This window comes from Capra hircus, chromosome 4 (assembly GCF_001704415.2).
Source record: "Capra hircus breed San Clemente chromosome 4, ASM170441v1, whole genome shotgun sequence".
NCBI lineage: Eukaryota > Metazoa > Chordata > Mammalia > Artiodactyla > Bovidae > Capra > Capra hircus.
Window position 1 is genome coordinate 22,281,659 of NC_030811.1, and position 1,128,834 is coordinate 23,410,492.

The 1,128,834-nt window shown below is 40.6% G+C and overlaps 3 protein-coding genes and 2 pseudogenes across 3 annotated transcripts; 1 reads left to right on the top strand and 4 right to left on the bottom strand.

The window, feature by feature from the left end:
* LRGUK (leucine rich repeats and guanylate kinase domain containing) lies at positions 5,216-108,324 on the bottom strand. Its single transcript, XM_005679484.1, has 20 exons — positions 108,004-108,324; positions 100,253-100,360; positions 97,576-97,657; positions 93,626-93,726; positions 90,469-90,550; positions 78,495-78,619; positions 74,023-74,166; positions 68,995-69,075; positions 67,350-67,436; positions 65,913-66,019; positions 59,606-59,725; positions 49,213-49,309; positions 45,208-45,321; positions 41,896-42,097; positions 41,075-41,170; positions 22,899-23,038; positions 19,485-19,573; positions 16,316-16,435; positions 11,457-11,605; positions 5,216-5,343 (listed from the first exon to the last, which is right to left on the bottom strand). Exons 1-20 carry the CDS (start codon positions 108,322-108,324, stop codon positions 5,216-5,218), a joined length of 2,493 nt encoding a protein of 830 aa, XP_005679541.1.
* Positions 149,636-966,511, bottom strand: EXOC4 (exocyst complex component 4). Its single transcript, XM_018046915.1, has 18 exons — positions 966,377-966,511; positions 944,742-944,931; positions 932,897-933,091; positions 911,718-911,902; positions 901,161-901,270; positions 881,269-881,512; positions 857,363-857,537; positions 751,934-752,079; positions 742,484-742,572; positions 609,752-609,848; positions 402,660-402,879; positions 327,553-327,689; positions 307,491-307,646; positions 274,870-275,048; positions 224,292-224,433; positions 211,133-211,311; positions 207,797-207,956; positions 149,636-151,232 (listed from the first exon to the last, which is right to left on the bottom strand). Exons 1-18 carry the CDS (start codon positions 966,460-966,462, stop codon positions 150,995-150,997), a joined length of 2,928 nt encoding a protein of 975 aa, XP_017902404.1. The 5' UTR covers positions 966,463-966,511; the 3' UTR covers positions 149,636-150,994.
* Positions 297,576-298,032, bottom strand: LOC102185978 (annotated as a pseudogene).
* On the bottom strand, positions 974,888-977,780 carry LOC102174091 (annotated as a pseudogene).
* Positions 1,042,548-1,043,388, top strand: LOC108635911 (GTP-binding nuclear protein Ran-like). The gene has a single exon (XM_018047515.1). The coding sequence runs from the start codon at positions 1,042,571-1,042,573 to the stop codon at positions 1,043,219-1,043,221; it is 651 nt and encodes a 216-aa protein (XP_017903004.1). The 5' UTR covers positions 1,042,548-1,042,570; the 3' UTR covers positions 1,043,222-1,043,388.

The following is a 1,128,834-nucleotide window of genomic DNA, read 5'->3' on the forward strand; positions in this document are numbered from 1 at the left end:
CAATCAACAGGTAATCTGGGGAGGGAGGGAAGAAGGAGGAAGGAAAAAAAAAGAAAGAAGGAAGAAGGGAGGGGAGGGGAGGGGAATCGAGTCACAGTGAGAGGGCATTTTTTTTTTAATGTTTCAGTATAAGTAGGAAAAACTAAGAAAATAACTGTTTGAATAATATAAGTGATATGATTGAATTCATATAATACATACCTCAGATTTCTGTGCCCTACAAAAAAGAAAACACATTTTTTTTTTCAACACTCATTCATGGTAAAATGTATGGTAATCCAGGAATTAAATGAAAATTCTATTTTCCAAAGGTGATTATCTGCCAAAAATTTACAGCAAATTCCACACTTAATATAATGAAGCATTAGAAAAATTCCTTTTAAAATCAGAAGTGAGACAAGGATGTCCACTATCATTGTTTCCATTCAACATTGAATTTAGAGGTTCTCTTCAGGGAAGTTTGTAAAAGAAGAAAATGATGAAATGAAATTTTCAAAAGAGAATAATAGTAGGAATGTAAAGAAGGGAAAAATTTTTCATTTTTGATGATATCTGGATGGAATCCTGAAATAATCTCCAAATATGCTGTTAGAATAAATAATACATGACTATAGGAGTGAATTGCATCCCATATATCAATCATAGAAAATATAAAGAATATTCCACTTAAAATGACCAAAATAAAAGATACCTAGGAATAAAACCTAAAGATACATATATCCTTTATGGAGAAAAGTATATAACTTTATTAAAGGAATTAAAGTTTATACAAAGGGAGCATGTGTATAGGAAGGGAGATTCAATATCATAAATGAAATAAGCCTTCCCAAATTTATGAACTAAATGTGATTCTAATTAACTTCAAATAAGGTATTTGTAAACTTAAAAAATTCTAAAATTACTTGAAATAGAGGATTTATGTGGCAAAACCAGAACTATGTTCACCAACATAGAACTGTATGTTATTTTTCATACAAAGTTAAAAACACATTGTATTTCATTCCTGACCACTTGCCAGTCCCCGTTTGTTTGAGAGACAAGCTTCATCTTGTCTTCAAGCTTCATCTAAATTATTTCATCTGACTGACTGTCATTTTTGCTACATTTATTGCTACTTCTGTCTTGGGTATTCCTTTGGAAAAGATGTATGGATTCATCACACATTCTAATGTATTGTCTATAGATTATAAGATAAAGTCAAGCATGTATCTACTGATACTTTTAAAATTGACCTGTCTTTATAGTTAGAAATGTCTCTTATTAGTAGGCTTCCCTGGTGGCTCAGATAGTAAAGAAACTGCCTGCAATGCAGGAGACCCAGGTTCAATCCCTGGGTCGGGAAGATCCCTTGGAGAAGGGAATGGCAGCCCATTGCAGTATTCTTGCATGGAGAATTCAATGGACAGAGGAGCCTGGCAAGCTATAGTTCAATGGGGTTGCAAAGAGCTAGACATGACTGAGCAACTATCACTCACTCAAACTTACTTGGTACAGCAAAATGTGAAGAATAGTCAAGATAATTTTGAGGAAAATAAAAGTACACAACTTGTCCTACCATGTTGTAAGTCTTGTTATAAATGTATAGCAAATAAAACAGTAAATAGAGCAGAAAGCACAGAAACAGACCCAAGCATTTATGGAAATAATATGTGAGACATGGTCTTACAGATTAGAGAGAAAAAGAGGTGGAACAACTGGAAAAAAATTAATCCCTACCTCACACTGTACACAAAAATCCATTGCAGGTATAGACCTAAATTGGAAAGGCAAAATTGTTTAGAAAAAAGAGTTTAGAATAGTATCTAAGGGACTACAGTTGCAGTCAACACAGGAAATATATGAGACATAAAAAAAGTGCAGTATCAAGAAAATGGTTGAAACATTTGGCCATATTAAAAACTTTTATTCATTAAAATATAACATTTTTAAAAGGTGAAAAGACACAGCCTTTGAAAAGATATGTGATTCATATAACTAAAGACTTAATAACTAGAATATATAAATAAATCCTGCAAGCTGATAAGAAAAAGATAATTCAATTTAAAATTGAACAGGACATATAAGTAGGCAACTCACTGAAAAGCCATAAATGGCCAAAAAGCTCATAAAAAATGTTCAGCTTTGGAGAAATCCAAAGCACCACAATGAATTTACATTATCACCTGTTGGGTTAGCAATAAAAAGTTTGTCAACCCCACTTGTTGCTAAAGATGTGGGAAAATAAAAACTCTCTTACATATTTATGAGGATATATTACAATAACCAGTGTAACCATATCTGAAAAGAAAGTGAAAGTGTTAGTTGCTCAGTCATGTCCGACTCTGTGAATCCATGGATTGTAGCCCACCAGCCTCCTCTGTCCATGGGGATTCTCCAGGCAAGAATACTGGAGTGGGTTGCCACTCCCTTCTCCAAGGGATCTTCCCAACCCAAGGATAAAACCCGGGTCTCCTGTACTGCAGGCAGAGTCTTTACCATTTGAGCCACCAGGGAAGCCCAAAGCCATAAGTTAAAGATCTATATACTAATAACACAGCAATTTCACACATAGATAAGAATTTTTTAGCTGTACCTTTTATAGTAGAAAAAAATTAGCATTCATTAGCAAGAAAGTGGATAAACTGTGGTATATTCTAATAGTGAAATATTATACAGCAGTGAAAAACCTAAAAACTAAACCAATACAATGTTCATGGAATAAACCCACAAACATAAAGTTGAGAAAAAGTTAATTGATGAATATATACAGTATACTGTTAAAGTCATGGTGAATAAAACTGTATGTTGTTTAAGGACAGAGACATGTACCAAAAAGTCTTTATCAAATAGAAGAAGGTCTCCTCTGTGCCAAGATTTTATCCTAAATGGGTATTAATCTTTGTTAAATGCTTATGCTGCATTAATTGATCTGATCATGTAATTTTTATTGTTTAGTCTGTTATTATGGTAGATTACACTGGTTCATTTCAACTAGTGAGTGAATCAGCCTTACATTCTTGGATTAAACTCTCCTTGGTCATGCTGTATAACTCTTTATATATTGCTCAATTTGATCTGCTGAAATTTTGTTAAAGCATTTTTGTAGCTTTTCATGATCTGTCTCATTTTGGTATCAGGGGATATTTGCCTCAGAAAATAAATTGGGAATTGTTCTTTTCTTTTTCACTTTCTGAAAGGGATAATGTAGAATTGGTATGAATTCTTTTGTAACACTTGGTAAAATTCTCCAGTGAAAGCATCTGGATCTGGAGATTTCTTTTTCATAGTTCAATTAAGAATTCTTTAATTCTTCAACTCCTGTAATATGTTTATAGGATTATTCAAATGATCTGAGAGAGGGTTCTCAACACTAGGTGGTGGTAAATGTCCTGGCTTTCCACACAAAAAAAAAAAGTTCTGATACTATCATAGCAGGGAGGAGAAGGCGAGCATCATTACAGCTAGGAAAGGATGAAAGCATTTGCTCAGATGCTGGGAAGGATTGAGGAAGGAGAGGAAGGGGCGACAGATGATGGTTGGATGGCATCGCCGACTCAATGGGCATGAGTTTGAACAAACTCCGGGAGATAGTGAAGGACAGGGAAGCCTGACATGCTGCAGTTCGTGGGGTTGCAAGGAGTCGACACGACTCAGAGACCGAACAACAATTTGCCAGCAAGAGTGAGAGTAAGAATGGGGCCATGACTTTATTCACAGTGTTTAGCTGGAGTAAAGCAGTCCTTGTCTAAAAGGTTTCTGTGCTGCTAGTCTGCTCCTTCCCTAGTCTTTCAGCTAGAGAGAGCAGGCTCTTTTTTGGAACTTTTGTTGTCTGTATCATTAGTGTTGTGGGACTGTAGCTTCTCCAGCGCCCAGTAAAGGAAACGTCGATGGCAAAAGGAAACCCAGAGAAATCACCACTATGTCATTACTCAAGTCTCAGTGTCCTCAATGCTCTGCCCTCTCCCTTCTGTCTCTCAATCTTACATTTTTTTTAGCTGTGCATAGTAGGAGAAAATTTTAAAAGGCATCTCTTCCATATTGTCTGAAATTGAAACTATTATTTTTATACCTTCCAGTATGTCTGAAATATTTCATAATAACATTTAAGAAGATTAGATGATGCTGGTGAATCTTATTTTCTAAGGTTCTTGGGGCATGAGACCCACTCTCTGCACCCCTACTTCTCCAGAGGCCACTGCCTCCCTTCTCTGGCTCAGCCTATTACTCTCCTCTGCGTTCCCCCTCCCATCCTCTCCCACCCACCCCCAAGAGAAGAATTTAACCAGCTCCAGTTGAGAATAGGGCTAGGTGGAAGATAGGAGCCAGTAGCATATCATGTTACATCCAAATCTGAGTTATAGCAAAGAGGGTTATTGAAGGAGGTTTTGATATTTTTTAAAAAGGAAAACATTAGCAGATTTTGATATTTAAAATATTTAACAATCAGTGCAATACTGTGTGAAGGCTCTGGTTCCCATGAACCATCATGCATAGAGGATTCAGAGGAGAGGCCATTTGCCAGTCCAAAGGGATGTGTTTCAACATTTTAACAGCCTGGTTAGTCTTGCTCACAAGTATCAGCTGAATACCAGCTTTATCTATAACTATTAAAAAAAATTTTTGCAGATAGTAGGAAGTGAAACTACAAAGATGATGAAAATTGTTTATAAGCTTTTCATAATCAGAGTCTAAAAAGGGTAAAATAAAAGAAATACCTGATACTGTTTATTTCTTCATGTTGCTAAAGCAAGTTGAGATATCATGCTGGTCAGAAGTTAAATGGAATGCTATAATTTTTTCATAATGAGAAGAACAAACTATTTCAATTCTGTAAAGTATACACTAATGTTATAAATGGACATGTTGAAATTTTAAGACCACAATCTCCATTGGCTTTATCCCCAAACCACTATGCATGTAGCAAGGCAGAGATCTTAGGAGATTTTTGCCATCTGATATTTCAGAGCAGGAAGCAGCTGGAAGAGTCATTCATAGCTATGGGAAAAACTGAAATTACATTAATAAAAGCTAAGAATAACTTACATTTGAAAAAAAGATAGATACTATTCAGAGAATCACAAAAGAAGCTGATTGAGAGAACTAGGGCACATAGAACATTCTTTTGTGGGTAGTTGGTTGAGTGAGGAATAGCCAGGATGCATGGCCAGGTAAGACAGAGGGACTAGACATGATCAGAGAGAATTTTCCACATTAAGGTCAAACATCAAGTATTGGTCTACTTGCGGCCCTGAGGTATCGGAGGGAGGGTGGGTTTGATGTTGGAACCTGGGCGACTGATGGCTGAGACAGTGTGTCTTCTATGTTGGAAAGAACCTTTTCCATGTGGAAATGCTTTATATAGTGCTGTAAAACATTAAGGGAAAAAATACAGTATGTATGGTTAACGCCTTGCTGCACTAAACAAAGAAAATAAGCATTTTTTTATTGCATGACATAAAAAACAGAGTAATTTTTAGAATGCATTCATAACAAACTATAAAGAATTAATGACATCCAAATAAGAAAAGCAGGGATAAGGTTGAGAATATATCATGTGTGTGGTTAGACAAACATTGGGTTGCATAGACTTGTGCAATGACCCAAAGGTGGCCACAGCAAGCAATTCCTCTGCTACTCTTCTACCCTGCTCATACCCTCTGCAACAATGCCCTGCACATATTCCTTTTCAATCATATATGAGCAAGCTTAACACAGACACTCACAGAATCCACACACCCCCCCACACACACACACACACTCTGAAGTCCTTCCTAGAGAAACCTTATCTAATGCTCTTAGGGTTGGCTTGTTCACCAAGGATGAGGACACAGGGTGAACTATTGAGCTAGGTCCCTTCAGGGACTCTGGAAGCAAGAGGAGTTTGGAAGATAGAGACTGAAGCTGGAAGCATGCTGGCAACAGAGGAAGCTGCATTCTCAGTGGGCAGAGAAAGCAGAGTGAGAAGAACTAAGAGAGTGAGGCTAGAGGATTCTATAGGAAGTGAGTAAAACAGAACGACCTGTGAGATTGGGAAGACTCAGTTTATCAGGCAAAGCAATGCAATCCCAAAGTTAAAGGCAATATGGGCCTTTTTAAAGGTATATTCCCTTATGGCTCAGCTGGTACAGAATCCACCTGCAATGCTGGAGACCTGGGTTCAATCCCTGAGTTGGGAAGATCCCCTGGAGAAGGGAAAGGCTACCCACTCCAGTATCCTGACCTAGAGAATTGAGGGACTGTATAGTCCATGGGGGTGCAAAGAGTCGGACATAGACTGAGCGACTTTCACTTTCAAGGTATATTCAGAGCAAGAAGAGCACACTCCTTGAGAAGATGATATTGTGTTAACAGAGGACAAAAAAAAAAGAAAAAGAAAACAAAAAGGCTCCTCCTCATGTTCTTCTCTTTTGTTCACCATGGAGATATTTTTTTAAGCTGGAAAGGGTAATAAAAACACCTTAAACAAAGGCCTGTGGGAAGAATGCAGAGAGCAGCAGGGTTGGCCTCCCTTCTCAGTCAGTTCCTTTTTCAGACTCAGGTAACCTGCCTCTCAGGGCGCTGAAAAAACAGACAGGAGTAATTTTCAGACTGTCCTGTCTTTGAGAATTCATCACCATAAGAAAAGCATTGGAGGTAAATGATGCTGCCACTTAGAAGACGAACATAAAGATTGACAAACCGGCACACCTGAGTTTGCTGCTGCTGCTGCTGCTAAGTCGCGTCAGTGTGTCCGACTCTGTGTGACCCCATAGACAGCAGCCCACCAGGCTCCCCTGTCCCTGAGATTCTCCAGGCAAGAACACTGGAGTGGGTTGCCATTTCCTTCTCCAGTGCATGAAAGTGAAAAGTGAAAGTGAAGTCGCTCAGTTATGTCCAACTCTTCGCGACCCATGGACTGCAGCCCACCAGGCTCCTCTGTCCATGGGATTTCCCAGGCAAGAGTACTAGAGTGGGGCGCCATTGCCTTCTGCACATCTGAGTTTAATCCTTAGGAAATTTAGGTTTATTAAAGAAATGGTTAAAAAACCTAAGATCATGGTATCTGGTCCCATCACTCCATAGCAAATAGATGGAGAAACAATGGAAACAGTGACTGACTTTATTTTCTTGGGCTCCAAAATCACTGCAGACGGTGACTGCAGCCATGAAATTAAAAGATGCTTGCTCCTTGGAAGAAAAGCTATGATCAACCTAGAGAGCATATTAAAAAGCTGAGACATTACTTTGCCAACAAAGGTCTGTCTAGTCAAAGCTATGGTTTTTTCAGTAGTCATGTATGGATGTGAGAATTGGACTATAAAGAAAGCTGAGCACTGAAAAATTGATGTCTTTGAATTGTGGTGTTGGAGAAGACTCTTGAGAGTCCCTTGGACTGCAAGGAGATCAAACCAGCCCATCCTAAAGGAAATTAGTCCTGAATATTCATTGGAAGGACTGATGCTGAACCTAAAACGCCAATACTTTGGCCACCTGATGTGAAGACTGACTCACTGGAGAAGACCCTGATGCTGGGAAAGAATGAGGGCAGGAGGAGAAGGGGACAACAGACGATGAGATGGTTGGATGGCATCACCAGGTTGGTGGACATGAGTTTTAGTGAGCTCCAGGAGTTGGGGATGGACAGGGAAGCTGAGTGTGGTGCAGTCTATGGGGTCACAAAGAGTTGGACACAACTGAGCGATTAAACTGAACTGAACTGAAAGAAATGGTTTGTGCATTCAGAAAGCAATGTAGTGAGTGATAAGTGTTGGAAGAGATTTGCAAAGAAAAATGATTCCGAATTAATTTAATTTCCCTTTTACTTTGGTAGGGGTCAACAACCTATAGCCCATAGACAAAATCTGGTCTGCAGACATTTTAGTAAAAAAGTTTAATGGAACCCAGCCCACACCCATTCATTTACATACTGTCTATAGCAGTTCTCACAATGCTAGTAGGGATGAGTAGCTGCTAAGTCTATATGTCCACAAAACCAAAAGTATTTACTATCTGGCCCCTTACAGAGATCTTGATGACCTCTGAGTTAGAAAATATGACTAATAAGATGCAAGGCACACATCAAAGTTTCTCTTGTGAATACACTAGAGAGATGTGACTAAGAGTCACAAAGCAGGTAGACTTTCCCTAGACACAAGAGTCCAGAGACTTGTCACAGCACGGTACTCTTGGCCAAGTCCTAGGTGCCAGTGTTGACAGAGAGCATGACAAAGGCACAGTGGCATGCTTGCTGGCTTAACAGAAACCTATGTGCCCAGTGGTTCAGTCACGTCTGACTCTTTGCAGCTCCATGGACTGTAGTCTGCCAGGCTCCTCTGTCCACAGAATTTTTCAGCCAAGAATACTGGAGTGGGTTGCCATTCTCTACTCCAGGAGATCTTTCCAACCCAAGGATTGAACCTGCATCTTTTACATCTTCTGCATTGGTAGGTGGATTCTTTACCATCAGCACCACCTGGGAAGGCCCCAGCTATAGAAGTAAATATGGAAGATGAATAAAGACCCCACATGATCTAATCAAGTTGGAATGTGGGACTGAAACCAAAATAACAAAAAGCTAAAGATAAAAGTTGCATATATATATAATCAATGGTACATATACTGTATAATAAAAACTTTGGCAGTTTGTAGGGGAAAAATATTTACGTGTATATATATATGGGTTTAACTGACCCAGAACCAGTAGTGTGTTGTGATTTCTAAGAAGATAACCATGGAAAGATGTTGGCAAGATGGCAGGTTAGGAAGCTCCAGGCCCTTATTCTCCCAGGGAAACATTAAACGAATAACTAGAGACTAGCTAAAATAACTGTATAGCAGTTCTGAAATCAGTCAGCAATCCATAGTGACCAAGTGAATACCCAGTCATGAAAAAACCAGATGCACAAGGGTAGGAAATCTAATGAAGTTTTTATTCATCTTTGTCTCTCCCCCTTCCAGGAGGTTAAAGTACATTTTGGGGGAAGAGAGGTCTGGCTTCCAGCTCTCTCATGAGAATCAGAGAGAGTAATATTCTAACCCATCTAGGGGCAGCCTTATGAGAGCACCCCCAGAGATCCAGGGAAAGGGCATGCCCAGGAAGGGACTGAAAAGCCCTTGGTCCCTCAGGCTGGGCTGATCCTGGGCTCAGGACACACCCTTCTCGTTAGTGAAGGGCTTCCCCTGCACTGAGCCAGTCTACACCTTGAGAGAGGTAGCTGCTTTTTCAAATGCCCAGTTTTCAACACAAGATCACAATGCAGATCAAGAAACAGGAAAACTTCGCCCATTTCAATTTTATTCATTCCATTCATTCATTCTAATTTATTCCAGTGAAATAAATCTCCTTAAAACATTCCATTAGAAAACAACCACAATCTTCTATGTGTGTAAAAATTTACAATCATAATACCTGGCAGGTATTTAGCACCTAACTTCTTACTTACACCACACCCCATCTTGCTGGTCCTGTATTATCACATTATGTCTCATATTATAATATATATATATTATAGTAATACAGGATACTACTATATCATTGTGAGACATCTTATTAAATCTAAGGCTCAGACATTAATTGCTTTGCCCAACACTGTGCAGCCAGCCCAATGTAGAAATGGAACAGGAACCCAGGTCTTCTGATCCCTAATGCAATATTCTTTCCACAGCCCTGACCCACAGGTAGCATCCCCCCTTTGCTCTAGCTAGACTAGGTTTGGAATATAGTTTTCAACCCTAAGGATTCCATTTATAAGGAAGGAGACAGGCAGAGGAGGAGAAATGAGATGGGAAAGGTCTGGGAAGATGTCCTATGGGAAGCCAGAACCATGAGGGACGTTGGGGGCATGCTTCGCCCAGGGCTGCTGTGTTTCCTCAGGCTTTGAAGTGGCCACTCACAGCCTTTAAAGGGTTCCCAGAGCAGTTCCCACATCCTGTGAGATGACACAGTATATCTACCTGAGAAGTTGGGATTATTTCCTGGAATGTGAGACTTGGGACTTGTAAAAAATATATATATTAATAAACAGAAATCTCAATTAAGTGAAGTTGGAGCTGTTGTGTCCTGTGACCACAGCAGAGCCCACCAGGAAGAAGAAAGTCTCTTCTTTCTTGGGACGGACTCAGGCAATGAAAAGCCATGGACTCTTTGTTTAGTAAAGCTCTCCCAACTTCCGTTCCCTCCCTGTAAAAGCTTTCTCCTTCCTTTGCCTTGTGAGGCCTTGCATGTGGGTGGTTGTGGTTGTAGACCCCTAATTTTGCAGTTCTTAGCTTGAGCCCCAGTAAGCCCATCTTTGCTGGAGAAATACCTGGCAGTCTATTTGTTTCAGGCCGTGTGCTAGGCTCAGTTGGGTCTGACTCTTGTGATCCTATGGACTAGCCTGCCAGGTTCCTCTGTCCATGGAATTTTCCAGGCAAGAATACTGGAGTGGGTTGCCATTCCCTCCTCTAGAGGGTCTTGCTGACCCAGGGATTGAATGTGCGTCTCTTGCACCTCCTGCATTGGCAGGGGGGTTCTTCACTACTAACCAGTCCAGCAGATTCTAATTCTTATGGTTGATGTCCACCCTTATGAGTAAAATCCCTGAAGATACTTAGTCAGCTGTCCTGAAGACACCACCTGAAGAGAAATGGTTAGAAGGTGCCTGATTCAGGACCTTCCTTCCGGAGAATGCCACCTACTGTGTCCTCTTGTCGCTGGCAACCTAACACGTCTGTACCCTCCTTCTGGTTCCCATGGTCACCTGAGCAAGAAGGCAATCCTCCAGTCTTCTGGGCTCAAGCAGGTCACCCCACCCCACTTCAGGTTGCTCATGGTGGCTCCTTGCCTCCAGGTCCTAGAGAATTCCCCCCAATTAATTCATCCCTCCATCATTTGCTCACAGAGCCCCATATGGGCTACTCTCTCCCTTTTCCATTTTCACCTCCAGCCCTTCAGTCTCCCCACATTGTTTCAGGTCTTTACTCAATGTCCTTTATGAACAGTGCCGGAGACAAAAATGCAATGATCATCCTGTCTGAGCTAGGTGATACACATTCACAAGTCTGCTGGGCAGCTGGGTGTAAAGAGGTACAGGGGAGTGGGGGCTGAGTCTGATCCTTCAAGCCCTGAACCATCAGGATTCTGCCAGACCCCCAGAGCAGGAGATTGGTCAGTAACATGAAACCTTCTCTGCTTTTCTTCACCTTCACTGAATGAAGCCCAAGCTGCTATTAATAAAATAGCACCTCTCGCTCCACAACACCCCTGCAGGTAGTGTGGTCAGATGAGCCAAGCAGCAGCGAACACCCTGAATCGCTCAGTAACCCTGGGCACATTCTGGATCTTTTCAAACTTTGTTTCTCATCTGCTACAGTGTGGGATAAATAACCCATCCTGCCTCAACGGATAGATTCTCATGTAAAACGCTTACTTAATTTTTAAAAATCAGAAAACAGAAAGACAGCAGAAAATAGATATAATATGAATATCCATAAGAGAACCATACGTAAATGACTCATACCTTTTAGGGCATGATCCTCAGTATCACCTATTATTGAGCCTGGCTGTGAACAAATACTGTCTTCTGGAGGCCGAAAAGGCAAATCTTTTGGCCATGGACAAGATTGAAGTAATTCAGGATATTGCATGGAATCACTGGAATCCATGACACTGAAAAATGAAAAATGGATATCTTTGAGCTGTAAAACCATGAATGGCCATATGACCATTGGGTTATCATTGTCAAATTATTCAGTAGTTTGCAAAAGTATCTCTGTTGAGCTTAAGTGTTCCACAATACTTAGGCAGTCAAGACCTATTAGCAGCTGACATATTAAGTAGCATATATGTATTAGCATAAAGTTTTCATCCACTATCCAAAACATCACTGAATATCTTCAAAGAGCATGGTGAGAGGTGCTGGCATCTATACAACAAGATGAGTCAGGCATGGATCCTGATTCCTAGGACTTTAAAGTGTGTGTTTATATGTGTGTGTGTATGTTCAGTCACTTAGTCATGTCCAACTCTTTGCAGCCCCATGGACTGTAGCCTGCCAGGCCCCTCTGTCCATGGAATTTTCCAGGTTAGGATACTGAAGTAAGGTGTCATTTCCTTCTCCAGGGGATCTTCCCAACCCAGGGATCAAATCCACGTCTCTTGCATCTCCTGCATTGGCAGGTGTAGTCTTTACCAACAAGACACCTGGGAAGCCCTTAGAATCAAGTGCAATTTATACAGGCAGTCTCTGCTATTTCAAGGTCAGAAAAGATGAAAGCATGCTAAGCAGCCTGATCTGGACCATACATTGGGCATAACTGTTGCTAGATGTTGCTGCTGCTGCTGCTAAGTCGCTTCAGTCTTGTCCGACTCTGTGTGACCCCATAGACGGCAGCCCACCAGGCTCCCCCATCCCTGGGATTCTCCAGGCAAGAACACTGGAGTGGGTTGCCATCTCCTTCTCCAGTGTATGAAAGTGAAAAGTGAAAGTGAAGTTGCTCAGTCGTATCAGACTCTTTGCGACCCCATGGACTGCAGCCTACCAGGCTCCTCCCATCCTCTTTTAAGGACAAAGCTGGGGTGTGATCTGGATGCCTGGAGTCTCTGCCTCTGGGCCAGTGCACTTCCTATCAGCAAGCTGCTCTCATTTGGGTTATACCTGTTCCTGCTTCCTCCAGGGTGCAGGGGTTTGGGAGGGGGCAAATCCACCGAGGGGGAGTTCATTCCTCAGAGAGAGCACTGTGAACAGCTGAGCTTTGTTCACAGCAAGGTTAATCATTATTTCTTGCATCTATTAATTAGCTTTTATGAACTATTTACTTCTTTTCTTTATTTATGTTTTGAGGCTCTGAATGTTTTCCATATCAATTTATGTGAATACATACACATTTCTGGGGGAACGCAATTCAACTCAGAAGACAGACAGTTTGGTCTCTTATTTTTAGAAAAGAATACCTCTTCATTTAAAATACATACCAAGAAAGGGATCACAGCAAGTTCTGCCTTTCAAACAATTACTGTTCCTTTGTATCAAAGGACGTAGTAAATGAAAATGCTTTGAAAGTCAGCAAGTCAAAAAGTGGTGGGGTTGAAAGACACAGGCGTTACCATGTGGTGGGACCAGACTTGAGTGAAGGTCTGACCCACCATTTTCACCATGGGAACAGTTGATAGAGAAGCCCATTGCAGTCTAGTAAGCAATTTTTAATTCTTTTTTTTTTTTTTAATTCTTCTATGGACTGAATGTTTGTGTCCCTCCCCAACTCTGCCCAAATTTGTATGTCGAAATCCTAACCCCCAATATGATGGGGTAAAGAGATAAGACTTTTGGGAGGTGACTAGGTCCAGAGGTGCAGCCTTCCTGAAAGGGATTAACGCTCTTATAAGAAATAGCTCAGCTGGTAAAGAATCCGCCTGCAATGTGGGAGACCTGGGTTCGATCCTTGGGTTGGGAAGATCCCCTGGAGAAGGGAAAGGCTACCTACTCCAGTATTCTGGCCTGGAGAATTCCAGGGACTGTGTAGTTCATGGGGTCCCCACAAAGAGTTGGACATGACTGAGCGACTTTCACGAAAGGACAAAAGGCAGCTCGCTTCTGCCATATGGGGACACAGCAAGAAGCCAGCCATCTGTACACTAGGAAGAGGATCTTCATAAGAACCCAACCACACTGACCTCCTGATCTCAAACTTCTCAGCTCCAGAACTTTAAGAAATAACTCTCTTTTGGGTAAGCCAGTCAGCCTATGGTAATTTGTTATAACAGCCCAAACTGAGACATTCTTTCTCTTAGTGTTTCTATCAAGCTACCTAACTGTACTAAAAACTGAGAGCATGAATAAATGCTCAGAGATCTACAGTCTCAACACTGCCACTATAATGAGTTAACTAATTGTAATCTAGAGTATCTAGTATCCAGTGAGATAGGCATAGTTGGGGAAACCATTTAGTGGGGACTCTAGTTTTTTGTTATCAAATTTCTCAAAGGAAACCCAAAATGTTATGACAATAAAACTTAGAAATAAAGGAAGCTATTACTCATTTTCTAGGTTGGCATTCTCATGATGAAGCATCACCCTCATAAAACATCCCTTTGCCATGGCAGACTTCTAAAATGGCATTTTAAAGTTACATTAATGCCTCAAAAATTATAAAATGCTCACTTGAAAAATATGCGGAAGAACAAAGAAAATAAAAATTGGCCATAATCCCATCACTAGGAGATAATAACTGATAATATTTTGGCATATATCTTTTTAGTGCTTTTTCATGTTACATATACATGAATATTTTTTAAAGCTACATTATATGCTGGATATACATTTGCATCTGACTTTTAACACACCACTGATATTATAAGCACTGATTTGTATTTCAGTTCAGTTGCTCAGTTTTTGCAACCCTACAGACTGCAGCACTCCAGTCTTCCCTGTCCATCACTAACTCCCGGAGCTTGCTCAAACTCATGTCCATCGAGTTGGTGATGCCATCCAACCATCTCATCCTCTGTCAGCCTCTTCTCCTCCTGCCTTAATATTTCCCAGCATCAGGGTCTTTTCAAATGAGTCAGTTCTTCACATCAAGTGGCCAAAGTATTGGAGTTTCAGCTTCAGCATCAGTCCTTCCAATGAATATTCAGGACTGATTTCCTTTAGAATGGACTGGTTGGATCTCCTTGCAGTTCAAGGGACTCTCAAGAGCCTTCTCCAACACCACAGTTCAAAGACATCAATTCTTCAGCAATCAGCTTTCTTTATAGTCCAACTCTCACATCCATATATGACTACTGGAAAAACCATAGCTTTGACTAGAGGGACCTTTGGTGACAAAGTAATGTCTCTGCTTTTTAATATGCTGTCTAGTTTGGTCATAACTTTTCTTCCAAGGAGCAAGCATCTTTTAATTTGTATTTAACTCTTTGTAATTTACTTCTCTGGTGGCTCAGATGGTAAAGCGTCTGCCTGCAATGTGGGAGACCTGGGTTCGATTCCTGGGTTGGGAAGATCCCCTGGAGAAGGAAATGGCAACCTACTTCAGTACTCTTGCCTGGAAAATCCCATGGATGGAGGAGCCTGGTAGGCTACTGTACATGGGGTCACAAAGAGTTGGACATGACTGAGTGACTTCACTTTCACTTTATAATTTACCCAAAATTTATATTACTATATGGAAGCAATGAGCAACTTAAGTGTATTATAGGACCAATTTACTGAATATTTCATCAAATTCTCATGAGTTTTTTTTTAAAAAACATTTTAGGATATTAAAAATAAAACACATATATGCTGTGTGGATGATTTAGAATTTACAGAAAAAAAGATGAAGACAATAAAAACAACTGATAATTCTAGAGGAATACCCACTGCTAACGTTTTAGCGTGCTCGCTTCCGGTCACTTCTTGTCTATTTTGTTATCATGCATTCAGAGAGACCAAACCCACAAGCTCCTGCTGAAGAGTTCTTTACTTAGTTCTCTGTCACTGCTCTGGCCACAGATGATTAGAAAAAAAGATGGTTATATGACATAGGGGCCACCAATTATAGACCAGCTTGTTACCTATGTTACCTGTGAGGATTCCAGCTAGAGATTTCTACCCAATCTGACTCAACCAGCCACATCTTTGCTTGAGAAGCATGGATTTAAGACCTATAGACGGACAGTCAACGGTAGTAGCAGGGACAGCTGAAGTAGAAATGGAATGTAATAGAATGCGTACAAAAGTCAAGCACTAAAACCAGTGGGAGGGCCTATATGGAGTTCTCAGCCTACACATACTAGGTTTTGAGTCACAGTTTGACATATTAAAATCGGGACCCGGGGAAAAAAAAGACTTTTATAATAAAAATCGAGAGCATCAGCTAGCAAACATTCTCAGTTGTACTAATCAGAGATGTGGATTACAAATTACAGACACCAACTCTGGCTAATTTAAATCTCAAAAAGGGAGTCACTGAAAAGCTATTGGGTAGTTTGCAGATTTAATGGAAAACTAGAGAACCAGGCTTTTAAACCTGGCAAGAGCTAGGTGCCAAGAACACAGCCAAGCTGCAGTACCGGAACAGATTGGTAGACATCAATGCTTGTGCTTTACACCGGACTCTTGATTATTCCACCACTGGTGACTTGAATGATCTCAAACTGCCCCTGCATCTGTGTGTCATTCCCTCAAGTTTCAAAGTCCCAAAGAGAAGCTTCTTAGGTTCCAGTGAACCTTGATTATAAGGCGGTGCCCTCCCTAGAGGGCTCAGATCTACTCCATTCATATTCCACGGTGGGGCCTGCTTCCCAGCGTCAGGAATTCTCTGAAGTCTAGGGATAAGCAACATGGCCGTAACTAACCAGCAGAAAATAATTTATTCTCTCCAACAAAACTCAACTCACCTCTTTTCAGAAGGTCCAAAGGGGGCTTTAAAATAATCCCCATAAAGCTCAAAACTTTTCTTGAGTTCTAATGCTGTAAAATAACGTAGATTATTGATGATGGGTGCTGGTACTAGACCCCTGAAATTGGAAAAAAGATCAACAGAATTCTGTAATGATATCAAACATATACACACACGTTATACCTAAATACTGACTCTTACATCGCAAGTAAATGCATTTGACAGCAAAATCTATTTGGAACAATGTAATGTATACACTTACAAACACATCAGAGCTTGTTTTAGACACTGGTATTACATTTTAATTTGTAGATTAAGCAAATTTGTATTTTTCTGAATATTCCTTATCCATTAAGACATTAATATAGGCAGATTATCTTTCTGTTGATTAGTACACATTCTATTGTAAATCCTCACCTATTTGTTACATGAAGTCCAGCAATATATCAACTGCTATAAAAACTGAAATAGGTATTATTTTCCAGTTTTGTTTGTAATCTAATACTTTGAAATAATATCAGAATAAAATATTTATAAAAATTCTACTGTTTTACTTTCTACTGAATTCTAGTATAAAATAGCCTTTTTTCATCTATACCAGCCTGTTTTTCCAGACAGAGTGACTTGAAAGAATCATTAACTACTTTTAGTGAATAAATCCTATCGCTATTCACTCTAGACTTGCTAAATAGAGTTGCTATGTGCAAAGTAGACTGATTGCATATAAAGGCATGCAAATTTCACAGCACCCTTCTGCCCCTGGATGACCCATCAGATGCTCAGATTTAAAATGTCCACAGTGTGTCAGTAGGCATGGCCACTCAGCTGGTCAGAGGTCAGACAAGCCACTACTTTAGCTGCTCTGGGGTATACTGCCCATCTCCTGACTATCACCCGTGCCCCCTCCTCCAGTAGAAATTGTATATTCCATACAGCCTGCCTTTAGGATCAGACTATCCAAAGATAGCTTACCAATATGGAGAAAAGAAATCACACTTTTTTTTTTTGCTATATAGAAGACAAAGATGAAACTTAATTTATATTGGGTTAGAGATTTTCAACAAATAGCTTAAAATTACAGACAATAAAAATAAGTGAAATTGAAAAACATTTTAAAATAGCTTTAGCATTCTGCTTTCTTGAATCACTGCACTTTAAAAAGCTCTTTAAAACACTATAATTAAGGTCTTGTCAGTGCTCTTAGTAACTTTCTGAAAATGGGGGCGTCACTTTACTACTCGAACTTTCCAAACAGTCAAACAGAAAAGAGAATTCAGAATACTGAAGCCTATAACATTCATGAGAAAATAAAACACAAACATTTCATAAACATCCTGGTTATTCATTTTGAGTATCTCTTAAAGTTGAAATGTGCTTCATCACATGTGATAATTAATAGTACAGTAATTATTATAGCCACCAATATCTATGAAGCCTCTACTATGCATCAGTGACTAAGTGAACCATTGCATATTAAGGATGGAGAATTCATGGACTAATAAAGATACAACGGTCCCCATCCTCATGGAATTTACAGTTTAATGTGGAAAGGAGACATTAAACAAATGACCCCACAAATCATTAACTACTATTGTTTTGAGATTCAGGAAGGACAAGGACAGGATATTCAATAGGATAAAATTTACCTTCCATCATTAAAGACTTGGTGAAGGCAGATACTTATATTCAAACACGACCAGAAATATCATCCTTTGCAGTCCTCAAAGACTGCAAAAAATCATCGGTTTCTAGCAACAGTGAGTATGCTGCTGCTAAGTCACTTCAGTCGTGTCCTACTCTGTGTGACCCCATAGACGGCAGGCCACCAGGCTCCCTTGTCCCTGGGATTCTCCAGGCAAGAACATACTGTGCCTTTAAAAACATGTATACTGCACAACAAAGGAAACTATAAGCAAGGTGAAAAGACAGCCTTCTGAATGGGAGAAAATAACAGCAAATGAAGCAATTAATCTCAACTAATTTTTGAGATTAGCAAACAACTAATCTCAAAAATATACAAGCAACTTATGCAGCTCAATTCCAGAAAAATAAACGACCCAATCAAAAAATGGGCCAAAGAACTAAATAGACATTTCTCCAAAGAAGACATATGGATGGCTAAGAAACACATGAAAAGATGCTCAACATCACTCATTATCAGAGAAATGCAAATCAAGACCACAATGAGGTACCACTTCACACCAGTCAGAATGGCTACGATCCAAAAGTCTACAAGCAATAAATGCTGGAGAGGGTGTGGAGAAAAGGGAACCCTCCTACACTGTTAGTGGGAATGCAAACTAGTACAGCCACTATGGAGAACAGTGTGGAGATTCCTTAAAAAACTGGAAATAGAAGTGCCTTATGACCCAGCAATCCCACTGCTGGGCATACACACTGAGGAAACCAGAATTGAAACAGACACGTGTACCCCAATGTTCATCGCAGCACTGTTTATAATAGCCAGGACGTGGAAAGAACCTAGATGTCCATCAGCAGATGAATGGATAAGAAAGCTGTGGTACATATACACAATGGAGTATTACTCAGCCATTAAAAAGAATACATTTGAATCAGTTCTAATGAAGTGGATGAAACTGGAGCCTATTATACAGAGTGAAGTAAGCCAGAAAGAAAAACACCAATACAGTATACTAACACATATATATGGAATTTAGAAAGATGGTAATGGTAACCCTGTATATGAGACAGCAAAAGAGACATAGATGTATAGAACGGACTTTTGGACTCTGTAGGAGAGGGAGAGGGTGGGGTGATTTGGGAGAATGGCATTGAAACATGTATACTATCATGTAAGAAACTAATCACCAGTCTATGTTTGATACAGGATACAGGATGCTTGGGGCTGGTGCATGGGGATGATCCAGAGAGATGATATGGGATAGGAGGTGGGAGGGGGGTTCAGGATTGGGAACTCATGTACACCAGCGGCAAAAGTAATAAAATTAAAAATAAATAAATAAAAATAAAAACATGTATAAATGAAAGGGAAATACAACTTCTAGAACTAGGTTTATTACCACCAGGTCCATTTTAGTACAAAGGTCCTTGGTTATGCTGACGATTTAGGATTCATTTGGTATACCTGGATACTAAAAAATCAATCTAAAGATGCCCAACTATAAACACATGTGACAAATATCTACCTTTGAAATAGGAACGTGTGCTGAGGAGGCGTATTTCCCATTAGGGTCTGCCGGGCTGTCTCATACTGTCTCTCCAAAGACTCTCTTTCCTAGGCAAGAAATATGATCTATAATTATATTGAACTAAAAATATGTCAGATATTAAAATAGCTATAATCATCCTCTTCTTGAGAGAGACTGCCAAATGTGTGGAAAGAAAAAAAAAAGGTCTACAAAACAATATTTGTCCAGTGGAAAGAAAAAAAAAAAACTTTATAAAACAAAAATATTTTTATGAAGACTGCAATTTAAATGTATTAACATGTCATATTATTTCCTATATCTTTCTAATGAGATTATCTCTTGATGATACAGACTATTACTGTCTTTTCAGTTTTATCAGATTTTTGCACACACAGTAACTGACTGAATATATCTGATGATAAGTATGAATCTGAAATACAACAGATTGTGAGTTTTTTTTCCAGTATTTCACCAACACCCCATCACCATCACTAAATACCAAAAAGTGAAAACATTTCTATTTTGGGGGATGAATGACTTATGATATAGATCTCTGACTGAGAAAGTTATAATTACTTTCTCCAATCCAATAAAAAGTTTCAAAAATACATAGGGATTTATGCTGGGAAAGTAAAATGAATTAAAATAGCTTCTCCTAAGGGTTGCAATGAGGGGTACATGAGATAATTTACATGAAAGCCCCTTCCAAATTATAAGTGATGCATAAAGTCTGTTTTCAATCCTAAAGGAAATGATCCCTGAATATTCATTGGAAGGACTGATGCTTTAGCTCCAATACTTGGGCCAACTGATGCGAAGAGCCGACTGATTGGAAAAGACACTGATGCTGTGAAAGGTTGAAGGCAGGAGGAGAAGGGGAGGACAGAGGATGAGATGGTTGGATGGCATCACCGACTCAATGGACATCAGTTTGAGCAAGCTCTGGGAGATGGTGAAGGGCAGGGAAGCCTGGTGTGCTGCAGTCCATGAGGTTGCAAAGAGTCAGACACGACTGAGCTGAGCTACTGAACAACAACGACAACAAAGGCTATTTATGATCTCCACCATAACATCATAACACCTCATTAAACTTCTGTTGTGATGATCGTAAGGTTGTTGTTCATTTTGCAGCATTATAACAGCTGTGCAAGAAGTTGATAACCTATGAACTATCCTAAAAGTTGATACACTTAAAATGTCAAAATAGCATCAAATTTTCATAATCTTTACAAGAACATGAGGCACTGAAAATAATCTCAGGCAAATTCACCTCATGTGTATGACAGCAGCAATTTAGCACTACTTCTGCTATCATTTCTGAGGAGTGAATCTGTTGGCTCTTGGTGGGATTTGATTTGCTTTTCTATGAAACTCCCCTGTTACATTTTATCTCCACCAGGGTTGGCAGGTGAGGTTACCAGAACCTCGGGCTGCAAGAGGCTTCAGCACTGTTGCCATCATGGATGAGAAACCACCAACCGTCTAACAAAGAGCACAGCAGAGTTCCACACTAGGCTGTAGAAGCCCTGGATTATGGGGGCTGAACAGTTTCTCAGGGAGGTGGCAACAGGTAAGGCATGACCCTGGGCATGTCAAAGTTCATGAGAACTTTTGACAACATGTGGTCTGCTTACCTGCTCCCCTCCCCCCACCAACGTGGCCCCTTCTACTTTCATATTGCCTTTTGATCATAGCCTCTGCTCTCCAGTTCCTCCATAATGTTCATGAATTTTATGTTGAGATGCTGAGAACCCAGCGTGTGTGTATTTCATGTCTGTTCCTCTGTTCTCACTCCTGAGTACCTGAGTGCCCTTGACCAGAGAAAAGCTGCCTTTAATTGGACCTGAAAACTTTCTAGCAGGTAGCATTCAGGTTGGTCACGTTTAAATAAAGCATGGACACGCACTAACAGGCAGCAGCTGCTAGGTAGTGATGTGTGTTTCCCATCAGTGTGTATGAGGTTTAGTGGCAGGACAACCTAACTGCAACATGAGCTGGTTCTGGTTGTTAAGACACAGACTTATCATTAAAGAATAAAGGTGGCCAAGGGACTTCCCTGGTTGTCCAGTGGTTAAGACTCTGGGCTTCCAATGCAGGGGCTGTGGGTTTGATCCCTGGTTTGGGAACTGAGATCCTACATGCTATGGGTAGCACTGCCCCCAAAATGGATAAACACATAAAGGTGGAAATATTTTTAAAAATATATTAGAGGAGAAAAAAAAAAAAAAAGAATAAAGGTGGCCAAGAATGTGTGTTCTGGAGTTCATAGTCTGGATACACCATGCCCTGGGAAGTTAAACAAAGAACTTATATTCGAAAGTCTAAGCTCAAAGGAACATAAAAATGTACCATCCAAGGAGGGTGGGAGAGCAGATACGGAGAGAAAGTGATGGGAAAAAAAAAAAGAAAAAAAGAGCTGGCCTTCCCAGGACTACAAGGAGAGGGGCTGATGGGCCCCTCATGTCGAGGGAGCTCTTAGGGTGTGGTGGGATCTTAGGAGTTGGCACTGGGTGAAGGTACTCGCAGGAGGAGATCTGGAGAATACCAGAACCACGGGCTCGGAATGGAACTCAGGGTTTCAGACAAGGTGCATCACCATGGTAACCATGATAACCATGGTAACTAGGGGCCCTTCCCTTCCCTAAATTTCCAGGATTGTGTAAACCTCAGGATTCTTGAACTTAATCCAAAGACTGGGAGTGAGGACTCCCACTCCTAATGATTGATATTTGATTTCCCACAGATTCTAGTACGTGGGAACAATTCTAGATTCAATTTATTTTGCATAAACAAACGGGACATTTCCTGCACTCCAGGACGTCTGCAGAAGTGGCAATGATTTAGGCTCTGTATTCCCAACATTCACAGAAAACCCATCACAAACAGGAAAAGAACATGACCTAATGTGAATGCAGGTCAACTCCTGTCCGTCCTGACTTCTCAAAGTTCTCGAAGGGATTAGAGTACGTTATAGGACAAGTCCACGTACTGCAAGCTTATAAAACATGGGCTCTTTGAGTGGACTTGCTTTGAAGGCTCAGCACAAGAATATTCAAAATTGTATCTCAACATCAAAGCAAGTTTTCCCTTGAAATATACATATTTTACAGTATTCTGTGTAGCGCTTTTCTGTGCCTCTCAACTAGAAGAACTGAGTGTCAGAGCTTTGACTAGGAGCCTGGGGGAAAGCCACTCCCAAAATCTACACTGAATATTCTACTTTTAGAACCCATGCCTATTCTTAGAGGTGTAGAAAGTGTGTGTGGGGTGTGGGGGGGTGGGGCTTGTCTTCAGCTGACACTGTCAGAGAACAGTTCTGGTGAAACTTAGTGTTAAAATATCCAACATCCTTTTTGTCTGACCGCGCAATGTTCAGTTGCGGCTTCCCCCTCCCCTTCTATCCCTTCTTACCACTGGTGTTTTTTTGCCTGAAAGTCTGGCCCATAATTTCACAAAGTAGTTTCTGTCTGCAAAATCCAGGGACTCAAACTCATTTGAAACTCTTAACTTCCTAGAAGTCTTTTCAGGTTTCAGCTGAGGTTTCTTAATATCTCCTAGGGAAAAAAATAAAGTTTAAAATAAAAGGCATAAAAGAGGATACAACAACTTTCTGAAGTGAGGGGAATGTTTTATATCTGGATTTGCTCAAACACACAAAGTGTATACTGGAAGTCTGTGCATGTCAACTTGAAAGTAAGGTAACTAAAAATATGTCTTCAGAGTACAATAATAATTATTATTGTAAATATAGTCCACGTCACCCAGTAGAAACATTCTGGCAGTACACTTTGTGTTCGATCAGTAAAGACTTATGAATGGAATTAAAGGCTTCCAGACACTTAACTGAAAAGTCCCCTTTATAATTACTTTCCTTTTGACAAGATTGTCTTAAAGGCTAAAATAATAATAAACATGCAGTGCTAATAATAGTCATAATAAACACACAATGCTAAGAAAAAACTTTTAAAAAGAATGGAATGGGTGATGAGGTCACTATTTAGCAGAATTTATACATAAATGTCTAAAGTTTCCTTTAAAACATTAGAATGTCCATAGACCTAGAATATAATCTAAATTTCTATCACTGCTCATGTATCATGGGGCCAAGTGTAAATACTTTTGGATGTATTAGGAATATCACCATTTTCAGTATTGCTACAAAAATGCCAAAATAAATCATCTCCACAGTAACAATACGGCTGACTGAACAGATGTAGGAAGTGAGTGCCAACTCAAGACAAAATTGAATAGTGGATAATATATAACAGAAGTGTGTTTTTAACACAGAGCAAAAGTGAAACCAAGAAAGAAACATTTTCAGGTGCTGAAAGTGAAGATTCCAAGTCAGAGGAGAAGACATTGACACCAAGAGGTCAGGATGTTTGGGCCTGAGGTTTCTGGACTGAGAGGCGAGGCCAGTCCCCGTGTGCTTCATGGACAAGACCTGGGCTCTTTATTAGGTGGGAAGTTGGAAAAGGCGTGTCTGGAAATCTCAGGACTTAGTCTGGGCACAGGCTCACCTACACCAAGGATGGAACCATGGGAAATCAGACCTTTAATTCTGGGCTGTGGGCTGGTACAGAATCTGAACTCAAACTCCTACCAAATTGCGTAGCAATCCCCACCGCAGCCAACAAAAACAAGCAAGGTAAAAGCTGTTGCAGACAAATAAGTTTTTAACCATGGTAGGGGAGTCTAAAGCTCCACCATTCAGCACCTGTCTTGAAGGGGAGAGACTCAGAAGATGTAACAAATGCATGAATCCACACCCAAGGAATTCCAGGTGACAGAGCATTTGAGACACTGAAGTAATTAAGTTTATAACAATCACAGAGATAATAGGAGACAATTGTTACGTGGAGACATCCTCTATTCAGTCTTCCTGATGGAAAAGCCATCCAACCCATATTGGTTGAGCACCTACTATGTGCCAGACAGCACACTGAGTGTTGGGGATAGAGCAGTAAATAAAATGTCTTGACATGTGGGATTTACATTTTCATGTTGGAGACTAGACAGACAAATAACACACCAGATAATGGCAGGTGGTGATAAGGGTAACCAGGAAGGTAGATAAGCAGGCAGAGTGAGGGACAGCATGACGGTCAAAGGGAGCCCTCCTAAGGAGGTGGCATCTGCACAGTGGTCTAAAGTGATAAAGGAAGGCATTCAAATACCTTGATACCTTGGATATGGGACAAAAGCTTATCAGGCAGAGAGAATGGCTTTGTATAAACATCCAGAAGCATGCTTAGCCCAACTGAATTACAGTAAAGAATTCAGCATGGCTGAGGCAAGGCAAACAAAACAAGAAGAGACGGAAGGGCTGACTGAATCTTATACTCATTAAAACAAAGAAACAAAACCCAAAACATTTGTTCTCTTGATGAGACTCTTAGAGCATTGAAAAAAAAAAAAAAAAGACTACAGCATTGTGAAACAGATCAGATGAATCTGAAAAAAAAAGATGAAATTTAAAGAAACAGAAGCTATAATTTCCATAGAAATGATCCTCTCTATATAAAAGCTTACTTAATGTATAGTATTTGTGTCGGGGTCCCTTCTTCTAGCTTTCTCATCCATAAGTCAATTGTACCATAATGTAAACAAACCAAGTTCTATCCAATGATACAATGGAGCTATAATTCAACAGATGAATGTCTTAATGGTTTCTCAGCAACAAAACATTCTGGGTAAATATAATGCGTTTAGACTACTATTAGACTACATTGAAATGCCACTACTTTCGAGACTTGGACTCCCATAGTAAAGAATTTCATACAGTTCTTAATATAGTTTCAAATGTCTTGATACATTAATGAAGAAGAGATATTACTTTTCAGTTATTAAAAAATCATAATTACTGGATATAATATCCTGCAACAAAGGTTCTTAAAGTGATGTTATTCAAAGTATCTAAATTAAAGTCAAACTTGAGGCAACATTAAATTATATATGTCATTGTACAGTCCACAAAAATTACCAAGTTCTTCAGTATATAAGCTAGTTATATTTACTTAAACACCTACAATGAAGCATAAATGAATTTACTGATGCATAACAGATTTTCAAGTTATTTTATGGATTGGTATCATTACCAAATACAGGAAAATATAAATGAAATATCTGGAACAATCAGAACTATATCTCAAATGAATTCAAAGTAACTTAGACTTTATTTAGAATTATACCCTTTTGCAGTGAATTAAAATAATATTTATATAAGACGTTTAAAAAATGAGCACAGAATCCAACCAAATAACAGACGCAGTAGAAGCCATGTACCTAAGATAAAACGTCTGTGTGTATTTCATAACACATTATTACACAAATGAAATAAGACCTTGTACTGCAAAAAAAGGAGGAAAGAAAAAATGTTGATGATCTGATATCATAGGCACGTAGTCATTTTAATAACTAGTAATAAAGTTAGAATTTGGGAGTCAGATTGTAAATATTTTTAAAAATAAAAATCCCTATTTCTATAACCACTTTTTCTATAGCTGTAAGATTACTTGTTTAGCAAGGCAACTAAGTCGCTCTATTGTCTAAAGACATGAGACTGAACACTTTTTTTTCTCTTTATTTTTGGCGGTGCTGGGTCTTCACTGCCACACAGGCGTTTCTCTAGTTGTGGAGAGTAGGGCCAAGCTCGAGCTGTGTTACATCTCGTTGCAGCGGCTTTTCTTGCTGCAGAGCATGGGCTCTAAGAGGGCTCGGTAGCTGCAGCTCCCGGGCTCCAAGGCACAGGCTTAGTTGCTCTGCAGGATGTGGGATCTTCTCGGATCAGGGATTGAACTCATGTCTCCTGCATTGGAGGCGGATTCTTTACCACTGAGCTGGGAGGGAAGCTCCTGAACACTTTTAAGTATACATTTTTTTTTTAAACAGTTAAATAAAACTTTGCAACAACAACAAAATAAATGAATCAGCACTAGAGTTTGTCTCTCTTTGAAAACACACGGGAACGTATGACGTGGAAGTAGGCTTTAATTTTCACACAAAAGTTCTCAGACAGCCAGAATCATTCCTCTTTCCCCACTCAAATGGGGCTTAAAATACATGTTTATTTTGGTAGTAGTGAGGTTTTTTTTTTAGTTAGCAAGAGTAATATATGCCTACCATGATTAAATACATATACATATATAAAATGCAAATAGCTACAAAAATCTCTGTGAAAGTTTCAATGCTGAAATATGTAACCATAAAAAGGACCAGAAACAAATTAAAGCGCAATAATCTGCTACACAATTTTAAATATTTATTTATTTTTAATAGGCTAGTTACACAATTTGTAGTGGAAAATTGCTCAGTACATTAGAAAGTATTAATACAAAACCAATGGGGCTGAAAGAAGCCATTTTTTTCCAGGACAGATTTAAATCTTAAACATCTTGTCTATCTGTTCTTCTGAGAAAGGAAGAATGGCAACAAGAAAAACAATCATTTCACATAATAGCTATAATAATTTTCCATAGCAAAATAAGCTTTTGTAGTAGAAAGCTATCATATGAGTAAAAATATAGTAATAATGTTCATGTTATACAGGATGAAATGAATACTGTACTAAACTATTCTAACAGTAAAGTGCTATATTCTTTAGTGTCCAATCAAAGGAATAACCAGTTATTTAAACAGAGAACAGATTCTACACCATAAAGGAAAGCGTGTGAATGTATCTTCTAAGACAGAATTTATGAGGTACAAAAAGAATGCTTCTATCCATTGAACTCCATGCTTTGAAATGTCTTCAGCAGAGTTGAAATAATGGGTTCAGTATTTGGACACTGTATCCAGAATGTCCTAAATAAAACATATAATAACATTACCCTGAATTTCAGGGTTTTTAAAAATGGATGAGTTTATCAGGAAGTAGTTAACTGATACTTTGAAGGAGATAAAATGTAGGGCAGATAAATTCAAGAGTGGAAACGATGAATAAAATCTGGATGTGTATAGTATTTGGAGAAAGGAGAGGATAAGGAAAGAGTAGCTATGGCTGGCAGGAAATAGGATAAAAACCTTCAGGAAGCTTGAACACAGATTAAAGGTTTCCTCTCCTTGGAGCAAAACGTTTGAGAACTAAATTTCTGATGTGATTTCTGCCCAATCCTACATCCCACCTTGGCTAAGGGTGGTCTCTGCTTGCAACGGCTCATCCCTTAAGAACAACATTTTCAAAGATGCTATTTCACTGGTCACGTCTCAAGCAAATACATCTTTCTTCTATTTCTTACCTTTGCTATCTTTGTCCCTGTCAACTAAGGGACTTTAGATCTGGTAGCCTATAGAAGCCAGTCTTTGCTTCAATTTACCAGAAAGAGAAACCAAAATGCCCACTATCTGGTGGTTTCTTCCTCAATCATATACCTTGATGGCATTTATGATGTAACCAGCCTAAAACGTGGAACATAAATGCCTTTGATATTATCAATGACATAATAATGGTTAAAAAAAATAGATAACATTTACTGAGCACACTATGTTTCAGGTGCTATTACAAATCTTTTCTGTGTGTGCATACGTGCTAAGTCACTTAGCCGTATCCAACTCTTTGCGACCCTATGGACTGTAGCCCACCAGGCTCCTCTGCCAATGGGATTCTCCAGGCAAGAACCCTGGAGTGGGTTGCCGCATCTCCTCCAGAGGATCTTCCCCACCCAGAGACTGAACCCGAGTCCCCTGAGTCTCTTGCATTGGCAGGAGGATTCTTTACCACTGAGCTACCTGGAAAGCCCCATGAGAAAACCACATCAGTTGCCAAGTGTTTCCACCTACTTTAACAACGTTGTCCTTTCCAATTAAGGATAAGATGATAGAAAAATTTTTTGCTGCTTACATGTTAATGTACAAACACACATATAGGTACTTACTATGTGCCAGACATCATTCTGGGTATTTTTCAATATATTAGCTCATTTAATCCTCACAATAATTTTGCGAACAGGTACTACTAGTATCTCCATTTTATGCATGAGAGCTTTGTTAATTCGCCTAAGGTCGCACAACTAGACTGCACTGGAACTGGACCTTCCAATGATAATTTTGACTCAATGTTTCCTGAAATCATGAATTTCTAAGGTTATAAACTTAAAAAAAAAAGATCTCCAGGTTTTGCTAATCAGGACTGGTTTCTCATAATCACCATTGAGATGAACGATTTGGCCTAACATTATTTATCATCAACACAAAGAAACAGTCTCTTTTTATTCTTTCCTGAATGCGTGGTCAATAAAGAAATAAGATTTCTAGAATGATTATCTTTAAGTTGAACCAAGCAATTAAGTTTTGACATAAGTTTTTGTCCATTTTTATTTCCTCTTTTATAAATTACCAAATTATCCTTTGCCCAATTATCTTTTGAGATTTGGAAATAACTGATTAAAATATTTGAAGAAGGTTCTTGGCGCCCAGTGGAACTATTACCTCTGTTGATTTGAATACCAGGTACCAGACTTCTAAAAAGCTGAGGATTGTATTAGCTAAGAGAGAGACCAAAGTCCACAGCGCTGTTTTTTTTTCCCCCATAAAAATCACTTTGCTAAGGCACAAAACAAATGAAAGTGATATGAACTTTGTTTGTAAATGTAGATGGAAAATGACAATTTTTAAATATTTATATTCTATGATTAAAAAGCAGAAGTGTCCCTGATGCCAAGAAAATCAATAACAGCTGTTAAAAATCTCGCACTGAGAGAGGAGACAGCAATCTTTTCTACTCATTTCCTTGAACCACAGACAAAATATCCAGCTGCACTTACTCAGAGATGTTGGACACCATCATGGACCCCAGGGAAGGATGCTAGAGCTTCTTACAATTCAGAAGATGGGAAACTTGGCATCTTATTTTGCATTAGAGCCCTAATGAAGATGCAGTCCCTAATTCCTTAATGAGCCTCCAAAACAGCTGCTCAAGGAGGAAACCAAATCAATTTCTAAAGTTTTTCACCTAAGTGAGGTATTTGTGCCTCTAAAATGCCCCACCTGCAGGTCAGAAAAAAATGGGTGCTTATCCTGATTTTCCTCCTCTCTTTCACAGTCTGCACTCGCCCTACATCCAGTCCAAATGTCTCGAATCTGCCCATTCCCACAACAATGTGCCTTGTTTCAGCCCCTTAGCATTGTGTCAGGACTAACGCCAACAGCCGTCCAGCCACTGTTCCGGCTATCTGTATTGCCCTCCTTAAAGTGATCCTCTATGCTGACTAGATGACAGACGCCCCTAAGATAAAACATTTAGCCATTCAATGGTTCCCCACCGTTTTCTAACAGATCAAGTTTCCAGGCTCACCAGCATAACACAAAGTGCCCTTTGGATCTACAAATACCTCCATATACCTACAGCTCTCCTGACATTTGGGTCCTTAGAAGATGCCATGCCTGCTCTTACCTCCCTGCTCAGGCATATGCTGTTCCCTTCTGAAAGAACCTCCCTCCTCTCCTGTCAGCCTGCTGACTACTCTGCAACCTTGAGGACTTAGCTGAAGGGTAACTTCCTTTTGGAAGTGTTTTCTCATCCAATTCTCACATCCCAGGCTGAATCAGTGTCCTTCCTTAGTATTCTTCTCGTGACATTCTGGAAAAGTTAATAAATGAGTTTTCTTCTCTATTTGGTGCTAAACCTACCCTCGTATGCTGTGGGGCCTCCAGCTGCCCCAATCACATGGTGTTGTAATGAACACTCTTATCTGTCTCCCTTGATAAGAGACAGAGCTCCTTGAAGTGTCCTCATCATTTCACTCCATGTAGAAGCTATCAAAGTGTCTGGCATATATGAAGTACTCAATCCATGCTTGTCGGAGGACTTGAACTAACTTCATAAAAATAAGTTATGATATGTTAAAAAAAATTCACCTTATTAATTTCATCTTGGACAAACCAGATAAATCAGAGGGTAATTATCAGTATATCACAGGCTCTTCATTATACAAGAGGAGTTCTGCACCGTGGATTGTAAAAAAATATCAATTTCCTTACGGCACTTGAAATAACACTTGACCTACATACAATTTGGGGGGATATGTGTTAAGGTAAGATATGCCTTTTGTGTAAGATAAAGACATATTTATACAGGCTACAGGTAATGTAGTCATCAATGACATTTTTAAAACACGGGATACCAAGCACAGTTTAGTGTGATACTGAACGAACACACAGTAAGAGTGCTCAATAACTGTCTTGTAAATTCTTCAGAGTCAAATCTTAGACTGGCTGCTTTCTTTAGTTATTCTCTTTCATGTGAATGATAGGATTCACAGGATGGAACTTATTGAGTATATCTAAATGTGCCCCTGTCCCCAGCCAGAGTAGACTGGCTGAAGAATGAGCATCTGACTCACACTGGGCCAATCAGAGAATATCCCTGAAAAAAAAAGAGAAAAAATATATATGTATCTTTTAATCTTGGGACCAAGGGGCACCTGAGTCAATCCCTCTCTGATAGTGGGAGCTGCCAGATGTAAAACCAAATGTAAACTTTAGGAGTGACTGATGGTCATATTCCCTGCCAACTGCAGAAACTGATTTAGAGTCATTTATGTCATAGAGAATGAAGCCAGCATGGAGGCAAAAACAGAGATGAGAAATGGTAAGAGTCTTAGAGATGACCGAAGTCTAAGAGATGACAAGAGTCCAGTAGAAGATGAAAATCCTGGAGATGATGACTTTTGGATGTGCTGAAATGGTCCCCAGTCTGTCTGAGGTTCTTCTGCCGCTCTGCCCTCCCCAGTTTGGCTTCGTGAGATATTCCCCTCCCTTCCAATAGATTTGTGTAAGCTGGCTCAGGTTGGATTCCTGACACTTGCCAGCAAAAGAATCCTGATGGTATGAACAGATAAACAAAAAACCGATTTGCCTCAGTTTTCTCCCTCCTAATTCTTTTAGCCAGCTGGTTAGGCATAATGAAGGCATGGGCTAATTTACATGCGGTTCTGGTTCAAAGAGAGAAAGAAGGTGTTCATTTCAAACAAAGTCAGTTTCAGGCAGTACATACTAATAGAAATCTGAAGCATTCGATCACTTGTCATGGATATAAAAAACCTGTCCTCTTCACACAAATTAACTGTGGGATTGGAATGTTTGTGGGAGAGACCAAGAAACTACAAAGGATTCCTTTCTCAGGGTTCTTTTGGCTTTTGAACCCTTGATAATGCAAGAAGTGTAAGAGAATTCGCTAATCTAGAAATGAATTTTCCTAATAAAGAAGTCTGAGCATCGAAGAATTGATGCTTTCAAACTGTGGTGCTGGAGAGGACTCTTGAGAGTCATTTGGGCTGCAAAGAGATCAAACCAGTCAATGCTAAAGGAAATCAAGCCTGAATATTCATTGAAGGACTGACACTGAAGCTCCAATACATTGGCCACCTGATGCAAAGAGCCAACTCATTTGAAAAGACCCTGAAGCTGGTAAAGATTGAGGGCAAGAGGATAAGGGAGCGACAGAAGATGAGATGGTTGGATGGCAGCATTGACTCAATGGACATGAATCTGAGCAAACTCCGGGAGATGGTGAAGGACAGGGGAGCCTGGAATGCTACGGTCCATGGGGTCGAAAAGAGTTGGATACGACTGCGCGACTAAAGAACAGCAAAAGAAAACTTAGTGGCTATAAGGCGTTGCTTCAGACGGAGCCTACAATTACGCTGGAATTCGCGTTAAGTCTGGACACAAAGCATCTTTGCTGATACCAGCCTTTCAGACCTGCTCTCTCTGCTGCAGCAGGGGAACCACTTGCTAGCATACACCACCACCATAGAGCTGCTCTTCCACCCTGACCGTAGCTTTCCCCGCCTTTGGGGGCACGGATGTCGATGACCCGGTGGCCCCGGGATGGCTCACATCTTGGTGCTCTGACTGCCCTGAGCTCGAAGCCTCCCCTTCCGGTTGCCCTGCTCCCCAGGAGATGCCTGATTCTGGGGCACAGCCGGGCTGGTGTTCCCCGGGGCTCCCCTGTGTTTCCAGGTGCCTCTCTCTTTGGCGTGCTGCCTGGAAGCACAGTCCCTCTGGACAGAGCTTGGCCCAGTCTGGCTGGCTCCCTGCTCGGCTTGCGTGTCTTTGACAGGCTGCTGGACAGGGGACGTGCCGTCCTGCTCTGGGGGATCTGAAGAAGCCTCTCCCGTCTGGGACCTACCCCTTCTACGATCCTCTTTTTTTCTCCTCGGATGCTCATGGGCAGCAGAGCCCTCCGATGCTGACTCCACCGAGACCTCCTCACTAGGGGGGTGTCTCCTATGAGGGGGTTGACCTTCTGGAGTTGCTTGATCACCGCTGAGGGTAGCTGCATTTTCTTGAGATAATCCTCCAGAATCCTTTCTTTTCAAAGCCGGTCCTTTCTTCGACCTGGCTCCCTTCTGAACCAGGTCATCTGCAGGGAGGTTGGCATGGACCTTTTTCCTGGAATGATGTACGTTTCCCCTTTTCTCTTCCTGGACCTGGGCATCTTTAGGCACTGGTTCAGTGTTGGGTGGTTCAGGAATGTCTGGTGTCTGGACTTTTTCTCTCCGATTCCCTTGAAGGCTCCGGGGAGGGCTGGGGTTGGGGTGGCTGGGGGCCTTGAGGGGGGTTGGCTTCCTCTGGGATTCTGGCTGCAATGCTGTGTGGTGACCTTCAGGTGGCATCCTTTTCAGGTGTGTGGGCCCTTTAGCTGTCTCTCTGTGGCCAGGAAGTTTTTTTTCCTAGCTCCTGTGGGCTGTCCTGGCTTATGGTTTTGGGGTGAGGCATGCATATCTGAAATCTTCTTGCTGGAGGAGTGGGCTGCCTTGGGAGTCTGCCTTTCCTTGGCAGACCTCGAATCAGAAGGATCCATGTTCTGAGGCAGCTGTTCTGAGAAAGGAGTGGAAATTCGGGGGAGCTTGATTAAGTGGGTCTCCCCTTCCTGGGGTGGGTGGGGGGCAGCTAATGGCTCTTGCACCGGAGGACTGATAAGAGGGAGTTTCACCTCCTGGACTTTCTCTTCCTGGACTTGCTGGTGGCTGGGGCCCTGATGGGGGCTGGGGTTGGGTGGCTGTTTGGAATGGGGGGAGCTGATGAGAGGAAGTTTACTGGGGTCTTCGTCCTGAGCTACCTGGGGCCTGGGAGAGGGAGTCACAGTTTGATCTGAGGCTGTTCCGAGGGCCTCCTCCCTGCTGGGTGACAGGAGTTTGGGCGTGGGTCTCCGACTCTGGAACGGAGCGAGGACCCGGGGCTGGGGCAGCCTGGTGGGAGCCAGCCGGCTTCTGGGAGGCAGAGTCACGGGTTCCCCCCTGTCCTGGGTCTGTGGGGTATCTGTTGAGTCCTGGGGATGTGGCATTTCTGGGTAAGGAGTGTCGACCCGGGCAACTTCCGCTTTGGGGACGCCCTCCTCGGGAGTTTGTTGAGAGCCTCCCGGAGGTGGTCCAGGCCTAACCTCGTCAGGGCTGGAGGGATCTCTGGGAGGATCATGATGGGAACTGCTGGCTTGCAGGCTGGCTGACCTGGTTTCCCCCTCCTGGATTCCCTGGAGGCTGAAGGATGCGGGGTCAGATCCTTGTGGAAGTTCAGAGCAGGGAGGGCTGCTGGGGGTTACCCTGGCCTCGCCTGATTCTTCATCCTGATCCAGCTGAGGGCCCTGGGCTGGTGGTGGGTCAGGATGCTGAAGAGGCCCTTGGGAAGGGGTGGTGGCAGGCTGCCCCTCTTCACGGGCTTTCACCTCGGATGTCTGGGCCTCATTCTCAGGTGGATTTGTGGTTGCTGTTTTTGAAGAAAGAGCTGATTGTTGAGCATCGCCTTCCATCTGGGCTAGGGATAAGTCTTGGACCTTCTGGAGAAGACCAGGCACTGATGGGCTTGGCTCTGCAGGAGGCTCAGCGCTGACCTGGCTCTTGGGAGAAAGCCCCTTTTGAGGGGCTGCTCCCTCCTGAGTCAGCTCCTGGTTCTGGGAGGGAGCCAGGCTCTGATTTTCAGGGACCTTTGTGGGGATCTGCATTCCAGAGAGATGCTCTGTTACCTGGCCATCCGCTTGCAGTTTCGCCAAGCGCCTTGGGGATGGAACCAGGTGTGCGGGCACCCCAGAGGCAGTCTTCTTGCTAGAGCGAGCTCCTGCTTTAACATAAAGAGAAGTTAGCTAAAAAACATCTTAACAAATGCAACAATGTAACTTTAGAAATTAATAACCAAAAATATCTTTCCTTTTTTTGTTGATGCACATAGGACCTTGAAAAAGAATAAAATTACACATATAGAAGTATTTAACAATCCTTTCTCCTTGGTATACTAAGTGCGTAGAATTATCTTATTTGATGGAATCAGGGCAATTTGGGGGCTTCTCATGTGGTGCTAGTGGTAAAGAACCTGTCTGCTAATGCAGGAGACATAAGAGACGTGAGTTCGATTCATGGGTTGGGAAGATCCCCTGGAGGAGGAAATGGCAGCTCATTCCAGCACTCTTGCCTGGAGAATCCCATGGATAGAGGAGCCTGGAGAGCGACAGTCCATGGGGTCGCAAAGAGTCGGACACGACCGAAACGACTGAGCATGCAGAGTAATTTTTAGTCAAATGAAAGCATAAACTTTTATGAATAAACATGAAGAGGCTTCTTCACAGAACCGATTTATATTCAGGTCTGAGAAGGGGCCAGAATATTTTCTAAATGAATGACCTTTTCATTTCACCAGCTTAGAGGTCAATGCTGCTTTCACGGTAGAAACTAGAGGATGGGCAGCTAAGCCAGACCAAGTCCGATCGGTTTCCTTGTTCAGTGGCCTGTTTCCTTGTCCCACATAGAAACTGTGAGCTCTGTAAGGAGTACCTAGCAAGGTGCAGAAGCTCAGCAGGCACTCAGTAAGTGAGTGATGAATGGAAGGAGGAAAGAAAGGATTCAGTGGGATCTCACAAGACGCCATGGCTCAGGGACGTTGCACCTGAGGCTCCACCATCCAAGCTGCTACCCATCCCCACTCCACCCCTCACCTGCCCAGGGCAACCTCTTCCCTCCAGATCCACCCTGGCTTCAAAAGTGACTCTCAGAGGCCAACATCTGTGCCAATGTTGCAGAGGGGGGTTGCCTTCTTCAGTCACCTGCATGAGAGCACACGTGAGTCCGGTCTCCTGGACACAATCACCTCAGCAGGCACTCGTTCAGGATAGAACCCATAGATCACTGTAACCCAGCCCTTAGGACACGGCTCTGAAAGGTTAGTGGTCAGAGGCGGCACATCAGTCTGGAACAGCCTTCAAGAAACCAGCCTCAGCTGACCTTGAGGGAGACTGGCTACTCAGAGGCCAAACCAAATCAGACCTCTGAGGGGGGCCCAGAGTGGCCCACCTCCAGGAGCCAGCTGGGCTCCTGGCCACCAGCCCCTCTCCTCCCACAGTGCAGGAGGCATTCGACCACTCCTGGTTCTCTCTGAACCTCCTAATCTGGTGTGCACCCCGTGCGTCCAGTCAAGTGAGAGGTAACCGGGGACAGGAAGGAGAGGGGGAACAAGGAAAATTTTGCCACGTGATGGGTTTTCTGAGGGGCTGCCCTGTTCATCGTTCTTAACATCCTAGTTTATAATGGTTATAAATTAAAATATGAACTTAGTCAAGAAACAAGGTTAAAATAAAAGAACAGTAAAAAAAACCATCTAGAACAGGCAGGTTCGTAGAGACAGTAAGGAGATTAGAGGTTGCCAGGGCCTAGGGGTGGGGTGTTGGTTATTGCTGAACAGGTATAGAGTTTCTGTTTGGGGTGATGAAAAATACTTAAAATAGGTAGTAGTTATGGTTTGCAACATTGTGAATATAAATAATACCTTTAAGGCGTACACTTAAAATGGTTAAAATGACAAATTTCATGTTGTTTGTTAAACCACAATAAAAAGTATTTTAAAACATAGAAAATTCTAAGAATGGTGAAATCCAATGCTGAAAGTTCTTTGAGCCCCCCTGGTTTCCAATAATCAGATACACAAGGATTTTTCTGCCCCACTTTCACAATTTAACCATTCATATAACTTGGCAAATGATACCAGGCCCCTCATTAGAGATAAAGGCACCACTTTATGGACTAGTAAATTGCTCAGTTTTCCCCTTGCTAGACTCATCATTGCCATCATTTTTCTCTATCATTAGTCAGAATTCTGAATGATTTTCAAATAAAATGTTGTTTTATGACCTCTGTAGTGAGAACTCAGGGTGGTGGTTGGATCAGCTTTTTAAAAGCTTTACTGGAAGTACTGACAATTCCAGAAATCACTTGTAAAGAGACAAATGGAGAGAAAAGACATCACATATACTGGGTTGTGAATATAGTGAGTTTTCCTTTATTTTATAGACATTGTATTGTTTACTCAGGGTTTTTTTTTAACCATCTTGGTTTAGAAATGAATATTACCTGCACTGTTGTTGGGGGGAGGAAGGCAATTCTGTACCTTAATTGATATAGGATGGCATCATCGACTCAATGGACATGTGTTTGAGCAAACTCTAGGAATAGCAAAGGACAGGGAAGGCTGGTGTGCTGCAGTCTATGAGGTCGGGAAGAGTTGGACACGATGGAGAGACGAAACAACTAAAAAACTTGAGGGTTTACAATTACTCTGTGCCCAAAGTTATTATTTTATATTTACATGTATTAAATGAAAATTTAATTAGTCTCTCCTCCAGTGAAGGTTTGCACTTGTGGGTCCAGGCTAATGGGCTGCTACACTCAGAACTGATAAACAGTGGACTTACTTTCTTCACTTCATCCCACTCTCATCATTAAGTGTAGAATTTAAAATCGCATTCTCAAGTACAAATTAGCAACATGAAATTCCTAAAGATACAGCTATGTATTAGCAATCCAAATGTGTGGCAATCGTTTTCTGTCTGCATTGACACAGGATCACTGCTTCTATGAAAACACCATTGGCAATCAGATTTTTGTCTGCAGTGAAGCTGACCGTATAGATGGACAGTTTAGGCCCATTGTGGAAAACCTCAGCTCTGGAAGAACACATTTTAACATGTTCCAGAATATTATATATCGGTTTTTTTTTTTTTCGCTTCTTAGAAATGGGAGTTCTAATCAAATGAATGATTATTGGTGAAAGTTTGAATGCAAAACTGAGATTTCCTCTTTCCAGTCCAATTTTTTAATTGCTAAGGCAAAACTGGCATCATAGAATCTTAAATATTTTTAATTTCAATTTCTTACCTTTGACAGCTCAATTATACATGAACGTGATCCCACCACACTAAAATTATGGAGTTTTGCTTTTCAGGATCCCATTTACATGCATGAAAGTAATGAAAGTCTTTATATAGACATAGCTAAACCACAGAACTTTAACTCAGACTGACCCAGCTCAGAAGGGAGGCCGAGAATTGTGAGCCAGCTGAGCCTGTGGCAGTGACCCTTCTGGGGCTCTGGACCTTTCTCAGGGAGTCACAAGGGTCACCTTAAGGTGATTATGGCTAGGCCTTGCTCTCCCGCCGGGAACCTGTTACCATCTGCTCCACGCTCCCTGGCGCGTACCTCACCACCCGGAGACTCAGAGGGGCCGCTGGCTCTACTCTCTGGCCACTAGAGACAATGTATAAGCTTCTTAATGAGGACTATGTTAATTAGAATTTTTAAATACTTGAATAATATCTGGCCTCCACAAAATCACTTTATGTGCAAATTTACCCTTAAACCATCAGCTGAAAAAAGTACCTTCTTCCACAGATGAACTGCATAAATCAAATAGAGTGTTTGGCTTTTAAAGAAAATATATCAGTTTCCAAATAGTAAGCCTGTCAGAAAAACTGGGTTCTATCAAGGCCAATGATTTGATATAGTGAGTACAAACCCTCCCATCTAATATTAAAAGCTGGGACTCTATTAGTCAATAACTGGATGGCCCAGTTTCAGGTATTAAATGTATCTGAGAGTAAGAACACTTTTACAAATTCCATAAGTCATACTTTTCATTAAATCAGACAGGTCTAACCTAATTAGTCCAAATAAATGAAGTTTCATAAAACCGTTTAAAACAGAAGTCTATTTCCTTACGCACACATTATCTGGTCTATTAATTTGCCAAATGGCACACTGCAATCAACAGTCAGTGTTCCTGACGGCTGCAGAGAAGATGAGCTGTGTTGGCGGGGGTGGGGGTGGGGGTTGGCGGGGGTGGCCACATCCCATCGCCTGGGGTGCTAAGTCCTGCTCGGCAGTCACAGTTCAGAGGTGCCCTTGGTGCTGCTATGTCTCAGTTGCTCGGAACTGCTCAGGCTCAGGGGACTGACTCATGGTTCTCCCAACCCATGAGGGGCTGATTTAAAAGCCAGAAACACCAACTTATTAATTTACAATGGGAGATGGGCCTGGTGCAGGGATGGGGCAGGGTGCTCTCACCTAGGGGACAGCCCCATAGGGACACGTCCACGCAGGGGACCAAATTAAACATCAGAGGTTGCTGGGATGGCTAGCAAAGATTTAAAGCAAAGGGAGCCATATTTCCTCAAGAGAAACGTACGTGGAGCTTCCATGGAGGCCTCATGAGATAACACTGTACAATTGGACAGGCAAAGCTTTCTAAAGAACAGAGCCTGACGCAGAGGCGGCGGCCAGGCAGGGTGGACACTGCCCACCCCTCATTGGATGTGCCCCTCCACAGACTGAGTGAAACCTTTCCTCCTCCAGGGGTGCCCATTTTCTCAGCGTGCACTTTCTTCTGGTATTTTCTACCACTCATCTCCTGTGAGACACACCTGGGAGGAAAACGCTGGTCATTATATGTTGGGTGCCACCATTTTCAAACCAATCTCATTCCAGGATTCCAAGGGCACCTCCCCTCGAGAAAGCGTGTAGAGTTGCAAAACAACACAGTTAGTTTGAACTTTGGCAAAAACCGTGACCTGACCTGCTGCTGGCTGGCCAGCATGCAACCCAGCCAGCAAGATCCTACTGGGCAGGGTCACAAAGGCCAAACCACACGACAGACCGCCTGAGCATTCATAAGCGCGAATGCAGGTCAGTCCATCGAAGAACTTCTTTCATGAGGGCATTCTTTGATGATGATGATGCTGATAGTAAAATACATGTAACCTAAAATTTGCCATCTTCACCATTTTTAAACGGGTGGTCCAATAGCATTAAGCACACTCACACCATTCTCCAGCCGATCCCCAGAACTCTTTCCATCTTGCGAAACTGAAACTCTGACACCGTTAAACAACACTCCATTCCTCTCTCTCTTCCAGCCCCTGGCAACCACTCTCCTTCTTTCTGTCTCTATGGTTTGTCTAGCCTGGGTACCTCATATAATTGGAATCATGCAGTATATGTGTTTTTGTGGCTGGCTTATTTAACTTAACAGAAGGTCCTCAAGGTTTATCCATGCTGAAGCAAGTGTCAGAATTTCCTTCCTTTTTAGGCTGAATCATATTCTGTTGCATGTACAAACTGTATATTGTTTATGCATTCATCCACCAATGAATGCTTGGGTCACCTCCACTTTTTGGCTATTGTGAATAATGTGGCTGTGAACATGCACAGACATCTGTGCAAGACCCTGCTTTCAGTTATTTCGGGTATATACCCAGCAGTGGAATCACTGGATCAGATGGTGTTTCTAATTTTAATTTTTCTGAGGAACCACCATACTGTTTTCTGTAGCAGCTCCACCATTTTACATTTCTAATTTCTCCACATCCTTGCCAGCAAACTTTCTATTTTGTGTGTTTTTTTTTTTTTTCATGGTAGCCATCCTAATAGGTGTGAGGTGGACTTGGGGGAAAACTGTTAAAGACATCTCAAAATACTCATGTACTGAAATTCTAAGTTAGGGCTTTAGAATTTCTAGATTCCAAGGAGAGGCACCCACATATCCCATTTTATTTGCTGCGCATGATTCATGAGGCAGGTGGGGAGGATTAACTCCATCTAACAAGAGGGCAAACTGAAGTTCAGAACAGCTAAGCAGCCTGTCCCGGGGGGCAGTTGGACCAGGACCACTCTCACATCCTCTTCCATTATACTCCGAAGGGCCGCATTTTGAGGACTAGAGCAGCGCAAACAAAGAGGGAAAGAATCTCTTGGATTGAACAATGCTGTCAGGCAGAACACCACCCCAGCCCCTAAGGAGCCAAGCTTCCAGAAGGCTGAGTTCTGAGCCATGGGACTGACCCACATCTAACTAGTACCAGCCTGCAAGGAACTGCCCAGCACATCCGTGAAGGACAGTCCTCTGAGATCCATTATGGTCACCTTGACAAACAGAGGGACACATCCAGAGGGGCTGTTTCACACAATTTGTTTGTGGGGACAGTAACACCAGAAGAAGGACAGGGATTAAAGAGTAAGAACCAGCTTTAGAGGACTTCCCTGGTGGTCCAGTGTCTAAGACTCTGTGCTCCCAAGGCAGGGGGCCCAGGCTTGATCACTGGTCGGCGAACCGGATCCCACGTGTGACAACCAAGAGTTTGCATGCCACAACTAAAGATCCCACGTGCCACACATAAGATCTGGCACAGCCAAATATACAGATAAATTTGTTTCTTTAAAAAAAAAAAAAAGAACTAGCATTAGCCTGGTTGATGAGTCCTCAAATAACAGCCCATAGATTTGTTTTCCTTTCAATGCAAACTAAGTTCTGGCACAAAAGGGACAGGACCGTACCTGTGGTTGGAGCCAAACTCATGGCAGTCACCTCAGAAAATCCAAGGTATTCTCTAATGAGCTTACTGAGCTTTTGGTAGGCAACATCCAGATCATCTGAAGCAGAGGAGAGAATTCACTTTAGCAACAGACATATATCAAAACAGAGCCAATCTGTGGCAATAATCATTTAGCTAGATCTAATTGCATGAATATCGTGGTAGGCAGAATTCTAAGACCCAGTGACACTTCACCCTTGCTTAATCACACACACATACCTTGAGTGTGGGCCAGAACCTGTGAGTCTGATGAGCTATGACTCCTGTGGTTATATTAGGTTTTATGGCATAAGGGACTTTTGCAAACATAATTAGGGTTATTTATCAAGATCCTAATAAATCATTTACTATCCTAATAATAAATATCCTAGTAAAATATCCTAATAAATAATTTATTATTCTAATAAATAATTAGGGTTATTTATGAGTTTGGGCTAATCAAAAGGGAGATTACCCAGGTGGGCCTAATCTAATCATATGATTCCCCATAAAAGGAGGTTTTCTGTTTGGAGACAGACAGGACACTCGAAGCATGAGGAGGAACTTAATAGGCTGTTGCTGCCCTGAATGTGGAGGGGCCCACATGCACAGGGCCTGAGATCAGTCTCTAAAAACTGAGGGTCACCCTTGGCAGCCAGCCAGCCAGCAGTCAGGAGCCTCAGACAGGAGCCTCTCACAACCATGAGAAACTGCCTTCAGTCAACAGTAAGAACATACTTTGGAGCAGGTTTTTCCCCAGTGATCTTATACTTCAAAAATAAAACTTTGCTGAAAGTTACTGACCTGCGTTGATTACTGCATCAAAGTACCCTGGATATTTCTGATTAATTTTAATATAAAGGTCCACTCTGGAGACAGCAAATTCAATCTCTACACGACTGAATAATCCTTTTCTCCTCAAGTAGCCTTCATATTTTTGCTTGTCCATGGGTACCACCAGGATATATCGAGGCTCAAAATAGGAATGTTTTAAACTTCTTACACCCTATGTATTTAAAGAAAAGATAATAAATTAGAAAGAGACAATTTAGAAATCATTTAGGAAATATGTGACAACATAGGTTTAATCAGTAGTGTTGTACTGAAGAATTTGTTTACTCTGTATAATTAGCTATTATTTTCCTACAAATACCTCAGGATTGGATTACTTCTCTTTGTGTATCAAATATTATGTTATCATTAGAAAAATAAGAATTCATCCTACTTGGTTATCCTTCAACTGTTCTAAGGAACATGATTGTTAAAAAAGAAAATTGCTAGAGACAAATAGGTATGCTCCCAGAATACTGCATATTTATAGCTGAAAAGCAATTTCAATTCTACTTTTCAAAAGGCATCCTTGCAGTGGCAGGAGACAGAGATCTTACCAGAGAGAACGGGTCCTCTGTTTCCCCTCTGTCATCAGCTTGGTCCCTTCCTGTTCCTAAACCAGCAGCCTGGTGGTTGGCTGGTTCCTATTACATCTCACAGCCTGTACCCAGAGCATGGGAAGGCCAGGCTCCTGATGCCCTGATAACCAGGAGCCCACGCAAAGCAGGTTAGCAGTGGCCGGCAGCAGTGCTCTGAGGAACCAGGGGCCTGGGTCAGGATTGCAGCTTGCTGGCTTCTGTGACTCTGTGCCAACTCCTCTGTGAAACGGAAGTTCTTTCAAATGGACTCTGAAGTTCCTTCCATGTCAATCCAACCATCAGCAGTTTAACTCGGTGTTCAAAATCTTTGTTTTTAAAAATTCAAGGGGAAGAAATAGAGACTCTTAAAAAAAAAAAAAATGCCTAAAAGAGCCAACGACAAGGAGAGTTTGGAAAAAGGATTTAGCTGGGTGGGAAGAACCAGGAATAAAGCCTGGTTTATAGACTCAACCTCCTGGAAATGAGTAGGAGGAAGCTCTCAGGAAGGAAAAAAGTAAAGCAGGAGCCAGAACTCAGAACCACTGAACTGGAAAAAAGTGGACACTGGAGCTGGGGAGTGTCTGCACTCAAAGATGCATGCTTTTTGTGTCTGCCTTGTTCAAGGAAGACATTTTCTGGGAAAGGTCTTAGTTGTTGTTGCTCTGGCTAATTAGCATAGAAACAAAGTAAACCTTAAGGATGACCAACCAATCAATTGCAGGAAGATAAGAACTGCAGGGCTTTAAAGTTCAGAAAATTAATTAGCTGGAAGAAACTTGAGCACTTTCACTGAAGCGAGGCAACACTTATCTCCTGGATGGTAGCCCACCAGGCTCCTCTGTCCAGGGGCTTCTCCAGGAACATGGGACCAGGTTGTCATTTCCTTCTCCAGGGGATCTTCCAGACCCAGGGATTAAACCCAGGCCTCCTGCATTGCAGGTGGATTCCTTTATTGTCTGAGCCACCAGGGAAGCCCTTGTGGGGACTAGACCAACACAAAAGACCAAAAAGGGATCACAGTCTCCTGCTCTTCCAAGTCAGAGAGGAAAAGGTTTAAGGGAGAGGTAATCAACAGTAACAGAAAATCTGACACTAGATTTTGTTTTCTGTGTGTTTGGTGTAATGGGATCCTTTAATCACTTTTTTTCTTTCTGACAAAAAAAAAATGTTACACTGTTCAGAGAAGGTAACTGAAAAAAAAAATCAACTGTATTTGAAGATCTCAAATATTTAATATAACTACATAAGTTTTTAAAACAAATGCATACACCTGCTGGATCATTGAAGAAGCAAGAGAGTTCCAGAAAAACATCTATTTCTGCTTTATTGACTATGCCAAAGCCTTTGACTGTGTGGATTACAATAAACTGTGGAAAATTCTGAAAGAGATGGGAATACCAGACCACCTGACCTGCCTCTTGAGAAACCTGTATGCAGGTCAGGAAGCAACAGTTAGAACTGGACATGGAACAACAGACTGGTTCCAAAGAGGAAAAGGAGTACGTCAAGGCTGTATATTGTCACCCTGCTTATTTAACTTATATGCAGAGTACATCATGAGAAATGCTGGGCTGGAAGAAGCACAAGCTGGAATCAAGATTGCCAGGAGAAATATCAATAACCTCAGATATGCAGATGACACCACCCTTATGGCAGAAAGTGAAGAAGAACTAAAGAGCCTCTTGATGAAAGTGAAAGAGGAGAGTGAAAAAGTTGGTTTAAAACTCAACATTCAGAAAACGAAGATCATGGCATCTGGTCCCATCACTTCATGGCAAACAGATGGGGAAACAGTGGACACAGTAGCTGACTTTATTTTTCTGGGCTCCAAAATCACTGCAGATGGTGACTGCAGCCATGAAATTAAAAGATGCTGACTCCTTGGAAGGAAAGTTATGACCAACCTAGACAGCATATTGAAAAGCAAGAGACATTAGTTTGTCCATCAAAGTCCATCTAGTCAAGGCTATGGTTTTTCCAGTAGTCATGTATGGATGTGAGAGTTGGACTGTAAATAAAGCTGAGCACCGAAGAATTGATGCTTTTGAACTGTGGTGTTGGAGAAGACTCTTGAGAGTCCCTTGGACTGCGAGGAGATCCAACCAGTCCATCCTAAAGGAGATCAGTTCTGGGTGTTCATTGGTAGGAATGATTTTGAAGCTGCAGCTCCAATACTTTGGCCACCTGATGTGGAGAGCTGACTCATTTGAAAAGAGCCTGATGCTGGGAAAGATTGAGGGCAGGAGAAGGGGATGACAGAGGATGAGATGGCTGGATGGCATCACGGACTCGATGGACGTGAGTTTGGGTAAACTCCGGGAGTTGGTGATGGACAGGGATGCCTGGCATGCTGAGATTCATGGGGTTGCAAAGAGTCGGACACGACTGAGCGACTGAAGTGAAGTGAAGTTAAGCTAATTAGGATTTTAAAATTTTATATTATTATTACTTTTTAACTTTTTGGCCTCGCTATGTGGCAGGCAGAATTTTAGCTCCCTGAGCAGGGATCGGATCCGAGCCTCCTGCAGTGGGAGCATGGAGTCTCAAACACTGGACCACCAGGGATGTCCCCCAAATCTCACCTTTTGTATGCACTCCTTTCAGGCCTAGAAGTGTGCTTCCTGCACACCATAGCCTCCTCCCCAGTCCCAAATACATACACAGTTTTACACACTGAAAAGAAATTGATTGAATGGCAAGTACTTACTTCTATTTCCATATGAACACAGCTTGCTAAACCATCTCTTGCGATACCTTCTATGGTGTCCCTACTTAATCCGTACTTGTGATTACCGTAATTATAGGTTAGAATGAATTTCCCCTGTGAGGGAAGAAGTAAAAAGACTTTCCAATAACAGCTGCCATCATGGAATTTAATATAAATTAAATGACTTGATGTCTTCTTTCTATATGACTCCATAAAACTTAAAAATATTAGCGATTATATAAGGATGACAATGGGTTTAAGAAACTTAATATCAAACTGTGATGGAGAAATTCATTCAGAATTCCTGGCTGGCGAAAAAAAGAAAAGGCTTTTGGAGATAATCTGCTGACCAAATGTTAGAGCAGAGTGAAGGCAATGAAGCTTATGGTAGACAGATCATTTTGCCTACTGACCCACTTCCTGCCAAATGTGTGCTATAAACCTTCATTAAGGAGAAAGCAAAACTAATAGTTCACTTTGTGCCTCAGCCATTTTGGCTCTCCTAGCGCACCAGCTCTCCCCCAAAACCTTTCATTCCCAAAGGCCTTGCACTCCCAGATAAGCCTGAAGGCTGTGAATTACAGCCACATCCTCAAACCTTTGCATTCTGAGATAAGCTATAAAAAACAGACCCCTCTTGCTTTTCCTCATAAACACAGCTTTTTACTGGAACTGCCCCAAATGTATTCAGCAGCATTGTTGTGTGCCCTCTAGACATTTGAGGTGTAAATACTGCCTTCTTGTTATATTCTGGAAGCTCCTCCTGAAACTGTAGTCATGTGTAAAAAAGAAAGAAAGAAAAAAGAACTAGAAACATTTCTCAAAATTGTCTTGACTTTTCTTTGATGATATGATATTTACTAAACCACAAGGTGGAGGCTGATGACAACAGAAGGAAGGAAAATGCGAACATCCTTGGCCGCTAGGACTCTTTTGATACATGATTTTGAAATAAATAATGAAGTGAAAACACCTAAGGCTGAGCCCCACCCACCGAAGCCCAGCAACAGCCAGCACCATCGTTACAAACAGTAGCAGTCTGGGGGTCTCTGATGCTACCCTGTGCCTCCTGGCCTGGAGGTTCTGGAGATCCGTGGGGTTTGGGGGAGAGCTACCTGTCGGGGGGTGGTGTTGGAAGGCCATGAAACATAGGGTGTCCCTCATGTAGGATGGGTCTCTGGGGCATGTGTCTGGTGTGGGCAATGAGAAAAATCCATACCCCCCCCATAGTCAAATGGAATTTATGTTATATATTCTACAAGTTAAAGACTCAACAATAAATATCCTTAATACTTTGCCCGCTCAGTGTCATTCTGTGTTCTTTGCAACAAACACAATGACTCCTTTCCTTTTAATATCTATCTATCTATCTATCTATATACACAGATAAACAGATACCTGAATCTCTTGTCAGGCATGACTTATTTTATCTTGTTTACTGTGACTCATCCTGTTTTTTTATAGCATGTATTTGAATCACTTTCCAGATGTATCCTATGAGTTTGCTTACTTGTGTGTACAAGGGCACACAAGTGGATGCAAAAAACATGTTTTGGAAGAAGGTAGGGTTGGGAGAAATCTTGCATTGTACTTGTGTACATAAAACAAGCCTTGTTCAACTGATCTGTTAACAGCTGAGATGAGTGGTCCCCTAGCTTCTGGAGAGGTATACTCCTGGCATGGCTTCCGGCCTGTGGATTTCTTCATGCATAGCAATAATCTTATCTCAGACACCTCCAGATCTGTGGTCTTATTTCCACCAGGGAAAAAGAGGCTCTGCAGGTGAGTGACTGTGTGTATGGCCTTAAGAAGGGTTCACGTGTCTGTGGGCACACGGAGAGATGATCTGTGTTTTGGGGGGTGTGGAATGTATATTGAAGTGTGTGCTCGTCTACATGTACCCATCAGAGTGGGGAAGCGTGACTGTCCACAGCAGGTGTGCAGGGGTGGGGTGTGCCAGGGCTGTCTGTTAAGGGGGACTGTGACTTGGAAGGGGACAGGCTGGCTGGGGAGTGTTCCGTAGAGGGGTTCTGTGTGCAGAGGCTGAGTGTGTGGGTGTGACTGGTGCAGCTGACAAGGTGTCGTGAGTTTCTCCTCTCTAGGTTTGTCTCTCTTCACGAAACAGCCTCAAGCTCCCTTTAAAGAGAAGATCTTAACTACAAAATTCAAGTTAAAGATGATGATATCACAGTGAAGTCATGCATGTTAGCCCAGGCAGTAAAAGTGAGCGCTTTTCCCGTACACAAGAACTTTCATAGTGAGAGTAAAACTGGAAGACTAAATACAGCACAGACGTATGGTGATCCCTTAGACTAGGGACTGCTGGACTTACTTGATTACAGACAAGGTAAGGTCTGAAACATCAGGGGAGCCCGCGGGGCACTGAGATCAGTGGAACTAAATCAAGAGAAAAATGCCCCAGACTCCACCATGAGAAATTAACAGCAGTGCGGGGAACTCGTTGTCTTTCAACCCAAAGAGTCCTAAGAGAATGCTTCTTACTAATCAAGATAACTCCTCAGATTTCTATTATGGCTTTTAGAAATAGAAAGTCTCAGCGTACCCTTGGTACATTAAACCGAACTTCTAAAATATAGCCCTAGGAGAGAAAATCATAAAGAATTTCCACGATGTTCTTCTGAAAAGATTAGAGAGAAAATGGCCGAGGGACCACAGGGCTTTCTCACTTGGCTTCTCTGTGAATGCAAGAGAAAATATGTACCATGTATAAAGCTGGTCGTTCACAATTAAACTCAGAGTAACTGCAGAGTCTATGCTTCCATGCTCCACAATTGCCTGCACTGAGGTGTAAGCTCAGGTCTGTTATCTGAGGATGGGGCAGAGAAAGGACAGATGAAGGAGCAGGGGGCAGAAAGGAGGGAGCCTCTGCCAGTAAGAGCATCACTGGTTGGATGGTAATCTTTCAAAAGCAGAAACAGAGGTTAGTCCTTAATCCTGCCCTTCACTAGGCTTCAGGGGTGGAAAAAAAAAAAATCGGTGTAGGATTAATTTAGTGATAGAAAGAAGTGATGATAAGATAAACAAAATTAAGGCCCATGCCTGAAAAGAGAATAAAAAGGCTTACAGATTTATCAGTAGTGATGAAGATATGAGATACTCTTTAACTGAAATCATGGATGGATAATGTATTGACATTAGCAATATACCTTTGACAGATAAAACACACTACGGTTGTGAGGATTCCCTTTGATGCAAAGGGCCAAGAAAGAACAAATAAATTATTTTTAAGGAAATGAACTCAGAGACAAGGTTGTTGTGAATTACTACCGATGACTAGATGATCAGGGTTTCAGGGGGTAAAGCCTTAAATTGAATAAAACTGCCCAGAGCTTCTATGAAAGGGACCAGAGCAGGGTAGTGACCCTCACCCAGGAAAGCCACAGATCTCAAAGGAATGAAGAATCTTCTCTGATCTAATGTCGAGGGCTTCCAACTGTGTTAGTGACCTGCCTGCCGGCTCTCTGGGACTGAGGACTTCTCACACAGTGATGTTTCAGGGGAAGGTTAAGGCTGTGTATGCGTCCAGGGCAGACCAACTGGCTGTAGTGGTGTGTAGGGTCACAACAATTAGAAAGCACCAAAGACAGCAAACAGAGGGAGTGGTCTGTGGACAGAACATGCCAACTCCCTGGAAGTGCTCAATTCATAAGTTAGCTGCGTAACATCAGTTCTGTGGGAGTCAATTATCTTGAGTAAAATCTGATCATAAATAGCAGCACCTGACAAACACAGATCTCAAGAATTTTTCACGGTGCTCTTTCTTCCATTTTCTTAAAACATCTCTTTATTCGGTTTCACTGGAAATTTACAGCATTTTCTCCAAGATCATAAAGCAATGTGTGAATGATGATATATCAAAGGTATTAAAAACACAACTCAATGAGAACACATCCATGTAATTGTTCTCTTTTTTATCATGCTTTTCTAATACTTCTACCAGAGACCATGTATTTCTTGTGCATTACACATAAAGAGCATTCTTACCATGTTTTGCATTTCATCAAAAACTTCTTGAGAGATAAAATGATAATCAACCCGATCTCCTTCTCCAAAGTAAGGCGGTCTGGTTGTGTGACAGGCCCTGAAAACAGAAAGTAGATAACTCCTGTCTCTTTCTATTACTTTGAAATTCAAAATGGAAAAGGTTTGGCATAAAGTATGTTTTAAAAAATTAAAATGGATCCACAAATCATAAAGTAACATAGCCTTGAAAACCCTGATGTTTGGCAGTGTTAGACACATCCACTTGCTATACTGTATAGTGAAGTGAGTGGAGTCACTCAGTCGTGTCCGACTCTGCAACCCCATGGACTGTAGCCTATCAGGCTCCTCCGTCCATGGGATTTTCCAGGCAAGAGTGCTGGAGTGGATTGCCATTGCCTTCTCTAGGAGACCTTCCCCACCCAGGGATCTGAACCCGGGCCTCCCGCATTGCAGGCGGACGCCTTACCATCTGAGCCACCAGGGAAGCCATGCTGGATAGAGATTATACAAATTCTGGACTCAGTTCAGATGGGTCACTCAGTTGTATCTGACTCTTTGCGACCCCATGGACTGCAGCACGCCAGGCCTCCCTGTCCATCACCAGCTCCCGGAGCTCACTCAAACTCATGTCCATTGAGTTGGTAATAACATCCAACCATCTCATCCTCTGTTTTCCCCTTCTCCTCCTAGCCTCAATCTTTCCCAGCATCAGGGTCTTTTCAGATGAGTCAGTTCTTCGCATCAGATGGCCAAAGTGTTGGAGTTTCAGCTTCAACATCAGTCCTTCCAATGAACACCCAGGACTGATCTCCTTTAGGATGGACTGGTTGGATCTCCTTGCAGTCCAAGGGACTCTCAAGAGTCTTCTCCAACACCACAGTTTAAAAGCATCAATTCTTCAGCACTTAGCTTTCTTTATAGTCCAACTCTCACATCCACACATGACTCCTGGAAAAACCATAGCCTTGACTAGACAGATCTTTGTTGGCAAAGTAATGTCTCTGCTTTTTAATATGCTGTCTAGGTTGGTCATAACTTTCCTTCCAAGGAGTAAGCGTCTTTCAATTTCATGGCTGCAGTCACCATGTGCAGTGATTTTAGAGCCCCCCCAAAATTTAGTGTTGGATTATCAACACTAAGTTTTCACTTACTGTTCTTTATCACCTTCTGAGTCATGACCTCTGATATCACATCATCAAACTTTAAGAAATAAAACAATATTTATCACCCATACACTCTTCACCCAAATGTTTTCATACTCTCCCTGGTCTATGGCTATTTTCTGGAACGCTCCCTACCCCATTCCTCTATCTGGTTAGCCCACTTGTCTTCAGGACTCAGTTTAAGTGTCAGTCTCAAAAGGCCTTTCTGGACCCTCTGTGGCTGGGTTATGCACCTCTTCTTTATCCTCCTGTAGTCTCAATGCCTGCCGCCAACTCCTCCCCCGCCCCCTTGTTCAAGACCCCATCTCCTCCATTGCTGGAGGGTGGAGACCAGCTTGTTCCTCATTCCTGCCACACTCATCAATCTATATGAATTTCTGGAGAGAATCCATGATTCCAACACTGTATGGAATTCTCAGCTCAACCAGAGAGGGCTTTTCTGCCCGCTGTCTGAAATAGCATCCCCACAGCTTCCCTGATGGCTCAGATGGTAAAGAATCCACCTACAATGCAGGAGACCCAGGTTTGATCTCGGGGTTGGGAGGATCCCCTGAAGAAAATGGAAAATGGCAACCCGCTCTAGTATTCTTGCCTGGAGAATTTCATGAACAGAGAGGAGACTGGCGGGCTAGAGTCCATGAGTCTCAAAGAGTCAGACACGACTGAGCACACACATGCATGCAACCCAGCTCACCACACCCCAATTACTCTGTTACTCCTTCTCTTTTCTCTTTTTTCCCCAGGAGGATGTATGAATCATACAGAGAGCACGTTATGTTCCTAAAAACTTTTAAAATTAATTTTAAAAATTTTCTGCCATACCACAATGTGAATCACCCATAAGTATACATATGCCCCTCCTTCTTGAGCCTCCCTCCTACCTCTCCCCATCCCACCCCTCTAGGTAGTCAGAGGGCACTGGGTTTGAGCTCTCTGTGTCATACAGCAAATTCCCACTAGCTAGCTGCTTTACATATGGTAATGTATGTGTTCAACGCTGTTCTCTCAGTTCATCCCAGCCTCTCCGCCCCCCCACTGTATCCACAGGTCTGTTTTCCATGTCTGCATCTCTATTCCTGCCCTGCAAAGAGGTTCATCCTTACCATTTTTCTAGATTCCACATACATGCATCAATATACGATATTTGTTTTTCTCTTTCTGACGTACCTCATTTTGTCTAACAGGCTCTAGGTTCATCCACCTCACTAGAACTACTCAAATGCATTCCTTTCTATGGCTGAGTAATATTCTATTGTGTATATGTACCACAACTTCTTTATCCATCTGCTGAAGGACACCTAGGCTGTTTCCATGTCCTAGCTATTGTAAACAGGGAGCACTTTATCTCGTTCATCTTATCTGCCACTGCGTTCACAGTGCCTGGCCCATAGTAGGCATTTACCAAATATCTGTAACATGAATGAATTAATCAAACATGTGAAGTGGACAGTAGCTGTGATAAGCTCCATTTTAAGATGACTATAAAAATGACTTGCCCAGGGACTTCCCTGGTGGTTCATTGGTTAAGACTTGGGAATTTTCACTGCACAGGGCTCAGGCTTGATCCCTGGTTGGGTAACTAAGATCCCACATGACAGGTGGCATGTCCCCACCACCAGAAAAAATAAATAAATAAAGACCAGTCCAAGGCCACAAAGCAGGCCAATACTGGTCCCGGAACTAAACTGTGACTCCCAACTAGCTCAGGACTGTTTTGATTTCAGACATGCTGACTTCCCAATGCTAAGTTCTGGGAATGCAAACTGATTTTTAGATTATCCTATGGCTTTAAAACAGGAGATGCAAATAGCTAGACAAATGACATGCTATTTCATTGACTCCTCACAAAAAGATATGAGGTAGGTATTATTGCCATTACCATTACCACTGTTATTACCTCATTACTACTGTTCTCATTTTACAGATGATGAAATTGAGACACAGCAGTGAAGTAACATGACTCAGTAACAACCACAGGATGACACCGAAGTCAAGTCCTTTTAGGATCACACTAAGAGGCAAGAATACACAGAAGAACTGTACAGAAAAGATCTTCATGACCCAGATAATCATGATGGAATGTGAAGTCAAGTGGGCCTTAAGGAGCATCACTGCAAACAAAGCTAGTGGCGGTGATGGAATTCCAGTTGAGCTATTTCAAATCCTAAAAGATGGTGCTGTGAAAGCGCTGCACTCAATATGTCAGAAAATTTGGAAAACTCAGCAGTGGCCACAGGACTAGAAAAGGTCAGTTTTCATTTCAATCCCAAAGTAAGGAAATGCCAAAGAATGCTCAAACTACTGCACTATTGCACTCATCTCACATGCTAGTAAAGTAATGCTCAAAATTCTGCAAGCCAGACTTCAGCAATACGTGAACCGTGAACTCCCTGATGTTCAAGCTGGTTTTAGAAAAGGCAGAGGAACCAGAGATCAAATTGCCAACATCCGATGGATCATGGAAAAAGCAAGAGAGTTCCAGAAAAACATCTATTTCTGCTTTCTTGAATATGCCAAAGCCTTTGACTGTGTGGATCACAATAAACTGTGGAAAAATCTGAAAGAGATGGGAATACCAGACCCCCTGACCTGCCTCTTGAGAAACCTATATGCAGGTCAGGAAGCAACAGTTAGAACTGGACAATGGAACAACACACTGGTTCCAAATAGGAAAAGGAGTACATCAAGGCTGTATATTGTCACCCTGCTTATTTAACTTCTATGCAGAGTACATCATGAGAAACGCTGGGCTGGAAGAAGCACAAGCTGGAATCAAGATTGCCAGGAGAAACATCAATAACCTCAGATATGCAGATGACACCACCCTTATGGCAGAAAGTGAAGAACTAAAGAGCCTCTTGATGAAAGTGAAAGAGGAGAGTGAAAAAGTTGCTTTAAAACTCAACATTCAGAAAACGAAGATCATGGCATCTGGTCCCATCACTTCATGGCAAACAGATGGGGAAACAGTGGACACAGTAGCTGACTTTATTTTTCTGGGCTCCAAAATCACTGCACATGGTGACTGCAGCCATGAAATTAAAAGACACTTACTTCTTGGAAGGAAAGTTATGACCAACCTAGATAGCATATTCAAAAGCAGAGATATTACTTTGCCAACAAAAGTCTGTCTAGTCAAGGCTATGGTTTTTCCTGTGGTCATGTATGGATGTGAGAGTTGGACTATAAAGAAAGCTGAGTGCTGAAAAATTGATGCTTTTGAACTGTGGTGTTGGAGAAGACTCTTGAGAGTCCCTTGGACTGCGAGGAGATCCAACCAGTCCATCCTAAAGGAGATCAGTCCTGGGTGTTCATTGGAAGGACTGATGCTGAAGCTGAAACTCTAATACTTTAGCCATATCATGCGAAGAGCTGACTCATTTGAAAAGACCCTGATGCTGGGAAAGATTGAGGGCAGGAGGAGAAGGAGACGACAGAGGATGAGATGGTTGGATGCTGTCACCGATTCAATGGACATGAATTTGGGTAAACTCCGGGAGTTGGTGATGGACAGGGAGGCCTGGTGTGCTGCAGTTCATGGGGTCACAAAGAGTCGGACATGACTGAGCTACTGAACTGAACTAAGAGCGTAAAGTCACAACCTCAAAATTTTCTCCATTTCAAAGTAAAAAACAAACCAGCTGTTATAATTCATACTATTGTTCCCCTGCCTTATAGCCAAGAACTAACAATAGTATAAATGTAAAGGTTTTAAGATCACACTTAAATTGCACACTCAAGAATGTGCACACATTCTAAGAGAAGACAGGCCAAACACCATGACCTTTGTTGCGCTGTTTGCTTGCACCGACATCTCTTCCCAGCATTTGGCAGGGACCTGAGACCCTCCGTTGGTTGGTGTCCTTGACAGTCAGGACAGATAACTCAGTGTCTTCGCTTTGGGTCCTGCGCACCCTTAGTGCAGCCTTTACACACTGTACTGAATTTGCATTTTCCAACAAAGGAATTGAGTGGCAGGGATTTTCTCAGAATTGCTAAAAGAAAGACAAAGCAAAGAAGCAATCTGAAGCTTCTGGGCAGGTAAATAAAGGGATGGCTTCACTGACATGGAGAATGCAGATGACAGAACCGGCATCCACTGTGGAACTTTCTATTAAGAAGGACCTGAGATGACCGACGGGTTTTTGAATCTGTCATCCAGTTTTCACACAGAGAAATGTTTGTTCTGTAGCATGCTGTCCAAACATGAATATCTTAAAAAGGAAATACTTCATAGTGAAAGCAATGTTCATTAAACTTAGATAAACACGATACCAGATAACGAAATTTGCTTGGGCCATCACCTTTATTATCTTTCCTCTCCCCAGTCTAAACATAATTTCAATTGTAATTTACATTTCTATGAGTTTATTTTTACTAACTAACTTACTAGTTAAATCATGGTAAATTAGTTAAAACCTGGTTTGTGATGGGAGCCATACTCCCTGTTAGTTTCATTTAACAGACAAAAGAGCTGAGTTAGCAATTAACCTCAGACTACAACACTGGTGCTCAAAGTCTAAGGGTGAGTTACACATTCTTAAAGGCCAATTCACTGGCCAGCTGTCATCTAGGATCCTAACAAACCAAGTCCATGGGCTGGGGGAGATGATCAGGACAGAAAGGAATCTGGAAAGCCAGGCCAAATAATGAAATGTCACTACATCCGGGAAGATGTAAGATAAGAAGCAAAGGTGTCTAAGAAGAGCTAGGAGATGGCTGAGGGAGTAGAATTTTTTTCAGTGTGACTCAGAAGTGTGCAGATTTAGAATCTCAATTCTGGACCAGACTGCCTTAAGAAATAATGAACTTGCTACTGCAAATATTTAGGCAGAGCGCATTTTGGCTGTGAGTGCATCCAAATTCAAGCGCATTTATAGAATGCCATATTGTGAGCAAGGGGACTGGGTGTTCACAAATGTCCAGGTATTCCGAGGGTGCTTGGTAGGCATGCCGAATTGGTCCCAATGCCCAACGCAAATGTGTATCAGTAAGTCGCTGGATACAATTTAAGAGATCAGGAACACAGAAGATTCCAGCATATGTGTCTGATGATCAAATTCCAGGAATCCACTACTCAGTCCACTTTCCAGTAACTACATACCACTTTCTAGTTTGTGCCACCAGCACCTGTCACTATATCCTCCCCAGTCTCCTAGTTTCCAGCCTTCCCTCCCCAAACCCTTTCCCAAACTGCCCACAGGGGCCACTTCCTAAAATGCAGCTGTGACCCTGACACTCCTCTGCTTAGAGATCCTTTATGGCCAGACCCCTGACTTCTCCTCTGGTCCCATCTTCTGCCATCTCCCTCCATGCTTCACACTTAGGCAGGCTACAGTGTATAACACTCTCAGTTAATCCAATGTGCCTGTTGTTCTTTCTGCCTGGACTGCATTCCCTGCTCAAATCTCACATCCCATTTACCCCCGATTTCTTCTGTCACAGAGGTTCTTCACTTCCCTCATCATAGCACCCATCAAACTATCTTGTTAGACGGCTTTACTTAACTGAATCTCATATAGGTTGTAAGCTGCCAGGAGGACAAGACCCAGGTCTGCTTGTTTCACAGTTTTATCGCTGGAACAAGGCACATAGATAGTGCTTAAGAAACACTGACTGAAAGCATAAACAAACCATTGTACTGGTCTGCCACATCAGTATAAAGGGGCATTAGATTAGACGGCACTGGGGAGCTATAGCTCATATCATCTCATATAGCTCAAGAGCTATGAGTCTCTGACTTACTGTATTATTATGGAAAAGGTTATAAAAATAAAGATTTCTCTAAGAAGAATAAAGTTTTGCTTTCATGCCTGTTCAGATCACTTTCAAGGCCTTAAATCTGGAAGATGAACAGGCGTGCTGGTATTGTTTTATGTTTCTTTCATTATCCAGCATTCTTCCAGGAAGCTGTTGATCTGTGCAGTAATAGTAAGACTGGAAATAAATGGAGAGACTCAGAAGGCATGGCCTACCTCTAGGCCATGGATGCATACTCAGTTGCTCAGCCATATCTGACTCTTTGTGACTCTGTGGACTGTAGCTTGCCAGGCTTCTCTGTCTATGGGATTTTCCAGGCAAGAATACCAGAGTGGGTTGCCATGCCCTTCTCCAAGGGATCGTTCTGACTCAGGGACTGAACCCGCATCTCCTGCATCGGCAGGCAGATTCTTTATCAGTGAGCCGCCTGGGAAGCCCCATCTCTAGGTCACTTATAACTAATACTGGTAAAGAAAGAACATCCAGCCTATTCCTAAAACCAAGAACAAATAGTAAAATCAGATTCTGAGGCAAGAGAACAATCTCTCAGCCATGCCAATATTTGTTATACCACTGAGATACATTTTTAATATTTATACATCTGGATATGCAACTCAGTATGTGAATATTTCATTGAATGTCATGGTCTTGGGTAAATGCAATTTAAAAAGGAAGACAAAATGCCAGGAGAAAATGAGCTAACTAGGAGGGAAAGAAAAGATCCAAGCAAGCGCTAAAGAAAACGCTCTTGTAAATGTTTACATGTTTCACAGTGAGACTATATTCAAGCCTTTTTTTCCCATTTAATTAAAAATCAATAAAATTTATGTTGGCTGAAGACTAAAATAAAAGAAAATCTAAACAAGAGCAATGGCTTGCCCCTGAGGATGTGCTTTGGTTTTATCATTTGTTTTAATTAGAAAGTTGCCGCATATCATCATAGTACTATCTGACTTTCTTATTGCATGAAATTAGTGGTTTCCTAATATTCTTTATGGTCCAGTGATATCTCTTTGGGCTCCCCAGGTGGCGCTCATAGTAAAACAACTCGCCTGCCAGTGCAGGAGACGTAAGAGATGCGGATCCCTGGATCCCTGGATCCCTGGATCTCTATCCCTGGATCGAGAAGATCCCCTGGAGGTGGGCATGGCAACCCACTCTGGTACTCTTGCCTGGAGAATCCCATGGACAGAGGAGCCTGGAGGGCTACAGGCCAAAGGGTTGCAAAGAGTCGGACACAACTGAAGCGACTTAGCAAGCACGCATGACATGTTCTTTGATCCATGACTTGGTGAAATTCTTAGAATGACCCTCCTATTTACAAGCCCTGACCTCTGCCTCCATGAAGATGCCAATGTATGGTCAGACAAGGCTTTTGAGCCCATGAGGGAGGAGGGAGGGTGGCTGCAGGTCTTTCCACTCAGGTATCTTTCTACTCGCCACTAATCCTATCCAGAGGAGAAAAAGAGCAGTGGCAACAGTACCGTTAGAGGAGCAGGAAGCTAATTTTAGGATTTTTGCTTTGTCATCTTGTGCCTCCAGACAAATTGCATATGATGCTAACTATTTGAGGTCTGAGTTCCCCACCTTCAGAGTCTCTCCATTTATTTCCAAATACATTACAGACATTAAAGCAAGGGCCTCATCAATATTGTTCCCACTGCATCCTCAGGGCCCAAAACATGGGAAGAACTCAATAAATCTTTATAGAAAGAATGGATGGACAAATGAATGAATCTCTTCATCTCTCCATGTACCCATCAGTGGAGGTTGGAAAAAAGCAAACACCTATGCTTCTTAGCACAGTAATTTCCCACTGAATTTTGCATGTAATACCATTAATTAACTCATCCATCCATTCAGACAATCACTTAGTAATTCATTTAATAAATATTTCTCATGCAGTTAGAAGTGCCTGGCCATCTGCTGAACACTGGGAACTTAGTCATGAACAAAGCTGGCATTGGTCCCCACCCTCACTGGGCTTACAGTCGAGCAGGGGAACCAGGCATTAAGTACATCATCAAAAGCATGATGGACAGACATTTGTAACAGTGGAAAAGCAGGATTTAATGAAAATGAACATTGGTGGGGTTGAGGTGGGGGCTATCTAGTGAGAATGTCAAGGCCAACTGGATAAGAACCTTGATGATGACTCAACAGACATCTCCAAGAACACATCTGGCCCTACATGCCTCAGAGAGTAAACCACAAACAAACACGAAGGATGGGCTCTGAATCATTGACAACAGAACTGGTGTCAGACATGTGACAGGACTTTTAAGCAGGAAAGCCTTGGTTCATGCAAGTTACTTCGCTAAAAGGTTCCAGGTTTACACATTAGCACCATAGTCAGGAGATATCTTTTCTGCCCTAATTTGATCATCCATTCACTATGCTCCACTTATCTTTCGAAGCAGGTTCCATACCTCTGTATAAGCATAAAGACACTCTGTACTTTTCAATTCTGATATTAAGTTTTAATTTACTTTTTGTTGCTTCAGGGTGTTTAGAATAGATTAATGAGTAAATTCTTCTATAGTATTTGTTTCCTGGAGTTGTTCAAATGATGGATATAATTTTAGATCTCTAAATAAATGAACCTGTTTAACATAGTGTTTACATTGTTTGAACACGTGTAGCTTAAGGGAAGGAACTTGTCTGTAACAGCATTAGAACATAATTTACATGTCTTTTTCTTGCCATCTTAAGCATCTTTGCAGTCACATTCTCAGCTCACTGAGAAACATCACTAATCTAAAAGTAAGGTCTTTGCTATATGTGAAAAAGGAAAGAGGAAACCAGTTGAAAAGGCCACAGCGATAACTCTAAAACTGAGACATGGAAGCCTTTAAAAAGTCTCTAAGTCCAGCTGATGATTTCCCCGGAAGGTTCTTGTGTTTTGGCTATATCTGGCTATCTTAACTGAGTCATCTGGGAATCACATAGCGAGATATTTGCCCCAGAAAACTGAAAGGGTACTGAATGCTAACCTGAGGGTGAGGAAAAGGAACTCTTTGGCTCTCATTTCTCGTTTCTTCCTTCTGAAATATGCTTCCAAAGAGGAAGACCTGAGCGGAAATAAAGCATGCTGGCAGCGTGCACTCCGACAGCGATGAGGAGAGGCTGTGACTGGAGTGCAGACCCACCCCTAAGCCCCCAAACACAACGTTGTGATCCGCGTGTCACACCACATGGCAACATGAGGCCATACCCCAATACCACGAGGCTTAATTAAAACCACGTGTAGTTCCAAATCTTGGAGCAGGATTTTGGCTGTGGCTGACTGCATCAAAACATTTGGAGGGTTAAAGTAAAAAAAAAAAATTAATAAATACAGTGTATATCACAATGTAATAATCAGCAAAGCAGCTCATAGCCTTCTATGCATGTTTTTTAACTTGCTTAAAATTAATAGCCATTGTGAGTAACAGCCGACATTTTACAGCCTTAGCAGCCAATAAACTCACCCGTATCTGAAGTAAGTGCTGAACTGTCTGCAGAGGCGGTGAGCGAGTTCTCGTTTACCACATGCTTGAGGACCGGCCAATACCAGCATGGGGTACGGGGCATCCAGACTAGGCAGGGTGCTGCAATAAAGGGCAGAGCAGGCACGGGCGTTAATGCATCCGGCGTGGAAAGCTGCCCACGTCGCAGTCATGGTGAATCCGGCTATCTGGCACTTGATATACGCAGACACGGTATGGAAGGATGGTCCTACTTTCCAGAAGCAAGTTGATTACAAAATAGCAAAGAATTTACTTTAACACCATTTTTAGAAGGAAAAACATGGTAGGAGAGATATTCATTTCTGGTTGATGGAGTTTTCCCCCAAGAAATTCAAAATGAAAGAAATAAGACTTGCCCTCTCAGAGGTAAACTTTTTCATATCTTTTTTTTAATAATTACTTTATTTTAATTGGAGGATACTAACTATACAATATTGTGATGGTTTTTGCCATACAGCAACATGAATCAGCCATGGGGTATGCATGTGTTCCCCCATTCTGAACTTCTCCTCCCACCTCCCTTTACACCCTATCCATCTGGGTTGTCCCAGGGCTTTGGGTGCCCTGCTTCATGCATCGAACTTGCACTGGTCATCTTTTCTACATATGGTAATATACATGTTTCAATGCTATTCTCTCAAATCATCCCACCCTCGCCTTCTCCCACTAAGTCCAAAAGTCTCTTCTGTGTCTCCTTTGCTCCCCTCAATGTAGGATCATCGTTACCATCTTTCTAAATTCCATATGTATGCATCAATTTACAGTATTCGTCTTCCTCTTCCTGACTTACTTCACTCTGTATCATAGGCTCCAGTTCTTATCTATTGATTTAGAACACTGATGTGGGGACTTCCCTAGTGGTCCAATGGTTCAGAATCCTCCTTCCAACACAGAGGATGTGGGTTCAGTCCCTATCAGGGAACTAAGATCCCATGTACGATGGGGCAGGTAAGGCTGCACACAACTCGAGAGGCCTACATGCCACAAATACTGAGCCCTCAGGCTCTAGAGCTCAACTGCTTAAACTAGAGAGTGCCTGCGTGCCACAACGGAGACCCAGGGCAGCCAAAATAATAATAATAATAAAGATAAAATGGCAAATTTACTATAAAAAAGAACACATGTGTGCAAAGAAAATAATAATCACTTACATTTACATAAGCAATTACTATGTGCCAAGCACTATTGTAGGCATCTTACCCGCATTACCTCATTTAGATATTGCAGGAAGCTAATGAATTCATTCTCCCCACTTCACACACGAAGAAACTGAAGTACATAGAGGTTAATTAACATGTTCAAAGTAACAGCTAGTAAGTAAGAGCTGGTATATGAATCTAGGCATGGCTTCCCGGTCTAAAAGACCAATTTGGGCTAATTTACATAAAATCTCTTTCAACAGGCAGAGCTGAAGTGTGTGGGTTTCACTCATGACACAAATTCTAGAAATACAGACTAAAATACAATATTTTGAAAACAATATGGCTGAGGTGTAGATTCTATGAAGCACAGGGGCAGCACAGCATAAGTTTTCAATCTCTCTGAACACTCACAGAAAAACAGAAAAACTCGAGAACAGAAGTCCATGGAAAATGTGGATAACAAAACCAGATGAAAAGCCACAAAGCCACAAGACTTTTATGGCACTGGAATCTGTGCAGGAGGAAGGAGGAGGGAGTGATGGGCAGCATTTGAGAACAACAGAACCCCAGAACAACAGGTATCCAGCAAAAAGCAGGCAGGCTGGAACTGTACATGTCCAAAAGCCTACACATGAATGCTCATAAAAGCTGTATTTGCAGTAACCAAACACTGAGATCAGCCCAGATGTCCTTTGAGAGATGGTTGGTTAAACTAATTGTGGTGTATTCAACAAAGAATACTACTCAGCAACACAAAGGAGTGAACCATTGATACATTTAACAGCTTGAATGAATCTCCAGTGAATGAGGCTAAGCAAAAAAAAAAAAGTCAACCCTCAAAGGTTATACATATACTATATGATTCCATTTATATAGGGTCAGGGAAGATGAGAAGGATGGAGGCAGCTGTTGCTATTAAAGGGAAGCAAAGGGATTCACATGACAAAACTCCTGTATCTTGACTGGAAGTATGTTGTGCTCAGTCATCTCCGACTCTTTGCAACCCCATGGACTGTACCCCCTCAGGCTCCTGTGTCCATGGGATTTCCCAGGCAAGAATACTGGAGTGGTTGCCGTTTTCTACTCCAGGGGATCTTCCCAACTCAGGGACTGAACCCACGTGTCTTGCATCTCCTGCCCTGGTAGGCAGATTCTTGACCACTGTGCCACCTGGGAAGTTACCCATTTCTATCTTGACTGGAGTGATGCTCACGTGAATCTACACATGATAAAATTGCACAGAACTAAACGTACACATGAGTCCACGCAAAACTGGTGAAATCCGATAAGGCTGATGGACTGTATCAATGTCAGGTTCCTGGTTTTGATATTCCACTACAGCTAAGCAAGACATTACCACTGAGGGAAACTGGGTGAAAGATATCTAGGCTTTCTCTGTATTATCTCTTACAACTGCATGTGAATCTAAAATTGCCTTGATAATTTTTACGTGATTAAAGAGAAAAAATTTTGAAAGAAGGTGATGAAAATTGAGGATAGGCAAAGAAGATCTACTTCCTAAAGGAGAAAACCAAAACCTACAGAACAGAGCAAATATTACAGACTGTCATTCAGGAAAAAAGCTTCCTGAAAAAATAAACAAAAAACAGTATACAACATACCTGAGAATATCAGCCCAGAACAACTGGGCTAGAAATGCTGTAACAATAATACTAAGGCATAGTCTAGTGAAATAGCTGGACTTTAAAAAGGCAGTGTGTGCTGAACTGTGTCCAGTTATTTGCAACCCCATATACTGTAGCCCCAGAGAAGGCAATGGCACCCCACTCCAGTGTTCCTGCCTGGAGAATCCCAGGGACAGGGGAGCCTGGTGGGCTGCCGTCTATGGGGTCGCACAGAGTCGGACACGACTGAAGCGCCTTAGCAGCAGCAGCAGCATACTGTAGCCCACCAGGCTCCTCTGTCCATGGGATTTTCCCAGGGAAGAATACTGGAGTAGGTTGCCATTTCCTTCTCCTTAAAAAAGGAAGAAGTGGGGGTAATTATTTAGCTAAAAAGAGAACACACGATTTATACAGGAGAGAAAATTAAATTGTCATCACATTTTTGACAGCAATTTTTGCACAAAAAGAAAATGGAGAAGCACTTTTAATATATTCAAGAAAAAAAAAAGTGTGAGTCATGGCTTAAATGATTTTCAAGTGTAAAGAGCAGATAACTGTCCATATTATCAACATGGACAATTTCAAGAGATACTGATTGCACAGCCCTTCCTCAAGAATGTGCTAAAGAACAAGCTTCATACAACTAAAATGACTCACGAGGCATCACTATAAGGGCTGGCGGTGGGCAATAAATATGCAGTTACCCAGAGAACTAAGGCTAAATGACAGCAAAGGAGAAAGTACAGTGTGTGATGGATATATGCTCTGACAATATAAATATAGTGCCACTATTTTTTAAATGGAGTGATTGACACTTATATGAAATATATACAGTAGGCAAATCCATAGAGACAGAAAGTGTATTAGAAGTTACCAGGGGGTGGGGGTAGCAGGAAATGAGGAGTTATTACCTAAGGGCTACAGAGCTTTTGTTCCAGGTGATGAGAAACTTGGAAACAGATGGTGGTGATGGTCGGCACAATACTGTGAATATAATTAAGGCCACTAAACTGTACACTTCCAAGTGGTTAAAATGGCACATTTTATGTTATATATATATATATATATATATATATATATATATATATATTTAACCAAAATAAAAAGCAATGGGGGATGGTTAACAGGAAGAACATCAGCAAAATGGTTTTAATGCTTCAGTAATTATTACTACTGGTATTCTGATACTGTTGTGGTATAGTATGGGACGTTAAAAAAAGAGTAATCGTGGGATGTTCTAATTTCATCTTCTTTAATGTCTTTGGTGAGGGAGAAAAGGAGATACAGATGTAACACAGGTGAAGTTCCGTAAAAGCTCAACTATAGTCTTGAAGCTGAATTGTATCAACTAAGGAGGTATTTTACTATCTATTTATAGATAGAGCTACCTAGATGCAGATTAGATAAACATGAAAGATTAAGTAGACGTAATAGGTAGGTACAAATAGGCAAGATGGATGGATAGATGAATGGATGGATAGATGGATGGACAGAAAAAAGAATCAGTAGATGGATCAATGAATGGAAGGAGGGAAGGAGAGAGGGAGAGAAGGAAATCCATTCCTAGCTTCTGTCCACTAAAACACCTACAAAACAATGACCAACCCAGTGGTCAAGACTGTCTCTAGTGCCCACATTGTGATTGGGAAATACCATTTCTCACTAAAACGAACTAGGGCTTCTTGGAGAAATGGCTGATTTCAGAATTCGGACAAGGCTTGGACAACATCAGTCTGGAGAACCCTGTCATATAAGACAGCAAGAAAGCCATCATTGACTACCAGGCCAGGGTCAAGACAATATGCAAAATCCATTTTCATATTGGGATCCTTACTTCAGTCTCGCCAGGAGAGAGGACAGTGATTCCCTGGTATCACAGCTTACAAGTTCCAAGAGAAAGAGTCAGGGTTTCTTTCCTGGAGGTTGACTGCTGGGGCTGCCAGGGAGCTGTGTCCTGACCCAGGGTGGGAAGGACATGGCATGCCTCCTCCTGCCTCCACGAGCTTTACATCATGAACACTGCTCCATCCCGGGGCATCCAGGGTGGCTTGGCCATTTGCTATTCTCTGACCGCCAGAAATGATCAAGAAATGTGTGTTTATCAGACACTGCTGTAAATTTGCTTGATACATATTGTTATATAAATGTACCCTAAAGCATGAAACAACTAGCAATCTCATAAACTAGGAACAGAAATACAATGAGGACAATAAATGCCCTTCTTTTAAATCAAATGTGCTTTTCCAGATGTATGCAAATAAATGATAAATCATTTCACCTAGAGGGCTACCATAAATACACAAAACCGTCAACGTCTACATGATTAAATTACATGTAAAAAATCATGTCCTGGATGCAAAATAAAACATTTTCTCTCTGTGGGAAACCAACCGGGTGAAGTACAGGAGCAGACCACATGAAGAAGAGAAGCCATTTATAACCCAGAGATTTTACAAGTATTTTTAAAATGCCTTTGGGTACTGATAGAAATTCTGTATTATACTTATAGTGTCAATGGCCATCTGCTTCAACAGAGTGTTTAAAAAGAAATGGAGAAATTGTGGTAAATCTGTCTTCAAACTTAGAGGTGAGGGTCTCTATTCCTGTGTTCAGCCAAGCTGGGTGACTCCTCCCTGTGGGGTTGATTGCAGCTCAGTGCAACCCCTGGAAAGGCTGTTTTGGTTTCCCTTTAGCGAGCAGGGACTCTAGGGACTCTCTAATATAGAAACTGTGGTCACGGTTGCTCTTTGGCAGGGGTTCTAGCATCCACTCACAGCTAAGGAAACACTGTCAGTGGATAGAGACCATCACAGTTCTCTGCTGATGAGACGAGGGTCTGAGGTTCTCTCCTATAGCAGGTATATCGGCAAACTTTTTTTCTTTTTTTATTTCACCATCCTATGTCACAGGCTTCCCTGGTAGTAGCTCAATTGGTAAAGAATCCGCCTGCAGTGCGGGAGACCACAGTTCGATCCCTGGGTCAGGAAGCTCCTCTGGAGAAGGGATAGGCTACCCACTCCAGTATTCTTGGGCTTCCCTGGTGGCTCAGCTGGTAAAGCATCCACCTACAATGTGGGAGACCTGGGTTCAATCCCTGGGTTGGGAAGATCCCCTGGAGAAGGGAACAGCTACCCACTCCAGTATTCTGGCCTGGAGAATTCCATGGACTGTATAGTCCATGGGGGTCACGAAGAGTTGGACATGACTGAGTGACTTTCACTACCATGTCACAGGCTAGCCACCATTCAAGAGTCCAGGTGAAAGAGAGAAGTTGAATCCACTGATCACCACACTTGGGAAAATGCCAACAAGGGAGTCCCATGTTTGAACATGTGATGATGAGATGCTATATCTGAGGCAACACAGCCTGTCAAATGAAGACCCGATCCCTTCCTCAGAGAGGTGAGAAAGCAATGGGTCACAAGAGAGATGGCTAGGGCAATGAGGAGGTTGTCCTGTGCTGACCACCCCAAGTTCCACCCAGGGCGTCTCTCAGAGTACCTGTCAAAGATCCTCTGTGGCTGCATCACGCTGTTGACCACATGGGTCATGTGGTCTTGGGCCGCGACCACTTCCGGGGGAGGGTTGTATTTATTCACGGCCGAGATCTTTTCCAGAATTAGAAATGCAAAGGGGAAAAAAAATTCATTGTGCAAGAAAGACAAGACTTTCTTTACTGAAATGTTCTAGACATGCAACCAGGAATCTGCGTTCACATCTACTCTAGCTTTCCTAAAACCTAAAGAGTGATAATTATTTTAAAATATTGAACTGGAACCCCTTGGTCACCTATTTCTTTATATTTTCTGGTTTGGGAGGGAAAAAGCAAAAAAAAAAAAAAACCCTCAAAAGTCTAAGATTACCTTTAATACAGTAAATGTGTCAACTTTTAGTAAGAGAAGAAGTTATAAAATTCTTAGTTCTAGATTCCAGGTAGCTGTTTTTGTAGAAGTTTTCCTCCTGCCATCATACCGAGAACTATTCCTATTATCTCAAATTCTACTAAACCTCCTCCTCTTTTAATATAACTTTCTCTTTTCCAAAGATACAGGCCTTTTCCTCATGACAGACAGTTGTCTGTTCCCCAGCTTTGCTATCACTCTAAATACAGTATACTTGTCTACCACATCTTTATCTAATGTGTGGTTTTGAATGTTATCCCCTTTGCAAAACATTAAAGGGAAAGAGAAATCTAATAAGTGCCTCTGAGTGTGAGAATAATAGCAGACCAGCATCTATAACTATTTTTAACCAAGATTTCAGAAAGGCACTTATGAACTGGAATATATCTGCCTCTCTGCATATTTATACCTGCTTTTTCACTCCCATCTCAAATTTGCATTGGGTGTAAGAAACCCCTCATTAGCGGAGATTTCAGCTGACACCTGTCACGACAGCATGACAAATTGGCTACCATAGGTATGGTGTGGGGGAGCAGGTGCTAGCGTTCAAGGTCTGGTTACTCTCAAGTTGTGTGTCCAGAAAAGAATCATTATCTTAAAGAGGAGAATAAAGGATTTAAAACACCAGAGTAGCGATCTGAGTCCTTTACAGTGATGTGGTAGAATGACATTGTAATGCATTTCATTATTAAGTGAAGATCTAGAGGAACACAGAATCACACAACCCCCACATATGATAATTTTCCAAACTTGTAGTCAGCCTTACAGCTGCCAGCCTAGGTACATGCAGGCTGCTTCAGTCTCCCACGGCCAGTCTCCTTACTGTACTAAAAGCAGGCCTTTCACTGCCTTTGTGTTGACGCTCAGTTCTGCAGAGGGTCAAACAACTAGACTCTAGGACAAATAAATGCTCCTTAAATAAATAATGAATGAGCATACTGTTATATGCTCATTTCTGGATTGCAATGGTCCTGCAGCAGACGGCATGAGCTTTTGAACCTATCAACTCATAAACACATGAAATATGACTACATACCTTTTCGTCCACTTTAATCTTCTTCTGATCCAATTCTGTTAATCGAAGTAGCATAAAAATGACGAAGGACCAATAGTCAGGCTTTTCCTGTTTAAAATATCAAGAGGGTTATTTTGTTGCCTTCCTTTCCCCAAATTAATAAGCAGTAGCAGTCTGCTTTCATGAGCAAGGCCTTCTACCCACGAATGCGGTCATTCACACTCACACACTAGGTCTTTACATTTTCACAACTGCGGTCCCCTTATATTAGCAACTCAAATGCAGGCTCTGCCTTGTAACTTATAAAGCTTTTCAAATGTGTGATCTTGTCACTCTCCCTGTGAGATAAGCAGGACAAACCTGATTATCTTCATCTCTAAAGAGAAAAACACCTGAGGCTCAGGGAGGTGAAGTATTTCATCTCATGTTCCATGGCCAGTGACTGAAACCCTATCTTCTAACTTAGAGGAGGTTCATTATTATAATAGTAGCAGTCCTTATTATTAATTCCTCATTATTTCTTTGTGTTGTTTTATATTAATTTTGTATCATTAATTACGAATTTGTTTTACAATAATAAAATGATATTCATTTATAGAACAACTCCCTTAATACTCTATCATCTGCTGTGTTAGGATTATCTGCTTTTTAGAAACATAATTAGTTATGTTGTATCAAGAAGCTAGGTCTCTTTGAAGGCAAAGATATTAAATGGGTGATGCATTTTGTAGATGAGAATACACACGAAAGGAATATACAATGGCATCTTTTGTGTACTTCAAAGTGCATATGTGGGAGGGGTTTATAAATAAATGAGGTAACATGTGTGAAAGGGTCTGTGCTCTTTATGAGTCTGGAACTGGGAGGGATGGCCACTTTAAACCCCTTCCTCTCCAGGGATGCTTTTACATTGTCTGCCACTATTCCCGTACCAAGCACTGTTTTTACTCTCAGACTGTACTTTTCATTTTTCATTTTGATTTTTTGCCTGCCTAGTTATGTTTCTCAAGTCATACACGCACAAAGAAAGGTACTCGGAGATACATACAAATTCAAGAATCTACGGCAGAGTGAGCGGAGGATATAGATTCAAAGGCGAATGAATGACATTTGCACAAAAAGGGAGGGAAACAGAGTGGAGCAGAGAGGGTCTATCACTGGCGACAAAAAAGAGAGGATCCAGAAAAAAGAAAAAGTCTGCATATTTGATATCCAAAGGTGAAGAATCACTAGGAAATAATTGATTTTTTCCTATAATCATTTTACAATGCCAGTTTTACAGCAATCCCCAGGATAATTTCTTTAGGTGCCTAATCTTAGACTTCTCCCTGATATAAAATAGGGGCCACATTCCATCTACGCCTCAGGCATTCTTGCACTAAAAAGACATTGCTCTATAATCTCAATAGCTCCCTCTTGATAATCTTTATTACCACGTGGATGAGTCACAAATGGTCATACAGAGTAGACAACTAATATTCAATTTCAGGCTTCACCTGCACTGATGGCGGAGCACGGGTGTGACTTTGCTTACCCTTCTAATAGAGAATGGTGATAAACACACTGTATTCACATTCTTCATGTTCTATCAAAATTATTTCATAAAGAAGAATTCCAAGAATGTTCTTATCCCTACCTCCCACCCCCAAAACAAAGGACGTCTTACCCGAATTGGATTTCTCAGAAGATTGAGAACTCGAAGGAGAGGTAGGTTTTCAATGTATTCTATTTCACCCAGCTCAGCAATCTGTTTAACCGAAAAACAAACACACACACATAGAAAATATTATAAACAGGCTAAATATACCAAGACAACAGAGAACATAATATAAGAGGAGCTACTTCGGATCCTATAAACTCAACTTATTTTAAAAATTCAGTTCAGTTTAGTCGCTCAGTCATGTCCGACTCTTTGCGACCCCATGAATTGCAGCACGCCAGGCCTCCTTGTCCATCACCATCTCCCAGAGCTCACTCAGACTCATGTCCATCGAGTCCATGATGCCATCCAGCCATCTCATCCTCTGTCGTCCCCTTCTCCTCCTGCCCCCAATCTCTCCCAGCACCAGAGTCTTTTCCAATGATCAACTCTTCACATGAGGTGGCCAAACTACTGGAGCTTCAGCTTTAGCATCATTCCTTCCAAAGAAATCCCAGGGTTGATCTCCTTCAGAATGGACTGGTTTGATCTCCTTGCAGTCCAAGGGACTCTCAAGAGTCTTCTCCAACACCACAGTTCAAAAGCATCAATTCTTCGGCACTCAGCCTTCTTCACAGTCCAACTTTCACATCCATACATGACTACTGGAAAAACCATAGCCTTGACTAGACAGACCTTAGAAGAGGTGGCAAGAATACACAGAAGAACTGTACAAAAAAGATCTTCACGACTCAGATAATCATGATGATGTGATCACTCATCCAGACATTCCAGACATCCTGGAATGTGAAGTCAAGTGGGCCTTAGAAAGCATCACTATGAACAAAGCTAGTGGAGGTGATGGAATTCCAGTTGAGCTGTTTCAAATCCTGAAAGATGATGCTGTGAAAGTGCTGCACTCAATATGCCAGCAAATTTGGAAAACTCAGCAGTGGCCACAGGACTGGAAAAGGCCCATTTTCATTCCAATTCCAAAGAAAGGCAATGCAAAAGAATGCTCAAACTACCACACAATTGCACTCATCTCACATGCTAGTAAAGTAATGCTCAAAATTCTCCAAGCCAGGCTTCAGCAATACCTGAACCATGAACTCCCTGATTTTCAAGCTGGTTTTAGAAAAGGCAGAGGAACCAGAGATCAAATTGCCAACATCTGCTGGATCATCAAAAAAGCAAGAGAGTTCCAGAAAAACATCTATTTCTGCTTTCTTGAATATGCCAAAGCCTTTGACTATGTGGATCACAATAAACTGTGAAAAATTCTGAAAGAGAAAGGAATACCAGACCACCTGACCTGCCTCTTGAGAAATCTGTATGCAGGTCAGGAAGCAATAGTTAGAACTGGACATGGAACAACAGACTGGTTCCAAAAAGGAAAAGGAGTACGTCAAGGCTGTATATTGTCACCCTGCTTATTTAAATTCTATGCAGAGTACATCATCAGAAACGCTGGACTGGAAGAAGCACAAGCTGGAATCAAGATTGCCAGGAGAAATATCAATAACCTCAGATATGCAGATGACACCACCCTTATGGCAGAAAGTGAAGAGGAGCTAAAAAGCCTCTTGATGAAAGTGAAAGAGGAGAGTGAAAAAGTTGGCTTAAATCTCAACATCCAGAAAACGAAGACTATGGCATCTGGTCCCATCACTTCATGGGAAATAGATGGGGAAACAGTAGAAACAGTATCAGACTTTATTTTGGGGGGCTCCAAAATCACTGCAGATGGTGACTGCAGCCATGAAATTAAAAGACGCTTACTCCTTGGAAGAAAAGTTATGACCAACCTAGATAGCATATTCAAAAGCAGAGACATTTAAAAAATTGCTCTTGTGAATATCTAGCCTTTCAATAAGAATTCCATAAAGTCACAAAGAACAAGAGAATTACTGCGTGTTCCTTCAATAAATGTAAACTCACAGCCACATTTGCTTTTCTCCCCTCTGGATAGAGAACAGTGAGGTAGAGAGATGTTCCTCATCTCATCCATATTTAAGGCAGGAATAAGATAGTATGTAGAAACAGAGAAAATGCAAAAAATGCATGTATGGGCTACGTGGCTCTCCCCATCACTCATCCTGTCTAGCATTCAGTTCCCCAGTCCCCGTCCCCATCACTGCTTCTGCTGGTTATTGTGGTTATTTGTGACTGGGGAAGCCTTCTTACTGCACATAGCTCTATCATTTTATCAATGAGGTCACTGTTTTAAGAAAAGATAAAAATGGCAAGTTGTATGACATATTTCTTGATGTCAATGTTACATGACTTCACCTGAAAACTCTTTGCTAAACTATACATTTATGAGTTATACATAACTCTTGAGAAGACTTTCAAGAATCTTCTCCAACAACATGGATTGAAAGCAACAATTCTTCGGCTGTGTAGATCACAACAAACTGTGGAAAATTCTTAAAGAGATGGGAATACCAGACCACCTTACCTGCCTCCTGAGAAACCAGTATGTAGATCAAGAAGCAATAGTTAGGACCAGACATGGAACCATGTAATGGTTCAAAATTGGGAAAGGAGTACATCAAGGCTATATATTGTCACCCTGATTATTTAACTTATATGGAGAGTATGGCATGTGAAATGCCAGGGTGGATGAAGCACAAGCTAGAATCAAGACTGCCAGGAGAAATATTAATAACCTCAGATAGGCAGATGACATCACCCTTATGGCAGAAAGCGAAGAGGAACTAAAGAGCCTCTAGGTGAAGATGAAAGAGGAGAGTGAAAAAGCTGGCTTAAAGCTCAACATTCAAACAACTAAGATCATGGCATCTGGTCCCATCACTTCATGGCAAATAGATGGGGAAACAATGGAAATATTGACAGACTTTATTTTGGAGAGCTCAAAAATCACTGCAGATGGTGACTGCAGCCATGAAATTAAAAGACACTTGCTCCTTGCAAGAAAAGCTATGACTAAACTAGACAGCATATTAAAAAAGCAGAGACATTACTTTGCCAACAAAGGTCTATCTAGTCAAGGCTATGATTTTTCCAGTAGTCAAGTATGTATGTGAGAGTTGGGAGTATAAAGAAAGCTGAGCACTGAAGAGATACATTTGAATTGCGGTGTTGGAGAAGACTCTCGGGAGTCCCTTGGACTGCAAGGAGATCCAACCAGTCCATCCTAAAGCAGATCAGTCCTGAGTGTTCATTGGAAGGATTGATTCTGAAGCTGAAGCTCCAATACTTCGGCCACCTGATGCGAAGAACTCACTCACTGGAAAAGACCCTGATACTGGGTAAGATTGAAGGCAGGAGGAGAAGAGGATGACAGGATGAGATGGTTGGGGTGCGTCACTGACTCGATGGACATGAGTTTGAGCAAGCTGCAGGAGATGGTTAAGGACAGGGAAGTCTGGCGTTCTGCAGTCCATGGGGCCGCAAAGTCAGACACAACTGAGTGACTAAACAACAACAACCACAAAACCATATGAAGAGATTTGGAACCTGGTCTTATGACTTCTTAGGTCTTATGACATCTTAAGTCTAATGACTTTATGAAGTCTTTGACTTCTTACGACATATGGGACAGTGAACAAACGAATTAACTCTAGAAGTTGACAATTTAATATGCAAGTCACATAAAAATGAGGAGGAACAGTTTTTCCTTTTATTGAAAATCCACTCTTGCCAGTCCTTAAGACTGTCTTTTTAAAATTTCTTTGGGAGGAATGATGCTAAAGCTGAAACTCCAGTACTTTGGCCACCTCATGCAAAGAGTTGACTCACTGGAAAAGACTTTGATGCTGGGAGGGATTGGGGGCAGGAGGAGAAGGGGACGACAGAGGATGAGATGGCTGGATGGCATCACTGACTCGATGGACGTGAGTCTGAGTGAACTCCGGGAGTTGGTGATGGACAGGGAGGCCTGGCGTGCTGCGATTCATGGGGTCGCAAGGAGTCGGACATGACTGAGCAACTGAACTGAACTGAACTGAACTGAACGGAAGCTCACTGGAGAAAGAGTCATTAGATCTAGCTAATTAGCACCGTCACAGCTGAACAGAGAAATGTCTCCTCAGAAATGCATCTTACCCCAGATAGTCTCTATGTCTCTTTTAGGGTCAGGCAGACTTTTCATTTTCAAGAAGTAAATAATCAACTTACTTGTGAGATCTTTCCCAAAAATACAACAAAGTACTCAAGATGAATTAAATCACAATGTAGATCTTCTTGCACAAGAAGTGAGCTACAGGTACCAACTGAATATAACATTATTAGGAGCACACACGCTTTATTAAAAATAAAATATAATTCAGAGTGAAAGCCAATTGATATACTTTGTGAAGTAATGTGTGCATTAAGCCAGAATGGAAACTAAATAAGTCCAGTCTCCAAATTTATCCAAGTTGCAAAAACAGGCTATTGTTACAAATAAAAAAAAGTGAAGTCACTCAGTCATATCCAGCCCTTTGCAACCCCATGGACTGTAGCCTACCAGGCTCCTCCATCCATGGGATTTTCCAGGCAAGGGTACTGGAGTGGGTTGCCACTTCCTTCTCCAGGGGATCTTCCTGACCCAGGGATTGAACCCAGGTCTCCCGCATTGCAGGCAGACACTTTACAACCCAGGTCTGCCACATTGCAGGCAGACGCTTTACAGTCTGAGCCACCAGGGAAGTTCTGACAATTCACTTCCTGTGCCTCTTCTCATTAAATGGAGGCAACACCAGCCTGAGGCTATTCTCTTGGCTCCAGTTTCCCTGCTCTGACATGTCAGACATTCCTAATGCAATCTTTCTACCCTAAATTTCACATGAACATAGCTATTTCACAAAGTCATGTGCACTTAGTTCCAGTTTAAACCTTCAAAATAATGAAACCAGGAATGTTTAAATGCTAAGAATCACTATTTATATTAAAAAAAAAAAAAAAGTCCTTCATCTATTGCTCCAGGAGGCTTTCTAGAATATTTCTGAGCTGGCATTGAATGTGATAGCACTTGAGACATTAATAATGGGTCCTAATATGTCCTGTTATGTAGACACTAAAACCAAGACATGTAAAGTATGACATTACCTTATTATCCTCGAGGTTGATCACTTCCAAGAAATCATGACCCTCTAAGCCTTGGAGGCTACTGATCTGATTCTGGCTCAGATCGAGGATCTGCAGGACTCTTAGGTCATCCAAACCTGTGATCTTCTCAATCTGGTTATTGCTCTAAAATTGATAAAAATGCACTTAATGTCCTAAAGAGAAAACTGCAGTGACAAGTTTTCATTCTGGGTACACTGCCTCAAACCACTTAAAATCAGTAAGACATTCTTGTCTCCCTCCATTCCCATCATTCACCTCCCTAAACACATATACATACATCATAGAAAGAAATCATGGTATTTCAGCTGGAAGACTCAGAACATAATATTTTTTGCTACAGATAAGCAGATGAATGTTCATAAGAACATTGTTCAATAGGAACGATTAAAGCTAGGCAGTATAAAATTTGGACACTGCTAACCTCAAGCCTAATGGCAGCATGACTCCATGCTCTTCTTTAGAAATATAAATTTAACAACAATTGTTTCATGGCCATTTTAACAAACCACTTGAATACTACAACTCCCACATCTACTCTGTCTTCAGAAATATTCTGAATATAATCACTTCATATCACAAGGTTTGTTGTAGTCTGATATATGCTTCTGCTTATTCATGCTCTTGGTACCTTTCTCTCCTCTTGAATCCAGGCTGCACCTATGATCTGCCTTAACCCAAAGAATATGGCACAAGTGTCCTAGTTACAAATTCTAAGACTTAAGAAGGTGTGGCGTTGGCTCCTTTTGTGTCTTGGAGCCCTGAGCTGCCATGTAAGAACTCTAGCTCCTCTAGAAAGAATCTGCGGAGATGTTAAACAGAGAGGAGCCCTGAGACTAGAGAGAGAGAAGAAACAGCTATTGCAGCATCTCAGCTGAGCCCAGCCCCCACTCAATCTGCTAGCTGTACACGGCAAGACCAGCAGAACCACCCAGCTGAGCCCAGCTCAGATTACAGAACTGCAAAATAACAAAACGGTTAACTAATAGAATTTCTCAACACCACTACATTTTGGGGTGGCATGTTCTAGAACAATACACACACAAACCAAGTTCTTAAATAATTCACACATAAACATCTTCTTAGACAACACCATGAAACAGAGAAAGATATAAGACTTAAATGGTGTTCTCTTTTCCAACCCCCATGAACCCATAACACAAATTATGGTGGTAACAACAATTTGCATTTTCTTGTACATTTCCCAACACACGCAAAATTCCTTAGGCTCATTAGTCTTTGAAGTATGAGAAAATGTCCCAGTAAAGCTAAACTCTGAGTTGAGAATCACAATAAAGACTAATTTTGAGGTTTCTACTAATACCATGTTATACCCATCCTTAAACTTTTAAAACTTTTACTGAGGACCTTATAACTAAAAAATTTTAGTATTCTCTACCACCTATAATATTTTTCCTGGTACATGCTTCCTGATACATTTAATAGTAAGAGCTCATTTTCACCCAATTTTTCATAAGATTTCACTTTAATAATGAGCAAGATTTATATTCATTAATATAATTTTATGGTTCTTTAAAATAAATTAATAAAATGTTGATAATCTATAAAGCTAGATGATAGTACGTGGGGATTCATTAAACTATTCCCTTTATTTTTCTATATGTCTGAAAAATTCCATAATGAGAAGGAAGAATACTAATGACCCCATTTGCCTAAGTCAAATTTCCTACTGTTCAAAAAAGTTCTAGAAACAGTAATAGAAAAAGGAAAGGAAAAAACTATACTGAACATAATATCCATATTAATTTAACTTATTGAAATAGGGCCTCAATATCCTATTTAAAATACACCCACATATCAAATTTACATACATAATACACTTCTTCCTAAAGACTTTTGATGTGCCATCGATGTGGAAGATAAACTGTAATTCTTTTTTAGTGTGTCTCTGATGGCTTTCAAAGTGGTAGATGCCCAAGAGCAGAGTAAGGCACAGAAATGTTTAATTGGATAGTCTATGGTCATAGGAGAAAGCAGAACTTGGAGAAATATGTCAAATCAGAATTTGAGTTGAAAGTCATCTAGTCAAATCTTTTATCCAGTGATGAAAAACTGATACGTCTCTCCTCAAAGCACATGGCCAGTTTCTGCAAGAACAGTTCCTTTTGCACTTTTCATCATGTTGAGCAGGGAAAAGGGAGCAGTTAGAAACTAGTTTATTAAATAAATGAAATGAGAAATAGTTTCAATCTCCCAAGTTGGGAGGGGGAAAAATAAACAAATGACGTTTACTAAGACACAATGATTTTTTGAAGTTTGGAATGGATTGTCCTTACTTGCTAAAGGAGGTGGCTGGCAGAACAGACCATGAGTGAACCATATTTTCCTTTAATATTTATTGTAAAAGTAGGGAATTAACAATTGGTTTGTATAGTGAATGGCTCTTTTTTTCCCTCTGAATTTATCTCAATAAAGTGAATTACTTTCAGGAGTACAATTGTTTTACTGATACCACAATTCTTTTAAAAAGCATGAAAACTATTGAAACAAATGAGTCTCATTTTATGTATTTTATTAATATATAGAAAAGAAAGCTTTACCATTCTCAAACATTTTAAGGAAAATGAATGATGGAAAATTCTGTATTTTCTAGTTAATCTTGGATGATGGGAAAGGGAATGGGGAACAATCTATCTAATCTACTTGTAGGAAAAGTAAGTTTTTTTATGCTTTTTCTAAAAGCTGCTTGAGATGAAACTGTCAACACAGTTTACTTATTCAGTTACTGAAACAAGGTCTTACGATAAAAGTGCTATGTGTTGTTATTCTTAATAACGAGCTGAATTCTCATTCCCTATGCGCAGCTGTATATCTCTTTCCACATGCCATGCTCTACTTAAAGTGAACAGGAATGCAATGTAAAAAGATACATAAAGAAAAGCATAAAGTTGCAACAAGCTGCAAATTGAATAGAACATACTGCCAAGAATCCTTCAAGTTATCATAATTTTAAAATGTGACTTTCTTTTATAATTTTTAAGTTTGCAATTTGACTTGCTGAAGTCATTTTCATTTACAGCTTTGCCACTGTGCCTTAGTGGACAGAAAATATGAAACTTCAGGGGAATAATTAAACTTTACCACGTCTCTACTGGCAGTCAGTAGTTTGCCCTCATCTAATTCACCGTAAGGAGTGAAGAGTCTTGAAAAAACACTTCAGGCTTCAAGCTTGGGGAAAGAAAAATTAACACATAACCAACCACCAGCTGTCTGTGGTTAAACAAGACAGAAATAATGCATCATATCTGTAAAAAAATCTGCAGATAACCCAAGATGCCATCTTAAACAACAGTTCAACAATCTTCTGTGGGATAGTTAACATAAGAGATTAATAAATTACTAGTCTCATGGCTTAAAATCCTTGCCTATCCTGTGACAGATAAAATGAAGAACAGAAAAGCCATCTAAGGGTAGGAAGGAAGAAGAAAGACTCCTAGGTCATCCACAAACTACTTTATCAGCCCCCAAACTAGTGAGCTAGACTATTACTTCAAAAATACTGTATATATGGTTGGAACTAATATGATCCTGCTGATTTTTAAGTAAGTTGTCTATGTTTTCATTCAGTCACAGTCACAGAGCATGTCATATAGCTTAAGGATAGTGCTCTTCATGGGGAAAAAATTTAAAATATTAACTTTCTGAAGGAAATTGTTCATTTATTCTCAGCCAGAGAGAATAAATGAACTTTATTTACTTATTCATTCATAATAAATTATGAATAAATTTATTCATAATTCTGGTTTTCTAGAATGGGAGACTAGCATATAGTGATATAAAAGGATTGCCAAAATTCAGTGCCCAGTGGTTCATTTGAAAGTAATGAAGGTTTTTTTTTTTTGCAATGACACTTTAACTGCAATAAATATTACTTTTCTTCATGTTGTTTAGTCACTAAATCGTTTCCGACTCTGCAACCCCATGGACAATAGCCTGCCAAGTTCCTCTGTTCATGGCATTTCCCAGGCAAGAATACTGGAGTGAGTGCCATTTCCTTCTCCAGGGGATCTTCCCGACCCAGGGATCAAACCTGTGTCTCTTGCATTGGCAGGTGGATTCTTTACTGCTGAGCCACCAGGGAAGTCCAAATATTATGCTTAAATATGTTTAACTATTATTGCATTAATAAGACATTATAAATACATTCTTAACAGGTGCTAAAAGTATGCCTTTCTTTCTCAGTGGTAAAGTCAGTCTTTTAAAAAATGGAATTTGTATACCAAGTTAGAAAATCATTTTATCTTAAGCATGAAATATTCATCAAACACACATAAACAAACCAGATATGAAAAGGAGCAAACAAAATGGAAGATCATGATATTTCATAAAGAAACTAGCTCTTTATAAAACTGAAAAATCCTGGCTATCATTCATATTATCACTAAGACATTAATTAGTACTTATATAAAGAATAACACTTTTGGTAGACTCACCAGACAAAGTATTTTGATTGGTAATATGCCTAAGCCGTTAATGGTTGTGATCTTGTTGTTGGCCAAACTAAGGTAGTTAAGACTGCTACACAGCTCTAGTCCACTGATTTCAGTTATCTCATTGCCTGTACACCACAACTATGTTTAAGGAAAATGTTACTGGAAACATTTTGAAGAAACAATGAATCAGTGTCAACTCATCATTAGAAATACCAGACAACAGCATAAATAAAAAGTATTACATGCCCAATACAAAGCATGTCAAATCTTAAAATATTTTCTATATGTAAGTTAATACTTACATGGGGAAAACATCTGAAAAAGAATGGATGTATATATGTGTGTGTGTGTGTATGTATATGTATACTTTACATATATTGACTTAGCAACATACCTGATTCACTTTGCTGTACACCTGAAACTAACACATTGTAAATCAACTATACGCCAATAAAAATTTTTAAAAAAAGAAAAAGAAAAGAAAGAAGTTAGTACTAGCACTACTTTTTTTTTTTTAAAGGAACAGCTTTTGAGTGCCCTCAGTTGCATCTGTATTCATATGTGACTCATTTAATTGGTAAGGAAAAAACAATTACTCGCCAGAGTGAAACCATCAGGGTGGTTCAAAGCTGCCTCTTTGGCAGCATTTTTCCTTTGCTCCCTTAATGGTCTTCATGGGAAACTCTTGTACTTTCCTACAGGCAGAAGTTCTGAATCCAGGGTTGTCCTGGGGAAGCACACGTGCTTTATCATCCCCATAACCGGGAAAACAGCCCGGGTGATGTCATCTGCAGAAAATGGGTCATCTGAGAGGTCAACTGAGAAAATTTGGAGATGAACAGCTTTTGGGCAAATTTCCAGGACTTAATGTCATTATCCACCAAAGCTCAGTTTTCCTTCCCAAGTAGCCTAAGGCATCATCATTTTCTCAGCCAATTGTCATTTTCAGGGCGTTCAGTCATCACCAAGACCTGGCATTTTTTGCTTTAAAACATCTCTTCAAATATGCCATTGTTTTTCACCCCCACCTTAATGCAGCTTTGGTACCAGTGCATACCTCTAACTTACATTTCTTCTTGTCTTCAAGTCATCTTACACCCTATAGTCAGGTTAAATTTTTTTCAAAATATTGACTGGATATCATGCTTCAATTAACAAACTCTTACAGGACAAATTCCAAAATCTTCACTCTGGCATTTAAGGCCATTTACTTGAAGCAAAACCTATTTATTGAATTTCATCCCCATTATAATCCAGTGAGAATTCTCCAATTCTGCCAGGTCCATGTTCTTAATAGTTCAGGAATTTACATTTGACTTTTTTTTTTTTTTAATACTGCTTTCCTAATTATTTCTAAAATCTGCCCATTCTTCAGGATTTAAAATTCCACTTTTTAAGTTTTCTCTTTCTTTTTTTTAAAATTTGCTTTAGACTGGCATATTAAGCATTTCTTTTTGATGAATAGCCTCATTTCTCTACTTCTATTACTTTTTTTTTGTTATCTATTTATTTTATTTTTTTTTACTTTTATTTATTTATTTTTTTATTTTTTTAATTACATAAATTAGTACGAGTGACAGATTTGGAGACCATATATTCACAACATACAGAGTAGACAAAGAATTAAGCATCTAGAAAATATAAAGATGACAATAGCCCAGTAGAAAATGGGGAAAGAAGATAATCAAGAAATTCTCAGAAGAGCAAATCCAAGTGGCTAACATAACAGGGAAAAGGAAATGGTAAGCCACTCCAGTATTTTCGCCTGGGAAATCCTATGGATAGAGGGCTACAGTCCATGTGGTCACAAGAGTCAGACACAACTTAGCAACTACACCACCACCACCACCATAAAAACATGAAAGGACACTCTGGTTCACCTGTAGTCAGGAGAAAGTAAATTAAGATGTTACTCTTTGCCTATCAGTTTGGTAAACATTTTTAAAGTTTTGAAGAATAGATTCTTTCATACCACTGAGTGAGAGGGTTCATTATGGTACAGCCTCTCTGGAGGCAGTCTGGCAGTGTTTATTATAACTGTAAATATCGGGGCAATTCCTATTCTTGGTATTCACTCTAGACAAACTGTTTTTTCCTCAAAGCCTTTTCTGGTCAACTTTGGGTACCCCACCTATGGAGATCAATCTCAGAACCAACGAATGCTTTGAAGAGAAAGGAATAGACCGTATCACAAAAACACACATTTTGCTTCATAATTATCTGTAGTTATCCTAACTCTATTACTTACTAGTTGTGTGACATAATTTCTCTCTGCTCAGACTTTCCATCTGTACAATGAAGATAACACCAGGTTGCCATGAAGCCCAAAAGTTAGATCATGAGGAAAAGGTGTGAATGAGTTGTACCAACTACCAAGTACCTCACACTTACAAGGCATGATGTTATTGTTACTAAATTACAAGCAGATGAAGCTAAGGAATCATATCCTCTGCCTCCTGGCCAATAGCACACAAACGAGGATTTGGGCCAGGATGGCTTCTGAAAGAACTAGGTCAGAGACACCTGTTAATTCAGAAACTAAAAGCAATGATGAGAAAATACTGCCAAACGAACTGGAAATTCCTCGATTTTCCTCACAGATTCCAGATTCAGTCCTTAAGTGGAAGCATAATTCTGCTTATTGTCAGCATGCATTTCAAAACCACTTTCACAAAGCTTCCCGCCAGACTAGCTCTACAGACAGACATTTATGCTCATAAACAGGATCCCTCTTTCTGCTTCCATTTTCTTTGAGCTGTTTAAATAATCACTCCATAGATGAATTAAAATATCCTTAGAGTAGCACTCTTGGGCAAGAAAAATTAAGCATGGAAAACTTCAAATGGACAACTGTTTCACTCTAGCCCAGGAAGCAATAGTCTCTTAAGAACTATTTCAGGAGCACTAGGGTCTTGGTAGCTCAGCCTCAGCAGAAATGAAGATACTCAGTTACGATGGAGAGTAAAACAAATGCTTGTCAGTGGCTGAGTCAGGAAGGATTCCCATGGGAAGCAGGCAGGAATTAGAAAACTAGAATATGGAGATCCAGAAACCGTCAAGAGACAATGGGAATTGAAAAGGAAAGCTTGTTGACTGTGTGTATAATGATTTTCCAAGACATGAGAGACTACATTCAGTTTATTCTCTAGCTTTGAATAGGAGGGAAAGTCATATATTATGAAATTAGTACTGCAAGGGCCAGAAGAAGGAGGAAAACAGATGCCCCCTGCAGTCACGGCCAGTGCTTCTACACTGGGGCAAAGGATGAGGAATTGACTGAACATCTCTGCTGATAAATACTCCCACTTCACCAAAACTGTCTGTTTCCCAACTCTTCACTCCTCTTTAAATTTCAAGGAATTTCAAGCATTATAAATTACACCTGACCTTTGAAAAATAGGTTTGAAATTTATGGGACCACTTATACTTGAGTTGTTTTTTCTTTTTCACTAAATGCATACTACAGTGATACATCATCTATGGAGGCTGGTTGAATCCACTGATGCAGAACTGTGGCTAACAAAGAAGTTACTATAAAGTTCTGTGAAGATATTCAATTGCTCTGGGTTGGTCCCTAACTCTTACCATTATTCAAAGATCAACTGCAATCATGTTCTTAAGTAAAGAGTACTTTTAACCGTGGTGTAAGTCTCCACTTCCATAGTTACATCATATGTGACTGTCAGCAATGACAACAGTCAGTATGCAGGACTGGTCCATCCAATGCTCTGAGTTCAGGAATAACTTTATCTCTCCCATCTCATTTTCTTAACAACCTTCATGAAACGTTAGTTGCCCTTCCTCCTAACATTATTCTTTCACATTCTTTAATAGGTCTTGGGACTATTCAGTAAGAAGAAATATAATCAGTTAAGTCATTAAAATGTTACAGTGAATTAGTTTACTAGCTTAATTCTCATAGATATATTTCAATTTTAAAAGGCCACTATTAGGAGAAAGAGACTCAAAGAACTAAGAATCAACACACTGCATCCTAACTCTAAAGTTTTATGATCCTATGAATAAATCTTTTACTGTGGAATGTTAGATCCTCATGGAGACTGAGTGAAGGAACCCAAAGGCACATAAGCATAACTTTCCAGCGAGGGAAAAGTCCAGCAATATATTTTTACATTTTGGTGATGCTGTCAGCAGTTCACAGTGCTTGACATGAATTATTCGCTACTCTGGTATTTGCTCTTATTCATTTGTCTACAATCATAAAATATGGGCCTGGTGTATAGAAAACAGTTACTAAGAAATAAGTAGGAAATCCATCACAATTCTCTTAGTGGAAAGAACCACAGTGATGGCTTTAACCAAAATCAATCCTGAAGGATGTATATCACCTTACCAGTGAAAAATGTTCTTCACTCTGAGAGTGAATCTCTTTAAGAAATGAAACGTGCAGACACTTTAAATGGCTATGTGATAAAAGTAGTAATTATTCAATGAATTGCAACATGGGAAGAACAACGGAATTCAGAAGACTAGTCTTGGTTCAACCATTTACCAAATAATCTTGGACATGTCCTTGGGTCTTGGGCTTCACTCATAAAATAAGAGCACTGAAGACAAAAAAGAAAAAAGAAAAGAAAAAAATAAAATAAATAACAGCACTAGATGATCCCTAGAGTCCTGTCTAGATCTAAAAATTCTATGGATCAATTTTTCAAAATTTCCTGATTCTATAATCATAGAATAAATTCCAATGAACAATCAATTAGTATATATAGGTAAAGAATAAACTGCATCCTTTCTTAAACCTAAACAAATGTACTTATCCTTGGTAAAGTTTTTCTTCTTCCATTTTGGGGTGCTTATCAATTAATTATCAGTTGCCCACCTACAAAGGACAAAATAGTATAATAAACTAAACAGTTAATATCATATAGCTAACATTAGAAGACTCTACACATGGACATCACCAGATGGGCAACACCAAAATCAGATGGATTATATTCTTTGCAGCCAAAGATGGAGAAGCTCTATACAGTCAGCAAAAACAAGACCAGGAACTGACTGTGGCTCAGATCATGAACTCCTTATTACCAAATTCAGACTTAAATTGAAGAAAGCAGGGAAAACCGCTAGACCATTCAGGTATGACCTAAATCAAATCCCTTATGATTATACAGTGGAAGTGAGAAATAGATTTAAGGGACTAGATCTGATAGAGTGCCTGATGAACTATGGAATGAGGTTCGTGACATTGTACAGGAGACAGGGATCAAGACCATCCCCATGGAAAAGAAATGCAAAAAAGTAAAATGGCTGTCTGAGGAGGCCTTACAAATAGTTGTGAAAAGAAGAGAAGCCAAAAGCAAAGGAGAAAAAGAAAGATATAAGCATCTGAATGCAGAGTTCCAAAGAATAGCAAGAAGAGATAAAGTCTTCTTCAGCGATCAGTGCAAAGAAATAGAGGAAAACAACAGAATGGGAAAGACTAGAGATCTCTTCAAGAAAATTAGAGATAACAAGGGAATATTTCATGCAAAGATGGGCTCGATAAAGGACAGAAATGCTCTGGACCTAACAGAAGCAGAAGATATTAAGAAGAGGTGGCAAGAATACACGGAAGAACTGTACAAAAAAGATCTTCATGACCCAGATAATCACGATGGTGTGATCACTCACCTAGAGCCAGACATCCTGGAATGTGAAGTCAAGTGGGCCTTAGAAAGCATCACTATGAACAAAGCTAGTGGAGGTGATGGAATTCCAGTAGAGCTATTTCAAATCCTGAAAGATGATGCTGTGAAAGTGCTGCACTCAATATGCCAGCAAATTTGGAAAACTCAGCAGTGGCCACAGGACTGGAAAAGATCCGTTTTCATTCCAATTCCAAAGAAAGGCAATGCAAAAGAATGCTCAAACTACCACACAATTGCACTCATCTCACATGCTAGTAAAGTAATGCTCAAAATTCTCCAAGCCAGGCTTCAGCAATACCTGAACCATGAACTCCCTGATGTTCAAGCTGGTTTTAGAAAAGGCAGAGGAACCAGAGATCAAATTGCCAACATCCGATGGATCATCAAAAAAGCAAGAGAGTTCCAGAAAAACATCTATTTCTGCTTGATTGACTGTGCCAAAGCCTTTGACTGTGTGGATCACAATAAACTGTGGAAAATTCTGAAAGAGATGGGAATCCCAGACCACCTGACCTGCCTCTTGAGAAATCCGTATGCAGGTCAGGAAGCAACAGTTAGAACTGGACATGGAACAACAGACTGGTTCCAAAGAGGAAAAGGAGTACGTCAGGGCTGTATATTGCCACCCTGCTTATTTAACTTCTATGCAGAGTACATCATCAGAAACGCTGGACTGGAAGAAACACAGGCTGGAATCAAGATGGCCGGGAGAAATATCAATCACCTCAGATATGCAGATGACACCACCCTTATGGCAGAAAGTGAAGAGGAACTAAAAGCCTCTTGATGAAAGTGAAAGAGGAGAGTGAAAAAGTTGGCTTAAAGCTCAACATTCAGAAAATGAAGATCATGGCATCTGGTCCCATCACTTCATGGGAAATAGATGGAGAAACAGTGGAAACAGTGTCAGACTTTATTTTCTTGGGCTCCAAAATTACTGCAGATGGTGACTGCAGCCATGAAATTAAAAGACGCTTACTCCTTGGAAGAAAAGTTATGACCAACCTAGATAGCATATTCAAAAGCAGAGACATTACTTTGCCGACTAAGGTCAGTCTAGTCAAGGCTATGGTTTTTCCTGTGGTTATGTATGGATGTGAGAGTTGGACTGTGAAGAAGGCTGAGCGCTGAAGAATTGATGCTTTTGAACTGTGGTGTTGGAGAAGACTCTTGAGAGTTCCTTGGACTGCAAGGAGATCCAACCAGTCCATTCTGAAGGAGATCAGCCCTGGGATTTCCTTGGAAGGAATGATGCTAAAGCTGAAGCTCCAGTACTTTGGCCACCTCATGTGAAGAGTTGACTCATTGGAAATGACTCTGGTGCTGGGAGGGATTGGGGGCAGGAGGAAAAGGGGACGACAGAGGATGAGATGGCTGGATGGCATCACCGACTCGATGGACGTGAGTCTGAGTGAACTCCGGGAGCTGGTGAGGGACAGGGAGGCCTGGCGTGCTGCGATTCATGGGGTCGCAAAGAGTTGGACACGACTGAGCGACTGAACTGAACATTGAGTTATTAACATAATCTACTATAATCATATTGTCAGCACTACTGGTTTGATTAACTGATTTGTTTTTATTTTAAATAACTGCTTCTAATATTGATAATTATACTTCTATGTTAATTTTATTTTAAACAAAGGTGCATTTCTTTCCCCTCAAATAGATAATACAGATGCTCACTAAGGAAAGCTTGAACAAATTTAAAAAGTTTAAAATACATAGCAGCTAAATTTCTAAAGCACTTAAAAAAGGACAAGGAGCAGCAGCAGCAGCAGAATGGTATCAGATTGAAACAACATGATATTCAACATATAATAGAGAAGGATTGATTAGGTTAGAGCTGTGGATCTCAAAAGTGTGGTCCTCAGACCAGCAACATCAGCATCACCTAGGAATTGGCAGAGGATGAGAAGGTTAGATAGCATTGCTGACTCAACAGGTATGAATCTGAGCAAACTCTGGGAGCTATGAAGGACAGGAGTCTGGCGGGCTGCCGTCCATGGGGTCACTAAGAGTTGGACACAACTTAGCAGCTGAACAACGGGAACTTGTTCGTGATGCAGATTCTCAGGTGCCACTCCAGACTTACTTAAGCAAAAGCTCTGGAGGATGGGGACCAGCAACAGGTGTTTTAACAAGCCCTCCGGGGAATTCTGATAGAGCTAAAGTTTGAAGTTTGGTAAATAATTATTTTCAAGGAAATTAATTTCTAATTTTTAAATTAGAAAAAATTTTTAATGGAAAATGGGTACATTGTTGGTCATATTTGGCCTGCTTCTATTTACTTTTACAACTTTGATGAATATTCTTAGAAACACAGGTCTGTGGTCGTCTGATACATGCCTCTGCTTATTCATGCTCTTGTACAGGTGTCTCCTCTTGAATCCAGGCTGCACCCATGACCTGCCTTAACCCAGAGAATACGGCAGAAAAGTCCTGGTTCCAAATTTAAGACTTAAGAAGGCCTGGCAGTGGCCTCTTTTGTGTCTTACACCCTGAGCTGCCATGTCTCCTGTAACTTCCTGATGCCCCTCTCTCAGAGATAACCCCTAGACTGAACTGCCTATTCTTTCCTTTCCCCTTTGATTTTATACCTAAACTATATTTGGTTTTATTAACAGCCAGCTGAACTGGCACATGGAAATAGAGTTCACTCATTTTCACTACTGTATGATAATGCTGTTGTATCAGTATACCATAATTTATTTATGCTCTCTCTTATCAAGGAGTATTTGGGCTATTTCAATTTTTGCTGTTATAAGCAATGTTGCTACGAGCATTCTTACACAAGCCTCCAGGTACACGTATGCTAAACTTCCTAGACATAAGAATGAAAGGGCTAGGTCACAAAATGTGGACGTTCAACCGTACAAGACTGCACAAAATTGCTTTCCAAAGTGGCTGAACTAATTTCACAACCATAGGAAGAAAAACAGAGATCCTCTTGACCTATGTGTTCTCCAACATGGGGTATTTTTAGATTTCTTACATTCTGCCAATTGAATGGCTGCGACACAGTATCTCATGGTCTTGAACTGCATTTCCCTGAGTACAAGTGAGGTTGACATGTCTTCATATGTTTATTAGTCTTTCTGATTCATTTTCTATAAAATTATTTTTACATACCTTCTCCCATCTTCATATCCAGGAACATAATATATTTCCCTTCAGCTATGTCTTTAATACTCTTCAGTAAAGTTTTATTATGTTCCCTCTACAGGTCTTGCTCATCTTTAATAAGAAATATATTTTTGTAAATAGTGTTTCTTTTAAAGGTTGTGTTTTCTACTTGCTTGTTTGTGGTGTAGAGTAATGCAGCTGATTTCTGTTTATTGAAATCATATCCAACTATCTTGTTCAACTCTCAAAACTCTATTATTTCTAGTAATTTATTTCAAGTTCTTTTACCTATTCTCTGTAGACAATCACATCATCTATAAAAATGACTTTTCCTCTGTATCCATCTTTATATCTTCCTTTAATTTCTTTCTCTTATCTTTTGGTACTGAGCAACACCTCTAAAACAATGATGGTTAGAAGTGGCAAAGGTAGTTATCTTGCCTTGCATCCTTGAGTTTAAAGAGTGCTTTTAACATGCCTCCAGTTGAGATAAAGTTTGTTTCAAATATTTTTGTTGACATTCTTACCAAGTCGAGGAAATTTCCTATTACTAGTTTACTAAGTTTTTATTGTGAAGCAAAAATAGATTCTATTAAATTTTCTGTATCTATTGCTCACATGATTTATTTCCCTTAATCTGTTCAAGTTATTAATGACATTTTAAAATCTGCTACTGTTAAACTCGCCTTACATTCATGAGATAAACGTAACTTGGTCATGGTATATTATCTTTTTCATATATTGTCAGATGCAGTGCACTAATATTTTATTTAGGATTTTTACGTCTATATCACAAGTGAAATAAGCCTGCCATTTTCCTTTCTCTTATCTTTCCTTGTCTGGTTTGGGTATCAAAGTAATCTTATTAGAATGAACTGTGCATACGCCTTGTTTTAAATCTTTGAAAGAATTTGTTCATTTTTGAAAAGTCTGTTCTTCAAAGTTTTGGTCTGGTGGGGTTTTTGTGTGAAGATATTTAATTCATTTTAATTTGTAACGAGTTACTTTAATAGTTATAGGACTACTCAGTGTTTCTATCTCCACGTCAGTGCTTTGGTACAGAACATGTTTCTAGGGATTTATTAACTTCATCTAAGTTTTCAAATGTACTGGCATTAAAAAATTGTCTAGAAATTCTTTATCTTAAAGCTTTTTAGTCTTCAAAACTCTAATTACATAATTACACACAACATGATATGCCTGCACGGAACAAAAGAAAGAGGCATCGTTAGTACTGTTTAAAAACTAGCCTACCCTCATTCAAAGCTGTAAGCTATCTAAGAAGTTGTTTATGAAGGGCAGCTTGTTCTGGGTATTTGTCTTTGCATTTTTAAAAACCCAGGTGAGCAACAGTGCTATGGTACATTCTAATTTTGTGTCCATGTTCTGAATTTCAATCCATTCTGATATAGTAATTAAAGCTTTTTATATTTTGGAGAGAAGACTCCATTGTTACATCTAAAGTGAAGTTTTAAAAAAAACCCTGATTTCTTCCTCCACTGACATGTACAAAGTCATAATAGTTTAGCTTTTTACATGGAAAGATAAATTTAGTAGAAATTGAGACTTTCATGATATGCTTTAAAGAGCATCTTCAGTCCAAAATACCATTGAAATGTTTTCTCTGACAATTCCATGCTGCACATGGAAGACTATTTTTCTGGGAGACAGAATTCCAGACTGCTGCGTCACAGTGTCACTCAGGGTACCCTGGGGGATACAAGTGGCTCTTGATGCTCAATTTCTTCTGGCTGCTTGGGGCTTAGGGGGCAGCTGACTTCTAGACTAGTGCTTTTCAAGCTTTAGGATTGACTCACATCACCCGGGGGTTTTGTTAAAAATGCAGATTCTGATTTCTGAGGTCTGGGGTAGCCTCCAAGAGCCTGCATTTCTAAGAAGTTCCAAGGCAATGCTGCTGCTGCTGCTGCTGCTGCTGCTGCTACTCCTTGAGGAGCATTCTTCTAGATGGCCCGAGATGATGAGATCTCCAAGCCAGACTGCTTCAGGGCTGTCAGACTGTATCTCTTTGCAAATGCAATACATGTACGACAGTCAAGCATAAAGTGAAGGTTCTGTGAATGGGTGCTGTTAATGTGTACTACTTTTAGCTTGTCATCAAAACAAATCCGTCTTTCATTTTGTTTCATTTTGATCATTTTCTTATTAGGCAATGTTCAGGAACGCTTGCTTGTTTCAAGAGCACCATCTAAATTTCCACTAATTGCTCATTTTCACATATAAGTTCTAAAGAGAGTGATGCTATGTTTTAAGCTTTCCATCATATACCAATAAAGGGTTTTTCCTACAAAATATGTCTTCAAGAAAATGTATCTTCTGTTCTCCCCACATCCCCGCCTCATTACAAGTGTAGTGTGTAGTAGCTGCTGCCACATCCCTGGAATGAGGCACCCGAGGGCAATCAATTCATTCTCCACTCTGCCCCGAAAAATCCTCAGGTGGGTAGAAAGATACTTACCGAGAAAGAGAAGGCACTGCTCCCTTATCACCCAGAGAACATCAGTCTCTGGTGTAAAGAAGTTCAAGCTCATTAAACTCACAGATCCCCTGTCAACCCCTTAGGGTCTAGAAGCTGGAGTGTGTCAACTTGAAAGTAGGTGCTCTGTTTGCACAGGAGCCTGGCTCAAGAATCAGGTGTGTTGCTAAAGTTGGCTATGAATCAAACGTTGTTGGTTTAATAACTGTTAAAACATTTTTTATGGAAGCACCGTTTGAAATACACTGGAGAAGATTGCTAGTTAAAGGGAGCTTTGTATGAATTTTTCTGTAAAATAAATACTCATTTTGGTCATATCTGGATTTTCAGATACTGGATTTACATAAAATAGGGTACCAGTTTAAGTCAATTTGAAGAAGGGAGTTGGGTAAACAGAACTTCTTATCTGGTTCTAGAATTAAAAGTAAGCCTATGTTTATCAGAAGAATGACTGACTTCTTAGCTTTTCAGGTGTAAGAAGTTCTTGGCAAGCTTTGCTTACAATCTTACTCCATGGTCAGTAAGAAACCTTCCTTCATTTTGTGAGTATCAATTCTGAGCCATTTCAGTGAGTCACACATCTCTAGTAAATTTGCCTATCTGGCACTACTTCACATCATCGAGTACACACGTATTAATTACACATGTATCAACTACATGGGCCTATTAACCAAACGTTCCCCATTACTCATTCAAAGGATACTGTCCAAAATTAGTTTCGTGAGAGACTCGTATGCCGATAAACTGCACATTTCTGAAATTTGGTTGTAGGAAAAATCCACCTTCTGATGAGAGAAAGAGAGCAGGACGTCATTCGTCTTAACCGCACAATTACTGCCACAAGAGGAATGTCTTTTCTGAAGCCGAGTTACCAGTTCAAAATACACTCAGGCTGACTTACTTGCCCTGTGTGTAATCATTTCCTATCTGGGACTCTGTCCACTCTGGGGGAAATAATTAAGGGGGAGACCCTTTCCTGTGGCCAGTGCACAACCCCCCACAACAGAAACGCTTTCCGTTTCTGCAGTCCCTCTCCCCATTTTCAGCATTCACTTTAAACCTTCTTGATCTTCCTTCAGAGCTTAACCTCAACCTCACCCTTACTAACCACCATGTCTCATCTTCTCTAACTCCCAGTAGCCTCTGTACACCTGATGTATATGTATATCCTGTTTCCAGTTTCTTCACTTTCTCTGTTTCTATCTCAATTTACTCTCCCACGTCACTCCCCTAAATGCCAGAAAAGTTTTTCTTATTTATCCCTCAAGCCAGGGGATACCTCTTCCACTCAGCACCCTTTCTCAAAATTGACTATTTTATTATAGGAAAGCATTTTCAAATGTATCAGTTGTCCTTACTCAAAGATATGAGAAAGACAAACAATATTAAATAGATTTAATTATTCACCTACTGGCAAAAGATGGAAAAATATTTTTAAACACTGCACTGATAATTTTGTTGGGCACATTGTAATCATTTTCTGGAAAACTATATGCAATTATATAATAAGTACTATTCTTATCTTCTTTTGCCCTTTAAAACAGTAATTTTAAACCCCCCAAAGTGCTAAGATTATTTTTATCAATATATTAAATACTAAATACTTTAAATACTAAAACCTTTAAATACTGAACACTAAAAATTTGTTTTTGAAAACAGCTCAAGTGGAAAGAGTAGAAAACTGGTTAAATTGATTACCATACAGCAACAAGACTGCAGAGTCAGTAAAATAAGTGAATCATGTGAAGAAATAGAAATATGCAAATAAAATGCCATTAGTTCAAAAAGTCAGAAATAAAATTTTATGCATATACAAGTTGCAACTATGTAAAATGTATCCCATGACTGAATTACAAAGTCAGTTTGGCATAACAAAATGAAGCTTCAAGCTTACTTTTTTCTTCTATATAATAATGAAGGGCTAGAAATAAACTTCTAATTATCTAGGCTTATTTACAACTGACATTTTTTCTCATGACACCTATCTAACTACACCCCTGTCGGGACTCCATCCATCCATTTATTTACACTGGGCTTGTTGGGAGACCTTAAAAGGGTTAAGACACTGCCCTGATTCCCAATGGGAGTTCCATTGGAGCCCAGAGCTTGTAAGAAGGCCCATCAATCAAATGAAACTTCTTCACCTACTAAGAGCAAAATCATTTCAGCAAATATAAAAAGGGTATGAGTAAAGGCTCCTGTTCTTTGGGACACGTATGCTTTCTCTGGTTGGTGGCACAAGGCACTAAAATAATAAATGAAACGGAAGCAAAGCTTCCCTAAAGGGTGGGATATTATACACAAGCCTGATTTACTGGAAAAAAAATGGGCTTTGGGTCTCAGTCATGGGGTTCAGTGCCAGCCCTGTGACCTCCCAGCAAAGGTTAAGTAAGTTATTTAACCTTTTGTGTTCTGCAAACCCATGTGTAAAATGAGACCATCCCAGCTGCCTCACAGTTCTTGCTGGGGGGATCTGGTAAGATCCTGCATTGGAAACTCTGGAAGATCTTGATCGTTCCCCTCCCAGGTCTACAAAGGGGATCACTTAGGGTTCACATAGGGTTGAAGTCGGAGAAGGCAATGGCACCCCACTCCAGTACTCTTGGCTGGAAAATCCCATGGATGGAGAAGCCTGGAAGGCTGCAGTCCATGGGGTCGCTGAGGGTCAGACACGACTGAGCAACTTTACTTTCACTTTTCGCTTTCCTGCAATGGAAAAGGAAATGGCAACCCACTTCAGTGTTCTTGCCTAGAGAATCTCAGGGATGGGGGAGCCTGGTGGACTGCCATCTACGGGGTCGCACAGAGTCAGACATGACTGAAGCAACTTAGCAGCAGCAGCAGCTCCCTGGCAGTGAAGAGGGTGTCAGATTCTTGACTTCAAATGGATCCAGAGGATACTTTGGATCTAAATTAATTTGGTTCCTAAATAAAGTAAAACTAGTAGATAATAAAAAGCAATTGGTCTCCATTCTGCAAAATAAATTTTAATGAAACACTTGAGTCCAACCCCAGCTTGTTGCAACGGTTCCCAAATTCATCAGCATGTTACAGCCACGTGGGCGGGGTCCTTGAAAAATCCCTATACTCAGGCCTTACTTTGGACCACTTGAATCAGAATCTCTGAGAGTGGGGTCCAGGCATCAGCAGTTTTTAAAACTTCCCAGGTGATTCCACTGTGCAGAAAATTGGGGTACCATCAGTCTGTGATCTCTCTGCTTAATTAAGTATGGTCCATGGACCAGCAGCAATGGCTTGCCAGGATAGTTGTTAGAAAGGAGAGTCTCAGGCCCACCCCAGACCTACTAGGTTAGAATCTCATTTTCACAAGAATGCCACATGAGCTATATTCACATTAAAGCACGAGACACTGGGTTCCACAGCAGAGTAAGCTGCTCCATCAATCAACATTCCTTGAGCTTCGTTCTGCCTCAGAAATGCAGAAGCATGTGCAGAGAAGCAAGAACGAAGATCTGAAATCACTGCTTCCTAAACAGAAGCTAAGGCTGGATCAATAAGAAGGCAAAACGTAAGCCCCCAGGACATTTTTACAGATTTTTCAGGTACAAAATTGTTCCGCTATAACAAAAATAAACAAACAATAACTAGTATTTAAATGAAGCATAGAAAAAGGAAGGAAGTTAATTCTTTGGTTTGAACACTAGGTTTCAGCAAAGCTTCTGAAAAACATCTCCTGACTCTATCTTTTTTTCTAAAATAAATGATACACAAGTCCTCCTCCTTTTTTAAAATTTGTTTTCCCTCTACCTATTCTCTCTGAATTCTCTTTGGATGCCGTTTGGCTTGTTAATGTATTACACTCAGTTAACACATGTAATTAGTGTATTAATAAAACCTACCTTGAGTTTTTTGGGTGGCTTGAAATTGAAGAATGTTTTCAGGTGATTCTGAGAAGCATTAAGTTCTAGAAGATAAGGCATACAGCTCACACAAGACAAATCTGGGAGGAGGGACAGTGGACATGAATACAGAATAAGGTAAGCCAATAAAGTAAAAACTAGACAAAGTCATTAAACACAGCAAACATTATATCAGGACATTTTAAAATTATGCTAGTTGCCAGCACATCTTAATTATTCCAGATGAATTAAATGAACAAAAATAGGAATATGCAAAACAACACGCACGCGCGCGCGCGCACACACACACACACACACACACACACAGCGTGGAAAGCACATCATGAGTCTACAATGTAACCATCTTCTCTAGGGCCCCCACCCCCAAAATGGAACTATTCTCCAGGGCCCCCTCAGCTCTCCTGTTCCCATCTTCCAGCACCTTCAAGAAAGAAATGGCCAAGGTTTCCTGAGTTCCAGCTCACTCTCCCCGGACTGCTAACAGTCAATGCTTCAAAAAATGCCAGGCTTGGAGGAACTAAAGCTTTCCATAATCCTCTCGATAATTAGCCCCTGAATAACTGCATTAGGTCTTTTCGGAAAGACGGCAAATGCCACAATTAGTTCTTGGTTATAAATTACATTTTGTTTCAGATGGGCTCAATCTTAAATCTCATTAATTATTTGAAGTGATTTAAATTATGGCTATTATTTTACTTTGATTCTGGGCTGGTTCAAAACCATGTCTGAGTTTTGCATTTTATCCCCAGCCAGTATTCTGTACCTAGAATACTAAGTAAAAGACGGCGGTGCTGATGACATGGCATATACAACATAAGAAATAGTGAAGCGTGGTGCTGCTTCTCTCTGCCGCTTGACAGGACACGGGCTTTGGGGCAGCAGGAGAATCAGGGAGAGACTCGGGAAGAGTCTCATCTTAAGGATTTACAGCACCATCTCTACCACTAATGGGCATCTCCACCCATCTTTTCACTCTAGATCACACAATCAGCCATCACAACTCTTCAGAGGATGGCCTCTGGAGGAGAACACAGCCTGCACACCCCTGAAGCCCAGCAAAGTGCTTCTCCTTTCACCAGGTAACAGAGTCACCCCCAGGCCAGGAGAAGGGAGCATAGCCGAACCCTGGGGTTGTACCATGAAGAATGTGGAGCTGGTAAGGTGAGGGTCCTCCCCACCCATCCTCTCGACATCTTAGCTTCTCAGGGTGGCAGAAGCCATGAGATTCCTACCAATTTCTACTTCATTTCTCTGGTCTAAACCTCAGCCTTCTTTAGCCTGTCTTTCTCATGAAATTACAAAACATTAAGACATCAACACTCTGGTGGGAATTCATGAGCAAATCCAAGAAGGCTGCCTGTAAGAGGAAAGCTAAGGAGAAACATAATGGCTTCACAGTTTCGCCTGTTTGCTACAGTTTTGCCTATTTGCGCCAGACAAGATCAGCTCCATGTCTGTCAGCAATTATCTCCACTGACCCTTTTCATTTCCACAGGCCCCGATGTCCCCTTGAAGTTGATTTTCTGTGGGCAGGTAAGTGCTGTACTATGGAGCACTGTCTTAAAGTAGAAGCAGCAGCTACCACTTGGATCATGAGTACATTTCACATCTGGTGTATGCCCAGGGCTTTCGAATTACTCTGATAGAAAAAATTCACCGTCTGGGTTGCTGGACTCCTCTCTCTACTCGGTGTAGTGACCTCGGTGTCCACCAGATGGCAGGAGCTCCTCATGTCTGCATCCGTGGTTCTCAAAGTGTGGTCCTGTCTCCGCTTTCAGGGCAAGTAATTAGAAACGCAAATTTTCAAGTCCTACCTCAGATCTACAGAATCAGAAAACCTGAGGGTGGGGCACAGGTATCTCTGTTTTAACAGACCCCCTCCAGGTAATACTGATGCAAGTTGAAATCTGGTCCTTATCAGGCCATCAAAAAAGCTGTTCTCTTGAAAAGAAAAATATATACTATGCCTTACACATTGCTTTTGAATTGATGCTTTCAAACTGTGGTGTTGGAGAAGACTCTTGAGAGTCCCTTGGACAGCAAGGAGATCAAACCAGTCCATCCTAAAGGAAATCAACCCTAAATATTCATTGGAAGGATTGATGCTAAAGCTGAAGCTCCAATACTTTGGCTACCTGATGAGAAGAGCCAACTCATTGGAAAAGACCCTGATGCTGGGAAAGACTGAAGACAGGAGGAGAAGGGGACGACAGAGGATGAGATGGTGGACGGCATCACCGACTTAATGGAGATGAGTTTGAGTAAGCTCCGGGAGATGGTGAAGGACAGGGAAGCCTGATGTGCGGCAGTGCGTGGGGTCACAGAATTGGACACGACTGAGCGACTGAACAGAACTGAGCGACTGTTGAGAACAACAACACAGGCTTCCCTGGTGGCTCAGATGGTTAAGAAACTGCCTGCAGTGCAGGAGACCTGGGTTTGATCACTGGGTTGGGAAGACCCCCTGGAGAAGGGAATGGCTACTCACTCCAGAAGTCTTGTCTGAAGAATTCCATGGACAGAGGAGCCTGCCAGGCTACAGTCCATGGGGTCGCAAAGAGTTGGACACGACTAACACTTTCCACTTTCACTTATTTCACTCACAGTAGGTTCTTGGACACTTGATGAGTTAACAGAAGATGACATATAAGATTGAAAGAGACTGATCTGAAGAGGAGGGCTTCATTTGCTCCCAAGGACTACTGGCTCAAGGGGTAAAGGTCTGAAGCCACATTTCTTTCCCTTTCATCAAGCACTAAAAGCTCCTGGAGTCCCTGCAACCCTTTATCTAGTAAGTGAAAACAATCTTGGAGGTGGGAAGAGCCTGCTAGTAACACTAAAAAGTCTTTCTGATGATATGATATCTGGGAATTGCCTTAAATAGCCCTGGGGAGGGGAGCAGGGGAGGACGGGTGAGGCAAGAGGGGCCATGGGTTGATAATCGTTGAACCTGAATATTCATTACAAACCTCTCTACTTGTGCACGTTTGTAATTTACAAAAAAAAAAAAATTTATGAAACTAGAAAAAAAATCATGGAAAGTGTTTCAAAACAGTAGCACTTTAGAATTAAAATATGCTGGAATGTGTCTTAGCCATTGAAAAGAGTGAATTTTAATTACTGCAGTCAAATGAAAGGAAGAAATCAGAAAACGAATCAGAGAAGACCATATCAGCGACCCTTAATGGTCTTAAAAAAAGAGCTAAAGAAGTGAATGGAAAGGTTATCAGTGAAGAAAAAAGCAGGTCAGAAATTTCAAATAAGATCAGAAAAGTATTACAGAAGCAAGGATCAAGCTTTGAGGAAAATGTGACTAATTTCGTTAAATGTGAGCTAGGTATCAGAACAGATACCTTATAAGGAACCATAAATGGCAGGGTTAGACCTGTAAGAACCCACTAACTACATAGAGAGAGCAAAGAGAGGGGAAAAAAAAAATATTTCTGAATCCCTGGTGCTCAAATAAGAACAGAAGCAGCATGCCAGGATTAAGATGTAGATACAAATGCAAATTAAAGAAAAGCATCCATTAAAGGGAAAAGAAAAAGGACTAATTCCTCTCCACTGAATAAACTAATAGAGGGAAAGAAATGGGAGCCATCAAATATTCAGGAAGACTAAAGAAGTAACGATCCATCTCTGGAAAGGAAAGAGCAAGCGTTCCATCTGACACTCTTCAATATCATTGAATGTGTCTCAGCCATCACATAATACAGCATATTTGCTGACCTCTGCATTTTTCTTTTCTCGTGAGTCAGAGGTGCTTTTTTGTTTTTTCTTCTCATGGAAAATAGAGGATTAATATATAAACTGATCCATAATAGCATTTATATCAAGTTTGGCAGTATTAAAGTATATTGCCCTCTGCAAAGCTTAAATTTTGTAATAATTCAGTGATCCATCAATTTACTAGAATGACAATGACATACCTTCAATTTTATTTACTGAAAGATCCAACTTCTGTAGGTGAACATATCCACAGAGGATGCTAACGTCAGTTAAATCAAGATCCTGAGAAAATAAAAGGCAAATGACTTTAATGTGGCTTTAGCAGAAGAGTATCAGGCTTCTCAAGATATCTGGAAATAAAAGTTGATGGAGAAATCCAGAATTTCCTTTGAAAGTATTGTAGGAATGAGAGGATAAAACCTGAAGCCTATTACTAATAGGATCTCAAAAGAGACTACAAACTCCATCAAAAATGCATTCCTCTGAAGGAAATAATAGCTTGGAAAATTAGGGTTGTTAGCAAGAACAGATACAACATGAAAAGGCAAATTAAAGCAGTGTTCATGAAGACCTTTAGAGCAGAGTTTTCTATTTTATAAAAACATGCACACACATAAAAGCAATAAAGCCAAAGCCTTTATCTTGTAGAAGAAAAGAAAAAGCAAATGCCTAGAATTCAAACAAAGTGTAGACAAGTTCACACCTCATCAAGTGATCATTAATAACAATACTTCCTACACTTTTTCTCAGGCTTGGTTTTCAAAGCTCTCTCACAATAATCTCATCTGATCAAACAAACCTGTGAGATCTGTAGGGCACATTATCCCCAATGGAGTGAGGAGGCATGTGGGGTACAGAGAAGTACACAAATAGCTTAAAATCACTTAGCAAGTCAGTGATAGAGAAGCAACTCCAAATTTCCAGAATCCAAGTCTCAGATGCTCTCCAGAAAATCTTGCATCTACTGAACTGCCTGAGGGGTTGGAGGGGAATTTGGTCACTTGAAACAAAGGTTCACGTCACTGGTCTACGCTGTGATGCCAGAGGCAGACAAAGCCAATCGATAAAGTGTCATTATAAGCAAGTTCTCAAATATGAGAATGATAAGAATGTTTAAGGAAGGCCACTAGAACAGTAATTATCACTAAGAAACCTACTATGTACAAGACATTAAGCTTGGCATGATGAGAAACACATATAATGATGGACTAGAGCTATATTTAGCCCTTATAAACTTACAACTTTGGGGAGGAGAGAAACTGTGCACACAAATAATAAAAATAAAAAAATAATAAAAATAATATTTATTTATTAATTTACTTACAACTTTGGGGAGGAAACTGTGCACACAAATAAAAAATAAAAAATAAAAATAATATTAATTTATTTATTAATTTATTTACAACTTTGGGGAGGAAACTGCACACAAATAATAAAAATAAAAAATAATAAAAAATATTAATTAATTTATTAATTTATTAATTTATTTACAACTTTGGGGAGGAAACTGTGCACACAAATAATAAAAATAAAAAATAAAAATAATATTAATTTATTTATTAATTTTTATTATTTTTAATAAAAATAATAAAAATTACATGTAACATAAGTAAGATATAAGGGGGGGAAATCACTAACCTGGCCAACCCTAAGAAAGTGTATTCAGTAAGACAGGTTATTAGGGCAAAGTAAATCAACATATAATATCTCAAAGGTAAGGAGGTCAGTGACAAAGTAAGTTAAGCTTCAGTCCATCCAGCTGAAATGATTTAAAGAACTGTGCTTTTTTGCAGATCAGTTTAAGGCAGATACTGGGTATGTAAGTAGAATTTTGATTCGAAGGAACTTATGTGGAAAGGTACTGGCTGCAGGAACTATCTTCCATTCCAAAGCCTAACACAGTGCAACACGCCCAAGGCGCTCCCTGTATGTTACTGCCTGACTCGCGGAGTCATCCCTAAAATGCCGTGAAGCGAAAAGAGTAAAAGATGAGAGCCTTTGTCTGCTGTTGTCAAGGGACATGCCGTGAAACCAGCATGGGCGAAAGGGGCTTTAACATTTCTTAGGTAGCTTGCTTGTTCAAATCTAAGACAAATTCTAAGCCTCGCTATGAATTATATATGCTTGAGCCAAAGTAGGGTGCCATAGCAGAATTTCAGAGTGCTTTCTTCACCAGCATCTCTGCACTTACTCTGTGGACCTCCAAGGAGGAGTTAATGCTTTACAATATGAGGAAGCAGAAAGAGATAAATGGCATTTTTGTGTCTATAAAGAAACGAAATGAGGACAAAAGCTGAAATCCTAAGTAATCTGCTCTTACAGCTTCTCTTATGATAAATTTAGAGCCAAGATTCTGTGCTAGTATCGAAATCTTATAAATTGATGAATAACAATACATGTTTTCTTTCATAATAGATATCTTTTGGAAAGTGAGCTATATAGCTCACAGCTACATATTTATGGGAGGGGGGCCAAGTCAATACCAAAATACTTTGTTCCCCTGGATTCAGATATGAATTATAGTCCTGCCACTGATCAGAGGGAAAAAACAATTCTTAAAAGAGTTTTTGATTGGTTTTACAGAATCAAATTCAACCTCCTAGAAGGAAAGCATTGATTACTAAAAAATAGACTGCTTAAGATGAAAGAAACAGACTGTGAGGAAATGAAAACAAAGGAATTGGGGGGAAGGCAGCTGATTGCTGGACTGGCCAGGGCTCTTTGATGTCAAACATAAATAACTCATTGCCATTCTCTGTCAAATGCAAGACTCAGAGATTTGGGACCACCAAAATAACTGTGAGTTAGCAGAGAACGTGGATATGGTCCAACCAGGGTCGAGATGGAGCCACGCAATGGTGACCTTGTCATACTCACTGATAAAGTCAGGCTGAGGTAGACCTGCTCCGTCCCAGAGCCTGAGCGCCCCAGTTGGTAGAGCTTCTCAGCCACGACCTCCTCCCTCAGGACCCCATCAAATCCTCCCTGCAAAAACAAAACAAAACAGACAGGTGGACAAAGAAAGGACTTCCATTAGAAAAGAAAAAATCCGCTTCGTCATATCTAGCACTTATTTAGTATATTTACACATCTGGGAGCTGAGACTTCCAAAATTTACTGGCCCCCAAGAAAACTATGTTGAAGACCTATGCATATTACATACAATTAAAAAATGTATCTATCCAATCAATGTCTCACTGCTGATAGCATTGAGTGCCGTTCGGTGCTAAGAGCTCTCAGTGGGTCCACTCACTGATCCTCCTAACAATTCTGAGGGAGGTACTCTTAGCTCCATTATACAACTAAGGCTCACATACCAAGACTAGCCTGAAACCACAGAGCCCAGAATACAAACCAGAATCTGCCTGACCTCAAGGCAGTTCTAACCACTAACTGCACTTGACTGCTTGTCCACACCCTAAAGGAGGGTTGCACCACATTAAGGTAATGACTTCTCTACATCTGGCATTCTTGTTGGAGAAAATGGGCCCTCGGGTTCACTTTGCCTTGGCTAATCTTGTTGGATTCATACCATTTACAAAATTAAAAGGGTAATAATTTCAAGAAGGAGGCTGGTCCTTAGTCTACAGACATCATGAACCAGTGGTGGCCCAACACCCCCTCTCCCCATTCTCCCCAAGAGAAGAGATAATATTGCTGTGTTTGAGCTGCTGGCCACTCTATAATGACAAACACATTAACACTAACATCAGCATTAGGACACAAAAGAGAGTAATTTTTTAAGTCACAGCAATACAACTATCAGTGTAACTGGTACGTGGACTATGAAGGCAAAACACTCTTTCAGGTGTTTTGGATCACTTTACATTAACTTGGGAATCAGAAGTGCTGTTCAGACTGCTCGTACTGAGGACATAAGTATGTAGGGTGGTGCTATTGTGAAAAGTTTTTATTTCCTCTCAAATTTCCACTATCTTGTTGCTATTTTTCAGTAGCTCAGTCGTGTCTCACTCTTTGCAATCCCACAGACTGCAGGCTTCCCTGTCCTGCAGGGAAGGACTCATGTCCATCGAGTCGTTGATGCCATCCAACCACTATCTTAGAGAATCAAATATAGCTCACAGTTGGGCAGGCTTGGTTTGAAGCCCAGATCCGCCATTTTGAATATATGACTTTGAGAGACAAAGTTTTCTCTGAGCCTCATAGTTTTCATCTGTAAATAGGATATCTTATTACTTTCTCTTAATGTTTTAAAGATAATTAAAAGTAACTGTGAACATAAAGCTCTTAGCACAGTGCCTAGAACACAGCAAGTGTTCCCAATGAATGGGAGCTGTTAGTACGAATTGATGAACTGAGAAATTCCACATCTTAAGGTCTCATTCATTGATACCAATCAATCTGTTCACAAAATGGGGGAAAGAGATCTACTTTTCACAAGCTACTATTTTTTATAGATGGCCTGGGAAGGAATTGAGGTAAGACAGTGCCACCTGACCTCTCAAACTTTCCACATGGCCCACTCCCTCCGGCTCCTGTAAACTAGATGCCACAGCATCCCTTCCTCACAGTAGATCTGTTTTTCAACACAGTCATTGATACAGAGACTGGCCACATGGTCAGCATTGTCCCAGACCCGCAGGGCAAGACTTTCCATGGCCCCCCCTCACACCTCTTTAAGTCCCTGCCATTTCTCAGTGCCGTCTCTCCCTTCTGGTCTCTGGTCATTTTCAGACCTTGACCAGCCCAGTCTGCATGCTGGGTGGCTTCAGAATCCCTGAGGAAGGCACTCACCATCCCAACCGCTCCGAGCACATGCACACACACACACACACACACACACACACACACTCCTTTACTTTCTCAACTCAAACATTTAAAAATGGATCCAGATAACTTCAGCCACTCACTCCCCTAGCTGTGGCCTGGACCCAGTCATCACGCTAAACTGCTCCACCTTAGAAACCTTAGACCTCAAATCTTCCGTGGCTCTCGGATCCCACAGTTGCTCATCCTTCAGCCTTTCCAGCATCCCCTGAATTTGGTCACTGACCACAGCAAAATTTCCAGTCTGATTCATCTACCCCTTTCTCCGAGTCTATCTGTCCCCTCCCAACTATATACTTCCTTCCTGACTGGGTCTCCCATGGGCAATTTCAATGTCTCTCTACCCTCAAGTCTCTGCCTCCTTGTCCTGACTGCAACTGTACCATGCAAAGCCAAACCTGAATCAACCTCACAGTCAACCCCTGCATTGAGGCAGGGATTATGCATGTTCATTATCCATTTGGGATATAAAAAAAAAATCTTCCTAGCATGCCAAGCACATGCTAGACAAGTATGCAAATGATTTCAGGACTTGCATAAACTACTATAGAGGTGGGCAGGATGCTTTGACTAGCAGAGGTCCCATTTCAAGGCAGTTCTAGTGAGGAGTAGGGGTTAGCAAAAGCTTCCTTGGAGAGACAGCTATTGAGACCCGAAGCTGTGAGTTATTCTGACAAAGGAGAAGAAAGGGCAGAAGAGGGCCAAGAAGGGTACTGTGGGCCCAAGTTCAGTTCACTTCAGTCTCTCAGTCGTGTCCGACTCTTTGCGACCCCATGAATTGCAGCACGCCAGGCCTCCTTGTCCATCACCAACTCCCGGAGTTCACTCAGACTCATCCATCGAGTCAGTGAGGCCATCCAGCCATCTCATCCTCTGTCGTCCCCTTCTCCTCCTGCCCCCAATCCCTCCCAGCATCAGAGTCTTTTTCAATGAGTCAACTCTTCGTATGAGGTGGCCAAAGTACTGGAGTTTCAGCTTTAGCATCATTCCCTCCAAAGAAATCCCAGGGCTGATCTCCTTCAGAATGGACTGGTTGGATCTCCTTGCAGTCCAAGGGACTCTCAAGAGTCTTCTCCAACACCACAGTTCAAAAGCATCAATTCTTCGGCGCTCAGCTTTCTTCACAGTCCAACTCTCACATCCATACATGACCACTGGAAAAACCATACTCTTGACTGGACGGACCTTTGCTGGCAAAGTTATGTCTCTGGCACAAGGGACATGTACAAAACTGCAAAGGCAAGCACAGCCCACTGGGGAAACTACCGAGAGTTCAAATAGCTAAAGTGTAAGGTTGGGTGGGGAAGACAGTACCTAATACATGGAGGGCACGCAAACATGGGCTGAACGAATTAATGAGCCTACTCCGTGCCCACTTCTGAGTGAGCCAGCAAAGACCCACAAGCATGCATTGTGGTGCCACACTCAAGTCAGCTTCTTGCTGGGATGTCAGAGGAGGACAGTTCCTTCTTACACAGGGTCCTGCTCCCTTTCCCCAGAGACCATGTTCAGGGACCATCAGCAGTACTCTCTTGTGCTTGTGGTTCAACCAGTCACTCTCCACTGCCCTTCTCCAAGCTGTCACTTCTCCAGCTCTATAAGCACGTGAGTCCTTTCTGTCCTCCAAGGGGCCTTTGGGTCCTGCATGTTCCTTCAGCGATAGCTGGAGTTTCCCTTAATAGCCAAGCTCCTCCAGAGTTGCTGTTTTACTCTTCAGTTTCCCCTTGTTCACTTCCCACTCATGTCTCAACTCACTTCAGTTAGGCTGCAGGCTTCACCACATCACAAAATGCATATGGGTTGAGATCCCCCATGGCCCACAAATGGCCCTTTTCATGGTCCACTTACCCTCTTGGCAACGTAACCCTCTCCCCTGTTCTTGAGATTCTTTCTTGCTCTGACTTCTCACCCATACAGCTGTTCTTTCTTCTTTTTCTCTTACCAGTCCTTTCCAGTTCCCTCCCCTAACCCCAGATCCTCTTCATCTTCTGAGATACCTGTATCCCAGGGTTTTTTCCTTGGCCCGCCCCTTCTCTTCTTTCTTCTCTTCCTGGATGATGATTCCAGTGCTAATGATTCCCAGGTCTCTGACCCTCTCCTGATTTCCATGATTCACATGCCCACCTCCTGACTGCACAGCTCCACCTGTCATTGTTTCCCATGGTAGTTAGTGGTCCGATACCCCCCTGGAACATTCCATAGACTTGACAGTTAACCTAGACTTCCCATGTTCCATTAGTGTCTCATTCTAAATATGTATTCATCACTAGCTTCCTTTCTATTCCAATTGCCTTAATCCAGACTCTTGTCTCTCCTGCACAGATGCTGCTCAGCTTCTCACTAATCTCCTTGCCTCCAGACTTACCACCCTCTAATCTAACCCTCTCGGGCACAACAGAGGCTCCCTACTGCTTACGAGTCAAGTCCACGGTCCCTACAGCAGCCCAGTGTGTGTGTGCCTCAGTTGTGTCTGACTCTGTGCAACACTATGGACTGTAGCCTGCCAGACTCCTCTGTTTATGGGACTCTCCAGGCAAGAATACTGGAGTGGATTGCCTTGCCCTCCTCCAGGGGATCTTCCCAACCCAGGGCTCGAACCTGTGTCTCTTTTATTTCCTGCATTGGCAGGCAGGTTCTTTACTACTAGCACCACCTAGGAAGTACAACAACCCAGAGCTCTCCACAATCTGGCCTCCGACCCATCTACCTTTTCTGTTCTTATCTATAATTCATCACTTGGAAAGGTGCCATCTGCCTGCCCATACCCCACCTCTGCACTCAAACAAGGGTTTACTTCCTTTCATGTCTTCCACCAACCCTATAACCCGGCTATCACTGTAGGCATCTGTTCACAGGCTGAATAGCTATGGTTTCCTCACAGTCTTATCTCACCCTGAGAGCTGGGACCTTGCATGTCCTCCATCACACTCTCATCTTCCTGTCATCACTGTTGCTATTATGTATTACACATAAAATCTTTTGAGAGCCCATGCTGTATCAGACACTATGTTAAGAACTTTAACACAGACTTTCCCATTAGATTTGATGCTTATAACTATTCAATGAATAGGCATTATTAGCCACATAAAGTTATCGGCAAAGAGTAGCTTTCACACAGCAGAAATGTATTGCAGGCCCAGACACTTCTTCTGACCTATATCATCAAAAGAGTACTTCCCATAGAATAATCGTTCATGAATGTTTGTTTCATGCATGTTTGTTCCATGAAGGCTGAATTAATGAAGTCAATTGATAGGGTGCAGTAGGAGAAGGCGATGGCAACCACTCCAGTACTCTTGCCTGGAAAATCCCATGGACGGAGGAGCCTGGTGGGCTGCAGTCCATGGGGTCGCTAAGAGTCAGACATGACTGAGCGACTTCACTTTCACTTTTCACTTTCATGCATTGGAGAAGGAAATGGCAACCCACTCCAGTGTTCTTGCCTGGAGAATCCCAGGGACGAGGGATCCTGGTGGGCTGCCGTCTATGGGGTTGCACAGAGTTGGACACGACTGAAGTAACTTAGCAGCAGCAGCAGTTAGTAGATAAGAACAGATTGTGTTAGTATAAATGATATATTGTGCTCAGTAGCTTACACATAGGATCTCATTTAATTTTCACAACTCTCCTGTGAGGTAGGTATCGTTATAATTCCCATACTGCAGATGAGATGCAGAGAGTATAACTTGCTCAAGATCTCACAACGAACAAAAGATTTTATACAAATATCTAATTCCAAAGGCAACATTCTGAACAATATTCTGCCCGACCTCCTTCAAGTTCATTGAGCCTAATTACATTATAGGCACTTTGTCATTTTGACCATCAGAGCCTTATAAATCTTAATCAGGCTAGGATATGGAAAATAAATCACTGAACAAAAAAGTTCAGACATTTCCTCTTAAAACTTTTCAGTTTATTCAACATAACAAAACATATGAGACCCTATAAAAACTAAAATAGAATGTGAGGACATAAAATAAATATTAATATTTGGAACATAAACAAAAGAAATAATACACTTTTCCCACACAGAGCCTACAAGTAACAAAGGATTAACTAGTTCAAGTCAACCTCCTCCCCCTCTATGGTTTTTAATGGCATACTGAAGACCGATTAACAATGGCATTAATGAACCCCATAGCTGAAGAACACACGTTAATTAGAATAATAAAGTAAACTGGTGATTCATGTGTTAATTCCTCTGGGGGGAAAGATGGTAGAAACCATATAAACATCTCAAAGTTGTAAAAACATTGCTACAGTTTTGCAACAGTCACTATTATGCATGGCAAGTAAATCAACAAAAGGTGAACAAAATAAGTAATAATTTTCCATGGCTCACTTTTAAGAAAAATTGAGGTTTAGCCCATGTAAAAGGAGGGAGGAGAAGAAGAAAGGCAGAAGACTGGGGAGGGGGGGAATGTGAGGGTAGGAAAAAATGGGCCAAATGTGGAAACTGAACAAAAGGACACTGCAAAAGAAGGGAACCCAAGCAGGGACACGGTGTAGACAGTCAGTGGCAGAACCAGAGAGACAGAACACAGTGCAAGTTAGAGGGGAAAACAAGAAAAAATAAGACAAGTGAGGAATGGAGATGAGGACAGGCATAAAAAAAGAGAGACCTGTTTGAGTTCAAGGGGGAAAGAAAGGTGACTAGGAAATGAAAGGTACAATGAGACAGAGAGGGTGTCAGAAAAACATCACAGAACCAGATGTTGGAAAGTATTTCTCTATTATATCTACTTCTGAAAAGAGTCTGAAGCAATTTATACTATCAAAGAGGAAGAAAGGGAAGGGAAAAATGTAATCTAGAGAAAAACTATCGAAATTAAGAAAATTTTTGAATTAAGGGGGAAAAAATGTTATATTTCCTGGCAGCCAAGACAAAGAGGAAAACCTAACAGTTTACTAAAAGAAAGCAAATCAATTTACATTTTTAAAGAAAGCAAACAGTTCATTAGGAAGTCAAGAGAAGGAATTGGTACAATATGAAGTAGAAAGGGACAAGAAGGTAGGTAAGGAACTAAGGAAGGAATAGGATGATGATAAGCGTAAGACGTAGAATTGGGTGCTGTTTAGATGAGACACTGTAGAAAAGAGGGAATTTGTATTATCAGTGTAAAAGACCAAGCTGCCAACAGGTATCACTGATGGGAATGTTGGGACATTCCCCAAATCCTAAAATATTTTCACAGTGAGTGGTGCGTGCATGTGTGTTGTCTGTTTAATGCATTATAAACCCCTGGCATAAGTAATATATAAAACTTTCAAGGCACTTGGTCTTTGAGGAATAAAATGGGCTTTCCTTGTGGTTCAGCTGGTAAAGAATCTGACTGCAATGTGGGAGACCTCGGATCGATTCCTGGGTTGGGAAGATATCCCGTTGAAGGGAACAGCAGCACTTAAGATTACTTCAAGAGGGGTTTTGGGGTTTGTTTGTTTTTCCTAGAGGAAGGAGGATGAAGGGACTAGAAACTGAGGAGAGTGTTGGAGTATTTCACAGCCATGACGAGAAGGTACAGGGGGTGCAGATGGAACTCTTGTCAATTCACAACGCTGTAGAGGTATAATTTTGAAAAAGTTAAAGTCACAACTCTCATACAAATACTTTTTTAAAGGACGCTGCGTAACGACTCTTAAGGAATCACATGTGCTAATGAAAAATGAAGGGTGAGAAAATGGGCTAACAGAAATGGGGAGGAGAGGAGGGGAGTCTCGGAGCAGTAAGGAAGAGGCACTCCTGGAGCCCTAGGAATGGGGCTCAGCCGCAGGCTGGTGAAGGGGTTCTGACCGCTGGAGAAGGAACTGAGCGGGTGAGGGGTGGAGGGAAGGCACACCTCAAAATTCAGCATTTCGGAATCTGAGGACTCCTCGGATTCCACTTCGCCCTCGCCGTCGCCCTCGCCCTCTTCCAGGTCGTAGTAATCTCTGTCCACGTCTGACTCCTGATAGCGGTGAATGAGGTGCTGGAGCAGGTAGGAGGAGGCTTTGCATAAAGTATTTTTCGGTCTCTGACCCATGGGAAAAGGAGACCAGCAAGAGTGACGATCCTTTTCTGAGTGCAGCACTTTCGACTGCGCTCCAGTTCGTGAAATGCTCATGCCTCCCTGGAGAGAGGAAGGCTTCGGAAACTTGGGCTCTCTCCCGGAGGTCGCCATCTTGTTTACAGGGGTTGCCTAGGAGATGGACGCCCAGGGAGGAGGTGCCGCAAGGGGTTTCGGGGGCTGTAGTCTCTGCCCCTCGTGGGTTCTCCCTTTCAGCTTGCTTTGCCACTGTATTTCAACTTAGCTTTCTGTCCGCTTGCTGTGATCTTTCTTTTTTAGTCTGTTAAGTCGTTGGCTCTGCTTCTTTTGGCTTGTCTGTCTCGTTTTTCATCTTTTTTCTCTGCGCCCCCCCTTTTTTTTTTAGTGTTCAACTGTTTTCTCTCGACCTCGAGACCCCTCTTGGAGATTTTTCATCCCACCCTGAGATCACTGGTGAGCGCACCATCCTGCTTCCTTTATGGAGGGTCTTTATGTACTTAGTGTTAGATGTCTGTAAAGCTGTCTGTCGGAAAGTTTATAACACTGAAATTTTACTCTATGCAGAGTGCAGTGCACATACATGATATAGAAGGCATGGCTCCTGTTCTTATGATTTAATTGCAGATAATAAAGAGAAACTACCAGACGACGACTGAGAGCTGGTTGGCAGTTAATTTACATTTTTACCCCCAAAATAATAAGCCATGTCCTTGGGGAGAAAAACTGGCAGTGGTTTAACAATACAAATACAGGGGGGAAAAAAAGACTGTCAAACTCACACTTTATCTGAAAGCCTCTGTAAAACTATTAGCATTGCATAAATAACTGTATTAGTCAATGATCTGCACTGATAATAAATTTTACCTTGTTGCATAGGTTCTCTTTGCAGTTTTATAAAATACTCTTGCAAGATTACAAAGCATGATTTTATGCTAGTGTGACTTCATGTGACCTAAATCCTATAGCCTTGAGCTCCACAAAGTAGGCACTGTATAGAAAAGCAGAATGAAAATTATGGAAACTATTATCGCCATAGTGATGACCATAGAGATCCTTGCGGGAAGGTTGCTCTCATCCTCCTGGCCTTACAGGCCTTTTCTCCATGCTTCGGTGATAGCAGTTGCAAATACAAAATGATCCTGTCAATGGCTGTCAGGGGAGAAGTACAAAAAAAATCTTTATGGACACCAGCCATTGACTCTTATTTTTCTCAGGGCTTGAGGGCCCATTAAAACTGACAGAAAGCTTTCAGAATTACCTTCCTTCATTATCTTGCTGGCCATAAATGTAAAGGCCATAATTAAAGTATCTCTTTCTGCTAGGCTCATCCTACTGCTTGCCTGCTTCTTTTTCCACTGGGTAGAATATTCTTCCAAGGGGTTTTTCTTTCTATCCTCAGCCCCATAAGACCTGGCAGGCTAACTGACAGAAGGATGAAGAGGGAAGAAAGTATAAAAATGGAAAAATTCAGTGTGATTTTTGTAGTTTCCAATAGCTTAGAATTACTACAAACAAAGCTAGTGGAGGTAATAGAATTTCAGCTGAGCTATTTCAAACCCTAAGAGATGATGCTGTTAAAGTGCTGCACTCAAAATGCCAGTAAATTTGGAAAACTCAGCAGTGGCTACCATGCTGGAAAAAGTCAGTTTTCATTCCAGTCCCAAATAAAGACAATGCCAAAGAATGTTCAAACTACTGCACAACTGCACTCATCTCAGACACTAGCAAAGTAATCCTCAAAATTCTCCAAGCTAGGCTTCAACAGTATGTGAACTGGGAAATTCCAGATGTTCAAGCTGGATTTAGAAAAGGCAGAGGAAAAAGAGATCAAATTGCCAACATCTGTTGGATCATAATAAAGCAAGAGAATTCCAGAAAAACATCTACTTCTGCTTTATTGACTATGCTAAAGCCTTTGACTGTGTGGATCACAACAAACTGTGGAAAACTCTTTAAGAAATGGGAAATACCAGGCCACTTGACCTGTCTCCTGAGAAATCTTATGCAGGTCAAGAAGCAACAGTTAGAACTGGGCATAGAACAATGGACTGGTTCCAAATTGGGAAAGGAGTACGTCAAGGCTGTATATTGTCACCCTGCTTATTTAACTTATATGCAGAGTACATGGGAAATGCTGGGCTGGATGAAGCACAAGCTGGAATCAAGATTGCTGGGAGAAATATCAATAACCTCAGATATGCAGATAACACCACTCTTATGGCAGAAAGCAAAGAGGAACTAAAGAGCCTATTGATGAAGGTGAAAGAGAGTGAAAAAGCTGGCTTAAAACTCAACATTCAAAAAACTAAGATCACGACATCCAGTCCCATTACTCCATGGCAAATAGATGGGGAAACAATGGAAACAATGACAGACTTTATTCTCTTGGGCTCCAAAATCACTGCAGATGGTGATTGCAGCCATGAAATTAAAAGATGCTTGCTCCTTGGAAGAAAAGCTATGACCAACCTAGACAGCATATTAAAAAGCATAGACATTACTTTGCCGACAAAGGTCTGTCTAGTCAAAGTTATGGTTTTTCTAGTAGTCACGTATGGATGTGAGATTTGGACTATAAAGAAAGCTAAGTGCCAAAGAATTGATGCTTTTGAACTGTGGTGTTGGAGAAGACTTGGGCAGTCCCTTGGGCTGCAAGGAGATCAAACCAGTCCATCCTAAAGGAAATGAGTCCTGAATAGTCTTTGGAAGGACTGATGCTGAAGCTGAACCTCCGAAGTGTGGCCACCTGATTCGAAGAGCCGACTCATTAGAAAAGCCCCTGATGCTGGGAAAGATTGAAGGCAGGAGGAGAAGGGGATGACAGAGGATGAGATGATTGGATGGCATCACTGACACGATGGACATGAGTCTGAGCAAGCTCCGGGTGTTGGTGATGGACAGGGAAGCCTGATGTGCTGCAGTCCATCGGGTTGCAAAAAGTCAGACAGGACTGAGTGACTGAAGTGAATTGAATCAGCATTTCCAGGAAAGTTAGTTTTGCCAATGTCAGTCTATTGAGAAAAGTGTCAAGGCAGAGTTAGGTAGGACTTGTCAAAGAGTAATTTTCAGAAGGTTAAAACAGTGATTGTTATACAAAAATAAAAACACCTGTGAAGGATTTTATTAAACTCATTAATTAATGAAGGAACCAGCAAGATGGTAATGGAGTATTCATTGTCCACACAAAAAGACATTCTAAAAAAAGGCCACTAGGTTAGAGATAAAACTGGTTTATGCCCTACAGGACATTAAACTATAGCCTTTGGTGTTAAATATTTCTATGCTTTCTCTCTTTTCACCTTCACATCTACTCTATCACCATTCAACAGATAAGGTAACTGACGCACAGAGAATTTAAATAAATGGCCCAAGGACAAGCACTGGTGTTGCAATCCAAATCTAGAATGACCAAATCCACTGTCTACCTTCAACTACTATTTTTGCAGGTGGAAAATGTGAGGCAAGGTAAAGGTCCGCAAACTGTCTCAGAAGAAAAAAGAAAACATGTAATCAGCTAATGTTCTTAAGTGTAAATAGATGAACTCACTCAGAGAATAACTCTTTCGTACAGAACCATAGCATGTCAGAACTATTAACAGAAAGAACTTAAAAGCCCATTTTATCCCAACTCTCCCTTTTACAGACGAAAAACTGATGGCCCTCCAGGAATAATAACTTGCCCCAAATCACCTGACTTGTTCGCAGTCAAGGATACCTCTCCTTGCTCATCTTTGCTTTCGCTGGTTCACCAAAATGACCCGAAGGCTGGAACTGTATGAATAGAATTCCTAGTTTGGGATTCTGGGCATCAAAACAGAAGGCATCATCTTTATGAAAGCTATTTTACCAGGTAGAGAAGACAGAATTAGGCAGAGGGACAGGGGTGAGGGGAGGGACTACTTTGTCAAAAGCATAAGACAACATAATTACTTCTGGTTTTTTATTGCTTACTGTAAACCAGGCCTGTGCTCAATGCTATAGATATGTCTCAGCTAATTATTCCAACTGCTCTCCAAAATAGGAATTGATACCCCCATTTTTCAAAGGAGAAGAATGATGCTCAAAAATGATAAGCAAGTTGCCCAGTCACACAATCTGCATCTAGCCCCAAATTCCAGCTCAGGTCTTCCTGGATCTAAAGCCCCTGATCTTAACCAATAATACTTTTTCTCTGGAATTATGAATTAGTTTCTTAGGAAGCATTTGTGAGGCACAGAGAGCCTGGCCCTGAGTACTGAAAGTGTGTTTGTGTGTGTGTGTGTGTGTGGTGGGGGGCAGGAATACCCAGGGTTTCTGAATCTAGAGAAGTACAGTGGGCAGGCAAAGGCAGTGGGATATGATAATACAGGGATTATTAGGGGACCTAGGGTAGCAGGGTCCTCTGGGATGGCACTGGATCCTTAGCACTGGGGTGAGAGGAAGGAGAAAGTGGAAGAGTGTCACCATGACACTCAAGAGCTCTTCTCGAGAGGATATCCAGGACAGGAAACTGAAAGGGGACTATCAAAGGGGTTAAGAGGTTAAGTTTAAAAGAAGGTGCCACCTACCAGCTTCAGCCACTTGCTAGCTTTGCGCTGGCAGTATTATTCACCCTTACCCCTAGCTTTTCTATGTAGAATAAGGCTCTCTTCCAATCTGGAGCCAGCACCCTGATGTAAGACCTCACTTCACTGAGAATGGAAAGAAGAGGCAGGGATCAACCTCTTGTTTCCTTCATTTGGGAGGAGGATCTCCCCAGGTGTGTTGACCTTGGGCAAAGCAAAAAATGTATACCCCTCCCCAATTTTATGAGAGGAAAAACAAGCTTAACCGTGTTTCTCAGATATGTTTGAGATGGCAGCACCTTGAACTTATGGTGTTTTTGACAGAACACTTAAATTTTCACAGAATATTCTGAAATGGGGAGAACAGATAGACTGTGGAAGGCACCACTAATATAATAACAACAAAAATAGAACCACAACTAATGTTTATAAATAATAACTATGTGCTGGGCACCCTTATAAATACTTTATATATACTGACTCATTTTATCCCCCAGAGGATCCTCCAAGGTAGAGATTAATATTATCCCCACATTATAGATGAGGAAAGATAGGCATAGAAAGGTTCTGTAAAGTATTCAACCCACTTTGTCACCCAGTGGCAAAGCTCTATAGAACTCAGATGGAAGGAGTCTGGTGTCCCAGTCCACATCCTTAATCAAAACATTGTACTTCACTCAATTGCTTTAGTAAAACTTTATGGGCAACATTATGGACATTTTTGGGTCCCCTTCCCCCAAAAGTCATATGTTGAACTCCAATCCCCAATGTGATGGTATGAGGAGGTGAGGCCTCTTGGAGATGATGGGGTCAAGAGAACAGAGTCCTCATCAATGGGATAAGATGAGGCCAGAGAGCTTTCCACCAGGTGAGGCTACTAGGAGAAGGTGGATTCTGCAACCTGGAAGGAGGTTTTCACCAGAACCGGCACCTGGCACCTTGACCTTGGACTTCCAAACTCTAGAACTGTGTGGCAAGTAAAGCTCTGTTGTCTATAAACTAGTCCATATATTCTTGTTATAGTAGTGCAAACTAAGACAGGGGAGAATCTTAAACTCCCCTAAGACAAGGGAGAATGCATTAACATCATATCTTTTTATGTCTTGTTATTCATTCTATGAATAAGGGATGATTATTCACAGGGAAGGGAGTTTATTATCTGATAACAGCTTAGTGGGTCTAGAGCCATCAGGCAGATAATTACATGAATAATCATTTGTTTCAACTGCCGTAAGGGCTAAGAAGGGAAAAGATAGGAGTCATGAGAGCATCACCTGGGGCCACCTTGATCCAATATTGGGTGGAAGGATCCTTAAAATTGTCAGACATTTTGAGCCTCACGAGGATTATCAAAAATGTTGGGGAAAGACAGTACAAGTGAGAAACTCTGTCATCTTTGCAGAAATCAGCTGTCTTAAAGTTATGAAGGTAGTAATGAATTGGGCTCATAGAGCCTGATAAAATCCAGGCAGGACTTGATTGAGCCAAATAACACCTATTCTGAAGGATATCAACCCTGGGATTTCTTTGGAAGGAATGATGCTGAAGCTGAAACTCCAGTACTTTGGATACCTCATGCGAAGAGTTGACTCATTGGAAAAGACTCTGATGCTGGGAGGGATTGGGGGCAGGAGGAGAAGGGGACGACAGAGGATGAGATGGCTGGATGGCATCACGGACTCGATGGACGTGAGTCTGAGTGAACTCCGGGAGATGGTGATGAGCAAGGAGGCCTGGCGTGCTGGGGTCTCAAAGAGTTGGACACGACTGAGCGACTGAACTGAACTGAACTGAAGCAAATATCAAAAGCATTTTGGGGGCTGTCCCACTAATAATAGATACCCTGAATCAGATACTCGTGTTGAGATCAAAGACAAAAACTGCAGTCTAGGAAGAGGTAATCGTTAAAGTTCATAGACAAAGGCAGAAAAATCAAGCCAAGGAAGAATTGTTTGCAAAGGATTTGCAAGCATCAGATCTTGAATAAAATCTGAACAGAGGACTAGATAAGGACTATTCAATTTCTGAGATTCTCTTTACAGAGCAAAAGATGGATTTCATCAGGGAGGTCACAACCACTTAAGATCAAAATTATTAAAATGTTACAAATGATGACCAGAGAGAGACTATATGAAATCTTTTGGAAAAAGATACAAAGACGGGAGGATGTTATGCAAGGACATTCAGAAGATCAAAGAAGACCAGAAGGAATTCAGGAAGAAATCATCACTTAAGGGATAGAAAAGAAAGTGCATTTTAGAGACATGAGGTTTAATAACCAAAGCATCCCAGTGGCACTAAATAATAAAAACAGATGGAAGAGCAAACAGAAGTCAGGCGAATGAACTGTGCAAGAATTCCCACCATAGCCATACACTTCCAAAAGCACAACATACTTCATCTAGTTAAGAGCAAGTCTGCAATGGTGGAGATTGGGGGAAATCAGCAAATCATGTAGGCTTTGATGCAAAGGACAGGAAACACCCAGATCATTATTATCAGCAACCAATCACACAGCCTATGTAAGAGGGGTCTGTTTCAAGTGCTGGAGATATAAAAGTTAAAGTTCGGGTCTCTTTAATTAAGAGATTTGTGTTAGGATATAGAAATTTTCTAAATGAATCAGAAGTACACAAGGAACATGTCTATGCACGGCAGAGTCCCTGTAGTGCTCTCCACCAGAAACTACACGATGCTCTGAATCAGCTACACTCCAGAACAAAATAAAAAGTTAAAAAAAGCTCACAGGAGAAGGTAAGCCCTACCTGAATGATTTCTAGCTCATGTTTCAGGCCCTCAGGTGGGCGCTGAGTCGGAGGTGACATGACCACCACTTTCCCTTTACCAGGCTTGGCACATGGGACTCACTCCTTTAGGTAGATAAAGCTGGGCTCCCCCAGCAGGTGCGTGGGAGTTGTCCATTGGGATAAAATCTGTGCCCCAAGACAGGGATGCTCAGAAGCTTCACAGATAAGGTAAGAGTTGAGTTAGGGCTTCAAGAAGGGAAGAGACACGTAGGAAGAGGTGTTGGACAGTCCCCAGATGGGAAGTGGCATAAGTAGAGGCAGAAAAGGTCGCCTGGATATTTTAGGAAGCCTCTGAGAAGTCACTGATTTTGAAATAAAACCTGCTCACAAGAAGTTGGCAAGAATGAAGAGTATGCTGCCTTTCTGGGAGAAACAGGGCATGAGTGAAGAAGTGGATGAAATTTCCTCACATGTCAAAACGTCTTAGCAGAACCAAGGAGATGAGACTTTAAAAGAGGGGGAGAAAAGATGGGCCTGGTGAGAGATTCTGACAGCCATGAGGGGAAGGCAGAAACCTTATAATTAAGGACAGAGGCTTTTTCACTTAGATAATACTTTCCCATGAGATTAATAGGAGATTCTGTTGGTCTCTAATGTACTGTATATTTTGGGCACTTTACATAATTTACATCTACACGTTATGGCCAAACTTCCCTAGTTACCTCTCTCCACTGAGGGCCCTTCCTTTCTTTGTAAAAAAGCACCTTGCCCAGAGTAAATGCTTTATAAACACTTACTCCACAAAAGCTTGTTCTTTCAGTGAGAATACTGAATGCAGTTGCCACTTTATTCCTTTCAAGTGAAATCACATCTGTGCAGATGAGTGACTTAAATTAAAACAGCAGGATGCCAGGACTTCCTTAGTAGTCCAGTGGTTAATAACCCCCTTTCCAATGCAGGGGACACAGGTTCAATCCCTGGTTGGGGAACTAAGATCCCACATGTCCTGGGCCAACTAAGCCTGCCTGCCGCAACTACAGAGCCCACGAACGGTCCCTCATGCTGTGTTAGTTGTGTGTCCCAACTAACACTGGGTACAGCCCAAAATAAATAATTATAAAAAAGTTAGCAGGATGCCTGTCTCAGAACTGCCAAAAAATAAAAAGACACAAACCCGCATTCAAAGGGTCTAACAAGACTGCTTCAGAGTTAGACCAAGCCAGTCCTCATGCCTGCCTCCCGGGATTACAGAGAAAATTAAATAAATGTGAAATTGACTGACTCAGTGTGGTAGACTGTAAATACGGCCCCCAGTTCTTATCCCTGTCCACACCCTTTGCTGTGTGACTTTAGCCCCTCCCGTCAAGAGGTGGAGCCTCCTTCTCCACGCCTAGAGTCTGGGCGTGGCCAATGGCGCTCTCTGGCCAACAGAACAGGAGCAAATGGGGCACCAGTAGAGACTGGAAAGTGGTAGCGCTTTGGGATAATGTGATCACCCTATGAAGAAGCCAGGGCCAGCCTGCTAGATAAAGAGAATCAGCTCCTCCCATTGCCAGCCATGCAAATGAAGCCAGCCTTGCTCATCCAGTACCAGCAGCAAACCTACCAACTGATCCAAGATTCCTGAGGGAACTCAGCAGAAACCAGACCATGGTTGTGTCAAGCCACTAATGTTGCGGATGGTTTGAAAGGCAGCAAAAGTTAACATATACTGCATGAATTGCCTACAGTCTCACCCAACTGGCTAGTAATAGATTGAATATAGAATCTTTATCTTCTGACCCTCATTCAGGTGATTATTTTTATATTGGCCTTTGCTACTATCAGTACTATCTTCCATCAAAAACAAATCTTTGGACTTCCCTGGTGGTCCAATGGTAAAGAATCCGCCTGCTTATTCAGGGTACACATGTTCAATCCCTGGTCTGGGAAGATTTTACACGCAGCAGGGCAACTAAACCCACAGGCCACAAATACTGAAGCTCTTGCACCTGAAGCCCACGCTCCAAAATAAGAGAAGCCACAGTAAGGAGAAGCCTGCACGCTGCAATGAAGGGGAGCACCCATTCGCCCCAACTAGAGAATACCTGCATGCAGCAATGAAGACCTAGTGCAGCCAGTAAGTAAATAAATAATTTTTTAAACCCATATCTTTGCTTTATAAAAGCCAAAAGAGAAGCTACAGGTCTTTCCAACAGGGTAGGTATATTAGCCAGGATTCTCCAGAGAAACAAAACCAAGAGGATGTATATTAATTGCGTCACATGATTGTAGAGGATGTGAAGTCCCAAGATCTGAAACTGGCATGCTGGATACTCAGGAGAGCTGAAGGTATCAATTTCAGCCCAAAAGCAGAAGAAGACAGATATCCCAGCTCAACAGTCAGACAAGCACTGTGTGCTCAGTTGGTCAGCTTGTCCAGCTCTTCACGACCACAAGCTTAAGTTCCCTCTTATTCAGTCTCTGTTCTGTTCATGTCTTTGATTGATTAACTCATCCACATTAGGGAAGGCCATGTGCTTTATCCAGTCTACTGATTCAGATGTTCGTCTCAACCAGAAACACTCTCCCAAATGCACCCAGAATAATGTTTGACTAAATGTCTGGGCAGCCCATGGCCCAGTCAAGTTGACATATAAAATTAACCATCACAGAAGGTGATACTTATGGGTGGTTTCTAAGTAAGGCATGGAAAGAAAGTCCTTTGGAGTCTGTGAAAAAGAACAAGTCACATCCTTTACTATCATAGTGCCAACCATTCTGTCCAGCCATGTGGGCTTGAATATCAGCCTCCATTTCATGTCCCCCTCGTCTGGGGAGCAGTTTGGGTTTCCTTAAGGTCTGTGATGATGCAAACCACTAAGAGTATTAAAAAGTCTAGGATGTACATAAAAATGATAACAACAACAATAATAAAGCCACACTTGCATAAAAAAGTATTGGTAGGTAAGAGGTAGCTTTCAAATACTTTCCCCTTCAAATGAAACAGTCTATATTCAAAAGTAGAAAGAAGATGGTAAAGAGAAACCATACCTTGATTCATGCCACAGGGCCTTTAAGTGAGTCACAGGATGCTGGCAACATACTTTCTGGAAAAAAATAGAAATCAGTAAGCATCAGAAGAATAGGTCAGGATTCTGACCTTTGGCATCTCACCACCATTAGGTATCCAGGTGAGCAAATTTATGTTTGAATTATTTATCTGCTTTGTAAAGAGCCTTGCAGATACAAACAGCTCTGAATATGCATAGGATTTCCATGACAAATAAATGGAGGCTTCAGGCATTTTTCAAAGTTCATCAATTATTGAGGTTCCCTCAAGCAGCTCTCACTCTGTCCTGTTTTGATTTTTGTTCCTGACCAAGTCCAGGTACCGAAGAGTCCAGCTTGATTGTGAATTCATTCAGAAAGAGATTTGAGGCTTTTATGAAATTATTTTGAATAAAAATAATCTTGGAGGAATTTGATTTTAACTATTTAGGTACTGAGCTGCTCCTTATACTATGCCTTTTAAAAAACTGTGGTAAAATACAGAAAGCATAAAATTCACCATCATAATCATTTTTAAGTGTACCATTCTGTAGCATGAAGTATATTAACACTGTCATGTAACCATTCACCCTCATAATTCTTTTCATTGTGCAAAACTGAAACCATACCCATCAAACAATAACCCCCTTACCAATTTGCCCCTTACCTCTGCCCCTGGAAATTGCCATTCTACCTTCTATCTCTATGAATTTGACTGGTCTAGGAATATCCTATTAAGTACAATCATACAGTGTATGTCTTTTAGTGACCTCTTATTTCACATAGCATAATATCCTGAAGGATTATCCACATTGTAGCATATATCAAAATTTTCTTCCTCTTTAAGGCTGAAGCGTATTTCACAGTGTGCATACACCACATTTTGCATCTGTTAATCTGTCAGGGGACACTTGGGTTGCTTCCACATTTTGTCTATTGCAAATAATGCTGCTATGAACATGGGTGTACAGAGACCCTGCACAAATTCTTGGGGTGTACACCGAGAGTGAAAGTGCTGGATCGTAAGATAATTCTGTCTTGAACTTTTTAATTAACTGCCGTACTGTTTTCCATGCAGCTGCACGCTTTACATTCCCACCAACAGAGCACGTGTTTTCCAATTTCTTCACATCCTCACCAACACTTGCTATTTTCTAGGTTTTTGTTTATTTTTGTTTGATAATAGTCACCCTAATTGGTGTGAAGTTGTATCTCCTTAGCTTTTGGTTCGCATTTCTCTAATGATTAGTGATGTTGAGCATCTTTTCATGTGATTATTGCTCATTTGTATGTCTTTTGCTGAGAAATATCTATTCAAGTCCTCTGCCTATTTTAAAATCAGATTGCTTGTTTTTCTGTTGTTGCCTTGTAGGAGTTCATCATATATTCTGGATACTAATCTTTCATCAGATATATGGTTTGCAAATATCTTCTCTCATCGTAAGGGGTGCATTTTCACTCTGTTGATTACATCCTTTGATGTACAGTTTATTATTTTGATTTAGTCCAATTTACCTATTTTTACTTTTGTTATCTGTGCTTTTGGTGTCTTATCTGAGAAATTACTACCAAATTCAATGTCATAAAGCTTTTGTCCTATGTTTTCTTTTAATAGTATTATAGTTTAAGCTCTTATGATTTGGTCTTTGATTCATTTTGAGTCAATTTTTTATACGGTGTTAGGCAAGGATCTGACTTCATTTTTTTGCATATGGACATCCAATTTTCCCAACATCATTTGTTGAAAAGACACTATTACTTTTTAAAATCTTTTCAATCCTTAAAAACAAGACTGTCTCTTCAAGCAGAGAGCATTAATGCTATACAAGATGGGACTGACTATAGGGTACGCATTACTGAGCACCTGCAGTGTTCACTTAATAATCTGTAAGACATAGACACTGGCTATTCTCCATTTTTCCCTGCCCCTTTGGTTTCCTTCCCATCTCTGTATCCCTGGAGTGGCTGATTCCTGAAGACACTATCACCTGGATCCCTTGTCCTTTGTCTTTTCACAGATTTTGGCCAGTGGAACATAGATGATGAGGGGATAAGCAACAAACTGGTCAGAATTTCCCTCACAGCTGCATCTCTCTGTAACTGTGGTTCCTGTCTGAAGGTCCCCTTCCATAGCTTCAACTAAGGCACTGTTTATACACTATTGAGCATAAAGCTACATTTACAGTTTGGGCAAAAGAAGTAAACCCAGGGATGGATTACCTTCAGTTCAGTTCAGTTGCTCAGTCATGTCCAACTCTTTGTGACCCCATGGACTGCAGCACGCCTGGCCTCCCTGTCCATCACCAACTCCCGAAGCTTGCTCAAACTCATGTCCATCGAGTTGGTTGTGCCATCCAACCATCTCATCCTCTGTCATCCCCTTCTCCTCCTGCCTTCAATCTTTCCCAGCATCAGGGTCTTTTCCAATGAGTCAGTTCTTCGCATCAGGTGGCCAAAGTATTGGAGCTTCAGCTTCAGTCTGGACTACCTTAATCAATAATACACATCAGAGGCTAATGAGAGAGGGCACAAATATAAGACTACCCAAGTATTCTATTCCTTTTGATCTTGCTCCTTCAGTTGCCTCTCAAAGGAACTGTATCATCCCTTGTCTCCTTTCTCTTCTATGCATTTGAATCTAATGGGCAAATTCAATCCACACCCAAGCCTGCTTCAGCTATTGAACTATTCTGAATGTGTCCAGAAGGGGCTTCCATTATCTAGCTATCTACTTGAATCAAATTATTCCGTAAACTACACCTAGAATTTTGTATCTTAGGGATGAATCCTGGGTGCACACACAGAATGACAGCACTTCCCACACCTACCATCTACTGTCACTGCTGATTCAATTCATAAGATGATCCTTCTGCACTTAGAAATATCCCCAACTACCTCCAGGCAGCAGCTATCAGGGTTGCAGGTTTACACCTCAGAGGAGAATAATCAGTGCACCATCGGTAGGATAGTTTGTAAACCCAATCCCTTCCAAGGATGGCAATCTTCACAACTTATCAGGTTTCATGGCTAATTCTCAGTACTTTTGCCACCTCAAAAATTCCTCTTTATGTTAATATTTTAAAGAAATAAATGGATATGGATCGCAGTTATAACTATAGGTGGAGAGAACTTCTCCATGCCCGATCAGTTCATATTGATTCAAATAATGACTAGGAAGCTGGGAGAGAGAACTTTCAAATTTGATTCATATCTCCCCATCCAACCATTTCTCAAAGAAGCGGCCAAGCCTTCTTAGATAAATCCTAAACAATATTTTATATTTTCATTAGGCTTGTTTTAAAAAATGAGAGTAAAAAGACAAAGTATTTTTCACCCTGGCAATAAACCTGCACAGGCTGAGAATTGGATGTCAGAATCTTTAGTAGCAGCTTCATTATTTAGCTGATGAATTAATAGGAATTTGTAGAAGAGGAGGTAGGATTTAAAGTTAGAGCTGAATAATAATTAGGTTTTAGTGTCATTAAAATTCTACTTTCAGCTGCTACTAATTTTCTTTTTGACCACAAAAGACATTAGTTTTTCTGAGTAAAGAAGGGGGGAAAAAATCTATATTGTTTTACAACACTACCCACTGAAGAGGCTGCCACTGTAATAAGAGGCAGTCATTTGAATTATGTAGACAGGAATAGATGAACAGAAGAGAGGATGATTGGGAAAGAAAAGAATGTACTGGGATGCTTGAGAATCTAAAAAGCATGAACAAAATAGTATTACTGTTTCCAGCAATAGGAAAACAGGTGAAGGAGAGTAAGAAGAAACAGCATCCGGATCCCTACCTTGACACAGAGGGCAGAGAACCCTGGACACCACGGTGTCCGTCTATGAAAAAGATCAGGTGCTTTGAAAGGGTAGGTTAGGAGCATCATTTAAGGCCAAAGACAAGTTCAGTTGATGCCAAACTACAGTGTGGCTATTGGTTTTAAGTCTTTAGGAAAGTTCCATCATTGAAATACTGGTGGTATTTAGAACTTACTTGGGGAGAAGGACTTGGATTTATAGCATAGTTATCTTTACCATCCTTCCTTCCCCTCCACCAAAAAAACACTGGTCTACTACTCATGTTGCCAGGACTAGCCACCCGTCTAATTCCTGGTTAGCAATATTAAATACGAAAAGAAATACATTTCATTGTTCAGCAAGTCCATTAATGTATTAATTGAGAGCAAAAGAGCATAAGCATTTTAATTAGGTGACTGCAGAATCTGAGCTGTAGGCTGTCAAAGTTATAATTCTGAGCTCAACCATTCAAAAACCAAACCATCTAAGAAGAGGAAATATCACAGCATGAGAAATGTGTGGAAATCCCCAAATAGGGACTACGCGCTGCTAAGTCGCTTCAGTCGTGTCCGACTCTGTGCGACTCCATAGACGGCAGCCCACCAGCCTCCCTCGTCCCTGGGATTCTCCAGGCAAGAATACTGGAGTGGGTTGCCATTTCCTTCTCCACTTGCCAAACCTCCATCAAGATTGTTTAAAAAACTGGACATGCTTCTTGAACAAGTCTGAAAAACAGGAGCTCTTGGAGAAAGGGAGCAAATTGAAGAGAGTTGATCTCATAAATGTTGAGCTGCTCTGCTAGAATAGAGGAACAAGAACTTGCTTTCAAGGAGCAACTGTTAAAAAGACAGCTTCCGAGAGAGGCTGAGATAAGAAAAAAATGACTCAGCAAGAAGACAGCAGCCCATTCAAAATGAAACGTGGGCGAGAGCAGCAGCCGTCCCCAGCCTTCCTAATGGCTCCTCCGAGGGCCGATCTGCTGGCTTTGCAATTGCCCCTTAAAGACAAAAATGAACATCCCGTGACCTCATCAGAGCACTAAAAGGGGTCACAATTTAGTTCACAAATGGCAGTCTCTCTTAGAATTTACATACTAAACAGAAGCTTCTATTCCTGGAATTTCTCTTAGGGAGACAAGATAAGTAAGAAAAGGTGCCTATGCTAACCCTTGATCTAGTAGGAGAAACTGAACTAAGTACAGATGATTCATCAAGACGGGTGGGTTCTGTAATACAACGTGAGAGATACAAACGCTGGAGCCATGGACCAGGAGCTAAGGGAAAGCAGAGGGGGCTATTAGCCACCCGAACCTTTTTAGAACCCAGTCGTTCTCACTATTGTAGGCTAGTCAACAAGCACAATGGCAAAGTCACCTGAGTGAGGAGACTGAGGGCATGCCAATGTTTTCCCTTTTGTTTGGGTTCCCTAATTCTCTAGACTGACCTGAGATGCCTCCCTTCCCCAGTATTTATTAAAGAACAACAAAACAAAACAAAACCTCACTGTCACTGTTTCTCAGAAGACTCTGTGGAACTGTAAATTATTTCATGTGTTTCCCTTGAAAAGAAACAGTGGATGTCAACCCCTAGCTAATTAAGGAGCAGCTGCTGCCCTAATTTGCCACCATTTCTAACAAAGATAAAGGGATTTCACAATAAGGGCTCTTGGTATATGGTAGGCATTATGCTAGGTTCTTTACATACTCTGTTTCTTCATATTCACAACAATGGGAATTATTATTTCCACTTTACAAGCCAGACGACAGAGTTTAAGAGGTTAGGTGACTTGCCTAAGAGTGCATACTGCCAGTAGGTGGTACAGCAAAAAAAATAAGGTCTCTGACCTCTGACCTAGGTCTCTGACCCCAAAGTCCACACTCTTTCCACCACATTCTGTGCATTCTACGGAAAACTGAAATATAATCAAGTACCACTGAAATCTCTTGGAGGAAAAAAGCCGATTCGTTTAATAAGTAAAAAGAGAAACTGATACACAGGCTAAAGCATTCCTTGCTACTTGCAGACCTAACATCTGTTCCCTCAACCTCCACTGCATCCTCTCCTTCCTAAAAGAAATTCAACCTCCTCCAGGAATGCTGCCTGTCTAGGAGGCTGACCCTGTTCAGCTGCAGCCTTTGCTGATGGAGGGCCTTGACTCATTTCACTCAATCAGAGTGTCCTGTTGCTTGCTAGTGATTGGTTTAGGATGATCACATGACACTTGTCTGGCCAATGGCATGTCTCCAGGGGAGGGGCATCTGGGTTTCCTTTAAAAAAAAAAAAAGGTTCAAAAGCAGATATGGCCTCTTCTTCCATGGATTGGTGACACTCTCACATAGTGCTCTTAGAACTGTGTTAGCATGAAATCACCAATCTTTATAGTGGCAGGATGGGGTCAGAGGAAGCCTGGATTTCCTAACATGGCCACCTTCTGCCCAGATCAAGGACAACCTGTGTCTTTCATTATTTTCCTGGATGATGGTACTCACTCTTGAATGTTCCCAATGGTTAACCCATTCCTGGAGCTATTTACTGCTATTTTTTTTTTTTTTTTTCCTTTTGATGGAGTCTGGGGTAGTTAATCACTTCACATTCATTTCTATTTTGTAATTTAGAGAGCTTTCTCTGTAAAATGCAGAGCAATTTTGCAGAATCCATAGGAAACATCTCTCCCACATTCTTTTATAAGATCAAACAGATCTCTGTCAACAAAGGGCAGTCAACCCAAGCTTGCACTCTTTAATGTGATAATGAAATAAGGCCTGGTGTCTGATTTCTCTGGGGCTTTTCAAGCTCTGCAGGCTGCACCCTACCTGCAATTCTTCCCCCAGTTCAATCCTCTCTCAGCATCCTCCTCCCATTTCTCTCTCAAATCCAGATGAATCTATCAGTATTCTCTGTGTTCTTTATACTCTTAACCTTTTCACAGTACAACTTTATGCTCACAGGATACCCCAGATTTTTATCCTAAAATTCAACAAGTGCTTATGAAGGACCTACTATGTGCAAGGCACTAGGATAAGCACAGTACAAGATACAAGCCTGAGGGAAGCCCCCGACCCTGGGTAATAAATACTCTAGTGAGTGTCACAAAACACCTCAAAATTTTAAAATATTAATGAAATGTTTAAATTAATATTAATATTTTGGACATATTGGGTTAAATAAGATTTTTCATTAAAATATTAATTTTATTAACATTGATTTGACCTCTTTCACCTTTCTAAATGTGGCTACTAGGATTACTTGTGGTTTCACTGTTGTGTATTGATTTAGTAGGATTTCAGATCTACTTGTTTATGACAAATATAAAAGTAAGTAGTTTTAGAAATAGTTTTAGAAAGATTTCTACTTTTTTGGTGTTGTTGTTGTTTGGTTGCTAACTCATGTCTGACTCTTTTGCAACCCCATGGATTGTAACCTGCCAGGCTCCCCGGTCCATGGGATTTCCCAGGCAAGAAAACTGGAGTAGGTTGCCCTTTCCTTCTCCAGGAGGTGATCTTCCCTACCCAGTGAGTGAATCCACGTCTCCTGCATTGCCAGGTGGATTCTTTCCCACTGAGCCACCAGGGAAGTCAGTTACTTATGGTTTCCTGTTGTGTGTTAGTTTAATAGGATATCAAATCCACTTGTTTATGACAAAGATCAAAAAAAGTTGTTTTAGAAGTAGCTTTGATGTAAGATTGACTAGTTTCCTGTGATTATGGTTTCGGTGTGTCTGCCCTCTGATGCCCTCTTGCAACACCTACCATCTTACTTGGGTTTCCACCCAAGACGGGCGGGTCATGGTGGAGAGGTCTAACAGAATGTGGTCCACTGGAGAAGGGAATGGCAAACCGCTTCAGTATTCTTGCCTTGAGAACCCCATGAACAGTATGAAAAGGCAAAATGATAGGATATTGAAAGAGGAACTCCCCAGGTCAGTAGGTGCCCAATATGCTACTGGAGATCAGCACAGAAATAACTCCAGAAAGAATGAAGGGATGGAGCCAAAGCAAAAACAATACCCAGCTGTGGATGTGACTGGTGATAGAAGCAAGGTCTGATGCTGTAAGAGCAATATTGCATAGGAACCTGGAATGTCAGGTCCATGAATCAAGGCAAATTGGAAGTGGTTAAACAAAGATGGCAAGAGTGAATGTCCACATTCTAGGAATCAGCGAACTAAAATGGACTGGAATGCGTGAATTTAACTCAGATGACCATTATATCTACTACTGAAGGCAGGAATCCCTCAGAAGAAATGGAGTAGCCATCATGGTCAACAAAAGAGTCTGAAATGCAGTACTTGGATGCAATCTCAAAAACAACAGAATGATCTCTGTTCATTTCCAAGGCAAACCATTCAAAATCACAGTTATCCAAGTCTATGCCCCAACCAGTAATGCTGAAGAAACTGAAGTTGAACGGTTTTATGAAGACCTACAAGATCTTTTAGAACTAACACCCAAAAAAGATGTCCTTTTCATTATAGGGGACTGGAATGCAAAAGTAGGAAGTCAAGAAACACCTGGAGTAACAGGCAAATTTGGCCTTGGAATACAGAATGAGGCAGGGCAAAGGCTAATAGAGTTTTGCCAAGAAAATGCACTGGTCATAGCAAACACCCTCTTCCAACAACACAAGAGAAGACTCTACACATGGACATCACCAGATGGGCAACACCGAAATCAGATTGATTATATTCTATGCAGCCAAAGATGGAGAAGCTCTATACAGTCAACAAAAACAAGACCAGGAGCTGTCTGTGGCTCAAATCATGAACTCCTTATTGCCAAATTCAGACTTAAATTGAAGAAAGTAGGGAAAACCGCTAGACCATTCAGATATGACCTAAATCAAATCCCTTATGATTATACAGTGGAAGTGAGAAATAGATTTAAGGGCCTAGATCTGATAGATAGAGTGCCTGATAAACTATGGAATGAGGTTCGTGACATTGTACAGGAGACAGGGATCAAGACCATCCCCATGGAAAAGAAATGCAAAAAAGCAAAATGGCTGTCTGAGGAGGCCTTACAAATAGCTGTGAAAAGAAGAGAAGTGAAAAGCAAAGGAGAAAAGGAAAGATACAAGCATCTGAATGCAGAGTTCCAAAGAATAGCAAGAAGGGATAAGAAAGCCTTCCTCAGCGATCAATGCAAAGAAATAGAGAAAAACAACAGAATGGGAAACACTAGAGATCTCTTCAAGAAAATTAGAGATACCAAGGGAACATTTCATGCAAAGATAGGCTCGATAAAGGATAGAAATTGTATGGACCTAACAGAAGCAAAAGATATTAAGAAGAGGTAGCAAGAATACATGGAAGAACTGTACAAAAAAGATCTTCAAGACCAAGATAATCATGATGGTGTGATCACTCATCTAGAGCCAGACATCCTGGAATGTGAAGTCAAGTGGGCCTTAGAAAGCATCACTATGAACAAAGCTAGTGGAAGTGATGGAATTTCAGTTGAGCTGTTTCAAATCCTGAAAGATGATGCTGTGAAAGTGCTGCACTCAATATGCCAGCAAATTTGGAAAACTCAGCAGTGGCCACAGGACTGGAAAAGGTCCGTTTTCATTCCAATTCCAAAGAAAGGCAATGCAAAAGAATGCTCAAACTACCACACAATTGCACTCATCTCACATGCTAGTAAAGTAATACTCAAAATTCTCCAAGCCAGGCCTCAGCAATACATGAACCATGAACTCCCTGATGTTCAAGCTGGTTTTAGAAAAGGCAGAGGAACCAGAGATCAAATTGCCAACATCTGCTGGATCATGGAAAAAGCAAGAGAGTTCCAGAAAAACATCTATTTCTGCTTGATTGACTATGCCAAAGCCTTTGACTGTGTGGATCACAATAAACTGTGAAAAATTCTGAAAGAGATGGGAATCCCAGACCACCTGACCTACCTCTCGAGAAACCTATATGCAGGTCAGGAAGCAACAGTTAGAACTGGACATGGAACAACACACTGGTTCCATATAGGAAAAGGAGTACATCAAGGCTGTATATTGTCACCCTGCTTATTTAACTTCTATGCAGAGTACATCATGAGAAATGCTGGGCTGGAAGAGGCACAAGCTGGAATCAAGATTGCCGGGAGAAATATCAATCACCTCAGATATGCAGATGACACCACCCTTATGGCAGAAAGTGAAGAGGAACTAAAAAGCCTCTTGATGAAAGTGAAAGTGGAGAGTGAAAAAGTTGGCTTAAAGTTCAACATTCAGAAAACGAAGATCATGGCATCTGGTCCCATCACTTCATGGCAAATAGATGGGGAAACAGTGGAAACAGTGTCAGACTTTATTTTGGGGGGCTCCAAAATCACTGCAGATGGTGACCGCAGCCATGAAATTAAAAGATGCTTACTCCTTGGAAGAAAGGTTATGACCAGCCTAGATAGCATATTGAAAAGCAGAGACATCACTTTGTCAACAAAGGTCCATCTAGTCAAGGCTGTGGCTTTTCCAATGGTCATGTATGGATGTGAGAGTTGGACTGTGAAGAAAGCTGAGCACCGAAGAATTGATGATTTTGAACCATGGTGCTGGAGAAGACTCTTGAGAGTCCCTTGGACTGCAAGGAGATCCAACCAGTCCATTCTGAAGGAGATCAGTCCTGGGTTTTCTTTGGAAGGACTGATGCTAAAGCTGAAACTCCAGTACTTTGGCCATCTCATCTGAAGAGCTGACTCATTGGAAAAGACTCTGATGCTGGGAGGGATTGAGGGCAGGAGGAGAAGGGGACGACAGAGGATGAGATGGCTGGATGGCATCACGGACTCGATGGACGTGAGTCTGAGTGAACTCCGGGAGTTGGTGATGGGCAGGGAGGCCTGGCATGCTGCGATTCATGGGGTTGCAAAGAGTCGGACATGACTGAGCAACTGAACTGAACTGAACTTGATGTAAGAATGAAGTAAGCTGGGTCAAGATGTCATTGTCTCATCTGGTGTTGTTGATAAGCACTAGGCGCTCAGCTGCCCAAGGGTCCTGTTGGGGGCTTATCAGTTAAAACATATGAAAAAGCAAACATGGTGAGGGGACATTTAGACTGTAATACCCGGAGATGTGAGGACTATCTCAGAATTTTGATCTGGGCAGGAGACTCTTTGTTGACCTAAATAGCTTTCCAAATCTCCTCGAGACCATGGTAAAGGTGATTGTTAGTGACAGTGGGAAAAGTCATGCAACCACTCCTGGAGATCGCCTTGCCTGCCATCACGCGGGACCATCTTCCATAGCAATATGCTTGAGCCACAAGGGACTTTGGCTTTTGTGCTAGCAGCTGTAGATCAGTTTTTGGCTGGTCAGCCATCTCTCCCAAGTACCAATTCATATAAAGGTACTCACTGAATGAAATTTGGATCTTATTCCTTTCGTCTCATACTTTGGCCACCTGATGAGAAAAGCCAACTCATTGGAAAAGACCCTGATGCTGGGAAAGATTGAAGGCAAGAGGAGAAGGGGACTACAAGGATGGGGGTATCACCGACTCAGTGGACATGGGTACGAGAAAACTCCGGGAGACAGCGAAGGACAGGGAAGCCTGGCTTGCTGCAGTCCACGGGGTCACAAAGAGTCAGACATGACTGAGTGACTGAACAATAAAACTCTTGCCTGAATTAACAGTGCACCTAATCTAACCGTGGATTGGGGTATGTTATTTCTTTATTGGCTCACTAAGAGACATTATCCTATATGCTACTGGCTTGTGAAATTATTATAATTCCTGTGGTGAACTTGTGTTAAATAAAATATTGGCAAAGACAATCTCAGCCTCTGAGAATAATTTGTCCCCAAAACAAAACACTCACATTCAATTTGTATTGGTGAGGCAATGAGGTAGTGGGTAGTTTGGGTAGACATGCCACCATGGGAATTCTTATCCACTTTTACTCGGCTTAATAAGTTTTGGTGGTGAGATCGTATAAGCTTTGCTCATGGTTACCAGGCTTCCTGAATACTTAAGTAAGCAAGGAGTTAAGTATGATTAGGTATGAGTTAAGCATATTCTTCTGCTACGCTTCACTGTTGAACTTAACCAAGGCTTTTCTTACCCTGCTTTAAAGAAAAGTGCTTTCTCATTCTGGCGCTAAAAGCATCCAAGGTCTTCTTCCCCGATGCTGCTTCTTTTGTCTCTTTCTCCCGATGCATCAATTAAGAATACTTTGATGACCGGAGCTTCCTCTGTCAGAGAGCTCAGTACTCATCAACTAATTAACTCTCCAAAGAAAGCTGAGCTGCTATGTCTGTCTGTGCTTTCTTACTCTCTCGGCTCTTCTGCTTCCTGCTTCCTGCTGTGGCCTGAAGAGCAAAGTGGGGAGATCACCGTTGGGGGCTGCGGGGCCTCAGGCTTCCGTTCATGCTTTTGTTTTTCCAGTTAGGAGAGACCTTCCTTGAAAAAAAGCTATTCATTTCATTACTTCAGCCTTCCACAGAAGCAAGGTTCGAGCAGTTTTTTTCACCAATTTTTTTTCTTTTTTAACAGTACTTTAAAGAAAAACAACCCATATTTGAATAGATTAGAACCTTCAAATGGAATAACAATGTTTTTTTTTCCCCCATTTCATTTCTTGTATAGTAGAATTGTCATTTTTCAGTTGGATTCAAAATGTCAAATCTCTTGTCTAGGTGAATAATACCATGTTTCTTCCAAGTTCAGCTGTCTGCTGGACTCCTCTGCTTGGGGCCCTCATAGACACCCCATAGTCAAGTGTGTGTAGAAGAACTGAAACCAAGCAGGAAGCCTTTCTGTCCCCCCTTTCTTGCCTTCAACCTCTATCACCTTCCCTGAGTCTCAGAGGGTAGATATGGAACAGCTGCTAATCTAGGAAGGAAAGGGATGCAAAGAAGGGAGGGGCAGCCAGGGAACAATAGTGCAGCCTTAGGGCAGGGCCTCTGAGACGGCACCGGTGACCCACTCCAGTAGTCTTGCCTGGAAACTCCCGTGGACAGAGGAGCCTGGTAGGCTGCAGTCTCTGGGATCGCTAAGAGTCAGACATGACTGAGCGACTTCACTTTCACTTTTCACTTTCATGCCTTGGAGAAGGAAATGGCAACCCACTCCAGCGTTCTTGCCTGGAGAATCCCAGGGACTGGGGAGCCTGGTGGGCTGCCATCTATGGGGTTGCACAGAGCTGGACACGACTGACATGACTTGGCAGCAGCAGGGCAGGGCCTCAAGGGATAGATATAACAGTGTGTTTATGCCCGTTACAGAATGAAAACCCAGCACTTGGAAGATGTCAGCATTCTCCATACCAGAGAAGACCACCTGAGGCCCGACTAAAGGAACCAGAGAAGCTCATCAAGATTACCTGGGACCACATTTAGGGAATGCAGGTCCTGCACACACTCTAATCATATAAGCAACCCCATCTTTGAACTGTTGCCATAAGACTCCTCATCAAACTCCCCTGGGTGGGGAGACACAGTTTTTGAGGACAGAAGCCCATTGTGTCCTCCTCCTTGCCTGGCAAACCATAAAACAATTCTTTTCTACTGCACCAAGACTCTGTCTGAGATTTGATTTGGTACCAGTTTACAGAGGCTGAAACTTGGCATTAGAACCTCTCAACTCCCCCGACCCCGGAGGGAAGTCCTCACTGAATGTGGTAATGGCACTATCGTTCTCCCAGTCACTAGGCTCAGAATGGTGTCAATTCCTCCCTTTCTCTTCCTCTCCACTCATGAGCATTTACCAGGTCAACAAAAGCTTTTACCCTTTGTCTTCATCCCCTATTCTCTGTTCTGCTGCCATTTGCTTCTTTCAGTGCTTCTTTGCTTCTGTTTTCAGATTATCCTTGTGGCTTCTTACCTAGGCGCTGCTTGCCTCTCATTTCCCTAAGGATGTGTGGCCAAGTTTATTGTCCTGTAGAGGTTCCAATCAAGTCACTCCCAGCATCCAATCTGCTTTCCCATGACCTACAGACTAAAGGCAGACACCTTAAATCACTTCCTATCCTAGTGGATGTAAACAAATACAAACACAACACCAATCAGCGGAGAAGCAAACTCCCCCAGATAAATCCATGCCTGGCCCCAGTGCAACTTCCCCCAGCTCCTGTTCAGACGCTTGTTTCCAATAGAACTGAACTGCAGGGTGCTCCTGCGATGAGAGCACATTCTTAACTCCATAAGCTTGTGCTATTCTCTTCACCTGGGGTCCTCTTTTCCGTTGTCTAAACATATAGTCCCACAAATCTGTATTAGTTTGCTAGAGCTGCTGTAACAAAGTGCTGCAAACTGGCTGACTTCTTGAACAACAGACATTTATTGTGTCCCAGTTCTGGAAGCAAGTCCGAAATCAAGGTGTCAGTAGGGCCATGTTACCTCTGAAGGCACTAGGGAAAGATTTGTTCCAGGCCTCTCTCTTAGCTTCTGGTTAAGTTCCTTGGCTCGTGGCAGCATAATTCCAATCTTCATATGGCATCTGTATGTGTGTGTGTGTGTGTGTGTGTGTGTGTGTGCGTGAGCACACGTGCATGTGTGTGTCCAAATTTCCGCTTGAAGGACACCACTTGCACTGGACTTAAGGGCTCACCCTACTACAGTATGACCTTAACTACTTACCTCTACAATGACCCTTTTCCAAATAATGTCATATTCTGCAGTACTGGGGGGTTAGGACTTCATCTTGAGAACTTTGATTTGATAAAATTCAATCTATCACATCATCCTAACAGCCAAGCTCAGATGTCACCTCCTTCTGGAAACCTCACAGGTGTAGTCTCCATCTCCTGACTCTGAGTTTGACATAATCTCTATTCCTCTTTGATGACCTTTGGCCTAAGTAGCCCCCATAACTCTTCTGTGCTTTATGACAGAAGCACTAGCTTTGCATCTGATTCAGGTACTTGAATGGGCTCCAAGATCCTTTTTGCAGGGAATGTTGACCCTGCTTGCAGGGCCTCTAGTCCCCACATTCATCTCTCATCTCCCTCAGAAGATGCAAGAGGCGCACATGTGGTTCAGAGACGGGTCTCTGTGGCCTTGTCAACCTGCTGTATGTGATGAGGGGGTGTCCCAGTGACAATATCCTGCTATGGCAGTTGTGTCCAGAACCAGTGCTCGAGTTCTGAAGATAGTTTCGGAGGCCTCCTTTACTTCCAACTACTCAAAACTGTACTTCAGCTGCTCCCATGAAAAACTGAGCTTGCTTTGAGCTAAACCTGCCTGCTTGCCTGTAGCTTTCCCGACTGGAGCAGTTAATCTGCTATTTAAGATGCAGATCTTGATTTCTCTCCACAGCCTGCCCAGGCACATTTTGCCGTTTTGATTAGAAGACAGTGCCCTGTGTGTGAGAATTGGGTTGGGTCACACCATTTAATAAAGCTATCATGACGGATGTGAGCACACCAAAGCGAACAGGAGGCACATGGCTATACTCTTTGTGGCATGAAATCATGCAGCTTCCACTTGGGTATGGACCTTTTTGATGTCACAGGGTGAGGGATTAAGTCATAATTATGTAGATCTAAATTACCTTCCAGCAAACCCACTGGTGCTTCTTCATTAACCTCCCAGCAGGCTTTAATTCCAGCATAAGACTGATCACCCTTCAACTGCCCGACATCCAGCCTGCAGAATATGTTTGGAATTAAGCAGAGACTTTGGTTGAAAAGAACATCAAGTGCCATTTCTCTACTTTGGTCTCAGACTTGATTTCGATTAGTAAGTATTTGTCCTCCTTTCATGATAGTGCTGGGGATGCATGATCGTCAGGTTCCATATATCTGATTTCACTGCCCAAAGCTCACAGCACTGTAATCTGAGAACGCAGGAGTTATTAGGACCTTGCATATCACTGATCATCTTGAGTTTTCATTGGAAGGCAGTACAATTCCAAGTTAGAGTTCTTCCAGAAACTTTTATGGCTGAGGTGGCCAAATTATATGTTCATGAACATTTTCAAGGCCCGAGTCAGACTCAGAATTAGAGCTGTAACATCTTAGTGTCTTTTTCAGAAGCACCGAAAGAACCGGGAGAAAAGGTTTAGGGATTAGAGGCATCTGTTAGGAACATGGATGTTTCCATCCTACATCAGGTTGTGGTGGTTGATCCCTGGTCAGCATGCAGGATATACCTTGGGGCTGGTCCATTGACCCTTGTCTGGGGTTATTCAGGAGCTTGTTTCAGCAAGGATAGTCTATGAGCCCAAACCACCTCCTTCATATTCCATTGGAGTGAACCAAGGAGACTGCCTCCCAATGTTAGCAAGTTTAAATAGTTTGTTTTAGGAGACTTCAAGGCAGTCCCTGAAAGATACGGTCAGTGAGATCTGCTTTTTTCCATTAAGGCGGGAGCTAGGCTTTCTCTTACCTTAAGGGATCAGTTCCAGTGCAACAGCTTTAAGACATTACAGAGATATTTTTTCCCCTACTCTATAACAGGGAATAGTCTTCAGTTTACCTTTAACTGGGTAATGCTTAGTCCCTGAGAAAAGCATACAGGAGATAACAGAATTTGGAGGAACATTCTGGGCCAATAGATCCTCCAACCAGAATGTTAGTGGGCTTAAAAAAGGAACAAATGGCCGGGTCCCACTCTATGCCTACGAGTCAACATCTCCAGGGGTTGGGAGTTGGATTTCTTCCTCTTTGAGCTTCTATCAGGCTTATTTTTGGTTGCAATAGTTTTCCTAACTCTTCTAGGTAATTTCCGATCTGTTTCTTATTTTTATTTTAGCTTTTTTATGCATGTGAGCCATAACTCCAGAGACCTTCAAATTGTTTCTGGAAAACAGATGGCAGTGCTAGCAGTAGGCGTCAAATTATAAACAAAATCGAAAAGAGGTCATTCACAAAAATCATCTACCACAGGAGAAGGAAATCATATTCATCATCTATGATAAGTGCCCTTCTATCTTTGGTTGAAACCTTTAAGTGACAAGCAACTCACTACTTTAAAATGTGACCTGTTCCACTGTGGGCTGCTCTCATGACAGAAAGTTCTTCCCTCTTTTAAAACAAAATTAGCTCCCGGGTAACATTTCTCTAATGCTCTTAATTCTTTTCTTGGATTATTTTAAAGGCCTTTTCCCTCTTCACATGTATTATTAGTTACCATTAATATTTGGTGCATAACAAATGATCCCCAAACTTAGCTATTTAAACAACAATCTGTGTGAGATACAGAGTTTCTGAGGGTCAGGAATCCAAAAGCAAATTACCAGGATGGTTCCAGCTCAGGTTTCTCATGGTTATGAAGACATCAGTTGGTATGTTTACAGTCATCTCAAACCTTGACAGGAGCTGGAAGATTTACACAAGGTAACCCGTTCACACGGTTGTTGGCAGGAGGTCTTGGGTCCTTGCCATGTGGCTCTTCCCATAGGGCTGTTTTGAATGTCCTCATAATGTGGCAGCTGGCTTCCCCAAGAGCAAGTGATCCAAGTGAGCAAGGCAAAATCTCAGTACCTACTGGACCTAATATGGTAACATACCATCACTTCTGCTTTATTCTACTCAGTAGAATTGAGTTGTTTAGTGTAGTCCAACTCAAGGGGAATGGAATTAAACTCTGCCTCTTAAAAAAAAAAAATCTATTGTTGCCATTGTTGTTCAGTCATTCAGTCATGTTCAGCTTTTTGTGAGCCCATGGACTATAGCACGCCAGGCTTCCCTGTCCTTCAGCATCTCCTGAAGTTTGCTCAAACTCATGTGCATTGAGTTGGTGATGACATCAAACCATCTCATTCTCTGTCATCCCCTTCTCCTCCTGCCTTCAATCTTTCCCAGCATCAGGATCTTTTCTAATGAGTCGGCTCTTCACATCAGATGGCCAAACATTGAAGCTTCAGCTTCAGCATCAGTCCTTCCAATGAATATTCAGGACTGATTTCCTTTAGGATGGACTGGGTGGATCTCCTTGCAGTTTGAGGAACTCTTAAGAGTCTTCTCCAACACGACAGTTCAAAAGCATCAATTCTTTGGTGCTCAGCTTTCTTTATAGTTCAACTCTCACATCCATACATGACTACCGGAAAAAAGCATAGCTTTGACTAGACGGACCTTTGTTGGCAAAGTAATGATGTCTCTGCTTTCTAACATGCTAAGCTTGTCATAGCTTTTCTTCCAAGGAGCAAGCGTCTTTTAATTTCATGGCTGCAGTCACCGTCCACAGTGATTTTGGAGTCTAAGAAAATAAAATCTGTCACTGTTTCCGTTGTTTCCTCATCTATCTGCCATGAAGTGATGGGACCGGATGCCATGATCTAAGATTTTTGAATCTTGAGCTTTAAGCCAGCTTTTTCACTCTCCTCTTTCACCTTTATCAAGAGCCCTTTAGTTCTCCTCTTTCTGATAAGAAAGAGAAGGGTGATGTCATCTGCATATCTGAAGTTATTGATATTTCTCCCGGCAATTCTGATTCCACCTTGTGCTTCATCCAGTCCGGCATTTCACATGATGTACTCTGCGTATAGGTTAAATAAACAGGTAATATCGGAGAAGGCAATGGCACCCCACTCCAGTACTCTTGCCTGGAAAATCCCGTGGACGGAGGAGCCTGGTAGGCTGCAGTCCATGGGGTCGCTGAGTCAGACATGACTGAGTGACTTCCCTTTCACTTTTCACTTTCATGCATTGGAGAAGGAAATGGCAACCCACTCCAGTGTTCTTGCCTGGAGAATCCCAGGGACGGGGGAGCCTGGTGGGCTGCTGTCTATGGGGTCGCACAGAGTCGGACACGACTGAAGCGACTTAGCAGCAGCGGCAGCAGCAAACAGGTAATATACAGTGTTGATGTACTCCTTTCTCAATTTGGAACCAGTCTATTGTTCCATATCCGGTTCTCTTTATTGATGTTTTCTATCTGGTGAGACATCATTCTTTTTCTTCCTTTTAATTATTTACACGATTTTCTTAATTCTTCGAACGTATTCATAATAGCTAACTGAAAGTCTTAGTATAGTAAGCCCAACATCCAGGCTTTCTCAGGGATAATTTCTATTGACTGCTTCTTTCCTTGAGTATGAGCCATTCTTTCCTGCTTCTCTGTATGTCTTATAATTTCTTTGTTGGAAAGTAGACACTTTTATCTTAAAAACTTTTTTATTGAGATATATACCAGAATATTCACAGTTTTTTAAAAAAAATTTTATTTTTACTTTATTTTACTTTACAATACTGTATTGGTTTTGCCATACATTGACATGAATCCACCACGGATGTACATGCGATCCCAAACATGAACCCCCCTCCCACCTCCCTCCCCACAACATCCCTCTGGGTCATCCCCATGCACCAGCCCCAAGCATGCTATATCCTGCATCGGACATAGTCTGGCGATTCGATTCTTACATGATAGTATACATGTTTCAATGCCATTCTCCCAAATCATCCCACCCTCTCCCTCTCCCTCTGAGTCCAAAAGTCCGCTATACACATCTGTGTCTTTTTTGCTGTCTTGCATACAGGGTCATCATTGTCATTTTTCTAAATTCCATATATATGTGTTTGTATACTGTATTGATGTTTTTCTTTCTGGCTTACTTCACTCTGTATAATAGGCTCCAGTTTCATCCATCTCAACAGAACTGATTCAAATGTATTCTTTTTGACGGCTGAGTAATACTCCATTGTGTATATGTACCACAGCTTTCTTATCCATTCATCTGCTGATGGACATCTAGGTTGTTTCCATGTCCTGGCTATTATAAACAGTGCTGCGATGAACATTGGGGTACATGTGTCTGTTTCAATTCTGGTTTCCTCAGTGTGTATGCCCAGCAGTGGGATTGCTGGGTCATATGGCAGTTCTATTTGCAATTTTTTAAGGAATCTCCATACTGTTTTCCATAGTGGTTGTACTAGTTTGCATTCCCACCAACAATGTGGGAGGGTTCCCTTTTCTCCACACCCTCTCCAGCATTTATTGTTTGCAGATTTTTGGATCGAAGACATTCTGACTGGTGTGAAGTGGTACCTCATTGTGGTTTTGATTTGCATTTCTCTAATAATGAGTGATGTTGAGCATCTTTTCATGTGTTTGTTAGCCATCCGTGTGTATTCTTTGGAGAAATGTCTATTTAGTTCTTTGGCCCATTTTTTGATTGGGTCGTTTATTTTTCTGGAATTGAGTTGCATAAGTTGCTTGTATATTTTTGAGATTAGTTGTTTGTCAGTTGTTTCATTTGCTATTATTTTCTCCCATTCAGAAGGCTGTCTTTTCACCTTGCTTATATTTTCCTTTGTTGTGCAGAAGCTTTTAATTTTAATTATATCCCATTTGTTTATTTTTGCTTTTATTTCCAGAATTCTGGGAGGTGGATCATAGAGGATCCTGCTGTGATTTATGTCAGAGAGTGTTTTGCCTATGTTCTCCTCTAGGAGTTTTATAGTTTCTGGTCTTACATTTAGATCTTTAATCCATTTTGAGTTTATTTTCGTGTGCGGTGTTAGAAAGTGATCTAGTTTCATTCTTTTACAAGTGGTTGACCAGTTTTCCCAGCACCACTTGTTAAAGAGATTGTCTTTACTCCATTGTATATTCTTGCCTCCTTTGTCAAAGATAAGGTGTCCATATGTGTGCGGATTTATCTCTGGGCTTTCTATTTTGTTCCATTGATCTATATTTCTGTCTTTGGGTCACACTTTTAAAGTATATAATTTCATGGATTTGAGCACATAGACATTCCTGGGAGATATTGCAGGTTCAGTTCCAGACCACTGCAATAAAGTGAATATAGCAAGAAAGCGAGTCACAGTCTGTTTTTTTTTTTTTCTGTGCATATGAAAGTTATGTCTACACTGTTCTATAGTCTATTAAATATGCAATATTATGTCTAAAAATGTACATATCTTAATTTAAAAATGCTTTACTGATAAAAAATGCTAACCATCATCTGAGTCATAGCAGTAACATCAAAGATAATTGATCACAGATCACTACAATAATTTAAAAATTTTAAATATTTGAGAATTACCAAAATGTGACATAGAGACATGAAGTGAGCAAATGCTGTTGAAAAAAATGGTACTGATAGACTTGCTTGATGCAGGGTTGCCAGAAACCTTCCATTTGTGTTTAAAAAAAAAAAAAAAGGCAATATCTGACAAGAGCAATAAAGTGAAGCATCATCTTCCTCCTGGATTATATTAGTCTCCCTGTCATCCATCTTCCAGTTCATTATTCATCATCTTCCCAGAGTAACAGCTGTCAGGTCAAAACCTGATTCCACTCTATTGCTTAAAATCCTTAGTGGTTACCCTGCACTCCTCAAGGTAAACACTAGCAGTTCACTAATATCTCCTGTGAACCCCAAGTCCTTCTCAGATTGTATGCCCCTCTAGTCCCTGCTGACAACCATAGCTACTTCTCTGTCCTGCAATAAGCACGGTGCTGAACTTTTAAAAACCTTCTTAAGCTCCTCTCTTCTCCTTCCACAAAGAGAATAACGGGGTTTTTAATTTCGTTGTTGGTTGGTTTCTCTTTATTTGGATTTAAGATGTATTTTAGAGAAACTGGCTCCCTTTAAAAAACAGCCATTTATTCAGAAAGGGTAGGTCTGGGGATAGGATGAAACTTTCTAATCAGTAAGGTAAGAGCTAATCATGCAAATGAGGGACGTCTGCAGCTTCACTAAGTCAGACACTGCAGTGATACATTATTAATAAGCTAGCGGCTGGTGGCGTGGCCTTGGATATTAACAGGGTAAGTTAAATGGACTATAAATCTTGGTGTGAGAAGGGCATAAAGCTCTGCCCCCTTGGACAGGGAGCAGTTTGCAACAGCAGTAGGAGAGAGGTTTGGGGGGCTCTCTGAGTCAGGCTTCCTGACTGTGTGTGGCTGGGGTGGAACAGTTTAGTCAAGCACATATCACTGGGGCTGGGTCCAGCCTTGTTATCAGTGGACCAAGGAGTTAGTGTCCTTGTGCTCTGAGGCAGGTTGGGACTAAAGCCTGGGTTCTGTCCTGCAAATCAGAGTTTTAGGTCCCAAGGTTACATGGACCACTCAGTGCAGAGCTGTGTCCACAACTTGGAAAATGACAACCAGCAGATATCCTATTGTGGGGGATTAGAGACTGCCACTAACAGGGCATCTGAAGGGTGGGACATTCATGAAGGGTAGAATGCCTCCCTGAGAAATTCTGTCCCCAAAGAACAGACTCTGGGGCGTCTGTCCAGGAGCTATTCTCCAGAGGTGGCTGTGGCAAACTGCTGCAGTCTTGCTGTCTCAATCTGACCAGTAGCAGAGGGTTGGTTAACTGCTAGGAGAGGGGTTAGAAATGAGTGGTGAGATGTGTTCAAGACATGTGTTTGGCTGATACAGACTTTACAGGCTTTACCACTTTCTCATGAATGAATTTAAAAATAAGTAAATCCAGTACTTGACAGCTATGGACTTTGGACCTAGTACATGACAGCTATGGACTTTGGACCCAGTACTTGACAGCTATGGACTTTGGACCCAGTACTTGACAGCTTTGGACTTTGGACCCAGTACTTGGGGTCTTTGACTCCCCTTCATCATGGTGAACTCTGACTCCACATCTGACTAGAAGGTGAGTCTGGTGCTGCTGTTAAAATATTTTTGTGTTTGCCCTTGAAGTGAACATTTCGATAATGGTGGTGGTCAGAGCGAAGGGACAGAGAGTGGGGACTCTGATGAACTTACAGAGCATTTTGGAAGGCAAGTTTTGTCCTTGCTTGCTAAATGCTGTCTGTGGCCTGCTTTCTTTGTAGCATATTACCTGCTAGCAAAGTCATGGAAAAGAGGTATGTTGTTCCTACCTTATGCTTGAAGGCTAATGTTTACCAAAAGAACCTGACAAACAGAATTATCAAGTTGGCTTAGATACATGCTATGACCTAAATGTCTGTGTTTTCCCCAAATTAAAATCCCTCCTTGGGAAGTGCTTAGGTTGTGAGGGTGGAGCCCTCATAAATAGGATCAGTGCCCTTAAAAAAGAGACCCTACAGAGCGTCCTAGCCCTCTTCACCATGTGAGGACGGAGCAAGAAGGCACCATCCATGAGCCAGAAAGTGGGCCCTCACTAGACATCAAATCTGCTGGTGCCTTGATCTTAGACTTTCCAGCCTCCAGAACTGTGATGAATAAGTTTCTGTTGCTTATAACCTATCCAGTCTACTGTATTTTGTTACACCACAGACCTCAATCAAGGGGTGAAATATAAAGTGAATTAGATACGCTTTCTTGCCTTCTGAGTAGGGTTTGGGACAGTGGAAACATCTCAGGGGTTTACTGGGGCATGACCTGCACCACAACTAACTATATCTAGGAAAAACGGAAATGAAAATTAAACAAAAAATTTATACACGTTAATACAACTGCAAAACTTAAGGATCTCTATAACCTCTGTGAAAATACTTTAAACATTTGCTGTATCATAGATGAGTAAATTGCAGCTCTGAAAGTGTCAAAAGCCTAGTACCTTATGCTTTATTAGTCTCTTAAACTGGCTGAGTTAACAGCTTCTCAGGGTTATGTTTCTTCATTTTTAAATTGCAACTTCATTATTTCCTTCAAAGCCATTAACATTTACTTCCATTGGGACATCATAGAAATATAAGGAAGTCTGAGCTACTGGAGAAGAGTGTAGAAAAACAGAAAGTAGACTTTTTTTTCCCCTCTCAGTCTTCTTCTTGCTTTGGTGAATGGACCTGAATTGTCAGAGGATTAAAAACTCAATTCCAGGGACTGGCATTGAATGGCCCTGTGTTAGAAAGCTTTCAAAAGAAAAAGGGGCTGGTCCAGTGAGATGATTGCTGCTGCTGCTAAGTCGCTTCAGTTGTGTCCAACTCTGTGCGACCCCATAGATGGCAGCCCACCAGTGAGATGATTAGACCTCAGTGAAAATGAGGGGTTTTAAGCTTTAATAACTTTAATTATCATAGGCATTAATTTTTTATGTATTGAATATAGAGGCTTTCCTATGAATATTTAGAAACACTGAGACCTTACTATTATTACATTATTGATTACATAATTATTACATAATTACATAATCATTATGTAATTATTATAACCATTATTACATAAGTTTAAGGATGGAGGCAGAAAAAGCAAAAGACATAAATAAACTGGGGGCTCCAGGGTCCTTTCGTAAGTGAACACATCCCTGTTGCCTCTGTCTCTAGGGCAAATGTGCTGACTAAAAGCAGCAAAGGACCACTTCTTCTCTCTTGAGCCTCCAAATTTACCTCTTGCTCCCATCACTACACTCAGATAATTCTCTTTGATGTAATACTTCAATCTTCATTAAAATTCCCTTGGTCTTCCCATTCTCATCTTTGTTCTGTGCATTAGTTAGGACACGCAAGGTTATGCTACAGTAACAAACACCGCCCCCACCCCCTCAATTTCAATGGCTTAAAATAACAAATTCATGCTTATTCATTCATTTCATGCTTACATCACGTGGCCCCTGCAGGTCAGCTGGAGCTCTGCATCTTCCTCCCTGTGGGATCCAAGCACACTGAGTGATCACTGTCTGGAACATTGCTAGATGGGGCAGTGGGCAGTACTGTGGAGGGTTGTACAAAGGCAATTAAATGCTTTGGCTGGGAAGTGACATACCTCTACTCACAATTCACTGGTCACCTAATCACATGGTTTCAGCCAAACACAAAGGAGCCAGGAAATGCTATCCTACTACATTTCTGCAAGGTGAAAAATAGGACATATGGGGACCCTGATTTAACCATCTGACTTTTATTTCTTATAATGCACTAACAAACCAGCCCTCCAAATGTTGCATCCATGTAATCCTAGGAGATTCAAAGATCCCATGTATCCACTGACTTCCAGCAAGGTTTAGTACAAATGAAAAACATTCAATGTGCCGGGCCTCCTCCCTGACTGGTGTTTCCTCTTGACTAGTTTTCATGCTGATCCTTCTTATATTTCTGAAGGTTTTCTTTTTTGCTTAATTTCCTTTGCTTCCTTCTAAACAGCAACATTTGTCAAAATGCAGCCTTTCATCTCAAGTCCCCCTGTTATGATCTTGGCTCTACACTTTCTTCAAGATCATAGTCCAGTTCATACCCCTTCATGAAGCTGTATCCAGCTAACAGTAGCCTATAATTCTTTTTTTCCGAATTCTTGAAGTATTTAGTCTAAACCACACCATGAACTCTTAGCACCACATGGGCTTGCAGTTTTCCATAGCTGATTCATGTCTGTTGCCTGGTTCTTTCCATGTGAGTCATGTCTTTGAAGTCAGGTGCTTGCCTTCTACTTCTACCCTTGGCAGCCTAATAGAGTGGGGCACATTTGGGCTCTCAATGCAGCCTCCCCGGAATTTAAGTCAAGAGACCTAGGTGCTAGTCTTGCCTCAGGCACTATGTGTCCCCATTCTGTTCTCTTGGAACTCCTCCCCTGACCGCCTTAGAAGGCATAGATGGTTGGAACAAAAGCTCTCCAGGGCTTATGAATCCATAACAGGGTGAATTACTGAGGAACTGCATGCATGCTTAGTTGTTCAGTGGTGTCAACTCTTTGTGACCCCATGGACTGTAGCCTGTCAAGCTTCTCTGTCCATGGGATTTCCCAGGCAAGAATACTGTTGTGGGTTGCCATTTCCTCCTCTAGGGAATCTTCCCCCCACCAAGGGATCGAACCCATGTCTCTTGTGTCTCCTGCATTGGGAGCTGGATTCTTTACCACTGTGTCACCTGGGAAGCCCCTACTGAGAAACTGACTGATGTCATCTCCTCACCACCAATTAGACTAAACACCCCCTCCCTCTGCTACCCAATAGGGAGGTTACCTGGGGACTGCTCCTGGAGCCCAGAGAGGCAGAAGAGAAGAGGGGAAGAAGAGGACTCCCTTTCAAGTTTTTTGAAAGGTCTAGACCTTGGGAAAGGACCTTGGATCACCCAGTGGCAGAAAGGAGTAGAGATTATGGCATTTGGAAGGAAAAGGGGAGAATTGTCCAACCTAGAGTGCTGAGACCCTCAAAGTTCAGAATAGAGACAGGGGCCATAGATTCCATGGTAGTTCCCACCCACATTCCACTCAGTGCCTCCCAGCAGGCAGGACCTTGGGTGGGGATGACTGGGAAAGGGGTCACCTCTGGAGGCTGGTCACTGAGGCCTGGCAACACTGGAGAGGACCTCTGCACCCAGAGCTGCAGCACCTGAGGGCAGCTGGCGTCCACAGCAGAGGTGACGAAGAGATCAGGACACACGGATGAGCATATTGTCCTCAGGGACGTCTCCCCTCCCCACCCCATCCTCCAGGAAGAAACCACAGAAAATGAATGAACTCGGACTTCTGCTCAGAATGGTAAGTGAGAGCTCAGAGTTAGATTCGATTCACAAAATTTTTTTTTTAAAAAGTGATAATTTCCTCACCTCAGTTTCACAGAGCAATCTGAATTTGGAGATCCAGGATCAGACATTCCTCAGCACGGGTGGGAAGACTGATAGCAAAGTCAAAGCCCAGGCAGAGGCCACTTTGTCTGTTAAGGTCTGTTCCCTAAAGGGTACTGGAGCCTTCAGAGTTTAATGAGATGTGCATAATACATTGGCAGACAATGAGATGCAAACTCACCAACAGCTAAAAAGGAAGCAAGTGTGAGAACCAGACACCAAGGGCAGTTGTCCTCTGTGGGAGAGGGGGCTGAAACAGTGGAGTAATAAAATCAGGAGTTGGGGCGGGGGCTCGGGGGAGGCTTCAGGATTCCAAGTCCTGGGTTCCACCTGGCAAAACCTAGGCTTTTCTAACAACAGGGCTGGTCAGGATGGCTGTACTCACATGTCATATCAAAAGGGCAGGTTTTCTAGATATTGGGTCAACAGCACCCCACAGAAACTGACAAGATAATATTATTAGCCTATTATTAATCATGTCTATATATATATAATACTTACTATGTGCCAGGCACTGAACACCCTCTTTTACTTTATGGAGCAACAGTGTTGGATAGAAGCTATTATTATCATCCCATTTCACAGATGAGGAAACTGAGGCTTAGGGCATTTAACAACTTGTACAACAGCAAACCACTTGTAAAAGGCTGAGATGATCTTCTGCGCCAGGGCAGAGCAGATTTTAAAACCTGAGCATTTCGCGCTCACCCTCCTGGTCACTCCATCACTTGGCTGAGGTGTGGGTCCTCTTAAGTCTCCAGCTGGCTGGGCTCAGCCTCTGAGCCCAAGGTTTTGGTTTCCAAGAGTTTTATGCTGATGTACTGGCCACAAGGGTGGCCTCAGGCAGTTGGGGGCTGAGGAGAAGCAGAGGAGAGAGCCAGGTAACTCCAAATTGAAGAGTGGTTCCCTCTGGGGGCCACAGGAGAGGGCAGAGCAAATGAAGGGGTCAAACTACCAGAAAATGTCACTTGGAACTCAAATATAGCAGGTGAGGTACCCTCCCTCTGCCTCACGGGATGAGGGGTTTTGGCTCATGAGAACAGAGGGGATTTCAAACACAGACTCTGGCATCAGCATCTGTATGGAGCATCAAGTCCTTTATCTGAGCCTCTGTTTCCTTACCTCTGTAAGGGGTGGGAGTGGGCGTGGGTGGGAATGATCCTAACACCTGTCTCACAGGATTACTGCAAGGATTAAGTGGGAAAATGTTAATACATTGAGTGTAGCACCTGACACACATTCAACTTTCAGTAAGTATTATTCAGTAATTGTCATTCAATAGGTGTTATTATTATCTAAAATAACAATAACAATCATAAAATAAATACAGTAACAAAAAACAGGTACTGAGAGCTTTCTGCTCTCTCACAGTAAATAAATCCTTCTGAAGGAAAATTCAGCCTGGTAGGAAATTAAATAAGTTTGGGATGAGGAGATTGCCAATTTTTCTCCTCCTAGAGTATCTATTTTCGAAGTCAGCAGGAAACCGAGGTCACGTTTCTAAATGAGTTTGAACATAATGGGAACTACACTCACCCAACAGCACCTGACTTTTATTTCTTTTCAGTTCTATGTACATAAATAAACTGTACATACATGAAAAAAAGTACACGTGCAACTTTTGCAGGTCACCGCGTTCTCGGGTTCCCAGAGACTCGCACTCCAGGTGTGTGAATGCCCTGGTGATATTTTTAATTACAGACATAAGTCTGCCGCCCAGGTACGGGAAAGCGAGTCCTCAAATCGAGCACATTTCACTATGAAAGAAATTTCCAGCTCGATTCCAGGGGCTTCTGCATCTCATTACGCTCTTGGTAATTAGCTCTCTCATTACACCCCAGCCCAGTTGGAAGAGGATGTGTTGTTTCCAGGTGTAGAGCTGCGGTGGGCCTCCCTCTACACCTCCTCAAAACTCCAGGCAGGCCTTGAGCCTCCGCCAAATCAGGACAAACACCTCCAGCTGGGTTCACTTCATTACAACTTCCACCTCAGGAAGAATCTCCGTATTTCACATCTGGTCATCCGCTTATTAATTATGTACTTCTTAGGATAACTGTGCCTAATTAGGACAGAGTCAAGACCTTTGCTGAGCCCAGTCATTCTTTGTTTTCTTGTTCTTGGTACCTCATTACCCTCCCTCCAAATTATGCTCGATTTGTTTTCCATCCCTGCCACGTTAAGACAATTGTTCTCAGATGTGTGTATTATAGCACACACTTGGCTTTTGCAAAGCTCCTTTTCACATCCTGCTAGAAGGATAGCTACTTGGCTGGCAGTCTTTATCATTTTGACTCCACTGGAGTGAGCCTAGCTTGGGCTGGTGGGACCCTGTTATCCTCCGTTGTTTACTATGAAATTCCTATGCCCTGGTCCTGGGGAAGCAGCCATGCTATGTCTCAGAGCAAGAATCTTGAACACAATGGCCTTGGTACATTCATAGAGGCTGTGGAGCAGGAATTCATTTGTTCCATCAACTTCCAGGCTCTTTGCTAGTTAAGGAGGAAAGAGAGACTAGTGAGACATAGTACTGGCTTCCAGAAGAGCACAGCTCAGAGTAGCAGAGGGTTAGGCTGAAGATTTCAGTCCTCAATCCTATTGGAAGTCTTCCTAGATGAAAGGGTAGCCCTCGGAAATATGGAGTCTGGGGAGGGCAAGATGAGAGTGCAGTTACCCGCGCCATGTCACAGGGACTGTCTCTTTTGCTTGCCATTACATTATTCCATATCAGGGTTTGTTATTGCTGTAACAGGCAATCATATCTTTTTTGACTGATAGTGAACACCTTAGCACTAAGACTTTCATGGATATGACTTGACAGTAAGAATGATCAGGCTTTGGTTGCCAATCAACTTGGCTGTTTTTGAGGTTTTCTTCCCAAGCTATTTGAAACACAAATTAATGACTATCAGGCTAAGAAAATATTTAGGCAAGAATGATGTTCTGGAGAGAGGCTAGAGCTTCTACAGGTGAGGTCACTGTGCCCAGGGTAGTGATATATGACTGCCCGTCTCAAGGGTATGAGCTATGGGAGCTTAGGTCTGGTCCTACCATTGAATTTGAGCTGATTCACCTACTCAAAAATGAACTTGTCCTTCAGAGCCTGGATGCAGGGGTCCTCTTCAGCCAAGGGCTTCACGAGGAACCTATATCATTGTTCCTTATCTAACCAGCAGAGATGTAACCACCTGTGAGAGGGAAAAGTTCTACTTGGGCAGTAAGATTAAAAAGCCATTTGTGAAGCAGGAATGAAAACACTGTACAAGGATAAAAAGCCCTGAGATAAATTGTAACCATAGTGCAGGTATAAATGAGTGCTAATGGGGTGAATGGCACAGCATTATCCAGAGTATTGCTTATAAATTAAGAGGTGCAATCACAAGTGATAATAAGATAATCAAAAGTAACAAAACACCCCAGAAGAAACCACTGTCAGCAGTTCTGAGAATACAACTGACCAAAATCTATCAAGGTTCAAAGGAACCTATGCTCTGAATGAGTACTTCTTTTTCAAAAAATTTATTTTAAGGGAGGCTGAGTTGGGAGAGATTCCACTTAGCATCTTCCAAGACCTGAAAGACCACAGTATTGACGGCATGGTTGTGGGACAGCATGTTAAGTGCCAGAGGGCAGATGCCAGTGACGATAATAGAAGGAAGCTCTCCCTAGAGCTGCTCTGGCTTACGGAGTTGGTTCTCTGATGACTGGGCTGGATCTTAGCTCCCAGCCAGCCCTCCTTCTTTGGGCTCTTGTCTGTTGTCCACCTCCAGACCCTTCCTCATGGGACACAGACAGTATCCCACATGTGTCCACTCCATCTGTCACTTTGTAGAAGATGAGAGTTTGCTTTGTTTTAATGCCCTTTCTGGGAGGTCTATCTTATTGGCCTTTATAATGGCAAAGCACATTTAGGGAGTGGTTTTCAAGGCTGGAAACGAACTCTTGTGGCGGCATATCAGTGTGAGTGGATGCTGGACCTTGCCCTTGGGAGACCCTGACTCTCTCCAGTGATTTCTGATCATAGCTGTGAACAGCACAAAAGCAGGCTCACAAAATATCCCCAAAGTAGGCCCATAACAAGTAGAAACCCTCACTGTGTTCCAGATGGAGGCAGGTCTTGAGGTGGCTGTACCAGCTCCATCTGCATCCACGGGATCACCACTGAGTAGCTATTCTTGATCTCTGAAAGAATAATGACTGATGCACCATCCTGCATAGTGATTTGGGACAAAGAATCACAGACTGCTTTTTCTGTGCAGAACTGACATTTTTCAAGCCTAGCATTATTGCAAGCAAAGCAGGGATTTCACTTTTCTAAATGCTCCCCCGAAACAGTTCATTTGCTATTTGTCTGTTGGTTCTCAAAGTTCTTGGCAGTCTACTCTGTCCAAACCCGTGTCCCTTTCCGCATCCAATTAAACGATTCTAAGCACTCCCCCATCCCACTCTGGCTCTTCTGGTCTCTTTGTCACCACTCCAGGGCTCTTTGTCCAGAGTGGACAGGAAGGGGAAGAAAGGGAGGACACAGAAGTGCTGAGGGCAGGCCACAGCCACCAGCGCTTCCAAACCACAGTAATTAGCTCTGACTCCCCTCTCTCCCTCACCTCTCCCCCACTTCTCAGGGAGACTACTCCAATGATGTTGTTTAGGGACAGTACCTTCTTGCATGATCATCTCCCATGTAGATTCAACTTCTTCCTCATTGGGCCTCTGAAGCTACAGAGATTTACAGTATTCCTTCCAGAATCTCCTGGAAGACCATGTTCCAGTTGCCTGCTGAGTTCCCTTCACAGCCACCCCACTGGCCTGATTTTGAACTCAGCCCCGGGTGTACATCTCTTAGGATTTTGGTTAGAGTCCAGCTTCTGTTCTTCTGTCTTCCAGGTAGGTAATACGGGAGCCCTCAATACTGCGGATCTGTGCCCCGCAGTGTTTGGTGCATATTAGGGTCTCAGGGCACGTTTGCGGAATAAATATAAGAAAAACGAGACACAACATTTAAGCTTCTTGAAGCATTTTTTTTTTTTTAAATTTTCTGCTTTTCCCACCAAGACCTAAGTTGTACAAACAGGTGTAAAATTCTGACCTCATGCAGTCCAAGTCCTTTCTGCTCTCTTTGCCACGTGTTTTCCAGCTGTGTCCCAGTCAGTGCATCGCTTTCTTCTGTGACACATCAGCCATAGGTGGCAAGAGCACTTGGAGACGTGGGGACAGTGGGGAGGCAAGCGTGCGGGGAGCAGCAGGCTCCCACCCCGGCTGAAAGAGAGCACTGCAGAAACAGCCTTGGCTGGGGGGTGCAGAGGAGGAAGGTCATGGCTGTACCAGCTTCCTTGCACTTGGCTGGCAGCTGGAGCTACCTTCTAAGATGAGGAAGGCCTAGGGGCTCCCATGGAGACTGAGCATTTAAGAATAACTAATGGGTTCAGGACGGGGAACACATGTACACCCATGGCAGATTCATGTCAATGTATGGCAAAACCAATACAATATTGTAAAGTAATTAGCCTCCAATTAAAATAAATAAATTTATATTAAAAAAAAAGAATAACACCCAGGGCAAGGTGTCAAGTGAGATTAAAAGTTCTCTAACCATCATTTTCTCTTGGCGAGTGGAGGAGGAAAAAAAAAAAATCAAGAAGAGTTGAATCACTTTTCATTCTTCTGTTTTTGTCTTTAATTTGTGGTGCTTGGTTTTGATACAGCAGAAATAAAAACAAAAAGGCATCAAACCAACAGATCACCTGGGTCCAGGCTACTGCATACAAAACTCTGCCAAGGATTGAGATATAAAAGGACTTTATCCCCCAAGACCTGAAGGGGCAAAGAGGTCCTGCTTGGTTAGGAAAACTGGTTGAAAACTACAACTAGCTGAGAAGCCGCTGGTAATAGAGACAGAAAGCAGAGCACATACACTTAATTTTGTAGAACTGTAAACTGACAAGGTCAAGAGAATAAAAATCCTACTGCTTATGTAATAGAACCCCACTGAGCAGTTTTAGGAAGGGACTAGAACTCAGGTAACGATCTACTTACCAAAGATTGCTGGGTGTTAGCCATTCATGCATTCATTTTTATTGCTTACAACCTTCCTCCCCATCGCACCCTAGACCCTCTGGAACTGACCACATCAAAGTAAACGTCCAATCCCAACAGTCTGTACTGTGAAGTCCCTTTAGCATTTATAGAAAAGCCAAAAAGCAAGAGAAAAGAAGCCTTACGCCTTCTTTCCACCCAAGCATCAGTGTGGAGAAAACTAAGTCAGCTCAGAATATACCAACTAACATAGCAAAGAAGGGGCTGTGACCGAGGAAACAGAAGCGGCCCACCCCCTGGCCGCTTCCCGCCGTGCACCCTGTTCACACTGTGGTTATTTTCTTATCCTTGGTGGCTTGCTTGATGGCTGCCTGCTCGCAGATGATCTCCTTGAGCCGCTGCAGCCGCATGTTCTGGGTGGTCTGGTCTCCCACCCCCGTCTGGCTGCGGTGCAGCAAGGCCAGGGCGTGAATGTACTCCAGCTCCGTGTACTTCACACCCTGGTCCACCACCAGATTCAGGAGCTCGTCGGCCGTGTTGTATAGCATCTCGTAGTATTGCCTGCGAAAGCAAGACACAGCGGGGTTCACTGGATGCACGGTCAGCAGTCTACCCGGGTTCAGTGGTAATGAATGTGCTGTTCAGAAGCTACTGCGCTCACCTAGTCAATAAACATTTACTTATCACTGGATGTTGTTCCAGGCTTCCCCAGTGGCTCACCAGTCAAGAAGCTGCCTGCGGTGCAGGAGATTCAGGAGACATGGGTTCGATCCCTGGGTCAGGAAGATCCCCTGGAGGAGGGCATGGCAACCCACTCCAGTATTATTATTTGGAGAATCCCATGGACAGAGGAGCCCAGTGGGCTATTGTCCAAGGGGTCGCAAAGAGTCAGACATAACTGAAGTGACTTAGCAGGCACGCTGACGTTGTTCCAGGTCCCGTGACTATGACGGAGAATAAGACAGATATGACATCTGTCATCCTGGAACTCACTTCATGAGAAGTCTAAATGCAGACCCAGAGAGACCTCTTATCAGGGTCACGGATCACTGAAGACTTTCTCCTAGTTTTGCATTTGCCTCAGGATATAAAAAAAGAAAGAGAAGTTGGGATGCAGAAGTAAGAGAGAGAGAACCATCCAGCAGACATTGCTAGTAGTTTCTGTCCCATTCAGTCCCTCATTCATCAACATTTTCATCGGAGGCTCTGTGAAATATATGGCTTTCTCCATAAAGTGGGATAATAAGAGTACCTCTTGAGGCGATAGCACCTCTTAGGGTCACTGGAAGAATCAGTTAATCCATATAAAGTACTTAGAATGGTGCCTGACACAATTCTACCTGCTCCATAAACATTAACTATTATTACTGGAAACAGATCTGTACTAATACATTAATAGTAATGTAGTAATAAAAACAGTAGTATATAATGATGAGCAAAATACAGTCCCTTTCCTCAAATAGCTCAGAGACAGGTAGGAGAAGGTAATGAAAAGCAGAGAAAACTTCTGGCAAAGTTAATTTCCATGTACTGGGTCATGTAACACTCGTAATACCTAGGGAGCTATTACTCCCTTTTCTCAGATAAGAAAACTGAAGCCCAGGGAGGCGACAGGACTTGCCCAATGTCACAGAGACATCTGTGACTGTGCCAGGATGAACTCAGGTTTCGGACTCTAAGTCCAGTACTCTTCTTCAAGGACATAGACATGACGCTCCAAGTGCCCTGGGTGAGGTCTCAATGCTATGAACTGACAGCAGAGGAAGGAGGAACCAGGCCATGTTGCTGGGACATGAAGGACCGAGGAAGACTTCCTATGGGGTAGGACACTGTCAGGTGGGGCCTCCAGGAAGGAAATTCTAGACTAAAGGAAAAGAAAAGAGATGAGCAAAGACAGGGAAGAGCAACCTGCTTGGCCTGGGAGTGCAGCTGACCAGAGGAGAGCCATGGGAAAAGGCACTAAAGGCTAAGGGTACAGAGTCTGGCATCAGGTTAGTTGAGTCAACAGAGAACTTGAGACTGAGGTACGTCAATAAAGCACTCCCCACGTGGGGTCCCAGGTTCTGCTGAGAACAGAGGCAGCACTCCAAGCTTCTGGAAGATTAATGTGATGGCACTATGAAAGCAGGATGATCTGGGAAGGGACCAGGTATAATTCTACCAAAAAGGAAGGGACTTGAGAGCCATTTGGCTCAAGGCCCTAAGGCACAGTTGAGGGAGACAGCTATCCATTTAGGGAACTACTTAAGAAAACACTGCAACAACTGTTTAAGGACACATGTTTGAAGCTAAATTTGTCACATGGAGTAAAAGAGAATTGGGAGCTCAGGGTTCTTTCAAAGCTAGAAGACAGGACTTTCCTGGCAGTCCAGGGGTTAAGACTTCACCTTCCAATGTGGGTTTGATCCCTGGTCAGGGAGCTAAGACTTCATATGCTTTGGGTCCAAAACACCAAAACATAAAACAGAAGCAATGTAGCAAATTCAATAAAGACTCTAAAAATGGTCCACATCAAAAAAAATCTAAAAAAAAAAAAGCTAGAAGGGACTTGAGAGCTGAAGTTCTAGAATGGTGCTTCGCCAACTGTAGAGTTACTAGGGAACTTAAGAAAAGAATAGGTCCCCAAGATCTCCATCCCAGAGACTGTGATCCCCAAAAGTTTAGGGCTAGGCAAGACTCTGAGCCAGCATCTATTTGGTAAGTGAATAGTTACAGACCCATTCCCACCTCCTTGAGCCAAGGATCTCAAAGCATTAGGGAAGGAGACAGAAGCAGTAGGTGAGTTGTGATGCTTTTCACTGAGATTAAACCAAAAGAATTGAGTTTCTTTGTACAATGATGTTGATATTTTCATTATTTATCTTAAGAAGTAACACTGAACCCACCAGACCAAGTGATATTGGATTTCTTTTGAAAAATCCAATGAATTGTTTCCAGGGATACTGGCTGGTTTTCTACAGAGACCACGGTTTCATGCTGGGAGCAGACAACAAAACAAAGATGCCTGGATTTCTAGTCCTGGAGCCTCCAGTGTGATAAGTGATAAAGGGCATGCTACTTAAGCCCTTAATGTTTCAATATCCTCTGTGTGATGAAGACCTTTATAAATCCCAGAATGACACTGTGAAGTAGACTGAGAGACTAAAACAGTCCTCAGGAGCTGCGGATGAACAGTGCCTCAGAACTGCAAAGCTGAGTTATTAAACAAAATTGATAGGTAACTGATGGTGTATTTTCCATAGTTAAGGGGAAGAAATTCCCCATAACTACGATGATATATTAGATCATAAAGAAACATAAATATTTAAAGAGAGAATGAAATTCATTCATCTTTCAGAATAGTACCCAGGAGCAAAGGGTATACTAAATCAGCATAGCAACAGTTCTACTTGGAGGTGGAGAAAGGGTGCTACAAGGTGCCCTAAGGAGAAAAATAGAAAAATGCCTTGAACTATACAATTAGGATGAGCTTCCATGCTAAACACTGACACACTGAAATGAACATGTAATCCAAGTGGGATAAATAATTTATCAGTGCTTATTGAGGCCCCAGGAAAATGAGAGCTTGATCTTTATCATCACAAATTAAAATAGCAGGCATGGCTTCCAGGGCCCCACGTTTTATACAAGATGGCACTCTACTTGACTGCCGAGACAGGACCAGTGGAATACACATTTGATTTAGACTTTTTCTGGCTCATGACTTGTAGAGCAAGTTTCTTCACAGCTGGTGATATATTCAGAGTCCAATTGCTAGACATGGACCAAATATCCCATTCCAGTAACCAGAGATCCGTGTCCCCCTTCGGGGTGGAACGTTCTGTGTGGAGGTGGTTCCTCCCTGCTGTTTTTCTCTCGCTTTGCTGAGTGCCTTTGGGCAGAGTTTCCAAGTTTAATGAGCTGAGAGGGAGACAGTGCAAAGATAGAAAAGCGACGTCGTATAGACGGGTCTCACAGTCTATAACATGACAACGTTTGCATTTTGCTTGGGTCCAAGCACATTATTTTTTCATATCTTCCTCATTTCTCCTTTATCCACAGACCTTTCTTCTTTACTTTTTCCCTTATTTTATTTTAATGGTATTGCACTGCAACTTTTTCTCCCCAGTGATTCTCTCTGAAAACATTCATAACAGTAAGCATATGAAGGACATTTTGGTAAGTTGGGCAAATTTTCTTTTTCAAGTGTAAAAATAAAGTTTGTTTTTCTGTGACTGGTTATTAATACATGTGTCATAGCTATCCCTGTGGTTCAGCTAGTAAAAAAATCCACCTGCAATGCGGGAGACCTGGGTTCGATCCCTGAGCTGGGAAGATCCCATGGAGAAGGGAAAGGCTACCCACTCTAGTATTCTGGCCTGGAGAATTCCAGGACTATACAGTCCATGGGGTTGCAAAGAGTCAGATACGACTGAGTGAGTTTCACATAGGATATACAGATTATATAGAAAGATTAAGCTGAAAAAAATTACTCATATAATTCCATCACCACATTTAGCATTTCCTTCTAGATTTTTTCCCCCCACATGTAGAAGTCTACCATTTCTTTCCTACAGCTGAAAACTTTAGGGTGACACATTATTGGACACTTGGGTTGTTTCCATTTTAAAACACTTTCTTTCCTGAGTTCGGATTTCCAAAACAGAATTAGTCAAAAGATAAGTATATATTTTTTTAGGAATTTGGCAATGCTGCCAAATTGCTTTCTAAAAAAGTTGTATCAATATCTTCCTACCAATAGCATATGACAGCCCCTAGCTCCTAATTTTCTTTTCATTTACATGAGGTTGGACAATTTTTTACCTACATATATATTTTTAATGTGTGTGCATGCATGCTAAGCTGCTCCAGTCGTATCCGACTCTAGGTGACCCTATGGACTGTAGCTTGCTAGGCTCCTCTGCCCACGAGATTCTCAAGGCAAGAATACTGGGGTGGGATGCCATGCACTCCGGCACCGGGAAAGCCCTTTTAAAGTATGTGGGTATGCATATGTGTATAAGCAAACTGTTGATATCCTTGTATCTTTTGAGTATTAGTGCTTTTCTTACTTTTCTTTAAGACTGCTTCCTGTTTTCACAGACACGAAGCAAGGAGAGTTCTAGTCTCTCATCCCTGGCTCTCCTTCCCACTTCACCAAACTCAAAGTTATCACTGTATCTCTGAGAGCTTCTGGAAAGAGTTTCCATTCTCTTCTTTGTAAAGGGAGGGAAGAAAGCCCTAATAAGACCAGTTACTCTCAACCCAGTGACCCCTCATCCCTGTTCTTATGGGCAGTCCATTAACACTTGGGTGTGGGGATGAAAGGAAGGCACCACCTGGGGGCCTGCCCACAGTCTCTGGAGAAAGCTCTGCCCTCTGCCACCCTCCACTGCTGGGGTTCAGATTCCTGGATCTCCAAATGGAGACTATATTTTCCACAGATACACAGCTATGTCTCAGACTGGGTTTTATAATCCATCATGATCATTGTAGTAGTTAACAGTGATGTCAAAATTTTAGTTACATTAACACATTCAACCCTTTGAACTAGCCCCTGCAATCACCCGCATTTTATAAATGAACAAACTGAACTATAGAGAGTGTGGGTGATTTGTCCAGGGCCTCAAAATGAAGGACCCTGAACCCTACACCTGCTCCAAAGTCACCCCTAATACAGAAACTATAAAAAGCGAAAGTACTAACTGCACAAGATACTTGTTGAGCTTATTCATTTTTAGTCATGATCTAGGAAAAATGAATTAAATAAAATTTGCATACTAACTCAACCCTCTGCCTTCCATTGTAATGTAACAAAGTAATACTGTGACAATTCAAAATTCGTTTATACATTTCCCAGTAATATTTGAATAACACTGGATTTGATCTGGGAATTCAGCACTCTAAACCAGATAATGAAGTCATGTTGTATATTCAGCATTCAAGAGTCACAGGAAAGACTTCTGGCTTTTCACTGTGAAGACTTTCCCATGTAGTCCTTTCTCCCATAATGAGAGTATCAATGTCAATAAAAGAATTAGGCTCTGGAGCTGACTTCTTAAATGTAAGTTTCTAAGGAAATTTACCTGAATCTAATTTAGTAATGACTGTAGTGCCCCAAATTCTTTTTAGCCAAGATTTGCAGCATTATGAGTAATTTAATAAAAAACAAGTAGTTGATAGGTCACTAAATTGTGTGGTAAAATATTCAACTACTGTTTTCTCTGCTCACTCAATGGTATATAAGGTAATAAGCAGAGAAATAGGAAGAAAAAAGAAAAGAAGTGAATAATCCATAAACTAGATAATCATCTCATAAATAATTGAGAGGTAGTTATAGCAGAAAGACCTGGAGAAGTAAATACTCAAGAAATCAACTAAGCTTAGATTCTGGTTAAGTTTTTAATTTCTTCCTAACTAGTTATGAGAACTTGTATAACTGCTATCAGCTTTTGAACCTCTGCCTCCGACATGGAAAACAAAGAGGTTACAGAAGATGCTATTCAAGCACTGGTATTTTTGGATTTTAAAACCTTCACAACTAAAGCCTTTGACTATGTGGATCACAACAAACTGTGGAAAACTCTTCAACAGATGGGAATACCAGATCACCTTACCTGCCTCCTGCAAAACCTGAATGCAGGTCAAGGAGCAACAGTTAGAACTGGACATGGAACAATGGATTGGTTCCAGATTGGGAAAGGAGTACATCAAGGCTGTATATTGTCACCCTGCATATTTAACTTATATGCAGAGTACATGGGAAATGCCGGGCTGGATGAAGCACAAGCTGGAATCAAGATTGCTGGGAGAAATATCAATAACCTCAGATATGCAGATGACACCACTCTTATGGCAGAAAGCAAAGAGGAACTAAAGAGCCTATTGATGAAGGTGAAAGAGAGTGAAAAAGCTGGCTTAAAACTCAACATTCAAAAAACTAAGATCATGGCATCCAGTAACATCACTTCATGGCAAATAGATGGGGAAACAAAGGAAATGGTGACAGACTTTACTTTCTTGGGCTCCAAAATCACTGCAGATGGTGACTACAGCCATGAAATTAAAGGACGCTCGCTCCTTGGAGGAAAACCTAGACAGCATATTCAAAAGCAGAGACATTACTTTGCCGACAAAGGTCTGTCTAGTCAGAGCTATAGTTTTTCCAGTAGTCATGTATGGATGTGAGAGTTGAAGCATAAAGAAGGCTGAGAGCCAAAGAATTGATGCTTTTGAACTGTGGTGTTGGAGAAGACTCTTGAGAGCCCTTGGATTGCAAGGAGATCTAACTAGTCAATCCTAAAGGAAATGAACCCTGAACATTCTTTGGATGATCTGATGCTGAAGTTGAAATTCCAATACTTTGGCCACCTGATACAAAGAGCCAACTCATTAGAAAAGACCCTGATGCGGGGAAAGATTGAAGGCAGGAGAAGGGGACAACAGAGGATGAAATCTTGGATGGCATCACTGACTCAATGGACATGAGTTTGAGCAAGCTCTGGGAGATGGTGAAGGACAGGGAAGCCTGGTGTGCTGCAGCCCACGGGGTCACAGAGTTGGACAGGACTGAGCGACTGAACAGCAACAGCATCTGCTGCTTAGTCCTTTAAAATCATGGGCTTCCGGGACTTCTCTGTTGGAATGCAGGGGTACTGGGTTCAATCCCTGGTCAGGGAATTATTTATAGACTCCCACATGTGACAACTAAGAGTTTTTGTGCCTCAACTAAAAGATCCTGCATGCTGCAACAAAGATCAAAGATCTCATGTGCAGCAACCAAGACCTGGCACAGTCAGATAAATAAATAATAAACACTGAAAAAAATCACACTGGGCCTCCACTAGAATTAGCTGATGCTGATTTTCCCTAAGCGTTGGGAAGAAAGATGCAGTACTGATTGATTTGAAAACATTCTGAACACGTGTAAACTTAGCTCAGATGTACTTTCCAGACCAATAATAAAATGGATGGTAATTCTGTGTGTCAGAAAAAGAAATTACTTTATTAAAAATATAAATATAATTGCTCTCATTTGTCTTCCCCTTCAAAGAGCTCAGAGTTTATTACAGACAGGATTGAAAATTCTAATTTTAAAGAGCTGAAGTTATTTCCATTTTAAGTATGAGAAAACTAAGGTAAAGAAAAGCTAAATAATTTTCTGAGAGTTTGTGGCAGAATTACATTTGTATTCTACATGAGGATAGTTATTAACACTCCTTACAACAAGTTGTGCAGTTTTTGTTCTGACCAGGATAATCCAGAAGAGAAGTGAAGAATGGTCTTTAGGAAAAAACAGTGCAGAACTTCCTTCAGCTGATGGCAGCTGAAAACCTTTCAAGAGGTGGAGAGCCTGGAGGCCACTGCTACAAGCCTTGCAGAAACTGGATGGGACATCTACCTACATTTTCTTTATATAATGTGGTACATATACCACAGATTCCATCAACGGCACTTATGCTTGCTGCTAAGTCACTTCAGTCGTGTCCAACTCTGTGCGACCCCATAGATGGCAGCCCACCAGGCTCCCCCATCCCTGGGATTCTCCAGGCAAGAACACTGGAGTGGGTTGCCATTTCCTTCTCCAATGCTTGAAAGTGAAAAGTGAAAGTGAAGTCGTTCAGTTGTGTCCGACCCTTAGCATGGACTACAGCCTACCAGGCTCCTCCATCCATGGGATTTTCCAGGCAAGAGTACAGGAGTGGGGTGCCATTGTCTTCTCTGGGCACTTATGCTTAAATGATGGTTATCCATTGGTCCGTTTCTGATAACCAGTAATGGGGGGCGGGGCTGTCTCCCCAGGGTAGATGTTAAACCTTAAAGTCATCTGTGTTCATTCCTCTCAGTAACAGACCCTGATATTTTTGATAGCAGTGGCCAGCATCTTGCTTTACTTCTCTTCAAAAAATACAACTACTCAGAGGAACTTCTCTGGGATCCAGCCCTTTTGAGACAAGGACCTCTCCCAAGCTCAGTTACAGTTGCCGAAATGGGAAGAAAATGTCTTTTTGTTCCTTTAGTTGGAAGTTTTGCTCCCCATCTTTGGAACATATTCTAAATTATAAATATCTATGGTTAAAATTTCTTCCTCAGCGACTTAAGGATTCACGTGTCACCCTCTGCTGCATCAGATAATTTTTTAAATTAAGTTTTCTGCAACAGGGCTGGAGGAAGATCTGCATTTTTTAATTCAGTACAATTAAAACTGTGTCTCTTTGGTCTGGCACTGCCTTTGGTCAAACCCCACTGGTATGAATAATTATTCAGTCCATTTAGAAGTCTACTCGACTCCTTCTCCCATTTTGAAGGTTTTAATAAATATTGATCAGGCACATTTCTGTTTGCACTTGCCAAAGCAATTCTGATGGATTCATCTTCTGATGTTATCAAATAATGAAATATGAAAGAGTGAATAGAATTACCCTCTTGTTCTGTGATTTTTTATTTAGGTCCTTCATTTTACTTTCATAATTGTGTTTGTCTCATATGCCTGTAAATGCTCTTTTGATTATCAAAAGGTGACTTCAGGTTAAGGCGAGTATGCTGTGCTGACTATCATTTAAGAGAGTCTTTTCCATTAAAAAAGTATAATTCATTGAATATCACTTTAGAAAGTCTTTTCAATTAAAAAAATGATCTAATATCATGGGTTGATAAGAGGACATAGTATTATGCCCTTTGGTGGCCTCAACACTATAAATTGTTTACCAATTAGCACAAGGCCCCTGTATTGGATATTGTCTATATTTCTCAGATTAGCAATCTGGGAGACAACTGCTGAGATATACTGAATAAAAATAATTCAAAAGTCCTATGGCTTCTTCAGTTTTAAGTAATGGAATGATCAACTTTTCAATAAATAATGCAAAGGATTTCTTCAAAGGAAAACCTAATATTATTATTACTAATGCTTAGGAAGCTCTAATAACATTTTAAATGCTAATATACAAAGGTATAGTCCTTGGCTACAAGAAGCTTTTTTAAAAATCTACACTTAAAAAAAAATCCAATCTAGGCCTAGATCAAAGATCTCTAAGATACCAGGGAAATGTTTTAAAAATCGACTACTCTCTTTCAGATCATGAGAAAAAGAGTTGAGGGGCCCTAGACAAGGTACAGAAACCAAGGTTTCTACTTCAGGTGATGAAACGGAGAAGTGAAGGGGTAACAGGTGTTGGGTTTTTGTTTTTATAACATGGAGATTCTTCTCTACCTGTAGTGCTTGGGGAGAAAGGTCCGTGAGGATAGGCATAGAATGCATGGTTTGATGGGAGAACATGTTCGTTAGAATAGTAAGCCAATGAGACCAGGATGATGGATTGACTCTGGTAGGTGCCAGTTAGTTGCATCCAACCGACTCTGCCCCAGCCAGCTACCTCATCAGTGTGTTAAGACAAAACTTTGACAAGGTTGAATGGACAGTTCAAGCAAGCCATTATTCCTGCTGGGGGCTTAAGATGCAAGAACTGGTATTCAGCCAACAGTTGGCAGAGTTACTGAAACACTGACTCCTTCCTTACTTTTCAGTCCTAGTCAAGGACCCTCCCATGCTTTTCAATAGTGTTTAAGAAATTTCTCTACTTTGCCAAGACAAAAGACTGTATCTTTTAGGAATGAAGGGCCAGAAAGGAAAATAGTCTGGGCAGAGAGACCAAAAAATCGAGGGATTATTTGTAAAGTATGAGCATACGGAAATCAGCGGGTCCCGAGAGCAAAAATTCAAGGGTGTGTTTACTAAACCCTTAGATTATTTATGAAAGACAGAGGAAAAAAAAAAACCAAACAACTAAATAAGCCAAAGCTACAAACTGGGCTACCTGAGATTCCAGGATACATGACTCAGAATGGATGTCAATTAGAAAAATAATTAATGAAATCAGAAGCTAGTGGAAATGTGTACAATATCCAGCAGGGTTTAATTAAAGAGCCAAATATTCTGACAAACGTGATGGATAGCTTTGGATAGCAGTATGAATCTGGTGGATGTAAAGACCACTGTGGCTGATATATATTTGGATGTCGGTGAGCCATTTTATATAGTGCCTCTCAAAAAATACAACTAGCAAAATGAATTTATTCTAAATGACTACCCTGATAGGTCACAGACTGAAAAATAAACAAAGGGTAATGACGAAGGCAAATCAAATTCAGAAGTGAAAGCATCTGCTGAATGCTAAGGACACTTCCTTCTAACCGATCTCAACTAACACTTTAATTAATGTGCCAGAACATACAAAAACAGTGTGGAAAAGGTCAAACGCTACCAAATGGGGAAAGGCTGGGAACAGCAACAAAGTAATAGAAATAGTGTAAAGGAAGCCAGAGAATTTAGACTCATGGGTGGCAAATAATGGAATGAGATTTCTTTTTTAGAACAACCCAGGCGAATCTGTCTAGAAGAAATTCTGATCTCCTGTAGTGGGGATTCCCAGGTGGCACACTGGTTAAAAAAAAAAAAAAATCCACCTGCCAATGCAGGAGACATAGGAGATGCTGGGTTTGATCTCTGGATCAGGAAGATTCCCTGGAGGAGGAAAATGGCAATCTACTGCACTATTCTTGCCTGGAGAATCCCATGGACAGAGGAGCCTGGCGGGCTAAAGTCCATGGGGTCTCGAGGAGTTGGACACAACTTAGCTACTAAACTGGCTCTTCCCCGGTGGCTAAGAGGTTAAAGTGTCTGCCTCTAATGCAGGAGACCTGGGTTCGATCCCTGGGTCGGGAAGATCCCCTGGAGAAGGAAATGGCAACCCACTCCAGTATTCTTGCCTGGAGAATCCCATGGACGGAGGAGCCTGGTGGGCTACAGTCCATGGAGTCGCAAAGAGTTGGACACGATTGAGCGAATTAACTAACTTAGCTACTAAACAACAACATATTCAATAGTTGGGAGAAACTTTAGAACAGCACTAGTTAAAAAAAAAAAAAAAAGGTCCATGAGGGTGTGTTGAGTTAAGGGCATTAAATCAGGGCATTTTTTTTCTCTAACTAACTATTAAAAAAGTGCCAGTTATAGGACAAGAAGGTGATGATAACCCGATAAAACTATGATGAACTTCATAGTTTATACTGCTTTATGCTACAAGCCAATTGAAATAAAATAAGAAAAGAGCATCAAATGGGATTAAAGGGGCAGAAGGCCAGAGGAAAATAGAAGATTTGAAGAAATTCAGTACAATTTTTGCTCAAATGTCAGCTTATCAATAAGTGAGGTTTCCCCTGACCACCTTAACCTATATGATACCTGCCCCATCCTCATTAAGCTTTATCCTTTTACTGAGCTTGTTTTCCTTTTAGCTTTCATCCTCATCAAAAATATGTATCTTTTCCAAGATATATTTTAATATGTGTTATATATTTTAAAAATGTGTGTGCACATACACACAATTAGACACAGCATAACACAGTGGTTAAGATCATGGACTCAGGAGTCAGGAACCTGGGTTCAAATCTCAATTCTGCCTCTTGTTCTTGGGCAATTTATGACTCTCTCTGGGCCTTAATTTCTTCATCTGAGAAAGGCAAAAGTAAATGAGGTTGTTAGAAGGATCAAATGATGAAGAACAGTGGCTGGAACAGAGCTGTGTAAGTATTGATTACATAAATGTCTGTCTCCCCTCCTCAAATGCAGGCTGTACGAAAGCAGAGTTGAATTCTGTACCATTTGTTGGTACCCATCTGGGCTGAGTACAGGGCATCTAATGAGTGGTGAATAAAGGAAAGGGAAAGAATGAATGAGAGAGCCGACAGTCGGTAAACTTCATTAAGTGACAGAACACAAGAGAAAAGAACAGTCCTTTGACCCCCACCGGTGGGTGGGGGAAGCATGAATAAGACAGGTGGCTCTGTGTAACAGGGTAAATTCTAGGGTGGTGATGTGGATGTCTGGGATAAATGGTTGCAAATGAAAAAGGGGAGGGCACGGAGGGAAGATGTGTTTGGGGATAGTGATGTGCAATCCTCTCAACTTTTCTTTCATTCTTTGGCAGAATCAGACATCAATCTCATATATTTACTTAATCTGTTTGACCTCAGCAACTTCTTAGCCTATTCGAACTTCAGATTCTTCATTTATGCAATGAGGTAGGATAATATAACGTCTCATGGGAGATTTGAGGATTAAATCAAATGACATGGTAGGACACCCACTATGTAAAAATGGTAATGAAACACACACACAAATAAAAAAACACAGCTAACTATTACTGTACTGGCCACACATATATTATCTCTCTGGATCCTACTTTATCATAACTGTGTAAGGCATCATACTGAAATGATTTCTTACTAATCTTTCTCCTTGCAACTCTAGGCTCAAAAGATGGGTTTCTTTTCTAGCCTTCCCTGCTCCTTTCTTTCTAAGATTGGTTTTATGCCTTTAATCCCCATCCCTCCCAATGCCTTTAGGATCCTGCTGGGGTTTTGTTTTGCTGTTTTGTTTTGAACTCTTGTATCTACTATCTATCTCTTTCATGGGTTCTTTCACGTCTGCTTCAAGCATCCTTGTTTCTCCTATTTTGAAAAAACAAACCAAACAACAAACTCCAAGCCCTTCACGCAATCCTGTGTCCACTCTGTGTCTCCTCGCGTCTCTTTTCTCCCTTTTACTGTCAAATTTCTCAAAAAAAAAAAAAAAAAAATCATTTGTATTCACTATCCTTCAAAGGCCTCCATTTTGTTTGAAACTGAAAGGTCACTGATGACATCCTAGTGGACAAACACAGTGGTCTTTCCCCTCGACAGCTTCCATCTTTGAGCCACATCATCAAGCTCTTTCTTCTCCCAGCAACCCGAGTCCCTTCTTTCCTTTATCGGCTCCTATTCCGTCTGCCCACTGCAGGCCTTCCTCCCAGTCAGGCACTTGCCCTTTGCTTTTTCTCTGCTTGCCAAAGTCTTATCTGTACATGAGACGGTCTCTTCTCACGATCTGGTCTTTGAAATAGATCAGAACTGCATTTTGAGACATGATGACAACTGGGTTTTAGAAAGACCTCTCAAGGTGGAGGTCAGATGGTCTGAGAAGCCAGAGAATCTTCAGGCTGTGGGACCACCCAGCTTCTCCTTGCTTTGCTCAGATCTCCTCTATTAGGCCATATCCATCTTCTAGGTTTCCTCATAACTCTTGTTCCCAAGCTTGTAATGGAATAAAATCAACCTCAAAGAGAGAGAAGGGCACCAATACCTTGATAGAAAAGCCAGGAAAATTTAGGCCCTCACCTCTAGTAGCTTTTTGTTTAGGTCACCACTGGAATCAACTATTATAGTACCCACTATGGACTGGGATGAGGTGGAGAGGAAAGGGAAGGCTGGCAGTAAGGATAGGAGAAAGCTGGAGGGATTCCTTTCACCAGAAGCTACTGTGAAATGAAATATTTCCCGCCATGTTGGTAAATAAGGATGTCACAGCCATGGGGTGGTGGGGTGAGGGGCGGGATTCGAGGAAGCACGAAAGGCAGGCATCCCACATCTGCCACTCCCTGTGTGGATGAGGGATTAAGGATGTGAATAATCAAGAAGCAGGATTTGGCCCCACAGCTGAGATGCATACGAAAGGAATGAACTCAGTGAGCCCGCATGCTTACACTTCCCATACACAGACCAGCACTGCTGCTGCTGCTGCTAAGTCGCTTCAGTTATGTCTGACTCTGTGCGACCTCATAGACGGCAGCCCATGAGGCTCCCCCGTCCCTGGGATAAATCCCTTAAGTTGAGATATCTGGTTCTCCTTAATGAACAATAATCTTTGGATATTCAGATTACCTGCTCTTTCCGGAAAAATGATGTAGACTGACTCCTCCCTCAGCCTCCTTAGAAACAGATCTCTCAGGGGCCCCTGAGATGCTATCTCCTGGACTCGAAGTCCCAGTAATCCCAGAGAATAAACATAACTCTCAACTTTTAGGCTGTGCACATATATATATATATTTAGTTGACACTACTTTCTACTTTCTATATATATTTAGTTGACATCACTGGTCTGGTTGAGGGAGCTCAATGTGAGGGAGGGAAGATTTAAGATGCTCGTAATTATATATAAAATTATAAATCAGGAGGAGAGTAACCATCTTGTTTAATATCTTGACAACCACATACAACAGGCTTCATAACCTTAGTTTGGCAGGTAAATAGAGGCCCTGAGAGGAAGGCCAAGCGCTTCTCGTGACTGACACTGGATTCAGACCCTGGCCCTTTGGGTGCTCTGCACCGGCGCTGGGAGTGGCCTGTACATGGCGAGGGCTGGCGCCAGGTTCTTAGAACTGGGGTTTGAGTTCCCAGAGGATGTCTGAGGGAAATGAGACATAACAGGATAAAATTAACCACAGGAAAATTAATTTTTAGAGTTAGCAGAGAAAATCAGGCATTGAGGGATGGAATAGCAATTTTTTTAAACTGACCCTTTCCATATAAAAAGACTAACAGTGAGACTGCTCAACGATGCCTTTCTCCTAAGTCTGTATAAAGAGAAAAGGGCCTTTGATGGGGAATATATATATAGCATTTGCATTCTTTTTTTAGGAAGAAAAAGCATCAGATTTGAGAAACCTCCCAGAAAGGGCAACGTTATGAGAGAAAGGTCTTTGAGTACGCTTAATACCTCTATTTAAATGCTAATGCTAACCTATAGCTCTGGACCACACAGAAACTAAAGTTTTCAAAGAGTAGAAAGTGAATTTAAAATGAAAACTTAATTTCTGGAATAAAAGGTCTGATTTTTCTTATTTCTGCAGAGAGGCTAACACACAGAATTTCATGAGAGGAATACATTTTTGCTCAGAGTAAAAACCAGAGGGTGACACAGCAGGGGAGTTTGAGGGCAGCGTAGGGGCTGCCTTCATGGCAAGTAGGAGTCACCCCTCAAAAGACCTGCCTTTGGAGGTCAACACTGGTCACAAACTGTACCTGCCTGGAAGGGAACGCTTTTTTCCCCTCCGCCGTAATGGTCCACACTGAGGGACTGCTAGTGTTTGGAAGGAAAGCTGCCTGGGGTCAGGAGCACACAGCGTGCAGTCAGGGGCTCTGGGAAGACTGGGTGTTGCTTTACTTCCCTTGGAACCAGCGGTAATGAACGCAGTGACTGAGGCCCCTGAGTGCTAGGGAAACGTCCATCCTGAAATCAGAGTTCATGGAGGCTGGGATACCCACTTGTGCAGGGAATCAAATTCAGAAAAATCAAACCAAACGAAATTAGGAAATAACCTGTGCTGGGGGTAATGACTAAGAAGGGGCACAAGGAAGTTTCTGGGTGGATTCTGATAGTCTCTGTTTTTATCTGGGTGATGGTTATCTTTAGCTGAGTGTATTCACTTTGAAAAAAGTAATCAAGCTGTGAGGACTTCCCTGGTCGTCCAATGGCTAAGACTCCAAGCACCCACCCAATGCAGGGAGGCTGGGTACCATCTCTGGTCAGGGAACTAGATCCCACACACCCCAACTAAAAGATTCCATGTGCTACAACTAAGACCCAGCGCAGCCAAACAAGCAAATAAATAAAAGTAAATATGAAAAAAGTAATCAAGCTGTATAGTTAAGATTCGTACAGTTTACGGTATGTATATTATACTTCAATAAAAACACATTACCTTCCTTTACCCGCGTCCCTTCCTACTCTGAATAGAAAAGAAAGAGAGAGCAGGCAACACGCTAGGTGTTGGGGTGGGTACCTGGATTTTTTAATTCAGTCTCATATCCTAACATTAAGACAACTACTAACTTAATGAACCTTGAAAACATACTAACTAAAAGAAGCTCATCACAAAAGATCACATGCTATTATTTACATGCTATACCCAGAACAGGCAAATCCATAGACACAAAGTAGACAAGTGGTTGTCAGGGGTGGGGTGGAGGGATGAGGAGTGACTGCCAGCGGCTACTGGGTTTCTTTTGGGGGGTAATAAGAAACGCTGTAAAAATAGCTAGTGATGATGGCTATGCAACTCTACGACTACACAAAGAAAAGTGAATTGCACACTTTCAAAGGGTTAATGTTCATGGTATGTAAATTCTATCTCAATAAAGCTGTTATAAAAATGCTAATTTTATGAACTAGAACTCCATCTTAACCATACAGAAGACATATACCCACAGCCAATAGTGTTGTGAAGACTGATCCATTAATCAAGACATTTGCTGCATTCCATGTTCTTCTGTGACATTTGCAGAAAAGATTCTGTAAGCTGACAGATACAGAAATATTTTCACCAGCTCACATTTCACTGAGTGCCCTGAATGAACTAAAGCCATCTCTCAGGGTTCTACATTTTTGTAGGTTCTGTGACTTTCCAGCATCTTTGCACCAAAAGCCTTTGAACTCCCTCCATCCTTATACTCTATTCTCAGGAAAAATTTATGACAACTCATGAAGAATAACCTCCACTAGGAAAACAGGATAAGACTGGGAATAATTCTAGGTATATGATTACAGAGTAACAGAAATATAATTGAGTCGATGATCCACTAATGATTATACTGATTTTTTATTAAGGGGAACAACGACCATTTATTACTATTTAACCCTTGGTGTGCATGCTCAGTCATGTCTGTCTGTGACCCCATAGATGTTAGCCTGCCAGGCTCCTCTATCCATGGAATTTTCCAGGCAAGAATACTGGAGTGGGCTGCCATTTCCTACTTCAGGGGATCTTCTTGACCAAGGGATCAAACCTGCATCTCTCATGTCTCTAACACTGGCAGGTGGATTCTTGACCACTGGCACCGCTAAATGCTTTAAAGTTCACCTGATTTCATCCTCACAATTGAGCATCACAAAGGCTAAATACCTAAGGCTGGCAGGCTGGTTAACAAAAGCCAGATCCCTAGCCTACCTCCCCCAGATCATTCCAGAAAAACTCTGATTTGGGCCATGAGAAAACAATTCCCACCCCGAGTCAAGTGTGGGGAGACAAAAGTGTTTACTCATAATCAAGAGACTTATCAGGATCACATATATGACAGCACTGTAAAGGGCTAATGCAAATACACGTATGTGGCAAGACTACATGAATGTTATTTCAAACTGGGTATCAGATGGGGGAAAAACGAGAAGCTGAGGTGTACTCACAGAAGCTGACTGCTCTATGAAATAGAATTCACGTTTTATGGAGAGACAGGACAAATTTTAACATAAAAATCCTCTACCTTTTGGTTTCCTTTCTCTCCCCCACTGTGCATTATAGATCCGTACTATGCATCGACCAGACTGTGGCCATCAGGCAGGAATACCTGCTCAACCACAAACAGCAACATTCTTGTAGCATCAACAAGACAATCCATTAAAAGATAACATTCCTTCTCGAGCTTGTACAGGGTCACATGACCCACTATGACGACACTTAAATTTGCCTTATGTCAACTTCCGATAGTACATTACTTGATGTATAGCCCTCTGTTTCAAGAAAACTTACATGACTGTACCTTGACTTCTAATGGGTGGAACAGTTCTTAAAGCTTTCTGAGATGCTCTTCGCCAATTATAATCCTTAAATTTGGCTTAAATAAAAACTTCTGTCTCTTTCTTAGATCTACAGATTCATTTTTCATCTACAGCTCAAAGTGTGACTGTTGTACTACATTATGCTAAATTAAAACGAAAGTTGAGACTTCTCATAATCATCTGCTCTTTCACAGAGCTGACCATCAGATCTTTATTCCTGGCAGCTAGTGATTCTTTGGGGTTGAACTGAGACTGTAACTACAGGAAGGTTTAGTGTGGGATGGGTATAGATTTTACAGAAAAATATGCTGATCCTTGGTGAGAAACATTATTTTAAAAAACAGTAAAAATAACCTGGGCTCCTGAACCCAATTTTCCACAAATACTGCAGAAGAAGGTAGTAGGAAAGAGTGAGAGAGCTTATTCCATTTCCTCACACCTGCTACCTTCAGAATTAGCATCTCATAATTTCCAGGGCTTTCAAAAGTCTAATGAACTTCCATAGTGCTGCATATATACTCTAGTGGAGCTCTGCTGGCAAGCAGGATGGGGCTTATGATAGTTCTCCTGTGGCCCCAGAGAAATGCTGCTCTTGAGACCTGGGATCAGGAAATGGGAAGAAATTGGTGGAGGGGAATTAAATCAAATCCCCCTAAAATGGAAACAGTGACAGACTTTATTTCCTTGGGTTCCGAAATCACTGTGGATGGTGACTGCAGCCATGAAATTAAAAGATGCTTGCTCCTTGGAAGAAAAGCTATGGCAAAGTTAGCATATTAAAAAGCAGAGATATCATCATTTTGCCAACAAAGGTCCATCTAGTCAAAGATAGGGTTTTTCCTGTAGTCATGTATGGATGTGAGAGTTGGACCATAAATAAGGCTGAACACCAAAGAATTGATGCTTTTCAACTGTGGTGCTAGAGGTCTCTTAAGAGCCCCTTGGACAGCAAGGAGATCAAATCAATCAATCCTAAAGGAAATCAGTCCTGAATATTCACTGGAAGGACTGACGCTGAAGCTGAAGTTCCGATACTGTGGTCACCTGATACGATAAGCCAACTCACTGGAAAAGACCCTGATGCTGGGAAAGATTGAGGGCAGAAGGAGAAGGGAGCGACAAAGGACGGACGAGATGGTTGGATGGCATCATCGACTCAATGGACACGAGTTTGAGCAAACTCTGGGAGATAGTGAAGGGCAGGGAAGCCTGGTGCACTGCAGTCCATGGGGTGGCAAAGAGTCAGATGTGACTTAGTGGCTGAACAACAACAACAAATCTGTAGCTTCTTCATGTACCTTAGTTCATGTACATATTATAGTTCAAAATCAAAGAATGTCACGTCTAAGGTCATGCTGGGAGACGCTGCACATTCCTTCTGGGCAAGGAAGGAACTGCTGTGCCTGGAGCTGCCTGGAAGTCCCCAAGCAGGTAGCTGGAGGTGTCCCTCCCACTCAAGGCTTATACTTCTGTTGAGAATCTGCTTTACTGGCAAACATTTCTAATGTTTTGTAATGGAAACATTTCAAGTGTGGTGGTGAAACAAACACTGGTTTGTGACCCAAATGTTCCTGCAAATGTTTTCTCAGACTAGGGGGTGCAAATGTTTACAAACCATTTGGGCAGGAAAACTGAAGCGACGTATTCCAGAAATAGTCGCTTGGGGAAAAAAAAAAAAAAATCCCAGTGCTACCAAGTGCTGCTAGGATGTCACTAAGAAGATGCCCACGTGTTCTTTTATACTCCACGTGATGGTGCAGGCTGAGCTCAGAAGCACCTGCTCCAATTCTGGCCCTGACTCTGGTTCAATCAGTGACAATGATTGTACCACTCCATCCCACTGTACCTCAGTTTCTGTATCTGGAAAAGTAAATGGGATTAAAACTAGAATAAATGACACTTAAAAACCATTTGGACCCATGAGGCAGACTGAAGTAGGCAGGAGGAGCATCATTATTATTTCCATTTTCCAGGAAAAGAAACTTAGAGAGATTAGGCTTAGGTCACACAGCTAATCAACAGCAGAGCTTTCAATCTGTTGTCCCAAGCCCAAGGCCTGGAACTTTTCAGTTACACCACATAGACTCTCAACAGTTTTTCTGGCTGGCTGGCTTCCTTGGTGCCTATGTACTGAACAACAATGTGCCCAGTCATAGATGGCCTACATTTGTTATTTGGCCTTTCACTTTCTGTGTGTTTTTTTTTTTTTAACCACGCATTGCGTCACTCAATCTGCACTGGAAAAAAAAACACAACTCTGCTTTTTGACAAGAGCACTAAGCACCCTGGGAATATAGTAGATGCAGCTTTATTTCAGTGCATAATCAATGGAAAGTAATAGTGGCTTCATTGTAATAAAAGGCTTTATTGTGCTTTGTAATGAAGACACAAAGCACTTAGTTGAAATCAGTCTTTTAAATAATCTGCTTTATATTCTATAGTGGAGTCGTAGATACAAGGGAATTCAAAGTGATTTCTACAAAATGACTGACTCAAAGAAGCCACACACAGAACCTCAGGCTTGCCCAGGTACTCTCTCTTGGGTCAGGGTTTCTTATCTTCTCCCTTTTCCTACTGTGTTCATGGCCGGCATGCTCTGATGTTTCTGTGTTTATCCTGCTTGTGAGGACTGGGAGATATCCCCATAAAAATCATTACATACTGTATGATCTCAATCAGGATGTAAAAATCCTGGACCACCTACCTCTATACACACATACACACGCACACCAGAATACAAGACATTTAGTTCAGTGGGAGGAGAGCATTTGAAAGTCTTTAAATACAGATTATAACTGTTGTTGGACTGCACAAAGATATAGAGTAATTAAAAAGCTCTTCAAAGAATGGAATAAGTCCATTAAATCCAGTTAAATAATTTTTCAGACACACTGCAAGAAACACTTCTTGCTGTTTCATTCTTTCACAATGAACTGAACGAAGAATATCTCATTTTCCAAATGGAACTTTATGGAGTTTTCAATAAGACCCCTCAGCACTTATCTAAATCTTTAATTAGTTCTATAATATACTGATGATATCAAGCCTAATTAAATTTATATAGATAAGGAGCAATGAAATTCTAACCAAGTGAGCTGGAAAGGATATATTATATAGTAAATTTAATGGTTCAAGCTGATAACTACAATTTTATATCAAAAAATTAAATTCAATTTACTTGTTGTATTCAAATTGATTTTGAGTGTGCAAATTATTGGAAAAATCTCATGACGATATCAGTAAAATTGCTAATCCAGCCTGTTTAAATATCAGTTATTAAGGTCTGCATTTGCAAATAAGCCACACACATTTGCATTTTTACTGCATATAGTAAAAAATTATCTAAACCTTATGTCATTTTATTAAGAATACTAAGTGATTCTTCTTTTGGCTTCATGCATAAATTAAGGAGGCAAAGAAATGACTACTGGGTCTAAAGAAGAGAGAGTCAGCAATTTAATATATAGCAAGGCAAAGATGACATATATATATTTTGCTGACTAAAGCAGTTTATGCTACCCTTCAGGAACAGCAATTACAATGGTTAAATTCTTCCTTATTTGGGATCAACTGGAATAGAACTGTACACAACATCTGATACCATAATCACAGGGAGAGAAGGGTGCATACAAATTTAGTGGTGTTTTCTATCAGTTGGGAGATGGGAAATGCCTTCTTACGTTTGTCAGAGGGTAATGGTATACACCAGCTGACTTCATTTCACAGTTCAGTCAAGGAATATACTTGGGAAGCTGTGTTAAATATTCACTTGCCTAGTCAAAGACAAGGCCCAATTACCTACACCATATAAGCTGATTGATGACAGTACCATTCCTGGTTTCCATGGGTGACTGGTTACCCCTTAGAATCATCAGCACTAAACATGCGCAAGACATACAGGAATACTGAAGACATGACAAATATTGTAATTGAGTCTCAGTGACCTCAGAATTTGCTGTGTATTTGTAAAAACTTGTGCAGTGACTACTCTGGTCCAGCCATTATCTGCTTTAACCCCAAACATACCTTGATTATTCTTAAGATTCCACTGGTTAGAAAGCTATCTTTGAAATAATCAAATATTTACTAAATAGCTCTTACATGTCCTGTACTTGCATTATGGGAGATACAAATAAGATGCCAATATCTGTAGACAATGGAAAAATGAGTGCTAACTGGCGTAGTCAATCATTTCAGAAAAGGGGTGGGAGTGTGATGCATTTTGAAGAGGAGGAAGTTTAAGAATAAGTAACATGAGGGACTTCCCTGGTGGAAGAAGCTGCCTTTCAAGGCAGGGGACATGACTTCAGTCCCTGGTTGGGGAATTAAGATCCCACATGCCTCGGGGCAACTAAAACTGTGTGCTATAGAGAAAGCCCGACGGCTGCAACAAAGACCAAGCGCAGTAAAATAAATAAGTAAATAAAAAGAACAACAAGAAAAGGAACAACAGCCAGAACAAAGTGGAGATTGGACTATACCCCACATGTAAGGAGGACTGTGAGATCACTGGGAACGGAAGCTTCTGGAACAAGTAATGGGAGAAGCTGGCTAGTTACGAAAGGACAGTGATTAGCAGAATTTTTATTCAGGCTTAAAAAGTTTGTCTGGATAGAGTATGTGCAAAAAGTCACTCCAAGTATTGAGCATAAAATTAAGGGAAGCAGTATCACAAAGGCTGACCAAAGGGAAGAGACTAAAGGACAAACATCAGCTTCAGGACCGTTGCTTTATTCCAGATGTCGTGATGGTGGGAATAGCAAAACAGAAATCAAACTGAGTGCCATTTAGAGGAAGAGTCAACAAGGACTTAAGAGGTTGATATGATAGATGGAAGAGCCATGGAGAGGCGTTAGAACTTTCTGTAATGTAAACTCTACGGTTAAGGGGTGGGGAACAGAATTCAGGTTCAAATCTGGCACATCGTTGAGCCTGCTCTTACACAGAACCAAAACCAAAGTGAATGGACCAACGATTAATATCCGAAAACTTGAAGGAAGAACTGCGAGAACCAGAAAAGTGTGATGAAAGAGAATTAGGAGCCAATGTCTACCCAAGTCTCTCCTGAGTGCAGAACGCTGTCAGGTTTAGGAGTGGGAACTTGCTTTACGAAAGAAGATGAGCTCTTTCCAAATGTAAATGATTCAATAAAGTGAAAGCCTGTGTATTCTGAGACTCTGTGCCCATGATCATCCATTCTACTGAAACAGCTAAGCAAAGCAGGATGAGTATATGGGGAGGAGTAGTCAGTTCTAAATGGAGGACCAGGATGGTGGGCAGTGAAGAGGGCACCAACATTGTCAGGCCCGGCAAGATTATATAATTTCATCATTGGTATGATATTCTGTTCTGACCCCTAACTTTCTGTTCCAAGGATCATAGAGGGCTGAAGAGAAAGGATTTAGAATTTCATAGCACCTTTTGAAAACTTGGTGAAATTAGGGATTATCTTGCCAGAGAAAATTAACATCCCATAAACTAGATTTTGCATATACTTTGAGGGTGTTTATGGAGCTCCTGAAGCTCCATCATGCACTTTAAGTTAGGATTATATCGTTTATATTCTGAATACCATACTCCCAGACACACACAAACACTTACACACAAATTGTTGTTGTTGTTCATTTGCTAAGTCATGTCCAAATCTTTGCAACCTCATGAACCGTAGCCTACCAGGCTCCTCTGTCCATTGGATTTCCCAGGCAAGAATACTAGAGTAGGTTGCCATTTCCTACTACAGGGGAGCTTCCTGGAACAGGAATCGAACCCTTGTCTCCTGCCTTGGCAGGTGGATATTGTGACTCCCACAAATATCTATATTGAGAGACGCATCTTTTCTACACAAACACATGTATCTATCTACTAATGCATCCGCATGTGGCTGTCTTTTACGCACTTCCATTTCTGATTAATCAGGATCTCTATTCAGACCATAGAGAAGCAAGAGAGTGGGACAGCGGAAAGGTAGGTGGATCCTTTCACATTGCGGCAAAGAAAATAAAAGAAACCTCAGTATCATGAGAAGTGGCAACATGAGCTATGGGATTTATTGTAAGGACACACAGAGAGGTGGGCTCCCCAGGTGGCACCAGTGGTAAGGAACGGGACTGCCAATGCAGGAGATGCAAGAGACGCGGGTTTGATCTCTGGGTCAAGAAGATCCGCTAGAGTAGGAAATGGCACTCAACTCTAGTATTCTAGACTGGAAAATTCTGTGGGCAGATGAGCCTGGTGGGCTATAGTCCACAGGGCTGCAAAGAGTCAGACACGACTGAGCATACACACATACACGGATTATCTTTCCACGTGCACTTGGAGTGCTTTGAGGTTGCTGGGTACGCAAATGTTCATTTATCTTGATTCTCAGGGTCCTGACCTAGAGCCAGTCAAGTTCGAGAAAGATTCTGGTTCAAACATCTTGCTTAAGGGGTCTTACAAAAGCCCCTCGTTATTTCTGCTGGCAATATATACAGGTTGGTAGCATCCTGTGCTATGCGTACTCTGCTTGGTATGGGCCTCACCTTGTGCTATTGGGGAAGATGAGGTCTGGGGGCTCTGGAGGACAGCAAAGGAAGATAAGGAAAGGACCAGTGAAAGAAGCAAAACAGAGATGAAAAGGTAGAGATAGGGAGAGATGCAGAACCAGAATGTTTTGCAACTGGTTTCTCACAAAAAGGATTAATTTACCCACACAATTTAGCTCAGCACTCTAAGACAACTGAAAAGAAATGGAAGACAAATTAGAGAGGCCAACCACATCTGAAGAGCTGACCACAGGCAGCGGGTCCAAAAGAGCAGAAATGCAAATACAAATGCCTACAGTATCAACAGAGCCCTTGGGGAAAATACTTTGATGCCTCAGTGCTAGAATCAATGAAGGTGAAATCTTCTAATGTGTTCACCGGATCTCCATGGGAGAAATCTCAGGCTGCTACATCTGGGGAAGCACGTTAAAATCCTAAAATCAGATGCATGAAAGCTGAGCAGTGCCAGTCCACCTGGTCCAGACGCCTCACAGCTGAGTGAGTCCAGGCAGTCCCCATCTGCCAGATATGCTAATTCTTACTCAATCAATACTGCAACTCCTTAGCCTCATGCTTCTCAGACAGGCCTCAGAGAATGCGATGTCTGTTCCACTGTGGGTGAAGGAGGCTGATACTGGCACTGGATTTTGTTTTCATCTTGACCTTTTAAAAGCAGGCAGTGGAAAGACAAGTTAACCTATTTCAGTTCCTTGCCATTCATGGTGCTAGGCGTTTGAAAAGAACTCCCTAGGTTCAGAATCAGCGGGTTGGTCGTGAAATGCTGTGGATTACTCTTTTATAATTGGAATACTGGAAACAAAAATATGTGCCTTTTCAAGAACTCCTGGGCTACAGATGCAGGCTAACAACTTGTAGAAAGTCATGGGAGATCCATTTTGTCAAGGTATTTTGTTCAACCAGAGCAACAGGGCATCCAGAGATGAGACAGGAAAGATAGTATCTCCATTCAGCACCAACAAAGCCCTCGAAGAGGAATGGGGATAACCTACTTCTTCGTTGTGCCTAATATATTCACGGCGAAGTGTCTAAAGCCAGGATGCTAAAACTACAGATATGACCATTGTTCTGCCTCAGTGTCCTGATCTAGGATGTGAACAGCAAAAAGTCTAACTCCAGGCCCTCTTCGCCATCAACTGATCACAGACACATGCTGTAATTCATTGAGATGATGTTTGAACTTCTTTGAGCTTCTCCACCAGGGAAAAAAACACTCCAGAAATTCAATTATTATTGAATTTATAATCCTATAACATATTTTATCCATCATCTCCTGCTTTTTGATTATCTGAACCCGATTTCTTTTTATAATTCAAAGTGTTTCAGCGAAGAAATCAAGTTACCCTGGTCTCCTTCTGTGAGGAACCATTCTACTGAAACCCCTTTCAATGGCTCTCCCTAGGATCCAGCTCAGGGCAATGTGGGAGCAGCTTGTGGTCTTTGATTGAGAAAACTTGGTCAGAACCACTGATATCGCCTTCTTTTGGTCTTTATCCTTGCTGCCTTTCATTTCTCCCCTTGTTACTATATTCATGTTTCAAATGAGAATTAAATTCCGCTGCCGTGCCCCCTAATTTGGCTCACTTTTCAATACTGTCAACCAATGATCAAACAAAAAAACCAGGGAAACCAGGCACTGGGTGTTCTTTTGCGTGTTACACTAAGAAGAAATAGAATTAATAATTGCCCACATCCTCTTTATGTTTATACTAGGTACTTCTATTGGCAGTTCAACATCCTAAAATGTAAGCAGATCAGTTCTATTTAGAGATAGGACAACTAAGGTATCCAAAGATCAAGAAATGACTGGAGGTTATACAGCTGCTAGTGAGTGGTGGGATTGGGATTCAAGCCTGGGTTTGCACTTTGGTTGCACTTTACCAAGGTACTAAACATGGAGGTTTTGAGAGGAGACATAGGAGACTTCTCTTTATAGAATCTACACAATATGGAAAAGCTAAGGACTATCTAAATAGAGGAAGGATCTTACAGGGTCTATGAATTATATAAAGCTGTTTAATAAAGAAAAAAACACTCAACAGTTCTGAGGATTCAGATTTGATGCATCAACCAGGAAAAAGGAACCTATATTTCTATATCTCAAAGAAGGATTACCAAAGAAGGAAACCAGATTGTCACTCTGGTCTTTTTTTCTGAATTATGTCTGTAATTAAACTGAGTGCAGGGATGACAAAGACCACTTTTCTTTAACAAGTCCATTGGTAGGAATGAACACTTAACAAGGGAAGGATGAGATTAACAGTTGCCGTGTTCAAGTCTTAGGTTCATGCTGAGATACAAATTGCCATTTCCAGGGACATTCTGCCAAGTCAAGTCGCCTGAGGAGTGGCTGCAGGAAGGCAGCTTTCCATTTTTTGTTGCCACTGACTGGTTTAGGGAAGGGTGTGTGATACAGCTGGGGCCAATGAGACATGAGAGGAAGTCTGCTGAGGGACTCCTGGAAATGCTTCCTTCTTGACAAATCTAAAGCACAGGAAGGAAAATACTCTTTTGCCACTGGATACTTCTATGATGCTTAGAAATGCAGGAACCAGCCTAGGGCCACCGAGGGGGCTGTGGACAATGAAGCCAACACACCTTGAGGAAGGAAAAACAAAGAGATGGCAAGAACATGGGTTCTCTACTTCAGTGGGCTGCTGAATTAGCCGACCCTCAAGCCCCCCTATCTTGGTACTTCTTGTGATGGGAGATCAAATGTTTTTTAAAATAAACATCGTAAGCGATTTAAGTCAGGGTTTTCTGCTACATGTAGTCAAAAGTATCCTAATAAGCCTCCTGATGTGAAAGATACAGATATAGCTCACCTATAATCCTCCTCTCCTCTTCCTATATTTTTAGAGTGAAAATGCTATTCTTAGTAATTTAAACATAAACTACCTAAACCATTATTTTTACCTCTACTAGTGACCTGCCTGTCCCCACTTTCTGAGATGCAGCTATGACCTTTTTTTAAGGTTTAACTGTCTAATAGTTTTTAAATGGTTCTATCAGTTTCTTTATTATTAGTTTTTTAATTTTTGGCTACACCACGAGAAATATGGGATTTCACTCATTCTCGGATCAGGGATCGAACCTGTGCCCCCAGGCACTGAAGTGCAGAGTCTTTAGTAACTGGACTGCCAGGGAAGTCCCTAATGACCCTTTTTAAAACCTTCCTCCCTCTACTATCGCTGGACCACCTTTCGCTCTGCCCCCATCTTCCAGTTTCTCGCAGCTGCATTTTACCTTTGGCCTGTACTATGCTGCAAACACAGTCAAGTCTTTCATGCTCGGTGTTATTCATGGAAAACTATAAAAAGCATTTACACTACTGTGTGTTCTCAGGACTCTTCTATGTGCGGCCTGGTGCAGTCAGGTAAAATATTTTCTGCTCCATCAGTCAGTCACAGCCCTCGGGCCTCTCAGAGAAGATGCTCTAGAAGTTTACTTAGTATCTGGACCACAAATGTCTTGCATGGTTTTTTCCCCACTGAAGATTTCCAGTTGACTTTCCTTTTTCTTGCATTACTTATATTTATCATACTTCAATTTTTTCCCCCTAATTTCTCAATCCTACCATCTATTTCCTGAGTCTTTCTTCTCCCTGGAGACCTTCCTGAGTAGTTGTATCTTATTACTCCAACTTGGACTGCTTCTCTGGGCCTGCTTTGTGGATGCTCTTGCACTGTTTTTCTAAGTGGGAGCAAGTGTTTTTTAAACACTACATTTTTCTACTTTTTTGGTTTATTTATTCTCTTTGCTCAGACACACACTTAATTAGTTCCCTAGGAAGAAGAACATGAGAAGCAAACTTTCTGAATCCTTATAAATCTAAAAATGTCTTTATTTTGCCCTCAGAACTGACTGAACACTCTTTGGGTATGTACGTCAAGGTTGAGATCATTCTTTCTCAGAGCTGAGAAGCTGGCTACCAGTTCATTATTTTCTAGCACTTAGTGCTATTGATTGCAAGTCTGATGCCGGCTGACTTTCGTCCCCCTCCCTCTCTCCCTGTCGCTTTTAGGGACTTTACTTTAGGCATTCTGATCATTCAGGAGGCGGGGTATAGGTGAGGCTGTTTTTTCCACTCACTGCACTGGGATCCAAATACGCTTCTTTACTCTGAGTATTTGTGCCCTTCCTTAGTTTTAAGAAGGGCTTCCCTCACAGCTCAGTCGGTAAAGAATCTGCCTGCAGTGTACGAGACCTCAGTTCAATTCCTGGGTTGGGCAGATCTCCTGGAGAAAGGCTAGGCTACCCACTCCAGTATTCTTGGGCTTCCCTTGTGGCTCAGCTGGTAAAAGAACCCGCCTGCAATGCGGGAGACCAGGGTTTTATTCCTGGGTTGGGAAGATCCCCTGGAGAAGGGAAAGGCTACCCACTCCAGTACTCTGGCCTGGAGAATTCCATGGACTGTATAGTCCATGGGGTTGCAAAGAGTCAGACACAACTGAGCTACTTCCACTTTTTAGTTTTAAAAAAGCATTTCTCCTAATTATGAGGTACTTTCCCTTCCCCTTCATTTTCTGATCTTTCCCTGGGACTCCAATTAGGTGGATGCTAGGCCTGAAACAGTGGAAACGGTGGCTGACTTTATTTTGGGGGGCTCCAAAATCACTGCAGATGGTGATTGCAGCCACGAAATTAAAAGACACTTACTGCTTGGAAGGAAAGTTATGACTAACCTAGATAGCATATTTAAAAGCAGAGACATTACTTTGTCAACAAAGGTCCATCTAGTTAAGGCTATGGTTTTTCCAGTGGTCATGTATGGATGTGAGAGCTGGACTATGAAGAAAGCTGAGCACCGAAGAATTGATGCTTTTGAACTGTGGTGTTGGAGAAGACTCTTGAGAGTCCCTTGGACTGCAAGGAGATCCAACCAGTCCATTCTAAAGGAGATCAGTCCTGGGTGTTCATTGGAAGGACTGATGTTGAAGCTGAAACTCCACTACTTTGGCCACCTGATGCAAAGGTGGCCAAATGACTTTTCAAAGTCATTTGAAAAGACTCTGATGCTGGGAAACATTGAAGGCAGGAGGAGAAGGGGACGACAGAGGATGAGATGGTTGGATGGTATCACCAACTCAATGGACATGGGTTTGGGTGGACTCTGGGAGTTGGTGATGGACAGGGAGGCCTGGCGTGCTGCGATTCATGGGATCACAAAGAGTCGGACACGACTGAGCAACTGAACTGAACTGAGGCCTGTATGTATGAGGCTTCTCTGATAGCTCAGTAGGAAAGAATCCACCTGCCAATGAAGGAGACACAGGTTTGATTCCCTGGTCTGGGAAGGTCCCCTTGAGAAGGAAATGGCAACCCACTCCAGCATTCTTGCCTGGGAAATCCCATGGACAGAGGAGCCTGGTGGGCTACAGTCCATGAGGTTGCAGAGAGTTGGACACGATTTAGTGACTAAACAACAAGGGCTCTAAGTATAGGTTCTTAAAAAGCCTCTACTCTGAGTGGGAGGGAGTTCTGCCTGGAAGGATCATGTGGGTGGTGCAGAAAGTCATGCTAACAAGTAGGCTTCTCCTTTAGGGTAAGAAGGTAGGGTGTCAGCTGTCAGGTTGAGAACCTCTTTTTCTGGTGCCACTATGAGGAGGGTTTATGCTGGGGCTCCAGCATCCACGCCAAGAAGCCTTGACTTTCCTCAACTACTGGGGTGGCCAAAAAGTTTGTTCAGGTTTTTGGTAAGATTTTACGGAAATACCCAAATGAACTTTTTGACCAACACAGTATTTCCTAAGATTCCTTTCAGGAATAAATTTCATATGTCACCACGTTGAAGGGGTGAACAAAATAGTGCTATATATATTCCCATTTATAAAGCTTTCACGAATCCCTCTGTTTTCAGTTTCTCTTGACACTCTCACTTTTTTTGGGGGGGGTGGGGGTGGGGTGGGTAGTGTTGATTATGAGTTTAGAACTTCTCCAGAGCACTCACTTGCATTTCTCAATCTGAGGTTTCCCCCCCACCTCCCCAACCGGCTAGTTTATCCATTAACTGTGTCCGATTTTCTTCTCATCTTCCAGAAATCTGGTGACTTCATTTGTTCCTTGGTAAATCCTTTCCTATTCTTTCTCAATTGTGGATTTATTCCTTTTTGTTTCTCCATGAAAGGACAGAAGTTGGTCTGCCACCTTGAATCCTACATATTATTTTCAACCTCACCAGCTTTGTTTAAAATATTTGTGGGACGTCCCTGGCAGTCCAGCGGGTAAGACTCTGTGCTTCCGATGCACAGGGCAAGGGTTCAATCTCTGGATGGAGAACTAAAATCCTGTATGCCACGAAGCCAAAAAGAAAAGAAAGAAAATTTCTTGAACTGAATGGAAATAAAAATACAACGAATCAACTTAAAATACTGGCGATGATGGAGAACCTTTTAAAGTAACTTCTAACATAGGCACTGAAATTTACACTGTACTATGGAGGAGCATAGTACTGCTTAGTTTTCATGCTGCTTACATCTCCAGAAACAAATAAGGAAGAGAGATGCTGGGCTGTGATGCACTGACTTTAAAGCGCAAAGACACTTTGAGTGCCCGGGGCTGGCCTCCCTGAGAAGCTGCTTCCACAGGTTGGAAGGGGACTGTCACACCCTCTGTGCCAGGGAAGCGACGGTTGCAGCTGGCATCATGGCTGGGAGGGTGGTGACGAGCAGTGGCAGTGAGGGGTGTCAGGTGGCTCTGTGCCTGCGGTTGGGGAACAGCTTCTGCCCCTTGATGTGGCATGATGAGGTGCCAATCACTTCCATCAGGAGCAGGATGACAGTCACAAGGGCATCAGCTTGTATGTGATGGTGACGGCAGCAGCCGTGGTGAGAACAGGCTGGCAGCTGCCATGACAGCCCGGGACCGCCAGTGGACAGTGATGGCAGCCGCCACTGCAGGAGGAAGCGGCGACAGACTGGGGTGACGCATGCCTCACACTTGCATGCAACAGACTGACAATCACTTTTAGGACACAGAAAATCGCTTCCTCGGTGATGTGGCTGTGAGAAAAGACTTCAACCGGCTGCAAGATGCCTCGGACAAAAGATGCCTCTGTTCGAAAGATCTCTAACACCACGGCCAGAAGACCTTATAGAGGACCTTTGTCACCATCAAAGATTCTGATTTTCAGCTTGCAAGGGCTTGATTTTGTCTCTAAAAAGGCTTGTTTTTTCTAGAAGGGCTGGAATCTCTGTTGTCATCAGGTGGCAACCGTTGGTGCTGTTCAGTCAATCAGTCTTGTCTGACTCTTTAAGACCCCACAGACTTCAGCGCGCCAGGCTCCCCTGTCCTTCACCATCTCCCAGCGCTTGCGCAAACTCACATCCACTAAGTTGTTGATGCCATCCAACCATCTCATCCTCTGTTGCCCTCTTCTCCTGCCCTCCGTCTTTTGCATCATCGGGGTCTTTTCCAAGGTGGTAAAAAAAAAAAAAAGAGTTGCAATTTATAATCTCAGATGGCTTGGGTTACCAGGGAGATTAGACATTTGTTATTCTAATCATGACTTTGTAACTAAACTCACTGTCTGCTTGTTAAAACAACCTTAATTGAGAGATGGAGTGAGAAACAAAAATTTAGAAAAGACAAAACTTCATTGCAAACACAAAAACAAAAGAATTCCCTGGCATTTCTTTAGTTGTGCTTAACTTAGTGGATCTATAATGGAGTCTTGTCTTCATCTGCACAGAAGTTTCTTTCTCTTCATTAGATGCATCTGTTTTAACTTCCGAGTTATTTCTTCTACAGCTTCTTGCAGCCCAGCTCTTTTGCTATAAAAAGTAAGTCTTCTCCCAGCTGGGATGGAAGCACGTGTCAGATGTGAAATGGGTAATACCTGTCTCTTCCGTCCAAGTGCAAACTATCTCTTTCTCTGCCTGAAAGGGTTTTAGTCATAATTACCTTCATAACCAACTCAATAATAATTACAAAAAATCACCAGGATTAATAAAAGCATCCCCTTGCTACCAGAGGCAGCGTTACAAACGTTGTATTTCTTTTCTTAGAGAGAGGGAGGGAGGGAGGAAGGGAGGGAGGGAGGGAGGGAGGAAGGGAGGGAGGGAGGGAGGGAGGAAGGGAGGGAGGGAGGGAGGGAAGTGGGAAAAAGAGAGAGGGAAAGAAACATAAATGGGGTTGGGGAGGGTTCCCTGTCATTCTATTACCACTGCTCTCAATTTTTGTTCTTAATAGAGTTTTTAGGAAAAAGATTTATTGAAATATAATTCATGTACCACATAATTAACTCACTTAAAGAGTACACTGGTCAGAGATATATAGATCCTCCCTGTGTACTTGTCTACCTGCCTTTTATGGCTATTTCTCAACATAAGCATCATGAACTCTGGGGCTCAGGAGGGAAACCTCTGGAGAATCTTCACTGGAGGTGGAAGACTAGTACAAGACAGCAATGACATTAAACTCAAGAGGCTGGATATCTTCCACACTGGGATGACCCCAGATGACCAGGACTTGATGTTCTACTCCTTGTACAAACAAGCGAAGTCTCCCTCCTACACTCTCTTTCTCTCTCTCACATAATCACAGAAACCTGTATGCAGGTCAGGAAGCAACAGTTAGAACTGGACATGGAACAACAGACTGGTTCCAAAGAGGAAAAGGAGTATGTCTAGGCTGTATATTGTCACCCTGCTTATTTAACTTCTATGCAGAGTACATCATGAGAAACACTGGGCTGGAAGAAGCACAAGCTGGAATCAAGATTGCCGGGAGAAATATCAATCACCTCAGATATGCAGATGACACCACCCTTATGGCAGAAAGTGAAGAGGAACTAAAAAAGCCTCTTGATGAAAGTGAAAGTGGAGAGTGAAAAAGTTGGCTTAAAGCTCAACATTCAGAAAACGAAGATCATGGCATCTGGTCCCATCACTTCATGGCAAATAGATGGGGAAACAGTGGAAACAGTGTCAGACTATTTTTCTGGGCTCCAAAATCACTGCAGATGGTGACTGCAGCCATGAAATTAAAAGATGCTTACTCCTTGGAAGAAAAGTTATGAGCAACCTAGATAGCATATTCAAAAGCAGAGATATTACTTTGCCAACAAAGGTCCGTCTAGTCAAGGCTATGGTTTTTCTAGTGGTCATGTATGGATGTGAGAGTTGGACTGTGAAGAAAGCTGAGTGCCAAAGAATTGATGCTTTTGAACTGTGGTGTTGGAGAAGACTCTTGAGAGTCCCTTGGACTGCAAGGAGATCCAACCAGTCCATTCTGAAGGAGATCAGTCCTGGGTGTTCTTTGGAAGGAATGATGCTAAAGCTGAAACTCCAGTACTTTGGCCACCTCATGTGAAGAGTTGACTCATTGGAAAAGACCCTGATGCTGGGAGGGATTAGGGGCAGGAGGAGAAGGGGACGACAGAGGATGAGATGGCTGGATGGCATCACTGACTCGTTGGACTTGAGTCTGAGTGAACTCCGGGAGTTGGTGATGGACAGGGAGGCCTGACGTGCTGCAATTCATGGGGTTGCAGAGAGTCGGACACGACTGAGCTACTGAACTGAACTGAAGAGTTTATCAGAGGATTCCCTGGTGGTAGTGGTTAAAAGTCCCTGTCTTGCAATTCAAGGGACAGACACTGGTTTCATGCCTGTTCTGGGAAGATCCCACATGCCGTGCAGCAACTAAGCCCGGGAGCCACAACTACTGAGCCCGTGCACCCTAGAGCCCGTGCTCTTCAACAAGAGAAGCCAGTGCAATGAGAAGCCTGTGCACCACAATGAAGAGTAGCCCCCACTCTCTGCAACTAGAGACAGCCCGCAAGCAGCAGAGAGCCACCAGAGCCAAACAAAAAATATGACTCTTAAAAAACAAAGTTTCCTGAAATTCAGATAGTAACTAATCATGTTATCATTTCTACTTTAATTTACTTGAGAAAGAAAAGATTCAAATTGACGTGGGCAGAACAGATATTTATAGGTTAGGAAGAACATGGCGATATCAATACTAAAAGCTAATAAAGCTAATAATCGTTCTCTGCTTCCTTAATAACAAGGACGTGCACTTGGGTAGATAGTGAACAGAAGTCGTAATTGTTATCACACAGTAATTTCTGTTTATAAAGATGGGGCCAGCAGCCATATTACTCTGTTAGCCTCAGAGAAGGCAAATACAAGGGGAATGAGGTTAACATAACACCCTTAGAGTTTTATCACAAACCAGGAGGGGGTTTCAAACCCAGGATGATGTCTCTTCTCCCCAGGCTGCCTGTCAACTGCCCTGGGGAGTCATGGCTTCTGATGTGAACGTGAATTTGTAAGCCCCTTTGACATCAGCCTGCAGGAGGCATCGAGGTCTCTGGGAGGGAGACCTGAATGAGGGGTCAAGAAGTCTGGGCTCTCCTCCTATCAGGATCCTTCACTGTCCTATTACTCCATGTCCGTGAGTGTCAAAGAAAGGGGCCGGGTGATACCATTTCGAAGTCTTATCCAACAAAGGTTTCTGGCAAGACAATATGATCCAAGACATCTGAGAGTCACCAGAACTTTTCTCACCAAATTCCATTTCTATTTTCTTTTTCACTTGAAATATAGTTAATTTACAATGTTGTGTTTGCTTCAAGTATACAGCAAAGTGATTTAGTTATACTACATAAAAATATATGTATGGAAAAGAATCTGAAAAGGAGATACATATATATGGATATACATATACTATATATATGTATGTATGTATTCTTTTTCAGATTCTTTTCCACTCTAGGTTACCACAAGATATTGGGTATAGTGCTCTATGCTATACAGTAGGTCCTTGTTGTTCATCCATTTTATATATAGGGCATTTATGTTAAACCCAACTCCTAATTTATCTTTCCCTCCCAACTCACCAAATTCTAAACTCCTCTTTGCCCTCTACTGTTTTCTCTTTTGGAGAAGGCAATGGCACCCCACTCCAGTACTCTCGCCTGGAAAATTCCACGGATGGCGGAGCCTGGAAGGCTGCAGTCCATGGGGTTGCTGAGGGTCAGACATGACTGAGCGACTTCACTCTCACTTTTCACTCTCATGCACTGGAGAAAGAAATGGCAACCCACTCCAGCATTCTTGCCTGGAGAATCCCAGGGACAGGGGAGCCTGGTGGGCCGCCATCTATGGGGTCGCACAGAGTTGGACACGACTGAAGCGACTTAGCAGCAGCAGCAGCAGTTTTCTCTTTTCACCAATCTCATTAAAACTGTAGCCAGTTTAGACAGTTCATTTTTGTTATTCTCTCCTCATACTCTGTTATGTTTGACTTTGAGACCGAGAGAGGAAGAGAGGGAGCTGGGCTCACTTTCTTTGCTTCTTTTGCACATGAGACAGGAGCTAAATTAATTCACATTCATGGAAACTTTCAACCTCACAAGAGGACTATATATGCAGAAATGCAGATTACTATTATTTCTGGTAATTTTGGCATCTGTTGTTAATCAAAGTTACAGAAGACACAAATTGAATATATATTTTGAAAGATTTTCTTTTCTTTTGATTGCAATCACCTTGGAAGCTTTATTTATGTATGAGTCCCTTAAACACTTAAAATACCCACTTGTCATATTCAGGGTTAAAAAGACAATCTTCCTTAGAACCAACTAAATCTGAAACTATACAGTGCAACACACTATAGTAACCAGCCTCTGAATTTTCTTGAGGGTATAGTTTAAGGAGAGCAGTAGCACCCCAGAATTAAACTTTATAACCTTCTTTTTAATAACTTTTTGATTCTTCAGAAAGTAATCCTTTGGCTAAAATATCATCCCATTCCTTCCACCGCTTCAAAGGACAGCTCAAAAATTGCTTCTTTTGTATTTTTCTCTAATTATTCCAGTCCACTCTGAATAATGTCCCAGCAGCACCTCTCTCTCTCTCTCCATGAAATAATTTTTAAATTGTCTATGATCTTTGGCACATGATAAACTCCAAACGTTATTGGCTGTGCCACAATTAAATTTCATCCAGCAAATGGTTATTAGATGTAATATTAATATTACAGCATTTTATCCAGCATTCATCCCACTTCTTTTGATAACAGAAACTTTTATTTTCTCTGGAACCTGTTCTAAGAGGTCCAGGTTGGATGGATCAACCCTTCACAATAGATGTGGGCATGTAATGTGGACTGTCCAATCAGAATGCTCCATTCTCCCAGGCCACAGCAACTGGTTCAGAGATGGATGGGGTCCACCAGAATCTCTTCAAGACATCTGTTATATGGATTTTAGAAGAGAGAACTATCTCTTTCACTAAGATTTCTAGCTATGAGTATGATGTAACTTCAGGGATAATGTTTGGCCACACGGGGAATTAGGCTATACAATCATAAAGTCTAGTAGATATGAACAGAAGCAAGAGTTTGACAGGAAAAAACAAAAAGATTGAGTCCTGCTGATATGGCTTGAACCCTTGGTTAAAAATCAAGTCTAAAACCAATCACCCCTTGAATATACAAATTTCATGATTCAATACATTCTCTTTTTTTGGCTTAAGCTAGTTTGGATTTGGTTTCTGCTCCTTACAACTGAAAGAATCCTGACCAACATGAGCTATTTACTGTACCAAGCACTAAACATCTCATCTAGGGCCTCAAGTTTAGACACAGTGGCAGTTACATTCCAAAGATAACCCCTAATAAGTGAGACCTTCCCTTATTTATGTCTTTGTGTTGTCTTCTCCTACACTAAGTCTAGGCTAGCCTAGAGACTTGCTTTAACTAACAGAATGTGGTAAAAGAGATCATGGCACCAGTCCTGGGGGTGGGCCTTAAAAAGGCCTGGAAGCTTCTACTTGCATGCTCTTGGGAGCCCTAGGTTATTGTGTGAGAAGTAGGACCACCCTGATGGAGAAAGCACATGGAAAAGCTATATGAAAAGGAGGAATCTTTGAGACTATGGGGAGAAGAGGGAAGGAGGGATTCAATCATCTGAGTGTCCCAGCTGAGTCCAGCCTTCCAGCAACTCCCACCAGACACATGAGGCAAAACATCTTGGATGTTCCAGCCCCATTTGCCATCAGATTACAGTCATGCAAGAAATCCCAAGATGCTTCAGGAGAAGAACTGCACAGCTGGGAACCAATCTTCTAAATCAAGAGAATCAATATAATGGCTGTTGCTCTTGGTTCTAAGTTTTGGGATGGTTTATTATATAGCAAAAGATAATGGAAACAAACGTACACATCCAATAATTCAGTTTTCTCAGCTCCAGAAGGAGCCAAATTCAGGGCATGCAATCCAGCCAATTTTGCTTTCCTTTTTTTTTTTTTTTAAAGTAAAATTCTTGATGTGGATTGAAGTATTCTCTATAATTGATCAAGATAAAGAGATATGATGTAACTTTATATCCAAATTTCAACAGTGGTGAGTAATAATTTAAGATGCCAAGCTTTACTGAGGATTGACAGGATTAAAAGCTAAATTTTACCAGATTCACTAGATTCTACTCTGTCTGTAAGGAATAGTCTTGGTTTTAGTTTGCAGAGAAGAAATTATTGAAAGGATTCTGGGTAAGTCATAGATGATTCAGAAAGACTGAAGAATCAGACCTGGAAAGTGAGCAGGAATGAACAATGTCACTCCAGAATCACTCTTCAAGGACAGTTTTCTGAAGAGACCACTACTGCTGCTGCTACACACAGAACCCCACGTGTTGCTCTGCTGCCGGCAGAAATGGATGTTGACCGCGTCACGGCCACGGCCACTGACTCAGGTGACTGACAGCTACCACTACTGCTGACGCCACACCACAAGACTCCCCACCACCCCTGGGCTCATCCTGGGCTCCCTGATTAGTTTTGAGTGGGTGCATCCGAATGGCCCAGCTGAGGGTGGGTCACCACAGAGTGAGCAGGCCTGGCCTTTGTGTTTCTATAATGGGAAATGGGCCCTGCCTCTCTCCAAGGCCACATTGTGGGGAATTCCCTAAACACAGGAAGAGACGTAGAAGCTAGGTGGACAAAAAAATGACACGTGTCACTCATATCACTACTGTATTTTCCTTTAAAAGTGACTGGGTTTTCTACTGATACAACAAAAAGACATAGCTTCTTGCTTCCCTTCCTTTTTGAATATATTAAATTCATTTGAAAAAAATCAAAGTAGCTTCTTAAAAGCTATTTTAGACAACTTCATCAGTCACTGTATTACCACCGCACGTAGGTGTTTTCCTGATATTTGGAGAATTGAGGTGTACACTTGGCAGTGAGCCCTCTCTCTCTGGGCTCTCTGGTCTAGCCTTCCTCCCTGACCTGGACACCGTCTAATGCTGCTGTTGCTGGGCCAGGTCTCTTGGACGTCCCACCCCCATCCTGGCCTTGTTGAGCTCAACAATGACTATTGAACATTCCTAGACAGGACCTTGGTGCTATGCTAAAATCCACTCTCGTCACCTTTTTGATTTTCTGTTGTTTATCCCTACAGGCCTACAAAACAATCTCTCCTTTCATTTTCCCTGAAGGAAGATTAAAAAAATATTACCCCTCGTTTAAAAGCCCTTTCAACTAGGTGGAACACCTTATCATCATTGTTTTAATAGAGTTTATAAAATCATTGAGGCCCTGGTCTATCTTCTTGAAATACTAACACATTACATTGTCATGAGCTGTATAGCACAACAGCTAAAATGCAGCCAGACCTGGCTTTGAATCACGGTTCTGTCATTTATCAGTTGTGTAGACCTTGGGTTACTTAATCTTTCAGAGACTCAATTTTCCCATTTGTAGAACGAAAATGCTAATAGATAGGCACACTAAGTTATCATAAGGATTAAATAAGATAATGTGTGTAAATCACGCAAGCAGAATGCCTTACACAAAGTAAGTACTCAATACGACAGTTATTAGCAATACAAATAAAAATAATAAAAAATATTTATTTTAAGCAATTTGCTGTTACTGTATGTGGAAAAAGGAAATGTTGTGACAGAATTACAGAGCTATAAAAACTTCATGATATGGCATCAAAAGAAAATCAAGGGTTACAGTTAATCAGATATTCTGGCCTATACTGAGATATCATACTGAGTCATCAATTTTTAAAAGACAGAATACAGGAAAATACATGTAATGCTAAAACTATCCTGAATGTAGTAGTCTTCTTTGATGGCGGACAGGATCTTCCATTCTCAGGGGCAAACATCATGAACCCCAATTATCATTGCAATGAAAAAACACAGAAGTACCAGTCTGTATGATTTTTTTGTGCAGAAGAATTATTAGTAACCAATTCTTGCTGCTCTTCTATTTGGTTCTAAATATAAACACTATTTCAAAGGAAGAGATTCATATGGGAAAAAGAAAAACAAACTTATTGTTCTAAGAAAAGGACAGTCTGATGGAGATTTAAGAAAACCTTTGAAGTTAGGATTTATAATGCCTCACTCATCAGGAAAGGACAAGACAGATTAGACGGAATAGAAAAACTTAATATTAATATTAATTGAGTTAAAAGGAACTGTGAACAAGTATAATGTGTTGTTCATGTCTTTAGGAGTGAGCTAGCCTTCATGCCAACAGCGGGATACCCGTGCGTGGTGGTTGCCACGCCGGCCAGTGTCTAGTCCTGCCTACTGGATCTGTCTGGGTGAGGATCCCTTTTAAGACAGTTGCCAAAAGGGAATTTCTCTCTCATTTTCCAGGTTAGCTAACAAAGAGGGGTGGATATTATCCGAGCAGATCTGCACAGGTGCTGTCAGAAGAAAAGGACCTCAGGAAAGCAACTGAAGGTTTTACTGAAAAAACTGCATTTTTCTCCTGTAATTTAAAAAAGCGAAAAAGAGTTATTAGAATCTCTCTGGCTTCGGGGCCCATAATTTAAACATATGCCATTGGTGAGGAGCCTCAAAATGCCTGAGAGCAGGTTCCTTCCCTCCGCACAACAAAAAGTAAATATTTAAGGCTCATTAGAGGAACTGGCAAATAGCTGATAGCCAATAGCTACAAACTTTAACGAAGGCAATCAGTTCCCTGGCAGACATATGCTTCCCCTGTTCAAATGTTAGTTATGCGTCATTATCACTTCAGTACTTTCATCCCTGGAGAACCAGGAAACCAAAAAGGGGAGAAAGAAAGCAAAATTTCTGAAAACCGAAAAGTAAAAATTCTTTAGTGCTATATAATTAAAGTTAACAACAGAAACACACCTACTACCACATACATGGGGCTGAGAGAAGTCGAAACTTCAAATGACTGATTTATCACAGCAAGTAATTACTTTATGTTTTTCACAAACATTTGAAACGTATTATTACTTTCACAGCGGCACACATCAACAGAAGACTGTCACCTAAGGGAGAAATGGGGAAACTGGGCTGTAATTAATTTCCGGTCGAATATATTATGTAGCCTTTAATGTTGTCAATAAAATGCTTGAGCTGCTAAAAATCACCAACCTCTCCCTCCTTCCTCTGTCCCTGGTACCCCAAAATGTTTAATCAGCATCTTTGTGAAACAGATTGCCAAAAGGATCAAGAGACACGGTGTTAACGCCGGCTGCAGAGTAAAGACCATTGATCCACTCCTTTCCTTGACCCAGGTATCAAGAGAGAGATGTCAATCAAGAACCAGCCTCTCCGACCCCCACTTGCTTTTTTCCTCATTTGACTCCATCTCTAATCGACAAAAAACGGAAGGTGTACAATTCTTTGGAGAAATTTAAACATGTAGATGCCAGGCAATGGAAATCATTATAGCAGCAACATATCCTTAAAGGTTAGAACACAAAGATTAAGAGACCCTCCAGGAAAAAGTGAAATGGCTGATCTGAATAAAACCTTTCCATCAACTGGAAAACCACAGCGCAGCAAAGGAGATGGAGAGCTATAGCTGGTGTGACATTTCTATTTTTGAGTACCTACATGTTTATTTTTTGAATTACTGTTCAGAGCCTTATGAGACCTTTATAGGTCATGCAAGAAACAGTAGCCAGCTTCTCTATCTGTCTAACTCCCCAGTACACGGGGTGAGCAATGCTACAACCATGATCTCGACTGTGGAAGAAACAGGCCTTCACCACTTCTTTCTCCATTCATTCATCCGTTCATCCAGCCATGCACACATGCATTAATCTGTTCATCCTATCAACAAACACTAAAATGCCTGTTACATGCTGTGTATCTCAGAAATCTTTACCATGTCTTTGTGGAATCAGACTGAAGTTCACTTCCCTCCTTTTAAAAGCCTTTCCTGGGATGGTCTCTTTTGAGAGCTAGGGGTTGGGGTGGAGCTCTAGACCCCTGAATCCCATCTCTGGCTGCACAAGTCTAATCTACAAGATACCCTTGAGTTGATTTTCTAGTCAAACACTCGTTTTATAGATGAGGAAACTTCAGCCAAGAGAGCTGAAGTGATGGGCACAAGTTTATGCAAAAATCATGGGTTGAATTTGTTTACCAGCCTCCCACTAGATAACAAAACACTACTTTGTTCACCCCCAAACTTCCAAGAACACAACTTGACTCTTCCTCAAAACAATAACGGTGACTCCATAAGGGGTTTTAAATGATGAAAAGTGCTTTCAGATAATTTTTACTTTCATTGCCTGCAACAGGAGAAAAAAAGGGTAAAGGAGAAGAAAGGAGAATAAGAGGGTAAAAGAAAAATGGCCTGGATATTGTAGAGTCTCAAAGAACATGAGGTTAGACCAGTACTCCACCAAAAGAGTCCTAAAACTGCCTGCATCAGGATCCCTGGGCACCTGTTAAACAAACTGCAGAAGCCTGGGCCCCACCCTCAACTGTCTAAATCAGAATTTTTATGGATGGCGTCAGAGAATTCCACCAAAAGCAAGTTCCCCGGGAAATTCTTACACCCTCTGGCTTTTGAGGACCACTTGGCACAGTGTTTTTAAAGCAAAGGCGTACGTACTTGGGATTAATCATAGTGTTAACTGGAAATATGAATCGTGTAGTGGTTCTAATTTGCGCTATGATTCCAAGAGCATGGTCTTGGGCATCCAGTGCTGTTGCTCCTGGACAGCTGATTGGAAAGTGGGCAGGTGACCAGCAAGCAGCACGGAGTACCTACTGGCTGAGCAAAACCAGTGCCAACACGTTCGTGAACGAGGAATCTGCAGTCCTCCAGTGATACTGCTAATTAAAGCTAACTACAGCTGCCAAGACCAGAGCTCGATGGAGACACACAACCAGAAAAAATGAAGGAACGGAAAAGAGAAGAGCCTAATCGAAAAATAAAATCATATTTTAATTAAACAAAGCAAAGCAGAAACCTAGGATTTACCAAATGACAGCCCTGGTTCCACATGGTTAAGGACATTCAGAGACTTTGGGGTTGGACTAACCTAAGTTTGAATCCTGAAGCTCATTATTGTGTAAACTGGGAATTTACTTAGCCTCCTCAAGCTTTAGCTTTTGTTTTATTTGCAACTAGAAAATGGGGTGATAATAGCTACATATGGAGTTTCAGGAAGGATTCAGTGAACCAGGGTAGGTAACACATTTCCTAAGGTTCATGTCATTCATTGAGTTCAATTATATAATACTAACAGTGACTACTCTTTCATTAAAATGGGAATATATCATCATCGTCACTGGGAGAAAGTAAATAATTAAGCCTCTAGGTGATCTGCACTAAAGTTACTTGATGGCTAGATGCTGTCTTTGCTTTAGTAAAAGCAGTCTGCAGCCACAGGTCTATCAGGCACATGTTTATTTCTTGGTAACCTATCTATAATTAGCTATGGATGCTCTCTGAAACATGCAAGGAAATTCATATTCATCAAGCATGCTTGGAAACTCACATTACATTCATGAACACTTTAGGCTGCTGACTATTACAGAGAGGGAAAGGAAAACAAAAGACAAATTTCAGAAACCGAAAGAGAGCAAAACGCAATCATGGTAACTAGTCACAAGAACTTTATAATGAAGTGGGGAGGAAGAACATGTTAGTAAGAATTAGAGCAATAAAGTATTACACAATAGGTACAGATGAAGATGGTGGGATGGCATCACTGATTTAACGGATATGAGTCTGAGCAAACTCCGGGAGATTGACGTTTGGGTGAAGTTCAGGTGAAGGACAGGGAAGCCTGGTGTGCTGCAGTCTATGGGGTCACAAAGAGTAGGACACTTTGAGTAGTCATACTTTGTGACTGAACAACAGGAGATGAAGAACCATATGGATGTAATAAGGTATTATTTAATAATTAGAGGGTAGAAAATTGAGGTGGAGAGGAAAAGAGATGATAAGACGAGAAATGGATACGGACCTGACTGTTACGGGGGGCGAGCAAAATGGTCTGGCTGGGTGCTGACCACTGAGCTCATTTCAGCCACTTGGCCTCCCTTCAGCACTATTCTCTTAGACCTGGCAAAGCAGGGGGTGAGAATGGAGAGAAGGGCTTTCTGTGTAACATGGAACAAGAGAGGCAATGCAGAAGGAAGTCTGGCCTCCATATGATTTGTAAGGGGCTGTAGCTCTGTTGATACCACTATAGCCAACTGTGCCCGTTTCTTCCTTTTAAGCGTCAAAATTAAACCCTCTGCCTTTATTTATAAGACAAGAAACGTGTCAGCTTCCAGTCTCAAGTTTTTCAGTAAGGATTTTAATAGAGTGATCATTAGAATGATCTTTCCCCTGCATTAGTCATGGAATAAGCGTAATGTCTTTCTAGAACAATACAATCCTTTCCTGGCAGAAAAAATGGCCTCACTGGGTGAATTAAATTTAATTTCTGCACTATGGTGACTATAGAGGCCGTGCAGGGGATATAAATAGCACAACTTGATGAGAGATTTTGGACAAGTCACTTGTGATTTCTGTTCCATAGGATCTTTATTGGATATAATAGCACCTGCCATCTATGCTAATCTCTGAATCATCCGAACCTAGCACATGGGCAACAAAGGGAAGATGATGACTATGGCTGCCAATAATCTCGGGTAACCCTAAATCATACATTGACATTATATATGAACAAGGTATGGTGACATTAATTGAGCATAATCAAAAGAAATCTTACTTAAAGCTCACACACTAGATAGGTTTATAAGGAATCAAACACCAATACTGACAGGTATTATTTTTTGAGAGCCTTCTGAGTACTCATTGTTCTGCTGTGCTCTCGGGGGATATGAAGACCAGTAGGCATACCCACCTAATTAATAAAGCAATTAATTACCAATTAGTTGGTAGAATGTATGGAACCTACTATGAGTGCAGTAAACACAGAAAAAGGAGATCAGTAGAAAGTGGTATTGTTAGAAACAGGTATGGTCAGGAACAAAGTCAAATACAAGTTTAATTAGGGGGGATGTAATGATATTTAAATCTACTTGTGATAATATTTACAAAAATTGCCTCAGAGATCGTGCCACACAAAGTTTTGTTTTGTCACTAAATTTTAATAACTGGAATATTTCCTTCTTCCACGGAGCAAAAGCCATGTAGCTGCTTGTATTTCCCCAATGACTTGGGCACCTAGGAAAGTCAGGGTTAGCTTTGCATCACTGTGAAACTCTGGAGATGTAACAGAATTTTTAGTGGCATCATCACTGAAAGAATTTTGATAGCAGACTAATTTCTCCTGCAAAATTAATCACAAATTCACATGGTTAATAATCCTGAGCCACTGTTCTGGAATATATGACAGGTAAAGGTTGGAAAAAGGATGCATTACCCCAGAATCAGAAAGGCAGATAAGACTAATAGCACAATAAAGTTGGGGGAAAATGTGAAGATAATGGGAAAATACATATATATATTTTAGGAATAGAGTTGCTCTTCAAGCAAGGCAGTCTAAGGAAATTTCACGTGATAGGCGAGGAGATTTCATTATTTTCACCTCTGAAGCCTACCACTGAGGCAGCCCCCCGCTCCTGACTCATCAGAGTGACAGGGAGTTAAGAGACCACAGATCTGTCCGGATGTCCGTGGGTGTTTCCAGTAGATGGCAGCATGTCATTGCTAATCCCTACCTATCAAACAGCTCCCTGGTCACTTCAGAAAGGAAAACCCATAATAACCTTTTCTGCAGAAATCCAAAGTAATGTCCCTGGGACAATAGGTCTGTAGAAATCACGTCTCCCAAAGCAGCTCCCTTGGAAGGAATTCAATATTCTCAGCTACGCCAGAGGTCATCGCTGGCCTTAGAGAAAGTACAAGGTCAAGGATAAAGCAGCAGGCCAAGCTGCTATGCTTAGGCTGGCTTTGTCACTCGCTCTGCTGCCTTGAGGAAAGCACTTAAACAGTCTACCTCAAAGAGGAGTTGGGAGAAATTAAAATGAGAAGATGTGTTCATTGATTGGGAAGAAAGATGCTGATCATTTTGCGGGGAGACTCCCATGTCAGCACAGGTAGCAATTTCATGTGGTGCTCTTTGCTGGTTCTTGTACTGTGGGGTCATCCCTTCCCTGTCCTCTTCTGGGGCCCCTCTTCCTTCTCATGCCCTTTACAGGCTGGTATTCTCCGTCTCCTCTCAATTTTTTTTTTTTTTTTTTTTTTTTTTTAGGTGTGCCATGCAGCTTGTGGGATATTAGTTCCCTGACCAGGGACCAAACCCATGACCCCTGTGGTGGAAGCGCGGAGGGGTTCCACTAGTCTAACCACTGGACTGCCACAGAAGTCCTGTCCTCCAATGGTCTTAAATAACAACCTCAAGCTGATGATTCCCCAAACTGTTCAAACCAGGCCCCTCCCCTCCTCCACTCTTCTCCAAGCTTCTAGCTTACACACCCAGTTGCACATGAGCCATCTCCACCGGAAATCTCAAACACATCTTAACACGTGTTACATCCACTGATGATCTTCCTTCTGCCAAGCCTACTCCTCCCTCTTCCTATAGGCTTATCTGATTTAACAGTGTGGGGACCCACATAGACATCCACGTCAGAGAGTGGAGGGTCAAACCTGACCCATTTTTCTTTATCCTCAACATTCAATCACTCTTTACATCCTGCACATTTCAGCTCATTTATATATCTCAAATCTGTCCCCTCCATCTCCACCAGGACTGACCTAGTTCAGGCTCTACACATCTCTCTCTTTCTCTACAATTACCTTCCAATTGGTCTGCAAGGCCTCTAGGGTTATTGCCCTCAAGGCCATTTTCTATATAGTTGCTGAAATAATCTTCTTAGAAAACAAATCTGACCATCTCACTTTTCTGCTTAAAGCTCTTTAGGCCACAACAAGGTTAAAGTTATCACGCCACAAATATTTACTGAATTCCTACTGAAGACTCTTGAGAGTCCCTTGGACTGCAAGAAGATCAAACCAGTTGATCCTAAAGGAAATCAACCCTGAATACTCATGGGAAGGAATGACGCTAAAGCTCTGATACTTCGGGCACCTGATGTGAAGAGCATACTTATTGGAAAATATCCTGATGCTGGGAGATACTGAAGGCAAAAGAAGGCAGAGGCAGCAGCAGAGGATGAGATGGTTAGACAGCATCACAGGCTCAATGGACATGAGTCTGATCAAGCTTCTGGAGATAGTGGAGGACAGAGGAGCCTGCGTGCTGCTGTCCATGGGGTTGCAAAGAGTTAAGACACAATTTAGTGGCTGAACAACAATACTGCATGCCAGGTATTGTTCTTAGCCCTGGAGATACAGAAATGAACAAGAGTTCTTGCCTTCTAGAGTTCATAGACATGGAACAAAGAAACAAGTATATATTAAATACGTCAGATGGTGGTATGTGCTAAAAAATAAATCAGGGTAAGGAGTACAGGGAGTGCAGAGAGGAGAAGCAGGCGTGTCTTGGAACTGTAGAGAGAAGGCCTCTGATAAGGCGGGGCTTATCTTGAGCCAGCTCTGGTCTCCCCTCAGGTCTTACATTTCACCACTGCCTGCCTTGAGCATCTGCTCCAGTCACCCTGAACTCCCCTTTCTGTTCCAAATGGCTCTCTCCCTATCCTGGATAATTTCAGTTAAGATTGGTATTGAGATTTTCCCTGGTGGTCCAGTGGCTGACTTCATGCTCCCAATGCAGGGGACCCAGGTTCGATCCCTGGTCACGGAATTAGATCCCGCATGCTGTAACTCAGTTAGCACGCCGCAGCTATGGCCCAGCATAGCCAAACAAACAAATACTTGGAAAAAAGATTAGTATAAGTATTATCTCCTCCAAAATTCTGTCTTGATCTCTCTCATACAGGTTAGGGAAACTGAAAAAGAGTGAGATATTTCCTTTACAAAGCTCCCCATTAATGTGAATACAAAACTTGGGCTACTTATTTCCTATAACATTTAGGACTTTAAAAATCTTTAAAGTTCAACCTTTTAAAAAATTGAAGTATAACTGCCATATAACACTGTGTCAGCTTTTCTTTTCTAAAAAACAAAAACAAAACAGTTTTATTGAGAGGTAATTCCCATGCCATACAATTCATTCATTAAAAGTGTACAATTAAATGTCTTTTAATATATTTGTAAGGCTATACAACTGTCAACACAATCTATCTTAGAACCACCCCAAAAGGAGACCTTGTACCCATGTCCCATTTCCTTCCAACCCACTAGCTCTAAGTAACCCCTATGCATTCTACTTCTATAACACTGGTTATTTTGAGCATTTCATATCAATGGAGTTAACAATATGATCTTTTGTGACTAGCTCCTTTCACTTAAAGTTTGCAAGGTTTATCCATGTTGTATCATATATTAGTACTTTTGTATTTATAGCTGAATAAATCTGTTGTACATATGGACTGATCATATTTTATTTATTAGTTGATGGTTACCTCGGCAGTCTCCACTTTTCAGCTTTTATGAATAATGTTGCTCTGAACATTTATGTACAAATTTCTGTGGAGATATAAATTTTCATTTCTCTTGGGTACCTACCCAAGAGTGGAATTTCTGGATCATATGGATGCCAAGTGACGTGGGTTCGATCCCTGGGTCAGGAAGATCCCCTGGGGGAGGAAATGGTAACCCACTCCAGGATTCTTTTTAAAGTTGTATTTATTTGGCTGCACCAGGTCTCAGTTGCAGCATGTAGGATCCAGTTCTCTGACCAGGAATGGAACCCCAGCCATCTGCATTAAGAGTACAGGGTCTTAGCCACTGGACTACCAGGAAGTCCCCCACTCCAGTATTCCTGCCTGGAAAATTCCATGAACAGAGGAGCCTGGTGAGCTACAGTCCATCAGGTCCCAAAGAGATGGACACGACTGAACACACCCACGTGCATGCGTGCACACACAAACAGTAACTCTATGGCTAACTTTTTGAGGAACTTACGAATTGTTTTCCAAAGCGGTTGCACCATTTCATATTCCTATCAGCAATGTATTGATATGAGTGTTCTAGTTTCTCCACATTCTCTCCAACACTTGCTATTGTCTGCCTTTGTGATTACAGTAATCCAACACTTGCTATTGTCTTTTTGATTATAGTAATCCTGGTAGCTGTGATGTAGTATTTCATTGTGATTTTGGTTTGCATTTCCCTAGTAACAAATAGTGTTGAGCATCTTTTCATATGTACACTGGCCATCTATATGTCTTGTTAGACAAATGTTTATTAAATTTTTTGCCCATTTTTTAATTAATAGATTTTATTTTTTCCCAACAGTTTTAGACTAATAGAAAAATTGGGAAGATAGAACAGAGATTTCCTGTTTAACTTATACCCAAATTCCCTATTAACATCTTACATTAGTATGATACCTTTAGCGCAACTGATGAACCTATATTGATAAATTATTAACTGAAGTCCATAGTTTATTCACATTTCCTTAGTTTTTACCTAATGTCCTTTCTCTGTTTCAGAATCCTACCCAGGATATCACATTACATGTACTTATCATGTCTTCTTAGGTTCCTCTCGGCTATTACAGCTTCTTAGATTTTCCTTGGTTTTAACAAACTTGGCAGTTTTGAGGAGAATTGGATGGGTATTTTGCAGGATCTTCATGCACTGGAATTTATTTGATACTTTTTATTAAACGGGTCACGATTTATGCATATTAATGTTGACCTTGATTATCTGGCTGAAATACTATTTGTCAGACTTTTCCACTATAAAGCTACTCCCCCACATTCCACACGTACTCTTTGGAGGGAAGTCATTCTGTGTAACCAGCCTTAACAAGTGGGCCTCTACCTTTTAGATTAGCTCCATAATCTATCTGGAATGCTTCTGCACAGATTTTTCTCTTCCTCCTTGTTTATCACTGTATTCAACCATTTACATCAGTATGGACTTACGGATATTTACTTGATAGTTTGGGTTAATATTCAGCAGTACTTTGTTTATTCTGTTGCCCAAATGGTCCCCTCTTTGTCACTGGGAGCTCTTCCAGTTGGTTCCTGTGCCTCTTGGACACACTGTGTTATGTGTGTGCGTGTGTTTAGTACTTCCTTACTTTCTGGTACTATAGTGAAGTCGCTCAGTCATGTCCAACTCTTTGCAACCCCACAGACTGTAGTCTGCCAGACTCCTCCGTCTGTGGGATTTTTCGGCAAGAATACTGGAGTGGGTTGCCATTTCCTTATCCAGGGGATCTTCAGAAAGTATTAATACTAGAGGCTCATCTTGTCTATTTCTTGTTCCAGTCCTACAATCAGTCATTTTTGCAGGAGCCCTGCTTCCTTTTATTGAAGAACAGTACTTAGAACCAGACTGGGGCACTAGGTATGCAGCATTGCTACTGGGATATCTTTACCTAGTCTTTAATTAGATTATTTGCTTTTGTATTATTGAGTTGCAAGAGTTCTATATATATTCTGGATATAAATCCCTATGAGATATGTGATATCCAAATATTTTCTCCCATTCTGTTGGTGATCTTTTCACTTTCTTGATTCAATCTCTTATTGAGTCAAACAAATATGATGTATTGTACTTCTCCATATAGACCTATGTCCAGAGGAGGCAGTTCAGGCAAGATATTTTTCTTCTTTTGTTCCCAGGTACCAAATGGTTTACTCTCTATCAGTGAAGGTTTTTCTGTTGTCTTCTGTGGAGCAGACGTTCCCACTCCATAGAGTACTATATATAGGAGATACAGGACTTGGTTAAGTCAACATGTGCAGAACAGCTTCAGAGCTAACTTGGAGCTTCTGGAAGAGGAACTGGGGCTAAAGAGGGGTGGGGCACCTAGGAGCAGAGACTGCCATCATTAAAAGCAAATTCACTTAACTGCGTGCTCTGCTTAGTCGCTCAGTTGTGTCTGACTCTTTGTGACCCCATGGGCTGTAGCCCTCCAGACTCCTCTGTCCATGGGGATCCTTCAGGCAAGAATACTGGAGTGGATTGCCATGCCCTCCTCCAGAGGATCTTTCCAATTCAAGGATTGAACTCAGGTCTCCCATATGGCAGGCAGATTCTTTATTATCTGAGCCACCAGGGAAGTCCCCATTGGTTAGTATCTCTCTAAGAGTGATCACAACTCCGCTTCATCATGGGAAATGGATGAGTACCTATGCTGGGAAGAGCAGGGCTTTCTTTCTAACTATTCAATGAGAAAAAAAGAGCTGCCAATTTGGTCTTTTATATATCACACTAGAATCACACTAACTGCATTTCTCTTTGCACTGAATGCTTCAGACCTTACCATGGAATTGAGGAGTGAGCAGCCTTCCCTAAATATGTTTCAAGTTTGTTGCTATACTAGGTAAGTTGTAGGGCAGATAAAGGAATGAAAACCAAAGCATTTCAGATAACCAATCAAGTCTACTAGTGGCTGATTCTCTATCCTGAGCTCATTTAACCTACTGGCAACATTTAACACAGATGAAGACACTCTTCTCTTCAAACATTTTCTTCATTTCTAGGACACAAACCTCTCCTGGTTATTTTCCGACTTTATTGGCTGCTCCTTTATCAGGTTCCTTTGCTGGTTCTTTCCCAGTATTCCAACATCTAAGCAGTGGAGGACCCAAGGACCAATTCTTGGTCACCTTTCTTTCTGCTCTCCTCATTCTCATTGCAGTCTCACTTCTCACTCTGTCTCATGGCTTTAACATCACATTTATAAGCCTAATGAACCCCCAAATCCCATTTCTAGTCTACATCTCTTCCCTGAAAAAGCAGAGACATCACTTTGCCAACAAAGGTCCGCAGAGTCAAAGCGGTGGTTTTTCCAGTAGTCATGTACAGATGTGAGGCTGGACCGTAAAGAAGCCTGAGCGCCAAAGAATTGATGCTTTCAAACTGTGGTGCTAGAGAAGACTCTTGAGAGTCCCTTGGACAGCAAAGAGAGCACATGAGTTAATCCTAAAGGAAATCAGTCCTGAATATTCGGTGGAAGGACTGATGCTGAAGCTGAAGCTCTGATACTTGGGTCACCTGATGAGAAGAGCTAATTCACTGGAAAAGACTATGATGCTGGGAAAGACTGAGGGCAGGAGGAGAAGGGGGAGACAGAGGATGAGATGGTTGGATGGCATCATCAACTCAATGGACATGAGTCTGAGTAAACTCCAGGAGGTAGTAAGGGATGGGGAAGCCTGGCGTGCTGCAGTCCATGGGGTCACAAAGAGTCAGACATGACTGAAAGACTGAACAACAACCACCTCTTTCCTGAACTCTAGATTTGTTTATCCAGGTCTCTCTTCTTTACCTTTATTTAGACATCTAATCAGCATCTCAAACTTCATATTTCTAAATCCAAACTCTTGACAGCCTCTTGATAGCCTCTGCCCCCTCAACTCAACCTGCCTTTCCCATCATCTGGCTCATTTTCATTTCAATAAATGAAAATACCATCCTTCGAATTGCTCAGAACAAAAATCTTGGGGTCACTTGTTCACTTCCAATCCCTTAACAAATCCTGTTATCTCTACTTTTAAAATATATCCTAATCTGTCCATTTCTCAGCCTCTCCACTGCTACAATTGTGGTTTGAATCACCACTATTTTTCACCAGATTATTGCAATAGTTTTCTAACAGATCGTTCTGTTTCTGCCCTTGTCTGTAATTTCCCCTCCTCAGGAAAAACAGAAAATCATCTATTTTCCACATAGCAGCCAGAGTGACTCTTTTATAAGTCAGATCATGGCATTCTTCTGTTCCAATTCTTCTAATAGCTTCCAACCTCAAAGTAAAGGCCAATGTTATTACTGGTCTTCAAGATCTCAGCTTCTTTGATTAAATCTGTGACTCATCTCTTATTCTTTCCTTGTTTATTTACTTCAGCTTTACTGGCCTTTCTCCTGTCTTTAAATGCTAAATACATGCCTCTTTCTAGTTCTCTGCTCCTAGTGCTCCCTTCCTCAGAAGCTTCTCTATATATTTACATGACCTACTCTTCCTTTAGGTCTTTCCTCAGATGTTACCATCTCATTAAGAACTTCCCTGAACACTCAAAATCACAAATTACCTTCATTATATCTGAATACACTCTATTCTTCTTAACATCTAATTTTTCACCATAGCACGTATCATCATCTGGCATACTTTGGATTTTACTTGTTTATTAGCTTGTCTCTCTTGCCCATAATAATATAAATTCCACAAGGGTAGGACCTAGAGAGGATGCACACTCAATAAACATTTGTTGAATGAATGAGTAAAAGGATGAGGACACTTCCTTATGTGTTAGGACCTCACCACATCCTGAACCTTAGCTTTCATTTTCTTATCTGTGCCAGATTAAATAATGAGAGAGATATCAGTGTAAAGAAAACCAAAAAGACCACAGCATCAAGGAGAGATAATAGAGGTAACAGGAGAGATAAAGGAGAAAAGAGGCAACTGTAATGAGAGAGACCAATACAAAAGGGAAATGTGTGAAGAGATGGAAGTACTAGGAGGAAAATTCTGGGATTTTCTTCCCCCCAACAATGGCTTCACTTGAACTATAAAGGCTGCCAGATTCATTACCCTGGGGATGGAAGTACTCATTCAGACTTCTCCAGTTACTCCTGACTAGTGGGTTGCTTTGAAACACGTGACAGTTCAGGGTAAGATGTTCTTTGATTAAGGCAATTAAAGAGCACACTCATAGTGGCCTTCCACTTTCTAGCTACTCTGTAGTGATTTTCCAGGACAATGCCTCTTTTTGAGCCTGAAAATCAACTGTTGGGTCAAAAGAGTCAAAACCATAGCAGAGATCATTACCATAGGGGACAGGGTCTCTCAGCAGTTCTGGTCATATTATGGGTTATTTTGAGCCTTTGCTCACCCAAGATTTATTCCTATTAGAGATTAGTTGGACCAAAGGTGTGTACGAAGAAAGAGACAACAGTACCATGAGTAGAAGAATTAACATAAACGGAATGAGTCCAGATGTCTCACTTCTTTATTTTGGAAGAGTGTTCTATTTTCCACTGGTCAGGAAGGCTGTGAAAGTGAAAAGCTACAAAAGCCTTGCAACTTCTTGTTAAGTAAATTTTCTGACACATGGCAACTAGTGATTAATTACTACATTAGAAGATAACACTCCTATAGAGGTTTGCTGGAAATACAGATGTTGTCTATGCTTGATTAGACATTGCTTAAGGAATGCTGAGACACACTGTTGCAGTCTATTATTTCTGGCTATTTTGGTATCAACTCTTACGTTTATTTTACATCACTTCACATTCAATAGAATTGATGGAGCCTATTTCACAAAACCTGTCCCTACCAAAATCAAGAACAGGAAAAAAAAAAACAAAAAAACAAGGCTGTAAAGTGTATTTAGTACATGTGTATGTAGGAGAGCAAGAGAAAATGAAGGAGAAAGAGCCTGTGAACAGTTAGTGTTCTTTCTTGCAACACTTTCTAGAAAGAAAGAATTGCAAAGGAGATGCTCTGTTTCTCAACAGCCTATAAGAAAATGATCTCACATCAGCTGGTTAAAATGTTCAGGATGTTAAACTAGACTTTGCCATTATCCAAGCTCCTTACCACAAAAAGAAGCCTTGATCTGATACCTAGTCATTCATCCAGTATACAAAGTGAGCACTGATTCTGGTTCACACACCGAGGAAACAGAAAATTTCCTGGAGCTTACAAGTCTAGCAAAGATGCGTCTTTCTGAACTGTGACCAGGACGGAATCATCTAGAGCTATATACTTAGGCTAGCCTATCTCCTCTCAAAATCCATGAACAGTAATGAGAGCAGTATCTCTCCCAAGTGGTCATCTTTTAGCTTATAGCCGCTTCCTTGGATATCGCTCCCAAATCCAACCGTGACAGGCATGGCTTCGTTGAAGAAATGCTTTGCTGGTCCATGGCCCATCAACGTCAGCCTCAACACTGCCCAGTCATCATTTCACTATTCAGATGCTAGGGTTTTTAGTATGTGTGCAGGCCCCATAGTGTCTGTCAAAGGCTGTGTTAATTTACTTACTTCAGCAAAATAAAAAAAAAATCATTTAAAAAAGGATGATTGAATTTAGGAATTATATTCCTCAGAGAATTAGTAATGCTTCTCTGTATCCCTCAGGCCTCTGTGTTCTTAACTTCCCATTTTCAATGTTATTATGAATAGACTAATTCAATAATGAGATCATTCCCCATAAGGGAGGCCAAATAAATGCAGCATTCAGTCACACCTGGTTTCCCTAATCTGAGCAGGGAACGCTTTCCACCGAATTGAGCCTAAGAGAGGGAATTTAATGAACACACACACCCAAACAGGAAGAAAACGACAGAGAAGAAGGACAGAAAGGCAGAACAACAGGGCAGCAATGGAACAAACGAGTGACAACTTGGAGAAGAAAGGTGAGAGTGAAGATGTATGGCTATATACTTCAAGACAAAGATCCTAGCATGCATGTCTTAATGACTGTCAAAGTAACACAGCATTTCATCATCCCCAGAAATTTCTCAAGAATTATTTCAAATTTTATTAAACTTCTTCAGGAATCAAAAAGTCAAGTGGAAAGACACAGAAATCCTAAATTAAGAGGCAGGAGCATGCTGGACTATTAAAAACAAAAAACTTCCCAGCAATAAAGGGGTTCATGGAAAAAGTCATCCAGGTATAATCAGCAATAAAACACCAACACCACGATCGTCATCCATCCTCTTCAAAACTTCTAAAGTTTTCATTAGAGCCCCAAAGATCCACTGACTAGGACTGGGAACACGTGTACACCCGTGGCGGATTCATGTTGATGTATGGCAAAACCAATACAATATTGTAAAGTAATTAGCCTCCAATCAAAATAAATAAATTTAAATTAAAAAAAAGAAAAAAAAGAGAAAGGTATGAGTAGCGTTGAGACCACATAAAGAGAGAAGATTAACTCTTACATTTGAAAAAAAGTATTACAAGGAAACCCTAAAAACTGAGATCAGCAAACCCTGAAAAGAGAAAGTCCAAACACTATTTAAAAAAAATAACCCTCAGTTACATGAAGGAATAGCATGATGAGTGATGAGTAACCATTTTCTCCCCAACGAAAGGAAGAAGAGGGGATGGATTTCAACTGGGAAAGACAGATGAGATGAAGAAATAGATTCGTGTAAAAATACATTCAATACATGTTATTTATAATGAGAGAAAATGTAAAAAATCCCAATGTCTACAAATCTGCACATATTAATAATCAGATAAATAAATTATGATTTACTTACCCCATGAAACATTTGTTCAGGCATTAAAAAGAATATTTTCAAGGGACATTAATGGATATGGGAAAAACCATGTTTTCAAAGGTTACTAATGATATAGGAAAACACAAATTAAATGAATAGAAAACCCATTAATAATTTTGTAAAGAGAAATGATACACATGCCCACGAATGAGACTCACCTGTACACACAGCACGTGCATAAAAACCAGGAGAAACTATATCAAATATCGCATTTTTAGATTAAAAGTTTGAGTGATGTTTATATTTTTCTTTGTATTTTATGTTACATATTTTATGCAATGAGCACACATTACTTTTACAATTAGAAAATAAAGTTACTGAAGTTCTGTAGTAAAAGACCTTAGGTTAGACAATAGGAAAAATTACCGGTTTCACAGTCATTAAACATCCAATAGAATTTTATAGACTTACTTCCCTATTACCAAAGGACATCTGTTAGTTCCATTTTTTATCCTTTTTCTAAAATTGAGGTATAATTGACTTATTAGTTTCAGAGGTACAGTGTAATAATTCAATATATGGATATATTGTGAAAAGATCACTGCAACAAGTTTAATTAACATCCATCACTTCTGTTTCATTTTTTAAACTAGCTTTTTAATGATTAAGAATTCATTTTAATTAATGATTTGGTAGAATGCTTTGGAATACAAACTGAGTCCGATCTACCCTCTCTTACCTTGCAACATCCAGGTCTGCCTCCCGTGACATGGTGATGTTGGTCAAATTCTGCTGCAGGACAAAAATGTTCCTACACATTTTCTTGATGCCAGACTCATTGATGCGCCGGAAGTACTGGGCCCCATTAATAAGGATGCAGGAGATCAGGTGTCCCAGGCCTGAGGGGTGAGCACAGGGTGATGGGGAGGGAGGAGGCAGATTAACGCCATCGTGAAGAAACGGACACACAGGGTTCCTCTCTCTACTCCTCAGAAAATGTAAGTGACCAAAGAAAACCTAGCTCTGATGGTTGGACCACCTGATCTTACAATGATTCTGGAGTAGTTAGATACTGCCCAAGGCGTTACCAGTGGGGACACTTCATGCTGGTACACCCACGGTTTCTGCACTGCCATATGCAGCTAAAGCCACATGCCAAGGCTTAAGAGTAGATGCTGGATTGTTTTAAATTACTGTGTAAAACTTCTGTTTTTCCTGTTGAGCTATTTTAAAGCAGAGTACCCCATATGTAAATACTATTATCTGTTTAGCCTCCTTTTCCTCCTACAAAACAGGTAGGGGTTGTACTTTTGGCTCAGAAGTTGACTGGGAACCTATGTAAATAAGAGTAAATCAATAAGAAATTGGACTCTTGGCATTAATGGTAACATACCCCAACACTGACAATGGAGTACATTTCTAAAGGAGTAATGGGAGAGAATGTCATTAGGAACAAAGTGGAAGGGAAAGCAGATCACACATGAACTGCTGAGTTCACACAAGACTCCCGGGCAGTTTGCAGGGGTCTCGTTAAGTGAGTTGTTCTCACTGTCTTAAGGTCTGTGAAATTCGACAAACTGCTGGTTAGGATGTCAACAAACTAAGAGATCCCATTTCAGGTTATCTTAGGTAATGAAGTTGAGGAATGTTGGTTCAGAACAACCCGAGGAACATGTGGGTTACCATTTTTAGAAGTTAGATTTTAATTCTAAATGCTTGGAACTAAGTAAACCTCTCTTCCTCTTTCTTCTCTTATTCTTACAAAGTTGGACTCTGGCAAGATATTTTCTCAGAAATCTGAAGTGAGTCTGACTAGTTGAGAATAGTCTACTATTTTTGTCTCAGGGTGTAACTTCAGGTTCAAAGGCTCCTTCTGTCTTCAAAACAAGTTTTCCCTTGATTAGGATACATGTAGGAAAAGGACAGGAGAAGGCAACATCTCTTGCTTCAGCTGCTGCTGCTGCTGCTAAGTCGCTTCAGTCGTGTCCGACTCTGTGCGACCCCATGGACTGCAGCCCACCAGGCTCCCCCATCCCTAGGATTCTTCAGGCAAGAATACTGGAGTGAGTTGCCATTTCCTTCTCCAATGCATGAAAGTGAAAAGTGAAAGTGAAGTCGCTCAGTCATGTCCGACTCTTAGCGACCCCATGGACTGCAACCCACCAGGCTCCCCCGTCCCTGGGATTTTCCAGGCAAGAGTACTGGAGTGGGGTGCCATTGCCTTCTCCATTGCTTCAGCTACACTCACCCAATGTTGCTTTAAGATGACAAATTAGCTACTCTTCTAAGGTGAAGTAAAAAGATTTTCACTCAAAGGGACAGAAACACACACATGGATTTTACATTTAAAGCTAGACAATTTATGTGAAAAATCTCTGTAGGTTCTTTTGTTATGATGCCCTTGAGCCCATAACTTCAGGCAGAATTTTGTTCTGCAGTGGTTTAATGTGGTCTGCTCTAAGCGCAGGCTATGAGGTGATGCACTGGTTATCGAGAATAAAAAATAGATTACAGAAATAAACGTATATAATAACTAAGCATGATAAATTATAATAATAAACCAGTTAAAAGCTGGTCTGCTTTGTATTATCACTATACACCAGGAATTTTAAACAATATCTGTGATTAAACATACCCCTTAAAAAATAATAAAATATTTCTCTTTGCCACACCAAGAAGACAGACCACTGTCACCTCCCCCACTGGGGCAATTCAATAATACGCCCTTGAATTTAGAAAGAGATATGACAGGGGACAGCTAGCTTTTTAAGTAGGAAATTTCCAATTTATGATTTTTTTTTTTTTTAGTTAAAATCTCTTCTGTGTCAGAGGATTATACCTCTATTGTTTCCCAGAAGGATTAGATGTCAAGAAATGTCTGGTCCAAATGAGAGGAAAACTCTGGGATGTGAATGGTGACATGTGGGACTTGGAAGAGCCAGTGTCAAAAGCCAGATGGGAATTCTGTGTGGTTAGGAGAGTGATTCTTAGATGGGTGCTATACTGTTAAAATAGACAGTACGACTGCAGTCCCCAGGACACAAAGCCTTGGGGCTGACGAACCTTTTTTTTTTTAATCACTTACACGTTCTGGCTAAAGTCTTTCAGGAACATTCCCTTTCAGAACACATCTTCCTCACTATGACATAATTTAATGGGAAAACAGGATTTTTTTTTTGCGGGGGGGGGGCGGTGGGGGGGGTGGGGGGGGAATGGGTCCTGCATTTGCTAGAACAGAATCACTTCATAAAGCAAGACCTGGTCATGCATTGACACTTTCTTTCCATCTTCAGGATGCCACAGTCCTTTGCATTAAGTACCTTCTTAACTTGTTTTGAGTTACACTGGCTCAATTCTGTGAGACACCAGAGATACTTTTGGCCCCAGGGTCTATGTACAAACTAACTGAAACAAGAAAAAAGGGGGTATGATTGGAAGTCTTAAAAGAGGGTCCTTTGGAGGAATTCATCATGCAAATGATTTGGCTGGCTGCTCATTTTTCTGAATGTTGATGGCAAACACCTTTGGACAGCACTGCTGTTCACACCCTTCCTTGCTTCCTTCACTCTGAAGGCTTTTATGGATGCAGACTTCTCAGAACTGCAGCTCATCAGTGGTTTCTGTTTTCTCTTCAGACAAGAATTCATCCTCTGAAAGAAAACTTCCCCTTCCAGTGATAATTTTAGCCAATGAAGGGATCTCTCAGGGTTCTCTTCTTATTGCGTGTGTTTCTTTTTCCTTTATGAGCTCCTCTTGAGTTAATTTGTGGTCCACGCCACACACTTACCCAGCTCTCATGAGTGGTGTGTCAAGGAGGCAGCCGGGCTGCCATCTGCCTCATCTTGGATTAAATCTCCTCGTCAAGAAAGAGCAGATGGCAGCCATATTGTTGCCTACCTAGCCATACACAGAGAGGCTAGGTATTGCTGCTTTAATCCAAAAAGCAAAAGACAAACACACACAAAAAAATAAAAAAGCTTTTTCTACAAGTTTTGAGCTTTAGCAATAGAGAAAATCAGGAAAACGTTCACCCTTCTTTCCTCCCAAACTCTCAGGGACAGGGGCGGGGTCTGACCTTCAAATATGTACTGGAGCTTGTGCTGCTGGAGGCTGGCACTCATGGCTTCTTCAATGGCGCTGATGTCTTTATTGAGCTTCACCACCAGCGAGTCATAGTCCATACTTTCCACATTCGCGACAATGGCGTAGTTCCCCTCCTTCGCAAGAGGGATGAGATAGTGGAAACAGTGAACCCTGGAAGAGAGAGATGGGGGAAAGAAGTTAGCAATGATTCTTCCTGATGAAAACAACCCTCTTCTTGTGACAGAGCACCCGAATATTTAAGACAGCAGTGGCCCTTTAAATTTTTATGCATCCTTCCCCTTCTTCACCAGAAAGCTATCATACATACATACATACATACATACATACATACATACATACATACATTAAGTCGCTCAGTCATGTCCGACTCTTTGCGACCCCATGTACTGCAGCCCACCAGGCTCCTCTGTCCATGGGATTCTCCAGGCAAGAATACTGGAGTGGGTTGCCATTTCCTTCTTCAGGGGATCTTCCTGACCCAGGAATCAAACCCAGGTCTCCCGCATTGCAGGCAGACACAGGCAGATGCTTTAACCTCTGAGCCACCAGGAAGCCCAGAAAGCTATCTTAGTTATTTTATAGAAAAATTGAGTGATCTTGAGCAAGTCAGCTTCTGTGATCCTCCCTTGTTTAATCCACACATTGAGGGTGATGAATAGGTAAGTGAAAAAATCTTTCCTGTGACAAGATTGCTTGCACATAGTGAAAAGTATTCTCTTTCAAGGATGCTGTTGCAGCGAAAATGAGAGGCAGAGGTCACAGATCTCTGAAACTTTGGTTTCCATTGTCATTTGCTCGCTGCTTGACTTTAGGCAAGTTACTTTTTAATCTCTCCACACCTCAGTTATCTTATCTGCGAGATGGGGATGATAACAACACATACCTCACGGGGTGCTCTGAGGAACTACTACACAGACGGGCACAGGGGGCAGCACTATTATATTGATTATTGTTACTCTATTACTTAAGCAAAACGTTACCTGAATGTGTGTGAATTTGTTAGAAGGTGTGAAAATATAAGACACAGTTTGTGCCGTTTAAAATGCCATGGCTTAATGGGGACGACCAAGAAACAACAAGCAAAAGAGGATGGTTTTTTACTCAGAAGCATGTGTACCCAGGGTATCATGGGAGTGTGCAGAGGGTATTAGGAAAGGTTCGGGACAGGAGCTGATACTTGTCTTAGAAGACACATCTGAGTGAGCTTGAGGGAACAGTGCATTCCTATGTTGAAATCAGTCAGTCTGAACATGCGCAACTCTTAGGTTCTTTTTGGTAGGTATCATTAACTGTCAAGAAGTCTGAGATGGGAAAGGATTGGCTACTCCATAACCTTTCTATTAAGCTGCAGTGAAAGCACATTTCAGGCCAGATTGTTCTACCACAGTTCATTTCAGCTGCTCAGTCATGTCCAACTCTTTGCGACCCCAGGAACTGCAGCACGCCAGGCCTCCCTGTCCATCACCAACTCCCGGAGTTCACTCAGACTCACGTCCATCGAGTCGGTGATGCCATCCAGCCATCTCATCCTCTGTTGTCCCCTTCTCCTCCTGCCCCCAGTCCCTCTCAGCATCAGGGTCTTTTCCAATGAGTCAACTCTTCGCATGAGGTGGCCAGAGTATTGGAGTTTCAGTCCTTCCAATGAACACCCAGGACTGGCCACCCACACATACAGGTATTTACTAAAAACAAATATACAACCACCCCACTCCTCCCCCATCCACTGGCAGGTATAGATCAAACAGGTTTGTTCTGTAAGTTTAGTGATTGTTTTCCATGCTCTGTCTGATCTTGACAGGAAAGGTTTACTGGAAGTAGACAGGATGATAATCCAGAGTCGGGATTCTATCATGCTTAGAGCTGGCATCAGGTAATGAGAATATGCCTAAACAAATGGCCACAGCCTTGAACATCATCCCTAATATTGCAACCACAGGTTTAATCACCATCTTGGTGACAGACAATTTACAAGCAGTAAATTCACCTTTCTAGTGTACAGTTTTATGAGTTTTGATAAATGCAACCAGTTTTATAAGCATCACCACAATCAAATTATAGAACAATTCCGTCACTTCCAGAACTCCATTGTGCCACCCTGCAGTCAACCTCTACTTATACCCCAAGGCTCTTGCAACTACAAATCTATTTTCTGTCCCCACAGTTTTGTCTCTTCTGGAAAGCCATACATATGCAGTTACATAGCATGCAGCCTTTGGGGTTTAGTGTCTTTCAGTCTGCCTCAAACATCTGAGATTTATCCATGCTGCTGTCCATTCCTTGTTATTGGTGCGTGGCCTCCTGCCTATGAATGTGCCACGCTTTAACCATCACCAGCTGACATCAGGGTTGTTTCTTGTTTGCAGTGATTATGAATTAATCAGCTTCACGTATAGGTTTTTGCATAAATATAATTTTCTCTTTTTCTTGGGAAAATATCTAGAAGTGGGATTGCTGCATTGTACGGCAAGTGTACATTTAGTTTTGTTAGAAACCACCAAGTTGTTTTCCAAAGGAGCTGCGCCACTTTGCTTTCCTACTAGCAATGTACCAGAGTTCCAGTCGCTCTGCGTTCTCACCAGCACTTTTTGTTGTTAGCTTTTTTTTTTTTTTATAAAAAGCTTTGTGGAGGTATAACTGGCATTAAACGATTATAAGATATTTAATAGTGTACATCATGGCAACTTGATATATGTATACACTGTGAAAGGATTCCCTTCATCTAGATAATTACTACATCCATCACGTCACATATTTATCCTTTCTTTAAAAAAAAAAAAAAGAGAACATTTAAGTACTACCTTGTCAACAAATTTCAATTATACAGTACAGTGTTATCAAGTACAGTCATCCTGGTTTACATTAGATCCTCAGACCTTATTTATCTTACAGCTGAGATTTGTAGCCTTTTACCAACCACTTCCTATTTCTCTCATCCTCTAGCCCCCACTTTTCTTCTCTGTTTCCGCGATTTCCTAAAAAGAGATTCGACATATAAGTGATGCCATGCAGTAGTTGTCTTTCTTTGTCTAGCTTATTTCTTCTAGGATACTGCCCTCAAGTGTTGTCAGTTTAAAAAAAAAATTTTTTTTTTAGTCATTTTAATAGATGTACAGTGGTGTCTCACTGGGGCTTTAGTTTGCATTTTACTAGTGACTAATGATGCTGGACACATTTTCATAGGTTTATTTGCCATCCATACATCTTTGTATTCATATCACTTGCCTAAATTTTTGTTGAGCTGTTTATTTTCTTAATATTAACTATTGAGGGTTTTTTATATGAGCTGAAAAGAAAGTGTTAGTCACTCAGTTGTGTCTGACTCTTTGTGACCCCATGAAGTGTAGCCCACCAGGCTCCTCTGTCTATAGAGTTCTCCAGCCAAGAATACTGGAGTGGGTTGCCACTCCCTTCTCCAGACCCAGGGATTGAACCTGGGTCTCCTGCATTACAGGCAGATTTTTTACCATCTGAGCCACCAGGGTAGCAAGTTATCAGACATGCATTTTGTAAATATTTCTCCCCAATCTTTGGCTTGTCTTTTCATCTTAACGATGTCTTTCAAAGAATGGTTTTAAATTTTGGTGAAGTTCAATTTAATCATTTTTTTTCTTTTATGGATGGTACTCTAGGGGTTAGCTTTAAGAAACTTTGCCCAATCAAAGTTACAAAGATTTCTTCCTGTATTTTTTTCTAGGATTTTTACAGTTTGAAGTTTTACACTTAGATGTATGATCCATTTTAAAGTAAGTTTTGCATAGGATGTGCTATATTTTTATAATCTGTTCATTTAAGGAAATCCAAATATCTTGACTATCAGTGTGTTTTTATGATAGGTGATCACTTTAACAGTTACTAAAAACTAAAGATTCATTTTTCCAGTAAAAACTCATTCTGACATTGATATGCTTGAAGTGTATGGTTTTGATCAGGATACCAGTAACTGCATGTTACAGTCCTTCCAGAATGAGACATTTTTGATAAAATGAAAACTGAACAACCCTGGAGTGGGATTCATGCCTGGGGAAATCGACTGCTATTTCACAGTTGAAATTTAAACTAAGTTTAACTCTTAGTTGAAAATAAAATCAAGTCATCAACGCTAAAATACTTTCACAGTCAGCTATAGACATCACCACCTCAGACAGTGAGGCTTCTCAGGTCTCTCAGTGGTAAAGAGTCCGCCTGTCAGTGCAGGGGACCTGGAGTCCATCCCTGGGGTGACAAGATCTCCCAGAGAAGGAAATGGCAACCCACTCCAGTATTCCTGCTGGGAAAATCCCATGGACAGAGGAGACTGGTGAGCTATGGTCCATGAGGTTGGAAACAGTCGGACACGACTGAGTGACTGAGCACGCACTCACACCTCAGACAACGGGAAGACCATGTGCCATGGCATAAGCGTGTGAATGGAGGACGGTTTTAAGGACTGACCAGAAGTTCCTTCCAGTACAGAGAGATGACATGACAGAGGCATGAGGTGAGCTTGGGGAGGCGGTCAGGGACCATGCCGTCATAAGATTGAGGTCATCTACACAGGATTTTAAGAGGTGAAACAATATAATCAGATATGAGTTTTGGCAAGATGATTTGGCACAGCATAAAGAGTAAATTAATGGTATAGAATGATAGAAACTAGAAGTAGAGACTGCTTAGGAAATTACTATGAATTGGAGGTGTTTATGAGATACTGGACTTCCCTGGTGGATCAGACAGTAAAGAACCTGCCTACAATGCAGGAGACTCGGGTTCAATTCCTTGGTCGGGAAGATCCCTTGGGGAACGGCATGGCAACCCACTCCAGTATTCTGGCCTGGAAAAGCCCATGGACAGAAGAGCCTGGCGGGCTACAGTCCGTGGGGTTGCAAAGAGTCGGACACGACTGAGCGACTAACACTTTCATGAGATACTGAAGTGAATGGCAGAGAGGAGAGGGAAAAACTATTTTGAGGCACAACCTTCCTCTCCCCAAATGATCAGAGATGAAAAAGAACTTAAAAGTCATTGGCAAATATCAAGTTCAGAAAAAGTGGGTTTTTTTCCTTTGGAATTCTGGCATGTTGTTGCTGACCTTAACATGACTTTGGCATTAATATTATTTCTGCAAATATTGCTGATTACACAGCAGGATGGTTGATTTTCAGAAAGTGCACACTTAGGATCCCAACAGCGACAGGCAGTTACTGCTGAACCTACTTAGAACCCTCCTGATGGTGAGAGAAGTCAGCTGATAAAGGTGACATTCTTAGCATCTCAGACTGAAATGGCAACTTAATTATCCTCTTCTAAAGTTCAAATAGGGGAAAAAAACCAAAAACCAAAAAACCTCAACCATTTTTAATGGTCTCATCATGTCTTTCATCTCTTGGGGTTGTCACATGCCTTATGCTTCAAACTGTATAAAAAAAGCACTGCTCAGTGGTTAAATGTGACCTACACGGACACAGGTAAAATGCCACATGTCCTTCAAAACAGAATCTACTGGCTTTGAGAGTATTTTTGGTTTGAACTTTAACAACGTTCAAGAAAAAATTGGGCTATGGATGTAAAAATATTTGGGGGAATAAGACAAATTTTTGGTATTTGAAGTTGTTCTAGACTTCTTTCTAGCCTTTGCCATTAATTGAGGACCCCCTGTCCTTTTTCTGTCTGTACTGGCTTCTTGGGTAAAAGTGCCAGCGAGTGCCAAACCAGCTACTTCTTCATTGCACCAGCTCCAGGACCACAGGTCCTAAGCTGATTCTCCTTTACAACCAGATGGGAACAAAACTAACTTTAGCTGATTATGATGACAAGGATGATGTCGGGCCATGCAGTCTTTGTACCTCTTAAGTACAGGGTTAGCCAAAAAGTTCGTTTGGGTCTTTCTGTAACAGCTTATAGAAAAACCCAAACGACTTTTTTGGCCAATCCAATCCATATGGTGGACTGTGAGTTCCAAACCAATTCACTGTCTTTGATGAGTAGCATGTTTTGTTTGGGGAACCTGCACTTATTTTATCTGGGTTTGATTTCAAACCAGCTAAATCTCCAGAGTCACTGAAGCTTTTACTGAACACTTATTATACAACAGGACTGTTACAGGTTCTGGAGCCAGAGTAATGAATGAGGCACACCTGATTCCTGCCTCCCAGGTGCTAAAAGTTGCTCCCACAGTCATGCACTGTGGGTACCCATAGCCCTGAGCCATCTCCTCTATTGTAGCACAGGACTACTACAGTAACCATTTACTTGAGGTTCTCCTTATTCATTTTCTACCATTAACTGTACAAACAAACAAAATCTTGTTACTGTGACAAGGAATGAATAAATGCCAACATTCACTATCTGAGCCATACATGGAATGCTCTGTCTCGTTTTTTGTACCATACTTAAGAAAAAGCAAAGACAATCAGGAGCACATTCATAGGAAAGCAACCTGAATGCTGAAACCATGTTAAAAGAAGATATAAGAAAATTTAATTTGGAAAAAACAAACATACTTAATGTTTTCACTTACAGTCAAGTAAAGATAATTCTGCATCCAGGACTCTAAAACTCAGTCTTTTTTCCTTTGTAATTTAGTCTTAAAATGATCCTTTTTCTATTTTTAAATTAATGAGGAAGGAGATATGGCAATAGATGTTACAGCACTGAATGGTTTCTTGTAAAGTTAATTATTAAATAACTAAAATATGCTTAACATTATTAAAAATACTATTGCCAAGATGTACAAAAATTTTAAAAAGCAGGTTAGAGGTTAAGGGTTAAAATGATCTTACTCAAATGCCTTGAAAATATCACACTTTAAATTAGCTACACTACCAGCTGGTAATTCCAAATGAAGAACACATCGTGTACACACGCAACCAATAGCATAAATTCTAGGAGCTGTGATAGTAATTAATTTGATGGTTTGCTGCACAACCCAGGTAACAGAGGCATCAGAGTATTACTGTTTTTCTTTTCTCATCAACTGCATTTATCTATTCACAGAAAATATCTGATTTATTTCACTGTCAGCTGGTAAATAAATAGAAAATAAATCTAAAAATTATCATAAAATCAGAAAGCATAGAGGAGTAGTCTTTAATTCTAAACAACTGAATGTAAGAAATAAGAATAGAAATAATGCTGAGTAAATAGACTCCAAATCAACAATGCTACTTCTCTTACCCTACTCAAAGGTCTTCACAAGCAATAAGCAAGTAATTCACTGGACATGATAATGAAGAATGAAAAAAGTAAGTAGCATACAAAAGAAGTGACATTAACAATACATTATCAGTGAGCTTTGCCTAAGCACACCTACAAGATAGCCAAGTTCTACCTGGAGCCCAAACATACAAACCAAAATCCTATGTACATTTTGAAAACCCAAGTCTACTAAAGACTCCAAACAAAAAGACAATACTCTATCAACTTTAATAAAGTCTCATGGTGATAGAGAAGAAAATATATTACTGTACACTTTATGATTCTGGTATTTCAAAAGCATATATCTAGCTGTCTATCTGACATTGGTACCAAGATGTCTAATTAACATCTCAAACCAGATGTCACCAAAATGGAATTCGTGATTTCCACCTCTCCCCGAGTGTTACTCATCCCTCAGCCTTTGTCACCTCACTCCATAGCTTGGCATCCACAGTTGCTCTGGCCCCAAAGCTGGTGGTTTACTGGGAGTCCTTTCTTTCTCTCAGCTGCCACCAGTTCTACACCCAGTCCCATCTATCAATAACTGGTATCAGCTCTACCTTGAGAATATGTCCCAATTTCAACACTTTCTACACCTTCACCTCTGTCACTCTGGTGCTCATACCTGGTCTCAATGAATCCCTCTGCTTCCATTCATATTTCTCCCTGCAATCTTTTTTCCCCATATAATAGCCAGAATGACCTAAAACTGTGAATGAGTGAATGAATGAATGAATATCTCTCCCTTGCTTAAAACTTTCCTAAAATTTTTGATGCACTGAGAACAAAATCTGAGTCTCATAGGAAAAGGAGTATGTCAAGGCTGTCTATTGTCACCCTGCTTATTTAACTTATATGCGGAGTACATCATGAGAAATGCTGGGCTGCAGGAAGCACAAGCTAGAATCAAGACTGCCGGGAGAAAATATCAATAACCTCAGATATGCAGATGACACCACCCTTATGGCAGAAAGTGAAGAGGAACTAAAGAGCCTCTTGATGAAAGTGAAAGAGGAGAGTGAAAAAGTTGGCTTAAAGCTCAACATTCAGAAAACGAAGATCATGGCATCCAGTCCTATCACTTCATGGCAAATAGATGGGGAAACAGTGGAAACAGTGTCTGACTTTATTTTTCTGGGCTCCAAAATCACTGCAGATGGTGACTGCAGCCATGAAATTAAAAGACGCTTACTCCTTGGAGGGAAAGTTATGACCAACCTAGATAGCATATTAAAAAGAAAGACATTACTTTGCTAACAAAGGTCTGTCTAGTCAAGGCTATGGTTTTTCCAGTGGTCATGTATGGATGTGAGGGTTGGACTGTGAAGAAAGCTGAGTGCCAAAGAATTGATGCTTTTGAACTGTGGTGTTGGAGAAGACTTTTGAGAGTCCCCTGGACTGCAAGGAGATCCAATCAGTCCATCCTAAAGGAGATCAGTCCTGGGTGTTCACTGGAAGGACTGAAACTTCAAACTGATATTGAAGCTGAAACTCCAATACTTTGGCCACCTGATGCAAAGAGCTGACTCATTTGAAAAGGCCCTGATGCTGGTAAAGATTGAGGGCAGGAGGAGAAGGGGATGACAGAGGATGAGATGGTTGGATGGCTTCACTGACTCAATGGACATGGGTTTGGATGGACTCTGGGAGTTGGTGATGGACAGGGAGGCCTGGCATGCTGCTGTTCATGGGGTCGCAAAGAGCTGGACACAGCTGAGTGACTGAACTGAACTGAAGATCCTATAATGGGTTGGATTCCATGACCCACATGATCAGGCTCTAGCCTGCTTCTTTCCTTTCAGTCCTCTCATCCTCTTGTTCACTAAGTTATAGTCATACATATAGTCTTCTCTGTTCTGCAAATCTGCCTGATTTTGTGAGTAGCCCTCCCTCTGCCTGAAACTCTTTTCCATAAGGTCTTTGTACAAATGACTCCTCCTTAGTACCTTGTCACAATTTCCCTGACCACTTTATATAAAACATAAAATTACCTAACCCCACTCTCTAGTAAACCTCAGCCATTCTCTGCACTGTCCAGTATGATAATGCTATCTACACATGGCTACTATGCAGCTGAAATGAGACTAGTCCAAATTTTGATGTGCCACAAGATAGCATACATTTCAAAGGTGAAGGATGAAAAATGTAAACTATTTGATTAATAATTTGTGTGTGAATTCCAAATTAAAATGATAATATTTTGGATATACTGGGTTGGATAAAATATGATACATTAAGATCACGTGTTTCTATTTTTTTAAAGGTAACTAATCAGTTCTGTGGGGGACTGCCTGTGAAGGGTTAAGTCTTGGGAGCTGCTCGGCGTTATGCAGAGCCTTAGGCATGTTCCTAAGCTCCCTGTCCCGCCCCCCTGAAGAATTTATTACCCTTAAGGCTCCAGGACATTTGGTTCTTGCAACATTTCATAGAAGATAGATTATCTTATTGATAGAAGATAGATTATCTTATTGTGATCTGTACACAATGGTAAGGGTCTTGTGATTGTATTTGGAGATTAAGAACAATCTTGTGAATGTCAGAAGTCACGTACTTTATCCTATATATACTGCAGCACAATAAAGGAAGGCATCAGCCATTTTGGTCTGATCCTCTCAACCCCATCTTTTGTCTCTCTCTTATTTTTCTTAGCGGGGACGCTCCGTTCTCTCCCTGTGCAGGTGCGACTCTTGCTTGTGCTGGCCGCGGCAAGTTCAGTTCAGTTTAGTCACTCAGTCGTGTCCAACTCTTTGCAACCCCATGAATCGCAGCACGCCAGGCCTCCCTGTCCATCACCAACTCCCGGAGGTCACTCAGACTCCACAGAGTCAGTGACGCCATCCAGCCATCTCATCCTCTGTCATCTCCTTCTCCTCCTGCCCCCAATCCCTCCCAGCATCAAAGTCTTTTCCAATGAGTCAACTCTTTGCATGAGGTGGCCAAAGTACTGGAGTTTCAGCTTTAGCATCATTCCTTCCAATGAACACCCAGGACTGATCTCCTTTAGAATGGACTGGTTGGATCTCCTTGCAGTCCAAGGGACTCTCAACAGTCTTCTCCAACACCACAGTTCAAAAGCATCAATTCTTTGGCGCTCAGCCTTCTTCACAGTCCAACTCTCACATCCATACATGACTACTGGAAAAACAATAGCCTTGACTAGACAGACCTTTATTGGCAAAGTAATGTCTCTGCTTTTGAATATGCTATCTAGGTTGCTCATAACTTTTCTTCCAAGGAGTAAGTGTCTTTTAATTTCATGGCTGCAATCACCATCTGCAGTGATTCTGGAGCCCCCAAAAATAAAGTCAGACACTGTTTCCACTGTTTCTCCATCTGTTTCCCATGGAGTGATGGGACTGGATGCCATGATCTTCATTTTCTGAATGTTGAGCTTTAAGCCAACTTTTTCACTCTCCTCTTTCACTTTCATCAAGAGGCTTTTTAGCTCCTCTTCACTTTCTGCCATAAGGGAGGTGTCATCTGCATATCTGAGGTTATTGATATTTCTCCCGGCAATCTTGATTCCAGCTTGTGCTTCCTGCAGCCCAGCGTTTCTCATGATATACTCCGCATATAAGTTAAATAAGCAGGGTGACAATATAGCCTTGATGTACTCTTTTTCCTATTTAAATTATTTATGTGGTCCATCTAGTCAAAGCTATGGTTTTTCCAGTAGTCATGTATGGATGTGAGAGTTGTATTATAAAGAAAGCTGAGTGCCAAAGAATTGATGCTTTTCAACTGTGGTGTTGGAGAAGACTATTGAGAGTCCCTTGGACTGCAAGGAGATCCAACCAGTTCATCCTAAAGGAGATCAGTCCTGGGTGTTCATTGGAAGGACTGATGCTGAAGCTGAAACTCTAATACTTGCGCCACCTGATGCCAACAGTTGACTCATTTGAAAAGACCCTGATGCTGGGAAAGATTGAAGGGGACGACAGAGGATGAGATGGTTGGATGGCATCACTGACTCAATGGACATGAGTTTGGGTAAACTCCAGGAGTTGGTGATGGACAGGGAGGCCTGGTGTGCTGCAGTCCATGGGGTTGCAAAGAGTCGAACACGACTTAGTGACTGAACTGAACTGAACTGATGTGGTTTACATGTATAGCTTACTTTATATTTCTATTTGATAGCACCAGTTAATTCCATTCTGCTATTGTTTTTGCTTTTTTTTAGTTACACTAATCTGAAATTTTCCTTTGTATTTATTCTTTGGCTGTTTACCCAATAAGAATGTAGCTCTATGCGAGCAGAGACCTTGAGTGTTGTTTTCATTGCTGTTTCCCAATTCTTAGAACACTTAATATATATTTAATTGAATGAATAAGTAAATGATTGGAGACTTCCTAGTCTTTTCTTCCTACCATTTCCATAGGTATGATAATAGAGTCTAGACAGATAATAGATAATAAACTAATCATAGTATTTTACACTTCAGGGGAAGAAACAAGAGCCCAGCAATATCACATCTTAGAAATTATTTTCTTGAATTATGATTGAACTTAATTCCTTCAATTGGGTTTTAAGTTCTTAAAGGAAGGAGTCACAGTTCTTTCATCTGTACACTCCTTTCTTGATTAACAGAGTACCATAATAAAAATATCAATGGCAATAAAGTCATCGTAGTCGAAAAGCTACCATATAGTGAGCACTTTCTCTGTGGCAGGCATTGCACTTATTATTTTATTTAAAAGTCTCTGCATGTATGTGAGACAGCAAAAGAGACACAGATGTATAGAACACTCTTTTGGACTCTGTGGGAGAGGGAGAGGGTGGGATGATTCGGCAGAATGGCATTGAAACATGTATATCATATATGAAACAAATCGCCAGTCCAGGTTCGATGCAGGATACGATGCTTGGGGCTGGTGCACTGGGATGACCCAGAGGGATGGTATGGGGAAGGAGGTGGGAGGGGGCTTCAGGATGGGGAACACGTGTACACCTGTGGTGGATTCATGTTGATGTATGGCAAAACCAATACAATATTGTAAGTAATTAGCATCCAATTAAAATAAATAAATTTATATTAAAAAAAAACGCCCTGCAGATGGTGACTGCAGCCATGAAATTAAAAGACGCTTACTCCTTGGAAGGAAAGTTATGATCAACCTAGATAGCACATTCAAAAGCAGAGATATTACTTTGCCAACAAAGGTCTGTCTAGTCAAGGCTATGGTTTTTCCAGTGGTCATGTATGGATGCGAGAGTTGGACTGCGAAGAAAGCTGAGCGCCAAAGAATTGATGCTTTTGAACTGTGGTGTTGGAGAAGACTCTTGAGAGTCCTTTAGACTGCAAGGAGATCCAACCAGTCCGTCCTAAAGGAGACTAGTCTTGGGTGTTCATTGGAAGGACTGATGCTGAGGCCAAAACTCCAATACTTTGGCCACCTGATGTGAAGAGTTGACTCACTGGAAAAGACCCTGATGCTGGGAGGGATTGGGGCCAGGAGGAGAAGGGGACAACAGAAGATGAGATGGTTGGACGGCATCACCTAATTGATACACGTGAGTTTAGGTGAACTCTGGGAGTTGGTGATGGACAGGGAGGCCTGGTGTGGTGCTATTCATGGGGTTGCAAAGAGTCGGATACGACTGAGCCACTTAACTGAACTGAAGTTAGAAATTATTGTCTTTATTTTTAAGAGGAGGAAACTGAATTAGTCAAGTTAATTAAGTTACTTAAGATGGCCTATGCAACCCATATAGATATTCTGATCCAGACCATTTCTGATGTCATGGGCCATGCAAACTCCAAACCACCATATTCACAATCCATCATGTACTTAAAAACTAACAGTGACTGAATAACACTAAAAATCACTTTCAGTATCAACAAAGAACAACATCCATAATATGAACAAAAATAGATGGTGACACTCCATGGAAAGAAGTGAGTGATTTATGACCCACAGTGCATTTAAATCACAAAGTCTTGTACTTGAAGTCATACCTGACTTCCAGGTGTAGGACCAGCAAGCAGCGGTCAGCCATATCCTGGAAAGACTTGGCAAGTTCACTCAGCGTCTGCATAATCTGCTCTGACACTGGAGGGAGATCAACGTTCACATGGTTATCTGGAGCAGGAGACAGATCTGCAGAAAGAGGTGAGGACGAAACACCCATCATTTCATTAGACACCTGCAGAGATATTTCAAAATGACATATGATTTTGTTGTTCATCATGTTGTTTTTATCAATTTGGCTAATGCTAGTGTTGGCAGCATCAGACATTCAAGACAAGATAGACTATTTCTGTATTTGATTAAACATAGAAGCCCAGAGGATTGTCTTGCATCAATTCACAGAATGACAGAAACAGAAACTCAGATTTGGAAGTGAATTCAGTCATCTGGCCCAACCATGTGGTCTATGCTTGTGTTATTTGTACATCTTCACGTGGCTGTTCAGCTCCTGGTTGCACACCCAGGAGCATTTGGTTGCATACAAATGTTTGTGACAGGAAGGCTAGCTAGGCTAGGTTGTGTATACTCAGTTGTGCTTGACTCTCTTGGACTGTAGCCCGCCAGGCTCCTCTGTCCATGGAATTTTCCAAGAGAGAATACTGCAGTGGGTTTCCATTTCCATTTCCCAATCCAGGGATCAAACTTAGGGATCAAGATGCTTCTCCTGAATCTTCTGCATTGGCAGACAGACTCTTTACCCCTGTGCCACCTGGGAAGCCCTGGTGAAGGGAAACTCAATACCTTTTGTGACAGCCTATTCCGTCTAAGAAAGATATGGCCATCTTAGGTCTGTATCTGCTGTCATGGACTTCTAATCATTGGCTCTGGTTCTACCAACTTAACAATCATTCTTACAAGTGTCAGTATTTCAAATACTAAAAATCCCTCTTCTGTCTTCCTTGAGCTCTTCTCTTTTTTGGGGCTAAATATCCCCAGATTTTCAACTATTCTTCAAATAATACAACTGAGCCATTTTATAATTCTCATAGTTCACCAACAAAAACATTCCAATTGTCTATTTCCTTTGAAACGGGGGACTCAGAACCAAACATAATAAATACTACAGAGTGGTCTGACCTGTCTAGAGAGAATGATCAACTCTCAAGTTCTAGAAGCCATGCTCCTTGTGTGAAGCCTAAAATCTCCTAGGGTGGGGGGCAGGAAGTAGTGTGCCGCAATTTCCTTTAACTCATATCAAGCTTACTTACAAGCAGCTAAAATTTATAAAAAGGTCTTTTGGAAAATTTGATAAACCTAACTTCTCTCACTCTCCCAAGTAACTGATAAAACATTTAATAGCATTTGGTATTTTTCATCAGCAAAATACTAAACAAAAATGTGAGCTGTGTTTCCTTATGTCTAGACTTCTGTTGCGTAAACAGTTCCCCACAGTTTCTCAAACATCACCAAGAATAATTTGGCAATTTCATTCAAAAGTTCTCTGAGTTCTCTAGAGCCTCAAAAGCTGGCCTTGAGTTCAGTTTCTGTTACTTACTTACTTACTGTGACCAAGAGCTAATGACTTAAATTCTGTCCACCTCATTTTCTTGTGTAAGAGGGGGATCTGTATCTACAGAATGTTGCTAGGAACTTTGAATAGTTTACAGTTATTGGGAGTACTGAATGGGTTAACGTAGTTAAAATATTGATACTTAGGACAATAGCACAGAAAACTCACTCAATATTAATATAAATAATAAACACAAGCAATATTAATTTTAATATTAAGAATTATCCTGTAGCATGTGGTTTCCCCAGACTAAGAGTTCTAAGCTTAATTATAGCAACAAGGTACTTAACAGATAAAGCCATCCACCTTGAGGTTCAATTTCCATTGATCAGTACCTTCTGCTTTTCCATGTGAAAATTCTCTTCCTCAGAGGATGAAATGTTTGGAAGAAGAGCTCCCTGGCCTTAGGGGCCATGGGACTTGGCGAGGCACGCTGTCTAACTTGGAAGGTGTCTGCGGTGCGGAGCAGGGCGTCAGCACCTGTAGTGGAAAGTGTAACTGCAGCTGTGCGCTTCCGTGCTGCATCTGTTCCTAGACTCAGCCAAGCATGGGGACGAGCCCAGAGAGACAGTCAAGGCTTAAAAGGCTAAGTCCTCCTTTGCGGAAGCAGATTTCAATAAATTAAAATATGGTAAACACACTAAAAAAGAATTTTGTTTAAGGGAATGGATGTGTAAGGAGGAAGGAAACACAGTGATGGAGATTTAAAATTATTACCAGCCTTGGCATTATCTGAGATGTTCACTGACTTGGTCTGCAGGACTGGAAGTAGACACTGCTTTTCCTCTCCAATGCTATCGTTTTTCAAGTTGTTTGATACAAGGTGAGATCACTGCCCTCATAACGTTTTCTTTTGGTAGACTGGGTGAAAGCAACTATAAGCAACAGTGTTCTAATATGTCAAGGCAATTAGGGCCTTTGAACCCTTAAATTCCTCTGTTGTGTGACATTGTGCCAGGAAGAGCAAAGCATATATCAATTAACAAAAAAAAGGAGGAAATCAGATCTTAAGGAAATTGGGCTCATAGTCTAAACACACACACGTGTGTGTGCTCAGCTGTGTCCAACGCTACAACTCCATGGATTATAGCCCACCAGGCTCTGCTGTCCATGGGATTTTTCAGGCAAAAATACTGGAGTGCATTGCTATTTCCTACTCCAGGGGATCTTCCCGACCCAGGGATCGAACCAGCATTTCTTGTGTCTCCTGAATTGGCAGGTGGATTCTTTACCAACTGCACCACCTAGGAATCCCTGTTCAAGGTCTAAGGTCCAAGGCTATACTAATCATTTTGGACAAATTTCACCAAGTTAAAAAATCTCTCTTTCTTCTTACAGAAATATGTAATTTCATCATGTGTAGCAGTTGACTACTTTCAAACTCTACAAATGTTAAAAAAAAAAAAAAAATCCAAGTAGACTAAGTTAACAGCCAGAGACACAGTCTTGGTAAAACTTGCAATGAATGAGGTAGAAGTAGTTTATAACAGCAGCACAACACTTCATATTTTGTGAAACTGTAATCGACAGCAAAAATAACATTTCAGTAAAGCAACATGAAAAACGATGCCCAGGGCGCCACTGAAAAGCTGGTTTGAGAATTGAGCTCACTCAAACATATGAAGTTTTCTTAACAAGAAGGAATATACTGAGCAAAGAGATGCTGAGGATGGAAAAGAAAACATGAACAATTAACTACCTCTTAAATGTCAAGTGGAAATCTACCAAGAAAAGCAAAGCTGACAGAATCTCCTTGGGAGATTACAGTCAAGATAGAGATTAGTTGACGCACGCACACACACACGCATGCATGTACACCTTTAGAGGCTCATGTCTGTATATTTATGTCAGGGATTACTCTTCTCATTGGTAGAGTCCACATATATTGGCCTTCAACAATATCCATACTAGATTATTTTATTAAGTATCCTAAAAGATGATGCTGTTAAAGTGCTGCACTAAATATGCCAGGAAATTTGGAAAACTCAGCAGTGGCCACAGGACAGAAAAAGGTCAGTTTTCATTCTAATCCCAAAGAATGGCAATGCCAAAGAATGTTCAAACTACCACACAATTCCACTCATTTCACATGTCAGCAAAGAAATGCTCAAAATCCTCCAAGCTAGGCTAAAACAGCACATGAACCGAGAACTTCCAGATGTACAAGCTGGATTTAGAAAAGGCAGAGGAATCAGAGATCAGATTTCCAACATCGACTGGATCACTGAAAAAGCAAGATAATTTCCAAAAAAACATCTTCTGCTTCATTGCGCTCAAGTCTTTCACTGTGTGGTTCACAACAAACTGTGCAAAATTCTAAAAGAGACGGGAATACCAGACTACCTAACCTGCCTCTTGAGAAACCTGTATGCAGATCAAGAAGCAACAGTTAGAACCACACACAGAACAACGGACTGGTTCCAAACTGGGAGAGGATTACATCAAGGCTGTATATTGTCACCCTGCTTATTTAATTTATATGCAAAGTACATCATGAGAAACATCAGGCTGGATGAAGCACACGCTGGAATTAAGATTGCCAGGAGAAATATCAATAACCTCAGACATGCAGATGACACCACGCTTATACTATAAAGTAAAGAGGAACTAAAGAGCCTGTTGATGAAGGTGAAAGAGGAGAGTGAAAAAGCTAGCTGAAAACTCAACTTGAGAAAACTAAGATCATGGCATCCAGTCCCATCACTTCATGGCAAATAGATGGAGAAAACAATGGAAACAGTGATAGATTTTATTTTCTTGGGCTACAAAATCACTGTAGATGGTGACTGCAGTCATGAAATTAAAAGATGCTTGCTCTTGGAAGAAAAGCTATGACCAACCTAGACAGCATAATAAAAAGCAGAGATATTACTTTACTGACAAAGGCCCATCTAGTCAAAGCTATGGTTTTTCCAGTAGTCATGTATGGATGTGAGAGGTGGACCATAAAGAAGGCTGAGTGTCAAAGAATAGATGTTTTTGAACTGTGGAGTTGGAGAACACTGTTGAGAATCCCTTGGACTGCAAGGAGATCAAACCAGTCAATCCTAAAGGAAATCAATCCTGAATATTCATTGGAAGGACTGATGTGCTGAGGCCTAAGCTGCAGTACTTTGGCCACTTGATGTGAAGAGCTGACTCACTGGAAAAGACTCTGATGCTGGGAAAGTTTGAAGGCAGAGGAGAAGGGGATGACAGAGGACCAAATAGTTGGCTGGCATCACTGACTCAATGGATATGAGTTTGAGCAAGCTCCAGGAGATGGTGAAGGACAGGGAAGCCTGGCGTGCTGCAGTCCATGGGGTCACAAAGTGTAGGACAGGACTGAGTGACTGAACAACAACAACAATTTTATTAAGATAGGCACTTTGAGCTGTTTTTCTAATATATCACATCATTCAAAACATCCTTGTTCCTCTTACAACCACTGCATAAAAGCAGGCATCTTTGAGATTCCTAAGCATTTGTGGCTACATGACTGTGGCTTTCTGTACTAAATTGATTTGTTTACATGAGGAAGCTAAACCATGGTCTTTGGGAGAGCTACTGCTTGCTAGGTGAATGAACAGACGTTGCCAGTTCTCTCTTGCTTATTCCTCAGTAGACTCTGAGAAGCTGAATGTCTTCATTCACAGTTTTGCTTGTGGCTGGTAGTGGCCATATGCCACTGTCTGGCCAATGACCCTCTAGGCTGATTTTTAACTAACTCGAGGCTAATTCTATGACACATTTTTTTGACAGGAAAACCAAACAAAGAACAGATGGCTGTCCCTAGAATTTTCTGGATTTTACCCCCCCGAAAGTCTTCATTATCACCTGTCAATCTTTCACTAGTGCTTGGCCATATCCTTTCCCTTTCTAAACAACTTTCCCAAATTCATGCTGCTCTCCCCAGGCCTTTTGTCCTTCTTGCTGTTAACTCCTCTCTTGAGGACCTCAGATTCTTACTGAGATCTCAAAAGAACTATCAACATTTGCTTTCTCCATAGTTGTGCCTTCTATTAACTCTTCCATGCGCCTTAATCTGACTTCTGTCTTCACATCTTTATTAGGTAATTATTCTGATAATAGTTGCCTATGGTATCCTAATTGCCAAATCCACTAGGTGCTACCCACAGAAAGGCTCTCTGCTATATTCCATAGGACTGGCCACTTCTTTCTTGAATTCTGATTTCTTTTGGCTTGGATGGCACCAAAATTCTCTGGCTGTCCTTTCACCTCTCTGCCATTACCTAAATAATTTCCTTCACTGGATTCTCTTTAGCACACCCATAAATGCTGGAGTTCCCAGGGACTTTTTCTCTACTGGTCTCCCTTGCTTGTCATGCTATATGGTTCTCTTTGAGTGAGCACATCAATTTTCATGGCTTTTGCTATTATCTAGGGCTTCCAAGATGGTGCTAGTGGTAAAGAATCCATCTGCCAATGTAGGAGATGTTAAGAGACACGGATTTGATCCCTGGATCTGGAAGATCTAGGAACTGCTGATTCCTAAACTTTATTTGATCAACTGTTACCAAGCTATCTTTACCTGTAGATCCCACAAGCCTCTCAAATGCAGTATGTTCAAACTAAACTCTTCAGCATCTGCTCTTTATCCTGAATTCCTTTTCTATCAGTGGTATATAAATCTAGGAATCTCAGTTGCAAACATGAGAGTAATCTTTGAATGTCTCCTTTCCTTTCCCTCACTCTCCTCGGCAAAGATTAATTTCTGTCAACTTTATTCCCTAAATGTTTCCTTAATATATTGTCTTTTTTATATATCTGCTCACTTCCTTGGTGAAGCCTTCATCTCTTCCATGGATTACTGTAACAGTCTCCTGACTGATGTCTTTGCCTCATGCCTGGCTCTACTTTACATCATTACTCCATATTTAACTAATTAAATATGAGTTAGATCAATGGAGTTATTTATCTAAGATACAAAATTTGACTATGTCATTAAGAATTACTTGTAAAAACATCAGTGTTTCCCATTGCTTATATGATGAAGCTTCTTAGAAAGGCTTTCCATGGTTTTTGTTTTCTGCCCAACACTTCAGTTTTCTCCATCTTTCACCACTTTCTCCTTTTTCTCAAACTTCTCCCTACCCCAGCTCTGGCCCTTTGACTTGCTACCCTTTTAAAGCAAATTCCCTAAACATATCATGGCGGTTAATGATTCTGTATCTTTGATGGTTCTTATTCCTCTTTCTGAAATAGTCATGATTCCTGGCAGGGTCACTGGTTCCTCTGGTTATGTTTTTCGCACAGTTCTATTAGCTATCATATGCTGTTTATCATCTGTTTATCAGTATGTATGCCTACCAGATCATTAACTCCTTCCAGTAAGGGATTTTATACACACACACCCCTATTTTCAAGGCTAGCAGAATAATAGCAGGCATTACAGGAGCTCAGTTCCTGATTTTTCAAAAAGAACAAATGATTTAACTGACCAATATAACATGACAAATAATTCACATAATAACATATTGATAAAGATCAGGCAGGAGATGAAATGGCTTGGCATTTACAACTAACTTTCGCTTTAGTTTCTTGAGTATATCCAAGGAACAAAGTAAAGACAGGGAAGTCATTTATTATAGCTAATTTCCTGGGCTGTCAAGGAATCTTGCATATGTATAGTATAAAGCAATTCTGGTCAGTCCCTACAGTCAAAGCACTTAAAAAAACAACAACAAAAAACTGCACTGCCTTCAGAAGTCACCTTGATTTCACAAGTCTGCCTTCCTACAGCCGAGACTTGAGGGTCTATATTTCCTACGGACATACAATCCCTAGCATATCAAATACTCAGCATCTCTCAAGGAAAGGCATATACTAACTGTCATGGAGAAGCAATCAGTCTAGGACATTAGGATGTCTCAAGTGGTTCCACATCCTAATATTAACCAGACTGAAATCTGTTTAGGTCTTAAAATTAGTCAAAATTGAACTCATTCAGACCCAGAAGAGCATCTGTTTTCAAGGATGCAGCTGCTACACTTTCAATGGCAACTTACTGTGACTTCTTTAATTGACTCATAGGAGCATGTCCTTGGGCATCTGCAATATTATCTCAAATTGTTGCCATATTAGCTTAGACTAGTATCAGCTGTCATGAAAGTGATAAATTGAACAGGGGAAGATGGTTACAGCAGGAAAAGGAAGGTTAACTGTGAATTCAAACTTTTTAGAAGAGAGAAAAAGATGATGAAAAATGATCTCATGAGATGTCTCACTGGAAAACAGTGTAGAAGATCAAATTTTGGCGTAAGTGTTATTTCTGACTCCTCCTTCTACTTGTACAGATACCACAAAATGATCTCTGCTTGAACATGGAATGAAATTATTTAATTCTCAATCTTCAGTTTTCCTATTTAGAAAATTGTAACAGGACCTTCCTAACTCCTGGTGCAATGTATTATCAGATTTTGCAAATAATTTTGAGATGCTGTCATCTGGCATACATTGTAAAAAAAATAAAATTAAGGATGCTGATCAGCCTGTGACATTAAGAACTCCTGGGGTTTACAGAGTTAACAGGGGCTGCAACAGGAGATCCCCATCTAACCTATTTTTTTCTCCTTAAATATCTGTGGGACATACTAATACTACTGTCAAGCCCAATGCTACAGTAGGATTTAAAAATGTCTTACACTATAATACCCCAGGTCCAAGTTGAACTTCTAATGCCAGCGAGCTCTATCCTCAGCTTTCTTAATGTCTCTATACCACTATCCCTACTTTTCATTCCCTTAAATTATTTGCAACACATGCAGGCTAAGCTTCCTCCACCCCAGTGCTCTGTACACAGTAGGAACTTTTAAAGTATTCTTAAATATATTACTTCCCTATTTATGAAACCTACAGGCTTCTGGGATGGACAGGTGATCTTCACATGCTAAAGGGTCTACTGTCTTATTAGCATCTATGTTGAATCTTCTTAGCATAGGGATGTCCTTCCTCCTTAACTAAGTCACTTACTCCAAGCTAACATTTCATGGTGACTCTTCTGAACATTCTTTCTCTTTCTTGAAACCTATTTTAATACCTAGCTTCTCTTTGTCAATAGTCCTGGCTTTAACTCCTATTATTAAGTCATATAGTCACTTCCTCCCATCCTCTAACGACTCAAGTTCTAAGTTCTTTTCGATGTAAGAATGGGCCTTATCTAAGAAACATGTTTGCTAGGCTCTCTCCATTTTACTTCTTAAAGCACTGGTTCTCCTGTCCCCAAACAGCAACTACCTCTTTTCAGCCCTGATACCTTTAGAGATTTGGGGTTTAAACTAGCAAAGTCAATTGACACTGAAAAGCAAAATACGCTGATGCAAACTGCTCCTTGACCTCAAAAAATTGTGATCGTGAAGTACGGGGACGCACTGTGCATCAGTCAGACCAGACTCTGTATGCACATGGACACTTATGTGTATAACCTGCTTTGGAAATACAGCCTGCTCCATGAGACATCACACTCAACCCAGGAATCCTTCTGTATCTCAAAGCCATGCAAGAAGAATGCTAAGCCTTTTCACTGCTGCTTCTGGAAGGGAGCTCTCTCTCGTCTACCCTTTTGGGGGAAGAAGGGCAAATAAAAGAGACTTTTTAAAACTGGAACAGGGAAAAGTGAAAAAAATCATTATCAAGAAGGAAAAAGAACTTAAGAATGGGGGGAAGTGAAGGATGAGGGGAAGGTGTTTTACTTATATTTGTTTTTTGGGGTGTAATTGATAGTAAGTTCATGATCAAAAGAATGCTTCCAGTGAGTACAGGAAGCAGGGACCTACTTTCTTTTCTGTGGTACTGTTTTTTTTCTTTTAAAAAGTTTATTTAATTGATGGATAATTGCTTGCTTTACAGAATTGTGTTTGGATAATTGCTTTACAGAATTGTGTTGGTTTCTGCCAAACATCAACATGAGTCAGCCATGGTGGTGGTGGTTGGTGGTTTAGTCTCTAAGTCGTGTCCGACTCTTGTGACACCATGGACTGTAGCCCACCAGGCTCCCCTGTCCATGGGGTTTTCTAGGCAAGAATACTGGAGTGGGCTGCCATTTCCTTCTCCAGGGCATCTTCCTGACCCAGGGATGGAACCGGGTCTCCTGCACTGCAGGCAGTTTCTTTACTGACTGAGCCAGCAAGGAAGCCCAAGTATGCATATGTCCCCGCCTCGTGAACCCCCCTCCCCATCCGACCTCTCTAGGTTGTTGCAGAGCCCTGATGTGAGTTTCCTGAGTCATACAGCAAGTTTCCACTGGCTATCTATTTTACATATTGCAGCGTAAGCTTCCCCGTTACTTGCTCCATACATCCCCCCTCTCATTCCTCCCCCTGCCGCTGAGTCCCTAAGTCTGTTCTCTCTGTCCGTGTCTCCACTGCTGCCCTGCAAATAATTTCAGTTGTGGTACTGTTTTTTATTTAATGATCATGTGTTACATCTTTTCTCACTATTAATCATAAGACAATGGGCAATATAAATTCTTAGTGTTTTTTGGAACTTCTCCCTCTCACTTCCCTCTTTCTCCTCTGAAATGTCGGACAGTCCCCTAACTACAGAACTCTTTGGGGCTGAAAAAATATGCCTGTCCCACTCACTGCCAACCCAATGTCCCAGATGTTCAATAACAGAATGTATTATGATAAGGCAAAAACCAAACCAAACCAAAACCCAAACCAAAAGAACCCAAAGACCAAATTTATAAAGAACTTGTACTTTTGCCATTTGCAACAACTTGGATGGACCTAGAGATTTTCTTACTAGGTGAAGTGAGTCAAAGACAAATATGATATCACCTATATGTGGGATCTGAAAATATTATTAAATGAACTCATTTATAAAACAGAAATAGACTCACAGGCATGGAAAACAAACTTATGGTTACCAAAGGGGAAATGGGGGGGAGGGATAAATTAGGAATTTGGGATTAATAGATACACACTATTATATATAAAATAGGTAAATAGGTCCTGTTGTATAGCACAGGGAACTACAGTCAGTATCTTATAATAAACTATAATGGAAATGAATGTGAAAAAGAATATACTCACACATATACACACACGTGTATGTATGTATGACTGAAATAATCTGCTGTACACCAGAAACGAACACAGCATTGTAAACTGACCATATTTTAATTAAAAAAAAAACCACGCATTTAATTTTAAGGATGATGCTCAAGAGTAATCTTCATCTCAATGAAAACAAACTCTTTTTCTACTGCTTCCAAAAGGAGTAACATTTATTCTTTCAGTTTTTATTACCTCTAGAAGACATTTCTCAACAATCCTAAACCTTGTTTTCCTCATCTCTTCATAGAGTTGCTGTGAGGATCAAATGGGGAATGTGGTCCCTAACACAGGGCCTGCTACAGAGCTAGGGATCACCCTCTGAACTCCAGTAACTCTCGGCTTCCTCCTTCTAGCCTCAACACTTCCATCTTGAGCTGTATTTGCCTACAGTATGGCTAGTGGATTGTGAGATGTATGACAACAGAGGCAATAACTTATTTCTCCTGGCATCTCTCATAGCCTATAGCTCTTCTTTACACTCAGCAATAATGCCTATTCAATTTAATCTTCAAGTGAAGGACCAAAGAATTTCATAAACTTTTTTTCCCATTATATTAACATCTTCACAATGACATTAACCTAATGTCTTCCAAACAGTTCATTGGCCTGTGATGTTATTCTTTTTCAGGGTAAGAAATTGAAGCTCTGGAAAGCCTATGAGGGTTTGAAATTGCAAAATTATGCCAAATACTGACCTATATAGGGAAAAGAAAGGAGACTGGTATAAGACCCAATGTGAACAGCAAATCAAAAATAAGAACCAAGGTACCAAAAAAAAAAAAAAAAAAAAAAAAAGCTGTTTCCTTGGGCTACCACGGGAGAAGAGGCCAATTCTGAGCCAACGGTTTACAGTACACACCGCCTGGTTCCATAGAAGGAAAATCACATCTGGTTTCTCATGATGCAATGCTTGATGGTCACAAGCCTGAACAAGCCTTGGTCCTTCATTACACGGAGCTCCATGCAGTGCAAACAACACACACACATGGTCTTTACACACTGGGACAATGACAGAACAGACCTCAGTCTCTTTCAGTCCTGGGGGCAAAACACTAAGATTGACTTTCCTTTCATTCCAAATAATCCTCCCCCAGGCTTGGTAAAAAACCTAATCATCTACTAAAAACGAGTGTGGTTTGGCTCATTCAGGTCCTGCCAGAAAGGAAAGAGAAAGTGGGGAGAAGAGTTAATGAATAGCTCCCATTCTTCTGTTGAAAAAGGCACTATTGTGGAGCTATCTTAGATTTCCATGGACTTTGTAAGCCTTCTGTATTCTTGTAAATCTCTGCATCATAGAGCATCTTAAAATGTTAGTAACTACTTAACAAGAGAGTGTAGGTGAAAAAAACAACACAGATTTGAGTTTTAACAGAATTATAGAGGCAAAAATATTTTATGGCAAAGAGATAAAGTTTATCCATGTGTTCAAACAGGATCCCTCCAGCTTTGCATTTGTAAATCTTCCAAAGAGCCTCAGGGGATGGCTTATTCACTGGCTAAATTAGAAACATATAGGTCCGTTTACAAACAGCGAAATTGAACCAAAGAGAAAAAAAGCTTAGATCCCAATATGACAGCAAAAACCCCAAACCCAAAAAACAAACAAAAAAGTGTTCCACAAATAAAGATAAAACTAGAAAGTCCCATATGGAGTCTCTCTTCTTTTAAATTTTTTCTTGTTGTCTTTTTTTTTTTTCCCCACGAGTTTCCTGTTCAGGCAGCTACATCATTCAAAAATTTGGGCCAAGCTGAAAAATCATCATCACCTTTTGATGGACAGCAAGTACAATCTCACTTTTATCTTTGCAGACCCAGCATATAATGTAGTTTCTGGAATCAGCCATCAAGTATCAAGTTCAATGAACAAGATGGTACCCTTTGGAGACAGACAAATCTGAGTTCAAATTCTCATATACCATTTGGGTGAAATTCTCCATATCAGATTCTCTACTTGTAAAAGAGAATCCTCATACCTTCCTCATGAGATTCTTAATAGTAAATGAGAAAATATATAAACACTTAGAATAGTTTATATATTAAGAATAGTCCTTAATATATGGTGATTCCTATTGTGCATGTTAGTCACTCAGTTGTGTCCAACTCTTTATGACCCCATGCCTGTAGCCTGCCAGGCTCCTCTGTCCATGGAATTCTCCAGGCAAGAATACTGGAGTGCATTGCCATTCCCTTCTCCAGGGGATCTTTCCGACCCAGGGACTGAACCCACATCTCCTGCATTGCAGGCAGATTCTTTACTGTTTGAGCCACCAGGGAAGCAAATCAATTACTATTACCACCGCTGCTAAACTATTATATATTTAATAAAGATGTGCTGAATGGAAAAAATGACAAAAACTCAGTATCCTTCTCCTTTATCTATAGCTTCAGGTAAAGGAACAATTCAACTAGCTTTATACATTTAATAAACTCCAATACTATGGCCACCTGATGCGAAGAACTGACTCATTTGAAAAGACCCTGATGCTGGCAAAGATTGAAGGTGGGAGGAGAAAGGGACGACAGAGAATGAGATGGTTGAATGACATCACCGACTCAATGGACATGAGTTTGAGTAAGCTCGGGGATGGACAGGGAAGCCTGGTGTGCTGCAGTCCATGGGGTGGCAAGCAGTTGGATATGACTGAGTGACTGGACTGAACCGAACTGATACATTTAATGCCAAAATCTGATGAGCTACTGTCATTGTAGAGAAAATAGGTAAAATTATAAGCACTGGTCACTCTGATCCTATTGCTATGTGGAAAACAGACGGACAACTGACTTAACTGCAAGACACAACTGACTCAGCCACCAAGCACACAATCACCAAGACTAGCTGCGTCGCTGATGACAGCTCCCTAGGAAGGAGGCTGGAAGTAAGATACACAGAGAGAAGCAACTCGCTAACACACAGTGCAGGGTTTGCAGGTGTAAATCTTGCTAAGAGTATTTCTACTCTGTGAGGATAAGTGTGGCCACTTTCCTAGGATGGGGTAGAGATAACAATTCAGTAGTTCCCCTTTAATTTCTCTTGTGTCAGATACTCCCTGTGCAGGCTAAAATGATGAATGGATGCCATGTACCTATTGACTAATGCCCTGTGAAGGTTCATAATACACAGCCATATTTCAGTCATTATGCATTAGTAACACATGAATACTGTTCACGCACCCATTCCAGTCTTGCCACATAATCCCTAGAATAATTAACAGTTCAAGGAGATGCTTCCAGAATCAACTTTCTAAAAACCAAAAGAATAATCTGTTTTTATGGCCATTAAGGATAAGCTATACAGAGAAGTAATCATTTATCAGGTCATCATATAATTTCAGGATACTGTCTGAAAATCTAAATCATTTTATTTTACTAAGTAAAAGAATATGGTTCTCATATTAATTATAAACTTGATTTTTCTAGCTACCACAACATTTCTTACATTTCTTTGGGGTTGACTACCTATGTTTAGCCTCAGTAAGTAGTGGTTAAATTCTGACTCAACCACTTGACTCAATTCAGCTGAATAACCGTGGGCAAACTGTGAAAACTCTGAGTCAGTGCAGTTACTGTTTCAGCCTCCAAAGGACACTGTAAGGATTCAATGATATAAAATACATAAAACTTTCATAACAATGTTCAGTATATAGTAAGTGCTCAGTAAATCTAAGTGATTATTGTTGGACTTCAAGAAGGAACCCCGAAAGAGTGAAATTCCTGGACGCATATCTTTACTCATCAAGATAAAGTATGTGTTAGTTGCTCAGGTGTCCAACTCTTTGCAACCCCATGGACTGTAGCCTGCCAGGCTCCTCTGTCCAGGGAATTCTCCAGACAAGAATACTGGAGTGGTAGCCAGTCCCTTCGCCAGGGGATCTTCCTGACCCAGGGATTGAACCCAGTTCTCCTGCATTGCAGGCAGATTCCTTACCATCTGCGCCACCAGGGAAGCCCTTGCAGAAACTAGACATCTGTAGGCTTAGCTGTTCCTGTGGCTAAGGGACACAAAGGAAATGACATGTTGAGATAGTAAGACATTCAAACTGTATCAGCTCATGACATTTTGACCTTCAAATAAGAAACTGCCAACGTCTGAGAACATAGCAAAATTCTCTCAAAGTTCAAATCGGTGGAGACATGTAGGAGGAAAAAGGGATTCAGGGTGGCAGGCTTAAATTTGATCTTTTTACCCACAAAAAGGGGGAGAATGATTTTCCCCAGAGTTGCAAATCCAATAAAAGGTGGCCTTTTAGGCAAGAGGAGGTGGGAGTTTGGTGGGAAAGCATGGAATGACTCTCAGAAGCAGCGTGGGAGAAGATCAAGCAGTGTTTCTCACCTTATTTTGAAGGGGAAATGACAGGGATCTCTCTTTTCAAGACAAGTATGTCCCTAGTGCTTGATTCTATAGCCAAGTGAACTTGGGTGTTATCTTAGGACTTCAAACGGATGTCAACAAAGCTTTGAAACTGTGTTTTTGAGAGATCAGGTCTGCCTTACTCAATTGGGTCTGAAAGATCATATTTATATTTTGAATCAGCATTTATTTAATGGTTACAGTTTATTTCCCCTTCTACCAAAGGCATTATGAAGAGATAGAAGAAACACACCTGAGTGTGTATCCCTGTAGTACAGGTAAGCGAGCAATGATGATGAACCCACAGAGACTCTGAAATTTTGACCTGAAATGATAGGAACTGTGACTTCACTTGAAGAGACTGAAACTGCATTATAAATTATTTCAATACGCACATAAAGACAATGACAAGTCGGATCTTCTATTAAGGCTGACACAGCTGAATCGGGCTTATTTTGGAAAGATGGTTTTCTATTTACTACCATGGGGGACTGGCTGTATTATTTGCTTTCTTAGGACTGTGTTCCATTTGATATCACCTGAGAATAAATTTACTGTGGAAAGTGAGGCGGGAAAGTACCCAGTGCCCTTGTCTGTTGTCATCTTGACATCATCCCCGGTCCGTTTCCTGGAAGCACAGGAAGGACATTTTCCAACTCCTGGCCAGCGGGGTTTGGAGTTTAGATTCTGCTGGTGAGGGGCACTCCCCAAAGATGTGGAAGGTAAAAGGAAAGGGAGGGCATCCTGCCCTCCTTGCAGTGGGACAAAGATGCTCAGGCACATGGCAAATAAGAGGCTCGTAGCAGCATCCAGAACTGCTCCCGCAACAGCCGCCTCCCTGCTGCGGGCAGGTGGAACCACTGGCGCGGTTCCTGTATCTCTTCATTTCCCCACATGCCACCTGCTAGTTCTCCTTGCTCTTTGCTTCCTTCCAACTAAGCCCTCTTCGCAACCTTTAAAACACTGAATTCCTTGTGTTAAATTCCCTCTTGCCTGAAATCCCTAAATAATGACTTCTGTTTTCCTGACTGAGCCTTGATGAATAAATACAACCTTCTACTCATATTTCTGAGCTATGACGACTCCGATCTCAGAGCACATTTGGAGTAGGAAGGAGTGGGATGAAGAGTCACCAAGAACCCCTGGGCCACCCTTGCAGGGCACATTGCAACCACTAAGGCAAGAATTCTCAAGATGTGCTCTACTGTAGCAGTCCTAATCTAATCTCTCAGTTTTGCCCTCCTCCACCTTCATCAGAGAAGCTCCAATTTCACTCGTTACCTATTAAGGTTTGGCAGGACAAGCTTGCTGCTGAAATAGCTATTTGCAAACCACTGACCTTGAAGAGTTGGACCACAAAGAAGGCTGAGTGCCAAAGAATTGATGCTTTCGAATTGTGGTGCTGGAGAAGACTGTTGAGAGTCCTTTGGACTGCAAGGAGATAAAACCAGCCAATCCTAAAGGAAATCAACTTCGTATATTCATTGGAAGGACTGATGCTAAAGCTGAAGCTCCAACACTTTGGCCACCTGATGCGAAGAGCTGACTCATTGGAAAAGACCCTGATGCCGGAAAAGACTGAAGGCAGGAGGAGAAGGGAATGACAGAGGATAAGGTGGTTGGATGGCATCACCAACTCGATGGACATGAGTGTGAGCAAATTCTGGGAGACAGTGGAACTCAGAAGAGCTTGGCGTGCTACAGTCCAGGGGGTTGCAAAGAGTCAGACATGACTTAGCAACTGAATGACAGTAAGAGCCCTTGAACAGGAAGGATCTGGTCACTAACAAACAATGTCCCACTGCACTGCAACCTCCAGAGCCAGTCAAAGTAGGGACAAAGGCCAAATGTTTAAACTATGGCACAACTCCTACAGAATGGGAATAAGTGGCAGGAAGAGCTTTTTAAGTAACAGAAATGACATTTACTTGGGAACAAATAACTTGCTTTCTCTTTATCATTTTAGTAGGATCATTTTAGGGGTATTTACTGAGTAGTGAAAAAATTATACATTGCTCTCATTCTGACTAATGCACGCCAAGATTCCCTGGCAAAGTAGATTCAATCTTCCCTTAGAAAATGTTTCACAGAATCATTTTGCTGTCTAAATTTTCAGAAAACTACCATGGGTATTTCTGCCACTTTCTAAAGAAATCACAGATTGAAGATGTAGACTCCACAAAGTAGACTTCTTATCTTAGCGAGGTCACTCCGTCTGGAGCTGTTTTCAATTATTATATAAAAGCTCTGGCTTAACACTGAGGTATCCCCCAAATACTCCATGTCCCTGAGAATACTATACGTGCAGCTACTTCTGGGCTGTATACTTTGGATCACCAGCCCTTTGGTAACTAGGTTGAAGGCATGAAGTTTAGGAGAAATCACCTAGATACTGACCCATAAAGGCTTAGATCTCTTTGTTCATAGGCTATTCATCAGAACACCCACTTTCTTTTCCCCCTATCCTGAGCCCCTCTCCCACCCCATCCCATCCCTCAGGGTCATCCCAGTGCACCAGCCCTGAGCACCCTGTCTCATGCAACGAACCTGGACTGGTGGTCTGTTTCACATATGATAATATACATGTTTCAATGCTATTCGCTCAAATCATCCCACCCTCGCCTTCTCCCACAGAGTCCAAAAGACTGTTCTCTACAGCTGTGTCTCTTTTGCTGTCTCACATATAGGGTTATCGTTACCATCTTTCTAAATTCCATATATATGTGTTCAATTCAGTTCAGTCACTCAGTCATGTCCAACTCGTTGCGACCCCATGAATCGCAGCATGCCAGGCCTCCCTGTCCATCACCAACTCCTGGAGTTCACTCAGACTCAAGTCCATCGAGTCCATGATGCCATCCAGCCATCTCATCCTCTGTCATCCCCTTCTCCTCCTGCCCCCAATCCCTCCCAGCATCAGGGTCTTTTCCAATGAGTCAACTCTTCACATGAGGTGGCCAAAGTACTGGAGTTTCAGCTTCAACATCAGTCCTTCCAATGAACACCCAGGACTGATCTCCTTTAGCATGGACTGGTTGGATCTCCTTGCAGTCCAAGGGACTCTCAACAGTCTTCTCCAACACCACAGTTCAAAAGCATCAATTCTTCAGTGCTCAGCCTTCTTCACAGTCCAACCCTCACATCCATACATGACCACTGGAAAAACCATAGCCTTGACTAGACGGACCTTTGTTGACAAATATCTCTGCTTTTGAATATACTATCTAGGTTGGTCATAACTTTTCTTCCAAGGAGTAAGTGTCTTTTAATTTCATGGCTGCAATCACCATCTGCAGTGATTTTGGAGCCCAAAAAAATAAAGTCTGACACTGTTTCCACTGTTTCCCCATCTATTTCCCATGAAGTGATGGGACCAGATGCCATGATCTTTGTTTTCTGAATGTTGAGCTTTAAGCCAACTTTTTCACTCCCCTTTTTCACTTTCATCAAGAGGCTTTTTAGTTCTTCTTCACTTTCTGCTATAAGGGAGGTGTCATCTGCATATCTGAGGTTATTGATATTTCTCCCGGCAATCTTGATTCCAACTTGTGCTTCTTCCAACCCAGCGTTTCTCATGATGTACTCTGCACAGAAGTTAAATAAGCAGGGTGACAATATACAGCCTAGACATATTCCTTTTCCTATTTGGAACCAGTCTGTTGTTCCATGTCCAGTTCTAACTGTTGCTTCCTGACCTGCATATAGGTTTCTCAAGAGGCAGGTCGGGGGGTCTGGTATTCCCATCTCTATACTGACACTAGTGAAGTCACTCAGTCGTGTCCGACTCTTTGCGACCCTGTGGACTGTAGCCCACCAGGCTCCTCCCTCCATGGGATTCTCCAGGCAAGAGTACTGGAGTGGGTTGCCATTTCTTTCTCCAGGTGATCTTCCCTGACCCAGGGATCGAACCGGGGTGTCCCGCATTCCAGGCAGATGCTTTAACCTCTGGGCCACCAGGGAGCCCCTCCCATCTCTATATGTGTTAATATACTATATTGGTATTTTTCTTTCTGGCTTACTTCACTCTGTATAATAGGCTCCAGTTTCATCCACCTCATTAGAACTGATTCAAATGTTTTTAATGGCGGAGCAATACTCCATTGTGTATATGTACCACAGCTTTCTTGTCCATTCGTCTGCTGATGGACATCTATGTTGCTTCCATGTCCTGGCTATTATAAACAGTGCTGCGATGAACATTGGGGTACACGTGTCTCTTTCAGTTCTGGTTTCCTCGGTGTGTATGCCCAGCTGTGGGATTGCTGAGTCATATGGCAGTTCTATTTCCAGTTTTTTAAGAATCTCCACACTGTTCTCCATAGTGGCTGTACTAGTTTGCATTCCCACCAACAGTGTCAGAGGGTTCCCTTTTCTCCACACCCTCTCCAGCATTTATTGTTTGCATACTTTTGGGTAGCAGCCATTCTGACTGGCGTGAGATGGTACCTCATTGTGGTTTTGATTTGCATTTCTCTGATAGTAAGTGATGTTGAGCATCTTTTCATGTGTTTTTTAGCCATCTGTATGTCTTTGGAGAAATGTCTGTTTCGTTCTTTGGCCCATTTTTTTATTGGGTCATTTACTTTTCTGGAATTGAGCTGCAGGAGTTGCTTGTATATTTTTGAGATTCATTCTTTGTCAGTTGCTTCGTTTGCTAGAACACCCACTTTTAAAAAGTGAGTAACATTTAAAAATTTTCCCATTTCCCCCTGTTGGACTAATAGAATTTCATTTTTGGAGAAACAACAAGATGATAGTGGTAAATCTTGGTTTGATAAACACAGAGCTAAGTTGAAGAACATATTCACATCTATTCGGAAATTAAGCATGTACGTTTGAGATTGTGGCTAGATTTGTCTCTGCCCGCTGATTACACAAAGACATGCACAGGGCCCCATTCTCTCCTCTACAGATCCTGTCCAGTATCTTTTGGTGGCCCTTGGGCAGCTATGATGCTCTTCTTTAACTCCTGTGAAACCACACTGACTCCTGGCACTCAATCTTTTCTAGGTGCCAACAATCATATCGGTTCTAGGCATCATTGTCAACTTCTTGTCTATGGTGTCTAGAATTTCTTTAGTACTCACTGTTCTAAGAATTGGCAAGTCTGGGAGCTCCCTACTGTGGTAATTGCCAGGATGCTGTGCTTGCACTGCAGGGGGCACAGGTTCCGTCCCTGGTTGGAGAACTAAGATCCCACATCCCACCTGGAGTGCCAAAAACATGAAAAGGCATATCTGCTGCAATCTGGTGTTCTGTCATATTTCACATGTTCCACATTTCCCTCAATTTCCTTAAACACCCCAAAGATAAAGGGGTGCCAGATAACAAGATGCCATCTGATGCTTTTCTCACAACTGTGTCTTACCACAAGCTGTCCTGCCCTTTCGCCCTTTAGTTTGGAGAATAGTCCCTTCTCTAAGTAAGAAAGAAATAAAAGAGAAAGAGCAGTTGTGCTTTCTATTAATGACCTTCACCACTTTACCAACTGTGGGCGTATCCACTTCCTGTTCTCTGTGTCTGAACATCCTCAGTATCTCAGGTATCAGCAGGTCATTCTGGGCTTTGTCTTCCTGACGCTTTACTGTGTGCCTGCTATGCGTGCATGAGAGAGCTCTCTGTGTACTGTACAACCGTGTGGTGGCCAAAAGCACAGATTGTAGAGGCAAGCTAAGCAAGTTCAAAGTCCACCACTTCGTAATAGCTGCGTGTCCTTGATAATTAATAGCTGTGTGTACTCTTTTTAAAAAAAATTTTTTTATATAAATTTATTTATTTTAATTGGAGGTTAATTACTTTACAATATTATACTGGTTTTGCCATACATCAAAATGAATCAGCCACAGGTATACATGTATTCCCCATCCTGAACCCCACTCCCTTCTCCCTCCCCGTACCATCCTTCTGGGTCATCCCAGCGCACCAGCCCCAAGCATCCAGTATCATGCATCGACCTGGACTGGCGATTCGTTTCATATATGATATTATACATGTTTCAATGCCATTCTCCCAAACCATCCCACCCTCTCCCTCTCTTAAAAGTCTAATATTTTAGACTCTCCATATCTAAAATATTTCAATATCATGACAGTGTCTTCCAAATAAAATCCCAACTGGTCTTTGCTCCTATCTCCAGTTTCATGGTTTGTTGCTTCCCTACAGTGAACTTCGTGTTCCAGCCCTTTGGAATAAGTGAATTACTCTGAACTCACCATATTTTCTTCCACTTCATAGTCTTTTCTCCTCCCCTCCCCTTCCCTTCTTGGTTTCTCCTCCTAAAAGGCCCTTCTGTCTGGCTAATTACTATTTAATCATTTAAGCCTCAGATCAGCTGCTGCCTTCTCCAGAAAGCCTTCTCTGATATTTATATTCTCCTTTAAAATGTGTTCTTTATATATTCCCATAGTATGCGGTGTTTACCCCATAGGTGCCGAATCACAATATGGTATAATTACTTTCATGCCCATCTTTTCCATGACTTATAAATCCCCTGCAGGCTGAGGGTGGGTCGTGTTTATTCATGTCCTCAGGGCCCTACCACAGAGTCAGTACTCTGTTATTTGTTAAACCAAGTTGATCCATAAATATTTACTGAATGAATGAGTATCTTCCCTGATGGCCTCATGAGATAGCGCTTCACTGATCTAGTAAATTAAACAAGATAAATTTTCCATTTAGCCAATAGAAATTAACTATTGGATAAATTCAATAGAACACATGATTTATGAATCCTTGTCTAAACCTGTAACCATTGTGACGCTCCAGCTAATTGACTGTGTCTTTTTGTCTTCTCAATAGGGGAGGCCTACTGGAGAAGATGGATGGAAGGCAAAGCAGCTGGCAAAGCCGAAACACAATAGAACAGTCAGAGGTCAAAGGTAAAAACAGGGGGAAGCCAAATTCACTTTTGTGAGTATGACACTTCCAGCCCTTCCTTATTCTCTGCAATTCAAACAATCCATAATACACAAGAAACACAAGAATTCCCCTAATACAGTGAATCCCTAAAATTTTGCATTTGTGGTGTTCGTCTAAGATTTGCTTTATTTAAACATGAAGACAAATGAATAACATCCCCTCTGCACATCCTACCACAGTATGCTTTCAAACATGCTTTGAACTTGAGTGATTCTGATATTTCAAGGTTGTTAAAATGTCTGGGGGAGAATGCATACATGTGTATGTATACACATGTTCATCTGAAACTATCACATTATTAATGGGCTCTACCCAATACAAAATAAGAAGTTAAAAAAAAATGTCATTATACTTCTTTTATTAGGTAAGGAAGCAACTTAAATAAGAGAGACAAAGGACTTTCTAATCCAGAAATTAAGAACACATGTCTAAGAATCACCAAAAAGGGTTTTGGAGAAGGAAATTAAAGCACTACAGACGAATGATGGGGAAAAATCTGTCATATGAGGAAGAAGGAATCACAGACGCACAGATTCATCATGTACGATGAGGGGTGCTGAAAGGATGAGAAATGTAGGATTTGAAAAGAAAAAAGAGAAACAGAGTAAAACGGCTTTAGTTTGATGAAAAGTAACGAGGCTCCAAGATTAATAGCCCAGCTCAGACACTGGCAAAGCAGAATTCACACTCTTTTGCTTCAGCTTTTCTACCTATAAAATGGGAATAAAGATGGTAGCTTTCTAATTAGCTCAGGATGCATCTGTGCAGATGAACCAAGGGATGACTACGGAATAAGCTACAAATGGAGACTGCTAGGGAGGTTTCGGTGGGGACACAGCAGGGAGTCAAAGAGAAAGGAAGAACATTTTTAAATGGACAGAATAACTCAGAGCTTCTTTGGTACCCATGCCCTACTCACTTCAGTGAAGACAGGAGGGATGCCCAAGGAAGCTCAGAAAGTGATGTAAACTCACTGAGATGAGCCGCGATAAGCAGGCCTGACCATACTTCCATCCCACCCCCCACTCCTCACCCCCCACCCCGGCCCCACCCAGGCTGAGCAAACACAAACAAGGAAGAGGGTGCACACAGAGCCAGCTGAACACTCCTATAATGAACTGTCTCCTTAGGACTGCCTGAGGCACTCCTCTCTGCCTCTGCAAGTTGCATCTTTCACAGGGAAATTCAGCACTTTAAGGAGGCAATAACTCCTTTATAAAAAAAGTTCGTTTTCAATTAGGTTGTGCAAACATCCTGCCCTAAGAAAGTGTGCTCCTTTCCTTCCTCCCTTCTTCCCTCTCTCCCTCTTCCTTCATCTCCCTCCTTTCTCTATCTTACAACAATTAAAGAAAACAATCTTCCATAAAATTTTATAGATATTCAGGATTTACATGAGTCCCGATACGAGCTGGGAATAATTTTTTAAAAAATCAACAACTCTGAAGCCCCGTTAGTCCTCTAAAACAATAAAGAGAAACCAATCTTTTACTAGTCAAGTCTTGCACGTTAACCCTGACGATCATGTTTCTCCACCAGCCAAGGTCCTCTATACCTTATCTCCCCTGCAGAATTAAAAAGCCAGGCCTGGGGCTCGGAGGCACATCATTGCATTTCATTTCTCTGGGGCTTATAACCACTGAAGCTCACAAAGGACTGCACAGTTAAAGCCTAGGTTCTCTTTTCAGCCTTAGAGGAGCTGCTCCACAGGTTGTTTTTAAGAAAGATGAGTCTGGAGAAGGCCATTTAAAAACTGGAGTCTTCCTTCTGGTGGCTGTTGTTGGTTCTGTGGCTGACAATCTTGAAATAGTGAAGTGTGGACTGATAAAAGTAAGTTTAAAGCCTGAGAGAAAAAAGTTTGTTTCTTCAACTTAGCTGGCTTTCTCTTTCTAATATAGAAAGTTAGCATCAGGGAGACTGTATTGTATTCTGAAATAAAGAACTAGATTAGGAGCCAGAAGACCTGAGTCCTATGATTGGTTCTTTTACTGCCTTTTTTCTAAGAGTTTTGAATTTATTTTCTTCCTCAGAGATTTATATATTGCCGATTTCCCTAACAACGTGTTCTTTCTCATATATTCTCTTATATTAGAGTTGCAGATTTTAATTAAAAAGATTTCACAGGGGCATACATACATAATAAAAACAATCTCATAAAATATATAAGACAGGATGCTATTTCTAAACTTATTCTTAACATTCATCCCTTCAAGTCGAGCTACCTCTTTCTTCCTTTCTCCATAATCTTCAGTATTTCCTAGGTGACTGTGTTTAAACACAACTCTCTGCATAATTTAACCATGTATCTGCATTCCTGTCTTATGTAGCTAACAGCCTCACTAAGCTTTAAGACCACAGATCAACTAGACCCCCGGATCCTCTGTTCACCATTGAACACCCTCCCCCAGGCCTGGGCACAGAGCAGGCTGTTGACTGAAGGGATGGAAGGGTTGGCGTCAATTTCATCCTCTTTCTTCCCTCCATAGGAATTCTCATCTTTTTCTTTCTTTTTTGGATACTTTAATATCACAAATTTCTTTCTAATAATTTAAGTATAAAAATCCGTCTTTTCCCCAAATCCTTGACACCAATTATCCCAGTTTGGGGCCCATGGCCTCTGTTATTTGTCACCTTCTTAAAATTCCTTACTTTACTTGTCAGAATGATTGCTGGCATTTCTTTTGCCCCTGGACTGTCTGTAGTCTAAAGAGATGTCCCTAAGAGTTCAAAATTCCTGTTTTCCACATGGAACATACTTTGTTGTTTATTATACCACTACAGTACTTAGGGGAGGCTGATGATCTTCCTGGAGGTCAATTGGCATTTACTAAACAGAGTATGCGCTAAGGGGCTTCCCTGGTGGCTCAGTGGTAAAGAATCCTCCCAGAATGCAGGAGATGTAGGTTTGATCCATGGGTTGAGAAGATCCCCTTGGAGAAGGAAATGGCAACCCACTCCAGTATTCTTGCCTGGAGAATCCTATGGACTGAGGAGTCTGGTGGGCTATAGTCCATGGGGTTGCAAAGAGTCGGACACAACTTAGTGACTAAGGCCCCCAACATGCTCTAAACCTGAAAGACATTCATAAATTTGCTTTTTCAAAAATAAATTCCTAAGCCATTTAAATATTGCAGACCCCACCCTCTTAAAAGGGAGCCCATGACAACCTTTTGGGGATATTTGATGCTGGGGAGTCAGATGAGGCACACGGGCAGGGAGTGATTATCTGGGGGCCACGTGATTAAGTGGAGGAACCAGGGGAAGTGGCCACAGGCTGTGCTGCTCGCCCCTTGTGGAACCATCTCCTTGTTTGTATGATGCCTGCCACCTTTGCATTGCAAAGCCGTCCCTACACACACTGCGTGTGAAAACATATTGAAAGCCTCTTTGGATCACAATACATCTGTTCTAAGAGGCTGAATGAGAGATGCCAGGGGAACATTAACTCACAATTTCCTAACTCAAGTGCAATTAAAATCTCAGCCACAGTACAGAATTAATGGAGTCCTTTGCATTTTAAATACATATTTTAATTAAATGACATCCATCTGTAGAATATGAGACTGCATTTTTATTGAGGATTTCAAATGATATAATCTGTTCCTATGAAGCGTAAATGGCTTGGTTCATGTTTCCAGAAACCTCTGAAGAATTATATAGATCTGGCAGAAGCACATGTGGTGACACTCAATTTTGCTGAAATTTAAATCTGTTTAACTTGCATGATAAGTGCTGCTTGTGTGATAAGACATAGCTTATGTGTAAAAGTGATGGAACATAAGAGCGCAGCTCTTTCAACCTCTTGGGCCTTTTCTCTGCAGGGTCTGCCAGAGGAAACACAGGGTCGAGGGCGGGTCATCTGTGACCCAGCTAGAGCTACGTAGTCATGGTGATCATCTTTTAACTCATTTAACCTAATGAGAAGCTTCCTCTAAGGTAAGAGATAATGTTAATGAGTCTCTAACCACTTCCTTATGGACAGGAGAGCTACCTGGGAGCTGTACAATTATTTGTGACAGAAATGATTTGGGATAGGTGTAAAGTTCCTCAGAAAACTGAACTACACCAACAAGAAGTAGACAGCAAATGTGCCCTTTGCTCTCTAGAGTATCTTTGTCTCAGGTCTTTTTTTTCCCCACCTATATTTCCACATTAAGTACACTCTTCTAGAAGAGGAAGACTTAGGGAGGCAGGAGGTAACGTGGGTTCTAGCCCCACGTTGATGTGTGACCTCGTGAGAGTCAGCCAGCTGGCACGCAGTTTTCTTGTTCATCTGCAAGAAGGCAAAGTGGTGTTGGGATGGACAGTGTGGGCATTAGAGTCTGACGGCACAGATTTAAACCCTGCCTTCATCACTCTCTGTGACCCCTCTCAGCCCCAACTCTGTCCTGTAAGAAATGAGGGTAACACCACGTCCCTCATAAGTTGTTGTAAGGATGAGATAGCATGGTGGAGATCTGAGTCAGGGCCTGCCTCACTCTTGGTTGCTGCTGCTAAGTCGCTTCAGTCGTGTCTGACTCTGTGCGACCCCATAGACGGCAGCCCACCAGGCTCCCCCGTCCCTGGGATTCTCCAGGCAAGAACACTGGAGTGGGTTGCCATTCCCTTCTCCAATGCATGAAAGGGAAAAGTGAAAGTGAAGTCGCTCAGTCGTGTCCGACTCTTAGCGACCCCATGGACTGCAGCCCACCAGGCTCCTCCGTCCATGGGATATTCCAGACTTGGTGTTCAATAAATGTCAGCTACAACTGCAAGCGAAATGTCAGCATTCACTCTTGGGAAATCTGGGAATCACACTGTCCTAGGTTCCAAGCCCGTAGAGAAGTTACTCAGTCTTTGAACTTTATTTTTATCATTTGAAAACTCGAGACAATAATGCTTACTGTATTAGTTTACTATTGCTACCATGACAAACGACTATAAACGCAGTAGCTTAAAGGAACACAGACTTCTTATCTTACACTTTCAGAGATTAGAAATCTGACATAAGTCTCAAAGGGCTAAAATTGAGGTGTCAGAGATGCAAGGGGTGAATCTGTCTCCTTGCCTTAGCTAGCTTCTCGAGGCTGTCTGCATTCCTTGGCTTGTAGCCCCCTTACTCCATCTTTAAAGCCAGCAACAGAGGATTTAGTCTCTCACTGTATCACTCTGGCCTATTCATCTTTCTCCCTTTTCCACTTTTAAGGACCCTATAATTACATTGGGCTCACCTGGATTATCCAGGATAATTTCCCCACTTTAAGGTGAGCTGACAAGCAAGGCTAAACCCATCTGCAATCTTAATTCCCCTTTGCTGAACATCTTCACAGCTTCTGGGGATTAAGATGCTGACACTTTTAGGGGAGTGATATTCTGCCTACTACACTTAGTCTTGCAGCATTATGAAAGTTAGAAATAATACTCTAAAATTCCCAATACAGTGTCTTGCACATGATAAAACTCTCAATAAATAGCAGCGTTCCCATTATTGGAGCTGACTGGTAATTAAGGTCCTGTCAATCTTGAAAGTTCTGTAATCCTGTTATAATGTAGGTAAATGTTTTGCTAACAGTTTTATGTTTTGATCATAAAGAAATAGGCTCCAAGTTCTGATCTATAAACACTTGTCTGTTAACAGTCAGAATATTATTATAGCAAAGTATCTGGCTCTCCAGATTAATCTGTTGGTAGCAAATTGAGGTAAGTAAAGTCTTCTAGGATGATTATCATACTATATAGGGATTTGCCTCAAAAACTCTGTCAGACAGCTTGTGGAAATATCTTAACAACAGCAAATTATTTATAATATTACTTACGGGGGTATAATATTATATCTCTAAATATTAAACAGACTTGAATTACTTTGCCAATGTTTCTCTTGTGAATTTATTTATACATGCGTGCAGATATAACTTAAGGACTTAAAATTTTTCACTGTATCTTAAAAAAAATTCAAGTCAAATGATCAGGGTTCTACTATTTCTCATAGAATTATTGCTGATGAGCAGAAACTAGTTCTATCTAGCCTATATTAGGCATCGTATTAATTTTAGCTATCTAATAGTCCTTATGAAACCAGAAAACATCGTGGTCAAGATGGTGCATCCATGAGCAAGGCAGAATGTAGAAGCAGCCTCCTGGGGAACTTATTACATGCTGGATGGTAGAGCTTTTATTATCTCACCCAAATCCAAGCAAATAAATTCTGGTAAGAGCTGGGTTTGGTGGAGAGTACTTGGAACAAGGGCAGATTCCATAGTTAATCTAGCCATAAAATTCACAGGAGAAATGGTGAAAGCCCAGATTTCAAGGGACATTTGGAAGGTTCCCTTTTCTCTAGTTTTTGGATCTCAGGAAGATGAACTGAAACTTTGTGGACCACAGGCTCTTCTTTGATTGGGTCTACCTAACAGGTTCATATAATAGGGTAAATTATTCATTAGAATTGATTAAAACTTAAAAATGAGGACCTAGCAAGGACTTTTGCTACTATAATAATTTTTAGTTCACTTTTTATTTTAATCAAATCTAGATATGCACATAGATTAAAGAGCCAGGTAGGTTATATAAGCTTTTTCATTAGGTGATAACTTTCATCTCTTAGTCAATTTCCTTAGTGCTTATCCCTGTACAAAGAACTTGTCTACTTAGCTACTTTCTTAACTTTTAATGTTCAGGTGTTTGTTGCCCTCCCACTAAGAAAGATGAGGATTTAACTTCCTCCACATATGTGTATCTCTTCCCACTACTCTCATAACTGTGCCTAGATTAGTATTTCATGTTACTGTTGTTTTGTTCAGTTGCCCAGTTGGGTCTGACTGTGATCCCATGGACTGCAGCACTCCAGGCCTCCCTGTCCCTCACCAACTCCCGAAGTTTGACCAAGTTCATGTCCATTGCATTGGTGATGCCATCCAGTCATCTCATCCTCTGATGCCCTCTTCTCCTTCTGCCCTCAATCTTTCCCAGCATCAGAGACTTTCCCAGTGAGTTGGCTGTGAGCATCAGATGACCAAAATATTGGAGCTTTAGCTTTGGCCATCAGATCTTATAATGAGCATTCAGGGTTGATTTCCCTTAAAATTGACTGGTTTGATCTCCTTGCTGTCCAGGGGACTTTCAGGAGTCTTCTCCAGCACCACAGTTTGAAGGCATCAGTTCTTTGGCACTCTGCCTTCTGTACAGTCCAGCTCTCAAACCATACGTGACCACTGGGAAGACCATAGCCTTGACTATATGGACCTTTGTTGGTGGAGTAACATCTCTGCTTTTCAGCACAACGTCTAGGTTTGTCATAGCTTTCCTGCCAAGAAGCAATTGGCTTCTGATTTCATGGCTGCAGTCACCATCTGCAGTGATTTTAGAGCCCAAGAAAAGGACCTCTGTCACTACTTCCACTTTTTCTCCTTCTATCTGCCATGAAATAATGGGGCTGGATACCATGATCTTAGTTCTTTTAATATTTAGTTTTAAGCCAGCTCTTTTACTCTCTAAACGCTACTGACATCTAGGGCCATGTAGTAGGCCATGTTTTCCCCTTGCACAATAGGTGTGTTTTCTCTGGTGCTAATAACTATCTTGTTATTTGTTTGCTTAGTCTTTTTGTACTTAAGAGATTGTTCAGCCTCAAATACTTCTCTCTCAATACATCAAAACATATTGGGTTTCCTATCAACATCACCTACTTGAACAAATCTCTCCTACAACCTTCTGAACCGTTCCTCTGGGGGCTACTCTCTATGGCCTGTTGCATTCTTGGCACCTCCTGCCATGATCATTTTTGGGCTCCTTCTCTGTGCTGGAATCTCTATTCCTTGTGTACTATGACTTTCTATTTTTCAGGTAAACTCTTTTAGTTTGGTAGATTCTGAGGAAGGTGGCATGGAAAGTACGTTTTTTTTGAGACTATGTGTATCTGAAAAAGTTTTCTTTTTCCCTCACACTGAATTGGTAGTGTGACTAAGTATATAATTCTTGGTTGGAAATAATTTTTCTTAAAATCTAAAGGTATTTTTCTATTGTTTTCTAGCTTCTGGTGTTACCTTTGAGGAGTAATTTTCTGCTTCTTGATTCTCTAAAACCTCTCCTGTGCCCCTCTGCCCTAGACAGTTTAGCACTTTCTCTTTATTCTGCTGCTGCTGAGTCGCTTCAGTCGTGTCCGACTCTGTGCGACCCCATAGACGGCAGCCCACCAGGCTCCCCGTCCCTGGGATTCTCCAGGCAAGAACACTGGAGTGGGTTGCCATTTCCTTCTCCAATGCATGAAAGGGAAAAGTGAAAGTGAAGTCGCTCAGTTGTGTCCGACTCTTAGTGACCCCATGGACTGCAGCCCAACAGGCTCCTCTGTCCATGGGATTTTCCTGGCAAGGGTATTGGAGTGGGTTGCCATTGCCTTCTCTGTCTGTTTATTCTGAGGGCTCTGCAATTTTGCTGTGATCAACTTGGTGGGAATTCAAGTCTATTTTCATCCACTATGCTGGGCACCCTGGGTCTGTACAACTTGAAAATTCATGTTGATCCAGCAATCCGCCTTCCTGAGTATATAACCAGACAAATCTCTAATTTGAAAAGATACATGCAACCCTGTGTTCACAGCACTATCCACAATAGCCAAAACATGGAAATAACCTAAATGTCGATCAACAGATGAATAAATAAAGAAGATGTGGTATGTATATACAGGGGAATTCTACTCAGTCATTAAAAAGATGAAATGATGTCATCTGCAGCAACATGGATAAGCCTAGAGATTATTATACTAAGTGAAGTAAGTCAGAAAGAGAAAGACAAATATCATATGATATCACTTACATATGGAATCTAAAATATGACACAAATGAACTATGAAACAGACTCCTAGACATAGAGAACAGATATGTGGTTGCCAAGGGGCAGAAACTGTAGGGGAAGGATGAATTGGGAGTCTGGGATTAGCAGATGCAAACTATTATATATTGAATGGATATACAACAAGGTCCTATTGTACAGAACAGGGAACTAAGCTGAAAATCTCACGATAAAGCATAATGGAAAAGAATATTATTAAAAAAGAAAGTATGTGAATATATATATATATGTATTTATAAATGACTCCTTTGAAAAGACCCTGATGCTGGGAAAGATTGAGGGTGGGAGGAGAAGGGGACGACAGAGGATGTGATGATTGGGTGGCATCATCAACTCACATGAGGTTGGGTAAACTCCAGGAGTTTGTGATGGACAGGGAGGCCTGGCATGCTGTGGTTCATGGGGTCGCAAAGAGTTGGACATGACTGAGTGACTGAACTGAACTGATAACTGAATCACTTTGCTGTACAGCAGAAATTAACACAACATTGTGTATAAACTATACCTCAATTAGAAGGAAAATTCTTAATCTAAATCTTAATTTAAATCCCAGAGTGGCTTGAACTTCTTTAGATCCTTACAAGAAAAATCCTACTTTGGACTTGGTTATACTTTGCCATCAGAATTTTACTGAATACTACAGAATATAGTTAATAAAATTTCCCAGGTGGTGCTAGTGGTAAAGAACTCACCTGCCAATGCAGGAGACATAGAGACTCAGGTTCAATCCCTGAGTTGGGAAGATCCCCAGAGAAGGAAATGGCAACCCACTCCAGTATTTCTAGCCTGGAGAATCCCATGGAGAGAGGAGCCTGGAGGGCTACAGTCCATAGGGTCCCAAAGAGTAGGACATGACTGAGCAACTTAGCAAGCATGCACTGCTGCTGCTAAGTCACTTCAGTCGTGTCCGACTCTGTGTGACCCCATAGACGGCAGCCCACCAGGCTCCCCCGTCCCTGGGATTCTCCAGGCAAGAACCCTGGAGTGGGGTGCCATTGCCTTCTCCGAGCATGCATGCACAGAATATAGTTAATAAAATTTTAGTATGTTAAAGTTATGGCAGACGTTTTAAATTAATGCATATTTATTTTAAAATTTTCATTCTTTCTGGTATTACTGAAGTGTCAGTATCTCGTTCACCTTCCTAGGGATATTCAGGGCTGCTAAGATATTTAATCGTCTTTAGTTATTATGTGTTTTTTTTGGGGGGGGGGGAGGGAGGGTTCCCTGGTGACTCAGATGGTAAAAAGTCTGCCTGCAATGCAGGAGACCTGGGTTTGATTCCTGGGTTGAGAAGATCCCCTGGAGAAGGAAACGGCAACGTGCTCTGGCATTCTTGCCGGGAAAATCCCATGGACTGAGAAGCCTGGCAGGCTACAGTCCATGGGGTCACAAAGAGTTGGACACAATTATGCGACTTCACTTTCACTTTTCATTCTGTTTGTTTTTTGTTTAAATAAAACAAGGTATAAGATATCTAACTGAAAAAAGTCCATATGAATAATCAACTCAGTGAGACATGTTCAAGTTAATCCCTAATTAACAAGAGAGGCAGCTGAACACAGAACCCTTTGATGCTTCTAAAAGGCTCAGAGCTTCAGAGCTCCTACTGGCCCTGGTGCTGGATGGACTGTCATTTTGTTACAGTTTTTATTAAAATTGCACAGCTCCTTCACTTTCATACCTCCTGATCTGGAAGTACAAGTTTACAGAGAAAGTCATTTAATGAGAGTGGAGGTTTAATCTTAAATTTCACTCACTGTGGCCCTGAATAAACATACCCTGTGCCAGAGCTCAAGGACCACATGGATCTTGGAAGGCTGTTAAGCTTAAGTGCTCAAAGTCGAATTTCAAATGCAATGCACCAAAGATTCCATGATGGTGAAATTAAACGATCAAGTAGACAAATAGGCCTGGATATCAACAGGAAGGATAGGAGAAGGGGAAAAACTAGAGGCAGACTTGGGCATTTCACACTGAGTTCCATCATGGGGAAACATGGAGAGTAAAATGGACGAGTCAGAAATGAAATACTCTTAATCGGATGGCTAAGAATGAGGAAGTGAGTTTAAAGGGAGAAGAAACAGAAGGAAAGTACCTGCCATTTATTGAAAGATCACTGTATGGTAGGCACTAGATCAAGTGTCATGCATAAAGTAGTTGACTTGATCCTCAAAGGCACGGGTGAGGCAGGGATTCCCAACCTCCACGATCTAATGCCCGATGATCTGAGGTGGACCTGATGTAACAACGATAGAAATAAAGTGCACAATAAATGTAATGCACTTGAATCATCCTGGAAACCATCCCCTCCCTCCTTGGTCCGGGGAAAAACGGTCTTCCACAAAACCATCCCCTGGTGCCAAGGCAGTGGGGACTGCTACTGCGAGGGATTTAGAACACAGACAACACCATCGATGATGTTAAAAGTGCCCTGTCCAAGGTCAAGGCCATGGCCATGTTCCTCTGTTATGCTGGTGCCGAGAAGAGAAATAAGGCTGGATTATAACATTAGATGTCGGTCTTGCCTCCATATTCCATGGTAGGGCTGGGTCTGGAGGGAGAGAGAGTCTGGGCATGGTGTGGAAGAAAGCCATCTCTGCCCGCTTGTTTGGGGAAACAGGAGGTGGTGGGAGGAGCTTCCGGCCACTGGTGGCGCTTGTGGCAGCCATCTGTCAGTCAGTGACCCCTGCTCTGCTTCCTGGAGCGAGGCAGACCCAGCAGCATATGCAGGACTCTGGTGTGGGGGTGTTTCTCCACCACACTTCCAAGATTCCTGTGAAAAGCCCAAAGGCTGTTGGCTTGAGCAAATGCGTTAATTGGGCTTGCGGTACCTTTACACACATAATAACGATGGTGGATTTTTCGTCACATTCCCTCTCTCAGAAGCAGACGTGATAAAAGTTCAGAACATCTCTCTCTGGGTAAAGTTTGAGCATATATATATATTTTTTTTCATAAAGTCGATCCAAAGGGTGGCCTTTATAATTAGTGTATGAGAAAAGACACTGATGTTATTTCTGTTTTGATACTTATAATCATAATGCGTAAGTCTTAATATTTCTGGGAGAATTTCTCTCTACACAATCTTTCTCAGTATTCTGACACCACTATTTGAAGACTGTAGCAGAAAAGGTCAAAAATCTTGTCATCATTTCTTGAGTGAAGTTTTATATCTTCCTAAAAATTGTACAAGAGAAACCCTTGGAAGAAACGGACAGGTCCTCAGTAGGCTCAAGAAAAGAGTTTCCAATAAAGTAAAAACATATGTGTCCACTTTATTCTGATCCTTTGTTCAGGACGCCTTGCCTAAATCTCCCGGAGATTTCTCATTATAAAGAAAAGAGACCTGACCTTAATTTGAAAATAGAACTATTTCAGGAAAGTGGCCAAGATAAAAACTTGAGATAAAATGTAAACACCTAGGAGTATGTGTTGTGGATCAGGTCCAAAGCTTAGATAAAGACAACACATTTTTAAAAAAACTCACTCACTTGGAACCACTGAAGTTTTTCAGACTTAAACTGTTACGATTCTCAATAATGAGCTATACATAGAAAGAGATATTGTTTGAACTGGCATTCCCCCCCAGGTGTTAGGCTAATGACTTTATCATTTTCCTTTCAGTAAGTCTCTCATATAAAGACAATCTTTATATACAGAGACCCACTTACACAGCTTATCACCTCCTTTCCTGAGGTTCAGTAATACAATAATTCTGATAATACCTTGTCTTCGAGCAACATCAGATTTCCTAATACCTCATCTTTGCCATGCACTGTGTGTTTTAGACGAATGAGGCTCTGAAGAGCTACAGAATACACAAATATGGGAAAATAAGAACCACAAAGAGGAAACCCCCCACTGCAATTAAAATGCAATAGTCTTCCACTGTGTGTCCCAATGCTAGTTAATACAGACATTTCCCATAACTTTAATCTTTAAGTGGTGATTGTTGGAAAAAAAAAAAAAAGAAATCAAGTTTGAGTTTCTTAAAAGACAAGAGGGAAGAAAATGACTTGTCATATCTGACTGGTTCGGAAATATAAAATCCAATTCTGAAAAAGGAGAGATAAGAAAAGTGCTGTGGAAGTGCCATCAGCTTAGCAAACACTAAATAATGAACAATGCAGAGACTGTCCAGCATGATAAAATACTCTATTAGAGGGACTGTTTTTAAATGAGTGATAATTGTGGCACTTCCCCAGTGAAAGGTTATTGAATTTTTATCTGTAGCAGGAAGCTTTTGACAGACTTGCTGCAAAGTCACCTACAAATAGCACCTTCTTTAGATGAATTTGACCAAAGGGGTTTTCCAGTGTGTAACATCTTTCTGACATTTACAGGATTTTTGTTTCCTTGAAGAATCGGATCAGATATTCTTGGTTTCTAGAAAAACACTTAGGTTTTTCATCAGTCTTATAGAAAACCCCTCCATATTCTACCTTTCATAAAAATTGGATCAAGCGGTTAGTTAAGAACTCCAGTCAAATCCATCTAGGGTTCAAGGACCAGACCTTAAAGATGCTCAGTTCAGCTCAGTTGCTCAGTCGTGTCCGACTCTTTGTGACCCCATGAATCGCAGCACGCCAGGCCTCCCTGTCCATCAGTACACAACATTAACTGCTCTTCATAAACAACACTGTGCCTTGGAGACCTACACTTGATACATTCCTGTACCTCATATGAAGGAGGAGGGAGGTCTTTTATATTTTGTAGAGTTTATGAGTGGATATAAATTACAATATTAAATTTAGGATAATAAAGTAAAAGAGAAAGTGACAGTCGCTCAGTCATGTCCGACTCTTTGCAACCCCATGTACTATACAGTCCATGGAATTCTCTAGGGAACCTTTCCCTAAATACATGCCTGAAAAATCTGGTTGCAAAATAGATCTCCGGCAGGACGTGGTAGTTTTAGTTTTTTTATAGCTGGTGAAGGTCAAGACCACTCTTTTTAGAGTGTATTCAGGGACTTCCCTGGCTATCCAGTGCTTCCAAAGACTCTGTGCTTCCAAATGCAAGGGACATGGATTCAACCCCTGGTCAGAGAGCTAAGTTCCCACATGCTACATGGTGTGGTCAAAATAAATAAAGTACATCCAGTGCCATTCATAGACGCACTTAGGGACACGGCCTGGCACTCATCTTACTGCTATGACTCGGGGAGACAGCTAAAGAGTAGCATTAACCGCGAGGGGAAACAGAAGGGCGCTGGTTTCGTGTTCTGAGGCACACTAGCAACACGCAATGATGTTGTTTTTCCAAACACTGTGGTCTGCACTCGGAGAAAAGTCAGGTTTGGCCTAACGTCATCGTCTCACTTTGACCTTGGGCCAACGGTCAAACTTCTGTTTCATGTTCATGCTTTGTAAAGGGAGAGAATAAAGGCTGTTAACTCCAGCTTGAGGAAGGGATAAAGGATTAAGAATTAATGATTATAAAGGCCCTTGAGAAAGTATGAAATGCAAGCTACACGCTGAGTGCCATACTGTCCTTGCAGCGTCCTCTGGGACTGTCACAGGCACACACGTGTGCACACATCTCCCCTCTCCTGGGGGCCGGCAGACTGCAAAGGGCCGTTGTGCACTACTGATTAATAAGCAAGCTGTCTGAAAAGGCAGATTCAGTTTACATGCAGAACATTTTTCTAAATCCAATCCTACAAAGCGAGGGAGATTTCTTCCATTCAATCCAAGCCAACCCTTCAGCCTCCTTCCATTTCCCAATCAGGATTTGTCTTTCCTGGTCCCCTGCATTTGTCATATACCCACGCTGAGTTTCAAGGGTGAAGAAATGAAAAGACACACTCTTTTTCTAGCGAGGAGTTCACGAAGTCAGGGCTTCATGTTGGTTAGGGACCTTATCTCACGTTCTAAAGCACTCAGTGATCTGAAGGCTTTTCCAGATAAAAGCTTGGGTTTAATAGCATCATCAGAGCCTTCAGGTACAATCTTTCACTTGATTCTCATTCACTTGAAGGGTTTTTTTATTTCCCTGTTTGGCAGCCAAATCAGTCCCCTCCAATTTCTCATTCAAGTCCTGCTGCCCGAGTAGCCACTGCTCCTCACTTCCACTTTAGGTGTCAACCCGGGTAATCTCACATTTCCGTGCTCTCCTCAGTCTGGTTCTATTTCAGCATGTCATTTTAAAGCCCTTTCTTGCTTTCCACTTTCTTTTGCCTTCCCTTTTCCCCAGAGATTTTCATTCCTATTTCTCCTTCTGGATTCCATTTGAGAGTTTTGTTGGAAGATTCACTCATTCAGCTGGAAGCTCCCAGCCACCACACTTAAGCCAATCCATGATATTACCGTATTTTCATCAAATATTTCCCTGTTGCAGACAAATTTCGGCCTTCTCAAAGAAACAGCCATGTAACGGTGAGTAGATACTCAGAACTCCAAAATTATTTGGAACACCCACAGCCCTAGCTAGCCCTCTGTAGCTTCACAATTGATAACCACCTCCTTGCCGAGGGAGGTAGGAGGCTGTTTTCTAATCGGTACTCAGCCCGGGACAATGGACTCTACAGATGACCAGCTAATTGACAGGAGGGAACTGTAGTTGCTGCTGACATGGTTTCCAATAGCACTGGAACCCTGTCTCCATAGTTTCAAAGAACACAAAGGACAGATGTTAACAGGGTTTTAAAAGCACCCATAAGACTTGAGATACAGAAAAGTCTGAAGGGGTAGGAAAAACTGAAGACCCTGTACCTGGGGAGCAGTACAATGAGTGAGCGCCCCAGTGATAGGATTGACAGCCGTAACCCCAAGAAGCCCGTACTGAGTTCCCATGGTGTGTGACATACTAGGAACTCCAAGTTTATCCTCTCATGTAGTGGTTACACCAACCCAATGAGGATCCAGCATCATATCTATTTTACAAGTAAGGAGACCAATTTAGTTCAGAAAGGCTAAATAATCTGCCTTTGGTGATACAATAACTTGTCTCATTTGTCCCCAGGTGTGCTTGACTTCAAAGTCAAGTATATACTATATATACCTGTTAGACTAAGGGCGGAGAAGGCACTGGCACCCCACTCCAGTACTCTTGCCTGGAGAATCCCAGAGACGGGGGAGCCTGGCGGGCTGCAGTCCATGGGGTCACTAAGAGTCGGACACAACTGAGCGACTTCACTTTCACTTTCCCTTTCATGCATTGGAGAGGGACATGGCACCCCACTCCAGTGTTCTTGCCTGGAGAATCCCAGGGACGGGGGAGCCTGGTGGGCTGCCGTCTATGGGGTCGCACAGAGTTGGACACGACTGAAGCGACTTAGCAGCAGCAGCCTAAGGGAGAGAGTCTGTGAATTAAAAGAGAGAGGTTTAGAGGGAAGCAAACAACCACTATCTAGGAGCCATGTGAGGGTATTCAATGAGAAGAAAGGGAAAAAAATGAGTAGACACGTTTAAAAAGGGGACTTAACTCCTGCGTATCAGTACTTAAGATGCAGTAAGAAGAAAGGAACAGGGAAACCCCACGGGTCAGCCTGAAGCCTGGGTGATGTCATCTGTAACAGTGCAGAGTACATCACTGTGGAGAAGGAGTTGGGAGGGGCCACGTGTTCTTCCTTATAAAGTGAAAGAATTACCAGCATCTCCATTGTTTGTAACAACACGGTCTCAGAAAACTCCTAACATGATGTGAACACCCTCAGCACAGGGACTTTGCACACAATTCTTTCTTCATTAAAATAAATTTCAATCAACTTTTTTTTTTTTTTCAATCAACTTTTAAGGAACAATAGAATACAATTAAGACTGAAAATGAACAAAGCTGAATCATCATAAAATCATTGTTTAGCGTTTCTATTCACGCAAAACATATGATGATTGGTTTAGAAACTGGTAAAACAAAGACCAAGTATACTGGGCATGTCCCAAGTATACTGGGAGTACATTTGGACAATTCCAAATATTTCAAGGCTCACACAAAAGTAGAAGTTGTATCAATTATTAATAGACAAGACCAAAACAAATTCTGAATTGGGCAGAAGGTGGCAAACTCCTGAACAGGTATACGTCCAGTGTTAGTGTAATCTTCCCAGTAAACAGTATACTCACGAACCCAGCCAATGACAATGAATTTGGAAGCTGTCACCAAAAGAGGAAGGGGAATGATGAAACCACAGAATGAGAGCTGGCTGAAGAAAATGACAGCTAATGAGACCAAAAAATGATTATGGCAGAGAAAGCCCAACCTCAAAAAGACGATTTGAGAAACTAAATGTGTAGAGGTCGGCTAAGCAACTGTTGAGGAGGAGCTGGTCTGATAACAGTCTACAAATATTTGAAACTTGTAAATACCGAAGCAGGAGAGAAATTACCATGCACGGAGTTTTAATTAAAAATAATCAGATGAAATCATGACAGGAAAATTCTGGCTTAATGATTTGACAAAAGCGAAGCTGAAGCAGGACAATGTCCCACGAGATCTTGGCTAGGGACATTTTTATTCTCATTTGTGTCAAGGCAGAAAACCAAACAGCAAGGGGATGGGGAGCCTGGATTTTATCTTTTGTTTGCCATTAAGGCAGAAAAAGCCCATGATAGCAAGCTTTATTCATATTCAATTCCTATTCTGTCTCCTAGAAAATGTTAAATCATAGCAGCGCACAAAGACCCCCTGGTTTGCCACAAAACCATGTGTTTGACGGATGAGGGTGTACAGACACTTGGACCTTGTCCATCTTCATTTTCAATGATATAATTCATTTGTAAACACTTCCACATTCATTCAATTGGTTTGGCAATCACAGCCTTTTGTGTTAAGAGAGACACTGATTCCTGTGCCCTTCTCATTTAACTGATTTGAAGAAGGGAAGAGGAAGATGTCTATCTTTAATGAGGTGTGGGGAAACAGTTGGGCTAACTAGGGACTGCTGAGCAGAAGTGGGCAGCTGTCCTGCCTCTGTATGACACTGTTAGCCCGGTGTTCTTGTCTGTAAAAAGGGAAGTTGTGCTAACCCCAAACTCTTGAGACTAGACCTGGCAAAGTAACTATAGAGTATTTCCCAAATAAAAGAGTACTCAAAGAAGAAATTTTGGAGGAATTTCAGGTCAAAAATCAGTGGCTCTCCACCTTGGCTATTTGTTGAAGTTGCCTGAGTGTATTTGAGTGTGTTAGTTGCTCAGTTCAGTTCAGTCACTCAGTCATGTCTTTGACTGCAGCACGCCAGGCCTTCCTGTCCATCACCAACTCCCAGAGTCTACTCAAACTCATGTCCATTGTGTCAGTGATGCCATCCAATCATCTCATCCTCTGTCATCCCCTTCTCCTCCTGCCTTCAATCTTTCCCAACATCAGGGTCTTTTCAAATGAGTCAGCTCTTCGCATCAGGTGGCCAAAGTATTGGGAGTTTTGGCTTCAACATCAGTCCTTCCAATGAACACTCAGGACTGATCTCCTTTAGGAGGGACTAGTTGGATCTCCTGCAGTCCAAGGGACTCTCAAGAGTTTTGTCCAACACCACAGTTCAAAAGCATCAATTCTTCAGCACTCAGTCGTGTCCAAACTTTTGTGACCCCATGGACTGTAGCCCGCCAGACTCCTCTGTCTATGGGATTCTCCAGGCAAGCATATTGGAGTGGGTTGCCATTTCCTTCTCCAGGGGATCTTTCCAACCCAGGGATTGAACCTGGGTCTCCTGCATTGCAGGCAGATTGTTTTACCACCTGAGCCACCAGGGAAGCCAAAATTGCCTGAGATGATGGTTAAAAGCTTGGTACTCTGAGCATGTCCCCCAGAGTATACGACTGGAAACTCTATAAGTCATCCTAATACAAGTCAAGGTTGAGAAGCAATCCTTTACAACAGTGGTTCTCAACTCCTGATTTGAATGGTTTAAGGAGGAAACTCCAATACTTTGGCCACCTCATGCGAAGAGTTGACTCATTGGAAAAGACTCTGATGCTGGGAGGGACTGGGGGCAGGAGGAGAAGGGGACGACAGAGGATGAGATGGCTGGATGGCATCACTGAGTCAATGGACATGAGTGTGAGTGAACTCTGGGAGTTGGTGATGGACAGGGAGGCCTGGCATGCTGTGATTCATGGGGTCACAAAGAGTTGGACACGACTGAGCGACTGAACTGAACTGAGGCCACATTTTGGCACAAATTAAATGAAAATCTGGAGTGGGGCCCAGCATCAGTATTTTTTGGGGGGAAAGAGGTGATGTTGCATTTTGACAACCTTTTAAATTTCTTTTTTAATTGGAGGCTAATTGCTTTACAATGTTGTGTTGATGAGTATTTTTAAAAACTCTCCAACTGATTACAATTGACATGCAGCTAACTTTGAGAACTGCTACTCTAAAAAGACATTTTTCAGGAAATAACTCACTTACAGATGAGTTTTGAGTCAACAATACATATTAGAAGTACCTAATGTAAATGAGCTAAAATAAAACTATTTTTGGTGAAGAAAAATTCAGAGAGCACTTTAATCTCAGCATGGCCTAGTCCGAAATTAATATGATTGTACACATTTACTACAGATTGTTTAGTATACATGGCAACTAAGAAGTGGTTACAGACCCTAACTGAGTGGCTCAGAGGAGGAAAAAACATCTTCTGTATAAAGGTTTTCAGATCCACAGGATTATAATCTATCAATTGCATAACTGCTTAAGGTGGACAACTATTTTTTTAAGCAAGCTAGTCAACTTGTCCAAACATTGGCCTTATAATAGATGCATTCATCATGTTAAAAAAAAATGTGTCACTAGAAAGATAGACAAAAGCAATTTTTGGTGGGAAAGTGGAAAGTCAATCTAGAATTCAGAAGGAGCAGTCTAGAGGGGACTATATGAATTGGAGGCATAAAAATCAATCCTAGAACATCACCAGCGATAAGTCACACTGATAGAAGTTTTCCTTGATAGATGTGATGAGAATGGTTTTATCTTTGTGCTTTTCCTTCCCAAACCTACAAGACCAATGTAATCATGAAAAGAGATTAGACAAATCCATATTGAAGGACATTCTGCAAAAAATCTGACCAGTATTCCTCTAAACTGCCAAGATCATCGAAAACAAGGAAAGACTAGGAAACTGTCATAGTCTAAAGAGATTGTGATTATATGTATTATGACACCCTAGATGAGATCCTGGAACAGAACAAGGCCTTTAGATAAAAAATAAGGTAATATGAATATAGACCTTAATGAATGATAATGGATTAATATTGGTTTATCAGTTGTGCCAAATTTAAGATGCTAACAATTAGGAAAACTGGGTATGAAATACACAGGAAATCTGTACTGTCTTTGCAAGTAAAATCTAAAAATATTCTAAATTAAAATTTCGCTTAAAAATAAATCTCTGAAGTCCCACAATGGATATATTAGCATTCATCAGTGAATTAAAGTGTGGAATCACTGGGCTGGCCAAAAAGTTCCTTTGGGATTTTCTATAGCACCTTATGGAAAAATTCTAATGAACTTTTTGGCCAACACAATACATTAGTAGCTGAAATCTTTTGAGAATCATGAAGGAAGTGTAATGATTGGAGAGCAGTCAGGTTTGAAACAAGCAAAAAGGAAGCCATAGTCATTTCATATTGGTTGGTTGGCCTGAATATTTCTAAAGATAATCAAATCAAGTAACAAAATAACCAAAATGCAACAGAAGTCATCTGATAGTGTGCAGATCTGCCAATATTATGAAACTGCACACCTGCAACAGGAAAATGTATGTCCTGTCTTGTGCCTGAATATGTTGGGAGAAATAAAAAGAGACTGAACAAATTATATAAATAGAGCAGTTAAGTCCTGTAAGATGCTCTGAGGTGAGAGAATTCCATCAATAAAGAAGTCTGGGAAACACTGCCCTGTCGTAATTACTCCATTAACATATTTTTTAAAAGAATTTTTTTAGACTGTTTAAAAAAGTCTTTATTGAATTGGTTACTATATCGCTTCTGTATTATGCTTTGGATTTTGGGCATGGAGTATGTAGGATCTTAGCCTCTGACCAGGGACCGAACTTGCACTCTCTGCACTGAAAGGTAATGTCTTACCTACTGGACCCAGGGAAGCCCCTCGTTAACATACTAAGATTTGAACAGTTCCACTGTATGCAGGAACTATATTTAACGTTCTTTACTGTTTCTCCAGTGTATTCTGGTCACTGAACTCTCTTGCCTATAACATCAACAGAAACGTTTTAAAAATGCTAGGCCTAAGACATACTTCTCTGTCAGGAGATTTGGAGGCTGGACAACTGAAGTATTTATCGATGTCTTGATATAACTAAGAGGACATTTCAAGTAAGTTTCAGACAGCCAGCTGTATGGACTGGCATTATTTTAGATCTTCATCAACAGTGACCTAAGTGATGAGCTATGACACTATCTAACAGAACTTTCTGTGATGATGGAAATGTTCTGTAACTGCCATGTTCACTAAGTAGTCACTGAATATCTGAAATGTGGCTAGTATATCCAAGCCAATGAACTATATGTTTTAGTTAATCCTCATTAATTTCAATATAAATAACTACACAAGATTAGTGGCTGCTGTATAGGGCAGTACAGTAGCTAGAATATATTGTGTAACACACTATTTCAAATCTTAAAAGATGATGCTATTAAAGTGTTGCACTCAACATGCCAGCAAACGCAGAAAACTCGGCAGTGGCCACAGGACTGGAAAAGGTCAGTATTCATTCCAATCCCAAAGAAAGGCAATTCCAAAGAATGTTCAAACTACTGCAAAATTGCACTCATCTCACACGTTAGCAAAGCAATGCTCAAAATTCTCCAAGCCAGGCTTCAATAGTACATGAACCAAGAACTTCCAGATATTCAAGCTGGATTTAGAAAAGGCAGAGGAACCAGAGATAAAATTGACAACATCCACTGGATCATCAAAAAAGCAAGAGAGTTCCAGAAAAACATCTACTTCTGCTTTATTGCCTATGCTAAAGCCTTTGACTGTGTGGATCACAATAAACTATGGAAAATTCTTAAAGAGATGGGACCATCTTACCTGCCTCCTGAGAAATCTGTATGCAGGTCAGGAAGCAACAGTTAGAACTGGACATGGAATAATGGACTGTTTCCAAATTGGGAAAGGAGTATGTCAAGGCTGTACACTGTCACCCTGCTTATTTAACATATGCAGAGTACATCATGAGAAATGCTGGGCTGGATGAAGCACGAGCTGGAATCAAGATTGCGAGGAGAAATATCAATAACCTCAGATATGTAGATGACACCACCCTAATGGCAGAAAGTGAAGATGAACTAAAGAGCCTCTTGATGAAAAGAAGAGGAAAGTGAAAAAGCTGACTTAAAACTCAACTTTCAAAAAACTAAGATCAAGGCATCTGGTCTCATCACTTCATGGCAAATAGAAGGGGAAACAATGGAAACAGTGACAGACTTTATTTTCTTGGGCTCCAAAGTCAGTGCAGATGGTGACTGCAGCCATAAAATTAAAAGATGCTTGCTCCTTGGAAGAAAAGCTATGACCAACCTAGGTAGCATAATAAAAAGTAGAGACATTACTTTGCCAACAAAGGTTTGTCTAGTCAAGGCTATGGTTTTTCCAGTAGTCAAGTATGGATGAGACGGACTCATCCAAGAGAGATGGACTATAAAGAAAGCTGAGCACCAAAGAACTGATGATTTTGAACTGTGGTATTGGAGAAGACTCATGAGAGTCCCTTGGACTGCAGGGAGATCCAACCAGTCCATCATAAAAGAAATCAGTCCTGAATATTCATTGGAAGGATTGATACTGAAGCTGAAACTCCAATACTTTGACCACCTGATTAGAAGAACCAACTCATTGGAAAAGACCCTGATGCTGGGAAAGATTGAAGGCAGGAGGAGAAGAGGATGACAGAGGATGAGACGGTTGTATGGCATCACTGACTTGGTGGTCATGAGTTTGAGCAAACTCTGGAAGTTGGTGATGGACAGGGAAGCCTGGCATGCTGCAGCCCATGAGGTCACAAAGAGTCAGACATGATTGAGCAACTGAACAGAACTGAACATAATAACAAGACAGGTGGAGTTTCTCACTTAGAAAATACTTGTAGAACAATTAAAAAGAGGGAGAAAAACTATTTTATTATAACTAGGATAAAATTCAGAAAGGGGTACATGCAATAGCCAACATATTTAAAGCACAGAAAGTCTGGTTACATAAAAGACAATGATGATCAGAAATGATGACAAGCTAACTATAGGCATTTAACTGCTTTCATTAAAAAAAAAAAAAAAAAAAAAGGTGACCTTCCTGGTGGTTTAGGAGGAATATGGTATGAAGTGCTATCACTTCTAGTACTTAACCTCGGTCATGGTCAAGACAATGATGTGGCAGAAAGTTAAACTGGCAATTTGAGGACTTGTTTCCATTGGAGTTCAGGTAGAGATGTGCAGAGTGATCATTCTGAAGCCTTAATTTCCTTACGTGCAAAACATTTGAGTTAGACGAGATGATTTCCAAGATCCCTAGTAATAGTTCCATTCTAAGAAAGAAGTATTATTGGCACCCTTCTGTGTCACTGTGGCAATATTCACAATAACCAAGAGATGGATGAAATATAAATACCCTCTGAGAGATGCCTGGATAAAGAAAATGCAGTATATCCATACAACAGAATATTATTCAGTCATTAAAAAGAAAAAAGGAAATTCGGTCATGTGCTATAATATGGATACACTTTGAGGACACTGTGAAATGAGCTGGGTCACAAAAATACAAACACTGTATAATTCCACTTTTATTGTTGTTGTTTAGTCACTAAGTCATGTCACACGCTTTTGCAACTCCATGGACTGTAGCCCATCAGGCTTCCCTGTCCATGGGATTTCCCAGGCAAGAATACTAACACTGGAGTGGATTGCCATTTCCTTCTCTGGGGATCTTCCCGACCCAGGGGTTGAACATTCGTCTGCTGCACTGGCAGGCGGATTCTTAACCACTGAGCCTCCAGGAAAGCCCCCTCCACTTATATGCGGGCATCTAAAGTAGTCACCCTTGGGACTTTCCTGATGGTCTGGTGGTTAAGACTCTGGGCGTCTACTGCAGGGGGTGTGGGTTTGATCCCTGGTTGGTGAACTAAGATCCTACATGTCACGCAGTTGCAAAAAAAAAAAAAAGTTAAATTAAAAAAAAAATTAGGAAAAAAGTAGTCAAACTCATAGAAATAGAAAGTAGACAGTGGTTACATCAGGGGTAAGGGGAGAGGGGGAAACAGAGTGTTGTTGAGGAGTATAGAGTTTCAGTTATGTGAGACGGAAAAGTTTCAGAAACCTGATTTGTGGTGATAAACACACAGTGAACAAAACTCTACTTATCTGTAACTTAAAAACGGTTAAGATGGTGTATTTGATGTTACATATTTCTTAACACAATTGAAAAAAACAGTATAATTGCATAGCTAGTACTATAATGCATGAACCAATTCTGGGAAACAAAGTTATGAGATTTATTTGACCCTGCGGTTTCTCAAAAAAAACAAGATTATGGTATGACTTTTTATTATCCATGTACGTGGGCACAACAAGAACCACAGTCATGGGCGTTGAGGGAGCCAGAGCAAGATAAACCTGGGGTCAAAGGAACTTGCAATATCAGCCAAATTCAGAAAGGCTAACTGTTAAACCACCATCTGAGAGAATGATCTGGGCTCCTAATGCTGCCAGGAGCCTGAGTTCAGCTTGGTTGTTCTGGACTGAGAGACTGGCAGCCTCAGGCAAAAGTCTTTAAATCCAGGGATGGGCAGGTAGAGGCCAGGGAAATGTTTTCAGGCACATTATTTTATAGAAAAAATATTCAACATTTAATTTCTGAGGCATAGGACTGAAGAAAGAGGTTTAGACTTAAGCAAAGGGAGGTTAATAAAAACTAGATGACCTCCTCAATGGTAAGGTTACGTAAAGAGCAGAATATATAATCAAGGAAGTTGCAGATTCTCTAATCCTGGAGATTTTTACAGAATCCAAGAAGGGAAGAAGGGACCCCCGAGGAAGCAAGGCAGTGAAAATAAGCCCTGGAGCCCCCCTCAAGTTCTCTGTACTCTATTTTTAAAAGCAACACCTCCTTAAAACACAGGGATAAAATACAAAAGAAAATCATTAGTGTTCCAACTGAATGCACTTTAACAATTTCTATGTAGGTCACATTTTGCTAAGAATTTTCTTAAAGTTAATTTCAGACTTTTTATTTAGTACTCTTACAAATAGCAGCTATTACAGAGGACAGATAATCTGCGCCTTTACTACAAAGTTGAAACTCTGATCAATGAGGGGAGATATCTATAAATCTAGATCCTGAATGTCCAACACTAAATATGGTCCTGCTCAACTTCCTTGCACTGAAAGCATATTTGCTAAAAACAGATCCTAAACATAGAGATTCTAGAAGTGGGAGTGGGAGACGGAGCCATGGGTAGGGGGATAGTTAAAAACCAAGGCGTATACAAGGAGAAACTGAGAGACCCACGAGCGGAGGCCAAGTTAGGTCAATTCAAGTCTTCTCTAGGACGGCTTCAGGAGCGCTTAGTAAAAATGCTTTTTGTCTGGATCAACGAATCTTGGGGCTGCTGGTGGCCAAGAATGTTACCATATGAAAAGGTCTTCCCTGAGACGAAATAAAGTAATACTGCAAAATTAAAGAAGGGGGGAGAGAGGGCAGGCACATAAACAAGTCTGTTCAGCCACATCTGAAGTCTTTGATTTACTGGTTTTATAAATCAAATAATTTTTTTGGTCCTTTAATTGGGCTGTGACTGTCACCGGGCTTCCCAGGTGGCTCAGTAGGAAAGAATCTGCCTGCAGTGCAGAAGATGCAGGAAACGTGGGTTTGATCCCTGGGTCGGGAAGATGCCCTGGAGGAGGGAATGGCAATCCACTCCAGTCTTCTTGCCTGGGAAATCCCATGGACAGAGGATCCTGGTGGGCTACGGTCCATGGGGTCACAAAAAGTCGGACACGACTGAAGTAACAGCACTCAACACAAAGAAATTTAAGTAGAATAAGTTGAAGGAAGACTGAGCAGGAGAATACTGGGAGAAATGGAGCAGGAACAAAGGACTGTGGAAGGATGAAAAAGGAGCAGTGTCTTTGGTGCAGTTAGGATCTACATGAGGTAAGGAGACTCTCCTAAGTGTAAGGAAAACAGAAGGGTGTGGATGCAAATACGAAAAGAGATGGAAAAACTATCTTTGAAAAAAGGGTCAACTCTTATTTCCTGGGCACATGGCCAGCCATGCTCTGCCATTCTCCTCTACTTGAAATATTTCATAAAGACATGAAATGTTTCAAGTGGAGGAGAATCCTGTTGTAATATCTAAAGAGATTTTTTTTTTTACTATGAAAATAATTTTCTGCAAACTTTCTCCAGGTACCTTAATTATAATAAGGCACAGTATTATCATCCAAAATAGTTGAATAGATGTGGACAAAAAATAAACTTCTATACTTCTTTTCTTGACTTCCCCCCATCCTGAGTCTCTGGGAGTGCTAGACAAAAGGCTGGCATTTTCTTCATGCTATCGAGTCTCCAGACTTGGCAATACTTTTGTTGAGGTAATCATGTGGTTCATTTTTCAAAAGAATATAAAGAGCTGTCCCTGATTCCCTTTCTAAAGTCACACTGACATGGAACAATCAAAGTAACCCATTATCAGAGAACCCCCTGCTTTGTTCAAATTATAAACAGCAATGGGCATCTCTGCTGGGAATTCGAAGACTAGGCGAGTGTGGGTGAGTGAGGCATGCTGCTAACAGAATAAACCAGGCTTGCTTGATGCTTTGTTTTAACAAAGACAACATAACTAGTGATTACAGTTCACTTGGGTTTTGCGCTGATCGTCAAAATGCTGACAGTCACTTAAATCACTCACTGGGTGGAATAATCACCCTGAAAGGAACCGAGAGGGTACAACTTATATTATAAAATGGAATTGAGCATACGAGAGGTATTAACGGGCGTGGTATGAGAGATCTTTGTCAGAAAACCAGAGATAATAGAAGGCATGAATTAGACATCAACTGTACTGGGGACTCTTAGTGACATGAACACAACAGTGAAATGGTGCAATTACAGAGTTGAGCATAACTCTGAGAGCATGTCTTTCCCTTTTTGAGAACAGTCGAAGCCAGGCTGGCCCGTGTGGATCGCTCAGTGGCTTGCTGTAGAGGCTGTGTCCTGTTTTGCCTTGTGGAACCCTTTTAGAATAGAAATCTGGACTGCTGTGCTGCCAAAGTAAGAGACTGCATTATTAAATATTAGACTTGGATGACCCGCTAAACGAGAGGACTCCTTCCAGTCATCACTCACACACCAGCCCAAGCAGCCCTACGTTTCAAGAGTCAAAGGAACCTGGGGTGGGAAGCATCTGGTTCCTTTTCAGAGCTGTTTATTTTGCAAGGAGCAAAAGGGAAAGTCAGCTCCTCCCTGGTTTTTTGTTGGTGGTGGTGGTGGTGGAGTGAGGTGAGTCTGGGAGATAAAATGGCTAATTTTAACTACTACCTGTGACAGGTTCCCTGATTCGAAGGGGTCATAAAATTGAAAGCCTCTCAAGGGTATCTACTTAGGCAGAGTCTGCTCAGACTGATACTGCACCCAAGCTATCCACAGTAGATGAATATATTTCTAAGAGTAAACATGTACAATTTTATTATCAGCTAAAAGCAATATTTTATATAATAAAAGTATAAAAATCAAAGTATTATCAAAGAGTAGTATTTTAATGAGATTTCTAAAGCAGAATACCTAACATCAAAAGCCCCCTCCCTTCCATCCTTCTTCCTCACCCCCTGTTGACCCCCAGGACAGCTACACAACCTGCGGGAGATCATAAGTAGTGAGCATTCAAAAGTCTCCTAGACTCTGCCCGTGAGACTCGTGTTTCAGGAAATAATTTACTCTAGTTTATTTCATCCACATCTTCTCCCTCTTGGGTCTGGAAATCATGGTTCATCAAGTAATAATAACTTTTCAAGAGACAGTGATAAAAAATAACTTTCTTTGAAGTTCACAGTCCAAATAATATAAGTTTTTCCTTTAATAATCTTCTAACAGTTCAGTCTAATATTAACTTCAGAGCTGATTTAGTTTCTTTCATGTTCTTGCTGTTATTTTGCTTTTTTCTATCCTGTTTTCTGTCCCTCCATTCATGCATTCAAATTTGCCATCTCCTTCATTCCTTCCGCACTATCATTTTTTCTTTGCCTTTATTTTAACTGTTTAACACTTCTTAACTAATGCTTTTAAAAAGTATTTATGCTACACTTAATGAATAAATTTTGTGTCTCAAAGTTTTCAAATTATTTTGAAATAACTGATCATTGGTCCTTGATAGAAAAACAGGTTTCCTATTTTTACTTCAGACCCTATCCCTTAATTCCCCTGAAATGTATAATGAGGTTATCTTTCAGCTGTCTCTTATCTAGAATAACTGTTTTTCTCATTGTCTGTTTTCTAGCATCTTAACCATTTCTATTAATATAATTGTCTTTTTAGATACTTTTCATTTCTTTTCTATCAATTAAAATGAAAATATCAACCAAATACACAACTTTGAGCTCCAAGACATAGTTTCTACCCTTGAGAAGTCATAAGGAGGACAAAATATACTGCTTTCTGTTCTTGAGACATGGTGTTTCAATCTTACATGATCCTGGGTTTCTAAGGTTTAATGTCAAGCTATGCTAACATGGACCTTTTTTGACTTCCCACGCCCCAGCACACAGAAGTCAAGATTTCTTTGTTTCACAGAACCACAAAGTACCAGAGACTCAGCACAAGAAGAATCCCTGAACGGATCTTCTGACAACTTGGACACGTGCCCATATGGAGACGTGCAGACACTCTCTCATTGCAAATGAATGTACTCAGTCTAGTTTCTCAGCTGTCCCCACAAGATCCACCCCACCAATACTTACTCTGGGATGTAGAAAGACTGGAGAAAGCTGACTTTGTTCGGCCTGCTAACCATTCTAAGCTCTCGTGCATGTTGGCCAAGGCTTTGAGGTAGCTGACGTCACAGAGGATGTCTTGCGGAGGGATTAATTTATCACCCAGGTTCCCAATAAGAACTTCTGACTCCTTGCCAAATGCTGCCCTGCACAACAAATCAGAAGGACACTTTACTTACAGCCTGGAAACGACAGAGGTGGCAAGACGCTCTAACGTTTGTCTAGCAAAGATAGTTGTTATCATCACTATCTTAGAGCATGCTATTTTTCCTACATTCTGTTTCGTCAGAACATTATCATATACATATGCTGGCATTATCATATGCATATACCTTCTCCTGTTGTAAGAGAAACTTACTGGAAGAACAAAGACCCTGAGGCTTGTACTCCAACCAGTGTGGGCCTGGTTATACAGTGACAGTCCTTGAAGATGGCTTCAACACCTGCTCTTTCGTAGGTTTTCCTCTTGCCTCTTCTGCTGTGGAAGTTGAATAATAGCTTAGGGTGTTAAGTATATACACGGTTTGAAGGTGATTATTGCTGGGGGCCAGCGTGAGGGACTCCGCCTATGGCAAAGGTCATGAGGAAGGAGGCTTGGCATACGCAAAGGCGTGATCAAGCCTCAGGAAACCCCCTGTTCCCGAGCATCTACCCCAAAACCAGAGTCTGTTTTATGCTCTCACCCACACCTCTGACTTTACGGGGGGCTCTCCCCCATAACCGTTTCTCTCGGAGAAGGAGTAAACGTGCAGCTCCCAGGCAATAAAAATTCCTGGGAGTGACAAGAGTGTTTCAGCTTACAGACTCCTCTGAAGGTTATCTCGCCCACCTGTATAGGTTCGTCCGACCACATGTGATTGTTTACAGCCTCCCAACCTGAGAGGCACAAGATGTTTTAGACTTACTAAAGGCAAATTCTTTTGGGGAGTTAGAAATTATTAGTATAGTGGGTTGGTTAGGAATTATATTGGTGAAGGGTTTTTCATTTGTTGTGTTAATAACTGCTGCTAATTCCCTGCTCTGGGTGGGACAAGGATGTCTCAGGTCAAACCTCTCTGCTGACAGACTAGCTTGTGTGACAGGATTATCCATACTCCTGCCACATGATTGTTTACTACCTCTTAACCATAAACAGCACAGAGAGTTTTGGAGTATTTTGAGAGTCTTAATTAGCATAGGGCTTTTTCTTCTTGTTAAGTTAATGATTGCCGCCAGGCCTCCATATCCTTAGGCACCTGGGAATATATTAATCAATGTATTTGGAATATAGAAAAGGAAATATAGTAGTTTTTAAGGTTAGCAATACTAGACTTTTTGAGTTAATGAATTTTCTCTTTTGTAATAGATCACTGTACTTTGTTATAAATCACTGTGTCCTTGCTATGTAAAAATGTAACTTTATCACTATCTTAAGACTAAATAGATCTTAAGGGGAACATTGGTGAAAGAATTTTCATTTGTTGGGCTGATGTTTGCTGCTAAATCTTTCCCTGCCCTTATAATGAATATAACTAGCATATAGGAGAAATAAGCATTAACCTTTAAGTATATAGGAGAAATGAGTATTAACCTTTAAGATCAATCATGTTAACCTTGGGTTAAATAAATTCCTTTCTTGATTGTAATTCACTACACCCTCACCCTATAGGAATTTAACTTTATTTGGAGGGTGGTGCCTGGTTTAAGAAAAAACACCCTTGGAAGAAATAAGTTTTTTGGTTATCAGAAAGAAAGGATCATAAAATGTCAGCAGGTCTCTCTCATGGCCAGAAGATGATGTAATATCCCTAAGACCTTTTTTTTATACATTTATGTGAAGCACCTGATTTTGATAAAGGTCAGGACTACTGACCCCCGCGTGACTCTGTATTCATCCCTATATGTAACAAAAGGTATATAAGCAAACCCCAAAATAAAGAAATCGAATCAGTTTCCGGAAAGACTGATTCCTCCATGTCGCTTCTTTCTTGCTCCCGTTTTTCTGGCTGAATTCCCATCTGGAGCATGGATGCTATTCCACATAATCCAAGTTATTCAGCCTCTTTTTCTCCACTAATCTTCCTACTACACTATCCGTTTCTAATCTCTCTCTATATCTGTAATTAAATATGTATTTTTCCAAGGACGCCAACTCCGTTGCCACCTTCGAATCACCCTGGATCCACCGGGGCTGGACCCCGGCAATTATAATCTATGAAACAGCCATATTAACTTGACAGCTAGAAAATGTTTTAAGCTGTTCAAAAGCAAAAAGGGTCCAATCTCCTTAAGAAAGCAGATTACAGTTGAAATGGAAGACAGGCCTCATTCATTAATTCATTTTGTGGTTGTTGCTCAGTTGCTCAGTCGTGTCCAACTCTTTGCAGCCCCATGGACTGCAGCACGCCAAGCTTCCCTGTCCTTCAACATCTCCCAGAGCTTGCTCAAACTCATCTCCCTTGAGTCAGTGATGCCATCCAACCATCTCGTCCTCTGTTATCCCCTTCTCCTCCTGCCTTCAGTCCTTTCCAGCATCGGGGTCTTTTCCAATGAGTAGGCTCTTCGCAGCAGGTGGTCCAAGTAATGGAGTTTCAGCTTCAGCATCAGTCCTTCCAATGAATATTCAGGGTTGATTTCCTTTAAGATTGACTGACTTGATCTCATTGCTTTCCAAGGGACTCTCAAGAATCTTCTCCTTGTTCTAAAAAGGACTGGAGGCAAGGAAGCTATAAAACATCAAGGCATTCACTATTTGGATAGAGAAACCAGTACAAATCAATGAGGGATCCTTTAACTGACTGGAAAATACAATCAAGCGCATTTTCCATACAGTCCAGTGTCTTCAAAAGGTTTCTGTGGTTTTCTTGTTGGGGGAGGGGATGGGCTGAAAAATCAAGTTACATGAGGTTAGAGAAGAATGATATTGGAAGTGACTCAGTCACTGTACAAAAGGAAGGATGGAGGCTCATACGGTTAAGTGTTTCACCTGCATGATACATAAAAACGAATCCATATTTCTTTCAAAAACATGGCTGAAATGATACAAGATGACTGAAGATGTTATGGAAAAAAAAAAATTTCTTTTGGGGAAAGGTATTTACCTGTGTAGGTAAATAGAGATGATGAGAAGAACAGGTGCCTGGAGTTTTCTATAAGCCCCAAAGCATTTAAAAGTCACAATACCTTAAGTGAACAGAAGCAAGAGCATTATTTAAGAACAAACCAAAGTAAGTTTCAAGCAAGCAGTGATTATTAGCAGCTGCAATATGGTCAGAACCATGCTTACTTGACACAGGCATGTAGTGCCCAGCACTAAAGGCGGGCGCTCAGTGTTGAAAGAAGTAACTGCTCTGAATTAAATGCTTAATAAATTGTTATTAAATGTAACCAAAGAGTGGCTCATGATAAGACTTCTTGTTTCAAAGGGGGGTAACTTTTTAAAATTAATTTATTTGTAATTGAAGGGTAATTGCTTTATAGTATTGTGTTGGTTTCTGCCAAACATCAACATGAATCAGTCATAGGTGTACCTATGTCCTCTCCCTAAAAGAGGGCAACATTTTTTTAAGGAAAAGTCAGAGTTGACTGAGTTGGGTAAGCAGTAGCTACGGAGGCAATAACACTGCTGTGGACAGAGCATGGGAACTTTGGGTAGGCACACAAACGAAACCTAAGGGTCGTGTAATAGGTCTTGGTGGGACCCAAGAGTCTGAATTTCTAATAAGTTTCAGTCTCCTTACCTGGGAGACACACTTTCTTTGAATAATAAGGGCTACAGCACAGGTTTCTAAGTCTGGCAAACCTGGGTCTGAGTCCACAAACTGCCACTCACTTACTGTGTGATGCTGCTTAACTGCCCTGAGCATTGTTAGCTAGGGCTAATAGTACCGACCTCATACGAAATAATGTAAGAAGCTGATGAAGTGATTTAAAGATCTTCACTGGGAAATTTTCCATTGTTACAAAGTAGAGCAAAGAATATATATAATCACCTCCCCTGTAGCCATTGCTCAGCTTCAATTACTAGCAACCCATGGTGGTTCCTGGTGGCTCTGATGGTAAAGTATCTGCCAGCAATGCAGGAGACCCCAGTTGGATTCCTGGGTTGGGAAGACGCCCTGGAGAAGGGAATGGCTACCCACTCTAGTATTCTTGCTTGAAGAATCCCATGGACAGAGGAGCCTGGCAGGCTACAGGCCATAGGATTGCAAAGAGTCAGACATGACTGAGTTACTAATACTCTCACTTTCACATGGTGAGTATTGTTTCATTTATTCAGATCTATTCTCCATCCCCCTTGGAATATTTTGAAGCAAATCATTCAGGTAATGTTAAATGCATAACACAGTGCATGGAACTGGATGAAAGCTAATAAGTTGTAGTCCTTATTATTCTGAAGTCTGTTGAGATGACGGGTTTATTTACTGTCAACCCAGGATATGCTGTGATGAATAAACTTAAATAGATGAGTGATCAGAAGTAAATAAATTAGATAGCTATGGCTAGTTTTACAAATGGAACCTTGTAACATTATAGCAAATGTTGCCATGTCTCAGAGTCCAGACTTCTCAGAATCTTGAAGAGGTAAGTCACTGTGACAGAAACCACCAACTGCCTACTAGATCTCCGGGCTGCCACACCTTCTCAGTCAAAGGATCTAGAGTACTGCAGGAAGCAACATACCCAATGTAAAATCAAAATAAACCAAACCAAAACCCTGCTCACTTTCCCAGCCTCTCTTGTGGATGCGGTGGTCAATGAGATATAAACTGGAATCAGGAAATGGGCTTCTGAGAAAGTTCTTCCAAGCAGTCTTACTGGCAGGGATTTCTTTTGCCTCCCTCTTTCTGGAGTGCAGCCATGAGGAGTGAAGCCACAATAGCTCTTCTTCAAATAGCAGGTGACCTTGAGTATGCAAACCACCCTGGGAATAACGGAGCCAAAGGCAGGAGGATAGAGAGGCACCAATGACATCATAGAACTGCCATGCGGCCCCAGATGATACATTTCTGGGCTTCGTGTTATAATAGGAGAGAAAATGAAACCTTATTTATCTAAGCCACTGCTACTGCAAGTTTCTGCTACTAGCAGTGAAATGTAATTTCAACTGACACAATTATCTAATTAGCATAAGTGATGTCATCTGCAGAAAACTTTCCCTGAATTTAGATATCCCTACAATTGAGTTACTGGGGAAGGCAAAACAATATCTCCTCCATGATTTGAGCTCAGCAGACAGTCATAATATCTTCCCCTTGGCTGTCACTCAGTCAAGTTGTAAATATTTAGTTTTCTCAATCCGTCCTTATACATCAACTCTCTCAGTCCCTTAATCATCTTTGATAGATATAACACACAAAAAAATGCCTCTGAGCTGGGTGGTTAAAAAGCAACAAGGGAGGCAAACTGGCTTTGAAAAAATAGGCTTGGAGCCATTTTTATGCATGTAGGTGTAACCCTGGGTGGAAAGTGACAATCAAGACAAATGTATTTATGTAGCAGTCTAATCTGCTTATCTGGGGATCTCTGGGCTTAGGGCATGTCTGCTGTGCGCTGCCAGCACTCGACGCCTATCCCATTCCCTTTTGGCTCACAGATTTGCTTAACTCCCTCCGACGGGAAAGCAATAGACGGAGAAAAATACAAACTGCCTCGTGCTGAATACATAGCAGACATCTCATTTGACAGGAATCCATAATCACCCCCTAACAACCTGGAGAGAGCACCACAACCATGACATGGAGAATCAATGATTGACAGCTAGAGCCATTTCACACGAAAAATCATACCTTCGAGGATTCGTGTGTGTCAAAGAGTTTGGTGGACGGTTTTTATGTGTTACAATAACCTTAAGGGGATGGCTCTAGCTGCTCAACTACAGGTTTTTTTTCCTAAACCGTCTAATTTATTAAATAAATTATGGCATATCCACACTATGGAAAACTATGCAATCATTAGAAATTATTAATACATGGTAGAAAATACTTGGTACCACAGAAAAAAGCTTGATACTGCATTCTTTTAGCCATAATATGCAACTGAGTAGAACTGTTATAAAACTGTATGCATTGCATATATAAAAAGAACAGAATTACGTATCTATACGAACTGAAACAAGATTGGATATGTATCCTTCAAAATGTTGCATGACTCGATTATACTTTGTGCGTCTCTGTATTTTCTATACTTTCTCCAAAGGACACATTTACTTTATAATTAAAAATGAAAAACTGAAAACCCTACAAGTGAGAAAAAGCTTTCAAACGGATGCATCAAGCATTTCAGCCTGGAAAATTAAGAGTATTTGGGTATTGCAGTTATTTGAGCCAAACTGGAGGCAAGTTTGGTTGGTCTCAAGGCTGGTTTGGACCGTGACTCCAGGCTTACTCAGCCTGCAGTCAGCAGGGATCCTTTCCACACTAGGTAGGAATGTAATTTGGTGCATCCACTGTGGAGAACAGTTTGCAGGTTCCTTAAAAAAAAAAAAAAAAAATAGACGTATCATATGATCTAGTAATCCCACACCTGGGAACATATCCAGACAAAGCTCTATTTGTGTATTCGAAAAGATATACACACCCCAATGTTCATAGCAGTTGTGTTTACAATAGCCAAGACATGTTAACAACCTAAGTGTCCACCAACAGTGGAATGGATGAAGAAGATGTGGCGTGTATATCTATATACAAATCTTACTCAGCCATAAAAAAGTAAAATAAAGCCATTTGCAGCAACATGGATGCTCTGGAGATTATCATCCTGAGTAAGCCAGAAAGACGAACATCATAAAATATCACTTATAAAAGTAATACAAATGAACTTATTTACATAACAGAGAGACACACAGACACAGAAAGTAAACTTATGGTTACCAAAAGGGAAAGGGTGGTGGGGATAAATCCGGAATTTGGGATTAGCAGATGCACACTACTGTATATAAAACAGATAAAGAAGGACCTACTGTATAGTACAGGGAACTACATTCAGTATCTTGAAATGAGCTATGATGGAAAGGAATCTAAGAACCATCTATATCTACACCTGAATCACGTTGCTGTACACCTGAAACATTGTTCATCAACTATACTTCAATTTTTTAAAAAATGTAAAAAAAAAAAAAAGATGGTGGTCAGCGTCTACCACAGAGGTCTCGCTGTCGGGACGATTGCTTGCCAGCATCCGGGTCAGCAGTGTTTCCTCTTTCTAGATCCGAATTTTTATTTAGCCTTCATCTTCTGCTTATTATGAAAGCACATTATTTCATGAAGGGATTACATATGTTTGCGTGAAATGGGCAGCAGAGTAAATCATTACCTGGAGAAGGTGAAGTAAGAAGTGTTCAGTTATGGCCCAAAGATTATCTGGCCTACCCAGGAACAGACCTCAGAACCCAGCACTCATTGTTTCAGTCACTGAAACCCTATCTGAGAAGTCACTTCTATCATCAGTAGGCCAACACACTCACACAGAAGCCTAAGAAACTGAAGGAAGAGTGTTAAACCTGTTAAGTTTTATTTTACCACACAATTATAATCTTTAAAGAGCCTGAATCTGACAAGAATTCATTTAAGAGAATTTTGCCGAGAGTGTAAAACCTATTTAACTTAATCTTACCACACAATCATAATCTTTCAAGAGGTCTAGCTGACAAGAATTTGTTTAAGACAAGTTTGCCAAAGATGCCGCAAACTGTCTCCATTTAGTCATTAAGTAATTCTGTTTTTCTTCCCCTGAAATCTTAGGAAGGAAAAAAAAAAGAAAGAGTACACTTTCAGCAGACTCAATGGTGCTTATGAAAGAAATAGCACAAAGAGTTTCAAAGTGATTTGCAGATTTAGGCTATAGTTGACCACATATCATATATGCTCAGACCCTCTCCACTCTCCAAGTCTTCTGTTAGTACCATTGCTTCCCTTTGCTGACTCTGCTGTAAGAATACTGCTCCCAGAAACAGGAAACACTGCCCAAAGCCCCCTGTGATCCAGAAGACAGCGAGGGGAAGACATAGCCGGGCTCAGATGGAGAAGCAGATCACCAGACTCCTTGTATCCCGGAGGGGGTGGTGCTGTACCCATACTGAGGGTGGAATTGCTTTCCTGACCTGAAATGTTTCTGGCAGTACCATTATCAGAAGATTCACTCAAACTCTTATTTGCAATCATGATATCCTATTCAACAGTGTTTCTGGCTAAGAAACTTCTTGGGTGAAAATGGCTGATGCAAGATTCATCTATGGTCCAGTTGGAAGACAACTTTTACAAGGCTGGAGTGCTGGAGTACTTTGATCTAGAGACCAATATATAGTGCTGTTTCATATTCCCCCAAGAAAATATGGATCTGGAAACCCAAGGGTTAGCAGTAGGAATGGTCCCTCTGCTCATTATTAAAACCATGCATGGAGGGTCTCTTACTGCTCTCACAGCTTTGGGCTAAACTGGTCTAGAGGCACTCAGGAAGGAATGCTTCCACCAGGAAATACAACAATGACTAAATTACATGGGAAAGAGAGACTGCCATCTGGCTATTTCAGGTTTCTCACACTACTGAACCAACAGGTGGAGAAAGGGGTCACTTTGACCCTGGAAGGACTGACTGATCTCAATTGCCAAGGGCAAACTGAGTTGCTTCTATGCAATAAAGGCAAGAGAGCACTACATCGGATTCACTGGAACCCCTTTTAGTATTTCCAGGGCCATAGTACCAATAGCTCCTGGTGACTCAGATGGTAAAGAATCTGCCTGCAATGCAGGAGGTCTGGGTTTGATCCCTGGGCCAGGAAGATTCCCTGGAAAAGGAATGACTACCCACTCCAGTATTCTTGCCTGGAGGGCTACAGTCCATGGGGTTGCAAAGAGTCAGACATGACTGAGCGACTAAACAACAACATAAAACTTACCATTTAACCTTTACTAGGTGTACAATTTAATGGCATTAAGTACATTCACAGTGTTGTGCAACCAGTATCACTATTTCCAGAACTTTCCCATCCTCCCAAATAGAAACTCTGTACTCGTTAAAGGGGAACTTCCCATTCTCTCTTCCCATTCCCCCAGTCCCTGGTAACCACTATGCTACAGTTTACCTCTATGAATTTGCCTATTCCAGGTACCTTAGATAAATGGATTCATATATGTCCCTTTCAGTCTGGCTTACTTCACTCACCATAACATTTCAAAGTTCACTCATGTGGTAGTATGTATCAGAACTTCATTCCTGTTTAAGGCTATGTATTTCATTGCGTGTATGCCCCATATTATTTATCCTTTCATCTGGGGATGGACATCTGGATTGTTTCCAGCTTTTGGCTATTGTGACTAACGCTTCTATGAACATTGGTGCACAAGTATCTGTTTGAATCTCTGCTTTCAATTCCTTTGGGTATATGCAGAGAAACACAACTGCCAGATTCTGCGGTAATTCTATGTTTACTATTTTGAGGAACCACCATACTGCTTTCCAGAGCGGCTGCACCATTTTACATTTCCACCATCAATGCACAAGGCTTCCAGCTTCTCCACATCCTCATCAAACTTTGCTATTTACTGTTTTAACTTTAAAATGATAGCCATCATAATGAATGTGAGGTTCATTACAAACTGTTTTACATGAGGAACTGGTGGCATTAACTTTTTTTTCTAGCTCAGAGATCACCACATGTAAGGACTCACTTCTGCCTTGACATAGGGGACTGCACAGATACTAGCTCTGAGGAGAATTCGATGATGAATGAGGCCAACTCACTTTTGTTGGGGAGAGGGGGGGTATGCCCTTATATGAGAATTGTTAACCTTGTATTAAGCGGAAATACCAAGTTTTAACAGATACAGAATAAAAAAAAGGGGTGAACCCTGAAAGTCCTAGGCTTGTTTTCCCTAAGACCCATTCCTCACTTTTGCTCTGCTCTATATCTGGAGTTAGGGACTGACTCGCTGCAGGCTGGGTTCCAGGTTCTGACCATAGGGGACCCTGATGGGAAACTGAAGGCTAAAGGCAAAGGAGAATCCAGGGCTTTTCTGTTCTTTCCCTCCCCTCTGCCTCAGGTGATGTCTCTAGCAACAGACACATCTCCTTCTTGGTTCTAGCTTCTCCCATGCTTCAATTCCTTTGACTAATCTGTGTTCCAGTAAAAACCTCTTCCCCTTGGCCCTCCACCTAAAGGGAGGCAGTGGCTTCTGTGAGAAGTAGCTCTATGGGTTCTCTTACTGTCCCCTGTTCGACACTCAGATCCTCATTCTCCTATGAAACCAATTCCCTCCATTTAAATCCAACTTGAAGGAATTTAAGGGAATGTCATTGTTTGGTTGGTAAGTTGTGTCTGACTCTTTTGCAACTCCATGGATTGTAACCTGCCTGGCTCCTCTATCCATGGGATTTCCCAGGAAAGAATACTGGGGTGGGTTGCCATTTCCTTCTCCAGTGGATCTTCTCAACTCAGGGATCAAACCTGCATCTCCTGCATTGACAGCCAGATTCTTTACTACTGAACCACCAGGGAAGACCAAGTTAAGGGAATTTTGTTGTTGTTCAGTAGCTCAGTCGTGTCTGACTCTTTGCAACCCCACGGACTGCAGCATGCCAGGCTTCCCTGTCCTTCACCATTTCCCTGAGTTTCCTCAAACTCACGTCCATTGAGTCAGCAATACCATCCAACCATCTCATCTTCTGTTGTCCCCTTCTCCTCCAGCCTTCAATCTTTCCCAGCATTAGGGTCTTTTCTAATGAAAAGGGATTACTTGAAGCGATTTCTGTTTTCTAGGAAAGACCTTGACTTATATTGGACCTAGTAAGATGTCTGACCATATTCAAGCCAGCTGGAAGTTGATTAAATTCTTTGGCATGGGATTAATTAGTTCTGTTGTATAGGTAGAGAAACTGAGAAATGTTAAGATAACCTGTAGAGATCACTTCACTATTATCTGTCAGAGCTTAAACTGATGAAGGCTATAAAAAGGTCAGGTCAGCTACCTAAATTCCTAATAAAACCGAGTGATTCTTATGAGATGTGACAATGACACCTCCATCTATCACTCCTGCTTTTTACAACTGCTCAATCTTCAACACTTTCAAAACCTGTCTAATCTGTCTGTGTCAAAAATAATGGAGGTGGTAACCATTCTGAAGAGTTCTTTACTCAGGTCTTCAAAAACTGCCTTTCTAAAATGATCCTGGCTAAGCCCTCAAAAACAGGAAGGCATAAAACAGCTTAGTTATCGATCACAGCATTTTTTTTCTTCCTAGAAACTGCTAAAACTCATCACTAAGTCTATCCTTCAATGGTCTTCATCAGAGATGATCATGTGAGTAGCTATTTTTCATATTTAATAAGTAATTGCTCCTCTTCAGAAAAGCGTCTCCTCTTTCAGTAATCACAATCAGGGATTTTTCTCATTTGCTTTCTTTGTTTACTGTCTGTCCATGATTTAGAAACTTGCAATACTCTTGATACACTTGCCAAATAAATATATATATGTGTGTGTGTGTGTACACACACACATACAAATATAAGTTTTTTTGGTTACAGGGAAATTGGAGTTTCTGGGTTGCTTACTCAAAGATGTCAGCCAAAGAAATTAATCATGACTGTTATTAAGGTGTGTTGAGGGGGTGACCACCAGTTCATTCCCTGTGCTTTTAAATCACCTTGTTCACTGGGACAAACATAAAACACTAGACTTAAGGAATCATGGTGCTTTAACACTGAGAAGTTGGAAAATAGTCTAAACCAGAAGCCATCATCCTGGCTAGACATTAAAAACTTAACCAGGGAAGTTTAAACAAAATACCTGATGCCAAATTTGACTTGTAGAAATTTTTATTTAATTGGTCACAGGTGGGGCTTGGTCATGGGCATTTTTTTTTTTTTTTGATAAAATTTTTTTAAAACTCAACATTCAAAAAAACAAAGATCATGGCATCTAGTCCCATTACTTCACAGCAAATAGATGGAAAAACACTGGAAACAGTGACAGACTTTATTTTCTTTTTCTTTTTTTTTTAAGTTTTTTATTTTTTAAATTTTAAAATCTTTAATTCTTACATGCGTTCCCAAACATGAACCCCCCTCCCACCTCCCTCCCCAGACTTTATTTTCTAGGGCTCTAAAATCACTGTGGATGGTGACTGTAGCCATGAAATTAAAAGATGCTAGAAGAGTAACTATGAGAGAGCTAGACAGCATATTAAAAAGCAGAGACATCCCTTTGCTGACAAAGGTCCATCTAGTCAAAGTTATGGTTTTTCTAGTAGTCATGTATGGATGTGAGAGTTGGACCATAAAGAAGATCGGGTGCTGAAGAATTGATGCCTTTGAACTGTGGTGTTGGAGAAGGCTCTTGAGAGTCCCTTGACTGCAAGGAGATCCAACCAGTTAATCCTAAAGGAAATAAGTCCTGAACATTCTTTGGAAGGACTGATGCTGAAGCTGAAGCTCCAATACTTCGGCCACCTGATGCAAAGAACTGACTCATTGGAAAAGATCCTGATGCTGGGAAAGATTGAGGGCAGGAGGAAAAGGGGATGACACAGGATTACATGGTTGGATGGTATCACTGACTCAATGGACATGAATTTGAGGCAACTCCAGGAGATGGTGAAGGGCAGGGAAGCCTGGCATGCTGCAGTCCATGGGGTCACAAAGAGTCAGACACAAGTGAACGACTGAACAACATCTGAGATAGAATTCACATACCACAAAATTTACTCACAGTATCAATCATACAATTAGAACATTTTTATCTCCTCCAAAAAAGAAATCAGACTTCTCATTTATTTCCAGCCCCAGCCCCAAGTCACTACTAATCTACTTTCTGCCTTTATAGATCTCCCTATTCTGGACATTCATGTATAATTCCTATTCATATAAATGGAATCATACAATATATCATCTTTTGTGACTGGCTTCTTTTATTTAACATGGTTTCAAGGTTCATCCATACTGAAGCATGCACACTATTTCTTTTATTACCATAAAGTACTGCATTGGGTATGTCATAGATCTGTCCCATTTTATCTGTTCATCACTTGATGGATATTTGGGTGATTTCCATTATTTGGCTATTATGAATAATATTGCTCTAAACATTCACGTCTAAATGGATGTATGTTTCCATTTCTCTCAGGTGTATACACTAGGAATGGAATTGCTAGCTCATACACTAACTCTAACCTTTTGAGAATATGCCAGACTATTTTCCAAAATTTTATATTCTCCCCAATAGTATATAATGGTTCCAATTTTTCACATCCTTGCCAATACTTGTGATTACCAATCTTTATAGTATAGTTATCTTAGTGGACGTGAAGTAGTATCTTTTGGTTTTGATTTGCATTTCCTTGATGGCTAACAATACTGAGCATCTTTTCATATGCTTATTGATCATTTGTGTTATCTCCTTTAGAGAATTGGCAATTCTGACCCTGAGATTAATTTTAATTGGGTTATTTCTTTATTATCAAGCCATGCCTTCTTTATCAGATATTTATTAGGAATCTATGATTACTTAGGCTCTGTCCTAGTTCCTGTGGTGGGTTCAAAGTCCCCTAGAATCATTTCACAGTTCCCTAATATGCCATGACCCAGAGTTTGAAAAATGCTGTGTTAAAATCTGGCTCTGTGAATGTGTTCCTTGACTGTGTCCCCTGAAGATGGCAAACTCCTATGAATCATCTTATAAAGAAACTGAGGCCCATGGCAGGAGATGTGCTCACTTTGCACAGCTGCAGCCATGAGGGAAGCAGAGCTGGTTTTCATTCTTGGCTTACTACTCAGGGCCACAAGCCATGCTGCCTCTCACAAGTTTCAGTCACTCTATCATTTCTCTTTGCCTAGGGATTCACCAAGAGACACAAAAATGGCCTCTTATCATGGAATTGAACTTTCTTGAAGACTCAACTCTCATGCTAAAGTATGTGTGCACATACATGTGCGCATATACACATACAACCAGAATGTAGGTTCAAGAATCAAAGGCTGTTGTTTATACAAGGGCTTAATTTCCAAAATACACAAATATCTCACACAATTCAACAACAAAAAAAGTTTTTTAAATGGGCAGAAGACCTAAATAGACATTTCTCCAAAAAAGATATACAGATGGCCAACAAGCACATTAAAAGATGCTTAACATCTCTAAACATTCAGTTCAATTCAATCGCTCAGTTGTGTCTGACTCTTTGCAACCCCATGAACTGCAGCACACTAGGCCTCCCTGTCCATCACCAACTCCCAGAGTCCACCCAAACCCATGTCCATTGAGTCGGCGATGGCATCCAACCATCTTATCCTCTGTTGTCCCCTTCTCCTCTGGCCCTCAATCCTTCCCAGCATCAGTCTTTTCAAATGAGTCAACTCTTTGCATCAGGTGGCCAAAGTACTGGACTTTTAGCTTCAACATCAGTCCTTCCAATGAACACCCAGGACTGATCTCCTTTAAGATGGACTGGTTAGATCTCCTTGCAGTCCAAGGGACTCTCAACAGTCTTCTCCAATAGCACAATTCAAAAGCATCAATTCCTCGGCACTCAGCTTTCTTTATAGTCCAACTCTCACATCCACACCTGACCACAGGAAAAACCATAGCCTTGACTAGACGGACCTTTGTTAGCAAAGTAATGTCTCTGCTTTTTAATATGCTGTCTAGGTTGGTCATAACTTTCCTTCCAAGGTGTAAGTGTCTTTTAATTTCATGGCTGCAATCACCATGTGCAGTGATTTTGGAGCCCAGGAAAATAAAGTCAGCCACTGTTTCCCCATCTATTTGCCACGAAATGATGGCATTAGAGAAATAGAAATCAAAACTACAATGAGGTATCACCTCACACATGTCAAAATGACCTGAATCATAAAAAGTTTACAAATAATAGTGCTGGAGAGGGTGTGGAGAAATGGAAGCCCTCCTGTACTGCTGGTAGGAATGTAAATTGGTACAACCACTATAGAAAGCAGTATGGAGATTCCTCCCAAAATTAAAAATAGACCCAGAATATTTTAAAAATTAAAAATATGACCCAGAAATCCTACTCCTGGGCATATATCCGGAGAAAATTCTTAATTTGAAAAAATACATGCACCTCAGTGTTCACTGCAGCACTGTCCTCAATAGCCAAGACATGAAAGCTACCTGACAATGACTGCATAAAGAAGACGTGGTGCATATATACAATGGAATACTACTCACCCATAAAAAAGAATGAAACAACGCCATTTGCAGCAATCTGGATGGACCTAGAGTTTACCATATTAAGTAAGTCAGAAAGAGAAAGATAAATGCCATCTGATAATATCACTTATATGTGGAATCTAAAGCGTGACACAAATGGTGTACGAAACAAGACTTAGAGGACAGAACTATGATGGCCAAGTGGAAGAGAGTGTTGGAGGAAGGATGGGTTGAGAGTTTGGCATTAGCAGATGCAACTATTATACACAGAATGGATAAGCAACAAGGATCTAATGTATAGCATGGGGAGCTATATATTCAGTTCAATATCCTGTGATAAACCATAATGGAAAAGAATATGAAAAAGAATGTATATACAGCTGAATCACTTTGCTGTACAGCAGAAATTGACACAACATTGCCAATCAACTAAACGTCAATAAAATCATATTTTTTAAAGGTTGGCATCTATAGATGAGGATGGAGTGAGGGAACCTGGCTAAAGACATAGAGAGAACTAGGACAGGAAGTCATAGCTGAGTCTCAGGCTTTTCTCCACATTCTGTACCCCTGTTTTTGATCCCAAGTAGATGAGGAAACTGATATATCAGTGTGTGAAGTCAGTGAAAATTTCCATGAAAACGGGTACTAGGTAACAGCGAGAAAATGATGAATTGCAAAGTAGCGCATTATTTTCAAGCTGATGGCACCGCTCAGAGTTTTGATATAGACTCAACTTGGAATAAAGTTGCACGGGAAATGCTCTGTTAGCTTGGAACACGAATGCATCTCTCTTTAGCCAAGCCACTCAAATAAGCCTGGTTACTTTGCTGTTTTCTTTGCAGGCTGTTGTCAAGAAACATGGGATATACACAATAAGGTACCCATTTATTTTATTTTATTTTATTCTGTAGGTGCTGTGATTTCCAGAGGTGTGCAGTTTTTCCACCAGGAGCCACTGTAAGTTATGCATTCCTATAAACAACAATAGATGTCCATAGAACATCTCTTGGAAAATAATATGCCGGGAGCCAGTGTGAGGAATCCCGCCCGTGACAAGGTCATGAGGAAGGAAGCTGACATACGCAAGGCGTGCTCAGACTTCAGGGACCCCTCTGGAAATTCCTAAGCATGTACCCCAACAAAAATCTGCCGGCTTTTGTGGTCTGCTTTTCCACTCTTCTGACATTTTCTGGAAAAAGTCAATTCAGGGCTTTAGTCTTCTGCATTTGAAAGAGTGTTTCAATCCAAAAACCCTCTGATGGCTTTCTAGCCTGCCTGCAGGACTCGTACAGCTGCGCATGTGATTGTTTGAGGCCTCCTGACCGCAGGAGGCACAGGAAGCTTAAAACATCCTAGGAATGTAGGAGCTTCCGAGGAGTCAAAATCTTTAGAATAGGACTGATTAAAAGTTTCATTTTTTGGGTCAATGCTTGCTGCCAAATTTTCATATCCTTTATTTTTAGATATAGTTGGTATATAGAAAAACAAGTAGTAGACCTGGTATTAGCAACATTAGATCTTTGAGTTAAGTACCTTCTTTGTTATATCCCACTGCACCTTTGTTCTATAGAGATGTAACTTTAATGCTTTAAGGAGATGCAGATTAAAGAAAAACACTTCAGGGGAAACAAAATTAACATTCATTAAGGAAGAGAGCCAAAAAGTGTTAACAAGCCTCTTGGCCAGAAGATAATGTAAATCACCTGAGACCTTTTGTATACAAAATGATATACGGAAAGAATCTGGGTTGCGAATGCTACATAATTTTGTATTACCCATTGATCTCCGTGTTTTATCAAAAGTATAAAAGGCCTTCTGAACAATAAAGGAGGGGGGCCGGGGGCCAGGGGCCAGTTTCTCGGACCAGTTTCTCGAACTAGTCTCTCGGCCTGGTTTCTTGGGACTCTGGCTCCCCCCGTGTCTCTCTCTCTTTCTTCTTCTCTCCCCTTCCCTCTTTCTGCTCTTTACTTTAACTTCAGGCTGAATCTCCACCTGGGGCGCGGAGGCTCGCCAGGTCTACTCACTTGCCCTGGCTGTTAAGACCCGCACGAAAGGGAGCTTAAGGCGAGGCACCCTTAGATATTCAAGCGGGCGCCGGTGGCCCAACGTAGATGGTGCAAATTCCTTGTCTGGAATTTTATTGGCCTTCCGCGTAAACCAAGCTATTCAGCCCTCTTCCTCCACTTAATCTTACTACACTATAGTTTCTTAATCTAATCTTACATTAATAAACAAACAAGTCTTTCCACGCCAACGCCGTCCACCCTTCGAATTCCCTGCATCCACCGGGGCTGGACCCAGGCAATAATATTTTTAAAAGAATACATATATATGTATGTACAACTGAATCTGTACATACTACATCTGTACAACTATATCTGTACACTTTGCTGTACAACAGGAATCAACACTGTACCTCATACTTCAATAAAAAGAAAAAAGAACATTTCTTAAGCTTCAAAATAGATAATCAATACATAAGATTAAAATAACCAATTACTTATTGTTAATTGAACATATACTCTGGTTTTTCAACTACCAAGAATGATGACAGATTTAAAAGTCAAAATTTATATAGCATTGAACTTCCTCATCAACTATTTCAGCTTATTGAAGATTCTGGTTATTTCTCCAATTGCCATACAATTTCCTTTGGAAAAAAAAATTTACATCTGTTCAGAGCAGAGACATTAAACAGCTGATTTCAAGCAATGGCAATGATTCGAGAACTAAGCAACTAAGTGTTGTGTTTTGAAGGTAGCTTTCTGGGGAAGGGATTAGGGAACTGCTGGGGGGTTTGGAGGAAGACAGAGAGAGGGGAACCTCAAGGTCAAAGTAAACTACTACAGAGAAGAGTAAAGCTTTGCATAAAATTAGCAGAAAAATATAGACAGACTCTTTTTTTTTTTTTCAGGGATACAGAAAGAATGACTGTATTTGTGGAGAACTGGTGAACTGGTAGTAAATAATAACAGGGTTTGAGGATGTGTGGAAAAAAATTTTAAACCAATAAAAATTTAAAAGCTCAGTACTAATTACTCATGGTTAAATAGCCAATAATGATGAGCAGTGATCCCCTGTCCGACCCCTTCTCACCTTAGACTTTCGTCCCAGAAAGAAGCACTTACAACTTAAAAACAAAAAAAAATTCTGTTTCTAATTCTTTCAGTGTTACATCCATCTTTTTATATAATCTGTGTAAAACACTACTCACTGATATATACATTTTATGAATGTATGAGGTGAGGACATGATTGGTAAGGCATTAGCTTATTTATGTCCCCTCTGGCAACTCCCTGATTATACCAATTTCCCCTTCAGAGTGCAGTTATGTTATTATTTTTAGTTTTTCTATTGTTCTCTTTTACAATATATTTATATATTATCTTTGCCTCTAGCAGCTGTACTCACCATGCTCTAAGTTCTTATTTAAGTCCCCCATAGACTGTGAGCTCCTAACCTAGGAGGGATTGCAGGGTGGGATGAAGAAAGGGAGTGGGTTACAGGAGAGAGATGCTGGAGGAGTTCATACTTCAGCTGTATCTTGAGAGCTGAATGGGACAGGCACAGGAAGCAGGGGTGGAATGAGCAGGAAGAGGAATGGACATGGGCAAAGACATGGAGGAAAGAGCATGGTAGACTGGGAACCTGAAAAGGTTCAGTAAGACGGGGTGAGAAGGCCAGGAGTCCTTCATCATCTGGCAGGGAATTAACCCTGCAGCAGAGAGCAGCTACCAGCAGAGATGGTCTTGGACTATCTCATTCATGTTTGCCCCTGTCTTAGGAACACCTCTTCCTGCTCCTACCCCAGAGAGATAACAGGTATCCTGCCCACCAACACAATGGCACAAACATCATTCTCAGCTTCACTTTCTGAAGGGCTGAGTAAGACTAAATTGGAAGGATTAACTTTTAAATTTTATTAAGACTCCAGATGAGAGAAAGAGGGATGGTATTAAATGTGTATCTACGTAAAAAAAAAAAAAAAGTTAAATAATTGAATGATCTAAAATGAAACAAAAAATAAAATGCAAAAATATTGTTAGTGACTTTTTAATGGTACTAATAGATAATCAAAATCCTCAAATAACTGTCTCAAAAGATTAGCATTTATGCACTGTATAGAGGAGATCTACTTTTTTTTTTCATTTACTGCCAATCTTATGCTAACAAGAGCCATATCATTTTGATATAATAACAAGTGCCTAATTCAATCATCTTGAACATTAATTGATATGTTTGTAGCTGAGCCGCCAGTTAATTACCTGTCCTTTTTGTTTAATTTTGAGATTTAAGTCTGCTTCTCATCCGGTCTTGTCTGTCTGTGTCCTACATACATCTATGACCTTCATTTTGTATTATCGAGAGAAAAAAAAAATTCTTGCAAAGCATTTTCTACTCCTGTACTTATTTAACATTCATATTTTCTGATTCATCTTTCTTTTTATAATTATATTTTTAAAGTCATATTAAGTCTTCACAGATAGTAGAATAAATGTCTCTCTTCTAATGAACATTTTGTTTGAGTTAAATAAAGTCTTTTTCCCCCTCTGCATCAGATCTTTTATTTATTCTTTCAGATTTATCTAAAGATTCTTCAACAGCTATAGTAATCAAGAACCTTTTAAGTCATTGCTTGTATTATGTTGAGAACCTTGACATTTCCACGTGGAATTTTTCTGAAACGTATTTGTGTTCTATTTTATTAATACTGATACTTGCTTATATCTAAACACATTCCTAGGCCTACAAGATTTCTACTAAAATTAATTGTTTAATTTCAGCAGGATGAAGAAAGTAAAGAGGTGTGAAGACGAAGACAAACCCCCAAATAAAACAAAAATGATTAATTAATGGCAGTGCTGAGGACTAGAACTCAGACCTATGAGCTTCCAAACGGAATAAGCTTTTGGGAGGCCACTGAAAGTATTTTCTTGCAATTAAGGCAACTGGCACATCATTCTTCAGGTCAGTTCAGTTCAGTCGCTCAGTCGTGTCCGACTCTTTGCGACCCCATGAACTAACTGCAGCACGCCAGGCCTCCCTGTGCATCAACAACTCCCAGAGTTCACTGACACTCACGTCCATCAAGTCAGTGATGCCATCCGGCCATCTCATCCTCTGTCGCCCCCTTCTCCTCCTGCCCCCAATCCCTCCCAGCATCAGAGTCATTTTCAATGAGTCAACTCTTCTCATGAGGTGGCCAAAGTATTGGAGTTTCAGCTTCAGCATCAGTCCTTCCAAAGCACACCCAGGACTCATCTCCTTCAGAATGGACTGGTTGGATACCTTGCAGTCCAAGGGACTCTCAAGAGTCTTCTCCAACACCACAGTTCAAAAGCATCAATTCTTCAGCACTCAGCTTTCTTCACAGTACAACTTTCACATCCATACATGACCACTGGAAAAACCATAGCCTTGACTAGATGGACCTTTGTTGGCAAAGTTATGTCTCTGCTTTTGAATATGCTATCTAGGTTGGTCATAACTTTTCTTCCAAGGAGTAAGCGTCTTTTAACTTTATGGCTGCAATCACCATCTGTAGTGATTTTGGAGCCCAGAAAAATAAAGTCTGACACTGTTTCCCCATCTATTTCCCATGCAGTGACAAGACCGGATGCCATGATCTTCGTTTTCTGAATGCTGAGCTTTAAGCCAACTTTTTCACTCTCCTCTTTCACTTTCCTCAAGAGGCTCTTTAGTTCCTCTTCACTTTCTGCCATAAGGGTGGTGTCATCTGCATATCTGAGGTTATTGATATTTCTCCCAGAAATCTTGATTCCAGCTTGTGCTTCTTCCAGCCCAGCATTTCTCATGATATACTCTGCATATAAGTTAAATACGCAGGGTGACAATAGACAGCCTTGACGTACTCCTTTTCCTATTTGGAACCAGTCTGTTGTTCCATGTCCAGTTCTAACTGTTGCTTCCTGACCTGCATATAGGTTTCTCAAGAGGCAGGTCAGGTGGTCTGGTATTCCCATCTCTTTCAGAATTTTCCACAGTTTATTGTGATCCACACAGTCAAAGGCTTTGGCATAGTCAATAAAGCAAAAATAGATATTTTTCTGGAACTCTCTTGCTTTTCCATGATCCAGTGGATGTTGGCAATTTGATCTCTGGTTCCTCTGCCTTTTCTAAAAGCAGCTTGAACATCTGGAAGTTCACGGTTCAGGTATTGCTGAAATCTGGCTTGGAGAATTTTGACCATTACTTTACTAGCGTGTGAAATGAGTGCAATTGTGCAGTAGTTTGAGCATTCTTTGGCATTGCCTTTCTTTGGGATTGGAATGAAAGTTGATCTTTTCCGGTCCTGTGGCCACTGCTGAGTTTTCCAAATTTGCTGGCATATTGAGTGCAGCACTTTCACAGCATCATCTTTCAGGATTTGAAATAGCTCAACTGGAATTCCATCACCTCCACTTGCTTTTTTCGTAGTGATGCTTCCTAAGGGCCACTTGACTTCACATTCCAGGATGTCTGGCTCTAGTTGAGTGATCACACCATCATGATTATCTGGGTCATGAAGATCTTTTTTGTATAGTTCTTCTGTATGTTCTTGCTACCTCTTCTTATTATCTTCTGCTTCTGTTAGGTCCAGACCATTTCTGTCCTTTATCGAGCCCATCTTTGCATGAAATGTTCCTTTGCTATCTCTAATCTTTCCCATTCTGTTGTTTTCCTGTATTTCTTTGCACTGATCACTGAGGAAGGCTTTCGTATCCTTCCTTGCTATTCTTTGGAACTCTGCATTCAGATGCTTATATCTTTCCTTTTCTCCTTTGCTTTTTGCTTCTCTTCTTTTCACAGCTATTTGTAAGGCCTCCCCAGACAGCCATCTTGCTTTTTTGCATTTCTTTTCCATGGGGATGGTCTTGATCCCTGTCTCCTGTACAATGTCATGAACCTCATTCCATAGTTCATCAGGCACTCTATCAGATCTAGGCCCTTAAATCTATTTCTCACTTCCACTGTATGATCATAAGGAATTTGATTTAGGTCATACTTGAATCGTCTAGTGGTTTTCCCTACTTTCTTCAATTCAGGTCTGTATTTGGCAATAAGGAGTTCATGATCTGAGCCACAGTCTGCTTGTTTTTGCTGACTTTAGAGCTTCTCCATCTTTGGCTGCAAAGAATATAATCAATCTGATTTTGGTGTTGACCATCTGGTGATGTCCACGTGTAAAGTCTTCTCTTGTGTTGTTGGAAGAGGGTGTTTGCTATGATCAGTGTGTTTTCTTGGTAAAACTCTATTAGCCTTTGCCCTGCTTCATTCCATATTCCAAGGCCAAATTTGCCTGTTACTCCAGGTGTTTCTTGACTTCCTACTTTTGCATTCCAGTCCCCTATAATGAAAAGGACATCTTTTATGGGTGTTAGCTCTAAAATGTTTTTGAGGTCTTCAAAGAACTGTTCAACTTCAGCTTCTTCAGCGTTACTGGTTGGGGCATGGTTGGTTATCTGTGATATTGAATGGTTTGCTTTGGAAACGAACAGAGATCATTCTGTCATTATTTATTTATTTATTTTTTTAATTTAATAAAGTTTTGTTTTTCAAAATGTACAGCTGGTGGGACCTGTTCATGCATCTTCACCAGCAGCTGGGGCATCTCCACCCTTGGTGTTTCTGGTGTAAATCACTTGAGCTCTGTGCTTTGAAACCAGTTTAATAAGTCCTCTACTAAGGAGTTCCTGAAGGGCTGCTCTGGCCAGGCAACCACAAACCACAGCTGGAGTTACAAGCTTATAGTTGGGAACTTCTTTACAGAGTTTGTCATATGTTGCTTTGTCAAACAAGACTAGGTTATTGAGCTTGTCCCAAACTTTGCCTTTGGACCACTTCTTTTTTTTGGCCTTGCCCCCAGATTTGTTCACTGGATCTTTTGTCTTTCTTGGCCGACTTTCCAGCATCTTTCTTCTTCTTGTCGTCCTTGGGCGGCATAGCGAAGCCCGGAGAGCAGCTACAACCACTGCCGCCTTGCTAAGATGTCGGACAAAAAGGCCATTCTGTCATTTTTCAGACTGTATCCAAGTATTGCATTTCAGACTCTTTTGTTGACCATGATGGCTACTCCATTTCTTTTGAGGGATTCCTGCTCGCAGTAGTAGATATAATGGTCATGTGAGTTAAATTCACCCATTCCAGTCCACTTTAGTTTGCTGATTCCTAGAATGTGGACGTTCACTCTTGCCATCTCTTGTTTGACCACTTCCAATTTGCCTTGATTCATGGACCTGACATTCCGGGTACCTATGCAATATTGCTTTTTACAGCATTGGATCTTGCTTCTATCACCAGTCACATCCACAACTGGGTATTGTTTTTGTTTTGGCTCTATCCTTTCATTCTTTCTGGAGTTATTTCTCCACTGATCTCCAGCGGCATATTGGACATGCTACCAAGTAGCATATTGGGCACCTACCATTCTTCACATTTCATTTTTTTCATTTGAAGAGTGAATGAGGGCTTCCCCGGTTAAAGGGCTTGGCTCAGTGGTGAAGAATCCACCTGCCAATACAGGAGACACAGGTTTAATCCCTGGTCCAGGGAGATTCCACATGCCTTGGAGCAAATAAGCCTGTGCATCACAACTTTTGAGCCTATGCTCTGGAGTCTGGGAGCCAGAACTACTGAAGCCCACATGTTATAATTACTGAAGCCCATGTGCCCTAGCGGAGAAGGCAATGGCACCCCACTCCAGTACTCTTGGCTGGAAAATCCCATGGACAGAGGAGCCTGGAAGACTGCTGTCTACGGGGTTGCACAGAGTCAGACACGACTGAAGTAACGCAGCAGCAGCAGCAGCAGCAGCAGCAGCAGCAGCAGCAGCAGCAGCAGCAGCAGCAGCAGCAGCAGCAGCAGCAGCAGCAGCAGCAGCTGCCTGCCCTAGAGTCCATGCTCTGCAATGAGAAGGCGCTGCAATGAGAAGCCTGCACACCACAACTAGAGAGTAGCTCCTCACTGCAGCTAGAGAAGAGCCAGGCAGCAAGGGAGACCCAGCACAGCCAGAGATAAACAGATAAACAACATGATTTTTGAGAAAAGAGTGAGTGATCACGCCTATTTCTAAATTCATTTTCACTCATTCAGCATTTATTGAGGGTCTATGAAGTACTAGCAGGGTCCATGGAAAGTAAAAGTACAAACCTGTTTTCTGCTTTTATTCTGATTCTTTCATTAAGCATCTAATATAGAACTCATGCCAAATAAAATCTTTGGAATTGTCTTGCTCTTTGAGAAGAATATTTGGAACCAAAACTGCTGTTCTTTAAGCACTGAGTTCATACAGCTCATAAAATAACAAAAATCAGTCTTAATAAACATATCACTCATTTGATTCTCCAGATGAAATAGCTATCTTCTAAATAAAAATAACTAAAAATCTCCTTTCATTTTCTCTTCCTTGTTCAGGTCTGTATCACACATTATCTGAAACCAACATAATCTGCTTTATATCATTTTAATACTGTCATCCCCTTTGTATCCTTCTTTTTTCCAACAATGATTGCTTTTCCTTGATGAGGCAAACATATGATTCAGAGGGAAGTAAGACAATCAGTTTTAAAGCATGTACATTCCTGGTATCATTATCCTGTCTTTCCCTCAAACAGTTGGATATTCTGTTAATAACCTGTTACTGAAAGGTGAAAAATGGGCAAAAATATAATACACAAAATGCAATTAATTCTAATAATAATGAAGGGTAAGAGTACCTGTATGATAAATTTCTGCAACAAAGTGTGTGTGTTAGTCACTCAGTTGTGTCCAACTCTTTGAGACCCCATGAATTATAGCCAACCAGGCTCCTCTGTACATGGAATTCTCTAGGGGAAAATACTGGAATGGGTTGCCTTTCCCTGCTCCAGGAGATCTTCCCGACCCAGGGACCGAACCCACATCTCCTGCATTATAAGCAGATCCTTTACCATCTGAGCCACCAGGGAAACCCATTAGCAAATAACTATTAAAATATCAGTCAAGATTATGATGGTCAATGAAAATGAAGGCATAACTCAAATGCCCAAAAGTAAACTTCTTGGCCAACTTAAGTCTGGATGGTCACTGAGTGCTAGTTCTGGGAACAGGACTACCTGGGCTCAAGTTCTAGCTTTGTCAACTTAATGGCTCTGCACATTTGGGAGCAGTTATTATTTCAGTTCTCTGCACCTCAGTTTCCTTATCTGTTGAATGAGAGTAAAAGTGCCTGTAAATCACAGTCCCTGGAATTCTCCAGGCCAGAATACTGGAGTGGGTAGCCTTTCCCTTCTCCAGGGGATCTTCCCAACCCAGGGATCAAACCCAGGTCTCCTGAATTGCAGGTGGATTTTTTTACCAGCTGAGCCACCAGGGAAGCCCTATTCAGTGCCACACACTGTCAACTCTGATTGTTGTAATAGATTAAACAATTTCATAGAAACTTGATGCTTTATCACTCATTCTGCTTCATGCTGGAGTTCCAGAACAATTTTTAGGTTTTATATATTCTTTAACTTTTATTATTTGAATACTCTTTTCCTGGTCAAGTGGAGAAGAGAATGGCAATCCACTTCAGTATTCTTGCTTGGAGAATTCCATGGACAGAGGAGTCTGGTGGGCTACAGTCCACAGGGTCATAAAGAGTCTGACACGACTGAGTGACTAACACTTTTCCTGGTCAAGATAGATGTCAATTACATCCTTCCACTTTAGGATTTTCAAACCTGGCTCTAGAGAAATGATTTTTATTCTTTGAAATTATGGGGTCCTGAGTGAAATGGGTGTAACAGATTATGGGGGATAGCCTCTAATACATAGGTCCTCCCCACCCCTTTACTTCTTCCAACACCTCCTCTCTTCTGTTAATTACATCTCCAGAAAGCAGGACTGCTTTTATCAGTGGCTATCCACTGATATCAAAAGGATAACTATATACATATATAAGACAGGTACAAAGACAATGGGCTAGAAAGCCTGCTTTCAGCTACTTTGGGAACAAAAGGATATTTGCTATATTTCGTTTTTCTATTAAGGCCCTGGCCTGACCTATTTTCCCCCCTTTATTCAAAGTTAAGCCAGGAAATAATACATTTTATTATTTTTTTTAGTTAAAAAACGAGAATAGAAAAGGGCCTCATTTAGTAATGAGGGGAACATAACCTTTATTCAATGCAAAGGGCACTGGAGTCTATATTCATCCAGGTGCCAAATAGCCCTCTAAGCTTTAAAAACTAATTACAGGAGGAGAGTGTGATTTTTCAGTCTTTTTGGCTCATGCCACGCTCCTGTGGTACTCTAATGTGCTAAATCAAGGCTCTGTCAACTCTACCACATTGGAATATCAATGAAGAATGTCCCCTCCACTTACCTTTGGTTTCAGGATAGAGAATGTGATAGATTAAAAGAAAAGAATCAATCACATATAAAGCAAAATAGGCATAAAAAATTATTTTTCTTCTGTTAAAGCAAACAGAATGAATGTGTTTTCAACCCATGTCTATTTGCATGCAAAAACATGAACAAATATCTAAGGCATCTCGTTCAGCAAAATAAACCAGATAATATGGAAAAATTTACATAAAATTCAAGCCCAGGCAAAACTAAACAACGGTGATTAAAGTCAGAACAATGGTTACCTTGAGATAACCTTCTGGGTACAAGAAAAGTTTTGTATTTTGATCTGGGAGGTGGTTACATGAGTAAAATAACACGTAACATTTCACTGAGTTATACACCTAAGATTAACATCTTACTTCATGGATGTAATCATTCACCAAAAATTTTAAAAGTATGTATAATTTGTTTTGCCTTCAAATTTAAGATGGAATGTAACAATTTAAATCACACACAGAAAAGAACAAAGCCAAGAACTAAATTCTAGCTCTTTTAAATCAGACATATGAGGTAGTATAGGGAGGCTCATCTCTTGATTAGCATTCTCTATTTCTAAATAGGGCTAGAAACCCTTCCCTTTAAGCTTTTGAAGACAACTAATAAAACTGATTGAGGGGGAAGGAGGCTTCAGAGGGAGGGGATATATGTATATATACAGCTGATTCACTTTGTTGTACAGCAGAAATTAACGTAACATTGTAAAGGAATTATACTCCAATAAAAAAATTTGATTGAGAGGGCAAGCTCTTACTACCACTTTGGGAAACTATTTGGCAGTGTGCACGACAATTGAACATATGCATATACTATGACCAGCAATTTGAATCCTACAATATAAGCAATAAACAAACATATATACACATGATTACCAAGAGAGGTAGAGTAGAATATACAAAGAAGCACCACTTGTAACAGTTTCAAATTAGAAACTACCCAGGTGTTCCCAACAGGAGTAAAATGAATGAGTGCATATATACACACATACACATTCAAATAATACAATATTAAAAAAATACTTGTGGTGTATTCACATTCATTGCTTTTCAGTTGCTAAGTCATGTCTGGCTCTTTGCAACCGTATAGGCTGCACATGATGAAATACAATATAGAGTACAGAGTAATAAGGATCTATACACAAGAATATGGATGAATTTTGTCAACATAATGTGGAACAAATGGAGCCAGTCATAAAATATATAACTGCATGATTCCATTAAAAAAAAAACAACAAAATAGATTAAACTAATCTAGGTACTTGAAGGTAAGATACAGGTAACTTTTAAAGAGGTGACTAGTGACCAGGAGGAACTGTAAAGCTCACTATCGTTTTGTTCTGTTTCTTGCTATTATTCTGTTTCTTTTTTTTTAATTTTTATTTTTACTTTATTTTACTTTAAAATACTGTATTGGTTTTGCCATACATTGACATGAATCCACCATGGGTGTACATGCGTTCCCAAACATGAACCCCCACCCACCTCCCTCCCCATAACATCTCTCTGGGTCATCCCCATGCACCAGCCCCAAGCATGCTGTATCCTGCATCGGACATAGACTGGTGATTCGATTCTTACATGACAGTATACATGTTTCAATGCCATTCTCCCAAATCATCCCACCCTCTCCCTCTCCTACAGAGTCCAAAAGTCCGCTATACACATCTGTGTCTTTTTTGCTGTCTTGCATACAGGGTCATCATTGCCATCTTTCTAAATTCCATATATATGTGTTAGTATACTGTATTGGTGTTTTTCTTTCTGGCTTACTTCACTCTGTATAATTGGCTCCAGTTTCATCCATCTCATCAGAACTGATTCAAATGTATTCTTTTTAATGGCTGTGTAATACTCCATTGTGTATATGTACCACAGCTTTCTTATCCATTCATCTGCTGATGGACATCTAGGTTGTTTCCATGTCCTGGCTATTATAAACAGTGCTGTGATGAATATTGGGGTACATGTGTCTGTTTCAATTCTGGTTTCCTCAGTGCGTATGCCCAGCAGTGGGATTGCTGGGTCATAGGGCAGTTCTATTTGCAATTTTTTAAGGAATCTCCACACTGTTCTCCATAGCGGCTGTACTAGTTTGCATTCCCACCAACAGTGTGGGAGGGTTCCCTTTTCTCCACACCCTCTCCAGCATTTATTGCTTGCAGATTTTTGGATCGCAGACATTCTGACTGGTGTGAAGTGTTACCTCATTGTGGTTTTGATTTGCATTTCTCTAATAATGAGTGATGTTGAGCATCTTTTCATGTGTTTGTTAGCCATCCGTATGTCTTCTTTGGAGAAATGTCTATTTAGTTCTTTGGCCCATTTTTTGATTGGGTCGTTTATTTTTCTGGAATTGAGCTGCATAAGTTGCTTGTATATTTTTGAGATTAGTTGTTTGTCAGTTGCTTCATTTGCTATTATTTTCTCCCATTCAGAAGGCCGTCTTTTCACCTTGCTTATATTTTCCTTTGTTGTGCAGAAGCTTTTAATTTTAATTAGATCCCATTTGTTTATTTTTTCTTTTATTTCCAGAATTCTGGGAGGTGGATCATACTTGATCTGGATACTGCTTACACAATGAAAAGTACGAAAATTTGCCAAACTGTGCCTTTGACATGTGCACGTGTAAACTATAGGCAATATAAGCAGAGAGATGAAAACTCTAAGAAAGAATCATAAGGAAATGATAGAAATCAAACACTCCATAACAGAAATGAAGAATGCTTTTAATGGTCTTATTTAATAGACTGGACATAACCAAGGAAAGAATCAATGAGTTTTAAGAAATGTCAATAAAAATTTCCAAAAGCCAAATCCAAAGACAAAGAATAAAAAGACAGAACAGAATATCCAAGAACAGAGGAACAATTTAAAAAGGTATAATGTATGTTTGGGCATACAAGAAGGAAAAGAAAGAGAAAAAAAAAAAGAATTTAAACAATAATGACTGAGAATTTCCCCAAACCAATGACACCCATTGAATCACCATGATCCATGAAGCTCAGAGATGACCACCATGAAAAACACACACACATACAAGATTTGAATAGTGCAAAATCAAAAACAAAGAAAGGAACTTTGCAAGAAGCCAGAGGAAAAAATTACCTTACTCACAGAAAAACAAGGATAAAAATCACATTGGACTTTTCTTCAAAAACCATAAAGCAAGAATAGTGAAGTGAAATACTTAAAAGTGCTAGAAGATTTATCAACCTAGAAATTTGAACCCTGTGAAATTATTCTTCAAAAGTGAGGGAAAAATAAACACTTTTTCCAACAAAAATTGAAGGAATTTGTCTTCAATAGACCTGCCTTATAAGAAATGCTAAAAGAAGTTCTTTAGGAAGAAAGGAAATATAGGTTAGAAACTTGGACCTACGTTTAAAAAGGAAGATAACTAAAGAAGGAATAATTGAAGGTAAATAAAGCCTTTTATTTCTCTTTTTCTTAATTGATCTACAGGTAACAGTTTGTTCAAAATAATAATAGCAACATTATATACAGTGACTATAGTTTATGGATAAATAGAATAAATGGCAGCAATGTTACAAGGGATGGGAGGAAAGAATTAAGACTACTCTGTTATAACATACTTTTGTTAGTCCCAAATGTATGTTGCAAACTCTAGTGCAATCTCTAAAAAAGCAAAAAATAAATAAAACAAATATATACACTAAGGTGATACAGCAGAATTATACAAAAACACTCAAAACCAGACATCAGAAAAGCACAGTCCACTTTTTAAAAAATCATTAATTTTGATTTTGTTGAAACTAAAAATTTCTGTTCTATGATTTCTGTTCTATGAAAGGCTCTCACTGAAAGTTTTTGTAAACACCTGTCAACTAAAGACCACACACACACACACACACACACACACACACACACACACACTTCCCTGGTGGTTAAGTGGATCTGACTGCAATGCAGGAGATCCTGCCTGGAGAATCCCAAGTACAGAGGAGCCTGGTGGGCTACAGTCCATAGGGTCACAGAGTCGAACACAACTGATGTGACTAAGCCGCAGTCACTGCTTTAATAAATTCTTATTTATTAAATAAAAAATGAGATGATGCTAAACATCATATGTCATGAGGGAAATACAAATGAAAACAATGAGATCACCAGACATTGATAAGAATGTAATGTATCAAATCTGAAACACTGACACCACCATATGCTGGCGAGGATATGGAGCAGTGGGAACCCCCATTTCCTGTTGGTGGGAATGCAGGAGGGGACTGCTACTTTGGAACAGTCTTGCAATTTCTTACAAAACTAAACATACTCTTGTCATACAATCTAACAGCCACATTTTTCGGTATTTACCCAAATGAGCGGAAAAAAGAGCTATCAAGCCACAAAATGACAGAGAAGAACCTTAAGTGCATAGGGCTAAGCAAAAGAAGCGAATACGAAAAGGCTACATACTGTATGATTCCAACTATACGACATTCTGGAAAAGGCAAAACTACAGAGACAGAAAAGAAAACAGGGGTTGCCAGGGTTGGAGGAGAGAAGGGCTGGATGAACAGGAGGAGCATAGAGGATTTTTAGGGCAGAGAACCTATTATTCTTAGTGAAACTGAAATTTACTTTAACCAGTGAATGCATACAATCACTAGACATTTCTCAACTCTTAAAATGTACAAGACAAAGACTGAACCCCAATGTGAACTACAGACTTCAGTTGATAATATCAGCTTACCAGTTTTAACAAATGTAGCTCATTGATGCAAAGTATTAAAAGTAGAGGAAACTGGGGGTAAGGGGGGGTGAGGGGTCACATGGGAACTATGCATCTTCCACTCAATATTTTTAACAAACCTAAAACTGCTCCCTTATACAAATAAAAATCTATTAATTAAAAAAATACACATATATTCATATATATGTGTATTTTCTTGTATCATATATATGTTTTCTTATATCAATGTAACTAGCTGACAAGTTTTTCTGAGATAATGTGAAATAATAAGGAAGAAAACATAAATTGTTGTTGTTCAGTTGCTAAGTTGTGTCCAACTCTTTGCAACCCCACGAACTGTAGCACACCAGACTTAACTATAAGAACCTTTGTCAGCAAAGTGATGACTCTGCTTTTTAACACACTGTCTAGCTTTGTTATAGCTATTCTTCCAAAGAGCAAGCATCTTTTAATTTCTTGGCTGCAGTCACCATGTGCATTGATTTTGGAGCCCCAGAAAATGAAATCTGACAGTTTCCTCATTTTCCCCATCCCTTTGCCATGAAGTGATAGGACTGGATACCATGATCTTAGTTTTCTGAATGTTGAGTTTTAAGTCAGCTTTTTCATTCTCCTCTTTCACTTTCATCAAGAGGCATTATGTTAAATTATGGATGAACTTTCGAGTCTCATGATTTTGAGAAAGTTTTAAATGGCACTATAGCAATTTTTCATAATAAAATAGTAAAGATATGGCACCACAATATACAAATACAGTTAACTTCATGAAGAGTGAAGGTCTATTTATCTACAGTTGCAGCCCACATTCTGAGAAGGAGACAAGCTCACAGCTCTGTGATGAGTTAAAAGTAAAATACTGGTCACTACTTCTTTTATTCTTTTTCTGATCTTTGCTTCTTTCAAGTGCTTTTACTTTATTTTATTACTATTTATTCATTCACTTGGATAGGCAAAAAGACAATAAGAATAAATTTTATTTATTTTCATGTGACAAAATATTACCTCCACTTCTCCCCTACCTGACCACCAATTTACACAGCTCTAAAATGACACAGGGGAAAATATTTCACTGTGCCAGGCCAGCCAGATGAAATTCAAGAGCGTCAACAGATTAGGCCACATTTTCACTGCTAAAAAAAATTACTTAAATTGTACAAAGGAATATATTGTGTGATAAAGTTGAGAGACTTCACTTTTGTCAAAATATGTAGGGAACAATCAGAGATAAAGCACTGTATGCGCACAAATGTGGCAAGCACATCCGCATTTCCACAAGGTTCACCTAAGTTTTATGAACTAAGGAGCATGTTAAGAACAACCGCAACATGTAACATATACGTGCAAGGGCAAGGACTTTTTCAATGTTTTTACCTTATGAAATCTTCTTCCTCTTCCCTCTTTGACCTCAGCTGTTTGGGCTGAGCCATATTCATCCAGTTTGGTAGAGATTTCAAGAGCCTGCTGATATCATCGTCTTTTGCCCAAGATGCACTGATGACAAGCTTTTCTTCAGACTGGACGATACCCCTGAACACAACCAACAGAAAAGAGACACTTCAGGACGCTGCCTGGCTTCATGAGCATTTTCCATCTTTGTTGTTAGAAAAAGATGCCATGCTCATCTCTCTTATTAACCTAACCCATTATCCAGCTGGAGGCATGACATCCACTGATAGGTCACCTTTGTGGGAAACATCATTTCTAGATTCCATTCTTAGTTTCTTCATTGTTGAGTAACTGTGAAACTAATAATATTAATTAGCTCCCCTTATCCTAGTTAATCCCTAAGGATAAATAAAAGTGCATGGTAGGTCTTTTGGGGGTGGGGAGTGGGAAGGGATTCTTTCAAGAAAGATGTTGAACAAACAAAAAGTGGGTTAACCGTAAAGACACTGAAATTAAACAGCAACATGAATGATATCTGAAAGGTGATGGACGTGTTACAAAAGGTTGTTCTCTGGCCTCTTGGTTTAAACTACCAGTTAGCTCTACTTGAAGATGTTTTTTGAATCATGGACACCCCTGTATTCAAAGCAAATCCACCATCACAGAGAAACCTTCTGCCCTTGATGTCAGGCAGAAAAAGTCTTTGATTACTGTTCTCTCTAGTGGGCTCTGACAAGTGACCTGGAGTGACAGGCTTCAAGGCCTTTAATAGGGCCCATGGGTGAGCTATTAACACTGCTTTTAACAAAACATACCTGGAAAGTCATCGTGAACACTCAATTCCAACTTAATTAAAAAGCTTCTCTTTCTGTTCAACATTTCTGTCACTGTAACTAATTTCAATGGTCTAAAAATCCTCCTCAGCAATTCTAGGTGACAGAATGGCATTTATTTATGAAAGGACTGCTAATTAGCTGGCAAGCCCTCTGAAGCTAAGAAGTTCTCTCCTCCATCACAGGCAGGAATTTATGTTGGTATAATGGCTATACTGAAGAACATGATGTCCTTCTAAATAATACGATACATACACAGTGTATATGCTTGGATCTATGAGAAAACCTCCTTTACCCAACAGACAATATATGTAGACAGAAGCTGCTGACACCTAAAAACCTTGACTCATGACAACCTAACTTGAGGTAACAAAATTCTGTGTTGCAGGGAGCAATACTGCCCTGGTTCTCTGAAAATAAACTAGAATAAAGAAGAGAACCATAGTTGATTTCTAGAATTCTCACTCACCACAGCAAAAGGTTTCTAACAGTAACTGTGGTCAGCAATACAAAACTTAGATTACAGAATCTTCTTCCCTGAGACCTCTCAAATTACTCTGACTGGTCTCTTTGTTTGGTTTTTTGTTATTTTCATGCATCTTCCTGCAATCTACATGGATTGATCCCACAAGATAACTTTATACTTTTATACATGGGGTGGTGTATTCAGTCTTACAGAATACAAATCTATGCTACTGCATGTCAGAAGAATCCTCAACATTCTTTGGCATTCTTTTTACCTGTCTCGGATCAACTTCCTCTCGCCTTCCCTCTATGGCTATCTTTTAAACCTTTGTCTTTTATCTCCTCATTGTTTGACCCCCACATTCTTCCCATCTGTCAAAGAAAGGAGGGGACCGAAGTATATGCTTTCAAACAGCTCAACCCTTGTCCTCCATAGAAATATATCCAAATCCATTTCATCACCACTTACTCGCAATAATTCCTCCTAGGCTCTTGGGGCTCCTTTCTCTGCCCCTCCTTCCAATGACCCCTCCCTTTCCTGCGTATCTGGGGTCTCTCTCAATATATTCCTCAATCCCCTGTGTTTTATTTTTTAAATGAATGAATAACTGAATCTCTTTCCTGATGTAGTATTTCTCTCTAATAAAGCCTCTCTCCCTCCACATACACTGTTATCAAACGAATGTGGCCTTTACCCAGTCACTTCATTTTCTCACCTCTCATTTACCTTTTTTATTCCTGAAGTCTCCCTGTAGGATCTACTCTATGGTTTAACCCATCTGTTCCTTCTTGCAACTTTTTCAGTGATTTTTACTTCTAGATTTTCGGTTTAGCTCTTTTACGAACCCACTGGCTTCTTTCCTCTAAAATGTTCTGTACTTGTATCGTGGATTCTATCCTTCCTTTATTTCTCTGAATCATTTTTAAGCAGAGATTTTAAAGTTCTTATGTGGCTCTGTATTTTCAGGAAGTTCTCTGGGGTTTCTCTGGTGGCTCAGATGGTAAAGAATCTGCCTGCAGTGCGGGAGACCTGGGTTTGATCTCTGGGTCAGGAAGATCCCCTGGAGAAGGAGATGGCAACCTATTCTAGTATTCTTGTCTGGAGAATCCCATGGACAGAGGAGGAGCCTGGCTGGCTACTGTCCATGGAGTTGCAAAGAGTTGGTCATGACTGAGCCACTAACCCTTTCACTTTGGATTTCAAATGTCCTATTAGTTGCATTTTCCTTCTTTTTTCATGATGGTGGTTTGCCATTCAGGTCTGCAAGTTCTACCTCAGAGGGACTTGACCTTTGCACGAATCCCACATTTTGCCCTGTGCTTTGGAGATGTCACTATTAGATGAGCTGCATTCGCCTCTCCTGGATCCTATAAGTTTCACTACTTTCAAATAAGTTTTTAACTTTTTTTTTTCCTTCCTTATTCTGGCTTACAACTTTCTCCCCCTACATGAGTGGTATAAATTGAGGTCCTTACTTGCACACGTCACACGTGTAGGATTCTGATTTCTTTTAGAGGTCACTTTTTCCCTTGGACTGAAAGGAGATCAAACCAATCCATCCTAAAGGAAATAAGTCCTGAATACTCATTGGAAGGGCTGATGTTGATGCTGAAGTTCCAATGCTTTGGCCAGCTGATGTGAAGAACTAACTCATGAAAAGACCCTGATGCTGGGAAAGATTGAAGGCAAGAGGAGAAGGGGACGGCAGAGGATGTGATGGTTGGATGGAATCACTGGCTCAATGGACATGAGTCTGAGCAAGCTCCACGAGTTGGTGATGGACAGGGAGGCCTGGCATGCTGCAGTCCATGGGGTTGCAAAGAGTCAGACATAACTGAGTGACTGAACTGAACTGAACTGAGGGAAGCCTGGCATGCTACAGTCCAAGGGGTCGCAAAGAGTCAGACATGACTGAGCAACTGAACTGAACTTTTCTCCTGGGAGTAGGGTGGCTTATTCCCAAGCACAAAGTTTTCCTAGTCTCATATATGGGTGGAAAGACCCCATACATAACTCCTGCACAGATAAACTTCCAGGCCATGTAGGTGTTAATATGCTAGCCCCTATTGGGTCTTCACCTCTGCTACGATCTGAATGTTTGTGTCCCCCCCGGAATTCACATGTTGAAATCCTACCACCGCTGTCACAAGTATTAGGAGGTAACGCTTCTAGGAAGTGATTAGGTCATAAGGGTGCAGCCCTCATAAATGGGATTAGTGGCTTACGAAAGAGATCCCACAGAGTTCCCTAGCCCTTCCTCCAGGTGGTAATACAATAAACAGGCTGCAAACCAGAAGAGGGCCTCCCCTGATGCTTCCGGCACTTTGATCTTGAACTACAGTCTCCTGGACTGTGAGAAATAAATTTCTGTTGTTTATAATCCATCCAGTCTGCGGTATTTTATTATAGCAGCCCAAACAGACAAAGACTACCTCTGGATGTGGTCCTCATACATTGGTGGGACTCTCAACTGCAACATTTGTTTGTTGTGATGACTTTTAGTTTCTCTTTCATTTAAGGCATGTGGAGAATTCTTTCTTTTGAATTTGGCTACATATTTCAAATATATTTTTAAAGTCATGTATTTTTATCTTGACTTTCTATGTGTTGGAGTAGGAAAGGGGGTTTCCTAAATATACCCACTCCACACTTTTAAATAAAGTAAAAATTCAGTATTAAGTCAAAATTCAGTATTAAATCAATTGAAGTCAGGGTTCTAAAACTACTGTTTCCCCAGGAACTGTTCTACCAACCCATGGGCATGTTCTACCTTACACTATGATTATTGAGAAGCATCTGATACTTTTGACTATTCCTTTTTTAAAGTAATACTCCTTTGGTATCCATGTCATTATCTCTCCTAAGTTCATTCTTAGCCAAACCAAGGGCTCTTTTCCTCTGTCCCGACTTTAAATATTTGATTCCATAGCATTCTGGTTGTGCCATTTGGGCAATCTCATCTTCTTGCCAGACCCAACCCACCAGTATTCCGGGGACTCCCAAATTAATATTTTCAGGGCTGCCCTCTCTTCTAAGTCTCGGATCAGCATATACAAACGCTAACTGGAGAATTCTACTTAAAAGTCCTACAAGCAATTTAGATTAAACTGAGTCAAAAGAGCTCATTTATTATCCACCCTTCCCTGTCCCACTGAACATCTAGTATTCCCTACTTTGATTGACAGACCAACCATACGTCCTGCTATTTGAGTCAGAAACTTGCAGTCATCCTCATCACCCATAGACACCACATCCTGCTGATTTCATGTTCTTAGTATCTTACAATCCCATGGACAGAGGAGCCTGGTGGGCTGCAGTCCACGGGGTCGCGAAGAGTCGGACACGACTTCACTTTCACTTTTTACTTTCGTGTATTGGAGAAGGAAATGGCAACCCACTCCAGTGTTCTTGCCTGGAGAATCCCAGGGACGGGGGAGCCTGGTGGACTGCTGTCTATGGGGTCGCACAAAGTCGAACACGACTGAGGCGACTTAGCAGCAGCAGCAGCAGCAGCAGTATAAGTCTGTTGTTTCCTGACTAGATTCACTGCCCTTCACCTATATGCAGACCTTTATCACTTTCCACTTGGACTTGGCTGTGACCTTATAACTGGGTGTCTTGCCTGGAACTTCAAGACCATCAGTCCAATTCACCACTTTCATTGGAAGGGTCATTTCTTTAAAACTGTACAAATGCAATCCTGTTTTCTCCTTCTTAGAAGTCTTCACTGATTCCTAATTCTAATACCAAGTCCAAACTTAGCAAGTCATGAACATCTACCTTTTCAGCTTCATCTCCTACTACTGCTTTCCTCTTTTGTATATTTACTACTCCCAGTCACGGCTTCCCTGGTGGCTCAGATGGTAAAGAATCTCTGCAATGCAGGAGACCTGGGTTTGATCTCTGGGTCAGGAAGATCCCCTGCAGAAGGGAATGGCAACCCACACCAGTATTCTTGCCTGGAGAATCCCCATGGACAGAGTAGCCTGGTGGGCTACAGTCCATGGAGTTGCAAAGAGTCAGACATGACTGAGTGACTAACACACACACACACACACACACACACACACACACACACACACACACACACACACAGTCAAATCCCTGCCTGTGTTGGCTGAACATCCCATCCACAGTCAGAATTTGAATGTTTTCTGAATGCTTCCTGCTTATGTGTATCATCTCTGCCTAGAGAACTTTTTTCCATCTTACTTATTTGCCTCTACTGATCAAACATTACATCAGCTTTTCCCTTGAGACAATTGAGTCCTTTCATTTGTGCCTTATCACCCTTTACTGGGGCTTTCAATCTTGACTGCATCTGTGCATGTATGCTAAGTCACTTCAGTCATGCCCAACTCTTTGCAAACCTAATGACCATAACCGTCAGGCTCCTCTGTCCATACGATTTTCCAGGCAAGAATACTGGAGTGGGTTGCCATGCCCTCCTCCAGAAGACTTTCCCAACCCAGGAACTGAACCCTTGTCTCTTATGTTTCCTGCATTGGTAGGAGGGTTCTTTACCACTAGCACCATATGGGATGCCCTGGGGAGCTTTAAAAATATTACTAGATGTCTGGGCCACATCTAAAACCTAGTAAACCAGAATCTCTGGGGATGGCATGTGGGCATCAACATTTTAAAAAGTGTCCCAGGTGATTCTAGTGGGCATTCCAAGGTGAGAACCACTACCTCCCACATACCTCTGCTCTCACTGGTCCTACCACACTTCTTTACAGGCTAGTATCCCTTACTAGATGATGGCTTCTCTGAGGACAGAGTTGATTCCTCATTAGCTGTTGTGCACCCAGTGCCATGCACAATACCTGGTATTTGGAAAGTGTATAAGAACTGAACTGCACATAAAAATAAGCCCTCTTCAGTTTTAGGAAGCTTGGGTAACTGATTAAGTTAAAACCATGGTAGTGGTTTTCCTTTTCTCTTTCTCTGCACCAAATGACTCAGGTGAGCCATCAAACCATCTGGCATTTTGACCAAAGTATAGATCATTCTACTATGCTCTCACTATACCTCTGTGAATTCAACAAAAATTAGAATAATGAATAGGAGTGTATCCCCCTCTCGAAAGAAAAAATAAAAAGTCCAGCATTAAAAAGTCCTGACTCACAAGACAAACGAGCCAAGGAGTAATTACTGTCAAGCCTTCCCTTTCCACTCCACTTACTCCTACATGGCCTATTACAGGGAAGTTGCCTCAAAGCCTCACTTTCTCTGGGAGGACCTTGTTAACTGTGTCAGCCTACAGTATTTTCCCCTTTGGAAAGCAAATGAACAAAACCCCTTCTTTTCTACTTACAATTTATAACCTCATAGCTAGGACTTTGTCCTATACAATGGGTTGGTCAAATTATATGATCTGCATGTCAGATCTGCTTCACCTGCTAATTTCCTATGTGTTATAAAAGCTGTGAATAGTGCTGATATTTTCAATGCTTTCTTAAAATCTAAAGACAATGATTTTGTGACATATGGAAATTACATAAAGATTAAATTTCATAAGGTTTCAAATTTATTTAACCTTTATGTAATTCCTATGGAATCTAGAAAGATGATACTGATTAATTTATTTGCAGGCAGAAACAGACATAGAGAACAGACTTATGAATGCAGGGAGAGGGTAGGAAAGGGTGAGATGTATGGAGAGAGTCACATGGAAACTTACATTACCATATGTAAAATAGACAGGCCAGCGGGAATTTGCTGTATGATTCAGGGAACTCAAATAGCGGCTCTGTATCAACCTAGAGGGGTGGGATAGGAAGGGAGATGGGAGGGAAGGGATATATGCATACCTATGGCTGATTTATGTTGATGTTTGACAGAAAACAACAAAATTCTGTAAAGCAATTATCCTTCAATTAAAAAATAAATTTTTAAAAAAGTTAAATGTCAGTGTCCATATTTATTAAGAGCTATGGTTGAGTGGTTCAATTCCTCTCATGCCCACATTACAAATCAAAATTCTGTTCTACAGACTTAGAAGCCCACACCCAGCACAGTTTTTCAGCATGTAAATCTTTGAGCCCATCCATGATGGCCCCCATCTGTTCCCAGGTTCAGGGAAAAGGCTGGGTCTATAGGCATGAGATAGTACTATACATTTTCAAGATCTAGACTTTTTTATTTTAGCACTGGTTGGAATGAAAAAGTATCGCTTAGTGGGATACTATGTTAAAAGTACTCATACTATTTACTTATGTATTTTTTAAAGCCTGGTTTAATTCAATAGTACAGTATTATATTACTGTCTTCACTAATATTCACATATCCTGTCTTATTAAAAAACAGTAATCCAAATTAACAAGCATGCTAGCCACCTATATAATGCCCTCAGCCATAAATTATTAATTCATATTGTAATGAACATCAATCCCAAAAGCAATTCCAAATATCCTAATTTGAAATATTAGCATTGATTAGCAACATACGATTACCCTAAGGGTAATTTTTCATTCAAATGGCAAAGTTCCCATCTTGACCAACTACATTACTTTATAATTCTGTGATAATGGTACTATGTGGGTGACACAATTCTAGGACATATCCAAACAGCCTCCAAAGAGGAGAACTAAATTCACAACAATTACTCCACAAGAGGGATAGGGTTAATCACCACTACCAGAACTATAATCTACTGATTAATTCACAGCTCAATGGGCCACAGACAGAGCCATCTGTGTAGCTATTTGTACCTGTTCCCAGGAGGAAGAGGAAAAGAGGTATACCTCTTGGAACAGGCGAGGGGGCTGCCATGGGAAGAGTCCACCCTCTAGACACAGCTGAGTGAATTTCATTCAGAAAACATCTGCTGGTGTCGACTGGCTCCGACGTGCACTGCTTCCTCGCTGGAACAGTTGGGAAATACACGTGCGCCTGGTCCCCGGACACAGCTGGGGTGCTGAGTCTTTCATTAGGTAAACAAGCAGGGGCAGGTGGGGCTAATTGGATTCAACTGTTTGGTGACAGCCTGGGCAGGATGTTTGCTTTCCCAGACTGAATCTTTCAGACACTTTAAAAAAACACTAGGAGCCAAGCTAGAGAAATGAACCCCGTCAAGGCTGGCCCGAATGAAGCCACTACGGTGGATTTTCGACCATGAATGACTGGACCTGTAGCAGGTCAAACTGCAGAGTGACCTCCAGCAACTCGGCGATCGTGACAATGAACGCAGAATGCAGAGCTGGTACTACGCCACTGAGTTAAATCGAGCAAACACAAAAGCAGATGCAGAACCAAAGATTCTCTTCAGAAAAGATGGAGCAGAATTAATAGGAAAAGAGCAACATCAGGTTGTCTCTCATATCACACGCAATGCTGCTCAGAGAGCTTTATGATGGTGTGTATCTCCGCCTTGGAATTGTAACTCACGAAACATCTGATAACTCTAGAGGTGGGTGATGGGAAGGAAACAATCTTAAGAGGACCCAGGGGAAAAGACTTGAAGCTTCAGAGCTTACTGAAATTTTTTAGGGGATAATTTAATATCGACCTTTAAATAGATAAGCTCTCACATGAAGGGTCAACGACTGTTTGATATTTTAAAAACCAAGAAAAATAATTTTAACACAGTGGACCAAGAATACAAAATCTGCCTCAACTGTCAGGGCTCAGATTTTTTTTAATTATAAGCCAATTTAAAAATAAATATAAAAGTCTTTATAAAAAGATCTCAGACCAGGTAACTCCCAGTTTCCACCCTAAATGAACCTGTCTCTCTGATCTGAAACATTATTTGAGTTTCCCATTTCCTCTTCTTCGGGCTGTAGAGCCAGTCTTAGCTTCTCATGCACGTACAACCACTTGCTTACTTTGGGACCTTAGCCATGGTATGAACCTTTCTGAACCTCTGTTTCTTCATTTGTAAGGTTGGGAGAATCTAATCTTGAGAACTGCTGTGACTGACAAAATGAGTAGATAACTATGGAGCCCTTGCACAGTGACCATGTACCTTCGCAAGTGTGTATTTCCATTCTAGTCTGGGTCCTTATTACTTTGCTTCAAAGTGACTGCAACTGACTCCTCCTTCATCGTGAGTTAGGTGGGGGAAATTAAGACTGGCTGCTTGCTAGGGAACTCCTGGGACATCTGGTTAGAAGGGCAGTATCTGTACTTGACAGGAAGGCAGTTGATGGGCACAAGAATATTGGGCTTCCCAGGTGGCACTAGTGGTAAAGAACCCACCTGCCAACGCAGGAGACATAAGAGATGCATGTTTTATCCCTGGGTGGGGAAAATCCCCTGGAGAAGGGAATGGCAACCCACTCCAGTATTCCTGCTTGGAGAATCCCACGGACAGAGCAACCTGGCGGGCTTCAGTTCACGGGGTCGCAAAGAGTTGGACATGACTGAAGTGATTTAACATGCCCACAGAAAAGTAAAGTTATTCACTTGATCAATAAACATGAGGGAAAGGCCTGTATGCAGATATCATGCTAAATGTTGGGACAATTATGTGGAAAAAAGACACAGTAACTTGCTTCTAGAACTCCAGAATTCAGATCAGTAACACATACAAGAATCACTTTGGGGACATTTTAAAACTACTCTTGCCCAGGTCCAGGATTCTGTGAGCCTTATGTGAGAAATCCAGGTGGTGTGTTTTAAAATCTCCTCAAATAAATTGTGAGTCCACAGTGTTTGAGAGAGAAAGACATGTAAACCAAAAATACATCAAATAACACATGATAAAAGTCTTAAATTATAATACAGCTGGATAAATATTGAAACTGCTATGCCTAATAAGTTATAGGAGCACATAATAAAAGCTCTCATTTGCTGACTGTGCTCTGTGAATCAGATACTGTACATATTTTTAGAAATCTTTATAATCTCTTCACTATTTAATGAAAATGAATGTATCAGTGGTAGATGAGCCAAGAATAGGGGACACAGCATTGGTTTAAGAGGCAAACGAGAAGACAGGCTAGCTGACTAGGGTTCCCTGGCACAGCCCTTGGCTCTTCCGAGGTTCAGAGTTAGTTAGCTGGCAAAGACAGTGAGATCAGCTCAATTAAACTCTCATTCCTGTAGGACCCTGGCATCTTTTTGCACAGCAAATCCACAGGGTTTCACAAACCATGGTGTCTAGTTTCTGCTACTTGGCACAATGTAGCCACTGAGAGCTTCTGAAGACACTACTTTGATTAGACAGGATAGGTCATCCTCTTCCCGAATACCCATGATGGTGTTCCTGTACTTCACATGGGAAGTTTAAAAGAAGAAAAACCTTTTCTGCTCATTCTTAACTATACTGACCTCCCCAGCCATTTTCATTTCTCAGCCCCTTCCCCATGCATCACGTCCATCCATGCTTCCCTACCACTTGCTCATCCTCTTCGGTCTGTTAGGAACTTGCTCCTTCATGAGATAAACATCTTGAAGCCCCACAAGGTGTCCAGGCTTGTGCCAGAGCTGGCTTCTGCCATTGCTGATGGTAAGTGCACCTCCATGTCACTCATGCCTCGGTATGAGTTCTCAGGCCTCCATGGAGAAGTGGCGAAAGGTGGGCTCTGGGGTGGGTTCCACCTTCTGCTAATAAAAACATGCCTGTGTCCTGTATCAACTGATTCTTCAAGATTAGAAGATGTTTTATTTGTATTTTCTACCAGGCCCAACACAATGCAGGAAGGCCCAGAAATTTGATTAATGAGCTGATGTGCAATTGGAACAGACAAACTTTACAAAAATGATTTTCCATCTTCAAGTGACTATTTGGGGGCACATGAGCAGCTGCTTGTACCTTAGGACAAAGGGGATGATAAAGGGAGAGAAACACTCAGCTTGCAAGTAGCAGACCAACAGACTGGCCGCCTGTCGCTAATGCAGTATAAATGCATGCTCAGTCGCTCAGTCGTGTCTGACTCTCTGCGACCCCATGGGCTACAGTCTGGCAAGCTCCTCTGTCCATGGGATTTCCCAGCAAGAATACTGGAGTGGGTTGCCATTTCCTCCTTCAGGGCTTCCCCACCCAGGGATCGAAACCCTGTCTCCAGTGACTCCTTATTGGTGGGTGGATTCTTTACCACTGAGCCACCTGGGAAGCCCCTCACTAATGCAGAGGACCCAAGAATTCACAGCTGAGTTCTCTTTTAAGACTCAAGAGTTGTGACTAAGTAAGAAGTAGACTTCTAGTCCTCATCTCCCTTTTAGGAAACCTTTTCATCCAAAGCATATAACATGACATCAGCATACATAACAGGCTTTCTCTCCAGAGTGAAGGGCTTAGAGAAAGGTGAGATGTTTTTGACCCTTCCTTAGATCTCCAAACTCCCAGTGGTACACTTGGGTTCTCAGGGCAAACCTGGAAAACACTCCAGCTCTCAGCAGAGGGCATTGTGAGCTTATGGATCAGATTCTTTCTGTAAAAGATATCTGCTGAGAAAGAATCCGATTGCGATATTTCCCCGCTCCCTTCCTCCTTCCCCAATGTTATATCACTTTGGATCATTTGAATTGTATATGGCTTTCTATTTAAGTCAGCCATTTGCTGGCAGCAAAACTAGAACATTTCCTGTTTTTCCTCTCACTGTAATCAGGATTTGGCTGTCCAAATTAGGACTGCCCTAATTACTCCTCAGCAGGTGCCAGTCTGGGGGAGGGCAACACGTGGGAAGAGAGGAAGTAAGGACACTTTACATCTTCAGACTCACACAATAAGGAAACACTTTCTTCCGAGCCTGGAAAGCCTGATTAAGTGACAGGTAACAGGGCACCACGGGGTTCTGTGTTGTGTGTGTGAGCGTGCTGTTGTGTAACAACCACGTAAACGATTTTCTATTTAATCCCTGGCAAAGCTTCACAGAAGCACTTTTCCGAACCCTGAGAGAAATTCAGCAACTGTGGTAGACCATGACAGAGAAGACTCTGAAGAGGGAACGATGTGATCGTGGGCACCAGTAAGTCGACATCATGCCAGAGAATTTGGCCAGGAAGGACACCAAAATGATATAGGCCCTCGGGAGAAGGAATCACGATACCTGTTGACCACAAGATACCAAGAACCAAAAGTGATGGGTATTTTCCAAGAGAAAAGCATTGCATTGGCCAAAAAGTGGATTCGGATTTTTCCACAGGATGGCATGGAAACATCGACTGAACTTTCTGGACAACCCAGTAGTATAATAGATTGGTGCACTGTTTGGATGAAACGGTGAACTATAAATGACAGAAATCATTCCTGTGAGGACAGAGCATGGTGAACAAAACTGTCTGTGAGCCTGCCTAAAGCCAGTTACTACATTTGTTGCACTGAATCCAACCCCCAAACACAATTTTAGCAATGTTCATTCTTTCTCTCCTGCATTGATAATTTTCCTTTTGTCCTAAATAATTTTCTTAAAATATAAACATGCACTTATTTTTATTTAAAATAACAGCTAAAACAATTAAAAAACCCTTCATGTGGTCTCAATTCCCCAGCTATCACTACATTTCTCTGTTTCCTTTCACAGCAAAACTCACGGTAAAAGTTCTGCCTATATTTACAAGTTCTCTACTCCCAGATTCTTTTTTAAGTCCCTATCAATTCAGGTTTCCCATCTATAAGTCCATAGAAACAACTCTTGTGACAATCAGGAATAGCCCCGTGTTCCATTTATCACTCAAAGATGAGTTCTAACACGATCCCAGAGCAGCACTGGGCCCAAGGATCCCTCCACCCCTTTGCTTGGTTTCCTGGACCCCATACTGTCTTCATCTTCCTCCCACTTCACTGATGGTCGCTTTCTCAGTCTCCTTTGCTGGTTTCTCCTCATCTTACAAACTGCTTAAATTCCACAGTCCTTTTCTCTGTCATAGTAATACTCAATCCCCTAGAGATTTCATGTAGTCCATAGTTTTAAATACCATTTATATACCCTATTTATATGTTGGTGGCGGAGAATACCTATCTCCAGGGCAGACTTCTTTCCTTTTGATACATATATCCAATTGCCCATCCCATATCTCCATGTGATTGCCTAATACACACTCCAAATTGAAATCTTATCTACTGCCCCCAAACCTGACATGTTCTCCATCTCAATAGTGGCAACTCTGACTTTTCACCATTTAAATGAAAAATCCTGAATCATTTTTGAAAGCTTTCTTTCTCTCACACTCTATCCAGTCTGGGAGGGAGTTGTGCTGGCTGGCCCTTACAAATATAGTCGATCTTTGAGCAATGCAGGGGTTGGGGCACTGACTTCCGGCACAGTTAAAAATCCATATGCTATTTCTGTCTCAAAAACCAAAGATTGATTAGTGACTCACCCAAGGGCAGGAAACTGAAACAGTCTGGACAGAATCAGGACCCAAACCCTAAGTTTTTTGATTCCACATGCTGGAATCAAACACAAACTTTCCCCCACACTTAAAGATGTGCAGAATGAAAATCCAGGTACTGTATTTATTGAAAAAAATGTGCATATTAGTAGCAGACCCATGCAGTAGAAACTTGGGCTGTTCCAAGATCAACCATGCATTCAGAAGTCAAGCAGTTCTCACCCCCTGTGCTGCTGCTAACCAGTATGAGCTGCAATCCTCACCTGGATGACCACAACAGGCCCTCAGCCTCCATGCTTCCATCTGTGTAACCCCTACAGACTATTCTCAGTACTTATATTTTAAAATAAAAATTAGACCATATCTGCTTGTAGGCACAGCTCTTGCAATGGCTCCTGTTTTAATCAGAATAGAAGTCAACAGCCCTGCAGTGGCCTACAAGGCCCTACGCGGCCTGGCCCTCTGTTCCCTTTCGGATATCTTTCTAGTTCCTTCCTGCTCAGTTTACCCCAGACACACTGGCCTCCATGTTGGTTCTGAAAAGTGTCATGTGTAGTCATGCTTGAGGGCCTCTGTCCTTTGCCAGGGCATTCTTTCCAGATAATCTTCTCTAACTCCCCAAACTCCTTCCAGTCTTTTATCAAACTTCAACATGACAGGGCCTACTGGGGCACCCTACTGAAAACTGCAACCTTCTTCTCCTATATCCCAGGGGCTATTGACTCTACTTCATTTACCCCCGCAGGGCTTACTATTTTCTAAAATTCTTTATGGATTTATGTATTCTCTCTATCATCTCCAACAGAGTATAAACCCTATGAAAGCAGTATATTTTCTGTTTGGTTCACTGCTGTATCTACAAATCCTGGGATAACTACTCAATGATCATTCATTAAATGAATGAAATTCTAGAGACCAAGCAAATGAACTGTTTTAAGGATCAAGTAATTAACTGCATCAAAAGTAACTGAAATTAAATAATATTTTGATAGGTTTAATAAATTTAGGCAAGAACCTTGGGGCACAGAAATAATTCAAAGCATAGACTCATAGAACCACTGCTGATAATCTTAGATGTATCCTGGCAGATAAAAAAATTCCTGAGAACAAATGGCCTGATGTTCATAAAGGAAGGTAAATTACAGAAATTGGGTAAGTTTGGAACTATAGACAAAAATTCTAGAATGGATTATTAATGATGGTTTGTGAACAATTAGGAGGTGGTACTCCCTAGGAGACAGGAAGATCTCACAATTAAACAAGTAACATGACTTCGTTCCTTTCCTAACTGGGTACGGTCACTGACCTGCATGAAGAAATGGTAAAATTTGGCTCAAAGTCAAGAGACTTTGTTTCTAAGATGGAGCGTTCTTAACAAAAAGTCTGGCAAAGCAGGAGGTGATGAATCCTAAAAGTGAAGGGTTGAGAGGATTCCAGAACAAAGAACCAGGTACTGTCTACTGCTGTCTTCTAATGCCCATCATGGAGATACAGAAAGAAGGGTTAGCTGCATTATAAGGATCAGAACCGGAAGGACACTAGTAAGAAATCTAAGTCTCTGATAGGATGCATGATGAAATATAGGGGCATTGATCATGGATGGTAGTAAAGGTAATCTTTGTCATCATCATCATTGTCATTATCAGAACAATATGAATAGCTAATCATTTGGGAGGGGGCTTACTATTTCGCTAAGACAGCTCTAAAAAGTTGACTTTTTCAAAACAATCCTATGAGAGAAGAACTATTATTTTCTCTTTCTGTAGATGAGAAAAGTAAGGCACAGAGAGGCTGAGTAACTCGGTTCAAGGTCAAAGCTAACAGGTGACAAAACTGGTATTGAAATTCAGGCCCCAGAGACTGCTCTTGAGCTATAGTCCAGGGTTTATAGTGAGAAAAACATATGAACCCCTGAAGCACTGACTAGTATATGGACATCAATCTCAACAGAAGTCTTGAGAGATATACAGCGCAAAGTTCTTAATTTAGCCCTGTCCCGTCAAACATTTTTTAAATGACACAGGCAAAGAAACCAAAAGATTGCTTATAAAATCAAGAATGACATGGAACTTAGAGGAATAGCTATGATTATTTTGATGACAGAATTAGGATTCAAAAATATCTCAATAGACTGAAATGATGAGCTAAAAATAACATTAAGTCCAATGGCTACATGTGAAATCTTGAATTTAAGTTAAAAAAAAATTTCCTTCAAATACAGCTTAGAAAAGATAAGGCCAATTTCAGCTAGTATTTCTTCTTACACTTTCCTACCCTCTACAGCCAGACAGTGACCATGTCCTACAAATTCACCCCCTCGTGTCTCTTGGTCTGCCCTTTCCCCTCCATTTCCCCCACATCTCCTCTAATTCAGGCGCTCTGCCTCTCTCCACTATACCTCCACACTCTTGCCTTTCCAATCCATCATCTTACTCAAGCTCAGAAACATCTCCCTAAAGCACAGGTCTGCCCTGGCATTCTCTGTTTATTCATCTTCAGTGGTTCCCACTACCTAACTTTAAAAGGTCAAGTTCCTTGAACCTGGTATTCAACAGCTTCTATTTTGGCTTGGCCATCTTTTCCAAAACCCAAATATTCATCTTTTGTTCATCCTTTTCCTGCTCTTCCCTACCTTCTTGACATTGTTCTGGTTCCTTCATTCCTTCAGCCCCTTCAGCTTAAATCCTGTCTAAATCCTCCTTGTTTTAGGGACTTCCCTGGTGGTCTAGTAGCTAAGACTCTGCATACCCAATGCACCCAACGCAGGGGTCCCAGGTTTGATTCCTGGTCAGAGAACTACATCCTGCATGCCACAACTAAGAGTTTGCATGCTGCAACTAAAGATGCAGGCAAATAAACAAATATTTTTAAAATCCTACGCATTCTTCACAAGTCCAAGTCTGTGTCTTTCTTTTCCTCTGTAATTTCTTCTTCCCTAGAGCATGTCGTCATTGCCTATCTTACTGTATTTTCCATCATAAATTGATGCTGTGGGTATACATGCCTGCTTTCTTTGTCTCCTAGTTTCCTTTCTATGCTTTACCAAAAATGTAAGCTCATTAAAGATATAATCTGCAACTGACTACTTTAGTCCTGCACATTCACACGCAATGAAGGGTGTGTTTCGGCACTGGGTCCTACAAAAAGAAGGCAGTGGTTTTGCTGAAGTATGAGAGCACATCTGGAACACTGGGCTCAGAGCGGAGTGCTCCTTTTTTAAGATAGACACTGCCAGGCTAATGGTGATGAAGGAAGGAGAGTAGGATGGTTTGTGGACCCAGGATGTATCAGAAACCAAGGATGTTCAGTCTGGAGTGAAAAAACCAAAACTACTAAATGGACCATGACAGTCATCTTCACGAATCTGAAGGGATGTTCACGTGTAAGGATGAAACTGATTTGGGAACACTCCAGGAAAAAGAACTATACTCAGTCTGAGTATCATTTCAAAACAAGAATGTTCAACAGTGATCACTGTGCTCTGTGGATTTAGTAAGCTATACAATCTCCATTATAATTAATACTCATTGGCATTACTATTTGTTAGAAATTATGGGTTGCCCTTAATGAAATATAAGAAAGAAAAGACATACCTTGCTTAAAAAAAAAATCTTAAAATTCAATGCCACTTAAAGTAAATGTAAAAACTGATTTTTAAAATATGTTTTTTGACTTTCATTTGGTTAATGTGACATTGGTACAACCATTATGGAATTTGGTTTTGTAAAGTTGAAAATACAGCTTTGGTCCAGAAATTCCACTCTTAGACAACTAACTAAGAGCAACTAACAAGGGCAATGGCTTTTAAAATTTTTATGTGTATCTCTTAAAGGAATTTGGAAAAACTGTATTCTCTCCCAAATTTTAAAATTGAAATTTAGGGTATTTTTTTTCTTTTTTTAAGCATGAGTTCAATGGTTATAAAATACATAATTTTTGGCACCTTATAAAGACTATTTTTGGGGGCTCCAAAATCACTGCAGATGGTGATTGCAGCCACGAAATTAAAAGACGCTTACTCCTTGGAAGAAAGGTTATGACCAACTTAGACAGCATATTGAAAAGCAGAGACATTACTTTGCCAACAAAGTTCTGTCTAGTCAAGGCTATGGTTTTTCCAGTGGTCATGTATGGATGTGACAGTTGGACTGTGAAGAAAGCTGAGCACTGAAGAATTGATGCTTTTGAACTGTGGTATTGGAGAAGACTCTTGAGGGGCCCTTGGACTGCAAGGAGATCCAACCAGTCCATCCTAAAGGAGATCAGCCCTGGGTGTTCATTGGAAGGAATGATGCTAAAGCTGAAGCTCCAGTACTTTGGCCACCTCATGTGAAGAGTTGACTCATTGGAAAAGACTCTGATGCTGGGAGGGATTGGGGGCAGGAGGAGAAGGGGATGACAGAGGATGAGATGGCTGGATGGCATCACTGACCAGATAGATGGACGTGAGTCTGAGTGAACTCCAGGAGTTGGTGATGGACAGGGAGGCCTGGTATGCTGCAATTCATGGGGTCGCAAAGAGTCGGACATGACTGAGCGACTGAACTGAACTGAACTGAAATATTGATACTTTAAATCACTATTTTAAGTGTAACCAATAGAATCTCAGTACCTTAGGGATTTGATATCCACCACAATACATTTAAAATATATGAAAATAAGCTTGTAGTTCAGCTGGTAAAGAATTTGTCTGCAATGTAGAAGACCCTGGTTTGATTCCTTTGTTGGGAAGATCCCCTGAAGAAGGGAACAGCTACCCAATCCAGTGTTATGGCCTGGAGAATTCCATGGACAGAAGAGCCTGTCAAGCTACAGCCCATGGGATCTCAAAGAGTTGGACACAACTAAGCGACTTCATTATTATTAATGGTTAAATATTTTTCATTTTTCTCTTTGAAGTATTATTTCTATTTCATTTCCTCACCAAGTTTTATCCTAATGGAATATATCTTAATGCTCAAAATTATTTTATTATTAATCTATTTATAGTTTCTGCAAAAAAGTTCATCTAAAATCTAAAAATTTAAATCAAAATTTTACTTATCAAGATACTAAATGTTAACATATTTTTGTTTGATGTGCCATTAGAACTATCACTTGTGTATCACAATTACACAATTGAGTATAACATATATGTTGATTATATGTATGATTTTAATCTAAATGTATTCACACTGTTGATGAATAATTATTGAACAACAAAAAAATATTATTGGGAGTACATCTTTCAGTGAAATGACTTTTTTTTTTTTTTGGTTCATGTAACTGTGGATAAATATTATTTATTGTTGGAGTTAAGGAGGTTAAGCATTAATCTGTGTTACATCCCTTGGCCAGATTAATCTTCCCTAAACACTGCTTCCTGGCTTACTTATAATGGCTCCTTATCATCTACTATTCAACAACTAAATTTCCAAGTCTTCTTTTTTAAGATCCTTTGTTATATGGTCTTACTTTTCCTATTCAACATTATTTCCTACTTCTTCTTAGGAACTCTGTTCCATTCAAACCTCTCCCTCCTCAACCATCCATGTGATTCTTTATCCCTGCAATGCTCCTATTTCTTCTTTCCACCTCCCTAATCTCATCCATCTTTCTAAGGTTCTGAATCTGTCTCACCTTCTGTGAGATTTCTCTTGACTCCAGCCTGTCACTCTCTTTAATGTTTGATTCCTTCTGCTTTTACAGTCTCTAGTGTACAAGGAGTACCTGATGCTATGCTATACTGTCTGTCCTTAATTATGTAGCACATAAAATTTAGCATTTTATAATACATTCTTTTCTCCCCTAATTGTCACTTATCACTTAAGACACCTGAACTTGTCAACTAGACCATAATTTGTTCCTATTATTAGCTTTTTACAAGAAGTGCTATGATCTCTTCCACAAGCTCAAAGAGAATTTTGAACTCAGAAGAAAGAAATCGGAGGAAAACGAAAGGTTTCAAGTTTATAACAATGACCTTTCATCTCCACTGATGCTAAAAACAGATTAACCATCCTTCCATGACAGTAGGAACGCTATATAGATCAAATATTGGGAGGACTACATTTGTACTAACTAAAAGAAAACGGTATGGATTGTTAAGGGTTGCTAAGAGTTCAAAATTGCTTTCTTTAAAGATCTTCTAGAATCACAAGAGGGGTTAATCAAGATCTGGAATTTCCTTGAGGAAGACACACCTTGTGATTCTAGATGTTTGTAAAAATCAAGGCTGACACTTCATCTAAGCCACTCAGTGGAGTCCTAAGTGGCTCTGTCCCTTTGTCCCTTCCACTCTCTGTTGATACACACGTCTGTGTCTAGGAGACTGTTGCTTTAGTATATGTTCTCATCAGGCTTCTTGACAAACTGAAGGACAGTCCCTTTCTATAATGGTGGAAATTTGGGCTATGAAGGCAGTATCACCCACTGCCCCAATGGTCAAGTTCTAAACTGACTTTGTTTAGCTCCACAGACGCTTTACCTGTAGGCTGTAGCGCAGGTGTCCTTGTACTCCTGCAGCTTCACGCACACCATGTTGAGGAACTGATCTGAGTAGGCACTCAAGTCGTGCATCAGGTTCATGAGGTCTTGTACTGTCTTCTCCACAATGATTGTGCTCTGGAAAAGAACACAGAGAGGACACAGAAGCTGATGAGGGTTTTGACTCAGGTAATGTGTAGGACAAGGAAGGACAGCTAAAGGATGTTATCACTTAAGACACCTGAACTTTCCTAGAAGGACATGACATTTAAAACTACTCACGAAAAAAGAAATAAGCATCTTACATAGTGCTGATCCTCCCAAGACCTGAGAAGGTGTTTTTTTATGGAAGGACACAGGACAGGGAATTTCAAATTGATTTCACGAAATTCTTGGCATTCACAAGATATCTCTGTGGCTTTTAAGAAAGGAAATATATATTCAGTTGCAGTTGGATTTATCATCCTCAGGGTTCTACTTTCAGATTAGGGATCCATGACAGGCAGCCTGAAGAAAAAGCCTTCCAGGAGTTGTTTTTAAAAGTTTCAAAACCATCAATCTATTAAGGATACCAAATAACATTTGTATTGTGCCTTACAGCTTGTAGAATGTTTTCACATATACAGCATATGTTACCCTCACTTGAAACTCACATAATAATGATAATCATGAACACTTTCGGATTCTTACAAGTGCAGAGTACTGAGCTAGACACTGTACATGCTTTATCTCATTTAATCCTCTCAACAAACCTATCAATTGAATCCCTTAACCATCCCCAGTGTAAAAAGGAGGAAACAGGCTTAGAGAAAGAAAAAAGCAAAGCAGGGACTCCAGACTTCAATCTTTTCACTACTCCATTGCGCTTTAGAAACATTTCTCATGAGATCATGGTGCTTCTTGTTTTTGTCCCTGTAGAAGCAGTGTCCAAACAGATGTGTTTTAAAAGCGAATTAAAGGGATATCCAAGGGAAAAAATAAACCCATCTTTAGAGACTAATAATACTGTGCAGTGAAACAATGCTATATCTAAAAAGAGACATTTTCAATAAATTCTAAATTTTTGCTTAAGAATAAGAAAAAGGTGGCAAGCCACGCCAGAAAAAAGGAAAAGGTATAATTGTTCAAACCATTTGTTTGTGCCTCTTTCCCAAAGAGCACAATTACACTGGAGTAAATATTAATCGTATGCTTAGTATTTTGGAATCCTTTGGTCAATAGCTGGTTTGATGAATATGTATTTATTTATATAGAATTCCAGACTGAGCCAGAAAAGTGAACATTAAAATTTTTTTTCCAGTCTGACAGTAACTTTTGAAATAATCAAAGGCATTTTATTATGCTTAAATACAGACTATGGGGTACAGGGTTTTGGTTTTCTTTCTTCTACAGACAAAAAGAATGGACAAAAGTGTACAGCTTTTCTCAACACAGTGGGGGACCAGCTTAAGTTATGAGTTTACGCGTACGTGCTTATTTAGGCTAATTTGGTTCTAGAAGTTTCTTCTTTGCCTCTCCTCTCCCCACACCCCAAGTAAAATAATCAGAAGATGAAAAGGAAGGAGCAGTTACATCGTGTAGGGAAAACTCCATGGGAAACCAAATTACAGTCTCTATAGAATCCCCACAAGTTCAACTTCCTTTTCTGTATTGATTTTAAGATTAAAGCACTGCAGCTTCACCCTGATCCATAATTCTGTTCCTTGGTGTTTGTGAGTGAGTGACAGCAATTGATTCTGCTCAGCTACATGTCCCTATGCTGCTATGAAGAATCAAAAATCCTCATCCTGATTAAGAACACAGGATATCCTACCACACGTGGACAGCAATTAATAAAGGAGAGTGGACTCCAGCCATCCTAACAAAGGCCGTTTAAAATCTGAAACACTGCAGGGAAGATGAGCGCAAGCAGATGGCTCAGATCACTGAGAGAAAGGGCCTGGTTCTACTTCCAATGACGCTATTGATAATCCACTCTGGGACAGTTTTGGGGAGCTCCTCCCTTTCCGATGGCTCTATCTGAGCCTTCTGGTAACCAAGGAGAACGTGATGGTCCTCTACGGCCCTTCATCACTCAGTTGGTACCTTGGTGCTTGCAGACTTCGGGAATACTGTGTTACTGTTCCAGGTCGTCTCAGGCGTGTTTGTTCCTCCTGATTAGACTATCGACTTCTCAAAAGTGACACTAGTGTCCTTCTTTTCTGAAACCTTCCCTGTGTCACACAGCAGCTTCCCTCTAGCTGTCTATTTCACACACGGCAGTGTATATATGTCAGTGCCTGCTCACAGGTGGGAGGCAGGAGGGTGGGAGGGAGGCTTATGAGGGAGTGGATATGTATATAGTCACAGCTGATTCACACTGTTGTACAGCAGAAACAAACACAACATTGTAAAGCAATTACTCTCCAAATAAAAAAATCTTAAATTCAGCCAACTTAAAAAAACAACAACAAAACATAACCTTCCTATCCTTCTCTTTCTTCACGTATTCTGTAATTTCTTAGGATCTTCAGCACAGTACTACTAATCAAAGAAACAGGACTAATAATGTTAACTCATATAAATAATGTGAGGGATATCATATATGTGAAGGATGCTAGACACACACATCTTTGCGTTTTGAAGTCTCTTTGGGTGGATTCAGTTTGGTCTATATTTATCCCAGGGCTTTTGGGCGACTAGAATTGTGCTGATATCAGTTGGAGGGGAAGGGGAGATTGGAAGCACATAGAAATATTCCCTGGAGATAAAGGTTTTGGGGTAAACAGAAAGTACCTGCCGGGAATGATTAGAATGCCACGGTTTAATTCTAATGGTTGTGCTCAACACAGAGCCTATGTGATGCTATATGATTATATACAATTTTCCAGCTATTTGCTTGGTTTACCTTGTCATGATAGCACTCTGGATAATCAATCACTACATTCTCTTCAAGGAAAATGACACTGTAGTTTGCCAAATGATGGGCATTTTTACAGGGGAAAAAGATTCCATTTTCCAAGAATTTATAACCATTTCCAAATCAGTGGCTCTGACAGATAAATACTGAAAATATCAAATGTCTAACAAGGTCAATCCTGTTTTTATTTGATCCCTTTGGCATCACAAATGATTTATTGGCTCATTATTAATTTGGCGATTTGCCAGTGGTGACTATAATGACTTCATCATAAGTAAAACCTTGATTTTATTCATTATAATTGCCATTAAACATATCACATATGATTGATATTTGTTTAAAAATAACTCAATTCTCATTTCTTGTAACCTATTACCAGGTAATAAGTCTGAGCTTGACATGAAAAATGAGAACAGGAAAAAAAAAAAAATTCCAGGATAGCTGAGGCAAAAAAAAAAAAAAAAAAAATTGCTATGAAGAATAAACAACTAAAGTTTCTTACAGGGCTATATCAGCAACGTAAAATAAGATGATGGTATATAATGACCAACTCTTTGGTTCTGCACTTAAAATTTTTAATGAATGAATAAATGAATAAACATGATTGGACATTAAAGACCTTGTCCACTTAGGCCAAATCCTAGTGGGGTACAGTAACCAGTGGTAAGCTTTTTTTTAAAATAGGAGTATAGTTGATTTACATTGTTATGTTAGTTTCAGGTATAGAGCAATGTGAATCAGTTATATACATACACACACACACACACACACACACACACACACACATATATACATATACATATAGCTGCTCTTTTTTAGATTATTTTCCCATACAGGTCATTACAGAGTATTGAGTAGAGTTCCCTATGCTACTCTGCAGGTCCATATTAGTTATCTATTTTATATATAGTAGTGTGTATATGTCAATCCTGATCTTCCAATTTATCCCTCCCCTACTTAACCCCTAAATAACCATAAGCTTGTTTTCTGTACCTAGAACTCTATTTTTGCTTTGTAGATAAGCTCATTTGTACCCTTTTAAAAGATTCCACGTATAAACAATATCATGATATTTGTTTGTCTGTCACTTCCTTACTTATAGTCTCTTTCATCACATTACAAATTCCTTTTGATAGGTGACTACACCTTCATATCTCTACTGCCTAGGAGAAGGTATCTGGCACATTGCAGGTGCACAACAGATGGTTATCAGATGAACTGATGCACATTCAGAACAAGGTGAAAAGACAGAATAGAATTATAATGCAGGATAATGGCTCAAAAGCCTGATTTGGTAATGCTGAATCAGAATACAGTCTCTATTACTACATTACTGTATCTTCATTCTCATGGTTCTAAAGACTGAAGATCTCAGACTTTTCTATAAAAACACTCCTAATTTCCCCTAATTGTTTTATTTTTCTTTAATGACAATCCATAAATATATATATACACACACAACTAAATTGCTAATTTTAAGTTTTAAGCTGTAAAAATAAATTCTCAACTCAGGAAAAACCAAAAAACTTTAGTTTGGAGAATGTGGTCTCTGTGTGTGTACTGTTTCAGCCCTTGGACTAGGGATGCGTCAGAGATGCTACAAATAGCCTAGGGTCCTGGGAAACTGCTTTAGGAAGAATTTGAAAGAAAAAAGTAAATCCATCTATCACTTCAGACATGCTCCACCACATCCCCTCAGCAAGACACACAGCAATAACTGTGGAGGGAGGGGCTTTTCCTAATACTTAATGATGACAATATTTCTGTTTAGGAGGATATATCCAACTACGAGTTTCCAGATCTCATCACTACATATTGTCCTTCCAGTTACTAACAGCTCCAAGTTGTTGTTGGCTGTAAACAATAACGACAATAGTGACAGAAATCTTCTTTCTGGTTTATAATCTATATTTTGATTTATGTGATGTTTAAAATAATCTGAATTGGTTTGCTCCTTTAATAAGCTAACTGGTAAAAGACTATGCATCCAAGGATTGGTGACTAAGGAAACTGCCACTTCTACACTCTTCCCATTCATGCTTCTATAACCAATCATTCTCGTATAACCCACGGGCCCTTCATGGCATGGCTTCTCTCTACCCCTCCAGCCTCAATACTGCCATTTCCCCTTCGCTCTCTAAGATCTGGCTACATGAGGCTGCTTCCATTTTTCCTTCTCATTTCAAGGCTTTGCACTTGCCTATAAAGTTCAGTCCCTTGCCTTTCTTTCCTAGAGCACTTTCTCCTATCCTTCAGGTCTTAGATAAGAACTCCTTTCTGTGGGAAGATTCTTCCTAACCTTCATTAGGTTCTCCTGCTATAAGCACTTAGAACATATTTATCTATACAGCCATCTCTCCTACCTCTTCTTTTGGTTCTGTTTCTCTGGGGAGCCCAGATTAGTAGCAGAGGGGGGTACTGATTGGGAGGGACATCTGGTCGGTGGTTACACGCACACATGTTATATCTCAACTCTGAACAATTTATATCCAGCCATTACACAAATGAATAGGCATCCCTTCAAAACTCTGTCTGAGAATACCATATGTAAGCATATAAGGCTTCTATTATAATGATTTTCACTTAGGGTGTATTTTTAAAATGTGAAGGTGCAGCAGTATTGTTGGCAATATTATTATAGACAACTGTTATAAATGAGAACTGTTCTGAAAGAACAGAAGTTTGGTGGAGAAAGAGCAGAGAATTTAACAAATTGATTAAATATATACATATTTATTCAGTAAATATTTCTTGTATGCCAAATACTAACCTAACTGTAGGAAATAAAGATCCAGAAGAGACAAATTTCCTGACTCCAGTAATCTTAGATAGGAGGAAGAGACATCAGTTCAGTTCAGTCACTCAGTTGTGTCCAACTCTTTGCAACCCCATGGACTGCAGCACGCTAGGCCTTCCTGTCCGTGACCAACTCCCAGAGTTTACTCAAACTCATGTCCATTGAGTCGGTAATGCCATCCAACCATCTCATCCTCTGTCATCCCCTTCTCCTTCTGCCTTCAATCTTTCCCAGCATCAGGGTCTTTCAAATAAGTCAGCTCTTTGCATCAGGTAGCCAAACTACTGGAGTTTCAGCTTCAGCATCAGTCCTTCCAATGAATATTCCAGACTTATTTCTTTTAGGATGGACTGGTTGGATCTCCTTGCAGTCCAAGGGACTCTCAAGAGTCTTCTCCAACACCACAGTTCAAAAGCATCAATTCTTTGGTGCTCAGCTTGCTTTATAGTCCAACTCTCACATCCATACATGACTACTGGAAAAAACCATAGCCTCAACTAGATGAACCTTTGTTGGCAAAGTAATGTCTCTGCTTTTTAATATGCTGTCTAGGTTAGTCATAAATTTCCTTCCAAAGAGTAAGTGTCTTTCAATTTCATGGCTGCAGTCACCATCTGCAGTGATTTTGGAGCCCCCCCCAAATATAGTCTGCCACTGTTTCCCCATCTATTTGCCATGAAGTGATGGGACCAGATGCCGTGATCTTAGTTTTCTGAATGTTGAATTTTAAGCCAACTTTTTCACTCTCCTCTTTCACTTTCATCAAGAGGCTCTTTTGTTGTTCTTCACTTTCTGCCATAAGGGTGGCGTCATCTGCATATTGATATTTCTCCCGGCAATCTTGATTCCAGCTTGTGTTTCTTCCAGTCCAGCATTTCTCATAATGTACTCTGCATATAAGTTAAATAAGCAGGGTGACAATATACAGCCCTGATGTACTCCTTTTCCTATTTGGAACCAGTCTGTTGTTCCATGTCCAGTTCTAACTGTTGCTTCCTGACCTGCATACAGATTTCTCAAGAGGCAAGTAAGGTGGTCTGGTATTCCCATCTCTTTCAGAATTTTCCACAGGAGGAGACATACAAGTTCACAAATATGGACAATACAGTGTTACAGACACTGCTACCCTGGGCATCTGTATATAGGGCAGTAGAGGTACAGAGGAGGAGAGAGTTCACTGGACTAGGGTAGAAGGGGTGGAAGGAATCCTGAGAAAGAGGAAGTTACAATTGAACTGAGTCCAGAAAGACAAACAGCAACTTGTCAACTGACAAAGAAGGCAGGAAAAACATGGTAGATGGAATAGCATAATCAGGAAATGGTGTGGGATTCTGGGAATTGCACGTGGTTCCTCACGGCTAGGGTGAGAGTGTGCTGTGTTTATGCAGATTGGGAAGGCAGGCAGAGAGGACCCTGGAAGCTAGATCCTGGAGGCCTTTTTACAACACATACAAACACGGTATCTAAATATGTTTGAATATTCCTTCTCTAGCAAGAAAATAAAACAAACTAATCCCAACTGATGTCACTAGTCACCAGATGAGCCACTTCAAGTATAGGAAGACAATTTCAAAAGGCTCTATTCTACCGTTCAGAAAAGCAAAACATATAGCCAAAAGGGAAGTATGTTCTCAGTTCTGGCAGCCTCAAGAGTCAGGTAGAATTTATGAGTAGGCTTAAACAAAGAAAATATAAGGTTAAATTCTGGGCAATCAAAAAGACTATATCCCTGTAGAAGTCACAAAAGTGCTCATAAAATTTATCTGCCAAGTAACAACTTGAAATACATATGATGCAAATTACTAATAATACTTATTTTTTTTAACATTTTGAATAGAGGATCATTTATGGTTGAATACAATCTGTGCCTAACATTATAAGCACAGCTGGCTTTTTATGAGGTTTATTTAGGGGGTTGTGATTTCATATTCAGAACAAAACAAATGGCAGGCAAGGGAAAAGAAGTCTGGAACAGTTGTGCTTAATTAGACTGTGAGATCCCAGGGGGCATCTTTGTTTCCTGAGCTAACACTAGATAACAAAGGAATACTTGTTGACTTATATACTTCAAATCAATGTAATTCTATGGCCTGGTTATCAATTCCCCTTGATGTGTAATGGAACCCAGAGAGGCAAAATAATCAACAATAGGTGAGCATTAGCACTTGCAAGAAATATCCCCGAGTTTGCCCTCCCCTCTAAACAGAAACATATTTCAAAGGTTACTATTCTGCCAACTAGCTAGTGCTACATGTTAGGAGGATCACAGAACTATCATAGTTACAAAATTAGCAGCTATAGTACTTCATTTTTGCTAAGCAATGTTCTTGGTATAAAGCATGGTCTCTTTTCAAAGGGGTTATGACTGTCTACTTGGGATAATATCATTCAGAACAAGAAACAAGTGGTATTCCAAGAGATGAAATGAAGTGTGAAAGACAATGGAGGAGGAGTCAGGGAGCCTGAACTGGGACCTGGAGGATGGGTCAGGCTGGATACATGGAAAGGAAGGGGTGAGATACTTCCGGCTAGAGAAACGGGGCTGCACAGGCTGGGAAGGAGGATTGAGCTGGTCTCACATAGCAAAGAGAAGTCAAGGGTGGTTGGAGAAAGGTTGACCAGACAGGGGAGAATCAGTTTGTGGAAACTCTGAATGACAAGCTGAAGGCCTTTTCCTGTAGATGGAGAGAAAGAGGGCAGTGTATTAGACAGTGGAGCCCAGAAACTGAATTCTAGTGCCAAAAGCAACTTGCTGTCCACAGTCTAATTATCTTAAGCCTCGTTACAATTATGGTCCTAGATGGAATCTTAGTTTGGAAAAGCCAGTTGTGAAGAACAGCTTTGTAACATTTGGGAAATTTAAAAACAAACTAGATATTATATGACATTAAGAATTTACTGCTAATGTTGGTAACAGTGATAATGTTATTTTGATAAGAAAATGCTGCTCTGTAATATTATTTTGGTATAAAACAGCTTGAAATCTTGGCTTACACAACTAGAAAACCAGATGAGATACACAAAGTAATAGATTTCAGATGCCAGAGAAGGAAAATGCATGAAGCAAGACCTATGGCCACCCCAGCTGGTGTTTCCAGGCCATAATGCAGAAGGTGGTACCTAAACAGGGCCTGGAAGTCTTGCTGAGTTGAGGAAATAGAACTTGGAGGTTTGGAACATTAAGGAAGCTGGAGTTTCATGGGGCAAAATACTGGGAAGGCAGGAGCTGCACAAAGAAAGGGGGAAAGAAGGGAGGAGGGAAGAAAAGAGAAAGAGAGAGAGAGGGAGAAAGTTGGAGGGAGGGAGGAAGGGAGAAACAGAGAGAGATCTCTGTATATCATCAAGAAAAGTCCCCTCAGTGTGGGGGAAAAGGAACCCTCCTATACTGTTGGTGGGAATGTAAGACAGTGCAGCCACTATGGAAAACAGGGGCTTTTCCAATGAGTCGTCTGTGGCATCAGGTGACCAAAATACTGGAGCTTCAGTATCGGTCCTTCCAATGAATATTCAGGGTGGATCTCCCGCAACATCGACTGGTTTGATCTCCTTGCTGTCCAAGCGACTTTCAGGAGTCTTCGCTAGCCTCTCAGTTCAAAGGCATCAATTCTTTGGTGCTCTGCCTTCTTTACTGTTCCAGCTCTCACAACCGTTTGTGACCACTGGGAAGACCATAGCCTTGTCTATATGGACCTTTGTTGGCAGAGTAATGTCTCTGCTTTTCAACACACTGTCTAGGTCTGTCATAGCTTTCCTGCCAATAAGCAATTGTCTTCCAATTTCAGGGCTGCAGTCACCATCCACACTGATTTTAGAGCCCAAGAAGAGGAATCTGTCACTACTTCCACCTTTTCTCTTTCTATTTACCATGAAGTAATGGGGCCGGATGCCATGATATTAGTTTTTTTCATACTGAGTTTTAAGCCAACTCTTTCACTCTCCTCCTTCACCCTTATCAAGAGACTCTTACAGTTCCTCTTCACTTTCTGCCATTAGGGTGGTATCATCTAATAGCACTGGAGGAAATAGCAAACACCCCAGTAAACTTGCAGCGAGAACCTCATGGCCTGTATAAAAGGACAAAAAGATATGACACTGAGAGATGAGTCCCTCAGGTTGGAAGGTGTCCAATATGTTCCTGGGGAAGAGAGGAGGGGAACTACTAATAGCCCCAGAAAGAATGAAGCGGCCAGGCCAAAGTGGAAATGACGCTCATTTGTGAACGTGTCTGGTAATGAAAGCAAAATTTGATGCTGCAAAGAACAGTATTGCATAGGAACTTGGAATGTTAGGTCCATGAGTCAAGGTAAATTGGACTTGGTCAAGCAGGAGATGCTAAGAATAAACATCAACATCTTAGGAATCAGTGAACCAAAATGGATAGGAATGGGTGAACTTAATTCAGATAACCATTATATCTACTACTCTGGGCAAGAATCCCATAGAAGAAATGGAGTAGCCCTCATAATTAACAAAAGAGTTCAAAATGCAGTACTTGGGATCAGCCTCAAAAATGGCAGAATGATCTCATTTTGTTTCGAAGGCAAGTCATTCAATATCACTGTAATTCAAGGCTGTCCCCCTACCACTGATACTGAAGAACTACCATAGAATCCAGCAATCCCACTCCTGGCATACCCCCAGATAAAAACATAATTCAAAAAGATACATGCACCCCTATGCTCACAGCAGCACTGTTCACAAGAGCCGAGACATGGAACAACCTGAACAGTCTACAAATGAACAGATAAAGAAGATGTGGAGCATGTATACAAATGGAATACTTCAGTTCAGTTCAGTTCAGTCGTGTCCGACTCTTTGCGACCCCGCGAATTGCGGCACGCCATCCTGTCCATCACCAACTTCCAGAGTTCACCCAAACTCATGTCCATTGAGTCGGTGATACCATCCAGCCATCTCATCCTCTGTCATCCCCCTTTCCTCCTGCCCCCAATCCCTCCCAGCATCAGGGTCTTTTCCAATGAGTTAACTCTTCTCATGAGGTGGCCAAAGTACTGGAGTTTCAGCTTTAGCATCAGTCCTTCCAATGAACACCCAGGACTGATCTCCTTTAGGATGGACTGGGTGGATCTCCTTGCAGCCCAACGGACTCTCAAGAGTCTTCTCCAACACCACAGTTCAAAAGCATCAGTTCTTCAGTGCTCAGCTTTCTTCACAGTCCAACTGTCACATCCATACATGACCATTGGAAGTACCATAGCCTTGACTAGACAGACCTTTGTTGGCAAAGTAATGTCTCTGCTTTTCAATATGCTACCTAGGTTGGTCATAACTTTGCTTCCAAGGAGTAAGCATCTTTTAATTTCATGGCTGCAATCACCCTCTGCAGTGATTTTGGAGCCCCCCAAATAAAGTCTGACACTGTTTCCACTGTTTCCCCATCTATTTCCCATGAAGTGATGGGACCAGATGCCATGATCTTTGTTTTCTGAATGTTGAGCTTTAAGCCAACTTTTTCACTCTCCACTTTCACTTTCATCAAGAGGCTTTTTAGTTCCTCTTCACATAAAAAGTTATGAAATAATGCCATTTGCACGAAAGCAAATGGACCTAGAGACTGTCATACTAAACGAAGTAAGCCAGCAGAGAAAGGCACATATCACGATATCACTTATATGTGGAATCTAAAACACAGCACAAATGCACCTACTTAAAAAAAAAAAAAAAGGCAAAAAAAAAAAACCACAAAAAAACAAACAGACTCATAAACTGAGAGAACAGATTTGTGGTTGCCAAGGGTTGGGAGGAGTGAGAGAGATGGACCAGGAGTTCGGGGTTAGCTGATGCAAACTATTAGGAAGGATAAACAAAAAGGTCCTATTGTATAGCCCACAGGACTATTCAATCTGCTAGGATAAACCAGAATAAAAATGAACAAAGAATGTTTATATGTATATAACTGAGTCACTTTGCTGTAAAGCAGAAATTAGCATAACATTGTGAATCAACTATACTTCAATAAAAACATAAAAATTTTTCAAAAAAAATAAAGAGGGAAAAAAAAAGAGTCCTCTCAAATTTTTCAGTTCAGTTCAGTTGTTGAGTCGTTTACAACTCTTTGCAACCCCATGGACTGCAGCACGCCATTCCCTCTCCATCACCAACTCCTGGAGTTCACTCAAACTCATGTCCATCTAGTCGGGGATGCCATCCAACCATCTCATCCTCTGTCATCCCCTTCTCCTTCTGCCTTCAATCTTTCCTAGCACCAGGGTCTTTTCAGATCTTCACATCAGGTGGCCAAAATATTGGGAGTTTCAACTTCAGTATCAGTCTTCCAACGAATATTCAGGACTGATTTCCTTTAGGATTGACTGGTTGGATCTCCTTGCAGTCCAACGGACTCTCAAGAGTCTTCTCCAACACCACAGTTCAAAAGCATCAATTCTTCAGTGCTCAGCTTTCTTTATGGTCTAACTTTCACATCCATACATGACTACTGGAAAAACCATAGCTTTGACTAGATGGACCTTTGTCAGCAAAGTAATGTCTCTGCTTTTTAATATGTTGTCTCGGTTAGTCGTAACTTTTCTTCCAAGGAGCAAGTATCTTTTAATTTCATGGCTGCAGTCACCATCTGCAGTAACTTTGCAGCCCCCCAAAAATAAAGTCTGTCACTGTTTTCACTGTTTCCCCATCTATTTGCCTTGAAGTGATGGGACCAGATGCCATGATCTTAGTTTTCTGAATCTTTGGCTGAGTACTAATCTTTGCCTGTGTGGCTGGAACTCCCAAGGCTGGTGAATGAACTACATGCAAAGAGCAGGTAGAATTCCTAGAGTTCATATAACAGCAAGAATGGTTCATGTTCTTACCAGCTAGTGTGGCAGGATCTCCCTATAGATAAGGAATCTGGTTGAGTTCTCAGAAAGGTACTGCCACAGTAGTGGGACAAGTTAGTTTTAGACTAAAGATTGCCCTGGACATGCATAACAAAGCCTAAAAGCAAAGCTTGAAATAACTGATATAATTCTATGTCACTAAAATGTGTCTTAAACAGAGCTCGATAATATTGAAAAGACTACAGCAAAATCTATCATCCAATGATGTATAGACAGATGCTGGGAAAGATTAAAGATGGGAGGAGAAGGGGACAGCATCACTGACTCAATGGACAGGAGTTTGAGTAAGCTCCAGGAGTTGGTGATGGATGGGGAGGCCTGGCATGCTGCAGTCCATAGGGTCACAAAGACTCGGACACAACTGAGTGACTGAACTGAACTGAATGATGTATAAAAATTACATGTCCAGCATCCAATCATTTCCCAGGTGGCACTAGCGGTAAAGAATAAACCTGCCAATGGAGACACAGGAGACACAGGTTTGACCCCTGGCTCAGGAAGATCTCCTGCAGGAGGGCATGGCATCCCCTTCTAGTATTCTTGCCTGAGAATCTCATGTCCAGAGGACTCCGGTGGGCTACAGTTCATAGGGTCACAAAGAGTCAGACACAACTGAAGTGACTCAGCACAGATGCACACATCTAATCAAAAATTACCTGGCTTTCAAAAAAGTGGGAAAATACATAAGGAGGGGAAAAATAAGAGAAACAGAATTGGAAAGAACACAGATAACAGAATAAGCAGACAAGGATAAAGATACAATAGCCATTATAAATGTGTTCCTATGCTCAAGAGCATAAAAGAAAAACATGAACAAGACAAGGAGAGAAGTGGAAGACATGGTAATAGAAACTACTCAAAATAAAACAGAGGGAAAAAGATGAAAACGAGATCAAGCAACCTAATATACATGCAACCAAAGTTCCCGAAGGGGGTGGCAGGGCAGAAAAAAATAACAGCTGAAAAACTTCCAAATTCCAGATGAAATCTATAAGCCCACACACCCAAGAAGCTCAACAAACTTAAAAAGAGATGAAGACAAAAACTATAAGGGGGCCCTTTACAATTAAATTACTGAATATTAAGGATAAATAGAAAAATCTTAAAAACATCAAGAAAAAAAAAAAGAAATAAGATTTGAAAGGAAGTCTTTGGATTCCCATTTCAATGTTCTCTTGACTACCCCATACACTGACTTCTCCTGGGGGAAATGGTGTTAGATGAGGATGGACTTGACTGGCACAATGGGATTTACTGAGGCTCTGGTGGTAGTGTAGGGTGGCTTGGACAGTGCGATAGGAATAGAAGATTCAACAGGGAGAAAAAGAGAGGGACAAGGACAAAATAATCAAGAAAACAAGTATGAGAAAAGCTAAGGTAGAAGAGTTTCAAAGAAGAGGGGCAATGTAAGAACGTCCAACTTTTAAGAAACCAACCACTCACAAGTCCACCAATGCAGGAGTGAAGTGAAAGTCGCTCAGTCATGTCCCCATGGACTATACAGTCTGTGGAATTCTCCAGGCCAGAATACTGGAGTGGGTAGCCTTTCCCTTCTCCAGGGGATCGTCCCAACCCAGGGACTGAACCCAGGTCTCCCACATTGCAGGCAAATTCTTTACCAGTTGAGCCCCAGGGAAGCCCAAGAATACTGGAGTGGGTAGCCTATCCTTTCTCCAGTGGATATTCCCGATCCAGGAATCGAACTGGGGTCTCCTGAACTGCAGGTGGATTCCTTACCAACTGACTATCAGGGAAGCCCAAATGGAGCAGTAAGAACCTTCAACGGAAGGCTTATTCTGGGTAACAGTCTTCCCAGGAATTTTATTTTCCCGCTGTATATTTCTAAATGTTCTCTTTCTGTTCAGAGGGCCCAATATGATCCCATGCTCTATACTCTAGTTATATATACATTTTTAAAAATCAAAACATTCTTCTCCTTAATCCAACCAATACAAGTTCTTTTTTTTTTAAGAGGCAATTTACTCAAAGAAAAAATGAATAACAGAAAGCCACATAAAAGTAAAAAGGCATGAAAAAGAACAAATATAGACAAGCCTGTAGAAAACACATACTCTTAGACAATCAAATTCTGGCCAGTACTTAACTATATTAATTAAGATAAAATATATTTGTTTCCTTATTTTGGATACACTGGCAAAGATTAAGTAACATGTATATTATAATACAAAAGCAAACGTTAGAATGAGCTACCTACTCATCATCCATCAATCTGTTCAACACCTAATGAGCACCTACTATGCATTACCTCATTTAACTCTCTAAACACTTTATTTACATAATATGTATTTACTATCTATAAGAAGAGCACTGTTGTCTCTATTTGGTAGTTATGTGCTGTGGTCAATTGCTCAGTTGTGTCTAACTCTTTGAGATACCACGGACTATAGCCCACCAGGTCCCTCTGTCCATGGGACTCTCCAGGCAAGAATACTGGAGCGGGTTGCCATTTCCTCCTACAGGGGATTTTCCCCACCCATGAAATCAAACCTTCGTCTTCTGCATTTGCAGGCAAATACTTTACCCACTGTGCCCAGGAAGCCCATTTGATAGTTGGGGAAATCAAATACTAAGACGTCAAATTGTTTAAGGTCACACAACTATTAAGCTGTAGTTCCAGCCAGGCAGCCTGAATCTTCAGTTGCTCCTAGAAATGGAGTAAGTGATGAGGTAATCTTTCCAGACAGTCCACAGTGTCCAGTGCAGCATGGTCAAGGTGCATGAGGACTGATTATGGAAGGTTATGATGACCTTCAGATGACAGTGTCAGTATTGGGACCGGTGAGACCATAACCAGGTCTACAGGAAGCTGTGAAGCAGCTCAGCAAGTAGACAGGATGGATCAGGGCAAGGAGTGAAGACTGGAGACTCCTGGTCCCAGACTCTCCTGGCTTACCTGCCATCTGGAAGGACAGGCCACTCCAATGCCAGCAGCCAAGACACTCTTCGGGGACAATGTTAAGCCAGCAACAGGTCTAACCTTTTAACGCTTTCCTTATACCCTGCCCTCTTACATCACCCAGAACTGATAACTGAGACAAAAGGTTTAGACAGAAGGACAGAAGACTGCCAGACAGGCTCAGACTAGTAATTCAAACTGTGTCAAACTTATCTTTCTGGAGACTATATTTTCACATAATTTTCCATGCCCTGCCAACATCATCACTGTCGCATTTTCTAACACCCCTTTTCCTGAGAACTCAGAGTACTGCATAAATATTTCAATCAATATCCCAACAGATTGTGAGAAAGTAGAGCAGTCGTTACCACCCCTATGTTTTAACAAGTTTAACACTTAGAGCAGTTTCAAGGAACAAGTATAACAGTTCGAGAGAGGTTTGTAAAGAACTCTAGAATACCAAGTTGCCACCAAAGGTAGTCCTAAATGTTTGCATGTGGCTATGTTTTTCAAATTCTTTTTAGACTTAAGACTACTTTCTGTCAAGCTGCAAAGCATCTGTATTCACAGAAACCCCTTTCTTGATGTAGTGGTGCTATTTAAGTGTATTATGTGATTATTTTGTCCTCTTGAAGATTACATTCCTCAGTCACTCCATTTAGTGCCAACACACACACACAAACCTGGAAATTCACAGAGCAGAACCTTCACAATTCTTTTTTCTAGTTAAAGCAAGGCCTCTGTAGCAGGAAGTTCCAATGACCCACGGTGGGGCACAATTCATTAGGGAAGAGCTACAAACTTATAAATCAACATGTCAGAAGAGGAAGTCCGGCTGAACCCAGTGGGAAATGCATGCTACACACACATTTGTTCCACTCGGTGCAGGCTCACCTGTCTTTGGTGGCTCACTCCATATAATCATCAATTATGCTGACAAATTTCCCTCCAAATTGTTTCAGCCTCAGTTACTCAGAGGTGAGAGCTGGATCCCTCCGTGGAGGAGAGTGAGAAGGGAGCTCGGCTTTCAGGAAAATAGAACATATGGGATTATTTTGCAGAGAGAGTGTGCAAGGAAGCGTGCGAGCATGCACACACAAGGGGAAATTTGTTCAAGGGTAAAGACCCAACTCGGTTATGACTTATACTGGGAGGGCCAATACAATTTGAGAAGAGCTCATGAATTTAAAAAACTAGATCTGGTTTTTGACAAAAACTGGCTGTTGTACGTCCAGCATTCTAGCTCATTCTATAAAGTTAACTGCTCTTTGTGACCTGTGCATGCTGAGCATAAGAGTATGAGGGTCTTTCCTGGTGGCTCAGTTGGTAAAGAATTGGTTGGTTCAATCCCTGGGTTGGGAAGGTCCCCTGGAGAAGGAAATGGCAACCCACCCCAGTATGCTTGCTGGGAAATCCCATGGACAGAGGAGCCTGGTGGGCTAGTCCATGGGGTCACAGGAGTTGGGCACTAGCAACTAAACTACCACCACCAGAACAATATGTACCACTGGGCAAAAATCAAATCACTAGTAGTCAGGAGACCTGAGTTCCAAACACGGTTATAACACTGACTGCCCTTGGGAGGTTGAATAAGATACTCGCTCTTTCTTCATTGGCAAGGGCTGTGATAATCTTCATGACCCACGGTGACATCTTCAGCCTGCCCACCATAAAGCTGATTTGAGCTTTACCTCTTTTTCCCAAGTTTAGGAGGTGACTCATTCACATTTATCCTAGATTTTAGTTATCAAAGCACATGATCTGTGCCTATATGAGATGGGAAATTTCACAAAGTATCTGATGAATTCAACTCATGGCATCCTGCCAAAGTCTGCATGGAAGGAGCAATAACAGAATCACCCACACACACTGCCCAGGGAAGCAGCTTTTCTCCTGAGTCCAAAAACAGTGGCTAGAAATCGGAATACTGAAGCTTTGACGTGTCTCCTTCTGTAAGAATTTCTTCACACAGGAAACGCCCACGTTACTGGCAAAGATACAGCCAGCATTTAGGTGTATGATAATTTATAGACATTAGGATATCCCCAGCCAGGAAACATAAATGGACCATAAATGGATGGTGCTAAGCTGTGAGGCTTAAAACAGAACCAAAAGAGATCACCTACACTGTCACTGTTTTTACAGGAGTATGATAAAAGTATGAATGCTTTAGCAGCAAAAAAAGAGGAGGAAAAGAATATCAGAAAAAAGGGCAGTTCTTCCCCCAAAAGTAAACTTAAAAATCTTCTCTCTTTCTCTCACACCCACCCACCCACATCACACCCACCTGCACCCACCTTTACTCCTGCCCCCATCACCACCCCCACTATGCTGATTTTACTTTATCCATTCTCTGTGGATCTCACTTTGGGCTGACTCAGCCAGGTTGGTAGATTGGGGTTTGGGAACCACAGCTCTATGAGGGAGGGGTTAGGTATCATTAACAGTGTACATGTTTTACAGATCACTATGCCTGGTGAGACAAAAGGGCCAAGGGACAATGTTCAACTGTTGTGACTGTTTTCACCTGTAGGGGTGAGGGGGTGGGTGGTCATCATTGCACCAAAATAGGATTTTGTATTTACTCTGGAGTCTCATTAGATGAAGGAGGAGAGCAGAGACCGGCTCACATGTTCTAAAAATTAAGAGAAATTAAGCACACAAAGATTCATTTGTCAAGATTTTATCTTCAAGTTGTAAGCATAAGATTTTTTACAATACAAAATTAACACAAAACTCAAACATACTAAATGGAATAATAAATTTGTTCAACAGCCTCTTACTGTAGGTAACTCAGGAGGTACTTTAAGAACAGGCAGATATAATTTGGAAAGAAAACTCTAATGATTCATAAAATTACCACCGTTCCCATGTAACTGAAAACAATAGAGCCTACTGCAAAATACAGACAGAGCATTCAAATCACTTTAATGGTTTCTCTTTTTTTCTTTTAAACTCTCTGTTCCTTTTATCACTGATTTTTTTTTTTAATGAAAAGTGGAATGTCCCTGCTGCCCATTTTCTTCCTTTATTGTTTCCTTTTTGTTCTAAAAATGAGGGTAAAATTAAGTGCTTAGATCACTCGAGATTTCCAGATGGTCAGACAAATGAGTATGGGGCTCCTGGGCTTGCGTTTTTCATAAGATACGGACGGACATCTCCCATTCGGGCTCCAAGGCTCTTGTTCAATACAAATCTTATTTAGCCTAAGTACCTTCAGTGTGTGACAACCAAATTTCTACATAGGATGAGGGGGCAAAACTGGTTTCACTGCTTAAATTAGAATGGGAAATTTCTATGCATTACACAGCATCCCTTAATTTTCTTGGTGTGTATACCTAAAATAGACATTTGTATACTTTAGTCTTTGCATATTATTCTGAAATGTGACTGTTTTTCTTCCTATTTGTCTCCCTTCTTGAGCACCTTTTCTCCAGGTTGTTTCATTAAAGTGAAAGACAGTCATGTCCAACTCTTTGTGACCCCATGGACTGAATTCTCCAAGCCAGAATACTGGAGTGGGTAGCCATTCCCTGCTCCAGGGGATCTTCCCAACCCAGGAATCAAACCGGGGTCTCCTGCAGTGCAGGAAGATTCTTTACTAGCTGAGCTACAAGGGAAGCCCTTTTCATTAAAGCTTTTCCTAGTTCCCCGGAGCTACTAATCCTGTGTTATAACCCCAGGCCATTCTTCTTTTTTTACCCTCAGACGTTTCTTTTGCTATTCTCTTTTCTGTCTTAAACTATCTACCATACAATAAGCCTGTGGGTTAAGGATGGAGAGCAACTGGAAGTGTTTAGTTTCTTAAATAAATACGCATATATTATTTACAATATGCCAGGCATTATTTTAGGTGCTTTTAAAATTATTAACTCATTTAATCCCCAGAGTAATTCTATGAGGCAGATACTACTATGAATTCCACTTGACAGATGATGAAACTGAGGCACAAAGCCCAGGGTCACAACTAGTGAATGGTGGAGCCTGATTGGAAGGACTGAAATTGAAGCTGAAACTCCAATACTCTGACCACCTGATGCGAAAAACTGACTCACTGGAAAAGACCCTGATGCTGGGGAAGATTGAGGGCAGGAGGAGGAAGGGACGACAGAGGATGAGATGGTTGGATGGCATCACCAACTCAATGGACATGGGTTTGGGTGGACTCCGGGAGTTCGTGATGGACAGGGAGGCCTGGCGTGCTGCGGTTCATGGGGTCGCAAAGCACGGAGACGCCTGAGTGACTGAAGGGACTGAACTGATGTGGGGCCAGAGTCAGTCTGGCACCAGAGCCCTTGCTCATAAGAATAAGGAGGAGGAAGAAGAAGGGGGAGGGATAGAAGGAGGAAGGATGCTGGAAAACAGAGGGAGAATGAGAGAGATGAATGACTGATTCACTGGGAATGAGAAGGATGGAGGGAAGCGCAGCTTAGAAGGAGCCATGGAGTTGCTCCAAAAGTCGGGCTTGGTGTTTTCAGGACCTTGGAGCAAAGACATGTAAGGTGGGCGTGACCACGTTGGTGGAGGAGTGTTGCCATCGTGAAGACAAATGGTAACTGAAGTGGCTCAAGATCCTCAGTGCCTGGAATGCTGGCAGCAGTGGACGAGAACAGGGTGACTGGTCATGTGCTGGCAAAAGGTTAACAGCCCGGTGGCTCAGCGTCTGTCTGCAATGCAGGAGACCCAGGTTCGATCCCTGGGTCGGGAAGATCCCCTGGAGAAGGAAATGGCAGCCCACTCCAGTACTCTTGCCTGGAAAATCCCATGGACGGAGGAACCTAGTAGGCTACAGTCCATGGGGTCACAAAGAGCCAGACTCGACTGAGCAACTTCACTTTCACTTCTTTTTTTAGGGAGCTGAGGGAGTCCTGATTTGTAATGTTTGATGGTTTCCACTTGTAGACACTCCAGCCACAGTATATCTCAAGCTTCCAATGTGATGCCTCTGAACTCAGAGGTGGGAAGAGATGCACAGTAACAGACCTGGTGATACAGGGCTGCTGCCACAGCTGTAATAGGTGCGAAAGGCTAAGAACAGAGATGCTACTAAAACGCAAAATAATCACGTGATGAGTTTAGTATTCATTACCTTCGCTTTTAATATTATAGGACTTACTTTTTAGGAATGGCTGTGTTTACTAGTTGGCTCACACAACTTCTGAAAATTTTAACAGCCAGCTCTTGCGAGCCTATGGAAGCCAGCTGTACATCACTGAGTGTGAGTATCCAAATACATCCATTCTCAAATTAGTGGGGTGGGTCACGGGGTGGAAACTTGACCTTCACAATGTCCAAAATTTGCCACACCAGGAAATAAATTCAGGAAGAGGCAATCAAAGAAAAATGATAGAGCTTACATATATATATATATATATATATATATATATATAAATCAAACAGCCACTCTAATCTGATGACCAAGAGGTCAAGTGTAAAAAAGGGAGTTTGAGAAGGTAAGTTCAGAGAAGGCCTGAGTCTATGTTTTCTAACATGCCATAGGTCATGAGCATCAAACAAAAGACCACTGCACAAACCTACCACCTAGCCTCACACTCTCTAAATGAGGGCCTGCCTCTCCACTCTGTCCTACATAGGCTCTTTATTCACAGGAAACAGAAGTAAAGAAATAGACTAGGACATTAATGAAACAAAAGGCCTTAGGTGAGCAGAAACGATAAACCGTATAAAAAGAGGATTCAGAAACATCACGAGTACTATTTTAGTATTAGGATCTGACATGGCACTGAGAAAAATGTAAAGCTCTGATACAGAGAGAAGAAAAAGTCAAATATCACAGGGAACTAGTAACCTTTGGAGAAAGTCAGTCCGTTTTACTCACCAAGGTTTCTCCATAGTCAAGCACAGAGTAGCACAGTCATATTCAGTCATTTTTTTCCACTAAGTGAATTTCCATTCTATCTGTTCCATGAGGTCTTTGAAATTCTTGTCACTTTGTATACAAAGGAATACTTGTGTGTGTTTGAGTGTGAAACTGTTTTTTTATGGAAAACTTTCTGCTTATTTGTTACTCAAGATTCTAGTAATATTTGAAAATTCATGAGCTCACAAAGGAATGCACATTGAAAATTTTGACCTCCAGCTCTTCAGATAACCTCACTAGGTCCAGTACAATATAGAATTTTATGGCTAAAGCATTTATCAACTGCTTGTAGAATTGGAAGATTAGTGTAAGATCCATCTCATTACTTCAAGCTGCCAAATAATGGGCTGTTTTGCTAATTGACACCTGAACATATAATTATAACTAGCAACCCTACATAGTGGAGCACCTTAGGTCAAAAAATCAGCTATCTTCCAGATCCCAAGTAGCAAACTGAGGGTTGAATTGGAAGTTAGCTAACACAGTTCTCACTTTTCTAATTGCTAAGAAGAAGCACAGATGTAAGCCCCTGGTTAGCTTTGGTAAAGCTAATACTGAGATTAAGACCCTTTCAGCTGTATTGAATATTGTATTTCTAGCTCCTCCAGGATCTCTTCTCTCAAGTGATAAGGATTTCCTGCCATAAAATTCTAGTTTAGAGGACAGACCCTATCTTCCTGCTATAGCTAATGCGGTACAGCTTGGATACAGAAAAACAGAATAACTATGTTTAGTGAAGACGAGAAAGATGTACTTAGGGGAGAATTTACCTCTCGGTAAAGAACATACACCTCTATTTACTCTCTCTTTCCACCCTCAAATCTCAAGAAATAACAGTAAGGAGACTATTTTTGGTCAAGACAGAAATCTATAGGACAAAGAAAATAGGAGGGAGAAGACAAAGACAATGCAATATTGGAAGCAAGAAAGCAGGTCAGATTGGTAAATGCCTCTAACAGGCTCAAGAGAGTGGAATCTTATGTCAGTAGTAGGAAAAGCAGAAAAACAGTTCACTTTCCACTGCAAGTTCCAGACAGCCCCAGGTTTATCTGGATGTGAGGGCAAAACAAGAGGAGCGACTAATATAAGGAGCGGTTAAAACAAGGAGGCTTAGTTGAAAGTCTATTATTTAAAAAAAGTAATTAGATCCACAGACTACACTCCCTGTTGGGTAATTGTCTCTCCTCCACTCTGGTAAAAATATGAAGGTTTATTCCTTGGAAAGAGTGAAACAGAAGGTCTCTGGGCTCAGAGACAGAATGAACAACTAAAGATGGGGGAAAACAGAGGAATTAAGTGAGTTAAGGACTTAAGTGTATATCAGATGCCAAGAATCCCTGACTTTCTTCCATCCTCTTCCCATTTGGTTCCCTGAATGATGGCAGTGAGGCCTTCAACCTCCAGGCAGCATATGAGAGAATCTTTCTCTGGGAAGTCTGATCCAAGAGAAATGACCTGAAGATACTGACACTGGAGGCATCTCAAACAAATAATCCAGTCAAATCTTTAGGGTTCCAAGACTTCAGCCCAAGCCAGGAAGTGAGATCAGAAGAACAAGTAAAAGCTAAAGAGCTCTCACCCTTATTTGAAAACTAGAAAGGATCTCTTTGCACCAACCTCCACACAGAACTCTTACTACAGAGAGTTTCAAGTCCTTTAATTTACTTATTAGAGAAAATTCTTGTTTTTTTCCTTCTGTGTTCTTGGCAATTATTTGATTACCAAATTGATGAAATAACCTCCGATTCATGCTGCTTTAAATGAGAAGGCCATTAGCACACATGCTTTCAAGATCCCTGGGAACCATACAGTCAGATAACACACAGAGGGCAGTGCACAAGTCATAATCTTCCTTTAATTAAGTCAATCAATACACATTTGCTCAGGTTCTACCAAAAGGACCCAGTCTCTTTTAATATGCACACCCACCTCTGAGGTTTCTAAAAATTAGTCTTTGGCAGGTTTAAGTAAGTGATTAGAGTTTTCCACTGTTATCCTACAGGTCAGACCATGTATCACATTTAAGTGAATGTGGCAGGATAATTTTCTAGACACTCATTTCTGTTCTCACTGCCACAGGAACCTTGGCGGGACTGAGCGGGGCAGGGATACTCGATAAGAATATTCTTCTCCTTTTCTGCTCCCACTTGTAAAAGAAAAAGCAAACCTTCAGTTTCCCAGGAAAGGATTAACAGCTGCCTTTTGCCTCAAGCAGTTCCCAAAAAGAAAATCTACCATCCAGGTCTCTGGAAAGAGCTAGATTGCCTTGGGGGAAAGGGCAGGAGGTTTTGCATGCTTAGGAAGTACTGGGACAGTAATGGTAGCAACAGTGGACTTTCACTAAGTTCTGACAGTTCTAACACCTTAGAAGGTGTTCACATTAATACGTAAGTTAGAAATTTACACAGTAATTTATTTCATCCTTGCAACAACCCTGTGAAGAAGGTACTGTTATCGCCATTTTTCAATGGGAAGAATGGGGGAAGAGATAGGGAGTCTGGGATGGACATGGACACACTGCTATACTGAAGATGGATAACTGACAAGGACCTACTGTATCATATGGGGAACTCTGCTCAATGTTATGTGGCAGTCTGGATGGGAGGGGACTTTGGGGGAGAGTGGATACATGCACATGTATGGCTGAGTCCCTTTGCTGTTCACCTATAATCATCACAACATTGTTAACTGGTTATACTTCAACATAAAATTTTAAAAGTTTAAAAATAAAGTAAATAAAACAAAGGGGAAAACTGAGGCACAGAGAGGGTGGGAAATGTGCCCAAGGCCACACAGCTAGTAGAACAGGGAAATTAGATAATTAAATTGGAAGGTACTGGTCAGAGCTGGGACTTAGTGGAAGAAGCAAGTGGAAATGTCCCAAATGAACCGACCCCACTGCCCACCCCACACCTCCTCACCAAGAAAGGCCCAGTGGTCTCAGCAGCATAGCCTGTCCAGCTGGAATTATCTCCTGCCTTCTTCCCCCAGGATCCACGGCTGTCCTGAACTACACAACTGCTGCCACACTGGGGCCTTAGGACCTTCTCTTTCTAATACTTGAAGTGGGCCACTCCTCCTTTCTCCGCTTGGCACTTCCCTGCTCAACCTGCAAGCTCAAATGTTGGCCTTCTCTGCAAAGCTTTTCCTGACTCTTTCTGAATCGGTCGTTCATCCCGTTGTGTTCCCACAGTACTTTGGACAAATCGTGACTACAGAATTATGTGTTTTCCCAACTCCCGATCATTTCAATGAAGCTTAGAGCTTGAGACACACAAGGCCCTGAATATCCTGAGTGGCCTGCCAGCATCTGGTACCCACTAAGCCCCATGTCCGAGGGAGGCAGTAGACCACGTACAGTCAGAGGCAAGAGTTAGAAAGACTGGGATTCACCACTGACTCTGTCAGTGACTTGCCCTGTAACCTCAAAAAGTCAATTTCTCTCAACCACGTGACTGTTGCAAAGATTAAATGAGATCACACATATGAAAAACATATTGCCTTCTTCATAAATGATAGTTTAATGAATGCAATTTTCCTGAGAAAATACTGAGAAATAAATACAGTCTTTCCTAAGAAAATACGCACAGCAAAATAGATGTCTCCAAGTTCACGATGAGTGGACAATAAGAAAGGTGCTGTAACGAAGCAATGAGGGCTCCTCAGTGGTGAAGAATCTGCCTGCAATGCAGGAGATGTGGGTTCAGTCCCTGGCTCAGGCAGATTCCCTGGAGAAGGAAATGGCCATCCATTCCAGAATTCTTGCCTGGGAGATCCCATGGACACACAGTCCACGGGGTTGCGAAAGAGTAGGACACAACTTAGCAACTGAACAATTGAGCAATTAACTAGGATACAAGTATTTCTACAGAGTAATGAGTGAAAAGGAAAACGCAAAAGATGCAAAGATAACCTGGTGCAAAAACATGCTGGCAATATTGACATAATTTAAAAGACCTGTTAATACACTGAATTTATACACATTTCTACACACAAGTAAACCACATAAGAGGACTCTCGAGGTTTTCATCATAAACAAGCTACACTTTTGTTTTCATCTGTTTGTTTCAATGCACTGTCAAAGAATTTTTTAATCTTCATTTCTACAAATAAAAGGTTTCCTTTTTTTTTTAAGGAAATGAAAACAAGAAATTCACTAAAAATAAAAATCTTAGAAATCATTTCAAATCTGATCAAGCAAATGGAATTAGTGAAGATAACAACTTTGTCCCATGAAATTTATCTAGGAAAAATGTCAAGTATTATACAGTGGTAAACATCTTTCAAATTACAAAATAATCCTTCACTATTGACTTTCATTTTTCAGGCAAAGTTTTTCAAAATCCTAACCCCCTAACAGGTAATTTAGTTATTTCAAAATAATATTTAATAAGACAAAGGTCCCATACAACCATATACTTACTATGCCCATCTGTGATGCTTTCTGAAAAATATATTCATACATTTCCACTTGTTGGAGAAGACTCCACAAGTCTTAATGTAACTCCATAATGATTCATTACAAATTAATGATTCATCATTATTAATATCTACCCATTTGGTAATACAGTCATGCTTTTAAAGTCTCTTAAGGCAGGGAAAGCAGTTTGCACTCCATTTAAATAGCTCCAAATCAGCATGTCATTTTATGGTTTTATAAAGTTTTTCTTATAGGGACGAACAGCTATAAAATTTCATTACACTGGACAAAAAATAACAGTATATTCTTACTCTCAGTTTCTGCAACTGCTGATTTTGCTGCTTCTTAAAGTACTGTGAATCAGAAAACCAGATAGACAAACTTTTCTAGAATAAATAGGCTTTGACTAAGGGTGAGCACAAGGGATTTGGTACACAGTTTTATTATGACTGCTGTTCATGTAACTCGGAAGCATTCAATTTTGCTTGTATTAACCAACTTTCAGTATCAGTCAAGTATTCAAAGGAAACTAAATGCAAGCATCACTATCCTCTCCAACAATAGTAACTCAGGTGTGTGAAAAGTACAATACCATGAGAACTCCAATATATAAGAGAGGATTTACGAGAGAGATGTATTTTTCATATATAGAGTTGTATTTACATTTCTTGAATGTAAGTTAAGTCCTATCCACTTTTGAATATCTCCGAGCACCTAATACTGTAGCTTGTATGTATATAGTTAGCAATCAATGATTATTTGCTTCTTGAAATAACCACAGGAGTTAGAGAAAAGGAACCTTTGGCATTTTTACATCTAATGAACCGATGGCTTCCAGTGATGGTGAGAGCAACCATGTGGGCATATCTCCCTATCAGAGCACAGAATGGGGAAGACGGGTATAATGACAATGGAACCAGATTGAGAAACCACAGAAGGAGCTCAGGGCTGGGGAAGATAGTGTTCAGAGAGGCCCTGTCCCTTTACTGTCCCTGGGCCATCAAGTATTATCACACTATATGAGGACTAACTTTTCATTATAGGGGACTGGAACGCCAAAGTAGGAAGTCAAGAAATACCAGGAGTAACAGGCAAATTTGCCCTTGAGTACAGAATGAAGCAGGGCAAAGGCTAATAGAACTATGCCAAGAGAATGCACTGCTCATAGCAAACACCCTCTTCCAACAACACAAGAGAAGACTCTACACATGGACATCACCAGAGGGTCAATACCAAAATCAGACTGATTATATTTTTGCAGCCAAAGATGGAGCAGCTCTATACGGTCAGCAAAAACAAGACCAGGAGCTGACTGTGGCTCAGATCATGAACTCCTTATTGCTAACTGCAGACTTAAAGTGAAGAAAGTAGGGAAAACCACTAGACCATTCATGTATGACCTAAATCAAATCCCTTACAATTATACAGTAGAAGTGAGAAATAGATTCAAGGGATTACATCTGATAAACAGAGTGCCTGAAAAACTATGGCTGTGGGTTTGCAACATTGTACAGGAGGCCCCTAGGGATCAAGACCATCTACAAGAAAAAGAAGTGCAAAAAGGTAAAATGGTTGTTTGAGGAGGCCGTACAAATAAATAGCTGTGAAAAGAAGAGAAGCAAAAGGCAAAGAAGAAAAGGAAAGATATACCCATTTGAATGCATAGTTCCAAAGAACAGCAAGGAGAGATAAGAAAGCCTTCCTCAGCGATCAACGCAAATAAATAGAGGAAAACAACAGAATAGGAAAGACTAGAGATCTCTTCAAGAAAATTAGAGATACCAAGGGAACATTTCAGGTAAAGATAAGCACAATAACGGACAGAAATGGTATGGACCTAAAAGAAGCAGAAGATATTAAGAAGAGGTGGCAAGAATACACAGAAGAACTATACAAAAAATATCTTCAGGACCAAGATAATCATGATGGTGTGATCATTCAACTAGAGCCAGACATCCTGGAATGGGAAGTCAAGTGGCCTTAGGAAGGGTCACTACAAACAAAGCTAGTGGAGATGATGGAATTCCAGTTGAGCTGTTTCAAATCCTGAAAGATGATGCTGTGAAAGTGCTGCACTCAATATGCCAGCAAATTTGGAAAACTCAGCAGTGGCCACAGGACTGGAAAAGGTCAGTTTTCATTTCAATCCCAAAGAAAGGCAATGCCAAAGAATGCTCAAACTACCACACAATTGTACTCATCTCACATGCTAGCAAAGTAATGCTCAAAATTCTCCAAGCCAGGCTTCAGCTATGTGAACCATGAAATTCCAGATGTTCAAGTTGGATTTATAAAAGGCAGAGGAACCAGAGATCAAATTGCCAACATTTGTTGGATCATGGAAAAGGCAAGAGAGTTCCAGAAAAACATCTACTTCTGCTTTATTGACTATGCCAAAGCCTTTGACTGTGTGGATCACAATAGTTCAGTTCTGTTCAGTTTAGTCACTCAGTCATGTCCGACTCTTTGCGACCCCATGAACCGTAGCACGCCAGGCCTCCCTGTCCATCACCATTTCCCGGAGTTCACTCAGACTCACGTCCATCGAGTCTGTGATGCCATCCAGCCATCTCATCCTCAGTCGTCTCCTTCTCCTCCTGCCCCCAATCCCTCCCAGCATCAGAGTCTTTTCCAATGACTCAACTCTTTGCATGAGGTGGCCAAAGTACTGGAGCTTCAGCTTTAGCATCATTCCTTCCAAAGAAATCCCAGGGTTGATCTCCTTCAGAATGGACTGGTTGGATGTCCTTGCAGTCCAAGGGACTCTCAAGAGTCTTCTCCAACACCACAGTTCAAAAGCATCAATTCTTCGACGCTCAGCCTTCTTCACAGTCCAACTCTTGCATCCATACATGACCACAGGAAAAACCATAGCCTTGAATAGACAGACCTTAGTCAGCAAAGTAATGTCTCTGCTTTTGAATATGCTATCTAGGTTGGTCATAACTTTTCTTCCAAGGAGTAAGCATCTTTTAATTTCATGGCTGCAATCACCATCTGCAGTGACTCTGGAGCCCAAAAAATTAAAGTCCGACACTGTTTCTACTGTTTCCCCATTTATTCCCCATGAATTGATGGGACCAGATGCCATGATCTTAGTTTCCTGAATGTTGAGTTTTAAGCCAACTTTTTCACTCTCCTCTTTCACTTTTATCAAGAGGCTCTTTAGCTCCTCTTCACTTTCTGCCATAAGGGTGGTGTCATCTGCATATCTGAGGTTATTGATATTTCTCCTGGCAATCTTGATTCCAGCTTGTGTTTCTTCCAACCCAGCATTTCTCATGATGTACTCTGCATAGAAGTTAAATAAGCAGGGTAACAATAGACAGCCTTGACGTACTCCTTTTCCTATTTGGAACCAGTCTGTTGTTCCATGTCCAGTGCTAACTGTTGCTTCCTGACCTGCATACAGATTTCTCAAGAGGCAGGTTAGGTAGTCTGATATTCCCATCTCTTTCAGAATTTTCCACAGTTTATTGTGATCCATACAGTCAAAGGCTTCGGCATAGTCAATAAAGCAGAAATAGATGTTTTTCTGGAACTCTCTTGCTTTTTCCATGATCCAGCGGATGTTGGCAATTTGATCTCTGGTTCCTCTGACTCTTCTAAAACCAGCTTGAACATCAGGGAGTTCACGGTTCACGTATTGCTGAAACCTGGCTTGGAGAATTTTGAGCATTACTTTACTAGCATGTGAGATGAGTACAATTGTGTGGTAGTTTGAGCATTCTTTGGCATTGCCTTTCTTTGGGATTGGAATGAAAACTGATCTTTTCTAGTCCTGTGGCCACTACTGAGTTTTCCAAATTTGCTGGCATATTGAGTGCAGCACTTTCACAGCATCATCTTTTAGGATTTGAAACTGTGGAAAATTCCTCAAGAGATGGGAATACCAGACCACCTGACCTGCCTCTTGAGAAACCTGTATGCAGGCCAGGAAGTAACAATTAGAACTGGACATGGAACAACAGACTGGTTCCAAACAGGGAAAGGAGTACGTCAAGGCTGTATATTGTCACCCTGCTTATTTAACTTCTATGCAGAGTACATCAGGAGAAAAGTAGGACTGGATGAAGCACAAGCTGGAATCAAGATTCCTGGGAGAAATATCAATAACCTCAAGTATGCAGATGACACCACCCTTATGGCAGAAAGTGAAGGAGAACTATAGAGCCTCCTGATGAAAGTGAAAGAGGAGAGTGAAAAAGCTGTCTTAAAACTCAGCATTCATAAAACTAAGATCATGGCATCTGGTCCCATCACTTCATGGCAAATAGATGGGGATACAGTGGAAACTGTGAGAGACTATTTTTTGGGCTCCAAAATCACTGTAGATGGTGACTGCAGTCATGAAATTAAAAGATCCTTGCTCCCTGGAAGAAAATTATGACCAACCTAGACAGCATATTAAAAATCAGAGACATTACTTTACTGACAAAGGTCTGTCTAGTCAAAGTTATGGTTTTTCCAGTAGTCACATATGGATGTGAGAATTGGACTAACAAGTAAGCTGAGTGCCAAAGAATTGATGCTTTTGAACTGTAGTGTTGGGGAAGACTGTTGAGAATCCCTTAGACTGAAAGGAAATCCAACCAGTCCATCCTAAAGGAAATTAGTCCTAAATATTCATTGGAAGGACTGATGCTAAAGCTTAAACTCCAATACTTTGGTCACCTGATATGAAGAACTGACTCATTGGAAAAGACCATGATGCTGGGAAGGCGGGATGAGAAGGGGATGACAGAGGATGAGATGGTTGGATGGCATCACCAACTCAATGGACATGAGTTTGAGTCAACTCTTGGAGTTGGTGATGGACAGGGAGGCCAGGCATGCTACAGTCCATGGCATTGCAAAGAGTCAGACACTATAAGCGACTGAACTGAACTGAACTGATGAGGACTAGCAGAAAATTCCTTGGGTGTCTCCTCTCAGGGTTCCTGTTCTGAGGAATCTGATCATCTAGCCTACTTCTATATCTTTACCTCCTACCAGATCAGACTCCTAGATCCAAATACACCATGGTATGACAATATTTAGGTTTCCACAACTGGTATATGTAATTTACTTACAAAATCCCAAAATTTGAGTGGCAGGAAAGCTATCTCTTGTTATAGAATTACCTATACTAACCAAACCCCACTGCCTTTTCTAATTTGAGTACAAATGTCTCAAAGGCTGGAAGAAAAGGATTTGACAATTTACTGCTTATCAATATGTTACAGATTGATATTTGGTAAGTTACTAAATACTAATATTTATAGGAAAAAATACTAATATTTACAGGAAAACTTTGGGAGCAGGTAGAAATACCTAACAGCTTCATCAACTTTTATAAATTAACATTACCCCCTAAAACTTTCCTGATTCAGAAGAGGCAGTGAAGTCAAGAGAGAAGAACATGGAGTCAGGGTTAGAAGATCTGGATATTAGAGCCTGTTCTACTGCTGACTAGTTGTGCCACATTAACTAAGTCATAAGTTTCCCTCTCTATCAAACAGAAGAAATAATCTACCTTACAAGGTTGTTGTGTACATGATACCACAGCTGTAGGTAAGATGCTGTCCAAATATTCACAGATCTCATCAATTTCCATACAGAAATCAATTTTGTTGTAGTTTACTCGTTAAGTCGTGTCTGACTCTTACAAGTCCATGGACTGTAGCCCGTCAGGCTCCTCAGTCTATGGGATTTCCAAGGCAAGAACACTGGGGTGGGTTGCCATTTCCTTCTCCAGGGGATCTTTCTGATCCAGGGATCACACATGTGTCTACTGTGTAGAAGGCAGATTTTTTTTTTTTTTTTCAGAAACCTATGAATAAACAATCACTGTGGGCACACAATGCTCTGTACCATTTCACTGGTGCTATTTATAAGTAGCCATCAGAGATTATAGCAGAGATGGGCCCCCATTATCAAAAGAAAAACTGATGATGGTGAAAGTAGTTAAGTCCTAGACATGTAAAGGAGAAATTCCAGAAACAACATGAGAAGATACAGTTATTATTGCTGCTAATATCATCCTAAACATGTATAGATAGAAAATAACTCAATAGCCACCTAATACCTACTGTGAAGTTTGTTTACTCACAAAGCTCTGTTTGGCCAATAGATTCCAGTAGAACTGTTAATGATCACAACTGTCAGTCACTAGTATATCAGAGCTTCATAGCTAGGCATTTTTTTAAAAAAAGAAAGCCATTCCAAACTAGATGGCATCCTCTAACACAGTCTTTATTTTCTTGGCAAAATGTTTAAAGGAAATATAAAATACAACTAGAAAAGTGCATTAAGAAGAAGCATAAAGCTCAGTACATTTTTATGAAGTTAATCATCCATATAATGACTACCTAATCAATAGAATAGCACTGTCTGCATTCCAGAAGCCTCTGTTATTCACTCTGCCAGCTGCTTTCCTTGCCCAAAATTTACCACTGTCCTGACTTGGATCTCTTTGATTCCTCTAACCTGCTTTTGAACTGATAAAAACTTTTGTGTATAGTTTTTTGGCTCAATACTATAACTGTGAGATTCATCTATGTTGTGGTATTTAGCAAGAGGCTGTTCTTTTTCCCTGCATTATAATATTCCAGTATGTAGACATATCATCAGTTCAGTTGCTCAGTCGTGTCGACTCTTTGTGACTCCATGAATCATAGCATGCCAGGCCTCCCTGTCCATCACCATCTCCTGGAATTCACTCAAACTCATATCCATCGAGTCCGTGATGCCATCCAGTCATCTCATCCTCTGTCGTTCCCTTCTCCTCCTACCCTCAATCCCTCCCAGCATCAGAGTCTTTTCCAATGAGTCAACTCTTTGCATGAGGTGGCCAAAGTACTGGAGTTTCAGCTTCAGCATCATTCCTTCCAAAGAACACCCAGGACTAAAAGCCTTTAGAATGGACTGGTTGGATCTCCTTGCAGTCCAAGGGACTCTCAAGAGTCTTCTCCAACACCACAGTTCAAAAGCATCAATTCTTTGGTGCTCAGCTTTCTTCACAGTCCAACTCTCACATTCATACATGAACACAGGAAAAACCACAGCCTTGACTAGACAGACCTTTGTTGGCAAAGTAATGTCTCTGCTTTTTAATATACTATCTAGGTTGGTCATAACTTTTCTTCCAAGGAGTAAGCGTCTTTTAATTTCATGGCTGCAATCACCATCTGCAGTGACTCTGGAGCCCAAAAAATTAAAGTCCGACACTGTTTCTACTGCTTCCCCATTTATTCCCCATGAAGTGATGGGACCAGATGCCATGATCTTTGTTTTCTGAATGTTGAGCTTTAAGCCAACTTTTTCACTCTCCTCTTTCACTTTCCTCAAGAGGCTCTTTAGTTCCTCTTCAATTTCTGCCATAAGGGTGGTGTCATCTGCATATCTGAGGTTATTGATATTTCTCCTGGCAATCTTGATTCCAGCCTGTGCTTCTTCCAGCCCAGCGTTTCTCATGATGTACTCTGCATAGAAGTTAAATAAGCAGGGTGACAATATACAGACTTGACGTACTCCTTTTCCTATTTGAAACAAGTCTGTTGTTCCATGTCCAGTTCTAACTTTCTTCCTGACCTGCATACAGGTTTCTCAAGAGGCAGGTCAGGTGGTCTGGTATTCCCATCTCTTTCAGAATTTTCCACAGTTTATTGTGATCCACACAGTCAAAGGCTTTGGCATACTCAGTAAAGCAGAAATCGATATTTTTTCTGGATATTGTTAATAGACATTGGGTTGCTTCCAGTTATCCTATGAACATTTTAGTTCATGGTTTCTGGTGAATATATGTACATAGTTTCATTGCGTTTATGTGTGGGGTGGAACTGCTGATAACAGAATATTTATTTATATGATTGTCTTTAACAGATACTACCAAAGAGTTTCCAAAGTAGTTGTGTCAATTTGCACTCCTACCAGCAACGTGTGAGAATTCTACTTCCTCCATTCTTACTGCACTTGGGATGGCAATGCTTTTGGAGCCATTTTGCTAGTAGTATGTCAATTGGTTGTTGTTCAGTCGCTAAGTCACATCTAATTCTTTGTGACCCCATGGACTGCAGCACTCCATGTTCCTCTGTCCTCCACTATCTCCCAGAGTTTGCTCAGATTCATGTCCATTGAGTTGGTGATACTATATAATGATCTCAGTATCTCAATATGGTATTCTATGTTTCCCTTAAGACTAATGATGCTGAACATCTTTTCTTCTGTGTACTGGAAGAGCTTATTTTCATAACTTCCTATTCAAATCTTTTGCCCATTTTTAAATTGGGTTGTGTGCCTTTTATTACTGGTTTGTAGAAGTTCTAGATCTATTCTGGACACATATCTTTTGTTGGAAGTATGTAGTACAAATCTTACTCTAAGGTTTGCTTTTTTAATCCCTCTTACGGTGTCTTTTTGGAGAAGGAAATGGCAACCCAGTCCAGTGCTCTTGCCTGGAGAATCCCAGGGACGGGGGAGCCTGGTGGGCTGCCGGCTATGGGGTCACACAGAGTTGGACACGACTGAAGCAGCTTAGCAGCAGCAGCAGCAGCAAGATGTCTTTTAGTGAACAGATCTTAATGAAGCTCAAAATTTTCCATCTTTACTGTGCTTTTTATGCCTTGTTTGAAAAGTCTTTGCTAAGTCATGAAGAGGAGACTTAGGAGAATTCCTACAAAAACCTTATTTTGAAATTCCAGTTGGATATCTAGTTGATCCAGCACCCACCACTGAAAAGATCACCCTTCACTTACAGCCCTTTAAGGGCACTTTTGTCGTAAATCAGGTGATGTCTGTTTTTGATCCTCTATTCTGCTTCACTGATTTATCTTTAATGCGAAAAACGGTGCTAACCTCCTGCTGGTGGTATTTGTACTTTCAATATTCATTGATAAAGCAATTATGTAATGAACCAAAATACTACAAATTCAGTTTATGTTTATAGATCATATTATAGTGTATTGTTATTATAACTTCTATCTGTATTGACGGAGTCCATTTATGTATGAGATATAATTATTCAGATCCATGAACCTTGCAAAAACTCAGACACTCAGCCTTGTAAATGTTGCTTTAGAAGTAACTTTTAAAAGCGTTTACTCACAAATCTTTGTCCTAATATAACTTCTCACCATTAATGTAAATCTATCACCAATACCAAATGTAAAAAGAAACATGTATGTGTATATGTATGTATACATGCATCTGTATTTACTTTAAAGAACAACCTTGGCTTCTTGTAGAGATCTTTGAAAAATCTTAGGAGCAGCCATCAGTTTCACAGCTGAAAGCAATGATTTAGCTTACCTAAAGGTCATCTTTTGTGTCGTAACTAGGATTTCAGTTAATCAATCAATAAATCAATTGAGCAACTCAAGAAATAAAATGCCTCAGTTAATGAAGTCTCCAGGAATAAAGCTGTTTTTAATGAAGCAAGACAAAGAGGGGAAAAAAAAAGAACAAAGAAAACTAAAGATATGAACCATGTGGGTCAGTTTTGGTGTGTGCCTTATGGCTTTATCGGAGTATTTCTAAAGTTACGCATGTAAACAGCTGATTAAGCACCCTGTTTCATGACTGATTTGCAGTCACCAAGGAAAATGGGTCTGATCTTAGAACTGTGAAAGCATCCTTTTGACATTTCCAACCTTGCCTCCTCCACCTTTCATTATCTTGACATGTGAACTACTTATGAACTACTTACTTCCAAACCAGTGTTTCTCAAAGCATGGCCCAGAAACAACTTCATGAGAATCACCCTGGAGTGCCTGTTCAAACTGGCAATTCTCAAGCCCCAGCCCAGATTCAGAGAATCAGAATCTGTGCGGAGGGACCTGGGAATTTCCATTTTAAAACAAAGGCTGCAGGCAATTTTCCACACCCGGATTTGAGAACCACTGATTCTGGTCCTACTGCAAGTTTTCTCATTTCCTGAAAACCACTGGGGATCTCTTCTACAACTTGGTGCCTACCCTGCCTGATCACAGGTCTGCTTTAAAGGAATCTTCCCTTCTCATGCTTCAATTTCATTCTGACTTGGGAATAGATGAAGAGAATGACTTTATGCTGAAGAGAATTAGGAGTTGCTTTGTAAAGGAGGTGGCAGTTAAGCTATTAAACAGTAATATCTGGACAGTTGGAAATGGATGGAAAGACATTCCCAATAGAGAAAAGTGAAGCAATAAGAATGTCCTCATCATGTAAGGGTGACAAGAAGCCATTGAGCTGAATTATTTCTAGTTACACAGTATGCATGCATGAGGGCTAAGTTGCTTCAGTCATGTTGACTCTTTGCAATCCCATGAGCGGTAGCCCACCAGGCTCCTCTGTCCATGGGGTTCTCCAGGCAAGAATACTGAAGCGGGTTGCCATACCCTTCTCCAGGTGATATTCTCGACCTAGTGATCGAACCCATGTCTCATGTCTCCTGCCTTGGCAGGCAGCTTCTTTACCATTAGCAACACCGGGGAAGCCCAGTACAGAGAAACATATAAATGCTGACATGTGTACTGTGCATATGATACATTTAGGTAGATCATGAGATTATACATATACAGAGATTCTTTTAAAAGTTTATAGTGTTTTCTACAGGGTATCATTATTGCATGGATATAAAAAATTTAAACTCCAGGTCAACATGTATCCAGTCTCCCCCTTTCACTATTCACCTAAAATTATCACATTGTTAATCAGCTATACCCGCCCCCCCCCAAAAAGAGGAAGAAATCAATGGATATTAAAAACAAACAAAATAAATAAATTCCAGGTCTGAAACCTGGAAACAAACAGAGCAAGAGCAGAAGTAACATCCATAAGTACTAAAGTATTTTCGCTCTATACTAGATTCTTTACTATTTGAGCTCAGTTCACTATTTCTCTGAAATATATTTCCCACCTTATGAAACCAAAACTAGTAGACATTAAGATATTTGCCCTAAGTCACACAGCAGCTATAAGGGCAGAAGTGAGGGAGGTATGGAGGAAAGGAGGAGACTTGCTTTTAATTTATTTTGTATAGAATTAAAGTTTTTCATTTTAAGTGGCAGGTTTTGGAATGAGGAATTGCTGACTCTTTTCCTTTCTTCCTCGGAACTTGAAGTTTGATGATTTCTTACGCTCTGTTAGCTTGACTATGTCATATGTAGAAACGCTGAGGAAAATGAGGCTCAGAAAGGGACAGCAAGCTGTCCAACATGAGCCCGTCTGTATAACCAGATGTTCCCCATGTAGAGCAGTTCTAAAGCATATTTCTGACTCCCACAGCCAACAGCTTAGAGTTGGGATCCTCTCAAGGACATATGGGCATTGGCCTACAGGCTTTGGATTTTTGTCAAAGGGAAAAATGCATCTATGATGCTGTTGGCCTTCAGAATTCTGTCTAAAAAGCCAGAATTCTGTATAGGGCAAACCATATGAAATTGCCAATATTTGCCCTGTGTGACCTATGGAAAGAGGTGATTTCATAACCTGATTGAAGCATTATAGATGTGTTCTAAGGAATTTTCTAGTTGGCTTCTGGCTCTGCTTTCTAGACGATAATACAACTATTTGTTACAAAATTTCTTGCATTTTTAAAAAGCTTTAGCATACAAAAGAGTGACAACATTATTACATTTAGAAGTGCTCAAAGCAATTTTTACCTAGCATCTTATTTTATTTTCAAACATTCCTATACACCAAAGACACATACAAAACCCCCATTCTTTGTCAATTCTTAAAACTCTAAGATGAATTTCTTAGGTTAAGCCATTTGTTCTACCTCTGGAAGGATTTTGCGGCTTCACTCTCAAAAAAAAAAAAAAAAAAAAAAAAGCCAATCAAATCCTCCCAAGTGAGTGAAGATGGCAGGGAAGCAGCAGTATGACTTCCTTCCGGTGCTAACAACCGGAAGCCACTACCCTGTGAATAAGCCCATTTAGGTCTCCAACGCCAGCTGCAAGTAGGAAATTAAAGTAAATGGGAAGCCAGACTCTGCTGCAGTTCCAGTGTGGGTTCCGGATCCAAGAAACACTCATCCATTAACCAAACAACAGCACTTTCAAACCCAGTGGGAACCCGTGGCTCCCTGCTGAGAAACAGAAATTAACTTTTCGAGCAGATAATTCATCTTCAGATGGCTGTCATATTCAGAAAAGCTTTTCCAGAGAGGTGGTGGGAGGAGTGGGAGGGAAGCTCCTGACAACAGAGCTACACCTAAAAAAAGAAAGCCTATCAGGGAGCCAGGTGGCACTGAAGATTGATGTAGGAAGTCTTGCCACCTTTGGGACACGTGCCTGAAACCTGGCAGTAGCTGGGGTGCCATTTACCTTTAAGAGCAGCAAGGGGCAGGGGAATGGACTGCACAAACAATGGGTGTAGATTTAACTCAACTGAAAAGGATCAATGAGACAAGTGAAATGAGGTCTTTGAGAAACAAATTGGTGCCACTGGGTGGGGTCTGGCAAGGTTTTGTGGGGGAGAAGAGTCAAAGACCCAGAGGATGCTAAAGATGGCAGCAGAACAACCTGCTGGAGAGGATGGCTGCCACAGAACAAGCACCTGGAATTTCGAATGCATGCTGGGACAGGACAGCAAGCTGCAACAAGATGCCACTTGCTGTTCAAAACAGATGGAGCATGAGAGATGCCTGAGATGGCGGCACTATTTTGACTAACTTGAAAATAATTTAATATTACAGGGCTTGAAAAGGGCCATGGGGTCAAAGCATAGGGAAACTCCCTGTTTGTGCACTGAGAAGAACACCATCCCATTTTAGAAGCCACATTTCTTGAGCACCTGCACAACATCAAGTCCATACCCTCAGGGAGTTTCCAAAATATGTGATTCCAAAAGGCACTCAGAACGTCTTTACTGGACCCAGCTGTCAAATAAATGACGCCTCTTTAGTCTCAAGGTATTAGAGGACAACCATCCAGGTAGATCAAGTGGAGGTGTTATTTTTAAAAGGTTCTATTTCCCTACTGCATTTCTGCTTTTTGATAAGAACTGATCAAGCAAGGAACGTGAATCAAGAGGTGTTAAGAAGCCTGGAGATGCAGAATAGAAGCAGCATTGTGTATTTCACCAAAAGTTACATTAATTGGTCACTGCCCTACCATTCAAATGTTTGATTAATTTTATGAACATGAGCTGTACTTATGAGGTACAACAGCATATACTGTCTGACTCTTGAGACCCCATGGACTATAGCCCACCAGGCTCCTCTGTCCATGGAATCTTCCAGGCAAGAATACTGAAGTGGGTTGCCATTCCCTACTCCTGGGGATCTTCTGGATCTAGGGATCAAATCAGCATCTCCAGTGTCTCCTGCATTGGCACATGGATTCTTTACCACTGAGCCACCTGGGAAACCCTTATAGAAGGTATAGCAGATGATAAAAATCATGCATTTATTCATTCAACAGACTTGTTCCAAGCTACTACATGTTCGATACTCCACTAGGAGATGCATATGCAGTAAGAAGACAACTCTATATACAAGGAATTCACAGACTTGTGGGTGACAGAGAAGTAAACAAGCCATTAAAAAAAGGTGATGTCACACTGCTGGTAAATGGCAGTGTCAAGAATATGCCTGAGTAGCGTGCCCCGGGTACTCAACTGACATGACGCTCTCAGAACTCCAAGTCACTACATCATCTCATTTACAATTGTACCAGTAACTCCAATCTGTACAGAACTAGCATGCACTATGTACTTTTATATGCCTTACTCATTTAATCCACATACTAATGCTATAAGGGGCGTCCCTGGGGACTCAGCTGGTAAAGAATCTGCCTGCAATGTGGGAGACCTGGGTTCAGTCCCTGGGTTGGAAAGATCCCTTGGAGAAGGGAACAGCTACCTACTCTAGTATTCTGGTCTGGAGAATTTCATGGACTGTATAGTCCACGGAGTCACAGAGAGATGGACAGGACTGAGAGACTAGGAAAGGAGGAAAATACTACATGAGTTAAGACAGTGTTATTTGCAATTGATAGGTCAGGAAACAAAGGCTTAAGGAACTTCCTGTGAAAGGCCACGTAGCTAGTGAGTGGCAGGTCTGGGATCCGACTCCATGTCTAATTCCAAAGGCCATGCTTTTTTAACTATACGGGCCAGGTTTCTCAGAAATCAAAATTCATGTAGGGTTTCACTTTACCAAGTGCTTTTGCATGTTCCAGATCATTCCATCTTCCAGGCAACACCGTAAGATAAACATCTCAGATGACAGATAAGGAAACTGAAGCTCACAGATGTTAAGGGAAAGTATCCATTTACACAGCTAATGAGCGATAAAACTAAAGGCTTACAAGAAGGTGCTAGATTCTAAATTGATGTTTTCCACTAGAGCCTACACATGTGATAACTGTTCATCAGCACTGTTGAACATGAAGAGCAATGCCCTGACTGGCACACAAAGCACGGGAAGCTGACTCAATGCCTCACGTCCTGTCCCTAATTGCTTCCACTCTCTCCTCAAAGAAAAAGGTATATACACTCGGCTTTTCAGAATCCTTCATTATTCTACATCATGTTGAGTACTATTACATCACCACATGGGCACTTGGTGCAGAGAAAATGAACTTGCAGATCTGAAGGATAAAATGTGAATTCCAGGGTCCAGACACAAAGGCCCTATCTCCTTGTGCTGGTTATCCTGAGAACTGAGATAACAGTCCTGCTTGCCTGGTAAGTCAAAGACAGGGACGTGGGTGTTCTTAAGTTTTCTCTTCATATCTTACTAGACAGAGGAAATCTTCTAGGGTAGCTGCTGTACTACAGAGGAGGAGTTAAAATTCACAGGTGAAACTAAGTTAATTTTCTGCTTTAGGTTATTAGATTATTCCAGAAAGGCTTGAGAGGGGTTGAGAGAGCAATATAAAGTAGTAGAATGACTTTACTAAGTGTCTGAGAAAAGTTGAGCATGAGAAGCAACTGTCCCCTTCTCTTGGCTGGTAAAAGAAGCTGGTTCAGTACTACCTTGGGAATAGGTGGGGTGGGCAGGAGGGGAATGCACTTACAAGTTCATCATCAGCTACAGGGCAACCCTGTGTTATTTCCTTCCTTCAAATGAGCGGAAGCTCCAATACTCTGGCCACCTGATGCAAAGAGCCGATTCATTAGAAAAGACCCTGATGCTGGGAAAGACTGAAGGCAGGAGGAGAGGGGGATGACAGAGGATGAGATGCTTGGATGGTATCACTGACTCAATGGACCTAAGTTTGAGCACGCTCCTGGAGATGGTGAAGGACAGGGAAGCCTGGCGTGCTGCAGTCCATGGGGTCGCAAAGAGTCGGACACGACTGAGCGACTGAACAACAATTAAGAGTCACAAGTGGATATGATGTACTGCACGAGTCTCTAGCCGATGGTAGATCAAAAGGCTTCTTCCTTTGTAATTAATGTCAACAGTTAAGTTTTTTTTTGTTTGTTTCCAAGGAATAAAGGAAAAGGGTAGTCAGGAAGATATATCCAAAACGAAGAAATGGCTGAGGGACTCTTGGAAGGTAGGGTGGGGTGGGAATGAAGAGGGCTCAAAAATTTAATACGCCTCAGGGTCCCACACCGTCTCTCAATTTTGCTGATGGCTGTGCTTGTGTTTTAAAAATAAAATATCTGCTGAGTGGATTAAAGGAGTGAATTGAATTCCCGAGGCTCTGATTACCTTTCCCTTTGCCAGTTTTTATCAGCAACGATCAGTAAGACTGTCAGATCTGATGTAAACTTTTTGCCTCTTGCACTCTCAGCTTTGGAGCATATAAAGTACAAGATTAATTTTTTTTCTTCTTCTAAACAGTTGAGCCCAGGAGGAGAACATGCTAGAAAAACACCTCATAACCAGAAAACCAGTCTAGAATGGGCATTTCTGTGCGTGGAGGGGCGCTGTCCCTAGAGCCTTTGAAGGCACTTTACTCCATGAATCCCAAGGTCCCCAAATGCCCCGCTGTCTATCACTCAGCTCCACCCTGACTCACCCTGAGAAGCAGGAAGCAGGATGGCGAGTGCCTGGAGAGCCAGGTGTGAATTGACACCGCTGATGTGCCCTTAGGAGTCCTCGCCCCGCAGTCAAATGGGATGGACCACTTCACACACACCCTCTCCTTGGAACACTGCCCCTCTGATGAGGCAGCTGCCTGCCAGCGCCTGGTTAGGGCTGTTTTCTTCTGTGTGCACCACATCTGCTCCAGGCTTCAACACTCTACCTCCAAGAGGCAAATGTAAACGGGGCATGCACCAGGCACTGGGGACTCCCAGAACCTGCACGTGAGGACCTCTGTGCTCACAGACAAGTCAGAAAAAGGAGGCTGCTGGAGACTGAGTTCTCTCTTAGGAGGAGGGGCAAAGCCTGGGGCTGGGAAGAGAGTATCACTCATGCGTGCTGCTCAGCTAACATGACCTGACAGGTTCTTCCAAGGTTAAACCCTGTGAGAAGAGGTGGCAAATGTCAGAGCAGGATCTCTGTGCCCTTCCAAGATGAACACAAATATAAGCACATGGTAAGGGTTCAATACGTGCATACTGAACTAGACCAAGTGGAACTGGGATGTCCGGGGAATAAGAGCAGATGTGAACGCTTTGCTGGGCCTCAGGTATGCCTAAGCCTACTGCTAAGCATCTTAGAGGTTTGGCAAAGGAAGATTTTCTGTCTCCATAAAAGAGAAGTGATGACTATCAAAACAATCAAATCTTGACAAAAACAATAGTGAGAAGAAAGAAGTGGACGGCAACAGAACCCAGCTAGCTACATGGAGCAGGTGTTCTGGCTGGTGACGAAGCACGCAGTTATCTTTGGTGTCACACTAACGGATGGCACTGTTCCCAACACCTTGATTGCCTAACTCACGGCCAAATTGCACTTTAACAGGCACTTGTGTACCTTAGGCTAGAATCATTTACTGGATTCTGAACATCAGGAGAAAAAGACAGGTAATTGACTAAAACTAGCTTCTGGTTAACTTAACCCCCTCTCAGACCTCCCAGGCCTTTAAGGAGGACTTAAGAGCAGAGATACGAGATTGTCTTTTAATTTATTTGTTTGTTACATTTTGTTTTTAACAAATCATTGGTCCCTAGGTCAATATGAGAGGGCTCAAAACATATAAACTTATTTTGTATGAAATTCACTTTGGGCAGGGGCTTTAAGCCACAACAGATGTTGCTATTCCCTTCTCTTAGAAAAAGCTTTTGTCAAAGAAGACTCCATTAAGAGTTTTGCTTGCTCCCTAATCTTCATTTCAAAAACCAGAGTCAGAAAATGCTAGGGATTTTTGTTTTGTTTTTAATGAGAGAGAATGTATTTCAGAAAGAATTGATTAAATTTCAATCTTTTGAGTTATGAACATGTAGAAAAGGAAATGTCATCTAAGAGTTATCATGCATTCACTAAGGTATTGTATAAATTTTCTTTTCTTATAGGATTAGTAGACTCACTGATCTATGTTTTCAATTATCTGAAGGGCTATCCTTATGGCAAAAATTTGGGGTGGAAGCGAGTTCGTGGAGTCAATTATGAGGAGGCAGTTGAAAAGCTATACTGGGAGAGGACTGCTTAGTGGAGTATTTTCAACCTAAAAGGCTAACAGACTATGGTCCTTGGCAACAACCTGTGCAATAATTTTACTGATAAATTTGAGTAAAGGCATATAAAATTTATTTATTAAGTTTAAGAAAAACAGAATCCTGAGACTGCTGTTATTACCACTGAATGCAAAGTCAGAATCCAACATTTTCCTGATAAGCAGGAAATCAAATCCATGCAATTCAAGAGCAACAAATATTTTTCACTTGATTCTAAATTATTGGCTTTATCATTAGCATAAGAAAAAACAAAGACCTAAGGATTTTAATTTTTCAAAAACCGAAGGGAATTAGAAATTTGATCAGATTCGTAGAAAAAAATAACAGCAACAACCAAAAACTGTGGGCTGGATTAGAAGCAGGGGAATGTCCAATCAAATGCAGATCACTGTGCTATCAATGTACCATCAATGGAGATAGAATTAACTGGAATTACCCTTGAGAAGTTCCTGTTACTCTCCCATTCTCTTCCTAAACTCCCCAACATGGTCTTCCTTCCCACTGACAACATGAGGTTCCCTCCTTGGGGTTCCTCTACATCATTCGAGAACAGCTGAAACATCACTTCTCTAGCGTCCCTCCCGCACCACTGACCTAAAACAAGTCACCTCCTTCCCAAATACTTCCTATTATAATAGACATTCCTATCTGATTGACTTTATAACATTTTTGACTACCAATCATCTTCCCTCATTTACTTGCTGGTTTTTTCACTACCAGTCCTGTCTTATTGCCTGCTATATTCCCAGCGTCTGAAAATGCCCGAAATAGAAGAGTGACTCCATGACAGTTATCTTATAGGAAGGAAGGAAGGGTGTTTTGTCAATATTTCAGATGCTAAAACTAGAAGTAATGGACAATTCATGGCAGATTTTTGGTTCAACTGTAAGTAGGGACTTTGTTTTAAAAACAAAAAAGGGAAAGGAGGCTAGAGGTGGAATGGTGAGTTTCCTGCTAAGGTTGGCATTCCAGTGAAGCTGAATGGCTGCCTGGCAGGGGTGATGCAAAATGATTCTGACATGGAGGAGGGAGTCAGGAGAGGTAGCTGAGATAACTTTTAAGGGGTCTCAATTCTCAACACTATATGATGCTATAGTCTGTTCATTTGTGAGTGTGATATTTCCCAAAGAGGGCTCCTGGGAACAGCAGGTCCTTGTGATAAAATTCTTAGGAAAAAAATTCACTGGGAAGTAGTATATACTGTATCCCACTCTGTAACGTGCTATTGTAAAAATACTATTTAATGTTAAATTAATTTTCCCCCAAGCCCATCTTACCTTGGAACCAGTTCTCACACAATGCCTATTAACATTTTGCAGAACTGGATCTCACAGAATACATTTTGAGAAATGTTAGCCTACACTATGCTGTTTTTGTTTAGTCACTAAGACATTTCTGACTCTCTGCAACCCCAGGGACTGTAGCCCGCCAGGCTCTTCTGTCATGAGGTTCTCCAGGCAAGAATGCTGGAGTGGATTGCCATTTCCTTCTCCAGGGGATCTTCCCAACCTAGGGAAGGAACCTATGATTCCTGCATTGCAGGCAGGTTCTTTACCCCTGAGCCATCAGGGAAACCAGGTCTACACTATAGGAGGGTATTATTTTCACTTTAGAATACCTTAAAGTGCACAGATACTAGAATTTCAAGGTTTGGTCAATGCCAAAACTTTAGTCTGAAAATATGTAAGTTACACAGCATACAGAGAAAATATAATTCTCTTCAATTTTGTAAACAGAAGTAATGTACATATCACAAGAACTGGTAGTGTTCTGTTGGTTTAGAAGAACACAGATCAAAGAAAATTGACATTCTACTGAAATATAGTTCCTGGACACATTTATATATAGAGCTATTTCTTTGAACACTATGACCACGAATAACTCACATATCCTTAGTTGCAAGATATTGAAAATATTAATATTTCAAAAGCTAAAGTACCTAGAGATGAACATTCATAGAAATATTATATATTGTCAAAGCTGGTCAAAACCAAGAGAATAAAATGTGGTTTTTAGAAAAAGAAACCCTATCTTTTGTTTCATGGGGTATTAATTTGGTGAGAATGCAAACAACTGGAATAATTCATTTAATCAACAAGTACCTGAGTACCGACTATGTGCCAGGCATTAGTGATGTAATGGTCAGTAAATCAAGCTTTCAGGAAGCTCATTCTTTAGGGAAGAAGAAAGACAAATAAACCATTATAATACATTGTGCTAAGAACAGTGATGGGCTGGAGCTGACTCCTATTTGTTCATAAGAGTGAACTGTTTTCACCACTTTGGCAAATGAGTTTTTAAACCCAGACATTATTAAAGACATAACTATTACTATTATCCATGTTCTTGAAGTCATTTATGTCCACTGATTCTTTATAGTGAAAATTCCATATAATCATGTTCATTTCTTTCCAGCACTGCATTCAGAGCCAAGATATTAGTAGATTAAAATTGGTCAGGGTTAACTCCTGGGAATATATCCAGATAAAACTATAATTTGAAAAGATACATGCATCCCAATCTTCATTACAGCACTGTTCACAACAGCCAAGGTATGGAAGCAACCAAGATAACCACTGAGGAATGAACAAAGAAGATGTAGCATAAACACAATGCGATGCTATCCAGCCATAAGGAAGCATGAATCCAAGCCATTTGCAGCAACATGGACAGCCCCAGAGTCAGTGCAGTCAGTCACAAAGAGAAAGACAAATACCATATGATATCACTTACATGTGGGAAAAAAACAGGTACAAATGAACTTATCTAGGAAACAGACACAGACTCACAGACATAGAGAAGAGACTTGTTGCAACGGGGAGCAGGTGTTTGAGAGGGATGAACTGGGAGTCTGGGGTTAGTAGATGTAAACCATTATATACAGAATGGCTAAACAACAAGGGCCTACTATATAGTACAGGGAACTAATTTCAATATCCTGTGATAAACCATAAGGGAAAAGAATAAGAAAAAGAATGTATAATTGAATCACTTTGCTATACAGCAGAAATTAACATAAGACTGTAAATCAACTATACTTCAGCTTTTAAAAAAATGGCCAGGGTAGGGATTCTTAGCTTCTGAAAGGCTTTCCCATACCAAAATAATTTACCTTTCCCTAAACATATTTTCACTCAACAAACATGTGTTACACGTCACATGCAAGATATTAAGGAGTCAAATGCCAGGAATACTTTTGAGGACTGTCACCGGAATTAGAAACTTCATGTTACAAAGAATATACCATTCTATCTAAGATACAATTATCTTCCACTATTAACCCTTATGAGACATATTTACAAGCTAGATTCATTAGTGTAAAAAAAATACAGAAACTAGGAAAGTTTCAAAATGCTGTTCCTTGAGTATAGCAAATCCTTCTTGGCAAGTTAAAAATTTCACATGAGATTTCACATAAAAATTTCACATGAGATCTGGAGAAAACTCTAATGAGAATAGATACATGCACCTCAATGGTCACAGCAGCACTACTTACAATAGCTAAGACATGGAAACAAGATAAATGTCCATTGACAGATGAATGCAAAAAGAAGATGGGGTTTATACATGCAATGGAATACTATTCAGCCATAAAAATGAAACAATGCTATCTGTAGCAACATGGATGGAGCTAGAGATTATCACACTAAGTGAAATAAGTCAGACAGAGAAAGAAATATCATATGATATCACTTATATGTGGAATCTAAAAAAAAAAGATACAAATGAACTTATTTACAAAACAGAAACAGACTGACAGGCACAGAAAACAACTATAATTACCAAAGGGGAAATGGGTATGGAAGGATAAACTAGCAATTTGGGATTAGCTGATACAAACTATTCTATATAAAATATATAAACAACAAACACATCTTGTGTACCACAGGGAATTATATTCAATATCTTGTAGTAATCTATGACGGAAAACAAATCTGAAAATACATGTCGGAATCCCTTTGCTGTACACCAGAAATGAACATAACACTGAAAATCAACTACACTTCAGTAAAAAATTACTTTTTACATAAGAACACTTAGATGAGAGGGAGACCATCCATAATACTGATCATCCCACTGACGCCAGGGCTGATGAAAAAGCTATAAGAGATCATGTTGGCATCCTCTCCCCTCTCCTATATGATCTTCCTGAAGCTGTGTACTCAGACAAAAAGGGCCATCTCTGATTTCACCCCCTTTTATGTTGCTGGGGTTTTAAAATAGGACCATAGGCACATGAACATCTCTGGGTACAGACTACATCCCAGAGTGAGGTTCTCTGATGGCTTATAGGGGTTTTGCTCCCAAACCCATAAATTCTGAAAGTCTCTGATACAACTGAGAGAGACTGCAAGTGAATTTGAATCCGCTGCTCCTCTAGGAAAACTGTCCTTGCTGCCACTAATAAAACTCAGCCAGAAAAAGGCTACGTTTACACAGTACTTCACAGTGAATAAATCTTATTCATCCATACTATGCCATTTAACTTTCTAAGGGAGGCATGGAGACTGCTAGTTCTACAAATTTTACCGAATGAATACACAAGTGATGAGACCCATTTATGACCACATTGTGATATACAGCTTTTAGATCTCATGTGAAAACCCACTTCAAAATCCAGTAATCTTGCCACTTGATTAGGAGTCAGTGGACTAAACTATGGTCTGTGGGCCTCATCAAGCCTGCTACCTATTTCTGTAAAGAAAATTTTAGTGGAACATAGCCACATGTGTTTATTCCTGTACTGCCCATGGCGATCTTCCTACTACAAAGGCTGAGTTGAAGAGCTGAAAAAGAGACCATATGGCCTGCAAAGCCTGCAATACTTACCATCTGGCCCTTTACTGAAAGTTCGCTGACCCTGCACTATGCCCCATCTTGCCTCAGTAGAGTGGTCCAAGATTTCCAGAAGAGACGGACGCTTCCAGTTCCTCCTGTAGTGGAGTGATCCAGAGGTACTGAGTACCCGACAGGGGTCCTCCAGGCCCAGGGTACCAGCACGGGTTGTATGTTACTGACGCCATCAACCACAACTCAGCTAAGGGTGATAGAAAGACTGAGCTTACAAAGGACTTGACTAATTTCAGGAGGACCTATGATTTCTCTTATGAAGCATTTTGAGGCTTAAATGAAACTAAAGAACTGAATAAAAATGATAGAACTGAAGGTTTCAAAGATTCAATGAAGCAAGCAGGTGATGGAGATAGAAGTGGATTTTATGAAAATTCCAGTCTCAGCTTGCTTTTCGCATCGTCTTTTCTCAAATTTTCTTTCACTTTATCCCCTATTTTTTTGCTTCACTGAAGACCAACCATGAAGACATTAAATAAGTGTGTTGTTTTACTAGTTTTTGCCATACATTAATTTTTTCCCAGTGTGTATGTGTATTCTAAGCGGGGAGTAAGGGGTGATGATCATTGCATTTATTGCAAAGCCTGTTTGTTTCCCATAGTGAACAAAATGCCTGCCTTTTATGTTCTGTTACATCCTAGAAGGCTGACAAGTTCAACCAGTCAACCAGAGACACTTCATTTCCTCCTAGCTCCAAAAAAAGACTGCAGCATCAGCACTCTGACACCACTACAGCAAAGACCAGATTACTAAGACCTGTGTTCATGACATGATTGCAAAAATGGACCTCTAGTCTATCAAAGAAGCTAAGCTTCCTCTATCTCACTGCATGGCAACATAAACTACAGAGTTTTGTTTCATCTGAGCTCCAAAGTGGCATTTAAAAACACGTGCTTTGTTGGGTGAGAGGAGGCAACATGACTGGGATGTATGTTAAGTGTCTGTGTCAGGGAGAAAGCGGACCGAGCCTGACCAAGGACTTTTGACTTTCCAAGAGAATCAGACACCAGACAGTGCAGGATGGGTCTGAGCCACGGCTCTCTTGAGTCAGCAGTTGCCCATACCGGGCCCTCAACACATTTTGACTGAATGGGACATTCCCAGTGGGCCATCTGTCACACGACGACCCAGGCAACAGGATAAGTATGGATGATGCAAATGAAGCTCTTGCATTAGAAAAGCGGCATAAAGCAGCTGCCTACCTAGTCACAGTAGGAACATCTTCCTAAAAGTGACAGCTTGTTCAGTCTATTTCATACAAAGAGAAAATACACAAGCAATAAAAACCAAAGCTCCCATGACACAGAGGCTACTTACACATATACAAATTTCAATTTCAAGATACAGGTTTGGATTTGCAGTCTTGAGTTAACGAAAGGCTCCTTTAAATTAGAAAGGAAAGAAAGCAAGCCGTATGAGAAAGAACAAAACCTACTACATTCAAAGCAGAACATCTAGTGTGGTTTTAACATCAACACGGATATTTTCAGGGATTAGTTTAGAGAAGGCCAACAATGACCTTTTTTTAATTCAGAGATGGGTTTCTGAAGGGGATTTTAAATTTGGTTGTAAAAACTGAGTGGTGGAATCTGGGGAGAAGGACAAAGCAATGTGTTATACCTACAGAAGCACAGCAGAGAGGTAAGGACGAATACATGGAGGAGACCAGTGAGCATTAAGGACTGCAGGTTTCAAACAGGTACGAAAGGAATGTGTGATATATTGAAGAATCAGCCAAATTAAACCAGTTGGCTAAAAATGTAAAAGACTCTGTGTGTGTGTGTGTGTATGCAGAGAGAAAGAATTTGAGGTGACTGTTGGAATGAGTGGAGATGTGAAGTTAGGCAACTTAGCAGTTTCTTGGTAGGGCTGTTGTTGGAGGTGGTAGCGATTTATACTGGGCTGATCAAAAAGCTCATTTGGGTTTCTCCATAAGATGTGTGCTGTAGCCCTTGGAGTCGCAATGAGTCCGAACAATAAGATATAACAACAACAAAAATACTCACATGAACTTTTTGGCCAACCCAACACTTACCTGAAGAAGTAGATATGAATAGCAACCTTTGTGAAGAATGCAAAGGGGCCTAAAAGAAGAGAAAGCTGAAGCAGGAAGGGCCTCGCCAATTGTGGCTGGTACTGAATATATTCCCCATTTAAGCAAAGGCCATCTTTCTGGTCAACAAATTAAAAACCTGGGATCAAGGGATCACTCTGACGCTCCATCCTCAACTGAATCAGTCATCCGTGATTCCCCTGCGTAACTGCCAAATCTCCTTCCTACTCTTCCACTTCCTACTGCCTCATTTCAGGGATTGATCTTCTCTTCAAGAAATCTCTTTTATTGTAAAATAGAACATATGTATTTCACAATAACATATATAAGGATAAAAGTTTGTATGTACGTCTTAACCAATGATCATAATGTGGACACCCAATGGACTCATCATGATCCTGGTAAAGAAACGAAGCTTTCTAGGTCCTCAAGCACTGCCAATACCAACCAAAACCTTCTCCCTTCCCATCTGAGTTATCTTCTTTTTTGTCTATTCTTTATGACTGTACTACTTTTCGGAGAAGGCAATGGCACCCCACTCCAGTCCTCTTGCCTGGAAAATCCCATGGATGGAGGAGCCCGTAGGCTGCAGTCCATGGGGTCGCTAAGAGCTGGACATGACTGAGCGACTTCACTTTCACTTTTCTCTTTCATGCATTGGAGAAGGAAATGGCAACCCACTCCAGTATTCTTGCCTGGAGAATCCCAGGGACGGGGGAGCCTGGTGGGCTGCCGTCTACGGGGTCACACAGAGAGTTGGACATGATTGAAGCAACTTAGCAGCAGCAGCAGCAGTACTACTTATATATATATATATATATATATATATATATATATATATATATATTTCTAAACTATATAATACAATTTTGCCTGTTATGAATACAATCACAATTTATACAACTTTGGGTCTTACTTTTTTTGAACACTATTTTGTTAGATTCATCCAGGCTATGTATACCATGCAGTCATTTCATACAGAATTCTATCGTAGGCACACATCACATGTATCTATTAATATTTCCCTTAATGTGCGATTCTATCACATGCTTCCGTATCTTTGCTAACGCTTTTCCCTCTATTTCAAAAATTCTCCCACTTTCTATCAATATATTCAGCTTAAATATCATATCCTTTATAAAATCTTTCTTGAATGACCACTCTTTCTTCTGAGCTCCCACTGTGCCATGTATATGTGTAGGTCATGGCAGATGTAACAATGACTTGTTAATACGTCTGCCTCTCTAGTAAACAGTAAACATGAGGATGGCTCTGTGTTTTACACCATGAAACATGTTGGCTAAACATGTGAAAGAATAGTTAGATAACTTTCAAGTATAACATTTCAAATGTCAAAGAAAGTACATGTGATTTACATCAACAAATACTAAAAGAGTGAATCTAATACAGTGACCTAAAATACAGCTTGTATTTTTTTTAATGTTTTTCATCTATAGTTGCTTTTATTTATTTTTTTAATTAAAAAATTTTTTTGGCCACACTATATAGCATGTGGGATCTCAGTTTCCCAACCATAGATCAAACCTGTGCCCACTGCAGTCCAGGCAGAGAGTCTTAACCACTGGACTGCCAAGGAAGTCACTCATTAGTTTGGATTCTAATCTTCCCATATACCCTCTGTCATTACAAAATTGCATTACCGGCACAAGGTCTCCCATGGCTGATATCTTAAAACTCAAGAGTACTGTTAAATGATTACCAGCCTTGCTCTTCATTCTTTGTTGACTTCCAACTCTTGGGTCCATTTCTCCATTACTGGCAGAAAAACAGGCAAATGCTAACTGACCTCATCAAGGAAAACCCAGTGAAAATGAATTTATTAAGAGCATACATTTTTCACCAGGGCATAATCTTCAAAGCAATATGCTGCACTGTCATTATCTCATTACAGTAATTTCAACACTTGCTCCTGTTAACTTATTAAAAAACATTTTAAATCATTTTCTCCATTGCAGGCACAACAAACTATCTCATTACCCAAATATGGATCAGTGCCAAATGATATGGCAAGGGATGTGATAAAAGAAATGCACATACGCAGGGAAGAGGTAGTTCGGAAAGAGACACACATCTAACAATGTATAACTGTAAACCACTGCTTGCCAAGCTCGAAGTGGTTTTTCAAAATGTTGTCATCGTCATGCCACAACAGCGCTAAAACATTAAGCCTCTTTACCTTATTCTAAGTCCTCTACAGGGAAAAGATACCATTATTTGGCTTACTTTTTTTTTGCATAATAACTCATTAGAGCACAAATTAAATTCTAACCATTTTATACATGTTCCCAACACTGTAAAACAATCCTATTTAAACACGTGGATGAAAGCCTTCAAGTTTTAAAAATATATATACCTCATTTCAAATACAATGTCTAAAGAAGGGGTTGGCAAAATATATCTCACAAGCCAAATCGGGTTGTTGCATATTTGGGTAAGTGAAGTTTTACTGGAATACAGCCATACTCATTCATTTACATATTATCTAGGGTTGCTTTTATACTACAATAGTACAATTGTTCAAACAGAGACCATATGCTTCACACACCCGCACAGAAATATTTACTATCTGGCCCTTTATGAAAAAGCTTGTTGATCCCTGGTCTACAGACTTGCCACTCAAGGCATGGTTCATGAGCTAGAAGCATCAGCATCACCCAAGTGCTTGTTCAAAATGCACAATCTCAGGTCTTAACCAGACTGCTTGAAGCAGCATATATGTTTTGCAAAGATTTCTGGTGATTAACATGAATATTAAAATTTTAGATGCATTGGTCTAAAGAACACAGTCCTAAAAAAAATAAAATTACAGAAAAGAGGCAGGCTTACTACTAGTCACAATGTTTTTATTACTAGACAATAGAGGGCTTTTACAAAGATGAAGGGGAGGAAAAAGGTAGATTGCAAATTATGGAAAGCATTAATACTGCACATGAAGGGAAGATTTCTAGCCTCAGTTTCTTCCCTTAGAGAAGATGGGACATGAGCAACTTACTTTACCCCAGATGGTTAGGTCTTTTTCAAAAAAGAAGCATTACTGCTGAAAGCAGATTCAGGCACCATATTACTCTCCCTAGTGCAAAAACAAGTAAATAAGAAACAAATTTGCCAATTTTGACCAAGTCCATTTGGCTGTCATCTTCATTTCCTTTTTAAATACTCCATTTTCCTTGTGTAACAAGAAAATTGTTTTTCCAATAAGGCAAATGGATTATGATTTGCTCCCTGAAAATAAACATGTTATGAAATCCCACTCTAAATCTCTATTTTAACATGTGTTATTTATGTTCCATTTGAAACAGGCTATACGCTGTCATTTTGGGTTTACTTTATCCAACACTCTAAGGCTCTGACAAAAGATGAACACCATTTCCTCTTAAAAGTTGCAAAGCCTGAATTATCGTTGTGTTTATACTTAACACCAAGTTTCCTAATTTCTTGAACTGGCAAGTTTCATTGTATCCAAACTACATACTTTCAAAGAGAAAAGAACAATATATAAAGAAGCATAAGAACCAGTTTGTGACCTTTCCTTCCAGTCAATGGACGGCAAAGTTCAGCCTTGTAAAAAAAACATGTTAGACTCAGAATCCTCACTGGAAAAACAGCTCCATGAACTAGTAAAAAGATGTCAGGCAGTAATTTGAGAGGAAAAGTTACTGCTCCTTTGATAACACCTTTCAGTTGCTTAGAGACTGTTACTTTCTGCCCTCAAACACACCCTGTTTTGAGCATTCTGGACATAGCAAGTAGAAAATATATTAAAAAAAAAAAAAAAAAGGAATCCTTTAAGAGCATTCATGCTGGACCATCTTTGATTTCAGAGGTGATGAATTGACTTCAGTCACAGAAAATGTATGCTTTTTTTACTATCTCTCATTCTTCCAATTAAATCTTACAGAGAAGGAATGTGGCAGGTACTTTATGGCCCTTTTTCTTCAGAGCATCATGGGACTTTACAGCTAGAAGGACATTCTGAAGAGCCACAATATCTTTCATGTAGATAAAAATTGGGCCCAGAGAGGTCCCTCCCAAAGTCATAAGTTGGGTGGCAGATTACCAGGATATCCACTCCTAACAGCAGTTTTCATTAAAGTCTTTGTATTTAATGCTTAGTACAGTGCCAAGTATATGGTAGGCATTCAAAAATTGTTTGTTCAGCTGAATAAAGATCCCAGCATGCCAGTCCAAAGTTTTTTCCCTTGTACCATGGTTATTCATGTTTAACAATGGATTAATCTCTCTTTTATCTTCCCAAAGAATCAGAAGTCACATTTCAAATTATGCTTTTACACAGGTATAATTAAATCTTTTAAAGGTGGGATGGCAAAGAAATTAGAGGCTAGAGCATAACAGACATTTTACGACCTGCAGATGCCAACAGCAGGCGGCCTACCCTACCCCACCCCCCTTCCCCCACAGTACAATGGTAATTATATTCTGGGGTGAATAATATAATTATCTAAATGAAATAGTAAAAAAAAAAACAAACAAAAAAAAACCCAACAACCAAAAAACCAAGCATACAACATAAAAGGATTAGCTGCTCAAGGACCTGGAGCTGAGGGAGGCGGGGGATGGATTCAGGCTGACAATTTCATAAAGTAGCCATCAATTATTTAAATCATTGTGACTTTTCAGACAGCATTCTGGACAGCAAGAGAAAAAAAAGAAAAACTCTGAATTTCTGAAAACCATAAATTAGGAGAGAGATGCTTGTTATTTGATTTGCGATTGAAACGTGCTCTGCCTTTAGAGGAAGAAGCGAAAGGAAAAGCAGAGTCATTGGAGGTGGTTCAAAATGATGCTTTTCTGGAAGGTCAGACAAGTATTCTTATAGTACAAGCATTGGTGCTGTTAAAGGTCTAATATAAATAAATAACTCCGTACCTGAAAGGGTACCAGGCTTTAAATAATACTGCAGGAAGAAAAGAAAGAGAAGTGGGTCAGCAGGCGAGAAACCTGGATTCTAGTGTTGGAACTGCCACTGGTCTCCTAAGACAAGACACTAAATTTGTTGAGCTTCACTCAGATTTGGATAAAAAATCTGCACTAAAATGTTGCCGAAGTCTAGTCTTTACATGCTAGAGAATACCAACACTAGCTGGGGGAAATTCATGTTGAAGGCTAACCACACACAATCAGTCCTTGATCAAACAGAGTTATGACTTACAAAGAATATTTGTTCCATGTACCTGAGTTTGGTTACAACATTCCTTATCTGCTATTTTTTTTTTCACCTAGGCAAACTGCTGCCGCTGCTCAGTCGCTTCAGTCGCGTCTGACTCCCTGCGACCCCATAGACGGCAGCCCACCAGGCGTCCCCGTCCCGGGGATTCTCCAGGCAAGAATACTGGAGTGGGGTGCCATTTCCTTCTCCAATGAATGAAAGTGAAAAGTGAAAGTGAAGTCGCTCAGTCGTGTCCGACTCTTCATGACCCCATGGACTGCAGCCTACCAGGCTCCTCTGTCCATGGGATTTTCCAGGCAAGAGTACTGGAGTGGGGTGCCATTGCCTTCTCCCTCTAGGCAAACTAGCCTATGCCTATATATATGTCCAGGACCTGGAAGAAGGAAGGAAGGAAGTAGAATTCAAATAAACCTAAACTTTTGGCCAGTACTTGAAGTATTTGTATTTGCTAAGCTAGCTCTAAAGCAATTGATTATTTCTACCCAGGTACAAGGTCTGCAATTGGGTTAGTATTCATGAGGTCGATCTGGGAAGTAGTTTCATGAATTCATTAGCTTGGTTTTCCCCAGATGCAGCTAGTTGAGAAAGAGTAAAAATAGCTTTCAATCCACTCACTTATGATTATTTCTATAAAACTACTCTATGAGGAGGCAGACATTATAAATATATAACTAATCACATAAATATTTAACCACTGCATTTTAGACAAATATATGTACTCTAACAAGATTTTTAAAAAGACAGTTACCCAGGGACTAATTAAAAATATTCACCAACTAAATTGTAACATTATAAATTACAACTTCTCTCTGAATATTGTTTTGTTTTTCACTTAAGGAAAAATCTTTAATTTACTCTTATTTATGTTCCACGCATCAGAAAGTTTCTGATAACTTACAGCCAACACACTTCTTGCTATCCAGGGTGCTGGAGAAAGTTCTTTATTTACAATCTGGATCTCTGTTTGTACTCCTTCCTATTAATTACTCTGTAAATGAAGAGAACTTGCTCATGAAATCAAGCCTCTGTGCTTGGGTTATATTTTACTAAAATGCAGGTCACTATACATTAAAGGAGGGTGTGCGTGGACCAATTCTTGTGCATTCCACCTCCCAGGCAGTAAACACATTTTCCTTCTCCCCCTATTCCACCTTCTCTACCACCGACTGGTGTATAAGTCAGGCTGCAGTTGGCGCAGTGGACCCAGGCAGCTAACATCCAAAAGTGCACAAGCAAGAAATGAGAGGCCTTTTCATGACTCCCTGGCATCTCTTCCTGGGCACATAACAAAAAAGCTCTTCTTGAAAGATACTGGCGCAGCTCTTGACAAAGCAGGATTTAATTTCCCATGTGGCTAGTTTCATTGGGTTTAGCTCTATAAGAAATCTCCGGGGGAGGAACCCCGAATCCCAGAATAAATTACTTCTTTTTAGCTCTGGACTTGGTAAAAAAAAATACATCAATTCCTTCATCCTACTAGTTCCAGATTTTTAAACAGCTAAAAGTCTCTATGCCTTTTTTTCCCCTTCTCATTGCTAAGAGCTGTTTTTTCAACCCTCTGTGGATTTTCTCCCCCACTATTAAGTTGTGAAGGAGTCTGTCACCAGTAAATTCCTATGACTTTTTTTTTCAGGCAGAATATTTTGGGCCACCTGTCTCATGGTCTTCACTGTAGCTGAAACAGAAAGTTTTCAGTAAATTGGTGGGTTTTGGTGGGGGGAAGGGAAAGAAGCTGGAGGGAGGGTGTTTTCCTGGAAAGCAATGTGAAGTATTTTTTTTTTTTTTAAATGAAGCTTAAGAGTAAATTAAGGACAAAAACAGTATGGACCTAAAAGAAGCAGAAGATATTAAGAAGAGGTGGCAAGAATACACAGAAGAACTATACCAAAAAGATCTTTATGACCTAGATAACCATGATGGTGTGATCAATTACCTAGCGCCAGATATCCTGGAATGTGAAGTCAAGTGGGCCTTAGGAAGCATCACTATGAACAAAGCTAGCGGAGGTGACGAAATTCCAGCTGAGCTATTTTAAATCCCTAAAAGATGATGCAGTTAAAGTGCTGCACTCAATATGCCAGCAAATTTGGAAAACTCAGCAGTGGCCACAGGACTGGAAAAGGTCTATTTTCATTCCAATCCCAAAGGAAGGCAATGCCAAAGAAGGTTCAAACTACTGCACAATTGCACTTATCTCACACGCTAGCAAAGTAATACCCCAAATTCTCCAAGACAGGCTTCAATAGTATATGAACTGTGAACTTCCAGATATTCAAGCTGGATTTAGAGCCAGAGATAAATTGCCAACATCTGTTGGATCATGGAAAAAGCAAGAGAGTTCCAGAAAAATATCTATTCTGCTTTATGGACTAAGCCAAAGCCTCTGTGGTGTGGATCACACAAACTAATCACACAGTTTGTGTGTATCACAACGAAACTGTGGAAAATTCTTCAAGAGATGGGGAATACCTGACCACCTGACGTGTCTCCTGAGAAATCTGTATGCAGGTCAAGAAGCAACAGTTAGAACCAGACATGGAGCAACGCATTGGTTCCAAATAGGGAAAGGAGTACGTCAAGGCTGTATATTGTCACCTAACTTATTTAACTTATATGCAGAGTACATCATGTGAAATGCCAGGCTGGCTGAAGCACAAGCTGGAATCAAGACTTCTGGGAGAAATATCAATGACATCAGATATGCAGATGACACCACCCTTATGGCAGAAAGCAAAGAGGAACAAAAGAGCCTCTTGATCAAAGTGAAAGAGGAGAGTAAAAAAGCTGGCTTAATACTCAACATTCAAAAAACTAAGATCATGGCATCTAGTCCCATTGCTTCATGGCAAATAGATGGAGAAACAATGGAAATAGTGACAGACTTTAATTTCTAGGGCTCCAAAATCACTGCAGATGGTGACTGCAGCCATAATATTAAAGATGCTTGCTCTTTAGAAGAAAATCTATGACCAACATGGACAGCATATTAAAAAGCAGAGATATTACTTTGCTGACAAAGGTCCATCCAGTCAAAGCTATGATTTTTCCAGTAGTCATGTATGGATGTGACAGTTGGACCACAAAGCAGGCTGAGAGCCAAAGAATTGATGCTTTTGATCTGTGGCCTTGGAGAAGACTCTTGAGAGCCCCTTGGACTGCAGGGAGATCCAACCAGTCCATCCTAAAAGAAATCAGTCCTGAATATTCATTGGAAGAACTATGTTGAAGCTGAAACTCCAATACTTTGGCCACCTGATGCGAAGAACTGACTCATTGGCAATGACCCTGATGCTGGGAAAAATGACGGCAGAGCGAGAAGGAGATGACAGAGGATCAGATTGTTGGATGAGATTGCTGGATGGCATCACCCACTTGATGGACATGAGTTTGAGCAAGCTCTGGGAGCTGGTGATGTACACAGAAGCCGGGTGTGCTACAGTCCATGGGATGGCAAAGGGTTGGACACAGCTGAGCGACTGAACTGAACTGGAATCATTTTAAAATAGAACTTAAGAGTAAATTTAAGCATATTTACTTTTGCCTTTGTCTTAGATTCAACAATTTACTGATAGTATTCCTACATCTATTAGAGCACTTACCACGCAAAGTACTTGCTTATTTGTGAGTCTGTCCTCACCACCACCCAAAACCCCATCCACTAGCACAACTTCTATACACAGTTAAAAACAATACCCAACTGATCTGAAAACTTATAACCATATAAAAATCTGTATGTGGAGGTTTACAGCAGCTTTATCTGTAATGGGAGCAACCAAGATATCCTTCAATAGGTGAATGAATAAACAAACTGCTATTTCTATATCATATACCACATCCATAATCCATACCATGGACTATTATTCAGTGATCAAAAGCAATGAGCTGTCAAGCCACAAATCAATCTTTCAGAGAGTGCTAATTTAAAGGAGCCAGTCTGGAAAAGCTAAATACTGCATGACTCCAATTATATGATTTCTGGAAAGTGCAAAACTCTAGAGACAATAAAGTGACTGGTGACTGTCAAAGGCATGGGGAGGAGAGGAGACAAAGGCTGAACAGATGAAGGACAGGGAATTTGGCGGATGTGGGTAAAAATCATTTTATGTGATACTTCAATGGTAAATACATGACATTATGCATTTATCAAAACCCACAGAACTTATAATACACCTTAATATATACAAATTAAAATTCATTTAGGAGGTTAAAGTATCCTACAATACCTTGATTTAATGACATACAGAATATGATAAAACCATCTAACTATATCACAAATGTATAAAATAACCCCCTTGAAAGGAAAGTGAGAGAAAAAGGTGCTAGCCCAAGTAATTCTGGAAATTAGTAAAGTCTATATAACTAAAGGCAGGAGAAATTATATATAAGGACTATGGTGAGTTGAATAAAGTTGTTTTTCACAGGGCGTGGGTTATCAACTCTGATATTGCTATGCATGGAGGCTGGAATTGAACAGTTAGGGACATGGATTACAGGCGGTCAGAGGTTCCTTCACTGTTGGAGAGGAAGGTAACAGATAAGCAAGAAGAGGTTAGAATGATCCATGCGGCAATGCATTTGAGGCAGAGACGTCAGTCAGTTTTAGCTCAATAAGTAAAGGGGCCGCGTACAGAAATACAGAGAGATATGAATATATACACGAGTTAGCATACACATGTATTTCCTTTCTCTGTGGACTGAGAGGACAGACATAATGACACCCAAGTAAAAATAATCATATCAATCCCCAGATCTTGGTCGGCAATTCTATTTTCTCTAATAACAGGAACTGGAGCTTCTGGGAAAAATGGCTGATCCTAGGACTGGGGCAAGAAATACAAAGATGGAGCTCACAGCATCTTGGAGTGCCAGAAAATAAGTGCTTTAAAAAAAAATCACAAGGGTGATGATACAGGAGCCTCCAATGGCCAAAGCTGGAATTTAAAAACAGAAAACAAAGACAGTATTGGATTTTAACCCACTGTATGCAATAAAAAATCCATGAGTTCATACTGACATAAATGATCGAATAAATATAAAAATGGGAGAGAAGGGACACATCTTGCAGGTAGAAGCCTTCCCCATCATTTATGCAGATACTCTATTTTCACAGAAGTGGAGCATAAATCCTCACTATTTTTTCTCCCCACTCGAGTGTGTCTGCTGTGCATAATGAATTCCTTCCAAAGAGTAAACTATGGAAAGGGGCAGGGGGACTCTCTAATGGAGAAATCTGAGCCTCAGCAAGGAGAGCAAGGTTAACACTGACAGTGATGAATCAAGCCGACAGTATACATACTTGATGTGACATGATGAGAAATACGCTTTACCTCTGCGGTCTTCCCCCCACAAACACATACCCCTCGTCCAATCATGAGAAAAACACCAGACTAGTCCATATTGTAGGACATGCTGCAACATGCCTAACCTGCCGTCAGGGCCATTTCAAAAAGGAAAGTCTGAGAAACTGTCATATCCGGGAGGAGCCTAAAGAGACAGAACTAAACATAATGTGATATCTTGGATGGGACCTGGGAACAGAGGACATCAGGTGAAAGACAAGGCAATTTGAATAAAGTGTGGATTTTAATTAACACGAGTGTATCAATATTGGTTCATTAATTGCAACCAACTCACCATATGAATATAATATACTAATAAAAGGGGGCAACTGAGTGCGGGGTGTAAGGGAAGTGTGCCATCTTTGCCACTTCTCTATAAATCTCGGACTTTTCTAAAATAAAATGTTTATTTAAAGAACCATAAAATTTAGAGCTCCTTTCCTTGGCAAACAACATAGGTTTGCTTCTGTACACCCTTTACCTAACTAAGCTCGAGGCCATCCTTGAGCATAATTGTTCAAGGCAATTTCTATTTTGGCAATTTCTATTTTATTCATTCACCCAATGAGAGCCTACTATGTGTTAGAGATTTCTTTTGGCTCCAAAGCAAAACTTTGAAAGGATGGAAGGACAGATATGTCTTGCTCAAGAGGTATGAAATTCATGTACCAACTAGCCATCTCTCAGTCAGGCAAGCTGCTCATTCTGGACCCAGCCTTGGAAGCTACGGGCAAACACAGCAAGCAAGGTCATCAGAGCACTTCTGCAAGCACCTGATAGGCAGCCTTGACCTTGGAACAACCAAGAGGAGAACAAATTAAAAAATGCTTTGTGGAATAAAAAGGAAGAAGCAATTAAGCTCCTGTGGTTGCAATGGGGCAAAGAGAAGTAGCGTGGGTCCGGTGAGGAGAGCACAGAATAGCTCTCATTGAAGTGCAGTTATCTGAACTTGACTTTGTAGCTATTTGCAAGTGAATACTCAGGGTATTCTGGACTCCAAAGATATGACCATCCATCATGGGAATAGTTATAACTATGGAGGGAAAAAAGGCAGATAAAAATGAGGAAAAAAAGAAAGGGAAACTAGAAGCCTAGATGGATTCTTTTTTTCTCCTCAAAAGACGATTTCCAATATGTACAATCCAAAAAGGACATAATGACATAGATAACCTGTTAATGAGTTAGCTGCATGTTGCCTTTTCCCCAAAGCAGGGCTTTAACTGACAGAGCTCCTGTGTGTCTGAAAAAGGTAATAAGGGAGAAATGTACAGCTTAATCTTTAAACAAATATGAACACGCTGCAGCCAAGCGGCTGCTCTTGTGGACAGACGTGATGAAGGACACGACACCATCCAGTGGCTACCATTTGAGGGCTCGGTGAGAAAAACCTGATGACGATTAACGAGCACAATACTTATCCCAGATAGTAAACCCATCTGGGGTGTTTGCCCAATCACAACAATCAATCAAAAGAATGACTTCAAATCCGAGCAAAAGGTTGGGGTTCACCGAACCTCAGGTAGCTGTGAGGTTACCACCAGAAGCTTCTGTCTGAGAGAGAAACACTCATTGGAAACCATCTTCCTCTCTGGGTTGGATTACTGGACTCCCATCTTGGCTGGCCCTTCTGATCCCAGGCTCTTTGTCTCTTATCTTTTTGCTTTGTTTTTAACTATTTATAACACAGTGCATTGAGATAAAATAAAAGAGGAAACCACACTCACATGGTACCAGTGTACTGACTACACAGAGTACCTAATAATCAGAGAGAAAAACTACTTTGTCAGCTTATCACATTGGTTAAACAAGATGGTTTTCTGGGGCACAGCTATTATCAAGTAAAATCTACAAAGAGAATTACATATCTCTGGGACACAGAGAACTAAATTCCCATTCTGTGTTCCCTGAGTTTGAAATGTCTCTGCCCAGCAGATCAAGTGAATTTCTAGGCCTTGGGTGCCTTCTAATCTCACCTGTGAATTGCCCAAGCCCACTCTCTCTTAAGAGAGCACCCATTAAAGAATACCCTTCCAGGCTGTTACAAAGGGAACAGTTCAGCACAGTTTAAGACCTCCCTCCATGGGAGTTCTGCGCACTGAGAACCTTCCTTCTCACTCTCCATTCCTTCACTCACCTAGACTAATCCCACCATCTTGTGAACAGTCCCTTTGGTGTCTTCACATGTATCATTTGGCTCAAGCAATACTTCCCCTTCTCTATTTCTACATATCCTACAATGTCCAGTTCAGGACCCACCTCTTGTTTAAAGTTTCTAGAATTCTCCAGCCCTCAGCTGAGTCCTCCATTCTTTCTTATCTTTTAAATTAATTATTTTAATTGGAGACTAATTACTTGGCAATATTGTAGTGGTTTTGCCATACATTGGCACGAATCAGCCATGAGTGTACATGTGTTCCCCATCCTGAACCCCCCTCCCACCTCACTCCCTATCCCATCCGTCAGGGTCATCTCAGTGCACCAGCCCCGAGCACCCTGTCTCATGCACTGAACCTGGACTGGTGATCTGTTTCACACATGATAATATACATGTTTCAATGCTATTCTCTCAAATCATTCCACCCTCGCCCTCTCCCACAGAGTCCGAAAGTCTGTTCTTTACATTTGTGTCTCTTTTGCTGTCTCACATACAGGGTCATCATCACCATCTTTCTCTTAAACTGCAAATCTGCTGAACCATCACCTTCAGTGTTCAGGTACCCATGGTCCTCTGCTGCCCTCACATTTATAGGCGTGAGGAATTCTGATTCCCCAACTAAACCGGAAGACCCTGAGAAGTGGGAGTCGGGCTTTAAATTTCTTTTGTATATCCTCATCTCCTTGTCCAGTGATAGCACAAAGGAGGTGTGTAGTGAGTAATCCTTTAGTTTTATCAGAATTTCACCAGTGGAAATTAACCAGCTGTGTCGTGTCACTCTTGTTATATTTGATGCGTCAGATTTTCACCAGCCCATCTTAGGGCGTCTAAGCTAAGACAAAGCACACGCTAGGTTGTGAGCAGGACAGGATCCTTGAAAAGCATGAAGAAAAACATCTACTCTATTTGAACAGTTCATCCTAAAGCGCCGTTTAACTTTCAAGCTGAGGCAGTCTTCTTCCTCTTCCTTGGCTCACTAGAACATCTCTAAGCCAGAGCTGCTCTATCCAGACAGGGCAAAAATGACTTAGGGTAAGGACCCAAAGATTCCCCAAGAGCAGCAGTTCTCTGTCTATGCTCATCCGGCTTCCACCAGTCATTGTGCCAGGTCAGCAATCCTGCTGCTCACAAGGACGATAACGATCATCTGCTTGGGCTGTCAAGCCAGTCTTTTCTCCCTTCCTGCTATCTCTCGATGGGATGTTCTTCCTCTTCTCCAGTGTTTAAGGAAGAGAAATACATCTGAAGATGCCTTTGTTAGCAAGTAAAGTCAAATCTATTTTGGGCAAAGACAGCTCTCTAAAGATCTGAACGACAGAGTGTTAACGCAGTTCAGTCCCGTCAGCAGATCTGTCACTAGTCATTACCTTCTCTCCTGCTTATCCACCAAGGAGTGGGCCGAGGCAAGATCCGGACAGACAGCAGCCAATCAAATGTCTCAAAATACTTACCCCAAATAAGCCCTGTTACATAGCACAGTCTAGGTGAAGACCAAGATGGCCATCAGTGGGCCTGCCTTTACTTAGAAAGCAAATTCAGAATCCTCCTTTAAAACCCAGGGCTTATCCCTATATTGATGTCATTCTGAAACAGCCTGGTGCTCAAGCAAGTTTCTCAGTACCAAGCAAAGCTGGTAAACAAGTGTCATTGGCTGTAATTACTTTCTCATTCAGCAGCCCCTCATGACTCCTCCAGCCCTGTGGATAAGCCCTTCCCAGCCTCTGTGTTATACACTGACCTCATAACCCAGATACAAGAAATGAATTCTGGGAAAGTTGCATCTAAATTAAAATCTGTCCCAAACACATTCTGATAATTGATGGAATGCTGGAGAAAACAGTTGTATTTTTAACTGACTTCAAAAAAGAACAACTTCATATCATTAATGATTTTTATACAATGCATTGGGTTGGCTGCAGATGATTTTCTGCAGACAGAAGAAAAATGATATCTTTATTTCTAGCCCCTCTTGGTTTTCTCCAAATGGCTCACTGGCTATACTGTATAAAGTTAGTTTAAATATATGAGTATTTACACACACACACACCCCTTTCTCCCATCTAGTTAACCGGGGACTTTCTATGAAAACCAGCCAAATGGACAACAAGGTCCTATTTCTTCTTCAGCCAGAGATAAGACTACAAAGACATTTATAAAAAGTTGAAGTTGATCACATGATGTGCCTATCCTGCATGTTTATAAAAACCATCTCTCATTTGCTCACTTCATATCCTTTTTCATCAGGAGTTTTAAGGGCAAATTCCCTGGTAGTATCATTCAATAAAGGCAGTCTATTCAATAAAGGCAATCTATAAGTAATAGATAAATAACAAGCATGGGTTGGTCAATTTCCTGTTCCATGACACTATTTTAAGGAAACATCTGGATGGATACTTTTAGAAACTGAACAGTTAACACAAAGCAACTACTTTCTCACTTAATATATTTCTTTTTATGTTCAGATTTTCTAAGTAAGATATTAAAAAAATCTGTGAACAACATCACGGTAAAGTGCTCAGGAATGACTGGGAATTCATTTCTAGAATGACTGAAAAAGAATTCAAATCTATCAGGTTTGGTTACGCTATGGAACAAATTCAGAAAAGTGCTAAATGTAAAATCTGGATAGTGAGCTATGGGTGGTTTTCTTTCTTTTTCAGTCTTTTTAGGTTTCAAATATTTTCATGATAAACTCTGGGGGGAAAATAACCAGGTTCTTATATTGGTTGTCCAATCATCTATAAAACAAACTGTTGGCAAAACTTAGTGAAGCCTCTCATTTAATAGGAAATATTTTTCATTTCTGTAGGTGTTTTCTTAGCATCATTTCCTTTAATGCTAATGGATTTTCTGAATGATCATGTGGGTGTGTGGAGCAATAACGACAATTATGAGACAACTCAATACGTAGAGCAGTTCACAAAGCCCTGCCGAATACACGATCTTGCTGTATTCCTCACCTTAATCTTACGAGGTGGTTTAGGCCAGTATCATTCTCATAGAGAAATGTGAAGCTGAGGGACGATAAGTGGCTTGGGCTTGTCTAAGGTCACTGGACTGACAGGGAGACCGGATCCCCATTTTAAATGCTTTTTCTACCATGCCATGGTGGAATTTCTGTGAGTTATTTTCCTGAATGGCTATGAAGAATCACAACAAAAATTCTACAACAAATAAAATGCTTTAAACTATTAACAAAATTAATCATACAAAAATAGCACAACTTGATAAGAAAATCTGAAGACACACCCAAAGTCCACATCAGTATTGAAAGATGTAATTTGCTCAGCTGTCTCAGAAGTGGACAGGGGAGTGTTGAAAGCCACAGTGACAATCTGAACAATCAAAAAGAACAAAGGAATCTTGTAGCCCATCTTCCCAGATAAAACCTGAAGCAGCCACTAGTGGTTCGTTACTTGAGGCCTTCATGCATCATGAAGGGTCTAAATAATATTGTTGGTGAGTATTTTATTTTACTTTTATTTTACCTTTATCAAAGGAAAATGTGAAGTTACTATTTAAGTCAGTATTTCTTTAGGTTTAGGTTTAGGTAAACACCGAAGAATCAAATTAGGCCTCAAGGCATCTTGGTTCTGAGACTTATTTTTAGCACAGTGAGACCATTAGCACCACCTCTCCAAGCTTACAGGGGAGAAGAAAAAAAAAAAATTGATCAGCTCTCTTTTCCACTTAATGATTTCCATGATGACTTCCAGCAGACCTTAAATGGGACTAATCTATTTAGGCTAATAAAAACTAAATCTATTCTGTACCATGGAGTAGAGTGGCAACAACTGGCTGTAATGCAAACACCACTCAAATCCAACATTGTTCACATTAACATAATTTGATATGATGAAAACAATATGCTACTTCTGCTGGCCACACTTCCCTGGGAAACCAACAAGAGGTTACTGGCAGCACCTTGACTTAGCCGGGGAGATAATAGGCTTGGGCATCAGTGTAATTATCTCTGGCAAATCATTATACTGTAAGCAGCTGTGTCCACTAACCTTCAATAAAGCTTAACTAGAGCTCCAGCAATCACCAAAAACTTTCATTTGGAACCTTGCTGACATCTAGAATTTAGACCATTCTGGCCCTACTGCCTTAACACATTACTTCTATACTGCTTCCTGCCAGAGGGTTTTCTAGGAAAATATGGCAAGTTGAATATGTTGCATTCTATATAGACTGCTTCCAATTATTAGCTGTGGTGAGTTGAATAGTGTCCTGCCAACATTCCACAGGCAACCTCAGAATGTGACCTTAGTCGCAAATAGGGTCTTTGTGGATATAAACATGGTAAGGGTTGAGGTGAGGTCATGGCTGGATTAAGGTGTGCCCTAAATTCAATGAGAGTGTCCTGAGAAGAAATAGAAAAGGAAAAATGGAGATTGCGGGAGAATCATATTAAGATGGAAGCAGGGCTCAGAATTATGCTCCCCAAAGCCAAAAAAGGCCAGGACCACCAGAAGATGGAAGAAGCAAGGAAGGGTCCTCCTTCAGAGCCTTTGAAGGGAATGTGGCCTCTGGCCTCCAGAACTATGAGTCCATCAATTTCTATTTTTTAAACCACCAAGTTTGTGGTAATTTGTTATACTTGCCCTGGGAAATGAACATACTAGCTTTAATGATCATAAATATTGCATGCTGTTTCTGCTGCTAACAAATGATCAGTGGGCAAATCCAGGAAAAAGCGGAAGGAAGTGAAACAATACCGTCTCCTGCTGTCACGCTAAGGTAATGGGAAGAAGGAAACACGAGTTACTAGCTGGGTGAGGGAGCACAGAGAACAGGAGCGAGTAAACAGCAAGTTAGTGATGAGAGGAGTTGCAGGCTGAAATCTACAAAGAAACAACAGGACTGGTGAGGCATGGTCAGTAGAAGTCAAAAGGCTATGAAGTTGAGAGTTAAGCTGTGGACAGGCATCAGAGTGGCCAAGGCTGAAGTCCAGGCATCTGTGACTGGAAAAGGAAGGAGGCATGTTTTTTACAACCATTATTCCATCCAAACCCTAAAAATGATGTCTGTGTTCCTAGGACACATATTTTATTATTCTTATTTTATAGAGCAGGGAATAGGCATGGAGAGGTGAGCAACTTGGTCCTGATCACAAAAGTATCCACTGAAACATCTGGGACTTAAATCTATTTGTATCTGATCCCAAGTCTTATTTATCAAGCTTGATGCAAAGTGTCCAACAGATCCTTTGTTACAAAACTGACTGAAAGAAAGAATCCCTTATTTATAACATTTCTGTACTTCCTCTCAGGGCAGTAATTGATTCTATGGAGTAGAAAGATGCAGGCCAGTGACAAGTGATGCTAATACTGTCTGTATATGTTGGAATCATCTGGACAGCTCATAACACCTGGATGCCCAGACCTCACCCCTGATCTACTGAACCGTATCTCTGGAATGCAATCTTACCCCGATCAACTGAACCAACTCCCTGGGTGTGTTCAGAAAGCTCTTGGGTGAGTCTAATGAGAATTGTTACTGATACCCACATACCCCACCAGGCAGCAGTGGGGAGCTCAGAAGGATGAGGAAGAGAAGAATGTAGGGTTTGCAGGCTGCCTCTAACTATCTCACTTTTCAGAAGGGCTCTGACACACACTGGGGCAATGAGGAAAATGAAAGTGTGCTTTAAATGTTTGAATATTGCTTCAACTTTTTCACTCGCACAGTTTATGGTTTTTTTCTCCAGTGAACGCGGGAATGTAAGCCTCGGCTTTAGGAAAGCTGTCCTTGTCTCACATTGCTCAACACGAGCCAGGAAACGTACACTCAGCCTGTGTCTGGAAAGAACTCTGCAACATTCAGCCATGTGCTAGACTAGGAAGCAGCTTCTGCTGCCGCTGCAAATATTGTTTTTACAAATTTGGCGTCTGTATGAAACCAAGCTGAATCATTTTTTTGAAGTAACTACTGTTGTTTGCCGCAGTGCTAGAAGCCCACATCATTAGAGCCCCACTGCCTAGTCTCCAGCTGGAAATGCTGGTACTATGTAAGACAATGCTTCTAAAACTTCCACCTCTATTAATGACCAAGAGGGCTGCTCAGACCAGAGATTCCTGAGCTCCACTCTGGAGCACAGCTGAGGCTGAGGAATCTGCATTTCTCACAAGCTCAGGTGATACTGGGGTTGCACAGAGTCGGAAATGACTGAAGCGACTTAGCAGCAGCAGCAGCAGCGGGTGATATGATGCACCAGTCCATGGACCACGTTTCACGTTGCTCTCGTACAAGGAGTATGTGTGTGCTCAGTCACTCAGTTGTGTCCAACTCTGTGCGACCCTATGGACTGTAGCCCACCAGGCTCCTCTGACCATGGGATTCTCCAGGCAAGAATACTGGAGTGGGTTGCCATTTCCTACTCCAGGGGATCTTCCTGACCAGGGATCAAACCCTCATCTCCTACGGTGGCAGGCGTATTCTTCACCACTGAGCCACTAGGGAAGCTGTGCTCCTCAAAATCTAATGTAAGCACAAATCACCTGGGGATGCCATACATATGCATATTCTGGCTCAGAGGTCTTGCGTTCTTGTCCACAGGTCCCTCTCTAAGTAACAAGGACACCAGGTATTCCACTGGCGGGAGGGTGGAGGTGAACCTTTACCTGTATCTTTTGTTCACACCGAAACATGTCCATTCAGCTGTGTGATAGTTAAGGGAGAAAAACCTAAGCATTAGTCTCCTCTCCCCTTTTCTGGATGGAGACACTAAAGAGGAATAAATCAAATTACATCCCCAAACCAAGGACAAGTTAGGGAACAGAGAGAATGTTTCCTTATGTCTGATGAGTGAACAGTTGGTTGATTGCTGTGATATATAAGGCATGAAGGGGTATCCACTTCAAACAATCAACTGTTTCCATAGCTCTATGTCTGGAATGCCAGAAGATCTGAGTCAGGAGAAATGAGGAATTTCTCTTAATGGATTTCTTTCATTTGAGTCAGCATGCTTTGCCTTGCAATGGATGGAGGCCACTCTGCAGAAAAAGTGATGGTAACAGAGGACTGACTCTCATGGTAAGAGCATGAAGCATAGTCTACCTGTTTCCATCTAACAGCGTTTGAGGTATAAGATCTGTGATGTTTTAATTTAAACATTGTCATGATGCTGGGAAAGACTGAGGGCAGGAGAAGGGGACGACAGAGGATGAGATGGTTGGATGGCAACACCGGCTCAACAGACATGAGTTTGGGTAAACTCCAGGAGTTGGTGATGGAGAGGGAGGCCTGACATACTGTGGTTCATGGGGTCACAAAGAGTCAGACACGACTGAGCGACTGAACTGAACTGAATGCGTCTTAAAGGCAAGACCATGAAACTTATACTGTGGGGGCAAAACCTGCATACACACACACACCCTTGTATTAATGAAGTCATCATGAGCTCATTCATTTTTATTCGTTCAGCCATTTATTCAATAATGTCTTCTCTACAGCAGCCAAGGCTGTAGGAGCTGTGCATCAAGGAGAGAAGCACCTGCAACAAATATCCAAGCTAGTCCATCCATTGGAAAAAGGCTTAGACAACTGAGGTAAGGAAGATGGTTGGCTTTACACTTTTACTTCCCTGTAGGCAATCCATACATGGGTTTAGAGTAGTGCATCTCTGGCTACAAGGAGAATCTGGTTCCAAACTCTCCCCCTGTGCTCCCACTCTGCTGCAGATAGATACTTTTATAAATAACAATGAATTACTAGAAAAAAATGAAAATTGAAACACCCAGGGATAAAAACACAAGTTCCAATCTTTTACTATTAGGTTCAACTGACAATGTCAAATTGCTTTAAAAAAAAAAAAAAAACGGCTTAATGTTGACTATCAAATTCTGCCCATCTCACAGCAGATTGCTAACAAACAGCTTGGCTTCCTGGGTGGCCCAGTGGTACCATACTACCTACAATTCAGAGACATGGGTTCGATCCCTGGTCCAGAAAGATTCTCTGGAGTAGGAAATGGCAACCCTCTCCAGTATTCTTGTCTGGAAAATTCCATGGACAGAGGAGACTGGCCAGCTATAGTCCATGAAGTCACAAAGAGTCAGACAGTACTGAGTATGCAAATAAACAGCTTGCAGGGAAGCATTCTCTTACACTGAGTAAACCTGAGTTAGAACATGGGTTCCAGGGTTAGGTCACCTGGGTTTGAATTACAGTTTTATTGATGCTAGCTAAATGACTTTGGGCAAATTATTTAATTTCACTGTTTCTCAGTTTCCTCCCCACAATAAGAATGCCACCTTCACAAAGCTGTTGTCTTCAGTTTCCTCCCCACAATAAGAATGCCACCTTCACAAAGCTCTTGTCAATGCATATAAAACATTTACAAGTCAATACACATAAAGCACTCGATAGTGTCTGGCTCATAGTAAATGCTATTAAAGTGTGAGTTGGCACCATTATTACTATTTACTATTATGACTGCTATCATTACTGCTTCTGTTACTTCTGGTACAATGCTGCTGTATCAGCGGCCAGCATCCACGCAGTTATTTCACCTATAAAATGGACCTTATAATTTCTTCCTCCCTATTTCCTTCCTTTCTTCCTTCCCATGTGCCTGGAAAGTCAAGTTACCGATGTAGAAGCGCGTGAGCAATGCGTGTGTGCTGTGTCCAACTCTCTGCAACCCCGTGCACTATATCCCGCCAGGCTCCTCTGTCCACAGGATTTTGCAGGCGAGAATGCTGGAGCGGGGTGCCATTTCCTCCTCCAGGGGTCTTCCCCACCCAGGGATCAAACCCAGGTCTCCGGAGTCTCCTGCACTCGTAGGCAGACGCTTTACTACTGAGTCACCTGGGAAGTCTATGTAAAAGGACGTTATGGCCCAAATAAACGCCCCCTTATAACCGACTGTCTACCCTGACCAAATGCCATTTCAGAGAGGAAAGGACCGAGTGTCCTGGGGTCCTCTGTGTCTGCACATCACGAAATAAACGGAAGCAGCACTGAGACAGCTGTCTGTCCACTGTCCCCCGAGAACCCCATCGGGCTGATGCTTTATGACAGTGGGTGCTGCCTCCAGGGAAAGGCACGATCCTTTCCAGTCTGTAACCAAACCACAGTGAGCAGGGGGAATGGCTTTGAAGGACACAGAATTCCATACTTAGCCCTCCTGCATCTTTCACACATAGAGATATTTCTCCAAGCTCTCTTCTTCACAACTGCTTTGGATTCTCAGCTACAATTACTGAGAATCACTTCTCAATTATTTTTCTTTATATTAGCTACCTATAATTAGCTGGGAATAAAAAAAATATTAAAGGGACACTGAAACACATTTAAGAAACACTGAAATCTGAGCACGAGAGAAACTGTCAGGGAACAATTTACAAGCACCAGAAAGCCAGAGACTTTCTCAAGGTGGGAAAGGAAAATAGCCTCCTCCTCATGTGCTTTCTTAACCTGACTCTGAGAATATTAAACAAACTTATTGATGTAGTCTAACTCATTTTCACTGTCAAAAATAAAGCTCTGAGGAAGAAAGGGAGAACAAAACAACCAAATAAGAAAGCAGGTATCCGGGCTCTGTAAACCTGTTTGGAGATGAATAGTTTGAATGGCTTTTAAGATTTATTCACTTACATGTAACTATCATATCTGGACAAGGTCAAAGAAAGAAAGAAGAGGTAAGGCTGGAGTTCTGAATGCAGCCTCAGAATGCAGTCATTGACTTGAAGGACAAGAGGCGTAGTAACACGTACAAATGGCTAGTGACGAGGTTAGGAGTGACTTGACAAGCACGTTGGTGGACGGCCCAGAGACGCCGTGTAGCCAGCGGTGTGTGGCCCTGACATGGCCCAGACTGTAGTCAACCAGTTAGGAGTTTTACTGTGTCTCTGTTAGTCAAGTTGAAAATCCTCATGTCTAATGAGCCAGTATCTTTAGGTCCCAGATACAGTCTGTAGGCAGTCTCTTTTATTTTCACCATACTAAGTGTATTAAAGTTGCTCTGTGCAGCATATAGCATGATACTTGAGGGATATACATGCTGAGAGGCTTTCTAATGGAGAAGAAATTAATGATATGGTCAGACATAACATAAAAGCAAACAAGTTTTTGTCACTCTCTATTTCTCATCTTCCCACTCTGACTCTGCAGTTAAGACACTCAAAACCTATTCACTGTGACCATCTATCTACCCACCCACCCACATATACATTCATCCAACAAACTCCTGAGCACATTCATTCTGCCTATGCTTTTGGAACTTAATTTCTAGTGAGAAAAGATAGGAAACCAACAAGCCTGTTGTTGTTGCTGTTCCATCACACAGCCGTGTCTAATTCTCTGTGACCCCATGGACTGCAGCACGCCAGGCCTCCCTTGTCCCCCACCATCAACAAGCCAGAAAATAAACAACTATGACTGTTGTGCAAAGAAAGACAAAAATTAAAACCTGAAAACAGTGACTAACTAGGGAAATCTATTCATGATCCTAAATGAAAACCAGAATTCCATTCAGATGATTAACGAAGAAATACTAATGAAGAGATGACTTACAGAGGCACAGGCGGCACTGGAAGAAGGAACAAGGGATGCTGAGGCTCCCAGAGACTGTAAGAGCAGAAAGCTCTCATCAAGGGCCAAGGAGAGGAAATGGTGGTGTCATGGTCCAGCGAGAGCTGGAGCCACGGAGAAAGTGTTATCTGGCAGGACCTCTCGTTATGGAGGGAGGCACCCAAGGCCAGAACTCCGGTCCAAAACGGAGAGGAAGGAGACAAGAGCTCAATCGCTCCTTCTCCTTTGACCCTCCAACTTCCTGCTCACGCTGCCTACTGGCAGAACCTGATCCTAAGTCACCTGGCATGGGAGTCTGTGTGATACATCCATAAAATGCGGCTCCAGTGTTGAGAATAAATTTGGAGGAGGGAAGATGAAAAATAACCAACGAAGGGAACCTACTTAGGCAGAGAGTCAGGAAAAGCTTCCCTGTGGAAGTGACATTTGAACTGGCACCAAGAGAAGAGGCCGGCCATGCAAAGAGCCAGTAGAAGAATGAGCCCGCAGAAGGGTGAGTGGGCACATGTCTTTGCTCTTCTCCTTGTTTTCCGTCCCACACTCAGGACAGATCCTTCACTAGGAACGCAGACTCAGACAATCGAAACGAATATCTTCCTAGATGTGTTGCTATTACTCTAGTTCTGGGGGAAATGAGTGCCTCTTGTCTATGTTCTCAAGACCATAGAAGACTCTGCTCATAAAAAAAGAGGATGCTCACACCAGGACATTTCCCTACGAGAGGGCCAGCATTTTTATCCATTCTAGTGTACAAAGAAGGAAAAATCAAGGATGACATATGTAAAAGCAGGTCAAGGAAGGCAACTAAAGCAACTATCCCATTTACCCAATTTCTCTTTGAAGAGCTCAAGTCTTCCACATTTTGACATATCCTCATATCATACAGCATATGCAAAAATGTACTATTGTGCCCATCATTCTCTTAAATGAAGAAACACTGCAAAGGTCCAATTATTATACAACACAACAATAATTAATGCATATTCATAATTGAAATTCATATTAACACAAATTTGCTTTTGGTTTTCTATTTACCTCCAAGTCACTGGCTTAAAGCATGTAAAATAAATACCTCGTCTATTAATCTGAATATCTAACAACTTGTTTTACTTCTGTTGCCCAGAAACCATCGCTTAAAATAGGGAAAGTAACATTTTCATATTAAGATGATCGTCACTTGAATTAACAAATGATCTGACCTTCAAAAGCCAGTTTGCAAGGTGGGTTCAGATTCACTGTGAGCTAGCCAAATCAGCATTCAAATGGAACTGAGGGTTTACTGTTGGTCACTGAGGTTAAGCAGAGTCACTTCCTGTAAATCCTTCTACTTTAGCATGCACTCACCACTGGAAAGAGAATTCTATTCAAGGACAAATTTCAGGCCAATAATGAGGAGTTGCCTGCATGTTAATGAGGCTCACCATCTCCCATACTCAAAACTAACCATTTTTTTCTTAGAGATCTTCAGGACTTTCCATTATCTCTACATTAGTCCTTAATTTCCCTAGTGCCCATTTAATTTATTTCCTCTTATTTTGTCCCTGATGAACATGGAAACAGATGGTAATTCTTCTCCTCTTTTCAATTGGTAACTCTTGCCAAGTCAGTGAAAACTGCTGATAGAATAAGTTCAAAGAATGTGATTACCTGGAGGAGAGGCCGCTGCACCCCCAGCACTTTCATGGTGTCTGCATTAGCCAGGATCTTCAGGGCGTCAGATGTTTTCGTGACTCCTTCGATCTCCTTGTTGATCTCAGCCAAGACCTGATTGAGGAAGATGTTTTTGATGTACATGGTGAGAAACTCTCGAAGAGGACACTGTTTGGCAGGACCAAGTCCCAGGGCGTGCTCTATCTCTTGAATAAATCTGGAAGACAAACAGAACACAACCACTGTCAAACGTATCAGAAAGATAGTTACAGAAATATGACCAAACATGGCTATCTCTGCTTGCTGCCACGGAGAGATCTGGGGAAATTACCAGAATTCTAAACCAGGGCAGGCCTCTTTAATATCCACTTATATATGAGTCTGTTTTGTAAACACAAGTTATTTCACTTATTCAATAGAAACAGGATGAAACAGAAACAAAAATTTCAAACTAGTGGGGAGAAAGGAGAGACAAAAATATTTATTAATTCAAGAAGGAAATAAAAATATAAGAAGCAAAAGAAAATGTGATAAACAAAAACACAAATTATGATGCAAAGTAAAGAGCAAACCCCATCCTGCATATTTCTTAAACTCTATGTATGTGTAGACAGAACTTTCGAAAAGAGAAAATAAAGGATACTGTTGTTCAGTCTCTAAGTCATCTCTGACTCTTTGCAACCCTATGAACTGCAGCATGCCAGACTCCTCTGTTCTCTACTATCTCTTCGAGGTTGCTCAAATTCATGTCCCTTGAGTTGGTGATGCTGTCTAACCATCTCACCCTCTGCCACCCCCTTCTCCTTTTGCCTTCAACCTTTCCCAGCATCAGGGTCTTTTCCAATAAGGACAGTCTTTGAATTTATGATGCTAATGTGGGTTGAGAGGTTATGAAAGGAAACAGGAGGGGGCTGGGAAAACAAAGGAGAAGTTTAACTTTATTTGTAATGATCAATTTCCTTTATAAAAAACACTTAGAGCATTTATAGCAGAAGGCTAACTGTCAAGCCTCACAAATGAGTACACAGAGACTTGTTATGTTATTCTTCGTATTTTTCTATGATGGCAGCTCCTGCTTCCACGGTTCTGATATGCATAAATCTAAGTTACTACAGTGTAGTGAATCACACCAGGTCAACAGGATTTGAAGTCCAGTTACCACAGCATATTAACTGTGAGCAGCGGCATGAAACAGAAACTCCAGTGCTTCAATCCAGAAATTTCTATGTGAATAACTGACATTCATCACAACCAATGATCAGTCATATCACTTCCTTCAAAGTCCGATCAGTGAATGGTCACTTCACATCTGTTCCTCAGTCCATAGACAGCAATGTGGGTAGCTGTTGTCTCCTTGTCTTTCAGTGATTAACCCCTGTGACAGTTTGCAGAAATGGATAACTGAAAAAGGGACTGGCCAAGAAAGCTAAAAGTACAGGAAAAAAAAAAAAAGAGAGAAACCTAAAAGCAACACTGGGAGCAAAATCTGACTTGAACATAAGTGGATTTACAGGAGAAATAATAGACCCTGGGAACATGTGACAGGAACACGCAGCCAGAGGGAGGGTGAACCAACTGACTTTACAAGAGAAAAACAGTTGTGATGAAAGAGAGACAGGCATCCCAGAGGAAGTGATGTTGACCAAAACATGTTACCTTAGAGGAACTCTTGGAGATACTTCATGACATTGAAAAGCAAAGAATAAAATATGGGCAGCTGACCCAAACTGAGAGGGAAGTACGACATTTCACCAAGGCAGAGAAAAAAGATCTTTGCTATGTATTGTAAGTGACCCAACAAGAAGATGGTGGCAAGCACTGTTCAAACTGGTCTTGGTAAGACTTGTTTTTGTGGCCAGGTCATGTGACGTATGGGATCTAGTTCCCAGATCTAAGGGATTGAACCAGGGCTCCCTGCAGCGGAAGTGCAGGAGTCTTAACCGTGGGACCTCCAGGGAACCCCACTCTTGGTAAGATTTTAACAAAGAAACAAAACTCTGATTCTCAATGTTTCTAATGTTACAGGGTACTAATACCTATTAGTTTTATTTTTCATTTCTGTATATATTTGTAACTGACAGGAAGACTTTTTAACGTTTCCACACCAAAAAATTTCAGGCCATGAAACTGTTGTTATTTTCCCCTATTGATTAATAATACTGCTTTGCCTGGTGAGTTTTACAGGTCTACAATGTTCTGTAAAGCAAGAAAGGCCTTACACTTTAGATTTTTCCAGAAAGAAGAGAAGTTAAGTAAAATTAAACAGAATCTAATGAAACAGAGAAAAAAATTAATGATTAACTGGGAAGATCTATTTGCAACTTATGTCACAGACGACAGGCAGTAAAAAAACCAAAGAACATAGTAGAAAAATGATCAAACGACATGAAAAGACATTTTACAGTAAGTGAACATTAAACATAAGAAAAAAGTTTTAACTTCATTCATAATGAGAAAAATGAAAGGTAAACTATACCGAGATACCATTTTTTATACCCACGCAACAGCCAGATTCCAAAAGTTCGAAAACACACCGTTGGTTTAAGTGTGGGCAGAGAGACATTCTCATATACTATTGATGGGAGTGAAAAATGTTACAACCCTGATGAAGGACAAATTGGCACTATCATTCAAAATTACAAATGTATTTCCTTTTGACCCAGAAATCTCACTTCTGGGAAATTCTTCCAACAGCTATTATCTGAATATGGACGAGATGATCTATGCACAGGGTACAGAGATCAGTGCAGCATTGTTTTTTATAGCAAAAGATTAGAAATAACACAAAAAATCCATCAGTTAGACATCAGTTAAATAAACTATGGTGAATCTACATGCTGCAATACTGGGCAGCAACCCAGCTCCCAAACATGGAAGCTTCTGATGAGCTTACATGCAAAGATCTCTAAGACTTATACTGTTTAGTGAGAAAAGCAAGGTGCACACCAATATGCACCTTTGTATAAGGATTATACATTTATCTGTTTTATCGTAAAGACATCCTGGGAGGATTCATATGAAAATTAGTAAATGTGAGTATTTACAGGAAGCAGGGATGGGGGGCGGGGAGTCTGGCAAAGGAGTGAGAATACACTTTTCAATTATAATTTTCATAATCATTTGATTTTTTAAAAACTGTGAATATATTAGCAATTCAAATAAAATTATATTAGACAATATAAAATTATCTACATTTATCAAAGACTCTCATAAATTGCTTTCTAATTAGATCACATTTAAAGTTTGGGATATAAATGTTCCGTAAGTTCAGCTGTTTAACCTAATAAAGAGTTTCCTTTACTTAATAAACAAATACATCATGGTTACTCTTCCATATCACCAGTTAAACACTCCATTAACCTCCAAGTCCTCAGAGGGGGAGTGGGGGTAGGAAAGAGAACACAGAGGATTATTACAGTGGAAAAGTCACCCAGGAAAGTGGACACAGAGAAACCATGACAAACAGCAATGAGGTTTCTTAACTGATGTTGTCAGCAACTAAAGGGAAGTGAAAGCCTGACCCAAGGGACTTTGCTGGTGGTCCAGTGGCTAGGACTCTGGGATCCCAATGCAGGGGACCTGGGTTCAATCCCTGAGTAGGGAACTAGATTCCATATGCCTCAACTAAAGATCCCGCATGTTGCAACTAAGACCTGGTGCAGCCAAAAAAAAAAAAAAAAAAAATATATATATATATATATATATATATATATTTTAAAGCCTAACCCAAAACAAGATACAATAAATCTTCAAGAAGAGATTGAGTAGAAGGTGGGGGGGGGGGCAGAAATGAAGAAATAAAGAGCAGATAGTTAACTATGGTTATAGTTTTAAGATCTCCAGGTCCCACATCATGCTATAGTGATCCCCTCTGATCTCATCTAACTCACAGAGAAACCCTCCACCCAGGAGCATCCTGGTTCCCTTGTTCTGTTTCTGAAAGGCAACCACTGTTACTAATCTGATAACAAATAAATACACCTGTCATCAGAATCCCTATTTATTCTTTCCCATGGGCCTTAGAAGGAGAGTTTTCTGAGCAGAAGTACTTCTTGCATTTTCAAAATCAACCAGTTATTTGGAGGAGATTTTTAGCAGTTAACTTGCTCCTAAACAAAGTAACAGAAGGCACTAAATTACCCCATTTTTCTTTTTTTCTAGTCCCTTATTTGCCTTTGGTGCCCCTCGGATAGGAAACCACTCTGAGCAGCACAGAAGGAGCAGCTTCCATCACCTTCAGCCAAATGATTTTTTTCGAATACAAATCATTTATTCCCTAAAGCATACACATCCGTCTAAGATGACACAGTCAGGTTGATGGTGTCGTCTCTGACTCGAGGGGACCCATTAAACATGTTTCCAAATCTGCTTTTGGAGCTGGGAGGGTCCCACTGTGCAGAAGGCATGAGACATGAGGGGAGAATGAGAGAGAAAAATTGGGGCTGTCTCACCAGCCTCTTCTCCCCTCTGGTCAAGAATGAGAAGCAACCACATTAAATGGGCAAAATGCCCTTTCTTAGGCAGGAAGGACGCAGAGGAAGATCGTCCCTAGGCATCTAAGAGGTGAACCGAACTCATAGTCTGTGCAGAGAGGAAAGGTTTAGGGAAGTGGAATGGCCAAGGGTGGAACACGGAAAGTAGGGATTCCTGAGTCTGAATCTTGAGTATCTTGGGCAGGTTACTTAGCCTCTCTTCATCCTATTTGTGTATTCTGTAAATGGATGTAACACACAGGATTTATTCTGATGATTAACTAAGGAAATAAAATGCAAGTGCTCATCTCAGAGGCTGACATATAGTTAACTGCTACGTAGGTGGTGGCTGCTGCTATTTGTATAATTACTATCAGTGCATAAATCCTGATGAGGTTGGAGATTTAGAGCAAAGTGTGACATATTTTATCATTTTTTTCACTCTATCCTTTACTTTCCCATGCAATTATCCATAATTGGCAATTTAGGCCATTAGATTATTACTTGGACTATTTCAGCAATGCATGTATGTAGGAATGACGAAAACCCCATGTGGCCAGGGGTCAAGTGTAAATTTCTCACTGCTGTATCTTCACGGCCTAGGATTAGTCTACTGCCGGCACACAGTAGGTCTCGGAAATATTTGCTAAATCAAGTATTGAATAAAATAATTAATAGGTCCTTTCATATACCCTTAATTCCAGAGTGTGATCTCTCTGATAAATAGTGCCCTTCTCTAAACGATTAAGATTATAAGAAAAAGAGAAAGAAAGAAAATAATCCTATATCTCAACCACACATGCTTTGGATTGAAAGAGTATTCTCTACTCCATGCCCACATTCTTACTTGTTTTTTGCTTCATGCAATAAGGTTGTTCACACTGCTTCATATTGGCCATTTCACAGAGGTTAGTACTTGTAAGCCTAAGACTCACTTTATCATCTAATGAAAGTGAAAGTCACTCAGTCATGTACGACTCTTTGCGACTCCATGGACTATACAGTCCATGGAATTGTCCAGGCCAAAATACTGGAGTAGTTAGCCTTTTCCTTCTCCAGGGGATCTTCCCAACCCCAGGGATCAAACCCAGGTCTCCCACACTGCAGGCAGATTCTTTACCAGCTGAGTCACAAGGGAAGCCCAAGAATACTGGAGTGGGTAGCTTATCCCTTCTCCAGGGGATCTTCCTGACCCAGGAATCGATCTGGGGTCTCCTGTCTTGCAGGCAGATTCTTTACCAACTGAGCTATCAGGGAAGTCCCCTCATCTAATGAACACATTATTAACCTAAACATCTACTGTGAAAGTGAAAAGTGTTAGTGTTAGTCAGTCAGTCATGTGTGACTCTTGGTGATCAGAGGGATTGTAGCCTCTGTCTGCAGAATTCTCCAGGCAAGAATACTGGAGTGAGCTGCCATTCCCTTCTCTGGGGATCTTCTGGACCCAGGGATTGAACCTGGGTCTCCTGCATTGCAGGCAGATTCTTTACCGTCTGAGCCACCAGGGAAGCCCAAACATCTATTAGGGAACATCAATGCTGCTTCCTGGCTTCACTATAGATAATCCTACAGTGAACATCTTCATTTTGCTTCTGTGGAATTCTTTCCATGAGTTAAAGTACTAGGAGTACTTCCTCATCATCTTTTATGGGTGAGCCTATATTTTATTTCCCCCAGATTCCCACAGAATGCTGCATGGCTCCTTTCACCTAATACCTTGAAAAATCATCTTGAATGGAAGACAGAAGACAGAGGCAAGGGTGTTGAAGAGAAGCATCAAAAACCCCAGTTTTCCCAACAATGCTCCTAATCAGCTCTTTGGAAGTAAGAAAACATTGAATTTGTAACAGTGAAAGGAATCTCATTAGGAAAGAAAACACTTCAAAGTTAAGACGGAACACAGATGGAACCCTGTCAAAAGGGTATTATCTAATCTCGTGAAGTGCTTTCACACTGGGGATTTCCTCTTCTTGTAAACGATGAGAAGGCAAACACAAAGCACGGGTCCATCTGTGTATATGGAAGGAGAGACAATGAGAATCAAAGAGAAGGACCTACATAGTGCAAGATGCAAAGTATCTAATTATGGGATTTTTGAAGAACGTTATTCAGATCAGCCTCCCAATCCTCAAGCTGTAGAGTAGGATAAACCAGAAAACAAAGAGTGTAGGCAATCTATCCTCATTGTCTTTGAATGTCTAAAGCATGGATCTTACTTCCTAAATTCTAATGTTGCCATTTGTAACTATTTTACCAAAGGTTTTATTTTCAAACTACCATCAACCAGGGGATCTCCAAAAATCTGTACATACGTAATACCTGTATTTTCTTTTTAATTGGAATATAATTGCTTTACAATCTTGTGTTAGTTTCTGTGGTACAATGAAGTGACCCAGTTATATGTATACATATATCCCTTCCCCCTTGACCCTCCCTCCCATCCCACCCATCTAGGTCATCACAGAACACTGAGCTGAGCTCCCTGTACTTTAGAGCAAGTTCCCCCTATATTTTAAATTTACTCTTTCTTATAGCAAGCATGTGTACTTTGGAGCACATACATGAGCACACAGTACCCACACTTAACCTACTATTTTCAAAATTTTTATTCTGCTTTGATTCCTATCCAGGAAAATTACACTAATTAAAATTTCACTCAAGTTTCCCAAGCCCCTTGTTTAACCCAGACTCCTCATCACAAATTCCATCTTATTGTAAGGCTCCATTTCATCTCAGTCAACAATTATGGCTGCTACCAGCTGGAAATATCCTAAAATACAACTTGGATCCTCTGTGTTCAAGAAGTTGCAACGAGAGCAATACTCAGTTGAATAAAAATAGTTGCTCAGAGTAAATAAGTACTCCTTATATTCACAGTCTAGTAATTTACAAGATTCTACAGCTGACAGTAGTGATGGGACAAACTGACACCAGGTACCATCTGACACGGTACAGAGAAGAACACAGCAGCACCTCTTACCAGAAATGCATATTTTTGCCAAAAAGCACATAACGTGAATCCAGTCATGGGGAAATAACATCTTTCCAGAGAACTAAAAACAAATAAAAAGTATACACTTCAGAAAATTCAAATTGAGACTTCTGGCTTTTGGAATACAAGGAGTTCATTCATGGCTCTCTCACAGACAATATGCCACTGTTTACTGCTAAGTCTGTTTTTAACACATATATCTGTATATAATGTACATCATAAAACATAAAACATTTTTATTCTTTTCACTTTTATTATTCCTGAATTTGTCATATTATCACACACATCTGTTGGTAGTTTGGGCTGCATTATGTACACACAATATTTCTCTGAAAAGCCTGGGATTTTCCTCCTGATCTTATGTATTAGAATCAGTAGTTACGTGTGATTTATTCCTCTGACCTCTTGCATTTTGCAGGATCCTGCAACATACCATTTCTGCTAAAGTAATTTCTAATTCAGTCTTGTAAATCTGCAGAGAGGTAACATGCTTACCTCCATCAAGAAGCTCTGAATCTCTTCTGTAGCATAATGGCTTTAAAGACATTTCAAAAAATCTGAACCATCTCTTTCCCTTCCTAGAGTTCAAGCTTTCTACGTGAAAAGTTATGAGATATTTACAGGCCTGCAGAAGATCTGCTTAGGTCATCAAGCATCAGTTCAGTTCAGTCGCTCAGTCGTGTCTGACTCTTTGCAACCCCATGAATCGCAGCACGCCAGGCCTCCCTGTCCATCACCATCTCCCGGAGTTCACTCAGACTCATGTCCATCGAGTCTGTGATGCCATCCAGCCATCTCATCCTCAGTCATCTCCTTCTCCTCCTGCCTCTAATACCTCCCAGCATCAGAGTCTTTTCCAATGAGTCAACTCTTTGCATGAGGTGGCCAAAGTACTGGAGCTTCAGCTTTAGCATCATTCCTTCCAAAGAAATCCCAGGGTTGATCTCCTTCAGAATGGACTGGTTGGATCTCCTTGCAGTCCAAGGGACTCTCAAGACTCTTCTCCAACACCACAGTTCAAAAGCATCAATTCTTCGGCTCTCAGCCTTCTTCACAGTCCAACTCTCACATCCATACATGACTACTGGAAAAACCATTGCCTTGACTAGATGGACCTTAGTTGGCAAAATAATGTCTCTGCTTTTGAATATGCTATCTAGGTTGGTCATAACTTTTCTTCCAAGGAGTAAGCGTCTTTTAATTTCATGGCTGCAGTCACCATCTGCAGTGATTTTGGAGCCCCCCAAAATAAAGTCTGACACTGTTTCTACTGTTTCCCCAACTATTTCCCATGAAGTGATGGGACCAGATGCCATGATCTTAGTTTTCTGAATGTTGAGCTTTAAGCCAACTTTTTCGCTCTCCTCTTTCACTTTCATCAAGAGGCTTTTTAGCTCTTCAGTTTCTGCCATAAGGGTGGAGTCATCTGCATATCTGAGGTTATTGATATTTCTCCCGGCAATCTTGATTTCAGCTTGTGTTTCGTCCAGTCCAGCGTTTTTCATGATGTACTCTGCATACAAGTTAAACAAGCAGGGTGACAATATATAGCCTTGACGTACTCCTTTTCCTCTTTGGAACCAGTCTGTTGTTCCATGTCCAGTTCTAACTGTTGTTTCCTGACCTGCATACAGATTTCTCAAGAGGCAGGTTAGGTGGTCTGGTATTCCCATCTCTTTCAGAATTTTCCACAGATTATTGTGATCCACACAGTCAAAGGCTTTGGCATAGTCAATCAAGCAGAAATAGATGTTTTTCTGGAACTCTCTTGATTTTTCCATGATCCATTGGATGTTGGCAATTTGATCTCTGGTTCCTCTGCCTTTTCTAAAACCAGTTTGAACATCAGGGAGTTCACGGTTCACGTATTGCTGAAGCCTGGCTTGGAGAATTTTGAGCATTACTTTACTAGCATGTGAGATGAGTGCAATTGTGCAATAGTTTGAGCATTCTTTTGCATTTCCTTTCTTTGGAATTGGAATGAAAACTGACCTTCTCCAGTCCTGTGGCCACTGCTGAGTTTTCCAAATTTGCTGGCATACTGAGTGCAGCACTTTGACAGCATCATCTTTCAGGATTTGAAACAGCTCAACTGGAATTCCATTACCTCCACTAGCTTTGTTTGTAGTGATGCTTTCTAAGGCCCACTTGACTTCACTTTCTAGATTAGTGATCACATCATCATGATTATCTGGGTCGTGAAGATCTTTTTTGTACAGTTCTTCCGTGTATTCTTGCCACCTCTTCTTAATATCTCCTGCTTCTGTTAGGTCCATACCATTTCTGTCCTTTATCGAGCCCATCTTTGCATGAAATGTTCCCTTGGTATCTCTAATTTTCTTGAAGACATCTCTAGTCTTTCCCATTCTGTTCTTTTCCTCTATTTCTCTGCATTGATTGCTGAAGAAGGCTTTCTTATCTCTTCTTGCTATTCTTTGGAACTCTGCATTCAGATGCTTATATCTTTCCTTTTCTCCTTTGCTTTTCACTTCTCTTCTTTTCACAGCTATTTGTAAGGCCTCCTCAGACAGCCATTTTGCTTTTTTGCATTTCTTTTCCATGGGGACGGTCTTGATCCCTGTCTCCTGTACAATGTCACGAACCTCATTCCATAGTTCATCAGGCACTCTATCTATCAGATCTAGGCCCTTAAATCTATTTCTCACTTCCACTGTATAAGCATAAGGGATTTGCTTTAGGTCATACCTGAATGGTCTAGCGGTTTTCCCTACTTTCTTCAATTTCAGTCTGAATTTGGTAATAAGGAGTTCTTGATCTGAGCCACAGTCAGCTCCCAGCCTTGTTTTTGTTGACTATATAGAGCTTCTCCATCTTTGGCTGCATAAAATATAATCAATCTGATTTTGGTGTTGACCATCTGGTGATGTCCATGTGTAGAGTCTTCTCTTGTGTTGTTGGAAGAGGGTGTTTGCTATGACCAGTGAATTTTCTTGGCAAAACTCTATTAGTCTTTGCCCTGCTTCATTCTGCATTCCAAGGCCAAATTTGCCTGTTACTCCAGGTGTTTCTTGACTTCCTACTTTTGCATTCTAGTCCCCTATAATGAAAACGACATCTTTTTTGGGTGTTAGTTCTAAAAGGTCTTGTAGGTCTTCATAAAACCATTCAACTTCAGCATCTTCAGCGTTACTGGTTGGGGCATAGACTTGGATTACTGTGATATTGAATGGTTTGCCTTGGAGATGAACAGAGATCATTCTGTCATTTTTGAGATTGCATCCAAGTACTGCATTTCGGACTCTCTTGTTGACCATGATGGCTACTCCGTTTCTTCTGAGGGATTCCTGTCTGCAGTAGTAGATATAATGGTCATCTGAGTTAAATTCACCCATTCCAGTCCATTCTAGTTCGCCAATTCCTAGAATGTGGACGTTCACCCTTGCCATCTCTTGTTTGACCACTTCCAATCTGCCTTGATTCATGGACCTGACGTTCCAGGTTCCTATGCAATATTGCTCTTTACAGCATCGGATCTTGCTTCTATCGCCAGTCACATCCACAGCTGGGTATTGTTTTTGCTTTGGTTCCATCCCTTCATTCTTTCTGGAGTTATTTCTCCACTGATCTCCAGTAGCATATTGGGCACCTAATGACCTGGGGAGTTCCTCTTTCAGTATCATTTTGCCTTTTCATACTGTTCATGGGGTTCTCAAGACATCAAGCATATTCAAAGGTAAATCCCCATGTCACCATCCTCACCATAACATTTAATGTATGTACATTAAATAATGTCATAGGACACAGGTATTTATAAATATCTACATTAAAACTTAATTAGCAATAAGCAGTGATGCACTGTTTGTGACAGAGACATGAATAAACAATATTGTGCTTTAAAAGCCAGAATTCTAAATTTGAATTTTCTTGAAACTGATTTTGTGTTTTCATTTTATGGAAAGAATGCAAACAATAGCAGTAACAGCCACCCTATAGCCAGACTGACACATTAGTTACGAGGACACCAAAAAACTCACATTTCCCCTCAAATCCAAGACAATCTTCGTATCCAGAAGGAACACTGACTGCTCAATGCAGAACTCTTCTGGAGAAACATGGGCCCATGTGAAAGGATGCCAATCACTAATAACAGGGAACTACGTGCTTATGATACTTCCTGCACATCACTCTAGGGGGAACAGTGGGCTTTTATGAATATACAGAACACACTCAAAATCCCTGCCATGCTTGACTGGTACCAAGTGACTCAGTGGGTACAGAATCCACCTGTAAGGCAGCAGATGCAGGTTTGATGCCCGGGTCAGGAAGGTTCCCTGGAGAAGGGAATGGCAACCCACTCCAGTACTCTTGCCTCAGGAATCCCACGGACAGAGAAGCATGGCGGGCTACAGTCCATGGGGTCATTAAGAGTCAGACACGACTGGAGCAACTCAGCACACATGACATTTGAGGCATGGAGCAAACTGAAAATAACTTGGGCAAAGAAGGAAAGAAGCCTCAGAGGAATTGACTGGGGATATATTCAACTGACTTGGATTATCTGACTCAAAAAAGATCATTTAGAAATGATTTACAAGGGACTCGTTCAGAAACAGCAGCAACAGGCATATTTAAGACCATAAATCAGAGGAACATGAAAACCAAAGAAAAAATCCATAAAGGTTAATGCACTTTGGAGCACATTTGCCTCTTAATTCATAGGAGTAAGTCACCAGCACATCAGGAGGAGGCTCCCCCAACAGCCTGTAATTGTTCACGCTGAGTGTAACTACTTTCTGTGACTATAGAAAGATTTTCTGGCTAAAAGCGCAAAACAAGCTCATCATTGCAGAGCCCAATCATGTCCTCAGTCCAAACCCCTAGGAGACAATTTACTGAACTAATGAAATAAAAACGGATTTGGGTGCTCTCTTTGTAACGAGTGAAATTCACGCCTAGGACTAGAGGAGAAAAGAGGCAGAAATCATTAAGTAAAAGTAGAAAAGAAAATTATCTACCAAATTTGAGCTCTGCAGACTTGTAAACAAATTTAACTTAAAAAAAAATCTTACACTTGTGATAGCAAGTGATTTGTGACTATACTTAAGTGTTCCCTCCAGAATGAGAAGCACTTTAGGTAAAATGAAATAAGCCTCTTTATAATGACAGCTGTTTAAATTTTTTAAGCATGTAATTTAGAAACTGAAATAACTCCAATGCTAACTCTTAATATCAAGTGGTCCTTTTTTTTAACCAAAAAAAAAAAAAAAAAAAAAGAAACATGTAAATAAGGACTACTGATATAAAACTCAGATGAAATGATAATCCTGCTTCTTCCAACAGGCCTGGAATTGTTTTTATCCTTTTCATTTATCTTATTTATAGTAAAATCACCTCTCCTTTGTATCTTTTTAATAGAAGATAAGGATGTCCGAAAAATTTTCAAGAAAAAGAATCTCAAGTTATAAAATGTCTATCATATCACCTGGAAACTCATGTGTGATATATTAAATATAGTTTAAGCATTCCAGGGCAATCTGGCAAATCTACCATTGCGATGTGAGTAGGAGCAGTGCTAATAACTGCTTACATCTACTGAGTTCTTCTGTCCATGGGATTCTCCAGGCCAGAATACCAGAGTGGGTTGCCATGCCCTCCTTCAGGGGATCTTCCCGACCCAGGGATCGAACCTGCATCTCTTTTGTCTCCTGCATTGGCAGGCGGGTTCTTTATCACTGGCTCCACCTGGGAAGCTCTTACCATGTTCTAAACTAAAGAGCTTTATATGGATTATTTTCCGCAGTTTTCACAATAACTCCCTGAAATCTGCTCTATTAATATCTGTATTTTACAAATGATGAAACTGAGCAAATGAAAAAATAACAGTAACATTAACAGCTGAGAGCTATATTGTGCTAATGACATGCCAGCAGTGCTTTAAGCAACTGCCACGCTTCACTTCATTTATGCCTTTCTGAGGTTAGATCTCTTGAGGAGGGCTGGTGAGGGGAACACAATCAACAGGCTTCATTTTGAGAACCCTAGCATGTGTGTTGATGTAATTGAACCTTATGTGGATTGAAGACCGTAATATTGCTAAATACAAATATTAGAAAATAATAAATTATTTCTCTTGAAATATAGTAAATCTGATTTCTAGTCCTTACTTCTTTCCCCAAGCTCCTAAGCTGCATTTTACATCACCTGTTAGATACCTTCTCTGGATATCTTCTTGATAACTCAAACCATGTCCAAAATGGAATCTCAGAGCCACCCTCTAGGGATTTCAATCCTCTCCTCTGCGTTCTCTATTTTTGCACCATCCCCTTTCAGTCATCCAGTCTCAAACTTATTTATCTTTCACTTCCTTCTATTTTCAGCATTGTTACTCATGCAAGACACTTCCAGACTTGGAGACATTTTCTTTATATTGTCTCTTGATTCACTTGTTTATTCCTTCATTTATTTAAGCAGTATCTATGGAGTATCTACCTGAGGCCATGGACTGTTCTAGGGGCTAAAGCATTCACAGTGAAATCGCCCTGCCCAGGGACTGCCATGACCACAGCACACGATATGAATGGGTACCACCTCAACAGTTTCACGCCATACCCTGGGAAAACTTCTCTGCATCTCCATTTATAACACCTGGCAGCATCCTTTAGCCTTTCATTAAATTAGATGACACAGATGAATAGGTGGAACTTAATAAAGGTAATTTATTTCCCAGGCTTCCCCACAACAATCGCCTAACTGGTTTTTCCATCTTTCATCTCTTCTTCCTTCAATGCATTAATATCTAACATACAGCTGCTATATTAATTTCACTAAAGCACAGAATATAACTGCTTGCATTTTCATGAACCAGCCCTGCTTTCTTTCCTACTTCCAGGTCTTGCCCATGGTGGTCTATTTGCCTAAACACTTTGCCCATACCTCTTATTTAAAAAGTCATTTGCCCAACAGCCTCTAGCTTAGAAATACTTTCTCCAGGAGACCTATCCCTTGAGTGCAGTTGAAAGCCTTTCACTTTGTGCCCCCCGCCCATAGCACCCTAGGTCCAAAGAATATTCCTGTTGAGATGCCTGTATTCCCTCCTACTTTGTAAACATCTTGAGGAGAGGGGAAGTGTCTTGTTTCTTGAAGATAGTAGCGCCTAATAGGAAATTAAGAAACAAGTAACATATTTCAATTTGTACTCAACAAATTTTGTTTTCTATGTATTCTCTACTTCCCTGGTGGCTCAGAGAGTAAAGCATCTGCCCACAATGTGGGAGACCCAGGTTCAATCCCTGGGTTGGGAAGATCTCCTGGAGAAGGAAATGGCAACCCACTCCAGTATTCTTGCCTGGAAAATCCCATAGACAGAGAAGCCTGGTAGGCTACAGTCCATGGGGTCGCAAAGAGTCGGATACATTTTTAAAAAAATGTATTCTCTATATTAAAAAAACAACTGTTTGTTTTTTCATGATGTCCATGTGGTCTTTTTCTAGCTCATCCAGGCATATTCTATATTGTGACAAGTAAGCTAGGGTGGATATTTGAAAAACCGTCATTTTCACTATAACCTCTCTTCAAGGACTCATTCAAAGCTCATTCACTCATGGTTTTCCCTGATCTCTTTAAGCCAGTTTATTAATTTGAATTATTTTACTTCATCAGATAGCATTAGTCATTCTTCTCCCTAGGTGCTTTTTTCTCCTATCAGAATTGAGCTCCTTCAGAGCGGCAACTGTGCTTTGTACATTTCCAATCACACTCAAAGCACTTAACACTATGTCAAGTACAGTGGACACTGTCAATAAATGTTTTAAGAAATGATAATATTATGTTTCTATCACAAGTTGGTTAGGCTTGTCGAAAAGGCCAGTGCTTTTTTGAAGGGTTACAATGCATAGGCTACTGAAAGGCTATGTTTTAAGGTATAAATATGGTTGGCTAAACAAGGTGAAAAAAAGAACGGAGATAGTGAAAGAAAAAGAAAAGTCTGTGAAGTTAAATGATGCATGCATTATGTGAAATCTATCCATATGAGGCCTTTTTAGGCAAACCATTAACAAGTCAACTCTTGATCACATTCCTGGTAATGTGAAATTTACTGACTCTGGCCTAAACTGAATACTACTTTGGCATCAATGACAGAAGTCAGGGCTTGGTGTATATCATGTGTCAAAACATGAACTGTGAGCCTGCTGGGATAAAATTACAATATACATTTGCCGGAAGAGATGGGCTGGCCACTTGGTTCTCTCCTTCACTGTTCTTCAATAAGGATGGATTTGATTGTATTTAATAAATGAATGCTTTGGAAAACTCAGTTTGAATTATCTCTAATGAGCCTATTTGGCAGCTAACCTTGTTTCTGAACTTGGCTTATTATTATTTCATATCCTGCTCTTAGGTTTATCATCACTTAACTGCCAACCTGAATGCAAAGTGCTCCAACAAAAAGTACCTGGAAAACAGTGAGCGATCCCTTAGCCGACGACTCTGATATATGAGAGTCACAGACATTGCTTGCCTAAACTTTTCTGCTTTTATCTCCTTCACTCACGTATTTGATTGTTTCCATTAGGCCATGCTCGTCTTCACATAAACACTGCTGGTTCCAAGCTCTGCTCCCATCTCCATACTTTTCCAGACCAATATCTATAATTATCTTACAAATATGCAAAAAGTTATTTTCTATAATGGTTCAGAGTTCTCCTCAAATCTATCTCCTACAGAGTTCTTTACTACTTAGAAGAGATTATGTGCTTTCGAGAGCCTTGCTTTTGGCCATTGAGAGTCATATCACACTCTTAGGGTTTTAACATGATAAAAAGGGCTGGATAATAACTTAATATTGAATGTGAACTAAGCTAAATATTTTTAAGCCATCTCAGCTGGCATTCTACTATTATTGTCCTCCTTTCCTTCCAGAGGCCTCACTCATTTTCTTCTTTATAGTTTCATAAAAAATAGGTCCACTTATTAGAGGAATTAGACACTTTATCATTCCTACCATTTCCTTTATTCAGGTTTTCATATCCTCTGTAAGGGTAAATCAGAATTTTAAATTCTGCTAAAAAATCTTGAGATACAGAATAGATTATTACATTTGTATGTAAAAATAATACAGAAAAAAAGAAAGCCTCTTGTCTGCAGACTAACTTGGAGGTTAATATTTATCAATTGAAGAAACATTAAAATGATGGAATATACATGTTTCTGAAGAAAAAACTGGACTCTAGAGAAGAATTTTGATTACAATACCATCAGTTCCTGCAGAACTGATACTCTTTGAGATTATACTGATGACAAATACCTAAAACACAGAGCAAAGACCTGTCCAACAGTCAGTGTTGACAGTCAGGTTACTCTGTTCAGTGAGTTACACTCTTGGTCTGGTTATTGCTACTGAATATGCAAGAAACAGAAAAAGCCTATAGAAGTAGTTTGAACATTATTTTTAAAAAAAGCCAATGTAAGCCCTGATTTCATTTGAGAAATGTTTCCTGTTTTCAAAGCATGGAAAAATGTAATGAAAATATGATTAACCATTGCATAAACATGAAATACATCTTACTAGAAAAATTCATTTCAAAAACCTACTTTGTTTCATATTTAACTTCTGAAAAAATATCTAACTCATCAGACTGGCGGTAAATTTCCTCTGAGAAATTATGCATACATATTATGCATGTAATATATATAACCTAATACTATATATCAGAGAAGGCAATGGCACCCTACTCCAGTACTCTTGCCTGGAAAATCCCATGGACGGAGGAGCCTAGAAGGCTGCAGTCCATGGGGGTCGCTAAGGGTCGGACATGACTGAGCGACTTCACTTTCACTTTTCACTTTCATGCACTGGAGAAGGTAATGGCAACCCACTCCAGTGTTCTTGCCTGGAGAATCCCAGGGATGGGAGAGCCTGTTGGGCTGCTGTCTATGGGGTCGCACAGAGTCGGACACAACTGAAGTGACACAGCAGCAGCAGCAACCTAATACTATCATTTTGAAAGTTATATATATTATATATAGTATTAATAACCTAATATCATTGGTATTAGGGAATACTAGGTTCCAGGACTCCTTACAGATACCAAAATCCACGGATGCTCAAATCCTTTAAATACAACGGCGTAGTGCAGTCAGTCTTCTGTGCCAACCATCATACAGAGGGCCAACTGTACACAACTGACGACTTCTATGAGGTTAACAATACAAAATCATAGCCACAGTCACAACACTTAGCTCTACATTTATCATGTATGTATTCAGACTGCTACTTATGTGCATTCACAATTACTAACACCTTAAAGTATTTTTTAATATCAGTCCCCACGTGCATATTTTGTTTCAGTGGCTCTGTAATAAGCTCCTCTTAGACAGGAGAGATTCATTGTGTTTTCTCTCTTAAAAAAGTATGCAACTCTATTTTTGACAAATTCTTAGCAATCATCATTCAAGTGAAATCAATAGTGTGAAACATGGCAGTGAACCTCCCTGATATCTAATTTGTTCATTCATTAAAGGTAACATTTACTGACCATGGATAGGCCATGACCCATGGGATGCCAGGGATGCCATGGAGCAAGGGATGCCAGGTCATAAGGCCAGTGCCTACAGGATGATCTCTCACATCCACAGTGCTTGTTAGCACTTGCAAAGGACTTTCACATACTTGAACCTCACTCTGCTTTGGAGGGTGTTTTGATAGTGATAATTATTTCCGCTTTACAAATGAAGGAACTGCAGTTCAGACAAGTTATGTAATTTACTGAAGGTCACCCTGCTCTTCAGTTTTAAGACGGTGCCTTGTACTTTGAGCTGGCTCTTCATTTATTCACCATTCTTTCCTCTATATCCTGTCCTAAAAATGGCAAAGCCCATATGCATGGAAATTCAGAAGAAAGCAAAATAAATGGTCACAGATTCAATGATTTTAGAAAATTTCCCAATGCGCTCATTTCCAAAGATGGAAAGGCATATTTTTCACAACTAAGTTTGGGATATTTTGATAGTTTTAAAAACATTGGCAAAGGCAAATACATACATCTTGGTTGGAAAAGTGAGTGGGCAAAATGCATGTATAAAAAGGAGAGACATGACAGGAACCTGTACTATTGGTTTGCTTCTATAGGAAAGGATTCCAGATAGTGTTGCGACATAACACCAATGTCATATGCAGGCCAGTGGAGCTGCAAGAGACCGAGGATTTTTTAAGACTCGATCACAAAGTTAGGCCAAACACAAAATCTGCATCTTTTGCCTCTCGGTTCAGCGTTCCATTTTTCAATGACAAAAATGAAAGAATAACTCGACTATGTGGGTTTCTCTTTAACCTGTTTGGCCATTTCTCCTAACAGCACAATTACCCTGCTAATGAGATTAAATTTGGTTTAACGAGGGGATTATTTCACAGCGGAGCCCCCGCTGACTCCAGTTCCCCAAAGACCTATCGTTTTGAGGTTGCACCCATCTAACATTCATTTGCCTTAATGAAAGCCAGACGGAAGAATCGGGCAGGCACAGTTGTGGAAAGAAAAAACACACACACACACATATGCACAAGGGCTTTTGTTTATATTGAAAAGGAACCTCATTTAGTCAATGTGAATCTTCCTAATGCCCAGTAAAATATTTATTAATGAGTATCAGCACAGCAAGCCAGAAAGTCTTATTTGTATTAATTTAAACCATAAATAATTGAAGGTAGATTTCATTCCTTAAGACATAGTTTCAGGAAAAAAAAAAAAAAAGCTCAAGAGCATACTGAATAAAGAGAGAGCATTAAAGAAGTAAAATGTATTAAAATTGAGAGTGGTAGATGCTTTGCTTCCACTTGGTCTACATGGATTGTTTCCCAATATTTAGATCATACTCCTGTTATATGTATCTCAGCAGAGGGGACACAATAAGACACATAATTTTTTTTTAATTTCTGTCAGTCAGGATTATAGGGAATATATCTGTACTATCTGTCAAGAAGGATCAAAAATTTCTTCACTCATTCAGCAAACATTTACTGTGCTTACAACATGCTCCAATAGATGACAAAAATGAAAAGTGGACAAAACATACAAAACATAGAACCTGCTCTTGGGAATTTCCTATTGGTCCAGTGGTTAGGACTCGACATGCTTACTGTTGAGGATCCAGGTTGCATTACAAAAAAAGAATCTGCTCTTAAAAGAGCTTGGGTTGAAGCGATGCTGAATCCAAACCATTATTTATACCTAAGAGGGGTCACGAAACAAAATGAAAGGATTGCAATCAGCACTGATAGAGACAGAGTAGGGGGAAGGAGGGTGGGCTGAATAGGATAGAAAATATCAGAGTGTACCCTTAGCCAGTCAGGAAGCTTCAATAAGCCTCTTATCCTTGGCCATGAATGGGCAGACAGACTGAAAATCACAATCACAGAAAACTAACCTATCTAATCACATGGGCCACAGCCTTGTCTAACTCAATGAAACTATGAGCCATGCCATGTAGGGCTACCCAAGACAGATGAGTCATGGCGGAGAGTTCTGACAAAATGTGGTCCACTGGAGAAGGGACCCCTTTTTGCCTTGAGAACCCCATGGAAAAGGCAAAAAGATAGGACACTGGAAGATGAACTCTCCTGGTCAGTACGTGCCCAATATGCTACTGGAGATCAGTGGAGAATTAACTCCAGAAAGAATGAAGAGACGGAGCCAAAGCAAAAACAAGAAGCAAAGTCTGGTGCTGTAAGAGCAATATTGCATAGGAACCTGGAATGTCAGGTCCATAAATCAAGGCAAACTGGAAGTGGTCAAACAGGAGATGGCAAGAGTGAACATCGACATTCTAGGAATTAGCAAACTAAAATGGACTGGAATGGGTGAATTTAACTCAGATGACCATTATATCTACTACTGTGGGCAGGAATCCCTCAGAAGAAATGGAGTAGCCATCATACTCAACAAAAGAGTCTGAAATGCAGTACTTGGATGCAATCTCAAAAATGACAGAATGGTCTCTGTTCATTTCCAAGGCAAAGCATTCAATATTACAGCAATCCAAGCCTACGCCCCAACCAGCAGAGCTGAAGAAGCTAAAGTTGAAAAGTTCTATGAAGACCTACAAGACCTTCTAGAACTAACACCCAAAAAAGATGTCGTTTTCATTATAGGGGACTGGAATGCAAAAGTAGGAAGTTGAGAAACACCTGGAGTAACAGGCAAATTTGGCCTTGGCGTACAAAATGAAGCAGGGCAAAGGTTAATAGAGTTTCTCCAAGAGAACACACTGGTCATAGCAAACACCCTCTTCCAACAACACAAGAGAAGACTCTACACATGGACATCACCAGATGGTCAATACTGAAATTAGACTGATTATATTCTTTGCAGCCAAAGATGGAGAAGCTCTATACAGTCAGTAAAAAAAAAACACCGGGAGCTGACTGTGGTTCAGGTCAAGAACTCCTTATTGCCAAATTCAGACTTAAATTGAAGAAAGTAAGGAAAACGACTAGACCGTTCAGGTATGACCTAAATCAAATCCCTTACGATTATACAGTGAAAGTGAGAAATTGACTTAAGGGACTAGATCTGATAGACGGAGTGTTTGATGAACTATGGATGGAGGTTCATGACATTGTACAGGAGACAGGGATCAAGACCATCCCCAAGAAAAAGAAATGTATAAAAAGCAAAACTGCTGAATGAGGAGGACTTACAAATAGCTACGAAAGGAAGAGAAGGGAAAAGCAAAGGAGAAAAGGAAAGATATATTCATTTTAATGCAGATTTCCAAAAAATAGCAAGGAGAGATAAGAAAGCCTTCCTCAGTGATCAATGTGAAGAAATACAGGAAAACAATAGAATGGGCAAGACTAGAGATCTCTTCAAGAAAATCAGAGATACCAAGGGAACATTTCATGCAAAGATGGGCTCAATAAAGGACAGAAATGGTATGGACCTAACAGAAGCAGAAGATATTAAGAAGAGGTGGGAAGAATACACAGAAGAACTATACAAAAAAGATCTTCATGACCTAGATAATCATGATGGTGTGATCCCTAACCTAGACCCAGACATCCTGGAATGTGATGTCAAGTGGGCCTTAGAAAGCATCACTACGAACAAAGCTAGTGGAGGTGATGGAATTCCAGTTGAGTTTTTTCAAATCCTAAAAGATGATGCTGTGAAAGTGCTACATTCAATATGCCAGCAAATTTGGAAAACTCAGCAGTGGCCACAGGACTAGAAAAGGTCAGTTTTCATTCCAGTTCCAAAGAATGGCAATGCCAAAGAATGCTCAAACTACTGCAAAATTGCACTCATCTCACATGCTAGTAAAGTAATGCTCAAAATTCTCCAAGCCAGGCTTCAACAGTATGTGAACCATGAAATTCCAGATGTTCAAGTTGGATTTAGACAAGGCAGAGGAACCTGAGATCAAATTGCCAATGTCTGCTGGATCACCGAAAAAGCAATAGAGTTCCAGAAAAACATCTATTTCTGCTTTCTTGACTATGCCAAAGCCTTTGACTGTGTGGATCACAATAAACTGTGGAAAATTCTGAGAGAGATGGGAATATCTGACCACCAGACCTGGCTCTTGAGAAACCTGTATGCAGGTCAGGAAGCAAGTTAGAACTGGACATGGAACAACAGACTGGTTCCAAAGAGGAAAAGGAGTACATCAAGGCTGTATATTGTCACTCTGCTTATTTAACTTATATGCAGAGTACATCATAAGAAACGCTGGGCTGGAAGAAGCACAAGCTGGAATCAAGATTGCTGGGAGAAATATCAATAACCTCAGATATGCCTGTGACACCACCCTTATGTCAGAAAGCAAAGAGGAACTAAAGAGCCTCTTGATGAAAGTGAAAGAGGAGAGTGAAAAAGTTGGCTTAAAACTCAACATTCAGAAAACTAAGATCATGGCATCTGGTCCCATCACTTCATGGCAAACAGAGGAGGAAACAGTGGAAACGGTGACAGACTTTATTTTTTGTGGCTCCAAAATCACTGCAGCTGGTGACTACAGCCATGAAATTCAAAGACAATTGCTCCTTGGAAGAAAAGTTATGACCAACCTAGATAGCATATGAAAAGCAGAGATATTACCTTGCCGACAAAGGTTCATCTAGTCAAAGCTATGGTTTTTCCAGTCGTCATGTATGGATGTGAGAGTTGGACTATAAAGAAAGCTGAGTGCCGAAGAACTGATGCTTTTGAATTGTGATGTTGGAGAAGACTCTTGAGAGTACCCTGGACTGCAGGGAGATCCAACCAGTCCATCCTAAAGGAAATCAGTCCTGAATATTCATTGGAAGGACTGATGTTGAGGTTCAAACTCCAGTACACTGGCCACCTGATATGAACAACTGACTCACTGGAAAAGACCCTGCTGGGAAAGATTGATGGCAGGAGGAGAAGGGGATCAGATGGTTGGATGGCATCACCAACTCAATGGATATGAGTCTGAGTAAACTCTGGGAGTTGGTGATGGACGGAGGCCTGGTGTGCTGCAGTCCATGGGGTTGCAAAGAGTCAGACATGACTGAGCGACTGAACTGAACTGATTACATATATTAACGGTAAATATTGATTTGTGTAATCTTTACTTTATAGATATATATATATGGTGCTGGTGGTTTAGTTGCTAAGTTGTGTCTGACTCTTGAGACCCCCATGGAAGGCTTCTCTGTCCATGGCATTTCCCAGGCAAGAATACTGGAGTGGGTTGCCATTTCCTTCTCCAGGGGGTCTTGCTGACCCTGTGATGAAACCCACATCTACTGCATTGCTGGCGGATTCTTACTGACTGAGCTGCCAGGGAAGCCCAGGTATATGTATATGTGCATATTTATTTATTCATTTCTTTTTTTTTCCCCACAAACACTTTGTAGGAGTATACCAGATCAGGGTGTAAAATACAGATACTTCACTGTTCTGTTTGCAAGCCACTGATGCAGAGAGTTGAGAATTTAAGAATGCTCTCCAGACAGGCTAATATGACTCACAGTATAGACCACTTCGTAACGTGCTTATATGTCTCACCCAACTACATGACTCTAGGGTCCTTGATGCAGAATGTGGGTCAGCTCTGCCAATGCATTCCCCCACCCCCCGTGCCTAGTACACTACACTAGTAGAAAGTGAAAGTGAAAGTGAAGTCACTCAGTCATGTCCAACTCTTTGTGACCCCGTGGACTGTAGCCCACCAGGCTCCTCCATCCATGGGATTCTCCAGGCAAGAATACTGGAGTGGGTTGCCATTTCCTTCTCCAGGGGATCTTCCTGACCCAGGGATCAAACCCAGGTCCCCCACATTGCGGGCAGATGCTTTAACTTCTGAGCCACCAGGAAAGCCCAGTGTAAAACTTCCTGCATAAACTGGTGTATGAAGCCGTCTCTGAAAATGACACTGATATAAGCCAGCGAGCTTAGGTCTGTGATGAACTGAGCATATGCGAGGAAAATGTATATTCATTTGCAGTTGGCCATTTGCTGTTTATGACCATTCTATGCTTACATCTTCTCTACCCATGACAATTAGATCTAACTTCATTTGTTCAAGCTCTAATTAATTCATAGTTCCTCCTTTAGGAAGTATTCAGAAATTATAAACAACATTACTGCTAAGACAAATCTGCCTCTTATTAGCTGGTTAGGCAGTGGTTTAAGGAGAGGGAGTATGCCTATTGATTATTCATAAAGAGCAAATATGACATAACCAAACAACAAGAGAATATAAGCATGAGGGGATGCTAGCAAATAATATCTCACAGCCAAGAAAGTGAAAGTGAAGTCGCTCAGTTGTGTCCGACTCTTTAGGACCCCTGGACTGTAGCCTGCCAGGCTCCTCCACCCATGGGATTTTCCAGGGAAGAGTACTGGAGTGGGGTGCATGTTTCTCATCTCGTTGCTCACCTTCGAAATTAACACAGGGATAAATAGCATTGTTAAGAAAGCAATAACAAGGAGAAAGAGAGTCACCTTCAAGCTCTCAAGTCACCCCGGCCACACACGCCATGCCTTCACCATCTGCCCTCCCTACATTAAAGTACTCAATGGGTGTCTGCCATGCAGGTCATGGCTTTTGGCCAGTTGTCAAATAACAATTCTTTTTTTCATCTGAAGAAAAGATAAGCATGGTCAACTCTGACTACAAGGCTGAACCATTCTATTCCAGAAGGTAAAGTGTGCAAGTTACAACACTGTAAAGGAAGGAAAGGATCAGATAATCTTTAAATTTTTATATATTTTTCTCTGACTTGAGAAACTGCATGCTTGACTTTGTAGTAATACTGAGTTGACCAAAAACTTAGTTCGTGTTTTTCCATAGCTAACCCAATATTCTGTAGCATTTTTACTGGAGAATAGAGGATGTCTGCCTGTCCTGTTAGGTCTCAACACTGGGATGGGTAGTTCTAATTGGATGTCAACACCTAAAGCTTAAAGCAATGATCAGGAGATGTCCATGAAATGTTGAACTCGAACAGAATGAATTTGTTTTTGACTACTGTTCCTAAACTATTTGAATTTCTGAAATAAAAGAAAGAAAACCCTATCAGAGGACTGAAAATTTATTGTAGGAATGTAACTTAATATGACTATTCTTTAATATTATCTTATGAGGAAACTAAAAGAGATGTTTTTAAAACAGCAAAAAATTTTGGAATGTGCCTTTTCCATTCAAAGCATTATAGAGAGAAGCAAAGTGATCATTTTAGGTCTTGAAGAAAAGGAATTTTTCTTTTTTCCTTGATCAACTAATTTTCTAGTAGAAGGTACTGTCATAAAAATGGAGAAGGAATCAGAATAATAAGCAACTGGATCTCTGAAGGATGTATTTGTTTTCAAATGTACAAAGCAGTACATATATCTACCCAGCTATTCTAAACATGAGTTTAAGAGAAGTCAAAAGGGATGGAAACTAAATAATAATAACCATGATGTTTCCAATTTGCTTTTAGAATGTGAGTCACTTTCATATTCATTACCTATTTTTATGCCTCCAACATAGTGCTACACTGGGACTGTTACCTGGGGAAATGTGTTTGACTCTTAAGTATAAATTTAGAAAGGGAGAAAAGAATGTAGGATGGATAGATGGATGTACATTCCAAACAGCTACAGCTAGATGCTTCAGTAATTTACCTGTATTTAACCTCCTCCTTTGAATGTACATCATTCCCCTTAAGGAGATCAAGTAAGGTAAAAAGGCAACAAAGTTCTCTCCAAACAAGTCCCATCTCCATGACTGGTCTAACATTCTGGTCCATCCCTCTTCTCATAGACTCTGACAACCTGTCTCTGGACCAGTCTTTCCCAAGTCCACTTCACTATCCACCCTAAGCTCCACCTACCTGATTAATCTACGTTGAAGATCCCTTTCACAGTGATATTCCATTTCTCAAAAACCTTCTATGGCTTCAACTTCCATTACATTAATCCAAAATTCTCTCTGGGTTTCAGGGCTCTCCTGAAAATACTCTCTCCTGGCCCCATTATTATGCTCCCACATCTCTGCAGGATGCTCATTATCTCATAAGAACCCTATATTATTCCTGCTCTGGACTTTTCACTTACGCCTTTCCACTCATTCAAAGCACAATTCACTTTAGTGACGTTTCAGAACAAACATATTCAGTATAAATGAAAGCAACCATACACGGGCTGAGAGGGCAGTGTAAATACTACCAGGTATTAAAGTGCCATTTACTTCCTCAGAATAGGTTCCAGGGTATGCAAACAGGGAGACACGAATTCAGGTCTTTTGATCAGACTCAGGTCCTGGCTATCTTTTCTTTGGTATCAGCATCTAGCCACTGTGACTCCGTAACCTGGTATTTTAAAATATATATTTTGAATGCACTAGAATGCCTATCATTAATAAGGGAAATACTTCTCTTAGAGCTTAACCAAAAAGGACAAAGAAAAACCCTGGAGAAAAACCTAATTGCGTTGTATTTACCATGTTAAGAGATGGTAGTTAATCTCTAAGTTGCTAAGTGATTTCCACAGATAATCATGATATCTGATTTTCCCCTTAGGGGCAAGAGTAGCTGCTAATGCTCATATATGACTGAAACTCCATGATACAGCCTACCTAAATCCCACCTCTCTTTTAAAAGCTTAGCTTCAGGCCTATTGTCTCCAGCCTGCATTCATCTCTCTCTTTTCCCTAGCTTTCACAGACCACGGAATGCAATTATGTGTTTATATCTCATCTTTCACTGTCTGTGGGTATCTCTAATGTAATCATCTCTTCCCAGCTATATTTTCATTTCTCTGAGTACAGAGACTGTGCTTGTAGTTTTTTTTTCTCTATGTCTCATGGTTCCTAACACAATGTGCCACTCATTTTAAGACTCCACGGGACGACCTTTTGGACAACATCATACACAAGGTTTGTGGTCAGACACACCTGGGTAGAAATCTCACCTCTCCAGGTATTTAACCAGAGGACTTCCTTGACTCACCGCCTCCCCCCACCCCTGACCCCTGATCTACAAAACAGGGAAACAATACCTCACTTGGAGGGTTAAAGTTGTCAGTGATGTATGCATTAAACGAATGCCCTGTATTCACCATATAATATATAAAAGGAAAGCTCCTGACATATAGTAGCACTCATTACAAGGTAGTTGGACCATAAAGAAGGCTGAGCATCAAAGAATTAATGCTTTTCAACTGTGGTGTTGGAGAATTCTCTTGAGAGTCCCTTGGATTGCAAGGAAATCAAACCAATCAATCCTAAAAGAAATCAGTCCTGAATATTCATTGGAAGGATTGATGCTGAAACTGAAGCTCCAATACTTTGGCCACCTGATGTGAAGAACTGACTTATTAGAAAAACACTACGTTAAATTGAAGAAATTGGGGAAAACCACTAGACCATTCAGGTATGACTTAAATCAAATACCTTACGATTATACAGTGGAAGTGAGAAATAGATTTAAGGGACTCGATCTGATAGACAGAGTGCTGGATGAACTATGGACGGAGGTTAGTGACACTGTACAGGAGACAGGGATCAAGACCATCCCCAAGAAAAAGATGTGCAAAAAAAGCAAAATGGCTGTCTGAGGAGGCCTTACAAATAGCTGTGAAAAGAAGAGAAGCGAAAAGCAAGGGAGAAAAGGAAAGATATACTTATTTGACTGCAGAGTTCCAAAAAATAGCAAGGAGAGATAAGAAAGCCTTCCTCAGTGATCAATGTGAAGAAATAGAGGAAAACAATAGAATGGGGAAGACTAGAGATCTCTTCAAGAAAATTAGAGATACCAAGGGAACATTTCATGCAAAGATGGGCTCAATAAAGGACAGAAATGGTACGGACCTAACAGAAGCAGAAGATATTAAGAAGAGGTGGGAAGAATACACAGAAGAACTGTACAAAAAAGATCTTCATGACCTAGATAATCATGATGGTGTGATCACTCACCTAGAGCCAGATATCCCAGAATGCGAAGTCAAGTAGGCCTTAGGAAGCGTCACTATGAACAAAGCTAGTGGAGGTGATGGAATTCCAGTTGAGCTACTTCAAAAACTAAAAGATGATGCTGTGAAAGTGCTACATTCAATATGCCAGCACATTTGGAAAACTCAGCAGTGGCCAGAGGACTGGAAAAGGTCAGTTTTCATTCCAGTCCCAAAGAAAGGCAATGCCAAAGAATGCTCAAACTACCACACAACTCCACTCATCTCACACGCTAGTAAAGTAATGCTCAGAATTCTCCAAGCCAAGCTTCAACAGTACATGAACCATGAACTTCCAGATGTTCAAGCTGGATTTAGAAAAGGCAGAGGAACCAGAGATCAAATTGCCAACATCCATTGGATCATGGAAAAAGCAAGAGAGTTCCAGAAAAACATCTATTTCTGCTTGATTGACTATGCCAAAGCCTTTGACTGTGTGGATCACAATAAACTGTGGAAAATTCTGAGAGAGATGGGAATATCTGACCACCTGACCTGCCTCTTGAGAAATCTGTATGCAGGTTAAGAAGCAACAGTTAGAACTGGACATGGAATAACAGACTGGTTCCATTTAGGGAAAGTAGTACATCAAGGCTGTATATTGTCATCCTGCTTATTTAACTTCTATGCAGAGCACATCATGAGAAAAGCTGGCCTGGATGAAGTACAAGCTAGAATTAAGATTGCTGGGAGAAATATCAATAACCTTAGATATGCAGATGACACCATCCTATGGCAGAAAGTGAAGAAGGACTAAAGAACCTCCTGATGAAAGTGAAAGAGGAGAGTGAAAAAAGTTGGCTTAAAGCTCAACATTCAGAAAACGAAGATCATGGCATCTGGTGTTGTCACTTCATGGGAAATAGATGGGGAAACAGTGGAAACAGTGGCTGACTTTATTTTTTTGGGCTCCAAAATCACTGCAGATGGTGACTGCAGCCATGAAAGAAAAAGATGCTTACTCTTTGGAAGTAAAGTTATGACCAACCTAGACAGCATATTAAAAAGCAGAGACATACTTTGTCAAGAAAGGTCTGTCTAGTCAAGGCTATTGTTTTTCCAGTAATCATGTATGAATGTGAGAGTTGGACTATAAAGAAAGCTGAGTGCTGAAGAATTAATGCTTTTGAACTGTGGTGTTGGAGAAGACTCTTGAGAGTCCCTTGCACTGCAAGGAGATCCAACCAGTCCATCCTAAAGGAGATCAGTCCTGGGTGTTCATTGGAAGGACTGATGTTGAAGCTGAAACTCCAATAGTTTGGCCACCTAATGTGAAGAGCTGACTCAATGGAACAGACCCTGATGCTGGGAAGGACTGAGGGCAGGAGGAGAAGGGGACACAGAGGATGAGATGGTTGGATGGCATCACCGACTCAATGCACATGAGTTTTGGTAAACTCCGGGAGTTGGTGATGGAGAGGGAGGCCTGGCGTGCTGCAGCCTATGGGATCACAAAGAGTCGGACACGACTGAGTGACTGAACTGAACTGAACTGATGCTGGGAAAGATTGAAGGCAGGAGGAGAAGTGGGTGATAGAGGACGAGATTGTTGGATGGTATCACCAACTCAGTGGACATGAATTTGAGCAAGCTCTTGGAGATGGTGAAGGCGAGGGAAGCCTGGTACGCTGCAGTCCATGCGGTTGCAAAGAATTGGACGTGACTGAGCAACTGAACAACAACAAATGCTACTAAGTTAATTAATGTGTTAATTTATTTGAAAATGTGCCTATCAAATAAATGATAAAGTATTTGTATCATGAAAATTCATCTGTCACTGAGTCTCTATAAATAGGACTTCTTTGAAACATTTAAGGATTCAGTTTCCAATAATGGAGCTGTCTAGAGATCACCCGGAGCTTCCTAACCAAATCCATGTCTGCATACCATTTAGAGCTCACAACACCCTTCCATATATATTATCAGTCTTTCTTAACTTGCAGACAAGAAACACGGGAGACCTTATTCATGCAAAGCAGCCTGGCAGCACCTGGTGTCTATGGACAATGTACTTCAAATGTTCTCTAGGCAAGTGCTGGGCCCCCTCTCTGGTCTGTTCTTCCTCTAGTCACACTTCAGCCAGGTCTCTGCAAACATGATGTCTTCTGCAGAATTTCAAGGAAGGCTTGGTATCTAAAATAGCTTCCCAACTACTATCATCTTAAATTCCATCTTCTTTTTCTTTTGTAGAACTTATTATAATTAGATACCATAGAAGCCTCTTGAGAGTCCCTTGGACTGCAAGGAGATCAATTTCTTCAGGGCGGACAGTCAATCCTAAAGGAAATCAACCCCAAATATTCAATGATGGACTGATGCTGAAGCACCAATACTTTGGCCAGCTGATGTGAAGAGCTGACTCACTGGAAAAGACCCTGATGCTAGAAAAGAATGAAGGCAAAGGGAGAAGGGGGTGGCACAGGATAAGATGGTTAGACAGCATCACCGACTCAACGCACATGAATTTGAGCAAACTCCAGAAGATAGTTAAGGACAGAGAAGTCTGGGGTGCTGCAGGTTGGACACAACTTAGCGACTGAACAACAATATATCTACTCACCTATTTGTTTATTCTCCATTTGCCTCACTGCAATGTAAGCCCCAGGAGAGCAGGAACTTAGGTTGACTTATAGGTGTATATGTTGAACTATGTGAATGGAAAAAATATTGCCTGCTGTGTCAGGCATAATAGGATGTTGCAGCCATCAGGCCATCACATTTTAGCAGCCCCGACAGTGAGCCCTGAGGAAATTCAGGGTGGAAACAGGACACTCCGATTTAGCTGTGACCCACTCCAGACACCCACAATGATGCACCCTGAGGAGACTCAGGATGAGAAAGCATATGATATTGGCCCCAGACAGCTCAGGTGCTCATCAAAGCAATAATTTCATTGATGTTGAAATTACTGCATCTTCCCATACATAGAAAGGCACTAAATTTCTTAACTTGAGATGTCTCTCTGTGTATGTTTAGTTACTCAGTCCTGCCTGAGTCTTTGTGATCCGTGGCACTGTAGCCCACCAGGCTCCAATGTCTGTGGGATTCTCCAGGCAAGAATACTGGAGTGAGTTGACATTTCCTCCTCTAGAGGATTTTCCCCCAGGGGTCATACCCACATCTCCTGTGTCTCCTGCAAGGCAGGTGAATTCTTTACCTGCTAAGCCATCAGGGAAGCCCTGAGATGTCTGGTTTTCTTTCATGAATGGGAATCTTTTGATATTTTGACTATCCTGACTCCTCCCTTACTTCTTCTTTTTTTTTTTTTTTTAATGTTTTATTTTTTATTTATTTTTTTTTAAAAATTTTAAAATCTTTAATTCTTACATGCGTTCCCAAACATGAACTTAGAACAGTCCCTCAGAGCTGACAGACTGTGTCCTGGGCTTAAGTCCTTGGCAAATTCACCAAGTGAAAGTTGCTCAGTTGTGTCTGACTCTTTGCAACCCCATGGACTATAGTGGGTACAGTGGGTATAGCCTTTCCCTTCTCCAGGGGAATCTTCCCAACCCAGGGATTGAACCCAGGTCCCCCACCTTGCAGATGGATTCTTTACCAGGGAAGCCACAAGGGAAGCCCAAGAATACTGGCGTGGGTAGCCTATCCCTTCTCTAGGGGATCTTCCCAACCCAGGAATCTAACTGCGGTCTCCTGGTAGATTCTTTATGAACTAAGCTATCACCAAATAAAACATAATTCTCAGCTTTTAGGCCATGCATTAGTTTTCAGTGGACAACTTAGAAAAGTGCATAAGATGCTGCAGGTGCTTTAGAGACACTTGCTGGATTCTGGTCTAGTTCTAGCCATGAACACAGAAGACTAGAAACTCTAGGAGGTGACAGTTATCCCTGAATCCATCCATGACTAAGGGAAGTGCTATATTTACCACTTGTCTCCACCTCCATCAGAGCCCTCCCAGCCCATTGTTCTGAGAATAAAGCTGCAGAGCTTATCTGCTGCCCTACTCTCACACTGAGCCCATCCCCCATGTCCTCTGACCTTCAATGGTGCCAGACAGTAAAACTGGAACCTGTGAGAGAAAAAGTGTGTTTATGCAACATGGTATTCTAGGTCTTATTACCTTTCTTTCATGTCTCTTTAAGACTACTGTTTGACGATCATACCTGAATGTAAGAAAAGAGCATGGGTCTAATGACATTCCTTGGGCAGAATAACTTGAAAAAAAAGTTGTTTTTTTTTTTTTTTGAGAATTATCACAAGTAACACATTCTCGCATGTTCCAATCCTGCAGCTCTCAATCTGGCCCCCTGTAAGAAGTAACATATGCTCATAATAAATCTTTAAAATGGCTCTATTAATAGAGAGGCTGCAGTGACAGTTTTATAAATGGGCCCCATCTTTATGCAAACTGTGTTTTATTAGATTGCCTTATAATGATTTGCAATAAGAATACAGAGATGAATTCTGAGGCAGGAACTCCAAATACTCCTAAGCCAGTCAGGAGTTTCAAAGCCCATGAATTCTGTGTGGCGGATTATGCATGCCGGGAACCACAGACATCAAGAGATTAGTTTTGCTACAGTTGTATGCTTCTTCTCCGCCTGCTTTTTCCAATCAGATAGTAACAGTCTAATAACTGGCTTTGTGTCTGTCAATCCAATTACTTCCTATTTGGGATGTGCTGGCTCTCCATTAAATCGGCAGACAGATGGCCGGGTCTCTCATTACCCTCCGACTGAATAATTAGCTTCCCGGGTACATAATTGGGGAAGGAGTCCATCTATAAAGTCAGGTGTCTTCTAAAGAAAAACAAAGACACAGATCACTAAAAGTAAATTCATGAATCTAATGTTACATTGATGCCATGCCTAAAATAGGCAAAGCCATCTAGCTTACCCTTCAGCCAACCTAGGAACCTGCCTGGGCAGACTTGATTAGGAAGGGTGACCCTTTGGTCATCTTTCCACTAGAGCCCTTTTCTGCCAGAAATCTGACTGGTCTGCATTCCAGGAAAAAAAAAAAAAAAAAAAAAGGTTCAGTCTGGGATCCGAGTGACATCACCTTGGGAAAGCAAAACTGTTCTTTCATCTGACCTGATTTCATTAAGAAATTAAAGGAGCAGGACACATTAAAATAAGCCCCCTATGGAGAAAGTTAAGTAGAACTTAACCTAAAACTTTTAAGGGTGAGGCCTGGGTAACTACAGTAAATAAAAAAATGTCACAAGAATTTTAACAAAGTTATCTTATAAGTCTTCAAAGGATGTTTACAGTATAATTAAGAAAAAGAAATTTTAAAGGAAGAACCATCATTTATCTTCTATATTCTGGACTCTATTTACCATAACAACCACCATTTATTAATAACAAGTATCCCATAAACTCTCTGTGAATCAACTTAAGGATATCACAAAGTTGCTAATAATCATGACGATAATTTTTAGCAGGAAAAAGGTGATGTAGTGGGTGAAATTAATGCCCCCAAATATTGTGAGAGTTTACTACTAAGAGCCCACATGGTTGACAGAGACCCTTGTCCAGTTCCCTTCCCTCTTGGAGCAACTATGTCACAAACCTCTCACTATCACGGTCAAATTCTGATTAGTTAGTGAGCATTCAGTGGGTAAGAACCCCAGGAATGAAAATGGCAAATTAATACAGAGTCAGCATGATATTATGGAGGAATACGGCTTGGGTATCCAAAGACTGGATGCCAATCTGGGTGTCCAATTTATAATTAGGAACCCTGGGCCTCAGTTTACTGGTGAAATGAACTTCCCGGACACTCTGCATATGCCGTCCTCCACAACCTTACATGAGTCAATATGGGAGGCTGGCATAATATGACCTTTTCCTCAGCTTTCCTAGAAGCTAAGAGTAATTCCCTGAGGGCGCTAAAAGGGACCTGAAGTCTCACTGCTATCTCATTATGAATATTCATTTCCAAAGGCCACAAAGACAACAAAATCCCAGCTGCAGGGAACAGCAGCTGAAATAGCACTAAAAGCAAGAAGGCATGAATGTGCTGAATCACTACAGCAGACAACTTTATGGCCCTTTAATGAGGATTATATTTTTTCATGGTTGTGGCTAAAGGGAAAGGCAGGCCCATGAACAATCATTCTCCCCTTTCAATGTGTCTTCATTCCTTATTTATGGAGGATAATAGTTATATTCGATGATAGTTATATATGAACTTGCTTGTGTAACACCTGACTTTTTTTTTAAGTTCTTTGACTACACAGTCTCTTTGATGGAACACACTTAAGCACTCACAATGAATAGCTGCTGCAGAAAAACAGAGGGATTAAAAGTGATTAGACTAGGAGATGCTCGATCAATGGAGCCAGAGAGTTCTGCTATTGAAGAAGAGAAGGTGCTCAGTGGCAGACAGCTGCAATACAGTCTGGCTGTTATCAACAGCATGGACACGGCCAGCGACACTAACACAATGACGGAAAGAACACCTCGGCTGGAAGAACTGAAACTTGAATGAGTTACATTCAAGGTGGTGCTGCTCAGGTGCTAAGAGAAGAGATGGAATAACCTAGAGACTAAAGTTCAGTACCAAGAAAAGGGTGATTTGATTTGGAGACTTTACAAATATTAAAAATTAAGTAAGAATTCCAAGGCAGAAGAGGGAGGCTCTGCTTCCAGGCTCCCCAGGGAGGTCAGAGAGTGTCAAGGTCTTCAGTAGGGGTGAGAAGGGTCTAAGCTGCCACTGGCCTTCTGAATCAATTCACCATTTAAAATGGGAAGCAGTCTATGATCATCTGGGCAGCAAAAGTGAAAATACCACTCTAAGTACTGAAGTCACCTGAATGTATCCATATATGAGATAGTATCTCTAAAGAGTTATTTTTCCAACTAGGAGACTTTATGAAGGATTCAAAGTCATTTACAAAGACTGGATATTAGGGGGGAAAACCCACTGAGCGAAATACTGGGTAAGATATATGAGGATAAAACGGCTCCACAAGCTCAAGCTCCTCAAATCTAATTCTTGAATCATTTCTTACTATATCAAGAGAGGCTATGGGGAAAAAAAGACCTACAGAAGTCACTGGGATATTTTCTTGGGTGTTAGGAGAGCCAATGTAAAGCCAAAAGTCCTCTTGGGGTCAGAGTTCAAAAGTTACCCGAGCTTCTGATAAATATAGTCAGGGTCAACAGGGCACTGTTGCCTCTGTCAGAGTCTCTTTGAATCATCAGTGAAGATGGTAAGAAGAGGTGCAAGGCTCCCTGATCAAGTTCCTCTTTGAGGATTCCGAGGCCTCACTCTTATTAAATATCTTCATTTGCCAATTAAACACACTGTGTGTTTCCCACTAATTGACATATTTTTACAGGTAAGGAAGGAAAAATGTGGGGGTAAGAGGGAACGTCTCTAAAAAGCCAAGGGCATGTCTACCTTTGCTTTTTGGGAGCCAGTCCTGGAGAGGTTCCGAAGGCAAGGACTGTTCCGTCCCATCTGGGACGCGACAACTCCCTGTTGGCCTCTGTCTATGCTAACGAGGTTCCAGACCCACTCAGACAACCCAAACTTGACTATCCCATTTGATACTTAATCCTGAAGAGCTGTAAACACATCATTTTACACACTTGTTTTTTTCAGAGCAGCAAAACTGTCTGTCTTTACAGCTCCATTTCCATGCAAAAATGCATATTCTACAGTAGCTCCACTTAGGGCTTCATCATAGCAGAGTAATTTACACTTTTGTTCCTGCGAACAATTTTCTTCTTTAGCAGTTTTTTCCCCATTTATATATATATATATTTTAAATGAAAATGCCTTAGTTGTAAATCAAATAATCACTTTCTATGGACAATATGAAAAGTCCCTTTGGGGGTGTTTTGAATGATGAACTGTTACAGGCTATTTAATTGTGATCTGAGTAGAAGTAAATGTGAAAGCTCAAAAGAGAACATCCAAGACTATGGGAGGGGCAAGAGAAAAGGCAGTCGATCCCCTCACTCAGGGTCCTTAACCCGGGTCTGTGAATCACCCGATGCAGTGTGTAACACTGCATGGGTCTGGGCATAGAAGCCTTTCTCCAGGGTCCGCAGCTGTCACCAGATTTTCACAGGCAGTTGTACCATCCCTTCCCAAATTCCCTAAACCACAGAATTCAGTAGTCTCTCATCTGCATGGGAACAAACAATGCTCAATTTAGTTTCCATGCATCATACATAAAAGTAAAAGGAAGCAACCACAGAGGTAAGTTTTATTTAGAGCCACAGATGTTTGCTTTCTAAATCTTAGATAATATTTTCAGTTCATAAAGATGAAACATACAAAGAAACCTGATCAGTTTTAGCTAACATAATTCATGGTTGGGGACACTGTAGACACACAGCTCTGGGTTTTAATCCTGATGCTACATCCAGCCTGCTGCTCAGCTTGGAGCAAGCTAATGAGCTTTTCCAGGCCCTGGTTCAGAACTACTAGAAGCAGTTAACACATCCAAAATGTAATTTAGTGATGCACTCTCACTGAGATTTTGTTTTGAAATATTTTTACTAACCAAATTGCACTTATTAAACAATAATCTGTTTCTCCTTTAAAAAATTAATCCAAGTTTATATAACTGCCAACAGAACTCCTGATCAGTGCTTCATTCCATTTGTCTAACCACATGACCAACAAGTATTTATTAAGTTCTGAGCACGTGCGAGGACCTATTCAGGATGTTAAGGACACATACCTGAGCTAGGGTAGACCTAGTTTCCACTGCTACCGCGCCTACAGTAAGTGCTACATCTCGAGGTGATATAACACCAGTCAGAATATAAATAAACCTACTAGTAATTTTGTAGCCATATCATGAGTGCATCCATATACATGAAAATACTGAAAATAACTTGTGAAGCTTACCACCAACTTCACAGACTTCTAGAAGCTGGGAATCCAGGATAGTCAACTGCTGAATGAGATCAGCTGTCAGCTTCCTTCAGTTCTAAAATATTAAGATTTCTAAAACATTAAGATCTTATCATTCTAAGTGGAGACGACAGGACCCATAGTTCAATATCAGTCCCCGACTATCCAACCCCAATAAAAATGATTCTTCAATGATTAAAACATTCCCACGTCTCCCCAATCTACATAAATGTCTTCTTTCATGAAAACCTAATTATGTCTATAACTAAAGTAGGTATTTATAACGTTAATTCAATTTATGTAATGTACATCTGCCTCCATGCTTCAGAGAGTTGAGTTTAAATGTCTTTTCTGATTACTAATTATTTTCTAAGTAAGTTAATTCTTGGAAAGCTATGGGGACCACAAACCTGAGGATGAACATTCTGTTTACTTGACAAGCAGACTCCACAGAGGCCCCCGCAGCGTGTACCATGAACATCTACCCAACAATCTCAAGCTGGAAAGGCCCTTTAGTGAAGCTGAAGAACAATTCAGTCATGATGTCCTCCCTTCAGTTACTGGCTGGATGTAAATCTTAAGAAAGAGGGTAACCCAGCTCTAGTAATAGGGGATAAATTATATGAAGAATTTGCCTAATCATTTATTTAAAATGGCTTGCATGTGGCCACTCAGAAAATAAAAATTATGTAAAACAGTGCCAATGTGATAAAAGCAAAGAGCTTCTACGTATTTTCTACCAATTTTCTTCCAACAGAACTTTCTACCAAACTTCTATCACCTTGGTGCAATTTGAGATGTCACCAGTGATCACCCCCACAGTTCCAGGAAATCCAAGCATGGCTTTTTGTATCATCTGTTTCAGACTACTCAGTGCTTAGCAACTTGTATTAAGTGTCCCCAGTGGGATGGGCAGGGACTCATTAGCAGCTTCAAGCTTTAGGATTATTAAGCAATCTTAGGCAGAGACATCTCTTAGACTTTTCCAGTGAAAATCAATTCATCAAATTCCTTTCCTGTCTATATTCTATTGCATGCTCTATTGCTCTTAAAAAAGCTTGATCCTCCTCCAGCTGGGCTAAGTGCAGTTCACTCAGCAAGCACTGATTCATTGCCCACACTGCAGACCATAAAGGAGGCTGACTCTTCTGCTGGGAAGATCAGGTTGTGTTAGATATGTGCTCATTATTTATCAGGTTGGAGGCAGCTCTGGGATCCCTCAGGAGCCACCTAACTCTATAATGTCAGGTCTGTTACACGAGAATATGTACTTTTACTAATTATGTGGTCAATGGGCTGAAGATCTTGCTGGCCAGAAAACGTGGCAAGTCCTTACATTCCTTCTACCAGGTGATCAATGTGTTGACTACTACATCTAGGATGAGTTAGAAACGAAATATGGTAATACAGTTGTGATGGTTCAAATGCACAAACTAACACACAGTCTGTCATTATTTTCAACAACACTGTATTCTTAGAAACTGAAAGTCTTTTCTTCTCCACAATTGACATCAACATAACATTTTCTGTTTGAAATGGATAGCCTTAGACTGATCAGTACACCTGCTATTATTATAATTGTGTCTGACTCTTTGCAACCCCATGGACTATAACCCGCCAGGCTCCTCTGTCCGTGGAATTCTCCAGGCAAGAATACTGGAGTGAGTGGCTAGCCATTCCCTTCTCCAGGGGGTCTTCCTGACCCAGGGATCGAACCTGGGTCTCCTGTAACGCAGGTGGATTCTTTACCATCTGACCCGTCAGGGAAGACCATTATAATGGTAACACAATCTTATAATGGAAGTAAATAACAGAGGTATAGGGTTCTGTAATTTGAGCATTGCTATTTCTAGGTCAGTAATGGGCAAAGAATCCAGGACTTTCAAATCTTCCTCTGGTCTTCTTTGCAATATAATGCTTTGTTTTGCTCTATTATCCAAAGGTGACCCCATACTGTTAGTGTGGTTGACTACAAAATTATACTAGAAAGCAAGAATGAAATTAACAACCGAATGAATTAAGAGATACAAAAGAAAAATGTGTGTTATTTTATGCTGGGGTAGAGTGAGGTACTGAGATGTGGCATAGAGTTGAACCAAAGTCAGCAAAATGCAAAGTGGCACAAGGTAGAGAGTTGCTGTATAGCCGGAAGCCTGGAGAAAATGCTTTTCTCAACCCAGTGTTCCAGAACTTTTCAAATAATTCCCTTTCTTCCTTCATACTACCTTAAGACAAAATTAACATACCATACAATTTACCCATTTCAAGTTTATAATCCAATGATTTCTAGTGTATTCACACAATTGTGCAGTCATCACCAAAATCAACTTTAGAACATTTATTTCACCACCCCCAAAAGAACCCCCACACCCGTCAGTGGTGATTCTCCATTTCTCCCCCAATTCACCCCTATCTCCAGCCCAAGGCCACCACCAATCTACTTCCTATTTCTATACATTTGTTAGTTCCAGACTTTTTATATAAACAGAATCATACAATAGGTCGACTTTGTGACTGGCTTCTCTCATTTAGCATAATGTTTTCAAAGTTCATCCATTTTATAGCATGGATCTGTGGTTCATTCTTCTTTATTCAGAATGATAGCCCCTTATATGGATATAGTGCATTTTATTTATTTATCCATTCATCAGTTGGTAGATGACTCTTGCCTTTTAACATGTTAATAATCCCTCCTCTTGGGACTTCCCTGGTGGTCCAGTGGCTAAGATTTCACATTCCCAATGCAAGCAGCCCAGGTTTGATTCCTGGTCAGGGAACTAGATCTCACATACAGAAATTAGGAGTTCACATGCCACAACTAAAGATCCCAAAACTAAGACCTGGAGCAGTCAAATGAATAAATAAACAACAACAACAAAAACCCCTCCTCTGGGTTCTTCATTAACTTATCACCACAGCTATCACTATTTTTATTTTTTGTTCATAATCAATAACAGAATAGTGACTGAAGAAACCCAGGCAATTCAAAAATGAACTGAAAGCCAGTCTAAAGATAACTGAAAGGCCATAGATTTGTATGAAGAATAATCTAGTGAATTGTGAACTAACAGTGGAATAACAAAAAGAAATTGATGTGAGTCTCAGGAACTAGGCAATACATTATCTAGGAATGTGCTGGTGTGCAGATTCAGCGGCATCACCGCGGAATATGACTAAACAGAGACGGCAGGTTTCACAGTGTTCTCATTATGATTTCTCAATACGACATGAGCACGAGGCAGCGTCGCTGTGGGAGCCACTCACTTGCCAGCTCCCATGTCTTACACATCTTTGAACCTCTCTGAAAGCCTAGAATAGCATCTGGTCCAACCAGAGTTAACAAATATTTATTAAATGATCACATCTTCCAGCTTCAGGGTTCCCTATGAAAATGCCAGAATCTGTCCCTGCACTGGGATCTCACAGCAAAAACCTTCTAACAGACATGCTCTTTCAGGTCACTGCAGGGTATGAAGACATTTGATTCATGGAACTGTACTTAAAATGACTGATTTGTTTAGTGTTGCATAAATATCTGAACCCAATGGATAATCAATTCACGGTATTTGTTGAGCATCTACTATGTGGGAGGCATTGTTCTAGACACCATGGACAGAATAGACAGAGATGCTAATGCAGCTTACATTCTAGTTAGGCAGACAGACATGAAATAGACATGTATCAGGTAGGACAAGTTAACAGGGCTTTAAAGGCCATGGTAGGAACTTCCCTGGCAGTCCACTGGTTAAGACTTGCCCTTCCAGTGCAGACGGTGTGGGTTCAATCCCTGGTTGGGGAGCTAATGCTTTATGGCCAAAAAAAAAAAAACAAAAACCAAACATCGTTTAAAAAAGAAGCAATATTGTAACAAATTCAATAAATACTTTAAACAAACAAGCAAAAAATGGTCCACATTATTAAAAAGAAAAAAGCTGGAAAAAAAAAAAAGACCATGGTAAAGAATCTGACTAGTGCCATGATCTTTTTTTTTTTTAACTAGGATCATGCAAATGACTGCCATATGGACAATGAAGTTTAACAGGCAAGAAAAGTCATGAGAGCATCAGTTGTCTATTAAAGTGATGGAGATGAGGGATTATGTCAGCCTGGATCAGGGCAGGAGCAGTGGAGATGGTGTGAAGTAGCTCGATTCTCTAGGTAGTCTGAAGGCAGAGCACACAAGCTTTGCCAATGGCTTGGTGTGTATGGGGTATAAAAGACAGAGAGGTGTCAAGTATGGCATGAAGAGTTTTGGTTGGAGCCAATGGAAGGATGGGGCTGGCATTTACTGAGATGCGTAAGACAATGAGAGGAACAAGTCTAGGGAGAAATGAAGACTTTTGTTTCAGACGAATTTAATTGAAGATGCCAATTAGACATCTAAGTAGAGAGGTCAAGTAGGGAGGTGGATATATGAGTCTAGGGTTGAGAGGAGAGCCTGGCAGGGCAGATAACAAATTTTAGAATATATTAGTGCATGGTTGGTATTTAAAGGCATGAGATTAGGAAGAAAAAAGAAGAGAGGCACAAAGACTGAGACTTGAGATATCCTAATTCAGAAAGGGAAAAGCCAAGGAGGGGGTCACAGCTCTGAGGGAGTGGGTGAGTTGACCAAGAACCTGTTATGGTATTTTGAATAGACACAAACTTTATTTCCTTTCCTCTAGAAAATTGTCAAAAATAGTGAAGACTATGAACATTGAGAAGGTCATGCTCCTACTATCTGTGCAAACTTAAATCAGTTGTTTAACCTCTCTGAGCCTGTTGCTTCATCTACAAAACAATACCAACTGTATGTTGAGGGATTGAATGGCACAACCCATAAAAAAGTGCTCAATATAGGACCTGACAGAAAACGTTCAATAAATATTACTTCTCATTACTGTTGTTCTCCATGAATCCTTCCTCTTTCATGTCTAAAGCACTTTCCATCTGTGTACTGATCATTTGGGATTTATTTACAACCTTGAAGGGCAATGGTAACTACTTTATGTTTCTGTGTTATATTGTCAACTGAAGTGTAAGCTATTTGAATTCAGAAACTAGTTCAATCTTCTTGTATTCTCCACAATTCAAGCATAAGACTCTGAGCATTGTAGAAGCTTGAAATACATACAAACATACACACACATACATTAGTGGACTAATTTCATTATTTTACATTTTTAACAGGGCAAAGAAGGAAATAGGTCTTTGGGTTTTTCTTCTCCATTTTCCTGGATACTTGGAAGGGAAAACTTAATATGCAACCAACTAACGTGTTCCTCGAAAGGGAAAATAAAAGTGAAGTTGCTCAGTTGTGTCTGACTCTTTGCTACCCCATAGACTGTAGCCTACCAGGCTCCTCCGTCCATGGGATTTTCCAGGCAAGAGTACTGGAGTGGGGTGCCATTTCCTCCTCCAGAGGATCTTCCCGACCCAGGGATTGAACCCGGGTCTCCTGCATTGTAGGCAGACACTTTACCATCTGAGCCACGTTCCTTAGAGATCCATAAACCATCAGACAGGATGATGAGGTCATCACTGTTAGATCTTACCTGGCCTTCTGTGAGATAGGAGAAGAAGCGGCAAACAACTAAATAAAGATCAGCAAAATGTAACATGACACCAAATGTAGATCCTAGATGTAGCCTTAAGTCAGAGGAAAAATGCTTTTCTAGACCTAGTGTTCCAAGCCTCTCAGGTACTGAAGACGCTCTGAGAGCCTTTATTACATTTCTGCAATGAGTGCTGGTCTAAAAGACTCTGACACCTACTTTTGGATGAACTGCTGAGTTGGTTAAAAAGTTCACTGGAGTTTTTCCATTTGGGGAAAAAAAAAACAAAAACAACCTTTGGCCAACCCAAAAAAATGAAGCCTCTAAAAACTCCAATAAGAATATCGATGCCTTGAGGATGGCCTAACCAGTCCCCTCCTCAGGGAATAATCTATAACCCCCAGAACAGATGCTTTGAGAGTAGTTCTTCTGTTGCACAGCCATGTCTTTACACGAATTGACTTGTATGATGTCAAAAGATAAATGGCAGAAGTGGGAGAGCTGAGTCATGTGACGAGCACACTGCAGACCAAGGACACGCAGACTCCCCTTGCTGAGGTCCCAGAGCCACCCTGGCTTCTGTCCTTCCAAAAGAAACCTTGGATTACTGTTCTTTCAGAATTTTTGTTTGTTTTTTGTTTTTGAGGTGGGGTGGGAATATTGACTTTTTAAACTTACAATTAAAAAAAAAAAAAGAAAAGAAAAAGCAACTGGGACTTCTCTGGTAGTCCAGGCCCTAAGACTCCACACGTTTACTGCAGAGGACATGGGTTCAATCCCTAGTCAGGGAACAAAGATCCCACGTGCCTCAGAGCAAGATTAAACAAAACCAAACAGAATTAAAAAATAGAATAAAAAACTATCATTGATACATGTGTATATTGGAAAGAGTATGAGATTTGAAGGAAGAAGACCTTTCAGTAAAAAGGTTTCTAAAGTAAAATCAAGAATATAGAACACTTGCTCATTTCCTTCCTCTGTCTCTTCCTTTGAAGTCTCGTTCGGTGACTTGGAGGTAATGGCCTTCTCAGGGGCTGAGGATGGAAGATGTCAGGCAACTTCGAGAACCTAAGTATGTGCTTAGGGATGAAGGAAGAAATGATGGGGTGGTTTTTGTCCCTGTCATCCACTTCCAGATTCTCTCACCATTCTCCCTATCTCACTCAATAAACAAAGGATAAAATCTGAATTATGATACAGTGTTCCCAGACACATATGGGAAGGAAATAAATCCAGTGATGAAACCTCTTAATTCTATAGAAGTGCCACAGAAAACAGTGACTGGAAAACCCAAGACTTGGTCAAGTACCTACATTATTTTTTTTTTAATATTTAAAAGGGAGCATCACAACTGATGACTGAGAAAGATTATTGAATGAGTGTGAGCTGGCTTTAATCACAACACTTCTGACACCCACTGTGTCAGATCTTTTCACCAATTGATTCTCCAGCTCTCCGGACACCAACTGGATGTCCAGGAACTCAGTTCAATTCTAACATTAACTACCGAGTGTTATGAGTTTGGGTAAACTATGGGAGCTGGTGATGGACAGGGAGGCCTGGCGTACTGCAGTCCATGGGGTCGCAGAGTCGGATATGACTGAGCGACTAAACTGAACTGATTTGAGTGTTAGCGTTAGACTTCATGAGTTAAAGGCTTAGTTCTACCAGGTCCTCACTTCAGACACCAGTCCCAGGTCCCAGGTCTTTCATGCTTCAGAGTGACCAGCCAGATCAGGAGCTAGGCTAAGGAAACAAAGATCTCCTCTTTGGATTTGGTCATTTGCTAGAACAGGTCACAGAATCGGGGAAAACAAAGGATTTACTATGACTATTTACGATAGTAAATGGGCTCCCCTTGTGGCTCAGCTGGTAAAGGATCTGCCTGCAATGCGGGAGACCTAGGTTCGATCCCTGAGTTGGGAAGATCCCCTGGAGGAGGAACAGGGCTACCCATTCCAGTATTCTGGCCTGGAGAATTCCATGGACTATATAGTCCATGGGGTCACAAAGAGTTGGAAATGATGGAGCGACTTTCACTTTTACTTATTACAAAGGACCTTCTGTCCCAGCGGAGCTGGGACAACCACCCTCCTCACCTGTGGACGTGTTCAGCAACCTGGAGGCTCCATGAACCCTATTGTTTAGGGGCTCTTAGGGAGGGCACTAGTGACCCACTCCAGTACTCTTGCCTGGAAAATCCCATGGATAGAGGAGCCTGGTAGGCTGCAGTCCACGGGGTCGCGAAGAGTCGGACATGACTGAGTGACTTCACTTTTACTTTTCACTTTCATGCATTGGAGAAGGAAATGGCAACCCACTCCAGTGTTCTTGCCTGGAGAATCCCAGGGACAGGAGCCTGGTGGGCTGCCGTCTATGGGGTCGCACAAAGTCGGACACGACTGACGTGACTTAGCAGCAGCAGCATCAGGGAGGGTGGTATGGTTGATAAAATCATCGGCTATGGGGTATTAACTCAATCTCTAGCCTCCTTCCCTCCAAGGAGGCAAAGGGGTGGGGCTGAAAAGTTCCAATAATCATGCTTTGGTCTTTCTGGGCACCAGACCCCATCCTGAAGCTATCCAGGGATATCCAGCCACCAGTCACCTCTGCAGCTGCTGCTGCTGCTAAGTCGCTTCAGTCGTGTCCGACTCTGTGTGACCCCATAGACAGCAGCCCACCAGGTTCCCCCACCCCTGGGACTCTCCAGGCAAGAACACTGGAGTGGGTTGCCATTTCCTTCTCAAATGCATGAAAAGTGAAAAGTGAAAGTGAAGTCGGTTAGTCGTGTCCAACTCCTAGCGACCCCATGGACTGCAGCCCACCAGGCTCCTCTGTCCATGGGATTTTCCAGGCAAGAGTACTGGAGTGGGGTGCGATTGCCTTCTCCTCCAGTCACCTCATTAGCATACAAAAGACACTCTCTCTGTCACTCTAGAGAGTCCAAAGGTTTTAAGATCTTTCTGCAGGGAACATGGGACAAAGACAAAACAAATATTTCATATAGTAGCACAAGGAATAATACAAGAATGCTACAAGTTAATTCTAAAAATTCCTTAGCCTGGGACTTCCCTGGTGGTTCAGTGGTTAAGACTTTGCCTTTCAATGCAGGGGATACAGGTTCAATCTCTGGTCAGGAAGCTAAAATCCTATGTGCTGTGCAGGCGAAAACAAAACAAAACAAAACAAAACATAAAAAAAAGCAGCAATATTGTAACAAATTCAATGAAGACTTAAAAAAATGGTCAACATAAGAAAAAAAATCTTTAAAATAAAAGTAGATGAACAAATAAAATCTGCTTAGCCAATTTAGCCGTGTACAACTCTTGTACAACCCTAGGGACTGTAGCCTTCCAGGCTCCTCTGTCCATGGGATTCACCAGACAAGAATACTGGAGTGGGTTGCCACGCCCTCCTCCAGAGGATCTTCCCAACCCAGGGATGGAACCCAAGTCTCATGTCTCCTGCTCTGGCAGGCGGGTTCTTCCCCACTAGCACCACCTGGGAAGCCCAAACAGGCATTCTGTTGTTGTTCAGTCGCTCAGTCATGTCCGACTCTTTGTAACCCCAAACAGGCATAGAAGACAAAGATTCATTAGTTTCATTCTAACAGTGATGGGACTTTTGGGCCAATCAACAGAGTTTCTTTCTCCAGATTCTCTTCTGCTCTGAGGCAATAATATGGGGTCGGGGCGGGGTGGGGGTGGGTGGGTGGGGAGGTGGGAGGGGTGGGTGGGGAGGTGGGGTGGGGTGGGTAGGTGGGTGGGTGTGGTTTGGCTAACTAGGGTTAGAGACACATTAACTGGTGATTTAATTAAGTTAAATTGTTTGGTCCTATGGGAACTAAATTCACAGCACTGGTCTCACTCAAACTGTACTCCAATAAACTACAACATATTATTCTGGAGTCATGTAGTTGACAGCTGCCTCAAATAGTTATTTCTTCAGAGTGAAAACCAGCAGCCAAGCAGTTAACTACATTTGGGAAAAATGTCTTTTTTTTAACAAGTTAGCCTGAGTGCAGCTGTGATTCTTGAACAGCTTGTTCTGAACCACATGGCCTTCCAGCCTCCCAATCTTCCCACTATGTTCCATGCTCAACTGGCTTTCAACAGCTTTCCTGAAGCAACGCTTCAGCATACTAAACTTGGGATTCTTTAACAGCAAGTAACACTCTTCTCTAATGGGATAATTTAGCCTTCTGACTTTCACAGCAGATGCATTTAAGACTTAGTGATGTCATTTAATTACAGACTCTGAAGCAATCTGAAAGCATCATTATAACTAGCCTATGCTGGCAGTTCCCTGATGGAACCCACCAGCAATGCCATGTACAAAAAGAATGGACTCCAGGGAGGAAAAAAGAAGAGAAAAAGGCACAGGTCAAGGCCTATGCTCCATCACCTGAATATTAATGTCTGAGGGTCTCCATATATCATCTAGTTAAATGGAGATAAAACTCAGAAAAGCAGAGACTGAGGGTACAAATTAGAAGGCAAATGAATAGTTAGGTCAATATACCTACTGAATAATTATTGAGGTGTATTTTTCTCAATTAGAGTGATCAAATTAAGATATCAAAGGTACATTTTTCTGTCCTCTTAATGGTCTCTTGAAGTCTTAACCACTGGGGTTCAATAACTACTATGTGCCAATACAAGCACTTGTACTTGACCTTTCGTCTGGTAAGAGAGAGATGATGAAGACTGAGGGGGAAAAACATGAACAAAGGAAAAGCCTACGTGTTAATCAAATGAGAAAGTGCTTTAAGAAAAAATTAAATGGTATAATCATTAAAAAACTTTGCTGATTTGAATCAACATAATAATTGTTAATATTACCATTGAAAATGGAAGGACAGATGAAATGGATGTTTTAAACCAGTGATTACTATTTCTTTAAGGACATACGGATGGGGATGTGAAGAAATCATCACATCCCTAAGTTGTCCAACAAATCAAAAATAAATACATTTCATCTACTTCAGGAAGCTTTCTCTTGGGAGTCACCACCATAAACTAAGGCTCTGAAAAATCAAATTGCATAGGAGAGTTTAACAAAATCTCAAAGCATGATAACTCAAATCTGTATTACCTCCTGTTACTGAGAACATACATCATTGGTATATCATAAGCAGAGGAAGAAAAATTAAGTTTTTTTAGTCTGCAAAAATCTGAACCTTCCTCCCTTCCAAATAATTTACAATTTTAAAAATTGCCTACAAGCAATGATCCTATACACTATATCTTCACAGAGTTCACTGAATTCACAGTTTCTTACATTACTGAAGTGAAAGAATTCAAGAGCACAAATGTGGAGGAATAATTTGGACCGGTGAGAGAGATGAACACTGAGCTTTTGCCACTAGGAATCACATAAAATTCACTGTCCATAAGAATAATTATGCCCTAGGGGAACTGCAAGCAGGATGACGGCCAGGGCCACGGCTAGACACCATGACATCACACACAGCAGGGCTTCATACTTGTAATTTACAATTTAGTTCGCTCAGTAGTGTCCAACTGTTTGCATCCCCATGGACTACAGCCTACCAGGCTGCTCTGTCCATGGGATTTCTTAGGCAAGAAAAGTGGAGTGGGTGGCTATTTTCTTCTCTAGGGGATCTTCCTGATTCAGGGATTGAACCCATTGTCTCCTGCATTGCCTGCACTGGAGGGCGGGTTCTTTGCCACTAGCACTACCTGGGAAGCCCAGGGCTTCAGACGTAAGCGTCAAAATCCACACAGGTATGAGATATGATCCTCTTCTACCAGTTAACCACAGATAATCCCTGTCTCTGGATATCTCCAGTCCTTAGCAGCTCTGAGACTTAAGAATGCTATGAACATGTGGATTCTCTAAGTACCGTAGGACTGGGAAAGGGTTAAAGAGTAAAGTTTTCAAGGGGTACAGTGGCTCATATCCATGATAGAAGAGTTACAGAAGGTTCTTTAAAGAAATCGTTGAATACTATGAACTATAAAAATCACTTATACATTATATGCATTACGTATATATTTATTATTAACCTTCATAATATTCCCATGAGATAAACATCTTCATTTTAAAGGTGAAGCACAGTGAAGCAACTTATCCAAAGTCACTAGGGAAATAAAAATGGCATAGTTGGGATTCAAACTCTAGCCTAACACCTACGTCTTTCCAGTCTGTGACTGACTGTTTTCCAATGGCTTGAGCCAGGGACCCGAGCAGTGTGGCCTTGAAGCCAGAGGGCAGGTCTGTGGCAAGTGACCTTATCTGTCTGTATACTCCATACAATACTATCAAGCGCTTCATAGCATGTCCCTCTCTCCATATGCACAGTATAATTGTAGTTACATATGTACCTGGGTCCAGGGAACATTTAATCTAAAGGCAATAATTCCTGCCATTCATTTAACTAGATGTCAGCGACAAAAGAAAGTGTTTCAGGGGACCCATTAAAGTGTGATTTGCCCCAGGCTCCACTTCTACTATGGATGATGCTTTGAAAAAGTCTCCCATGTTGGGATCATTTTTCTGCCCTGATTTGAAACTTATCCTTTGACAGCTTTCAGCTTCAGAGACTGATCTGAGCCTCATCTGTTCAAGTAGATTATTGCAAACGAGACTTCTTGTCTAGTGAGATCAACATGCAGGGAGCATCAGATAATTTCTAATTGAATTTTGCATCACTTTGATTAATGTTAATGCCCTCAAGGCCCCAAGGATGGGTGCATTTGTGTGACTCGAAATAATTCAATAATTTTATAAAACCAAGAAGGGATATTTGTGTAATGTTAAGCCTAGAGGCCCAGGTATCTATCTAATTTGGATCCCAGAATGATTGTATTCCCTCAGAGGTTACATTTATTTTAGAAAACCTAGATATGCATAAATATAATAGTTCCTGATGTAGCATTTTGACAAATAACTGCTGATGTCTGAATTGATGACTCCCTCTGAGCTAAGGAATCTCACATGTTCTAAACAAAAGTTTAAAAAATTTTTATGAACAGCTTTTAGTTGTAGACAGTACTATAACCCTTGGCAGCCTATTTGTTTTGGCCCAAGTTGGTGGTATTCATCCCCAAAGATAAATTAGATGGAAAAATCATACAGGCTAGGATTACAAAGGAACAATTCTTCATATACACACACACACTCACACTCACACACACATACATACATACTAGAAGCCACAGGGGAATGATTAAAATTATAAGAGGTTGATTCTGACACAACAAAAGCTTTTTCTGTGTTGTCACTCATTAAGTGGAAGGAGGTTATTATTTGTGTTTTGTGGCTGGTGAAACTAAAGATAAGTTAGACAAGTTGCCCAAAGGCATGAGAGCTATGATAAGTCAAAAACACAAATGGGAGTCGAGGGTCTCTGTCCCTATCTCTAAACTGATCATAGTCAGGGGATGCTCAGCCCCATGTGGGAGACTCACACAGGTAAAGGAGGCCCATGGTAAGACAAGTTCTCTGGGGATGCATATATTTTTCCCACAAGCTTCAGGTACGCGAATGCATAGGCTTTTATTGCACGGGAATATCTCAGACAGAATCAACAGATTTTAGAACTGGAAAGCATCTCTGCATTCACTGGTATTTCAATTCTTGTATTTTGCAGATAAAGAAACCAACCCAGAAAAAACTGAGTGATTTGCTGGAAGAAACACATCTAGTAAGGGGCAGAACCAGATCCCAAACTCGGGTCTACCAACTCCGAGCCCATTATCAGAGAACCTTACCACAGGGTGGACACATTATCTTCAGGTTTCAGAATCTACAGAAAGCCAATTTATTTCTATAGTGATTCCAGGAACCCCAAGAAGTCTGGTATAATCTGATCCACTCCCCCTTGGTTTAATGGTGGTTTAATGACCCACTCCCCCTGCCACAGACCAAATGAACCAGGCAACCTAACGTAGCCTTCGAAAGTTTTCAGCCTCCAGCTGCCTTTGGCATGGGCTGTTTCAAGTTCTACATTCTCTGAGAGAGGGGTTTCTGCTTCTTGATACTTTATATTTCCCTTATACAGGAAAAAACTGAAGCTAAGAGCCATCATTTTCTTTTGGAACCAAAGTGTTAGAGGTGACAGAGGCAGCACTTTCTACTCTCATCAACGTGGCTAAGGCATGGTTAGGGTCTCATGTTTCCAAAAACTAATAGAAGATCATCTGCTCATTTTAGTGATGTTCGTAAGTGGAATCACCATGAAGCAAAGCTGATTCTAATTATGGCGATCTTTAGAGGCTCAAGTAGTCACTTCACATTTCAGGAGGCAAGAGTTAATTCCTAGTTTTAAAAATACCAACATGCTAACAGGGGTTATGGCAGCCACAGAGGTGCTCCACTTAGCTCTCCCTCTGAGGGAATGTGCTGTGGGGAGCGGAGCTGACTGCCAACCTCCAGACACCACACCTCCAGACCCCCTGGGTGTTCATGGTGGCCATGTTCTGTGGAGTTGCTCCCAGCCAGTGAGTGAGCATGGTAGGCATACTTGAACTGGGCCATTGAAACCCAGTGTGGGATTCTTTACGACACTATTTCAGCTCCAAAAAGAAGACAAGACATTGCTCTTGGCAATTATTAACAGTAATTCTGGGACACTCCCAGGAAACCTGGGAGAGCTACTAAGTCCAGTCAAGAAGGTGACTCATAAAAGGGCAGTTTGGGGGAGAGGGGAAACACATACAAAGGAAAAAAAACATCTTTGGTGACAAGATTAAACGAATTTCTGAGCCCCCAAATCCAACTCATCTCAAAGACTGCTAATACCATTAATGCTTTCCTTTTCCAAATTTTCAAAAACAGAACAACAACAAAAAAAAACCTACTCATTGACTTGGTAACACTCTCAAGCAAAATGCTAAAATTGTGGCTTTTTTCGCTCTTAAAAAGCAATCATAGGAAGAAGAAATTATTTCAAATATAAAGAAAATGAAGGATTTTTTTGGAAAGCATGTTAACTATGAATGTTAAGGCATTCAGGGTACTGGCTGATGACTAGAAATAAAAATATAATGAGTTGTTGAAAAAAAAAACTATTAGTACCCCATTACTTTTATGCTAATATCATTTGTAAAACAAAACCCATCCTTTCAGCATCCAACCCCTGCTCTTCCAACCCACCAGTGTATACTGATTTTCCTCCCTAGTAAATCATCAGGGAAAGTCCTTCAACCTAAATATCAAGTAATCTAACCAAAATTTCCCAAATGATCCTAAGGCCTAGTGAGTTCTAAAAGGTTTCAAGGTAAAGTTTCTAAGATATTTGTACTTTCTTTTTTCTTTACTCTTTGCTTTTTATTGTTTCATAAATCCATACTTCTCACCCAGCACTACAGCAAAATTAAGAGTAAGTTGTACTGAGAAAGCCATTTAAGAAGAAAACCTCTCATTTTTATGGACAAAGTCATTTTAATGCATAGTATTTAAAGCTCTCACTTATACAACAAATATGGCACGCAGACATACATTTTACAGTCTCTAAAAGCAAAACCCTATGGCTTACCAAAACAAAATTTCCCTTCAGATGAAACTTTGCAATCTAAATTTAAATTCTGAAGGTAATTTGGCATCCAGGGTACTTATTGATATATGAATTATACTCACAGAGATGACTCAATAGTTTCATTGCTTTGTCATTCCTCCATTATATCAAATCTTCTAAGGCAGCAGAAAACATCATAAGGATGTCTGAGGATTGTTCATTTGAAGATACAGAAGAGGCCAAATCCTATCATACCTATTATGGAAAAGAGCCTGACCATGAAATCTTAATTAACACTGTAACAACTTACTTAAGAGTCTCTGATGCAGCCCAAGTGAGGCTAACTCAGAAGGGAACTGCTGTTGGCATTTTAGGAGGATTAAATTAATAGGAAAAAAATCGACAAGGCAGAGACCACATTATAGACTAATAAGGGATTAGATAAAGCAATTATTGTTTGGGTATTGTTTCTGCTATAAGGTAGAATGAAGAGGACAATAACTGAAACCTTGGTTAGAGTATAACTTTTGAAATTAGTAACGATGGGAAGATAGTAGGTGAACCACAACTTCCGGATTCTATCAATACTGGAGAAATAGTGGAAAAGTCATGTGAGATAGTATCTTAGATAAGTCTTGTTTAAAGTTAAGGGAATCCTGAGGAACTTGGTTTATATTTTTTTCTCATTAATTATTCCCTAAGATCTGAATCAAGAGATAGGGAGTATTAATGGCAACTTGAGTTAAAGCTCTTATTCTACATACTTTGGACCTTCCCTTTGTCTTAATGACAACATGTCCTAAGAAGAATGCCTGCACCTCTCATCAGTCAAGTGTAGCTCTATAAACCTTTCAGGGACATTCTTCTTTTGACTGTGTGCTATGCTTTGCTCAGTTGTGTCTGACTCTTTGCTAGCCCATGGACTGTAGCCCGCCAGGCTCCTCTGTCCATGGGGATTCTCCAGGCAAGAATACTGGAGTGAGCTGCCATGCCTTCCTCCAGGGAATCTTTCCAACCTAGGGATCGAATCCAGGTCTCCCACATTGGAGGCAGATTTTTTACCATCTGAACCACCAGGGAAGCCTTCTTTTGACTACATAGAGGTCCATATAAAGTAGGAATGTTACTAGATATATAGGCTGCAAATAGCATTGGGGTACAGGGGAGATGTAGTTCCAGGGAGAACAGAGCATCACTGGGCTAAGGTATTGAACCAAAACAATCTTCATAATGGCTCATAATAAACGTGCTGTATCTGGCTAGCTCTATGCCAGAGACAGTTTTAAGAACTTCATGTGTATTAACAAGCTTGATCCCTACAACAATTGTACAAGATAGGTTCGTTATTATCATCCCCATATACCAGATGAAGACTGAAAAACAGATTTAGTGACTTGGTCAAGGTCATGCAGCTAATATAAATGACTGGGCTAGGATTTGAGTCTTGACAGGATATTTTTGTAAAGTCTGCATTCTCAACCACGTGCTATATATCTTTAATCTATACTGCTCATCAGCTTCTTACTATAATTCCAAAGCAAGCCATTTCTGATATCACCAGTAATCATAATACTGTTTTCTTCTTTATAACGGCATTCATTAAGAAGGTGAAAGTACTTTTCACCTCTAGAGTAACAACTTCTCACATTACGCTCTGCCAGAAGGATTTTTATTATACATTGTGGTCCAAAAACAGATCCTCAGATAGTCTGAATCAAACTTTGGTATACAACTCAGTAATAAGGTTTCCTGAGAATATCTTCCGAAGATGTTGTCTATAAAGGCAAAATCAATTGACAAAACAATAAATCTCAGTAGAAATTCTGTTAAGCACAATAATGGTCAAAGAATTATCCTTGATAGGGAATAAGGATCATTAATGATCTGAGTAAAATCATTTTAAGCCTATAATCTTAGCAGACTAAATGTAAAAAAATGATAAAGTTATGAAAGAGCATCAGAAAATATAAATTAAGTAATTTTCTTGGCCCTCAAGTGGTCCTATATTTAGAACAAAATGAAAGCTTGTGCTTGCTTTTATTTTCACTTTAGTTCCTTTCCAGAAGGCCAGAGGGGCCTTCTTGTTCCAAAACAGTTTTATTTCATATTTTTAATGTGGTAGTGAACTACATGGAAGTATTCTTAGATACAAACCAATTAGGAGGACATCATAAAGAAGGAAATCATGGCCCGTAACTTGCAATGAAGAAACAAGGAAAATTCTTACTTTGTTAAGAGGACTAATTTTAAGATTCAAAGCAATGGTTTTCTGAACTTAATCCAAATTATTTGGCATATGAATAGGTTTGCTCTGAGCCAAATGTTAGCTCTTGAACATTTGATAACTCTTAAAAAATAATATGTGGATGATTTAAGAGGAAACAAACATGAATTGAGTTTTTCAAAAATTGCACATGATCTTAGAAATGAGAAAGAGTGAATGAATCCTGTCCATATTCACATGAAACCCAATTCATCTTTCACGTGCTGCAGTCCTTCATTCACAAGGAGGTCAATTAGCCCCCTTGGGTGGTCCCTTTTTCCATATAAAGAGACTGAACTTGGGGCAACACGTGCCAAATGTCTGGAACAAGTGACAAGATGTTCAATTGACTTCTGAAAGATGATGGAAAAAATTAACATAGAACTAACACTAATGCATAAACACATATCATGTCAGTGCCCTCAGCACAGGGAGGAGGGAGGAAGGGGAACAAACTGTAAGGAGGACGCACACTGTTGCCTCACTGAGCAACAAAAAGCCAACAGCGAAAGACGCCACCATTTTTACTCCCTGCCACCAAAGGGGAGAAAGAAAATAGATGTGATGATCCATAAGGAGGTAGTGTAAAAAAAAAAAAGATCACACAGGCTTGCAATTTGAAGTCCCCACTTTCTTTAGCTTTCTAGCCTAGCCAGAGCTATATTTTGAATTTATTTTGCCCTATCTCTTTAAGAGTGCTTTTAATCCACAGAATATCCATAAGTGTCCAAAGCACCTTAAGTCCACTAAGACTGAAAACAAAAAGAAGACACATGCAATTTCTTCAAGAAAACTGATGATGTCATTTCTTCCAGCACTGAGTCTAACTCTATATTCCTGAGAAATCCTTTCCTGAAGTTTCACGTATGCACAATTTCAGTTATTCTTTTGTGGACACTACAACATCCCAAATAGTTTATGGCCATGACTTACCTGCATTGAGAGACGGCTCCACACTAGTCCTACCATCTCCTATGTATTTATGGACCAAGGACATTCAACAGAAGAATGAAACAGTAAACTTGTGGGTTGATGGAAGTCACACACACCCCCCCCCACACACACACCCATGTACAGGGAAATGACCTCATCTATTTTCTTGGATATTTTGATGCCTTAAGTGTGTTATCAGGCCTCTCTATTGTACTAAATCCACAGAAAAGCAGTACTGGCGAATATACACCAGATAACCTAAGTGTAGCTATGCATGTATTCTTCCAGGTGCACCTCCTTTATATTTGCCAGATATAATTCACTTGTCTTCTTTTCAAACTTCATTAAGGATGACAAACTAAAAGACAAGACTACAAGGACAGTGCTACATTGTATATCCAGATTAAGCAAACTCTGTGTTTGCAGATCACCCTGTGGGACTATCAAATTGACTATTTTGCTGAATAGCTTAACAAATGGCTAGAAATTATTTCTCCACAATGCAGGCTAAGAATGATCAATGTACACTCTTAATTTATTTAAATGCTTAACACATACAGGCTCTGTATTTCATCCATGCTGATGTCTATGCCTTTCCCCCAATGACAGGGATATTGCATTTTAAAGAAAATAAGACACCTTGGCATGCACAAAACATAGTAAAGGGTTTTGGAAGGAACCAAAATTCCTGACTCCCTACAAGACAAACGAAGCAACAAATTCTTAAAGAGATGGGAATACCGGAACACCTTACCTGCCTCCTGAGAAATCTGTATGAAGGTCAACAAGCGACAGTTAGAACCAGACATGGGACAACAGACTGGTTCCAAATAGAAAGAGGAATATGTCAAGGTTATATATTGTCACCCTGCATATCGAACTTTTATGCAGACTACATCATGTGAAATGCCAGACTGGATGAAGCACAAGCTGGAATCAAGTCCTGGGAGAAACATCAATAACCTCAGATATGCAGATGACATCACCCTTACGGCAGAAAGCAAAGAGGAACTAAAGAGCCTCTTGATGAAAGTCAAAGAGTAAAGTGAAAAAACTGGCTTAAAACTCAACATTCAGAAAATAAAGATCATGGCATCTGGTTTATCACTTCATGGCAAATAAAAGGGGAAACAATGGAAACACTGTCAGACTATTTTCTTGGGCTCCAAAATCACTGCAGATGGTGGCTGTAGCCATAAAATTAAAAGACTCTTGCTCCTTGGAAGAAAAGCTATGACCAACCTAAAGCATATTAATAAGCAGAGACATTACTTTACTGACAAAGGTTCATCTACTTAAAGCTATGGTTTTTTCCAGTAGTAACATATGGATGTGAGAATTGGACCATAAAGAAGGCCGAGCACTGAAGAATTGATGCTTTTAAACTGTGGTGTTGATGACTCTTGAGAGTCTCTTGGACTGCAACGAGAACAAACCAGTCAATCCTAAAGGAAATCAGTCCTGAATATTCTTTGGAAGGACTGATGCTGAAGCAGAAACTCCAATACTCTGGCCACCTGATGCAAAGAACTGACTCATTAGAAAAGACCCTGATGCTGGGAAAGATTGAAGGCAGGAGGAGAAGGGGACGACTGAGGAAGAGATGGCTGGATAGAATCACTAACTCAGTGGATATGAGTTTGAGCAAGCTCCAGGTGTTGGTGATGGACAGAGAATCCTGGCGTGCTGCAGTCCATGGGATGGCAAAGAGTTGGACAGGACTGAGCAACTGAACTGAAGTCAACTGAAGCAACAAAACCAAGTAAAATATTATGTTGTTTTAAAAAAACTGTCACAATTATGACTCCATAAAGAGTTAAATATTCTTAAAATCCATAGACCTGGAGCTCTGGGATAAATGCATTGTTCCATCTTATTGCCATATATCTGAGTCATTGCTGGAGGTAACAGACTTTAGTCAGGTTAACTATATTTTCATCATTATTAAATCAACTAATAAAGGGGAGGGATAAATTGAATGGAGAATTAGAAGCTTCAGGGAAAAATAATCATAAACTTTGAAATGACATTGTGAGTTACCTACCCATAAGCCTCAGTGATTCCTGAAATTGGCCTGGGGATGAGATTCATACAGCCCATTTAATTCACCTAAAATCATCTAACTCACTAAGCCCAATGGAAATATGAACTCAGAACTACTGCCCATAAGTTAAGGACCATATACTATAATATGCACCAATAGAGTAAGAAGTTAGGCTTGAACTAAGTGGATTTTTAAAGTTGCTTTTTTTCTAAAAAGTCAAGTTAATTGTCCTCAAATTTTAATGCTTAATAACCATGGTCAATATGCCACTGATTATCAGCAATAGCTTGATTTAAAATAGCATGGACATCAGAATAATAGCAATAACCTCAACAGGAGCTAACATTTATTACATGCTTACTTATATACTGGGCTCTGGCTAAACTAACTTTATATGTATGTAAAATCTCATTATCTTTGATTGCCTTCTTTTTCCAACATCTTTATTCAATGTCATTCTACTTCCTTCTGTAACATCTTTAAACCTTTACAAACACTGAAGAGTCCACAGCTGGTAAGGAGGCTGCCTTCATTTAGAAAGCAAGTGAACCATTATAGTAACACATATGGAATTGGCTAAGCATCCACTTTCTGCTCATGCCTAAGAATAGTTCAAGATATCAGTCTGTATCTCAAGGGATGTTGATGGTGTGTACCCTTGTAGCCTTCCCTACTTTGCCCCAGCTGGTAGCTCATGGATAGAGAATCATACAACAAAGTCAAGACTCTAGCTCAATCTGCTTCCTGATACCAGTTCATTCTGCACAGAGATAATCACTCAGCATCACACACCATATCCTTAATCCCAACAAGGTATTTTGAAAACACATCTTCAATCATGAGGGGACCAGATGTAGGAGCTGCTGCTGCTGCTAAGTAGCTTCAGGCATGTCCGACTCCTAGCAACCCCATGGACTGCAGCCTACCAGGCTCCTCCGTCCATGGGATTTGCCAGGCAAGAGTACTGGAGTGGGTTAGATGTAGGAGAGAAGGGCGTAATATAAACTCAGCCCTATTACTGGGAAGGTGGATGTGGGGAGATTAAAATCACCACTGCCACAAAACAAATCTCAAACTGGAAGTGGACAGCAGACTTACCTTTATTGATACTGATATTTGTTATACTGTCTTTTTCAGGTCGGAAAGGCTGCAGACAGGGTGGTGGTGGAGCTGTGGGGAAGGCGGGTGGTCGTGCTTGTATATGTCTCTATAAAGGCAAGAAGATGAGAACCAATTCTTGCCTCCAAGAATTGTAGTACCAGCTTACTGCTGACACTTCAACCTCTAAAATGTAAAAGTTAATTAGAACCCATGGAGAAGTACCCAGAGATTCTAGCAGCTGTAGAAGGTAGCACATTTGGGGATCTGCTCTGCTTGGGTAAGCAGCATTTGCCCGGCAGTCATCCTGGGAGCTCAAAAAGCAAAAACAAGTAAAACAAAACCTAGCTAATCTACTGATGATCAGGCTCTGCTGCAAACGTACTACATTATGTTTTTTTCTCAAGAGGGCCTGACAGGAGGGTTGAAGTACCATGGGGAGTAGGAATCTGTACTTTTAAGAAAACTCTGAAAGTGAAAGTCGCTCAGTCGTGTCTGATTCTTTGTGACCCCAAGAACTATACAGTCCAGGGAATTCTCCAGGCCAGAATACTAGAGTGGGTAACCTTTCCCTTCTCCAGGGCATCTTCCCAAACGAGGGACTGAACCTAGGTCTCCCACACTGCAGCAGATTCTTTACCAGCAGAGACACCAGGGAAGCCCAAGAATACTGGAATGGGTAGCCTGTTCCATCTCCAGCAGGTGTTGCCGACCCAGGAATCTAACTGGAGTCTCCTGCATTGTAGGAGGATTCTTTACCAACCACGCTCTCAGGGAAGACCTTAAGAAACTCTATGGGAGTCTTATTTGTTGTGTTTGGAAACTACCAATCGACACATCAGGGATGATACCTAGGGTTGAAAAAGACAGAATTTCTGCACATGACTTGAGTGGCCATGTCTCAAACAACAGGTAAGAGAAACTGAGTGGGTAGCCTGTAAAAGGAGTGCTGCTTTCAACCAGAAAGGGGCTGAACACCTTCTTCTGTTTCCTGGCAGGTGGTGATGAGGCCAGGCACGCACTGGGGGAAAGATGACACGTGATGAGAGCAATCAGAGGGCAACACAAGATTGCCTGGAGTCTCACAAAGGACAGGGGAGTAGCCTTCCCATTTATGCTCAGCGCAACTCTGGGGTTGCTCATTCTACAGCTGAAAAAGCTCAAGGTCAGAAAAATCCAGTGATTTTCACAGTCACCCAGATAATCAGGGAGGAGGCAGTGCTGCACAGGGAAACGAGCAAGACTCTAGAAGTCAGGAGAACCAGGTTTTAGCTCAGGTTTGCCCTGACATTGCTTAAGCTCTCTGGGCCCCAAATGTCCTGCTTACAAAGGAAATGATTAGATTATTCCTAAGGTCCTTTAAAACTTTAACCATCTATGATTTTAAGCTGTCTCAAGCAGGATCTCTGCCTCATGGCTTAGCTTCTTGTACACTGTACTCGACTACCATGTTTATAATGACATTCAGCAAAAGGGGGGCATTGAATATCCAGGTTAGGTTTCCCTGCAGGAGTTATCGAAATTTAAGGTTTATAGATGAGAATACATCATTTTAATTAACGCATGGCAAGTTCTTTAGTAAAGATGGAAGGCAGGAGGGTGGCAGGGGGTCGGGTGGGGTAGAGCTAGAGTTTGAATTCAACAATGCGAAAAATTCTTTGTGTTCTAACACGTAAGCTACAAAGATGAGTGGTATGTTCCATGAGACCAGGTGTGAGAGGCTGCGGTGTGAGCTATTCCTAAATATTACCAGGGCTGCAGTAACAACTCTGTCTGCAAAATCCACGCCCAGCACAGCCTGAGATGCAGAGCACATACTAAGTAGGAAAACGTAGATGTGCAGAACGGCTGTATAATTGTTGAACTTGTGCCTCATATATTCATAGTTAATTTTGGCAACCGATTTCAGTTACGGGAAGGGGGAAGATGGGGAGGGGGTGACTTCTCCTGTCCTTCAACTTCCCAGAAATGTATTAGAAATGACAGCCTATGATTGCTGCAGACAGTATCTAATTAACTGTCATTATAAAACACATGTCAGAGCCTGGGGCCTATGAGAGATCTGATGTCTAATTTCTCTCCAGAATAATAAGAGTCTCCTTTGAAACAAGCTGGTGAATGAATTTTGTTGTCTTATTAATCAACTGATTTCAATCTGACCCCCCTTTTCCCTCCCCTACCTCCTTCTTTCCTGCTGTAGCCCCCTCTCCTAACTACTCTGGAACTCATATTTTAGACAAGTGATGGGTTTAAAACAACTTCTTGTCATCTTCTGCCTAGGCAATCTCAATAAAGAGCTACTGCAGAAATATGATATGGAAATGGAAGCTGTTTGTAAAAACTATTAACTCAATAATGAAACAATTATTCCTAAACAACCATGAAAATTACTTACAAGCCTTATTTTCTCTCATTTTGCCATACCATAGATTGTGATTCTATTTTCATTCCTATTAATTAGAACAAAGAACTTAATCCTTTTCTCCTTCTATTATGTAAAAACAAGTGTGGTTATTAGGGAGCTATCTAGCTTCCAATTAATTTTCTTTAGGAATGAGTTGCAGAAACAGAATCATTATTGATGTTCTCTAACGAGGGGTTAAGATGAAATGGGGCCTGAATCAACACCAAAAATAAACAATTTCCCTCAGTTCACTACTCCATTCACAAGATTACTCATCCGTTTCCCCAAAGGGATCCATGACATTCTGCAACTAAGCAAGAAACATGAACAAATGAGGCTGAATGAACCAAGATAAAAGACTGTCATCAGACAGAAGTTGTATGAGATCCTGCATGTAACACGGTACTTGCCACTCAGCCCCTTCAGTATCAGAACAATGCACATCCATAACCAGGTAGGATTTGCTGGGAGTGGAGGTCACATTCTGACTTGGCCAAATATGTGTTACTGATAAGGATCAAAGCAGACTTTTCCAGACTATATCATAATCAGCATAGAATGCATTGATATCCAATGGATAGGACAGAACAGAAAATATCTGAGTGTGTTATATGTAGTAAGATATTCTTGTTGTTCAGTTGCTCAGTCATGTCTGACTCTTTGCAACCCCATGGACCGTAGCATGCCAGGCTTCCCTGTCCTGCACCATCTCCCAGAGCTTGGTCAAACTCATGTCCATCGAGTTGGTGATGCCATCCCACTGTCTCATCCTCTGTTGCCCCCTTCTCCTCCTGCCTTCAATCTCTCCCAGCATCAGAGTCTTTTCCAGTGAGTCAGTTTTTTGCATCATGTGGCCAAAGTATTGGAGCTTCAGCATCAGTCCTTCCAACAGTCAGTATTAATTTCCTTTGGGATGGACTGGTTTGACCTGCTTGCAGTGCAAGGGACTCTCAAGAGTCTTCTCCAACATCACAGTTCAAAGGCCTCAATTCTTCAGCACTCAGCCATCTTTATGGTCTAATTCTCACATCCATACATGACTACTAGAAAAACCATACCCTTGACTAGACAGACTTTTGTTGGCAAAGTAATGTCTCTGCTTTTTAATATGCTGTCTAAGTTGGTCATAACTTTTCTTCCAAGGAACAAGTGTCTTTTAATTTTGTGGCTGCAGTTACCGTCTGCAGTGATTTTGGAGCCCAAGAAAATAAAGTCTGTCACTGTTTCCATTGTTTCCCCATCTATTTGCCATGAAGTGAGGGGACCAGATGCTATGATCTTTATTTTTTGAATGTTGAGTTTTAAGACAGCTTCTTCACTCTCCTTTTTCACTTTCATCAAGGGGCTCTTTAGTTCCTCTTTGCTTTCTGCCATAAGGGTGGTGTCACTGGCATAACTGAGGTTATTGATATTTCTCCAGGCAATCTTGATTCCAGCTTGTGCTTCATCCACCCTGGCATTTCACATGATATACTCTGTACAGAAGTTAAATAAACAGGGTGACAACATACAACCTTCATGTACTCCTTTCCCAATTTGGAACCAGTCCATTGTTCCATGTCTGGTTCTAATTGTTGCTTCCTGACCTGCATATAGATTTCTCAGGAGGCAGGTAAGGTGGTCTGATATTCCCATCTCTTAAAGTATGTTCCATAGTTTGATGTGATCCACACAGTCAAAGGCATTAGCATAGTCAATGAACCAGAGTATATGTTTTTCTGGAGTTCTCTTGCTTTTTCTACAATCCAAAGGTTCTTGGCAATTTAATCTCTAGTTCTTCTACCTTTTCTAAATCCAGCTTGAACATCCAGAAGTTTGTGGTTCATGTATTGTTGAAGCCTGGCTTGGAGAATTTTGAGCATTATTTCACTAGCATGGGGGCTTCCCTAGTAACTCAGCTGGTAAAGGATCTGCCTGCAATGTAGGAGACCTGGGTTTGATCCCTGGGTTGGGAAGACCCCCTGGAGAAGGGAATGGCTACCATTCCAGTAATGTGTCCTGGAGAATTTCATGGACTTTATAGTCTGTGGGGTTGCAAAGAGTAAGACACGACTGAGCGACTTTCATTTTGACTTTTGCTAGCATGGGAAATAAGTCCAATTGTACAGTAGTTTGAACATTCTTTGGTGTTGCCCTTCTTTGAAACTGGAATGAAAACTGACCTTTTCCAGTCTTGTGAACACTGCTGAGTTTTCCATATTTGCTGATGTATAGAGTGCAGCACTTTAACCACATCATCTTTTAGGATTTGAAACACCTCAGCTGGAATTCCATCACCTCCACTAGCTTTGTTCGTAGTGATGCTTCCTAAGGCCCACTTGACTTCGCACTCTGGGATGTCTGGCTCTAGGAGAGTGATCACACCATCATGGTTATCTGGGTCATGAATATTTTTTTGTATAGTTCTTCTGTGTATTCTTGCCACCTCTTCTCAATATCCTCTGCCTATGTTAGGTCCATATAGCTTCTGTCATTTATTGTGCCCATCTTTGCACGAAATGTTCCCTTGGTATCTCTAATTTTCTTGAAGCGATCTCTAGTATTTCCCATTTAATTGCTTTCCTCTATTTCTTTGCATTGATCCACTTAAGAAGGCATTCTTATCTCTCCTTGCTATTCTTTGGAACTCTGAATTCAAATGGGTATATCTTTCTTTTTCTCCTTTGCCTTTAGCTTTTCTTCTTTTCTCAGCTATTTGTAAGCCTCCTCAGACAGCCATTTTGACTTTTTGCATTTCTTTTTCTTTCAGATATCCCTATATGTGTGTATATATATATATATATAAGTGTGTGTGTGTGTATATATATATATATATGTATGTACATAAGAATGTATGCATGCATGCCTGTATATTGTAGTGATGGCTAAAATTTTTGAAAATCCTTGGACCAAAGCAATGAAATTGGTCAACAAAAGATATTCATTAAATACACAGGTGACCTCAAAGTAAGTTCAAGTGAGCTACTGCTTGTCAGCTACTTAATTTAACTTCAGACTCTACTTATTAGACTTATCTGTTGTCATTTTTCTTCTACAAGGTGGAATCAGAGAGTATAATAATGATCTTAGTGTCAAAGGTCTAAAGATGAACCCGTAACTTCTTAAAGTAAGTTCCAACTTCTATTTAAGAATTAGTGGAGATGTCGGACGCTGGTAAATGTTGAAAAAGCTCTACTATGCAAATTATTTAAATGTAAAATAAGCCGTAATATTTAATCTAGATGATCACAGCAGATGATTATGTGCTATTTTTAAAACACTATGTTATGTTCTTCACCTCATAGTCAGAAGCAGTCACTTAATTATAACATATTCAAGACCAACAAAATCCAGTAATTACTTATGCATCAGATATGTCCATCTGCCCATGAGAGTACTGATAAGTAATTATTGTATTGAAAATCAAATCTGAGTTTTCCTGTGTTAGCTCAGCTACAATACATTGTCCAGACTCTTACGTGGCTCTGGCCTTAGAGAGTGGAATTGGCCCAAAGGGAAAACAAGGCTAATAGACTTTGTGAAATAGGTGGCCAAATAAATGGTCCCCTCAGGACAAAATGTTTCATTTGTCCATATATCTATTCTTCTATCCAATGAATATTTACTGAATGGTAACTATGAAGCAGGCATAATTCTAAGTACAAAGATATGCAGATAAATATATATATTTTTTGTTCTCTAACAATGTACTATCTAATAAAAGGACACTTACATATAGACAGATGACTGCATGAAATATTAGAGATCCTGTGATACTAATATATACCATCTGTGGTGGAGGGGAAAGGAAGGAGCAATTCGTTCTCAGGAAGGCCTACTCCTCAGAGAGCTGACTCTCAGGGTGAATGCCAGCTGGAGAAGGAGTGGACACAAAACATTCGAGAGTGAGTCACAGAGCCAAGGAGGGGCAAAGCAAAGAAGACCCTGCATGCTTAGCGCCAGATCTTGCACGCCTCACTCAAGAGTCTGGACTCTAACCAGAAAGTGGGGAAGGGTAGGTTAAGTAACAAAGTAACTGGCTGGGTGTCTCAGAAAGACTGCTCTGGGGAGAAAGACTGGTGCCAAGAAGTTCACTTAGAAGTCATTGACAGTAAACCTCTCTATTCAGGGTTTATCTCCTCAAAAACATGTAATACATCTCCCTCCTAATACCTTCATATTATTTTCTGTCTAGACTTTATCACTGAAGTACCTTACCTAAGACCACCTTTTATAAAGAAAAAAAAAAAGTATGCCTCAAGATTTCTCTTCACTGACTTCTACGCTGAGGTAAAAAGAAATTTGATTGGAGAATATTCATTTCATACATTCATTATACCTCTACATAAGCTTATTTAACTTCTATGCAGAGTACATCACGAGAAACGCTGGGCTGGAGGAAGCACAAGCTGGAATCAAGATTGCCAGGAGAAATATCAATAACCTCAGATATGCAGATGACACCACCCTTATGGCAGAAAGTGAAGAACTAAAGAGCCTCTTGATGAAAGTGAAAGCGGAGAGTGAAAAAGTTGGCTTAAAGCTCAACATTCAGAAAACGAAGATCATGGCATCTGGTCTCATCACTTCATGGCAAATAGACGGGGAAACAGTGGAAACAGAGGCTGACTTTATTTTTGGGGGGCTCAAAAGTCACTGCAGATGATGACTGCAGTCATGAAATTAAAAGATGCTTACTCCTTGGAAGGAAAGTTATGACCAAGCTAGATAACATATCCATAAGCAGAGACATTACTTTGCCAACAGAGGTCCGTCTAGTCAAGGCTATGGTCTTTCCAGTGGTCATGTATGGATGTGAGAGCTGGACTGTGAAGAAACCTAAGCGCCGAAGAATTGATGCTTTTGAACTGTGGTGTTGGAGAAGACTCTTGAGAGTCCCTTGGACTGCAAGGAGATCCAACCAGTTCATCCTAAAGGAGATCAGTCCTGGGTGTTCATTGGAAGGACTGATGCTAAAGCTAAAACTCCAATACTTTGGCCACCTCATGTGAAGAGTTGACTCACTGGAAAAGACCCTGATGCTAGGAGGGATAGAGGGCAGGAGGAGAACGGGACGACAGAGGATGAGATGGCTGGATGGCATCACTAATTCAATGGACATGATTTGGGTAAACTCCAGGAGTTGGTGATGGACTGGGAGGCCTGGTGTGCTGCAATTCATGGGATCGCAGAGTCGGACACTACTGAGCAACTGAACTGAACTGAATAGCTTAAGGGAAAAAGACTCTTGGACATGGACGTGTCCCTGCATGCCCTAATATTAAATCATGGAGATTAGAGTCCCAGAACTTATGGAAGGGCAGTCCCTGCAGTTAGAGTTATGGCATCAGAAGAGTCAATTATGTGATGTAATTTTATGGATTTCTTCGAAGTGATAAAACATGTTGCTGAGTAGATGGAGGGTGACTGTGAGATATGACATACAACTGCCTACTTGAAGGTGATTTATGAGTTTAAGTCATTACCCACACGTTCCCCACCAATCACACACTGTGGGTCTGGAGGTTGCAAACAGCAGCTTCTATACTTCTAGCTGAGACTTGGTTCTCAAGAGTCAGTTTTCTATAGGGGCCAGGCATGATGCTTTTGCAGGTAAAAGATGCTAATCTTTCAGGATTTTCATGAGTAATTAATCAGTGTAAGATGTCTTGCTTACATGTTGCTAGAGAAAATGTATTTAGGCTATCTTCTTTAGCAATACAGACATTCTGTATGACAGAATTTTCTATTAGGATAAAACAAAGAAATTTTTAAGAGAACTGCTTCCCATAGTACCTTCTTGCCTAAAATGATAAACTGTTTCATTAAGAGCAAAGTAAAAACTCCTGATGAAAGACGACAAGCATCATTATTTTCAAGATATGAAGCGACTGGACCCCTTTGTTCTCTTCAGTTTGGAAACTTAGTCTTCAACTTATCCTCCCATCATCACATTTCCATGTCTCACCTGAAAATATGGAAGTTGCAACTGATATGCTACGTGATCACCAAGTGGTAGAAGTTTCTTGGGTCATAGTTCAATGTACTTCTTAAACATATGGCGCAATAAAATCCTAGAAAGAACACCTGAAGGCTTGCCAGTGGCACCAAACCTTAATCCCTGCAGCTTAAAATCAAAATCTACTCAGTTATTCACTAATTGCACTGGGAACACATTCAGTGGCTATTCTTTAATTCATGCTGTTGGAGACAAAGTCCAAGAGGCTTAGCTGGTAGGATTCTCTCTCTTATTTACACAGGAAATGAGCAGTAAGCCATAAGTTATAGCTAATGCTTCTTAACATATTATTTCAATCAATTGTGGCCTTTCCCAAATACTAGTATTTTGAAAGATGACAGAACCCTCTGACTAGTCCATGCAAGTTTTGTAGAGCAGTCTGCACTCGTGGTACGCCCGCCCTCAGCCACCTCAGCTGTTCTTCCGGAACACACTGGCCTGAAAGTGCCAAGTGACGTGAGAGTGCGCATGCTCTGACGATGTCTCCACAGCATCTGGCAGAATCTCCTGACACCCTGCCTCATGCAGGAAGGAGACACACCGCCATCCTTCCATTCCCTGATACACCTCCATTTATCTCCTCCACTAACTGCTTGTCTTTAATCTCTTTAGCTTCATGTCTTCCATCTAACCTTAAATGTGGGTCACCTGCACTGTCTTCATCTTGATAATACCATTTACTCTAGCAGCTTCAAATCATTATAAATATCTATGACTAAATATAAAACTTACAAGCGGTGCTTCAGATCCCAAATCTCGACTGCCTGCCCCATCTCCACAAACATGATATAGAGGAAAGTCAAGTTCAACATGGACATGATCACTAGCTCTCGTGGCTCCCTCTGTATTCCATGTCCTGGGTCGTGGCATTCCCACTGACTCAGATGCTCAGATTAGAAAACCCGGAAGTCAGCTTTGAGGTCTTTTCTTCACTTCCCCTTCTCTGTCCCTGATCAATTACTGCCACTACCTTGGTCCAAATCCTCATCATTCTGGGCCCTATTTACTATTACAGCATCCTCGTTGAGCAGGCAGGAGGGAATTCTCTAACGTAGAAAGTTGATGAGATGACTCCTCTGCTTAAAGCCTTCCCAAGCTTCCCTAGGGCTCGGCCACAGCAAGAACCAGTGCACACTTCCTGTGGCGTGCAAGACCCTGTGTAATCCGAGGCCAAACTGCCTTTCTAGTCTTGTCTCCCATATATACCCTCGTCACATTCTCTCGTGACTGTGTATCTTTGCCCTTGAGTTTTGCTCTGCCTGGTGAATTTTTGGTGAATTCTGTCTTCAGTGTCTGAAACCTCTCTTCTGTGAATCTTTAACTCAGTCAGGTCAGGTGACCACTCCTTTCTTGGGACCTCCACACCGGAATTCACTGTATGGGTCCACAATCCCCTCTGTTAGATCCTTACAACCAGATGTATTCCAGAAATGAGAAAGTTCAGAATTTAGAAAAGTTATGCAGGGCATTTACTACAGATTATGTAACGACTCCCAAAGGCCATGTATAGCCTACTGTCAATTCAGGTCAGGTATTAGTGCTAAATGAGCCTCATACAAAAATCTTTCATTTTTCAGAGGTTTTTGAAATTTGGGAACTCTTGTACATCTTGCCAACTAGATAGATGTGACCTTCTCAAGGTCAAGTGATATCTTTTTATTTTTTAAAATCCAATGCCTGGTATAATGTTTGGCTTAGTAGTAGCAAGAACATCCTTGCTAAATAAATATCTTATTAAGCCTACACCAGCTTCATCTTGCTTTCAGTGTTTATAAACAAATGTTAATAAGCTAGTACTAAGTAAGTACTAGCTTAAGAGTAAGTACTGTAATAAGACATCAAATAATGCTTTACATTATGGACTGTCATGTGGACAGTCTATTTTAGAACATCACAGAAGGACTGAAAAGATGTAGTGTAGGCTAGTGTATCAGAGCCTGGGCTCTGGAATCAAACAGGCTGGGGTGTGTACTCCAGTCCTGTAAGCCACAGAATAAGAGGCAAGTCGCTTGACTTCTTGAAGCCTTAGTTTCCTAGATAAATGATATGACATGAGCATCTACATGACAGGACCACTGTAAAGGTAAACAAGAACACTTACATGAAGCACCTAGCATGTGTAAAGTGGTTAAAAAAACAGTTAACTCATATTATGACTCTAACATGATTGTGACAATACTTATAACATTTCAAATCAAAATAGCTACATGAAGGATCATGTATAGAAGGCTAAACATGTTGGTTTTACAAGCTTATTAAAGCAGAGACCTACTCTTTCTCAACATACAGTGTGGTTACTTTCTTGATGTCTCATCTTGGCACAGGTGGACATATTTAAAATACATTAGAGTTGACGAGGCCAGTAAAACAAAGGCTCCTGCTACAACTACATGGAAAATGATTCTGTTCCAGAAAAAAAGGGTGGCAGATATCATCAGAGTGTGAAGCTCCCTGTGGTGATTGCTAATAGTCCTTCAAACCTGGAAGCTAATTCTGAACAAAAATTGGTTCCTTTGGATATTAAACATTCATGATAAAGGGAATAAGGGAAAAGCTTAAAACTATCTCAGACTTGCTTTGTTATCCTGGAAATAGGATTGATATACTGCGTTTAGAGATTTCTTCCCTCATTAGAAAATAACCAGAAGTTTCTCTCAAGTCAGTCTTCTTTTTTCCTTAAATGTTATTTCCCTTAGTTGTTAATAAAAAGAATAATAAAAGGAAATCATTTGTCTTTCTATCTGCTACATGGCTCAAGGCACAATGTGTGCAGACAGACTTTAAAATTGGAATAAAAACCAGACACAACCCCAGGACAGAAAAGATTTGATGGATCAAAAATATGCCTGTTCAAAGTCTCTGAGAAAAATGGTGCATTAATTGGGAAGGAAACTTTCCATTCGAGTAGCCCAACCACTGTGTAGGTGGTTGGCAAATTCAGCCACTATCAAATACCAAAATGAGGCTTCCTTGGCAATGAATGCCAAACTCTCAGTGTTTACAACCAAACCAACTTATTTTTTAAACTATGTATTAGGTCTCAGCCCTTTTATATGCATCCTCACAATGCTTTGCGGTAAACCCTAAATGGAGATGTGCAAAGTGATGTTCAGAGAGGTTAATTAAATAACTGGCCTGTGTGAGACTACACAGCCTTGCATGTGGCTGGCTGGTCTCTGGAGTATCAGATGGATGACAAAGACCAAGCGTTCTCCACTCAAAGACAAAGCATATAGGGAAGGCATCCTACCCCATGTCTTTACTTGTCTAACTGCTAACTGATTCTGAGAGACTCACTTTCAATGTCATGGCCTCAGACACGACATCCTCTTCGCTATGGTCCCAAACCTGCTCGTTATGTTTCTTCCATAACACTTAACATGATATTCTGAACGATCTGACTTCCACAAGACTATGGCTCTCTGCGGAGAAGGCAGTGGCACCCTACTCCAGTACTCTTGCCTGGAAAATCCCATGGACAGAGGAGCCTGGTGGGCTGTAGTTCATGGGGTCGCAAAGAGTCAGACACGACTGAGCGACTTCAGTTTCACTTTTCACTTTTATGCATTGGAGAAGGCAATGGCAACCCGCTCCAGTGTTCTTGCCTGGAGAATCCCAGGGACGGGGGAGCCTGGTGGGCTACCGTCTGTGGGGTCGCACAGAGTCGGACATGACTGAAGTGACTTAGCAGCAGCAGCAGCATGGCTCTCTGAGAAGAGAGGCCTTGACTTTTTCCTCTTGTACACAGTACAGGGTTGGTGTATGGTAGTCAGTCAAAAAGTATCTATTGAACAGCTGTCCTAAATTCAGTTACATTTTGCGGAATTTCTTGCAGTGTTATCATGTAGCTAGTAGATATTACCTTCCTGTGAGCCAAATGCAAATTTCAGATGATAACTAAGACTCCCGTTCAAAAAAACAATGCAGTGTTTCCACTTTTAGGCTGCCCACCTGGCTCAGTAGTAAAGAATTTGCCCACAATGCAGGAGACCCAGGTTCAATCCCCTGGGTTGCAAAGATCCCCTGGAGAAGGAAATGGCAATCCACTCTACTATTCTTGCCTAGAGAATTCCAGGGACAAAGCAGCCTGGCGGGCTACAGTCCATGGGGTCATAAAGAGCTGGACATGACTGAGCAACTACACTTTGACTTTCATTTCCACTTTCACCAATTAAGGTTCATTATCTAATCTTGGTGATGGTTTAAACTACATGTTTTAAATATGTCTTATCATTTGACTTCCTCTTTAGCCCTACAAAGTAGAGACACTACTTACAGCCCCATTTCATAATCAAGAACCCACAGACTCAGAAAAGTGGCAATTTACCTAAAGGGGCATGTTTTAAACCCATTTCTGTCTAGATGATGATGGCGATTTAGTCACTAAGTCGTCTCCAACTCTTGCAACTCCATGGACTGTAGCCCGCCGGGCTCCTCCGTCCATGGAATTCTCCAGGTAAGAATACTGGAGTGGCTTGCCATTTCCTTCTCCGGGAGATCTTCCTGACCCGGGAATCAAACCCGGGTCTCTTGCATTGCAGGCAGATTGTTTATCGACTGAGCTATAAGGGAAGCCCATTTCTGTGTAGGGCCAAAACTAAATCTCTTGAGATAGAACAGAAAGCTTTTCATGTGAATTAGAGTTAATAGCAAGAACATATTGCAAACATTTTAAGTTGCTATTTAAGAAAGAAAAACTCGTTTTAAACTAAATGAAGGAAAGGAACTGATAAGAACTGAGGCCCTCTGAACTGGTGCCAGGGTACACGCAAGTGAAGGAAGACAGTTACGTAAATAAGAGTTCCCAGCTCATCATCAGATAAGTGGTGAAATTTTAAAAAAAAAAAAAAATCATGCCTGACAAAGAGTGGGAGGAAGAGGAAACCTATATAAGAATTGTGAAAGTGAGAGAGGATGAAAAAAGTGAAATGGAAAAAACGCAACTTTGTTGGGAATTTTATTTTAACTCTAATGGAAGAGTTGAGAAAAGTCTATAAATACATTCAATATCATGAGTGATCATAACCAAGCAATCTGGGCAATGTTATAAAACAAAGGCTTCAGAGAATGTGTGTATTAGAAAGAGATGTGAACTTGGGTCTGGGGATATCACTCTCAAGTGCTAATTCTCCCCCTCTTTCTTCTAGAGTAGGCGATCAGGTTCTGAAGGGTAGGGAAGGTTTAAAGGGTGAAAATGTATCCTTCAGTAAATGGGCCATATGCAGCACTGGATGGTGGGAATGGTTTCAGAATATTGAACATTATACTCTGAAGCTTTTGATTTCTAATTATAATTTGATATTAAAACAGCTCTGTTACATTTTAGCCAGTCCAAATTCCCACTGAGGCTGATAAATACTTTCCAACTACCATTCTAATGAAACATCACTACTATTATTTTAGAAAGCATATTAAGTTGAAATTTAATTTAAATAGAGAGTGAGTTGCTTTCCTTTAAAGAATTACACTGTTTCCTGTGTTAAGCAAATAATAATTAACAGAAGTACATACAGTTATAATTAGCAGGGAATTTAATTAAACAAATATGCCAACATAACCAGATGCATGACAAAGTAATTGTAATAAGCCTTGCCAATGTATTCCTTCCCACTTCATAGTCCTTACATAGTAATTATAAAGCTTTTTTTTTTTTAAATAAGCACAGAAAATCTAAATATGAGCCTCCTAGAAGCCATATTCAAGCAAAAGAATACAAAGAAAAGAAATCCTTCTGAAGGGGGAACACAGGACAATGCAAACAATTATTTCACTCAGAATTCCTGATAAAAGTTCCATTGATTTTAGTTCTTTAGCTCTGCCTGAACTTCACCAGAGTTCATCCTTACTTCAATCTTTTTGAGTAGTATCCGTCAGCTGCAGAGAGAGAATTACATCTATTTTTAAGAGCTTGATTTTACATAATCGCCTCAAGTGAGTCCTCTGTCCTTCAAAAACGAAGCGAGTCACCCAGAAATCATATGTCACTTTGAGGCCTAAAAGGGTCTCAAAAGAGAAAAGGGAAATAAATTACAAAAGAGAGAGGAATTATGACTCATGGTTTATAAAGCATACATGCTTACTTAAACACAGAAGAAAGAAAAATGATGGGTTAACCTGACATTTTCTTTATAGAAAAGATGATAATACAGGGGAAAAGGACTAATGCAGAAAACAGAAAATGCTACACAAAGACCTTAAAATACACTCTGTTTTTATCTTATACTTACAAAAACTTGACGCTTTTAGTGATTAAGAAACAAATGACCCACCCATGGTAAAAGAACACATCTAGAGAGACACACACAACTTCTAACGCCCTAGTCTACCCTTGTTAAAAGTATTCCATTAATCTTGGGTTTTCAAAATGAGAACAGGCCATTTAAAAATCCTAGCTACTTTGTATACAAAAAGATCCAACTATTTAGCTTTTAAAGTTCTACTTAGCACAGGTTAGAGGTAAACCAGTGATAAACTCAATCAAAAGGGAGGTGGGTCATCACTCTGTCGGAGATCTCTTCCATTTAAATACTAAGTCCTGAAATCAACAAGGGAAAAACAGCCATCCTAATTCAATAATGAAAGTGTAAACTCTCCCACAGCAACAGGATATCCTCATTTTATAGAGACAACAACAAAACCAAAAACCCAGAACAAACATACAAACCCCCCCAAAAAATCTTATGTTTGTAGTGTAACATAAAAATAGCAGCCTGTAGCCTAACAAGTCCCACCTACCTTGATATAAGAATTCACAGGTTATATAAAGTTTTCACACATTGCACCTTCTCTGATGGTCACAACAATTCCTGTTACCTACTGATTAGTATCTATGTTTAATAATGCAGCATTTGAGAATGGCCAAGTTACATATTCTGCCCAAGGTCACCTACCTAGCAAATGGCACACCTGGGAGCAAAACGAGATCGTTGAGTTTGAATTTCTTGTCTTTCCCACCACTTTTCAGATGTCACACAAAGAAGAAAGATCTGTAGATATGTATAATAGATCTCAACTCCAGATGAGCAAAAGCTTGATCAGTATCAAGCAACGCCCAACCGGGTGGGAAGAGCAGCGAACTTCTCTTTACCTTTCAAGCAGTCTGGGGTCTGCCTTAGCTCTGTCGTCCCTACTTGTGATGGACATTTACAGTTGATCCATCACTTTCACTCTTTTGTAAAAAGAGTTCTAAAGTCTCTTTCCAGTTCTAAGTTCTATGAAGTTATAAGGTCCAAGTTCCAGTTCTAAGTTCTATGAAGACATTGGCAACTGGCTAATACTACTGTCAGCCTCTTTTCCTTGTAACTCTGGCAATACTACATTTCATCAAGAAAGGCTCAGAGCCAATCTTTCAAAGTAGGCTCTAAAGCACCCTTAAACTATCACATACATTACAAAATACAAGGCTCTTTATGAGTTTCCCAAGTCTGTTTCAGATACTTTATAAGACGTAGCATTATCCAAGCTAATTAAATCATTTCATCTGTGGGGCTCCATGCAGCTGTTGGGATTTTTTCAAAAATGCTCCTTAGGGTATCTTCTACTTGCACTGTTTTGTTTAAAATTTCAGTGGTAAATATCAACAGAAAATGTTAATCTTCTTTTAAGACTTCTTAATTAGGGAGGGTTGAGGCTCCAGTAGATATACTGCTGCTGCTGCTGCTGCTGCTGCTGCCAAGTTGCTTCAGTCATGTCCGACTCTGTGCGACCCCATAGACGGCAGCCCACCAGGCTCCCCCATCCCTGGGGTTCTCCAGGCAAGAACACTGGAGTGGGTTGCCATTTTCTTCTCCAATGCATGAAAGTGAAAAGTGATGAAGTTGGCTCAGTCGTGTCCAATTCTTAGTGACCCCATGGACTGCAGCCCACCAGGCTACTCTGCCCATGGGATTTTCCAGGCAAGAGTGCTGGAGCGGGGTGCCATTGCCTTCCCGCAGATATACTATTAATACTAAATCTCAAGTTACCAGTTTGTTTGCTCTCTCCTTGACTGTGGATAGGCAGATACATGCATATTTTGCTGCAGATTTTGTAAATTTTGTCAATTTGCTGTTTTGTTTTTGTCATCAAATTGTAAAGCATGATAATCAAAGAATGATAACAGAAAATCCAAAAGATGAGATGGCACTACTTATTCTTTTATCATTTCCCCATATAGAATATTTCTCAGAATAAGGAGACCATTTCCTAGGCCTCGGAAATATTTTTGTAACCCAGAACTTTCTGTCATCCAGAAAAAAAAGACTTCCTTTAAATCAGCTTGATAAAACATTAGACCCATTGTTTGAGCTTTTAAGAAACATAGTTATATGTCAAGTGGAGATGAGAAAGACAGTGAAAGTGTTGGTCGCTAAGTCATGTCGGACTCTTCGCAACCCCATGCTCTTCTGTCCATGGGATTTCCCAGGCAAGAATACTGGAGTGGGTAGCCATTTCCTTCTCCAGGGGATCTTCCTGACTCAGCAATACAACCCGGGTCTCCTGCATTGCAGGCAGATTCTTTACTGTCTGAACAACCAGGGTAGAGATGAGAAAGGAATAAAAACCAGGAGACCTAGGTCCTGCCTTTGCTACCAATGCTTTTCCTAAATGAGGCCTAGAATAGTGCAAGAAGGACAGAAGGGCAGAAGGGAAGTCCCTGAAATCGGAAAGAAAAACTGCAGATGTGGAATGAGGTCAGGAAGAGAGGCACCAGCATCAGAGACTTGCCCTGGGAGATGCTGGAGTCTAAGATCAAAGGGGACAGGTTGTCAGGGACTGTATAGCACTCTCTGCTCTCTTCCCTTGCACGCTCTAAGAACTGATATCCTATTCAAGGAAAATATTAAGATGGTATATTTCCTTCCATATCCCATGACTAAAATAATATTTTGAAAGCATTTCTATGTTAAATAGGAGTAGTTATACATACTCAAATACAGTCACTGTACAAAGGTACTACACCAAAATGCTACTCTCTTCACTAAAAAGGAACAGGGCCCTCTAAATACCTCCACTGTACAAATTTGCTTTCACTTAATACCATGTGCTCTCCAAAGAGCCTCACTCCATGGAACTGAGCATCACAATCAGGTGTGTAAAAACAGATATTCCTCCCAGTGATCTTTCCTGTAAGGGATTTGACTTGTCCTGACATATTCATCTTTAGTCAGACTCCTGCTGACTTGGAGAGGCAGTGATTCATTCTAACCTGTACCCTGCTTCTTCTTCTTCTGGATCATAATCCTCATGAAAAGAAAGAGGCTGCTTCTAGACCAAGTTGGAAAACAGAAGAAGCCTACTACTACCTACCTTCCCACTTTACCTTCCTTCTACTGTAAGTAAGTAAGTAAGTGAGTAAGTAAGTAAGTGAAGTCGCTCAGTCTTGTCCAGCTCTTTGCGACCCCATGGACTGTAGCCCACCAGGCTTCTCCGTCCATGGGATGCTCCAGGCAAGAATCCTGGAATGGGTTGCCATTTCCTTCTCCATCCTTCTACTGTGCTCCTTCCTAAACCCTGACCCCTATGCCCTGCCTCCACTCCTCTGAATGTTCAGGGGCTGAGTCCCCTCCTTTTCACTCCTCTGTCTCATCATCCATCAGAACTCCAACTCCCCAAGGCTCTTCCCTTGCTTGTGGTCATGGTGAAAAGGGGACAAGGACTCAGTGATCTAGACTGTAAGTATCTGATGAGAACTTTATGTGTAGGGTTACACAGTGCAGGCAAAGACAGAGATGAGTGGCGCTGAAGTCACGTTACCAACGGCTTTGACACTGACTAGTTGCGTGTGTGACCATGAAGAAAAACGTTATGTAATTCCATTAAGCTTATCTTTTTTCATTTGCAAAGTGAGAAAGCTCATAGAAGTGTTATATTTAAATGAGATAATACATGTAAAACCACTGTAGATCTGTCCTTGGGACACAGTAAATATCCAGGGAAGCTTAGATACTAGGCTATCACATCATTAATGCTATCATCATCATCATCTCTTCATCATTTATTGGTCTGTCCCCGAGAGCCATTAGAGACTGCTTAGAGAAACAATATATTAATCTAGTATTCTACGAAAAAAAATCCTATTGTCATATAAATTTGTGAAGTGTTGATATAACAAAAGTAAATGGAATTTTTTTCTTACTATGGGATGTTTTAGAATCTTTTTTGTCCTAAGAAGTAATGAACTGCCTAGAATGGGATTAATAATAGTATTTTCCAATCTCATTTGCTGATGGAATTCTTTACATGCTCAGCACCTCTTTCAGCATCTTGCAAAACAAGATAATTCTTTAGAATACAACTTAGGGTGAAGTGCTCTAACCTAGAAGGTTTTAATGGCATCACTGCAGGCATGTTACAAGCTGGCAGGAGGGATTTATGGTATGAAGAACAATCCTTCAATGCCACAAAGTGTTATCATATTTAAAACCACCCACTCTATCAATATGCTATTGGCCCATTTGCTTATTTTTCCTCACCCTCCAGAAACACCTCAAAACTTTAACATTTATTCCTTAATTATCTGAAACTGCCAAGTGTACTTTAAGTCTTGGTTTTCCTCAATGAACAACATGATCTTTCTACTTCATAATCTGAAGACTGAAAAGGAACCATGTATTACATAAAAAATACTACATGCATTAGGTCATCAAACCACAAAAATTAATAAAGAATCCTTTGGGTATCTGGGAAGAAAAATTAATCCTACTTTACACATACACACCACACTTTTCAGTGTATAACTATATAACATTGAATTTTATATCACGTGCTGTGTTTCTTTACAAAATGCGTATGTTGGTTTGGTCAAAAAGTTTCTTTGGGTTTTTCTGTAATATCTTATGGAAAAAGCCAAGCAAATGATCTGGCCAACCCCAGACATACAGAAAATAAGGGTGGAAGGAAAGCACGTGTGTTCATCCCCAATGCTCTCACTGTCTATATAACCTGTTCACTACAGAAGCTCTCAGCCCAAGTGTACCTGGTGGTCTGCCTCTCTACACAGTGGACCATGCCCCTCAGGTACAGATCCTGGCCTTTCATCTTTACACCCGCTAGAGCCTAGCGTGGCATATTCAATAAATATTCGTTCTACTCAATGGGTGAACTATGCACCGATACACTCATATTACGCTAACTTCATGATGTTCTGCTTCGGGTAAAATTATAAGCAATACTATTCAAGATGTTTCCTAAACAGCCCACTAATTCAGAATTTGTCTGACTGAACAGAAAATAAAAGCAACCAAAAAAGCAATCCTTCGTCAACCTCTTTGGGTAAGACAGCAGGCTCTGGAGCCAGAGAGCCTGAGTTCTCATCCCTGCTTTACCACTTACCTTTATAAGTTATTTAAAATATGTAAGTCTCATACTCCTCAAGATGGGAATAAAAACAGTACTATAGTGATTAGGGTTCTCCAGGCAGACAGAAACAATAGGATGTGATGTGGATGGTGCTTAGGAACGTGAAAGTGAAGTCACTCAGTCATGTCTGACTCTTTGTGACCCCACGAAACCTGCCAGGCTCCTCCATCCACGGGATATTCCAGGCAAGGGTACTGGACTGGGGTGCCATTTTATTCTCCAGGGCATCTGCCTGACCCAGGGATTGAACCCGGGTCTACTCACATCGTAGGCAGACACTTTACCGTCTGAGCCACCAGGGAAGAGGCATTCAAAAACAAACTGCTGTAAGTTCGCTGAACAAATAATTATTTGTCTAAAATCCAGACCCACAAATACCTGGTCTTTGCCCAGATCTGCAGTACTTCAAGAATGTTCATATAAAGGCCTTTTCCACACACTATGCAAGACATATCATTATAAGTTTATTGTTCTTTTTAAACTACAATTTAATACATACTGGAAGAACATCGGAAAAAAAGCTGCCCTTAGAAGAATCCATCAAGTAGTTTTGACTCCAAAATCTCTTGGGCAAAGAGCTGTCTGATGACAGTCTTCTTTCTCATCTCAAACTACACATTTCCAAAACTAAAGCATCCTTATGACACGCCTTTAAACATCTGAATCACAAAGCGAACAGGGTCCACATCTTTTAAAAAATGAGACGCTTCATATTCTCTTTCTAAAACAGCTTTCTTCTTTTATCGACTTTAGCACAGCAAAAAAATCCTGAGCAATTTAACTAGAGCCACAAAATGCAACTTATGTTCAATGGCTTATAGTCAACACTATATCACTTCTCCACTATAATCTCAGTTGAAAGTGAGAATCCACTCACTTCACACAGCAGGAGACGATGTTAGAAGAAAGAGTGGCCTCATCTGTATTAAAGTCAAATGTCAGTGTAACCTATAGAAAACAAAATTGCAAATAACCAACTTCACAGATAGAGCTTCTACTAGTGTACAAAGGAGCTAGGGGATATATTTAGTCCATCAGTACACATTTTCTAAAAACAGCCAGACAACTGTGGTCTTGCCCACTGTTCCTTCTCATTCTAGAAGCCTGAACTCAGTACTTCCATGTATAGCTCCAAGAGTCACCATTTTTACTACAGTAACAACGAGTCTCCTAAATTATATAATTAGATCACATCCAAATATTTTAAACTCATTTTGGTCAATGTTTTTATGTAACTTTTCAAAGTGTTTTATACATGTCTTCCAGATGTCTTCTCATTTTCTTTCTGGGTTACACAACATTAGAGAAAAATAAACCACATCATTTCTGCTACTTCTTGGATGCGAAATACTTTCTGAATTCTATGTCATTTCCACAGTTTCTTTTCTTTGCTTAGAGCAAAAAATTCTTGGTCCCTTGATCATAAAACATTTTATGTGTTTGTGCACAGTGGTATTTTTAAATGGAGAGAATCCAAAGCTTTTGCCATATTCTTAATGGAGTGTAGGACACAAGAGAATGAAGAACCATCAATGTAAGAGAGGTTTATTACAATTAAAAGAGTCATAAAGTGGTTATCATGTAAAAGGACGTAGAGATAATCTCAGAGACAAGCCTGATCAATGCCTTCATTCTACAGGTGGGATCGATCCAACAGGGCAGGAGTTGTTCCAATGTATCAGCGCTTGATGCAAATGTCTTTGAATTCACTCTGTGCCCAGGCTGTAAAGATCTGATAGTATCTAAGTACGACCAAATTAGACAGCATGTTAAAAAGCAGAGACATTATTTTGCCAACAAAGGTCCATCTAGTCAACGCTATGGCTTTTCCAGTATATATGTTATATGGATGTGAGATATGTTAACATATGTTTTATGTTAAACAGGTTATATGGATGTGAGAGTTGGACTACAAAGAAAGCTGAGCACTGAAGAATTGATGCTTTTGAACTGTGGTGTTGGAGAAGACTCTTGAGAGTCCCTTGGACTGCAAGGAGATCAAACCAGTCCATCCTAAAGGAAATCAGTCCTGAATATTCACTGGAAGGATTGATGCTGAAGCTGACACTCCAGTACTTTGGCCACCTGATGCGAAGAACTGGCTCACTGGAAAAGATCCTGATGCTGGGAAAGATTGAAGGCAGGAGAAGGGGACAACAGAGGATGAGGTGGTTGGATGGCATTACTGACTCAACAAACATGAGTTTGAGTAAACCCTGGGAGTTGGTGATGGACAGGGAGGTCTGGCGTGCTGTAGTCCATGGGGTGGCAAAGAGTCGGACATGACTGAGAGACTGAACTGAACTGAAAGTATGCCTCTCTTTGAGCCTTTACAAGTTGGAAGATATGTTTTCCTTCATTTTCCCATGGAAACCTCTTCATCCTCTTGAGACTTTTCTTATCCATCTTTGAACATTCTGCAACATCCTATAACTCACTGTGCATTTCTTGTAAGATAGGAAATATCTTAAGGTCTTTTCAAGTTATTCCTTGCATGTTCATTTAGCATAATAGGTGGGATAATGGAAGTTCAGAACAGTTATATCAATTTCAAAGGTGTTTCAAAGGAGGCTGCCTAAGCATTGAAACATCCTTAACCTCCTCTGTAAACTTTAACACAGGTACTTAGAGAAAATAAGCAGGAAGTGTCATCAAGATGGTGATTAGAGGTGACTTATTTCCTCTAATGGGATCATACTGTTTTTATGATGAAAATGATAATTATGAAAATTACACAAAAATATGGAAAACAGGATATATAAGAAAAAAGCAGAATACAAATTAGTGCCTGTAGTCTTGTATAAATATATATGTGCATAAGGAAAATAACTGGAGGGTACAGAATTTAAAAAAGGTTGTTCCGTTGGAAGGGAGTGATAATTTTTTTCTTCATCCACATCAGTCATCAGTATTATACTGTTTTTCCAATGATTTCATTGGGAAGGGAGCCACCTTGGAGACTCAGGTAAAACAAGCTAGGTCTTGAAGGAAGACAAGGTATCAGAGAAGAAGGGAGGGTGAGGTATTAGAGAAGAAGGGAAGACAAGGTATCAGGAGCTAACATTCCACCTTGAGTCAAGACACAAAGGAATTAAAACCGGGAATCACTAGGGAACGAGTATAAGAAGTTCAGAGTGTGTGAACACCTAGTTATCAGGACAACAGAGAGACATGGACTGTGCCTATTTGCCCAAGGACCTACATGACGGTAGGTCTCCACAAATACAATTTCATGCTGCTCTTATTATACTATAGCTCCTCTGAAAGACTGTAGTAAGTTGGCCAAAAAGTCTGTTTGGGGTTTTCCATAAGACAGTATGGAAAACCCTGAAGGAACTTTTTAGCCAATCCAATAAATCAGATTAGGCCAATCCAAAATCACTGCAGATGGTGACTATAGCCATGACATTAAAAGACGCTTGCTCCTTGGAAGAAGAGCTATGACAAACCTAGACAGCTTATTAAAAAGTAGAGACATTCCTTTGCTGACAAAGGTCCATCTAGTCAAAGATAGGGTTTCTCCAGTAGTCATATATGGACGTGAGAGTTGGACCATAAAGAAAGCTGAGGAGAGAAGAATTGATGCTTTTGAACTATGGTGTTGGAGAAGACTCTTGAGAGTCCCTTGGACTGCGATGAGATCCAACCAGTCCATCCTAAAGGAAATCAATCCTGAATATTCATTGCAAGGACTGATGCTGAAGCTCCAATACTTCAGCCACCTAATGCAAACAGCTGACTCATTAGAAAAGACCCTGATGTTGGGAAAGATTGAAGGCAAGAGGAGAAGGGGACCCCAGAGGATGAGATAACTGGATGGCATCACCAACTAGATGGCTATGAGTTTGAGCAAGCTCTGGGAATTGGTGGAACACAAGGGAAGCCTGGCATGCTGCAGTCCATGGGATGGCAAAAGTCAGACATTACTGAGCGACTGAACAACAACAAAATAAATGAGAGGCTGATTTCTTCCTATGGCCTTCCAATCTTGTGTGAAGAACTTAAAAAAAATTATTCATTTTAATTGGAGGCCAATTATTTTACAATATTGTAGTGGTTTTTGCCATACATTATTGACATGAATCAGCCATGGGTACACGTGTCCCCCATCCTGAACCCCCCTCCCACCTCGCTCTCCATCCCATCCCTCAAGGTTGTCCCAGTGCCTAGGCTTTGAGTGCCCTGTTTCATGCATTGAACTTGGACTGGTCATCTGTTTCACATATGGTAATATATATGTTTCAATACTATTCTCTCAAAGCATCCCACCCTTGCCTTCTCCCACAGAGTTCAAAAGTCTGTTCTTTATATCTGTGTCTCTTTTGCTGTCTTGCATATATGGTCATCGTTACCATCTTTCTAAATTCCATACATATGCGTTATTATACTGTATTGGTGTCTTTCTTATTTCACTTTGTATAATAGGCTCCAGTTTCATCCACCTCATTAGAACTGATTCAAATGCATTCTTTTCAATAGCTGAGTAATATTCTATTGTGTATACATACCACAGCTTTCTTATCCGTTCATCTGCTGATGGACATCTAGGTTGCTTCCATGTCCTGGCTATTATAAACAGTGCTGCGATGAACATTGAGGTACACTTGTCTCGTCTGTATGCCTAGCAGTGGGATTGTTGGTTCACATGGCAGTTCTATGTCCAGTTTTTTAAGGAATCTCCACACTGTTCTCCATAGTGGTTGTACTAGTTTGCATTCTCACCAACAGTGTAAGGGAGTTCCCTTTTCTCCACCCCTTCTCCAGCATTTACTGTTTGTAGACTTTTGGATAGCAGCCATTCTGACTGGTGTGAAATGGTACCTCACTGTGGTTTTGATTTGCATTTCTCTAATAATGAGTAATGTCAAGCATCTTTTCAAGTGTTTGTTAGCCATCCGTATGTCTTCTTTGGAGAAGTGTCTGTTTAGTTCTTTGGCCTATTTTTTGATTGGGCCGTTTATTTTTCTGGTATTGAGTTGCATGAGCTTTTTGTATATTTGTGAGATTAATTCTTTGTCAGGTGCTTTGTTCGCTATTATTTTCTCCCATTCTGAAGGCAGTCTTCTCACCTTGTTTGTAGTTTCTTTTGTTGTGCAAAAGCTTTTAAGTTGTGTGAAGAACTTTATACAGCATCAAGCAGGTCTTTTAGAAGGTAAACTGTTGAATTGAGGACTTGTTAGCACCTATTTTCTAGTAGTTTTTACTTAGATTTTCAGCATCTGTATTACATTTCCTTTTATCTTTTCCATTGCATTTTAAATAAACCACGTTGACAGAGGAAGGCACATGAGAGAAATGGAAGCTCAGCCTTTTTTGCCAAGGTATTCTCTTTCAAGAGGAAAAAAGGTCTTTATCAGTAAATATTTACTCATCATCAACAACTGCAGTACTGTGTTTCCAGACCTATAGAAAAATGTGCACCATTCTTCCTTGGTATGGAGGAGGAACTGGCAAACCACTCCAGTATCCTTGCCTGGGGAATTCCACGGACAGAGGAGCCTGATGGGCTATAGTCCATGGGGTTGCAAAGAGTCAGACACGACTGAGTGACTAACACACACACACACTTCCTTGGTAAGGGCAAGAACATGTATGTTGGGAAAAAGCATCAATTCTGTTTCTTTCAGCAACTTTGGATCTGAATCTTATAAATAATACTTTGTAGCTCCTAGATTTAAAGTAAAATCACGTATTTTTAAATGTCACATGCAACAGAGTACCTCGTATAATCAATTGGTACTATACATTTACAATGCCTCAACATTTATCACAGCAAAGAGTTACAATAGTTTCAGTAGCAGTATCTTCGGTTGCCTGCCCTCTTCCTCCGACCATTCCTTAAGCGCGATGTTCCCTCAGGTATCACCCACTTACCTTCTTACTTAACAAGCTCCCTAGCCCATTTCGACCACTGCCATGGCTTTGACTATTAACATCACGCAAACAGCACTAGTTCTCTTACATGTGACCTCCTGCCTCTTCCCTTTTGAACTCCTGAGAGATGTTCCTAACTAACGCACGCCTTCTGGATATTTCATCAGGACCAAATGCCACAAGCTCAAACCTAAACTTAACAACTTTCCCCAGAAACCTGCTCCTGTTCACAAAGTCTATTTCAGAGGAGGGTACCACTCTATTCCCAGCTGCACAAGGGAGAACTGGCATCCTGGCCTCCTCCCTTTGACCTCCAACAGCCTGTCCAAATTCTGTCAATTCTGCCACCAAGACCTCCTCATTCTAGCTTTTACTGAAACAATTTTATTGTAAGACCCCATCATTTCTCAAGCAACCTGCTATAATATGCTGTTCTCATCCTTTCAGTCTTGCCTGCTTCAAAATATCCTTGATGCTACCGACACATGACTGTGGGCCTTAAAGATGGGAGGGTTACCGGAGTTAGAACTGGTGGAGAGCGTGAGTATTAGCTGGTATTGGGTTGGCCACAAAGTTTATTCCTATGGAAAAAAGCTGAATGAACTTTTTGGCCAACTCAATACATTATAATAACTCACCTCTTCCTCAATTTTCTCCACCTTATCCTTTAAGTTTAAATGTGATGAAAGCATTCCTCTGACAGAGACACTTAGGTTCCAGGCTGAGCCCACCTCTCTAGCTGCACGGCCACTGCACCTCCACATACTCCCAGCTCTCCAGGTCACGTGAGCAACTTGTAGCTGAACCAACGTGTAAGCACATCTTGCCAAATTTATGGGATTCACATGTTGAATTCTCAAGCTAGAATGTGCTTCTTTTCTTGTTCACATGGAGAAATTTTTGTCATCCTTTAACATAAGTAGTTGAGAAGCTCTGAATGTTTGTGTCCTCCCAACCTTAGTGTTGGAGAAGGAAATGGCAACCCACTCCAGTATTCTAGCCTGGAAAATCCCATGGACAGGGAACTCTGGCAGGCTACAGTCCATGGGGTTGCAAAGAGTCAGATACGACTTAATAACTAAACAACAAAAAACATTCGTGTGTTGGAATATCAACCCCCAAAGGTGATATATGTATGAGCATCTGGGGCCTTTGGGAGGTGATTAGGTCCTGAGAGCAGAGCCCTCATGAACAGGATTATGCTGTTATAGAAGAGGTCCTACAGAGCTCCCTAGTCCTTCCATCATGCAAGGACAGAATGAGAAGTCTGCAACCTGGAAGAAAGTGAAAGTCACTCAGTCGTGTCTGACTCTTTGCAACCCTGTGAACTGTAGTCCATGGAATTCTCCAGGCCAGAATACTGGAGAGGGCAGCTTTTCCCTTTTCTAGGGTATCTCCCCAATCCAGGGATCAAACCCAGGTCTCCGATATAGGAGGCAGATTCTTTATCAGCTGAGCCACAAGGGAAGACCAAGAATACGGGGGTGGGTAGCCTATACCTTCTCCAGCAGATCTTCCCGAGCCAAGAATCAAAGCAGGGTCTCTTGCATTGCAGGTGGACTCTTTATCAACTGAGCGATCAGGGAAGTCAAATATGGAAGAAAGCCCTCAGCCAAATATGCTGTTACCTTGATTTCAGACTTCCAGCCTCCAGAACAACGAGAAATAAATTTCTGTTGTTTGTAAGTTGTCCAATATGGTATTTTGTTACAGCAGCATGAATGGACTAAGACAGCGGTGTAATGGTCATAGAGCCTTTCTGGACCATGTTAGGCAGCGGTCATTTAATTCTTCGGGTGCATCTCTGGAGCTCAAATGACATCTTGCTGTACCTATTAGATATTTACATTTCTCATTTCTAGAGTTTCTCTGGAGTTTATTTAGATGTAATCTAAGCTCATCCAAAAGGGAAGGGGTGTATGGCTAACTCATGTTGCTGTACACTAGACACTGTAAAGCAACTATACCCCAATAAAGATCAATTAAAAATTTTTTAAAAATCTTGTCAAGTATCTGTGCTGTGCTTAGGTGCTCAGTCGTGTCCAACTCTTTGCAACCCCATGGACTGTAGCTCACCAGGTTCCTCTGTCCATGGGGATTCTCTAGGTAATAATGCTGAAGTAGGTTGCTATGCCCTCCTCCAGGGGATCTTCCCAACCCAGGGATCAAACCCAGGTCTCTTGCATTGCAGGCAGATTCTTTACCATCTGAGCCACCAGGGAAGCCCTGGCAAGTATCTACCCAGCATCATATTCTTGGGTGTGCTAGTGATAGAACAGTGAATCACTTCTAGTACTTGCCATAAGGTAAGAGATTTAAAAAATAAACAGGTACAATGAAGACTACAAAGTTGGTCTTAGGAGAGAACAGTTATCTCAGCTTCTTGGTGTTCATGTTCTTATTAGATTCAAGTTTCCTATATTTATAAATTTAAGCTGAAAAGATTCAGAACACACAAATCAGATTCTAAAGAGATAAGTTCTTTGATTTTTTGAAAGAGATGGTCAAAATGGTGGAGAAAAACGTCAAGAGTATTCTGCAGGTTGGGGACAAGAGGAATGATGTCAGAGAAGCAGGAGCAAGCAAATTTCAGGGAAAGGAAGCAGGTTTCATCTACACAGGGCAGCATTAGAAAACAAGGGGCCAGATGCACGCAATTATGTGCAATAATGTCTGACAGAGCAAGCTGAGGGTTCAAAGATTGAGACAAATTGGAAAACTAAGAGCCTGGTGAAAGATGAGCACAATCTGCTAAGGTCAGCAAAGTGGCGCCTATTTTAGCTCACCTTCCATGGAAACATTCATTAAGTCAACATTTATTTGCTGAGCAAAGCTGCTCACGACTTCTCTCTCTCTCCCCGCCAAAAAAATTAAAAATATTTTGATGACTTCTGCTGTAGACTGAATATTTGTGTCCTCCTAAAAATTCACATGTAAAACCTAATCCCCAATGTGATGCTGTTTGTAGGTGGGGCTGCTGGGAGGTGATGAGGTCGTAAGTGTAGAACCCTCATGAGTAGGATTAGTGCCCTTATGAAAGAGATCCCCCTAAGCTCCTTTGTTCTTTCTGTCATGTGAGGTCACAACGCAAAGATGGCCCTCTGTGGTCCAGCAGAACAGCCCTCACCAGATACTGAATCTGCCAGTGCCTTGGTCGGGACTTCCCAGCCTCCAGAACTGTGAGAAGTAAGCTTCTGCTGTTTAAAGCATCCAGCCTAGGCATTTTCTTGAAGCAGCCGGAATGGACCAAGACAGCTTCTCACTGTTTCTACCCTGTCGTGCTCCTGCGGCATTCTGTACTCTTTTTTTTTTTTTTTTGCTTTTAAACATTGGTCATGCTTGTAGCGGCTTCCCTGGTGGCTCAGTTGGTGAGGAGTCCGCCTGCAATGTGGGAGACCTGGGTTTGATCCCTGCGTCAGGAAGATCCCCCAGAGAAGAAAATGGCAACCCACTCTAGTATTCTTGCCTGGAGAATTCCATGGACAGAAGCACCTGGTGGGTTACAATTCATGGGGTCACAAAGAGTTGGTCTAAATGACTAACTTTTCTCTTTCTTTCATGCTTTTAACTACTTGTTTAATATCCAGTTTCACCACTAGATTGTAAGCATCCTAAATGCACAGAACATGTCCATTTTGACATCCCTTCAGCTGGCATGGTGCTCACCACAGTAAGTGCTCAATACCTACTGTGAACAAATTCATGGAAGAATGCAGACCAAAGAAGGAACAATTGAAATAACAAGCAAAAACCCAGAAAGACAGATGCCATTGGCCCCATCTCATTATGAGAGAATATCATCACTCTAAAAGTCAGCGGCTGTAACTAAACTCAGAGACTGTGCACAAGAAAGCCAAGTGTAAAGCCAGAATGATTCAAAATCTATCACCAGATTCTTCTTCCTGATCACACAGTTTCCCTTAAGCAGCAGTGCAATAGAGAAAGCAACTGAATTAGCTAAATTCAGAAGCAATCTAGAGAGATTATAAATGAGTCCACTGGAAAAGGAGGATTAAGCAGAAGAAAAGATTTTAGATGCTGGTTATCAGAAAACTTAGAAAATTCAGGAGATATGCTAAAGTAGCCATTCCAAGTGAAAGGAATAGTATGTAAGAGGGCTGTGTGAACTCTCTTGAAACTAGTTAAAAGAGAAAATTAGATACAATTATTTCACTGTTGTGTTTTAAGATAACACGTAAAGACCACCAGTATGCCAAAAAGAACAGCATATGAAACTGTGGTTTTGATGAAAATGCAGAACAAAGAACACTCAAGTCAAGATGCTGTTACATGCAGAGTTATTCGCTCACTGACATCATCCACTCAACTTCTGCTTTCCTGCTTTAATTCAGTCCCTGAAAACCAATTATACTTGAATGCAGTGGAAACCAAGCAGTTTCTTAGATGATCTAACACCCTTTCACATGCTGACAAATCAAATTTGGGAGGAGGCAGAGCAGCAAGGAAATTTCAAACTATTTTGGGCTGTGTGTCTTCTCAGGTCTTTCCCTTGCTGGCCCTTCTCATGCCAGCTATTTGACTAATTGGAACTCTATAGATTTCAAGCAGAAGTCTTGAGCTATAATTTGGTGCATCTGCTTAGAGATGTGACTAGACTCTCAAAATGATTCAATTGTAACATTTGGGAATGGTGAACACTAGTGCAATTACAAATAACTACCAGAGAAATGCTAATACATGTCACTTTGTTGGGAAAGAAGAAAGACAGGATCCAACTTCATGCAAGCAATTAAAGGTGCCTTTGTGACTGTGAAATACACTGGCTCTCCAAATACTTTTATGGTCTTCAATGACACGAGTGATTCAAAGGATTCGGTAAACTAGTTGAGGGGAAAACGGACTTTCTGTAAGAGTCTCCTCCTGCAGGTTAATATACATGTGTGGGTATGAAACACAAATGATTTCTCTCTAAGTGGTCTGCCTCTTGCATTTTAGGAAGCTTCATATTTCCCAATAATTGATTTTCTGAGGTCTTCCCACTGACAAAGATAAAAACAAGTTTTTAATCCCCTTGCACAGCCATTACTCATCTCTCAGGTATTACAGCATTTTAGAACTGGACTCCCCACAAAATGAAGCACCAGAAGCATTTCTGCTTTACATATGAGATTAATTCCAGAAGAAAGCTGTGATCTACCAATGGTGCTCTGGGTCTCCCATCCCAGGAAGTGCATAATAAAATCAAAATAGCCAGATTCTGCCTGAGAAACTGGAGTTCAGTGCACACACTGGATAAAAGTGCTCTAGGCCAGTGATTCTTAAACATGTTGGGGTCTAATTATGCTTGAAATATAAACATATTTCCATCAGCCATTCATAACAATGTCTCAATATTAAGGGCACACAGAATCCAGAATCTTGAGGGTAAGGAGACAATGGAGGCAGATATGGTCCAGAAACAGAAGCCCAGGTAATTTGAATCCCCAAGTAACTCAAATATACAATCTACTCTCTTGATGACTAGAAAAATCAGAACATTAGGCCTTGTAACTTTGCTTCACTTCAGCGAAATTTCCCGCAAATCTCATTTCAGTCTCAGAGGCTTGTCTGTTTAGTATTCAAGGCACTAAAACCTATTAGCAAAGAGAAAGCCAACCAGCCTATACTAAGGCCAACAGCGGGAAGAAGGGAGTATGTTAACCAGGTGGCCAGAAATCATCTTTTACTGAATCTCATGGTACTATAAGGGCTTCCCTGATAGCTAAGCTGATAAAGAGTCCACCTGCAACACAAGAGATCCCAGTTCGATTCCCAGGTCAGGAAGTTTCCCCAGAGAAGGGACAGGATACCCACTCCAGGATTCTTGGGCTTTCCTGGTGGCTCGGGTGGTAAAGAATTTGCCCATAATGCAGGAGACCTGGGTTTGATCCCTGGGTTGGGAAGATACCATAAAAGGAGAATCAGTTTAGTGTGGAAAAAGAATTGGCATGATATTAAAATACTAGTTCACGATGGACCCTGCTCAGTGCTTGAACTTGGGAATTTTAGACACAACATTATCCCTGTGAAGTCTGACCAACTTAGAATTAACTATTACTGCACTGCACTGAAAACAAGCCACATGTTTTGAGTTCTTCAGCCTGATTTTACATGGTTTTTAATAAAGGCCATCACCTATCAGGACCCAGAGACATGAGTAAAACTGTCAAGTAGGCTCTCTGGGGAAATCTCTCCCCTTTTCATTACCCCTTTGGACTCTACTGAAGTCTATCAGCTAGAGCAGGGATTCCGGGAAACAACAAAAAACTTCTTTCTTGTAGTCTGGGATTTTTGGTGCTTGGCAAAGGGTGCCTACATGACCCGGTGCCCACTCCCTGACCTTGGGTACAGAATTTCTCATACATATTGTTGCATTTCTGTTCCTAGAAGAAGAAGAAGGTGCCCTTAATGATCTTCTCATGGGGAGTAGGGCGGTGTGGAAGCCAGTACATGAATTTCTGCAGACCTATATGGGCCTCTGAAACTCCAATACTTTGGCCACCTGATGCAAAGAACTGACACATTGGAAAAGACCCTGATGCTGGAAAAGATTGAAGGCAGGAGGAGAAGGGCATGACAGGATGAGATGGTTGGATGGCATCAATGACTCGATGGACATGAGTTTGAACAACCTCTGGGAGTTGGTGATGGACAGGGAGGCCTTGTGTGCTGCAGTCCATGGGGTTGCAAATAGTCAGACATGACTGAGTGACTAAACTGAACTGAACTGAACTATATGGGCCTCTTCCCCTTATCAGCCCATGATGTGTATCCTGACTACATCACTGTCTTAAATCTTAGCCACAGTACAACTCTATGTTGAGTTCATGAGTCCTTCTGAATCTCCAAAAATAAGAGTGATCGTCTGAACTCCCAATGAACTATGAAACGACTTCCCAATCTGGGACTTCATGTGATTTCCTCTTGTAACAAGGATTCATTCAATGATGGTTTCACCTTCCCTCTCTTGAAGTTTGTTCCAGGTTATTCATAAAACCATACTAATGCAAAAAATCATAGGTTTCTAAGACCTGAGGTTTTCCTTCTAAAGTATGTTCAAGTACTCTTTTCAAGAAAACATCCTCAGGATCATTATCTAATTCAAAGTATGAATTCTGGTGGTAGAAATCTAAGGCCAGGTAGAAAGATGTCAGTTCAACAACTGATCAGTATAAGAAATCTTTGGAGGAGGAACTGCCTGGCGGTTCTGTGGTTAGGACTCTGCACTTTCACTGCTGAGGGTGCAGGTTCAATCCCTGGTTGGGGTACCTAGATTCCGCCAGCCACACAGCATGGCCAAAAAAAAAAAAAAAAAGTATCTGGGGGAAATACCAGCTTTGCAGTATTTCAGCTCACATTACACCAGCAGTTTCTAGATATGTAAATAGGGTTGGAGAACAAAAGGGAAGGTTTAAGGGACGGATCCATAAGAAGAGAAAATCTAGTGGTCTCCTAACCTCTTCGTTTAGATCCTTCTTTTTCAGTGTGAGAACAGGGAGCAAAAAGTTAACTAGATATTCTAAGTCTGAAAGACTAAATTTTCAGTCAGGATGTAGATGCTTCAATTATGTGGTGATGGCTGATAGGCATGAAAATAAATTAATATTCTTCCTCATTGTTGGTTTTTCTTGCTGAATCATACAGATTTTAGAAACTGCCTCAGAATAGGAACAGTATATTGAGCTTTGGGGGGTAGGGGAGGGGAATAATGAAGAGGCTAAGTTACACTGCTTGCTCAGTCCTGTTCTAGGAAGAGCAAGACAGCTCAAATCGTAATTCATTACATAAGGGTCTAGAGAGATACATCAACATTTTGTCAACACACATTTCAATGCATGCGAATGCACTGAATGCATGTGAAACCAACTCACACTATTTCTTTTGGCCTTCAGAGCATACCAATTTCTGGCATGACTAATTTATGTTACTCCTAATCTTTTAAGAGTTATTATACGTTAAATAAGCCAAATTTATTTCAAAAAAGAAAAACAGTAACAGTAACAGAGATCACCACCACCACCACCACCACAAGAGTAACGTGGCACTGACCATTTATTCTTTCTACTAAGTAGACATTTGTCTTGATATTCTGGATTATGTTACTTTCAAAGTAACTGCGTCTAGGGGTGTCACTGCAATGCATTCTGATATATAAAAATTATAAAAAAAATAGGCATTAATGTACAGCAATAATAGTATTTTAGAAAACTGAATCAGTAGCGATTTGAAGTTAATCACTCAGTCATGTCTGACTCTTTGCAATCATATGGACTGTAGCACGCCAGGCCTCCCTGTCCATCATCAACTCCCGGAGTCTACTCAAACTCATGTCCATTGAGTCGGTGATGCCATCCAACCATCTCATCCTCTGTCGCCCCTTCTCCTCCTGCCCTCAATCTTTCCCAGCATCAGGGTCTTTTCCAATGAGTCAGTTTTTCACATTAGGTGGCCAAAGTATTGGAGTTTCAGCTTCAGCATCAGTCCTTCCAATGAATATTCAGGACTGATTTCTTATAGTATGGACTGGTTGGATCTCCAAGGGACTCTCAAGAATCTTCTCTAACACAACAGTTCAAAATCATCAATTCTTTGGTGCTCAGCTTTCTTTATAGTCCAACTCTCATATCCATACATGACTACCGGAAAAACCATAACTTTGATTAGATGTACCTTTGTAGGCAAAGTAATGTCTCTGCACTTACTTCTTAACTTTTCTTCCAAGGAGTAAGCATCTTTTCATTTCATGGCTGTAGTCACCTTCTGCAGTGATTTTGGAGCTCCCCCCAAATAAACTCTGTCACTGTTTCCATTATTTCCTCATCTGTTTGCCATGAAGTGATGGGACCAGATGCCATGATCTTTGTTTTCTGAATTGAATTTTAAGCCAACATTTTCACTCTCCTCTTTCACTTTCATTAAGAGGCTCTTTAGTTCCTCTTTGCTTTCTGCCATAAGGGTGGTGTCATCTGCATATCTGAGGTTATTGATATTTCTCCCGACAATCTTGATGCCAGCTTGCGCTTCAGCCAGCTTGGCAGTTCGCATGATGTACTCTGCATATAAGTTAAATAAGCAGGGTGACAATATACAGCCTTGACGTACTCCTTTCCCGATCTGGAACCAGTCTGTTGTTGTATGTCCAGCTCTAACTGTTGCTTCCTGACCTGCATACAGATTTCTCAGGAGGCAAGTCAGGTGATCTGGTATTCCCATCTCTTGAAGAATTTACCACAGCTTGTTGTGATCCACACAGTCAAAGGCTTTGGCATAGTCCATGAAGCAGAAGTAGATGCTTTTCTGGAACTCTCTTGCTAACATTTACAGGGCACTGTATACAAGGCACTTTCTATGTGCTGGCTCATTTAATCTTTATAACTAGCCTATAAAATAGGTACTTCTACTATCTTAACTTTACAGACAAAAAATTAGATAGTAAGTTTAGCTAACTTATTAAAGATTACAGTTAATAAGTATTATCTAAGGTTTAAGCCAGGCATTTGGACTCCCATCTAAGCACTTATCATATAAAGTATACTGCCTCAATGGTTGCATAATATTCTACCACTTATTTGGTATTTGGTACTCAAATGTTTCATAGAGTAAAAATGAAAACAATAAGATGAAAAAAAATACGGAGTGACAACAGAAGCAATAGTGGAGGAAAAAAGTAGAGAAATAGAAAAAAGTTCTTCTTGGGATGTAGAAATAAATTGGGTCAGGAGGAAGAAGGAAAGTGAGCTTTCAAAAATTAATTCCTAGGGGATTCCCTGGCAGTCCAGTGGTTATGACTTGGTGCTTTCACCGCCAGGGCCCAGCTTCCATCCCTGAGTGAGGAACTAAGATCCTTCAAGACGCATGGAGTGGCCAAAGACAAAACTCACAAATCATCTCTTAGGCGAATTTCTAACCATATCTAATCAAAAGTGATTGTGTACTTAGAATAATTTTTTTAGCCTTGCCAGGCATCATGCAGGATCCATCGTGCAGAGACCCCTTCCAGAGATGAAAGGAGACCACATCTCCTCCAGCGGAAGCGTGGAGTCTCAACCACTGGACCAAAAAGGAAGTCCTAGAATAACATCTTTTTTTAAGTAAAGGAACAAATGCTTATTATGTGTTACTTTCATGATAAAAAGCATCAGCTAGATCCTTTGCAACATTTGGGAAATATGCAGCAAAGAATTCGGGCATTAGATGTATCTGAGTTTAGCTGCATTTGTAATTCCTTGGCCTCAGCTAATCCAAAGGGTGCACAGAATCTTCTGAGAGCCTTCACAGAATCGTATAAAACAACAGATCCAAATCACCAATCAGCACTGGTCTTACTTGCTGCTAAGTGCTACATGGAGCAGAAATTCACATATGCAAACCCAACAGTGGTGGAATAATATACAACCATTTGTAATATTAAGAACTAGTGACAACAGTTCTCACCAGAGCTCTAGTTCTACCTGACCCCTCATCTTACTTTTCAGTGACTTTGGGTGTATATGTTTCATTCAATATTCTCCCACCCCCACTCCCTAGCATCACTATAATTAATCAGATTTGTTTACTGAATAAAGATCATACATCACATATTTCATCTTCCCCTAGAAAGTCTTTTTTAAATTAAGCCTCAAGGTAAAGTGATACTGTATTTAAAGAGTTATGAGCTTATGCTTTGAAATCAGACTGTCCTGGATTCAAATCTTAGCTCCATAACTCACTTCTGACTTATAAGCTTAGGTGGTGGGGTGGGTTGGGTTGGGGGTGTGTGCAGAAAGTCTGTGGTATTATTTCCTATACGCAGGCAATCTTTTATAATGCATTACACATAGCAGATGCTCAATAAATATATTCCTATTATATTCCCCCATATCTAAATTTTCTCTGTATATTTAACCAGGTCTCATTCTCTTCTACATTTTTTTTTTTTTTTGCCTCTAGGAAATATATACCTGGCAGATGTTTAACAGCTACATATCAGCAGCAAATGAAATGATGTTGGTACATAATTTGGTTGTAAAGTTTACAAAGTGCTTTAAGTTGACAGAAATAGTGCAAATGAAGACTGTAAATGGACATAAAACATGAAATCTCTCTCTCACTAACCTATCTTTTCTCCTTAGATTTCTCTCTCCCAAACTAGGGATCCCTCTGTCCTTCCCCTTCCTCTAAGAGGCTTCTGAGGTGCCGCAGCGGTAGAGTATCCGCCTGCCAGTGCAGGAGATGTAAGAGACAGGGGTTTGATCCCCGGACAGGGAAGATCCCCTGGAAAAGGAAAAGGCAACTCACTCCGTTATTCTTGTCTGCAAAATTGCATGGACAGAGGGGCCTGGCGGGCTACAATCCATGGGATTGCCAAGAGTCAGACACGACTGAGCATGCACAAAGAGGCAGATGTAACAACCTCACACAGAGCAATTAGAAAAAGGGTGGCTCTGATTTATTTAGGACTCCCAGCATCAGGGCACAAAAATGACAAAGTACCTCAAAAATCAAAGATTAGGCTAATTCCCCTAATGCGGACAGCTTGCTTACAACAGCCTGGTCAGTGAACCCTGTCAATAACGTTCATAGGAAGTAGTGGCCAAAGTATGGCAGCCATAGGGTTTTGAGTTATTTCGTGGTTTTGTAAAGGATGGCATCTAATTTCCCCAAAGATCCTGTGTCTGGGAGAAATTCATCCACTCTCTTCTTCTGGAGCTTTGATACATGACATGTCACAGCACTTCTGAGTGGGCTTCTGCCAGTGGTGCAAAAACTGATGACATGAAGCAGGTATCCACAATGGCACAGCTGCTCATGGGTGCATTTAAATCAACGCCTATTCTTCCCGTGCCATCAGGCAAAGCCCCTTTTACTGCTCTCATACAAATACGGCTTAATTTTATTTCCTGCCTGGCTTTGTGTAATTTTGACATGTCCTCAGTCAAACACGACCCAGTCCTTCAATCAGGCCCTATTTTTCTGGAGACGGGAAAACAAGAGGAAGCTAAAGTAATTATTGAAAACTCATAAGCAGCAGCTTTAGCCTAATTACCTTGACTTTCCTTTTTAATTTTTCTATCGATCGTCTCTTGTTAATATACAAGTATTGACTGAGCCAGGAGAGCCTGGTGTTACTGTGATAAGAACAGATGCCGCCGCAAAGCAAGATGGAATTAGCAGATCCAATAGTCAGCTCTTCTTTCTCAGAAGCACACACGTACAGCACACACTTTGGTGGGGGACCCTCTTAAGAATCACCAGCAGCATCTACACAGCAAGCATCTTTGTTCAATGCCTTTGTGGTCTGTTCTGCCTTTGCCACCAGGGGGCAGCTGGGAAAAAGAAAAATAATCCCGTTTTCTTTGTTCCTCTCCTGATGTTAAAATAATACAATGTCCCTTACTTTCAGCACATAATCTGCTAGAACTCCCAGGTCAACAACTCCAGAGGGCTGGGCAGCCCAGGAATGAAGGTGACATCCCTTGGAGCTGCAGGTGCGCTTTTTAAACGCTGTTGTACTGAAAGTTTCAATCTGAAAATACCTTAGCAATATTGGGTGAGCTGTCCTGCATATTAATGTATTGTTGACAAATGCTTTTAACAGTTCCTGCTTCCTTTGTCAGGGAGAAATGTGAAGTTTTCTGGTGATAGAATAGATCACAAGAAACCCATTTAAAAAATAATTATTTCTCAAGTACTTTAAACTTTTCAATTTCTCATATATCTCAGTTTTCAAGAACATTAATAATGCGTTGTAGGTTGAGAGTCTTAAATTGCTATCGAGGTCTACCTCAATATAAGCAAACACAATTTAGTAACCCTGAGTGGAAATCAATTTTCTTAGGAGTTAAGAAAACCCTGGTAAGCCAGGGTGGCTGGCGTGCTACACTCTGCTTTATTTCATCTTTTAAAGCAACTCTACAGGAAAATAAAGCAGGAGATGTTAGCAAAGCTAAAAGAAACCAGAAATATCTAAATGGGGGAGTTCTCAAAAGATAAACCCTGGTCACAAATTCTATTACATATTCCAGAAGTAAAGAAGTGTTCTTAAAAAAGGATTGGGAATAGTCATAAAAATGAAGCGAGTGGTTCAAAATCCAAGAAGCATAGGGGAAAGCGACAGGAAAAGGCAGCCAATGGATCCAAAGGAAAAAACTAAATGAAATGAAAGAATCGTTAGACTAAAGAAGGGGGTCAAGGACTGGTATACAGCTGAGATGGCTCTCTCAACAGCAGAAGCAGCAGAGTAGAGGAAATAAAGTCCCCATAAAGCACAGTATTGTAACAGTGAAGGCACGTCTATTATAAACGAACAAGTTTACAGACTTGGGGGCCATTTAGGGAAAGGGAAGATGGATTTCTAGAAAAATAACTTCATCAGACCCCCGAGGGCATCACTGTCATCAACAAGTCACAGGCATAGGCTACATCATCAGTCCAGATTAACAAATGGCAAGCAATTCATTGGAAGGTACTGAGAAACCAAGTCACACTGTAATCTGTACAACTGTTGTGCATGACACCATCAGCTAATAATCACAGACATTCGTCCACAACATAGGTTTCAAATACGCTTTAGTGAAAGACTGGTTCAGGAAATGACATACATTTCAGAAATGAAAACTGAAAAATATCTTCAGGATTTGGAATGGATGAACTCCAACGAATAACACTGTGATCTGCTTATAGCTGGATTCAAACACTTAGACAATGTTTCAGCAGATCAGGATATTTTTGAGTGCCTACTATGTCCCAGACGGAAGGATACAAAGGCTGATGGGACCTGCTCTTTCTCTCTACAAAGGTCACTGTGTGGTGGAGAGAAACACTCTAACAATTCTAATACAGTGTGATAGGAGGATAATCATCTCAGGAGCAAGATGTTAAGCCAGCCAAAGGAAAAAACAGGAGCGCCTTCACTGTTTAAAAGCGTTATATTTAAGGCAGATCTTTAAATATATTTGAAATGGCCATCAGAAGAACAGCAGGACTGGAGGAGTGTGGAAAGAGAGACTTTAGCATCCTCAGGTCAATTCAGGCCTCAAGTCGGGAGGGACAAACCAGCGCTTACCAGAGAAAACCTGTGTTTAGAAAGACAAGGGTGGGAAGAGGCAGAGACACCGCTGGGAGCCGACTATGGAAGACAAAGGGAAAAGCAGACAGCAGGAAAGCAGAGCCACCTTCCAGGAGCCAAGTTTAATTGCTTAGCTCTTACTGACATCCTAGTCATAGTATAATGGAAAGGGCTACGGATTTGCTGTCATGTGACTTGGACTGACATTCAAGCTACACTCTTTACCGATACTGTGAGTGTGACTGTTTCAACCAGGGATCTTTCACTTCAAGCTAACAGAAAACTGACTTGAAGTGGGAAACAGGGTTTAGGTGTAAGAAACAGAAAAGACTAGTTAATTCAAGTAGAAAATAATGTAAAAAACTAAATGTAAGAAATTGAGTGCTTATGGTATCACAGGAAGGGCTGGTGGAGCTGAACTTAAGCCGCGTTTCCAGGAAATTATTCAAAAGTAGCACTAAAGAACTGACCCCACCAGAGGAGGTCACTATTAGGGAAAGTGAAAGTCGATCAGTCGTGTCCGACTCTTTGCAACCCCATGGACTATCCAGTCCATGGAATTCTCCAGGCCAGAATACTGGAGTGGGTAGCCTTTCCCTTCTCCAGCACTATCAGGAAAGACAGGAATTAAGAGGCTACCCAGGCTTCAATCACCTCTTGATAGCCATGAAATTAGTGAGTGACTTTACATTGTTGCAAAAATATCAACATCTCTATTCCTGCTCCCAGAAAAGAGCCAAGCCCCTCAAAAGAGCCTTCATCTCAAGTTTCCCTTCCAAATGCCACATGAATGCACCTAATAATAAGAACCTAGGGGCACTCCAGGTAGCACTAGTGGTAAAGAATTCACCTGCCAACGCAGGAGACACAAGAAACGTGGGTTTGATCTCTGGGTTGGGAAGATCCCCTGAAGGAGGGCATGGCAACCCACTCCAGTATTCTTGCATGGAGATTCTCCATGGACAGAGGAGCCTGGCAGGCTACAGTCCATGGGATTTGCAAATAGTCGGACATGACGGAGTGTCTGAAGACACAATAATAAGAACTCACTTCACCCCTGAATTCTGCTGCAGGGAGATCAGGAGATGTACTCCCGAGGGCCCACCAGGAGGAGCCTGGAATTCTGAGTACTAATCCACCAGATTCACAGGTAGATGAAACAATAAAAATAGTACTGGCATTCAGGAGAAGAATTCCAAAGGTGGAGCAGTTTCAGCATTATTTGATTCCGTGTCTTTACAACACCATTAAGGACTCAGGGTTTTTCCATTTTTCTATCTTTAGCATCAGAGGCTTACCCCTCTTTGATGGCAAAATGGCTGTCACAGGTAACACACATACATTGGACATTGTTAACAGAAACAAATGGGCCTATTTCTTTCTATTACCTTTTAATCAAAGAAAACCCTTCCCCAAATGCCTCAGCAGACTTTCAGACTTTCTGAACGGAACTGTATTACTCATTCGTGGCCCAGACCATCACTGCTGAAAGAAACATCATTAGCATGACTGGTCTACAGATAAATCATGATGTACACTGAGAAGCAGGAAAAGGACCCTTCCCTGAGCATACGGCCTTGCAAGAAAACAAAAATTAGCACTGGACAGCTAGGAAGAAGGGGGTAGGCAATACAGAGGTGCAGCAAACTGTTTCTCTCTAACTCTCAATGTCTTATCTTCCTCAAATCTAACCCAAGGATGTTAGTATCTGCCTCCTCATCTAAGAGGGCCATCATTCCTATGATACCCTACGCCTATGATCCAGGGGGGCCACCATTCCTGGAGGATCATATGAAGTGACATGTATAAGACCTCTGCAGACGAACTGAGGGGTCATCATCATTAGCACAAGGGGGAATGAGAAAGAAGACTTGTTTTCAGCAAGTACCACCCTGTCTGGATAGTGTTAATTGAAAGGGCAACTAATTGCCTTGAGGAAAAGCAATTTGCTGAGATGAGTGTTTTTGAAGCATTTTATACTGTCATTATGGAAAAAGAGGGCTAGATTCTATCTGAAGGAAGACAATCAATAAACCATGAAACCACCCAATATTACTGGAGTGTTTCTAGAGACAGAACTCTTCAGTTATTTTTAAGAAAGACTCTCTCGAGCAAGTGTTACTCGGCTGATGAAGCAACCATGTGTATGAAGCACGTTAAGCATCATCCCAGCAGGTAATCATGGATCAAGAGCCTGAAGTTGAGAGAACAGGGCTTATTAGTAATGAACATGCTAATATCCATGTGAAAGTGAAGTTGCTCAGTCGTGTCCGACTCTTTGTGACCCCATGGACTGCAGCCCACCAGACTCCTCCATCCATGGGATTCTCCAAGCAAGAATACTGGAGTCGGTTGCCATTTCCTTCTCCAGAGGATCTTCCCGACACAGGAATCAAACCCAGGTCTCCCACACTGCAGGCAGACGCTTTAACCTCTGAGCCACCAGGGAAGCCCAGTATCCATTTGATATATAAAATGTGTGGACAACTGCAACTTTCACAGCCCTAGATATTTCGAAGGGTCATACCTGTTGCTTACAGGGTACTAGCTAATGCAGATCAATTCTTCCTGCCAAGTTCAAGCTCTTTTGTACACTCAGTGGAATTTCATTTCCTATGGTTGAATGAAGGTAGCAAGGATGGCTGCCTATTAATATGCTTATAGTATCTTTCAGCTTGCAACAGTTAATTCACTGAATCAAATTACACTGTAATATGAAATATTATTATGGAACTGATCTCATAAATTGATGATGGAACTTTCAAAGGAATTTCCTTAATATTCTCATTTATTTACTCTTAATTTTACTACATTATAATCATACCCTCAAATACAATGAGCCATTATATAGGATTCTCAGGCCCATAGTAACACTAATGATGTAATTATATATCCTGGCTATGCCTGGAGAAGGGAGTGGCAATCCACTCCAGTATTCCTGCTTGGAGAATCCCAGGGACAGAGGAGCCTGGTGGGCTACAGTTCATGGGATCGCAAAGAGCCGGACACGACTGAGTAACTACTACTGTGCCTAGAATTTTGTGATACAGATGTTATGAGAAGGTGGGAAGCAGCTTTGACCTGTACCTCCTGAAACGATATTACCCTACTAAAATGATAAAGAAGTTATATAGGAAAGCTAAATTTGTAGTATGATAGCTACGAAACGTGCCAACTTGGCCAGGCTAAACAATATTTCCCTGAATTCCCTTCCCTGTGTATTTCTGTTAAGATGGGTTACAAGAGACATTCTTGCTTGAGACTGAGGGGTGGAAGTGAAGCAGTATCCACTGTGTTTTACAGATTCAGGAGCTTGGGTTCGTAATGCTGATGCTGTTCAACCACTTGGTGTGGGGCACTGCGGAGCCCGTGACCCTTCCACTTTCCACTTGGACCCCCTTACAGTAAGCTTCTTTGACTCAGTGGTGCAGGGAGTGACTTCTGTAGGATGCTCACATCATCAGGATTGGAGAGAGTGAGAACTCACAGGAATCCCAGCCCATTCTCATGGGTTCAACCTTGTCTACACTATCCCTTATTCTATATCCCTCTCTCCTTTCTACCCGCCCTACAGACTCCAGATTACAGTAAGAGCTGTGACCTGCTTAACCAGAGCCTACAACTGCATACGGTCAAGTCCCTGTAACAAGTTTTTTCTTATATGTGTGTTTGTGTACAACATTCACAAACACCTACATGTGCTTCTGCTTTTCTGACTGAACACCACTAATTTAATGCCATAATTTGTCAGAATATCATTTCATGGTTTTGTGTCTGTCCACAAAGATATTTATTCTGAAGTGAAATGACTAAAGGTGAGCTTTTTTACAAGTTCCTACAATCCAGCAGTTGAGAGATGTGTGAATAATCAAGAAAAAGAAGAAGTAAAACTTAGAGAGGCGAGATTTAAGAGAGATTTCCACTTGAAAAAAGTTCAAAACTAACTTTTAGCATCAAAAGCCAAACCTTAGTTATCTGCTGAATTTTGCTTTTGAAACTCCCATGCATTGGAGGAAATGATAAAATGAAAATAGCATTTAAAATATGTTAAATATATAGATCTCTATAAGGAGGGGTAAGAGTAGCATCTATTGAGCAAAGGGGTTATGTAATAGAAGTCTTCTCAAGAATAATTATTATTATAGCTAACACTCACATATATGGTTCTACAGTGAAATTTCACTAAAAGCATAATCCTATTTTATGAGTTTTAGATATAACAGTTCACCTCAACAACATCGGAAAACTATGATTACCTCCTTTGTACTGAAGACAAGAGCAAGAGCTTTCCTAGGATCACCTAAGAGGAAAGTAACAGGACAAGGCTTTTACCAACTCCTGAACTCATATACTCAGATAAAAGTGTACAATTTTAAAATTCATACAAAATGCTTTGAAACAAAAATATTGCTTATGATAATCAGTTCTTCAACATATAATGCCTCTCATCTCAATGTCTTTACTCAGATCCCTTACCTAAACCATATAGGTCTAACCAATTTCCTCTGATCAGAATGTACGTTTCCCAAGGCCAAGTCTCTAATTTCAAGGCACTTCAAGATATTTCAGAATAACATGCATACAGATGTGATTTTCATGGAGCAATGGTTTGTGGTTTTTAAGGGCCCGCTGGCGCGAGCCTCTTGAAGGCAGATACTGTATCTTCTCCTTTCCTGCATCCCCTCCACTGTACATAGTGCTTTACAAACACCAGGTACTCAGTGACGCCCTATTCACTTTAACAATCAACTGGCTTTTTAATCTGGCAACGTAAGGCTGGTAATAGACACAAAAACATATTTTTTCACTGAAAAAAAAAAAGTCTAAAAACAATATGCAGATTCATTCACCAAACTGCTTAACTCTACAACAGAGGGGTCCTATCTTCAAGTTTAAAGATCATTTCAGAACGAATTCAAGAAAGTATCATAAATGATGAGTAGAAGATGTGTAGAACTTGTTACTCAAGGAAACAACACAGATTCGAAATAATTAAAACTGTAAAAGGTGTTCTGATAAATTAAAGGTACACATTCATCATCGAGGAAAAAAGAACATCTTCTGTTTCCTGTTCTGTACTGCAGTGAGCTTTCTTTAAAAAAAAAACAAAAAAACAGGAGAGGGAGCAGTGCCAGGTCTCAGGACCACACGGAGTTTGCATTTCTATTACCCTGGATAGTCTAGATGGCACTTTTTAGATCTCACGTTTTGTTTGGCTTCATCTGGGCCAGTTAGTTTTGTTCTCACCCCTACTTACAAACTGTCAAAACACGCCATCCATTTCATAACTGTGTTCTATATAAAAAAAGAACAACTAGACCATTTTCATCTCAGTTGCTGGGGAAGAATTCCAGTGGAATGGACCTAACAACACAAGGGAACTGGAAGGGAAGCTTCAGGCAGGCTGACTCAGATACCCAGGCTCCTTTCTGCAGTATCTCTGGAGACGTAAGTAATATTATCTTCAAATCAGAAGAAGCTAATAAGATGATTTCAAATAATTACTACTCTAAAAAAAAAGATTCTAAGTCATGTTCTATGAAAATGATGTTCTCAAAATGCCAAAAATGCATATCCAAAATTATCTATGTAAAACAGGTCATAGTGACTGAAACAGCTCAGTTTTTGCAGAAACGCAGGGCCTGTAGTTAATATTTGCTGAGTGCCTTGTAGCAGAAAGCTCAAATAGCAAGAAGTGATCAGTTCGCCATTCCATTATCCACACCTTCACGTATAAAGCTCCTTCTGCTGAGAATTCTTCTTGCTTTTAAAACGTTGCCCTAAAAGCATTATATTGTTTCCCAGCAATGCTAACCACAAAGGTAATGATGCTGTACATTTAATTTTTCCAGCCTTCATGTGTCTGCCAGAATTATAAATGAGTCATTAACAGTCTCAAATAGATTGACATTATTGTTTGCTACTGCTGAGAAATCTCATTTCTTTCGAGACAGCAGGAGGACAGTTTGGATTTAATAATGGTGGGGCACAGAAAGCATGCAAAGTTAAAAGAACCTAAAAGTATACCAGTCCAACATTCTAGGATATTTATTTTGTCGCTGAATTCAAAGGGCTGAATGGCATATTTTATCAAAAGGTCCAAGTTAGGAAGATAGACTCCAGCCTACAGAAAACATGAGAACTGTCTTAAAAAAAAAAAAAAGAAAGAAAAGAAAAACCTCATCTTTACCCTGAAATGGTATGAAATAAAGAACAGTTAGCTAGACAAAGTCCCAGAATATGCCATGGATCACAATAAGCCACAAGCCATCTTTGAAACTATAAACATACTCTGGTTAAATTATATTCAAGCAACTAGAAACCTTAAGCTACTTAGTTGACCTTGGAAGTCAAATATGAGATGGATCCATGCAGCCTAGAACTTTTATGGCAAAAATTCTCCTTTCCAAGGGTTCCAGAAAAAATTAGTAGGCTTCATAAGATAGAACATTTATACAAGAATGTCAGAGAAAAAGCTCTGAGTTGAGGGAACAGCAAATAGCCCAGTTTAGCTGAAGCATAGAGTCCTATGGAAGAGAAACAGAGATAGGTAGAAAATGCTGGCAGGGACCTATTATCAAATGCCTAGAATTGCCTGATAATTATGTTCTATTAATACTATAGTCAGTACAGATCCATAGAAGGTTTAAAGGATAATGAAAAAATTGGAATTGAGCCTGAAAATGAATATAACAGCACTGAGTACAGTTACCCTACAGTGCTATAGGTTACAAGAAAGATCAGCTGATATAATATTGTAATTATTCATATTGTAATTATTCATACGCTACCAGAACAAGATTACTGGCTGTGGGAATAGTAAAATAAGAGCAAACCAAAGGGAAGTTCCTAGGATGAAATCTATAGGATTTAGATGATGATGGTAGTGGCAAAAAGAAAGATGAAATTGAAGATAAATATGATGCTTCTGGCATTCACGGCGGAAAAAACAGAAGCTAGAAAGGAAAAGAAAAAACAATCCCAGCTAGATGATTAGCTCTTCTTTGGACATGAGTGGCAATGGTATATGCAGGTAAAAGTGTCTAGAAGGCAGTTTATACTGAGAAGTCTGGGTTTAGGGAGAGAGGGCAGAGAAACAGTACATAAATATAATTGTAAAGCAAGGACATAAGATCTGTGATCTAGATAATAAAGACTAGAAGATCCATCTAGGCTGATACTTTGGGCAGAAGCAATATTTTAGGAATACGAAAGAGAAAGAGGAGGAAAAAGAGGACAAAGAAAACGAGCAGTCAAATAGGAGCAGACAAACACAGTGTACATTTACAACCCGGAATATTTATGAGCTTAAGGAAAAGGTTTTTACCTATCTCGAGCTAATAAGACAAAAAGAAAACATAAGGAGAGAACCTGTTGGATTTAACAATTACAGTGATCATTAGGACAGTGGTTCTCAACCCTGGCAGTACGTTAGAAACCTCTGGGAAGATATTTTTTTAAAAGATCAGTGGGGATGCATATCATTGACCAGTTAAAGCAGAATAGTCAGGGTGGTTCCCATGCATTTGTAGTTTTTAAAAGCCATCCAGATGATTCAAATGCAGCCAGGTCTGAAAACCACCATTCTAGACAAAATGATGAAACCTGAATATATTAAAAACAAAACAAAACAAAAAACAGCAGGAGTAGGAAGGAGAAGAGGAGAAAGAGGACATGGAAGGGAAATGGAGGAAAAGGAAGAAGAAAAGGGAGAAAGAGAAAAGAACAGAGTTAGCACATCTGATCTTTGGATAAACTTGGTGTAGAAAGGAGGGCAGGGTCTTGAGAAGATCTCAAGTCAGGAGAAGGTTTCTTTAGGATAAGGAGAGAATGAGCATGTTTTAGGGAAAGAAATCAGTAGGTGTACAGAAAATAAATATGGGCTTGGAGATAGAGCTGGACATGGGGTACACAGAAAACAATGAAACAAGACTCTGGAAAATTTGAAAGAGGATACAATTAAAAGCACGAATTGAGAGCTTAAGTCAGGTGGCAAAAAGATTTATTTCCCAGAAAAATGAAAATGGAAGAGAAGTAAGAGGAAGATAAAGAGAAATACTTGAGGTAGAGTAGAGCAGGGTCATGCTAAGAGAATCCTCTTCAGATGGTCTCAATAGGTAGATTAACAGGGAAAGAGCTGGGGTTTCAAGAAGAGAAAAACCATAACATCCCCAAAGGCAGAACACTCAATATGAGGCAGGTATACAATCTTCTACTAATGTAACTGATCAGATTTCTTATGAGAAAAGTCAGGAAGATGACTGGAATACACACAGAGGACTCAGATAAACTTGTGAACTGCCAACACAGCTCAAATTAGAATCAGACACCAACTGCTTTACAAAAAAAGGAAAAAGACGGCTCGAACCAAAGTTTCAACTGACATCTACATTAAGTCTCAAGAAAGTTAAAGAGCTGATCAAAGTTTTAAGCGATGAATGACCTTAAAGCAACTAATACTAAGTTATGTTATTTCTTTCAAGAAATTCTGACAATGGATTAAGAACCACAATTCGTTAAATTCCTTAAAGTGTCAAAAAGTTACATGAAATCAATACAGGAAAATTAGAATATCAAGGAATCCCTGAACTTCTAGAAGGCATTCAGAAACTAAAAATGAACTAGAAAACAAAACTCTAAATACAATTTTTCCAACAAATGGAGGCTAACAGAAACAATCAGAGATTATCTAAAGTTTCAACCTCATATCTATGTTGGAAAAAAAAATGAAGAATTATCATGAGATAAGTGAACTTCAAAGATTCCATTTACATTCTGCCAGGTCCTGTTTAAATAAAATGGAAAACCAATTTATGACCCATCACCATCTCCCTGCTTAATGTGATAATGACTACAAAGGCTTAAAAGGTTTAATTTTGAACTCTTTCTAGTACTTGGGATGTTCCCATCAATAATTTGAGTTTTTAAGTGTCACCAGCTCTCACCCTGGCCTGTTAAAGGAAGCTGTCCCCATGATACAATGAAGCTCTCCTCTGGATAACAAACACCCTACCTGTATGAATTTGATCGGCCATAGGCGCTATTGTCTAGTGCTTGGTAAATGGTTTGTATAAAAATCCATATATTGAGTTGAGCAGAAATGAAATAAAGTCTGAGCAGTGACAGAATGTCAATTATGGAGTTGGTAAAATAGCCTTTTTAAAAAGCTGTTAACTTCGGCACTTTTTTGACTCTACAAATTTTACTTAAATATTATATTTCTCTGTCACAAGCCACATTGTGAAAAATAGCAAAAACTATTTGGTGAAGAGGAGAAAATTAATCTTTTAGGCAATTATTTTCTTGGGACTTCATTAAAAAGGAGTTAAAATCTGCATTTTAAATTAAATCTACATGACATGTTTGGAATAGAGGACCAATAAACAACAACACCCATCCCCTCTCTACAAAATAACAGGTTACTATCATTGGACACAACTGAACTGAACTGAACTGATCATTTGCATAGCATCTTGGGGAATTAGAAGAGAAGTGTCTCAAAAGTTCACTACAAGATATCTACAGAGATACGGTGGGTTCGAAATACTAAAAAGGGAGTCACCATAAACTTATAAAAATTAAAGCTTAAGGACAACAACAATTAAAGAACATGCCCATGTGTCAAATATAATGACAGAATCTCAGTGTAGGCTCTTAGACTTGGCAAGGAATGGCAGTAAGAGGAAAAAGACACCTGGCATAACAACATACAGATTAACATATGAAATATGAGTTCTGATTTGCAGAATACTTTGATAGAATTAACTTCTTGGTTCCTTACAGTTGCCCCAAGGTAACTAAACCAAGGTAAGTAAACCAAGCTTTTGTTATATCCATTCTACAGCTGAGACAACTCAGACCAACTGAAGTGGACTAACTTGCCCAGAGGCAACTAGAGTAAGTGCAGAAGCCAGGATTCAAACTTAAGTTTTCATTAACATCCAGATTTGGCTAAACAAATTATTATTTTATCTCTTTATCCTCTTTCTCCTGTTTTGCAAATTCAGTAGCCCCAGAAGTTAGTATGATTTTTTCTTAATCGTATCCCAGCAATGAACGAAGTCTTTAATTAGCACCTATTATTTTACAAAGAGTCCAAGGATAAAGGATATTTTAAAGTTTATGTTCTATATAAACTAAAAGCAATAAAAAGAGGAAAGGAGGGATTTATTTTTTAGTGGATAGGACTGCAGTTTGGCAAAGAAGAAAAAGTTCTGGAGATGGACAGCAATGATGTGAATAATGTGAATGTACTTAACATTATTTAAGTGTACACTTAAAAGTGGTTAAAACAGCAAATATGAGTTATGCATATTTTATCACAATAACAAAAATTATAAAACATTTTAAAAACCACATTTAACATGTGAACTGTAAAAAAAAGTAAATAAGTATATGAAATTACTACTGTTTTTCATTATCTGTGTTAAATATATTGCTCCTCTAAGTGTGACCCACACTTTAGCTAAAATCTGAAGTAGACAGAAAGAACTAAATCTCATTTCCCATTTGACTTCCCAACTAGATTGACTGTGCAATGACTATCAAGTAAGTTTTATGAAGTCAAATGAAATCTAAGAGAGTAAAAGAATATTTAGTCTTACTAAAATCACTGCAGATGGTGATTGCAGCCATGAAATTAAAAGACGCTTACTCCTTGGAAGAAAAGTTATGACCAACCTAGATAGCATATTCAAAAGCAGAGACATTACTTTGCCGACTAAGGCCCGTCTAGTCAAGGCTATGGTTTTTCCAGTAGTCATGTATGGATGTGAGAGTTGGACTGTGAAGAAGGCTGAGTGCAGAAGAATTGATGCGTTTGAACTGTGGTATTGGAGAAGACTCTTGAGAGTCCCTTGGACTGCAAGGAGATCCAACCAGTCCATTCTGAAGGAGATCAACCCTGGGATTTCTTTGGAAGGAATGACGCTAAAGCTGAAACTCCAGTACTTTGGCCACCTCATGTGAAGAGCTGACTCATTGAAAAAGACTCTGATGCTGGGAGGGACTGGGGGCAGGAGGAGAAGGGGACGACCAAGGATGAGATGGCTGGATGGCATCACTGAGTCGATGGACACGAGTTTGAGTGAACTCCAGGAGTTGGTGATGGACAGGGAGGCCTGGCGTGCTGCAATTCATGTTGTCGCAAAGAGTCGGACACGACTGAGCGACTGAACTGAACTGAACTGAAAGGCTTATGTCTTTCACAAAATTAACATGAAATGACTCAAACTCACCATAATGACCCATATCTGTTAATGTGAGCTAATTCATACAAAATGGTGAGAGGGGAAGCAATAAAGCACATAATTCTATATCAATTAATATTTAATACTGGTATTTTTGCACAATTCTTCCAAAATGCTTTGGATTGTAAGCTCCGTGAGACAAAGACTGGTCTTATTCTTTGCTGTATGTTCAGACTTTAGCAAGTAAAATAAATAAGCCACAAGGATATGTTGTATAGCACAGGGAATATAGTCAATATTTTATAACTATAAATGGAGTATCATCTTTTAAAATTGTGAATCACTATGTTGTATACCTGAAACGTGTCATAAACTATAATATTTTTTGATTTTAACATATAAATTAAAAAATTGAGTAAAGAAGAAAAGAAAGGGAGAGAAGAAAGGGAAAAGAAGGAAAACCAATGGTTTATGAATACATCCAAGAAACTTGGGTTCTGCCAAATCCGAAATATTCGATAGTTCACCAAGTAGACTTGATCATATCAAAAAGCTATGTTTTTTCCCTAGAGCCATGCTCAAAAGATATGACAGCACCATTAATAACATCTTGCCAATCTATCATTTGTTTGGAAGGAAGAATATAAACGTAGAACATTTCAGTAAAGGGTCATTATATGCAAATAATCGTAAAACTTTGTCCTTGGAAATCCTGCTTGCTAACCTTTAGGATTTCCCCTATTAGATTCCTCTCCAGGTAGAGAATATAATTTCAAATCCATTTAACAAGATTCCCATTATTGTCATCAATAATCATTACCCTGGTCCAATCATTCCTTTTGCAGTATATAGGTAAGAAAGAAGGTTACTAAAAAGATGGTTTATCTGCCTTTAAGGTCTGTGGAGTGTGTTTGATGTTTTTTTTTTTTTCCCCCAACCTCTCTTTTTTTGTGGTTGTTAGAAATAGTAGCACTATTGGAACAACAGAATATCAAAGGCATGGTGTTATCTGGTCAAAAGCCTACATCATCTATTTCCTTTACCTAAACCTAGTAATCAAAATAGTCAATGACTACTCATTTATATGCTATTACTTTTAATTTCTAGAAGTCAATTACTTTATATCTTCCTCTGGGAGGTTTCCAGATTAAAATTTAATTAATCTTATTCCTTTGACCATGAGACTATTTCAGACCTAGAAAAGGAAGTTTTGCTTTTTTTTTAAAAATAAAACAATCTTCTACAGTAAGGGGAGAGCTTATCTCCTGAATTCATGAGACAATTTAGAAAAAGAGAATCATGAAAGTTGAGTTTGACTGCTTAAATTCTTTAAAAAAAAATTTTTAATAAAAGACCTGAGTATGCAACTTAGCAAAAGAAGGCTTACCTCTAACTAAAAACAAAATCACATAAGGAAAGTTTTCACTAATCTTACTGCACTACAAGGGCCCAAGAAGATACCCTGTAGGTAAGAACCCCCTTCCAGTCATGCCAGATAACATCATTTCAATAGGAAGCCAGATGAGTCCTCTCCACAGCTCCCTAATACACAGTGAACTGACAGCAATGTCTCCTTCAACCTAAATATTTACCTCAAAGTGTCTTTCATCTATTTCTTCTTCATTCCTTCATACAATAGGTTGCAAGATTTGTCAAGTCTAAATCCACTGATTAGTGATGAACAAGCAAACAGTCATGCTTTAACAATTACACAATATACTCATGCAACTAAGATTTGGTTTTAATAGCATAGTATATATTTACTCAGCAGAGAGTAAACAAGCCACCTGTCAATCATTCCTGCATTTTTTCTTATAGCTTGTCCCAAATTTACAGTCAGAAATGAAGTTTCTGGCATTTGTTCTCTGCAACTTTTCTTGAAACTAATTCTAAGGAAAAAAATCAAGGGAGAAACTTCATCAATGATCGATATTACCTGAGGACCTGCCGGGTTTATAGAACAGAACCATGTTCTTGTCATCCAAACATTGAAGGACTGTTCTGTGGAAGAGGGATTAGACTATTTTCCTTAAAAAACCCAGGCTAGAACTGGCATGGGCAGGTAAGGCTTTTTAGGAGACAAAGTGTTTGCACAAAAAACAGCCCCCCCCCAAAAGAAATACCCAAGCCCCCCAAAACAAAGTAAAAAATGTTTTCTAAAAGTCAGTTTCCCAGAATGATGAAATAAGTTTCCTCAGAAGGTGGACAGTTTGTGTTACTAAAAGTCTAAACACTGGAACAGACCAAATTCAAGATAAACAGTTACTATAGAGAAGATCATGTCTCAGAAGACCCTCAGTGTTCTTAGTAAAATGTCCTGTACATAAAAGTCATTCTTATCATTGTTATAAGCTAACTAATAAGAGGGTTAAGAGCCCAAAAGTAGTTCACAGAATAGATAAGATTTTACATCATGTTATAGGGGGACATAATGTAAGTTACAAATAGCTAGAAGGCAATGAAATAAGGAAAGTTTGCCTCTAATAATATCAAGACAAACTGTCAGCAGATACAACCATTTTTTTTTCCCCCAAAGGAAACACAGAAAACCCAGCTCAAATCTGACAAGGGAAGGTATTCTTTGGTTGATTCAATACAGTCAAAAATGATTGAGACAGTCTTCAACTTCCAGTGTTGTCTACCATTCTGAAATAAAAAGCTGTCTTCAATAAACACTGTACGACAGCATCAACGGAAAGGCTCAATAAAACTTTCCCCAGTACAAGCTGTGGCAGAAACAAGCCTTTCAAGACAACTCACTAGCAAATCATCACTTTAGGGAAAGCGCAATGATGCTTCTTACTACTGCAGCTTCACAAAGGCGCTAAGCAAAGGTTTGGCTCTCCCTGTCACTTTCCCTTTCTCCACCTGATGCACCACCATCAATTTTTAACGTAACATTTTAAGGTCTAATGAAAAAGTTATAAGTATTGACTGGAGCTGCAGCTCCTCCTCATTCAGAGATACTCTGTTGATTAACAAGAAAAGTAGCATTTGGGGGCAAAGGAAGAATCGGATACTTATGTGCTGTTGTCAAGTTAATAAATGGCCAAGTGGCAATTACTTAAAGGAACTGCAACAAAGACTGTCAAATGAGAGACAATTCACCTATAATTAACTTCAGGCATATACGTAATGTTTAATCCTTTCGTTGTAAATAACTGAAGAGGAGGTATGTACAAGAGAAAGTGATAAACTTTCATTGAGATAACAAAACCTCTTGATGATTTTTCCTTACACAAACTTATTCGATACACTGTTTCCATGGGGGGAAAATAGCTTTCATCTGACAAAGTGTAGATGCATAAATTTAATATGACTATCTCATCTAATTCTCAAGAAACCTTATCTGTCTAAACTTATGGGTGCAGAAATGGAACCTTGAAGAGTTTAAGTGACTGAGCAAAAGTCAAAAGCCAGTCATGGCAGAGATGGTATTTAAAAACAAGTCTGTTTTATACCATTCTCCATGCTTAAAATCAGTCTACTCTAGTACCATGCTCCTGATTATAGGGAATCTAAAACACCATATGGGAATTAAAGCCAACAACTGGAGTCAAGTGTAAAGTGGAAGGAGTGTTGGTAGAGCCGTGACACGGGTTGAATGGGTGAGAAGAGAGAAATGGAGAAAAGGCAAGTGGGAAAGCATTTATGGAGAGGAGGGTATCAGAATTAGCCCCTAATGGACTGCCAAGATTTCCATAGGCAAAGAGGGACAGAGCAGCATTCCACACATAAAGGAACTTGAACAGAATGAGTAAATAAGGAGATGTTAACATTGCAGAGCTTCCTGGAGACTTGTAAAATGCTGTGCAGTTCAGCTCAGTCATATTAAAATATAAATTCCCAGTCTTGGACTTGGCAAAGGGGAGTCATCAAAGGCTTCTGAACAGAGGGATGGTACATTACAACTCAACAGCAGTCAGTATGGAGTAGTGTGTGGCCATAATTCTTGACTCCACAAATAGACGTGGGCCTACTATACCCAAGAGCACGTGGTTAGTATTGACGGCTCTCTCTTAGGCACGCTTTTATGTGGTTGCTAGGACACCACTTTCTGGGTTGCTCGGACCCATCCTACGGTCTACTTTACTGTGTCCTTAAGTTTCAGCTTCCTTTTAGGGCTTCCCTGGTGGCTCAGTGGTAACGAATCCGCCTGCTATGCAGGATGTACAGGAGCTGCACGTTCAATCCTGTTGGGAAGATCCCCTGGAGGAGGGCGTGGCACCCCACTCCAGTATTCTTGCCTGGAGAATCCCACGGACAGAGGAGCCTGGTGGGCTGCAGTCCATAGTGTCGCACAGAGTAAGACATGACTGAACTGACTTAGCACAGCACACGTCTGTTTTATCTCTAGACAGTGGAGTATGTCAAGGATAGTGCTGTTGGGCACGGAGGGTCACTTCCCTCCGTGCCTCGAAACCCTTCAGTAACTTCCTCTTTCATTTAATGTCAAAGTCTTGGGTAAGGCCTACTATGCGATCACCTCCCAACCCCAGTGCCCCACCACTTCTCCATCCCCATCTCCTCTCACTCTCCACCTCATTTTGCTCCAATCATATGGGTCATCAGAGCACCCTCCTCCTGCCAAAAACACACTGGTCTCAGGCACTCTGCACCCGCTGTTCCCTCAGTCTTCACATCTGTCTCCAAGTATCTGCAGGAATCACCACCTCCCCTCCCTTGGCCTCTGCTCAGACAGCACCTTCACAGAGATCCCTTCCTAACCAGCCCACTGGTCCACTCTGTCTGTCCTTATAGCATGCGTCACTAGCTGACCTATTATATATATATTTTATGATTCACCAACAAAAGATAAACTATTATTAACATCTGTGTTTCACCATTACAGTGTGTAAGCCCCCAAATTTTGTTTCTTTTGCTCTCTGGCATATCCCTGGAGCCTAGAACAATGCCAATTGGTACTCAATTGGTACTCAATAAATATCTCTTGAGTAAATGAGTGAGTGAATGAATAAATGGGAACACCCTGTAGAAGAGGCTCCAGAAGAATTCAGATTTGAGAGGATCTTCTTTGAAATCTGCCTCATTGGCCTATCTTCCAGATGTGGGTTTAAAATTTTGTCTTTATAATGTCACTTATATGTGGAACCTAAAACACGATACAGATGAACTTATTTACAAAACGAAAAATAGATTCACAGACATAGGATACAAGCTTATGGTTACTAAAGGGGAAGAGATGGGGAAAGGATAAATTAAGAGTCTGGGATTAGCAGATGCAAACTTCTATATGAAAAGCAGATAAAACAACAAGGTCATACTATATAGCACAGGGAACTATATTTGATATCCTGTAATAAATAAACCATAATGGAAAATAACATGAATATACATGGGTATATATAGTGGTTTACTCCTAAAGGAAATCAGTCCTGAAAATTCACTGGAAGGACTGATGCTGAAGCTCTAATACTTTGGTCACCTGATGTGAAGAACTGACTCATTGGAAAAGACTCTGATGCTGGGAAAGACTGAAGGCAGGAAAAGGGGACGACAGAGGATGAGATGGTTGGATGGCATCACTGACTTGATGGACATTAGTGTGAGCAAACGCCAAAAGATGGTGATGACCAGGAAAGCCTGGCATGCTGCAGTCCATGGGATCACAAAGAGTCAGACATAAGTGAGTGACTGAACTGATTACTGAGTCACTTTTCCAGTGGTCATGTATGGATGTGAGAGTTGGACTGTGAAGAAAGCTGAGCACTAAAGAATTGATGCTTTTGAACTGTGGTGTTGGAGAAGACTCTTGAGAGTCCCTTGGACTGCAAGGAGATCCAACCAGTCCATTCTGAAGGAGATCAACCCTGGGATTTCTTTGGAAGGAATGATGCTAAAGCTGAAACTCCAGGACTTTGGCCACCTCATGCGAAGAGTTGACTCATTGGAAAAGACTCTGATGCTGGGAGAGATTGGGGGCAGGAGGAGAAGGGGATGACAGAGGATGAGATGGCTGGATGGCATCACTGACTTGATGGACGTGAGTCTGAGTGAACTCCGGGAGTTGGTGATGGCCAGGGAGGCCTGGCATGCTGTGATTCATGGGGTTGCAAAGAGTTGGACATGACTGAGCAACTGAACTGAACTGAAGCCATGTATGACTCTTATTACCTAATGGACTGTAGCCCACTAGGCTCCTCTGTTCATGGGATTTCCAAGGCAGGAATACTGGAGTGAGCTGCCAATTCATTCTCCATAGGTGTGCATGTATGAGTCTATGTGTGTGTACACACATCTATATGTATGCATGCACACACACATATGAACATGGAATATACACAGGTAACTATATAGGTATATATATGCACACATACACACAGCTGAATCATTTTTCTGTACACCAGTAACTAACACAACATTGTAAATCAAGTATACTTTGATAAAAGAATTTTTTTTTAATTTTGCCTTTTATTCCACCAAAGCTTAGTTTTGCTGAAATCTCTTATCCCTCGAATTTGCAGTAATTGATGAAGTGAAATTTTCTCAACAGTTGCCATTGAGTCTTCTCTGCCTTAATCCATTCAACCAGAAAGGCTGAAAGCCTTTGGAAATATCAGCTTGGGAAAACCATATCTGATTGAGCAGCCCAAGGCCTCAGACTAAATCTACCAGTCCAAGGGCAAAATTTGCCATTGCCAAATCTGCCAGCCTGGAGTTCACTATTAATAGCAATAATGGAATTTTCGATTCTTACAGCACTCAAATTGGCATGACTAGTAATCACATGAAAGATTTTTTTGTTTGTTTACATAAGTCAGGGCTTTGCTAATTTTGAATAAATCATTATGGAAAGAAAGTAGACTTCTTTAGTAATTCAAGATATTATTATATGCATTAGCCATCAAGTCAGGAGGTGTTGTCATATGGCTGCCCAGAGGGAGACAATATTTTTCTGGTTTTAAACTGTGTTCTGTTTCTCCACCCTAACCAACTCCTCTCAGGATTTAATGGAGGAAACACATAGGAGGTAGGAACGTGAATGCAGCCGCTCAAGGCTTAGTGAAAGCTGCCACAGGTCAGCTGATACCAGCTGCAGCAGGGCTCATTTTGACATAAACCACCTGGCCTCTTTCTCCCTTCTTTTATGTCCTTTAAAACAGAGGGCTTTTTTTTTTAATTTAATTTTTACTTTATATTGAAGTGGAGTTGATTTACAATTTTGTGTTAGTTTCAGGTGTACAGCAAAGTGATTCAGTTATATATATATCTATTCTTTTCAGATTATTTTCCCATAGCAGTATTATAGAATACTGAAAAGAGTTCCCTGTGCTATACAGTAGGTCCTTGTTGATTATCTATTTTATATATGGTACTGTGTATACTTTGGGCTTCCCCAGTGGCTCAGATGGTAGAGAATCTGCCTGCAATGTGGGAGACCCAGGTTTAATCCCTGGATTGGGAAGATCCCTTGGAGAAGGGAAAGGCTACCCACTCCAGTACTCTTGCCTAGAGAATTCCATGGACAGAAGAGCCTGGTGGGCTACAGTCCATGTGGTTGCAAAGAGTTACCTTAACACCAAACTCCTAACTTATGCCCCTGCCAAATTTCCTAAAACAGACTTTCTATTTTCGCCAAAAACCCCAAACCAGCTACCATAATGGGCAAACAGATAAGTAGCACGAACATATTCACTCATCTGACAGCTTTCATCTGTCTAATTTGCAAGGAATGAATTTCAAAGCAGGTAAATAATTTAAGATTACTAATGTAAATGGAGAAGTAACATTTCACTTACAAGTAATACTCATAAAGAATGGACTTTTTATTCTCTGAGGCATATGCATAAAAGCAAATCTATGAGATGATCACTGACCTAGGAAAAGGTTAAGAGCAGCTTAAATAATAAATCCAGAAGTAGAATTCAGACTGACATAAATTTACTTTTCCTGCTACTGCTTCCATATGGCAATAATCCAATCTTAGAAGCTGAATTTATGTGGTCAGGGTATAACTCAAAAGCCTGCTTGTTTAAAAATTCAGCAATACAGGGTAGTTGGGAGTGGGGATATTATACACCACTCTGCATTTTGAATGGCAAGGAAATTTTACATTGATTTTCACAGAAGATACTTCAATGAACACTCTAGTAAAAATTAATGGATTATTTTCCCTTTCCCAGTGACCTTTAAAATGCCTAGAATTCAAGCTGAAGTACCTAACGGTTATCACTTCTGCTTACTGCACCAGTTATAGTATATCAAAGACCTAAAGTTTCAGTAATGTTTCCAAATTGGCTACTGATAGAGACATATAATTGCTCAAAGCAGATTCTAACAATAGCCAACTTCCATTTCCTTGTGAAAAGAACAGATTTATTTCTCCTTTAACATTCCTCATTCTGCAGAATCTTGATTTTTTTTTCCTAAAGGAGAAAGAAATTAACGATTTCCTCCATTGACACAGCCTCCGATTCCCCTCTGAAACCTAGATAAACACAGAAGCAACAGGAATTTAAGGAACTCAGGTAAAGCAGCTGATTATGTGTGGCCAAAGAAACAGTTTTTCTTTAGCCTTTTTGTCTTAAACTCTCAAAATCAAAATGCATTATCCATAGATGTCTAATACTTCATGGCAATGAAAGAATGGTTTTAAGGCAAGTCTCAAATGGGATAATAGGTGAAGACTGTTCAGTAAGAAGTCGTCAAGTAACAGATTTTATCATGAGTTCTACACTCCTTTTGGCCAGAACTCATATGCAGTTCCCAATTTCACCAGATGCAATTACATCTATGTATCTTACTTTAAAATTAATATGTTTAAACTCAACTCTGTCAAGAACATGAAGGGTCTGAGTTTTTACCCTACTTGCAAGCTAACAAGTTAGCATGCCACAGTTTCAAGGATGCTGGCATAAGAAAAAAATTCTGTGGTTCAGAGACAAAGTACATTTCATTACGTTCAGCAATAATAGGAGTCAGCGAATCATCACCTCCTTGTTCAAGTCCCTTGAGGCTCAACTGCCATGGAGCCATGTGATGCAGGCCAACTAAGTACATGATACATAACGGGGAACAGGACAAGACAGGAATCCAGAGGTCAGGAAACCCTGATCCTTTAAAATGGGCTATAAGCAAACCTGCTACATCTTTGCACCCTGGAGGGAACTGTTTTTATGATACTAGACTGTAAACAATCCTGCCCTTTGCTCCAGAGGAGAGATACTACTTCTTCTTCCAAGGATATCCAATGGACGATCAACCTTGAGAAGACAGTCCCCAACAAAAGCGTGCTATTCTGTCCACGAGACATGAAGCACAAGAGACCGAAGGGAAACCATCTCCCAATACTCATCATCTCTTGCCATGTATACTTGCTCAGTGGTTATGCATAAAAGAGACATTCGATTCAGTAGGCCAAGTAAAAGACTGGTGCTTTTGGCTGACTAAAAAGGTTCAAAAACCTACTCCATCTTACACTCAGCATCATATTATGTTTGCTTCTTTCTGTCTTAAATCTTAAAACAGTCAACATCCAATGGGATAAAACTTCGTCTCTCATGTAGCAACAAAATTAGGAACAGGAATGAGACTTTCAAATCTTGCCTTTCAAATCTATCAATGTTTTTGCTACACCACGCTGTATCTGTATTAAAAGAGATTCTCTATTTTATCAATGGTTCCAATTATCAGTCTGATTCCTAGTTCTCTCCCTAGGGATATTGTATGAGCCCCAACTAGATAACACTCAAAAAGCAAGCTTGATGATGTTTCAAAGTATTTTTCTTTATAATAAGCTCCTAAGAGTATGGAAAATAGCAAACTGCAAGGTGATGCCACTGCTGACAAATGTGCAAAATATGGTTGTTTTTCTTAATCTTAATGAAAAAATGGAAATGAAGCTCCACAGTTTCCCATCTCTACCCCAAACCAAGGCCAGTCCATTAATTTAGTGACAAGAAGAATGAGGTCTCTGAATTTCAAGTTCTCCATTTTCCCTTAATTGGATGTGGATGGTAAATGCAAGGACATGTCTACCAGAAGCAAAAGGAACAGAGCAAAACGCCAGGCTTAATATCAAACACTGCTGAGCTGGATATTTACTTAGGAAAATTGAAGGGTCCTATTTAATGCTAAGAAGTTCTATCTTAGCCTCAAATTGCTTCTCCTTAAAATTATCTGATAAATTTAAACCTTGACCAACACTACGTATTTCGAATGGCAGTCAACTCCATCTCAAGTTGTCCATCCTCTTGCTGGAAAGGTCATTTTTCATATCTCCAAATGGTCTATGTTCCGTTTACCCATCAAAGAAATATCATTGTCTGGTAAACACCACAGTGGAAATTTCCTGGTGGCTCAGAGGTAAAGAATACACTTGACAATGTAGGAGATGTAGGTTCAATCCCTGGGTCAGAAAAATCCCCTGGAGAAGGAAATGGCAACCCACTCCAGTATTCCTGCCTGAGAAATCCCATGGACAGAGAAGCCTGTAGGGCTACAGTCTATGGTGTCACAAAAGAGTCAGATGCAACTGCATGATTAAATGACAACAGCAAACACCATGGCTGGGTTATCATAAGGATGCAAGGAGAGCCGAGCACTGTTCTCTCTTAAAAGTTCTTTTTCTCTGATATTTTAACAGCAAACAACTGAGACAGGCATGCAAAATTTACCACATTGTCAGAAATTCCTAGTTTTACAACTTGAAATATCCCCAAAGTAACTACTCCTTGTCATTTTACATGAAGAAGAAAATAAAATACCTCCAAAATCAGATCCTAAGGTGGGCTGTGTGCACATCACGGTTTCCTTGGGTAAGTGGTCATTTCCTTCTGGGCTCTTGAAATTTCACTGTCAGGATGGCTCACGGGCAACATGCAGGAGATAAATCCCTTTATTGGTTGCATATTTAGCTGACTTAGTGATTAAAATTCTTAGTGATTTGTAGTATACTTTAACTTACTGTTTATTAGCAAAATAGGTGCTATATGAATTTCTATAGCCAAGGAAACTAAGATCTTAAGTGAGTGGCCCAAAGCATAGGATACAATCAGTGATGTACTCTTCATCAGTGATGTACTCTCAAAATCCCATAATTAATCCGATTTCAGGGGCAGATTCACTTATTCAGAAATAATGAAAAACCATCCAAGGTACTGAGTTAAGAACTGGAGATACAGTAAGAACAACAGAGATACAGTCCTTGTTCCAAGAGGCCCACGGTCCAGTCGTGCTGATGGTGGAAGATACATCAGGCAATCATGCTCCATGAGGCACAATCCCACAGAACAAAGGCCAACAACTCTGAACTCCTTTGCAGCCCATCATACTGTTCATTCATTTACCCATGATTCCTGTTCACTTTCTTTCAAGTATTACACAGGGAAGGGCTGGAAAACAGAAAGCTAAGTAAAGCACTGCAAACTTTTATAAAACCCTGGCTCATAACATTAAAAAATATATTTCTTGAAAAGGGGGAGGGGGAGAGAGGCTCAAGAGGAAGGAGATAGATATATAATTATGACTGATTCGCACTGATGTACGGCCGAGACCACATCATTGTAAAGCAATTATCTTCCAGTTTGAAAAAAAAAAAGAAAAAGAAAAGGGGGGAGTTTCTGAGTCTGTCAATTCAATATAGCGAGAAATCACCAAAATCCAAAGAAATGCCTTTTAGATGTATTGTCTTATACTGTTTTTATCTGTGCCTATATCCTATTAAAAATAACTCAGATTACTTTTTAAACCTTTTGTTATTACAATGCCTGCACACGAAGAACAGCAGCAGACGGACAGCAGTCGGAAGGCATGTTGCAGCTCACATTGTAACTCGCTGGAAGAGGGTGATGGCAAAGCAAATGGAAGTCAAAGGGCACAGAACTCAAATCTGCAGCTTCCTGGAAAATAAATTACTTCTAGCCTAGAAGGTACTCCTGTCTTCAGTTTCTTTTCCTTTTAATATACTCAGAATGCCTACCACCACATTGTTTTTTCTGAAAAAAATTCCACTACATATCATGAGTTGACAAGAAAATCTCCAATGGCTCCAAGCTGACTGGAGGGTGGTTCTTTAATTTGCACTAAGGGCCCTCCCCCAGTAGTTCTATCCTCCCCCAAATAAGCCCTTTCCCTGACAAAACTGGCCCATCCTCTGTCCCTGGAACAATGCCTGTCCCCACTGGAACATTCTGGAACACTCTATTTCCTTTCTTGGAGAATTATAATCCTTGCTTTCCAGCTAATGTTCACCAAACACTTGCTACATACTAAATGCCTATTTTATTTCATTCTCATTACAGTTCTATGGAGAATGAGTTATTATTATCCTAACTTCACATTTCAGAATACTGAGGCTTAGATAGGTTATGAACCTACAGTCACATAGCCAGTAAGTGGGCAAGCAGAGATTTGAACTGAGGTCTTTACTTTCAGGGCCAAACTCTTTACCACTGTGGTGCAATGAGCAGGACTATCTGATGGTGACCCCAGAGCTCAGGCAGCGTCACCTGCATGATAAACAGAGCAGGTGAACACCTTTTCCCCAGCAGAACTGTACTTCATATCAGTTATCCACAGTGTTGGTGACTTCCTCCCTCAGAAGAAGAAACTGAAACTTCCCATGGGTCTGAAAGTCTCTAGTCCAGAAGGTGACATTCATAAATGCCTATAAACAGCTGGGACACCAAACTGAACTGTTTGGAACTAAGCAGCCTGAGTATTCCTCCAATGCCAAGGATACTTTCTCATTCTCTCACTATGGTAAGGCAGAATGACAAGAGAACTCAAACCCACGCTGCAGGCTCACAAAGCCCAAGCCCAGTACACATCTCAGTGGGACAATGGGAACACTGGGGGAACTGTGCCTTCTTTTCTACTCCTGACTGAGCCGTGTTAATTTTCCCATTTCCTTAGTAAAATCTATTCCTTAACACACGCAGGGTGAAGTTGTATGATCAGTCTTGAATCCTGGTACATGGTGATTGAAGACCTAGATGGAATGTGCTGGACACAGCCACCACCTATGATGCCTTTTGGCATAAATGTTAACCACTCTTTTACAGTTGAGCTAAAGTCCCACTTATTCTACAAAGAAGTTCCTGATTGTCCTTAGTGAAGGGGGATCCTTGGAGCTCCAAGGATCCTATAGCAGAGTTTATCCTCTGGCCTCTACACAAAGCACATCTCTGATAAGTTATTGGTTACGGCATCTTTTCCACTAACAAATGTAGACATGAGAGAGATTCTAAGTTTACAGATCATCGCAGTAAAGTGAGTCCTACAGGTTGTTCTGGTTTCCCAGGGCACAGAAAAGTCATGTTTACACCATACTGTAATCTATTAAGCATGCAATAGCATTAGGTCTTAAAAAATAATGCATATACGTTAATTAAAAACACTTGATTGCTAAAAAAATGCTAAGTGTCATCTGAGACTTCAGTTAGTTGAAATCTTTTTGGCAATAGAAGCATTGAAAATCACTGATCACAGATCACCATAATGTATTAATAATAATGAAAAAGTTTGAATTTTGTGAGAATTACTAAAATGTGACACAGATACATAAAGTGAGCAAATGTTGTTATAAAAATAGTGCCAGTAGACTTGTTTGATGCAGGGTTGGTCACAAACCTTCAGTATGTAAAAAACCTAATATCTGTGAAGTCAATAAAACAAGATATGCTTGTGTGCATTTAGAATCCAATGAAATTTTCATCTTCGCAAAGGTAGGGGAGGGACCCTATAAATTTAGTACCTGTAACAGGCCCAGTGGCAATCCTAGATACAACAAAGATTAATGCCTATTTGCTGACTGTGCGTGCGTGTGTGTGTGTGTGTGTGTGTGTGTGTGTAAGTAGGTTCTGTTCTTCAGAAGGCCACATTTCATTCAATTACTACATATATATGAGTACCTATTATATGTCAAGCACTGTGCTGGGCACTGGGTTTACAAAGATAACAAAGATACTATTCTGGCACAAGGAGTTCATAACCTAGCAGAAAGATGGATGACATATAATAATATAAAAACATGGGGTACAGTGGGGAACGTGGAGAGTGTCTCCAACGAGTAGGGAAGGGCACACCTGCAGAACATTCACATTTTAGTAGAGTCTCATGAATAAACCAGACTTAAAAAGGAGCAAGATTCTATAACTGAATGAGAGATATAAGTGAATTCTTCAGCTATTAAATGAAGAATACTAATTTAAAAGGAGAGGATTCCTAACATTTGTAAAATTATAAAGCTTACCTAATGATAAAAATTTCGTTCACCAGTTATTAATCTCGAATTACACAAAAAAGAGCAATTTAACTGATTTCATTATTTGGCAGTAGCCACCTGAAAGGATAAGAAACAGCAGTGAAACTTTCAGAAGTTCTGACAACTTTTTGCTCTTTGGACTTTTAATTTTAAGATCTGAAGCTAAATCCATGGAAAATATCAAGGTGAATAACTTGTTAACCAGACTAAAAAGAAATTATGTGAATCAAAAAATAACATATTTCTGTTTATGTCTAAGAAACACAGAACCAGTGTGAATTTTTGGCAATTGAAGAATTACACTTTTAAAGAAGATTTTCTAAAACTAATGCAAAACAAACTCTTTAATTACAAAAATACTCTAGGACAAGGCTCCAACTTGGTGGTATCTCATTTTTATATTTCATGCCAGAAAACCAGATCTATATTATAATATTATAAATCACTTTAAGTCTCAAATCAAACAGCTAAGGCCAGGTATGAAAAGTGCAGAGTTGTTCCCAGAATCCATCCTTTGGGTACCTGGTTCCAACACAAAATGTATTTGTACATATACCCTACTCACATCCTCCTATTTATTATAAATCACCTCTAGATTACTTATAACAGGAATAAGTGTAGATGCTATGTAAACAGTTGTAAATACATGTAAATGCTATGCAAATAGTTGCAAAGTAAGGCAAACTGAAGTTTTGCTTTTTGGAACTTTCTGGAAATTTTGTTTAATTTGAATATTTTCAATCCATATTTGGTTCAATCTGTGGACATGGGAAGCTGACTATATTTATTTTGTGAACAGGGAGAATTTCTCACAAAGGTTCTTCTCAACCAGTACCCCACTCTCAAAATTTTCTAAATTCATGCTTATAAATAGCTTGTGTTCATGCAGAAGTCTCCCCCATACACAAGTATTTTAGCTTTATAACAAGACTTTGCAACTGTTCAATTTGCTTTTTCCACCATGTTGAAGGCCCATCAATGTAAGAGTCCCATTTCAACTTTTTCACATCTATGTCCTCAGTACTTTGCAATTCTCTGCACATAGGAAGTATTCAGTAAGTTTGTTGAATGAATCACTAAATGAATAGAATCTAGAAAAAGTATATTTAACAAGCATCACGCTAGAAGCAACTTCTCTGAGGGCAGTAGAGTTAACATAGTCATTGAGAATCTCTGTTTTTTGTTTTTTTTTTTAATTCTTGATTGATATATGGTATGCTTTGCTTTCTACATGGGACATGATGCAATGTTAATTGCTTTAATGACTCTGCATCACCTACAAATGGTTCTCCCCATTTGAACAGGAATCCTCAACAGTATCTTTCCTATGAAGAAATATGCTTTCTAGAGTAAGAATTAAGAGTGACCATGAAAAGTAAACTGTCTAACTTCATGTGTCTATACTACAAGAACCCTGTTCTCTCCAAGTTCAATAACCAAAGGCACCGGTGCCCTTGCACTCCCTCCTTCTCTCCACTCCTCGCTCTCTTTCTCTCTTAATGCCCCTAATAGTGAGGAGGAAACAAACAAACAAGCAATGTCTCGTGAAACGACACACAAAATGCGGAAGTGAGGAGGAGTCACCTTTAAATTCATCAAAATTAATTGGGACAGAAAGTCTGTAAGAAGCAGCTTAGGAAGTAGGAGTAAAACACAAAAGAAGAACATGGATAAGGCCAAATGTCTTTTAAAGTCCCTGTAATACTCAGTCAAGATTTGGGGCCCCTCATGTTTAAGACTAAATTTTCTAACTTTTCGAATCTTTAACCTTGGATCTTTCCCATTGGTTGAATTCTCAACATTACTACCTAGCCCCTTCCCCAAATCATTAGAAAACATGCATGATTTTCATGACTACTTCAGGGTCAGAAAGAAATGGTGGGAGACCAGATCCATTTTTATAGCCTTGAATGAAGAAAGACCATTCATTTCCTTCTGGGAGTGTCCAGTGGTAACAAGAAGGTCAGAGGACCATGAGACCTCTGAAGCCCCCAAACAACAGTTTTGCCATTTCAGAGCCTCAAAAACTCAGTACAATGTTACTCATAATTGTTATTCTCCACCTGAGTCTATTTTCCCTAAAACATCCATGAATTGCTTAACACCATGTACTTTCATGAGACACTCAAAAGTGATTGTGCACATCTGATCAGTGGGTTTCAGTCTGTGCGCCCTTCTACAAAAATCCATCCTCTACAGCTAGCCTTCCTCTAGCTCTAAAACCCAGCAAGAAACTGTTGCTCTTTTGTGAATATACTCATAATTTTCAGAAGAAAAAAAAAGGAAAAAATGGAGGAAAAAAAAAAACAAACTAATAGAACCAGAGAGTTTATACAAGAAAACACAGAGGTCAACAGATACAAGCTACCCCTCTCTATGAAAGAGAAACAGTGAGTCCAGAGATAAGATATCTTGCTCAAGATCATACAGTGACAGGGCAGAGGCATGCCTGCACAGTCACCGATTCCTTTCTGGTCCAGAATTATTTTGGATTATATTATGACTGTGATCATGATAGGAATGGGACAGAGGGCTAGGTTGGGTTCCGATGATGAGGACTGCAATCCTGGCTGAGCTTCGGACAAATCACTTCCCCTGTAGGCCATTTCCACTCTGTCAGATGCTTGCTAAAGGACAAGAGTTATTTTCTAAAGTAACACTATAGGTTTCAGTGTACAACACAGATTATGGAATATAAATATTCCAGGCGATCTAGCCGTCAGTATGCTTTCAGCAGCAAGGGGAAACAGCCTTACGACCGACAATCTATTTTCCACTGGAGCAAGCGGTCCAAAGGCGGGAGGTCATCAGGAACTGGAAAATCAAGGTGCCTGTCCTCTGTTGTCCATGATTCTCCTGGCTTTTCACTCCTGTGTAGCCAACTTGTCCTTATGTTACCTACCTGTAAAATTGCCAAAGGACAAAAAAATCTCTTCCCAACTGTAGAATAAAACCCTTTCTTTCAGTTGGATTGGGCCAGAAAATAATTTAGACTTTGTCCTCTTCTTCAGTACTTGAGCTCTTAAGAGCACTTAAAACTAGCAGTGTTAGAAGTATTCAAGGGTCATTGTGAGAGCCCTGACTATAGGCACGTACACCCCAGGCTGATGGTCTGAGTTCCTCAAAATGTAGGGGTTCCATCAGTATCTAGCTGAGCCTATTTTCCCTAAAAAACATCCATGAATTGCTTAATACCATGTACTTTCATGAGACACTCAAAAGTGATTGTGCGCAACTTAGCAGTGGGTTTCAGTCTGTGCACCCTTCTACAAAAATCCATGACACCCTCAACTTGGAGTTTCAGGAAATGCATTTCTCTCTCATTTCAGTCTGAGCCATGCAATCCAGCTCTACAGGTAGCAAATTGAAATGTTTAGTGGCCCATTGCAGAAAGATTGAATCTGAAAAGAATACAGCCATAAGAAAGAAGCAAGGCATCAATATCATACAGAAAAGCTCTCACCAACGACAGTGATGATGTAGAAGAATGATTGAGCATTTGTTAAACTTCTACCATTGTGAAAATAACCTATTATTTTCCTGGTTGTGCACTGAAATGCCTCAATCACTGACAGAATGAGTCAGTAAAAAATGATACAGTTTATTTTCTATCACTGCTCTATGGGGACAGTGTGGCATATTGTACCCCCACACCTTGAACAGCACTTTACCAAGAGTGTTTAATTTACCATCCTCCTTCCTTCATTTTGTAACACGTTTGATATATTTGCAGTGATGACTTTTCCTTTTTTTTTTTTTTTTTGTGGTTGTTAAAATTCAGCCTGATAGAGTTTAATTTTAAGCCTAACATGACATGGCTGTCTGATTTAGGATTACTTATAAAAAATCAAAAGAATGGGGCAGTCATGTCAAAGTGAAACAAAGGAAAAAGAAATTAGTAGCAGCTGCCTTGTAATATACTCCATTGTCTCTCTGACTGACTGCACAATAAAAACAGTGGAGGTTATAGGCGAGGTCTCACATAGTAGCATTTTGTATCTGCACCTATCAATTTTCATCGCAACCAGTTTTCAAGTCCAGATCACGTCACTACCGAGTGTAATCCCCACACACACAATAGCAGCCACAGCAGCTGCACCGACCCAGGCCTGGAAGCCCCAGAGAAGCTGAAGGAAGGTGCCTAAGAGATCAGAGGATAAGCCTACTCCCAAGATCTGCCCCAACTGGGTACATGAGCCCCTCTACTGCTGGTGCTGTTTCTGCTGCCCTTCTTCCCAAGTGCCATGGACTAAAGGATTGTGCCCCCCCAAAATCTGTATGCTGAAGTCCTGATAGCCCAATGTGATGATATTTGGGGGTGGGAAATTTAGAAGGTCATTAGGTCACAAAGGTGGAGCCTTCATGCCTGGGATTGGAGCCCTTATATAAAGAATCACGGGAGAGAGGATTTCTCAACTGAGCCGTGTAAAGATACAGTAAGAAGGTGGCTGCCTGCAAGTCAACCAACAGGTCCTCATCAGTGGTCTGCTGGCACCTTGATCCTCGACTTTCAGCTTCCAGAACTATGAGAAATTAAAATCTCTTGTTTAAGCCAGTGGAATTCTTATTATAGCAACCAGAACTAAGATACCAAATATCCTGTCCTAAATGCCATGACTACTATGGCATTAAACTTACAAGTTCTCTTATGGCCAATATATACATGTCCCAACATTCACAAAGTACTAAGAAGCTAAAGGTAAATGCTCTTGTTCATCTGCCACTTGATGTTAAGAGGATAACAGTGACCACAATAATTATGCCATGATAATATGTCTGTGACAGTAACAACAATAATATCAACAATCACAGTCCACTAACTGCACGCAGTGTTCACCATGGGCCAGGCACTTCTCTAAGCTCTTTACTCACAAAATTCCTACCAGGTGGGTTCTACTGCTACTCCCATTTAACTGGGAAACTGAGTCAATGAGAGATTAAGTAGATTAAGTCATCTGCCCAAGGCTTTGCAACAAGGAAGAGACTGACATCACGTCAATCTGGCTACAGAGCCAGAAGTTCTTCATCACTATACTAAAATCTCATGCCTCCAAAAAAAATGAAATAGAAAACAAATTATGATAGTGATGATTCCTGCGTTTCTTGTGCCTCCTGCGTTGGCAGGTAGATTCTTTATCACTGTACCACCTGGGAAGCCCGATTCCATCACAGAAAATCTTAAAAAACAAAGCTAAAGTCATACAGACAATGATCAGATATAATCTCCCAGCTCCAAGTCTGAGGTTTGACCAAACACATACTAAATTTGATTATGCCCCCTTCTATTGAGATAGATGTAACCCACGCCTTAATCAGAATAGAAACAAGGTATACAACTTGGCAGATAACAACTCTAACCTGCCCAGGCAGTGCCTGATGACAGGGCACTGTTGATAATCAGTTAGTAGAACTTTCCCCTGTGCTAATCAAAAACGTGCAAAACTGTCTTCCCCACTTTTATCTTTTTTTCCCCTCTTGATGTCATCTTCTGAGTACTATCCCTTCACAAAATCCATAAATCCATATATTTCTACAGTACCCCTACCAAGGTCAGCCTTGGCAGACACTGCCTGATTATAATTGGCTGTCCTTTGCTATTACTCCAACTACACTATTAAAGAGGCAATTGCTTATCAGAATTACCATTCTGAAGACAGTGCCCATTAAGGATCTTCCTGTTGTTATTGAGGCTAAGCTGTCGTTTGTGCTTCTAGATCAGGCTAAACGTACCAGGCGAAATTTCTTTTGAAAATGCAATCAAGCCCAATACTACAAAATGACTGCTCTGAAAAAAGCAACTGAATGATAAGCAAACTTACAGGTTTTAATGTTATTAAATGATGACATTTGGTAAGGTATTCTTATACAGAATGGGTCCACAGGAGATGGTATATTAGTGGAGCTGTAAAGTGAAGGGGTCAGATAAGCAAGCTTTAACTCCTGGCACCAACTCCTGTTGCTTACTGGTTATACAGTCTTAAGCAGCTTAGTAAGACTCAGTTTCTTCAACTTCAAATTGGAAATAATCATTATGCCATAGTTTGCTATGGAACTTCTAAGAGAATACAAAAAATACCTACTACATTGCCTATAAGAAAACAAAACCTCCTCCACTAGAATTTAAGCTCTAGGATGACAAAGACTCTTGTCTGTCTGTTCTGCAGAACAAAATAAATGTTCAATAGATATTTAATAAGTAATAAAAGAATAAACATACTGATTGCTTCATTCCTTTTAGTAATGTTGATTAATATCAGATCCTCTTTTTAGTGAAATACAAAGAAACGTTTTTATTAGGACTAGGTAAGTTACTGAATCCAATCAGTATGTCCCTACCAAACCATCCAAAATGTTTGTTATTTCCCAAAGTTAGTATTGAAACCTAAAGAAGAGTCTGTGATGACAAATGCCTCAAATTCTTCATTCATTTTAGTTTTACTCCGTCATTTATGAAGAATTCCTGTATTGACCACACAGTCACTTTTTTGTCTTCTTCATCTTACAGTAATTCTTATACACGGGGAGATATGCTGGTATTGTAAACAGAAGAACTAACAGATCCAAGAGAAATAAGATTGTCTTAGCTGACGTTCTGCAGCCCTACCCCAAAACTCTGAGTCTGAAGGTTTTCATTAAATTCTATCTTAAGGATTTCAAAAACACACTTTATAAATAGTATGAACTATAAACATCATACAAATTTCAGGTATTACTTCTGTTATTTGTTTACCTAAGTAACTGCCCATTGTCATAATCAGAAATATCAGGTCCTCAAATCTGTCAGAAACAAAAATGATAGCAAGTATTTTCCAGAAATGAGAATTTGGAAGTTGAGAAAAAACTAAGCAGATTGCTATAATCTACTTTAAAAGAAGAAAGTATTAATCTTATTAATTGGTATTTCATTGTCAACTTTGCTTCTATTTATAATGACTTTTCTTTCGTCATTTTCTTAATCATTGGCATAAGTTGAATTCTATAATTTCACCAATAAAAGCTTCAGTGCAAACCCTTCAAACCACCTAGCACTTAATTATCTGCTAAAATGAACTTCTTGGTTTCAATTTTATTTTATTTTTTAAACGGAAGAAGGAACAGCCACTGCATGTGTACACACACAAAATATTGTAAGAATGCTGGTTTGCCAGGCATGGATATAGTGAACGCTTGAGATATGAAAGCAGTTCTCACACTCTGGACTGAATATTTGCCCTGCTCCCTCATTTCCTGCCGTAATATACATATGAAGCCTTAATCCCCTATGTGAGGGTATTTGGAAGTGCATCTTTGGGTGGTGATTAGGCCTAGGTTTCGTTTTGCTGATGTCCTGGGGTAGAGCCCTCCTGATAGGATTAGTGTCCTTATAAGAAAAGGAAGAGCCATCAGAGCTCTCTTGCTTGAGGACACAGAATCTATCAGCCAGGAAGAGGGAACTCCACAGAGCCCAGCTAAGCTGGCATCTGATCTTGGATTTCAGCCACCACAACTGTGATAAGTAAGTTTTTGTTGATGAAGCCACCTAGTTTATTTCTATAGATGAAGCCACCTAGTTAATGGCATTTGGTTACAGAGGTCCCAGCTGAGGCACCCCTCCATACTCTATCTCTGTATTCATACTAACTAGGCCTGAGCGTCTGCAGGTGCAATCTTTCTTGAGAAGCAAATTACTCAAACAACTCTCGCCTCCCCTTCCAGAAGGCTGGTCCCAGGCCTCCACACGAGGAATGGTACTGGTAGTGGAGGCATCTTCTCTCTGTAGGCCTCCTGCAGCTGGGAGACTGGGAGGCTTCTCCTCCCCAGCCTGAGAAGGAGCCAGCAAGGTCTGGAAATTTCTGTGAGTCTTACCCCTAATTTGAAATTTGAAAAATGTTGCTTCTGTCAGCAAAGAAAGAAAAACAATATAGGCAGCTCTTTCCCCTGTGTTCTCATATATATAGGAAGCTGTCTTTTGTTTTCTAGCCAGTGTTCTACCTTCTCTAGAGAAGCAGTGATTATTGGAGAGGCTGTTAAATGAGCTATGATTTCATCCTAACTTCATTATCTTCTCCATCCCCTCCCTCCTCCCCGCTCACCTGGGTGTCCACACTGACAAACATCAAGCTCTGTGCCGTCCTGCACAGGAGCCAAAAGCCACACAGAGCTAGTAAGCACTTCAGATGTGCAGCAGCCAAACTGAGATGTGCTTCCAGCGTAAGGTACACAGTTCTAAGATTTACTATGAAAAAGAACGCAAAGCAGATTTGTAATTTTTCTGCGGCTTACAGGTTGAACTGATACTTTGGAGGTATTGGGTAAAATGAAATATATTACTAGAACTTACCTGTTTCTTTATACTTTTTAAACATTGGGTATATATATCTCTACTGAAAATAAATTATATTTTGTGGCTCATATTTCTTTTAGATAGTGCTAATTTGAGCATTCATTTGTCAATGAAAGCTATGTCTAAACTGAACTTACAAGACTGTATATGTGTATAAATGTAAACAAACAAATAGAAATATACATGTGTGTCAATCACCTTTGTAGTATGATTTTGTAACTGATAAACCAAGTCTATAAGTTTCTATAATGCAGAAGGAAGGTTCCATGCTGGAATGTATTTAACCAGATGTTTTCATCATAATTTCATTATATTAAAGCTAATGGAACTAATCAAATTAAAAGAAATACACAGAAATATACCTTTTCATGCAGACCTGCATCCATGCATGCACATGGTGGCCATCATAGCGGCATTAATTCTAAATGGTCGGTAGCAAAATCCATTCACACACTAACAGAATAGGTGAATATGATACTTCTATTTGAAATGAAGCTTGATCATTTCTAAAGTTTTAAATGCACTGGAACGTCTAGTCAAATGCTGTCTAGTAAAAAGTATAATTTAATACACAAATAAAAATTACATACAATTGGCACAGCAAAGCCTCAGCGGAAGCAACCTCTTTAACAGTGTCTAAAAATGCTTTGATTATTAGCTTTTGATGCAGCTGATCTTGTTTAATAGTGTTAATATTCTCTTCATTAAAATTCTTAAGGTAATATTATGCTTCAACTCAGCACCAATTCAAATTATCCCATTTCATACTGTGAATTATGCAATTCTATTACACTCTGCACAGATCTTTTTGAGGATGTAGAGCTATTCAGATAATGGAAAATTTCTAAAGTTGAGGATTACAGTTTAATTATTCAGGGAAAAATTCTACTTGGACAATTAAGACTTTCTTGGTATTTTGAACCCTTTGGTGTAATAACATTTACAATTCAAGGTACTCTTTACATATATCTCTGAATTTAGATTTTCCAATCTACTGCTTGCTTAATTCTTTCTTTTTAGTTCACCAGGTAAGAATATGCTATAAGATAATTGCTACTTTTAAGTAACATACAAGAATTTAAACATCCAAGTAAGAGTCAGTTTTTCCAAAGTTCTTGTTAATGGATGTTAGATATTTACTTCAGAGCTGCCACCATTGTTAAAAATATTCTAGAATTCTAAATATTTTAGAAACTGCCTTAAAGAAAGTAAATGGTAACTTTCTTTGTCTGCTACAGATTTTCTGACCACTTAAAATCATTCAAACCTCAGACTAATGAATATAAAAGTAAATGAATTAGGTAGCATCATTTGCTATTTAAAATATATATATTCAGTTCCGTTCAGTCGCTCAGTTGTGTCTGACTCTTTGTGACCCCATGAATCGCAGCACGCCAGGCCTCCCTGTCCATCACCAACTCCTGGAGTTTGCCCAAACTCATGTCCATTGAGTTGGTGATGCCATCCAGCCATCTCATCCTCTGTCATTCCCTTCTCCTCCTGCCCCCAATCCCTCCCAGCATCAGGGTCTTTTCCAATGAGTCAACTCTTCGCATCAGGTGGCCAAAGTATTGGAGTTTCAGCTTCAGCATCAGTCCTTCCAAAGAACACCCAAGACTGAAAGCCTTTAGAATGGACTGGTTGGATCTCCTTCCAGTCCAAGGGACTCTCAAGAGTCTTCTCCAACACCACAGTTCAAAAGCATCAATTCTTCAGTGCTCAGCTTTCTTCATAGTCCAACTCTCACATCCATACATGACCACTGGAAAAACCATAGCTTTGACTAGATGGACCTTTGTTGGCAAAGTAATATCTCTGCTTTTTAATATGCTGTCTAGGTTGGTCATAACTTTCCTTCCAAGGAGTAAGCGTCTTTTAATTTCATGGCTGCAATCACCATCTGCAGTGATTTTGGAGCCCCCCCCAAAAATAAAGTCTGACACTATTTCCCCATCTATTTCCCACGAAGTGATGGGACCGGATGCCATGATCTTCGTTTTCTGAATGTTGAGCTTTAAGCCAACTTTTTCGCTCTCCTCTTTTACTTTCATCAAGAGGCTTTTTAGTTCCTCTTCACTTTCTGCGATAAGGGTGGTGTCATCTGCATATCTGAGGTTATTGATATTTCTCCCGGCAATCTTGATTCCAGCTTGTGCTTCTTCCAGCCCAGCATTTCTCATGATATACTCTGCATATAAGTTAAATAAGCAGGGTGACAATATACAGCCTTAAAGTACTTCTTTTCCTATTTGGAACCAGTCTGTTGTGCCATGTCCAGTTCTTAAAAATATACATAAACACACACAAAATAATACATGAGGTATAAATAAAACATATATATATATATATATAAGAACTGTACTTAATTTGGGGGTCCTTAAATCTGCTCTGTGAAGTGAAAGTTTCTCAGTCATGTCCAACTCTTTGCGACCCCATGGACTATACAGTCCGTGGAATTCTCCAGGCCAGAATACTGCAGTGGGTAGCCTTTCCCTTCTCCAGAGAATCTTCCCAACCCAAGGATTGAAGCCAAGTCTCCCGCAATGCAGGTGGATTCTTGACCAGCTGAGCCATAAGGAAAGCCCAAGAATACTGGAATGGGTAGCCTATCCCTTCTCCATCAGATCTTCCTGATCCAGGAATCAAATTGGAGTCTCCTTTATGCAGGTGGATTCTTTACTAACTGAGCTGTCAGGGAAGCCCTAAATTTGCCATGAGGTAATTCCAAAGAAGATATTTTTTTAAATGTTTGTAACAATGGCAGCATTTTTATATTTAAAAAAAAAACTCCTAAAGTACATATTTTATGGATAAAATTCAATTTGATTATCAAATCAGGATATTTAAAAAATCTGTTTATGAGCATGTTTCTAACATGCTGACTCAATTGCAAAGACAAGTCTACCCTGCTTCTTTTTACATTCCTAGCTCAGAATCCTCCAGTACTCTTGCCTGGAAAATCCCATGGACAGAGGAGCCTGGTAGGCTGCAGTCCATGGGTTGCTAAGAGTCAGACATGACTGAGCGACTTCACTTTCACTTTTCCTTTCATGCATTGGAGAAGGAAATGGCAGCCCACTCCAGTGTTCTTGCCTGGACGGGGGAGCCTGGTGGGCTGCAGTCTATGGGGTCGCACAGAGTCGGACATGACTGAAGTGACTTAGCAGCAGCAGCAGCTCAGAATCATGGAATCAGTCATATGAGGTATGACCTTCCGTTTCTTCTTAAGTATACAGAGTGACGGAGTTGACCAAGGTCAGGGAGATGGAAGACAGAGGAGTCTGATGTTGTGAGTTGCACTCCTTCCAGACTAACTCAAGCCGTGCGCTTGGGCTCAGTCACTAAGTCATGTCTGACTCTTTGCAACTCCAGGGACTGTTGCCCACCAGGCTCTTCTGTCCATGGGATTCTCCAGGCAAGAACACTGGAGTGGGTTGCCATGTCCTTCTCCGGGGGATCTGCCTGACCTAGGGATCAAACCCGCATCTTTTGCATCTCCTGCACCAGCAGGCGGATTCTTCACCACTAGTGCCACCCGGGATTTCCAATTTAAGTCTACAGCTCTCCTTTCCCTTTCAAATTAGGACAGACCCAATATTCTCATTCTGAAATCTACAGTATTTCTTTTGTGTGGATGTTTTATTCCAGGCTGTATTTAACCTAATTAAGCTACTTCTTCCCTTGGGCAAACTACAAAAACTCAACTTTCCCTTCTACTATTACAAATCTCGCATAGCGCTGGCATCGATATTCCCATGCATTGATTATCCCAGACACTAATGGGTTCTTTCTCTCTGCAACTAGAGCTATGGATTCTCACTCCAAATCTAGAATCTCTAATAGTTTTCTGACATTTCCTTCTCAAATTACAATGTAACTACCTCATACTACCATCTTATAATTAAATTTTAATTCCTATGAAGTCAAGGATTTGAATTTGATAAAGTCAAATTTTCTCACAACAGATACTATTAAATTAACATTTAATATCACTTTAGAATTCTTTTTCTCCCTTTACCAACTAACAAACTATCAGGTTGGCCAAACCCAATAAAACGCAGAGTGGTCCCTGTAACGTTCCCTGGACCACAGTGGACGCCAAAGTTTCCATATAAAATACAATTACCAAGCGAATCTCTTTCAGGCAATAAAACATAAATTCAGTAAAATAAACGCATGTGGACTGTCTGCTATTACTGTTATAATACGATTTGACACATACATCTTGGCCAGGACCTATTAGCAAAACAATGACCATAGGCTCAAAATCACAAATCCAAAGGTTGAATATTTGACCACGTTTCTCCCCAGAGATTCCCTTCACCGATGAATAAATGGAAACAATTTACTGCAATTTTGGAATTTGTCAAAACTCATAGAGAAATCAGAGACAAATCCAGGGAAGGAGTCCACAACCAATATCTTTTTTTTTTTTACTGTTCACAAAGTCAAGCTGATTTTGACATAAAGAACTTGAATGAACATCATACAGAATCCAATTACTAAAGCTTCTTTAAATTGCATCTTTCGAAAAAAGTCTCTTAAAGTAATTTTAAAGAGGGGGATTCTATTAACATGTAACTTTGGAAGCTACTCCATGTTATAGCAATCTCTTTGGCAATATGCACTTTCACACATTACAGTTCAGGAAAGTCCTGGAGTTATAAAAAAAAAAAAAAAACCCTCAAATTTTATTTAACCAAAGGGTTTTTTTTTTTTTTTTTCAGTCCCTGTCAAATTTCAGTCTCTCCCTTACTGGCCATGACTCCAGTTGCATGACATCCTAGGGCACTAGTGTCCTGTGGAGTACAGCTTGGCAAAAGCCAGTGTTAAAAAGTGTACGGGGCTGAAAGAGAAATGAACATGGTGCCAGCCTAAATTTAAGGAACCTTCTGCATGACTTTAGCAAGCTATTTAGCTACCCTGGACTTCAGTTTTCCCAAAAGTCGTAATGTATTGCACAACTATACAATTCAAAGTTAATTGCTCTAATATATTTTCTTTGCCAAGGCAAATCATAAACTTTATTCCTTAAACCAAAATCAAACATTGAGTGACTTGTGTAATGTTTCAGACTCTGCTGGAGCTCCCTCAAGATAATCCTTACATGAAGGAGTTCACACTTGGTTGAGAAGAAATACCTAAGTAAATCATTACAGACAGCTATCAGAGGAACAAATACTGATTCAGCCTAAAAAGGGTCAGACACAGAAAACTCTCCAGAAGTGGACCGGAGGGATGAATTTCAATTTGCTCAAGGGGCTGAAGGTGGTGGGCAGCCCAAACAGAGAGGAGTTTAAGAATATTAGAATCGTTAAACAGTTTAAATTTAAGTATATTCCTCTGTAAATACACTTCACAGTAGCCTCTTCAATGTTCTAATTTCACCCTTGCAAATATTTATATCCTATCAGTGTGGCTCTTAAAAAGGTAAATGTCAATACTCAACAATAACACAGCATTTTTAAAAAGCAACTTCCAGTTAGTGTACAGTTTTATAGAAATAATATGTACACAGATAGCATAGAACTGATAAAGCACATGTCTACTTTTATGACGAATTTATTAATGATGACCCGATTTTTAATTTCCATCTTACAGGCACACAATTCACACAAGTAAATGAACCATGAACCTCTATACGTTAACATTCTTTGCAAAATTTCAATACATGGGCTCAAAAACCACCAAGAGAAGAAAGAAATGGCCAACATATGTGTCATGAGAATAAACAAGACATTAGATATTGATACAGAGTAATATGTCTATTGAGTGTTGGTAACATTTTCATAAGCTTAAGCAATAGACTGTAGTGCTAAAAATAAAGCTGTACAATATTTCTATGACTCGTAAGTTTCAAACATGAAGCCATTCTTTGAAACTATACACAATGATCTATAAAAATAGCCTAAGGACCCATGAAGAGGCACTGATACACAGAGCAAGACAGGGGGTAAAAATGAAACCACAGGTCACAAATATAAACGTAACTGTTTTTTTTCCATAGAGCATTTGAGTTTTTTATGAGGCATCCAATTATTTGCATTTTTCCTTTGTTCTTAGAACACATAAGCAGTGAGTACATTTGTGTGTACTTTTCGTCTTTGGCCACACCATGCAGTGCGTAGCATGTAGGATCTCAGTTCACCAACCAGGGATGACACCCAAGTCCTCTGCAGGGAGAGCTTGGAGTCTTAACCACTGTACTGCCAGGGAAGTCCCAGCACTACACATTTTTACAATTAATTTCATTTTTATGGCATGGCTGGTTGTAGCAAAGGAAAAGAAGCCAGGCTCCTGAGTTGCTCAGTTCTGCCTTCTGAACTATACTTTGCCATTAACTATATGTCTCACCTTAAGGTTTTAAAACCTTTAGTAATTTATGGGGGAAGAAACGGAATATACTTAATTCACAGGGTTACTTCAACAGTTAAATGAAATAATCTATGTTAAAGTGCCTTCCCCTTCCTTAAGCTTAAAGAAAAAAAAAAGCCACTGCACCTCCCCATTTTATTTCATTTGTTTTCATGAATGAGAATAAAGATAAGAACAAGCAAGATCAAGAAAGTGACAAAAATTAAGGAGGACTAACCAGTTTAGAGAAAGGACTATGTTTTCATCTCTCAGATTCTGACGGTTACATGGAGTTTCCCAGGTCCTGAGCGTTAACTTACACTATCAAGATCACCAAGAATGGAGCCCAGGAATGCACACTGGTTTTGAAGTTACCTTGGTAATTCTGGGCTAGCCAGCTCCAGACATGGGCTTAGAGCAAAATTGCTAAAACAGGTAACAGCCTCAGCACAAAACTGGTGCTCAATAAATGTTTATTAAATAAACACATGGCATGTGATTGAGTGAACCATTTGTGATATCATTTAAAAAGAATTTCTGAAAACTACACTAATAATATCCCAGGCACAGGATGCTGACAAATAAGAATGTCTATCTTCAGGGTTTATTAAGGGAGGCTGACATGTAAACAAATAAAATAAAATTGTGATAAATGCAACAGCAGAAACACAGCAAAAGGGAGAATGGGATAAATGTGCTGCTCTAAAGTAGTTAATTTCAAGAAACCAATATATTATGTTCAGTGTCAATGGCAACAACAAAACCTAAGAGATTATATAAAAAAGAGACAAAAATTTGAGGGGGAATATCAATTGGTTTTGCATTAACATGTCACGCTTTTAAATGCTCTTTGAGGAACAGCCCATTTTGTTCTTCACCTGTACAAATATGGAGAACACCTGACATATATCGATGTGTTAAACTTCATATAAAACAATATTATTTCAAGCAATGCCTAAAGCAGCCAAATTTCAGTATAATAAATGAATCTGGACAGTGTTTTGGCTTTTACCATAATAGGATTTGATGCATGCAATATAATTATTCAGATAAGTATAAATCAGATGCCTGTAGAATTGCATGTCAAACTTTTAAAATTCTGAGACAAGTTAATGGACATCACTGATAATGAAGACTAGAAAAGCTACTGTCACTAATAGTGTAACAATTATCAACCCAGACTTATTTAAGCTATTAATGGCTTGGTTTGGTCCCAGCCATTAAATAATGATTATAAACAGCTGAGAAAAGAGACGCTAAAGGCAAAGGAGAAAAGGAAAGATATACCCATGTGAATGCAGAGTTTCAAAGAATAGCAAGGAGAGATAAGAAAGCCTTCCTCAGTGATTAATGCAAAGAAATAGAGGAAAACAATAGAATGGGAAAGACTAGAGATCTCTTCAAGAAAATTAGGGATACCAAGGGAACATTTCATGCAAAGATGGGCTCGATAAAGGACAGAAATGGAATGGACCTAACAAAGCAGAAGATATTAAGAAGAGGTGGCAAGAATACGCAGAAGAACTGTGCAAAAAAGATCTTAATGATCCAGACAACCCAGATCACATGACAGTGTGATCACTCACCTAGAGCCAGACATTCTGGAGTCCGAAGTCAAATGGGCCTTAGGAAGCATTACTACGAACAAAGCTGGTGGAGGTGATAGAATTCCAATTGAGTTACTTCAAATTCTAAAAGATGATGCTGTGAAAGTGCTGCACTCAATATGCCAGCAAATTTGGAAAACTCAGCAGTGGTCACAGGACTGGAAAAGGTCAGTTTTCATTTCAATCCCAAAGAAGGGCAATGCCAAAGAATATTCGAATGACTACACAATTGCACTCATCTCACATGCTAGCAAAGTAATGCTCAAAATTCTCCAAGCCAGGTATCAGCAGTACGAGAACCATTAACTTTCAGATGTTCAAGCTGGATTTAGAAAAGGCAGAGGAACAAGTGATCAAATTGCAATCAACTGTTGAATCATCGAAAAAGCAAGAGTTCCAGAACAACATCTAATTCTGCTTTATTGACTATGCCAGAGCCATTGACTGTGTGGATCACAATAAACTGCAGAAAATTCTGAAAGAGATGGGAATACCAGACCACCTAACCTGCCTCTTGACAAATCTGTATGCAGGTCAGGAAGCAACAGTTAGAACTGGACATGGAGCAACAGACTGGTTCCAAATAGGAAAAGGAGTACGTCAAGGCTGTATATTTTCACCCTGCTTATTTAACTTATATGCAGAGTACATCATGTGAAATGGCAAGCTGAATGAGGCACAAGCTGGAATCAAGACTGCTGGGAGAAATATCAATAACCTCAGATATGCAGATGACACCACTCTTATGGCAGAAAGTGAAGAAGAACTAAAGAGCCTCCTGATGAAAGTGAAAGAGGAGAGTGAAAAAGTTGGCTTAAAACTCAACATTCAGAAAATGAAGATCATGGCATCTGGTCCCATTATTTCATGGCAAATAGATGGGGAAACAATGAAAACAGTGTCAGACTTTATTTTGGGGGCTCCAAAATCACTGCAGATGGTGACTGCAGCCATGAAATTAAAAGACACTTACTCCTTGGAAGAAAAAGTTATGATCAACCTAAACACCATATTAAAAAGCAGAGACATTACTTTGCCAACAAAGGTTCATCTAGTCAAAGCTATGGTTTTTCCAGTGATCATGTATGGATGTGAGAGTTGGACTATAAAGAAAGCTGAGCGCCGAAGAACTGATGCTTTTGAACTATGGTGTTGGAGAAGACTTTGAGAGTCCCTTGGACTGCAAGGAGATCCAACCAGTCCATCCTAAAGGAAATCAGTCCTGAATATTCATTGGAAGTACTGATGCTGAAGCTGAAACTCCAATACTTTGGCCACCTGATGCAAAGAACTGACTCATTGGAAGAGACCCCGATGCTGGGAAAGACTGAAGGTGGGAGCAGAAGGGGAGGACAGAGGATGCGATTTTTGGATGGTATCAGCAACTCAATGGACATGAGTTTGAGTAAACTCCAGGAGTTGGTGATGGACAGGGAGGCCTGGCATGCTGCAGTCCATGGGGTCACAACGAGTTGGACACGACTGAGCAACTGGACTGAATTGCAGGTGGGGAAAGATGAAAACTATCTTTATGAAAGTGAAACTGTTACTTGCTCAGTTGTGTCCAACTCTTTGCAACGCCATGGACTGCAGCCCACCAGCCTTCTCTGTCCACAGGATTCTCCAGGTAAAATACTGGAGTGGGCTCCCATTCCCTTCTCCAGGGGATCTTCCCAACAAAGGGATCAAACCTGGGTTTCCTTCATTGCAGGCAGATTCTTTACTATCTGAGTCACCAGCTTAAATCCTGTGTGTAAAAGAACAGACTATAAACAAATATAATTGCGTGGCGAGATGAAGCATTTTATTTGCCAGAGTTCCCCCAAGACAAGGCCAACAGCAGAGAAGGCCAGGTGTCCCAGGAGGCAGAGTCTGCATGGGCCCTGAGAGGAGGAAGAATGCAATGAGGAAGCAGCGCAGTGAGATGGGGCCTGTGGCCACGTGTTTAGCAGCCACTGAGACTCTTAACTTTGGGGTTTGGAACAGCTATCTGAAGACGGTCTTTACACAACTTTGCTTCAAGATGAATTTTAAACAGCGAGTTTTCTCTTAAAGTAAATATCAGTACTAATGCTCAGCTCTCACGGTTAAACTGCTATATTAAGCCTGGGCCATGAGACTGATCAGTTTTCTGCCTTTTATACGTGGTAGGATAGAGAGATGCAAGAGACACTGGTTCAACACTAAAGAAGGAAGCTTAGATTGATCAGGGAAAGCATTTCAGCATGGTCAGAATCACACTACTGAAAGACCTGCTTGCTGATGTATTGGCTACTTTACTTAGAGACTGGATTTACTTTCAAGAGTTGCAAGACTAGATTTCTTTTCCATACTATTTCATGTACATCAATGAATCTGGAGATGAGAAGCACTGGCTTGCATATGAAGAAACTATTTAGCTAAATAGTGATAAAACAAAATGTACATAAGGAATGCGGGCATTTGAACAATTTCAGCACATACACAGAGAGCTGGGAATGCCTGACCGGTAGAGGGAATAGCCTTCGCCAGGCTTTCGGTTGGTAGGTCGCCGGGCTCCTCTGCCCATGGAACCCTCCACGCAAGTACTGGAGTGGGGTGTCATTTTCTATTCCAGGGGAGCCTCCTGACTCAGAGAACAAATCTGGGCCTCCTGTGTCTCCTGTATTGGCAGCTAGATTCTTTACCACTAGCGCCACCTGGGAAGCCCCTCTCAAGTATTCACACTTGAGAAGTAATAAAAATGTTAAAACTTCATAAAAGAACCTATGAAGCATCACGTGACAAAGAAAAATGGGCCTGGACCAGGATGCTATGTCTTCTGATATGTTTATAATGACAGACAAGCTGAATTACATTTAAAGGTTTTATTTTTCTAAGGCAGACAAACTACATTTTTACTGATAATGAAAGATCATTTACTTGTTTAAAAATATATATATTCAGGTCTTGCTCTTCTTGTTCCAAAGCTTCCCATACCATTTATAACAGAGAATACTAATGACTTATAAAATTGGGCACCATTTCTTTCCTTATCAGTCCCAAAGGAGCAATAATCACCGCTATTTCCAATGTAAAGTAAAATCACTAATCCGCCGGGACTCAAAAAAAAAAAAAACCTGCAAGATTACTGTTTTATTCCTGCCACTTTTTTTCAATACATATTTTCACTTTTGGAAGACGTCTATTTAATTAAATATATATATTGGTCGAAGGAAAAAAATGCATGTAGGTATGTACATGATATAACCCCTGTTCTATACATTGAGTGCCTATAGAAAGAACTGCATTTTCAGCTGGCTTGACAGAAAGGCCAGCTTTTCCAGAGTGAATCATGCTATAAAATGTACTACCTTCTTCTCGGTTTTGGTGAAGATCCCTATAAAATTATGCAATGACCGCAGGACATTTCTATTCACATTACAGGGTGGCTAAATCATAATTCTAACTGAGCTCAGTGACATGTAAAGTGAAGGCAGGTAGTTCTACTCTGGACTAACTATTTTAACAGTCCTTTAAGGCAAATATAGATACTCCTAAACCTACTTTTAAAATTTTTACATATGCCTGTACACACAGTTTGCTGGATTCACACAGTAACATTTTAAGATGCAATTAAAATACTGATGTTAAATAAATTCCAGTATCCAACAGTTTTAAGCCACATTTTGTGGCAATTGATTAATAACTAGTTCAGATGGTGACTGCAGCCATGAAATTAAAAGACACTTACTCCTTCAAAGGAAAGTTATGACCAACCTAGATAGCATATTGAAAAGCAGAGATATTACTTTGCCGACTAAGGTCCGTCTAGTCAAGGCTATGGTTTTCCCTGTGGTCATGTATGAATGTGAGAGTTGGACTGTGAAGAAGGCTGAGTGCTGAAGAATTGATGCTTTTGAACTGCGGTGTTGGAGAAGACTCTTGAGAGTCCCTTGGACTGCAAGGAGATCCGACCAGTCCATTCTGAAGGAGATCAACCCTGGGATTTCTTTGGAAGGAATGATGCTAAAGCTGAAGCTCCAGTACTTTGGCCACCTCATGCGAAGAGCTGACTCATTGGAAAAGACTCTGATGCTGGGAGGGATTGGGGGCAGGAGGAGAAGGGGATGACAGAGGATGAGATGGCTGGATGGCATCACGGACTCGATGGACGTGAGTCTGAGTGAACTCCGGGAGTTGGTGATGGACAGGGAGGCCTGGCGTGCTGCGATTCATGGGGTCGCAAAGAGTCGGACACGACTGAGCGACTGAACTGAAGTGACCTGAAAGCTAAAATAATAACTGCTTGAATATATTTTAAGGCCAGAATGAAAATTTTAACTAGTTTAGAGAAAGGTTAAGTACTTGTATCAAAAGGTCCTGAGCTGTGGGGAACAAAGAAGCTAAGAGGCAACAGCGAGAGGGGCAAATGCCAATATTAAAATTTAGAACTAAAAATACTATATCTGGAATGATAAGGCCACTAGAGAAATCCAGTTGTTAAACGTAGTACCATTCCAAAACAAAACTATTCTTTGCTTAGAGATTTATCAAAAATGGAGGAGCCCAGTCAAGTCTCAGCTAGAGCTAGCTGACTAGATGGAAATCATACTCTGCCGGCCGTACGTAGCTGCGTGCATTAATCAGATCAAGTAACTGCCACAAGCACTGAGTACATATGCTCCACGCTTGGTACCTGCTGATGGGATCAGCCTAGAGACCTCCTTCTACTGTGTGACTCCACCCTATCATTGGACCAAAGGTCAACAACAACTATCCAAGGACAGCCAATTCAAAGGCTGGCTAGAAACCAAGCTCAAATTCCTACTCCCAGTAAGAAATTCAAATAAAGTAGTTAGACAAAAAAAAAAAAAAAGACAGCAACTAAAGGATTATTATGTAGAGAAATGCTGGCAATGTCATGATGTGTAAGTTGAATTTTTAAAACTACAAGGAGGAAAAAGTTAGCTGAGTCATTTATTGGAAGACAATATTTGTGGGCTGGCAAGTGTCCAGGTTCTGCTGTCTCTTTCTGCTCAGCTTTACAATGTTTACTATCATTCCTGTTATCCCTACATTTTTAATAACTCTCAAGTATATCACATAACATGCCATAACACCTGGAATAATTTGAATGAGTTTCTATTCTTTACAAAGAAAAGATCCAACTAACAGAGCAAAAGCTTTGCCAATGAACTGAAAAACTGAGTTACATCTCTAAGTCAGCTGTGAGGGAAACTCACTTGTCCTTATCCATTTGACCAGATTACTACTGGAGAGAAAAATAAAGTTGACAGTAATGCCCTCACAAGCAGCATTCTTAGCACTTTTATGATTAGTAATTTCTTTACTTCCCACCTATCTCCCACCTGCAATGTGGAGACCTGGGTTCAATCCCTGGGTTGGGAAGATCCCCTGGAGAAGGGAACAGCTACCCACTCCAGTATTCTGGCCTGGAAAATTCCAGGGACTGTATAGTCCATGGGGTTGCAAAGAATTGGACACAACTGAGCAACTTTCACACGCATCACCTATCTCTCACCAGTCTCTCCTCCTCAGCCCCATCCCTACTGTTTTCTATTCAGACTCACCAGACTTCATTTATGGCTGGGAAATCACAGTTGATTGCCAGGTATTTGAGAAATGAAATATAGTCATCTTCAGCAAAATGTAGCAGACTATTTGTTACTACAGATATTCAGAAAATTTTAAGAATATAAACATTTTTCAATGGTATTACTAAGGATATAAAAGCTCAAATTCTACCTCACTCATTTACAACCAAGATATTTCATTTCTCACAATTCCAAGACTTCGGCCATAATGCTCCATATCTACCATTTCACTTCCTCCCCTCCATCTACCCCCTCTACTAAGGCTTAAAATCTCCCAATCAAGTAGAACTGATCTTATGCCCCAGAGGCTTTGATCTTTTTCCTATGTGATACACCATTCACTGAAACCAAAAGGTACACAGGATTTGGTTAATCTCCACTTTCCAAATCCTTTCAGATTAAATATGTGCTTCCTTCAAGGAGATGTCACAAAGATTCCTATTACTACCACTCAGTAAATCCTCACACTCTTGGTCAAATTTTTATTATAAAATATTCAGGTGTATAAATAAGCATAAAAAATGATGCATACTCATGTAGTTGCTACCCAGCTTAAGAAATAAAACACTACAGAGTGAAACTGTTGAGTGCAATTACATTCCTTTTCCTTTTCTACTCCCACCCCTAGAAGTGACCATTATATGGACTTTGTTTATCATTCAAAATACATCTTTGTATTTTCACATGTATGTGTTGCTAAAAAGCACACATGAAGACATATCCACTTGCATAGTTTCTCATATTATAAAATTTTATATAAATGCCATCACGTCATATTCTTTGCCATACATTATGCTTGGGAGACTGATTCACCTTGATATACACAGCTCCCGTTCAGCTCCTTACCACTGGATAGTATGGGTAGCTTTTTATTGTTGTCACATGTCAATATATTCTTCAATCCTTCTACCAATGAAAAATCAAGATATCTCCAGTTTATTTCTGCTACACCAACTAATGTAAGTTGTACTCCACTGCTAAGTAACGTATCTTTTCTATCTGCTTTTAATATCTTATCTTTGACTTTGGTCTTCTACAGTTTTACCTTGCTGCGTGAGACATGGGTTTCTTCTATCTTTTCTACTTCAAATTCATTATACTTCCGGGATCCAAGGATGTATGTCATTGATCAATTCTGGAAATTTCTAAACTTCTATTTCCTTAGATATTGCTTTTTTTTCCCTCATTCTTTCTATTACTTTCATTTGAAATTTCTAACAGATATATGCTAGAACTTCTCATCTTGTCTGTTCCATTTACCCACTGCTAAGAAACCATATCAAAACTTAGTAGTCACCACCATTGTGTGGTTAAAGCATTCACAGAGCAAAGCAGAGTTGGACTGTGTTTGTTCCAGGATGTCTGGTACCTTAGCTTGAAACAGTCAAACAACTAAGTGACCCAAAGAGTTGGGACTGAACTCTATATGACTTGGGATTCTTCAAACCATTTCAGCCACAGGTGAGCTGGATGTGTGTCCTTCCAGCTCAGCATCCCAAGAACAATTATTTCCACAAACAGTTCAGTTCAGTCACTCAGTCGTGTCTGACTCTTTGCGACCCTGTGGACTGCAGCATGCCAGGCCTCCTTGTCTATCACCAACTGCTGGAGTTTACCCAAACTCACATCCATTGAGTCAGTGATGCCAACCAACCATCTCATCCTCTGTTGTCCCTTTCTCCTCCTGCCTTCAATCTTTCCCAGCATCAGGGTCTTTTCAAATAAGTCAGCTCTTCGTATCTGGTGGCTAAAGTATTGGAGTTTCAGCCTCAACATCAGTCCTTCCAATGAACACCCAGGACCGATCTCCTTTAGAATGGACTGGTTGGATCTCCTTGCAGTCCAAGGGACTCTCAAGAGTCTTCTCCAACACCACAGTTCAAAAGCATCAATCCTTCAGTGCTCAGCTTTCTTTATAGTCCAACTCTCACATCCACACACGACTACTGGAGAAACCACAGCTTTGACTAGATGGACCTTTGTTGGCAAAGTAATGTCTCTGCTTTTTAATATGCTGTCTAGGTTGGTCATAACTTTCCTTCCAAGGAGTAAGTGTCTTTTAATTTCATGGCCGCAGTCAAGGTAGAAGCTATATAGTCTTTTAGGATTTAGACTCTGAAATTACATAATAGGATTTATGCTACATACCCAGTTCAAATAGCCACAAGCCTCCCCAGTTTCAAGGGCATGGACTTCAAGATAGAAAGAGCATCGGAGAATCTGCGGTCCTTTGTATTGATAAAAGGGCCACAGAATCCTACATATTTTAACTTTCTTTCCTATTTTCTAAATCTTTTGTCTTTATACAGTGCAGTTTAAGTAATTTCTTTGGATGTTTTAAATAGTTTGCTAATTTTCTCTGGAGTGTGTCTAATCTAATGTCTAAACCATTAATTAAATCCTTAATGCAAAGATTAAAATGTCATCCATAGAAATCTATTTGGTTCTTTGTTAAGACTGCCTAGTCTTTTGGTTTTGAGAGCATCTTGTTCTTTTATCATGTTTTTGATGCAAATTTTATTTTTAAAAAGTTTGAAACATACCCTTTTTATATTCTACAATTCATAATTCCATTTCTTAAGTTATTGGGAACTAATTCAACTCCTTATGACCCCTGCTTGACTCCAGCTCTCGGTTATCATTTGGGGTTGTGAATTCATGTATTAAAAAAGTTTACACGTGAGAAGAATCAAGGCCTAAAATAGGCCTATTCCTCTAGAGAAGAATTGTTTTGCTCTTCCAGGACAAGTTTTTTGGTCATCTCTCTTTGCTGATGAGCACGTTTTCTTCTATTTTACCCTTGCACTGAAGATGTAACCCATCAAAAATTCTAGGCTTTACATGTTGGTTCTAATTCTATATCCACTCTTGCATAGGCCCAAGAGCCTGTCTTCAGCAGTGATGCAGATGTTAAAACTGAAGCCTCTTGGTTAGCGAATCTGACAAATGCCCCCAAGGCAGTGGCAATACCCGTATCAGCTTGCTGCTCCGATTTTTCCTTTTCTCTTTATTTTCACTCCCAAGGGACCTCTTACTCTCAAACAAGGTCAGCAATACATTTAGAAGAAAGTTTATTACACTATATGCAGCTTTTCTAACTGCTTTATACTGCAAATTTTCCAGACTTTTTAGCTTTCCCCCTTGCCAGAAATGCAAGTCCCTTCGTTTCATTTTTATGTGGTCATTTCCAATAGTTTTTCCTGCCCATTTCCTTTGACCTAGGACCTGCAGATTTGTCATATATTATGCAAGATCTTTTTACTCCATCAAATCCAGTTATTACAAAGGTGACATAATTGGGCATTTTAAAAATTACCAGTTCTTAACTTAAAAATCAAAATATGGTGATTTTGTATTAAAATTATTTGTCTTTAAAAGCATACTGTACAGAATGGATAAAGAACAAGGCCCTACTGTATAGCACAGGGAACTATATTCAATATCCTGTGACAAGCCATAATGGAAAGGAATGTAAAAAAGAATTTATAAATATATATATGTAACTGAATTACTTTGCTGTACAGCAGAAATTGACACAAGATTGTGTAATTTTACAGAAATCTATGCAAGATTGTAAATCAACTATACTTCAATTTAAAAGAAGTATATCAAGTTTACATTAAGTATGGTTATACTGTAATTTTGCATCATTTATAAAGTTACAAGAGTGCATTAACACTCAAAGCATAATGTTTTCTGGCATTTAAAATAAATTTTAAATTAATGAATTTAAATTTAATATACCATTTTGAAACATGAATATCTTTTATTTTAAAACACTATTTTGAAGTTTACATGTAATCATGTCAAAAGGCAGAAGGATGATATGACACTGAGAGATATTTTTTCTGAGCTATGTCTAATGCTTATATAAGTTCCTCAGATGTGTGCTAAGTAGCATGTACTAGTTAAGGTTTATTAAAGCAACTAATTGGATAAACCTGATGTGTTATACTGGCAGAATAATACAACTTTAAAATACCAACTGTGATTTTTTGACTTTCTAAAGTCTAGATCTAGTACACCTTGCAATACACATATAAACAAACTGGTGCTCATTTGCTTAATATGCAATGTTTTAATAAAAAGAGGGAAATTTCCATTTTTTAGGATTTTATTTTACATCCTTAGATGTACTGGTAAAATATTCACTAGCCTGTCATATCTTGATGTCAATTTTACCTGATTTTTCTTTCCATATGAAAAAAGTGTCACTCAAGTAATAACTATTTTAACAAAACTGGCAAAATTGCTTTCCTTGGTTCAAAATTACATCTCATGTGAATTCCCCTAAAGTTGGATAAAGAGACATGATGTTGTAGAGAACACAAAACTATACTAAGAGTAGGGCTTTTAACATGAGGATTTTGCTGGAAATTATTATTACTGTTTTTTTTAAACAAATTCTAACCTTAAACAATAATTAATGATCAGTGAAAGAATAATAATCACGAGTATTTGATTCAAAATAATGGCTAGATGAGCAAAATGTAAATTGCATTCTTCGACTGCCAGTCTCTAAACAGTTTAAAATATATGTTAGATTGTGAGCCCTAACACATGAACCGATCCTGCATGTGAAATCAGCACACTGTGAGTGAAATTAACAAGTCAGATGTAGAACAGGCTGCAAACCTGATACTGATCAATTATGCCCCAAGCAGAGCAATCAAGGAGTGCTATCTTTGAAAGTAAGCCTGTTGACCTGAAAGGATGCAAAACAACACTCATGGTGATTTTACTCCTTCTAATCTATCTGGTAACACTAACAAAATGTGTCAGATGGAATGAGCCATGTAATATAAACACAGGGAAGAAGTGAGGCCCCATAAAGACAGGTGGAAAAGAAGCGGAGACATGACAATCAAAAGAGTCCCAGGGCTCAGAAAAGCAAGGGGGGAAGTGCAGTTTTTCAAGGGGCTATTATAGTTATCCACCCATTCACAGAATGACAAAGTCTCTGCAAGATCAGAACACCAACTCGTTTAAAGAAAAGCTTTTCATAGTCTCAGCACAGAGGGGAAATCCATACAGCCTTTTACCATCTGGGGTCCAACTCCTTTCCTTCAAAAGTATGTATTGGCGCTTGAGAAAATAACAGTGTGCTCCAGGACTCCACAGCTGTAGCTTTGAATCATTTTTGACTGAGAACTTCAGACCCTACGTGGTGGTATAAAAGGGTCTGATCATAAACACTACTTTACACTTGCTACAAAACTGAAAGAATCCGCCTGCCAATTAGGAGACGGGGGTTTGATCCCTGGGTTGGGAGAGTCCCCTGGAAAAGGAAATGGCAACCCACTCCGGTATCCTTGCCTGGGAAATCCCATGGACAGAGGAGCCTGGTGGGCTGATGTCCAGGGAGTCACAAAAGAGTTGGACACGATTTAGTGACTAAGCAACAAGACTAGAGGGCGATGAAATGATCAAGGGTGCATGAGAAGGGTGGCTTAGGACACTGTTCAGGGTACACTCCTGTTCCATGATGCCAACCCACCGCTGCCAGGGTGCTACTTTAATAAACATCATGGTATGATCTGGTAGTCTACGAATTCTCAGAAGTGAGGAAAATGGCTGGTTTATGTATTCTAAGACTTTGGCTTAACCTCTGCGCCTCAATTTCTTTTATCTACAAAATGAGGACAGTTCAGTGCCTGCCTCATAGACCATAAGTTAGTTGTAAGGATTAAATAAATGAATATATGTAAGATGATTTTAAAAAGTGCTAGATTTATACCAGTCCAAAGTTGCTAGCTATTCCAATGACATTATCGTTTCCATTAACACTGACTTCCATATATTTATCCAACTTGTCAGTTTTCATATTTTTATGAGCTTCCATCTCAACCATTTGAACACAACATTCCTCACGGACAGTAAATGGAAAATGTGTCACATGTGTATATCTAAAAACAAACAACAGAATAAAGGCAAAGTATAATAGCAGGTCTGTCAGAACAAAAACTCCAATGAAAATTAATTACTCTAAAATGGTAATGAAAGAAATTGTCAAAATTTCACCAGATTAATAAAATTTTTAATTATACAGATGACATAGATTTTTCTCTATTATTATGTACAACTGAATTCATGCCCAGCATATTCCTTCTTCTGAATATAGTTGTTAATATACCTGGCATGACACTTCCTAATGTACTAGACCTTTCTTCAGTATTTTATTTTGAAATAAGTGTACACTTAGAGAAGAGTTATAAATACAATACAGAGAGTATTCCTATATTGAGAGTGTGTATATATACACACACACACACACACACACACACATACTATTTACAGAGTATATTCCTATACACTCATATTTAACCATTGTGCAATTAACAAAACTAAAAAGTCCACATTGGTATACTACTACAAACTCTAGACTTTATTTTGATTTCCCCTGTTTCTCCACAAACGTTCTCCCTCTGTTTGAGGGTCTAATCCTTCATATTTCATTGAATTTAGTTGTCATGTCTTTAGTTTCTTCTAATCTATGACAGTTCCTTGGTCTTTGTCTTTCATGATTTCAAACCTTTTGTAGTCTGCTCACTAGTTACATAGTTTCTTTGATATTTTCCCAGGATTAGACTGTGGTTATAGATTTTCTGGGAGGATCCCACAGAGATGAAGTGCTCTTTTCATCTGACCACATCAGGGGCTACATGATATCTATGCGTTATTGTGCTGTCAATGCTGAACACTTGCAAGGTGGTGTCTATCAAGTTTCCTCACCTTCAAGTTATTCTTTTTCCCTTTCCAGATACTCTGTTAGGTCACCAAGTCCAGTATATACTCCATAGCAAGGGAACTGACTTTGGCTCCTATAGGGGGGCAGAGTGTCAAAGAATTTATGGATTATTGTTAAAACTGGTACAGGAGAACAGGGTAAAAGAGGATGGTCGTGTCCCAGGTGTTTGGCGAGTCCCTAGGACAGGCTGCCAAGTGAGGGTCCTTGCCTGGGAATCCCATAGACAGAGAAGCCTGGTGGGGCTATCGTCATATGGAAAGAATTTAAGACTGAGCCACAGCAAAGTGAAAGCAGGTTTATTTAGAGAGATACACATCCTGTAGGCAGAATGGTGTTATCTCAGAAAGTGAGAGGGACCTCAGAAGATGGGGTGGTTAGTTTTTATGGGCTGGGTAAAACTATAGGCTAATGTGTGGGAGAATTATTCCAACTATTCTGGGGAAGGGTTGGGGATTTCCAAGAATTGGACCATGATCCACTTTTTGACCTCCTATGATTGGACTCCGAATGGTCATGGCATCCATGGGAGTGTCATTTAGTATATGCTAATGTATTATGATGAACATATAATGAGGCTCAATGTCAAAGTCAAATCTTTCGCCATCTTGGGCCCAGTGAGTTCTAACTACTTTTTGTCCTAAAAACAAATATCAACAAGTTTTCTCAACTGCTATGTCATTCTTTAAGAGTGATGCCCTGCCCTCTTCCCTCTGGTCTCAAAACCACCAGAAATAAATACTTCAGGAGAGATATTTCAAGGCTATATAAATAACCTGTGTCTGTAATTTAAGGGTTGTCCAAAGCCAGTTTTACATATATCACTGTCTTTGGCCTTTACAAGAATTCCTTACCTTATGAATACATATACTGAGCCTGTAAGAAATAAAGTCAGCTCACTATAAGAAAAGCATAAAATTTCCAAGTTCATGGTAAGATTACATCATAAGGCGGTGCTAATTCTGTTGTTCAGTACCAGCATTGGAAGATTTCAGTGGCCAAACAGCAAATTGGGGGAAAAGTTAAGCACACCCACTCATTGGGATTAATTCCTTTTCCTGCAGACTAATCTTGAATAGAAAGTAAAGAGGGCTGGGCTTGGAGACAAACATTTCATACTCCAGCTGTGTGTGCACAAAAATCACCATTCCTCTTGTAAGTTGAGAGCACTGTTCAGCAATTGAAGAATGTCTACTTGATTCTCTTTTCTAAAAAAATAAGACTCTGGAGGTTCCACCCCTGGAAGATCACCTGGAGAAGAGAATGGCTACCTACTCCAGTACTCTTGCCTGGAGAATTCCATGCACAGAGGAGCTGGTGAGCTACAGTCCAAGGGGCTGCAAAGAGTTGGACATGATTGAATGACTGAACACACACAGATTCTGAACAACTTAATCAGTTCTTCACAGATATCTGAATCCCAATGCAGGATATAGTGTTGACCGAAGACTAAGAGTTTCAGATAAACCTATTTTCCAACTATTGAACCAAATTTTACTCATTCTTTCTTAACAATTTTAGTAAATATCTTTAGTTACTACCATTCATATCTGAAAGTTTGTAACACTGAAATTCTATAGAACAAAAAAATCTAGATATACTAGTTTACATAGATTTAGTCAATATTTATAAAGCAGTTTTGCATATATTTCCTCATTCTATCCTTTCAACCATCTTATGAGATAAAGGGGAAAAAATGACCTTAATTCCATTTTACAGATGATGCTTCTAAGGTTTTACGGTGTTTACTGCTAGCATTAGTAAATGCTATCTACTTGAAAATAGATAGAACAATGCTATCTACTTGAAAACAGATAGAACTATGCTGTAATTCTACATTTGAGCTACGCTGATGGATATTCACTCTTTTTATTTATATATGAATTTGCCTTAGCATAACTGGATGCATCAGATTCTTTCTTTTAGACAAAATGGCTTTTATGTCAGAGCTTGTGACACTTTGTTAAATCACATTTTTTTTCAAATCGTAGAACGTATGTTCATATGATAAAAACAAAAAATACAGAAAAAAAATGAAGAAAAGAAAAATAATACCCAGGGATAAATATGTTTGCTATTTATTATATTACCTCCTAGTAACATTTCACATAGTTAAGATCAAACTGCATCTATAATCACAAATTCAGTTGAAACACATATACTTTTCACTAGTAAAGATTCTTCATGGACATTTGTTGGCATTTACCACTAATAAAATAGTAAAAAGCTATATGATGTTTATCTGCTAGTAACGGTTCTAAGTTCTTACCTTACACGAACATATGTAGTCTTCATCTCAACACTATGAGCCCATTTCAAAGAACAGAAAATTGACTTCATGTCCATATAATAGAACACTAACTGACAATACCACAGTCTACTCTGCCTTCCCACTATTCCTTGATGCTCAGGTTGTTCACAATTTATAAAACATGGCTAATGTTAAGTTCTGACATGACATGTATTATTAACATAAATGTATTCTGCTTTGCCTGGAACTGTGGATTAAGTATACTATGAAGTGAAACAGTTTTTATTAGACTGTTGTGTAAGTGGTACCAAAATAAAAGGGTAATAAAAAGCAAGGCAGCCTTTATATTTTCAATTGTTGTAGACTGCCTATAACACTGATTTTAAGCCTCATGGCCAGAAACCCACTGAATGACATTCTTGTCTGAAGAACAGTCATTACTGTTGGAAGTCACCTTCTCTCCGTGATCGTAGTATCTGGTTTAGGGAAAGGAAATTGCGGCATGGCAAAGCAAAATTACTCATATATGATCAGTCAATAAACAGCCAGCTGGATCAGAAAAAGTCTGCTGGGTGAACTATTTTGTTCTGGCAGACCACATTACCTTTCTATCTTAAAATTAAAGAAAACCTTCTAGAGTCTTTCAGAAATGCAGAAGGACCTAAGTCCATATACTAACAACACTGAATGTAAGCGAAGACCCAGTGAACATGGGTATGCTTGCCTTGCTACTGCCAGTCTGAAATTGTTTACAGAAATAAGCAGTTGTCCTATTTTGTCATAAATACAGTTGTTTTTTTCCTCACTACAGATACAGAGAGAACATTTCATTTTAACTAGAAAAAAAAAAAAATTCCCTTTCAAAGCAAGTTTCCATCATTCAAAAAGGTATCTGGAGCTGAAATGCCCTTTACCTGCTTTATTTACATGAGAAACAGGGCAGAAAGAGACTTGAAGCTCTCCACCATCTAATTTCTCTAAGCTACAGCCATTGATTCTTTGTAAGTTTATTTATTCAAAACAACAGCACAAACAATTCTTTTTTCTTGGGTCAGCAGCTTACTGAATTAACATCAATCATCAAAGGAGACGGGGCTGAAAGGAAGATGGAAGCCCATTTTCTCAGAGATTGATTTTTTTTTTTTTAAGCCAAAACACACAGGCATAAGCAGGAGTCTATTTACCATCGAAAAGGTTCAACTTGAAAGTCACTGCTGAAAACTGGGTACTCACAGGACTGCCCAGGTTCCTTGAAATCCAAAAGAATGTTTTTTACTCATGTATTTCTTTATGATGGCCTGTGAGAGTTTGATTACTTCACTATTTAAAGCCCACCTGAACAATTAAAAACACAGGGAGGGGAGGTTCTGCAGGAGAGGGAAGCGGATCAATGCTGGTGTTTATTATAATGATTTCCTAATGGCTTTCTCTACTCTCTTTACTTACTTTGATGTATTTAAAGTGGGAAAAGTTCATCAAAGACCTCTGATTAGAAGCTTAAATGTATTTAAATAACTATATTTGGCATGTTTTAGAGGTGATTTGCTCCATAGTTCCTGGCAAAAATTCTTCTTTGAAAGCCTTGATTTGCCTCTTGCTAGGAATTCTACTCAATTACTTTTCTTTGTAAGGTGGGGGTCAAGAGTTCTGGCTTGAAAATGAAGTCAGAAGGGTCAGTATTCCTGAGACTAAGAACTGCAAAAAGTAATTGGTTTATATCCATTTTACGCCCTGCCGTGTCAGGGGAATGTGCTTGCTTCCTATGGCTTTTCTGGAGATTTATGTAAGGTGAGGAAGGCATTAGACCAAGCATGTATAAACTATAGGCCTATTCCAGTAGCATGTGCTATGCTCTTTGTTTTAGGTATTTTTAAACATTTGCCATCAATTTTAGGAGAGAATGTGAGATTTTCAGTCTAGGACACAAGTAAATAAAGATGAAAGAATGGTCCAATATGCCTGGGCTGGCTGACAGAAAGGACCCTGTGTTATCACTATTTCCTCTCAAATTGAGACAAAATTTATTTCAGTTAATAATATGATATCAAAGCCATCAATCACCTTCTTGTCTAAAAATGAAGTAGGGACATCCATTTGCTCTCCCAATGTAAAACGAAGATTTTTAGCCTCAGATTCACAGAGATTATGCTCAGAAATAAAGATAGAAAATAAACTCACCCATTGAATTAAATCAGTACGAAAGACTTTTACCTAATTTAAAAACAAAAAAATACAACAACAACCCACTACTTACCAATGAGATATGGATTGCTAACCATTTTAAACTTTCTTTTTAGTCCCACAGTTAGATCATAGAGAGATTAGGAGACTAATGTTATCTATGGCCATTTTGAGTAATCTTTCAGCATCAACATCCTACGTTGCTGATGTTCTGTGCTGAGAAAATGCAAAATGTAGAAGAAAATAAATGCCTACCACAAAGAATGACTGGCAATTTCCACTGATTATAAAGCCATATGGTTAATATAGTGTCTATACCATTCAGTGAGGATTAGGTGAAACTCAAGTAAAGCTAAAAATACTCCGCAGGGCCAGCTCTCTGGGCATGGTAACATAGCCTCAGTAGCAGTGCTGTGAACATCAAGCTGAAGGCTCTGCTCTGAGTGACTGTGTGGTGGCCATCCACAGTGAGAAGAAGGATCAGAGGCCTTCAGAGATGGGAAAAGGGATATATTAGATCACAATCAATTATGAGAAAAAGTGAAAAAGTGAAAGTCGCTCAGTCATGTCTGACTCTTTGCAACCCCATGGACTATACAGTCCAGGGAATTCTCCAGGCCAGAATACTGGAGTGGGTAGCCTTTCCCTTCCCCACGGGATCGTCCCAACCCAGGGATAGAACCCAGGTCTCCGACATTGCAGGTGGATTCTTTACCAGCTGAGCCACAAGGGAAGCCCAAATATGACAAGGGCAACTCAAAGACTTATCATATGCTTATCAAAATGCTTTGAGAGTGTTTAAAAGCATGATTTGCAACAAAGGTAGCACAAGGAGGGAAAGCGAAAGTCGCTGAGTCGTGTCTGACTCTTTGTGACCCCATGGACTATATATTCCATGGAATTCTCTAGGCAAGAATACTGGAGTGGGCAGCCTTTCCCTTCTCAAGGGGATCTTCCCAAACCAGGGGTTGAACCCAGGTCTCCCGCATTCCAGTCAGATTCTTTACCAGCTGAGCCGCAAGGGAAGCCCTAAGGAAGGAAAAGGCTTTGTAAATTCTGAAAAAAGAATGCACCTAAGTGGTGCATTCCCCTGTAGAATGATTGTCTGTCTTCAAAAGAACAACATGTGGGAGAGAAGCATCAGACCTTCAGGGACATTCAAACATGTCCTGTTTGTCCAAGGATGCAAGCACTGGGAAAAAATACTCCAAAGCAAGGGCCTAAGTTACTGGCATGTAATAGATAAGGGGGATTTTAAACAAAACAGAATTATTGAGATTGCTTTGAACATATCAAGAATAACCAGACAAATATAAAAATGGAGTATCAGAGTAAAAGAAGTAAGATCAATCAAGCAGAAAGAGAGGGTTGAAGTTATCAAGAGCTGGTCTGGCAACACAATGTGGAAATTTTAAAGAGGAAAAAAAACAAAAGGAGAATGAGACCAGGTGTGTGATGACATTTATGACCTCCAAAATTTTTTTTTCTTTGAAAATAAACATAACCTTGAGAAATCAGTTACTTTAATAAAGGGGTCAGCATGAGGGAAACAGTTGGGAGTAAATTGCATTAAATTATTTCCCTGTGAGTGAACACACAGTGTAATAAGCTGTGAAGAATGTAATTCTGTACTTACATCGTGTTTTGCAAGCAAAGTGGGAAATTGAGAATTACTGAACCTTGCTTAAGTTCTTATCCAAATGAGTGTTTCAATTAGTTAACTAAGATTCCATCTAGTTTTAGAACTCGAGTTAGTATGTGGAAGAGAGCAGTCCATCTACAGTGCTGCAAAATGGCCCAGCAAATTTGTTATACATGGGATTAAACCTAACCAAAGAAGGCTATTTGTATTTATACAGCAATATTACTTAGGTAAGATCTTTGAGGTTACTCCACGTATACAGAACAGCTTTACTGAGGCATAATTTCCACATCATTAAGCTCACCTTTTTTAAAAAGTTTATTCTTAACTTAAACAAAACAGGAGAAAGCAGAGTCTTATTAAAAAATAGTCAATGGAAGTTTAAGAGCACAATTATGGTGATGCATTTTAAGCTCAGTATACTGTTGAACACATAACAGGACATTAAATAAACATTCAAATTTACTACGTGATGAAGGCACTCTAAGAGATATCTACCAATGAACGTAATAAACAAAACACCAAATCTTTAAGTTAAAGCTAATAAGAAAAAAGAAAAGAAGAATTCTATTTTGATGCTATTTAGCAGAAAGGGAAGTATTTCTGAGTGACTATTTCCTGAGCAGCTTTGGAAGGGGGAAAAGGGATGGAACTTTCATTTACCTTTGTAACCATCAAGGTACTGAGCCCAGTTTTTTGCACACAGTGATGACTTAAATATTTGCTAAATTAAATGGAAGAATAAAAGAAGCTGGAATGTAGAAAGAAAGCAAAATGCAACGTGAACAAAGCAAACTTTCAAACACAACCCTGGAATTCCAGATTGAAGCGCTGGAATTTCACTCTCACGGTTGACAACTTGGATGACTTGTTGTTTTTTTTTTTTAAATTGCCTGCAATACATTTGACATCTGAGATCTGAGAATTTCTGCTACATATCCCTTGTGTGGAGATGGAGCTGACAAAGATGGAAGCGGCTGAGGATGAAATCATGGGACAAATCTAGCGCAGTAAATCACCTGGACAGGGTACTCTGATCCATGGATTTGGCAGAATCCACGTGCAGTGACAAAGACATGGGAATTTGTCACCTGTTCCTATAAAACTGCAGCACATCTAAACTGTAACAAGGATGTCGATAAGAATCTTGTAATTCTTTTTATCTGGAATTTAAAACTAAGGAGTAAAGGAAACATTAAGAACCACCAAACTAATTAGTTTTATGTCATGCATAGGAAATAAGGAGTTCAAATAAAACAGGATAATATTCTATAAAGACAAGACAAGCCCAGAGCCGGCAGTGTGGTGCTGGAGAAGACTCTTGAGAGTTCCTTGGACAGCAAGAAGATCAAACTCGTCAATCCTAAAAGAAATCAACCCTGAATATTTATTGGAAAGACTGATACTGAAGCTGAAGCTCCAATACTCTGATTACCTGATGCGAAGAACTGACTCACTGGAAAAGACCCTGATGCTGGGAAAGATTGAAGGCAAGAGGAGAAGGGGGGGACAGTGAATGAGATGGTTGGATGGCATCACTGACTCAATGGACATGAGTTTGAGGAAACTCAGGGAGATAGTCCAGTTGGTAAAGAATCCACCTGCAATGCAGGAGACCCCAGTTCAATTCCTGGATCAGGAAGATCCGCTGGAGAAGGGATAGGCTACCCACTCCAGTATTCTTGGGCTTCCCTGGTGGCTCAGCTGTTAAAGAATCCACCTGCAATGTGGGAGACCTGAGTTTGATCCCTTGGTAGGGAAGATCCCCCGGAGAAGAGAAAGGCTACCCACTCCAGTATTCTGGCCTGGAGAATTCCCTGGACTGTATAGTCCATGGGGTCGCAAAGAGTCGGACACGACTGAGCGACTTTCACTTCACTTCACCCCAGGGAGACAGTGATGGACAGAGAAGCCGGGCATGCTGCAGTTCATTGGGTCACAAAGAGTCGGACATGACTTAATGGCTAAACAACAACAAGACAAACATATCAATATAAAGAATAATTATAATACCATCAAAATAAGAGAGGCAAGAACGCTAAACCTTGGAGATTGATCATTCAGTCCCATTCCCTCTGTCTCTCTCACACACACACATACACCATATATTTGTACTCCCAAATGACAACTGTATGTGAATTTTTGAAAAGCTTTCTATAATATACATAAGAACTTCCTACTCCAAATAGAAAATCTGAATCACAATCTTTTCACTAGTGAAAATTACTAGGAAAACAAGAAATAGTTCTACAGCATGTTTGTTTAAATATCACACAGATATTTAATGTCCTGTTAATTACTATATTTACTTAAGAAAAGTAAGGCAACCCTGGGGGGAACAAAGGAAAAGGTGGTAGTTAATAAACGCCTTATGGGAAATGAATGAATCACAGGAAGCAGAGTTCTCTCCCTTCCACCTTGTCAAGATCACATCTCATCTTGAACGCTGTATTCAGTTCTGTTCCTACACATGAAAAGGGGCAATACTAAAGAAGGGCAATCCAACTGTGTAGAAGAAAGAACTTGTGCTGAAATTAGGACTGTTGAGCCTGGACATCAAATGAATGCCTTCGAACTGTGGTGCTGGAGAAGACTCTTGAGAATCCTTTGGACAGCAAGGAAATCAAACCAGTCAATTCTAAAAGAAATCAACCCTGAATATTCAATGGAAGGACTGATGCTGAAGCTGAAGCTCCAATACCGCCTGATGTGAAGAACTGACTCATTAATAAAGACCCTGATGCTGGGAAAGATTGAAGGCGGGAAGACAAGGGGATGACAGAGGATAAGATGGTTGGATGGCATCACTGATTCAAAGGACATGAGTCTGAGGGGACTCAGGGAGATGCTGAAGGTGAAGGACAGGGAAGCCTGTCGTGCTGCAGTCCATGGGTCATAAAGAATCGGACACGACTGAGCGACTGAAGAACAAGAAGCCTGGCCATTATGTTAATGTGACTAATATATTTAACGGCTGTCACAAAAGGATTAGACCCATTCTATAGTGCTCTCCAAAATATGTACATTAGATTTTTCACTTATTTAAAAAATAAAATTCTGAGCACATTCTAAATGTAATATACTATACTGTGTAAGGTGAGGTTCAAGATACAAGGTAATCCGACAAGAATCCTGTTCTTAAAGAGTCTAGAGTCTAGAAAGGAAAATAAGACACAAAGTTAGAGTGTGAGTGCCACCTTGTATCTGGAACAATGCCTGGTATATAATGGACACTCTATAACTTCCTTTTTCAATGAATGAATGAATGATTGCAACTCTCATCCTGCTGATCTTGTGACCCTCTGATTGACTGAGTTGCATTAGTGGAGCTGACTCATGTGCTTCAGTAAATCTGCAGGCTCATGGAGTAAGCAACCTTCCCAAATGCTGCTGTTCTTTATTCATGAGACAAGTACAGATAATGTACAAGGCAGAAACGATCAACTGCCAGATAAGAGAACCAAACAGTACTATGTGAATTTAGAGGTGGAAATTAGAAGTAAAAATTACAAGAAGGCAGATTTCATCTCCATCTAATAATTGAAACTGTCCAAAGCAGGAACAAATACTGCAACTCCTGGCTTCCCAAATCAACACTGTGCTTTCTGACGGCTCTCATCAGAGGGTTATTTTACACTCTTTCCCACTCCGACCCTGTTATCGGGAAATACAGTCCAGGGCTATTTATCTTAGCAGGGCCATCAGGAATACAGTCAGCTCTAAATCGAATGGTCTACAAAGTAGAATGATTTGTTCACACTAGAAGCAGACAACTAGTAAATCAGCCCTAAGAATCTTGCAGGATAAAGTCAACTCTCCCCTGGTTGAGAACCATAGGCTTACACACAGCCTGTCTTGTGTTTCTGTAATACACTGCCTGGTGGTTATGGATAACCTGCGGCTTTCTAAGGTGATTTCACATATCCTTAAAGAGAACTATGAAGACAAAAAGCCTTCATAGATTAATATGCCATTACATACATGTGCAGATATACCATTCTAGCTGATGCTAAATCTATTTTTATCTAGAGGCAACACTGGGTCATAGAGACCAATCAGTACAAACTCTCTTGAATAGCATATGATAATCAAATTATGACTTCGGCAAATGGCTTTGGGTGAAGTGAGAACATATTTTGACACTTTTTTTTTGTTTAAAAAAAAAATGGTAAGCTTGCAGTTGATTCCTCCATTTGGTGGTGAGTCTGTTCATCATTTGCTAGTAGAAAAACACAATCACCCTATCACTTGTCTATGACTCTATTACCATAAAGGTAAACCTCAGCATATCCCTCTTCCATTCATTTATTTCTGGATAAATACACAATAAAATACAATTTAACTGTACTGATCTTGAAAGACTGAAAAATAAAAATTCAACATAAACAACACTGAGTATTTTGTGTTTATTGAGCGCTACCTACTGTACTTTGCAGTGCCTCACTATATTCAGCATTCTTTTCTTTAAAGATGCTAAAATTTCAAGTGATTTTCTTTCAAGAGAAAGCTCTAGCAATGTATCATGATGTCAATAGGCAGGACCAAGGAGAATCAAAATGGAGGCACATTCAAACTAGTAATGGGTGACTGGAGCTAATAGTGCCATAGAAGCCTTGACTGTGTAAACATTTTTGGGAACTTACATTTCAAGCATAACTATCAAGCTGGCAACCTATGAACCCAAACCAGAATGCTGATTTATTTGGTATTTAACTTTTAGAAATTAGATAACAATTGATGATGAAGATTTCACATGAAAATAAAAACTATGACATTGTGTCTTTTTCAAATTTAGTCCATCTGTCTTCACTGAGATTATATTCCACATGACAAAGGTTGACTGGACCTGAGTACAGGTTGGCCCCTTAGATGAAACAAGGGTCCTCCAATTCACCCAAGTGACTCATTTATCAATCAAGCTCCTAAATGCATGTAAACCTGCAACCTTTATCTCAAGGAATGAATGTGTAATAAAGGTAAATAAAAGCAAAGATATTACAAAAATAACTTGAATAATCTTGGGATAAAATCAGATACACGTTTATACACACAGAGTTTTCAGCACTCATGAGTTAACTCTTTCTGGACTTCAGCAATGAAACAGAACGGCTCTATTGACCAGTGATCATGTCGAGGGTCTGGCTTGCACATATTTCATGCATGGATAACCAACAGGGTCATCTTGAAAACCTCCAAATTAATAATAAATTGATAAGGAAGGAATTGTGAACTGCTTTCATCCTCCCCACAAAGTTCAACAGTTTTCTATGGATGAAGCTGGTGGAAAACACTAGCCTAACATTTATTTAGCCCAAGAAATTAGGCATCATATGGTTTTAGGAACACTTGCTTACTTGAATCGCTAACCTGGAATTGGTATTACCTTCTGAAACGTTGCTAATATGACTGAGTCTTCCCCCTTTCCCAGCCTCACTACATTCAGATGTTAGTACTAATAAGCATAATGTTAAGCATTGTAATTCAGCCTTTATTAGATTCAGGTATATAAATGGCATCCTAGTGAGTGTAGTGAATTTTGATCATTATTTCCCCACTCAAGTTGTGTTCATCTTCCTGCTGAGAGGATGATCACTGAGTTTTACCACAAGCCCAAGGGACCCATTATTTATTATATTACATTTTATGGTGTGGAGTAAATAAATAGCATTAAAGTGCTAAATTCATTCACAGAGATGAACGGTATTCATAAACTGTAGAAATTCTTTAAATCAAGCCTAAGCTGCTAATAGGCTCTTCATAAAAATGCAGAAAACATCCACTGTAATATGGGAGCAATAAACGGAGGCAGCTGGGTTAACACACAGAAATATAAGAAGGCAAACATTGTAGGCAAGGCACATAAATGGCATATAACCAAATCACGAGGTTAAACACACGAACCTCACTGAGTAATCTGTCATTTTCATGTAACTGGATTGTGAAAATTCATACCATAATGTAATTATCATAATAGAAGAACTCAAAATCAACTAAATATATGAATGTGTGAAGAATTCAGCAACCCTGACCCCTCCTAAGATGTCCCTTAATTACTGCTCATTTTGTCTTAATCGGCTTGTCTTCTATTAAAAGCCCATTCGGCAGGGAATGTGAGTGCATTTGTCTTTTGTATTATATATAATCCACTCTCATTTCCATTGCTGATTTTCAAGGTCTCATGCAACTGCTATGAAAGATTTTCTAGCCACCAATCCTTTGGGGTTTTTCTTTCCCCAACCCTCATGTGACTTCTAATCATTTAAGGCAAGCTACAACTCTGCATTTTTCCCTTGGCAGATTTAAGCTCAGTAAGGCTTGGGAGTGACACAAATTCCTTGGATTTTACCTGAGGTCGGTGTAGATCTCCAGCGTCCAGCCCCTTACTACCCTGGCACCTGTTCCTCCTTATACAATTCTGCACCAGCACTACGCCTGTGGCCACGAGCATTTTAAAAACAGGAATCATGAATTTTCTGTGCAAATTAAAACATTCATTTTGTATTATAAGGTGGTTCAATACAGATACAAAGAACAAAGAAAAATGAGCATTAACAACAAAGTATCATAATAAGTGCTTAAAAACATACTTAAGAGGATTACCATAGAAAATATAATCAACATATAAAAGGTACGGAGGAGAAAGACTCGCCTGTTGTCTCTGTTTTTGACATTTCTAAGCCAATCAGAGATGATGGGAAGCACCCACACCAGTGTTCTTGCCTGGAGAATCCCAGGGACGGGAGAGCCTGCTGGGCTGTCGTCTATGGGGTCGCACAGAGTCAGACACGACTAAGCAACTTAGCAGCAGCAGTATCAGTGTAACACACACAGAATGGACCAGAAGGTGTACAGAATAGAGTCAGAGGTCTGGAAGCAGCAGAGAACTTCCAAATGGAGGCGCATGAGGGCACAGCAAGACAAAGCAATGATGTCTCTGGGTATACCAAGTAACAATCTGAGTCAGGGCACAGGAATGAGGAATGGAACTTTCAAAAACTAGGGGCGGGGCTTCCCTGGTGGTCCAGTGGTTAAGGCCCTGTGCTTCCAAGCAAGGGTCATGGGTTCAAACCCTGATCAGGGAACTAAGACCCCACATGCTGCACAGCACAGCCATAAACAAACACACACACGAATAAAATAATTGCTGGGTACTTTTAGATGTTATTTTAAAAAAAAACAACAAAAACAAAACGAAGGGACCAAATGGAGAGAAGACCAAGGGGAAAACATACACAAAAGAAAAGGCAAGAGAGACAAATCATCAATATGCAGAGAAAAGAAGAACTAAAAGGGAAGCTGGGAAAAGAAAAATATATATATAACTTACATGCAGAGTACATCATGAGAAATGCTCGGCTGGAAGAAGCACAAGCTGGAATCAAGATTGCCGGGAGAAATATCAATCACCTCAGATATGCAGATGACACCACCCTTATGGCAGAAAGTGAAGAGGAACTAAAAAGCCTCTTGATGAAAGTGAAAGAGGAGAGTGAAAAAGTTGGCTTAAAGCTCAACATTCAGAAAACGAAGATCATGGCATCTGGTCCCATCACTTCATGGGAAATAGATGGGGAAACAGTGGAAACAGGGTCAGACTGTTTTTTGGGGCTCTAAAATCACTGCAGATGGTGATTGTAGCCATGAAATTAAAAGACGCTTACTCCTTGGAAGAAAAGTTATGACCATCCTAGATAGCATATTCAAAAGCAGAGACACTACTTTGCCAACTAAGGTCCGTCTAGTCAAGGCTATGGTTTTTCCAATCGTCATGTATGGATGTGAGAGTTGGACTGTGAAGAAGGCTGAGTGCTAAAGAATTGATGCTTTTGAACTGTGGTGTTGGAGAAGATTCTTGAGAGTCCCCTGGCCTGCAAGGAGATCCAACCAGTCCATTCTAAAGGAGATCGGTCCTGGGTGTTCATTGGAAGGACTGATGCTAAAGCTGAAACTCCAATACTTTGGCCACCTCATGCAAAGAGCTAACTCATTGGAAAAGACTCTGATGCTGGGAGGGATTGGGGGCAGGAGGAGAAGGGGACGACAGAGGATGAGATGGCTGGATGGCATCACTGACTCAATGGACAAGAGTTTGGATGAACTCTGGGAGTTGGTGATGGACAGGGAGGCCTGGCGTGCTGCAATTCATGGGGTTGCAAAGAGTCGGACACGACTGAGCGACTCAACTGATCACAACAGTCAATTTAATAAGGTATATCAATATTTCAGGGATTTGGGGTAAAATCATCTGCTTCTTCCCAGCCATACTCAGTAATTTCTTCATTTGACCCTAAAAGTTGGTGTGGACTGAGAGTATACACAGCTAGAGGGAAGGCTGCTGTTGCTGCTGCTAAGTCGCTTCAGTCGTGTCCGACTCTGTGCGACCCCATAGACGGCAGCCCACCAGGCTCCCCCGTCCCTGGGATTCTCCAGGCAAAAACACTGGAGTGGGTTGCAATTTCCTTCTGCAATGCATGAAAGTGAAAAGTGGAAGTGAAGTAGCTCAGTCGTGTCCGACCTTCATGACCCCATGGACTGCAGCCTACCAGGCTCCTCTGTCCATGGGATTTTCCAGGCAAGAGTACTGGAGTGGGGTGCCATTGCCTTCTCCGAGAAGGAAGGCCTAGGGCCTAGTGCCAGGCAGATATCTGGTTCTTTCACATCAATTGCTGACATAGCCAGTACTGATGCTGTCTCCATTCCAGCTTCTTCAAAATCATATCCCGTTAGTACTAGGGAGGGTGAGATGGTGGAAAGTACAGGTGAGAAAGCGGTAATGAATACGGTTTGGGATTTCCAAAAGGTAATAGTTCTAAGATTTCAGTGCAATGACATATTTGGGAGCATATCTCCTGAAAATAAGTTTGTAAAAGCTGATTGAGTGACCTTGTTCCACGTTCTTCATCTTGCACCTACAAGGCAGTAAGAACACTCTTAGGTTTGTGGATGAGCAGTCTTTATTTAGAGACAAGTTCAAAAGTCATTCACTATGAACAGGGGAACAGACAGCTCAGAAGAGTTTGACAGAATGGTTCACTCGGCTCAAAACATCTGCTTTGCTTGGTTTCCTAGAAACTATTTTACCACTTTCTCTTGGCCTTCTGCATTCTTACAATCTGCTACTTTTTAAAAATATTGTTTGACTATAGCTCTGGTATCTTCCTAACCTCTCTGCTTTGCAGGTCTTGATCCTCTGGTATCTTTTCTTCTTTATCCAAGCTTCCTCCAAGCACATTTTATCCTGTCTCATGGCCTTAAGTGAAAAGTAAAACTCACTCAGTTGTGTCCAACTCTTTGCAACCCTACAGACTGCAGCCCACCAGGCTCCTCTGTCCATGGGATTCTCCAGGCAAGAATACTGGAGTAGGTAGCCATTCCCTTCTCCAGGGTATCTTCCCGACCCAGGGATCAAACCCAAGTTGCCTACACTGCAGGTAGATTTTTTACCATCTGAGCCGCCAGGGAAGCCCATGGTCTTATGCAGCAATGAAATGTTGAAGCCAAATTTTTATATACTGTCTTCCACGTTGACCAATGCAGTGGCCTGAACCACCTGTGCCAGTTTAAATTTAAATTTAAATTCATTATAATTAAGTAAATAAGTAAAATATGAAATCAGTTCCTTGGTTTTACTAGCCACCTTTTAAGTGCTCAGTAGGTATCCATGGCTAGTGGCTACCATATTGGAGAGTGAAGTTATAAAACATTTCTATCATAGCAAATGTGCTATCGGACAATGCTGGTCTAGCTCTCACTTTCAGCCTTTCCATCATACACTCAGCTAGTTACTCAACATTTTCACTGGGTTATCTGACATCTCAAATTTACTATTTCCAAAACTGGATTCATGATTTTACTCTCCAGCTAACTCCTCCCATAGTCTTCACCCTCTCTAGAAAACATATCTTTGTTCTTCTTGTTGCTTAGGCCAAAATTTTGAGATATGCTTGACTTATTTTTTTTCCTCATACCCATATTTGACCCACTGGTAAATCTTCATAAGACATCCAGAATATACCCACCTCTCAACTCCCTGCTGCCAACCTAGTGCATTTGGGACATTATGTCTCACCGAAATGATTGCAATGGCTTTCTACTCTCTGCTACAACTCTGCCCCCTACACCAAATTTTTCACATGGCAGGCAAAGCAGTACTTGAGAAAGGTTAAATCAGATTATGACATTCTTCTCTTCAAAACTTTCCAATAGCTTTCCATCTCAGGATAAAATCCAAAGTCCTGACCACCATCTCCAAGACCTGAAGAACACTGCTCCCAGCATCTCTCTGACCCCATCTTTGACAAGGTCCCTTCCTCGCTCACTTGTTTTCAGCTATTCTGGTTTTGAGGTTTTTGTGCTTACTTTTTCCTTTGCCTGGAATGCTTTTCTCCCAGATATCTCATGGTTTGCTCCTGAACTTCATTCCAGCCTTGGCTTGAACATGCTCTCTGAACACCCCGCTTTATTTTCCTTCACAATACATACTATACCCGATGTATTTTATACTGGCTTATTGTCTGACTCCTCCCATTGGAATATAAATTCCATGAGAGCAGAGACTTTATTCTTTCCATTGCTTGTAACATAATAGGAGTTAGGTAAATATTTGCTAAAGATAAACAAAAATTACATGCCCTAACACAGGGATGTAGAAAAAGGAAATTCACCAGATCTATTAGCTCAGCCCACCAGCTGACCCTGATCAGGCAAATACTATTCCAAAATAGAGAGATTCAGGCACTAACAAACATGAAAGAGGAGCAGCGCACTCGTAACGAGTTACACATGCAGCAGGGAGAATTAGAGAATCCAGGAAGGAAAGGAGGACATTCCAGGAGTTCCTGTTCCTGGCAGAGACAAAGAAGTCTTGCAAGTTGAGTGGCTCAGCAAATCCCCTCCAGCCAGACTGTGCTGCTGTTTCCCTATCTGCTTGTTAGCGACTGACCTGCAGCACACAGTCAGAAATGGAATCACACTCAAACAAACCAGACATTCGCTGGGCAGCCAGTAAATGCCAGGACCTTTCCCGTAGGTCATTTTAAGCCGACACTTAGAACACCACTGCCGGCTAGTTGTTACTTGCCCCACTTTACAGGTGAGGAAACAAGCTCAGGTGATTAAAGAATTCGCCTGAAGTCACAAAGCTCACAAGGCGAGAATTTCAACCTAAATGTGACTCGAAAGACAGTGGTAAATTAATATAGCCACTGAGGGCAGTATTTCAAGTATTGACAGCAAGGTAGGAACCAACTTTTGAACCAGACACTAAGATCACAAACAAGCATCCACTCAGACCACTTCCTGGCAACTGTAATGCTCATCACTAACGTGAGTGCATGTAAGCGAAAGTTTCTCAGTATTGTCCGACTCTTCGAGACGCCATGGACTGTAGCCCGCTAGGCTCCTCTGTCCGTGGAATTGTCCAGGCCAGAATACTGGAGTGGGTAGCCATTCCCTTTTTCAGGGGATCTTCCTAACCCAGGGATAGAGCCCAAGTCTCCCACCTTGCAGGCAGATTCTTCACCATCTAAGCTACTGGGGGAGCCCTAAACCAACCGTGAACCGTACTTCCAAAAGGTGAGATAACTAACCTCCAGAAAATTACGAACATTTCATCACAGACTGCAGTCTTAAATATAAAATGAGCTTCCTCACTGCTCCCCTCCTCCAATCTCATTACAAAGCCAAATTAGATAAAAAACAAAACTCCACAACCTATATGATAATATTTCCATGTACAAACATAGTAAGGGAAAGAGCATTCTTCAGAGCCCTTGTAGGTGTTTCTCAGAAATGAGAAAGTCCTCTCTCGGCCTTCAAGAAGCTGCAGTGAATCAAGACACACTCAAGACATTCTCCTCAGACCCCTCTGAAGAACTGCATTCTGTGTCAGTCCCTCTAGCCTCCTTCTCTTTTCAACCATCTTCTTTTGCCTCATACACACACAATGACATGCTACTGGAAATTCCTATATTTTAAAAATAAAAATATTTAGAAGATGCAGGGTGAAGGAATATACTTTCTTGTGTGTCCAACACCATTGGCCCATTCAATGATCATGGTTCTTGATTCAGTGTGGGGTTTATATGTTTGTTTCCTAAAATCCAATTTTCCACACCAAACTGTCCAGGACTTGTCCCTGTATCGCTGATGCCGATTCATCAGAACAGCCCTGAAGCTCTGCTTCACTCTTCCACCCACACAGGCACGCAGGAGCCCCGGCCCAGCCAGAACGTTAGCACTGTTTTTTTCTCTCTACATCTCATATTAACCTCTCTCCCCACCTCAAACCGGCTTCCCCAGGCACTGTGATGTGGAAATCCGGCCCCGTTACCTACACCAGGTAGTCAGGCAGTCTGCTTACCTACACCCCCAGCTGGGGGCCACAGAAGCTTCTCTTCCTCACCACTGCCAGAAACATCCTGTTGCAGCCCCATGAGCCACTGCAGACTGTGTACCCAGCTGGAACAAATCGAGTTTGCTCCTCACCTCTTCCCTCTAGCCATGGCCTCGGTGGGTAAGGGGGGAAATCTGTATTGACTCATGACAGTGCCAGTGGGGAAGAAAAAGACGAATGCTCTCTTACCCAAAGAAAAGGGTCTCACCTGACATCCCTTACTAACTAGGAAGGGCCAGAAGGAGGAGTGGGGTACAAAGAGCGGCAAAAATGGAGAACAATTCCTTGGTGCCTATCAAGAAGGGTCTCATACAATCCCTCCCAAGCCCAGACCCCCACCACTACTGCAGTTTCCCACGCCTCACCCCACAACTGCTGTCAGACCCTACTCCTCACATCAGTGACTCCAGAAGACTCTGCCCCAGGCCCTGGTAACAACGAGGGCATGTTGGGGATGTTGCCCTTCATCTCTAAAATATAAAAGCTGGCCTGGATGATCTACACATTTCTTTATATTTACGATATCCCAACACCAGCTCTAAAGAATCCACCTGCAATGCAGGGGACCCAGGTTCAATTCCTGGATCAGGAAGATCCTCTGGAGAAGGGATAGGCTACCCACTCCAGTATTCATGGAGTTTCCTTGTGGCTCGGCTGGCAAAAAATCTGCCTGCAATGTGGGAGACCTGGGTTCGATCCCTGGATTGGGAAGATCCCCTGGAGGAGAGAAAGGCTACCCACTCCAGTATTCTGGCCTGGAGAATTCCATGGACTGTATATAGTCCACGGGGTTGCAAAGAGTCAGACACGACTGAGCAACTTTCACTTTCACTCTTTTCAATGCTATATGAGGGCTTCCCTGGTGGCTCAGTGATTAAGAATCTGCCTGACAAGCAGGAGAAGAGGGTTCAATCCCTGGGTCAGGAAGATCCCCTAGAGAAGGAAATGACAACCCACTCCAGTTTTCTTACCTGACAAATCCCATGGACAGAGAAGCCTAATGGGCTACAGTCCATGGGGCCACGAAAAGTTGGACACAACTGAGTAAATAAATAGCAGCAACAGCAATACTGCATACGACTTCTGACCCCACTGCCAGGTTTCAAAAGGAAGAGATGCGCTCCTAGAATCTCCAGCCCAACTCTAAATCCATTTCCAGGACACATGCTCATATTTAAGTTAAATATGAGAAAGCTACAGTAAGACTACAGATATACTATGGAAAAAACTGTTTTATGGAGGTTTGCACCAGATAGGATTATATCCATGAGGAAACACATTCTGAGCTACCAACAACTGAAGAACAAAAAAGTCAGATGGATGGATATAACCTATACACAAGTATGAAATTACATACTGTTATGATGCTACCGAGGACCTTGTTATAGAAAAAACACAGAAAACAGACCAACCATTTGGCAAATAATCATGAACGTGACCTACAGCTGCCCACAGTCTATTATACAACCTATAGTGTTTTTATTTGACTTATATGGCACTTCTGAAATGCATTCATGATAAAAGCAAGGCCTTCTTATAACTTATTTTCCACTCATACATTTAATGTGTTATATTCCCCTCCCTACATTTATTGCACTTTCTCTGACAGAAAACCATTCAGAATAACCTACTCAGGGCTTCTGTAGAGCATCAGATTTTAATAGCGAGTCACTACAGTATTTATTTGTGGAGGTGGGAGGAAGAGGCTCACCACTGCCTAAAACATGACCTAGTTATTTAGGTAAAACACTCTAACCACTGTGATGGAATAAGCAACACATGAGATGAGAAAACTATAAAGTAAAAGACGAATAGTTGGCTCATTCAGGAACTTTGTGGGAAAACCTTTTTTAAAAAGTTTGATCGTAAAGACTATTTTTAGCCTATTTGATTGTAAAGGCTAGTTATTCAGGAGTCTGTACCAAATGCACTGGTTGTCGGGGATTCAAGCATTTGAAGCGGAACACTTCTAATCAGACATCATCCGAGGCACAGTGTGGTGTGATGGCAGACTCAGGAGATGTGTTCTGCTTCTGCTTTTTCCCAGGCTATGCTTTTAACTAGTTCTGTTATCGCAGGTCAGTCACAAAGCCTTTGTAAACCAGCATCAGTCTCCTCTCAAGTTGAATATAGGGTCTAAATGAGGGGACTGCTAATCTTTTAAGAGTCGATCTCATGGACAAAAATACCTTCTGCAGACAGCTTAAGTGTGAGCAGTGGGGAGGCAGTTTGCTTCTCTTTCACAGGCTGCTACTCAATTTGGGGAGAAAACAGCTTTAAAGAGTAACTCAATTACATCCCCAACAGCTGTTCAGGGAAAGCTGGATTGCCTGCCCTTGTTCTCTTCTAGCGCTGTCTGGCAAGTGGAGGGTGAAAAATGGCCATGTCATTAGTTCTTTAAGATGTGTCCTAAAGAATATCTACTCTAAAATATACTTCTTAAGTAACGGATTTATCGTTTCCATCAGCTTAGAAAAGGCTGCATATGCTATTTGCCTCTGGAAATTCACAACAAACCCTTTCTAGTAAAGCTCTGAAAAGTTCCACAATAAACAGTTCTTCATTTTAAAATCAAGCGAACAAAAAGTATATTACATGTGTATAGTACTAGAAAGTTCTTGGAACAAGAACTGTGCCTTAATTCACCTTTCCAGCCTTGGCCCTTAGCACAGTACCTGATATATGACAATGTTCACTTTTTTTTTTTAAACTAGAAAAGCCTGGAGCCTGGAAATATGGCAAATGCTTTTAATTAGGTCCTTCCTTAGCTAAAGTAAAAAGTATTAAGAAAATGCAAGTGGAAAAGTAAAACGTACAGCCACAAAACAACAGTTTCCATGAGGATAGATAAATAAAATTGAGCCAATAAGTTCCATGGAACCCTTTTCTTAGGCTGCTGCTGCTGCTAAGTTGCTTCAGTCACATCCGACTCTGTGCGACCCCATAGACGGTAGCCCATCAGGCTCCCCCATCCCTGGGATTCTCCAGGCAAGAACACTGGAGTGGGTTGCCATTTCCTTCTCCAATGCATGAAAGTGAAAAGTGGAAGTGAAGTTGCTCAGTTGTGTCCAACTCTTTGCGACCCCACGGACTGCAGCCCACCATGCTCCTCCATCCATGGGATTCTCCAGGCAAGTGTACTGGAGTGGGCTGCCATTGCCTCTCTGTTTCCTTAGGCAGTAAGGGGGAAAGCCAGAAACAAAATACACTGCACAGAGCTTATGGAAGCACTATGCTCCACACGGGCTCAAAAAACATTAGCTGACGTTTCCCAGCAGTGTCCATAACTTATTTATCTAGCCACTTAGGTTCCCAATGTCTCAATTTCCCTGTCTATAAAATAACCAAATATTTACTGTAAAATAAAACAGCAATCCATACTCACTGAGGAGTTAGGAGGCTTAATTTATGTTTCAGAAGCATCTGGGAAAAGGCAGATGATAGATGGGAGTGTCGATCACCATCACCATCACAACTGCTATTGCGGTAAACAGGTTAGAAAGGCAACGTGCCAGCTCGCCTGTTTCCTGTCCTGGGAGAGGTGTCCTTTTTATAAAACCACATACTGCTCGGTCTCTTAGGCATGGAGAGAAAGATGAGAATTGCTAAGTCAATAATACTGGCGATAGCTAAGTTCCAATAGTTAACATTAATCAAGATTTCCTTTCTTAATCTATGACAAATATTTTTTACCCAAACACTACGTATAAATGCAATTAGTTCCTAGGAAGAATCAAGATATGAGTTTAGAAGAATTTTTAGGTATAGGTCAAGGTTTTGAACACAGAGTTGAGACAAGAAAAAAAGAAAAAGAAAAACTTTAATTAGGATCTTGATGGTTTTCCATAGGTTCTTAATCCATCAGTTTGTAAATTACTTGAGGACAGGGACGGAGGCCTTCACTTTACAGCCCTAGTGACAAGCAGAGCACCTGGAATACATTAGGCTCTGAGCAACAGCTGAATGAAAGGATGGGGGACCATCCGTGCCTCAGCGTTTCATTAAGCAATCACCAAAATCTAACCAGCTACATAAAGGGTCTCAGTAATGATTCAGTTGCTTGTAAAATGCTTTAAAGAAAAACTTTACATATTACCATCCCCATCAGCAGAAGCCTGAAAGGTAGGAGACGAGAGAGGGAAAAAGATAGCAACTATCTACCCTACAAAATGTCCACCAGCTTAATATATGACACGGCTATCAATCTGTTCACCAGTCACCCCAATCCATTCTGAAGAAAAATCATTGCTTCCACCATAATACACTAAAACAAATTTATAAATGTTAATAAAATTTTTAAAAGGTCAGGTCACTACTTCCTGTAACATATGTCAGGGAGAACCTAATACATCTCAGGATCAGGTCATTGGCAGGACAGCTATGACATTCAAGAATGGAGAAAATGAAATTTTTTCTCTTTGAAAATTAGTTAACCAGCACATCCGTCTGTTCCCCCACTTGGCTGCCTGGTGTGGAGCAAGCACTGTAACAGGGGAAATTTATTGAAACATACCATTAAATCAATATGGCAGAGCACTCTGCTTTATATGGGCTATAAAAGTCATGCATGTGGGAAAGCTGAAGGAAACAAACTGGTGCTGAAAATAAGAACAGAAACGCGTATTTAAAAAAATAAAATGGATTCCTAGAATTTACAAACTTAGTAGATCAGGTATGCAAAACCAAGGTCTTGAAATAAGCCTCGTAATCTTTTCTTCTTAGGCTAAAATTAGGGCTAGCCCTGTTTTTCAAGAATCAAGCCTAAATATGACAAACAAAAAGTAAGGGTTCTGGCTGGATTGTCAGAAATTACTTTGGAAGAAGGTAATAAAACTGGATTTATAGAAGAGCCATACTGGGGTTTTATTCAGTAACAAGTGGAGGTGCTATTTTTTGGTAGATCATCCATGGAGAGTCAGAGGTGAAGAACAAAATCTGTTGTCAAATAATTCTGCAGGAGAGTAAAATGTGTTCTGAATATCTGAGAGGCACATGCCGAAAATATAGGATGTGTAGGTCACACTGACATTCTGCAGGTTTTTTTCTTTTTTAAGTCCTAGATCAGGCCTGACTATGCAATATGATGTATATATGTAAAACCTATGGTTTCTAAGAGTTGAACCTAAGACACTCATGTATCCCATTACCTAAATTTGTAGAAGGTACTAGAAACATTGCTTTGGGAAGTATTAGAATAAATTTAGTTCTATAATTAAAAAACGTCTTGGAGATCAACTGGTCTAATATCCACACTGGTATCATCAATTTAACTGTTTACAGTAGTTTATAAAGCATATTTGCTAAGTCACTTCAGTCGTGTCCGACTCTGTGCGACCCCATAGATGGCAGCCCACCAGGCTCCCCTGTCCCTGGGATTCTCCAGGCAAGAACACTGGAGTGGGCTGCCATTTCCCTCTCCAATGCATGAAAGTCAAAAATGAAAGTAAAGTCATTGAGTCGTGTCCAACTCTCAGCGACCCCATGGACTGCAGCCTACCAGGCTCCTCCGTCCATGGAATTTTCCAGGCAAGAGTAGTGGAGTGGGGTGCCATTGCCTTCTCCAAAAGCATATTTATCCACAGGTATTTGATCCTCACAAGAATCATGTGCAATAGGAAAAAGTCAACTAATTTACCCCAGGATCACTAGGCTAGCCACGTGAAACTGCCAAGGGGAGGAGAAAGACACATAAAGAATCAAGCTCCTCACTTAAATTAGGAATGGGAAGGAAATGCACAGAAAATGAAATCAACCAGCACGGATCACTATGATAAGAGTCTAAGTGCCGATGAGTAAAATAACAAGCAGCTAAAAAACTCAATTTAACAATTTGCATGATAATGCATATGCCTTGGAAAAGGAAACGGATGAACAATATCAGGTTGCTATTGGGAATAAGGGCAGGACATTTCTATTTAATGAAGCAGAGACCCCCATCACTCTGCGAGAGCATATGTACATTTTACACTCAAGATGTACATACTTACAAAAAGTAAAAACAAAGACACCATGAAAATCACCTTGAACTTGGCCTGCAGGTTGTTTCTTCCCATCTTTGGTTATGGTTTTGTTTTGCCTTTTTCATGACCATTATCAAATAGAAGGAAAAATCCCCAACTTGCATGGCAGCTGAGCCTACAGAGACCCATTTTGTCACAGGCCATTAGTGTTCATCATTACACAGCTTAATGCAGTTGTCTGTTCCCTTTAGTGAACTCTGCATAGATTTATCTTTGGCTAATGCAGCAGAGGCTAAGGGAAACTACCTAAGGTCTCTGGATTTGTCTGCCTTTCTGGGATAGCATTTTTGAAACCATTCTGGGCCAAAGGGATTTTACAGAAATGGAGACGGTAATATGTCCTTCTCCCATCGCGTTGGCTCTAATAGGCAATGGCTGTTCACAAGGATAAAGATCTGGATAGTCAGAGGCACCTTTGTTCAGACATAGGAAATTGTCACCTTAGGAATGGAGCTCAGAAACCAGGAGAAAAACTGTATTCACAGACACATGTTTATTTACATAGTCTTATTCCACAACTCTGTTTCAGGTTCTGAAACTTCATTTATTCATTCCAACAAAATTTACTGAGGGCCTAGGGATGTGCCAGGCCCGGTTTCGAGATGACAGGGTGGTAACAATGAACAAAGGAGACAAAAATCCTTGCCCTTGTGCCACTGACGTTCTTAGTGGGAGGAGACAGGCAATAAAACAGATGAAAGATACAGTCCATAGATAGCAACTGGGGAAATGAAGAGCAAAAAGTAAAACATAGCACAATTTCAAATAGGATAGCCAGGCAGGGCTTCACTGGGCCAGTAACATCTGAGAAGAGCTCCAAAGGTGTGAAGGTGGTGACTCGCACGTATGGCCAGTGGAGGAACAGAGAATAAATGTGCTACTGTTCAATAGCTCAAGGATAAGTTGGGTCTTTTCAAACATTGTAAAGAATTCTGGTTTTTACTCAGCATGAGTTGCCATTGGAGAGTTCTGAGCCAAAAGGTTTATATGACATGACTTACCTTCTAACAGGATCACTATGGCTAAAAGGAGGAGAGCAAGAGAGCAAGCATGAGACCAGATAAGAGCCTAACTCTCAGCAAGAGATGATGGTGGCATAGACCAGGCTAGGACTCACAATGGTGGTTGAGCAATGGTCAGGTTCCGGGAAATTTTTGGAAAAACTAGTAGGATATGTTGATGGATTGCTTCTGCATGTGAGGGAGATGACTCCTAGACCTTTGGCCTGAACAACTGGAAGAAAGCAGTGCCATTTATCGAAGTGGGGAAGACTAGGGGGTAGCAGTTGGTGAACAGATGGTGTGAAATGTTGGGATCTCAGCTCTGGACAATTTGAAGTTGGAATTCCCATATGACACACAAACAGAAATGTCAAGAAAGCTAAAAACATAAGAAGGCTGAGTTCACTGGAGCAGTGCAAGCTGGAGATATAAATTTGGGAGTCAACAGCTTGAGATGGTATTTCAATTCCTACGATAAAGTGAGATCCACAAGAGAAATAAGCGTAGATCAAAAAAGAGAAGGCGGCCAAGGACTGAAGCCTGGGTACCATAGGCTAAGAGGTCAGGGAGGCAAGGAAGAAACTCATGAGGAGCCAGTGAGGTGAGAGGAATACAGATATCATCCTGGGAGCCAGCCCAAAAGAGTCTTCTGAGAAGGAGGCATTGATTAACCACATCAAATACTACAGACAGCTTTAGTAACAAGTCAAAGCAGCTGCTTCACAATAGTGGTAGCACTTTGTTCTGATGAGCAGGGAAAGCGGGGATCAGGAGAGAAGACCCAGAAATGAAAACCTGAGGGTTATACTTGTCCCATGCTATCTCTGTTTCGATTTCAGTTTCTCTATTACTGCCCTCCTCACAAAGGAAGTTAACAGCCTTACACATGTCATATTTTATTTATGAGAATCGAGCATGCCTGTGAAATGTTTTGAGATCTCAGTAAAAAGCATAGGAAATCTCACTCTAGATAGAGTCCACTAATATATTTAGCACATTACCTGATGCCGTCTTATATCTACTCGTTCTTAGTAAGTCTCTCTGAACAAGGTTAAAAAAAAAAAATCCTGGTATTGTTTTGCTGTTCTCAGTAAGGAAGACATCCTGTTACTTTGTTCTACCTTTGTTTTATATATGTACTTAATTTATTTTGGAGGTGAGAAGGAATGGGACAAAGAAATGAAGGAAGTATCACACAGGATCTCATTTGCTAAAAAAATGTTCAAAACTACTGTGTGTGTGTGTGTGTGTGTGTGTGTGTTAGTCACTCAGTTGTGTCCAGCACTTTGTAACCTCATGGACTGTAGCCCACAAGGCTCCTCTGTCCATGAAATTCTCCGGACAAGAATACTGGAGTGGATTGCCATTTCCTTCTCTGGAAGATCTTCCCAACCCAGGGATCGAACCTGGGTCTCCTGCATTGTAGGCGGATGCTTTACTAGATGAGCTACTACGGAAGCCAAAAGTTAAGTGGGCTTTAGGTACTCTTGTGTGTGTTAGTCACTCTCAGTCATGTCTGGCTCTGCAATGCCATGGCTTGGGGCCCGCCAGGCTCCTCCACCCATAGGATTTTGCAGGCAAGAATACTGGAATGAGTTGCTATTCCCTTCTCCAGGAGATCTTCCTGACCCAGGGACTGAATCCAGGTGTCCCGCATTGCAGGCAGACTCTTCACCACCAGGGAAGATTCAAAAACTATTATCTTAAATCAAAGTTTCATTTGCACAGTTTGTATCAATAAAATAGTACATTTACTTAATCATCCCTATCCTTGTCAAGAATCATCTGTATGTCTTGGTGGCTCAGATGGTAAAGAATCTGCCTGCAATGAAGGAGACCTAGGGTGGGGAGATCCCTCGGTGGGGAAGATCCCCTGGAAAAGGGAATGACAACCCACTCCAGTATTCTTGACTGGAGAGTTCCATGCACAGGGGAGCCTGAAGGGCTACAGTCCACGGGGTAATAAAGAGTCGGACATGACTGAGTGACTAACACAGAAACATCTGTTGTGAAGAACCACTGGTCCAGAAATTGTCATCTGGATAGTCAGAACCCCTTGTTTCCAAAGCATTTTCTTTTTCTTAAAAACTTGCATATATTAATATCTTTCAAGTAACAAATCGTTTCTATTGCAAATATCTAATTCTCTTATTCTAAGAATTGCTTTAGAGGTAGTACAAACAGAACACTTTGAACCCATACCTGTACCGTTTTCACCTGTAAGAACTTTCTAAAGTTATGTGGTCACATCAAACTCCTGCTGAACAGGTAGCTCACTGCGTACTTTTTAATGAATCCTATTTGTCAGAACATAAACTGTCCAATAATCTGCCTTGAAATATAACTTCTCACTGCCATCAAAATTGTCTTTTGCTTCACAAATATATAGTGCCTAACCATAAACAGCAAATAAAACATATCCGCAGGGCCAGTAAAATGTGTATTTTACCACTTCTGTGTGAGCTTTCCACATTCTTTGTAGCCACCATCTTTTTACTTTTTCCCAGAAGAAGGGGGTAGAATACCACCATGGCTCAGGTTTTGGAGGTAGTTAGGAAACTGTATATAATTTCTCCTGTCTGGCTCAATGACCAAACACAGTGAGATGTGTCTATGGTTCGCTGTGATTTTGTGTTTCTTTCTCTCCAGCAGCATCTCTTAAAGTAGTAATTCCCAGTGCCCTACTAATTGAGGCCACAACTGCTCTGCAGACACAGAGCCGCAGAGACGAGAACACACTTGTGGCCTAGGGCTGAGCTCCATTCTCCCTCTCTGGGATGCTGTTGAGCCCTTTGTCCTTGCAGTTATCTTAGGTTCCTCTCCTAAGCAACAGCACATACCCTGGCTGGCTTGCATGGTGAGCTGGGAAGCAAAAGAAATTTCATACCAGGCAAAATCTGAGCTCAAATCTAATTCACCACATGATACTGTGTTCGATGACCTTGAGCTAATTACTCTGCCTCTTTCTCAGATTCCTGATTTTTCAAATCAAATGACTGCTCTGAGAATTAAGACTGGACGCGAGAAGTAGTTGGGACACAGCAGGGGCTTTAAAAAATGAACCACGGCCATTCCCTCCCTGCAGGCTTATGGCTGACTTCGGCAGGTGACCGCACCACCTCGCTCACCCACCCTTCTGCACTCGACTTCAGTGAGGTACTTGTGTATCCCCACAGAATAAAACTGGCACTAGGTCTCCCATAAAATCATCAGAGAGAACCAAGCTAAGAGAGGAAGAAAAGAGAAAAAGGAAAATACTAAACTGCCCTCAAAGGTTTAATATTTTTCTGATTGGATGCTTTGAAAATTTGCAGAGTTCCACCAGACCCATTCAGTAGGGAATTTATTTTTTCCATGGCTTAATGAGATCAGCCCTTAAAGAGATCAGTACAAAATAAAAACAATGGCCGTTAGAGTGCTACACGCCTGTTATCAAGAGGTCTTTCACACAGTGTGGCAGAAACATCTTACAAGGATCTTACATCTTTATGGCCATTCTTCCTCTCCACCTTTTATTCTCTTTAAAAAATTATTGCAGTAAACACAACACAGAGCCGTCTGTCTCTGACTCCGTTTCCCTTCACTCCTACCCACAGGCAGTAGTTTTCCCATATTCACCTTTGCTTGGAAAATACTCTGTAAAGAAATAACTGGAAACAAATGAGTCATTCTGCAGTCTATTGATTAAACCACACTGAATCAGGGTCACACCGGGTATGCTCTGGGGGAAGGGAAGCAATCAATTCCAGGCTGTGAAAAAAGTTAATGAAAACATGCGCAGAAGTTTCAGTCCTTTTTTTTTTTTTTACCTCGTTTTGAACATTCAGGCTGTGAGTGCTGAACATATTGCCCAAGGGCAGTAACAAACCTTCTGATTGGAAAGGAGAAAGCATGTTATTAACTACATGATACTGAAGGTGGGTAGTAGACAGGTGTCAGGCTTCTTGAGTTTTTGAGAAAATGATGCTAGGGAAAGAAGACTTATCCAGAGAGGAAGACAGTTCAGTCACACCTTACTTATTTCTGGAAAAACCCATGTAAATGAAGGCTGCTAAATGGGAGCAACAGGGGATGAGACAGTTGGATGGCATCACTGACTCAATGGACATAAGTTTGAACAAACTCTGGGAGATAGTGAAGGACAAGGAAGCCTGGCGTGCTACAGTCCATGGGGCTGCGAAGAGTCAGACATGACTTAGCAACCGAACAACAGCCAACAAGCACTAAATGGCCATTTTTCCATTTAAAGTAAAGCAAAGAGGGTTTCTCAGGAAGCAGAGTTGCAGAAAGCTCACACAGTAAAAAGAACAGGAAAGTGACTGCAGCTTTCCTTAATATTATGTTAAATGGGAAGTCAGTGAGACCAAATGACCCTAGTAGGTTACAATCTTCAGGGTGTGCATGGGAACCACTTAGAATGCTGGTGTAACACACAGATCTCCCACATGTCATTTCATTTGCACCATTATTTAACAGGTCATTCATCAGTTTAGTAGAGTGGTTTTTTTTTTTTTTTTTTTTGCATTTGTATTGCATATACTCAGTATATGTATTTAGAATTTAAAAATAATTCTATTTTAGTTATATACTTTGGATACTTTCCTATTTCTTCCAGTCTCCAATTTCACTCTTGTCTTTGCACAGGCAGAAAAGAAAATGGCATATTCCATGCATTAGTATGGAAGCCCCACCAAATGTTACTTTTGCCACTAAAGGACTGATGCTGAAGCTGAAACTCCAATACTTTGGCCACCTGATGCAAAGAACTGACTCATCTGAAAAGACCCTGATTCTGGGAAAGACTGAAGGGAGGAGGAGAAGGGGACAACAGGATGAGATGGTTGAATGGCATCACCGACTCAACGGACATGAGTTTCAGTAAACTCCAGGAGTTGGTGATAGACACGGAGGCCTGGCGTGCTGCAGTCCATGGGGTCACAAAGAGTCGGACATGACTGAGTGCCTGAACTGAACTGAAAGCTTAAAATTCAGCCTTTAATAATTTAAGTGTGAGCAACTGTTCTCCCAGTTCTTCCATACATCAATATAGGAGCCATTTTTCCTATGAGTTTACCATGAATGAGCCCAAAGAAACAGGAAAAGGAAAGAGTTGCTGAGCCCAGTAGCGAGATATGAGGATAGATATTCTACACCTATTATGGGCAGATTATCCACACATTCTCCTTACACCATCTCAGTGTGCTTTATCAATAACACCCCCAAATGCTAAGGCCCCTCAGACCATCTAGAAGAGTAACCCATTTAAACTATCCATTTTCAGTTTCTGTCACAACAATCTCTACAAATATCATATACCCAGACCTTACTGTGTTTCAAGTACAACAATTCTAAGTAATTTAGGTAACTAACTTGGCTCATTGTCTGACAATGCCACTGAGCTAACGGCATTATTCCTATTTTACAGATGAAAAAACAGACTCATCAGCACTCAGTAACTACGATGGGGATGGAATTTTGATGGTTTGACTCTAACACCTGAATCTCAACAGTATTTCTGCCTTCAGGGTTAAACTTACAGCTCTCCGAATTTTAATGAATTTAAGGTACTCCTTTAACTTCCTACTAAGGCATATTCTCTCATGCAGGACTGATTTTTATAAACCCTTATTCACGCATTCACAGATCCACTGCTGAATGACAGAGATCACCCAGTGCACTATTTTATTTCTTATTAGGAAAAAACTTCCATATACTAGAAACCCTATTTTATGAGTCCCCAAGGAGGGGGGGCATGTTATCTATGAGGAGATTCATTTCTTCCATGACTGCCTGTATCTTTCCAAACTAGGTTTCTTAATTACCTCCTACTCATCCTGGCCCAACAGAAACTGAATTCTTTCAGCCCTGATTTCTCGGCTGCCCAGAGCACTCTGACGCCTTTACTCTTTTCCCAGGCCAGCACAAAGATGAGAGCTCTGAAGAGAAAGCACCCCGCCCTCACATATTCCTAGGCTGTTCACTTCAAGTTCTGTGCAATTCAGAAACAGAGAAGTTCTTGGGAGAGTGACAACAGAAGAGGGTTCAGAAAGTTGGGCTCCCTTCTTGCTAGAAGAGAGGAAAAGTGGAGCTGTGCAGGGAAGAAAATTCAGCTACACACAGAAAGGTATTTGCTGAGCTTTAGAGAGTTTACCAGCAGTAGGGGGATGTTTGCAGAGCTGGAGACTCCAAGAAGGGGTGGGGAAGATAACGATTAAAGAAGGTATTTGTCCTGTTAACCTGACAGAGAGGAACAAAAGTTCGAAAAGGTAAGTGAACTGCTGTGCTTGTGTGCAAATTAAAAAACAGCACAAAAACAGTGCAGAGCAACCCTGTCAACCCATCAAAAACTGAATCTGAGCCACAATTCTACAACTAAAAGAGTGTGTTGGTGGAGTGGGCATTTTCTAGCTGTGTTAGACAAATACATTGAGGAACATTTGATCCTGGTAAATTGCACAGGCTTGCCTTGGCCTTTAGAAAAGAGAGTTCTGAAAGCTGGTTATGGTGTGGGATGCCAAACCAATTCCATGTAATGAAGAATCTGAAAATATAGTATCTACCTACAACATAAAACATTCTTACGGTTCATATTAATGTTTTCCTTCTTCTCTGAAGTTGCATTATAAGATACACTCAGGCCCATCCAAATCTAGGTTGTACATAGAAAACGCTAGGCACACCTGGTCCCTGATGGATGAAAATGCACAGCTTCAAGGTTTCACCACTCTTAAAGGGTCCAGTCTCACTTGCTTACTCATTTTGCTCTCTTCCTCAAATGTACTCTAATCAGAAAATTAGAAAAGAGTGAGCACTGTTATTTATAGTTTTAGATTCGTCAAATCTCTCTGCCTAAAGATTTTTGTTGAAAGTGAAAGAGGAGAGTAAAAGGCTTGGCTTAAAGCTCAACATTCAGAAAACTAAGATTATGGCATCTGGTCCCATCACTTCATGGGAAATAGATGGGGAAACAGTGGAAACAGTGTCAGACTTTGTTTTTTGGGGGGCTCCCAAATCACTGCAGATGGTGACTGCAGCCATGAAATTAAAAGACGCTTACTCCTTGGAAGGAAAGTTATGAGCAACCTAGATAGCATAATCAAAAGCAGAGACATTACTTTGCCAAGTATGGATGAGAGAGTTGGACTGTGAAAAAGGCTGAGTGCCAAAGAATTGATGTTTTTGACCTGTGGTGTTGGAGAAGACTCCTGAGAGTCCCTTGGACTGCAAGGAGATCCAACCAGTCCATTCTGACGGAGATCAGCCCTGGGTGTTCTTTGGAAGGAATGATGCTAAAATTGAAACTCTAATACTTAGGGCACCTCATGCAAAGAGCTGACTCATTGGAAAAGACTCTGATGCTGGGAGGGATTGGGGACAGGAGGAGAAGGGGACGACAGAGGATGAGGTGGCTGGATGGCATCACCAACTCGATGGACATGAGTTTGAGTGAACTCCGGGGGTTGGTGATGGACAGGGAGGCCTGGCGTGCTGCGATTCATGGGGTCGCAAAGAGCTGGACATGACTGAGTGACTGAACTGAACTGAAAGATTTTTACTCTTTTTCTTCTTTTCAAACAGGAAAAGGCAGGATTACTATTTAAATCCAAAAAGGGTCCACTCTCATATAGTGCCTGGTCTGTGAATTTTTAAAACAATGTCACAAAAGCTATTTTTATTTTTGTATCTGCAAGTGAAAAAGAAGACAGTGAATGAGAGTTTAGAGAATGGAGAAACAGTCAAAATGCTACTTAAAAAAAAATAAAAACAGTCAATTGCTCTGAGGCCAACAGACAATGGGGCACTGGTCCTGGGGCTGCTTTTCCCTCATCAGCTGCTTCCTTGAATGGACTTCTCTCTTAACTCTGCCTCCTCCTTGAACCCTGCCCACTCTGCCCTCTCTGCTTCCCCTTCACTCTGGATCCATGTCTTTCTTTTCTTTTTAACTTCCCTCTCCCATTCTCCACTCTTTCCCTTTGCTCCATTCCCTCTAAACGGCTTAAATGCAACTGAGATGCTCTAAGTACTGCAATCTCTATATTATATTAAAGACAAATCAAACAGCTTGTATTTCTCTAAGAACAAAAAAAGAGAGAGAGAAAAGAAAACCACATTTCACCAGTATGTAGCCTTCAATTTCTTTGGGGGCAACCCAAAGAAGATTCTCTCCTACACGTCCCATGTATCTTCACTAAAAAGACACCGTACCGTTAGGCTGTTTGTGAATGTAATCACTTTTCCCCTCATGTATACATTTCACAAGATACATCCTTATGTGATAAGTATATACTGGTAGCTTTTCATTTACACTGAGACTATTAACTGTGGATGTCACCAGGACAAGTAGCAGTTATAATCCAACACTATCATAGCCAAATTACCTACAAAAGGAAGCCAACCAGTTTTTCTGTTTATCTCAAAGCTAATTATAAGAAATCAATCTACAAAACAGTATTTGCCCACTAGAGTTCTGGAATTACAAAGTAAGGTCCTTGTGGGCAATTCTGGTAACAGAAGTCCTCAGAGTCATATTTAAAATCATCTTATTCAGTGAACAAGCAATCTACATCTTCCTAGCATGGTTTAATGCTATGAGGCTAATTCATAGGATAAGTGATCCAAAGCTGACTTCTATTAGAATCAACAATCCTTTTCTTATGATAATGCAGTCATTTTTCAGACTAATGAATCATGATGTTTTTCTGAAAATGTTCAATTCACAACAAACATCTGTAGGGCTAAGAGAATATAGGTCCTGATTTTTTAATCATTTTCTTTCGACTTCTAATTTTTGGATGGTATCTCAGTCTTTTCCTCTGTATTTACTCAAGTTTGAATGAAGAGTTCCCACTTCAGTTCTGAGTTTTGATCTTCTTGGTTATGATGCCTTCCTTGGCCTGCATTCTAATGAGACTAAGGTTCCACACACACTGTCAGTCATCAACATCAAATGCTGGAAGGGAGGAGAAAGTGACTTTTTATTACAGAACTTGGAGGCGGTGAATGACTTCTTTCAATTTTTCTTCTTTCTCACATGGGGAGCATTTAGGACATAAGCAGAGAATCTTTTCTAGTCAGAATAATGAAATCAACAAAGAAACCCCCACCACACTTTTTTTCGTGCTTTGGGGACACATAAGAAATGTGTGGGCTTTCCAGGCAGCACCAGTGGTCAAGGACGTGCCTGCCAGTGCAAGAGATGCAGGAAACACAGGGTCAAGCCCTGGGTCAGGATGATCCCCTGGAGAAGGAAATGGCAATCCACTTCAGTACTCTTGCCTGGAGAATCCCATGGACAGAGGAGCCTGGAGGGCTACAGTCCATTAGATCACAAAGCGGCAGACGTGACTGAAGCAACTCAGCACGCACGGAAGAAATGTGTCCTCCAGAAATCAAACGAACCTATCTCAATACTAATAAAGCTTTTTATAAGGCAAAATGATAAACTATAAGATAAAATAACCTAGAAAATAAAAGTATGTCTCCTGGCTTTTCTCCCCCTCTGAATTTCTTGTACTACAGCTATTTCATACATTCGAGTCAATCCTCCCCAACAGTAAATCTCCAGCAGGATAGGTTATTGATTACATTTATAATAAGAATATTATTGCTGATTAGGGTCCAAGACTGTATGAGAAGTCACTCACAATTACTGGTATAAAATCTTAATATAAAACGTACTTCCCTGTTCTAAGGCATAATTGCTGTAGTTATGGACCTCGAAATGGCCACTCCATTAGTTTTAAATGGTACTAAGATTTATAAATTAGATCCTGTGTAACACAGAGACATAAACAGGGATGGTGCAAAGTTTTGGCTTTTTCTCTAAGAAGTTATCAATTTGATGATTAAAAAAAAATATGACTAAGCAGTCTTAAAGGGCAAATGTTCATTCTAGAAAGGAAATAAGCAACCTTCAGTTGCTGCCAGTGGGAGGAACAACTGAGTTTAAAGCTCCATTTCACAAATTAAATTCTGGCTGCATTGTAACATCAAGACTTTTTTTCCCCTTTCACAGTGCCAGAAATACATTCCAGAGCCAATGTTCTCAAGTGAAAACATACAGTATTTAGATAAGCAGTAATTCGCTAGTAATGTTTCCACATAATCATTTCACACACGACTGCTAATCATGCCAATGTGAGGGAAATCTCTAAACTGGGGAACATGTATTGGCCATAAAATTAAAATATCAGACTGATAAATAAAGGAAAAATGGTCGAATAAAAAACTCATTCTCCGCTGGTTCAGAGTATTCATAAATCTGTTTTGGTTTCTTACAAAAGGGTAGCAATCTGGAACAATGCCATATCTTAGAAATATAAACACTTCCTTTCTCTTATCCCTGAAATGTTTGGCTAAAATTATTTTTCCCACAAGTAGTGAAAAAATACTCAATTATTCCCCGGTCACTTACCACACTAACCTCTAAGGACTAAGCTCTTAAAAAATTACTTACTGAGGTCAACTCCCAACAGTTTCCCTACCAAACCACACTCTCGATCTTAAAACCCTCTAAAGCCACTAAGGGGCAGCGAGAGAGAGAGAAGTTGGAGCAACACCAGAGCTTCGGAGAGCATCCTCTTGCTGAGAAGCAATGCCTGCATTCAAAGCATCTCCATTTTCCTCCTTGTGCGCCAAAGGAGAGACCCAAGAGGTGATGACTGAAAGTATTAGTGAGGTTTACACAGAGGAATGCCAAGAGAAACACTGAGTGAGCACACCCCTCCCTGCCTTCTTGAGAAACACAAATGAGCATGGAAGAAGTCAAGTTATAAATAATCTTCCCTGGTAAGAAAGTAGTAACGCTTTACACATGGCAGGGTCTGGCAGAGTGTGTTACAGAGCCAGCTCGTGAAATGCTTAGCTATCAAATTAATTCCAGTTGGCTGGGATATGAACCCTGTCACATATATTGAAAACCAGATGAAACATAACTTAACGTAATGATAAAGAGCAATGAAAGTGGTGCTGGAAAAGTCATCATGAAGCTTCAGGCTTGTTTAATGATTTTGTCAATATGTGGAGAAGAGAAATTCCATGGACCCAGAAGAAACCTCAAGGGGATTTTTGCAAACACTGGAGAGAAATTATACAAAGGGTTTGCAATATCAGTATTTTTTTAAAAGGGGAGAGGGTATTCTTTTGAAATAATAAGCTCAAGAAAATGCTAAGCTGAATTTTAAAGCTTAAAATTATTTTCCTTTATAAGTGGTATTCTGAGATTAACTATACTACCAAAAAAAAAAAAAAAGACGTCTACTCAATATTCACTGCAATCAATCCAACACAGAGAAAAAACATTCATTTCTCTTTCTTCCTGATGTATAAGCTGTGTGATGGAAAAGCACCGGTATATAAAGAGAAATGAATTAAGAAAAATTAAAACCTCTATTGCTTTCCTTTCATCAATTGTTTCCAGCATTGTTTCCCCATAACTTTAATTTTTCAACTGCTCCTCAAGTAAAATACAGTTGATTCTTGAACAAGTTAGGTTTGAACGATACGGGTCCACTTACAAGTGGTTATTTTTCAATAGTAAATACTGCAGTTATTACATGGTCCAGGGATAGCTGGATCCAAGGAGGCAGAGGAACCTTGGCTAGAGGGCCAACTATAAGTTATAGGTGGATTAACCTCTGCATTGTTCAAGAGTTAACTGATTAAACAAGGGTTAACTGTGTTTAATTAGCTGTTCACATTCCTTTTGGAAAAGTATAAACACTGAATGAACAACTAAGTAAATTTTAAAAATCTGAAAAAGAATGGATGTACATATATGTATAACTGAATCATTTTGCTGTACACCTGAAACTATTGTAAATCAACTACACTCCAATTAAAATAAAAATTAACTTTAAAAAAACTGAAGTTTCTGAATCAAACAGCTAATCACTTACTCAAACTTTTCAAGATAAATATATAGATGTGTCCATTCTTCTTCATGTAAGAGTGAGGGTTAGCAAGATGACACAAACAAATGGTCTGGGTACATAAGAATTCTTTTCCTCTCCTTATGTCGTCCTGCTTTAAGGAACAAGGAAAGTATCATGTACATTAAGAGATATATGAGATTAAAGTCAATTTGAAATAGCATTACAAAGACTAGCATGTGCCGTGTCCCTGTCAGTCGTATTTGACTCTTTGAGACCCCAGGAAGTATAGCCCGCCAGGTTCCTCTGTCCATGGGATTTTCCAGGCAAGAATACTGGAGCAGGTTGTCATTGCCTTCTCCAGGGGATCTTCCCATCTCAGGGACTGAACCCACATCTTTGTGCATTGGTAGCAAATTCTTTACCACTGTACCACCTGGGAAGCCCCAAAGACAAGCATATCTGAGGCCAATATGATACCTGTCACAGCTCACTGAAAAAAAAAATTTTTTTACAATACCAGGAATCATTGGGAAAATAATGTAATGCCATAAAACACATGGAAATGCATGCTTTCCAGAAGATAAGGCCAATGGAGAATGTTCATGAAGGTGATACTCCTCCAGAAAGGGTTATTGAAACTTTTCATTTCACTTCATATCAAGAGGCAAAGCTAATGGGGAGATCGAAATGTTCTGTTCTAAATATATCCAAGTGCTAAGTCTTTCTTGCAATAGAAACATCTCTAATTTGTGTAGAGAAATTTTCTTTCACATAAATTAACTTTTAAATAGGCTTAGAAAATTGACTTTGGGTAAATTTATATAATAATGGTTCCTAAGCTATGCAGATAATTACACCTAATTAACCAGTTAAATTCATAAAATTTTCTTTTAAATCAGCCTAACTATTTTCAGATGTTTATCTTTTAGAAGCAAAACTAAGAAGGGCATCGTGATGAGACTAGACCATCATAACAAAGTACTCTGAGTTTCTGATCTTAATCTCACCTGCTATTACTCTGGGACCTACAGCTAATCATATTGTGTCTTTTGCTCTTCATTTTTTTTTTTTTAATAGAAAATTCCTTTCTTTTAACCCAGTAAGGGAATTCTGTTTATGAACTACTTCTGTAGAAGAGTCTTAGAGCCTGAGAAACCTCCCATTATAAGGGTTGGATGGCATCACCGACTCAATGGAGATGAGCTGGAGCTAACTCTGGGAGATGATGAAGGACAGGGAAGCCTGGGATGCTGTAGTCCATGGGATCACAAAGAGTTGGACATGACTTAGTGACTGAACAACAATAACATAAAGGTTTTGGGCTTTGGGGTACTTTTGTCTAGGCTTGAACCCTGGCCCTTCCATTTTCAATAGAGTGATCTTGGTCAAGCCACTTCAACTTTCTAGGCCTCAGGTTTTTCACCTATACAATAAGGATACTCATAACCCTTACCACACAGAGTTGTGGTGAAGAACGAATTAGACATACACCTTAAAATGTTTAAAACACAGCTGATATGCCACTAGGACTCAATAATGTTAGTTATTTTTATCATTATTCACTTGAGACCTTTACAAGCAGACTGCAAAAGTGATACCCAGAGTACACACTTTGATGACAATTCCATCCCACATTACTCTAACATTCCTAGAATTCCTAATGTTTTGAAACTATTGTTTAGTCTTTTATATATAAACTGAAACACAAGCATCCAAAATGGAGACTCATCCCTCTTTCTGGGTACAAGCAGGAAACGATATTGGTGTTCCAGAAAAGCAATGTTTGCATGGCATCAAACTTTTGGTGGCAAATTGGATGTGAGCAGCGCAAGCAAAATCACTGAGACAGCATCAATAAACTGACTTCTTATGACTTCAGTTATAGTTTTCCTGGAGTTTGCTGTGATAATGAACATAGACAGCATTGATCCATTATGGACTACACCTGCTGCATTCTCACAAGTAATTCAATCATGTTTGTTAGGGAGAAACTGTGAGTTATCTTAGGACATTCAAACACCAGCTTTCTCAGGATATGATAATATATTTAAATTACAGAGGGGCTTCCTGATTGCATTAGAAATACATCCATCTTCCCCTTCTTATCTTTGCAGAGGGCATGCCACAGGCTTCATCACAGCCAAATGCAAACTTCTTGAAGGCTGGGATTGCTAATTATATTTAAGAGAGCAACTGGTTTCTTTCTCAGTAGTTATTCACGATCGACCAAAAACTATCTGAAGTAAGTGTAACACATATAAATGTATTTCATCCCACGCCCAGGTAAATCCCTAGGGGATGCTTAACACAAGAATGGGTTTGGTAAGGACTCTACAAGACTGAGAAGAAATTAAAAGGAAACATAAAATGAATATTTAGAAATATCAAGGCCTATTTTACAGAGAAAGTAGAAAAAGGAAATGAGATATAACTAATACTTGGAAGTAAAAATATCTAGTTCCCAGCAGTGCAGCTTACTTAAACTGCTAGAAAGATTTCAAAGTATCAGCAGAGGCTTTCTTCCTCTCCCCAGTCCAACCCTCAATAACACTTCCTACAGACTCTCCAAAGCCTATGACAAAATGCTCCTAACATTTACATCTGTAATGGATTTTCTCCTACAGAGAAGAGAAAACATGAGGAAATAAAAATTTTGACAGCCTTTGTGATGTTCAGTAAGGTGGAAGGATGTTTGCAAACTTCAAACCTGAGTGACTTGTTGTTCCACCTTTTCTGACAGGCGACATTAAACAAATGTGTTACACAAGAGGTACCTCCGGTGTGTGCGTTTGGGTTTGGGGAGAGAGGAGGGGAGGCGCTTTATGTGCTGTCATGGGAAATTAACGGTCTACCTTAAGAAGTTTTACAGGCAATCACTTTAAATCAAACACAGGCAGCCTCTCAGCAAGCATAAGCGCTAAAGAGCACAAAACGGGTGACTTTCTCACTTTGCTTCATCCTCATCTCTACAGTGACCTAAATAAGAATAGTCCAGTTCAGTTCAGTCGCTCAGTCGTGTCCGACTCTTTGCAACCCCATGAATTGCAGCACGCCAGGCCTCCCTAGCCATCACCAGCTCCCGGAGTTCACTCAGACTCGCGTCCATCGAGTCAGTGATGCCATCCAGCCATCTCATCCTCTGTCGTCCCCTTCTCCTCCTGCCCCCAATCCCTCCCAGCATCAAAGTCTTTCCCAATGTGTCAACTCTTCGCATCAGGTGGCCAAAGTACTGGAGTTTCAGCTTTAGCGTCATTCCTTCCAAAGAAATTCCAGGGTTGATCTCCTTCAGAATGGACTGGTTGGATCTCCTTGCAGTCCAAGGGACTCTCAAGAGTCTTCTCCAACACCACAGTTCAAAAGCATCAATTCTTCGGCACTCAGCCTTCTTCACAGTCCAACTCTCACATCCATACATGACCACAGGAAAAACCATAGCCTTGACTAGACGGACCTTAGTCGGCAAATAGGTTCTCCTTAAATAATGTTACCACCAAACACGTTTGGAAATTTTTAACTTTATCTAAATTAAAATTATCTAATTAATTTTATCTAATTTACCTAATTAAATTTATCTAATTAATTTATTTATCTATTTGGAAATCAAACAGATATCCAAGTCAAGGTCTTGAGTCTAAATAGAATCCAATTCCCTTCCTCATTCCTATTCTTCTCCTTTTCCTAAACTTCACTAGTAATTGCAGATGTTACCATTTTCCCCTAAGATGATGGCCATTTTTCTAACATTTTCACTGGGTATGTGTATATTAATCTCAAAATAAGACTGTGTCCTGCTCTAAGCCATCTCAAGATGATGTGTTAACTGTTATAATGAAGAAGTCTAAAGCAAAATAATTTTTAAAATTTGCACAAAAAATATTTCAAATAATTCAAAAGGAAATTTAACTTACATCTTACAAGAGTGGGTGAGTGTAAGACCAGATAAAAGCTGAGAGAGAAGATGAGACAGGACTGAATCAGGAAGGATCAAGTGTATACCAGATAATGAAAATGAGAGGGTTGGCATGATTTTGATTTAGGTAGAAATAAATAACTATGGGCAAGCTTGGCAGATCTAAGAAAAGGAAAGGTCCAGTGAGGGTCTAGAGCATAAAAGGTGAGCACAAGAGCTGTGTGCTGTGCTCTTGCTTAGTAGATCAGTCGTGTCCAACTCTGTGTGACCCCATGGACTGTAGCCTGCCAGGCTTCTCCGTCCATGGGATTCTCCAGGCAAGACTACTGGAGTGGGTGGCCATTTCCTTCTCCAGGAGATCACCCTGCCCGAGGGATTGAACCCAGGTCTCCTGCATTGCAGGAGGATTCTTTACTGTCTGAGCCACCAAGAAGCCCAAGAGCTGTGTGGATAAGGTCAGAGAAGGCCTTATGCTCTACAAAAAGGCATTCCGACTTGAATAGTAGACAATACAAAATCATAAAGAGGAGGGAAGCAACATGATCATTATGCCAGAGGTATGGAAGATAGAGAAGTTTAGGCTTAGAGTGGAAACCAGTTAGAAAGAGGAGAGAGTAAAGCAATGGCAACAGGTATCGGAAGGAGAAAATGGATTTGAGACATAATTGCAAAGCAGGATGGACAAAAATGAATGGCAGTGCATGAATCAGGTGAGGGGGATAAGAGTTTTCTAGATGGACCCCAAGATATTTGGGGGTGGTGGTATCTGGATCACTGAAGAGCTGGAGACATCATCTTTCAGGAGAGGCAATAAAGGAAGATGAGAAGCAGAAGATGATTTGGGCGAGGATGTAGGTATGTGTCGGGGACTGGAGGCTGGGGATGGAAAATTTCAACAGATTATTATTATTTAGGTTTAGACCTGGACCTTTGGAGAGAGTTCAGTTTGGAGCTACCATTTTGAAAATTATAGCTAAAAATACTGAATGGATACAATAATGGCAGAGGAAGCAGAAAAGAGTCAAGGAAGGCTCTGTGGAGAATTTGTGTTGAGTAAGCGGGTAGAGAAAACGGAATGTTCACGAGCCTGAGGACAAATGGTATGAAGAGGAACAGGAGGTCAGAGATAGTGCTGACGGAGAAGCAAAGAAGGAGAAGGCTGAAATACAAAAGCGGCATCAGTTGTATAAAATATTCATGAAATCGGGTAAGACAAGGCTGAAACACACCCTTAAGCATTGGCAGTGAGACAGGGACTGGTCAGGAGTGTGCAAATGAATGGGAGGGGGAAGGAAATGGGGAGCACAGGCTACACTTGAAGAGACTGCGAGAAAAGAAAAGAGAAACTCAAGTGATAGGCTGGAGAGGTGAGGATGAAATGCAGGATTAAGAGATTTTTATAAAATGGTAGAGGTTAAGAATATTTATAGGTCCTGGGGAAGGAGCCAGAAGAGAGGAAAAGACTGAGGACAGTGGAGAGAGAGAATCTAACAGAAAGAACAAGATCCCACAGAGCATGGAGGGAAATGGAATTAAGACTAGAGGAGAAACTGCCTCTGAAAAAGACAAGGCCACACAAAGAAGTGTGACCTCTATGACAAATAAATGCCTAAGAAGAAAAATTAAGGAAATTCAGCACTGGTGGGAGGGATAACAGACTTCTTTCTCTTAGATCTTCTTATTCTAAAATTATCAGGATGCTTTAATAAGGAGAAAAGGTAAGGACAATGTCTGGCACACAATAATCCTTCAGTAAGTGTTTGCTGGAAAAAAGGAAACAAATGAGCAAAAAGTCATTAACAGAAAAAATGACTAAATAGAAGGATTTCCCTTGAAAACTCAGTTTATTTTAAGTACACTCAACTCCTACTGAATGTCAGAGCTGAATACTGAAAAAACAGCCTGCCAATCAAAAAACATGTAAAAGAGAAAATGTAATGAATTAAGGCTTATAAAGCAGAGGGCTTCCAACTTTTAGAGAAGGATGCGGAGTCCTTTTTATTCTTCAGTGAAATTTCAATTTGCTTGAAAGCTTCAAAATAAGAAAGAAGTGTAGATTCACTTAGATGCATTTTTGAGCATTGATGTACCTCTACCAACTCTCTCAGCATTTCTAATTTCATTTTAAAGAATGGATTGAGTTGCCTCTTTTCATACAATTTTCTTTACTATTCTTATTTCCACTCTGACATTGAAAAAAACAAAATAAAATATGCAAATAAGATATTGGTGGCTTTGCTTATGCCAGGGCCCCAAACACACTGGGCAGAGAGAGAGAGCTGCCTATGGGCGGCAGGCATCCCATTTTCTGGGACACAAAAAAAGATCTATATCATTGTTTCATATACTGACCTGGGTTGTGGTTACATGTGAGAATATATGTGTGTGTGTGTGTGTGTGTGTGTGTGTGTGTGTGTGTGTGTGTAAAAATTCATAGAAATATATGAATACACAAATATTGTAAGGATTTGGACACAATGATGTATGTCATATTCCAATAAGAATTTTAAAAGAAATTAGCTTGCAAAATATTTACAGATTTTGAACTCATAGAGTCCAACTACTTCCCTGGTGGCTCAGAGGGTAAAGGATTCGTCTGCAATGCAGGAGACCTGGGTTCTATTCCAGGGTCAGCAAGATCCCCTGGAGAAGGAAATGGCAACAACCCAGTCCAGTATTTTGCCTGGGAAATCCCATCATAAGGAGCTGGGACTGGACTGAGCAGCTGTCACTTTCAGAGTCCAACTATGTAAAATAACTTGAGTATTCTTTCACTAAGAGTAATATCCTAGAAACTTTCTAGCATTACACTTTTTTCTTCCTGCTATGCATCAAATTCTTTTGTACCTATTTACAGTGTGGTAGTTTACAAGAATAGACTCTAAAGAATGCTCACTGAGAATGCTCCTGGTGGCGCAGCAGATGGGAATCCGCCTGCCTGTGAATGGGACATGGGTTCGATCCTTGGTCCGGGAAGATTCTGCAGGCCACAGAGCAACTAAACCCATAAGTCACAACTACTGAGCCCATATGCGGCAGCTGCTGAAGCCCATGCACCCAGAGCCTGTGCTCCACAGCAAAAGCCGCCACCACAATGAGAAGCCTGTACACCACAGTAAGAGCAGACCCCGCTTGCTATAAGCAGAGAAAGCCTGCACCCAACAATGAGGACCCAGCACAGGCATAAATAAATAAAATTATTTTTAAAAAGAATGCTCACTGAGCTTAATGATAACAATCACCAAATCATTAGCATTTTCCCACAAGTGCTGAAAACTACTTAAGGACATCAGAGACTCGAGTCTCTTATTTCAATCGCAAAAAGACAAGAAGGCACACACCCAGCGTTTCCAAGTTCACAACCCCTGCTCTTACTCAAAACATGAAATTAAGGTAATTAAAAATTCAATCTTCTTTAATGGCACTTCCATGTCAATTCTTTAAATCTGGTTGTTGTTGATTCTCTTGCTTGAATCAAGGAACTCTCCTTTATCATGTATTAAGTAACAAAATCTCAAAAAACATATGCTTAGCTGGAGGCTGCTTTTTATTTTTTACTTCAAAAGGAAAATTAAAAGGGTTTCTTGGCCACAGAATGGAATATATTTAACTTCCTGTACAACATATTTTTTAAAAAATAGTAGGCAGTATTAATGATTAAATGTTCAAATGACAATTACTGAAAGTAAGACAGTTGCTAATGACAACATATGCGAAATAGCAATAGAGACCAAATGAATGAGGTTGGGGCCTGTGTTTTTGAAGAGGCAAGGGGAAATGGTAAAATAATCTTCCAAATGACACAGAGAAACAGAGTGTATAGTCAACACCCAAAGGAATATAAGTTATTAAAGGGAGAGACCATGTTTTTCCTCTAGGTATTCATACGCTATTTTTGATACCAACTTATATTATCAATTTAGGTCTCAAAATCAGATGTAAATGGGCTTCTAGCTGGAAGGAAATGTAGTTCATTGAATGCTGAATAAGCATATTTTGGCTACCGCAGTCCAAGACAAATACATGCTCGGAATACATAAAAAGCAACACACAAATTAGGTAAACATTTTTGCACTGGAAAGAATCTCCTCTACAGTCTCGTATATGTAAGCTTCCAATAATGTTAACTGATCATCAGAACACTTCACTGATAGTAAGAAAATCTGCAACTAAACTGTCAACTTAAAGTCAAAATCATGGCAGCAGTCATGATGATTTTAGGTTTATCTGAAAATATACTTTTAGTTCCATATTAGCTTTACAGCAGAAGCAAGTATGCTTTCATTTTGCCTTATAAGTCACCGAAAGGGTTAACTTATAACACATGCACCAGTTACTGGCAGGGGGGGCGGTGGGTGGGTGGGAATAGAAAAGTACAAAAACAGAAGCAGAGAAGGGAAAAAAAAGAGAGAGAGTAAAAGGAACTCCATTGTCGTGAAGGGTGCAGTTCCTCTAATAATTGCTCTCTGTACAGCCAGGATCTGAATTTCTCTCTTATCCTTATTGGAAAGAAGGAAGTCAAAGCTGTAATGACTTTGACCAGTTAGACCTGGGCAACTGTAACACCTTCACTTGGCCAATTATCATCATAAGCACTAAACTGAAGTATAAAAATTAACCTGAATGAGCAAGACTGGAAGAAATGCTTCCAACCAGAATCCTGAAGCTGCACAGTATACTAGAAAGACTTCCAGTCACAGACGTAAAGAATGTAGGTCTCTGCACCTTGACTTCATCCTTTGATTAAGCATCTCTAGGAAGGATACCGTCTTCCAAGGAAAACTCTCCTATTTTTGAACTGCTTTATTCATTAGAAAAAAGCATTCATTCATTCATTCATTCTCACCATGTAGAGCCAAATCTTACACACCCGACCAACTAGCTCCACTCCCGATTTATGAAACAACAGAACACAAACTGCTTTATTTCTTTTAAGCAGTATTTTATATATTTGAAATCAGGTAGCAAATCTTCTGTTTTTCACTAACATTTTTTATTTTTCCTGCTCTTCTCATAAGGACCAGCCAACACTTTTCTGCTAACTAGACTGGCCTGTCTTACCTCTCTCGACATTGTTGCTGGAATGTGCACTGACATGAGGACTGGAACCTTGACTGACTCACCAATTCACTCCATTAAATCGCTAGTTAGTTGCAATCAGTGTTCAGCCATATACCATTATCATATTTTGAAAATACAAAACTTAAAAAAAAAAAAGCTTCAAAAAGACTTTTATAATCGCCAAAGGTTACTTAGTTTGAAGATTAAAGGCATTTAACATTTATTATATAAATTCAAAAATACAATATATATAAATAATATTTATTACATAATTTCAAAAGCAGTGACTCAAATGTGGGGTTTGAAATCTAAATATACCACAACTCAAGTGTTTCACAGGCCTTCACAGGTCAGACACTGTGAAAAGACAGCAATATTTTTCATAATTCTGGGGAAAGTGGAAAAAAAACACATTGTGTTTCATAAAAATGCAACAGGGTAGCCACATTTCCTCCCATGCATGAATAATGTATGATCTACAATGTTATTTGCTAGACTGTCTAATCACCAGCATCTTTCAAAATGTCTATATAAGCTTTAGCTCATTAAGAACAAACATGTTATCTGCATAAAAATATCACATACCTGTGAAGACTCAGAATAATATTCTGCCAAATGCCAATGCACACATCAGACTGACATGGTGGCAAAGCTTCATGCATTTCTCCAAGACGAAAATGTTGAGAGAGAAATACAGAAGGGCGACTTTTGTTTAAGACATTCACACTTACTCTACTAATCAAACACACCCTCTCACAATGTATCTTTGTAACTATCGATCTAGTATGAAGACAGAATCCACGGGCTATGGTATTCTTGTAAATAAAGTAAAAAATAACAACAATGAAAACAACCTAACAGAATCAGAAGCTACATAAGAAAGCTTTTAAAGCAAGGTTGCTTCTATTAGAAAAGGTTTTATAATCTTGAAAAGGGTTTCCATAATTCATGAAAAAATAAGGAAAAAGTTGTTTTATGCAACCATAACCTTTCAATATAGTAATAAGAAAGAAAAGGTGAAAAAAAAAGGATCTGCTTCTATTATATAACCCCTAAAAACAAAACATGAATCTAAAGGATTAGTAGTTTAGGATCAATGATATTAAAAAAATAATTTCCAAATTCACCTTAACATTGTGATATTTTAGCCTTTAACAAACACTCTATAGTTACAATAGAGATGAAACAATGTCAAAATACATATGTGTACATATATATACACACAGACACACACAGATATATATACATATATATTTAATACACACATATATGAAATATACACACCATTTTTAGGTACAAAAGAAAGATTGAGCTACTTCAATATCATTACTAAAACATTTCCCTTTATATTTTTATTCATATTTAATAAAAAATTCACCTCAAATCAACAAATAATTGCTAAGCACTCCTATAAGTTATCTATTAATTCTTTAAACAGATATTTACTGGGTACCCTATTCACAAAGAAGATACATGGGAACCACAACTCCCTTTACTATGGAAGTAATGTTGGGAAAATATTTGAGAGAGATATTACAAAGGGCAAAAATCCAGGATATTATAGGATCACAGACTTGGAGTTCTGAAGATATAAAACAGTCTTACCAAATTAAATCACTTATAAGCAAGCCAGTACCAGAAAAGGTTGAAAAGACCTTTTGAGCTAGAGCAGGCTGAGACCAATAATCTGCATAATTCATAGTTTTTAAGTGATTACCCCCAAATTATTCTCTATAAAAAACTTAGATTTGTTGGCAACGCTTATTACAAAACTAACACAAAAAAAACCCTACAAAACTTATGCAAAGCTGCCCACAGAACCATACTACCTCTTCAAGAGAAAACAACAATTTACAGTACAGCCACAACTATTAAAAAACTCTCATATATGGAAAGTTACACAGAGTAACTCCTTCATAATCACTGCACATGGTGATTGCAGCCATGAAATTAAAAGATGCTTGTTCCTTGGAAGAAACCTAGACAGCATATTAAAATGCAGAGAAAATACTTTACTGATAAAGGTCCATCTAGTCAAAGCTATGGTTTTTTCAGTAGCAATATACGGATGTGAGACTTCGACCATTAAGAAAGCTGAGTGCCAAAGAATTGATGTTTTTGAACTGTGGTGTTGGAGAAGACTCTTGAGAGTCCCTTGGACTGCAAGGAGATCCAACCAGTCCATCCTAAAGGAGATGAGTCTTGAATAGTCATTGGAAGGACAGATGCTGAAGCTGAAGCTCCAATACTTTGGCCACCTGATGCAAAGAACTGACTTACTGGAAAAGACTCTGTTACTAGGAAAGATTGAAGGTGGGAGGAGAAGGGGACAACAGAGGATGAGATGGTCGGATGGCATCACTGACTCGATGGACATGAGTTTGAGCAAGCCCCAGGAGCTGGCAATGGACAGGGAAGCCTTGTGTGCTGTAGTTCACAGGGTTGCAAGAGTTAGACACGACTGAGCGACTGAACTGAACTGAGCATCTTGATAGGCTAATGGCATAACAGCATTTGCCCAGTATCTTTGGATACTATTGTCAACGTTGACCAGTATCAGAGATTATTTTCCATTTAGGGAAACATAAGTGTTAGGAGGGACAGAGGACTTTTACGGTACCAAACAGATGAATGTTAATGGCTTCACCCATAAAAAGAGTGCTTTCTGCATATTCAAACAGCAGTAACATGAAGTCTTAGATATCAGTTTTTACTAATAGCCATTCTCTGAAGCTATGAAACAGTTCCCTACACAGCTGCTAACTGGCAGCTTCCATCATACATCTGACATGATTAACTTTTAGAAGCTATTCTTCTCCATAATTATGGACAAGAATGATTAGATGGTATGATTACAATTACCTGTCATTCCTACCGTTGTTTGCCCAAAGGCAGGCACACAGAAAACCAGAGAGACACTATCAGCAAAACCCATGTGGCCATAAATTTTCATCCCCCTAACTGACCTAAATGCTAGCTTATTCCTTACTAATAAATATTTTTGGTTCAACCCAGGAAGTGTTTAATTGCTGCCTGATTTAATGAAATGTGGCTAAAAATAGTGACAAATGCTCACAGCCCAGATACTGAATATTTCAGTTGTGTTCAAGAGAGGAAGCATCAGTGACATTTTTGCAACTTTAAATACCATCATCATAAACTATGTCTCCAGCCTCTTACATCTGCCAAGTCACCCCAAGACTACAAACATCTGTTCTTGCAACCGTCTCATAAGAAAGGTACTTCATAAATGCAAAGTGCTCATTATCCTAAAGAGCCAAATAGCTTTTAAAGGCTAGTTAAAGCAAATAAGCAAAAGAAACAATGCATTGTATTTGGACTTTGCAGATTTTAAATGTCAGGTTGTTGGAGTACCTAAATATTGTAAGAAGCATTTCCCAATCACAAAATTGCAAAACTTGGAAGATAGAAAACAAAATTCAGACCAACCAACTTCTCTATTTTATAGATATAAGAAAAATGAAGACACACAGTGATTTGACCGATGCCGAAGACTACAAAGTGGTCACTCATACCCGCTTCCCCACATGCACTTTTATTGGCCTGTCCTCTCTACCATGCAGTACACAAATCTCCTTTCCATTGAAACAATGGCTTTAGTGCTTAAAGAATGATCAAATAAATCAGTTAATAAATTAAGTCCCCAAATTTCTTCTAACTGCAAAATTTAATGTATATTCTCTGCAGTAGATAATTAAGAAGAGATGATTTCATAAGGGTGAGACCCTAATACAACAGGACTAGGGCCCTAGTTAGAAGGGGAAGGGGCTATGTCAGGACACAATGAGAAGACTTTTTTGAACTCCTGAGTTCTCATGTCTGACTGGTTCTAAACACTTGGAATTTCTGTTTCTCAAATGAGGATGCACTGGCATTAAATCCCACCACCTTTCTTTGATGATTCCACCTTTAAAACCAAAAACTTAGACACAGATATGAGATGGTGAATACCAAAGTCAAATGCATGGTTTTGTTTTCATTAGAGACACATTAGTAACAAGCCACACTAATGTGCCTAATTATTCCAGAATGCATGCAATAATAAACGCATGCAGTAGAGAGGTAAAGCTTTATTTAGACTGTTTTCTCAATACTTGACTGATGGCTGCAGTCAATTAGTTCTTCAAGTAACAACTCTATCTTCACCCATTGTTTCTGCTATAAGAAAAAACTGTACTAACAAGCCTTGTCCTTGTTGCTTAGTCACTAAGTTATGTTCAACTCTTGAGACCCTGTAAACTGCAGCCTACCAAGCTCCTCTGTCCATGGCAAGAATACTGGAGCCGGTTGCCATTTCCTATTCCAGGGAAATCTTCTGGACCCAGGAATCAAACCCAAGTCTCCAGCATCTCCTGCATTTGTAGGCAGATTCTTTAACACTGAGCCAGCAGGGAAGCCCACTAACAAATCTAAGGTACAATATAATCTGCTTTTAGAGAATGAGGAATTATAAGAAATTTAAAAAATAGGGAAAAATAAATTCTCACTCCCTCCCCCACCCACCTCCCAAATAGCAGCCACAAAGTAATTTCAAAGTTCCTGAAATGGTTAGATTTTGTATTAATTATAACTGAAACTTATTACTCTATAGCAAACTGTGGTTAATACCTCAATAAAATACATACTTTTTTGGTAATGGAAATGGAAACCCACTCCAGTATTCTTGCTGGGAAAATCCCATGGACAGAGGATCCTGGCAGGGTATAGTACATGGGGTCACACAGAGTCAGACATGACTGAGTGACTTCATTTTACTTTAAACTTTATTAACATTTACATGATGGTTAATAATAAACATAATGTAATTACTGAAAAATATAAATTTTTAAGGAAATATAAATTCATGGCAGACCTAGACAAAAGAAGGGCAACATGCCATTCAAGTTTCAACATTAATGTATCTTCCTTCCATTCCCCCAATTCAATGCCTTTAAAATAAAACCAGTTTATTAGAGCAAATTCATCCATTCTGGTTAAATGTTTCCAGAGAAACAAAAAATAACAAATATGTCAGTGGGAATGGTTGGGGGAGGGGGGTGGTGGGAGGCAGATATAAGTCCTATTATTTTTTAGGTTTATATTTTGATCAAAGTATCTCAGAATCTACCTAGGTATGGCTAGAAATCTTTTTATTTCAGTATGCTTTTGTTCATTTAAGACCCACAGGCAGAAAAACTGATTAGATGACTTCTCACCATTAAAAGCTTACATTCAGGGTTTAATTGCACACAATGTCTTATTAGGCTGAGCAATGCAAGCATGGGCAAATAAAGGACAGAGACAGCAAGGATCGAAAAGAAGCAGAAGATATTAAGAAGAGGTGGCAAGAAGAACTCAAGAACTATATAAAAAAGGTCTTAACGACCCAGATAACCACCATGGTGTGATCACTCACCTAGAGCCAGACATCCTGGAGTGTGAAGTCAAGTGGGCCTTAGTATTCAAACCTACAGACAAAGCTAGTGGAAGGGATGGAATTCCAATTGAGCTACTTCAGTTCCTAAAAGATGATGCTGTTAAAGTGCTGCACTCAATATACCAGCAAATTTGGAAAACTCAGCAGTGGCCTCAGGATTGGAAAAGGTCAGTTTTCATTCTAATCCCAAAGAAAGATAATGCCATAGAATGTTCAAACTACTTTACAATTACCTCATTTCACATGTTAGCAAGATAGCTGTCAAAATCCTTCAAGCTAGGCATCAACAGTATGTGAACTAAGAACTTCCAGATGTTCAAGCTAGATTTAGAAAAGGCAGAGGAACCAGAGATCAAATTGCCAACGCCCACCGGATCACAGAAAAAGTAAAAGAATTCCATAAAAACATCTATTTTTGCTTTATTGACTGCACTAAAGCCTTTGACTGTGTGGATCACAAAAAGCAGGAAAATTCTTAAAGTGATGGGAATACGCGACTACCTTACCTGTCTCCTGCAAAAACTATATTCAGGTCAAAAAGCAACAGAACTAGACATGGAACAATGGACTAGGTCCAAATTGGGAAAGGAGTACATCAAGGCTGTATACTGTCACCCTGGTTATTTAACTTATATGCAGCGTACATCATGCTAAATACCGGGCTAGATGACTTGCAAGCTGGAATCAAGGTTGCAGGGAGAAATATCAACAACCTGAGATATCCAGATGATATCATTCTAATATCAGAGAGCAAAGAGAACTAAACAGCCTCTTGATAAGGGTAAAAGAGGAGAGTGAAAAAGTGGATTAAAACTCAATATTCAAAAACTAAGAATATGGCATTCAGTCCCACTTCACATCCGGCATCACTTCAAGGCAAATACATAGGGAAAAAGTAGCAACTGACAGATTTTCTTTTATTGGGCTCCAAAATCACTGTAGACACTGATTGTAGCCCCAAAATTAAGATGCTTGCTGCTTGGAAGAAAACCTATGGCAAATCTAGACAATGTATTAAAAAGCAGAGACATCACTTTGCCTACAAAGGTCTGTATAGTTCAAGCTATGGTTTTTTCAGCAGTCATGTATGGACATGAGAGTTGGACCATAAAGAAGGCTGAACGCTAAAGAATTGATGCTTTAGCATTGTGCTGCTGGAGAACACTCTTGAGAGTCCCTTGGAAAGGACAGAGATCAAACCAGTCCATCCTAAAGGAAATCAACCCTGAATATTTATTGGAAGAACTGATGCTGAAACTGAAGCTCCAATACTTTGGTCACCTGATGCAAAGAGCCCACTCACTGGAAAAGATCCTGATGCTGGGAAAGATTGAGGGCAGGAGGAGAAGGGGGCAGCAGAGGATGAGACGGCTGGATGGCATGATCAACTCAACGGACATGAATTTGAGCAAATTCCCAGAGACAGTGAAGGACAAGGAAGCCCGGTGTGTTGCAGTCCACAGGGTAGCAAAGAATCCGACACCACTTAGTGACTGAACAACAACAAAAATGAATACATGAACGGCTACAGAGAAATGATTTATGGTAACTGTCAAAGTAACATGTACCAGCAAGATAACGCACACTGATTCTCCTCACTGTCAAGACTAAATTTTTAAACTTCTTTATCTTTTTGGCCACCCTGCAGGGCTTGCAAGATCTCAGCTCCCTGACCAGGAATTGAACCTGAGTCAGAGCAGAGGAAGCCCATAACCCTCACTACTAGGCCACCAGGGAACTCTCATAAGCTTGTAAACTTTAGAAGAAACCATAAATTCAGTAATCAGCCAATGCTGAAGTGTAAAAGCAAAAATTTAAAAAAAAAAACCCAAACCAACAACACTAAAAGATCTTAGTCATTTGAAGTTCCAAAAGCCCATGGAACCATAAGAAGCAAGGTTAAAATCTGACCCAAAGGCTAATTTAAAGTCTATAAAGATCATTTGCTTAGGAAGGAATTAAATCACCTTGTAGACCATTTAACAGTCTTGTGACTTCCACTTAGAGTTACACAGAGAAAGAATAATTAACTATCTGCATTATGCAACAAAATTCTCCCTAGTTCTAATCAATAATCAATTAAACTACTTTAGGAAAGTAGAGACTAAACAAGTGAATTACACTGGTAAAAGTATTATCAAGCTGTAAAACAACTCTCTAGTGAAGCAACATAAATAAAATAGTTAAAAAAAAGAATTGTCAGGAATACACTCAACCCTACTAGTATTTTACCAGAAAAGTATTATTTAGTGTGAAATAAGTATATACACTTTTTATTCTCCTAACTTCATGTTTAAAAAGAAAAAAATAAGTTTATGGGAAAAAAAAAAAAACTCTAGAAAAGTGACAATACTGCTAATGAAACTTCCCAAAGATTTCTTCCATAATTAAAAACAAATGTAAATATTAGGATTACATTTATTGAAGTAACAGCATACTTAGCAGTAAATTATGGTGTCTGAACTAGGTCAGAAGATGCCTATAATGATTAAGCTATCTTCTTATTTTCCTAACAATTAGGAACACTGACTAAGTAGAAATCAATTGTAATTGGAAAAACGTTAAGTCCTACACTAATTACCAAAGTCAGTTGATATATTTGATAGTTAATTAATTTAGAAATTCTAAATGTTTCACTAAATATATATATGTGTATATATATATATATATACACACACACACACAGCATATAATGAATTATATACATTAATTGACACTATATATTTCACACAGCATTGTGGAACCTTAGTTCCCCAACCAGGGATTTAACCTGCCACCACTGTATTGGAAGTGCAGAATCTTAATCACTGAACCACCAAGGGAAGTTCTTATAAGTTTTTTAAATGGAAGCATCACAGATTCTTATTTTCTTAAATCACATTACCACAATAAACTGAGCATTGTGATAGATTTCATTCTACTCAAGTTTTACCCTTCAATATATAAACCATATTGATTGATATAATGCTTTTCAGTTTTCGTAAGTCATATTTGTTCAGAGAACTGCTAATTCTCAAAGGGTATCTGAGTCATTAGCTTAAATCAGTGAGACAGATCATGGGTCTGCAATGTTTCCCGTAAAGGGCCAGTAAGAAAATATTTCAGGCTTTGTGAGGCATATGGATTCTGTTCCAAATATTCAACTCTGTACCTAGAGCCCCAGCAGTGCCATGGGCAATACATACATGGATAAGCATGACTGTGCCAATAAAAATCTATTTTCAAAAACAAGTGACTGGTTAGATTTCTCCATGGGTTTTGCCAACCCTGAAATAGTTAAGGAGGAAAAGAGAGGGATGGTAATGAGGAGAGGGACAAGGAATGGGAAAGAAAGAAAATCAAACAAACATATTTATGCAGTACTACTCTAGAGACTAAGTAGCTACTTAGTAGGGTTAACATTTTTCTATTGACGAACATTGATTGTGAGGCCCTATAAAATGCAACAAGGTCCTTTTATGACTTGTTTCAATGCTGGCAGACCTACTGGCATTCAGTATTATCAGCATAAATAATGAAAATATTGATCTTCAGTAAGTACATAGGATTTGACTTACCTTAGTAATGGATGGAATATGACGGTAATGTTCCTGGCTCCAGGTTTGCAAACAAATTTTGTTCCTCCACCTTCAATTAAGTTGTCATCAGGTCCCCCTTTCAGAAAAAGAGCAAAAGAGAAGAGATTAGCTTATTAGAACTTAGAAAGAAAGAAAAAAAAAAAGCCTATCTGATGGACGTTATACTGTCGTAAGGAATATCAACTTTGAAACAGCTGACTTTAATATTTACTAAATTATTTTGAATGACTTGATCCAGTCTTCCTCATTGAATAAGCATTTTTCACTTTGGAGAACACGGAAGGACAGTAAGAATAACTGTTTCAGTGTCAACCTTTGACAGCACAGTTCAGAGGAAGGAAGAAGAGCCACTCAGGCTTATCTAGGTAGGGCTGCAAAAGTTGGAGCAGAGGCCCACATAAACCTAACCAAGCCTATTTCATCAAATCTAAAACCCCATTAGTTTTAAGATACACTACTGTTATAAGCAACAATAAGAAAAAAGAAATCCTGCTAACTAAAGTATGCAATGCTTCCTTATTACGTAGAATTTTCTTTTTCTTCTTGAAAGTTCTTTATAGTTTAAATTATAAAACTAGATCAAATCATTTATAAATAAATTTAAGACTTTATTAAGATTTGAGTACATCCAGTATTTTACTTCAAACTGCTGATATCCATTCTGCAAGGTTTAATGTTGATATGTTCTTGATGCTATTAGAAGGTTTAAAGAGAAAGCATTCTTATACCAAACAAAATTCATACTCTTTCCTCATATGGTCCTTAACAGGTTCACTAATTGAAATACTGAAGGGTTAAGATGTGAAGAATAACCACTCAGCTCACACATACGGAGGCAAAACCAACTCATTATGACTATTTTCCAGTTAATAGCCATTAAGATGTCACTAATTGAAGATATATCCTAATTTCAGGGTTTACAATGTGACAAAAGTACATCGAGGGGTGTTGGGAGGAATGTCCCCCAGATCACTATTCCTGCTTCTTTGCACTAAAATGAAGCCCAATTAAAGTAATCTCTGGCCTCTCTCCATCTTTCACTCGCTCTGGGGGAGTAAATTCCTTTGGTAAAACAGAAGAAAACGCTGGGCATGCACAGCTTAGCAACATTCTTATTTCACTTCAGAAATCAGAATGCCTATACAAGGTCAATATTGTCTCACTAAGTTTAGCAAATACAGGTCCTACCTTGTCAGAGAAGGATGAAGTGGTCCAGCACCTTCTATAAGCAAGCAAATTTGTCTAATTCTGATGTTCAGCAAGCAAACTCATTTTGCTCTCAAACTAGCTTACACTTTCAGTCTGCCTTCTATCAACAGAAAAGTGGAAGTGGTATTTTACCTTCCATTTGCTTACATAAATTATTTCATAATAGTATCAGAACTCTAGACAGGGAAGGTAGCTGCTATTCAATAGACTTTCAAAACCCTAAAAATCTTCACATACAATATTGCATTTCTTTTTTTCTGAGTTAAACAGCTTCTTTTTAATTATAGTTCTTTGCATGATACCAAACATAACTAAACCTCACCTGATTTATTATCTGTTTTAATGGTCTCTGAGGTATCTTAGAAATTGACTGATAAAAACATGTGAAGCTTAAGAAATCTAAAGCCTGGATCATCAAGACTTCCCAGAGGCATCAGAGTTTAGACAAATCCCATCTGAATCAGCTGTTTCCACCAATGAATCAAAGAATGGTTTTTCTTAAGAAATACAGAAAATACAATGACACGTACAGCTCTTGATTCAAAATGATGAGCCTTTTGTTCTCATTTGGAAAAGAAAATCCATTATTATATTTGCATTGGAGATATCAGTGTTCTGCTAAGTCAATGATTTTGCTTGGTTAAAAGTAAAACAAAAGGAGAGAATCAACGCTACAACAAACACTACCCCTATAATAAAAATCCTCCTCCAAACTTCATATGATTTGGTTACAGACCAAAAAAAAAACACACACACACAGAATAAAAATATCTTTATTAATACTTCTCAAGATCATAAAACCAAGTCACAATTGAATCACCAAGGAAACATGCACATGCGCAGAAGAAACCAGGTTAAATTCTGCACTCTAGGAACAACATAAATGATTCAAATGACTTCCTACGAAACAAATAAATCTACAGAAAATAAATGCACTAATCTACTCAATATGCGTATGAGTATATCTTAAAAGGACAAATATGAGTGGACTGCATGGTCTCTAACAGCTTCTAAAAATTCTGAAGCTTTCTGAGTTTAGATACTCAATCATTACACACAGTTCTGATTAACACAGATCCAAACTAGCATCTTCATGGACCCTGAACACATTGTATGATGACTGCCTCAAGGCCTCGGCCCACACTGGGCTCTATCTGGGGAGACTGCTTGTCTCCTACCATTCCTTTAGGGACCAGGAGGTATTGCCCACACTGTCAAATGCCCCTCTCCTGATGTCCACAAGCCATTCAGTTCAGTTCAGTCGCTCAGTCATGTGCAACTCTGCAACCCCATGGACTGCAGCACGCCAGGCCTTCCTGTCCATCACCAGCTCCCAGAGTTTACTCAAACTCATGTCTATTGAGTCGGTGATGCCATCCAACCATCTCATCCTCTGTTGTCCCCTTCTCCTCCTGCCCTAAAACTTTCCCAGCATCAGGGTCTTTTCCAACGAGTCAGCTCTTCTCATCAGGTGGCCAAAGTACTGGAATTTCAACTTCAACATCAGCCCTTCCAATGAACACTCAGGACTGATTTCCCTCAGGATGGACTGCTTGGATCTCCCTGCAGTCCAAGGGACTCTCAAGAATCTTCTCCAACACCACAGTTTAAAAGCATCAATTCTTTGGCGCTCAGCTTTCTTTACAGTCTAACTCTCACATCCATACATGACCACTGGAAAAAACATAGCTTTGACTAGATGGACCTTTGTTGGCGAAGTAATGTCTCTGCTTTTCAATATGCTGTTTAGGTTGATCATAACTTTCCTTCCAAGGAGTAAGCATCTTTTAATTTCATGGCAGCAATCACCATCTGCAGTGATTTTGGAGCCCCCCAAAACAGTCAGCCAGTTTCCACTGTTTCCCCATCTATCTGCCATGAAGTCATGGGACCAGATGCCATGATCTTAGTTTTCTGAATGTTAAGTTATAAACCGACTTTTTCACTCTCCTCTTTCACTTTCATCAAGAGGCTCTTTAGTTCTTCACTTTCTGCCATAAGGGTGGTGTCATCTGCATATCTGAGGTTATTGATATTTCTCCTGGCAATCTTGATTCCAGCATGTGCTTCCTCCAGTCCAGCATTTCTCATGATGTACATAGAAGTTAAATAAGCAGGGTGACAATATACAGCCTTGACGTACTCCTTTTCCTAATTGGAAACCGTCTGTTGTTCCATGTCCAGTTCTAACTGTTGCTTCCTGACCTGCATACAGATCTCTCAAGAGGCAGGTCAGGTGGTCTGGTATTCACATCTCTCTCAGAATGTTCCACAGCTGATTGTGATCCACACAGTCAAAGGCTTTGGCATAGTCAATAAAGCAGAAATAGATGTTTTTCTGGAATTCTCTTGCTTTTTCGATGATCCAGCAGATGTTGGCAAATTGACCTCCGATTCTCTGCCTTTTCTAAAACCAGCTTGAACATCTGGAAGTTCAAGGTTCACATATTGCTGAAGCCGGGGCTTGGAGAATTTTTTTAAAATATAAATTTATTTACTTTAATTGGAGACTAATTACAATATTATATTGGTTTTGCCATACATCAACACTAACCCGCCATGGATGTACACGTGTTCCCCATCCTGAACCCCCCTCCCACCTCCCTCCGGGTCATCCCAGTGCATCAGCCCCAAGCATTCTGTATCATGCATTGAACCTGGTCTGGCGATTCATTTCACATACAATATTATACATGTTTCAATGCCATTCCCCCAAATCATCCCCCCCAGGCTTGGAGAATTTTGAGCATTACTTTACTAGCATGTGAGATGAGTGCAATTGTGTGGTAGTTTGAGCATTCTTTGGCATTGCCTTTCTTTGGGACTGGAATGAAAACTGACCTTTTCTAGTCCTGAGGTCACTGCTGCGTTTTCCAAATTTGCTGGCATATTAAGTGCAACACTTTCATAGCATCATCTTTCAGGATTTGAAATAGCTCAACTGGAATTTCATCACCTCCACTAGCTTTGTTTGTTGTGATGCTTCCTAAGGCCCACTTGACTTCACATTCCAGGATGTCTGGTTCTAGGTGAATGATCACACCATCGTGATTATCTGGGTCAAGAAGATCTTTTTTGTATAGTTCTTCTGTGTATTGTTGCCACCTCTTCTTAATATCTTCTGCTTCTGTTAGGTCCATACCATTTCTGTCCTTTATTGAGCCCATCTTTACATGAAATGTTCCCCTGTTATCTCTAATTATCTTGAAAAGATTTCTAGTCTTTCCCATTCTATTGTTTTCCTCTATTTCTTTGCACTTACCACTGAGTAAGGCTTTCTTATCTCTCCTTGCTATTCTTTGGAACTCTGCATTCAAATGGGTATATCTTTCCTTTTCTCCTTTGCCTTTCGCTTCTCTTCCTTTCACAACTACCTGTAAGGCCTCCTCAGACAGCCATTTTCCTTTTTTTCACTTCTTTTTCTTGGTGATGGTCTTAATCCTTGTCTCCTGTACAATGTCACGAACCTCCATCAATAGCTCATCAGGCACTCTGTCTATCAGATCTAGGCCCTTAAATCTATTTCGCACTTCCACTGTGTAATTGTAAGGGATTTGATTTAGGTCAAAGCTGAATCGTCTAGTGGTTTTCCCTACTTTCTTCAATTTAAGTCTGAATTTGGCAATAAGGAGTTCATGATCTGAGCCACAGTCAGCTCCTGGTCTTGTTTTGCTGACTGTATACAGCTTCTCCATCTTTGGCTGTAACGAATATAATCAATCTGATTTCAGTGTTGACCATCTGGTGATGTCCATGTGTAGAGTCTTCTCCTGTGTTGTTGGAAGAGGGTGTTTGCTATGACCAGTGCGTTCCCTTGGCTGAACTCTGTTAGCCTTCGCCCTGCTTCATTCTGTACTTCAAGGCCAAATTTGGCTGTTACCGCAAGTGTTTCTTGACTTCCTACTTTTGCATTCCAGTCCCCTATAATGAAAAGGACATCTTTTTGGGGTGTGTGTTCTAAAAGGTCTTGTAGGTCTTCACAGAACCGTTCAACCTCAGCCTCTTCAGCGTTCCTGGTCAGGGCACAGACTTGGATTACCGTGTGCCTTTTTCTGGGGGGTGGGGGGCAGTGCTCCGTGACATGTGGGATCTTAGTTCCCCAACCTGGGATGGAACCCACACCCCCTGCACTGGAAGCGCAGAGTCTTAAACCACTGGCCCACCAGGGAAGCCCAACAGTGACTTTCTATAATACAGATCATATAACCTTAACGTGGCTTCCCCGGTGGCTCAGAGGGTAAAGTGCCTCCCTGCAATGCAGGAGACCTGGGTTCGATCCCTGAGTCGGGAAGTTCCCCTGGAGAAAGAAATGGCAACCCACTCCAGTATTCTTGCCTGGAGAATCCCATGGATGGAAGAGCCTGGTGGGCTATAGTCCATGGGGTCGCAAAGAGTCGGACACGACTGAGCGAGCTCACTTCACTTCACTTCAACCTTAACATAAGTCTCCTGTTACGGTCATTTGTTTTCTAATTCTAATGTAACCTGTTCCCCGTGTGGAATGTAAACATCCCAGAAAGTACTTACAAAAAATATACTGTTGAATGAATGAAGGGATAAATAATGCCGTAACTTAGTAGTATGTTATCAGAATTAGATGAGAAAGTATTATGTGCAAGTCCTTCATAAACTGCCAAGAACATAACACGTGTCAGCAATTTTCTCTGTACCCCCAAAGTGCTATAAATGGTAGGCGTGCCTAATCAACATTTGTTGATGACCATCATATGAGGAACACACATAAAAGACAAAGGTGCGACACCAAAAACGAGGCACAGGAGCCACTAGAAATGTTGGTGCGAAGAAGATTTCACTGGGACTATACAGGCATGATGACAATACATCAAGAGACAACCTGCTTTGATTCCTCTAAATCCCTGTTAGCTACATAAGGACTATTACTGATTCACAGAGTAGGATTAAACTAATCAAAAAGGAGAGACTGGGCAGAATTGAAAAGAAAAAGAAAACAGAAAAATCGCCCCCACCTCCACCAACAACCAAAATTTCATCTATAGGACCTCTGTAGACTTTTCCAGGTCCATCACCAAGCGTCCTCAACACTGTATTTGATGTGATTTCCTCTCTACAGGCTACAAGTCCAAATCTAGCTTACTAAATTACTAATAAACAGCACAAACCTGGTGATAATAGTCTTGAAAATAAAGCTGTCAGAACCAAAAGTAAAGGCCCTGGCCAAAGAACCGTATGGTCTGTGAGTCTCTCGCCTCTGGCGTTTAGCTTTTCAATATTCTGAACGAGAGACACAACCCACCACCTCTCCTCACATGCCTTCTGGTCATCAAGGAAGCTGGGAGCCGTTGTCATGAACGTTCTTGGGGAACATGCTGCTCAAACATCAGAAAAGCAGGGGTTGAAGGACGGAGCATCTCCTCCTCCTCCATTCATTATGCTCACAGTCTAATCCCCGCTGTCACAGGCCAGGTGACAGGCACCAGGGAAAATGCGGAAAGATGATGGATGGCTGGAGAGGCCGGGGCACTGACAACCGTGCTACAAGCAGAACACATAATCTGCAGAACGAAGGGGCCGAGATGCCCTCGTCATAGTTCCTGGTCCTAACAGGCAGGACAGTGGCTGACCGGCAAAAGCCGCCAGGGCCACCCAGTGACTTCAGGAGGACAGCGTCTTAGCTAGGCCCTTCTTTAAGAATCCGTCTACTTCTAAGTTGTTAGCTCCCAAACCTCTTTTCAGCTAGAATTTGATGTCGTTTATAAGAAATATAGTCATGTTAATAAAATAGAAAACCAAGATTTCGAAAAGAAAGGGAAAGAAAGGTTCCTGCAGAGAGGACTATGATACAATGGGAAGAATCAAAAAGATTTGTGTCAGACTCCACATATCTACCTATTATTAGTGTTAAGGGTGACAAGAACACTCAAATTTTCAGAGTGTCAGCTTTCACATTTATAAAACAAAGACTGCAATAAACTTTTTCAAAGATTTAAGAAGTAGGGTAACGTACTCCTGGGCATTCAGTACAGTGTCTGACACCTGGTACATCTCAAATAAACAATTAGCTACTTTTCCCTTTAGAATTACTAAGCAGATAAGGATCTAAATGATCACACACACACAGGAACATACACTAAAAGTACAAAAGGTTCAAATTCAAAAACTATTACCCATGATCCTTTAGGCAATACCGTACTAGTCAATATCATTTGTGAGATCAATAAAAACATGTCTGTCTTAATTTGGAGTCAACAGCATTGCACTGAAAGTTTGAAACAATTGCTAAGGATACTTACAGAAGAAAACCAGTCTTTGTCTTCATTTTTCAATTAAAAAGAATAAGTATTAGGACTTTCTGGTAACACAGTGGATAAGAACCCACCTGCCAATGCAGGGACTATGGATGAGTTCAATCCCCCGTCCAGGAAGATACCACAAACCTGGAAGCAACTAAGCCTGAGCAACCTGACTACTGCGCCTGTACTAGAGAGCCCACCTTCTGCAGCTACCGAAGCCTGAACACTCTGGAGCCCATGCACTGCAACAAGAGAAGCCTGTGCAAAAGAGCAGCCCCCGCTCACCGCAGCGAGAGAAAGCCTTCATGCAGCCAGGAGGACCCAGTGCAACCAAATAAACAACTTTAAAAAATCAACATTAAATGTATAGATGTCAAAATGATAAATGCTCTGTGCCAAGAGATTAGATGAAGATAGTATAGCATTAGATAGCCATTGTTGCTGAGCCACAGAAAACAGTATGCCTCACCTGACATTTATAATGTGTTCTGGACTTAAAGTTGGCCTTTCCACATAGAAAAGAACCACAGTGAAGGTTAACTTAAAAAAAAAAATTCGAAGTATAATTGAGACTCTTATGTTAGTTTCAAGTGTACAGCAAAGTAACTCAGTGATACAAATATATATACATACACTTTCACGGGGTTCCCTTATGGCTCAGCTGGTGAAGAATCCACCTGCAATGCAGGAGACCTGGGTTCGATCCCTGGGTTGCTTTTCCAGATTCTTTTCCATTACAGTTTATTATTAGATACGGAATTATCATCCCCAGTGCTAAAAAGGGGATCCTTTGAGGAAAGGATCATCTTTTGGACTCAACTCTTACCTAGAGTATAATTATCAGCAAAAACACTTTACAGACTATTGTTCATAGATGTAACCCTTGTTCCTAAAATAATTTCTGGTACACAATAGGCACTTGGCAAATGTTTATTAAATAAACACATGAATAAGCACAGGAAACTACATTCAATATCCCATAGTAACCTATAATGAAAAATAATCTGAAAAAATATATATTTATATAAATAAGCTGCTTTGCTATATGCCTGAAACTTGGTCTTCCCTGTAGTTCAAACAATAAAGAATCTGCCTGCAATGCTGGAGACCTGGGTTCAATTCCTGGGTCAGGAAGATCCTCTGGAGAAGGGAATGGCAACCAACTCCAGTGTTCTTTTTTTGTTAATTTTATTTATTTTTCCTTTGAACGAACATTGCTTTACAGAATTTTGTTGTTTTCTATCAAACCTCAACATGAATCAGCCATAGGTATATATATATATCCCCTCCCTTTTGAACCTCCCTCCCATCCTACCCCTCTAGTTTGATACAGAGCCCCTGTTTGAGTTTCCTGAGACACACAGCAAATTCCCATTGGCTATCTATTTTATATATGGTAATATAAGTTTCCATGTTACTCTCTTCATACATCTCCCACTCCAGTATTCTTGCCTGGAGAATCCCACGGACAGAGGAGCCTGAAGGGCTATAGTTCATGGGGTAGCAAACAGTTGGACACAACTGAGCAACTAACACTATTACTACTACTATGCCTGAAACTAACATAATATTGTAAACCAGCTACACTTCAATTAAAAAGTATATGAATAAGCAAATGAAAAATGGAAAATGATAAAGAATATTTCTTTCAGACCGACTGAATTCTATGTACAAACCACACAGGAACAAGCAGTTGTGTTTTGCATGAAGTATACTCAGTGAGGAATCCATGTTTCAATAAAGTGCTAAAAAACTATATTCATTTAAAATATTACTTGTAGAAGATAATCTACCAAATAGAAACAAATTAGTTATTCCAACCATAAGTTATGTCAATGGCTTACCTATATTTCATTGCTCAATTATATTTTATTCCTAGCTAGCTGTAATGTTACACGGTTCACAATTAAGACAGGTACAAAGTATTACACAGGGTGTAGGAATAAAGTCAAGGGAGGGGTAATAATAGTATCCCTGTAAGATAGCCCACTCTAGTATTCTTGCTTGGAGAATCCCATGGACAGAGGAGCCTTGATGGGTATAGCCCAAAGGGTCGCAGAGTCAGACATGACTGAAGTGTCGAAGCAGCAGCAGCAGGGGGCTTGGGAGATGTGTCTTGCTCAAGGTCACACACATGCTAAGTCCAGAATTCAAACAATTTTTTCCCAACTATATATGCTACGATGTTTTTAATATTTTTTTAAAGGGTCTTTGTTGGCTGCGTCAGGGCTTAGTTGCAGCAAGGTGGGGCCTTCTTCGTGTCACTCAGGATCTTTTGTTGTGGTACGTGCGATTAGCTGCTCACAGGCATATGGGATCTTAGTTCTCCGACCAGGGATCGAACCTGCGTTTCCTGTGTTCCCAGGTGGATTGGTAACCACTGGACCACCAGGGAAGTCCCCTGTGCTTAACATTTTATAGTTCCAAGAAACTTACAGGTTGAAACAAATGATGTAGATGATGAGAGACACAGGAAAATTCTAAAATAGGGGAACAGCAAGTCCTGATTTTTTTTCTTTAGGGACTTCCTTGGTGACTCAGAGGTAAAGAATCTGCCTGCAATGCAGGTTTTGACTTGGGTTCAATCCCTGGGTTGAGAAAATGCCCTGGAGAAGGAAAGGGCAAACCACTCCAGTATTCTTGCCTGGGAAATCTCTTGGACAAAGGAGCCTGGTGGGCTGCAGTCCACGGTGTGGCAAAAGAGTTGGACATGAATTGGCAAGTGAACAATAATGATAACGTGGACTGCAGCCGACCAAGCTCCTTGGTCCATGGAATTTTGCAGGCAAGAACACTGGAGTGGGTTGCCATTTCTCCTCCAGGGGCTCCTCTTGATGCAGGGATGAAATCCCTGTCTCTTCTGGCTCCTGCACTGGTAGGTGGATGTTTTCCTAAGTCACCTGGGAAGCCCTTGTGCACAGTCCATGGGGTTGCAAAAGAGTTGGACACAACTTAATGACTGACTAAACAGCAACAAACCCTGGTCTTACAGTAGCTTGACACACAAAATGCATTTTCCATGTAATCAACCCTATAAATATCACAGTTGGTTATCCAAGTCAATGCACGAAGAAACCTCTTGATCAAAAATGTAAGTGAAGCTTGAGAAAAACAACATTCTACGGATAAAACCATCATGCAGAAAATGTTTCATGGGAAAGACATTTAATGGTTCACCTGAGGTTCAGAAATAACACTTCCTGATGCAACAAGAACTGGAATTCTACTTTTGCCCCCTCTCTCTGGACTAGCCAGTAGAGGATATCATAACCCCTCCAAACTCAAACTACTCCTGATGGCTCCTTGGAGGTCCAGGGACATGAAGGCAGAAAGACAAGAAAGGGTTGACACCTTTGAGGACAGAACTTGTACAGTCTGCTTGTATTAATGCCTAACCATGAACAGAAACTCATTTTTTAAAAAATCTGTTTCTCCTTTTAAGCAAACAATTCCAATAAGCCTTCTTTGCTGCTGTTGGTGCTTTTTATTTTTTTTTTTAACTGTTACTACAGGTCAGTTTACATGTCTATTCATTTAAGGCCCATATACTGCCTTGTGTATTTTTAAGTTTAGCAACAAATGAAAAGGGGAAGATGAAAGGGTCTCAAAGGTCTCACAATAAATGAGCAGTCCTAATATGTACATGAAGGGTTTTTTTTTTTTAACTTAAAACCTTGTCTATACTTTTTCTTTTCAGCTTTATTAAGATACAGTTAACACCATAAGATATTTAAAATATACACCATAATAATCTGATCTATTATGTGTCCATCATGAAAGGATTTGCCCAATCTAGATAATTAACACATCTCTAACTTCACATTTTTTTTTTTGGTAAGAATATTTAAGTTTCACTGTTAGTACATTTCAATCATACCATACCCTTGTCTCCATTTCTCCTGCCCTGTGTAATTTTTGAAAATGCTGAGGATAAATTCTGGGCTAATACTCATGAAAAACATCCTCCTGCTAGGAGCCAGTGTGAGGAACTCCACTCATGGCAAAGGTCATGAGGAAGGAGGCTTCGGCATACGCAAAAGCGGGATCAAGCCTCAGGAAACCCCGTTCCTGAGCATCTACCCCCAAAACCAGAGTCTGCCTACTTTACTGTTTTATGCTCTCACCTATACCTCTGACTTTATGGGGGGCTGACCCCCCACCACCTCTCTCGGAGAAGGAGTTAACTTGCAGCTCCAGTTAATAAAAATTCCTGGGCGTGACAAGAGTGTTTCAACTTACAAACTCCTCTGAAGGTTCTCTAGCCTGCCTGAGCAGGTTCGTACAGCCACATGTGATTGTTTACAGCCTCCCAACTGTGAGAGGCACGAGATGCTTTAAAACTTTCTAAATACAGACTCTTTTGAGAAGTTAGAAAATTATTAGTATAGTATAGTGGGTTGATTAGAAATTATATTGGTGAAGGGTTTTTCATTTGTTGAGCCAACATTTGCTGCTAAATCTCCATATTCCCTGCCCTTATAATGAATGTAACTAGCATATAGGAAAAATAAGTATTAACCTTTAAGATTAATCATGTTAAACCTTAGGCTAAGTAAATTCCTTTCTTGATTGTAACCCACTACACCCTCACCCTATAGGAATGCAACTTTATTTGGAGGGTGGCACCTGGTTAAGAAAAAAATCACCCCTGGAAAATATAAGTTTTCTGGTTGACTGACCGTTATCAGAAGGGGCCATAAAATGTCAGCAGGCCTCATGGCCAGAAGATGATGTAAAACCCCTAAGACCTTTGTATAATTTTATATGAAGCACCTGATTTTGACAAGGGTCAGGTCTGCTGACCCCACATGACTCTGTCTTCATCCCTATGTATAACAAAAAGTATATAAGCAAACCTGAAAAATAAAGAAATGGTATCAGTTTCTGGAAAGACTGATTCCCCCGTGTCATTCTTTCCTGTTCTCCGTTTTTCTGGCTGAATTCCCATCTGGAGCGTGGGTGCTCGCCAGGCCTGCTAATTTTGCCCTGGCATTTAAGTTCCACGCGAGAGTGAGCCCAAGGCGCGGCACCCTCCGATATTCAAGTGGGCACCAGTAGCCTACGTAGGTGATACAAGCTTCTTGTCTTGAAGCTTTACTGGTATACCACGTAAACCAAGTTATTCAGCCTCTTTTTCTCCACTAATTTTCCTACTACACTATTCTTTTCTAATCTCTCTTTATATCTGTAATTAAGTAAGTTTTTTCCTAGGACGCCGATTCCGTCTCCCCTTCGAATTACCCTGGATCCACCGGGGCTGGACCCCGGCCGGGAGTTCTCTGACTTCCAACCACCTATAATTTAATATGAACATGGCAAACCCTGTGAGAAAAGCAAGTGATGCTGGTGGATTCCTGTGGTCCTCAAAGCTTATAATGAAATAGGGATGATATGTATCTCTCAGGATGCCATTCTTCCCTGTCAGAAGCATCAGCAGTCATTGACTGCGACTAAGAATGAGAAATGAAAGAAAGAAAGGAAATTCCAAGGACCAGATCCCTCAGACCAGAAGGAAAAGGAAAGTCCTTTTGGGTTCTACCTAGAGTCACTCACTAGGTATATAAGGTATTATGTAGGGAAAGAACCACCTAAATAAGGGACTGCCCAATGATGGGTGATTGTGAGGATAAATAGTATGTGTTTTGAAGCACAAAGAATGGTACAGTACTGTGCAGTGAACTAACTTATTTTCTGGAAACTTCCCTGGAGAAGAAAAGGGCAACCCACTCCAGTACTCTTGCCTGGAAAATTCCATGGACTGAGGAGCCTGGTAGGCTACAGTCCATGGGATCGCAAAGAGTCGGACACGACTGAGTGACTTCAGTTTCAGTTTCACCAGGAGCAGGCTGCTGGGAAGCAAAGCTGCTTCAAGTTAAGACAATCTCGCCTAGATTTTCAGTTAAAGATAATGAAATGATTCTTAGTAAAAAGTAAAAAATCACATTTTGTAGTTCAAGAACTGAATATACTCTTGCTCCTAAGTAACAAGTGAAATTTATAATAATCTGTTACTTGGGGGGTGGTCTCTTAGTTTAAAACAGGAGGGGAAAAAAAAAAAACCCGCCAGTTTCTTAACTATCTTCCTAACAATAAATAAAAAGAGGTTTCGGAGGCTGAGATGCCAAGGAACAAAGAGAAATGAAACAACAGTTTTTAAGGTTATTAACTCATCCTGAGCCATCTATAAAATGTGGTCACCTGGAGCACTTCATGAGCATTAAGTCAAAGAAAGTAACAGACCCGACTGTTTCTGGAATGGAGTTTGAGATGTGTGCTCTAAGAAGAGCATAATGTGAGGTAGGAGCCAATTACCAAAGGACCCACAGTCACTGCATGCAGATTTTTTAATGGTTGATCAATAAGGCACAAGGGAACTTTAACTGACCATCGGTGAGGAACATTCCTATCTTAGTGACATTATCCTCCAACTCCGTTTATTTTAAGGCTACAGCAGGAGACTACATTGATTCTTTTTCTTCTCTTTCCACTCTTTAACAGCTCTTCTAGTTTTAATTATCTTCCATCTATTATATGCATTTTTGTGGCTAGTCAGGTATACCTAGCTCAGAGATTCTCACGTATGTAAGCTGGATTCCAACCTTACTTTTGGGGGCCCTGGTTTCCTAACAAAATGTTTTCAAAGTTCATCCACGTTGTACCATTTACCAGTGCATGTGTGCTAAGTCGCTTCAGCCGTGTCTGACTCTACAACTCTGTAGACCAGAGCCTGCCAGGCTCCTCTGTCCATGGGATTCTCCAGACAAGAAACAGTGGAGTAGGTTGCCACGCCCTCATCCAGGGGATCTTCCTGACCCAGGGATCGAACCTGCATCTCCTGCGGCTACTGCGTTGCAGGCAGATTCTTCACCGCTGAGCCACTGGGGAATCGCATTTATCAGTAGAGCACTTCATTTCATTTTATGGCTATTTATTCCACTGTAAGTATATACCACACATACATATTTACTAAGTGATAAACATGTGGGTACTTCCCCTTTTCTGGCTATTAAGAACAATGTCACTATGAACACCCATGGATAAGTCTTCTGTGGACATACATTTCCTCTTCAGTATATACCTAGAATTTGAACTGCTGGGTCATATGGTAAATCTATGTTTAACATTTTGAGAAACTAGCAGACTATTTTCCACAAAGTCTATGCCCTAATGTTCATTACTGTTATATTCTTAAATAATTATTTAAAAATAAAATCTGAATGTGTGTGTGTGTGTGTATGTTTGAGTTGTGTGCTGCAATGGTCAGCACCCAGAGGAAATGTATTTTGTTCTCCAGAAAAACCCTCTCCCGCCAGCCCTAGATCCCATCTGCTAATTCCTGAAGTGGCTGCGGCTGCTTAAGTCACTGCTGCTGCTGCTGCTAAGTCGCTTCAGTCGTGTCCGACTCTGTGCGACCCCACAGATGGCAGCCGACCAGGCTCTCCCCTCCCTGGGATTCTCCAAGCAAGAACACTGGAGTGGGTTGCCATTTCCTTCTCCAATGCATGAAAGTGAAAAGTGAAAGTGAAGTCACTCAGTCGTGTCTGACTCTTAGCGACCCCATGGACTGCAGCCTACCAGACTCCTCCGTCCATGGGATCTTCCAGGCAAGAGTACTGGAGTGGGGTGCCATTGCCTTCTCTGACTTAAGTCACTAGGTCATGTCAGATTCTTTTTGCCTCCATGAACTATAGCCCACCAGGCTCCTCTGTCCACGGGATTTCTCAGGCAAGAATACTGGAGGGGGTTGCCATTTCATCCTCCAGAGGATCTTCCAGATGCAAGGATCGAACTTGTGTGTCCTGAGTCTCCTGTTTGACAGGTGGACTCCTTACCACTAAGCCACCTGGGAAGACCCCCTGTAGGGGCAGCCTTGTCTGTTTCCATCATTAGCAAAGCATTACCATGTGTCACAGGTGACAACTAGGGCACAAGCATTTAGGCATTGGTACAGTTTGGTAACTATCTGTGCTTTCTGTACTGTTTCCATGCGGGTTCATCAGCCATGATTAGAACAGACAATAAGGTTTCTCTCCTCACTCAAGTTTCAGATTGCAGAGGATTTTACTGTTTGCTCAGTAGTTCTTGTTAACATAAAGCAAGAGTGACATGAAAGATGACAGAATGCAGTGAAGATCCCTAATCAGACGAGCCTATCGCAGTGCTGACCTAACACGTATGTTTGACTAGTCAGGAGTCTTCTGATGATGTCTTGCCAGCTGAGTGGTAGATTTATGGTGCGAATAAGCACCAAGCTGAAAACAGATTGGGCCCATCAATCTTATTTTGCCTGTGAAATGGTCTACGATAGAGCCCAGGCCACTGGAAATGATTAGCACATAAATATCCCAGTTCATTTGGAAGAAATGGTATTGTTAAATGCTGTCAGTGTCTTCACACTCAGAGACATGATTAAGTCTAAGCACTCCCAAAGTTTGAAAGCAGAATTATTTTGCAGGGTCCGATGTGACAGGTATAAAGTATAATAACCTAAAATGACTATCAGAAGTAAGAAAGATAAAGGTCTCCTCAAATACAAATTAAGAGTCGAAATACAAGTGGCACAACATGGTAGCATTTAGCTCACTGACAAAGACAATCAGAGCTGGGATCTAACAGGAACAACATTATTTCATGGCTCATTGGAAGCATCTGGATGACTGAAGCACAGGTGGCTTTAAATAGCTCTACCAGTTCACTGTTTAGGTTTAATCAGCAATAGTCAACTTTCCAGGCACCCGAAGCAACAATTCTTGCAATATTCTCAATGAAACAAAACTGGTCTTTCAACTCAGCTAAACATGAACCACGACATGATTAACATTCAGAACTAGGCCTGCCAGAGACATTTTGTTTGTCTATTGTTATGTAGAGTACAATATAGGATCGTGCATACCCGATGCTCAACCAATAATTGATAAAAATAATCAGTGTTTTACAACCTATTTAGACCTTCCATTCCTTGCAGCTCTCAATGGCCAACACATGTTTTACTCTAATGGAATATAATATTATTAAAAAAAATACATTACTCTCATTCATCTACAATTGAAATAATGACAATCATGTTTTTTTAAATGAGCCTATTATGTATGAAATCTTAACCTCTGTCCTGCATTAAATGCAGCAAGTTCAATGTCAGCGACCTAAGAAAAAAGAATGAATTTGTAGTGAATTTTTATACTCATGTTTGCTCCACTTTTCTCTGTCAAAATTATATCTTGTACTTATTCTCAAATTTAAAATTTTCCATTTGATCAGTCATGATCGTTGAAAAGCACATAACCCTAAATGTTAACAGTTTATACTACTAGACCCTAAAAATTTCTAGGAATTTCCACCTACGCTCCATAAAAATAAATCATGATCAATTTCAGATTTGACCAACAAGATGTTTATCACAAAACACTATATTAAACTTCAAAAAATCATTTAAAATGCAGAATAGAGAACCAATTACCAACATGTACACAAATATGCATATAACTGATATAAACATTTATAGATATAGATAGATTTATAGATACTAGATAATCATATCTATTACTAGAATATGATGCAGCTATTAAAATATACAGATACTGGAATGAGGCAAGAAAAAGATCTGAAAGGTAGAAGCCCATTACGGTAAAAGGTTATAAATTAAAACAACATTGTGATATAAGCCTGTATTAAGTGCCTTATGGCATCTGGTCCCATCACTTCATGGGAAATAGATGGGGAAACAGTGGAAACAGGGTCAGACTTTATTTTGGGGGGCTCCAAAATCACTGCAGATGGTGACTGCAGCCATGAAATTAAAAGATGCTTACTCCTTGGAAGAAAAGTTATGACCAACCTAGACAGCATATTCAAAAGCAGAGACATTACTTTGCCAACAAAGGTCCACCTAGTCAAGGCTATGGTTTTTCCAGTGGTCATGTATGGATGTGAGAGCTGGACTGTGAAGAATGCTGAGCACCGGAGAATTGATGCTTTTGAACTGTGGTGTTGGAGAAGACTCTTGAGAGTCCCTTGGACTGCAAGGAGATCCAACCAGTCCATTCTAAAGGAGATCAGTCCTGGGTGTTCACTGGAAGGACTGATGCTGAAGCTGAAACTCCAGTACTTTGGCCACCTCATGCGAAGAGTTGACTCACTGGGAAAGACCCTGATGCTAGGAGGGACTAGGGGCAGGTAGAGAAGGGGACGACAGATGATGAGATGGCTGGATGGCATCACTGACTCGATGGACGTGAGTCTGAGTGAACTCCAGGAGTAGGTGATGGACAGGGAGGCCTGGCATGCTGCGATTCATGGGGGTGCAAACATGACTGAGAGACTGAACTGAACTGCCTCATAATTACAGTACTGAAGTCTTCGCTGATTTGATTCTTTTGTCTCTCACCTCAGCTGAATCTTATTTTCTTTTTAAATATGCTATTTTTCTGAGGTTTATTCATTCATTTTTGGCTGCGTCCAGTCTTAGTCGCAGCGCTTGGGCTTACGCTTAATTGCCCACGGCACGTGGCATCTTAGTTCCCACACTAGGGATCGAACCCACCTCCCTTGCACTGCAAAGGATTCTTAACCACTGGATCACCAGGGCAGGCCTGCACCCCACTCCTCACCAGCTGAATCTTATTCCTGGAACTTCTTATCCTATATGTACTCTGTATGTATGTTTCATAAGATCATTCCCTTAGAAATTTATCTTGAGCAATTCTTTGAGGCCTGGTGAGAAGGTATATCCTACCAGAAAACATGTGATAGTTTACTTAAGGGTAAAACATGTCTACTAGTTTACTTAAGGGTACTACCAACCTGGAACCCATTGTAAACGAACTCACTGTGAAATTTTCTCACATCCCCCAGAGGATGTATATTTTATTTTAGCAACGAAGTTGGTTTCACTAGCAATTTTTCCTCCCTTTGGCCTGTGAGTCCCTTACAGGAGGTGGAGAGATTATGGAAAATAGACTGTATTTCTAGATGATCCATATACTCTATGTAGAGGCTGGGGGTATGTTCTACAAGATCCCTCAGGTTGGGTAGGTTCTGGGTTTTGCTTCTATTCTGTGTCTTGCAAGTTCACTCAGGCTTGGCAAATACCCTCAGGATAAAAATTACCTTGGTAGTACTTTCTTTAATATTTTTCTGCATTCCTTTTATGTTTTTTGCTTCAATTATCCTAACTCACTTGCCAACTCATCAAAGCAACTTAACATCTTTTAAGTGTTTTATCCAACATTTAAATTTTTTTTCCTGGGAAGTAGAGGGAAAGTACCAGTCATACTGCTATGAAGATAAGTCTCCACACAACTTACTCTTCACAGAACTGTCTACAAATAATTTCCCCTCTGAATTCAGTTCTTCCAGTGCAAGCACCTTTGGCGCCTGTTCAGATATCCCTACTACTGGCTGATGGTCTTTAATTAATCTTCATAGTTATCTGAAGATAAAGATTACAAATAATCGAAGAAAAATTAAAAAATAAAAACAATAAATACAGCTCGTCGTAAAGGTAATCATTAACTTGATATAGTAAGATACAATATATAATAAGACACAATTTGATATAGTATATTATAAAATGAGATGAGAATGAAGTTATCTTTCCAAGTTTGATATCAAGTAATTATATGGCAGTTAAGTTGCTTAACCTCTCTGAGTCTTATCAATAAAATAAGGAGAATGAACCACAGAATGTATTCTTGAGAAAATTCTCCATCTAAAACGTCCTTTATAACATATTCTACTCAATGGTTTTATTTACATTTTTGACACTGTATAACCTATATACACCTTCATCAAGTAGATATTTGTGCCAGTTATTATAATCACCATATGTAATAATTCCAATGGGATTTTAAATGAAAATTAACTATACTTTTGCTTTGGGATATTAGTTATGCTTCAGGAAAAAATAATTAGTATCATTTGGGGCTGACATTTTTATACTATCTAATTATGATTATCTTATGCTCTTTCTTTTTTATCTGAAGCATCTTAGATTCTGTCTTGATTATCACAAGAATTCCCCAATGTGGATAAATAAAATGGGCAAAACTCATAGCATGTCTGTGCAATTTTAACCTTCCTCAATTATTCACCCCAAAGCAGGTATGGGAACTTTAAACAAACCAGTATAATCAATGGTTTCAAAGAAGTAATTCTGATGGAAACTGATTTAATGGGAAAATATTATTTGAGTTCAATCTGTAGTCAGGAATTCAGCAGTTTTGTGCCTAGGAGTGATCTCATGGAGACATAAATCTAACTGAAAGACATAGTTCATGACACCAAGAAGTTCATATCGATTGAGGTATAAAAAAGCACACACCAAAAGTTAGAGACAAAGGTATTATAAACTGTACTAAAAGAATGAAAAATAGCATTCCAAAATGATATACCTATCACTGTTGATTTTGGAAACCAACCTAAAGAAGCCAGGGAAGATATGTGAAGTTCCAGCTGTTTGACAGAAAAAATATGACATTGTTCCTCTCCAGAGTAGCCTTGATATTAATAATACAAGAAAATAGATTAGCAAAGATGTAATACAGGACTCCTAATATTGGCACTCAATAAATGCTCCATCTGACTGATCAAAAATAGTGACTCAGTTACAAAACAAAGGAGCTACTTATCAACATTTTCTAAATGCATCATATAAAATTATTGCTACCACCTCTTCTTGGAAAAATATTTTTCTTTTGTAGTTCTTCAAAGATCGGTGAATCTGCTTTTTACATGTTGTTTTTCCAAAGTCTAAGACACCGACAAGTCTTTTATTAAAATGCACGAAAAAAATGATTTGTCAGTTTAGCTCAGGAGGGAGCCGAGAGGCAGAGGTAACTAACAAAAAGTCTCTGAAGATACTAGACAACGTGAATGAGGCCTAGAAATGGGTGGTCCACGAATATAGCTTCAGTGTGAACTTTTTTTAAAGATGATCAAGCACCACTCTCTCAATACAGAACTAAAGAGAGATTAGTACAAAAAGATGGGAGGTGGGTTAAATGCAAATACATTCAACAAGTACTTATTAAAGTACCAACCACGGGGCTTCCCAGGTGGCACTTAGTGGTACAGAACTTGCCTACCAATGGAGGAGACACACGAGATGCAGTTTCGATCACTGGGTCGGGAAGATCCCCTAGAGGAGGACATGGCAACCCACTCCAGTGTTCTTACCTGGAGAATCCCATGGACAGAGGAGCCTGGTGGGCTGCAGTCCCCAGGGTCGCAGGGAGTCAGACACGACTGAGTGGCTAAGCACACGTAACCACATTACAGGCACCAAACAAGCTCTTGGCAGGAGTGAGAGTAACAGCGTCCTGTGGTTGTTCCTGTTAACCTTGGAGCTATCCTCCTCTTCTATTTCCTTCATGCTTCTCATCCAAGCCATCACGTCAGTCCTGGCCATTCAGCCTTCTAAACAAAGAGTCCCAGCACTTCTCACCACCCTCATCACTGCTGCTCCTTCAGACTAAGCCACCACCATCTGTCTCCTGACTACTGGTCTCATACTTGGTCTCCGTGCCTCCATCCTTGCCTCCTTTCAGGAGATTCTTAACATTCAAGCCAGAGCGATCCTGTTAAAATACAAGGCCAATCCAGTTACCCCTCTCTTCAGAATGTTCCGCTCTCTAGAATGTATGTTCCTTTGTCTGGAATGTTTCTCTCTCTAGGTAAATGTTCCTCTCACCTGAAGTCAAAGCCCAACTCCTTTCAATGACGAGCAGACTCTCTACTATCTGCCCCTTTTCTGGGCTCAAGTCCTTCCACGCCTTCCAATTACACAGCCTGCCCTGCTCTTTCATGAATACACGGCACATGTGTCTTCCTCAGGGCCTCTGCCCATCCTGTTCCTTTCGCCTGGTAACACGCTAGAATTAAATGGCTCACTTCCTTACCTCCTTTTAAGACTACTCAACTATTTTCTTCCCAGTAAGCCCTTTCTGGGCACACAAAATGAAAATCAAATAAAATATAAGTTCATTTAAATAATACATTTAGTCAGTAGAAAGGACATATTCTACATACCAGCAACTATAAGCCTATGAAAAACTAAGTTCCTGAAACCTGGCCATGCTGATATCAATCTGAGGAAGACACTACACAGGGAATCCACTAAAATGCCTCACACAAGCACACAGCTGAAGCACACACATACAGTACTGAAACCATGTACAAATTTGACCCAGCCAGCTCTCTCCTCCTGACTATCCTGAGTATTTGCCCAAGTCATTAACTATTCTTTAAGAACATGATTTTAAAGATAGCATAATACTATAGGGATGCACCAAATATTCACTACTCAACAATTATTAGAAAACCTGCTATATACCAGCTGTTGTGCTAGGTACAGGGGGGAAAAAAGTGATTAAAAAAGATACAGCTATGCTTTTATGGAGTTGAGCACAGGATTATGAGATAGACATTAAGCTATCATACAAATATATATGTAATTACAAATTGTTTTCTATGTTGTGGGACTGGAACAGAATTAACAGGAGGGACCACGATACCTCTCTAACACTTAACAATAATCTCTCTAGTATCTATTGGGAGCTAACTGACTTCAAGGTCAGACAGAGTGACACTTAAACAAAGCCTGAAAGCTGAGTGGAAGTTGGTCCATAAAGAGCAGAGGAAGCGTGTTCAACTAGGAGGGGAGAACAGGTGTGACGGCCCTGAGGCAAGAGCTCGGCACATTCAGGGCACAGAGAACATCAAGTCCAGGGTCAGCAGGCTAGTGAAGAAGAAGGGTGAAACAGAGGGGGAGGTAGGCAGAGCCAGATCACATAGCAGCAGGTCATGTCAAGCAAAGGATGCTTTAAATGCTAAGCATAATGAGAAGCTATTAAAATATCTGGAGAAGGAGAGTGATGTGATTTAATGCAAATAGATTCCGTGTTTTAAAACTCAAGAGTAACCTCTAACACAACCTGCTCCCTAATTTTTATCTAGATGTTAAGTCTTGCTTCAAAATGTCGCTCCTATCTTCTCCAAAGCAAACTGAAGCCTCCTTCAAATCCCTCTGCCAAGCAGTACCCAGGATCTGCAGCTCCTGGGACCACCATCACCCAAGAGGAAGGCGACAAAACCACAGGCCACTGCCCAAAGCCTGCCGCATCGCTCACTCCTGCGTCATCAGTCGATCTCCTGGACGCGACCATCTGTTACCACTCTACTCCCTTCCCTCTAATACTCCAAATTCCTCTGCTCCAGATTCAGATCCTTTTTTCCTCCAAACGCCAAAGCTTCTGTTATCCCTGGTTTTCTCCCATGAACACCATCTCTGCACAGGCCTCGGAAGCACTGGTTATTTCCTCCTTCAGAGGCAGGAGGATATATGGGGTAGCCTGTGTGGTATCCCAAAGCAGCTTCCAGACCACTGCACCTCCAGCATCTGAAAAATAACTTCTTATAAATTCTGAGGCTCTAGGGCACATCCCACTGTGCTGGGTCACCCTACCTATCTTGTTTCCCTACCACTTAAGAATCTGACTTCTGCTCCATAATCTCCTTCTTACCTAAAGGTCCTCCAGTATCTAGGATGATGTGAACATTTACGCTCTTGGCCCATCAAACACAAAGGCTACTGAGAGCTGTGACACCGTCACCTTCAGTGACTTCCTCTGTTCAACCTCAGGCCCCACAGCGGACACAGATATGAACCCTCCAGCAGGCTCCAGATGCCAGCCACCTCAGGGTCTGCCATTTCAGAGCCCCTCCTCTGGGGGCCCACAGCCAGTGAATAAGTATAAAGTCCTGGATATTTCAGCTCAATGCAAGACAATTCTAATGGGCAAGATCCACCCAGTTGATCCCTGCTGTGCTGGCAGAGGCTCTCAAGAAGCTGTCTCCAATTTCACTTTTCTCTCTGCTAAATCCTAATTCCTCCCTAGACTCTTTCGTAGGTGATGACTCCCATTAGGTATCTTGCACCTTTGTCTCTTTCAGTATCTGCTTCTGGATAACCCCACCTGCAACAGTTGCCCACTCCCTCAGTCCCTGCTCGGACTTACCATCTAACTATGAACTTCTCACTCTACTCACCCAATCTTCTTTACCTCCATCATAACTTCCCATCAATAGGCCCTTTATCTTTCTCTTATTTCATTACCTTTTTTTATTAAAAACATAATAAAGTGATATTTTTATTGTCCTCCTTATTCATAAAAGATCTCAAGCTGCATAGTGCAAGGCCCACCTCTGCTGACACCATTACTCAACCTTCTATCTTTTCATACATCAGACCTGATAAAAGACAGCCATGGGAGCCCGATTACCTGCCATCTCTGTGTTTTATCAGCCACTGCCATAAACAGACACCAAACAAAGTATACTGGCTAACAAAAACGGGTCCTTCAACACTGCACAGCAAGCGGACCACACTTTCCGGGTAATGCATCTCCCCACTCCACAACATTCGTATCACCCTTCCCCACTCTCAAGCATCTCAACTATACCACTTTCTCCCTCACTCTTACTGGACGACCCTGCTTGTTTATCCTACCAAGAAAATAAACATCCTGGACATCCTTCATCTTTCCTTTTCCAAAAAAAACAAATGTTCCTACATCTATATCCACTCTAACCTCTTCTAAGCATTTCATGGTTCTCTCAACCTAATGTTAATACCTAAGAGGCCTAGAACACTTTTCAGTTTATTACACAAAGGAAAACACAGCCCTACTCAAAATAACTGAAGTGAATTGATAGCACACATTAACCTCTGACAGAAGTTCAATATTATTTAATGAGGTGTGACAATAAAGTAATAAGACAAGTTCCATAAACCAGATTTTTTCAAAATTTATTTTCTTATTGTTTATAAAACTAACAATAAATTATTTCTAAATTTAAAAATTTGGAACAAATGGAAAGTGTAATAAGAGAATATGAAATGTGCATGTGTGTGACAGGAAGAGAGTAAGAGAGAAAGGTTGGGGGGAGAGAGATCTGGTTAGATCTAAAAAGTGAAAAAGGGTAAGATGCCTGTGTGTGTGTGTGTGTGTGTGCACGCGCCCGCGCACGTGCATGTACATGCTCAGTTGCGTCCTACTCTTTACAACCCTATGGACTACAACTTACCAGGCTCCTCTGTCCATGGAATTATCCCAGCAAGAATGCTGGAGTGGGTTGCTATTTTCTCCTCCAGGGGATTGTCTAAAAAGTGAAAAAGGGTAAGGGGTGGGGGGTGGGTGGGTGGGTGGGTGTGTGTGTGTGTGTGTGTATGCACACGCACTCAGTTGTGTCCTCCTCTTTGCAACCCTATGGACTATAGCTTACAAGGCTCCTCTGTCCATGGAATTATCCCGGCAAGAATGGTGGAGTGGGTTGCTATTTTCTCCTCCAGGGGATTGTCCCAACACAGGGACTGAACCTGCATCTCCTGTATTGCAGGCAGGATTTTTTACCAACGAGCCACCAGGGAAGCCCATGTATGATGTTTATTACATACATATTCACATAACACAGCCCAGTGATTCAGCCAAAGGGAAGGATCTTGACTCGATGGCATGAATCTCAATGAAAGCTGTATCTCTAAAAGATGGGAAGTATTAAAGCCAAATCTTTTATTTACTGAAGATTCTATCTCTAAATAACTTCTTGATGAGTAAACTTTCAGAGAGGGCTTCCCAGGTGGTACTAGTGGGAAAGAACCCATCTGCCAGTGCTGGAGACATAAAGAGACACAGGTTCAATACCTGGGTCAGGAAGATCCCCTGGAGGAAGGCAAGGCAACCCAGCCCAGTATTCTTGCCCTGAGAATCTGCGAGACAGACGAGCCTGGTGGGCTACACAGTCCATAGGGTTACACAGAGTTGGACATGACTGAAGCGACTTAGCAGGCGTGCACACATTTTCAGAGAGGCAGGTAACGTGAAAATATTTCACCTTGTTAAAGTTAGAAAAGCTTTTCAGAATCTGACCTTCTATGGATCTTTTCCTCAGAAAAAAATGCACATATACATTAAGACAAAACCTTACAAGCAATTCCAGGGGTGCACAGGCACCCTCAGGTGTAAACAGAAAAGAAGTTTCTGGAGTCAGATTTGGATTCAAATCCCAACTTCACTACTTCCTCTCTATGTGTCTATCCTTGGTCAAGGCATTTCAACTTTTCCAATCTCCATTTATTGTGTCTATAAACAGTATTTTATCTATAAACATATCTATAAACAGTATAAGAATACACCTTTTGCCTCTGAGGACTTATGAAAAAAAAAAGGAAAATTATGTATGTGAACCTCTTTCTAAAATTTTAAAAAGCACAGTGTAAGTAACAGCTATTGTAACATGGAATTGGTTGTGTTTTGCTAAACCTCACTATGAAGAAGCTTTAAGAGTCAGATCCTCAGAGGTAAGCAGGTTTAAGTCATAGTTTTATTCTCAGTAATTTTTAAAAAATGAGGAGGTAGGTAGAAGAAATGGGAGATGCCTAGGTTAGAGGAATGGGAGAGTGGGGAGGAGTATGAATGTTCTTTTCAGATCTGTTAAGTGCTACATGATGAAAAAGAAAAAAAAAATTACATTCTGTGGTCTTAGAGACAGTATTAGGACAAATAGGTTAGAAGCTTCAAAAAGGCAGATCGGGCTTTATAAAAGGAAAATTTTACCAAGGATAAGTAGAGCATAAAAAAGTAATGCCTGTTTTAGGAGAGAGTTTTTTCCCTTGTAATGTAAGATCTTTATTTTTGTTTTTCCTGAGACAAGCCAGATACACATTTGTCGAGGTAGCATAAAAGAGATTTAAAGCAATGATTGGAAAGTCAGAATCAATTCAAACAGTGAAATTCTGGGATTTCATAAAAATGCACTGAGATTAAACCTATAAATATTATTAAGTCAAAGACCATCACCAAGAACTGTGTAGTAGTCAACTTCCCGAAAGTTTACCACTAAATGCCACAGTCATATAGATTATAAATGTGAAGCTAAATATATGTCTAATTATATCTAGTTATGGTGAGTCATATCATATGGTGAGTTATACTGAAGAGCAAATGATCATAAAGCAATGTAAAAAAAGTGTGTTTTTTTTTTTTTAATTCTGACGGTACAGAGCAATGAAGCAGCATTTGAACCTCTCATTTTACAGGCACTATAAAATACTAAGGGCTTCCCTGGTGGCTCAGACAGCAAAGAATTTGACTGCAATGCAAGAGACCTCGGTTCGAGCCATGGGTGGGGAAGATGCCCGGAGGAAGGGCATGGCAACTCACGCCAGTATTCCTGCCTGGAGAATCCCACGGACAGAGGAGCCTGGCAGGCTACATACAGTCCGTGCGGTCACAAAGAGTCAGACATGACTGAGCGACAAAGCCCACACACACATAAAATACTATATACTATAAATTAGTAAATAGTATTAATATATAAAATGTTATACAGTGTAAAATAGAAGACAGCAAAATAGCATATGGTCTTTACTGACTATAACCACTGACGTTAGTAAAGGCTTAATAATCAGCTCTTTGATGGTGGGACAGGGAGAGAAGCCCTAGTTTCTTCTCCTGAGCTGGTGATATGCAGTACAATGCTCCCTTGGGATGCCCGACAGCAGCAGTGAATGTAGCCGCCAGTCACCACAGGATCACAAGGTAAACAAATGACACACTTACAACCATTCTGTACCCAGACAACCATTCTGTATCTCACTGTCAGTACAGTATTTGATAAACTGCATGAGACATTCAACGCTCGTTACATAGGCTTTGCGTTAGATGATTCTGCCCACTGACAGCTCAGGTTCTGAGCACACTTAACGTAGGCAGCGTAAAGTCACGACATTCTGTAAGAGAGGTGTATTAAGTTCATTTTTGACTTCGAGTATTTTCAACCCACGATGGACTTACAGGGATGTAACTCCATCATAACTCGAGGAAGATTTAACACAATAAACATGTATTCATTTTCCCTCGATCCAGTGGAGTTAGTAAACACCCTCTATGAATCCAGTTTCATCATGGCGGAACACTGCATATGTATTCATTATTACAAACAATTGAAGAATAGTAATAAAGTTTAACTACTCAAGTCGAACCTGTGGATAGCATTTACCAACTCCAAAGTACTTACACAAAGCCAGAGGCCTGGCCAGGGTTCTTGTCTGACCTTGTTTCTTCACTGCATGCGCACTGTCGATTACTCTCCTATTAAGGGGGAATCCCTCGAGGTAAACACTTGCCTTTAGTCATTTTAGGTCTCTTTTACTGAGCAGTAGCCTGGCAAATAGGACACACTCAGGAAGCCACAATTTAGGCAAAGCAGAAGGCTCGTCAGCATGACAGTCAATGGATAACATCGGAAGCATTACATTTAACGGGAGTTACTTCAGCGGTGGCATTCAATGGAATCAAAAGTAAGCTGACTTAACATACGCCTATAGTATCCCTCCAAACCATGAGGCAGGCTGAAAGGAAAAATATCATAATTGGATGCAAGTTTGTTGCAAGTTTATCATATTTAAATAAAAGCTTTATAATTCAGGGCCCAGAACAAATAATTGTTCTGCCAAGCTAATCTTATGGATCTCATATTTTATTATTTTATGTCATGCTTAATTTCATTGTATTTTTCAGACAGTTAAATATGTTGCACACTCTCTTCCCAGGAACTGTGACCCATCTTAAAGGCAGGGTCTTTTTATCTCCTAGCTAAGTGTTCAATAATTGATGAACAATAATATAACACCATTTTGAGAAACTCAAACTCAAATGACATAATCAAGCATATTGCTAACCTAGAGAACTGTGAGGAATATGAGAATATCTGTCTTTTTCTTCAATTTACCCAACCAAAAAGATAGTCACAGTCTCAGATTAAAGTGTTCGATATTCAAGATCCAGAATCTAGTTTAAAACAAACTCCAAGGAACATTTTGCTATAGAAACTTAAAGCATCTTCTGCTAAAAATGCCTTATAAAAATAAATGAAAAGAAAACTTCCTTCCTTCACTTATAAAAAGTCAATAAAAGATGACTGAATTTCTTAAAATCATAAATTTTTGCTTGTCCCTCTACATTCTTATTTGGCAAATTAATAAATTCAAATGTCAGAGCCACACTTGTTTGCTTTTCTAAAATCTCTTTTTATGCTGAAACTGCATGTAGTTGTCTGCAGTGGTTCATTCTCTATCATTCTGTGAACAAAGAGACAGCCATGCAGCTACATTCCAAGCATAAAGCAGGCTCACAAGCACTGATGCAAATTTGTCCATTTTGATCATTTGCATTTCTTCTGTTAATGCTTTTTATGAGAAATCTATAAAGTGATTATAGTCTTCTGATCTTCATAAAACACAATGGGGACGGAAATATTAGAATGATCAGAGAATGCGTGTGGTAATACAATTTCACTCTGATCTCTTTCATGTACAACTCCATGGAGATCTTGAAGGCGCCTCCTGGCACGCTGTAATTATTTATTTACTAAATTTCTGAGTTTGGTGCCATGAAATGTATTTAAATGTTGTTCTGCAGAGGATACTTAGGTACAATGGACTTCTGATGCTGCTTAATCTATTTTTACTCCCAGCACTATCTTGTCTAAGATCCAACACCATATGCATTGAAATAAGTTGTTCTTCAATGTTTCAAAACCTGATTTATTAGTTGTTCGAATTCCATCTGCCTCCAAAAACTGTTCTGTGCCTCTCCTCTCACTGCCTGCATAAAAGGTTGAGGCTCAATTTTCCTCTACTTTATCATTTGATCAGCATATCTGACACATACATTAAGTTCTCTTTTCAACTATATAAATCACTTAAAATTCACACTTAAAAAAAAAAAGATCAGGCCAGTACAGCAGGAGCTTAACTAATGCATTTGTCATCTTCCATATTACTAATGTTTCAAAACACTGGTCTCAAGAAACTGTCCTTGCTATTATTAAAAAAAACCACTGAAGTCAGGCTGAAATACTGATGCTTGCCCAAATTGGGAAAACAAATTATTATTAGCAAATACAGATTGCATGATCCACAGCTAGGGGGGAAGAAATGGAACAATGCTCAGGTCTGTAAATAACTACAACAAGAAATAATAACAGATGGAATAATCTGAAGGTGTGGGAATTTTTCTGGAGAAGACAAAGAAAATGGAAGAGGCAAGAGAGACACCTATTGCATCTCTCTATGTGACAGAAAAGAGCCACCATTTAAAACAGCAGCAAGGGAAACAGGCTTTCCAAGGTGAGATGGGTTTTAGTTCCAACTGCTCTAGGAAGAAGGTTAAAAGAACATTCAGTTGGGACATCTAGGATATGAAGGATTCTCAAATGATGAGTCAGGTAAATTCACTGGAGAGAGAAGGGAAACGGAGACGCACAGAGCATTATTAGGGAGAGGGGGCCCGAGCAGGTTAGCTAACTGAGGACCCTGGACTCCCTGAGATGACTGACATGGATGAGACGCTGAGCAGGATGAGAAGGACAAGCTGGACTCGAGAAGAGCCGGTAAGAGCTGCAGGGGACCGGGAGCCATGGAAATTAACGGGAACACACCCAGTCATGAGGCTCCCGCCTTCAGGTGTTTGATGATGGTATGGAAGCCACCCTTGTAAAATTCTCAATCCTCATCCATCTTATTGGATCCAGCAGCACCAACTGGCTCAATTAACCATTCTTTTCTGGAAACAATTCCTTCATTTAGCTCCCAGGACCATACCATCACCTGATTTCCCGCCTTACTGCTCAGTCCTTCTCCACTGTTCTGGCTCATTCCCCTTTATCTTCCTGACTTTCTATCACTTGAAGACCCCAGAGCTCAACCCTCTGAACCCTTTCTCTGCTCTATATACATGCCATGGAAGATATCACTTAACCTGGTGGCTTCACATATCATCTATATGCCAATGATGCCTCAATTCCTATCTCCAGTCCAGACCTCTGTCATGAACTCCCGACTGGTATGTACAGCTGACTCCTTGGCACCTCCGCTGGAATGCTCATAGAATGACTAATTTAACATCCAAAACCAGACTCAGACCAACCTCCCACTCCCTACCTGGTCCTCAAACAGCCTTCCTTATCTCTGAAAAAAAAAAAGAATAAAGTACCGATTCATGCTACAAACATGGAGGAACCTGAAAAGCATGATGCTAAATGATGGAAACCAAACACAAAAGGCCACATATTGTACAGTTTCATGGACACTGAAGGTCGGGAACAGGCAAATCCAGAGAGGCAGTAAACAGATTAGCGGTTAGCAGGAGCTGAGGGAAGGAGGCATGGACAGAGATTGCTGACAGACAGCGATTCCTTTTGGGGGTGATAACAGCGTTTTGGAACTAGAGAGTCGTGATGTTTGCACAACACTCTAAGCACACTAAAAATCACTGAATTACACACTGGAAAACTGAGTATTATGGCATGTGAACTTTATCTCAATAAACACATTTAAAATAAAATAAAACTAATAAAAGATTACAAGAACTTTGTTTGCTCATATCTATTTCAAGTACCTATGACAACATCTGACAATCGTGGGTATTCAGAATATATTCGCTGAATAACTGATGAAATTAGTCTCTGAAGTTCATGCACATGTATGTGTATGTGTGTGTGTGTGTATACACACCTACTACAGTTTTGCTCTCTGCTTCATATATCAATACCTAATGATGTGTGAAAGATGAGCAGAAATAAGACCAAAAGTCCACTGCCCCATCTTGAAATCAGTCCTGAAAGTTAATAGAAATGTGAACAAAAAAAGCTAACTAAAAAGTACTAAGTGTGCCAATTCCTTACATTTAGAACTCTCTCTAGTTAAGGTAACTTTAAATTACCTTAGGTTTGTGTATAATACTGCATTAAAGCTTAAAAATAACTTTTTGTAGAGCACAAAGGATAAATTCTAAATTAATCCACAGGTAGCTTTTTCAAAACTGTTTTGTTTACAGTACAGTGAGAAAATAACCTATACGGGTAGAAAATACTCAGATCCTAAAACTTGCAAAGACAAAAGGCTAGCAAATAAAAGAATAAAATTACATAGGATTTTAATCGGTAGCAACTGATAAAAAAAATCTCATGTTCAATATTCCTAATTTTTTTAATTCAGCATATTTTCCCAAAGAACTTATGAATTGGGGTAGGTAGCAATAGATTGTTGATAATTGTTTTTATTTAGATGGCGATAACTCCACAGTATGTCTTAGAACATAGGAACACACACTTCTTGATTCATGCACACTTATTTCCATATTTTTTCTGCACACATACGAAAGGAGTTCATTGTCCATTTCCCGTTGGCAGGCAAAGACATCATTCCTAATGGCATGGGGTTCCCAAGCGTGCCACTGCCCGGGGCACCCACGCCAAGGCACAGAACACGCCTGTCAAGAAGAAAGGCCTGGCTGAATGTGAAGTATCTGATTGTCTACATCTCAACTCTGCCATATCGTATTCCTCAGCTTGTTCATCCATAATCTCTTTTAGATGGGTTTCTCTCCCTTCTCATCATGGCCCCATTGTTTTGTCTGAAATTCAATCACAGATGAATTAGGCTCTAGGAAACATTCCCATTCTAGCTCTCCAGCCACACCAGAAACCCTAGACCCTGTGTTAATTTTGTTATAGCTTTCAGTTCTCACATTTCAATGCAAAATCACTTTCCCCTGGAGAATGCCACTGATATTGGCAAGACAGCACAGGGGCTGCCACACAACTCAATCACCAATAACAACCAGGGAAACTCAACCCTCAGCACACATTAGTAATCATGGGAAAGGAGCCAGAACTTTAATCACAGTTGTTTCAAAAACAGCCAGGGATTTCAAAACACTGTTATTCTAGCATATGACCCCAATACAGTGCTTAATCAAAGCCATTGCCAGTACAAGAATAACCTGCAGACTTTAATAAAAATGGATTTCATAGAAATCAGTGTGTTGGCATCATGCTGGATCCAATTTAGCAAAACTCTAAAAAGTTTACATCTATAGACGTTCTCAAGATAACATTTGTTTATGATACCATAGTGCACTTCTGTACTTGGGACTGTGTATTTATACAAACACACACACATGTGCAGCCACATCCACACTGCCATTTAGAGACATAGTCACACAGTAAAGGTGACATAGTCACCATAAGCACTGCAAAATGTGAACATGTGCAATTGGTGACCAGCTGGGTGGGCAGGTGCAGGATCTGGATGGGATTACCTTCAGGTCCCAGAGATGATCTGGAAACTTTCTTCAAACTAGAAATTTGGGACAGAGTGTTTTTGGTGTCAAGCCTTGCTGGCAAGAGACACAAGTCCCAGATGTTCACAAAGCCACGAAGCTTGACTTAACTCTGCCACCAGTTATATTTTTAGGCTGCGTCCTGGTGGAATGGCAAAGGCCATGATCATACCTTAAGAGATAGCAGCTGCCACGACTGCTCCTGTAGTTGGAGAGAGCACAGCAGAGCCGTTCTCTGTCATCCAGGAGAAGGGTAACAAAGAAAAGCAGGACTGTGAGCCTGACTTGTCTGCAATAGTCCCACTTCTAGGGCTTGTCACTTCTCTCCCCACTATGGCAGAACTGGGGAGAGCAGCAGGGACTAGAGAGCCAAGGAGAGGAGAAGGAGGCTGTACTAAAATGTTTTTATAAAGGGGAGCTGCACCAGGGGAATTACACACACACACAATGGTGCGTGTGTGTGTTAGTCGCTCAGTCATGTCTGACTCTTTGCAATCCCATGGACTTTAGCCAGCCAGACTCCTTTGTCTGTGGAATTTTCTAGGCAAGAATACTGAAGTGGGTAGCCATTCCCTTCTCCAGTGGATCTTCCAGAACCAAAGATTGCAGGCAAATTCTATATCATCTGAGCCACCAGAGAAGTCCATATATAGTGGTGGGATGCAACCATTCAGTGGTTTACAATCTATTAGAATTGAAGGGAATGTGTTCACTCTTAATTCTTAAAAAATATATGCTAGGACTTCCCCTCCCAATGCAGGGGTCCGGGGTTTGATCCTTGATCAGGCAACTAGATCCCACATACCTCAACTAAGACTTTTCCTGCCACAACTAAAGATCCTGCATGCCACGATGAAGACTAAGGACCCCATAGGCCACAAGTAAGTGGTGCAAACAAATAAATATTAAAAAATTTAAAAAACATTTATGTCCATATATGTGTATATAATATACAAACATACATGTGTGTGTATATATATATATACACACACATATCTACACACACACCCCTCCAAACATTTTCACAGACCACCTCCTAACATGAGATATTTCCACCAGATCTTTCTATTCATAAAAGTGGGGAGATTCCTCTGAATAGAAATAATGTAACTATCAGTGAGTATTTTAGGCCAGCAACACCGGTAAACATCAACATTAAGCTTTCTGATGAACTAAAGCACCAATCTGAGATTTTTTTTACCGCTGGGGGGGAAAAAAAAATCCCAATTACAAAGAGGTCTGTGATGAAGAATTAAAAAACACACCAAATAAGTTATTTCTTAAAAAAAAGCAGTATATAAACAAGGGGGAAGAAGGGCAAGGGACTCTACACCTGTCACCTTTCTATTCGCTGTCACCAGGACAACCTTCAGGGGATTATTCCCAGGATCCGTGATTCACAGCAAACCTGCTTTCAAATATATACTGGCAATATTTAACTATATACTGTCTTGGCATACTGTGTATATAGTTGATGCTTTTATACAAGCTAGGAAAAAGACAATTTCACAGATGTCTGATCCTGTCTGACTATACAAATGCTTGAAATTTTAAGAAAATAAGCCATTGATGCTTTAAGCTAAAACCCTCACTGATTAGAGATATGGATGCACTTCTACCCCACAAGGGGGTGTGGGGGAACAAAGGGATAAGATGGTAAAGTTGTAAAGCTGCTTTTTTGCCTCTGAATAAGACTGAATTCTCATGGGCTTTTTTTTTTTTAACTTTTGTTTCCTGAATTACGAACTCTTGGAAATATGTCATTGTAATATGCAAATACTGAAATATTTTCTAAATGATTTTCTAATCATCTTCCTTTTTGGAAAATTGACATTGATTCTCTCCATTATTGCAGATAATAGAGGATACTCTGCACCTAGATGATTGGGCAAGTGGGAAACCATAGCACCCTCATTTCACTGAAGAGGAAAACAGGTCTACACAGATAACAATACCTTACAATACCATAGCTGCTAAATGGCCAAATTGCTTTTGCAATCATACTTTCATCTGAGCCTTGAAGTATCATGTTATTGAAGCAATGGATGGGAAAATTAAGATACCAAAGGGTGCAGCATCTTGCCAAAGATACCCACAGGTGATCAGCAGTTTAAAACAAATGAAAACGCAAGGCAATGTGAGGATCTTTCAAACATCTCAAAGGTCAAGTGATTTGTCTAGTTTCCAATACCTGTCCTCTAGAACTTGTTCTCTGATATTAGTGGAAATAATGTCAAGTTGGATATGAATTTGTACTTTGTAGATTAAGGATCATACCACTTTTCTCCCAAATATCTCATCACAGACACCAAACCAAATAATAAATAAGAAGTAGGCTTTCAGATAAGACACAGTCCACATAATTTCAACATTTAACATCAAGCTGGTTCCCCTTTAAGGTTTCTGGAATCTTAGATTCTAAAATTCCTCTCACAGTTCAGGCTGTGATAGTTTTGCCTCAGTGACACCTAGAATGGTCAATATGACTATCTTTGGTTTGAAAATAGTCTCTTAATCATTATCTCACAATTCCACTTGTTGGAAAAATATTACTTATTTTTATCTCATGTACAGTTAGGTATCAGAGGAATTTGTTTTATAAATCCATTTCTAAGAAATTATTAAATTCTTTATGTAACACATCTTTATGTAATTACCTCTTTATGTAACCACTTTATGTAATTACATCTCTATGTAACCACTTAAAATGTGGATTCCGATAGGAAATTAAAATGCATTTATTCGTGTTTTAACATTTAATCAGAATAAAACACAAACGGGTTTACTTTTGTTTGCATAATAATTTATTCTGTGTATTGTTTTTAAGATGTATATTTTACTATGTTTGCTTTAATATGCTTGCTCATCTATTATAGAAACACCCTGCCACAAGAATTTTGGAAAAATGAGGTACAGAAGTTGTGACAAGTGGATATAACAAGAAAAGAATTGTCTTTTAAAGTCAATCCTTCTATGTGTAGAAAGCAGAACTGAAGAATCTAAAATCAGGAGGGCTGTCTATAATTCAAGAGCCTCCATTCATAAAGATCTCCTCTGTTTATATAAATCTGACAACCGAAGTTCATCAGCTATTCTTCCCAAACCACAGCTCCCAGAGATGAGCTGATACCCATTTTATAATTACATACACATTAGTAATTCAGGTAGCAAGATGGCCTATAGATTTCTAGCCGGATTATCTCAGGCCCTGAAGGTTATGCCTGCTGGGTAAGGATTACCAGAGTTAATTTCAGATAGTGAACTGGAAACACCCAGGCTAATGAAAAAATGCGTGTCTACAACCAGAACAATAACTCAGCATCTCCAAGCTTGCCTTATCAAATCTCACCTTGCCTGGATGTCATTCATTCTGTTTCACTTGTAAACACAAAAACAAAATCACTACAATACTTACCTATGGCAGAGAAGTGGTGATTGTTTGCAGTACTTTTTAGTAGCTGCTTTATTTTTTTGGTCACACCTTGTGGCTTGTGGGATCTTACATCCCTGATGACAGATAGAACCCAGGTCCTCAGCAGTGAAAGTGCAGATCTTAAGCACTGGACTGCCAGAGAACTCCAACAGTGATTTTTCTCTCCTGTGTTTCACGAAGGCCAAGAAAAATTACCAAGACCAAAATGATAGACTTTCCTAATTTTTTGAAGATGTAACCCCTTTGATTCACATCTATATAGCTGCTGGATGGAACTTTCGAGGCCTTGCGAGGCAATTCCAAGTATGTACATTCCTGCAGGCAACAGAGTAGCTTAAGGGGAATGCTTTCTAAAGGTTTCTTGGGCTGCAAAGAACTCAAGTCCAGATCCTGCAATCTTTGATTTGGCCAAAGAATAATCACAGCAGGTGAATTTCACAGCTATGAATGGGGGAAAAAATACAAAAACTGGTGAGCACACTCAACAGACCCAAGAGACTCAAATAGAGTCTCAGAATACAACACACATCACTGTTACAAGTCTTTGAAACTGAGCCCACCTTAATGCCACAGCACAGGGCAAAGGAAAGCAACTGAGTCAATTCTCAAACCTACATTCATTAAATTCCCCAAATCCCCAGATACCTTTTATAAGCCAATCAGCTGGCACTCTGTCCTGTAGTGTATAGACCTAAGAGAATCCATGTCTGCAAACAGTAAATAGGTAGGCCCCTAAACAAATTCATATCAGCAAATTCTACAAGGTGTTATTTTTCAAATAAAGACATACAGTGTTAAAAACAAAGGAAAAGAGGCAGTATTGCTAAGAAATATGACTATATTTTTTAAATTATTAAAATGGAATTACATTAAAGTAGCTGAAAAGGGAGCAAGGAACTACTAGACCTTTCTTTATTTGGACCTCTTAATTTATTTAAAACACATAGAAGAGAATGGCAAAAAGACAGTCTTCGTTACTGTTTTACTTAATGGCTAAGAAATGATTATTCTGCCACACAGAAAACCATAAATTAGCAAGCCAGAAACACTGAGACAAATGGCATTTTGTTTGTGTTTTAAGATGCTATTTAATATTTTAAAAGGATGGGGTAGGAAGGACCAGGTAAGGATAAGGAAAGAAAAGAAAATCATTCATTTGGGGTACATGGTATTTAATTTCCTTTCTGGATTAAGCTGAGGGTCTGGGTGTCATGGATCTAAATGCTGCCACATGGCCCAGTTCCTAATGATTGGTCTATTACACTATAGTTGGATTTATTTCAACAATTAAAATAGCCTGTCCAAAACAGAAGGCATACCTGCTTTCCAGTAGATAAAATACACAAATTCCCTTAGGGGATGAATACAGGGCAAGAACACAAAGAAGTGTGCCTAACAATGGTAAAAATGTCAGAAAACAGAAAATGTCAAATCCCCAAGGGGAAAAACAAGCGCAAACTTTGGTTGGAGTTCAGGCACCAGTTTTTTGTGGGATGAAATTATACTCTGCAATCTCCCCTAAGGAAAAACAACTGCTCAAAGTAATCAAAGTATGGTGTTTGGTGAATTTTCTTTGTTTCAAAGTCCAAAACAAAAGCAAAAGAAACAACACAGCTTTCATGCCACTGTTGGCAGGAAATTTAACTCTTCACAGGATAACTTTTCTTTAGAAGAGCCTAACCCCAGAAATGAAGAGTTACAGGTTTCTGGGTTTCTCTTCCTGATTCCAATTTCCTGCCTGGTAAACTGGAAGCTAAAGAAATCTGGAGGAAAAATTTAACAGCTAATTACAGATTCAAGCCATCAGCTGATTTTTCTGATGGGTTCAAGCAATGATGCTACAACTTGGACACTTTTCTTGATCATTTCTATTCAATCTGACATGCAAACACCTTGTAAAACACAAACGATCTGAATAAAACTGGCTGCAGACTCTCCACCTTTCCAAGGCTGCCTTTCCAAGGCTAGTCAGTCACTTTCAGCATGAATACTGGAGTTTCACTTAGGAAATTTCACTCAGGAAATTTCCCCTAAGAGCTCCAGACTTCATTATGAAACTCAAAGGCACTAGCATCCTCATTCAGTCTCCAAAGAGCCATAAATAACACCTGATGGAGACAAGGAGTCTTTATTTTTCTGGAGTGTCTGGCCTAATAAGGGTTAGATGAAACAAGTATTAAATATTTAACTTGCATGGAATCCCATCAACCTCCTCTTGGATACCAAGGCCTTGCCTTTTGTACCACTTCCAGTTATATTTTGATATTGTATCAATTCCTTGTCAGGATGATTTATTTTCACTGCAATAAAAGTGCAGCCAGGAAACAAGAGAGCTAATAAAAATGTATCCCTCGGTGCAAGGAGTTCTAATGGAGCTGAGGTCAAAGACCGAGTCTAAACACACACTTCTAGGCAAACAACATGTCATAATACAATGATTTTATCAACCATTTCAGGATTTCTAAAGAGAAAACTTCTCAGAGGCCTTCCCCAGCCACTCCATCTAAAATTTCCACCTTTCCTGTTGCTATTGCATGTTTCTCTTTTCTTAATTTTCCTCCCTCACATTTATCATTATTAAAACATTATATGCTTATCTCGCTTATCATCCAGCTCCTCTTCTAGGACATTTGTTCCATGACAGAAGGGATTTTTGTGCATTTTGTTACCTGCTGCATCCTCATGGCTTAGGGAAGCACCAAAGCAACTGTGTGTTGAATGGATAAATAAATGAATGAATAAAATGATCCAGAGGGACAAAGATCAGAAATATTAACTACTGTGCTTCACATTTCACTTTATTAATTTATCCCACATAATGGCCTATTTTACAAATCAAGAATACGAAATTCAAAAAGTTCTTCAAAGTTACTCAGATAATGGGTAGCTGCACAAAGGTTTACACAAAGTTCTTTATATAGCACCACACTGCCCCCTCTTCAAAGAGGTAATGAGACTTGAATTGCTGAATTGGGCCTTTGTATAAGTGAGGAGGAGTGAAGGTGGTGATAGAAACAGCGTAAGGAAAGGCGAAAATTCAAGAGCATCAGATATTGCAGAATGGCAAAAACCTGGCATTTATGCTGAAATTTATATTCAAAAAGATAAACTAGAGATAGACTCTACAGGGCCTTAAATGTCAGGACCTATCTTCTTACAAAGAATCAGTTTCAAACATTATTTTTCTCAAAGAAAATAACTTTCCTTTGTCATTTGAAAGCTTACATAGAAATCTGATATGTTAAGTAGATAAAAGTCTGAGAGAAAATCCTAGAGACAGAAAGGTAGGCTAAGAGAAAATTGCAGAAGACTAACAACAAAGGCCTGAAAAACAATGATGCAAGTGGAAAAAAAAAAAAAATAACAAATGCCAGATTTGAAAAGCATTATAAAAGAAAAAAGCAAAAGAGCTTGGTGACGGATTAGGCAAAGATCATTGCCAGAGAAGACTTGGCAATTTCACATTCCAACTACCCTGAGAATACCATTTTCTTGAGCGAACAAGGAAATTTAGGAAGAAGGAGGTTTTGGGGAAAGATGACAACTCTGACTTTAGGTGAGGGTGGCCTCTGTACATTCGTACATGTCAAGGCCCCCAAGATTCTCTTCCCCAATTCCTTTTCTTCTCCTCTCCCTGAATGATCAAATAGGCAATCACGGTATCAACTACCACCTAAATACTAATTACACTCAAGCAGTCCTGACCTCTCTCCCAAGCTCCAGATTTTACCTGAAAATCTCATACATTTCAAATTCAACAATCTGAACTCTTTCTCTCTATATCCTGCCCTTCCCTTGTCAAAACTAAACCTTCCATCACCTAATTTCCCACGCCAGTGGTCAAATCACACTTCTCCCTGTCCTTTGTACCGTCCCCGTCCTCCACCCACTCAGAGGGAGTGAAGAAGTACTTTCAAAATTACTGTACCTTTTTCTGCATTATTAGTATCTATATGGTAAATATATGTAACCTGCATAACTTAAAATCCATAGATTAAACAGAAAATAACAAGTGTTAATGAGAATGTAGAGGATTTGGAACCTGTGTGTGCTACTGATTAGAATGTAACATGAAAAACAATATGCTGATTCCTCAACCAATTAAAAGCAGAATTATCATATGATCCAGTAATCTACTTCTGGGTATATATTCGAAACAATTAAAAGCAGAGTCTCGAAGATATATACACCAAAGTTCACAGCAGCATTATTCACAGTATCCCTATACTGCTACTTACTCACATAGCTAAAAGCCAGAAGAAACTCAAATATCCATCAGATGAATGAATGAGTAAACAAAATGTGGTATATACGTACAATGGAATATAATGCAGAAAGGAAGAGAGTTCTGACACACGCTACATGAATGAAACTTGAGGATATTCTGCTAAGGGAAATGAGTCAGTCACATAAAGTATTATATTATTCTACTTCTATGATGTATGGCGTCCCTGGTGGCTCAGACGGTAAAGCGTTGGCCTGCAATGCTGGAGACCGGGTTCGATCCCTGGGTCGGGAAGATCCTCTGGAGAAGGAAATAGCAACCTGCTCCTTGCCTGGAAAATCCCATGGACAGAGGAGCCTGGTAGGCTACAGTCCATGGGGTCGTAAAGAGTTGGACAGGCTGAGTGACTTTACTTTCACTTTCACTTTTATTTGACGTAATTCAGTTCAGTTCAGTTCAGTCGCTCAGCCGTGTCCGACTCTTTGCAACCCCATGAATCGCAGCATGCCAGGCCTCCCTGTCCATCACCAACTCTTGGAGTCTACCTAAACCCATGTCCATCAAGACAGTGATGTCATCCAGCCATCTCATTCTCTGTCGTCCCCTTCTCCTTCTGCCCCCAATCCTTCCCAGCATCAGGGTCTTTTCCAATGAGTCAGCTCTTCGTATGAGGTGGCCAAAGTACTGGAGTTTCAGCTTTAGCATCAGTCCTTCCAATGAATACCCAGGACTGATCTCCTTTAAGATGGACTGGTTGGATCTCCTTGCAGTCCAAGGGACTCTCAAGAGTCTTCTCCAACACCACACTTCAAAAGCATCAATTTTTCGGCGCTCAGCTTTCTTCACAGTCCAACTTGATGTAATTAGACTAGTCAAACACACAGAGACAAAAGTAGAATGGTGGTTGCTAGGGGCAGAGAGGCAGAGAAAGCAATGGCACCCGACTCCAGTACTCTTGCCTGGAAAATCCCATGGATGGAGGAGCCTGGTAGGTTGCAGTCCACGGGGTCGCTAAGAGTCAGACATGACTGAGTGACTTTACTTTCACTTTTTCACTTTCATGCATTGGAGAAGGAAATATGCAACCCACTCCAGTGTTCTTGCCTGGAGAATCCCAGGGGCAGGACAGCCTGGTGGGCTGACGTCTATGGGGTCACACAGAGTTGGACACGACTGAAGTGACTTAGCAGTAGGGGCAGAGAAGGGGTAATATACCATGAAAAGTGAAAGTGAAGTCGCTCAGTTGTGTCTGACTCTTTGCGACCCCGTGCACTATAGTCCACCGGGCTCCGCCAGGCAAGACACTGGAGTGGGTTGCCATTTCCTTCTCCAGGAGAATCTTCCCGACCTAGGAATTGAACCCAGGTTTCCTGCATTGCAAGCAGACGCTTTAACCTCTGAGCCACCAGGGGGAACCATATTACTGTTTCATAGGTAAAATTTCAATTGGGTAAGATGAAAAATTTCTAGAGATGGACAGTGCTGAATGTACTTAATAACATTGTACTGGGCTTCCCCTGTGGCCCAACTGGTAAAGAATCTGTTTGCAATGTGGGAGACCTGGGTTCAATCCCTGGGTTGGGAAGATCCCCTGGAGAAGGGAAAGGCTACCCACTCCAGTATTCTGGCCTGGAGAATTCCATGGACTGTATACGACAGTTAAGATGGTGAATTTTATGTGTATTTTACCACAATTAAAAATTTTAAAATTAAGTCAATGAAGCAACTCAAGAAATTCCAACTACCTAATAATGATAAATACTAGTGCTTAAAGAAAAAAGAGTACTTAAGCATCAAAAGATGTTCTATGCTTTACTCTATACTAAAATCTTTACATTATGTCTATGCTTTATACTCAAGAATGGTCTTTCCTTATCAAAAGAAATGATGCATTACAAGAGTAAACAAATTGTTTACTCACGCCAAGTACTACATTTTCATTTCTAAAACAAAAAGCCAATATATTATACTCTGTGTTAAACCATCCCTTCACTGTTAATCAAGTTTAAATAAAACTCTTTATGGATGGCTAGAGACCTAAAAGTGAAGTATTAGTATACCATTAATATTTTAATTGAACCATGAATATTCATAGCCATTTATTTTGTTAAAGAACAAGATAAGAAAAATCAATTATTCTAATATGTAAATTTCAGTCCTGACAAGTTATCTTACCTTTATCTGCATTACAAAAACCAATGCATTTTGGGACCATTCATTATTTATATAATCCTAGAGTTTTCCAGGTTAATATGAGCTTCCAAAGTTATTTTGCCCTAGCCATCTGAAAGAGTTTTATTTTTTCATGACTCCAAACTAATTTCAACACCTGTTCTTCACTACAAGCCCATGAGAATAAAATGAATGCAATGTTAATAAAGATCTGTTCCTTTGCTTTCTTTCAATGACCTGGGAATTTCCAACTCTAACACTGCAAAGAATGTTTAGAACTTTGACAGCAATGACAGTTGTTGTGTAAAACTAATAGTTTATCACTTTACTTTTTAATTATTAAAAAGTATGCAAATAATTGCATACTTTTGATAATTGATAATCCCCCAAAGTGAAGCAACTCATTTTGATGCAAAGGTACAAATAATCTATTAAGTCAAGGACTACCCAGAGTACCTCACCATATCAGGATTATATTACTATATATTTTAAGTCATATTGTTATTTCAAGTGAGCCATGATGCTAAGAAATATAATCACTATGAAAAATTCAAGTTCTCACTGATTTTGAGATATAAAAGTATATCCCAAGTTAAAAAACCATGTGACTGGAGAATAAGAAGTTGGTTCTCAAAAAAAAAAAAAAAAATCAGCAATGTAGGAACAGGATTCAAGGGTCTGAAGCATCAAGTAAAGTAAAAAGAGTTCTTTCTATGGACTAAGAATGGCTAGGTAAAACATGAAATCCCAGTAAGTATTTGATAAGAGATGAAGCCAAGTTTAAAGGGAGAAATATGGCCAAAGGGGGCTATACAGAACCATGGGCTTCCTTTTCTTTGAATCCCATGTGACAAACAGATGATAAATACTACAACTTCAACAAACTAAGACAATATAAGAAGAAGAACATCAAATATACATACTGAGTTGAGAAAATATGTAATCTACCTACTGAAGGAATTATGAAACGTCTGTGCTGTGCTGAGTCGCTCAGTCTTGTTTAACTCTTTGCGACCTCATGGACTGTAGCCACCAGGCTCCTCTGTCCATGGAATTCTCTAGGCAAGAATACTGGAGTAGGTTGCCATGTCCTCCACCAGGGGATCTTCCCAACCCAGGAATCGAACTCAGGTCTCCCACATTGCAGGAAGCCCTGGGGGATTACGAAACATCTGTACTATTCTGAAAATCTGTAATCTCTACAGGGTTGATTTATCTCTGATTATGAACACATATTTTCATACTATAATTATGCTAGTATTTCACCATGTGATAATGTCCTTCCAAACAAACCAGACGGATCCATCTTGGTTTGTTTTTTTAATTTCACGTTTTCTGAGGGGGGACGTCAGCACTCTCTTAACTTTTACAAGCAACTTGTGACAGGGAGCAGCATGACTGGAATCAAGAGTGATGAGCAGAAACAAGGAGGTCTGGATTCTTCTAAAGACTCCGTGACTTAAGATGCTGTACAATCCTAAAGAAGTCACTTAACTTGGGGAAGGGGAAGGCTCAGTTGTATCCTCTATAATGCAAATTAGATTTTATCCAAGAGAACCTCTAACTTTATAAAAATCATTGGAATGATTTGTAGAGCAGTTGGTTTAGGAACAGTTATTAAAGTGATCCAGCAAATTACCAAGTGATATTTTTATAGTTTCATAAAGAAAAATATTGAAATAAAGGGGAAAAAAGATAAATACAAGTTTCTTACTTAATCATGTATTTCCTAGCTTCCTAAGCTCTGATGAATGCATTAAGCAAACTAGATATTTAAGGGCAGTAACACATTTCACTTTTCTAATCTAAAATACTATCCAAACTTCAACAAATGTATCCCAACTCCATAATCTGTATAATTAATTCCTTTTGACTGTGTCTATTTTTAAATTGGGCTTCCCTGGTGGCTCAGACTGTAAAGAATCCACCTGCAATGAAGGAGACCTGGGATCAGTCCCTGGGTTGGGAAGATCCCCTGGAGAAAGGAATGGAAACCCACTCCAGTATTCTTGCCTGGAGAATTCCAGGGCAGAGGAGCCTGGTGGGCTACAGTCCATGGGTTCTCAAAGAGATGGACACAACTGAGTGCTTAACACACACAGTTTTAAATTACACTGTGAAAGAGACTGCCAAGTCCAAGCTTCTGTGCCTACAAGTATATGAGCATCTTACTCCATTTACTAGTAAATGAAAACATATATCCAACCTGGAACATATTTTTCTCTCTCATTCATGCACTCACGTGGATACAAACAGTGAATAGAACTAGAAAGTAAAAAAAAAAAAAAAGTTAATTTACCTTTAGCATCTTTTTATAAGCAGAAATAAACGTCTGTTGTTACCCTCACAAGAATCAGCTGCTATGAGACTGTTATACAATGTCAGTAATTACACAAAGGCTTAATTAATAATTACCATGACTGTGGATATTTTAAAGGTCATCACTCTTATATGGCATCACTGAAATTAAATGAATGGATTCATTTGCCCTAGATCTCAAGGACCTCAATAAAGACTTGCTGTGTGATAGAGGAGTTCTATGGGTGTTCAGGCCTCTCAGTTCCCTCTCCAACAGAACACTGCAGTCCCATAATCTGTCTCCATGGTGATAACTGGTCTTCATTGAGAGGGTTTCATGGGTCTCATTTCTCACTTCTGAACATTTATTTTCCTATTGAGACCATCTAAAATCATCTCCTTGGGCACAAGGAGATCAAACCAATCAATCTTAAAGGAAATCAACCCTGAAGACTCATTGGAAGGACTCAATGCTGAAGCTGAAGCTCCAATACTTTGGCCGCTTGATGTCAACAGTCAGCTCATTGAGAAAGACCCTGATGCTGGGAAAGATTGAGGGCAGGAGGAGAAGGGGGTGACAGAGGATGAGATGATTGGATGGTATCACCGATTCAATGGACATGAACTTGGGTAAACCCCAGGAGATGGTGAGGGACAGGAAAGCCTGGAGTACTAGGGTCACAAAGAGTCGAACATAACCTGGTAATTGTATAACAACAGAAAAAAAAAATCATCTCTAATGTTATCAGGGTGGCAACTGCCCCTTCCCCTTAAGAAATCATCTTTATAGAGCTGGGATTATTGGGATCCCCTCCTTTGCTCATTTAGAATTTGTTGGCTGTTACTAAATTGGACAATGTAGGAGAATGTTTTCAATAATTCAAGCTCAGTGAACAGATGCCCCCTATAAATGGGTTAAGAGTTTTGTTTTTTTTTTTTAACGCACAGGAATATACCACATAATGATGATTTGATTGTGATGGAGACAAGGGATTAAAATGAAAGAGACAAGCCAACCAACCACTTTTCTTAAGGTGTGATCTGCCAATTATCTCAACCAACACAGATCCTAATATTATCATTCTAGGCCATATGTGTAATTCTCAGGCAAAAAATAAATCTTTTCACAAGTCTGAAAGAACTGTTGGCACCCATTCATGCCAGCCTGCACTAACATCTTGAGAATTTTCTCTATTCCAAAAAATATATATATAATGAGGGGGGAGTAGAAGAGGTGGGAGAGAACCTCACCATAGATGTGATTTAGTTTTAGGTTAAAAAAAAAAAGAGGTAAAAATCTAAGTGATTCTTTTGAAAATTGCTAATAGATAATAAGAAAAATGCTGGCAGGGCTCACCACTCACAAGCTGAAGGAGTGTGCGGAGGTCCAGAACACTTTCAATATTCACTGTGCCCATCTGTCGGCAACACAGTCACCGAACAGAACAGGCAATTACCAGAGCCCTTTTCAGATATAATCTGTCAACCACATCTAGTCTTCCTGCCAAAAGAAATCAGAACTGAGGAATGCAAAAATGGACTGGCCGCCTGGGACCAGGGAGACGTTCATTTAAGATGAACCTGGAGGTGAAGAAAGGCAAGGGGAAAATTAGAAAATTGTTACAACCACTCCCCAGAATACACTGGAATGGTCCACCACTGGGCATCAAAGCAGTGTGGAAGGAAGAGAGGCGCCATTCATGCTATAAACCCACTTGGCTCCACTGTGCTTATTGTGACAACTTTAAATTCAAGAAAGTGTCTCATTCCCAGAACTGATTCTGACACTGAACATATGAGATGGACCCGTCTCTACAGCCACCCCATTCCCATACCCTATCACTAAAGCAGGAAAACATTTACAAGTACACTGCCAATTCATTAAACGTTTATTAAATATTTTCAGCATCTAAAGCAGCACTGTATGTGCTGTGGCCCAATAATTATGTTCTAAGGTGAGGAGGAGCTCTTTTTAAAGTTAATGGTCCGCTACAAGTCAACACGCCTCCTGTCCACTTTGTAATGCTTTCCAGGCGAGATGTACATAGTGTGCCCTGAAGAAGACAGTATACAGAATGGATCAGAAAAAGGAGAGAAAAGTGTAGGTGCACAGCAATGCAAGTGTGAGGTGATGAAGACTTGGACACAGTGGGAAAGATGAGATTATGAAGCCACAGCAGGTAAATATAAATGAAAGAGAAAAATGACAAGATTTGGTTGACAGGTTAGATCTACGAGATAATCAAGAAATGCCTCCAGAAGTACCTCCAGAAGTACATATAATGAATACATACTCACTTTCTTTGGGGGTAAAAAGCCACTTCAAAACTTTTAAGGCTGAGAATTAAGCACATTTCTTTTAACAAATGTGTATGATCATAAATACAATTATATGATTACTGGTGAACAATTCATTGATTAGATAATACAAAGTCCCACTGAACCATGAATCCATTTTATGAATGGCATCACTTTTCTTAAAATATTCCTTCTACAAAGTTGCTTCTAACAGATTTTTTTTAGCACCACGGAAGATAAAAGATAGTGTTGCAAGCTTAAGAGGCTCCAAATCGTCACCAAAAAGCATCTCTGCTGGTGACATCTTTTCAGGTGCATTTGGGTGCAAAGGGTGGAGGCGAGTTCTAATAAGAAGCAAGGGAGAGCAGCCAGCATGAGACAAAAGTAGAATTTAACAAGAGAGGGACTTGTACACTTCAGAGAAGCCATGGTTATGCTGATCACAAGCTTCACACTTCACCCACGTGAAGCACAGACACTTCAGGATAAGGGCAGTGAGCAGCAGCGGCAGATCAGCATTACTCAAACTGACAACAGAAAAAGCCCTCACCTTCAAAAACATCGCCACCTTACTTAGTGCTAAACGTACTTGGTACTAAAACTACAGCAATCAACACATTTTTATGCAGCGTCTGTAAGTGAGAGTAACAAGGTTATTTTAAACTGCCTGCGCTCAAGGAGCTTACAATCTATTTCAACAGGTTATAATCTAAAATAAGTCTAATTCTCTCCCTAAATATATCTTTAAAAGCACTGGTGTGTGCTTTGGTATATGTATATATAAATATTTAAATGTAATATTTGTATATAGTTTTTATATATAGATTGTATATATAATTATATATATGACCATACATAATCATATATGTATTATATACATACATGACATACCTGTGAGCATGAGTGTGCAAACACACACACACACACACACTGTGGCAAATTCAAGAGCCAGACCTATCTCTTCACATACTACATACTTTCTACTTATTCATCTCAGACATTGATTATAAATAATAATGTCTAATCACCCAAAGCACTAATAAGAGCAGTAGCTTATTAGAAATTTTACCTAATAGCTAGCTAATGATACTAAGAAGCACTTTGAAAACACAAAATGTGTTTTATGTACTAAATGATAAATGTAACAATTACAAAACCAAAGGTATTTTAAGCATTTTACAAGGCTGGGGCATATCTACTCACAGCACAGGTAAAGCTGCCAGCATCTTTAATTCACAATTAACACACGAGCACACAGCTCTGAAAGCGGCAAATCAAGACTCCAGGCTGGTGGTTAAAGGCCAAGTTCTAAGCCAGTGAAGTTCCACAGGACTCTATGTACTTTGGGGTGTACTACCACACTTTCCTGAGTCCCTAATTCCCTGTTTATTCGAGTTGCCTCTGATGATTCCTCATGGGCCCAAGCAGAGGACCAGCAGTGAAGGCCTGCCAGAGGATGAGGCAAGTACTACCCTGTCTCCACTGGGTCACTGAAGCTAGTCCTTCCTCCACTTTTCTAAGTAACTTCATGGCCTATATGGACTGATGACACCAACCACCTCCAAAAAACAGAATTCCTATTGTTCTGTCCATAACTAGTCAATTCCCCTCTCTAGATCTCAGTTTACAGACTCTTTAAAATGAGGTTCCCTCCAGTTCTAATATTCTATGTAAACTGAGTGTTAATATACATCGAAGACTAATACTGCTTTCTTTTACGCATCAGAAATCCTGACATCAACATATTAACTGCATTTAAGCTCTAACATTCATGTATTATCACAGTCATATACGACCACACCCTGTTTTCATAATTAGTACAATTGCATATTACCCTACATATAGTAAGTGCTTTATCATATGGGCATATCCTTAAATATTATGTTACAATCTGGCTAGGGCTCCATGATAAATGGAAGATATCTAACTGAAACACTCAAAAATAATAGACTGTTTTATCAAAATATTCCCCATATTCATAGTCAGGAAGTCAGTTTATTAAATGGGAATTTTTCTAGTAGTCATGAGTAGAAGATGAAGTCACCACTTTAGTCACTATGATTCATATTGAGCTATTGATCACTATTCATGGATTATTCATCAGCAATCAAAAGCATGATGTTTCAGCACGATGGCATTCAAATATGTCCCAAAAGTTCCCCGAGACACCCAAGAGTTGTTCAAATCAGTATCATACCTTTGTTAAAGTTTATTATTTTATTGTCCCAAAGTGATTTTTGCATGCCAGAAGGAATTTCTTTATTTTTTTGTTTGTACTTGCTTCATTCTGCTGTAACTTTTCAAAAGCTGGAAATCCTTCATGTACATAGGCAGAAACTATCAATTCTTTTTGTTTATGTGGTTCAAAGTAAAACGATTATCTAAGCAACTCGGTTGTTTATTATTCTTGATTTATTGCTGTTTTTATATTGAGTAAGCTTCTACAAGCTTTTCCCCTAAGCTTATTGATTTTTCAGTTCCAGTCGTCTTTTCCAGGCAGGTTCACGTTGGAGCCTATTCAATTTATTCACTGCTATGATTCAGATTTACCGTTTGCATCGCTGCAAATTTGGAACAAAAATTTAGACAGCAATCTAGACAAGAATGCAGGCTGTAATGATGGGGAGACAAAAGAAAATAGACTGGAATGTTGTGCCGAAATATCTCTAAGCACAAACAAATGTGATCACAAATAACTGCCTTGTTGCTTGAAACCTACTGACAAATTCTTCATTCATAAATACCATTGCCTTTTCCATTAGATTCTTTCTACCATCCTTCAGTTTATTTTCAACCAGTGGCTCATCAACAAAGAAAATCTCCATATCAACTTTTACAGTAAACCCTTAATTTTTCAATAAACTTTCTTCCAAAGGTATGAACCGTTATGAGTAATGTCTACATTCACTGGCTCCCTTCTGTCTGGTGACACTGGTCCATTGGGCTGTATGGAACATCAAAGGGATTATCTGGTCACGCCTCTGACTCACAGTTGTCTCTTGGGAAACATTACGTGACATAGAGCCACACAATTAATCACTTAATAATCCCTTTAATATTGTTCCTTAATTTTTTATATATTTAACTTAGATCTTCTATAAGTTATTTAGGCAGAGTTTTGAAACAATTCTAAATGTCACTGTCTGCTTCAGAACGGCCACTGGAGATACTCAATAGCATAACAATTGGAAAGTGCAAAGATCTCAGTATTTAGATTAGCATCCCTAAATAGTTTCAAATCAAATCATTTTTTAAACATTAGTTGTCATAATCTTATTTCTTTTAAATCCCTACTTAAAGGTGCCTGATGCTGGGCAGTTTTACTCTGGTAATTAACAAGCCAATGTCCCACTGCGCCATGAATCATCACTGATTTTAGCAGCTTTCTAAATCTTGTTCCCAACCTTGGGTGGAATTGGCCACTTCACTTCTCACAACATGAAAAGCACACATCAAAAAAGACGCTGAGGAATGAACACAAGTCCTGGTTTCACCACTTCCTAGATGGGCGACCTCGGCAGTGTAACAACCACGTGCTCCAGCTTCATGCAGGACAGAGGCCATCCTCCTCACGGAGTAGTACAAGTACCATCTTCATCTGAGTGAATACATGTCTAGAAAGGTAGATTCTTGGTCCCAAACACCAGATCTGCCAAGACAGAATCTCTGAGAGTGGAGGTCAGCAACCTGCATTTTTACCAAGTACCACTAGGGGTGCTCTGAAAATGAAGAACCACCACGACCAAGGAGCAGCGCATGCTGAAAAGACCAACAAAGCAAGTCCGAGAACCTGTGAACCACATCTCTGCCGTCAAATGCGCTGGCACACTCAGCGGAAAAAAAAAAAAAACAAACCACGAAACTTCCTTTAGGTTTTCCTCTCCTAAACCCTAAAATGAGACTGAACTGCGTCATCATTCTCTCGAAGGCTAAAAGACTTCAGAGTCCTAATTCCCTCTGCCCTGGGAGGAAAGCTAACAATGTGGCTGGTGTTAGAGCTTGTAGGGAGCTGTTCACTGTAAACATTTTTAAACTCTGGAATCCTGAAGCATGTGAGTTTATTACCTATTTACAATGACATTTTTAAAAAAGAAAAAAAAAAAAATGTAAGGTAGCATAGCGCAGGAGACCTGGGTTCGATCCCTGGTTGGGAAGATCTCCTGGAGAAGGGAAAGGCTACCCACTCCAGTATCCTGGCCTGGAGAATTCCATGGACTGTATAGTTCATGGGGTTGCAAAGAATAAGACATGACTGAGTGACTTTCACTTTCAGTGTATCAAAAAGTTCAAAAGAAAGACAGGGGAAAAAACCAAGTGACTTTATCCTCATATCAGTGCTTTTAAAAAAATGCACAAATGCATAAAAAAGCCTTTCCATTTATTCTTGACATTCCGTATGATTCTGTATATATGCCCAGGTTTGTTGTTTGCTGCTGATGCTGCTAAGTCACTTCAGTCGTGTCCAACTCTGTGTGACCCCATAGACGGCAGCCTACCAGGCTCCTCCGTCCCTGGGATTCTCCAGGAAAGAACACTGGAGTGGGTTGCCATTTCCTTCTCCAATGCACGCATGCATGCTAAGTTGCTTCAGTCGTGTCCAACTCTGTGTGACCCTACGGACAGCAGCCCACCAGGCTCCTCCGTCCACAGGATTCTCCAGGCAAGAATACTGGAGTGGGTTGCCATTTCCTTCTCCAAGGTTTGTTGTGTAGAATATTCTAAACCTTCAGTCTAATATTATACCCATAAAAACAATCTTCCTGTAAAACAAGATTACCTATAACTAACATTAAAAATTTTTAAGTAGGGTTTATTTAATAAAGTATTTGTCAATGGTAGCCATTCTTCCTTCTTTGCACAAATATTTCCTGAGCACTTATTATGCAGAAGACTGTTCTAAACAGTAAGGATAAAATAAAATAAGCCTGGCTTCTACACTGGTGGAAATAATCTGGTGGGAAATAAACCAAGTAAGTTTAAGTACACATTTTTAATCAGAGGATCTTTTGTTGTTTAGTCCCTAAGTTGTGTCTGACTTTTGTGACCCCACGAACTGTAGCCAACCAGGCATATCTGTCCATGGAATTCTCCAGGTAAAAATACTGGAGTGGGTTGCCATTTCCTCCACCAGGGGACCTTCCCAACCCAGGGATTGAACCCAGGTCTTCCACATTGCAAGCAGATGCTTTACAATTTCAGCTACTAGGGAAGCCTTAAGAATTTATCCATCAAATTGAAGATCTGAGTTGTGTTAATCCTAATCCCATTTTAGCTGACCTTTAAGTGCTGACTACATGCTAAACCACGCTGTATGTGCACTCTAATTTATTACAGTCACAACCAACCTATGAGATAGGTACTATTATTTGCAGTATACAGATAAGAAGACTGAGGCATGGAAGGGTTAAATAACTGTCTAATTCTAAAGCTCATGAACTAACTACTCTCACATACTCCCTCCTGGGTGATTAATTTCTGGTCTCTGACTTAAAGAGAAAATATCAAGCACAGCCGAGTTTCAAGTTTGGCCCTTGGCCCTGTCACTCCCAGCCCAAAATATAATTGCTGGCATTAAAAGGCTATAAATCTGAAATTCATGAAGATACGGCTAAATTAAAATTATGCAAAAAAAATGGAATCCATCATCTTCATTTTGGCCAATGCATTTATGTACCTTTATGAATGATCAGTTCAGTTCAGTCACTCAGTTGTGTCTGACTCTTTGCAAAACCATGGACTGCAGCACACCAGGCCTCCCTCTCCATCACCAACTCCCGGAGTTCACTCCAACTCATGTCCATTGAGCCGGTGATGCCATCCAACCATCTCATCCTCTGTCGTCCCCTTCTCCTTCCACCTTCAATCTTCCCCAGCATCAGGGATTTTTCAAATGAGTCAACTCTTCGCATCAGGTGGCCAAAGTATTGGAGTTTCAGCTTCAGCATCAATCCTTCCAATGAATACCCAGGACTGATCTCCTTTAGGATGGACTGGTTGGATCTCCTTGCAGTCCAACACCACAGTACAAAAGCATAAATTCTTCGGCACTCAGCTTTCTTTATCGTCCAACTCTCACATCCATACATGACCACAGGAAAAACCATAGCCTTGACTAGACAGACCTTTGTTGGCCAAGTAATGTCTCTGCTTTTCGATATGCTGTCTAGGTTGGTCATAACTTTCAAGGAGTAAGCGTCTTAATTTCATGGCTGCAATCACCATCTGCAGTGATTTTGGAGCCCAGAAAAATGAAGTCAGCCACTGTTTCCCCATCTATTTCCCATGAAGTGATGGGACCAGATGCCATGATCTTCGTTTTCTGAATGTTGAGCTTTAAGGCAACTTTTTCGCTCTCCTCTTTCACTTTCGTCAAGAGGCTCTTTAGTTCTTCTTCACTTTCTGCCATAACGGTGGTGTCATCTGCATATCTGAGGTTATTGATATTTCTACGGCAATCTTGATACTGATTATTATAGTCCTTACTTTAAAAACTTACACAATATATCTATACCCCTCACTGAATTGTCACTGTTTAGACACTAACAATTACTGCATTCTGTCTTTGAGGTCCTCTGAGTTTGTAGGGAACTTTATCTGAGTTTTTAGCTACAGTCACTTAAAACCAATTATCACCACAGTCCTCAGTTTCATCCAAGGCAGGTACTGAGAGGTTCTCTAAGTATGATCCTGAACCATCAGCAGCCGTATCACCTGGGAGGAAGCTCGCTTAACATGCAAATTCCCAGGCCCTACACACACTAGAGTTGCCAGATTTAGCAATATCAAAACAATAATGAGATGCTCACTTAAATCAAATTTTAGTACAAGTATGTTCCAAATACCCCAAGGGATATATTTTGAAGATTATCTGCTGTTTATCAGAAATTCAAATTTAACTGAGCATCCTATATTTTATAGAGAACCCCACCAGGGCTTCTTTGGTGGCTCAGAAAGTAAAGAATTTGTCTGCAATGCAGCAGACCTGGGTTCGATCGCTGGGTAGGAAAGTTCCCGGGAGAAGAGCACGGCAACAACCACTCCAGTATTCTTGCCCGGAGAATCCCATGGACAGAGGAGCCTGATGGGCTACAGTCCATGGGGTCACAAAGAATCAGACATAACTGAGCAACTAACAATTATATTTTATCTGGCAACTCTACACCAGAGTTAAAACCTATTCAAAACCGTTGAAGGTAGATCCCAGCAAAAAGTTTTGAAACATCCTCAAGGTTAATTCTGCTGCATGTGTAAAGTGTGAGAACCACTGGCTTAGATTTAACTCCTCTGCAACCTATCTCTAACCAAGTCTGCATCTAAGTTAACTCCACTGAGTTGGCAGCATCTGTAACAGCCAACATTCTCATTGAACACTATGACCCCAGCACTATTTTAAGCAGTCTCCATGGATTTTCTTTTAAGGCCCATAAACAAACCCATGAGGTAACTACCATTAACTACTATTACCGTCTCCTAGATGAGAAAACTAAGAATAAAAGATGTTAAGCCCTGGATACAGCAGGCTTGAGAGAGCCCACCCATCTATGATCTTCCCTACTGACTCCACCGTGCATGCCCAATCCTTGGCTCCTAATTACCTCCATTTTACTATGGTTCTGAATGGGAAAAGTCTTTCCCAGGGTCACTAACTGGGATTGTAATTCAAACTAAAAATGGTACAGCTGGGAAACTCAACATTACTACTATAGAAATTTCTATTGCAATCCCCCACTTACCAGATTAGAACCCTGGGTTACTCATAGTTGGAGGGGTGAAACTTGAGATCATGGAACTCCTTGAATACTACAATTCAGACAGCTGGAGCTGATCTTAGCAAGCTCAACCTGAAGGCCTCAATTTGCAGTCCCACAATAACCTGTAGCTTAGCGCTAGGTTAGCATATGATTTTACCCTCAGGGAGTCGCTATATCTCTTTCCTCTTTCTCAAGTTACATGTCAAAAGCCTAACATACTACATTAAAACATTATTAAACGAAAAGTGAAAGTCAACCTGTCTAATATTAGTCACTCAGCAAAACTCAGCAGTTTGGTCCTGACCTTCAAAATACGTCATGAGAGGTTGACTTAGTAAGGTATAGTTAAAAGTATGACATGTGTTGGAGAAGGCTCTTGAGAGTCCCTTGGATAGCAAAGATACCAAAACAGTCAATCCAAAAGGAAACATTCATTGGAAGGGTTGATGCTGAAGCTCCAATACTTTGGCCACCTAATGCAAAGAGCCGAAGTGACTGGAAAAGACCCTGATGCTGGGAAAGACTGAGGGCAGGAGGAGAAGAGGGTGACAGAGGATGAGATGGTTGGATGGTATCATCACCAACTCAATGGACATGAGTTTGTGTAAACACCAGGAGATAGTGAAGGACAGGGAAGCCTGACGTGCTGCAGTCTATGGGGTCAAAAAGAGTCAAACACGACATAGTGATTGAAACAATAATAATTTATTTCAAATAAGTGGAGAAAGAGGGCAAAGAGGTGGGCACTAGACTGTGATCAGCAATTGGGTAGGCAAAATAAAAGAATTCCTGTATAGCAAATGATCTTTCAATAAAGCTCAATTTGATTCATACCCAAGTTAAGAAAAATAAAACATTGATAGCACCTTAATTTTTTCCACAGTCTCCTTCAATTTCTCTTGCCATTAAAAATGACCACTAATGCCAGAGCGTGCCAACCCACCACTGAAATACAACTCCATTTTATAGAACAAGGCCCCATAGAGTAAGTCAGCAGGAAAATTCAGATGGACAAAGTAGCTGATGTCAAAATCAGTGGTTTCAATGTGCAATTAACTCAATACCTGGCAAGTCTGCGAAAACAAATTTCTATTAATACCATCACCCAATTCCGCATTCATGTTGAAAGTATAAAAGCCAGTATATTTGAACTACTGTGTCTTACGGCCGTATTTTGCAAGGTCTTCATCTAGTACAGGAGTTGTCTCATTTGCTCCAACTAACTTATGCCACCTACTTTTACCAAATCCACTTGCATGAAAACACAGGCAAGACAGACCACGCACCAGACGCCTCCCCCTCAAACCACACATAACTAGGCTCCAGCTGGTGGAGATTCGATTCAACTGTTAACTGGTGTGCGGAGGAAAAGACTTTAACACAGAAGCACACTTATCTTTAGAACCTTAAAAATAACTAAAGCCTCTTAAACTTTTCTACACAAGCAAACCCACGTGACTCACGAAACAGCAGAAAAGCAGAGAGTAACATGTAACAATGGAGGAACATTACTAGAAACCTCCCAACCAACAGCAGCTGCAGGGCAATTAGACTCAGTGCTTACAGATGTTCATAAGAGACAATTTGCCCAAGTGTGATCTACTTTTTAAAAACATACACATCTTTAGACTTATCAAAAAAAAAAAAAATTTTCATTCTGGACACGTTAATAATTAAAAACTACAGTTTTTCTTCCAACACTTCAGTTTTTTTCAATTTCATATGCCATTAAAAATAACCATTAATGCCAGGGTGTGATAACCCACCAGGACAAATCAAATAAATGAAATATAACCCTCAACCTCCCGAGGCTGACTATAAATAGTACTCCTTGTACTGCAACAGCCATTTAAAAAAACTGTTTTCAAGTGATACTGAAAGGACCAAACTGACTTTATCCTCTTTATATGTCTTCATGAGTCACCAGTCTATCCCAGCAGACCAGCTCATTCTTAATATTGCTGTTGTTTAGTCCCTCAGCTGTCTGATTCTTTTGCTACCCCATGGACTGTAGCCCACCAGGCTCCTCTATCCATGGGATTTCCCAGTCAGGAATACCGGACCAGGTTGCCATGTCCTTCTCTAGAGGATCTTCCCAACCCAGGGATCGAACCTACGTCTCCTGAATTGCAGGTGGACTGTTTACTGCCAAGCCACTGGGGAATCGCCAATTCCTAATGAGTCTTTCTATTATTAAAAATTAAGTAGTCAAGCATTCAGTTTGGCCACAAGGGGGCTAGCAAAACAAAAATGTGATGACTCGGGGGCTAAAAATTAAAAGCTGTTATTAAGAGGCATGAGGATTACTAAGGACACATTAAGATGCTTTTCTTTCAGATTTCATAACTAACAAGGCCCCAGAAGGACACATGAACCCCATAACACATTCGTGTATCGTTAGAAACTACAATGACTCAGTGCCCTCGAACCTTCTTCCAATTTACTGCCTTAGTACAAAACAAGAATATTTCAGCTGTGCTTATCTGAAACAAATTGCAATTTTCCAGTTCTTCACACACTTGTGAAAACAGCTATGGCTAAAATAAAGCTAACATTTTTCCGAGGTAAGAAAGAACTCTATTTGTCAGGGGTCTGCCACAACTGCTGAAGCAATGAGACCTAATAAAACTGACAAGTCTGCAAGTGCCAGATGAATGGGATTTAGAGAAGCACGTGAATCAGAAGCACAAGGCAGCGATTCCGGGAGGTAAAGGAACCTAATAATGCAGAACTCAGGAATCAGAGAGGCACCATGAGTGTCTAGTCTAGAGGTCAGATGTGGCCTTCGTATCACTGGAGCAGAAACCTACTCCTGGGCCTGGGCAGTCCAAAACAGGGAGCAAAGTTGATGGAGAGAGCGGAAGCACCTTCACAGAAGTTCAACAATTTCTTCACAGTAAAAGGAAATGGACAAACAAATAAGCGTCACCACTCCAACTCATGAGGAATGACCAAGGCAATCCAGTATCAAAGAAGCAAAGATGTAAAGCTGATGGAAATGAAATGTAAACGACTTTCAGGGCTTCCAAGACACTGTCTTGCACTGTCCAGGTGGTAGGCCAGTAGGAAAAAAGGCTTCTTAGAAATCCCGGAGGGGGAAAAACTGAAGAATCAATTAAGGGATACAGAGAAATCCTGGTTAAAGAAGATGCAGAACTTAATCACCTATGTTACAAAGCTGGGTTATACAACTTAAAACACTTTCAAGAGTGACTTTTCACCTTATTTGAAAAGACAGACGGTGTTAAATGGCCACACAAGGCCAGTCCAACCCCACTTCCCAAGACAGAGACTCAAGCGTCATATGCTTGCCTCTGTCAACCTTCCCTGCATAAAGGAATGGGTTATTTCACAAGACCTGAGGTGACCTGAAAAACCTTTCATGTCTCTGACAAGGGGATTAAATCCCACACCCCATCCCATATCCTCCGGCCTCAAGCATGGATATAATGACTGTCATTGCAGCAGCCATCATGTGACCAGCAGAAAAAAGCCAAAAGAACTGCACAGAATCAGCTCTGATTTCACTGAGTCACAGAACCAACTGCCCATCTCCACACTTTTCATGTAAGTAATAACTCCTGCCGTATAATGGGTTTTCCTGATACTCAGAAGTGAATGCATTTCTAACTGATACAAGTGCCAATAGCTGTATCCTACAGGTTTTACCCCATGGAAGACACAGTCCCATCACGTCCCTCAATGTAAACAGCTATTCATGAGTGGCAGGAAGGGAGGAAATCTTTATTTATGTCCTTCACTCACATGTGTTGTCTAAATTATTATTATTTCATGAAGCACTATTTGGTTAAACACAAATTAGGAATGAACATTCATTTGACACTAATATGGCCATGTACGATACAGCTTAATGTTCAAGAAAGACTGAATAAAAAAATTAAAAAGGCATATCATGATTTGGGTATAAGAATAAGAAGTCAATTCTCAGCTTATAAATTCAATATCCTTCTGTGGAAAAAATGATGGCATGTGTAATGGAACTTGACATGCTGATTCTAAACTTCACCTGGAAGAGTAAGTATCAGCCGGTAGTATTTTCTAAAGAGAAAAAAAAGGTACTTACCTACAGTTTTCTAAGCACAACAGCACAGAGCATTGAAATAAAACAGGCATGGGTTAACAGCTAAATTATCATTTCTACAGAGCTCAGAGCCAAACCCACATACCTAAGGAACAGTAGGCATCTAAGGAAGTATTAATCTATTACTAGTCACCACACCTTTTTCCAGATGGCTCTGGTTGGGCTGGCTGTGCTTTTACACGACTTCATTTCCAGGACACAAGAAAGGCAGCTGACCCAAACTGAGACTTTTGGCCTAGAGACCAAAAGAGTCCATCTCTTTCTGGGCAGATGAAAAGCTTAGGAACCAGTTATAAAAAGACAGTCTACAGTGAGAAAGAACAATAAAGCCAGTATGTAGAGACAAGAAGAGAGATGAGAAATGAGAAAGATAGTGAAAATCTGATGGTGCTTGAGTCACTGGTCAGAGCTGTTCCCAAGGCTCAGCCGAGTTTCCTGCTCTGGGGGTCAGAGGAAAAGCCCACTCTCCTGAATAATTACCCCTTTTCTCTTACGCTCACTAAGCTGCCTCCTTTTCATCTGAAATCAAGAAAACCTAATTATGCATGTGGAGACTACTATACATTTCAAATCACTGGAGAAAGGCCAGGATTAATCAATAAAAGGTGAATGCATCACCAATTTCACATCTGAAAAAATTATGTCCTATTGCACGTTTACACAAAAATTAATTCCACATGTATTAAAGACCTAGCTATGATAAAGGAAAATTGAATGATGGAAAGTTTTAGCTATAATAAAGAAAAATCTAATTATGGACTATAGAAAAAAGTGTTCTCTTTAATACTGAGGGGAAGCGAAAGTGTTAGTTGCTCAGTCGTATCAGACTCTTTGCAGCCCCATGGACTGTAGCCCTCCAGGCTCCTCTGTTCATGAAATTCTCCAGGAAAGAAGACTGGAGTGGGTAGCCATTCCCTTCTACAGGGCATCTTCTTGACCCAGGGATTGAACCCGGGTCTCCGCATTGCAGGTAGATTCTTTACCATCTGATTCCCCAGGGAAGTCCATTGAGGTTGGGAAGGTTTATTTCAACAATACTAAGAAATAAGAAGCTGTAAAGAAAAAAGGAAAGATAATAACCGACACAAAAGTTTAAACTTCTGCATGACAAATACCCTAAACAAAATTTAAAAAGTGAGCAACAGATGGGAAGAAAATGATTGTGCCACACTTGTAAGAGAAAGGATATATATAACACATACAAAAAAGTTACCAGAAAGGTACAGAAAAATGGTCAAGATATCAGAACAGGCACTTCAGAAAGAAAAAAACAAAAAGAGAAACATATACCAAATACAAGCCAAAGTTTGGTGTGATTAGTTTAACTGCTTAAAATCATAGATGTAATGAGCATTTTACATAATTACTATATATTATCATGTATTTCTCATCTTATACCCTTTAGTCTTAAAACAATACAGAGGGCTAATGAAGCTGGCCGCTTGTTCCCCTTGGAGGCACCACAGGTGAGCACAGACCTTGCTTCTGCCCCCTCACTCTCCTCTTAAAAACAGCCATTAGCAGCATTCCTTTTCTGAGCAACTAAAAGTTTATGAAATGATCTGAAGAAGTACCAATAGGGTTAACTGTCAAATATCTTAAACAATCAGGCTACCACTAAACAAAATTCCTATCTCATATCTTTTCAGTGAGCATAACCATAGCCTAAGGGGACTACCAGAAAAACATATATATATGTTAACTCCTTTAAAATTGAAAACAGAAAAAAAAAAAAAGGAATAGAAATTTAAAGACTATGTACAACATTTGTTTGTAATTGCCAAGATTATTGTTCCACCATTAAAGGGAAGGGGGTTAAACACATTTTTCACACTGAATTAGTCAATATTTTACCCACTCCCCTAAAAATGCCTCAGGTATTTCATGAACTTAAAAGAAAGCATTATTCATACATTTAATTGAAGAAATTGATTATTATGTAGTTGTACCTAGAAAATGAATGCAGATTAAAATAGGCAATAATTCTTAATTTCAAGCTTTATCTGAACTCTAAGAAGCCACAATTCTAATGCTGTTATTCGATGTTCCTTTTACGCATTTCCTGGGAATTACATTTATAACAGATTTCAGGGCAAAAAATGTTTTTACTAAAAAAAAAGAAAAGAACCAAAATGCCAGCTAACAGTTCCTTCAGGAAGCATTTCACCGTGGGTGTTTTCACAGACATATTTTGGCTTTGATCAAGGAATAAAAAGCGGATAAATTAACAAACATATGACACAGGTCAGAAACAACGCGTGAGGGGAAAACATTTAGCATTCTAATTCCCCACGCACGTGCTCTTTTAAGCACGAAGGAGAACGAACTGTTGGATTTGGACAGTTAGCATCAGGAGAATTTTCTTTACTATTCAGAACTCAGTAAAAATCATGCATGTTTTATGTACCAAACACCTGTATCTCACGTCCTGACAGGTTCTAAGCGTGTGAATCTAACAACTCTATTTATTCAAAATAAAATTCTCATTTTTTTAAGAAGTTCATTAAAAAAGGAAAACTTTGATTTTTAAAATCACATCAGCGCTGGGCTCCTGAAATCTCTAGGCCATTTAGAAGATGTATGTATCAGTTAACGGGCAGAGAACCAAGGTGCAATCTGAGATTTTTGTGCTTGTTTTATTGGGTGGACCAAAAAGTTTGTTTGAGGTCTTCAGGGCATTTTATAGAATCTAGTACTTGGGAAGGAGGAAAGAGGCTGGGTGGTACTGAAAAGTGTAATGATCACAGCATTCTAAGAAAATCGGGTTGAATAAAGGCTGTGTTATTGATGTTGGAAGGGCGGAGTATCTGTCTCCATGGTCTAACACCCCGGTTATCTGTTTTAGGTTAGCTGCTCTCTTCTGAAGAGGTAGATGACCAACACTGAGGTAGAGACACTTAAACATTCCAAAGGAGGTCCACCCTCCAGCAATATAACAACATACTCTCTTTCTCTGACTTAACTTCATTCACTCTCATTCATGCCCTTGCTGCTGAAACAGAAGGAAGCAGGAAATATCTTAAGCAAGTCCTGGGCAGGGAAGCTGATCCTTAGCTATCAGGAAGGTTTCCTTGCTGGCTTGGCTGCTTCCCTTCTCATTTCTTCATCACTGCAGAAGAATCACTTCATCCCCAAGACCAAGACCAAGTCCTCAGTCCTCTCTCTGCTCCTGAATCCACTCACTCTTAGCATTTCACTCATCATTTCCACCAATACCCACCCAGCCCCGCCACGCACACACACACAAAATCAGTCCATCAGTGCCCTATCTCCCTCATATACAGCCCCCAATTCTTACCCAAGGGGTTAATTCCTATCATACCACTCCCTTTGTAGGTCTCCAGCATCTAACCATCTCTTATACACACACTCATCCCTACCATGGTACTTGACTTTGTTTCTTTAAAAAGCTGACATGGTACCTCCTACTAAATGCAAACTTGGGACTTAACTTTTTCTATCTGGACAGCATAAGAGTCATGAATTTGTCAATGACACTGGATTGAAGATGGGAGGTGATCACAAGGAACGAGTCATCTTAAAATGGGAGAAAAATGGGGATGAAAACAATATGGCAAAAAAAAAAATCTCCTTTCAAAATAAGAAGAATTAACTCTGATATGTAGGGAAATTCCATTTAGGATAAGAATCAGCAACAAGCAACAGCCAGAAGGGACTATTTGTACTGAAATACAAGCCATTAACTTGAGCCAAGCTAACAGCAAATGACTGCAGTGGCAACTGCTGGCTGTAGATAATTAGTTTAGAACCTATTTGAACATGAATATTTTATCATGCAGCACAGAACTCGTTATGGAGAAGAATTAGAGGGCCAGGATGTCTGAAGCCTCTGGAGAGGTGATCTGTCAGGTCCTATAAAGGGTCTTTCAAGAGAAAACAAGTTCAGTGACTCAGCAAGACTGGATTTCATTAAAGTTACAACAATCCATTAGAACATATCTGGTGACAAGCTGAAGAGCACAGGTACCAAGCTACCCTACAACAACTTAACTGTGGGCCACACCTGACAGGAAAAATAGAGTCAGCGAAAAATCATCCAGGGGTGAACATCTTCTCAGTGATGCACACACCCCACTTACATGAGGAACTACCTAATCCGGCAATGCTACAGTAAAAAGCATAGCTACTTCATATGGTAGCTATGCAATGCAGAGGAGAAAATGCCTGCAATGCAGTAGGCCTGGGTTCAGTGCTTGTGTTGGGACGATCTCCTGGAGAAGGGAACGGCTACCCACTCTAGTATTCTTGCCTGGAGAATTCCATGGACAGAGGAACTTGGCAGGCTACATACAGTCCTTGGGGTTGCAAAGAGTCAGACATGACTGAGCGAGTTTCACTTAGTAGTTACCTTATCTGTTTCCATATGAAATGTGAAAATTCAAAATTCTGAAAGTTCAAAACCGCATTCTTTGTGCTATGGAGGAATATGCCAAACTGGAATTTTTACCTCAATAATGGTTGCATATGGAGTGTATGTGATAACAGCAAACCATCATTAAGAGTCTTACTTGCATTATTTCATTTAATCCTCAGATTTACCCATGAGGTGAAAGTGAAAGTTGCTCAGTTGTGTCCGATTTTCTGCAACTCCATGGCCTATACAGTCCATGGAATTCTCCAGGCCAGAATACTGGAGAGGGTAGCCTTTCCCTTCTCCAGGGGATCTTCCCAACACAGGGATCGAACCCAGGACTGCTACATTGCAGGCAGATTCTCTGCCAGCTAAGCCACAAGGCAAGCCCCCAAATACTGAAGCGGGTAGCCTATTCCTTCTCCAGGGGATATTCCCAACCCAGGAATCGAACTGGGGTCTCCTGCCTTGCAGGTGTGGATTCTTTACCAACTGAGCTATGAGGGAAGCTCTATCTACCTATGACGTAGGTAACCCAATTGTATTTGTAGATGACAAAATGGCAGAGATGCTGAAGTAAATTCTTTCAAATCATGCGGCTGAAGTAGCACAGCCAAAGTTTAAACCCAGGCCCTTTGATTCAAAAGCCTGTGTGCTTTCTCTTTGTATGTATCTCAAGACACCCTAAGGCTTCTCAATATAAACCTAGGTTCTCAGAGGGGCAAGTTTAATGTCTTTGAATTTACTAAAAAGAAAAAATTAAAAATGGGGGAACACAGGTATTCCTCAAAAATAGTACCATTGTAAAGAAATAAAAGCAGCTTTAAAAGAAGAAAGTCACAGGTTATCTGTGAAGATAAGACTTGAAATGTCTGACCTGCAAAAATAGTCATTAACACATGGCTAACTAACATATTGGGCTGGGCTCCCCTTGTGGCTCAGCTGGTAAAGAATCCACCTGCAATGTGGAAGACCTGGGTTTGATCCCTGGGTTGAAAAGATCCCCTGGAGAAAGGAAAGGTCACCCACTCCAGTATTCTGGCCTGGAGAATTCCATGGACTATACAGTCCACGGAGTTGCAAAAAGTCAGACAGGACCAAGCGACTTTCACTTATTTGTTAACGTTCCTCTGTAAGCTCTTATGAATGCACTTTCAGGCTATCCCAGTACTACCATCTTCTTAACTGCCACAAACTCAGTGAACAGCAAAGAAAAAAGCCATTTTAAGGATTGCTAGTTTGACAATCTATTTATACACCTTAATCTATACACAGAATAACCACATCTAATAGAGTCCCTTAGGCTGATAGGGACTCAATAAATATTTGTTCACTGTTATTTAGATAAATAACTTGCCCCAGATCATTCTATGTTACAGGAATTAATCCATACCCAAGGGGCATTACAGGCTAGATTCAGTTTTTCCAATAACTTCTAATCCACTGCTTTCCCAAACATTTTTTCATCCATATCAGTCTTGGAGGTTTCTCTATGTTTCATGACACAGTGCTGTGCCTAAGGGGAATTAAAACAGTAGGAATCTTATTACTGCATGTAGGTTGCAAGGCACAGGGTTTTTAAAAATTTTAGTAAATTAGGCCCTGCCCATTAGGGTCTCACAGTTGACTTGCGGAAAGAAACAGATAAATAAACACATGCAATACAATGTGATGACTGCTAATATATAAAAGAAACAGATATATTAAAACATGCATACAGTGTGATGGCTGCTAATATATAAAGAGCTAATGGAACAGGAAAGAGAAGACACTAAACTCTTCAGAGATCAGGTGAGGCTCTCCTGATAAAAAGTGACAGGCAGGGTGCTCACCTGTAACATGGCAGGCAGGCCCAGGAAAGGAGCATGTTCAGGTATAGTAATGAAAACGAAATCACAATGGCCATAAAACCTGAAATGAGCCCTGTGATTGGAATTCTGGTTCTTGGTAATTTTGTTGGGGGTGGCGGGGGGTAAGTCGGATTGTGGCATGGTTTGAAGTGCAGATCACGCAGGCCCATGTAAATCTGGCCTAGCACTGAATAAAGGCAAGAGGACAGAAGCAATGAAATTCTCTACCAGAGATCCAGAGCTTTATTCTGAAATTGACAAAGATGATTACAAATCTATTTCTGACGTAGAGAGCTTAGAAAGTTAGAATGTAAACCTATTTTCCATGATTCTTGTTACTCAAATCGTACTAGCAAAGAAGACTTCTAGAGCACAGTATTAAATGACTGAGAACCAAAACTTAAAACTTGAGCAACCTAAGGTAATATGGCCTACGAGCATTTTACAGCTTTCAGGAATCGGCCAGGGCTGCATTCCTATAGACATTGCCACTTAACATGGGATCGAGTATCAGTATTACTTTAAAAAGGCTGATGTATAAAACTCTAAATAACAGATGAACTGTGAAATTTTTCAATATACCAAGTGAATTTTTACTTTCAACACAGCTCACTGCTGTGTTCTTCTAAAGAGCATGCTTTCTAAGAATTTACATTATAAGATTTATTTAAAATGTATATTACATTATATAAAAAGGGAATATTTATAGATCTACGTACCATCAATCCACTTAATAAGTAAAGGAGAATATAAGTACCACAGAAGAGATGTGGACAGGGACGGAAGACAGTGGTGGACGACATGCTACACAACAGATTAAAGACCTATCACAACTTTTAATTTTCCAGCAGCAGAATAAAACCTGAGATCACCTCTCACTGTGTTGGGAACAACAGAAAGTCAAATTGGGTCATAATGCCTCTCAGCTCTTATTCCTGGTTCCCATTGTCTATGCCCTCTCTAGTAAAGAAAAATCAGGTCTGGTGAAGTACGGGAAATAAATAGAGGTGGAAATTCAGTACTTGAGATGGACCTTAAAAGACAGATCAGATTTTACTGAGTAAATACAAACTAGGTTTGAAAGGGAGAAAAGGACTCAGCACATTCAAAGGCATACAGATGGCAAGTAGAGAATTTAAAGCGTAGTGAGTAGCTGAGGGAATGGAATGGGAGGAAGGATAAGGAGAAAAATAACAGCTGGCAGAGTAGACAAGTGGCACCAGGAAGAAGTCTTGAAAAGGAAAGTAGCATATTTGGAATCACATTTCAGGCCTACTCGACACAGTCTAAAAAAGCCAGAGATGGGAAATTTATTTAGTAGCAAATCAGACATAATTCCAACATGAAGAAGGAAAAGACTTGAGTTAATTGAGGCAGTGGGAAGGAAAAAAAATAAATTATAGACACATTGTAATATAAGAGAATCTTTTACATGTATATCACACTGCACAAAATACTTATGCATAGAGTATTTTTAAGTGTAAAATAAAATTACTTATTTGATTCTCACAGTAATTCTGTAAATTAAGTAGGATATAAAATGCTGCCCCTATTTTATCAGTAAAGAATCAGTGCCTGAGATAAACTGCAACTTGCCCAATGTTACTGATCCGCTGGTCAATGGCAAGGGTTTTATATTAGAGCTCTGTGTGTGTTAATCTGATACCCTTCAAATATGCAACATGCAAAGAGATCAGAGATAAGGAAGGGTAAACTGTGCTCCTTCCTTTGATAGCTCAAATATACTGTGTTCAAATATTTAATAAAAACGCTTGAAAAGATGGGTAAACATAACATTAATGGTAAGACGTGCCCTGCTTTCAGAAACATTTAAATATGAAAAACATGAATTTTTACTTTCAAGAAAAGATGATGTTTAGTACTTTGCACCAGACACGGCCAGGGGCTATGGATATGGTGGAGGCTGACGGGGCTGGCTGTGTTGATGAGATGTGTATGATCACCAGCTGGAAGAAATCTCCTTCTTGCCTCCCCATTCCAAGTCACCAAGTTTTAGCAAAGAAAACCTACAGTAACTGTCTGATCTGCTACATGTTCCTAGAAGTTGGCTGTGGTGGAAAGGAGGCAATGCCTAGGGTATCTGGCTTTTGAAATAATTTCAAATATCAGTAATTATCCCTCAACTTCCCTAACATGGGGGTAAAATAAAATACCGCTGGTTAAAAGTTGTCAATGTTCACTAGCCTGTAAACAAGAAGGACCTTTTGGTTTTACATAGTAACAGTAGCACCAAGACACCTTTGATGACTTTTGCCCTGTCTATTAAAACAGCCGTTTTGAAGAGAAGCTAAAACATTTAAGATGCAAGGTAAAACAATGCTGGCTGACACATAAACCAATAACTCTGTCTGGAGCTTAGAGAAGCATCTTTATGAGGTCTGAAAATCATGGCCCAATGGAACCTTGGTTTTTTTTTTTTTTTTTTTTTTGCTTTTTCATTTCTGAAATCAAAGGTTCTTAATGATACAAAACAACTGCAATACCATGCAGTCAGAATGCAACCAGTTTTATTACTTTTCATAACACAATCAAACCTCCAAATCAATGCCATTCACAATACCATTATTCCTGAACCATGAAGACATATTTAAATTCATTATTACTTTTAAAGATGCCCCAAATGATCTAACTCTATCTTCAAATGAAGACTCGATAAAATAAAAAAATCAATTTCCCTTTCCACTCCACAAGTCAGAAATGGATACGCTGCTTCCCGCTGTTAATGAGGTGATAGAAACACTACTGCTGTCGTACTAATGCACTCATTTAATGATTTTTCTCCCCTTGGTAATTAGTATAATAACAGTAACTCATTCCAAACTTCAGCATTTTAACACTGGCATATTATTTCCATTTTCATATTTAGTTTGCTTACCTCTTGGACAAATTTAAGTGAATGAAAATCAGCTAGATTACAGGTGGTAAAAAGCCCAAAAGAAACACCATATGGAGATTCCATATGCTTTGGCACTATATCAGCATGTGACAGAATCCTGGAATGCAACCTCAGAATAACTGACACTCCCCCATATCAGCTCTCTGCACTGGTGCTCTAGAACATTCACATTTAAACCTTGTGCTCACATAGTCGACACTGAACGGCTGAATATGGTAAATCAAAAAGCACAGCAGTTACTTTTCTCCTTCCAAAGAAGTACACAGAGCATTTTCAAAGCAACTAAAATTATAGAAACATTATCTCCCTATATGCTCTAGACCAGAAAATTACAAGATGAAAAGTCTGCAAAACAGAGACATTTCTCACACAGCAAAAGTCTTTTATAACCTGTACACTTAGGAATAGACTGATGAGTTAGGATCCATGCTTTGCATCACACTATTCATTATAAAATAATCAGGAACCACCTCTGTGAACAGGGTAATGTATTGGTCATGGTTTAACTAAAGAATGAACTAGTAGGAGATACAGATTAAGAGATAGCAAGGAATTGGGAACCAACTGTTGTTGTCGTTGTTCAGATGCTCAATCATGTCCAACTCTTTGCAACTTCATGGACTGCAGCATGCCAGGCTTCCCTATCCTTCACTATTTCTCAGAGCTTGCTCAACTCATGCTCATTGAGTTGGTGATGCCATCCAACCATCTCATCCTCTGTCGTCCCCTTCTCCTCCCGTCTTCAATCTTTCCCAGCATCAGGGTCTTTTCCAAGGAGTCAGTTCTTTGCATCACGTGGCCAAACTATTGGAGCTTCAGCATCAGTCCTTCCAATGAATATTCAGGACTGATTTCCTTTAGGATGAACTGGCTTGATCTCCTTGATGTCCAAGGGACTCTCAAGAGTTTTCCCCAACACCACAGTTGAAAAGCATCAGTTTTTTGGGACTCAGCTCTTTTTATGGCCCAACTCTCACATCCATACATGACTACTGGAAAAACCATAGCTTTGACTAGACAGACCTTTGTCAGTAATGTCTCTGCTTTTTAATATGCTGGCTAGGTTGGTCATAGCTTTCCTTCCAAGGAGCAAGCATCTTTTAATTTCATGGCTGCAGTCACCATCTGCAGTGATTTTGGAGCCCAAGAAAATAATGTCTGTCACTGTTTCCATTGTTTCCACCATCTATTTGCTATGAAGTGATGGGGCCGGGTGCCATAATCTTAGTTTTTTGAATGTTGAGTTTTAAGCCAGTTTTTTCACTTTCCTCTTTCTCCTTCGTCAAGAGAGTCTTTAGTTCCTCTTCGCTTTCTCCCATAAGGGTGGTATCATCTGCCTATCTGAGGTTATTGATATTTTTTCCAGGCAATCCTGATTCCAGCTTTGCTTCATCCAGTCTGGCATTTTGCACAATGTACTCTGCATGTAACTTAAATAAGCAGGGTGACAACAGACAGCCTTGACGTACTCCCTTCCCAATTTGTAGACCAATCCGTTGTTCCATGTCCCATTCTAACTGCTGCTTCCTGACCTGCACACAGGTTTCTTAGCAGGCAGGTGAGATGGTCTGGGCATTAGCGAGGGAAGTCTTAAATCCACAGGGCAGGCACTAACCCTCAGGCAGGAGGTGAAGCTGTCACAAAATTTCTCCTTCTGGGAAGCTTACAGCTCTGCTTTCAGACCTTTTGCTAGCAGAATCAGGCCATCCAGGTTACCCAGGATAATTTCCCATACCAAGTCATCTGATTATGGGCTTTAATCCTATCTATAAAAGATCTTTACAGCAGCAATTCCCAAACTTTGTGGCACAGGGACCAGTCCCGTGGAAGACAATTTTTCCACAGAGGATGGGGGAGGGAGGGGGGATGCTTCCAGGATGATTGTCATAAGGAGTGCATAACCTCCATCCCTCCCATGCACACAGTTCACTGGAAGGTTCTCACTCCTGTGAGAATCTGATGTCACCGCTGCTCTGTGAGGAGGTGGAGCTCAGGCAGTAATGCAAGCGATGGGGACCAGCTGTAAATACAGATGAAGCTTCGCCAGCTTGCCCACTGCTCACTACCTATTGTGAGGACTGGTTTCTCATAGGCCATGGGCCAATACCAGTCTGTGGCCTACGGACTGGGGACTCCTGCTTTACAGCAACACCTAGATTCATGTTCTACTGAACTAACTAAACATCACAGCCTAGCTAAAACTGACACATCAGAAAGAGAATCACAGGTAATAATGAGGAATCTGGCACTGTGCCCTCATTTGCGGGGTTAGGCAACAGTAGATCGCACTCCTGAAGTTGTATCTCAGCTAAGTTTGGGTGCTTCTGCTTTCTGTAATTCATAAAAATGGGTGATACAATACAGAAAAACCTAAACTAATGATTCTGCTGCAGGTAATAAAAATAGGAAGGCCATTCCTCTTACACCTAAAAGGTGCCTGGTATTTAACACAACTGAACACAGTACATTCTGCTTTGAAACAGGTCAGGCCTACAGTTAAAGATTCGTTTTTAGGGAGCACCTATTATGGGTCAGTAATCCTGTGTGATGCTGGGGTCATAGTTATCAGTTACTGCCTTTGGAGAGCTTATTTGGCAAATATGATCCTAATAAAAAACAAAGTGGACAAATTTAGCTTTAAAATAGCACCAATGAAGAACACTTAAAAGTCAATATGAATCAACAGAGGAACTAGCTCTAAAATGTATCTAGAGTAATATTAGATTAAATTAGCAGATATACAGTATCAAGAATAAGAAAAATACATCATCTAATTCTCCTCTGGATAGGGCAAATCTTATCTGGAAAAAAGTTTCTTTTTTTTTTTTAAAGAGAGATCTGAACCAACAGAAATAGGCAAGAATATCAAAAAGAAGCCAAGGGAACTAGAAACACAAATATAAACTGGAAACTGAGGGCTTTCACTTGAAAAAGAAGAGGACTGCTAGGAACATGATGGCCACCCTCAAGTAGAGAGGGACTGGGATCAGACACTCTCTGAGGCTAGACAGGGTCAAAGTAGGACCAGCATGTGTAAGCAATAGAGACAGACTGGAAAACTTGAAGAAATAACGCAGAGAGAACAAGTCTTAGAAGAGCAGTGAAACTAGATGACTGTTAAGACTCTTCAATATTTACTGAAAATAGTTCAAGGCAGTGATGAAAAACATCTGAACTGGGGAACCTACAGCAAATATGGAAAGGAAGATTAAAAAAAAAATTACTTGAATGTAAAATCTATATGATTCTACGACCATGAGAATCTGAAGAAAAAAGAGAAAGGGAAGGTAAATCAAGTTATCATACTTAAAAGGAAAAATGAAAGAACCTGATATGAATTAAATGGCTACTTGGTATCAAGTGCTGTCCAATTTACACACATTTAATGTTCAGAATAACCCACTGAAGTGGGTATTACTATAACTTCATCTTTAGAAGAGAGGAAACTGAGGCACAGAGAAGTTCAACCACTAGCTGAACATCTAGACACTGGAGGAGCTCAGATTCTTACTTGAATTTAACTACATGTCCACTGAACACCAATCTGATTCCCAGAGGGAGAATTTAGTTATCTGGAAAATTAACTTTGGAGAGATACTTCATTTCTTAATGATGCTAACAAATGAGGCATTACTGTAGTGTTTTCTCCATAAAGCAGGAGTCCTGACCTAAAGTGTAAAAGTTTGTGTGTGTGTGGGGGGGGGGGGGGGTGTAAATCTCTCATCTCTGTATCCCGCAGAGAAATCACTGTAACATAGTTAAAAACCAAATTGTTTAACTAGGCTTTTGTTTCCCTGGCAACTTTTCAAACATCAAGCATATATACAGATCCCCTGACTTTTTTTTTGAAATGGCAACCCGCTCCAGTATTCCTGCCTGGGAAATCCCAAGAACAGAGGAGCCTGGCGGTCTACAGTCCACAGGTCATGAAGAGTCAGACGTGACTAAAACTTTGACTTTTTTCCCCCCTTTATATACCATCATACAAGCTAGATCCCCTGACTTTTAAAAGCACAAACTGAAGGAGAATTTAAAAAGAAATCATAATAATCAGGACAAAAGGTAAAGAGTTATCTTCCTACTCATTCAAATCTTATCTTATTTGATGTATGAGATACAAAACTGAAACATGCTGACCAGGAGAGAGAAGGACGGAAATCTACAAATGGAAAATAACAAGGTCTTTCCCACAGCCAATCAGCCCAGCACATCAATATCCTGATAGAACACAAAAGGTGACTTCTTTAATTCCCTTGATTTGGTTAAACCTCACCTTTGACAAAATACCATCTAACAAACTTACTAGCATGGTCTTGGAGATCAAGAACAAAAGAATAGGAAAAAAAAAACAACAGTGTAGAGATTCTAAAATTTCAGCTAAAATGTAGAAGAAAAAGGAATTAGACACTGTGAGGTGACCTAATTTAATTTGTTAAAGGGGTTGATAAAAATGGGTTCTAAAGTCCTTGATCCTGATGGACAAAGAAAAGACAGTTTCAAGACAAAGACTGAACCACATAAAAAAATAAAGTAAATCAGTGTCCTACCAGGAAAACAAATGAATGGTGGAAGTTACTATAAAAATCACTTTACCAGCAGGAATTGTACTAGATTTCAATTCAACTTATCTCTAAATGATCAGGAGACTAGACGGAAGGCAGACAAAACAATGAAAACATTAGTAGTCCTAGACATGCTGTGTGATTATCAAGATTTTAAAATTTATTTTAGAGCTAAAAAAAAAAAATCAAAGCACAAATACCTGGTAAAAATTTATTTTAAGCATGTATTTTTCAGTCTATCTGGGTATATTTTTTAAGCATGGCTGCAGGCATAGATGATGAGGACTCTTTTGTTCTCTTCAGGAAATATGTGCTGAGTTCTTAACACTTTCATATTCCCAGAACACCATTATTTAGATGCTAAAATCCAAGCAAGAAAATTATGTGTATAATAATAATCAAATTGTAGCCCCTAGCCTTTACTATTTAACTTTGTTCAGAAAGGTATAATTCAAAATTTTCTAAGTAATGCTATTTCTTGGAGAAATAAGATAAACCTAATTTCATTTATAGGCTAACTAAAGACTGAGGGTCCATTTATCATTTTAAAAATGCTAGCCAGCAGATAAGATTAGTTTCTGTCATTCACAGCACTGTCAAGATGACTCAATATGATTGCAAAGTCGATTTTTATGGCCATATTTGAACAAATAATAAATGTTCCTATAGAAGCTTCAGTTTGAGGGTCTCAAGAATTTGACTGATATAGAGGATAAACAATAAGCACACTTCTAGCAGGAGGTTCATTTTATAATCTCATCCTACTCTTTTCTAAAGAAGATCTAGAAGAAGCCACTAAAATCATTAAAGCCTGGATAAAAGGAGTATAGAAATAAAGCTTAAAGGAAGTGAGATTATTGTGGCTGAAGAAAAGACAGCATAAGGATAATCTAATAGTAGTTATTAAATATAGGAAAGTTTATTGTATAAAGGATAGGTGAAGCTGCTCAAGGGAGCAACTCAAGCAAAAATGGGAACGAAGAAATCACATAAAATGAAGAAAGGAACGTGCCCACAGTATAAGCATTAGATACTGAAAGTTATAAAAAATACTCCTCTGAAAAGGGATATTAGGGAACAGCAACGAAACAGTAGCTTGGATGGAGTCAACAGAATTAATTAAATTCTATCTGGATATTCACCATAATCTACTGAGATGCTCCACAAAATAGTGAATTAAATGGAAATAATAAACTAAATAGAAACATAAAAATCCACTTTAGGGAAAAATCTTAGGCCACTGAGATTATGTCAGGATATACAATTTACATACAAAGTGGATTTTGGAAGAGTTACAAAAAATCTGATTGCCTTCTTAAGACATTACCAAAGGGACCTAAATATCGAAAACACAGACTACAAAGCCAAGCAAGAGCTGAAGGATGAATCTAAAAAGCCCACAACACTCAAGCTGCTATGTCTGTGGGCTAACTAAAAAGGAAAAGCTTCTTTTTATAACTTTGATCACATTATGGCTCTCAATTAGCATATTTCTATTTTAAACACAAACATTATTTTTAACCTCTAAATTTTAATTCTGAATCCATAAACAACAACAACAACAAACGATTCAAATTTTTCTGGATACAGACAAGAAAAAAAAAAGCTGGTACTGATAATCAGAATTTAATGGCATTCATTAAGTTTCAACCCATTTCAAATCATTTTGTGGACACTTTTACATGGGCATTCTCTCGATACCCTAAAGTAAAAAAAAAAATAATAGCAACAACAAGTGTTGCTGAGGATAGGAAGAAAAGGGAACCCTTGTGCACTGTTGGCAGGAATGTACATTTCTGCAGCCACTATCTAGAAAACTGAATGGAGACTCCTCAGAAAATTAAAACTAGAAATACCATATGCTCCAACAATTCCTCTTCTGGGTATATATACAAATGTTTGGGAACGCATGTAAGAATTAAAGATTTTAAAATTTAAAAAAATTTAAAAAATAATAATAATAAAGTCAAAAAAAAAAAAAAAAAAAACAGGATGGCAAGGAGATAAACTGTGCTCCTGTATTCACTGCAGCATTGCTCACAATATCCAAGGCAGGGCAACAATCTAAGCATCCCTCAGCAGACTAATGAATAAAAAAAGATTAATGGATAAGAAGACATGAGGGGTGTGTGTGTACATACATGTGTGTGTACACATATACATAAACACACACATACACAGTGGAATATTTTTCAGTCGTGAGAAAGGAGGAAATCCTGCCATCTGCAACAACGTGAATAGATCCATGCTAAGTGAGGTAAGTCACACAGAATCTAACAAGGCCAAATTGGTAAAAACATGGAGTAGAATGGTGGTTACCAGAGGCTGGGGGTGGTGAATGTGGGGAGATGCAGTGAAAGGACCTAGCAAATAATAAGTCCCAGGTTTATTTATCAGTAAGTCCCAGGGAAGCTATGGGGCTTCCCTCGTAGCTCAGTCAGTAAAGAATGTGCCTGCAACGCAGGAGATCTGGGTTCAATTCCTGGGTTGGGAAGATCCCTGGAGAAGGAAATGGCAACCCACTCCAATATTCTTGCCTGGAGAATTCCCATGGACAGGGGAGCCTGGTGGGCTACAGTCCATGGGGTCATAAGAGTCGGTCACAACTTAGGGACTGCACCACCAAGCACCCAGATCTAATGCACAGCATAGTGATACTCGACAACACTGCATTATAAACTTGAAAATCACTGAGGGACCAGATTTTTAATTGTCCCCACTACAAAAAAGAAACGATAATTATGTGACGTGATAGAGATTTAAGCTAATGCTGTGTTGGTAATCATACTGAAAGACATTAACATATCAAACCAACACCTTAAACTTATAGTATTACATGTCAGTTATATCTAAATACTAGAAAGGAAAAATATAAATAAATGTCTCCAAGCAACACATTATCTCAAGTATTTTTAAAAATAAGTTTATAACTGAGGTCTCCAGCTAGCAGCCATACTTCTCCAGCCACAGTCAAGTCTTAAATGACAACTGTCCTGACCAGCATTTTAATTATAATGTCATGAGGAATCAAGAGTCAGAATCATCAACATAAGTGACTCCTTAATTCCTAACTCAGAGCAACAGTGAGGTAATAAATGTTTGTTGTTTTGAGCTCCCCTCCCCCAAAACACTTATAAAACACACCTACACTGTGCACTAAAGGAAGAGACAGACTGATATGAGACTTTAACACTTTGGACTAAGTACATGACCACCCACAAGAGAACCCTGAGCCCAGTCTTCCTCACTGGTAACCCTTCATTCACATGATGCAGATATAAGGCCTGGACAAAACTTCTTTCCTCAAAACTGCTTTCAACACTGCTGAGAATTTTCTACCATGTCAGACTGCTGAAGCACCCACCAAGTAAAGGGCCAAGAAGACATAAAAGAATTATTCTTTAAAATACAAATATACTGGGACTTCCCTGGTGGTCCAGTGGTTAACAATCGCCTTCCAATGCAGGGACACAGGTTCAATCCCTGGTCTGAGAAAAAAGATACTAAATGCTGCAGGGCAGCTAAGCCCGAGCGCCACAACTACTAAGCCCGTGCACCACAATGCAACATTCCACATGCTGCAACTAAGACCTGATTCAGCCTAAAACAAACAAACAAATATTTAACAACACACACACACAAATACACTTGGGTGGATGATCCTTAGTTAAAAAATAATAATAATTTAAAAATATCAACACAACTATTTATGGGGCATTATGCATCATAATTTGGGCTTCCCTCGTGGCTCAGCTGGTAAAGAATCCACCTACAATGCAGGAGACCTCAGTTCAATCCCTGGGTTGGGAAGATCCCCTGGAGAAGGGAAAGACTGCCCACTCCAGTATTCTGGCCTGGAGAATTCCACGGACTTTTGAGTCCATGGGTTGCAAAGAGCTGGACACGACTGAGGGACTTTCACATGCATCATTATTAGGAATTCCCAGGCAGCTCAGTGGCAAAGAACCCACCTGCCAGTGCAGGAAATGGAGGAGAGTGGGTTCAATCCCTGGGTCGGGATGATCCCCTGAAGAAGGGAATGGCTACCCACTGCCGTATTCTTGCCTGGAGAATCCCATGGACAGAGAAGCCTGGCGGGCTACAGTCCACGGCGTCACAAACAGTCGGACACAACAGAAGTGACTTAGCATGCACGCACACATGCATCATTATTCTCAAGTGTTTATGGTCAATAGCTTTCAAAGTAACTAAAGAGATGCTAACCAGCAGTGTCCCAAAATGAAGCAGGTAACAGTGATGGTCTTTCAGACATGGAAAATTAATGCAAGTGCCATTTGGGCACAGATTCTTAGAAATGGCACATCTAACTTACGCTTTCTCTGTAGTGCACAAATTCTCAATTGTTTGAAAAAACAGGGAGAATAATTTCCAAAGAGGGGGAAAAAAAAACCAGACTATAATCAGCTTAATTGGGGCTAATTATTTCTTATAGATATAAATATCCAAAAGATGAACCATGATTTTCCTTACTGTTTTCTTTACAATGGCAAAACTTTCATGTTATTGAAATTAAAAATATAAATGTTAGTAATGTCAGAAAAAGAGCACATACTTTGTAGCTCAGATGGTAAAGAATCTGCCTGCAATTCAGGAGACCTGGATTGGATACCCGAGTCAGGAAGATCCCTTGGAGAGAGGAGCCTGACAGAGGACTCTCTGCAACCCCAGCCTACAGCCTGGAGTCGCAAAGAGTCAGAGACACAACGAAGCAAATAGCATTCCACTTCAATGTCAGAGAAAGCATAATAGCTCGAGAGTAGTGCTTTGATTCATTATGTAAAACCGCACACTTCAAGGGATTCCAAATTTCTAATCAATATTTTTTTAAGTTTTTTGACAATAAGTAAATAAAGAATAAATAAACTGATTTCTGCAACAAAGCCTTTCTCTACTTTATCAGAAGAAGCCACTAGTTTTGCAAGTGAAACTGCCCAAGTCCATCAGGTCAATATATCATCCCATGACATGCAAACTGAAAACTGTTGGCAGGAATCTTGCAGAATAACACTCAAAGTTTTTGAATAAGGAAAAAAAAAGGTAATTTACCCCCAAAAAAAACACATATACTGATATACAATGAGCTGTGCATTAGTAAATAAAAGCATAGGTTTGGAAATTATGTTTGCAAATTTGGAAGTAAATAAAAAGGCAATTTAGCAATTGGTTATAAAAATGAAGCCAGGCATGGAAAACTTATTAATGTTCTTTTAATAGTTTTCTGAGGTAATAAGAACTGTGATGGGGTAATCAGCTGGAGTTTCCTTGGTTTTTAATATGTTTTCTTCTCCTGTGCACCCAGCACCATATGTTCCTAAAAAATTTCCATTAGTGGCTCATTGATAAATGGGACAGAAACAGTATTCTAAGGCTGGAGTTTGAAAGAAACAAGAAATCCAACCACAACATTCAGATGGTATGTGATTTACCACTGATTACATAATGACAAAAAGTGGCCATCAGGAATAAAATTGCAGCTCCTGTAAGCAATTGCATTAGTGAGACAGGTGCTCCATAAATGATAACAAGTAATGGTAACAGTAATAACAAAAAATGCCTCATGTTTATCTAATGCCTTCCTTCTAAAATACTGAAAACTACCGATGGAGAATGGCTCTCTGCTCCTCCCAGGTTTTTGGAGGTTGCTGGTACTCTTTTTTTTTTTAATCTCAATTATAGAGATATTTATCAAAGAATCATAAAACAAGAAGGGATTCTGAGAGATTATCTACAGCAAATCCACCACCTCTAAAGAGCTGAAGTGTCCATCGCAATGCCTCCTGGGAATTTTCTGGCAAAGAATCCATAAACTTTCAGATCCAAAGACTCATAAACTTTACTGAATGATGAACTTTTTCCAGACAAACAACTGAAAATTCAGTTATATCCATGATGGGATCTAGGGAAAGTTTCCTTGCTTATGAAACTGTATGATAATGTCCTTTTCTATGTGGAAAACTGTTAGGTCAATAAAGGGAAAAATTCCCAGTTACTAAACTATCACAACCTACACAGATATTATGGTTAGCTTTTAGAGAGGACCTATGTCTAAGACAGGGCTTCCCAGGTGACTCAATGGTAAAGAACTGCTTGCAAAGCAGGAGTCATAGGTTCAATCCCTGGGTCGGGAACATCACCTGGAGGAGGGCACAGCAATCCATCCTGTATTCTTGCCTGGAGAATCCCATGGACAGAGGAACCTGGTCAGCTACCATCAATGGGGTCGCAAAGATTCGGATATGACTGAAGCGACCTAGCATGCATGCGTGCATGTCTAAGACAAATGGCTTTTTTCTATTCTTGATTAACAGATACTAAGTATGATAGCCTGTCTTCAGTTAAGTCAGCAGAGAATAGAATGCAATTGAGATTTGGAACTCTGGTAAGAATGATTTAAACTCATTTTAAAGTGCAGACATTGGCAGTTATGCAAAAATGGAAAAATACAGCCCAGGAGGTGAGGTTAAGGACGAAATGAGATACAGGAGAGATGGCTATTTGCATCAGATACCAGCTGACAACAATAAAAGAAGAGACAATCTCTTACTTAATCAAAGCATCACAGCGCTTGCAGCAGGCCAGGATGAAGAATGGTGTGATCCCCGTTTTCATGCCAGGTAGAAAACTGCCACTGCCTTCTGCTCTACTTCTTGTAAGATGATGGAGTGTGTATGTGCATAAATATGAGCTGGTTTTTTGCAGAAGTGCTGGAGTAATACAAAGCCTTAACTGTACCCATGACATTCCCGAGTAAATATTCCTGGAGTAGAGGATGACAGAGCAGTATCAGTTTATATTAAAAATGAACTGGATAAAGAACACTAAAAGGAGAGGAAAACATACACAGGCAGCAATTTCACTGAGACAAATGTGGCGATGTGGCTCTTTCCTGATACATACATCATGTATCCCTAATGAAAGTGTAAAATTCCTTGAGAGCACAGACACAAATTTTTAACAAGTAAATTCAATCATGGGGAAAAAACTAAGAGCGAAAGAGTTTAAGGAGGGGAAGGAGATCTTTTCTATTCTATGGATGAGGAGAAAACCTTTCAACAGCAAAGAAAGCAACACAATTCTGCTCCAGCTAAACATTTTCAAAGAAATGAGGATTCTCCCATGAAGGCTGATCCATCCGTTATAAAAAAGCAGCAACAGGGAATTCCGAGAATTCACAATCTGTGGTAAGTCAAAGACTTCCCAAACTGTGCTTGTTTTCCAGCTCCTGTATTTACTTTTCCTGTAAAAGGAACTGGATTTGATTTTGGTCTGAATCTTAGGTCTGCTACTTATGACCTTGGACAAGCTACCCAACCCCTGAACCCAGTTGCTTCATCTATTAAAAGTACTCGTATGGCCAGTCAACCACAATAACGTATGTGGAAAAGCCAGGGCAAGTTCTTGTTGCTGCTGCTAAAGGCAACATTTATTGATAAAAGAAAACAAACTGAACCAAAAGAATGGGCTGCTGTGACCAACATGCCAAACTTTTTATAATCACATCTTCAAACAGTTCACAACTATACCTGAGGACTGACGTATCTTAAACATGGACTGTATTTCCACAGACATTTTGATAAAAACAGCTGAAGAGTTGTACAGCAACATTATTTTGGTTAAAAACAGTACTAATATCCACATGTGGAATTACTTTCATAGGAACAGGGAGGAAAACAATCCAACACGGCATTCTATCAGACCTGCTAAGCATGCATCCAAAGATCAGGGTCGCTGATTCATTAGGCAACAAAGAATCTGACAAGTAGGGACGCTCTTTTCTTAGTAAGAAAATGATCAACAAGGAAAACAGGTGGTATTCTCTCTATTGCCACAGATAAGTGTTACTTTTTCAGTCATGTCCAACTCTTTGCGACCCCAGGGACTGTAGCCTGTCAGGCTCCTCTGTCCATGGAGTTCTCCAGACAGGAATACTAGGTGGGTTGCCATTCCCTTCTCCAGGGGATCTTCCCAACCCAGGGATCGAACATAGCCTCCCGCATGCAGGCATATTCTTTACCATCTGAGCCACGAGAGAACCCATGGTCATAGATAATGCAGACTCAAAAAGATAAAGTACAATATGTGAAGAAGGACGTGTCCTGCTTTGCCTCTGTCTGCTGCTGCTAAGTCACTTCAGTTGTGTCCGACTCTGTGCGACCCCATCGACAGCAGCCCACCACGCCCCCCCATCCCTGGGATTCTCCAGGCAGGAACACTGGAGTGGGTTGCCATTTCCTTCTCCAATGCAGGAAAGTGAAAAAGTGAAAGGGAAGTCGCTCAGTCGTGTCCAACTCTTTGCGGCCCCATGGACTGCAGCCCTCCAGGCTCCTCCGTCCATGGGATTTTCCAGGCATGAGTACTGGAGTGGAGTGCCATTGCCTTCTCCTGCCTCTGCCTACTTCCTACCAAATAATAAGTAGATGTGGTGGCAGGTACCCATATTGGACAAACAGGAGACGGTAGGAACAGGGTGCAGACACAGGATGAAACTTTGAGAAGAAAAAGCCTGGTTCCTAGAGGACACCATGCCAGGACCCGACTGCTAGACTCTGACATGTTGTTGCTGTTCATTCACCCAGTTGTGTCTGACTCTTTGCAACACCATGGGCTTCCCTGTCCCTCACCATCTCCCAGAGTTTGCCCAAGTTCACGTTCATTCCATCAGTGATGCCATCCAGCCATCTCATCCTCTAATGCCCTCTTCCCTTCTGCCCTGACTCTTTCCCAGGATGAGGAACTTTTCCGAAGAGTAGTCTGTTCACATAAGATGACCAAAATATTGGAGCTTCAGCTTCAGCATCAGTCCTTCCAGTGAATATTCAAGGTTGATCTCCCTTAAGATCGACTGGTTTGATTTCCTTCCTGTCCGAGGGGCTTTCAGGAGTCTTCTCCTGACAAACCTAGACAGTGTGTTGAAAAGCAGAGGCATCACCCTGCCAGGAAAGGCCCATATAGTCAAGGCTATAATCTCCCCAGTGGTCACATACGGTTGTGAGAGCTGGATGGTAAAGACTTTGACAGGAATGAGAAATAAAATTCTATCTTGTTTACACCACTGTTAGGTTGAGTGTCTGTTATTTATAACCAAACCTACTCCTACAGCCAAGATAAAGATGTTTGGCAGGAAATCTGTCAACTTGATAAGGAAAGTTTTAAAATGGATTGACAGAAAAAAAAGAAGTAAGCTCAGATAAAATAGTTAAGAAACATGGGAGGCAATGGGTGGCTGGAAAGTAGCATGATGAAGTCATACTTTGCTCAAATGTTAATAAACAATCTGATTAGAAACGATACTGATGACCCTATGTAAGCTAATGACCAGAGCAATCTTCCAAGTGGGTAAGTGCAACCTCCTGAGAATCACTAAGACTTTGGAGTTGTAAACAGAGAGAGAAACACAAAGAGAGGGAGATGGGGAGAGAGAGGGTAATTGAGGAAGAGGGGGAGAAAGGGAGAAAAATACCTAGTAAAAAGTACTGCATATTAAAAGAAAATTATAATTTATTTAACACTCACTCTGAGTAAGGGACACTCACTCTCTTCAGTTACCCTGGAGAATCTTCACAATAAACCAACTAATCCCTCTTATTAGAGATCAGGATAATGTGGCTGTGCTGTGCTGAGCTGCTCAGTCATCTCCTATTCTTTGTAACCTCATGGACTGTAGCCTGCCAGGCTCCTCTGTCCATGGGTATTCTTCAGGCAAGAAGTCTGGAGTGAGTGCCCATGCCCTCCTCCAGGGGATCTTCCCAGCCCAGGGATCAAACCCAGGTCTCCTGCATTGCAGGTGGATTCTTTACCATCTGAGCCACCAGGGAAACCCAAGACTACTGGAGTGGGAAGCCTAACCCTTCTCCAGGGGATCTTCCCAACCCAGGAATTAAACCGGGGTCTCCTGAATTGCAGGTGGATTCTTTACTAGCTGAGCTACCAGGGAAGTCCCACAGCATGGCTGGAAAAAAAGTAACTCAAAAAGCTAGTAAGTAGAGAAGCAAGAATCCCGATTCAGGGGTCTCTCTCTCAAAGGCACACAGCTTTCCATTCCATGCTGTTGCTGCCTCAAAGTTAAGTTTCTGAACAAAACTAACTGGACTCAGAATAGAAGCAAAGTAAAACACCCAATTTGGTATAAAAGACAGGAAAAATATATGTGATAGCACCCTATTAATCTGAGCCACTGGAAAAGAAAGATACTGTGTTAGTAACAGAAATTCTGGAAGAAAATGAGTATGTTCACTCAGAGTTTGTAACAGCAACAAAACATGCTGGAAATACTTAAACATGCACTAACTTCTAACCAATCTTAGCAGACAGTAACAGCGTGCTTAGAAGATACATATTTACTACTCCAGAACTAGTTTCTATAAAAGAAAATAAAAATCTACCAGAAGGTAAAAATATGTTTTTATTCAGATAAAAGAACTGATAGTACTTTACAACTATGGATTACACTGGCTTCCATAAAATATCAATAGTGCCAGAGTCCTCACCCCCATGCTGTCAGGAGTGTGCATGCAAATCCTACAATCCTCCGAAAGAATGGTGGTGTAAGTCCTCGTGTCATCCTTGCTCGCTACCATGCTTCTAACGTTAATGCTCACCCTGGGTGAAGTGAGGATTCACAATGTCTGAGGTCACTCGCATAGGACTGTAAGCACAAGATATGAGGAATTCTTCTTAAATGCAACCCGTAAACCATCATTTGGGATAATATCAGTTCTAAACATGAAAGCCTACCCCATCGACCTCAGAGTTTTCCATTTTCTGTCCCCAAAGATTGTACATTTTCAATCAAGCAGTTCTGCGACTGGATACGAATGACTCAATGAGACCAAAGGTAAATGTGCTGTTTCTACTGACTTGAAATCACAAGAGAAGCCATGCTCGAAGTCTGTTCATTTCCTTCCTTTGTTTGATTCAGACTGACTGACTCTGAACACTAATGGAACACGACTTCTGTGTGTGTATGCCAGTGTATATACATGTTAATGTAATTCAATACTACGAGGTTAAGCTGCAGCGAAAACATTTCTCAGCCCTTGATTAAGGCCGGCATTAAACCATCAGACCCCATCACAAGCCTTGCTGATGAGTAGCTATTTGGACACACACAGAGCTGTGATTTCCATCCACTTTACTAATCAGCAAGTTCAGATTTGCTGCTAATGTGACACTGATGAACAGGAATGATGCTAATGTGACAGTGATGAACAGAAATGACAGCTCAGGATGATTAAAATTAGCTAAGGCTCTGCAACCCGGGACGAAACAGAGGGGCTCTGAAAATGACCACAGCCAAGCATGCATCTGTCACACAGAAAGCAAACACCGAAAACACGTGTTTTCTGATTATACATAAATTTGAACAAATACACACTGCCAGGGTGACACTGTTTAAAATGTAGGTGGTCAGTAATATTCAAGTCCCACAGTAAATCAAAAATGACCAAAAAAAAAAAAAAACATGAATATAATGAACAAAAGTGTTGAGAAAAACAAAAACGTCAAAAGGTAGAGAGTATGGTTTGACTGTGAAAATACAGGGTATACTAGAAACACAAACCATGTGCTTATTGGAGCTGAAATAAAATTCTCTGATCTGTGCTAAATGAGAATGCTTAGGGAAAGCATGTGGACTTCATGTACTTGTCACTCAGAGACCTGGAGTTAGGTGTCACACACACAGACTTCAGGACAATGACATCACCTTCCTTCCCTGGCTTCCTTTTTCTTATCATCTACTACCCCGCCACCCAGGCCAAATCAGTATATATGGGAAAACTGAAGTAGACTGCTGGATTTTCAAAAGTCTAAATGTACTCCTGGCAAAAATAAACTAGTAAGGTATGTCCATTTTCCAGTATAGTCTTAATTTATCCACCAAAGTTTCCAGTAACATAGTACTGCTTCAGAAAAAATAAATAAACAAACAAGCAAAACGAGAAAATCTACAGAGAAATGGGAAGTCAGCTGTGGCACCACTACAGCTTTTTATGGCAAGGAACTGACTATACTGTTCATGGGGTTCTCGCACCAAGAATGCTGGAGTGGTCTGCCCTTCCATCCTCCAGTGAACAACATTTGGTCAGCTGATTCACTGGAAAAGACCCTCATGCTGGGAAAGACTGAAGGCAAAAGGAAAAGGAGGTGGCAGAGGATGAGATGGTTAGGTAGCATCACTGACTCAATGAACATGCATTTGAGCAAACTCCAGGAGGTGGTGAAGGACAAGGAAGCCTGGTGTGCTGCCGTCCATGGGGTCACAGAGTCAGGTGTGACTTAGTGAATGAACAGCTGACTATAACAATCCACACTGCACAGGCTACCCCATAGATAGAGTACAATAGGATACGGATGTCTTTTTTTTCCCTTAAGTTCATTAATACATTCTGCCAGTGTTAAACTCTAAATAAAGTAACCAGATTCTCATTTTGATAGTATTGAATTAAATTCCTAAAGACGGATTTACTCAAAACATCACCTGCACCAATGAGTCATTCTCAAAGGGCTGGTATCCAGAAGCTACAATGCCCTTGCAGAGGCCCTCAATCTAGCACTGAAGATCAATAAGGATTTCAACATAAACATTCAGATATCCGAGTTTCTACAAAGAATAAATGAGAAAAGTATATGCGAAAAACAGTCTCAGAATTCTAGTAAATGCTAGCAAACTTCAGGTTTTTTTATAATGTTAATAATGTTGTCACCTGAAATAGTCTACTGATAACTACTAAATGGTTAAATGACCTTCGAAGATGCCAAAAATCAATAGATAAACCAGACACATCTTACAAGCGTTTCTGCAAAGAGGTAACAAAGCAGATCAAAGAATAAGATACACTGCTCAGAGCTTCTGTAATCAGATACTGAAAGTCAATCAACACAGGAAAATCTTCAATTACTGTCTTCCCAGTGGCAATCATTGACAGGGCTTGGTTCTGGGTCATACTTCATCCTTGTAATTTTTACCCTGAAACCTCCAAGAAGAGACTATTTTCAGGCAGAATCTCTCATTTTAACCTCTATCTATAGTTAGCATTACTCCCTTTTTAAGTGAACAGTCTTTTCTCACACATAATTGTCTAAATTATCCTTTATTAGAATTCCTTCTCAAAAGCAAATTTTCTGAAATTATCTGAATTACCTTACTGCTTCAAATAAGTCAATTACAAACACCTCCAAACAAATTTATAGGGGAGCAAATAATTCATTTTTGTCATCCTGCTAAGATTCAAACTCAAACATGGTTTCCACACCTAAGAACAGACAATGCTAATTTATGTCTTAGCAACACGAAAGTCCCATTTACTTCTAGAAGAAAAGGGTATCAAACACAGACAGGTTTTCCTGCAGGTCAAATGTTGTCTTCGAGTTTTGGGGCTTTGCTTCCTGGCGTTAACTTACAACCAGAGCACCATGTGTGAAAAGCACTCAGGAAAATAACAACACGAAACTAAGCACCATTCTTAGTGTGACTGGCTTCCAGGCTCGCGTTTCCAGTGGGAGAAGGCAACTGATACTCACTTCCTAAGACCGTTTGCACTGCAGCGATTTATCCTACATCTTGTCATTTTGAATGTATCTCTCCTTTTATTTTTCGAAAATACTCAATTATGATGGGCCATATGTTAATGAGTACAGTTAAGAAGTCAACTTTAGACTAATAGAGAAAGAAAGAGTTCAGAGAACTCTTAGAAAGAACTGGGTTCCCCAAAAATGAGAAATAATAAACACTGGGGACTTGTAGGTCTCTATTGTTCAAAACTAATTTCTAAAAACTATTCAGGGGGAAAGCTTTTGTTTTTTATATATATTAAAAAATCTATTATTAAAGGTCGGATTCATTGAAAAGATGCAGTACAACTGAATTCTCAACTGCAACTCCAAGCAAGATCCATATCCTGAAGACGAGAACATTTTTTCACATGAAAAATTTTTTTTTCATGTCTTTTTTTGTTATTGAGGTAGACAGACCTGCTCGCAAGCCTAGCCTGGTCTCAACAGAAGTGCTAGTGCCACAAGCCTTGACAACAGTTTTCCTTGATTTTATTACAATGTTCATCTCCCCTCCAACTTTCACCTACTTGTAAAATTTAACAAAAAAATACAAATTCAGTTAATGGCTCTGTAGTTAGAATTCAAGTATACTATACTATAAATCAAAAAGGCTAAACATGAAACGGTTTACCATATTAAAATCGATTAAAGATAAACAGAAGATGTTTTTAAAAGCCTAACTAAAGAAGCATAGATACCTCTGACATGGATGGTTAAGATTCCATAAAACGGGGTCCCATTTGTTTACTTTTGTTTTTATTTTCATTACTCTCAGGAGACGGATCAAGAAAAATCTTGCTGTGATTTATGCCTGTGTTTTCCTCCAAGTGTTTTATAGTATCTGGTCTTAAAAATTAGGTTTTTTATCCATTTTGAATTCATTTTTGTGTGTGGTGTTAGATGATGTTCTGAACTTAAAAGCTTTTGCACAGCAAAGGAAACCATCAACAGAACAAAAGGAAAAGCCACAGAATGGGAGAAAATATTTGCAAATGAAGCAGCTGAAAAGGGATGCATCTCCAAAATAAACAGCTCATGCAGTTCAATATCAAAAACCAAACAAACCCAATCAAAAATGGGCAGAAGATCTAAATAGACTTTTTTTTTCAAAGAACACATACAAAGGGCTAAGAGGCACATGAAAAGAAGTTTAACATCACTAATTATTCAGTTCAGTTCAGTCACTCAGTTGTATCCAACTCTTTAAGACCCCTAGACTGCAGCACGCCACGCTTCCCTGTCTATCACCAACTCCCAGAGTTTACTCAAATTCATGTCCATTGAGTCAGTGATGCCATCCAACCATCTCATCCTCTGTCGTCCCCTTCTCCTCCAGCCTTCAATCTTTCCCAGCATCAGGGTCTTTTCAAATGAGTCTGTTCTTCACATCAGGTGGCCAAAGTACTGGAGTTTCAACTTCAGCATCAGTCCTTCCAATGAATATTCAGGACTGATTTCCATTAAGATGGACTGGTTGGATCTCCTTGCAATCCAAAGGACTCTCAAGAGTCTCCTCCAACACCACAGTTCAAAAGCATCAATTCTTCGGTGCTCAGCTTTCTTTATGGTCCAACTCTCACATCCAAACATGACTACTTTTTATTCCAATCCTAAAGAAACGCAATGCCAAAGAATGCTCAAGTAAGTAAGTAAGTGAAGTCACTCAGTCGTGTCCGACTCTTTGCGACCCCATGGACTGAAGCCTACCACGCTCCTCCGTCCATGGGATTTTCCAGGTAAGAGTACTGGAGTGGGTTGCCATTTCTTCTCCACGAATGCTCAAACTACCACACTAGTTATTAAAGAAATGCAAAACAAAAGTCCAATGAGGTATCACCTCACACTGATCAGAAAGGCTATCATGTAAAAATCTACAAACAATAAATGCCAAAGAGAGTGCAGAATAAAAGCAACCCTCCTACACTGTTGATAGGAATGTAAATTGGTAGAGCCACTATGGAGAACCATATGGAGAGTCCTGAAAATACTCAAATTAGAGGTACTATATTTTCTATCAATCTCACTCCTAGGCATCTATGTGGAAAAAACCATACTTTGAAAGGATACACGCACCCCAGTGTTCACTGCAGCACTATTTACAACAGCCAGGATGTGGAAGCATCAATGGATGAACGGATAAAGAGAATATGGTACATACATACGATGGAATACCACTCACCCATAAAAAGGAATGAAATAATACCATGTGCAGCAACATGGATGGACCTAGAGATTGTCAGACTGAGTGAAGTCAGAGAAAGGTAAATCATATGATATCATTTGTCCGTGGAATCTAAGAAACGTAGTACAAATGAACCTATTTGCAAAACAGAAATTGAGTCACAGATATAGAAAACAAACTTATGGCTACCAGTGGGTAAGGCAGGACAGAGGGATAAATTAGAAGACTGGGATTGACATACAAACACTATATATATATATATATATATATATATATATATATATATATATAATAGGCAACTAATAAGAAGCTACTGTATAGCACAGAGAACTCTACTCCATGCTCTGAAATGACCTACATGGGAATGGAATCTACAAACAGGTGGATATATGCATATGTATGGCTGACTCACTTTGCTGTATAGCAGAAATAACACAACCTTGTAAATCAACTGTATAGCAAAAAAAAAAAAAAGATTCCATAAAACACCCATAGAAGAATCTGTGGTTCAGGAATGAACCTGGTAAAGACCATGTAATTGCATTTACAGTCAATAAAATAAAAGAAAAATAACTTCTCATATAAAGACAATGTCAGCTATATATTTAAAAGGTATGAATAACAATGGGTACCATACTGCTAATTTTAATTAAAATCTTTACCTCATTAGAAGTTTCACCCTTCTGCTACACTTTTGCAGCAAAGCAAATGTATTATATATTGTATATGTGTTGCATATGAGAAGTATTTGCATGTATAGGGATACTAAGAACTATATTACTACATCCAAATGTTCAATGATTGCCATTTCTACTAGGTCCTGCCTCCCTGGGTCTTGCCTAGATGTCAGAAAAGTCACATATCTTATTGTGCTTCAGGAAAAAAAGATTATGGTAAGCTCTGCCACTACACTCAAGGTTATGTAGTCAACAGGCCAAAGCACTTGACATCACTCAGAGACTTCCTCAAAGATGCTTTGAGATAAGAAAGTGAATCAGATTCACATCCTTCATCTTCTTTTACCTTTGACAAAGCGGTACAAGTGCAAAACCTCTAGCCTCTTCATCACTGCTTTTAACTTCTCTATTCTCTTAAATCCCCAGTTCTTTCTTTTTATACCCAACTAGACGGACTTGGAAATCATATAACCAACTTTCTTGGATTAATCAAAAGTATACAAGGTAAATACACATGTACTTCAACTTGTCTTTATGAGACTAGTATTCAAGGAGGGGCAGACGCCCTTCCAATTGCTTAATACTTCTAGCTCATAGATGGGGGCGGGGGGGGGGGGGAATGTAGTTATTCAAATAAATTACCTCTCCTTTTCTAGGCTATCATATCACCTCTTTAAACTTCTGCTCCTTGGCAAGGTACCACAGATTAAGACAGTGAGTTCTGGAATCTGAAGGCAGCTCTTCCCAACTGCATCCCCTCAGGTTATGTTGGCCATAACGTTTAACTGCTTTGGCCCTCATTTTCCATATCTCTTCCTACACTTCGTAGAGGATTAAGTGAAATAATACACATGTGTGGCTGGCACATCGCAAATCCCAAAATATGTTAGCAGAGAGGTTAAAACACTTCTTTCCTATTACAAACAAAGCTCAAGATTACAATTTCCGATCAGCCCTGCCAATTTCACCTGTGAAGACTGAATAATCTTCCAAATAGAAAAATGATGACCTCAATATGAATCTGAATCTCCAGATAAAAACGGAATTTTTAACATGCTTTCTCTAGATATCTTTTTGTTCTGGATAATCATGCCTCATATGCAAACAATAATACCCTACATGAAAAATGAACATGGGCATTTGAGATCATATATTAATATAACCCACCAAAAATTTGCATATGTAAGAGAGAGAGATTACAGCATCAGAAAGATGCAGGTTTGAATCCCTGCTCCATAACTGAGTTATCCGATCTTTGTGATGTTTAGTACCCCATCTACAAAATGGGATCATAGTATTTAAAGCTCACAGATTTTTTACCACAATCAAATGAAGTGACATGAGGGAAGCACCTGGCACAAAATAAGCATTCAAATGTGAGCATCCTTCCCTGATAAGCATGATGAATTTAAATTGCAAACCCTTCCACAGCAAAGTTGCTTTTCATCCCCAAGGGAGCAAGGATGTCTGAACATTAGGGATTTATCTGTGGAAATCTGTTCTTAGGATTCTTCAAACTGCATAAACAAGTGATATGTACAAATTACACGAGGGCTTTATTTTTTGAAATAAAAGCCACAATGTGCACCATAAACATAATAAAAAGCCAAAGAAGAGGGAGAAGAGATAACAAGGGAACAGCTGGTATCAACTGTACACATCATTCAAAGAGGCAATGGGGCCAGTAGAGGTTTTCAATAAAAGCAAAGAGAACACTAGGTGGTAACAACATGGATACTTTAGATGTGGGGAAGCAAAGCATATTCACTCCTCTTCAGGATGCCAGGGGAGGCTTGGATAACATCTCCTGTCTTAATGAGCTATACTCCATTCCCAGCTGTTCATAACAATGACAGAGTTCACTGCAGCAGGGAATCTATATACAAAAGCTCCATAGTCCCTAGAGCCAGAGGTGCAGGGCAAATGCTACAGCATACATCTCTTGATGCTTGGATGTATAAATGAAGAGGGATTTAAAAAAAAAAATCACCTTGCACATCTGGGATCTTTCTTCTCCAATAACTGTCAAACTTATTTATATTTTCTAATCCCTCCTTTTTTTGTTGGCTTTGAGCACTTAAAAAAAATTAGTCGCTTACTTTATATTTTAGGGCAATTTTAGGCTTACAGAAAACTAACTAATATGAAGAGTACCCCCAAATCCTCTCAATCTGAGCATTTTTAAGGGTCTTGGCTCATTTAAAACATTAAATGGTCACCCAGAATTTTAATGAACCAATAAAAAAAATGACCAAAGTAGAGAATTTGAGACCTTATTTAGATCTGCATAAATCAAGTGATGGTGGCAATCTGAAAACAATATAACGATGTGTCAGAAAAATTTTAAATGTATAACTGCAGATTTAATCAAACCTAACCAGGGCATCACTACAGCCAAACTCAAAATCGTTGTCTGAATATAACATTTAAAGTGTACTTATAACAATCAGAATTTTCAGTTAACAACATTAACATCACATTCACATCTTCACCTCCATATTTGCTAAAACCATAAAAAACATGTTATAATGGACCTTTCTCCAATCTAAAGAAATGAATGTTCCTGAGATCAAGGTTCAAAGCATCTTATATGTTTATCAAACAGCTTCTTTTAATTATGGAACTACTACTTTTTATTTTAAATAAGATGAGGTGTTCTATTGGGTCATGCAGATAGATGAAGCAAAAGATGTTCTATTTCCGCTGAGCTGGAATTCCATCACCTCCACTAACTTTGTTCATAGTGACGCTTCCTATGGCTCACTTGACTTCACACTTAGGATGCCTGGCTTCTAGATGAGTGATCACACCATCATGGCTATCTGGGTCATTAAGATCTTTTTTGTACAGTTCTTCTGTGTATTCTTGCCACCTCTTCTTAATCTCTTCTGCTTCTGTTAGGTCCATACTGTTTCTGTCCTTTATTGTGCCCATCTTTGCATGAAATGTTCCCTTGGAATCTCTAATTTTCTTGAGGAGCTCTCTGGTCTTTCCCATTCTATTGTTTTCTTCTGTTTCTTTGCATTGTTCACTTAGGAAGGCTTTCTTATCTCTCGTTCCTGTTCTTTGGAACTGCATTCAGATGGGTATATCCTTCTGAAAACGCATCTCCTTTGCATTTTGCTTCTCAAGAGAAATAATTTTTTACCAATTGGTTGACCTTTATTAAGGCTGTCTGCTGTCACCCTGCTTGTTTAATCTATACACTGAGCACATCATGAGAAATGCTGGGCTGGATGAGTTACAAGCTGGTATCAAGACAGGTGGGAGAAACATCAACAATCTCAGGTACGCAGAGGCTAGCACCCTAAGGGCAGAAAGTGAAGAGGAATTAAAGAGCTTCTTGATGAGGGTAAAGGAGGAAACTAAAAGAGCCAACTTAAAACTAAATATTGAAAAAACTAAGATCATGGCATCTAGCCCCATTACTTCACGGAAAATAGAAGGGGAAAAGGTTGAAGTAGTGACAGAGTTCCTCTTCTTGGGCTCTAAAATCACTGTGGATGGTGACTGCAGCCATGAAATCAGAAGACGTTTGCTTCTTGGCAGGAAAGCTATGACAAACCTAGACAGTGTGTTGAATAGCAGAGACATTACTCTGCCGACAAAGGTCGTATAGTCAAGGCAATCATCTTCCCAGTGGTCATGTATGGTTGTGAGAGCTGGACCACAAAGAAGGCGGAGCATCAAAGAACTGATGCCTTTGAACTGTGATGCTGGAACAGATTCCTGAGAGTCCCGTGGACAGCAAGGAGATCAAACCAGTCAGTCTCATGGGAAATCAACCCTGAATACTTGTTGGAAGGATTGATGCTGAAGTTGAAACTCCAGTATTTTGGTCATCTGATGTGAAGAGCTGACTCATTGGAAAGGTCCCTGTTGCTGGGAAAGATTGAGAACAGAAGCAGAAGAGGGCATCAGAGGATGAGATGGCTGGATGGCATCACCGAGGCAATGGACATGAACTTGGGCGGACTTCAGGAGATAGTGAGAGACAGAGAGGCCTGGCATGCTGCAGTCCATGGGGTCACAAAGAGTCAGACACGACTGGGTGACTGAACAATGACCTTTATTAATCTAGCCACAGTGGCTGTTTTGGGAAAGGCAAAGGAAGCCCAGAGATAATTCTGCAAACTTGTCATCAGAAGTCACATTTTCCTCAGTCCAAAATACTACCTAAGGCAGCAGCCCCCAACCTTTTTGACACCAGGGACTAGTTTCGTGGAAGACATTATTTCCATAGATGGGGACGTGGAGTGGTTTTGGGCTGATTCAAGCACATTACATTTATTGTGCACTTGATTTCTATTATAGTTATATCAGCTTGACCTCAGATCATCAGACAATAGACCCTGGAGGTTGGGGACCCCTCACGTAAGGTACCACTGAAGTGACTCAAATACTGCCCTCATGGTATGAAAGCAGTAACAAGCAGAAGGGCCATGGAGGATAATTCCAATGGCTAAATGTCATTTAAGATGGACCAGGTCAAAGCTGTTTGTGTGAAAAGAATTTCAACTTTGTGAAATTCTAAAGCAATCATAAATCAACATCTTCATAATTATCAAATATGTTTTGATAGTCCAATCACCATGCATAAGAGATATTCCTGAAACCGTGGTTTAAGTCAGATACTTTCAAGATGCTAAGAAAGAACTTATCATTGGAAGGAATCTTTCAGTAAGATTTCAGTGGTCTGGGGCCATGGTTAGGAAAAAAGAGACAGTAAACCATCTCAACGTTGCATGCATCTACCCGAACTAATATATAGGGATCTGTTGACCATTAATATATGTAAGTCCTCACGGCATTCAATACGTAGCCTCTGGTTTAACAGAGGTGTGCAAGAGCTAACTACCATCTCCCATTTATGTTACAAGATTCTAAACTTTCAACTTCTCTTTCATGACTCTTCCTCTATATTAAACTCGAAGTGGGCAGTCTCCAGCAATCAGTGCATAAGAAGTGGTGGCACATTACAGTTACGAGTTGGAATTTTAACTGAGGGTAAATAACAATTATCACTGCAATGCAGCTTTAGAAGTATTTCTGTCTGGCATCAGGCAAGAGCAAACACAAAGTGGAGAGTGAAGCACCGGTAGGCAACCTGACTTGGTTCAGAAATGAAATGTTGCAGATGCCCTTCAGATAAGATGGTTTCAGAAAAGACTTCAAAATGGAACAGTGGACGGTGGGGCTCATACGGCCGTATCATGGATCCTTGGGCAGCAAGGCTCCTGTTTTATTCTAGTCACTCTTAAAATGATGCTACTTAAAGGCATGTGTGCACAAGGATCTTACAAAGGGATATTTCCAAGACTGATTCTGTGCATTTAAAATGTTCTGCAGCTAAAAAGAAACACCTTTCACCTCTTTGAACAGTAAATTTTCTATCTTCTACACCACTGTGCCATCTCAATTTAGGGGAAAAAAAACCAAAACTGCACATGCAATTATGATTCAGTTGAAAACAAAGATAGTGCCACTATAATTGTGCCCAATGAGGCCAAAATATGAAACTTTTATTTTCAAGTATGGTTTTCATCACTCTCTCCTCCAGTGCAGTATATATGATAATATATTATTTGTTATTCAGAGGGGAAGAGTTCCATACAAAATGAATGACTTCAATTGCCTTATAAATAAAACATAGATAAATGTCTTGGTAAAATAAATTAAAGGAGCATTTGTATTTGATCACTCCATCATATTACTGCCTATCTACAAGGAGAAGTTGTTGCTATGTATTTCATGAAATTCATTATATATAAAGTCCATAATGGCTGAAACTCAGACAAATCACACGTATTATGCACCTCAGAGAGACTTGAAACACATTAAAGGCACAAAAGTCAGAAAACGTAATGGTGGCCCACACCTGCAGTTTGGGGGATTGTTTGCTTGTTTGTTTGGGGAAAGCTTTTCCCAGCTAGACTATTTTAAAAATTAAGCTGTAGCACATTTAAAAGTATCAACATTTAAATGTATTAACATGTAAAAGTTGATATTAAACTTCACTTTCCCTTCTTAAAATTTACTGAAATGGCTGACGAGGATGAATATTAGTCTTGATGAAATGCCTTTGCTGGTTCGAATTTAATAAATAGGATCATTATATAAACTACTTAAATCCATTTTTAAGGAAAGCTGAATCCACATTATTATGACTGCATTCCGAAAGTAACAAATACTGAGTGAAACAGAAGTGGAATAAACAACAAATAATAAATACATGATATTTTGCTCTGGGGGATAATTCCAGGTTATCCTTCATTTTTCCCATTATTGTTGAAATACGCTGGGGACAATACAAATTTCAAACACTATAGAAATAAATAAGGAATGCTGATGGTTTAAGGGAATGTTTGAAAAACAGAAATGACAAAAATATTTTCAGTGAGAACATCATGAAAGAAAAAGCTTTTTGCTCATGTGCTATGGCAGGGTGATTTACAAATAAAATCTTAATTACGACCAATATGAAAGATGAGGTTACATAAAAAAAAAAAAAAATCACCTGATTTCTACAGATTTCAAGTTATAGACTAGTGTTTCCCATAGCATAAACAGCTCTAAAAGAATGACTAAGATAACAATAGTAAGTATATTCAATGCAATACAAGTGAAAGCTTGATTTCATATAAATGTCAATGTACAGATTTATAAACACTGTCATTTCCACTAGCCAGTATTATTAAGCTGGCTCAGTTTACCATCCAAATCAGGTAATATGTGCATACTAGCCCTGAAGGGTCAACATTCCACATGAAATCCTTTATTTTATACAGCATCACCGACAGTAATTATCCTGCATCTGAAATTTATTTCCCATCATACTCAGGCCATCTTCAATACATACTTGGCTGATTATTACGGCTAGGTGGAGAAACGCACAAATGAAACTCAAAATCTTCACTATCTTGCCGAGTTTGTTATGTGGCAGGAAAGAGAGAGGAGGGGGTGAAAACGAGAAGCAGGAACAGAGAGAAAAGATAAAGGGCCAAAAAAAAAAGAGAGGTGAAAAAAGAGAGAGGAACAAGGCAGCACTTGTGGAACGGAAAGGGAGAAGAGTTAGCAAGAGCAACAGAATGACCTTCCATGACTAATCGATGCAAACTAATAACTTGCACTGCTTACATTTACAATGTAACTTCAGTACTCATTCTTTTTCATCAGAATATGTTTTTCTTTTTAAACATTCTGCACCAAATACTGTATTTGGTACTAATAAAATCTGTACAGTACTTTAACTGAGCACTGTTTTCCCCTTTTCTCAAATCAGGTTCATCAACTGACACATTCCACATTTCAGTAAAACAAGGGCCCCCAAATCCAATTCCTTCATATTTCAGATGCAATTGAATTCCTCCTATGGGCTAGATTCTGTGCTTGTCCCTGAAAACATCAAAATGAATAAGGTACCCCCACAGAGTAACACAGATACAAACACAGTAATAAAAAAAAAGAACGTGGTAGGTATATTAAGAGAAATGCATAGGTCTGGTACACCCAAAACAGGATTGCATCTGATTAATAATGAAATTGTGCTATTTGTGACACCATGAATGGACCTGGAGGGTATTATGCTTGGTGAAATAATTCAGAGAGAAAGACAAATACTGCATGCTTTAAACTGTATGTGGAATCTAAAAATAAAGCAAATGAATGAATCTAATAAAACAGAAAAAGACTCACATAGAGAACAAATGACATGGGGGGAGAAGCAAAACAGATGAAGGGAATTGAGAAGTACAAACTATTAGGCGTAAATGAGTTACAAGGATGGAATGAAAAACGCAGGATATACAGTGAATTTTTTATAATAACTTTGTATGAAATGTTGGTCAGTCACCAAGTCCTGTACAACTCTTTGTGACTCCATGCACTATAGCCCACCAGGCTCCTCTGTCCATGGGATTCTCCAGGCAAGAATACTGGAGTGGGTTGCCATTTCCTTCTCCAGGGGATTTTTGTGACCCAGGAATTGAACTTACATCTTCTGCACTAGCAGATAGATTCTTTACCACTGAGCCTACAATCTATTAAAACATCAATTTATTGTTATGTATCTAAAACAAAATACTATAAGTCAACTTCACACCAATAAACATAAACAAGTAAAATAGATAAACAGTTTCTCAAATATTCTGAACTGGCTTTGCCAATCTGCTGGTTTCCAAAGGAATACATCTTTCACATAGATTTAAAATATAAAAATAAATATGGTGTTAGTTGTTGAGCAGAAAAGTTTTAGCCTTTCTGACAATTTCGATTTATTTTATTTATAATGGTGATGGTTGCACAACTGTGCATACCCTAAAAACCACGGAATTATATGACATTTTAAATGGGTGCTTTGTATGGTCATGTGAATTATATCTCAATAAAGTTCTGCATTAAGAAGTAACAGAAATGGATTTCTCTGGTGGTGCAGTGGCTAAGAATCCATTTTTGAATGTAGGCTAGTGGGTTCAATTCAACCCCTGATCCGGGAACCGAGAGCCCACACACTACAGGGCAACTAAGCCCGCAAGCCACAACCAGAGAGGAGCCTGCACACCACAGTGAAGATGCCACATGCAGCAACTAAGACCAAACACAGCCAAAAATAAAGATTTTTTTTTAAGTAACAGAAAAAAGATGCAAAATATCTCAAGAAAAAGCTCCCTAAAAACTTGTGTTCATCCAGTTGCTGAGACTGTCATATGACCCATGTTAGAGACAGTAATTGTAGCAGTGATACATCAAAATCTTTCCAGGATTTTAAAAGCACTGCCATTGATCAATGATTCCATTCAAAGATGTACTGATAAGATGTCAATTAACAAAGATAAATTTTCTATTAAGAGTGACGAAACCACAGTTACTGACAACAAGGCTCTTCAATGGCACATTTTCATTAGTTTGATCAGGATTTTAAACTGTAAGACTACAGGCTTTTAACAGATTCTTCAGAAACTGGTTGAACTAGAGCACTTATTTTTGCTACTATAAAAACTTGGCTTGATAAAAACAAGTGCCATTCGAAATTTCAGTGGCCCGTGCTACTGACCATTGAAAAAGCAAGAGAGTTCCAGAAAAACATACTTCTGTTTTATTGGCTATGCCAAAGCCTTTGACTGTGCAGACCACAGCAAACTGAGGAGATTTCTTAAAGAGATGGGCATACCAGACCACCTGACCTGCCTCCTGAGAACTCTGTATGCAGGTCAGGAAGCAACAGTTAGAGCTGGACATGGAACAACAGACTGGTTCCAAATCGGGAAAGGAGTACGTCAAGGCTGGACATTGTCACCCTGCTTGTTTAACTTATATGCAGAGTACATCATGAGAAACGCTGGGCTGGATGAAGCACAAGCTGGAATCCAGATTGCCAGGAGAAATATCAATAACCTCAGATATGCAGATGACACCATCCTTATGGCAGAAAGTGAAGAGCTAAAGAGCCTCTTGATGAAAGAGAAAGAGGAGAGTGAAAAGTTGGCTTAAAACTCAACATTCAGAAAACGAAAATCACAGCATCTGGTCCCATTACTTCATGGCAAATAGATGGGGAAACAGTGGAAATAGTGACAGACTTTATTCTTGGGGGCTCCAAAATCACTGCAGATGGTGACCGTAGTCATGAAATTAAAAGACGCTTGCCCCTTGGAAGAAAAGCTATGACCAACCTAGATAACATATTAAAAAGCAGAGACATTACTTTGTCAACAAAGGTCCGTCTAGTCAAGGCTATGGTTTTTACAGTCATCATGTATGGATGAGAGAGTTGGACTAAAAAGAAAGCAGAGTGCCGAAGAACTGATGCTTTTAAACTGTGGTGTTGGAGAAGACTCTTGAGAGTCCCCTGGACTGCAAGGAGATCCAACCAGTCCATCCTAAAGGGAATCAGTACTGAATATTCACTGGAAGGACTGATGCTGAAGCTGAAACTCCAATACATTGGCCACCTGATGTGAAGAACGGATTCATTGGAAAAGACCCTGATGCTGGGAAAGATCAAAGGCCAGAGGAGAAGCGGACGACAGAGGACGAGATGGTTGGATGGCATCACTGACTCAATGGACATGAGTTTGAGTAAACTCCCAGGAGTTGGTGATGGACAGGGAGGCCTGGCATGTGGCAGTCCAAGGGGTCACAAAGAGTTGGACATGACTGAGCAACTGAACTGAACTGAACTATGCTTATGGATCGACCTCAATGGTCAGAAGATGTAAAGCTCTTACAGCCTGCCTAAAGAAAGTATATTCTGAAGTTCCTGCAACACACTGTGCTGTGCATTGAAATAAACCAATTGCAAAAAAATATTTGTCCACTTCTTTGTTCCTCTCACAGTATAATAAATAAAACCAACAATAATATAGTAATACCACACACACAAAATATAACTTTCAGTGCATTCTGTTGCCTCCATGGACAATCTCTAAATCTAGACTGGGAAGCAAGTGAAGTGAAAGTTGCTCAGTCCTGTCCGACTCTTTGTGACCCCATGGACTATAGGAATTCTCCAGGCCAGAATACTGGAGTGGATAACCTTTCCCTTCTCCATGGGATCTTCCCAACCCAGCGATCAAACCCAAGTCTCCCGCATTGCAGGCGGATTCTTTACCAGCTCAGCCACCAGGGAATCCCTTAGACTAGGGACACGCCTATCAATAATTTAAATACTAAAGGAATTACCTGGTGCTGCACAGAAGCACCCCACTGTCAAATTTTCTAGAACAGTCATTCTAAAAGTGAATGTTAGAAATTATACGAAGAAGAAAAAATAGTTACTTGTTTTAAATATAAGTATGCTCTTCTGAGTTGAGTATTAGAACTAAATCAAACTGAATTCCATGAATTGTAAGAAAATATTATCAATATCATTAATCCATGTAAATCACCTTGAGCAATGTCTGGATATAACAGACATTTCATAAAGGTTATGCATCACACTACACATGATATGGAACAGTGGATAAGCTGCAAATGGTGCGTGCCAGAAAAACGCCATTCAGTCCAACAACTGGCTGCATCTCCTACCCAATTGATGCCCAGCCCTCTGGAGAACAGAGCTCATGTACACCCAGCAATTTCAGGAATCCAGATAATAATCAAGAAATAGAAGTAAACACAAAAGGCTGCTAAAGGGACAAGGTAGATGTTACAGATTTCATAAGCCTTACTTCTCACCTCGAGTCTATTTATTTGTACTTTATAGAGAACAACACAGTCTTATATCCCACCTGTATGTCTAAAGAAAAAAGAATGAGAATAAAAATGACTAGAAGGAAGAAAGCCAAGAGCAAAGGAAAATATCTGACAAAAAGAAAAGGGAGGGAGGGATGGGGAAATTACACTAAATTATATTAAATTAAAACATTATCAATATCATTAATACATGTAAATCACCTACAGCAATGTAAATCACCAAGGACACACAGAGCCAGGATACTGGGTATCTTGGATCAAGAACAAACAGACTTAAACCTAAGTATACTATTCTGCTTGAAGTATGTAATGATGATTCACATTTATCAACAAAAAGTTATCTTATACTTAGAATATTCTCAGAAAGACATGAAATATAGAGAGCCATTTTTTTTTAGAAAAGGGTAAACATTTTAAAGATAAAAATAATACCAAGCACAGGACTACAAGTTGCATTTCTAGTCAATTCTCATGGCCTCTCTCTTTAAAATAAGTATTTGCACACTGAGATTTAGAATTATAAGATGATTCTGACCTGCCAATCCATCTGAACAACCAAACATCACAAATAATGCATCACCAGGACTATAGTAATACAGTCATTACCACTTCTGCTATGATCAGTACCACCCTGCCCATAATACACTTAACAAATGATCATGACAATATTAACCAGTCATTTGCAGGTCACATCATCACCATCCACAGGGCATCCCTGAAAATCACTACAGTTGTGTGATTTATTTTAATGTATGCTTTTAAAACAACACTACTGCTTGTATGCCTCCAGTACTTAGATTTCTCAATAAATGATCTGTTACAGTACTTCATTTAATTCTCATAGCAATTCCACAAGGAAGACTGTATCATGATCTCTGAGAGATGAGGAAATCGCATCTCTTAGAGATGAGCAGTTAGGCAACTTACCTTAGGGCACCAAGTTATTAAGTGGAGGAGCTAAGATTCAAAGTCAGGGACACCAGAGCCTTGCAGATTAATATTCAAAGCAGCAGTATTCAAAATAGCCAAGTCGCGGAAACAATCCAAATGTCCACTGCTGATGAATGAACAAAATGCAGGATAACCTTGTAACCAAATATCATTCATCAATATAAAGCAATCAACTGCTGATGTGTAATACGACACAGATGAACGTCAAAAAAGTAGGCCAACTAAAAGAGGCCAGATACAAAAGACCACATAACTGTAGGATTCTATTTATATGAAATGTCCCCAAAGACAAACCTACAGAGACAGAAAGCAGATTAGTGATTGAGGTTGGGGTAAGGATTTACTGTGAATGGACACAAGGGATCTTACTGGGGGGATGAATAGCATTCTAAAACTGGATTGTGATAATGTCTGTATGACTCACTAAACTCATCAAAAACACTGAATTGTACACTTAAAATGGGTGAATCTTAAATGGTAATTATGTCTCAATAAAACTTTTAAGAATAAAAGAGGTGTTTCCAGCTCTGAAAATATGTAATTTCACCAACAGGAAAGAAGAAAAAAAGAGGTATAAGATGACAGGGATCCAGTCCCACATATGGCTTAATTTATAATGAATTTACAGGGTCAACAGTGAAAATACCCCATAGGTTTTAAAGATCAGCTTTTCTTTAAAAAGAGAGGAAATGCCACCTGTAATATTAATTACATGCTGCTGCTGCTGCTAAGTCACTTCAGTCGTGTCCGACTCTGTGCGACCCCACAGACGGCAGCCCACCAGGCTCCCCCGTCCCTGGGATTCTCCAGGCAACAACGCTGGAGTGGGTTGCCATTTCCTTCTCCAATGCATGAAAGTGAAAAGTGAAAGTGAAGTCGCTCAGTCGTGTCTGACTCTTCGCAACCCCATGGACCGCAGCCCACCAGGCTCCTCTGTCCATGGGATTTTCCAGGTAAGAGTACTGGCGTGAGTTGCCATTGCCTTCGGTTTACTTGCAAATAGCAGAAAGTACGAGTAAATGCTTAAACAAAACAGAGGGTTATTATTCTCTCCAATCTGAAGATAAACAGTCCAGAGCTGGAGTCCTGACTCAAGGTCAGGAGGGATCGAGAGTCCTTTTTGTTCAAATGGCATCAGTGCTTGATTCCCAAGATCAAGGTGGCCTCAGATCAGGATGACTGTTGAAACTTTGGCTATCACGTAAAGACTTCAAGCAGAGAGAAAGAAGGGTTTACAAACAGGTATCTTCTGAGTCAGCTCCTTTTAGGGAACTGTCCCCAAAGTCCTATCCAACTACCTCTGCTTATATTTCACTGGTCATTCCCACTTGCAAACAACAGGAAATGTGTTTAAGCTAGGAACATCATTATCTAGAATACAATCAGAAAAGGGATGTTTTTCTTTAAAAAAAAAAAAAATAAGAAGCAGACAGGTAAATGGATCTGACTAAGCAACCAGCAGGTTCTGCTGCTGCTGCTGCTGCTAAGTCGCTCCAGTCGTGTCCGACTCTGTGTGACCCCATAGACGGCAGCCCACCAGGCTCCCCCGTCCCTGGGGTTCTCCAGGTAACAACACTGGAGTGGGTTGCCATTTCCTTCTCCAATGCATGAAAGTGAAAAGTGAAAGTGAAGTCGCTCAGTTGTGCCCGACTCTTAGCGACCCCATGGACGGCAGCCTACCAGGCCTCTCTGTCCATGGGATTTTCCAGGAAAGAATACTGGAGTGGGGTGCCACTGCCTTCTCTGCAGGTTCTGCTAAATTCCCTTTAAAATTGCTCAGGACCAAAACTAATTAAAAGAAATGTGTGGAATAAAAACTCAGCACTAATACAACTAGACATCTAGCACCAAGATAGTATCTTTGTACACTATTTTATTCTTCTCAAGAATGCGGTGTTACTGTTACAAACATCTAAACTGACTACTCATTTTTAATATAAACTTAAGAGTCTGCAATTTCTATTGGAATAACAGAGTTTGAAAGATAGTCCTTCATCCTGTCCCTAAACATTCTCCCACCTCCAGCTCTGTAATCCATGCATAAACCCAAAAGAAGGAGTCTTGCACAAACTCCCAATTATAAAGCCTGGTAATTGTTAATCTGTTACTATAGCTACAGGTTTTATGACATTTTATGGGAATGTCTCTTTTCAAATTGCTCTAGGCCCAAGGGACAAGGTGTAAGGTTGATGATCTCTTAATGCACATGCATAATTCTATTAGGTTCGATCTTCTCCAGGGAAAATAAGATGATTCATAGGTGCTGAGGCATTGAAGAGGCAACAAAAGTAGTTGGTCAGAGACAACAGGACTAACCTGCTTAGCACCATCTTTTCTTGTTTTTATTACCAGGTTTAGAGGAGAAATTTTCAGACTCTACCCCAGACCTATGGAATCAGAAACTCAGGAAATGGGGAATAGCCATCCCTGTTTTAACAAATCCTCCAGGCTTTCTGGTGTGCCCTAAAGTTGGAAAATTCTGTCTCAGGATATAACCCACATCACACTTCTTTCACTGAAAAGATGTAAGTTTTCAAGGACAAATAAGAACTATCATTACACATTCAATAAGGTACCTCTGTGGCATGGATAAAAAAAATAAATGTTGCATTTGTTGATTTTGGATTGTGAGAGGAGTAATAATGCCCCAGGTGGCCCAGTGGTAAACAATCTATCTGCCAATTGAGGAGATGCAGCTTCGATCCCTGGGTCAGGAAGACCCCCTGGAGGAGGAAATAGCAACACTCCAGCATTCTTGCCTGGGAAATTCCACAGACAGAGGAGTGTGGCAGGCTTCATACAGTCCATGGGGTTGCAAAGAGTTGACTAGGCAACTGAGCATGCACGTCCTTTACATCTTAGTTTATAGCTCACCACTAGCTGATGGTGATGAGTAAAAAGTCACCTCATTATACTAGAGTTCTTTCAGCCATGCTCAGCTATGGTGATCAGCCACCATGGTGGTAATTCTTCATGGAGGTCTGGAGGAATAGAACACAAGGGATGTTCATTCCCTTTACAAGAAGGACAGCAGGCTGAGTCACTTACTGCTAGACAAAATAGTTATGCCCTATTGTCAAGCCAAATGTATCTTAACTTGAGAGCACATCTAAACAAAGATTCTGATTTCTGGTTCTGCTGTGTTACAGTCCCACAGCAAGTTACTAGACATCTGTTCTTCCCTTCAAGAGTGCAGATATGCAGACACAATCTATCCCGAAGGGATACTATGATGATCACAGCCTACAGAGCAAACTAACTTCAGGAAGAAAAACTGGAATGAAGTTGCTACTAAGTCATGAAAAATTGAAACATTAATTAGAAGACAATAAAACCTTGATATTTTATGTTGATAAGAAAAATAGTTTAGACTGCTAATTAAGCCAAAGAGATATTCAAATTAACTGAGGATGTTCATAATTCCTTATAATGCTTTCGTAAGTTGAGAAATAAAGGCTTATAAAGACCTGAGACATTAACATTGAGTACCCAATGAAAACTGTAACAGATACTTACTTATGAATCTTTAAAAAACTATTTATTCATCTGAAAGAAATCATACCATCAAAAACATTACTAGTTTAGTGGGTTTAAAATTATTTTTAGAAAAATAATATTTTTCCCAAGTTAAATCTTGCATAAGTGTTAGATTCTGGAAGAAAAAAGTATTTATAATTTAGAACATATAAAAAGTATATAAAAATCATTAAAGTAAAAACAGACTAACAACCCAATAAAAAGTAGCAAAGGGGTCAGGTAAAAAGGGTTTTCAACTCTACAGTAGTAATTCAGTGAAAAACAACAATATCAAATAAATGAAGAAAAAGATGCTAAACCTGACTAATAAGCAGGTAGACACTCCAGTAAAGTTTTACAAAACCTGATGTCAAATGACATCAAAGACACACAGAAATAGGCATTTGGAGGGAGTGTGAACCGGTTAACTTTTCTGGAGTGTAGTTGAGTAATCTATAGAGATTCACATTTTCATACTGAAGTTTTGAAGAGACATCCTCTTAACAAAGAGCTCCTTTTCTAGACATTTGTTTTAAAGGAGTATTCAAAAATGTTCATGAAAGTGTTCACTGCAACTTTTGAGATTTAGCAGTTTGGAAAATATGTATATGTGAGATCACCTGATACATATTATAAACATAGAACATGAAGCAGAAAGATGCATACTAAATTCCTTACAGTGGATCATCTGGGTAGATGAACAGGAATGAGAGGTTAAATGGTTTTAATAAAGGTTCACAATTTCATGTATAAAATTCCATCAACGTGGACCACAATGAATAAAATGAATAAAATTCAAAACAAACAATTTTACAGAGAAACACTGGAAGAAAAAATATCTTACAGTGAATCTGAATAAAACCAAAAAAGCAAGACATTAAGCCATCCTGTTTGAAGCTCTCTAGGGAGGCCTAAGACTATTGACTGGCCAATTTCCTAAACCTTGTCGAGCTTCTGAGCATTCTAGAGTAAAACCAGTTTTAAAACCACTAAACTATATCATCTCAAAAGATGCTTCCAGGCCCCACAGCAGAACATACTTTGAGGGGTTTAATATCACTGAAACCATCCAAATTTCATTAACACATGACTATGTTTAGATTACTCAATCACTACCATGGAGTTTTACCTTCAACTTAAATAAATTATACATAAATATCAAGAAAAATATCTTAATTCATTTAGCTATTCTAAGATACAACTTGTCATCCAATTGCCAAATCTAATGCAACTACCAAGTAAGCCAACTTCTGTGGAATAAGTATTTCTGAAAATATTTCTTCAGCATATCTCCCATTTCAAAGAAACTCAAGTTGAGGAAGAACATTTGAAGTATGTAGATATTCACTGAACACACAAAGAAGGGACTGTCCGTTCATCTTATACTAAATACCACCGATAGGCAACAACTGTACGGTGAGTAAGCTGGAGACTTCAGCAGTGGTTAACAGTAATTAAGTTGAACACAACCACAAAAACACTGCACTTAGGACTCCCAGAGAAAGATGTGGGAAGTCATCTGAGCTACAGTCATTTATAATATGTTTTATATTATTTAAGGGAATCCAGCTGTAGAACATCAAGCTTTTGTTATTATCAAGCTTTTGCTATTTTGGTATCAAGCGACTAGAGAGAAATCAGAAAACACTATGATTTCTCATACTACTAAATTCTTAGAAGAATCAGAGTGAGTTTGGCATACTCTCAGGAACTTGGGAGGTTATGCAACTACCTGGGCTTCAAAGAAGGTTCATAAAAGAGACAGAAATTCTTAGTGTTATCTGTCAGAAAAATTTTCATGGCTCTGATTCATTTCATGTCATCAGAGCAAAACATTTAAAGATGTGATGCCATCATTTATTCAAAGACTGTATTTCACTGATCATTATAGTGGTTGCAAAAATCCTACAATCTTAACTCAGAAACTTGCATTCAAGAATACTATTACATCATTAAAATAAACCCACAGCTTTGGACTTCCCTAATGGCTTAGACGGTAAAGCGTCTGTCTACAATGCAGGAGACCTGGGTTCGATCCCTGGGTCAGGAAGATTGCCTGGAGAAGGAAATGGCAATCCACTCCAGTACTATTGCCTGGAAAATCCCATGGACAGAGGAGCCTGGTAGGCTACAGTCCATGGGGTCGCAAAGAGTCGGTCACGACTAAGCGACTTCACTTTCACTTTGGATATTTTAGGCTCACAGACAAGGCTATAATTATCAAAACTGATAAAGGGGTACCAGAAGCAAAAGAAAATATTTGATTATAGTTGCTGGGAATCACTATGACCTCATCCAGGTGAGTTTTTTAAGAAGATGATAGAGGAAGAATTTTTACAGTTACAAATCTTAGCTATCCCTGGTGCCCACACTTCTCCCTAACTTATTCAAGATAAGTTATGTCCTTATGTCTCACGAGCTGTGCTTCTTCAAACAATCCTGAACTTTTCTTTGCATTTATCCCTAACTTTTTTTTAAAAAAAGCTCAGCAATTCCACAGTTTATAGCTACCACATAAATGGCACATATATTTCAATCTCTGATCTAAATCTCTTCTAATCCATTGCTTTGAACCCTGAGATTTCAACCCTTCATTTAACTGGCTAACACCAACCCTTGTGCTTACAAACATCTAATTTCATAAATTAGATTGATCAGAATCCTAAGAGAATGGATTTCTTTTAACTATCAGCTATTTCTGTTAGAATGCCTGCTAAATTGCTTTAGCCATGTCTGACTCTTGCAACTCTATGGATTGTAGCCAGCCAGGTTCCTCTGTCCATGGGGATTCTCAAGCAAGAATGCTGGCATGAGTTGCCATGCCCTCCTCGAGGGGACCTTCCTGATCCAGGGATTGATCCCATGTCTCTTATGACTCCTGCACTGGCAGACAGGTTCTTTACCACTAATGCCACCTTGTCAGCTTCAAAAGAAAGTGGAAGTGTTAGCTGCTCAGTCATCTCCAACTCTTTGTGACCCCATGGACTGTAGCCCACCAGGCTCCTCTGTCCATGGGATTTTTCAGGCAAGAAAATAGTGGAGGAACCATTTCCTCCTCCAGCAGGTCTTCCCAATCCAGGGATCAAACCCAGGTCTCTTGAACTGTAGGTAGATTCTTTACTGTCTGAGCCAGCAGGGAAGCCAACAGGATATCCTTATCAAATCAAGTATTTCAATGGGAAATTGGGTTAGAGAGTTTCAGATACTCAACAACAATGTAAGTTGCCCATTATAAATTTGAAGTATTTATAGGTTTCTATAAAACCTATGAATATTTACTATACACATACCAGTATTTACAGGTTAAATAGTTAAATATCTATATGTGTATGTGTATAATCATATAAACACACGAGTCAGTCACTATTAAAGGTTGACTGTATCATAAAGTAAAAGCTTTCTTTTCTAATCATCATCAAAAAATTTTAAATAATCTTCCAGGTACATCATTCACCACTGTATAAACAACACACAGCAAACCAAACAAAGCAGAATTGTTGCCAGTAGAATCGCTGACACCCCTGGGAAATCCAGAATGTAATAATGTTATTACCAATTGTAAGCCTCTTAAAGCAAACCAAGTTCCTTAAATAATTGATTGAGCTATATCAAACCATAGTTTTTAAAAACCTACGATTACAGAAAAGGCCCTAGAATCCTCTTGGTTTTTCCACTTCACTGAACCAGAATTCTTGCTTTCTTTAAAATGATTCATATTAAATTACTATGCCTTTCCTGATTAATTTTCCCAGTTTTTATAAATTCATTTATTTCTGCCAACCTTTGATACTTAAACATTTGCATATACATATACACATATTTAATTCATACTTGTTACAAACGGGTACCATTTTATGTGGTTTCATTAAAGTTATTTGATTGGGTTTTTGTTGTTTTTAATTTTTTGGCCTCGTCACCCAGCCTGTGCAATCTTAGTTCCCAACTTGTGATCGAACCTGCATCAGGAGTGCAATGTCTTAACCACTGGATACCAGGGAAGTCTTTTTTTTTTCCCACAAACAATAAGACTCTCAAAGTTCAGAACTGCATTTGTATATGTATTTATGATTGTGTGTTTACACATACACATTATAAAAGTATTTTACAAACCTAATGAAAACAAGGCAACTTCTTTCCCTTCCCCCACAGACCTGTATACAATGATGGGGTCACAGATTCCCTGTAGGCCATCCATACACCTTTCCCCCCAACACATGCACACATAGGTTATCAATCCCTAATTCAGCTGCTTAAATCCCTATGTTATAGATTTGGAAATGCAGAAACATGTTCCAATAACAACAAAGAAAGATCTATAAACCTAACACTGTAATTTCTTCAGCAAATATTTCAGCAAAAAAGCATAAATCATCAACATTCAAACACATGAAGATCAGCAATGACACTGATGGCTACAAATCTGATAAGACCAATACATCACCCTCTGAATGGCAGTTTCTCCCCCTCCTCTCCCCAAGATTAAACTGGAGCCAACTGTCATCTGGACAGTGATGGATACTCTTTACCAATAATGGAAGAAGGATTAAGCAAAACTGACAAATAAAGCTGAGGGTCCATAGCGGGATTGTAAAAATGATAGACTAGATCAATGAATCATGTTCCCAAATCAAAGATGCTTTAGGGAGAAAAATGGCATCACAGAAAACACTGATTATATGATGTCACGTGGGCTCCCCCATTCATGGCTAGCATAGCCCAGAAGCTGCTTATAAAGCTGTTTTTAAAAATAACCCTCAAGGGTCTAACAAAAGCTCCTACTCTTTATGGAAACAGAAAAATCAAGTCTGGCAGAACATGAGATAAACCACTATCACACCGTCCTTTCAACAAATCTTAACCCTCAACCTCCGTCCCAGGCGAAAGAAGGGACGCTTCACCTGTGTTCATCTTAGCACTGGATGCCAATGATTTCCTTGATGTCATTAAGCAGGCAGTCCATAAACAGTACATATCAACACCTTAGATACACAAAGCACCATCTGAAGAGCAAAAAATCAATGCAGAGAAGGACTGGTGATTTTAAAATACTGACAGAGTCCCTTTACCCAGGAGTCTTAATACTAATAGATAAGAAGGGAAAGATAGAGTGCTACCCTAATGGAGTGAGCTAACACAAAAGATACATTGCTCCTCTATTTCTCAATTGAAATTAGATGTCTAAATTAAGAGAAGAGAAGGTGAAAAATATTTTCCAGAACAAATGAATTTTCATTATGTTGTATTTCCTTGGGGAGCACCAATTACACTGATGACAGCATCCACTTTGTTTTACAGGAAGTCTGGGGTTGCCTTGCTTACCGCAGATGCCTAAGCTTGACAAAGGTCACTTATTATTAAATGGTAATCTATGTCTTGAGATAACTCAATATCTCAACTATGCCTCAAGTGATTTAAAATAATTAAAAACACCAATGAAAATAAATAGACTCCAAAAAACAGCATTTAGAAAAGAAACTTCCTTTTCTAATGAGGAAGAATTTTGGCTCTTCTCCAAAGCATACAAACACTTTAAATATTTGTTCAGCCACTGAATATCTAAAAGGAATGTACTGGAGAAAGACTGAATAATAAGTAATAATACAGAATTAAACTATATTGCTGTGTTTCTAAAATATATTCTAAGCAAACATTTATAACAGATACTTTGCATAGCAAATAGACCACTAAAGAATCAAGCATTTCAGGGTCTTGCATTTTCAGATTTTTTGCTCTTCCATGTCTCTGAATTTTCCATTGCCTTGATAGCAATCTCAGAATTAAAATCAAAAGACAATTTTTTCTCTTACATATAATTTCACACTCTCCCTCCCCTGCTTTGCTGTCAAGTGTCTGACCCTGGTTTGATAATCTCATTTCCTGAGAATCAAAAAGCTGGAAATTTAAGCTTCCTAGAGTGTTAATTGCAGCCCTGCTCCATTGCTAATCAAAAAATTGGATGTTTTGCATGAAAATGCTTCTCTAATTAATTCTCAGACATAAATCGCCCTGGTTTTAACAACCCCTCCTTGATTGGATAGCCTTTGAAGAGACAGTGCCGCTAATCCGCTAAACTGGAAAAAACACACGCAGAGGAAATAATAAGTGGGCTTACAAGGTAGGAACTAGATGATTGCATTAATACTGTCAAACCAACAAAGTGAGTCTCCTTTCCAGGCCTTTCATGTCTCACCCTGCACCCAAGTTAAGATAAACCATGAAACTAGGAATCATGAACAAAGCCAACTGCCAAAGAGGTCAGACATCAAAAGTCCAATCTTTTCACCTTCCTTCCACAAACAGCTATTCCATCATTTTGTAAAAGAGGTTTCCCTTGACAGTTTTTCCCCTCTAGAAACTGGGGATCCAGCAATGTCCACTTGTCACACTGTCTATTTTAATAAGCCAGGGGTTTCTGCTTCCTCCTTTCGCCCTGCTTCTGAGTGACAATATATTATCATACATCTCTAAGAGGTGCTGAACTGAATTTTCATTATCCCAAATGTCAAGATTCGTTTTTGTCATCAGAGAACACAGCTGGTCTACACCAGCAGCTCCCTGATTAATTCAAATGGAACAAGTCACCTATACATAACTTCATTTTCCCTAGGCTAAGTCTTGCATTCGGCAGGTTTTAATTTACAGCTTGTCAGTTTAAGATACCATTTGCTGCCGTGGTGGCATGCAAAGAAAAACAGAACGTCTTAATTAGCAGTACTTTGCATTAGTCCTGTGATTGCCAATAAGGCAACAATTGGGAATTTTTAGCGTCAGAGCAGGACTTAGTTAGGACTCACTCACTGCTGTTTAAAAATACTAAACACTTCCAGAAGATGCTGGAACTATATAGATATACAATAAGTAGTACTTTTAGCAACCATTGTTTTTAACATATAAATGTTAACATATGAATATCACCCTGGTGGCACAGGGCCTCCCAGGTGGCAGAGTGATAAGGAACCCACCTGCCAATGCAAGAGCTATAAGAGACACAAGTTTGATCCCTGGGTCAGGAAGATCCCTTGGACTAAAAAATAGCAACCCACTCCAGTATTCTTGCCTGAAAAATCCCATGGACAGTGCAGTGTGGCGGGCTACAGTCCATGGGGTCCACGAAGAGTCAGACATGACAGCGACTGAGTGTGTGTAGACACACACACACACACACACACACACACACACACACACACACACACACACACATGTTATGTGATCAGTCCCTCAGTTGTGCCAACTCTCTGTGACCCCATAGACTGTAGCCTGCCAGGCTCCTCTGTCCATGGGGATTCACCAGGCAAGGATACTGGAGTGGGTTGCCATGCCCTCCTCCAGGGGGTCTTCCCAACCCTAGGATCAAACCCAGGTTTCCCCCATTGCAGGCAGATTCTTTACTGTGTGAGCCACCAGAGAAGCCCAAGAATACTGGAGTGGGTAGCTTATCCTTTCTCCAGGGAAACTTCCCAACCCAGCCAGGAATCGAAACCAGGTCTCCTTCATTGCAGGCAGATTCTTTTCCAGCTGAGTTACCTTATATATATATCTCCAGTTGACTTGTAAAATAGGGATTTCTATTTTCTCTATACTTAGAAATGTCATAGAGCTAAATATTTTAAAAGTTATTTCAAAAGAAACTACATGGAACAATAGGTCTAGACTAGTCATTACAACAAGAGAAAAAAGATTTGAGGTGGATTCTAATTTGAATTTAGAATGTTCAAATCCACAGTTGCATAGCTTTTTACGTCAATAAGATATTATATTAAAAATGTACAAGACACCACAATAAAACACCACTACATACTCACTGAAAGTCTGAATTTAAAGACCGAAAAATCCAAGGTTGGCATATACTGCTGGTGGCAATATAAAATACCACACTCACTTTACAAAACTAGTACTTCCTTACAAAGTTAAACACACATCTACCATATGATAAAGCAATCCCACACTCAGGGAACTGAAAATATACATCCCACACAAAGATTTATACATGAAGGCTTAGTGTAGCACTATTTACAACAACCATAACCTATAAACAATTTAAACAATTCCAACTGCTGGAAGGATAAACAACGTGACATGTCCATATCTACTGTGGTATATCCATACAATAGAGCTCTACTAAACAATAATAAAATAAAAAGGCACAAACTACTGATACACACAATAAGATGGATGAACATCAAAATCATTATGTTGAATGAAAGAAGCCAGACATAAAATGTATCTGCATGATTCCATTTATATAAAATGTAGAAACTGCAAGCGAATCTCATGACATGAATCATTTCAGTAGCTGCCTAGGGCTGGATCATTAAAAAAATGCAAGAGAATTCCAGAAAAACATCTACTTCTGCTTCATTAACTATGCTAAAGCCTTTGACTGTGTGGATCACAACAAACTGTGGTAAATTATTAAATAGATGGGAATATCAGACCACCTTACCTGCCTTCTGCAAAACCTGTATGCAAGTCAAGAAGCAACAGTTAGAACTGGGCATGGAACAACAGACTGGCTCAAAATTGGAAAAGGCTGTATATTGTCACCCTGTTTATTTAACTTATATGCAGAGTACATCATGTGAAATGCTGGGCTGGATGAAGCACAGGTGTTGCCGGGAGAAATATCAATAACCTCAGATATGCAGATGACACCACCCTTAAGGCAAAAAATGAAGAGGAATTATAGAGCCTCTTGATGAAGGTAAAAGAGAAGAGTGAAGAAACTGGCTTAAAACTCAACATTTAAAAACCTAAGATTGCGGCATACAGTCCCATCACTTCATGGCAAATAGAAGGGGAAACAATGCAAACAGTGACAGACGTTATTTTCTTGAGCTAAAAAATCACTGCGGATGGTGACTGCGGCCATGAAATTAAAAAGAGGCTTGCGCCTTGGAAGAAAAGCTATGACCAACCTAGACGGCATATTGAAAAGCAGAGACATTACTTTGCTGACAAAGGTTGATCTAGTCAAAGCTGTGGTTTTTCCAGTAGTCATGTATGGATGTGAGAGTTGGGACCATAAAGAAGGCTGAGCGCTGAAGAATTGATGCTTTTGAACTGTGGTGCTGGAGAAGACTCTTGAGAGTCCCTTGGACTGCAAGGAGATCAAACCAGTCAATCCTGAAGGAAATCAACCCTGAATATTCATTGGAAGGACTGAAGCTGTAGCTCCAAAACTCTGGCTACTTGATGTGAAGAGTTGACTCATTGGAAAAGACCCTGATACTGGGAAAGACTGAAGGCAGGAGGAGAAGGGGACGGCAGAGGATGAGATGATTGGATGGCATCACTGACTCAATGAACATGAGTTTGAGCAAACTCCAGGAGATGGTTTAGGACAGTGAAGCCTGGCGTGCTGCAGTCCATGGGGTCGCAGAGTTGGACATGTTGTTCAGTGGAATGACTGAACAACAACAACTAGTGTTGGGAATGGCAGGACAATCACACTTCAAAAGGCCACAAAGAAACTTCTGGGCGACGAAAATGTCCAGTCTCCTGATAGGTATACATATTCATCAAAACTCATTAAATTGTTCATTTAAATGAATTTACATACAACAAGCTACATTATCTCAATAAAATAGAGAAAGTCACAAGTCATCTCAACTCCAAGTTAATTTGCAAACCTTATATAATGAAACCCGATTATATTAACTGTTCATCTCTATCATTTATCCACTTTGTGCCTTTGGTTAGGTTAGTTAACGCTCATTAGCAGTGGTTTCTTAGCTATAAAAAAATTTGAAAACAAGACCTACTTGACAAAATTACTATGAGAATCAAGTGATAATTATGTTGTTGTTTAGTCACTCAGTCATGTCTCGACTCTTGCAACCCCATGGACTGTCGCCCATCAGGTCCTCTAACCATGGGATTTCCTAGGGAAGAACACTGGAGTGGGTTGCCATTTGCTTCCCCAGGGGATCTTCCTGACTCAGGGATTAAATAGAAGTCTCCTCGGCAAGTGTGTTCTTTACCACTGAGCCACCAGGGAAGTACTCAAAAAATGGCATCTCAATAACTTCACTCTCTTTTCTCAATATTAGTTTCCCTTATCTTCCTTCCTCATAAAACCTCTGATATATTTATATATCTCCTCAAGTATTACTAACACACTGGAAAAAGCTCTGAACTTGTGGAGAGAAAAGACCTAAACTTCTGCTGAATTCACCATTTGGTTACTGTTAACACTGAACTTCTTTATTTGTAAGATACATGAGTAATTATTGGGCACTTACTATATGCAAGACACTGAACTAGGAGCTTGGAATGTAAGGTAAACACAACTGATACGGTTCCTGCCTGTGTGCAACTTAAATTAAGTACACATTTCAAACAAACAAGCAATTAGCTGAATAACCATAAGCACGCTATGTGCTACAAATAAGGAAACCAACCTTGTCTGGGAGAAATTAAACAAACAAACAAAGCTTCCTGAAGAAAGTAACAGTTAAGAAGACAAAAGAAGATACTCCATGCAAGATTTTTAAAAATACTGATTGACACATGGTATTTAATAAGCTTTATTTAAAAATTCTTTTTATAAAGCAAAGAACTACCTTTAAGATAACAACTATTAACCAAAGAGAAGGAGAAGATAGGGGAAACCAATTCCAAGTAAGGAGGACCCAAGGCCTGAATGAGTTTGGCAGCTTCTGAGAAGTGCAACAGACAGTCATAAGAAGTCCAATGAGAAGGTCATGGCGAGAAAAAGGGGACCAGAAGAGGCTGTGTATAAATGGCCGCCAAATAATGCAGATCTTATTAGGCATATTAAGGACATATGGTTTCGTACAAGAGACATAAGAAATCACTTTGGATCCAGTATAACCAACTGGTTTGGAAGAATTTCAGGCAGTAAACAATGAAGAGCTGATAGTAGTTAGAACCTGGGTAAGGCAAGAGCCATTTATAAAAATAGTGGCTGGGTCTGTCATAGTAGATGGGTGCAGAGACGGTATCAGCAGTGTCTCGTAACAGACTGTACAGTGCAAAGGTGGAAAACAGAAATGACTTCTGGGTTTAGTGATTAATAAGCCAAGAATGCCACTTAATGAAATCGAATACACTGAAGGAAGAGCAGCTTGGGGGTGATGGGGAGAAGAGGAGATCGTGAGTTTGATTTGGGCATGTTCAGTGTCTGCTGCCCATGAGAACCCAGAGAGGTAACCCTCTGGCTTGCCTTAAAGGGTTATCATGATGATGTTTTTTATTGTATATATAAATTATTACTAAAAATTTTAAACTGTTATCTCACACTATAAAGTCTACAGAAACATAAATGTATTAGAAACTGCATCCTAACTCAAGGTCCGTCTCAGCTTCTGAATTAAAGTCAGAGAACTAGAGGGACAAGGAATAATTGCAAGATTGGCAGCTCAAGTAAATTTGGAGTAGGAAGAAAAAAGCTGATTCTTTTCCTTACTTACAATAAGGGAACTAGTTTAGCAACTTCCATCCATTTATCTAAGGGAATGTTTCAGAGTCTCAAAGGAAAAATCATGAAGTATCCAGACTGGGTACTATATTAGTTTTCTTTTGATGTGTAACAACTTACTGCCAATTTAGCAGCTTAAGACAACACCCTTGATTACCTCACAGCTTCTATGGATCAGGAGTCCAGGCATGGATTAATTAGGTCCTGTACCCAGGATCTCACTAGGCTGAATGCAAGGTGCTAGTCAGGGTTGCAACCTTATCTGAGGCTGGGGGTCTTCTTCTGAACTCATTCAGGTTGTTGGCAGAATACAGTTATTTGTAGTTATGCTGAGGTCTCTGTATTCCTGCCAGCTACTGGACAGGGGTCACTCTCAGCTCCCAGAGTCCACCTCACGTTCTTGCCACAGACCCCACTCTTCTCACAAGAATTATGTTTTCAAGCGTAACATCTGCGCTACTTCTGGCCCCTTTAAAGGACTCACCTGATTTAGTTGGGTCCATCAAGCATAATCTCCCTTTTGAGTAACTCAAAGACAAATCATTAGCAACTTCAATCATATTTGCAAGGGGATGATATTCCATCATAGTCACAATCTGGCTCAATCACAAGAGGAGGAATTATAAATGTCACATGTCATTGGTGTCAGTTTAGAGTTCTGTAAGAACTCTAAATATCAGTAAGATACCTGTAATATCAGTGAGAATATCAGTAAGTATATCAGTAAGATACCTGTAATAAAGATGCAATTCAAGTAGAAAGTCACTAACCAAAAAAAATGACAAAGAGAGAAGACAAAAGATATTATATCCCATCACAAAAGTGATAAGAGATTAACAGGTGACTTCAAAAAGGAAAAGACTCCCAAGAATTCTGGGTAACACTGAGTGTACAGAAGCAGGACTTCCCAGGAAGAACACAGGCTCACGTACTATGAAAACCTGTAGTACTGAAAAAAATCAGTGAATCAGGAAGTAGCCTGTAAACTGAACACTCATATCCAGAAGTAGGGAGACCTTAGAGTTCAGGGGTGCAGGGCGGGGGGTTGTTTTGTTTTAAATAAAGTAGATTAGACATCCACCAAAATGGAGAAACCTTAACAGGCTTATACAATCACATTAGTGAGAATGTAGAATAATGCAATTTTCATACAATTTATCATTAATTTCTGTAATTGTAAAATGCCTGTTAGTTATCTTCTGAAGCAAAATACATGCTTAGCTCATGACTCAGCAATTCCACTCCGAGGCGAATTCTCAAGAGAAATGACAGCATAGGTACAAAATTCCTCACAGTATATTAATGTATCACAGCTGCAAAGTGGAAATGACAAATGTCTGTTAACAGAGGAAATGACTTATTTGTCCTACAATCATACAACGGAATATATAGCAATAAAAACAAACGGTACCTTCAATAACATGAATGAATCTCCAGACATGATGTTGAACAGAAGAAGCCAGATACATAAGACACTCTTGTGATTCTATTTATAAAGAGTGAAAGAATAAGCAAAACTAAGTGACAGCATTAGAATCAGAACTGTGGTTGCCTTGTGGAGGTGAGGCCTCTTGGGAAAAAGCATGGGAAAACCTCCTGGCTGCTGGTTACATGATTCTTCATATATATGTCAAATTTTGTATGTATATTCAAGATAAGCATATTTCACACACTTCAGTGTAGGTACTGTTATTGCTTAGTCATTAAGTTGAAGCTGACTCTTTGCAACCCCATGAACTATGGCCCACCAGACTCCTCTGTCCATGGGATTTCCCAGGCAAGAAACAGAAAGGATTCAGTTCTTAGGCTCACATGTGATAGACAATTTCTGTTTATATAATTTACATGATTACTCTAAAAATATCTGAGGCAGTGACAAATTTCAAAGTGTAAAAGAAAACAATTATGGCTAAAAACTAAGCAAACACCATCTAAAATAGAGCTAGTTATTCCCCTTGGGGCATTACATTTACCACAAAATGTCCTAGAAGTGAAAGTGAAGGAAAAAAAAAAATGAACCATACTGACTGATTCAGAGATGACAAAGGAATCCAATTCCTTAGGAAATAAGACCAAATTCTGTGTCTATTCTGCGGAAACTACATCTATTACATTAATCAGAGTAAACAGATTTTAAATGATAGTCAACTACTCAAATTAGATACAAAAGAGTATTTCTGGCAGGAGATCGTAGGAGTACGTCAAGGCTGTATACTGTCACCCTGCTTATTTAACTTACATGCAGAGTACATCATGAGAAACAGTGGGCTGGAAGAAGCACAAGCTGGAAGCAAGATTACTGGGAGAAATATCAATAACCTCAGATATGCAGATGACACCACCCTTATGGCAGAAAGTGAAGAGGAACTAAAAAGCCTCTTGATGAAAGTGAAAGAGGAGAGTGAAAAAGTTGGCTTAAAGCTCAACATTCAGAAAATGAAGATCACGGAATCTGGTCCCATAACTTCATGGGAAAAAAGATGGGGAAACAGTGGAAACATTGTCAGACTATTTTTTGGGGCTCCAAAATCACTGCAGATGGTGACTGCAGCCATGAAATTAAAAGACGCTTACTCCTTGAAAGAAAACTTATGACCAACCTAGATAGCATATTCAAAAGCAGACACATTACTTTGCCGACTAACGTCCATCTAGTCAAGGCTATGGTTTTTCCAGTGGTCATGTATGGATGTGAGAGTTGGACTGTGAAGAAAACTGAGCGCCGAAGAATTGATGCTTTTGAACTGTGGTGTTGGAGAAGACTCTTGAGAGTCCCTTGGACTGCAAGGAGATCCAACCAGTCCATTCTGAAGGAGATCAGCCCTGGGATTTCTTTGGAGGGAATGATGCTGAAGCTGAAACTCCGGTACTTTGGCCACCTCATGTGAAGAGTTGACTCATTGGAAAAGACTGTGATGCTGGGAGGGACTGGGGGCAGGAGGAGAAGGGGACGACAGGATGAGATGGCTGGATGGCATCACCGACTCGATGGACGTGAGTCTGAGTGAACTCCGGGAGCTGGTGATTGACAGGGAGGCCTGGCGAGCTGCGATTCATGGGGTCGCAAAGAGTCGGACACGACTGAGTGACTGAACTGAACTGAACTTCTCTTGAAAGAATATTTAAATGACACATTTGAGAGGAGTTGGAATTACTGATTTCAATGGATTCCAGAAAGATTCAAAGAATCTAAAAGGGTAGGTAATGAATGAGTGAATGGTTTGTCCCATTCACAGCCTCACTTGGATCAATTCTCTTTCTGCAACCACGTGGTGGGAAATAAATTGTTCACACGTAGCTCATTGCTCTCCTTCCGGGACAAGTCAAAAACGCCCCTTTCAGATTAGCTGTAATTGTTTTTTGTTTGTTTTACTTTGTTTCAGTCATACAGTTTGTTGTTTTTAAGAATTTGCATTGTTTTCAATAGATTGTTTCAATTTATTTCCCTCTATGATACTAATTTGAGCCCGCTGCTAGCTCTAGGATATTTTAAGTTGAGTTGTTAGCAAATCATGAATTAGAGTATAACTTTTTTATTTTTCATTTTCACAAGTAGCAAGGCAATGATTTCAAACCAGAGGAAAGAGGAAGGCAAAACAACAAGGTACATAAAACACTGCCAAATGCTCATATCCAAAGTAATTACTTCATAAATAGAAGGCATGTCCACTACATTTTAGCCTCTTTATTTTGCTATATACTAATCAACCTAAATTATTTTTGTAGTAAAATTCAGACTTAGTGACACTGAAAATCAAAGTAACTTTGAAGAGCAATGGCTACTTTCATGATGGCCATATTTATTTCAGGGGAAATAACTAGGAAGAGCAGATCACTATCGAGTCACTAAGCACTGCCCTCTTGCTTACAGATATATGTGAATGCCACCCAGATTACTGTTGTGAATGACACTTAACATTATAAGATTGAGATGATCACCAAGTTAAACATGGTTTCTCAAGTCTTTAACTAAAACAGCTTTTATCAAAGAAAACAGAAAAGAAGCAAAAGAGGACCATTATAGGAGATTTTACTAGTATTTCTTTGTCTATTAGCATGCTTATTCAATCATTAATTTGAGAAGAATTTATTTTTTGAGTATCCTCCATATATGAAGAATGATGCTAAGTGCTGGGGTGTGGGGCGGGGGGTGCGGATATAGATAAATTAACAATAACTAACATTTATTCAGTACCTAGTATGTGCCAGGCACAGTTCTAAACACTTGACACATATTAACTCTTTTTATCCTCACTATGGCCCTATGAGATACATATATTTACAGTTTATAGAAAATAAAACTGACATACAAAGGAGCTAATTTTCCCAAAGTTACCCAGATAGGAAACCTGCTACAGAGACTATACTCCTAGTCCTCAGACTCAGAACAGAGACTGACTGAGAGGCTAAGTAAGACTCAAGAATCCAGAGGTTTGGGCAGAATGAGAGTCAGAGAAGTCATTTAACTTCTTTTTACAATTAAGACAACTAGAAAGTAACTTGTACAGAATCGAAAAAGCAAGTTATTAAGAAAGATGGATAGTAAATAGCAAAAATAGAGGGTATATCTGGAAACAAAAATTAAAGAATTCCTATTCTTCCGAGACATAGAAAGGGCACCGAAGTTAATAGATCAGTTAAATCCTAGAAAGGAGAAAGCCGTATGTGCAATTTAAAAATAGAAAGAAGAGGAGAAAACCTTTAACTCCATTACACTTAGGGAGGGGAATGGTAATCAAACAGGCTGAAGGCCTTAATCACCAGAGAGTTGATAACAGATTAATCCAATCAGGTAGGTTGGCTAAGGTTAGATAGATCTAAACAAAACTAAAAGAGAAACATGAAAATATGTATTATAAAAAGCTATCTTCGCCCCTAACACTCCATAAAAACTACTTCTCTTCTTGTACTTCCTATCTTACAACAAATAACATCATGATCTACCCAAGTCACCAGATTGGAAAACTGGGAACCAAGCCTATCTACTGCTCAAACTCCACACAGAATGAATCCTGTCCAAGTGACTCCACCTCGAAATTAGCTTTTGGATCTACTCCCAACTCTCCATCCTCACTGCTACCACCCTTCTAAAAAGCTAGCACAGTCTCCTATAAGCTCTCACCTGAAACAACACCACAGTGTGCCTCTTGTATCTAATCTCCCTGCACTGATTCTCTTCCATAAGCCACTAAAATACTTGTACTAAAATGCAGATTTGATTAGGTGACTCTCCTGCTTTAAATCCTTAGAGGACTCCTCATCACTCATAAGCCTTCTTGCTGTCATACCAGGTCACTTGAGATCTGCCCAACTGTCCAACCTCGACTAGGTCCAACCTTCCCTTTGTGCTTCAACCACAACAAAACATCTGCCTCTCCCTGAAGCTCTCACACAGCTGTGTGTTGTTTTATATCCTCTCCCTACCTGCAATGAGTGCCCTTCCCCTGGTCAGTCCAGTTAACTCATCTTTTGAACTTTTTCTTCTTTTAATATTTATTTATTTACTTTGGGCTCCACAGTGTCTTAGTTGCGGCAGCGGGGGCAGCCTTATGGCATGTGCAATCTGAATCCCCTGTCAGGGAAGGAACCTGAGTCCCCTGCACTGGGAGGTGGAATCTTAACCCCTGGACCACCAGGGAAGGCCATCCAATTTCAATATAAAGATTCCTCCTTTATAACAGCTTCTATGGCTATCCCAGGAATGTTCTGTTTTCTCTGCCATGCTCCCTAAGATAGTTATTTATGAAAACTGTTTGCATGTCTTGTCTTCCCCAGCACCAAGGACTTGTCCACATGCAGACATTCTAGGAGCAGCACCTAAAATATGGTTGGCCTGGAAATGTTGACTATGTTGTCACCTCTGACACATCAATTACAAGAACCTTAAGAAAGAGACAAGGTAAGAGTACTGCTGGCTTCATTACCTGGATGAGTAATCTGGGGCTCAGAGACGTAAAATACCTTGCTTGGTAAAAGCAAGGTGAGTACTAAGTACTCCTTCCACTAAACAAGAATGCTCCCATAGCTACTCAAAGCGCAAACAGCCGTACCAATATCCCACATATGAACCTCACTAACCAACTGAACAGGGATATGTAAATGAGCTAGCTGGTGCTGAAATCAGGCATTAATGTGCAAACAAACAGGGACTTATTTGAGCTAAGTGGGCATGAATATGCAAATGAACTGGCTGCAGTTCAGTACATGTCATCACAATTCTAGGAATGAACATCCTATATTATGACTATTACAATATTCATGTAGCATTCAGAGAGACTATCATAGATTACTGTAATCTGGGCTTTTCGAGTTTAAAATTGTGGTGAAGCCAACAGTGACTTGATGTATATTTTCATCCACACCACAATGACAAGCTGGAAATCCAATGTGAGTACACACAACTCTGCCACCTCCATACAGAAGCGAGCTGCCATCTGCAGCCTGAGCTGAACAAGGGACTTCGGAATTAGGTTGGGCTGGTCCTTCATGATCCAGGTGCTGCCAGGATCTCCAGCCAAAACTACTGTACAGTCTGATACAATACTGTTACCGCAATTGCATTTAAAACAGTTATTTTTTTCCTATAGGATTTTTAATCAAGTGGCAAGGCTATACTGCTTGAACACCACTCAGAAAATCCAGTATGTGATTATATTTAGCTTTTGGTCTAGTATAATCTTTTATATTCCTATCATCACCAGCGCACCACTGGTTTCTATCAATTCTTCATCTCTTAATTGCTATGATGCACAGAGCCATTCACAACCGCTTTGGTATCCTTTCTGTCATCTCTGGTTCCCAAAAGTTATAAATTATAATCAGTAGAGGTCTGTATATATGAACTGATTTCCTTAATTAAAGAAAAAGTTATATCCAATTAATGTTACAAAACAAGAAAAGCCTATACTTTCACATTTACGTGCCTTTATCCCTCTACGCCCACTGCCTGAAATGCCCACCCCTTCCTTCTTTATCTGGAAAGCTACTTTTCATTCTTCATAAGCAGTTCAAACCTTAAATACTTATGAAAGTCACCCTGCCTTTTCCAGAACTTGTACACACATTTCAGCTACATACATATATATATATACAGCTCCATCACAGCACGTATCACAACACTGTGATCACTTGATGGTTGTTGAATTAACTGGAACGTAAGTAGAGCTGCAAGTTATAGAGAACCCAACGATTAGTGATAAACAAGACTGCTTCTTCCTCTTTCATCGAGAAGTCGGGGTGGGATGGTGGCTCCGGTCATCAGAGTGTAACACTCCATGGGACCAGAAACCTAAGCTCTTTTTCACTTGTTGCCCAACCATCCCTACAGTGCGGCCTCACCCACGTGGTCTAAGATGACTCGCCACCACGCTTCATTCATACTGTGTATGTGTGAACATCTTCACACAGCACACACGCACCAGGCTGAGACAGAAGAAGAGTCTTCTCCTTCCCTTTAAACATAAGACCTCAAGTTATACATATCACTCTCACTCACATTCAGTTGGCTAGAACTATGCTTCCCTGGCTGGCTGCAAGGAAAGCTTAGACATGCTTATATTTGGAGGTAGCCATGTGTACGGCTAAAAATTAGGGGTTTTATCAATATAGAACTAATGCTGGGAGACAAATGCCAGTCTCTGGAACACATTCACAGTCCCTTTCTGTTTGTTTGTTTGTTTGTTTGTTTTTTACTTTAAAAGGCAAAACTCAAAACCTGCTTCTGTTCATCATGGTATCCTAATGGCCTAGTGACGTGTCCAGTACAAATACACATGATAAATCTGTACCGATTCAATAAATCAACAGGAAATCCTAGAAAACACAGCAAGAAAAAGAAGAACAGCAGCTGAATTAAAGTTAGGTTCTGACACCCAGATGTAGGATAAGAGAGAGGAAGGCGCAGGTCAGTGGGGAAAGAGCCTTCCTGACTCCAAAGTTGTCCTCTCATGAACTCCGTAAGGTACAAACCTAGTTCAGTAATCATTCACAGCTTCAGCAGGGGCACGGAGTTTCAATGAAATGGTGCAGGCCTAAAAAAAAGAATCCAGCTATCGCAGAAAACTCCCATCTGGTTTAGACTTCTAAACAGTAGCATCACACTGCAATGTATGATTGTGTCTCCAGAGATCTAGAGGGCTTTTAAAAAATTATTATATTTCTACTCTTAATGAAATGTATAATATACGTAAGAGTGTACTTGGCATTTGTGTGATTTTAAAAATAATAAGACTACCACGAGCATTTCCATCATGGAGCTTAAGAAACACAACACTCCTATTCTCCTTCAAGGCTCATGTGCTCCTCTCTTGGATCATATACTCCTCAATCTTCTCCTCCTCCATCTTCTCCAGAGGTGATCCCTTTCCTGAGTTTTATGCTTATGCCCCATCTTACCTTCATCGCATTTTCATTACATAAGGAGACATATGCCTAAGGAAGACACTATTCACGTCTGACTGCTTCTGATCTTCACGTAGATGGAATTAAGCCTATACACAGTCCCATGTGACTGCTTCTGAGATCCAACCAAACTAGTGCAGAACAGAGTTCATTCTTTTTCATTGCTATTTACTGTCCCTCCCCTGGGAACCATGGCTATACCATGATTTATTTATTTCCTATCTCCAGTCTATGGCGTTTGTTTCCAGTTTTCTGTTATTCAAACAATGCTGCTATGAACACACTTGTCCATGAGTTTTGCCTTTCACATTTGAGTTCTCTGCCCACCAAAAATGTATTTTCCTAAATGATATGAGGTTCAAATCCAATGTGTTTTTGTTTTTTTTTTTTTTTCTTTACCAGTACTCAATTGTCTCACCACTCATTATTGATAAGTCTGTCCTATCCCTACAAACCTATAATATCCTCTTCTCTCCTGATATCAAATTTTCCTTTGGTTAGGTGTCTGCTTCTGAGAGTTGCTAGTTACCTCGGGTACCCCAGAGAGGAAGGGGAAAGGAGCAGATGGAGAAAGGGTCTAAGTGGGGGAGGGGCTGACCCCCAGCCTCACTGAGTCAAACCATTGCCACTTTCCTCTCTTTTCTATACTGAACTGTGAAATTTCAAGACAGAAACAGAGGACTGGCTCTATGACTGAAAGCTGAGTTTAACAGCACTAGATTATGCGTTCCACAACACTTTCCAGCATTAAAAATCGACTGCTTTATTTTCTAGATGTTATACTATGGGCAAGTTTACTTCAACTTCTGAATTTTCATATCACATCACTTTTGATAAGGTAATCTCTATTAGTATTTCATTAGTATTACATTTTGAAAATATAAGACTACCTTATGAATCATGTCTTATTGGGACAATGATAAACTTGTTATACAGCATTCCCACTAGCTCCTAATAACTACCTTCCTCACTACATATCATAAATGTTTGTGGTCTTCTCTATCTTCTAAAAGAGCTCAGGTCCGAATGAGTTACATCATAAAAACTACTAGAGTTGTCAAAATGCAATTTCTTATGGTCCTAAAGAAAGTCTAAGAAAATAAGGAACAGCAGCAAGCTGCTATCTTCACATTATTAAAAAATTAATGTGAACCAAATGATGAAAAATATGACAGAAGCTAACTTTCAATGTTAGAAGTTTTTGGTGTAGCTTTTTCATACTTTGGTTTAAAAAGAAAGTTTAACTGAAGTATAACATAAATAGACATGCATATGTATGACTTTTAAAACTCAAATATATATATCTCATTTAGCAGCATTTCCCCTTCTGTCCTATTTGTATGGATGAATAAATAAATGGGTAGAACAAAAGCTTTTTTAAAATACGGTTATATGTCATCAACTAGTTCTGCATAATGACCACGGACCCTTTGTCAAGAGTGAGTTTCTTAGACTTTACTAAATGAGGCTTTGCAATGGCCTCTTTGTACTCCCCTGTTCCATTTTCTCCATGGTTCAGCTACCAGTGATTTGTCCACTATGTAGAAAGGATGGGGTATGAACTAGACTTATTCAGAAAATAAATACCTATATAAACTAAATCCACAAAAACAAAAAAAAATTTAAATAAAATACCCACATTTGATAGATTAAGGCTAAGAGTTGGTACACTCAATAACAGTCATGGCATAAGAACACTTTTCTTTTTTTTTTAATTTTTAATTTTTACTTTATTTTACTTTACAATACTGTATTGGTTTTGCCATACATTGACATTAATCCAACACGGGTGTACATGCGTTCCCAAACATGAACCCCCCTCCTACCTTCCACCCCATATCATCTCTCTGGATCATCTCCCTGCACCAGCCCCAAGCATCCTGTATCCTGCATCGACCATAGACTGGCGATTCGTTTCTTACATGATAGTATACATGTTTCAATGCCATTCTCCCAAATCATCCCACCCTCTCCCTCTCCCTCAGAGTCCAAAAGTCCGCTCTACACATCTGTGTCTCTTTTGCTGTCTCGCATACAGGGTCATCATTACCATCTTTCTACAAGATTTGAAATGATGCATTTGTCTGCTCATGACCTGAGGAAAGTACATTTATTATTATACTACTTCTTAGGAACAGACAAAGAAATTAGCACTTATAAAAATTTGATTATAATTTCATTATGAGACAAATCTTACCTATAAGTAAGTTATGATCTGTCTTTTTAAAAAGAATATTAAATACCCCAAAGGAGGGGGAATCAATTTTAGAACTTAAAACAGAAGAGCTAACTCTAAAAGATTAAGGTTACTTTGAAATAATTATATGCAATTTTAACCAAAAAAAGTACTTTTTTTTTTAAACCCATGTCACCTACATATTGTTACTGAGTTATTAACAAAGTCATTAAGCAAAATTTTAAAGACTACAAAGAATTTTCTTATCAGATTTCAGGATATAAAGCTTTACAAGTTCTTGTATTTAAGGCTGTGGAACAAAAGAGTGGTATGAGTATGAGATCACTGTGCCTCACTTCAGCCAAAATGTCCCTGAAAATGTATGCATACGTGAAATCTTGCTTTAAATGTTCCATTATAGAACAGCTTGCTACTTAGGAGACTCTTATTATAAATTCTCTGTGAAAAGGATAATCAACTCATGGTTAATCTATTTCAAATATTGCCTTACTTTAAGGCACCCCCAAGCAGATTAATTACATACAATATTATTAAGTATTCACAACCCCAGTTACCAACAACCCGTTAGAGAGAAAAACTCAGAAAATTCAGGTCAGGTCAGTGAAAGAGCCCACTTTTCCCTGATGCCAGTACTTCTGTATTTACTATGTAAAGCAAATCCTCTTAGAGAAGTCAATTCTCAAGTGGTTGGAGCTTTACAGACTATTTCAATGTCAGGGCCATAGAAATGCTACTCATTAAACTAATGGGAATAAAACTAATACTCTTAAAGGTGATATAACTGAGAACAAACAGAAGCACTAAGTAGCCCCAGGACACAGAAGAAACTGGAATCAAAACTGAGCACACATTTCAACTTGGATCAGTGACAATTAATGTACTTTACTCACTTGTGAGTTCTAACATCTTTAAAAATGAACATAGACAAATCACAGAACTACAAGTCTGTTTATTAAGACCCCCCACTGGAGAAGGCAGTGGCACCCACTCCAGTACTCTTGCCTGGAAAATCCCATGGACGGAGGAGCCTGGAAGGCTGCAATCTATGGGGTTGCTGAGGGTCGGACAGGACTCAGCGACTTCACTTTCACTTTCCACTTTCATGCATTGGAGAAGGAAATGGCAACCCACTCCAGTGTTCTTGCCTGGAGAATCCCAGGGACGGGGGAGCCTGGTGGGCTGCCGTCTATGGGGTCGCACAGAGTCGGACACAACTGATGTGACTTAGTAGCAGGGTTTCTCAAATAAGTAAGCTTGAACCTACATATCAGGTTGAGGACAGAGGTCTCCTCCTTCATCATGTATTTTCTAAGTGCCTAATTCAAGTCAAGCACTGTCCCAGGCCGTGGAACACACTACCTATGCTTGCATTCTGAGGGAAGTGCAGAAAATTAACAAGTTAACCACTGACTGACCAGAGGAGTATTAATACATCTTTTGTTACCCAAATATTATTGACCGGAGTGTTTCAAAACTCACACATAACAAATCGCTGACCATAGGCATTAGTAGCTTCTGCAAAAAATCACCAGTCAATAATGTGTTAAGGCGATGTATATATTTTTTTAATGTATCATGAGGAACATAAAAAACCTGCTGAGATTAAGAATGATAGGATGCGAGAAGGGGAGGCAGGATGCTGGAAGGTATCGGGAAACAATAATGAGATTTGGGCAGGAGACCCAGAGTTGGAAGTCAGCTGTACTGAGGCCACAGGCAAAGTTTGGTTTTGGCTGAGCTCATCTGGGGAAAGGCCACACAGGGAGCACAGGAGAGATTCCAGGACCAGACGGTGAGACACTCCACGGAGCCCTTGAGAGGACTCAGAAAGAACACGAGAAAGAGAAACGGAAAGCAGCTGCTGAGAGAGACAGTGAGAGGAACGCAGAAAAGCAAACACAAAATTTGCCAAGATGGAGGTCGTTGGTGACCTTGAGGAGAGCCGACCCAGAGAAACAATGGGAGGGGAGGGGAGGGGAGGGGAGGAGAAAATGAGGGATAGAGGTAGGGGGGCAGCTCCCTTCCGTTTGCAACAATCAATTGTTTTAAACTCCATTTTAATTTCAATCAATTATAGCTATTCTAATTTTTCCAGAGTTTTAATATCTAATTTACCAGCCACAATATCCGCCTAAAAGAGTCAGAAATGATAACAGCTCTATTTTTCAAATGAGAGGATGGAGGCACAGGGACTGATTAACCAAAGAGCTTATTTTGGTCATGGGCTGCAGTGAGTATTTTGACTTCTTTTTTTTTTTTTTAATCCTCATAAGATAATGTGTTCATTAGCTATCTTATTCTCCTGAAGAATCACGCACTAAACCTGAGATGCTATATTCAAGCTAAACATTCATTAAAATGAGTATCTTTCTAAGCTACCACATGGCTGCCTAAGCAGAACAATGAACCAGTGAAGAGGCTCGGAACAACAGGACGTCTGTGATTAACGGAGACACATACCCAAGTTTGATTTCCACCTGTTACCCTGCACACTTGGAAATCGCACCCCCACCTCCTCAGCCCAATTGCCAACAGCAGACTATATAATGAACCATCTGTACCCTGGCAGTTAGAGCCAACTGAGATGGGTTGATGGTACCAGAGAAATCTCATTTTTTTATTCTTTTCTTCCCCCTTGCGGGTTGTTAGGTTGGGTAACATTTGTAATTGCATGATGAATTGGAAGTGTTGGCAGGAACTGAACTTTTTGTCAGATTTGAGTTTTTTAATGTTACTTTGATGGTCTGTCTTCTACCATGCTCCTACAACAAAAGGAAGAGCTGACCTCATTAACCAAACCACTGCAGCTACGTGGTGTTAAGAGAAGGGACGAAAATCTGCCAGTCTCTCATGATGCGACTGAACTACTCAGCTACACCTTTTCAGGATAAGCTGAAATGTGGATCTCACTGTGGTCCTTGGACCAGTCAGATTAACAGAATACCTGAGAAAGAATGACTGTTTTTAATGGAAAATAGGTATGACCCCCTCCAACCTTTTTTCCCTGCAATATTAAAAGCACTCTTTCAGAGAAACTCTGGCTGCTAAATGAAACACTATCAAACTTGTACAGTAATTGGTCATGTGATATAGTCTCTCACCAAGCATGTGATGTATCAGTTCAGTTCAATTATTTTTTAATGACTATTGTGAACATGGTCTGTTTGCTAGCTACTCTCTACCTATAACCAGAGATAAATGCTGTTTTGCTCAATACAGGTAAGTACAGTATACTGTTGCTTGAAAGTTCCATATTTCAATTAACTTTTTGAAAGAGGGGAAGTTCCTAGTCAAGATTATGATGATTTTTCAATTAACCATCCTCACAGAATAAAAGTCCTCTATAATTTAACTGGATTTTAGTGTTTTTCAGTTATACACAGCAATGCTGTCATAGGCCAGACAGCTCAAGGGCAATATTTGTACTTAATAAAGCCATATATAACTGCAAAGAACAAAAATGTATCTATGTATAGGCTCAACTTCAGCCTAAACTTAAAAGCTAATGGAAACCTGGGAAGCTGATAATGGCTGTCAGTGGTCCCGTCTCCTTTGGGGCCCCTAAATTCTCAGTGGTAAGCTGTCCATCCTACTTTAGACCTCTGCCATCCATACTCCTCCTGTCAGTGAGTTAGTCAGTCTTTATTGAACATTTACTATACCGGGCACTGTGCAAAGCACAGGAAATGAAGCAGCATTTCCTTCTGAGAGCTTACACTTCAGTGGCAGACACAAACAGTGAGCATTAATCTACACTACAGTGCAGAAAGTGATCAGAAAGGGAACCCTAAATATGTGAGCACACAGCAGGGGGAATGAGCTCAGAGAGAGGTAGAAAGATGAGTGTGTGTGTGGTTTTTTGGGTGGTGGGCAGGAGGTAAGTTCGGGAGAGGAGGGACCAGCAGGGTAAATGACAAAGTTAAGTAGGAAAGGTGAGTAGTGTTTAGCCCACTGAGGAGACAAACAATGTATATGAAAACTCTACAGGGACACAACTAGTAATAACAACATTTGAGGAGGAAGGTATTAGAGTTACTGTATGCCAGGCATTTTTCTTAACGCTGTTCACAGCTTAACTCACCTAACTTTCATAACAACCTTATGGGGTAGGCACTGTTATTTTTATCCCCATCTAGAGATAAGCAGAGGCATAGAGCTTCTGAAGCTGGGAAATCAGGAGCTAGGTTTGAAATGTAGGCAATATGGGCCCAGAATCCTCTACTCTTCATTGATTGGCTATTACTGTCTCTCAAGAAATCATGGACCACGAATGGGGAGGAGGGCAGAGAAAATCCTTCCACATGACTAGAGCAGACTGCTTACTCATTGTGCTTACTATCTAACCAAAAAGAAGCGTCTAGTGCATACTTATGTGTACTCAGTCATGTCTGACTCTGCAACCTCAAGCACTGTGGCCCACCAGGCTCCTCTATCCATGGGATGTTCCAGGCAAGAATACCAAAGCGGGTTGCCGTTCTCTTCTCCAGATCTTCCCGACCCAGAGGTCATATACTAGAAGCCAGGTGGAAAGGAATTATATGGGTAAATTTAAACTATTCCTTAGGCCAACTCTGAATTCACAAATGAACTCTGTGATGAAAAAGTGGAGATATGGAAGATCTCTCTAAACCTAGATGGTTGGCTACACCCCCTACCTGGCAGTTCAACTATAATCAGTCCTACAATAATGTGTGTTCCAAAACTACCATTGCCTTCCAAGCTCTGCAGTCCATCCTACATTGCTAGGAGGTCGCTGCCTGCAGAGGTCTGGATCGCCTCCTCCTCACTCCTTGTCCGACCACACAGTGGGTCACTCCTTCACTTACTCCAAATCTAACTGCCCTTCATACTCCTCCACTTCAAGACTCCAAAACATACACTTCATGCTTTCTAGAACATATAGCAATACTTTAGTACTAAATACGATGCTGGTAAGCTAATGTCCTTTTCCTTATATTCTGAAACATAGTTGTAGGTTTTTAATTCTAGAAATTAAATCTAAAAATATCATTCCCTTCCCTCAACAAACTTAGCAATTTATGCCTAACATCTGCTTAGCTGTTAACCACTGACTGTTTGATATTGCTTGGTTTCTGGAGGGGTTTCTTTCTCTGTTTGTTGTTGGCGCACCATGGGGCATCTTAACTCCCCAACTAGGGATCAAACCTGCGTCTCCTGCATTGCAAGGCAGATTCCCTGATATTAATATTCCTCCCTTATTTTCACAACTGGATCTTTAGGCTCTTATCTTTTATTCGTACCAGACAACTTCCATCCCTTTCAGAGCCTGCATGTGCTGCATTTAGCAGACCTCACGAACCTTTCTTGACTGATCACATTTCCCATAAGCAGCATTCTTTTGATAATAGGGGGAAAAATGTCATTGGCGTGATTTTTATTTTATTTAATTAAATTTACTTATTTATTTTCTTGAGTATTTTCTCCTTCAGATTTCAACTATTTGGTAACCACACCTCAGTATCAAATATCCTGAGTATCAAAGCTATGTTCATCAGCACACACTATTTAAAGGCATCCTTTTTCCCCTTTCCAAATCCCAAGCTTTCCTGTGATACTTCAGAAAGTATTGAAAACAATAATTAAAATAACCATGGCAGCCACAGAAGACGGGCATTCCTCTACATGGTGACTGGAATCATGTCCGTCATCTTTAAGCAAGAGGAAACTGCCCTCCTTTTCTTTTCACTTTGAGTTCCCACCTGAATGGTGGCAGGTCTATAAATCCTGCAGCCATAGTAACAGTTTTAGCTGCTTGGCAGCAGATGCTGGGAAATGATAGAAGAAACAGACTACCAAGTCTTTAAATCTTTGCTACTGTGAAAGAATCCTATGAATGCAGACCTCAAATTCACATGCTATAAACACTTCAGATCGTCCTCCAGAAAACGACTTTTTCCAGGGAGGGTCAGGTACCCACCTTGAAGCTCTCCACTCCGACTGTACAGCTCCCTTCTCTGTTCTCGCAAGTAGGCACTCATGCTGATGGCGTGGGAGGAGGACTCGAACCTGCAATGAAACGCAGCACAGAACACACAGTGAGGGAGTAACTAAACAGGTGGTGTCCAGCCACGTATATCCCCAAAGCACCCTACTCCATCCGTGGGATGCCCACTAGTGGTCCATGACCAAGACATCCTGATCCAGGGCAGGCTGCCGTGGATCGTGATTTGTGAATGGCATTCCTGGCGAAATGCTCTTCCATGACAGTATTTGGATCTTCTGCTCATTCTTGATTTCAACTGATACAACTTGATCTCTTGCAACTTTCTTTTGTCTTCAGATCCCTCGCCAGGATGCCTATATGCAATCCATAAGAGCATCTCATAAAGTCACTCTGACTTTCCTCCTATACCATGCAAAAGCCTTCAGTGGCTTCCAGCTGTCACCACAGAAATACTGGCTCCCTGGAGCTGAACTCTTCCCTTTCCAACTAGTGAGAGGATGAGCACAGTGGGATGTTTGAAATGATGTTAAATAGCTACACCAGAGAAACAAGACATCTGCAATCTCTCCATAACAGTCCTCAAAAACCATACACCTTCTAAACATTTGTCAGAATTCTTACCTGCCACCTGCCACATAAAATACTTTCAAAAATACCAAGCTACACAATGTCTGTTCACATCTCCCCAGAAATGATTTCAGAGGCTAGAAACATGGTGGATAGGTTCGTGATCTAGAACATGTCTTTAAAAGCTAAAATGACCCCAAAAAAGTGAATAGAAACAGAAACAAATCATACTCTTGAAAGTAACTTTACAGTGGGACTTCCCTGGTGGTCCAGTGGCTAAGACTCTGGGCTCCCAATGCAGGAGGTCTGGACTCGATCCCTGGTCAGGGAACTCAGATCCCGAATACCAAAGGACACAGACAACAATAAATGAATAAAAAGGCACCAAATTCTTTAACTAAAAAGAAAATGTAAAGGCTTTGTCCATTCACTCACTCATTCTTTAAAAAAATAAAAAAGAGTAACTTGCAGATATGGAACAACAAACAGGAAAAATTATGATGGTATCAAACAGTAAATCCTTCGATGTGCTAAGAAATCCCATTTCAAACCTGAGGCTTCCAAAGCCAGGAAAACAGGCTGAGAGGAGAAATCCTTCGAAGAATTATAGCCACTCAGGGGTAAACACAATGGAAGAGCATCCGTGATGATGGGACAGGTTTCCGGTCACAACAAAGGAGCCCCAATATTTTCTTAATTCTGCCTTCTTTATCCATTCTTTGACAAGGGAGATGAATATCAAGATGAATGTCACTGGGAGGGAAACACTTGAGTCACTTGATCCTTTCTCTGCCCCCTGCCAAGAAGTGAGAGGGCACGAATAGCCAGAGGGAAGACAAAGTGCGTGGTACTTCAAACGTGCCACACGCCAGTCAAGAGCTGACAAGAAACCACTGACCTCCAAAAAGCACACTGACAGCTACTGATGAGAAACGGCAAACGGGGCGGGGGGGGGGGGGGGGGGGAAACTCGAGCAAAGACTAGAAAGGCACACGGAATACCATAAGAGAAGACTTAAATACACCCAATTAACCTGGGCTAGGGGCAATTGAAGACAGCAGTAAAGTTCTTCGTGGATGTGATAGGACGGAGGGCTTGCCAGAATCTGAATCCTTTATGACCTGATGTATTTTTACTACTTGGGAATCCTTTTTGTGTTTGCAACAAGCCACAGGTTCATACAATTTTACAGTAAAAGAGGCGAGAAGGATTAGCCAGTCTCACGATCATTTTATAGCCAAAGGCATTAAAGGCCACTGAGACAGGAAAACAGCCCTGACTCACATGACTCATTAATGGTGGAACCAAAATAAGAAAAAGGCAGATCCGTAAGAATGGCCTAATTCTGTGTGAGTGATGAGTTTTCAGTTCAGTCGCTCAGTCATGTCCGAATCTTTGCAACCCCATGAATTGCAGCATGCCAGGCCTCCCTGTCCATCACCAACTCCCGGAGTTCATCCAAACTCATGTCCATCAAGTCGGTGATGCCATCCAGCCATCTCATCCTCTGTCGTCCCCTTCTCCTCCTGCCCCCAATCCCTCCCAGCATCAGAGTCTTTTCCAATGAGTAAACTCTTCACATGAGGTGGCCAAAGTACTGGAGTTTCAGCTTTGCATTAGTCCTTCTAGATTACCCAGGACTGATCTCCTTTAGAGTGGACTGGTTGGATCTCCTTGCAGTCCAAGGGACTCTCAAGAGTCTTCTCCAACACCACAGTTCAAAAGCATCAATTCTTCGGTGATCAGCTTTCTTCACAGCCCAACTCTCACATCCATACATGACCACAGGAAAAACCACAGCCTTGACTAGAAGGACCTTTGTTGGCAAAGTAATGCCTCTGCTTTTGAATATGCTATCTAGGCTGGTCATAGCTTTCCTTCCAAGGAGTAAGCATCTTTTAATTTCACCATCTGCAGTGATTTTGGAGCCCCCAAAAAATAAAGTCTGACACTATTTCCACTGGTTCCCCATCTATTTCCCATGAAGTGATGGGACAAGATGCCATCTTCGTTTTCTGAATGTTGAGCTTTAAGCCAATTTTTTCAGTCTCCTCCTTCACTTTCATCAAGAGGCTTTTTAGTTCCTCTTCACTTTCTGCCATAAGGGTGGTGTCATCTGCATATCTAAGGTTAGTGACATTTCTCCTGGAAATCTTGATTTCAGCTTGTGCTTCCTCCAGTCCGCGTTTCTCATGATGTACTCTGCATATACATTAAATAAGCAGGGTGACAATACAGCCTTGACGTACTACTTTTCCTATTTGGAACCAGTCTGTTGTTCCGTGTCCAGTTCTAACTGTTGCTTCCTGACCTGCATACAGGTTTCTCAAGAGGCAGGTCGGGTGGTCTGGTATGCCCATCTCTTTCAGAATTTTCCACAGTTTATTGTGATCCACACAATCAAAGGCTTTGGCATAGTCAAGAAAGCAGAAATAGATGTTTTTCTGGAACTCTCTTGCTTTTTCCATGATCCAGAAGATGTTAGCAATTTGATCTCTGGTTCCTCTGCCTTTTCTAAAACCAGCTTGAACATCAGGAAGTTCACAGTTCACATATTGCTGAAGTCTGGCTTGGAGAACGTTGTGCATTACTTTACTAGCGTGTGAGATGAGTGCAATTGTGCAGTAGTTTGAGCATTCTTTTGCATTGCCTTTCTTTGGGATTGGAATGAAAACTGACCTTTTTCAGTCCTGTGGCCACTGCTGAGTTTTCCAAATTTGTTGGCATATTGAGTGCAGCACTTTCACAGCATCATCTTTCAGGATTTGAAATAGCTCACCTGGAATTCCATCACCTTCACTAGCTTTGTTCACAGTGATGCTATCTAAGGCCCAATTGACTTCACATTTCAGGATGTCTGACTCTAGGTGAGTGATCACACCATCATGATTATCTGGGTTGTGAAGATTTTTTTCATCCAGGTCTTCTGTGTTTTCTTCCCACCTCTTCTTAATATCTTTTGCTTCTGTTAGGTCCATACCATTTTTGTCCTTTATCGAGTCCATCTTTGCATGAAACGTTTCCTTGGCATCTTTAATTTTCTTGAAGTGATCTCTAGTCTTTCCCATTCTGTTGTTTTCCTGTATTTCTTTGCATTGACCCCTGAGGAAGGCTTTCTTATCTCTCCTTGTTATTCTTTGGAACTCTGCATTCAGATGCTTGTATCTTCCCTTCTCTGTTTTTCGCTTCTCTCCTTTTCACAGCTATTTGTAAGGCCTTCCCAGACAGCCATTTTGATTTTTTGCATTTCTTTTCCATGGGGATGGTCTTGAAGCATGTCTCCTGTACAATGTCACGAACTTCTGTCCATAGTTCATCAGGCACTCTATCAGATCTAGTCCCTTAAATCTATTTCTCACTTCCGCTGTATAATTATTAGGGATTTGATTTAGGTCAACCTAAATGGTCTAGTGGTTTGCCCTGCTTTCTTCAATTTAAGTCTGAATTTGGCAATAAGGAGTTCATGATCTGAGCCACAGTCAGCTCCTGGTCTTGTTTTTGCTGACTGTATAGATCTCCTCCATCTTTGACTGCAAAGAATATAACTCTGATTTATTGATATTTCAAAGAATATCAATCTGATTTCAGAGTTGCCCATCGGGTGTTGTCCATGTGTAGAGTCTTCTCTTGTGTTGTTGGAAGAGGGTGTTTGCTATGCCCAGAGTGTTCTGTTGGCAAAACTATCAGCCTTTGCCCTGCTTCATTCCGTATTCCAAGGCCAAATTTGCCTGTTACCCCAGGTGTTTCTTGACTTCCTACTTTTGCATTCCAGTCCCCTACAATGAAAAGGACATCTTTTTTGGGTGTTAGTTCTAAAACATTTTTTAGGTATTCATAGAATGGTTCAACTTTAGCTTCTTCAGCGTTACTGGTTGGGGCATAGATTTGGATTACTGTGATACTGAATGGTTTGCCTTGGAAACGAACAGAGATCATTCTGTCATTTTTGAGATTGCATCCAAGTATTGCATTTTGGACTCTTTTGTTGACCATGATGGCTACTCCATTTTTCTAAGGGATTCCTGCCCACAGTGGTAGATATCATGGTCATCTGAGTTACATTCACCCATTCCAGTCCATTTTAGTTCACTGATTCCTAGAATGTCGACATTCACTCTTACCATCTCCTGTTTGACCACTTCCAATTTGCCTTGATTCAGGGACCTAACATTCCAGGTTCCTATGCAATATTGCTCTTTACAGCACCGGACCTTGCTTCTATCACCAGTCACATCTACAGCTGGGTATTGTTTTTGCTTTGGCTCCATTCCTTCATTCTATTACTATGCAATAATAATACATGTGTTCAGTTCAGTTCAGTTGCTCAGCCATGTCCAACTCTTTGCAACCCCATGAATCGCAGCACGCCAGGCTTCCCTGTCCATCACCAACTCCCGGAGTTCACTCAAACTCACATCCATCGAGTCGGTGATGCCATCCGGCCATCTCATCCTCTGTCGTCCCCTTCTCCTCCTGCCCCTAAACCCTCTCAGCATCACAGTCTTTTCCAATGAGTCAACTCTTCGCATGAGGTGGCCAAAGTACTGTAGTTTCAGCTTTAGCATCAGTCCTTCCAAAGAATACCCAGGGCTTATCTCCTTTAGAATGGACTGGTTGGATCTCCTTGCAGTCCAAGGGACTCTCAAGAGTCTTCTCCAACACCACAGTTCAAAAGCATCAATTCTTCGGCGCTCAGCTTTCTCTATTGTCCAACTCTCACATCCATACATGACCACTGGAAAAACCATAGCCTTGACTAGATGGACCTTTGTTGGCAGAGTCATGTCTCTGCTTTTGAATATGCTATCTAGGTTGGTCATAGCTTTCCTTCCAAGAAGTAAGCTTCTTTTAATTTCATTGCTGCAATAATGATTTCTTAAGTTCACTTACTCACTTTCAATAACTTATGTTTTCAAAAACCACAATTTCAAGATTGGCTAAGTATCTAAAAATGCTTATGTGGTCTGACGTTCACAGTCAGGGGTGAAGGGTGACAGCATCAAATCTAAACACCCTGAAACTTGCTTCTGGCAATATGCGTAGAGTGAAAATGGTCAGTTGAGCTTGAGGAGGGAAGAGGAGGATGAGCAGGGGTGGAGGAAGGAAGGCAGGGGAGGGAGGAAAGAAAAGGCCTAACAGTAGGCCTTAGGCAGTACCTGAGGCAGTCTTAGCTGCCTCCATCAACCACCTTTCTCCCACTATATCTTGCTTGCTGGCACAGCCTCGAGTCTATCTGGGCATCTGTGTTCTCCATCCCTCCTCACTCAGCAGGAAGCTCAGCGGAAGGGGGCCCCTGTCTAGCTAGAGACCTATTACCAAAGATGAACTCTGACTGGTTTAAAGACAGTCACCATGGTCTCCCTTCCCCTTGCCAGTGAATGGTTCAGGAACGGGCTTGCAGAGGGGATTTGCCACTGGCAGAAAAGATGACAAATGGATGACTAACCACTACTCATGAATTAAAAAGGATCTGAAATGTTAAAGTCATTTTGGAAGGCAGTTGCATGGCGTCTTACGAAGTTAAAACATAGTTGTACCATGCGATCCAGCAATCACGCTCCAAGGCATTTACCCAGATGAGTCAAATACTGACATCGACACTAAAGCCTGCACAGGAACGTCCATCATCACTTCATCCGGAACTGCCAGAAGCTGGAGGTAACCAAGAGGCCTCCCTATAACTGAAAGGGAAAACTGTGGTGCAGTCACAAAACCAGTATTATTTAGCAACACAGAAGTTGCCACAAAAAGACATGGATGAACGTTAAATGTCAAAGAAGCCACTCTGAAAAGACTGGGTATTGTCTTTAAGCCATTCTAGAAAGAGCAACTACAGAGATAGTTTAAAAACAAAAAAAGATCGGTCATTTCTAGGGGTTCAGGAGTAAGGAAAAAAGGAGGAATGAGTAAGTGAAAAACAGGATATTTAGGGCAGTGAAATTACTCTGTTAGATACTATAATGGTAGACACATGACATCATGTATTTCTCCAAACCAGTGGAACTATATAACACAGAGAGTGAATGCTAATATAAACAAAGGACTTTAATAATGATGTATCAATGTTGGTTCCTCAACTGTAACTACTGTGCCACACCTAAGCAAGATGTTAATCAGAGGAGAAACTATGGAGCAGAGGAACATAAGGGAAATCTCTGTACATAAAGGAAATCAATTTTTCTGTAATTAAAAATGGCTATAAAAATTAAGCATATTAATTTAAAAAGAAAAAGAGATTTGTGGGACGAGTCACACACTTTCCTTGACACCACCATTTTTACTGGAGTGGGACTGAATGCGAAGAGAAAAGGAAAGGACCAAGTCCTTGTTGATACTGTCTTGGTGAATTGAGGAATCCTCTACAGTCACTCCTACGTGTGAGGTGATAACCTTCTTACAAGTTAACCTATTCACTTGGGGTCCTATGTTACTTGCAGTCTAAAGCATTTTAACTCATACTACAAACAACCTGTGAATAAAACTTTCTTTTGTTGTTGTTTTTTAAAGAACAAATTCAATAAACAGAACGGATTTTACGACAGTGTGGGCACAGGAAATCTCCTCTCCTCAAGACTGCAAGATAAATGAACTGCTGAAAACTTCCGTAATGATTAAGAACTCTATGAATACCTGATAGAAAACAAATCTCAAAGTGAATCAACAGAGGATACTGGACTTCCAAATATTTAAAAAGAAGGAATCCACAACACTGGGATGTATTTCTGTACTCACTTTACATGCTCAGATATGACTTTTTAAATATCTATTAATCCTCCCAAGAACACAGGTTAGCCAAGACTTAAATCCTGTTTCTACCACTTGCTAGTTAACTTATGTAAGTTCCTTAACCTCTTGTGTGTCAAGTTTTAAATTTTAAAAAAAAAAACTGAATTTTGGAATCAAGTTTATAGAAAAGATACAGAACAGTACAAAGAGTTTCTGTATACCTTTCACCCCAAACCCTCCCTAATGTTAATGTCTTACATTATTGCAGTACATTTTGTTGCATCTAATAAATTAACATGGGTATGATATTGAACTACAGACTTCATTTGACTCTCACAAAAATTTTCCGCTAATAATCTTTTCCTGTTCCAGGATACCACACTGCATTTAGATCATGTGTAATTCTGATAAATAGACTTTGGTTTCCAATGGGCTTTTCTTTACCATGTATGCTGTTCAGTAACCCCCTCTGACTAGGGCTGAGCAGAGAAAGTCATGGACCCTGAGAATGAACCACACCATGCCAGTCGTGCCTGGTAGGCTTTGTTTTCCAAAGCTCTGTTAATTCAGGGGAAGGACTGGCTTTGCTCCCAGGAAGGTGTTAGTAGTCTCCTGAGAAGCTTAAGAGCTGATTTTGATTGGGAGTCCCTTCATGGCCTCCACCAATACCATGCACTCAAGGTAAATCACCAAGTATTCACTTGTCTGTCTTCTCTACTAAATTGTATGTGTCTAAGCCATGAAATTAAAAGACGCTTACTCCCTGGAAGGAAAGTTATGACCAACCTAGATAGCATATTCAAAAGCAGGGACATTACTTTGCCAACAAAGGTCCGTCTAGTCAGGGATATGGTTTTCCCAGTGGTCATATACGGATGTGAGAGTTGGACAATAGAGAAAGCTGAGCGCCGAAGAATTGATGCTTTTGAACTGTGGTGTTGGAGAAGACTTTTGAGAGTCCCTTGGACTGCAAGGAGATCCAACCAGTCCATTCTAAAGGAGATCAGTCCTGGGTGTTCATTGGAAGGACTGATGCTGAAGCTGAAACTCCAATACTTTGGCCACTCATGTGACAAGTTGACTCATTGGAAAAGACCCTGATGCTGGGTGGAACTGGGGGCAGGAGGAGAAGGGGATGACAGAGGATGAGATGGCTGGACAGCATCACCGACTTGATGGACATGAATTTGGGTGGACTCCGGGAGTTGGTGATGGACAGGGAGGCCTGGCGTGCTTCGATTCATGGGGTCGCAAAGAGTCGGATGCAATTGAGCGACTGAACTAAGCTGAAGGAGTCAGTGCCTCAATTTTTTTTTCATGTGTAAAAGTGGATGAAAAATAGTACCCACACCCATAAGATTTTTATAATGAATGAGTAAATGAGATAATCCAAGAAAATGGCTTTATGCCTTGGCTAGCACTTAGTAAGGACTCAGAAGCATTAACCACTACTCTTGATGCCCAAATTTGATATAATCTGAATTATGATTAATTGAGACTCTCCTGAGAAACCCATTTATCACAGTGCCTGGTACATAGTAAGCACTTGAGCAATGGTAGCTGTTACTGTTATTACTATTAATGTTAATAATAATATTAACTGTAAGCTGTTACCAAGTGACACTAACTTATGACCAGCTGAGGAGAGTAGTTGGTCATAATAAGGAAAAAAGAATGTCCACATTATTCTCTTATTAATTCAAATAAAACCCAATACTACTTAGCTAGCTTTATGACTTTATTAACAACGGTTGTTTCTTGGCACTTGGGGCCTTTGCAAAAGCTAAAATATTTCATTTCCTTTCATTCCATATAAAATTCCCCAGAAACAAGAGGGGAATTTCTCTTCATTTTATATAAAAATACCCAGAAATGAATTCCAGAAATTTTTATTAAAAGTTTTAGATAGTCCAGCAACCACAGTCCAAAATAGCCACTTCTCTTACAGAAGACGAAAGTACACAAAATTGAATATATATATTTAGTATATGAGAGGACTATATATTGCTACCATAATTCTTTCAAATCAACTTTAACTGGGTGAAATAATGACTGTTAATAAAGTAGAAAACCATTAAACTTGGATCTAACACATCTCAACATCTATCTTACCAGCAGTGAGATACTTACTTGAAAAGAGAATTTTTTGGCCTTTGAGGTTTCTTCTTGGCAAAAAAGGCTGCACAGTCGCGTCCACTGCTGGCATAACTGAGCTGAGCTGATGGTTCAGAGGCTGTACGTGTATTTTTCATATCCAAGTACTCAGTCAACAGCATCTGTACAGATAAACAGCTTAAAATTAACATGCACCTTTACGATATGCAATTTTAAAACCATGAAGACCTCATTCTAAAACCACCTTGACTAAGAAGGATATTAACCTAGCTATTCATTATTTCTAGTAGTAGACCTAAGGAAAGATTCATTATGGCCAGAAAGTCATCAATTTGCTAAAGTGAGTTAAAGTTAAAGTGAAATCGCTCAGTTGTGTCCAACTCTTTGCGACCCCATGGACTGCAGTCTACCAGGCTCCTCTGTCCATGGGATTTTCCAGGCAATAGTACTAGAGTGGACTGCCATTTCCTTCTCCAGGGGATCTTCCGAAACCAGGGATTGAACCCAGGTCTCCCGCAATGTAGACAGACACTTTACCATCTGAGCCACCAGGGAAGTCCCTACCGATTTGCTACCCATGCCTAAAACTGAGAACAGGGTATAGTGGGCATTTGCACATGGGGGTAAATGGGAAGTTTTTGTTGAGGGTCTACTATGTGTCAGGCATGAAGTTGGGTGAGTCAAGCAATATACTCCTGCAGTCATAATTTAATCCTCATTATTCCAAATTATAGCAGCATCAGCAGTAATGCCATGTTTACTGAGGGCTTACCTTGCAGGCGAGGCGCTAATCCACTTAGACGTGTTACTTCATTTAAAGAACAAAGTCTTATCAGGGAGGTCAGTTCTCAGAACACAGACAAGGAAACGGACCAGCAATCTAAAACACCTGCCAACCAGGCCAGCGCAGGCCACAACGGACTAGGTGGTCTTGACCTGCAAATAACTTTGAGGCCAATACTCATCTGCAGAGGGTCAAAGCAACAGGTTTGTTGTTGTTGTTTTTAAATCACTACTGCCAGCAGGTCCTGCTTGTAAAAATCAATCCACTTCAGAGCCTCAAGGGTTCAGGGGCCTGAGCTAGAATCAGTTGTACTATCTCTAAGACAAGTATAGTAAAAAGTCCCCACTATTCGTAAAGAAAACAGCAGATCTGGAATAGAAATCACCACGGTTCCTAAGAATAGTCCCAGTTCCTAACCTGCGACTGAAGTCTATCAACTCACTTGTATAATAACTCGCCACATTTACAATGTCGCGATAACCAAGTGGTATAACAGTACATGTAGGCAAACAATTCTATCCATGACGGAAGTGAAAGCTTTTCAGACTCTGGATCCCATATCACTAGTATCCCTGCACATAGGGATGTGTGTGTGTGTGTATTCATTCATTCAAAGTGTGAGAACCATATTAAGCACTATCATCAGAAAACATTTATGAAGCACCTGTGACTATACTGCTCCAAGTAAGTTTTAAAGCCGATTATGTCTCTATTATGATTACTGAGTACTTATCACATATCAGGCATTTTAAAAACATGATCTTACTCAATCCTCAAATCTATGACGTGTTACTAACTGTAATTTAGAGATGAGGAAACTGAGAATTAGTGGTGTTAAAAAAACTAGCCCATATGGGTGTGGGGGAACAGGAGTTAACAAGAAATTTCTGTACGCTCCGGCTTCCAATAGCTCAGTTGGTAAAGAATCCGCCTGCAATGCAGGAGACCCCAGTTCGATTCCTGGGTTTGGAAGATTCCTGAAGAAGGGATAGGCTACGCATTCCAGTATTCTTGGGCTTCCCTTGTGGCTCAGCTGGTAAAGAATCTGCCCGCAATGCAGGAGACCTGGGTTTGATCCCTGGGTTGGGAAGATCCTCTGCAGAAGGGAAAGGCTACCCTCTCCAGTATTCTGGCCCGGAGAATTCCATGGACTGTACTGCCCATGAGGTTGCAAAGAGTCAGACATGATTGAGTGACTTTCTCTTTCACTTTCTGTACGTTTCCCATCAATTTACTATGAGCTTTAAAATGCTTTTTAAAAAACTCAAAAGAAAAAGAGAGGGAAGAAAGGAGGGAAGTAGAAACTAGGCTAAGGTCTTCTATTTACAGTGTAACAGGTCAGGATTTCAACTCAGGTTTAGTTCCCACCAGTCTATTTTCTTCCCCATGACAGTCCACTCTAACTGCATAAAAACTATCAATGAGACCGACTGCAGCTGCCAGTGAATGGATTTTTGTTGTTGCTGTTTAGTCACTAAGTTGTGTCTGACATTTTTGAGACCCCCATGGACCATAGCCCACCAGGCTCATGGGATCTCCCAGCAAGAATACTGAAGTGGGTTGCCATTTCCTTCTCCAGGGGATCTTCCCAACACAAGGATCAAACCTGCATCTCCTGCACTGGCAGAAAGATTCTTTACTGTTGAAGCTGTCAGGGAAGCCCCTGTGGGCTTCTTTTATTTCATCCTCCGCACAATTTATGTACTTCATTTGATTTTCTGTACAATAAAGAGTTCACTGGGAAAGAAGAAAACATGTTAAGAGATTGGTCAATGTTTTGTTTTTTTTCTTTATGAGGTCCCTGGAGTATTACTCAGTATGCTGAGGAAGTAATATAATGACAAGTACTATCTCTGTTAATATATCACCCAAATTGCACAACAGTCAGAGAGAGAATTGAATTGGGTCTCTAGTAACAATTCCAGTGAGGGACTCAATTATTTTGCAGATTTAGCGCTGATGTTAATAAAGTGTGCAGGAATCTGTGATCAAAAGAAGTTCAGTAAATCAGAAAGGAATTTCAACTTGTTGACATCTTCCAAATTTTAACACAGAATGATGTCTACAAGTATCCTGGTTTCACTTAAATGTTGGTTATTACACCACTATAACAGAATTATGTTTCTACCAAAGCCACACTACACCAAAGTAATTCTTCTGAAGTAATTATTGTCCTAGAAATCAATGGCTGTCCTTTTATAATAAAATATTGACTGACCAGGACATAACTAAGCAGCATCCTTAAAATCCAGGTATTTTATGATCGTTGTTCTTTTTCTCCACATCCCCTTAATTATTAGAGCTCAGGATTCTTAGTCTTTCTATTCATCAACTTCTCCCTTTCTATCTATACAAATGTACTATTTCTAATACATTTTTCTGTTGACAAATATCTTGCTTTGGTTCTCACAATCTATCACCTTTTCTCCTTTGTCTTTTGGTTCTAAACTTTAAAAAGCAGTCTCCACATATATTATGTCCCCTACCATAATGTGGTCTTTATCCTCATTTCTCTCCCAAGCTTCAATCCTACATCTGTGACTTCATGCCTGACCTATTCATTTACTTCACATAAAATCAATCCTAAATTCTGAAACCTAAATCATCTTCCCATAAAAATTAGTAATTCCTTCTTTCAACTTTCTGTTTAGTATTTTCTTACTGCCACTGATCTCCAGGTTTAAAACTTCAGAACAATCTTTAATACATTCCCTTATCCTTTGTATTCACAAAGGAGTCTGCCCAAATTCATTCATCTCTCTTTCTCAACTCGATGAGTTTGCCCTTCTGGTCCATTCTGACAGTCACCACCAATGAGTTTTCCTCATTGAGTTTTCTCTCCCATCTTATTCTTCCAATCCTCCTACACCCTCAATAGTGTTCTTCCTTAAAAAAATGTTGCTCCAAAAAAGTGTAAAAGTGACTTTATCTACAAAACAGAAATAGAGTTACTGCGGAAAACAATCATGCACAGCTACCAGGGGGGCAAAGGGCAATTAGGATTGACATACACACACTGAAAGAGAGAAAAAAGTGAAAGTGTGAGTCGCTCAGTGGCGTCTGACTCTTTGCGACCCTGGGACTGCACCCCACCAGGCTCCTCTGTCCATGGGATTCGCCAGGCAAGAATATTGGAGTGGGTTGCCATTCCTTTTTTGGGGGGATGGTCCTGACCCAGGGATCGAACCAGGGTCTCCTGCATTGCAGGCGGATTCTTTTACCATCTGAGACATCAGAGGAGCCCACATAAAACAGGTAACTGAGAAGAGCCCACCGCATAGCACAGGAACTCTGCTCAGGGCTCTGTAATGGCCTACCTGGGAAAAGAATCTAAAAGAGAGTTGATGTATATATGTACAACTGATTCACTTTGCTGTATACCTGAAACTTACACAGTATCAACTCAACTCCAATAAAAATTATAAAGAAAAAAAATAAAAAACAAACACAGTTGCTGCTACCATCACAAGGCTCCCCATCTCATCATTACAACAATCTGACCTCAATATTCCAACCATATCTTATTCTCCTTAAGATGAAGCCAGCACTCCAATCAAGATCACAGACTTAACTTTCCCCTGTATACACCTAGGCCCTCTCATTTCTGGAATGTCTATCCTAGACTACCCTCTCTCCTAACAGACCCTTCCAAAAAACAGTTCCAATATTTTCACTTCAACAACTCCTTTCCCAGGCCATTGGAAATGAGCTGTTTCCTTTTCTGAGCTCCTCAAGTACCCACTTTACATATCAGTAAATAAGTATTCATCCAAAACTGCTCGATACTATTAGCTATTATCTAAGGAAAAGATGCCTCACCATTAATAAATAGGAGGAACTTTATGTTCCTTAAAGCATTGTATTTCTTTACTTCCATCACAGAGCCATTCAACATACCAGTCAATCAGAAAATATAGGGAACCAATGAATTTTTTAAAAAGCAAGTGATGAGAAGCCTTGATGAATGTATGTTGTTAGATGCAAATTAGCGATAGTCTCCAAAGCAGAAAGAGCCCTATGAATGACTCCAGGGTACAAAAACCTACACTGTGAATAAAGTAACAAAGCGAGAGGTGCAATTTCAACCACAGGCTTTGTGATGTCTGCTTCCTTCCTTGTGTTTCTTCTTTTTCCTAATAACATTCACCACCAGCTGAAAAATACTGCTTTAAAACAGGTAAAAGTTTTATGTTGACACTCAAATTGGCAAAGGTGTAATTTTTTCTAATATCTCAAAGAACAAATAGCCCCTACTCTAAGATGCCTGAAATGTGTCTGAATTAGGTTAAATCTTCTACTACAGAGTCTTGACACAAACACCAGATGCTTGGTATTAACATATAACCGTATCATTTTTTGGTGATTTTACATCATTGTGGATAACATACTGCATCTTTGAAATTGTACATAAATTTCCTAAGCGCTCACGGATGAATTCAAATTTCCATTTTTATGAAAAGAAATAAGCTATACAGCTTGTCTTTTGCCTGGGGAAAATCACCCAAGATTGGAATTCCAGGGTCAAAGGGCATTCATATAGTATCAGATACATTCTGCCCACAGAAAATCTGCAGAAGATAATAATTCTTGGTTTTACATTCCTTCTTATCTCAGACATGCATCTCTTTTCTCTTTGTAAGTACCAGGAAGTACTATTTCTTGTTGATCAAGAGTTCAAAAAATTAAAAGGCATAGTTAATATCTGTGCTTTAAGTTTAACTCAAAAGGTGTTCATTTGTATTGGGTTGGCCAAAATGTTTGTTTGGGGTTTTCCTATATGGTATTATGGAAAAACCCCACCTTTCTGTTTAACTTAATAAAACTGAGGAAAGAAATATGAAAGTATAGTTGAAAAGTACCTGAAAAATCTATATAGACCAGTGATATAATGATTCAAATGTATTTACTGAGTATCTGGTATGTTAGATGGTTCTGTGGTAGAAGCAAAGAAATATAATGCTTTAGCAGAGCACACTAACTGGGATGGTCAGGCATCTCTTCTGCTAGAATACTGATTAGCAGTTGGTAAGATGCTAGTCAGAAATTCCATGATATATAAAGTAAGGCCAAGATGTTGAGATTTATAACATGCTCTAACATTGATAACATCATTCTAAGTGAATCCCTCATTTACCATATAGTCCTCTTTATTTAACATATTAACTATGGCTGCTTGTGGTTATCCATGACGAATTTTCTTTTTAAATAAATGAGAGATTTACAGACTTAGAATTAACACATCTCCTATTATCAGCTTCTCCATTTATCCAACTAGCTACTTTTTGAAACATCGAGATCCTTCTAGATACTTAATAGGGTAGATCCTTTTAGTGTCTTTCAGCTTACAAAATGCTCGCCTCACATAAGGACTGTTTCCCAACCATTAATGGATTTGGGAGGAGCCAGGCCTGTACCCTGGGATCTCTCTAGGTCAGAGCCTACTTTGCCAAGGAAACAGCCAACCCTCAATCAGCTAGTCAGATTTCTCTTTCCTAGGAATGTGTTAGTAGGATACAGTCTGTGCTGGTGAATGTAAGTGAGGAGATGTAAATACCCTGGGGCAATCATCTTTTACCATGATGAAAAAATCACAGAAAGCCAATTTGCACAGAGAGAATAAAGAATGAACCAGAGGACCAGAGAGAAATGAGAAGACTCACAGGAGAGAGATTCACAGTTTGCAAACTAAGTTTTCCACAGTGCAAAGGTCTCAAACTGATATGATAAGGTCTTAGACTTTCTACCCTTGGGTCCCGCAATTTATCCTTACAGTCTTCAGTATGTTTTCCTTATTTTTTCCTTATGATAATCTGAATGAGTCTTTGTTTCTTCACTAAGCTATCTCTGGATAAATGAATATATACTAATATGCATCTATGTATATATCCTATGTATACAGAATATATTCTGTGTATATATTCTATGTATAAATAAATATATACTAATAATATACTAATATGCATCTAAACAGGAGTAGTGGTTTGCACAGATTTCAACCTTTGCAACTAGGAGAGCGATTCTCCGGGCTACAACCTTCATATGTTCAATGATTTATATCAAAGCCATACTGTATTTGTGTCCCTCTACCAGCCCCCTCCCTACCATGAATCTGAGAATTAGATTACTACATGGCGGTAGCAGTACTAAGGTGAAAAAAAAAAAAAAAATCACATTGAGCTCCCACTATGAACTAAGGCTCAACTTCTTTATGTGGTACCTTGTATATGCCTATAATAAATACTGCAGTTTTTAATAATTTGCTCTTTTAAAATACAGATGCCCAGGAGTTTCTGTTCTAAGACCAGCAAAGTGGCTTTCAATGGATTAATCCTCTTACTGATAATAATTATAAAAGCTGAAAAAAAAAAAACAAACAGAAGTTGAAGACCTTACAGAGGAACCAAATTAGGCAGTAACTTTGGTTATGACCCCTGGAAGAAAGGAAGCACACGAGGTGAGCTCCCTTGGCCTTTCCCCAGAGCACCCCTTCCAGGGACCACGCAGTAACAGCAGAGGCCAAGCAGAAACTCCAGGCTCTCTGGATGGCGGACACAAGGCCTAGGTAAAGGGAGGCCAGGATGTCCAGAGTTTGAGAAGGAAATTTGGAGGACGAGGAGGAGCAAAATCAGAGTAGTCCACCCCGCAGACTATCACCTTGATTCCAGATAGGCTAAACAGTAAGACTGAAACAATGCAATGCTATTTTTAAAAATGAGGACCACTATTTACAATTACTGAAAACTATCAAAGATTTCTCCCGTAAGGTTGCTAATGAGTGAAATATTTGTAACAGAAAAACAGAAAAAGTTATCTTTTGAAAATAGCAGTCTTATTTCCCTATTATATAAAGACTAAAATATTCTGCCATAAGAAAACCAGTCATTCTGCAAATAAAAGGCTGCCTGCTTAACTATACTCATTATCAGTGGTAAATTGTATCATTAAGACTACTATGTATATGGTCTTGTGAACAGTTCCTTAGTGCTCAAAGTAAAAGAAACCAAAAAAATTCCAAGAGTTACACAAGTATTTTCTGGTCCTCTGTCAAATTCCTGATAAGTCTCAAAGAGACATTTAGCTCCCCTCAGTCCCCTCAAAAGAAGTTTTTAGCAAAGAAATCCCAATTTTAAAAGAAAGTTTTCATTTACTTTAAATTAAATATATTTACTTAATATGTAAAATGTGCAAAGTATTATCCTGGATATGAAAACAAGACTAAAAAAAAAAAATCCTAATATCAAAACAAGTGAATTTTACTACATATAAATTAAAACTTTAAGGGAATTAAAAGTCAAATCAAGCCAAATCAATCAAACCTTCCCTCAATGTGCTTATCTAGTCATACAGACACAAGAATGACTATAACACAAGAGAGAAAGTAGAAAGCATTGGGTCAAAGAAATTGTTGTGAGCATTCCCAGGAGGAGGGCAAGACATCCCACTCCAGCATTCTTGCCTGGAAGAATCCCATGGACAAGTGGAGCCTGGTGGGCCACAGCCTATAGGGCTGCAAAGAGTCGGACATGACTGAAGTGATTGGGCATGCATAGGACAATAAAGAGTATCAAGATCACGGCACTATAGGACAAAAATATAATCTTATAATGTATAAAAAGCAAAAAAAAAAAAAAAAGGCAGAAAGGACAGAAAAAATAAAGAAACAGTGCTGGGAAAATTTCAGGCGTCTTAAGTTAACTACAAAATAGTTCAGGTAACACAAAAATGAAGCCTGAGGATAAGCCTGGAAAAGTGGTAAATTCACAAACTTCTCAGGGTCTGTAACCCTAGTACTGAAGTCAAGTACAGAATGAGGAGGCAGGAAAAAGCTTACAATAGGTAAATAAAATGTGGATGGATATACTCTAAGTAAATTAATCTGCTAGTATATAATAATAGATTAGAAGGCAATGGGATTTCCAAGGGGAAAATGAATGATTAAGGAAATAAGATAAAGGGAGGGGACAAGGGAAAAAAACCTACCAAGATGAATTTTCAAACATAAAAAGGATTTTAAGCTAAAGTAGTGGCAATGAGATTTTACAATTAGGCATACATTTCTGAGTTGATGTCTAGAAGAAAAATGAAAAAAACTTAACCAGCTACTCTAGAAGGAAAGAAGACAAGTTTTAAAATGGCAAAAAAGACTGCACATTCAAGGGACTAAAAAAATATGGTTCCATGAACAATGATCAGGAATGCAGTAAAATGAGTTTGATAGGAACAATAAATTTCATTTGGAATATAATCCCTTGTCAAGCATATGAATATTCATATGCACCCTCAAACACATAATTGTGAGAGGGGAAATAATGCTGATGAGATTTCCTTGATTTATACACTAATTAACTTCCATTAGGACTGTTAAGTGTTTGTCTAGGAGTTCTCTGAAGGATACTGTGAAGGACATATATTTTTGAATATTTGTAATCTGATTTTATCCTTTATTTTTAGAACAGCATTGTTGGGGCACAATTTACACACCATAATCGTCATGTATAGTTCAACAGTTTTTAAGTAAATGTATAGGTTATGCAACCATCACCACAGTCATTTTAAAATACTTCTAACATTCCAAAAATTTCCCTTATTATGTTACAGGTTTTTTACAGAGCCTTTTATTAGACTGAGAAAGTTCCTTTCTAGTACTAGTTTGCTGAAAGGTTTTGCTTTTGTCTTTTCAGTCGTCAGTGGGTTTCAGGTGTTTTCCAGTGTCTACTGAGATAACTGCGTGGGTTTTCCCATTATTCTATGAATATGGCATATTAACAATTAGTGATTCTTTTTCTGATAAATCCCAGTTAACTGTGGTACATAACACAGTTTATATGTTAAAGGACCCAATTTGTTAGTACTTCATTTGAGGTTGTTGTGTCTGTGTTCATGAAGGATATTGATCTATAGTTTCCTCTGCTATCTCAAATTTTTATCAAGGTAATAATGGACTCACAAGGATATGCTGAAAAATGTTTCTTCATCTCTGTTTTCCAAAACAGAAATTGGTATTATTTCTTCTTCAAATGCTTGATAAAATACTTGTATACTTATGTATGTGCAGGAATTTTTTTTTAATTATTTAATTTATAGACATAACTTGAAGATACTGTGGGTTCGGTTCCAGACCATTCCAATATAGTGAATATAGAAATAAAGCAAGTCACATGATTTTGTTTCAAAGAGCATATAAAATGTATGTTTACACTATACATGTCCAAGAGCGTTATGTCTGAAAAAATGTACATACTGTAATTTTAAAATAATGCTATTGAACGTATAGTACCAACAGAATTCCTCAGCATAGGATTGCCACAAACCTCCAATTTTTTAAAAATGCAATGTCTGTAAAGCTCAATTAAACAAACTGCTATAAAATGAGGAATGCCTATATTCACTATAGGACAATTTAGATTTTCTATTTCTTCTTGAACTAGTTCCAGTATTTTGTTACTTTCTAGGAATTTGTCCACCTCGTCTAAGTTGTCTAACTGGGGTTATTCATCACAATCTTTTTAACTTTTATATGGCATACAGTGATGCCTTCTCTGTCACTCCTAATTTCATCATTTTTTGAGAATTCTCCCTTTTTTAATTTATCAGTCTAAAGATTTAGTAGTTTTTGATCTTCTCAAAGAACCAATTTTAACATCATTACTTTTTTAAAATTTTCTGCTGACTTTTCACTCTAATCTTTATCATTTTTGTCCTTCTGCTTGTTTGGGGTTTCATTTTTCCCCCTCCTTTTTCAAGATCTTAGCGTACAAACTTTGATTGTTGATCTTACGTCTTTCTCTTTACACCCACGGTGTATTTAGAACTTTGTTGTTTTACTTAAAAATATTTTGAGATGTGCCAAAATTTCTTCCTGTTGTTTATTTAATTCTGTTCTGGATGGAGAACATACTTTTTTATTTCAATCCTATTAAATGTACTGAGACATGAACTTCATAGTCCATGATCTCCCATGATAGTCGATGTTCATGAAAGAATCTGTATTCTGATGGTGGTAGGCAGGGGTACCAGAGGTCATGGTAAGTTATGGCACTTGATAGGACAGTTCAAGTTTTACAGGTTTTCTGTCCCGTTGATCCACTAATTATTTTAAAAGAGTATTGAAATCTTCAACTTTACAATTGTTGAGTTTTTCACTGACTTCAATTCTGTCAGTTTTTCCTCTAGGCATTTTAGATCCTATAGCATTTTCATGATTTTTTATTTATTGCTCACCCATTAAAAAAAAAAAAAAACCGGAAGGCAATCAGGCTATGATGGGGAAAACACAGATGTGGTCTCAGTGCCCAAAGGCATACTGCTAACTACAGCTTCATAATAGTCTCTGCCCATTTCACTAAAACATATTTTAAGGGTCATTCTATATATTTGTATCACTTTCTCGCCTTTTCTCTTCAAAGTTGACACAACCTCCCTGATTTTCTTACACCATTACAAAATGTTAGCTACTGATGATAACAGTCTTACTTTGCAGTAACACTTAACATGTTTCATCATGATATATTAATAATTCCTTTTACCATTACACAGTCTTCCTCAGTCTCCTTAATTTCAATGACCTCTATGTATTACTCTTTGACATTCTTTCTTCTTTGGAAATACTCCAACATCTCCAATTCTGAATTCTCAATTCTGACCACAATGTTTTATCTCCTCCCCCAAAATACATACACCTCTTCCTTCTCAGTTTAAGGTAAAATTCTATTAAAAGAAAGACTGATCTATACATAGGAATCACTTGAAGAATTATTTTAAAGATTCACGTGCCCCACCTTAGAAATATAAATTGAGAGGGCAATTCAGAAATACAAAAAGTGTGTGCTTAAAACCAAATCTACCACTTAACCAACTATGTGACCCTGGCAAGTTACTTAACCTTGCTAAACTGTGTTTCACTCAACTGTGAAATAAGTATAACAGTACAATCTGCTTCACAGAATTAAAATAAATACACAAAAATGCTTGGCATACTCCTTTCCCAATTTGGAAGCAGTCTGTTCTTCAATGTCCAGTTCTAACTGTTGCTTCTTAACCTGCATACATATTTCTCAGGAGGCAGATAAGGTGGTCTGGTATTCCCATCTCTTTAAGAATCTTCCACAGTTTCTGGCGAGTTCCAAATCAGGAAAGGAGTATGTCAAGGCTGTATACTGTCACCCTGCTTATTTAGCTTACATGCAGAGTACATCATGAGAAATGCCGGGCTGGATGAAGCACAAGCTAGAGTCAAGATTGCCGGGAGAAATATTAATAACCTCAGATATGCAGATGATACCACCCTTATGGCAGAAAGTGAAGAACTAAAGAGCCTCTTGATGAAAGTGAAAGAGGAGAGTGAAAAAGTTGGCTGAAAACTCAACATTCAGAAAACTAAGATCATAGTATCCGGTCCCATTACTTCATGGCAAATAGATGGGGGAACAGTGGAAACAGTGACAGACTTTATTTTCTTGGACTCCAAAATCACTGCAGATGTTGACTGCAGTCATGAAATTAAAAGACACTTGCTCCTTGGAAAAAAAGCTATGACCAACCTAGACAGCGTATTAAAAAGCAAAGACATCACTTTGCCGGCAAAGGTCTATCTAGTCAAAGCTATGCTTTTTCCAGTAGTCATGTATGGATGTGAGAGTTGGACTATAAACTAAGCTGAGCGCTGAAGAACTGATGCTTTTCAACTGTGGTGTTGGAGAAGACTCTTGAGAGTCCCTTGGACTGCAAGGGGATCCAAACAGTCCATCCTAAAGGAAATCAGTCCTGAATATGCACTGGAAGGACTGATGCTAAAGCTGAAACTCCATTACTTTGGCCACCTGATGCAAAGAGCTGATTCATTGGAAAAGACCCTGATGCTGGGAAAGATTGAAGGCGGGAGGAGAAGGGGATGACAGAGGTTGAGATGGTTGGATGGCATCAGCGACTCAATGGATATGAGTTTGTGCAAGCTCCGGGAGTTGGTGATGGACAGAGAAGCCTGGCCTGCTACAGTCCATGGGGTCACAAAGAGTCAGACACGACTGAGCCACTAAACTGAACTGAAAATGCTTGGCTCACAAATGCTACTACCTCTGAGGAGGAGGCTCAGAAATTTGTTATTTTTTCTTAAATGAATCCCAAGGCCCAGGTAACCAAGATATTACCTTTCTTAATCCAAGAACCTTAGTTCCCCAGCTTTATTTTTTTGCCATATAAATTACATTTATTATATAAACAGATCCTGTAACGATATGAAAAAGAAAGCAACTCCAATAGGTATCACAAGGGCAAAGGACATTAGCATTTGATTAAAGAGGAACACAGCCAATCAAAAAACACAAATATTTAACCTCATTAATAATTAAGGAAGAAATTCGCTGGTGGTCCAGTGGTTGAGAGTCTGCATGCCAATGTAGGGGACACTGGTTCGGTCCCTGGCCCGGGAAGGTCCCACATGCTGCGGAGCAGCTAAGCCCCTGCACCCCAACTACTAAGCCTGCACTCTAGAGCCCAGGAGCTGCAACTACTGAGCCCGTGTGCCTCAGCTATGGACGTCCATGCACCACAGACCCCGACAAGAGAAGCCACCACAATGAGAAGCTGGTGTTCTCAATCACTAAATGTAGGTTTCTGCTAATATGTATCACTAATGTTTTGGAATGTTTTCACTTCAGTGAATTTGACTACATCATTTGTCTTAAGTATCTGAATGTCCAGTATCCTTACTCTTATTATTGCTCTCTCCCATTTTAGTTATATCTACATTTCAGACGATTCTCAAATCGTCCTCTGCCATCACACTGTACTTTTTTCCAAGCTCCAGAGACGCACTGTCACTGCCTGCAAGAGGGTCTTGTCACAGTAAGGAAGAGAGCACAGCACAGCAGACGTGACGGAAGTACTGGGGCGTGGGCTCAACAAACAGCCTGACCACGCAAACTCTTTCTCATCACCTCCCTTCAAAAAGAGAAAGGGGGAAAGAAGGAAGAAAAAAAGGTCCCTTTAGTTTCCCTCTTCGTTAACACTACTGTTATTTCTCTGACCTCCCAGGACCATAACCTGTAATTAGTTCTCACTCTTCTCCGTCTTACTCTCCAAATCAACTGCCAAGTCCTATATTACACTACACATCTCATGGCCTTTTCCTCTTTTAGTATTTTCATTCCGACCCTCATGCCTTTAAATCTCATCCTCATTATCCTTCACAGAGCTTAGTCCAACAATCTCCCCACACTCTCCCATCCTCCTTACACCTTTTATGATCATCTATCCCACAACCCACTACGCTCATAACAGAGCTTAGCACCATCATTCTGCTCAAACCCTTCAATGGTGTCCTCCTTGCCAGTAAATAACCTATATCTTCTCTGTCATTCAGTCCCTGCCGCAACCCTAACTGACTTCTACAACCATATTTCCTATTCATTGTTTTTACATAATTACCATTTGGTTAACCTAGATAGTTTCATATTCCACAAGTAAATCCCCAGGGTTTTCATCATGTCTAAGTTTATCCTTTTCCCCCCCCTGCTTGTAACTACCACTACCATTAATCAAGCATGGGAGAACGAGATCAAGAAAGTGAATTTAAGTATTAACTTGACTGATTTTTAACACAGTACACACGTGCACCATCCAGATGCTACTGATCACAGCCCACATGCCCAATGGAGATGCCAATCCCATGCATGCAGAAGCAGAGGCCGGTCTTACATCTTGGAAGTTTCAGCTTCTTATGGAGGTATTGTCTCTATTTTCTTTTTTCCCCAGTGGTCTGTCACTTACCCTTAGTCTTACAGTAGCTGCCTCTACCTTCACGGCAAATATAAACATGTAACATGTGCTGGTGAGTACAAGAGACTCTTCGTATCCTTTTTACTACCCGAAGGTCAATATCCCATCATTAGGCTGACAGACAAATTGAGACAATTAGACAATCAGTGAGCATATCGTCCAAAGGATACTGTCTTATTTTTCTGGTTTTCACATCCTTACCACTTTCATTTTAGATTAACACCAGACATTAATAATTCATATCTCACAGGGGGGAGAAAAGTACATATGTGCAAACTGTTGTTTAAAAAAAAAAGCTTCAGATTGATCTAACTCATATTTTACCATTAGATGTATGTATCTATATGTCTCTAACTGCTCCTGGACTCCTCTCTTAAACTCCCAACTGAGAAAATAAACATGAACGAGAACACTGTGCGAAGAAGCCAAGGTCCCTACCTTCTGGGAGGTTACCATCTATCCTAACAGTTAACTATGGTATCTTGCTCTCATTAAAACCCATACTGCAGTCTGCAGCTCTCAAGGATTTTATCTTGTGGTTATTTGCCTTCTCTCCTGCCTCTCAGTTCAAGCCATGTCTTTTCTTTGTGTCTCTGTTAACATCTAGCACAGTGCCTTGAACAAAGTAGATGCTCCCTAGTAGGTTACCTAAATTGAAAGTAAGATGCTTGAAAGGGCAGCCACTTATTGATGTTTTACATTCACAGGCAAGCTCCTTGGAGTAGAACTATAACACCCATGGTGAAACCAGGCTTTTTGAGGTACATTAATTTACTCACATCACAGGAATACCATTTATTAAATTTCTGCTCCAATGAGATAAGTGCTACCCTAATGACCTGAAAGAGTTAATGCATCTTGGAAAAGACCCAAATTGCTCTCTGGAGACAGTTTATTCAATTAAGTGGCTATGACCCAGAATTTTCAATTAGCAGTTCAGTTACTAGAGCCTCCTTCATATTGGTTATCTGTAATCTGTGAACATTGACACACCTACCAAAAAAAATAAAAGAAAAACGATGCTTGCTTATAGTTCATTCAAAATGGATTATTTAGGACTAACAAGTACAGATTCAGACTCGATTAACATTTTATTTTGTACCTACTGAGTGCCAGGAACCCTGTTAAGTACATTTCCATTAGGGCTTGAGGGAAATACTGTTAAGAGTGGGAGATAACAAGATTTGGAGGCACTGAGAAGTACAAAGCACAAGGAGAAAACAGCTCCTTTCATTAAGGAGTCCACAAAGATTTCAACTGAATTCCTCTAAGGCTCTTCAGAACCTGGCTTCTATCTCTCTGATCACATCTTACACCCCTCTGTACAAACTGTGCATATGGCAAATTCAGTGAATACCCACTGTTGGCATACATGTAACATTATACCTACCTAGAAGGATCTTCCCACTTGCCTAAAGGCTAGCCTTCCTTAAAGGGCCAGCTCCTACCAAATACACAAAACCTTCCCTAACCAATCTATCTTAAGTAATCTCTTTAAACTCCTACAGGACCCAGAGTTGATTTCCTAGATTTGGCAATTAATCATGCACTGCTGGATATTTAAGTAGGTAAACCTCTACTTATCTCTTAAACTCCCAACATGACTTGATGAGAAGGCACTCTAATACATCTCTCTATTTCCAAAGATTCATGCCAACTGGAATACATTAACTGAAATCCTTTAAAACTGAAGGGCAACTTAATGTCACTCCTTTCTGTACTCACTCTTACATCTATAAGAAAGATTTTGTCTATTAAATAAAACTCTTCGATCTGAAAGTGGTAAAATTATATATATGAATATGTGTGCATATATATTTACCTTAAGTAAGATAGTAAACTGATTTAAAAAACAAACAAACAAACAAAAAAACTCTTGACAGCTTGGTTGTAGTAATCCTGTTTTATCAATTTTGTGGCCAGAATTTTCCAAATCCGTAAGAGGTCTACAATTACTAAATGGTATTTCTACTGAAATCTTTCATCTTATTCAAAACATGTGACTCAACTATTTTCATTTATTTGCTACATTTGAGTCTAGCCTGCAATTTATAAGAGTAACCCGCTAACTGCACTGCTGGTTTAAGTTCACAGTAAACATAGAAGCTCTAGGATCCAAAAATGGAGAACTGCTTCACTGGTATTTCTGGCATCGAATTTAATTATTTCAGATCAGTTTTTCTATTTAAATTTATTTTTTCCCCACACATTTCTCTATTTTGATCTTTTATTTAAAAGCAATATATGCTCATAAAAAATTCAGCTGGTATGGAAACATGTAAACATTCAAGTATTCTTTCATAACATTGTTATATACAACATATTTTAATGATTTGCTTATGTCGATATTTCTATTATTTTCACCGGTCTTTCCTCTAAATGCTAATAAGTAGTGTTCTGCACAAAGTACCTAAGAAATGCATTATGCATCTATCAGAGAGTCCAAGTCTGTTGGGAAGGAAAAAAAACCCTGCCAGATTGGCAGTATATGCCCAATAGGATCCTTCTCATCTTTAACTATTTACTTCCCATTCTCCATACATCATAGCACATTCCAGAGTGTTTAACTATGCGACACTGACCTGTTCTAACACATTTGCCTCTTCTCTTCTGTCCCCACAACCCAAGCAAAATGTCTCAATAGCTGAAATGCCTAAAAGTTTAGAAAGAAGTTGCATGCCTGAATCATTTCTCTTCAAAATGTACATTTTGTTCATTTTAACTCTCAAAAAGACTATCACACCCTCTAGAAGAATGCACTTTTAAAAATGCATACACTGTGTTTTCACTTATATGTGGAATCTAAAAAATAAACCAAATGAATAAATAGAACAAAGCAGAAGCAGATACAGAGAACAGACTGGTGGTTGCCAGGAGGAGGGCCAAGAGGAAGGAGCAAAATGGGGAACTGGGACTATAATGCACAAACTGCTAGGTATAAAACAGCTAAGTTTACAAGGATGTAATGTACAGCACAAGGTAGTCTAGCCATATTTTATAACTTTATATGGAGTCTATTCTACAAAAATATTGAATCACCATGCTGTACACCTGAAACTAATATAATACTTTAAGTCAACTATACTTCAAAACAAATGCAGCCTGGAGGTCCAGTGGTTAGGATTTCACGCTTCCGCTGCAGGGGCCATGGGTTCGATCCCTGGTCAGGGAACTAAGATCGTGCATGCCACGTGGCACAGCCCCACAAAAAGTAAATATGCAATATAGCAGGATGATTAAACTGACTCCTAACAACCTGAGAATGAATGAATATAAAAACATGACTTCAGAATATCAGAGAGAAGAAGGAGCCTCAATCTCCCAGGTATACAAATTGCTACAACTCCACCTCATTTTCCTTGGCCCTATTCTACCACTCAGTAACAAGCTCATGCCATATAGCAAGTCAGAGGAAAGAAAAAGACTGCACGCTATTTAAATATCAACCATGTTCACTTAGAAGCAATACAGTACAATTCGTGTACCCCATGTTCTCTGCTAATTGCCTAAGACAGCCTGCAATGGAGAAGACAGCAACACTAGCCAGGTCCTAGACTTCTGTAAATGCCAGCTCTTAATAACAAACTCCAAAAAGGTCTTAATTGCATTTACCAGGAGCTCATGAACTTTAAAAGTTGTTAATCAGATTTCCATGTAAATGGAATAACGATTAAAGGTTAAGTACAGGTTTCTGAAATTTCAGAAGTTGAGAATATATTGCCCTTCACAGGGGAGAAAAAAAAACCAAAAAACAAAAAACTATCAGTCTTGACAGGAACTAAGCATCTTAATTAAACATGCAGAAGTGCCATGCTTATTTTTACGTGAAGTTCTATTTTCAAATGTCAAAGTTAATCACGCACTTGATGAAAATGTGCAATATTCACTCTGCCAGAGAAGAACCGCCTTAGCATTCTTTCCTGAGACAACATCTGCAGACCTCCAAAAATTTCTCTGGTGTCCCCCTCAGACCTGATCCCTGCCAGTGCTGTGTGAAACCCTGAGAATCGCAGTGAAATGCCTTCTATGGAGAGATCTTAATTGCTCTCCACCTGAGGAGTAATCGAAAGCCACACGTTTCCAATCAAGACGGCTTCATATTTATGTGGCTCAGGAGAAACACGAGGTGCGTCCTCCATAAATTTGCTGCACCTGTGTCCCTGGAGTGACATGTTGACAAATGAACATGACATCCCCTCAAACTCCAATAAGAATTTATGATTCTTTGAAAGAATATGTTTGATCAATTATACTGCCATCACAGTCGGAAGGAAAACCACAGCCTTGGAGTGCACTTCACCGAACCTGCAGGTGCTTCAGTGCTGCCACAGGGTAAACGGCAGATCCCAAGCCCCAGACCAGGTCTCCACTCCAGCCTTAAAACTCAATCTCAGATTCTCCAGCTTAAGAGGAGCTGGGTACGACCATGGCTGTGAACGAGAATGACTAAGATAAACAGCTGTGTAGTGCTCTAGACAGAATATCTGCGGAGCTCAGAACTGTAAATCATTTGTGGTGTACTATCTAGCCAGTACAAATAATGATTCTTTAATCTAGGTACACAGTTAGGGAAGCAAACAATCCCGTTTGCAATCCTACATTTTCTGCTTTTGTCTCTGATTATACTTCTAATTCTTCCTTCTTTTATTCCTTCTAAACGTCTGGAAAAAAGTGTGGTGTGTGCTCAACACAAAGCACCTACACCATACTTGAAGGGAAAAGCAGGGGTTCTTAGTGTTACAACCAGAGCTACATCTAGCAGCGCTGTCAGAGTATTTCTAATAATTGTAGTTATTAGGGTTACATTTCTCTGAAGAACAAACCAAAGCTCATGAGTTGTTTTTTTTTTTTTAATCCCTAAGTGAGAATGTAATACAATATAATATACTAGTTAGCCAATTTAAGATGAAAAAGGAAGAAGCAGAGAAGAATTTTTTTAATGGTTATTTTGCAAAGTGCTTCTGTTTAATTATGTGGTCCTTTTAGCAGCATCTGTAGGTGCCTCTCAAAAGCTGGCACAATGGGATACACTGACCTTAAACTAGAGGGGGTTCCCTCCTCCTGAGGATAGTTTCAGAGTTTTACATTTGCTTCAATCCACCAAGTATCAGTAAGATATATATAGAGAGAGACATACATTTAAATATATATAAAATTTTCTGTGTTTGTTTTTGGCTGTGCTGGGTCTTCACTGCTGCACGGGCCTTCCTAGTTGTGGCAAGCAGGGGCCACTCCGCAGTGCACTGGCTTCTCACAGCAGGGACTTCTCTCGTGGAGTGCACGCTCTGGGGTGCACGGGCGTCAGCAGTCACGACTCCTAGGCTGTAGAGCACAGGCTCAGTAGTTGCGGTGCATGGGCTTAATTGCCCTGTGGCTTTGGGATCCTCCAGGATCGGCAATCGAACCCATGTCTCCTGCATCGCCAGGAGGATTCTTCACCACTGAGCCACCAGGGAAGCCCGGTAAGACTTTTAATAAGCAATCTGACTGAAGAAATGACCCTACTCAAATCTGGGGAGCTCTCAGCTGCAGGATGGTGGTGTGCAGAGTTATCGAACTTGCTTCTTCTAGCGCCAGCAACAGCATTCAGGAAGGCACTTGGTTGGAAGTTATGACATCAGTCTGACAACTTCAGTAGAAGCATCTCATTTCCCCCAAAGAAGCATACACTGAATCTTACTCTGTATGTTTGTGCAATGAATACCAACCGAATGAATGGTTTTTCTGAAGACGAAAACCGTAAGTCTGCCCTCACTAACACCCTGTTCTCCTAAAGTAGTTTTACCCAACAAGCTAATCAAGACAGAGCATCAACAAAGCCAGAACACAAAATTCTGAGGAACCAGTCTTTAAAACAACCCCATACAATCGTTACTACCACAATATCCACCACAGGCCTCTAATCAGACTGACTTCTCCAGGGTCTCGCAAAATCAGTTAAGCTCATTCCAACATCTGTGCCTTTATTCAGTGTTCTCATTTACAAACCCATCTCATTTCCCTCTGCTACATCAAATTCAACCACCTCTCAAGGCCCAGCGCAAACATCAAATTTTCACTGACATTTCTATTCGTTCAACCAACACTTCTGATTGCAAGGCACTGTACATACACTGATACATAAGACGGTCTATGCCCTGAAAGAGCCTGCAGCATTGTGCAAGGGTCCTCCATTCCTTTGAACTATAGCATTCACTTTCTCCACTTTCTCTGTCGGCTTACACAAATAATCCTGCAAATAAAATTAACCTGTAAAATATTACAAACACGACACCAAAGTACATGTTCAAAAGAGTACAACTAAGTCAGAAGAGACTCCAGCCACTGACTTGACTCTTATCTTTGTTTCCCATATTTTCTGGCTTGTCGCTGTACTTCCTTTTATTATGTAATATTTATGAGTGTCTTTTATGTGTTGGGGGCTATGTGTTTGGGGCTTCCCCTGGTAGCTCAGTCAGTAAAGAATCAACCTGCAATGCAGGAGACCTGGGTTCAATTCCTGGGTCAGGAAGCTTCCCTGGAGAAGGAAATGACAACCCACTCCAGTATTCTTGCCTGGGAAATCCCACAGACAGAGGAGCCTAGCAGGCTGCAGTTCGTGGGGTCGCAAAGAGTTGGGCAAGACTGAGCGACTTTCACTTTCTAAGTGTAAAGCACTAATGTAAGTACCTTCATTTGTCACCTCACTGACTGCATGGAGTGACCCATTTCTCCACATCACCCATCATATCCTTCAACCACGGGCTCTGATAATTTATTCTATCTGGGTAGCAATAATTCTATCTGCAACCCAATAGTAAGCTCTGAGACCTGGAGAAGGCGCATCAACCTCCAAGTACAAGATGATTATCCACACCATCCAGAGCAACTCGTAGAGCTCAATTCATGGCATCGTCTAAGTTTTCTCTTACAGGAGACGTTGATTAGGCAGAACAGAATCTAGTTCGCTATTTTTTCCAGTCTACCAGAGCAGCTGCACTGGAAGCTCCTCCCTCTTCCTAAGGGTGTTTAGTTACGTGGCCACGTGAACGTAAATGATGCTGGTGTGCTCCATAAAGGCAACAGAACTTACCATTCCTGAGAGTGACGTACTGCCACGTGGAGGAGATGTAATGAGGCTTTGGTACAGCTATTCTTTCTTCTGGACCCATGAAGCCATTATCTAAACATTTTCTAGCCACTTCGGAATGTGGTGACCCATATGAATATGGTGACTGTAGGATTCAGTTACAGTAACTCATTAATGACCAGGTACAGGCTGAAATACAGTTGCTTTCATTTCCTTTGCATTTACTTTCAACTGAAAAACACCTATTTCCCATTAAATAACAGCTTCCATGAATAAAGGCAGAATACACTTAGAATGAGTACAGAATATAGCACAGCAACCAAAGACATTCTAGGTCAGCCCAACATGGAAGGAAACAGACTGTTCATACAATTAACTTCTTAGAATTTATATTCTCAGAGCATTTTTTTTAAATAATCAGTAATTCTCAGATTAATAAATAACATAGGTTATGATTTGGGACATGATAAATAGGGCAAGAGCTGCACTGCCTATGTTTATGGAATTGTGTTACTTTTGCAGCTTAAAATGTCACTAGGATAATTCTTAAGTCACAATAGCAGTAAGTTAAAACTCATAAATCTATAGTGTCAATTAGGCATATTATATACGCAGTTTCAAAGCTGCAGTCAGCACTTTCCTCTGCAGACAATCACCAGCTCAACCTTATCTATTGATATTGGTTCAGACATATATCTACCACTTGAATTTTCAGATTCATCAACTCTGAGTTTTCAAAGAAATCTAAAACTCTCCATTAAAAAAAGGTTCTACAGCTAACAACTTTAGGAAATAAAAAATATTATTTTTCCTCATGTGTCAACCACAATCAGTTCAGCTCAGTCACTCAGTTGTGCCCAACTCTTTTTGACCCCATGGACTGCAGCACGCCAGGCTTCCCAGTCCATCACCAACTCCCAGAGCTTGCTCAAACTCATGTCCATCGAGTCAGTGATACATCCAACCATCTCATCCTCTATACATCATATTGATATAATCTTAATTTATAGCTCGTATCATGAAAGTGAAAGTTGCTCAGTTTTGTCACGTTGACTATACATTCCATGGAATTCTCCTGGCCAGAATACTGGAGTGGGTAGCCTTTCCCTTCTCCAGGGGATCTTCCCAACCCAGGGATCAAACCCAGGTCTCCCCCACTGAAGTCAGATTCTTTCCCAGCTGAGCCACAAGGGAAGCCTGTCAACCACCATATGTGAACTAAAAATAAATGATATGAATCTAGATGGTGATATGCCTGAGCTTTGTCACAGATGAGCTGAAGGTTGGCAAGATGAAAATTCTATTAAATAATAATCACAGGAGTTCCTGTAACTCAGTGGGAAAGAATTCATCTGCTGCCAATGCAGGAGACACTGTTTCGATCACTGATCTGGGAAGATCCCACATGCCGCAGCGAAACTAAGCCCATGCGTCAAAACTATTGAGTCTGTGCTCCAGAGCCCAGGAGTCACAACTACTGAGCCAGCAGGCCACAACTACTGAAGTCCATGTGCCTGGAACCTGTGGCCTACAACAAGAGAAGCCACTGCAATGAGAAGTCCATGCACTGCAACTACAGAGGAGCTCCCTCTCACCACAACTAGACAAAAGCCCACGTGCAGCAACAAAGACCCAGCACAGCCCAAAATAAATCTAACATTTTAAAATAATAATAATCACATATTGCTGAACAACTGATGCTTTCAAACAACTGATGGTTTCGAAGACTCTTGAGAGTCCCTTTGACAGCAAGGAGATCAAACCAGTCAATCCTATAGTACATCAATCCTGAATGTTCCTTGGAAGGACTTATCCTGAAGCTCCAATACTCTGGCCACCTGATGCAAAGAACTGATTCACTGGAAAAGACCCTGATGCTGGGAAAGACCAAATGCCGGAGAGGGGGTGGCAGAGGATGAGATGGTTAGATAGCATCACTGACTCAATGGACATGAGACTGAGCAAACTCTGGGAGACAGTGTAGGACAGGGAAGGCTGGTGTGCTGTAGTCCATAGGGTTGCGAAGAGTCGGACATGACTTAGCGACTAAACAACAGTAACAAGTTGCCACCTTAGAGATATGCTCTGTTCTTAGTAGGGAAGGAGTTTGGTGTTTCTTAACCTTCAGCCTAACAACAAACCAAAGCAAATCCTCTCAAGGAATAAAGGTAGTGTTGGAGAACTTAAAACAGAATACAAAATATAAAAACAAGAGGCTGTTTTAATACGAAAGAAATTTCCTTTTAAAAATGAATTAAGGAAAACATCTCCTAATCTATTGGAAGCGGATTATTTAGAATGCTTTTCAGTCCAGTTATGTGTGAACAGGGGTAAAAAAGTAATAGTAGCCTGTCTCTAGTTTCCTTTAACACTGACATTTAAAAGCAGCCTGAACCACACAATTTAGAACTTAATCATACATTGTCTTGAAATGTCAGTGCCGTTAAAAATAATATTAGTTTGATCTCAACTAGGAAGCAATCGAAGAACAAGCACTGTCTTGTACTTTTTTCTTTATCTCCTACATTACCTATAGAGGTTGGTCAATTCCAGTGACACAAAGAAAGCACTTTTAACAGAAATGGAACCATTGTTTTCAAACTAAAGTTGTACATTTAACATATAACTCTTACCTGTGGAAGAACTACGTATTTTAAAGAAAAATTCTTAAAGCAAAATATACCGTCTGCTAAAACAGCTAATTAACCAAGAAAAGATACCTTTAGTACAAAGAATATTCTCTCTAAAACATGTTTTAAAAGTTATTTATATATTTATGATTAATTTTCCTTAGGAAATTTAGTTAAGATAGGAAAAAAATTAAGGAGGTTCTCTGGATGCTTCATAAATAAGTAACCCAAAAGATAATCACTAATTTCAGATAAATAACTTTAAATAAAGTACGAGATGTTTCAATAGTGACTTTTAATTTTAAAAGACTGAAAATCTACATGTGATTTTCTAAGAACAGATGTAAAGAAAAATGGGCAAGATTTCTTTTGACAATAACATAAAGCAAATGCAATTCCAATAGCATAAGTAGCATCAGCGTTTCATGTTATCAATTATAACCCAGAATTTTTCCTATGGAACTTTCTGCCATATTCCACATTGAATATGGTCAACCAATGTTATTAAAATCACTGAGTGCTACTGTAGGAAGAAATATATATCCACTTTCATATAAAATGATTTCTATAACCCTGCTGTCGTATTTATAATTCACAGTGATTTTTATAGTCTCACAGCCTACTACAGATTTTTCACAGTGATTTATGTCAGGCTCTTCTGAAGCCTCGTTCATATTTATGGTTTATTCTCCTCCCAGAAAAGGTAATAATCCATTCCATGTATATATGTCATGATAAACTTACAGACCGACAGAGGGTGGACACACAAGGAGTTTACAGAATGGAAAGGAAATTGACGAACAATTGGTGATGCCATTATAAGGCACTTTTCACAGGAAAAATAAAGCAGAAAATGGACCATAGCATTGAACTAAGCTCACGGGACAGAATTTTAAACAGACATATTTCAAAGCATCTATGTATTGCTCATTTGCTAGGAGCAAACACAAAGGTTAGTAGCTCACATATGTAACATTCTGTAGGCTATTCAGTCATTATCACTAAGAACATGTTTCCACAGTATCCATTTGTTAGACTGTCAGTTGCTGTCAACAGCCCATAGTGGTGGAGAATCAGAGAAATCTATCTTAAAATAAATTTTACAGGGGGGGGAAAAAACCCTATTATCTAGAATCGATGAGCATTAGCTATTCTGGACCTTGAAGGTGGGCAGAGAGCTGGAGGCTGGGTGGAGTAGGAAGAAGGCAGTGGCTGTGGGGTTGGCAGGCTGGCTCTGCGTCGTCCTCTGCGCCCATGCTCTGACGCTACTCTGCCTCTGCACTCACTAGCTTCGTCCTCAGACACAACATGCACCGCTTCTCATCACGGTACCTAACACTTCCCTGTGTTTCTTAGATTCTATGATGCAGATTTTCTCATATTGCAACATACCTAAAATAATTATATCTTTATTAATAATTATCAACAGCTGTTTTCTGGGGTGGGGGTGTGGGGCACGAGGTGGAGGGTGGTGTTTCCTTGCTGGCTCAGACAGTAAAGAATCTGCCTGCAATGCAGGAGACCAGGGTTCAATCCCTGGGTCAGGAATATCCCCTGGAGAAGGGAATGGCTACCCACTCCAGTATTCTTCCCTGGAAAATTCCATGAACAAAGGAGTCTTGTGGGATACAGTCCATGGGGTTGCAATTATATCTTTATAGATAATTACCAACAGTTGTTTTTTTTAAATAACAGATGTACACATTTAAGATACCGTTTCTTTTTTCCCTAATCTTATACTTAGATTGAAAAAATGAAATATTCATTAATACTGCTGCTACAGGGACTATTTCTAATCTAGGCTTTATCCTTCTTCCCTGCTTTTCTTATTTTACATTTTATTTTGTCTTCAGTTGTTTCTTATATACTTCTTTCATGAGAAAACCTGGGTTGTTCAACAAATTACAGTGTGCCAGACAAAATATTAGAGCTTTGCCCCTTCCCAATAGTATAACAAAAAAAGTTTAAAAAAACACAACAACATGAATATACTTAACATTACTGAATTCTCCAATGGCTCAGCAGTAAAGAATCAGCCTGCAGTGCAGGAGACATGGCTTCAATCCCTGGGTTGGGAATATCCCATGGAAGAGGAAATGACAACTCACTCCAGGCCATGGAATCACACAAAATAGGACATGAGTGAAGCAACCTAGCATGCACATATGCATTAATAAATAAACAATAAACAATCTATAAATAAACCCCGTTAACTCTTTCTCTGACTCAAGCTTTTTAAAATAATATATGCTTGGAGATAAAGAAAAACAAAACACACAAATGGGGCATAAAAGTGAATGTTTTTAAATACTATCAGTCTACCAAATGAATCAAAGAAAAATTCATTTGGTCAAGAACACAAGAAAAAAATGCTGTCATATATCAAGAAGTATTGGTAAATTACTTGAATGTTTACCTGTATCTGCATTAAAAATACACATTTAAAATCCCATTCAAAGCTGAAGATAAGATTAAAAGATGATCTTGCCCTATGTCATAAAACAACAGGAAATCTATCAATAGGAAATAACAAACCAATATCAGACTTTCAAGTTAAAATGTAAAAATGGTGTTTGGCTAGCAGCACCCCACAAAGCTTCTCCCATATACTTATTAAAATATCTGTGAGTGTTAAAGAAGAGAGAAAACAATTAATAATCCCAAACCTCTGGACCCACATACATCTAGCACCAGAATCTTTAAAGAATTTCCACAAAATACAAGGCTGATGGAATAGGGATTAAAACCTACATCTATTTGGCTTAAATTTAATGGTAACTGTTGCACCAGTAGAAATGAAATTGAGTCTGTTTGCTCAGAAATAGGTACACAAAGCCTTTCTCAGTGTTCCAACAGTCTGCACTCTCAAAACCAAACCAAAGTGTTCAACCATTCACAATTACATAGATGCTGGCTTCAGAGGCAGCTAGCCTTTCTGCTTTCTACCTGACATTAACACTTCTTATCCAATATCCACTGGAAACAGCACTTCCAATTCAACAATATGCTCCTCAGAAATCTGTCCACAATGCAGGAGACCTGGGTTCAATCCCTGGGATGGGAAAACCTCCTGAAGAAGGGAATGGTAACCCACTCCAGTATTCTTGCCTGGAGAATCCCATGGACAGAGAGGCTTGGCGGGCTACAGTCCAAGGGGTCACAAAGAGTTAAGAATAACAGCTGAGCGAGTGACGCTTTCACTTTCACAAAGCAGAACAAGGCTGGCAATGGGGATCTGACAAATAGAATCGTCTTACGTGACAAGACAATCATGGAAGATATGTTTATGCTTGTTTTAATATGTCATCTATTTTCTGTGTACCAGGGAGTCAGGTAGTAATGTAGTATGAAGAGTCTATCTCAAGGAAACAGATTTGCAGTATCTGAAAACTAGGAACTGAGCTGGCAAAGACACATGAAATTGACTTCTAGCAGTAAAACTAATAAAATGACTTCATTAGTACCCAAATGCTTAAGTAACAGGTAAAGAAGCAGTCTTCCTCTCGGAAAAGTTGGCAAAAATTGTGTCTACATGAACTTTCTCTCATTTGAGAATGAGTATACAGGAAAAAGGAAAAAGTGAGGAAGAGATACAATCAATAAACTAGAAACAAGAAAGCTTCAATAAATTCTCACATCTTCAAGTAGCATATAAAAGCACGTGACCTCCTGCAATAGTAGAAAAAAATCTTTAAAAAGATGAGAGGCTGAAAAGACACCACGATAAGATAAAACACACAAAGGAAAAATGAGAAAAATTACAAAGAAAATAAAAAGAAATGTCATAACCAAAGAGAACTATATAATAAAATCACAAAGTTAATCATCGACATTCCATCAAGCACAAATTAGAGGTATAAAAAACAAACTTGAGAAGTAACTCCAAATTCAGATGGAAAAAACAACAACAAAGGTTGAAAAGATTGAGAACAAATGAAGATTGGAGAACAAGGATTTAATCCAAGAAAATGGATTTAATTAAAAATTAATTTTAAAATTTAATTTTAAATTCTTTTTTTTTTTTTACAAAAGAGATGCACACACACACACACACACACGCACACACACACACACGCACACACACACACACGCACCCACACCCTGAAGTATATTTTCTTGCTTTGGGAGAAAAAAGACCATGACTAAAACAAGAGTTTACCATATTTGGGGGCATGGGACAGTGGGTAGTGATGAACTTTTTCTAGCTAGATGGAATCTAGGAGGCAAATGCGGAAAAAGTGGGGCACAACTAAGAACTTACAAAAAGAATAAAAATCAGAATGGCTTTATACTTTCTGCAATACTAAGAGAAGACCATCGAACAATGTCTACAGATTTTTACAGAAAACGTACATGCCAAAAATAATTCTCACACTTAAGAAAGTTCGGAATACATATTTGAGAGCGCTCAGAAAATAAGGAACCAAGGTTTTCAGGACTGTACTAGTTTCTTAGGGCTGCAGTAACAAATGACCCAAAGAGGGTGGCTTAAAATAAAAGTGATTTTTCTCTCACAGTATCAAGGTGTTGGGAGGCCATGCTTTTTCTCGAAGTTCTAGGGGAGGATGTTCCTTGCCTCTCTCCAGTATCTGGTGGTTGCTCATAGAAAGACCGCCTCCATCTCTGCCTCCATCATCACGTGGCATTCTCCTGCGTGTCTTTTCCCCTTCTTATAGGAAAAGAAATCTTCAGTCTTTAGGTTAGTCTGGGCCCACCCTGATACAGTATGACCTTCTATCTATGGCAACCCACTCCAGCATTCTTGCCTGGAAAATCTCATGGACAGAGAAGCCTGGCGGGCAATAGTACATGGGGTCGAAAAAAGTCAGACATGACTGAGCACTGCATGCATGCATGCATGCCTCTTACCTGATTCAGTTCAGTTCAGTCGCTTAGTCGTGTTCAACTCTGTGACCCCATGAACCGCAGCATGCCAGGACTCACTGTCCATCACCAACTCCCAAGTTCACCCAAACTCATGTGTATCAAGTCGGTGATGCCATCCAGCCATCTCATCCTCTGTCGTCCCCTTCTCCTCCTGCCCCCAATCCCTCCCAGCATCAGAGTCTTTTCCAATGAATCAACTCTTCGCATGAGGTGGCCAAAGTACTGGAGCTTCAGCTTTAGCATCATTCCTTCCAAAGAATACCCAGGACTGATCTTCTTTAGAATGTATTGGTTGGATCTCCTTGCAGCCAAGGGACTCTCAAGAGTCTTCTCCAACACCACAGTTCAAAAGCATCAATTCTTCGGTGCTCAGCCTTCTTTACAGTCCAACTCTCACATCCATACATGACCACTGGAAAAACCACAGCCTTGACTAGACGGACCTTAGTCGGCAAAGTAATGTCTCTGCTTTTGAATATGCTATCTAGGTTGGTCATAACTTTCCTTCCAAGGAGTAAGCATCTTTAATTTCATGGCTGCAGTCACCATCTGCAGTGATTTTGCAGCCCAAAAAAATAAAGTCTGACACTGTTTCCACTGTTTCCCCATCTATTTCCATGAAGTGATGGGACCAGATGCCATGTTCGTTTTCTGAATGTTGAGCTTTAAGCCAACTTTTTCACTCTCCCCTTTCATTTTCATCAAGAGGCTTTTTAGTTCCTCTTTGCTTTCTGCCATAAGGGTGGTGTCATGTGCATATCTGAGGTTATTGATATTTCTCCTGGCAATCTTGATTCCAGCTTGTGCTTCTTCCAGCCCAGTGTTTCTCATAATGTACTCTACATAGAAGTTAAATAAGCAGGGTGACAATATACAGCCTTGACGTACTCCGTTTCCTATTTGGAACCAGTCTGTTGTTCCATATCCAGTTCTAACTGTTGCTTCCTGACCTGCATACAGATTTCTCAAGAGACAGGTCAGGTGGTCTGGTATTCCCATCTCTTTCAGAATTTTCCACAGTTTATTGTGATCCACACAGTCAAAGGCTTTGGCATAGTCAATCAAGCAGAAATAGATGTTTTTCTGGAACTCTCTTGCTTTTTCCATGAACCAGTGGATGTTGGCAATTTGATCTCCGGTTCCTCTGCCTTTTATAAAACCAGCTTGAACATCTGGAAGTTCATGGTTCACATATCGCTGCAGCCTGGCTTGGAGAATTTTGAGCATTACTTTACTAGCATGTGAGATGAGTGCAATTGTGCAGTAGTTTGAGCATTCTTTGGCATTGCCTTTCTTTGGGACTGGAATGAAAACTGACCTTTTCCAGTCCTGTGGCCACTGCTGAGTTTTCCAAATTTGCTGGCATACTGAGTGCAGCACTTTCACAGCATCATCTTCCAGGATTTGAAGTAGCTCCACTGGAATTCCGTCACCTCCACTAGCTTTGTTCATAGTGATGCTTTCTAAGGCCCACTTGACTTCACATTCCAGGATGTCTGGCTCTAGGTGAGTGATCACACCATCGTGATTATCTGGGTCATGAAGATCTTTTTTGTTCAGTTCTTCTGTGTATTCTTACCACCTCTTCTTAATATCTTCTGCTTCTGTTAGGTCGATACCATTTCTGTCTTTTATCGAGCCCATGTTTGCATGAAATATTCCCTTGGTATCTCTAATTTTCTTGAAGAGATCTCTAGTCTTTCCCATTCTGTTCTTTCCCTCTATTTCTTTGCATTGGTCACTGAGGAAGGCTTTCTTATCTCTCCTTGCTATTCTTTGAAACTCTGCATTCAGATTGACCTGATTACATCTGCAAAAATTCTATTTCAAAATAAGGTTACATTTACCAGTACTGGAGGTTAGGATTTGAACACACCTTTGGCAGAGGGTGCAGAATTCTATCCATTATGCTGGGACAGTTACGATATACTTAAGGTCATCAGGGATAAGTAGAAATTAGGACTGAACGCATAAGGAAGTCACAATACAAAATGACTGGTGGATTTCCCCAACCCCCATGTCAATGACCCAACCAGAGTGCGTACACTGGGGCACAACATGCAGATCAAGGGCCAAGTACAGGCAGAGCACTCATCCAAAGCTTCTCAGACCTGCGCCTTTCCTCTCCTGCCCTTTACTGTGAACCACTTCTCTGACCCACAAACAAAATCTTTCAGTTAGATATACGACAGGAACTGGAGAAGGAAATGGCAGCCCACTCCCATACTCCTGCCTGGAGACTCCCACAGACAGAGGAGCCTGGCGGGCTAGTCCGTGGGGTCACAAAGAGTCGGACACGACTGAGCACAGACACACAAGTCAGGAACAGTGTTATTTTTTTCTACAACTAATGGTAGCCCAACTATTTCAGACACATTTAGGACAATATTCCTGCGAAAACTACCTAAATGAAAATTATATTTTCTCAATATAAGAGAATAATCACATAGGGTAACATATTAGCCTTTTTTGGTGTTGTTTTTTTTTTAAAATAAGAAGCATGAGATAATTTTTCACAACTTTGAAACTCATACTGAATAACCTAAATCGTTAGCTTTTTTTTTTTCCCCCATTAACTCTTCGTTGCTTTACATCTTGTGGCTATACCTGATGCTTAAAAATAATTAGGATAGCAGACACTCCCTGGTGATCCAGTGGTTAGGATTCACTGCTTTCATGTCGTGACCTGGGTTCAATCCCTGGTCAGGGAACTAAGATCTTGCTCGTCAGGCAGCATGGTCAAAAATAATAATAATGATGATAACAGTAATAATAATTATGATATGAACTCAACTATGCTTTTAAAAAATCAAAAGTAAATACATGCATGTGAAAGTTAAAATTCATCCTTGAAAAGTAGGATTCTGGATGATTTTTAAATTGTCTACTTTCTACTTTATTTTCTAAGCATATCTATAATGCATATGCTTTATAAACTGAATAAAATGGCTTATATAAACAAGTGCTGCACACTTTACAACACAATATTATAAAGCAATTATCCTCCAATTTGAAAAAAAAAAAAAAGAACAGGTTTTGTAAAACCCTTCAGGGATTTGGGGGTTTTTGAAGGACGAGCCAACCCCCACACCCCACTGCTCCTATTCCCCTTGCTCAGACTTGCAATAAACCTTTTTCTGCTAAAAGAAAAAAAAAAAAAAAAAAGCACAGATTTCTGCATTCCAAGTACAATGACAATTTTGTTTTTGTTTTTTTTAATGAAGCAAAAATGTGGAGAAGAAAGATTGACTAAAATGTAACAACAGTTATTTCCAGGTGCTGTGAACATGCAAAAGTTAACTTTCCTTCTATTTTTCTGAATTTCCCAAATTTTCTGTGATGGTCATGTCTTATTCTTACAGTAGGAAATAATAATATAAAAGACAAGGGGAGAGTCCTGGTGGACTCTACAGAAATCACAGAGAGTGAACCAATCTTTTTCATCTGTAAAAACTAGATATCCCAGTAGGGAAAAAAGCAAGTGGAAGTCCCTGTTTGCCTTAATCAATGTGTGGAAAAAAGGATCAATGCTGTTTTCATACCTCAGGATGCTTTAGACAATGATATACGTCTTTTAGAGCATAACACTGCAGAGTCAAAATACATCTGAAAATAAAAAATGATAAAATGCTTAATTGACTTAGCCAGACTCACTTGAAAATGGAAACATAAACTGACAAAGCAAACTAAAAATGATTCTTCCCCTTCAGTTCTTGATTCATGGTTAAAAATCCAACATTAAACCTACCAGAATGTCCCTGTGTCTTCGATGGGATAAACAAACATATGGAAATAGAACTGCAGCCTAAAGAAGCCAGGTGACAAATAAACTGTCAGAAATAGGTTTAGAAAGTTATCTTGTAAATTGAGGCTGAGTTGTAGGCTGATTGCCATTACCAAAACCTGAAGTTTACCACTAGACAGTTTATTACTCAACATCCTCAAAATAGTCCCAAATCAAAGATATCACCATTCTTCTGCAAAAAGAGAGGTGGTCCTTAGTCCTCCAAGTTTCTGCTGGGTTCAGAGATATAGTCCATGGCTTCTGAAAGCATCTGTCAAGAGGGATCAGTTTTAATATTTTCTCAAAACACAGAAAGAGCACCATTTTAGAAAGACAAACGTGAACAAAACCTAAGCTCCAATTCTATTTTGATGATTCAGCTCAACAGACATAAATTACTTTGTCCAATCACTAAGAGTTTCTAAGTGTTTAATCTCAATCTCCAGACCTGACAATGAGGATAGGTCCCAGGGAGCATACTGGCTGGTGTGGCCAGGTTAGTAGCACTAATCTGGTCAAGCAAGAAGCTGGCATGTAATCACTAGTTAACAGTGAGCAAATGAGAGAAGCAGCCATCTTCATTTCACAGACAAACCTGCTTTCAAAGCTAGGAGTACACAGCATTGTACTCAAAACCCAAAGAAATCACCAGAGGGAACATTACAGCATGAAAAATGGAGCAAAAATTACAACTGCCTCTCAATCCTAAGATGTGGACAAAGTCCCCTTTTAAGTGAGAAGACTGCATTATCGACAGTCTTCTGCAGTAATGATACTGGGCTGAGAGAAGGAAAGAGTTGGTCCAGCTTCACTGGTCTTATGGTCCCACAGAGAGAATGAGGGTGGCCCAAGAAACAGAATGTGTGATGCTTCAAATTCTAAGAGACGGAAAATGGTCCCAATAAGAGTCAGGACTCTGTGTGAACTTTAGTGGAAAGAAAAGAGAGGCCTTCCTTACCAATGTCATTACAAAGAGTCCTGGCTGACTCAGTAATCTCTTGGAGTAAAAGAGACAATACATCTGGTGCCAACACAGCTCCTAGGAAGGCAGTTGGTACAGGCCAGCGGCTCACAGCTCCAACTGCACAGGAGAATGCCCTGGGGAGTGTGAAACAAAACTCACAGTCCAGGCCTCCAGTGCAGAGCCCCGGCATAACTCTTTTAAGATGATTCTAATGCACAGGGAAGGCTGAGAACCTCCAAGGTAGTAGGAAGAGCCTTGGCATAAACCTTAAAGTCGCGGGTTCTATGGCTGGCCTTAAAATTTTTCAGTTGTGTTGCCCTGTCGAGTCACTTCCCATTCCAAAGCCTCGTTCTGCACTACTGTAAGGAGTTTCGGAACGTCAGATGTGTGTTAACTGGAAAGCGCTTTCCATAGGTTTCAGCAATCCTTTTCAAATACCAAATGTACTAAGAGCAAGATTTCTGGGGCTCTTTATAAATCTGAAGATCAGAAACCTATGACTACATGTGCACACTTGAGCAGATTCTATAATGAGTTAAGAAAAATTTCAATCTGTCAGGACAAAAGTTGAAAACTTTGAGAAATGCTGGCTCTTAGAATCAAGTACATGGTAGGGGAAACCCAGCAATCACTATACCATGATCCAGAAATATGAGGGGAAATCTGCATATGAAATTATATTTATGCTCCCAAGTTTCTGCCTAATCTTTTTAATGTCCTATTTAAAGTACAAAATTTTATATGTACTTTATCTAGGCAAACAGAAAATTACAAAAGCCCCACAAAAACATAAATTGATCTCACCCAGTCCTGTGACTTTAAAATACAACCTCTCAGCCCAGGTCTCTCCCTTGAGCACCCACAAGCATATGACCACCTGCTAGCTCTATATCTCATGTCTCAGACACCACAAACAATATGGCCAAGAAAAGCCACTCTTCCCACTCTAAATGTGGCTGACTGCTTCTCATTATCAAGGACTGAACTCAGACATCAGCCCTTCAAAGAGAGACCATTCTAGCTTGAAGAAGACACCTCCAGAACAAACCACACCCTACAGCGCTGGTCCCTTCATTTTTCTTCTTCATAGGAACTCATCAGGAAGGGACTTATTGTTCATATGTATATATGTATCTGTGGGCCTATTGTCTCCATCTCCCCATCAGGATGTAAGCTTCATGGAGGAAGGCACTCTTCTCTGTCCCCACAACTATGGTATTCACTGCTGTGGTCCCAGCACTAAGACATTACCTGATACAAAGTTAGTCCTCAATAAATATTACTCTCCAACTAACTGTGTGTGCATCTAAATAGAGGCAAATGGTAGGAGAAGGATTCAAGGAGATTAATAGAAAAGGAATAAACTACTCATAAATGGTCAAACTCTCTTTAAAGAGCTCCTTTTTCACACCTGAGATCTCATGTATCCCTATATAAAGGTTTTCACTCTGGTGCAAAACACTTATTCAGACTAGTTGCTACTCTCTGCTCTGATCCTTCCTTTTCTGGTCCCTGGTCTGTTACGGTGGCGCTCATCCAGAATCATCATTGCCCCCTCAGAGTAAACTCCTGTGGTCAGCCAGCTGGACTCTGTAATTTGGCTCCTCCCAAAGGCAATGCTCAGACTGAAACCTTGGCCAACCATAGTCAGTGAGTGAACTGCACCCTACTCTGATGCAGACCTGGTTCTCAGCATGCGTTTTTGGCCAGGACAGCAGTATACCCAAGTCTGTTAGGAACAAGAGAACAGACAGTGATCATAATTCCCTGAACCACACGGCTCCTGGGGTCTGTCATTTGTCCCCAGTTCTGGCACAATGGCCAACATCAGGACAACACTCCACCACCCCCACCATGTCCCGCTTTTGTTGTCTGGGCACGAACCTTTTTGCAGGGGTTTCTTGTTGGCTTTCTGTGCATAGAAAACAACACCTCACTTAACCACATTCTACCCTAAGGGAGCATTTTCCAGCTGACCTTCCTGGGAATACGACTCAGAGACAGAGATGCAGCCTCAGGGCCCTTTTAGGTCCTACACTTGATTCTAGGCCCTCATCACGGTCAAGAAGATAGGGAAACTTTTGCTAAAGGCCACTCTTACCACCCACGGCCACCCCCGAAAGGAGGGCAAGCCCCTAGGCAGATAGCTGAATCCGTACAGCAGTAGAAGCCCACATCCAGATCACCTGAATTCTGTGCCCTGGTGACCGACCATAGGAAGGGACTTTGAGAAGCATTCAGTACTTGAACTTCCATCACCGGCATGAAGTAACAGACTCTGGGGGCAACTGCGCACTTTACAGACCAAGTTCTTACCTGCAGGCCTGATTTCTGACTCCATCCAAGCCTACCCAGCTGCTCTCTGGTGAAGAAACCAGCGATAAGGCCACACTGTTCACTGCACAGGACAGAGTTTGCCGAGAGGCTGGTGTGTCTACTGCCTACCTTTCCCCTTGCACTGGGCCTCTGCTGCTAGGACTTCCTGGAAAGTCATCCTTCTGCTTCTAGCACTACTTCCATTTCCCACACCAGGTCTAGCCTCCACAATCATGCCATACCTGGGATCCTAGACAACCGTGTCACCTCTGGAGAATATCTGAAGACCCAGAAGCTATGGTGCCACCCCAAAAGGGAAACACTCTATGAGATAACTCATTCCATGCTTCCTTTCAACTACCCCTCTTACAAGCTCCCCCATCCCTGCAGACACACACTCAGTATAATAGATGACATCATCGTTATGCACCTCCTCTTTGATAAGGAGCTCAACCTTATCTTTCCCTGGTCAACCTTATCAAGCTTCACTACAAGCTTCCTATTGGACTGTCAGCATCTCAAACTCAAATGGGCTTAGAACAAATCCATCTTCTCTTTATTACAAACAGTACCACTATCCTTTTAGTTACACAAAACTGATTACTCAGTCAGTAGTGATTTATTCCTTTCCTCCATATCCAGCCAATCTTTAAGTCCCCCCCAAATGCCTTCTCCTTAAAGCCAAAATCCACTTACCCCCCCACCTTCTCCGTATTTCATCTAATTTTCTCTTCTCTCTCCTGGCACATAAACCAATCCCCCCTTCTCTACTAGGTTCTCTCCCTTAGCTTATAAATAAGCTCCAATACCACCTCTCAGGCTCCCCTGGAAACCCTTCCCTCCCCCACTAGGCTGAGGAATGACCCCCTTCTGTTTCCATAGCGCTGCACCACTGCTCCATCGTTGAGTCCATCACGTGCCCGCTAGTGAGGGCTCTTTGAAGCAGTAATTCCAGGTTTTTCAACTTTAAATCTCTAAAGTATAATAAATTTCAATGAGTGTTTACTAAGTGAAGAAATTTCTCCTACGTTCCTTTCTTTCTAACTATCCTTATTCTGTCCCTCTTCATCTCACACTACACTTTCAAAAGGGTCCTTTTAATTGGCCTTGAGTCCTTCCCTCCAACTCATCAGAAAACTACACCCAGTACACATGCTTTCTAAAACAGTCATTTCATATCAATTCCAACATTTGAGACACAAACACAAGACAACAACAAAACCCCCAATGTTTCCCACTGCTTATGGCAGGCCTTGTCGCAGGTAGGTTATCAGAAATTAAGAGATCAGAAACACCAAGAGGTCAGAATTTCATTTCACAGCTCTCCAGGACTGTTTACAAGAGAACTCAGCCAGCACTGCTGTACTCTCCTTCACTCCGTTCAGGGCTTCTCATCTCAAGAATATCTACTGGATGCACACTGTACCTGTGCACAAACCTACACAGACACATATACAGAACACACAAAGGCTTAGTGATTTTAGATTCTTGGTCAGAATTAGCCCCACTGTGTGATTTACAAGCCCTAACCCTCAAAGAATGATTGGAGCCTTACAGGGAGTGATAAATATCTTGTTAAGATGTTAAAAAATTCTTGCTCCATAAAATATAAAATGGAATATCTTTCACTGGGATTTCTAGACCCTCCAAGACTCAGTCCAAACCTACCTGTACAGGATTTTCTCCCATGCATGTCGTATGAAAAGCCCCTGTGCAGTCCCATCCCCTACCCCCAAACACACATCCCCTACCCCCAAAAGGTACTTTCTGCCTTTACCTTTTTCTAGTATTGTTTCCCAGACCTTACTTGCTTACTCATCCATAATACCATTACTATCTTGAAACATTTTCCAATAACCAAGGGATCTCTCCTTCCCTATGACTCCCCTGCTACCTGGAGGCCACATCATTTATTTGGCATTTACCACAAGCTGTTTAAGCTACAACTTCTGAAATGGAAGATTTCAACCAGAATCTCCCAGTAGTACTAAAATAACTCCACAGTCAAATGATGAACACTGATGACCAAATGTAGCATGAGGAGCTAATTTTAAGGCTAAAAGTGCTTGAAAGGAAGAGGGAACTGAGCGGGCAGCCAGGGGTAGAGATGAGAATAAGAGCGAGAGCCTTCATAAAAGTACAGAGTTGATTCTAGCACTTTCCTCCGTATGCATTAATATGTCATTCAGCAACAGCAAGACTCAGTGAAAACATGAAGAGAAGTAAAATGGCCCTTGGGGTCTTTCAGCAACTACAATAACTTACTGAAAAGTTTAAAAATGTGGTTGATGTAATAAGCCATGCAAGACCCTAACCTAGAAATACTGGGTTGGCCAAAAAGTTCATTTGGGTTTTTTCTGTAACATCTTATGGAAAAATATGGATGAAATTTTTTACCAACCCTGGCGGCTCTGCGGTAAAGAATCTAACTGCCAATGCAGGAGACGTGAGTTTGATCCCTGGGTCAGGAAGGTCCCCTGGAAAAGAAATGCCAATCCACTCCATTATTCTTGCTTGGGAAATTCCATGGACAGAGGAGCCTGGCGGGCTATAGTCCATGGGGTAGCAAAAGAGTTGCACACAACTTAGGGACTAAAAGACAAAAACATAGCTCAAAGTATGTGGAGGTAAGAAAGAGTGCCGGCGAGTGATTATTCCACTGGGTCACTATTTACACATTTGCTTTTAAAAAATGCTTTTAAATGAACACGCTTAATTAAAAGGAAAAAATAAAGAGGCTGTAACTCACTAGAAGCATTGTGTTACCCTGAGTTTGGTTTCTTTGAGCTGTCTGAACTGAGTGACAGATGGAAGGCCTGCCCACTGAGTTATAGTCACCCTAATTACTGTGCTGTCAGAGATCTCCAAACACTCCACAATTCAACAGTGAGGCAAACCCAAGGGAAACACAAGAGGAGTCATTGGAACTGAGGGGATGATAGACTCCCACTGCCTTTGTTTCTTTTGTGTTATACGCTTTATGTCTTTTTAATAAATCCTGATTCTTCCATGAGTGCCAGGCCAGTGATACATTTTTTTTTGGAGGGGGAGGAGGGTCCAGGTAATCATGTTTCAGGAGTTAAAGGTAGCTTCATGTAGTATCATCATCCTCATGAATACAAATACATGCAAGCACATAGGCAGTATTTCACTGGTTGTATGATGCACATTCTTTCACATTTTAATATGGCTCAGCTTGAGAGAGGTCTTTTAAATAATGACATATTAGAACTGAGGAAACAGGGTACATTTCGTCTAAACTCAACTACAAGAACTTAAAGGCAGAGAGCACCAACGGAGATTCAAATACTGACTGCAAGGAATATTAGTGACCTAAGATAATCCACCTTCTTTTATTAACACACACAGACACACACACAGACACACACACACACACACACAGAGTCAATGGGAAAAATAAACCCAGCCTCCAAATCTCCTGATTCTCAATAACTGCTTTTATGTTCTAAAAGCCCCATAACAAGAATAAGGAATATTACCGAACTAAGCCAACCCACATTCTTTTATCAACCCACACAAAATCGGAGGGAAAAATAAAACCCAGCCTCCAAATTTCCTGATTCTCAATCACTGTTCTTATGTTCTAAAAGCCCACTAGCAAGAATATTGATGAACTCACTATTACATGTAAACAATAGGAAATTAAGGACGTTTTTGAACTAAGGAAGACATGAAGAGGATTCAATATAGTGTAAGCATTGCAAGATCACAGACAAAGTCCATTTTGCTTACTATGATATTCTGAGTGCCCAGCACAGTGCCTTGCAAATAGTAGCCATTTTATAAATTAATTTATGGATGAATGTTGCACTTAAGGTAATTAGCAGACAGTGGCTGCAGTGTACAGTAGTGTGGTCGGTGGACCAGCTCATTAAAAACCTCCTGGTTGCCTGTTAAAAATGAAGATATCTGGGTTCTTCATAGGCCAAATGGAATTTCTGGGCTCGGGCCCCAGGAATCTGAACTTTTAACATGCAATCCATAGTGATCCTCATGGCCATTAAAGTTTGGGAACCAGAGTGTATGCGAAAATAATGATGTGCACTGGAGGCAATGGAAAGAAATGAGACAACATCATGGAAAATAAAAATTTAAACCTAAAGAACATCAGGTTCCAGAGAAAAAAGAGACAGAACTTGGGAGATGGGGTGGCGGGTGAACACGGGGAAGTGAGTTATAAACTAATGTAAGCGAGTGAGTGTTAGTCACTCGGTCATGTCAGTGTCTGACTCTTCGCAACCCCACAGACTGTAGCCCGCCAGAATCCTCTGTCCATGGAATTTCCCAGGCAAGAATACTGGAATAAGAACCATTTACATACAAATGTACAAACATTAAAGAACCAGGAATGCTGAAGAGCCCTGGGATGAAGGATTAATTCCATCAGTGTGCAAGAGGCCAAGGAGTACCATATGAGACTTCATTAGGATAATTAAATAATTAACACACATAGGATTAAAATTCCTCTTGGGGAAAACGATAATGAACAAGAAACACCTAATGTAGTTTCACAAATGACTCTTGAAATATCTACAGACAAAGACAGATCTGAACTAAATACAGGGAAAAGTGAAAAGTATCTTGTTACAGTCTGCTAAAACTTTCAGAAGACAGTCAGATGGAGCAAATTAATTCATGCTACTCAAATAAGCCAGACATGAGAAGACGAACTTTTAAAAGTATCAACGGGGTGGGGGGAGGAAGAAAAGAAAAATGCTGCTGAAAATAGAAGTGGGGTATGGAATTAATGAAGACTATACTCACTCAGAAGCTGAACTGATCCTTTTTAATTTCTTTGACAAGAAAAATGAAGAAGACATATTTGTATAATTAGAGAGAAGGAAGACTCTGCAAAAATAGCGATTGACAAAAGCAGATGGGGACCTTGACAAAACTGAATTCATACCAATCAGTAGGGATGATGGGAAGCTTTCCACATGATGGGAAGCGCAGCCTCTTCAGGGAATTCACACACACACTTGAGGAGTCATTTCCAATCATTATGGAAACATCACAGAAAACGGGGAAACAGAAGATTTGAAGGCGAGGAAATTAGATAATGAAATATCCTATCAATCTTAAAATGGTTACAATAAGACATTATGGAAAGTGTTAGTGGTAAATGAAATGTAAAGTGTGGGGAATACAGTCAGTAAGACTAATATCTTTGTATGGTGACATATTGTAACTAGGCTTATTGTGGTGATCATTTTGAAATGTGTGGGAATATCAAATCAGTATGTCATGTAACAGGAACTAACATAGTGTTGGAGGTCAGTTATACTTCAAAAACAAATTCATAGAAAAAGAGATCAGATTTGTGGTTACCAGAGGCAGGGGGATTGACGGAAGGAGAACTGCATGAAGGTTGTCAAAAGGCAAAACTCACAGTTACAAATAACTACTAGGGATGTAATGTAATGATAAACATAATGAACACTGCTGCATGCTGTATGTGAAAGCGTTGAGAGTAAGTCCTAAGAGTTATCAACACAAGGAATTTTTTTTTCTATTTAATTTTGCATCTGTATGAGATGGTGGATGTTCCCTCAAGTTACTATGATAATTTCATGATGGCCGTTAAGTCAAACCATTAAGCTGAAATGCATTAAGCGGACACAGTGCTGTACATCAATTATACTTCAATAAAACTAAAAGAAAATAAATAATAAACAAATAAGAAAAGGTTAGTGGTGAAATCAGTGACTTTCTCTCCCATACAGGTCATGAACTCCAGGAGACCAGTGACCGCTTTCCTCGCCACCCAACACGAGCACCAAGTCTGCAGCAAACAGCTAGTGACCATCAGATAGCTGAACATGTACACATTCACAGAGCTAGAAAGTGAATGCTACCAAACTTTTCCTTTTCTTCTGAGCAGAAAATTGTACCACAGAGAAAGATTATAGCTCGTTTTTCTCTCATGTAGGAAATAACATAATAGCAAAAGGTAAAATACTTGAACATCTGGTGGGTAATTAAATCATCAACTATAATCAGAACAAAACCCTAAAAACTCTGCCAACATAAATACAGGAGATTTGAGAAATACAAAATAAAAGCCAACAAAAGGACAGTGTATACCATAAATCTGAGCAAATTTTCTCAGGACTTTCTTTAAAAAGAAATCCTCTAATGTATTTGAAAGACATGTTAAGTTTAAAGGGAAATCAGAAACAGAAATCTTAAAAACTACCTTTATTGTGATCATTATATCATTTAATGATTCACAGAAGTTCCTCACACATGTATTTTAACACAACCCCCAGTCAGAAACACTCAAATCTATTTTTATTAATTTATCCTCAATTTATAGGCAGGGCAGACAGGCAAACATACAGAGAGGAGTATTCTTTCAGGAGGCTGCCACTAAGCTAATAAGAAAATATCTCAATTATAAACATAAGCCAAAAAGACTACCTGCTGCATTTTTTATAAGCTAAATTAAAAGGGGGAGGGAGACCTCCCTTGGGGGTATCTTTTGGTATACAACATAGTGCATTCCATGTAGTATATGTTAATAACTACACTCTGATTAAACCAAATTGAAAACCACTAAACTCACATATAGGAAAGGTATATGATACTTACAAAGGCTGTTTACTTCACAGGTCAGTCTAGTCCTCCGAGCAGGTTCTTAAAACTGACCCCTATGGACAGCCTTAGTAAAGAAGGGTTAGGTTAGCAGACTATTGCATAAGATTGGAATAATGTTACGACTTTTTTTTAATTGACCACACTGCCTGCTCTCAGGGAAAAAGACAAAGAAGAGAAAAGGGAAAGCGTATTGGTCCTGATTAAGGGGAAAGTGGGTTTCAGCACTTATGAGTCTCAATGCCAAATGCAGAGCAAAGTAGAAAGCAGATTCAAAGATAATAATATCATTACATGAGTAACAATAGCTCTGGTTTAAAGAGGACTTGAGAGTCAAACGGGAGATCTTCTCATTCAGAAGGCCAAACTCAGGGTAGAGAGATAAGCATACCAGCTGAGACAGTAAAAAGAGAACAAGGAAGGACCAGACCACTCTAGGTTTGACCAGTTCATATCCAGTTTGTCTGGATGAAAAGGGGAAAAAAAAAAAAATTAAACTGATGTAAGAGTACCAACATCTTACAACAACTGTCAAGGGTAAATCCTATCTTCTTATAACAACACACACACACACACACACACACACACACACACACACACAACTGCTTAAGATAATTCAAAAACTCTCATGCTGTCCTTAAGAACAAATCAAGTGTTTCCATATCTTGACTGTTGTGAATAATGCTACAACGTAAGTGGCCATCAGCAGAAAAATGGATAAGAAAAATGTGGTATGTATGTTTATCTGTGTGTCTATAACTTGTTTTAGGTATCACTCAATGGCCATTGTTAGCCTTGTTGATGTTCAGTAGTCAAGCTGTGTCTGACCCTGCAACCCCATGGACCCTAGCACGCCAGGCTTTCCTGTCCTTCACTGTCCTGGAGTTTGCTCAAACTCATGTCCATTGAGTTGGTGATGCCATCCAACCATCTCATCCTCTGTTAGCCTAATAATACCTAATGTATCTGAAAACCTAGACCACTGCAAACCTAACAGGAAAGAAAAAAGGACATATCCACAGCCAAAATTTTCCTGTTACAAAACTCATAGCTTAGAACCCAGGCACGTGACACCAGAGGATGCTTCTGTTTCGTTACTCTTCACAGAATTCTAACCACTTTTACTGCTTCCTGTCTTTGAGCTTATACCAAAGAGTTGGGCAATTCCAAAGGCAAGAGGAGCTTGTCTGAGACAAACACAATCAACAGCTAGATATGATAACCTACAACCACACAGCAAGGGGAAAAAGGCAGGTGGCATGAAAAGCAGACGAAGAGATAGACATGGACGTCTGGGGCTGGTTCCAACTGGGGGCAACACTTCACCTGCCTCCATGGGCGATAACATGATCTCTGACACCAAAACACACTCAGTAAGGGGCAGGGCTGCAAAGTCCAAAGGAAGCATCAGTTATTCCGGTTCAAAATCGAAGCCTTCGATCAAGGTAAATCCCAATGTGCTCAGGAGTTTGTGACAAAAGGGACGGGCGAGTTTAGAGCACATCACCCCAAAATGTGTCACTTTGGCATGTTAATTCTTGTGCATCAAAGGCACTTGAAAAACACCAAATGTAAGAAAAACACTTGGATCTTTCTTCTGTTTCTTAAAGGCAAAAGATGGAATTCCTGTGTAAAAGATGTCCTTTCTATACCAGAAGGAAAGTAACATTCTTACCATGAAGGATAAGAAGTTGAGACAGAAAGGATTCTATACAAATAGGCCTTCTTCTCAGGAATTCCCTGGCAGTCCAGGGGTTAGGACTGGGTACTTTCACTGCTGGGGCTGGGTTCAATCCCTGGTCAGGAAACTAAGATCTGTAAGCCACATGGCACAGCCTCCCCAGGGGGAAAAAAAAAAGTCTTATCTTCCTCTGGCCTCCTCACAGAGTTGAGTCACTTTTCCATGTTGGCCTCCCTTTGCTCAACCTAATATAAGAAAGCACGTAAGATTTTTTTTTTTGGCTGCACTAGGTCTTCGCTGCCATGTGGACTTTCTCTGGTTGTGGTGCAGGGTCTTCCTATTGTGGTAACTTCTCTTGTTGTGGAGCATGGACCCCAGGGTGGGTGGGCTTCAGCAGTTGTCTCACATGGGCTTATCTGCCCCACAGCAAGTGGGATCTTCCTGGATCAGGGACTGAACAGGTATCCCTTGCGTTGCAAGGCAGGTTCTTAACCACTGGACCACCAAGGAAGCTAGCAAGTAGGTTTTACACGTCTAGGAATCTTCATTTCCTTATGAAGGTTCCCTTATCACATAAAACTAACATTAAACAAATTTGGCCACTTTTCTTCTATTAATGTCTCCCATCAGTTTAACGCTCAGACCCAGCCAGGGACCCTAAAGGAAAGTAAAACCTCTTCCTCCCCTACAGACCCAATTTGAGAAAAATGTATTAATGTACTGTACAAAATTTTCTATTTAAAAGTGTTAAAATACAACCTTTGGTGCTTCAAAAGGGTGAGATTTTGTTTTCTGAAAAATTAAGCTACAATGACAATCCGATTCTTAAACAGTGCTAAATAAATTGGGCATTACCAATCTTGTTTAAAAAAAAAAAAAGAATTCAATAGTTAAGAGTTTACTTACAATATAATCAGCTTTCATCAGAACAAAGATAGCCATTTAAACAGAAAAAGCATAAGGGTAACACTTGAATCGCAAAAACAAAGAGCCAGATGGATCTATTTGTTGCAAGAGCACAATCCTGAGGTCTGTGAAAAGGCACCTCATTTCAGTCCTGGCACACAAGCCTTAAAAATTGGTTAAACAAGCTCAAAGCATCTTTGAGGCAACATCAATGGTGCACTGGGTTTCCGACTTTTTTTTCTCTGCACTGAATTAAAAGTTTATAAATGTTCCAGGCAGTTCCTCTGCGTTCCTTAATCCACGACCCCCCAAATAGGAAATAAAAGCAGCCCAAACCATCACTTACAGTCGAGAGGGTTTTCAAAATGACATGGCGGGAGAGCTTTGAAGTTTGTAATAATAGAAAGAGAAATATACCATGAATGCCAGAGGGGGGAGCTCAGAGCAAAGGGAAAGACCATGTTTATAATGGGCAAGAAAGGGAAATTCTGGAAACCTTTGGCACTTTTACACAATATCCTTTTTTCTTCTTTTCCTCAGTGTTCTCTTTTGAAGGATGAGTTCCAATACCCTTTGAAATAAACAATCTTTTTTCCCCTATTTTTTTTTCCCCTAGGTAGAGGGAAAATAAATAAAAGCACTGCTGAGGGTAACGGGGTTTAAACAATGGGCAGGTGTCTGAAACTCCACTTTAGGGGAAGTCTCGGACACAGCCTCCCCTCTCTAATCAGTTTTGTTTGCAAATGATCCTACTCACCAGGACTGGCATCTAATGATGCCACAGGCACAGTGGAAGAATTAGCCCAAGACAAGCATTATTTTAAAGAGGTGTCTGGGCTCCTTCAGATTCCTTTATATGCTTACTTCTAAAGACAAAATGGAATTTTAATAGTTTCTTTCCATAATTAGAGACCAGCTTTGTGCATTCACTGCCCTTTCCGCCAGCCACCAAGGAAATATCAACCAGAAAGGAGCCACTGGTCATTATCTTTTCCTAGAATAACTTCCAAGTACACACAGGTTTGCATAGATAGCCAGGGTCAACCAGCACCCTTCTTCCAGTTCTTAATTGTTCCCATTCCTTTTAACTGAGCTTTCAATCCTGAATGAACACAGAAATGGCATTAGAATAGGTACAATCAAAGAGAGAGGTTTTTTGATTCTCCAGGGAAAGTTAAGGCTCCCAAATCAGTGCCCAAAGAAAACCTTGAAAAGAAATCAGCATTCCTGCGTATCTGTTCGTCACTGCAACAACAATCCTGAGCGACAGACCACCTCGGAACTTAGAAGGCTTGCCCACATACATGCTGGTTGGTTGGGATTCACCAAAAGACCGAGCCCGCGGGCACAAGCACTTTCCCAGCCTGCACAAGCGGCGTATCTGTACCCAACTACGCTGGCCATGGGAAGCCACATGTCTGAACCCAGGATCAACGGCTGGTTGTTGTTTAGTCAGTGAGTCGTGTCTGACTCTCTTCTAACCCCACAGACAGCAGCCCAGCCCTCCAGGCTCCTCTGCCCGTGGGATTTTGCAGGCAAGAATACTGGAGGGGCTGCCATTTCCTTCTCCAGGGGGATCTTCCCCACCCAGGGACTGAACCCATAACTCCTGCATTGGCGGGTGGATTCTTTATCGCTGAGCCACCAGAGCAGCCCCAGCGTCAATGGTAGCAGGAAACACTGCTTTCACAGACGCAGGGCTGGGTGGTGGTGGAGTGGGCTGGGAATGAATGATCGCTAAGAGTAACCCGGTCTACCACACCCTCAGATCCAGACTGCTAGAGGTTTTTCTGTTTATCCACACCTGGTATCTTGCTGTTAATGGAATATGAAGTTCTTGTCACTTATACTATTTAGGTAAAAGAGACCCAATTTTATCAGCTTAGCATTTAGAAGATTATTAGAAAATAAGAATTACACGTGGAAAAAATTCAAAACTGGGATTATATTGTATTTCTGAGTATAAATGGACATGAAGCTTATCACCTCAGTGATCTGTTGACTAATAAACTGTCTACCTTACATCAGCGTCAACAATCTTTTATGCAGTGTTAATTTTGCATAGAAAGAGCCTACTGGACAACAAAATCACAAATCAAAGAGAAAGTAGAAAAGATTTCCAACTTGGATGACCTAAGCAGTAGTGGTGGCACTGGCAGAAACTGGAAGAGAATGGGAAGCCCGTGACGGATTGATAGCCACTATGAACAAGTCTTTACAGTATACAACACCTGAAGATCATCTGTAAAGGTTCCCATTATCCATATACACATAACAGTTATCTTGTCAACCACTGAGCCAGCTAAATCCTACTAGAAACAAGATGTGAGGTGGAGACAGCTGGCGTAAGAGGGATGTGAGCGTGCGTGCACGTGCTGTGTGTATGTACACGCATGTATATGTGTCTGTATGTGTCTGTATGTGACATATGTGTACGTATATGTCTCAGTTGTGTTCGACTCTGTGACTGGACTGTAGCTTGCCAGGTTCCTCTCTCCATGGGATTCTCCAGGCAAGAATAATGGAGTGGGAGGCCATTTCCTTTTCCAAGGGATCTTCATGACCCAGGGATGGAACCTGCGTCTCCTATACTGGCAGGTGGATTCTTCATCAGTGCATCACCTGGGAAGCCGTATACATATGTACACATAGAGCCCAATACATATGTACACATAGAACCCGATACATATGTACACATAGAGCCCGATACATATGTACACATAGAACCCGATACATATGTACACATAGAGCCCGATACATATGTACACATAGAGCCTGATACATATGTACACATAGAGCCTGATACATATGTACATATAGAGCCCTATACATATGTACACATAGAGCCCTATACATATGTACACATAGAGCCCTATACATATGTGTACATACAAGTAAACTCTGTATACATACAAAGTTTATTAAGGAAGTCCAAGGAACGCCAGGGTCCAGATTCCACAACTACTGAATGCCTACCACGTGTCCTACAGAGTATCTCAAGAAATTACAAAATCTACGTTGTAAGGAATTATTATTATCCACATTTAACAAATGAGTAAAGAGAGCCTTGGTGAAGTTCTGTGATTTGAAGATTATACAACTAGTTAACCACAGAACCAACATTTGAGCATAAATCTTCTAAATATAACCTCGCGTTTTTTTCCGTACGACCCCAAGCTAATCCCTTAAAAAAAAAAAACCTTTAGTTCTTACTTTAACAAAAAGGAGAATTCTTTTATATTCTCAATAGTACAGGGATGTAGCAGATTAGAAATACAATTAGGCCCCTAATGGCCTTAATGATCCTCCCTAGCACATGTCTCACAGATTTAGACAAATATGAGGAAAATTCCTAACAGTCTATTAAACCTGTTACTTTAATACCAGGTATCAATTAGCTGATAAGTTTCAAAAAAGGGTTAATCTCAATACCTTCAGAGAATGTCTTGATATTCTGTTTCCTGGAATGAGTTGTAACTAAAGTAATGGAACCAAACTGCTCCCCATAAGGCCTCATAAAATAATGGCTTTGTCACTTCCAGGTGTAATAGATACTCTGCGTTAAAAGGCCCTAGATTTCTACCCCTAGCCTACAGGCTTTACACAGCGATTCTCGACTTCATTATGGGTCCAGTCTATAAACCTATCCTTCATGGCACACAATTCACTTAACATGCAAATGTGGCTCCAAGAACACTGCCTCTGATACAGGCTAATCTATGCTTACTTACACTAAGCTACATTTAATTTATACATATATTACTCTGGAAGAGCACAGTTTGGAGGAAAGACTGATAGAATGGATTCTCCCATCCACAAGGGTGAGTAAGAAAGAAAAGAATGTTAGTAAATAGAGAGCAAGTCTGCATTAACTTGTCTCCCTTTCACATAATTAGTTGTGAATTTTTAAGGCATGTGATTCACAAGGGAGGGGACAAATTTATTGTCTTCCACAATCTAATAATCCTGGCAGCTACGAAAGTTATCTATTTATTGATGGACAATTGTAATTTATCTTCCCTAGGTAAAATGCAGTTATTTAAATGTTTCTCTCCTTTTATGAATGCTGGCTTCAGCAGTAAACATGGAAATGAATTCACAAGAACAAAAACACTCATTAAGCGTCAATAAACCTCCAGAGCCAAGCTACAGAACTGTCAGAAAATGCTGTACCAGGTCAGCCATGGACCACCAAGCGCAGTAAGAATTGTGAATTCAAGCTGATTGTGATGGTAAGATCTTGGCGAGGAAATTGAGGCTAGTATTCCAGCCATTGTTCCGCCAGTTAAGTCTGTGGCCTTTAGGAAGTCACCTGACTTTTCTGAGCATCATTTTTCTCATTAAAACAAAGGTAACTAAAAAGATTCATTCATTTAGAAATATATACTGAGCACCTACTATTTTATGGCACTGATCTCAGAGGAGTAAAAGCATTGAGCAAAATGCCTGAACCTCAGGGACCTTCCTTTCCGGTAAGAAGATGAATCCACTAGAATCTCTCCAGCTCTCAAATTCTATTACCTTTCAAAATTTCAGGTAATAACTCATTCCAGTAAACATGATGTCCAAAAGGGCAGGAAACAATGGATAGCTAAACTTTTTTTTTTTTAACAGTATGTCTCTTAAATTTCAAATAACATATCCAATATAGTGGGAATATAAAATTGTGCAGTCAATTGGAAAACAGTTTGGCAGTCCTCAAAAAGTTAAACACAGAGTTGCCATGTGACCAAAAGTTCCATTCCTAGGTATACTGAAACTGTACATATATCTTAACGTAAAATCATGTATATAAATGTTCAGAGCAGCGTTATTCATCACAGCTAAAAAGTGGAAACAACTCAGATGCCCGTCAACCAATGAACAGAAAAATCAAATGACCATATGATGGGATACTATCAGGCAATCAAAATGTATGATGTGTTCATACATGATACAGCATGGATGACCCTTGAAGTCAGTCACGGAAGATCACATTGTCCATTATAGGAAATGTCCAAAATCAATGAATCCATAGAGACAGAGAGTAGACTGGGGATTGCCAAAAAGCTGAGGAGGAGGAATGGGAGGGACAATGAACCGCAGGTTACTGCCAGGGACCAAGTTCCCTTTGGGGAGGATGAACATGTTCTGAAATCAGGTGCACTGTCTTATGAATATACAAAACATTACTGAGCTGACACTTCAAAATGGTGAATTTTATGAGATGTGTGAATTACATCTCAATTTTTAATTGGGGAAAAATTTTTTTAATTATGAAAAAAATATTGGGCTCAATATCTAATAAAATCACTTACCTTAGCAAAACTTACAACATGGCTAAATTGAAACAGAATGTAGAAGATTTGCTTTAGAAAATACTTACTGAAACATTTTAAATATTCAGATTGTGATTTCAAAGTAAATTTTATACTTGGTCATTATTTTAGGTCCAAAGGAAAACAGTGCCAGTGTAGATTAAAAGACATGAAAAGCCATGTTTCTAATAATTCTAAGACTCTATCATTTCAGTACACTTGCACCAACTAAATCAATATGCTCTCTTTCTCCTTCACTGTTTTTCTTAATCCATATTATTAATTATCTCAATCTCTATTTCCAAGCCATCTCTCAGTTCATATTTCCCTTGGTTCTACCATCCCCCTTAATCAGCTCTTGATTTGAAAAATGGAGTATTTCCTGCCATATCAGTAAACAAGGATGTCACAGCCATCGGCTGCAGCCACTCGCTACAGTGAGCCCCCCAGGCAGCTCAGGGTGTGAAAAACACAGGATTGGCCCCAGATAGCTGAGATGCATATGAAAGGAGTGATTTCAGTGTGCCAAGACTCTTACATCTCCCCACACAAGAAAAGTGCTCTACTCCTTAACTTGGGATATCTGGTTTAATTAACAATAATTTTTCGATATTCAGACTACCTGCCCTCTGTTACAAAACTTCTATATAACCTGACTTCTTCCCTCGCCTTCTTGGAGCAGTTACCTCAGGGTCACTAGAGATGCTGTCTCCTGGGTTTGAAGTCCTAAAAATTTCCACCAAATAAACCATAACTCTCAACTTTCAGGCTGTGACTATTTAAGTCAACAGACTTATATCAAGTCAGAGTTCTCAGACGCACACATCTGAATAACGTTCATAAAGTAACCTTTAATTAGTGAAGAGAAAGAAGTAAAACAAAAATTAAAATAGTCATTGTAAGCAATTTTACCAAGATTAACTTTAAGTCCTGGTATAACCCAATTCAGAACTAAATATATACAAGCACCCAAAAAATGGTTGTGGAATTATAAGAAAACACATGGACGTAGAATACAGCTGAAGAAGTTACGCTAAACAAGTTTTAAAGCCACAAGTACTAAATCAGTTTCCTGATTTATAAGTTCTACAGCACCCAATTTCGAATATTAAGTTTTTGCATTCTTAGCCAAACCTATAGAAACTTAAGGGATTTTTAGAAGAACTGTATAAGGGCCTACATATATACATATATCTACAAATGTAAAACATTAGTACAGAGCACCGAAGAATTGATGCTTTTGAACTGTGGTGTTGGGAGAAGACTCTTGAGAGTCCCTTGGACTGCAAGGAGATCCAACCAGTCCATTCTAAAGGAGATCAGTCCTGGGTGTTCATTGGAAGGACTGATGTTGAAGCTGAAACTCCAATACTTTGGCCACCTGATAAGAAGAGCTGACTCATTTGAAAAGACCCTGATGCTGGGAAAGATTGAGGGCAAGAGGATAAGGGGACGACAGAGGATGAGATGGTTGGATGGCATCAGTGACTCAATGGACATGGGTTTAGGTGGACTCTGGGAGTCGGTGATGGACAGGGAGGCCTGGCGTGCTGCCGTTCATGAGGTCACAAAGAGTCAAACACAACTGAGTGACTGAACTGAACTGTTGTTCTGAGTGGCTTCTTTCTGGTCATTCCAAGGCATGTGCTTCAGTTTGTGGCACAGGTTAAGCTGCTTGGAATAACAAATAGCATTTGATGTCAATGAAGAACAAAGTCAAAGGTCAAAGACATGTTAGTAATCCAAGTCCCAGAGGGAAGAATATCCTGAAGCTCAGTTTGGGTGGCTCTGATCAGAAACTTATCCATGGCTGAGAAATCGGCATTCTACTATACAAAATATAGAAGGCATAGCTGCTCCTCAAATCAGACCAAGGAAATAAAATTGGAAATTTTTAGATCAGGACATTCTCTATGCTGAGGTTTTAATAATCCGTAGACATACAAATCACTGTCAAGTATGATCCAGCAATTCTGAGCGCCGCATTTTCAACTTCCATTAGGCTGGAGCACTTTCACCATGATCCTATCAGTCATAAGTTGAGAAGCTAAATACCCTATTTCTCAAACTCTGGAAAGGATCACAGACTGAAAGCAAATAATTTGCAAACACAAGGTGGTTATGTCTCTCATCCTTTTTCTGTTAAGGGAATCTATTTTCTCCAGAGAATCTAACCATTGATTTTGCCCTTTCTTTTAATCGGGATTATTAAAGGAAGTGAAAGTTCTCCACCTGGGAATCTCAATCTGAAAGGAGCAGCAGGGGTACTGTGGGTCCCCAAGCTGTGTAGATGTGTTCTGCCTTCATCCTTCACCCTCGAGAAACATAGTCACAAAATATTTGGGCTCCAGCCTTTCAAACCCTCATCTCCACCACGGCAATCAACGTAGAGGACTGGCCAAGAGAGTCCCCTGAGACAAGATCTTTATTATTGCTTTAAAGCTGTACTTTTCTCGGCAGGAGGGGCTGCGGTGGGTCTTCGTCACTGCACGCAAGCTTTCTCTAGTTGCGGTGCACGGGCTTCTCACTGCAGCGGCTTCTCTTGCTGCTAAGCACAAGCTCTAGGGCACTGGCTCAGTGGCTATGGCACATGGGCTCAGTTGCTCCGCAGCCTGTGGGATCTTCCTAGACCAGGAGTCGAACCAGTTTCCCCTTACACTGCAAGGCGGATTCTTACACTGGACCACCAAGGAGGCCCCCAGGGCAAGATGTGGATTTCCAGCATTCAGTGGCTTACCCTTCCTACACCACCCCCATATACTCCTGCACCCCAACCCACATGGAACCTAACCACTAGACGGAAAAATGAGGTTGGAGAGTTGCTGACACACACTAATCCCAGGTAGAAAATGCTGTTTTCCTTTTTTATTAGATGTTAAAAATTCCTTCTCCAGTAAAAATTCAAGCAAAAGTCCATTTCGGTTCTACTCTGAACCACACTGTTTGGCATGCTGTAAGATAATAGTTTCCAAATTCTGTCAAAAAGGCAGCGTTGCTGAGAAAATGCATAGAGGTGAACAAAACGCCTGAGACTGAGCATTCAGAGAACGAACAAAATAGTAACCTAGCAGGGGTGAGGATCACCCCATCGAGGGAGGCAGTCCACAGGTGCGCCGAGCCGGGAAAGCTGGCTAGAAAACAAGTACTCCTCATCCCAACCGAAACGTTCCCCAGCTTATGACGCATCTGATGCACAATCCCAAGTTAATGACCCACGAGAACTGATTATCTCAAAAGAAGAAAAGGACTCCTCACATCACCTCTGATGCACCTCAAGGAACACACATATACAGGGGCATGGAGGCACACAGTGGGATGCAAGAGGCTCTTTCGAGTGTGCGGAACACTAGGCAGAGTTTAGAGCCATCTTTTCAAAATGAACCAAGAATACATGGAAGAACTGTACAAAAAAGATCTTCACCACCAAGATAATCATGATGATGTGATCACTCACCTAGAGCCAGACATCTTGGACTGTGAAGTCAAGTGGCCCTTAGAAAGCATCACTATGAACAAAGCTAGTGCAGGTGATGCTAGTAAAGTAATGCTCAAAATTCTCCAAGCCAGGCTTCAGCAATACGTGAACCGTGAACTCCCTGATGTTCAAGCTGGTTTTAGAAAAGGCAGAGGAACCAGAAATCAAATTGCCAACATCTGCTGGATCATGGAAAAAGTAAGAAAGTTCCAGAAAAACATCTATTTCTGCTTTATTGACTATGCCAAAGCCTTTGACTGTGTGGATCACAATAAACTGTGGAAAATTCTGAAAGAGATGGGCATACCAGACCACCTGACCTGCCTCTTGAGAAACCTGTATGCAGGTCAGGAAGCAACAGTTAGAACTGGACATGGAACAACAGACTGGTTCCAAATAGGAAACGGAGTACGTCAAGGCTGTATGTTGTCACCCTGCTTATTTAAGTTATATGCACAGTACATCATGAGAAACACTGGGTTGGAAGAAACACAAGGTGGAATCAAGATTGCTGGGAGAAATCTCAATCACCTCAGATATGCAGATGACACCACCCTTATGGCAGAAAGTGAAGAGGAGCTAAAAAGCCTCTTGATGAAAGTGAAAGAGGAGAGTGAAAAAGTTGACTTAAAGCTCAACATTCAGAAAACGAAGATCATGGCATCTGGTCCCATCACTTCATGGGAAATAGTTGGGGAAACAGTAGAAACAGTGTCAGACTTTATTTTTTTGGGCTCCAAAATCACTGCAGATGGTGACTGCAGCCAGAAATTAAAAGACGCTTACTCCTTGGAAGAAAAGTTATGACCAACCTAGATAGCATATTCAAAAGCAGAGACATTACTTTGCTGACTAAGGTCCGTCTAGTCAAGGCTATGGTTTTTCCTGTGGTCATGTATGGATGTGAGAGTTGGACTGTGAAGAAGGCTGAGCGTTGAAGAATTGATGCTTTTGAACTGTGGTGTTGGAGAAGACTCTTGAGAGTCCCTTGGACGGCAAGGAGATCCAACCAGTCCATTCTGAAGGAGATCAGCCCTGGGATTTCTTTGGAAGGAATGATGCTAAAGCTGAAAACTCCAGTACTTTGGCCACCTCATGCCAAGAGTTGACTCATTGGAAAAGACTCTGATGCTGGGAGGGATTGGGGGCAGGAGGAGAAGGGGACAACAGAGGATGAGATGGGTGGATGGCATCACTGACTCGATGGACGTGAGTCTGAGTGAACTCCGGGAGATGGTGATGGACAGGGAGGCCTGGCGTGCTGCAATTCATGGGGTCGCAAAAAGTCGGACGTGACTGAGCGACTGAACTGAACTGAACTGACTCATTAGTGGAAAAGGCAGAGACCCACCTCATGGAGCGCACTCTCAATATCAACTGCTTAGTCCCCTCTGTTGCCTTAAGAGAAGAAACGTCTGAAGTTTACCAAGAAGCTGACATCAAAAGATGTTCATGAAAAATATCAACAGAAAGTCAATATGGACTGAATGACATGCATACAATAATTCAATAATAAAAATTTCTGTATTACATAATGAAGCTAATAATGACATCCACTTGTTTTAGGCAGGAAAAACCCACATGTAATCAACAGTTCCTTCTTCACCATGTACACACAAACATTGCCTTTAGAACTGCCCTTGGCAAGGCAATGACAGAAAGTCAAAGTCATGGTTTCCATGATTTCTATAAAGTATTTCTGAAAGAGAGGCACAGGGAGCCAAGCATTGTTCATTTTCCACAGGAAAATTAGCAGAAAATTGAGCCATGTAAATAAACTTACCATAAACATCCAAACAGATACTATTATTATCCCACATTTCATGAGCAACAGTTATTTGCATGTAATTAATTTGCTTACTTCTGGTGCCTCAGACAATGTAATATGCTTATCAGCTTGGTTTCTAAACAATAAGTGTTTAACTCTTCCTTTTATATTTATAAGAAAATATTTATCTTGCTCCTTCCCTGGCAGATTCAGAGCCATCTGCAAGCAAAACGCGCAGAACTGCTTTTGTAGCGGTTAAGACGGAACTCCCAACTGGGGCACCATGTCACCAACTTTAAAGTAAATGTGGAATTAATCAAGGCTGAATTCAGTTAACACCTCTACTATCTGGGCAGGCACATTGGCCAGTGATATATTCTGTGTGAGAAGCATTATTGGAAACAGAAAAAAACATATAAGGGTAACGGATGTTGGGTGCAATTCACACTAAATCCAACTAGTAAATTCCGTCCTCCCATGAAAGGGCAACTCCCTACCAGTGTCCAATCCTCTGGAGTTTTCATGCCTGCTCAGCTCACGGCCTTCAAAGCCTTTCTCCCTAAAGACCCATAACTAGAATGCATTGGGGCACAGTCCCGTCCCGCACAGGGCACCATGATAGTGTCTTGCCCATTTCTGGAGCTCTGGCCTTGAGAAAACAGCATTCCTTCCTTCACTGGAATTGCTGCCACCACTGACTTAGTTTGCACCTGTAAGAACTCCCATAAGCCTGTCTGTGTGTTGGCCTAGTTACTAGAAGCTTCGTTTCCTAAGATTTTTAGTAGTCATTTGCCAAGTCATGGGTTCAGGATGATAAATGTCCCATCTATTGATCCCTCTCTCATTCTTCTCTTCTTTTCTTGTATTAAGGTTAGCTTCTCTCTGACAGTGAAAGAAATCAAAGTGATCACATTTTTTATGGAGTATTGACTGACTACATTTATAGTACTAAACCTTACATCAAATATACAATATTCTAAGAGCCAAAAAATGATTTTACTTATAAATATTTCGGGCATATCTGTATGAGTAATACTCATACTGTGCAGAGTTATGTGAATGAGTAATAAATATCCATTCATTCAATAATTACCAAGTGCCTCTATGTCCAAGGGCAGTGCTCAGTACTGGGGACATCGTGAAAATAAGGTAACCACATAGTTCTCATTTTCAATGAACTTAATCTATCAGAGAATAAACTTACAAATGTAAATAAACGTGTATACATGTATACACATGATGAGTGCATACAGGCACATGTACACATACATACCCAATTACCAAATGAGCAAAATGACATAAAGGTAGGATGAAGAGTGATGTGATATTAAAAAAAAAAAACTACAGATGCTTATCTAAAACAAGAAAAGAAGACAGGATAGAATATCTAAATCAGTATTAGTTTTATCTACAGAGGTTTCATTCCTCCGTATTATAAAGTCTCCAGAACAATTTTAGAATTAATCTCTACAATAATTCTTCCTTCAAAGAAAATTATTTAGCTCATCCTTGGGTTATTCCATTAATTCTATTATTTTCCCTAATGATATTTTCAAAATAAGATTAATTAGTTCTTTTTCTAAAAAAAAAAAAAAAAAACTAAGCATTTCCCACAATTTCATTAGTAAGATAAAGCTTCACATGCTTCTCCAAAATTCCTTATAAGTAGTTTTTTTCTGTTATTACAAAAAATGAGGTTCCTAGTTTTTTAATTGCTCCATAAGTCCCCAAGGGATATTCCACCAATGCCCACTTCAATCAGCTGTAAGCTGAATGTCATTCTGAACTGGGTCATTTTGAGAAGCTGCATAAGCCAATAAAACATATAACCTATATAACCTCCATGTTAACAAAATGTGGTTCTAAAATCAGCCCTATGCAGTTTAACTATAATTTCACTGGCTTCCATCTAATTTAAACACCCATTTTATAATGTAATGCGAACTAAAGGGAACACAGAACTCTTATATTTGTTAACCTTTTCATTATGCAATGAAAGCTACAAAAGTATACTTTACTTACATATTGCTAGCTACAGGGAACAGAGCTCTTCTATTAAACACCTTTTTTAGTATATAATACCACCCCACTCCAGTACTCTTGCCTGGAAAATCCCATGGATGGCGGAGCCTGGTAGGCTATAGTCCATAGGGTCGCTAAGAGTCGGACACGACTGAGCAACTTCCCTTTCACTTTTCACTTTTACGCTTTGGAGAAGGAAATGGCAACCCACTCCAGTGTTCTTGCCTGGAGAATCCCAGGGACGGCGGAGCCTGGTGGGCTTCCATCTATGAGGTGGCACAGAGTCAGACAGGACTGAAGTGACTTAGCAGTAGCAGCAGTATATAATACGAACCATATAAGCACTCTTTTATACATAATGTAAGCTATAGGGAATACAGAACCTCTAAGATCAACCCTAAATATGGAAATACTCAAATCACCCCAGGTAAGGCTGACTTAGTGATCTTAGGAGAGCTAATAACTTCACCGAGGAAGTTTTGTTTTTATTTTTAATTTCAGATCTGAGCTTCTGTTTTTGACTTGCTTTCAGTTCTGCCGACATCATTTTTATTCCTGCTACCTAGTTTAATACAGAAACGCATACATGGCCTGACTTCCTGGCCTGCTTACAGATTGCAGAGGCACAGGCAAAAACAAGTCCGGAAGCATGAGTCAGGACCCTAAAATCGATCAGAAACAAAAAGGCTGGTTACTTGCCAAAAAAAAAAAAAAATCACTTGGTCATTTACATGTCCACCTCCAGCAGCAAATTAAAAATTAACTGAAGGCAAGGATCATAGTTCTTCATCTCACATCTCTAATGTACCCTGAAAAAAAACACTCAATGACTGTTCAATAAAGAAAGGAATATAATTAACAAACTATGGAGACATGAGAGGGGAAAAAAGCAATGAGTAGTTAAGGGATTTTTTTTAAAAAATGTTTACCTGATTTACTGGGCCCTCATTTCAGTTCTCTGGTTGCAAGCAAGAGAAAACAACTCAAAACAGCCTAAACAAATAAAAGGGGGCATTTAGCATACAAATTTAGAGGTGTATTACACAACTGAAAGGGCTTCCCAGGTGGCACGAGCGGTAAAGAACTTACCCGCCAATGCAGGAGACAAGGGTTCAGTCCCTGGGTTGGGAAGATCCCCTGGAGGAGGAAATGGCAATGGTTCCACTCTCCTTGCTGGAAGATTCCACGGACAGAGAAGCCTGGTGGGTTATAGTCTATGGAGTCACAAAGAGCTGGACACAACTGAGCACAGGCACACGCACAACTCAGAAGCAACAATGCAGCCAAACCAGGTAGAGCAAGCAGGAAATAGGAAGCAGACAGGACCCCTAGAAGCGATCTTCGGGTTCTCTACGAAGTCTCATTTCCTTCTACCCTCTGTCACTCATTCCACACAGTGAAAGATAGCTACACTAAAGTTCCCCAGGTTTCTAATCTCCTTACACTAGGTCACCAAGGCCAGACTGGTCTTCTTTTGGCCCCAAATTCAAACTTCAAGATGGAAAACTCCATATGGCCCTGTTTGGTTACACTGCTCTGGTACATGGTGGTCAGAGAGACAGAGATGACCAAGGTACAATCACGGCTTTTAGGCACCTGCTTCTATGGAAAGAGGGGAGCTCTGTGAATTGCCATTTACAACAAAAGGAGATCACAACAACATTAAGTAGTGCTTTAAGTTCACCAAGAACTTGAGCATTCCTTAATTCATTCAATTCTAAGAAGCCTTCAAGGATAGACCCCCATCCAGGTCCTCCCCCATCCTTTGTTTGTAGAAAAACTTTTAGTCAAAGGAAAAATAATCAGGGAAGTGAGAAAATGCAGAAAGAAAGGAAAATAGTCAAGGCAAGACAAAATAAAACTTAGCCTTTAAACAAAGTCAAGGGCCTGTAGTTCTTCCTCAAGAACTACAGATAATATTCTGAGTCACGTCCTTTTGAGCTATTTTGCAGACAATGAAACTCTCACCAAGTGGAAGAAGTTAATTGGATGCTGCCCACAAGTTCCGAGCCCCCAGACCACCTGGAACCAAAAGGCAGATGATGCTGACTCCCAATTACCTCATCACTAACCAATCAGAAGAACGTCCATGAGCTGATCACACCCTGCTCCTTGAACACCACAGGACTCCACACCACCCAAATCCAGGGTGGGACACACAGTTTTGAAGGCATTAGCCTGTGGTGGCCCCATTTACCTGGCAAAACAAAAAAGCCATCCTTTTCTACTTTATGCAAAACTCCGTCTCCATGTTTTTATTTGGCATCAATAAACAGAGGCTGAGCTTCAGCCACATTCACACAATCGTCATCTAAGACACAAGTGAGACTCACATACAAGAGACCTGAGGCCAAGGATGACCCACTGACTTTCCAGAGGTTGCTCAGCTATCAGGGCAGAGAAAAATCTCCAGTCTAAAAACAACCCATCAACTCTCACGATCAAAACAGAATCAGGGAAAAGGACAACTTCTTTTCAAAAAATCAAAGTTACGAACTCACAGACTCTCACAGAGAGAAGTGGCCAACAATAACACAAAAGTGAAAAACACTATACTACCTGGAGGGGGTGGGGTGGGGTAGTGCTAAGAGATACAGTAAGTTCTCTGATGTGACCAGGACTTTATACAATAAACTATCTTGCTGGTCATAAAAGTTGACCCAGCCAAGCCGTGCCCAAAGAATCTTCTTCTGCCCACTAAATCAAACTCTTTTGATACCTACCATCTCGAACTCTGCTTCTTAAAATGTAATCATCTGGGGAGCACAGTTCAAACGTAGATACTGATTTAGTACATGTCAAAGACAGACTTCAAGGTGGTCCCCACGATTCCCCCGTCCTGCTGTCCACTCTTTTGTATAATTCCCTCCCCTTGGGTGTAAGCGGGTCCTGTGACTTGCTTTTAGCTGAAGAATGTGATAAAGATGATGAGCTGTTACATCACATTCTTTAACTCTGTCTTCATGGGAAACTGACTCTCTACTAGTCAGTCAGTCTCCACGGTCAGCTGGCTCTGAAGAAGCAAACCACCATGAATCCCAGAGCATCGAGGAAACTGAACTCAGCCAACGAAGAGTGGAAACACCATCTTTCCTATGGACCCTCCAGGGTGACCCCAGCCCTGGCCAACCCCCTGGCAGCAGCCTGGTGACAGACTCTGACAGAGGAGCCAGCTAAGCTGCCAGGACCACTGACCCACAGAAACCAACAGAGAATTAACGTAGGTGCTGCTTTGCCTCTCTCAGATTGTGGCCATCTGTAAGGCAACCACAGGAAACCTATATAGCAGCTCTGGACTGGGGCCTGAGACCAGAGATGCCCACTCTGGACAGCAGCAGGGCTCCTCTGACACCAATCTATGCTGTCCTCCATTTGGGCTGACCTTTCAAGTTGCTCTGGTCTGAGTCACACTATAAAATTCTTTAAACAGCAACCATATACACCAAGATTCCCGGGACAGTACTCAGTGAACACTTCAGAACTGGCCACATCTGATCATGCACTAGTACCTTCCTGGTATCAGTCATTCAGACTTTTTCATTTTAAATCTGCTTCATATCAAAACAGCTTAAACAGGTGGTAAAGTTCTTTACGGTTGGTTCTTAAAACTTTATAAAAAATTAATTGGGATATAACTGTTATAACTCTAGGAGATGGTGAAGGACAGGGAAGCCTGGCATGCTGCCATCCAGGGAGTTGCAGAGTAGGACATGACTCAATCAGTGACTGAACAACTGATATATTATTATAAAATATACATATTTGTTTCAGATTTAATATAATGGCTCTCCTTCCATGTATATATATACACACACATACATACACACACACACATATATATGATCACCACAGTAAGTCTAGTTAACATCCACCACCACACACAGTTAACTTCTGTGTCCGTGATGAGAACTTTTAAGACCTACTCTCTTAGCAACTTTAACATATACAATAGAGTATTATTAACTATATACCCCATGCTGTATATTATATCCCAAGATTTATTTATTTTATAACTGGAAGACTGTACCTATTTATAACTGGAAGACTGTAAGGTATAAAAAACTTAATTCTTTCAAAGACAAATACCAACTTGAAGAACTGGAGGATTTCGAACGTGAGTATCTGTAAGTAAGCCTTTAATCTGTTCTATGCCATGAACCCCCTTTTCTGTTGTTTCAGCACCTTTTCCCAATCCTGTAGACCATACATCAGTTCATCTGCCCCCATGCTCTTATTCCATAATCACCAAAATTTTCACTAGATGATTCCTCTGATGTCCCTCAAATTAAAACTTCCCTGTTATTTTCTTGAAATTACCACTCTACCTTCTTTTATTTTGCTTCAACATCCTGCTACTTGAAATAGCTTTTGAGGTGTCTCTTTCGTGTCTTCTGTTGCTCAGCACTCCCTAAATTCACTCATACCAGGAAAAGCACAGTGAACCACTTTCCATATTGAATATCACTTCTAAACACAGTCAAGGATGACCTTCTCTCAACACTGAAAATAACATCCTTACAGTATTTCCCCATAAGTGTCCATTCTTGTTTCATTTTTAATTAAAATTCTAAAAGCTTATTATGTATGAGGGCTTTATCTAATCTTATATCCTACCTAAGAGTTTGCTGTAAAATAGCTCGGCAATCAATTACAATGGTCTCCTAGCCCCAGAGTATATTCACCTTGTATCTAACAATAATCATAATAATCCTAACAGCAGTTACAGATAACGAGTATATACAGTGATTCAAAGTAGGATAAAGAAAAAGTAGAATCCCAGGAGTGATGGCTACAGCAGAGGTTCAGGACATGGACCATGCGTATTTAGAAAAGTTTCAACCAAAGATTCTGTTGTGGTTCCTTTAAGACTGTAGTCCCCATCCTTACCCCAAAAGAATCAGTGTAGTGACCCAGTTTTTTCACTCCAGTACTTCACCAACCTCCGTATAATACATTGTAGATATTCTTCTTAGTAATTTCTAACAGTGTTTTTCATCAATATTTGAACTTTTAAGTCAACAGTATCTTTGCAGCATGGCATGAAAGAGACAGAGTATTCAGTGTTCTCTAGAAACCAATGCACAAAGCAAGCAAGCAAAGAGAGCCAACTGGCAAACCTTCTGATTCAAGCTACTTTCCCAGCCCTTCTGTACTGAGATCAAGCAAGAGAAACCACAATAATCAGTACTAAATTTCCAGACATAATGTACCACATTAAAAAAAGAAAATGTGTTGAGTTTGGGATCCTACAAGATCGCAGCTTACAGCTTACATATACTTAATACCGAGCCAAAAAAGAAACCAATCTGTGAATTATGTGTGAATCGGCTGTCCCTTGTCTTGGACGTTCCTCTGACGTTCTCTCCCTGAGATGAATAAAACTGATAAAACTACTAAGAGGAGGTGAAATGTGGTAGTCAAGTGAGGAAATAGTTATTATTTCAGAATTCATAATAAAAATGGGAAATTTACGTTAGTAATAGTAATCTTCACTCAAAATCAAAAATTCACCTATTGACTGATGCCAGTGAAAAGAAAATCAGGCAAAAACTGGAAATGTATTTAAAATGTTTGGGTATCCCATGTGAAATCCAGAAACAAATTTAAAACTCCTTGGTTTATATTTCAAAGAAGTTAATTCACTCTAAAATGAAATTCTAAATGAGAGTGAAAGCACATGGAGCCCAAATGCCCTGATAAGATAGGCTGGTTGAGCAAGACTGCAAGTAATGAAGCTATAACTGATAAGACCATATTGATAATGAGTAAGGAGGCAGAAAAAAGCTTGCAACTACGCCACGGATGGTCCCCAGCTGTGTTAGATCTCTGGCTTTTCTCTGGCTACAATGGATGTCCAATCTACTGGGCTGGCCTCACAGTCACTAAATTTTTTTTCTGCTCTTAACTACAAACTACATCTTCTTACCCCACCAACCTTTTGATCACTTAAGGTGTTAAAAAGGTTTTCAGTTGACATGCCGTCAGATCTTCCATCTTCAAATCTCGCCCTCTCTCTGAATCCCTCCCCATGATGGGAAATGCCCCATCTCTCAAAATAGAATATTCCAATATCAGATGGCTCCCATTATTGGTAAGGTTTTGCTTTTTCACTGAGCAGGAATCTTACTCCAACTCTTTAGCCTCAGTTTAGTCCTCTAACAAAATAGAATTAAAAGAATTACTTATTGATATGGGGCCTGTTCAAATATTTAAAATGAAATGCCTGTGTCTCCGTCAAATCTTTCCCTTGCAGCCCTGCGAATCCCCCTGATATTACGTATTGTGTATGCTTTTCCTCAACTCCAACTTTCAAGGCATTAAAATCGCATATTCATAAAGATGTTTTCATTCAGACTATTAATATCTAAATTCAAGTGAACTCTCAATATTACCATACAATGCATTTAGCCATTGACCTTTTATTTCTTCACTCACACAAAGATATTCCAAAGGCTCTTCACTCCTTTCAATACCCACATTGTTTCCTCCATCAACACAGGACCCGACTTCACCCCATGGAGGTCACAGACTACGCAACCTGTCATCATTTCTCCTCTCCCTCCAACACTGCCTTCTGCTCCCTCCCTCCGTCCCAAACTGATCTCTGCCAACCTTTCTGAGTCTTCTTAATTGGTTTTCCTTAATTATTTCCTCTCAAATGTCCAGGAGGGGAAGGCGCCATGAGGGAATACTGGCATTTATGGACCACAAGTTAAGTGTTTTGTTTGCATTCTGTATACACATTCATCAATTGTTCCATCACTTTGATGGTTTTCCCATAAAGTGTCTCCATGTCAAAAAAGTTGTTCTTTTTAAGTTAAGGTATATCACTCATGCATCTAATACATGCAAAATACTGTGGTTGGCAGAGGTACAAAGACGGATAACCCATCATTCCCTCACCCAAAGGGTCCTGAGCTAGAAAGAGCCACAGATTCAAACAACACCATGTTTTTAACGAGGGAGGAAGGAGAGAAGATGTGAATCAAGTACCATTCAGTCCTGAATTTCTAAATCAGAACAGCACTGCTGCTGTGGCACTTAGAAATTCCAAGCTGTTCCGACAAATGATGGTCAAGTAGTGCACAAGCCTGATGCACAGGCTAAATAAAGCTGTTTGATCCATCTTTCCTTTTAAGCTCTTGCCTTACCGCACTCCTTCAGTTCACTGACAACCTTCTTACTGTGTCTTAATCAAGCTCACAGACCATATATTGTTTCCCTACTACAATTTAAATTTGAACTTTCACTTCTAAAATAAAAAAACTCCATCCTTGGAGAATATTAATAAACTGATTACCAAATAAAAGGTCTTGCTGTTTTTATTTAACAAGACCACATTCTCTTCCTTTCAGCAACATGTGGCATTGCTGACAACCCCCACATGGTATCTATACTAATACATCATTTGACAGCTTAAACCTTTTGGACCAGTCTTTATCTCCTGTTTCTCCTATCTCACCAAAACACACCAAAGCATTCCTGGGATGTCCATTTTCTTATCCTTCCTCAGAAAAATTTTCAACTCTCACATCAACTATCATTTTGCTATGGTTGCCTTTACATATAAATATAGAGAGATACAGAGTTTTATATACATATACACAAAAATAAGTATAACTTTAACAGACAACTATGTATCTACCACCACGATTTTAAAAATGCTAATATTTACTTATGTCATGTCTTTCTTTCATTATTTAAGATGTAAAATGATACAAATATAGCTACAGTTCCATTCTCCCATCTCTTCCCATTTTTACACTTTGATTATACATATAAGCATTGAGAAACAATACATACTAATATTCTCTATGCTTTATAGATGTATATACAATCAATAAACACATGTAAAAAATGACCAACATCATTAGTTATCAAGAAAATATGTCAAAACCACAGTGAGACGCTGCTTCACTGGAATGTTTATAATAAAGACACAGAGGAGCAAGTGTCAACAAGGATAAGCAGAAAGTGCGGCCATCATTTGCTGCTGGGGAGAATGTAAAAGGATATAGCCATTTGGGAAAACCGTTTGGAGGTTCCAACGGAGTTTAGTCACTATGTAGTTTGGCAATTCCACTCCTGGGTACATACCACAAGAGAAATGAAAATACATGTCCATACAAAAATTCGTACACTATGTTAACAGCAACATTCTAAATAGTCACAGAGTGGAAATAACCCACACACCCGTCAATTCATGAGTGGGTAAATAGAATATCCATACAATGGGACAGTATTCGGCAATAGAAAGAAATGAAGGACTGATAACGCACTACATCATGAATGACCTTGAAAACATGATCTATCTGAAACAGGCAAGTCACAAAGAAACACACATCATGTGAATGCATTTACCTGAAACATCCAGAATAGACAAATCTATAAGAACAGAAAGCAGATTATCAACAGTTGCCCAGGACTAGAGAAGATGGGAGACCTGGGGTGGGGCTGGCAGCTAAGGGTTTAGGAGTAAAGAAAATGTTTTAAAATCGACTGTGATGATAGATGCACAACTCTGAATATACTAAAAGCCACTGAATACTGTACACTTAGTAGAGGTGAATTGTATGATATGTGGATTGGATGTTAATGAGGGTGGTTTACATATAAACACGGTATATACATACTATGTTATAATTATATTACATATACCCATTTATAAATTAATTTACACATATAATCTCTTACAGATTATTCACTTAGTACTATGTTTATCTAGAATAACTAGTTTACCTTAACTGTTCCAGTGCATGGGGAGATAAGTTACACTACATTCACTAACTCTGTTTTTTTTCTATTTGAAGTAATACTACAATGAACATCCTTGTACATGTCTCCTGGTTTTACACGTGTGACAACTTTCTGAACCCTGAAAGAAATTACAATGGTTAAGTAGTGAAATTTGCAATAGTTTGAGCATTCTTTGGTATTGCCTTTCTTTAGGACTGAAATGAAAATTGACCTTTTCCAGTCCTGTTGCCACTCCTGAGTTTTCCAAATTTGCTGGCATATTGAGTGCAGCACTTTCACAGCATCATCTTTAAGGATGTGAAATAGCTCAACTGGAATTTCATCACCTCCACTAGCTTCGTTCATGGTAATGCTTCCTATGGTTCACTTGACTTCGCATTCCAGGACGTCTGGCTCTAGGTGAGTGATCACACCATGGTGATGATCTGGGTTGTGAAGGTCTTTTTTGTACAGTTCTTCTGTGTATTCTTGCCACCTCTTCTCAATATCTTCTGCTTCTGTTAGGTCCATACAATTTCTATCCTTTATTGTGCCCATCTTTGCATGAAATGTTTCCTTGGTATCTCTAATTTTCTTGAAGAGATCTGTTGTCTTTCCCAGTCTATTTTTTTCCCTCTATCTCTTTGCTTTGATCACTGAGGAAGGCTTTCTTATCTCTCCTTCCTATTCTCTGGAACTCTACATTCAAATGGGAATGTACTTAGTCACTCAGTCGCATCTGACTCTTTGTGACCCCATGAACAGTAGCCCACCAGGCTCCTCTGTTCATGGGATTCTCCAGGCAAGAATACTGGAGTGGCTTGCCATTTCCTTCCCCCAAAATGGGGATATCTTTCCTTTTCTCCTTTGCCTTTCACTTGATTTCCTTTCACAGCTATTTGTAAGACCTCCTCAGACAACCATTTTGCCTTTTTGCATTTATTTTTCTTTGGGATGGTTTTGATCACTGCCTCCTGCACAATGTCACAAACCTCCATCCATAGTTCTTCAGGCATTCTATCAGATCAGTCTCTCACAATGGAAATAGTGAGAGACTTTATTTGGGGGAGCTCCAAAATCATTGCAGATGGTGACTGCAGCCATGACATTAAAAGATGCTTGCTCAAAAAAATGAAAGACGCTTGCTCCTTGGAAGAAAAGCTATGACCAACCCAGACAGGATATTTAAAAGCAGAGGCATTACTTTGCCAACAAAGATACATCTAGTCAAAGCTATGGTTTTTCCAGTAGTCATATATGGATGTGAGAGTTGGACCATAAGGAAGGCTGAGCGCCAAAGAACTGATGCTTTTGAACTGTGGTGTTGGAGAAGACTCTTGAAAGTCCCTTGGACTGCAAGGAGATCCAACCAGTCCATCCTAAAAGAAATCAGTCCTAAATATTCATTGGAAGGACTGATGCTGAAGCCCAAACTCCAATACTTTGGCCACCTGATACGAAGAACTGACTCATTGGAAAATACCCTGATGCTGGGAAAGATTGAAGGCAGGAAGAGAAGGGGACTACAGAGGATGAGATGGTTGGATGGCATCACCGATTTGATGAACTTGGGTTTGAGTAAGCTCCAGGAGTTGGTGATGGATAGGGAAGCCTGCATGTGCAGTCCATGGGGTTGCAAAGAGTCAGACACAACTGAGTGATCGAACTAAACTGAATTGTGAAATATGCACATCTTCAACTGTACCAGGTATTTTCAGATTGATCACTAAAACTAAAACAGCAATTTATTCCCATCAGTCATGTACAAGAGCTCCTGTTTTCTTCTCATCCTTGCCAGCACTTGGTGTTAGCAAATTTACTAGGTTCTGCCAATCAGTAGGTGTAAAATGGAATCTCACCAGGGTCTTACTTTTCATTTCCCTGATTATTAGCAATGTTGAGCATCTTAGCTAAATTGATCATTTAGCCTTCTTCCTCTATGAAGTGCTTAGTCATATCCTTTGCCCATTTTCTACTGAGTAGTTTGTCTTTTCCTTATTGATTTGAGGACTTTTTTCTGAACTCTGAATGCTTAACTGTGATCACAAAGAAGAGTTGCAAACATAATACTCCCAGTCTATCATCTGCCTTTTCATCTTGTTTTAATGCTTTTTAGTAAAATGAAGATTTTTATGTTAATTTATTCCAAAACATCAGTCTTTTCTCTTAGGGCTTGTGATTTCTATATCTTGTTCTTCCCAATCACAATGTCATGAAAATACACGTTGTGTGTCACCTCTAACAAAGTTTTAGAGTTTGGCTTTTCACATTTAGACCCATAACTCATTTTTCTATACAGTAAGAGGTGGACATTTAATTTTTATTTTGTCCAAATCAATAGCCAACAGCTCTAGGTTCATTTATTATCTATCAAATCCATTCTTAGCCCCGCTAATCATTAACTGATATATGACTTTCAAATCTCTATTGTCTTTTTATAATCATCAATATAATATGATTCAGGCAAAAATCAACAACAATTTGGTAACAGACTAGTAAGAGGTTAAGCAAATAGTCTCTAAGTACCACTCTATAGATAGCTTACTAATTATGAAGGAGATGTGTCTCTAAACAGACAACTGGAAGAAATACTTAAGAGATCAAACTCAGCATCACCAATAACACAATAAATATATACTTCCTGTAATGACATAATGGCAAGTATACATGTCCTCTACAGTAGGTTTGCCAAAATTTGCCAAACTAAATCTAATCAGGAAGAATTAATTAGACAAATCCAGATGTGGAATATTCTTACAAAACAAGTAGACTGGACTTCTTCAAAAATATCTTGTAAAAACAAGAAAAGTGAAAGGACTATTCTACATTAAAGGAAATTAAATAAGCAGGACAAACCAAACTTTAACACACAACCCTTGTGTGGATCCCAAATTATTCCTAAATGCAAAAAGGAAGAAATATTGTAGGACAATTGGTAAAATTTGAATATGGACTGCATATTAAATAATATGACTGTATCAGTATTAATTTTTGTGTGAAAATGATACTAAAGCTATGTAAAAGAGTGCTCTTACTGTAAGAAGATATAGGCTAAAATATTTAGGAGTAAAGGGTGCTAATATGTGCTATGTCATGTGTGTTATAAATTCACAAGTATTTCTATAGTTTTATACAGATATGTATATACATACAACATAATATGTATACATTCACAAAGGGACAGAAATTAAATATTGGGAAATGTTAAGAAGTGGCAAATCTAGGTGAAAGATATATTAGTTTTTATTATACGACTCTTTCAGGATTTTTCAATGTTTGAAATTGCAACCCTCCCCAAAAAGAGCTGGAGGTGAAAGCTAAATTGCTTTTCTCAACTATGTCTTCAATTACTACTGCCTCTGGACATTTCAGGGACTTCCTTGGTGGCTCAGATGGTAAAACGTCTGCCTATAATGTGGGAGACCCAGGTTCAATCCCTGGGGCAGGGAAGATCTCCTGAAGAAGGAAACGGCAACCCACTCCAGTACTCTTGCCTGGACAATCCCATGGACAGAGGAGCTGGTAGGCTACAGTTCATGGGGTCGCACAGAGTCGGACACGACTGAGCAACTTCACTTTCACTTTCTGGACATTTTATCTTAGATGCTGATTGTTACTTAATACTAAAATAAACATACTTACCTTAGGATAAACATATTATTCCTAAGATAAAAAAAAAATTAGCCTCTCTTTCTCACTTTCCAATTTCTTTTAGCATCTACTTTATTATTTAGACTCAAAATACAGTAGTCAACTTGCAGGATATTATTAGGTTAGTAATTAATAAATACTATATAATGACTTATTGAAGCCAATTTTACTCTTTTTCTTACAATTATAGCTTTAAAATTCTCTCTCCCAAACTGACCAAAAAGTAAAGAATGTATAAGTCTGTGAGGGGCTAAGATTATAAATCTGTAAGAGAACAAGCTAAATCAAAGGAGAACTTTTTTAAAAAGCTAATCCAAAGACATTTCCTCATCAGAGAATGAAAGTCGACTTGTTCTCATTTCAGACCTCCCAGGACAAGAAAGCCATCAACTGACAAAGCATCTTGAAGTCACAAGGTATAGCTGATAAGGTATTAGGACTTCTATTAACCCAAGATTCTGAGTTGCAAGTCACTGACCTGCAAAGCAAACTTGTAAGTTGCCAAAGTAAGTGCTGTTGTAACAGAGCACAGGCAGCCCGGCACTGTGCAGGAACCCCAGATTCTGGGAACCTGTCAGGGCTACAACCAAGCTGTCTCAACCTCATGAGAATCTGACCACAGTTGGTACAACCTAGAATCTTTCATCAAGCTACTTTCAATAAACATTTACTGAGTGCCTCTGACATGCCATAGGAAATGGCAACCCACTCCAGTATTACTACCTGGAAAATCCCATGGACAGAGGAGTGTGGTGGGCTACAATTCATGGTGTCACAAAGAGCAGGACACAACTGAGCAAGTGAGTGGTGTGTCATAAATACTATTCGGATTCAGTTCTGTTAAGTCGCTCAGTCATGTCCAACTCTGCGACCCCATGAATCACAGCACACCAGTCCTCCCTGTCCATCACCATCTCCCGGAGTTCACTCAGACTCACATCCATCGAGTCCGTGATGCCATCCAGCCATCTCATCCTCTGTCGTCCCCTTCTTCTCCTGCCCCCAATCTCTCCCAGCATCAGAGTCTTTTCCAGTGAGTCAACTCTTCGCATGAGGTGGCCAAAGTACTGGAGTTTCAGCTTTAGCATAAAAGAACACCCAGGACTGATCTCCTTTAGAATGGACTGGTTGGATCTCCTTGCAGGATCTTCTTCGCATCAGGTGGCCAAAGTATTGGAGTTTCAGCTTCAACATCAGTCCTCTCAATGAATATTCAGGACTGATTTCCTTTAAGATGGACTGGTTGGATCTCCTTGCAGTCCAAGGAACTCTCGAGAGTCTTCAATACCACAGTTCAAAAGCATCAATTCAGTTTCCTTTGCTAGTCCAACTCTCACAACCACACATTACTACGGGAAAAACCACAGCTTTGACTAGATGGGCCTTTGTTGGCAAAGTAATATCTCTGCTTTTTAATATGCTCTCTAGGTTGGTCATAGCTTTTCTTCAAGGAGCAAGTGTCTTTTAATTTCCTGGCTGCAATCACAATCTGCAGTGATTTTGGAGTCCAAGTCACTGTTTCCATTGTTTCCCCATTTATTTGCCATGAAGTGACAGAACTGGGTCCAAGAAGGTCATAACGAAGATGGTTAAGAAAACACAAAATTACCACACAGCGTACTAAGGCTAGGAAACAGAAATGTATACCGTACACAGACTAGGAAGTCGATTTTTCAAGGAGTAGGTTCTCCAGGCAGAAACTCTGAAAGTTGACTGGATTTACCCTAGGATAAATCCGGATGGACCAGATCATCACCAGGACACATCAGCAAGAGTGAAAAGCACATCCATGAGCAAAGAAGCATGAAGAACATAAAATACTCTGGACTGCTGCGTGCACTGTGGGAAGATAAAGGGCAGAAGGTGAGAGGGAGCACCACAACAGAGGCGAAGCTCTTGACTACCCCACAGTTCTCTGAATTCATGAAAGGCAAAGCTGAAAGGTTTCTAGCCAAAAGACAACTATGTGTTCAGGAGAAGGGGTGTGGAAGGGGTGTGTGTGTGTCTGTGTACATGACACGCAGTGATGTGATGGTGATTAACAAATCTATTCAAAGGAAGTACCACTTACTAAGCATCAAAATATGGGCCTGACATTAACTCATTTAATCCTCTCAATAGCTTTATGATAGCTATATTAATTCCTTCACTTTACAGAGCAGAAATCTAAGGCTTAAAGAGACTATGCAGTTTCTCAAGGCCACACAGCTGGTACGTGGCAAAACTCCATTTCTCTTCCCCTGTTTCATTAGTACGTATTAACTATTGCTTCATTCAATCTCAAAATTATCACTCCAGACTCCCCTGTGCGATCCATATGGAAGTCAGATCAAACATCCTCATACACTGCTTTTAGCATGCTACTTTGGGGCTCAAATCATCTCAGTGACCCCTTGTAACTACAGGAAACCATCCAAATTCTGTAATTTAATCTGTATCTTCCAAACTCCCAAACTGGTATGCCCAGAAAACACAACTCTGAGACAGAGTTTGGCGTACAGAATGTTTACCAAGAGGACTCTTGAGATTAACACCCAGCTTCCTTTCTCAGAGAAGTAATAAAAGCCAGATGGAGCTGAGAACGAGAGATGTTAAGCCCCAATAAAGGCCAAACGATGCACCAGCTGACACTAGGTGGAGCCATGGGGCTAAGATGGCCCTCCAGAGTCACCCGGAGTTTGGCTGAGATGCCCTGGCCTTTCTGCCCTCTCACTGCTCAGACAATGTAAGCCAACCCTAGAAAAGGCATCTTGGGTCATGCAGCTCTTGGCAGCACTGGCAGTCTCTGAAGGGGCTCTATAGCTAGACTCCTGGTCACTGACATACTTAGTCTCACCTACACTACAATTATGAACACTCCCACGTTTAAAACTTCACAAGCTCCACTGTCCTTCCAACAAAGTCCAAACTCAGTAAGCATGGCCCACAAGTCCCTATGAGGATACTGAGGTTTACAAAAATCAATTCACTTGTACAATAGCCCAGAGGCAGCCAAAGCGGCTAAACAAAGTCAAGCTTCAATGTGACACCAAAGTGTCACTTCTCAAGTATCCATGGCATCAAGAATAAAATGCCAACGTGAGGGTATGGAAGGAGAATCAAGAGATGACTAAAGAAAGACTATCTACAGCAACATTTTCCTAAGGGCAGTTTTACCATCTATCTAGGTCCCAACAAAACATGACTATTAAACAGAGTAAATTAAGAATGCTCTCTGATAACTCCTTTGGATGTAAGTGCTAAGCAAAACGACAAGGAATCTGGTTTTGAAATGACCAAATCAGTTTCAGCATAACCTCCACCGAAGCTTGTAAATCCAAAGGAAATTCAACAAGCTGTGCAAAGGGAAAAATCACTGAACTCAGTGGAAGGAATCATTCTGAAATGGGCCTTCAGTAGATGGAGCTCTCCCCTCTGAATCGGTGCTGAGCCACAGAGCAGGGAAACTTGAAGAGCTGGAAATACAGTCATTCAGGCAAAGGTTCTGAACATTTGCACTGATTAAAATGCCAATCACCCTTCTCCTAAGAACACTGGCATTAACCCTGGTGTGCCAGCCACATTTCAACCCTGAATAATGTTATTATTAAACATGAACTGAGCACCAACAATGCCTTCAGCACCTCTAAGAAAGAGACAGGGTGCTTGCCTAGTACTTTGCCATCAAGCAAGTGTTTTGAGAAAGACAACAGAATGACTATAAACTTTGAGTTCTATTTTCATGGGGAAAAAAGAAACCCTCAAAATTGATCTCTCCCCTCAAATTTAAATAAAACTTGGGAGTTTATTTACGGGAAAATGTCCTTTAAAATTGTTTTCTTATGATTGCTGTTGTCATATAAATTAGGCTTATGATCAAACTGTGCTTTAATTAAGAGGCTATTTGATTCTACATGTTGTTTGGGGTGAACATATAACCGTGAGGTTGCAGAACTGGGCTACCTTTAGATGCTAAAAAACCTTCTACCTGAATATGGAAGATCTTACTTGCAAAGCAGAAATAGACACACAGACGCAGAGAACAAATAGATATAGATACCAAGGAGATGGAAGGGTAGGTGGAAGGAACTGGGAAATTGGGATTGGCACATATACACTATTGATTCTATGTATAAAAAAACATGACTAATGAGGCCCTACTGTATAGTACAGGATATTCTACTTAATTCAGTGTGGCGACCTGAATGGAAAGGAAGTCCAAAGGGGAAGGGAAATATATATGTGGATGGCTGGCTCATAAAAGAATTAGGCTTATCCCCAAATAAAGACGGGAATATTAAACTATTCAAATATATTTCAACAAAAACATGTCTAATCCTCCAAATGCCCCATGACAACATGTCACTTTTTTTTTTTTTAATCAGATAATGCCAGCCCACCAACTGTTGGCCCAAAAGAGCTGAAAACTCAAGTACTCAGCAAGTACGAAGTCAGAAATACGGTATAGCCTAGAAGGTCTCACAAGGGCTACAGTTAAGACTGCCCACTACAGAGCAGAACTAACTTTGGCCAGCAGCCAAGGAACAACCTCAAAAGCAACATGCCCTACAACAAGCTTGGTGAAAGGCAATCGTTATCTAATGATTCAATTTAAGATTTGGGGTCCTACCTCTTCCTTTCAAAGGCCATACATAGAAGTAAACTGTAGTATTAGAGGGGAACAAAACACTTGCAACTCAACATGAAGGGCAAAACAGTGTTCTGTTATCATGATTTACTCCGACTTTCAGAGAGCTGAAGACGACAGCAGGTGAGAATGTACGTTCGAGTATTTCAGCATAAACAACACAGCATGCGTTCCAAATAAACTATCATGGTCCACTTGTCACTGGGACACAGCTTTTCCTAAGCCAGCACGCTTTTGCGACCTTGAAGGTACATTGCTCATAATCTGGTCATAATTTGCCCCTTCAGGTACCTTCACCAGGATATTTGATGTTGGAATTTTTGTTCAAACAACTTTGAGAATGTTAATTCATGTTTAAATGAAATGTAAAGACCAAGAACTTGTTCCGCTTTTGCTGATGCTGAGTACTGAAGACATTAAATCTACAGATACACAATCTGTGATAAAATCTACTTATAATTCTGCAAGTGTAAGGAGGTGCTAAATGTACTGGCAGTGGTCAGGACAAGCATGGGAAGGGGGGGATATCTTTAAAAGGCATAAATAACTAAGAAAATTTCTAGTTAATAATTCTCAAGTTTATTTTTATGACATAATAAACTCTTAGAGACAATGCTTTAACAGGTAAAGTGATTCAGTGAGGATCTACAATCTATAGGTGGTAGAAACATGCTTCAAATTCCTTGTATATGCTTAATACTGAATCAACTATTTAAGCCTCCTTCCTCTGTATCCAAAAATGACTTTACAGATGTAAGGCATGAAGTTTAACTGTTTTTTTTTGTTTTTAATAAGAGGATAGGATATGATTTTACACTAATATGCACACATTCTTTTACCAAGTTCCTTTTAACATAAATGATGGATATCTTAAGATGGCTGACCACAACTTATTTACATGGATATGTAATTTATAATCAACAGCCAAAAAAATAAAACATAGTTAAGTGACCCAAAGACAGCCAGTATTTGTAACTCCAGCCTCTTAAGATCACAGCCCCTTTCAATGTAGTACTGGTCCTAAACTTCAGTAAAATAAGATGTGAGATGTTGACCTCAGTTCAGTTTAGTCGCTCAGTCATGTCCAACTCTTTGCGACCCCATGAAACACAGTACACCAGGCCTCCCTGTCCATCACCATCTCCCGGAGTTCACTCAGACTCACGTCCATCGAGTCAGTGATGCCATCCAGCCATTTCATCCTCGGTCATCCCCTTCTTCTCCTGCCCCCAATCCCTCCCAGCATCAGGGTCTTTTTCAATGAGTCAACTCTTCACATGAGGTGGCCAAAGTACTGGAGTTTCAGCTTTAGCATCATTCCTTCCAAAGAAATCCCAGGGCTGATCTCCTTCAGAATGGACTGGTTGGATCTCCTTGCAGTCCAAGGGACTCTCAAGAGTCTTCTCCAACACCACAGTTTAAAAGCATCAATTCTTCGGCACTCAGCCTTCTTCACAGTCCAACTCTCACATCCATACATGACCACAGGAAAAACCATAGCCTTGACTAGACGGACCTTAGTCGGCAAAGTAATGTCTCTGCTTTTGAATATGCTATCAAGGTTGCTCATAACTTAGCTTGATTCAAATGGTCTAGGTCTATAGATGCTAATGTCGGTTTCAAACAATAAATTTTACTACCATCTTTTGGGGACTTTTGATGTACTTATCCAAAAACAAAGTACAAAACAAGACAGTAACAGATACCCACATATGTACAATGTGAAACATGTAGAGAGCCACATGCAAAGAAGAAATTCACACACGTACAGACATACATTCATCACTCTTAATGTGTTTCAGACAAAGCTATGTCAAACTCTAGTTTCCCTAATATAAGGGTTTTTTCTCTAATACAATGCCTTCCTTGCCTCCTCTGATACCCTGTAAGATATAAGTCCTGATACGAAGATTTTGGGCTACCTTGAAACACACGCCAAATACATTATGAAGATTCCAGCAGGCTGTGCACTGCTCATGGACATAAAACCATTTCAAAAGCATGCTCACTGCATATTGGCTCAGCAGGATGAGCTGTCTGGAGGTAAGGGAGAAATGAGAAGGTGATAAGCAGGCCGGCCCAGATAAAATAGCATTTCATTTCTTAGCCCCAAAAAGAGACTCCCTGCAAATTCATATGCTGAGCCTCTAATGTCTGAGGTTGTAAAACACAGCAAATAATTCTGAATGTTCTCTTAAGAATATCACTCAGATAGACTAATTAAAAATGATAAAGAACAAGGAAAAGGTAAAATTCTTTTAAAATGTTAACTGACATCAGGATTCCCAGCAAGTAAGGTCCAATAATTTTCTAGTTCTTTCCTTGAATTCCCTTCCCCAGCCCTGCAAAGCTAACTAACCCAGAGCTATGAAGAGCCAAGAATTTCTAGCACTCATCAAGCTGGCCAAAAGTAACATTCTTCAGAATACCAGATCTCTGGGGTAATTAAAACATAGAGAACAGAAAGAAGGAATTAATTGAATGACCACAGCTGCCAAATGAATAAGGCTGAACAAGGCTAGTTGGTAATAGATATGTTCCACAGTAAGAGAAGTGGAACAAGGGGTCAGGATGAGGGTGGAAGGAAGTCGCACCCAACACACTGAGCTGGTGATGTTGAAAGGTAGTAATGGCTCAGAAGAGCCAAAGCCAGTCAACTCCTCTGGCCATTTCTGGAAACATTTTGAAGACAAACAAAGAAATGAAGCCTCCAGCACCTTCTGCCTCTCAGAAATGGTGACACTCCCATAGGAGTGGTTCGGGAAGACGGGGTGAGCAAGGCGCTGAGCACACACATGACACGCATGTTTCCCGTCCCGTGTGCGGCAGGCAGGTTCTACACAGGAAATTAATTTGGTGAAAGGAAACCAAAGACTGCTAAAATTCTGGCATTTGTAGGCCATCAAAATGGCAGCTCTGTAGCAGAAAAACCAAACCTCAATAAAGTGGCAATAAGGCCCGAGCTTTCCGGTTATGGTATTTTAGATAAACATTTATACGTTTTCTAGTTGATTATACAATCCCTGATGAGCAAGGCAGAGGCATAGCCTGTGAGTAAGAAGGATGATGATTTATCTAGGTACTAACCTACTGGGAGGTTTATCTGATTTCGATTACACTTCTCTTTTCATGCAGCCACTCGAGATAGCTCCAGTCAGAGAAAACTGTCTATACAAGATGGTCCCAACACAGGCTACATATGGTGCTTCAGAAAGGGCTTCTGGTCTTCTATATGAAGTACTGAATATTAAAATATGCAAAGGTAAGTGAGAAGAATCATTGATACCTGTTTGACCACCTCCTCCTCAGCCCACAGAGAGAGAACTCACGGCTAGTGAAAATGTCTAGAATTCACACATGGTAGAATGAAAAGAATGTGGGGAGCACATTCTGGTGAACTTTGGTGCCAGACTGATTTAGGTTCAAGCCCAATCCTTGCCACTCGGCACCAGGCAATAAAATGCAACAGAACATTATAGGGAAAATGAGATCATCACAGAGCTTAGAACAAAAGAAACCTTATGTAAGGAATGCCCCCACTATGCCACCACCACCTACATCATCACCACCAATACCTACACCACCACCACCACCTACATCATAATTGCTTAATTACCGAGAAGACAAAAACACATTAAATGAAACCAAGTATACATTTAGAAATCAATTATTAACAGTGATCAAATACCCTATTAAACTCACTGAGGATTATTGCTAAAACTGGACTCAGTAAAGAGGAACACAGACAGATGCCCAAGGTCAAGGCCTAGTCAAGAACAGGCTTAGAGGAACCTAACTAAAATCTGACAGTCTTTCAAATCCAAGAGTAAATAATCCCAGAATGAGGGCAAGAATAGTTGTCCTGATAAAGAACTTGAGGCTCATTGCACACTCTCTGGGACACACATACTGGTAACAATAGACTGTTCCTCTCACTCGCTGTCCAAGCTGAAGATGATAATACCACTTTATGTTCCTATAGCATATGACATATAAGGTGAAAGTGTTAGTCACTCAGTCATGTCCAACTCTTTGCAACCCCATGCACTATAGCTTGCCAGGCTCCTCGGACCATGGAATACCCCAAGCAAGAATACTGGAGTGGGTCACCATTCCCCTCTCCAGGGGATCTTTCCAACCCAGGAACTGAACCCAGGATTGCAAAGCACAATTTCCCACATTGCAAGCAGATTCTTTACCAGAACTTTAGGGCATAGATACATTCATTTCTATCAAATGACACCATCAACTAATAAATGACCATTGCCTAAATGAAGACTTTCTCTACAAACAGATACAAAACTAACTTGAAGTGAACTATGAAAACTATATTTAATTTATATGCTAAGTTAAGTCGCTTCAGTCATGTCCGACTCTGTGTGACTCCATAGATGGCAGCCCACCAGGCTCCCTGGTCCCTGGGATTCTCCAGGCAAGAACACTGGAGTGGGGTGCCATTGCCTTTTCCAGTGCATGAAAGTGAAAAGTGAAAGTGAAGTCGCTCAGTCATGTTCCACCCTCAGCGACCCCATGGACTGCAGCTTTCCAGGCTCCTCCGTCCATGGGATTTTCCAGGCAAGAGTACTGGAGTGGGGTGCCATTGCCTTCTCCGTAATTTATATGCTAGAATTCCAATAATAAATTTCCTTCTCTAAAGTTCTTTCTAGCTGTAAGAACTTCATCCTTTGTATTTTATCAGTATAACAAAGAAATTACAGGAGGTGAAAAGAATCAAAAGAAATTTCAAAAAATACACACCCTCTTTTTACCCCTAAATTAAAAATACAATCCTAGAAAATAAGGGTAAACCATGTTTTTAATGTTTAAAAGGTGATGAAATGGACATAAATTTAGTTCTGTTGGTCCACAACACTCAAATATCACTAAGCATTGGAACATGTGCTATAAATACAAAAATTTTAAAAAAGGTATTTTTCAAACGATAATCTCATAAATGTGCTAGGGTTCTGTGAGGTCCTCACACAGTACTGCCCATGGAGGCAGTACAGGTCATTCATGCAAGAAATCAGCATGGGAAAGGGAATCTATCCTGGGCCCAAGATTACCTTCTCCCCGGGAAGGCATATGACTTTGTGTAATTACTCTCAGCTTCCATTTCTTCATCTGTGACATAGGAATAAAAGGAGATACAGCAGATGAAGGAGTTTTTCAAGCAGTAAATCACTAAGCAGGTATTAACTATACTGAGAACACCAAAGCAGACTCACGTCTGAGATGTTTTTCTAATTATTGGACATATTTTATCTTTAAGATAATAGGTATTTTGCTTACAACTCCACCATCTAACACACTGCCTTGCCCAGAGTAGGCACACAAATATTTGCAAAGTGGAGGTGGCTGGATAGGTGGGTAGATGGATAGATTGATGGATGCAGTTTCTCTTTTGCTAGCTCTAAATTATAATAATATAACCATTTTAGGGTGGTACATTTGTCCCAAAAGGCAAACAAAAGCCACATTCAGAAAACAGGAGATTGTAATATGAACATTTGTTAGCAATACTTACATTATTTGACCACGATGTGAATAAAGAAACCAAAAAAAGGGGAAAAAATTTTATTTTTTCCATTTTCCACAACCTCTCTATACCTTCTCACATATCTGTTATTAGTCTTATGATTATTATTGCATATCTCTTGGGTCACTGCCTATATATTAACATAAAATTATAAATTTTGTTTTATCAACATTTGTTCTACATACATCATTAAAACTTTACTACCAAATCAACATTGTATGATGTTTATAAACAGAACATTTCCATAGACTCAAAAGTATTGTAAATTCTGCGTTAGACAAAATAAAGATACAACATCTAACTTTTAAGTTTTTCACTCAGTTTTATTCAATAAATATTTCTACTTGCCCGACACTAAGAATACAGCTGTGAGTCTTTTGAACAAAAGATGCTGGGAAGACTGGATATCCACAAGCGAAAGAATGAAGTTAGACCCTTACCTAACACCATATACAAACAGTACTTTAAAAGAGACTAAAGACCTAAATGTATAAAATCTAAAACCATAAAACACAGGGCAAAAGTTTTACAATTTTGGTTTTAAAAATTCCTTGGACATGACACCAAACACACGGGCAGCAGAAGAATCAAAGGGTGAACTGGACTTCGTGAGAATCTGAAAAAGTATGTGTGTGAAAAGACAAAGGCATAAACAAGCAACCCAGAGAACGGGAGAAATCGTCGATCTCCATCTATAGATGATTTGCAAATCATCTATCTGATAAGGAATTATATCCAGAATATATAAAGAACTCCTAAAGCTCTATGATAAAACAAACAACCTAATTCAAAAATGGGTAAAGAACTTGAATAGACATTTCTGCAAAAAAGATATACACATGAAAAGATGCCCAATGTCACTGGTCATTCGGGAAATGGAAATCAAAATGACATCAAGATAGCACCCCACACTTGTTAGGATAGCCATGATGAAAACACACACAGGGAACATAATAAGTGTTGGCAAAGATCAGAGGAATTGGAACTCTTACACACAGTTGAGGGATTTATAAAACGGTATAGCCGCTATACCCAAAAATTACAAACAGTATTACTGCATGAGCCAGCAATTCAGTTTCTGAGTATATACTCAAAAGAATTCAAAGCAAGGTCTTAAAGAGATACCTATACACTCATGTTCACAGCAGCATTATTTGCAAGAGCTAAAACATGGAAGCAATCCAAGTGTCCACTGAGAGATGAATGGATAAGCAAGATGAAGTATATACAAATAATGGAATAATACAGCACTGATGAACCTGTTTGCAGGGCAAGAATGGAAACGCAGATGCGGACAACGGGCTTGTGGAGACAGTGGGGGAAGAAAAGGGTGGGACGAATTGAGAGAGCAGCACTGAAATATGTGCAGCACCATGTATGAAATATACAGCCAGTGGGAAGGTGCTGTTCAGCACCGCGAGTTTTCAGCCTGGTGCTCTATGACGACCTAGAGAGGTGGGGTGGGAAGGTGGCTCAAGAAGGAGTGGATATATATATATTTATGGCCGATTCATGTCGTATGGCAGAAACCAATACACTCTGTAAAGAAATTAGCCTCCAATTAAGTTTCCTTTTCATTTTAAAAAAGGCAGGCAATTTTGACATATGCAACAACATGGATGGGCCTTGAACACAGGATGCTAAGTGAAATAGCATCACAAGTACTGTTTGATTTCACTTAAATGAGATACTTAGAGCATTCAGCATCAGAGACAGAAGAATGGTGGTTTTCAAGAGCTGCGGGGAGGGGGGTTGTGGAGTTATTGTTTAATATGTACAGAATTTCAGTTTTATAAGGGTTATGAAGACAGATGGTGGTAACTGTTTCACAACATTTTACATGTATTCAATACCACTGAATTGTACACTTGAAATGGTTAAGACATATTTTACATGACGTGTACTTACCGGGGAAAAAAAAAAAAAAGTATAGCTGTGCATAGCAAAGTACACAGCGCTTTCAGGAAGCCAACAACAGAGATACCTAATACTTCCTTGGAAGACCCAGAAATGTTGACATCAAAATTGAGAAATGTAAGATAAACCAGAGTTAGCCAGGGAAGGAAAGTTGAGAAGAACTATCTTAGGCAGAAGGTAAGTTAAGGGCAAAGGTCTGGAGGCAGAAAGGACTGGGACCCCATCAAAGAACAAAAGTAAGATGTAAAAGCATCCAAGGTCAGACTCGAGGAAGGCCCTGAATGCCATGCCAAGAAGTCTGGACTTAACCTTCACAGTGAGGACATTAAGAGCACGATGTCAAGAGTAAATCAGGACAGGGTTAGAAGAGTTAAGAGAACAGTGCAGTGACCTGGGGTAATAAATGGTGGCCCAAATAAAACGGTAGTCCTGCAGAGGGAGAGAAATTAGAGGGATTTACAGATGTGAAGGTGTGGAATTGTTAAACTGTAGTGATTAACGCAGGACATTTTTAAAAGATGTGGAGCATCTAGAATGGTAATATTCAGAAGGTGCAGAACACAGCTGGCTTGGCACCCAGCAGTGAGTTAAGTGAAGATATAGGACTCAGTGTTGACATCATCATAATGGCCAACCACTATCACAGGCCATATTAATTTCTACCAACACTGACCACCCACAGAGAAGCTCAGAACTTGAATGCTGGGTCACATGTGATGCTCAGCCAGCAGTCCTTCCACAAATGTGGTGGGATCGCAGAATTAGGGGAAGAGGACATTGAAGAGACAAGAGTAGTGAGTGACCACAGTTCTTTACAGACTCCAACAGCTTCCAGTCTCTCAAGATGAAAAACATTACATGAGGGCATATATGTGTTTCCCACGAATAAAACGAATTCTCTCCAGGGCTTCCCGAGTAGTCCAGTGGGTAAAAATCCACCTTGCATTGCAGGGGACACAGGTTCAATCCTTGGTCTAGGAGCTAAGATCCCACATGCCATGGAGCAACTAAGTTCACGCTCCACAACTAGAGAGGCTGAGATCACACATGCCGCAAACTAAGACCCAACACAGCCAAACAATTTTTTAAAAAAAGCTTTCTCCCTTTAAGAGATATTAGTGTTTTGCTAGTCAAAGACAGTGTGGTCCACACAGCACCGCCATCACTTGGTAGCATGTTCGAAACACAAATTATGTAGCCCCAATCCCAGAACTGGGGCTTGCCCAGTGGCTCACTGGTAACGAATCTGCCTGCAGTGCAGAAGACACAGGAGATGAGGGTTCAATCCCTGGGTCAGGAAGATCCCCTGGAGAAGGGAAAGGCAACCCGCTCCAGTATTCCTGCCTCGAAAATCCTATGGACTCAAGAGCCTGGTGGGTGATGGTCCTTTGGGTCGCAATGAGTTGGACACCACTGAGTGCGCACACATGCACCCCAGAACTCCTGCACAGAAGTCCATATTTAAAGAAAAGCAACAGGTGATTTATATGCATGAAAGCTTGAGAAGCACTGAATTAGGGGATTTATCCATAACTCATTTCCCTAAGGCTAAAATGAACCATCAGCCTTGCTCCCTTCATACCTGAAAGAATAACTCAACAACAGCCTTCAAAATCTGCAGCTTACAAAGCAGCCCACATAGTACTTAGTGGCAATTAGCACAGAGTCATTGGAGAAGGCAATGGCACCCCACTCCAGTACTCTTGCCTGGAAAATCCCATGGACGGAGGAGCCTGGTAGGCTGCAGTCCATGGGGTCACTAAGAGTTGGACACGAGTGAGCGACTTCACTTTCACTTTGCACTTTCATGCATTGGAGAAGGAAATGGCAACCCATTCCAGTGTTCTTGCCTGGAGAATCCCAGGGACAGAGGAGCCTGGAGGGCTGCTATCTATGGGGTCGCACAGAGTCAGACACAACTGAAGCGACTTAGCAGCAGCAGCACAGAGTCAAAAACTAACTCTAGGATCTCCCGCATTCAGTAGGCCAGAATATTCAGGCAGAACTAATATAATTATGATTTGTTCTTGTTTTAAATACTTTCCAGAGAAAAAATTCATTTCCACTACACATACATTTAGCAGAACAATAGATAATTTACATACTTATAACTCATCTCCAGTTTTCTAGTTTCCCAAAGGGTTTTGCAAAGTCCTTAATTATATACTAGCCTGGAACAACTATTTCATTAGCTAATTTTCTGCCCACCCCCTTTTGTCAGGTGAAAATGTGTTACCACAGTTCTTAGTGGAGGCACGGTTAATGTGTTTTGGATAGCAATTTGCCTTAAAAGGGGTAATTAACATTCCCACTCCAAAATAAACACCACAACTATTAAAAAATAATACATTCAGGAATAGATTAAAAGGTTGAAGAAGCTAAACTCACATCAAAAATTTAGACTAAAAAGTCATGCAAAAATCACTGTGCACACTATTTAATATCTAGTTATTTTTTAAAATCTTCAATGAAAAAGAATCAAACTGATGATTTATCCTGTAACTCTATTTTTTTTAATTATGAAAGTATGATACCACATTTACAGGACACTTGGAAAATACAGAAGAAAGTTCCATAGAGGTACACTATATATTGTAATTATTTTTTAAGTAGATAAATTAAGATTTTTGGTTGGAGTTTCAATATCAAACTCTCAAAAATTAATTGAAAGAATATACAGAAAAGTAGAAGGATACAGTAGACCTGAAAAGCACCAGGAACCAATTCAAGATAATTAAAATTTATATAATTTTCACACAACAATAGGATATGAATTCTATTTCAGTTCCCATAGACTATAAGCTAGGAGACCACTGCAACATAGCCAGGGACATAAGACATGGCGCAAAAATTTCATGGTCTAAAGGTATTGAAATCATAAGACTCTGTGGATTTATGTTCGAACTCAGTATCAAAAGATTTATCCTCTAGTTCTTAAAGAACACAAAGCCCTGTCCATCTACGACAGACCAAATGTTAGGACAGCTAAAATCACTGAGTTTCAAAACCTGGCTGGACAGACAGAGAAGAAGAGATCCTTCTCCATGTTTGGATCAATATTAATATAAAAGCTACTAGAAAGAGTTCCATCTCTTCAGACTGCCCGATAAACAAACGCCCTCACATCAAGGAACGATATTGTATACAAACAGCAATGATAACCAGGATTCTTAGGTGCATTCTGCGGTGATAGGAAGTTCAGTTCAGTTGCTCAGGCGTGTGACCCCATGGACTGCAGCATGCCAGGCCTCCCTGTCCATCACCAATTCCCAAAGTTTACTCAAACTCATGTCCATTGAGTCAGTGATGCCATCCAACCGTCTCATCCTCTGTCGTCCCCTTCTCTTCCTGCCTTCAATCTTTCCCAGCATCAGGGTCATTTTCAGTGAGTCAGTTCTTCGCATCAGGTGGCCAAAGTATTGGAGTTTCAGCTTTAGCATCAGTCCTTCCAATGAACATTCAGGACTGATTTCATTTAGGGTGGACTGGTTGGATCTCCTTGCAGTCCAAGGGACTCTCAGTTTTCTTCACCACCACAGTTCAAAGGCATCAATTCTTCAGTGCTCAGCTTCCTTTGTAGTCCAATTCTCACATCCATATATGACTACAGGAAAAACCATACCCTTGGCTAGACAGACCTTTCTTGGCAAAGTAATGTCTAGTTTTTAAAAGTAAAAAGTAATCTCTACTTTTTAACATGCTGTCTAGGTTAGTCATAACTTTTCTTCCAAGGAATAAGCGTCTTTTAATTTCATGGCTGCAGTCAACATCTGCAGTGATTTTAGACCCCAAAAAAATAAAGTCTGCCACTGTTTCCAGTGTTTCTCCATCTATTTGCCATGAAGTGATCGGACTGGATGCCATGATCTTAGTTTTCTGAATGTTGAGTTTTAAGCCAACTTTCTCACTCTCCTCTTTCACTTTCATCAAGAGGCTCTTTAGTTCTTCTTCACTTTCTGCCATAAGGGTAGTGTCATCTGCATATCTGAGGTTATTGATATTTCTCTCAGCAATCTTGATTCCAGCTTATGCTTCATCCAGCCCAGCATTTCTCATGATGTACTCTGCATATAAGTGATATGAAAAGTCATGGCAACTCTTCCAGTTGGTTAAAAGATCTTGAAAGTCCTTTTTATAACTTGTATTGCTTCCTGCACAACTTGGTAAAGAGTCTCAGAACCTGACTTCAACCATGAGCCTATGGCTATACACACTCGAGCCACCACTCTGAAGCCTTATACTTTTCATGTTTTCATGTATATTTACTTCCTGCACTTGTTCTTCTTCCCTTCCTTATTTCCCTGGCACTCAATACATTTTCCAGAATTCCCACTGACCTACCAAGCAGCATATCCCACCTATCTCTATATTCATCCTCTCATTACCTAATTTTATTAACTCATCATGTCAACATGAGACAGGAACAAGACCTCCTGGAGGGGTGATGGAAGGGAAGAAAGGCTTGCGACAAACCTTGGATAGTTGTTATGGCCAGCAAGCACTAAAACTAGGAGAAAGTGGTCAGATGTAATTCCTCACAGAGATCTGGCTTTGGTTGCTAAACGATGAGATAAACTATAAACTAGACCCAATGCTCTGACACTGGCATGCTGCTGTAAAAAAGAAAAAAAATTTCTAAGAAAAATGAAGAAAACACTGTAAAACCACAATCTTCAGTCAGTACTGAGACTCCTAAATGATAGGTTATATACAAATATTCAGTTCAGTTGCTCAGTCGTGTCTGACTCTTTGCGACCCCATGAATTGCAGCATACCAGGCCTCCTTGTCCATCACCAACTCCCAGAGTTCACTCAAACTAACGTCCATCGAGTCGGTGATGCCATCCAGCCATCTCATCCTCTGTTATCCCCTTCTCCTCCTGCCCCCAATCCCTCCCAGCATCAGAGTCTTTTCCAATGAGATAACTCTTTGCATGAGGTGGCCAAAGTACTGGAGCTTCGGCTTTAGCATCATTCCTTCCAAAGAACATCCAGGACCGATTAGAAACAATTTATTAAATGGCTGTCCCAATTTAACTAATGCCAAGTGAGCACAGGGGCAGAGTGAACAAGCCACCAAATTTAGTAGAGATGGATCTATAGTAGGTGATTGGGAAGTATCTAACCAAGCATTGGAGAAGGAAATGGCAACCCACTCCAGCGTTCTTGCCTGGAGAATCCCGGAGACAGAGGAGCCTAGGGGGCTGCCGTCTATGGGGTTGCACAGAGTCGGACACGACTGAAGTGACTTAGCAGCAGCAGCAGCAGCAACCAAGTAAATACTCATTATTTTAAACTCTTACATTAGATAATATGTAAAATCATCAAGAAAACCTGAAGTCTCTATTCTCTAGGTCCAAGACCTTCACGTAGCTGGACTTAAAAATTTCAGAACTAAGCCTAATCCAAGGTCCCGTCATGTCATGTCTGATTAACCCTACTCTTCTAACTCTTCTGCCTCCAGTCTCCCCATTTTATTCCAGGCTGCTTATATGTCTTTAGAGCCACCAATCCCTGCCCCCACAGTACCAACTGTCCCGAGTGTACACTAAAAAGCACTGAGTATTATGCCTAACATACAAATGATATTAAGTGTCCGTTTACTATGAATCCTGAGCTGACAATTTAAGTTCCTCAAAAATCTGACCCCTACTCCCCTCTCAAACTTGAATGGTGACTATCCCCTTATAATAACCACCTACTACAAACAAAGTGGGATAGTGACTCCCCATAACCAGAAACGCCACATGCAAGGTTATTTCTCTTTCCCTTCTTGGAATACATGCCACTTTACCCTCCTCCTTCATCCATCTCTTCACTCAACCTTACTGTACCCCCAAGAGTAAATAACTCAATACTCAACCAAGCTCTCTATCCCTAGAAGCAGCTTGGCTCTAACCCCACCTCCACGTAAAGCCTTTCTAAAAGGGGCCAACTTCACTCCTGGGACGTCGAAGAGCTTATTCTGCCTACACCACTAGGGGCTAATTTAAACTGGTGACATAAAATGTCTGGTACGTATAACGATGAGTTTCATAACTGAAGCAACATCTCAGCATCAAAACTCCATGTGCCCCACATTTCAACTATCCTGATCTTTATGTCTCTAGTCTAAAAGACAGGATCTTGCCCTCAAATGAACAAGTGATGAGAGGGCTTCCGAGTCCCTCACATGTGTTATTTCTTGACCTGAGTGCTGACAACAGGGGTATGCTTAGTTCATAAAAATATGTAGAAAAATATAGACTTATGACATATATACCTTCATCTATTTATAAAAAATACAAAATAAACAGGTAGACAAGGTGAAGAGGATTAAAAAAGAAAAACCTAAGATAAATAATCTGTACAACAGAAAGAAATTCATTCTCAAATACTGGTAGGTGGAAGCCATCTCAGTCATCCCCAGGCACATAGTTATCTACAAGGATATTTAAGAATGTTTACCTTCGGTGATTTAAAAGCTATTAATCACTTTTAGCCTTTTAACAAGGTGTAGTTCAGCTGAAATAAAAACTATAAACTAAAAATGTCAACATTTCAGAGGATAATACCAACATAATTTATAGAAATACCAGGAGGACCAGCTAATTACATGAATAAAGCACTTTGGAAATGTAAATGGCATACAAATTCTAAATGATGATGATAATGATGGTTGAGGTATCAATATTTTAACCTTTATAAATGTAATTTAAAAATAATAAGCACTTCCATACTGCTTTACGTTCTCTAATCAGCTTAGAGATACTAATTAAGCCACAGGTCATCCTCTGAAATACATGCAAATAATTCCATTTAGAGAAATTGGAGGTGAAGTCACTAAGTTAGGCTCACACGGGAAGAACTACAGGGAATCCAGTTCTCTTTGGTCCGTAGGACTTCGTGGAGAAGGTGGACTATGGCGACAACAAGACTCAACTTCCTTGTTTTGCTTTTAGCTCCCTTTGTCCTCCTGACTTCAAGAATGAAAGGATTGGGGGGGGAGATATCTGGAAAGGAAATGTCATTAAAATGACAATCTGGCCCCATTATGTTTTAGTCCACACACTGACTGAAGCATGTATGTGAATAAAGCAAATGCAGAAGGTGAGTCTAAAGTAAAGGAAAAGATTCACACGAACATGTACAAAGTCACTAAGATCCAGGAATGAAAGGAATTGTCTGTTACCATCCTAGGGAAATGCTGATATAACCCTATTTCCTAACAGGATCATGAACACCCCATCCTTACATCTATATTGGACTCAACTGAGTCCAATGGCACTCAAGCTTAAGTATGAACTAAAGTGAGGAGATAGTTGGAGCAATGTGAAATAAAACTTAACCCAGAAGGTTATAGCCCTATGTCCTTATGCTACTTAGGTCCATCTTGTAGAAGATTCCCAAGACTTTATGTGTGGGAGCTCTGGCCTGGAAGGTCTGCCTAATAATCTCTACATATCTTTTCTTTTTTTCTTAACCCCTAGATTACAACAAGCTTAACACATGGTAAGATACCATAATAAAGGGAAGGAGACAAAGTCACAAATGTTTATATAAATTTTGAAAACAATGGAGACAATATATCATGGTGGTTAAGTGTCTAACTGGGAATAGACAAATCTGAGTTTACATCTCAAGGTCACCACTTAATAGCTGAGGCAAGTCACTTAGCCTCTTTAAATCTTACTTTCACCTCAAGAGAAAGCATAATAACAGCATTATCAATGTGAGGATTAAATGGGATAATGTGTACAAAGTACTAAACGTGGCAAATGCTCAGTAAATGTCAGCTATAATTTTTACATTTTTCATTATTAATGGAGAAAATAGTTCAGAGGGAAAAGAATTGTGTATCTATTCTAAAGGAATGGTAAGTGTTAACACAAATGATTAGAAGTAACAGAAAATGAATTACAAATACTGAAAGATGTGTGACACGGTACCTAAAGGCTAGGCTTGAAAATATTAGGAAAAGATAGCAAGATAAGGCAGGATAGAAATACTAATCCTGTACGAAATTTCTGAGGGCCTGCTACAAAACAGTTTACAGACAAAAAACAAAGAAGTTGTCCTCGATGCCCATATGCTAATAATTCAGCTAAAGAGACTGCAACTTTAGGTGATAGGCAGGGGGTGTTAAAAAAGGGAGAGAGAGGTAAGATAATCAGATCGACTCTTTTTGTGATAGATCCAGAATTAAGGCTCAATATGGATAGAACTACCATGATTGTTGTAATAAACAGCAAGTCGTAAGTCAAAGAAATATTTTAGGTTTGCCAAAGGAACTCCTAAATAAAATGTAGGTGAAAGTGAACTACAGCGTCTTGGTTAGCTTATACTTCTTTGCTCTTAGAAAAAGCAATTGCCGTCTCAACATCATTATGAATAGAAGCAAACTATTGCTCTTCCACTGAAAGGAGAGATGAAGACCTTGAAAAAGTCACTCCACTCTGCTAGTTTTTCCAGTTTAAAGCGGAAGCCTGGTAGTGTGAAAGAGGTGACACTCTTCATAGGCAGTGATAACCATCTAAGGAATCAAGTAAATGAATAAGATTAAATGACTGAGGAAGAATGAAGGAAGAGATGTGGCAAGAACGGAGTTGCAGGTTTATCTTCTAGTTTGCCCGTGGCACCCAACTTGCCACAGGAGCTCTGGGGTACCTTCCTAGTGATGATATACTTAGTTACTAAAAAGTCACAAAACAGTCACTTAAAATCATTCTGTTTTGAGTCTTCCTATTCAGTAGTAGTTAAGACAAATGTTGGAATCAGACCAGGATGCAAAGCTTGACCCTGTCACTTACTAGTGATCAGCTTAGGCACAGTGCCATCATCTGAGCCTGGGATTAAGACTCTCAAGCTCTCTGAAGGGTTGTGAGGGTTGAAGGAAATCATGTATTTAAGGCTTGGCTCAGGTCATATCATTAGTATATGTAGCGCTGAAATTTCCTGAAGTAACGCTAGTATTTCCTTATGACAGTCTGGTATCTAATTCCATGGTTCTCCTGCTCATCGGAATAACCAGGAGGCTTTGTTAAACACTGACTGCAGAGCCCCATTCCCCCAGAGTTTCTCAAGCAGTAAGGCTGGGATAGAATCCTAAAACTCACACTTCTAACTAGCTCCCACGTGATGCTCATGAGGCTGGTCTGGGCACCACACTTTGAACTATTAGTCTAAAGTCATTTCTGATGCTACTGTCTACTCTAAGAAATTTTCTTAAGACTCCAGAGGGAGTCAGAATTGACTTATATTAAAAACCATAATAGTTTGCAAGTACATATGCAATAAAGAAGGAGCGGGGAGAAACATCCACTGAGCTGGGATCTAAATAATCCCTAAAGAGAAAGTTTTGGTTCCCCTTGCCACAACTAACAGCCTTTTTCATAAAATGTTAGCATAGTTTTATTCTGTACAAATCCCAAGTGATTCATGTCAGATTAACTCCCCACAGAAATGAAGGCAGAATGAACAGATGGCTTTTTCCTTTCTAAATACTGTGTGTATAACATATAATTTTTTTTTTTTTTTTACTTAAGCAGTAAAACTCACTGGCTCCAGAGTCACATAGGGTCTAAATAAAATAATCTAACTGCACTCACAACCACAGTTCTGAGGTCCTATTCACTTGCTCCTTTAATACTGTGAACTGCTCCTGCCCTATCAGCTCTGAGTTGGCCATGGATGAGAGGAGTTGCAGTAGATATAAAACCAAGAGCAAATAAATACAAAGATGAGTGTTTTCCCAGGCTTTTCTGCCTGCCTCCAAGTTTTTATTTTAAAGAAAAGAGCACAGCTCTTCATGGCATACACTTTCTCATCTCTCTATTCCTCTGATTAATGATCCCAGAAGACAAACAACAGCTCATCATATACACTGGAATGGTGTTTATATGTAGGTAGAAGAAAATCATAAGAGTATTTTTTTTATTAAAAGTGGAAACTTCCTTCCAAGTGAGCAATTTAAGCATCCTTGTTTCATTTTAGGAATTTCACCTTTACCCTTCCCCAAGTAAATGGATTTTCATCATCTCCAATTGCTACCAGCTTAAAAAAAAAAAAAATAGACAGGCAAAAGTACCACTCTTTGACCAGCTACAACATATAAAGACTTGGCGACCACGGCAAAATGATACTAATTACCATAAACTAGCTGGGCACCTCCAAATTGAGGCTTTCAGAAGTAATTTACTACCATAAACGGACTCAATTATGGCAATTTTAATTTCATATTCTTGTAGTTCCTTTTGACCATTCTTCCCCCTCTTGTAACTTTGCTGGTCTTTAAAAAGGGCACTGTCACCTTTGGCTGGATCTTTTTTAATGCTAGGTTTGTAACATCCTCTTGAAGCTTGAAATTAAATTTTTTTTTTTGCCTACCAATTTAGTCCCTTCCCACTTGGCAAACATCATTTGTGACTCTTGCATCTCTAATGGAGCTGAAAATTAAGATGACTTTTTTTGTTTAATTCTTTGGTATGCCAAAGTATCATCAATAATGTTAGCACGGCTTTTTTCTGTATAGTGGCCCAGGAGTTAAAATAAAAGCCTTACATTTCCACAGCACCTCATCCCCTGGAGGACCACAGACCACCTCACAAACCACACTCTGAGGACACACCCCCATGCCGCTCCCTGGCAGGTGCCCCTCAGCAAAATGCATGCTCTTATTAACTAGCATTTACTCAGAAGAATTCCATAGTAACAGCTCTAATGATTCTAAAGAAAGACTTAGCACTCAAAGAAGGCAATTACACACAAAACACATCACTGAAAGAAGTGGATTCAGTTTACAGCAAATGTGGTTCACTTACAGCAAGATATGAACAAGAACAAGAACTTACTTAATGTGGATAAGACAATCGAAATGAAAAATCAAACCGTAAAATCTTTTTTTTCCCCCAAAGAACTAAGGGCAGTTTGGGGATCGTTTTGACTTAGCCAACTATTGTCACCATTCTTCCAAAAGTATCCTCAGTGCCTGTGTCAGTCGCTCAGTCATGTCCAACTCTTTTTGAGACCCCAAGGACTGTAGCCTGCCAGGCTCCTCTGTCTGTGGGATTCTGCAGGCAATACTGGAGTGGGTTGCCATTTTCTCCCCCAAGGGATCTTCCCCACCCAGGAATCGAACCTGGGTCTCCAGCACTGCAGGCAGATTCTTTACTATCTAAGCCACCAGGGAAGCCCCTAAAAAGTATTGTCATACTCACAGTGAAAATGATGCTGACAAGCAAGCACTGTTATCTATGGGGTTGACCAAAAAGTTTGTTCAGGTTTTTCCATAACATCCTACAGAAAAAACTCTAATGATCTTTTTGACCAACCCAATACTAACAAGCTGGTGATGGTCTCAATTATTAACAGTTTCTCTTGCCAACATTATTTCATGCCCCTTATGTGGAACCTGGAGCTATTCTGCCTGGTCAAGAGAAACCCCAGGGATGATTTCACTGCCATCCAGTGAAGGAGAGGATGAACTGCTCTCCTGGGAGCGCAGCAGTCTTTCAAGTCTTCGTTGTCACAAAGCTTTATGAGTCCTCTGCTATTAATACATGACTTTTAAATCTACAAAGTTCATCACAATTACAAAGCATGTAAAATTCAACCCTAGGACTTTCCTGGTGGTCCAATGGTTGGGAATCTGCCTGCCAGGGCAAGGGGCACAGGTTTGATCCTTGGCCCAAGAAGATTCCACATGCCGCAGGGCAACTGAACCCATGTACCACAACTACTGAGCCTGTGCAGCAAGAGAAATCACTGCAATGAGAAGTCCATGCACCGCAAGTAGCGGGCAGTCTCTGCTTGCTGCAACTAGAGAAAGTCCACATGCAGCAACGAAGACCCAGACCAGCCCAAATAAATACATTAAAATACAGTCCTAAAATCAACTGATCAACTGATATGTATTGGGTATCTACTATTCATTCATTCAAGAAATGTTAATTAGGTACATACTGAACATAGAAAGTGGTACCAAATTTGGGGGCAGGCAGGGAACTCACAGCTAATAAACAACAGTCCCACTCCTTCTCTCAAAAGGCTTAAAGTCTAGTTTAAAAAGGAATTAAACACTGCATGTGGGAAAGCACGGTGAGAAACTGATTGATGTATAAGAAATGATCCTCCAGAGGACTTCTACCTGACTGAAAAGATGTAGATTCAGCAAAGAACAGAGAACTAACAAGACGTGTTGAACAAGTAGTAATACAAGGGCAATGAGTTCTTGAAAGGAAATGCTCAGTGAATGCTTCCAGATGAGATAACGCAGAGAAGACTGGAGTATATTAGAGAAGATATTCAGGCATGAGGGCAAAGACAGTGGGAAGGATGTACAGGACCAACAAGTGTTGCTGTGAGAAGGGACGGTGTCATATCTGGAGGACAGAGAGAGACTAATTTAATTAGAATACAGCATCTCTATAGGACTTCCCAAGTGGCTCAGTGGTAAAGAGTCCACCTGCCATGGCAGGAAACTAAGAGACCTGGGTTCAATCCCTGGGTCAGGAAGATCCCCTGGAGAAGGAAATGGCAACCCACTCCAGTATTCTTGCCTGGAGAATCCCATGGACAGAAGAGCCTGGAGGGCTACAGTCCATAGGGTCACAAAGGAGTCAGACACGACTGAGCACAGCACGGCACACAGGACAAGGGTAAACTAAAGAAGGAAAAACAGGCTTTGTCCAAATTGTGGGAACCCTTGAATGACTAAGAGAAAAAGAAAACACCTTATGCACAACCTAATACAAGGAAATGGATCATTTGTAATAAACCTAAATTTAATTTGCATTTCCAATTCGCTTCTTTTACTATACAATGATGCTACTACAAAGACTGGCACGTGCACCACCACCATAACATAAGGAGTCAAGCTTTTCTTTCAAGCCCTTAATCATCGAAAATCTTGGAATTATCACATTTTTACAGGAGAGAGGAAGAGTCTATGATCACCTAACCTGAATATCCTTTTTCCTTAAATTAAAATCCTGGGAGGAGCAGGTGGGACGGGACTGGTATTCACTCCTGAAGATCTTCTACTCCGCTGTACCCCAGGGAGGCCAGCTGGCAAACCCTACAGGGTTATTAGGTGTCTCTGATGAAGATCCTGACCCCATACCCAGCACCCCTCTTGATCAAAAGTATCTGCCTCCAGTGAGGGACCCTATTGACCTGCATCTCAAACACAGGGGAGTAATTCTCTAAGATCAGGCGACTCTGTTGCTGGGTCAACCTCAGGGCAATGAATCTCCACTTTAGCTTATGTCAATCAGCAGAGCATCTAAAATGTGCCTTGTTGAAGGAAAACAAGAGGTGGTATTTCTTTCTGATCGCAGCAGGTGAACAGATCATCAACGAGGACCCAGAATCAGAGAAGAAAGAAATAAAAGAGGTGGAGGGATGTTCTGTCTATTTCCCAACTGATACACATTCAGTTCTGTCACGATCAAATGGCCGATGATATTCAACTCCACTTTCCTAGGGGACCATCCTATGGCCCAACAGTTCTCACTGTAGAAATACCCTGACACGTCAGCTGACATTCTGCATGTCTGTTTTTCTGCTGTGCTCATCTATACTACTGTGTTCATTTCACATTTGAATTTTTAAAAATCACTGTAAAGGTCTCACCCTCATTGTTCCAAGTTCAACACCTGCATTCGATTTTCCAATCAAAAGCATCAGACCTACATTATCCATCATGATTTTGTATTCCTTTGTGTTAAAAACATGGTTGACTATAAACAAGTACTTAATTTTACTTTGGGGCCCTTTTTGATGATCTGCTCTCTGTGAAAACACTTAAGCAATCCCTGAAAAGTGCTCTGTATCGTATCAATGCCAACTATTGGAGAGTCATGACTCCCTGAGTGACTAACTTCACAATGACGCTCGTTTCTTCAATGTCATCCCATCTCCGAAAAGGTTAACCTCTGTTGGCTTCCGTGCTTGTTCCTAAACATGCTAGTTCTCCAAAAAGCACTGAAACGTGCCTCATCTCAAGTCCTTCATCACTACAGATGCTCGGCTTGGGATTCCCACCCGTTTGTCTGTCATTCTGGTGCACACGTGCCTGACACTCAAGGCAGCAACCCAGATGCTATCTCCCCCAAACCGGGGAGATGGAGATGATCAGTCTCAGCTCCAGGAGGAGACGCTGTTTCGTGCAGCACAGCCCAAAATAGCGCTGGCCTTTTTCATTGCCATATCACGCTGCTAACACATAACTAATGTGCTGTCAAAATTTATCACCCCCGTGAAACTGGCTATTCCGTGCTGAGGTTTCGTCATCTGCTGCAGTTCACTTGGAGGCAGCCCTTCTTCTTCTCCTTAGATGGAATCCTATCCCAAGTGTTGCATTTTGCTATCATTGCTCACTTTTTATTTTTTAAAAATCCTTCAAAAAAACTTTTAGGGAGCTCATCAAAAAAGATTCATGCCTCTCACCACCGTGCCACTCCAACAACACCAACAAAGACTTCTGGGAAGACCAGAAATACTTAAAAAAAAAAAAAAATGCACCTTTGAATGCTATACAATTTGCTATAATCTTAAGGATAATATAACTTAAAATGATTCTGAAGACAATTCTTCTGTGAAGGGCTCAGGTTTTTTCAGCACCTGAATGGTATTATAGGTATAGATTTGGGAGCAAAACTGTATTCTGTCCATCCTTCTATAACTAAGCGAAAGTGTACATGACACACAGGTGGTGAATGAGATGCTGTAAAGCAGTTTGAGAGATCTCTGAGTAACAGCTTCTTAAGCTCCTTTAAGTCAGGCAGGACTTTTAATGACTATATTTACTTTTTGCGGCTTCCCATTAACCACATTCCCTGGAGTTCTGGTGGATCTGAGAGAAGAAACAGGGAATATATCAGGAAACTCTTGAAGCCAGCCTCACATACCAGTTCTCAGTCATGATATAGCCACGGTGTAGCCTGGTCCAGGGATTATGGGGGAAATAAACCTCACATTATCCCAACTCCAAGGTCTCTTCCTAATGGCTGGCCCAATGGACTTTTTGTCCTGCTTGCTTTGTTTGTTCACTTCCTCTGGGGATCACTTGCAGATCTGTTAAAATAGGCTTTTAGTCCCTCTCCAAGGTGTCTGTCCACATCCCCTAAGGAATGGCCAGAATCTGAAAGCCACCATCTCTAACTGGAACAGCATTTGGGTCCTGCTCAAAAATTGCTACCATATCAACCATACATAATGGAAAAAAGCAGACACAAAGAAAGGCAAAATGTGGCATCACTGTTAGAAGCCTCAGTCTCTAGGAACTATAACATATGCTGGTTGGAGCAACATTGGAGAGCTGATTGAACTGATGGACTACCAAAGGAAAGCAGGGCTTCCCAGGTGGTGCAATGGTAAAGAATCTGCCTGCCAATGCAGGAGACATACATTTGATCTCTGAGTTGGGACGATCCCCTGGAGAAGGAAATAGCAACCCACTCCAGTATTCTTGCCTAGAAAATTCCATGAGCAGGGGAGTCTGACAGGCAATGGTCCATGGGGTCACAAAACAGTCAGACATGACTGAGCACGCGTGCATGCACCGAAGGAAAATGGTCCTCGCTTCACTCTTACACTCAGGAGCTTCTGAGCTGGTCCATTAGCATAGAGTCAGCTACTATCCACAGACAGACGGTCCCTAAATTTCTATCTCCCACCCTAAGCTCTCCCCTAGCCTCCAGGGTCCCATCTCTAGTTGCCTGAAACACAATTCTATGGGGATATTTTGCTAACGTCTCACATTTAACAAGCACAAAGCACTATCTTCTTGATCCTAATTCCCAATCACACAGGCTCAAAACTTCACCCTGACTTGAGACTCTCCATTTCTTAGAGTCAATGTTAAAATGCTCAGAAAATTCACTCTTTCAAAAGCTCTCTCTTAGCTCTGTGTTCTTTCTCTTCATGGGCCTTGCCCTAGTCTAGCCCCTCCTTCTTATATCGATTGAACTTGCCTTCTAATTGGTATCTCTCCATCCATTTCCTTCTCCAGTGATTCACTGTGAACACTGCTGCCAGAAAACTCATCCTAAAAATACTGCTTTCACCATCTCACTCCTCTATTGAAAAAGTATAACATCAACCATCATCTATGAAGTAATCATGCCCTCCTCAGAACAATTTAAATCTGATGAAGCCTCTTGACCTAAGTTAGGAACATCAATAAATAGCAAAAGACACCGTGGGGAAGCAATCACTAAAAGCCAGAATGTAGGAAATTCTACAGGACAAATGATCTGGCTTTGCCAATAAATAAATTTCAAGAGGTAAAAATGAGATGGACAGGAAATTATACATTAAAAGAGTTCCAAGAAACTTAATAAGCACACTGTTGTGTTTAAACCTTATTTGAATACTGATTCAGATAAACTATAAAAAACATACAATTAGGACATTTGAGAAATGGGAAATATGAACACTGGCTTGATATCTGATAGTAAGAAAATTATGCCTTTAGGTATGATTATAGTTTTTAAAAGGAGACCTTATCTTTCTGAGATTCACACTGGACTACCGATAAAACAATAAGCTCTCTAGGACTTTTTTAAAATAAGGAAAAGGGAAATGGGCAGGGGTAGAAATGAGACAACAGGACTATATATTGGTAGCATTGGAAACTGAAAATGTGACAATGGGTGCATGGGGTTCGTTATACATTTCTTTGTATTTCTGAACATGTTTGATGTTTCCAGTAATAAAAACAAACAAAAAAAAAAAATTGTAATGGCAGCCTATGGCCAAAAGACGCAAGTCCAAATTGCCCAGTCTCAATTATTTAAAGGTCTCTATGGCAGCCAAAATTATTCAAATTTATTTTTGGTAACACTTTCCTAAACTGATCCAAAAAACCTCCATTCTTCCTAGCCCTCTATAATACTATTTGTATTACGTATTCAACCCTAATCATGTGTGGATGTTCCAAATCTCTCCTTGCCCATGAGCTCAAGTACTTTAACCCATTCAGACCCCTTCCTCTGAAATTTTTCCCCGGGACCATAAACAGCTCTGTATTATTGTTAGTTATGTTTTTATCCCAGCTCCCTGCAAAATTAATTTCATAAACTTCTTTTACCTATACATCTTGAAAAAGAAGTCTTTTCCCGTAGTTAAAAATAACAAACTTCCATTAATATAAACCTGAAAAACTTATATAAGTAATAAATAGGGGTGGGGAGAGAAGAAACAAAACATCTGTTTCTTATGTTTGCTGTCTTTGGGCTACTAAGTAAAGTTGACCAAAATCTCTAAATGGAGATTAATTACAGCACAGTCATTTAGTTTTCCTTTCCCCTTTAAAGTGTGTAGATATTAAACAGCATTTTCCTGTCTTCATGGAGCTTCAACATGCTATCATTATTTACTTCACGGAACACACACTCCCTCCTAAACATGCCACAGTGGCACATCTTTCCAAATAAAAAACTAAACTCACTTCTTACAAACTTCTCCCAGCCCTTAAGACTTGTCTCCTAACAGTCTTGGTTTTAATATGACCACATCTATAACTACTTGCTCATTGTAGCTCTTAACCAGATTGTGCACTAGAATCAGTTGGAATTCTATTAAAAGAGGCTTTGTAGACGTAGGATCCACAGGTCATTCTGATTGGGAGGAAGGTTCAATGACTACTAATAGCTGTGACTACTAAGATATTCAGAACATTCAGGTTATCTAAACTGAAGCCACTGGCAACAAACATAAACGAGATCATTTTTTTGACCCTATGTGGTAAAGCAAGGGCTTAAACCAATTTTACTGAATTTAACAAAATACTTGGCATTTTAGGATTGGAAAAGCCAAATCTCTATTCAGTGACTGATATCCACTAAATCTTGAAGTCCTTAATTTTCACAATTTGAAAACATGTATACATATACAGGTATAAATAAAACTTCTTTACATACACTTGGTAAAATTCCTAATAAGACATATTCCTCAACCCAAAATCTTTAAAAATACAAGAACTAAAATTTTTTCGACTAAATGAGTCAACTAAAAATATCATCGGTTTTCCAGTTGAATGTCAACATGTCAAAGTCCAAGCCAAGGTAGGCATTTAAACCACTGACTGAAACAGTTTAAAAGGAGGCCAGGGCAAGCTGAGCTCTACATATGACTCTCCAGTGCTGTAACGGAGCCTTGAACTTGTGCAACTGCCACAAACGCACTGGGAACCAGAGGGATCTCCTTGGCTGCCCAGCGCTTCCTGCTTTCAGTAATGAACATACAGAGAGTCCTAGGCAATGGAAACTGACTTAAATTCAGAAGAAGATTTCTCCTTTAACTTGCACATGTTAACTGCATCCCATTCATCGGGCAGCACACTATCCATTGACAAGACAGAACAAACATCCTAGCACCTTTCTGAAGACTCAACGGCCTGGCTGACAGCATGTCTTTAATATGCCACCCAAAATAGCGGCTATCAAAGAGCTTTAAAGGCTGCAAAATGAAGAGAAACTATTTCTGCAAGAATAATCTCACAAGTTCTCCAGCCTAAAATACTTGGGGGCGGGAGGGGAACCTAGTTTTCCTCTAAGGGGAATAGAATCCTCAGCTAACCAAAATATCAAATGAAATAAAAATCTAAGAATAACCTAGTTTCAGACGTGGGTTCAAAATAGAAATTGCAATTGTCTCCTTGGGAAACCCTCCAGGTCATGGGTCAGTACCAATACAATTTGTGGATTTTCATATCTGACAGCAAACTTCAAGCTCTCTCTGCATGAGGGTAGTTTTATCACTATGTAAACATTTCAGTGGCAGTTAACAAAAGTAAGATGATGTTCCATTCTGTCTCTGCTTCAGGGCACTGTAAAGTGAAGTGTCTTGTGGTGTCACCGCCACTGGTTCGACAGTGTAATTACCACCCTCCGCTTCCATCTGCACAATACTATCTGGTACATTCAGGGGTTGGTTACACACGTAAGCCAACAATGACAAAGCAAGCAGTTTTGTTTTGAAAAGAGATGAGGGAAAAAATGAGTTGTTGTTTTTTTTCCCGGAATCAAAACACCTGAAATATATGTTTGTTCAAAGTGATCCTCTTACTTCCTCTGTTAAATCCCACAAGAAATGGAGTATTTTGTGTTTCTAGTATACCGCAGTCTTATACACTTAAAAATGTGCAGTCAATGGTATGACAGGCATGTCATCAAGCAGGTGACATTTTGGAAGGTACTGCTGCTGCTCAGAGGGACAAAAACATGTATTCCTATTATCACAGTTTCAAAAAGAGTGTAAAATTGAAAAGGGAGTTCAACGGTGTGTGGCCACAGAGCCGACACCAGGAGAAAACGCTGACACCCTGTTACTGTGATAGCTACAGCCTTGTCTCCACACACAGCTGTCTCCAGACACAAACACGCTGAGACAAATGAGCCTTCCAACTACAAGACGGATTCTGCCTGCCAGGGACAGCCCAGGTTCCAGTGGAGAAAGGCTGCCAAAGTCTACATGATCAAAAATTGTTTTCTTTTCCAAGATTTAATACACAAAAGAGCATTTCAATTTTTCAGCAAGAAACACTTTCCATTCAAAGAAACACTAAAATTCAAACTCTGTAACACTTGAAACTCCATTTATATGATCCCATCACCTTCATTCATGTAGGTACACGCTTAACTGCAGGCATCCATGGTTCTCAACTCTGTTCTCCAGGAATGATCTTAACTTAAAGAGCATTCCACCAACAAGTTTAAGAAAACTAAATTGGCCCTAAGCTCCAATACTTTGGCCACCTGATGAGAAGAGCCAACTCACTGGAAAAGACTCTGATGCTGGGAAAGATAGATAGCAGGAGAAGGGGGCGACAGACAATAAGAGCACATAGTTGGCCCCAATAGCTTAAACACTAAAACATCACTAAAATATCTGTCATACGAAAAAGCAGCAAAAGTCAACTACATGGTTTTAGAGTTTCCAAAAGACTCCTAAAGGTTTACAAATCTTTCTCTCTTTACTGTACTCCTCTAACATGCTCCATGAAAGCCTGTCGTTTACTCCACTATAAGACAACATCTCAAATACTATAACCCACTGACCCTCCATTGGCATACAAAATACTAATAGTAGCCTTGCTTTAGTCTCCAGCCTCTACACCCAGCCCTTTCAATGCTACCATATGAACCCAACTTCATCTCACTACATGCCAGTCAAAATCCACAATGGGCCAGTATCACCTAAAACAAAGGTCCTCAAACTTGGACGTGCATATAGGTCACCTGAAAGGATTATTAAAATACAGAATGTATGGCTGCACCCCTAGACTTTCTGATTCAGTAACTATGAAGTAGGAATAAAAATCTGCATTTTTAACATGCTCCCAGGTAACACAAATACTGCTGGTCCAAGAAACATACTTTGAGAACCACTGGCCCAAAGCAACAGCTCCCAATTACAGGATCTCAAACAAATGAATCATCTTAGGAGCTGAAACAACCCCACAAAATCCAGTGTTTATCCACAGTGATTCTTATTCAGAAGGTCAAGGATGGGACTAGGTATCAAACTGGAGGTAAACTTTCCCCATCTTTCAAGATGATATACACCGATTTCTGTCTGGCTTGTACTATTTCTAATGAGAAGTTAGTGAAAAAAAAAATTTTATCACTGGTTCCCTATAGGTAGTGTGTCCTTTTTTCCTCTGGCTACCTTGAAGATTTTTTCTTTGCTTTTCAGATACCTGATGATAATATGTCTAGGTATGGTATTCTTTGTGTTAATCTTCCTTGTGATTTGTTGAGCTTCTTGTATCTGTGGGTTTATGTTTTTCAACATATTTAGAAATTTGGGGTCATAGTTTCTTCCAATAACTGACTGCCCCAATCTCTCTCCCCACTGTCTGTACTTGCAGCCACACACATGTTGGATTCCATGATATTGTCCCACAGGACATTATGACTTTGTTCATTGTTCTCTTCAGTCTATTTCTCCCTGTACTTCATAGTTTTGGTTGGTTTTGATAGATTTTTGTTGAAGTTTTCTAATTCTTTCTTCTACAGCATGCAATCTGTGGCTAAATGCATCTGGCATATTTTCCATTTCAGATATTAACCTTTATCACATTTTAAAAATTCTGGTGATGAGTCATTTTTCGGCTTTTTTGCAAGTATAATAATTGTATGCTGGACAATGTGGTGAATCATTATCGAGAATCTGGATTATGTTACTTTGGAGTCAGTTTCGTTCTGGCAGGAGATTAATTCACGAGTGGAGGGCTAACACTGTAGAAACCTGGTTTGGAGCTTTATTACGTGAAAGTATAGTATCCCTTACTATATGGCTAGAATAGCCCAAGTCCTAAAATATAACCTTTCTGGGGACATCTGAAAGCACAGGATGTTCACCAAGTTCTCCTTACACTGGCTGGTCTGAACTCCAGTGCTTCCCACCATTTGGCAACTTGCGCAATTTCCATTCAGCTCACAGTCCCATGATAGCTATTTGCCACGCCGTGGAGTGTGTGAAACTTCATCTCTGACCAAAGGCTCAACAGCACTCTCTTCAGATTTCTGGGGCTCCTTCACTGCAATTCCCTCGACTTTGGTGTCCTAATCCACAAGCTGGAGTTGCCTCCACATCCCTGAAACCGGACCTCTGCTTCATCTGCTTAGAGTCTGCTAATGTCTGTTCACTTTTCTATGTCACAGTTTGGAAAGCATCCCCAGAGAAGAAGCTGGGATGAAGGTGAAACTGACCTCATGTATTCTCTTCTCTCAACTAACCATTCTGATTACCTGAGTCCATCCAGTTTCCAGTCACTTTGGGTAGGAGGTAACCTCATCATGGACAGAACCAAATGAATTTAATTCTAACAATTTTTGAAACAGCTTTAAAAATCTATAATCTTAGCAACTATACATCAATAAAAATTAATTTTAAAAAACCTACTGTCTTATCCTTAAAATAAGCATGTAACCTGAAAAGTTTATGTTTCCATGACAGATGAACAAACCAAGACATAAAATATTAAATAACCAGTTTCTGAAAAATAAAGATATTTTATTCAATACACAAATATTCAACAAGCACCTACTATGGTTGCATGGTAATCAACATAGCAGCAAAACAAACTCAAGGAATAGAGTTGCAATCTATATTCTTTCTAGTGAACCATTAATAAAGCACAGACTACCTCTAAAAAACTGTCTAATGAATAACCAGGAATCAATCAATCCACCAAGAGCATGCCTATACTCTCGAAAATGACTACAATTTACATTCACGATTTATTTTTTCCTGCAAAGACTCCTATTTGCTATGCAAATAATTTCATTTCTACATAGCTACATTTTTCAATTCCCTGTATATACTTATTATTTTTCCTATTAGTAGATGATGTCTAACCAAGTCACTTCTATTGAGCTATGTCAAATTTGTTTCAGCTAACTCTTAATTGTATTTCTCATTTTCATCTGGCCAAATCACATTTTCCTGGCACATGGAGAGAAAATATAATAAAATTTCTTAATACCACCTCTGCAGCATCACACCAAACATTAATATCATTGCTCCGATCATCAACAAACCAAAGTGATGCATTTATACTTTACAGGTTTATCTTCATCTCTCAATATAAGCTCTTGACCTGTCTTTTACCCCAACATATTCAAGAGCTGACTGTACGAAAAATGGTGATAAAATTAAGCTACATGTATGTTTATAAATCAGTGTTTAAGAACATTTTCATACTGATTACATAAACATATGACTAATTCCAGCAAAGTAACGTACATTACAACAGGAAGTCAAATACTATAAGATACCTGATTGCTACATATTAAGAATGTCCCAATTTTAAGGTCTGGCCAAAAACACTTTATTTTAAAGGTATTTTGAAGATGACAGAACTCCATTACATCAGCAACCATCACCTTTAAAGAGAAACATGACATTCTCACTCTGTTTATGAGTAAGGAAATATTTTCAGGTGGCTGGTTTTTTTATGTTCCTACCTGTGATTCTGAATCAAGACGGCACCCTTTGTCAAAGGGCCTTACCTGCAGAACATCTTGGATCTTCACCCACACATCTGCCATGTCATACAATTTGACATCTTCCTGCTGACTCAGTGGAGTCAGCACAGCATCTTGCAGGTATCCCAGGACCACAGAGTGCGCCGTGGCTACAGCGTTAAACTTGTCAAACAGCAACTCCAGCAGTTCTAGAAGTAGCCTGGTGAAAAAAAAAAAAAAAAAAAAACATTTACATACACACACACACACACACACACACACACACACACACAACTGATCGACACTGGGCTACACGAAAAGCATCAGACTAAAGCAGCACACGGCCATGTTAAACAGCACATTGCATTTCAACGGGCTGCACTTCAAACAGCTGTCTAACCTCTGAAATTTTATCTAGGCCCCCGTTTCCTCTGTTACAAAACGGACACGGTGAAATCTGACAGTGAAACACAAGTATTTTAGAGTATCAGTCAACACTGAGATCTAAAAAATAATACAAATGAATCTACACACAAAACAGAAAAAGAATCACAGATACAGAAGACAAACTTAGAGTTACCAAATGGGAAAGGGAGGGGGGAGGGATAAATTAGTAGTAGGGGATCAAGAGATACAAACTACTATAAATAAAATAGATATTAAGAATTTATTGTATAGTAAAGGAGTACGTCAAGGCTGCATATTGTCACCCTGCTTATTTAACTTCTATGCAGAGTACATCATGAGAAACACTGGACTGGAAGAAGCAGAAGCTGGAATCAAGATTTCCGGGAGAAATATCAATAACCTCAGATATGCAGATGACACCACCCTTATGGAAGAAAGTGAAGAGAAGCTAAAAAGCCTCTTGATGAAAGTGAGAGGAAAGCGAAAAAGTTGGCTTAAAGCTCAACATTCAGAAAACAAAGATCATGGCATCCAATCCCATCACTTCATGGGAAATAGATGGGGAAACGATGGAAATAGTGTCAGACTTTATTTTTGGGGGCTCCAAAATCACTGCAGATGGTGACTGCAGCCATGAAATTAAAAGACGCTTACTCCTTGGAAGAAAAGTTATGACCAGCCTAGACAGTATATTCAAAAGCAGAGACATTGCTTTGCCGACTAAGGTCTGTCTAGTCAAGGCTATGGTTTTTCCTGTGGTCATGCATGGATGTGAGAGTTGGACTGTGAAGAAGGCTGAGCGCTGAAGAATGGATGCTTTTGAACTGTGGTGTTGGAGTCCCTTGGACTGCAAGGAGATCCAACCAGTCCACTCTGAAGGAGATCAACCCTGGGATTTCTTTGGAAGGAATGATGCTACAGCTGAAGCTCCAGTACTTTGGCCACCTCATGAGAAGAGTTGACTCATTGGAAAAGACTCTGATGCTGGGAAGGATTGGGGACAGGAAGAGAAGGGGGCGACCGAGGATGAGATGGCTGGATGGTATCACGGACTCGAAGGACGTGAGTCTGAGTGAACTCTGGGATATTGTGATGAACAGGGAGGCCTGGCATGCTGCGATTCATGGGGTCCCAAAGAGTCGGACACGACTGAGTGACTGAACTGAACTGAACTGAAGGAACTACATTTAATATCTTGTGATAAATCTGTAATGGAAAATAATATATAAATATAGAGAGAATTGAATCACTCTGCTGTACATATGAAACTAATGTTGTAAATCAATTATACTTCAATTTTTAAAAATGGACATGGTGTAAAAATTTTAAAGAGAATTGTAAAGGCCATAAACCAGCAGTAGCAGCTCAATACACAGCTATTTCCTTTTTAACATCATTCAGTGATCACTATACTGGATGTTCATATAAGAAGTTTTTCTAAGGAATTCAAGCAATCTTTCAGACAACAGTTCAAATGTTATACAGAATATGCTATTCTCTAGCAATAAATTGGGCACTCTGGTAAGGACACTAATCCTTTTAGTCATGGAAAGCTGAGCTTACTCCCATTCAAATGTGTAGCCTAACTTGCCTGAAAAAAAAACAAAAAACAAAAAACACCTGCCAAGCAATCTGACTTTCACCACAGGGAGCAGCTTAAGGCCTCCGCATTATCTCATTTTTCATAGTGAGAGATGCTGGACACATATTATTACATCAATTTTATATACTCAAGGGCACAAAATGAGGTTGCAAGGCAGCTGAGCCTAGAACAAAAGCCGATTTCCATGTCAGTGCATCCAGCCATCTACCTCTCACTGTACTTTTCTACAACACAAATGTATATTCAGAGACGGCTCAGAGCTTATATCATGATGCAGAGTAATTCCCCCACCTCCGAGCCTTCCAGCATCACTGGTCACCCATGCTTGGAATCATTCTTTCCTTTTCTGGACTTGAATAGTAGTGCATCCCACTTTTAAGGAACTTATCACATGTGGCTAACATACGTGACTCAATCAATGTGGGTCACATTTATTTCTATACAGACATTTCACCTCCCTTCCCCATTACTAGTCTTTTAGAGCAGACACTGCTCTGTATATCACTGTATACACTGGAGCACTCAGAAGAATGATCAGCAAATATCTGCTAAATCAATTTCATGTGTATACCATGAACGAGTACAGACAATCTTGGAATGTGACTTTTATTATATAATCTGCAGCTCTCGGTTCATAGTTCCTAAGGAGACTTATGAACCAACCTGGAAAGTACAAAAGGAAAGCAAAAGAGCTTGTTGGCGATGTCGATTAACAAGATTTTATTACCATAAATAAGAGGCTATAACTACAGTCTCATCAAAACGTATAGCATATTATCTATTCCTATGGCTTCTTTACTGCCCAATTACTATAATTAACGTGCTAACGTGACAGCCAGTAACCATCTCATGATAAAACACTAATATCTCTTTGACATTTTAATTTAGACAAGACAGAATCAATAAAAATTTATGTAGGCCTCTCAGTCTGGAATATACATGTACAATTCAGAATCATACACCGTATTTGTAAACAGGACCCACTTTACCTTTGAATAAGGATTTTTTTTTAATCTTGTAAAGGTCAATTCATACTTATACTCACATTTACCTAAAATAATTCTTCATATTCACCTCTGTTTTACGACATCGACTCACATATCAGCAGAGAGCAGTACAACAGACAGGAAGATATATCTAACTTAACAACTGAAATAGTTAATTTCAGTGTAGGTGAATAATCTGGGTAAGAATGGTATCTGGCATCATACTAGAGAATATACCTGATTAAGCTAAGGTTCTACTTTTCAAATAAAGATTTATGTTGAGTGTGTAAAGTGTGGTTCCCAAATGTCAGTCCACAGACCACAATGCATTTTTCAGTGGCAGAGAGAAAAGTAAGACCATACACTGAGGTTTTACAAAAGTAAATATATCTAATTTTATCCTTTTGGTATTCTCTTGATAAGAAAAATCTTATTTCCATGACTGCAGCTACATTGCCAAATGTCCTTACTTGACAAAACTAAAATTTAGTAACACTATGCTAATACCCCAACCTTTTCAAAATGATTTTTTATGGAGTCACAAAGAGTCAGACACAGCTGAGACGACTTGGTACAGCACAGCGTAGGTGATTTATAATATTTTGTTAGTTTCATGTGTATAGCAAAGTGATTTCAGTCAGTTCAGTTCAGTCGCTCAGTCGTGTACGACTCTCTGCAACCCCATGAATCGCAGCACGCCAGGCCTCCCTGTCCATCACCAACTCCCGGAGTTCACTCAGACGCACGTCCATCGAGTCGGTGATGCCATCCAGCCATCTCATCCTCTGTCGTCCCTTCTCCTCCTGCCCCCAATGCCTCCCAGCATCAGAGTCTTTTCCAATGAATCAACTTTAGTTATACATAAACAACTATCTATTCTTTATTGGATTCTTTTCCCATATAGGTTATTACAGAATACTGAGTAGAGTTCCCTGTGCTATACAGTACGTCCTTGTCGATTATTTTATATATAGTATTGGGTATACGTTAATCCCAATCTCTTAATTTATCCCTCCCCCTCATCTTTCCCCTTTGGTAACCACAAATTCGTTTTCCAAATCTGAGTCTGTTTCTGTTGAAATGATACTGATTGAAATGAAATGAAATATTGATTCATGACATTCAAAAGCATGAGACAAATTTGTGCCCAACTTCCCAATGGCATGAAGTTCTAGGTACAGGCCTAACAAACCCGAGATAAAACACACTGGAAGAGAGGTGGCTCCTCCAAAGGGAGGGGCTATTGCTGGTTAACTCCAGGGCCACCAGACTCCATGACTGCACACACCTTGACTACTACTCAGGACAAGAGCAACTCGGCAATGAGGGGCAGTGCTCTGTTTAGAAAAGAGACCTAAGGGGGAACTGAGGTATAAAATGAGATCCATGGCATCGTCACATTATGGAAATAGCAATCTCTGATTAAAATGCTGAGATAGGACCACAGCACCTGGAGGACCAAGACCAAGATAGATCTGTTACAGTGTGACCATCAAGAGTCATAAGTGAGGCAACATGGGGAAGAAAAGTAGGAGAACCAGGCCAGAAGTGGAGAGAGTCTACCTGCCACTCTGCCTGCTTTGAAACATCCACCAGTTTCCAAGACAGGAAAACCTTTCTCTGCCTCCCCACAGAACAATCTTGAATATACCAATCAAACCTGCAGCTCGGACAGTAAAATTTAAAATTTTTATGCTGCAAGTGATATCATCCAGAAAGTGAAATGGCAACTCAAGAAACAGGAGAAAAATATTTGCAAATAATCTACCTGATAAAGGATTTGTATCTAAAACATCTCAAGATTTCTTATAACTAGTAACAAGATGACAACCAAATTTTAAATTGGACAAAGGATTTGAATATATTAAACACAGTTCTCCAAAGAAGACACATGACTGGACAATAAGCAAACAGAAGATGCTCAAATCTTAACCATCAGAGAAATGCAAACCAAAACCAGGAGATAACCATTTCAACCTACCTGGATGGCTATAATGAAAAAAACAGGCAAAAAAGCATTGGAAAGGATGTCGAGAAATCTGAACTCTCAAACAGCGTTGGTGAGAATGCACAATGCTGCAACTGCTTTGGAAAACAGTTTGGTGGTCCCTCAAAAGATTAAACATAGAATTACCATGAAGTCAAGTGAAGTGAAGTCGCTCAGTCATGTCTGACTCTTTGCGACCCTGTGGACTGTAGCCTACCAGGCTTCTCCGTCCATGGGATTCTCCAGGCAAGAATACTGGAGTGGGTTACCATTTCCTTCTCCAGGGGATCTTCCCGACCTAGGGATCAAACCCAGGTCTCCCACATTGGAGGCAGATGCTCTGAGCCACCAGGGAAGCTAGGTACATAGCCAAGAAAGACAAAAAACACATATGTACAAAAACATGTACACAAATGCTGACTGCAGCATTATTCATGATATTAAAATACTAGTAAAACAATAATAGTAAAATCTTAAAAGTGGAAATAATCCAAATATCCATCAACTGACAAAAGGACCAAAAAGAAGTGGTACATTCACACAGCAGAATATAATTCAGCTACCAAAGGAGATGCAGTACTAATACAGGCGACAACATGAACCTTGAAAACGTTATGCTAAGTGAAGAAAGTCACAGAAGACTACATACTGTGCGATTCTATTTATATGAAATACTCAGAACAGGCGAAGTCTACAGACGGAAAATATGTCAGTGGTGACTTAGGTAGGTGGGGACTGCCCACCACAGCATATGGGGTTTGTTTTGCAGCAGGGGACAAAAATGTTCTGGAACTACATGGCGGTGATGGTTTCCCACCCCGTGAATATACTAAAAACCACGTTTCAAGGTGTGATTTGTGTAGTATGTGAACTATATCTCAATAGATCTTTTTTTTAATCATCAGCAGTGGCTCTGAATTAGGACACAGGTCTCAACCCCTCCCCTGTGGTGAAGCAAAAATATACACAACAGTGAAAAAAGGAATCTGGTGTCTCAAAAAGTGAAGTATTATTAATACTGATTCCTGTGGATTCCCATTACCAGGAGGACATTAGCTTTCCTCTTTTGGTTCACTTGCTTTGTTTCCTTTTCCCCTTTCTTATGTAAATAACCTGCAAAGAAGGAAAAAGATGCACATTCTTTCCCAACATTGAAAATTCCCAACCCTGTAATTACGAGAAAATCTGTCAACTTCTCCAAGTGTCCCCATCTGAAAAACCAAAGTATTAATTAATAGCTGTTCCAGGAGCCTCACATGACTGAAGGATGGGTCACATTAGAAAGTGGACAGAGTTCGTGGAGGCAATGGTACCATAATTAAAGAGGGAGGAGGGTTTGGGATCCCTTTGTTGGGGTTGAGCAACTCTGAAGACAACGGTTACCTTTTCTGATAGAAAGACGGAGAGAGAATGGAGAGGGCAAAGGGATGGGGGTGAGTAGGGAAAGAGAATGAGAATGAATTAAAGTGAAGACAGAAATTACTGAAGGGCTCCTTCTGGGTTTAGATCTGAAGATGTTAAGTTTAAGGTGTTATGCACTGGTACTTGCATATCCTAGTCAGGAGCTCAAGAGACAGACTGATACTGGAAATTTACAAAGTGATAAATATTTGAGGGGATGAGATTACTCAGGGATAATATGCAGAGTAAGAAAAGCAAGCTAGATCCAGCGTCAACACTTCCTGAAATAGCAGCTGTGAAAAGATGGTTAGGAAGCAAGGAGGGAGGAAGAAAAGAAGACAGGAAGGAAAACTGTAGGAGACAAAAAGAGAAGGGCAACAGAGTCAAGGCCACAGGGTGGCCGGTGGAGGTCAAGACAGAAACATAAAGCTCATAGGTCCTGGCGGCCTTGGAGGAAGGGTTCCAGGGGAGCAATGGACGCTGAACTCAGCATCAACATGAGGAGTGAATGGCCAATAACAAAGAAGAATCCAAGTCAGTCCCACACTTTGCCAAGGCCCACCATTCCTCACCAGCACATGCCTGCCTAAAAAAGAAAATGAAAAAGCAAGATGACTCTCTCTCAATGCAGCAAAGAGAGACCAGGCATCACTCACATAAACAGGACATACACTGCACTGGTCTGGTCCAATTTAAAGCTGCCAGAAATAAATGGAAATATGTTGTTAATATTCATATACACTCACCGACTGCCTTCACAGCACTAGACTGAGAAAACAAGTGTTTGCCTTTAGCAGCAGACACACTCAGGATAACCCCCACACAAAGCCCTACGAATGTCATCCCCTACTCCACTCTCCCCACCCCACAAAATATTAACTAAAGAAGAAATAAAACAGGACACTGCAGCTAGCTCAGCTGTTTAAATCCTGTTAGGCTCAAGGTTTTCGCCACTGATCCAAAAGACAAAAGAGCAGGCAGTCGTTAAACTACCAGACAGTCCTTAAACTGAACTGAGTTAAGAAAAGACCTCAGACAGGAATAAGCATGGAGATGAGAATTCCCATTAACTACAATTTCTACTAGTCAGAAGAAAATCTCTCTCACACACACACACACACAGAGGTTATTTCCAGAGTCACAAAATAGTATGCAATAATATTCAATATAACATCACAGTTGGTGAAAGAAAATTTCAGTCCTGAGATGGCAGTGTGGAATAAATGCCTATATGCAGGACTGGCATTGGAAAGCTAGACTTGGTTCCAGCTCTCTGCTGAACACTCAGGGGATTATCAGCACATCATGAGACTGTTCCAAATCTCAGGCTCCTCAAACACAAGTTTCCTCAGGTGAATTTCCTCATTACAAATTGTGAGAATTAAACAGAAAACTCGAAGTGGAAGTATACCGAAAAGCAAACTCAGAGCAACAGTAAACTGCTTTCTGTACCTTTAACAGTTACCACCCAGAGCAGGAAAACAGGGAGAGACAAGTGATACTTCAGATGTCCCCATGGGCCAGTGGTGTCTCTGTTCTTCCCCCCAGCTTAGTGAAGTCCTGCTTGTATTGCCTAAGATACACCAGTACCATCCCAACAGAACCCTTCTTTAATTATGTTAGTCGGAGGCAGGTTCTGTCACTGATAACTAAGAGAGTCCTAATTCACATTGCTCAATCTCTCAGTCATGTCTGACTCTTCTGCAACACCATGGAGCAGGCTGGGGAAGAGGTTCCTGATAAGGCACCTCCAGAGAGGCAGAAGCAGAGTGGAAGAGTTGGAGGAATGGAGCCAGGCTCCAGGCTCCTCTGTCCATGGAGTTTTTCAGGCAAGAATACTGGAGTGGGTTGCCGTTTCCTTCTCCAAGGGATCTTCCCAACCCAGAGATCAATCCTGAGTCTCTTGCACCTCCTGCATTGGCAAGCAGATGCTTTACCCTGAGTGACACCTGGGAAGCCACTTTATTCACATTATAAAGTAAGAGCCAATTCCTTCATTCCTCTTTGACTGTATAATCCCTCCAAACAGAAGCAGATGATCACAATGGACTGAGAGAATTGACAAAACAGTGACATGTACGGCCCTTCTGGGCCAAAGAGTAAGAACACAGTCCCTGTGTGCGTGTGGGATTCTTTACCATCTGAAGCACCAGGGAAGCCCCCTGCTGACTCCCTCTACATAGTGCCCGCAGGGAACGCTCTCATGATGGACAAGATCTCCAAACAGTGAGGCAGGAGTGAGACGATGACAATGACGGCAACAATAAGGACCGCGACAGAGACCACTACATCAGCACAGCCGCACTGATGACAACCGGCCAGGCACTGCAAGGAGCATGCGCGTAATCCTCAGGCCAACTCTATGAGGAAGGCACCATCTGTAGTCCCCATGTTATAGACAAAAAAGACTAAAGCTCAGAAACAGAGAACAAAGTGTTCAATTTGGGACAGTGTTTCTTTTAAATGGTGTTAGGAAAAAAAAAAAAGGAACTAATTCAAGAAAAGAGGCAGAAGAGTTATTAGTACCGTACAATGTTAGGGAAACCAAGGCTGCCAAGAGTCAATGAAACTGCCTATAATGCCTCTACCTTCTCACTGCCAACCAGTTTTTACCTCTGGCATGCTATTAATTCTCACAGAGGTCTCGAATCAGCATTTTGCTCAATATAAGATACATACATTACTCCATATAAAACAGATAACCAACAATTACCTACTTTATAGCACAGGGTAAACAGTACACTATACTTTGTAATAACCTGTAAGGGAAAAGAATCTAAAGAATAGATATATGCGTATAACTGAATTACTCTGCTGCACACCTGAGGCTAACACAACACTGTAAGTCAACTGTCAGCTCAGTTCAGTCGCTCAGTCATGTCCGACTCTGTGCGACCCCATGAATCGCAGCACGCCAGGCCTCCCTGTCCATCACCAACTCCCAGAGTTCACTCAGACTCACGTCCATCAAGTCAACTATACTAATAAAGAAAAAGGGAGAGAGAGAAAGGAAAGAAGGAGAAAGGAAAGACCCTCTTCAGTCCTTATCCAAGAAGGTGCAGCACTTGCTTCTACTGACCATGCTCTCCTCCTTGAAACACTGACTTCCAGCAAATGTTCCAGCAAGGCTATCACTTGCCCCCAGCAAATCACAGGCTCCATTCCTCCCACCCTTCCACTCTGCTTCTGCCTCTCTGGGGGTGCCTTATCAGGAACCTCTTCCCCAGCCTGCTCCTTAAATGCTGTCAACGCTGCTCGATCCTCACACTCGCTCTAGGTGAGCTCGTTCACCACTGTGTCCTCAAACATCCACTCCCTAATCTCCCAAACGTATCTTCTATCCAGATGGCTCTCCTGAGCTGTCAACTTCAAACCCAACATCTCTCAAATAAAACTCATCATTCTCCTCCCCAAACCTGCTTTTCCACTAACCTAAGTCAGTGAATGGGAGTCACTTGATCCCAGCAAATCATCCTTCCTCTCCCCTCTTCCTCAAAGCCAATTAATAACCAACTTCTTTTATTTCTACCTCTTTACTGTCTCTAGAATGGGCTTCAGCCTATTGCTCTGCTCATACAGGCTTTATTTTCTCTTCCCTGGATTGCTGAAACAGCCCTTAGAGGAGGTGTCTTTCCCTTAGTCTTCACCTCCTCCTCTCTAAACCGTAAACTCAATGAGGTTAAGAATTGCCTGATTTATCACTGTATTCCGGTATTTATCATAAGGGTAAGCGTATGACAGGCAATAAATATTTGTTGAATCAATGAATGAAAAAATGAGCTCTAGCAGATGAGAGAGATGGAGACCCAATTGCAGATAACAAGTGATGAAGAAATGTATTAGATATTATAATCTCCTGGCTTTAGCACCCCACAACAACAAACATTTCACACAAAATTCTCTTCTCAAAAGACAGCCTTATCAACCTGAATGCGAGAGCCAAAAGAAATGTAGTTACTAGATGAAAGATACATGCATCCAGAGCTAACTTGAAAAATAATGTAATAAAATATATCTTGTGTTAAAAAAAAAAAAACAGGGAAGAGTCAGGTGAAGCAAGCACTTGTTCTTTAAACATCCTTCCAATTATCTGGCAGGTTTTGAAAATAGCCTGCTTACAGAAGCAAGCAAAATGTTACCTATTCTCTTAGGTATCCTACTAACTTCCCACCCAGAACTGTCCCTATGCATCTCATGTTGGAATGCCACTATGAAAAAAGGCAGAGGATTAAGAAGAAAACGTCAAAGAATAGTCACAGTTGCATGTGGCAAGAAATGTCTATGGTATAAAGCTATATCCTCAAACTGTGAAAAATGTTCAATATTTAAGGTGAGATTCGACTATCTGAATCTAAATTTAACATCCAAGGAAGCCTGAATTAGTCATTTGGCTGGAAAACCCATTTTAGGAGCCAAGAAGCTGCCTTACTTGGTCACGAAGCAAAGACACACACACAAGGTAGAAAATCAGTTTTCTTCTACTACTTATCTGCTGAGACCTTAATATCAGGTTCTGCATTCCCCACGGACAAAGGCAATAACCACAGAATATTTATTTCCCTACCTCCATGTTCTAAAAGACAAGAAAATACTAACCTCTGAGCTTAGGTTTCCTATGAAAAATTAAAAGAAACTGATCATCGATTATTACATACCAAAGTGGTCTTAGATTTATACTCCTGTGAGATATCACATACACATTTTCATAATAAGCTTGGCTGAGCTAGTATTTTTCATTTCAAACAGGACATAGATGCCATTTAATCTTCAAGGTTGTCTAATATCTACTTCTAAGGGATGAAAATTAGTTTTACCACTTATTAACAACAAGCTTCACATAAGAAGAAGTTACCATTTAAGGAGTGCTGACTAATTCTCCATCTGTGCTATGAAAAGAATAGGGAAAAAACTATTATCAATATAGAACAGAACACATTGAAAATGAAAAGAACTGGGCTCTGGCTCTAGTAATTTCCTTTCTGTGTCACTTCCCTACTTGTCAAGTCAGCCCCTCGTGAATCAGTCTCTGAATTCTTAGTAGATGCCCTCGAATGAACTTCTAATGTGTGGCAAATTAGTGACTAAAATTAGAAAATAAACCCAGGCCCCCTTTCTCTGAATTAAAGTGTTAGTATTCTTTAAGTCTTTGCCAGGACTGTCTCCTCAACAAAAGGTGATGAGAAAACTGAATAGTCACGTGCAAGAGAAGGAAACTGAACCACTCTCTTAACACCAACACACACAAAAATCAACTCAAAAAGAATTAGAGACTTGAACCTAGAATTGAAACCATGTAACATACATGAAAATACAGGGATAATAGCCTCAACATTAGTCTCAGCAATGACTCTTTGGATTTCACACCAAAAGCAAAATAAACAAGTAGAACATCAAATTAAAAGGTTCTGCCCAACAAAGGAAGCCATCGACAGAATGAAAAGCAACCTATGAGTGGGAGAAAATATTGGCAAACCATATATCTGATAAAGGGTTAACATCCAATATATAAAGAACATACAATTCAATAACACAAAACACAATCCGATTAAATGGGCAGAGAAACTGAATAAGACATATTTCCAAAGAAGACATACAAATGGCCAAAAGATACACAAAATGGTGCTCTACATCACTAACCACCAGGGAAATACAATTCAAACCTACAAGGAGATCACCTCACACCAGGGCTATCATCAAAAAGACAAGAGACAGGATGGTGGGAGGAATGAGGTTCAAAGGGAGGGGACATATGGGTACATATAATAGCTGATTCACTTTGGTGTACAGTAGGAATTAACACTGTAAAGCAATTACACTCTAAAAATAAAATATAACTTTAAAAAGAGACGACAAGTGTGGGGGAGGATGTGGATTAAAGGGAACCCTTGTGCACTGTTGGGTGGGAAGGTAAACCGATGCACTACTGTGAAAAATAGTGTGGAGGTTCCTCAAAAAATTAAAAGTAGAACTGCCATATGACCCAGCAATCTGACTTCTGCATATATATCCCAGAGAAATGAAACTCTCAAAGAAATATCTGCACTCCCATGTTCATGTAGCATTATTCACAACAGCCCAGATATGGAAACAGCCTAAGTGCCCATCAATCAGTGAACAGGCAAAACACACACACACACAGTGGAATATTATTCAGCCAGGAGAAAGGACAACCCATCATTTGTGACAATATGAAGTGGACCTTGAGGGTATTAGGCTAAGTAAAATAAGTCAGACAGAGAAAGACAAACACTGTATGTGTTCACTCTATGTGGAAACTATAAAAGCCAAAGTCAAAGAAACAGACCAGAGTGGTTAAAGGGGAGAGAGTGGTCAAGGAGTATAAACTTTGAGTTATAAGATGAATAAGATCTGAGGAGCTAAGGTAAAGCATAGTGTTACAGTTAATACTGTATTATATACTTGAAAGTTGCTAAGTTGATCTTGAAAGTTATCACCACAAAAAGAGAAATTGTAATTATGTGAGGTGATGCAGATGTTAGCCAATGGTGGTGATCACTGTGCAATATTTAAGTGCGTTAAATCAATATGTTGTACACCTTAAACCTACACAATGCTATCTGTCGATTACATCTCAATAAAGCTAGAAGAAAAGCCTTTCACCCATTTGAAAAATAATATACTGTTGTAACAGAACATTGGAAACATTATCCACAAATCCCCTTCAAGACAAGAAAAGTTATGATTTTAGGTGTCTATTCTCATCACTTAGTTGTATATTAGTCTTTAGTACAAGGATGTACAAGGTCTCTAGTGGAACTGTCTAGGTACCTAAGTTATCAGTCTGCATCTCAAGCCAATTAAAACTCATTTACTCTGTGGTGGCTGATCATACTTCTTAAGGAGGCCAGCTGTCACTGAGAGGGTGCCACTGATCACTGCAGGGAGCGTGGGTGGGAGAAGGGATGTGTGGCCATGAATACCGTTCTTCTGAGGGAAGGACAAAATCAGGCCCAGGAAATGAGCTAGGACCACCATCCTTACGGAAGCCAGAAAGCAAACTTCCATGGCAGGTAAGAGGCAACTTCTCCTCTGAAATCCACCACCACCAACCAGCTTTGCGAACTGTCAAGTGATTGCGGCTCTCACATTTGCTTGGGCAAATCTGAGATTAATAATAATGCCCCTGCCTGTGATGAGGCCAACAGCGAGCCTCACTCAGGTGAGGTGCCAGATGGCAGGCTGCTCTGCAAAGCATAAACGTTACAAAACTGCAGAACTCCATGATGTCTCTGATGTTATAAAGAGTGTTCTCAAATTTTAGCATACATACAATCGTCTAAAGTAGAGACTCCTGTGGGCCCTGCACTGAGGGATTCCAATTTAATCATTTCTCCACCATGGGGAGAATTTGCATTTCTAAATCTCAAGTGACAGCAGTATTGCTGATCCTTTAGACCCCACTGTGTGTATTGCTGAGAATTTTTTTTTTAATAGAAAAACTGCTTACTCTTATTTAAAAAGTATCGTCTTTGCATTTTTCTTACCTATTCATTCATTAAACTTCCTGGGCATTTAGTATGTGCCCAGCCCTAAGTCAGGCTGCAAACACAAAGTGAACCCTCCTCTAACAAACTTACACCTCAGTCAGATTAGAGAACATAATGAGAACATGGACCAGGAGCTAGAGGAGCCCAGAAAACATGAAATAAAGCCTAAGAAACACACGAAGGTACTTTAATCCTATGTGACCTCACTCTTAAACATCACCAAGGGAAGAATTTCATTTGACCCACGTCTGTTTTTGTGTGTTTTTGCTACAAGAAAGAGTCAGTGCCAGTTTAAGCGTGGAGTATATCTGTATTATAACACCAACAAGCATGAAGAAAATGACAAGATCTAAGGCAGTTCCTACCACTGCCAAATAGAGAAGTGGCCTTGATGCAGCATGAGGGCTGACACGTAAGTAATATTATCAATAATCTGAAATGTACATTTTATCCATTAATTTTTTCAGTTCAGTTCAGTCACTCAGTCGTGTCTGACTCTTTGCGACCCCATGAATTGCAGCACGCCAGGCCTCCCTATCCATCACCATCTCCCGGAGTTCACTCAGACTCGAGTTCATCGAGTCAGTGATGCCATCCAGCCGTCTCATCCTCTGTTGTCCCCTTCTCCTCCTGCCCCCAATCCCTCCCAGCATCAGAGTCTTTTCCAATGAGTCAACTCTTCACATGAGGTGGCCAAAGTACTGGAGTTTCAGCTTTAGCATCATTCCTTCCAAAGAACACCCAGGACTGATCTCCTTCAGAATGGACTGGGTGGATCACCTTGCAGTCCAAGGGACTCTTCAAGAGTCCCTTATTTCCTTTAACTGGCCCAATCTCTAATTGAACTTCCTAGAGCATGCAAAACAAGAGAAATCAAAAGCAAATGTTTTGCTTTTATCCTGACAAAGGCAAAACAAAGATTTAAGAAATGTTCAACACTGAGTAAGATGTCTGGCCTATGCAGCCAAGCACCCTTTCTCCAAAGGACAACATAAAATCAGAAAGACAGCTGTCCAACCACACGTTTATCAAAGAGCTATAAACATACCCATAACATGGGTAATGTTATTAATTCACCTGATATGTCAAGAAGATCTCATCAATGAACTTAAGTCTTACAAGAAAGCATGCAGATTTGGGACCAGTACTACCTTTCATGGTAATAAGCTGGATATTTCAGTTAACAGACTGTGTAATAAGTCCCAGAGGTAAAGAAGCAGTTCCTTTCATTTATCCTAAAACTATTTCAGTTAGGCTGCAGGTGAGGACATTCCAGTTGAAGATAGTGGGATTTTTTTTCTGTACATCTCTGGTCATCTTATTCATACCTTTCAGTGTTTAACAGTTGGGTGTATTTAGAACATATTCTCACTGATATGTGTAATCAGAAGTAGAGATTTAATCAAATGGAATCATAATCAATGAAGTTAAATTTACTTGCTTCCCGCTTGCTTGGATGCGAATTAACCACTCATCCAAATCACATCGAAGCCCTCCCTGACACCAAGCACGTCCAAGCGCCACATACCGTGCTTGGGAACGGCTACGAGAAGCCACCAGGACAAACGCTCGACCTTGCTTCAAAGCTGCTCTTAAACGATTTTTCCGTAAAATAAGATCGCCAATTTCACCAAGTCCTATATTTTGGATATTTAAAAGAGTAACTAACAGAGAAAGAAGAGATGAAAGGAAACGTTACTTATTTGAAAAATACAGGCCTGACTCTAGCCACAGATATAAAGCAATCATGAGAAATATTTCATTTCTCTTTCCACGAGCACTGTACTTGTACCACAAAACTAACCTTGGGACTTGAGCCTTTAGACGTCTCAGAGATAAAACCACTTTGTAAGAGTGGACTATTAAAACAGTATGCCTTCATTTCAAGTTCTGGACTCTGAATTTTTAAAATATTTGAAAGTACATTTTTCCAACTTTTAGAGCAATAATTCAGTGTATCTCCACAAATCTATATCCTGTGTAGACTGAGAAATCAAGAGGGAAAAAAGTTTTAGGAAATGAGGCAAATACCAACTATAAAGAAAAACATGACTATAAAGCAGATAAGTAAATGTTACAATTATTTAGCCAGCATCATCTCACACTGACAATCCATTACATGGCAGATACTTAGGGGGCAAAAATAAAAAGGGTATACAGTTGATTACAATACAATGAAATACGTGCTGCTGCTAAGTCACTTCAGTCGTGTCCAACTCTGTGTGACCCTATAGACAGCAGTCCACCAGGCTCCGCTGTCCCTGGGATTCTCCAGGCAAGAACACTGGAGTGGGTTGCCATTTCTTTCTCCAATGCATGAAAGTGAAAAGTGAAAGTGAAGTCGTTCAGTCATGTCTGACTCTTCACGACCCCATGGACTGCAGCCTACCAGGCTCCTCCGTCCATGGGATTCTCCAGGCAAGAGTACTGGAGTGGGGTGCCATTGCCTTCTCCAGTAATACGTGCTACAGATGTTTAAAAGTAGCATGGCCACTCCCTCAGATACCAGATCTCTCAAAATCATAAATACTAAGATTGTACCAGAAGAAAGTTAGGAAATTTTTATGTATAATCTATGAGTGAAGACGACCTAAGTTCTGACACAAAACCCAGACCCTTTAAAAATAAAATATTAATAAATACAACCTCATAAAAATAAAAACAATGTATACATGATCAGACATCATAAAGTCAAAAGAGAATGCAGCTGGTGGGAAATTACAATATAAATTCCAAAGAACTAATTTTCTTGATATAGAGTTCCTTCAAATCAATAAGAAGACAAACATAATGGAAAAATGGGTGTTCACTGAAAAGGAAATAAAACACTATTTGACCACTGTATTACTGAAAATTTCAACATTTAAATAAGTCTACTTTTAGGAAAGGATAATGAACCATCATGCACCTATCACCCTGATTCAACAATTATCATTTAACACTAATCTTGTTTTAGCTATCACTACACTCACCCTCAACCCAGATTATTTTGAAGAAATATATCCAGATATAACACAAATATCATAACAAAAAAGTTACACAAATAGGAAGTTTAAATCACTCAAATTTTCTCTAAAAATTACAAATCGAAACCACCTTGAAAATACGATCTTTCACCGATCAGACTAACAGAGATAAAAATGTTTATAGTACAATCTGTTTACTAGGGAATACAGAGAGTACTATAGGACCTCTCACACATTACTGATGACCTGAAAACTTGGTATTATCTCCAAGAAAAGTACACTTGGCAATAATGATCAAAATCTAATCAACCATAAAGCAAACTCTCATCAGCCAGCAAAAAAATCTGAAAATGGCACATCAAGAATTGGATGCTCTCCTTCTCACATCTTATATGTCAATGTCAAAGTAACTGCCCAACTAGAATAACTAGTAGTAAGTAGAAGTAGGTGTTATCAAATGAGTGGAGACAGCATAAAAAAGTAAAAGCTGCCTTACTTATTTCAAACATTCATACCATACACCCTGATGCCCACCTACCCAGAACAGATTGCATCCCCATGGCTATATGTTCTCAGGGCACATCTGTTCTTCCTCCATGGCACTTAAACACAATTTGTAATAATCCAGTTATCTAAGGATTCTCTGATTAATGCCCTTATTCCCCTTTAGACTTTTAAACTCCATAAGGATGGAGATCATTCATATTTGTTTGGTTATTTTAGGACAGTTCCTGGTCCATGACAGATATTCAATATAAGTAGAATTCATTCTTTCATTCAAAAAATATTTACTATGGGTCTGGTGGACACTGTGCCTACATTCTAGAGATATGGTGCTGAACAAGGCTCTTGAAGCTTCCATTCCAGGAATAGTCAGGAAAATCACACATGCACACACACATCACAGAAAGCAACTTAATGAACATGATCCAGTTGGTCTGCAAACAGGTACTGTATTTTTCCACACTAATACCTCCAATCAGAATTCCCATTTGTAATGATTTCTTTCTTTTTTAATATTTGTTTTTATTTACTTATTTGGCTGTGCTAGGTCTTAGCTGTGGCATGTGGGATCTAGTTCCTGGCCAGGGATCGAACCCAGGCCTCCTGCTTCGGGACCACAGAGTCTTAGCCACTGTACCCCCACGGAGGTACTGTAATGCTTTATTTTGATTTAAATAACCTGTGTAACACTGTAAATTAATTCTTAAATAATGAATTTATTTTTCACATTAACTTAACAGCTGCAAAATTGGGGGAGGGGGGCCCATAACCTCACTATCCAAACACAACTATTTTTAGCATTAAAGCATATTTCTCTCCTATTTTTCCATGAATCTTTCCTCAATACCACGGTGAGCACAGAATATGCAATGTTCTCTTTTTATATCAGACGCTTAATCTTCCCTCATTCATAATAGAGATGAAGGTACAGAGCAGAATGATCTTCCAAAAGGGGAAAAGGTCTCCCTGGCAGTCATGGCATCCACCTGCCAGACCAGCAGTTTTACCAAGGTGGAATGATCCTTCAGCACCTCCCCATTCTGCTTTCATTTTTAAATAGGATCATTTTCAAATGAGTCGAATGGTTGTTTCACACAGGCCAATCCTTCTCTTTTCCCAGTTCTTCTCTCTTCCATATTCTTGACAAGCTACAACAGCTGTGAGAAGATTCTGTTTCTTCCCTGTATTCCTCATGCTTTCCTTGCTGTTGTTTAGTTGCTAAGTCGTGTCCAAGTCTTTGTGACCCCATAGACTGTAGCCCACCAGGCTCCTCTGTCCATGAGATTTCCCAGGCAAGAATACTGGAGTGGGCTGTCATTACCTTCTCCAGGGGACCTTTCTGACCCAGGGATAAAACCTGTGTCTCCTGCATTAGTAGGCAGGTTCTCTACCACTGCACCACCAGGGACTTATGTGCTAAATAATAAAGAACTGCCTCCAGCTTTTCTGAGACAAAAATTATAGGAAATGTTCATGAGCTAGATTTTGGAAAAGAACCAATAACTAGACTAGGCAGTGGGACTTGAAGAAATTGATTCTGAGCTGCACAGGGTGCAGGCCACACCAACCATCTGAAACTGAAGACACCACCTGGCTTTCTGAGGAAATTATGGGTAGTAGGAAGTTCTGGGAGCTCTTAAAGCACATGTTCTCCTAATGTCTATCAAGTTGGTGACAACAGTAGTTGAATATCTTCCTTTCATAGTAAACTGAGGTTTTAAGACACTAGAAAATGGATGGAAGGACAAAATATTTCTCCTATAAATAGACAATAGATTGGGGGTCAAGAATAAAATAAAATAAAAAGTGAGGGACCTGGTGATTTTTGAAAATTGGCTGTGAAAGGACTCTGGCTCTGCAGGAAGTGAAAGCAAAAGAGTATTCACTAGTCTGGTTCCCACTCCTTTTCTAGAGAAATAGCACACAACATTAATTCGCTTTCCATAAAGACAAATGAAAACAGGCCTGCAATGCATCACAACCAGAATATATTCAAGATGATGATGCTGAACAATGAAACTTCTAGGAAAAGTTATAGTCTGGTACCTAGCCTCAGAGTAGCATTTACATGCTAATGACTGGAACAAGTTATCTCATCGGGAGTGGGGACTAATGGAGAGAATTTTGCTGAAGAAGGATTCATGGTTCTTTTGTCTCTGCTCCATCTTCCTTTACGGAAAACAGACTCTTGCCCCTTGAGCATGAGATTCCTTGAAGGGTAAAAGAGAACAGTAATAATGCAAACCACTGAGACTTTGCTTCTCTCTAAAATAGTATCACTGACACCTCCCAGTACAGTTTAACACAGAGTACCATGCAAGCTTCAAGAATCATCTGCCAACATCCTTTCTAAAATTCTAGACCTCTAGAAGCAACAGTGCCATCACTCTGGAATGAAGTTTCCCAGGTAATTAATTCTTGGAGTTTTATAGCATTTGTTGATACATAGCCACTACAGACTTGCTCTAAATTATCAGTTATTTGGAACACCAACCCAAGAATTTAGTCTTTGACTTTCAAAAAGAATGGTTGAATCACAATATTTGCTTTCTCTGTGTTATTGTATAATAAAGAGTTTTGGCCCCAAATTTCTGGTTCGTAGATTTTGTAAAATGGAAATCATGTTATAGGCATGAAACCAAGACAAACAGCTTGTTCACGAGCCAGTGTCCAATATATCCTGCCTATAAAAGCCTTTAAAATACTGACAAAACATGAAACTTGAAGGGAAAAAACCCTCCTGCTGACTCATTCTTCACAGAGAAACATTTATTATTTCCTGGGGCAGTATGCTGAATTTCCACTTCTATTGCTATAATTTCCACTTCTGAATTTTGGAAGGGGTTGAGGGAAGGGAAGCAGAAGAGATCAAAATCCCAGGAAAGATGCATTGCTTTTAAGGGGACTGTAATGAGAACTGTAGAAAAGTTACTGATCCATAGCCTTTTCCTTTTATTTCCAGTATATATTATAGTTGTGCTGTTTCCCCATGAAAGTTCAGTGTTTTCATCCAAGGACTTGCAGCAACAGGGCAAATAGCAACTCAGAATTCTGGAGTGTTCATTAGTCAGGAGGCAAAAGGCCTTCAGGAAAATCCAGGCTCCAGGCAAAGAAAAAAGACAAGCACAGTTCAGTCTGGAACCATTCCCAGCTTCTCTGGACCACAGTGTGAGAGATCAATGAACATGAAAGTTGAGAAAGGAATCAAGAATAAATAAACTTATGTATTCACACACAACGTATGCAGGAATGGTACTGACTGGCGCTATCCTAACAAACTCTAACCATATAACCTCATCTAACAAGAGCTAGCCTGTAAGACAGGTATTACTGGATTGGCCAAAAAGCTCATTTGAATTTTCCCATAACATCTTATGAAAAAACGAAAGAACTTTTTGGCTGACCCAGCAGTTTTCTCAGTCACAGAACCGAAATTCAAAATCAAGTTTGCTCAACTCCAAAATCCATGCTTTTCCAAACATGTGCTTTGACATACTCCATGGCAGAAGAGGGGTAGAAAATGCTTTCTTTACCAATCGTACTGCAGAATGAAGCTTACGAGAGAATTAATTTTTGAAGTTCCAAATAGGGAAAGGAGTATGTCAAGGCTGTATATTGTCACCCTGCTTATTTAACTTATACGCAGAGTAACTCATGAGAAATGCTAGGCTGGATGAAGCACAAGCTGGAATCAAGATTGCTGGAAGAAATATCTATAACCTCAGATATGCAGATGACACCACACTTTTCACAGAAAGCGAAGAGTAGTCATGTATGGATGTGAGAGTTGGACTGTGAAGAAGGCTGAGCACCGAAGAATTGATGCTTTTGAACTGTGGTGTTGGAGAAGACTCTTGAGAGTCCCTTGGACTGCAAGGAGATCCAACCAGTCCATTCTGAAGGAGATCAGCCCTGGGATTTCTTTGGAAGGAATGATGCTAAAGCTGAAACTCCAGTACTTTGGCCATGTCATGTGAAGAGTTGACTCATTGGAAAAGAGTTTGATGCTGGGAGGGATTGGGGGCAGGAGAAGAAGGGGACAACCGAGGATGAGATGGCTGGATGGCATCACTGACTCAATGAACGTGAGTCTGAGTGAACTCCGGGAGATGGTGATGGACAGGGAGGCCTGGCGTGCTGCAATTCATGGGGTCGCAAAGAGTCAGACACGACTGAGCGACTGAACTGAACTGAAAGAGCCTCTTGATGAAAAGTGAAAGAGCAGAATGAAGAAGTTAGCTTAAAACTCAACATTCATCAAACTAAGATCATGGCATCTGGTCCCACCACTTCATGGCAAATAGTTGGGGAAACAATGGATATGGTGACAGACTTTTATTTTCTTGGGCTCCAAAATCACTGCAGATGGTGACTACAGCCATGAAGACTCTTGCTCCTTGAAAGAAAAGTTATGACCAAGACAGCACATTAAAAAGTAGAGATGTTACTTTGCCAACAAAGATACATCTCGTCAAAGCTATGGTTTTTCCAATAGTTACGTATGGATGTGAGAGTTGGACCATAAAGAAAGCTGAGAACTGAATTGATGCTTTTGAACCATGGTGTTGGAGAAGATTCTCAAGAGTCCCCTGGACTGCAAGGAGATCCAACCAGTCCATCCTAAAGGAAATCAGTCCTGAATATTTATTGAAAGGACTGATGCTGAAGCTGAAACTCCAATACTATGGGCACCTGATGCGAAGAACTGACACATCTGAAAAGACCCTGATGCTGGTAAAGACTGAGGGCAGGAGGAGAAGGGGACAACAGAGGATGACATGGCTGGATGGCATCACTGACTCAATGGACGTGAGTTTGAGCAAGCTCTGGGTGTTGATGGACAGGAAAGCATGGCGTGCTGCAGTCCACGGGGTCACAAAGAATCGGACACGACTGAGCAACTGAACTGAAATGAATGTGTAATTAAAATCAGTGTTATTTAGAAAATCCAAAGAATATAAAAAACGTAAGTAGAATACATCAATTTCTTCAAAAATTCAAAGTACACCTAGGGACTCCACATTAAGTAAGCTACTATTTCTCTTTAAATTCGCTTATCTTCTTTCTAAAAAAGTTTTTAAAGTCCTAAGTACAAAGAGTAGAACTGCCTTCACAACAAGCTAGTCTGATTATGATACTGCCTAGAACACACTGTCCAGCACCTCCCAGGAACTCATATTATTTGAGCAACTCAGAAGAAATGTTCTCCTTTGTCCTCTGTTCTCAGATAAAATCGTGGTTTCCATTGGCCTTTCCCCCTCTGACAGCAAATTCTTGCCTTGCCCATATCTGGTGCCCATGGAAGGCTGAGGAATAGAATAGAGAAGCAGGAAGAAAGGACAGAGACCCATGTAGAGTGAATCTTGGATTTTCTAGGAAAGCCTCAATTTGAAATATCTTCTCCCATCATCAGATGACATCAGAGTATTAAGCTTTAAGCCCAGTGAATGACAGTCAAGAGAGTCAGAATCAGAGGATGATTTGGTTTCCCCCCATGAAAGGAGAATTATGAAATGTTAGTTGTTTTAAGTACATAAAGGAATTCCTTAGACTGATGCATATTGGCAAATATAATATCACCACTCATTGAAGGAGAAAGCATGGGACAGAACAAAGACCAAGGACTTGCACTCAACTCCAAGACTAGCCACTTGTTCTGTGACCTTGAGCTAATCACTTTTTATCTCTGAACCCGTTTCCTTAACTGTAAAATCTGGATACTAAGTAAGTAGCTCAAAAAGTTGTAATGAGAATTAAATAAGGCAATATACATAAATTGCCTTGAATACAGATTAGTGCTTAAGAAATATTCAATAACTGCTACTTTCTTACCTTTGAGTATGGATAACTTCTCAACTACATCTAAAACCAGCTGAGCTACACTCATCCAAGCTGTTTTCACCAATCTGAGTTTGTATGGTCCACAGCATCCAAAGTTCAAGAAATAACATCAACTTGGTGTATATATATACAGTGGAGTATTACTCATCCTTAAGAATGAAATAATGCTATTTGCAGCAACATGGACAGACCTAGAGAGTGTCATATTGAGTGAAGTAAGTCAGATGGGGAAATATCTTTTGACATCCCTTATATGTGGAATCTAAAAAGAAATGATACAAATGAGTTTACTTATAAAACAGAAACAGACTCACAGACTTTGAGAACAAGCGTATGGTTGCCCGAGGGGGAAAGGATGGGGGAAGGGATAGTTAGGGTATGTGGGATGGAGATGTGTACACACTGCTATATTTAAAATGGATAACCAACAAGGACCTACTGTATCACACAGGGAACTCGGCTCAGTGTTATGTGGCAGCCTAGATGGAAGGGGACCTTGGGGGAGAGTGGACACATGTATTAATATAAGTACGGCTGAGTCCCTTTGTTGTTCACCTGAAATGGTCACAATATTATTTGTTAATTAGGTATACTCCTCAATACAAAATAAAGTTTTTTAAAAGAAAGAAATAACATCAACAAAGACTAGAACATGACTTAGTGACTAAACAACAACAAAGATATATATAATACTTACCACTGCCTACCCTTCAAAAGGTACAGTAAATACAGTTAGCAAAAACCTACCTTGGCTGGTTCTCAGCCGTAAGGTTCTCTCCCCTCTGATAGTCACTGTCGGCCACCTGGGTTGTAGACCTCTTCACGATTTGCTTAAGTTCCTGCTCCAAGCGTTCTGTGATTGCCTTCACTGTCTCTGGGATCTTCTTCAGTTTGGCCAGCCCCTTGATGAGGATGCCCATAAAAAGGGTGCTGTTCTCCTCTGGATCCAACTCCAAATCCTCCTTGATGTCCTGGAGGCTCATTTCCTTCACTGTTTAAAAAAAAAAAAAAGAAGAAGAAAGAAAGAAAATAAAAATCAATCAGTAGCCACAGACTGCATAACCACATCCAAAACCAGTATGGGTCTGAATAGATACACGTATACGTAGGGTTGAGTCCCTTTGCTGTTCACCTGAAACTACCAAACATTGTTAACTGACTCTACCCCGATACAAAATAAAAAGTTAAAAAAAAAAAAGATATGGAAATACAAAAAAAAAAAAAAAAAACCCAGTATGGATCTAAAAAAGGGGACCACTCCCTTAAAAGGAACCACAGATGTTTTTCAATTAAATCTAATTAAATTATACTAACACAGTAACTCTCTAAGAATCACACAAAAAAATTATGTTCCTCAAATTATATCCAACCCATCAGTTAATAAGGGGTGGAAACATTAAAAGTAAGCAAATCTCCACAGAAAATTTTCTACACTTCTGCAGTGAGTCAGTTGGTTCGTGACATTTATCAACATTCACTGTTTATAAAATGCCATACTTGATGCTGCAGAATTCCAAAGAGCCACACCGTAGTCTTAAATTCATATTGGTTAATTATGAGCGATAGGTAGCTTGATAAAAAGACATAAATACACGTGGAAAAGAGAAGACATATAAGTTAAAAGTATAACAAACTGTAAGAGATGAAGAAAAAGAAAGGAAAAACAGTATGTACAAGTGAAACAACTTGAAGAACAGAAGAATATTCCCTAAATACAAAAGAAAAAAAAAACTTTCTATTTTTCTTTAAATACACGTCTAACATAATATCATTATCTACTAAAGATAGGTCTTGCTAATCCACGTAAGTTTTCTGAGTAGTAGATCTTTAGACGACAGCTTTCATCTAAACCATAAGGTTTGGGAATGAAAGAAATAGCTTTTAACACTGGCTTTTAACCCCGGTAGGAGTGGAAAGAGGGCAGGGCTGGGCTCTGAGACGTCTGTCAGCTACTGAAAACCACAGGCCTTTCCCTTAAACTAACACACATACAACTAACACTTCTCATATAATTTCAGGGGTTTCCACAACAACCAGAAGAACTACAGGTTAAAAACCTCTGGCCTAAAAATAATTTTCTTACTTTACAAATGGTGGACTACAATAGACAAAAGCAAAAGTGAGTAAAGGCCTAAGGATGGACCCTAATCAAGTTGTTCCCACCCTCCCCTCTCTCCTTCACTCTTCTAAACACCTGAAAGGCTTTTAAAATGTGATCCCTCCAAGACTTCCCTGGTGGTCCACTAGTTGAGAACCCACCTGCCAATGCAGGGACCACCAGTTCGATCCCTGGTCCAGGAAGCTCCCATGCGCCACAGGGAACTAAGCAGGAGTGCCACAACTGCTGAAACCCACGCTTCAAAGCCTTTAAAGAGACTTTTGAATTTTTTAAAAATGTGGCTCCTGAAAGAGTGTATACATTCTTCTTTAGTAGATTCAAGCTCATCTATACAACAGACCCAATCAAAGTTCTTCAGCACCACTGGAGTATTTTGAAATTTATTTAGGAAAGAATGAAAATATCCCAGTATATGGAATAAGTCCTTTTAACAACTGGATAAAGTCTCTGAAACCTCTACTTCAGACAACATGTGCGCTATTCCCCTCAATTTGTTTTTTTGCTCCCAACTCATAAAATGCATGTATAAACTTAATGACTTCACTTCACTTAATGACATCCATGATATAATTACTTACACAAATTTGTTCCTAAGTGAATAAACCCTCTACAGATTATCCATAATGCTGTTGCCTTAACTTCAACTCACTAGACCAACCCACAACAAGAGAGAAGGAGACAGAATGATCAAATCCATATGGTTTCCTTCACAGCATAGAGGGCATCTGATGATACGGTAATTAATTTTAAATATTTTAATACTAGCAAACTGGGAGTAGAACCAAGAAGCTTTCAGCCTCTAAACTGACATGACAGTTCTGAAGCCAAGTGAAAAAAGAGTCATCAATATTTTCAGTCATGACATTCCAAGAACAGGCAGTTTAGTTACTGGCTTTGTTTTACACATAAAGAACTGGACCCCTCAGGCCGCAGAAGTACTCCATCCTGCAAAACCAGCTTCAACAGTAGAAAAGGACTTAGCGGCCAGGGAGCCATCTAAATGCAGCTGGGCAGAGAGGGAAAATGAAGCAAAAGCTCCAAGTAGAGCTTTGGGCAGGAAAAAAGTAACAGAAATTCAGCTGGGACAGAATGATCTTCACGAACGAGCACATCAGCCACAGACAGGACACATGAGGGCCACCTAAACGTCGCACCTTACACACGAGCTGGGTGATGATGCGTGCTGGGTATGAGGTACACACAGTTGAAATCAACACGCCCCTAGACTACATGGCATACAGATACTTATATGCACACTAATATGACAGATAGCCTATTACAAAGAACAAATAAGCAAGGTATGAATAATAAAATGCCACAGCCCCAAATGGCACATTTGCTTACAAACTTATCTTTTCTGTTTGTCTCCCAAAATCTCCTAGAGCATAAACACTGAACAGAGCCAATATTAATTAATTTATATTATCTATTTCACTTGCATCAGCTGAAAATTAAAAGGCAATTCTAAAGAATAATATAATCAGCCATGAAGACTCATCTAATAATCACAAAAACCCGGTGAGGTCAGATAGAATTATTGGTGCTTTAAGGAAAAAAGCCTTGTACAGAAATAATTTAGCTGAAACTCAGCAAGTCTTCACACCATCATTAGAACAAAATATCATGTTTCAACACTGATAAACCCTAAATCACCCTCTTGTATATACCTCTACCTGTTATGTATTCAATGTTTTAAAACACTTTAAAATTAGAAATACTTTATGCCTTTCCCAATTCTCTTATCTTTGATTTTTTTTATATCTACCTTTTTTTTTCTTTTTTCTTTTTGCTGAGGACCTTATCAAGTCAGAATTTCTTGAACTTGGTTTAGAAGACTTTAACCTATAGGACTGTGTTAAATGTTAAAAGACTTTGATGTTCTTTAACCAATTATTTCTACCAAAATGTTACTGGTCCCAGTTGTTTCTTTTAGACACACACATATTACTAAACAGGTAAACACACAAGACAGGGCAGACAGATAAGCATATATATCTACACCTCAGTGGACATGTGGGATCGTGGAAGGTGGGTTTAACTAGGACACTAAGGTAGTCATGAAAGAATTAACTAGACGCTATCTAAGGTCTTTTCAAGCTCTATAATTCCCTGATTCCATTAAACCATAGTTAACTTTAGGTATCTCTGCTTCCAAGGCCTACAGCTAATTATAAGAGCCTATTTAGTAACAGACAAGCAAGGTGAATAGTCCATTTATGCAGCTAAATATCTCATAAGAGAAAACTACTTTTCTGTTCATCAGTAAATACAGAAAGCAACCTAGACCAGCCCCTGTGCTTTATTTTTCTCAGTATGTTTGGTAAGAAGATAGGTAACACAGGCCAGGCCTATGCACACGTCATTAAACTGCAGAAGGTAAGGGCCCTGGTAATACACATTAACCTTTTATTGAATATGCCATTTTATTTATCGTTTATAGTTATACCTGTCAGTTAAGGCATAAGAGTTAATGGCAGTGTTTCCTATAGAAATTCCTACAGATGTCACTCCTTACACTATGCAGGGTCCATAAATTATGTAAAGTTCATATATATGATTTCAACCTATATAATTTACATGTTGTATTCAAGAACCTTATCCCTGTTTAAGAGAACTGTTACTATGAATCAGAATTCAGCATTTAAAAAAAAAAAAACTTCAAAAAAATTACCAAGCCAAATTAGACCACAAAGTATCAACAGAACTGTACATTGTCACCCTGCCCTCACTGTTCTGAGCCTGGCCTCAAAACATTGACAATATTCTTAAGGGGAAAATAAGAAAGTTGCTGCTTAAAAATAATTCTTATGCTTCTGATCAACCTGGCACTGTAAACTCACACCTAAGATATACAATCTGCTCAAAACTCAATTATACATAAAATATAAGCTAAGAAATAAGAAAAAAAAAAAAAAGCTCAAAATTGACAACAACATCTCTGTGGACAAGAAATGCAAACAAGTCGAGCCAGAGTGTGTGTCCAATGAGCTCTGGGTGGAGAAGCAGGCAAAAGCAGGCAGGATTTGGCCCACGTGGAGCTAGAGACTTAGCACGCTCCAGTGGACAGGTGAGATAACAAAAGTCCTTTGAAGGCTGCGAGCACAAGACCAAACCAAGCTCCAGACCCACACTGGTAGGCTACTGGCCTCATCAAATCCTTATCCTCCACTGATGCCCCAGTGGAGCAACTTGGTCAACTGCTTATCTTAAATACCATTGGGTTCACCAATGAAAAATTACCTCTAACATCTTTTATTCTAATTAATGTACCCACCGCTGCATATTGAGAGAGCAGTATCTGATGCACTGGTTGCCTCTGGAGTATAGAATCTTGATTAGGGTCTTTCAAATGTTAACTAACTACCCCCAGAGTGTGCATTCCTGATTAAGGTACTTCAAAACTGTTAACTAAGCACCCCTAAGGTGCAGATTAAATTACTTTAAAGAAAACTACAGACAATATAACACCCCACTCCTGAAAGGAGGCTGCCAAAAGCTGTTGACAGCTGCTGCTACTGGGGGCAATCATTTCCAAGGAGCTAGGAGATTTTACAGCCTCAGCATATGGATAGTTTCAATTCAGAGGTGAAAACGGAACCCCACATTGCATTGAGTTTCAGAAACACAATGAATATACATTGATCCTTCCATAGTGAAAGTGGGCTGAGGGGAAAATGATGGTATGTTTGGAGAGAGCGTAGAGTGGAGTACTCTATTAGGATAAAAAACAAAACTAACATCTGTTGAATCAATTTCGTAGATGATATAATGCACTCAGTTCAGTTCAGTCGCTCCGTCGTGGCCAACTCTTTGCAACACCATGGACTGCAGCATGCCAGGCCTCCCTGTCCATCACCAACCGCTGGAGTTTATTCAAACTCATCTCCATCGAGTCGGTGATGCCATCCAACCATCTCAACCTCTGTCATCCCCTTCTCCCCCCACCTTGAATCTTTCCCAGCATCAGGGTCATTTCAAATGAGCCAGTTCTTCACATCAGGTGGCCAAAGTATTGGAGTTTCAGCTTCAGCATCAGTCCTTCCAATGAATATTCAGGACTGATTTCCTTTAGGATGGACTGGTTGGATCTCCTTGCAGTCCAAGGGACTCTCAAGAGTCTTCTCCGCCACCACAGTTCAAAAGTATCAATTTTTCAGTGCTCAGCTTTCTTTATAGTCCAACTCTCACATCCATACATAACTACCTAAAAAACCATAGCTTTGACTAGATGGATCTTTGGTGGCAAAGTAATGTCTCTGATTTTTAATATGCTGTCTAGGTTGGTAATAACTTTCCTTGCAAGGAGCAAGTATCTTTTAATTTCATGGCTGCAGTCACATCTGCAGTAATTTTGGAGCCCCAGAAAAATAAAGTCTCTCACTGTTTCCCCATCAATTTGCCGTGAAGTGATGGGACCAGATGCCATGATCTTCGTTTTCTGAATGTTGAGCTTTAAGCCAACTTTTTCGCTCTCCTCTTTCATTTTCATCAAGAGGTTTTTTAGTTCCTCTTCACTTTCTGCCATAAGGGTGGTGTCATGTGCATATCTGAGGTTATTGATATTTCTCCCAGCAATCTTGATTCCAGCTTGTGCTTCTTCCAGTCCAGCATTTCTCAGGATGTACTCTGCATAGAAGTTAAATAAGCAGGGTGACAATATACAGCCTTGACGTCCTCCTTCCCCTATTTGGAACCAGTCTATTGTTCCATGTCCAGTTCTAACTGTTGCTTCCTGACCTCCATACAGATTTCTCAAGAGACAGGTCAGGTGGTCTGGTATTCCCATCTCTTTAAGAATTTTCCAGTTTGTTGATCCACACAGTCAAAGGCTTTGGCACAGTAAATAAAGCAGAAGTAAATGGACATTATATTGCCTAGAGCAAAAAGGATGCCCCTTTGCAGGGCAAACAGTAGCAATCAATGGAGAAGAGGCTACTAGAAATGTAACAGGGATCCAGGATAAGAGACTAGGAACAGGTGAATAAATTGATTGTTTATATTAATACTCACTAAACTTTATTAGGCTACAGTCGGTTGTTAATGTATGATTTTGTAAGTTCAATTGCCATAGAGGTAGAATGATATAGTAGAAAGAACACAAAGCTTGGCATCACTTTAGATCAAATTATCATGTCTAGTTGCGTGTTCTCTCAATTTCTTCAAATGTGAAGAGGAGACAACATTATCAAGAGAATTGTGCCAATTAAATGAGATAATATGAACACCAAGGTAAACACCAAACTTTTTTTTTTTAATGCATTTTTTAAACCTCTAGCTTTACTAACACTTCAGGGTTCCTGAAGACAGGATGGTGGTTTAGATCCCCATTTCTCAACATTTCCTCCGGAAGCAAAACAGAACAATAAAAATAAACAAAATTCATAAAAACCATGCTTTCGGGATAATCTGAAAGACAGAAATTGCCCCAAATTCAAAATAACTAAAAATAAAAATAAGAACAAAAAAAATCACCTAATGCCAGGAAGTGTTATATCATGCTCCTCTCACACCACTTCTTTGCCACAAGGCTTTGTTACAAGCAAACGTATACTGTGAAAAACTATAATAAAGAAATTTAAAGAGAGATCATGATGACCCTAAAGATGGATTTAGAATCAAAGTTTTAGAAAGACAAAGTTAACCCTAAGTTTCAATACTAACAAGATATACAAGCAGATCACAGCTTGAACTATACGGACTTAAAAGCAGACATAATTTGAAAGAGCAGTGTTTGAAACACACAGCCTCTGAGAGAGAAATGAGACAAAAAGAAATAAAAGCCCTTTGGCTATGGGATGATGAAGGGAGAAAAAAGCCAAAAGGTAAAGAGGAGAGTCACAATTCAAAGAGCAAACAAGCTTACCCCACCACCAAAATAAAAAATCCACTAAAGATGACAGTGAAAAGTTGGCTTAAAACTCAACATTCAGAAAACTAAGATCATGGCATCTGGTCCCATCACCTCATGGCAAATACACAGGGAAACAATCAAAACACTGAGAGACTTTATGTTTGGGGGGCTCCAAATCACTGCAGATTGTGACTGCAGATGGTGAAATTAAAAGACACTTACTCCTTGGAAGAAAAGCTATGACCAACCAGGACCGCATATTAAAAAGCAGAGACATTACTTTACCAACAAAGGTCTGTCTAGTCAAAGCTATGGTTTTTCCAGAAGTCACCCATGGATGTGAGAGTTGGACTATAAAGAAAGCTGAGCACCGAAGTATTGATGCTTTTGAACTGTGGTATTGGAGAAGACTCTTGAGAGTCCGTTGGACTGCAAGAAGATCCAACCAGTCAACCTTAAAGAAAATCAGTCCTGAATATTCACCAGAAGCACTGATGCTGAAGCTGAAACTCCATTACTTTGGCCACCTGATGCAAAAAACCGACTCACTGGAAAAGACCCTAACGCTGGGAAAGACTGAAGGCGGGAGGAGAAGGGGATGACAGAGGATGTGATGGTTGGATGGCATCACTGACACAATGGACAAGAATTGGTGATTGACAGGGAAGCCTGGCATGCTGCAGTCCACGGGGCTGCAAAGAGTTGGACACAACTGAGTGACTGAACTGAACTGTAATAAAAGTATCTGCAGTTTGCTGTAATGACAGAAGAGGGAGCCAATGAGCTAGGAATCCAACAAACACACCCCCAATATCATTTTAAAAAATGAATAGAAAAAAATAATGAACACATTGTTATGAGAGTATTACAAAAAAAAAAAAAATCCAGCACACTCGAGAAAATTCCATCCAATAAAACAGCGTGAAGCACGAGAAATCCGGGTGATAACAATCTAGGTGGAATTAATATACTCAAACAAGAATTCTGGGATATGAAAAGCCACTTTGAGTCCAAAATCGAATAATTATGACAGACACAGACCATCAAAAGCAAAGTGTGAAAGGAAAACTTACAAAACTCAGGAATGAGAGGGAAGAAAAAGACAATATTATCTCATACCTCAAGGATACAATACAAAATAAGCAAGACAGAATAGACTGAAAACATTTATTTGATAAAGGATATTGAGTAAATGCTGGGAACCAAATTGGAGGATAAAAAGAAGAATTTTTTAAAAAGTAGTAGAAATGAAAAAATGAAAGAGAGAGTAGTAGGAATGGAAAACAGGCAAAGAAAAATAGACTGATAAAGAGGAAAAGTAAACAGAATAGAACATTTAAAAATTGTAAACCAAGAAAACTTACAGAAAAAAAAAAACCTGAATGCACAAAATGAAACAACAGCCCATTGGGTATCTTGGAAAATTAATACCTAAAGAAATCAAGACTCCAAGGCACATCCTACTAAATCTTTTCAGTTCCTACGATTAAAAAGAAATCTGTAAGACCTAAGAATCAAGGAACTTTAACAAGGGGAAAAAAGACCTTAGGAATCAGAAATTTCAAAAAGCACTAAAAAGAAAAAAATGAAGCAGTATTTTGTAAAAATAATAATAACAATTTAAAGTGTAACCTAAGGAGGTTTTATCCCCAACTGGCCCTTTAAGTGTCAAGGCTTTAGGAAAAAGAAATTAAAAGTTTTCAAATAAAGAAACTCTGTATCCATGACTCAAGGAATTTTTTAGATAATAAACTTCATTCAACCAAGAAATGAGTAGGAAATTTGAACAAAATGTCTAATCCATGAACATTTAGAATATTTAAATGTAGATTTAATATAAAAACAAAACTACATGAAAGTTCAGTTCAGTTTAGCATACGATTGCCTGCCTTTTTTAAAATTAAAAAGAAATTTAATTGGAGGCTAATTTCTTTACAGTGTTGTATTGGTTTCTGCCGTACAATATGAATCAGCCATCAGTTCAGTCGCTCAGTCGTGTCCGACTCTTTGCGACCCCATGAATCACAGCACGCCAGGCCTCCCCGTCCATCACCATCTCCCAGAGTTCACTCAGACTCACATCCATTGAGTCAGTGATGCCATCCAGCCATCTCATCCTCTGTCGTCCCCTTCTCCTCCTGCCCTCAATCCCTCCCAGCATCAAAGTCTTTTCCAATGAGTCAACTCTTCTCACGAGGTGGCCAAAGTACTGGAGTTTCAGCTTTAGCATCATTCCTTCCAAAGAAATCCCAGGGTTGATCTCCTTCAGAATGGACTGGTTGGATCTCCTTGCAGTCCAAGGGACTCTCAAGAGCCTTCTCCAACACCACAGTTTAAAAGCATCAATTCTTCGGCGCTCAGCCTTCTTCACAGTCCAACTCTCACATCCATACATGACCACTGGAAAAACCATAGCCTTGACTAGACGGACCTTAGTCGGCAAAGTAATGTCTCTGCTTTTGAATATGCTATCTAGGTTGGTCATAACTTTTCTTCCAAGGAATAAGCGTCTTTTAATTTCATGGCTGCAGTCACCATCTGCAGCGATTCTGGAGCCTAAAAAAATAAAGTCTGACACTGTTTCCACTGTTTCCCCATCTATTTCCCATGAAGTGATGGGACTGGATGCCATGATCTTTGTTTTCTGGATGTTGAGCTTTAGGCCAACTTTTTCACTCTCCTCCTTCACTTTCATCAAGAGGCTTTTTAGGTCCTCTTCACTTTCTGCCATAAAAGTGGTGTCATCAGCATATCTGAGGTTATTGATATTTCTCCCAGCAATCTTGATTCCAGCTTGTGTTTCTTCTAGCCCAGCGTTTCTCATGATGTACTCTGCATAGAAGTTAAATAAGCAGGTGACAATATACAGCCTTGACGTACTCCGTTTCCTATTTGGAACCAGTCTGTTGTTCCATGTCCAGTTCTAACTGTTGCTTCCTGACCTGCATACAGATTTCTCAAGAGGCAGGTTAGGTGGTCTGGTATTCCCACCTCTTTCAGAATTTTCCACAGTTTATTGTGATCCACACAGTCAAAGGCTTTGGCATAGTCAATAAAGCAGAAATAGATGTTTTTTCTGGTACTCTCTTGCTTTTTCCATGATCCAGCGGATGTTGGCAATTTGATCTCTGGTTCCTCTGCCTTTTCTAAAACCAGCCCGGACATCAGGGAGTTCACGGTTCACGTATTGCTGAAGCCTGGCTTGCAGAATTTTGAGCATTACTTTACTAGCATGTGAAATGAGTGCAATTGTGCGGTAGTTTGAGCATTCCTTGGCATTGCCTTTCTTTGGAATTGGAATGAAAACTGACTTCCAGTCCTGTGGCCACTGCTGAGAAGTAAAAATATGGAACTAAAAAAACGGCAGAAGAAAAAGAGGAAAGTAGGGTAAGTTTATTGTTTATTATGGAGGCAAAGGATGGAAACTAAAGTATACCAATAAAAATGGAGAAATCCGAGAGTAAAGGTTGAACCAAACAAACAAACAAAAAAAGCAGCTAAAAGCATTTTCTTAAAAGTATACATTAAAAGACAATCACTGGTGGTGGCAGGGGATGGGGCAAGAGGGGGGGCGGTGGTACTTTCTAGACAAAAAATTTCTGTATAAGTAAAATAAAAGAACACATATCTTAGAAAGAAACATAGCACACATAATACACATATTTACAACACACTACGATACAATGGTGACTGAAGACATCAGTCATGTCAATATATATCAATGGATTCAACTTATCTATTAAAAAAAAGGTTTTAATTCAGCTTACAAAGCAACACCAAACTATATACGCTATACACATACTAAAGCTAATTTAGAAAGGCTAAAAGTATAGAATGAACAGTTCAGTTCAGTCGTTGTGTCTGACTCTTTACGACCCCATGGACCACAGTACACCAGGCCTCCCTGTCCATCACCAACTCCCGGAGTTTACTCAAACTCATGTCCATTGAGTCAGTGATGCCATCCAGCCATCTCATCCTCTGTTGCCCCCTTCTCCCCCAACCTTGAATCTTTCCCAGCATCAGGGTCATTTCAAATGAGCCAGTTCTTCACGTCAGGTAGCCAAAGTATTGGAGTTTCATTTCAGCATCAGTCCTTCCAATGAATATTCAGGACTGAATTCCTTTGGGGTGGACTGATTGGATCTCCTTGCAGTCCAAGGGACTCTCAAGAGTCTTCTCCAAAACCACAGTTCAAAAGCATCAATTCTTCGGTGCTCAGCTTTCTTGATAGTCCAACTCTCACATCCATACATGACTACTGGAAAAACCATAGCCTTGACTAGATGGACCTTTGTTAGCAAAGTAATGTCTCTGCTTTTAATATGCTGTCTAGGTTGGTCATAATTTTTTTGCAAGGAGCAAGTGTCTTAATTTCATGTCTGCAGTCACCATCTGCAGCGATTTGGGAGCCCAGAAAAATGAAGTCTGTCACTATTTCCACTGTCTCCCATCTATTTGCCATGTAGCCATGGAACCAGATGCCATGATCTCAGTTTTCTGAATGTTGAGCTTTAAGCCAACTTTATCACACTGCTCTTTCACTTTTATCAAGAGGCTCTTTAGTAGTTCTTCACTTTCTGCCATAAGGGTGGTGTCATCTGCATATCTGAGGTTATTGATATTTCTCCCAGCAATCTTGATTCCAGCTTGTGCTTCTTCCAGCCCATGATGTACTCTGCATATAAGTTAAATAAGCAGGGTGACAATATACAGCCTTGACGTACTCCTTCCCCTATTTGGAACCAGTCTGTTGTTCCATGTTCAATTCTAACTAATGCTTCTTGACCTGCATACAGATTTTTCAGGAGGCAGGTCAGGTGGTCTGGTATTCCCATCTCTTTAACAATTCCCTTTAAGAATTCTCTTTAAGAATTTTCCACATTTGAATGAACAGTATGCCATTCAATAAGCATTAATCACATCAATGAAGGGCATTTTTTAATACCAAAAAGCACAATTCACAAATGAAACTACAACACACGACTATTCACATACCAAAAAACAGCAATCACCATTTTTAAACAAAAACTATAGGTAAGTCAAAGAGACATAGAAGAAAAACACTAAAAATAAAAATGCAGATAGACAACTTAAACATCATAATGAGAATTTCACAAATATACATCAAACTCCTCATCTAATAGAGAAAATGCATCTTCCTCTCAAGTACCCCTGGAATATTTAAAAAAATAACAAACAAAGAAAATGTAAGTCCTATGAAGTAAAAATATTACAAGCAACATTCTCAATTCAACACAACAAAACTAGAAAATATTAAAACACACACACACACAAAAAAGACCCTTTCATCTTTAAAGTTGTTTTACTAAAAACACTTGGATCAAAGGAGAAATAAAAACTGAAATAAGACAATCTTTGTAAATGATATGTATCTATGGGATACATTTGAAGTAGTAATGAGAGAAAAATTTCTATCACTAAATACTTTTATCAGTAAAAAATGAAAGAATTAAAATGCATGATTTCAGTTTCTAGTGCAGGAAAAGGATAAACCAAGTGAAAGGATGAAGGAAAGAATAAAAACATAAAGGAATGAGGTAGAGAACAAAAAAAATGGACCTAATCAAAACATCAAAATTCTTGTTATTTCTTGGGAGAAAAAACGAACACCAAAGACAAACCATTAGCTACTTTGATCAAGAAAAGGGAAACAGCACAATTAGATGACATAAAGGAAACAAAAAATTTTAAAGCAGTAAGAAAATACTTTACAGACGCCTATATAAATGAGTCCAGTTCAGTCACTCAGTCGTGTCCAACTCTTTGCAACCCCATGGACTGCAGCACACCAGGCTTCCCTGTCCATCACCAACTCCTGGAGCTTGCTCAAACTCATCAAGTCAATGATGCCATTATTCTATATACATTATTCTACATAAATAAAATTCAATAAATGAAATCAATAATTGCCTAGGGAGATACAGATTATTAAAACTGACCCCAATAGAAACAGAAAGTTTAAACAGAACAATCTACACTGATGAAACAAAATTATTGAAGAATAAAAAGTATATGTATTAAAACATACCATATCCAAAAGGTTTCACAGAGAAATTCCTAAATCTTCAAACACCAGATACTCCCAGAGCTTCATAGACTTCTCAGAGCATTGAAAAATGAAACAGAATGTCCTAATCCCTTTTATGCAGCAAATTATTACTTTGAAACCAAAATCTAGTATGATTTGGACCACAGGCCACTATTACTCATGAACATGATGCAAAAATCCTAAATAGAATATTAGCAGACAGAATTCAATACTACGTTGAGAAAATAATACAGTATGATCAAGAGCAATGTATTCTAGTAATGAAAAATTGGTTCAATATTAAGAAATCCATTAATGGATATTAATAATTTTAAAAATCCATTAATGGATATTAATAATTAAAAATAAAATTTTAAAATGGATAAAGACAAACAAGTTGGCACTCCATATCCATGAGTTTAACATCCAAATTCAGCCAACTATGGATAGAAAATAAATTCCAGAAAATTCCCATAAGTAAAACTTGAACTTAGATGCATGCTGTCAACTATTTACATAACATTTACACTATATATAGTATAAACGTAACACATATGCACTGGGAAGCCAAAAGATCCCTGTGACTCTCTTTACTGTGGTGGTCTGGAACCAAACCCTCCATATCTCCGAGGTATACCTGTATTTATATTCTGTATCTTTCTCCTGTTGTTTTCATACTTTTACTATGAACATAGTAAAAGGGTATACATGTTGTACATGTGTAAACATAGATTACATGTATTGGGCTTCCCAGGTGACTTGGTGGTAAAGAATCCGCCTACCCACGCAGAAGATGCAGGAGACGTGGGTCCTACCCCTGGTCAGGAAAATCTCCTAGAGAAGGAAATGGCAACATACCCCAGTATTCTTGCTAAAAAGTTCCATGGACAATGGAGCATGGCAGGCTACAGTCCTTGAGGTCGTAAAGAGTCAATTTACAATTTAGCGACTGAGATGGCATTGTTTCTATATATGGATTTGTATGTCTGTTTCTGTCACAGTACCACACTGTTTTGATTACTGTAGCTTTGCAGTATTGTCTGAAGGCTAGGAGGATTATGCCTCCTGCTTTGTTCTTTCTTCTCAGGATTACTTCGGCAATTTTCAGTCCAGTTCAGTTCAGTTGCTCAGTCATGTCGGACCGAGTCTTTGCAACTTTGGGTCTATATGTTTATATATGTGTATATGTTATATATAGTATTTACATAAACTACATTATTTAATACAGTTTATACATTAAAAATTAATATATTTTTAATAAATAAACTTTGGTCTTGCCTCACTTTTCTATTTAGAAACATTTGAACTATTAGTTCTATTCTGTCTCCCTTGTATATATTCCTCAACTCTACTTCTGATCAATCATAGAAATCAAAGATATTTATTAAGAGCAAATGCACGGATACCTCAGAAACAGTTATATTTAAAATACCAAGGGAGATCCTATCGTAAGGACAGAAGTAAAACAAAAGATGTCAAGATTCTGGAGAATCGGATCTTCTCTATTCTGAAAGTGACATTTGAGTTCGAAAAAGAGGAGCTTCATCTCCTTTTATGTTAGCATTCATAGCTCCCAACCCATGTAGAGAATTTTTAAAACATCAAACCCCAAATTCTTGAGATAAGTATCAAGTCTCTGAACAAGGTTTGATGAAATAAAACACACATCAAGAAAACGGCAGCAAAAGAAGAAAAAATAATTTCATTTGTGCTCTCTCTACGTTTTATTGCTTAACCTATGCTGGTACCAGAAAGAAAGGGAGAGAAAAGTCCAGTTTCATTATGGCTATATTCACAGCAATCCCAGCAGGAGTGTGAATAAAATGAATAAAGAAGCCACAAATGAAATGCCTGTGTACCTTGGGAATAATTGCTCAGGCAGAACGTTCCAAAGGCAATTTGCCAAATAAAAAGACATACTGAGACTCCAAAAGCTTAAACCAACGTTTTACTATAATTATTGGCTTTTCTCCATACTTTTTCCATGCTTCTACCTAAGTTATAGTTGAATGACTACATCTAAATTAGACATTAGTTTTCCTGTACATTATAAAATACTATGACTGATGAGAATAATGGGGAAAAAAAATGCTTGCAAAATACATCCTTTACGTATTTAGAGTGAGGACAGCAAGAGACCAGTCTCCAGCAAATACCTTTTTGGTTAAACCTGGACCAATCACTCAGCATCCCTGAATTCAGCTTCCATATTCGTAAAATGACACTTGATTTTTTCATGTTATTTTAAAAATAACACTTGATTAACTAGAGAGTATAAGCAGTTTTTCATATATTGACTAATATAGCTGTCTCTTTATGCAAACTGCCTGCTCATATTTTTGCTTATTTTTCTACTTGCTTATCTTACCGATTTATAGGGATTCTTTATATATTCTTGATATTTTAACATCTGTCAGATAAATGCCCATCTTTCCATGTATATAGACTCTTCTGTGAATTGCCCATTTGCCCAGTTCTTTACTATGCCATTGCTTTTCTTCATGATTACACAGGAAAATTAAGTGAATGCTAATCATTTTTCTCTTTACATGTTGCTTGCTTCTGCCAATCTGTGCCTGGAATTTGCATCTGATAATTAAAGATTTTATTTTTAATTAGATGATACACAGACATAGATAATTCCATACAATTTTATGATAAATATCTGGCAATACACTTAAATATGACATAAATATAATAATCATAATGACAGTAACAGTACCTGCCCCAACTACCCTTAGGACGGCTACATCAGTTGAACGGTGTATAGTATCTTACTAACAGTAACATGTGAACTATGATAGAACACCTCTCACATAAAAGTCACTCACAACTCTATTTCTAAATAAGATATTTGAAAAATGACTCATTCACAAGCCAACAAAATTCTCATTTAATTAATAATAATCTGAAAGTTCTCAGAAATCAGCTGCAACTTTAATTTATGACACCCCAATGGGAGATGAAATTCTACCCAGGGATTCCCTATTGCAACTTCCTCTATAGAAATGTCAGCTCTAATGGATTACACCCTCAATCCTACTATTTCACAAGATGAGAAAGGAGCTTTAAGAGCCTATGTTAAATTCCCTGCTGAAAAAGACTATTACTTTCTAGGCTGACTTGCAGAGCACTTCACAAATAGACTCTCAGGACTTACTGTCCATTATTTAGAGCAAGACAAAATTTCTGTCCTTTATTATAGTATATTTCATCAGCCCCACACTTTTATATGTACTTATTAAAAATATTTTATGTAGTTCTCTACATAATCTACATTTTTCTCATTTATACAATCCCCTTTAATAATGTGACCCAAATTAATATCATCCTAAAAACGAGAACTTCAAAGACTTCACACATCATTTCAAGAAAGTCAAATTTTTATATATTGGCTCTTAAAAATAACTTAGGTCAGAAAATAAGTACTTGCAGACTGTGATAAGTAGAATGGGCCCTGAAAGATTGTTGTTGTTTAGTCACTAATCATGTCTGACACTTTTGCAACCCCATGGACTGTAGCCCACCAGGGTCCTCTGTCCATTGGACTTCCCAGATAAGAATACTGGCTCTAGAAGGTTGTCATTTCCTTCTTCAGGGAATCTACCTGACTCAGGGATCGGAGCCCCATCTCCTGCACGGGCAGGCGAACTCTGTACCACTGAGCCACCACCAGGGAAGCCCATGAAAGATATTCATGAACTAATCCCCAGAATCTGTGAATCTGTTACTTTACATAACAAAGGAGACTCTGCGTGTGATTGAGGTTAAGGATACTGAGACAGAGAAAAGATCCTGGGTTATCGGGTGGGAATCAATTTAATCACATGGTCCCTCAAGAGAGGAAGAAGGAAGCAGAAGAGTGGGTCAGAGAGATATAAGGTGAGAAGAATGTGACCCACTGTCCCTCACTGTGCAGATGGAGAAAGGGAGCCTGCCACAAGTCAAGGAAAGCAAGAGCCTCTAAGAGCACGTAAAGGCAAGGAAATGGATTCTCCTATAGAACTTCTGGTAGGAACACAGCCCTGTCCCCAACCTTCCTTTTAGCCCAATGAGACCCATACTGGACTTTTAACCTACAAAACTGTAGGATGATACATGTTTCCTGTGGTAATCTGTTGCAGCAGTGACAGAAACCTAGTATCTAGTTTATTTGCAGGAAAACTGTGCGTGCTTTGGAACCCAGCTCCTGATATGAAATCATAAGTGCTACTATGTGTCAGCTGTATCAACTTAGATCTATCATTAACCATCCTCAGTTTTGCTTTTCTCACCTGTAAAATGGGTCTAACAGTGCCTCTCTCCTAAGATCATTGAAGGACTTCATGAGTTAATCCACATAAAGCACTTATTTCTACTGTTTCACAGATAAAATGTATACTAAGCACATGTCAACTACTGTTACTACTGACTTTAATCAATAACTATCTTCTTTTTCAGTCACCCCCAGAAAAATCAAGAGATCAATCTTCCAAACAGAAAAGGAAATGAGCCCTTCTAAGAAGACAGTTTTGCGGCCAGATCTACAAGCGTCTTCATAATAGTCCCAAGCTCCACTAATCTATCACCCAGTTCTTCCAGAGTCATTCCCAAAAATGAAGGGACAGATGGCTGGAGTCAAAGTGTCACTATGAGCTCCACTCAGTGATAAAGGCTAACTGCGGGGCCTGACAGAGAAAGCGCACAGAGAGGAAAAGCTGTCTCATTAAAAGTAATAGATGTCGCAGAATTAGCTTCCACTGAAATTTGCCATCACTGGCCTTTTCTCAGCTTATTTGGTATTTATGTTTTTCATTTTCAAAACGCCTGCCCCATCATCTCTTCATGAACAATTAAAATTTTTATTTCACTTGGCCACTGACTCAGCAATATTTACCTAAATTGATATAACCAGGCTAAGCGGCAATTCACATTATAAAGACACAAAGATCTAACAATCGGTAATTTCCACAAAAGGCAGAGGTAAAATATAAATCAAGAGTATAAATGTGTTTTCTGTATCATAATTCCAACTCTACAACAGCTCAAAGCAGTGTCAAAACTCACAGAACAGTGATACAGCAAAGAAAGAGGGAGAAAACAAAACCTTTTATCGAGGAAGAAGTTTGAATACACAGCTTTGTCGTAATATGTGTATGGGTTTTAAAAAATGAGTAAAATTTACTATAAAACAATTCCTTACAGCAGAAATTAGGACAACAATATAAATCAACTATAACTCAATAAAAAACTAAAATCAACCCACCTTAAAAAAGCAATTCTTATACTTTTCCTACAGTAAAAGCAATAAACTTCAAGATTCCAAGCTTAAATAATCCTAAAATTTAATTATATTTTATAAAGTAATTAAATATGCTTCAGCAATAGTATATTGTTAGGCTCTCAAAATAAACACTTTCAGTTAGTTGCACAAAATGCACTGACTAAGCTCAAAAATTATTTTCCCCCCTTTTCATCATTTCAAACTCTATAGGACTACAGAACCAGTAAGAAGTATGTTTTATCTGAAAAGTCAATAATAATAATATTGTTATTCCTTTAAAAGACATTATTATTTCTTTAAAAGCATTTGTGAGGAGGTCATACCAAGGCAACTGCAGAAGAGCCCACAAAAAAAAAGAAAAATCCAGTCACCATCTCCCCAACCCAAGGCTGCAATGGCAGGGAAGGTGTCTGCAACAGCCCACAAGCTCTGAGCCCAACTGCGATGAACTGAACCCTATGACGGGGCAGGGCTGAGCCACTCCAGAAGACTTCCCTTAAACTTTGCTTCCATAATCAAAAATACAACTTCCCTCCCCAACTTTCAGTTCAGTCGCTCAGTCATGTCCGACTCTTTGCAAACCCATGAATCGCAGCACGCCAGGCCTCCCTGTCCATCACCAACTCCAGGAGTTCACTCAGACTCACATCCATCAAGTCAGTGATGCCATCCAGCCATCTCATATCCTCTGTCGTCCCCTTCTCCTCCTGCCCCCAATCCCTCCCAGCTTCAGAGTCTTTTCCAGTGAGTCAACTCTTCGCATGAGGTGACCAAAGTACTGGAGTTTCAGTTTCCCCAACTTTAAATATCAGCAAAAATGGCTCTCCTTTGTCTCATTCAGTACCATACTAGGTAGGTCAAGAAGAAACAAGATTAGTTTATGGATATGTCCTCAGAGTGCACTGAGCGTGTCCACACATGCACACACAGGTAGACATGGAGAGGCCACTTGGAAAACACAAGGAATGTAGCTCTAGAGCAGAGGTCACACATGCAAAAGCTCCCATGGCCCAGACAAGGAATGTGCTATGTGCAGCAGCTGGGTACAAGCTAATAGGCTCAACAGACGTTACAGCAAAACACACACACACACCACACACACACACACACACGCTAATAGGCTCAACAGACGTTACAGCAAAACACACACACCCAACAGACGTTACAGCAAAACACACACACACACACACACACACACACACACACACACACACACCCCTCACCCCCCCATCCAAAGCATTCAACTTCAAAGAAAACCAGCAGTGCTGCTCAAATGGAATGCCCACCCTGGCCCCGGCCCAGGAACTGCAGCCCATTTCAAAGCAGTTGAGTGGCTGAAGAATTAAACACTTACCACTGGAGCTTCCAGGAGTAGAATACTGAGAGGTATCAAGGAATTTCCGAGGTGTAGGAAGGTTTGTGACATCAAGCAGAGGGACAGGAGAAGCGTCCTTCACCAGGGAGCTGAAGGGGAAGAACAGCAGTAGTTAACCACTCACCACTTTCTCCAGAATCTACTTACATCCCAGGACATGCCCATCTTTTATTCCTTTCTTTCTCTCATGAACCCTCTTGACACTCTGATTTCAAGCATTCCCCCAGCCTATTTCATAAAGCAGTGACTGTCACAGACAAGTGAATAAAGATGCATTTTAAGGATTCCAAATATTTACATTTTTATCTTTTTAGTTCAATACTAGGTTAAGAAAATTAGTGGATATTCTGATGATCTACATGACCACCTTATAACCAAATTATACCATGCAACTTCAGTACCTCTTTGTTTCTGTATTAAACTTATCAGCCAAGGAAGAGCAAATAACACCTTATTGTGATAAATGAATGAAAGTTTAAATAGTTAAGTCCAGTGTAACTCGTGTTTTTCAAGCTGGAATCTTTATTTGTTTAAGATACACTGGAATTCACTACGTTTAGTTTCCTTTAAAAAAAAAAGTTCATAAATTTCATCAAGCTGAGAATCACACCTATGAAAGATGATTTAAGAAATCTCAAATAGGTTAATTCAGCATTTGATTGCCCATTTCCCCTTTTCCAAAAAGGTCCAGCAACTCATCTTATTAACTTTAGCGTCTCCATATAAACAGAATTATTTTAAGTGACACAAAGACTATAAAAAACAAATTTTCAAGATAAGTCCCATTTATAGACATCTGTTAAGTACAAGAATGTAGGCAGTGCCAAGACAAAAACACCAGTTGAAGAAACTGAATCATCTAATCACTCTGCATTTCCAACAGAAAAGCTTCTCTAACTCATGTTTCAAGGACAGACAGGTCAAAGCCATAGCTCTCGGCAGCCAGTCCCAGTAACATCACCAGTCACAGTGGCCATGGAAGTGATTCTCAAATGAACTGGGAAGGGAGAGCAGGCAGTGGTGAGCAGGAACAAGACTACACCTTCAAGGAAGCTTCCTCCAAGTGGAGGAAAAAAAAATGTGTGGAAGTCAGAACATCGACGATAGTGACATCCCCACCTGCCTCCCACCACTCCTTAGAAACCAAAGGTATCCAAAGGTATGTGTGTATTCTTAACCCAGGTATGTGTGCATCCTTAAGCAAATTAAAAAATACGTTCTTTCAGAAAACTTTCAGAAACTAACTTTTATTAAAGGGCAAAATTATCCTTTACGGTATTATTTTTATTGAATGTTAACAATGTTGACAGCAAGGAGATCCAACCAGTCCATCCTAAAGGAAATCAGCCCTGAATATTCATTGGAAGGACTGATGCTGAGGCTGAAACTCCAATACTCTGGCCACCTGATGCAAAGAACTGATTCATTTGAAAAGACACTGATGTTGGAAATGATTGAAGGTGGAAGCAGAAGGCGACGACATAGGATGAGATGGTTGGATGGCATCACCGACTCAATGGACATGAGTTTGAGTAAACTCCGGGAGCTGGTGATGGACAGGGAGGCCTGGTGTGCCGCAGTCCATGGGATAGCAAAGAGTCGGACACGACTGAGCGACTGAACTGAACAGTGTTGACAGCCATCTTTTTTGGCCAGGAGGGTAACTATGACTGTCATTAACTTCTCCCTTTTCACTTAGGACTAGGAACAGGGAATCATTACTCAAACAAGTCTCAGTATCTGCCATGTGCTTGGCACTTCGCTCAGGGCTGAGCATCCAAGAAGTATGACTAAGATATGAGCTAAACCCAACTTCACGCATTTCCAAGTGCTGGAATCACTTGCAGACTAATGCGAAACCGCAAGTGAAGAATAAGACATAAAAGTTACAGAAATAGCATTTACCAGGAATTGAACTGACATAGTTAGCTCCAGTAACTCTTCTCCAATATAAAGCTGTAAGTTCCTATTTGCCTACACTATCTTAAGAAAATCTAAAAGAGCCTTCCAATCCACTGATTTGCTATAATCATCTAATTATAAAACCAATTCAATCACATATTTATCCATTCAGCTTTTGTACACTGACTACTGCTATCTTCTCATTTCTTCTCCTCAGCTACCTCTCTTTTACCTCCATCTTATTCATAACTGGAAAATAGCTCCATGCACCTGCCTAGCCTCTGGACACACATGACCGAAGAAACAGAGGATAACCATTAATGTTAACAGTGCTGTTTCTGAGTAAAACGCAATAAGTATTCTCATAACAGAAGTAGAGGAGCTATTTTTAAAGTGTTGATAAATGAAGGTATCGATTAACAGGAAATTGAGGTACACAGCCAGAATACTGCCTGCCACAGCTGTAAATGAGGCGACAGTTACTACCTGCACAGTCCTATGTATACGTGAGCACGCTACACAGTTCTGTAGGCACAGTCCTATGTATACGCGAGCACGCTACACACTTCTGTAGGCACAGTCCTATGTATACGCGAGCACGCTACACACTTCTGTAGGCACAGTCCTATGTATACGCGAGCACGCTACACACTTCTGTAGGCACAGTCCTATGTATACGCGAGCACGCTACACACTTCTGTAGGCACAGTCCTATGTATACGCGAGCACGCTCCACACTTCTGTAGGCACAGTCCTATGTATACGCGAGCACGCTCCACACTTCTGTAGGCACAGTCCTATGTATACGCGAGCACGCTACACACTTCTGTAGGCACAGTCCTATGTATACGCGAGCACGCTACACACTTCTGTAGGCACAGTCCTATGTATACGCGAGCACGCTCCACTCTTCTGTAGGCAGTCATATGTATATGTGAGCATAATACACACTTCTGTAAATACAGAGGTGCACACAATTCACTTTAGATTAAAACCTACAACTACTTTCTCAGTTTTAACCTAAAAATATATTTCAGTTAAATATAAGGTGATAAACAGCTTGCCATCTTAACTTTGAAAAAACATAACCTGCTGACTTTATTATCAGAGCCAGAAGGGCCCTCTAACTCCATCAATAAACTCTTAGAAAGTCAATTTACTGCAAAACTATTTTCATAGACTCATTTTTCCTTCTAAAATTTTCCCTTGGGCTTCAATTTTCTCCTTTGTGAACATTAACCCAAAGGCAAGTAACTCTAGAAATGACTTTTGGTTTTTCTCTTCTACTTTTATGGAAGGACTTAGTCATAACAGTTCAAAAGAAAGGGGGCACACCCACTCATTTAGTTACTACAGATAGGAAGCTCAACAGAAGGTACCCGCTGTTACATATCACATATCGACCTCTCAGTTTCAATTTCAGAACCGAGAAAAGGCCTGTCTTCATTGTACATCAGAAATAAAATTGAGAAGTATTAGTAGCCTCAAAGGGTTTTCAATCCTTCAGAGGACATATTTTTGAAAACAAAAAAAATAAAATAAAAACTAGATTGTTATTAAAAGCAATAACAAATGTTGGAGAAAATGTGGGGGAAAAGGAACCCTGATATACTGTCAGTGGGAATGCAAATTGGTATAGCCACTACAGAAAACAGTAACGGAGATTCCTGGAAAAATTAAGACTAGAATTACCACATTATTCAGATATTCCACTTCTGAGTTATTTATGTGAAGACTATGAAAACACAAATTCGAAAAGATATGTACATCCTATGTTCATAGCAGCACTATTTACAGTGGACAAGATAAGGAAACAACCTCAGTGCCCATCAACATATAAATGGATAAAGAGAATATATGCATACACACACATACACACGTGTGTGTATACATCTTCTATTGTTGTGTTAATGTATGTATATATGTATACATATTCCTACAATGGAATACTATACAATATAAAAATATGAGATCTTCCTCATTTGCAAAAACATGGGTGGACCTTGAGGGTATTAGGATAAGTGAAAAAAAGTATAAAAGACAAATAACTTTAGGATTTCACTCATATGTAGAATATAAAAATCAAACAAAAATGATCAAACCAAAACAAAACAAATAACATCTGCCCGCAATACATGAGACAGCAGTTTGATCCCTGCGTCAGGAAGATCCCCTGGAGAATGAAATGGCAACCCACTCCAGTATTCTTGCCTGGAGAATCCCGTGGACAGAGGAGCCTGGTGGGCTATAGTCCATGGGTTCGCGGTCAGACACGACTGAACAACTAAACCACCAACCACCACAGAGAACAGAGTAGTGTTACCAGGGAGAAAAGAGGTAGGAGGAGGGCAAAACAGGTAAACCAGGTTAGTTGGAGGGTGATGGATGAAAACTAATTTGTTGGGACTTCCCTGGTGGTCCACTGGTTAAGACTCCACACTTCCAATGCAGCAGACCTGGGTTCAACCCCTGGTCTGCGAACTACATCCCACATGTTGCAACTATGACTTGGTATAGCCAAATAAATAAGAATATTTTTTAAAAGGAAAACTAATTTGTTGGTGATGAGCACACTGAAGTGCATACAGAAGTCAAAATACAACGCTGCAGACAAGAAACATACAATGCATAAACCAATGTTGCCTTAAGTAAAAAATATTAGAATGTCAATGTGAATTGCTTCTAATTAGCATGAATCATCTAAATGGCTGTATTTTCAAAGAAATATTAATAGAAACTACTTTTCTTTTTAAATATCTATGTGGTCTCAAAGTTTAAATCAATTCAGAATCGTTCACAACTGACTTAAAAAAGAGATGATACACATAAATCTTTCTAGAATAAGATAGCACCCATCCTCCCAAAATCAGAAACTGTATATTGTAACTGAGTGCCTTGATATTTAATAACCACATGGTGGCAGCCAGGAAAATTATAAAGCGAAATTAACCACACCAGAAACAACCCACTACCAATATAACCCCTAGGACTTTCTGGCCATTAAATATCCATCCAACTAGGAAGGATCTACTTCAAAATGTGTATCATTTCAGTATCTCAAGCCATGAAGTCTTTTTCTTTTTTTTTTTTAAGAAAGGTTAGCAGTGCTAACAGCTTATTAAATGTTTGCATTTTAATTAGAACTTATCTCTGTTCCTCCATTTAATAATAAATATGTCCACCTATATCCAAAATTCACAGCAGCAGCTCATTTGGTTGATTTTATTGTCAAGCTAAAACTTAACAGAGGTGATCTGAACTCTAAGTTGTAAATCTAATAACTAATATATTCACCCTATAACCCAACAGCTGGTGCAGGACCTGTCAAAGAGCAGGTGCTCGTAAAAGTTGGTTAAATCAAACTCAGCTAAGAATGATCTGTCAAAGATAATGTGCCCTGAGTGAGAAAATGTAACAGAATAATGAATCAGGAATGCCTTGCATGGTAATTCTCTATAGTTCTAAGATCTGCCTGAACATAGAGAAAGAATCATGAATGATTCAGAGGGTAGAGAAGTCAGAAACAGTCATGGTATCAAATGATAACCCAGGAGAGAAGACATGCAATTCAAAATAAAGTGAAGCTAATATCTAAGAAAAGAGGGAGGGAGAAAGCCCTGAAAGATAACAAAACAGACACACATAAAAAGGAAAACAATTTAAAGACAAAATAGGCAGGGAGCAAATAATACAACAGAGTCAAGGACACCCTTTATGCATCCAGGGACAAATATGGTCACTGAAATCCATGGGTCTGAAATGTTCTCCCCAATGAGCTAGAGTGTCCAAGGAAGCAAGATCAAATCAAGTATTAAACCCAGGATGCATGCAAGAAGTAAATGGACTAACCATTTTAAAAATAATACTTTATAAGATGAAATCAGTAAAAAAGTTAAGTATTCTTTTTTTTGAAAATATAAAGAAAATTTAAATAAGCTTCCCTTGTGGCTCAGAAAGTAAAGAATCTGCCTGCAATGCAGAAGACCCAGATTCAAACCCTGGGTTGGGAAGATCCCCTGAAGAACGGAATGGCAACCCACGCCAATACTCTTGCCTGGAGAATCCTATGGACAGAGCAGCCTGGTAGGCTACAGTCCATGGGGTCACAAAGAGTCAGATACGACTGAGCGACTAAGCACACATGCCTTTCAAAACAGTTAACAGAAAGGAGTCTTTCCATCCCTACACACACACACAATCATGTAGACACATAAAAATGTACACACGCTTTTCCAACAGCCTCTGGATCACCCTGTATAGAACATTAAGCCCTAGGTTCTCTGTGCCTTTGTGTGACTTCTTTCATTTTCTCCTACAGTAGAAATCTGTTGCTGGGTGTTTGCTTTTGGATACCAACAACTGGAACAGTCTTTGTATTTGGAGAGACTCTCCATGATATGGGTCAAAGCAGGAAAAAGAGGGCACTTCTTCCTGCTATTCAAGCTGATATGTCTCAGGCTCCAAGAACTGGAAGCTTCCAGACTACGCTTTGAATCTTGAGGAAATAAAGAAAGAGGGAAGCGACATTTAGAGATCATTCACCTTGAAAATTCAGCAACTGTGGGCATGATGTCACAACCCGACCAGACCCTTCCTACGGCTTGCCTGTGATGTACACCCAGCTGCTTCATCTCCCTTGGTCCCTCCAGGGTTTTAGAGCCTGTCTATAGAGACTCACTTTCCTTAGATTCTGTGACCTACTTGATAACTTTCCACTAAATTCCTTTCCTTGTTTATTACCAGGACTGACTCTGCTATTTGCAGTCAAGAATATCGGCTAAAACATCATTCTCTATAATAAAGAATATGTTTTATTTGCTTCTGTCTTTTCTGACTTTTCAATATAAAAATCTTTATATATATCTAGGTTAATAAATACAAAATTAAATGAATTAAACATATTTTCTCTATAATTATTAAAATCCTTCTGATTGATCTTAAGAGTTCAGCATTCCTTTCCATCTCCAGCTTATCTGTATTTCCCAGTCTTTACTAACTTAATATAGGGATATAAATTCTATTTACTGTTACAGAGTATTCCTTAATCACATAGACCTTCTTTTTCAAAAAGAGTTTTCAGCTTATATTTCTGATCAAAGTATTTCAAACTATTACAAAAAATATTTCAGTTGTTTATATGCAAATTTACATACTTAACGCTGTGTAGTCAGTCCTGGCAGCCGTTTCAAACTATCTACAACTTTATTGTTCTCAAGCTGCTAACTTTGGTTCCTATCTTATAGCTCATCTTGGAGCATTTTTCTCAGGAAAAGAATTCCAGGTTTGTATTTTGCATTAATTTATATCTGAGACTGTTGCTGTGTTGTCTATGTACACTTGGCTGGATATAGAGATTTTTGGTCCCAATCCTTTTCCATTCCTTGTAGACTTTGCTCTGCTGTCTTCCAGTGTTTTATGTTAAGCAAATCCTGGTGAGCCCCACTGTTGCTCCTTTCTGTTTATCAGGACTAGTTTCAACTACATATAAACAGAAGACCCAAACAGCCATGACCTGAGAAAATGAAAAGGATTTCCTTCTTGTCATATAAAGACACAAAAAGCCCATTCAGAGGTGTAATGGAGGCTCCATGTCATTAAAGAGTTTAAGACCTGATTTCCATTCTCAGGGTCACCTAGTGTCCAAGACAACAGCCCCAGTCCAAGTCCTTGACAGGAAGTAAAGGAAGGCAGGTAAAGGGTATAAGAGTGAGCAGACCAGCTTTGCTGGCACCTCTGAAGAATGTTCCTGTGAGTCCTGACTCAATATCTTGCAAGTAGAAGTCTCACTAATCACCTTCAGGTACACCGAAGGATGGCAGCAGGATGGAAAATGTAGTCTTTTAGCTGGATATATGGCCACCATGAACAAAACAAGAGTTGCCATTAAAAAAGGAAGGAAAGGGGACTCCCCTGTTGGTACAGTGGATGGGTGTCCACCTGCCAAAGCTGTGGTCCGATCGCTGGTCCAGGAAGATTCCACACGCCACACAGAGCACCTAGGCCCTCAGGCCACAACCCCTGAAGCCTGAGCACCTAGAGCCTGTGCTCCGCGACAAGAGGAGCCAATGCAAGGAGACGCCCGCCCACCGCAACAGAAAGCAGCCCCCGCTCTCCGCAACCGGAGAACACCCGCGCACAGCGACAACCACAGCACGGCCAAAAATAAACGAAGAGTACACGAATAATTAAAGAAAATAAAGGTGAGGATGGGCTGGGTGGGCATATAACTATCTCTGTCAGAGCAGGGAACATAATTTTTCTCCCTGGTGCTTATAGTATTTCTTTGTTAAATTCATAAAAAGCTTTCTGATTCTATCTAAGAGTCAGTTTTTCACTAATTTTACCTTGAATCATTTTGATTTGCAGACTAAGGTCCTTTTTTTCTGTTTCAGTAGGTTTCTTTCTTTACACTGTAAATACTGCCACTATTTCTCTCTGTATTCGTTTGCTAGGGCTGTCACCACGAAGTACCACAGGCTGGCAGCTTCAACAACAGAAATCTGTTTTCTCACCATTCCAGAGGTGAGGAGTCCAAGAACAAGATGTTGGCAGCGGTGGTTTCTCCCGAGGCCTCTCTCCTAGGTTTGTAGATGGCTGTCTTACCACTGAGTCTCCACATGGTCTTCCCTCTTCAGAAGCGTGTGTCCAAATTTCCTCTTCTTATAAGGACACCAGTCATGTTGAATTAGGACCCATGCCAATAATCTCATTTTAACTTAAATGACCTCTTGGAAGACCCTAGCTCCAAATTTAGTCACAGGTTCTGGGAGTTAGGATCTCAACACATGAATTTTAAGGGGACACAATTCAACCTACACCATTATCATTTTAGTGTCATTCTATACAGGGCTTAAAATCACTTCATTGATCACTATTCTCCATCTTTCACATCTACTATCTTTCTTTCATCATTTTATCTTTTCCTGCTTCATGATAAGTTTTCCCTCCATATCACTGATTCAATTCTTCCAGTGCTTTAAAAAAGACTTAATTTCCCTATCAATATTTTCATTTTCCTTACATTTTGTTCCTGCTTGGTTCTTTTTGCATCTCTCTCAATCCCATTCATATCACTCCCCACTATCATTGCATAGAAGCTACATGCTTGCTACATACGGCCACAGAATCTCAGTCATGTTCAATAATAAGCACATTCTGGTGACTGGATGATGACTCAGGCTAGCCAGCTCAGCTGAACTTGGCTCAATTCCACATGACTCCTCCTCCTCCAGGGACCAACACCATCACGCCAGTGACAGAGGCGTGACAGGAAATGCTCCCTGGCACAACACATTTCAGGCCCCTCATGTTACATGCTAACAATCAGCAAAAGCTGGAGCCCAAGAATCAGAAAGACGGAAATACACTTTTCCCACTCAAGTGGAGGGGGAAGGCTGATAATTCTGAGCAATTACGTAATCTACATCATCTTGCATCTTTTGAGAAACCTTCAGCTTAAGTCTCCTAAACATTTCCTATTTAGCTTTATAAATCCTTTCCTTCAAATAAATGCTCTTCCTTGAGACCTCAATGTAATGCTTCTTCCCTTATGCTTATAAGGGAAGGGGCTTTTGTTTTTAATCCTTGCACAGGAACAAATCTATTTAGATCCACTATTTACCACCAGACACTCTGGGAGGAACTTCCTTAGCACTGCTCCCACCCACCACTTGACTCTCAAACAAGGTTGTATTCAGATCCAGTGCTTAGGTTAAGTCTAAAGTACATGCCTATAGCTTAGCTTGTGTGCCTAAGGTTTTCCAGTGCCCATCTGCAGAAAAGAGATGGAAACTCCTCTTTCTCTGTCACAGGCTCTGATTGAACTGAAGCATCACACACAAAGTTGGCAATTTGGGTTTGAACAGGATAGGATTTTACAGACTTCATTCCCAGCACGCACTGCTTCCAGTGTTCCTTTCATCTACAGCCCGATGAAAAAGTGCCAACAGTACAGAGCGTTCAACTCAACTGCCCTCTGAAGAATCTTACTTCTTCAGTTAGTTTAGGGCTATTTTAAACGATGTTGGGAGGACATACGCCGTGCACAGCTATCTGACACACATTAGTAACACCAATGTCCTACCATCTTACCATCTGGTCTTATTCCCTACCAGGTCTCCCCTAATTTAATAAATGTTCTGAGTCCACCCAGGGCCTCATCACAGGACTGAGCTACACCCAGACCAAGGATAAAACAAGTGTTCTCACTCAACCTCGCCTGAACTGCCCCGGAAAGAGGATTATACACAACTCTAAGTAACAATCTCCTAACTTCAGTTCATATGCCTACATTTCTTAATTAGGACTGCACTATCATTTTAAGGGTTTTTCTCTTCCTTCTGAGATATACCAGTCTCTCTGATCGAGGACATTAAAAGCCCACAGTAAATGTTTCCTATATATCTTTACATAAAAGGACCACAAGAAATGTGAAGTGAGGGGATGAACAAACACTCAATGTCAGCCTTTCAGAACAGGGAGCGTTTGTTATTACAAAACCATCTTACATTTTCAGAGACAGTATGTTAAAAAGACAAGTAAAATAAACTACAACCATATTCTAGAAAACAAATAATATCCCGTAAAGCTTTATACCGCCACAAGACGCTGTGACAAAGAGCCTCTTTGACTAACCTCATCCTCCCTTTTTCCTTGTTCTGCTGCACAACTCGGCTAGTGGATTTGATGTACAGGTGCCGATGCAGCTCGTCTATGAGAACCAAGTGGAGGTTCATCTTCTTGCTGTGCAGCTCCAGCCTGAGGTCACTCAGTCCTTCCACCTGGAGCAGTGGGCCCTCCAAAGATTCGACTGCGGACACCTGGAGAGGGAGAAGAAAACGATTCAGACAACAAAATCGCCCCACAATATTATAAATATGAAAGACTACTGGCTTAGCTGGTAAAGAATCCGCCTGCAATGTGGGAGACCTGGGTTCGATCCCTGGGTTGGGAAGATCCCCTGGAGAAGGGAAAGGCTACCTGCTCCGGTATTCTGGCCTGGAGAATTCCATGGAATGTATAGTCCACGGGGTCACAAAGAGTCGGACACGACTGAGCGACTTTCACTTTCATCTTTTCAAAGATACTGTCAAAAGAGTTTGTGAGAACCTCATCAGCACACAGGAGACGTTGAGTATAATGTGGACAGGCCTGGCTCTGCTCTTGAAGGGTTTAACAGATATTGCTGAAGAAAACAATCACGATAAACATGAAAGCACCTCAAGCACCTCAACGCTGTGTGTGCTATTTACTATTCCCACACACATTGCCTATCAATGGACACAAACAAATGACTTCCCAATAATCGTTTTTATATCCTTACAAGAAGTCCATGTACTAATAATTTAGACCAACTTTTAGTCAAACTTATCTTTTAAGATTAAGACTCAGTAAAAGCACACTATATCAATTTCTTTAAATAATTTGCAGGGCCAGTATGAGTCAGAGCTTGGTTAGCCTAAGTCTACACACATCTTTACACATGGTCAAGTCTCTCTGGCTCTTTCTCATATTCACATACACTCAGAGGGAAAGGCAGTTCTACGTGAAAGCTACAAGCAAACAGTAGCAGTTCTCACCTCTCCTTGGACTGACTCAGTTTGATAGAAGAAATGGGATTTGAAAGGTGAACAGAAGATAAACTATGAAGAGGGAGATTCTCTTGGTGTAAAGTGCAATTTGGAAGATTTTAAGACAAAAAGCACTGAATGTATAAAAATGGTGCAGCAATGCCTACAACAAATGGAGAAGATGAGGGACTCAGGGAATTTGGAAAACAAAGCGCTAAGTGCAAAGGAGGGGAAAAAAAAAGTATGTATTATATAATCTCATTTATCCATATATAAAAATTTTATTTCTGTCTTTTTATATGTATAGGAAAAGAGAAACACCAAGACTAACAATAATAATGATACTATTAGTAGTAGTAATAACAAAAATAGAGAAGAGATGACTACAAGTGAACTCAGGAAAAAGAGCCCTACCAAGCTCCCTCAAGGAATTAATGTTCAATGACTATTCCCTGATTCGGTTATACATCTAAATAGTCCTCAGTCACACAGATAAAGGCAATAACCAGTACCACTCTGCATGTGCGTGCTCAGTCGTTCAGTCAAGTCCAACTCTTTGCAATCCCAAGGACTGTAGCCTGCCAGGCTCCTCTGTCTATGGGATCTACCAGGCAAGAATACTGGCGCAGGTTGGTATTTCCTTCTCCAGAGGATCTTCCCCACCCAGGGATGGAACCCACGTCTCCTGCATCTCCTGCACTGGCAAGTGATTCTTTTTACCACTGAGCCACCTGGGGAACCCAAGCAAGGGCACTACTTCAGGGTAATTGTAATTATGGATATAAACATGCACCTTAAAAATCATGCATTTACACAAAAGCAATCAAAAGACAGTAGAAGTCATAAAACATCAGTGATCAAAAATGTTGATCACTGATCTATCCTAACACACGCAGTAATTTAGGGGAGTAGGGAGAGCGAATATAGAAAACTCTGTGGCTGCCAAATACAAACCAGCCTAAGATAGGGAGGAAAAGGCAATGGCCTAGCCATAAATACATCACTTGTTTTGTGATGTGCTATAATCAAATGTCACTAGCAAATAAGTTTCCATAAGTTAACCAAGACAGAATCAAGGAATGAAAGAGTGACAAGCCCTGGGCCAGCTCTGCCCTCTGAAGCCTGCCACTTCCTGTTCACGCTGACTTGCAACAGCCGCCGCTATGAGAGACCCTGGGCCTGGTGCAAGCTGCAGGCAATTCCAGATGGAAAGACTGCCTGCCTCACGAAATGACCAAAGTGTCCCCAAGGAGGAAAAACAACAACAAATTCATTTATACTTATGCTCTAAAATGGATTTTTAACTCGGGTCTCTAGCAGAGAAAAGAGGATGCATTAACCTTTAGTGACATCAAGATCCAGAAAATGAAAAATAATTTGGTAAACCACTGGCCCATCATGTAGCCTTATCCCTCAAGGTAATTAAATCCAGCTGAGATATTTAAGCTTAAAAACCACCCACTGCACAGCCATACTCAATTTGCTTGTAAGAATCTGCATGAAGATTTTTTTTTTAACCCAAACAGCTCATGTTCCAAGTATAAAACTATATGACAATGTTAACTTTCAAAGCCACTTAATTTTTCTTAAATATAGCTAAAGCACTTAGCACAGTGCCTGACCTATACTGAGTGCTCACTCAAATTATTTTTAATAGAACCTATTTACCACATGGATAAAGCAACCTCAGAGGGTGTTTCTAACATGTTTTAATGCAGCCTTTGCCATAAAGTGCTGTTTCCATCATGGAACTATTATTAACCATGCAGACTACAAATTTTCTGAATATGTTTTCTTGACCCAAAATACAAGTACAATTAACATACAATCAAGAATAGTCTCAGAACTTCCAAGATTTGAAAACCTTACCATGAATAACCTCTATTTCTGTACGAAGACACAGTGCTTTATTTTCTGGCCTTCACAAATGAAAAGTCTATTTATAAAGCTATAATTATGGAAGCTAAGCAAAGCCACTGTCTTCCCCGACTCTAACCTTCCTAAGTGGTACTCAAAACAATTTGAAGAAAACAGTTGTAAGCATATATATTTGATCTCTAGAACATCAGTTTTGAAACCTGACATTTATCTTCTGTGGTTTTAAGTAACTTTTACCATAAAGCTTACGCATAAGGGGAACTTTGTTGGCAGCAGTGAATCCAACCACCACTTTTAATGCTGTTATACCGAGGGGTCGGATTCTTAGGTATTTCCTAACATTCAGCTTTTACTAGAAGAGAAATCCTTAAATATCCACCTAAAGGGCTTTCTCAAAGTGGCTCAGTGGTAAAGAATCCACCTGCCAATGCAGACACTGCAGGTTTGATCCCTGAGTCAGGAAGATCCCCTGGAGGAAGAAATGGCAATCCACTCCAGTATTTTTGCCTGGGAAATCACATGGACAGAGAAGCCTGAAGGGCTACAGTCTATGGGGTCACAAAGAGTTGGACATGACTGAGCAACACACACAGTTAGAAATGTGTGTAAACTACTGATGAAAAAATATCACTAAAGGATTTTTTTTCATGTATAGGAAGTGGTCATTTTATAAATTATTTCACGTTTTCTAAATTTAGTGATCACAGAGCACTTTTTAAACAACAGGTTAATGAAACATCAACAGAAATTCAGGAGATGCAGATGAATTAAAGTGGACACCGAGAAATAATCAAAATTGGATTCAAAAGTGTGGCATACAAAACTGAATAATGTCACAAATATATATTAGAATTCTAGGACAAGACTCAGCAGGTGAAAAGTAAAACAGACAACATACAGTGGAATAGTTCACTGGAAAATGTCTATTTATCTCACAGATATAATACCATGAATTTATGTACCAAATGGTCTCTACCATGACCTCTCAGATATGTCACACTATGTCTTAAAAGACAAATTACTAAATAATGAACCAACCAGATGTATTTGGAAGCTTTCTTACACATATTTTCAAAAATAAATCAGTATGGGGAAGGCATAGGGAAGAGTTAGATAACAGGGAATTTTTTTCAGAGAACACCTATAATAATAAAATAAGAACATTCATGTTCTAACTCACCAGAGTTAGAAACTACTCATACAGATAAATCTGTTCTGTAGTTGAAAAGAAATATTTCTTTCAGGACTGTGAACATAAGCAAACATCTACAAAATGTTTTAACACATGATATACAACAGGGCAGTGTGTTTCACTAATAAGAACTTATCCATTTAGACCAATGAGGACCTAACGTATAGCACATGAACTCTGCTCCATGTTACGCAGCAACCTGGACAGGAGAGGAGTTTAGGGGAAAATGGATACATGTTTAAACATGGCTGAGCCCGTTCACTATTCATCTGAAACTATCATAACACTGTTGATCAGCTATACCCCAATATAAAATTAAAAGCTGAAGGGAAAAAAAAATCCATTTAGGAAAATAAGTTCTGAAAAAATATTTCCATAATTCAAGAAATAGGTCAAAGGTACAGTTAAACTTGGAGAAGGAAAAGGCAACCCACTCCAGTATTCTTGCCTGGAGAATTCCATGGACAGGGGAGCCTGGCGGTTTGCAGCCCATGGGGTCACAAAGAGTCAGACACAACTGAGTGACTAACACAACAACAGATAAACTGTACACAATCGAGAACTGTCTGGTGTTTTCCAAAAAAAATTTGCTTTGAGTTGAGAGGTGAATCCAAAACAAAGGAAATCTTCGTAATGAGAACTACAGTGCCCTTTAATTTTCCTTCCCAGATAACTATTTCTCAATTGCATTTTAGTTTAAATTAGAAATAAGTATTTCATGGTTAAGTGCTTTCTACTAGCCTGACTCAAGCTTACTAGGTAAAAAGATCTAGTTTTGTGCTTAACATGAACCAATGGAAATGTCTTTGAGGAACACCAGAGTTGGCCATTCTCAAACATCTGCTTCACTGAAAAAAGTGCTGAGAAAGAAACCACTGATATTTATGTTTCTGGTTGGGGGAAGTGAGATACACAAAGATGAATGACAATAGCAACTTTCTAAACAGAACTAAGGTTCAAGCCAAACAACAAAAGCAAACAACCAACAACAACAAAAAGAAAAGCCTTTTAAATAAGCCAAAAAATCCAACCTGGTAACTAAACCATCTGCTAGCTAATAAAAATGCTTATTTTGACAACAGTGTTCCCTAAGAGAGACAAATGTGTTGCCACTGTCGAGTGCAAAAGAAGTATTTCCTTCAGGACTCTGACAATTACATGGTTCCAAAATGTTCTATCACTTTCCAATAGGTCAGTAAGTCTCCCTTTTGGAAGCATTTTTCTAGTGAATCTAACCATTCTGAAAATGTTACTGTGGCCCAACTTACAGATGTAATAGTAAGATATAAAATTAGACTATTCCAGAGAATTGATTTTGTCCCTTCCCACAAGTATATAAGATACAAGTCTAAACAGTCTCAACTAAATAACACCAAAAATCTCTGGCTATGAACAAAAGAAATATGCCTTGGGACCTAAGATTTACTCAGTACCCAGGTCACCAGTCTGCACCACTGGCCCCTGAACTGTGGGAAGGCAAACTGGTGTCTTCAAGCCCTGTTCCTCAAGAGTCCTCCACCCTGAATTCCCCATGGGCTCATGGGATCCCAGATGGACGCAAGAAGTCTCAGTCTGAATGAAATATGTTTCACATCCACCTCAACACAAGCAGAGATGTTTCTCAACATTCATTTACCAAAATCCCATTTAGCTATACCATATTTCCCAAAGCAGAGATTTTATCAGACAGAAACTGGTAAAAGAAACCAAGCACACATTAAATAAATAAATAAAAATCACCATGACTTCATGTCTTAGTTTGAAATTTGAACCATATGAAACTACTGTTTTTACCAGTCAAAAATGATCAAATATTGGCTGTTTCATATGGTTCAATCTAATAGATTAAGGAGCCGGTCTGAAAGCCTCGATGCACCCAGGAAAGCACTGAACTGTTTGTAGAATGTTGCAGTCCTTATAGTCCTAATAGATATTTAGCCGCATAGAGGAACTAGGGACAAGTTTACTTGCAAAATATAGTATCATATTATACCTATGGGACAGAAAACAGAGAAGTATGTGATCCCAAAGGATTTTGTTCACAAAAATCTTACCTGTTAAATAAAAACGATAATAGGATTTACACTTTTTAGGTATAAATGTCATCTGCTCATTTGTGTTTAAAGCACAACACCAACCACCACACAGGGCCTAAGGAGAGGATGGCTCAGACTTGCTTCCCAGGTGGCACTAGTGGTAAAGAATCCGCTCGCCAATGCAGATGTAAGAAGTGCATGTTTGGTCCCTGGGTCTGGAAGATCCCCTGGAGAGGGAAATGGCTACCCTCTCAGTATTCCTGCCTGGAGAATCCCATAGACAGAGGCGCCTGGTGAGCTGCAGTCCAGGGGTCGCAAAGTGTCGGTCATGACTGAAGCGACTGAACACTTAGCAGGCTCTGCACACAAAAGTAGAGGACATACAAGGGAGAATAAATGGCTCAGGTTGTTGTGGTGGTTTCAGGAGGTCTTAGGAATTCAGCGGAAAACCAGAATCCCTGATCCCAGCTTCACTGGAGACTACGGAGAGGGGTTCAGCTCCCTAGGGTTCAGTCTGGCCTCGACTGAAGGCTAGGGCTAACTGGCAGTTTGGTACTTAAGATGGACTTCCCAAGAAAGCTGCAAAGGGCATGGCCGAGTGCCTGGAGCAAGAACACACGTTTTCTCCCCACTAACTCCCCTGCTTATAGCCAATCAACAACGATCAAATCAGGCCACCGAAAAAGCCCATTCTTAAAGTCAGCCCGCTAACATATTAATAATATTGATCAGCCCCATGCAAGTGCCCCTTCTTTCCCCTCAGGAAACTCAGTACCTATAACGCACACTCAGCAGGCTCTCACCACTTTGACCAGGGTGCTGGCTACTTCCGCTCTCCCTTCATTACTGCCAGGGCTATTGCATGTTTTTATTTAATAAACTTTCATCAGTTCAAATGAAGGGTTGTTATTAGCTGAGCTAACAGCCAAATGATAATGCTCCAGAGAAATATCAGTGCTTGTCAGCGCATTAACAAAGAGAGGACAAGGGCTGAGGTCAACCACGTGTCAATGTAAATGAGGCCGTATTAGGTACTAAAGGCTTAACGCAATAGACTGCTGGGGAGATAATGGAATTTACAGGATAAAGCAAATGAGATGAAGTTATTGATAAGTGAAGAAGGGAGGAGGACCTATAAAATCAAAGAAAAGGCCTTCTTCTTGTGAATTTCTCCTGTAAAGAATCTTCAAATAGACCTTAGAAAACAAAATTCAAAAGAGATCAAATGTACCTTCCAGCTTCATGAAAGAGCTCATCCTATCTGCTGTTTTTCAGTAACTAAGTTGTCCAATTCTTTGTGGACCCATAGTCTACAGCATGCCAAGCTTCCCTGTCCTTCACTATTTCCCAGAGCTTGCTCAAATTCATGTCCACTGAGCTGGTGATGCTGTCTAACCATCTCATCCTCTACCACCCTCTTCTCCTCTGGCCTTCCATCTTTCCCAGCATGAGGGTCTTTTCCAGTGAGTCGGCTCTTCACATCAGGTGGCCAAAGTGCTGGAGCTTCAGCATCAGTCCTTCCAATGAATATTCAGGGTTGATTTCCTTTAGGATGGACTGGTTTGATCTCTTTGCAGTCTAAGGGACTCTCAACAGTCTTCTCAAGCACCACAACTCAAAAGCATTAATTCTTCGGCACTCAGCTTTCTTTATGGTCCAACTCTCACATCCATACGTGACTACTGGAAAACCATAGCTTTGACTGGACAGTCCTTTGACAGGAAAGGGATGACTCTGCTTTTTAATATGCTCTCTAGGTTTGTCATAGCTTTCCTTCCAAAGACCAAGCATCTTTTCATCTCATGGCTGCAGTCACCAGCAGGAGTGATTCTGGAGCCCAAGAAAATAAAATCTGTCATTGTTTCTACTTTTTCCCCTTCTGTTTGCCCAGAAGGGATGGGGCCGGATGTCATGATCTCAGTCATCCTATGACTGCCATGAAACACTGGCTTGTTCTAAGAGCATACAGAGGCACTTCCCTAGTGGTTCAGTGGCTAAAACTTTGCACTCCCAATGCAGAGGGCCCAGGTTTCATCCCTGGTCAGGGAGGGAACTAGACCCCACATGCCGCAACTAAGAGTCTGCATGCCACGACTAAGGATCCTGCATGTGGCGACTAAGACTCTGCACAGCTAAATAATAAATAAATAAATAAAAGTGTGCGCTGTGCTTAATTGCTCAGTCATGTCTGACTCTGCGACCCCAGGCTCCTTTGTCCATGGGGATTCTCCAAGCAAGAATACTGGAGTGGGTTGCCATGCCCTCCTCCAGGGGATCTTCCCTACCAAGGGACTGAACCCAGGTCTCCCGCAGTGCAGGGGAATTCTTTACTGTCAGCCACCAGGGAAGCCAAATAAAAGCACACCAGTCTTTAAACTATTTTTAACCTTTCCTGAAGGTCCTCCCTTATTTTTGCTTTTTCTTAAACATCAGAGCATTCTACCACATCTAATTCTTATATTTTATTAAAACCAATCTTTTTTTTTTTTCCTCTTGTAAAGACTAGGAACCAGGTCTTCTAAGATATCCATCCCATTAGTGCAGAATGACAGCATCTGAAAAATGAAAGGTAAGAATTTTCTATTTTAAGAGGCCTTTAAAAATTGTTAAGACTGAGGCTCCACTCCAATTTTACAGATTAAAAAAAAGAAAGGTGGGGCCCAAATATCTATTCTTTATCTTTATTCTTCTTTAAAATTACAGAAGTAATAGATGCACAATCAAAAAAACTTGAAAAACAGAAAAACCTAACGGGAAAGATCCATATCCAGTCAAATAAAGTTATACATTTTAACCTGACACCAATTATTTTTCCACACAAAATTTTTACAAAAACACTGTTACTTTCCAATATGCTTGTTTCCCACTTGGCAATATATTGGGAATATCCGCCCATCACCAAACATGATTTTTAGTGTTTTCATACTAGTCCATAATATGAATATTCCATAAATGACTTAAACCAACTCCCCATTAAGTCATTGCTTTTTTTCTTACTTCCATAAATCTTACTGTGATAACTATCTTTGTATATATATTTTCTGGAACACCTCACAATTAAAATTCTGAATTCTTTACTTAACATTCAAGAAGTAGAATTTTAATCCCACAGTTATTTTGGGCTTCTGATGCATAATGCCATATTAAGAGCCTTATTTTTTCTAAATGGACTTTTAAGAGCTCTGTCCATAATCACCTTCCTAATGAAGGTGAACTATACCTAAGATCTTATAAGATAAGGATAAGGATAAGGATTGTAATTGCTTATGGAAAAGCACCTCCCTCAAAAAAAAAAAATCCTTCTTCCTTCCTATGATCTGTTTATCCTCAGTTCCCATTGTTTACCAAAGTTTAGGCTCTCCATACACCAGCGCCAAATCAAGCTTTGGAGATAGAACTTGGGGTGAAGCAGAAATCACTGCAGACAGTGACTACAGCCATGAAGTTAAAAGATGCTTGTTCCCTGGAAGGAAAACTATGACAAATCTAGACAGCATATTAAACAGCAAAGTCAATCATTTTGCTGACAAAGGTCAGTATGGTCAAAGCTATGGTTTTTCCAGTAGTCATGTATGGATGTGAGAGCTGGACCATAAAAAAGGCTGTCAGCTCAGTCATGTTCAAATCTTTGTGACCCCATGGACTGCAGCACACCAGGCCTCCCTGTCCATCACCAACTCTCAGAGTTCACTCAAATTCATGCCCATCGAGTCGGTGATGCCATTCAACCATCTCATCCTCTGTCGTCCCCTTCTCTTCCTGCCCTCAATCTTTCCCAACATCAGGGTATTTTCAAATGAGTTAGCTCTTCACATCAGGTGGCCGAAGTATTGGAGTTTCAGCTTCAATCAAAGTCCTTCCAATGAACACCCAGGACTGATCTCCTTTAGGATGGACTAGTTGGATCTCCTTGCTATCCAAGGGACTCTCAAGAGTCTTCTCCAACACCACAGTTCAAAAGCATCAATTCTTCGGCGCTCAGCTTTCGTTACAGTCCAACTCTCACATCCATACATGACCACAGGAAAAACCATAGCCTTGACTAGACGGACCTTTGTTGACAAAGTAATGTCTCTGGTTTTTAATACGCTATCTAGGTTGGCCATAAATTTTCTTCCAAGAAGTAAGCACCTTCATGGATGAAGTCACCATCTGCAGTGATTTTGGAGCCCAAAAAAATAAAGTCTGCCACTGTTTTCACTGTTTCTCCATCTACTTGCCATGAAGTGATGGGACCGGATGCCATGATCTTCGTTTTCTGAATGTTGAGTTTTAAGCCAACTTTTTCACTCTCCTCTTTCACTTTCATCAAGAGGCTCTTTAGTTCTTCTTTGCTTTCTGCACATGTGTCATCTGCATATCTGAGGTTATTGATATTTTTCCCGGCAATCTTGATTCCAGCTTCTGCTTCATCCAGCCCAGCGTTTCTCATGATGTACCCTGCATATAAGTTAAAGAAGCACAGCGACAATATACAGCCTTGATGTACTCCTTTTCCTATTTGGAACCAGTCCATTGTTCCATGTCTGGTTCTAACTGTTGGTTCTTGACCTGCACACACATTTATCAGGAGGCAGGTGAGGTAGTCTAGTATTCCCATCTCTTTCAGAATTTGCCAGAGTTTGTGGTGATCCACACAGTCAAAGGCTTTGGCATAGTCAATAAAGCAGAAATAGATGTTTTCCTGGAACTCTCTTGCTTTTTCAATGATCTAGTGGATGTTGGCAATTTGATCTCTGGTTCCTCTGCCTTTTCTAAATCCAGCTTGAACATCTGGAAGTTCATTGTTCACGTATTGCTGAAGCCTGGCTTGGAGAATTTTGAGCATTACTTTAGTAACGTGAGGTTAGTGCAACTGTGCGGCAGTCTGAGCATTCTTTGGCATTGCCTTTCTTTGGGACTAGAATGAAAACTGACCTTTTCCAGTCCCATGGCCACTGCTGAGTTTTCCAAATTTGCTGGCATATTGAGTGTAGCACTTTCACAGCATCATCTTTTAGCATGAAGGCTGAGCAATGAAGAATTGATGCTTTTGTATTGTGGTGCTGGAGAAGACTTCTGAGAGTCCCTTGGACAGCAGTGAGATCAACCAGTTAATCCTAAAGGAAATCAGCCCTGAATATTTATTGGAAGGACTGATGCTGAACCTGAAGCTCCAACACTGTGGCCACCTGATGCAAAGAGTCGACTCACTGGAAAAGACCTTGATGCTGGGAAAGATCGAAGGTAAATGGAGAAGAGGGCGCCAGATGATAAGATGGTTGGATGGCATCACCACCTCAATGGACATGAATCTGAGCAAACTCTGGGAGAAAGTGGAGGACAGAAGAACCTGGCATGCTACAGTGCATGGGATCACAAAGGGTCAGGCATGACTTAGTGACTAAACAAAAATGGCTGTTCTAGCCAATATGTGAGAACAAAAAGTTGTAAGAAATTGGGAGTTTGGGGCTAAAGCAAAAATCCTATTGTTTGCAGATGTGATGATGTGCTTTTCTACTGAGAAAAACCAAAATAAACTACAAGTGAATGTATTTTTTTAAAAAATGTAGGTAGGCAACCGTAAGTAATTAGTATTGGGATGAATCTCAGGGAAAATAGACTTCCTTGGCAAGTTCCCCCTATCTTGTCAAAGCCAACCAAAACTGCCAATCAGCATTCAGGCCACCATCAGGTTGAGAAAGGGATCCCAGTGACGACAAGCACTGCCATCTGCTGCCACTGACCCACGCACAGGGTCCCCAGCTAGCCACAGGCTTACCCATCAAAATCCTGCTCCAGCAAGCCCCTACAGACAAAGACAGCAAAGCACCTGTGTGTTATTCTTGACTGAGATCACTCCTCCTACAGACCTGAAGTGCACACACGTAAGCACGTACAATCACTGTTCATCTGCTCATAATAGGTATGCATCAGTGACGGCAGTACCAGGGAGAAATGCTGCTTAACGTGACAAGCCCGGGACTACCACTTTTTCTTTTCACCTGGCCTTGTGTGATAGTGATAACAATCACGCTCCCTACACCACAGATTTGTATACTGCCTTCCATTTCACAAAGTACTTCACATGTACAAAATTTCATTCGTATTCTCACCACCGCCTTATAATATAGATAGGTAAGTGTTCCTCTACAGAAGAGGGTACTGGAAGAAAGAAAGCAATGCATTTGTCTAACCTCACAAAACTGGTAAATTGTTGGGTCAGGACTAGAATGAAGAAGTTCTGGCTTTTCAACCCATTTTTGTTTTTACTATACCACGCTGGACCTAGCCACCACCTGTCAATAAATGTGGGCCCCAATTTCAATCCATTAAATCCTAGCAATAAGTCAGATAAGAAAGAGCACACAGTAAAGATACAGAAGTCAGAGCACCAAAATGACAGCTCTAAAGAGTTCCAAGTCAGCTCAACTCTGGAGAGCATCTAATCTACCCAGTAAACAAAACTCATATTGACCACATAATCAGGCTACAAAATCAGAGTAAGAGCCTGATACTCATCAGCTCTATCTGAAAGCTGCACTAGAGGAAAGCAACAAGTAACTTTTAGTCAACCTTCAACATGTCTACACACACATGAATACTGCCACGTGATGTCTGTCTTAACACAAATATTTTATTTCCAGCTACTACTTAAAGCAAGTGTTAAATGAAGTCAAGGACAATTGGTTTTGGTCTATTTTACAGCATAGGCTATAAACCACATCACTGGTTCCAAACCTGTCCAAACATTGGAATCACTTGGAGAATGCCAGCAATTAACAGAAGTTACTGTCCCATCCCCAAAGATTTCAAGCCTAGGGTGCAACCTGGGCTTTAGGGTTCTTGAAGGATTCCCTGATGTACAGAGTTTAGGAACCACTGCCCTACAGCCAAGTGAGCCAAATGAAAACTGCTGAATATGATGAGGTTTAGTGAAACAACACACAGTTTCTACATGCTTTAAAAGAGGCAAATTAAAAGCAGATACAAAGAGGAAAGCAAAAGAAAAGGGAAGCTACTACAATAAGCCAGTGCCTATCAAACAGTGTGGCTTTTAAAAACCCCAGCCTTCAAAATCAAACATAAATTAAAAGGGCAGGGGTAAATACCCACCCCACACACAGACATACACAATGGAATATTACTTAAGTAACAGAAAGGAACAAAATTGGGTCATTTGCAGTGATGTGGATGGACCCAGCGTCTGTCATACAGAGTGAACTCAGAAAGAGAAAACCAAATATTGCAAATTCACACATATATATAGGCTCTAGAAACATGGTACAGGCTATTTGCAGGGCAGGAACAGAGACGCAGCTGTGAAGAACGAACATGGGCACAGAGGGGCAGAAGGGGAGGGTGAGACAACTGGAGAGAGTAGCACTGAAATATACATATATACACCACCACGTGTAAAGTAGACAGCTAGTGGGAAACAGCTGTATATAGCACCGCGAGCTGAGCCCAGTGCTCAGTGCTCACCTAGACAGGCGGGATGGGGGTGGGAGAGGGGTACAAGGGAGGCTCAAGACGGAAGGGATGCATGCATACTTAGAGCTGATTCACGTTGTTGCAGAGCATAAACCATCAAAATACGCTCAAGCAGTTATACTCCAATAAAAAATAAACAAAAAATAAAATAAATCAAAAGGTCAATGAGTGAGAAAAATAGTTACTACAAAGCCTGTACTTTTACTCTCCAGGAGAAAAATGCTGCTGCCACAGTAAAACTCCTTACTTAATTAGGGATAGAAAAACCAAGGTTATTTATTTACTAACTTTATTTTTAGCTTTTCCTTAATCTTTTTGCCAAGAAAATTAGATGTAGGTGTTTTAATTCAGGGTTCCCAAAGAAAGCTGAAAGCAGCTACAGCTGACCGGCCTATTAAAATATTAATGGCAAACCATACTTCCCCACTCCCAGCCCCTGTATTCCTGGAACTCCTGTGGTAGTGACCATGATAGGAGATGCTGTTTATTTCTTCATCATCTGTCTCTTTGTACTAGCATGTAAGCTCCTTCAAGGTTAAGGTCACCCTCACAGATCCATGTCCCAACAACGGCACTGTCATATTCATTTGTCCATCTATCAAAACACATGCCAAATTCTTTGCTGATCAATTATTAGTATAGACTCTTGAGTTTTTAAGATCAATATTCTACACTAGGAACAGATGGGTTTTAATGGTGGTTATTTCATTATTGATCACGGATACATTTTTCTTTATGTTGTACAGAAATCTATATGGAATATTGAAACATTTTGCAGACACTGAACCACTTTCACGTTACATCCAGTAAGTTCACTAGAATGTTTCAGCTCCTGATAGCCATAGTGCTTTCATCTCAATACCACTTCCAGACTCAGGAGAGGAAAAAAAAAAAACGGTCCTGTGAGATCTCAGAAACTTTCAAGCCACGTAAGGGTATATGCATTTCGGCCCCTTGTTTCTTACTTGTACATTATTTTGTAATGGAAGCATGATTACCCCTTGCCTATCCATAAAATGAGAAGAGAGTCTATTTGCTAATGACACAGGTTTACTGGCACCAATGGGACCAACTTCACTGGCCCACTGGTCCTGCCATCTAAGCAGTGACAGAAAGAATAACAACTCTAATACTAAAGTCACCTGAAGTCAATACTTTTGATAGGCATCCTCTGAAAGTGAACTGGCTTATATCTGACTACAATACCCAACAGATTAACACATCTGGTCACCTAAGACTAGATTTTGCAACAAACTGATCTTAGGTAGCTTACCAACAAATTACATTGTTTACCACTGGACAGTCAGTGGGTACCCACTGAACATATACTTGATGCAGGCCTAAGAGGTGATTGATAACACAGTCTAGAATTTGTCCACACCAGATCCCGGAAACATGGTCTAGAACTTTGAGGTCTTGGTCATCCAATTATGCATGTGTTAGAGCAGAAGAGGTGTGTGTTCTGAGAAAAATTCTCTCTGCCTGCAGGGATTCCTTGACCATATAAAATCTGGAGTGGTCTTTCACTCAGGGCAAGAAGAAAAGGAATCAGAATTGCCTAACTTAGTCCCAGTTCAACTCTTAGCTCAAAACAAGTCCACCTCAGACTGGGTTTTGAGAGTCTAACATGGTAGCGATCACCACATCCTTTCTTACAGTATCAGTAAACAAATTAATTACAAACAGCATTTCTAAGGTCTTACTATGGATACCTGGTGTACTTTACATACCTAGCTTAATATTTCTGTTGTTTATGTTGTGGGTTTTTTGGCCATGAGGCATGTAGGACCTTAGCTCCCTCACCAGGGCTCGAACCCACACTGCCTGGACCGGAAGGTGAAGTCTTAACCACTGAACCGCCAGGGAAGTCCAGCAGCTTAATATTTCATTTAATCCTTTCAACAACCCTGAGGGCACGCAATTACTCTCAATTCCAACTTTCAGCTAAGCCAAATTAAATAATTAGCCCCAAGGCATTCAGCTAGTAAAAGTCAAAGCTGGGATTCAAGCCCAGGTCCACCTGGCCCCCAGGAAGCCCCATGCTCATATTCACAGCCTTGAATGTTGTCCAACAATGGCAAAGGATCTTGAAAACTAAAAATATGACAAACAGTTATTTTTATCACAGGATCTTTGAAAACTATGCAATTAAGTAGCTGTTTTACTCTCTTTATCCCAAATGTGGGGACAATTTCATAGGGGAAGTGAAATAATTCCACCATACCATTCTCTCAGCAAAGCACTCTGGGACCTCTAAGAAGGCAGCCAACATAAATATGCTATTATAACTATTGTTAACAATCCCTATCTGGCTATACAGCTATGGATTCTTTTTTAAAAGGTGTTATAAATAAAAAAGACAAAATGATCATGATACATTCAAAACCTCTACAATCTCAGGAAGCCTTAGAAATGAAAAACTTATTTTAGTCACAAGCCTTGTGACTGTCAGCTAAAGTGCTTCAAAACTACTCGCACTGGCTTGGTTTCCACTGATTGAATGCAATTATGAATTGACTTCTATAGGTTGATAAATCAGAACTTGTGTAAGTGGTTTTCAAAGCTCATCTGTGCAATTTCGGTTTGATGCAGACTTCCACCCAAAACTCTCCTTAAAAAAAAAAAAAAAAATGTTTGTAAAAATATTAACTATCATGAAATACCTTCCTGGTTGGCTCACGCCACTGGAAAGAAGCTGCTACTCTTATATTAATATTTCTTCCCAGAATTAATCAGTCATTGTACATTAGAACCAGCAGCTGGAGTGTTTTGAGTGATAATGAAACCTGTAACAAGGCATCTTCAGCCGTCTTTTCAAGACAATAAGGGAATTAAAATTTCAATTTAAATGCAGAGGTTTGAAACACGCTTCACTGGCAAAATTACTTCAATTAATGTGAGTGGAATACAAAGGACAGACTGCAGAAATGTGATGCAGCAACCAGAAATTATGTCATTAATGTGCTTGCATCAACCCGGCACAATGACTGCAGAGGTCTAATTTAAACCGCACATATCACAAAGCTACAGGCTACAATATTAATCAAGTCTCTGATTTCAACATGACGGATACAGGCTTCTTGCTGGATCACTTTTAGCTTTTCATAAGCTAACAGCAGCTGTTTACCTTGAAAGAGGAAACAAAAGGCCAGGCCTATTTGCAGACATCCCCTGTCATGACAATTTAATTATTTTATGCAATACTCGGGTTATCATATCAAAAGAAATAAATATCCCATCTAGAAGCCGAGTCTATAGCCATCAGCCCACTCTGATGGTGAAGCAGGAATTGCAGGAGCTGACACAAGCTATGGGTCACCACTGATTTATTTACTCTGGATTTATTAACCTGAGTAGGGATTAAATTACTGGGCATCTGCACCTGCCTTAAAATGGAAATGCAAAATCTTTTGATAAAAAGATCCAAGGAAATCAGAGGGGTTTGAAAGACGAGACTATTCTGCCTTCACTTTCTTCTGATGTCTTTTAGCAAAGATTTTCATTTGGACTCTTGAGATGCCTTAAGTAGATTTTACTTCTAAGAGCACATAACCACGGGGAAAGGCAATGTGATTATTTTCTCATATGAAGCCCAATAAAAAAGCAATTATAGACCTTACTATTTATTCACATACAAAAGGGAAAGTGAAGACTATTTCCAACTTTTTAAGCACATCTTAAATCCCACCTCCATGAAATCTTCATTATATGTTAGGAAATGCTAACCCTCAGATCATGCAAAGCAACTACCTCATCTGGAAAATGGAGAGGCTATCAGAAACCTCTCTCTCATAAGAGTATTGTGAGAATTCAGTGTTAACAAAGTAACATGTTTAAAATGGTACTAGCATATAGTGAGGGCTCAATACATATTAGCTATTATTATAATTATACTTTTGTTGTTCATTTAAACACTGTAGAAAGGAAAGGTTAGGAACGAGAGAACTTTGCCATTAAGAAAACAAAAAGATAACAAAAGCCACAAATCAGAGGGAAAAAGTCAGACCCAAGCTTGTAGAAAGGAAGTGCCCTTTTCTATTTATTGGTATGAAAGTCTTCCACACAGCTACCCATTTGGCTAATCGTCAGTGAGCTCTGACTATGTGAAGTGCATTATGCTAAGTACAGGGTAGACAAAAATAGGTAAGCCATAGTCCTTGCCCTTAATGACCTACCATACAAACAAAAGCAACTATATTCCTGTGAAATACACGCAGCTCATGAAAATAAATCTGCTCATGTTAAGCATTAATACTACAATGAATATATAATAATTCATTTTTTAAAAAACAAGGTAAGTATCTAATTACCTACAGCATTCAGAAACTCAATGAAATTTGAGCCACGTCTTAAAGAATAAATCATCATTTTCCAAGTAGGAAGGATAAGAATCAGGTTTAAAGAAACGTATGGTTCATAAAAAAGGAATCTATCCCATCCCTGTACATCATTAACAAATAACTAGAAATTATAATTAAGAGCCACTGCTTTAAAAAGCAACCAGAAGCTGACAGTCAGAAGTACGACTAACAAATACATGTAGTGTCAACTAAAGGAGTACATTACTGAGCATTATTATTATAAAGGACATAAATTAAAATTTTAATAAATGAGAGATAGCCTGTTCACTGAAAGACAATATTACAAAGAAGACATTCTCCTAAATTTAATCAAAATTTCATCATGTTGGGACTTCTCCGGCAGGACAGTGGCTAAGTTTCCACACTTTCTATGCAAGGGACATGGAGTTCCATCCCTGGTTAGTGATCTACAATCCACATGCTGCAGAGCATGGCCAAAAAGGTTTTTTTTTAAAGTTCCTCTCATGCTTTTAATGGAACCTGACAAGCTGATACTAAAATTCATATGGAAGAGTTAAAATGATAAATGTGTGAAGATAAACAATAAATGTGTAAAGAGTAAAATTAAAAAATAAAATGTGTCAAGAATAGCATAGTTCTGAATAGCAAAGTGAGGGAATGTCTTCATCTGCTATCAAGATATATTATAAAATTATAGTAATTAAAACAGCATGGTTTTGGTGCAGATACAGACAAGACCAACTAAACAAAATAAAGAGATCAGAAACAGACCCATGCACATATGCACACTTGGTATGTGACCAAGGTGGAATTATAAACCAGTAGGAAATGAATTCAATAAATGGCTTGAGCCAAGCAGCTATACAGAAGGTAAAATCATATCTCTAGTTCATGCCATATACATTTTAAGTGGATCAAAGACAACAGTATAAGAAATTCTCTTTGTGACAGTGGGATAAAAAAAAAAATTCTCAAAAGAAGTCATATAACAAAGGAAAAAAAGACTGAAAAACATTGTTGAATTAAATTTTTAAACTGTTTAATAAAAGACACCATAAACAAAAAGATACTACCAACTGGGAAAAGATATTTACAATCCATCTAACAAAAAATTAGTATCCAGAGTACATAAAGAACTACAAACTGAAAAAAAGAGAAACTTCCAAGAATTGTCCCTCTCACCTTCACTCCTTTCTAGAGGTGACTGCCCTTTCTTCTCAACCAACTCCCCAGGTCTCCCATGTCCCTCAATCACATAATTTTACTTAGAATTCACAATCACAGTACCCAAGCTCACCAACAGATCTTAAGCCCAAATTTCTGAATTAGAAGATTATTTTCCTCTGCAAAGCTGGAAAGATGTAAGATAATAGCTTACAACCCTTCTTTTTCCCCAAACACCAAAACTCTGCCCACATATGGAAGAAAGTCTATAGAGAAAAAAAATTTTAAGGCAGGAAGACCGTATAGATGGCCTTCCACATAGATGCCCGTTCTTTTAGCAGACTGGCTACATGGGTAAAGCAATTCTCTTACCTAAGCTAGCTAGAGCTGAATTTCTGCAACTTACAACTAAGAATTTACAGAAATATTTAATGAGATCCTTAAGAAAATAAGCTCAAAAAAAAAATACGGTATCATTAATTAGCTCTTAAATAAATTAGCCCTTGAAGAATAAAGGCTAGTCCTAAAATCTAAAATCCTAAAATGACCATAACACCAAAATAAATATTAACAACCTATTTTTAATATATGGCACTAACTTAAAAACAGGCCCAGTACAAAAAATCATGGTTCAAATAGATGTATAGATGCTACACAAGTATATATATATATATATGTATATATAAGCTTTTCTATTCTGACTGCTGAGTCTTGAATATTTAGTACATATATGCCTTCCTGAGTTTCCCAGGTGGCTCAGGAGATAAAGAGAATCCACCTGCCAACACAGGAGAGGCAGGAGACATGGGTTCGATCCCTGTATCAGGAAGATCCCCTGGAAAAGGACATGGCAACCCACTCCAGTATTCCTGCCTCGAGAATCCCACGGACAGAGGAGCCTGGCGGGCTACAGTCTATGGGGTTACAAAGAGTCGAACATGACTGAAGCACTGAGCCTGCATGCACGCATGCCGTCCTAACATAAACCAACAGTAAAGCCGAGAGGTGAGTCAATTTTTTATTGGACACCATATAGTCATTATTAAGGAAGATGACACTATAAAGATACTAAAAATAACCAATTATTTTGCCACTCTGAAGAAAAGACCATTATTAACCTCCTTCCACTGTGGAAATTCACTATCACATAACCAGGTTTTAATATATGAGAGAGTATCATGGCACATCTCATCTCTTGGTTATCAAGTTTCCTTTAAACCTTCTTAAGACAGACTTTAAGCAAAATTCTTCTTGAAAGTCAGAATGAATTAGAACCACTTAGAGGATTTAACCTGTTTTGCTCCCACTAATTCCTCTCAGTGTTTTGTTTTTTTTCCCTCCCAGAGTTGCAGGCAATCTAATTTGTTGAAACAAAGATAAGGGACCTTCACCTATCGTGGAAAAGAAAATCCAAATACAGTCCATCTGCTTCTGAGAGTTTCTGTCATCCCCAGACAACTGTGAGAAGGGTACCGGGGAGTTGGTGTGGAAGGAGGAGGTACAATGAGCAGCTCCCGTTCAGAGCCACAGGCCCTGAAGGTTAAGGGTTTTAGGAAGCAAGATTTTTATTTTATTTTTTTAATTCATTATCCTGACTCTCAGCCATGTGTACCACCAGCTGCAACCCTCTCTTGAATTTTCACTTCTAATTCACAAAGTAGCAGAGAGGAGGAAGATACAGGCTAAAGGCTAGCTGGTGGCATACTTCTGCTGGACAAAGTTACTTCCAGAATTATTCCCCTGAAAATTATTTTGTTTCTTATCAACTTAAAGGAAAAAACAAAGACAAAACCCTAAACATTCTTCCACAGAATTTGTGCAACCTACAGTTCAGAAATCTCAGAAAGTTCTCTCTCATGCACATTTCATTCTTCAAAATGGGGTTCATTAATTATCTTCCTCTGACACTCCAACTAGCACCTCTCATTACCATTCATGACAGGTCCTGGTTTCTCACCATCATACTTCTTGCCATTGTTCCCAAGGCAGACAAGGTAAATAACCATAGCCTACCACTGCAAACACTGAAGCCAGGAAGAGAACCAGGCAGGCTTCACCTCCAAGGGCTCATGAATGCCCCGAGGGCACGTGCTTCGAGAGCAACAGGATTCAGAGGGAACAGAAGGAAGCACTCTTCTATCTGAGCAGAAACACCCAGGAGTGCGGGCTGTGCTCTTACCAGCATGTCGGTGGCACTGAGATAGTGCTTGCTGGCCATGCACTGTTCCAGCTTTTGAGGCACTTGCTTGATATTCTCGATTTCATCCAGCAGGTTCAGAACATGCTTATGTTCAATTCCTTCAATCCACAGCTTCCGAAGCTCGTCTCGTTTGCAGTGCAACAGCATCTTGCATGAAAGCAGATTCTCTTTTACCTGCAACAGAACAGTTTCCATCTTGGGTCAGTGCAAAGTCTTGCCAGACTAAACCTACAGTGTGGTTTGTATTTTTCACCATTACCGCTATAAGTAATGGTCCCTAGTTCTCACTGCCACCCAGTCTCCTGAGGCTAATCTATATGCAGAATTCTAATCCTGGTTAACACAGACTCACTTGCTTAGGTCTCCACTTCTCTGCATTCTCTTTCCTGTGAGATGAGAGAATTACTCCTAACCTACCTCTGAGTAACCTAGAAAAATATTACTCAGGCCACAAAGAACTCTGAAAATAGGAAGTTCCACACCTAAATTAGTATGTCTAGAAGGGAGTGACTAATTTGAGAGACCACGCTTCTCCATTCTTTCTGGCATATTTCCTATTCAGCTGATGAGTCACCCGGCTCATCCTTCGAGGTCCAAAACTTCAGCTGAATTTTATAACCAAGGAACTGGACGCTCATCTCAACTGACTAAAATGAAAGTAAAGTCAGCTTCCAGGAGAGTAGACACATCCAGAGGCAAGCATGAAATAAAGAGAATTAAAACATGCCAAGAATTTTTTGCCATGTATTCTGATTTTTAGATATTGAATAAGACAGTTGCCAGCATTCTCATAGATCTGCCCAGTTTGGCGCCAGCATCGGTAAGCAAAGCTTGATAACGAAGGAGAAGAGGAGTAGGGAGGGGTAGTCACAGTGTTCAGGATAAGTGCATTTCCACGTCCTACCCTAATTAAAATTTTTTTATTTTTATAGCATGATACAGTAAAAATCATGAGCTTTCACAATTTACAGAACTACTTTTATATACCCTTGATATTCCTTTACATGTGTCTTTATTTAAGTTAGAATTTCATATTTGTTTACAGTTTTGGTTTTCTGTTTGAGGTAAAATGTATACATGAAGGGATATCACTTGATGAGTTTTAGCAAATGCATACACACCTGCATAATTCAAACCTTCATTAACGTATAGGACATTCCCATCACTCTAGAAAGTCCACCATGTTTGTAACAATTAAAATATCTGTCTTCTTCTACAATATTTAGTGTCGTGGCACACAGACTTGCTGATGCTATTTTTTTTGATGATTATAAAACTAAATTTTAACATCTTTCCAAAAAACATGGAAAATAGGATGACTGAATGCTGAAATGAGAAGGTATGCTGAGACAGTACCTAATCCAATCTCGCAACTTAGGAACAACTTTTATCTTTTTCCAAATCATACTTTTATCAAACTCTCCAATATAAAAAGAGCCCTAAGTAAGGGCACGGAGAAGGCAATGGCAACCCACTCCAGTACTCTTGCCTAGCAAATCCCATGGATGGAGGAGCCTGGTGGGCTGCAGTCCATGGGGTCACTAGGAGTCGGACATGGCTGAGCGACTTCACTTTCACTTTTCACTCTCATGCACTGAAGAAGGAAATGGCAACCCACTCCAGTGTTCTTGCCTGGAGACTCCCAGGGACGGCAGAGCCTGGTGGGCTGCCGTCTATGGGGTCGCACAGAGTCAGACACAACTGAAGCGACTTAGCAGCAGTAGCAAGTAAGGGCACTCTGTAATCTCTCCCGATAAGCCTAGTAGAATGACTTAGATTTTGAGGGCGTGACAGACCCCTTTAACAATCTAGTGAAGAAGATTCTAATGACCCCTAATCCTTCCTGCAATCCCAACGAGATAGCGAAATAACTCCTTTTTAGCATAAAATACTAAGAAAAGAGAGAACAGAGAGGAGGGAACCGCAAGGATGGCAAGAAATTCTTGGAAACTGACAAGAAGATGGACGGCATCAAGCAGGGTTTGTTAAGACTGAAAAGGAAGCACCAAGATACTAAAGGCAAGAATTCAGGGTGGAGGGACTTCCCTCAAGGCTCACTGATTGAGACTCAATGCTCCCAGCGCAGGGGTTGTGGGTTTGATCTTTGGTTGGGGAACTAAAATCCTACATGCCACAAAGTGCAGCCAAAAAACTTAGCCAGCAGACTCATAGGTAGCAATTTATTTTTTTAAAAAAAGGTACAGAGCTGAAAGTATTTTGAGTCCTCAAACATCTTCATCAAACCAAACAGATGTGTAATTTCCTCCCCTCAACCCTGGCCAAATAGGTTTACAATCTGAAGAAACTGAACTATAAAGAGCCTGGACCAGAAAATGTCAGCCAGCTGAGAGGAGGGAGGCAGGCACTGAGCAGGAAACAGGAAGATGAGGTCAAACTGGACCCACCAACAAGAGCCTCCTCAGCCCTCTCTGGACCCTCAACCTCCTTGCTGGGTTGGCTCCAGTAATACTCAGCTTGACTCTGAGCCCTGATACGGGAAACATATGGCTCTCCCCTGGGCAAACAACCAACTGAAAAGACCTATCAATGGTGACATTTGAAGCTCCACCAAGGAAACTGTTGGGTCCCTACTCAATCATCACAAGACAAGTCCCACCACATGCTCCGAGCTATGTAGTCCACCTCCCTCCTCCACCCATGCAGTCAGCCAAGGATCACCATACAGGAAAGCCTGTGATATGGAAGACAGGTGGGTGCTGAGTGGAGCAGGGAAACAGAAACTAAGGGAGGAAAAAAATTTTTGAAATCTATGATGAGTATCCCTTGGGGGAAAAGATATTACATCAATGAAACAAGAATAGGATGCTATTGGAAAAAAAAAAAAAAAAACTCAAAGAATGAAAACCAGCTCTTGGAAATTATAAGTATGATAGGGAAAAAAAAAATCCAATAAAGGTTAAAAGAGACTCTTGAAATCTCCAAAGAGTAAGATACAGAAAAACAAAGAAAGAAAAATAGGTGAGAAAAGAAAATGGTTGATTGATTCAACAGGTCCAAATAAGGATACCAGGGGAAGCAAAATGAGAGGGGAGGGAAAAAAAAAAAAGATAAAATGTTCCAGAGCAAAAGATATGAATTTTCCAAATGAAAAGGCACACCAAGTATTCAAGACAATGGAGTGAAAAAAGACCAAAGCCAGGGCGCCTTATCCTGACTTGTAAGAACACAAAGATAGAGACAGTTCTAAAAGCTTTCAAAGGAAGAAAAAAAACCCACACAAAGGACTGTAAATCAGAACACATCTCAATAGTAACATTAAAAGCAACAAGACAAAGGAATAATATTTCTTCAAAATCCTAAGAATTATTTCCCAGAAAAACTTTCAATCAAGTGTGAAGAAAAAATAAAGACATTTTCAGACATGCAAGCTCTCAAAAAAATAGACCTCATTTGTGCTACTGAAGGATACACTCCATCAATTAAGAGGAAAACAAGAGAACATACAGGATCCAGCAAAGGGGAAAACTGATGCAAAACAAACACAAGGTGATTGTCCAGTCATTATCCAAGGAAAACAACAAAAATATTACACAAACAAAAACAGTATGCTGGATGGCTTAGATGCAAACATTTATGTCATTATAATAAAATAAGCTAAGATTATGGCATCTGGTCCCATCAATTCATGGCAAATAGATGGGGAAACAGTGGACACAGTGGTTGACTTTATTTGGGGGGGGGGCCAAAATCACTGCAGATGGTGACTGCAGCCATGAAATTAAAAGACGCTTACTCCTTGTAAGGAAAGTTATGACCAACCTAGATAGCATATTCAAAAGCAGAGACATTACTTTGTCAACAAAGGTCCATCTAGTCAAGGCTGTGGTTTTTCCAGTGGTTATGTATGGATGTGAGAGTTGGACTGTGAAAAGCTGAGCACTGAAGAATTGATGCCTTTGAACTGTGGTGCTGGAGAAGCCTCTGGTAAGTCCCTTGGACTGCAAGGAGATCCAACAGTCCATTCTGAAGGAGATCGGGCGTTCTTTGGAAGGACTGATGTTGCAGCTGAAACTCCAATACTTTGGCCAGCTGATGCAAAGAGCTGACTCATTTGAAAAGGCCCTGATGCTGGGAAAGATTGAGGGCAGGATGAGAAGGGCCGACAGAGGATGAGATGGTTGGATGGCATCATCGATTCAATGGACATGAGTTTGGGTGAACTCCGGGAGTTGGTGATGGACAGGGAGGCCTGGCGTGCTGCAGTTCATGGGGTCGCAAAGAGTCAGACACAACTGAGCAACTGAACTGAACTGAATAAAATAAGCACCAGTTATTTAACCAAAAACTAGGATACAACTATACGGAAAGGATGAGGGAAGATGAGGTGAGATGGGAGGAATAAAGTAAGGTGGGGAACCAAATCTGGAACCTCATATACAATGTCTTGGAGAAGGAAATAGCTACCCACTCTGCTATTCTTGGCAGAAGAATTCCACGGACAGATGAGGCTGGTGGGCTACAGGCCGTGGGATCACAGAGTCGGACATGACTGAGCAACCAACACATATAATGTCTAAAATAGAAAAATCCAGAAAAGTAGTATAAGCTTACTACTTAGAAATATAGAAATACAAATATCTGGGGAAAAAATAAAAGAAATTTCATATTGAAGTATGAAATTAGTTTTATGGTAGGATGAGGTAGGGAAGAGCTGGTTTTTAGTCAGCATTTGTGATTTTATTTGACTGTTAAAAACACATTCCTCAAGGCCATTCCTAGATCCCTCTAGGAGTTCTTGGTCCCTGGGTTAAGAACTCTAGCTATTAAATCCATTCTATTTTAAATCTTAGTTGAAATCTATCAAAATCTAATTTCCGATATTCTACTCATATCACCTTGGTTCTATACTTCTCAGCTTTTTCCTCTGTAATGGTTACTATGACAACAGTTAAAAATAAATTTTATGTCAGACAGCACTCAACTAGGCTCTTGATCAAGAGAGTGAGGGATGAACTTACAGTGTGTCAGTAAAGCTTGGCAAACCTCCTTCTGATTGAAAGACCATTATGGCATTTCATACAGGATACATATAGTGTAATCCGCTCACTCCTCATTTTTGCTTACTAAATGGAGGAAAAATGAAAAGGAAGGCAGAATGTGCGGGTGGGTTTGGGGGTAGGAGAGATGGCACCAGGCTGCGTGGAAAATGAACATCACCAAAATGATTCCCTAAACTGAATTTAACCAAAGATGTAGACATAGCAGCTACAAGAACTTTTAAAACTAAACTGCCCTGAGGCTTCAGCTTTTTGATCAGAAAGTCAGTTATAAAGAAATGTTCTTTTAAAACTTGAGGTGATGGAGGGAATGCCCGTTAGCAAGAAAAGGGAAGAAACATGAATTTCAACACTAAGGATGAGCAAAGGAAGCCAGATGCAAGAGTGTATACTTCCAGAAGAAACAAAAATATATGCGAATAGATTTCAAATCAGTATTTGTTTGAAGCAGGATGGGGTGGGGGGGGCAGTTATCGCCTGTAAAGAAGCAGAAGAGAACTCTCTGAGACAATAGAAACACATTCAAGGATATATACGTTTGGCAAAACTCACTGAACTCATTACTCTAAAAGTAATGCACTTTATTGTATCCAAACTCTAGCTCAATATATAAAATTTTTGAAACAGGGAGGGGAGATCATCAGTGAATAATGGGAAGAATGGCATCTTTTAAATGTAAGAAAGATACCATATTCCATCTAAACCTTTATTTCTCAAATGCCTGTTCTTTTAGAAATGCGGTGACAGCATTTTAATTCCATTCTGATTTATCAAGATAGCCAAGATTCAAAAATTCTGTTACTCTGTTTCTTCCTTACATAAATCCATGAAGAGTCAAGCTTTTGAAATCGTGACATCAAAACCCAAGTAAAGAAACCCTTCCTCAAACACAAGTTTCCTCTGCTTCCTTAGAATTTTAGTAAGTTTATAGTTGTTCCAAATCACCTGTTCAGAAATAGCAGGAATTTCAGCTTCAATAAATGGTAGGAACTAAGTCACTTTAATTGGAGACTATTAGAAAAAGAGACAATAAAGAACACAGGGCCCAACAGGTCATTGTGAATAGATATGAGAGATACAGAAAGCAGGAAAAAAAAAAAAATATATATATATATATATATATATCTCAAGATTTTGCAGCCCTGCCTTGGGAAAGATCAAGAGAGGAGGAAACAAACCAGGGCCTCTGAACAACACAGTGGGAGCATCTGATAGAGGAGGATGCTGATGGAGGCACGGAGGAGGTGGGGAGGGCCTTAACTTTAAAGTCTTAAAACCAGAAAAGCATTGAACTTGGATTAAGTACACGATAAGGCGAGGAGGGGAAGGCCTTTGAGTACGCACTGCATTACCTGTAATAGCGTCCAACAAATGCGCAAGCCCCTCACTGATACTGTAGACCAGACATACCCTGCAAAATTCCCTATAAACAAGGGACAGTAAGTGGAAATCTAGCAATCAACACTATTCTTATTTCTAAAAGTATCATATTTTCTCTTTTTTGTAGTAAAAACAAATGTATACACAAGCATTTTTATGGGAATCCTCCTTGTGTCCAACCCACTTTTTCCAGTCTTATAGGCAGTATCTCAAAAGAATGAGCTTCAGAAACACTACTTACTGCTCTGCTTAAAAGCCCTTTAGAACTAAAGATCTTTTTAAAATTACACTCAAACTTACTTTCCTTGCTTTTTGCCCCTTAGTTTTTCAGCTTCCAATTTAAGGACTTAAGTTCTGAGAGGCTCCACTCAACCCTTTCTAAAGGCAACACCATCTTTTTGAGTTGCTGAGTCTGGATACAGAACACAAATAGAGATACAGTTAAACTTAATGAAAAGGTTCCCTTGTGGTTCCTGTGACCACATTCATGACCCAGACTACTGCCTAGATTTTCAATGATGCTATTTCATTCTTGCCCACAGTGTACCGTGTCCACTTCTAGATTTTTTTCCCTTTCTCATACGAGTAGCTAGCATTTTCTATCTTACATCTGGGCTTAAAATAACTTCCTACCAAAATAATCTTATTCTCCTGTGACTTTCTTTTTTATATTAACTAAGGTTATTCTTTGCTCTAATTCCACCATTCAATGTATACTTTCATGTAAAAAGTCACAAAATTATTTTATTTAAATGTTAAATAATGAATGTTACATTACTCAGTGATTAAGCCCTAACAACTTCACTTTAATATTCACATATGGTTATTTCCAATTACAGGCAAGAAAAAGGATTTAACAGCTTGGTCCATCACCAAAAGAATAGCCAAAATTGGGGCAAAATGTAAAGAGTTTGCGCACACATCACAACAGAGGCAATTTTCTGTGTTTTCCCTTCAGCCTCAGTCAGTTCAGTCACGTCCGACTCTGCGACCCCATGGACTACAGCATGCCAGGCCTCCCTGTCCATCACCAACTCCCAGAGTTTACTCAACTCATGTCCATTGAGTCAGTAATGCCATCCAACCATCTCATCCTGTTGTCCCCTTCTTCTCCCGCCTTCAATCTTTCCCAGCTTCAGCCTACCTGCTTCCATAAGCATTAGATGAGTACTTAGCATCTTTAAAGAAATTTGGTGTCTTCTCATCTACTTAGTACAGGATGAGAGAAACATTCAAATTCAACTACTACCAACAATCACTACCCATACAGCCCAAGTCCCCAACTCATATCCATTCATATTCATCTGTTCCTGGTGTTGCTCTAACAGTCATTATGAGAGACACGGGTAGATCCGATAGATTCTGAGGCTTTCTAATGTAGTAACATCTCATTTGTACTCAATAATAATATATTCAATGGTGAGAAGTTAGCCCAACTATTTTACTTATCCACATAATTGATCTGATCATACATGGCATTTCATTTATACATTTAATCCTGAAAAAAACTCCAAATGGGCTTGACTGATATAAAGAAGTTTGGGGCATCTGGAAAGAATCAAATCCATCTGTCAACTCACATATCCTCAAGGACAGAGATTCTACCAACACAAATCCATATGTGAAATACCAAGTGGTAAACAGTGTAAACGGTTCCATGTTCTCAAGCTTTAAAAGGTAACAAAGCATGAATGTGGACATCTTCATCTTCCCTGGCCCCCAGAGCAGCTAGAGCGGCCCTTTTAAAATGTTAGACACAGCTTGCCATTCTTATGCTCAAAACCTTAAAATGATTTCCCATCACACTCAAGAGTTCATATGCAAACCTTTACAATGATCAAGACCTCACGTGACCTGACCCACTCCGAGACACCCCAACCTCCAGCTCTCTCCTCTCCCTCCCACTCCCCCGTCTCCTTTCCACTGTACTCCAGTTCCAATCTTGCTGCTCCCCCGAATTTCAATCATGTTCTTGCTTCAGGATCTTTCTGTACCTGATATCCCCTCTTCCTGGTGATCCTTTTCCGGGCTCTCCCTCACCTTCTTCCAGTGCTGGCTTGAATATAACCTCAGTGAAACCCTCCCTGACCATTCTATTCAAAAGAGCAAGGCCCTGTTCTTTTTCTTTTTAAACACAGCACTTCTTTACCATCTGCTATACCTTCTTTCTTACTCATTTATAGCGTGCCTTCCTTGACTAGAAGGTAAACTCCATGAGGACAGGAATTTTTGTCTGTTTTACTCACTTCTATATCCCAGGACCCAGAGCAATGCTCAGCACAAACCAGACACTTAATATACAGAGACTAAATCAATGCTGCTAAATAGCATCTGTTTTCCTGTGTCTTCCCACTAGCATGTAAGGTCCATGATTGTACAGAGACTGACATTGTCCATTATATGGAAATCTAAAACAGATTTCAGTATCTAAAACACCACCAGCACATAGCTGGCACTCAATAAGTATTTACTAAGTGAATCTTCATCCCATTCTTTTGGCAGAGAACAGAAAGAAAATTTCAACTCATATTCACACGTTCTCAACATGTTGCTTGGCTCTGAAATAATACAATCCAATGAGAACTGAATCATCCCCATTTCTACTTTAAAAATATACATACCGTTATTTTGTACATAATCTAAAGTGCAATTAAAAGCCAAAATTGATAGGCAAAGATTAATGAGGAAACATCAGTGTTTCCTTGGTGATAAAAAATGGACTTTCGCAGTACAAAATTGTCCAATTATACAATGAAAACAAATTCCCTTTCATTTTTCCCCCAAAATTTTTCTTCTCCCATGTATCATTAAAGGCTTTCTTGAATAGAGATTTTTAGTCCTTTCTTTCTCTCCCCCACATTGAAGCTAATTCATAACACAGAGTTACGCGACATTTACTTGACAACTATCTAATACAATAAACACAAAACTTTTTGTTGTTTTTTCCTTTTGCTCTAAACTCCAGCCTACTTAAAATTTTATGAGGATGATAAAAGAGACTGTGGCTACTAAAACAAGTGTGAAATCATCAAACTGAGCCTCTCTTTCTCGGTATCAGCAAACACTCTTTGTTTGGGCAGAGATGCTATCAACTCAGCGCGACAGAAGGCAAGGCAGAAACCGCTGCAGTGCCTCACCGGTGATCAGGACAAAGTCCCTCCAGGCAAGCGGACGAACCGGAAAGCACAGACACCAAGAGGTCCTGCACCCTTACTGTGATTACCGGAGGCAAAGCCGGCAGCTCAGCAGCTCTGTACATTCACTCTCTGACCCCTCTTGAGCTCAGTATACTGGGTCAAAATGGACTACAGTTCGCTTTAAATCTAGGGCGACTGATCTATAGCTTTACCTAGTTGCACAGATAAATCCATGGGATGAACTCGCCACTTGTCAAAGCTAAGAATTACAGTATTCCTTTCGAAAATGCCCAGTTAATTTTAAAATGTAGAGAGGTCAGCATATTGCTGCAAAAAAGGTTAAGAGCCTACTGATTGTGGAACTGGACTCAAGGCTGAAACTCATATATAACAGCATTCTGAAAAGAATCATTTTGATACCTGCTTACACATTATAATATAAGGTCTAGAAGGCAGGAAAGAAAACATGTGAGAAGATCGGAAGCACAGCCATCCTGGGCAGGTACATCCAGAGAATTCTCGAACCAATAAAATAGCACAGGGCAGGGCTAATCTTCACATGGTTCATGCAGCCCTCTGGCCACAGAGGTGCTTGGGAGTCAGCAGCTGAGTGCTAAGGATGGGACCCAGCATCAGGCTCTGCGTCTCTCACCCCAATACCCAACAAGAGGCGACTGGGATGCTGAGATTCTGCAGAGGTGCTTGGGAGTCAGCAGCTGAGTGCTAAGGATGGGACCCAGCATCAGGCTCTGCGTCTCTCACCCCAATACCCAACAAGAGGCGACTGGGATGCTGAGATTCTGCAGAGGTGCTTGGGAGTCAGCAGCTGAGTGCTAAGGATGGGACCCAGCATCAGGCTCTGCGTCTCTCACCCCAATACCCAACAAGAGGCGACTGGGATGCTGAGATTCTGCAGAGGTGCTTGGGAGTCAGCAGCTGAGTGCTAAGGATGGGACCCAGCATCAGGCTCTGCGTCTCTCACCCCAATACCCAACAAGAGGCGACTGGGATGCTGAGATTCTGCAGAGGTGCTTGGGAGTCAGCAGCTGAGTGCTAAGGATGGGACCCAGCATCAGGCTCTGCGTCTCTCACCCCAATACCCAACAAGAGGCGACTGGGATGCTGAGATTCTGCAGAGGTGCTTGGGAGTCAGCAGCTGAGTGCTAAGGATGGGACCCAGCATCAGGCTCTGCGTCTCTCACCCCATTACCCAACAAGAGACGACTGGGATGCTGAGATTCTGCAAAATCTCATTTACAAAGAACTGGGGGGGGGGGGTGCAGTGAGGGGAGTGGGGAAGGGTACTGCTTAAAAGATGTCTGAAAACCAGAATTCAAGGACCTCAGAGCAAGAAGACCAGAGTTCAGACCCTAACTTTGAGGACTGAGGAACAGACATAATTCTGCGGGGAAAAGAATCAGTGCTCAGTAAGTGGTAGCAACTGTTATTTATCAGAGAACTGTCATACAAGGTATTAAAGAAGTGACCCTTGAAATACATAGCCAAGAACCACGTAACGGTGATGAGACAGTACACAACCTTTATTTGATCAATTCATCCTTTGGCCAAATATAAAAATACTCCTTATGAACCCACTTTATTCTTTAGGAAGTAAAGATGTGGTACCTGGGAACCAAAAGTTTTTCAAAGACCATTCACAGAAGAAAGGAAGGTGGGGGCGGGTGGAGAGAGGAAAGAAGGAGAGGAAGAGAGAAGGGAGAAAGAAAAAGTGAAAGAAAACCGGCTCCAAAATATGGAAGACAATTACAAAATGAAAATACATGCTTGTCACTACTGAAAAATATTCAAGAATCTCAGTATTCATAAACACTTTATTACATATTTAAATAATTTGTGAGTTAGATTTTCTCAAAAACTACCAACATGGTACAATGACTGTGGAGAAAATCACAACCAACTTCAAACGGGGCAACACACTCAAAACCAAAATTTTTTTTTAATTTTCAACTGCTACAGCAATACACACAATGTGTGACTACATCTGATACATTAAAACGAGAGCCTCAAACAGTAAAAGGCCCTAGTGTCTTAGAACAGCTCCCCTTTCAGGCTTCCTCAAAAATCGGGGCAGAAGCCAAGGGTCAGATTTAGGGGAGAAAAGAAGCAAGGCCAGCTACCCTCTGTGATCCTCCGCAGCCTAAGCTAAAAAAAAAAAAACCTGAATCACTCGTTAAGGTCATTAACACCACCAGGGAACCTCCCCCAGTTACAACACCTGGACTGATGGAAGATGCAATAGTCCTGGCTATCAGAGGGATGGAGCCTTACCTGCTTTATTTTGTTTCGGGAGCTGGTGATGCGCTCCGTGATGCTCTGGTACGTGCGGATAGCCGTCGTCAGTTCTGTATAGTGCTGTACAATGAGTTCATCCAGGTCACGGTCACACCTCTCATAGGCTTCTTCGAGGCGCCCCTTCTCGTTTTCTCTGTCTTCAACGTCATCGCTGGTAGACAGGGTCCTGTTTAAGACAGAATGTATCAGGCTGAGTCAAACTTAAAAGCTGAAAGTAGAAACAAGTGGAGTTAAGTCAGTGAGAGCACATGCACCTAGGAAATGAAACAAGTTACTAAGGGAAAATATGAAACATTTGCATGGTAGATTCCAGCAGGCTGCTGCTGCTGCTGCTACTGCTAAGTTGCTTCAATCGTGTCCGACTCTGTACGACCCCATAGACGGCAGCCCACCAGGCTCCCCCGTCCCTGGGATTCTCCAGGCAAGAACACTGGAGTGGGTTGCCATTTCCTTCTCCAATGCATGAAAGTGAAAAGTGCAAGTGAAGTCGCTCAGTCGTGTCCAACTCTTCGCAATCCCATGGACTGTAGCCCACCGGGCTCCTCCGTCCATGGGTTCTCCAGGCAAGAGTCCTGGAGGGGGTGCCATTGCCTTCTCCAGTAGCCTAGTAAGTGGATTTACATGTTTTCTAGATTAGGAATCTTCCCCTTCACTTTTCCCCTGGGCATGATCAGGAAACAGGCGGCATGAACTCTCCAGGAGCCTGGGCCACATCTCGATTTGTTTGAATGAATCCTCCTACGTGCATGTCCCTTATCAGTGACAAGCCTGACCAATAAGACCTAAGGACTTCTAGGAGTAGTTTCCTTCTAAGAAGATTAACAAGAAGCAAGTTCCTCTTCCCAACACTGGGTATCGTTACACAAAGCTCAGATAATCATACATTAGCCATGTGATAATCCTGGGAGGAAAAGCCAAGAGAAACACCACGCTACTGCCATCAAATCATCGGGCCACTAGGGCTCCTTGCGAGGGAGATAATAAATATCCATTGTTGACGTCACTTTCACTTGGTCTTTTATAACAGAGCCACAAGCATACTTACTATAAAACTGCTTCTACACTGAGGAACTGCCTTCCAAACAGTTCATTCAAATGACCTGAATTTGGTACAGAGCCCCCAGCGACCCAGAAATAAGGTCATGGTAATTCTAAAAATCCATTACAACAGCAATAATATCAGCTATACTACCAGACAGTCCCTGCATTTACTATTCTTCCAACAGCACTAACAAGATTGATATGAATCAACAATAAGCAGTGAATGAGATAGATACACTTATTAAAATCTTTCAATAACTTAGTTTGATACATGGGCCACAGAGCTTTGTTTCCTCTATTATCCTTCTTCAGTAATTTTTTTTTAATTTAGTGTTATAATCAGTAACAAAGAAACCTTTTTCTCTTATCTGTTGGCTGCCGTAATTTCGCTCCATTAAATTCCCTCAGATTTGTCAGCTTATACATTCAGCATACTTTATTTCATTTATCTTTTTTAATTTAGGGAGGGGGTAGTTTAGGCTCTCTGTGATGGATGCAATCAATTATAAAGTCCATCATTAGAACTGCTTTCGGAGATGGTCTGTCAGCAAATCAATCACATATTCCCTTCCAGATTTTTGTAAGCAAACTACTGTAAAACGGTCTTTTCCAAACTGTCATTTAGAGCAAAAGATCTTAATTCGTGACTCACACAATATATAAAACGTTATCTTCCAACTTGGAGGGAGATTCAGCAGGCCAGTCTGATACTAATCTAACCTCTAAAAAGAATTTTGTAAATGTGTTAAGGGATGTCGAGAGATGATGTCCAGCATGAAATGGGGGACAGGAGGGACAGAAATGGAATGAAGGGAAAGGTGACGCTTGGATGGGTAGTGGTACAGGATACGCCCAAGGCAACACACTGGGAACCCCAAGACGTGAAGGAAGGCTGTTACCACGCCAGATCCTGTGTCCTTCTCTGCCAATTGGTAAGCCGACACCAGACTACCTCGAAGCTTACTTCCAGGAAGAAAATAGCACAGAAGCATTTAGCTAATTAAGTACATCAGAGTAGAGACCTTGGGGTTGGGGGGAGTCTTGGTTTCAAAGCTAGAGCAACCAATACTACTTGCAATATTTGGGTACAGGGTGGCTGAGCATGTCATCATGCTGTTTGTATGATACATAACTTTGCTCTTTAAATCTGAAATCTTCCAGGCTGTTAATCTCGAGTAAAGCACAATCAGAAAATGCCTTCAATTTATCAACTGTCCCAAAGGGAAGAGTTCCTAGATATTTAACTATTAGCTCCCCCTTTTCGCAGCAAACCACCATAGGCTTTTTTCAAAGCTACACTCAGTCAGTTTGCCATCTTTATGAGGCTTTGCAGGATTTCCTCCCCACCATCTGCAGAAGGAAACATGCCAAGCATTTGACATCGTTCACATTTACTAGTACGACTACCACCAAGGAAAAATGTCGGGGCTGAGAGACCACCTTCTTGGGCGTCAGCTATCACTGTAACACATCACCACACATCAGGGACGATTCAGAAAACCGAAAGGGTTACTGAAATGAAGATGAGAGCAAACTGGGTCTCTAAGCGGGTTTCGGTTCCTATGTTCATTTTCAGAAAAAATATCTGTAAAAGGAAACACCCTCTGCCATGTTTGGCCTCCACATCCAAAATTCATCCTCTAGATGTAAACTGGGCTGAATGACGTTTACCTTTAGTCAAAAATTTCTTGCATAAGAGCACTCTGAGAGGACAAAACCATTCAAGTTTTGTTTGTGCTTTGGGGTTTCTGTATGTGCACCATTTTTAAAGTCTTTATTGAATGTTACAATACTGCTTCTGTTTTATGTTCTTTTATCTGGAAGCATGTGGAATCTTACTTCCCCAACCAGGCACTGAACCCACACCGCCTGGATCGGAAGTGCAGAGTCTTAACCACTGGACCACCACAGAAGTCCTTAAAGTGTTTTGTTTTTTAGTTAGAGAAAAGGAAAGCAGCAATAACAACAGCCACTAATATCTAGAGAGGCTGCACATTTTATAGAAACTATGTTCAATCCACAGAACCACCCACTGGACTGGGTCCTGGTAACATACTTCCTCTCCCTTTTCACAGATGCCATAGCTGAGATTTAACACGGTAAATTTGCCCCATCTCACACAATGAGGGTAAGGGCTAGGGTGTGCATGTATGCTCACTGGCTCACTTGTGTCCGACTCTTTGAAACCCCATGGACTGTAGCCCACCAGACTCCTCTGTCCATGGAATTTCCCAGGTAAGAATACGGGAGTGGGTTGCATTTTCTACTTCAGGGCATCTTCCCGACCCGGGGATCACACCCAAGCCTCTTGCCTCTCCTCCAGTGGCAAGTGGATTCTTCACCGCTGTGCCACCTGGGAAGCCTAAGGCAGAGTACAGGAATTCAAAACCCACATCAGTCTGTTTCCAGGTTACACTCCTATCTCTTACAGATTTGTGGGCTACTCTGCAATCAAACTGTTTGGGTTGGAATCCACCGCTGCTGCCCACATGACCTCGGTCACAGTATCTCCTTTTGCCCACCTATAAAATGGAGATAGTAAGTATACCTTCCTTATAGGATTGCGGGTGAGAATTGGATGAAATTAAACAAGGCCTGGCATATCGCTAGCACTCCATATAAAAGGTTGGTGGCTGCCATTGTTGTAGTAATAGTAGTAACTGCAGTAAAGGCAGTAGCAGTTTTCCAATGTCATAGAAAGGGCATCCTTTAGAGACCAAGGTTCAGATTTCCTCACCCCCAAATACTAGATCATTAGGCACTGGGAATGAGGTCTGACCTCCCTTTCACTTTACTCCTCCTTAATGTCAACAACTGTGAAGAGTCGGAGACTTTATTCTACTTAGAAGCTAACGAGTTAGCCTGCCACAGTTTCGTGGGTGCTGGGAGAAGTCACAAAACTCCTGGGTGGGTCAGAAGCCAGGGACTTCATTAGTCATAGCACAGCAAGTAGCAAGAGCATCAGCATGTTTGTAACAGACTCCTTGCCCCCAAGTCCCACGGGCAGTGGGAAGATGGGCCCAGATGGATGCCTGCTGAGTTGCTGAACAGGACTCTGAGCTTTGAAAACTGAAGTTTTTACACTAAACAGTAAACATGCCTGCCATCTGCTCTGGAGGGAAGATTTTCTCTACCTTTTCAACAGGTCAAACAAACATCCTAAGAGTCTGTTAAAACAAAGGGCACCCATACTTTGCTCACAAGAATCTCAGAAACATCACCTTCCCAAGCAGAACTGTCCCTCAACAAAAATGAAATCTGATTGGGTTCCTCCAGGGACTGCATGGTGTCGAGCAATAGTCGACCATCAACAAAGACTCATTTCCAACCTGTTTTCAACAAAATGAGGCCAGAAATACAACACCTCACACAATAAATATCTGCAAAATGAGTGAATGATAGACCATAAGAGCAGACTAATTCTAGGGAGAGCCCCCACATATGCTACTGAAACCCAGAGAATTTCAGTGTGGGATTATCCTACTGTAAGTGGGTCACTTGACCTGAACTGAGAGCAGGATGGAAGAGAAGGCTTGTGATTGAGCTCACCCTGCCAGCCAGGTCAGGAACCTCTCCTTGGCCTGCTAAGCCTCTCGGTAAAGAAAAGATCACTCGCTCACAAACCCACTCCCCACAATTCTGAACTGTTCTTTCTTAAAAGGTCTTTCATTAAAACAAAATCCTCCCCTTCGTAATTTCTACCCATTGATGCTGAGGGGGAAAAAGTGAAAGTGTTCGCGCAATCGCGCTGGAGTCTGTGACCCCATGGACTGTAGCCCACCAGGCTCCTCTGTCCATGGGATTCTCCAGGAAAAAATACTGGAAGGGGTTGCCACTTCCTTCTTTAGGCTGCTGCTGCTAAGTCGCTTCAGTCGTGTCCGACTCTGTGCGACCCCATAGACAGCAGCCCACCAGGCTCCCCCGTCCCTGGGATTCTCCAGGCAAGAACACTGGAGTGGGTTGCCATTTCCTTCTCCAATGCATGAAAGTGAAAAGCGAAAGGGAAGTCGGTCAGTCGTGTCTGACTCTCCGTGACCCCATGGACTGCAGCCCACCAGGCTCCTCCATCCATGGGATTTGCCAGGCAAGAGTACTGGAGTGGGGTGCCATTGCCTGCTCCATCCTTCTTCAGGGGACCTTCCCAACTCAGGGACAGACGATTCTTTACCCACTGATCCTAGTTCTGCCTTTATCAGTAACTTAAGTCTATTCCCTCTTTCATGAAGTCTCTCTTTAAACAGTAAAGGACTCTTTAATACTTTCTCACGTTCAACAGCTCCAGTTTCTTCATCCATTTCTTCCACAGCATGGAAGCCCACCAGCCTTCTTAATTTCTTCTGAAGTCCCCTCGAAAGCAAGTGACACTCACACATAGGACTTTCTGCGTTACTCTCTGTGGTTTATATATACTAACTTATTTCAGACAACAGCCTGTGAAGGAGGTGCCATTGTTCTCTTTTTACATATGAGGAGCCAGAGTTGTGCGTTTGAGGCACAGAACTTTTAAGTTGCAGAGCCAGGCCTCAAACCTGGATAGTCTGGTCCTTAGAAGGTTCCCCTACCCTACCCCTCAAGATGTGGTACTCACAACTGACACAACACACTCCTAGTATAGCGTGACCATCCAAACATAAAGGGGTTTTATAGCCCATACATTAGAGCACTCTATTTCTAACAATGTGACCTAAAACTACATAGCATTTTTGTAAATACTGAGTCCAAAAACGATCCGAGATCCTTTGGACAGTAACTGCTGACAATCCAGCTTTCACTCTTCCTCTGCTTAGGAGATGTGAAAACTAGAAGCACAGGTTTACAGGACTCCCTGGGTCCCACCGTTCTGGGTAAAGAGGATCAAAGCGTGGCGCAGAGTATAAGCTACTGATTATCGATTCTACAAACAATGAAGCGGTTATCTTATACACACAGTTTAAGGTAACACTCAAAATGGTCCTGCGAGACAGTATCATAGCCTTTTTACAAGTCAGGAATCAAGGGAACAGAGAGGTAAAGCAGCTTGCGCAAATGTGCACAGCTAACATCAGAAATGAAAGCGGAGAATAACGTCAAAATCCACGGCCTTCCCACTATACATGCTATGAAACCTACCTTTCCTGGCTTCAGCCGCTGGGCTGCAGGACTGCACCCTAATCGAGCTACAGTCCACATGTGGAGAGAGGGGCGGACAGCCAAGAGATGTCAGGAGGGCACGCGGCAGCTTTTCTAGTATTAACAGTAACAGTCTTGAATGTGAACAGAAGGTTTAAAAAGCATGACCTAAAAAAAGCCATGGAACAGAGGAGAAACTACTTGAAGCTGCCATCCCAAGACGCTTTCAAGATACGGAATCATTCTTCAGAACTTTTTCCATTCCTATCTCAAAGTCATTATGCTTTACAAATTATTGCCAAGTTCATGAGAGTCGCTCAGTCATGTCCAACTCTTTGTGACCCAATGGGCTATCCAGTCCATGGAGGGGCACAAAAGCACAGATTTCAGTTAAACTGGACACACACATTTCTGGATCACTAAGAATTTTTCATTAAGACAGCTCTGGCATTTGCATGATGAATTATATCACTGGCTGTGACTCATTAATCCCAGGAAAGAATTTATTAATTAATCCCAGGAAGGAATTTATTTCCCCAGTGGACCTCAAGGACCATGGTATCTACACTAAGCTACAAGAAATATGTACATTAAATGATTCTAGTGAATTCACAGCCATCAGCTCCAAGCAAGCCCTATAAACAAGCATAAAAACCCAGGGTAAATAACTGCAGATCTAAACCCAAGTTTGATACCAGCTTCTGTATTTCAGGGTAGCCAGTCAAGTGTTTTGAAAGGAAAATAACTAGTCACCATAACTGGCTCTTTCAATGGAGCAATTTTGTTTTCACTTTGGACTTAATAGAGTAATGGTGTCCAGACAAGAGAAAGCACACAAAAGTCAATATTACTCTTAAAAAAGACAAAGGAAAGATCAAATATTTTAAAAAGCATGTCTATGAAAATAGGGTTAGTCACCCAAAGGTAACCCATCCCTCAAGAGAAACGATAACCTCCTGTCAAAGACAGAATAAGAGGGTGCAAAAAAAATCTAGAATTCTACCATCAGGAATACAGCAGAAGTGTCTTACTACACTGACCAAATGTCAAACATGAGGCATCTTGTGAAACTTTCAAGCTCTTTGACCTTGGGCAAGTCACTTAACATGTCTGGGCCTGTTTCTTTCCTTGTCAAACAGACAGGATCATAAGAGAACCTGCCCCACCACATTATCATGAGGATTGGAGAAGCGTGTGAATGCACTTTGTAAAATATAAAGTGCCCTCAATGCGTGGGTGGAAACATTATTAGCAATGAAATAAATCATTTGTGAATCACAACACTGTTAGCCCCAACCCCCTAAAGCTTCCCCCGCTAGAAAATGCCTGAGGATATTTATGAACTGAGATCAGACCTTTTCCCTGTATTCTTATGGTGCCTGGCACATTAAGTGCTTAGGCAAAGCTAAATAATGAGTAGCAGCAAAATGCAGGATCTGACGGGGTCATGGAGGGTTGTTTCCTGCCTTAAGAAACAACTGCAGCTAGATTATCTCACACAAAGAAATGCCTGTTCAGAAATCTAGAGGAAAGGGCCAACAAGAGTTACCTTGACCCTGTTTAGTCCATTCAGTCACTGAACAAACAGCTCTGACACACCCACAACTTAGCAGGCAAGGCTGTTAAGTGGCTAGAGATAGAGCTGTGAATAAAACCAGTCCCTCCCTCATGAAGCACAGTCTGGTCTAGAGCAGGCAACCCACGGAGGCCGGGAGAGCACGGGAGGAGCTATGGAAAAGTGAAGGCAGGGCATAACGGAGATTCTGACACAAGGAGGCCGGAGTGGGCTCTCAGATCAAGAGGGCATTCGAGGGGCTTCCCGGGTAGCTCAGTGGTGAGGAATCCACCTGCTAACGCAGATGACGCGGGTTCGACCCCTGGTCCAAGAAGATGCCACAGAGCAGCTAAGCCTGTGCACCACAACAACTGCGCCTGTGCTCTAGAGCCCAGCAGCCCCAACTCCTGAAGCCCTGGCACCCCTGAGTCCATGCTCAGCAGCAAGAGACGCCACCGCGACGGGAAGCCTCCACACTGCAACTAGAGAGTGGTCCCTTCTTCACAACTAGAGGAAAGCCCACACAGCAATGAAGACCTAGGAGGACACACACAAAAAAATTTTAATTAGGAAAAAAATAAAAATAACAGACTTGACAGTGAGGGAAGGAGAGAGTGAGACAAATTGACAGCAGCATGGAAACATGTATCACCATGTGTAAACCCGACAGCCAGCGGGAACGTGCTGTATGACGCAGGGAGCCCAAAGCTGGTGCTCGTGACAACCTCGAGGGGTGGGGTGGGAGGTGGGAGGGAGGGGACACATGTAAACCCATGGCTGATTCATGGTGATGTACAGCAGGAATGAACACAATACTGTAAAGCAATCTTCCTTCAATTAAAAATAATTTTTTAATTTTGAATCAAAAAAATAAAAAGATGGCATTTGAACAGAGCTTTCTAGAAAACTGGGAGGGGGGAGTGAGCAGACGTTAACTACCTGGGAACGCTGATTCCAGAGACCGCAGTAGACGCGCAGATCCTGGGGGAGGACATGGTTGGCCTGTTAAAGGAATGAGGAATGGCCCAGAAGCCAATATGGCTTCAGAGGAGCGAGGAAGTGATATGAGACAAGGTCAGGGAGGAGGCTGGGGGCCAGATCAGGACAGCCTTTCAGGCTCTTACTCCAAAGTGTTCTCTCAAGTCACCTGAGAGTTAGCACCAAGGCAAAGAATGACAGCTTTCAAACAGCAGTTAATGGCGAATAATCGGTAACAATAATCACTTTCAAGTTTCATCTCAATTCTATTCCATTTCTTTCCAAAAAAGATCTGAGACGGTTAGTACAAGAATCTGGACAATAGAAACAAGAAAGGGGAACTAGTTAAAGAGACGTAGAACAACGTCATGTAAACGTAACACAGGTATGCAGGTCATATGGACAAATGTAGTGTGTATGAAATGGAGCCCCCAAGTCAACTCTGAGGTTCCTAGCAGCAGATGCAAAAAGGGAAACCTAGCCAGTAATTCTCATTCTTGAAAAGCCAGATTCCAGTTCCTCCAAGGAAGCAAACTTTAATACTAAACTCTTCAAAAAAATTCATTTAGAACAAGGAGGCATTATATAACACAGTGAACAATGTCCTCAACAACCTTCTAGAAACAGCAACAAATCTTACATGGCGATTTCTTATAAGTTCCTCCAAGAACGTAACATTAAAACACAACTAAGACCTAAAAGATTTTTCAAAGACCCTGAATATGGTCCAGAGCATTAAGCTTTCCAGCGATTTTCATCTAAGAAGAGAATTTAGGGAATTTAAAGGACTAAGTGAATCAAATTATGTTTCATTAATTTCCGCCTTTGAGCAAGCCTTTTGATAGTTCAAGTTAACCAGACAGTAATTCTCTGAAGAGAGTCCCCAGTACGAGTATTTGGTATCAAGGGCTAATAGAGGACTATTAAACATTACAAGACAGAAAAGCAGGTAGTAAGGTTGACAACCCATTGTAAAAAATTCGCCTGACCAAGGCTCTTGCCTGCTTCTCAAGACTGCCAGGTTGTCACTCTGAAAGCATTTTAGGATATTTTAACAAATAAGAGTGCCCAGAGTACCACATATTACGGACTGAATTGTGACGCTGACACACACATACCCACACCACCAAGCACCACCAAATTCATTACGTTGAAGCCCTAACATAACCGCATTTGGAGGCAGAGCCTAGAAGGCAGGTCATAAAGATTACATCAGGTCATACATGCAGGGTCTTAATGGGATGGAACTGGCGTCCTTATAAAGAGAGGAAGAGACACCAAAGAGCCCTCTCCCTCTCCACGCACTCACAGAGGAAGGGCCTTCTGAGGACCCAAGGAGAAGGTGGCCATCTCCCAGCCAAGAAGAGGCCTCAAAAGTCACCCAGCCCTGACTGTACCGTCATCTTAGACTTCTAGTCTCCTAGAAGACAGACTAGGAGATTCTAGTCTCCCAGTTGCCCAGTCTGTGGTATTTTGTTACAGCTGCCTGAGCAGACAAGTACACCACCGTTCTTCTGCTTGGGTAAAATCTCAAGGCAGATGTTATCAGTTACCCTCCACTTAACCACAGCAACACAGATTCTTCCACGAGAAGAGTCAGCTGCCTGATGAGAGTCTCAGATAACTGAATTAATTAACCTGCTATAAGAAATATTTAACATCATACACCTGAATTTTGGTGACACCTGCAGTATAATTAGCATTAAGTCAGGCTTTCTGAAAACAGTTAATACGCTTAATTTTCTACTAAGGGCATTCCTTGTCGGCATCCAGTGACCTCTCCTCCAGGAATAATAAAGATTAACGGAACAATTAATGGAAATCCCTCCAAGCAACTCAGAAAAACTAATTACAAGTAAGGCTCCACATATCCAGAAATAACTTACCGGGACGCTACAGCTCTGCATAGCAAAACCCACAGTAAAATCAAACCTCTTCAGTGATCCCCATTCTGGGAAGTACTCAATGGGACTCTCAATAGACACACTAGACGTCACTGAGCCCCTGCATTTTTTTTTCCCCACTCATCAAGCACCTGAATCCCTCCGTCAGTACAGCCTTCTCTCATTAGGCCAATTCTTACGAATTTTTTACATTGCATCACAGAAAGAGAAGACAAGGAGTCATCCTTACAACGTTCTAACATTTTATAAGCCCCAAACTGAGAATTGGTAAATTCTCAGACATTCAAGGGTAAACTAATTTTTGAACCTCACTCCAAGCAGGAAGAAAACAATTTACTGATCTTTCTAGAACATAATATTCTTTATTATTGGCCCCAAAGTAAGGAAAAAAAAAAAGTCTAGAGCTGACATGATTCTTGAAATTGTGAACTGTTTTTTTCTAGTTAAAATGCTTTTAACTAGAAGATATTAAGCAGCATTATTAGATCCACTTAGCCCTTATTTCAAGGGCTTCCCTGGTAGCTCAGCAGTGAAGAATCTGCTTGCAATACCGGAGACCACCTGCAATACAGGAGACATAAGTTTCATCCCTGGGTCAAGAAGATTCCCTGGAGAAGGAAATAGCACCCCACTCCAATATTCTTGCCTGGGAAATCCCATGGACAGAGGAGCCTGGCGGGCTACAGTCCATGGGGTCGCAAAGAGTACATGACTTAGCAACCAAGCCACCACCACCACAGCCCTTATTTCAAAGTGTGAATCAGATTTTCTTTTCCTCGAAAATAACATTAATAACAGCCAACCTAAGACACACCTGATAGTTAACATATACCTATTATGTCAGGAAGGGCACTCAGTACAGTTCTGAGTAACACTGCTGCTGCTGCTACTGACTGCTAAGTTGCTTCAGTCGTGTCCAACTCTGTGCAGCCCCATAGACGGCCGCCCACCAGGCTCCCCCGTCCCTGGGATTCTCCAGGCAAGAACACTAGAGTGGGTTGCCATTTCCTTCTCCAATTCAGGAAAGTGAAAAGTGAAAGTGAAGTCGCTCAGTCGTGTCCAACTCTTAGTGACCCCATGGACTGCAGCCTACCAGGCTCCTCCGTCCATGAGAGTTTCCAGGCAAGAGTACTGGAGTGGGGTGCCATTGCCTTCTCCGCTGAGTAACATTAAGCACAAACTAAAGTGATGGAAAGAGAGGTTACTAAGACTATGAACTTGAACCAAACAAGTTTCAAACTGGTCTTCAAAGCCTGTTATGTGAGGCAGCGTCCTTTGATAAGATGAATTTACCAAGGCTTCCAACGAACTGTGAAAACGAGAGACCCTCATCGTAATTCTGAGTTTTGTCAGAAAAAAAGATCACACATTAAATACATGTGATGTGTATCACTATATAATCACATAAGACATGACGTCGTCACTCAAAGCATAACCAAATGTAACACTTTTAAATCGGATTTTATTATATTCAATTAGACACTGCAACTACTTCTTAATTAAGTTTTATTAGATCCCACAAAATACAAGACAATCCCACCCCGACTGATGGAGATTCACAATGACAAGTTCCTCTGAAAAAATTTTCTGAGGCATAAAAACATCCCTTAATTCACTCCAAAGAAACTCACTTCACATCAAGTGACAGTAAACAATTTCTGCTTTAAAGTCAATTGAAAATTCACGGGCGTCTTGCTTCAGACAGCACTTAGGGCCAATTACCACACCCGACGCATGCAGTTTTTTGTATTTCAATTAATTCGGTTATATAACCCACACTTCTGGGGACCAAAAACATAACTTGTAGCCAACAGAGAAGGCCATTACCAAAATTAAGTAGAATCACTCTTAACAAAGCCTGCAATAGTCAAGGGTTGACAAGGTCAACTTAAAATCTTCCCTACCCTTAGTGAACCAAACTCCACCTGTCTTCCACTCCCATTTTAAGCATCACATCCTTAAAGCACTGTCTTCAGTCATCTCATTTTTCACCTCCAGTGGAATGCCTTTGTTAGTACAACACAGTACGGTATTTGATCATTTTAAACGTGTAGGCTATTTCCTAAGGAGGAGTTTCTCGTGAATTCCTCAGAAACAGTGTTTTATTTATTTATATAAATGTATATGTTTATATTAACATATTATACGCTGATAGGCTAGTTTGGAAATTCTGGGTTACACAAATTGAAGCAGGTTTCGTAACCACATTCATTTTCAGGAGACTTTAATATGTTAATGTTCAAGGTGCCTCTGGGAGGGAGTGTTTGGGTGGGGACAGAGTGAACAGAACATGAATATATTATGCAGCATTTCTGCAATTTATTAACCTACAGAACCTTGTCATTCCCACCAATCCCCACCCCCCCATCTCCCCAGCATATATATTATACACATACATGTTCATGTTTACAGAAATGTTCAAAACACGAACAGAAATTAAGGAACTCATCAAACTCAGCCTCAAAAATCAGCAGCACATTCCCATCATGTTTTGTCTATACCCTCACTGGCTCTAACCTTCTTCTGTATTATTTTGAAGCAAATCCTAGACATGATATTTTACTGGTTTATTGCAGTAAGTATCTCTTAAGAATAGTACTTTTCAAAAGACAGCCATACCATTATCTCAGCTAAAAACAAGTTAACAACACCACCTGGTTTCTTGTATCTTACTTTCCCAACTTACGTCTTTAAGGGCTACTCAAAGCTTTGATGAGTAGTGGACTCACCTGAGACTCCTATAAAACAGCAGATTCGGGTCAAGCGGTTCAGGTGGTACCGAAGAGTCTGCATTTCTAACAAGCTCTTAAGCGATACTCTGAGTGTAAAACACTGTTTCTCGTAATATTCAGTGCAATGATAGTAAGTTTAGACAGCAAGTTTCCAATGGAAAAAAACACCTGAATTACATGCCACTGTATTTTTTGAAAGGGTTTTATAAAAATTTTTAAAAGAATAAGTAAAAGTCATTAAAGGTTCTAAAGGTTCTCCTAAGGATCTTGAAATACGTTTCTTACCATGTCAAATGATACACAATTTTCCCTTATAACTTCCTGTTAAATGGGGGCTCCCTGGTTTTTCAAGGTGAAAAACACAAAGGACTGGCTACCATAAAGACCAAGGTCATAACTCATTCCATAGCTAGAAAGCCGTTAACAAAAATGTAAGGAACAGCAGAGTATAAGACCGGAGGGAGCAGAGCTCACCACTGCAAACCGAAAAACACCAGCACAAGCTGAAACACCCCAATGAAAACAAAAAAACCACCACCAACAGAAACATTGTAAGTACTATGCCATCCAAAGAAAATACATTTACTAGCCACACTAGACCTCAGGTTAACAAACAATACCATCACAGGTATCAAATTAAAAAACTATATTTTAAAAAATAAACATATAAACAGATACAAACTAGTTCCAAGGCATTTCTAAGAGTTCTGAAGGAAAAGCTCCTGAAAAAGAACTATATGAAGTTAATTTTAACTAAACACTCCACAAAATACTGCAAAATCAGAAAGACCATCAGTGCTGAGGTACCTAGTTCACTTTCAGGCTACAACTATTTTTAGAGCATCTTATGCTTCCTCTTTCAGCATAGACAACCCAAAATTTGGACTCAGGAAAATTAACCTTTTGAGATTTTTTTTTTTAATATGAAGCACTGATAGACTTCTGCTCCAGGACTGGTTGAAATCATAGGAAACAGATTTACCTTCCCATCCGAAACAACAAACAAAAGATTTCAAAACCTTGGACATGAAAGCTGCTGGAGTTTGCTGAGCACAGTCCTGGAGAAGAGAGCGCTAACCAGAGCACCCTGGAGACCTGTGGAGAAGCTTCCTAGAGTCTTCCCCCATGCATGTGTGGCAGAAAACGACTCCAGGCCACAATAAGAACCACCTGAAAGTACTTGCAAGAACAATGATCTGGAATCACACAGCCAGAGTGAAAAATCCCACCACTCACAGAGCACTATCTAGGTGGAATACGAAGAAGGATTCTGCCACAGTCTGAGATAAAATTGCCCTGAACTAAATGCTGCTTGGCTCCTGGTTGTTGTTTACTCACTAAGTCGCATCTGACTCTTCCAACCGCATGGACTGGAGTCCACCAGGCTCCTCTGTGCATGGGATTTCCCAGGCAAGAATACTAGAGTGGGCTGCCATTTCCTTCTCTAGAGGATCTTCCCCACCCGGGGATTGAACCCCTGGCTCCTGCACTGCAGGCGGACTCTTTACTGCTGAACCACAGAGGGGAAGCCAATTAGCAAAATCTAAACAGGGCCTCAAAGGGCTACTCTCTTTCTGAGTAAGTTAACCACATCCCAGAAAACAACGCTCAAGAATATTTATGGGAAAACAAAGATATCCAACATGAGTACATAACAAGGTAAAAATCACAAAGTCTAGCATCCAAGAAGTGCAAGGCATATGAGGGGAGGGGAGATTAATCATCTGAAACGAACCCCAAAATGATAACATGATAAAACTAGTAAACAAGAACACTTAAAGGGTTAACCTGTATTCCATATGTTCAAGAAACTACAGGAAAGACTGAAAATATTTTTTTTAAGACCTAAATTAAATCTCTGAAAGAGCAAAACCACAATCTAATAAAAATTACATTACATGGAATTAACCGCAGTATGGGAATTGCAGAAAAGATTAATAAAATTTAACACACAGCAAGAGAAACCATATCCAAAAAAAAAGGAAACCCACCTAGGAAAAAAAAGACCAAAAAATAAAAAGAAAGACAGCATCAGTACTCAGGGAGCTGCTGGACGACAGGAAGTGTCTTAAACTACTTAGAGGTAAATCTGACAGACAACACGTGGACTTACACTTGAAATCTACAAAGAAACTGCGGAGAGGAACTGAGTGAAGAGAGATAATACTGTTTACGGATCAGAAGACATATTGTTGAGGTCAATTCGCCCATATGAATCAGGACATTCAAAGAAATCCTAACCAAAATCCCAGTGGGTTTATTTTAGAAATTGATTGGCTAATTTGGACATGGAAACGCAAAGAACCTAGAAGAGCCAAAATTAACTTTCAAAAAGTAGAAGAGAGCTGGAAAGCTTATGTTACCTGTCTCCAAGACTTACAAAGGCAGAAATCAGGACTGTGCAGCACTGTCATTAAGATAAACAGACCAGAGGGTCAAAAAATAGATCCACACTGGCCACCCGATTTTCGATAAAGGTACAAAAGAAATTCAAGGGGAAAAAAAAATAGTCTTTTAAACAAGTGGTGTTGGGAACAACAGGGTATCCTTACAAAAAAACTGAACTGGAAAAAAAATTAACAAGGATGCCGGGAGTGTCTATCTTGACATGGGCAGTGATTACAAAAGCAAAAATTGTCATATACTTAATATGTGTGCACTGTACTATATGTATATATACCCTAAAAATGGAGACAGTAAAGTTATAGGTTTAACACATAGAGTATGATATCATAATCTTTTTTTTTTACTATTTCTATCTATTCATCCAACATTTCATACAGAGAGATAGACACACAGAGAAAGGGAGAGACAGAGATCTGAAAATAGGTTCAGCTAATACTAGTGATGGTAACTTAAGGAAATAAGTTTGGAATAATATTTTTTTACTTTCATCTGCAGTTTTCTGCATTTCCATTGTTTGATTACTTTACAATGAGTATGTACCATTTTTATAACAATGCAATGATTTTTAAAAGCTTAAAGAAAATTTATTAACAATGGTTAATTCTAGGTGAAGAGAATATGAGTAATTTATATTTCTCTATCATTTTCTATATTTTTTAATCCCCCCAGTTAAATATTTATACAAATACAAAGATATAATATTTATACCATTTTTGTTATGCTAAAAATATGTTAACTTTGTTATAACTACAACTATTAAACCTCTGTATGTACCTGGACAGGATCTACATGAAAACCTTAAAAACAACAACAGTATTTTGAGAAACAGGAGTTTTAGACAATGTTTCTCTTTATTTTTTTTAACAAGTTTGTGTGATACAATTTTTATAAAGAAAATGGGAAAAGTTGCAATGACAAGCATGCATAAAAAGAGAACAGAAAGCACAGAACGTTGGTGAAGACCTCACATACATACAACAATGGAGAAAAGATCATCTTTTCAACAAATGGTGTGAGAACTGAACATCACAACAAAAATCAGTCTAGACAGAGGTCTTATAGCTTACACAAAAATTAACTCAAAATGAATATGAGATCTAAATATCAAACACCTAGAAGTTAGCAACGAAGAAAACTGAGATGACCTGCGGTACAGCAGTGACTTTTTAGCTAAATCAAAGACATGATCCATGAAAGAAACAAGTGACAGCTGGATTTTACTAAGATGAAAAACTTCTGCTGATCATATCCCCCAACATTAAACAGCCTGGATGGGAGAGGAGGTTGGAGAAGGGTGGTGGTGGTGGTGTAGTTGCTCAGTCGTGTCCAACCATTTGTGACCAAATGGACTGTGACCCGCCAGGTTCCTCTGTCCATGGGGTTTTCCAGGCAAGAATACTGGAGCGGGTTGCCATGCCCTCCTCCAGGGGATCTTCAAAACCCAGGGATCGAATCTAGGTCTCCCACATTGCAGATGGAGTCTTTACCATCTCAGACACCAGGGAAGCTCAAGAATACTGGAGTGGACTGCCAAGCCCTCCTCCAAGGGATCTTCCCAACCCAGGGATCAAACCCAGGTCTGCCGGCATTGCAGGCAGATTCTTGACCGCTGAGCCACGAGTGAAGCCGACAATCTCCAGGGCTCTGCTCCAGTGACCTTTCCTGCCACAGTGTGTCATGGACCTCAAAGCTCTTTGTTCAAAGCTCTAACCAAAACGTGGACTCCTGCAGCAAAGTGTACTTTGAATTAAATACAGGGGTGACCAAAATACTCTGAAGAGGAAGGGGCTTTATCAGGGGTCTACAATAAACGGTTTTCTAAGGGTCTGAAATTCCAACTTCTGTGAAGACATGAGCTGATGACAGTGTGCTCCTCTTACTGCCTTCAGACCTCCCTGCCATCTGTAAGCAGTGTCTGTCCACAAAGGCTCTGCTCTGAGGTTTCAAGGAGGGCTCCTCCAGGCACAGCTGAAGTTTGTCTTCCCAATTAAGCCGGCTATTAAAGGCCAACTTATAAAAAGAAGAGAGTCAACACTTAATTGGGAAGTAAATCACCTAACAGTAAGTGGTAGACACATTTCCCAATTAAAAATCTGACAAGACCTCACAAAAATAAAATAGCATCTCCAAAATGCCATCTTGCTTGTTTCCGGTTTAGAAAGGCTGCCTGCCCCAACTTCACACCAAGCAAAAGGTTAGGGGGAAAAAGATCAATAGAAAAATAGGAAATGCTGTGTCTGTGTGTGTCTGTAAAACTGTCCCAGTTGTACATCAGCAAGTAATCAGGTCCACCCGATTACTTTCATTTTAAAGGGTCAGGGGCAAGACTTAAAAAGCTGTGGTTAACAGCAGCTTCCAAAATCAATCCTAAACACTCTGTCTCCTCATCAAAGCCCCGCCTCATGAAAGAACAACCTCTTTTGTTAAACCCCAGAGTCCACCCTCTGAATCATCTGGCCATCCTGAAATGGTTTTTTTCAGTGTTTTGTAAATGGTAAAGAATTGCACTTATGAGTCTCAAAGCACTTAAATAACCCATCCACCAAATGTAATCCCTCCATTACAATTACACTGTATTTTTTTACATCATTTTGACTTTTAAATGCCTTAAAGTGATGCACTATCACACTACCAAAATAGTCACCCTTTAATTACTTGGTACCATGGCTGCAAACAGTGATGAGCCTTGGGTATTCCCCATGTCTATTCTGACACTGTCCTCAGGTCAAACCCTCATCCACCTACAGTCTTTTTCCAGTTAAAAGGTGCTTCTAACAATAAATGGTGTTCCAACTAATAGGAATAATACGAGAATATAAAGCGCTATGTTAATACATAATGGAGCATAGAAATGACACTTTTTACATATCAGAGCAGGAGAACTGAAGGAGAATTTTTAACATTCACTATTCAAAAGAGGAAAACAACTGCTCATTGATAGAAAAAGATAAAGCTAAACTAATCAAACTCTTCAAAGGACAATGGACTCTATCACTCACAAGCCATTTATTTTGTGACAAACTGACAGGTCCAAGGAAGCCTGAAAGAGAACTGGCGTGTACCAGAGACATCTTCAGGGATGTTCAGATTTTATAAACATGAGTCTAAAATGGTTTTGCTCTTTGAGGCTTGTTGCCAAAGCAACCAGGAAAGCTACAGTCTTTGAGAGAGAATTTGAAAAGAGGTTAAGGATAAGAGGAGGTAATCAAAGTTTCATGTGAGGAATTTACAATCATGAATACAATGTTCAAGAAGAGTAACAGGAAGAATACAAATTGAACAGATAGACAAAGCAGCAACTTAGGAGTCACAGAACAATCTACTAACAAGAGATACGAATCCTCATTCTTTTTATTCCCATTTTATTGAGATATATATGACATACAACATTGTAATTATTCAAGGTATACAACATAATGATTTGAGATATACTATACTGCAAAATGATTATCCCAATAAGTTAGCATCCATCACCACTAATTTTTCCTTGTGATGAGAACTTTTAAGAGCTACTCTCTTATCAACTACTTTCCTCTCTGCTCTTCCCTCAATTACGCCCCCGAAACTCCCCCATCCCAAATACCAGGGTAAAACTCCCATTTTCCTCTCATTCACTGCTATTATTTATGAAATGGAAACCACTGGCTGTTTCAGAGCACATCAGGGATGAAACAAGGAATTAGCAACACCCAAATCTTCACTCCAACACCAAAATTTTCCTGTGACTCAGAGAAATGTTGAAATACTCTGAGACCAGTAACATCCAGTCTTAAACAAGGTCCTACGTAACCATGAACTCCAATCCTTACTAACCTCGCCCAGGATGCTGGATCTGGACACTCCAATATAGCATGCTGGTAACAGATTATAATAAAGTAAAAATGTTATTCAAGCGATCTGAGGTGGCCAAGGATAGGGAAGAAAAATGAGTTAGCAATATACAACAGAAGTCAGAGTGAAAAATGTCCAGGTCCAAATCACAGTGGTAATGTGAAGATAACAGAGACAAATAAGAGACACATGGACAACCACCAAATCATATCCATAACACCCCGCAGATTCCCCCTGAAGAACATATAGGCACAGTCAACCAAAGGCAACATATGTTTCCAATCAGTATCAGTTTAAAAAAAAAAAAGCTTTAGTTTGATATAAAGGTTTTTTTCAAATAAAGGCCATTTTGGGTAAACTTAAATGACTTTTAAGAAAACTGATATACCAAAAAAAAAAAAAAAGAAAGGAGCAAAGACTACAAAATCATAAATACTTGAGAAGGCACATTTGTATATACTGCTATCTTCTCTAATCCCCACTCCACTTTTGTTGAAAATAACTGCTCCTTCTAGATTTCCAGCACATTTCATCTGTCTCTTCTAGCCTTATGTCATGTTGTTACTCACATATTTTATCCCTCAAGTAGTCTGTACTCTCAAGGGTACCATCATGTCAAATTCATCTTTGCAAAACTCGGGGCATCCACTCATTCATTCAACAAATATTTACTAACTACATAGTAAGTGCCAGGCTCTGTACAACACACTGACACTAAACTCGTACTATTTAAATGAATGTTGACTATAAAGCAAAAATAAAAACAAGTTCAAAAAGGAATCCAAACAAATTCATGTATTATAGTTCCACAGGAATGAAGCTGGGAAACTAAAAATAATCTACTTGGAGTTTTAGTATCATGATAAACATTCACACTACTTGTGTTTTGTCTTGGCAAGACTGGGTCCACAAGAAACTGCATTTTCTCTGTATGACCTACCAAGTATATTACATATTTCCATACAGAGAATTATCCTCTTAATCCTAAAGAAAGTTTAGTAATAATGATTCCATATGTCACAATCTTACTTTCAGAGAAGCCTAAATACCCTTGAGATGGGTCTTTATCAGTCCATGATGGGGTGGGCTGTTTTAAAATTTAGATCTGTTCATTCATTCAAATGCCTACAAACTACCAGATACTGTTGAGCCTGGGTTTTTAAAAGGTTATCAGAAGCCCTCCAAAAACTCAACCAGAAGTTTAGCTTAGGTGGAGGAAAGGGGGAGGGAGATGTTTCATTTTATGAAAAATACATGGGTTGAAATTCATATGCTAACAGCATTTTAACGTGTCGTAATACATTTCGTTCAGCTTGCTTTTAGCCACTCCCTGTATCATCCTTAGAGGGATTTGAATGAATTCTCCACTCTTAGTATAATTTACGTTAAGAAAATGTGGCCCCTAGAAGGTCGACACTCCTACTCCCACCATACAGGGTCTGGAAAAATGATATGCATAGAGGATAACTTGAAATTTGTTTTGCTTTTTAAGGACTAGATCGGAATACGAAGGCAGAACAAAAATCAGCACGTATGTGTGCCTTCAAATCCACAACTCTTCTAACCAGCTCACGACAGATTCTCGTACTTGAGGCTGAGCCATGCACAGGTGGTTGGAGGTGTGCAACGTGTGAAAACAAAATCTGCAATTCGTGTCAGAGGTCTCCGGACGTCAGGGCCTGACACCCAGAAGTCCAGGGAACAAGGTGCCTTCCACAGCGAGCGATGATGAAGACAATGAATCAATACATGTGTGAGTAAGTGGACACACCTGGCTTTCTCTACCAAACCCCAAAGACCGTGCTTTCAGGGCCCGGGGACCCTAGTGGAAAGCTCTGGCAGTAAATTAGACAAACACTGAGAGGCCAGGCTCCTCCCTCTGGCCCAACCCCAGAGAAAAAGTGAGAACTGCGGGGGCCCTTGGGAGGGGCTGGGGGGAGGCAAGGAGGGAAGGGAGGGGTCGGCAGGGTGGAACCCAGCTAACCCTTCTCCCTTCCAAAGCGGAGATCGAGCCGCTGCCCCCTGTCCCCTGCCCCTGCCTCCCGCCTCCCTCACCTGATCACAGAGATGAGCAGCCCCGAGGGGTCTTTGCTTTTGCTGACTGTGCTTCTGTATTTCCCACCAGCTCCTTCTGCCGCCATCTTGGTGCAAGGGGGAGAGCGGGTGGGCTGGAAGGAACCAAGTGTAAACTCTGTAATTGACCTCTCTGGAGAGTGCACCAATGGGAGAGGGGAAGTCCAAAGTCACAGAACTGAATAACCCAATCGCTGAAGAGAGGAGGCGGGACGTAGGAAGTTAAGTTTCACGCCCCACGCGCGCTCTAAGCACTCTGGGAATTGTAGTTTCCTTCCTCGGTTCCAGGGCGCGCAGGAAAACTAAACCAGTTGCGATTTGGTGAAATCGTCTAATATCTTCATTTGTATTTATTCTGATCTTGAGTTTTTCCCCCAGTTTTATTGTTTTAGAATTGTATTAGTTTTTAAATTATATTTATCTGACGATGCCAAAGTGCGTACATGGGGTGTGTAGAGTCTGTCCTTGATGTCTGTATGACAAAAGTTTTTACTTTAAGCACAAGCGGTTTTTTAAAAATCCAATAAAATGCGAAAATGGATAGATACAGAAATTCTTTTCTTTAGTATTATCTAAAACTAAATGCTTATGTATTAGCTTAATGTGTGAATTCAGTTATTTTGTTATTTCCGGACAATTCTAAAAAACATGCAAGGAGTAACACACAAATAGAATTGATAAAGAAAACGGAAAAACCGAGAAGCAAAACTGACCAGCTTGCAGATTCCTTTTCTTCTCAAGCTAAATAAAATATAGCTGGCAATAATGCACAACTGTGCTTTCTTAACATTTTTACTGGTAAGTTTTCATATGTCCTGCATCTGGCTCAACTGGCTTAGTCATAAATTCAGTGGATGAAATGAACAGAACAAGATTAGCATAAGAATGGAAAGAGCATAAATTGAGGAGGGAAGGTAGTGAGTGATCTGCTTAGTAGCAGTAGAGATGAAAGAACTTCAGAGATGAATAGAAAGCAGACAGAGAGGTCCTGGAGCTGTGAAATAGCCAGCACAGAGCACCTCCAGTACTTTGATTAGGCAGGTATCAGCTGGCAGAGGTTCACAGTGATTTTATGAAATAACTTGTAGATACACCCACACATGCATATACATATTTTTTTAAGTGTTCATTACCTTCGGCTCAATAATTCCAGTTCTAGGGATTCTGATTCTAGAGAAATAGAGATACAGAACAAAATGTTAAAATTTTTAAAACAACATAGATGTATTAAATAAATTATAGAACATCCACACAAGAATATAACATGTAGCCACTGGAAATCATAATTTTAGTGGTTTTTAATGAAGAAAACATGTTCGTGATGTACTTGCAAAAAGCACATTATAAAATTAAAGAATGCATGTATGTGAAAAGGGGTAATTGAGCCTAGTGGCTAAGGATGTGGGCAGTAAGAAGGGGGGGGGGGGGGAATCATCTCAGTTGAAACAGAAAAAGCTTTAGACAGAATCGAAAAACCTTTTCATGATGAAATGCTCAGAAAACTGGAAGTAGAAGGGAATTTATTCAATACGATAAAAGTTGTTCATTAAATAAAAAAAAAACACAGCTAATGCTCAATGGTCAAAAACTTTCCAGCCATGATCAGGTACAAGCCAAAGATGCCCACTTTGCCACTTCTATTCAGTGAAGTACTGAAAAGTCTAGCCAAAACAATTAGGCAAGTAAAAAATAAAAAGCATTCAAACTAGAAAGGAAGAAGTATGTGTAGACAACGTGGTTGACATATGGAAATCCTAAAGAATTTTTTTAAAACTATCAGAGCTAATAAATTAATTCAGCAAGGCTGCAGGATACAATATCAAAACAAAAATATCAATAGTATTTTTAGACACTAGACACTAGCTATATGAACAATCCAAAAAGGAAATTAACAATTCCATTTACAATAGCATCAAAAAAAGATAAAATATTAAATAATAAATTTAACCAAAGAGATGAAAGACTTACTCAGTGAAAACTACAAAACCTTGCTGAAAGAAACTAAGAAGATGTAAATAAATGGAAAGACATCCTGTGAGCATGGGTTGGAAGAATTAATATCATTAATATGTCAATAGTCCCTAAAGCTATCTACAAATTCAGTGCAATCCTTATGAGAATTCCAATAGTCTTTCTGCAGCATTGGAAAACCTGATCCTAAAATTTAAATACGAGGAATTTACTGTATGGCAAGGAACCTCAAAGAGCCAAGAAGAATCTTGAAAAAACTGTGGTATGATATGTGTATATGATTGAGGTATCAACAAAATGTGCTGCTGCTAAGTCTCTTCAGTTGTGTCTGACTCTGTATGACCCCATAGACGGCAGCCCACCAGGCTCCTCTGTCCCTGGGATTCTCCAGGCAAGAACACTGGAGTGGGCTGCCGTTTCCTTCTCTAATAACAAAGTGTGACATATCAACATCCAATGGAATATTATTCAACCATAAATGGAAATGAAATACTAAAGCATGATACATCGTTAATGACACTTGAAAACAATATACTAAGTGAAAGAAGCCAGACACAAAAGGCTGCACAGTGTATGATTCCATTTATTAAAAAAAAAAAAAAACACCTAGATTAGAGGAATTCATACAAACAGAAAGAGAGGAGGTGGGAATGGGGAACGACTGCTTTATAGACCCAGGGGTCCCTGTGATTCACTCCCAGCCCTTCACACGCTTGTTAGATTATCTTAGTGTGTGCATGCTCAGTTGTCTCCGACTCTTTGCAGCCCCATGAACTATAGTGCACCAGGCTCCTCTGTTCATGGGACTTTCCAGGCAAGCATGCTGGAGTGAGTTGGCATTTCCTCCTCCAAGGGATCTTCCCGACCCAGGGATCAAACTGGAGTCTCCAGTGTCTTCTGCATCAGCAGGCAGATTTTTTACCACTGTGCCACCAAAGATGCAGACTGTCTTAGGTGAGTTACTTAATCTTTCTGGGCATGAGTTTCCTTATCTATCAAGCATATGATTATAGAACTTCTATTAGACAATTATAGTAAAACTGTGACATATACATGATCAGCACTTTGTAAATAGTACATGAACCACGAACTTCCAGATATTCAAGCTGGATTTAGAAAAGGCAGAGGAACCAGAGATCAAATTGCCAACATCTGCTGGATCATCGAAAAAGCAAGAGAGTTCCAGAAAAACATTTATTTCTGCTTTATTGACTATGCCAAAGCCTTTGACTGTTCAGTTCAGTTGCTCAGTCGTGTGTGACTCTTTGCAACACCATGAACCGCAGCACGCCAGACCTCCCTGTCCATCACCAACTCCCGGAGTCCATCCAAACCCATGTCCATTGAGTCAGTGATGTCATCCAACCATCCCATCATCTGTCGTCCCCTTCTCCTCCTGCCCTCAATCTTTCCCAGCATCAGGGTCTTTTCAAATCAGTCAGCTCTTCATATCAGGTGGCCAAAGTATTGGAGTTTCAGCTTCAGCATCGGACCTTCCAATGAATATTCAGGACTAATTTCCTTTAGGATGGACTAGTTGGATCTCCTTGCAGTCTAAGGGACTCTCTAGAGTCTTCTCCAACACCACAGTTCAAAAGCACCAATTCCTCGGTGTTCAGCTTTCTTTATAGTCCAACTCTCACATCCATACATGGCCGCTAGAAAAACCATAGCCTTGACTAGACGGACCTTTATTGACAAAGTAATGTCTCTGCTTTTCAATATGCTGTCTAGGTTGGTCATAACTTTCCTTCCAAGGGGTAAGCACCTTTTAATTTCATGGCTGTAATCACCATCTGCAGTGATTTTGGAGCCCAGAAAAATAAAGTCAGCCACTGTTTCCACTGTTTCCCCATCTATTTGCCATGAAGTGATGGGACCGGATGCCATGACTGTGTAGATCACAATAAACTGTGGAAAATTCTGAAAGGGACGGGAATACCAGACCACCTGACCTGCCTCTTCAGAAACCTATATGCAGGTCAGGAAGCAACAGTTAGAACTGGATGTGGAACAACAGACTGGTTCCAAATAGGAAAAAGAGTATGTCAAGGCTGTATATTGTCACCCTGCTTATTTAACTTCTATGCAGAGTACATCATGAGAAACACTGGGCTGGAAAAAGCACAAGCTGGAATCAAGATTGCCGGGAGAAATATCAATAACCTCAGATATGCAGATGACACCACCCTTATGGCAGAAAGTGAAGAAGAACTAAAGAGCCCCTGGATGAAAGTGAAAGAGGAGAGTGAAAAAGTTGGCTTAAAGCTCAACATTCAGAAAACCAAGATCATGGCATGTTGTCCCGTTACTTCACGGCACGACTGAGCAACTGAACTGAACTGAACTGGGTATTACAAAGTTGTTTTGAGGAGCAAGAAAAAGGTAATTTTTCATATTTTTAACACTTTACTGTGTTTTCCAAATATTATCTAAATAGGCATTGCTTTTATAAACAGAACTTTTAAAGAAAATTTTGAAAAAAAAAAGCAAGAATTAGATAAGCATCAAAGATGATAGGCTACTTTCATCACACACTGAAAATGCAATTACATGATAATTAAATCAACACACCCCAATTAAACCTTCATTCAATACATTGTTTTCACAGGAAACCTTTGTACCATTGTACTTTTCATCTTCAGGTGACAACCACGCCCTTTCTCATTGCTTCTATCCTAGGTGATCTTCTAAACTAATTCTAAACTTGTACTAAACTGTTAACAATGGGAAAAAATTTAGGGGAAGGCACAGTGTGTCTGCTCGTTTGTAACATTCAACCTTCGCCACAAATTCCCAAACTCACCAGGCTACTTGGACCAACTAAGGCTATGAACATCAAACTGATTTGATGGCATGGTGAAGAATCCTCCTGCAATACAGGAGATGCAGAAAACCTGGGGTTAGATTCCTGGGTTGGGAAGATCCCCTAGAGGAGGAAATGGCAACCCACTCCAGTATTCTTGCCTGAAAGATCTCATGGACAGAGGCCTACAGTCCATGGAATCACAAAGAGTCGGACATGACTGAGCACGCTCATGCAAGCAAGGGATGTCACGATAGACTTCTCTGTGTGGAGGGGCTGACATGCTATACAGGAAAAGAAATGACCGTAAACCACAGCATTAATGCCCAAAGAACAAGAGCATCTATGTTGCAGATGTTTCAGTGAGAAATAAGCAAGGAAGGCCAGGTTTCTACAGTGGTCTTCATGGTCTTCATAGGTAGGTTATAAGTAAACTTGACCTCCCCCACCCCCACCCCCTACAAAAAAAGAGTACAGACTTAAAACACCTAAGGAGGAGGTGAAGGGCCTTGTAGAACAGATTAAGTTACACCAAGTGAAGACATGCATCCTATGTTAAATGATTAATTTGAGTAAAACAAAGATTTCATAGAGAAAAAGTGGAGTCATGGGTGAAAAAATACATGGAGATCCGCTCAGAAAGGACCTTGAACCCCACGGCCAGGCATCAGATATGTTTGTGCGGTGAAGGTGAGAAGCAGTGTATGCTCAGGTCTTGTTTTATGCTGTCTATTATATTGTAAACCAGAGCAGACTGTTTCTTATTATTACATTTGTAAATATACCCAGAGGCTCTTAAAGCCACGGGAACATCCAATTAAATTAAAAAGCTTTGACCTCTTTGGATGAGAGGCTCTATATAAATCCAAGGTATTGATATTCTTATTATGGCGGATAAATGAAATGTATGAGTGAGGCTAGCTCAGCAGCAGAATGGTTTCCCTGAGATTCATAAAAAAAGTAATAATAATGCCAGACCTGAGTCTGTGCAGGACACCCAGCTCAGATCCAAGGGATTTTAAAAAAGAATGTCTCATAATATAAGCCATGTGGGCAGAACTCTGAAAAAGGAGCTATTCATGCCCCTATCAACATTGCCTGCTCACCCAAGATATAAAAAAATGTGCTTTAGGCATGGCTGAGTAAATCAAGGCAGAGCACATAGATTATAAACTGAAGGCAAAAGTCAATGATGCTTTCAGCATGAAAGAAGGAACTATTTTATTTATACAGGATTGGAATTTTATATCAGCTTTTTCAATTACTTTGGTTTAAATAAATCTTACATAAATATAAGCTTAGATTAAGATATACACATGTTGTATTCTGTTTGAAGGAAAAGAGTATAAGTAGATCACAGTAGGCCATGTCTCTCCCTGGTTGCTTTTGTTTTTTGTATTCTCCATACCTGGTTTAAGCCTGTGTTGTCTGATTTGGAATTGTGGCTTAATTCAAGTTGCATTTAAGTTTCTGACTGTTTAGGAAATTTACCAAAAATGATTTTTTTTAATTTAATTTGATTTTTGACATTTTATTTAATTAATGATTTTGGTCACTCCATGGGGGCATACAGGGTCTTAGTTCTCCAAGCAGGGTAGAAGTTGTGCCCCCTGTAGTGGAAGCGTGGAGTCTTACCCACTGAACCACCAGGGAAGTCCTAGTATTTTTAATTATAAAGGACAGCCTTGTTGAAAGAGGAGTGACCTTTGTTTCTGTGGGATACAGCCTGAGGCTTCTAGCTAAGGCAGCAGCTGCCCACCAGCTTCTCTCTAGATTCCATCAATCAAGAAGCACCAAATGCAGAGGGTGTTACAGGCACCACGTGAGCCAGATACCTTTGGCTGGGTGTCCCCTGAAGATTTCCAATCAACACCATCAACTGAACTTATTTTTCCTACCTTCTTTCTATCCTTGTTGGCTTCTTCTTCTGTGTTTCCTGTTTCAATAAATGGCTCAAAAAAACTCTTGGCCGAAAAGATGACCTGCTACAGAATGGGAAAAAAAATATTTACAAATCCTATATATCTGACAGGAGTTTAGTATCCAGAAAACATAAAAAGCTGTTATTGCTCAGCAACAAAAAGGCAAATAATCCAGTGTTTTCAATGAGCAAAGTATCTAAATAGACGTTTTTCCAAATGAGATATACAAATAGCCGACTCTCACAGGAAAAGATGCTCAACAAAATTAGTCATTAAGGAAATGCAAACAAAGACACCATGAGATACCACTTCACAACCACTAGGGTGGCTATAATTTAAGATTTTTTAAAACAGGAAAATCAGAAGTCTTGGCAGGTGTGTGGAGGAATGGAACTCTAGTGAGAACGGAACCTGTGAGAATATAAAATGGTGCGGCTGCCTGGTGCAACAGTTTGGTGGTTCCTCCAAAATTTAAATATAAAACGTTTAAATGTTCTGGACCTAAAGAGGGCCACATACCCTGTGAATCTATTGAATGGCACCAAACTGTACACATTAAAGTGGTTAATCTACTATTATAAATGTTGCCCAAAAAGATGTCTATATCCAGCCTAGAGAGAGAGGGGGGACCCATCACAGTAGAATTCTTTAAGTCTTCTTTCATCTGGCTGCCAAGTTCTATCAATTTCACCTGCACAATGTTTCTTAAATGTGTCCCCTTCTCAGCATTCCCACTCCCACTCTCCTGATTGGGTCTTTATCATCTCTCCTGTCAGCTGTTTCGATAGCTTCCCACTTGCTCCTCCCTCTTACACCACCTCTCTTCCAATCTACTTACCATACTAGTCAAAATCTGTCAGTTCAGATTCACTGTACACAGCATTTGTGACCCTTGCTGATATTAAACAGTTCTAAGAGGTTTTGTTTATCAACAAATGACTAAGTCATCAAACTTTGCACTACGGATTAAAAAATTTTATTATGCACTATATTAAGTAATTATATTATGCACCATATCAAATCTAGCACTCTATGAGTAGAAATGAAGGCTTTGTGTCATTTTCATATGTTGTAGTATTTCTTCAAATAAATCTCTCCTCTAAACAAACAAAAAAGGCAGGAATCTGATCCTTCTATTCCCACACGAAAAACCTCTAAGGTCTCCCATTGTCCAAAACATGATTCTTCATATTGTTTACTAGAGATCCAGTTCTAAAGTGTCTTTCCATCTTCCTTGTCAATTACTCCCCGTTGTACCCAACTCTCTAGCTATGACCCAAATATGCCAGGACCACTAGGCAACTCCTACCAGGTATTCTTAAATTTCTCTTTTTCCTACCTATTTGTACTCAGCCTAAAATGTCTTGGAGCCTAGATACCACATCTGTGAAAATGTGGTTACCTAGCTTCGGGTTTGTTGAGATACTCAGTGACTCAAGTGGTAAAGAATCTGCCTGCAATGCAGAAGACTGGGTTTGATCCCTAGGTCCCCTGGAGAAGGGAATGGCTACCCACTCCAGTATTCTTGCCTGGAGAATCCCATGGACAGAGGAGCCTGATGGACTACAGTCCATGGGGTCACAAAGAGTCAGACACAACTGAGCAACTAACACTTTCACACTTTGAAAGACAGTAAGACGTGCTTGTAAGGAAGCTCAGCCTATGGTTATTTTTAAGAAAAAATGTTTTTCCATTCACCTGGTTAAAATTCTGCTTATTTTTTTTAGATTTGTGCAATAACTTTAATATTGACTTTATCTGAAAAATCTTGATAGAAAATTGTGGTTTGGTTTATCAACTCTCAGCAGGCTGTTCCTGAGCTCTAAGGAAGCTTCCCTTCTTCTGAACTACCCAGTCTTTCTTCTGGACAAGTGACATTTTGGAAATGCTTTACCTCTTCTTTTTAACATTTTTTCTTAGGCTTCTTCTCATGCACTGGATTCTCTCATATTGCAGGGTGAGCTTTCTTATGCTTTTCCTCCATCATGTCTGCAGTTACATTGTTCTCTACATATTAAGAGAACTGTTTCTTATAAGCATCCTCATCTTCTTCATCCAGGAAACACACATAATTTGCGGTATTCTCCTCCATGATGTGTTTTTGGTGTCCCTCAGCATTGAATTCTTTGCTTTCTGAATCATAACCAGGGAACCACATGGTACTATGAGGGATAGACAAGCCTCCATCAACAGCTCCTTTTCAGGCCCCCAAAACTTTTTTTCCAGTAGCAGTCCTGGCAATCCTAAAGGAGATCAACCCTGAATATTCATTGGAAGGACCGATGCTGAAGCTGAAGCTCCAATAGTTTGGCCACCTGATGTGAAGAGTCAACTCTTTGGAAAAGACACTGATGCGGGGAAAGACTGAGAGCAGAAGGAGAAGGGGGTAGCAGAGAATCAGGTTGTTAAATAGTACCACCAACTCAACGGACATGAATTTGAGCAATCTCTGGGAGATAGTGGAGGTCAGGGAAGCCTGGCGTGCTGCAGTCCACGGGGTTGCAAAGAGTCAGACAAGACTCAGCAACTGAACAACGGTGATCCTGGCAAGCTCTGCATCCAAATAACAGGTGAAGACACCAGACTGACCATCAGTGTTTTCCACATTGTATTCATCTCTAGCCACCTCGACATGGCCTTCATAAATTTTGTCCACACCAAACCTATTAAGAAGCCTGCTGGCCAGCAGCAAGCCACTGCAATATGCTGTGGCATCATTTTTCAGGTCAGCCTTCATACCACACTTTGGGAGTTCGTGAGCATAAACTGCACAAGCTGTCATATCTCCTTCTATATGGGCGTAAGCAATCTGACAAATGATACCCCTGTTGGTTACACGAACTATCATTCTATATTTGGGTATATGATACTTATTTTTAACTTGGATTACCAATTGTTTCTGAGCAGAGCAGTCACTTTTGCCCTCTCTCCATCTTCTGAATTTAACTTGGTATCTCTTGAAGTAGGGCTTCCTAGGTGGGTTAGTGGTAAAGAATCTGCCTGCCAATGCAGGAGATGTGAGTTCGATCCCTGGGTTGGGAAGATTCCCTGGAGAAGGAAATGGCAGCCCACTCCAGTATTCTTACCTGGAAAATCCCATGGACAGAGAAGCCTGGAGGGCTACAGTCCTTGTGGTTGCAAGGAGTTGGACCCAACTGAGTGACTCAGCACACTCTTGGTGGTGGTGGTGGTGGTTTAGTCGCTAAGTCGTGTCCGACTCTTGCGACCCCATAGACTGTAGCCTGCCAGGCTCCTCTGTCTGTGGGGTTTTCCAGGCAAGAATACTGAAGTGGGTTGGTATTTCCATCTCCAGGGGATCTTCCTGACCCAGGAACTGAACCCAGGTCTCCCACACCGCAGGCAGATTCCTTACTGACTGAGCTATGAGAGGAGCCCAAGCACAGTCTTGAAGTAGGCCTTATGCTTGACAACTTTGATAAACCCGATTCTGCAAGTCAGAGCACCAAGTCCGTGGCTTGCCACGGAGCTGCAGAATTAGCACAGCTCTGGGGGTGGGGTGGGGGTCAGTTCAGTTCAGTCTCTCAGTCAAGTCCGACACTTTGCGACCCCATGAATCGCAGCATGCCAGGCCTCCCTGTCCATCACCAACTCCCGGAGTTCACCCAAACTCATGTCCATCGAGTTGGTGATGCCATCCAGCCATCTCATCCTCTGTCATCCCCTTTTCCTCCTGCCCTCAATCCCTCCCAGCATCAGGGTCTTTTCCAATGAGTCAACTCTTCGCATGAGGTGGCCAAAGTATTGGAGTTTCAGCTTTAGCATCAGTCCTTCCAAAGAACACCCAGGACTGATCTCCTTTAGAATGGACTGGTTGGATCTCCTTGCAGTCCAAGGGACTCTCAAGAGTCTTCTCCAACACCACAGTTCAAAAGCATCAATTCTTTGGTGCTCAGCCTTCTTCACAGTCCAACTCTCACATCCATACATGACCACTGGAAAAACCATAGCCTTGACTAGATGGACCTTTGCTGACAAAGTAATGTCTCTGCTTTTTAATGTACTGTCTAGGTTGGTCATAACTTTCCTTCCAAGGAGTAAGCGTCTTTTAATTTCATGGCTGCAATCACCATCTGCAGTGATTTTGGAGCCCCCCAAAATAAAGTCTGACACTGTTTCCACTGTTTCTCCATCTACTCAGGGGGTGGCAAATTCTGCTTACATTTTAAGGCCAAAGGTTATTGTTGGAATCTGGCCTCAGTACACAGGTAATGGTTTAAAGCTTAGAGACAGAGCTCTGGGTGAAGTAGAAAGAAACAGCTTATGGCTTTGTCAGGCAAAGGGGGCCATAGTGGACTGATGCCCTTCAGACTGTGGGGTACACCCTTCAGACTGTGGGGTATGCCCTTCAGGCTGTGGGGTATGCCCTTCAGACTGTGGGGTATGCCCTTAAGGTTGCGGGGTATGCCCTTAAGGCTGTGGGGTATGCCCTTAAGGCTGTGGGGTACACCCTTCAGACTGTGGGGTACGCCCTTCAGACTGTGGGGTACGCCCTTAAGGCGTAGGGCATGATCAGTTTGTAGACATTCTTCCGACAGTTGGTGCTGAGGTAATTGGGAATCAACATCAACCTTCTGGTTCCAACCAATCTGGGGTCCGCGTGCTTGTGGGCAGCATACAGGTAACTTCTTCCACTTGGTGAGTGTCTGCAAGGCAGCTCAGAGGACATGGCTCAGAATATTATCCACAGTCCTTGAGGAGGAACTAAAGGTCCTTGGCTCTGCTTAATGGCTGAGTATTATTTTTTTTTTTTTATGGCTAAGTATTATTATTTGGTCTTGCCTGACTATTTTCCTTTCTCTCTGCATTTTCTTGTTTCTCTGATTGAGTTTATCCTTTGACTAAAACTTTTCTGCAGACAAAAGGCAGGTGGAGGACATGGGTGGGGGTGTCTATTCTGAGAAGGCCGCCTAGGGTCCTGTCCATTACAAGGTCAGTAGCTCACCTGAGCACTTCAGCTCAACACATGTACACACCACAGCTGCCTTAATTCTTGGTTAGTTATGACAAGAGAACATAGTGGTTTTAGAGGATGTGTTTGTTCCCTTTAGTCTTGTTCACTTGTTTGAATTCATTTTCATACACTCAGTGGCTACCGCAGAGCAGGGGCTCCATATTTGTTGAACTGAAGCCTCCTCTCTGCTGTATTATATGATGAGGCTGAGGCTAAATCTTCCCAAAATACTTGATTTTAAGGGAAATTACACCAGAGAGGCTGGTAAAAGTCACTGCAGTCATCAAACTAATAACAAGTGATTCAAACACAGTATCTTCTTTAGCAATTTTAAAAAGACTTCACCATTTAGTTGAATTCATTCAAACTTAAGTTACCTTTGGGGAGCAATAACAAAAATAGAAACATTTTGATAGATTTATAGATTGTAATATCATCTTAATATGTACAATCAGAAGGAACATTAAAACAGAATCAGCACCACCATTTCATATCTGAAATTTTTCATATTGTCTGGAGTAAAATTCTCTAATGCGCTGCTTAAATTTTTCACATGTATAGGTAAAACTGTAGATAATACAAAAATCCATGTTCTTGTTCTGTAAAAATGCTTAGAGATGCTTATTGTGGAATGGGGCAATTACACAAAATATAAAAGCATTTGAATTACTATTTAATTACTTATCCGATCGTCTTTTTTGTCCTTAAATGGCTCAGCAGTGATGAGAAAACAAAGCAAACTTGTGCCAGTCAGTTATGTATTAATACTGATGCTGTCCATTCTGAGATTTCAAGTACAGGTTTCCCTCACTGTCCTGTTAGAGGGTTCCTATGAAACCGCTTGTAAGTTAAACTGGCCTCAAGAGAAGAAGCAGTTACCTCTGGGAAGATCTTGTTAAGGGATGCACAGAATAAATCAAAATAAAGCACAAATGCATACAGACACAGTTCAGAGCTAAAGCAGCCTGATGCTAAGTGCGGAGTATAATTTCTGGGGAAGGAGCTTGCCAGGGCCATTCTGCCTGCTCTGGGTCTGTGCTGCCTCTATAATGGCTTGCTGCAGAATGAACTCTGAATGCTTTTTTGCTTTTTGCCTTTTTTTTTTTTTTCCATAAAAGTGAAAATCCTCTTCAAATTTCTCAGATACTGAACATAGGTGCCAATGTAGGTCTTTCATAAAAGGAAAGTGGTGTAAAGTGAACTTTCGAAAAACAAGGAATACCTGTATTAATGTCTCAAGAAATTCAAATACCCTGAAATGACATTTTTCATTGCAATGGGTTCTAGCTACAATAGCGTGATCAGCTTCAGCTTTTCTGAGAGGATTTTCAACCATCCTCAGGGATCATTTTATTATGAAAATGCCCTTTGATATCCAGAGATTGGAAAGCATCACATGGAAACCTGATTCACAGATGGGATCAATAATTTTGTATGGGTTGAACACCTGTTGCATAGAGATGATGAGGTTGAACTGGTTCACTATAACTTGGTTGCTGTTGTTGTTTAGTCACTAAGTCATGTCCGACTCTTTTGTGACCCCATGGACTGTAGCCCACCAGGCTCCTATGTTCATGGGATTTCCCAGGCAAGAACTGGAGTGGGTTGCCATTTCCTTCTCCAGGGCATCTTCCTGATCCAGGGATCAAACCCGCATCTCCTGCATTGCAGGGAGATTCTTTACCACTGAGCCACCAGGGAAGCCCCCATAATTTGATGACCTCTCCCAAATTATCAGGCCTTTATTTGTCCTGTTTAATAAAACCCTTGCAAGGGAATTCCCTGGTGGAATGGTGGTTAAGAATCTACTTACTGGGCCAGATGAAGACCTTTAAAGTCCCTACGTACAATGAAGATGGCTGTGCGCGGCCATGTGGTATAGAAATGGAAAACAGTACTAAGTGACAAAACATTTCTAATGTAATTTTCTCAGAATTTCACTAAATTTAAAAATGTGTTAGTCAATACTAAAATATATTTTTTATTCTAAAAAAAAGGGGGTCCATCAAATGCAGGGGACACAGGTACATCCTGAGTCTAGGAACTAAGATCCCACATGCCATGGGGCAACTAAGACCATGTGCCAAAACTACTGAGCCTCTGTGCTCTAGAGCCTATGTCTATAACAAGAGGAGCTTCCACAATGAGCAGCCTGTGAACCACAGCTAGAGAGCAGCCCCTGCTGCCTACAGCTAGAGAAAGCCACGCCCTGCAACTAAGACTCAGCATCATCAAAAATAAATAAATGATAATAATAACCCTGAAGAGATCTCTAGTCCTTCCCATTCTATTGCTTTCCTCTATTTCTTTGCATTGATCACTGAGGAAGGCTTTCTTATCTCTCCTTGCTCTTCTTTGGAACTCTGCATTCAAATGGGTATATCTTTCCCTTTCTCCTTTGCCTTTAGCTTCTCTTCTTTTCAAAGCTATTTGTAAGGCCTCCTCAGACAACCATTTTGCATTTTTTGCATTTCTTTTTCTCGGGGATGGTCTTGATCACTGCCTCCTGTACAATGTCACGAACCTACATTCATAGTTCTTCAGGCACTCTGTCTATCAGATCTAATCCCTTGAATCTATTTGTCATTTCCACTGTATAATAGTAAGGGACTTGATTTAGGTCATACCTGAATGGTCTAGTGGTTTTCCCTACTTTCTTCAATTTAAGTCTGAATTTGGCAATAAGGAGTTCATGATCTGAGCCACAGTCAGCTCCTGGTCTTCTTTTTGCTGACTGTATAGACCTTCTCCATCTTTGGCTGCAAAGAAAATTAGAAATACCAAGGGAACACTTCTTGCAAAGATGGGCACAATAAAGGACAGAAATGGTATGGACCTAACAGAAGCAGAAGATATTAAGAAGAGGTGGCAAGAATACACAGAAGAACTGTACAAAAAAGATCTTCATGACTCAGATAACGACGATGGTATGATTACTCAGCTAGAGCCAGACATCCTGGAATGCGAAGTCAAATGGGCCTTAGGAATCATCACCATGAACCAAGCTAGTAGAGATGATGGAATTCCAGTTGAGCTATTTCAAATCCTAAAAGATAATCCTGTGAAAGTGCTACAACTCAATATGCCAGCAAATTTGGAAAACTCAGCAGTGGCCACAGGACTGGAAAAGGTCAGTTTGCATTCCATTCCCAAAGAAAGGCAATGCCAAAGAATACACAATTGCAACTCATCTCACACAGTAGCAAAGTAATGCTCAAATTCTCCAGGCCAGACTTAAACAATACATGAACCATGAACTTCCAGATGTTCAAGCTGGATTTAGAAAAGGTAGAGGAACCAGAGATCAAATTGCCAACATCTGCTGGATCATTGAAAAAGCAAGAGAATTCCAGAAAAATATCTACTACTGCTTTATGGATTTACACCAAAGCCTTTGAGCGTGTAGATCAGAACAAATTGTGGAAAATTCTGAAAGAGATGGGAATACCAGACCACCTTACCTGCCTCCTGAGAAATCTGTGTGCAGTTGGAACCAGACATGGTTCCAAATCAGGAAAGGAGGACATCAAGGCTGTATATTGTACCCTGCTTATTTAACTTATATGAAGAGTACATCATGTGAAATGCAGAGTTGGATGAAGCACAAGCTGGAATCAAGATTGCTGGGAGAAATATCAATAACCTCAGATACGCAGATGACACCACCCTTATGGCACAAAGTGAAGAGGAACTAAAGAGCCTCTTGATGAAAGTGAAAGAGGAGAGTGAAAAAGCTGACTTAAAACTCAACATTCAAAAAACTAATATCATGGCATCTGGTCCCATCACTTCATGGCAAATAAATGGGGAAACAGTGGAAATAAGTGACAACCTTTATTTTCTTGGGCTCCAAAATCACTGCAGATGATGACTACAGCCATGAAATTAAAAGATGCTTGCTCCTTAGAAGAAAAGTTATGACCAACCTAGACAGCATATAAAAAGCAGAAACATTACTTTTCCAACAAAGGTCCATATAGTAAAATCTATGGTTTTTCCAGTAGTCATGTATGGATGTGAGAGCTGGACTATAAAGAAAGCTGAGCACTGAAGAATTGATGCTTTTGAACTGTGGTGTTGGAGAAGACTCTTGAGAGTCCCTTGGACTGCAAGGAGATCCAATCAGTCCATCCTAAAGGAAATCAGTCCTGAATATTCATTGGAAGGACTGACGCTGAACCTGAAACTCCAATACTTTGGTTACCTGATGTGAAGAACTGACTCATTGGAAGAGTCTGATGCTGGGTAAGATTGAAGGCGAGAGGAAAAGGGGACAGCAGAGGATGAGATGGTTGGATGGCATCACTGACTCGATGGACATCAGTTTGAGCAAGCTCCAGGAGTTAGTGAAGAACAGGGAAGCATGGCGTGCTGCAGTTCATAGGATCCCAAAGAGTCGGACATGACTGGGTGACTGAACTGAATAATAACCTTGCAAGAAAGTCATTGTGTGTATAGAAAGAAGGGTAACATTAAAATTTACTTGTTTTTATGTTATATATATTTTCAAGAGATATATGAGAACATATGCACCACCACATGTAAAAGATATTCACAGCAGCATTTTTCATAATATCCCCAAAGTGAACATTACAGAGAAACACCAAGAGTGGCATGCATGAACAGCGCCACAGCCATACAAGAGAATACTCTCAAGCCATGAAAAAGCAGCCAGCTTCAGCTATACCCAACAATATGAATGGATCTGCAAAACATGATGTGGAAAAAGTCAAGACAGACACAAAAGCATGCACCCTGCTTGTCATCTAATTAAAGTTCCAAAACAGACTCAATAAACTATACTAATTCAAAAGAGCAATTAGCTTCTAGGTAAGAGGCACCTGTTCGGAAGGGGAACTGGTCATGCTCTCCTGCTGGATTAGGTGAGGTTACAGAGACAGTGACGTGGTTGTGCAGCCTACTTGCATTTTACTTTATGTGCTATTGTACTAACTTTTCTGAAACTGAAAACAATGCACTGGCAAATACATTGTTTTCTGAATGTGAGTAGATGCACTGAATTTATCTGTATTCTGAATAGGGTTATCCTTAGGTATGGATTATAGGGCTTCCCAGGTGGCCCAGATGGTAAAAAATCTTCCTGCACTGTGGGAGACCCAGGTTCAATCCCTGGGTCAGGAAGATCCCCTGCAGGAGGACGCGGCAATCTGCCCCAGTATTCTTGCCTGGAGAATCCCATGGACAGAGGAGCCTGGTGGGCTACAGCCCATGGGATCACAAAAGAGTCAGACACGACCTAGTAACAAGAACAAAAGAAACAAGAACACAGGCAGCTGATAATATGATAATCCTGGTTGCCTCTTGATGACGAAACTGGGTGTCTAAAGATAGGAATATATTTTTTAAAACTTGAATCATATAAATGTATTAAATGTTCAAAAAACAGTAGTTTAAATAAATTATTACAATGAACTTTACCTGACATAACATACACTGTTTAACAGACAAATAGTTTCGATATTCTGGCTTTTACTTACATTCTCTTTTGGTCACTAATGTCCTGCTTGCACACTGCTCACACTGTTGTGCTATGCTGATAACAGCCTGTTGACTATTAGCGTCTGTTTGAGAAACTCTAGGGCATTTTGTTTCTAATCATCTTCTTTATTCAGCACTTTTTATCCATGCTCCATTTCAGGCTCCAAAAATTTCTCCTAATTATTTCATTGGCAGTTCTGATACATTTTTTTTCCCAGTGTTCCCTACACACAGTTCTTATTCTAAAACTTAATTTTTTTAATTAAATGATTGCTCAAAATTTCAACTCCTTTGATGCTGTAAATAATTGCACTTTTTGAAACACTTCAATGCATGAAGTCAAGGCAAAATAGGTGACATTTGTTTAACTTTACAGGTTTGTGAAATTTCCACACTTAATTTCAAAAAATAAGTAAATAAATGCTCAGATATGCACACAATTCTGAAAAAAAAAAGAAACATCATTGCCACCTGTTTCCTGTTCAGTGCCAACATGTGTAGATTAATAAATATGGTTTTCACCTGAGCACTGACTGCTGGATTCTTTGGCTGCAGTGATCAGGTAGAAAATGTACTCTTCTTTGAGAAGACATAAACAGAACTGTTATATACCATAGATAAGCATGAGTGTAATGAGAGGCAAAATGTAGTGAACTGTGAATTAAGAGGATGATGTAACACCTTAGATAGTAAAAAATTGCTTAATCCTAAACCTACCAAGTGACTTGATAAAATATCAGAAGTTCTAAAATAATTTTTTTAACAATGATCTCATTTAACAGATGGAGAAAATGGAAACAGACACAGAGTAACCTGGAATATGTCGATTCGAGATTTTCACTCCGCGGGTAATATTTAAAACAGTAGGAGTGACATGACATAGGTGCCGACCCAATAAAACGGACGAGTCAGCCTTGGCCTTGGGGGTTGTCTGTGGGTCGGGAGTGAGCCTTCAAGTCCTGTAGTGACGGCTGTAACAGGGATGAGACAGAGAGCACAGGGGGTCTGGCCCAGGGTGGGGAGGGGGTGCTCGTTGATCCCTTGATATTTTGATCTCCTTGCTGTCCAAGAGACTAGGCTATGAAAATTCTGTTCTCCCCACAAAATCACGATCATTTTTCCTACAATGGGAAGTGTGCCCTGGCTGACCTTTCCCTCATAGCCATCAACCCCACCTTCTATATCCTCACATATCACTAAAATAAGAAAACACAAGCATCCACCTGCAGCAAATTCTAAAAGGCCTTCGGCCTACCTCATTGGCTTTGTGTCAAATTTATTGTTGAATTTCATGAGAGCCTCCTGATCTGCTTTATTGCTGATTTTAATCTTGTTTGTTTTGAGCTTCTGAGTCTACCGCAAAATACCTAATACACTCTTTGTAGCCAGAGACTGTATAAATAAAATGTATCATATTCCCATTATAACCACGTTATATCATCCACATTACACACACCCATAGGTGGCCTACATTTTTAATTATTTCCCCCCTCAAAACTCTAAATTACTACAGTGAATTTGGAAACTCCTCCACCTCTCATCAGAGCAAGTAATTGAATACTCCATTATGATAATAAACCATCTTTCCTTCTAAGTGCTCATTCCCAGAGGGCTTTGTTCTGTGCAGGAAGTCCAACATGTGCTGAGTACTCAGACCACCATGCTTTGTTTGTTATTTTGTCTTGGTTCTTAAACCACTTGTACTCCAACAAACCCTCCTAGCATTCTGCAGTTAAACATATCAAGGGGGCACCATTCTTCAGGTAGAAAAGCAATTCCCAGTCTCTGGTGACAAGGATGTGCCTCTGCTTCCTAATACAGGGAAGACATCTTTCTCATGGGGAATTTCATGGCCCATTTTTTAGTGGAATGGGAAAAATCAGGGAGCCCTTCCTGCACCTACTATTTTTATGTAATTTCAGATCCAAATAATTGAGGTGTCAAAGCAGCATATTTGAGGGTAGCATGTCCTGAACTCCTCTGTAGCCTGGATAGGCAACCAACACCATGGTTAGGTTGGAGGGTTGATAGAGGGCCTCGCTGAACAGGTTCATCCCCCACCCCCAACAAGCCACGTGGGTGACAAATCACTCGTCCATCCAACACTTCACTTCAGAAACCCCCTCTGAAAATAAAAATACAAATCATGACCAACGGGAGGAGGATGACCAGCATCTGACCAGCACTCCCTTCAAAACCCTCTGATTTCCTCCCCTAGCTTTCAAAACCCTCTACTGGATGACACATTGCTTTCCCCATTTATCTTAGCTCTGGGTCTTCTGTTCATCTAGCTGCTGCTACTGAAGTCAATTTCAGCAAGAAGTAATTCTTCTCAAGGGGTTTCCCTGGTGGCTCAGTGGTAAAACAAACAAACAAACAAAAACCCTGCCAACGCAGGAGACACAGGAGATGTGGGTTCCATCCCTGGGTTGGGAAGATCCTGGAGAAGGGACATGGCAACCCACTCCAGCAGTCTTGCCTAGGAAATCCCATGGACAGAGGAGTTTGGTGGGCTAGAGTCCATGGGGTTGCAAAAGACTCAGATACAACTGAGCAACTAAAAAACAACAACAAATTCTTCTCAGGGCCTCTTTCATATTTATCTAAACCTATTGACAGCAAATGCCGTTAAAGCCCCCTGAGACCCTTTGTCTAGCCCTGGTACTACGTACAGGGTGTTCATAACAGAAGGGTTCACTGTCCACACAACAGCGGGACATTTATATACAGTGACTAGTGGTTGAGCTTCATCTTGACCTGAGCTATGGTTGACAGACAGTGTCCTTCTCTTGCACTTCTAATCCTTTCACAAAAAGGGCAACATGTACTGTGTACTCAGCTCAGAGAGAACAATCTGACGCCGGGGATACTAAGAGCCCCAAGACTGACGTGGAGCTTCTTTCTGCATCTTGTCCTTCGCACCATGCAGCCTTTGTTATTAAAGTACACAAGTGACTCGCCGAGAATTGGTAGAACATTTGGCAGTTAAGCACATCTTCTGCCACAAATCAGAAAGATTCAGGACTTAAAGAGAATTCTTTCACAGGAAAATGCACAGGGGCAGGAGAGAGCTTCTGCAATGCTTGTCATGTTCTGCTTCTTGATCCGGGTAGTAGCTGCATAGGGGTGTTGATTTGAGAAAAATTCATGCAGTTCCATACTTATGTGTTGTGTGCTTTTCTCTCTGTGAGTTATACTTCAATTAAAAAACTCATTAAGGCATTAAAGAAAATTGAATATGTTAAGTATATGTGCTATTTGAAATTTTCAAGGAATGTTAATTAGGTAAATGGACTAAATATTAATCAGTCAGTTTAAAAGTTATTGTTCAAAATTTGCTAATTCTGTGAAATAGAATACAATTTATAAGTTGAACTAAAAAACTTAAGGAAAATATTCAACCATTAAAAAAAAAAAAGATTGAACTACTGATATATGCTACAATGTGGAAGAATCTCCAAAATATATGCTGAGTAAAAGAGTGAGTGAAAGTCACTCGGTCATGTCCGACCCTTTGCAACCCCGTGGACCATACAGTCCATGGCATTCTCCAGGCCAGAATACTGGAGTGGGTAGCGTTTTCCTTCTCCAGGGATCTTCCCAACCCAGGTCTCCTGCATTGCAGGCAAATTCTTTACCAGCTGAATCACAAGGGAAGCCTTTGTGAGTAAAAGAAGTCAGACAGAAAAAGTCACAGATTATATGATGACATGTATATGAAATGTCCAGAATAAATATATTCATAGAGACAGAGAAAATTGGTGGTTTCCAGAGACTGAGAGGAGGAGGAAATAGGGATAAACTGCTTAACAAGTAAGAGGTTTTACTCTGGCAAACCACTTCAGTATTCTTGCCTTGAGAACCCCATGAACAGCATGAAAAGGCAAATAGGTAGGACACTGAAAGATGAACTCCCCAGGTCCATGGTGCCCAATATGCTACTGGAAATCACTGGAGAACTAACTCTAGAAAGAATGAAGACATGGAGCCAAAGCAAAAACAACACCCAGTTGTGGATGTGACTGGTGATAGAAGCAAGGTCCAATGCTGTAAACAGCAGTATTGTATAGGAACCTGGAAAGTTAGGTCCATGAATCAAGGCAAATTGGAAGTGGTCAAACAGGAGATGGCAAGAGTCAATGTCAACACTCTAGGCATCAGTGAACTAAGATGGAGTGGAATGGGTGAATTTAACTCAGATGACCATTTTATCTACTACTGTAGGCAGGAATCCTGTAGAAGAAATGGAGTTGCCGTCATAGTCAACAAGAGAGTCCGAAATGCAGGACTTGGATGCAATCTCGAAAATGACAGAAAGATCTCTGTTCATTTCCAAGGCAAACCATTCAATATCACATAAATCCAAGTCTATCCTCCAACTAGTAATGCTGAAGGAGCTGAAGTTGAATGGTTCTATGAAGACCTACAAGACCTTCTAGAACTAACACCCCAAAAAAGATGTCCTTTTCATTATAGGCGACTGGAATACAAAAGTAGGAAGTCAAGAAACACCTGGAGTAACAGGCAAATTTGGCCTTGGAGTACAGAATGAGGCAGGGCAAAGGCTATAGAGTTCTGCCAAGAGAACGCATTGGTCATAGCAAACACCCTCTTCCAACAACACAAGAGAAGACTCTATACATGGACATCACCAGATGGTCAATACTGAAATCAGATTGATTATATTCTTTGCAGCCAAAGATGGAGAAGCTGTATACAGTCAGCAAAAACAAGACCAGGAGGTGACTGTGGCTCAGATCATGATTGCCAAATTCAGACTTAAATTGAAGAAAGTAAGGAAAACCACTAGACCACTTAGATATGACCTAAATCAAATCCCTTATGATTATACAGTGGAAGTGAGAAATAGATTGAAGGGATCAGATCTGATAGACAGAGTGTCTGAAGAACTACGAATGGAGGTTTGTGACATCGTATAGGAGGCATCCCTTTTTTGCAGAAAGGCAAAATCGTTGTCTGAGGGGCTCTTACAAATAGCTTTGAAAAGAAGAGAAATGAAGGGCAAAGGAGAAAATGAAAGATATACCCATTTGAATGCAGAGTTCCAAAGAAGAGCAAGGAGAGATAAGAAAGCCTTCATCAGCGATCAATGCAAAGAAATAGAGGAAAACAATAGAATGGGAAGGACTAGAGATCTCTTCAAGAAAACTAGAGATACCAAGGGAACTTTTTATGCAAAGATGGGCACAATAAAGGACAGAAATGGTATGGACCTAACAGAAGCAGAAGATATCAAGAAGAGGTGGCAGGAATACACAGAACTATACAAAAAAGATCTTCATGACCCAGATAATCACAATGGTGTACGATGGTGTGATCACTCACCTAGAGCCAGATATCCTGGAATGTGAAGTCAAGTGGGCTGAATCAAGACACCGATTCGATCCCTGGACCAGGTAGGTCTCACATGCCATGGAACAGCTAAGCCCATGTTAGAAAACATCACCATGAACAAAGCTAGTGGAGATGATGGAATTCTAGTTGAACTATTTCAAATCCTAAAATATGATGTTGTGAAAGTGCTCTACTCAATATGCCAGCAAATTTGGAAAAGTCAGCAGTGGCCACAGGACTGGAAAAGGTCAGTTTTCATCCAGTCCCAAAGAGAGGCAATGCCAAAGAATGCTCAAACTACTGCATAATTGCACTCATCTCACACGCTAGTAAGGGAGACGGCAATGGCACCCCACTCCAGTACTCTTGCCTGGAAGATCCCATGGATGGAGGTGCCTGGTAGGCTGCAGTCCATGGGGTCGCTAAGAGTTGGACACGACTGAGCGACTTCACTTTCACTTTTCTTTCATGCATTGGAGAAGGAAATGGCAACCCACTCCAGAGTTCTTGCCTGGAGAATCCCAGGGATGGGGGAGCCTGACGGGCTGCTGTCTATGGGGTCGCGCAGAGTCGGATATGACTGAAGTGACTTAGCAGCACACACTAGTAAAGTAATGCTCAAAATTCTCCAAGCCAGGCTTCAACAATACATGAACCATGAAATTCCAGATGTTCAAGCTGGTTTTAGAAAAGGTAGAGGAACGAGAGATCAAATTGCCAATATCTGCTGGATCATCAAAAAAGCAAGAGAGTTCCAGAAAACCATCTACTTCTGCTTTATTGGCTATGCCAAAATGACTGACTGTAGGATCACAGCAAATTGTGGAAAATTCTTCAAGAAATGGGAATACCAGACCACCTTACCTGTCTCCTGAGAAATCTGTGTGCAGGTCAATAAGCAATAGTTAGAACTGGACATGGAAAAACAGATTGGTTCCAAATCAGGAAAGGTATACGTCAAGGCTGTATATTGTCACCCTGCTTATTTAACTTATATGCAGAGTACATCATGAGAAATGCTGGACTGGATGAAGCACAAGCTGGAATCAAGATTGCTGGGAGAAATATCAATAACCTCAGATATGCAGATGACACCACCCTTTTAGCAGAAAGTGAAGAACTAAAGAGCCTTTTGATGGAAGTGAAAGAGGAGAGTGAAAAAGTTGGCTTAAAACTCAACATTCAGAAAGCTAAGATCATGGCATCTGGTCCCATTACTTCATGGCAAATAGATGGGAAACACTGGAAACAGTGAGATACTTTATTTTGGGGGGCTCCAAAATCACTGCAGATGGTGACTGCAGCCATGAAATTAAGAGATGCTTTGTCCTTGGAAGAAAAGCTATGACCAACCTAGACAGCATATTAAAAAGCAGAGACATTACTTTGCCAACAGGAGTCCATCTAGTCAAAGCTATGGTTTTTCCAGTAGTAATGTGTGGTTGTGAGAATTGGACTATAAAGAAAGCTGAGCTCTGAAGAATTGATGCTTTTGAACTGTGGCACTGGAGAAGACTCTTGACAGTCCCTTGGACTGCAAGGAGATCCAACCAGTCCATCCTAAAGGAAATCAGTCCTGAATATTCATTGGAAGGACTGATGCTGAAGCTGAAACTCTAATACTTTGGCCGCTTGATGTGAAGAGCTGACTCATTTGAAAAGATCCTGATGCTGGGAAAGATTGAAGATGGGAGGAGAAAGGGATAAGAAAGGATGAGATGGTTGGATGGCATCACTGACTCAATGAACGTGAGTTTGAGTATGCCCTGGGATTTGGTGATAGACCGGGAAGCCTGGCGTGCTGCAGTTCATGGGGTCCCAAAGAGTCGGACATGACTGAGCTACAGCTATGAACTGATGGGATTGCTTTTTTTTCCCCCACTTTGTAATGGTTAATTTTAGGAACTTCTCTTACTGTCCAGTGGTTAAGAATCCACCTTGCAAATCAAGAGACATTGATTTGATCATTGTACTGGGTAGGTCTCACATGCGATGGAGCAGCTAAGCCCATGTGCCAGATTTCTGTTAACTTTCTTAACTGTTGAACCTGTGCTCTAAAGCCTGGGAGCCACAACTACTAAAGCCTGGGCACTCGAGCGCCTATGCTCGGTAAGAAGAGAAGCCACAGCAATGCGAAGCCTGGGCACCACAGGTAGAGAGTAGCCCTCACTCACCACGGCTAGAGAAAGCTGGTGCACAGCGATGAAGACCCAGCACAGCCAAAAATAAAATAAATAAATATTTAAAAAACTAAAATACAATGGTCAATTTTATGTGAATTTCACCTCAGTAAAAACCTTACAGATTAAACTTAGACTTCATTAAAATTTAATACATTCAATTGCAATTTAAAAACCTCTAAATGTTGTTTGGGTTTTTTTTTCCTGCTCACCATAGCAACCCTGTAGGGCACACAAAGCTATCGTACTTTCTTTTGAATGTAGGTGCTATTGATGGGGTCAGATTCATGGTTGAGTGCAGAGATAGGAGGATCCCTCCACATTCTTTGTGTGCAATGGTCAAATCCAATTTCATAGATCCTTTAAAACAAAAAAAAAAAAAAAGGAAAATGGCTACTGCAAATAAAATTACAATTGATGTAATCTGAGGATTTTTTTTTTTTTTTTTTGCCCCTGCCATTTGGTAAACCTGACTTCAATCCATTTGAGATGACCTTTTCTTAAATTAACTCCTGGGGAGGATATTCTATAATTTTTCGTGATCTTATACCCCAGAAGAAGGATCTGTGAGACCTACCAAAGAGAATCATCTGACACTGAGAATTAAGCATTCTTAGGGATATTCTTGGAGAAGGCAGTGGCACTCCACTCCAGTTCTCTTGCCAGGAAAATCCTATGGGTGGGCAGCCTGGTAGGTTGCAGTCCATGGGGTCGCTAAGAGTAGGACATGACTCGACTTCACTTTCACTTTTCACTTTCATGCATTGGAGAAGGCAATGGCAACCCACTCCAGTGTTCTTGCCTGGAGAATCCCAGGGACACTGGAGCCTGGTGGGCTGCCGTTCTGGGGTCGCACAGAGTCGGACATGACTGAAGTGATTTAGCAGCAGCAGCAGCAGCAGTAGCAGGGATATTCTAAAAAAGTGCCTGCCTGCGATGCGGGAGACCCGGGTTCCATCCCTGGGTTGGGAAGATCCCCTGGAGAAGGAAATGGCAACCCACTCTGGTACTCTTGCCTGGAAAATCCCGTTGATGGAGAAGCCTGTAGGCTACAGTCAATGGTAAGCTACAGTTCTATGGTAGGCTACAGTCTATGGGGTCACAAAGTGTCGGACATGACTGAGTGACTATATTCTATGTGGTCCATAAGGAGGTGGACATGAAGTTCAGCTTGTGACTTGGCTGGAGATGTTTGCTGGCTTGACAAAGGAAACTATCTTGGTGGTAGTGGAAGAAACTGAGCATCTGTGGACTTTGGGGAGAGAACAAATTCCAAGACCTATCTACTTGAAAAGCTTCCCCCAGCAACGGCAGAGGAAGAACAGCACACGAAGTGTGAGGTTTGAGTGACGACAGACAGAAAGTAAGCATTATTTGCAGCTAGTGTGCCTGTCCTGATGTAAGAAAATAACTCTTCCCACATAGGCCAGTAGGGGACAGCGACAACATCCTCTGCTCTGACCAGACCACATTCAGGGGTAGAAAGTGGATCTGAAATTTAATTAAGTTAAGGTTGCCAGATTTAACAAATAAAAATACAGGGCATCCAATTAAATATGCATTGCAGATAAAGAGCACGTTTTTGTTTTTCCTGATAGGTAAGAAATGGATTTTTTTTTAAAGAGAAACATATTCCATAGACAAAGTGTGGGCCATCTCAGAAGGCAAGAGCTGCCAAGTGCGTGTTTTTTAAGTGTTTAAGTATATTCCATGCATTGCTTGGAATATACTTAGACTAAAATGTGATTCATTGTTTCATCTGAAATCCAAATTTAGCTGCATACCCTGTATTTTATAGCCTGTATTTTATCTGGCAACCCTGAATTAAGGAAAGATATGTCTCTGTGTGTGTTAAGGAGAGAAACAGACACAAAGACATGTAACTCATCCAGTTTACACAGTCTTACATGGTAAAACCTGGGCTTCCCTGGTAGCTCTGCAAACAGAAAAAGACGGTGAAGAATCTGCCTGCAGCACGGGAGGCCCGGGTTCGATCCCTGGGTGGGGAAGATCCCCTGGAGAAAGGAATGGCTACCCACCCCAGTGTTCTTGCCTGGAGGATCCCATGGGCAGAGGAACATGTTGGGCTATACAGTTCATCGGGTGGCAAAGGGTTGGGCATGACTAATACACACACACACACACACACACACACACACACACACACACGGTAAAACGGGGTCTCTGTTCATTTTACCTTAAGATGATATGAAAACAGAAATTAGTGATCTGACAGCTTTGGAGTTTTCTTTCCTGATCTCCCTTACTGCCTCCTGTCTTTTGTGCCTTCTGGCCAAAGAGATTTCAAATTAACCTCTTCTGTCCTGCATACTGGCAATCAACTTCATGGTTTATGCCTCCAATGATACTGTCTTCTTCTCTCTGTTTATCCTGCCCTGAGGTCAACTTTTATTCTAGAGTCTTCTCAAAACAAGTGGAAAGAAAATGAGGATGATCAACTTACCTCAAGCTGGACCAAGAGGGGGTAGGGAAGCAATGAAATGTGAAGCGAAAGAGAAGAAAAAAAAATCGTCTGTTTTACTTTCCTCTTTTGCCACATATGATCCAGGACCTGCTGTGTCTGTGTACATTTACCTTAGAAACAAGCTTTGTGTAAATCGGGAAAGCCACTTGACCTCAGGTTTTTCAACTGTAAATAAAAATAATCTCAACCTACGCCTGCAAGGGGGCTCCACTGAGAAAAGCATGTGAAAGTACTTTAGAAAATGTGAAGGGCTATGATTATGGGGGTTATTTTATTATATATTTTTTCCTCTTGGAATACCACATCGAATACCTGCTTTGATTTCTACAAAAGAAACACTGTTATTGTATTCTCTTCACCTTCACCCTAATCCCAACAACTAAAGGTGTTATAAATAGTGATGAAGAAGCTTAACTAAGGTGAGCCAAGTGCAGCCTCCAGCATAAATCACCAGCACCTTCCAATTTCTTGAGTTAAGCCCCTCCATCGGGAGCAGGTAATGGTTGGGAGAGAAGCTTTTTAAAGCTTCAGAGGTATGAAAGGAGCTAAACACCAGGAAACATCTATCAAAACACAAAGGAAGTGACAAATTACTTTATAATATGCAGAAAAATATGCATTTGAATGATTATCTTTGAAGACTTTTTTTGGGGGGAAATAACACATTTATAGATGTTCTACAGGAGGATGGGTGACTGCTTTATTCATCTATTAAATTTTCCCAGGAGAGGAAACTTTAGGGACTCTAAAGATGCTTGCAAATCACACTTATAACTCCTCTCTTCATCTTACTGGCTTCCTTTGGACTTTTGCTCTCAATAAAGCATAATTCTGATGGTTACATCCGTCACCTGTGTCGAGTCTCTACTGTGAATTTTTGTTATTGTTTTGTTTGTAAAGCATTCTTCTTTGTGGGCTCTTCTTTTCTGCCCCACAGAGGTAGCTAAGTGTTTTCTAGCTGTCTGTGTTCTTATATCCTTGCATTCAATCCAGCTTTGTAAATCCGAGTTACAACTATTCCCTGCCTCTTACAAAAGGAGATGTGCCTCTCAGGAGTCCTTGCTGGAGGGCCTATAAGGCCATTTAACACTGTGTGTCAGTGCTAGTCAGAGAAGGCGATGGCACCCCACTCCAGTACTCCTGCCTGGAAAACCTCATGGATGGAGGAGCCTGGGAGGCTGCAGTCCATGGGGTCGCTAAGAGTCGGACATGACTGAGCGACTTTACTTTCACTTTTCACTTTCATGCATTGGAGAAGGAAATGGCAACCCACTCCAGTGTTCTTGCCTGGAGAATCCCAGAGATGGGGAGCCTGGTGGGCTGCCGTCTATGGGGTCGCACAGAGTCAGACACGACTGAAGCGGCTTAGCAGTAGCAGCAGCAGCAGCAGCAGCAGTCAGTGCTAGTTGCCAGCAAATGATTAGACCAAAGGTTTCTAAAGGGGAATGCAGAGAGGACCCAGAATTTATTTTATGGATTGACAATGACACCCTCACTCAGGCAATTCAGCCAGTTGTCATCAGTGATATGCCAAGGGTCTTGGGAAGAGTCGAGATTCCACAATCGAGACTGACAATGACCCCCATTCTCATTCAATCTATTTCATAGAATTGTGAAATATTGCCATTTGCATGTATACAGTAACACAGTATTACAGATTATATGGTTTAGCTTTAATCCACTAAATGAAGAAGTATTAATAGCTTTAAAATATTCCTGCAGAGAGACCATGAATTGAATTGAATGTTGACAATGCAAGCACAAAGAAAGAGCAAGAAATTGATGAAGCTGACACTTTTCCTTCTTGTGGTTTGAGCTCTAGCTCAACCACATTATAGGTGAAATCAATGATAATCTAATAGCACTGACGCATTTCTCTTGCTTAAAAAATTTGTTTCCATGAAAAGAAAAAGTTTTATAACACAAAGAAATGAACTAAAATCTATTTTTAAGTCATATGTATTTTTCCCTTAATAATTTAATGGCCATATTAATAAAGCAGTATATATATATGATGTAAAACTGTCAACATTTTGTAATGTAAACTCAAAGAATTTTTACTGACAGCTATATGCAACAAAAAAAAATTTTAGCAACCACTGTGTAAAAGTCGACAGGCTGGAATTGGCTCACACAGGCTTATGAGAGCTGATTGTTAAATTTTCAGGGATTTTTTTCATGCTATCTATTAAATACAACAATTATTAAAATTTTGATTATATAAATTTACAATGACATAAATTATGTTAAAAACAAAAGTTAATAAATATCAAAATTTAATACTTCCTAATTATCTTACTACTATTGTTTTACCTTTATCTATGCTCTTGAAGTTATATACATCTATTTCATGTGTACAGTGGTGTATTAGTTATCTACCACTGCATAACAAATTACCCCAAAATTTAGCAGCTTAAAATAATGAACGTGTATTAGCTCACCAGGATTCTAAATTAGGAATCTGAGAGCAGCTTAGATGGGCAGTTCTGGCTCAGGGTTTTTCATGAGACTACAGCCAAGATGATCTTTGGGGCTGCAGCCATCTCATGACCTAACTAGAGCTGGAGGATTTGCTTCTAAGAATGTTAACTCACATGACTTTTGGCTGGAGGTCTCAGTTCCTACCACATGAGCGTCTTAATCAGGCTGCTTACAACCGGGCAGCTAGCCTCAGAGTGAGTGATGAGACAGAGAGCGAGAGGCAGAAAAGGGGGGGGGGGCAGTAAGAGGAAGAGAGAGGGATTGAGAAGCTGTAGTGTCTTTTATAGCCTAACCTTGGGAGTAACAACATACCATCTGCCATAATTTATTGGTTACCCAGACCAACTCTGGGACAATGAGGGAGAAGAATAAACATTGGATGTGAACACCAGAGGGGGTATCTTGGAGGCTGGCTGGCACAGGCAGAAGTACAATCATATGCTCCTCTGTGTTTCTTCCCTACTCCACATTCAGTGACATCACCTGGATTGTTTGAAATTGGCCAGGGGAGTGGTTATTTTACTGCAGAAATCAGCAAATGGTTCAAAAATCAAGTGGTTGCTGTTTCTTTGCATGTTATTTTGTTTGTTTTGCCTGGAGAACCACTGTTGAACAGTGGTTCCAAACACCTCACAGGTCAGAGTACACCACCACATTGCACTATCCGTGCTGTGTTTACAAGGTAATGGGGGTGGGTACCCATTGGACAAGGTCTGAGCATGTGGTAGGGAGGATTAACCATCAACTAGCTGGAATGAGATGGGAGTTAAAGAGGGCTTTCCTAGTAACTCAGACGGTAAAGCATCTGCCTGCAATGCAGGAGACCTGGGTTCGATCCCTGGGTTGGGAAGATCCCCTGGAGAAGGAAATGGCAACCCACTCCAGTACTCTTGCCTGGAGAATTGCATGGGCAGAGGAGCCTGGCAGGCCACAGTCCACGGGGTGGCAAAGAGTTGGCCACCACTGAGTGACTAATGCACACAGGAGTTAAAGCACCAAGGCAGAGGCGACAAACCAGATGGAGGTGGTAGGAGGTGGCATCTAGTGAGGGGCTGTACCTCAGTGGTTCTGAAGGAGAGCATGGCAGCCTTCAGATTGCACAGGCTTATTCTAAAGGTCTAGGGTGAGAAAGACTAGACACCAAGTCTGACATGGTGAGGCCCTCAGGCTCTCACTTCGTAGGGAGTTGACAGACTGTATCTGAATTTTGACCTTGAGCTCATTTCAGCGCCCTATTCTGAGGCTGACAAGAGTGATTTAAGATTGGGCAATCAAGAATCTAAACAAGTGGTTAAAGAAACAAGGAGGGAAGCTTGGCAGAGGTGCAATAAACAATGGGAATGGTCTCCTGGATAATGAAAGGCTCTTGTACAGAAGAGTGGCAGGACAAGGACAATAGCGATCAGAATGACTTTAACTTGGGACTTCTCTGGTGGTTAAGTGGTTAAGAACCCATCTTGCAATGCAGGGGACACGGGTTTGATGCCTGGGAACTAAGATTCCCACATGCCTTGGAGCAGCTATACCCGCGAGCCAAAACTGGAGAGAGTCTGTGTACTGCAAGGAAAGATCCGCGTGATGTAAGGAAGACCCTGTGTGCCTCAACTAAGGCCCAACAGAGCCAAATAAATAAATATTTTTTAAAAAGAGAGAAGCGGCTCTACCCTATGAGATAAGCTCTGTTTCAGTCTTGATTGGCTACTAGATAATGAATGTAGGCTTGTGTCATCATCAATTTAATCATTCAAAATTCAACTTAATGAGTGATTATTTAAGGTCTGCTGTGTGTCACAGACTAGCCTGGACTCCTAGGAATGGAGGTTGGGATGGGAAGTAAGAGAACTGTATTAAACAGTCTCTATGTTATAGACTTTTGGTCTAGTTTATAACATTTTAAAGAACCTCCAATTTTTTCTGATAACAAATAAGGATATTGGAACCTAAAATGTTGTGGGTGGTTTTATTTTGACTATGTAAAAATATACACAACACAAAACTGACCACTTTAGCCATTTTCACTTGTACGATTAAATGGCACCAAGCATTTTCGCAATGTTGAGCAAACATTACCATTATCCATTTTCAGAAAGTTTTCATCATCCCAAACAGAAATTTGTAACCTCTAGACAATAACTTTTGTCTAACAGATGTTCAATCTTTTTATATTTGGATTGCTTTGATTTTTTTTTCCCTTAATTCTTTCAATGCCTGGACATTAAGCATTAAATATGGCGTTATCAAATCATTAGCCAGTGTTACTGAGCCCAACGTGGATTAAAATGTTTTAAGCTCAAATAAAACAAGGCATTAACCTACGTTGTATAACTGCTGATAAGTTAGAGTTGAAATTTTACAGATCAGTGAAAGAATGAGTTATTCAATTTAACTACAAAAGTGGAGGACAACTGGATGCAACCAGCCCAACAATAAAGACCAATTAGTTCAAATGTCCACTGAACACAGAGATCAGTTGGGCTGAAACAATAGTCAGAGCTGTGTCTTTTAGAATTGGGCCATCTAGCCGTGTAAGAACCTGGATGCTTTACCCTCACTTGTATAACGCAGGTTTGATGGCTTGACCTATTTCATTTTCAATCTTAGGAATCATACTAAAGTACTATGGGAGGATGGATGGGAGGGCAGGTGGGCAGGAGAATGAGATATAATATTCCTCTCAGTTCAGTATTATCCTTGGTACTTCCTCACTTTTGAATTTTATCGTAAGAAGTCCCTTAGACAAGTATTCAAGAGCAGTTAATTTATTCTGGAGAAGCAAACCCCTTAAGGGAGCAGGGAACTGAGACAGGGACAGGAAAGCAGCCAGGGAAGGGGCATTACCAGGGAGACTCCCACTTGGGAGACGGAAGAGTAATCCCATAAGAAGCTCTGGTAAATGGCATAGAACAGGGGTCCCTAACCTGCGGGATCTGATGCCGGATGATCTGAGATGCATCATCTGTAATGATAAAAGAAATAAAGTGCACAATAAATGTAATGCACCTGAATCTTCCTAAATTACTGCCCTCCCCATCCATGGAAAAATTGTCTTCCACGAAATCAGTCCCTGGTGCCAAAAGAGGTTGGGGACTGCTGACCCAGAGCACACATCTGCCTCATCCAAGCCCAGGGTTGAAGGAGATGAGGAATTGAAGGGGACAAAAAATATTTTTTCCCTCTACCATGTTGAGTTCTTAGCTGACACCTCACTAATAAAAGTCAGATCAACAAGAGAAAAGCAAACAGAAATTCATTAACCTTATACCTCCTACGCATACAAGAGACACTGGGGAAAAAATGATTAACTCTCCAAGTGGCTTAGAATTGGGCTTGAATACCATCTTAATAGGGCAAGAGGAGGGTAAATGATTTTCAGGAAAGGTAAGAGGATCCATAGAAGACTACGTGTGATAGTTTGTGACACATTTGTCTGCAGGTGTTGACTTCTAGCTTCATCTCCTGAGATGAGTCAGTCTTTCCCAGTTGATAAGACACTTGGGGAAGGAATTTATGACACTTGGGTTTCTTTCCAGAGGATCTGTCTTTAGGCAGATAAGCAAAGTTCTCTTTAGGCAGATAAGCAAAGTTCACAGAAACCTGTCCTTGCATTTGCTGTTTTCCAAGCACCTACAGCTCAAAAAAATCAATATACCAATGCAGTATATTTTGCGGTGGCCTGTCCTGAAATCACACAATCACGTTCTGGACTGGACAGTCTGCTCTTCTCCAGTGTTTATGCATCAGTTCCCTATAGTCACCCAATCCTTTGGCCACCTGTTGCGAAGAACTGACTCATTGGAAAAGACCCTGATGCTGGGAAAGATTGAAGGACAGAGGATGAGATGGTTGGATGGCATCTCTAACTCGATGGACATGAGCTTGAGCAAGTTCTGGGAGTTGATGATGGACAGGGAAGCCTGGCATGCTGTGCGGGTTGCAAAGGGTCGGACACGACTGAGCAACTGAACTGAACTCCCAACTGTCACTGTTTGAGGGCTGTTCTCAGGGGTCAATTACAAAAATGGCATAAAGCGTAAGTCCACATTTGAATGAACATAAGGAGTTGGAGAGGCAGACCAAAGCCTGTAAAACAACATGATCAGCAGTTATAATTTCATTCTTGAAATCAAGAATTTCACCCAAGAGTTACTCTTGAGTTACTGGAAAGCATTTTCAGCATGGGATTGTTATCTAGCTTATGTTTTCAGTTAAAATTACTCTGGCTGCTGTGTGAAGGATAAATCATAGAACAATAGTTAAACAGGGAAACCAATTAGAAGCTATTGAAAAAAAATGGGGGACTTCCCTGGTGGTCCAGTGGTTGAGACTCAGTGCTTCCAATGCAGGAGGGGGTGTGGGTTCAATCCCTGCGTGGGGGAAGCTAAGGTCCCACATGCCATGCAGTGCAGCCAAAGGAAAAAGATCATTAAATTAGTAACTGGGGCAGTAGATGATGGGGGCCCAGGTTAAGGGGAGGGCAGCAGATATCGAGAGAAGCGGTGTGATTCAAGGTACTTTGACTCAACAGTATTGTAAGTAAAGAGGAAGAGGAAGAGAAGAGTCAATGGTGGCTCTGGTTTTTGACGTGAACAATTAGGAGACTAGAGTGCTAATTCAGGAAGGACTGGAGAGGCCCACATTTGGAGGTGAAAATCAGAAATTCTGTTTCTATTATGTTATGTTTGAGATGTCAGTCAGTTAGACATACAAGTTAAGTTGCTTAATAGGCAGCTGGAGCTAGATTTTAAAGTCTGAGATTTGGGATACAAATTTAGGCCACGTGACATCAATTTAGGGGTCAAAAAACAAAGATAGCCTTTAAAGCCAAGAGATCAAACTTGAAAAGTTTTAAAACAGTTGCAGAAGGCATTCCTACCCCTGTGCCAGATGACTAGTTTGCCCCTCCAGGCCCTCTCTTCCTCTCTCTACCCTCCTTTCTGCCTCAAGGCGATTGATATGCACGTATGGAGCCATCAGTGTCGGCTCACTGACCACTGGCTCCTGGCTGAGCTCCATCCGAGGGGAGTGCCCTTCCTCCACGCCCAGGAGATGAGAGGGAGGAAAGATGAACAAAGTCCTTTGCTTTCCTCTGTATGTGGGTGACCTCAACCAAAGGCCTGCTTAGTCTCTTAAGACGGCTTCCCCTGTAACTGAGCAAGACCCTATGGGGCCTTCCCAGGGCAGCCCCTTCCCTCATATTTTGCTTTAGCTCCTCTCTAAACTGTCTAGATAACAGTAAGTAATGCACATTTCCTGAGTTGTTTTACAGGTGTGAAAACCCTGCAGCAAATGGAAGATATTAACTACTTGGTGACCATGAGCACACAACCCCCAGACCTCCTGGAACCTGTGTGCATGTTTGTTAGTCGCTTCAGTCATGTCCGACTCTTACAACCTTATGGACTGTAGCCCGCCAGGCTCCTCTGCCCATGGAATTCTCCAGGCAAGAATACTGGAGTGGGTTGCCATGCCCTCCTCCAGGGGATCCTCCTGACCCAGGAATCAAAGCCTAAGGATTGATAATATTAACCCCTGTGATACCACCCTGTTACCTCACCATCCACCAGTCAAAGAATTGCGCAGGAGCTGGTCACATACCTTGCAACCTGCTTCCCTCACCTGGGAAATCCTTGGGGGTGTTCAAGGTTTAGGGGTAGGTACATGAACCACCTGTCTTCTTGCTTGGCCCCATGATAAAAATTTCTCTGCTCCAAATTTTGTCATTTACATTTGTTTGGCCTTATGGTGCATCAGGCACATCAAATTGTCTTCACTAGCCTTTTTTTTTCTTTTAGGTTGTCCTAGGTCTTTGTTACTGTGCACGGGCTTTCTCTAGTTGCAGTGAGTGGGAGCTACTCGCTAGAGCAATGCACAGACTTCTCACCGTGGTGGCTTCTCTTGTGGTGGAGCCAGGCTCTAGGGCACAAGGGTTCAGTAGTGGGGCTCCAGAGCATGGCCTCATTAGTTGCGGCCCTTGGACCCAGTTGCCCCTGCTGCCTGTGGGATCTTCCGGATCAGGGGTCGAACCAGTGTCTCTTGCATTGCAAGGCAGAGTCTTAACTACTGGACCACGCTGGAAGTCCACACTAGCATGCTTAACTCTCCATTCTGGATCCTGGCTAACTTTCCCCATGTTCCCTCTTAGGCTGGGAGCTGGCGTGATAACAGCTCTGCTATAGCCTCTGGCGTGTTGTATACCCCATGGTTCACACATCTAGTTCCTACCTTTGTAAATAGCCTATATGTCTACACTGAGTATTCTCCAAACTATAATGTTTAGTATGCCATGTGTTTCCTCTTGGGACCTTAAGTAAATATACCTCCTTTCTCCTCTCCAAAATAGCCCCAAAACAAGAATGAGAGCTGTGAACAGAAGCATAAACTCCCTCTTGTCATGTATAACCTCATATCACACCCCATCAAGATGGAAAATTGCATGAGGAATGAGAAATGACTTTGCAAAGCATAGGAAACTCAAGAATTGGAAGCACCAGGCTCTTTGGAAGCAGGGGTGAGGCAAAGGGATAAACACACGAAGACGATGTAGAAGGCTGTCTAGGAATACGTATATCCCCACTTCTACTTCAAATCCAGGACACTTACTCTCACCCACTCCTGCAGGAGACAAGAAATTTATTATCTGCAGAAATTAAACCAGAGAGGGTTCCAATCAGAGCAGGAAGGAAGTGGTACCAAGAAGAATATTTCCAGGAAATAAAAATTAGAATGGATCAATTTCCTGACAAGTTTGACTATGAAGAAAATTCTTTGCAGTAGCATTTTCCATTTCTCTGTGAGTCTACAGGAAAGCTTAACTCTACCTTCAAAGAATATTAAGCAAATGAAAAACGACTGTATTTTTAACTCCAGGTAAAGCAAAAATTTGCCCAAGAAAATAAATTTAATTTTGGCACCACTGTTGGCTTAGCAGAGAACAATATTTATATACTCATTATACTGAAAACAGATTTTGTATGTAACTGTGTTGGGAAGAAAAGGAGGTTTTTAGCAACTTAAAATGCACATAGCTCATGACCCAGAAATTCTACTTAAAATAACTTATACTGTATATTTGCACATATTCAAGGATACTTGTAATAATGTCGCTTGAAACAGCAAAAGGTTGATGACAACCTAAAGGATATTAAATTGATAGTATTCCAAACAACAATATACTATTTAACCACCAGCACTATTTGTATTGTAATAAATGCTGGAGACTTCCCTTGTGGCTCAGTTGGTAAAGAATCCACCTGCAATGCAGGAGACCTGGGTTCCATCCCTGGGTTGGGAAGATCCCCCTGAGAAGGGAAAGGCTATCCACTCCAGTATTCTGGCCTGGAGAATTCCATGGACTGTATAGTCCATGGGGTGGCAAAGAGTCGGACACGGCTGAACTACTTTTACTTTCACTTTCAAATGCTGGAGAGGATGTGGAGAAAAAGGAACACTCCTACACTGTTGGTAGAAATGTAAATTGGTGTAGCCACTATGGAAAACAGTATGGAGTTTCCTCAAAAAACTAAAAATAGAGTTGCCTTATACTCCAGCAATCTCACACCTGGGCACATATCTGGACAAAACTATAATTCAAAAAGATACACGCATGCCGTGTTCGGCCGCACTGTTTACAGTAGCCAAGACATGGAAGCAACTTAAATGTCCATCCACAGATGAATGGATAAAGATGTGGTACACAGATACAACAGAATGCTACTCAGCCATGAAAAGTGAAAGTGAAATCGCTCAGTCTTTCAGTCGTGTCCGACTATTTGCAACCCCATGGGCTGTAGCCCACCAGGCTCCTCCATCCATGGAATTTTCCAGGCAAGAGTACTGGAGTGGGTTGCCATTTCCTTCTCCAAGGGATCTTCCTGACTCAGGGATCGAACCCGTGTCTCCTGCATTGCAGGCAGACGCTTCTATTGCCTGAGCCACCACGGAAACTCAGTCATAAAAAAGAATGAAATGATGCCATTTGCAGCAATATGGGTGGAACTAGAGATGATCATACTTAAGTGAAGTCAGTCAGAAAGAGAAAGACAAATATCATATGATATCACTTATATGGGGAATCAATAACATGATACAGATGAACTTATCTGTGAAACAGAAACAGACTCACAGACATACAGAACCAATTTGTGGTTGCCCAGATGGATGAAGGGTGAGAGAAGGGTGGACTGGGAGTTTGTGGTTAGTGGATGCAACTGTTATATAGAGAATGAACAAACAATAGGCCTTACTCCATAGCACAAGGAACTATGGAGTCCCTGTGATAAACCATACTGGAGAAGAATATGAAAAGGAAGGTATATGTATTTATGTATAACTGAATCACTTTGCTGTATAGCAGAAGTGAACACAACACTGTAAATCAACTATACTTCAATAAAATAAATTTTAAAAAGACAATTATCTGTTTCTTCAAAATTTGGTAGAACTTGTCTCTAAATTGTCTGGAACTGAGCCTTTTAAAGGATAGATCTTTGATTCCTTATTCACTTCCTTTTATAGTTACTGAATTGTTCAGTTCTCTATCTCTTATTTCTCCTTAAATTAATATATAAATTTATTTTTTTTCTAGAAAACCATCCATTTCACCTATATTTTCAAACATAATGGTATGAAATTTACATAATATTTTGTAATTTAAAAAACTACTGCCGGATATTTAGTGTATTTGCATTCTTTTTTCTAAGGTTTATTATTTTTATTCTTTCTCATTTATCTTTGTAAGAATTGCCAAAGATGTTTATTCTACTGTTCTTTAAAAAACAATCCATTTTTGTTTATATTGATCAAGTCCACTATATTTATATTTTTCATCAGTTTCTGCTTTAATTTTTATAATACTTCCTCTTTTGTAGTTTTTTGAAATGTTCTTGTGATGAATTACTAGTTCATTTATTTTTTCTTTTTTATTTTTTAATAAATGCATTTGAGGCTATAAAGTTTCTTTGGTGATACTTCACAGGTTTTGATATATAGGGCTGCTGTGCCCATTCATTTCTCAATCCTTTATAATTTTGGCATTGATTTCCTTTTTAAGCCAAGAATTATTATAAAGGTCTTCTAAATATCCAAGTTGTATTTTAGGGCAATTGAATTTCCTTTTTAAACACAAGAAGAGGCTCAACAATGTGAATATACTTAACACTAACGAACTAGATGCTTAAAAATAGTTAAGATGGTATATTTTAAGTTGGGTGTATTTTATAATAGTTAAACATTTTAATGCAAAAAGAAAAACATAAGTAGATTTCCGGGTGTGCTTAACGTAATCATCAAACCTGTAACCACAAGTCTTAAAAATAGAAGAGAAGGCAAAAGACCAAGAGAAATGGCAGTGTTGAAGTACTTGACCCATCCTTGCTGACTTTGAAGATGGAACAAGGGGTCATGAGCTGAGAGACACAATAGCCTGTAGAAGCTGGAACAAGTCAGGAAATAGATTCTCTCTTAGAGCCTCCAGAAAGGAATGCAGCCATGTTGACATCTGATTTTTTTTTTTTTTTTTTTTTTGCCCAGACCCATTTTGAATTTCTAACCTCCAGAATTGAATTATAATAAATTTGTATTGCTTTCAGCCTCCCAAAATCATGTAAAAGAATATTAAAAAAAATTCAACTGAACAGATTTTAAGAGAGGCTATAATTATGCTAATTCCAATGAACTTTTATTAGCAACTGTTAAATAAGCCCTCAAGTTAACATGAGATACTGCACCAGTATTAGCCTCTTTTTATATTTGACATAAAAGTAATCCTAATCTTTTCTATTGATATAAAAGTAATCTAAGCATAGAGATATGAATTGCCAGGCATATAAGCCATAGGGAAATTCTTCCCGTAAAATGCTCAATAATTTGTTATCCCTTGGCCACCCCTTTGCACAACTATAGTGCTGATAGCACCAACCAAGGCAGAAAGAAGGCAAGTTCCAAGACCTCAGGATCTCAGTGGTGGACAAGGGGGTCAGTCAGTCAGTATGTGTGCTAAGTCATGTTAAACGCTTAGTGACCCCATGGACTATAGCCTGCCAGGCTGCTGTCCATGGGATCTGTCAGGCAAGAACACTGGAGTGGGTTGCCATTTCCTCCTCCAGGGGATCTTCCTGACCCAGGGATGGAACCCACATCTCCTGTGTCTCCTGCATTGCAGGCAGATTCTTTACCCGCTGAGCCCTTAGGGAAGCTAAGGATAAGGAAGTAGGATCTCATAGGTCAGGACACTTCCACCATCCTGATGAACTCTCTCCAGAAGCCACTCTACACAGCTAGAATGGGAACACCAACCCCACTTCCCCCCACCCCCAGCACCCAGGCCCAAAGAGTAGAGCCTGGGAAATATTAACCTGAAACACCATCAAAACTTTCTTCTGCAACGTTTAGAACAGTAGTAAGAGAGAAAGCCCAGCAGTGGGAGAAAAAGGCCACAGCTCACCAGGCTCTTAGCCCTCTCCAGGGCATAAGGGAATTCATTCCCAGAAATGTGTACAGAGCCTTTGCCACCGAGTCCCAGATGTGTTCCACCTGCTTATCCTCTGAACTTTAGATTGCATTAGAAGAGCTAACATTTACTTGTTTGGAAGGGGGCTGAGCCTCTTCTCCACCCTTCTCCCTGGCCATTTGAGAAAGGTCTGAGAGTCGGAATGATTTTAATAAATGGAGACAGAACCCCATTTGGCCAACACTATTTTCATCAGTCTTTTATTTATTATTTTTTAAGGACAGAATTCAAAGTGATATTCAGATTTGGTTTAATTCCTCTATCTTTGATTCTCAAGTTTGTCGATTAATGAAGGATATTCTGGCTTGTAAAGCGGGAAAATTGAGTCAGGGAGTTGGGGAGTGATGCAGTCCAAGTTACCCAAGATTAGAAAAAGAAATTTTTTTGGGGGGGAGAGGTAAATTGGGAATTTGAGATATACACTACTGTATATAAAACAGATAACAAGGACCTATTGTAGAGTATAGGGACCTATATTCAATACCTTGTAATAACTGATAGGGCAAAGAATCTGAAAAAGAATATAAATCTGTAACTGGATCAGTTTGCTGTATACCCAAAGCATTGTAAATCAACTATGTTTTGGGTTTGCTCCTGCTCAGTCATCTCTGACTCTTTGTGACCCCCTGGACTGTAGCCCAGAAGCCTCCTCCGTCCAAGGGATTCTCCAGGCAAGAATACTGAAGTGGGTTGCCATTTCCTCCTCCAGGGAATCATTCTGACCCAGGGATCAAATCTGTGTCTCCTGCATTGCAGGCAGATTCTTTACTACTGAGCCACCTAGGAAGCATATGTATTTCAATTTAAAAAAAAGAAAAGAAAAAGGGGAATTTGAGAATCTGACCACACAATGAGTTGATGAAACTCATCTAGAAGCTTTCCAATTTTCTCGCTTCTCCCCTCAATGATCTCTTGGCAGCTCAGCATGATTATTCCCTAGACTTAGTCTATAGCTGTCTTTCCACAAGGCAGAAAATGAAGGTGAAGAGGGACTCCATATGTTTAGAGTTGAAGTAATATTTTCTTTGCTACCTTGCCCCTCATCAAATCATGCAAATAATTTTTGCAGTCCTTGAGTCATGAAAAAAGGTTAACATTTCCTTCAAGCCATTTGCATTTTTTGGTGTTAAAATGCTCTTCCACATGTGAATTCTGAAGGCAAAAATATTTGTACACAATCATTTTTATTAGGACTTTTACAACATGTAATCTTTACAAACTACTTTCTTATGCAATCTTCCTCAGAAAGCAGTTCACTTAAGAAGGCAGTTTCTGAAAGTTGTCAGTTGCTAAGAAGTTACTAAGGAAAATCATTTATGTGCAAAATAAAATATCAATCAAATGGTTATAACGTAGAGTAAGGTCTCACATAAAAGAAAATAAAATGGAAAGATGTAAAGGCACTCAAGGGAAGAGAGATCTAGAAATAGCATTAATTACTAAAAGTTTTTTTTCTGAAGTGCTAAAATGCCTTATCTGGTCGCAATCTCCTCCTTTCCCTGCCCATGGAAAGAATTGATGTGAAGAGCTGAAACTTACAAGGAACTGCTTCAACAGAAGCTGTTAGAAGGGAGGAGTCATTGAAACAATTCTTTTAACAGTCAGCAGTTGACAGAAGCTACAAAATAACTATTTGCTCTAGGGCAATAAAATTATGGATCTGATCCCTCTGACATATTATATGACTTTAAATAAGAATTAAAGAGAAATTACAAAGATATTGAAAAATCAAGTCTTGGGAAAACACACTATGCTATGAACGATCATGTTTAGAATTCCTAAGAAATGAACTGAGTTTTGCCACATAGCTGGGTTTTCCCCAGCTATTACCCAGAGATTAGTGCATCTGAAGCAAGGGGAACCAGAGATGGAATGCTAGTGCTTGCTAATATCCATGCCCTTCCTTTTCTACATAAACATGCTATGAAACCACATTCACATTCTCAATGTACAGTTAGGGGAGACCTCTTGACTGGATTTAGCCCTGGACTTATATAGTCACTGCTATGACAACCTGTAAAAACTCTCAAACCTCTCATGTACTATATACACGACATTCTCCATCTTTCTTCATTTCTTTGCTGGATACAGGGTTTTCCACAGAGTGGAAGGTGACGGAACCACAAAATGTACGCAGTCTGGATTCCTGAAACTCTGTGTGGAAATCTGCTAATCCATCTGGATTTGGGATATAACAAGAAACAGATCTTTTATCGTGTTAACCATCTGAGGTTTGGAGGTTATTTGTTATGGCAGATAGGCTACCTTGCTTAATACACTGTTTACTAAAATTATAGGATCCTTACAAGACAAGGGTGTCCACTTTCGCCACTATTATTTGACATAGTTCTGGAAGTCCTAGCTACAGCAATCAGAAAAGAAAAAGAAATAAAAAGAATCCAGATCAGAAAAGAAGAAGTAAAACTCTCACTGTTTGCAGATGACATGATACTGTACATAGAAAACCCTAAATATAGTATCAAAAAATTACTAGAGCTAATTGGTGAATTTAGCAGAGTTGTAGGATACATAATCAAAACACAGAAATCACTTGCATTTCTATATACTAACAATGAAAGATCAGAAAGAGCAATTAAGGAATCAATCCCATTCACCAGTGCAATAAAAAGAATTAACTATCTAGGAATAAACTTATCTAAGGAGACAAAAGAACTGTACACAGAAAATTATAAGATGCTGATGAAAGAAATCAAAGATGACATAAACAGATGGAGAGATATTCCACGTTCCTGGGTAGGAAGAATCAATATTGTGAAAATGACTATACTACTAGATGCAATCTACAGATTCAATGCAATCCCTATCAAATTACCAATGGCATTTTTCACAGAACTAGAACAAAAAATTTCACAATTCATATGGAAACACCAAAGACCCCAAATAGCCAAAGAAGTCTTGAGAAAGAAGAATGGAGCTGGAGGAATCAAGCTTTCTGACTTCAGCTTATACTACAAAGCTACAGTCATCAAGACAATATTGGTACTGGCACAAAAACAGAAATATAGACCAATGAAACAAGATAGAAAGCCCAAAAATAAACCCATGCACCTATGGGTACCTTATTTTTGACAAAGGAGGCAAGAATATACAATGAGGCAAACACAGCCTCTTCAATAAATGGTGCTGGGAAAACTGGACAGCTGCATGTAAAAGAATGAAATTAGAACACTTCCTAACACTATACACAAAGATAAACTCAAAATGGATTAAAGACCTTCATGTAAGACCAGAAACTACAAAACTCTTAGAGGAAAACATAGGCAGAACACTCGACGTAAATCAAAGCAAGATTCTCTATGACCCACCTCCTAGAGTAACGGAAATAAAAACAAAAATAAACAAGTGGGACCTGATGAAACTTAAATGCTTTTGCACAGAAAAGGAAACCATAAGCAAGGTGAAAAGAAAACCCTCAGAATGGGAGAAAGTAATAGCAAATGAGACAACTGACAAAGGATTAATTTCCAAAATATATAAGCAGCTCATACAACTCAATACCAGAAAAACAAACAACCCAATCAAAAAGTGGGAAAAAGACCTAAACAGACATTTCTCCAAAGAAGACATACAAATGGCTAACAAACACATGAAAAGATGCTGAACATTGCTCATTACTAGAGAAATGCAAATCAAAAGTACAATGAGACATCACCTCACACCAGTCAGAATGGCCACCATCAAAGAGTCTACAAACAATAGATGCTGGAGAGGGTACGGAGAAAAGGGAATGCTCTTGCACTGCTGGTGGGAATGTAAATTGATACAGCCACTATGGAAGACGGTATGGAGATTCCTTAAAAAACAAGGAATAAAAACATCATATGACCCAGCAATCCCACTTCTAGGCATATACCCTGAGGAAACCAAAATTGAAAGAGACACATGTATCCCGTTGTTCATTGCAGCACTATTTACAATAGCTAGAACATGGAAGCAACCTAGACGTCCAGCAACAGATGAATGGATAAAGAAGTTGTGGGATATATGTACAATGGAATATTACTCAGCCATAAAAGGGAACACATTTGAGTCAGTTCTAATGAGGTGGATGAAACTAGAACCTATCATACAGAGTGAAGTGAGTTAGAAGGAGAAAGAGAAATACTGTTTTCTAACATATATATATGGAATCTAGAAAAATGGTACTGAAGAATTTATTTACAGGGCAGCAATGGAGAAACAGACATAGAGAATAGACTTATGGACATGGGGAGAGGGGAGGAGAGAGTGAGATGTATGGAAAGAGTAACATGGAAACTTACACCACCATATGTGAAATAGATAGCCAACGGGAATTTGCTGTATGGCTCAGGAAACTCAAACAGGGGCTCTGTATCAACCTAGAGGGGTGGGATGGGGAGGGAGATGGGAGGGAGGTTCAAAAGGGAGGGGATATATGTATACCTATGGCTGACTCTGGGAGTTGATGATGGACAGGGAGGCCTTGCGTGCTGCAGTCCGTGGGGTCACAGAGTCGGACATGACTGAACTGAACTGATGGCTGATTCATGTTGAGGTTTGACAGAAAACAGCAAAATTCTGTAAAGCAATTATCCTTAAATAAAAAATAAATTAATTTAAAAAATTTTATAGTATCCTTGTTCCATTTCAAGTTATATTGAACTGGAAACTCTTAGAATAGAATTCAGGAATCTGGAATTCCTAACAAATTCTCCAAATGATTTCCATGCATGCTAAATTTAAGAAGCACTGATTTAGACTTTGATTTCTTTGAAAGTCATCCATATATATAAAAATGAAACCTTTCTTGAAGGTATTAAGTTTGACTGTTCTAAAGAGTTTTAAATCTGTTAGTATGGAACAATGCATTTGAAACAAGGTTAATCTTGTTTTCAAGATCACTCAAGTTTAAATTATGTAGGTCAGGGTATGCAACATTTATTCAACAAGTATTTATCAAGCACCCACTTTGTGCCAGGTACTATACTAGATGCTGGGAATACATGATCAACAAAAGAGTCACATTCCCTGTTTTCACAGAGCCTGCTGTGGGTATGGATAACTATGGTATGTAGTGATAAGTGGAAATACCTGGTGCTCTGGGAGCAATTAGGAAAAAAATTGAACCCATGTGGGCTGGAGTCAGGGATAACATCACAACTTAAGTATGAAAGATGACCAGGAAGTAGCCTGATAGAAGGGAAGAGGAAAGAGGAGAGTAAAACATTGTGCCAAGTAGGTAAACAGCACCACTAAGATCAAAAGGTGAGAGAGAGCATGCAACATAATGTTAGGGATGGGTATGAGGAGAGTTGGGGCCAGAGAATGAAGCATGACCAGGTTAGGCAGGGAGGCGGGAATCAATTTAAGGAACTTGGAAATGATATTGAGGGAAATGAGGGACCGTTGAAGAGGTCTACAAGGAAATGAACTTTATCACAGTTGCTTAAAAAATTACTTCAGCGAATGGTAGAGAATGGATTATTTGGGCCAAGACTAGAGAAAACTCATTAAAAGATTGGTTTGCATGTGTTGAAGAATCTTGGTGATAAGTTAACTAATTAATCTGTTCATTGAATTTGTTTATTGAGCCCCATGCAAGGGACATAGGATACAATGGTGACAAGGTAGATAAGATTTCTATCTTTATGAACTTTAAAATTTGGAGAAAGAAAGAGACAGACACACAGAAAGACTCAGTTTGAATATTCAATGAAAAGATAATAGTGGCTGAGAATAGCCACAGTAAAGGTGGAAAGAAGTACTGGTAATTGATAAAAATGCAAGAGTGGAGGAATAAGTCCAATAGGATGCTCTGGTGTGAATACATGCCACCGTTCATTGAGATAAAAAATAAAAGTATAAGATTAAGTTAAAAGAGAGGATGTGTTCCATTTTGGACTAACACTACCTGATCTCAAGACTTACTATAAAGATACTGTGATCAAGACAGTGAGATATTTGTGTAAAGATAGATCAGTACAGCAACGGAACAAATTAGAGAAGTCAGATACAGAGGCACACATATATGGCCAACTGATTTTCAACAAAGACAAAAGCAGTTCAATGGAGTTAAAGACAGTCTTTGCAACAAATGATTCTGTAACAACTGGACTGCTGCTGCTGCCAAGTCACTTCAGTCGTGTCCAACTCTCTGTGACCCCATAGATGGCAGCCCACTAGACACCCCCATCCCTGGGATTCTCCAGGTGAGAACACTGGAGTGGGTTGCCATTTCCTTCTCCGATGCATGAAAGTAAAAAGTGAAAGTGAAGTTGCTCAGTCGTGTCCAACTCTTAGCAACCCCATGGACTGCAGCCTACCAGGCTCCTCCATCCATGGGATTTTCCAGGCAAGAGTACTGGAGTGGGGTGCCATTGCCTTCTCTGAACAACTGAACAACTATATGCAAAAAAAAGTTTCATTTATACCTTATGCCAAATTAAAAAAAAAAAACTTTGAATGGATTTTAGATGTAACTATAAAGCTAAAAACTGTAAAACTTCCAGAAGAAAATATTTGTGACTTTAGACAGAGATTTCTTAATACAATACCAAAAATATAAACAATAAAAGAAAAAAAAGCAGTTCTATTAAAATATTCAAATGGGCAAAAGATTTGAGAAGTCAGTTCAGCAAAAAAGATATGTAGATGACAATTAATCACATGACAAAGTGCTCAATATCACTAGCCATTAAAAAATACAAACTAAAATTACAAGTGAGATACCACAACATACCCATTAGAATGGCTAAAATTATAGACTGATCATATGAAGTGCTGGAGAGAATGTGGAGTAACTGGCATTCTCATTCACTACATACACTGCTGGTGGGAGTGTAGAATGGTACATCTACCCTAAACAATAGTTGGTGGCCTCTCAAAAATTCAGCACACACCTACATAGTTAGGGAGTTAGGGATTGACGCAGCTATATTTTAGATGGATAGCCAACATGGGCCTACTGTATAGCACAGGAACTCTGCTGAATGTTATGTTGCAGCCTGGATAGGAGGAGAGTTTGAGGGAGAATGGAAATATACATATACGTATGGCTGAGATCCCTTTGCTGTTCATTTGAAACTATCACAACCCTGTTAATTGGTTATACTCCAATATGAAATGAAAAGGTTAAAAAAAAAAGCATACACCTACCATATGACTCAGCCATTGACTTCTAGGTACTTACTGAAGAAAAATGAAAACGTGTCTGTACAAAGATATACAAAAATGTAATATATAGCAGATTTATTTGTAATAACCCCAAATTGCAAACCCGAATGTTCATCAGGTGAGTGACCAAACAAATGGTAGTATATCTACACAATGGAATACAACTCAGCAACAAAAAGGAATTCACTATTGATACACACAATGATGGTGATGAATCATAATCATTATGATAATTGGAAAAAAAAAACAAGAAAAAAGGAATATCCTATATGGTTTTATTTCTTCAAAATTCTACAAAATCCGAATGAGTCTATAGTGACAGAAGGCAGATCAGTAGTTGCATTGCAATTGACAGGGAGTGGAGGAAGGGGATAGAAGGAGGAATTACAAAGGTGTACAGTGAAATCTTAGGGGGCGACAGATGTGTTTATTATTTTGATTGTGGCAACAGTTTCATAAGTGTAGACATATGTAAAAGTTTTTCAAACTGTATACTTTAAATATGTCTAGTTTATTGTATGCCAATTATAACTCAATAAAAATTTTTAAACACTTAAAAAAATAAAACTATATGGGTGGGCCTCATCCAATTCACTAAAGGCGTGAATAGAATACAAGGCTTAGTAAGAAAGAGTTATCTCTCTGTTTGACTGTCTTTAAGCTGGAATATCCGTTTTCTCCTGCCTTTAAATTTGGACTCAGACTGAAGCTTGCACTGTTAACTCTCCTGATCTCTCAGGCTTGGGACTACAGATCTTAGACTTTTCAGCCTCCATAACTGCAAAAGGCCAATTCCTTAAGTGAATCTCAATCTCCTTCTGTCTCTGTCTCTCTCTCTATATATATATGAAATATATGAGATAACTAATTCTATGTAATGTAGATGTCTATATAATCGTATATCATTCTTTAGACATAGAGAATATATATAGAGAGAATTGTATATAATTAATTGTATATATAATTCTACATAGAATACAGCACATAGAATACAGACCTATATTCTCTAGGGGACTCAGACAGAAACAGAGAAGGTGGGCAGTTGGATCAGTCAAGGAAAGCTGTCTGGCCAGGTGGTTGAATGGGAAAGCAATGAGACAAGAGAGTTGAAGAAAGATAAATCAAGGGAACAGAGGTGAAGAGTGTGGGGAAAATTAAACGGTCAGGGAAGTAGAGAGGTCAAAGTTGCAAATGAACAGATAAAGGGGAATAATGGGTAGATAAACTAGTTGCCAGGAGGAGAACTTTAAAATGGAAGCTTTCCGACAAAAACTGTATGATATCACTTATATGTGGAATCTAAAAAATACAATAAACTATTGAATATGACACAAAAAAGTAGCAGACCCACAGTATAGAGAATAAACTAGTGGTTACTAGTGGGGGCTTCTCATGTGGCTCAGGCGGTAAAGAACCTGCCTGCCAATGCAGGAGACCCAGGTTCAATCCCGGAGTCAGGAAGACCCCCTGGAAAAGGGAATGGCTAGCCACTCCAGGATTCTTGCCTGGAGACCTCCACGGACAGAGGAGCCTGGCGGGCTACAGCCCATGCGGTTGTAAAGAGTCAGACATGACTGAACAACTAACATTAACCCTTACCAGTGGGGAGAGGGGAGGAAGGACAATATGGGAGCTGCAGCGTGGGAGGTACAAACCATTGGGTATAAGATAAACTCAAGGGTACAGTGTACAATATGAGGAATATAGACAATATTTTGTAGAACTACAAAAGAGCAATGATTACAAATTATATAAAACTTTTAAAAATTATAAAAAAACAAAAGCTTTCAGAAACAGAAACACGCTAGGTGATGACAAGATTGAGCAATGCTACCTTGGAAACAAATGGCTGAGAAAAAGCGGCATGCATGCTAAGTCACTTCAGTTGTGTCCGATTTATTGGTGGCACTAGTGGTAAAGAATCCAGCTTCCAGTGCAGGAGACCTAAGCGATGAGAGTTCAATCCCTGGGTTGGGAAGATCCCCCAGAGGAGGATATGACAACCCACCCCAGTATTCTTCCCTGGAGAATCCCATGGACAGAGGAGCCTGGTAGGCTACGGTCCATAGGGGTGCAAAGAGAAAACGTCAAGGTGATTTTTATTGGTCTTGAGTGAACCCAGGAATTGACTGATCAGGGTTTCGAGTCATCTGTGTATTCTTGGTGAGAGGAAGATTCACAAGAGTCCAGGCATGTGTTACTAACTGATGTCAGCACCTCCTACGCACAGGTTCTGCTACTGTAAGTGATGCAATTATCTCTGGAGAAACTGTACTCCTGAACATAGAAAATGATCGTGGAAAATATCACGCCTGAAATATTCAGAGCAGAAAAACAGTGTCTTTACTGTTCTAGATGTTGCAGCCCCTCTTTGGTCCTTTTCCGGTACTTTTAGCCTTGCAACAAGCTAAAGGATTTAGAAAGTCTCATTAGGAAAGCTCCTTTCCTGTGATTGATTTCTGCTAATCCCTCACCTGGCAACTCTGCTTTAGCACAGCAACTTGACGAGTTGTGATTGGATGGGTTCTACGAAATGAGGGCATTGGATTAGATCAGTGAGAGCTTCTGAACCTTTGCTTTGATTGTTGACTCTTTGGAAATTTGATGAAAATATGACTCCTTTTTCCAGAAAAACAAATGTTTGCACATGTCTACACAATTCTGCATTAGATGTAAAGGCAGTTCACAGACTGTCACTTATTACACCCTGACTTTGATTACTGTGGCTGTCTTTTCAGTTCTACAATATTATAATTATACTACAAAATCAGTTGGCTCATTGCCTGCCCACCCAGAAAAAAATATTAACCTTATTGCCATCCTTTCGCCCAAACTTGTCCCCTAGCTCTCTTTCTGTAATTGGCGAGGTCTAGAGCTGCCATACGCATTCCTCTCTGATTGTGGCCTGATATTTCATTGCTAGTATGACCCTTCCCTGTCAGAGCACCCGAGAGTCATTTTATTCACCCTGACAGATTTTATTTAAAAAGGATCAATCTCTACAGTTGAAACAGCTGTGACTGATACCTTGTTTGTTGACTGGCAACAGCCCAACCACACAGCTGAAGCGGTGGAAGGACATCAGAGACACTCACCATCCGGCCAGTTCTCTCTGAACTGGGAATTACAAGCCTGAGAGTAAAGGGGTTGGCACAGAAGATGGGACAGAGGACTGCTGGGCTGCTGACAGGGGCTCTGCCGAACACATTTGTGCTGGTGGTCTCAAGAGGGCTCAGACATGACAAAACTAGGAACAGTCCATGGAGCGAAACGAAGCAAGAGAAAAGAAAAAAATCCTCCTAAACAAGCAAGGAAGCTACAGACACACACCACTATAAAAAATCATGTCTAGAGATCGCCATAATTTTTCATTATTCTTAAGTTAAGATCAATCACTGAGATGGTATCTTTCTCTTTTGGTTAAGAGGTTATTAACTATTTGTCCAAAGCAGTAGTAGGAGATCTCAGTAACTACAGTGGATGTAAATTCAAATCCATTTTAGAAAATAAGTGTGCTCTATAGATTAGATTATTTCATCCTGCTCTACCTCTTGGGCAGAAAGTTACCTTTATTCTGTTTCTATCTATGCCTTCTTTTCTCCAATGGCAATTCTCTCTCTAACTATAAGCTATCAAATTCCTAGAATAGTGGTGATAACACTGATCAAAATTATGTACAGTTTATCTACATATTACTTTGATTTTATATCTACTGCCCGAAAGACTTGAAGTGATTTATAATAAAGATTAAGATACTAGAATACTACTAAACCATGGTGAAAGAAAAAAAGCCAAGCAACACGTAGATCGCAGCTGTGTCATAAAAATTTCTGCTGAGCAAAACTACCGTAAGATCCCAAACCAGTTCTGAGCTCCCTGGAAGTTAAGGTAAGAGATATAATGACAGGAAGTCTTTGCTCCATATTAAAATTAAATATGCGAACCTAAAAAGGATTTTCTATAATCAAAATACATGGGACTCTGCTCAATGTTAGGTGCCAGCCTGGATGGGAGGGGGATTTGGGGGAGAATGGATACATGTAGATGTATGGCTGAGTCCCCTCACTGCTCACCTGAAACTACCACACCATTGTTAACTGGCGATCTCTTGCTCTCTCTCAGTTGCTCAGTCGTGTCTGACTCTTTGCGGCCCTATGGACTGTAGCCCGCAGGCTCCTCTGTCCATGGGATTTCCCAGGCAAGAGTAATTGCCTCTATCCCAACTGAAAATGTTTTTGATGTGAAACAAATTACCCAACAGAGCAAGAAAAAAAAAAAAGAAATACAATGATAGGAAGTCTTCACTACATATTAAATATACCAACTTAAAAAAGATTTCCTATAATCAAATTCTAAAATGAATTTATCTGTCATGGAAATATTCAACTAATATGATAAATTTAAATATCTTCAGTTTTATTTGTGATATAGAAACATTTTTATATGCAAAGTCCTCAGTATATCCTTGATATGTACCAGATGTTAAGTCATAGATTTGTTAAGGTTTCCTCAGAAGTAGTTTAAAGAAGTTTATCATAGGAGTGTACTAGTTTTTAAACCTGTCATGAGAATAAAACTTAGGCCAGAGGAGAATTTAGGCTAGAGAAATACTTCTTTCTAGGTACGCTTCTTAGAAAACTCTTTTTAATTATCAGTTGTCTCAAGTGGGTAATTAACAGACAATGAATGGCAGGGAACTTTAGACCTAAAGCATAGATCTTCTACACTGTTTTTTAAAAAATTATTTATTTCAGTTGCACTGAGTCTTGGTTGTAGCCTGCAATTATTTATTTCAGTTGCACTGAGTCTTAGTTGCAGCCTGCGGGATCTTTAGTTGCAGCCTGCAGGATCTAGTGGCCTGACCTGAGCTAGAACCTGGGCCCCTTGCACTGGGAGCACAGAGTCTTAGCCAACAAGGAAGTCCCTCGACAATGTTAATGTAAGACTCAGGAACTGTATGTATCTGATATGCTGATGACAAAGCTGGACTTTTATTATGAAAACTAAGAAGCTTGGTTTATCTTCTTGCCTGCATAGAAGGTCTTTCCATTTGTAGCCTGGGTAGGGTTCAGGTGTATATGCAAACAGGGCCAACATTTTTCTCAGGTAACAGCTTTGGATAACTAAAATATCTTCTGGTAACTAAATGAAATAACCACGTTGTTTAGTCTAGAGCACATATAACTTTGGCGGCTATTTTGAAGTTGGCACAATTAATCTAAGGCTTTTCTTTTTGATAAGAGTCAGTGAGATTATTTGCCTGAGGATAATCGCAAAAGAGTAAGATTATGCCAACACCAAAGGAAAGGATGCTTACACTCCTGTTTGCTGCGGGAAGAGAGAATGCAACCAGCTAATCTAAAAGGCATATAATATATTGGTATGAGTTCCAGGGAATGGGACGGAGCAATATCGTTGCTACTGAAAAGGAATGGGATCTCCCTTCTGCTCCTCAAGACTCACTTAAGTGTGCTGTTGAAGTGAGACGGAGTAGAAGCAGATTTATAGTATTCGTTTCAGTCCACAAGCTATCAGAAGCAAAAGATGTCAACCTGGCTGTTAGCGCAAGAAGAAATTTGCATTATAGTTTTCCATTTTACGCCACACACATAAACAGATCTCCTTTAGAGTCAAGGTTCACTCAAGTATCTTATCCTATGATTTAGCATTTGAGAGTAAAGAATTCGTTTGTTCTACATCGAGTTATTTGCTCTCTGTGAATATGATTATCTTATGAATCAATGAATAGTCAGGGAGGGTGGAGGTTCTAAAAAGAATGCAGTAATGAAAGACACTTCTTTGAGTTCTAGGATTTGAAAAACAAATCTACCCAATGTTGACAGTGTGCAATGAACAGAGGAGTATAATCAACATAACCATCTGAACCTGAGGTTCAAATAAACACAAAACAGCAACACAAAATATCTGGGTCTTAAAATAGACTGTAAGTCAAAATCGGCTACAAGAGACATACAAGGTCATTGCATGAATGAAAAAGGGGTCAATTCATCAACAGGATATAACAATTATAAACATATTTAATACATTCACCCAACATTGGAGCACCTTAAGATATTAAGCAAATACTAACAAATCTGAAGCGAGAAATAGACAACAAATCAATGACAGAGGGGACTTCAATACCCCATTTTCAACAATGGATAGATTATCCAGATAGGAAATCAGTAAGGAAACATTGGACTGAAACTATACATTAGACCAAATGGGCCTAACAGTATGCAGTATTTACCCTTATTGTATATTTCAGTTTGGACTAGCCGCATTTCAAGGGTTCAATAGCCATGTGTAGCTAATAGCTACCATATTGGACACTTCAGGTTCAGCCTGTATAACTTCCTCTTTTATAAAATAGAAATAATACCTGCCTCTCAAGGTTGTCTTAAGCATTACATGAGATGATTTATCTAAAAATGTTCCTGAAAAAACAGAATGAGTATGGCAGCCTGAATAATGGACAGCTCAAAAGATTGTCCTAATTCCTGGAAGCTGTGAATATGTGACCTTGTATAGCAAAAGGGCCATTGAAGAAGTGATTAAGTCGAGGATCTTGAGAAGGGGAGCTTATCTTGTATGATCCGGATGGGCCTGATATAGTCTCAAGTGTTCTTTGTAAGAGCTCTGGAGGCAGGAGATCGGAGTGAACAGTGGGAGGTGTGATGACAGAAGCAAGAAATTGGAGTGATTTGAGGGAGGCACCTTGAGCCAAGCAGAGTAGGCAGCCTCTACAGGCTTAAAAAGACAAGGAAATGATCCTCCACTCAGAGCTTCTTGGGCAACCAGCCCTGCCAACACCTTGACTCTGGCTCAACAAAACTGATTCGGACTTCTGACCTCCAAAACTTTAATAAGCTGATATTGTTCTAGGCCACCAAACCTGGGGTAATTTGTTACAGCAGGATTATGAAACAAATACAGTGGACAGTGTAAGTGAAGTGTATTGCTGTCACTACGTGTTAAACATGTCATCGTGTAAAAGACCATTTTAGACTTGGCAACAAATGGAGCTTAACCATGGGTAGTGAAGGGGGTGCGGATTAGGTTGGGTGTGGGCTACTGCCAGATGGAGGGATAATTCCCGTCCTGCCCACCCATCCTCATCTATTTGCGTTCAGAAACAAGAGGAAATAGTGCCACCGCTTTGGGGAAATGTATTAGAGCCTCTCTCCGTCCCTCCGAGTATGAAAGGCATAACGTATTTGTGGTATGTGGTCCTCCAGCCTAGGGCCAGCCTGAAGAACATTTGGGTCACTGAGAGAAGGCACCACAAAAGAGGAGGAGATCTGGGCCGGTGGCTGACTTAGCATGAGTGGTCAGGCTGTCCACAGACAGTGCTGGTTTGGAGCAGAACTTGTGGGCTCACCCAGCCTTCCCAGCACCTGAGACCTCCAAGGTGAAATGGCTTCAAACTCAAAGAGCTGTACCCCTCTGAGACCCAGGGAGTCATGCAGCTGGCTGCCTCTCCTGGCATTCCACTGGGGCCTGATGTCAGGGGACAGATGGGACTCAAGGCCAGCAGGAGACCCAGAAGGTCCCACTGCTGTTGACTCTCTAGCTGGCCTGCAAAGTGAATGAATTCTCCTTCTCCTGGATGCTACCACAGGCAAGCTCCCAGGGGGCCTCCTGGAGAAACCATGGGGGTCTTGAGGTTTGGCAAGTGGCATTCAGCTGTGTTGTCGTCTCGGGTCTTAACAACAAAGGAAGCATCTTACTTTTCACCACAAGATTGTGGATTTTGGATACGTGGGTTAGTTGGGGAGCTTATACAGTGACAATGGTACTTAAAACGACCACCTTTCCAGGGGAGGCTGTTCTTGCCTTATCAAGGAAGATTCATTTGGGACTTCCCTGGTGGTCAGACTTTGCCCTCCAATGTAGGGCTTGTGGGTTCAGTCCCTGGTTGGGGAGATAAGATCCCACATGGCTCCTGCCCCAAAATCCAAAGCATAACATTCAATAAAGACTTAAAAAATTGTCCACAGAAAAAAGTCTTTAAAAGGAAAAAAAAGGGGAGGACTTCTCTGGTGGTCCAGTGGCTAAAGAATCTGCCTGCCAATGCAGGGGACACTGGTTCGATCCCTGGTTGGGGAAGATCCCACATGCCTAGAGGCAAATAAGCCGGCAACTACTGAGCCCACATGCTCCAGAGTCTGTGCTCTGCAACAAGAGACGCCACTGCAATGAAAGCTTTCATGCCACAACTAGAGAGTAGCCCCTGCTCACCATAACTAGAGAAAGCCCATGCACAGCAATGAGGACCCAATGCAGCCAAAAATAATTGTCTTTAAAAAATAAATGAAAAATTTAAAAAAGAGAAATTCACTTGAGCAGACCACCTGTGTATTTTGGGGAGGGGGGCTGCAGCGTGAGGAAGGTGGCAAGGCTGCTTAGGGACAGTACTTCTTAGGATAAGGGCTTGCCTCTGAGAAGGGGTGGCGGCGAAGTAGACAGAGACCAAGACAACTCTAGAAGGGAAAGGCGGGGAAGGGGTGTCTTTGCTCAAAAATTGTAGTGCAGGATGGTGAACTGGCTTCTTATCGTGTCACCAGTATCCCAACATCTTCTCCCTGGGGATTAATTCGTGTCCATCAATTATTCAAAGTATCAGGTGAACTTCAAGAGGGAAATCCTGGGGCTTTCTGCCAGTAAGCCTAGGGGAAAGTTGTGCAGTAGGGCAAATCATCATAGAGAAAGCAAAAGGACTGTGAACATCTCTGCACCATAAATTTGTGGTGCAGTGGCACAACTGATTCAAATAATACTTCCCGAAGTATCCAGCTCGCAGTGAGACAGTCAGTGACACCATTTCACTCTTGCTCAGACATTGCTCCATCTTGCTGTCCAAGACCACGAATAGGCTCACCTTAGGGGGAAAGGCTGGGAAATGCTCACGGAAGAACCCTTTCACTGCCATTTCGCACAAACAGGACTCCACACAAGCATCACTGGCTTCGCCTGATAGTTGCCAAATTTCTACATAAATAACCATTACCTGAATCCCTAGCAGCTGGGAAAGAAATCAGGTTTAACAGGTTCAGACTGATAAGCTGGTCAACCCAGCTGACTTTGTTTTGAAACAAGATTAGATCCCCTTCTAGAAGCTGTGAGGCTGTAAATATGTGCTAAACGTGGCACGGAAAGCCTGTTAGACACAGCTCCGGGCTTCACAAAGGTGTGAGCAGAAAGAAATTTCCTCAGCGCACAACTATAGAACATTCTAACACCCCCTGTCTCTGTGGATGAAATGCTGTCATCCTGTTTGGTCTAAAACCTCTCTGTGTTCTTCTTTAATATTCAGTTTTATTCAGAGAAAATGATACGCAGTCGAAGGAAGCTCTCACCAGAAGAGGTCAGGATGGAAAAATTAAGTGCTCCAGGCTGTTGGCGCTCTTATTAAGGAGACAAAATGTATGCAGATGAAGACAAAAGACAAGCTTCAAGACGAGAGAGAATGCTTAGGGCAGGTTGGTAGAGAGACTCGAAAATCTTTTCTGATAGGAAAATGACCCTGATGGAGCTCCCACGGTGCCAACCTGGGGTTATAAATCTCTCTGTGCAGCCGCCCTGAGTTTAGTCCAGGACTCCTGGTACAATAAGGAAGCTCTGCATATATCCATTTGTGTACAATGAAGCGAAAGAAGATTCAGTAACTGGAGGAGGAATGTGAGGGAAGGAGAAGGGAATTGGTCACAGACAAGGCCTATAGGAGAGTGGGTTTCCATCTCTGACATGATGTAATGTGATTTTAGTCACTCAGTGGTGTCTGACTCTTTGTGACCCCATGGACTATAGCCCGCCAGGCTCCTCTGTCCATGGGATTTTCCAGGCAAGAATACTAAATTGGTAAAATGTCCTCCAGCTCTTCGCTGATATTCAGGGTTAACAATCCAGAGCAGCCACAGATTAATCAAGTTAGGGAAGGAGCTCTGCCACCTGGATCTTGTCACCTAGCCAGATGGGTGCTTTCCCCACTGTGTCCTGGCTTGTAGCAAAATGATTTGGCTGGTGCTGTGATCTGGTAGTGGAGACAGTGGCTGGGACACTGAGCACACACCATCAGGGCCACTTGTAAGTCAGGTGGTCAAGTCACAAGTTTCAGGGACAAAGCTGAAGATGCCTGTTAGCAATGGCACAGTCAGGAAAGACATAAGGCTCAAAGAGTACGTTGTGTAGAGAATACAGCCAAATTTGTCCTGGCACTAGTGACAAGTGTAGGACATGGAAATAATTCTTTGTTCAGGTGTGACATGATGCAACCCACCCTCAGACCACTTAGATGTCAGGTTCCTTACAACTTTAGGCACTGTCTCTCAGTAAGAGCTAGATGCTATATTGGGTTGGTTGATGGGCTGAGACCCATCAATTTCAATATCCCCCGATTAGAGCAAAATCGTTGAGAGCCGCCTCTGACTGATGGGCCATTCTTTCTCTCTTCCATCATCACAGCATGTTGACTATGTGCTTGCCATAATTAACTAACTTAATGTTAATAGCAAACTTCAATGATGTATATCAGCCCTCAAACTCACTGAGATCTTAGGAGGAAAAATGAGACAGACTAGTTTTTTTTTTTCTTGCTTAACACAGTCCCCAGGGGAAATCAGAAGCTGAAGAAATTTCCAGCGACGAAATTAAAAACTATTCCCTCAGTGGATTAAGTCAAATAATAGGGAACAATAATGGCTGTAATTTAACTGAAGGGACATTTTAGTGTCATTTCAGAGTAGACAATGCTGCCACACAATTGGCCTTCAAAGAAAGAAAAAAGAAAAAGAAAGATTGAGAAATGAGGGATGGATGTCGTGGGGTGGTAGAAATGGGATATGGGAAAAAGGATTACTAACTCGCGTGTAGCTCTGATTTTTTTAGGAAGCTAATGCAGAGACTAAAATATAAGGGTGTGTTGGAAAAGTTACCTACTAGCTTACAAAAACGTTGGCATGTCAATAGTTACACTGACATAGAATTAAAAATCAAGTTAGTCAGTTCAGTCACCCAGTAGTGTCCAGCTCTTTGCAACCCCATGGACTGCAGCACACCAGGCTTCCCTGTCCATCACCAACTCCCAGAGCTTGCTCAAACTCATGTCCATCAAGTCATGATGCCATCCAACCATCTCATCCTCTGTTGTCCCCTTCTCCTCCTGCCTTCAACCTTTCCCAGCATCAGGGTCTTTTCCAATGAGTCAACTCTTCCCATAAGGTGGCCAAAGTATTGGAGTTTCAGCTTCAGCATCAGTCCTTCCAATGAACACCCAGGACTGATCTCCTTTAGGATGGACTGGTTGGATCTCCTTGCAGTCCAAGGGACTCTCAAGAGTCTTCTCCAACACCACAGTTCAAAAGCATCAATTCTTCGGCTCTCAGCTTTCTTTATAGTCCAGCTCTCACATCCATACATGACTACTGGAAAAACCATAGCTTTGACTAGATGGACCTTTGTTGGCAAAGTAATGTCTTTGCTTTTTAATGCACTGTCTAGGTTGGTTGAGCTTTTCTTCCAAGGAGCAAGCGTCTTTTAATTTCATGGCTGTAGTCACCATCTGCAGTGATTTTGGAGCCCCCAAATATAAAGTCTCTCACTGTTTCCATTGTTTTCCCATCTATTTGCCATGAAACAATGGGACCGGATGCCATGATCTTTGTTTTCTGAATGCTGAGTTTTAAGCCAGCTTTTAAACTTTCCTTTTTTGCTTTCATCAACAGGCTCTTTAGTTCTAGGATCCTATAAATATTTTATTACAGTGGGAGAAGTCTTCCAATATTGCTTTCAACTTCCCAAATGGCACTAGTGGTAAAGAACTTGCCTGCCAATGCAGGAGATATAAAAGACAGGGGTTCAATCCCTGGGTGAGAAGACCCCCGGAGGAGAGTGTGGCAACCCATTCCAGTACTCTTGCCTGGAAAATCCCATGGACAGAGGAGCCTGAAGAGCTACAGCCCATGGGGTCGCAAAGAGTTGGGCACGACTAAATCGACTAACCATGCACACACGCACGATGCTAATACTTAGGTCCATCTGCAGTGGGAATAAGTAGGGCTTATCTTAGTCAGGTAAAGATAAAACCTACAAGGAAAAGTGTTCTCCTGAAACTCTTTGATCAAAAGTGAGAAAACTATGGTACCCCATATTCTCAACCTGTAAAAAATACATATATAGTTTTAGATTAGAAAACTCAGTTGTGGAAAATCAGGTGATTAAAGATGACTGCATGACTACAACACTTGAGAAACCTGTCCTTCCAATCTGCGTATGTATATGTTGAATAATGTTGACGGGCGATTGGTCCCAGTCCATAGTATTTTAGTTTGGGGCTCAGAGTTAAGATTAGGTACACCTTCATCACTCTGCCAGAAATTCTAAGTGAAGGATGTGACCTTGTTCCATAGGTATTAATCAAAACCCAATTATATATAAAATAATGATTGACGGCAGTCTCAACCGCCTCTCTTGAACCTAAGGAAGAGTAGAGTGAAAACAATGTAAAAATGGAATATAAAGAACGTTGGCCCAAAGGAAAGGGAAAGTAGGAAGAAGGTGAAAAAATGGGAAGAAAGAGGTGATCACAACTGAAAGAAGTCAATTTTAAAAAGGATATTGAAATCACAAATAAATGAACTTTGAAAATATTGAAAACCTTAAAGAAATTCCAAGAAAAATCATTGATTAAATGGCCAGAGTAGGGGATGGCTAGTGTGACACCAACAGAAACATATCCCCTAGAGAGGCAAAGTTCTTGCTTCTGAAAGACCAAGTCTTATGTCCAAAGCTATTTATCATTACTTCCTCCAGGGCCGTCAGCCACATCTTCCATGTAATACACACTCTGCCCTCCAGAGTGTAGGGACCTGAACACTCAAACTGGGCAGGGAGTGACTCCCAGGGCTCATTCAGCCCAACCTGCTTCCACAAACCCATGAAGTACAGAAGGAGCTTCCGGTTTTCTTTCCCAGCAGCACCTTTCTCTTGCCAGTTCTGCGATATATATCCTTAGACACAGTCTCTCTCTCCTTTTATTAACCACATCTCTTTCTCTTGCTTCCTCTTTCTCTTAATTAAAAAAATATGTATATTATTAATATATTTAGCTGCACTGGGTCTTAGTTGCAGCCTGTGGGATCTAGTTCCCTGACCAGGGGTCGAACCCAGACCCCCTACATTGGGAGCTCGGAGTCTTAGCCACTGGACCACCACAGAAGCCCCTCTCACTTAATTTTTAAGGGTTTATATTTTATCATGTCTTAGATGACTAGCTGTGGATTATAATTTGAGTATAAGGAAAGAAGTCAAGATATTTTGGTAGTTGTTGCAAGTGCATCTAATTCAAACTGACTTTAGCTCAAAAGCAACTTGGTTCTCTTCGTGCAAAGTACAGACCTTCAGATATGGCTGGATCCAGGGGCTTAAAAGACATCAAATCATTAGAACTTAGTTTTCTTCTTCTTTCTCATCTACATTAACATCATTTTCAAGAAGCTGTTCCCCATATGGGAGCTTCCAGCAGCTTCAATCTATCTTCCTTGCTTTAATAGCTAGAAGTATCTGCAAGAGTTTATCTTTCTCAATAATCCTAGTAAAAATCCCAGTATCAAACTGCATACCCAGCAGCTTAGCAGCACCAAACTAGTCAGTGTCATCAGCAAATGGAAAATGACTGGCCATGCTTGGGTCACATGCAAATTTCTGGACCCGTTGTAGGGGGTCAGTCCCACAGAACGACGCAGACTGGAAGTGGTGAAGGGAAAGGGGAAGGGGTTTGAGGAAGGCACAAGCAGTCAATGTCCACTATCTATCCTTTCTCTTTCTTTTTCTCTCCATTCCTAGAAATGTAACAGGGTCCTTTTCTGCCCTTTTTAGGAACCTCTGCTCCTTCCAATCAGAAAATGAATTTCTCAGCTATGTATCAAACTAAGCAGTGTGCTCCTCATCCCCTGTCCCCCTTTTCCTTCTCCCAGAGCTTTCAAACTGAGTGGAAATATCTGTGCCCTCCGCCCGTTGACCCCCCGCCCCAACCCCGCAAGCCTTTGCTGTTTCCAAGTCTCTGTAAATGATTTGCCTCTGCTCAGATAATTTTCTCTTTTCTGAACCCTCTGCTTTCCTTCCAATCATCTCAACCATTCTGTTGCCTGGTCCCATGCCCCACAATTCTTCCTTTTGCCCCATTCTATCAGCATCTTTGAACTTCCAGGCCTAAAGGGCTTTAAGCCTGCCAAACCACATTGACCTTAACATATCATAACACAACTATTTGTTGAACTATTGACCAAAAAGAAATAGTGTTTTTAAAATCCACAGGGAATGAGGGTTGGTGGGTAGTTGACTATAACAAACGGTGGTTAAAAACTGAAAAATTAATACATGTGGGCAAATGTTTGGAATCATTTTGCGCTGAATTGATGCTTTTGAACTGTGGTGTTGGAGAAGACTCTTGAGAGTCCTTGGACTGCAAGGAGATCTAACTAGTCAATCCTAAAGGAAATCAGTCCTGAATATTCATTGGAAGGACTGATGCTGAAGCTGAAACTCCAATACTTTGGCCACCTGATGCGAAGAACTGACTCATTTGAAAAGACCCTGATGCTGGGAAAGATTGAAGGCAGGAGGAAAAGGGGACAACAGAGGATGAGATGGTTGGATGGCATCACCAACCCGATGAACATGAGTTTGAGTAGACTCTGGGAGTTGGTGATGGACAGGGAAGCCTGGTGTGCTGCAGTCCATGGGGCTGCAAAGAGTTGGACACACTTGAGTGATGGAACTGAACTGATTTTTCTTTGAGATCCAGGAGTTAGTAATTTGGTAGTGTGATAAGTATCCAGGGAGGTTATAGAGAAAATGCTGAATTTAGAGGCTGGGCTTTCCCTCACAACATATATCATGCTAAGGTTGCAAATTCAAACGTCTAGAGAAGCCTGAGAAGTTGACATAAATGAGAACAGAACTGGGTCTCAGATAGAGAGTGATGGGGATAATTAGGTGGGGTGAAACATGCATGGCTCTTCTAATAGTAGTGTGTAGTGGTTCAGAGCATGGATTCAAGGACCAGACAGTCTGAGTTCAAATGCTGGTTCCACCATTTCTCACCTATGTGATCATGGTCTGAATATCTGACCCACCCTCTCCATGCCTCAGTTTCCTAATCTGTAAGATGGACATTTTGATTGTTTCCATCATTTGCATATTGTAAATAGGCTGCAGTGAACACTGATGCATAAGATGCATAAGTAGTCTGCATCCCTGTTTCCAGTTCTTCTGGGTATAGACCGAGGAGCAGAACTGCCAGATCATATGGCAATTCTATGACTGACTTTTGGAAGAACCGCCAAACTATTTTCCACGGCTGGCGCACCATTTTACATTCTCATCGGCAATGGGAGTAGGTTACAATTTCTCCAAGGATATTTTCTTCAGCTGAATTTCTGCCATTAACGGGCACACTCCACGTGTGTGTGCCCTTCACATCTCACATTTCTGGGAGAGCAGATGCAGCCAGTGCAGCTCAGCTCGGGTCAGGGCGCCCTTGTATCAGCAGACCATGGCGGGAGGGGCTGGGATCATGCGTCATAGACGTGCTCACAAGGGCGAGGTACTGTACGAAGCAAACAGCCAACCCAGGAGGTCTGTACAATACTCAGTTCCCTCTTTTCTGAGATGAGGATACTACTACTTAATACTGCATACCTGTGAGGATTAAATAAGATAATACACCTCAGGTTTTTAGTTATCACCGAGCACTCAATGACAGAAGGATAGCAGCAGCGTCTGAGAGTGGGGACAAGGGTGCTTTGTGGGCAAGCTCAGCTATTCTCTGTCAAATGTCAAGTACACCCAGCTTTCCTATTACAGAGGAAAACCCCTCTGTTGTAGATTTATATATAAGTCTTGAATTTATCCAAAGCAATTTTCGAACCTATTTCTATTTTCAGCCTACATCGCCTTCAGGGGCGGCATGTTTCATTTCTTTACTACCTGCTTTGTCAAGCAGTAATTTTGTTGTTTTTGTCCAAAAATCACCCCTTCCAAGCTCCTGAGACAGCTTCTTGGTTCTGCCTCAGTGGCCCCTGAGACCTTCCCCACAAGGGCCTGTTCACATGTCTGAATCCAAGTGAACGGGAACATTTGCACAGGCCCTGGGCTTTCTTCCAAGATGCATTCCAAATCACCCGCACAGATAAGCTGATAGCTTTTTTTGCCTTATGGAAGTGTCAGAGTAACATCATTTCTTCACAGCGTTCGAGTAAGTTGCTGCATACAAGGACAGAGCTGAGATGCTGAACGGCTGCTCAGCGGTAGGGGTGCTACCACCAGCTGTCTGCCCCTTTCCCATTACTTGTCACCCAGCACAGGTGATCCAAACTCATGCCTCGGTGACATAAAAGAACACCTTACCTGCCTGTGGAGTTACTGTGATCACAAACCAAAATTCATGAATGCAAGAATCTACTGATTCAGAATTTAGTGAATATATGTACTTTTTACTCGCTGCGTGTAACTTTTACGATTAAAGGTACAATTAGGGACATCTGAGAAGAGATTTTTCTCTTTATAAAACTGCAGAGAGGGCTTTTTTGGTCGCTCAGAGGTAAAGAATCCACCTGCCAATGCAGGAGACCCAGGTTTGAGCCCTGGTCTGGGAAGATCCCCCATGCCTCGGACCAGCTAAGCCCCTGTGCCACGACTGCTGAGCCTGTGCTCTAGAGCCCATGGGCCGTAACTACTGAAGCCCACATGCCTAGAGCCTGGGCTCCCCAACAAGAGAAGCCACGGCAATGTGAAGCCTGCTCACCACAACTAGAGTAGCCTCCACTCACCGCAACTAAAGAAGAGCCTGCGCAGCGACGAAGACCCAGCACAGCCAAAACTAAATAAATAAATAAAATTATATACATATATATAAACTACAGAGATCCGACTCATGGTCTCCCTTGGGCTTCACCAACTGAGTTAATCACGTTAACCCAAACTGAGAATTACTACTGTGGTGTGATCCACGTGTGACAACTGTGTATCTTTCCCACATACCGTCCCCTCCCAATTATCTGCACAAATGCAGGGGTGCGGTGGTGCAGATAATTCAAAACAGGGAACAGTCCAAATGCCATTTCTGCTTGGCTTGAGAATACATTATGCAAATTTGTACAGCAAATTTACTTTCCTTATTACATTTTGCTGGGATTCATATTAAAAAATTGTTTGCATTCTCTATGAGTGTGAGTGTGAGTGTGTGTGTGTGTGTGTGTGTGTGTTGTGTAGGGGGAAGTGGTAGGAATGGGATCCCTGGAGTTCAAGAGAATCATAAAACCTTGGCACTCAAAGAAGCCGTACCCATCGTAATGCAACTTCCTCCTTCATTTATTTTGAAGAGGCAGCCAAGGCCCAGAGAGGTTATGTGACTTTTGTGAGAACCCAAAGTAACCTGGTGGCAAACCAGGAACCGGATGTACCTTTCTGACTTATTGCCTTACTCCAAGGGAGACTCAACTGAGTATTCTGGTCTTGTCCAGACAAACCCAAACACATGCATGATCTTAGCTCTTCCAAACTGCAAAGCCATCTGCATTCTCATTTCTGGACAAAGAGTCACTATGCCCGACTCTTTGCAATCCCATGGCCTGTAGTCCACCAGGCTCCTCTGTCCATGGGATTCTCCAGGCAAGAATACTAGAGTGGATTGCCATTCCCTTCTCCAGGAGATCTCCCTGACCCAGGGATCAAACCTTCATGTCCTACACTGGCAGGCAGAGGCTTTACCACTGAGCCACTAGGGAAGCCCTTCTGGAAGCATAAAACTTTCTAAAAAAGTCTGGATAAGGAGGCTCCACTTCCATGCGGACTAGATAAACACCTGTTCTCCCAAGGCAGTTAACAGCCCTGGTGGGCGCTGAGCCTTCTTAGTTCCTGCTTTTGAGATGTGAACAGCGTGGCATCAGCCAAGAGCTCTCAAGGAGGATCACCTGTCTCCCGTACCAGCTGGGAATTGCTGGGAGGCCACAGACACTGAAATTAGTGGATCTCTACCTCGGAGAGTGTGGCGAGGGAGAGCAAAGCAAGCAGCATGCTTTGAATCATGACTCTAGCAGCATATGTCAGCCTGATGGGTAACCTGGGGCTTGGCCGCCAGTGAGTTAAGCTGACCTTGAAATAATAGCTACAGAGAAAACACGAAGCAGAGAGGCAGGGTTCCACCTCTGGCTAACCTCCCCAAGAAGTACAGCAGTGAGGTTGGAGAGGAGACATTCTATAAGATCAGCCAGCAACATCGATTCGGGTGCCTCTGGGGAGGTGGGCGGCTGCAGGGGATGGTGATGAGCTGTGCTGGATTGCACACGGCAGTGAATCGATGTCCAAAGAGACTGGTCTGTTCCAAGGGTTATTATCAGCTAGTGGCTCTTTGTGGTTTGGAGCGGACAGACTGGCAGTGGTTCCCTGGGTTTCTCCTATGTGGGCAGCTGTTTTTACTGCTTTAGGTTCTCCTGGAGCAATTTAGCAGGAGGCACTGGAACACCTCAAAGTGCTCAGAAGCCAGCATGGCCTTGGAGGCTGGCTTCCAGTGGGAGTGGAACCCAAAGATGGAGGAGAGGCTCTGGCAGGGACACAGGCTGGGTCAGCTTGGGCTTCCAATCTGGCAAGTCGGATCTCTCAATACCACTTGCCGGTCCCGTACACTTTTATTTTCTGCCAAAAATGAAGGCAAATATATACCTTTGAATGCAGAATAATGTCTGAAGCTACTTACTAGGTGTTTCATCATTTTAATTAAAAGAAGTTCTTTCTTTTAATCAAAGATGGATTCCATTAATGTTTTCTTAATTCTTTCTGGGCAGTCTTTTTCTCTATTCATAGAAACATCTGCTTTGAATTGCTAGAGTTATCAATAATAGCAACATTATTAATGTAATGGATTACTAACAATAATATACAATAATATTATAACTTTAATTTATGAAATGTTAACATTGATGGAATCACTAGTGTAGAATTTCCTATTTTCTCACAATGGCCATGTGAAGTCATTAAGAGCATTTGATTATTCCAGGGCTTCAGCGAGGTACCCTGGCTTATCCAAGGCACAGCGGACTGGAGAGTGGAACCCAGGTCTCATTCTTTTCCAGGTTCTATCGTTTTCCCTTTGACCCAGTAAGTGGCTTCTGCATTCAAAGGTAATACCAAATACCTGGAGGGAAGATTAAACAACTTATGATAAGATGAAGTGAAAGCTACAACCTCAACCCCAGTGCTGGGCAGAATGCTCAGGGCGTAGTGGGCAGAGCAATGCCATACTACATGCGCTGCCCAGAATTACACCTGCCATTTTGATCAAGAACCTTCTACTACCAGCTCAGAGAGAACACAGAATAGGTAGTTGCCTATGTAGGGTAATCTGAGGATCATTGGAAAAAATTGGAAATGCAAATCTGTAGGCCTTATCCAGACCCACTGAATCAGAAATTTGGGTGGACAAAGCAACCTTTTTTAATAGATCCTTCAGGTAATTTTGAGACACACTCAAGTTCAACAGCCAGTGGTTTAGACCAGCAAACAGCATTTTTTTTTCCCATAAAGAACCAGATAATAAATATTTTAGGCTTTGGAAACCATACACAATCTCTATCCAGATGATTCAAGTCTGCCACTGTAGAACAGCCACAGGGAATATGTAAATGAATGGATAAGGCTACGCTCTAATAAAACTTTATTTAGACTAATAAGGGCTCACTTGGTGAATGGCATTAATGCACACCATTGTGAGGATAACTAGAGAATAAATTCCTATAAGGAACAAGGGTTTTTAAGGTGTAAAGTGTTATTTTATAAAACTTTAAGAAGTCTAATTTACTTCTATTCTCTAATGACTCATTTCAATCTCAGGTACTTAGCTTTTTCAGTATTACAAGGATATCTAAATGTGGTATTTCATTTTAAAAACAAAATTATATATATATAATGTATATGTCAGTCCATGGGGTCTGCAGTCCACGGGGTCTCAAAGAGTCAGACACAACTGGGCGACTGACCAACAACGTATATGTAATAATTCTTACCCTTTTTAGTGTGCATGTCTATGAAAACAAATGCATAGTTTTTTAACACCCAGAACAGTCAAAATATAGACTTATTCTACTACCTCAAAAAAAAAAATCTCTCTGAGGATTTCCCTGGTGGTCCAGTGGTCAAGAATCCAACCACCAATGCAGGGGACATGGGTTTGACCCCTGCTCCGGGAAGATCCCACGTGGAGCAGCTGAGCCTGTGCACCACAAGTACTGAGCCTGAGAGCCACAACTACTGACCCCACATGCTGTTGAGTCTGTGCTCTGCAACAAGAGAAGCCACCACAATAAGCCTGTGCACCACAGCAGAGTGGCCCCCCACTCCCTGCAGCTAGAGAAACCCCACGCAGTAATGAAGACCCAGTGCAGCCAAAAATTAATCAATTAAAAAAAATCCCTGAGTACCTTTAGTTAACCCCACACTCTACCTCCAGCTCCTGGCAACCATGGACCTGTTTCCTGTCCCTGTAGTTTTACCTTTCTCTGAATGACACATAAAATAGAATCATACATGATCTAATCTTGGGGTTCTGGCTTCTTTCCTTAGCATAAAGATTTATCCATGTTGTAGCACATATCAGAAGTTAGTTCTCTCTTATTACGGAGTAGTATTCTTTAGGAAATTAACTTAGGCCAAGCTCAGAAGTGGGCTTCCCTGGAGGCTCAATGGTAAATAATTCGCCTACAAATGCTGGAGATGTGGGTTCGATTCTGGGTCAGGAAGATCCCCTGGAGAAGCAAATGGCAACCCACTCCTGTATTCTTGCCTGGGAAATCGCATGGATAGAGGAGTCTGGCCTGCTACAGTCCATGGGAACGCAAAACAGTTGGACATGACTTAGTGACAAAACAACGACAGAAGCTCAGAGGTTCTAAACATACAAAGATGTTCTTTTCTGCTCCAAAGCCAATGGAGTTAGTGCAAGAGGAGAAATAAAAAGCTTGTGCAGAAAGACAGTCTCTGTCTTGTCTTTCAGCATGCCAATTGCATAGTTTTCTCCTCCAAGTAGCTTTTTTCCTTTGAAGTTTTTAATAAGCGCCTTTTAAGACTAGGTGTAATTTGAAAGATCACCTAATATGACCTAGTTATTATTTTTAAGCAAATATTTACTTTTTATTTAATTATCACAGGTGGATAATTTTAAAAAATCAATTAGTGCTAGAAGACATAACCAAAAACCACAATCTTCTGCCCCACCATTTCCTGACACCCCACATGCCAAGTCCTCCACTTTCTATCCTCTTATTTGTTTCTTCTGGTTTTAATCTTCACGTTTCTTTATATTTCTAAATCATTTGCTTACACTAATTCACCACTATCTGTATCTCTAGGTAATTTTTCTGGGATATTCAGTAATCCCAGAGAAGAAGTCTACAGTTTATTTTCTTTGGGTAGAAGGTGGTAAGGGGAGGAGGAGGCCATGGCAATAAGGCTGGTCCCCAGTGTCCCAGCAGCTGAAGGTGGAGTAGGTGGTGGGTTTCACTGTCTGTCTCACTTCTTTTTTAGCCTCGTGCCTATTCCAGGCCTTCCGCTAGGCTGGTGTCCCTGAGTTTGAAGGCGCATGCCGTGTGCTTCGTCGCTTTAGTCGTGTCTGACTCTTTGCAACCCCATGGACGATAGCCTACCAGGCTCCTCTGTCCACGTAGATTTCCCAGGCAAGAATACTGGAGTGGGTTGCCATGCCCTCCTCCAGGGGAATCTTCCCTACCCAGCGATCAAACACGCCTGTGTGTCCTGCATTGCAGGCAGATTTTTCACCGTTGAGCCCCCGGGGTCCAGGTAAAGTGAGAAACAGTTCACCTGACTCTTCTGGATGGGATGTGGTCTTGAGGGATTCTCTCTGCTCCTTAGAGAGACGTTAAATCAATTGCTCTTGTTTAGCCCCTCCTTGATCCCTACTTTCTGTGATATTAAGTGTCTTAAGAATCCTATTAGTAACCAACTATCCAGGCTTTGTCCACTCTGCGGCATCATTTAAACTCCATTCATTTTCATATATTATTGTTTGTAGTTATAAATACTTCCTAATTTCATGGACTGTGGAGTTGATGTTTTATTTCTTATCATCCTCGTTGGTTGTGGCTGAGAGGCAGAAAAACTTTATTCTGCTACCTTAAAATTGGAAATCTCTGATAGCACATTTTCATTTTGATAGATATTCTCAAATTGTCCTCCATACAGTTTGTACCAATTTATATAAAACTCTGTAAAAGTGTCCCTTCCCTATCTTCACCATCTTAATAAGTTAATTTTTAATCTCAGTCAATCTTAGCGGAAAATGGAGGTGGCACAATTTTAACAATATATTTTGCAAAGGGCACTGAGACCTCCTTCATCCTAAATATGGTTATTCAGTAAATCCATGCCCTTGCATACGGATGTTTGTAGATAAATTACTATAAATACCTCTTTGGAAAATATCTCAAAGGTTCACTTTTCTGACAGTGGAGTGCCAGTAGGGTGTCTACTATCAGTGCCAGGAGAGTTATATTTATTTATGAGAATTTGCACATGAGTGGGCTGGATTGTATATAATAACGGGCTCAGAACGTGGCATCTTAAGACTCTGGGTCCTGTGCCATCATTCTCTAGTTTGTCTTCTCGGACTTTCCTCCAGGAAGGCAAGTAGAGGTGAAGGAGAGGCGATGGGAAATTTATCCTATATTATGTTTTCTTCTCAGGCCTTCTTAGCTCTTAGTTTTACACAGTATGTGTCCTCTAAGCTGTTCAAGGTGGAACAGAGTCTCTTTGACAGTGAACATCTCCCAAAGAGCACAAGAGCCCAGCTGTTAGACACCAGGCTAAAGGGAGAAATTTGACACAGAAGCTAATACAAATCTCTGGACTACCATCCCCTCTGGTGGTGGAAAGCGCTGCTTGGAAGAGAAAGACCTCACTGAGAAGTTATCTACATGTCTGAGAAACGAGAGGGGATGAGATTTTCCTTTTAAAGGCCAATGAGGGGCCTTGTCTATCTAGAAGTACAGAGATAAAACCACAAAGACTCAAGTAGAAGGTATACTGGAAAGATTTGCCACGGCGTAGCAGAAAGACTACACAAGACTGGGAAAGCACTTCTCCAGTATATGGAAGACCTGCTTCTTTTTCCTTTATGGACAATTCATGGCAACTTTTATAGCTAAAGCCCAAGCTTGTATCCATGGCTACATTGGGGAAGTCATCTCAGTCCAGGGATGGGGTCAAGGGAGTTAAAGAGGGTTGCCTTTGAGCATGGCAGATACCGACACAAACATCATGACATTGTCTCTTACTTTTTAAATTTTACCTTTGTTTTGTTTGAGCCTTATGACCGTATCTTACCTTCTAAGGGTTACTCTCTTCAAAGATTTAGATGGGTCTTTAATGTTCTGAAAAATTAAAAGAATAAGCAAGCAATAAGGCTGGCCTCTTTTAAAGGTGATTTATGGTTCTGAATCTACTTCACTGAATTTCATCACCCTCATAAAAAGGCAAAATGGAAATAAACCTCTATCTTCCTTGGCATTAGATACAAAAACACAAATACATTTTCTGGCAAACTGTTCTAGGCGGGCTATAGACAGGAATGTCTGTCTTATATTTCAGTGAGGTTTCTAAGTATGACATTCAGTTTTCTAGTGAATGCCTAACACCTGTGGGTCTCCAGGGCCGCACTGTATTTCTGCCTTATTTAAGAGACACCCAGCAGTTCCATCAGTAAGGTTTTTGTTGTTGTTGTCACTTGACGAAGGAACAATACACTGACAGGCTAAGCCCACAATAGCTCCCATCAATCAAGCACTTTGGGAAATCAGAAATGACAATGAAACCCACTGCATTAAATAACCCGTGGTGCTGGGAATTAATCAGAAATCTGGTGTTGTTGAAAATAAATGAGTGTTTAATAAATTAGATTTGAGAATTCCTGACAAGCTATGGACTCTGAGTATGTGAAGAGGCAGCTTCAGATTCATTGGGAAATCCATACGGGGTAATAGCTGCTAAAGGAGACATTAAAATATGTTCTTGCCTGTGGGAACAAGGAAGAGGAGGTTACCCAGATATGTGCCAACTCTCTACTCCATTCTTACCTTGGCCAGGCCAGGACTTTACTCGAGGCTCTTAGCTTCTCTGAGTTGACTTTGATATCCAACATTAAAAAAAAAAATTACATTACTTATGCTGTCACTCTCTCCATCTGCTTTTCATCTTAGATTTAAATTACCTGAAGTTTTATTTAAAATATGGTGACACTCAATTTCATAATTAAATTCATCCATTTAGTTAGTTTGGAAGACATTCAATTAACAGTCTACAATAGGCAGCAAGACCTGCTCTGCTAAACCCTAACGTCAATTAGATTTCATTCAAGACAATGTACCAATGAGTTATGGAGGACCTACTATGTGCAAGATGCTGGGCTCTGTATTAGGAATACAAAATTGCCAAAGCTTTCTCAAGGATCTGAGAATCTTATGGACAAACTAGATCTGAATACAAAGCAAAATGTCCTAAGTGCTCAGATGAAGTTACCAATTGCTATAGAATAGCAGAAGATGGGCAGGGAATTCTCCCTTGAGGTGTCTGGGGGAGACTTCATAGATAAGGAAGCACTTGGAGTGCATGGTGGAGGACTAATCTAATCACAGTAGATAAAGGAAGGGTTAACAGCATTCTGAGCAGATGGAACAGTATGAACAAACACTCTGCTGGAGTCTTGGCAGTAGAGGATACATACAGCTAACAACACGGCACTGTGTACTTGAAATTTGCTAAGAGGGTACATCTTCAGTGTTTCTGTGCTATGCTCAATCGTGTCTTGGAGACGGAAATGGCAACCTACTCCAGTGTTCTTGCCTAGAGAATCCCTGGGATGGGGGAGCCTGGTGGGCTGCCATTATGGGGTCGCACAGAGTCAGACACGACAGAAGCGACTTAGCAGCAGCAGCAGCAATTGTGTCTGACTCTTTGCAACACTTTGGAGTCTGCCAGGCTCCTCTGTTCATGGGATTTTCCAGGCAAGAATACTGGAGTGGTTTGTTATTTCTTCCTCCAGTGTATCTTCCCAATCCAGAGACTGAACCTGTGTCTTCTGCATCTCCTGCACTGCAGGTGGGTTCTTTACCAATGAGCTATTGGGAAAGTCCCTACGTGTTTTTAACCATCCACAGAAATAAAAAAAGTTCGGTGCAGTTCAGTCGCTCAGTGTCTGACTCTTTGCGACCCCAGGAACCATAGCACAACAGGCCTCGCTGTCCATCACCAATTCCTGGAGCCACCCAAACCCATGTCCATCGAATCGATGATGCCGTCCAGCCATCTCATCTTCTGTCATTCCCTTCTCCTCCTGCCCCCAATCCCTCCCAGCATCAGAGTCTTTTCCAATAGAGTCAATTCTTCTCATGAGGTGGCCAAAGTATTGGAGTTTCAGCTCTAGCATCAGTCCTTCCAATGAACACCCAGAACTGATCTCCTTTAGGATGGACTGGTTGGATCTCCTTGCAGTCCAAGGGACTCTCAAGAGTCTTCTCCAACACCACAGTTCAAAAGCATCAATTCTTCAGTGCTCAGACTTCTTCACAGTCTAACTCTCACATCCGTACATAACCACTGGAAAAACCATAGCCTTGATTGGATGGACATTGGTTGACAAAGTAATATCCTAGACAGCTTTTTAATATGCTGTCTAGGTTGGTCATAACTTTCCTTCCAAGGAGTAAGCGTCTTTTAATTTCATGGCTGTAATCACCATCTGCAGTGATTTTGGAGCCCAGAAAAATAAAGTCAGCCACTGTTTCCCCATCTATGTGCCATGAAGTGATGGGACTGGATGCCATGATCTTCGTTTTCTGAATGTTGAGCTTTAAGCCAACTTTTTCGCTCTCCTCTTTCACTTTCATCAAGAGGCTCTTTAGTTCCTCTTCACTTTCTACCATAAGGGTGGTGTCATCTGCATATTTGAGGTTATTGAGATTTCTCCTGGCAATCTTGATTCCAGCTTGTGCTTCCTCCAGCCCAGTGTTTCTCATGATGTACTCTGCATAGAAGTTAAATAAGCAGGGTGACAATATACAGCCTTGATGTACTCCTTTTCCTATTTGGAACCAGTCTGTTGTTCCATGTCCAGTTCTAACTGTTGCTTCCTGACCTGCCTATAGGTTTCTCAAGAAGCAGGTCAGGTGGTCTGGTATGCCAATCTCTTTCAGAATTTTCCACAGTTTATTGTGATCCACACAGTCAAAGACTTTGGCATAGTCAATAAAGCAAACATAGATATTTTTCTGGAACTCTCTTCCTTTTTCTATGATCCAGTGGAGGTTGGCAATTTGATCTCTGGTTCCTCTGCCTTTTCTTAAACCAGCTTGAACATCTGGAAGTTCACGGTTCACATATTGCTGAAGCCTGGCTTGGAGAATTTTGAGCATTACTTTACTAGTGTGTGAGATAAGTACAATTGTGCAGTAGTTTGAGCATTCTTTGGCATTGCCTTTCTTTGGAGTTGGAATGAAAACTGACCTTTTCCAGTCCTGTGGCCACTGCTGAGTTTTCCAAATTTGCTGGCATATTGAGTGCAGCACTTTCACAGCATCATCTTTCAGGATTTGAAATAGCTCCACTGGAATTCCGTCACCTCCACTAGCTTTGTTCGTAGTGATGCTTCCTAAGGCCCACCTGACTTCACATTCCAGGATGTCTGGCTCTAGGTGAGCGATCACACCATCGTGATTATCTGGGTCATGTAGATCTTTTTTGTACAGTTCTTCCGTGTATTCTTGCCACCTCTTCTTAATATCTTCTGCTTCTGTTAGGTCCCTACCATTTCTGTCCTTTATCGAGCCCATCTTTGCATGAAATGTTCTCTTGGTATCTCTAATTTTCTTGAAGAAATCTCTAGTCTTTCCCATTTTATTGTTTTCCTCTATTTCTTTGCATTGATCGCTGAGGAAGGCTTTCTTATCTCTCCTTGCTATTCTTTGGAACTCTGCATTCAAATAGGTATACCTTTCCTTTTCTCCTCTGCTTTTCACTTCCCATCTTTTCACAGTTTTTGTAAGGCCTCTTCAGACAGCCATTTTGCTTTTTGCATTTATTTTTCTTGGGGATGGTCTTGATCCCTGTCTCCTGTACAATGTCACGAACCTCCTTCCATTGTTCATCAGGCACTCTATCAGATCTAGTCCCTTAAATCTATTTCTCACTTCCGCTGTATAGTCATAAGGGATTTGAATTAGGTCATACCTGAATGGTCTAGTGGTTTTCTCCACTTTCTTCAATTTCAGTCTGAATTTGGTAATAAGGAGTTCATGATCTGAGCCACAGTCAGCTCCCAGCCTTGTTTTTGCTGACTGTATAGAGCTTCTCCATCTTTGGCTGCAAAGAATATAATCAATCGGTTGACCATCCAGTGATGTCTATGTGTAGAGTCTTCTCTTGTGTTGTTGGAAGAGGGTGTTTGCTATGACCAGTGCGTTCTCTTGGCAGAACTCTGTTAGCCTTTGCCCTGCTTCATTCTGTACTCCAAGGCCAAATTTGCCTGTTACTCCAGGTGTTTCTTGACTTCCTACTTCTGCTTTTCAGTCCCCTATAATGAAAAGGACATCTTTTGGGGATGTTAGTTCTAGAAGGTCTTGTATATCTTCATAGAACCGTTCAACTTCAGCTTCTTCAGCGTTACTGGTTGGGGCATAGGCTTGGATTACCGTGATATTGAATGGTTTGCCTTGGAAATGAACAGAGATCATTCTGTCTTTTTTAAGATTGCATCCAAATACTTCATTTCAGACTCTTTTGTTGATCATGATAGCTACTCCATTTCTTCTATGGGATTCCTGCCCACGGTAGTAGATGTAATGCTCATCTGAGTTAAGGTCACCCATTCCACTCCATCTTAGTTCGCTGATTCCTAGAATGTCGACGTTCACTCTTGCCATCTCCTGTTTGACCACTTCCAATTTGCCTTGATTCATGGACCTAACATTCCTGGTTCCTATGCAATATTGCTCTTTACAGCATCGGACCTTGCTTCTATCACCAGTCACATGCACAACTGGGTATTGTTTTTGCTTTGGCTCCATCCCTTCATTCTTTCTGGAGTTATTTCTCCACTGATCTCCAGTAGCATATTGGGCACCTACTGACCTGGGGAGTTCCTCTTTCAGTATCCTATCATTTTGCCTTTTCATACTGTTCATGGGGTTCTCAAGGCAAGAATACTGAAGTGGTTTGCCATTCCCTTCTCCAGTGGACCACACTCTGTCAGACCTCTCCACCATGACCCTGAGTGGCTCCGCATGGCATGGCTTAGTTTCATTGATTTAGACAAGGCTGTGGTCCATTTGATCAGATTGGCTAGTTGTCCATAACTATAGTTTCAGTCTGTCTGCCCCCTGATCCCCTCTCTCAGCCTACTGTCTTAAATGGATTTCTCTTACCTTGGACGCAGGGTCTCTCTTCACAGCTGCTCCAGCAAAGCACAGCTGCTGCTCCTACCTCGGGTGTGGGGTAGCTCCTCTTGAAATAAAGAAAAGGAAAAGTGAAATATGTGAGGTGATGGATATGTTAATTAGCTTAGTCATAGCTATTATTTCAGAATGTATGGGCATATCAAAATATCAAGTTGTAGCCGGGGCGGGGGCCGTGGGGCTGGGGCGGGGGCGGGTGTTGGGGGGTCCAGGCAGTGGCCGGAGGCAACCATGAGAAGGCGGTTTAGCGAGTCCTCTGGGCAGAGAGTTCTCCTCTCTCCCGTGCCGCGGAGGCCGTGAGGGCGCCGGGACGCGAGCCGTGTAACATCGCGATGGCTGCCCAAGGAGAACCCCAAGTTCAGTTCAAACTTGTTTTGGTTGGTGATGGTGGTACTGGAAAAACTACATTCGTGAAGCATCATCTGACTGGTGAATTTGAGAAGAAGTATGTAGCTACCTTGGGTGTTGAGGTCCATCCTCTTGTGTTCCATACCAACAGAGGACCTATTAAGTTCAATGTATGGGATACAGCTGGTCAGGAGAAATTTGGTGGACTGAGAGATGGTTATTATATACAAGCTCAGTGTGCCATTATAATGTTTGACGTAACATCAAGAGTTACTTACAAGAATGTGCCTAACTGGCATAGAGATCTGGTACGAGTGTGTGAGAACATCCCAATTGTGTTGTGTGGCAACAAAGTGGATATTAAGGACAGAAAGGTTAAGGCAAAGTCAATTGTCTTCCACAGAAAGAAGAATCTTCAGTGCTATGACATTTCTGCCAAAAGTAACTACAACTTTGAAAAGCCCTTCCTCTGGCTTGCTAGAAAACTGATTGGAGACCCTAACTTGGAGTTTGTCGCCATGCCTGCTCTTGCCCCGCCAGAGGTGGTCATGGACCCAGCCTTGGCAGCACAGTACGAGCACGATTTAGAGGTTGCTCAGACAACTGCTCTCCCGGATGAAGGTGATGACCTGTGAGAAAGTGAATCTGGGGCCCAGCATCAGAAATCTAGTTTTATAGGCAACTGTCCTGTGACGTCAGTGGTGCAGCGTGTTTGCCACTTTATTATACAGCTAAGCAGAACATGTGCTTAATCTTTGGATGCTGAAGGAGATGGATGGGCTTTGGAGTGAATGTGGCAGTTAAAAAAAAAATACCTTCATTTTTTGGGCCTGCATATTGAGGTGTTTTGGAACACAGTTGTTTCCTCCTTGAGTTTCAAAGATAAGACTGCTATAGTCACGTGACAATATTGAGAGGTGGAATCTTGTTTGTTACTGTCATTCCCATTCCTTTTCGTTTAGAATCAGAATAAAGTTGTATTTCAAATATCTAAAAAAAAAAAAAAATCAAGTTGTATATATTAAATAGGTACAATTTTTATTTGTCAATTATATGTAAATAAGGATTTCCCTGGTGGCTCAGAGGTTAAGGAGTCTGCCTGCAATGCAGGAGACCTGGGTTCAATCCCTGGGTCAGGAAGATTCCCCCAGAGAAGGAAATGGCAACCCACTCCAGTATTCTTGCCTGAGAAAACCTATGGACGGAGAAGCCTGGCAGGCTACAGTCCACGGGGTCGCAAAGAGTTGGAAGTGACTGAATGACTTCACCTCACTTCGTATGTAAATAAAGAAGGGGGGAAAGAAGGTGCAGGACACTTGAAAATTGTAACTCATTCCTTCATTCATCCAAAGGCACTGAATGCCTAGTCTAGCTTAGCTACTGTATAGTGTAGTTGAAGTATAAATTTAAGGCAGGAATGTAGTAGTGATGAGGCAAAGGAAAAGTTTGGGACACAGTTTGCAGGACCAAGAGTTCATATGAAATGTCTAGCTTTATTTTGTTTAATATTGTCTTCATAAGCAGGGTTATACTGAGTTTATTTTTCTGTCACTTGATTTTTTTACACTTGCTGTGTCTTGAAGATGCTTCCATGTCCATATTTGCAAGACTGTCTTTATTTTTTTTCTATTTCTGTGTCATATGTAGAAATGAACTGTAATTTACTCAACCATTTCCCTCACTGATGAATACTTAGGTTGGGGAAAACTATCTTAAACTATTTTCTTTCTTGAAGAGAAATCAGCCCAAATACCATTACTATGTTATAGAAATTTTCAAAGGAAGATATATTAGAACCAAGGCTGGATAATACAGTTAACCAATCAATATTTGCAAAGGACTCTATCAGAGTTCTGGAGAAGGGAACGGCGACCCACTCTAGTATTCTTGCCTGGAAAATCCCATGGACAGAGGAGCCTGGTGGGATACAGTCCATGTGGTCATAAAGCAGTTGGGTATGACTTAGTGACTAAACTACTATCAGAGTCATGCAGGAAATAGTGCATTCAAACTAGGTAAAGGAGAAGAGTTTTACAAAGTCTGATAAAGTTAATGACACTTAATAATGGTACTATTTACAAAAGTGTAGGCATGATCTAAGGAAGCTAACAAAGGATGGTGTTATACCCCATGGGCTAACATCACTAAACTGTCACCACCTCAAGACCAGACTGGCAAGGATGGGGCATGGTTAGTAGAACCAAAGGCAAGTAACTGCAGAGAAAGACAGCCAGCTCCTCATCGCCAGGTGAAGAGTGATCCCTAACATAAGACACCTTGACCTTACTTTGCTGCTAACTCTTATCTTATGCCTGGGTCTCCCACTGGCCAAACTATTATGCAACCGGAGGGCAAGACAATGCAGTCCAGCGAGGTCAGCCTCTGGGTCACAAAGGAGGATGAAGAAGGATAGGGTGAGGATCTGAATGTGCATTGAGAAAAATCTCTAGTATATCATCAATTAAGAATGATCAAAAATTTTGTATTAGGGCTTCCCTGGTGGTTCAGTGGTTAAGAATCTGCTTGCCAAGCAGGGGTCTCAGGTTCAATCCCTGGATCCAGGAATATCCCACATGCCGCAGAGCAACTAAGCCCCTATGCCACAAGCACAGAGCGTGGTGCCCTAGAGCTTGGCAGCCACAACAAGAGAAGTCACAGCAACGAGAAGCCCGCCACTGCAACGAAGACTAGCCCCTGCTCGTCGCAACCTAAGAAAAGCTTGCACGCAGCAACGAAGACCCAGCATGGCCATAAATATATAAATCTTTTTTAAAAATTGTATTAGAAGAGCTAGAAAAGGGTTACAGTGGTTAAAACTATGTGCTTCCACTGAAGGAGGAACAGTGGTTGCCAGTTTGATCCCTGGTCAGGGGACTAAGATCCCTCACACCTCTCAGTTCAGTTCAGCTCAGTCGCTCAGTCATATCTGACTCTTTGCGACCACGTGAGTCAGCAGGCCAGGCCTCCGCTGCTGCTGCCGCTGCTGCTAAGTCACTCCAGTCGTGTCTGACTCTGTGTGACCCCACAGACGGCAGCCCACCAGGCTCCCCCATCCCTGGGATTCTCCAGGCAAGAACACTGGAGTGGGTTGCCATTTCCTTCTCCAATGCAGGAAAGTGAAAAGTGAAAGTGAAGTCAAGTCATGTCTGACTCTTAGCGACCTCATGGACTGCAGCCCACCAGGCTCCTCCATCCATGGGATTTTCCAGGCAAGTGTACTGGAGTGGGGTGCCATTGCCTTCTCTGAGGCCTCCCCTAGGTACAGCCAAAAAGAAAAAAAAGAATACAAGATTGTTGGGCTGTACTCAGCAAGCCTGCACTTGCCCAGCTTTAAGACCAAAGAAAGCCCAAAGTCAGCAGTGGAAACAGAAACGGTTTAAAAGCTAGGGAGAACATACATGTCTGAAGCAAGGTCCTGAAGAGACACCCCACATACTGCTATGGTGGGCAGGACGGGACATGGCAGCAGTCTTCACTCTGGGGAAGGGGGTGGGGCGGTGAGTAGAGCATAGACTGATATCAGGTGGGCTCATTAGTTACCAGGGAAACCAGCAGAGGGGGCACCACCGTCTTGATTAGAACAATGGCCAGCTGGGGCCTGGAGCCTGGGGCAAGTATGCAGGAAGGCCAGTGACTTGAGTAGGGTGTTGGTGAGGCAGGCACTGGTCTGGCAGGGGATGAAATGGCAATCCACTCCAGCACTCTTGCCTGGAAAATCCCATGGACGGAGGAGCCTGATAGGCTACAGTCCATAGGGTCACAAAGAGTTGGACATGACTGAGCGACTTCACTTCACTTCACAGAGAGTGCAGGAGAGCAGCATCTTGAGTACCCAGACCATACAAAGGAGGGGAGTTTTCAGTGGGAGTTCTAGGATAAATACTTGTCGGGGAAGAAATTAAATACTTTTGAGGGTTGAAAACAGGACTTATAGGGAATTCCCTGGCAGTCCAGTGGTTAGGACTCCGTGCTTCCAGTCTAGGTTTGATCTCTGATCAGAGAACTAAGATTCTGCAAGCTGTGCAGCCAAACAAACAAAGCAGGACTTCTAGGACATTCTGTAGTCTACCTGAGTCATATCCCACAAAGCAGGACTTCTGAACCTATCATCTTTGTTCTTGACTTTTCTCCTGAGTTCCGGACTCAGATTTTGGTTGATTGCTGGGCATGATTTCTGTGTCAAACTGAGTATGTCTCATTCACTCCTCTCCAAACCTGTCCCTGAACTCAGCCCTCTTTAACTACTCTCTCTGTCCCCTGACCTTGCACTTAGATCTATTTATCTCACTTTATTATGTAAGCTATCACTTTAAATTTCTTCCTCAGCTAGATCACTGGGTCACTGAACTCAAGACATGTATGTGGCTCCTTCTTACCCTCTATAATGTCCTGTGTAGAGCTTGTCTACCTCCTACTTGGGGAGAACTAGGAACTTTCTCTCCTAAAGCAGGTCTGTTCCATATGACTCACCCTAGTTTGTATGATCTTGAAAGTTTTAGCCACTCCGTCATGTCTGACCCCATGGACTGTAGCCCGCCAGGCTCCTCTGTCCATGGGATTCTCCAGGCAAGAATACTGGGTGGGTATCACCGGCCCAGGGATCAAATATGGGTCTCCTGCCCTGCAAGCAGACTCATACCATCTGGGCCACCAGGGAAGCCCAAGTGGAGTTCTAGTGTGATCTTAGTTATTCCTTGAAAGTGAAAGTGAAAGTGAAGTCACTCAGTCGTGTCCAACTCTTTTCGACTCCGTGGATGGTAGCCCACCAAGCTCTTCCGTCCATGGGATTCTCCAGGCAAGAGTACTGGAGTGGGTTGCCATTTCCTTCTCCAGGGGATCTTCCCGACCCAGGGATTGAACCCAGGTCTCCCACATTGCAGGCAGACACTTTAACCTCTGAGCCACCAGGGAAGCCCTTAGTTATTCCCAAACCACTAGCCATTTCCTCATGATATTCTTTGAGGGCAGGGACCACGTTTAACTGTGTTGATATATCTCCTGGTGGCCCGTTTTCTGAGGAAAGAACTTAACACTCAATAGGAGATGAGCGGCGGCTATTTCTGTTTTTGCTCTCACTGTTAATTTTGTCTTGAGTGAACCATGGCCCAGCTTGGGCACCATCTAAACCTACTAGACAAATGTCAATGAAAGAACTAAGTTTGGAAGAGTTATATTAAAAATAAATGCCTGTTGTGTCAGGGCTCCCAAGTGGGACAATTGCTTCAGCCATCATTTAACTGCTTTGGAGGCTTACATGAATATGCAAGGGGGAAAAAAAGAGAAGACCACCAACAGATCGCAGGCTGGCTTGGTGATTAGGCATTAACAATCAAAGTTTGGATAGAAGAAGTCTTCAAGTTCTGCAGGTATCAAGAAAAATTTCAAAATTATTATCATCTCATTGAAATGGTTATTCCTAGAGCTGCTCAGTCGTGTCCAGCTCTTTGCAACCCCATGGAAACCAGGCTCCTCTGTCCATGGGGTTTTCTAGGCAAGAATACTGGAGTGGGTGAGACTGAAAAATATATGGTTGTAACTATCCCTTCGTGGGTCTTTTCTACACTCATTTGAAAGAGGAACGGCAGCTGATAAAGAATTGCAACTTCCTCACAAGCCAGAAGGTTTAATGCAGAATAAAGTATATTGCAACCTCGTAGCTGAAATAATAGAAAGAAAATTGAATTATTCTTTCCACATTAAATGCATATATTCCTGAGTGTTTCTGCCAAAATGACTTTGCTAACCCATGGAGTGAAATACACTTTGTTTTCACATGGGGGCATTAAACAAAGCTGTGGGCTCGACTAAAACTGCTTAAAAGGGAATTAAAACACATCAGAATGAAGAAGCTCTTTCGATGTATGGTTATATCAGCCCTAAATTGTATCACAGCTGCTTCTGGCACCATTAGATGGAACACTGGGTAATTTATAGAAGTCATTTTTAACAATTTGATTGTTGGTATATATCTGCTGAATTGATTGGTTGCGGAGACAGATCTTTATTTTTACAATAGCAATAACATCCTTTGCAGATTACTGCTCAATTTATTCCTGATGCTAACATTACCAAGCAGCGCCTATCAATTTATATTGGAAAAATATGTTCTTATTTCTTAATTATCTGTTTAATTGTAGGGAGACTAGAGTCCCATGATGCCCTCGTTTGCCAGCACTGGGGAGCTTGCCAGAGTCGCTGAGCCTTGCTGTTTGGCTTCTAGAGAGCTCTTTGCCACCTCACGATATTAACCACCTTTACCACTGCGTATAAGGAGGCGCCTGTGCCCTGAATCACAGCAGGCAAGCAACCCTGCCCTTCTGCTCCCCAGATGAAGTCTCCAGAAGCTGGCAAACGGCTTCTCCATTGACCTACTTTCCTGTTGCTCTACTCCCACCAGCTGTCGTTGTCAGGGATCCTGGTGATGACACCCTCCATCAGGCCACCCCTGGGCATCATGGGCTTCTCTGGAGAGAAATTGACGGGAGGGCAGGACTGCCCACATTTCATGACAGCTCTCCGGAAAAAAATTATAGGCCTCATTTCTGACCAATAGATTCAGAATGGCAAAACATGGAAATTATACACTTTTAACCAGTCTCCTCTTCACCCCAGCTGCTACCATCTCTACATAGAAAAATAAGTCTGTATAATAGATGTGTATTAGAAAGTAACTGCTGTAATTAAGTCATAGCATTCATGTTTGCACACTCTTTGTGAAATTTCTTTTATTTTTCAATTATTTTTATTATGGTAAAATATATGTAAATAAAAGTTGCCATTTTAATCATTTTTTAAGTGTTCAGTGACATAAAGTACACTCACATTGCTCTACAACCATCACCACCATCCACTGCCAGAACTTTTCTTCACAGACTGAAGCTCAACACCCATTAAACAGTGTCCAGGCTGACCCCAGTAATTCTTCATTTCCCGTCCCCTCAGCCCCTGACAGGGCTTCCCAGGAGGTGCAAGGGTAAAGAATCTGCCTGCTAATGCAGGGCACACGAGACGCAGGTTCGATCCCTGGGTCAGGAAGATCCCCTGGTAGAGGAAATGGAAACACACCCCAAAATTCTTGCCTGGGAAATTCCATGGACAGAGGAGTCTGGCGGGCCACAGTCCATGGGGTTGCAAAGAGTCAGATGCGCCTGAGCAACTGAGCACACAGCCCCTGACAACCACCAGCCTGCTTTGGTTAGATTCTCTCTATGAATCTGATCACTCTAGGGACCTTGTGTAAGTGGAATCATACAATACTTACCCTTCTGTGTCTGGCTTCTTTCATTTAACACAATATCTTCAAGTTTCAGGCATGTTGTAGCACATATCAAAATTTTGTTTCTTTTTTAAGGCTGTATAATATTCCAGTGTGAAATAGCACATAAAACACTGACCAGCTTACACTGGCTTTGCCTCCTTAAAGAGTCTGTTGATTCATCAAAACTTGAGTTATTTCATAGACAGCACTGCGCATGTGCAAGACATGTGCGGCCTATCTCCAGGCCGACCCCCGAACTCAGAAGCTTCAGTGGACGAAATGAGAAAAATAGAAATGCTGCCACCAGAGCCCTTCACAAAGTGAGAAGCCCTTTGATGAGGGAAAGCTGACTTGTAGGACCCTGTATAGACTTCACTCGCTGATTCAAGACTAGCCAAATAGCTTCCACGTTTGAAATTCCCAAACCTCTTAAATTTCACTCAAAACTCTGGATTCAGGAAACAGATTTGAGCCTTGCATCCTTCCCAGGGCACCTCACAATAAAGCTCTTTCTTTTCTCAAAAGACAGTGCTATAATAATATTGACTTCTATGCATGTTGGGCAGCAAATATTTGATCAGTAACAATTGTTTGGATGGGCCATATTTTGTTTACCTGTTCATTTATTATCAGCGGACATGTGGGTTGTTTCCCACCTTTTGGCTCTTGTAATTTCGTGTAGTGGTATGCTTCAGCTCCTTTCTCTTCATATTTGCTGTATCTACTAGAGGTTTTTTTCTTTGTGGTGGCCATGATATTTACATAAAACATCTTAGAGTTATAACATTCTAAATTGGCTATTGTGAATAATGCTACTGTGAATGTGGGTGCACAGATATCTGAGTCGCTGCTTTCATTTCTTTTGGTTTTGCCTACTATTTAATTGCACTGCTCATCTTCTTCACCATGGGACTCTACCCCAACTTCCATCTCCCTGTGATTAAGAGTTCCTGCCTATTCCTTTCACTGTAACTACTTGGATTCCATCCTTTCTCATCGTATGTCCTCCCTGAGTCCTTTTTCAGCTCATAGACTCCAGTTTCTTTCCCAACTCCCCTTTTCACCATCAGCCTTCAATGAAAGAGGCAGAAGCCCAGGGCTGGACTCTAAGAGGAGGGATGCTGCTGCTGCTGCTAAGTCGCTTCAGTCATGTCTGACTCTGTGAGACCCCATAAACAGCAGCCCACCAGGCTCCCCCATCCCTAGGATTCTCCAGGCAAGAACACTGGAGTGGGTTGCCATTTCCTTCTCCAATGCATGAAAGTGAAAAGTGAAAGTGAAGTTTTGTCCAACTTAGCAACGCCATGGACTGCAGCCCACCAGGCTCCTCGGTCCATGGGATTTTCCAGGCAAGAGTACTGGAGTGGGGTGCCATTGCCTTCTCCAAGAGAAGGGATACTCCCATCTTTTTTCACTGATGTCCAACAGTGAGGTGGGTCCCAGTCCTAAGCCTCCCATAGGTACAAGTAATACTTCCAGACTTCTACCCAGAAGCCATCATGAATATGTGAAGATCATCCCTGATTTGGGGATTCTGGCAGAAGATAAAAACTGAGCACAAGCTCCACAGTCAAAAGTCAAAAGCCAGAACCATGAGAATAATCTCAGCAGCTTTAGGCTCTAACATTATTGTGGCAGAAGGAAACAGTCTTGGTCCCAACTGGGATCCAAGCTCAGGTAAAGAGAGCCCTCTCTCTGGTAAGGGGGATAGTTTACTTGGGCTAGCTAACAGCTTTTTCACCTTTTAACCACACCTTTTCTAAATCACTTTGGTTTTTATTCATGTCTTGCTTCTCACACTGTTCTTTGAACCCAGGGTAGACAAGGCGCAATTGGGGAAGCTGGATAAACACTGGAAGAGCCATAGGAACTGCAGACATGTTTCTTCCTGGGCAACAGCAACCCAGGGTCCTCAGGTAGGACTTATATACTTGTACAGAAGAAAAGTGACCTGGGGCCAAGTGGATACAATGGGATGCGAGTGCACAGTGCTACAGGTGAACTCAACCCTTACATAACCATGCAAGGTCAGCAAAATCACTGTTTACAGAACACACGGTGAGAGAGTGAGGAGGAGTCGGGTGGGAGAGCCTGACTAACGCCATTTTGTTAATTTCTCCACACTCTTTGTTACTTTCCCCGCAATTCTTTTCATCACAACGGTCATCATTATTTCAGATCACTACCATTTGTTGTATGCTTACTAGATACAGGCACATAATAAGAAATTTACTTGAACTTTTTCTCTTTCTATAATATATTTTTAACAAACTCCATATTAATTGCAGGCAAAAGTACTCTTTGGAGTTAGACTGCCAAATTCAAATCCCCCTTACTAATGGCTTGAACCTCGTTCAGTTTCCTCATGCAAGAGAGGATGATGGTATGCACCTTAAAGAGCTGTGAGAATTAAGTGAGATTAATTAATGGAAATCATATACAATCATATGTAGCGCATAGTTAAGGTTAGTATTCCTCCATCTTAAAGATCAAGAAACCAAGGCCGAGCAGGTTAAGAAATTCGCCCAGGGCCGCACATTCTAGGTCTATCGATTCTCAGGTGGTATGTTCATAATAGTTCTCAGGTTTATAGATGCTTACTCTGTTCCTCATGGAAGGGGAAATAGAAAAGCTGTATTTCAGCCTTTTATATATAAATCACAAATATGTACCCATTTTTGTACCCGTTTGAAGATATCGTGTTAACTAGCCTGCCTCTACTTCAAGTTGCAAAGAGTAGATAACAGAGTTAAACAAAATTTCTGCCTCTAATTTTTACTGACCTAAGGTAAAATATCTAAAAGGTTGATATATTGATAATACCTTTCATGTACAAACACACATAAAGCATGGATTCCTTATCTCACCCTCTGCTAAATATCTATTCTCAACATTCCCAGTCTTTAGAAGGCAGACTATTAATCCTTTCTCCTATCTTGTCACCCTCATCACTCTCCGCAAATTGGTACATAAGAGATAGTGAATGTAGATAGCAGTTCAGAGCTGGAAATACCTACAGGTATTCTTTATGCAGAAAGCTGCCCATTCTCCAAGAGGAAGGAGCAGGTGGGTCTCGCTCAAGTGCATTCCCAAGTCATTAGAGTAAAACCCTTTAAAAATCTGAACCATTTCAAAATTATTTCAATAGACTTATTTAATGTTGGGGAGCTGTGATTCGTATCAATTTGTTATTTACAAGTGGGCATGACCCATCTGATCCTATGAAGGTTAATATGGCAAATTTCTGAATGTAGATAGTTTTAAATTGAAGCATCTTTCTGCTTCAATTGTGGATGCGTCTCTGGATGTAGATATCAATTCATCTTTGAAAGATAATGCCGTGTAATTTGGAAATTACAGAATGGAGGTGAACTTCTCTTCTTTGGAGGTACGTGTCTAGATTTTATGGAAACTTTTCTTGCAGAAAACAAGGTGTTAGACTAGAAAATGATATGTTAAGTTTCTTTCAATGGCCACATTTTCTGATTCTATAGGGAAGAGACTGAGTGTGAATATCGGGGAAAAGATTTTGTCAAGGTCAAGAACTGGTAAATATTTTTCTGTAAAGGGATAAGTAGTAAGTATTTTTGGTTTGCAGACCATAAGGTCTCTACCACAACAACTCAGGTCTGCCATCAGAGCAGGAAAGCAGCCATAGGCACGAATGAATGGTCCTGGTTGTGTTCCAATAAATCATTTACCAAAGTAGTTGTAGGTTAGTCTGGTCTGTGGGCCATCATTGGTCAGGCCCCGGGACTACTTAGATTTTGTGCTGGACATTTCATATACAGTATCTTAATCACTCAGACTACTGAATATCAAGGCAGAGTCTAGCCATATGCTAGGTTGGCCAGAAAGGTCATCTGAGTTTTTGTAAGATGGCATAAGAGAGATAAAAAGTTGGCTTAAAGCTCAACATTCAGAAAACGAAGATCATGGCATCCAGTCCCATCACTTCATGGGAAATAGATGGGGAAACAGTGGAAATAGTGTCAGACTTTATTTTTGGGGGCTCCAAAATCACTGCAGATGGTGACTGCAGCCATGAAATTAAAAGACACATACTCCTTGGAAGAAAAGTTATGACCAACCTAGATAGCATATTCAAAAGCAGAGACATTACTTTGCCGACTAAGGTCCATCTAGTCAAGGCTATGGTTTTTCCAGTAGTCATGTATGGATGTGAGATTTGGACTGTGAAGAAAGCTGAGCACCGAAGAATTGATGCTTTTGAACTATGGTGTTGGAGGAGACTCTTGAGAGTCCCTTGGACTGCAGGGAGATCCAACCAGTCCATGCTGAAGGAGATCAGCCCTGGGATTTCTTTGGAAGGAATGATGCTAAAGCTGAAGCTCCAGTACTTTGGCCACCTCATGAGAAGAGTTGACTCATTGGAAAAGACTCTGATGCTGGGAGGGATTGGGGGCAGGAGGAGAAGGGGATGACAGAGGATGAGACGGCTGGATGGCATCACTGACTCGATGGACGTGAGTCTGAGTAAACTCCAGGAGTTGGTGATGGACAGGGAGGCCTGGCGTGCTGGGATTCATGGGGTCGCAAAAAGTCGGACATGACTGAGCGACTGAACTGATAAAAAAAAAACCTGAATGAACTTTTTGGCCAACCCAATATATGAACACAGATAAAGAAATTTTTCTCATGCATCCAGTGTGTATGCTAAGTCTCTTTAGTCATGTCCAACTCTTTGTGACACTATGGTTTGTAGCCCACCATGCTCCTCTGTCCATGGGATTCTCCAGGCAAGAATGCTGGAGTGGGTTGCCGTGACCTCTTCCAGGGGATCTTCCTGACCCAGGGATCAAACCCAGGTCCCCTGTGGCTCCTGCAATGCAGGCATTTTCTTTACCACTGAGCCACCAGGGAAGCCCCATGCATCCAGCACAGAACAATAAAAAAAGGCTGACCTCAGATTTCTCCACATGCGTGTTAAATGTTGGAAGAAAAGTAAAGGAGGAACATCATCAGAGTTCTAAGAGAAAGAGTGACCTGTGCACTTGACATTATTCAAGAAGCCTTCAAGTAAAAATTACACATGAAATAAACAATACAGAGCCATGGACACTTGTGAAAAACTGCAGATCACAAAATTTCACATAGAGGTAAATAAAAATAAAGAACTCAAGAATGGACTTTCCATGATGAAAATGCTGTGAGCATTAAATACTTTTGAATATACTCAAATTTTGAACCAAAGTGAACTTCAAACCACTGTGGGAATTATGCACAGAAATTAGAGTGAAAGTTTCAAGTGTGGATAAAGGAACAACACAGCTAACACAAATCAAAAAGTGGGCAAAGAGAGTTGGAAGAAATTATGGGTGCTGATGTCTAAAACAGAAAAATGTAATGACTTTCAGTTCAGTTCAGTTCAGTGGCTCAGTCGTGTCCGACTCTTTGCGACCCCATGAATCGCAGCACGCCAGGCCTCCCTGTCCATCACCAACTCAGACTCATGTCCATCAAGTCAGTGATGCCATCCAGCCATCTCATCCTCTGTTGTCCCCTTCTCCTCCTGCCCTCAATCCCTCCCAGCATCAGAGTCTTTTCCAATGAGTCAACTCTTCTCATGAGGTGGCCAAAGTACTGGAGATTCATCATTAGCATCATTCCTTCCAAAAAAATCCCAGGGCTGATCTCCTTCAGAATGGACTGGTTGGATCTCCTTGCAGTCCAAGGGACTCTCAAGAGTCCTCTCCAACACCACATTTAGTCTCCCAATATGTTTCATATTCTCTTTTTAGTTTTGGAGGGATCTTTTAGAAAGTTGTTTCTATTTTACTAAAGGAAATATTTATTTGAAGTTCAACACTTCTGTTTTGTATCTACTAAAATAAAGTGAAAGTGAAAGTAAAATAGCTCAGTTGTGTCTGCCTCTTTGCGACCCATGGACTGTAGCCCACCAAGCTCCTCTGTCCATGGGATTCTCCAGACAAGAATACTGGAGTGGGTTTCCATTTCCTTCTGCAGGGGATCTTCCCGACCCATGGATCGAACCCAGGTCTCCCACATTGCAGGCAGACACTTTAGCCTCTGCACCACCAGGGAAGCAACATACAGTAAAATTAAGCTTAATTCTTAAAGTAGCACTAGCATGAACTCATTTTTTAAAATGCATTTCTATTCTTCTAGTTTCATATTTGCAATTTTTCCTTTATTATTTTTAATTGGAGAATAATTGTTTTACACTGTTGTGTTGGTTTCTGCCATACAACAATATGAGTTAGCCTCCAGTCAGTTCAGTCGCTCAGTCGTGTCTGACTCTTTGTGACCCCATGGATTGCAGCCTGCCAGGCCTCCCTGTCCATCACCAACTCCCGGAGTTTACTCAAACTCATGTCCATCGAGTCGGTGATGCCATCCAGCCATCTCATCCTCTGTTGTCATTTTAGCCTTAAGTATACATATATCCCCTCCCCTTTGAACCTCCCTGCCATCCTAGTTTCATATTGCATTTTTAAAAGATGCTGTGTATAACAAACTGTTTGGTTGTGTCACCTTACGTGAAAATAGAATTTCAGGGTGAAGGGATTTGAGTACTTTGTAAATTTCTAATAGTTTTCAAATATTCATATTGATTTCATTTATATCATGTGCAAGTAAGATTTTACAAAAGGGAGTGATTTTCTTAAAGAAAAATAACAGAAAAGAGTAACATGTTAGTAGTAGTTAATGTGTGGTTTTGATACAAAATATTGATTTCTCATTGTTCTTTTACAAATATTAAAACAGTTTTAAAGAAACCAGTACGGATTTGTAAAACATAGGATATATTGCCATAGAAGCCATGAAAAGAACATTTTTTAAAAGGAGAGAATGGTTAGCAGTGTCATTTCCAAAAAAAAGAATAACATTAGGACAAACATTCACAACAGGAAAGTTATAGTTGACCTTAATGAAAAATACTTTCAAGGGAGAGGTAGAAGCAGAAACCAGAAATAAATGTGTGTAGAATGAATGAAAAATGAAAAAGTGAAGACTTCAAGGTTAGACGACTCTTTCCAAAATAATTCATTATTCCTCAATGTCCTCTTGGGATAGATGCTATTTCCTCTATGGAGAAATGGAAGTTTATGCTCTTTATATATGGCTGGTAATTACAGACCCAGTATCTGAACCCAAGTCTACCTGACTCCCAAGCCTATTAGCTCTTGGTATGCCATGACTGGTTAGACGCTTAAGTTAGAAGATGGAAGGTGTGATTAGAAAACAAGTGACAAGGATTCCTTTTAAGGTGCATGTCTGGCCCCCAGTTGCCACTCCTGAGAACCATCTGTAGACCTAGGAATGGATGATGACAGCTATGGACTTACTGCCTGGCCACACAGAGTGGACTAAGTGGACAATCAGTGAGCAATACTGATCAGACTGGGGTAGACCAAACACACGGAGAAGGCAATGGCAGCCCACTCCAGTGCTCTCGCCTGGAGGGTCCCAGGGACGGAGGAGCCTGGTGGGCTGCAGTCCATGGGGTTGCGAAGAGTTGGACATGACTGAGCGACTTCACTTTCACTTTTCACTTTCATGCATTGGAGAAGGCAATGGCACCCCACTCCAGTGTTCTTGCCTGGAGAATCCCAGGGACGGGGGAGCCTGGTGGGCTGCCGTCTATGGGGTCGCACAGAGTCGGACACGACTGAAGCAACTTAGCAGCAGCAGCAGACCAAACACGAGCCTCAATCTTCTGGGAGTTTTTATTGGCATTACAAGATACTAGTACTTTTTTCAGACAGTCACTTGAACTTTTTTCAGACATTCAGTCATTTTAATTCTTGAGGAGAATTAGAATGGGCTGAGGTAGCCGTATTTGTCCATATGCACACGGAAAGGCTGAGTAAGAGAGACAGACCAAATAAGACAGAGGTCCAGGGAGGGGCTGGGGGGCAGGGGAGGGGAGTCATTAAGCAAGGAAAGTGAAGTGAGAGGCCAGTTGGCAAGAGAGACTAAGTGAGGTAGAAGAGGAGCTGCTTTGGTTCAGATGACTTTCCAGTTCTTGTTCTGGAAAGTTCTAGCTGCACTTTTTTTTGGGGGGGGGGTGGTGCAAGTGGGGTGTGCCACACAACTTGCCAGGTCTTAATTCTCCAACCAGAGGCTGAACCCAGACCAAGTTCAGATTGAACCTGTGAAAATGCTGAGCCCTAACCACTGGACTGCCAGGGAATTCCCTGAACTTCCTTTAATTGAGCTGGTTTTGAGTGAGTTCATTACTGCCAATGAAATAGTCTTGAAGAAGGCAGGAAGGTAAGAATTTGTTTACATCAAGGGAAGAGCAAAAAGAATTGATGCTCTTGAACTGTGGTGTTGGAGAAGACTCTTGAGATTCCTTTGGATTGCAAAGAGATCCACTCAGTCCATCCTAAAGGACATCAGTCCAGAATATTCATTGGAAGGACTGATACTGAAGCTGAAGCTCCAACATTTTGGCCAACTGATGCGGAGAAATGACTTATTGGAAAAGACCCTGATGCTGGGAAAGATTGAAGGCAGGAGAAGGGGACGACAGAGGATGAGATGGTTGGATGGCATCACCGACTCGATGGACATGAGTCTGAGTAATCTCTGGGAGTTGGTGATGGACAGGGAAGCCTGGCGTGCTGCAGTCCATGGGGTCACAAAGAGTCGGACACGACTGAGCTACTGAACTGAACTAAACGGAAGGGAAGACTGACAGAGTTATGCAAACTGAAGCATAACCTGATACTGTCCTGCCCCTAGGCCTGCTACTTATCAAGTCATTGGATGTCTGCTTATCCACTGGCAGTTTCCAATTCTACTTAATAAAGGAGTGTCCTAAGTAATACAGCTCTGACCCCTCTTCCCAGGTGATTTCCTCCCCCTCTGACTGGGTCAAGGAAACCTCAGAGCATGAATGTTTTAAAAATCTAAAGGCATCTTTGGGCTCTTGAAGCCCTCCTGAAATTGCAGAGACGCCTCCTTTCGACAAGGAACCTGTGAGCATTCCCATCCTGCTGTGACAAATGACAGCCTGAGCCATACTCCAGGCCGTCCCAGTCTTTGAGGGCTGTACCCTCCCAAGCTCCCTGACTGCTCCTTCGATTGGGTTTGGAAAACATAGTGTTTCCATGACTACCAGGTCCCAGTCTCTCAGGCAGCAACTGGAAGAAGAAGATACCGTAGGATTCTGGTGTCAAATCTTTATAGTGAAGAATTGGCTTTAAGGACCCAGGTCATTCATTCCGTCATCACCCACCATCACAGTGTTCCTGAAGAGTCACGTGTAACTAATGGATTGGTTAGAAGGATAATGATAACAAGATCCTAAGTTTAAACTGTAAGAAAGTCATTTAGTATTATTCCAGTTTGAGGTGACCAGAGAAGGCAATGGCACCCCACTCCAGTACACTTGCCTGGAAAATCCCATGGATGGAGAAGCCTGGTGGGCTGCAGTCCACGGGGTCGCTAAGAGTCGGACACGACTGAGCGACTTCCCTTTCACTTTTCACTTTCATGCATTGGAGAAGGAAATGGCAACCCACTCCAGTGTTCTTGCCTGGAGAATCCCAGGGACGGGGAGCCTGGTGGGCTGCCGTCTCTGGGGTCACACAGAGTCGGACATGACTGAAGCGACTTAGCAGCAGCAGCAGCAGTTTGAGGTGACAGCTCTTTGCTTTTAATTAATTTATTTTTTAACTGAAGGATAATTGCTTTATAGAATTGTGTTGGTTTCTGCCAAACATTAACATGGATCAGCCATAGGTGTACATATGTCCCCTCCCTTTTGAACCCTGTCGCACCTCCCTCCCCATCATACCTTGAGTTCCCTGAGTTACACAGCAAATTCCCATTGGCTATCTATGTTACATATGGTGATACAAGTTTCCCTGTTACTCTCTTCGTGCATCCCACCCTCTCCTTCCTCCCCCACTCCCCGTGTCCTTAAGTCTGCTCTCTCGAGGTGACAGCTGTTAATCCAGTTGTGTCGTTGTTGTTTAGCTGCTCAGTCGTGTCTGACCCTTTTGCAACCCCATGGACTGTAGCCTGCCAGGGTCCTCTGTCCGTGGGGTTTCCCAGGCAAGAATACTAGAGTGGGTTGCCATTTCCCTCTCTAGAAGCAATCTTCCCAACCCAGGGATAGAACCCACATCTCCTGCATTGGCAGATATATTCTTTACCACTGAGCCACCTGGAAGCCCAATCCAGTCGTATGCTTCCTGATGTTAATACATCAGCCTTGGACTGCAAGGAGATCCAACCAGCCCATCCTAAAGGAGATCAGTCCTGGGTGTTCTTTGGAAGGACTGATGCTGAAGCTGAAACTCCAATACTTTGGCCACCTCAGGCGAAGAGTTGACTCATTGGAAAAGACCCTGATGCTGGGAGGGATTGGGGGCAGGAGGAGAAGGGGACGACAGAGGATGAGATGGCTGGATGGCATCACCGACTTGATGGACATGAGTTTGGGTGAACTCCGGGAGTTGGTGATGCACAGGGAGGCCTGGCGTGCTGCAACTCATGTGGTCGCAAAGAGTCGGACACAATTGAGCGACTAAACTGAGCTGAATACATCAGCATCCAATTATTCAGCAGCATACATATTTGAAGATCTCCTTACAGGGCATGACCCACCCCACAGTAGATGGGAAGAACCATCCCCTCTCAAGAGCTTGGAGGACTTTCATTTGTCTGATCTTCTCTCCTAAGGACCCAGTGGTGTGGAGCCTTCCAGCGGAGAATTGGTAATTCAGTGTCGTGAATGAACTCGGGCTCTCAGATGGAGGGCAACACAGATGCTCTCTCCTGATGCATTTTATGCTCTCACCGCATGAGATCTCATCCTCTGAATAACGAGCATCTAGTGTCCAAACCAATGTGTGCAACTTGACCGATGTATGTGTAAGTGCTACGATGCATTACAAAGTGCTGCCTGTCACCCCAGGTTGTGTTCGCCTCCATCACAGCTTTGGCTTACGGGCTGCTGCCTAACGGGATGTGGCAAGCTGGGTGATGTATAATGCGATGCTACGTGTTCTGCCTGCAGAGCAGTGTGTTCTCAGTGGGAGCAGCCCATCACAACAAAAAGCCCTGCTCGCCCCTGATCCTACATCTGTTGGTGGGCTGAGGGAGCTGGCTCCTGAGGTAGCAGACTCTCTCAACACCTCACACATGGGCATGAAGCTACATTTTTACCCAACTGAATGAGTAAATGCTTTCAGAAAGTGTCAGCCTCAGCCTAAAGGCACCTCAGGGAAGGGATGAGCCTGGGACTGTTTGCCTGTGGTTAGAAACCAGGCTCCATATTTTGGCCTTTGCTTTGATGCCTGAGGGCAGATTCCCTGATAAGTCTCAGAGGTGTTTGCCAGGAGTGCAAATGCAATCAAGTCACTGATATCAAAGATAGGAGGCTTAAAGATCTCTGTTTTGTCAATCAGAAAAAGGCACTGCTTTTTCTACCAGGTGCCTGAATAATACCCTGCACGTTCTGACAATCAGTTCAGTTCAGTCGCTCAGTCGTGTCCGACTCTTTGCGACCCCATGAATCACAGCATGCCAGGCCTCCCTATCATTCACCAACTCCCGAAGTTCACTCAAACTCTTGTCCATCAGGTTGGTGATACCATTCAGCCATCTTATCCTCTGTCGTCCCCTTCTCCTCCTGCCCCCAATCCCTCCCAGCATCAGAGTCTTTTCCAATGTGTCAACTCTTCGCATGAGGTGGCCAAAGGATTTGAGTTTCAGGTTTAGTATCAGTCCTTCCATAGAACACCCAGGACTGATCTCCTTTAGAATGGACTGGTAGGATCTCCTGTAGTCCAAGGGACTCTCAAGAGTCTTCTCCAATACCACAGTTCAAAAGCATCAATTCTTTGGCGCTCAGCTTTCTTCACAGTCCAACTCTCACATCCATACATGACCACTGGAAAAACCATAGCCTTGACTAGACGGACATTTGTTGGCAAAGTATTGTCTCTGCTTTTCAATGTGCTATCTAGGTAGGTCATAACTTTCCATCCAAGGAGTAAGTGTCTTTTAATTTCATGGCTGCAGTCACCATCTGCAGTGATTTTGGAGCCCAAAAAAATAAAGTCTGACACTGTTTCCCCATCTATTTCCCATGAAGTGATGATGCCATGATCTTCGTTTTCTGAATGTTGAGCTTTAAGCCAACTTTTTCACTCTCCTCTTTCACTTTCATCAAGAGGCTTTTTAGTTCCTCTACACTTTCTGCCATAAGGGTGGTGTCATCTGCATATCTGAGGTTATTGATATTTCTCCCAGCAATCTTGATTCCAGCTTGTGCTTCTTCCAGCCCAGCATTTCTCGTGATGTACTCTGCATAGAAGTTAAATAATCAGGATGACAGTATACAGCTTTAACGTACTCCTTTTCCTTTTTGGAACAAGTCTGTTGTTCCATGTCCAGTTCTAATTGTTGCTTCCTGACTTGCATATAGGCTTCTCAAGAGGCAGGTCAGGTGGTCTGGTATTCCCATCTCTTTCAGAATTTTCCACAGTTTATTGTGATCCACACAGTCAAAGGCTTTGGCATAGTCAATAAAGCAGAAATTGATGTTTTTCTGGAACTCTCTTCCTTTTCCCATGATCCAGCGGATGTTGGCAATTTGATCTCTCGTTCCTCTGCCTTTTCTAAAACCATCTTGAACATATGGAAGTTCACGGTTCACGTATTGCTGAAGCCTGGCTTGGAGAATTTTGAGCTTTACTTTACTAGTGTGTAAGATAAGTGCAATTGTGTGTTAGTTTGAGCATTCTTTGGCATTGCCTTTCTTTGGGGTTGGAATGAAAACTGACCTTTTCCAGTCCTGTGGCCACTGCTGAGTTTTCCAAATTTGCTGGCATATTGAGTGCAGCTCTTTCACAGCATCATCTTTCAGGATTTGAAATAGCTCAACTGGAATACTATCACCTCCACTAGCTTTGTTCGTAGTGATACTTTCTAGGGCCCATTTGACTTCACATTCCAGGATGTCTGGCTCTAGGTGAGTGATCACACCATCGTGATTATCTTGGTCATGAACATCTTTTTTGTAAAGTTCTTCTGTGTATTCTTGCCACCTCTTCTTAATAACTCCTGCTTCTGTTAGGTCCATACCATCTTTGTCCTTTATCGAGCCCATCTTTGCATGAATTGTTCCCTTGGTATCTCTGATTTTCTTGAAGAGATCTCTAGTCTTTCCCATTCTGTTGTTTTCCTCTATTTCTTTGCATTGGTCGCTGAGGAAGACTTTCTTATCTCTTCTTGCTATTCTTTGGAACTCTGCATTCAGATGCTTATATCTTACCTTTTCTCCTTTGCTTTTCACTTCTCTTCTTTTCGCATCTATTTGTAAGGCCTCCTCAGACAGCCATTTTGCTTTTTGCATTTATTTTTCTTGGGGTTGGTCTTGATCCCTGTCTCCTGGACAATTTCATGAACCTCCTTCCATAGTTCATCAGGCACTCTATCTATCAGATCTAGTCCCTTAAATCTATTTCTCACTTCCAGTGTATAATTATAAGGGATTTAGGTCATACCTGAAAGGTCTAGTGGTTTTCCCTACTTTCTTCAATTTAAGTCAGAATTTGGCAATAAGTAGTTCATGATCTGAGCCACAGTCTGCTTCCGGTTTTGTTTTTGCTGACTGTATAGAGCTTCTCCATCTTTGGCTGCAAAGAATATCATCAATCTGATTTCGGTGTTGACCATCTAGTCATGTCCATGTGTAGAGTCTTCTCTTGTGTTGTTGGAAGAGGGTGTTTGCTATGACCAGTGCATTCTCTTGCAAAACTCTATTAGCCTTTGCCCTGCTTCATTCCGTATTCCAAGGCCAAATTTGCCTGTTGCCCCAGGTTTCTTGACTTCCTACTTTTGTGTTCCAGTCCCCTATAATGAAAAGGACATCTTTTTTGGGTGTTAGTTCTAGAAGGTCTTGTAGGTCTTCATAGAACCGTTCAACTTCAGCTTCTTCAGCATTATTGGTTGGGGCATAGACTTAGATTATGTGGTCCACTGGAGAAGGGAATGGCAAACCACTTTATTATTCTTGCCTTGAGAACCCCATGAACAGTATGAAAAGGCAAAATGATAGGATACTAAAAGAAGAACTCCCCAGGTCATTAGGTGCCCAATATGCTACTGGAGATCAGTGGAGAAATAATTCCAGAAAGAATGAAAGGATGGAGCCAAAGCAAAAACAATACACAGTTATGGATATGACTGGTGATAGAAGCAAGGTCTGATGCTGTAAAGAGCAATATTGCATAGGAACCTGGAATGTCAGGTCCATGAATCAAGGCAAATTGGAAGTAGTCAAACAGGAGATGGCAAGAGTGAACACTGACTTTCTAGGAATCAGCGAACTAAAACGGACTGGAATGGGTGAATTTAACTCAGATGACCATTATATATACTACTGTGGGCAGGAATCCCTTAGAAGAAATGCAGTAGCTGTCGTGGTCAACAAAAGGGTCCAAAATGCAGTACTTGGATGCAATCTCAAAAACGACAGAATGATCTCTGTCCATTTCGAAGGCAAACGATTCAATATCACAGTTCTGACAATAACCATGTGCTATCAGAGCAGCCCTCAATCAACTCTAGGTCACTGGAGAGGATCTGTAGCCAGCCTCATCCCAGAAGACTTCCTGAGTCAGGCTACCCTCGTGTCTTACTCATCATCATTGCTCCTTGGATATGACTGTCTCTAGGCAGGGCTACTTCAGAGAAAACTTACATGGAAAGCAAAGATGGTTAAAATCACAAGCTGTTCAGAACAGTTGCTCCCTGAGGGCAGAATCAAAGCCTGACAATACAATTCACTGTAGTGAAGAGAAATTTGTGGGCTCTCACCAAATGCAAATCACAATTCCTAAACCAGGTGTTGGTGTGTATAAATAAGTGGCTTTCCTAATTATGAAAGTCAAATCTATTGAAGAAAAATAGGAAAGTATTAATACAAAAAGTTTGAAGTAGAAAATGAAAATCATTCATAATCTTACCACTTGGAGATAATAGCTATTAATGTTTTGGTATATTTTCTCCTAACTTTTGTAGCAGACTTGCAGGTGCATTTAAACAATTCTTGAGAGGGCTTCCCTGGTGACTCAATGGTGAAAAATCCACCTGCCAATTTAGGAGACTCGGGTTTTGTTCCTGATCTGGGGTACACATGGTGCAGAGCAACCAAGCCTGTGCCACTACTACTGAGCCCTTGCTCTGCAACAAGAGAAGCTGCTGAGATGAGAAGCCCTCACACCGCAACTAGAGAAACGCCCACACAGCAACGAAGGCCCAGCACAGCCAAAGAATAAACAAAAATAAAGTGAAAAAAAAATTCTTGAGGATTATATATAAAATACATATTGGGATATATAATTATATAATGATTGTATTATGCATTTTAATTATATAATATATAACAGATATATATTATTGTATGCAAATATACAATATAATTTGTGCACTACTTTTTTCCCACTTAATTATAATGCTATTAACATTTCCCCATGATTTACTTTGTACATTACTAGCACAGGATTTATTAGATCAGAGGGTGCATTTCTAGGTCATGTGATACACGGTGTCAAATTACAAGAATATTGTCTGGCTTTGAAATCTTAACAACCTGGCAGGCCAGTGTAGAGCAGCCCACTGCCTTCCCCAGGGAAGGTCCCAGTTCATTACTGGGAGCAGCCCACAGTGGCTGGAGGCTGAAAGTGCTGTTTCCATCACATCCACCAAGTCGCTGGAACAATAAATATGTCCACCCCCAAGGCTCAGTTTCCACTTTGATGAGATGAACAAAAGTGACTAATCTAAGGTTCCGCAGATCTCACTGAGCAGAGAGCCAGACACCCAGGATGGGCCCCCAGACTTCCCCATACACTCGCCACCATTCCTGACTTTCCTCAGAAGCAGGTTTTTCCATAGACTCAGTTGTACAGACTGGGGAAGGAGGTCTTGGTGATGGAGAGTTTTTTTTCCGCTTCGGCTGCGCTGGCTCTTCACGGCTACGCGCAGGCTTTCCCTGGTGGAGAGTGGGGGCCGCCCTCTGGCTGCAGTGCTCAGGCTTCCCACTGTGGTGGCTTCTCTGGCTGCTGAGCACAGGCTGTAGGGTGCATGGGATTCGGTAGTTGGGATGCACGGGCTCTGGAGCCCAGGCTCAATAGTCGTGGTGAAGGGATTTAGTTGCTCCGTGGCACGCAGAATCTTCCTGGACCAGGGATCAAGCCTGCATCCCCTAAATCGACAGGTAAACCCACTGTCCTGCTAGGAAAGTCTGAGCGGAGTCTTGAAGAGGAGTGAGGGCTGAGCGACGGAGGGAAAATGTTCCAGAAGCCTCATGCTCTGCTCCATTTCCTAAAGTCTTCCTCAATTCCCGAAACTTTTCACAAGAGAAGTTGGGAATAAAACATAAACTTTTTCATGAAACTTGTCCAAGGCAGTCGCCACTAGTCAAATGCAGCTACGTACATTGAAATTGCTGTTATTGTTCAGTTGCTAAGTTGTGTGACTCCATGGACTACAGCATTCCAGGCTCCCCTGTCCTTCACTGTCTCCTGGAGTAGGCTCAAACTCAGGTCCATTCATTCAGTGATGCTATCTAACCATCTCATCCTCTGCTGCCTCCTTCTCCTCCTGCCCTCAATCTTTCCCATCAGTTCAGTTCAGTTCAGTCGCTCAGTTGTGTCCGACTCTTTGCGACCCCATGGATCACAGCAGACCAGGCCTCCCTGTCCATCACCATCTCCCGGAGTTCACTCAGACTCAAGTCCATTGAGTCCGTGATGCCATCCAGCCATCTCATCCTCGGTCGTCTCTTTCTCTTACTGCCCCCAATCCCTCCCAGCATCAGAGTCTTTTCCAATGAGTCAACTCTTCGCATGAGGTGGCCAAAGTATTGGAGTTTCAGCTTCAGCATCATTCCCTCCAAAGAAATCCCAGGGTTGATCTCCTTCAGAGTGGACTGGTTGGATCTCCTTGCAGTCCAAGGGACTCTCAAGAGTCTTCTCCAACACCACAGTTCAAAAGCATCAATTCTTTGGCGCTCAGCCTTCTTCACAGTCCAACTCTCGCATCCATACATGACCACAGGAAAAACCATAGCCTTGACTAGACGAAACTTAGTCGGCAAAGTAATGTCTCTGCTTTTGAATATGCTATCTAGGTTGGTCATAACTTTTCTTCCAAGGAGTAAGCATCTTTTAATTTCATGGCTGCAATCACCATCTGCGGTGATTTTGGAGCCCCAAAAAATAAAGTCTGACACTGTTTCCACTGTTTCCCCGTCTATTTCCCATGAAGTGATGGGACCGGATGCCATGATCTTCGTTTTCTGAATGTTGAGCTTTAAGCCAACTTTTTCACTCTCCTCTTTTGCTTTCATCAAGAGGCTTTTTAGTTCCTCTTTACTTTCTGCCATAAGGGTGGTGTCATCTGCATATCTGAGGTTATTGATATTTCTCCCAGCAATCTTGATTCCAGCTTGTGTTTCTTCCAGCCCAGCGTTTCTCATGATGTACTCTGCATATAACTTAAATAAGCAGGGTGACAATATACAGCCTTGATGTACTCCTTTTCCTATTTGGAACCAGTCTGTTGTTTCATGTCCAGTTCTAACTGTTGCTTCCTGACTTGCATACAGATTTCTCAAGAGGCAGGTTAGGTGGTCTGGTATTCCCATCTCTTTCAAATTTTTCCAGTTTATTGTGATCCACACTGTCAAAGGCTTTGGCATAATCAATAAAGCAGAAATAGCTGTTTTTCTGGAACTCTCTTGCTTTTTCCATGATCCAGCAGATGTTGGCAATTTGATCTCTGGTTCCTCTCTGCCTTTTCTAAAACCAGCTTGAACATATGGAAGTTCACGGTTCATGTATTGCTGAAGCCTGGCTTGGAGAATTTTGAGCATTACTTTACTAGCATGTGAGATAAGTGCAATTGTGCGGTAGTTTGAGCATTCTTTGGCATTGCCTTTCTTTGGAATTGGAATGAAAACTGACCTTTTCCAGTCCTGTGGCCACTGCTGAGTTTTCCAAATTTGCTGGCATATTGAGTGCAGCACTTTCACAGCATCATCTTTCAGGATTTGAAATAGCTCAACTGGAATTCCATCACCTCCACTAGCTTTGTTCGTAGTGATGCTTTCTAAGGCCCATTTGACTTCACATTTCAGGATGTCTGGCTCTAGATGAGTGATCACATCATCATGATTATCTGGGTCGTGAAGATATTTTTTGTACAGTCCTTCCGTGTATTCTTGCCACCTCTTCTTAATATCTTCTGCTTCTGTTAGGTCCATACCATTTCTGTCCTTTATCGAGCCCATCTTTGCATGAAATGTTCCCTTGGTATCTCTAATTTTCTTGAACAGATCTCTAGTCTTTCCCATTCTGTTGTTTGCCTCTATTTCTTTGCATTGATCGCTGAGGAAGGCTTTCTTGTCTCTTCTTGCTATTCTTTGGAACTCTGCATTCAGATTCTTATATCTTTCCTTTTCTCCTTTGCTTTTTGCCTCTCTCCTTTTCACAGCTATTTGTAAGGCCTCCCCAGACAGCCATTTTGCTTTTTTGCATTTCTTTTCCATGGGCATGGTCTTGATCCCTGTCTCCTGTACAATGTCACGAACCTCCTTCCATTGTTCATCAGGCACTCTGTCTATCAGATCTAGGCCCTTAAATCTATTTCTCACTTCCACTGTATAATCATAAGGGATTTGAATTAGGTCATACCTGAATGGTCTAGCAGTTTTCCCTACTTTCTTCAGTTTCAGTCTGAATTTGGTAATACGGAGTTCATGATCTGAGCCACAGTCAGCTCCTGGTTTTGTTTTTGTTGACTGTATAGAGCTTCTCCATCTTTGGCTACAAAGAATATCATCAATCTGATTTTGGTGTTGACCATCTGGTGATGTCCATGTGTAGAGTCTTCTCTTGTGTTGTTGGAAGAGGGTGTTTGCTATGACTAGTGCGTTTTCTTGGCAAAACTCTATTAGCCTTTGCCCTGCTTCATTCTGCATTCCAAGGCCAAATTTGCCTGTTACTCCAGGTGTTTCTTGACTTCCTACTTTTGCATTCCAGTCCCCTATAATGAAAAGGACATCTTTTTTGGGTGTTAGTTCTAAAAGGCCTTGTAGGTCTTCATAGAACTGTTCAACTTCAGCTTCTTCAGCATTACTGGTTGGGGCATAGACTTGGATAACTGTGATAATGAATGTTTTGTCTTGGAGACGAACAGAGATCATTCTGTCATTTTTGAGATTGCATCCAAGTACTGCATTTCGGACTCTTTTGTTGACCATGATGGTTACTCCATTTCTTCTGAGGGATTCCTGCCTTCAGTAGTAGATATAATGGTCATCTGAGTTAAATTCACCCATTCCAGTCCATTTTGCCTTGATTCATAGACCTGACATTCCAGGTTCCTATGCAATATTGCTCTTTACAGCATTGGATCTTGCTTCTATCACCAGTCACATGCACAACTGGGTATTGTTTTTGTTTTGGCTCCATCCCTTCATTCTTTCTTGATTTACTTCTCCACTGATCTCCAGTAGCATATTGGGCACCTAATGACCTGGGGAGTTCCTCTAGCCTAGAGGAGCTATCCCACGTTGAAGGTCAGGAACAGCGGCGGTAAGGAGATACCCCTCATCCAAGGTAAGGAGCAGCGGCTGTGCTTTGCTGGAGCAGCCGTGAAGAGATACCCCATGCCCAAGGTAAGAGAAACCCAAGTAAGATGGTAGGTGTTACAAGAGGGCATCAGAGGGCAGACACACTGAAATGATACTCACAGAAAACTAGTCAATCTAATCGCACTAGTACCACAGCCTTGTCTAACTCAACGAAACCAAGCCATGCCTGCGGGGGCAACCCAAGACGGGCGGGTCATGGTGGAGAGGTCTGACAGAACATGGTCCACTGGAGAAGGGAATGGCAAGCCACTTCAGTATTCTTGCCTTGAGAACCCCATGAACAGCATGAAAAGGCAAAATGATAGGATACCAATCTTTCCCAGCATCAGGGTTTATTCTAAGGAGTTGGTTCATTGTACCAGGTAGCCGAAGTATAGGAGCTTCAGCTTCAGCATCCATCCTAAAATTAATTAAACAAATTAAGATGGAATACAGGAAAATATTCAGTTCCTCAGTCTCACTAGCCTCATTTCAAGTGCTCAGTTGCTCAAGTACCTGTATAGAGCCTTTACACAGCTCTAGGAAGTTTTATGGATGGTGCTGCTCTAAACAGTCCTTAGACAGAGGAGGCTAAATGCATATCCCTGGGGTTCTGGAACCTCTGCCAGGACTTCATCAGGGGAGACGTTTCTTTAAAGACTCTCATTTTCTTTTCAAAGCTCATGTGAATTTTTCATTCCATAATATAAAGCACACACATTTGCTTTTATGTGAAAAACGATTTTAAACACTGAACATTGAATACGATTAATAAACCAAGAAGGCATTCAATTTATGCTGTGGTTTTGCATATTGCAGCTGGGGGAAGGCAGGTTTTTTATTTTTCTTTTTTTCCTGATGGTGATGGTTTAAGAATTAAAATTTTAAAAAATGTTTTAAAATTATGCTTAAAAGTTACTTCCCATCTATAGTTACTAAAACAGATTGGCCTGTGTCATACAGTACAATATGTGAGTCTATCTTACATCCAATAATTTGTATTTCTGACTCCCCAAATGCTCTGTTGCCTCCCCTATCCCTCAAAGTAACCGCTAGTTTGTTCTGTGTATCTGTGATTCTGCTTCTTTTTTGTCGCACTCACTGGTTTGTTGTATTTATTTTGATCCCACTCGTAAGTGATATCGTCCGGTATTTGGTTTTCTCTGTCTGACTTATTTCACTCAGCATAATGTCTGGAGGAACACAACTTTGGGGGCACTGAGGGTGTGGCTGTCCTCAGCCTGCCACCAGTGGCGAGTAAATAGACTCTAAGAGTGACGCCTGTGCAGATCTCTCCCAGAAGCTCCCGTCACACCCAGTGAGATACCATGACACGCAGGGAACAAGCAGGCTCATCTCAGAAGGTCTTTCGCATTTTTCAACTATGCTGTGACCACCTGGCTGGATGTGTAGATGCAGGTTGAACTGGTTGACCAGATGACAGTCTCCCTGCCTGATCACTAGGATGCTGTTTGCAGAGAGAACCACAAGCTCAGTGTCAAAGTTTGGCAGAATCACTTAGAGAGGGGGAATTCCCTGGTGGTCCAGTGGTTAGGACTCACCACTTTCACTGCCAAGGACCCAGGTTCAATTCCCAGTCAGGGAACTAAGATCCCAAAAGCCATGAGGTGCAGTCGAAACAAAACAAAACAAAAGCACTTGGAGGTCTTCCCTCGTGGCTCAGTGGTAAAGAATCTGCCTGCTAATGCATGAGACACAGGTTCCATCCTTGATTCAGGAAGATCCCACATGTTGTGGAGTAACTAAACCCAAGTACCACAACTACTGAGCCTGTGCTCTAGAGCCCGGAAGCTGCAATTACTGAGCCCATGTACTGCTGCTGCAACTACTGAAGCCCACAAGCCCTGGAGCCCATGCTCTGCAACAAGAGAGGCCACCAGAGTGATAAGCCTGCACACTGCAACTAGAGAGCACCCCCTGCTCGTCAGAACTAGAGAAAAAAAGCAATGGAGACCCAGCACAGCCAAAAGTAAAAATTATAAACTCATGTCATTTTGAAAAATCACTTGGGGAGAGGTTATTAAACTTGTAAGTTCCCTGATACAAAGGGCCTTGAGTAATTATACTGCATGTTGTCCCTTAATAACAATATTTATTGAGCACATACTATGTTTTGGGCCTAGTAGCAGGCAGTGGAAATACAAAGCAAATTATCATTAATTTCTAGCATCCTAAAATCAGATTAGATTCTAATCCTAAGATAAGAATCCTCTAAAGGATATATTGTCCACACCCAAGCCTTAAGTGTCCTCAGTTATAAACTACAGACTGACCTCACTTCTCAGGCTTAAGTTCAGTTTTTTTGTCAAAGCTTTGGTCTATATTTTTTCCCAAGGTAATTCTTTCATCTAACAAAGGCTGTACAATGATTTCCAACAAAGAAGATGTTCAGAATAATATGAAGAAAAATAAAAATTGGTACAGAGCATGGAGGCAACCTGTGTTGGGAATTCATGGCCTCTCTCCAGTTCTAAAGGCTTTGAGGGAATTAGATCAAATATCTGTGTAGCTTTCTGTTTTAGAATCTAAAACATCAAAATTTGTACGTCGTTCAAATTCTTCATTCTGCGGTTGAGGCTTACTTTTTCCTTGTGCTCAGAAGAAATGGAGATGGTGAATTTTCATCCTTGAGAAAGAATACTTCTCAGAGTTTTAAAGCTCTTTGTTCATATATTATGCAGATTTACCACCCAGACTACTAAATCATCTTTTTCCCTCACCTTCCCCTCAGGTGCCATTTTCCAACTCGAACCACTCCTATTTGTTTCTGGAACTCTTCCAATTCACCCAGACCCACTTCGGGGTAAATATGCTGCACAAAATAAGGTGCCAACCCATGCTACAGAGTTGGATTCAGCCAAAACTACCCCAAGGCCATCCAATTTCAGCTGGCCCATTGGTTTTTCTCTAACCTGAAGCCTAACACCTGTTTTTCTGTTATTGTCCCCTCTGATCCAACCCCTCTATTAAGATTCTCAGCATTCAACTGTTGCAAATATATCATACATAGGAATTGTTATTGCAAATATTTGTTTCAATTAATTAGCAATGGCCCTGTGATGAAGCCTGCTTGCATTTTTCTTTTGTAACCATGTGGTATCTCTAGCCCCGGGGTGATGCACAGCCCAGCAACACTCCTTAACGATCTTCTTAATTACACAGTTGGGGTAACCATTCTGTCTAAAAAATCTGCTTCGTAATTACAAAATCACCAGCCCAGCCAGCCGTGTTGACCCATCAATCGCTTGCATTCCACTGTGTCCTTAAATTGTGCTCTGTCTTCTCTCCAAATGACAGGGGAACTTTGGAAACTGGTGCCTGTGGGGTGCAGCTGCTCCCGCAATAAATGTCTCTGCCTCTTTCTGCCCAGGGCTGCTCCACCGCTGGGCTTCTTCCTCTACCTCCTGCCATGTTTTCCTCGGCAATAGCCTCGAAAATACAAAGGAATTCATCCCCTCTTTCAAATCCATCTACAAAAACCTAGTTGCAGTCATTTAGCATAAGCCTGAAAAAGGAATGATGACCCCTCTGGTGGCCTGGCTTGGTTTCTTGGATGCAGAAGCTCTTGTCGAAGCTGCCACTTCACTTGTTTCTGTTTACTAACCAGGCTTGTGTCGCCAGGTCCAGAATCACTGTGTGTCCCTCTGTTGTGCTGTGCGTTGCGTTGAGCTGGGATGCTCTGTGGACGTGTTGGTCCCCTCCATTGTTCTAGGAGTTTGGGATGTAGTACCTTGTGCAGTCACTGGCCCGTAGACAGGCTCCACGTATCTCTGTGGTTCGGTTCAGTTCAGTCGCTCAGTCGTGTCCGACTCTTTGCGACCCCAGGAATCGCAGCACGCCAGGCCTCCAAGGACTGGCAGATGGAAAACTTGGCAGGTTCTTAACTTCCCTATGTCACATCTTCTCACTTTGAAGACTCCTACAGGTAAACTTGTCCTGACTGTAGTGTACATGGGAAAGCCTTTGGACCCAAGGTAACACATGTGCCTCTTGGGGGTCTGGTTAGTGGAACTCCTTTTGGACCTCCTAGAACTACTCTTTGGCTGTATAATGGGAATTCCTAGCATCTTTGGTATCTTCAACATGCTCTTCTCTTATTTCATCCAGGGAATTATCACCTTCTTATAGTGCAAAAGTGTTGCTTGTCTAGGGCCCTTTGGGAATTGGTGGCCCCAAGAGCCACAGCACGGTGGATTTCTGAGCCCTTGTGCCCCAGTCACCACTACTTCTTATGGGAACCCTGCCTTCTAGAGCAGTGGAGATTGTCTAGGCGTTTTACTTCACGTTGTGTTGACATGGTTTTAATTCAAAGGCAAGGCTTAGAGCAACAGGACCCCTCATTCATTGCTGGTGGGAATTCAAAGTGACGCAGTCACTTTGGAAGACAATTTGGCACTTTCTTGCAAAGCTACATAGTCTTTCCATACAAGCCAGGAATCATGCTCCTGAGTATTTACCCAGTTGATTTGAAAAGGTGTGTTCACACAAAAACTTGCGTGTGAATGTTTAGAGCAGCTGTATTCCTAATAGTCAAAAACTGGAAGGAATTAAGATGTCCTTCTCTAGGTGAATGGATAAACTATGGTTCTTCCATATTGCAGAGTATTGGACAGGAATTGAAAAAAAAAAAAAGAGCTATCTCGCTGCCAAAATGCGTGGTGGACCTTGAAACTCCTAAGTGAAGGAAGCCAGTCAAGAAGGCCACACGTTGTTTGATTTCAATTTCATACCTTTCTGGACAAGGCTCAACTATATAGCCAGGAAAATGATTAGTGGTTTCCAGGGGCTCAGGTGAAAGAGGGGTGGGGGGGATGAATAGATGAGACACAGGGGGGTTTTAAGGCAGTGAAATTATTCTATCTGATTCTATTGATATAATAGATACATGACATTATGCATTTGTCAAAACCCGTAGAACTTGTATAGCACAAAGATTGAAGCTTAATGTTTGTAAATTTAAAAAAACTATATAGAGGGTTGAAAGGTTGCAGGAGGAAATGCAGTTAATGGCAAGGAACCTAAAGGGGAAATGGTGCTGACCTAAGCATTAGTAACTTTGGAGATTGGTGAGTCTGTAAGATTGAAGTTGAAAAGCACTACCTGTGAGCAGAGTTTCCTCCTACTTGATAAGAAATATGTATTTGGTCACCATTCCAATTTCTGACAGAGAACTCATAAAACTCTTAGAATTTTGTGAGTGGTAGAGTGGGGGGACTTCTCTAATTCATGATATTCCCCCTTCGCCCATGCCTGAGTTTATGCTCACAAGGTGATTTCTTGGAGGATGGGAGCCGATTGCCAGAGAAACCAACTGTGTGATTAGAGATTTGGAGTTTTCAGCCCTACCTGCCCTCTGCCCTCCAGGTCTCCCACATTGCAGGTGGATTCTCTACCAGCTGAGCTGAGCCCTTCAGAGAAGGAAGAGAGGCTAAAGATGGAGTTAATCATCAATGGCCAATGATTTACTCAATCATGCTTATATCACGAAGCGTCCATAAAACCCCTAAACTATGGAGTTTGGAGAGCGTCCAGGTTGGCGAACACGTCAAGGTGCTGGGACACTGACAGCCAGAGGGTGCATTAAAGCGCCACAGTTCTTCCCTGCACCTTACCCTGTGTGTCTCTTCCCTTTTGGTTGTTCCTGAGTTGTATCCTTTATAGCAATCTAATAAAGTAAGTTCAGTGTTTCTATGAGTTCTGAAGCCATTAAAGCAAATTATGGAACCAAGGAGAGAGAACCTCCTATTTGTAGCCAAGTCAGACAGGAGTGCTGACGACCTGTGGACCCACTGCTTGTGAATGGCATCTGAAATGGGGGTGGGTGCAGTCTTGTGGGACTGGGCCGTTGACCTCATAGGGTCTTAGCTAACTCCAGGTAGTTAGTGTCAGAATTGCTTAGTTCAATGAAACCCCCAGATATTTGGCATCAGAAATGTTCTGTGAATAGAGGAAATTGTTATTCTTTCAGCAAGAAAAGCCTGAAGAATCTTATAGTGCCAGGATGTAACACTATGTGCACACACACACACACATACACACACACACACACACACACATACACACACACACAAATCAAAGCACATTGATGAAGATATGTCAAAGGGGCACAAAAACCAATTGGGAAGCTCCCAATGGCCAAAGCTGAGACAGTGTGAGCAACAAGATAGATAAAACTGTATTGGGTTATAATCCAAAGTAGAAAATAAGTATCCATGATTCATACTGATACAATAAGTGATTGAATAAAATAAATGGGGGAGAAACCGGATCGCTCCCATGCCAAAGAATTCCAAATCATTTATGTAGATACTTCACCTTCAAGGAAAGGGAGCAGAATTCCCCTATCTTGGGTGTCACACATAGTAATTTCCTTTCTAAGAGAACAGGAACAAAAGGAAAGAAAAGTACAGTGTAGAAAACTAACAAAGACACGGCCTCAGCCAGCGATCAAGGTCAACATAATAGTCATAAATCATGTTGATAGTATGTACTCTTGATATGATATGATAAAAATGGTACTTATTTCTGTGGATTTCTTTCCCATAACCTATAACCCCAGTTGTATCATGAGAAAAACATCCAATTCCAGTAGAGGGACATCCTACAAAATACCCGACCAGAAATCCTCAAAAATGTCAAGGTCATCAAAAACAGACAGTTTGAGAAACTGTCACAGCCAAAATGAGCCTAAGGAGACGTGACTGCATGTAATGTGATATGCTGGATGGGAAACTGGGTCAGGAAAAGGCATTAGAGAAAGACCTAGGAAAGCTGAGAAAACTATGGACTTTAGTTAATAGTATCTATGTATCAATATTGGTTCGTTAATCATAACAGAGGTATCACACTAATTTGAGGTGTTACTAATGGGGAAACTGGATGCAGGGTATATGGAAACTTTGTATCATCTTTTCCATTGTTCTCTAACTCCAGTGCAGGGGACGCAGGTTCAGTCCCACATGCCATGCTGCAACTACGTCCTCGCACCGCAACTAACGAACCACACGCTCCGGAGCCGGTGCTCCACAACTAGAGAAGGCCACACACCACAATGAAGGCTGAGTGCAGCTAAAACAGAGACATAAATAAAGATGAATAGATAAATAGGTACGTAAAGTCACTAAAAACATAACAAAAATAAAAAGGGGGGACAGGCTCTGTGGTCATCAGGGCTACCATCCTCGCCCCTTTCTCTTTTGCTTCCACTTCCTGGGAAGTGTACAGTCCCCCTGCTTTGCGCTCCTTTACTCTGAAAAGAATGGCAGGGTGAGGGTGGCTATACTGTTTGCCCCTCCTATCCACTCATCACGCTTTCTCTGTATCTCCAGAAGTTGCCCATATGAATTGTACCAGCTGGGCTCCCTTGCCCTCTGCCATCTGTTGGGTTCTGTGGGTGCAGATTACAGGCAGGAGGGGATAAAGTGGAAGGCGAGGGAAGGTGGGCCAATTATTCCCCTGGCGCCCTACTCCTTGTTTGTGCGTTGGTGGTGACCATGCTATGCTCTCTAAAGCCAGATCTCTATCTGGGTGCCCCTCTTAACAGCTCTGTCCAAGTTTCCCTAACCACTCCCTCCTCTTGCTCCTTTATCCCTAGGCTGGTAATTGATGATATTGATATCCAGATATTTCACTATCACCTATCGGTTCCTTTTAACCCAGCTCACACCCTTGTAAAAAGACCCATTCATTAAACTCATCCCAATTTCTCCACTTGAATGGGCCACCTGTCCTGCCCTGATCTTATTGATACCCAGAGCTCTGGGCCCTGATTCCCACCAATGCTCCCTTACATGCTGGATCCACTCCCTGATGCCCTGCAGTCCCATCAGTATATAGCCTACATGTTCCTGTCGACTGAAAAAACAAACAAAGGAAAAAATGCACAGGATGAGAGTTGTGCGTTGTTTTATTTGGGGGCCAAATGAATACCATAGGCAAGGAAACAGCATTTCAGATAGCTCTAAAAACTGCTCCGAACAGGTAAAGGGGAAGGTCAGTGTTATATACAATTTTAGCAAAGGAGGGGATACGTACAGTTGAGCATACATTTTGGCAGAGTCTTGCTGCTAGTCAGGAGGAGCAGATGTCACCGTTAATGATTTTACTGTTTTTCTAGATACACGAAGATATAAGAATTGGGCTCATGAAATCTTCTACTGAAAACATCCATCTGAAGACATTTTCCGCCAGTTTTTCTCAGAGCACAGAGTGCCTCATTCCTGATCTTCACCCTGAACTCTTTTCAGGGGTTGTTGAAGGTCAGTAGCTGCAGCAGCTCATGATTTAATCCTTATAGAGGTAGACGGCAAGTGCCAATTTGTAGTTGGCACTTCTCTAGGAGAATATGAGAAACTTGCATCCTTTGGTACTCTGAAGCCCACCTAACTGCCCAGGGCATGCCAGCCAAGTAGAAACAGGAAGATAAGAGATGTACTTAATCTCTCAACATAAACTAATGGTGAGTAACCCTCTCCCTACTTTCCAAGGTCTCCATTTGAAAAATGGAAGCATTGCCACAGGCCTACCTCATTTCTCTCTGTAAGAATTACTAGTGATAACAAAAGTGAAGTCATTAGTAAACCCAAAGAAACATACAGTAACATTTTAGTAATCCTTTCTGCTCATTATAAAAGTAATATATCTTCTACAGTGTTAAATTTCTTACAGTAAGCATGTCTTCATGCATTACTAATGTAATTAAGAGACTATAAAAAGACAAAAATAAAAGTAATATATGCTTATTTTCAAAAATTTGAAAACTGTTCTTAAAATTTAAAGGAGAAAATAAAAATGACCCACAATGCTGGCATGTTGAAAGAACATGAGAATTCTCAGCTCAAATACTGGATCAATCATTTTGTCTGCAACCTTGAGTAAGTCACTGAGTTCCTCTGAGTCTCATTTGTCACAACTATGAAAGAGAGACACTGAGACCTCCCTGGCAGGACTGTGGCAAGAATTAGGTGTGATATAAGCACTGTCTGTAGCATTGTGCCTCATGAAGAGTATTCATGAATAAGGACAGCCCTGGGTTTGAATATCTGGCCTTGACAGTTACAAACACTTTGACCTTGGGAAAGTTAGCTAACCTCTAAGTCTGTGAAACAGGGGATAAAATGATAACCATATCCATGGGGTCACAAAGAGTCGGACATGACTGAGCGACTAAACTGAACTGATTGCCAACAAAGGTCCATCTAGGCAAAGGTATGGTTTTTCCAGCAGCCATGTATGGATGTGAGAGTTGGACCATAATGAAAGCTGAGCGCCGAAGAATTGATGCTTTTGAACTGTGGTGTTGGAGAAGACTCTTGAGAGTCCCCTTGGATTGCAAGGAGATCCAACCAGTCCATCCTAAAGGAAATCAGTCCAGAATATTCATTGGAAGGACTGATGTTGAAGCTGAAACTCCAATACTCTGGCCACCTGATGCGAAGAACTGCCTCATTGGAAAAGACCCTGATGCTGGGAAAGATTGAGGGCAGGAGGAGAAGGGGACGACAGAGGATGAGATGGTTGGATGGCATCACTGACTTGCTGGACATGAGTTTGAGTAAGCTCCAGGAATTGGTGATGGACAGGGAAGCCTGGCATGCTGCTGTCCATGGAGTTGCAAAGAGCTGGACACGACTGAGAGTGGAACATAATTCATGGAAAGCTTGTGAGTAGCCCATGGCCAGTGCATGCATTACAGGGCAGTATTCATCTTCATCATTATCATCTTTATATCTTTATCATCAACAACAACGATCACCAGCTTAGAAAAGGAAACCAAACCTGAAGAGACACCCTCCTCCAAGGTCTGGTCTTTCAAATAGGCTTCTTACATATTCGAATGGGACCTGGAGGTGGGAGGGGAAAGGGCCAGTTGGGCCCATTCCTTATCCCCAAAGTTACACCTTCAGAGATGTATTTCTTTAGTCCAGGGATTATGTAACAGGGGTTATATACGCTCACGTGGGTCACTGAGCTTTTAAAAGAACCGCTCCCTAAGGGAAAGGTGCCTGGGACACTTCCCATTCCTACATTCTCAGACCTATGAAACCTGGCAAGAATAAACAGGTGCAATAACCTTACATGGAAGGGGCAAAAAGGAATTCCATGTAAGAGCAAGGAGAGAAATGGGGCTGAAAGGTGGCAAAGAAGGGTGATAGAGGGGAAATGTTAGGCAAGGCTGTCTTTTCTAATTTGTATCAGTGATGGGGAAAGGTTTGCCAGCTTTTTATTTTACTTATGCTTGTTTGCTAAAGAATCCTGTATATTGTTTCCTATGAGCCAGGCACTTTTCTAAGCTCTTTACAGCCATTAAATTGTTAGAAAAATACCAATTTACAAGTATAATCACTTGATTATATGTAAGCCTAGGAGTCTCTGACCCTTTAAAAGCAGAAGGCATGACTATTTCCTCTCAAGCCCCTCTTTTTTCTTGGGGTCAGTGAGACAGCAGTTGTGCAGCCAACTACACACCATGTGTTCATTAATTCTTTCAAGAAAGATTTGCTAAGCACCTGTTCAAGTCAGGGAAATAGCTCACACTGACCTCTTGGAGCTTATATTCCAGTGGAAAGAGACAGACAACATACAGTTGGTTACAAATAATTATTCTAGGGAGCTCAGAATTGCAGAATGAAAAAGTGGTCCTTCTGAGAGCAGCTTTTGATAGATGTGTGTGTTAGTCGCTCAGTCATGTCCGACTCTTTGTGATCCCATGAACTGTAGCCCACCAGGTTTCTCTGTCCGTGAAAGTCTCCAGGCAAGAATACTGGAGTGGGTTGCCATTCCCTTCTCCAGGGGATCTTCCCGACCCAGGAATTAATCCATTGCAGCCAGATTCTTTAGTGTCTGAGCCACTAAAAACCAGAGGACCTGGCTTTGGGGAAGAGGATTATGTGGGGACATGTCAATTAAAGGGAGACTCAGCCGGGTTGATGAGACTTTGGGGCTGTTATTCACGTTACATCTTCACCTGGGGGCAGCCCGGGAGCCCTGGCTGAAGACTGCAGGGCTTTGTCATCTTCAGGAAAACGGGCTCTTTCTGGCTTTACCATGTTTCTCTGGGAGTTCCTGGGATGCGGCCTGTTGTCCACACAGTCTACAAGAAGCAGGAGAGCGCTGAGTCCAAAGGCTGGATGGTTTCGGGGCTTCCTTATCTTTTTATCTCCTGGGGGGACTGCTTAAACAAACTGGAGGGAGACTGAGGATAATAACTTTTCTTAGGAAAATCATATTAAAGTTCAGTTTGCTAAATCAGCCTCCTGATCTTATCAACGGTGGGCACTTCTTCTGGCCGCAAAACCAGAAGGTGATAAATCCCTCAGGCTGATTCCGCAGATGGCTATCCGGACCGAGGACAGAATCCGTGGGGGAAGTCATCTAACGGATGGGCTTCTATAATACCAAGCTGGTAATGCTGCTTGATCAGATCGCAAACATTATTCTCCCCTGGTCTGTGTGTCATTCCCATCACAGCTTCCCACGTGGTTGAAATTTTCCTCTTCTCCTAGTGAGAGCTGCAGAAATACCGGTTACCTATGTTCCTTGATGCTTTCAACATCTAAATTCCCTGGCTTACTGGGCCAAAGCGTTGCTGGGAAATTGGGGCAACAAAGCTGGGGATGGAGGTTTTGTGGTGCGGCCAATTAATACAAACCCGTGCAACGTAAGTGCTTCTCAGTGAGCCTTTGGGGCTGAGGAGAGGGGCGTAAAACTGGGGGAGCTTCTTGCCTTTTGAGAGACTTCACGGCAGGCAGGATGTGAGGTTAAATAAGTGAATTTTTTAAGGAGGCAGTGAAGGGCTAGCATTGGCCTCATTTATTGATTGATATACCCAGTAAGTGCTGAGCACGTTCTGTGAGCCAGGAACTGGCTGTGAGGCTAGTCATTCCTTCTCTCGAGGACCTAGGGCAGTGCTGGACAAATCTGCCGCTTGATTTTGTCCAGTCCAAGGGCTAAGGTTATCTTTACATTTTTAAAAATGAACTATAGTTGATTTACAAGACTGCTTTAGTTTCAGGTGTATAGCAAAGTGATTCAGTTTATATATATATATATATGATATAGAAGCCCGTAACACACATAGTTGACTGACAAGATTGCTTTAGTTTCAGGTGTACAGCAAAATGATTCAGTTTTTAATGTATAGCTGGTAAAGAATCTGCCTGCAATGCAGGAGACCTGGATTCGAACCCTGGGTTGGGAAGATCCCCTGGAGAAGGGAATGGCTACACACTCCAGTATTCTGGCCTGGAGAATTCCGTGGACTGTATAGTCCATGGGGTTGCAGAGAGTTGGACATGAGTGAGCAACTTTCACTTTCACTTTAATATATATGTAATATTATATATAACACATATTTATAATTATATATAACATGTATGTATTAATATATACTATATATTAATATAGTATATCATATATATTCATTCTTCTTCAGGCCCACAGTAGATTGAAAGATGCCTACCTCCATCTGGGAGGGCAAACTGCTTTACTGAGTGCATTGATTCAAAGGCTCGTTTTATCCAGAAATACCATAGCAGACACACGCAGAAATGATGTTTAGCCATTTCTCGGCCCTCTGTGACCAGTCAGGTTGACACAGACAGTTAGCATTCAGTTTCTGACGAATCCTGGTAAGCTGATTATCTTTGGAGACTAGAAAATGCCTTTTCTAATTCAAACAGTTGTGATGAGGAGGAAATATGTTTCAAACTTTGCCGTATAAATCTGATGTTATTACTGGTGGCTCAGCGGTCATGAATCTGCCTGCAATACAGGAGACTTGGGTTCGATTCCTGGGTTGGGAAGGTCATCTGGAGAAGGAAATGGCAAGCCACTCCAGTGTTCTTTCCTGGTAAATCCTGTGGAAAAAGGAGACTGGCGAGCTACAGTCCCTGGGGTCAAAAAAGCGTCGGACACGACTTAGTGACTAAGCAACAATTATTGTTATTTCCTATTTGTCAGAGGCCCCTTCTCATTTCTTCTGTAACACAGGCAACTTTTCAGAGATTGTTAGTTGCCCACTGATAGCTGGCAAGAATCTGATCTATGCACATTTAGTTCTTCCCAGCAGGGGAAGTCTGCAGGAGAAGAGGGGTTCTCTTGGCCCCAGGGTGTGCCTCATTACCCACCGTACACTGACATTTTCTTACCTCTCTGTTGATCAAAGCTTCCACTTCCAAGCACTAAGGAACTGTAAGCAACTGTGAAAACCTGTAGAAAGGTTCCTGTCTCTGACAAACAGACCAAACTTTGGCCAGGATTTTATTAAAAAAATAATAAAGAAGCGGTGGGACCTTCCTGAGCCCTGGCTCACTTTGTTTCCTGAAAAAACAAAAAAGACTACATTTAGGTGACAGATGGTAAACCTCTTCACGTTATAGGCGTCTCGCCTTCCTGGGACCATTGGAAAAGCATTCTGCATATTTCCAAGCAGCTGATCTTTGATTGTGTTTGCTACTTGTGCAATATCTGGGGAGAAAAAAATATCCTGTTGCTTTTAAATCTATGCAAAGTGTCTCACCTTGGTGGAAGGCAGTTTTCGTCAAAGGGAGAAATGAACAGGGAGAGTGAGAGGGGAGAAGAGGAGAGTGGGGAGAGACGGAGCGCGAAGTGAGGCATCTTAGGATGCCATCCGTACCCTGCTCTGTCAAAGAGGCGGGCGCAGGGAGAAACGATAGCAGGAGGGGATCGTCAACAGCTGGAATTCACTGCTCATCATGTCTTGGTTCAGTCTAGGTGAAACTGTTATGAAAAGATCTATTCTGCTTAGATCCATTCATTTTCACAACAGCGGAGAGAAGCACCAAGTATAACCAATTCCATTTTCTGGATACGGGAAGTGAGTACCTAGTGTTCTATGACAGAGGGGCTGGAGAGAGAATCTAGAAACATCCATTCCCTGGGCCAGCTCTGGCTTGCCACAGCCTGGTTCCCAGGGGTCCCTTGCTCCCTTTCCTTTGCCAGTTCATCCTTTTACTTCTAACAGCATTTCCTTCTCTAAAGTAATTAGGAGCACTAGTTCTGAGGTTCTGCCATTTAGAGAAAGAATGATTTTTTAAAGTTGAAGCTCTCAAACTCTGGAGTCAATCTCTCAAGGTTTCCCTCTGGTTTTAAACACTAAAGGGCGGAAATGCTCACTGTTCTTAAAGAAAAGATAAATCAACAGCAAGAGTTAAGCGCACAGTTACCCATCTGTCATAGAAAAGACTCTCCCACCAGGGCTGTATTTGGAATCTGCAGTCAGCAAAATGTGTCACTTCAATTGCTTCCCATTGTTTTCAAGCTCCCTATTTTTGAGAATTTGACAACCTAGCAAATATGTTTTCCCCCAATCACAAAAGTCGGTTTGACATCCTTGTTTCTCCTTAATAGATAAATGTCCTAAGACAGAAATGGCAAATGGCTTTCCTTGTGGTCTTATCAAAGTCAATGGAGGAGTCAGCATCCCGAATTACAACTCTGGAACTCCTAGGAAGTCTGACTAGCTAACATGCACAGTCCAATCCTGAACTGACAAGACTGTAGCAAGACAAAGAAGAGGGACTCTCCTGGTGGCCCAGTGGCTAAGGCTCTGAGCTCCTAGTGCAGAGGACCTGGGTTTGAATCCTTGTCGGGGAACTAGATCCCACATGCCACATCTAAGAGTTCTCATGCTGCAAATAAAGATCCCGCATGCTGCAATGAAGATGAAAGGTTTGGCACACTGCAACTAAGACCCTATGCAGTCAAATAAATAAATGTAAATATTTTTAAACTGCAAGGAATAATAAACTAGGGAAACTCATTCACTGGGGCATATGAGTAGTATATGACAGCATTCATCCACAGTGATCCACATGCTTTCCAAAAATGAATAGATATTACATGAGGAAGGAGAACCCAGCCGTCTCAGAATGTCTAGTTCCTCTGGCCCCTCTAGACAGTCCTTGGGTAAGAAGCATGTTACATTCATTCAACAGGCTCTGGAAGATTCAAGATGGAAGCTGAGAGATGGAAGTGCAAATCTTGTTGCTGGCAGCTGTACAGTCCCTAAGACTGAAACAGAAGAGACATTCACTAGTCCTGGCTATCCCAGACACAGCTTCAGCTGCTGATTCCCCAAGGAAAGGACTTGAATCAGAGTAAGGTGTTGTCCCTATTGTCTCTAAAGAACCTGTGCTTACAGAATTCAGATTGGTTGAATTCAAAGCTACCTTGGAGTCTAGTAAGAAGCAAAGGGCAATGTCAACAAGATTGCAATTATGTTATGAGATTGAGCTCTGCTGGGCCACCACACCCGTCTAACTCTATCATAGTCTGGGCAACTTGAGGTTTCTGAGCTGGCTGCTCTGATTTCCTTCTACTCAGAGTGACTAGAACCTGGATTCCAGTAGCAATGTCACAGATGCTCATGAAATGGGACGACCAGCTCCACAGAGAGACAGTCTTACCACCCTCAGCTTCTGGCTATCTTTTCCCAGTTCTGCTGTCTGGCACTTACAGCTTTATCTACGTGAGGACACCTGGGACTGGAAGGAAGTTCCTGTCTCAGATAGCTCAAGGTAAGATGGTTATGGTTGAAGAAGATCCAAATTATATCCAGTCTGGAGAGCTGACCTGCTGTTTTCCGTGATGACCTTTCAAGTCATGAGTAACTAGAATCAAGTCCATCTTTGAAACTGAACCCAGCAATAGGCCTGATCTACTTGGATTATCTTGCCTTCAAAAGGTAAGTTCCTGTATGGTATCCCTGTACAGAACCTTCCCATTCATCCTTCCAACAGACATCTTTGTGGACCCATTCTAGACCAAGCATTGCATTAGAAACTGCAGATACAAAAAGACTAATTAATAAATGGACCTTTCTCTTGAGGACATTTTGGTGGGTTTTACAGTACTATTTCCAGGAATCACTATGTCAACCATAGCATTGGATGGGGCAAAACCAGGGTACAGTAGAAAGGATAATTGGGGACTAATTTCAAGGCCAAATGACCTTGACTACTACCTGATGTAAACTCTAGTGTTTCTGCTGGGACAAAAGCCACGCTCTGAACCTTATAATTTTTCTTTTTTAATTGGAGGATAATTGTTTTATAATGTTGCATTGATTTCTTCCATACAACATGAGTCACCTGTAAGTAAAACACATATCCTCTCCTTCCTGAACCTCCCTCCCAGCCCACTGCCCTCATCCTACCCCTCTGGGTTGTCACAGAGCACCAGGCCGAGCTCCCTGTGTTACACAGCGGCTTCCTACTGGCTATATGTTTTACACGCAGTAATGTAGATGTTTCAGTGTTATTCTTTCAGTTTGTCCAACCCTCTCCTTCCCCTGTCGTGGCCACAAGTCTGTTCTCTATGTAAACCTTAGACTTTTTTGACTGAGGCCTTGATATGCTATCTGGCACTTAGGAAACTCTTCTACCTAGTGCGGGGCTCTGATAAGGTCGGACTTCTTAAACCTTGACAATGCCATTTTTTCTACCATTAAGCATCTCAGCATCTTAGGAACTTCTGCTGATATGCCTCATCCAGTGGGCTAGGCGTGCTTAGTCACTCAGTTGTGTCCAACTCTTTGCGACCCCATGGTCTATAGCCCCCCAGGCTCCTCTGTCCATGGGGATTCTCCAGGCAAGAATACTGGGGTAGGTTGCCATGTCCTCCTCCAGGGCGTCTTCCCAATCCAGGGATTTAACCCAGGTCTCCTGCATTGCAGGTGGATTCTTTACAGTCTGAGCCACCAGGGAAGTCCAGACCCCCACTTATTTATGCCATCCCAGACTAAATCTGAATTTGCTATAGCCCTTTGGTTTTGTGGACTTGCTTGCTTCCTTCCTTCCTCTCTTCTTCCCTCCTCACTGGGACTAAGATCACTGGCTACCATCCCGTGAGGACCACCGAGAGAGTAAACATGTCAACCCCAGTCCTACCTATTTGTGGCTTCTTCCCTCTCACCTTGTCCTGCAGCTGAGAGCCCAGCATGCCTTTCGGACAAAATCTAATTGCTAGGACGCTGTCTGGATGAAACCTTTACCAAGGAAGACCTCATTCTTAGAGTCATCTTCACCATGCCCTCTCCCTTATTCTCCTACTGCAGAGTCCTGTGTGTGTCCGGGGGAGGACAGCAGTCTGAAATATGCCGCCACTTTTGGCCCCTAGATATGAGGATGGTTCCAGACCCAAGTGTGGGAGGTAGAGTTGACCCCAATGATCAGTCTTCAGAACTTCCTTTGACCATCTCTCCCAGATCATTGTTTAGATCATCTTCAACATAAGAGTTAAACCAGCACTTGGGGAGTGGCAGACCTGGGTTCTAATGCCAACTCTGCCTTCCACTGCAACATTTTTTTTGCCAGATGGCACATGGAATCTTAGTTCCCTGACCAGGGATCAAACCTGCACCCCTTTGCATAGGAAGCATGGAATCTTAACCACTGGACTATCAGGGAAGTCTCTCTTCTGTGAGATTTAATGCTTTATTTAACTCTCTAAGCCTCAGCTTCTCTGCCTGGAAAACAGGGAGATTTTTGTAATCCTCTCTCAAAGGATTGTCAGAATATTTAAATGAGATGGTGTATTCACAGGCATAGTGCTCAGTGAGAGTTCAAAACATGGCAAGTATTATTCTTTTCTACTGTGATGGTTATTGTTTCTAAGGCTTTGCCCTAACTAGAATCTGAAATAGATTCATCCCCATACTTCCCCACAAATCCAGGAATTTACCATGTCACGCTGTCTTTTCCCTCCCAACTCCTGTCATATTATACAATACGAAACAATCCGCAATTAAAGTGATGAATTAACTGTTAACTGCTAAATATTTAATGTCAAGAAAGAGCCATTTAAAACCCATAAAAATCAGGCAGTAAATCTAAAGAGTGTGGTGGAGAAATATTATACTAACTTAGATTTTGCAGTACCTTCATATTGTCTTATATCAGACGTTTGCCAATCGGAGATCACACCCCACATTTACTGCATAAATGTATGAGCATGTTTCCAGTATCCTCATCCATTTTCTCTGTATCGTTTTCTCTTGGCATTTATAGCAACTTCAGTTTGTCACCACACAAGGATACATGATTTTTAAAAAATTTTCTTCCAGGTTTGGCCCTTATTTAGTGCATTTATGGCCAGCTCACTTTTCTTCCATTGCTCTTAAAAAAAAAATCAGGTTTTTTTTTTTTTTCCTAAGTGTAAGTGATCGACTCTAAGACAGGACTGGAAAGGAGCTAGACCCCAAGGATGAGATGCTCTCGCTTCCCATCTCTGCCAATAATTCACTCTCAGAAACCAGGTTGCTAATTTTAATGTATTCCACTGAAGTTGCTGTGAGTGTAATAATACTTGCCACAAAGCAATCCTTCAGAGATACAGAGGGAGTTAATGAAGTAATAACAAGGTGAAAATGCCTATGTTTATAGAATATTCCTTGGATTAAAGTGATGCATTCGCTGAGTGTGTGATGGTGTGCTCATTTGTGTTGGACTCTTGGCAACTCCTTGGACTGTAGCCCACCAGGCCTCTCTGTCCACAGAATTCTCCAGGCAAGGATATTGGTGTGGGTAGCCATTCCCTTCTCCAGGAGATCTTCCCAACCCAGGGATCAAACCCAGGTCTCTTTCATTGCAGGAGGATTCTTTACCATCTGAACCACCAGAGAAGCTAAAATGGTCATAAGTGAATGTGACTCAACTGTTTCTGGGGCTTTCCCTGTGCTGTCTCCACTTTCAGGAATGCTTAATCCTCTTCTTGTCTCCCTATCCACAGGGATGCCTTATACAGCTACCAGGGTTATGCACTGCACATTTCTGGGAACCCCATTCACACAGACCACCATGTAACCAGCTGTTCATATCCTTATGGCTCACCTCTGGGAGGCCTTTCCTGATCCCTTCAGGCCTCATGGCTCTCTTTCTCAGTGGACACTAAATGATGCTACAAGAGGTGCCTCAGAGAGGTGCCACTGACCCAATATAATCAGAGGACCATATTCCATCAGAGCACCTAAGAAGAGCTCCCTAGAGAGAAACAAGAAGGGAGCTTTAACCCCTCAGTGAAGTTGGGCTACCACAGAAAGCCACAGCAAGAGTTCCTGGGCCAAGGAGGACTCAGCCCTTGCCACAGGGAAACCAAAATGGGTGTTCAGACACAAGCAGCTCTTTCATCTGAAGTGAGATCAGCTGATGGTCCAGCCTGAGGTCCCACTAAGCATCTCACAATACTACTGCCATAAGTCCCTACCTAGGAGCTAGGATAGAGCAGGTCATACGCACTTTCCTCTTTGAGCCTCCACTTCGATCCCTGAGAGCCATCAGAACTGGGTAGTTGAGCTGCAACTAAATCTCATCTGGCTTCAAAAAGGAGCCCAGAACCTCTCTATTAATATCATTCAGGCCCCCAGTCCAGCTCCTGCTGCAGACCATGACCTGACCAGTTGGCCAAGTCCTTGAAGCCTGGCTGGTACTCCTGCCCATCACTGCTGTGTCTACTCTCCAGGTCCACGAGGCAGCCCAGGACAAGGCAGCTGTACTAAGAGTCTGACAGTTGTCACACGGTACCTTGGGGACATGTGTTCAACACGGTACCTGACCACTTCAGTGTGGAGGACACTGGCCAAGTTGCACTGATCTTTCTATCCCCAGGGACTGCAGTGAGTATTCAAAAAAGCATTTGTTAATACTTCCTTGCATGTAAAATGAGCAGTTTTAAATTTCCTAAAGTAATAAAAAGAGCATAGCTCTAGTGTCATCTATTTTTTATTATCTCGTGTTTACATGCCTCTGGTTAGTAACCCAGACACGTTTCCATGGTGAATGTGGCAGGACTATGTGATTACGGGCTGGAAACTTTCTCTTTGTTTTGAAAAAGCTATGTGATTACCAGAACTATAACTTTATCTCCCTTTGTAAATTATTTCTATTATTTTGTTGCTCACTTGTCACTGCCAACAGCCTCCTAGAATTGGCTTCCCCTGCCATGTAGCTAACTGTTCAGTGAAACATTCTTAGAAATGTTTAAAGAGAACTGAGACAGGAAGTTCCTAAAGGACAGTACCAGAAAAAGAGGGATAACATTTCTGTGGGAATATATGACTTCATTCAGTTTTTACAATCCCATTCTAGATGAGAAAAACTAAGTCTCAAAACGGTAAGTCACTATGTAAAATAGGGCAAGCCTTTCAAAGGTGAATTTGATTCAAATCCAGAAATATGTGACTTCAGGACTTATGCATGCTTTTTTCACATGGAGTATTTCGGAAGAAGTTGGGTCAGAGGTTAACTTCACAATGAGAGTATCATTCAACAAGGAAGTAGGTGACAAAATGTATATTTTACACAGATCACTTGTTTGATGATGAAGGAAGGCAAAAAGTGATAACATTCCTGCAATATCTGGACTTGATTGTATTTAAGAGGAGGGCAAGGATCACATCACTCTCACTTACCATTGTCTCCCCACCGGTTAACACAATGCCTGCCTCCTAATTTGTGCTGAATGTGTCAAATAAACTTCTAACATCTGACATGAGGATTTCTTACAATTAGATCTCAGTAAGAATAGTCTAATACACCTTTATTGGTTTTAGCTACTATGCTTTCAGACTTGTTTTATGAACGTAAAATCAGTGGTGCCTCATAGGTTACCCTTAAAACTTTCCTCGGTGCCAATTGAGAAAAGCGATTTGAAAATCTTTGGTTTGGAATCAGGGACCATCCAACGTGACAGTCACAAGCTGCATGTGACTAATTTTAAATAACCTTAAATAAAATTAAAAATTCAGTTCCTAAATTGCACTAAGTAACTTTCACACCTCAAAGCCATGTATGGGTAGTGGCTACCACATTGGATAGGGCACTTAGAGAACATTTTCATGGTTACAGAAAATTCTATTGTCAGTAATGGCAGAGAGCACAACATTTGGCATCAGGCAGACCGAGGCTGAATCCTAGTTAAATTCAGTAGCTGTGTAACCATGGACAAGTAATTCACTGACATCAGTAAAAGGGAAATACCAGTAGTAACTGCTTCAGCCTAGGTTTCCAGAAAATACAGCCTAAAACAGAGGCCTGTTGCACAGATATTTTACTGAGGAGTGTCACGCAGAGAACAGGAGGAAAGGATGGGGTAAGGGGGCGAGTGAAGGGAACAGTGAGCCAGTTGCCGATGTATGTTTGAATGGGTCTCAGCTATAAGCAAACAGCAACTTGATTTTTGCAAGACTTCTGGAAAAGACATGTAATGTGCAACTCAGATTCACTTGTCTGGGGAATGGAGAGGGTGGGAAACATTTACCTGTTGGTTCTCATCCCCTTTGCTTCCCTTGTTGGAGGTGATACAGATATTCATCTCTGAACAGTCTAAGCTTCGGTCACCTTGTCCTTGTCAGGCAGTGATCACTGAAATCCTCACCATCACTAAGATGCCCCCATTGAATCCCTGGGTTGCGGACTTGGTCCTCCCTACTTGAGCTGTATAGCAGCAGCTCCTGTGGCAATCTGGGTCAATCACCCTTGCCAGAGTAATGGCTCCTTTCTTAGTCTCCTTGCCCTTCAGCATTAGGATCCCAGTGCCACCAGGTGTAAGTTCAATGACTGAGTCCCCTGTGCCATCCTCCGCCCCACTGCTGTGTAGTCTAGCTATGGGGGAAACAGCACCATGTAACTTCCTTTGGCTCAATGCACATACTGTAACTGGGAGCAAAATGTCACAGCTCAGCAGGGTGTTAGTCCTGAGATGGAGCCTTATTGGGGATGACACTCCTCGATAGAGTATTCTCTTAGAAGGGTTGCTTCTGAGTAAGGGGATGCATGGTCAGACCAGGGGATCCAGCGGTGCTGTAGCCATCATTGCCCCTGTTTTCCATAACAGAGGACCTTTTCTACTAAGGCAATGTAGTACTTTATTCTACGTTAATACATCAAACGTTCTGTAGATCAATAACTGTGACGCTGGTGGAGGCACTGTGGGCTGAAAGGCCAACACCTATGTGGAGGCAGTGTCAGTTCTGTGAAGGGCAAATTTCTGCTCCCTCTGGGTTAGAAGGATGTGGTATAATCAACCTGACACCACATGTCTGGGTGGTGACCTTGAGGAATGGTGCTGTATCAAGGTCATTGTTTGCAGATCAGACGTTTAATGTTCAGACTTGGTGCAGGCGGACCCATGCACAGTCCCCGTTCCTGCCACCGTGATCACTGTTTTCAGACTGCTTGTCTGCCACTGCAGTGGCTTAGCAGGAGACTGGCTGACAACATAGGATGAGTGAACCTGTCTACTCACCTGACTGTGGAGAGCCTCTTCTGCAAGGAATGTTCTCTGTTGGACATCAATGAGAGACACAAAGATCTATATACTTTCTCTTTATCCCTAGGGGTCCATTCACATGTCTTTCCCCCAGACTTCTCTTCCAGTTTCATTCCTTTCAAGTCCCTGACCAATTGTCCAAAGCATTCACCACTCCCTAGGAATCTGTGTTTAACCATACCTCAGGCTATCTCTCCTCCCATAGAACATGGAACAATTAAGTATACTATTGATCACTGCTCTGGCTACTAAGAAAATTCCCCTTTACCACTGGACTTCTAAAACCCACTTTTGGATGAAATCCAGCACTAACATATAATGCCAACCCATCTTTGAAGTAAACTTTTCCTTTGTCTATCATTCAGATATAAGAACACCCTCCTCCCACTCCATAAAGTCATTAGTATGAGCTGAGGGGCAAGTGCTGTGCAACATGGGTAGAATGGGAGCCGGGCCAACTAATCACAATATTTGCATGTGTATTGTGGACCTGCTGTGATAGGATTTTGAATGTACTGCTCCTTATACGGGAGAAGGCAATGGCACCCACTCCAGTACACTTGCCTGGAAAATTCCATGGACGGCAGAGCCTGTTAGGCTGCAGTCCATGAGGTTGCTAGGAGTCGGACACGACTGAGCGACTTCACTTTCACTTTTCACTTTTATGCACTGGAGAAGGAAATGGCAACCCACTCCGGTGTTCTTGCCTGGAGAATCCCAGGGACGGGGGAGCCTGGTAGGCTGCCATCTCTGGGGTTGCACAGAGTCGGACATAACTGAAGTGACTTAGCAACAGCTCCTTATATGAACTGACTTTATGACTTGGAAGTTCTGGTAAGAGTGAGCTCAGAGCGCCCAGTTTGGATTTCAGAGCCATTTGGCAGCCCAGGTGTTAATCTCTGCTAGAGCCAAGGAGGACACCAGGAACTATTGCTAAAAAGGAGAACAATTCTCTGATTCAGAAGGATGGTCTTCCTCCAGAAGCCTGCTTTCATCCTCCTGCAGGGTTTGCCAGAATCTTCACCTGGCATTCTTACCCACCAGGAATCTCCCTGGCACTACTCAATCTGCTGGGTCATGTGGCCCAAGTGACAGTTTGCCCCACAGTCCAGACTTGTTTCTGAATTGTTTTTGTGTTCCAGATCCTACTTGAAAATGGAAGCCTTTCTGACCACCTGATAAACTGGTCAGAATAGTATTTTCAAGTGCAGGTCATGCTGGGGCCAAAACCCAAAAAGGTTCATCAAATGTTGTTCCTCCTTCTTAATGAAAGGATGTGTAAGATACAAAACTTGTTGTCTACTTTAGCCCGAATATCCATGGTCATCCCAGATTTGACAGACTTCTAAAAATTTTTTATCACTAAGTACGTGTTTACAGGAAACATAGAGGAACATGCCAAAAGATACTACAGGGATGACATTAACCAAATCAAACCTGCAGGGAAAATGACCCAGTTTCTTTAGAAAATCAATTGCAAAGGCAAAAACCAGAAAGATGGAAGAGGAACTGATAGTTAGAGGAGACTAAAAACATATTAACTAATTGCAATATGTAGGGTTTTTTCTATATTTAGTCAACCAACCAACTTAAAACATTTTTGTGACATTTATGCAACAACTGAAAATGTGAAAAATGACTGATAATTTGATAGTATTAAGGAATTATTAAGTATTTTTAGATGCAAACATGTTGTTGTAATTATGTTGAAAAGAAGTCTTTTAGAAGTACTATTTATGTGAACTTATGAGAGTGTCTGGGATGTTTGCCATCCCATTCTCATCAGATCCCCTTAGCATGATGGTATTGATGTCCTGGTGGAATCTCAGAACAATCAAGTCCCTGCAGATTCTACTAGGGCAGAGACTAGAAATGTCAGCACAGCCCTCAGACAAGACACCGAATGCACTTCTGTCCCTCTCATGTAAAATTAAACTGATTCTGATCTTTCCTCTACCGCTCTGGATGGGGAAAAAGGCATCTGCCAGATCAACAGGCACATATCAAGAGTTAGGGGCTGGGATGATCTGTTTGGGGCTTCCCAGGTGGCACAGCGGGAAAGAATCCATCTGCCAATGCAAAAGACGCAAGAGACACAGGTTTGATCCCTGGGTTGGAAAAATGCTCTGGAGTAGGAAATGGCAACCTGCTCCCACATTCTTATCTGGAAAATTCCATGGACAGAGGAGCCTAGCAGGTTTTAGGGGCTTCCCTGGTGGTTCAGATGGTAAAGAATCTGCCTGCAATGCAGGAGACCCGGGTTCAATCCCTGGAGTGGGAAGATCCTCTAGAGAAGGGAATCTACCCACTCCAGTGTTCTTGCCTGGAAAATTCCATGGACAGAAGAGCCTGGCGGGCTATAGTCCATGGGGTCGCAAAGAGTCAGACATTCTGAGCGCACACACACACACACACACACACACACATACACACGATCTGCTTAGTAAGGCAACCAGAGATGGCACAGCAGCTAGTTTGAGGCTATCACCTAATTAAGGTTTGTGATTGTCGTCCACCACGTTCTACCCTGGATTTTCTCTTTTTGTTTTACAGCACGCAGATAGGTGAAGTGAATGGGAATATTATCGGAACCACTACTCCTGCCTCTTTTAAGCCTGTGATGGTAGCACTAATCTCACAGTTTCCTCTGAGATCTATTGTTGCTTTACTGTCTTGGCCAGAAAGGTGGGGCAGGAGGGCAGTGACAAGAATCGCCACCCTGTCTTTCGTATCATTAGTGGCTTTTATTCTAGAGGTCAGAGAACTAACAAGAGGATTATTCCAATTTCTGAATACATCCATTCCAAGGACATATTCAGGGTCTTTCTCATAGCAACCGATGCTGAGTGTAAGCAGAGAGGCCCCAGGGCAGAAAGCAGGAGATTGAGGGCAGGTATCACCAGGTTTTGGCTTTATGAAGCTGGTTGGACTTTGTGCAGCACTGGTCACCGAGCATTGGCTAGATTAACCAATAAGAGAGGCTCAGAGGATTTGAAGCGGCATACAGGGAGAGCCCTCCCTGGAGGAGGAAAGGGCAGCCCACTCCAGTATCCCTGCCTGGAGAGAATCCCATGGACAGAGGAGCCTGGAGGGCTACAGACCACAGGGTGGTAAAGAGTCGGACGCGATGGAAGTGACTGGGCATGCGCAGGGAGAGTCCTATACAGTCAAATCCGTGTCAAAGTGTTATTGGGAGGATTAAATGAGAAAACCATGTAACGCTGCATTGCACATCACATACTTAAGTACTCAAAAACTGTTAGCTACTCTGTCATTACTGTCATTATAATTATTATTATTTCCCTGAGGAATAGACCTTTTATTTAGGGAAAGAGCAAGGTGCAGAAAGCTTAGATTATTATACTGCTACCTCCTATCATCTCTGGGATGCTTTTCTTAAGAATTCATTTGCTTACTTGGCGCCATAAGGCATGCAAGCATAATTAAAACTAGAGTAGCAATTGCCATTTTACCTCTTCCACCAGAATCTTTCCTGGTAATAACAAGTTATTTTTTTCAGCTATCTTCCCTCCCATTATTAATTAATTTTTTACTCAGTAGTACGCTACTGAGTACGCCTCATTCCTTAAATTCTCTTTTCAGAGGCCTGTTGTGATTTCATTATGGCACCTGGATTCTGAGCTATCGTCATTCTCAATTTTACTGACTATATTATCAGGTTCATAAAACTTGCTTCCATGAAGTGGAAAATCCTAGAAATTTTCAAACTAGTCCAGAGGGGAAACATGAGGCAAATAAAAAGTTATCTATTTAAAAGACAGCAAGAACTTCCCTGGTGGCTGAGTGGTAGAGAATCCGGCCGGTGCAGGAGACATGGGTTCACTCCCTGATCTGGGAGGAGAGCATGTGCTGCGGGGCACCTTAAGTTCATGAGCCGCAGCGACAAGCCCACACTCCAGAGCCTGGGAGCCATAGCATCGGGCCCACGCGCCACATCTCCTTAAGGCACCAGAGCACACGCTCCACAGCAGAGAAGCCGCTGCAATGAGGGGCCCGCACACCACAACTGGAGTGTAGCCCCTGCTTGCCCAAGCAGCAGGGAAGACCTAGCACAGCCAAAAATAGATAAGTAAATAAAATGATAAAAGAAGGCAAAATGGCAAATAAGGAAAAAAATAAGTATTGAATAGAGAAGAACAGTATATGGATGTGATGGTAGATATCAACCTGAAAGTCAGTAATTGCTTAATAACAGACTAAAGCTTTAGTTGAAACACAACAATTTTCAGGCTAGATTTAAAAGATCCAAGTACATGCTATTTACATCTAAAATATGAAGCTATAGAATGATATAGATAAGATATGGAAAAATATAAGATGTGTAAAGATACATAAGGTAGAGAAAGTTAACGGATATAACATATGCTTCCAGCCAAGATGGAATGACAGGAAACAAATTTAATTTCCTACCTGAAACAAAAAAGTATCTCAATAACGTGAGTCACATGAAGTTTTTGATTCCCCAGTGCATATAAAATTATGCTTACACTATACTGTGGTCTATTAAGCGTGCAATAGCATTGTCTAAAAAATAATATATATTTTTTAATTTCAAAAATTTGATTGTTACATAATTTCAACCATCAGAGTTGTACTCTTTTAGCAATATTGACATAAAAGATCGCTTATCACAGATCACCATAACACATATAATAATACTGATAAAGTTCGAAGTATTGTAAGAATTACCAAAATCTGACACAGAGACCAAAGTGAGCAAATGCTATTGGGAATAGGGTGCCAATGCACTTGTTTGGCACGGGGTTGCCACACACCTTCAATTTGCAAAATGGAATGCCCTATATGCAAAGTGCAATAAAGTGGAATGCAGTGAAACAAGATGTGCCTGTAAACAAAATTCTAGAAAAAGCCTACGACAGTGACAGGAAAAAGGCCAGTGACTGCCCGGAGGCTGGTTGGGGAGAACTTAAGGAGCATCAGGCGAAGAGCAGGGGGTACAAGGAAACTTTTGAGAGTGAGGCATTATTTTAATGCACAACATTAGACCAGGTAAAGACTAACTGAAATAAATCTAGTTTAGCCATATGAATAATGGGTAAAATAGTAAAAAAAAAAAATAGTATTGCTAGTGATAAAAATGATCACTTCTTACTGATATAATTACAGTTGCCAAAAATTATAATCACTTTAAATTAAAATATACTTCCTAACATGGTCTCAAAATATGTAAAGCAAAAATGGACAAAACTCAAAAGACAAATAGATCAATCCACAATCTCAGCAAGAGATTGTAACCACCTCTCAGACAAAAAGCACAGTAAGAATATGGAAGACTAGAAAAATGAACATTTTAACTGATAAACTTTGCCTAATAGCACCCAACAACACAGTAAAGAACATCTTTAGATGGTTATGCTTTTTAAGGACCTAGAGAAAATGTGTAAAACTGACCACGTGCTAGGAAAAAAAGAAGTCACCACTCATTTCCAAGTACTGAGAGCGTATAAAATAGTGTGGCAGATTGGGTTCTCCAGAAGCATACCCCACGCAAACGACAAGGGAGCTGGGAAATTTATACACCAACTCCTAGCAGTCATTGGCTGAAGGCTGCTTACTGTGTTTGAGGGTGGAGAGGTGTTGATCACCAGCACTTCTTGTCTGGGTTGTAAGAGCCAGAGAAAGCTTGAAGCAAAGAGAGGCAAGGCAGGCCAGAGGAGATGGGACTGATGCCCACTAAAGTGGCAAAGTGGAGAAGGCAATGACACCCCACTCCAGTACTTTTGCCTGGAAAATCCCATGGACGGAGGAGCCTGGTAGGCTGCAGTCCATGGAGTCACCAAGAGTTGGACACGACTGAGTGACTTCACTTTCACTTTTCACTTTCATACATTGGAGAAGGAAATGGCAGCCCACTCCAGTGTTCTAGCTTGGAGAATCCCAGGGACGGGGGAGGCTGGTGGGCTGCCGTCTATGGGGTCACACAGAGTCAGACATGACTGAAGTGACTTAGCAAAGTGGTAAAGCAAGAGGGTAGGGCAGAGCACCGATCATATTTGGCAAAGGGGTGGGTTAGGGACAGTGGATAAACAACATATTAAGGCCCTTTCCAAAGATATCCCGACTCTTGACCTCTATTCTCCTTAATAAATTTGCCTTCTCTTATATTGCCTGAGGATGGGTGATATACCAATGCTGGCCAAAATGTTTGCTAGTTTTCCTTTTTCGCCCTTTGTCAATGTCCTCTCACTACAGTTTAGAAGGTAAGGTGTTTTGCACCTATAGTGATAAGTTGGGCGACTTCCCTGGTGGGGCAGTGAATAGGAGTCTGCCTGCCAATGCAGGGGACGTGGGTTCAATCCCTGGATCTGGGAAGATTCCCACATACCGCGAAGCAACTAAGCCTGTGAACCACAACTACTGAAACCCACGTGCCTACAGCCTGTGCTCCACAGCAAGAGATGCCGGCAAAATGAGAAGCCTGCGCACCAAAAGGAAGAGTAGCCCCTGCTCAACGCAGCTAGAGAGAGCGCATGCAAAAGCAATGAAGACCCAGAGAAGGCAAAAATAAATTAATCAAAAAAATCATAAGCTGGGGAGCCTGATCCAAAATTTTGAGACAGGAAGAGTCCCATGTTTCCATCCCATTACAAATCTTTACAATTCTTAACCTTGCCCTGTATTCTTTGGAGGTTAACTCAGGCAAATCTCTTTGGAGCCCAGAATCCCATTAAAACCTATATATGCTGATGGGTAGGTGTTAATGATAAAAGAGGGAATAGGAGTTTAAATATTTTTGGAAAGTCCTGGAGCAATTAGTGATATTTGAAGCATATGGCACAAGTTCTTTTGTTATTTCTCAAGGGGTGAAACAAATTTTAGTGAGAAAGGAAATCTTCTAAATGCTGGAGTTGATCATAGTTCTGTGTTCTGTAAGACAACCATCTGTGCAGCTGCTCTCTTGCCCCCGGAAGCTCAAGTCCTACGCGTCATCCTCCCACTTACCCACATAAGTAGTACAGAGAAACTTTCCATCACAAGTCCAGCACACAAAAGTTGGAGCGATCACTTTCACAATCTGTTCAGACATCAACAGACCAGAGCAACCCCATCCTCCAGAACTTCTGGGCAAAAATAAAACTGCCACCTCCGACGGAGAGCTCAAGCAACTTACATCTAAAGATCTCCCAGTTGTAGCTCTTGGCGTTGGGCAGTTGAATTTCTGCAATGTCTCTCAGATACACCCTTTCCATTCCCATTTCCTTCTTAGATTAGGATTTCATCTGGTTTATCTAAACTACAGTTTTCTGGAAGATTTTCTTGCCTCCCACCGCTGTCTACTCTGTGTGATCTAGAGGCAGGATAAGCCACTTGGAATATCACTTTCATCATTTTATTCTCTTCTGCAGTATCTACTCTGGCTCTCATTTTTCTCCAAGGCCACATCCTGACTTTAAAAATTCAATCCCTGTTTCCTTTCCTTTTTTTAAAAATTAAATCAATTATTTATTTATCTTTTGGACGCACGGTGCAGCATGCAGGATCTTAGTTCCCCAGCCAGGGACTGAATCCATGAACCCTGCAGTGGAAGTGCAGAGACTTAGCCACCGAACCACGAGGGAAGTCCTTGATCCTCCTTTATCAGTCTGAAATACCTCTTCCCTAACTCCCAGGGTATATGCTTGCCCTCCCTTATCTGATCTGTTGCCCAAACTCAGGATGCATTTCTTTCTCTCACACTACACACAGTCTTCCCACTTCATTCCTCTCTACAGCTAACATATCCAAATATCCCTAAATGAGATTGTATGAGTAGAAGAATCTCATTGGAGTCCCTACAAACCTTATCCATTAAAATTTTGGGTCCCTTGGCCATGTGAAGCTCTCCATTTCAGAGAAATGAGACAGAAAGGGAAACTAATTTCAAACGTTGATCAACAAGACCTTCCAAACAAATCAATCTATTAATAAGAGGCTCCCTTCTGTCACGCTTTCATTCCATTTATTTTTTTCATCGCATTTAGCATAATGTGAAATTTCCTTACTTGTGTACTTATCGTCTACCCTTCCCTACTAGATGTGCACTCCACTAGAACAGTGCTGGTCTTGTTCAACGCTTTATCCCCAGCACCCATGCTTGGCATAGAGCAGGGGCTTAAGAAATAGTAGCTGAATGAACGAATGAATGAATCTGTTTCATGACTCCTATTACGTGCATGCTCGGTCATGTCTACTCTTTTGAGACCCCATGGACTGTTGCCTGCCAGGCAAGAATATAGGAGAGGTTTGCCGTTCCCTTCTCCAGGGGCCCTTCCAGACCCAGGGATCGAACTCAAGTCTCTCGCATCTCCTGCACTGACAGGTGCAGAGAAGTGAGAAGTGAGAAGGCTCCAATTTCATGAAGCCTTCTCTTGTGAGGTTAGTTAGTACTGATTTCTCACTTTCCTGATTGCTAACTCAGTACTTTGTATTCGCCCTTTTAGTTATATCTAGTGTGGCAGCTTACTAAACTTGCTGGAACTTATTTTACACATGTATCTCTTATTTCTCCAACTAGATATATTGCTTCTTGGTAAGAATTTAGTTTGGAAAAAGAGAAAAACAACGAAGAAAGAATTTAAGCTTGGTGATTGAGATCACTGGTTTTGGAATATTCAGAACTAAATTTTGATTCCATTAATTAGCTGGGTGACTTTGCATAAGTTACTCAACCTTTCTGAACTGGGACAAAATAAAAACAGTTCTTTCCTCCAAGGACTGGTGGAAGGAATCAATGAGAAATCCTATGCTAAAGGGCTTGTTACAGGGCCTTGGAGATAGTAAATCCTGATTAAACATCAGATACTTTTAATTAACAAAATACATACAGAAAATATAACCTATACTTACATACATTATAATATATATAAAAATATAATGTATGGTTTAATATATATTATAATATACATTATTAAAAACATAGCGCATTTTTTCAAAAAGAAAATAATATAACAACCATGAGCTCATCACTCAGAATTAACAATTGTTAACATTTCATCATTTTTTCAGATATTTTTAAATAAAAGAAATAATACAGTATAAATAAACATAGATATGTCTCCAGTGCAAAGTGTCACTATAACTATGACTATGATGTCCACCAAGAAATGCTCCTTGAGCATAATAACCATGTCATATATTTTTTCCATTCCTACCTTCCTCTTTTCCAGCCCTTCTAGAACAGATGATAGGTATAGATGCTTCAGGAATATTTGCTGGATTAAATTAATATGATAGTTTATTCACTCTGTAGAGATCTGATTTAAACAGGATAAAAGGCTTTTGATTCTCAGAGCCAGGAAACATCTGCAGTGTTTCTAGATCATGTGTAAAGGATTTTATTATGTTTATCCACCTTCTGACAAAGCTGGATATATTGTCCCTGCCTGTAACATCTCAGAGAAAGGATGCAATTTAAAAAGGAACCAAAGAAGGGGATGGGCCTCACATTCCACTCCACCTGGAAAGCCTTACAAGCAGCATCCAGCCAACTAATAGGAGTTAGACGGGCTTCTAGCATGGAACAGATGATTAAGAAGATGCTAGTGCATTCAAGGAAGTCTCCTTTTGTGAACCAAATCAGAGACCACAGGATTCCAGGTTGCTGGGTATAGCCAAGCTGCGCAGCCGCACTGAACGAACCAGCACCAGAACAGGAATCAGAAGACACAGGCCAGCTGTGCCCATTCGCTTCCTAACAAGTCCCTTGGCCTCCTTATAGCTCAGGCTTCTCATCTTCCTAGTGAATTGGTCCAAATGGTTGAGCTCTCAGATCCTCCCTGTAAATTCTAAATAGCATGATATTCTGAGTTTAGGGTGCTTCTGAACAGCCTGGATCCCTCAGAGTTTCAAGTTGTATAGTTTCTATTTCTAAGTAACAAGATATCCCAAAACCTAGTGGCTGAAAAACACACGTGCGTTGCCTTGTTGTTTGTGTCTTGGGTATCCCAGCATGGCTTAGCACAGGCTCTCTCACAAAGTGACAGGAAAGGTGTCGTCAGAGGCTGAGAATAGTTCAGGGGTGGACAGAGGGAGAGTCTGAGTCCAGCTCCAACCAGGTGGCTGCTAGCAGGTCTAAGACCCTCGCTGGCTGGCAGTGGAGACAGGGATTCCTTGCCGTGAAGGCTTCTCCACGAGGCTGCTGGAAACCAGGCAGCTGGTTACCATTGGTGGGAGGGAGAGTGGTGGTAAGTGGAGGGGGAGGCAAAGGAGGAGGAGGAAAGAAGGGGAGGGAGTACCTAAGATGGAAGCTATCATCTTTTTTCTAAATTAATCTCAGAATTGTTGCAGGAAGGGGAACTCTTCCAGGGCCTGAAAGCAGGCTCTTGTTTAACACTCAGAAATGAATTGGCTGAGGAGACACACGTGCTGATAAAGAGAGAGACTTAATTGGGAAGGGGCACCTGTGTGGAGAGCAGAAGGGTAAAACCCAGGAGGACTGCTCTGCCACGTGGCTCCCAGTCTAGGGTGTTACGGTGATGGGATTAGTTTTGGGGTTGTCTCTAGCCAATAACTCTGACTTAGGGTCCTTCCTGGTGGTGCACACGTTGCTCGGCCAAGATGTATGCCAGTGAAAAGGATTCTGGGAGGTGGTAGGACAAGTGGCGTCTCCTTTTGACCTTTCCCGAACACTTCTGGTTGGTGGTGGTTTCTTAATTCCATGTTCATTAACAGGACCTCCTGTTGTAAAATAACTCGTGCAAATGGTTACTATGGTGGCCACGGCGGGTGGTTTCAGTCAGTGTGTTTCCCCAACAGAATCATACTCTTTCAATTCTGTCCTCTTCTCATTCAGTCAGTTCAGTTCAGTTCAGTCGCTCAGTCGTGTCCGACTCTTTGCGACCCTGGAGCAAATAAATCCAACTCATGCTTGATGGATTTTGTAATTAAAAAAGTGTAATTACAAAATGTAATTACAAAAGTCATGAGAAGCTGAAGATGGAGATCCCTGGAGCCATCTCAGAGGATGCATGCCGTAACATAAAAATGGAAACAAGATCTGATGGAGACACAGAGAGGACCAGGAGGAATTTACCTGGGAGGGCCAGACACAGATAGGGTGACCAGCTCATCCCGGTTTGTTTGAGACTTTCTTATTTTTATCACACAAGTCCTGCATCCCAGGAAATCCTCGTCCCTGGTGCGTCAGGACAGTTGGTCACCATATGGGTGTTCTGATAATTGCTAGTTTTCCGTCACAGGGTGTGGCCTCTTGGTATAGAAGAGCTGCTATCACAGTTGTAGTTCAGTTGCTCAGTTGTGTCCAACTCTTTGTGACCCTATGGACTGCAGCACGCCAGGCTTCCCTGTCCTTCACTATCTCCCGGAGTTTGCTCAAACTCACGTCCATTGAGTCGGTGACACCGTCCACATCTCATCCTATGTCGTTCCCTTCTCCTCCTGCCCTCAGTCTCTCCAGCATCAGGCTCTTTTCCAATGAGTCGGCTCTCCGAATCATGCGGCCAAAGTATTGGAGCTTCAGCTTCGCCATCAGTCCTTCCAACAAATATTCAGGGTTGATTTCCTTTAGGATTGACTGGTTTGATCTCTTTGCTGTCCAAGGGATTCTCAAGAGTCTTCTCCAACAACACAGCTCAAAAGCATCAATTCTTTCGCACTGAGCCTTCTTTATGGTCCAACTCACATGCATACATGACGACTGGAAAAACCATAGCTTTGACTAGATGGACCAGTAGCTCTATGCAGACAGAGCCAGTAGCATCCAGGGGAGAGGGTCTACACTGAACTGGGCCATGTGTGACTCACCATAATGAGAGACGTGTTCCTCGTTTGGCAGCTTGTGCCTTCCCTGGGAAGACCTCCTTGCTGAATGGTATACAGTTTACTGTGTCACGCAGGGCATTGTTGCTAATGCCACTTTGGCTGGCACTGGGGCTGGTGACTATTGGCATGTCACGCTGCAGCAAGGGCACCATGCCATCATAACAGATGGATTCGTGTGCTGGCATGTTGTGGAATCAACAGGTCCATCAAGTATGAAAGAGACAGACAAGAAGGGAGTTTCAGAAAGTCAGAGCAGAGACAGAAGCCCAGGAGACTCAGGGATATTGTCAAAGCAGCGCTAAGAGCTTTGAAAATTTTTTGAAATGAATTTTCTGAAAATGAAGTCGACCAATGTCCTTTGAAAGGCTTTGCAAAAGAATCTGGCATCAGGAAAAGTTCCACCCACTCTTGTTTTTAGTTTTTTTCTCTCTCTTAATGGCAACGAATGCCCAGATGGAAGGTCATCTCCTTCCCACCACGATTTATGATCACAATAGATTGGAGCAAAACAGAGAAAGAGGAAGAGAAAATCCCGGATCTAATTAGACTTTCAATCCCGCCTCTGCTTTGCCTATTTATTTTTGCCCGTGTGGCTAAATAGGATGTCAAGTTAATAGAAAAATTATTTGGTGAAATCTCTTTTAAGAAACGCTTTTGCTAAAAATAATAAAAGATGTCTCATACAGTATTACCATTTTTTAATACCTGAGCATCATCCCCATTCTACTAGGATGTAATTCAACTTACCATTGTGACTATAATTCCCTGCATTTTCCTTAGAAACCTTGGAAAATACACTCTCAGTGAAGAGAAATAATACCAGGAATAGAAAAGGAATGATTGTTCATTTCAGTGCAGTGTATCTCTTAGTAATAAGAAAGGCAGGGAGAAAGGGCTAATAAGGCAAGCACTGCGCTGGATGGATGCGGATGTGCTAACAGTTCGAGCAGCTCAGCTGTTGGGAGGCTGTATCTGGCTTTCTTTGGGCCACTATGGGGAAAGGAGAGAAATGTACAGATAGAAACCACTAGAAGTTGTGAGACTGGGAAGGGAATCACAGACCTTAGCCAGGACGATGCCATTTCATAGGGTCTGTGCATCATTCTTTCTCCCACTTTCTCATCTAGAACCTCAGCTTACAGAGGAGGCAGTGAAGGTGTTTTTCACGTCACTTCATCTAGGAGGAAAGGGGTAAAGGGTTTTCCTCCACATACCCGATCTCCCAGCCAGTATCTTATCCTTGGACCAGGGAGTCTCACTAGAAGTGATCCCTGTGTGTGTATGCGCACTCATATCCGACTCTTTATGACCCCCTGGGCTGTAGCCTGCCAGGCTCCTCTGTCCATGGAATTTTCCAGGCAAGAATACTGGAGTGGAGTGGCAAGGGACTGCCATTCCTTTCTCCTGGGGATCTTCCTGACTCAGGGATGGAACCCATGTCTCTTATGAGCTGAATCATGTATCAGTTGGTGCTTAAGGAACCCATGTCTCAGTATTCAGCACCTATCAAACAACCTCCTTCACATAATGTTACAAAGGTAAAAAGTTATTTTCTTTTTTCTCCTCAATTGATTTTAATGTTATTTTCGACAAAATGCACAATTCAAAAAGAAACAGCATTGATTTAGAGTCAGAAAACTAAGGTATAAATCTAATACCACTATCCAGTCATTGTTGGGCTGTTTTTCTTATTGAGGTACAATAGATGTGTAACATTATATTTGTTTCAGATGAACATAATGATTTGATATTTGTGTATATTGCAAAATAATCACCAAAAACACTCTAGCATCATACAAAGATGCAAAACTTTTTTTTCTTGTGATGAGAATTTTCAAGACCTACTCTCTTAGCGACATTCAAATATGTGGTTCAGTATTATTAACTATGGGCTTCCTAAGTGGCACAGTGGTAAAGAATCTGCCTGCCAATGCAGGAAACACAGGTTTTGATCCCCGAGTTGGGAAGAGCCCCTAGAAAAGGAAATGGTGCCCCACTCCAGGATTGTTGCCTGAGAAATCCTGTAGACAGAGGAGCCTGGTGGGCTTCAGTCCATGGGGTCTCAAAGAGTTGGACCGGACTGAACACACATGCAACGTGACGCATTATTAACTGTAGTCACCATGGTGTAAATCACATCCCCATGACTGACTTCTTTCGAACTAAAAGTTTGTACCTTTTGACTCCCCGAAATGTTATTTTCCAATCTCCCTCTTTTCTAAGAAAGACGGATGCCAAGGAAGTTCTTTTGTGAGGATGCAAAGAGAAGCTCTAAATGATTCTAAGGGAAAAGGGAGCTGTGGAGATGAGGATGCTGAACTCAAAGGAGCTGAAAGTGAAATGAAAGTCGCTCAGTCGAGTCTGACTCTTTGTGACCCCCATGTACTATACAGTCCATGGAATTCTCCAGGAAAGAATACTGGAATAGGTAGCCTTTCCTTTCTCCAGGGGAACTTCCCACCCAGGGATCGAATCCAGGTCTCCCACATTGCAGGAGGGTTCTTTACCAGCTGAGCCACAAGCCCAAGGATACTGGAGTCGGTAGCCTATACCTTCTCCAGTGGATTTTCCCAACCCAGGAATCGAACTGGGGTCTTCTGCATTGCAGGTGGATTCTTTACCAACTGAGCTATCAGGGAGTGGGAAGGGCAGGCCCCTGGTTCCTGAAAGGAAATTAGGAGGATCTTGATAAAATGTTGCAGAGTGAGCGGTAATATAGCTCTCCCCTCTGTCTTATCACAAAATCTATTAAAATGTATGCAACTTTCCAGTGTTTTTGGAATTTGAGTTCTTTTACATGGACTTGTTTGAGCTATCTGGGAGATGGGGAGGATACATGAAAAGTGCTGAGATGACCCCAGCAGAACACTGAGAGTGCGTGTAGACACTGCCCACACAGAGGAGGTCACCCTCGGTCACCCTGGCCAGAACTAGAGCAGCTCAGTGGCTTGACACTTAGACAGGGTCAGAAACGATGCCACAGAGTTACAGACAAGCTCAGGAAATAAGGGTGTTTATTTATTTATTTATTTATTTTTTAAAATATTTATTTATTTGGCTGCACCAGGTCTTAGTTACAGCATGCAGGATCTAGTTCCTTGACCAGGGATCAAACCTGGGCCTTCTGCATTGGAATCGAGGAGTCTCAGCCACTGGACCATTATGGAAATCCCCATTTATTTATTTCAGAGAGTCATTTAGAGTGAAGAACACCCTGGCTACTCTAGCTCAGGAGTAGGAATAAACAGCATAGCATTCTGGAAGTTTGTCATTGGGTTGTCATCTCCCGATGGACCTTAGGTGAAGAACAGCATACCAGGAACAAAACAGCTTGGGGCTTCCCAGGTGGTCCAGTGGCTAAGACCTGGAAAATAAATAAATAAAAATATTATTAAATATTAAAATATTTAATATTAATGTTATTATAAAATATTTAATATTGTTAACTATTAAAATAAATATTAAAAAAAGAACAGAATAGCTTCTCAAGAGCCCCTCCAATCCAGGCTGTGCTGTACCATGCTCAGTCACGTCCAGCTCTTCATGACCCCATGGACTGTAGCCTGCCAAGCTGCTCTATCCACGGGGATTTTCCAGGCAAAAATACTGGAGTGGGTTACCATGCCCTCCTCCAGGGGATCTTCCTAACCCAGGTATCGAACACAGGTCTCCCACATTGCAGGCAGATTCTTTACCATCTGAGCCACCAGGGAAGACCCCAGTCCAGGCTAACTTTCCCTATATCTTCTATTCTTTCTCCTGATGACGCATTAGTTGCATGAAAGGATATGATGAAAACTTGCCCCTACCCATTCAATTATTTATTTGGCCACCCCTGGCCCAGAATCTTATTGAACTCACACTTTGATCACTAAAGCTTAAAAACACCAGATGGTATCAACCTGTACTTTAAAATCAAGCAACTCAAACACATTAGCAGCAGAAGCTTGCAATAAGTCTTTGGAACACTTTCTTACTGAGAAAATAACCTTTCACGGGGGCTGGCAATTAATCAATTTGCTATTCTGTGTGTGATTCCAAGGTGCCTATGCATTTCATAGGCTGGTAGCACTCTATGTTTTTTCAGAGTAGCACTCTATGTTTTTTCAGAGTAACAGTTCTCTGCCAGTCCTGAGCCACATGTGAACCAGCACAGAAGGGGTGATGCTCAAGACAGAAGATGGTGCTCAGGCTTGGGACGGGACTCATCCTACCACCCCTCCTGCCATGGCCTGAGTAGCAGAGGAAAAATGGGCCTCCACATGCCAATGAAACATCTGTGTCTACTGCAGTAAAACTCTGCACTCATTCTCTCTGCTTTTGGACTCATTGCAGGAATCTCATTATGAACTCATTTTGTCTCTCCGGGGAGCAAGCTGATGGAAGACACTGTTAAAATTGTATTTCAGTGTCTTGAACCCATTTAAAGCAGACTGCTGGGAGGTTATTATCATTGGAAGTGGAAACAATGCTAACCATAATAATATTTTTACTGAGCACTCAAATCACAAATATTTATGGGATAAGTATTTTATCAACCTAGCACTATTGGAGCTTCAAAGCAGCTTGGTACCTTGCCCCTATCTCAAGAAATTTACATCAGAGATGGAAGATCTGATGTACTTTAAAATATTTTTAGTAGAGTTGGGCTGTGTAGTGGAGAGATTCAGCCCAGAGTCACTGAATACCTGGATTTTAGCCTCAGCCCCACCCTTTATGGGGGCTTCCCGAGTAGCTCAAATGGTAAAGAATCTGCCTGCAATGTCAGAGACCTCGGTTCAATCCCTGGGTCAGGAAGACCCCCTGGAGAAGGGCATGGCAACCCACTGCAGGATTCTTGCTTGGAGAATCCCATGGACAGAGAAGCCTGGTGGGCTACAGTCCATGGGGTTGCAAAGACTCGGACATGACTGAGCGACTAACACACATACCACGTGATGTGGAGCAAGCCCTGTGGGCCTCAGTAGCCTTATAGGTTTATCCTATATTATAGATTCACCAAACAGTTATTGAACATGTATGTATCAGGCATCAAACTGGGCTTATAGAAATAAAATAATCCACACTTGAATGGGAGCAGCAGAAAATTCAGTCGAAAGTTACAGCATTCTATTCAAGGTAATACAACAAAGATTCATTTTTTCAATCTTTCATGTATTCACTCAGCACCTAATATGTGCTATATCTTTCTTAGGTGCTTGAGACACATCAGTTAACGAAAGGGACAATTTTGTTTCCTAATTTCAGGGAGCTTAGTAGGGAGGAGACAGAAGCTAAATAATAACAAGGAAAAATAAAAAATAAATTGTATGTCAGAAGGTATTGTCGGAGGACGATAACATAAAAGGAGAGTAAACAGGATTGTAAGTGGGGACAGGATGGCGTGAGGAGAGCAGAGTAGGTGATTTCTGAGCAAAATTTTGAAGGAGATGAAGGAGTCAATCACATCAAGAGCTGGGGAAAGAATATGCTAGATAGAAGGTCCAGCCAATGCAAGGTTTTACGACAAAGAGACCTGCAGTGCTGAGGGATGGTGGGGAGGCCAGCATGGGTGGGGCAGGTGAGCAAGGGGCAGGTGAGGAGGTGAGCACTGAGAGGTGTGCGTTTGGTAAGGCAGGCTTATCAATACTTGTGGGACCCTGGAAAGATGGATACTGGCTCTTAACTGTGAAGTGGGGAGCATTGGGAGGGTTCAGGGTAGAGGAAGTTAAGCTCTCATTTATGGAGCGAATGGCAGACATCTCCACAACCCCAAGGAATGTGAACCGTAACCTAAAGATAGTGAAGTATCATAAGGACTGGACTGACATTTGCTATTTGAATTTTAAGTTTTTTTTAATTAAAAAAAAATTTTTTTTGGCTACACCGCACGGCTTGTGAGATCTTAATTCTGCAACCAGGGACTGAACGCTCACTCCCTGGATTAGAAGCACAGAGCCTTAACCACTGGACTGCTGGGGAAGCCCTGCTATTTGAATTTTTGAGGTTACTTCTGACAACCGTGGGGAGAATGGGTTGGAGCGTGAAGACTGGAAGGATAAAGAGAAATGTTTTCCCCAGGTTTATTGAATATAATTGACATGTAACATTGTGTAAGTTTAAAACGTACAGGGTGTTGATTCAGTTCAGTTCAGTCGCTCAGTCATGTCCAACTCTTTGTGACCCCATGGACAGAAGCACGCCAGGGCCTCCCTGTCTATCACCAGCTCCTGGAGTTTACTCAAACTCATGTCCATTGAGTTGGTGATGCCATCCAACCATCTCATCCTCTGTCATCACCTTCTCCTTCCACCTTCAATCTTTCCCAGCATCAAGGTCTTTTCAAATGAGTCAGTTCTTCGGATCAGGTGGCCAAATTGGAGTTCAGCTTCAGCATCAGTCCTTCCAATGAATATTCAGGACTGATTTCCTTTAGGATAGACTGGTTGGGTCTCCATGCAGTCCAGGGGACTCTTAAGAGTCTTCTCCAACACCACAATTCAAAAGCATCAATTCTTCAGTGCCCAGCTTCCTTTATAGTCCAACTCTCAGGGTGTTGATTGGATGCACTTATATGTTGCAAAATGATGACCACTATAGATTAGCTAACACCTCCAGCACATCACATAATAACCATTTTTTTTCCTGTGGTAAGAACATTTAAGATCTATTCTCTTACCACGGGGTTGCGAAGAGTCGGACATGACTTAGTGACTGAACAGCAACAACTCTTACCAACTTGGTTTTCCCAGGTGACACTAGTGGTAAAGAATCCGCCTACCAATGTAGGGGATGCAAGAGACACGGGTTTGATCTCTGGGTCGGGAAGATCTCCTAGTGTAGGAAGTGGCAACACACTCCAGTATTCTTGCCTGGAAGATTCTAAGGACAGAGGAGACTGGCAGGCAGAAGAGCCTGGAGATATACAGTCCATGGGCCTGCAGAGTCAGACATGACTGAGCACTCTTAGCAACTTTCAAGTACATAGTTATTATAGTATTATAGTTATTATTAACTATAATCTCTGTGTTATGTTGCACATTAGGTCTAGGGAACTTCATCTTAGAACTGGAAGCTTGTTGCCTTTGACCAACATCTCCCCATTTTCCTCGCACCCCACCCCTCTGTCCCTGGTAACCACCCCTCTACCCTCTGTTTAAAAGGAGCCTCTTTTCAAAAGCAAGAGATGTTGAAATTAAGATGATATTAGAGATGGAGAGGGAAAACCAAATCAAAATATAGTAATGAATCAAGAAGACTATGACTAATCATATTTAGAGAGAAAGGGACAGGCTAGTGACTGGGTTTCAGGCTTAGGCAAACTGGATGGGTGGTGGTATGGATCTACAAGAGCAAGAATACACAGTTTAAGCCCAGGTAGGGTGGATGGGAGAAGACTTGTTGCGTGTGAGGTGCCTGTGGGCCATTGCAATGGAGATGTTCAGTAGGTGGTCATGACGGACATCACAGGGCCTGTCGATATCTGCCTCTGCTCTCCTTTCAGGCTCCTGGAAGCCTGAACTTCCAGTCCCCTTGCCTTTGGGCAGAGCTGTGTGATTTGCTCTGCCTGCTGAGTTGTGCAGGCAAGTGGTGTGTGCCATTTTGGCATTATTTGTATATCCATCCAACACTTCTTCTTGGACCTCCACTGCATGCCAGCTACTGTGCTCGCAGAAGTGAGTAAAACAGAACTGGTGTTTACTTTTATGGATCTGATCGTCTAGTTTGAGGAAGCAGACTGACAAAACATTTTTTTCACCCCATGTTATTTCTGAAACTGCAACACATAACTGATGGTATGTCATGCTAAATTTGCCATATTTTTTCTTCTGAGTAGCATGTAAAATAATAGTAGGTTTTATAATTGATGACATCTTAAATATGATGAAATATGGCTATAGGTCATATTAATCACTATAATATAAAAAAATGACTATTGATTTAACCAAAAGTTCTGACACATGATGATGGTGTGTTGTGGGATGAATGATAGCAGAAGCAGTGTAAGTGAGCTAAATTCTCCTTTGTTATTGTGGGTCATCAACAGATAATGCTTCAGATAGAAATAACAGGATATACATGTTATTTAAAACATTAAGATAAACACTCAGGGAATTAGAAGAATCAAGAAAAACTGGAGTGGACAAGGATTTGGACAGGGGACTACTGTTACCAGCAAAAGCCTACCTTTTTGCTTTCAGCCATGTAATATATTTCTTTGACTAAAATACAGCGGGTTTTTTTTGGCTGTGCTGCAAAGGTTTACAGGATCTTAGTTCCCCAACCAGGGCTTGAACCCAGGCCACCACAGTGAAAGCCCTGAGCCTTAGCCACTAGCATGCATGCATGTGTACGTGCTAAGTTGCTTTCAGCTGTGTCCTACTCTTTGCGACCCTGTGGACCGTAGCCCACCAGGCTCCTCAGCCCCTGGGCTTCTCCAGGCATGAATACTGGAGTGGGTTGCCGATGCCTTCCTTCAGGGGATCTTCCCAACCCAAGGATTGAACCTGCGTCTCTTAAGTCTCCTGCTTTGGCAGGACAGTTCTTTACCACTAGCGCTACCTGGGAAGCCCCTTCTGAACCTTAGCAGCCATCTTTAAGAAGCCCAGGGATGGATGTGAAGTAGTTTTTGTGACTCCACTTAGCTCCTCTCATTTCCACTTTATTTCAGGAGGTCTGGGAGAATATAGGGCTTGTGGAAGGTCACACTAGAAGTTAAAAATGATCCAGTGGTAAGACAATAAATTCCATAGCTATGAGGTCTTGAATTAGGGTGTTAAGCCTTTCGGCCTTCAAGGTGCATGCTCTGCCAGCCTGGTTATTCACCCTAGTCGAGTGGAGCGGGGCTGGGGTGGGGATTTCAGATGAAATGTCCTATGTGATTCTTTCAGCAATGACTGTTTAGCTAAACAGGCCTTGTGCCTCTTTTACTTCAACATTAAAAACATGCTTTAATAAAACAGAAGATGATGTTTCAGAAAAGAATGTATTAACTTACCTCTTCCACGATGAATTTTATATTTCCTGTTCACATATTTCGAAGCTCGGGATCCTTCAGCTGCTTTTAGTAAATGAACATTACATGTTCCATATAATTAGATTCTGATTTAGGTTCTAAATACCAACTGGCCTAACATCTTGCATTCTTAAACTTATTCCTACCTCAAGACTGGACCTTGTGGAAATTTAGGAAAAAGTAAGAATTGGGTGTTCATAAAGTCATTACTTCCCTGTAGGGCTTCCCTGGTGGCTCCGCAGCAAAGAATTTGCCTGCCAGGGCAGGAGATGTGAGTTTGATTCCTGGGTCAGGAAGATCACCTGAAGAAGGAAATGACAACCCACCCCAGGATTCTTGCTTGGGAAATTCCACGGACAGAAGAGCCTGGAGGGCTACAGCCCAAGGGGTCTCAAAGAGTGGGACACAACTTAGCAAGGGAAAAGCAACAATGACAAAGTCATTATGTACATTAGGGAACTGGTACTGAAAAGCAAAGTGGTGGGGAAGTATCAAATTCTAGACAGTTTCTATCAGTGGAAGGCGGGAAGACCACCAGGGTGATATTGACATTAGAACAGCAGTGAGGCCTTAGAGCTTTGCATCAGAATCACTGCGGATGCCTACAAAAAAGGCAGATGCCTGGGGCCCCACCCCAAACCTAATGTGAATGACTGTCTCTTGGAGTGGAGCCAAGGTATTTATACTTTTAAGAAGTATCCAGGTGATTCCCCCCTAAGTTTAATGCTTAGAACTTCCACCTGTATTGGAAAGTCATCAGACTAGAACTCTCTCTTTGGCACCCAACAGAACTCTCTCTAACCTGGCACTTCATAGGCACTTCAGTTTCAAGGCTGCTTTCGAGAGCTAAACTTTTGTAGGGGCAGATAAAGAAATTAGCAATGCAGTTGTGATGTAGTCTTCATAACACAACCACTTTGTAGAAAGAGGGCAAGAAATACTTAGCATGAAGATAGCATTTTTCAAGAGAATGTCTTATTTGATCACAAAATCCCCACCTCAAGTTTCAAAGAATAAAATAAATGAATGGACTGAGAAGACTTAAAAGTGTCTTTCTTTGAAAAGTGTATCGAAAGTATGGCTTGAGTGTTCAGACTTACTGCTAGCCAGCATCACAAGATTTTGTGTATAAAAAGGTATTATGGAATAGCTCTGGCTCAGAGCACTGCCAAGTCAAAGAAACATTCATGATGAAAATACTGTCTGTTTGCTGAGGTTACCCCACTGAATTCCTGCTGAGGTGAGCTTCCAGCTGTCAAGGTCAGAACCCAGGGCCAGAAGGAGGAAAACAGGCGTGAGCAACTCTCTCTCTCCCCTTATCTCCAATGTGAACTACTACTGGTTGTTCTAGAAGAAAGTGTATTTTGTTTGCCTGTTGTGGGGGCTTATAATTTCTAGCTCAGACTCAGCACACTTTCAGCAGTCCAAATTCTCTTTGGATAATTTCTAGCTAGCAGGAAAAGAAAGCTTCCGGTTAACTTTTTTTTTCTTAAGAAGTTAACAATTTTTTACAGTCTTGAATGAGTTTTTTACAGTATTGCCTCTGTCTTATGTTTTGGGTTTTTGGCCAAGACACGTGGGATCTTAGTTCCTTGAGCAGGGATTGAACATGTGCCCCCTGCATTGGAAGGAGAAGTCTTAAGCACTGGACTGCCAGGGAAGTCCCTGGCTAACTTTATTTGATTCTGTCATCCTGACCCACTCTAGGAACTTGGTTTCTGCAAATGGTACAATTTTCACTCACTAACAGTAACTTGAGTTACATACGGCATGGGCAAGGCTCTCCCAGGTCAAAGACAACACTTTCATATTCATAGACCTCTCTTACACACTGTAGTCAGGTTGTTTAACTGGGAAGATGTTCTGGTTTAAGAGGGAGCTCAATGTCATGGGAATGAATAAACAAAAATCAATTGCTTTGCCTTTGTTTATTTAGCAAATTCAGTTTATAATTATAATGTATTATTTTCTAGTGCCACTTTTCATCCATGAGGTTGCTGCTGCTGCTGCTAAGTCACTTCAGTCATGTCCAACTCTGAGTGACCCCATAGATGGCAGCCCACCAGGATCTCCCGTCCCTGGGATTCTCCAGGCAGGAGTACTGGAGTGGGGTGCATTGCCTTCTCCAATCCATGAGGTTAGCAGTACCCATTTTATTATTTTTTTAATTAAATTTTTAATTTTGTATTGAGTTATAGCTGATAAACGGGCTTCCCTGGTGGCTTAGACAGTAAAGAATCTGCCTGCAATGTGCAATACCTGGATTCAATCCCTGCATTGGGAAGATCCCCTGGAGAAGGGAATGGCAACCCACTCCAGTATTCTTGCCTAAAGAATTCCATGGACAGAGGAGCCTGGCAAGCTACAGTCCGTGGGGTCCCAAAGAGTTGGACACGACTGAGCAACACACACACAGCCAATTAACAATGTTATGATAGTTTCAGGTGAACAACGAAGGGACTCAGCCATATATATACATGTACCTACACTCCCCAAACTTCACTTCCATCCAGGCTGCCACATAACATTGAGCTGAGTTCCCTATGCTATACAATAGGACCTTGTTGAGTACCCACTTTAAAATGACCAACTTCTACTGTTCTTGGGTCCGGATCACAGCTTCAATCTTCATTTTCCTCCAATGTCTCCAGCTACTCCTAACCCTGTCCAGCTGCATCCCAAAATCAAGCCAGTGGCTGCAGAGAAAACTGACCAGTGCTTGTCAGTCATTCTATGGAAAATTATCCCCATCTTGGGATCAAAAGCTGAGAGTACATACCTACTGAGGATGGTGTAGTTATAAAGTTTTATTCTGTAAGGAAACTCTGTATCTATGTTCAAATGTAAGAAATATTATTTGTGCTTGGATCTGACATTTGTTAATAATCCCAGGACCCCCATGGCCCATAAGAGTCCTGAAGATTGACAGCCAGAATTGCCCCTGTGTGGAAAACGGGAATAAGCCTATGGGAATGTCCTGTCACTGTCCCTTTCTCCACAAAGAGGCCAAGCACCCCAGAAGCAGGGCAGGGGCATGGCAGGATATGTCCCTTCATCTTCTCACCTTGGAGTCTAAAAGCAAGTCATTTCCTTATTTACTGGTTGGTTGGTTGGTTTTAGACTTTTAGAAATTATAAAAAAATGTTTATATTCTTTTCAAAAAATATCAAAGTATCTGCACCAAAAAGCTAACCTCCCCTATTCATCATCTCACATCCCGTACTCTTTCTCAAAAGTAACCAACCCAATAAGTTTGTTGGTGGACATCAATTTCTGGTTTTCTATACACTTACAGCCTACATATCGAGCATTTTATTTGTATCAGTGCTTTTTATAAAGCTTCCTGAGTTGAGGAAGACACTGATACTTTCTAATTCTTTTCATACTTCCAATAACAGAGATGAACAACTATTCAAAAATTTCTTTGTAACACTAATAACCCTAAGTGCAAATTCCATCAAACTTTCTATAGCAGTTGCTGGGCTGTCAGTGACCAAAACTTGAGATGTGACGCGTGGAAACATTTACATCATCACCCAGAAACAATCCTTTTCAGGACAAAGAGGTGGATACTTTTAGGATTCTTCAAAAACCATGAAAGTGTTTCCATTATTCCTGGTAAAGAGAAACAAATAACTGAAAATATATTATTATTAACATTATATTGTTAGTTGGGAATAGAGGTGACAAGAGAATATATTCTTAGGCCATTTTGGGGGAGGAAAGTATTTGTTATCTCTAAGACACACCAAAATATGATTTTTCACTTTGTTTCTTATATTCCATGAACTGTCTAAATAGCTTACAGGGACCATGTATTAACTTTTCGTTGTGTGGTAGGGGAAAGGATGAAAGTAGAAGGTGCCCCCAGGTGCCTAAAATCCTTCTGGAACCCAGAGGTTAGCTGGATCCTGCGCAGTCCTAGAGGCCTGAGCAGGATTGCTCTGAAATCCGAATCCATCACCTCAGGTGGTCCCTGGGCTCCTGCTCTAATTCTTCAAGGGGTACACTGTCCTCTGCCTCCAGCGTGTGTCCCCAGGTTGGCTTTATCTGCCCCATGTCAGCACTCAAGCAACCCCCAGCTTCCACACTACTTTCCAAGCACCTGTGCTTTCAATGATGCTTAGTAGGCTTGGGTGGACTTTTCTGAAGCTGCAAAGTTCACCGAGAGGGTCACACAATAGAACATCAGGGCTTTGACATCAATCCTCCATCTCTTCCCTCAGTCCTAACCCCTGTCTATTCCCTTTCCTTTCCTTCCTCCTGCCCCCCACCACCTTCCTCCATTTGGGAGCAAGAAGGTCTGTTCTTGTTTTATACAATGTATGGTTTCAGCCTTCTCTGAAATCTTGACTTTAGCCAACCTGAATGTCTGTGGAATTTGTCTGCATCAAGGGGTGAAATTTTTTTCCAGCCAAAGTATTTTTCTTCCTGTGGGAATAAATTTGCTACCAGCAGCTAAAATATATATATATATTTTTTCATTTTGTCAACTATACTTAGGTATCCAAATCCTACTTTACAATTGAAAGATTAGATAGTAACTTCAACTTTCTTTTCTGTTTTGATCAGAACTCCTAGTGGAATATGAACTAGTCTACTCATATTTCCCCCAAATCACTCTCTCGTTATATGCTGCTGCTGCTAAGTCATGTCAGTCGTGTCCGACTCTGTGTGACCCCATAGACGGCAGCCCACCAGGCTCCCCCGTCCCTGGGGCAGTTGTTAAAGGGTGATCTGCTTGAGACAGCCAGGGGCTGCATAGGAGGAGTCCTTGGGGACCTGGTAATAGAATGACTCCATGACCAGGGGGCTGGCCCATCTGCAAAGACTGTTTCTGAGGACTTGCCAGCTGGCAAGAGACACTCTTGGGCATGGTATGGCCAGTCCTGGTTGGGTCACTGTTGTCACAAGGGCTTCTGAGAAGGCCAGACTTGCCAGGCTCAGTCAGTGGGCAGGTACCAGGGCTGGAAACACACAATGTGATGAGGTGGGTGATATGCAGGGGTGGAGTACATAGAGGCAAGTCTCCATCCCAAAGTAAATGGGTTGGAACAAAGCAGGGAAGTTCAGTTCCTGGGCACCAGGCAGAGTCCAGGGACAAGCTCAAGTCCCGAAAGAGACTGAGTCACTTGGCAGGGTAAGTGGTTAGGTATGATGAGGATGGAGGTGTGCAGGAGCCCAGCCATTCAGAAATAAGGCCAATGTGGGGAGGTGGTCATAGTTACAGGGAGCATCCTTAGGGGAAGCAAGATTTAGATGGGTGTGGAAGAGACTGACTTGGTGACAACGGAGTCTAGTAGCCTTTTCAGGCCCCTGGATTCCAGATCTAGGGAAGTAACCATTCCAGTTACTAAGACTGTTACAACAAAATCACCCTCTAACTGTATGGCCTAAAGCTATACAGTGTTCACTTTACTCACTAATCTGATTTGCGCAAGGCTCAGCAGTGGTGATCAGCCATGGTAACTCAGACCGTAAAGCAGCTGCCTGCAATGTGGGAGTCCTGGGTTCAATCCCTGGATCATTAAGATCACCCAGAGAATGGAATGGCTACCCACTCCAGTATTCTTGCCTGGAGAATCCCATGGACAGAGGAGCCTGGTGGGCTACAGTCCATGGGGTCACAAAGAGTCAGACACAACTGAGTGACTAATACTTTCAGCAGTGGAAGTTCATCTCTGCTCTACTCAGCATAAGCTGGGATCATTGGAAGTCTCATTCACTCCCATGTCTGGCCGGTGATGCTATTAACAGCTGGAAGCTTGGAACTTAGTTGGGACAGTCAGCGGGAACAACCTGAGGACTCTACACATAACCTGGGCTTCCACGCAGGATGGGGGCTGTGTTCCATGGACTGGCATCTCAAGAAAGAGAGAGCCAAGCAGAAGCGAGGTGGCTTTCGATGACCAATCCTCACAAATCCTCTAGCATCTCTTCTGCTGCAATTCAGAGGCTGAGTGAAATCCCAACTAGGTTCAGGGGGAGAGGGAATAGACCCTCCTTCTTCACAGGGAGTATCAAAGCGCTGATGGAAAAAGGCACATGGGAATATAAATACCGGAAATAATGCTGTGGCCATCTTTGGAAAATTTGGTGACAGTCACAATATAAAATCAGTGCTGTTGGCACTTGGCACACTTTCTCTCCCAGTCAGCTGGGCTCTGGTACCAGCGTCCACTTTAACCTGGGAGGAGAGAGAGACTGGGTATGGCGGAGGGCGAGAACTGGGTGTCAGCACCCCATCCCAGCTCTGACAGGCCGGAGAAGGCAGCGCAGAAGCAATGAAGTGAAACAGGAAGGGGGATGTTGGCAAGCATTCTTCTTTCTGTTCTTCACAGCTACACTAACCAGACTATTGTGATAGGAGAAGGCTGGCTTCGCCGGCAGCGATTTTGTTTCTAATCGAATCCTTCTCTGGAAACACACAGACAGCACCATCTTGAAGATGGTACCAATACAAAACTGATAAGGTTCATCACACGGCTCGAGATTAACTATAAATTCCTAATGTATTGAGGTAAATGCGTCTCCACTTCGCAGCAGACAAAGAGGAAAACACAATGACCCATGAAAGAAACAGAGAGGCTGCCTGAGGGAAATGAGCCTTTCTATGTCACCTTCCTCACCTGGTGTGTTTGTAGCTGGACCTTCAGACTTGCAGATGGCTGCTGGAGGTTTACTGATGGTTTCTTTCAGGGATCATTAAAAGTGATTCGTGCGCTGGCCAGGCTTGTGTGTTCCATGCTCAGTTTAGAGCATCTAACTTGGGAAGGGGTGTCTGGAGGACTGCTTCCCCATCCAGGAAGGATTCTATTGCGGGAAGGCAAAGAGGGCTTCAACAGTCCTTTGGCGGTTGATGATGCAGGGCTGGAGCAGGCGGAAATGGCTCCTGGGGGCTCAGGGTGAGGGGGACGCTGGGGGGAGGGCCAAGCACTTGCTGCCTCTCTTTCCTCCTGTTAGGCTGCCCTGGGAAGGGGGCCTTGAGAACAAAGCCTACACTCTGGCCCCAGAGGGCGAAACTAATGCTGCGCGCAGAAGAGACGACCAGACTGCACCAGAAGCCTCGTGCGTGCTTTCCTTCATTCCATTGCTCCAATAAGCTTGCTTCCCATGTCCCTCCTGGGCCCCTCTTCCTTCTTAGGAGATGTTTCTATTTACAAATGGACAGCACCTTGGATTTACAGACACACGCACACCGGCTCACTTACCTTGGAAGCAGATCACCACATCAAGCACCAAGCTTGAGTATCTTGAGCACCACGAAATCTCTCCCTGGCTTAGTTCTGCTTTTCCTATTTCTCCTCCTGTTAGTTTTATAATCATATAAAAGATAATTAAAAACAGAGAAGATGATTTTCAAGAGATATAAGGAGAGGATAAAAGAAGGATTATATGAGGCAATAAAATGGTTGGGACAAAGTATTAGAAAGACTCAGATAACAGCAATTATAAAAAATTGAGAACAAATTTGAAAGATTAATAACTAAAAATAGATATAAAATGACTCAAAGTAAAAATTTTAATTAGCAATGTAAGCCAAAATTACAATTAGTGTTATAAAGTAAAATTATAATTAACTATGCTTTTTAAAGAATGATAATGAAAAAGCAGAGATAAACAGTATCAAATTAAAAACTATAATTAATTAATATGTTAGAAATGATGAGTATACCAGTAGAAAAATAGGCAAAGAACATGGATTCACATGTGAAGAAATGCAAATATTAACATGTATGTGTGAAAATATTCAATCTTACTAGCAATAAGATAAATGCAAAGTAAAATTACGAGCTATTGATTTTTACAAACTGTTGGTAACAGTTTGAAAAATGGTGATGTTCAGTGTAGTAAAAGATATAGGCAAAAACCAGTTCACATACTGCAAGTAGAACTAGAAATTGTTTCAGCATTTATAGGGGTTGGTAAGACATGTGAGAACCTTGAAAACATACATCTTTTTTCTTCCAGTTTTTAAAAATTGTGGTAAAAATAGAACTACCATATGACCTAGTTATTCCACTCCTGGGTATATATCTGAAAAGACCAAAAACCATGAATTTGAAAAGATACATGCATGCCAGTATTAGTAGCAGTGGCATCATTGACAATTGCCAGGAAGTGGAAGCAACTTAAGTGTCCATCGACAGATGAATGGATAAAGAAGATGTAGTACCTGCATGCATACATGTACATGTACGTACACAACGGAACACTACTGAGCCCTAAAAAGGATAAACCTGTGCCACTTGCAGCAACGTGGATGGATTTGGAGGGTAGTGGGTTAAGTGAATAAGTCAGACAGAGAAAGACAAATACTGTTTGATGTCAATTGTATGTGGAATCTACAAAATACAAGACTAGTGAATATAACAAAAAAGAGGCAGACTCACAGCCATAGAGAGCAAGCTAGAGACAGGAAGAGGGGCAACACAGGGGTGGGGACTAAGAGGTACAAACTAGGCATAAAATAAGCTGCAAGGATATACTGTACAATGCAGAGAATAGCCAATATTTTATAGCAGTTATAAATGAAATATGTGCTCCCCAGGTGGCACTAGTGGTAAAGAATCTCCCTGCCAATGCAAGAGATGTAGGTTCGATCCCTGGGTTGGGAAGACCCCCTGGAGGAGGAAATGGCAACCCCCTCTAGTATTCTTGCCTAGGAAACCGCATGGACAGAGGAGCCTGGCGGGCTCCATGGGGTCACAGAAAGAGCTGGACACGACTTAGTGACTAAACAACAAGATATGTATAACATACACTTTAGCCACTTTTAAGTATATGGTTCAGTGGTCTTAATTGAGTCCATTCATATTCTGTGCAGTCATCATCACCATCCATCTCCAGAATTCATTTCATCCTGAAAAAACTAAACTTTAAACCCATGAATCAATAGCTCCCATTTTGCCTCCCCTCAGGCCCTGGTAACCACTATTCTACTTTCTGTCTCTATGAATTTCACCAGTCTATGTACCTCATAAAAGTGGAATCCTATAGTATTTGCTTTTTATAATTAATTAATTATTTGGCAATGCCATGTGGCATGTAGGATCTTAGTTCCCTGATCAGGGTACATGCTCTTGCCCACTAATTTCATGGCTAGGATTTTATCCTAGGAGATAACCATAGATGTGTGCAACAGGTTACTACAAGGATCCTCATCAAAGCATTGTTAATAGTGCTTTAAAAGTTAGGAAAAGAACTCCTTGATGTCCAAGTCTAGGAGATTTGATAAATTAGCTTATTATACAAAGGTATACAATACAATCATTAAAAAAATTAAAAACAAGGCAAAGAGAGTCACAATATATTAAGCAAAATTCATAGCAGGCTAAAGAACAGTATATTCTGTATAACCACATCAATTCTGGAGTAAAAATTATATGTATGTTTTAGATACATTAGCAGTTGTTATTTATGTGTAGTAGGTATTTATGGGTATTTATGATTTAAACTTCTAACCCTATGTTTATCTACATTTACTACAATGAACACATAATTTTTAATAAGTTACTTAAGAAAGATTAAGTAAAATAAGATAGTTTAAAATTAAGAATTTCAAAATAAAATCAATCTAAGGAATTTATCTAAAACATGCAAATGAAATATAATATTTAGGACTTGGAAATATAGTTAATGAGATATTTTAAATCAAGCAAAATAAATTTAACACTAACAGAATAATACAAAATCACCATTTATTGAGCCCTCAGTCAATGCCAGATGCTGTCTGCGCTAGGTATTTTAAATACATTAACTAAAGCAAAGTAATAAGGTAAAAGATTTTTTTAAAGGAATCAATGGATAATGAGAGGAAAATAGCAGAGACTGAGAATATTCCAGATTTCTGGTCATTCAGTCTAGTACTTTGCCACCAGCTCTTGCCCTCCCTCATGAGAAATTGCCCTCAACGGCATAAAATGCCAAGTTCTGATGCCCAGTATGAGATATTGCAGTGGCTGCTGGAACTGTGGCAACCATGATTAAATGGTTGTTGAGGTCACTTCCACTTGAAAATCCCATGATTCCCAATAAAAGAATCACATTGTCTGTACTCTTGTTCCAGACTGAGGGGTGAGATACACTGTGCTTTGGAAGATGTGAGTAGAACAGAGTTTCAGTGACGTTAAGATGCTCACGAAGTGCCCTCCTTGGGCTTCTGTCTGAGCTGGGGCAAAGGTGGAAGGAAACAGGACAACACTTTCCGGTAAGGACCTCTTTGTGGAATATTTACTTAGGGGCATTTCTACACCATCAGCATCAATAAACAGGCATGTCTCTGCCTACCCAACATCACAGCAGAAGTGCTCAGGTAACCTTGATGTGCCTTAAGCATTTGTTATTTGGAAGTAAAGAGGCTAACAGCCTGCATTTCAGAAATCTCTCAAGATCCATGACAGGCAGATATTGTTAAAGGGTTAGGAGAATGTCCCTGGGCTCTCAAATAAAAATGGTTTGAGAATTCATCAAGGCCAGAGGAGCCATTCAGGAGAGATGACAGATGGTATGTTTGTACCTGTTTAAGGATTAGAGATGAGAAATGAGCCTTTTCTGACTTGGGCTCTGTTTGTCAGAGATGATCACTCTAAATCCAGCACAAAGGAAATCAAAGGGACCTGGGATCCTTGCTGGGCTTGAGAGTAGACAAGACAGGAGCTAGGGTGGGCTGGTCTCTCATTCCCTGGGCAGACCTTTGCCCACTCATTAGCATTCCTCCTTCATGCCCAGATACCAATCCTCATTTTTTCAGCCAGTATATCCTGATGAATGTAGGATGAAGAGAAAAAACACAAAAATGAAAAAAAAAAATAGGTGTGTGTGTTAGAGAATGGTCTCTTAGAAACCGGCTATAAATTTGTTGAGACTCTACTCTGGAATAATCTCTATGCTAGAGATACCAGGAAATCTCGGCGCACTTTGCCAAGTGATAGCCCATGTGTAGAATTTATTTTAACTATGTGTATGTCTGTTAAGCAGATTGCTCACTGGAGTCTATGACACAGTGTAGAACAGCATATTTAATATTGCAAACAAGAAATTAATAGCAAAAGGTACTATTAAGACTCATGATTTCACTAGTTGCATGGGTAGTGTAAGAATCAGTTTTTCTTCAACAGTGATGGGATACGAAATGGAGAACACGTGATCTGAGTCCTTACTGTGGGTACTTTCAAAGATACAGAGAAATGATGTTATACTGTATTTGTGAATGCCTTGTCATTACCGCTGACTTGTTTCCTGCTATTTCAGGAAATCTTCAAGTGTGCTGCCCCAAATTCTTGTGTTCAGTATACGTCGCATAAGCACATTCAAGCCCCCCCGCCCCCCCGCTCCCCGCATACACACCGAGAACTACTGTTTTAGGGTTTCACTGTTTTTATGTGATTCTACATTCAGCGTTTGGTGGTGAAAGCTTTAAGGCTGATGTCTTCTTATGTCTTGTTGGATAAGTTGGTCCATATTTTCAGAATGTCTTTATATTGATCGTGCTACATAAGAAGCCCTTTTCAGGGATTTTAATTGGTTTGCTATAGCTATGGCAACTCTATGTCCTAGATTTTCTAGGATGATCCTGATATCAAGGACTGATTTAATTGTCTCTATAAGTGTACAAATAATAGAGCATGTGTGTCAATTTTTAGCTCAGAAAAAATGATGGTTATATCTATATTCTATTTCAGCACAGGTCATAGAATCTGAGTGCTCTACTGTGTAGCTGAAACGCTACTCAAAAGAGCTGGTGAAGGGTTATGAGGAACAACGCATGGACTATCTTTTCTAGCTGGGGAAGAGGACAGGCCTTTTCTCCCTGATAGTTCGCCATGTCAGTTCATGTTCTTTCTGATTTTACTCCTCCTTTTCATTCATCTCTTTCTCTATATTTCATCTTATCTTTATACTCCCAGCCAGTACATTAGGACAGTAAAGTGATGTGCAAAGTTAAGTGGTAGAAGAGGGGCAACCTGGATTTCACCTTCTGCAACTTTTTCTTTAAAGTTGGGTTTGAAAAAAAACAGAGTATGTAATTCAAACCTCCTTCCTTCTGGAATTTTGTCTGTTAGAGTGATTTGGTTCTTTAGCGATCAATGCAAAGAAATTGAGGAAAACAACAGAATGGGAAAGACTAGAGATCTCTTCAAGAAAATCAGAGATACCAAGGGAACATTTCATGCAAAGATGGGCTTGCTAAAGGACAGAAATGGTAGGGACCTAACAGAAGCAGAAGATATTAAAAAGAGGTGGCAAGAATACACAGAAGAACTGTACAAAAAAGAGCTTCACGACCCAGATAATCACGATGGTGTAATCACTCACCTAGAGCCAGACATCCTGGAATGTGAAGTCAAGTGGGCCTTAGAAAGCATCACTACGAACAAAACTAGTGGAGGTGATGGAATTCCAGTTGAGCTATTTCAAATCCTGAAAGATGATGCTGTGAAAGTGCTGCACTCAATATGCCAGCAAATTTGGAAAACTCAGCAGTGGCCACAGGACTGGAAAAGGTCAGTCTTCATTCCAGTCCCAAAGAAAGGCAATGCCAAAGAATGCTCAAACTACCACACAATTGCACTCATCTCACGTGCGAGTAAAGTAATGCTCAAAATTCTCCAAGCCAGGCTTCAGCAATACATGAACCGTGAACTTCCTGATGTTCAAGCTGATTTTAGGAAAGGCAGAGGAACCAGAGATCAAATTGCCAATATCTGCTGGATCATGGAAAAAGGAAGAGAGTTCCAGAAAAACATCAATTTCTGCTTTATTGACTATGCCAAAGTCTTTAACTGTGTGGATCACAATAAACTGTGGAAAATTTTGAAAGAGATGGGAATACCAGACCACCTGACCTGCCTCTTGAGAAATCTGTATGCAGGTCAGGAAGCAACAGTTAGAACTGGACATGGAACAACAGACTGGTTCCAAATAGGAAAAGGAGTATGTCAAGGCTGTACATTGTCACCATGCTTATTTAACTTCTATGCAGAGTACATCATGAGAAACGCTGGACTGGAAGAAACACAAGCTGGAATCAAGATTGCCAGGAGAAATATCAATAACCTCATATAAGCAGATGACACCAGAAAGTGAAGAGGAACTAAAAAGCCTCTTGATGAAAGTGAAAGAGGAGAGCGAAAAAGTTGGCTTAAAGCTCAACATTCAGAAAACGAAGATCATGGCATCCGGTCCCATCACTTCATGGGAAACAGATGGGGAAACAGTGGAAACAGTGTCAGATTTTATTTTTATGGGCTCCAAAATCACTGCAGATGGTGACTGCAGCCATGAAATTAAAAGATGCTTACTCCTTGGAAGAAAAGTTATGACCAACCTAAATAGCATATTCAAAAGCAGAGACATTACTTTGCCGACTAAGGTCCGTCTAGTCAAGGCTATGGTTTTTCCTGTGGTCATGTATGGATGTGAGAGTTGGACTGTGAAGAAAGTTAAGCACCGAAGAATTGATGCTTTTGAACTGTGGTGTTGGAGAAGACTCTTGAGAGTCCCTTGGACTGCAAGGAGATCCAACCAGTCCATTCTGAAGGAGATCAGCCCTGGGATTTCTTTGGAAGGACTGATGCTAAAGCTGAAACTCCAATACTTTGGCCACCTCATGTGAAGAGTTGACTCATTGGAAAAGACCCTGATACTGAGAGGGATTGGGGGCAGGAGGAGAAGGGGACGACAGAGAATGAGATGGCTGGATGGCATCACTGACTCGATGGACGTGAGTCTGAGTGAACTCCGGGAGTTGGTGATGGACAGGGAGGCCTGGCATGCTGCGATTTATGGGTTCGCAAAGAGTCGGACATGACTGAGTGACTGAACTGAGAGTGATTTGGAAATTTAGGTGGATTTTTTTTGCCATTTTATTTAATTTTTATTTGAAGGATAATTGCTTTACAGAGTTTTGTGGTTTTCCGTCAAACATCAACAAGAATCAGCCATAGGTACACACATGTCGCCCACCTCCCAAGGCTCCCTCCGTCTCCCTTCTAGATAGTCACAGAGCCCGTTTATGTTCCCTGAGTCAAACAGCAATTTCACACTGGCTGTGTATTTTACATATGGTATTGTAAGTGACTCTCTCTTGAATTAAGTTACTCCATGTTACTCTCTCCATACATCTCACCCTCTCCTTCTAGGTGGATTTTTTTCAGGGGACGGGGGACATTAGAGATGACTGAAATTTTGACAGTAGACCTATTTATTGGTTTGTTTGTTTGTTTGCAACATTAATTCTAAAGGTTTAACATTGTGGGAAAGTAAGAAATTGCCCAGGATGAAGGCAATATGGCTTGACGGTCTAGCTAAGGTTGGTGAAGAATCACATTACTGCTCAGTTCTCCACTCAGCATCCAAATAGCCTGTGAATATCCAATGTTTTTACTTAGAATGCTGGTTTCATGGCCTGAGACTGAAGGAAATATTACATTATATTATTGTAGATATTTGAGTAGGCCTCATGTGATTAGGATGTTCCTTGGTAAAATGCCCCGGAATCTAAGACACTAGGAATAGCTGGGCCTGAGGAAGACTGGGAGCTTTGATTGATCCAGTCATTACAAAACTTCAGTTGAAAGGCTTTTCTGAACCCCAGGCAATCCTAGGAGCTTCTGGACTTGTGGGTCTTTACTATAGTACTCTGTTACTTGTAGGACACTAAGCTAAGTCTTTTTTTTGTTTGTTCCTTTCTGGCAGTGCATGCAACTTGCAGGATCTTAGTTCCCCATCCAGGACTTGAACCCATGCCCTCTGCAGTGGAAGGGCATAGTCTTAATCACTGGATCACTAGGGAAGTCCCTTCTATCACATTTGAGTAGCTTATATTCTTTAACAGCTTTATTGATATATAATTCACATATTTTAATGATCATCCACTGTAAGTGTGAAGTTCAATGAATGTTAGTATATTTATGAATTTGTACGAGGATCACTAAAATCTGATTAAAGAATATTTCTATTACTTTCAAAAATGAAATTTTGCACCAACCAGAAGTCACTCCTTTGACAAGTCTAATCTATTTCATTTTTAATAGATTTGTCTATTCTGTACATTTCATTTAAATAGAATCATACAACCTCAGATATGCAGATGACACCACCCTTATGGCAGAAAGTGAAGAACTAAAGAGCCTCTTGATGAAAGTGAAAGAAGAGAGTGAAAAAGTTGGCTTAAAGCTCAACATTCAGAAAACTAAGATCATGGCATCTGGTTCCATCACTTCATGGCAAGTAGATGGGGAAACAGTGGAAACAGTGGCAGACTTTTATTTTTTGGGGCTCCAAAATCATTGCAGATGGTGACTACAGCCATGAAATTAAAAGATGCTTACTCTTTGGAAGAAAAGTTGTGACCAACATAGACAGCATATTAAAAAGCAGAAACATTACTTTGCCAACAAAGATCTGTCTAGTCAAGGCTATAGTTTTTTCCAGTAGTCGTATATGGATGTGAGAGTTGGACTCTAAGGAAAGCTGAGTGCTGAAGAATTGATGCTTTTGAACTGTGGTTTTGGAGAAGAGTCTTGAGAGTCCCTTGGACTGCAAGGAGATCCAACCAGTCCATCCTACAGGAAATCAGCCCTGACTATTCATTGGAAGGACTGATGTTGAAGCTGAAACTCCAATATTTTGGTCACCTGATGTGAAGAACTGACTCATTGGAAAAGACCCTGATGCTGGGAAAGATTGAAGGCAGGAGAAGGGGACAACAGAGGATGAGATGGTTGGATGGCATCACCGACTCAATGGGCATGAGTTTGAGTAGACTCCAGGAGTTGGTGAGGGACAGGGAGGCCTGGCATCCATGGGGTCGCAAAGAGTTGGACACGACTGAGTGACTGAACTGAATTGAGAATCATATAATATGTATGTTAGAGGCTTCCCTGGTAAAGATGGTAAAGAATCGGCCTGCAATGCAGGAGACCTGGGTTCAATCCCTGAATTGGGAAGATTGCCTGGGAGAAGGAAATGGCAACCCACTCCAGTATTCTTGCCTGGAGAATTCGACGGACAGAGGAGATTGGTGGGCTATAGTCCATGGTGTTGCAAAGAGTTGGACATGACTGGAGTGACTAACACACATACATGTGGTCTTTTGTGTTTGTTCTTTCACTTGAAATAATGTTGTTGAGGCTGTTGTGTACCGTAGCATATGCCAGTACTTCATTCCTTTTTTCGCTGTATAATATCCCATTGTCTGTGTGTACATTTTATTTACCCAGTCATTAGTTAA

Coding starts and splice junctions, on each gene's coding strand:
- LRGUK (XM_005679484.1), bottom strand. CDS start 108,324: ATGGCGACCTCCGGGAGAGAGCCCAAGTTTCCGAAGCCTTCCTCTCTC. Junction 42,098..45,207: donor GTGTTCATATGGAAATAGAA/GTAAGTACTTGC, acceptor TTAAATACATAG/GGTGTAAGAAGTTTAAAACA. Junction 23,039..41,074: donor GAGTTTGGCTCCAACCACAG/GTACGGTCCTGT, acceptor TTTCCCTAGGAG/ATATTAAGAAACCTCAGCTG.
- EXOC4 (XM_018046915.1), bottom strand. CDS start 966,462: ATGGCGGCAGAAGGAGCTGGTGGGAAATACAGAAGCACAGTCAGCAAA. Junction 911,903..932,896: donor TCAGTGCCACCGACATGCTG/GTAAGAGCACAG, acceptor CTCCCTCTCCAG/GTGTCCGCAGTCGAATCTTT. Junction 901,271..911,717: donor AAGGAAAAAGGGAGGATGAG/GTTAGTCAAAGA, acceptor CTTCCCCTTCAG/CTCCCTGGTGAAGGACGCTT.
- LOC108635911 (XM_018047515.1), top strand. CDS start 1,042,571: ATGGCTGCCCAAGGAGAACCCCAAGTTCAGTTCAAACTTGTTTTGGTT.